The following is a 1,150,138-nucleotide window of genomic DNA, read 5'->3' as shown; positions in this document are numbered from 1 at the left end:
TCTCTCTCTCTCTCTCTCTAATATATAGCGAGAGAGAGAAATAGAGATCTAGATCTATATATATCTAATATATATACATAGATCTAATAGGTATATATATTATAGATAGATCTAGATCGATCTATATTATATATAGATATTAGATATATATCTACATATTGAATATATCTATATACATCATATATATATAGTAGATGTATATCTCTATCTCTATGTAGAGATAGAGATAAATAGCTAATATATATTAGCTATATGCCTATATATTAAATATATCTATATAGATTATATGTGCATTAGATATTTATCTATCTATATCTCTATATAGAGATATATCAGATATACAGATCCCTTTTATATATATATATAGTAGATACTTACATGTCTGTATCTCTATGTCGATATATTAGCGAGAGGGAGAGAGAGAGAATGTGGTAAAATTCCTATCTCCTTTCAGGAGACCTCTCTCATTTTCAGCTACCCATTTGGGCATTTTCACACTGAGTCCCCTTCTATTTCTTCAACCCTTTCTCATCAGTAGCGCCTCTGCGCCCACATATTGGGCATTTAGGTAAATAGAATCGACGTGAAAGACACGGTCCTCGCCCCAGAGGGGCTACTACTCTCAAAATCGCACTGCAGCACGAAGCGCGGGGCCCTTTTCTACCAATCGGTCGACAGCATCCATCGAGTTAAGAGCTGCACCGAGCGCCCGGGAGACCGTAACAGCCCTCGTGGCATTAACGATTCAATGGGGGAGACTGGCCAAGAGGCTTCACGGATAGCGAAATCGGGAGGGAGAACGGAAACACAGCCAGGAGTAACGCACGTACGGCTCAGTCGACGATGGAACGCCCAAATGTAAATATCGATTCGCAGAGACGCGCGTACCCACGTGAGCGCGGAGGACAGGAAAAAAAATCCCCGAGCGCCACGGAAGCGGGCTGGCTTCGGTGAATCAGTCGATGGCGGCGGGTGCCCGAGCGACATGCGGCACGCGCACGGAGCGCTCGGGAGAACGCGACCGTAGCACGGCACGCGTTCCCCGCTCTCGGGGGGCCTGCGATTTAACGGGGAGAGAGACGCGAATCACTTACAGGTAGCAGAAGCGGGAGAAAGACCAAGGAGAAGGCAGGAAGGACGTACACGGCGGGATGAGACGACCGACCAGGGTGTTGCGAATTGATCTGGGGAGGCGGATCCCGGGAGGGATTTGAAAACGGGAAGGGCCGGGCCTCCGTTCCGGCTCTCCCGCCGGCTGCGCCGTTCGCTGCGCTTTCGGACGAAGCCGCCTTCCCCCGGGTCGACGGCTGGTTCGAGCCGTCGCGGTTCGGGCTTCCGGTGGGAGGACGACGGGTGAGGGGGCTCTACGTGGGAATTGGCGAATAGGACGTGTCATTTCCAAACGGTTTATTTACTCTGGAAATTCCTTCTTCGGTCTCGGGCGCACGTAACTCCTAGCTGAGCCCTCCCAGCCAAGAGGAGCCCAGAGAGAGGGAGGGAGGGGAGAGAGGGAGGAAAAGAGGGGGGAAGGCGGAGAGAAGGCCGGAGAAGGGAGCAGGAGACGGAGGGGACGAGAAGGGCCGGAAAAGAAGGGGGAAGGCGGGGGTGGGGAAAAAGTTCCTCATCCCCCCAACCGCGCTACCGTCTCCTCGTGCGCGCCGGGTCGCGGACTTCTCTCGGTTGCCAGATCCCAAAGCGGACGCCCGCCTCGCGCCCGGCCTGCCCGAGGGCCAGAAGGATCCCCGGGAGGCGGGCTGAGGGTCGGGGCCCCGGCGTCTCCTTCCTACGGCACTGTTTAAACCGGAACGGAAGGAGAGTAACGGGGTGATAACCGGAGGGTGCCGCGGGGTCGGAGGAGGCTTCCTTTAAATTGGTTTAATCGGTCACCACAGCGGCTCCGGAGTCCCAGCCCCCTCCCCGGCCCCGGAGGACCCTCAGCGCCTTCCCGGGCGGCGGGGCGAGGCAGGTGTACGGATCATCCCCACAGGGCTCCCGGGTGAAGGGAAGGCTCCGGCCAGAGCCGAACGAGGCGGAAGGAAACCGCGGCGGCGGCGGCCGTGGCGGCGGGAGCTCGCTGTGGGCAGGGGAATGCGCCCGTTGGACTGCTACGCTGCTCTCCCGGGCGCCGAGCGCTCAATAAATCCGACCGGCCGGCGGCGGAGGAGGAGACGGCCCGGCGGGGAGGGTGGCCGAAACCTCTCGGGTGGCTCCGTCCCCTTTAAGCGCTTGATATCCAGCCCCGCTGCACGCACCCACTCCTCTCTATCCCCGCTCTACTTTGCTGCGGGGCCCGTCTCCCCTTCTGGGACGTCAGCTCCTTGGGGACGAGGATCGCGTCTACCCACTCTATCGCGCTGCACCTTCCCAAGCGCTGAGCGGGGCGCTCCGCACGCAGCGAGAGCTCGGCAGAAGATCGGCCGGCGCCGGGGCCGGACCGGGGACCGCGGCCCGCCGGCGGCGGGCGACGCGACCACGCCGCGGAGCCGACGTCGGTCAGGCGGCCGGCGGCCGGCACTCGCCGAGTGAGCCCCCTCCGCAGAGCACGGCGCTAGGCGGCCGGGAGAGGACGACAGGGTTCCGAGACGGGGGCCCGGCACCCGAGGGGCTTACGGTCCGGTGGGGGAGACCGTCGCTAAAATAAACCGCGGGGAGCGATCGCGTCTGAACGCACGGGCCTACGAACGGCGAGGGGTCCGTCGACACCGAAACGCTTAGGTGGCGTGCGAGTGCTGAAGCAGCGGGGAAAACGGGGTGCGGAGCGGAGAGGATATGAAAACTTCTAAAAAAAAAAAAAAAAAAACAAACAAAGCCTCCTCCGACCCCGTGGCACCCTCCGGTTATCACCCCGTTACTCTCCTGCCATCCTTTCCCAGAGCAAGCCGTTTACGCCTGGCGCCTCCACATCTTCTCCCCCCGCCCGCCCCCGTTCTCTCCTTGAGCCCCTCCCGTCTGGCTTCCGCGCGCCCCGCCACTCCGCGGAAACCGCCCTCTCGGTCGTCGCCGCCGATCGCCTTCGCGCCGAATCGACCGGCCTCTACTCGACCCCGATCCCCCCCGACCTCTCGGACAGTTCGGCACCGTGGACCGCCCCCCGCCCCCGGAACCCGCGCTCCGCCGGCACCGTCCTCTCCGGGTCCTCGTCCCGCCCCTCCGGCCGCTCCTCCTCAGTCTCTTCCGCGGCCTCCTCCCCGGCCTCCCGGCCCCTTACCGCGGGGGTCCATCGAGGCTCGTTTCCGGGTCCCCTCCCTCTCTCCCTCTGCGCTCGCTCCCTTGGAGAACTCGTCCGCTACCGCGGCTCAACTCCCGTCTCCACACGGATCACTCCCAAATCTGCGTCTCCGGCCCCGCCCTCTCTCCCCCTCCGCCGGCTGGCGTTCCCCGCTGCCTTCGGGATATCGGCGTCCGTCTCCCTCCCTAGACGGCAGGCTCATCGCGGGCGGGGAACGTGTCCGTTTACCGCTCCGCCGAGTGCTCAGCACGGCGCCCCGCACGATCGGCCGACTCTACTCGGACGCCCCGCCGACACGTCGGACTTAACGCGTCCGAAACCCAACTCCTCGTCTCCTCCCCCGGAGACCCCCGCCGCCCTCCCCGTGTGGCGAGCCTGTCGCTTCGGCATCACCCTCGACTCCGGAGCGGCGCGGCTCAGCGGACAGAGCGCGGGCTCCGGAGTCGGAGGTCGCGGGTCCGAATCCCGGCTCGGCCACTCGTCGGCCGCGCGACTCGGGGCGAGTCGCTTAACCTCTCGGTGCCCCACTGACCTCATCTGCCAAATGGGGATCGGGACGGCGAGCCCCGCGTGGGACGACCCGATCCCCCCGTGTCTCGGCGCTCGGCACGTAGTAAGCGCTTAACCGGCACCGACGTTATCGTCGTCGTCATTATCACCGTCGACCCCCGTGTCCGGTCTGCGGCTCTCTTCGCGACATCTTTAGAATCTGCCCCTTCCCCTCCGTATCCAAGCCACCCCCCCCCCCCCCGCCCCCACCGATCCGGGCACTCATCCGGCCACGATTACCGCCTTCGCCTCCCCGCCCGCCGCCCCCCCGGCCACATCTCCCCTCTCCAGTTCATCCTTCACCTCGCTGCCCAGATGATTTTTTCTAAAACCAACCCCCCCCCCCCCCGCCCCGGCAACGGAAACTGCTCGGTCCACGACGACTCCCCGCTCCTCAAAAACTTCCAACGGACGCCCCTCCGTCTCCGCCTCAAACGGAGACCCCTCGCCATCGGCTTTAAGACGCCCCATCGGCTCTACCCGACCTCTCCGATCTCCGGCGAAAATCCAACCCACGCGCTTCACTTCTCTGACCTCGCCGTACCTCAGTCGCGTCTTTCTCACTGCCGGCCCACCGGCCTGGAACTCCCTCGCCGTCCCGCGGCCGACGGAACCCCGCTCTCCCCATCTTCGGAGCCCTAAGCGTGCCAGAGCACGGGCCTGGCAGTCGGAGGACCTCGGTGCTAATCCCAGCCCCGCCGGCGGGCTGCCGTGCGACCCCGGGCACGTCGCTTAACCTCTCTGTGCTTCCGTGCCTCACCCGCCAGGTGGGGGTCCGACCCCTTTCTGGGCTTTTTTTTTTTTTTTTCAATAACAGAAATGGCATCCGTCAAGCCGGTTACCGCGCGCCAGCCGCGGGGCCGCGCGCTGGGGTAGATCAAACGCAAATCGGGTTGAACACGGTCCACGTCCCCCACGGACTCACGGCCCCCATTTTGCCGACGAGGTCACCGGGGCACGGAGAGGTTCGGAAACCGGTCCAGGGTCACGTAGAAGGCGGGGCGCGGAGCAGGGCCCAGGACCCGGGTCCCCCGGCTCCCGGGACGATCGTCCCGTACGCAGCCGGCGTGCGGCGCAGCGCTCCGCGCACGGTAAGCGTTGAACGGACACCGCGATTCTTCCCGCCGCTCCTATTACGAGGGGGGCGGGAGCGAAGGACTTCAGGTCGGGCGGCTTGAGGGGAGAGAAGGCTGCAAGCCGAAGGGTTGGGGGGAGAGGGCGAGCTCATCGGCTTCAAGCTGGAGAAGCAGCGCGGCGCGCCCGGGCTTGGGAGTCGGGGGTCACGGGCTCGAATCCCGGCCCCGCCGCCGGCCAGCCGTGTGGCTTCGGGCGAGTCACTTAGTAATGATGACGCCGGTATCCGTCGAGCGCTTACTGTGCGCCGAGCACCGTTCTAAGCGCTGGGGGAGACACGGGGGGGGGGGGGGGGGGGGAGCGGGCGGTCCCACGTGGGGCTCACGGTCTTCGTCCCCGTTTGACGGATGGGGTGACCGAGGCACAGAGAAGCGAAGCGACTCGCCCGAGGTCACACGGCCGACAGGTGGCCGGGCCGGGATTCGGACCCATCAACCCGGACCCCGGAGCCCGTGCTCGTTCCACCGAGCCACGCTGCTTCTCTCGCTGCGCCTCAGTCACCTCGTCTGTAGGACGGGGGCTCAAGACCGTGAGCCCCACGCGGGACGGCCCGCTCGCCTCGTTGCCCCTAGTGCTCACAACAGTGCTTCGCGCAGCGTAAGCGCTTAGCGAACGCCACCGGTTATTTATTCTCTTTTAACGGCTGCTTCGCTGCAGGAGCATCGCCTCGAGACCACGAGCTGGTTGCGAGCAACTCTCATACGCTGTACTCTCCCAAGCCGGGTACAGTGCTCCGCGCACCCTAAGTGCTCAACGCGTGCCACGGGTCGATCCACCTTCTCCGAGGGCCCCGCCCCCCGTCTCCTCTCCTCCCGCCCCCTCCAGCGTCCCCCCTCTCACGCGGATCCGCGCCCTTCGCTCACCCCCTCCCTCGGCCCCGCGGCCCTCGAGCTCCCACCCCTTATCTGCGCGCTCACGTCGACGTTCCTTCATTCGCTCGAGCCCATTCAGCGAGCGCTCGCTGCGTGCGCGGCACCGTGCCGGGCGCTCGGCGAGCACAGTCGCCTCCCCCTCTAGACCGTAAGCGCGCCGTGGAGCCTTCCTACCATCTCCGTTACGCCGCGCTCTCCTGGGCGCTTAGTACGGCGCTCTGCACCCACCAGGCGCCCCGCAGATGCGATCCGGAGGGCCTGATGGATCCGTCGGCCGAACGGTCGGGAGCCGCCGCTCGGCCCGGAGGGGACCGGGCAACCGTCGGAGGTTTCCGAACGGCGGGGCGTGCGGGGCGCGACGTTTTAGGAGATCGATCCCGACAGCGGAGCGAAGGGCGGACTGGAGACGGGAGGGAGGGGAGGCAGGGCGGCCGAGCCGCGGTATGAGAAGCGCCTGGCGGGGCGGAGGCGGCGGTCTCCTCCACCTGTCGGATTCTCCCCAGTGGCCGGGACGGCGCCCGGCCCAGAGCAGGCGCTCGATAGATACGGCCGATCGGCCGGACCGTCCCGGCGGCGCTTTGGAAGGAGAGGGAAGGCGGGATTCTGGAGGTGCCGGGGAGCAGCTCCGGCACCTCTCCAGCTCCAAGGGGTAGAGTTTCGCCCCTCGGTGCCGATTCCGCGGGACCGACGGTCCCCCCTCACCCCCACGGAGTCGGCATTCCGCTGCGACCTGCGGAGGCCCTTTCCCGACTGCCGAAGTGAGTTCATTTCCACTCCGATCTGTCAACCCCCTTCCCAGGAAGTCTCCCACGATTAGGTAGATAGATCGAGTACTCACCCACTATGACGACTTTACGGTTGTCGGGGGCTCCCTGGAGGCTTAATTTTGATGACCTATAAGCAAATTTGACATTTCTATTTCAATTTTACATTGCCCTTTCCATGGGGTTAAGAAAGAACAAAGTTCGGAAGGATTTGGATCGTTCCAAAGACAAAGACCAAAAAAACAACCCCCCTCCCTCCCTCCCCCCCCCCCGCCCCCGCCCCCAAAACGAAACAAAAAACAAACACCCTTCCAAACTCCCAATCCTGGGGCCACCTTAGAAGTAAGGGGTCGGGCCGGGCCAGGAATAGGTGACCCGCTCCAGCCCGAGTCTCGACCAGTCCCACGGTTCTGAAGATCCCACGTAAAGGAGCAGTCGATTCCGCACCCGAAGCCCCCGGGGCTCCCCGGTAGGAATCGGAGGAGTGCCCCGGACCGGATCACGACGTGGGTGTCACATCCGGCCCGCCATATGCCTGGCAGGCGTGTTCCTATTCACACGCAGACACGCACACACTCATAGCCACCTGTTCTCCCTCCACGTTTTGGCTTCGACGCCGTCAGGAGGCTAGAGAACGCTCGTCCACCGACGCGGGCCTGTCTGCACACAGCACGGCGCGGTGTCGGAAAAAACAGGCCGCGCGTGTGCGGGCGGCACCCGAACGGGCGACTGCTACCGGTGCGGGCTCTCCTTAGGGTGGAGTCTCGCAAGTGCTCGATCCCCGCCGTCACCCAGGGCCTAGGCGCAAATACGTGCGTGACATCATCGTGCGTGAGGCCCGAGAGAGTACCTCTCCGGCGTACCGGTCGAGTCGCGTTCGCCCAACGCTCACTGCGCGCGGGGGATCGCGCCGGCCACCGGGGAAAGGACGGCACGGCGGGGTTGGCGGGCACGTTCCCCGCCTCCGATCCGGATGCGATCTGAAAGACCCGTTGCGTGACTTCCGCCGCGATGTCGTATCGCTGGCCACCGGGGACCCCTGCTCCGGCCTCGCCCCACCGGGCAGCTTCGCATTTCCACACGCGGAGAAATGCCCACTGACGACGATAATGGCATCCGTGCCCGTCGCCGTTCTAAGCGCCGGGGGAGGTACGAGCTAATCGGGTTGGCCACGGTCCCCGTCCCACACAGGGCTCGGAGTCTTGATCCCCATTTTCCAGGTGGGCGGACCGAGGGACGGTCCCCCGCCAGGCGGGCGGCGGGGCCCGAATCAGAACCCGCGACCTCCTGACCCCCGGGCCCGTCCTCCACCCGCCAGGCCGCGCCGCCCTGCCGGGCTGTGGAGGATAACTAAGAAACCCGAAACTCTCCGTGGATGCACCGCGTGGCGCAATCAGGCGAACCTTCCGCACCGCCGGTCTCGTTTTCGTTCGTTCATTCGTTCGACGGTATCTACTGAGCGCTTACTATGCGCCGAGCACCGTACCGAGCGCTCGGACCGTACAAATCGGCAACAGACGGAGACGGTCCCTGCCCTCCGCCCGGCTCACAGTCTAATCGGGGGAGACGGACGGAGGGGAGCGATGGCGGCAGATAGAATTCGTTTCTCCGGATGTCCCCGGGGGCGGATTTTAACGGTCTGTTGCCACGCTTTCGGCGGAACCGAGGGTAACGGATCTCTCGCGGCGTCCCCATCCGTTCTTCAGCGGCCCGCGGTGAATTTTACGGGAGGTCCCTCCGGGCGGGAGGAGAGAAGACCGACAGGGCAGTAGCGGCCCCTCCGCGCATCCGTGATCCTCCCGGCCACTCGAGGGGGCCGGAGCTCTCCCCCATCCTCGCTCCTCGTCCCCTACCGCCCAGTCCACGCTCGGCTCTTCTGCTCACCGCGCGCAGAGCACCGCGCTAAGCGCTCGGAGAGCACGACCGTCTCCCCCTCCGGACCGTAAGCTCGCAGCGGGGCCCGTCTACCAACTCCGGTACACTGTGCTCTCCTGGGCGCTTAGTACAGCGCTCCGCAGATACGATTTTCACCGACCGATCGACCTACACACCCCCTCACCGGGCCTCGTCCTCGCCTCTCTCGCCGCCGACCCCCTGCCCGCGTCCTCCCTCCGGCCCGGCGCTCCCTCCTCTCCCACGTCCGACAGGGCGACGCTCTCCCCCTCCCCGAAGCCCCGTTCGTTGGTTCGTCCGACGGTATCTGTTGAGCGCTCGCCGCGCGCAGGGCTCCGTACTCAGCGCTTGGAACGTACGGTTCGGCAACGGGTCGAACCCCATCTCCTCCGGGAAGCCTTCCCCGACCGACCTCTCGTTTCCACACCCTATCCGTCCTCCCTTCTGGGTCTCCTCATTATGCGTTTCATTCGTTCGGTCGTACCGACCGAGCGCTTACTGGGGGCACGGAGCCGCTCACCTCCACAGCGCTCCTGCGCGTACCCTTACGCTCCGCCACGTACCCCCATCCGGAAGTCTTTTCATGTCCGTTTCCCGCCCCCCCCCCGTAGACCGTGAGAGCTCCTCGGAGGGCAGGGAGGAGGACGTCTACCGAGAGAAGCGGCGCGGGCTCAGTGGAGCGAGCCCGGGCTTGGGAGTCAGAGGCCACGGGTTCGCGTCCCGGCTCTGCCACCTGTCAGCCGCGTGACCGTAGGCGAGTCACCTCGCTGCTCCGCGCCGCGGTCACCTCGCCTGTAAAACGGGGATTAACCGTGAGCCTCACGTGGGACGACCCGATCCCCCCGTATCTACCCCAGCGCTCAGCACGGTGCTCTGCACGTAGCGAGCGCTTAACGAACACCGACGTTACCGGGGAAGCGGCGTGGCTCAGGCGGAAGGAGCCCGGGCTTGGGAGCCGGCGGTCGTGGGTTCGCGTCCCGGCTCCGCCACTCGGCAGCCGCGTGACCCTGGGCAAGTCGCTTGGCTTCTCCGGGCCTCGGTCGCCCCATCTGTAAAATGGGGACCAACTGTGCGCCTCAGGTGGGACGACCCGATCCCCCCCCCCCCCCCCCCGTCTCTACCTCGGCGCTCGGAACAGTGCTCTGCACCTGGTAAGCGCTCGACGCCCACCAACGTTATCACTACCGCGTCGCGTTCCCCCGAGGGCTCGGTTCCGTGGTCTCCGCACGGCAAGATCAGATCGTCTCCCCCGAAGAGACTGCGCGCTCGTCAAAGGGCAGGGACCGTCCCTACCCGTCACCCATTTGTCCATTCCGAGCGCTCGGTCCAGTGCTCTGCACAGAGTAAGCGCTCGACGAATACAGCTGGACGAACGAACGAACGAACGAACGAACGAGAGCCGGACAAAGACCATTCGCCGCTTGTCCGTTTGATGCCGGAGCAACCTCCCCGAAGCTGAGTCCTCCGCGTGGTACGGGGACCCACCAAGGGGCCCGCTCCGGTAGCTTCTACGGGGAGCCCGTGGACCCGCCCGTGTGAAGCTAGAGGGGCCGTCTCCGCCGGCTAGCACGCAGCCTGACCGGAAAAGGGGGCGAGCTCCACCCCTCCCGCGTTCCCAGGGAGGCGGGAGTCTTCTCCCTACCGGGCGGCCGACGGAGCCGGAGCCCGGCCCAAAGAGAGCGCAGAGGGCGGCGTCCTCGAGAGAGAGAGGGGAAGAGGGCGCGCGCGATCGTCTGGCACGTCCGCGGCCCTCCAGAGAACTCCGGTGACGGCCGGTAACCCCCGTCTCTCCCAAGGTGAGCAAGGGACGTGCCAGGTGATCACCCCCCCCCCCCGCCCGGGTCCCGTTACCGGCCGGGGCCGGGAAGCTGGTAGGACGGGCGCTCCCAAACCAACGGAACGGTCCCGGTTTAGGAACTCCCCTGAACCGTGGGCTTTGGGGTGGGGTGGGGTGGGGCGCCGCGGCGGATGGGCCGGAGCCCGCGGGCTCCCGGGTCACGTCCGCGGGTCGGTGAAAATCGTATCTGCGGGTCGGGGAGAGGGTTTCGAAACCCTCTCCGCCGGGCTGGGCCGCTGGCTTACCTGAAGTGAGTCTTCAGAGCCGGGTTTCGCGCGGCGGGGGGCTCGGGGGGGGCCTGGGGGAGGGGGAGCCTCTTGCCTCCCAGGGAACAGGGAGGACCGGGGCGGGCGCGGAGCTTCACGCCTGCTGGGGAGGTGGCCGCTCCCGCAGTAGGGGGACGGGTCCGGAGATGCCCGGGACCGGCTGCCGGAATGATCACCCGGGCATGCCCCTGACCCGCCTCTGGAGACCCCCGGTACGCATTCCCCTACCCAACCTCCCGCCACCGGGACTCGCCCCGGGGTTCCGGCTCCGGTCAAGGCCGCGGAGAGCCCGAGACCCGCAGCGGGGCGGGTTTATCCGAGCGGGAGCCTTCGCGCACTTGGCACTCGCCCCGCACCTTGCCTGTAATCGACCCTATGAAGGTCCTGGCAACAAGCCATCGCTTCCGGAGCCTGGCCCGGCACAACACAGACCTTCGATAAATAGTACAGGTCAGCGACGTATTAAAAAATAACCAGTCGCCACCCTGCAGAGCCCCGGGGGTTTCGGTGCTGATACGGAAACCCCAGGTGGGAACGGAATGGAACGGGGAGGACTCCAAGATCCGCACGGGGTTAACGTGTCATAAAAGCAATTTTATTTTCTCCCCCAAATCTGCTAGGACTCCTAAGGTGCAAGAAGGATGGCAGAATTTCAGCTAGACCTCCCCACGGCCGTATGCCTTTTCGTTTCAACGTTCGGTTGCAGAGGCTGTGAGAACGTTCAGGGAGACGACCCGGGGAACGGGAACGGTTCCAATCCGAGCACTGTGCTCCGTCATAAGAAGAGTCACCTCTGGACATCGTCTCCGGTGAGAATCACTCACCGCCCGGGCCGCAAAAGCTTCGCCGACGACACCGCGACGATCTCCGAGAAATCTACTTCTTCCCGCGGTTCCACAGTCGGAGGCGGCTGGGGCGGGGGGGGGGGAGGGGAGGCATTAAAAGTTTGCACGGGCAGAGCGCCATTCCAAAGAATGCAAAATGACACGGGACGTACTCGGCAAACATCTCCACTCGGAGGAGACGGACTGCCGAACCGAGGTACGATCCTGTGCCATTTACTCATCCTACGCGCCGCACTCGAGCGGTTGCTTTTACCTTTACGGCAAAGGCTGCGTTTTCTAATCTGTTGGGGCAGCTGTCAACTGATCAGAGAAAATGGTGCCGTTCTAATAAGGAACTCTTTTAATGAAATATAATAGGTCACAAATACCTAATTTCCGCTCTTTACTCTAATTGCCAGTCTCTACCGTAACTGCCACTTTAACAATCTTTGGCAAACGCTGACACAAAAGATGAACGAATCGAGGGTATTAGCATGTGTGTATATTTACAGCTTACTGCTGTCAAAGGCTGCGATTCCATTCCTAACTCAAGCGGTTAGATCGGGATCTATTCCTACTGATGGATCCATTCTCTTTCTGGTTGCAAATGCATCTGAATTACTCTTCCTTACATTCGAGCGCCAGCACGCCCATTCCAACGTCCCTGCCCGTATTAAAAAGACAGGCGTGAACAATCTCTGACAGAGCTCTACTCCTGCAATAATATTACCCAGTCGACACTACGAACGTCAGCCACTCCTCTACGCCACGGACATCTGTGCTTACAAACAGCGCGCTTTATTATTTCGTTCCTTTAAATGCCACACAGTCACTAGCGTTTCTCCCAAGCCATACATTTCCGTAAGCCAGCTACAAGCTTAGCTTCTTCGACGGAGCCAAGATCCGCTTGCGGCGGGCATCCGCTTTCCGCGAACCTCGGTGCTAAAACTAACCAGCCTGGACGAAATCAGGACGGTGCGCTGCGGAGTTCACACGAAGTAAAGGGCGGAATGACCCAAGACCGTAATCACGCTCTGCACATGGTAAGCGCTCGATAAACACCGCCGACGGACCGACCGGCGTAAGGGGCTCCTTTCTCCCGCTCGGCCCTCACCTGATTCAATTACAAAACAATCTACCCGACCAGCCGGGAGCCAACTTTTACGACGCGGAGAGTAACCTCTCCGGGACACTCCTTGAAACTTTTCGGCGTTTCCGGCTGCCTCAGACTACACTTGGAAAGGCGAAAAAGAAAAAAAAAAAAACGGCCCTCCTTCTTGCAGGACGCGGTTACGATTTTGGTCCCGCAAGTCCTAGGCAGAAGCGGCGGCCGTACTTAGTTTTACGAGAAGTCTGCCGTTTTTCAAAGGCTAAGCTCCTCCAAATCACACTAGTTTACCGTGAAAAGAAAACCATGACAACTGTTTGTACCTCTTGCTTTATTATTACATCCGGCCTGGTCACTCTTAGAAATTCAATCTATTACGGTTGCTAGGAGTCTGTTGCCGTGCAACCTAAAAGGGTATGCTTGTGCTTTCAGGCTAAGGAGTGTTAATAAACCTGTAGGCTTCCCTCTATGGTTCTGACCAGTATGTTTAAAGAGCTTAATACTCTTCTGGAGTGATCTACCCACAATTCGAGCCATGGCCTATTAAAAACAAGTCACAGGGAGAGATTTCGAACAAAGGGACAAAGTACCACACATATACAGATACCAAAATTTTGTTACAGAAGCACCAGCTAATTTGGAATAACAACTCCTAAACTGTGCCTCAGTTCACGTTATTTAACATATTAAAACGGTCGGCTTTGTTTTGTTTTTTTTTCTGTTTTTTTCTCCTACGGCCCCAGCGCTTTAACGTGGCTCTACGGGGCCGCCGCCGCAAACTTTCAGACAGTGGGAAGTGGCCTGAAATGCTTCGAACACGCCAGGAAAAGATACCATCCCGGAGCACTTACATAAGCTCACAGATACTATGCTAGCTGTGGACCCTCTAAAAGCATAAATTCAATTTTAAGATAACATTGGAAACGGTGGACAAACCTGCAAATGGCTTAAGATTCCGAGTTGTTACAAAATTGCCTATCTGGTGCATCCAAACCATCGGAATAAACCAAAAATGAGCTACGGCATAAAGAGGTCAAGTGATTTCCACCCTCCTCCCCCCCCCACCCCCCCCCCCAGATAAAGAAACCTAAGTTACTTCTCATGCTCAAAAAAAACCACATTGGGATTTGCATTTTATTGAAGAGGGAAGAGTTTGGAGTAGATGAAGTCCACGCGGCTTATTGAAAATGTCCCTCTAGCTGTGTGCGCCTACTCACGCTGAAATCTGAACTGAGGTATCTGATGGGAGGAAAGTAGCGGCCATGGCTGGATGTAAATGTGGGGGCTCTACCTTTTAAACGGGGGGAGTCGCACATTACAAAATAGGAGAGTTGGGGGACTTACAAGGAAAGGCTCAGAAGTCACGATTCCACAGAAAGGAGCTAAATTGGCCCGGCTCTTCTGGATCTTTCTACGGAAGACCCAGCTACGAAAACTTTTCCTGGGACTTTTCTGAAGTTTGAAAACATTCAGGGAATGCAGGTTTTCTTTATGTACAGGACAATGGTCAGAAAGCCTGTCGGCCACCCTGTGGAAAGCAAGCACTTCTGAGCAGGGAGCCCCTTTGTTTCTGTGGGGGGGGGGGGGGGTTTCCGTTTTAAATCTGCCAAATGCAATGCCTAACCTTTTTTTTTGACGCTCTGTCTTTCGGCGGCTGCTTCTACTCTCTCTCCGCCCTACGCGTCATAAGCTGCAAAGTAAAAATTAAGTATTACTCTATAAGGTACGGCAAGCACCAAATGGAGCTGGATAAAACAGCTCAACAGGCAAGATGACTAGACAAAAGCCCAAACACTCCGGCAAAGATGAAACAAGGTGAGGGGGGCGGAAAGAAATATCTGCTAGAGGGAGGGAGAGGCAGCTGAAAAGTGCCCGCCAGCAAGGAAGGAGAAAAAGAGGAGAACACCGAACACCCAAAAGCCAAGCAAACAGAAGAAAGAGGGCGAAAACGTGGGAGAAGAGACACAGCTCTAAAACGCAGGAGATGAAAAAGTCATTCATTTGTATACTTAAGGGGAAAGAAAATGGAATTGAAAGAAGGAAACTGAAATTAAGCATACTGAAATTTCAAATGGGCAAATTACACACGCTTTCCTATTAATTCCACTTCAATGACCACATTTAACTTCCAAAGTTTTGCTTGCTTGCTTGCTTTGGGAAAACATCTCACGACTCCATGAAAAATTACGACCCTCGGAGATGGAGCCGGATGGCAGAGAGTTCCTGCCGGCGCGATAGGCTGTGTGAGTTGAGGTCCGGCCCCTTATTTTGGTTCTCACAAAGCTGACGCGGACTCGTCTAAGCCACGAAGAAAGAGATACCATTGAGAAGATTAGAAGACCTAGGGTGAACGAGAAGCAGCGTGGCTCAGTGGAGTCAGGGCTCATGAGTTCGAATCCCGGCTCGGCCACTCGTCGGCTGTGTGACTGTGGGCAAGTCGCTTAACCTCTCTGTGCCTCAGTTCCCTCATCTGTAAAATGGGGATTGAGACCGTGAGCCCCACGTGGGACAACCTGATTCCCCTAGGTCTACCCCAGCGCTTAGAACAGTGCTCGGCACATAGTAAGCGCTTAACAAATACCAACATTATCATTAAAACACGAATAGCATTTGCGTTCCTACGTTTCCAGACCGGTGGTTCAAAACGGACGAGCCGATCGAGTAGAAAGGCTAGCAGGACACATAAGGACAGCTTCTACCAATCGGCAGGCCGCATCGGGTCCCGGGTTACCATCTGGCAAATTGTTACTCAGCTTTGGTTATTCATTCATCCATCCATTCGGTCATACTCGTGCATTCATTCATTCACGCACGCAAGCATCGCTTTATTCACTCCTGCATTCATCCATTCATCCACGCGTCCAACTTTACGGAGCATTCGTCGTATCTGTTGCGCGGAGCACTTTCCGGTCGAAAATCAAGCAGCGAAAGGTCCGCCGTCAACCTAGCCCCAACTTGTCGACCAGAACCGATCGTCACCACCTCTGCCGGCCCCGGAGGGAATTCCCTGCTTTCCAGTCCGGAATCTAATTTCTAATCAAGAATCGCCTTGGTTCTATTTCTTCGCTATTGTTTTAATGAGATGTCCATCCCCTTGATTCTATTTACTGCTATCGTTCTTGTCTGTCCGTCTCCCCGCCCCCCGATTGGACCGTAAGCCCGTCAGAGGGCGGGGACCGTCTCTATCTGTCACCCATTTGTACATTCCAAGCGCTTAGGACAGTGCCCTGCACATAGTAAGCGCTCAATAAATACTATTGAATGAATGACTGAATGAATTGCCAATTCCCTCGTTTCTGCTTCTTCCCTCGCAACTCCCTGGGCCACTTCCCTTCCTCCGTCATCTCCCTCCCTCTCGCGCTAACACATACCAAAAAAGAATCGAACACGACAGAAAATGACACGGCATAAGGCCAGAGCTGAGGCTCTAGTTTAAACCTCAGGAGGTCAACGCATTAAAGCTAAGTCACTAAACGCGGCCTAAGAGTCCCGGAAGATTTACACAGGCAGAATTCCCGGGGCCTCAGTTACTGAAGATGGTTGCCTGTCCTGACTATACGAAATTCGAACGGAGTGCCATAAAGCAAGCTCTATCGGATTGTTCCCCCAATATCTGCGCCGGATTCTGAAGAGGGGTGTTTAGGGACACCACAGTGTCCCTACGGAGTGTACAGAGTTGCACCCTGCAAAGAAAACCCAGGCAGCTCTTGGCGGATGCCCGCTCTCCTCCTCATTTCCTTTTCCCCTCCATTCCGGAGCTCCAAAACCTATCACGGACCCTATGACCTCCTCCAATATCTCTTACGGGACCGAATTTACAAAGCAAGGAATGTGCTCACGGGTCTCCTCTCTGGGCCAAGCTGTCGATCTATTCGACTCCAGGTGACTACGCCACATTTCCCGAAAACGGCCAACTCCTTCAAATAAGCTCAACTGCCGCTCTACGACGTGACCGAAGGGACACGGCTACTTCCTTTTACGGCGACGGAAGGCTATAAGATAAATGAATTTGCTCAGCTCCGCTACCGATAATCCGGTCTTCGTAGGCACTTTTACAATCAGTCGGAAGCGTTTTAAAATGATATAACAGCAGGACAATCTTCAGTATGCAGGGAAGTAGCCCAAACGCTGTGAAACATCCAAACCAAAATAATAATTAGTTTACATACACAGAGCAATTAGAGACAACATTTTTAACCGCCACCGAATTGATTTCTTCTCCTCTATCTGTCAATGGCGCACAAAATTCAAACCTTGAAAACCACTCTCAATCAAGCCCCTGTGAGGAGGACGGGGGGGGGGGGGGTGTGGAGTGGGTTTGGGGGTGGAAGAGACCCTAGAGTAGACACACGGCAGAGGCCAGGTGACAGACTCCCCCGGGGAACTACCTCTACCAGAATTCTTCCCTTGATTTTTTTTTTCCTATTCTACCGGCCCACGTATTTATGGAGCGCTTCCTGCGCGCAGAGCACCCCGCTAAGCCCCCGGGGGAGAGAACAGCTCAAGAGAGTGGGGAGACATGATCCCTGCCCCCAAGAGCTTACATCTCTCCTAGGAGAGGTGACAGATCAAGTGACGGAGAATCCAGATCGCGGAGTGTAACGGAAGGGCTAGGAGAGGGGGCGGGGGGGGGTGGGGGGGTTACGATTCACGTTCTCTTTCGTATTTTCTGCCAGAAACCACCGGGTGCCAAAGGTCTGAGTCCTCCCCACCTTCCTCCCCAGGGCTGGGTAACGGAGGGCCCCCGCCGACGAACTACGGCTTCCAGTACCGTTACTTGCCAGGTTTCACAACCACGGCTGCCTGCAGGTGTAAAGGCAGGACCTTTAAGAGTAGGGGCCAGGATGAAAAGAAGAGTCGGCGGTTACTGTAACTGCACATTTGAAAAAAGCAGATAACTTTTTTCAATTTAATAATTTCATACTTCCTCTACTTGATATTTGCTCAAAGGAAAAAAAAAAAAAAAAACCCCGTTCCTTTTTGAAGTGAGCAAATGCAATGTGAGAGCCTCAAACACTGTCAAACTGTACATCCCATAACGGATGGCAAGCACTGAGTGCTGAATATTTGACACTGAAGGGAAATAGAAAAATACGATTTTGACATTAGAACACTGAAAAATTTCATCCTAAAAATATCAGGATGACAATCTATGTCAAAATAACAGGATCCAAGGCAATTTCTCCCCTTTCGTACGATGTATTTATCTAAATCACTTCTCATTTACAGTCATTTGCATATATAAATTCTGCAAATATAGAACAGTCAAACAAAGCACATGTTTAAGATGACTGGGCCCTACGAGATAGGTTCCCTCTTCTGTAAACAGCGCGACTTGATTTTTTACGGCTTCCGGAAGGACGGCCAGCGAACTGCCTGCTTGCAGCGGCAAACCTGGCGTCGGGACACCTCACCCGCCTTGGGCTAAAAAAAATTTCCACTCGCAGAAAACAGGAGTTATCGTCGTCGCTGGCCTCATTATTACCTCGGATGGCCAGGTAATGAGCAATTTAGAGAAGCAGTGCCACTCGGAGAATGAGACGACAGGGTTTGGGATTTGAGGATTAAGAGTTCTTACTTCCGTCCATCCCCTGAGTATCACACGATTTCGGACGAGTCATCTGTCCTCCCCGAGTCTGTTTCCTCCTATGTGGGAAAGGGAGGGGTGATGATAAATAATACGGGCTTCTCAAGATGTTACCAAAGTAACTCAAAAAGAAGGCCCATCCGACCTTTTCCCCTCGAAATTACACTACTCAAAAGGGAAGAAATGCCATCCGGCAGGAGGACGACCGCGTTCCCCGTGACTGACGAGAGGAGAGGGTCACCGTGGCCTCGTCCCCTCCCCCTCTAGACCGTAAGCTCGCCGTGGGCGGGGAACGTGTCCGTTTCTCGCTACACCGGCCTCTCCCCATCGCCGAGTGGGGTGCTCCGCGCCCAGTAAGCTCTCCGGAAATACGACTGACGGACTGACTACCCGGGCCAGCTAGCGGCTGGGGGTGGGGGGGGGGGTGGGGGTGGGGGTGGAGAGGACAAGTGGCTGAGATTGCCTCCAAACCCCGTCCAGAGGAGGGGGGTGAACTGAGAGATCCCGGTTTTGAGCATGACCGTTTCGGGATTTGAGCACGGTGGACAATCAGGAGGAAAACAATGCCATTTGAAAAGAGGGAAAAGCAAAAGAGGTCCTAATGAGGAAGGCGCATTCTTCCACGTGGGGTAGTAACAGAAGAAGCGTCTAACTTTTTCGAACACCGATACGTCCTTAACCGAGAACGCATTTTGAAACCACAGCTCAGAAATCATTAAAATGCCAGCTACTGCTGGCAGAGCCTATTATTTCTCTGAGGGGTTTTTTTTTTTTTTGTTAATCTGTATTTAGAAACAGTTAAAGACAAATTACTAACCGGACCCTTAATTCACAAAATATTAAGACCGCATTCCATTATTTAGATTCTTTCTCTCTCTTACAGCCAGCAAACTTAGCAATCTAGTATTTGGTTACTCTGGTAACTGGATCTTAGAAATCGTTGCCTGCGTTCAAATCTCTCAGCTAAAGTCCTGGAGGTATTTAATATCCTCATTTCATCTGATTTCCGAACATTCTTTTAGAATCTGTATTTCCATTTGTTTCAAGAGCCCAAGCGATGTTAGTAGGTCAAGCGAAAAGTAATTCTAAAAGTAAATGAATAAGTTTCTAACGAGAGCCTCTTCCACAATTAGCAGAAAAAGCGGTGAATTCGTCTCATTCTGAGTTCCGAGCCTGCTTTGTAACTCGGATAGAACGACGCTATTAAGGAGAAAATTACAAACGACGGAGGATTGAGATTGAGCAGAAGGAACCTCAAGGTAAAAACGCAACAGCCGACTAACATTTCATCATGCCATTGTTTATCTTGCTGCCTTTTTTTTTTTTTAATCGAAGGAAAGGACAAATCTAAAGGGAATAGTTTTACGAGAAAGATTCGTCCTTGGAGACTTACCTTGTTAAGAGCAAACGACAAATGCCTACCCCCACAGGAGAGCTACGATTTTAGAGAGACCTATCCTTTCACATTAAGTTCCACAAATGAGATTAAAAGAGCATCGAGTTACTGTTGAAAGTTCAGTCGTCATCTTCATGTTTTCTCTTGAACGGACCCCGCTTCGAGTAATTAAGCCAGTACCCGAATTGATGATCCTTCTCTCCAATTAAGTCATGGAACCTAAATTTAATCCCGGTTGCAGGTTTGATTTCTCATGCTCATTTTAAAAAGAAGAACGCACGCCGAGCGCCGAGACGTCTTAATCACTGTTATTTCTGCCGGTCACGCAGTATTAATCGGGAAAACCTCTCGACCCTAACGACCCACTCCTCCAAAAATTCAGAGGGGGATAAATACCGAGAAATATACTAGGCTGCCAGGTCTCTCCCTGTTGCCACGCAGAAAGCACGATCGTTTCACAGAGGGCACGTTCTCTTCGTCCACTTTTCTTTCTTACCAGTGCCGCAGCCCCTTTAAGGCGCTGGTCTAGGCAAGCCTCGGCTTGTACCGGTTGTCACAGGTGCCGATATTTTACTGGGGTTCCACAAGCGGAACCTCCGGGAACAATCGTTTCAATTTATTTTTATTACAATAACATTTTATAAACAATCTCCAGCATGATTAAGTTCATCCTCGCCCCCTCATGGGGCGGAGGCGGAGAGAAAGGCAGGTGCATGTGTAGGCCTGTGGATTCTTTTCACTAATCATATCGACTAATACATTTATCAGCTGCACCCACCAAGCGGAAATCCAGAAGTTCAAAGATAATGCGTAATCTTCTTCGCTCAGAGAAAAACCGCCAGAGAACGTCAAATTGCCCCGCTTTTACTCTCCACGTGCTACTTTAGAGGTGCCTGTGATACGGAGAGTCTGAAGCACGTAAAGATCAAGGTGAAGTGAGACCTACAAAACTCAACTGGGGGGAGGGAAAAAAAAGCAACGGAATAACGATTCGAATCAAGCCTATGGTACTTGCAAATAGCATTCCCGAGTAGAGTTCAGTGTTAAAATGCTCGCTGAAATGACTTTGTTTAAAATTCGAGAGTATTCATCGTCTTCTTTTAAGGAATACATAATTGCACTCAGGATTGAGAAAATTGGGATCTCCAATAAGGTGAGTGGCTTACAGGTCCTCCTTTTGACCTCTTTTGTGAACAGACGTGTTGCTTTACCCGTTAGACCGTATCATAAAATACTGTACAACGTTCTGCTTACACTAATTCCCTTAGGAAAAGAAAAACAAAAAACAACCCACCTCTCCCTCCTTCCCACGTCACTCGAGTGCCCTGAGATATTGTGTTGCTCCCCGAGGGGTGAGCGGGTCACTACGGAGGAGTAGCAGTTTTGCTGGTGAGGTCAAATGGATATTATTTATTTTTTTTTTTAGATGACACTCGCTGCCAGGCGCAAGCGCTGGCGTAGCAACGCAAGGCAATGAGGTTGGACACACCCTCTGTTCCTACCACCCACCCCGCCCGCTCCGCTCCTCCGCCGCCCACCTCCTCGCCGTCCCTCGGTCTCGCCCGTCCCGCCGTCGACCCCCGGGCCGCGTCCTCCCGCGGTCCCGGGACGCCCTCCCTCCTCGCCTCCGCCGAACTGATTCTCTTCTGAGAAGCAGCGTGGCTCAGTGAGAAGCAGCGTGGCTCAGTGGAAAGAGCGCCGGCTTTGGAGTCAGGGTTCATGAGTTCGAATCCCAGCTCTGCCACTTGTCGGCTGTGTGACTGTGGGCGAGTCACTTAACTTCTCGGTGCCTCGGTTCCCTCATCTGTAAAATGGGGATTAAGACCGTGAGCCGCACGTGGGACAACCTGATTCCCCTATGTCTACCCCAGCGCTTAGAACAGTGCTCGGCACATAGTAAGCGCTTAAAAAATACCAACTTTTTTTTTTTCCCCCCTCTTCGAAACCCTACTTAAAACTCACCTCCTCCGAGAGGCCTTCCCAGACCGAGCTCCTCTTCTCCCTCTACTCCCTCCGCCGCCCCCCCTTCACCTCTCCGCAGCTAAACCCTCTTTTCCCCCCGTCTCCCTCCGCTCTTCCCCCTCTCCCTCCCCATCCCCACGGCACCGTACCCGTCCGCTCGACCGTATATATTTCCGTCACCCTATTTATTTTGTTGACGAATTGTACATCGCCTCGATTCTATTTAGTCGCCGTTGTTTTTACGTGACGTTCTTCCCCTCGACTCTATCTATCGCCACCGCTCCCGTCCGTCCGTCTCCCCCGATCGGACCGTGAGCCCGTCAAACGGCGGGGACCGTCTCTATCTGTCGCCGCCTCGTTCGCCCCAAGCGCTTAGTACGGTGCTCTGCACATAGTAAGCGCTCAATAAATACTATTGAATGAATGAATGAATGACAGAGGGCTCGCATTTTACAGAGGAGGTAACTGAGGCGCAGAGACGTTGAGCGACTTGCCCAGGGCCACACAGCAGACAGGCGGCAGAGCCGGGATGAGAACCCAAGTCCTTCTGCCTCCCGGGCCCGTGCTCCTTCCGCTAGGCCACGCTCCTTCTCAGTTCTCTTCTGGCATGCCGTTTAAGCCGCTCTGCCTTAAAGGGTCTTAACGTAAGACGCGTGAAAAATCAGATACGGGGCAAGGCTTGGCTAGGATACGCGCCCAGCGCGAGGAACAGAGAACGACAGAGGCCTCCGTGAAACGGACCGTCGGGCCAGTCGGCACAGATTCATTTAGGATCCCGTCCGCGGTCCGTATCGGGTCGGTTCTCTCTTTCGGCCTGGCAGGGCCGGTTACCCTGTACAGAGGAGATCTCCGCACAGCGCTCCATCAAGCCACACACGCTCCGTACTGAATCCCTGGGATCCGACAGAGGTTATGTCTGATGGCCAGCTTTGCGTGAAACCAAAAGTGCAGGTACCGTATAATGTATTTATTCTTTTCATGCTTTGCTTATTTAATTAAATTCAGAAAACAGGGAAACATCTGCTTTTGAATAAAGAGATTAGCTCTTAATACCGTCTTGATTATTAAAATGCCATTTATCACCATGTGAGATGCGAACAACATAAGTATGTTTGTTATAAGTGGTCCTGATCAGGAATAACCAAGTTCTTGTTCGGCTGGAGGCCTACGGAGAACGAGCGGCCCCCGCATCCACCGGACCCCGGTCGAAGAGAGAAGCCAAGAGAACCTTCCGTACCGCCGGAGGCGGTGAATTTGAAAGTATCTAACGGGCTCGAACGATGCCGGGCGGTCTTCGACAATCTTCTCTTCCTTTGGAACCACTCTCTCCGGTCTCGACAAACCGGCTCCCCTTGACCTCGAATTAACAGGCGACTCCCAAGCCGCCCTGCGTAAACTTAAACCCTCTTCCCCCGAAAAGCGACGGCCGAATCACTAGTGATTTTCTTCCCTTCTCTTCTCTCGCTTCGCCATTAACTAGGGCGGGGGGGGGGGGGGGGGGGGGAGAGAACCAACCTGAGGTAACATCTTGACAGCGGCTATATTTTCAACTATCAAATATTATGTGATCTTTAGGTTAATCACGGCAGATCTGCTTTATTTCCCCAATTGTTTCTAGTCGATTTTAAAATTGAATTTCGTAATTGTTTCAAAGCTGACTGTCATTCTGTAACCATCTAAAAATATGACAGACTGCAGAAAAGCCCTTTAAAGTACTGCAATCGACTTTACCGAGAAAGACTTTAATTTAAAGATGAATATTCGGGGGAGGACGTAAGAGAGAGGAGCTTCCACATGAAGGCTTTTTACGGGGCCGGTGACTTCTGCAAAGCAACTTCGGATTCACATGCTGCATCCGAAGACAAAAGCGCGCATGTGCGTACCGCAAACGTGAGTCGCCGTCCTATTCTCGCTCCCTCCTCGAGAGATGGGTCGGGTTTCGACTCTAGGAATCCGTAATGCCTAAATGAAAGAACGTGGCAGAAAGGGCTTCCCGACCCGGAAACGCGACGCCGACAGAAGAGAACGTGAATCCCCAGAGCGCCGCACTGGGTGTGACGCCAGTTACATCAGCTATAATAGCGCTTTATAGCTTGGACCTCAAATTGATGACGAGATGCTTTACTTCCATGCTACGTCTATTCCGTTTCTCGATGAACATTTAGTTTACTGACCATTTTTAAGGCCACCGTCATGAAGAACCAGCGACGCCCTGTACAAATAAACAGACGTAGGGCTTGGACTGGGAGCCCCACGTGGGAACGGGGCCTCCGTCCAACTCGATTATCTTGTATCTATCCCAGCGCCTGGTACGGCGCTCGGGGCGTAGTAAGCGCTTAACACGCGCCATCGTCATCAACAACAACGATCGAGTACATTTAAATCTCCAGACCTGGCCAGCGCGGCCCCTCAAGTGCACGGGTTTTGGGTGCCCCATCCCGGAAACGGTCCCTATCCTAATCTGGTCCTCGCTCTGATGGGCTTCGGGAGACCGCTGAACTAGAACACTGCGGCAGGCACGCTCAGAAAGACGCGACTGCCAAAAAATGCTTCTGAAGCACGCCCTGGGGAGTACTCTGAGCGTACCTGACGATCACAAGTGCCCTTGCAGCGTATAACCCCTGATCCCCGCTCTCACACTTGGCCCAGGAGGAGAAAAGGGACGAAGGGACAGGGGAACGCAGGTGGTCACTACTCCGTGGCCTCGCAGGATTCCGAGACACGAGCCCCGGCTTGGGAAAAACGTTCGTGGTCGCCCCGGTGATGGCCCCGTTACTGCCACACGGGAGAACGGAGTCCATTTTCCTTTCCAGGGAAGACCGGGAGGGGGGGGTGCGGATCCATACAGGCAAGGACGGAGTCGGACTCCATCCCACGGACGGGTTCCATTGATTCAGGCTTTCACGGCGGGGTGGACTGGCCGTGGCCTGGGGCACGAATCGAAGGAGTGGTGACTTTTCATCCCGCCACCACACCCGAAGACGACTGAAACCGCTGACATCGCGCTCGCCCCCCCCCCCCCCCGCCCCCACAAGCTTGGAAACTATCTCCCACTGCCCCTGTTTAAACTCGCACTCTGCGACTTCCACCCTGCCCGTGGGGACGAGATAAGACGGGGATGGCAACTTTCAAGGTCGCAACCGCCGTCAAAAATGCAGTTATAACTTCAACTTCCAACTTGGAATGTCCTAATCTTGCGGGGCAGAGGCAAATCAAAATACGGGGAAAGCGGGGAACATCCCTCCGTTCGGTTTTCTCCCAAACGTCTCCGTCGGAGATGCCTGTGCAAATAGCATCTGCAAGGAAAAGCGTGGTAGCCATTCAACAACGGCTACCACGACCAGTCACCGTCTAACGGACGCTACCCTTCCCCTGCGCGGACGCTGTACCGGCTTCCCCCGTCAGTCGGTACAAACTACAGCCGTAATACCGGTGCTCATTTAATGCTATGATGCCATTTCCCTCTTCAGGTTGCTTCACCTATTCCCTTTTGCATAACTTAATCATCTTTCGCTCCAAGCCTGCTCACTGCTCTGCCCTCAGTAGAGCTTTTCCCCCTGTTTCTTTTCCTGGTGATCTTCTTTTTCCATCCACTCCACACAGCTCCGTCTTCTTTCTACACTGGCAATTTCCCCGAGCCGGCTAGGAACGCACCACCAAACCCAAAACGGAGGGTTTTAGGGACGGCCTTTCCTGCGGTTGGGCCCATCAGATGACTGACGATGGCATTTGTTAAGCGCTTACTATGTGCCAAGCACCGCTCTAAGCGCTGGCGGGGGGCGGGGGTGACAAGGTAATCAGGCTGTCCCCCCGTGGGGCTCACTGTCTTAATCGCCATTTTACAGATGAGGCACAGAGAAGTGAAGCGACTTGCCCGGAGTCACACAGCTGACAAGCGGCGGGGTCGGGATTAGAACCCACGACCTCCGCCTCCCAAGCCCGGGCTCTCTGCGCCGAGCCACGCCGCTTGGCCAAATGTGGAGCTGGAAGATGGACAGGGGAAGAGGGGCAAGGACTAGATTTAGGTGCAACGAGAGAGTCACGGGGGTAACGCCCTCTGGGTCGGGCTCTCCTGTGGAGTGAATTCACCCATCCCTCGTCTTGCCTCGGCCCTCCCCTGGTCCCTCCGAACCCAACCCTTCCCTGCGCTGAAGCAGCCTGGCTTAGTGGAAAGAGCCCCGGCTTGGGAGTCAGAGGTTGTGGGTTCCAATCCTGGCTCCGCCACTTGTCAGCTGTGTGACTCTGGGCGAGTCCCTTCGCTTCTGGGCCTCAGTGACCTCATCTGTAAAATGGGGATTAAGACCGTGAGCCCCGCGTGGGACAACCTGATTACCCTGTATCTACCCAAGAGCGGTGCCTGGCACATAGTAAGCCGGCCCAGAAACCACCACTGTCTTTCTGCTGCCTTTGTCTTTTTCTGTTACCTAGAGCGCGTGCTCTGCTAATGCCCTATAGAGAACAGACACACCACCTGCAAAACGCACCCTAACGCTCCCTACAGTAGATGAAAAACGGGCAACGCTTTGGGAATCCGGGAAGCTTTCAACGTGAGCCCCAGACTACGGTCTTTAGGTTCCTCCAGACCGGCCGCTCGCTGTGGGCAGGGAACGTGTCTACCAACCCTGTTAGACCGTACTCCCACAAGGGCTTCCGCACGCAGAAGGCGCTCAGTAAATACCACTGACTGATTGAGACCGAGTCGGGGGGGGGGGGGGGGGGGGCGGCTCGCGGCTGCGGTGCTGGGGCCAGAACCGGCAACGGCAGGGAGGGATAAGGAACGGAACTGTCCGGGAGAATAGAAGGAAAGGTCTCTCTCCGCTCCTGGCAAGTGTTCTGTGAGTGGGCTACGGAGCCGGGACCAAGGCAGGGGATACACAGGACGGGGAAACAGGCGTTCAGTACGGTGCTCTGCAGCCCGTAAGCACTCGATGCCACTCATCGACTGACAAGGGGCAAAGACCTTAAAAAAAAAAAAAATTATTTTTGAAAATAAAATTCCTTCGGGTCAAGATTCCTCTTTTCCAGAGCCGGATCGCCCTATTAAGCACGCAGAACAAACATATTGCACTGTATAAACGGCATAAATGGCTCCTTGAAAGTAAGGCATACGTATCTGGAGGCTGCATCGGCTGTTTCAAACCTCTAGGATAAGCTGGAACGAATTACCGTTTCAGAACACAGACTGGCATTCTAGAGGCCTGAAGGAGCTAGCCTCCCCAAAAAATCAGTCGACCCCTAACCGGGCCAGACATTCCCGGGGAGTAACCCGTGCCCGTGGAAAACACGGCACGACACGTTTAGAATAAAAATTCCAGTAAAACCTCAAAATAACGAAACACGGCCTTCGCCGAATGAGGGCCTCGATCTAGGACGGAAGACCCGGGCGCGGCGTCACTACGTAACGCGGCGGCTCTCGTTGCGGGACTTTCACCTACCGCGGGGATGATTTCGTGCCGTACGTCACGTTGACTTTTGTCGCGGCCTCCTCCCGCGCCGTGGCCTCCATCCTGAACTCCAGTTCTCCTCACTTGCCCCCGCCCCCAATTTCTTCAGATTCATCCCATAAAGACCCCAAATGGAAAACTGGGTTCCCCGTCCCTCCTCACCTTCGGGTTCGGGTATTGTTGTTCCGGGCACGTTGTGCCACCTACTGGTCTCCCTGTTCAAACTGTGCAAACCAAAACGTCACCTCCTGCCTTCTATACATCTCAGAGCACCAAATACCACCCACCTGGGGCTACAGGACGGGGAAAACTCCACGTGGCGATGCAGACCGGCCGAGACGAAATTTAATACGGGGGCTCACGGTGGCCAGGGGCCAGCGGAGGAGCAGGAGTCGCCCGCGGCCTTCGTTAGCACAGGAGAACTGCACCGGTGGATACAGAGGGGAAGAAGAGCAGCGAGAGGTGCCGGAGGGAATATCAATCTCCCTTCGCTGTTGCCAATTCCCTCCCTATTATCTCCAGAATGCAGGAGCATATACCCCTAGATTAGATGTAGTAAGCATCCAATTTCCTTAAGTGATCCATCCTACCTCAATCTTCACCCGAGAAAAACTCACTGCACTCGCAGCTGAGTCGGGCAACCCCAACTTACCTTCCAGCAACTCAACTCCACGTACGCTGTGGCAGAAATCCAATCTAACACAATCCCGTAATCATCCCATGACAATACTGAAACTTCTTCGGTTTCCAATATTTCAACTCATTACATCTAAGAGGAACCAATTAACTGTATTTAAGCCAAGCTTCGAGTTTGTCGCCTTCATTAACAGACGACTCTAAAAAGCGATCCAATAACGTAATAAATCGGAGGCGGTATTTAAAGCGATACGAATGCGATCAGAGGCCCTCAAGTCAGTTTCGGGTCCCGCTGCTCCTTTCCATAAAGGAGAGGACAGCGACTCTTGGCGAGGAGAGTCTAATAGGAACTTCGAATGTTGCCAATATCACTACCCGGAGAGACACACACGGTAGAAGAAACTGAATGAGGAGAGAGGAGAATTACTAAACGTTTCGAAGCACAAGAGTGAAATGCACATGAAAACATCTCTACTGGCGGTATAGGAAATGATGTAAATAAAAGCTTAGCGTTGTTCAGGAAGCTTACGTGGGACCATTTGGAACATCTACCTCCTCGAAAACGTCTGGCCCAACGGATCTTCTCGTCGCTAAAAAGAATCCCTGCCTAAGGAACCTCAGAGTCCTCCCCAACACCATTCTCTAATATGCTCCTGGTCTGCCGCAACACCAGTCAATCAAATGTATTGAGCACTACACCGTACTAAGCACTTGCGAGAGTACAACAGAACAGAGCTGGTGGACACGTTCCCTCCCCACAAAGTATTTTCACCGCGCACCGTGTCTACGGCGCGGTCAGGGAATTACGGTGTGTTCTCACCGCGTGAGCCACGTGGGCTACGGGGTGTCGACATGCAGGAAGACACCGCATACGCACGGGCGTGTGGGGTCGGACACGGCCCGCGCTGCGACGCGAGTTTTCCTCAACGTGGGGTTTTGCGAGATCGGCCTGGACTCCGGACACTGCCCTGAGGCCGCCTAGGGTACTGGCGGAGTACGGATACAAGGACGGGGGACAGAAAAATTCGACGTGTGCAGTCGGTCAATTGGAAAGGGTTGTGCTGACGTCCGGATTTCTGGTAGTGAGACTGGTGCGATGCTGATCCGGAAACACTGGTCCTTGCCCTTGCGGTGCAAGCCTGCTGATGCTAAGTTGATCCTTAACGTGAGCTTTGCCAAGAGTAGATTTGGGTCGAAGACCGAATTCTCTACGGAAAGACTCTCTTCGCAAAAATACGTTGAGTCCGGGCTGGCGTGGTCAACGTCGCATTTGGGGATTAGACGAGCTACGCTTCTGCCCTACACGGAGACAAACCACACAGGGTGGCTCACACGAAGTACGCCTTCTCCAAGAAACGTGCAGCGCGCCAGATCGGACTGGAGGATAGATTTGGCCTCGGCCCGGTTTCTGCATCAGAATCGCTCTCAGAGGTATTTACTGACTGCCTTCAGCAAGCACGGCATAGGACTGAGCGCTCGGGAGAGTAAAATTATATGTAAGTAAAAGGCATAGCCCTTGCCCTCGAGGAACTTACAGTGATTTTTCAGGACCACCGGCCGGAGCCGAGGAGACGGGGTTTTCCCGTCCGGTTGGGTGGCCTCATCTAGCTCGCGGTCCCCGTTAATCGATCATATTTATTGAGCACTTACTATGTACAGAGCACTGTACTAAGCGCTTGGGGGAGCACGATCCAACGGAGGCGGTAGACCCGTTGCCTGCCCAGAACGAGCTCAACGGTCTCGCTTCCTTCTGTTAGAAAAGGATCCTCAGAACCCGCATCCTACCTTCCGGGCTGAGCTGGATGACTTTTTGATCCTCCGCCTACCTGCGACCTTGCCTGGAAGGGAAGGGAGCAAAGCGCTCTATTATGATCACCATTATCATCGCTGTCGTTGATCGCCAACTAATGACGGCGATAATAATAGTATGTGTTAAGCACTTACTACGTGCCGAGCGCCGGACTAAGGACCGGGGTAGATGCAAGATCATCAGGTCCCAGTGAAGGAGGAGGAAAGACGGGCGCTGAATCCCCATTCTGCAGCTGAGGGGCCCGAGGCGCCGAAACGTTAAGTGGCTTACCCAAGCGGCAAGTGCACGGGGGAGCCGGGTTTAGAACCCCGGTCCTCCGACTCCCAGGCTCATGCTCCTTCTCCTAGGCTACGCTGCTCACCCTTCCCCACCGTGGCCAAACTTACAAGAGGGGGACAGAGAACCCACCCAGATCCTACCAACAGCCATACTTCTAAACTCATCTGAGGATCTTCCCTCCATCCATTCGACAGCATTTATTGAGCGCTTACCGTACGCAGAGCACTGTCCTGTGCCTTTGCCGGAGTACAATAAAACAACAGGCGCACGCCCCGCCCACGACGAAGGATCTTCTGCCTACCGTGACAGGAGAGGAGGGGGGGGATGCTTCTTTTTCCTCCTCGGTCTGGCCATTTTTCTCCCTTTCTTTAATCAGATCCCCTCCCCGAGTCCTTCCCTGACTGAGCCCTCGTTTCCCCTACGCATTTACTGGTGTAGCCCTCAGTCAATTTGGTACTCCTACCGGGCCAAGAGCACTTACGCTCACTCATTCATTCGGTCGCATTTACTGAGTGCTTACCGCGTGCGAAGCGCTTGGGAGAGTACGATATAACGACAGGCACATTCCCGTCCACTACGAGCTCACAGTCTCCTCTTCTTCCCCTCCACTCTTTCCCTTATCTGCAATTTATTTTAAGGTCTGTCTCCCCCCGTGAACTTTAAGCGCCCCGTGGGCAGGGCTCACGTCAACCGCCGCACTGCGCTTTCCCAAGCGCTTAGTCCAGTGCTCTGCACGCAGTTGGCACTCGATAACTACCACTGCTCGACTGATTCAGGAGTGGAAGAGGGTGCCCATGCCTATAATTCAAATGTAGAACAAATGCAACCCGATTTAGATGGTCAGATTTGGTAAGATTCACGAGGGGAAGGGAGATGATCACGGCGCTCTCAATCCTCCGAAGGCGTCTGAGAAATGCAGGCGCCGATCGAAGAGAAAAGCACTACTGAAAAATGCACAGAAACAAGCAACAGTGTATGTCTCGAAAATCTCTGTGCTCTCTCGATCAGTCCATCGATCGCATTCACTGAGTGCTCACTGTGTGCTGAGCGCGGTACCTCAGTAGGATATTGTTCTTGGGAAAGTACAGTGTGACAGAGTCGGTAGACACGTTCCCTGTCCGCCAGGAGCTCACCCTCTAGAGGGAGGAGAGATGGTTTAGAGAACGGTCATGTCCTCTATCAATCAATTCATCCTATCTATTGAGCGCTTTACCGCGGGCAGAGCACCGAGCCAAGCCCTCGGGAGAGGGCAATACGGAACGGAGTTGGTAGTCACCTTCCCCGCCCACAACGAGCTGACGGTCTAGAGGGGCCCCGGGAGGAACGGGAAAAGTGTGAGCAGTGATAGAGGGAAGGGCAAATCTGGCTTGTAAGTCCAGTTGCTTTCTATCTACCTCCTTATCATTCATCTGGGAAAAACAAACTGTGGCCAAGACAAACCAGAAGGCGAAGCGGAGATGGGAAAAATAAACATTTAGGCCCATCTGCACCACTGCTTCCTCTCATCAGGTAAAGGTTAAATACACACAGGCTTCTGAGAGACACGCTTAGGTCAAGCACATCCCGGGTCATTGCCACCCAACGGTTCACGCAACCTCGGACGCAGTCCCGCGCTATTTGCCGAATTAAGAGACGGCAACCGTACGCCGGGCCCCGGATATCACGCCCCGTCATTTCGGATAAGTCGATTCCCTCCCGGTCTCCCCCTCTCCTCGCCCCACTCCTCTCCTGCTCCCGACCTGGGTCCCAACAGTTTTCCAGCCCCCACCCCGCCTCCCAAACCTGCCTTCCCTCCACTGTCTCAACCCTCCGATCCCACTCGGGTACTTTCCTTTTTTAAAAAACTACCCCTAAATGTGTGCAGCGGCGTACGTGGAAGCCGCGGTGCATGCACGTCTATGGGAAGACATACCCCGTGAAATGACCCTTTACGATACAGCCGTATAACCCAGCTGCATCGTCCGGTACCCGCCTGCCCCTTGGTGGGCATATCGGGCTGGGTCAATTTCATCAATTAAGACCAGTTGAACCGCGAGACGGATCACCTGCAGAGTGAACGAGATTTTCTCAAAGCAAAAGGGACTCCCTGGAAGTCGGCTCAGGAACTTATAAAACTTGACAGACTCTTTCGGTTCATGAGGAAGCTCTCGGTCAATCCCGTCGACTGACCGATTAGCGAGGACGTCATTCTGGGCCCCGAAGGGGTATACCGGAAGTATCAGTAGCCGTATCCAAATTCAAGTTGGCCAAACTGAAATCTGGATGACCCTTAAGAAACTTAAAATGTGGCCTGAGGCTACCTGGGCTAGCTGAACACGATCTGGTTTATTTACTGCACACTCAAACTAGGCTCGCCACAGTTAGTTGTGAAAATCAACTACCCATCGGGGATTTATCCTCGAGGCCTCAAAGGCCAACGGAGGTTCCAAAAGACGCTGGAGAGTCACTGGACGTCTAATCAACGGAAAGCACGTATCGAGTGCCTGGAGGCAGAGCGCTATACTCAGCTCCTGGGTGAAAACACCAGAGCTAGAAAGCGTGAGCCCTTCCCTCGGTGAGCTTTCAATCTAGCAGGGCATTCTACTGGAGACGTAGCAGAATGTGTCGCTTAACCTCAGGAATCACGGAAATGCTTCCTTCCTTCACATCCTGATAGCAGTGACGGTGTTTGGTGCGTCTTTTGGAGGCAGTGCTCTGTAATAGGTGCTTGGGAGGCAAAAGAGATGCACAAGTTATGTTCTCTGCCCACAAGGAACTTACAATCTAACGGGGGGTTGGGGGGGAGGGGGGGGGCGGGCAGGCACAGAAACGTTCCTGAGCAGCAGAGGCAGAATGGATAAAATTTAACGTTCACCTGAACGCATCTATATACACACACCAGTGCTCAGGCTGGGCATAAAGAAAGAAATACCCAGATAAGCTCCGGAGGCGGTTTAACGAGTTGATAGGATCCCGGGTCCTCTTAAAAAAATCCGACGTCCCTTCTACCGGCACAGGGCAGAACGGAAAAGGCCCCCGGTTTCATCAAAGCTCCGGTCTGCCCTCGGAACCGGCCCAAATCGCCTACGGAGGCCGGCCGGCCGAAAACCAATGACAAATTCTGAAGTGCAGTCACTGGGGAGACCATACAGCCACGGGGCTTCCCAGAACGGGGTCCCTCAATTTCCGGTTTAAGAAGGGGTCCTTGCGGTCCCCTTCACTCTTCGGCTTGCTTGATCTCCACCTCCAGAGACTGGCCGACAGACATCGAGAGGGGAGACCGTTGTACTCTTTCGATCTACGGATCTGAAGCGTACATTTCACATCTCCCAAAACGAGTTCCTCAATCTGGTACGCCGTCTCAACTCACACCCTCGAGTTCTACCGGCGCGGACCCGGAGAGCTAACTCCCAGGTGTCGGCTCGGCCCAACCCACGGGAACGCGGGCCGGGGGACAGGTTGCCGGGCGCGTACGGTCTCTCCCCCGCCCCGACCCGATCCCCGTTTCGGCCGGGCCAGGAAGGGCCGCTGCTTCCGGGAATTGTGGCTGCTGGAGGGCGGCTGTGCCTAAGCGATGAATCACGCAAGGAGTGGAAGTTTTACGAGCCCCCGGGGACCGCGGAACACGGGACATCGTACTAAGCACTTGGGAGAGAGTGCGATACAAGTGAACTGGGAGACGCACTCCCTGCCCACAAGAAGTTTACAGTCTAGAGGGGGAGACGGATACCGAAATCGATCACAGACAAGTACACACATGCTGCAGGACTGGGGGCGGGGGGGGGGGGGGGGGGCGGGGGTGGTGAATATCAAGTGCTTAAAGGGTACAGATCCGGGCGCAAGGGCGACAGAGGAGGGAGAGGGAGTAAGGGAAGCGAAGGCTTAGTCGGGGAAGGCCTGTGGAGGGACATGTGAGGGTTTGCTTCTTCTCTCCTCTCCTAGGGCTCCCAGGAATGAGATCAGGCCTGGGTGGTTGCTGAACTGAGTACGGACCCCCGTATCGTTGGAACCTGACTTGGGTCAGGCCCAGATGGCTGACTGGGGCCGAGCTCCGATACCACCGGCGTTGGAACCGACGGGCTCGGGGAGGGTTCCGAAAATTTTAGCCAGAACATTGGAGATCTCAAGGCTAAATTAAAACGTCACACAGCAGACAATAAACCCTGTCGGGTCCATCTTCCCCGTGGGCTATACAGATCACGTTGCCAATCTGAGAAAGACACATATAGACACCTCGTGTAAAGCTGAAGGACTGCACAGACATGCTCCTCACTCCAAGACTAAAAATTTCTAAAAGATTCACTCCCCCGGCTCCCAGATATTCAGAAACATAGAACTCAAACGTTAGGCGCGTTCCCTTGAAATTGCACCACTCAATAAGACATCATCTAGGAAAAGATCATCTGATCATTAGCCAATACGTCGAGAGGGAGCCCAATAACACGGTTACTTCTAGATGCCTTTACTAGGCCCCTGGTCGGAGCTCGCATCTTGCCTAAGCACTCTGAAATGACTCATTACCGCAATTTCGGAAGTGTTCAACACGTTCGCGTACCGTAAGCTACCCTTTCCCTGCCTTATTTAAAAAGCTGTTTCGGGGAGGTGCCTGACGTAATTATGTTCATTTCAACTGCACCTCAGGGCTGATCCTCATTGGTATTTAGGGGTACTTATTAAGCGCTTGCTCTGCGCCGGGCACTGTACTGAGCGCCGGGGTGGGTAGGAGCAAATCGGGCTGGACGCCGCCGTCCCCGACCCACGTGGGGCTCACAGTCTCAATCCCCCTTTTACAGATGAGGTAACCGAGGCCCAGAGACGTGAAGCGAGCCGCTGGAGGTGACAGAGCGGACGAGTGGCGGAGCCGGGATTAGAACCCACGGCCTTCCGACTCCCGGGCCCGTGCTCTCTCCTCTACGCCCCGTCCGGGGTGTGACCTCGACCGGAAACAGGACCCAAATGAGACACGAAAACGAGACGCCTTAGGAAGGCTCGGTCAAACGGGAGGCCACCACGACAGAACCGGCGAGTTCTCTTGGCGTCATACTTCAAGACTACGGTACCTGCCGGGCACCAGTAACGGGTTGGAAAGAAAACGCGAGACGATTTGGGGGCCCCGAAGTCATCTTTTTTCAGGTACAGGTGTACAGGAATGCCGAAATTATCTGCAAGGGAACAGGAGCAGTCAAGGGCTATTCTGACTGTCTCCTAACAAGATGCAGACAGAGGGAAAAGTAGGAAGCTCCACATTTGGGGGTGAAAACCCCTCCTCGCACTAGGGCCTTCCGACTGATGAATGAGTAATGGCAAACTTGGAAGGGATGCCGGAAGATTCCCAACAAAATAGCCCAGCCTGCTGGGGGGTCGGGTGAAGTGAATCGAAAAACCAAATATATTTATTCTCTTAGTTGACTAAAGAATTTGGCTTATAACGGGCTTACTAAATGTTTTCGAGGCAGAGTCGCTCTGAAGCACGTCTCGGCTATTCTATTCAGATAGGGAACGTCGGAGGTACCGGGCCGTTCCTAGCATTTAGAAATGCAGAGGATGAGGTGATTTTGACACGTTTACTTCAAAACTAGCGAACCCCTCCAAATAGGTCACGCTGCTGAGATGATCACTGACGGGACCGCGTAAAGCTAATGTGGATTCCCCGACGTACGATCTGAGGCACAGGCATCAGAAAATAAGTTGATCGTAGTCGATTCTGTTATCAAAAATACGACGCGCTAACAGAGTGGCCTTGGCGAAATCAGTTACTCCGCTACATTAGAATTTTTCGGTGACATAGTAACTAGAAAGTAAATACGAGCCTGCCCCACGAGGGGACATATAATTCGGGGGGGGGGGGGCGGGAGAAAAAAAAACAAACTGTCTTTCATAAAGACCGAGGTTATAAATCTATTTCCTAATAAGTCCATGCTGTTCAGTAACAGTTGTGTGTTCTAAATAGCACAGCACCCTCTGGTGCATCTGCTTTGAGAAATGTAAAATTTTCGAAATGGGTAGTCACTGTTTTATTAAACTCTGCTACGGATAGCAAAAAAAAAAAAAAGTCGATCCTCGGGTCAATTCAACACTAGTTTTCCTCTTTTCAAAAAATAACGTTTTCACGCTCCTCTTTAGAGCTTCGATTAAGGTGAGGGAAAACACTGTATTTTAACGTTCAACTGCAAAAGGAGGAAAACCATACATCTGTCAAGTCCTGTGCCCTAACTTCACCGATTCATCCACCATTCGAGATATAATAAAGACAAGTCGTGGCTTGGCAGGGGAAAAGTTAAAGGCCACCTGTCCGGGTAACAGGATTTTACTTTTAGAATAAATCTGTGGAAGCTGTTTTGCTCTCTGAAAAATTTACCTTTTGAACAGAAGCTGGCGAGAGTCCTTGCGAATATATTTTTACATGCTCCGGAGCAGTTTTAAAATATCCCTGAAAATAATTACGCCTTTTAGAAAAGAGTACGGATCATAGGAATTTTTTTTTTTTCCACGTCGAGCATCAGTGCATTTGGATCAGAGCAGTTCCAAAAGCCTACGAAAATCTACTTGGTATTAAAAAGTACCCACTCCCTGGGAAAATAATTAGCTCGGAAAGTAGATTTTGCTAATGACAAAGGGAAAGGATGCCACCTGCTTTAGACAGCCCTTTTGTGAGCCACTGGAAGTCCCAACACAATGCACTAGAAATGAAAGTGACACCTGTTTAAAACTGCCATCTGTCCCTAACAAGCTAGATTTAGCCAAATCCACTTAATCTTGGATTTCCAAAATATGGGAACACTGTGCACCTGTGAGAAGAGGAGAGGGAAAAACGCAAGTTCATCGCAACCCTTCTAAGCCTATAAAAATAATGCAAATCAGCAAATAATTCAGCTGAGGGAAAACAAGGAAGTAGAGTGGGGGGGGGGGGCGGAGGGGGAGGGTGCTTTAAAAATAAAGATGTCATGTTTTTACCAGACTCGATTTCTCATTCCCACTCTTGACCCAAAACCAAAAATCACGATCTTAGTTTAAAACCTTTGTTCCTAAGCATTCTCACTACGGCTACATACGGTATCCTCTAACCAGAACTTTATCCAGAACAACACTCCACTTTCAATGCTCCAAGTTTGCCTCTGCTACTGCTCTGCTTTCGCTCTATCGTGCGCTCTTCTTTTCCCAAACCCCCTTTTCCTGAGGCAAAATAAACACGGGAAATGTAAAATAAATGTAAAGTTGTGTAAATTTAAGAAGTCAAGTGAGATGTCCACAGTCCACCTGCTGCTTTCTTCTGTTCGAAGTCCAAAAGAAAGAGCACTCGTTCCCATTTTCGAAAGGCGAGAAAGGTTTTAATAGACACAAAGAGAATGATGAAAAATGGTATCAATCAGAAACACATGCCAAGTATTCAAATACAATGCTGAGTCTGTATCTTTAACACAAGAGGACAGGATTGATTTTGTATTGCTTAAAACGTATAAGGAAAACAAAAGAAAAGGGACCCACACTACGCCGAAACGTAGAAATTAACGTAAAAAGGTAAATGCTGCAGACGAGAGCCATTTCTTCCTTCTATCTTTATAAAAGTAGAAGAATGGGAAAAATGTGAATGTAAAGTATGTTAAAATTGCACTTAATGGATTCCAGTTCATTACCTATCGGCACATAGCCCAAACTCTTTATGCATTCTATTTTAATGGAACCGGTGGAACCGTGGAGGCAAACCGCCCCAAAAAGCCAAATCTCAGAGACTTTAAAATGAAAACTGAGTCACGGGTGGATTTTTTTTTTTTTTTTTAACCAAATCACCGTAGTTTTAAAAGGGTGACTTGATTCACCAGTATTTTCGGGTCTAAAAGCCACGGGTGCGGGGAAATTTAAAAGCATGATGCCAAAGAAATATTGAGTTGGGGCGGGGGAGGGAGAGAAATGAAATACTGCGAGCCCTATTATCTCCTACAGTCCGTGAGGCGAACACACCGTGTACAACGCTCCCACTTTGGTGAAATAAAAGAGGCCGCCACACTTTCGGGACTCAAAGCACCTTCCTTGAAGATACTTTTAAGAAGAATATTTTTTCACCTAGCTAAGGAAGTCCTCTTCTACCTCGGAAAGTTTTGCCTCCTATCAACGTGCCACTGAAAAGGCATTTTGCAGGCTGTCTGAGGGGTACAAAGGTTTCACAACCAATGCACCACGCACGACGGTTCCTTATGAGAAAGCAACAGCTTTTGCCCCCTACAAATTAAAACAATAAATCGTGATCTGATAGCAGAGTGTGCCACACGGTATCCTCACGCGTAAATGGCAGAAAGACTAGGCTCCTTCCTAATGCAAGTTAAACTCCAATTAACTTCAAAAATAGTTTTGTCTAGGTGAAGGCTATAGGAAGCGGGGAACCTCACCCTGTGAAAACCTTGAGGCATTCGCAAGTCCTCGGAACGGGGGTGGGGGGAAAAAATAATACGGGATTCTCGACATAGAAAGATAAATCCAAAAAGAACGTGAGCTCTTGGAGAGGAAAAAATACATAGCATCCTCAACCGTAGATAATATTGTAGAGGAAAACAGGTTAAGAGAGGAAAATTACCAAAAGGAGCTACATTTTGCAAAACAGAAAAAAAAACCCCGCATCACCTAGACATTATCATTCTTTAACCTGTTCTACATTTGACGATCCCCAGAATAATTAATACTGACACATTCTTCAGAGGTCGCTCCGTCAGATAAATCAATATCTTTCGGTGGGCATTCGGTATGAGGAGCCAAAATGTATTCAAATCAGACCTTCGCAAATTTCGAATTGGAAAACTATACAAGCACAATCGTAATAGCAAATTATATGTCTACTGACAAATATGCAAGGCATCATCACATTTCTGTCAATCCAGCTAATTCAAGTCGGAACGTACTACATGCAACTTCAAGGGAGTCTGCTGCATTTTGTGAAATCGAGTTAACTCTACAGATCAGCCCTGCTCTTTGACTTCACACTGATTCTAAAAGAGAGCCGAATAAAAAGATTTCCAGGGTAAGAATCCTCTCTCTCAAGGTCCCGACACCCACCCTCCCCCCCCCCCCAAAAAAAAGTAAATGAAGAGAATCTGCTAAAACAATAAATTCGTGGAGCTCGTCTACCAATTACCAAGAAAATGGACTATACACACGTTTCAAGTTGAGGAGCTTCATACATTCTTTATGAACAACTTGACTTCAATTTCAACTCTCGGAGGAAAAAGAACAGGGTGTGGGGGGGGGGGGGGGAGAAAAAAAAAATCTCTCAAAGTATAGATCTGTCACACATAGGATTCAGTGTTCTCAGTGTTTTCTTCTGTCTTTTCCCTGTTGATAACACACAAAGTCTCAGGACCACGGTGAAAACGACTGACTCCCTCCACTATGGGGAGGTTTATCAAAGTGAAATGGAACCTCACTACCACCCCTCCCATCTCCAAATGAAGGGGAAAAAAAGGCTCTGTCAATAACTACTAACTGAAGTATCACAGATGCTCTGCATCCGGTTTAAATCCCGAGCCTCCCCCCACCCCCCAAAAAAGACACTTTTTTCCAAATATATCTCTCTTTCCTAGCAGCAGCAAGGGCAAAACCAAGAGGTCCCTGGATTCAGTGTGAGGGGAAGGAGTGAGGGAGGATGGGGGGGGGGGGGGGGGAGGGAAGAGTGCCGAATGGATATTAAGACTCTTTGCGGCACAAAGAAAATACAGTTTTAAAAGAAAAAGGAAACAATGAAACCGATGGTGATTAAAGAGGAAAAACCTGTTTACCGCGAAGCCACGAAAGGGGGATCATGAAGGAAACGGGAGGTGAGAAAAGTTCACAGATATCTGAGCTCAGAAATAACAAAATCCACAGCGAGGCCCTACAAGTGAACGGGGAGGGGGGGGGGGGAGGAAAGAGGGGGAAAAAAAAAACCCCTCTCCGGCTCCTCCTGCCACACTGTAGCCTATTTGGGGATTTGAAAGAAGCAGGAAACATAAAGGAAACCCCCCCCCCCCACCCCGGCACAAAACTGATCGCTTCACCTGGACCTCTTCCGCAGCCCTAAGGAAATGCCCACCATACGAATCAAAAACGGAATTTCGCCTCCTTCCCCCCCCCCCACACCCCTACCCCCGGAGATCACACTCCATCCCTAAAGTGCAACCGGAGAGGAGGGAGGGAGCAGCACTCGCACACACATCCTAGTCTATCTAGAGGCAGTAAATAGCGATCGTAAACAAGCCCGGCAGGAGGGAAGACCCCAACGGAAGCAAACGACCCCCCGGGTGTAAAAAAGAAGCGACAGCGGCAGGAGAAGAGAGTGAGAGAGTGTGAGAAAGAGAGGAGGCAGAGAGAGAGACGGAGACGGAGACATACACACACGCTCACACACATGTAGATATAGAATAATATTCACCTTGGCCGTGGATTATTGTGGCGGTGGCGGTGGCGGTGGCGGGTGATGGAGATGGTGGTGGTGAGGAGGAGGAGGAGAGGAGTAGTTGTTGTTGATGGGTAACAGTCGCCAGGACTACGGTGACTATGGCGCTTGATTCACAAGGCAACGGTTGCTATAACTCACAAAAGAGAGAGAGAGGGAGAGAGGGAGACGCGCGCGCGCGCGCGCGCGCACACACACACACAGAGGGAGGCGCGCGCGCGCGCACGCACAGGCGCACGCACACGCTCACGCATACGGCCCCGCCGGGGGGGGGGGGGGGGGGGAGGAGGAGGCCGAGAGCGCGAGGCGCCGGAAGGGGCGGATCCGCCCTCCGCCGACCGACGGCCGGGCCCGTGGCCGTTAGAGAGCGGGGGGCGAGGGCGATCTCCAGGGCCTTCTCGGCCCTTCCCGAGGGCGCCTCGGGGAGGAAGCACGGCCGAGTCGGGCCGGGGGCGGGGGGGGGAGGATACGGCCGGGGCCGGAGCGGAGGAAGGTGTTTTCTGGAGCGCCGGCCGGCGGGCCCGCCACGTCACTTCCGGGGCGGCCCGGCCTCGAGGGGCCCGGATGGAGCCTGCCTCTCCGACTGGTGGCGCGGCGGCGCTCCGGCCGCCTCCTCCCTCCTCGGCGAGGAGAGTCGGCGGCCGGAGCCCGCGCTGGATGAAAGCGGCCAGCCGCTTCCGCTTCCCCCACCTCCTCGCTCGCGCCGCCCCTTCCCCCCCCCCCCCTCCCCTCAGCGGCCGCCATTTTAGAGGGGCATAGGGCCGAGCGAGGGGGGGATGGGAGGGGCTTCCTCCCGCCGGCCCGGGGCCAAACGCCGACGGAGAGAGAGAAACGGTACCCGGCTGAGGAGGAGCCGGTGTCTCCCCCCCCGCCCCAACGTGGCCGAGCCCGGGGAGAAGCGAGGCCTAAACCTTCCCTCCTACGCCCGCCCCGGAGTCGCCTTCTCCGGTGGGGGTGTCGGATCGAAGGGCGCCGTCATCCCCGCCGGCCGTTAAAGTGGAATTCGAGCCGGGTCTTCATCCCTAAAACGCCCCGAGGGTCCACCTCGATCGTAGGGTCACGCCCGGTGGCGGTGGAAGGTGCCGTTTATTCAGGGGCTTCCCGAGAAAAGTCGCCACTTGGCGATGTCTCCGATCCCGCGGTGGCTGCTCGCCGCGGTAGTTCCCCACAACCGAACCCGCCCGAGTGCGTGCGTGCACGGGGGGGGGGGGGGGGGGATCGCTTCGAAAACCACCGCACCGATTCGGCCGGGATTAGCCGACGCGATCTCGGGGCGGACAGGGATTCCCGCATCGCCCCCGCCGGCTTTCCGCCGGAGCCGGGCCCGGGAAACTGGGGACCGTGGCGACGTAGACGTCTTTGGAATCGGCGCTCAGAACGGCACACGGCGGGCGCTCGACGGACGCCGTGTCGGCCGTCGTCGCCGTGCGGGCCGCGGGCCTCGCGTCGCTCCCGTCCCCCTCGTCGCCCTAGGCCTCCTCCCGCGACTTCGCAGCTCCGGGAAACCCAAAGTCCCCTCTTTTTCACCGGCTAGCTAGTTGGGCCTTCCCTTCCCGCCCCCGCTCCCGCCGTGCCGTGCCGTACGGGTGGCGGCCGACGGAGGCGCGAGGACCGCGTTCGGTTCGACGGAGTTTTGAATCCGGGCCGCGGGGGAGCTCCCGGACTCGCCTCCCCCCTCCCCGACCCCGCGGGCGCCGCCCGCCTTCACGGGCGGGAGGATCGGCCCCCGGGCCCCCGGCCCGGTGGAGAGAGTCGGGGGCCGCTCGGCCGCCGCGTGACCTTGGGCGAGCCGCTTCCCTGCGCCCCGCCTACGGGACGGGAGTTCGCCTCCCGTTGTCCCTCCCGTTTAGAACGCGAGCCCCACGCGGGACCCGATTCTCGTATCCGCCCCGGCGGTCGGCGCGTGGTGAGCGCTCGACGGATACCACGGTTATCGGGACCGGACGGCAACGGCCGAGCGTCGCCCTAGTCGCCGGGTTTCTCCTCTGTCCCGCGGCCATCCTCTCGGTCGCACCTCCCCCGCTGCCGGGAATCGTCCGATCGTATCCGTTGAGCCCGAGCTTGTTGCGGGCCGGGAATGGGTCTCCCGACTCCGTCGTGTCGTACCCTCCCGACTGCCCGGTACGGCGCTCGGTGGATACGATCGATCGATCGCTCGCCGCGCGCGGGTCACGGCGCTCACCGCCCGGGAGGGTACGATATCAGAGTGTCGGTAGAGACGTCCCCTGCCCGCGAGGAGTTTCCGGTCCTCCGATTTCGTATCCGACGGACCGCGGTTCGCCCCGTCTTCGAAGTCCTCAGATCGCACCTCCCGCGAAACCTCCCCCAGGTAAATTCCGATCTCCCCGATTCAGATCCCCCGCGGCTCCTGTGTCGGCCGCCCGTGGCGTGGCTCGGTGAGAAGAGCCCGGGCTTGGGGGTCGGGGGTTCCGATCCCGACTCCGCCGCCCGTCTGCCGTGTGACCTCGGACGGGCCGCTCCGCTTCTCTGGGCCTCGGTGACCTCGTCTGTCTACCTCGTATCCACCCCAGCCCTTAGAACGGTGCTTGGCACGGAGTAAGCGCTTAACGCGTACCACGATGGTTGTTCTCTTGGGCGCTCGAGAACTCCTAACCACCCCCCCCGTGGCACGTAGGCACTTGTTTTATAGAGAAGCAGGAGCAAGGGCCCGGGCGTCGGGGGACCTGGGTTCCGATCCCGGCCCCGCCGCTTACCTGCCGTGTGACCTTGGGCGAGTCCCGTATCTCCTCCGTGGCTCGCCTCACCCGAAAATTGAGCCCCAGGAGGGACGGAGACTAGATTGTCTACCCACCCCGGCACTTGATAGAGCACGGAACACTGTAAACGCTTAACGAGTATCGTCACTGCCCCCTCCTCTCCGTAATCTACTTTAGTGTCTGTCTTCCCCCGATAGATGGTGAACTCCTTGAGGGCAGCGATCACGGGTACCGGTTGTATTGTAGTCTCTTGAGTGCCTAGGACAGTGCTGGGCAGGCGTCAGACGCTCGACCGACGCTTGGTCGGCCGAGCGGAGGACGGGTTTAGGGGCGCAGCCCGAGCCCCACACGTCATCAGACCCAGGGCTCGGGCCAAAAATGTTCTCGTCCCTGGCTTCGACTGTCAGAAATTAGAGAAACTACCTTTTGGCCTCCACCCGGTTAGCCTCAGCCGTGACTGAACCTGAGGGGCCTGCGCTCCCGTGGCAAATTCTGGCAGTCGTGATAAAAACGATCAAGCTTACTGATGTATCGAGCACTCGCTCCGAGCGAAGCACTGGGACGAGTGCCGGGAGAGCACGGTGGCGTTAATAAGGTGTGATCACTGCCCTCGAGAAGCTTACGGTCTCCCGGGGAAGAGAGACGCTAAAACGCGTAGCGGGCGGGGTAAGCGGTAGAGCGATGACGGCACTCGGCGAGCGCTTGCGACGTCTCGAGCGCCGTTCTAAGCACTGGGGTAGAGACGAGCTAACCGGGCGGGACGTAGTCCCCGTCCCACGTGGGGCTCGCGGTCCCGATCCCCCTTCTGCGGGTGAGGCGACGGAGGCCCGGGGACACGCGGCAGATGAGCGGCAGAGCCGGGTTTAGATCCCGGGTCCTCCTGACTCCCAGGCCCGGGGCCCTATCTCCGAGGCCCTGCGTACATAAAGACGTCCGGACGTATGTACGGGTAAACGTAGCGCTGCTTCCGCTTTCTCTCCAATTCTCTCTCCTTGCCTCCCTTCGATTTGGCTTCTACCCACTTCACCCCGTCAGAACCGCCCTCTCGGAGGTCACCAATCTTCTCGCCGGGTCAGATGGCCTCCACTCCATCCTAACCCAGCTTCCCCTTTTCCCTCTGCTCCCTCTGCTCCGCCTTCACCTTCCCTCAGCTACGCCCCCTTTCCTTCTGCTCCTCCCCCTCCCCCCCTCCCCTCGGCACTGCGCTCATTTGTTTAGATTTTTATTACCCTATATATTTCGCTAATGAGGTGCCCATCCCCTTGATTCTATTTACCGTGATTAAGTTGTCTCGTTCCTGTCCGTCCGTCTCCCCCCGATTAGACCGTGAGCCCGTCACTGGGCAGGGCCGGTCTCTATCTGTTGCCGAATTGTCCATTCCAAGCGCTTAGTACAGCGCTCTGCACAGAGTGAGCGCTCAATAAACACTGCTGAATGAATGAACCTCTCCGTCGCCTTCGCCGTCGACCACCCCCTTCTCCCGGAAACCTTGACTTCGTCGACGCTGTCCCCTCCTGGTTCTCCGTCTCTTTCGCGGGCTCCCCCTCCGCCTCCCTCCCCTTAACCGCGGGAGTCCCCCGGGGCTCAGTTCTGGGTCCCCTTCCGCTCTCCATCTGCAGCCGCTCCCTCGGAGCACTCGCCCGCCGCCGTGGCCCCGACGACCGTCTCCGTGCCGACGATTGCCGAATCCACCTCTCCAGCCCTGACCTTTCCGTGCGACCTAGCATCTCCTCCTGCCTTCGGGACGTCGCTTCTCGGATGCCCCGCCGTCACTTCAGACTTAGTATGTCTAAAAACAGACCCCCTCATCTCCCCCCGTCCTCCACCCGACTCTCCCGTCGCCGCAGACGGCACCGTCACCCTCCCCGTTGCACGGGCCGGTGGCTCGGGCGTTCTCCACGACTCGCCTCTCTCATTCAACCCACGTGATCGCCGTCACCAGATCCCGTCGGTTCGACCTTCGCGACATCGCCGAAATCCACCCTCTCCTCTCCGTCCAAACGACTGCCGCTTCATCAACCGAGGCGCTCGTCCCGTCTCGCCTTGTCCGCCGCCTCAGCCTCCTCGCTGACCTTCCTGCCTCCGTACTTCCCACTGCTGCCCGGATCGGGTTTCCACAGGGTCGTTCGGTCTGCGTCTCCCTGCCCCTCCGGACTCTCCGGTGGTTGCCCGTCCGCCTCCGTATCCGACTCCTTACCGTCGTCCTTAAAGCAGTCGATCGCCTTGTCCCCTTCTACCTTACCTCTCTGATTTCCTACTACGACCCGGCCTGCACGTCTGGTTCCTCCAACGCCAACCTCGGTACCTCTGTCTCGTCCGTCTCACCCCCGGCCCACGCCCTGCCCCTGGCCCGGAACTCCCTCCCCCTTCGGATCCGACGGTCGCTCTTTCCCCTTTCCAGACCTTATTAAAAATCCCACCTCCCAGAGGACAAAGTCCTCGTTTCCTCTTCTCCCACTCCTCTTCACTCCCTGCCCTTCCTTCGGCATTTAGATCCGCACCCTTTACTCACCCCACCCTCAGCCGCACAGCCTTTCCGTACGTGCGCACGTGATATATATTAATGTCTGTCTTCTCCTCTAGACCGTAAGCTCGTCGTGGGCAGGGGATGCGTCTACCGGCTCTTATATTCGAGCGCGTAGTACGGGCAATCGCTGGCGTCTGTCGAGCACTTACTACCTGCAGAGCTCCGTACTGTTAAGCGCTTGGGAGAGTACGACGGAATCGGCAGATGCGTTCCCTGCCCACGATGGGCCTCCGGTGCTCTGGGCGCGGTGAGCGCTCAGTAGGTGCAAATGACGAGTGATTGACTGCAGCAGGGGAGTGGTCTAAGTACCCAGGTCCGGGGGTGCCGCGGAAGTGCTGTAGACTCGCGGTGGGGGCGGGGGGGGGGGGGGCGGGACCGTTATACCGCTAGATGCTCGATAAATAAATGACGATCGACTGACCGACAGGCCCCGACCCTGCCCGCTGACTCTGCTCCTGATTCTACGGAAGTCTCAGCCGCTTGTCTGCTGGGTGACCTCGGGCGAGTCGCTTCACTTCTCCGTGCCTCTCAACCTCATCCGTCAAATGGGGATTGAGACCGTGAGCCCCACGTGGGACGGGGACTGCGTCCAACCCCATTTGCTAGCCCAGCGCTTAGTACGGTGACTGGCACGTGGGAAGCGCTTAAATGCCACGACGATGACGATTAAACCTGCTCTCGCGTAAGCTGTTGGCGGACTCTCTCCCTCTTCCCCGCTCCGTCCGGCGGCAGGTTCTGTCGTTCTTCTCTTCCCCGGGTAGTTCCAGGCGATCGGGCCCCAGATCTGCCTGCCCACGGCTCTTCCCCTTCCCAGCTTTGACTCCGGCTCTTTGGCCCTCTCCGTGCTCTGACCTCCCCAGCCAGTCACCACCTGGGTATCACCTATGAGCTCGGAGTCCGTGGCCCACACCACGACCGCTTCCACCCTCTCTCTGTGTAAATATTTTTACGACGACAGGACAGAGCCGACCGTACCCGGAAAGACCCCCGATAGGATCGTTATATTCGATCTAAATGATGATATTAAGAAAATCACAGTCTCTCCTCTTGCAGCGCTGCCATCAGATGCCTCTGGAAGACTGGAGGATATTTTGTTTTCCTTTGCTGTCTCCCGAAACCTTACGTATTGGTCATTTTCTCCATTTTCGGGGGGGTAGGATGCCGGGTTTAATGGTATCCTGACGATAAATTCCTGTGATTTTTTTTTTTCTTTGTACGGCGTGAACAGGATTTTCAACGTGACTGATTAATTCGTGAGCACACTATCCAACGTTTAAGGGTAAAGAGCCGTGCCCTGAGCGCAGTCTGTTCGACGACGACGAAAAAAAGAAATCGTAACGTCTCCTGGAAATGAACTCTTCTCATACAGTAATGAATTAGTTAAATAATACTGGGCTGGTGGGTCTTTCCTTTTACAAGGAAATGAATACACCCTAAGAGTAAACGTTAATAAGAACAAGGAGATTTTGAGAGTTTTAAACCAATATTCGGTATTTCAAATGCCGGTATTTTCATTTTTGTTCCCGAATTGTGCCGTGGCTTTTGGTCTGCTCTTCCTAAATGTGGCCTACTGATTTTTCTCGCCTTTCGTGATGACTGTATAGGGTCTAGAGAAAACTTGCATTCAAGCGCCTGCCTGGGGTATCGTTCGGTTCGTATTTTCACTAGTATATTAAAAACCTGTCAAACTCCTCACCTCTCCTAAGAATCATAATACCCCCAGTAACTTTTTAAACTGCATCTGTCAGTACCCCCTTTCACGACTGAATGTTTTTCAGCGTTACGTACAGTTTGTACCGTTTGGCGTCAGCTACCGGGTTGTAAATAAATGCGGTTACAAATTCTGAAGATTTGCCCGCGTCGTATTTTTTTTCCCGAAAAAACGGTCTTTGTGCATAAAATTTGATAATTCATTTACCGTTCGTATAAAAGTACCTAAATATTTTTTTTTTTTTTTTAAGGAGCTCTTTCTCAACTGGGGATTTCAGCTAAATACATTCTTCGGCAATTTTTCTCCAACTCACTGTCAGAAACTTAATTTAGTGACTCCTTCCACAATAAAGAGAAGTAAGTGGTATGAGAGAATGTAAAACAACATCAACTTAGGATAATTATAAGGAGGTGTTTTTTTCCTTCGGCGCATGCAGAAAATGGGCTTCTTTCTCCTCCCATGGAAGTGGATTAATTATACAGATGAGAGAATTTAATTGACATGAAAAATTACCGTGAACTTTGGACTCGCGATTCATAAAGATCTAAAAAAGAAAGTAACGTGATGAAGAAGTGGAAAGATCTTTTTCAAAGATGATCGCTCAAGTGCACTTGAACTCAGTACCCTAATTTGGCACTGAAATTCCATTTCATTATAAAATAATACATTTAAAAATAAGTTAAAGACAATTTGATTTGCAAGCAGGGATGCCCTATTTGTAGCTGCAGACGTGTGACACAATAATTACAGACTTCTCGTTAAATGCGATATCATTCTTCACCCAGAAGAAATAACCCTTAAAGAAAGAACGCTAATTTGCACCGAAGATTGATGAAAGACAAGTAGCGCTAATGTGAATAATAAGATGATATATAAAACATTAGTCTCCGACAAAGGATCTTCCTCCGGGTTAAACGTATCTGTTTTCGGGATGTAAATGATCCTCTGCGTTTAACCCTTCATGACATCAGACCAGGACCCCGCAAAAACCAAAACCGTCCGCAAATCCCACGCGGTCACATCGCCTCGATCCTTCTCGTCGGGGCCGAGCCGGTGACCCGCCAGGGTTTTAAAGAGCACGGGGGCTGCCCGAGACGCTGTAGGGTGAGAGGAGATTGTCACCTCCCGGGGGCCAACCGCGGAGGAGGTACGGTGGAACGGGACCTTAACGGATGAGTTCAACGAACGGAGATTTGATGAGAGCGGAAGGGAAGAGCCAAGAGAGTAAAGCCGAGGCTGTAACCGGCCAAGGTGGGAATTGACGACGGCACCCGAAACCACGACGGCGGTCAAGGGAGGGACACGGGCCGCGTCCGGCCCGATTCTTCTGTATCTGCCCCGGCGCTTGGTACGGCGTATTGGTTAAGCGCTTACCGTGTGCAGAGCGCTGTTCTAAGCGCTGGGGCCGGTACGGGGCCAGCAGCCTGTCCCACGTGAGGCTCACGGTCTTAATCCCCATTTTACAGATGAGGGAACTGAGGCACAGAGAAGTGAGGCGACTCGCCCGCGGTCACGCAGCTGCCAAGTGGCAGAGCCGGGATTCGACCCCACCATCTGGGACTCCCAAGCCCGGGCCCTCTCCCCTGAGCCGCGCTGCCTCCCGTAACCGCCGTCGCTCTTAATCTAGGGCGTCTCCGCAAGAGTACTGTTCCGGCACCTTAAAGCAGGGCGCGCGGCTCTAATGATAACGCTGGCGTTGGTTAAGCGCTTACTGCGTGCAGAGCACCGTTCTAAGCGCCGAGTAGACACCGGGCCATCAGGTTGGCCCGCGTGAGGCTCCCAGTCTTCATCCCCATTTTACGGATGAGGGAACCGAGGCCCAGAGAAGCGACTCGCCCGCGGTCGCACAGCTGACCAGCGGCAGACCGGGCATTCGAACCCATGACCTCCGACTCCCAAGCCCGGGCTCTCTTCACCGAGCCGCGCCGCCTCTCTAAGCCTAGACCGCCGGAGAAGAATCGAATGAATCTATTCGATCGTATTTACCGAGCGCCTGCTGCGCGCGGAGCACTGTCCTAGGCGCCGGAGAGATGATAATGCGGCCATCAAGCGCGACGTTCCCTGGCCGCATCCAGCTTCCGTGCGGCGCTCCTCTTTAGGAATCAAGCGGGGATATCTCTTGAGGGCTCGCTGGACGGCACCACGGAATTCGTAGACATCTTCCCCGCCCTTGGGCTCAGGGACGGTCACGGGCGTATACGGACGACGCCGACGACGGCATTCGTTGAGCGCTTACTACGCGCCAAGCACTGTTCTAAGCGCCGGGTGCAGGCTACTCGACCTCCGGCCAAGGGCTGGGTACCCGGGGAGGAGTTGAAGACCCGCGGTAAAGGAAAACCGTATGCGGAACCCGAGAGATATTGGCAGATCCCAAGCCACAACAGGTACGTTCGAGCCGCCCCGCCCCCCCCCCCGACAGCTAACCAGCAGTAAATGCGGCAAAAAAAAACCCACCCCAATTCAATCACGTATCAGAACGCTAAAAAGATTAGCGCCGGTCACGGGTTCTGATCCCCGCTCCGCCACCTGTCAGCCGCGCGTGACTTCGGGCGAGCCGCCTAACTTCTCCGTGCCTCAGTGACCGCATCCGTAAAACGGGGATCGAGACCGGGAGCCCCACGTGGGACGACCCGATCGCCTCGGACCGCCCCCTCCCCCCCCCCAGCGCTTAGAACGGTGCCTGGCGCATAGGAAGCGCTTCACAAATGCCGTCGTCGTCATTCGCAAAAAAATTCACTCAGTAGTAGTCGTCGAGCGCTTACCGTGTGCGGGGCACTGTACTGAGCGCCCGGAATGGACAACTGGGCAACGGACAGAGACGATCCCTGCCCAACGACGGGCTCGCGGTCTAACGGACGGGAAGACGACGACAGGGTCACGGTGAATAGAGTCAAGGGGACGGACGCCTCGTTAACAAAACGGATAGGGTGATAGGTAATCTGTACAGATGAGCGCGGTGCTGGGGGGAGGGGCAGGGAGAGGGGGAGGAGCAGAGGGAGAAGGGGGAAGCTCAGTCTGGGAAGGCCTCTTGGAGGAGGTGAGCTCTCAGTAGGAATCATTCGACACCCCCCCCCCCAAATCGACCCTTAAATACACTTGAAGATATTGGTGGGGTGGGGGGAAGAGTAAAAGCACTTGGCTCGTTTCAGCTCGATCCATTAGGTCAGGTGACTGGCTCAGAGTCATCCAAAGCAAGCGAGTAAATCCGCCGGCTGCCCCGACCTCTGCCCCCCCCCCCCCCCCCAATCTAGCTCCGTACACGTAGCGGGTCCTTTTCCGGAAGTCTGCCGTCTCACCCGCCGATCACCTTCGAGGGAAAGCGCCAGCCAATCCTCTGCCCTTCTGAGAACACCAGTCGGGTCCCGAGAGGGTGGGTCAGTCGACCGGACCGGCCGAGACGCTGTACTAAGCGCTTGGGAGAATACGGTGCGACGGTTAACGGGCACGTGCCCCGCCCACGACGAGCTTACGGCCGAGTCCCGGCCAAGGGACTGTTCTGTAATCGGTCGTATTTACTGAGCGCTTTCTAGGCGCGGAGCGCTTGGGTGAGTACAATATGATAATAACGACGGCATCTGTTAAGCGCTCTCTATGCGGGAAGCACCGTTCTAAGCGCTGGGGGGCGGATACGAGGCGATCGGGTCGTCCCGCGTGGGGTTCACGGTCACGATCCCCATTTTCCAGCTGAGGGAACCGAGAAGCGAAGTGACTCGCCCAAAGTCACCCAGCTGACAGGCGGCGGAGCCGGGATTAGAACCCATAACAATAATGATGATGATGGTATCTGTTAATAATAATGTCGGTATCTGTTAAAGCGCTCACTACGTGCAGAGCACTTTTCTGAGCGCTGGGGTAGATACAGGGGAATGAGGTGGTCCCACGTGAGGCTCACAGTCTTAATCCCCTTTTTCCAGATGAGGTCACTGAGGCACCGAGAAGCGAAGTGACTTGCCCAAAGTCACCCAGCTGACAGGCGGCGGGGCCGGGATTAGAACCCATGATAATAATAATAATAATAATAATGATGATGATGATGATGATGGTATTTGTCAAGCGCTTAACTACGTGCAGAGCACCGTTCTAAGCGCCGGGAGGGATAAAAGGCGGTCTCGGGTGGTCCCACCTGGGGCTCGCGGTCTTCGTCCCCGTTTTCCAGACGAGGCGACTGAGGCCCAGAGAGGCGAAGTGACCAGAGTCACACAGCTGACGGGCGGCGGAGCCGGGATTGGAACCCACGACCTCTGACCCCCAGGCCCGGGGCTCCTTCCACTGAACCGCGCTGCCCGAGCGTTGGTAGACAACGCTCCCTGGCCCGCGGTGAGCTGATTCTTTGACCCTCTCGAAGAAGAGCGGAGGACGGGCGCTAGGGAAGAGAATCCGTGGAAGTTAAGCAGGTCTGCAGCCAGAGGTCGTCGTGCAGGTACCTCGCGTAGCTGGACCACCTGGCAGGACGTTCTTTTTGGCCACCGGGATGTCGTCGGGACCGCCCGTCTCCGAGCCTCCGTATTTCTCTCTGCCTCCGTGGTGGAGACGGGGGGAATCCGACCGTCCCGCGTGGGGCTCACGGTCTTCTATCCCCATCTTTACGGGCGAGGTGACTGAGGCACAGAGAAGCGAAGCGACTTGCCCGAGGTCACACAGCAGACGGCCGTAACCGGCCAGGCGATGCAGAGGGGGTATTTAAAAGTCCCGCTTTAACGTCAGAGTCGACGTAGAGAAAGAGCACCAGGAAGGAAGCGGGATTTGCGCGCCGAATCCTTCCCTCTGCCCCCGGAATCACCAAACCTGGACACGCTGGGAAGCGTGAGAGATGTTTTACCGGCTGAACGGCCTCACCTTGCCATTAGAGAAGCAGCGTGGCTCAGTGGGAAGAGCCCGGGCTTGGGAGTCAGAGGTCATGGGTTCGAATCCCGGCCCTGCCGCTCGCCCGCTGTGCGACCTGGGGCAAGTCACTCGACTTCTCCGGGCCTCAGTGACCTCATCTGTAAAATGGGGATTAACGGTGAGCCTCACGTGGGACGACCTGATTACCCTCTATCTCCCCCAGCGCTTAGAACAGCGCTCGGCCCACGGTAAGCGCTTAACGGATACCGGCGTTGTTATCGTTCGCGTAGACCTCTCAAAATTCCATCCTCTAGTAGACGTCCGTGCATCCGGCTCTGCCCGAGTGAATTCTTCTTCGAGGCGTACGTTTTCTTTTTTCTCCTCTTCGCTCAATACCCTCTCCGTTTTCGACGGGATTCGGAAGAAGAGTCAACGGAGAGGTGGCAAAAGGAATGAGCAGCGAGGAGAGCGGGGGCGTAGCGTCGCTGCTGCCGAAACCGGAAAAGAGAGGTCGGAGAAAGCGTCACGGGCGGAGGAGACGCCAGGCAGAATGAAGACATCGAAAGACCGACAACGGGGAGGGCGTACTGCGCGCCGAGCACCGTTCTGCGCGCCGGGCACCGTCCCAGGCGCGGCCATCGAATTCGACTAAGAGGCGAGCGGTGACCCGGCCGGAGCGTTGTCGGGGCCGACGGGAGCCCAACCGCGGGAGGGGCCGGAGGAAGGAATTTGCGACGGCAGTCCGTGTGGGAGAGGCGTTGGATGAGTTTCCCACGAACGGAGGAGAAAAGAGGGGGCCGCAGCGGTGTGGGAAGTCGGGGGAGGAGACGGGGGGCAGGGGAAAATGGCCCTTTCAGAAGTCGAGCCACGCGAGAGCGTGTCGGAAGCAGGGAAAGGAGGCAGAAGAAAGGACAGAACTGATAATATCCCGGAGGCAGGGGGGTGGAAGGGGGGTGGCGAGGAAGGGACGGCGGCACTCCTCCCACCATCCCCTTCTATTCCTTCCGCTCGGGTCCTTCCACTAGAACTGATGGCTTCAGGCGACGGAGGCTTTAAGGATCCGGAGCAGCGCAGCACAACAGAAGGGTTCCAGCGGAGGCGAGCGAGGCAGTGTGGCCCAGTGGGTAGAGCGTGGGCCCGAGCGTCAGAAGGACCTGAATTCCGGCTCCGCGGAAAGAGCCCGGGCTTGGGAGTCAGCGGTCGTGGGTTCTGATCCCGCGCGTCAGAGCCGTGTGACCTCGGGCAGCTCGCTTGACTTCCCCGTGCCTCAGCGACCGCATCGCTGACGTGGGGATGAGGGCCGCGAGCCCGACGTGGGACAACCCGATGACCTCGCGTCCGCCCCGGCGCTTAGAACAGTGCTCGGCCCGTAGCGGGCGCTTAACGGATACCGCCGTTATTACCGTCGAGCCTGACGCCACCGCTCGGCGGGCCCTTCGGCGGGTCACCTCACTTTTCTGCGCCTCGGTTACCTCGTCCGTAAAACGGCGATTAAGACGGCGAGCCCCGCGCGGGACCGGACCGGGTCCAACCCGATTAGCTCGTATCTGCCCCGGTGCTCAGTGGAGCGCCCGGCACGTGGTGAGCACTTACCGAAAGCCTAAACAAATAACACGGCCGATCCGACATACTTTCGGGTGGTGACTTCATTATAATTTCTGTCAGCGGAATTTGTTTCAAATGTTGCCTCCTTTTCACTGTTGAAATAACTCAGTTTGTCAGTTAAATTAAAAAATCCTTAAAAAAAAAGCTCCCTCTTTTCCCCCGGGGAGGCTTCATGATAATGACGATGTTGGTATTTGTTAAGCGCTTACTAGGTGCCGAGCACCGTTCCAAGCGCTGGGGGAGATGCAGGGTGAGCGGGTCGTCCCACGTGGGGCTCCCACGCTTTTAATCCCCATTTTACAGAGGAGGGAACTGAGGCACAGAGAAGCGAAGCGACTCGCCCACGGTCACACGGCTGACGAGGGGCAGAGCCGGGAGTCGAACTCATGACCTCTGACTCCGAAGCCCAGGCTCTTTCCACTGAGCCACGCTGCTTCTTCGTACGATACGTGAAAGCCCAGCAGACTGGTTCGCACATGGTTACGGGGGAAAGCCCCCAAGTTTCCAGAACCTTCTAAGCCCTCCTGTCCTCTTCTTCCACTCCCTTCCGCGTCGCCCTGCCTTGCTCTGCCCCTTTGTTCATGCCCCGGCCCAGCCCCACGGCACTTATATACAGATCTCTAATTTCTTTACATTAATGTCCGTCTCCCCCTCTGGACTGCAAGCTCGCTGTGGGCAGGGAAGGTGTCTGTTGATTGTTACGTTGTAGCCTCCCAAGCACTCAGCAGAGCCCTCTGCGTTCAGTGAATACGACGGTGAATGAAGGAACGAAGCTGCGCGGCTCAGTGGAAAGAGCCCGGGCTTAGGAGTCAGGGGTCATGGGTCCCAATCCCGGCACCGTCACCTGTCAGCTGTGTGACTTTGGGCAAGTCACTTCACTTCTCGCTGCCTCAGTGACCGCATCTGTAAAAGGGGGATCAGGACTGTGAGTCTCAGGCGGGACGGCGTGATTGCCCTGTATCTGCCCCAGCGCTTGGAACGGTGCTCGGCGCTTAACGGATGCCAACGTTATTATAATTATTATGAGCGGATGAATGAACGGAGAAACTGCTCACGGGCCTTCCCCGAGGGAAAACTCTCTTGCGTCGGATAATGATGATGATGATAATGACGACGATGTACTTTTTAAGCGCCTACTATGCGCCGAGCACTGTTCTAAGCGCTGGGGCAGATACAAGGGAGTCGGGTTGGAAACAGTCCCCGTCCCACAGGGGGCTCACGGTCTCCATGCCCATTCTCCAGAGGAGGTAACTGAGGCCCAGAGAAGTGAAGTGACCAGCCCAAAGTCACACAGCGGACATGTGGCCGAGCAGGGATTAGAACCCAGGTCCTTCTGACTCCCGGGCTCGTGCTCTGTCCACTGAACCATGCCGCTCCTCTATGACAGCAGGTGAGGGATGACAATCATTTACCTGGTGACTCCAGATGGAGCGCAGCCACGTGCGGGGGGCGGAACTGGGCAGGTGGGGGTGCCGAGAAGATTAGGAGAAACCCTAGAGCCGTGAGGAGAGGGAGTCGGTCCTTCAGAAGTAGTTTTTGACCACATACTCTGGGCAGAGCACTGTTCTAAGCACTTGGGAGAGTGCAATGGAGTCACACTCCCTGCCCTCAAAGGGGCTTGCAATCTGGAGAGTTCTCAATTCATTCAATAGCATTTAGTGAGCGCTTCCTATGTGCAGAGCACCGTCCTAAGCGCTTGGAATGTACAGATCGGTGACAGATGGAGCCAGTCCCTGCCCTTTGACGGGCGCACAGTCTAATCGGGGGAGACGGACGGACAAGAAGAATGGCGGTAAACAGAATCGAGGGGAAGAACATCTCATTAAAACAATAGCGAATAAATAGAATCAGGGTGATGAACATCTCGTTAAACAAAATAAATAGGGTGATGAAGATAGATACGGTCGAGCGGACGGGCACGGTGCCGAGGGGAGGGGACGGGAGAGGGGGAGGAGCGGAGGGAGAGGGGGGAGAAGAGGGTTTAGCTGCGGAGAGGTGAAGGGCGGGGGGTAGAGGGAGCAGAGGGAAAAGGGGAGCTTAGTCTGGGAAGGCCTCCCGGAGGGGGTGAGCTTTAAAACTAGAGTCCCTGCAAGAAGTCTTGAGGGAACAGATGAAAAGATCCGCTGCTCCCCAGGGAAGCCTGACGGTGTTATTAGGGTGAATGACCAATCTATCAATCAATCGATCAATCAATCAGTGGTATTTACTGAGCCTTTGCCGTGTGCAGAGCACTGCACCAGGCATTCGGGAGAGTACAATATGAAAGAGTCGGTAGTCACGTTTCCCGTCCGCAGTCTAGAGGGGGAGACGGGAACAGAAATTACATGTCCGTAAATTCCACGTAGGCGCTGTGGGGCGGGGGTGAAGAAAGGGTGCAAATTCAAATGCGAGGGCAACGGGGGGGGGGGGGGGAGAGAGAGAGAGAGTAGGGGCAATTCATTCGATCGTATCTACTGAGCGCTTACCGTGTGCAGAGCGCTGTACTAAGCCCTCGCCGCTGTACTGAGGGGAGATGAGGGCTTAGTCAGGGAAGGCCCCCGGGAGGGGATGTGAATTTAATAAGGAAAGACCTACGGGGGGCGGGGAATATAGTAGTGGCTTCACGGAGGTGGTGACCCTGGGTTTAAATTAGGACTGCGTTCCAGACTAGGGAGAGGTGGTTAATTACTGGATTGGGTTCACGGTTCCAGTCGCTCAGCGATATTCAGGCCATCGGTACCGATGTTCTGGGCCGTCCTCCTTCGATACTTGGCCGAGCCCAGGAACCTCGAGCGGTACCGCTCCTGCCGAAACTTTTCAAAGCGACTGCTGGTTACCCCTTTCTGACCGGACAGAGAACCGGGGCGATCTGTGTCGGGGGAACCTGTGAGAACGAAGAGACTCGCTATCGTGGGGAAGGGCTGACGCGTCTGATCTGCCTCCACACCTTGGCATCGTCTGTTGAGGGCTCACTGTGTGCAGAGCACCGTACTGAGCGCTTGGGAAGGTACCCGCCCCTTGTCAGCCGCGTGACCTTGGGCAAGTCACTTCCCTTCTCTGTGCCTCGGTCACCTCGTCTGTAAAACGGGGATCGAGACTGTGAGCCCCAGGCGGGACAACCCGATGACCCTGCAGCTCTCCCAGCGCTTAGAACGGTGCTTGGCACCTAGTAAGCGCTTAACGAATACCCTCATCATTATCAATAAAGTTGGCAGGCAGGTTCCCTGCCCGCAGTGAGCTTACAGTCTAGCTGACACTCGCTTACGTGGTACTCTCCCGAGCGCTCGGTAGAGTGTCCCGCACACAGTGAGCGCTCCATAAATGTGATCGACCGAGGGAGCGGCGGCCAGCCCTTAGGGTGAACCTTTGGGAGGCCGGATCCAAAACTTCCAGGAGGGAGGCGGCGTGGCTTAGCGGGACGACCACGGGCCTGGGAGTCAGAGGGCCTGGGTTCTGATCCCAGCTCCGCCGTTGGTCTGCTGGGCGCCCTTGAACAAGTGACGACTTCTCTGTGCTTCAGTTACCTCGTCCGTAAAATGGGGATTGAGACTGTAGCTCCCCGTGTGGGCCAGGGACCGCGAGCAACCTGATTAGCTTGTATCGACCCTAGAGCGCAGTACGCTGCCGGACACGTAGTGAGCGCTTAACCAGTGCCGTAAAAAAATGAAAAGACTGAGAAAGCATGAGGCCAGTCTTGGGGAAGTACTGAAGTGGAGCCCCGAGTGAGTCGCCATTCGGCTGTAGGTCATTCATTCATTCAATAGTATTTATTGAGCGCTTACTCTGTGCAGAGCACTGTACTAAGCGCTTGGGATGAACAAGTCGGCAACAGATAGGGACGGTCCCTGCCGTTTGACGGGCTTACCGGTCTAATCGGGGAGGTCGCCATGGGCGCTGGGACTCTGGAACGAGAAACCAGATGTCTGACCTCTAAAGTGAAGAGAAACGTCACTCAGCTTAACAGAAAGGTCAACTGCCCGCGAACACCGCGTCTGCAGGTGCGTCGGCGGTCTGGGGGGCCTCTCTGCCCAGATTCCTAATAGAGCCCTTCCTATGTCCCCAGCTGTGATAATCATCAATACAGCAGTTCTTTGCGATCCAGGGCCAGGCTTGGGACCCGATCGTCAGTTTTCTCTCGCAAAGGACTCAGCCTCACAGTAAGTTCCAGCGGTTACTGTGACAATATCCATTACAGTCCTCGGCAGCGGCGGGAGAGCTTTAAGAACCTTGGGAAGCTTTTTTTGACTCCCCTCTTCAAAAACCAGACAGAGATTGCAAATGTATCTTTATCTTCATCCCAAATGCCCTGGAGGAGGGAAAGATGGGACCAGGGGAGATCTCCCCATTTTCTTCCCATCTGGCAGGAACGAGAATTCGGAGAGGCTGCGGGACCCCTTTTCAAATCATATCACGTCGTAATTCGCTACCGAAAGAAGGCAGTAAATGCAGTATTTTCAAACTCTTTTCCCATAAAAAAGGACTCGGGTGAAAAACGGAGGCCCTCGAGCTACCCGTTCTCTTCTCACACTCTACTTATTGATCGTAGACGGTGGTGATCTTCAGGAATGGCTCTGCCCCCGACAAACACCGGTATCGTAGCTGAATCGATAAGTCCCCGCACCTACAACGGGAGAAGTTGCAGCTCATGGCCTTAATTTCTAAGATGCCTGCCAGCTCCCAGATTTTCTCTCATTTCCTGTATTTTTCCCTCGAAATGAGGTAGGCAGTCGCCTATCGACGTAGCAACTCCAAGCTGCGCCTGCAGAGAGGGAGCCGCCGTTCCCTGCGAGGGCCGAGGCGGGTCCGTGCTCCCCTGACCGCGGTGCCCTAGAGGGAATGAGGGGGCGGAGATTCCGCGGTATTACCGCCCCCCCGGTCCCTCATCTGACGCCACCCGAAGTGCCCCAGGCTCTCCCCGCATCACCAAGGCCGTCCCATCCTACAGAAAAAAACCCCTTCGGCCCCATGGCCAAGGTATTATGGTATCCGTTAAGTGCCGGGCGCCGTCCTGAGCTTGGACACCGTCCCTGTCTCCCATGGGGCTCACGGTCTTACTCTCCGTTGTACGGATGATGTAACTGAGGCCCAGAGGTGTTAAATGACTCGCCCAAGGTCACCCAAAAGTCCTATGGGACTCTTCCTTTGCCTTCTTTTCTCTGACACTCCCAAGAGGCTCTATCCTAGACCTCCATCTCTTCGCACTCGACGGTTACCTCCTTGGAGAGCTCGTCCACTCCTGTGGTTTCAACTACTACTCCTATCAGCCGGTCAGTCAGTCGCGTTTATCGAGTGCTTCCTGCGTGCAGAGCACCGTGCTCAGCCCTAGGCGCCGACTCCCTTCCCCTCTTCAAAGCCCTGCTGAGAGCTCACCTCCTCCAGGAGGCCTTCCCAGCCTGAGCCGTCCCGTTCCCTCTGCCCCCCCCCCCCGCCCGTCGCCCCTACTCCCTCCCTCTTCCCCTCCCCACGGCACTTGGGCATATTTGACTATATTATTTCTCTCTTTTATTAATGACGTATAGATAGATACGATTCTACTTATCTATTTTGATGGTATCGATGCCTGTCTATTGTTTTGTTTTGCTGCCTGTCTCCCCCTCCTAGACCGCGAGCCCGTCGTTGGGCAGGGATTGTCTCTATCTGTTGCCGAATTGTCCATTCCAAGCGCTTAGTGCAGTGCTCTGCGTACAGTAAGCGCTCAGAAAATACCCCCGATGAACGAATGAACGAACTTGGGAGAGTACAACGGACACATTTCCCCGCCCACAGCGAGCTTACAGTCTAGAGAGGGAAACTTTCAGTCTACCCTCCTAGCCCTGCCCTTTCTCCCTCTCTCCAGTCTCTCTTCCCCTCCTGCCTCCAGGACGCTCGAAATGGATTTCTCCCCGGCATTCAAGCTCAAAATGTCCCCAGCTCAACTCCTCATCTCCTCCGCCTAAATCTTCCCGTCACCGTTGACCACGCCACCATCCTCCCCACCTCGGAATCCCACAGTCTTGGTCTTATACTTGACTCCCCCCTATCTTTCAACGCCCCCCACCCCCATATTCAGTCTATCACCAAATCCTGTTTTTCCTCCGCAACATTTGCCGAATCCTCCCCTTCCTCCCCACTCCAAACGGCCACTGCGGGTCCGTGTACTTGTCACCACTTCCGCCTCGGCCTCTGCCGCAGCGAGTCTCCCTGCCTTACGACTCTCCTCTTTCCAGTCCGTAGACCGTGCCTAACCCGGTTTGCTTGTGTCCACCCCGGTACTTAGTACAGTGCCCGGCACGCAGTAAGCGCTTAACAAACGCCACAATTATTATTGTTATCATACGTCTCAGCTGCCCGGTCGATTTTTCTAAAACGCACGTCTCCCCGCTCCTCAGAAACCTCGGATTGCTACCCATTCTTCCCCGCGTCAGGCAGGAACTCCTAGTCATTGGCTTTAAGGCAATCAGATTTTTCCTCCCTTCCTATCCACTCGCTTTTCGCACCGCACTCCAGGCTCGCACCCTTTGCTCCTCTTAGGTCAACCTACTTGCTGTGCCATTGCGCTACTTATCTACCCTCAATCTGTCACGTTTACCGAGCACTTACTATGTGCCGAGCGCTCTACTAAACGCTTGGGTGAGTACAATAGAACGGAGTTAGCGGACACGTTCCCCGCCCGTAACAAGTCTAGAGTGGGCGACGGACTGCTGCCAAACTCTGGCTCGCGCGTTTTCTCCTGCCCGGAACTCCTTCCCCCTTCTGATCCAGCAATCACTAAATGAATAGTAATAAAAAGTGAGAATCGTGGTATTGGTTGAGCCCTTGCTGTGTGCCGAGCACCGTACTAACCGCCGCAGTGGATAACAAGCAAACCGGGTCGGACACAACCTCTGTCCCGCGTGAAAGGCTCACAACCTCAAACCCCATTTTACCGACGAAGTAACTGCGGCCCGGAGAAGTGACTTGCCCTAGGTCGCGCAGCAGACGAGTGACGGAGTCAGAATCTCCTGACTCCCACGATCTCCTGACTCCCGGGCCCGGGCTCCATCCGCTACTTTGGAGCACTTTCTCTGTGGAGACAGATGATAACAATAATAGTGGTGGGATTTGTTAAGCACTTACTACGTGCAAAGCACTGTTCTAAGCGCTGGAGGGATACAAGGTGAACAGGTTGTCCCACGTGGGGCTCACGGTTTTTAATCCCCATTTTACGGATGAGGTAACTGAGGCCCAGAGAAGTTAAGCGACTTGCCCAAAGTCACACAGCTGGCAAGCGGCGGAGCCGGGATTCGAACCCATGACCTCTGACTCCCCAGCCCGGGCTCCTTCCACTGAGCCGCGCTGCCTCTCCGATCACAGCTCTCCACCCTGTCGAGATGCGCCTCAAATCGCAACTCGAGGAGCCCTTCCCTAATTCATTCCTACTCTTCCCGGGTTACGTACCCCCTCTCCCCTCGACGGTCGCTTCGGTACCTCCGCGGCACCCGAGCATTTGTGTACTCACAACCTCCCACGGGACTTTTGCACACACCTTTCGTATCCCATCGCTCGAGCACCAGCTCATGTATCTAGAGAAGCAGCGTGGCCTAGTGGACAGAGCCCGGGCCTGGGAGTCAGAAGGATCTGGGTTCTGATCCCGGTTCTGCCACTTGTTTGCTCTGTGACCTTGGGCAAGTCACTTCACTTCCCTGTGCCTCAGTTACCTCATCCGTAAAGTGGAGATTAAGACTGTGAGCCCCGCGTGGGACACTGAGAGAGAGAGAGAGAGAGAGAGAGAGAGAGAGACCGTGTCCAACCCCGTTCGCTGGTATCCACCCCGGTGCTCAGCACAGGGCCCGGCACGTCGTAAGTGCTAAACAAATACCACAATTATTATCATTATTATTATTACACATCCCGCTTTCCTTCTTTCTCCGATCTGTAAACTATTTTAGTGTGAGTCTCCCACGCTCAGCTGCAAACTCCTTGACCCTACTGACCTCTCCTAATTGTTTTGTACAGTAGTACCGCAGTACCCAATAGTCACCCAATAGATAGATACGCTACTGACACAGAGGGTATTTGCCTTAAGATATGGGTTTCACTGTATTCCACCTGGATAATCTCTCGGGCTCACTACTCCAAGTTCCCGCTCCTCTAGCTGTCTCCGGGTCTAATTTCATTTTGACTTCTAGTTTACCTTTCTCATTTAGCTCAGCGCAGCCCGGCCAGCCCAGGAATCGTCTGTTCTTTCTTCTACCCGAGGGGATGCGGCCGAGCGGGGGCTCTTCCAGCTACAGAACCGAACCGGAAATGCAGGATCCGAGAGGCAAGCCGAGAAATTACGGTGAAAGAATGGGGTAGATTCACGTCATCTCCAGCGACCGACGTGAGACAAAACCGAGAAGGGGATCCTCCCGAGGGGCCACCGACTACAAACCGTGCGATTCTCTGGAGCCCCCTCAGAGGGTGGAAATCCCCAGCACTCGCTTCCTGGGCTGGATTGAAGCTGCGCTGGAAGTGGGCCAAGATCTCGCTTACCCACGATGCGCGTGCAGTGATTCTGTCCAGGTGCCGCCTCCGCCGCCCCGGGCTATGGGAGTTACCGTCCCCCGCAGTCCCGGAGACGGCCGCTCGCGGGTGAAACCACCACCCGTTTAGGCAGAACACTCCCACCCCGACCTAAAACCTGGACCCTCTTCGGCCCGGGCTCGCCTCCAACGTGGCAGTCCTCCGGCTACGACCGCCCCCCAGCTACCCGTCAACCCGAAACAGGCCAAAAAAGCCGCTCTGGGGGGTGCCGAGGGGGTTGGCTAAACACGGCCAGCTTTGGCTTTGACCCGGCCTGACGCATCCCGAGGGCTGGCTCTCCCACCCATGCAGACGTCTACGTTCATTACGATTGTTCCGTCTGCTTTAGAGCATTTTCAAACCTTCGAGCGGTGATTTCGCCTACATTCAGCTACATTTTTGCCATCTGATTTTGGAGGTGTTTTGCGTTGGTTTTTTGTTTTGGTTTGTTTGAATGGTCTCGGTTAAGCATTTACTAGGTGCCAGGCACTGTACTAAGCGCCAGGGTAGATAACAAGCAAATCGGGTGGGACGCAGTCCACATCCCACATGGGGCCTCACAGTCTTAAGCCCCATTTCACAGATCAGGCACAGAGAAGTTAAGTGACTCGCCCAAGGTCGCAAAGCAAGCGACTGGCGGAGTGAGGATTAGACTCCCAGGTCCGTGGTCTTTCCCCTAGATCGTGCTCCTTTTGGGATGGCCCGTAGCAGTACACCCACGCGGCCGTTACCCGCTGAGCCGAAAACGAGCGAGTGAAAACAAGGAGGTCAGGGGTAACATTTTAAGGATACAATCAAACGAAGCCCTGGACGACGTCGCAGTGGCACTCCGTTGCCGCTGCTAAGTCGGCATGGCGGACAGATCAGAGGGTGCTGTGGGGGAGCGGAAGTTCTATAAGGATCGTGAAACAGGGAGGCAGAAATGCGAAGAGCACCAGGCACCACAAGCGACGAACTTTAACAGCACGACAAGGGATGGTCTTTGTGTCAGTACAGTGTTTGGGCACTGGAAGTCCCAACTTTGAGCTTTTCTATTGCACCTGAGCCCATAGGGGAGTTTCTTCTTTGAGTATAAGGTACAAGTACGTGCACACACACACACACACACACGCATATAGGTTTATCTATTTATACGCGTAGGGTTTGGGAGGCAGAGGTCGTAGGTTCTCGTCCCGGCTCTGCCACTTGTCTGCTGTGTGACTCTGGGCAAGTCACTTCGCTTCTCTGGGCCTCAGTTACCTCATCTGTAAAGTGGGGATTAAGACTCTGAGCCCCACGTGGGAGAACCTGCTTACCTTCGATCTGCCCCAGGGCTTAGAATAGTGCTTGGCACATAGTAAGCGCTTAACAAATACCATCATCATTATTATTACGCGTATGCGCTTTATGTATGTGTGTATCTGATACAGGTATACACGTGTGTCCTTTATATTCACATGCATATGCACACATACTCATACATATATGTATACACATACGGTATTTCCGGTGACGGTGTATGGAGCCGAAAGCTGGACAGTGACAAAACAGGATAGAAAGAACGTCGGTTCTCGTGAGACGCGGTGTTGGAGAAGGCTCCGGCGAATACCACGGACTGCCCGAAAGACACACAAATGGATTTTGGAGCAAATTCAACCAAAGTGGTCTTTGGAAGGCCAAACGACTCGACTTAGATGAGCCTATTTTGGACACATGATCGGGAGGACTCATCCTCTGGAGAAGACACCGACGCTAGGAAAGGTCCGGGGAAAACGTGAAAGAGGCGGACCGGCAGCCTGATGGATAGAGACCACGGCAACGATAACGGAAGAACCATTAGAAAGGTTGCAGATTACGGCAGAGGACGGGACGTTCTGGAGAAGGTATATCCATGGAGTCGTTGCGAATCGGAAACGACTCGACGGCACAATAATGATAATAACAGATACATGCATACGTGTGTGAGATCTCTATGATTACAGAGGTTTCCATTCTTTGGAGGACTATATAGACCCCAAATATTAGTAACATAATTCTATGTATTGATATGTTTTTAATAATATAATTAGAATGAAAAATCCTTCTCGCTTATTTACGTAGTCTTTACATTTGTTCCTTTTGAAAACATAAAATGCCTATCTCTATATTCTTCTTCAGTGGACATATTTCCCCGGAGGAAATGTAATTCATTATGGATCAGCTTCTTTTGGTCGAAGCCAATGAACTGCTTTGTCTAAAATCAGCAGATCCACTTGTGATGTTCTCTTGGGGTTAGTCTCTTTCAACATACGATAAAGTAAATATTACCCGAACCCTGAATACGGTTCTGCAGATTATCCCACAGAGAGACGCTGAACCTAGTTTTACGGTATTAATGTAGTTCAACACACCAAAAGAGTCTGAGAATCGCAATACTAAGTTTAGGCAGCTTCCTTGCCACATTTACTGTGTACGGCTAGCGGCTCATTTCGTCTACTTGAATGATCCATGTTGCGCGCTGATCCAACAATAGAGCTTGAAAAATACATTCCCCTCTGGGAAATGGCAAATGAGAACTGGCTAACAGTGTCAGCATCCCGTTTCCACCGCTTTCAGGAGTGGACCCAGGTGGCAGAAGTCAGGCCGCACAACAGACATGCCTTAACTCAGACATTCCTCATTCATCCTCCCCCTTCTCCTCCTCCTCCTCCTCCTCCTCCTCCCAGCAACAGCGCTTCAAGAACAGACTGACCTACAAACGTAACGTCGATGTCGCTAGCTGAGAAACGAAAACGCTCACACTCTGAAGACACGAAATGAGAAGGCGTGTGGAAGGCTTTGGGCCCAGGATGACAATGACGGTCTTTACCGAGCACTCACAATCTGTGAAGCATTATGCTAAGTGCCGGGGTAGAGACGCGATATTCAGATTGGACACGGACCCTGTTCCGCATGGGGGTCACAGTCTAAGAACGTGACTGTGCTGAGAACAGTGCTGGGCACACGGTAAGCGCTTAACAAGTGCCATAACAACAAGAAGAATCGGAGCGGGAGAACGGCTATCAAATCCCCATTTTTCAGACGAGGAAACAAGCACAGAGAAGTTAGGTGACTTGCCCAGAGTCACCCAGCAGGCAAGCAGCAGAACTGGGATTAGAGCTCAGCTCTATCGCGTTCCCCCAGGCCCTCGTGCTTTCGGCCACACCACGCTGTCTCCCCGAAAAGGGATACCAACGGATAAGTCCTAGGGGAGGGGCGGAAAGGATTAGGGAAAGGAAGAAGAGAGCATAGGGAAAACAAATAGGTAACAGAGCAAGGCCCGTTGGTCTCCAGTGGACCAGGGAAAGAATTACGGTTCGCATCCACACTTCTGTCACATTCTTCGTATACCCAGGAAAAATCGTCCACTGCGGAATCAGCTTTGAACACGAGAGGTAACACCTGTTACGATAATTTCGTTCCCGTTGTTTTGGGAGTCCTTGAAAAAATTTAAGACCGTACAGTGTGTGTATATATTACCTATGTCATTTTCGTTTCTGCTCTTGTTTTCCAGATTTTTCTCCTCTAATGCAATATTTTGGCCTTTTCAGGGTAGCAGTCATTCACTGAGTGGCCAGGGGCAGTGCATATCTAAATGAATGATGAATCATGCTTTGATGATCTATGGAGTCTTTGGCACGTTGCTCTGGAGATGGTAGGCAATAAAACGTTGATAGGAGAACCGAATAATCTTGGAAAAAGATTGAGAATCTCGGTATGATAACGAATGTGTAGTTTCTCGTAATAAAAACCTACCGCATATCGAGACCGAATACTCGCCTCTATTCCATCCCAGTTCCCAAGCCATTCTCTGATAGAAAGGCACGGAGCTTTCAGGCCACTGATACACTGACTGAGATAGTATGCTAAACGGTCTCCTAATTGCCTGAAAGAGTCCTTGTGCCTTCCAGTGTTTAACTTATTACTAGGGAGTGATTTAGGCATAGAGCCCAATAATTTGCTACAATTGGATTGTTGGAGATCACCGCCCCATCTACTGAGGATGAAGTGCTGGCTTCATCATAGTTCTTTATTACAGTAAAAATCCAATTATCCAGAATGCATGGGACAAAGGCTAGGTGGCTCTGTGGGTGTTTTGGATAAGAGGGGTTTTAAAAGGTTTTCATTGAAGTATGATTACATTTATTGTGTCAATATAATTCACACCATCAAATTAAAAGGACTGGAAAGTACCCCGACTAGCATTTAGCTCCTTGAGCACTTTATCTGGACGGGAAGAGCCACGGGTGCCCGACGTCCACTCACGTCATCAACGGAGTTGCCGAGAGCTCACCTGTCACACATCCGGCCTTTTCATATTTTTCGGGAAAGCACAGCTCAGGCCCTAACGGGGAAGAGGGGAGAGGCACGCCTTGCCGACAGCAACGAGAAGTGCTTCCGTGGCTTTCACACAAGCGGTGAGGGTCTGCGTTAAACCACGCACACCCTCGCTCCTGATATCCCCCCGCCCGGTACGAGATGACCGCTGGAGAGAATGGGTGCAGGCCGTGGACAGGGAACGGGTTATCTCCGAGACCTCCTCGAGAGAAGATACTACTGTGCCCTTACCGTTTCGTAAGGCATTGCCGTGTCTGATGTAGCCCGGCGATTTGGCAAGGTTTGGTGGAATGGCAGGGGAGGAGGCGGCCTGGAGGGAGGGGAGGGTCTTTTCCACTCCCTTGTGAAAATCAAGAGCGAAAGCAAAAGAAAAAAGGACAACGCGGACAAAAATGACAAGACGTCGTCGTCTTTCTCACCGCTAGAGAGACCGGAGTTGCAAAATGGCAGGAGCGTCAAAGCAGGGTACGTGCAAGGTAAGGGTTTTGTTTCGGGGGTCATCACAGGATGGCTACCTCTAGACAGATAGGGAGGTGAAAACGCTGACTGTGAAAACACTAGCCACTTCCCGACAGCCACCGGATGAGGAAAGTCCTCTCCAGAAAAAGAATGCATTCCCACATCTGTCACTGTGAGCCAACCTTCATCAGTCTGTACAGCCTTGACCGGAGCGGGGATCCCTGGCCAGCTAATATTCCTCCTCCTACTAACAGTACCCGTTAAGCTCTTACTATGTGCCGAGTACCGTTCGAAGCACTGGGGTAGGTACAGTTTCATCAGGTTGGACGCGGTCCTCGTCCAACATGGGGCTCACGGTCTAAGGGGGTGTAGGGTTTAATCCCCATTTTACAGATGAGGTAACTGAGGCCCAGAGAAGTCAAGGGACACCGCAGACGCGTGGTGGAGCTGGGGTGAGAATCCAGGTCTTCTGACTCCCAGAACCTTGCTCTTTCCACTAGGCCCCATGGCTTCCCTCCCTCTGGGAAAGCCGCGTGGCCTTTGGCCTACAGACCCTTGAAGCCCCTGTGTTACCCGTGACGCCATTTCTAAGTAAGTCTTCTCATTTCCTTCTGCCTCCTCTCCTTCTGTTCACTGTGTTAGTGCCGTAGATACTGCTGCTTCCGCAGCAAAAGATACATGCCCAGTTTTTTTCTCTCCTCTTCCCTTCTCTTTTCCTCCTTTCTGCTTTCCCACCTCCTGTTTGGATTCCTCATTCCTCTTTTCCTTCTCCCCCTTCATACTGCAGCTCCCCTTTCGGACCACTACCGCCCGCCTGGCCCCTGACTTTCTCGAGGGAAGACAGCATGTGGCTCTGCTCTCTAAATCTCCGCGGCTAGGAACGCTTTACTCTCTAGCTCTCCCATGAGTGTGCTCCCGTTTACTCCTTCGTCCACCTTCTCCCTCCTCCTCCTCCTCCTCCTCCTCGCTTTGGAAGCTTCCTTAGACATTTTCCCCCTCACTGCTTCCTTGCTAGAAACCTCCACGTTCTCCACATTCCCCTCTACCACCGTTAGGCTCAGCTCCGAGAACCAGAAAAAAAAAAAACCCCAGGGACGGGAAGGGCAGAGATTTATTTCTCTCAACTCTACTCCTGGCACAACCCAGGCGAACTCAGCCAAGATCCTCGTCGTGTGGCCCAAGATGCAGGAGCTGAAAGCTGTGTATAGGGCTTTAATGAAGTTTAAAAAAAAAAAATTTGCAGTTTACAAAAATCATTCGCTAAAAACAGTTCATAAAAAATAACATGAACTATCTTAACAGAAATAATTTTATCCTAAATACGATTTTTTCATCTACCTTATTCATCATCTCATAGTCGTCCGCAGACCCATCTCTAAATAATTCTGACGTGAATCAGTGAATCCGTGAATCAATAGCATTTATTGAGCACTTTCTATGCGCAGAGCACTGTACTAAGCACTTAAGAGAGTAGAGAGGCAGCATGGCCTAGAGGCAAGAGCACGGGCTTGGGCGTCAGAGGACATGGGTTCTAATCTCGGCTCCGCCACTTGCCTGCTGTGGGACCGTGGGCAAGTCACTCACTTCTCTGTGCCTCAGTTACTTCATCGGCAAAATGGGGATTTCGACGGTGAGCCCCACGTGGGACGACCTGATCACCTTGTATCTACCCCAGCGCTTAGAACTGTGCCTGGCACGTGGCAAGCGCTTAACAGATACCGTAATTATTATTATTATTATTACGATTTTTAAAATAGCATAGAGTTGGTAGACACGATTCCCGCCCTCAGAGAGCATCCCCAAAACAAGTTTGAACTGAAATGCAAATCCACGTCTCTGAGTCACCCGATGCTTTGGCTCACAATTTCTCATAACCTTCTGCTACTGGGCAATCTGATATTGGATAGTCTCATGTTTCTAGATCTTCACAGTCTTTTCTCAGGCACAATTTCAAGTATCTTGTTCGATCTTCATGTTTACTTTTACACTGCCAGCCATACCACGTCCTTCTGCCTCCCGCCCCCAACACAGGTTTAGCTTACTCGAATTAAAGAAGGCTTTTTGGGTTTCCTCTACAGAACATCTTCCCCACTGGACCTCGTCGTTTCTTTAGACTTTCTTCAAGTTAATTCGTCTTTCTTTTAACTCTGGATCGGTCTTCAGCGTCTCCCATTGCTTTAGTCTTTTGGTGACTCCCCTGCCCCAGATGCCTGGGCTCCTTCCCATCCCCATTCTCCTTTTCCTCAGAAAAAGACCTTCCTAACCTTAATCCAGCTGAGGAGGTGTCCTTTAAAACTCCATTCCCAGTCTTCTTGCATTACCCCTCATCAGAAGTTAAAAGGCAGAAAAATCAAATCGGAGAAAAGCATCCTATTTGATCACCCACACCCACCCAACCCTTCACATCCAATATGCTATTTCTCATTTCAGGGTTTTAATGGCATTTACCTACATGCAAGGGCCTGTCGGATACTGGATGCTTAACCCCTTTGGTGGTGTCCAGGTCCCTAGAACCCAAATTCACTGTTTAACTACAAATAGCATCAGTTGAGATTATACGAAGGGATGGAGTTCAAAATTCACATCCATACGGTGGATGAGATCAATTGTGAGAATCTACAAGCGGGGGCTTCGCTTCAGTGTTTTCAGGGATTAAGGGATGCCAGTTTGAAGTATTATTTTTAGATTGTAGCCTCATCAAGTCATCATCATCTCCTGAGATTCATTACGTAAGTCAGACTATCATTTTTTCCTCTTCCTGTGCTATTTTAATATCATCGTTGACTTCAGATTTAGCTGGCGATAATAAGCAGTGTGTTTTCATAGTTGCGTAGATGTCTGTATCTGTAGAGATGGGGGACTAAATTTTTGAGATAGGTGAAATTTCTGGATAGAGTTAGCATATGATGGACCTCTTAATCACTGCTCTCCTCTGGTTATTTTAAACAAGTTGTTAGTATAGTGTTCCCATCTGTGGATACTTGAAAACCATGTCAATTTTATCATGTAGTAAGACAGAGTCAAATTATTTCCATAACTCTGGAAGTCATTCATTCCACATTTTCCTTATTATTTTTTTTTGGCATTCAGGGCCTATTTTGTTGCTCTGACCAAATGTCTATGTCTTGATAGCAAAAACATTTGCTTTCTCCTTCTCCTGATATATTTGGAACAAGAACAAATCGACAACTCCTATGAATGATTCTGCTGAGAGTTAGCAGGAGAGCATCTGTTGCATGATAGATCTTCTTCCTTTGAAGTTCACTATGTCTTGTCACTTTAAAAGCCCAGGAAGAAGTGAATGATCTAATAGCATAGTAAAAATATCTAGAATCAGAGGTCTTACCAGCTTCCACCAAAGAATTAGCAATTCCACTGCCTCAGCTGAATAACGGCTTGATCCGTGTTAATGTTCAGTTGGTGCAGTGTAAATCCCCACTTCCAACCTGAGAGCCCACTCTGAACGAGGCATCCTGTTGCTCTCAAGGAGTTTAAAATATAATGGGAGAGGAGCAGGAGAAAGGGGAAATAATAAAAAACTTCAATAACCTTGACAGAAACATATCAAACAATCAATCAATGGTATTTATTGAGTGCTTACTGTGTGTAGAGCACCGTACTGAGTGGTTGGGAGAGTTTAGTGCAACAGAGTTGATAGACACGTTCCCAGTTTAGTGCAACAGAGTTGATAGACACGTTCCCATTTACGTATAAATATATCAACTGTTTGTTTGTTTTTCCTGCCCAAACACTTCCCAGCAATGTTGACTTCTGAGCCCAACACTGAGAGATGGTGAAAGGGGTGTGGGGAGGCTAATGGGTGAGATTCCTCAGGAATGTCGATCCTGAAGACTGCGGATAGGGGCCTCTGAGTAACTGTTTAACGATGGCAGGTGGAACGTGGCCCTTAAAAAAACAATCTCTTCCCACATTTGTCCCCTTTTAGCCTAAGCTTTTGCTTTCCTGCTGACTGGTTACTGAGCACCTCCTCTGTTTGATTCATTTGTCCATTACCAGCGGTACTGACCTCTCATTTTGGTGCATTCCTTACAAAAAGAGGCACAGGGCATTGTACAGAACCAGTCAACAACTGTCCAGAGATTTCTACAAGTGTGAAGGTAAAAGAAAATAAATCTATGCAAAACCAAATTGGACAATAAGCAATCGATAAAAACAACATTTATTAAGCTGACAATGTGTGAGGCACGGTACTAAGATCTGCAGGGAAATACAGGGACAATGATTCAGACATGGAAATTGGCTCATAGGGACCTCACAATCTAACCTGGGGAGGGTGGGGAGAAAGCTTGGTTCAGTGCTGTGCAACCAGTAAGTGTTCAATAAATACGATTGATTGAATGAATGAATGAAAGACGAGAAGAGAGAAAGAAAGGAGGGAAGGAAAAAAGGAAGGAAGAACGAAAGAAAGAAAAGAAGGAAGAAGAAAGTAAGAAAGAAAGGAAGGAAGGAAGAAAAAAGAAGGAAAGGAAGAGAGAAAGGAGGAGAGAAAGGAAGAGACAAAGAGAGAGGGAGAGAGAGAAAGAGAAAGAGAGAAAAAGAAAGAAAGAAGGAAAGAAGGAAAGGAAAGAAAGGAAGAAAAGAAAGAAAAGAAAAGAAAGAAAAAAAGAAAGAAAGGAAGAAAGAAGGAAAGAAAGAAGGAAAGAATAAGAAAGGAAAAGTAAAATAAATTAACCTAACAATGGTAAATATTACAGGGATTGCTAGTTAGCAAAGTTAGTTTTCAGTCTCCTCGACTACTTCCGCTGCCAAGACAGGGTCTCTATGGCCTAAACTGTCACAAACTTTCCCAGCATGCTACATTTGGGGAAAGGAAGTTTTTGTCTCCCCTCCACTCCCGCGAGAGCAGGGCTTTAGTCTTACAGTGGCAGGAGAGGGACGAGGCTTCCCTACCCATCAAATAGTCCCCTGTAGAATCCAGAGCCTGACTGGAGGGGAGATCTGGATCATGTGGAGCCAAGCCTCTGCCCCACCTTCATTCCCATAGTGGGAAGAGCTCCAGGCTCACACTGGAGAGGTAAAATAGTGACTCCTCAGGGGGTTCCCTGGAACGCAGGGCCACGGAGTGATCCGTGTAACTTCAGCCGTGTGGTTCCAAACTTCCTAATCCATTATTTGGCCTGAGTGCTCATTCCTTTCTCCTTTCAAGTTTCAACAAGCCCATTTTCTTTTTCAAGTACGTTTTATTTATTGACCAACAGATTGGTGTTTAAAAATACCTCCATCAGAGGTCTCTGGGAACAGGATCAAATAATTATTAAAATGCTGTGCTGAGTAAAATGACAAATACAGCAGCAGAAGCCAGGTTGAGAATTCCCTTGCCAAACACAAGTCTTTACTAAATCATTCGGAGAGAAGCAATAGAAAATCGAGTCACTCCGGGTACCCGGATAAAAATGTTATTCTTTTTTCAATATATGTACACTATGTGTTATATGGGACACTACAATCATATAACACATAAGTATTCTTTGAGATTTGAAGATAAAAAAGGGAGTAAGGGAAAAGAGAGCTTAATTGGGGAACGCTTCTTAGTGGAGACGTGATTTTAATAAGGCTTCGAAGGTGAGGAGAGTGGTGGTCTGTCATATACAGAGCAGAAGCGAGTTCCAGGCCAGAGGGAGGACTTGAGTGGTGAGATGGATGAGATCGAGGTGCAGAGTGTAGACTGGCATTAGAGGAGCGAAGTGTGTGGGCTGGGTTGTTGTAGGAAATCAATGAGGTGAGGTCGGGGGGAGAGAGCTGACTCAGTCCACGGTGGGAAGCTTCTGTTTGATGTGGAAGTGAGTGGGCAACCACTGGGGGTTCTTGAGGAGGGGGCAGATGTGAACTGAATGACTTTTTTAGAAAAATGACCGGGGCAGCAGAGTGAAGTAGGGACTGGAGTGGGAAGAGACAGGAAGCATGGAGGCCAGAAAGGAGTTTGATGCGGTAGTCAAGGTGGGATGGGAAAGTGCTTTGATCAACATAGTAGCAGTTTCGGGGAGAGGAAAGGGCAGATCTTTAGCGATGTTGTGAAGGTAGAACTGCCAGGATTTGGTGATACATTGAGTATGTGGGTTGAATGAGCGAGCCCGTTGTTGGGCAGGGATCGTCTCTATCCGTTGCCAAATTGTAGTTTCCAAGCACTGTACTAAGTGCTCTGCACACAGTAAGCGCTCAATAAATGCAACTGAATGAATGAGTCAAGGATAATGCCAAAGTTTGGGGCTCGTGAGATAGGAAGCACGGTGGTGCCGTTTACAGTGATGGGGAGGATAGGGTTTGGGTGATTGTCCACGGAGGGGGAAGCACCAAAGGGACACTGAGTTATTTCAAGTGTGGCTAGGGATAGGGAAGTGGATGAATTTTGCCCCAAATTCTACCATCCGTGTCAGGAGGTGAGGCCACAGTGGAAGTGGTGTGCTTTAAAACCCTTTCAAACAGGACCAGGAGAACTATTCATTCATTCATTCATTCAATAGTATTTATTGAGCGCTTACTATGTGCAGAGCACTGTACTAAGCGCTTGGGATGAACAAGTCGGCAACAGATAGAGACGGTCCCTGCCGTTTGACGGGCTCACGGTCCGATCGGGGGAGACGGACAGACGAGAACGATGGCGATAAATAGAGTCGAGGGGAAGAACATCTCGTAAAAACCGATGGCGACTAAATAGAATCGAGGCGATGTACAATTCATTAACAAAATAAATAGGGTAATGAAAATATATACGGTCGAGCGGACGAGTACGGTGCCGTGGGGACGGGAAGGGAGAGGTGGAGGAGCAGAGGGAAAAGGGGAAAAAGAGGGTTTAGCTGCGGAGAGGTAAAGGGGGGGTGGCAGAGGGAGTAGAGGGAGAAGAGGAGCTCAGTCTGGGAAGGCCTCTTGGAGGAGGTGAGTTTTAAGTAGGGTTTTGAAGAGGGAAAGAGAATCAGTTTGGCGGAGGCGAGGAGGGAGGGCGTTCCGGGACCGCGGGAGGACGTGACCCGGGGGTCGACGGCGGGATGGGCGAGACCGAGGGACGGCGAGGAGGCGGGCGGCGGAGGAGCGGAGCGTGCGGGGTGGGCGGTAGAAAGAGAGAAGGGAGGAGAGGTAGGAAGGGGCGAGGTGACTGAGAGCCTCAAAGCCTAGAGTGAGGAGTTTTTGTTTGGAGCGGAGGTCGATAGGCAACCACTGGAGTTGTTTAAGAAGGGGAGTGACACGCCCAGATCGTTTCTGCGGGAAGATGAGCCGGGCAGCGGAGTGAAGAATAGACCGGAGCGGGGCGAGAGAGGAGGAAGGGAGGTCGGAGAGAAGGCCGACACGGTAGTCTAGCCGGGATATGACGAGAGCCCGTAACAGTAAGGTAGCCATTTGGGTGGAGAGGAAAGGGCGGGTCTTGGCGATATTGTAAAGGTGAAACCGGCAGGTCTCGGTAACGGATAGGATGCGTGGGGTGAACGAGAGAGACGAGTCAAGGATGACACCGAGATTGCGGGCCTGAGAGACGGGAAGGATGGTCGTGCCATCGACGGTGATAGAGAAGTCCAAAGCCTTCACCTACACTTCCCAGAAGCTATTGCGGTATTCTGGGAGGAGTTTGGCTTTCCTGCCAATAGTGGAAGAGCTCCATTCCACTCCGGGCAGAGCGGCATTTTCCTCATAGGAACTTGGAAAAAGGTCTCAATTGTATCTGCTGTGCTGCTCCCTCTGGAAACTGGCCAGAAATAATAATAATAATGATGATGATAATGGTATTAAGCACTTACTATGTGGCAAGCACTGATCTAAGCATTGGGGTAGACATCAGTTAATCAGATTAGACACGGTCCTTGTTCCACATGGGGCTCGCAGTCTTAATCCCCATTTTAAAGATGAGGTAACTGAGGCCCAGAGAAGTTAAGCGACTTACCCAAGGTCCCACAACAGACATGTGATGGAGCAGGGATTAGAATGCACGACATAGTAAGGTATTTATGTCTGCTTAAGTAAGAAGTAAGAAGGATGCTATGGTGAGATAATTTGGGGTTATTTTGGTCTGAACCCTTCTCCATCTACCTCCCCCGAGCAAAGGCTTAGGGTCCCCACGTGACCAAGCGCATCGCGAGTGGCTTCCGGTAATCAGGCATTCTAGCTTTAAATTTACAGCTTTTAGACCTCAGTGGCTTCAAATATCACTTGGGACTTGGGAGTCAGAGGTCATGAGTTCGAATCCCGGCTCTGCCACTTGTCAGCTGTGCGACTGTGGGCAAGTCACTTCACTTCTCTGTGCCTCAGTTACCTCATCTGTAAAATGGGGATTAACTGTGAGCCTCATGTGGGACAATCTGATCACCCTGCATCTACCCCAGCGCTTAGAACAGTGCTCGGCACATAGCAAGCGCTTAACAAATACCAACATCATTATTATTACACAGAAAGAGGATTGAGGGGTGGACGGACGGAGAGCAGATCTTTACATTCAAAGATGATGCTCCTAAAAGTGAAATTTTATTTACGTGTTAATGTGGCTGCAAACAGTGAAACAGAACTGAAAATCCATTTCCCTTTGCCTGCCTAGAAAATCCATCTTTTACTGCTCTGTTTGCATTTGCCATTTGCAGCACCTCACCCTCTTTATGAATTCTGCCTTTTGGCAGTTCGCTCTTGGTTTTGTTTTTTAAATACACCACAAAGTTATAATCTATCGATTTCAGTCCTCTGGTGAGCCTATTTTGAGGGAAGCAGGTCATGTGTAGGGCACCGTTTTCTAGCTCCTTCCCCATTCAGGGGAAGCAGTGAATAGTAATGCATAATAATACTAATGGTGATAATAATGATGTTAACTAAAATAATAATGTACATTTCTATTGTTACCCATACCCAAGAAGATCAAAGTGCATTATAGAGTTTATTCAATAAATCCCCATTACATCCCAGTGAAATCAGAAGGGTGCACATATTGGTAAAGTGGTTTTTTTTGTCAAGTCAAGGTACTGAATTCTCTTTTCAGTAAAGCAGGAAAATTTAAAGGCAAATAATTATAGTACTTTCCTATAACAATCTTTTAAGATAGGCAGGGAAACCTGAATGACCTTTAACCAGCTAACTCAATAATAAGAGTAGCTCACCAAGCCTAGGGCAGTAATGCACTTATAGGAGCTCTGATTCATCCATACCAAGTCAACACAATAGCCTAAAAGAGTTTAAACCTGAAGGAACATTTTGATTTTCGAAAAGTTGAGAATGCACGTAATTCGGTTTGGATATAGCCCCCCAGAGGCTCAGCCATTCTTAAAGAATTTCTTCAATTCTAGCGTTATCTGATTCATCATCAGTTGTACTACATAAATAGAATGGTCCTTCAACTGAGCTTGCCCGGAGGCCTTGCACACATCTCTAGAACCCTGTTGCCAACTGTTATCTTGTTTGAATTGCATAACTCTGAAAAAAATGATTCAAATTCTTTAATTACTAAGACAAATTTTCATTCGGTCTCTGACGGACACAGCAGTTTCACAGAAGTTCTCATCCCTGTAAAGCAGTGTTGGCAAATCCCGAGTCAAGGCTAAGTATTTTAAGGCTCTGCGTCTTGATAAATACGTAACCCTTATGCTGCCGTTCTCTTTGGCAGGGAGGACCAGGTCTACCACCCAGTGCTTCCTCCTGACACTCTGTTTGGGCCCCAACCTCAGAACCTGGAATTCTGGTTGACGCCAGGAGTCCTCGTTCAAAGCACTGTACTAAGCACTGAGGTAGATACGAGATAATGGGCTTGGACGTAGTCCCCGTCCCACACAGGCTTCACAATCTAAGTAGGAGGGAGTATGACTTAATCCCCATTTGACAGAAGAGGAAACTGAAGGACGGAGAAGCTCACCCAGGTCACCCGGCAGATAAGTGGCGGGGCCAGCATTAGAACCCAGATCCTTTGACTCTCAGGTCTAGGTTCTTTCCACTCGCAAACGTGAAGTAAGAATGGCTTATGGGAACTTCATTCATTCAATAGTATTTATTGAGCGCTTACTATGTGCAGAGCACTGTACTAAGCGCTTGGAATGAACAAGTCGGCAACAGATAGAGACGGTCCCTGCCGTTTGACGGGCTTCCAGGAACCCGTTTGATGGGAACCTGGTGCTGAATGACACCCCATTTCCTCACGGCCCACTAGAAACATTACTTCTTACCAAAATAAAAGCCTCGCACCTAAAACATAAATACAGGCACCAAACCTCTCTATTCTAACCCTCCATTCTCAGCAGAGTTTGTCTGGGAAGCTGGCTTGGGCAGGGAACATTTCTACTACCTCTGCTATATTATATTCTCCCAAGTGCGTAGTACAGTGCTCTGCACACAGTAAGTGCTCAATAAATACCACTGAGTGATTGATTGATCAACAAACCTCCAGCACCAGCCCTGTTTGGCCAAAGCTCCAGGACCGATGCGGGAATCTTGTCCCAGGTCCCACTGCAGACTGATCCACCACTGACTTTGCCACAGACAAACGAATATCCAATATACGATGGATCAAAACTCATCAGTCCATCGATCAATGGTATTTATTGAGTGATTACTGTGTGCAAAGCACTGTCCTACACACTTGGGATACTACAATATAATAGAGTTGGTAGACAGGAATCCTGCCCTTAGAGTTTAAAGGCTAGAGGTAATAAATTACAGGTATTGTGAGATTAAATTAAGAGCATTGTTAAATTATGAGAAGCCTCAGAGTATAGTGGAAAGAGCATGGCCCTGGGAGTCAGAGGACCTGGATTCTACTTCTGAATCTGCCACATGTCTGCTGGGTGATTTGGGGCAAGACAATTCTCTGTGCCTCAGTCACCTCCTCTGTATCATGGGGATTAAGACTGTGAGCCCTATCTGGGACCGGGACCGTGTCCAACCCGATTATCTTGTATCTACCCCAGCACTTAGTACAGTACCTGACACATAGTAAGTGCTAACAGATATTGTAAAAAAACAACAACCAACTCCCCCAAAAAATCAGTTAGGGGAAATGGGAAAGTAGAGGGATACAAAAGTGATGTGGGGCTGAGGGCGAGGTGAATATCAAATGCTTACGGGGTACCGATCCCAGTGAATAGGCAATGCAGAATGGCAGGTAAATAGGGAAATGAAGGCTGGCCTCTTGGACGAGATGGCGTTTTAGGAAGGTTTTGAATGTTGGGAGAGAGGTGGTCTGTCGGATATGAAGAGGGAGGGAATTCCAGACCATAGGGAGGATGTGGGCAAGAGGTCGGTGGCGAGATAGACAAGACTGAGGTGCAGAGTGTAGGCTGGCTTTAGAGGGGTGGAGTGGGCCGTGTGGGTTGTAGTAAGAGATCACTGAGGAGAGGTAGGAAAGGGAGAGCTGACTGAATGTTTTGAAAAGCCGATGGTAAGGAGTTTTTATTTGATACAGAGGTGGATGGGCAACCATCGGAGGTTTTTGAAGAGCAGGGAGATACGGATTCAACATTTTCTAGAAAAATGATCCGAATGACAGGATGAAGTTTGGACTGGAGTGGGGAGAGAAAGGAGGCAGGGAGGTCAGTGAACTCTTTTGGCAATAAATTAGAATGCCGGAAAAGTATTTACAATTCTACTGGGTCCTAAGGGAGTGGTAAACAACACATTTAGGTGTAGTGTGAAAGATCACGTTTGGAAGGATAACCACTTTATTAGGAGAGGCTTCGATAAAAAGGTGGGATTTCTGTTGGTCTTTAAACTTGGATTTGGAGAGAGAGGGTTATCTGTAAAGTGACAAAACCCTGGCAGTGGTGAATGAGAAAAGGGAACCATTGTTTAACATGAATTGAAAAGGAATTCACTAAATTTAGACAGAAAAATAAGGGGAATTATTCGTACCAATTTCTGGAACCACTTTTTTTCCCCCTAGGGAAACGGTAATAATAATAATAATAATGGTACCTGTTAAGCGCTTACTATGTGCCAAGCACTGTTCTAAGCGCTGGGGGAGATACAAGGTTATCAGGTTGTCCCACGTGGGGCTCACAGTCTTAATCCCCATTTTACAGATGAGGGAACTGAGGCACAGAGAAGTGAAGCGACTTGCCCAAAGTCACGCAGCAGCCAAGTGGCGGAGCTGGGATTAGAACCCATGACCTCTGACTCCCAAGCTCGGGCTCTTTCCACTGAGCCACGCTGCTTCTAACACAGTAGCTGCCAAGCCACGTTGGCTTGCTTCGAATGTGGAAGTGCGGGTTAGATGAGTCGCACAACTGCCAAACAATGCTTAAACTCCAGTCTCCCAACCTGGAAGTCTGGGCATTTGTGGCTCCATCTGTGAAACAGCTTTAAAAATGCCCAGGCTTCCATAAGCATCCTGCAGACACTGGGGCCCATTAGGACTTTTGATGGACATCCTAAATGTAAAATGCCCCACTGTAATCACCGAGGTTACCTCTATTAGTTCCACTCCTGGTTTGAGATGAAATAATCTACCATCCTATTAATAGTGAAATAGTCCTTCCCTGATTGGGAGGGAAATCGATGGGGCTATTAATTGTCCACACCATTCCAAGTTCACAGAAGATGCTAGAAGGTAGGTGGAGTCTGTCTCTTTCCCCCTTGACTGAACGACTCTTCCCCGAACAAAGGGTACGATTTTGTTTATCCCCCAGATAAATACCTCCAAGGCACTGGGAAACAAAATGGAGCAGCAAATCCTGAAGGACTGTAGCTCTGATTAGGGAAGCAGCATGGCTCAGTGGAAAGAGCCCGGGCTTGGGAGTCAGAGGTCATGGGTTCTAATCCCAGCTCCGCCACTTGTCAGCTGCGTGACTGTGGGCGAGTCACTTCACTTCTCTGGGTCTCAGTTCCCTCATCTGTAAAATGGGGATTAAGACCGTGAGCCTCACGTGGGACAACCTGATTACCCTGTATCTACCCCAGCGCTTAGAACAGTGCTCTGCACATAGTAAGAGCTTAACAAATACCACCATTATTATTATTATTATTATTCCACTTTAAGAAGAAGAAAAGGTGCTCTCCTGTGGTGAGATCCAACTCTAACCTCTTCAGAATAGGATTGTGTCTGACCTGATTAACTTGTATATCTCCCCCAGTGCTTAGTTCAGTGTTTTGTATGCAGTAAATGGTTAACACCTTATCTAAGTAATCCCAAAATTTGCCAAATATGAAATAGCGGCTACGCAACATCAAACCTGCAAAATCAAAGATATTGTATACAGATTATATTTCGGTTCAAAAAAATCAGGGGCTGTGAAATTAAGAAAAATTATATTTGGGAAAATACATTGTGGACTCTCAAACTCCAATCATTTCAGAAAGTTCTTTGAGATATTTTGACAAATCTAAAACCTGGCCGAGGACAGTGTACACAATAACATTGTTATTCCCACTCGTATTTGTTATTGTCATTTTAGCAAAATGGAAAGCCAGATGGGAAAAGGTTTGGAATCTATTCATTCACAACCGTTCAAAAGCCAAGTTTCACATCAAAGACTGGTGCCTGAAAAAAAATAAACTTTTAATGACTATTAGAAAACTGTTACATTTTCTTTGAAACCCTAATGCACTCTAATGGAAAAGGCTGAAAAACATTTTTACTGTGAGACAATTCAGCTTCTACGTATTTTCCATCCTTTGCAAAATTACAGTACTTAAGACAGTTTCATAAAAATGTTCCCAGTTCTTTTGGGCTCCATTTTTATCAGGGTGGCTCAACCTTGAAGTGAAAGACCCAGCGAGGTAATCATACACCAGTGTGTGGCCCGAAATGCCAGCTGCCATTTTGTGACCATGCTCCGTTCGGGAGGAACAGCAGTTGGCTTAAGGAACAGAACCACTTACTTCTGCAGTAGTTGCCCTCCCTGAATCAAGTCCAGAAGGTATTAGTTCTGAGGTTCCCCACTGTCCCAGGATTGGTCTGGGGAGGAGGCAGTGGAAAAGCCGAACTGCTCTTTAACCTCCCTCACAGCCCTCTCGACTGCACCTGGTGCCACAAAACACCCAATGCTGATTGACTGATTGAGTCATTCATTTAATCGCATTTATTGAGTGCTTTCCATGTGCAGACCACTGTACTAAGCGCTTGGAATGTACAATTCAGCAACAGACAGACAATCCCCGCCCAACAACGGACTCACAGTCTAAACCGGGGAGACAGACGACAACACAAAACGAGTAGTCAGGCGTCAATACCATCAAGATAAATGGAATCAAGGATATATGCACATCATTAGTAAAATAAATAGAGTAGTAAATAATATATACAAATATGCACAAGTGCCGTGGGGAGGGGAAGGGGGAAGGGAGGAGGGACAGAAGGAAAGGGAGGGCTCAGTCTGGGAGGGCCTCCTGGAGGAGGTGAGTTCTCAGTAGGGCTTTGAAGAGGGGAAGAGAGTTCAGCAGATGTGAGGAGGGAGGGCAATCCAGATCAGTGGTAGGACGTGGACCAGGGGTCGACGGCGGGACAGGTGAGAACGAGAGACCGAGAGGTTAGCGGCAGAGGAGCGGAGTGTGGGGAGTGAGGCGGGGCGATCCCCTCAGGGCCTCGGTCTTTGGGGGGTCTGTCCCTCATGTGGGGAGGGGTTAGGGTCTGGACTACACAGCCCTTCCAAATTTGCCAGTTCCAGGTGACAGCCCAGTTCATTCACCTCTGAGCTGGCCCTAAGTGCTTCTGCCTTTGTTCGCTCCTTACCTATCTCTTTCCCAATCCCTCTCTTCGGGTATGATCTGAATCTGAAGAGCCTCTTGACCATACTTTGGAAAACTCCTCCCTAGTCTTTTCCTGCCCCTTAGCATCCAGGAGGAGATCCTGTTTATTGTTGTATTCTCCCACGTGTTTAGTACATTGCTCAGCACACAGTAAGTGCTCAATAAATAAGATTGAATGAATGACCCATTCCACAGGAATGTGCAGTGAGAAAGTGAGGTTGGAAGCATAAGACCTGGAACTCCCCTGCTTTTGAGGTACTGGGATTTCCAGGGAGGCGCTGGGGCTCTCTTCTGCTGCCCTACTGGCTGCCAATGCAAACCTGTCTCGCAGGAGCAGAGTGGGCAGAAACGTGCCCTCCCAACGATTGAACGTGGAGAGGAAGGATGGGCAGGAAATGGGTCTGTGTATTGTTACACTGTACTCTCCCAAGACCTTACCACAATGCTTTGCACACAATAAGCGCTCAATAAATACGACTGAATAAATGACTGCTTGGGTCAAGGATGGATATGACAGGAGTGGTAAGGAGTCCAAAGGATATTCTCTCACAGCCATTATATTTTGCCGGTTTTGTTGCTCTCATACAGTAGTTCTGCTGTATTTACCCAGTGATTTCTTTCCCTGTGTACGTGTCAGCAATCAATGGTATTTACTGAGTGCTTGTTGTGCGCAGAGCACGGTACTGAGCTCTTACTCTAGCTAAGGGAGAGTACAACGGAGTTGGTAGACACGTTCCCTACCCACAACGAACTTACAGTCTAGAAGGTCCTGGGTTCGAATCCCAGCTCTGCCACTTGTCAGCTGTGTGACGTTGGGCAAGTCGCTTCACTTCTCTGGGCCTCAGTTCCCTCATCTGTAAAATGGGGATTAAGACCGTGAGCCTCACGTGGGACAACCTGATTACCCTGTATCTACCCCAGTGCTTAGAACAGTGCTCTGCACATAGTAAGCGCTTAACAAATACCAACATTATTATTATTATTAGAAAACTCTCATCTGTTCCCTCTCCCTCTGAGCACCCCCTTTCATACTGTAAGCCTCCTGTGGGCCAGAGACCCTGTCTGAATTATCATCTTGTACCTCGTCCCAGTGTTTGGTATAGTGCTTTGCACAAAACAAATGCTTCACAGATGTAATAAATAATAATACACAAGCAAGCATGAAATGAATTGCTCATCCCAGAATAATTTTTTCCAAAAATAGCCTTCTCAATCTCACTGCACCCTCCAGTTTCTCCCCATCTCCTTGCTCCCATTCCTGTCCAAACTCTTTAATCAGGCTGTATCAACTTGCTGCTTCCACTTTCCTCTGCTCCAACTCTCTTCTTGACCCTCTACAGTTTGGTTTTTGCCTCCTTTATTCTACTGAGACCTTACTCACCAAGGTCTCCAATGACTTCCCCTGAGTTAAGTTGGACAGGCTCTACTCTGGCCCAATCCTCCTTTGGCACTGTTAACTATTCCCTTCTCCTAGAAATACTATCCAAATTAAGTTCCCCCCCCCCAACATGGCACTAACCTGGCTCCCTCCCTACCTCTCCAACTGCTCTCTCTCATTCTCCTTTTTTTTCTGCCTCTCCTCCCTTAACTGTGGCTGTAAACCACCAGGCTCTGTTTGGGGTCTCCTTCTCTCTCCTCACTCATTCTCTCTAAATCCCATCGACATTTTCCTCTTTCTCCCTCCCCTGTGGCCACCACTCTAGTTCAAGCTCATGGTATCTCCCAACTAGACTGCTTCATTAGCCTCCTCACTGGTCTCCCTGCCTTCAACCTCTTCAGCCTATCTTAACACTCTAGTGCCAGTTCATTTTCCTAAAATGTGAGTTCATTGGGGGCAGGGAGTGTGCCTGTTTGTTGTGGTACTGTACTCTCCCAAGTGCTTAGTACAGTGCTTTGCAGACAGTAAGCACTCAAATATGATTGAATGACTGAATAAAATATAATTCAGAAAACATTAATTCCCCCCACATCTCCACTGGTAATCCCAGTTCCACCACTTGCCTGCTGTGGGACCTTGGGCAAGTTGCTTAACTTCTCTGGGCCTCAATTACCTCATCTGGAAAAAAATGGGGATTGAGAGTTGTGAGCCCAATCTGGTGCTTAAATCAGTGCTTGGCCCACAGTAAACACTCAACAAGTATCATTATCATTATTATTATTACTCAATTCCCTCTCCATCGAACCGAAGCTTCTAACTATTGACTTGAAGGCCTTTTGCCATCTAACTCCTTTCTACCTATCCGCTTTCTTCACCCCCTACCCCTGCAGCTCACAGGCTTCATTCCCCCCCTCCGACTAACCTTCTCACTGAACCTCCATCTTGACACTGAGAAAAGGTCATGCCATTCCAAAAGTCCAAAATAATGTGGTTTTTGTATGTATTTCGATAGTCTTGCTGTCGGTCCAACCTATATTTTTCTTCTTACTCCCCCTGTGTTACAATTTATGTCCGTCAATGCCCACCATAGACTGTACAGTCTTTGAGGGCAGGGACCTTGTCTCTTATTTCTATTGCACTAAGCGCCCCGTTTAGTGTGCTGCATATAGTTGGTGCTCAGTAAATGCTACTGAATGAATGGATGGGTGAAATGTAACTTTCTTTCCGTAAACTGTTAGATGGCTGCTGAAGAACTAATTCAGTTTTTCATTTTATGGCAGAGAATACTAAGAAGGAATACCCTTTTGCCACTATTCTTTAACTCAGTGAGTTTGAATAAGTCACTTAAATTCAATTAATAACTAAAGTGAGAAAGGAAAATTAAAGAGCCATTCAGGGAAAATGTACTAGGAGTTCTGAATATCGGGGTTCCTTGGCTGGCTGTTCTTGGAATATGTCGTCTTCTAGTCAGATTTGACTCCACTCGACTACCACCCCCATTTTATAGATGGGCAAATGGAGAACAGAGAGATAAGATTTTTTTTTTTCCCCTCAAGGATAAAAGTTGCATTAACAATAAGGCTAGTCCTGGAATGTGGGAGCCTTGGCCATCACCTTTCTGCACCAGCAGACTACCCCGCCTCATTACCAGCCTTTAAAAATCTGTCTGATTAAAGAGACCGATTTTCACTTTACCCTTTCTTGCTCTCAAACGGATTATCGGCTTGGTGGTGCTTCTTGATAATTTCCTCCTGGATCCTGGACACTGTGGGTCAAAAGAGTGGGAGCTTGGGAAATGGGGCTAGGCATTGCCACAAGTAGGGTAAATAGGACGCTCTGGCTCTTAAGCTTCAGATTTGCAATGAAACCCTGGAATCTGGGGGCAGTCAGGAGCAGGAAGTGGGAGGAGGGTGTGGGTGTGCTACTGAAAAAGCAACGGGAAAACCCTGGAAGCCATTCTAAGGAGAGGATAGATTTTGCTTGGTGACAGGGTATCCCATTTATAAAAATATACAATTATTCTTGGCCTTGCCTGGTGTTGAAAGTGACCAGAACTAATAAGCTCCAGAAGAGCATTCAGAAAAGCTGCTTTTCTGCCTCTGCCTCTGCCCTTTTTGCTTCTGCTGCTGAGCAGATTGTGGTTGATTGATGCCAACTCTACATTGCTTAATAATAATTCTCATTAGCATGCAGCCTTGCATGGGTCTTACAGAGCAAAACTTAGCATGAATCAGGAGAAGAAAATTGAAATTCTCAGCCTCCATAATATGTTGCAGATGCCTCCCTCGTGGAGATATTGGAGCAGGTACTCGGCACTTCCATTTTCCTGTCCCCCTGGTCTATTTCCAGGGGAAAAGAAGATATTAAGTACAATGAGAATTGTGAGCACCTTCTCCTAAATTAGATCACAGTGCCTGCAATTGTTGAATGTTTGATTCCCGGTTCACCCTTCTGATGAATTCCAAATTCTCCGTACAGGTCTAATTCAATCCCTTTCAAGAATCAGTGCCACTGGTCGTCTTTTTCATATTTTGCCGCACAGCAAGCGGCCAGCCAGATATACCTGGAATTCCATGACTTTCGTAGGGCACTTTACATTAACGTTCATTATCAAAGCAAACTGAATGTTGTTGATTCTGCTGCAGATGCTGAGGTGAAGGAATGGGATCCTTAAGGATGTACGCTCAACCCGGCACATTCACCGCCTAAGTTAACCTTGGTCGTATTTCTCAGCAAGGTTTTCGTGTGCCATCTGCTGTCACATGATACCACGTGCCAGGTCCTTATAAGAAATGCATTTGATCACCCACTGCCTAACTGTTTCTTTAGAAATAGCAAATTGAATAAGAGAGTTCATACTAAAGGAATTATGTGCCTATCAAATAGAGTAAATTCAAAGAGCCTTTGGATGGCAATTTCCTGCAGCCAAATTGCAAGCATATGCCCCGTGAAAAATACACCAGAGTTATCAGACCTACTAGCCGGAGAAATGTTTCATTTTGCCGTGAATTGTCCTGCTCCTTTATCAGAATTGAAAGGAGTTGTTGCATATATTTCCCAGTTCCTTACCATCTGATTCTGGGGTTGGCCCACCATCCTTCTTCTCTGGTGAAACACTGAACTGGGTAGTGAAATTATGCTGCCTCCAGAAAGAGAAATTGTAAACAAAAAGGGACAGAGGGCTGGTGGCAAGGATGTATGTGAGCTAGTGTGCGTAATGTGAGCTAGTCGCGGGAACAGGATTGACACTTCCAAAATGGTGCCGCATTGTCAGGTGAAAAAAGAAAAAAGATGACATGGAAATGAAAATAGGCTGAAAATAAATGGATTCACTTCTGTTCTCTCTTTTTCTTCTCCCTTGTGACCTGAAACAATGTACTGTAATGTCTCATATTCTTGTATTTCCATGTTTCATTTTGATGCCGACTGCAAGAAGGCTAAGCGGACTGGCTGAGAATGAGTCTGTAATTGAAAGTTCTTTCAATAGGAGGACTTATATCAGCCCTGCTGAGGGAATAGGAGCTCCACCTGCTGACTTTTTTATGTTTGCCAACTTTTAGAAGAATGACATGCATAAAGAAATTGTACGGCAGTGATTTCTTGCATAATTTCTCTATGGAAATAGAGTTTTCAAAAATAATGATACGATGTACTGGTCTACCAGAGCTTTCAAGTTGAAATTGCAATCTATAACCTGTTTTAAGAGTGGGAATTACCTTTTGCTTCTCTGAGTCAGTCTAAGTAATTGCTTTAATCTGTAACAACATAAAAATGCATAAGTTGTTGCCGCCATACCTCTCTGGGAGTTCCAGACTCAGAAAAGCTATATCTTTAAACCTTAAATTTACAATCTACCGCTGGTCCGAGGGTTTTCTTTTAAGATACTATAGTGCCTTGTTTTCGGGAGACTGAGAGAGTACTTCAAATCAAACACTGAACTTTAATCCAAGTAGTAAATTTCACACTGCAAGACAACCAAAGTACATCAGCTATTGTTCTTTTTCATAGGATTCTTTGACACGGAATCCGAGCAACAACTGCCCGGTGCCTTTCGTTAGCCCTGACCTTCTCATCTGTATGACCTGTTGGAGTAGGGTCTCTCAATCATAAAACTCCTAAAGAGCTCTAAGGGTGGACTAAATTCAACCGCTGGACAGATTTGGCCTGACAGTGGGGTCACTCCTGCTCGTGGTGGTAGCCATTTTGTTCTTGCGCTCCTAGCCTCTTACTCAGCAACTCCTGTGCAATGGAATCCCCAGAGATGCAGACTTGGGAGGGGAGGGGGAAGGGGGTCGTGGTCTGCAGCGGGCTCCGATCAAGTGAGGGATCATCATACTCCTGTTGTGCCTGTCTACTTGTTTTGTTTTGTTGTCCGTCTCCCCCTCCTAGACCGTGAGCCCGTTGTTGGGTAGGGACTGTCTCCATCTGTAGCAGAATCACGCTTTCCAAGCGCGTAGTAGAGTGCTCTGCACACAGTAAGCGCTCCGTAAATAAAATACGATCGAATGAATGAACGAAGTATAGCCTTCTATAGCCTTTTCCCTCAGGCCACCCTCCTGCTCTTCACTGCGACAGCTAGGTGGAACGCGCGTACCAGCTTCGACTGCCTCGCCCTCCAGGCGGAATAACCGTCCACCCACTCAACCCAAATCCACGTTGCCTGTTCGAATCCGGTGCCCCTTTGCACTATATAAATCTCAGGTGAAAAGTAAAACACAGTAAATGTCCCCAGAGAGTCAAGAACATTGCTGATTCTCCATCAACATTTCCTTCTGTTTCATTCTGGTAAGTGGAAGAATGGATCGTCACTGTATTCGTGTAGTATTTCCCCGCTACTGTCTTATGCAGCAAAATCTGGTAGGCTCCTGACTCAACAGAGTGGGTTATTTTCATTGTCTAGGTTTTGCTTTTACTTGGTAGACTGAGTGCTAAGACATTTTCTGCCTTTGATTTAGACCTGAAGTGCAACCTTTGGATTCTTCTAATCTGTGGAACCACTATAACTCCAGACCTAGGCAGGCTGGACTGGTCCAGCTACAATTAAGCTTTCGCTTTTCTTCCCTCCCAAAGGTGGATGCTGCCCTGCCTAAATGACCTCAGTGAAGAGTGGTGAGGGGGTGGAAGGGGGCGGAGGGGAGGAGAGAGAGAGAGAGAGAGAGAGAAGAGTGGTGCCGGCCGATGCCCTTTTCCCTCGCAGCAGACCAGTGCAGTCGCATTACACGTGGAAAACAGAAGCACTTGGGTTTTGTACATGAAATGCACATCAGAAAGTGAAGACAGGAAAGAAAATTAATGAGATGAACTCAAAATACTGAACCAAATGTTAGTCTGAAATACTGCCAGGTGTGGAGGTGTAGAAAGACGAACACACATTTTAGTACCAAGTCACAAACTGTTTAAATCCAATTCAAGAGTTTTCTGAAAAATGTCATTTAAGCCTAAACCTCTAAACGGAACTCTGCCATTTATCACATAGGCAACTTAACCACATCAGTAGGTACAGCCCTGTCTCTGCAAGGGATCAAGATACCATGCCAACCGAAGGATGAATAAAAGGATTGAAAGTACATGAATAATATCAGAAAGACTTCCTACGGGGAAAGAATAAATGAAAAAGACATTTGCAAGAGTAAATTCTCAATTTTCAAGATCTTTTAATAACCCCCAAAAATATACTGATAAAAAATAAAGTGAGCAATGGCACATTTTCCTACATGCTGCAAAACACTTGCGAGCGATTAAACAAAAACTTTAGGAACTCGCTGTCTTTCCACAAATCTCAAATTACTGACCTTCTACTTGATGTTCAAATGGGCCACTTATGCTAAGACTTTCAGACAGACAATGGCCTTTTACAGGATCTCAATCACTGGGGGGTACGACATCACTCAATTTAATTCCTCCTACCTCAGGATTCTCTGTTAAATGAGAAACAGCGTGACCTAGCGGAAAGCGCACGGACCTGGGAGTCGGAGGACCTGGGTTCTAATCCCAACTCCGCCGCTTGTCTGCTGTGTGATTTGGGGCAAGTCACTTAACTTCTCCGTACCTCAGTTTCCTCCTCTGCAAAATGGGCATTAAATCCTACTCCCTCCCACCTAGACCGTGATCCCCATGTGGGACAAGGACTGTGTCCGACCTGGTAACCTTGTGAATATCCCCGTGCCTAAAACAGTGCCTGGCACATAGTGAGTGCTTAACAAATATAATAATATTAATAATAATAATGCCACTCATGCGGCTGGGTTTAAGTTGTGATGTGTAACATCAGTAAATCATCAATCCATGGTACTTGAGCATTTCTGTCTGCAGAGCACTCTACTAAGCCTCTGGGACAGTACAATACAGTAGAGTTGGTAGTCACGATCTCTGCTCTCCAGGATCTTATAAATCTAATCTAGTGGGGGAGACAGATATTAAAATAAATTACCTTTAATGACCAAGTCCGCTCTCTGGAAACGTAACAGTAATTAACCATTCTGGAACATAAAAAGATACCAGAACTTCAGTATACGATAAGAGGTAATTGCCTAAACAATTTTCAGGGCATGAGACCAGGACCGCCTCTGTCGTTTCATGGGGACAAAACCTCAGAAGCTTTTGCGGAGAGAGCAAGAGCTTTGGGGAACACCACAACAGTCTTACTCGTCATCTGGCTTCCGTCCCTTTCGCTCCCCAGAAACCGCCTTCTCAAAGGTCACCAATGATTGCCTTCTTGCCAAATCCACTGGCCTCTACCCCATCCTAATCCTTCCTGACCTCTCAGCTGCCTCCGCCACTGTGGTCCACCCCCTTCTGGAAACGTCATCCAACCTTGGCTTCACTGACTCTGTCCTCTCCTAGTTCTCCTTCTATCGCTCTGGTCGGTCATTCTCAGTCTCCTTCACGGGCTCCTCTTCTGCCTCCCACCCCCAGTGCGGGTCCCTCAAGATTCCCCTTCTGGGTCCCTTTCTATTCTCCATCTACACCCCACTCCCTTGGAGAACTCATTTGCTCCCATGGCTTCAACTACCAACTCTATGCAGATGATACCCGAATCTACAGCTCCAGCCCTGATCTCCTTCCCTCCAGTCTCACATCTCCTCCTGCCTGCAGGACATCTCTACTTGCATGTCCTTCTGTCACCTCAAACGTAACATAGCCCCTTTTCTTCCCACCCAAACCCTGTCCTCCCCATGACTTTCCCATCACTGTAGAGAGCACCACCATCCTTCCCATCTCACAAACCCGTTACCTTGGTCTTACCCTTGACTTCCTCTCTCTCTCATTCAACCCACGTATTCAGTCCGTCACCAAATCCCGTCGGTCCCACCTTCACAGCGTCGCTAAAGTCCTCCCTTTCCTCTCCATCCAAACTGCTAGCACGTTAATTCGATTACTCATCCTATCCTGCCTGGATCACTGCATCAGCCTCTCTGCCGACCTCCCAGCCCTCCTGTCTCTCCCCACTCCAGTCCAAACTTCACTCTTCCGCCTGGATCATTTTTCTACAAAAAGGCTCAGGACATGTCACCCCTCTCCTCAAAAAACTCCAGTGGTTGCCCGTCCACCTCCACATCAAACAAAAACTCCTCATCACTGGCTTTAAAGTACTCCATCACCTTGCCCCCTCCTACCTCACCTCGCTTTTCTCCTTCTACAACCCAGCCTGCACACTTTGCCCCTCTAGTGCTAATCTTCTCACTGTGCCTCAATCTCCCCGTCTGTCCTCCGACCCCTAGCCCACGTCCTACCTCTGGCCTGGAACGCTCTCCCTCCTCAAACCTGACAGACAATTGTTCTCCACCCCTTTGAAGGCTTATTCATTTATTCATTCGATCGCATTTGAGTGCAGAGCACCATACTAAGCGCTTGGAAAGTACAATTCAGCAATAGAGACAATCCCTGCCCACAAAGGGCTTACAGTCTATCGAAGGCACATCTCCTCTAAGAGGTCTTCCCAGAATAAGCCCCACCTTTCCTCATCTCCCACTCCCTTCTGCCTCACCACATGGGACAACCTACCTTGTATCTACCCCGGCGCTGAGAACAATGCTTGGCCCATAGTAAGCGCTTAAATACCATTGGGGGACACCTGTGGCTCAGTGGAAAGAGCATGGGCTTTGGAGTCAGGGCTCATGAGTTCGAATCCCAGCTCTGCCACTGGTCGGCTGTGTGACTGTGGGCAAGTCACTTAACTTCTCTGTGCCTCAGTTCCGTCATCTGTAAAATGGGGATTAAGACTGTGAGCCCCACGTGGGACAACCTGATTCCCCTCTGTCTACCCCAGCGCTTAGAACAGTGCTCGGCACATAGTAAGCGCTTAACAAACAAATACCAACATCATCATCGCCACCCTGACTGGTGTTCTTCTCCCCTCCCAGACCCAAAGCACTTATGTACATATCTGTCATTTTATTTACTTGTATTGATGTCTGTCTCCAACCCCTCCCCCCAAGACGGTAAGCTTGTTGGGGGCAGGGAATGTCACTGTTTATTGTTGTATTGTGCTTTCCCAAGCATTTAGTAGAGTGCTCTGCACACAGTACACACTCAAATACAATTGAAAGAATCTCAAACATTCCAAAGCATTTATACTGTGATATTTTCATTGTAGAATTTGTGGCATTACTGTGCCACAAAAACAGAAGGTTTTACTGTGGGGTAAAAACATCTACGTTACTTCATCCAAAGAATTGGTATCTTATATTGCCATCACTGTTTTTATATTATTTTATATTATTTCCTCTTATTTTGTTTTTTCTTATTATTATTGTCCATTGCAATTATGTAAAATAATAATGGTATTTGATAAGCACTTACTATAAGTGGGGTAGATACAAGATCATCAGGGCAACCACAGGCAATGTCCCTCCTGGGGCTCCCAGTTGAAATCAATGTAGGCAACAATGGTATTTATTGAGCGCTTACTATGTGCAGAACATTGTTCTAAGTGCTTGGGAGGGTACGATACAAGAGAAAGTATGATTTAAGCTCCCATTTTATAGATGAGGAAACGGAGCAAAGAGGAATTAAATGCCTTGCCCAAAGTCACACAGCAGGCAAGTGGCAGAAATGGGATTAGAACCTCCTTGAATGGTTTCAAAGTTTCACAGATAGTGATTACACTCTGTCCTCTGGAATTTTTCTAGTATTGATGTAACCACTCCCAGCTGCAAAACAATTTTAAGCCATGGTCACACGGCCACTTCTCCACTGGGTGATCTTGGGCAAGTCTGTGCCTCAGCCACCTCATCTGTAAAATGGGACTTTCATTCATTCATTCAATAGTATTTATTGAGCGCTTACTATGTGCAGAGCACTGAACTAAGCGCTTGGAATGTACAATTCAGCAACAGATAGAGACAATCCTTGCCCATTGACGGGTTTACAGTCTAATCGGGGGCTTACAGTCTAATCGGGACTGAGAGCCCCAAGTGGGACATGGACCGTATCCAACCTGATTAGCTTGTATCTACCTCAGCAATTAATACAGTGCCCGGCCCATAGTAAGTGCTTAACAAATGCCATTAAAAAAAAAAGCCACTAGGTCAATACAAGCTTAAATCATGAGTTTAAGACAAGAGTTTAGGCCTGGATTTGTGTTGCAGACACACGATCTAGTTTCAGACAGAGGATTGCCTTTTGCAGGATCTCATTCACTGGGGGGGTACGACCTCACTCAATTTCATTCCTCCTACCTCAGGATTCTCTGTTAAATGAGAAACAGCGTGACCTAGTGGAAAGCGCACGGGCCTGGGAGTCGGAGGACCTGGCTTCTAATCCTAACTCTGCCACTTGTCTGCTGTGTGATTTGGGGCAAGTCACTTAACCTCTCCGTACCTCAGTTTCCTCATCTGCAAAATTTAAAGAGTCACCGAGTTGAAAAAGCCACATTTTTTTTTCTGCTATTCTATGAGCACAGGAGACACTGTGAACAATAGACAATAATACAGTATTTCCCAACCATTCTATTTGATAAATAGGGGTAGAAGCTGAAAGTTTGCATAACAAGGATCGTAACTCAGGATTCGAACCCTACCGACACTGGCCTAGTTTAGACATAAGCAAATGGGAGTTCGGAGGATTTAAATTGTGAAAAGAGCAAAAATAGCAGATGGGTTAAATTGGAATCACTTAATGTGCTTCAGAAGGACATTTTGAAACTGGGACCATGTTGGTGACTTAAAATAGTGGAATGCCCAGTTATTATACCTAAAAAGGAATTCTTTATCGACAGTTTATGTTCTTGTGATTGATGGACTCAAGTATTGTGTTAAACTTTAACAGTGAAGTAAATAGGAGTATAGATCAGTTAAAGATATAAAAATTGAAGTATTCTAGAAATACTGTAGTCAAACTACCATACCGAATATGAATAAAACAAAGGCAGATGTCTCGTTTCAAGACATTATCCAGACGGAGAAAATAATGCCCTCTCCTCTGTTCACGTGTAAGCTCCTGGTAGGCAGGGAATCTATCACTTCCTTTTTTGTTTGTTTTCATGGTATTTGTTCAGTGCTTACTATGTGCCAGGCACTGTACTAAACTTTTCTTCCCAAGGGCTTGGTATAGCGCCTCGCACCCAAAAGGTGACCAATGTCCAATCGATGCTATTACTACTGTTACCAATGTTACCACCACCATCGCTTCACATGGTCACCTCGTTCCATCATCTAACAGGAGTTTTAATGCTCAGAAAATTAGCGTGATCATTTGGCTTAAGCAGCTGTACAAGAGGAAGGAATTTTAATTGTTCTGCATAAGAAATTCTCCTAAATTGGGAGCTCAGTGAATTAGTTGTTCTTTTGAATTGAAGCAAAATAAATTTCTAAATGGTTGAAAGTATATAATGTAAATTTGATGATTCTTGTAGTAAATGCAATCTGGAGAGAGAGAGGGAATATCATTTTTACAACAGGCTAGGGTAAACCCAATAGATCTCAGAGTTCAAATGAGCCAAAATAACTGATGGATTTGTATTCTATTTAATGAGTGTTCGTATATATATGTGTGTATATATATATATATATATAAAAGAATGTAGAATTTTTATGTACAATTATTCCCAGGGTTGAGCTGGCAATGAAAATCACCAACATGGTCTGAAAAGCTGGTTGTGCATTTCTAGCCTTGAATTTCAGAGATTAGAAAACACAACACGGAAAGCTTAATTCAAACATGCTCTTAGTTAAATTCTGGCAAAGCTTACATTGAGGCTGAAAGAAATTTAAATTGGAGATTTGTAATTACTCTTTTTTTAAAAAAGATGTTCCTTCACTATTTCTTATGTGCAGGGCAACATAACATTCCAATGAGTACGCAATGGTCATAATGCTGTTTAAATATTGAAATAAAAGAGAAAAAGAATTTAAGCAACAAAATAAATATTTTGCCAGTAGGATCACCCATCAGTGGTATTTATTGAGCGCTTACTGAGAGTTGGTAGACACCTTTCCTGCTCACAGGGAACTTACGGTCTAGAAGAGACTCTTACCATGGGAGCCTAGGAGCTAAGCCAGAAGGATTTAAACAGAATGATCAGCTCTCCAATATCATATTAGCAGTTCTTATAGTTTTGGGCCATAGAAACCTAATCACATTCTTTATATTCAATGAAATATCGTCAAATGCTTTATCTTTGCAATAGTTCCTTTAACAGTCTTGAAATATGATAAGTACAAACCCTCAAATTAATTACAATGACATTTACTGCATGAAATGCGCAACACTATATAAAGAAGGCGTTACAATGATTTTAAATTACCGGTATGTTACTTTGGCGGTTATTACTGGAGGGAAATATTGAACTCTCTCATGAAATTGAGCTTTTATTCTCTATGATGGTTGTAGGGGGCAGTTGTCATGGAATGTAAAATTAGGTGTATTGATTCAGGAAAGGTATATTTGACCTCCCCTGAATAATTTGCACACTTGTACCCTAAAATGCAATAAGGTAATCTAGATTGAGAATTGTCAAAAGATTAACAACAGTCACACTCTACTTCCAGACAGTAGACCTTAATTTGTGGGAAAAAGACACCCTCTAATATTCCTGATGAATCATAGTTCAGTATTTACCAAATTGATGTTGAAGACCTAATTCAGTTTGCAACAGTCTTTTCAGGAAGTAGTTTTAAAAGTAATCAGGTTCAAAAGCCTTGGTTTTATTTTCTTTTCAAACTAGGGACTTTTTAAGTATGTGGTAGTTTCGACTAGGTGGAGAAGTAATCATTTTGATGTGCTCCATTTGTATTTTATTTTAGAATTGTATTTATGAGACAATTTGGCAGTGACAAATATGAGAGGGTATCGATAAAGCGATAGTCATTAATTTGGAATTGGATAAAATTTTTACCATTATTATAGCCTTTATTAAGATCAGGCTATAATAATAATAGTTGTGGAAATTTGCTAAATTGACAATAATTACTTTTTGATCTTAGTGGTCTAGTGGAAGCAGCTGGGAGTCAGGAGTCTCTCTGCCATGTGGCTTCAGCAAGACACTTCTCTATGCCTCAGTTTCCTCATTTGTAAAATAGAGAGGTAATGATATCTACCTCTCCTTACCTCACTGGGATGCTGTGAGGATAAAATGAGATAAATGATGTTAAAGCTCTCTGGAAAATGCGAAAAGCACTAAATAAAAATTAGTTAACTGCCACCAATCAAGGGCATTAATTGAGCACTTACTATGTGTAGAGCATTTTGCTAAAATCTTAATCTCATGTCATTTCAGTGACGTTTTAAGTGTTGAATGTGGTAAATTAGTTCCAATCTATTAGAAAACTGAGAAAAAAAATGTGGTCCTATATTTACTGCACATTTACAGTCACTGTAGATTGTTGATCTTGGCAAAGAATCCACAAGCTCAAGGGTAGCGTAGTAAAGTTCAGTGCTCTATTCCAATCCAGGGCAAAAGAGCAAGAAGCAGAAGCATCACAGACCGTAACAGTCCTGCTGGATCCTGATATCCCTAATCTGGTAGGCAAACATTTTAGACAACATGGTCGCCCATAAAATGTAATGCCATTCCCATCCAGTTGGAATTCAAAATGTGCTGTCCTGTATCTGAAAAGGGTGACATTTGAGCAATATAAATCAGTGGTATTTATGAAGCGCTTACTGTGTGCAAAGCCCTGGCCTAAGCACTTGGGAGAGTACGGTACGACAGTGTTGGAGGACGTGTTCCCACGTGGTACCGCGGAAGCAGTTATATTTTTTATTGTGCTAGCAATTGCACAGTTCACATGGATACAGCTTGGAGGTCAGACACAGATTTAAGTAAAATGATTTTTCGGATGAACTAATGCTTCACTGTGTTCTTCTTTGGAAAGAAAGACTCAAATCTCTACGGAGGTGCCAGTTACAGTCTCTTTCTTAATCTGGGCTGCTTCTCTACTGATTCGCTTGTACTGTTGTTCTCATTGTCTACTTATTTTTTTGGTCTTTGGTAGATTCTGCTAATCTGCTGCTGGGCTTTTCAGACACTCTCCTTTGGTTTTCTGTAAAGGTTCTTCACTTTAGCATCTTTCTTGTGCTAAACCGTGTTATTGTTCATCGCCCGCTGGAGTGCCTAACCCTCATGAGACTCACTGGGATGCTGTTGATTAGCTAGCTCGTCACCCTTCAGTTCCACTGCTTCCAAAAATAACTAGCAAAGTTGTTCTGATTTTGGAGCTGGTGAATCAATCAACGGCATTTGAGGGCTTATGGTATGCCCAATGCCAAATTAAGCATTTGGGAAAGTACGATAGAGTTAGTAGATATGATTCCCTGCCCTCAAGGAGTTTACAACCCGGGCTACATTCTTACAGTTTCTAAAGAGGAATAATGAAGCTGAGAATCGTGAACTTGATAAATAAGCCTGCATTTATGATTTAAAAACAAAAACAAACTATTTTGGTGCCCTCTATCCAAGTTTTGAAATTAGCTATTATTGATTGGTGGAAGGAGAGAAGAAAATGTCCCCAGCCGATCAAAGCATCGGTCTGCATTTATTGTTTAGCCCGAATGAAACAAAATTTGAGCATATAATCACAGTAACCTTATAACCCTAAATGAAATAATTACTCACCCCGGATTATCCCTTAGGAGAGAATGGCTCTTGGCTCTCTCTGAGCTGAGATAGTTTTCTCTGGGCTTCAGGAGTTCCCTCTGGCAGAAGAGATCACTCTGAGATCCATATATATATTTTTTTTAAACCAGGTCCTCTTGACAATCTTTGGTCCAAGCATGCTTATTACTAGGGCATAGATTCTCAGGATTTAACAATATTTAATTCAGGGGAATATTTCTCATATTTTATTATTTTTTAAACTCTGATAGAAATTTGGTTTAAATTTCAAATTTGTGATTTCATTTGGGCTTTTATTTTTGTATTTCATTCACAGCAATATTGTATGACCAGCATTTCTTGTCGTATGCCTGGAAAGTACCAAACTAGAGTGGATTCGGGGATTAAAATGCCAGTAGCCATTGCGTGTGCCTGATTTTCTTCCCCGCAGACTGAGTCACCCTCAAGACTCCCATCCAGGTCATATTGGAGGCCTGAGGAGCAGCGTGGCCTAGAGTTCGGGTACTTGGGTTCTAATCCCATCTCTTTCACTTGCCTGCTGCATGACCTTGGGGCAAGTCACAACTTCTGAAAGCTCACTTCCTCCAGGAGGCCTTTTCAGACTAAGTCCCCCTTTTCCTCTGCTCCCCCTCCCCATCGCCTCGACTCACTCCCTTTGCTCTATCCCCCTCCCCCACCACAGTACTTGTGTATATATGTACATGTTTATAATTCTATTTTTATTAATGATATGCATATATCTCTAATTCTATTCATTTATAATGTTACTACTGATGCCTGCTGACTTGTTTTGATGTCTGTCTCCCCCCTTCTAGACCGTGAGCCCGTTGTGGGCAGGGTTTGTCTCTCTTTGTTGCTGAAATGTACTTTCCAAACACTTAGTACAGTGCTCTGCACACAGTATGTGATCAGTAAATACGACTGAACTTCTCTCTACCCTAGTTTTCTCATTTGTAAAATGGGGATTAAATACAAATTCTCCATCTAGTTGGACTGTGAGCCCTAGTCCAACCTGACTATACTTCACTTCGCAGCTCAGATCATTTTTCTTCCAAATTGCTCAGGATACATCTCCCCACTCTTCAAAAAAACACTAGGGCTTGCCCGTCCACCTCTGCATCAAACAAAAACTCCTCACCGTTGGCTTTAAAGCAGTCAATCACCTTGGCCCCTCCTACCTCCTACTGCAATCCATCCGTCTATCTCGCAGTGGACCCCTCTCCCATATCCTGCCTCTGGCCTGAAATGCCCTCCCTCCTTAAATCTGACAATTACTCTCCCCCACTTCCAAGCCTTATTGAAGGCACATCTCCTCCAAGAGGCCTTTCCTGATTAAGCCCCCCCCCCCCTTCTCTCACTCCCTTCTGTGTCACCCTGACTTGCTCCCTTGGTTCTTCCCCCGTCCCGGCCCCACAGCACTTATGTCCATCTCTGTCATTTATTCATTCAATGTCTGTCTCCCCCCTCTAGACTGTAAGATCGCTGCGGGCAGGGAACGTGTCCGTTTATTGCTGTATTGTCCTCTCTCCAATCAATGAATACGATTGAATGAATGAATGAATGAATCCTGAATCTATCCCAGGGCTCAGTGCCTGGTTTGGTGTATGGTAAGCAAGCACTTACTATTATTATTCATAGCAGTGATGATGATTAAGAGATAAGGGGGACAACCCTGTCTTGTAGGTGCAATATGCTGGGATGGGAGCAGTAGTATGGCTCAGTGGAAAGAGCACGGGCTTGGGAGTCAGAGGTCATGGGTTCTAATCCCGGCTCCGCCGCTTGTCGGCTGTGTGACCTTGGGCAAGTCATTTTTCTCTGTGCCTCAGTTACCTCATCTGTAAAATGGGGATGAAGACCGTGAGCCCTACCTGGGACAACCTGATTACCTCGTATCTACCTCAGTGCTCAGAACAGTGTAAGTGCTTAACAAATACCAACATTATTATTATTAATAGAAGAGAGTAGGACACAAGGTATGAGTCTCAGGCTGGTAACCCATTTGGGAGGGAGTTCAGACTGAATTTGCTTCCCCTTGGGTCATCTCCTGAGCAGAATGGCTCCCGGTGAATCAAATTCACCTCCTTTAGACTCCCCCAGACCGAGATCTGGCCTAGATTCAACAAGCAAACCCCAGAGGGAAGCTCCTGGCCAAGCCATGGACAGTTACAGATCTATATTCCCTCAGTGGCCCAAGGGACCCAGACTTTGAGGGAATGAGGCCCAAGAGGGAGCTCTTCAACTAAGCAAGATCGATGTTGGTGGCCAGGTTGCAAGATGGACAAAAAATCTATTACATTTTCTCCTTGAATTATTGTATTGAGAGTATTGTACTCTCCCAAGTGCTTCGGTACAGTGCACTGATCATAGTAAGCGCTCAAATACCACTCATTGATTTTCCCACGGTTTTCATTGCTTAGAAAGACAGCAAGTGTCAGTTACCTAAAGGGTATTCATTCATTCGATTGGATTTATTGAGCGCTTACTGTGTGCAGAGCACTGTACTAAGCGCTTGGAAAGTACAATTCGGTAACAGATAGTGACAAACCCCAGCCAACAACGGGCCCACAGTCTAGAAGGGGGAGACAGACAACAAAACAAGTAGACAGGCATCAATACCATCAAAATAGATAAATAGATCATCACCAGTTAACATTCGTGACCTGTCCGCAGCGTGCTCGGGGCTGGTATGGAACATTCAAACTATGATTTCTGCCCTCAAGGAGCATGCCTTTGAAAGAAAACCGGTTAGCTGATGTTATCTTTTTGTGGCGGGGGATGAGGGAGAGGGTGGTCGACAGCAGGTAAGGCTGTGGAGGAGTTGTTATCCTGGGCAAGAAAGGGCAGACTTCTTAGAGGAAGTGAAATGTGAGTTGATCTTGGAACAAAGGAGAGAATGAGTTTGACATGAGGCAAAGGGGATGAAAGGCTAGGAAAAGGTTTGGAAATGAGATAATGGGGTGTATAGATTGTGTGAGGGAGAAAGGTAGCTTGGCTGGATCAAAAGAAGTTGGCAGCGGATTAGAGATCGGTGAGAAAAGTAAAATAAACTGGCGTTGACTGCTAGAAGTCTTGAAGCCGCCATATATAAGTACTACATAATAGTTTGAATTTAAATTTCTTCCCTAAGCCCTCTTCAAGAGTTACACAATAGAAACTTGAATTTTAACTAGCGTTCTTAGGTTACAATCTTGTCAGATGCACTTTCATCTACATGGATCCCTAACCCCACACCCTCCAGTCAGCTTCCTCTGTCCTTTCATCCAACATTCCTCCTTATGTTACTTCTCTCTCTCCCTCCCACCCCACCACGCCTTCAAAAACCTGGTGCAAAACTTAATAAAAAAAATAATAAACAGCTCTACCCCCTCCCCCCCCCCCCCCCCCCCCCGGTAAAACACATACGCCTCATGTGACATTGCATCAGATACATTTTATCTAACTTCTGCTTTGCTAAGCCTGATTTTTGACAAATTCCTTTAACCTGCTCGTTAAACTGTATCAATAATAGTTTATTTCTCTACATCAATACCACTCCATCATATGGCTCATTAAAAAAAAAAATCACATGGATAACATGACGTTTCATTTTCTCTTAGTGAAAGACCTTCACTTTCATGACACTTCCTTCTATAACATTTATATTTAAAAACTCTATATTTCAGTTTCTGTATTTTCCATTTTGTTACTTTGTTTTGTTTTCTTTCCTCGTTGCATATAAAATTGTTGGTAGTTGCCATGGTAATTCTAATTGATTTCTTTCGGCTGTTTTTGCAGGCTTTTTACAAGTTTTGCACAATACATAGTTCATATTGTTATTTTTATCTCTAAATTTGAAATGGCCTCTCGAAGAGCTGTGTGGCAAAAGCATCAGATGTTACCTTGTCCCAGTACTGGAGAGTGGGAGAGACATTAAAATTGAGGGAGAAAAAGTCAGGCATGGGGGAACAGAGGAGCCAGAGAGCAGTGGAGAGGAAAGACTCAAAAAATAAAATGTCCTGTCATGAGGAAAATGACTTCTGAGACAGGAAATCAGTGGTAATTGAAGAGCAAGAGTTGCATCGGTAGATAGAAAATGAGCTCAGGTAGTGCTTGCTTGTGAACGATAACAAAAGTAAAGTGAATATGCTGGAGGAAGAATCCAGAAAATAGTGATAAAAGCAGTGATTTGTCCCCTCTGTTGGTGATCTCTACTTTCTTTTTGCAAAAAACCTGAAGATATCATTGACCACCTAAGGTATCTAAAACAGAACTCATTTTCCGGCTCAAACCCTGTCCACCCCCCGACACTCCTGTCACTGTAGACAGCACCACTATCCTCCCGGTCTCCCATGCCCGTAACCTGGGCGTTATCCTCGACTCATCCCTCCCATTCAACCCACATATTCGATCTGTCACCAAATCCTGTCAGTTCAACCTTCACAGCATCACTAAAATCTGTCCTTCCCTCTCCGTACAGCTACTGCATTAGTCCAAGCACGTTTCCTCTTCCTCCTAAACTCAGCCTCCTAGCTGACCTCCCTGCATCCTGTCTCCCTCCACTTCAGTACATACTTTATTCTGTTGCCCGGATCATTTTTCTACAAAGACATTAGTCCACATTTCCCCATTCCCCAAGAAACTCCAATGATTGCCCACCTACCACCTCACTAAACAGAAACTCCTTACCAATCGACTTTAAAGCACTCAGTCACCTTACCCCCTCCTACCTCGCCCCTCTGATTTCCTACTGCAACCCAGCCTGCTCTCTTCGTTCCTCTAATGGCAACCCACTCACTGTACCTCAATGTCATCTATCTCACCACCAACCTCTTGCCTGCATCCTGCCTCTGGCCTGGAATGCCCTCCCTCTTCATATCTGACAGACGATCACTCTTTCCCCCCTTCAAAGCCTTATTTAAGGCACATCTCCTCCAAGAGGCCTTCCTTCAATAGGCCTTCATCCCCTCTTCTCCCACTCCCTTCTGTGTCACCCTTGTACTTGGATTTTTGCCCTTTATTGACCCCTCCCTCAGCTCCACAGCACTTATACGCATATCCATTATTTATTTATATTATTGTGCATCTCCCCCTCTAGACTGTAAGCTCACTGTGGTCAGGAAACGTGTCTACCAACTCTGTTATATTGTACTCTCAAACAATCACACTTCCCCCCTTCAAAGCCCTACTGAAGGCTCACCTCTTCCGGAAGGCCTCCCCAGACCAAGCCCCCCTTTCCTCAGTTCCACCTCCCCACTGCCCTGACTCGCTCCCTCTGCTCTACCCCAAACACCACCCCACAGCCCTTGCGTATATAGGTACATATTTATAATTCTATTTATTCATATTAATGCCTGTTTACTTGTTTTGATGTGTATATATCTATAATTCTCCTTATATCAATACTACCGATGCCTGTTTACTTGTTTTGATGTCCGTTTCCCCCTTTAAGACTGTGAGTCCATTCTCTTCGTGGCTGAATTGTACTTTCCAAGCACTTAGTACAGTGCTCTGCACACGGTAAGAGCTGAATACGATTGAATGAATGCTCTTGCAAGCGTTTACTACAGTGCTTTATATACAGTAAGCACGCAAATACGATTGATCGATTACTTCCTTCTAAACAACCAATAATACGGGCGGTCTAAAGAAGATCAAATCCTCTTTAAGAAAAACAAACCAGAGGTCTCGAAAAAATGGGATATTACTCTAATACGTTGACACTGCCCAAAGCAGACTGAAGTGCCAGGATAATGGAAATTCAAATCCGCTGGTCCCTAGCTCTCTCCCTGACAGCTGAGGGACAGGGCAGGGAGAAAGGGAAGGAGCAAAGTGAAGCCCACCATAGCCTTATGCCTCCACCAGCTGCTTACCTTGGAAGAGTATCTACTTTCAAACTTTTTCCATCGTTTCCTTGTTTAAGTCTGATCTTCTCTTGGAAACACTTCACCTCCGGAGGCAACCCCAAACTAGAGCTACTCTTTCTCCCTTCCCTCTTTTCCCTTACCACAGCCTAGTGTGATTAACCCCACCCCCTCCCAAACAGTACGTTAGACCAGCCAAATTGGTGAAAGCCCAACACTCTACTTTTATTCAGTAGTTAACTGTTGCCATCTGAACCATTACAGAACCAGTTGCTAAGCCATGTTGCCATCAGCTGTCTCAAATTGCTATAAGCAACTCCCTTTCTTTCACTTTGGGGGGGGCGGGTGGGGCAACTTGTCATTTAGAGCACAGGGGCAAAAAGGGAGCAGTGATTTTAGGAGGGTTGAGGACTGTGGTGAGCTTATAGAATGAAACCAAAAAAGCCAGAAGGGACGAAGAGCTAGTAAACCAGAAATCCACCTCTTGTATTCTTTTCACCTCTGATTGGAAGCTCTCAGGTCTTACCTGGCATGAGTAAGCCTGGGAGATCAACTCCAACAGCTCTAGAGTTGACTCCTACCATCAACCCGGTGAATACGTGCAGCCTGATGTTTCACTATCGTATCTGATATCCTCATCCCTTTTGCTACCCTGATGAGGTGGCCCACTTCTGCACTATCCGAGCCCATTGTGGGCAGGGATTTTCTCTCTTTGTTGCTGAATTGTACTTTTCAAGCGCTTAGTACAGAGCTCTGCACACAGTCAGCGCTCAATAAATACGACCGACTGAATGAATATCCCCTCCCTCTCCATTTCACTACATCCTGGCCATCAAAACCTAGAGCACACCTCTTTCTGAAAGTGCCATGTGGAGTTTACTAGCATGGCCTAGTGGACGGAGCACAGTCCTGGGAGTCAGAAGGTCAGGGGTTCTAATCCCGGCTCCACCACTTGTCAGCTGTGTGACCGTGGGCAAGTCTCTTCACTTCTCTGTGCCTCAGTTACCTCATCTGTAGAATGGAGATTGAGCCCGTGAGCTCCATGGGGGACGGGGACCGTGACCAACCCGATTTGCTTATATCCACCCTAGTGCTTAGTTCAGCGCCTGCAACACAGTAAGCCCTTAACAAATACCACAATTCTTCTTCTTCTAGACATGTAGCACCATTTCTAGAGAAGCATCACTTCTCTAGAAATTGCATGAATTCTCTGAATTGCATGAAAACAATTACTGGGCTTTGGGGCTGGATTGGCTTTGTATTTTCAGTTCAACAGTTAAGTATCCAAATGGAAGTAAGGAAGCAGGAGTCCAGCAGTTGAATCTGGTGGGAAAATAGAACCAAAAGCACGGGACAGTGAAGTGGGCAGATTTTTGCATGACAGAATACTATCCGTGGCCCAGTTTTATAACAAATACTCCTTCTACTCTTCTCCTTCCTCATGCTCCTCCCTTTAAAGGACGAGGGCTTTGCTCACTCAAAATAATATTTTGGTGAAATTAAACCAGATTTCACTGGGGGAATTTTACAAGACAAAATATATTAGCCCATATTCAAAGAAGGCTTTCTGCTGGATTATCCTAAGGTCACGGGACCCATAATCTTTCTGAGCCACATATATTGCATAGGAATTGAGAGTGAGCAGAATCAGAAGTGAATTATCCAAATGTATTTTAATGTATGAAATACATCAGTAGGGAGCTCCATGTGCCATCCATTTCTGCTTTTCTTGTCGCGAATAGCCACTCACTGGATTCATTGATTTTTTTTTTTAAGTCAACAATTTGGGTTTAAGAGCTGTAGCCCTTTGGTTTGTTGAGCAATGCTATTTGAGCTGACCGAGTCTTTCCGAAAAAAATAATTTTTCAGAAAAATCACCACTGCACGCATGAGATATGCAAAAGCTTTAGAAAATTTAGCCCGGACTAATCCATCATGAAAATCATTTTTTGAATATGATATCCTGACCTTGTTCTTCTGGCACCAGCACAAATGTGCTGGGATAAAGAAATCCCTGTTTCCGAAGACACGCCAGGTAAATTCAGGCTAGGGTCGGTTGAAAATTTAAGACCCCTTTCTGCCTTTGGCAGTCAGAATAAGGTATCTCGAACCAGAAACACATGCTGAAATTTAGTTCCACATGTGGCAGATAGCTATTGATTGAACAATGACACTTGTTTGTACACAAGGGATATCAAACCCCTCTCTCTACCTCCATCTTCCCATACAAAGCCAACTTCCACAGCTCTTCCGGATGGTTAGAGGGAATCCAGATTTTTATCTGGGGGCTCTGCTCATTCTCAGAAATCCATAGCTAATCAGCAGAAGAAAAGAGGCGTTTGCTTGAAGAACTATATTCAGCGTTAGCCTTAGACCCTGGGGTCCGGAATAGGCTTTCGTTCTGAAGACGGATAGTGTGTAATGCTTTGCGGTTCACAACTGTAAATGATTTTAAGTAAACACTGGAAATCCTTGAAATATATCCAGGTCATTGTCAAACTGTGCTTCTCTCCCTGTAGCTCCATGATGTATGTGCTATCCTCTAAAGGGTGTATTTCAAAGCCAGCGCTCTCTCGAGTGCTTGAAAACAATTTTTTACTCTTAGTCAGGAGACAATTGGTGAATCAAAGAGTGGGGTGGAATTTCTGGAAACCAGCCCTGTCTAATTTCCTTCTTCTGCCAGCTGCTTGTGTAGTTTTCACAGGTGAGTTCATATTCATTTTACTTAATAAAAAGAACCAACACTCCTCCAGCTGTCCATTATGCTAAACTGGGCTTTATGTATTCAACTGGGGAGGGCATGCTCTCTGGAGAACACTAGAGTGGCTTGCGTGGATTTGGGTCCCTGGCTGAGGCTTAAACCAGCTTGAAGATCTACCTAAAGTTAATTCCTCCTGCACTCTATTATCCAGGGAACAATCGTACATCTGGAGCCCCCATAAATCATCTGTCCCCATGGCAGGGCTGGGTGTCCCTTAAACCAAGGACTTATTTCCTTATGAACCGTGTCTCCCGGCATGCCGTTACCCAAGATATCAGGTGAAATTTTGCCTTTGTTACTATTCAAATATTGGAGGACAATTCATTCAGGATTCAGAGAGAGTTAGCTATGGGCTTTTCTAAATAGAGCTCGAACATCTTAAAAATAAATCTGAGGCTTTAATGCTCTGTAATTATCTTGTCTATTATCTCATCTGCTGCTTAATCTTTCATTCCTTCCCTTGATCTTTTAACTATATGGGGGGTGGGAAGAGCTTGGGGCGGGGGGGGGGGGGCGGGAAAGGAGTACCATTCTTTGCATAGCTCCTGAAGCAAATTCTAGATCTTTTCAAAGACTTCTTTTTGGATGAATCTGTCATACTTCATGACACTGATTTTTCTAAAATTAACTCTTGAAGCTCAGTACATACGATATGCACCTGGGTATTTTAATCTTGAAAGTTTTTAATCGCATCGTATCAACGCTAAGCTTCTGTCAAGAAAAATAGCTTTAAGGCACAGCGATGCAGATAGACGAGTCCCTGCAATCTAGTGTCGACCAACTTAAGTAGGTGGAAAAGCCAGCAGCTTCAAAACTTGAATACAGAATATTAACAATACTGATTAGGGTTAGTGATAGGATTAGAGTCTGCAAATCAACCCCTACCAGAGGAAAATATAGGCTAAATTAACTGTACCTTTTCTAATCAAAGACTTTTGATGCTGCTCATAGCCTGCTGAGCTGGAAGAGTTTCCCAGTGGATTGGAAGCATATTCTGACTTTAGCTCGCAGATCTTTCATTGCCTTCTCAAGCATGGTGGTATAGCCTAATGGAATCAGCATTTATTAAATGCCTGCTCTGTGCAAACCCAGCCGGTCGGTCAGCCGTATTTATTGAGTGCTCACTGTGTGCAGAGAGCTGAACTAAGCGCTTGGGAGAGTACAACACAACGACAAACAGACACATTCCCTGCCCACAACGAGCTTACCGTCTAGAAGGGGAGAAAGGCATTGATATAAATAAATCACAGATTCATTCATTCAGTCGTACTTATCGAGCGCTTACCGTGTGCCCAGGACTGTATTAAGCGCTTGAAAACTACAGTTCAGCTACAAAGAGAGACAATCCCTGCCCACAGTGTACTTAAGTGCTGTGGGGCTGGGAAGGGGGATGAATGAAGGGAACAAATCAGGGTGAAGCAAAAAGGGACTGGGAGAAGAGGAAAGGAGAGCTTTACAAAGCCCTGGGAAACAGGTTCCCAGACAAAATATAAACGTGGTCCCAGGAACGCGAAGGGCTCACAACCTAAGAGTAAAGGTAATGGGAAGGGAATTGGCAACAGACACATAAGGGAAGCTGAAACAAAAATATAAAAAGACAAGGACAGAGACAGATACTTTTGAACTGTACTTTCCAAGGGCTTAGCACAGTGCTCTGCACAGAGTAAGCGCTCAGTAAATACGAATGAATGGATGAATGAATGAATGAATATGACAGGAGCATCAGGGTTTCCGGCTCCTCGTGGCTCAGGTCAGCAGTGACAGAAGTCACACACACAGCCGCTGCCTTGGCCTTATCGACATTCATGCTGCTGCTAGTTTGAGTCTTTCCCGGAGACTGGAGTGTTCATTCAATCGCATTTATTGAGCGCTTACGGGGTGCAGAGCACTGCACTGAATGCTTGGAAAGTACAATTCAGCAACAAATAGGGACAACCCCTGCCCAACAACGGGCTCACGGTCTAGAAGGCTGTGAGCAGGGACTGGCAAGAGTCCCGATGTCATGGATTTGTGGGGGAGGTTAGGGGGGAGGGCAGCTTCTCTGCCTTGTGCTAAGCCTCGGCGTAGCCCAATCCCTGCTTCACTCTGGTGGTGATGGGAAATGGGTCAGAGAGGGCACCTTCAACTCCATCTTGACTGACTGTACCATTTTCGAACAGCCTAAGGATCTTGGTGAATTTCTCGGAATAATTAAATTTATTTAGCAGTTGTCAGAGTCCTGGTCCACTGAGATAGTGCTTTATGCTCCCGTAAAGAGTATGGAAGCTATCTGAGGGCAGTGAACGTGTGTCTTAATTCTCCCACCTGATGCACTCTCCGTTCCGTACGCTTGGTAAATACTACCAGATGATAGATAAAGTGGTCTTTGTGTTGCTCTTAGCATTTCTCCTTTAGCCGGTGAGCTGCAAAGATCATGCCGACTGTGTGGCATTTCGGACCGAAGCTATATCGGGATTCAGATGGTGTACTGCTGACTGTGGCGTGGCTTAGTGGAAAGAGCCCGGGCTCGGGAGTCAGCGGTCGTGGGTTCTAATCCCGGCTCAGCTGCTTGTCAGTTGTGTGACTCTGGACAAGTCACTTAGCTTCTCTGTGCCTCAGTTCCCTCATCTGTAAAATGGAGATTAATACTAACGTTAACGGTGGCATCTGTTAAGCGCAAAGCACTGTTCTAAGCATTGGGGGGGCTTCAAAGTGATCAGGTTGTCGATGTGGGGCTCACAGTCTTAATCCCCATTTTGCAGATGAGGGAACTGAGGCACAGAGAAGTTAAGTGACTTGCCCAAAGTCACACAGCTGACAAGCGGCTGAGCGGGGATTAGAACCCACGACCTCTGACTCCCAAGCCGGTGCTCTTCCCACTGAGCCACGCTGCTTCTCCGTGAGTGCCACGTGGGATAACCTGATTACCTTGTATCATCTATCCCAGCGCTTAGAACAGTACTTGGCACATAGTAAGCGCTTAACAAATACCATGGTCATCATCATTATCACCTGTGTTCCCTTTCCCACCATCTAATACGGTAGTCCGCAAACAGTAAGCACTTAATAAATATTACTACGACTTCTACCGTGTTCTTCAGAACGTTGTCTGGAAAACATAGTCAACGATGCACTCTAGACTCTTTCCCGGGTAATTTCCATAGTCAACTCTTTTCCCTTTCTCCTTTAAGATGGTGACGTTGGTGGCATTTCGTGGGTGATCCACATGTTGAGGAAAAGATTGTGCAGACTTCTGAAGATTAGGTCCCTTCCTTGCTTGGGGACTTTGCCTTTTTTAAATGGCATCTGTTAAACACTTTCTATGTGCCAGGCACCATCTATAATGTTGGTATTTGTTAAGCGCTTGCTATGTGCAGAGCACTGTTCTAAGCGCTGGGGTAGATACTGGGTAATCAGGTTGTCCCACGTGAGGCTCACAATCTTAATCCCCATTTTACAGATGAGGTAACTGAGGTACAGAGAAGTTAAGTGACTCGCCCACAGTCACCCAGCTGACAAGTGGCAGAGCCGGGATTCGAACCCATGACCTCTGACTCCCAAGCCCGTGCTCTTTCCACTGAGCCACGCTGTTTCTCTCTCTATAGAAGATAGAGCTCACAGTCTCAATTCTCATTTTCACAGATGAGGTAACTGAGGCACAGGGAAGGGAAGTGACTTGCCCAAGGTCACACAGCTGGCAAGTGGCAGATCTAGGATTCGAACCCAGGTCTTCTGACTCCCGGGCCTGGGCTCTTCCCACTAGGCCATGCTGCTTCTACTTCTGAACGTAAGCCATTAGCTTTGGGGCTTTATTCCACCTCTTCTTGGTTTTGCCTGGAAGTTATTGCCTTAAAAAACCCATCGGAGCTGAGGTCAGGCCTTCATGGTTTGTCTGATTTTGTACGCTTCAAAAGGGCCTCCTCCTCGATGGTGAAAGGCTTTGAAGCGTTGGTGCCATCTGTGCAAGATTCTCTCTTTGACTGTAACCAATCAGTCGATCGGTCGACTGTATTTATTAAGCATTTACTATGTGCAGAGCACTGTACCAAACACTCGGGAGAGTACAAGATAATAGAGTAGATAGACACATTCCCTGGCCACGGTGAATTTACAGTTTAGAGGGGGAGACAGATATTAATCCGAATAAATCATTTATAATATATAATTGTATATATACGGAAATATGTCCTGTGGGGCTGAGGGTGGTGTGAATATCAAATGCCCAAAGGATAGAGATCAGCGACGACACAGAAGGGAGAGGGCGAAGGGGAAAAGAGGGTTTAATCGGGGAAGGCCTCTTAGAGGAGACGGAGAAGCAGCGCGGCTTAGAGGAAAGAGCAGCGGCTTGGGAGTTAGAGGACGTGGGTTCTAATCCTAATCCTAATCCTGATTCTATTTATTTGCCATTGTTTTTATGAGATCTTCCTCCCCTTGACTCTATTTATTGCCACTGTTCTTGTCTGCCCGTCTCCCCCGATTAAATAAATAAATGATGGTGTTTGTTCAGCGCTTACTATGTGCAGAGCACTGTTCTAAGCGCTGGGGTAGACACAGGGGAATCAGGTTGTCCCACGTGGGGCTCACAGACTTCATCCCCATTTTACAGATGAGGTAACTGAGGCACAGAGAAGTGAAGCAACTTGCCCACAGTCACACAGCTGGCAAGTGGCAGAGCCGGGATTTGAACTCATGACCTCTGACTCCAAAGCCCGGGCTCTTTCCACTGAGCCACGCTGCAGCCCGTCATAGGGCAGGGACTGTCTCTATCTGTGGCCGATTTGTCCATTCCAAGCGCTTAGTACAGTGCTCTGCACATAGTAAGCGCTCAATAAGTACTATTGAATGAATGAATGAATGAAATCCTAGCTCTGCTGCTTGTCTGCCGTGTGACCTCAGGCGAGCCACGTCACTTCTCTGGGCCTCAGTTACCTCATCTGTCAAATGGGGATGAAGACTGTGAGCCCCACGTGGGACAACCCGATTACCTTGTATCCCCCCCCAGCGCTTAGAACGGTGCTTGGCACATAGTAAACGCTTAACAAATACCGTCATCGTCATTATTATTACAGATGTGACCTTAATGAGAGTAGCTGTTATCTGTATTCTCCAGTGGTTCCATGGTACTGTTGATATGTGCACAGGGCTTCATACCTGAGGATTAAGAGTTCTTAATTTGGAGGCTGTAAGCAGCTCCCTGGATCTCTTCAGCATGGCACAGGTTTCTTAGCTTGAACTGAATGTCCCAAAGCAGGTTTTTGCAGTTCTCCGTTTTGTTTCAGTCATAAGGCACTGCAACTCTTTAAAAAATCGGAAGTAGAAAACAAAATTGCCAAAGCCAGCATGACCTTTTGATAGGATGACAGCGGGATGACAATAGAACATCAAGCTTCATGTGAAATGGAATGTGGTGTCCAACCCACTGTCTGTTCAATAGTATTTATTGAGCACTTACTATGTGCAGAGCACTGTACTAAGCGCTTGGGATGAACAAGTCGGCAACAGATAGAGACGGTCCCTGCCGTTTGACGGGCTCACGGTCTGATCGGGGGAGACGGACAGACGAGAACGATGGCGATAGATAGAGTCGAGGGGAAGAACATCTCGTAAAAACCGATGGCGACTAAATAGAATCGAGGCAATGTACAATTCATTAACAAAATAAATAGGGTAATGGAAATATATACAGTTGAGCGGACGAGTACGGTGCCGTGGGGATGGGAAGGGAGAGGTGGAGGAGCAGAGGGAAAGGGGGAAAAGAGGGTTTAGCTGCGGAGAGGTAAAGGGGGGTGGCAGAGGGAGTAGAGGGAGAAGAGGAGCTCAGTCTGGGAAGGCCTCTTGGAGGAGGTGAGTTTTAAGTAGGGTTTTGAAGAGGGGAAGGGAATCAGTTCGGCGGAGGCGAGGAGGGAGGGCGTTCCGGGACCGCGGGAGGACGCGGCCCGGGGGTCGGCGGCGGGACGGGCGAGACCGAGGGACGGCGAGGAGGCGGGCGGCGGAGGAGCGGAGCGTGCGGGGTGGGCGGTAGAAAGAGAGAAAGGAGGAGAGGTAGGAAGGGGCAAGGTGACGGAGAGCCTCGAAGCCTAGAGTGAGGAGTTTTTGTTTGGAGCGGAGGTCGATAGGCAACCACTGGAGTTGTTTAAGAAGGGGAGTGACACGCCCAGATCGTCTCTGCGGGAAGATGAGCCGGGCGGCGGAGGGAAGGATAGACCGGAGCGGGGCGAGAGAGGAGGAAGGGAGGTCGGAGAGAAGGCCGACACGGTAGTCTAGCCGGGATATGACGAGAGCCCGTAGCGGTAAGGTAGCCGTCCGGGTGGAGAGGAAAGGGCGGATCTTGGCGATATTGTAAAGGTGAAACCGGCAGGTCTCGGTAACGGATAGGATGCGTGGGGTGAACGAGAGAGACGAGTCAAGGACGACACCGAGATCGCGGGCCCGAGAGACGGGAAGGACGGTCGTGCCATCCACGGTGATAGAGAAGTCTGGGAGAGGACCGGCTTTGGGAAGGAAGATGAGGAGCTCAGTCTCGCTCATGTCGAGTTTTAGGTGGCGGGCCGACATCCAGGTGGAGACGTCCCGGAGGCGGGAGGAGATGCGAGCCTGAAGGGAGGGGGAGAGGACAGGGGCGGAGATGTAGATCTGCGTGTCACCTGCGTAGAGATGGTAGTCAAAGCCGTGAGAGCGGATGAGTTCACCGAGGGAGTGAGTGTAAATGGAGAACAGAAGAGGGCCAAGAACTGACCCTTGAGGAACTCCGACAGTTAAAGGATGGGAGGGGGAGGAGGCGTCCGCGAAGGAGACCGAGAATGACCGGCCAGAGAGATACGAGGAGAACCAGGAGAGGACGGAGTCCGTGAAGCCAAGGTGAGATAAGGTGTGGAGGAGGAGGGGATGGTCGACAGTGTCAAAGGCAGCAGAGAGGTCAAGGAGGATCAGAATGGAGTAGGAGCCATTGGATTTGGCAAGAAGGAGGTCACGGGTGACCTTAGAGAGAGCAGTCTCGGTAGAGTGGAGGGGACGGAAGCCAGATCGGAGGGGGTCTAGGAGAGAATGGGAGTTAAGGAATTCTAAGCATCGATCGTAGACGACTCGTTCTAGGATTTTGGAAAGGAAGGGTAGTAGGGAGATAGGGCGATAACTGGAGGGGGAAGTGGGGTCAAGAGCGGGTTTTTTGAGGATGGGGGAGACGTGGGCATGTTTGAAGGCAGCGGGGAAGGAGCCCTTGGAGATTGAGTGGTTAAAAATAGAAGTTAAGGAAGGGAGGAGGGCAGGGGCGATGGTTTTAATAAGGTGAGAGGGAATGGGGTCCGAGGCGCAGGCGGAGGGGGTGGCACTTGCGAGGAGGGAGGAGATCTCCTCTGAGGATACTGCAGGGAAGGATGGGAAAGTAGAGGAGAGGGTTGGTGGGGGGGAGGGGAGAGGCGGAGGGGTGACTCTGGGGAGCTCAGACCTGTCTGGGAGACCTGGGCAAATCACAGAAGACCCGTCGGTCATGGGGTCTCTCACGCAAGCGCGAGGTCTGGTTTAGTTGAACCAAGTGAATGACCCCTACCTTGGCTCTACGGGTTCTAACGCATTCAGATATCTAAAGTGGTCTGGAGCCCCAAATAAACAACCGGGGAATGACCCAAGCCCTGGGGGGAATAGAGGCAAATCCAAGGCAATCTGCACAGAAAATCCAAATGACAATATACTGGGTTTGGTTCTTCCCAGCTGTACTTAATGTCTGAAGATGATGCTTTTGGGCATGAGGTGGGATCCAAATGTGTGGGTGTGTTGGAAAGAGTGATGCACAGCTGACAGTCTCTTCCATACTGTGCACACATAAAATATTTGCAGCGCCGGGCCCTGTTTTCAATTCTTCTTCTTGGTATTTAATGTTTCAAAGTCTGCTAACTCTGGCCAGCAAGCTGACTTCAGATCATCCGGTCCAAGAACGATATGGGCTAAAAGAATTAGTGTATGGGCTTCGCATAGAATGCACATTCAACCGGGTGACTTGGGATCATCGTGACGGATGTCCGTGATAGGGCGACGTCTATGATGCGAACACTAAGGCCAAGTGGCGGGGCGGTCAGTACATAGCTACTATACCTCCGTGCCACCGTACTCACTTCCTCCATCTCGTCTATACTGCCGCCAACCCCTTGCCCGCCTCCTCCCTCTGGCCTGGAACTCCCTACCCCTTCGTATCTGACAGAACTCCGCTCCCCCCACCTTCAAAGCCCTCCTAAAATCACATCTCCTCCAAGAGTCCTTCCCCGATGATGCTCTCATCTCCTCTACTCCTTTTCCCTTCTGCATCTCCTATGTGCCTGGGTCTGACCCCTTATGCACTTGACATTCTTCCCACCCTCAGCCCCACGGCCCTTATGTGCATATCCTTACACCCCGCCGTTTCCCCGATAATAATAATCATGGTATTTGTTGAGCGCTTACTATGCGCCACGCACTGTTCTCAGCGCTGGGGTAGATACAAGGTAATCAGGCTGTCCCACGGGGGGCTCACGGTCTTAACCCCCACTTTTTGTCTTGTCTTATGCTGCCCAGTCATCTATGACCCATAGTGACACCATGGACACATCTCTCCCAGAACACCCCACCTCCATCTGTAACGGTTCTGGTAGCGTATCCATAGAATTTTCTCAGTAAAAATTTGGAGGAGACGGGATTAGAATCCATGTCCTCTGACTCCCAAGACCACGTTCTTGCTACCGGGCCGGGCGGCTTCTTGCTCTGTATTTATCTCAACGTCCGTCACCTCCTCTAGACCGTGTGCTCCTCCCGGGCGGGGATCGGGTCTACCAACTCCATTATACCGTACTCTCTCCCAAGCACTTAGTACACAGTATGCAGTATATTGAGCACCCAGTATATACTATTGATTGAGCCTGAGATCCACAGAAAATTGGTCTTGGGAGGTGGGGGTGGGGGGAGGAAATTCTAGCTTTCTGGGGTGTGAAGGGGTCAGAGAGGAAGGAGCAGAATAGTAGCTTTTTCCAGAGATGTAGCCACCCTTCTGAGCTTTCCTACCCTCTCGTACACATCACTCATTTCTAGATCCCTTCCCAACCAATGCAAACTTTAGAAAGCAGAGATTTTTTTCCTTGGGCTCCTCTTGCCCTTCCCCCCACTCAGATGACAGTGAATTTCTCAGTTAAAATTGGTTAGAGCATGTTATGCAGGTGTAGAGATGCTCTCAACATTTTCCCTTTTAATATTCATATACCTATCTGAGAGGGAGAGTAAACCTTTACCTTTTAAAAAATGAAAACAGGAAATGTTAAGAAAGCATTAGCATTTCACCTCGACTTAGTCTTAGTATTTGATTTGGTTCAGAAACTAATACTCTGTGCCCTTAGGTACGGAACTCATCCCTTAGAGTTCAAAGTCAGTCACGTTAGTAGGAGAAGATCAAGAAGGACACTAAAGGGATACAGCTCACCTTTGAGATTCACATTTCCTGCCGTCTTTCCTTTCCAGTGGACGTCAATGCCTGCTCAGTAGTATTCAATTGATCAAGTTTGTCCTTTAGAGGCCAGTCAAATAAGCGGTTAATTATTATGATTATTATCATCACTACTACTACTAATGGCATTTATTAAGCACTGACTACGGGCGAATCCCCAGGCAGGTACAAGGTCAGGAGTTTGGACAAAGAGTCCCTGTTCCACCCGGGGCTCCGAATCTCTCAGCCTCATTTTCCAGATGAGGACATGGAAACCCGGAGGGGTTAAGTGAGTTGTCCAATGTTAGACGCTATTAGAGAAGCAGCAGGGCCTAGTGGATAGAGTCCGGGCTTGGGAGACAGAAGGACCTCGGTTCTAATCCTGGTTCCGTCACCCGTCTGCTGCGTGACAAGTCGTTTATTTCAACGTCCGTCACCTCCTCTAGACTGTATGCTCCTCATGGGCGGGGATCGGGTCTACCAACTCCATTGTACTGTACTCTATCCCAAGCACCTAGTACGCAATACGCAGTATATCGAGCACCCAGCACATACCAATATAAAGTAATTTAACTTCTTGGGCAAGTCATTTAACTTCTCTGTGCCCCAATTCCCTCATCTGAAAAAATGGGGATGAAGACTGTGGGCTAGGGACTGTGTCCAACCTGATCAGCTTGTACCTCTCCCGGTGCTCAGTACAGTCCCCGGCACACAGTAAGCTCACACCATAAAAATAAAAAGGACTCCCAGCCTTCCCTCCGCCCTATATTTGTGATGTTTGGATTTCTTCTCCCAAATGTACACATCACCTGGCATTTGCTTGTTGTGGGCAGGGAACCCGTCGGCCAACTCTGTTGTATTGCGTTCTCCCATGAGCTTAGTACAGTGCTCTGCACACAGTAAGTGCTCAATAAATACCACTGATGATGCTGATGTTGATTTGTTCCTATTGAATTTCAGTTCGTGTCAGATCATTTTTCCAATTTGTCTTTATCACTCCGAATTTTATTCCCGTCTTTCAGAGTTAGACAGTATCATGGACTCAAAGGGCACCTAGTGAATATCAACTGATAATTACGATTAAAAGACACGACTGCAGAACTACAGCAACACAGAAATAGAGATACATGAGAATGAACCGCTCTTGTCATGACAGCTGACCAGGAATAAGGATTCCACAACTCACTTTACCCCAGAGTTCATATTTTCTATTGACACATTGACCTCTTGACATCCTTTTTTTTTTCCAGAGAAGGAAAATTGAATTTGAAAGTGGCAGAACAGATTTCTTAAACTATAGCTTTTCCTCATTTGATGTACGTAAGGCATTTTGCTATACAGCAATAGAAGATTTTCAGTGATGGCCCTGGTTTTACAGGCTTCAGATATTCGCGGTATTCATACCCACTGGCAGGCAGATGCTTACTGAGAAGCAATTGACGCACAGGTCTACCAGTGGTTTAGATTATTTAGAGCAAATGATGGGACTAAGATTCACGTTCATCATCATCATCGGCATCATCATCCACAGGGTATACCGACAGCCATGTACCTTTCAGAGATTTTGATGTTCTCCCTCTTCTTTCCCTTGATTTCTCCCAAAGTCACTGGCGCAGCAAACCTCAGGGCCAGCTTGCCTCCCTCCATCCCTCCCCCATTCCCTTTCCTCCCCTCCAGCGCAAGGCCGATCTCCCCATCCCTCACAGAACTCGAAAGATCCCAGGATTCTCACTACCTCCCTTCTGTATCGTCTATGCCCTTGGGTCTCTTCTCCTTAAACGTTTTGATAGTCACCCCTCCTCCAGCCCCAGAGCACTTATGTACATATCCATCCCTAATAATGATAACGACGATGCCGATTGCTAAGCGCTCACTAGGTGCCAGGCGCCGTACTAAACGCTGGGGAGGTTACAAGCAAATCGAGTTGGACACAGTCCCTGTCCCATGTGGGGCGCACAGTCTCAATCCCCATTTTACAGACGAGGTAACTGAGGCACAGAGAAGAGAAGCGACTTGCCCAAGGTCACAGAGCAGACAAGTGGCGGAACCGGGATTAGAACCCATGACCTTCTGACTCCCAGGCCCGTGTTCCATCCACTACGCCATGCTGCTTCTCTAATTCATCTTAATGGCTGTCTCCGCCGTCTAGTGTGTAAGTTCCCTGTGAATAGGGAACAAGTCTACCTGCTCTTATGTATTGTACTACACAGTTAGCCCTCAATAAATACTATTGATGGATTGACTGCTTGATTGACTGCCACCCTTTGGGGTCCTTGGTTTCTCTCCAGACCACTTCTTGGGCTCCCTTCCTTCCAAACCTTCCTGCCATCCTCTGTCCATGCCACCTCAGGGTCCCCTCCTCTATCTACCATTCCTGAGGCGCCCTGCCTCGGGGATTCTCCATCGTTAGGGTTCCCAGCTTCCTTCCCTGCAACTCTGGGATGCTCCTATCCCTCTTTAAACACCCCCTCTAGACCGCGAGCTCTTTGTGGGCAGGAATGGGTCTATCTGTTGTTGTCGTGTACTCTCCCAAGCGCTTAGTACAGTACTTTGCACACGGGAAGTGCTCACGGAAAGAGCCCGGGCCTGGGAGTCAGAAGGTCGTGGGTCCTAATCCCGGCTCCGCCGCTCATCAGCTGGGTGACTTTGGACAAGTCGCTTCACTTCTCTGTGCCTCAGTTACCTCATCTGTAAAATGGGGATTGAGACCGTGAGCGCCATGCGGGGCATCCTGATTACCTCGCATCCTCCCGAGTGCTTAGAACGGTGCTTGGCACATAGTAAGTGCTTAACAAATGCCATCACTGTTATTAATATGAAATATGACTGAATGGCTCCCCCGCCCCTCCCGCCATGGCGCCATGCCACCTGTAGGTGCTGATGCAGCTTCTCCATTGGCTGCTCACGGTTTAAATGCTATGACAGACCGTCACCCGTTAGGATTTAATAAGTGAACATTTGTTTCATGCAAGGCACCATGCCAGCCACTGAGAAAAGTACATAAAAGGATAAAAAAGACAAGGTCCCAGTCCTCTAGACAAGCCATTACAGGGCCCATTCAGCCTAGTATTTTGTTTTCAACAATAGTACTGAAAATTGCTCGGAGGAACAAGTGTGATGATTGCCCTCCTTGACATCCATCCTCATGGTTAGAGATGAACAAATAGTACCCCTAACAACCCACCTTAGGTTGTTTTATTCCGATTAAATCCCTCTTGGATTCACCGATGTGTTCTGCCTGCACGGAAAGATTCCTGGCTTGCCCGCAGAGATCTGGAACACATTTAGATCTCCCCGGCTCACGTTACCAGCAACCGAATGTCACCAAGTCCCGATTTCCTTGACCTAGCAGAAAGAGCACAGGACCGGGAGTTAGAAGACCCAGATTCTAGTCCCAGATCTGCCAGTTGCCTGCTGTGGGATCTTGGGCGGGTCTCTTAACCTCTCCGGGCCTTGGTTTCTTCATCCGTAAAATTGGGCTAAGGTGCCTGCTTTTCCTCTCTCTTAAACTGTGAGTCTTGTGCGGGCTAAAGACTGCATCTGGTCTGATTATCCTGTATCCACCCTAGTACTAAGCTGGCAGCAATTTCTTAACAAATCCTATGATTATTATAGGTTTTATTAAGAAATTAATAATAAAAACAATAATGATAACATTGATAATATAATGATAGTGTTTTTGTTAATAAGACGGGGAGTAAGCTTTGTCACTGGCCTGCTGTGTGATCCTAAACAAATGACTTAATCCTATCGGTGCCTCAGTTTGCCCACCATAAAACTGAGATTCTCATCACCTGCCTCTCCCTACTCGATAGGGATGTTGTGAGGACAAAACGAGGCAGTGGATGTGAAAGTGCTTTGGGGAAAAAAAGAGCGCTAAGCGAAGTCCAGGTATTTTTTATTATTATTGCTATTACTTTTTCCTTCTACTGCTACTCACTGTCTGGCTGCAATTCTTCTAGTTAGTGCGTAATGGCATGAGAATGCGGTGCAATCCAAACCAGTCCAGATTCTTCTATTTAGCCACTGGGGTTAAAGATTTGGTACAGGATGAAGTTAAAGTTACCAAACTGAGTAGAATAAGGATTTCAACTCTTCGTGTTATGCTGCGTCTGGGCTACCTTCATCTCCTAGTAATGGGGAGTTGCCTGTATTTTATAATGTTCAAATTTGGTTGTTTTTATTAGGGGCAGCAGGGGAGCTGGGGAGAGGGCAAAGCGATTTGCTAGAAATCCCCCGAACTACATAGCGAATGAATAATTTTGATCCATTGTTAAACTGACATATACTTAAGACGGATCTTTCGCATTTGCCACTACTAATCTCTTTTGGATGGTCTCGAAATCTCTCTACTTGGCTGAAATACAACTCTAAATTTTCACCTGTTTATATTTTCAAAGGCAGGGTCTGCTCCAAACATGGCATTCAAGGAAACCATTCTAGTCACTAAAATTTACAGCAGTTACAGCATTACAACAACCTAGAACTTTTACAAGTATTCACTTACTCAATGAGTACTATTCATTTCTTTGCAGAGCATGGTACTAGCCCCTGGAAGAGTACCATAGAATTAGTAGACATGATCCTTGCCCTCAAAGAGCTTACAGCCTAGCAGGGGAGACGGACATGAAAATAAATTACAGATGGTGTAAACTCCTTGTCCCCTCTCAGGGTCGCACCCGATGAGTTTCCAGTATTCTACCAGTCTCGACTACGGGAGGGAGAGTCAAGCAGCGGCCTGCCCATTCCATTCCTAGCTTGGCCAGTGGCTAGCGAGTGGCAGGCCATCTGCTACAAGTCAAAACTCCCCCGTGCGGGGCAACAGCGGCACGGGAGAGAGTCGAAGGCGGAGACTCGAGTTTACTGTGCGGTAGGAGGCAATGGTAAACCACTTCCAGATTTTTACCAAGAAAACTCTCTGGATCCTCTACCAGAACGATTGCAGATGGAGGTGAGGCATCCTGGGAGTGATGTATCCATGGCTGCACTATGGGTCGGACACGACTCAATGGCATAAGACAAGACAAGACAAGCTCCTTGTAGGGATCACATCTACCGAATATGTCACATTGTGATAATAATAATAATAATAATAATGATGGTATTTGTTAAGCGCTTACTATGTGTCAAGCACCATTCTAAGCACTGGGATAGATACAAGGTATTCAGGTTGTCCCTCATAGGGCTTGCAGTCTTAATTCCCATTTTATAGATGAGATAACTGAGGCACAGAGAAATTAAGAGACTCGCCCAAAGTCACACAACGGACAAGTGGCAGGGCCGGGATTACAACCCATGTCCTCTGACTCCCAAGCCCGTGCCATTTCCACTAAGCCACGCTGTGCTCTAGGAGTCTGGGGGGGTGGGGGGAGTGCATTCAACTTGGTTCAATCATATTTATTGAGTGCTTACTGTGTGAAGAGCACTGTACTGAGCGCTTGGGAGAGTACAACAAAAGAACCAACAGACAGGTTTTACAGACAGAGACACACACGAATGGAGGAACGGGAGCAGAGAGTGTGAATACCCAAGAGCTTAGTCGGGGCACAGAAGTGCGGAGCAGGCAGTTGGGGGGATGTAGGGTAAAGGAGATGGACATGTCTGTAATTTATTTATCTATATTAATGTCTGTCTCCCCCTCTAGATTTTAAGCTCGTTGTGGGCAGGGAAGGTGTCTACCAACTCTGTTGATTTGTACTCTCCCAAGTGCTTCGTACAGTGCTGTGCACATTCATTCATTCATTCATTCATTCATTCAATAGTATTTATTGAGCGTTACTATGTGCAGAGCACTGTACTAAGCACTTGGAATGAACAAGTCGGCAACAGATCGAGACAGTCCCTGCCATTTGACGGGCTTACAGTCTAATCGGGGGAGACGGACAGACGAGAACGATGGTAATAAATAGAGTCGAGGGGAAGAACATCTCGTAAAAACAGTGGCGACTAAATAGAATCGAGGCGATGTACATTTCGTTAACAAAATAAATAGGGTGATGGAAATATATACAGTTGAGCAGACGAGTACGGTGCTGAGAGGATGGGAAGGGAGAGGGGGAGGAGCAGAGGGAGATGGGGGGAGAAGAGGGTTAAGCTGCGGAGAGGTGAAGGGGGGGTGGTAGAGGGAGTAGGGGGAGAAGGGGAGCTCAGTCTGGGAAGGCCTCTTGGAGGAGGTGAGCTGTAAGTAGGGTTTTGAAGAGGGGAAGAGAATTAGCCTGGCGGAGGTGAGGAGGGAGGGCATTCCGGGACCGCGGGAGGACGCGGCCCAGGGGTCGACGGCGGGATGGGTGAGACCGAGGGACGGTGAGGAGGTGGGCGGCGGAAGAGCGGAGCGTGCGGGGCGGGTGGTAGAAAGAGAGAAGGGAGGAGAGGTAGGAAGGGGTAAGGTGACGGAGAGCCTCGAAGCCTAGAGTGAGGAGTTTTTGTTTGGAGCAGAGGACGATAGGCAACCACTGGAGGTGTTTAAGAAGGGGAGTGATATGCCCAGAGCGTTTCTGCGGGAAGATGAGCCGGGCGGCGGAGGGAAGGATAGACCGGAGCGGGGCGAGAGAGGAGGAAGGGAGATCAGAGAGAAGGCTGACGCAGTAGTCTAGCCGGGATATAACGAGAGCCCGTAGCGGTAAGGTAGCCGTCTGGGTGGAGAGGAAAGGGCGGATCTTGGCGATATTGTAAAGGTGAAACTGGCAGGTCTCGGTGACGGATAGGACGTGTGGGGTGAACGAGACATACGAGTCAAAGATGACACCGAGATTGCGGGCCGAGAGACGGGAAGGAAGGTCATGCCATCCACGGTGATAGGGAAGTCTGGGAGAGGACCGGGTTTGGGAGGGAAGATGAGCTCAGGCTTGCTCATGTTGAGTTTTAGGTGGCGGGCCGACATCCAGGTGGAGACATCCCGGAGGCAGGAGGAGATGTGAGCCTGAAGGGAGGGGGAGAGGACAGGGGCGGAGATGTAGATCTGCGTGTCATCTGCGTAGAGATGGTAGTCGAAGCCGTGGGAGCGGATGAGTTCACCGAGGGAGTGAGTGTAAATGGAGAACAGAAGAGGGCCAAGAACTGACCCTTGAGGAACTCCGACAGTTAAAGGATGGGAGGGGGAGGAGGCGTCCGCGAAGGAGACCGAGAATGACCGGCCAGAGAGATAAGAGGAGAACCAGGAGAGGACGGAGTCCGTGAAGCCAAGGTGAGATAAGGTGTGGAGGAGGAGGGGATGGTCGACAGTGTCAAAGGCAGCAGAGAGGTCAAGGAGGATCAGAATGGAGTAGGAGCCATTAGAGTAGGAGCCATAGTGAGCACTCAATCAATACCACTGATTGAGATGAGAGTTTAATCAGGGAAGGATTCCTGCAGGAGACGTGATTTGAGAAGAGCTTTGAAGATGGGGAGGGGAGTGGTTTGCTGGATGCGAAGGGGAGGGAGTTTCAGGCAGGCAGGAGGACGTGAAAAAGATGCTGGTGGTGAAAGAGATGAGAATGAGGCGTAGTGATTAGGCTGTCTTGAGAGGAGCAAAATGTGCAAAATATGGGAAAGGAGTGGGGATCAGAGAAGAGAGCTAATTGAGTGCCTGAAATCCAGTGTTCAGGAATTTCTGCTCCGTGCGGAGTGGACCAGGCAATTTGTAGAGCAAAATGAACAGTCGAAAAAGGAAGAATGTGCAGCCATCTCACCTCTACTCTACTTCCATTCCCTGAAAAATCCTAGAGGGCAAGGATCACGTTAACTAATTCTATTGTACTCTTCCATGCACTTCGTAGAGTGCTCTGCACACAGTAGGCACTCAATAAATCGTATTGATGGATAGATCCTGGATGTTAAGGAGTGGCTCCGGCAGTCTGGGACAGCATACCCTGGACGACTGGCGACAGATCGGGGAAGGAGCGATGGGGTGAAGAAAAATCCAGGAGCAAAGGGGTCAGGCACAGGGTTTACTTCCCGTCTCCCTTGTCCTTTCCCTCCTGCCACTCATCAGCCCACTAGGATCATAGAGGTTCAGTTTCTAATGAAATAGGTTTCTAAACCTAGGTCTCCGGGCAAACACGCTGCTTATAATGTGTTGAAACTAAGGGCCTGGGGTATCAAAAGAGGCTTAATACAAAGATAGACCTTGAATTCGGTCCCTCCGCCAGCGTACTCATTCATTCGTTGAGCTATACGAAGGAGTGAATTACAGAGAGGACCATCCTAAGTAGACCTGTGAACATCGAAAAATCATCAAAAGTAAACAGGAAAATAAAAATAAAGTGACACTACCTGGGCATAACAAAAAGGGCATTTCATACATCAGTAAACAGCAGCATTAGATTGAATTTAGGACCTCATTAAATAGCAATCAGAAACCCCTTTTCTTTTTTATGAGGGCCAGCAGGACTAATACTTTATCTTTCTCTCTTTTACAATGCCCATAAATAGCTAGCTGGAGTCGCTGCCTCTATTCTACATAGCGCTACTGGAAAATTATAGGTCTTCTCTTTCTCATAATGGAAGACGAGAAAGAAGTAGTTGCCAGGATCATCTGACTTGCTTTCCGCTTTAATCTTGTCACCCTTCCTTCAGTAAATCTGACAGCGGGACCCCCCCCCCCCAAAACCTGTGTTCTTGTCCTCTGCCTCAAGGACCTTCTTACCTTCCTCCCTTCACTCCCTTTGTACCTAAGCCAACCTTTTCACCCCCCTTGCCACTCTTCCCAGCCCACTCCTGGTACGACTGACCCTCTCCCTGAACAACCCTCCTTTGCAGCGCACCAAATTCCCTCCTTGCTTCTGTTCAGAAAGCTGTGGAGGTTCTACTTCATTCAATAGTATTTATTGAGCGCTTACTATGTGCAGAGCACTGTACTAAGCGCTTGGAATGTACAAATCGGTAACAGATAGAGACAGTCCCTGCCCTCTGACGGGCTTACAGTCTAATCGGGGGAGACGGACAGACAAGAACAAGAGCAATAAATAGGATCGAGGGGATGAACATCTCATTAAAGCAATAGCAAATAAATAGAATCAAGGTGATGTACATCTCATTAACAAAATAAATAGGGTAATGAAAATATATACAGTTGAGCGGACGAGTACAGTGCTGAGGGGGTGGGACGGGAGGGGGGAGGAGGAGAGGGAAAGGGGAGAAGAAGAGGGCTTAGCTGAGGAGAGGTGAAGCGGGGGGTAGAAGGAGCAGAGGGAAAAGGGGACCTCAATCTGGGAAGGCCTCTTGGAGGAGGTGAGCTGTAAAGTAGGGTTTTGAAGAGGGTAAGAGAATTAGTTTGGCGGAGGTGAGGAGGGAGGGCATTCCGGGACCGCGGGAGGGCGTGGCCCAGGGGTCGACGGCGGGATAGGTGAGAATGGGGGACGGTGAGGAGGTGGGCGGCGGAGGAGCGGAGCGTGCGGGGTGGGCAGTGGAAAGAGATAAGGGAGGAGAGGTAGGAGGGGGCAAGGTGATGGAGAGCCTTGAAGCCTTCCTCCATGACATCTACCCTGACTAAGGGGAAGTGAATAGCTAGATTGCAAAATCATTGAGTGCAGGGATCACATTGACTGATTCTATTGTATCCATTCATTCGTATTTATTGAGCGTTTACTGTGTACAGAGCACTGTACTAAGCACTTGGGGGAGTACACTATAACAATAACCTACCCACAAGGAGCTTACAGTGTAGAGGGTGAGTCAGACATTAATATAAATTACAGATATGTACGTAAGTGCTGAGGGGCTGAGGGGGCGATGAATAAAGGAAGCAAGTCAGGTTGACGCAGAAGGGAGTGGGGGAAGAGGAAAGGTGGGCTTAGTCAGGGAAGGCCTCTTGGAGGAGTTACTCTCCCAAGTGCTTAGTACAGTGCTGTGCACACTGCAGGTGCTCAGTAAATCCAGTCGGTTGCTAATTCCAGCAGAGAACTCATTCTACCACAGGAGAAAGTTTGTAAATATGTAATTATTCATTTTGCTCAGTTATATCTCCAAGAGTGTGTTTTTCTATGTTGCACACCCTTTTCATCAGCCACGACAGCATGTTTTGAGCAGCACCTAATATATGTGTAGCATTAGTGGGATTAGCAAGGGGGGCTCTTTTTAAGCAAAAGCCTCAGGGGGAAGGGAAGGCAAAAGTGAAAACAGCAGCAGGTCCTGATGACACAAGGGTCAGCCTGGCACACGGACTCGTGGCTGAATTTTACCACCGGTGGTCCGCAGCGACAACTTCTTCAAATAAGACAGAAAAAGGAATACAACTGAGAGAAGCAGCATGGTCTAGTGGATGGAGCCCGGGCCTGGGAGTCAGAAGGACCCGGGTTCTAGTCCCGGCTCCGCCATTTGTCTGCTGTGAGACCTTGGGCAAGTCACTTCACTTCACTGGGCCTCGCTTCCCTCATCCTTAAAAGGGGGAGTAAGACTGTGAGCACCGTGTGGGACTGACTAAACCCCCTTTTTTCTCTGCTCCCCCTCCCCATCGCCCTGACTCGCTCCCTTTGCTCCCCCCCCCACCAGCACTTGTGTATATATGTACATATTTATATTAATCTATAATTCTCTTTATTTATATTCATGCTATTGATGCCTGTTTACTGGTTTTGATGCCTGTCTCCCCCCTTCTAGACTGTGAACCCATTGTGGGCAGGGATTGTCTCTCTTTGTTGCTGAACTGGACTTTCCAAACTCATAGTAAGGTGCCCTGCACCCAGTGAGCGCTCAATAAATACGACCGAATGAATGAATGACTGGACCGTGTCTAACCTGATTATCTTGTATCTCCCCCAGTGCTTAGAACAGTGCCTGGCGCATACTAAGCGCTTAAAGATGCCATTAAAAAAATACTGGTTAGATTAGGAAGCCTGGTGATGCTCAGGTGGAAAGGACACTGCTCTGGGAATCAGAATGCACTGGCTCTAATCGGAGTTCCGGTTAATGTGGGTGGAGACTGAAGAGACACTCCACTTATGTGTGGCAAGCAGTGGAATAAAACAAGACAGATCACTTACAGTCTAATGGGAAGGACAAGAAGGATATCAAGCACCAAATATTCACTGGGTAAAAGACTAAGAGCACTGCAAATGATTTAAAAAAATGAAAGTGTACAAATAATGAATAAGCATGCATACACCTGAGTGCTCAAGTGGCAGCTGGGCTTGTGAGACCAGGATCGTGGGGGATTAGCCGGTAATTGCCACTTGGAGGAAGTAGCTTTGAAGGTAAGGAAGGAAGCTTTTAACGGGGAGGGAGTTCTATACAGAGGACAAGGTCAGAACAATGGGCGGGAGATGGAAGAGCGTCCTCTTATCTCAGGCTAAGGCAGAGTTGTCTGGTTTAGAGTAAAAGTTCCTAGGAGCCAGGAATTGGATTGGCTAAACTTGCTTTGCATACCAATATCCAGCACCATAGTATACCCAGTTTGGCCATTTTTCAGCATCGAAAATACTCAAAACGTTGTCATCGAAAATACAATTTCACATATCATTCGGGCTGCTAAAAATTCCTATTTGGCCTGAAAATTTCCACTGGCCTCCTACATTTACTGTTACTTCCTTCTAAACCACTTTCTATGTCATAGACCACGAAACTTACTAAGCCTTTCGAAAATTATGGGACAATGAGGAGTAAGTGTAAACAGTGCCCATCTGGAGGGGGAGGCAGACGTCGCTATAAATAATTTATAATGTATAATTTGATTTAAAGATATGTGCATGACTATGTACTGTCTCCTCCCTCTAGACTGAAAGCCTGCTGTGGACATATAACTCTGTTATATTGTCCTCTCCCAAGTGCTTAGTACAGTGCTCCGCACACAGGAAATGCTCAGTAAATACAATCGATCGGTCTTGGCATCAGCAGCACTGTCCCGGAACTGAAATGCAACTCTACCTCAACATCCGACACGCTGCTCAACATCCAGTAGCAGGATAGCACGAACAACGGGGAGGTCTTAGATGGCGGCCCGTTCCTTCGTACTAAGGCAGGGGGCTACGTAACACCACCTTTCTGGGCAGGGATGTACAGGGAGAATGGATGACAGCAGGCTACCAAGCATCTGTTGCATGGTGAATTGAAATTGGGCATATGGAAGCAGGGAAAGCAGAACAAATGTTTTAAAGACATAGCGAAGCATAGTCTCAAACAATGTGGTATAACAGCAGACTGTTGGGTGTCAACTGCAGCAGACAGACCAGCTTGGTGTGCAGCAATCAGATTTCAGGATGTTCGGGAGACAAATACAGCCACAGATGCTTCGAGTAGGAAGGGCGTTCACATCTGAAAGAACTACCTCTGCATGCACCCAATGTTTAGTACAGTGCTTTGCACACAGTAGGCACTCAATGAATACTATCGCATGAATGCACAGGGCATGGAATGGAGTGTTGGGAGCACACGGGTCTTTTTAACTACACCAATCTCACCGATCGGATATCACTGTCAGTAGGATCATTTTTGAATACAAGGGGTAATGACGCCAAAACACACATATGCGCTTCCCACCCCTTCCCCCCCCAACACCCCCCTAAACACCCAGAAGTGCCAATTTGGTGAAAAATGAGTGGAGATTTGCAGGGAAGGGGGTAGGTGCTGGAGGAGATAGACTTCAGAGAAGTAACAGACCAGAAAGCTTCCATTTTGGGTAATTTCAGCCCTGACTGGAGACTCTCGGGTCTTGTTAATTTGAGTGAGACTTAGAGGAAGGCTTAAAAATCTGCGGGGGAAATCGTCTCCAACTCCCTCTTGGACTTTGACATCTGTGATATATACCTCCAAGATAAGGAATAGGCAAGGGAGAGGGTTTCTCCTTCAATTTATTCCATGGCCTGCTTCTCATTAGGCCATCTGGTTGACCAACATTTTCTGGCATACGGTGCATAATGCCTGCATAAATCCCCGAAAGGGGGTAGCTCTGACATTTTAAAGACATTAATTACTATTGCACCTTCATATTATTAAAGTCAAACATGAGGATTCCTTCATACCTTAGCAGTTTCATAATGTGGGAAATTCCAGCGGGGCCCAGTGGAAAGAACATGGGTCTGGGAATAGAGGGATCTGGGTTCTAATCTTGGCTCCTCCACTTGCCTGCTGTGTGACCCTGGGCAAGTCACTCCACTTCTCTGTGCCTCACTCTTCTCATCTGTAAGATGTAAAACATATTCAGTCTATCAGTAAATACTGTGGGCTCAACCTTCACGACATCCACTCTTTCCTCTCCATCCGAACGGCTACCGCTTTAATCCGAGCACTTATCCTATCCCGCCCTGACCATCGTATCAGCCTCTTTGCTGATCTCCCGGCTTCCTGCCTCTCCTCACTCCAGTCCATACTTCACTCTGTTGTCCGGATCAAATGTTCAGTCCACGTTTCCCCACTCCTCAAGAACCTCCAGTGGTTGCCCATCCACCTCTGTATCAAACAGAAAAGCCCTACCACTGGCTTTAAAGCACTCAATCACCTTGTCCCCTCCTACCTTTAACTCGCTGCTCTCCTACTACGACCCAGCCCGCACACTTCACTCCTCTGGTGCCAACCTACTCTCTGTACCTCCATCTCGTCTATCTCGCCACCCACCTCTTGCTCAAGTCCTGCCTCTGGCCTGTGATGCCCTTCTTCTTCATATCTGACAATGACTCTCCCCAGCTTCAATGTCTTATTGAAGGTACATCTCCTCCAAGAGGCCCTCCCTGACTAAGCCCTCATTTCCTCTTCTCCAACTCCCTTCTGCGTCACCCTGAGCAACTCCCTGGACTGACCGCCCCCGGCCCCACGGCACTTACGTACAATTTATTTATTTATTTTAATGCCTGTCTCCCCCTCTAGACTAAGCTCACTGTGAGCAGGACACCGATCTAACAGCGCTGTATATTGTAGTCTCCCAAGTGCTCAGTACAGTGCCCTGCACAGAGTAAGCACTCAATAAATACAATATATTGATTAAGGGCCTTGCCCTTAGCAGCCCAAATTAGAGAATGCGTGTTTCCCGACTCCCAGACCCATGCTCTTTTCCCTAGGTCCCACAACCTCACTTCTGATTTCTGATATGCTGTTTCCCATGGGAGATTTCAATGCATGTGTGGGCAGATGCTGAAAACGTAGTGAAAAGTAATTGGACAACATGGGATTGGCAAATTAAAAAGCAACGGCCTCTTCCTGCTCAGAGAGTGTGTCAAACATCAACTCTTAATTACTAACCCAGTTGTTTGTTTGCTGAATGAGCAAAGCAAGATCCAAGCCATAGCACATTATTGATCGTGTTATTGGCCAGTGGCGAGAACTGAAGGATGTTTGTCTTACTACTGCAATGAATGGTTGCTATGAGTGAATGTTGGTATTTGTTAAGCGCTTACTATGTGCCGAGCACTGTTCTAAGCGCTGGGGTAGACATAGGGGAATCAGGTTGTCCCACATGGGGCTCACAGTCTTAATCCCCATTTTACAGATGAGGGAACTGAGGCACAGAGAAGTTAAGTGACTTGCCCACAGTCACACAGCCGACAAGTGGCAGAGCTGGGATTCGAACTCACGAGCTCTGACTCCAAAGCCCGTGCTCTTTCCACTGAGCCACGCTGCGAGTGCTGGACTGATTATGGCCTGAGGGGTTTCAACTTTCACTAACGTGAGATTGCAAGATCCTTGATGGCAGGGCTAAGGTGAGAAGCAGCAAGGCCCAGTGGAAAGAGCACGGGCCTGGGAGTCCGAGGACGTGGGTTCTAATTCCGGCTCTGCCGCTTGTCTGCTGTGTGACCTTGGGCAAGTCACCTTGCTTTATCTCTGACTCAGTTACCTCATCTGTAAAATGGGGATCAAGACTGTCAGCCCCATGTGGGACAGGGACTGTGTCCAACCTGATTACTTTGTATCTACCCCAGCGCTTAGAACACAGTGCTTGGCACACAATCAGCGCTTAACAAGCACCATAATAATAATTATTATTATTACTACTAAGGGCTTCTAATTCTATTGTACTCTCCCAAGCACTTGGTACAGTGCTCTGAAAACGGTAATGATAATGACAATATTAATGGTATTTTTTGGCACTCAGTGAACGCTACTGACTGATAAAGTCAACCTTCTGCAGAATAACACCCCAAACTATTCAGGTTATTGAATGTCGAACTCCCGGAGGATGAAGTAGCATACTAGGAATGGGAAGACGCCTGGATCTGATGGGATATCCAGCTTAGATCTACAAGGAGGGAGGGAACATGCTGCTCTGCTTGCCTTTACAGACTTGTCATCAACGTATGGAAGCTGAGGAAATGCCCCAGGATTTCAAGAAGAAGAAGGAGAGAACCGACTGCGCGTACTGTTGTGGGATCCCCCCGCTCTCTACTGCCGCCAAGATCAATCAACCATTTCAGTCATATTTATTGTTTAACGTGTGCAGAGCACTGTACTGAATGCTTGGGAGAGAGTACAATATAGCATGATATATAAAATCCTAGCCATAATCACCCTGGACTAATTACTGAAGTACACCATTAACCGTGCCCTCCTGGGATGACGACGCGGCTTCAGAACACGGTGGGGCCCAGAAAGCGCCGACTTAGCTGCGCATCGAAGCAGGAAAAGTGCAGGGAACAATATCAGGACTTCTAGATGGTGGAGTTTGGGACAGGCAGGACACACGTCCCCCATCTCTGGATCACTGTCTAGTTAGCCCGGCACCCAGTGCATCTTCTCTCACGATACCTCACAGAAATTTGGGTTGGAGGACTTGAGAATACCGCCATCCACCCGAGAAGCAGCATGGCCTCGTGGAAAGAGCACAGGCCTGGGTGTCGGAGGATCTAGTTCTGCCACTTGTCTACTGTGTGACCTCGGGCAAGTCACTTCACTTCTCTGGGCCTCTGTTTCTTCATCTGTAGAATGGGGATTCAATACCCCCTCTCCCTCTCTCCCTCTTAGACTGCGAGCCCCGTGTGGAACACGGACTGTGTGTTTGACCCGATTAACTTGTATCTGCCCCGGGGCTTAGGGTGGTATTTGCCACATAGCTAAGTGCTTAAAAAATACCACAGTTAATATTATTATTATTATTAAGTCATCAATTCCAGGAACTATTCTTATAGCAAAAGAGCTTTACCTAGCTGTATCTAGATTTTGCATTAAAATACACATTTGAAGTGAATTGGAGGAGGAAAGAGAGTTTTAAAATTCCCCTGAAGCTACAGTCCAATTTCCTTATTCAAACCGTATCAGAAGTTTTTATTCCAAGATCATGTATTTCTCACTATAAACTGTGAATTATTTCTTAGCATCAATATAACACATCATGTCTTACACTAATCTGATGGTAGAAAACCATTCTTCGTGAGCCTATACAAACCACATCCTGTAGCTAAAAGATAAGTTTAATAAGAGGGGTAGTTGAGCTTCCTGTCTTAACAAGCCAGACCTAGGAATTGAGGTAAATGAGGAAGCGTTGTGAATATGCCCTGAATGATTTAAAAATCTAAATATATCTTGCTGAAGCATATTAGGAGCAAAAAAATGTAAAAAAAAAAAACACAAAACTGGTCTGCAACAGTAGACTTCACTTCTGTTAGAAAGTCCAGCAAGAAATAGCAATGTATCTTAGCTGATGTGGTTTGAGAGAATTAAAAGGCTAGAAAGCCATCCAAGGCTAGAAAGCCTTATTTCTCTCTCTAGACCGTACGCTCCCTTCGGGCAGGGAATATGCCCACCAAATCTGTTATATTCTACTCTCCCCAGGGTTTAGTACAGTGCTCAGCCCACAGTAAGTGCTCAATAAATGCGACTGATGGATTGACTGATTACTACCTCAAGGTAGAACTGCACCTAACCCACCCTCTACAGATTTTCACCTCTCTGGTCTTTTCAACCGCACGCATATGTGTGGAGAGGACATCACCTCAGATTCACAATGGAGGAGAGGTGTCTATAAATACCCAATTTCCATAGCACCGTTTTCTCTTCCCCAGGTGGGGTTGCTGCTGCTGGACCAGAAAGAGTATCGACAATGGCAGGAAGGGGAGAAAGGGAGAAGAGGCAGGGGAGCATACCCACTTCAAGCAGATCAGGAGGGCAGCCTGGGGCTCTATGCTGCTGGGTCCACTGGACTTTTAAGCTGGAGGCAGAGTTGAATGGGGGCAGCTCAAGGCAGCTTTTGAAATGCCCTAGCCAACTTAGTTTTTTCCAGTCTAAGTGTTCGCTCTCTTGCCGTTAACATTTACTGAGTACCCAGCATAAGACACCCCTCTCAGGGTCGCAACTGGAGAGTTTCCAGGACTCTACCAGTCTCGACTATGGGAGGGAGAATCAAGCAGAGGCCTACCCATTCCATTCCTAGCTTGGGCAGTGGCCTGGGAGCGGAAGGCCATCTGTTACAAGTCAAAACTCACCTGTGCTGGGCAGCAATGGCATGGGGGAGAGTTGAGGGTGGAGGCTGGAATTCAAAGCGCCGAAGGAAGCAGTGGTAAACCACTTCCATATTTTTAACCAAGAAAACTCTATGGATACACTACCAGAACGATTGCAGATGGAAGTGGGGCATTCTGGGAGAGATATGTCCAGGGCACCTCTATGGGTCGGAGACGACTCGACAACATAAGACAAGCATAAGACAAGCATAAGACAACAAGACTGTGGGTTTTTAAGTTTTTAAGATGCTTGGGTCCTCTGTAGCATTTATATTTCCATATATACATACATATAAATAATATATATATAATAATATATATGTTTATTCACTTGCACATTCAATGATTCATACCGCTATCCCATCCTTATTTGACGCTGCTTCTTTCTATTGTTCTATTTGTAAATATTTCGCATATTTGTCACCCCCATTCAGTTATAAGTTTGTTATTGGCAGGGAAGATGTTTTTTGTTCCTGCCGCACTTTCCCAAGTGCTTAATACAGCACATCACACACTCACGACGTGCTCGATGAATATCACTGCTACTCTTGCTACCGGTATCTCTCATTGCTGTTCTCCCTCTCCGGAATCCCTTCCATGCATACATGTTTGAAGGGGAAGTTCGAACCCAGAAGACAGAGCCAAATTAAAGGGCAAAAAGATTCTTGCCATTTGAGGGTATTTCTGAATTTACACATGCTTCCTTATTTAAAGACCTGTTGACACTACAGGACTATATGTAGTCTTATATATATAATGGGCAGCAAAGCGGAGGGCTGGGATTGTGTCTCCCTACTCTAATGTACTCTCCCAAGCACTTAGTACAGTGCTCTGCACACATTAAGTGCCCAATAAATGCCACCGATTGCTTAACTGAGTGGAGATGCTGGAGGCAGGGATATGAGCGAAGAAGTTGATGCAGTAGTCAAGTTGAGAGATGGCAATTCCCTGGAGCAGTGGGGAGGAGGAGGAGGTGGATCCAGGAATGTTGTGGTAGTCTGTGACCTCTGGGCATTTGATATTCGCCCTACCCTCAGCCCCATAGCACTTATGTACCTATCTATAAATTATTTATTTATATTAATGCCTACCTCCCCCTCTAGACTGTGAGCTTGCTGTGGTCAGGGAACGTGTCTACCAACTCTATTGTATTGTATTTGCCCAAATGCTGTAGTATAGCGCTCTGCACAAAGTAAGCGCTGAATAAACACCACTTATTATAATAGTATTGTAGGATAATCTAGTCTAATAGATAACAGTATTTATCAAGTGCTTACCGTACAGAGCGCTGTTCTAAGAAATGGGAAAGAACAGAGATGTGAAAAGTAGACATGATCCCAGGCCCTCAAGGGGCTCACAATTTAAGAATATAAGTGGAGTGGGGTGGTGGGGAAGGGGCCGTGACAGACTCATAAGGAGCGATGAAGCAACGAAACACTAAGACATAAAAGACACGGACAAATGCCCCAAATTAAAACAACAATCAGCAGGATGCTGTGGCTAGAGGAGCAGAATTTCAGACTCCTCGGCGCTCAGAGTCCAAGGTACACCCGCAGCTTCCTCTACAACAGCCATCCGCCTTCCCGAGGTTTTGCGGAGGCCTCACGCTGGGGGTGCTTTTCTCTTTCCCGGCAGGATGGTGGAAGGCAGGATGGGATGGAGACTCTTCGATAAAGCAGCATGTTGGGAACAGGGGCCTTGGGTGGCAATACTGATCAATCAGTCGATCAATCTTATGTATTGACGCTTACAATGTGCAAAGCACTTGGGAGAGCACACTACAAGAAGAATTAGCAAACAAGTTTCCCACCCATAACGAGCTTACGGTCTAGAGGGGGAGACAGACATTACTATAAATAATTTATAATACATATTTTAAAGGCATGTACTTGAGTGCTCTGGGGTTGGAGGCGGGGTGACTATCAAATGCTCAAAGGTCACAGATCTAAGTGTGTAGACGACGCAGGAGGGAGAGCGAGCCGGGGAGAAGAGGGTTTAATGGGGGAAAACCTTTTGGAGGAGATTTGACCCTTAATGATGCTTCAGAGGTGGAGAGAGTGATGAGCCTGGCATATATATGGAGGGGGAGGGAATTCCAGGCTACGGGGAGGACGTGGGAAAGGGGTCATCGGCGAGATAGACGAGATCAAGGCACAGTCAGTAAGCTGGTGTTAGCAGAGTGGAATGCCCGGACTGGGTTGTAGTAGATCAGTGAAGTGAGGTAGGATAGGGGCAGAGTTGATTGAGTGCTTTAAAATGGATGGTGAGGAGTTTCTCTTTGATGTGGAGGTGAATTAACAAACACTGGAGGTTGTGGAGGAGTGGGGAAAGTTTTTTGTAGAAAAATATCCCTGAAGCAGAGCGTCGTATGGACTGGAGTGGGGAGAGACAGGAAGCCGGGAGGTCGGCAACGAGGCCGATGGAGTTATCAAAGTGGGACGGGATAAGTGCTTGGATCAATACGGTAGCAGTCTGGATGGAGAGGAAAGGGCTACTCTGAGCGTTGTTGCGTACTCTTTGTTTCGCTCATTGCTGGGGACAGCACAACAGAAGAAGCGGAGGCAGCAGGTGCATAAAACCCATTTGAAGAGTTTGAACAGGAACCACAGATAGGGAGATAGGGAGAGGGTGTAGCGGGATCTTGACAGGACAGCATTTTTAGTAGAGGGGAGTTGCGAGCATGTCTAAAGGCAGAGGAGAAAGCGTCACTAACCGCTGAATGGTTGGAGATGGTGGTTCGGTTAGGGAGAGAGAGAAGAAGAGTGGGCAGGAGCCTTTTTAAAAGGTGATTGTAGAAGTGTTTTTACAACATCGTTCATACACACCTTGGGTTCTCTTTTTATGGTTTGAGTACCTGAACCTCATAGAGAATTTTAGTGCTCTGCATTTAAGATTCAGTAACTAATCTATTTCTTACTCATAGCCTGACAAAATCCGGAACATTTCATAGCTCATGTATTCACCACACACTTGTCACACACAGCTGTTTATGGAATTTAGATTTTTACAGGCAAGGTGGGAATCTTCATAGAAGGGAATTGTAGCCGATAACTGGGAATCACAGGCAAGTCATGATATTTTAAATATCTGATTCTAAATTTGGGTTATATAAGTAGATCGGTTCACGCTTCCCAACTCTTCCATAAGACATTACTGTACTGAATATATACACAAAATGGGAAAGGAAATTACAGATTCTGTCTTTCAAAGGACTTCGATTTCTTTTATAATCATTGTCACCGCTGTATGAACTAGGCTTCTTGTTCTCTAAGGGTCATAAGAGAAATAAAGCACACACATACATGCATTTTATGTGTATGTGTGTGTATGCGTTTGTATGTATATATATATCTATATATTTGCATCTCCATTCATCCTTTTAAAAATCACCTTCAGAGATTTTGAAGCGCAGATATTCATTACCTGAAGATTTGTTTTAGAGTGAAATAGACTGTAGATAGACCGCGCGAGAAGGAAATCCGTTATTCTTGGCATGTGAAGTAAAACGATAATTTTAACCGCCCCCCCACCCCCACCCCTTTAAGTTCCTTGATGTGGAGTAGAATTCAGTGGACTCGACTTCACGTTAAATCTTTAGCTGGGGCTGCATTTCAATGCAGTGCTTAGTTTATTCACCAGGGGTCATCAAAGGTCTGAATTTTCTTTGTCTATTTGTTGACTCTTAGATGTACTGTACGTTGAGGATCAACAGCTTTCTTTAAAGTCTGACATTTGGAAATGCTGGTTGTTTTTCGCCATTGCCTAGGATATGGTACACTCTTTAAAGATTTTCCTCACAGATTTTTCTACAAGAAAATGGTTGGAAAGAATCAAGTGGGAAGCGCCTTTTCTAATCGAACCGGTTTTAAATTGGAGAAGTTGAATTTCTTTCTGGAAAAGAAACATACGAGGCGAGGGACCAAATATCTCAGTGGGGTTTCAGAAATGTCTCCTCTTTGATTAGATTTGTCCAACGGAAGGTCAAGGTAGCTGCGGTTTCAAACTGGATAGTTCTCAAATTGTCAATTTCAGTCTTGTGTGCTTTACGCGTCCCCGGATGGTCGAGCATTCGGGTTCGCCCCAGGAGATTGTGAGCTATTGGAGGACAAGGACATGCCCTGGTCTTCCATTCTAACTCCTCAAAGGGCCTACCTAATTCAGTGCTGTGTACTTAGTAGACACTCAACAAGCACTTTTATCTGATTGACTCTTTGCGAGTCCTTTCATCCGGGGACTAGGACGTTAATAACCCGGTCTGGCGGGGGTAGAACTAGGAAGTACCTAAGTGAAAAATCTTAAAAATATAGTAAGAAAGTATGAGATAGGGGCAGACGCCGACCGAGAAGCCCCACTCTTTTAGTGAGATCTTCTGTAGGTCTGGTGTGAAATCTCATAGTTTTTAACATGAGCCTTCTTACAGTTCTTTAACAAGAGCAGAACAATCTTCTCATGAGAGTGAAATACACCGTGTTTCATTATCTTTGTAAAATGTTGTAGTTTATTTAATCTTTTCTCTTTGAAACAGGCTCAGTTCTTATGTACCCAGACCTGTTGAATGAAACAAATCACAATCTTTTTAAGCTTAAATGAAAACATGTTTTGGCAAGGGTGAGGAAGTAGTTAGGTTAATGAGGCTAGGGCCAGTCCTCAAATTAGATGTGTGCTCTCATCGCAAAGAGGAGGGACATTTGTATTTTCTTCAACAAATGGCATTTTGTTTTTCTGTAGTAAAATAAAACAAAAGGGACGCAAGACCTTAGGTATTTGACAGTTCTCTCATCTTGCCAATTTTTCCTGTGGATTTACTTTCCAACAATCATGTTGTCTGACCGAGCAATGCCTTCATTTCTGTGTGGATGACATACAATGACCAGGAGGTTACTTTTTTTTTTTTTTTTTTGGTCTCCTGGTGAGCTAGGATTTAAAAGTTTGGAATACGGTAGTTTCAGAACCAGGATTTAGAAAATAAAATTGATTAGGGGGTATAATGGTTCGAGAATGGACCTTCACCTTTTGAGAAATGTGGGCATTTTACAAAGGTTCATTTATGACCCAGGGTCCCCATCTGAAATCTAAATGGCAAATTTGGAATAAACAGACTTTAGTAGGCCTGTAATTTCTCACTATTGAGTCCAGCTGAGAGTCAATTATGACTAACTAGTCTCATTTTCTCTTGGTCCTCAAAACTTTCCGAATTTGAGAAGCGAGTCACTGATTCAGTAATTATTTCAAAAGAATAGCTACGCACTTATTTGAAAATTGTATCTAGATCTTATGCTGAATATTTGGGAAGTTTATTCAGGGCCAAGCCTGCACTGCTTTTTCACCCTTCCTTTCCAGCTAAAATCCAGACAAATAAATGGTTTCAAACTGACTCAAACTGCAATAAGTAATCCTATGACTACCATGTAAAATCAGTATCAGAGTTCTGTGGCCCAAGAAGGGACAGAGACCACCCCCTTTGTAAAGGCCTAAAGTGTGTGTGTCGGGGGGGGGTTTCCTCGTCCTCCTCCCTACACCGCTCGGAATGTTTTCAGCCCTTGCTCTGGCCCAGGAAGGGGGCGGGAACTCCTGCAGCCTGTTCCCCAAACCCGTCCCCGTACATCCGATGGCCGGGCCCTGCTGTGCGGGAGAGAAGCCGCCTCCCCGCCTGCTCCGTTAGGAATACTGTTCACCCTTTCTCCTGCCCAGGAACTACTCAAGCATCGGCAGCATGGCTTTGAGAATGTTGAGAAGGCCACGGCTGTGATGTTTCTGACTGTTGCGCTGAGCCCCGAGGGGCCGGAAACCCCGTTCCTCTAACCACAATACCCCCTTGCTATTGTCACATTTATCCTTTGCCTTACAGCTTATATTTTTCATTTTAATGACTCCTTGTATGTCTGTGGTCACCTTCCCACTCTCCCTTCTTACTCTTAGAGTGGGAGCCCCTTGGGGGACAATGACCAGGTCTATCTCTCATCTTTGTACTTTATTCCCGGTACTCAGTAGTGCTTTGTGCTCAGTAGGTGCTCAATAAATACCATTATTATTACTACTCGATAAAAGCGATGTTTTTTACAGTCAGGCATGTGGCAAACACTGGAAGTCGTGATGGCAATGCTAGCGGATTTTGTTTTTTGACAGGGGAATCGACTGGTTTATTCCAATCTAATTTTACACATTCACTTATCTATAGTACCTCCAATCCCGGATTATTTCCCTATCCTCAGTTGAACAAGTCTTTTCAGCAGGAAATCGTACGGTCCAGTCAATCGGGCAGTGATATTTTTTGAGCACGCAGCACACGGTATTGGACTAGACTCGTTGACTGTTATATAACCTAGGAAACAGGTACTGTCTAGTTTTAGTTCCTAGTTTTAGGTAGCAGGGACCCCGGGAAGACACTAAGGGACATCTCTAGGGCTCCAATTTCTCTGTTAACAAATGCTTCTTGTTAATTGTTAACAAGTGGTCCTTTCATGTGAAAAAGCAAGGGTTGAAAGGTAAAACACGACTTTCAAGGATATGAAGGATTACTCAACAGAGACTGCTGACCACATTTCTTATATTTCTACTTTTGACAGAACAGGGAGGACTAGACTTAAACTGCAGCATGAGAGAATTTCACTTTGATATAATCCATCAGTGGTCTTTATTGAGCATTTACTGGGTGCAGGGCACCGAAATAAATGTTGGGAGAGTGGAAAGAGCCCGGGCTTGGGAGTCGACGGTCATGGGTTCGAATCCCGGCTCCACCGCTTGTCAGCTGTGTGACTGTGGGCAAGTCACTTCACTTCTCTGTGCCTCAGTTACCTCATCTGTCAAATGGGGATGAAGACTGTGAGCCTCAGGTGGGACAACCTGATGACCCTGTATCTACCCTAGCGCTTAGAACAGTGCTCTGCACATAGTAAGCGCTTAACAAATACCAACATTATTGTTATTATTATTCAAGCCGCACGGCCTAGCAGAAAGACCATGGGCCTGGGAGTCAGGGGACCTAGGTTTTGATCCCAGCTCCACCATGTACCTGCTGTGTGACCTTGGGCAGGTCACTTAACTTCTCTGTGCCTCAGTTCCCTCATCTGCAAAATGGGGATTCCATACCTGTTCTCCTTCCTGCTTAGAATGTCAGCCCCATGTGGGACCTGATTATCTCGTATCTATCCCTGTGCTTAGTACAGTGCTTGGCACATAGGTAGCACTGAAACAAATACTATTATTACTATATTACAACGGAGGTGGTAGATACATTCTCTGCCCACAGGAAGCTGGAAAAACTTCCGCAAAATTAGATTTTTAAGCATTAGAATGTGTTCTTCTCTTTTGGAGGTCTATTATCTGGTGAGGGCAAAAGCATACTGGTAGGTGTTTGGGAATGTCAGCAGTCACAGGAGGAGAGCAAGCATTTAATCCGGGAAAAGATCGTCATTCAATCAATCAATGATAATATAGTCAGTGTCTGTTATGTTATAGTAAATGCTTAACAGATACCGCAATCATTATTATTATTATTACTGTTATATTTCAAGAGGAAGAGAGGGTCTTCTAGAAGGAATGGCAGGAGCGAGAAGACAACACAGAAATGCATGAAAAGCCACGTGGCCTAGTGGATAAAGCATAAACCTGGGAGCCAGAGGACCTGGGTTCTAATCTCGACTTGGCTACTTGCCTGCTCTGTGACCTCGGGCGAGTCACCTCACGTCTCTTTGTCTCAGTCTCCTCCTCTGAACAACGGTGATTCAATACCTGTTCTCCTTCCTACTTACTGTGGGACTGTGAGCCCCACGTGGAGATGTTCTGGAGACAAGAGGAAATACCTTTGCATTGTTGGAGAAAGGTTGGATCTAGAGAGGTAGATTTGGAAATCCTCTGTGTAATAGTAGTAGCTGAAGCCACGCGAGGGGATGAGCTCCCCACGAGAGTCAGTGCAAAACAAGGAGACGAGGAGACCCAGAACGGAGCCTTGCGGGATATCTACAGTTAGGGAATGATAGGTGGAAGAGGAGCCAGCAGGTGAACCCGAGGAGGGGTCAGAGAGGTACAGGAGGAGAAGCAGGAAAGTCCTGGGACAGCAAAACCAAAAATATGTTTCAGAGAGCAAGATAACTGAAGAGTGGGTGTTTCCTAAAGAGCCACCAAGGCCGCAGCACGGATTCAGTGGGTCCAGGGTCCAACGCCTCCTCTAGAATGAGGGTGCGTGCACCCCTTTCTCATTCTCTCCTCTCTTCCACTGCCAGCTCGGTGATCGGAGCAGAGGTGAGAGGGAGGCTTTGTGCTACTGGGATGGCTGGAGTGGCCCATCCTGCTAGCCGAGGGCAGAGGCCCTGGGGCAGCTGGCCCTTTGGTCCAGGTGTTAAAACATCCCTGCAGGGTACCACCAAATGTCTTTCCAAACCTTTCTCGTTTCGATCTCCAGTACCAATATCGCCCGAATATTAGTCCTAATAATTATAATAACAGTTGTGGTATTGGCTCAGCCCTTACACTGTGCTCCGCACTGGAGGAGATGCAAGATGTTGGACACGGGCTCTGTCCCACAGGAGGCTCACAGACTATGTAGGAGGGAGAACAGGTAATGAATCCCCATTTTACCGATGAAGAAACCGAGGCACAGAGAAGTGAAGTGACTTGCCCAAGGTCACACAGCAGGCAAGCGGCGGAGCACGGATTAGAACCCAGGTCCTCTGACTCCCAGGCCACACCGGGAGTCTTTCCGCTTGGCCACACTGCTTCTCTCTTCCCCTCAGGCTTACAACCTGATTTGGTCATGAAAGTATTCAGTACCAGGACGGTTTTTTTTTTTAGTAGAAAGAAAACACCATATGTAGAAATGTGACAAATATTTGATTTGTGCTTGATTCCCAAGTGAATCTACCAGTTGGGAAGATTAGCATTTATCAAATCCCCTCCTGAGATCAGACATGAATGTCAAGTATTTCTGTGATCCTTTAGTTGTAATGTGGAATTCATTTTACCAGATGTAGCACGCTGTATGTTTTCCACTACCTGGTCTGTCCATTCCTACGGCAGGGTCTTCGTCATTTTATACAGTACCGTAACACCAAAAACATTTCTTAAGGTTTTCAACTCAGTACTTTTCTCATTTCTATTCTGCATCCGATCAAATACTGAAATGTCGATTAGTCACATTCCTGCATAAATTTAAACATTATGTAATAAGCGGCTTAACAATGAGCCATCAAGAAGTACTGACAAATTTCCATTTTATTAATAAGGAAACCCCATCATCATAATAATGTTAACACACTGCATGTGTGTCATCCTTTATCTGAAGCGCTCAAACACTTTAAAATCATTATCTCATCTGTTCCAAGACGTAACCCTGGAAAGGAACAAATACCACAAAAAAATCTAAGGATGGAGGGCATGGTCTCTCTAGTCACTTAAGAGAATTGGAGGAAATGGAGGACTCAGACCAAATGGAGAGCTCGTAGTGGGGCTGAAACAGAGCCCACATCTCTCACTCCTGTTGTCTTATGCTGTCGAGTCGTTTCCGGCCCACAGCGACGCCATGGACACATCTCTCCCGGAACGCCCCACCTCCATCTGCAATCGTTCTGGTAGCGGATCCGCAGAGTTTTCTTGGTAAAAATCCGGAAGCGGTTTACCATTGCCTCCTTCCGTGCAGTAAACCTGAGTCTCCGCCCTCGACTCTCCCGTGCCGCTGCCGCCCAGCACAGGAGAGCTTTGACTTGTAGCAGATCGCCTCCCACTCGCCAGCCACTGCCCAAACTAGGAATGGAATGGGTGGGCCTCCGCTTGACAATCCCTTCCGTAGTCGAGACTGGTAGACTACTGGACCAGGTGCGACCCTGAGAGGTTCCCTCAGTCCTAGCCATCCAGGAAGAATAGATGAAAACTCCCAAACCCAACACAGTCCCCACACTCCCGTCACAATCACCTGTGTTCGGTGACGACTCTAAATCAACTCCAGAACCAAAAAAACAAAAAACAAAAAAACCAAACACGGGATAATGACAAGCTTTCCTTAATGTCATATATACCTGGAATGTTCAAAAAATTGTTATTCTTGCCAAATATTTATTAAAACACCAATCCTGTCTTAGATTCTGCACAAAAAGACAACGTTAGAAACTTCTCATATCCCTCTAATTTCTCCCATTTTCTTCCTAAATATGCCCATGTGTTAAACTGGCTAATATAAACTTTGGATTGATCTGAAAATACAGTTATGAAAATGATGGCAGTTAGTCTGAACCCAAGGTAACAGAGAAGACCACTGTGAATTTCAACATCTGCCAGGAAATTCACCATCAGATTCTCTGTTAACAATCAGTAACAGAATTGATTCTAATGCTATTGTATTCCAAGCCTCTTTAAGGACATTTTTCTACTTTTAGCTATTGACAAAGTTCATTGATGCCTTCCCAATGTGCAGTTAAATTAAGCATGAGAGAGGTTTAATGAAAAGCAATGAGTCACAATTATATTAAGCGTGACAAACTAGAATAAAAAAGCCTGTGGTACATAACAAATGGTTCGTTACCGTTACTGAAGATCTACAGTGTGCTAGGCTCTCTACAAAACATTCATGTCAATAATAAGAACTTGGATGCTACAGCTGTCCTAGAGAACTTCGGTTTGTTCTAAGTCTTGATGTCCTGTCAACGTTCTACTTTCTGGCTTCCCAAATGACAGACTGTGAGCTCGTTGTGGACAGGGAATGTCACTGTTTCTTGTTGTGCTGTACTTTCCCAAGCGCATGGTAAGAGCTCAGTAAATATGACTGACTGAATGAATAATGACTGAGCTTCTACCCGGTGGGGAATGTTGTAGTACATGGTGAGGGGAATGACCCTGGAGGCAGAAGAGACAGTCCTAGTCTTTAAACCATAACGGGTAACCCAGGAGAAATAAACATAAATATGTAAAGACAAAGATGCAGAGACCACCAATGAAAGAAACAGAAAGACACAGAGGATAGATAACAGGGGTGGCCAAATCGCATGAACTAAAGAGGTGCAAACCCGCTCCTGTTTCTAGGCTACTTTGAAGGCAGCAGCGTGGCCTAGAGGATAGAGCACGGGCCTAGGAGTCAGAGGACCTGGGATCTAATCTCAGCTCTGCCACTTGTCTGCTCTGTGACCTTGGGAAAGTCACGCCACTTCTCTGGGCCTCTGTTACCTCATCTGTAGAATGGGGATTGACGGGGAACTTGTCGGTTTATCGTTATAGTGTATGCTCCCAAGCTCTTAGTACAGTGCTCTGCACACAGTGAGCGCTCAATAAATATGACTGACTGAATGAATGATTGAATGACTGTGAGCTCCATATGGGACACTGACTGTGTCCAATCTGATTAGCGTGTATCTACCCAGTGCTCAGTACTTTCTTTTTGCTTAGTACAGTGCCTGGCACATAGTAAGCACTTGACAAATACCATTAAAAAAAGGCAAAGAAATCACCTGCCATCCCGTATCTTCTCCATAGAAAGAAATGTAAACAATGTGTCTTTACTTCCCTTGCGTGTTGCTAGGGACTTACTACAGTGCTCCAAATACATTAGGAACCCAATAAAGGCTGTTGCTGCTGCTGATTTCATGGGCTACCATACTCAGAATCACGGGCTCAACTCTCTCCTCCACCCTGAGGAAAAGTGTGTTTCCAGGCATGGAGGGAGGAAGAGTCCCAGGAATTACTCTCCCACAGTTAGTGGTCTTTACTGGTTTCCTAGTTGGATGTTCTGCTGGGCCCACCTGGGCCAACTTTCAACATGTTTGTGCTTCCTTCTCCCCTCCCTCATTCATTTTTCCTCCATGGGTTTTCCAATAATCTAGGAGGAAGGGAGAATCAGTCTCACCAAGTAATATTTGAAAACCATCCAGATATAACAGTCCAAAAACAATTTGGGAGTTTACATTTGAACCTGGGTATTGGGACTGGCCAAAACACATAGTTTCAACCATGTGTGACTAAAGGGCAGAGAGGGTTAAAGCAGGAGTATGCAGAAATCAAACAAATGTGGTGACTGCTAGATGAGAGCAGGAATGAAGGAGGGAGGTCTCGAGACTGAGATGGGGAGATAAGAAGGCTCTCGTATGCCCCACAAAATGTGGAGTTGAAAGAGGAAGAATTTTCCTAAAACTGAATAATAATACTAATTTTTATTTGTTAAGCGCTTACTATGTATATGCCAGGCACTGTACTAAAGCACTGGGGTGGACACAAGCAAATTGGGTTGGACACAGTCCCTGTCCCACGTGGACCTCACAGTCTCAAGCCCCATTTTCCAGATGAGGTAACTAAAGGCCAGAGAAGTGAAATGATTTGGCCGAGGCCACACAGCAGACTAGTGGCAGAGTCAGGAGCAGAGCCCATGACTTTCTGACTCCCAGGCCCGTGCTCTATCCACTACACCACACCGCTTCGCTAAGATTTGCGCCCAACTTGGGGGCTCGAACCCACGACCCTGAGATCAAGAGTCTCATGCGCTCCCAGATGACTTAGCAGAGGGGTCTCAGTGTGGTCAAGTGGAAGGGCATGGGACAGGAAGCCCAGAGATCTGGGTGCTAATCCCAGGCCCGCCAACCTGTGGTGTGTGACTTTGGACAAGTCACTTAACCACTGTGTCTCAGTTTCCTCGTCTGTAAAATCAGGCTAAGATGAGAAGCAGCGTGGCTCAGTGGAAAGAGCCCGGGCTTGGGAGTCGGAGGTCATGAGTTCGAATCCCCGCTCTGCCACTTGTCAGCTGTGTGACTGTGGGCAGGTCACTTAACTTCTCTGTGCCTCAGTTACCTCATCCGTCAAATGGGGATTAACTGTGAGCCTCACCTGGGACGACCTGATTACCCTGTATCTACCCCAGCGCTTAGAACAGGGCTCTGCACATAGTAAGCGCTTAACAAATACCAACATTATTATTATTATGATTATACCTCCCTCAGATTATGAGCCCCGTGTGTCCAATCTGGTTTCCATGTATCTATCCCAGCACCTAGCAGAGACTAAGCACTTAGTAAATCAACAGTAGCGTTTTTAGAATTACTGGTCTAGAAAGCACCTCCAAAGGTTACTTACCAGCTACCTGCCCCTGACTCCAAACAGACTACATATAGGCTAACTCATAGAAATCTGACCATTTAAATTCCTCCAGAACAGTAGGGTAATCACCCACAGCAACCCACTTCAGTTACCCAGAATCTTTATCGTCAGTAATTTCTTTTTGCCTCACCTAAATCCCATCAACCATTTCAACCATTTCATTTTGTTCTTTTCAGCGGTCAGAGAACAACTAGAGCTCTCCATGTGGTGATTCTACCTAGATTGAAGTCACCCTTAGCTTTTGTGGATTTCTGCCTCCACGCATGGCAGTGTACCGGGTCACCACTTCTCTGGTATCCGCTCTCTTACCTTGACCCTATGCTTGGAAAAAATAAACACCCCCAGCTCAATCCCTCATGATTTATGGGTCTCCCAGGCTCCCGTCATGTTCTTCCCTTGCTCCTTTACTTTTTCATCCCTTTCTTCAATCAGGGCCCCTGCTCTATTCTCCACGAAGAGGCCCCCTTTTCCATACCAAGCCTCTGATGACATCAATCCAGAACCGTTCCTAAGAAAAAAATGCTCAAGATGTTTTTCCTTGAGGTGTTTTTTTTTTTTTTTGCTTTTATGACTAGACTTATGTTTTCATAAGGTTCGAATCACAGCAACAACATGTACCTCATTTACTACAAAGAATTTTTGAGCAAAGATGTATTAGAAACTAATGTCTGAATTTCTGCTTGCAGTTTCTTGTTAGTCAACACATGCTCAGGAGACACAATTAGTCACAGAAGAGTTTATTCTATTATGCAGTCTCACTTTTTTTAGGCTGACTCATAGATTCCCATATTGTGTATTTTGGGCACCGAACTGTGATGACTAGGGGTGGGGAGTGGAAGAGAAGTTCTGTGTTGAAGACTTAAATGAAATCCTAGCCTCAAAGCTTTTCTCCAAAGGCCAGTTGAAAAAACAAAGCTTTGCTAGTCATTCTTGTTTCTACCTCTACTGACTCTCCCCCCACCCCCCTCCGACCCCCATTTTTCCCCCTGTGGTGACTCACTCCTACATCTGATTGGTCTTAGTGAAGCCACATTCCTATTTTGTTTTTCACTTTAGAACCCTTTGCCACAGAAACAGGAGCAATAGCCTAAATTCAGACTTATGATCTCACAAGACAGACCAGATGTTAAATATTCCAGTAAGGTAGAGTCGTCCTTCGGCTCCAAGATCACTTTGCAGACGACGAGGCCGCATCCGTGAGCGTATGCCTTTAAGAGAGAATCGCTTGTACATACGCACACTCTGCCCACGAAGGTACGGTTGGGCACTTTTTCTGGAAAGCTACGGCCTACCTCCGGCGGGACACGCACTTGAGTTGTCTTTTGCAATAGGGTTGATGGTTCGCGTGGAGTCATCCACGCCCTTTCGCCCTGTTCTCTCACACCCAGTAGCACACACTGTAAGATGGCTGCTGGGGAGAATGATGGGTGCAGTCTGTGGTCAAAGAACAGAATATCTCTGAGGCCTCCATGGCGGCAGACGTCACTCTGCCTAAGGGTAGGTCAGGGGTCTAGGTCTCATGTTTGCCCAGAGGTTCGGCGGTGACATGGTCCAAAAAAGATTTTTAAGTGGAAAAGGACAAAGCTGAAGGGTTTTCTTGCTATCCATCTACCTTTAGTATCCACATAGGTGGATCTTCCTTTTGGAGATTCGAATTCCCTTTCCCCTGTTAGTGGGAGAATGGAAACACACCCAGCAGGTGTTCAGTAAGTCAGTGTTCATAGTCACAGCAGACAGTGGAAGAGCAAACACCTAGATCAGAAAAGATAAGTGGAGGAAATGGGTTTAAGAGCACTAAGCGGGCTTCCCAGCACCCATCTCGGGGACTGGTATTACTGAAGAACTTTACCCCTTCTTATATATCCTCAGTGCCAGGTTCCGACCTGGAAGCTCAGTCTTAAAGTCAACAGTCTCAGGCAGGTTTTTGTAGAAAGAAAAAACTGACAGGGAGAGATGGGGAAGCTTCCCATTTTCACCGTCTGTCCTGTTTGGCTTTCTCCCTGTTTGGATGCGTTCATGAGTTTCATCAGCCATCTTCAGGATGGGTCTCTTGTTTAGCAGGGATGTCGACCAGAGAGCCATCCTAAAGGTGCCGACTGAAATTGAACTGTCACCCCAAGAAGCTCAACAAGAGGCAACCCTTAAGCGACGCCCCGCCCCACCCCCAGAGCATGAAACCCACCAGCCTGTGTGCTTGCATGTAGGTCGGCCTCCCTGTTTCTCTTCACTTTCCAAAAGTACACATGCACATATGTACATAAGCCTGGCAGCACGTGATCGCGATGGGAAAAAATCCCATCGATAATACCAAAAACTCCAACAACTGATGCTGGTGAGACTCAATAAGTCAAATTCGATTCAGTGAATATTTATACTCTCCCAAGCGCTCAGTACAGGGCTCGGCACACGGTAAGCGTTCAATTCCTTTGCCTGATGGACTGCATTGTTAAAATGTCAACTGATCAGAGGGGGCAGACTCCAATAATGATGTTGGAATCTCTCCCACTTTAAGCGGTGGATGGCTCTGGATCCAGTCAGAGGGACTTGAGGGCCAAGACACTGTGTGAAGGAGTTGATTATAATGCTAGTGGTTTGCACAACCTCATCTTTCAACCTCCCAGCTGGCTTCCGTCCCCCTTACCTCCACTGATTTCTTCCAATCTCTCTCAGTCCCTCCAATTTTGCTGAGTTTCTCACCTGAGACCCATCCAGTAATGGTAGTGATGGTATTTATAAGGTGCTTACTGTGCGCAGACCATTGTACTAAGCACAGGGAAAAAATAAACAGGTGGGAACTAGACACTGAATCAGTTACAATTAGATGTTCCACGTCTGATGACTTGGTACAGAAACTTTCACCTTTCAATAATCAGGGGGCTCGCAATCTGAAAAGAAAAAGGACGAGTGGGGATTGCTAAGTGACATAGAAGGAGAAATGAAACAAAACGCTAACACGATATAGACAGAGAACAGAGATGAGCCCTTTGTGGCTGAGTGTCCACCAATGCAACCACCGCCAACCGTGAGTTCTACTCCTCTCCCATCCTATTTCTCCTGCCTCATTCTTTCCCCTTGTGGTCATAGTTTCTAACCTTCACCCTGCTTGCTTGCTTTCTTTAGCTTTTCTACTTTCCTGGGCTCCTTTCTTTGGCTGCTGCCACTCCCTGTCTGTCCTCTTCTTTCTTTTCTCCTCTTGAGGAGGGTGGGAAGCATTCATCCGATCATATTTACTGAGCGCTTACTCTGTGCAGAGCACTGTACTAAGTGCTTAGGAGAGTACGATACAACAATAAACGGACACATTCCCTGCCCATAATGAGCTTACAAGTCTCGAGGCCGAGCTTGGTGGAAAGAACACGGGCCTGGGAATCAGAGGACCTGGGTTCTAATCCCAGCTCTACCATTTGTTTGATGCATCACCTTGGGCAATCCCTTTGCTTCTCTGAGCCTCAGTTTCCTCAACTGTAAAATGGGGATTCAATACCTGCTCTCCCTACTGTTTAATCTGTGAGCCCCACGGGGGACAGGGACTGTGTCCAACCTGCTTAACTTGTATCTTCCCCAGCGCTTCACACATAGTAAGTGTTTAACAAGTACCATCATCATTATTAATATTATCGTTATTATTGAGTCCTGACAGGCTCCTTGTTTCAAGGTTCAAATGCTTCTGCGTATTTTTCAAAGCTGGGGACACGCCAGTTGAGAATGCCAGATGAGCCCAGGTTCTGAGACTTGGGGGCTGAGAACCTGCACAGAGGAATCAATTATAGTGTTAGCGAATTGTACGGTGCCCTTTGCCCTGTCTTGTCCCTGCTGGTCATGTTCCAGCTAGGTTCTGCTCTGAGAAGCAGCGTGGCTCAGTGGAAAGAGCCCGGGCTTGGGAGTCAGGGGTCATGGGTTCTAATCTCTGCTCCGCCGCTTGTTAGCCGTGTGACCTTGGGCAAGTCACTTAACTTCTTTGTGCCTCAGTGACCTCATCTGTAAAATGGGGATGAAGACTGTGAGCCCTACGTGGGACAACCTGATTACCTTGTATCTGCCCCAGCGCTTAGAACAGTGCTTGGCACATGGTAAGCGCTTAGCAAATACCAACATTATTATTATTATCATTAGGGTCTGGAGCGCAATGAGCGAGGAGGGGCACAGCGCATTTTAAAGTCCCTCTAGACTGTAGGTTCGCTGTGGGCAGGGAAATTGTTTATTGTTATGTTGTACTCTCCCAAGCGCTTAGTACAATGCTCTGCATACGGTAAGTGCTCAGTAAATACGACTGAATGAATGAATTGAATGAAAGCACGCAGCAGGGTTTCTTGCCGGCACGACCCGTTGATGGCCAAAGGGGCTGCAGATCGTGCTGTTCTGCGCACCGTGACTTAGAGGTAATTCCCTGGGCAGCTGCTGCAGCCTCGGTGCCTATTAGCCACCTGTTTTTCACACTTTCCGCCAGACGCATCTGGTTCACAGAATGCCCTGTGTGTTTCTTTGTTCAGGAACCTTACCCCGATGGCATAACCCTAGAACCAACTCTTCTCATTCCCAGTGCAGTGCTCTTTCCACTGGACCGACGGCAGGGTTGGGCTCTTTATATTCATCGGATCGTATTTATTGAGCGTGTACTGTGTGCAGAGCACTGTGCTACGTGCTCGGGAGAGTAAAGCATGACAATGAGTAGACACATTCCTTGCCCACAACGAGCTTACAGGTGGATCTAAGAGAGGACTGCCTCCCTCCGGTCCATTCAGGGCACAGATGGGAGATTCGGTAGAGGCAAGAAGTCAGTGGAAATGGGGAGCTGCCGACGAGCCCGACTCTGGCAGTTCCGGGAGCAGAGAAGCGAACTCGAGCGGGGGGCTATTAGTCAATTAGCGTGAGTGATGATTGACCTTTCCACACCAACATTTTCAGTGATCTCATTTTGAATCAGTTACAATTGGATGTTCCACTTCTGATGACTTGGTACAGAAACTTTAACCTTTCAACAACAGCTTTTGCATATAGATGCGTTCTGTGGCACCCACGCTTCACAGAGTGGCTGGCACAAAGGTAAATGCCATGATAATAATAACGGCGATATAGAAATGCTCTATTGATGATTATTGCCATCCTCCTCTGCAAATATGGCCAATAGACCAAGTCCTTTCTCCGGTGAAAACTTATACTGTCTTTTTTTTTTTACCATTCCAGGCGCTTACTATGTTCCAGGCACCGAACTAAACACTGGGGTGGATACAAGCTAATCAGGTTGGATACAGTCCATGTCCCACAAGAGGCTCACTGCCGTAATCCCCATTTTACAGAGGAGGTGACTGGCTCAGAGCAGTTAAGTGACTTGCCTAAGGTCACAAGGCAGATAAACCGCAGATCGGGGAATAGAACCCGGGTCCTTCTGGACTGCCAGGCCTGTGCTCTAGCCACTAGGCTACGCTGCTTCTCTGTCACTCAGTTCTTGGACATCAGAGTTGGCTGGATGGGCAACATCGACTGGGTCCGTCGTTCCGGCAAGTCCTCCTCACGCCCCGGTCGTGAAGACCCAATCGCCCGCCCTGGCTGTTGAGGGGACGGGGGCAAGATGCAAGGGCTGGCAGAGATACCAAGTTCCTGATGCTGCCATCCCACCTCTTCACTTCCCCACCCCTGGATGTCATTGCCCTTCAGAAGGGAGCAGATAGAGTAGCCAAGAAGGAGGTTTGGGGTCGGGGGGCAAAGGGGACGAGAGGCTTACATTTCTGCTTTCTTAACCAAATCTAGGCAGGGGAAGGAAACACGGAAGGGGAGTTGTGTACTGGGGTGCTGATGAGGCCAGCTCTGCCTGCTCCTCTTTAGTAATTCACAACATTAGGGCAGAGGAGGTGAAGGCGTTTTAACGCCCTTTCCAATGTCAGGCTTTTTAAGATGCACTCAGAACTCAACAGGAAACCCGAAGATGGGCACAGCTGTTCTCCATCAAGGAGAGAAAAAGAAAAAAGAGGAAACAGCTTCCACTGAAGCCTGAGGAATTTGGTGAGATACAAGGAAGAACTTCCTGACAGGATTGTGACAGAGTGGAATATGTTACCAATGGAGGCTGTGGAATTTCCCTTCCCTCTGGAGATTTTGCAGAAAATGCTCATGAGCTATCACAGGGAATGCTTTAAGGGAATGCTTGCAAGAAGCCGGGGGAGAAGGAGATGAATGCACAAAGTTCCTTTCAGGCCACTGATTTTTTGAAAAAGAGAACAAGGAGGAAAAAATAATAGTTTTTGTGCTTCTTACCTGAATGTGGACTATCGGTTCTGCTACTGATTTTAAGATCTTGTCTTTTCCTGGTCAGTTTTTTCATCTGTAAAATGGGGATATCATTATCCGTTTGCAGACACAGTTTTAGGATCGACTGATATCAGTAGTTATTCTCTGGGCTAGTAATGTGTTGTCAAACCAAAAAATTCTAAAATCTCATGCCTCCACCTTTTTTTCCTCTGATCTGATCCGTTTAAATAGGGTAAAATCCCCCAACTGTTCCTACTTTCCCACAGTCACATTAGGAAGGGGGTGCTACTCAACTCCTGCATGTAGGTCTGATGGAAGAGTAGAAGAATCCCAAGTAAGTACCAGGGCACTAGCACCTGCCCTATTCCCATTGGAGTTGCAATCAATCATTCAATAAAAGGTTTTTAATTGAGAGCTTACTCTGTGCAGAACCCTCTATAAAGTGCTTGGGAGAGAACAGTAACATAGAGTTGATAAACACGATTCCTGCCTTCGAGGAGCTTATAGTTTAGTGCTACATTGGGCTCTATCCCTAGGTTGGGCAGTTAGATACTGCGTGATAAGCAAATCTATCAACCAATCTCATTTACTGAGCGCTTACTGTGTGCAGAGGACTGTACAAAGCGCTTGGGAGAGTACAATATAGGAGTTGGTAGATACGTTCCTTGCCCACAAAGAGCTTACGGTCTTGGAAAGTTCTTTCCCTGGAAAATGGCTGGGGCAGAACGGGGGTTGGGATGTATGGGGGAGGGTCTCCGGGCTCTTCTCCTCTGTTGCTGCTGGAGCCTGGGAGTGGAGGGTATGAACCGGACCTGCATGACCATATTTTGTGGACGGGTTTTGCCACTGACTGATATTGCCAGGAAAGGGCTTTGTGTGTAGGAAGTGCCTAGTAGATGCTTTGTAAACATGAAAACCACAACTCTGGAAACAGAAAGCTTTGGGTATTGCTTATGTTTTAACGTGAACCCAAGAGGAAAAACCCCAGTTCTGGAGACAACATGCAAGATTTTTCCTGTCTTGAGCCACACCATACCATTCCAGGAGGGAATAACATCCCTGAAAAGACGTACGGGAAAAGAACGTAAGAGCATAAGCAATGCCATCACTGGGTAAGACCAATAGTCCTTTGAGCTTAGGATTCTGGTCTGACAGGGATATCGGGGTGTTTGGAGAAACACTCTGTGTCGCGTCCTCCTCCTCGACACCCACCCTAATGTATTCCTAATGTCCTTTTCTTTCCTCTCCAGTAATGCAATGCTCCATCCCTCTCATTGTATTTATCATTGTTGTCCTTGTCTTTTATATTTTTTGTGTGTTTTAATCATTTCGACATTTCATACGTGCCTGTGGCCCATCCCATCTCTCCTCCCTTATTCTTATTTTGTGAGCCCTTTATGGGCAGAGACCTTGTCTAATTCTCCTCTGCGGGGTTTTTTTTTCCCCCAGTGCTTAGGGCAGTGCTCTATCCACGATAAGGACCTAAGAAATACTACTACTAATATTTGTATTTGTTAGCACTTACTTATATGCTAAACATTGCTTTAATCACTGGAGCAGATAAGATGCACTTAGATCACAGACATTCACAGCTTACGACTATGGCTACTACATTCACAGCTTACGACTATGGCTACTACGATTGCTACGTGGTAGTCAGAGGTCATGGGTTCAAATCCCTGCTCAGCCACTTGTCCGCTGTGTGACTTTGGGCAAGTCACTTACCTTCTCTGGGCCTCAATTACCCCATCTGTAAAATGGGGATTAAGACTGTGAGTGAGCCCCATGTGGGACAACCTGATCACCTTGTATTCTCCCCAGCGCTTAGAACAGTGCTTTGCACGTAGTAAGTGCTTAACAAATGCCATTATTATTATTATTACTATGACTACTGCAATCACTACTCCTAATAATAATTGTGGTATTAAGCACTTACTAAATGTCAGGCGCCGTTCTAAGCGCCGGGGAACGAATAACATAATGAGATCGGATACAGGTCCTGTCCCACACAGGGCTCACAATCTAAGGAGGAAGGAGAACAGGCATTGAATCCCCAATTTACAAATGAGGTACCTGAGGCACGGAGAAGTTAAGTGGCTTGCCCAAGCTCACACAGCAGGCCTGTGGCAGAGCTGGGATTAGAACCCAGGTCGCCTGACTCCCAAGCCTGCGCTCTTTCCCCTAGGCCACGTTGCTTCTCTACTACTACTGTGTCAGGGAATAGCCCATGAACGTATACACAACCTTCTTTAACTTACCGATATTTTCAGCCTGCACAACTTCCTATAGTGACAAATTCCAAATGCTTACCACCCACTGGGTGAAAAAGTGTTTCCTTTTGTTTGTTTCAAATCCACCGTCTTCAAGCTTCAGTGGGTGTCCTCTCATCGTGGGATTGTGGTATTTGGGGAAGGACAATTCTGCCTTCACCCTGTCCACCCCTTTTCATGATTTTGTAAGACTTCAATCATGTCTCCTCTCAGCCCGCATCTTTCCAAAATGAAGAGTCCAAACTCTTTCAGTCTACCCTCATAAGAAAGCTTCTTCATGAAGGAAGAGAGTATTCAAGGCCAGCTTGCTTCTTTTTTTCCGCTCTTCAACGGGGACAATGGGATCTGCACCAGTGAATTTTGGCATCTCAGCACCACTTCAAACCACAGGGACTCTGTTGCCCCTTGAAACACGAACCAAAGTTTAAAGAAAAGAGGAAAGCTGCTGTAAAATTCATTTTAAAAAGCTTTTATTGCCTTTGTTTATTTTGCCCTTTTCAGCTCTGGTGTCTGGGAACGACTGAATTCTTCAAATCCTTTTTTATAAATTAGTGTCCAGCTTTGCAGATAACCTTTGTGTGCTGAAATCATCTGGCATGAAATAAAGAATGTCTTGGACTCAGTACAGAAAGGACTTTAATTTCTATATCTATCAATTTTGTATGTCTGCATAGAGAGAGCTATTCGCATCCCAATTTGCTGAGGAATTTTAAACCTCGGCTGTTATACTTTAAAACATAGAGGAACTTCATTTCAGCATTCCTCAAAAGAGGTAAGCATGGGTTGGGGGATTTTTTTTTTTTGTCTCTTCTCTTCCTTTCCCCATTACTCCTATTGTTCTCCTGTCAAGAGTAATCTGAGCAATTTGGCAGCCCAGAGTAATTGTCACCAAGGTGAGGTTGTCACCCCCTTTAGAAGAAAAGCAGTGAGAGAAGCGTGAGTAAGGGCTGGGAGTTTATGAGGCTTACATTCTTCAAAAGTTGTCTGGAGAATGTGGGAGCCCGGAACTAAAGGAATTATATCCACTAGTATTTCTCATTGACAAAACAGGGGAGAAGGGGAAGCCTGAAATAAAACACCATTTCTATAAACGAGGAACACTCTGATGGGGTAGCCTTGCGGAGCCTTGTGTGGAGCGCCAAAGATTTTGAAAGGCATACCAAGGCCCTGAGATTCTGTGGCAGATACATCTGTCCTTATTTCCCATTCATTACTGGGTTGTTTTTTTCCCACTTTTAATGTTGTGAGAGTAAAAGGGAAAGCTATACTTATATGGATTTCATTTTTATGGATGTAGCTATAGCTATTTTAATATTAGAAGACATACTAATTTTTTTAAATGACACTTTTCAGGATTAAAAAAATGGAGAGTTGGGTCAAGGGGGAAGAACTTCATCTAGTAGAGGATAAACATGTGGAATTAATTACCACAGGAAGATATGCCGACCAGAAATACTGGTAAGTTCAGGAGGGGTTTGGATCAATTGCTGGGCTAGAGATCCGTAATGGGTTCCTAGAGGGACAGTTAGGCACTGAGAGGAGAGACTCAACCAATGAGTGGTGTTTATTGAGCACTTGCTACGTGCAGAACTTGGGAGAGTACTATACAACAGAATTAGCAGACAAATTCCCCGCCCATAACGAGCTTACAGTCGAGAGAGAAAGAAAGCACAGTGCTCGGTGCTTGATAAATCCCATCATCAGTATTATCATTTAATCGTCCGTCTTACTTCTACTTGGGAGCAAAAGGATGTCAGACAATTTTCAGTTTTGTGATTTTTTTCCCAATCTATAAAACTTTCCATAGCCAAGGACCACCTTAAATCCGCAGAGCCAAGTGATTTTCCAGTTTTCATTTTCTGTATGGTAAGTTCCATATTTTCTGACAACATACCAGGTCTGCCTTCTGCCTCATTAATTAATGTCTCAGTCTTCCACTTGAATTTGTAATTGAAATCGATCCCAATTGAACTGCAGTCATACTTGTCCAGGTTTGGCCTACTAGTTATTCTTTTCTGTTTCTGTATGTGTGTACAACTGCTAATTACTGTTTCGATGCTGTTTCCTTTTCATCTTTTCTTCTCCATAATTGCTGCAATCTTCCAGAATTCTTCTTCCCATGTCCTTGGTGATCACTACAAACCAATCTCTCTTCTATTTTCCTTACTCGTTATTCATCACTCTCCTCAGTTTCACTGGACCTTCTGCTAGACAAAGTCTTTATGTTCTTGATTACTTCTATGCGGCCTCCTTTTCCCACTCCTCAACATACTGCGATACTCTTCAATAGCTTCATTCGTATGTATTTATTTCTACTCCCACATCTCTGCTGTACCTGCGTCTCAGAATTGCTTAAGATTGACGGCCAAATTTGTTCTCATCTTATGTGTTGTTTTAATTTTTCTTTCCTCAGTGACATTCATTACCTTGGGTGATTGGAGAAGTCTTTGGTCAGACTGTACTGTGGAAATGGACTCTCCAGTCACATCAATTCTATGTACAGTGTGCCTTATTTCAATTGAGAAATAGCCCGTTTCACCGTCCACGTCTTCATTTGGTGATTTCCATGTCTATTTATGGCCTTGCTGCTTTTTGAGAGAAATAATCCATTATGTACATATCTCCACTCCTGCAAGCTTTCAAACTGTCACCCCTTTCATTTCTTGTTTCTTTTCCAAAAGGACCGATACACTGCTCATCTTCCCTACCTTTCTCTCTTTTCCCATTTCAATTATCCAGGATAATTGTGTATGCCAAATTATTTGCGCTCATTCTGTGTTCCTCACAGAACGTTTATACCTCTTCATCATCATTTATTGCAGCTGGCTCGTATACTGCAATCAATTTCAGTGTACACTGTTTACCGGCGTGCAGCTTTAACATAACAAGTCTTCTGGAAATGATTTCGCATGATATGATGTCATCCACAGCTGTCTTCCTGACAATAAATTCCACACCTCCTACTTTTGCCCGTTGCTTCCCCGAGAAAGATTTGTGAGCCACCTTTCCACGTTACACTCTCTTCCTGAGTTCTCTTGGCCTCATTCACAACCAACACATGCAACTTTTCATATCCCCAATAAGCAGGTCAACCGGACCGTTAAGTCTTAATGTTCTTCCATTATTACGTGGACCAATATTCCTGGTCCAGTTCCTAGATGGATCATTAGCGGAGCATTTCTTAGCACTCCCCGCCCGTTTTTGATCCACAAGGGCAACAAGGTCAGGCAAGGCTATCCTGGACTTGGGGCCGTACCTCCAGTTGTAATTTCTTAACTGCCTTGGCCTCATGGTAGCCCGTGACTGGCTTTTGCTACCAACACATTGTGCGTCCAGTGCCCATTTCTCACTCCGGGCAGTTTAACCGGGCCCGTAGCCATTTTGCCGCTTCCTCTTTCACTTCCGCTGAACGCAGCCCAATAACAAAGGCACACCGGACGGCGAGGTAGGTCAGGTCCCACCGTTACCTGAGACACTCAAAATGGAGACCCTTCTTGGAGTAAGCCGCTCACCTACAGGGGAATTAATCCAGTCCACTGGAGATCTGAAAGCAGAGGGGGACTTGGGAACAATAGACAACATCCTTTTAAGTCACTAGCATAACGAGTGGACCCATCGTATGAAAAAGACTGAAAGCTCTTTGAGGGCAGGGATCATGTCTACCAACTGGATTGTATTCTCCTAAGCACTTCGTTCACCTCTCAAGGTCGCGACTGGAGAATTTCTAGCATTCTACCAAGTCTCGGCTACAGGAGGGAGAGTCAAGCAGAGGCATACCCATTCCACTCCTAGCTTGGCCAGTGGCTAGCGAGTGGAAGGCAATCTGCTACAAGTCAAAACTCACCCATGCTGGGCAGCGGCGGCACGGGAGAGAGTCGAAGGCGGAGACTCAAGTTGACCGCGTGGAAGGAGGCAATGGTAAACCACTTCCGGATTTTTACCAAGAAAACTGTACGGATAAACTACCAGAACGATTGCAGATGGAGAGTGGGGTGTTCTGGGAGAGATGTGTCCTTGGCGTCGCCATGGGTCGGAAACGACTCGACGGCATAAGACAAGCACTCCGTACAGTGCTCTGTGGAAAGTAAACCCTCACTGCTGATGGGGTTGCTGACCTCTTCCCAGTCTTCACAGGGATGATGCCACCAGAGAAGATTGCACTTGACTCTGGAAGGTTCTGAAGCTCCCATTTGATTGATAAGGATGGAAAAGTAAGGTTTGGAGTAGTGGGGCTTCCCAGAAGGCATTTACTTTTAAACTCTTTCTCAGGGATAAAACTTAAGACCCTGGAGGCTGGACCACCCAGCTGAATCTCAACTGCTTCTAAACCAAATGAGACTTTAGAGATTGAATGTGACTTCCTGAATTACACCAGGAAGCCAGCAGGTAGCCAGTTTTATCCTTAGGTCATTGGTGCCCTGAGAGTTGAGTTCACGCAACTGTTGGATTTTAAGATTAGCCCGAATAAGACTCTCACCTCCCAGTAGTATAATCTACTGTTCCAAAGGCCTCAGAAAAGGTCTCAACACCCAGGCAAGGGAAAAAAATGGTACAATCTAATGATTGGAAAAACCACTACGCAGCAGCCACCCGCAACCTCAGTTACCAAGGACTTGGGGCTTAGGGAGAGGATGGTCGGGGGGTGGAAGGAAGGGCAAAATTGCTTCTTCATTTGTCACTCATTCTTGCCTTTGGGTCAATTACTGATCAAACACCCCCCCCCCCCATTAAAATCTGCCAAACCCCAGCTCTCCATATCTTCAAAACCCTCCTGAAGACCCACCTCCTCAAACCAATCAATGATATTTAATAATAATAATAATAATGATAGTGGTATTTGTTAAGCGCTTACTACGTGCCAGACATTGTACAAAGCGCTGGGGTGGACACAAGCAAATCAAGTCGGACACAGTCCCTGCCCCATGTGGGGCTCACCGTCTCAATCCCCATTTTACAGATGAAGTAACTGAGGCACAAAGAAGTGACATGACCTGTCCAAGGTCACACAGCCGACAAGTGACGGAGGTGGGATTAAAACCATGACCTTCTGACTCCCAGGCTCATGCTCTGTCCACTACGCCAGAGTGCTTACTGTGAGCCAGAACACTATATTAAGCACTTGGGAGAGTGCAGTACAACAGAGTTGGTAGACACGTTCCCTGCCCAAAACAAGCTCCTCCAGGAGTCGTTCCTGATTAACGGCCACCTTCCCAGGTCACGTCCATCCAACAGCCACCCTTCGTGGTTACGTTTGTACATCCGCCCTTGGCTTTTGTACATTTCAATCCATGTTAATGTTTGTTTATGTATTCATCTATTTATGCTGTCAATATCCTGCTATCGGCAGGGATAGCACTGTTCTCTTCCCTGCTCACACTATTGGTAAATTATTTGTGTCTTCCTGCCTCCACCAATAGATTGCAAGTTCCTTGAAAACAGGGATTCTGTCTGCGGTTGTTATACACTCCCAAGACACCTAGTACAGTACTCTGCACAGAGTAGCTGCTCAATAAATGATAATATGAAAAGAATAATGATGGCATTTATTAAGCTTATACTCTGTGCCAAGTTCTGAGCTGGGGTAGATATTCATTCATTCAATAGTATTTATTGAGCGCTTACTATGTGCAGAGCACTGTACTAAGCGCTTGGAATGGACAAATTGGCAACAGATGGAGGCAGCCCTGCCCATTGACGGGCTTACAGTCTAATCGATATAATCAGGTTGGACCCAATCCCTGCCTCACATAAGGCTCACCATCTAAGCGGCGGACGGGAGGACAGATAACTTAATCCCTATTTCATAGATGAGGAAACTAAGGCACAGAGAACTTAAGTGATTTTGGCCAACATCACAGAGCAGCCGAACGTAAGAGCCAGAATTAGGACCCAGGTCTCCGGACTCCCAGGCCGGAGTTTTTCCACTAAGCCATGATACTATTGATTGATTTAGCAGCTTTGATGAGCACATTGTCTCTAACTGAATCATATCTGATTGCAACAGGATTAGAGAAGGAAACCTTTCTAGAGTGCCTGACTGACATCAGCCCTTTTAATGTTCTAATTATATAGCATCCGAGAAAAAACATATGATGGTTAATAGTTACAGCTCATGAGGGGAAAAGTTTACATTTTAATGCATTTTTATAAAGGTATGTTTTAGAGGGAGCGGAAAATACTCCCCATGAGAAATAACCTTTATGAATTATTTTGGAAAGCATGTTTTCTACACTTTTTTTTTTTACATAAAAGGAAAAAAGCCCTTTGCAGAAGCATCCCCCCACAGAAATGCCTGTAATTCACAGGTCTGGTTGAAAATAGGAACTGGACAGTGGCTACTGAACATTTAGATCTCGGGAAGCTGCATGACAGCGTCTCCGAAGACCTCATGGCAGGTGTTTTGGCGTGTGCTTAGTATCTGGTGCTTTTGGTATCTCCAGGGATCATCAGGGCAGGAATTAACATATTTGTCTAATAATAAATAAAGGGTGTTGCAGGGGGTCGTGAGAACAGATTTTTGACTCTTATCCCCTTCTGCACCTCCCACTTCTTTCTGATGTGATAATTCCTTGCACCCAAGGGATAAGTGGGAGTTCAGTAAAAATAGGCTGCAAATAAATATGAAAGTTTAGTCTCCTTCCAGCCCCCTAAGAAATATTGTTAATACAAATATTAGTCCAGTTATAAATATTTATAGCTGCCTTTCCCCTTCCTCATTAAAGACACGGTGGGATGAGCAGTCAAAGCGGTACCTAGGTTTAAGCTGAGTCGTTCTCATCGAAATCTGTGGATGTCACACAGCTAGAATCCCTCACTCTCTCAGAGGATTTTTTCCCTTTTTAACTTCTTTCATACAGAGCCTTTACAAATGGATTTATGAGATATAGAGATTACTTGGCAAAATGGATGTGAAATTCTGTTAAACAGGTCACTGTGACCACCACATTACTCCTCAAAGACTTCTGTATGAGGGTTAAGATTGATTGCCCGGGGGACATGAAACCTATGTAGGGCAGGTTATACAGGTTTGGTGGCTCGAATGCGTCATGACTGCATGCACCTCAACGGTTTGCACTTGGAAGGAAGCGAATAGTTGATTCCCTTCAACTCGGAGCACACCCCCAGAGTTTGTGTGCCTGCGGAATAGTCCAACAATAAATAATAATAATAAGTGGTATTTGTTAAGTCCTTCCTATGTGCCAGACACTATACTAAGCACTGGAGCCGGTACAAGCAAATGGTGTTGGACACAGTCTCAATCCCCATTTTACGGATGAGGTAACTTTTAGGACCAGAGAGGAAGTGACTTGCCCAAAGTCTCACAGCAGACAAGTGGCAGAGCTGGGATTAGAACCCATGACCTTCTGAGGCCCAGGCCTGTGCTCTATCCACTATGCCATGCTACCAAGGAGGTGGCCTGGCTCCCGAGGGGGCACGGGTACACCCATAGCAGAATTCTCTGGGAAACCCCTTGCTCACCCAACTCTGTACGTTGGCAGAAATCCTACCTGGAAATGCATGGCATACAGAGACACCTCAACTCTCTGGGGGCCCTTGTGAGAACCCCAAAAGCCAAGTGGAAGAGACCACTTAGATCCCCTAAGGACTTAACACAGAACTATCCTGGGCTGACCGGGATCTCCTAAGAGTTCCCTAACCATTCCAGAGCATCATCCTGTCTCTGGCCCTCAGTACCCTTTGCTCCCCGTTTTTTATGGTATTTGTTAAGCACTTACTAGGTGCCAGTCACTGAACTAAGTGCGGGGTTAAACACAAGGTAATCAGGTCCCACATGAGGCTCACAGCCTTAATCCCCATTTTACAGATGAGGTAACTGAGGCTCATAGAAGTGAAGTGACGTGCCCGAGTTCACACAGCAGACGAGTGGCGGAGCCGGGATTAGAACCCACGTCCTCTGAATCCCAAGCCCGCGCTCTTTCCGCTTGGTCACGCTTCTTCTCCTCTCTCCTCTTCTGTGTATTTCAAAGTCAAACTTCGAGACCCTGGTAGGACTTAAGGGACATAGCTTGCCATCAGTGACCCGCTGAAGAGCCCTGGGTGTAGTTTTAAGAAAATCAGCCTATGTGCTGAGAGCTCGCAGTTGACTGGCATCAACTGGCCATTAAAACAATCAATTAATCAATCGATCAGTAGCATTTGGGGGGTGTCTACTGTGCACAGGGCACCGTATGAAGTCCTTACGAGAGCACGATAGAGTTAGCAGGCATGATCCTTGCCCTTAAGGACCTTGCAATCTAGCCGGGGAGATGGACACTAACGTTCAGGCCGTGGTGCCTCGGTGGAGATAGTTCCCGTCCCCTAACCAAGCAATCTTATTTAGTGAGCACTTACTGTGTGCGGAGCACTGCGCTGAGTGTTTGGGAGAGTACAATGATGATTATGGTATTTGTTAAGTGCTTACTATGTGCCAGGTACCGTTCTAAGCACTGCCAGGCACTGTTCTAAGCTCTGACAAAGCCCCACAAAGGCACCGTCTCAGGGTTGGAAATGGGTTACGGTAGGGTTGACGGTATGGTAGGATTATGGTAGGGATGCAACAGAAAAGGATCTGGGACTGGCCCTGTTATGGTTTCATTCCATGAGGTGTTTCCAAGGACTGGAAAATCTGAGCAAGAATGGAAAATGCGGGAACTTATCTTGGGCAGAAAAAGCGGTGACGGGAAAGTAATCGCGTGTCTTCAAGTACATACTGCCCAGGCTGAGCCAGTTGGAAGATGGCTTCCTGCACCCACTTCCTCCATTACAGGCCCCGGGTGGCGGACCACACAGTCAGCTGTGCACTCTGGGTAACTAATAATAATGGTGGTATTTATTAAGTGCCTTCTACGGGTCAGACACTGTGCTAAGCTCTGCAGTAGATACAAGGTGACCAGGTCCATCACAGTTCCTGTCCTCACGCGAAGTTCACAGTCTAAGGGGGAGGGAGAACACATATTTTTATCTTCATTTATTTTTACAGATGTGGAAACTGAGGCACAGAGAAGTCAACTAACTGCTCCTTATTACTCACCTACACTCCTACTGGCCCAGGAAAATTTCAGTGGCTGCAGAAATGTAGACCTGCCAGCTGCACTTCTGATCATGCATATTGCCCCATGTCGTCCTGGAAATTGGATGGTCAAACTCAATATTACTACTCAACAATGAACACCAGTAGCCACTAAATTGTAGGATTCTGCTAAACTGCCTCCTGTTTTCTATCTTGTTAAAGTATTTTCTATTCAGCATGGCATTACGAAATGATATTAGATGAGGAAAGCACAGATAATGAAAAGCTATCAAGACCAATCTAGGTATGTCGGCCAAAAACGTTGCATCAGTTTTTTCAAGGATGCTCTTAAACTGGCCCCACATATTGCCCAGAATTTTCTTCACATCAGTGGGCCTTCACATTAGGATTCAAATAGTATTTAACTGTCACCTCTACGTGGATAACTCCCAAACCTAATTTACCAGCCTAAACTCTCCCTTGATGTAAAATTACAGTTTCTCTCATCTCCAAGATACGTCCTTCTTCGCTTCCTTCTTTTTCAATACAACCGTCCTCCTCTTCCAGAGGTCCACAATCATTCTGTCACCTTAAATTTCTTGCTATCTTTCTCCTCTCTCAATCATTCTGTCACTAGATCAATCAACAGTATCTCTTGAGTGCTTATTGTGCGCAGGACACACTAAGCACACTTAGGACAGAGCACTTACTAAACCCTTGGGACGGTACAGTAGGGTAATAGAGTTCAGAGAGGGGTATTCACCTCCCCAGTGCGTAGGTGATATGGAATGCTGAAGTGGCAGAAGGGGGGAAATTGAGGATGGGGATGAGAGATTAATCAGGGAAGGAAACCTGGAGGAGATGTGATTTCAGAAGGGCTTTGAGGATGGGGAGAACAGAAGTCTACTGGCTGTGAAAAGAGAGGGGGCTCCAGGCACGAGCAAGGTATCAACAGTAAGGGTTGAGAGAAATGAAGCTTTTGTCCTGGGAGAGGAGTGAGGATACGTAAGGGGGTGGGGGAGGAGTGGAGGAGAGAGAGAAAGTGTTGATTGTTTGCCTTAAAGCCAATGGTCCAGGAGTTGGGAGATGTGCACAGAACACTGTTTAAGATAAATGATCCAGGCTGAAGAGTGAAGTAGGGACTGGTGAAGGGAGAGACTTGCCCCTCCCTAAGCACCATCTTCAACTGTTTGCTCTCCAGTGGCTTCTTCCCCACTGCTTTCAAACGTGTCCAAGTCTCCCCTATCCTAAAAAATGCTCCCTTGACCCCACAGTTCTCTCCAGTTATTGCCCCATCTCTCTCCTACCATTCCTCTCCAGACTCCTTGAGCCAACTGCCTCCACCCGCTGTCTCTGGTTTCTTTCCTCCAATTCTCTCCTTGACCACCTCACTTCACAGGAACCGGCCTCTCAAAGGTCACAAAAGATCTCCTTCTTGCCAAAACCAACAGCCTCTACTCCATCCTAATCTTCCTCAACCTCTCAGTTGTCTTCAACACTGTTAACCATCCCCTCCTCCTGGAAATGTTATCCAACCACAGCTTCACTGACACCACCCTCTCCTGGTTCTCCTCATCTCTTTGACTGCTCCTTCTCAGTCTCTTCTGTGGGCTCCTCTTCGGCCTCCCACTCCCGAACTGAGGGTGTCTTTCAAGGTTCAGTTCTAAGACCCCTTCTATTCTCCATCTACACCCACTCCCCCTTGGAGAACTCATATGCTCACATGGATTCAACTACAACCTCTATGCAGGTGATTCCCAAATCTCCATCTCCAGCCCTGATCTGTCTTCCTCTCTGCAGTTTCACATCTCCTCCTGCCTTCAAGACATCTCTACTTGCATGTTCTGCCATCATCTCAAACCTAACATGCCAAAACCAGAACTCATCTTCCCACCCAAACCCTGCCCTTCCCCTGATTCTCCCATCACCCCTTCCCCTGATTCTCCCATCACTGTAGACAGCACCACCATCCTTCCTGTCTCACCAGCCCCTAACCTTGGCATCATCCTTCACTCCTCTCTCTCACCCCACATATTCAATAGACTGCTAAATCCTATCGGGTCGACCTTCACTACCTCTCTAAAATCCATCCTTTCCTCTCCATCCAAACTACTACCATGCTAATCCAAGCAATTTTCCTATCCCACCTTGATTACTAGATCAGCCTCCTTACCAACCTCACTGCCTCCTGTCTCTCCATACTTCACTCTGCTGCTCAGATCATTTTTTTTCAAAAGTGTTGAGTCCCCGGTTTTCGTCTCCTCAAGAACCTCCAGTGGTCGCCCATCCACTTCCGCATCAAACAGAAACTCCTAACCATCGGCATTAAAGCACTCAATCACCTTGCCCCCTCCTACCTCACCTCATTACAACCCACCCGGCACACTTTGCTCCTCTAGTGCCAACCTTCTCGATGTACCTCGATCTCGTCTATCTCACCACCGACCTCTCGCCGATGTCCTGCCTCTGGCCTGGAATGCCCTCCCTCTTCATATCTATGTGACAGACAATTACTCTCCTTCCATTCAAAGCCTTATTGAAGGCACATCTCCTCTAAGAGGCTTTCCTTAAGCCCTCTTTCCCTTTTCTCCCACTCTTATTTGTCGTCTTGACTTGCTCCCTTCATTCATCACCCCTTCCCGGCCCCACAGCACTTAAGGACATATCCATCCATAATTTATTTTTATTAATGTCTGTCTCCCCCCTCTAGACTGCAAGCTCTTTGTGGGCAGGGAATGTGTCTGTTATATTGGTATATTGTACTCTCCCAAGTGCTTAGGACAATGCTCTGCACAGTAAGTGCTCAATAAATACGATTGATTGATTGGAGGCAGGGAGGTCTGCAAAGCTGATGATGCAATAGTCAAGGCATGGTATAAACAAGTAGAGATCCTGCATCTATTCCACTGTGTTTTCACTCTTCTATTTCTTAGTTACACAATATGGTAGTTAGGAAATTGGATTTGGAATGCTTGGCTAGGAAAGCACTCATTCCTTTGGCTATCCCAGATCACAGATTACCACATCGTTTAGGTCCAAGAAACGCTCAGTTCCATCCTACTAAGTAACTGTGCTCCCAGTAATAGTGCTTGTGATGTTTATTAAGTGTTTACTATGGGCCAGGACCTGTACTGAACAGTGGGGTAGATACAAGATGATCAGGTCAGACGCATTCTCTCCCTTCTAGACTGTGAGCCTGTTGTTGGGTAGGGATCATCTCTATCAGTTGCCGAATTGTACTTCCCAAGCGCTTAGTACAGTGCTCTGCACACAGTAAGCGCTCAATAAATATGAACGAACTCCCTGTCCCACAGGAGGCTTGCAGACTAAAAGGCTACCACATTACACTAGACTATCTCCCCCAGTAGACCAAGCACATTTTCATGACGCCAGGCTACCTAGAAGGGTGGGACTTTGGAAAAATCGGGACATCCCGGTTGACATTACTGGGGGGCGGAGGGCTTAGGGAAAGGGCAGAGGGGCTATTAGGAACCCCCATCCTCTTAGAAAATCGAAAAGGGCAGCTTACCCCACTTGTCACTGGGCAAAAATCCGAAGGGTGTCTGGGGAGTGCAGGAGTGGAGGGTGGCTAGTAGCACGTGACAATGGAGCTTCTCCACCACTGGGGTCATCAAGAGCTTCCTGCAAGACACCACCAGAATCAAGCCTCCGTATAATCCTTGGAACGTTAAGAAGTCTGTCGACGGCAGCTTGTCCGTAGACAGCCCTGTCTGGCTCAATCAGGGAGGAGTCGTTACAGTGAATATTTTTTTTCTTCTCCTATACTCTTCATTCGTTCAGTTGTATTTATTAAGCGCTTACTGTGTGCAGAGCCCTGTACTAAGCGCTTGGGAAAGAACAATACCACAATTGTTATATTTAACCCGTTAGCTTATCCTTTCTCTCCATTTCTTTTCTATCTGTATCTTCTCCCATTCGGACTGTATACCCCTCGAGAGGCAGGGACTGGGTATGCATTCATCTTGATGTATTCTCTCCCCTGTGGAGCTCTGCACACTGTAAATGCTTAATGCATTTTAGGGTTGCTGCTTGGTCGACAAAGTCAGAGCCCGGGTGCCACAGTTCAGATGTGTAATGGTGGTATGATTTCAGTTCTCGATAACTCAGACAGTTGCGAAGTGAAGTAGCTCTCCATTTTACACAGATCGGTACACAGCTTCTGGATAATTCTTGTCAGACAAGACGGCTGGTTTACGAACAGGTTATGTGAGAGAATTGCATGCCAAAGCCATCTGTTTTACTGCCTTGCTGCAAGTAAAAAGGAACACTCACAACTGGATATATTCTGTAGGCTGAATACAAATAATTTAAGATGCTTTGAAATGAGACAGTAAGCTTTAGTATTTTCTCTGACCATCAACTGTATCAAATTACCTAGTAACAGACACTCAAACATGGTACAAATGGACTGCATTAGGAAATGTCGGGGAAGGGGAGGACTGAGTGAGCTGAGGCAAGTCTACGTCTTTCTCCCGTATGCCATCTCCAAACCCGTATCGGCGTAGGACTCAAGGACCAATCTCATCTTGTTAAAGAAATTAGAAGAGAAAGAGAAAGCTAGAAAATAAGGAAGAATTTGTGCTTTTTAGACCCTCAAGCCTGAGGTGCCCCTCCATCAGAGGATAGGGCTGTCGCCACGACTACGGTGGAGTCAATCTCCAGGGCTTGCAATTCCCATCGCTCCACTTTCATGCCGATGGCTTTGGGAAATGGCACACTAGGTCTCAGAGCGATAGAAAAGCCTAGGATTTTCCAGGGAAAACTTGCACAGTCAAATGATGTTCTACCTCGCTACTATCCCCACATCCCCCGCGTGGCTTAATGGAAAGAGCACGGGCTTGGGAGTCAGAGGACGTGGGTTCTAATCCCTACACCGCCCCTTGTCTGCTGTGTGACCTTGACCAAGCCACTTAACTTCTCTGTGCCTCGGTTACCTCATCTGTAAAATGGGGATTAAAGCTGTGAGCCCCACGGGGGACAACCTGATTACCCTGTATCTACCCCAGTGCTTAGAACAGGGCTTGGCACACAGGAAGTGCTTAATCAATACCGTTATTATTACTACGCTTTGGTCTTGGTTTGCGGTTGGCTGATCCACTATTCTCTTGGAAAATGAAAGGCTTCCGGGAAGCCTTTGTTATTCAGATTCCTCCCATTGAAACGTCGGTTTACGATCGATCGGCCCCTCCCACCTCCTTCTCTTATTGATTTCCCCCAATCAGGAGCTTATTGGTAGGCAAATCTGAGGGTTGAGTGCTTGCCACACATCAACTGGATCTGAGGGGTAGGGAAATCTGCCTACTACCATCTACCTACCAGGGAAGCAGCACGGCCTACTGGATAAAACACAGGCCTTGGAGTCAGAGGTCATGGGTTTTAATTCTGACTCTGCTAATTGCTTGCTGTGTGACCTTGGGCAAATTACTTCACTTCTCAGTACCTGTTGCCTCAACTTCAAAATGTGGATTGAAAACCTCTTCTCCCTCCTACTTAAACTGTGAACCCCATATGGTATAGGGACTGTATCTGGCCCGATTAACTTGTTTCTACCCTGGTGCTTAGAACAGTGCTTGACACATAACAAGTGCTTAACAAATACCATTTAAAAAAAAAATCTACCTGTTGAGCCTCCCACGCCAGTGACACAACCCCTTCTGCTTCTGAACAGGGAGAGGGGTTATGGTGGACACTGAGCACCCTCTGAATCTTGCTTCTCATGGTGGAAGGCACTCCATTTTCCAGGACTTCTGACTACCAGGCCCGGGTTCCTTCTGCAGAGAAAGCAAAAGCTCTGGAGAAAATGATATCAGAAACTGTGGGATGTGGGCAGAGGAAGGGCAATCTGGATGCAATCTCTGGAGTTTGGGGTGGAAAGGGAGAGGGGCGTTTTTCTCTCCTTATAAAATTTGGTGGAGTTTCATTACCTTTTGAAGTTGGATAATAAAAAAATTTCAAACAAGTGAGAGGGAAAGCAGAAAATAGCCTCCAGCTTCTGCCCAAGGATTGGAGTTTTGCGTTAGGTACGGGTGCCCGGCACGGTGTCATGCTCGCTCAGGACTCATGCTTCCTGATCCAGGAAAACTGGGGATAAATGAGTGGTCTCTGAAATCTGGGGGCAGCTGCGGGAGTTGGTCAGGGAGTGGCTGGACCCTGCTCTCACCCAGGGGATGCTCAGGAGAGCCTCACTGGCAGCCTTTCTCCTCCTTGCCCATAAATCCCAGCAAAAAAGCCAAGCACGACGCTGATCCACCCTGCTTCCTCCAGAGTTACTGTTCCTCCAGGAGGGCCAGAGTTTACAATCGGGCTTAATATGCTCAGGTTTTACTAAAGCTTTCATGTCCTTGATCTTCGGAGTGACTGGAAGACTTCCTTAGGTGGCTCCGGTGCCGTTTTTCAAGTTGACAACTTATCCTGAATTCCTACAGCTTAGATTTGAAAAACAAATTTGAAAAGAAGCCACTGTCAGATTTTTGATATATAAATATTCTGCCAGAAGAATACAAATTGGGCAATGTCATTTGGATCATTCATTCAAATAGTTACCTCATTCCAAATTGGTTAAGCAAAGAATTCCCCAAATCTGATAGGGTCAAAAGAGCCAAATTTCTATTTTCATAATGATATTTTAAATTCTTAAAGTAGCAGTAGTAACGCTGATATTTGTTGAGCACGCACGGGGCACAGTGTACTAAACGTGGCCTAGGGGAAAGACTACAGGTCTTGAAGTCAGGAGACCCGGGTTCTATTCCCAGCTCAGACATTGGTTTGCTTTGTGACTTGGGCAAGTCACTTAGCCACTGTGCCTCAGTTTCCACATCTGTAAAATGGGGATAAGATACCTGCTCTCCCTCCCTCTTAGGCGGTGAGCCCCATGTAGTGCTGGGACTGTGTCTGACCTGCTTTGCTTGTGTCCATCCCAATGCTTCACACAGAGTAATGCTTTGAAAATACTACAGGTAAGTTGGAAGAGTACAACAGAAGCCCACAGACACACTCCTGACCTAAACGCACAGAGCTTTTGCTTGAATGGGAGAGACAGATGATCACAAGTCAGAACACGGTTCCCTCTTGAAGTCAACCCCCTCACAGTTATGAGATATTTACTAAAAGTCTTATCTAGTGTTTCATGAGAGGAGACCTTTCTGGTCTCATTTGCAACATGAAGGATCATTAGACTTATGATGATGGTATCTATTAAGGGCTTACATCGTGCCAAGCACCACCCCACAGGGGGTGCTCAGTCCATGGGGGATGTTAAACAGATATTTAGTCCCTATTTTACAGATGAGAACACCGAGGCACAGAGAAGTTAAGTGACTTGCTCGAGGTCTCACAGCAGGCAAATGATGGAGCTGGGATCAGAGCCCAGGTCCACTGATTCTCTTTCCATCATCATGTCTTCCACTGACTGGATAATTTATTATAGGGTCAAAATCCTGGTTAGAATTCAGTGGCTCCCAGGGAGGATGCTTGAGCTTAACCTGCTAATGATATTCTCAGTCATGGAGAGTTAACTGGGAACTAACAATAATGTAGAGCAAGTCGGTCATAATTCTCCCCTACCCCCACCACCTACCACCCCCAGTGATAGGGAAAGAAAGGTCAAGAGACATATGAAATTTGGAGCTGGTCTCGCCCGGCAAAGGGTCCCAGAGGAAGGGCAGAGTTACTCTCAGGAGCTTCAGGGGGCAGAGTTATCTTCCTCCACCACCCCCTCTATTCTTTCATTTATCCATTCATTCAATCGTATTTATTAAGCTCTTACTGTGTGCAGAGCACTGTACTAAGCACTTGAGAAAGTACAATACAGCAATAAAGACTGACAATCCCTGCCCAAAATGAGTTCACAGTCTGCAGGGGAGGAGACAGACATCAATATAAATAAATAAAATTACAGATATATACATAAATGCTGTGGGGCAGGGAGGGCAGGGGAGAAGAGCAAAAGAAGCAAGTCAGGGTGACACAGAAGGGAGTGGGAGATGAGGAAAAGTGGGGCTTAGTCTGGGAAGGCATCTTGGAGGAGAGGTGTCTTCAGTAAGGCTTTGAAGGTGGGGGGAGAGTAATTGTCTGTAGGATTTGAGGAGGGAGGGCATTCCAGGCCAGAGGTAGGACGTGGGCCAGGGGTCGGCGGCGAGACAGGTGAGATCGAGGCACAGTGAGAAGGTCTCTCAAGTGTGTGGGTATTCATCTTGGGAGGAGAAGCCCCGCTCAGCCTGCTGTACTCTAGTGCTCCCTCCGTTCTGCTGCCCCTCTGACTCACTTTAAGCAGCAGCAGGCACCATAATGAAAGCAGAATCCCAGACTTCCAACAGTCATATTTATTGTGCACTTACTATGTGCAGAGCACCGTACTAAGCACTTGGGAGGCTACAATATGACAGGATTAGTAGTCACAGCCCCTGCTCGCAACGAGCTGACAGTCTTACAGTTTCACACCGTTCCTTACCCTACACACAGTCCCATCCCAGTCCCAGCCCCAGTGATCCCACAGAAGGTGCCGTGTGCCACTGGGGACATTCCAAGGCAAAATTGGGAGTAACCCTTTCGTATGTAGAGCACTGTATGGGTGAGGGCAGTGAATTCTCTTCGTGCTTTAGTCCCTGAAAAGTTCCTTCCTCGATTTAAGACAGGGGCCAAATTGGGCTCAACATTATTTAGCAATTGGGGTGATGAAGCATTTTGGAACAGGGAAAATGAAAGAAACTGTCTCCATCCCTTCCCAGGAACAATTTCCAATTAAATCCTAATTTTTCTACTTGATGAGCTGAAAGCCCTCCTAAATATCAAGCTAAATCGGGAAGTATTTCTTTTCTAGGCCGTGGGTATCAAGGCCCTAACTGTCACAGGCGGGGAGTGGTGAACTAGATATAAGCAGAAAAATAAATAAATAACTCGGAGGACCAGCATCCATGCTGTCATGGTTGGGCAAACTCAGAAAGGAAAGTGTGACTCCACAAGTTAACTAAGCTGATTGAAGAGTTACAGGAAACAGAGTTCTCATCTAAGGGATCAGAGGATGGGGTTTCTACCTGGTGACGGTCTGCTTTATTATCCTCCCATTTTCTCATTCACAAGTGGGCATTTTCTGTGACCTAGACAGGTTTGTTAACACAGACATGCTCCTTCCGTTTGCTTTATGAAAACTCATGATGACGGTTCAACCTCTACAAAAATTAGAAGGAATATTGTGTACAGTTCAACCGCTTCTGGAGATGTGCCGGTTGCCAAAATCCATTGTTTGTTTACACAATATGTCTGATGTAACCCAGCAGCAAGTTTCAGCCCAGAATTTGTTTGTGCTTGTGTGTGTTTTTAAAAACGGCCTCCAAAAACAAGAACTAGAACGGTTTGGGGATTTTCCAAACAATGGAGAAAAACCGGGTATTTTTTTTTGGACGTCCAAACAGGGCTCTCGGCACCCTTCCCTTTGCTTACAAGCAGAGAGACCCACTCGAACGAGCAGAGTTACTTCCCGTTCCCTAAACCTCCAGATTCTAGCGGTGCCGATTCCTCTAGACGCAGAATGCAGGAGGAGACTCCTTGCGTTGTCCAAGGACTCGGATCGGATTTATGGGTCCTTCCCTATTCAACACCATGCCCAACTGGAAGATATTATTCATTTCTGAAGAAATGACTTAAAATAAATCCACATGTCTTCAGAAAAGCTCAGTCGTCTAACATACGGTTATTTCCAGTGCCCTTAGCATTACAGCTAGGCAAAATGCTAAATAAAGAACATAACCAACTTAACCAGGGGGGACGTAGTGGCATCAGTTTTTCCATGGTACTGCTTCCTCACTCCTCTTCCCTGACCCTCCCCCGGCGTGGTTTTCTACAGAGGTTGTATAACTGTGAAGGCAGCATACTTGGAATTCCTGAGTCCGATTCTCATAATGAATTATTGGAAGCTCGGAAGCCCAATGAGGTTAAAAAAAAAAAAAACCTTCCCCCTGCCCCCCAACCCCCCAAATACTCAAAAAATTCCAGGAGGGGCAGATACAACACAGGTCATTCAACACAGAGAAGCAGCGTGACCTAATGGAAAGAGCACGGGCCTGGGGGTCCGAAGGACCTGGGTTCGAAGCCCGGCTCCTCCCAGTTGTCTGTTGTGTGACCTTGGGCAAGTCACTTCACCGTGCCTCAGTTACCTTATCTGTAAAATGAGGATTAAGACTGTGAGCCCCATGTAGGACAAGGGACTGTGTCCAGCCTGATTAGCTTCTATCTAATCCAGCCCCTAGAGCAGTGCCTGGCACACAGTAAGTGTTTGATAAATACCATAAACTGTTTTTTTTTTTTTTAAAGGTAGAAGGTATACAATCAACAACCCCATTTCGGGCCTTGTCCGCTACTATTTTACTTACTGGAAAAAGATTTACCCAGAAATTGGCAAAAAAAATTATATCCAGCATGCCTGTCACATTAAAGCCACCTGGGTGAATTATTAACATTTCATCTGTTAAGGTGTCTATGTGTGTGTTGGGCGTGCGTGCGTGTGTGTGTATGCCTTTCTCCCTCCCTCTTTCCTCCTGATAATTAGTCGGTATTCATTAATGCTGCCTTTGTTGAATACTTGATGGATGAGGTAAGGCTTTCGGACCACAGCCAACACTTCCATGATTGGGCTGCCTTTTCAGGCTTGAGTTTATTGCACTCTACTTAAAAAAAAATAAGCACAGAAACTTGCATTCACTTTTGCCTCGGTGCTTAACATCATTTTACCTTGCAGTGAATAGCCTAGCCACTCTTCTATTACCCATTAATTCTTCAGCTGTTTTCATTAACCTAACTTTGGACAAAGGGTCTTAAAATGTGGAAACAAAAAGTATGAAATCTTGACACAAACACAAAAAAGGGGTTTGCTAAATACAAATGATATCATCTGTAAATAAAAGAAGCAAAAGGGCTGCTCTCCTTATAAGTTTCTCAGCCCGGCGTGAGAACTTGTTCTTTAAACTGTAGAGCTTATGCTCATAGTTTGGCCTTCAGGATTCCAGGAAAGCCTGTCATCAACACCTCTCCCTCCTCCACAGTGTGGCACTATTTGAATGAGAGGAACTCATGTTTTAAGTCATGATGTCTCCAAACAGGAAATTTTCACAAGTGCAAATCCCCAGCCCTAGCATTCCCATTTTCCATCCTTGCCTGAACGTTGATTTTGATGCTTGAATGCCAAGGAATGCTCATGCTCCGCTTGGAGTGGATTTTCTCTACGGCTCCAACATAGCCTTGACTTGGCAATGTCTTCTCTTGGCCCCCATTTCCTCACTTTAACACCTTACCCAGGCTAATCTTAAAAATGCTAATTTTTTTTTTTAATACCTCCCACCCAACCAAGAACAACAATCGCTCAACTAGGCAAACCACCCAGGACTCACTGACTGGCATTTATGTGGGGTATGCAAGATGAAAGCCGAGGGAGAAAAGGTGAAGAATCATCAGTCAATGGTTCCTAACACTGTAGACATCACAACCCTCGCTGCCTCACAAGCCCACAACCTTGCCATTATCCTCTATTTATCTCTAAATCAACCTGCATTTCAGTCTGTCACCAAATTCTGCCAGTTCGACCTCTCCAAGATCTCTAGAATCAGCCCCTTCCTCTCTATCCGAACTGCTTCGATGCTAGTCCACCGGTTGGTGACTTCAAGGTGCTGCTACTCAGGTCATCCAGAGGACAAGCACAGCCAAAGCTTCCCAGGTGTGAGCAAAGGCCCAGAATGGCCCAGTGGCAGGCAGGCAGGGGTTAGAGGCAGAGTGAGTCGGTGGTCCAGTGGGTTGGGAGGCTGAGGGCACGCACCGCTGCGGTTTGAGGCAGGTCGGGAGCGAAAGCCCAGGCTGGCAGAGTGGCAAGGTGGCAGGAGTTATGGGCGGCGTTGGTTGGAGGCTAAAGGTAAAGCGTCCCTGATCTGCCTCAGGGTGATAAGGGTTTTTTTTTTTTCCATTCAGTGATTGTGGTCTATAGAGGCTTCCCACCAAGAAGCATTTGTTCAGCACTGAGGGCCTGGATGTGGCCTTCCCGCCTACCGCCCCCGCCCTCCCGGCACCAAAGGGGAGGGAGAGGGAAGGAAGGAAGGGTGTTTGGTGGCTGCCGATTCTCCCGAAACCCTGAGTGGAGGAGGGACACGCTACTTTGAAGACAGCGTGGCGAATAAAGCCGCTCATCTCTGCAAAAGGTGATTCAGATGGGATTTTAGTACTTTGGAGTTTTTGCTCGGTTTGTTTTCTGTCCGGAGACTCTTGTGTTTTTGAAACTGGCTTTGGGGTGTGGGAAATGGTATTCTGAAGTAACGCACATCATTTCCATCCTGGTAAAGCTATTTATTTATTTAGGTGAGGCTAAGATGTGATTCTGGCTAAGAAGCAAAGAGGCTTAGTGGATAGAGCACGGGCCTGGGAGTCAGAAGGATCTGGGCTCTAATCCTTGCTCCACCACATGTCTGCTGTGCGACCTCGGGCAAGCCACGTCACTCCTCTGTGCTTCAGTTACCTCATCTGTGAAATGGGGATAAGAACCTGAGCCCCATGTGGTACAGGGACTGAGTCCAATCTGATTAACTTGTACCTACCCCAGCGCTCAGAACAGTGGTTGGCCCATAGTAGGTGCTTAACAAGTACCATAATTATTAGAGGGGATAGTTTTATCGAGAGTCAGGGAAAGGGGGAACCTGAATGGCCCAAGTCCACAGGAGCTGGGAGAGGGCAGGCAGCTGCTCCTTTCTGCAGTTTCAATAGCAGTAGCGTTTACCGAGCACCTACCATACGCAGCCCACTCTACCGCACGCGTCAGGAATGAGGAAGCAATGTGGTCTAGCGGGAAGGGAACGGGGCTGGGAGTTCTGAGACCTGGGTTCCAATCCCAGCTCCGGCACTTGCCTGCTGGGTGACCTCCGACAAGCCACTTAAGTTCTCCGGGCCTCAATTTCCTCATCTGTAAAATGGGGATTCAGTACCTCTTTCCCCTCCTACTTTAAGACCGTGAGCTCCACGTGTCTGACCTGATTATCTTAACAGTAAGTGTTTCAATGAATACTACAGTAATGATGAAAATGATGTTGACAGAAAAGAAGTAAAAGTCATGATCCTTACCCTTGGAGAGCTCTAAGTCTTTATTTTACTTTGAGAGATTGCTGCTGAGGAGGGTGCACAGAGATATTCTGTTCCACAGCCACGGAGTGCATCCCGGACCAGCCAGCTTTCCCAGCACGCTGTGTATCGCAGGGGGAAAATGGGTGAGAGTGTGAAAGGCTCAGATCAACCCATCACCACTCCTGGGCAAGTAACTCCAGTAGGTATCTTCCTGAGGCATCTACTGGGTAAAAATCATTTGGGAACTGGTAAAGCTTTTGTTTCCCTGCAAGGTTGAACTAAAGATAGGATAAGGTAGATTACTTTCTAGGAATATCTCACATCCCAAAGGGTGGGCCCACAATCCCTGAATGCAGCCAGGTGCCATGACCAAAACTAATGTTTGTAACTTGAATGCTTAAGAACTGACTGTTGAGGTTTTGCAAATATTGAACCTCAAACATGAAAAGTTGCCACTATTTATGACGCGCTAACCCTCTACCAATTCCTGTTCCAAACTTTAGCTCTAACTTTAACCATACCATTCCATGGTCAATCTTGGCTGCATTCCCCATGCAATTGGTCTCAGCACCTCAGCACCCAAGTATCAAAAATTGCTTTTATCCCTTATGTAAAGAAGACAGGAAATGCTTATCCTGTCTGATTTATCCATCTATTTATTGAGTGCTTACTGTGTAAAGGGCACTGTACTAAGCACTTGGGTGAGTACATCACAACAATATAACAGGCCCACAGCGAGTTTACAGTCTAGAGGGGAAGATACCTACTGAACTGTGAGGGAAGGAATGCAAACCCCCCCACCCCCCAAAAAAAACCAATCCTCAAAGTTCAGACTAATTTTTTAATCAGGTAGCTGCAAGGGGATCAAGGAAAAGTACCGTGAAGTCCTAAACCTGTCCCCTTGGGAAGCAGCATGGCCTAGTGGAGAGAACTCAGGCCTGGGATTCAGAGGACCTGGATTCTAATCCTGGCTCCTCCACTTGTCTACTGTGTGACCTTGGGCATGTCACTTAACTTCTCTATGCCTCATCTACCTCACCTGCAAAATGGGGAAAAAATATCAGTTCTCACTTAGATTGGGAGCCCTCTGTGGGACAGGGACTGTGTCTGACCTGATTTTCTCATACACACCCCACCCAGCACTTAGTACAGTGCTTGGCACATAGTAAGCGAGTAACAAATACCACAGTTACTGTTGTTAGAAGCTGTGGATCATCTTGGCTTTCTTTTTACCCATTTCTGACCCTAAAGATAATTCGCTCAGAAACGTAAGAAGGAGCGTCCTTACTTCAGTTTCAATATCAATCTTTCTGCACAATTATTTCCCAACTATAATTTTACAGAACTAGAAAATGGTGCATTCCAGGACACATTCTGCCCAAAGGAACACATATAAAATTTATCTTTCCTTTCTCAAGAGTCAAAATTGGAGAGAAGAGGTTGTACACCAGCTCTTCAAAGCTTACATTTGGGTCTTTGTGGGGAACTTGGGAGAAGTGGAGAGGAGCTGGCAAGAGAGATGGGAGAGTTAAGTGTTACACACACACACACCCTCTCAAATTATATCAAATCCTCAGAATCACAATATTCCCTCCCGTTTCATTCTCCGTAATAACACCTGCCAAGTGACATAACTAACCATAGGACTCACAAAAGTGACAAAATACTATTTTTAGAGCCATATTTAGTCCTTCATTTTATTTGAGGCCTGACAGGCACACACTTAGAAAAACAATTAAAGTAGAACAAAGAAAACAATAAAAGCAGACGAGCTCACTGCATTTAGCTACTGTACTCCAAATTTCAACATTGTCAGTCTCCAGAATTGAATTAGATTTGGGTTACTTTTGCTGAGTTGGCACCCAAAATAAATATAGGTTTCCTTCAAAAGAAGCTTCCGTTTTCTGAAAGGGATGTGTTAGTAAGTAAAGAGTAGAATGCTGATGGTTAGTCTTAGAAGTCCACAAAAGAATTAGGTATTGCAACCGTAGACTGCACCTGTTCTCCCTACCAACCAAAGGATTCATGCCAAAGGGCACAGAGAGACTGGGTGACAGTGTGGATGGCTCAGTGCAAACCATCACCCCTACTGCCAAACTACTCAGATGTTTCTCTCTAACCACTGGTGCCTGAGCCTTGCTTATCCCAAGAGGCAAGAGGTCAGAAAAGGCACCCTACTGCATTTTCAATCAGTGGTATTTACTGAGCGCTTATTTGCATGTACAAAGGGAGCTAGTCTGAAAACAATTCTCTCTCAAAGAGACTCACCGTCATAGATAGAGTCTCACTGTTGGCTGCTTCATCTTCAAACTGAAGGACACCTCTCATGGGTCAAACACGGTGCTAAGGACTGGAGTTTACCCAAGATAATCAGATCAGACCCAGTCTTTTTCCCACAAGGGGCTCACTGTCTAAGAGATCGGGAGACCAAATAGCTTATCCCCATCACACAGATGAAGAAACCGAGAGGTCGCGCAATTTCTTCGAGGTCACACAGCGGGTCAGAGGCAGGGCTGGGATTAGACCCCGGGTCTCCTAACTCTCAGCTCCAGGCCTTTCCACTGGACCATACTGCCATTCCCCAGAAAGCTAAACATGGTTTACTCTATGGTTAATTAACTGATAGATTACCACTATGCGGAATCTAGATGACGATTCATCAAAGCAAACAGGGAAACGGCAGCAGAAAACGGAGCTCTTTTTCCTATAGGTGCTCAAAACAGCAGAACATAGCTGGGAGTTTCTGACTCCTTCCTCTCCTGATCTAGTGCTCTAGTGAATGGCCCATTAGATATCAAGCCACAGAGAAAGGTGACACTATGAGGTGACTCCAGCAAAATAAAATATTTGATTGGGAAAAATTGAACTTTGCCCTGTACCAGGACCTGGTCATGCAATCTCATTTGGAAATTAGTAGAGAGGGATAAAAATTGGATCCTGAGAGAGACCATCTGAAAGAGTCCCTGGCTTCAGGCATGCTTGGGTGTAGTAGATACTGAGGCCCTTTCCAGCACTATGATTCCTTGACAAATTCCTGTCTGTCATACTGCCAAGAGATCCAACCCTGCAAGCTTGATCTGGTCAAGGAGGCTGAACTCTGGATACTTTTTTTCAACATTGTCTTAAAATGCTCCATCATTTGTCTTCCCACTAGTCCATTCTTTTATTATTATTAGTAGTAATAATAATGGTATTTGTTGAGCACTTACTATGTGCCAAGCACCGTACTAAGCTTTGGGGTGGATACAATCAGATCGGGTTGGACCCAGTCCCTGCCCCACATGGGGCTCACAGTCTCAATCCCCAATTTACAGATGAGGTAACTGAGGCCCAGAGGAGTGAAGCGAATTGTCCAAGGTCACACAGCAGACATCTGGCGGAGCCAGGATTAGAACCCATGACCTCCTGACTCCCAGGCCTGAGCTCTATCCACTACCTTATACTGCTTCTCATTCTTTCCTCCCACTTCACCTCAGATGGCACTTTTTGTTCAGCTCAGACTAGCCTATTCACTGTATCTCTCTCATTTCTCCCACCTCCGACCCCTTGCCCAAGTCCATCCCCTTTTCCTTCTTCCTATCTGTAAATCAAATTAGTGTCTGCCTCTCTCGCTCAATAGTGAACTCCTTGAGGACAGGGGCTGTGCCTATTAACTCTCTTGTGTTAGTTCAGTACCCCTGCTTGCAGGATGGGCTCAGCCAACACTGTTGACTGAAAAATTTGAGGCCTACAATACCAAAACTAATGCTGCTCATCAAAGTTTAAAAGTTGCCATTTTCAAGACCAAGAGACACCTCTTTACGTATAGCAAATAGATGGAATTGATTGCCACAGGAAATTGTGCCGGTAGAAAAAGTGACGAGTTTCAAGAAGAGTTTAGATAAATTCATAGATGAAAGTTCTGGTATAGGTCATTAGAGGGAAAACAGATCTGTTTAGGGGAAATTAAGGGTGTTAGGAAGCTCAAGATGGCTTTATACAGCTTCAAGGGCAATTGATTAGGAATGGGTTATTAGAGAAAAGTTCAAACTGTTATAAGGTACATCCCTAGCCAGGAGGAAAGAAGTCAAGGAGGGCAACCATCACAGCATATAGAGTTTTTATGGATGGACTAATATTTCGGCTGGGCTAATCAGTTTTCTAAACAATCTTTGATAACGTTACAAAATATTGTGGCTTCTGGGAAGGTAAACACATTGACCTTTGGATGTCTGAAGGAACAGTCTGGGGCCCTTCTGGTCAAACCGCCAGCTGAGAAAGACCCTATTTTCCACCTGCCTTCCAGAGAGAGAGAGAGAGACACACACACACAAACACACAACTTAATCTGATGATTTGCTCAATGGGACTATTGCCCTGGTAACAGATGCAAGATCAGCCCAAGGGTATCTCAAACAAGCATTCTACAGCCTTAAAATGTTTCTGAATCAATAAAAAGTGATTAATATCATAGAAAAAGGCCCTGGGCCCTTCACATCAAGTATCTGTTACTTTTTTCTTAATGCACCCAGAGCAAAATGTACCCAGGCATTGAGTACTAAAATCAAGGGGCCACTCATAACAAGTAGCAATTCAGTTACATAATTTTGTATCAATCTTATGATTTAGAAAACTAAATTGGTACCTATAGTGTAGCTAAAGTACCTGGATCCAACAACTAATGGATGTTGAATTTGCTTTTAATTAAATGGCTAAGACTGTCCCTCAAGAAGAGCTATTACATTACATGAAAACATTACTCACAGCAAGGACAGAGTTTCATTGTTCTGTTGGAACAATTAAAAAAACCCTGTCAACTGGAGAAACAATAAGTTGGGTTTCAGCTTGGCTGATGTGTGCAATACATCCAGCTGGAAAGCAGGGGATAGAGTGACAAAGGCCAAGCCAGACCAGGACAGGCCTGGCTTTAGAAGAAAATTTTCTTGGAAAAAAAAGATGGTTTTGATCAAATCTTTATGGGGCAAACATAACAGTAAGAAGAAAACTAACCTTAGTGAGATTGTGCTGGGTGGGAATGCTTCTTTGTGAGAACCCTGAGTTCAGTATGTTCAACTGATTGCATTTTGCCCCTTACCACCTCCCAGTGCTGTTCCTCCTTTCAGGAAGAGGAAGTGGGGCGCTCTGCTACTCATCCCGAGAATACAGTTTTGTGAAAAAAAGAACAAAAAAAACCCAACCACCCAATAATTAAACCGAGGTGCCCAAGTGCAACAGAGATTATGTCTCACCTGATCATCGTGTATCTACCCCAGCCCTTAGTACAGTTCTTGGCACATAGTAAGCACTTAATAAAATAGCACTGATATTATTATTTATTAATATTACCCAATCTCCACCAAATTAAGTTTACACTTTTGAGTCCTAATGTGCCTAATTGTGACAAAGAGTGCTCAAATTAAATCGTTTTAATGAAGAGCTGGCTAATAGATGAGAATAGTGGAAAGGCTGTTAAGAGACAAGTGGATTCTGGAAATTTTTCTTACTGATACTAGGTTTGCCTCATGGCTTGGAAGTCAGGAGTTTGGAAGCCCTGCTTTCCTTAGTCTCTCTGAAAGGATGAGCTGTAATAATAAATGTTGGTATTTGTTAAGCACTTACTATGTGCAGAGCACTGTTCTAAGCGCTGGGGGAGATTCAGGGTCATCAGGTTGTCCCACGTGAGGCTCACAGTTAATCCCCATTTTACAGATGAGGTAACTGAGGCACAGAGAAGTGAAGTGACTTGCCCACAGTCACACAGCTGACAAGCGGCAGAGCCTGGAGTCGAACCCATTACCTCTGACTCCGAAGCCCAGGCTCTTTCCACTGAGCCACGCTGCTTCCCCTGTAGAATGTACCAGTTCTGCAGCAGTGAATAATAATGATAATAATAATAATAATGATGGCATTTATTAAAGTGCTTACCATGTGCAAAGCACTGTTCTAAGCGCTGGAGGGGATATAAGGTGATCAGGTTGTCCCACGTGGGGCTCATAGTCTCAATCCCCATTTTACAGATGAGGTAACTGAGGCACAGAGAAGTTAAGTGACTTGCCCAAAGTCACACAGCACACAAGCGGCAGAGCCGGGATTAGAACTCATGACCTCTGACTTCCAAGCCCGTGCTCTTTCCACTGAGCCAAGCTGCAGGGTCCCAAAGCAAAGAAAACCAGAGAGAAATTGCTAGTCCAAGACCAGTTTGAAATAGTCAAAATATCGGAGCTCTTAAACTCTCTGCTGTGGCCATATGATTTAGGGGTGAAATGGAAAAACCGACGGCTGGAATAACAGAGGATAGAATGGATCAATTGATCCCTCTGATTTCTTCTTCCTCTACTCCACTCCTGCAACAAACTAGTTTCCCCTCTTACACTGTTCCAAACCTAGGAGCCATGTGTGTGTTTTAATCAATGCGTGTCCATTAAAAAAAGAGAGGGTTGTTTTTTTCCTATTTCCAACCATTATCCATTTCTGTCCCAAATGAGGGACAGGCCAGAGAATTATGGAAAAATGCCTTGGATCACTAGATGTCTTTCTACACAAGGTTTGTCCTGAGAAGCAGTGTGGCTTAATGGAAAGAATACAGGAATGGGAGCCAGAGGATCTGGGTTCTAATCCCAGCTCTCCCACTTGTCTGCTGTGTGACCTTGGGCAAGTCACTTCACTGTGCCTCAGTTACCTCATCTGTAAAATTGGGATTAAGACTGTGAGCTGCAAGTGGGACATGGATGGCATCCAACCCGATTAGCTTGTATCTAGAGCATAGGCCTGGCAGTCAGGGGACCTGGGTTCTAATCCTGACTCTACCATATACCTGCTGGGTGACCTTAGGCAAGTCACTTAACTTCTCTGTGAGGCTTATGAGAAGCAGCATGGTGTAGTGGGTAGAGCACAGGCCTGGGAGTCAGAAGGTCATGGGTTCTAACCCCAACCCCATCACTTGTCTGCTGTGTGGCCTTGGGCAAGTCGCTTCACTTCGCCGTGCCTCAGTTACCTCATCTGTAAAATGGGGATTAAGACTGTGAGCCCCATGTGGGACAGGGACTGTGTCCACCTGATCAGCTTGTATTTACCCTAGTGCTTAGAACAGTGATTGGCACATAGTAAGCGCTTAAGAAGTACCGATATTATAGAGAAGCAGCATAGCATAGTGGAAAGAGCACAGGCCTGGGAGTCAGAAGGTCATGGGTTCTAATTCAGGCTCTGCCACTTGCCTGCTGTGTGACCTTGGGCAAACCACTTCACTTCCCTGTGTCTCATCTGTAAAATGGGGATCGAGACTGTGAGCCCCATGTGGGACAGAGACTACGTCCCACCTGATCAACTTGTATCTACCCACGCGCTTAGTACACTGCCTGGCATATAGTAAGCACTTAACTAATACCACAATTATCATTCTCTGTGCCTAAGTTATCTCATCTGTAAAAAGTGGATTCAATACCCGTTCTCCCTCCTACTCAGACTGTGAGCCCTGTGTGGGACAGGGACTGTGTCCTGCCTAACTTTTACCTAAAGCAGCACTTGGAACAGTGCTTAACACATAGTAAGCGCTGAACAAATACCACAATTATAATGATCTACCCCAGTGCTTAGGACAGTGCCTGGCACATAGTAAGTGCTCAATAAATAACATTAAAAAAATAAGCAGAACAGAATGGGAGAGGGAGTCCAGATTAATTGCACTTCTTTACTGCAGGCACGGCTGCCTTTAGGCACAGCTTCTCTGATCTCATTCTTCACCCTCCTAATTCTCCTCCCACCCCCTCCCATAACCAGGAGAATTGGGTTATTTATTAATTTCTTCTAAATTACACTCTCCAGAGTAGACTCAAGAAATCTTTTCCCTCCAGGGCGTTTACAAAATGACGCTCTCATCACGCTCTCCTGTGGGCTTTTTAGGATGCTGCTCCTGCCGAAGAGACCGATATGGACCTGCTTCTTCTAATCCTTGCAAATTAGCTAGCTCCGCCATTCCCTTCATTGTTTCTGCTTGTCTAGTTTCAGTTAGACTCCTCAATAGCCGTTGAATTCCAGGGGCAGTCTCATTAAAGTTCTGTAAAGGGGAGACATTCTCTGTTCAGCAACAAAGTACGTCGCAGCACAACAGGGCATTCTCATAGCATCCTGCAGGCTCACTGCAAATTTGCTAGCCCCTTCCACACCAGGACTCCCTGAGCTTGAGGACTTATCTTAATTCTTTGGTCAGAATGATCTTTTATTACATATGCTAATGGTATTTTTGTAAATGGAAAAACATTAGAATTTATGCTCTGCCCCCTCTTGAGGGTAGGAATATTCGGGAACAGGTGGAAGAGTTGAGGCCATAAAGTTGCACCAGTAGAAGGGGAAGGGCCTTATCTGTGAGGAGAAGGAGGTGGGGAGACAGTGATGTGCTTTGGCAGCCGGTTTCCAGAGAGTACTTATCCGTGTCTGATTGCCTCCCCTACAACTAGAAGACCTTTTTTAGTGACAAAAATAACCCCCAAATTTCATCCGAGGTTTGGAGCAGTACAGTAAAAATCAAGCAAGTTTTACTTATGTTTAAGCCTTAAGAGCGCAATAAGAGATATTTTCTCCCAAATAATTATCAGGCATCAACAGAAACTAGAGTGCAAGCAATGTTTTTAAGTGGTGAACAAAAAAGTCCTCTTAGTGGTACCTAGGCCAGTAACTCTCCTGACTCATCTAATAATGCTCTTTTTAAAATAGTCCTCTTTTTCCTCCTTCCCTTACTTGCTGGTCATCTCCTAAAGTGGTTTCCTTTGGTTTACTTTAGCTTCCTCAGCTAAATTAGCTCACTACATTTCACCCCCATTGAAAGAACTCTTCTCCAGAAAGTTTTTACGTTTCCAGAAATATTCATTCAATAGCATTTATTGAGCGCTTACTATGTGCAGAGCACTGTACTAAGCGCTTGGAATGAACAAGTCGGCAACAGATACAGTCCCTGCCGTTTGACCGGCTTACAAATACCATCTATCCTGGAAACTAAGACACAACTATACAGGATACATTCACTGAAAAGTCAATATCAAATGACAATCGAGGAAGATACTTTTAAAAAAAATGGAGAAAAGCAATACCTGTTGAAATTTCTTCACTGGCCCGGGTTTGGAGGCTGCCATTTTGGGCAACAAAGCGAGTTCTCATTCTTTTCACTTACTGCCTTCTTGAAGAGGAGAAGCAAGAGACCTCCCCACCTCTACCCCCACCCGCACCCCCACCCAACTCTGTGCTCTCTATTCAGGTGCATCTGCCAACTAATTAACACCTCCTTTGCAAGCTGTAAATTGGTTGGCAGATGCATTTGAATGTAGAGCACAGTGGGGAGTCTCATGCTTTATATATATTCATGAAAGGCAGGAAGTGAAATCAAGTAGGCTCATAGGAAACTCATTCGGCCAAAATGGCCACCTTCAAGTTCTTGAAGAAGTTTTATAGGTGTTGGGGGTGAAATGATGTACCGTTTCTTTCGAGAAGGTGGCCGGTGTTGTTTTTCAAACAGAATCTCATGATTCCAGAATTAGAGAATGGAAATTTATGAAAAGAATACACCAAAAAATTTCCTTGGAACTTCCCTGGGGAGGCACAAGCCAAGACAATCACATTCAATGGGGCTGATCCTATGCCAAAGAACCACTTCTCCCCCAACTGCCAACCGTCTAAATCCTGGCACAACTCCCTTTCTCAATCTCTAAACATAAAGAGATAGGTCCCCATCATTACTTGCTGGACAATTCCCAGTTCCCCGATCCCATCTCTAATGTCCCTAGCCAGGCTCGATTGCATTGTTTTTGACATTCTGGCATCTTCCGATCCCCAAGGGGGGGTTTGCCTCTGACAGTCCCGCCAAACCCAACCCTGATTTACCACCAATCTGCATCTAACCAGAGTCCCAGAAAATGTGATTCCCACTTTTCCTGGAGAGGCCTGAAATTTAATCCTCTTCGCTGACCCTTCGGGCACATTGCCTAGTTTCATTTCGACACCTATTACAGTGAGCAGCCACTCATTACCATAGCAAGAGAGACAGTTAAGCAGAGAGCTCACCCAGCGACTGAAAACAAATCAAAGGAAATGGGCCTGGCAACTCTAGTGACACATATCTTGGGTATATAGCGACAGATAGAAATATTTTCCAAACTTAGTCAGAAATTGACCACTTTCCCTTACAAAGGATAATAAGCATCAGTGTTTCTCAAATTGAGGAACTTGGGGGAGGTCTCAGGGAACTCAGAAAGCAGGGGCGTTTGGAGGAGGGCACAAAAGAATGGCTATACTGTTGTCCTTTTATACCCAGGGTAACAGAGCAAAACTAATTTTAGGACTTGCTTTCCCTTCTCAGTTGACTCAAAACAAACAATAGAAATTACTCAGTTATTTGGAGGAAGTGTGTGTGTGTGTGTGTGTGTGTGTGTGTGTGTGTTGGGCGGGATGGGGGCGGGGGGAACGCGTGTGTGTGAATGGGTGGAAAAGACTAATATTAGTTCCCAACTGTATTCAAATCTACTGCCAAGCATATTTCCAGTTTGCTTCTTGAATCCTTCTAGTTCGTATAGGTTTCCACTCCTTTATTTCTTAGTTTATCAAAACGTTTTATCACTTTAGGTTGCGCAGTTTGGCTTATGAATTGTCAAAGGGAAGTAAATCAGCAGATTTCAGAAAGATGAAACTATTGAGTTTATGCCTATTTGGCATCCCCATCTCTCTCTGTAGCTGCCCTCTGTTTTTAATTTATGTTGATGCTCCAGATGGTAATATCGTATCCAGGTGTGCCACTGTAGCTGAAAAAAAACCCCATTTATATGGCTTATATGACCAACACTCCTTTTCACACTGTTTGTGAGTAAAGATACTTCCTATCTGCATTAATGGGTTTGTCCCGTTCAGGACTGGTCTCTGTTTTTAGGTCTGCCTGTTGGTATCCTGGACTTGACACAGTTTTTGTTTGAGGAGAGCAACATCTCTCCCAGGGGCTGCACCTCAGGCTGGTCTGCCTACTAGTCATTCATTCATAATTACTGAGCATTTTCTGGGTGCAAAAACTGTACTAAGCGCTTGCACTGTAGCTGTCTCCTACTGCAGGGGTCCATGTTTCACTGTTGGAGCCTGGCCTTCACTTTACCTTCACATCTTGCATTAGGCCCTTTCAGTTTGTGTGTGCCTTGAGTTCAGTTTGAGTTTCCAGCTATCATTCAATTGTCTGCCCTTGTCCTGCCCAGTGGAGTTAGGTTGCTATGGGAGGTGCTTCAGTCCCCGTGAGCTGATTATGTCCCAGGACCTCATTGTTCTAGCTGTGGACTATCATTCAATGGACAAGGTTGCAGCTATTCACAAGGATGGCATTTTACTAGTTACTTCAAAGATAAGTTGGGACTTTTAACAGAAAAACACAGAAAGGAGTCCTTTGTCCCCGTTCACTTAACTAGACCACCTCCTTTGTGAATCATTAATGATATTGATTGTCAGGTAAATTTACTTTAGTTGTAAATCTATAAAGGGCTTGGGAAGATGTGGTACAAAGATTTTCATACTTAACTTTAAAATGACAACTGTTTCATTTGAAGGAGAATATGCCAAAAAAACAAATTAATCTTGGAAGCTAGAGAAAGGGCAGGTGTTCAAAGCAGCCGTTTGGAAGGGCTGACCAATAAAAGGTGGTGAAGTTATTTGGTATGATGGGGAACTCTGAAAACTTGCTAGACAAATTAGACAACAGAGAGAGAGAAAAAAAAACCCACAGGGAGTGAGCGAGAGGGGTGGGGGGTTGTGGAAAATGGGGGAAGTTCCCAGAATGTAAAACTTATCTTTTATTTTTAAGTGGTATTTGTTAGGTGCTTACTATGTGGCAAATACTATTCTAGGTGATAATAATAATAATAATGTTGGTATTTGTTAAGCGCTTACTATGTGCCAAGCACTGTTCTAAGCGCTGGGGTAGACACAGGGGAATCAGGATGTCCCACGTGGGGCTCACAGTCTTAATCCCCATTTTACAGATGAGGTAACTGAGGCACAGAGAAGTTAAGTGACTTGCCCACAGTCACACAGCTGACAAGTGGCAGAGCTGGGATTCGAACTCATGGCCTCTGACTCCAAAGCCCATGCTCTTTCCACTGAGCCACGCTGCTTCTCAGGTGCTGGGGTAGATACAAGTTAAACAGGTTGGACACAGTCCCTGTCCCACATGGGGCACACAATCTAAGTAGGAGGAAGAACAAATACTGACTCTCCATTTAACAGTTGAGGAAACTGTGGCACAGAGCAGTTAAGTGACTTGCCCAAGGGCACAGAGCAGGCAAGAGGTAAAATGGGGATTAGAACCCAGGTCCCCTGACTCCCAGGCCCGTGCTTTTTTCATTAGGCCTTATTGCTTTCCTGTACAAGCCTGTTCCCTAAAATCATATCACAGCAAAATCATTAAAATGATTGTCATTTTCTGAAGTTTACGGGGAATATGTAACTGAGCACAGCTGAGAGACAACAGAGGCAGGCAGATCGGGCCGGGTATCTTGCAATCTGGAACTGGGGTGGGTCTTTTAGAATAGACCCTATGGAAAGGTTGTGATGGAATTTAATCCAAAAGCAAACTCAGGCACTGCAAATACCAAATGCAACAGCACAACAAGGTATTTACGTAGATAAAATCTACCAAAGGCCTCATTTTCAAATCCAAAAGACAGAGAAATATATATATATATATATATCTATGCCTATATATATCCAATACTATAGATACATATATATATATATATATATATCTGTGTGTAGACTGTAATATGTATTCACTTATGGTGAAAATTATATAATTCAGAATAAAGGGAGAAATGGCCACTATGAATGATCGAAATGCTTCAACCGTAGAACTTTTTTACTGCAGTCCTGTTATTGCATTTTCTTAATGCTACTCATACAAAACATATGGGCTGTACAAAGAACCATTCAAACGGGGGTGGGAAAAATGTGGGGGTGAGAAAGATTGATAGAGACCGAGAATGCACATTAGAAAGCAAAGCGTAGAGTAAGGGAAGACCAGGTGACCGTGGCCCCGTGCAGGAGGATAAAGGATGAGGGATTCTTAAACAGTTTTAGTAGCATTCAATCAGTACTTACTTTATGCAGTGCACTGTACTAGACACTCGTTCTTTCTCACTTTCTCTTCCCCATCCCCGATTCCCCCACCAGCCTCAGAGTTCACACTTTGATTTCTCATCTTCTCCCTATCCCCCAAGCCCAGATGCAGCAAGAGAAAGAGGTGTTCAGGAAGATAGTTTGAAAACTTCAATCAGATGCCATAGTCTGATTGAGAAGCAGCGTGGTTCAGTGGAAAGGGCACGGGCTTGGGAGTCAAAGTCATGGGTTCAAATCCCCATTCAGCCGCTTGTCAGCTGTGTGCCTCGGGGCAAGTCACTTAACTTCTCTGTGCCTCCGTTACCTCATCTGTAAAATGGGGATTGAGACCGTGAGCCCCACGTGGGACAACCTGATCACCTTGTATCCTCCCCAGCGCTTAGAACGGTGCTTTGCACATAGTAAGCACTTAACAAATGCCATAATAATTATTATAGTCTACCCTTTTCACCCCACCCTGCCCACCTCCTTTCTGCTTTGTTCGCTTACCTTCTTCTTCCTCACTCTTTGCCTCTCACTCTTTTCATTTCTCCACCCTCTTCCGTCTGCTTTTGAGCTGTTCTATTGGACTGTCACTTTCTACGGCTGTTTCTGCACATCTTCAGTAGCAAAACCATTGTAACTAAACCCTTGGGAGAATAAAATAAAGCTGGTAGACACACTCCCTGCCCTCAGTGAACTTACAGTCCACCTCAACCTCAGTCAGCGGCAGCTCCCTCACGTATACACGGAAGAGGAGGTGTGGTTTAGTGGAAAGAGCGTGGGACTGGAAGTCAGGAGACACAGGTCCTAATCTCTGCTTCACCACTGATGTGCTGTGTGACCTTGGGGAAGACACTGAACCCCTCTGTGCTCAGTTTCCCCCAGTGAGGGAAAAATGGGGGCCTTTATTTCCTGGAGCCTGAAGTTAGCACTAATTAGAGTCATTCGATATTATTTATTGAGCATCTACTGTGTGCAGAGCACTGTTCTACGTCCTTGGGAGCGTTCGACAGAAGCAGGAGCCTAGGAAGTCTGGGTTGGCTTCCAGGCTGGGCACAGGTTAGGCACAGTCAGGGACGCGCTGGGCTCGGTTGGGTTGGGCACCAGATTTGTGACTGGCGCACGATTTTACTGGGCAGGTGGCCCTTTAAAAAAACCTCTTCAACTCTTTCTAGTCTTTTGTTTGCTCTCCTGCTGTGACAGCTAACATTTACTGAGCAACTACTTCTGTGTATTTTTCACTTCCTTCATTAACAGAGGTCAGGGAACTCTTTCCCCACGTTTCTACAGGTAAAAAAAAAAACCACACAAAAAAACCAGGTGTGCGTGCATAGGAACACACACACACACACAGCTTGCCTTTCCACTTTGAAAGTTAACACTACCAATGGGAGCACCTTACTGGTATATGCCGGTGAGACTGAAATACTCATACACGTGGACACATATAAACTAACATACATGTCTTAAAAAAGTCATGCTATTTGGGACTCTGTAGCTCATGGCTTAGTAAGGATCGCTTTGGGTACCTGCTTTATGGTGTCAGAGACCTGTAAAAGCAGGAAATGACAAGCAGTCCCATTCAATTGTGAAAATAGGGCGAGAGTCCTGTGTTCCTGGACGCTGTGCTTACCTTGACATTTGTGGTTTCTGGGTCTCCCTGTCGCTCCCTGCCTCCTGTGGACAGTGTAGTCCATAATAATAATAATCATGGCACTTGTTAAGCACTTGCTATGTGCTAAGCACTGTTCTAAGTGCTGGGGTAGATACAAGTTAATCAGTTCACTGCTAGGTTCCTAAGCCTCTTTATTGACTGCGTTGGGCTGAGTGAGGTTTACATGATGGGCTTTAAGCAATTCATCCAGCTGAGCATATTCCCAGGTAAATACACACCTTTTTGGAATCAATGTCACTGTGACACTGACCAGCTGGCAACTCTGTTAAAGGCACCTGTGCAACAAGGAGTGTGTTGAGGGAAGAGGAGCTCACCCCCTCTCCTCCTCCCCCTGTACAATGCTGCCCACATCAGCAGCCATTTTACCCACCCCTCCAGGAACGGTGGCGTTCCAGTTCATTTATTAATTTTCATCCATTTCCCACCGGTCTCCTGAAAATGTAATAGAGGGGTTTTATTGGATGGATGGTGGTAGAGAGGGTGTTGCCACTGAAATCCCGCTGAAGACGGGAAGTCCAGTTTAAGCCAGGCACCGTCAGCAGGGTCCTCGAAGTGACAACGAGCAACAGTATGTCCGTGCGTGTATACATGGGGCGGGAAGAACACGGGGACAACCAAAGCAGAAAACACATGAATTTGAAATAACAATGAAACATTTTATTTAAAAAAGTATTAGACAACAACAAATGTTCCAGTTGTACACCATTTGCAGTCTGACAAGCTTCAATGTGTTTGTTGAATGCAGCTCTGGCATTCTTTAACTTTCGTTAGTTGGCTTTAGCACATTCAGCCTGGCTTTTTTTTTTTCCCCAGTAATTCAATTTCTTGTCGCTATTTTGCTGTAAACAACCAACCTCAAATGATCCCGAGGAAAGAATATACTTGGTGACCTGGACATCTGCTCCCTTTTAGTACAAATTAAAGTAAACGAAGAATGGTATGTCATAACGATGCATGTGTTTTCCGATTTCGACCCCACCTGATCTATCCCCCAACTGACTTTTGATATCGAGCCTGGGGATTAGGGGGATAAAACCCCACCGGCCATTCTAATCGGGTTTGGGGATCTGCGAGAGACGAGAGAGGTAAGCTTAGGCATGCACAACTTCCCAAATACCAGACCTGCCACTACTCATAACTGAGGAAATTTGTTTCCTCTCGAGGCTCTCAATTCTCAGGGAAGAGAGAAATTTTGAAATTGACAGCGGGTGGGGGTAGGTAGGTATTTCCCTATCGGAGAATACGGCAAGAGGGAGGCTCTACTGGGACGGAAGCTCGCGGCAGGTCAGGATGCCGAGTGGGAGAAATAAAAACGGGTGGAGATCTGGCGAATGACAAGTGCCAGAATACAGCTAAGACGCTTTAGGTGTGCGTGTGCGATACCCGCTGCCAGAGATGCTTCGGCCTTTTCACCCACGGGAAGATTTCACTGGGGCGGAACATAAAGGGTAGACCGACACTGAAACGTAAAGGGTATTCTGCTTATTGAACACTGTCTGCGGACAGTGTGAGAACAGCTAATTAACTGCAGCATTTGTTAGGCATTTACTATGTGCCAAACACTGTAGTAGACAAAATCTTCGCATATCGGACACAGCCCCTGACCCTCGTGGGGCCCAAGGTCTAAGAGGGAAGGAGAAGCAGCGTGGCTCAGTGGAAAGAACACGGGCTTAGGAGTCAGAGGTCATGGGTTCTAATCCCGGCTCCTGTGTGACTTTGGGCAGGTCACTTCACTTCTCGGTGCCTCAGTTACTTCATCTGTAAAATGGGGATTAAGCCTGTGAGCCTCACGTGGGATGACGTGATTACCCTGTATCTACCCCAGCGCTCAGAACAGTGCTCGGCACATGGTAAGCGCTTAACAAATACCAACATTATTATTATTTCGATCTCCGTTTTATAGATGAGGAAACCGAGGCACAGAGAAGCGAAGTGACTTGCCCAAGGCCACAGAGCAGGCGAGTGGCAGAACCAGTACTGGAACCCAGCTCCTTTGATTCCAAGACCCCCGCTCTTTCCATTAGACCATGTTGCTTCTCATGAGAAATGCACGTTTTTTTCAGAAACGAATTTTCAGTGGATAGATCCGGGACCCAAGCTTGCCTCTCTCGCATTTTAAAAGGTGCCCGAGGTAACGTACACTATTGGTGCTGAAAAAAACCTATAATTTGAGGATGGTGGTTGTGAGCAAGGAGTAAGAGACATCCTGAGATGGGAAATGAGGGAACAGCAGCCTTATAATATTCACCAAAATATGCTAATGCAAAGTGTATAAACAAGTAGAGTTCCCACTTCATCTGGAGCGAGATGCTTAATGTCACAATTTCAGCACAACTCCATATCCCTTTCCTTCCCTCCTGCCATCTGCCTATGTCTGGTCCCTTCTTTCCCTCACTCTGATTCCCCAGGTTTGCTCTGGTTGGACTCTGTGGTCCCACCCAACAGCTCCACTCAAGCCTGGACTTATGACGAAGCTGGAAGCCCACTCTTTCAAGACTCGTGTTTTTATCCCAGATTTAATTACATTAACGGTATTTGTGAAGCATTTACTGGGTGCCAGGCACTGTATTAAGCGCTGGGGTGGATACGGCTCCAGTCCCACGAGGGGCTCACAGTCTTAATCCTCATTTTACAGATGAGGAAACCGAGGCACAGAGAAGTGAAGTGACTTGCCCAAGGTCACAGGGCAGACAAGTGACAGAGGCAGGACCCTTCTGACTCCCGGGTCCGCGCTCTATCCACTACGCCAGGCTGCTTCTCGATTTGATAATGGAACATTAAGAAATGCTGGAAACAGGGCACCAAGTGATATACCCATGGCCTGAAACCTGCTCAGCTGTAAACCCTTAAAGGCTAGACACTTTTTGACCACAGTTTCCAAGATACCTAAAAGGTCACTGGTCCCTCCCATAAACCCTTCCATAAAAGTGAATTCTGTCCCTCTGTAGGCCCTGATGACTCTCTGTTTCCCTCCTCCCACCGAGTCCAGGAAAGAGTCAGCCTGTGGTTTATGTTGCTGGGGTAGATACGAGTTAAGCAGATCAGGCACAGTCTCTGTACCACGAAGGGCTCGCCATCTAAGGGGAGGGAGAACAGGGACTTTATCCTCATTTTACAGATGAGGAAACCGAGGCACTGAGAAGTTATGTGACCTGCCCCGGGCCAAAGGGCAGACGAGGGGCAGAGCTGAGATTGGACCCAGGTGGTCTGACTCTCGGGCCCGTGCTCTTTCCACTAGGCAACACTGCTTCCCGTGAGACCGTGACATACATAATTGACGGTGCATCCTGAGTCCCCAGTACGGTACAGGAAAGGGTTGAAACAACACCCCTGATGACTAGGAGCGGGGCATCAACTGGAGGGAATCAGACTCCTAAAATGCAGTCCTTGGGTTTGAGGGCGTTGGATAGGAAGGGCAGGGAAATGTTCCCCCTCAGCCAGTACGATTGAGGAACCTCAGCTTCAGTAAACCCTCAGTAAGCTTTATTCTCATTTCTCCACCCAACGAGTCACATCACAGTATCCTAAGGAGCGAGCACTACCATCCTCCCTTTAGCCAAGGTTCCCATCTGCCACCCTCCTGGAAACTCCAACTGCCTTTATTGATTTTTTTCCCCCAAAACAATATTAACAGTTTTCAAAACTTAATTAGAAAACGGACAGCTTTCTAAGAATGCTCCTTGTGATAAACATTTCTGTTTATGCTAGACTCCTCATTATTTGTATAGTTTCCCTACTCGGTGGGAAAATATTTCTACCACGCTACCTCGGAGGGCGGTTTGGGCAAGAGATAATCAGCCGCATTGGAAAACAACACACTTCAACGGCCCCTCATGGGGTGGGGTGGCGGCCAGGGCACAGTGGAATTGGTATGGCGCTGGTATGGCATCAATACGCCCTGTCTTGCCTCATGTCACCCTGTGTGCCGAGGGGTGAAAGGACTCCAGCCGAACCACAATTCTCGGCGCGTTTTCATGCCACCTCGCCACGGCTGAACGTCGCGGGCACTGTAAAAGTATGATGCAGCATTACATTTCAATATACACGCAATCAAAATCCCAGCACACGCTCAACCAGTTTGAGGAGTGGATTAACAGAATAACCGTTAAAGCATGTAAAAAAAGCTTTAATTAAATCTGATGAAATAAGTCTTCATGTTTTATTTATGCTACTCCTAACATGCAAAAGATTCAGAGAGGCATTCATTTTTACTGCCATTCTCTTCCTCATATCTATAATTAAATCCACTCTCTAACTCTGGCCCACGGCAATAGGGCTTTTTAGAACAGGCCTTGGAAATTTGTTTGCCCTCTATCTGTTTCTAATTACATTAACTATCCCAAATACTAAGGAGCCTTGGTGAAAAACAATAGCTGGAGCAGTTCCATTTTAAGAAGACATTCTGAAGGAGTATTTCAGACATGCTGGTGTGTTACATATTTCCAGTTTTATTTTGTACCAAGTGCACAAACCCTTCATTTTACCTTTGACATAAAAAAGGACTTCATGAAACAGGACAAAATAACTTATGATTATACGAAACATACCTGTGACAAATCACAAAACTATACATATTAATAGAAAAAAGTGTACCTAATTCTTTAAGAGATTTATGACAATAAGCAACAGATGTCCCACTAGGAAAATCAGCCAGATATACAGTTTGATATACGTAGTTCATATCTATATGTAGCATATATAAATATGTACAAGAATCCATATGATTTATGGAAAACAGATTTCCACTTTTTTCCCCCCAAAGTGCTTTGTGTAAGCAACATTACACAAGATGCTTAGCTATCGGTATAAAATACATCTTTTTTTTTCCCCCTAACACACGTCTTTATTTTTAAATGTGTGCCTTTTTGCTTTATCGGTTCCTAGAAAAAGAAAGCAACTCAAACATTCCACACAAACAATAAAAAGTGCCATTTAAAAAAAAAATGCTGCTATAAAATTACATGGCCAAAACAGGAAAATAAAACCCCAAACAATTAAATCTAATTTTTACAAAGTCCTTATTCTCAATGCTTAAAGGAAATTGGCAAGTTGAATATCATAGGACGAACTGTGTTAGTGTTACAAACTCTTTAGGAACTGTGATTAGTAAACTAGCAGGTTAGACTTCTTTTAGTGAGACAGTTTGCTAATGGAAGCTAGATTTACCCCAGTGTCTGCCCCTTCGCCTAGCTAGATTTAAATACATGCCATTTGGGAGGGAAGGCAGAGAGATATAACCAGAGAGCTGTAAGTTACCTAGATGATATCCAATAATTGTATCGTATTTTAAAACAAAATAAACGTTTTAATGAGGTCCCTTTAGAGAATTAGGATAATGCAGCAAACAAAAAAGTGTCATTAGGCACATTTATTATGTAATCAGATAACTGGCATTAAGCTGTGTGCATTTTCCCAAGCACCATTTTAAAAACCTAATCCCTGTTCAACTCTTCGAGAAAATAGTTACTTAACACGTTCCTTTCAATGAGCTAAAGATGGGTGTAAAGTGATTTCCTAAAATCTGCCTATGATGCTACAAGAATAATAATGAAAACACACACACACCGACTCTCTTGGTACGTAAGTAAACAAGGCATACCTTTTATGGTATTCTATAACCACGTGCTTTATAATTAAAGTCCTCCGATTCTTCGGCTTCCACTCATTTTTTAACCTTAAAATAAAAGTATTTAAAGCCATAAGTAGTGACAGTGAGATTAAGTTGTAATGTCCGCACACGATGGCTTGTTCTGTATAAATCTCGCCCCTTCTTTTCTTTGCACAAGTGTAATATATGTATACTTTAATGCTCTAGAATTCAGAATGGGGAGACTGTGTCCATATCAACCTGGAGGAACAAATACAAGCCCAGACTGCCATTGTTTCTTTTTTCTTGTTGTTGTTGTTGTTGTTGATAATGCCGTGTGACGATACGCTATCATAATGGCATTGATTCAGTTGATTCCCTATTTGCCGAGAGGACAAATTGAGTCTGCTCCAGTCCACGGTGTAATCGGAAGAACATAATCTGCTCTCAATTCATTTTATTATGCTGCATGTTGGTACAGAGCTTGAGAACTGGGCGGGATATTTTTTTGCTGTTGAAGCAATTGTACGATATTGCAGTCAGCATTCATTAAATAATGTTTGTTAGAGTCCAGGATTCCAGGTATTACACTCAATTTCCTACTTTGCCTCTATGCCCCACATGTTTTCTGTTTGGCTAACAGGATCATTTCCTTTTTCTTATTATAAATAATGGCTCCTTTGAAATACATCAAGGTTGCTGGGCTGGATTTTCACAGCTCCTTTGTGTTTCAAGCATTTTTACAGGCCTGTTTGCATGCTAAGTGGAGAACGCTATCTTATAACTATCCTGGTGACCCTTTAAGCCTCAGTTTAGTCTTAAACCCCTCAGGTAGGGCTCTTCATTGGTTAGCTGGGCATGGCAGCTGCCATCTTTCCCCCCATTTCAGGGGAAATTGTCCATTCCATGCATCTAGATCTTTACCAGGAAATAACATTTTTTTTTCATGTTAAAAAAAGCTTGCTATAACACATTGGCTTTCAATCCAGGCTCCAAACTGGTTTGTCAGTTGTTGCCCAGGGTGAACTTTTCTTTTTTTTGTTTTTTTTTTTTTTGAAGTCCCAACTACAAACCTCAGGAAAAAAAACCCCAAACTACTATATGCTAGAAAAGCAGACAAACGCTCAAGCGCGGAAGCATTAACAAATATCTCTGGGATAATCAGGAAAGTTCTGGTGCCTTTTATGCGCATGGACTCAACAGACCCTTCCAAATCACTATGTTAGATAACTGAACTAAAAGAATATTGAAAATGCAATCGAGTGCGGTGATCGAAAAGGAGGTTGGACCCCAGCCTGCTGCAAATCCAGCGTCAGGGTTGCTTAGCTCTCTAAGGGAAGAGCTTGAGGGCCTCAGAAGAAGGTCCCGTGGTGAGCGGTGGAAGCAGTTTTCCCTCTTCTGTTTGGCTTTGCTTAAAACGGGAAGCACCAGAGGCTGCTGTGCTGGGCAGCACATGGTCGCTTGCAAGATCTGGACCGTAGCGGTGGTGCTTTTCGAAGATGAAGATGAAGGTTCCCCCCCGCCCACCACCACCCCATTCTTTTCACGATTCCAGTGGTTCGTTTTGAAGAGATTTCAGCCAGTAGCAACTTCCTTACTCGGCCTTTAACTTCCCTTTGAAAAGACCACTGTCAGATCTTGTGGTTCCACAGACCAAAGGAGAAAAGGAACAACGGCTAACGTTCTACACAAGTTGTGTTTCTAGCCACATCACTTATCCTAAGTTCTCTCCCCACCCCACACCCCTCCCCGACACTTCAGAGAGCTTTTTCCGGGACACTGAGATTCCATCACTGTGTTTCATTCTCTTTTTTGAGCACGGACGGTAACGGAGCAGGCTTGGGTCCTGATGAGGGAAAAGGAAAGATGACGTGCAGCAGAGTGTCTCTCGATTAACATGGCAGGCAAGGGGGTCTTTTAGCCTTCAGTATAGACGGAAGAGAGCTGGCTGGGGCAGCGATCCACCGCACTGATCTGCAGGAAAGCGGTGTCTTCGGGCCCGCCGCAGATTGACTCACTAAAGAGGCCTGCGGACCCTGAAGGCAGATCGTACACTGGAAGAGAATAGAGGAAGCCATTGAGTACGGCCGTGGAACTCGCAAGGGAGGAAGCATTTACAACAATTGCCAAAGCATAATCCACGGGCCGGAAAGCCCGCTGTGATGAGCGTTGTGACGAACACTTAATTTAGCCAATCAAGCAAGCCCCAGGTCAGCTGGGGCTGTCCCCTTATCCAGGTTCTCAAGTCACAATTACAAAATTTACCTGTGATGCCAGAGTGAGTGGAAAAGGCTCGGTGGAAAACATCAAACCCTGCCTGGCCCATGGGTGCAGGGACAAGGCAGTCTTCAAAAGGAGGCACCATATTGCAAGAGCTGCCATGTGGCATGTTCCTCTGCGTGTCAGGGTAATGGGGAGGACAGAAAGTTTGCAGTTGCCCATAAAAACCTGAAACAAAGAAAGGACATGGATGTTCCTTAGTAGTACGAAGCTCTGTAAAAAAAAAACCACAGACAGAGAGGCCCAAACGCCGCTCTTCCTGCTACATTCCTGGGTTCGGCTTTTGGCTTCCCCAGAACAGGTGTCGCCACCACCAAGTGCCACGACGTATCGCAGAACAGTTGGCATTCAAAAGCCAGTTTCTTGTTGGCTTGCCAGAGGCAGCTGAACAGGATTGTTGGCTAGGTACATCTTGCACACTTCTGGAGACTTCTAACAAAGAGCCCGCATCTGCCTAACTTCTTACCGCCAGCCGGAAGCATAAGTAAGCTCTGTGAGCTGCCGGATCTGGGAAATTAGTGTCCCTGACAAAGCATCCCAATGAGGTTAGCATCTGCACAGTGGCTCGCTTTCCCTCTTTCTCGCTCTGCTCTATCCTCGTGTTTCCTTTTCTGGGTCTCTCTTTCTCTTCTCCTTTATCTCAGAAGCCTAATCAGATGCTGGAAACATAAATACCTATGGCCTCCAAAGCCATTCTACAAGGACCTGGCATCCCCTTGGGCAAACCACAGTTACTAAGACCAGAATACTTGGCAGTGGCCATGTCTGCATGGGGCAGGAATTCTGATTCTTGCCTACGTCACTATGGGACACACCTAGCATTCATTAGCCAGCAATTGACCTGGGCCGAGATGGCTCCAGGTCGACCTGCTTAATACTTGTGGAATTTCAAGCCACTAAGCCTGCCTCCCAACCCATCACACGAACCCTTACGTCAGCCTGCTGAACACATAGCATTTTGGGCTTTCTACCTCTCCAGCTGTGTCTTCCAAACTTGCAGGTACCTTCGAGGACTTCAGGACACCACCGGAGTCAGGCCGGGCCCGCCGGCAGTGAAGTGAGAGGAGGAAATGCAAAGCAGGTGTGAATCAAGCCAACTCCTGGACCAATCAGGAGAGTCTCACGAGGATGCCCTCTCAGGGTGAAAATTCCCTGTCTGTACCTTTTGAGCCCTCCCAAGGTGAACTGTGATAGAAAAGACTAGTATCAAAACCTCCTGATACTAGTTGGTTACACTGGAGATACTGTTGGGTCTATTAAGAAATGTGGATTCAAAGCGGTGAATTTGGTTGGGCCCCTGAAGACACTGCCAGCGAGATTGTCTTTTGTAGCTGTGTTTGTAAAGATTCCAAAAGATTCCAAAAGATTCTGTGCTACCCTCTGACACTGAAATTATGGGTGTTGGTTGGATCAGCATCTGGAAACCCATGTCAGTTCTCCTGGCACTTTGGCGTGCCTGGGATACAAGAGAGGTAGGCAATGGGAGTGTGTGTGTGTGTATGTTTGTATATATATGTGTGTGTGTGTGTGTGTTGGGGAAATTGAGGGGCCATTAAAAAAAAGGTATTTGGCACTTTACTAAGCGCTGGGGTGGATGCAAGCAATTCCTGTGGCACGTGGGGCTCACAGTCTCAATCCCCAATTTACAGAAGAGGCCCCAGAGAAGTGAAGTGATTTGCCCAAGGTCACCCAGCAGACATGTGGCGGAGCCAGGATTAGAATCCATGACCCTCTGACTTCCCGCACATGCTCTATCCACCACGCCATGCCGCTTCTTCCGTTGGTATTGTGTCCAATCCAGACCGAGCTGGTTCTGTGGCCTTCGTCACAGTCCAGGCCACGGCAGACCAAGGTGGGGTCTGCTGCCAACCAGATTCGGTCTAGTTCTACAACAGTACTGGAATAAAAGACCTTGGGAAGGTTGGCTTAGCTCAAAGACTTCCCTCAGGAATTCTCATCCACTTGACTACACTGGATCTTCTGAATCCAGCCCCAAGCAGATCGGAACCCCTGAGAGGCCCTGGGCCAACCTGGCCTTCCTGAGGCTAGATCATCTAGCCCTGGCCCTCCCAGAGCTCTCTGTAAAAATGCAAATCTCTTGGCCCCATCACGGTTGAAACTTTCACAATCAGCCCCCTAGTTAGGAGCCGCTTTCACTAACATGGCATAAGCTGGGATGTACCAGTGTTCCTTAGCAGAGGGTCACAATGCTGTAGAGACACCACGATCAGCTCCACCAAATGAATTCTCTCCAGTTACATATTCCCTCCCAGATCCTGATTCCCATAGCCATCAGTTCCTTCAGCCAAATCCACATCCCGGGATACCCTAGGAGTGGGAGTGGCTGGGAGCCTATGGGGTGCAGGACGAGTAGGAACTGTGGGTGTGGTGTGCTCTGCACACAGTAAGCACTCAATAAATACCAATGATTGATTGATTGAGAACCCATGACCAACGTTAATGTTGGGTCACCTGATTGGCATGTCCAATGGACATTTTGCTCTGGTGCTCCAGTGACAAGGATAGCCATGTTAAGGAGACAGATTCTCCCACAGTCTACGCTGCACTGTGGATGTCATGCAATTTCCATAGTTGGTAGACTAGGAAGTGGGATGTTAGGCAGTTACATTTAGGAGGATTTGTCTCAATATGAGCATATTCCGGATTATAACCATCCCAAGATACAATCATCCCGGGGAAAGAATCTTCTCCGATGTCTTATCGTTGAATGCTATTTATTGTTTACTGCCTTACCCCATGACTTCACCTGACTGGCACCAACTGTCCTGCTAAGTGCTACAAGCCAGTAAATCTTTCCCCACCCTCTGGGATTAAGTCATCAACAACGACTGGATGTGGAGAAAAATCTGCCCACAGTTTGTGACGGATTACTTTCAAGACAAAGAAGTGTTCCCTGAACAGATAGCCAGAGAAGTTGTTGAACTGGGTAGGCGACTTCATTTTTGAAATGGATGAAGCAGATGTTGATGAGTCAATTGCATCTCATTCAGGGTCACAGAACTTTGACAATCCAATGTATCATTGCAAGATGCCAAAACAGCTGAAGAAGATGTTCTGGTTTCTCCCACCAGCAGCTAAAATCTTGGAATTAAAAAGTCTTGCATCAATTGTGAAGAAAATGGATGAATTTAAAAATACAACCAAAGAAGACCCTAATGGAGAGAGGTGTTCCAAACTGTGCAGAAATGTTTGGGAGTTAGCCTGCTACAAGGTACTTTAAAAAGAAAAGAAGGCTGATGTTCAATCTACATTGGACAAATTCTTTACTAAAGTTGAAAAACATCACCACAAGCTTCTAATTCTGCAGTCTCCTGCAATGATTCATAATCGTATTACAATTCCTCTTTTATTGTTGTTATGCTTTGAATTACTTCAATGAAGATTAAAGAATAGTTTTGTGATGTTTAACATTAAGTATATAGCATATAAAAGAATTTCAAAATATTTTTCCAGAGATTCTGGAATTGATCCTAACCCAGAACATGTAAATCTATGGGAAAACGTATCCAAGATATGCACTCGCAATAAAATCACGTTTTCTAGGAACAGAACACTTGTATCACGGGGCATGTCCATGTAATGTTTCGAAACCATGGCATGTTTGAGTAGGTTTTGCAAATGCAAATTCTCCTTGTGCAGAGTAGTCCTGGGCTCTCTAGTTCGGTCAGTCAGTCGGTGGTATTTATTGAGCACTTACACTGTACTAAGCACTAGCCTGTCCACATTCCCGATAACTTTTTTTTTGGACAGCAGACGTTTCTCAGAAATCATTTTTTCTTTACTTCCAAGTGACTGGCACAAACCATTCCTAGTCTGTCTCTGTCTCCTTTTTGTATTTCCCATCTCCCCATGCTCTCTCCTAGGACACCCAAACCAAAAACTTTCAACTCATTCAATGCACGATTTGGATTTTATATGCAAAGCTCTAAAGCCTTACATCTTTAGTGGGAAACTGGAAGCTGAAAGTCAAACCGACACTCTGAGCCAAAAGGGCATGTCTATTTTCCCCTTCCCGACAAGGGCAGGATGGACACTTCCCTGTTACAGCTTTCTTCTTTTTAGCTCTCTGTCACGATAGTGTTGAATTCTTATGGAAGTATTATTTACAGCACTCTTATTTTGAAGCACTCCCCTTCCCTCACTTTGACGCATTTTGCCTGGCTTGAATAGCGTGATTACAACCTATATCGTCATCATCACCATCATCAATGGTATTTATTGAGCGCTTACGATGTACAGAGCACTGTACTGAGGACTTAGGAGAGTTCAATACAATAGAGTTGGCAGACACGTTCCTTCTCCACAATGAGCTTACAGTCTAGAGGACGAGCTTAGCAGTCTAGTTAGCATTAGATGATAATAGAGCTTCTTAGGAAAGATAATAACAGATCTCTAGTATGTTAGCGGCACAAGGTGTTTCTTAGCAGAATAGATTGTGAGAGATGATACTTTGAAAATTAAGTACTGCATTTAAATATGCACACACAAAAATCAAAGTCATTTTGTTATTGGTACATATTTATATCACTGGCATGTATTTATTGCTATTTAATCATGTAACTATGTTCATCATAGTGTTTTAATACTTTCAAATTGTTTCGATCATTTTGGGAAGCTTGGGAGCACATGAATGCATGCACGTCACATTATTTCCTGTGTCAAACGATATTTCATTTTGTGCTCTTTCCCTTGACAGCATGTTTTCATGGAACCAATTAAGGACTCTCACTGGTGTATTAGCAGTAATTCATTGCTTTGAACCTCTTGGTTTTCATCGTTTTCAGCCAAAACTTAAATGTTGGAGTACAGCTTGTTTTATTACTATCTGTGTAGTTGTCTTTGGTATTCGAATAAGACACCACTGATAGTGAAGTTTGCCAAAGTGTAAATGTGTGCCTAAAATGGTCAGTGTGGTACCAGAAGTCCTAGCCACATTGGGTACGCAATTTATCACTCCAATAAACCGATGTAAGGAAAAACTTTCCTTTGTAACAAATGGCTCTACCACAGATATTTAGGTAGCTTTTCTGCCTGCAAAATGGGAATCCTCCAAAGGATCTGTTACCTTCCTCCTTCCACTACAGACCCAGGGTCTACCTAACTTTCTTGTTGTAGTTTCAGTGAGGAAAGCTATTCCTTATCTCCCAAGTTCAGTGCCACTGAGCGATTATTTGAAAGTATTTTGCTACAGCGATGGCTGCATTCTGGAGGTGAGATGACTACGGGCTGTACCCACTGCTGTTAGCAAAAAAAAAATAAAAAATAAATAAATCTGTAATTGGAACAGCGGTGGCCTACAATCTCACCCACCTCCCCAATTCTTTGTCCCTCTCAGCCCTTCCCTCCCCCAAACCCTGCAGTCCCTGCCACCCATGTACACTTGTTCCACGACTTTTTCTTATCCTAGAACCACAGTCAGGCCAGTTCTGCCTTCCAGCACTGGCTATTCCTAGTTTTAAAATCATATCCACACTATTGGATGAAAGACTCCACATAAATTCAAGTTATTATACTAACAGCTGTACACTGAATTGTGTTTATGAGGAAAATGACTTTACCTAGAGCAAAACTGACTCGAATATGTGGAAAGGCAGGCTACTATTCCAAATAGTTCTAGTTGGAAAGGTGCCGGGGATACTCTTCTTAAAAGCAAAACTCACACTTCCCTCGAGCAGGCGCTGCCTAGACAGGGTGCCTAGACACAGCGGTGCTGACAATGTGTTTCAACTCTGGGATACAGGAAGGGGCTCAGGGAATGCCAGGATAATTTCATGGAAATGGTTTCTGTGGCCTCAGCTTTCTACGGCATTGTCAATGGCCAACGGTGGTACTGCCGTATGTGACCTCAGGAAAAACTGTGGAGTCCACCATGTGGCTAGAAAAGAGCACATGGCCTAATGGAAAGAACAGAGGCCTGATGAGTCAGAGGACCTGGGTTCTAATCACAGCTCTGACACTTGCCTGCTGCGTGACCTTGGGCAAGTCACTTCACTTCAGTGGGCCTCAGTTTCCCCATCTGTAAAATGAGGATTAAAGTACCTGTTCTCCCTCTCCCTTACATTGTGAACCCCAAGTGGAACAGTGACTGTGTCCAATCCGTTTATATTGTATTTACTCCAGCATTTAGTGAGTGCGTGCACGTAGTAAGCGCCTAACAAATGTTATTAGCATCATCATCATCATCACCATCATCAGATGTTCCTGAGGATCTTGGAATATTCCAAACCATTGACCTGGAGTGTAGAGTTTTGCTAGCCACAAAACTCTAGGTTAGTCTCCTAACCACCCTTTCCTCATGCTTCCACAAACATCATTATTATTCATCTCCATTATATTTTTCCTTTCTCGTTTTACTAGTGATAAGAAAATTTCAATAAACATAGGAGATAAAGGAAATTCTCTCAATTGGTGTCTCAGGCATATGTGTTGGAATGAAATTCTCTGTCGCTAGAGTTGTTGAAGCTAGGAAGACAAAAGGAACAGAGAGAAAAAAATCATTATTTAGCTCAAACTAAACATCAGGTATTCACAGTTCTCCCATGTTGTGAAATCATCACAGTGATGCAGGTGTAATCCAGCCCAGTTTGAATAAATGATATTTCAAGACTTACATGGATCAGGCTATTTTTCTTACCAAAGGTGCAAAATGGTTTATGTCTAGATAGTGTGATAAGCAAATATTCTGGCACTGGGAAAGCAGCAGGGATCTGCATAGCAAACCTTAAAACCTCAAAGCCCTGCTGAAATCATATCTCCTCCAAGGGGCCTTCCCCAACTAACCCGTCACTTCCCTACCCTAATTCACCCACCAGGAAATGATAATGATCATAATAACTATGGAATTTGTTAAGCGATAACTCTGTGCCAAGCACTGTTCTGAGCACTGGAGTAGATCGATCAATCAATTGTATTTATGGAGCGCTTACTGGGTGCAGAACACGGTACTAAGCCCTTGGGAGAGTATAATATAACGGAGTTGGGAAACATGTTCCCTGCCCACAAGTTAACCAGGTCTGACACAGCTTCTGTACCCAGTGGGGCACATAGCTTACGTAGGAGGGAGAACAGGTATTGAAATCCCATTTGTATTGCCTATGCACTTTGATACCACAGCCCCACAGCGATTCCGAACAGATTCTTGTATTCTCCCACGCCCCCCATCTGTAATTTATCTGAATGTCTGTCTCCTCCTCTAGACTGTAAGCTCCTCGTAGGCAGGGATCATGTCTAGCAACTTTGCACCCAGTAAGCACTCAATACATACCACGGATGGATGGATTGATTGACTGATAGAGGCTTGGAAAAAAGTCAGGCAGACTCAGTTTTCAGTTTTCTTTCCAGCCCTGCCACACTCCACTTGGTCTAGCATTAGGAAGGGTGTGCACAGAATGCCCCACAAAAGTTGTCATCGGCCAACAAGCCAGGCGTGACTGGAAATTCCATAAGCTAACTAGGGGCACAGGAGAATTCCTGCCAGATTCCCAAACCAAACCTTGACCCCTTCGGCTAAAATACCCCGGGCTATTAAACACTGAGAAGTCTGCCCATCTATAGGCCTGGGAATTTTATCCTTCGAGGACTTCTACAGCCAGGGACCAGTGCAATCTAGTTTAAAGATTTGCCCTCCAAACCTATGGTTGCTTTCTTGCTAAAATGCTGGGCGGATGGATTTTGGGAAATTGCCCCTTGCCTTCTTGGAGAAATGCACTGGTCCAGACCATTGGCAATTTGGTTCAGTTTGGTTGTTGTATGACTGACAATTTATATTGCGGCTCCTCCCTCCTCTTCCCAGGGTACCTCCTGCCTTTCTTCTATTTTGAACAATGTCCCCAAAGGGAGAAACAGAAAAAGAGAAGTCGGAAGTACCCTTAACCAGTTTTTGAAAATAAGCCTTAAGAATACATTATTACTTGACCATAGAAGACTTTCATTCAAAGTTCCAGCAACTACTGAGTACTTAACTCTAAGGAATGCAAGACAATTTCAAGAGTTTATGTCACTGATTATCCCTTTCGTCCTGGAGAATAAGCGTTTCCCTAGTCTGGAGAGAAGAGCCTTCCGGAATCTTTCCTGAATTTGGGCTTATATTCAGGGAGAATGAGTTGTGTTTGCCTGGGAACCATGCTCTGTTGTGCTACTCCAAGCAGGTGTTGGTAATGTGCTTCTATAGAGACACTGGAGGGGCACCATGGCTTTCAGTCTGTCAATCATATTTACTGAGTGCTTACTGTGTGCAGAGCTTTGTACTAAGTGCTCGGGAGAGTAGAATAAAGCAATAAACAGACACATTCCCTGTCCACAATGAGCTCCGCTTCACTCGCTCCCTTTTTCCCCTGGCCCTTCAGGGGCTCCATGTCCTGGGAAGTGTGTGAGATAGAGGGGAGGGATGGAATTAAATGATAATATTAACAGTAATGGTATATGTGAAGTGCTTACCGTGTGCCAAGCACTGTACTGAGCTCTGGGACAGGTATACGATGATCAAGTTGGACACTGGTCCTGTCCTTCGTGGGGCTCACGGTCTAAGTCGGGGGGAGACCAGGTATTGAAGCTCCATTTCACAGACGAGGAAACTGAGGCCCAGAGAAGTTGAGTGACTTGCCCAAGCTCACCCAGGAGGTGAGTGTCAGAGCCGGGATTAGAATAACTAAGTAATCCTTTCCAATTCCCTGGCATAAACAGGTAAACGATATGCATACGCAGAGAACCATCCTGGGCTCTCAGAGACGATTCCTCAGTCTTTGGTACGAGATATCAAACGCAGTCTACCTCAACACCCTCCATGTGCACGGCCATCTCCCTCTCCCCTGATCCCAAGCTTCCATGGATTGTTTCATTGGTCCAACCCAAAACACCTTCAGGATTTTCCCATCTAGGGAATCAACTACCAAAACTAAAATGCCATCTTGAGCGTTTCCCCAAAAACAGATCTTCTAGAGAATGGGAGAGGGCCCAGAGATTCAATATACACAGCAATAACTCTGCTTTCAACAGTGAGAAAAATATTTCATTGAGTAGCATAAAGTCTCTAAGTTACTAATCGTTGAGGAATTCAAAAATCATATTTTCAGGCTTGTGAAATGGCTCAAAATAGCATAGAGAGTCATGTGACGATATTCTTTTGACCAACTTTCTGATTCACATACGCTCTTATTTCCAGCCAGGGCACCGCACATTTTTCTGCTAAATTCCACACAAGGCATTCTGTGCCTGGAACGCCTTCCCCTACACCAACTTAAAGATCATTTCAGTAGCATATACATCTCACATGCAAGCCACCCTTTTTTCCTTCATTGATTTCACCGTTCATTATAAGGGCAGAAAGATGCCACGCCTGAAGGGGAAGGAAGTTTTGGTTGCTTATTGCTTGTCATTTCAGCCGATAATCTCAGACCTCACCCCTGAAGGGGTCATTTCTACTTCCTAGTTTGGAAGATGGAGTGAAATTAACTCTTCCCTAATGCCGTTTTCAAATGTGGGTGTTGAAGGAACAGCTAGCTCACAGGCTGTGTTTGGAAGACAGATTTTTCAGGATGAGAATTGAACCAGCTTGCAAAGCATTTGAGCTATTTACAACTGACATTTAAGCAACTACTGTACTAAAAAAGGAAAACAATAGCCTTTAAAATTCTATTAGGCACATCTCTATTGACAGCACTCTGCACTTGCTTTGCAAAAAAAGTATACTTAAGCAACTGCCGTCTCTACTTGCAACGGACTGCACTGGGAAAGTTTACAGTTGAGAGAGTCAGCTCAGTTACCAGAAGCAGAACCATTTCCATCCTCAGCTTTCAGAGCCAGCTGGCATGGAGCAGACACATACTGAAAACACTGCTCTGCTCTCTCTCTCCATTTGTGCCCCTTCACAGCATCATACTCTCAGTTTAGAGCAATCTGGTAATAGCATCTATGACTAAAAGCCACAGGCTGGCACTGCATCTCGTTCTCTCATTGCCCTGGTAATAAAGGATGGAAGAACTGCTATTTGTGGAGAGGGTGGAGGGATGGAGATCAAGGGGGAGAGAAAGATGGGGAGAGGAAAGTGGGAAGCACTGGGCAAAACCCTCTGATGAACCAACAGATTCACTTATTGTTTTATGCTCTATAAAAGGAAAGGGAATTCAGAGTTCAACTTCTTCAAAAACTTCACACCTAAATGATCAGGATGCAAAGCAGGGCTCTCTTTTCTGTAGAAATGCCCAGGCTCAGAGTCCTGGGAACTCTTTAGCGGAAGAAGTGGAAAAAAATATAATCAACATTCAAAAACCTGTCAACAGCAGGAGAGCAAACACCCAGGGTATGGAAAGCTAAGTGAAGGGAAGGGATTCTTAAAATATCAGCCCTGCCCCTGCCGCCAGCACTAATGGCCCTATGCTGTGATCACTTTGGACCTTAATGGGTACTGCCCATAAAACAATCACCTTTGCACAGATTTCTCAATGTGCCGCATTCCTGTCTGCCTACTTACTTGTCGCACGCAGTGTCCCAGTGGGAACACTGCACAGACCACTGTTTGATAAATCAATAATAAGCTTCACTGAGTGTCTACTCAGCACTTGGGAAAGTACAGAAAGTTAGTAGGCCTCTTCCTGACCTTCCCGTCACTGTGGACGGCACAGCCGCCCTTCCTGTCTCGCAAGCCCGCAACCTCGGTGTCATCCTTGACTCCGCTCTCTCATTCACCCCACACATCCAATCCGTCACCGAAGGCTGCCTGTCTCACCTTCACAACATCGCCAAGATCCGCCCTTTCCTCTCCATCCAAACCGCTGCCAGCCATGTTAGTACAATCACTCATCCTATCCCGACTGGATTACTGCCTCAGCTTCTTTTCTGACCTCTCAACCTCCTGTCTCTCCCCACTTTAGTCCATACTTCACTCTGCTGCCCGGATTATCTTTCTACAGAAATGCTCTGGGCATGTCACCCCCCCTCCTCAAAAATCTCCCGTGGTTGCCTATCAACCTCCGTATCAAACAAAATCCCCTCACTATTGGCTTCAAAGCTCTCCGTCGCCTTGCCCCTTCTTACCTCACCTCCCTTCTCTCCTTCTGCATCCCAGCCTGCACACTCCGCTCCTCCAGTGCCGCTACCCTTCTCACTGTGCTTCGTTCTTGCCTGTCACGCCATTGACCCCTGGCCCGTGTCCTACCTCTGGCCTAGAACGCCCTCCCTCCTCAAATCTGCCAATCACATTTCCCCGCTCCAAAGCCCTACTGAAGGCTCACCTCCTCCGAGAGGCCTTCCCAGACTAAGCTCCCCCTTTTCTTCCGCTCCCCCCCAGCATCGCCCCGACTCGATCCCTTTGCTCTACCCCCCTCTCCCCGCCCCACAGCACTTGTGTATATATGTGTCTATCCATAATTCTATTTGTATTGATGCCTGTTACTTCTTTTGATGTGTATATATCTATAATCCTATTTATTTACATTGATACCTGTTTACTTGTTTTGATGTATATATATCTATAATTCTATTTATTTATATTGATGCCTATTTACTTGTTTTGATGTCTGTCTCCTCCCTTCTAGACAGTAAGCCCGGTGTGGGCAGGGATTGTCTCTATTGCTGAATTGTACTTTTCAAGCACTTAGTACTGTGCTCTGCACACAGTAAGCGCTCAATAAATACAATTGAATGAATGAATGAATAGGCATGATCCCTGCCTTCAAGGAGCTTACTGCCTAGGGGGGAGGCAGACGTTAAAACAAATTACAGGTAGGGGAAAGCAATAATAACGTGTGTACGTGCGACAGTAGGTTCTGAGAACCCAGTGGCTTAGGTGACAGTGAAGCGTCGAACTGACAATAGGGTGGGGAATAGGATGGAGAGACGAGAAAGATGATCAAGGAAGGCTTCCTGGAGGGTGGATATGTTACTTCAGAAAGGCCTTCAAGACGGGGAGAACAGTGCTATGCTGGGTATGGACTGGAAAGTGGAGAGGCTGGTGGTGGGTTCTGGCAGGAAGAACTGACAGGGTTTGATGACTGACTGAATATGCGGCTAGAAGGAGAGAGAATAGTCAAGGATAATGCCACAGTTGCAGGCTTGAGGGACTGGGAGGATAGCGATGATGTCAGCATGGATGAGAATGTTAGGCGGAGGAGAATTTTGGGAGAGAAAATGAGGAGCCTTCACTGTAAGCTTTAAGGCACTCCATCAGCTCTCCCCTTCCTACCTTACCTCACAGATCTCCTATGACCCAATCCGCACACTTCACTATTCTAACACCAACCTACACGCTGTACCTCGGTCTTGTCTATCCGGCCGCCAACCCCTTGCCCATGTCTTCCCTCTGACCTGGAACTCCCTCCCCCTTCAATGCCAACAGACCGCTGCCCTCCCCATCTTCAAAATCCTCCTAAAAATCACATCTCCTCCAAGAAGGATTCCCTGACTAAGCCCTCATTTCTCCTCCCCACCCTCCCCTCTGCATCGCATCATTAAGCACACTGGTACTCACCCTGGCTCCACAGCACTTATGTACATGTCCCTATACTGTACCACTTCTCCTCCATTGGTAATCTATCTTATTGTCTAATTCTCCCTCTGGAAAGAAAAGTCTAAGTGGGCAGGGATCGTGTCTCCCAACTCTATTGAACTGTACTTTTCCAAGTGGTTAGTGCAGTGCTCTGCATCCAGTAAGCACTCCAAAATGCCATCTACTGATTGATCGATCGATTATAACCATTTCCTCTCGCTAAGCTCTCAGGACCAAAGCTCATCTGTCATTCTGGGTGGGAGGGCGACTCCATCATCAAGCTGATCATAGTCTCTCCAGATCTAGTTCTGTTTGTTTTATGAAATTTGTTAAACGCTTACTATGTGCCAGACACTGTACTAGAGAAGCAGCGTGGCTCAGTGGAAAAAGCCCGGGCTTGGGAGTCAGAGGTCATGGGTTCGAATTCCGACTCTGCCACTTGTCAGCTGTGTGACTGTGGGCAAGTCACTTAACTTCTCTGTGCCTCAGTTACCTCATCTGTAAAATGGGGATTAACTGTGAGCCTCACATGGGGTAACCTGATTACCCTGTATCTACCCCAGCACTTAGAACAGTGCTCTGCGCATAGTAAGCGCTTAACAAATGCCAATATTATTATTACTAAGCGCTGGGGTAGATACAAGGTTGTCAGTTGGGACACAGTCCCTGTTCCTGATGAGGATCACAGTCTCAATCCCCGTTTTACAGATGAGGTAATTGAAGCACAGAGAAGTGAAGCAACTTTCCCAAGGTCACAGAGCAGACCAGTGTGGCAGAGCTGGGATTAGAATTTAGGTCCTTCTGACTCTCAGGCCTGGGTTCTAACCACTAGGCCACGCTGCTTCACCAGCACAGTTACTGAGCAATCCAATCCTTTCTCCTCCCCCGCTTCAGAACATCTCTACCCTGTTCTCATATGCAGATTCAGGTCCAGAAGTCAACAAGTCCTATTTTTGAAGAAAAAACACACCGACCGAAATTAAACACATTTTAGCCTCCCGTAGATACAACTTGAGTATTTATGTGAATTCAACTTTTAAAACTGTGTGCATGGAAATAACATGAAATTGAGAAATACATTCTCAAAATATCAAAGGCCTAAAGAACTCTAAATCCAAAAATACTTAGGACACAAGTGTGTTGCTTTAAAGCTTCAAGTACAAGTACTAATAATAAGAAAAATTGATTGAGGACTGATTAGCGATAGTAGCAATAAAGGTACTTAATGAGGACCCACTGGGTGCAAAACACTAAACTAAGCACTTGGAAAGGTACAGCAGAGGCACAAGACACGTTCCCTGGCTACAAAGAGCTTCCACTCTAATGGGACAGACATAAAAATCTCATAAAATATTTAAAGATATGAACACTGCCCTTGCACGTTTACACTTACTTTCTTATCCTTTATTTTTTGAACCAGCTTCACCTCTTAGAAAATCAAAGGTTCAGAGTGTGACAAACAAAATTTAGATGGTCTTATTCTATTTTCCCTCAGCCCATAAGGAAGAGGTGTAATAGAAAAAGGTTCCATGCAGGTTGGGAATTAGTAATACAATGCAGCTCAATCTGTCTACACCTGGTACCAGCTGGAGCTGCATTTCTGAAAAACTGTGCAATCTTGCCTGATAAAATGAGCTTTAAGCCCTGATTTCTAGGGGTATGGTTAGGGGTGGCTTCTCCTAATTCCTGACATAGCCTACTGTTTTATTTAGGTAAATTGTGTCACCAGAGATTAGTGGAACAGAGAAGTTCTGTGCTAGTCTGGAATGACCAGGGTTTGGAATATAATTGTCCAGGGCAGAAACAATTTTCAGAAAGGAAAATTAAGACACTCTTTAGCTTCTTTACCCAATGCCTTTTTCAAACAGTTACTCCCGTTTGATGTTTATTGAACACTCAGAATGCTGACCAACATACAAGGGACATGCTTTCTTGGTTTCTGCCCCCTACTAAAACAGGAGGACTGAAGCCAGCTTCTCTCTGCATGTCCTCTGGCAGGCCACTATACCCTGGTTAGCTTCCTCAAATGCCTGCTTCATGAATTTTGGGGCTGCCATCTTTGATTTGACTGTGCCGGTGCAGACACGTTGCTAAGCGTGCTCATGCATGGGTGGTTTGAGCCCAGAGACAGGCATGCGCCTGTCCTTAGTACTTCCCCCCTGTCAGAAGCACATCAGAAGGGATGCTCACAAGAATTTTCATTACAAGCTTATCTGCAACAGGATGAAGTACATTAGAAAGCACTGCTTTAGTAACCGGGACCGCTCTAATGTAAAACTCCTTCCTCCATTCTGTAAGGAACATAACTCATTGTCCCTCTACGCTAAGATCAATTCCATCTGATTCATTTTCTTAAAACTCCTTTGAGGGGGCTGCCATAAAGGATTCTAATTGAAAGTGGGACAAAGTTCTAGAACCCCAAAGCACAATCATAAAAATCATTAATCAATTACTGTTTTACAGAATAGGAAACCGAGACCCCCAAATCTAATGCTAATGTGCTAATGCAAAGCCTACTAGAAGCAGTGTGGCGCAGTGGAAAGAGCATGGGCTTTGGAGTCAGGGCTCATGAGTTCGAATCCCAGCTCTGCCACTTGTCAGCTGTGTGACTGTGGGCAAGTCACTTAACTTCTCTGTGCCTCAGTTCCCTCATCTGTAAAATGGGGATTAAGACTGTGAACCCCACGTGGGACAACCTGATTCCCCTGTGTCTACCCCAGTGCTTAGAACAGTGCTCGGCACATAGTAAGCGCTTAACAAATACCAACACTACTAGGATGGCTTTGGTTTGGGAAACTCTGAATCTCAGTGCTCTGAAGATGAGCTCTCAACAAAGTGAAAGAACCCAACATGAACTCTTTCTCAAATTACTCTTCAGTTGTTTACAAAATAGCAGAAATCTGCTTGTTCTCACAACACATAGTGCCCAAAGCCTAAAAAGAAGGATTATGTCCAGATTTACATTAACCAAGTAAAGGATTGAGGAATTATACTTCTTTTGTTTGGTTGTTTGTCTCCCCCGTTTAGACTGCGAGCCCGTTGTTGGGCAGGGAATGTCTCTGTTGCCGAATTGTACGTTCCAAGCGCTTAGTACAGTGCTCTGCACACAGTAAGCGCTCAATAAATACGATTGAATGAATGAATGAATGAATGAATTCCTAGAAATCAAGCCAAAGACATTTGCTCGCTTCTATTCTGTGGCAATTTCAGGCGAAAGTGAGTTCCTTTTGGTATTTGGAATCATTTCCTCAATTCTGTGGTGCCCGCGAAAGTGCAGAGCTAATGACACAGAATAATGAATGTCAGTGGACTGTAGAGCCAAGCGAGGCTAGGCCAGGACTTGGGCCAGACACGTATTATCAGAACGGTCTGATGTACGATGCGGTATAATTCCCTCTCCAGAACGGAGCCGTTGCAGCCTTGCTCTGCCGTTGGCTTAGAGTTCCCTTCAGCTTGGATTTGAGACGGCTAAGGGAGCGCTTCTGAAGGCGACAGTTGGAGGGGGAAGAACCCCCCAGTGCATACTAGAGGTGGTCCCATGGTTGGGAAGCACAAAAGAAAATGACTCCTTCCTTGTTCAGAGTGCTCTGTGGGGATGGAGGCAGCATGACGCTGGTAGGCTGAGCTATTCTGAGGCTGAGAGAGGCCCTGGACCACCCAGCCCCTCTGCAGATTGCCTTGGTCCGGTCTGGCATTGTCCCCTATCGCGTCTCCTCCCTCCAGCCCTAATGGAGTCAAATCGATCCCTTGTAAATCCTTGAGGGGACGAGGATAAATGGAAAGATGAATGGAGGGAGACGCTGGGTACTCTAGATACCTGTTGGCTGGCTAGAGGATAGGCAGAACGCTTGTGGATCAGGTAAATGGGAGAGTGAGCAAGTGTAATTCCTATCAACCAAGTGGAAGAAAAAATCAGGTAATCAGAGTGTCGCTGAGGAATATAACACCGAGTCTAAATGATCTCGGTGGGTGCAGCCCAAGGCAATTGTTGCCCAGTTCTGTTTGTCTCATCTGTTTAACACACTGGGCTCATTACCAGTAATCCAGATGTTTCTGATTTTTGTTTTTGTTTTAAATAACCACCACCCATCACTATGCAGATCTTTTGTCCCCCCTAAACCACCAAATTTCTTATCATATTTATGAGGAAAATTCCAGCTGCACATACAGGAATTACAAAACATAGTGGCCATTAATATGATCAGCCCTGAAGATTCAAACTAAGCAGCTGTAAATGCCATTATTTCAAATGCACTTAATTTGATTTTAAGAGCCCTAGTCATTAGAGCTTAAGATTTATGAGTTCCGGACTTAAGTAGGCAGTTACTTTCTGGCACGATGACATTACTTCCCGAACAAAATGAAATGTTTATAAATACAATAAAAGTTATAACTATGGACTGTAAATCCTTTTCCTCTCTAAACTTATTCTCTACCTAACCTAACTGACGGTGGCTGCCCTGGTCATCATTTCCACAGCCCAAGGACAGTGAACCTCACCTCACCTTCCACTTTGCATTTTCCAGGTCCTTGTTTGTGTTCAGGTTTAAAAAAAAAAAAAAGCAAATGTAATGTCATACACAACATATGATTTGACACAGTAGGCTTCGTCAGAGCAAACCACTGAAAAAAACAAATGTCAAACCCAGGTATTGTTTACACGTGACTGGCTAATCTCTGTTTTATTAAAACCACATTGAAAATAATGCACAGAGATCAGGACCATATTCTAGTCATTGCTGTGTTAAAGATTATTAGAAATGGTCTTACCAGACATATCTCTCCATATCCTAGTCAATGCTGTGTTCAAGATTATTAGAAGTGGTCTTACCAGATATAGCTCTCCAACACCTACACACTTGAAAATTCACAAAACCTCAGACAGGATGCCAAAAAAGCAGCAAGTTGCCCCAAGTCATGAGAGCAAGTGCTCAGTAGAGTGATCTGCACACAGGAAGTGCTCAATAAATACTATCGAAGGATTGATTGATGATGATGATGTTGGTATTTGTTAAGCGCTTACTATGTGCAGAGCACTGTTCTAAGCGCTGGGGTAGATACAGGGTAATCAGGTTGTCCCACGTGAGGCTCACAGTTAATCCCCATTTTACAGATGAGGTAACTGAGGCACCGAGAAGTTGTGACTTGCCCACAGTCACACAGCTGACAAGTGGCAGAGCCGGGATTCGAACCCATGACCTCTGACTCCCAAGCCCGGGCTCCTTCCACTGAGCCACGCTGATTGAGGTAAATTGCAGTGGGAAGTTTTGCTATTTGGACATCGATGCTCTTTACTGACTAGAAGAATCTCATTCCCCATGCAGAATCTCACTTCTCAAAGACCGCACTGTGGCCTTCATCTTAAGGGTCCCTGACTATGAGGGCGCAAGTAGTCTGAGATTCGGAGGCTGGATTGGAGATGGAGAGGAATTCCCAACTCAGCTGCTTATCCGACCCTGTCAAGAATCCCAAACTGAAAAGGAAATTGGAAAGGAATTAACTCCTGGGATTGATTATCTGTTCTCACGTCGGAAATGAAGCAGCATTTTCTATACACTGGAGGAGCTCCAAAAAAGGTTGATCTGAAGTCGTGTTAGTGACCCCGGACACTGGGTTCTACCATACTGCATGTTTGCAATACTTGTTTTGGCTAGAACAAGATTGGGGAATTAGGGAAGGTTCATCGGATGACATGAACCTGTTTAGGCTAAGCGGGCCACGTTGTCAGAATAATAATAATGATAATAATAATTATGGTAGTATAATTAAGTGCTTACTATGTGTCAAGCACCGTTCTAAGTGCTGGGGTAGATACAAATTAATTAGGTTGGACACAGACCCTGTCCCACATGGGGCTCACACTCTGGAACTGGAACCCCGGTTTCCTGACTCCCAGTCCTATGATCTGTCTCCTGGGCAACCTTGTTTCAAAAAATCCCAAAGCCCAGCAGGCAGGAGTAGTAAAATTTTTGTGAACTACTTCCTCTGAAAAAAAATGGATTAGTTGAGGATGGGAGGCTAGGACCCCATTACTAACCCAGATCATGGGATAAGCATAGGCTTTCTAATACACTTGCTAATCACAAATCATGTCTAATTCCATTTTCTACAACAAGCCCCTTGTTGGCCTATATTAAAAATGCTAGTAAAGGAAATGATTTTTGGCAAAGCTCTGAGCCTTGATGTATTGATCTTATATCATCATTTTGAATTACCAAGCCCTGGTTAGAATTTCATGCAACCTGCTTTTTAGTAGAAGCATTTATAACAGCTCGATTGATAATGATAATCATTTATGCTAGTAATGATTATTAGCAGCAAAACTAAGATTAATATCACAGGGCACATTGATTTTTTTTTTTCCCACCTCATGATTTCTCATTCAGCTTGTGGTTACTGTTTGTTGGGCAGGATTCCACGACATGCATCATTCGGTTTTTGGTGTACAAATCGATCACGCCATGCTGTTTGTCTTTCTGAGATTACAAAAGAAGGCGTAGTACGACTCAAACCAGTTCCTGGACGTTTCCACGTTCATATGACCAGGGTTGCTTCCAAACTTCCTATTTCACCATACGGCAACTGCAGATGTGACTACGTTTGTTTTAGAAGGAGACCTTGTTTACTGCCTACAAAACTAGCTTTTTAAAAAAAAGGTTGCAATATTACAAAATCAGACACTGCATATCCCCAGAAGCCAGGCGTGTCACCTCAATAGCTTGCAGCATTCTTTCTGGAAAACAGGGCCGCACAATGGAAGTGGCTGATAGAGTATAAGATTAGTCAACATGGGCCTGCCACATCATTTCTATTTAAGTATTAACACTCCGAGATTTCCATGAGCTTGTAAGATGCTCTGGCTTTCAGCAGAGGAAACCATTTACAACTTGCTTTGTTCAAAAGGCATGTTGGCTCCCAAACCCTTTCTTTCTTGGTACAGCCAATTTAAACTGAGCTGACAAGTTTAAGACTACATATTGAGATAGAAAAATGTCACCATTGTTTGGTCGCAGATTGAGCTGAAAGTTCAGTGGCTATAGCTACGGCCTTTTAAATCACGAGAAGGCAGGTTATGAACTGCAGGAGACAGAGACTAACAGAGACGGCTCCCGCTTCCCACAGCCACCTGATATATTCCAAACAGACAAAACTGATGAAGTAGCTCCATGGTATTCTAATGCAATCTAATGGCTTGACCTTAGATGATTGAAATCTTTGTGCTGGTTACTGGGAACTTTAGAAAAAAAAAATTAAGAGTGAGCACTGGAGGAACAGTATCCTAAGGAAAGACATCAGATATTCAGAAGGGAAACTGAGAACCTAGTTTTGGTGAAACTCTTGCTATGAACTCTGGGGACTATGCAAATCACTTTGACTCACCAGCTGAACTTTCCAAGACTTATAGGTTATTTTATTTAACCTTTGTAAGAAAAGAGAGAAGATAAATTAAAGGCTTTGTAGGGCTGTCAATTTTGTTATTGTCAGTGTCTGTGCCACTTCACATGGGCAAGGAAATTTAACCCCCACCTGCCTCTTACGAAAAAATATTTCAAAAAACAATCTCCAAACCCATGTGGTAGAGTTGAATTAGAATACACCAGCTGAGCTCCAAAATAACCAAATGTGTGTGTATAGCTATTGATTGAATACACAAGAAGGGAGAACTCGGAAACAACTTTTTACATGACTCAACGAGCTTTCATTTTATATCTGCCAATCCCCAGGGCCGTTCCTTGATTCTTACCGTGGTGCAAAAACTCATCTTGCACTGGCCACATTTCTGCATTTAAACCAGGGAAAAACTATGCTTTTGGATTTGAGCTTTGTTGTGGTCATTGCTTTTGAGGAATTTCTTAAATTATTAACCTAAGTAAAAAGAATGATTCAGGCTCATTTTTTTTTTCAAGCACAGGAATCTCTATGGATATCAGTAGAGATGAGAGAAATATTCTTCAAGGAGAGAAAATGAGCAAATATCTTTAACTCTCGTTAGACACTTGGTTTTAGTACAATGATGGAGAAATGCTGAGAATTAACCCCAGCAAAGTAAAGAGCGTCGCTTGCGGTTCATCAGTGAATTCTAATTAGTGGGGCTGCCAGAGAGAATGTAAAAGATGTGGACGGTGCTTTTGCTTTACTGTGTCACTTGTAGCACATGAATTATACTGGCATATACCACAAGATATTACTTTGTACTGGTAATGGGCCATGAATAGTTGGTTAGGGTCCATGATGGAAATCTGAAAATAGCTTTCCCATTGGTACCATAGCAAAATTTAAAAATATCTACTCTGGAGCAACTAAGCCAGGCAAAATCTGGGAGCTTTTCTGGGCAGGAAAACGATCACAAAGATGAAAAGGCAAGAGGCAGAACAGGTTCACGTTAGAGAAGCAGCGTGGCTTAGTGGGAAGAGCACGGGCTTCCAAGTCAGAGGGTGTGGGTTCTAATCCCGGTTCTGCCACTTGTCCGCTGTGTGACCTTGGGCAAGACACTTAACTTCTCTGTTCCTCAGTTACCTCATCTGTCAAATGGGGATTAAGACTGTGAGCCCCGCGTGGGACAACCTGATTACCTTGTATCTACCTCAGTGCTTGGAACAGTGCTTGACACGGAGTAAGCACTTAACGAATACCATTATTATTATTATTATTATCATGTGATTTAAAAGAGTTATACTTTGGTTTAAATTTAAAACCAATCGACTCCAATGTCCAGCCAGAAATTGCCTTAGCAGTTCCACTCAAAGGGAGCTTGTCAATGTTATAGATGTTCAATTGAAAAAAATGAGAATTTATCCAAATGCTTAACAATCACTAAGCTACAGTAGACCAAAGGAAAACTCACTAGATGCAGAAACAGCAGAACTGAGTTCCCATCCTGGTTCCTCCTTACTGAATGAGAAATGATCAGGAAGTGTACATTTGCCTTTTAAAGGCACACATTTCGGGAAACACTGTGACTAATCTGCTTAGATCTACCCCAACACTTAGCATAATGCTTTGACAAATAGGAAACAATAAATACCACCATAATAAAGACAATAGTTATTTTCAAAAAGAGATGTCCATAGAGTATTTTAAATTTTTTGGGTTTTTTTCCAAAAGCGCCAGGTGGTGTTTATTACGAAGCCCCATAGAGAAGCATCGTGGCCTAGTGGAGAGATCACTAGTCTGGGAGTCAGAGGACCTGGGTTCTAATCCTAGCTCTGCCACCTGTTTGCTGTGTGACCTTGGGCAAATCACTTCACTTCTCTGTGCTTCAACGGTAAATTGGGCATTAAGACTGTGAACCCTCTGTACCACAGGGATGGTGTCCAACTTGGTTATCTTGTATCTACCCCAGAGCTTAGAACAGGGCTTGGCACCTAGTAAGCACTTAACAGATACTATTAAAAAAAGTCATATAATTCATTTTGGCCTTAATTACAGGCTATTGAAGGTTCACTGTAACGTAGTTGTAAATACACAGAATTACATGAATCCTTTGTACATCCTAAAAGTACATGCACACTCTTTGTCAATAATGATGCATCAAGTCTTGAGTCTGAGGATAAATGAAGGAGGAGAGCATTCTGAGACCTTGAGCACCTGGGCTGCTGCTGCTGAGGGTATTTAAGCCCTTACTATGTGTCAAACACTGTCAGCGTTTGTGTGTGTATATGATGGCGACTGGGGGGACTCTGTGACTTCCCCAACATCATTCTTCTGCTCATCATCATGGTTCCAAGCTCTATCTCCTACAGTGCAGGCAGACACCAGCCTCTCCACCAATTAGACCACTGGGAAGCTTGCACTGTTTATGCCAAAGATTGTTTTGCCTCGAGTAGTAAACAGCCACAAGACAATTTGTGGTGGTCACTCCAACTAGCCCCCCACTCCCAGGAGAGGGAGAAGGAACCCATGAGATGGATTTCTAATTGCCCCGCCCTGAAGGGAGTTCAACTGAGCAGCTACGATGACATTAACTTTAGTGGCAGCTTTATATGGTATTAACTGGAGGACATAATGGGATCAGGTAGTTGGGGGAAGGAAATCCTCAGATATCTTGGGGAGGGGAGAGAAAGTTGGAGCCATGATCTTAGGAGAGCAGGATACAGGAAAGGCTGGAGCTTGTGACCCTGGAAGGATACAGGGATCGGGGGGGCATCTGAGAAGTGATCCCAGAGGGTTAGGATGCCCTAAATGTTTGGGGTCCAGAGAAAAGGATTTCAGAGAAACGAGATTCCTGCCCTGAAGGGGAGAAATGACACAGATCTACCCTGGCATCTGAAAGACCCAGAAAGGATGAGACTGAAACCTGGGACAACCCAAGAGATGAAAGGAAATAATGATAATAACAATAATTATGGTATTTGGTAAGCGCTTACTATGTGTCAAGCACTGTTCTAAGCACTGGAATAGACTCAAAGTAAACAGATTGTCTTAAGTGGGGCTCACAGTCTTAATCCCCATTTTACAGATGAGGTAACTGAGGCTCAGAGAAGTTAAGTGTCTTGCCCAAGGTCACGCAGACGACAAGTGGCGGAGCCGGGATTAGAACCCACGTCCTCTGACTCCCAAGCCCGTGCTCTTTCCACTAAACCATGAGGAAAGAACTAGAGGAACACAAACCCGGGGATGCCAACAGGAAAGTAAAACATGTCCTAGGGGGAAAAGTATTAGAGATAGGGAAAGACAGCGTGGAGCAAAATTCTGTTTATTTGTTACCAAATGAATATGCTATGAATACCTGCAAGAAGTCTATTAAAAGGTAATGAGATCTCTGATCTTTCTGTCTGCCTGGGCAGGGCTGGAGAAGAAGCTCTGGGTGCCAGGGAAATGTGCAGACCTGGGTAGCTGAGGGAAGAGGAAGAAGTCCTTTATCCATAAGCTTCCTGTAGCCAGCCATGGAGGGAGATGGGAGACTAGTTCCTAAATGATCCCCTTGCCTTCAGGAAGATGTTTAGGTTCTAAACAGGGGATGGTGGTAATAATAAGGGAGCAAAGATTTGGGGTACATTAGGCAGGGATCCCCAAATCCTGCCTGTCTCTGGAGGGAAGAAGTGATGGTCTTTAGGACCCAGTGGAGGCTAATGAGGATCTGGGTGTTTCTAAATCCCAACTCTGCCCTTTGTCAGCTGTGTGACTGTGGGCAAGTCACTTCACTTCTCTGTACCTCAGTTCCCTCATCTGTAAAATGGGGATGAAGACTGTGAGCCTCACGTGGGACAACCTCATTCCCCTGTATCATCTACCCCAGCGCTTAGAACAGTGCTCTGCACGGAGTAAGCGCTTAACAAATACCAACATTAAAGTGACTCCGGTGGCTATTTTTGCCTGTTTTTAGGACTGAAGACCCCTGGAATCATCACATGATAAATAATGATACTACTAATAACAATTATAATAATATAATATAATTATATAATAATTATGCTTGTGTTATTTGTTAAGCACTTACTTTGGGCAAAGAATTATACTAAGTGCTGGGGTACATACAAGATGACCCTGTTGCACTGTTTATGCCAAAGATTGTTTTGCCTGGAGTAGTAAGCAGCCACAAGTCTCTGCCCCTGTCCCAGATGGGGCTCATAGTCTAAGGAGGAGGGAGAACAAGTATTGAATCCCCATTTCACAGATGAGAAAACTGAGGCCCAGAGAAGTTAAGTGACTTGTTCAAGGTCATAGAGCAGGAAAGTGGCAGAGCCTGGATCAGAACTTAGGGCCTCTGACTCCCAGGCCTGTACTCATTCCACTAGACCATGCTGCTTTCTGCATATTCTATTACTCTATTATTTAATCTATTCTCAGTTATTGCTGAATTGTTTTATGCTGAATTTACACTGCTATTTTTTCTCCAAGTGTCTGTCCTCTTTGCCTCTTGATTGTGAGCCTGCTGTGGGCCAGGAAATTCGATGTCTTTGAATTTCGCGCCAACACTTAGTATAGCATTCAACACTTTGTAAATGAGAAGCAGCTTTGTCTAGTGGCTAGAGCAAAGGCCTGGGAGGCAGAAGGACCTGGGTTCTAATCCCGGCTCCCCAACCGGTCTTCTGTGAGACCTGGGGTAAGTCATTTCACTCATCTGTGCCTCACTTGCTTCATCTGTAAAGTGGCGATTAAGAGTGTGAGCCCCATGTGGGACATGGACTGTGTCCAACCTGATCAGCTTGTATCTACTCCAGTGCTCCGTACAATGCCTGGCACATAGGGAGCTTTTAACAAATGCCTTTTTAAAAACTGCTTAACAAATGTCATTAATTTTATCATTCCTCAGTTTATCTGCTGATAAAATGGGGATGGCCAGAGTTTAGAACATGTATGGTGTAGTATATAAACAAAAATATGACTCATCGGTTGCTCTCCAAAGCACTTTCGCATGAGTTATCTCATTTTATCATTCTCAATCTCAGTCTCTTTTGCAGACTGCTCCTCTGACTCCCAACCTCTAACCGTGGGAGTCTCTCAAGGCTCAATTATGGGTGATTGCCTGTGTTCCTTCTTTAGTTTATCTCTTTGTTTGCTCACCTAACTCAAAACCTCTCTGCCTCCCACTGATGAGTTTCCATTTAAATTTAAGATTGCCTGTTTGTCAACACTGATTTTTTTTTTACTTGTTAAGCTTTAGGGATAACAATATTATTTGACTTATTCCTGGTCTAAAGGCAAAAATGTGGGACATGACCTGAGTTATCATTATTATTATTGTTATATTTGTTAAGCACTTACTATGTGCCAGACACTGTATTAAGTGCTGGGGAAGATACAGGCTAATCAGGCTGGACCCACTCTCCGTCCCAAATGGGGCTCACAGTCAAAGTTCCAGTCCCAACTTTTTTTCCCGGCCTATCCTTTGACGGGGGCAGATAACTTCGGCTCTTTGGGTCTTAGCTTCCACATCTTATAAAACGGATAATATCTGCCTCTCCCCAGTACCTTGAATTTGCAGTGTTGCTTATTTTCCAAAGCACTTTCACAGGAGTTACCTCATTTCATCATTCTCAGTCTCAGTCTCTTGCAGAATCCTCCTGTGCCTCCCACCCTCTAACTGTGAGGGTCTCTCAAGGCTCAGTTCTGGGTCCCCTTCTGTTCACCGTCCCCCACTCTCCCATGGAGAACTCATTCACTCCCATGGTTTCAACTACCATCTCTTTGAGGATGATTGCTCTCTCATTCACCCCACACATCCAATCTGTCACCAACACCTGCCGGTCTCACCTTCACAATATCGCCAAGATCCGCCCTTGCCTCTCCATCCAAACTGCTACCGTGTTGGTACAAACTCTCATAATATCCCGACTGGATTACTGTGTCAGCCTCCTCTCTGATCTCCCTTCCTCTTGTCTCTCCCCACTCCAGTCTATTCTTCATTCCGCTGCCCGAATCATCTTTCTAAAGAAACGCCTGGGAATGTCACTCCCCTTCTCAAAAACCTCCAGTCGTTGCCTATCAACCTTCGGCACTAAACAAAAACTCCTCACTCTTGGCTTCAAAGCTCTCCATCACCTTGCCCGCTCCTACCTCACCTCCCTTCTCTCTTTCTACTGCCCACCCCGTACACTCCGCTCCTCTGCCGCTCACCTCCTCACGGTTCCCCATTCGTGCCTGTCCCGCCGTCGACCACTGGCCCACGTCCCACCGCTGTCCTGGAATGCCTTCCCTCCTCACGTCTGCAAAACTAACTCTCTTCTGCTCTTCAAAGCCCTACTGAGAGCTCACCTCCTCCAGGAGGCCTTCCCAGACTGAGCACTCCCTTTCCCTCTGCTCTTCCTCCCCTCCCCATTCCCCCTTCTCACGCCCTCTGCTCTTCCCCCTTCCCCCACCCCAGCACTGCGCATATTTGTATATATTATTTATTACTCTATTTATTTTGTTAATGATGTGTATATATCTATGATTCTATTTATTTTGATGATATCTACACCAGACTACTTGTTTTGTTTTGTTCTGCTTTGCTTTGCTGTTTGTCTCCCCCATTTAGACTGTGAGCCTGTTATTGGGCAGGGATTGTCTCTATCCGTTGCCGAATTGTACATTCCAAGTGCTTAGTACAGTGCTCTGCACACAGTAAGCGCTCAATAAATTCTATTGCATGAATGAATGAATGAATGATTCCCAAATCTACCCCCCGGGCTCTGATATTTCTCCTTTTCTGCAGTCTGGCATTACCTCTGCCTTCAGGACAGTTTTGGGTTGAGGGGGCTGCGGCTATTATTAGCCACATTTTACAGGTGAGGATAATGAAGCCCAAAGAGGTTAAGTGACTTTCTCAAAATTCCACAGCGAGCCAGGGGCAGAGCCAGAACTAGATCTCAGATCTCTCTACTCCCAGACCCAAACACTTTCCGCTACACCATGGTGCCTTCCTATCTCCCAGGAGTTTTGTGAGAGCAAAGTGGTGTTGGCAAAGCTACTGGGACCCGTGCAAGAATCATCACAGAGCAATACACCTTCACTATCTGACTAGTACCACTGGTTCGAAAACTGACTGAAGAAAAAAAATTAGGTTCAATAAGAAAAAACATTCGATATTACTGATGAATCTTCTTCTTCTCCCCTGTCTGCCCCTCCTTGACTGAAGAGACACGGGGACAGACTCTCCTGGTCTGCCGGCCAGGACCCACACCTCCTGGTGAAGAGCTCCTGCATCTCTAGTTTTGAACAAACACACACCAGAGAGAAGCTCCCATGATCTGAGTTCTTGAGCCCTGGTCATCGTGTGGACTAAAGACATGGCAGTTGTTAATCCTGAATCTGAACCACCCCATTGCGGAGGGGCCCTGAATTCTGCGATCCTGAACCAGAACTGCCCGAGAGAGACCAGCTGCCACTGCAGAGATTGGTGACAGGACTGGGACCTGCGCCATCGACAAAAGGGTTATAATTGCTTCCAGCTCTGGGATCTGGCACTTTCAGCAGTCTCGGAAAGACCCTGTACCCCGGAGAGAGAGCCGGTGGCTTACTGAAGCTGTGTTATCTGATCGGGATGCCGCCTGTGGCACCAGCGTGCCTCGGTGATCCTTCAAAGATTCAACGGGCCATCCTTATTTCATGTTTGTGAGGGGGGATATCCATTGAGGATCCTCAGGACCGATCCGTGTACCAGATTTCTGGGTGGAGGCTTGAGCCAGGGGTCAGGAAGAAACCCTAGCGTAGCGGATCTGTCCCATCTTGCCAAAGAGGGTGGTCCTACACGGGTTAGACATTAAAATGGACCAAGAGAAGCTCGATCAACAACAGTAGCAGAGACCAACCTTCTAGAGGAATTTTTGTCCTTACCGTGGACGTGGATGCTGTTCGGTTGGAAAGAAGGATTTGCTATTGGCTGGTATGACTTCAACTGTGATCCTGCAGGCTGCTGAACATGGGGAGGCTGGGACCTTGGCATTATTGAAGATGCGGCTGGAATTCTCCGGGGGCTGATGTGGTGGGGAGATGGAGTAGGAGCGGCAAATCTAAGGTGGGGGGAAAAGAACATAAATGGCTAGAACGAAAGTCAACTTTTATAAAGCAAGCGCCAGGTTTTCCAAAACCCTGGTTTGAAACATACCAACAGTGAGGTGTTTTTGAAAAGCAGAATTACTTTTTTTTCCTGCATCTTAATTGTTATTATTAAACAAACAAGGGAAGGGGAAACCTGGCCACAGTTTGGGTTTGTCAAGCTCCTTAAACTGCTTTTCAAATGTTTTGGGTTTGGCCAAACTCAAAGCACATGATGCCAGGCACTTTTTCTACTAATTTTCAAAATCCGTTTGTATTTGAGGGGAAATTTAATCCGTATGTTTCTGATTCATTTACACTTAGCTCATCAAAATTGGGTTTTGTAAGAGACATTTGATGTCCAAGAAGTGTTACAAGTCTTTATTATAAGCCTTTCTAATCCTTTTCTTTTTAAACAATGAATTTTGTTTTGCCAAGAATAAATTAACTTAACCCTCAGAAGGGTCAGGTTTGGTTTGAAATCCCGAACCCATGAGATTTGAGTGGGTTCTGCACTTGGCAACACATGCTTTCCCAGCTCTAATTGAAACCTGATGCTCAAACGATTTAGGCAGTCATTTACATTGCACATCAGGGTATTTGAAAATCAATTCTTTTTACTAAGATTTAAAAGTCTTTTTTACCCTCTCCCCTAAGAAAATGTGGTCCTGTTAAGATTCAATTTTCTGTTCATGGTTATAAGCGCCTAATAATGCCCGTGATACATTAGGTAGTTTCAGAAAATGAATTGGAGGTAACCATATTATGAATGCGATTTGAAGCTCTCTATAACACACGGTATCAGGTTTTTTCAGCCCTTATTCAACAGATTCATTGAATTAACTTTCATTTTCTCATAACTGGAGGAAACATTCTAGAAGAGCACTTAGAACGTAGATTCCAAGTGAGTTGGGTTACATTTTTGGTTTTGTAAATGATCCCTCTGGTAACATAGGCTTGTCTCGGTCCATTGTCCAGTCCCATTTTCCAGAGTCGTCTGAGAGGGGCTGTGTATGAACGCCACAAATCCTGCTTCTCCACAGGAATAGAAGCTAGGGAATCTATCGCAGTCGGTGTCTTGGCCTACGTTCTGGAAACAGTCCAAATGGAATTACGTCTCCATTTCCCCCCGCTCTACTTTGGGACGGGGTGTCAGGGGTGGTTAGAGTGGGATCAAGAATACATACCCTTGCCATGGTCTAGAAATATAGGTTAGGAGTATGAGTGTGGGGTAGGGGTAAAGAGTGGAGGGATTTACTCCTCTCCATGGACATACAAGTGTAGTGGTCCTGCAAGGAAACTCCTTCCCTTGACGCTTGTGGCCATACATCTCCATATGGAAAGTGACTTGGGACAAGACAGGCCCAGGATTGATAGTGTCCTGGCTCTGAATTCTTCAGGGTGGACCCTCTAGCTGCCCCTATCACTACAAGCATATGGAGTCAGAGTCCCAGCTCCTGGGAGCAGCTTTTTCCTGGACATTTTGGAAAGGGAGAAAGGGAAGTAGGAGGCCAAAACAGTCCCTCCTCTCATCTGCTCCCAGCCAATGTGGGATTTCCAGGCAGAGGGGAGCATCCAGATGAGTTTTCTTTGGACAAGTCACTTAGCCGTCCTGTCCCTCGGGAAGCCTGTATTCAAAGGAGGTGATGAGGATGACGACCATAATGATGATGATGATGATGGTGGCATTCATAATGGTGATGCTTATGTTGTCAAAGGCTTGGGAATTTGACAAGGGAGGTTAATAAGGGCATATTATCATTCTCTTTTAAATTGCTGAAGCCCAGACGAAAAGATAAGGAGGAATAATGACTGCCCCATTCTTTCTGAACCTTTTCTCCTTCTTCTCTCCTTCTCCTTCTTGGCTTACTATGTGTCAAGTACTGTTCTAACCAATGGGGTAGTTACCAAATAACCAGGTCGTACACAGTCTCTGTCCCACGAGGGACTCACAGCTTAAGTAAGAGGGAGAAAAGTTTTGAATCCCCATTTTACAGTTGAGGAAACTGAGGCGCAGACAAATGAAGTGACTTGTCCAAGGTCACACAGCAGCAAGTGGTGAAGCCAGGATTAGAAGCCAGTGTCTAGGCTCCCAGGCCTGTGCTCTATCCACTAGGCCAAGCTGCTCGCCATAAGCATATGACACTTCTTTCATATCAGTATAAATTGGGCAAGGTAGAGCTTATCCAGATGCCTATCAAGTGCACTGTCCTCTAGGTGGCTATTTGCCATTGTTTTAGAGACAGGAGAGTGGCCTCTGGGCAGGTTTGGGAGGGTCATAGATGAAGAACTGTTCGTTGGTAAATTCAACGCCTGAATGGTAGTACTCTGGGGAGGAATAGCGTCTCCAGCACCTGTAGTAGTATTCCTACGCATACTTCCTGTCCACCCCAGAGCTGGAACGGACAGCTAATGTCCGCCGGGGCTGACGGCTTGGGACCTCCTCCCCCAACTTCCTCCACAGTCTTCCAGACCCTTTGGACTGGGCTGAAGATTCCTAGTCCACCGTGGGATGGAGAGGGGTGAGGGGAGCACAGACTTTTGGATAGAAAAATCTGAGATGTTTTCTATCGATCTGACTGATGTGCTGAATTGTGGGGGAAGAAGGAGGCGGGAGTAATGGTGGCCACTTCCTGAGCCCACACATGGTGTGTGCTAAGGGGCTCAGTGACAGCTTTCCTTCTATGGAATGCAGGTGAACGCGAATGTTCTTCTGAAAGAGTAAGGGGGGAAAATACCCTTCCTTAGGGTAGACATGAGAGCAGAAGCCTTCAAATCCAACAGACCCAGTGAAATGAATGGAGGGGGGAATACATTTAGATTAGAACAGGACGGATTTAGATTCAGTGATCCTTACAGTAAGTATTAAATACCAGTAAAGGCTTCTCCAGAGGTAAGTGGAATACACTCTGCTAAAAGTTTTTAAAAATCAGGTAAACTCCCTGGTCCTTGCCTGCATTTATCTGGAATAAGTTTTGGTTAAAATCTTCTCTTGAAGTAGAAGGACAGTCTAGATGGCCTTTGGGTCCCTTCCCTTCTGTGAGCCTGTGCTATTTTCATGGAATAACTTCCCTTAATTCAGCTGTTACCCTTCTTTAATTCAGCTTCATTGTGTCCTATTTGCTGATCTGCAAAACTCAATCATCTGTAACTGAGCTCCTTGTTATTAATGACATTTCATGAGGTTTCAACCACAGAGTTTACTATTTTCTTATTTGGTCTCTTTATATTTTTTAAATAATAGAATCATTGTTATGTAAATGTACAAACAACCCAGAATAGAAAAACCATTACTTACGAGAAACAGACCACTCTAAAATAAAACAAACAGAATATTCAGTCAACCATCCATCACGTATTTAATGGAAGTTTGTGTAAACTTAATAGTAGCTACAAATGATCTGCCAAAAACTGTGGAAAACAGGTTTCAAACACAGTCAATATCACATGAACGAAATTAAGCAAAAATATTTTTCTTGAGGGCCTACTTCCAGGAAGGGGTTCCCCTCAGGATAGGCAGAAGTGGGTGGAGGTAGTGGGTATTTCGATCATTAGATGATAGTAATAGCGGTATTGGTTAAGTGTTTACTATGTGTCAAGCACTACTTGTTAGGATCGATGCAAGATAATCAGGTCAGACACAGTTCTTGTCCTACATGGGGCTCACAGTGTAAGTGGAAGGGAGAACGGGTATTTTCATCACCATTTTACAGGTGAGGAAACTGAGGCCCAGAGAAGGTAAGTGACTTGTCCAAGCAACCCAGCAGGCAAGGGGCAGAGCCAGGATTAGAAGCCTGGTCCTCTTGACTCCCAGGCCCCTGCTCTTGCCACTAGGCCCCAGAGATCTCAGCAGAGGGGGAGCTGAATTTGTGATGTTTGAGAAGTCCACATGGTGACTTGTTTGTCAGGTGCAAAGATACTGGATGTCATGGGCTGTTAGAAGGGGCAGGGAAGAAACCAGTGGGAGTATACGTTGGTACACAGACACATATCTAATATATTCTTATGCTTCAAATAAAATATTATATATGCCTATATGTGATATATATTTGTCCTTAGCTCTCGAAGTCAGTGCAAAGGATGGCCAAGTTTGCCTATGTGCACACGAATAGCTGAAAAGGCCAGTGTAGGATGGATATTCCTCAGCACACTAAGCCCACAGAAAGACTCTTGCTTGCAAGCGCTGTAGTTTACAGTGTTTGGTGCTACTCTAACTTTCATTTCTTTCTGTTGAGATCCTCTTGGAGCATCTGCCTTTAAAAAAAAGCTGCTCCTTTCTTGACTGCAGCAGTTATCTCCCGGTTTTCAGCTGTGGTGCCATATTTCTGAGGCTCTTCTTTACTGTGTCCTAAAACGTTTCCTCAGGAGGCTAAATCTAGGTTTTGAAGTCCCCGAGTTCCAGGGCTGCATTTTCTGAAGGGCTGCCGAATCCATGTGCAGAGCTCCAGAGGCAGGCAGGGATCCAAATCTCAATATGTGGGTGAGATGATGGGGTCTGTGTGTTTAGGGGGAGGGGAGGGAGGCGGACGGGGTGGTTTGGAGAGGTCGCCTTAGGCACGCTAGACCCTGGGGCCCCGGGGGGAAAGGTGGAACTAATATAGGAGGGACAGGCTCCACCTGAACCAAAAGAGCACCAAGCTGCTGGAACTAGAAATGCAAAAGAGCGCAGAGCAGTTTGTAAGCTACACCCTAGCGGAAAGCCTCTGAGTACAAAAAAGCCTGAGGTCTGGACCGAAACAATGCCTGGGGTTGGGCGATGTTGGTAGGGTCCTGAGGTAATCAGAAGGGGCATCTGAGGAAAACAACGAGGCCAATTTGATTGCCCAACAAACAGGGAAGATGGCAAATTTGAAAAAGATCAAAAAGGCAAAACCTAAGTATATAAATCCTGTCTCCACCGCATGCTTGCTGTGTGACCTTGGGCAAGTCACTTAACTTCTATGTGCCTCGGCTTCTACAACTATAAAATGGGGATTAAATATCTGTTCTTCTCCCTCCTCAACCACGCTCAACCTTAAAGCCCATATGAGAGCGGGACTATGTCCAATCTGATTATTTTCTATATACTCCAGTGCTTAGCACAAAGTAAGCATGTTAACAAATACCACAATTGTTACAGTTGTTATTATTATAAATGTTTCTGCACAAATACTGGAAAAGTAGCAGTTAATAAGGACCTTGACATAATTGGCATCTCGGAGACTTGATGCAGGGAAGAAAATTCAGTGTGACCCAGGGCAACCAGGATATAAATTCTATAAGAAGAAATGAATGGGTCCATGGCATGGATGTGGCAATGAATGGGAGAGACAACATAAACAGTTTTATAATAAAAATCAGAGTCAAAAGAGGTGGGCAGGGGACGTTCCTACCAACTCTGTTGTACTCTCCCATCTTAGTACAATGCTCTGCACACAGTAAGCACTCAATAAATATCACTGATGACGTATCCCTTCGGATTGAAATTCCAGATTTAAACAAAAAATGTTCTATAAATCATCTGTCCAGGCTTAGGCTGGTGATCGGAAAATGTTAGATAAGAAGGGGAAAGCTATAAAACTAGGGCAGAGACTAATAATGAGAAACTTCAGTTATCTAACATTGACTGGCTGCATGCATACATGGAAGAGAAGGGGAGGTACGGTTTGTGGATAAGATGAATGATTGTTCTCTGAAACAGGTAGTCGTAGAAGCAACAAATAAAGATGATACATTGGATTTAATTCTGAGTAGTGGACAGGATCTGATACAAGAGATCTATATATTAAAGATCATAACTCAATCAAGTGTTATGCGCTTGCTGAGCAGAAGGGAAGAGGGAAGGCCAAAAATATCAATGCTGGGTCATTTCATTTTTTGAAAAATTAAAGAAAAACTGTGGCCCTTAACTAGGAAGAAGTTAAAAGTGGGCACTAGTAGCCCATAAGGCTGTTAAAAGAACTCTAACTTAGATGTCTAGATGTAAAATGAATGCGGTAAACAAAATTCATTCATTCAATCGTATTTATTGAGCGCTTACTGTGTTCAAAGCACTGTCCTAAGAGCTTGGGAGAGTAAAATATGACAAAAAAGCAGACACATTCCCTGCCCACAGTGAACAAAAGAATCAGACGGCCATACAGAAACCTTGCCCAGCTAACTGGAAAGGTAAAGGGTGTTGTCGGAGGGAAAAAAATCACCCTTTCCTCCAAGTGAGGAAGGGAGCGTGTTGTGGGGAGGGACTGTGTCTGTTTATTGTTATATTGTACTCTCCCAAGGGCTTAGTACAGTGCTCTGCACAAAGCTAGTGCTCAATAAATATGATTTAACGAATAAAGAGTGGCAGGCAAATAAGTAGTTGGGCCAGCCAGATCAGATTCTCCAAATATAGTACAAATAGGAATCTGGATAGGTGACCTTTGGGTTGGAATAGAAACGGCACATTTAGGGATGAAAAGGAGCCGAGAAGGCTAATAATAATGTTGGCATTTGTTAAGTGCTTACTATGTGCAGAGCACTGTTCTAAGCGCTGGGGTAGATACAGGGTAATCAGGTTGTCCCACGTGGGGCTCACAGTCTTAATCCCCATTTTACAGATGAGGTAACTGAGGTACAGAGAAGTGAAGTGACTTGCCCACAGTCACACAGCTGACAAGTGGCAGAGCCGGGATTCGAACCCATGACCTCTGACTCCCAAGCCCATGCTCTTTCCACTGAGCCACACTGCTAATGAATGCTCCCCCTCTAGACGGTATGCTTGTTGCGGACAGGGAACTTGTCAACCAACTCTGTTACATTGTACTCTCCCAAGCGCTAAGTACAGGGTTCTGCACACAGTAAGTGCTCAATAAATACGACTGATGGGTGATAAATTCTTTAGTTTAAGATGGCAGAAAATCCCACATCCAAGTTGCTTTATGTCACAAACAAGTCAGAGCAACTGGATTACATTGTGGTGACCACACTGGTTGTTTTAAAGCAAACTGACAGACTAAACGTAAACCAATCATAAGGACTGAATGGTGTCTGCTTTATAAATTCTAAAGCGACTGGGGGGCGGCAAGTGGAGTACAGAACTCAAGGTGAAAAGGTGTAACGCAGTCACAGATGGTTACTGTGGAGGAGGATGGTGCAGCATTTCCCAGCTCACTGTGGGCCAGGAATGTGTTTGCCGACTCTGTTATACTGTACCCTCTCAAGAACGCTGGATGGTGTTCTGCACATAGTAAATGCTCAATATATACCAGCAGTTGACTGACTGCAACCAGGGGTCCAGAGATGATGGAGGGAATTATGATGTCTTAATTCCATAACTGGAAAATCAGTAGAACCTATAATTAAGGTTAGGATCAGTGAAGCACTTCGAAAAACACAGCCTGTTGGAGGAAAGACAGCATGGTTTCTGTAATGGGAAATTGTGCTTCATTAATCTGCTGGAGTTCTTTGAAGGGGTCAACAAGCATACGGATAAAGGGGAATTGGAAGACATAATATGTTGAGATTTCCAAAAGCCTTTTGACAAGGTCCCATGTTAAGGGCTTTTGAAAAAAACTGAGTAATCATGAGATTGGAGGGAACGTTCTGGCACTGACAGAAAACTAGTTCCAAGACGGAAAGGAGAGTGAATGAATAAAGGGCTACTTTTCGGGATGGAGAAGAGCAGGGCCGGTGAGCGAAGCAATCACCTCAGGGCATGCTGTCAGGCGATCTGTGGCGAGGCAGCAGTTAAAAATCGGGCCGAGTCCAGCCCACTGGAAACAGTGACTATGTTAACAAGTGAATTGAGTGGGATTCGCGATGACTTTGGAGCAAGTGGGTGGGAGGGTGGGTCAGGAGGTTCCCCAGAGAAAGATTTTAAGTTTGGGGGTTTGCACGGAAAGCAGCATGTGCAAATATCATAATATAATGACATCATATCGGACAATGTGGGCACGTGCAGATTCGTGTGATGACATCATGCAGAATAGGAGGGGGCTGTGAATTTCCCTCTGCCTCAGAGTGGCTAAATTGTCTGAAGCCAGCACTGGAGAAAAGTAAAGAGTAGGGTCTCCGAGGGATCAATGCTGGGACCAGTTTTGTTAACATCTTCCTAGATGGTCTGGAAGTTTGCAGGTGACATTATGATCTTTCGGGTGGTGCAATGCCCACAAGACCATATAAAGCTGAGCGAGCGGGCTGAAAAATGAGTTCTAGTGTGAGGTCATGCACCTAGCAAAGTGGCCAGATTCTTTTGCTTTCTAGCCGCGCCCTAATGCCACCTAACGTTCGGTTGGTGGGGGCGGGGGGGGGATGGTCTACGGAATCCTATCTTTTACCTCCAATAACTAGATAAGCTTCCCTGATGGCAAGAAGCTGATATATTACTATTTTACATTTCAGTATATTATTATTCGGTAATATCATCACACCAAGACCCGAGTGTCTCCCACTGGAATATCTGCTAACTCACCTCTTCCTCAGAAGGCAGAAATTATTTTTCTCAAAAATTGGGAGGTGACTCTCCAGAAGCAAGCAGAGTGGAGGCCTCTCACATTTTTCTGGGTAATTCAGGAAAACGGCCAGGTCGTTGGGTTGGGGTGTTAAGTGACCTGGGCCGTTATGACTAGCAGGGCCCAGTTTGAATCTTTTCCCCGGCCCTGAAACTAGGAGGCAATTTTGCCTCTTCAATGAAAATTTACCAACAGACTGTGCTACAAGTGAAGAACATGTCAGGAATGTTTGCTAATGCTAATAGCTTATGCCCAAAACTTAAACACTTCCAACAGGGAGTGTGGGGGTTGTGTTTTAGGATCTTGTTGAGGCTAACAGTTTCAAAAGAAAGAACATATGTGTTTACATGATCAAATAGATTCAATATTGGTTGATATGTGGTGTTGGTTTTTATTTTAGCTGCAGGGCTACGGGTCTCACATAGAAGAGGTTTAGAATAGCTTGGTTCACAGTATTCACGTGAAAAGATCATTGATTTGCTGCCAGAGAGGGAGGACAATGGACACAAGCTGGTCTGGATTTTTTTTAAAGAATCGTGGGATATCATCCTCTGTGGTTTTTAAATTCATCTGTGAAAACTAATCAATGAAAAATGGCTTTAGCAGTCAGCCAACTGCAGGAAAAGAAAAAAGGAATCCTTTTCAAAACCTAAAATGAAAAGCACAGTTTTAAGGATTTCACATTTGATTTAACATCTAAAAAAAACCCCCCGATGATAATACCCCACTTTGTATAGCCAGACAGGGCTCCTTTTTAGTAGACTTTAGTGGTCTTTATAACGATTTATGAATCACTTCATGAATTCCTGGCTTACTCATATGGGTGACTATAGTATCTACTTATACTTCCCTTCTGTCTCACAAAAGAGAAACTTGGACCCATTTCAATCCAGATTTGTCCCCGAATGAATCACAGTGTGTTACTGGGGGAACTGCAAATTTAATTCTGCTTCTGAAACAATCAGGACCAGCTTTCCACAATGAAGAAACTGACATCAGGACTGTGGGCTGCACTTCACTGTCCATGAAACGAGGCTAAAAGACACCCCTGTTCTGTCGGCAGGAGTTACCCCAGATCTCTCACCACCCCTCTGCCACTATAGTCAGAGGTCTGAGGTTTCAGAATCCAAGCTGTTGTGGAGGGGAGTTTCTGCAGTCATTAGTATGACTCGGGACTGGAGGTTGGGACAGGACTTCTAGTATAATGTAAGAGTGTGGCTATGAGCAAGAATCAGAGGACCTAGGCTCTAATTATACATCACTTATTTAGTCATATTAATGTCTGTCTCCCCCCTCTAGACTGTAAGCTCGTTATGGGGCAGGGAACGTGCCTGCTAATTATGTTGCACTCTCCCAAGGGCTTAGTAACAGTGCTCTGCACACAGTAAGCGCTCAGTGAATACGATCGACGGATTCTAATTCTGGCTCTGCCAATTGCAGAACCTGGGCAAGTCACTTCGCTTCTCTGTGCCTCAGTGTCCTCAACTGCAAAATGGGGATTAAATCTCCTCTAGATCGTGAGCCCCATGTGGGACCGGGGCTGTGTCCAGCCCGATTAGCTTTTATCTGCCTCAGCGCCGAGAACGGTGTTTGACACACAGCAGGCGCTTTGCAAAGATCATTAAAATAAATAAATAAATAATCAGAAACTGGCCTCCCAACCACAAACCTGCAGTCCTGGGATAAAGCTACGGAGTTAGAGATTCATTCATTCATTCAATGTTATTTACTGAGTGTTTACTGTGTGCAGAGCACTGTACTAAGCGCTTGGAATGTACAATTCAGCAACAGATAGAGACAATCCCTGCCCAACAAAGGGCTCACAATCTAGAAGGGGAAGACAGACAACAAAACAAAACAATGATGTAGAGATGTAGAGCAGGTGGAGTCTTGAAACAATCTCTAAGGATTTTTCAACGAGAGGAGTTTCTGTTGTTCTGGGTGTGGTGCCATCTTAAAAGAAAAGAGTTCTGAGGGAATGACCCCCACATGGGCAATGTGCACAAGCTATTAGTCAAAGAAGCAGCAAGAAAATGCCCCCGGCATACAGGCTTGCTTTTCTGGCAAGTGTCACACACAACCCAGGGCCAGTGAAATGTTTTTTGTGGAAAAATGACTTGGGACTGTCTGAGAAATGAATTATGCAAGGCAAACTGTAATCAGGAGTCTAAGTGGCCTGGAGATGTCTTGACTATGGAATTGGCTATTGCTCTAGTGTTTATGCTTTTCAGGATCTGACGTGATGGAGAAAAGGGGGGAAAAACTGACCCTGCCAGTTTCTTCCAACAACAGAAGAGACATTGTTATCCTGGGCACTTTCACTGTCTGTCGTCAGAATTATGCCTCTGATATCATCATTCAGGCAGCGTGAGAGGATCAAACAAGAGGATTAACTTAGATTACTAGGATGGGAGGGGAAAAGTCAGATTCTCTTGAAGAGTTTCACACAATGTGCCTACTTTCCTTTGCAAAATGAATAATTAGATTTTCAAGAGTGTCAGTACACAGTGTGGTGTCTCACAATAAGAAAAGTAGAGCACAGGCCGCAGAGATCTAGAGGAAGAAAATACAGAAAGTTGGATGGCCCACAGTCATTCCCTGTGAGAAACAGGAAAAAAACAACTGGTTGTTCTGACTGAGAAATGAGGAGAATTGCTAGAAATAGAAACGTGAAAGTTTAATGGCTTGATAATGAACAACCCTCACAACAAACCAGAGCTTCTGTTTCTGCTCTGTTCAACCTCTGTTTCTTGGATTCCACCACTAAAGCAATGCTTTACGAGCTGTCCTTCTCTGATTGGATCACCCAGGAAAGATCCAATTGGTGGGCAAAGCTGCCTATTGAGTGTCCACCATAATCTGTTTGCTGAGAAACTGCCTGTTGAATCCTCCGGGCCAGCGCAGAGGTGGGAGCAGCTTGGAAGTGATGGTTTGGGAGGGGAGTCTAGGAGCTCTTCCCATAGTAAAAACAGAAACTGTGGGAGGTGGGGATGGGGAGAGGAATAGGTCCAGAGCCTAGCTGGGATGGGGAAGGACCTACAGATCAGAGGAGAAGTGAATCCCCTGGGAAATGATGGGCGGCCACTTTGAAACTTCAATGGCCGTCTCTCACACCCTGCCTCCCCTTTGCTAGTGGTGTCAGTATTGGGGCTCAGTACACTTGAGAAAGGGTATATCTTGATTAGCTGGCTCCAAGATGGCCAATCTTCTAGAAATTCTCCAGATAGAAGCCCGTTGTTGGGCAGGGATTGTCTCTATCTGCTGCTGAATTGTACATTCCAAGCACCTAGTACAGTGCTCTGCACACGGTAAGTGCTCAATAAATACGATTGAATGAATGAATAGGAGGATCACTGACCATAAAGTGTGACTGGCTTCATGGTACCTTAGAAATTTAAGTATTTAATATAGTGCCTAAGGTGGCAAAGTAAAAATGGATTACTCCAGTTTCTTATATATCTCAAAATACAAATATTTCAGTCAAGACAGTAACGTTAAAAGCACGTCAAAGGGCATACTTTATAAATGAACAAATAAGTGGGCAGGGGTGCAGTATATTATGAAGTGTAAGTGTGAATTTTATATACAAACCCCCTTTTGTAATAATAATAATAATTGTGTTGTTTACTAACCACATACTATGTGCCAAGCACTGTACTAAGCACTGGGCTGGACACAAGATAAGCAGGTTGGACACAGTCCCTGTCCCATATAGGACTCACTGTCTTAGTAGGAGGGAGAACAGGTACTATATCCCCATTTTATAGGTGAGGAAATTGAGGCACAGGAAATTTAAGTGACCGGCTGAAGGTTGCCCAGAAGATAAGTCGCGGAGCCGGGATTAGAACCCGGATCCTCTTGACTCCCAGGCCCATTCCCCTTCCGCTAGGCCACGCAAAGTGACCACAGCATAGTGCTGATGCTATCTGTAGGACCTTATACTCACAGGCAGTAACCAAGATAGCCACCTCCATGCTCGAGTGGGATCACGAGTGGCAAGAGAGTGTGAGTACGTGCAAGAATCACTGGCCTGCACTAAAATCAATTCCCTCACACAAGTGCTTGGACCTGAATTCTTTGTGACTGGAGAGAAGCTTGTCCACCATTTACATTGTGAGAATCCATCATCATCATCATCATACTTTTTAACTAAGAGTGTAGTCAAATGCCTGAAGAATTTCTTACCGGAGGAGATTCGAGAGGTAAGTGCCTTAGGAAAAGCTTTAAGAATCCGATTCTTACTATTGGAGCAGAAACAACGTAGGTAGGTGAGATAAGATTTAGGTATTCATGGATGGACAGTCTAAAAGAAATCCCAATACAGGATCCACCGTTCGTTTAAAAAGAGAACTGTTGTTTCTCATCTTGCAAGCCAGGGGGTGAAGTGATACCAAATAGTAATAATAATCACTAATAATAATAATGATACTAATAATAATAATAATAATTATGTGTGATATTTGTTAAGTGCTTACTATGTGACAAGCACTTATTAGGCACTGAGGTAGATACAAGACAATCAGGTCCTACATGGGGCTCACATTCTAAGTGAGAGGGAGAACAGGTATTGACTCCCCATTTTACAGATGAGGGAACTGAAGCAGTGAAGTTAAGTGACTTGCTCAAGGTCACACAGCAGGTAAGTGGTAGAGACAGAATTAGAATCCAGGTCCTGTGCTCTTTCCACCAAGTCACACTGCTTCTTCATCAAATCTACTGAGTTCCCACTTGGTGTACTGTACTGTACTAAGCTCTTGAGAAAGTACAATCCCAAAGAAGCGGGCATTCCGGCCGACAAGGAGCTTACACTCTAACAGTTACACATCTGGCTGATTAAGCGAGATACTGAGGCAAATATAAATACCTTCTCTGACAACTTCAGGGACATAACTGGATTCTTTTGTTCTAGTTGTTATAAGAAGATGTGAGTTTTCATTCATCTCTTTCTGGAGTTCTGACTCTGAGCTCAATCAAACAGTTGTTTATTGAGTGCTTACTGTTTGCAGAGCACTGTTCTGAGGACTTGGGAGAGTACAGTAAAACTGAGGTGGTAGACATGTTCCCTATCCTCAAGGAGCCTGAAGTCTAGACGGGGAAACAGACATTAAAATAAATTCCGGATAGGTACATAAGGGCTGTGGGACTGAGGGTGAGGTGCATAAAGGCTAAACATCCATGTGCAAGGGCAACACAGAAGAGAGGAGTAGGGAAAATGAGGGCTTAGTCAGGGAAGGCCTCCTGGAGGAGATGTGATTTTAATAAAGCTTTGAAGGTGAGGAGAGTAGTGATCTGTCCGCTATGAAGGGGTGGGAGCTCGTCGTGGGCAGGGAATGTGTTTATTGTTGAATTGTACTCTCCCAACCGCTTATTACAGTGCTCTGCACCCGGTAAGTGCTCAATAAATACGACTGAATGAATGAACGCATGCTGGGCTAGAGGCAGGATGTGGGCAAGGGGTCAGCAGCGAGACGGACAAGACTGAGGTATAGTTCAGAGCTTGGCAATAGAGTGAAATGAACATGCTGGCTTGTAATAGGAAATCAGTGAGGTAAGAAAGAACAGGCCAAGGTGATGAATGCTTTAAAACCCACGGAAAGGAGTTTCCGTTTGATGCAGAAGTGGATGGGCAAACACTGGAGGTTGTTGAGGAGTAGGGAAACGTGGTGTGAGTGGTTTTGTAGAGAAAATGATCTGGGCAGCAGAGTGAAGTATGGGTTGGAATGGGAAGAGGCAGGAGGCAAGGAGGTCAGCGAGAAGGCTGTTTTAGTCGTTGTGATGGGATATGTTATGTGCTTGGATCAGCGTAATAAGCAGTTAGGATGGAGAGGATAGCAATGTCCTGATGGTTGAACCATCAGGATTTGGTGCCAGATTGAATACGTGGGTTGAATGACAGAGAAGAGTTGAGGATAATGCCAAGATTTCAGGTTCGTGGGAAGGGGAGGATGGCGGTGCTTTCTACAGTGATAGGAAAGAGTGGGGAAGAGGACAGGGCTTGGTTGGGAAGATGAGGAGTTCTGCTTTGGACATATGGAGTTTGAGGTGTCTGTGGGACATCCAAGTAGAGATGGCCTAAGGGCAGGAAGAAATGCAAGATTCAGAGAAGAAGAAAGCCTCTCTGATGAGCCTTCTTGTTAGATCCAGTAGGGTTCCCCAGTGACTGCCAATTTCTTGTGGACTTCCATAGTCTGGCAGGAATGATGAGAGAAGTTTTTAGAAAAGGCAACAAGAGGTCAGTAAGGAATCAGGAAGGACCCTGCCAAAGTGTTACGGTGGAAATTGAAAGGAATATATCTTATCTTTTAATGAGACTAATCGAGTGGTTTGTTCAGAACTTGCTACGTGACAGATGGTAACAACCCAACTAAGTGCTACAGATACAAGATAATCAGGTTGGACACAGTCCCCGTCCCACACAGGACTCACAGTCTAAGTAAAAATTATCTCTGGGCTGTAAGCAGTAGTGAAAATGCCAAATGATTCGATGGAAATTATCTTCCATCACTGTGGCTGCATTTAACTACTGGTAAAGTGTAAAACCCTCCACCGAGCAGAACTGAAGGGAAAACAGTAGGGTCCTGATTCCTCTTGTATATCAGATGCTCTGTTGCACCATCTAGGGTCCTGGAAAGGGCATTAATTCCTGGATTAAGCAAGTCCTACAGAAGCAACTCAAAGGAGAAACAATCAATCAGTAGTATTTATTGAGCCCTTAATCTATGCAAAGTACTCTATATGGACCACTACAACAAATGCTTCGACTGTGAGCCCACTGTTGGGCAGGGACTGTCTCTATCTGTTGCCTAATTGTACATTCCAAGCACTCAGTACGGTGCTCTGCACACAGTAAGTGCTCAATAAATATGATTGAACAAATAATCAATCACATTTATTGAGCACTTATGGTACGCAGAGTACTGTACTAAACGTTTGGGACTGTAAAATGTAACGGACTTGGTAGACACGTTCCCTGTCCACAAGGTGTTTACAATCTAGAAGGGGAGGCTCACTAGGATGTACTACAGGTAGGGGAAACCATCAGAGTTCAAAGGTCTGTACATAGGTGGTATGGAACTGCGGGGCGGGGTGAGTACCCAAGTGAAATGCAGAAGGGTTGGAGTATAGACTGCAAGCTCATTGTGGGCAGGGAATGTGTCTACCAGCACTGTCATGTGGTACTCTCCCAAGCTCTTAGCACAGTGTTCTGCACAGAGTAAGTGCTCACTAAATACTATTGATCGATGGATTAATTGAATGGTAGTGGTGTTGGGAAGAGGGTGGAAAGATGAAAGATTAATCAGGGAAGGTCTCCTAAAGCAGATGGGATTTCAGAAGGGCTCTAATGCTGTGTTCTGCTGGATGTGAAAGGGGAGGGAATGGGCATGAGCAAAAGGCTGGCATGGAGAGAGATGGAAACAAGTACAACGGATCGATGTAAGCGAAGCGTGCAATCTGAGTTGTAGTGAGAAAGGAGCGAGGATAGGTTGGGGGAGAGAGAGCTGGTTGGATTTCTTAAATTCAATGGTCAGGAGTTTCTGCCTCATGCAGACTGGAATAAACAATCACTGGTGGTTTGTGAAGAATGGGGCAACATGCAAAAAAAACTTGTTTCTAGTAAAAAAAAAATCCAGGCAGCAAAATGAAATATAGTCCAAAGAAGGGAAATACTAGAGGTAGGGAGGTCTGTGAAAGGGTGATACAGTAGTTGAGTCGGGATATGACCCTGAGAATGAGGATCAGCAGTTTTCTCTCATTTGACTAGAGAAGGAAGATGAAGAGGATGAACTAGAAAGCCTATCACTGCCTATTTCCAGAGCCAAATGAAGATTATTTATGTGAAAAGGAAACTAGACTGGTCTCTGTTAACTTGGTCACTTGGCTTTTACTCACCTCCACGCCTCAGAGTCTCCCCCGTCTTAGCCATCAGACATTCCCTCACTTATTGAAAAGAGATACAGGCTCTTAGCAGCCAAGTCTCCCAACTATCCCCACTGAGAGAGGAAATTACTGTGTTGATTTCAAAACCACATTGTTTAAGGGCTTTAAGTATAGGCTTTTGGACAACCAGCCTGTTTCATGCCAGATACAAGGAGCTTTGTAATATGGGGATATTCAAAGTCCCGACTCCTTGGCTAGAACCTCTTATGGGTTTATACTCCAGGAAACCTAGCATGATGCAGCTTGAGGTAGCTTGCTATTTCACGCAAACATATGAAAAGAACATTCTTGTATGCTCAAAAAAAAACGAATAATACCATGGTTGTACTTGTTATTGCTTCATGCTAGCAATACTTTCAAGTTGAGGTTGAGTAAAAAAGAATTCCATTTTACCACAAACCCTCCTTTCTTAAACCATGACTAATTTTCCTTACTGAAAATCCAAATAGATATTTTTAAAAATAGCTTCTCGGTTTCAGCCCAAAGGTGACTTTGTTCATAATATGGGTTGGTGGCTGATAAGGAGTTAAAGGGGAAAAGGCTTTATCCAGGATACCCTCCCTTTCTTTCCCCGACTCCTGCTTCATGGTAGGGAAATATGTCGGTTTATTCATGTTGCAGATGCTAAAAGCCACATGGCATGGTTATCTAGATAAAAGATCAGAGGCCGAATGCTAGAACCAATGGTAAATCTTGTCCCCAAAGTGTGGTAATGTGGATCCATGTCTCATCTTTTCCTCCTTCCCTGCTTACTGCTTCACTCCCTGCAGATCCCTCTCCCACTCTTCATACTCTATCCCAGGGCAATGGAAGAGAAGAGATGAACCTGGAGGCCACTCCTCTAAGTCCCATCCGTACTCTACCTAACGAAATACTGTAAATAAGCTGGTGTTCGCCTAGCCCAGTTTTTATTATGTAATGCAGCCTTGCAAATAACCTTTCATGTCCTCACAGGATTCTCTCTCTAGATAAATGGTTGTCCTTTGTATTCAAAGTCAACAGTTACGGGAAAGTTCACCTATGGGTATGTGTGTAGCTGAAAAGGTGAATGTGGAATCCAGTTTCAGCCAAATTGGGCATACAAAAAGGTTGTGTTTTGGTGCTTAATGGGGGTAGCACCTGATGCTATTTTCTCCTCCCCAGACTAGTTCAAAATAATATATGTTTTATTCATTTTTACTCCCATAACATCATCTTGAAGAGTGGCACAGGATAGTACCTTTCTTTGGCCTATTTTCAAGAATGTGTTCATTACTGTGCTTAACTTTAGCTTCTCTACAGATCACTCATTTATTTTTTTTTTGCCTTCTTATGAACGAGCAAAGACTTCTCTAAATCCATCCATCCACATGAATATCCTCAAATGATCACCGACCTGACTAGTGTTGTGAGGTTACCACTGCATATCAAGAAGGAGGTTTAGGAAAACACCCAGAAGGGAAGAGACAAAGTTGGTATCAGGGATGAGTGGGACTGCAGGTGAATATAGAAGTTAATTCCATGTAAAATACAATCTTCCCCCATGTCCTGGTGAGCCACAGTGAAATGAAATGGCAATGGAAAATGTCCACGCTCCCCTACGCTAGACTAGAAATCCCACCCCTGGTCCTCTGAGAGAGGTGGGCCAAATGGGATGCTCCCTGAGGATTCTGGCAGGAAAGCAGCTTGGCTTTGTTCACACAGAAAGCTCTCCAGTGCAAACATAGATGATAATGATAGGGATTATTATCCAACATTAGTTGAACATTGAAAGGGACAGGCATTGAACTGTGTGAAGCATGTCTCCAACCAATTGGCCTGAAGTGGACTCTGGATTTATGGTTTTTCCAACTGCCATTTCCTTTTTTCCAAAGGGATTGTTTCTCTTTTTACAGTTTCTTTTCATCTGAACCTATTTAGCTTAGTCCTTGCAAGTAATTCGTGGATTAAGGCTTCTCTTGATGCATGTGGAAACACTGTAATACATTTTAAGTTGAGCCTCCCATCATAAGTTAACTAGGAAAATCACACATATGACACATGGTAATTTGATCTTCACTTGACTAGCGTTAGGTCATCCCTCGTATAACACAATCAATCAGTCAATGGTATTTACTGAGCACTTACTATGTGCAGAGCACCGCACTAAGTACTTGGGAGAGTACAGCAGAATTAGCAGATGCATTCTCTGCCATATATAGGGTAGCCAAGTTTCTGCTGATGTTAGAAACTTTCCTTTTCAATTTTCAGACCATTGTCTACCTGAATTCTTAACATTACATGAACAAAGTGAGAATTATTAAAGCCTTTAAAACTCATAACTGCTGCAATGTCATTGAACCCCTCAGCTTTTCTAATTTGCACAGTATTTTCGGATAGCTAATTTTAATACAGGGACAAAATCACTTCAAGACCACCTCTGATTTACACCGACAGGGATGGAGATTGGAAGAAGTGAATTTTTCCCAAATTGGTTCCATTTCTATGACTGTCATTCACCAAATCCCACAGCGCCAGGAGGAGGGGACACCCATTGAAGCTTGAATGCGGTAAGTACAAAGCAAACTCTTCTTCAGTCAGTGGATGGTAAGCATTATAGCATTTGTTATCACAGGGAACTGTGTAGGCAGGAAATATTCTCAGGTTTAAGAGGGGTTTGAATACCTTCATAGACAAGTTATCCATGATGGGTAACTACAGGGAAAATTAGGCATGTACATGCTAGATGACATCCCCAAATACTAAGATCTATGCCAAGGTAGGCAACCATCACATGGCTCCTCCAAGTATCTTGCTGCTAGAGTTTGAAGCAGAACACTGAGCTGGATAGACCATTCTAAGGTAATACGTACTGAATGGTTTCCCTGGGGTTCAAAAGATTTTCAGGGTTGTAAAGCAGTTTTACTCACTAGTAAGTCCCACCTATTTTTTCCACCACTGAAACACAAGAAAATATGTCACGTTGTAACATTATTTTCAGAAAAGGAATAACTTTCAATGTACTGGTGAAACTCAGCAAAGCATATAGGTATGTAAGACCAGTAGACTGGAAAACTATCTACATAAATGTCTAGAGATGTGGTGATTTCTTTTTGGAAACGTTGAGACAATATGAAAATTTTATTTTGAGAAAGCCAGTTATATTTGGTTCTAATGTTTTGATTGACTGGTTAATGTATGTTCAGTTCTTGGCATTCCATAAAGTGTAAAAGGCAGACTCTGACTGCTAGAAACTTACATTTTCAAGCAACATAAGTCAGAGTATTAGTATTTATTAAGCACTTGCCGTGTGCAAAGTACTGTACTAAGCACTGGGAAAGAGTATACAGGTGGGAATTAGACAGGAACCTTGTCCCTCAAGGGGCTCGCAATCTACGAGTGTCTGTGTCCTGGCGAATTACTCTTTGACACTTTAACTTCTGGATGGCCAAATTTCTCCATTTTAAAGTTGGTAATAACAATTGCATCGAGGACATTACAAGACATAGGAACGACATGGGTTCACAGGACCTGACCAGATATGGAGTTTACAATGCAACCCTGAGTAAAGTCAGGCTTCCTGATGAAGGACAGCTCAGGATTGTTTCAACATTGGGGACGATTCCTCTTTAGCATTTCCTGGATCTACCCCTCCCTCTCCACCCAAATAACTACCATGCTGGTTCAAGCTCTGGTCATATCACATCAGCCTCCTCGTTGATCGCCCTACTTCCATCTTTTCCCCTCCTTCAGACTGTACTTCACACCGCTGCATGACATCTTCTTGCAGCCTCGGTCGGTCGGCACACATCTCTCCACTTTCCAAAGACCTTTATTGCTGCATCGGCTTCCTTGCTGACCTCCCCGCCTCCTGTCTCTCGCCACTTCAGTACCTACTTCACTCTGCTGCCTGTATCATTTTCCTGCAGAACCATTCAATCCGTGTTTCCCCACTCCTCAAGCACCTCCAGTGGTTGCCCATCCACCTCCACATCAAAAAGAAACTTCTCACCATAGGCTTTAACACACTCAATCACCTTGGCCCCTCCTACCTTATCTCCCTGATTTCCTACTACAGTTCAGCCCACACACTTCACTCCTCTGATGCTAATCTACTCGCTGTACCTCAATCTTCTTCACGGTACTTAAGGGCTTACTTTGTCCTAGGCACTGTACAAAGCGCTGGGGTACATAAAAGATAATCAGTCCATGGATACAGTCCATGTCCCACATGGGGCTCGCAGTCTTAATCCCCATATTAGAGATGAGATAACTGAGGCACAGATAAGTTAAATGACTTGCCCAAGGTCACGCAGCAGACAAGTGGCAGAGTCGGGGTTAGAATCCAGGTCCTCTGACACCCAGGCCTGTGCTTTTGACACCAGATCGTGCTGTTTCTCACTAGGCCTCACTTTTTTCCTTAACTTCCTTTCCTTTATTCCTTTGTTTCCCACATCTCCACTGAATATAAGTTCCTCGAGGGCAGGGATCATGTCATTTTGGCGTTCAAAATTGCGCTATCGAGACGTCATCCCAAAATATGTGGTCCTTTCCCTTTCCCTCTTGGTAACCAGGAGACCTTAGGTCTTAGAATACTCTAAGTTATAACTGGAACATGAATTGAGCCCAGTCACGCAAGTCCAACCCATTCTCCCTTGGAGACCTTATTCGCTCCCACGGCTTCAACCACATCATCTATAAGGATGTTGCTCAAACCTCTCCAACCCTTTCCTCGCTCCTTCTCTACAGTCTCACATTACCTCCTGCCTTCAGGACAGCTCTACTTGGATGTTGTGTTGACACCTCAACCTTAACAGAACTCCTCATCATCCTCCCCCGCCAAGACCCGTCCTTTCCTAGAATTTCCCATTACTATAATTCTCCCTGTTTCACAAGCTTCATTCATTCATTCAGTCGTATTTACTGAGCGCTTACTATGTGCAGAGCACTGTACTAAGCACTTGAGAGAGTCCAATATAACAATAAACAGACACATTCCCTGCCCACAGTGAGCTTACAGTCTAGTGGGGGAGAGCTCCCAACATTGGTATAATCCTCGACTCATCTTTCATTGAACTGGAATATTCAGTTCTACCGAAGCAGCGTGGCTCAGTGGAAAGAGCCCGGGCTTGGGAGTCAGAGGTCATGGGTTTGAATCCCGGATCTGCTACTTGTCAGCTGTGTGACTGTGGGCAAGTCACTTAACTTCTCTGTGCCTCAGTTACCTCATCTGTAAAATGGGGATTAACTGTGAGCCTCAACGTGGGACAACCTGATTGCCCTGTATCTACCCCAGTGCTTAGAACAGTGCTCTGCACATAGTAAGCGCTTAACAAATACTAACATTACTATCATCTCTATAATTCACTCCTTTCTCTCCATCCAACTGCTACCATAATAGTCCAAGTCCCTGTCATATCCTGCCTCAATTGTTGCATCAGCATCCTTTGTGACCTCCCTGCCTTCTATCTTACCCCTTTCCAGTCCACATTTCACTCTCCTGTCCAAATCACTTTTCTGAAGGAAGTTCTATGCCCATCTCCTCGCTCCTCAAAAATTTCCAATGGTTGCCCATCTAGCTCTGCATCAGACAAAAACTCCTCACCATATCGGCTTTAAGGCACTCAGTCAGCTCTTTCCTTCCTACTTGTCCTCACTCCTTCATTCCTTCAATCATATTTACTGAGCACTTACTGTGTGCAGAGCACTGTACTAAGCTCTTGGGAGAGTACAATATAACAATAAACAGAAATATTCCCTGCCCACAGTGAGCTCCTCGCCCACCACAACCCAAGCTGCACACTTGGCTCCTCTAAAACCAACATACATACTGTGCCATGATCTTATCCCTCTCGCTGTCGACCCCAGCTTGCATCCTCCCTCCTGTCTGGAACTACCTACCCCTCCCCTCCTACTAGATTGTACGCTCCTAGATGTCACGTACTGTGATTACCCACTTGATTGTTTTGCAGTTTTCTAAGCACTTAGTACAGTGCTCTGCACACAGAAAATGTTCAATGAATACCATTCATTGATTAAATGACTATAGTAAGAGCATTCTCTGTTTTATCTCTGGGATAGTCTCAATTCTAGGAAACTGCTATACTATTTTAAAATTGATCAGGACTACTGTTTTCATAAATACAAGACTCCCAGGCTAAACCAGTTTGTATGGTCAGCTTTCTCTCTCTTTCTCTTTCTCTGTCTCTCTCACACACACCCGACTTCTTGCTACCACTGACCTATCCAAGGTACTGTGAGGTACAATGGGTTAATTGTTTCCAAAGCACTTGCAGTTCCTTTGATGGAAGGACCTGTAATAAACTATATGGAGTTGCCCTCTTTTAACCATTGACATATAATAAAAACACCATTATCCATAATAAATTAGAATTAATACTAGAGGATAAGTGATAGTATTGTTTAAATCACTGAAATGATATGCCATTTAAAGGATGTTTTAGATAAAAATTGAACCTCATCAAATTAGAAGAATTTTCTTTTATTTTACTTAAATATCATAAAGATCAAAGAGCTTGACTGGAACTTGAAACAAATCCTTCTTGACTTCTTACTATGACTCAGAACTTTTTATTAACAAGTTAAATGTTCTCATGAATCAATGGACTCAAAGAAGGAAGTATGCCAGTTTCCTGCTAAAAATCTCAAAGTGTGATAAACCTGTTCCCACTAAGAAAACTACTTTAGTTTTTACTGGGGGATTTCCCAGCTAAACAGAGTAAAAGAGGCAGGAACTAAATGTTCAGGGAGGACGAATTTCCTTTCACTGTTTGTATGCTGAGTACTAATGCAAACACATTCAATAGTTCGGCCCTTCTGTATTATATTTCTCAGAAGTCTAACCATTTACCCATAACAAACCCGCTCACCTGCCCACTCCAACTTGCTTGGAAAAGAAGGATGGGAATATAAATCAAGAGAAACTGGAATTGCTATGGAAACTAAACTAAAATTAAGTCTGCTGAAAACAGAGTACATTATCTCCCCGGCTCCATTCTCGTCTTCCTCATGACTGTCAGTGGTGCCACAATCATCCAAATTCCCCACGTTCAAACTCTTGGCCACATCTCTGACTTCTCTCTCTGTCTCTGTTTCTTTCTCTCTCTCTTTCTCTCTATCTCCCTCACAACAGTGTAAAAATAATATCTACCAGTTCTTCCCAGGTGATGCTCTCTTCTTTTCTTTTCCCTCTCTCCTAGTCCCATTACAGCCTGTAATCGTAAATTCCTGGATTAATGAAATAACCTCCAAGCTACCTCCTGACCTCCAGTTCCTCCCCTCTTTCTGAGCATTCTACACCAGCAGCAAAATTATTTTCCACAAGCATCATGTTGATGATATCACTCTTCCAATCAGCTGCCATGTACAAGGAAGGATGCAGACTACAAAATATAAATAACAATGTCTCTAATCCATTGTGGGTATTGAAGAAATCAGTCAATCAACTGCTCAGCCAAATTGCCAAGAGTTGAGCATAATAGCTTTCCACTAATATATGAAGGGTGGAAATACAAAAAAGGAAAAGGCATTGCTTATCTCTTATAGTCATCTAAGGAGTTGTTGGATAATGAAATGAAATGAAGCAAGGAAAATCAAGATTGAATATTACTGAGCTTTACTAGACTGTGGAATGATGCTTTCAGTGAAGCAGAATGCAGGGAGATAGTGAAATGCCCATGGCTTGTCTTGTTTATACCTGGACAGCAAACCAGCTAACACGTTAATAGGAATAAGCTTGCCTTGGCCTACAGTGATGACTAAATAGCCTCAGAGATGTCTCTTCTACTGGCCTATTATTTTAATGGATTATTTTCACTGGTACTGCTCCGCAGAGCAGGGGGAGGACATGATTCAAGGTTCGAGGCTCCCAGACTCGAAAATATTTGCTGGTAAATGATTGAGATACTGGCCGAAATGCTCAGCTATCTAATGTGCAGCCTTTCCATCTACTGTTGACACTATGAGCAAATCTGACAAGGTTTCATGTTCAGATGGTTCGGGCTTAGCTAAGCCCCGAGGAGTAGTTCTTTCGATTTGAATGGCGGATTTTGATTAGAGAATATTCTCACTGTCCTGCCTCTGTGCCAATGGTAAGAATCGGTCGGGTCAGAGAGGTAAAGGCTCTTCTCTCCCTCTATCGACCCCTCTCACCCTTTTGGAGGGGCTCTCGTTACTCTTTCTTCTTAGGCAGGGTCTTGCAACGTTGACTTCTTTTGCGATTATTACTTTTTCCCTAGGAGCTGCTGTTTGACCCCATACGTATTATGAAGCCAGAGCAGGCATATAAAAAAAAAATCCAAAGCATGTGCTTTTAGTGACTCTCAGTCAATCGCATTTATCAAGCACTTACTGTGTGCAGAGCACTGGACTAGGCACTTGAGAAAGTATACTACAACAATATGACAGACACCTGCTGAAAACAAGCTTACACTCTGGGGGGACAGACATTAATATAAATAAATAAAATTATAGATATGGACATAAGTGCTGTGGAGCTGGGAGGGGAGATGAATAAAGGGAGCAAGTCAGGGCGATGCAGATATTTATTGAATCAATCAATCAACGCTGCATACTGAGTACTTACTGGGTACTAAGCACTACACTAAGGACTAAGCACTTGGGAGATATAGGAGAGACAGTTCCTTCCCACAGGGAGCTTACTATATAATGGTGAGGGTGGGTAGGTGACAGACACATGATCATTTGCAGATAGCAGGTAGAATGACTCAAATAGTAGAGTATGCAATGGGAGGTTGTGAGTGAAAAGTGCCGAGAGGATAGTTGGTGTGTAATCTGGGGAGAAGAAAAGTTAATTGGGTAAAGCTTCCAGGAGGAGGGTGAACTCTCGGAAGGGTTTTGAGGATGGGAAGAGATAAAAATGTTCAGATTTATAAAGGGAAAGGAGGATGGGTATGTGCCAGGGTTTGGAGATGGGATAGTCAAGAGTGAGGTACAGTGACAAAGAGAGCTTGAGAGGAATGGAGTGTGTGAGCTGAGGTGTGGTGGGAGAAGAGAGTGGATAATTAAGAGAGATTTGAGGGAGTACCTCGAAACCCATGACTATGAATTTTTGTTTGCTGCAGGCAAGAAATGGATTACCACCTAATGTTTGTGAGGAGAGAAAACATGAATGCCAGAAGATGTTTTATAAAGATGAATCAAGCAACAAAGCGAGGTATAGACTGGTGAGGGGAGAAGCTGGAGGCAGGGAGACCAGTGAGGAGACTGATAAAGTAATCTAGGTGGGATACGATGAGCATCTGGACCAGGATGAATTTTGACACTGGCATTGGTGCCCCAACTGTGAACCAGCCAGTATGATTTCATGTGCCACTCCCTCGCACAAGTGCCGGCGATTATCAATTCCAGTTGTAAGAAGTTGCTAATGAATTTAGTTAAACTTTGGCAAGCAGTTAGAAAGCACCCCATTAATGAATGTTCACTGAAGCTGACGATGGTTACCATGGAAGATATATTATACAATACTCAGAGCTAGTGACTAGAAAACCGTAAGACTGGTTGCTAGCCAGATAGGTTTATAGCTCTCAGTGGAAGGCCAACTCTAGATGGTAAGCAAGGTCAGGGGGCACTGGGGGCGGGTGAGAGCATCATCCTTCACAAAGATGACAGCCACCTGGACCCTTAAATAGATGTCCACTGTCCCCGCTCTTCAATCAGTCCATCAATCATTCCATCAGTGGTATTTATTGGGTGTTTACATTGTGCAGAGCACTGTACTAATGGAAGAGTACAATAAAACAGACTTGGTAGACATGCTCCCTGCCCACAAGGAGCTTATGGCACTTTCCAAAGGTGGTGACAGGAAGGAAATGATCTACTAGCAAGGTGTAAGTCAGGGTCTCAGAACTAAGTTATTCCAGGAGCTTGAGTGAGGAGAGGCTGTGGGAGTGTGGGGGAATCAGAAAAACATTCTTCTGCACAATATCACGTATGGCATCCCTATATTGTGTTGCGTTTGAACAAAACATAAACGGATAATTTTGTACGGAATGTGGGGGAGGGAAGGTCAACCAATTTCATCCTCGTTTTGAGGTGGCCAAATCCTGGCCTTCTCTGGTGGGAGAGGTGAGAGGAATAGGGCTCACAAGGGACATGCCTGAGTAATGCACAGAAACCTACTCTTATCTTCCACTCAGTGACTCTTGGTAGGTCTGACATAGGCCCGGCCATTGCCCTGCAGCCCTATGAATCCCACTGCAGTCACAGACCTGGTTCCACAATTAACAGCCCACTCCATCCACTGCCTACCTCTGGTGGGAAGTTAGAAGCATCAGTGAAAGCACCTGGTTATGGTTCCTCAACAGTCCAGCCACATCAACAGGAAATCTGCAGCCCCTGCTTCTTGGCAGCACTCAATCTGAAGCCCTGGTTTGATCAATAGGTGTTTGCTATATCTTCCTGTCTAAACTGTTGACCATCAGATTTACACCAGGTGCAATGAGGGAATTTTTTTTTCTATTGTCATCTTTCTGCACCTACCAACTTCTGTTTTTATTTAATATTTATGAATTGGCACAGGGTGCTAATTATTCAGTGACCCTGCACAGAGCACAAACAGATAGAGTCCTGCCTTCCAGTAGCTTATGTTCTGCCTATTTATTCTTACTGTCTGCTCCCATAGATTTTTCTGTCTCCCCCTCCCCTTTTACATTCTTAAGAGGCTGCTCCCTTAGAAAAGAAGTACTTAAGCTAAGTTGATAGGAAGGATATCACAAAATACCACTTCTCCCTCCACTCCATGGTCACCAATGCAATCAACAGCATTTCAACTGCATTTGACTCTGTGAGCCAACCCCTTCTCCTGGAAACATTATCCAACCTTGGCTTCACTGACACTGTCCTCTCCTGGCTCTTTTATGGTATATAATGATGATAATAATAATAACAATAATAATAGTACTTGCTAAGCACTTACTATGTGCCAAGCACATTGGGCTCATGCTCTTAATCCCCTTTTTTTTTACAGATGAGGTAACTGAGGCACAGAGAAGTTAAAAGACTTGCCCAAGGTCACACAGCAGACAAGTTAAATACTTTCTGCCTATTTAACTGCAGAATTTTATACGGAATGTGGGGGAGGAAAGGTCAACCAATTTCCTCCTCGATTTAGGGTGGCCAAATCCTGGCCCGCTCCGGTGGGAGGAGTGTAGCCACAGAGCCTTAACTCTAGATGCTTATATGAACAGAATCATCTTTTATCGTGACCTCTATACCCGCTCACTAGGAGGTGTCGAAAGGACAGGGAATTTCTGATCTTTTTTCTGAAATCGGGCACTTCAGGTGACTGTTGCCAGTGACTTTTTCTTTGTCAGGCGGAAAGAAAAAAAACAATGAAGAATGAGCAGACTGGATTCTTGTGAAATGTCTCTGTACTTTTTAAATGTCACCTATGGGTAACTCTACCCACCAATGTATTATTAATAAAATGTAGCAACTGTCAAATCATTTCTCCGCGTAGGGAGGTTTGGCTGTGCCACCTATTAGAGGAGAGAGAGACAGATGGTCTTACCTTTCAGTTCCTGCGTCCACAGCTGTGAGAGGAGGTAACTGGGATGGTGGGTTGTGGGGGCTCCCCTGTACATTATGTCCTGGAGAAGGGTGACTAACAGGATGAGGGGGAGGCCCGGCCCCGGCAGCTGTTCCACTTCGACTTGAATGAGTGCTGGAGAAAATCGTAGCTGAAATCCAAAAGAGAGCAGGCATCAAGGCACTTTCCTCGGCCACAAATGACAAGACCCAATGCCACATCGTAGAACCTGACGGAAGGTTTATTCTTAGCTTTGTTTGCTTTTCTCTTAGTGACATGAGAGTCAACTTTCCCCTTGACAAATGCTCCCATCCTTTGTTTTAGCTGCTGGGAGTAAATCATCTCTAATAACGGCAAGATTTAACCCCACTTGTCCATGCTCTCACGTCTCTAGAACTCTAGATCTCTAGAAGCCAGCTGACAATGCCATGATCGGTGGAGATTAGGAAATCCAGATTCGGGGTGAAAGAAAAGAAGCAGTGTTTTGAAGATGATATTGACTTGAATGTAAGAGTTTGTAGACTTACTTGGAAAACAAAAAGAACAACAACATCCAACAAAACAGTCCTACAGCCAAACACCTTCAATCCAAAATTCCTCTCTCTTCTCTTAATGGTACACAAGCTCTGTAATCTATAGGAACATTTTAAATTGTAGAATTACCATCTTCCCTCTCAAAAACAACTGACAGTGGTATGATTTAATACTATGGGTTTGTTATCATCAAATCAGCACTCTGTTGATCTATCTCTGCCCTCAAATGCCTCTTTCCCCTCCTACTCTCCAACTCCTAGAGATTTTGAAATTGGTGTGAAAAAGCCTAATGGCTAGAGAAGTTATTGTAGAGCTTGGTGCATCAGCTTTAATAAAAGTTGCATATCTGCCAACCCACTGAAGTTATCTTATAATTCTCTACCCTTGCTCATTACCACACTCAGGGAACCAAAATTCAATTTAGAGTCTCAATAATAAGTTTACCTAGTTTTCCTAGTAGGGAATAGGCTCACTGGAATGACTTTGGCAGGAATCTGAGTACTGGTATTAGAAGGACCCCAGCCTGGTTTCATCTGTAGGAAGAAATTATGAATCCCAGAGACACGGTTCTAAAGCAACCGATTTTTTCTTTCTATACAATATGAGCAGGAACTCTATTTTTGTTGGACTCACAGCCCGTGGGGACCTGCTCACAGGATTGCTATAGGGAAGACTGTGCAATAATGAGTTATTTTTCAAAGGACCAAGCTAGTAGTCAAAATAATAGAAATTTGGGGGTTCAAGATAGATGTGCATTGAGCTGAGTTCCACATTATAGTATAGTAAATTATGGTTTAATTGGGCCTCTGTGTCTTTACAGAATGCATCCATCACTTCTTATTCTTGAGGCTTATTTATAATCATCCAAGGAAAAGAATAGCTCAGGCCTTTCATTTAAAACCCAGTTGGCAGCAGTAAGATCAAGGCGGGGAGGGGGGAGAACTGACATAAGTGATGGTAAGGAGGCAGGGGGTGTGTGTTGCGGAGATGACAATTCCAGGTGGCACCCTGGGAGGGGCACTGATTCCTTAGTTAAAGCTGTCTGGCCTCTCATCTGGACACTCTGCCAATTGCTTGCTGTGTGACCTTGGGCAAGTCACTTAACTTCTCTGTGTCTCAGTTCTCCTGTTCTCTCTCCTACTTAGACTGTAAGCACCATGCAGCATAGGGACTTTGCCCAACCTAATTAATTTGTATCTACCCCAGCGTTTAGAATGGTGATTGATACACAGTGTTTAACAAATACCATAAACATTTTTTTTTTAAATCCACAGGTGAGAGTTAGATGGCAACCTAGGAAATGGATGCTGAGGGCACTGAAAATTCGAAATATTGATCAGGAATCAGGTTCAGAAAAGCATTCTCCCTCCCTCAACTCCATGCCTTCCCCTCTTCCCCTTCCTCCTCTTCCCCGCAACCCCAGCCTCCCCAGTGAAAACATTGCTTAGCAATCAGTTTTTGTACAATAACAACTTAGGGTTCAACGAAAGATAAGGTTAGAGAAGAGCCAGTTGAGAGGAGCTAGAGAATATGGATACTGTTTCAGCTGGGCTAAAGAGAATTAGATAAGTTCCATATTTGGAGGCCCATTGGTTGGGAAGGGCACTCTTGACCTGGAAACAAGAATGGGAAACATAACCCCTCTTCCAGTTCCGGTCTAGACTGACCCGACTTATGTAGAACAAATGTATTCATTCATATTAATGTCTGTCTCCCCCTCAAGTATGTAAGCTCATAATTGTGGGCAGGGAATATGTCTGTTTATTGTTATATTGTATTCTCCCAAGCACTAGTATAGTGCTTTGCACACAGTAAGCGCTCAATAAATACAACTGAATAAATGAATGAGTGAATTGTTGGATGTGCAAAGAATGAAACTGATAGCCAACCACGGAATTGGTACACAGAGCAGATGCACAAACCCTGCCCCTCTGTCCACTATATCCATTAGTGAAGTCGGTTTAGGTACTTTCTTCATGTTGGCTCCCAGATCCCACATAGGCAGCCTTTCGAGCTTTTTAATGGGTGGTGCCATCTTGGCACTGACCACCTAGGCAACCCATTCCATTTCTCACTGCCTCTTCATCCCTTGCTGTCCAACTAATTTTCAATCAGTGATATTTATTGAGTGATTATTGTGTATGGAGCACTGTACTATATGCTAAGGGGAGGGTACGATACAACAGAATTGGTAGACACGTCCATTGCCCTCAATGAGCACGCAGTCTAAAGGAACCTTAAAGCATGCTTGTTTGGGGAGGGGCAAATGGAAGGAGGCCAGAGGCAGAATGAGCAATGACTGAGATGCCATATCATGAGGATCGTAGCCAGATGGTGAGCACAGCTAAACCTGACTTCTTGGACCTAGAGTTTTGCACCAACTGTATTTGCAGAATCTGACCTGACCTGACCCAAATCCAGTCCAAATCCGACAGGCATCACCTTGCTACATGACCTGGTGGCATCACACAGAACGTGGGAAGTGCATCTTCTGACTTCACCTCATGGCTGCAGAATGACCGAAGCTGGCCCTGGATAAGAACAGCACTCCGGGGGAAGGCAAGTATGGATTTAAATATTTCCCTTTTTGGTATCCACTCCTGCTGAGGCCTACTAAACATAGCTTCTCGGTTCTCGGGGCTTGAAAGGTTAGGAATTAATTGGGGAAGGCTTCTTGGAGGGCTTTGAAGAAAGGGAGAGCTGTGACCTGGTATACTTCAATCAATCAGTCAACTGAATTCATAATAAAAATAATAATAGTATTTGTTAAGCGCTTATTATGTGTCAAGCACTGGACTACGTGATGGGATAGACTCAAGATAATCAGGTCCACATGGGGCTCACAATCTAAATAGGAAGGAGAATGCTGATTGAATCCCCATTTTGCAGATGAGGTAACTGAGGTACAGAGAAGTGAAGTGACTTGCCTAAGGTCACACAGCAGACACGTGGCGGAGCCGGGATTAGAACCCAGTTCCTCTGACTCTCAAACCCATACTTTTTCCACGAGCCCCATGCTGCTTCTCAAGCACTTTTATTGAACACTTATTTTGTGCATAGCACTGTACTAAGCATTTGGGAGAGTACAGTATAACAGAGTTGGTTGGCATGTTCCTTGCCCACAAGGAGATTATAGTCTAGAGGGGGAAACAGGCATTAAAATAAATTACAGATGTGTACATAAGTGTCGTGGTGCTGAAGGTGTGGTATTGACCACACACCATAGGATACAAATCCAAGTACGTAAGATAATAATGTTGGTATTTGTTAAGCGCTTACTATGTGCTGAGCACTGTTCTAAGTGCTGGGGTAGACACAGGGGAATCAGGTTGTCCCACGTGGGGCTCACAGTCTTAATCCCCAGTTTACAGATGAGGGAACTGAGGCACCGAGAAGTTAAGTGACTTGCCCAAAGTCACCCAGCTGACAAGTGGCAGAGCCGGGGTTCGAACCCATGACCTCTGACTCCAAAGCCCGTGCTCTTTCCAGTGAGCCACGCTGAGAGAGGGAGTAGGGGATATGAGAGCTTGGTCAGGGAAGCCCTCTTAGTGGAGATGAGATTTTAATGAGGCTTTGAAGGTGGGGAGAGTGTTGGCCTGTCAGAGATGAAGGGAAGGAAGTTCCAGGCCAGAGGCCGGATGTCGGTGAGGGATTGGTGGATAGACAAGATTGAGGTAGAGTGAGTAGGTTGGCATTAGAGGAGTGAAATGAGTGGGTCAGGTTGTAGTAGGAAGTCAGCAAGATAAGACACAAAGGAGCAAGATAATCACGTGCTTCAAGCCAATGGGTAAGGCGATTCTGGTTTGATGTGGAGGTGGATGGGCAACCACTGGAGATTCTCGAGGAGTGGGAAGACATGGACTGAACAGTTTTGTAGAAAAAGGATCCATTCAACAGAGGGGGAGAAAGGCATTAAAATGTGTACGTAAGATGTGTACATAAGATGGATTGGAGTGAGGAGAGACAGGAGGCAGGGAGGTCAGCAAGGAGGCTGATGCAGAGGTCAAGGCGGGATAGGATAAAAGCTTGGATCAGCGTAGTAGCAGTTTGGATGGAGGGGAAAGGGTGGATTTTCATGATGTTATGAACGTAGACCTGACCGGTTTGCTGACAGACTGAATATGTGGGCTGGATAATGCCAAGGTTCTGGGCTTGTGAGACAGGGAGGATGGTGGAGCTGTCTACAGTGATGGGAAAGTCAGCGGGGAAACATTTTAGTGGGAAAATGAGGAGTTCTCTTTTGGACAAGTTAAATTTGAGGTGTTGATGGAACATCCAGATATAGATGTCCTGAGGGCAGGAAGAAATGTAAGACTGCAGAGAAGGAGAATGATCAGAGATGGAGATATAGATTTGGGAACTATCCACATAGAGTTGGTAGTTGAAGCCATGGAGCGAATGAGTTCTCCAAGGGAGAGGGTGTAGATGAAGAGTAGAAGGGGACCCAGAATTGAGCCTTGAGGGATTCCTACAGTTGGGGTGGGGGGGAAGGCAATAGAGGAGCCTGCCAAAGAGAATAAGAAGGAGCTGTCAGAAGGATAGGAGGAGAACCAGGAGAGGACACTGTCAGAGAAGCAGCATGGCCTAGTGGATCCCAGCTCTGCCACTTGCCAGCTGAGTGACTTTAGGGCAAGTCACTTAACTTCTCTTCTGGGGAAGCAGCGTGGCTCAGAGGAAAGAGCCTGGGCTTCGGAGCCAGAGGTCATGAGTTCGACTCCCGGCTCTGCCGCTTGTCAGCTGTGTGACTGTGGGCAAGTCACTTAACCTCTCTGTGCCTCAGTTACCTCATCTGTAAAATGGGGATTAACTGTGAGCCTCACGTGGGACAACCTGATTACCCTGTATCTACCCCAGCGCTTAGAACAGTGCTCTGCACATAATAAGCGCTTAACAAATACCAACATTATTATTATTCTCTATGCCTCAGTTACCTCATCTGTAAAACAGGGATTAAGACTGTGAGCCTCATGTGGGACAACCTGATTACCCTGTATCTGCCCCAGTGCTTAGAACAGTGCTCTGCACATAGTAAGTGCTTAACAGATAGCAACATTATCATTATAAAGCACGGGCCTGGGAGTTAGAGGACCGAGGTTCTAATCCTCTCTCTGCCACATATCTGCTCTGTGACCTTGGGCAAATCACTTATCTGTGCCTCAGTTACCCTATCTGTAAAATGGGGATTAAATCCTACTCCCTCCTACTTAGCCTGTGAATCCCAAGTGGGACAAGGACTCATGTTCTTCCCCTTGACTCTATTTATTGCCATTGTTCTTGTCTGTCTCCCCCGATTAGACTGTAAGCCCGTCAAAGGGCAGGGACTGTCTCTATCTGTTGCCGATTTGTGCATTCCAAGCACTTAGTACAGTGCTCTGCACATAGTAAGCGCTCAATAAATACTATTGAATGAATGACTGTGTCCAAACTGATTAGATTGTATCTACTTCACCACTTTGCACAGTGCCAGGCACATAGTTAAGTACTTAACAAATACCTTTTAAAAAAACCAAGGTTAGGTAATGTTGCCAGGAGAAGGGGCTGGTCCATAGTGTTGAAGAGAGTTGAGAGGTCAAAGAGGATATAGGATGGAGTAGAGACCACTGGATTTAGCAAGAAGGAAATTATTACAAATATACTTGAAGGGAAAGGGATTTTCAGACAGGGGAAAAAGGCTGGAATAATAATAAAAATAATTGTGGCATTTGCCCAGCTCTTACTATGTGCAAATCATTGTGTGGGGGTAGATACAACAAGATCATCAGGTTGGACACAGTCCCTGTTCCACATAGGGCTCAGAGTCTAAGTGGGAGGGAGAACAGATAATGAATCCCCATTTTGCAGATGAGGAAACGGAGGCACAGAGAAGTTAAGTGACTTGTCCAAGTTTGCCCAGCAGACAAGTGGCAAAGCCAGGATTAGAATCCAGGTTTGCTGACTCCAGGGCTGTGCTCTTTCCAGGAAGAAGCATGTGGCAGAAGTGGGATTAGGACAGAAGATGAGAAGTTCAGATTTATACATGCTGAGTTAGAGATGTCAAAAAGGGTGATGCCACGGAGGCAAACGTGGAATTATAAATTAGATAACTTGTTGAGAGTAGAGAAGTAGATTTGGTCAACATTCCCATGTGGCAGCTGAAGGCAGCCAAATGGAGGAACACCCAAAGAGAGTGAAGAGTTGCAGACCTCCAGAGTTAGGAGAGAAGAAGGAGGAAAAGGAGCTAACGAATGAGATCGAAAAGGAGCACTCAGAGAGTAGGACAAGAACCAAGTGAGTACAGTGCTGGCAAAATCAATGTCTCTAATAGCAACTCGAGGAGAAGGAATGGGTCACTACTGTTGGAAGCAGTTGAAAAGTCAAGGGGGATTAAGACTGAGTAGAAGTCACTGGACGATGTTACGAAGGAGGCCATTGATGACGTACGGGAGTGAAGTTTCATCGGAGTGAAAATCCACTTGAAATGGATGAAGAAGAGAGTTGATGGAGCGGAAGTGAAGGCGATGACTGTATACTATCCATTCAAGAAGTTTGGAAAGGAATAAGAGCAGCAAAAGAAATAGGGCAATAGTTAGAGGTAGAAAGTTAGGGTTAGGTACAGGAAGAAGGAGTAGATTTAAAGAACAGGAGGGAGATCTCTTAGACAGCCGGGAAGGCTGCCTGACACCTTCTCTTTTAGCAACGAAATAGTTGGTGAGGTCATCAGTGGTGAGGAAGGGAGGTGAAGGTGGCACCGGGGCTTTCCGGAGGGAGCTAAAGGCTCAGAATAGTAGGAATCACTGAGGGAGGACTAAAATACAGGCCGAGCAGACGAGGAACCTGAATTATAACGGGTCAGTGTGAATTTGAAATGGCAGAAGTTGGCTTGAGGCCTGGATTTCCATCAACAAGGCTCAAGTGTGTGAAAACAGGAAGCGGACTAAGGGGGAGGTGAGGAGGGCTCTAGGGAGAAAAATCCTCCCTCTATCTCAGTTGTGCTCCAGCACAGTGAGTTGGAGGAGAGAACTGCAGCTTGTAGGATGTTTAGAAGGTGGTGCACTGAGCAGGAGTGAGATTATGGACAAGCATTGGTGAATGGAGGGATGAGGAGTTTGGGATAAAGGGAGAATACCGTCAAAGGCTGGGAGGCTTGTAGATCCTGAAGGGGATGGAAACAAAGAATCTATATCTTTCTTCAGGTCTGTCTCTCCAGGTGTCTGTCTTTGTGTGCCTTTGGATCTGTAAGAGTGCCTCTACTGTATCTACCTAAAAAAGTCTTCACCCATCTCCCTCCACCGCTGACCTCTCCCTCTCTGATTCCCCCTCCTCCTAGATGCTCCATTCCCTGCTCTGATACAGGGGAGAGGAGGACATCAAATTCATGAGAAAAGGTAGCTTGCTTTGAAGAGTAGGGGGGACGGGGGTCAGAAGGTCTTGGATTCTAATCCCAGCCCTGCCACTAGTCTGCTGTGTGACCTTGGGCAAATCATTTCACTGGGCCTCGGTTTCCTCATCTGGAAAATGGGGATTGAGACTGTGAGCCCCACATGGGAAAAGGAACTGTGTTCAAACCGATTTGCTTGCATCCACCCCACCAAGACCTTAACAAATACCGTAATCATTATTACGTACGGGACAGTGTCTCCGGCCTGGGCTTCCAGTCTCTGCCACAGTTGCTCTTCACAAGCAGGTGTGGGTGATCGGGAGAGGGGTGTGTGTGGCAGCGAGGGAGGGTGGGGGGAGAACTCATTAATTTGTACTTGGCTCTGAGAATACCAAAACCTGAAACTGGTTCCTCTTTCACTCTTTCTGAATAGCAATCAGTGCCATTCTCATTGCCTGCAGTGAAAGACTCTATGTAAAAGGCAAATAGCATTATCACCCACATAAGCATATTGATTGTTGAAATGTCCTGTCAAATAAACCCTAAATGTTTTTACTAAATCCAACCACTTACATGGCAAAGCGACAGAGAATGACACATGAGCAACAAAGAAACGCAGTACCAGTACTCTCAAAAGCAAGGCAGCATTAACAAGCCCACAGCGAGCCAATGGTACAGTAAAAGCCGGATGCTCAAAGGGGCTAGCATCCATGGCTTAGGCCACTGAGTGTTACCAAAGGGTCACTGCAGCTTTCTTGGCTGTCAGTGGCCTTTTAAGGCTACTTTCAAATATTTCTAGTGATTGGCAGCTGGAACAATTGATTAAGCACGGCAGATGAGCATATTGGAAATTCTTATTGCTTTTGTGATTAAGAGATGGTGAGATCCCCAAGGAAATAAAAGCTTGTGCTTGGGATTAATATCTGAGTCCTCTCTTTAACCAAGGGCCAGAAGGTCACTCCGCTGACACTAAAGACATTTTTTCTACCTGATTCCGTTTATTGTAGTTCCTAAAGGGCTTCCATCCTCTTGAGGTTGGAGGGAGAAGTATCTTAGCTGGACTTTTGTAATTTTACCTAACAAGTTTCTATTCATATAAGCATTTCGCAGATGTGTTCGATGTGATGTCAAGACCATGATGCTCACTGCTGTTGCTTTTATGTGAGGCAGGTTAATTTGGGTTAACAGGCAGCAGTCCTTCGGAATAAAAACAATTACCTTGTAATTTCAATAGGAACAGAACACTCCATCCTAGTGGCAGTCTCTAACACTGGGACTACTTTACAGGGAAACAGTCAGAATTCAAAATGCCTATCGACTGGCTGAAAAGCAGGAACTGTGCTATCCAGAAACTCTGTGGGGGCACAAAACATTCTACCCTACATAAACACAAGAAATGACTGTTGAGAAAGTTTTGAGCCACTATCACTTGAGCATACTGGTGCTCCCACGAGCAGCTGTTATCTGGATCTGGGCAACCCCTCCACAAAAACATCTCTCTTGCTCCTCCCCATGGAATAGACCTGAAAGCCAACAAGCAAGTCGTTGCCAAACATCTGGGATGGCAAGGGTTAACGCTATCCCAGTGGCCTCCCCATTTTATAGTCTAGTTGAAGGCTGTTTGTGTGGTTCAAGTTTACATACAAAGTTCAGTTCTGGGGTATTACATTTTTATATATTTGCCTGCACGTCCTAATTGTGAAAGGGTGACTATAACCATTGAAATATTTTGAAGAATGCAAAAAAAAAAAAATGTGGTTACAGGCTTTTGTCTTTTCATCACTTACAAAACCCAGCCACATTTAAAATGAAAGTTTCCTAGCTATAAAATACAGGCAAGAATTTGACTGAATTATTTCATTTAGAAAGCAAGCAGCTGGTATCCATGTGCCTTATTCCGTATTAAGAATTTCAAGGGCTTTTAGGAAACATATTGATTCGATGAAAAGGGAGGCAGGAAGGAAAGAAGAGAATATTCTTTTTTCAGTCAAAGTTCAAAGGAGCTATAGATGAGCAATTAAAGCAGACTATATCCCTTAGCACAAAGTATCAATGACTACAGTAATGTCTGGTGTGTCAATAGTGCACAAAGAAAGAGACGTAGTGGGGAGCTCTTCATGGTTTTGCCCATCATTTGCCATATTGCTACTAACTTGAGAAGCAGTGGGGCTTAGGGAAAAGAGCACAGACCTCGGAGTCAGAGGACCTGAGTTCTAATCCGGGCTCTGCCACGGGCCTGATATGTGACCTTGGGTAAGTCACTGAACTTTTCTGGGCCTCAGATTCTTCATCTGTAAAATGGGGACCTATTCTCCCTACCCTTTCGGTTGTGAGCCCCACGTACGACAGGGACTGTGTCTGACAATTATCTTGCATCTTCCCCTGAGTCTAGCGCAGTGTAAGCACTTAAGAAATGATCATCTCTAACCTTGCAACTAACTCTTTCCTACTGTGTGTAATTTATTTGAATGTCTCCCTCACCAGACTGTAAGTTCCTTGGCCTCAGGGGCCATGTCTACTGTCTCTACTGAACTCTCACAAGCACTTGGTACTGAGAGACTGATTGATGAAACACATCCTCAAAATCATTGTCTTCGGGACAGGTGGACTGGGGTGGGAATTATCACCAGGTGAGGGACTCCTAGAGTAATAGGACCTGGGCAACCTGGGCAATGTGCGTGTTGGGAGGCAGAGGGGAGAGCGAAATCAATCAATGGAAAGTACGATGCAGTTAGGCACAGTCTCTGCCCTCAAAGAGTTTACAGTCTAATGAGAACTACTGTACTAGAAGTGGTTCTACTCAAATATTCTTTCTTGCCTTCCCAACCCTCTCTGGTCCCCGTCTGGAGCTCTGAGAGCCGAAAAAAAATCTCCCCAGGGCTACTAAATGTCTAGAATGTCTCCCAGAAAATCGCCCCTACTGCTAGGAGCAGATGGATAAGATTAAATTTCTGCTCTGTGCTGTTTGTTGCTAGATGGGAATGCATCTTCTCTCTGCAAGCTGAACTATGGAATGTGAAAATGGATGATGAGCCAACTAAATCACTTGGCAGAAAAACATGATGTCATACTTGACAGTGGTAAGTTTGTTCATGTCTCTCCTCAATCTTTTAAAATAATAATAATAAAAAAAATCCACGCATCAAGAGTTTAAAGCCCACCCATTTTTGGTACTAGTGCACGCCTTCCTCAAGACAAATCAGAATACATTTCAGCATAAAAGATTTTCCCCCATAACTGCACATCATTAAAAAGTGGAAATGGACTGCTCTTCAAATGACAACACAATTTCTTCCTTCGAGCTTTGATTATTTTGAAGGACACATGGTATTCCTATAGCGGGGGGATACATTCTTGACGAACCCTGCCCTAAAGAAAACTCGTATTAGAGAGCGCGTGCCTTGACCGACATTTAGATAATTAGCAATTTTCATAATGGTTTGGAAGAAAATACGAGTCTTCAGTGACTAAAAAAGAACACACAGAAGAAAACTTTTCGTGAGAAAAAATGTTTCATATGGCTCCTTATAGGGGCACATATGACCTGCTAGTTAATTGGAGAACTCTACATTAAATCGAATACCCTTGTCGTTAAGGGCTACATCAAGTACAGATTCTATTACCTCTTTCCTCATTCCGAATGCATCCCCGCTATCCTTCCATATTTAGGGAAGATATCATTGCTTCATTCTTTTTGTATTATGGAAAAGTAGTTTCTTTAAGGCGCCACAGTCATCTTTGTAATCTTTTTCTCCTCCTTGCGGCATGAATAATTTTAATATTGCTATTTCCTAAAAAATCTATTCTTTCTGCCTGTCTTTTTTATTCCACTTTGCCATGAAGCATATCATTATCTAGCAGTCCTGATGAGTGGATAATGAAACACTTCTTTTTTCAATTGGATTGGGTAGCTGTCAGAGTGAAATGACACTAGTTTGTACATCCCTGACACAATACCCCAAGCTAATTGATGGCAAACAATAGTACCTGTCTTCTGTGCACCAAGACAAAGAAAACAAACATGTGTCAACCGATGGCAAGCTATGGCAATGGATACACAAATGTGTTAGGGAAATGGATCTATTAACTAAAGAGAAGGTTCAGCCCTGGAGAACATGCCTATTAACTCTGAGCTTAAGAGTCCTGCTGTTCACTAGGGAGCCGAAGTAAATAAGATAAAATGAGACTTTACTGATGTAGGGACAGTGACATGAATATTCAGCTTCTCTGACAAATAGATTTTCCCTGAGGGGATCCAATCTCCTGTGTTAGCTTGCCAATTGCATTTCCACACCATGCAGCCAGGTCTACAATGAGTGAAGAAATTATGAGTCCTAAAGCAACCTGGGAGGATAGATGCCTAGCTGTCTTTCTGCCCCCTATAAAACTTCAAGGTTCTGCCAAGCTCCAGGATCTCAAATGGAAGAGAAAATTCTATTCAGTCCAGGAAGACTTGTCCCAAGGCGAGAGGAAATGCAAGACTGCGGGGGTGGGAGAGGAGAGGTCTCAATCTGCTCTCTCCCTCCTACTGATCCTCACTCCTCTCCCACTACAACCCAGCTCTCCCATTTCACTCCTCTAACACCAATCTACTTACTGTGTCTTGAGCATATCTGTGTCTAAAGTTGGATCTCCCCAGGAAGGCTTCCCTGATTTCTCTCTCATCTCCTCACCCTATTCCCCTCCCTACCGCATCAGCTCTGCATGTGAGTTTCCACCCCCTTAAGCACTTCACTTAGATACTCACCCTATCCCCCAGCATTTAAGTACATATATGAAAGCAGCATGACGTAGCGGATAGAGCACAGGCCTGGGAGTCAGAAGGTCACGGGTTCTAATCCCGGCTCCACCACTTGTCTGCTGTGTGGCCTTGGCAAGTCGCTTCACTTCTCTGTGCCTCAGTTACCTCTTCTGTAAAATGGGGATTAAGACTCTGAGCCCCATGTGGGACAGGGACTGTGTCCAACCCGATTTGCTTGTAGAGTGCTCTGCACACAGTAAACTTTCAATAAATACCATTAACCGATTGAGAGATTTAATGCCAACTTGCCCACATGACATAATAAAATCATTGCTTTATAATTTTTCACAAATAGATCCAGATGCTTCCAATTTTAAATCGAATATTGTGCTTTGCATCTGTAGGATCATGACCTTGGAAATGTCAACCATAAGCAGTATGAGACAGTGATTGATGATCCAGGCTTTGGGCAGACCAAAGCCTCCCTCCTTTGTCTGTCCAGATTGCCACGGTGCCTTTGCCAGCTTCCTACAGACATCATGTTGAGCATTGCCATTCTATGGGTGACAGCCCATTACATACAACAACAACAACAACAACGATAATAATAATGATAATTGTGGCATTTTAAAGTGCTTACTATGTGTCAAACACTCTAGATACCAGCTAATTAAGTTGGATACAGTCCCTGACCCACATGAGGCTCAAAGCCTAGGTAGGGGGGAGAACAGGTATGGGCCTTCCCTGACTAAACCCTCATGTCACCTATCCACCTTCCCATCTTCATTGACTGAGCACTTGACTGTGGACCCCTTAAGTACAGCGTGGCTTAGTGGAAAGAGGCCGGGCTTGGGAGCCAGAGGTCATGGGTTCGAATCCCACCTCTGCCACTTGTCAGCTGTGTGACTGTGGGCAAGTCACTTAACTTCTCTGCGCCTCAGTTTCCTCATCTGTAAAATGGGGATTAACTGTGAGCCTCATGTGGGACCACCTGATTATCCTGTATCTATCACAGCGCTTAGAACAGTGCTCTGCACATAGTAAGCGCTTAACAAATACCAACATTATTATTATTATTATTACTTTGATACTCTCCTCAGCCCCACAGCACTTATGCACATAGCCTTCTACTCTACTATTTCTCCTAACTGTAATTTCTTTTAATATCTTTCTCCTTCTGTTGACCGTAAGCTCCTTGTGGGCAGAGATAGTGTCTACCAGCTTTATTGTATTGTATTTTCCTGAGCACTCAGTACAGTGCTCTGAACACGGTAAGTGCTCAGTAAATACCACTGAGTGATCGACTCATTGATCCCCATTTTACGGATGAGCAAACTGAGGCTCGGAGAGGTTAAGTGACTCGCCCAGGGTCACCCGGCAGACAAATGGCATAATCGGGATTAGAACCCAGGTCCTCTGACTCCCAGGCCCCTGCTCCTTCCACTAGGACAGACTGCTTCTCAATCTGTAGCTCAGGATTGCCACTAACCTATCAGCACTGATTTCTAAATCACCTCCACTCCTGTTACCCAGTACCAACTCAAGGAGACCCTCCATAACCAATCAGGAAAAATAACAGTACTTTGTGGCAGATTGGAAGAATCACTAATCACGACTGGACTACTGGTTGCAAACGTCTAAGAAAGGTGCTCCTTGGCAAGTCTACCTTATGGTGATTCTTGGGTGATGGTCTTGTGGAAAGCCAGAAATGTGAAATGCCAGCAATGTTATCATTAATACTTAAAGTTCATGTAGCCTTAGTCAAAGAAATGAACAGTGCTCTTTCTTACATTTTCGAATCTGGTGGCTTGTGAGTTCTGTCTCCCCCATTAGAGTGTGTTTAGGGAACATAACTTGTACTTCTTTTGTACATCCCAGATGCTTAATATATTGCATTGAGTAGGTAGGTGTTCAATAAGTATCATTAATATTATTACCACCTGTCTAGTTCTTGAGGATGCCACTGAATTTATTCCTCTTCTATGTATGTCCCAAATTGAGTGGCAATTCTGAAGATGTGCCATAAGTTATCATGGTAATAATAATGGCATTTGTTAAGAACTTTCTATTCCAAGCACTTAGTACAGTGCTCTGCACATAGTAAGCGCTCAGTAAATACGATTGAATGAATGAATGTGTCGAGCACTGTTCTAAGCATTGGTGTAGATACAGATCAATCAGGTTCGACCCAGTCCCTGTCCCAGAGGGGGCTCACAGTCTGAAGTAGGTATGAGAACGGGCACGGAATCCTCATTTCACAGTTGTGGAAACTGAGGCACAGAGCAGTTAAGTGACTTGCCCAAGGTCACACAGCAGCCAAGTGGCAGAGCCAGGTTTAGGACCCAGGTCCTCTGACTCCCAGGCCCGTGCTCTTTCCCCTAGACCACTCTGCTTCCTAGAGAGAAGTATATTTAAACAAACTATTTAGATGCAGTTGAGGGAAAAGGAAATTCTCAGACACAAAAATCAAGGATACAGTTCTAAACCACCACATAATATATTTGCTCTTAATGACCCTTGGATAATTAGAGATGACTGAAAAGGACTGAGATCTTTTGTAATTTTTATCAGAAGAGAGCTAAAATGTAATTTAAGACAACACAGTGTGGTCCCTGTAACTGGAAGAAATTAGATTTATCCTATTACCTTAAATTCTCCCGCTACAAAATGGTGACAGTGGTATTGCTCATTTCATGGGCAGGAGGGTTAGCAGTGGAATTTAGCTGTGCTTATGTATGTAAGGTGTAAGTACAATTCATAGTCAAAAATACCCTTTAACTTCAATTATATAGACATCTTGGGCAGAGCTATCTCTATAAATGAAAGGATCCAACAATTCTGGCCAAAGTATGAGGTTAGGTCTCAAAATCCGGGTAATGTGCATACTTAAGACGATGCTAATAGAAGTCATCGCCATAAGATGCCAAGTACACATCTACCCTGAATCCCTGAGGAAATCCACTGTCTTGACAGAGATTTTAGTTTGGCTGAAAGGACTGTGATAGCTCTCCATGGATTTAGACAAAGTTATTTAGTAGAACTGCCTGCAATAATTCAGGAATACTTGGTCATCTGGTTTGTTGACTAATACCAGAAGACACTGCAGAAATGACTGTAATCTATTCAGCATCAGCTGTACTTCAGGGGCTAATTCTAGAAATAGTCTTTCTTATTTCCATTTTTAGGCCCTGTACATCGACCCGATAAATTGAAAACATGATTTCATAACCTTTGTTATGATAACCTCCCAACTTCTAAGAACCTCACTGGACAATACTTATTGATTATGGAAGTGACATGGGATAGAATTTTATCTACATGAAAGTATTTGCAAGAACCCTACCAGTGTCCGACTCCCTTTTAAAATTCCTTTTTATTTTATTTTTTGGAACCAAAGGCCTGAAGCTAGAGGAAAAAGCATTAATATCACAAAGTGATTGAGATTTTATTTTTATGAATAAAAGCTAAGAATTTTAAAGTCTGGTTCCCACAGCAACCATAACCCAGCCTCACTGAACCTTCCCTCTCTGCGGCTATGAAATTGTTTTTGCTCACCCGCAGAAATATTTTTACAGCAAAAATTTGTGCATATTGTAGAACCGTATAATTTGGCTTAATCTTGTGTGAAAAACTAACATGAATACAGTGGAGTAAGTGGATGTGGGGAAATTGAACAAACACAAAATTAAGCAGCTCTACATCCCATGAAGGCATTAAAATTACATACAAAATGAAGCATGTGCCGGCAGGGAACAGAATTTTGATTTCCGTCACTTGGGCGGGTGTAAAACCTCAGCCATAATTACAACTTGTATTTTCAGGCATTTTCTTCCTGAGGAGCTTTTACGGTTTTATCTCCTAATATCTTATCACATCCTGATGAGACAGCCAAGACCGCTTAAAATCGACAAATCCATAGAGAAACAGCTTGGCCTAGTGGACGGGGAGCATGGGCTTGGGAGTCACAGGACCCGGCTTCTAATCCTGGCTCTGCCACTTGCCTGCTGTGTGACCCGCCCAAGGCTTCTCGGTGTCTCAGTGTTGTCATGTAAAATGGCAGTTAAATATCTGTTAACCCTCCCCTTAGACTGTGAGCTTCAGTGTGGGACAGAGACTGTGTCTGACCTTGTATTGTACTCTCCCACGCGCTTACACTTACACATCGAAAGCGTTCTATAAATACCACTGATAGAGAGGCCTGATGATCTCGTACCTACACTTAGTATAGTGCTTGGCACATAGTAGACACATAAACACCATGATTAGTATTTGTGCAAAGGAAGAAATTGAGACCCAGAGAGGTCACCTGAATTGCTTTGCCTTACAACGCCAGCACAGTGACCGGTTCTCAGCCCCAGTTAAAAATTAACCCCAAACAATACACCCACCTCATGCATCTATGTAACATATGTCCTTTTTGTGTTGTTTTGTATAAGTGTATATGTGTAATGTATATATCTTCTTGCATCCATGTACTTTTTAGCCCCAGAGAGACTTGTGAGACTCATTCCATCCTTTCGGTTGAAAATAACTCTTTATAAACTCTGGAAACCTATAAACACCCTATAAACCTTTATAATTCCCAGGAGAGGACCTAGCCCATAGTGGGCATTCAATAAATATTCATTAATTTTGAGGTCCCAGAGCTTCCACTAATAGTTGCTGAATGGTAATTTTCTGCACAAATATATATGGCCAACTGTCAAGTTTGAAAATATAAAAAGCCCGTCTTTCACTCGACTGACACAATTATAGCAGCTTCGAAAGGAAATTATGTCCTTCCTGGATAGACCACCCTTTCTACCCATTAGCCAATCATTCAATCGGTGGCATTATTGAAAACTTTCTACGAGCAGAGCACTTGGGAGTGTTCAATACAACAGAGTTGGTAGATAGGGACCAAGCCCACAACGAGCTTATAGTAAAATAGAGAAGCAGCATGGCGCAGTGGATAGAGCATTGGCCTGGAAGTCAGAAGGTCATGGGTTCTAATCCTGGCTCCGCTGCCTGTCTGCTGTGAGACCTTGGGCGAGTCACTTCACTTCTCAGGGCCTCAGGTACCTCATCTGTAAAATGAGGAGCCCCACGTGGGACAGGGACTATGTCCAACCCAATTTGCTTGTATCCACCCCAATGCTTAGTACAGTGCCTGGCACACAGTAAGCACTTAACAAATACCATTATTATTATTATTTTTAGAGAGGGAGACGGACATTAAAATTAATACATGAATTGTGGATATGTTACATGAGTGCTGTGGGGCTGAGGGAGGGGTGACTACCAAATGCCCAAAGGGTACAATCAATGGCATTTCTTGAGCACCTACTGAGTGCTAAGGGCAAAGTACTCAGAAAGAACAACAGAAAGAATCCAGAAAACGATCGTTTACAAAGATGTCCGTAACCCCTATTAAAGTGTAAGCTCCCTGTGCACAGGAAATGGGTAACTCACTTATTTTGTATTTTCCCAAGTGCTTAGTACAGTGCATTTGCTCTCAGTAGGAGTTCAATAAATGCTATTACTATGACAACTAAAGAGAAACAGGATACAGCAATAAGAGGTAAAAATACATCAGAATGAAATAGCTGAATAAGTAATTGAATATTCAATAAAATAAACATACAAATACAGAAAATATGCAAATATACAAAAGAACTGTGGATAGGAATCAAACACATACGGGCTATGGGTGGGTGATGCAACTGTGGTGTTGTGAATTAATTGATGAAAGACTTTTTCTGTCTCAGTTCTTAAATGAAATACTTTGATGCTCAGTTGGTTATTTCTCAAAGTAAATCCAGTGAAGAGGATTGAAAAAGGGAAAGGGATAATGACAGTGACCAGATGAGGGAGGCATTCAGAGGGTGGGGCCAAAAGAGGATCAGGAGGACTAAAGGAAAAATGAAAGAAGGAAACAGAGAGATGAGAGGCAAGGTGGAAAAAACAAAGAAGAAAAGAGAGAGTAAAGGAAAAGTAAGAAGGCAGAAAGAGAAAGGGGGAAAGGAACCTCAAAACCTGTGACCATCCTGCCTAGAACAGGGTGTCTACTCACTAGAGGTATAGTATTGCAGGTAGCTCTGATTCTGTCCTGTGATCTACTTCTATGCCTCCTTCATTTCCCCCCGACACCCACAGTCCCCCACTAGTCCAGATCCCCTGAAGTCCTCACTGCACCCACCTCTTCCATCTCTTCACTCCTTGCCAATTACTCTGGTGGTAAGATAAAGGCCATCAGTGGTCAAGTCCCCCAATGGCCACCTTCTCCTCCTTCAAGCTTCCCTGCTCCTATTTCCACATTTTCTTCTTTCTAAGCTGCCTCTTCAGAAACCGTCTTCTATCTGCTCTTAAAGTCTAATCCTCCTACCTGTGCCATGGACTCCATACCCTCTCACCTCTCAAAAACACTTGTTCCAACCCTCTTCCCCTTTCTTGCTGATCTCTTCAAGCCCTTGCTCTCTGGCTCCTCTGCCTTCACGTACGCCCAGTTCTCCCCCACACTAATAAACTAACCTTCTCTGGACCCCATTGCACCCTCCAGGGATCACCCCATCTCCTTCCTCCTATTCCCACCCAAATTCCTTGACCTCCAACACCCTTGATGTGGCAAAAACATCCCCTCCTGAATCACCTCCTCTGCCTCCCATTCCTAACAGAGTTGATACTGGTATTCTTCTTGTCCCAGAAACTCACAATCTGGGTGGCATTTTTGACTTCAATTGCCCAGGCCAGTCAGTGTTTCATAAATACCATGAATCATAATAATAATAACGAGGGCAATTGTTAAGTGCTTACTATGTGCAAAGCACTGTTCTAAGCACTGGGGAGGATACAAAGTGATCAGGTTGTCCTACGTGGGGTTTACAGTCTTAATCCCCATTTTCCAGATGAGGTAACTGAGGCACAGAGAAGTGAAGCGACTTGCCCAAAGTCACACAGCTGAAAAGCAGCGGACCGGGATTAAAACCCATGACCTCTGACTCCCAAGCCCGTGCTCTTTTCAATGAGCCATGCTGCTTCTCAATACTACTAGTAATATTACTAGTAATAATACTACTAGTAGTTCTTCTTTTAAAATGCAAAGGTTTGGGTTTTACTTTGCTCAGTTAGAAATCTCACATCCAGCCCACATATAGCTGAAACCAGCATGTAAGTTATCCCAAACAGCCCTCACAGGAAAATGAGCTCAAAAATCAATCCATCCATCCAAGGTATTTACTGAGCATTTAGCCTGTGCCGTGCACTGAACTATGTGCTTAGGAGAGGACAGTAGACTTGGTAGACAAGATTCCTGCCCTCACTAAGTTTACAATCTAGTGGAAGAGCTTAAAATCAGAATTCACCCTTCATCCCCACCCCTCATTCCTGCAGGTGTCCTGTTTTCTCTAGCACCTCTGGAGCTTTATTTATTCATTCAATAGTATTTACTGAGCGCTTACTTACAGTGCACAGCAGTGTACTAAGTGCTTATGTCCCCCTGTTTGATGATAAGCTCCTTGAGGTCAGGGGACATGTCTGTTGTACCTTTCTAAGAATTACAATACATTATACTCAGGTATCACACAATTAGTGCCATTCCTCCTCCTCCTTCTACCATTTGTCTGTGAAGGCCTCAAGCCAGGGGCTGTGTATTTTACTATTATGCATTTCCAAGTGCTGAGTGCCATATTCTGTAGACAAACAGATAGTAAGTACTCAGTAGAATCCATTAGATGAATGTACAAAGTTGCCCATAGGGGTTGCCCATAGGGGCACACTTTTCCCACACCCCTCTGTAGTACTGGGGCCTTCTTCCTCTGGACTTGCTTGGGGGCCTCCATTTTAAAACGAAACCACAGCTAAGAGAGAAATATTTCCTTTGAGTTCCCAACCAAGTTTAATGAATTTAAGGTGCCCAGAAGAGATGGGTGAATTGTACTCTTGGCAGGACTCCAATTCCACAAGAACAAATGTTTTCCTAACCTTGGTTTCCTTAAAGAAAAAGCAGTCAACTGCCTAAATCAATTTAGAGACAGAAAAGATCCTTTCCAATCTATAGCAAATTTTCTCCTTGGGAGGCGTTCCAGAAATAATGGAGAAAGATATGGCATTTCTCCTCCCGGGTGCAATGTGGCAAAGTGAGGAAAAAGGAGACACGGGCATTTAATGTCACTTTGCCTTTTGATCTCATTTGTTACCTGAATAGATGTCATGAACAGGCCCTGGAGATCGTCCCAGTGAGTTGTCTGTGGCATCATGAGGGGAAGTGGCAGGCTGAAGAGGTTGAATAGTTAGGCAATCATTGAGGATGTCCTGGTCGAGCTCCATACTGGACCGCAACTAGGCAAAGGGAAAAAAAAATAGAGAAGAAAAGCTATCAAAAAAGAAAGGTACTGGTGACACCCACTGGAAGGGCAAGAAAGCAGGACCTGGGCATCTTGAAAAAGGGCCTGTTATTCCAGAACACTCTCAGTCCTGTCTTGTCTCTTCTACTCTTGGAGGGGGTTTTTATGGTATTTGTTAAGCCCTTAATATGTGTCAAGCACTGTTCTAAACAGTAGATACAAGCTAATCAGGCCGGATACGGTCCCTGTCCCACATGGGGAATGCCACTGTTTATTGTTGTGTTGTACTTTCCCAAGCACTTAGTACAGTGCTCTGCAAACAGTAAGGGCTCAATAAATACTACTGAACGACTGAACGAATGGGGCTCGTAGTCAAGTAGGAGTGAGAACAGGTATCGCAGTTGAGGAAACTGAGACACAGAGAAGTGAAGTGACTTGGCCGAGGTCACACGGCAGGGAAATGGTGGAGTTGGGATTAGAACCCAGGTCCTCTGGCTTCCAGGCCTGTGCTCTATACACTAGGCCACACTGCTTCCTGTGGTGGCACTGGCCAGGGTTGCAGTGATGTATATTCAGAATAATGCTGCAGGTGCAACTGACTTCTGTCCAGAAGTGAGGACATAGATCAGGTGCGGGATGGCCAGCGAGGCATCCGTGCCTTTAAAGGCACAGCCTTTGGCCATCTGTACTCCCATCTTTGATACATAACAAAGTAGGCTATTTATCTGCAGAAATGCAAAAGAGCAGAATTCCCTTATTTCTGTAAAGGGTGGGAGGGAGGAGTTGAAAAAAACACAGAGGTACCCAACAGGTGTTAAGTCACAACAGGAATGAAGCACTCCTTTTGTGCCAAGAACTGAACTGAGCACTGGGAGAGATCAATCAATCAAATCAATCGGTCGTACTTACTGATCGCTTACCGTGTGTAGGGCACTGTACTACGTGGTTGGGAGAGCACAACACAGCAATATAATAGACATGTCCCCTGCCCACAGTGAGTTTACAGTCTAGAGATTACAAGATAATCAGGTTGGACATAGTCCCCGTCCCACTTGGGCACTCCCAGTCTAAGGGGGAGTGAGAACGGGTATTAAATCCCCATTTTATGGATGAAGAAACTGAGGCACGAAGAAGGTAAGCGACTTGCCCAGGGTCACATGGCAGGGACAATGGCAAAGCCGAGATTAGAACCCAGGTCCTCTGCCTCCCTGGTCTATGCTCTTTCCACTAGGCCAACACATAGGTTCGGAAAAGGTAAGGGCTTTCTCTCTCTTCCCCATTCCCTCCCCCTTCCCTCCATGTCCTAGAGCCAGTCTTGGCATAAACTTCAATGAACAGCCACCTTTTTTTTTGTAGAAAAGAAGCATCAATAACACTGAACTTGACACGTCTGTCAGACTCCTGACACGCGGCAAAAGATTCCCAGGAGCCAGGGAGGGAAAAGCAGCTTCTCTCCACTCTCCTTTCCTCTTTATGTCTTCCCCATGTAAGGCTGCACAGTCATTCCATACAGGAGGCACATTGAGTTTGATAATAATGCTAATCACTGTGGCATTATATTTAATTATATTACATCAATCCATACTGATAAAATAGGATAATTTACAGAACATTCATTCTGAAATACTAGGAAGAAAGAGTCTTCTGCAGCGCCTGAATAATGGAAGAGGCTAAAGAAAATCTCCAATGGTCAGTATTATATTCTTCTTTATCAGCCAGCTGCTGTATAGAAAACAGTTTACTCCAGACCTCATAAACATATGCCTTGTATTCAGTCCAGGAAAGCAAAAATGATACGGTGACCCTGACTGAGAGGAGAAGATCATATAGCACATGTAGAATACAAGAGCTAATTATTTTACCCAACCATTTGCTCAGCTTTGGCACACACCATTCCACATTTTTATCTCTTACAAAGAATCTATGCAAATTATTTCTAATATGCTGAGGGAGGTTACAAGGTCTGTTTGTTATTTCAACCCTAATCTAACACATGCAGCCTAAGAAAAACTGAAAGCAAAAAAAATCAAAGTTAGCATGAGATCTGTTAATCATGTCTAATTTATCTTTTATACTGTGTGTTCTCTGGGGTCCAGATGTTTTACTGAGAGCAAACATGAACACCCATCTGCTTTCTATTACATACCCATTCTTTGGCTTTTATTCTTATCAGTAGTAACGGGGTCTTTGCCTGAAATTAAGGTATTCCCAGAGCCAAAGACATGCACATTTTGCATAGTTTCAAAATCATTAACAGTAGTACTATAGCTTTCATCAAACCCCTTTCACTAAAGCTTCAGTCTCCATTTTATATCGTGGGGCAGTTTATATAGACCTGTATATAAACTCTGGTTTATACACAGAACTTTCTTGTTTTAATGAATCTGCATTCATTCATCTGAATGCTACACTAAAAATGGCTCAATTGTTTCTTGGCAGACAAAATGATAGGTATAGCTGTTTGCTCTCCACTATGATGCTACTGATGGGTGAGCTTCTCCGCATGCATGTGAATGTGGCTGCAAAGGCCAGTGAAGGACCCAACAAGCCAGTGCACATTGTGAGCACGGATAAAAACATTCTTTGCTGCGGGGCTGGTTTGCCACTTGCAGAAGCAGTGTGGCTTAGTGGAAAGAGCACGGGCTTGGGAGTCAGAGGTCGTGGGTTCTAATCCCAGTTCCGCCACCGATCAGCTGTGTGACTTTGGGCAAGTCACTTGACTTCTCTGTGCCTCAGTTACCTCATTTGTAAAATGGGGATTAAGACTGTGAGCCCCACGTGGGGTCAACCTGATTACCTTGTATCCACCCCAGCGCTTAGAACAGTGCTTGGTACCTAGTAAGCATTTAACAAATGCCATCATTATTATTGTTATTACTGTCACTGTTTCTGAACCTGACTCTGGGTAGCCCAATCTTTCCCAAGCCTCTCTGCTCAAGAAGAGCAACCTGCCTTCTAATTGCTGCATGCAAATCTGCTCTGTCTACCGAGCAGCTGTTAAGATTGTGGGCATGAAAGGAAACATCCCCAGGATTGATTTAATGAAAATTACTCAGAGTCAGTGGATGGGGAATGTGTTGGTTGATTGATTGAGCACCATTCTACAGATCCTCACAAGCGTAATGAAAGAGAGGCAGATGTCTAGAGCAAGTAAAACTCATTCTCAATTGCTATAGCCATCCAAAGCTTCCCTTTGCCTGTGACGGGGGTGAATCCATCTGTATTGCTCACTAATGCAAGGCCATATTGTTTCTTTAGTGATGATTTCATTCATTCATTCAGTAGTATTTACTGAGCACTTACTATGTGCAGAGCACTGTACTAAGCGCTTGGAATGTACAAATCAGTAACAGATAGAGACAGTCCCTCCCCTTGGACGGGCTTACGGTCTAGTCGGGGGAGACAGACAGACAAGAACTATGGCAATAAATAGAATCAAGATCTTAGATGAGTGGCAGTCAGTTTATCCCTTTCATCTCTTCAATCTTGGACTTCCACCATTAGTTGCTTAGCTTGATCTACATGCTCCATCACAGGATTTTGTCAGCCTCCATTTTGTTTTAGTCATGAAGCACTACATGGATCTATAGATGCAGTTCCTGCTTGGCAGAAAACCATTTATTCATATTTAAGTCATTTCCATTAGACCGGTGTTGATTATGTCTACCCGCCAAATCCACACTCTGGATTGCTGCCTGGCAGTGCTTTGGAGAAGTGTCCGTTCATTGTTCATGGCGATACTTACAGCTGGATTCCTTTTTGTTCCAATAGGAATTTTTTTGCTTTGTTTTGTTTTTGTTTTGTTTTGTTCTTTTATTCTCAGGATCTTGATTATCGGCCCTCCCGATGGCTTGATGCTGTTTTTTGATGCATTGGCTGTAGTGATAACTTGAGTTGGGGTCATATCGATCAATCAATAAATGGATGCCATTTACTGAGTCCTTACTGTGTGCAGAGCACTGTACTAAGCACTCATCACCTGGCACAGCTGTAATGGTACGTGCAGAGCCCCACACTCCTGCTGCCTCACTACTAGGTTCTCTCCCTGGAAGTGCTGCCACTCATTTCAACCTAGTGGGAAAAGAAAGTTTTCTGCGCTCACCCAGGACTCAGGGCACAGGAAGTCCCTGCAGTCCCTAGGATCTGAGAACCACACCCTCCAGCCTTCATGTTCCCCCACGTCTCAGAAACAGAGGAAAAGACCTTGCATTTTCTTCATCACTCATTTCCCACAGCATGATTTCTCACACTGCATAATGCATTTTCGTGTGTGACAGTCCAACTGGAAAATCTCAAAGTAAGGACCACCAAATTAAGAAAATGTGGATTTTTTTTCATTTGTAAATGCAAATGGGTTGTAAAATAAAATTGTTGAGACAGGGATTCTAGAGAAACTTTGCTGCTATGCCATTCAATGCTTTCTGAGTGAATGGTTAAGTTTGCAGCCCATTTCGTTTCTCACAGAACTGCTTCTCTTTCATGGACTTCTGGTAAGTCCAATAATAGGGAGAATTGGAGATGAAATGAATTTGGCTTAGGGTATTCATTTCCACAATAGCTATGCCTCGAATTCAAAATGAAAACTCAGAGTACAAAAACTTCTACTTCATTTAAAAATGCTTCATACCTTGCAAATAAGCACTAGCCCATGCACTCATCCAATGTTCTACAAAAAGAAGACTCGACCAAATCTCGGGGGAAGTAATGCAAGAAGTGCTGGGGAGGTTGAGTTGTCAATGAACCTATTGTTTGTTCATCATTTCCTCTTCCATCAACAATTTTTTACTCGTCTAAATAATGTCATACATTCTACAATGCCAAGAAATTTTATGTATATAATGTGTACACACAATAAATGACAAAGAAGCAATCTTTTAGCCAGAGAAGCCACAAATTTATGTAACTACTAGGGTTGATATGAAAGCACACCTCACAATCACAATCTCCAAAATTCTTACCTCACAATCAAAGTATCGTCCAAGGAAGGCTACCCAAGACTAAGTAGAAAGCTGTGTATTTTCTCCCATATTAAGTTGAGAGGTGCTTTGATTGGTCTAGAGACTAACATCATGCCACACGTTCAAAATGATAGCCTCACAATCAGGCTCTGACAACAGTGAGCACTGTTAAATGTAATGAGCGGATAAACTGATGTCAAAAAGAAGTTTCAAAGTGGTTGGCCTGAAACGGTAGTAATATGAGTCAGATTGATATACTCTTTAAAATAGGATCATCAAGCCACAACACATAAATCACGTTAGGCTTTGGCTAGGAAGTGGAACTTTGGCTAGTTAGCTAGGAACTTAGCTAGCCAAGTTATTTTGAAGAACTTAGGGTCTCTTAGGAATCCAAAAATGTTGAGGGAAGAGCCCAAAGAAAATTGGACATTCAAGTGGAAGTCTTTGAATACTGCAAAGCTTAAGTTCAGGAATTTTTAACCTGTGTAATTATAGGCACTGAGACATGGCTTCACCATTTTGACTCCTGAACCAAATGACAATCAGCGGCGTAGCATGATAATCACATATTACCAGCAAAGGAGCAGCTCACCAAGCAACTCTCTGAAGATAAAACCATGACAACTGTGTTTGGGAAAAGAGTGGGGATCCTGTCTGGCTACCATGATTAATTCAGAGTGGTCCACAGAGACATTAAGGAAACTGAAAGCCGCATGTTGGGACCTGTCCTGATGACCATTAACAGAGAGTTACTTCCGAACAACACTGCCTGACCTCATATCAACCTGCGTACACAGAAAAGGAGAGTGGCTTTGGATTTGACCTATCCTCTCCATCCTGCTTGAAATTCATATCTCCCACCTCCTGATCACCTCCTCTTGGGTCTACTAAGGATCACCGTTTTGAGGGTCATAATGCCATGAAGCAGAAAATTATAGACTAGTTATTTACGATGGTGTGACAAAAGAGTTTTTCATGCCAACAGGAAGGAGCTAGATCAACCTTGCCAAATGTGCATTAGAAGTGGCAGAGACCACGTGGAAAAGTAACTTCATCTTTGTCACATAGATATTTTTGTTCTATATGATTGTCCTTTTCATTGGGAAAATAGGGAGAAAGGAAAAGCATAACTTTCATACCATCTTTCGTATTGACCTCATGACCTAACCAAAAAGAAATAATCCAACAGTGTGAGAAGGAACCAGTTTCTTCCACTCTCCATGCATTCCAGATCTTCCAGTTCTGATGGGCTTAATTTCTTGGCCAATCCAGGTGCAGGTAAACACTTTGGCTGCTTAGCTCCTGCACAACCTTCCATTACGGAATATTTGCTCCAAATGATAGTTTTTCAACCTTAATAATGAAATCACCCATCAGGCTTGACAAGGGCTCTGCATTCTGAAACTTTAGCTGCTTCCCTAACAATGGGGGTGCTGCTTTAATATATAAAAATAAGCCACCATCAATAGTGATTTGTATTTGTTTTTGTTCAAGACCATTCTGTTAATGTTTATAAGCACTCGAAACAAGAGACGGAAATTCTACTCCTGTCATTTTCTCATTTCAGATATGATTGAATAATCACCCAAGATTAAGTGAGTCAAGTGGAAGTAATTAGAAGGGGAAAAGGCCCCAGATCCTTCAATTTTCAGTTTCATTAAATTTTACTCCAGGAGCAAAGGCATGCTGTTAGTCTGAGGCATAACATACTTCCAAAGAAAACGACGAGCAATCAAAGGGCCTTTTGTTTTGTCTTTCTCCAGTGAGTGTATTCTATCTGGGTTGTACATGTTTATGCATCACCTTGCATGGCTTCCTTTGTTCAGCAGAAATCAAATGCCACAGAAATATGCTTCTGAAGAAAATTGGCCAGAAAGGAAACAAGGGTAGGATTCTTCAAGGGGTTTAGGCTGATTCTGAACGCATTTTGATAGGATACACTATACAGTGCCTAGTGAACTGATGATGCTCAGCAAATTAAGATAGTGCCACTTGGATTATTAGTAATGGCCAATGAAATGAATTTATGTTCACTGCAATTCATTTTCCATTGATTTTTGAAGAATCCCCACTCTTAGGAAATTCTTACCATTGAAATCTTTCAAATGACATTGGCATCACAGATTATTAGTTTCAAATATTTTTTCATCAAGCCTATTTCTTTTGGCATAGTCTAATCAAAAAGGTAAACGTAGAGATACAGAGATATGTTTAGGGAATCAGAGAAAAACATGGCTATTTGGTGCCACACCCTTGTTGTTAGGGACAAATCCAAACTAATACCCAAGATATTTTATGGGTACATGGGAGCAAAAATAAGAATTAGTGCTACCTTATCTAGTGATATCTTTACAGAGATGAGTGTGTCTGTAGGTGTGTTTCGAAATGACTGAACAGCAATAACAGTTCAGTTGGTCTGAAATGTTAAAATGGTGACTTTGGGCAATTGATGAGTCAAAATAGCATTTACTAGGCTCATAATTTGAGGAATTAGTGTTGGAGATGCTGTTACTGGTAGAAAAAGACCATTGCTGCTTTTTTTTTTAAAAGGAAAGTGTTTAGATGCTTTATACACACACACACACCTCCCCCCCCATAGTTGTCCTACTTATTCGAACACGACTGACAGTGTAGTTCACCCATGAGTGTGGGTGTGGCTGAAAAGAACAATGTGGGAATCATAGTTCCAGCCCTATTATACACGCAAAAAGGTGGTCTCTTGTGCTGTTATACTAAATAGTTGCAGCGCCTGGCCCAGTTTTCTCGTTTACTTCCCAGTCTCTCGTTCCTTATGAAATGTTAATATTTGGATGTTAAGATTTGTTTAACATACTGCTGTTTGGTGGCCTGAGCTAAACCTTTTCCTAGAGTGCACAGCAATATCAGTGGAGAAATGGAAATTAAGAATGCCTGGGGTCCTTTAACCTCTGAGATTCATCTTTATTGCTTCAACGGGAACTTCTTCATAGGAGCACACTCTGTGTGTTATGTCTCCCGTGGAAAGGCACAGGCAAAATGTGGCCCCGGCGTTGAATTCAGCCTTCTGACTGATGCAATTTGTCCCCAGAGCTACATCCAGCAAAGAGAAAGATGGTAATCAAAGACGAGGACGACACACTTCTCTCATCTACAATCTGTGCCATTTAAATCTTCCTGGGTTTGGGCCTTGTTGCAGTTTGTTGAAGCGGCTATGAATACCTCACTACATATATTGTCGTGGAGCATCATGAGGAGGGGTGGAATCCAGTCATGTGCCAATTCTGATTTTAACCACAGAGAGTGAGAAATGAATATTTTTAAGAAAGGAAAGGTAGCCAGTAAATGCAGAAGGGTTCTTTATACACTAAATGTCTTAACTATCTTATAGATAATTATTGTGAAGATCAACTATTTTATGTGAAGGGACCTCGCCATCTTGTTAAATGGCCCTCTCGCCCCCAAAATGGCCCAAACCTGCTGTAAGATGACAACAATCCATTTATCTACTGGAGACCAGCCTATGGATATGGTATCTGTGCATGATCTTAACAGTTATATGAGATTACTCAGACTGTGAGCCCCATGTGGGACAGGGACTGTGTCAGACGAGGTTGTCTTGTACTCTGGCACTTAGTACAGTGGTTGACGTATAGCAAGCTCTTAATAAACGCCATTATTATTGTTATCATTATATTATTGTTTTTATTAGTTCTACAGTTCATTTAAGAGTTTCTTATTGGCGGTGTTTTCCTATCTCACAAGAATGCATCCAGTTCTCATGCTCCTGGACTAACCTGAAATATAATTAAAAAAGGAAAAGAGCCTTCCGCTGTGAAGGATAAATTAATATTTCATCATAATATTCTATTTGAGATAATAAATTTGTGCTGTCGAACAGTAATCCAGGAAAGTGCCTTCTTTAGATTTCAAAGAATGTTGGAATGAGAAAGGCATGTGGAATGGAATTTTTCTATTGCCACATTCTGTAAAAACACTATGTTCTAAAAGTCAATATTATCCCAATACTGGCCCCAAGAATTCTGCCTTCTTTCTTACTGAAAAATGCTTGGCAAACAAAGAGAATCAAAGGTTGCAGAAGACATTGACTTTTTTCATTCAAATCATCGCTAAGGAGAAGAACATTGAACTGAATGATGTTGGCATTTTTTTTTTTTAGTCCAAGTTATGAGCATCCCGAAGAGAATGTCATATTTTCATTAAAAACAAGCTACTTCACCCTTGGTAGCCCAGTTATGGGGCTGTGAACACACAAAGCAAGATTGCAGGGGTCACCTTTATGATAGCTCAGTAAATTCCTTCTGACACTACCTCATATTAAATAATATGACCACAAACATTCCATTCCACCCAGTCAAGCATATCATTTTTCTTTCTATTCAAATATTCCTGATGTTTAATTAAGGCTGCCAGCTATCTAGTAATTAACTTTCTGGTAGTTTACTACCTTTCTATTTTCTTTAGTTGAAATGATTTGTGACTACAGATAATGTCTACTCCATGGCTTTGCGAGTACAGGGACAGAGTTTGTTATTTGCAGAAAACAGAAATTTCCTTCTTTGATTTCCTTCCTTGATTTCCTTCTTTAAAAAAAAACATGAAAGTAAAATATTTCAGACTGCAAATGGGAAGTTAATATACAAGAAGCCTACCTCTAGAAAATGCCAAGGGACCACCTGCTTCAGTGATCCATAACGGCTGGTTTTGCCTACTTGCCCTTCTTTGCTACCCACTGTAATGTGTTTCCAAAGGTCGGAGGAATGTTTCCAAGGAATGTGACAAGAAATGCTGGGCAAAGCAGTTATCCGAAACAGGCACTTATCAATGAAGGAAGATGGGGAAGATCTAGTTATGGATTTTTAGAACCAAAATGATATTAGTAAATTATTTGGAAGCCAGGTGGAGTTATTTAATGTGATCAGGGAAATGAATACTTTAAAAACAGTACCAATGTCAAGGTGTTAGAATGGGATAAATAATCAGATTAATTTATCTGCATTTGATACTAATTGGGGTCTGGGTTCCCTAGTCCTGGCAAACTAGAAAGAAATATCTCCAGGACATTTATGGAAGATGTAACTAAGCACTTCACAATGGAAAACACTGTGGAAGTTATTATCTGACCTCTCTTTTCCTGACAGCACTATTAGGTATATTTTATATGTCTCTCATCAATGCTTGCAAGTATCCCAACCCAATTTACTGCTGTCTCTCACCCTACTCTCGAATACTCCTTACCCCAGGTTTCCTACCCCTCAGAGTAATTAGCACCACTGTGGGAAGAGAATATAATTAGAAGTAATTTCACCTCAAAATGTTCCATGAAGTTGGTGCATTCTGTTTTAGGACTTAAAGTAGTACTCTATGCACTGAATGTCCTGCCCAACTAAAAATAAAATTACTGAAGAAACAATATCACCTTATGTCCTGTGGAGGAAAATGCAGCAAAAATATTTGTTTCAGATGATTCCCAAAACTAGACTTGGCTGATATCCATATACCGCAGCCAGAACGCCAGAATAATCAGTATTTCAATGTAGAAGTGTGGATGTTTTTCTTCTTTTAAAAAATAAAGGCAGGGGTCATTTTTTCCTGTTAAAGAAATTACCCCACACCACCACACAATGCCTTGGGAAAAGAAAAATCTCAGCCACAGATATCAGGGATATAAAACCTTGTCCAGAAAATACTTTCTAACATCTGTTCTATCAGACACCCATTACATCTTCAGAGTCTACCACAGTCGGGTATCATGCTAGAGTGAGCTGACAACAGAAGATCTATCCCTTTTTGCTGCAACCACCAAAACAATAAAGCGACAATGAGAAGTAGGATGAAAAGTAGTCACAAGCGCCTTTATTTTTTCTGATTCTCCGAAGTCCAAGAATGACATATTGCCATTAAGCTGCCCCCTGCTCCACTTCCACCCAGCTCTGGCTCTCTCTCCTTTGGGCACATCGACCAAATGCCATGGTTTCTCATGTCATTACAACCGGCTGCAGTGATGTAACAACTACAACAAGCAAGGGTGTCAGCCAGAGCTGGGCTTCTAATCACTTTCAAAGTATGTTTTGTTGTTTTTCATTGACCATACTCAAAAGAACTGGTCACTCGTAGTCTCAAAAGTTTTACAACAAATTGTGTGATTAAATTCCTTAAACACTTCTGTCCATTACTAATCCTCTTTTGCCAACATCCCTTTCAGGAAAAATTGCTGCACTCCATGGTGCCTGATTTATATTTCATTTTGAGAACAGGAAGTAAAGGGATTAAAGTTAAGGATTAAAACACTTACTCTTTACTGCATTTTTTCTGCAGAATGGTTGCCTAGTTGCCATAGCTACTGCTCACTGACCCTTAGCCTTTGAATGCACTTCTCTTTGCATTAATGAAATATTTTAAATGGGACTTCATGGAAAACAATAGAGGAAATATCCTTAAGTTCAATTGATCTCAAAGGAGGAAAATAGATTTTTATCCTTTCCTTCATCCTTTTTTTTGCATTCTCAAGGGTGAAATTTGAACTAAGAGATTGAACAGGGCCAACCAGAAAGCATAAAATGCAGAATTGGGATTATTCAGTCGTGCTACAATAGAATTTTGAGATGACCGGTTTATCTGTAGCCTACAAATGTTCAGAGGAAATTTGGGGGCAGAGGTAGGTTCTCAAATGCTGTAACTCTGCAGACTACACTACATGATTGCCAAAATGGAGTGCTTCAATTTCAACTTGAAAATCCCCGACAGAAAATGAAAAACAGACTTTCATAACGGCGCTAACTTGCCGACTCTACACATCTTTGGTACTATATGCGTGGTCCTTTTTATTTGATCCTGCTGCTGCTGCTGACAGCATTACGTCCTGTGCATATGAGTGTGGCCCAAAAGACCAGTCTAAGAGCAGCAGTCCCTGACACACTGGACCTACTGAGCAAAGTATGAAATGACTAATTAGTGATCCAGAAGGTTATTAAGCATCAGTACAATATGGACAAATTGAACCTCAATTTAACTTCTTCACTTTGGCGCATAATCAGACACAAACCTAAGGCTGAGTTAACTGTATAGACTCAATTTTTTTACTGAGCCATAGAAAAATTATGAAGAAAGACTTTAGGAAATTGTTCTTCAAAGTCCTCTGCTTCCTAACCTCTGTGACTGCATACTCCTTGCCAAGTTCAACAATAGGGTCACATGCACAGCTGAGGTTCATTTGTAGAGAGATATTCAGATCGAACAGAAGGTTGAAATTTAGTGAGTTATGCAACAATCTCCCTGTCCACCCTTAAATGCTGGTCGAGTTCTAGAGCAGCCTAGTGGTTATTGGTCAGGATAAAAGTAGGCCTGGTGGGTCTAGACTGGTTCCAGCTGATCCCAGTTGGAATACCCCTAAAGGGACTGAATCAGCTCCAAGTCCCCCACTCCAACTCCTGAGAATATCATTTTTCCTGAATTGAAACCGATTCATAGGCCTGTTCCATAGATTTGGTTAGGACTGGTCCCAAGTAATCTCTAGTCCTAAGGAACTGGGGAGGCCTAGATTCTCTGGTAATTTGGGAGCATACTAGATTGAGCCCAGCATGACCTGGAGGGTCCTGAATTGAAACCGATTCATAGGCCTGTTCCAAAACATATCTGACTCCCCAGGGTGGCACAGGGCATGGGGCTGGGCAGGTGTAATTCTATACTGGACTGATAAGCCCAGGAACAAGTCTTCTTCCTTTTCCTCCAGTGAAATTAACAACAATAATAATAATCACCACTGTGGTATTTGTTTAGCATTTACTAGGTGCCAAGCACTGTACTAAATGCTGGGGTATATGAAAGATCATCAGATCAGGTTTGATGACCAAACTCGATGCTCTCAACACCATCCTCTCGACTGACCTCAACACACTCGCACCCCTATCCCTTCATAGATCTCATACCACTAAACCAGAGCCCTGGATCAATTCCACAGTCCATTTCCTTCGCTCCTGTGCATGAACTGCAGAGCACCGCTGGCGGAAATCTAGATATCAGACTGATCTAGTCCACGTCAAGTTCATCCTTGTGGGCTGTTAACTCTGTTTTTTTCTCTGCCCAGCAAAATTATTTTTCCATCCTTATTGACACCCATGCCCATTACCCTCACCAGTTGTTTCAAACATCTAACTCCTTCCTCAAACCCCCTTTCCCTCTGCTTCCCTCATCTCTTGCTCCTAATGACCTGGCTACCTACTTTATTGAAAAAATTGAAACTACCAGGTGTGATCTCCCTAATATCTCCCCTGCTCCTCTACGGTCGCTCCCTCCTCTTGCCCCTTCTTTCCCAGCAGTGTCTCAAGAGGAGATCACCTGTCTTCTCTCAAAATCCACCCCTCCACCTATGCACCTGACCCCATTTCTTCACACTTCAAACCTGCTGTCTCATGTTCCTCTCCTTCGATTCTCTCCTTGACCCCCTCCAATCTGGTTTATGTCCCCTTCAGTCCAGAGGAACTCCCTCTCAAAGGTCACAAATGATCTTCTTGCCAAATCCAATGACTTCTACTCCATGCTAATCCTCCTCGACCTCTCAGCTGCCTTCCACACTGTCGACCATACCCTTTTCTTGGAAACATTATCCAACCTCGGCTTCACTAATACTCTCCTCTCCTGGTTTTCTTCATATGTCTTCTGGATGCTCATTCTCAGTCTTTTTCAGGGGCTCCTCCTCTGCCTCCCTCCCACAAACTGTGGGTGTCCCTCAAGGTTCAGTTCTGGGTCCTCTTCTATTCTCCATCTACACCCACTCCCAAATCTACATCTCCAGCCCTGATTTCTCTCCCTCTCTGCAGGCTCGTATTCCTTCCTGTCTTCAACACTTCTCTCCTTGTATGTCCTGCAATCACCTCAAACTTAACACATCCAAAACAGAACTCCTTGTCTTCTCACCCAAATCCTGTTCTCCCCTGACTTTCCCATCACTGTAGACAGCACCACCATCCCTCCTGTCTCACAAGCCCCTAACCTTGGCATTATCCTTGACTCCTCTCTCTCATTTTACCCATTCATTCCTTCATTCAGTTGGATTTATTGATCGCTTACTGTGTGCAGAGCACTGTACTAGGTGCTTGGAATGTACAATTCGGCAACAGATAAGAGACAATCCCTACCTAACAACGGGCTCACAGTCTAGAAGGATTTTTGATTCTCTTCTCACAGAAGTCCCATTGCTCCCAGCCTCAGTCTCAGTCCTCAGTTTGCAGAGAAGCCACCCAGACTCACCTCTCTCATTTAACAGATTCAACCCGTCACCAAAGCCAAAGATGGTTCAACCTTCACAATATTGTTAAAATCCACACCTTTCCTTCCCATACAAGCTGTTCTGATCTCGGCTCTGCCACTTATCTGCTGTGTGACCTTGGGCAAGTCACTTAACTTCTCTGTGCCTCAGTTCCTTCATCTGTAAAATGGGGATTAAGACCATGAGCCCCATGTGGGACATGGCCTGTGTCCAGCTTGATTAGCTTGTATCTACCCCAGTGCTTAATATAGTGCTTGGCCCATAGGGCTTAACAAATACCATGAAAAAAGGGGGCAGATCTGTACAAGAACTAGACAGCTTAAATTGAGGATTAGTAGACACATTAGGAGATATTAGTAATAATACACTGTAGTATTTGTTAAGCATTTAACATGTGCCAAGCATTGTACTAAGTGCTGGGGAAGATACGAGATCATCAGATCAGATGCACAATCCCTTTCCCAAGTGGAGCTCACAGTCTAAGGGGATGGAAAAAAAGACATCGCATCTCCAGTTTACAGACGAGGAAATGGAGGCCTAGAGAAGTTAAGTGACTTGCCCTAGGTCACACAGCAGGCAAACGCTCTTTCCACTTGGCCACGTTGCTACTCTACTTTATTTCTCCAATCAGTCAATGGTATTTGAGTGCTTACTGTGTACTCAGTACTTGAGAGAGCACAAGAAGACAGAGTCAGTAGACATATTCCCTGCTGCCAAGGAGCTTACACTCTAGTGGGGGTTGCATTCTCACAAAAGGGCACCTTAAGCAAAACTTGTTCTACAGTATTCAGGGTCCCCAAAGCTGTAAACACGTGCACAGACCATTTCTTCCAATAATGCAGTATCCTGTATTCAAAAAGACGAGTGTTGTCAGATGAACAATCCTTAGTTCCCTAGCAACGTTATGGCCAAAACACTCATTTTGGCAGAACTTGTTCTACTGAAGTTAAATTGTAGTTTTCAAAAATACTTCTATAATTCAAATTTTTGGTACAGATTTAGAGAGAGGACATGCCCCACATCTTCATTCCAAATTAGGGAGATTTTTTACTGATCTCATATAACTAATGCTTGAGAGTTTCAGTGCCACAATACATTTTTACTTTCAGAAAGAACAAAACATACACATTTTGACTGTCACCTTGGTGGATAGAAATGATGATAATAATTCTCGCCAAAAAGATGTCTTTAAGTGTGGAAATCCTCAAACGAAAGGTTAAATGTAAATTCCAGATGTCACTATTTAGTAACAGTTTGAAGGCAGATGAACAAAATGTGCTTTTCATTTGTTTACAAATGAGGAGACATTTGGGGATCTTTTCCTTGCAAACCCGCAAAAGTGGACACACTCAGTTCCCAAATCAGGACAAGCACCTCCCTTCTTTGGAGGTCTTAACCTATTGTAAGCAAACTGCTGCTATAAATCTACAGTCACCCAAAGTTTATTGTATCCATCCAATATCATCTCCCCTCAGAGTCCCTGTAAGCACATCCAGGCACTTTCTTCAAATAGTTAAATAGAAAATTTGCCCCAACTCAAAAGGAGTGTAAACAATGGACAATCCAAATGACACATGACACGTCATTGTCGGCAGCCAGTATTTATAAAATGGGCTCAACATTGTTTTGGTGGGAGAGTTGATGTGTTGCCAAAATGTCAGGCAGTGGGCGACAATTGCGAACAATTCATTGAATGATTACAGACAACTTTTCCTCAGGCAGTATTGAATAACGTTTGCTTGTGTTTTAGAGCCAAAGGAAAGGTGGTTCAGTAAAAGAGCATCTCGTGCTTTGATCCTTATTTTGCTTTCTTCTTACCTTCTTCTTCATTCAGAAACAAAGTTAGAGTGAAATATCATATTCATTAAAGCCAAAGATTAGAGCGGTCCAGCGCACCACGATGAAGAGCCTTTGCTGCTGATCACAGGCGGAATCACAGTATTGTAGAATCACAGAACTTAAAGGTCATCTGGTCCAGCCTTTCACCCTGCCTTCAAGCAGAACCACCTTGAAACCATTCTGTTAAAATCTATTCTACTAATCTTCAGATAGATCGACCCCCAGATGAAAGAAACATTCCTCAGTGAAAGAAAATTATTTCTCATGCCTCACATATCCATCACACATCCATCAAACTGGACTTGAGGTCCCTTCTCTCTTGTCCTGCCCTCAGGGCAAATGGCTGCTGTCTTGGGAAGCCATTCTTGGCACTCTCACCACCTTAGGAGAGGTGAGAGTAAGCAAGAGGACTGCTGAGAGGGGAAGTTGCAGGATGAACCATAGGAGAGGCAGCAGCAGGAATCCCAGAAATGGCTGAAGAAGCAATCTTGGTCACAACACGACACTGGTGCCTAAACCATGATCAGCAGATGGCATATTATTAATAATTGTGTGGTATTCATTGAGCACTCTACTAAGCTTTGGGGTATTAGGTTGGATATACAGTCCCTGTCTCACATGGAGTTCACAGTCTAAGGGGGAGGAGATTGACTATTTAACCCTTATGCTACAAATGAGGAAACTGGGGCCCAGGGAAGTGGAGTGATTTGCCCAAGGTCACAATACGGGTAAGTGGCAGAGCTGGGATTAGAACCCAGGTCCTCTGATTCTCAGACTAGTGCTGTTTCCACTAGGCCAAGCTGCTTTTCATGAAATCCAGTATGGCGTGGTATGCCACCTTTTGATATGGGTGCAAAGAACGCCAGTGTCAGTTGTTCAGTATGCGTCAGAGTATACAGATTGAGATTTCCAATTGTTCAGATATCTGGTTTAATGCCTACCATTCACTGCAAAGCCTGCTAAATGGGCTGGTTCTAAAGATGTGGAAACTGGGGAACAAAGGTCTGAATCACAGAGCAGAAGAACAAATCATTTTTACAAGAAGGCCCAAGACTCCTGATCTTCAGGATATATAATACTTCCATTCATGACAGTCCTAGCTACCCTGAGTTTTAATTCAACATGCTTCACTCTGAATTGTTTGTGTTCTGAAAATAATCTTCACCACTCGGGATAAGGAGTTTTCAGTTGAAAGAGGAAAATATTATCCTGGGAAGTACAAAGGAAAATTTTACTGAAGTTGAAATTTATGACTCTCAGAACATATCTGGTCACAAATATCTGCCAGTCCAGTTGTATAGTAGAGGTAAGGGGATACAAGCACTTCAATTTACATCCTTTATTCATCCCGCCCTCACTCAATATACATATAGGTAATTTATTTATATTGATGTCTGTCTCCCCCATAAGACTGTAAGCTCCTTGTGGGCAGGGAACATGTCTGTCAACTTGGTTATATTGTACTCTCCCAAGCGTTTAGTTCAGGGCTCTGCACACAGCAGATGCTCAATACCTTCGACTGAGAACTTTTAAAACACCAGTAGCTAAGTGATTCATTTCTCATTCATTTTTTCATTCATTCAGGAGTACTTATTGAGTACTTACCATGTGCAGACCACTACACTCAGCACTTGGGAAAGTACAATTCAAAAATAAATGGACACATTCCCTGCCCACAACAAGCTTACAGTCTAGAAGGGGGAGACAGACATTAATTGCTCTTCAGAAATACAAAGCGGAGATCGCAAGAAGAGCAGTTGTAAACCATAATGTGCTTTAATTTTACTTAGAGCAGAAGAGAATTTGAATGGAAGATTTTACCCTTCCCAAATGTATACCTATGATTCAACAAAATCCCATGAATAAAGAATCGAACATCATCTTGTAAGCTTCTGGCTTACCCAGCCCATGAAAAACAGAGGACTTGAACATGCCCCTTCCCTTGGAATGCTTATGGACTGTCCCAATTAAAGGGAATTTTGAAAAGTCCAAAAGTTTAAAGTGTGAACTTTTGAAATTTAATTTTAAATTGGGAAATTTGGCTACGGGTAAAAATATAATGGCTTTTTTTTTTTGCAGCCTTGTGGATAATATCTAGCTCCACAAAATCCCAATAAGTGCCATTTAAATATTAACCATTCTTCAGAACAAATCTTTACCATTATCAGACGATTTACCTGTTTCTGATAAGCTTCAAGCTGGAACTGCACATTTTCACTTTTTCATTTATAATAAATGATAATTATGGTATGTGTTAAGGCCTGACCATGTGTCAAGTACTGTTCTAAGTGCTGGAGTAGATACAAGTTAATCAGGTCAGACAGAGACCCTGTCCCACTGGGGCTCACAGTCTAAGTAGGAGGGAGAACAGTTATTGAATCTCCATTTTACAGTTGAAGAAACGAAGGCACCGAGAAGTGAAGTGACTTGCCCAAGATCACACAGCAGACAAGAGGCAGAGCCAGGATTAGGACCCAAGTTCTGACATCCAGACCCGCGCTCTTTCCACTAGGCCATGATGCTTCCCTATGAAACGGATTGTTGGTCACGTATTATAACAACAATAATAATAATGTTGGTATTTGTTAAGTGCTTACTATGTGCAGAGCACTGTTCTAAGTGCTGGGGTAGATACAGGGCAATCAGGTTGTCCCACGTGAGGCTCACAGTTAATCCCCATTTTACAGATGAGGTAACTGAGGCACAGAGAAGTTAACTGACTTGCCCACAGTCACACAGCTGACAAGTGGCAGAGCTGGGAGTCGAACCCTTGACCTCTGACTCCGAAGCCCAGGCTCTTTCCACTGAGCCACTCTGTATTATCATAGTTCACTATCTGTAGGAAAGTTACACACACACACACACACACACACAAACACAGACATACAAATTTACCCTAATGGAAGATAGTACACCTGGAGAAGAACCTCTTCAATAGAATCTCACTGAAAACAGGAGTAAAAGAGAGGCTAGGAGTAAAAGGCTAAGCCTTTCCCTTTCCACTAACAGCTGTGGAAATGATAAAAACTCTTCCTTTGTCAGCCTCTACTCACATGCAGCCCTTCCACCTGAAAAGGTTGTTGGCAAAATAAATCACCATGTTATCCACATCATCATCAAGATATATTAAATGTTCAATGCCCACAGCAGGTGCTTTGCATACCCTGAATCTTAGAAAACAAAGAAAGTCCCATAGAGAAGCAACATAGAGTAGTGGAAAGATCCTGGGCTTGGGAGTCAGAGGTCGTGGGTTCCAATCCCTACTCTGCTGCTTATCAGCTGTGTGACTTTGGGCAAGTGGCTGAACTTCTCTGTGCCTCAGTTACCTCATCTATAAAATGGGGATTAAGACTGTGAGCCCCAAGTGGGACAACCTGATTACCTTGTACCAACCCCAGCGCTTAGAACAGTGCTCTGCACATAGTAAGTGCTTAACACATACCATCATTATTATCCTCCCAGGCCAGGAGATGGACTTCTTTGGGAAATTTTGTTTGACTTCACTGGGATTCTAGAAGGCGTTTGTACTGGACTTACACAATTTTGTTGACTGATACTAGAGATCTTTTCCAAATCTTAATGTTGGAGTGGCAGCATCTGAACAGGTGCAAAACTGTCAGAGCAGACAGAAGCGTTGCGAAGAGGTAAGTGAAAATATCGAAAATCTGGGAGGTTACAAATGTTTTTGGCATTGAATTCATTGATCCATTCAATCAGTCGTACTTATTGAGCACTTACTGTGTGCAGAGCACCATACTAGGTGCTTGGAAAGTACAATTCGGTAACAGGTAGGGACAATCCCAACTCAACAATGGGCTCACAGTCTAGAAGGGGGAAACATGTGTAACTAGGCAGTGTAAATGACTGTTGCATCTACATCTGTGTTAAATACTGGGCTATAGAGGCCATAGTTCACCTGGCAATCATTTAAAATTAATGTTGGATCATAGGTTTATATTTAATAGGAGAAGCAATCCCTAATTAAGGACACTGATCAACCATATGTATGGCATGACATTCTCTGTTTTCACTTTTCACATTTCTTTTCAGTAATACAGACCCGAGTGGGGGCGGGCCGGGGGGGGTGGGGGGTATTTTGGCACCCATCTGCCCACTCCTCAAAAACCTCCAGTGGTAACCCATCTCTCTATCCCAAGCAGAAACATCTTACCAGTCTGAAACTCCCTTCACCCCTAAATCCACAAGACTACAGTTCACCCACTCCTTAAAGCCCATCTAAAACTCCACTTACTCTGGCAAGCCTTCCCTAATCAACACACGACAACCCAGCTGCATCAGACCAACAACCACTTACCCTGCTAATGTATTGTAATTTTATCTGCACTTGTATCTATGGGCATGTTTTTCTTTGTTCATATATTTGTAAGGTCAATTATTTTTTTCAACTCTATTTCATCCTGATATGATTGTACTGTTTCTTGCTTAGAGTTATTCCTCTGGCTCTCAGCATTGGTAAATATTTTTTGTCTGTTGCCCGCACTGGATTACACTTGAGGGCAGCGAGCATTGAGTCTTGCTACTGTTGTACTCCCTATTTACTATAAGAATAGAATGTAGTGTTTCTTTTAGTGTATCACAAACTTCCTTTCACATAAGAAGGGAGCAATGGTTGAGGAGTAGGAAATTTGAACTACTGCACGGGCAATTTTAAAAGCTGTTCAGGGTTTCCAGTCTCCAAGAACCATAGAGGTTAACCTTTATGGAGCACAGGAGTATTTTTGTTGTATAGAATATAGCCCTAATTATCAAGATATTTCAGGCAAAAGTAGTACGCTACTGGTGGGTGTTGGATAAAGGTCATCGATTGACTGATTTTTATGAGTGAGTTTATGAAGTGAAAAGATCACAAATTCTGAGAAAGATAAAGTCCTGAGCAAAATTGCAGTTGGACACACTGCCTCAGTTTGCTTTTATTAAAACCACTTGTGTTCATGTTTCTATTTGTATTATATGATATTTATCTCCAGATCAATGTTATAGTCATGTTCACAACTGTTTCTGAATTGGACAAAATCTCCCTGTACCATCATGGGCTAAATTCCACACATAGATTTATATGAGAGGCTATCCATAATGACACCAACATTCTGGTCCCCCTCTAATATTTATATAGATTCCATCCAAAATGGATTCCAGATCTGCAAGGCTGATCAAGCAGAAGTCTGCCTACCAGCTGATTCAATGTGTATGTATATGTTTGTGAATGCATCTCATGCAATGAGATGCTTTCCTCGGCATGCAGTGAGTCAAATCATCCCAAATGCTCTGCAGATGAAATTTGGGCAGGGGAGAAATTTTTAATACCAATTCGCTTTTATTCTCAGTCTTTTATATTTTCACCTCACCTTCTTATGTGAACTACGCATATCTGGAGGAGGAACAGGGTGAGGGGAGGGAAACAGGCTGCCAGTCTGAGTTAGCCACAGGTGCATTTGAGAGTCAGTGGCTCTGTGGATGGGACACATCTCTACCATCTCTGAACACAGATTTCTTCTCTGTGACTTAATATTTACGGGTCTCCAGAATGCATTTCAGGGTTCAGTCTTATAAAGCTAGCAACTTAAGACACCAAAATCGTGTCATTTAGTGTCTAGAGGGAGGTTAAAAAGAGGATTAGAGGCAGTCAGGCAGGATATATTAAACGAATCCATGACTAACAGGGTGTGACAGAAAAGGGTTTCATTCTTTTCAACAGAACAGTTCCCCAGGGCTGGAACTATTACTCCACTGTGCCTTTATCACCTTGGAATTTTTATGGTTATTTTTGATGAATTCACATTTTTGTAAAGGCTTTTTTGACGTGGTGCCAATTTTCAATTTTAATTAAAGTCATAAATAATCTTAATTCTGCCTTAAAAGGTTTATTGTTTCTAACATTTTTTTTTATTATTACTGTCAGGAAATATTTCACATACCAAAGCAAGATGTGAACTTGCAATTAGGAGTCCTGTAAGGTCCAGAAACTGCACTGTACCTTGTAAACATTACAAACTGGAACCTAAGATTTAAAAATTCAGATTGATCAATGGCAGCTTTATTAACATTTCTTCTCTTTTTTTTCCTTATCTGGGGCTATTTTGTGCATCTTCACATATTTAAATTTCTCTAAGATTGACAGAAGATTTTTAAACAACCTCTGGCAAATGGCTTGGTGAAAACAAGGGAGGTTAATTTATCTATCAAGGCTGGGCAAGTACATTTATTACACAATAAAGAGGCAAGAAAAAAAGAAAACTATATAATAACCTGAACCTAAGTTTCTCTGACAATGTGAAGAGCACCTGGTATTTTACACTAAAGTCAAGTTTACACTAGTAAATTATCTGGGGATAATGATCAGAAATCATTTTGACCTCCATTATCCAGATATTTCAGGTGAAAGTGTTTTGGTTTTTTACGTGAAAAATTCAGATAATTGAGACCAGGGCATAGTTTAGGCTGGATCGTTTGGACAATTTGCTAATGTAGGGTTGACCTAAATTGTCCTAGAAAGTTCACTTCCCCTAATTGACTCACTACCCAAATTGCCTCTTGTAGGTTTTCCTAATATAATTACATTTTGTGGTTCTGAAGGCTACTCTGTCCATTAGTGTCTCAAACATTTTCTATAGAGCAAAAACACTCCCATGCTCCATAAAGGTCAATCTATACCTGAAGAGCTTTAGAAATTGCCCCTGCACTAATTCAGATTTCCTGCTCTTCGACCCCTGCTACCTTTTCAGGTGAAAGCAGGTTTGTGACATACTAAAAGAAAAAGTACATTCTATTCATATAGCAGATGTAATATTCCCAGCTTGAAGTCTCCACCAAAAACTAGTAGGGACAAAAATGTTTTTTTGCCTTCCCCTAACAGAGATCAACAAATGACAATATTTCAAAAGGTTGTACCGTTGAAGGATGCACACTACTTTATAGCAACTACATGTAATTGATCAAGATTTATGAACTTTGAAAACATTTTAATGTCAGTGGAGTCAGCAAGAAAAAAAGGTGGCCCAAAATGGGAATAGCAAATATATCCTGTCGGTCCCACCTTCACAACATGGCCAAAATCTGCCCTTTCCTCTCCATCCCAACTGCTACCACATTAATCACTCATCCTATCCCACCTGGATTAGTGCATCAACCTCCTTGCTCATCCCCCAGCCTCCTGTCTCTCCCGACTCCAGTCCATACTTAATTCTGCTGCCTGAATCATTTTTCTACAGAACCATTTGGAACAGGTCACCCTGCTCCTCAAAAACCTCCAATGGTTGCCCATCCACCTCCGCATCAGACAAAAACTCCGCACCGTCAGCTTTAAAGCATTCCACCCCCTTGCCCTCTCCTACCTCACCTCGCTTCTCTCCTCTACAACCCACCTGCACACTTCACTCCTCTAGTGCTAACCTTTTCACTGTGCCTCCATCTCACCTATCTCGCCGCTGACCCCCTAGCCCACGTCCTGCCTCTGGCCCGGAATGCCCTCCCTCCTCAGATCCAACAGACAGTTACTCTCCCCCCTTTCAAGGCCTTATTGAGGGCACGTCTCCTCCGGGAAGCCTTCCCAGACTAAACCCCACCTTTCCTCATCTTCCACTCCCTCTGCGTTGCCCTGACTTGTTTCCTTTGCTCTTCCCCGCTCCCACAACACTTACCTACATATCTGTAATTTTACTTACTGGTATTCGTGTCTGTCTCCCCACCTCTAGACTGTAAGCTCATTGTGGGCAGGGGATGCGTCTGTTTATTGCTGTTTCGTACTCTCCCGTGCACTGAGTACAGTGCTCTGTACACAGTAAGTGCTCAATATATACAATTGAATGAATGAATGAATGAATGAATGAACATAATGAATAATGGAGAGGACAAGAGCTTGTGAGATCTGGGTTCTGGTCTTCACTCTGCTGCCTCCCTGCTGTGTTACCTTGTACCTGTCATTTGGCCCTTCTGTGCCTCACTTTTCTCATCTGTAAAATGGGGAAAAATATCTGTCCTCCCTTCCTGCGAGCCCCACAGGGGCCAGGGACTGTATCCGATCTGATTATCTTGGACCAACCCTAGTGCTTAGTGTAGTGTTTGGCATTTAGTAAGCACCAAGTAAATGCCATCATTAGTATTGCTTATAAATTGAGATGCAGATGTTATGCTTTTAAAAACTCTGTACCACTAAAGGGGCTAAGAATGGCTGAGAGAGAGAAAAACCATTCAGCAGACTCAGATTGGTATTCTGCCAAGCACTTGGTACAGTGTGCTGCCCAGAGTAAGTGCACAATAAATACTATAGAGTAATTGACTGACTGTGGGGATGCAGCATGACCTAGTGGAAAGAGTACCAAATTGGCAGTCGGGAGGTCTGGCTTTTAGGGGCAGCATTGCCGCGTCCCTGCTGTGTTATTTTGGGTGGATTACTTGGCCTCTCTATACCTCAATTTCCTCATATGTAAAATGGGGATAAAATTCCTATTCTCCCTCCCTCTCAGACTGTGAGCCTCATGTAGGGCAGGGACAGGGTCTGATCTGATTGTCTGGTATCAACCCCAGAATTGGGCACATAGTATACGACTAATGGATACCATCATCGCTGTATATGACAGTCTCAAATCCATCTCTTCCTCCAGACTTTAGTGTAGCACCATCAAGCAGGCCTTTGGAAACCGACTCTTTTAGAAAAGAGTCGATCATTCATTTTCCCTCTATTAGTCCCTTGATCATTCATTTTCCCCCAAACAAATTGATTTTTCTAACTATCTGAAATATTCATTTCTGCCTCCCTTTTGAAGGTAGCTTTTCAGATTGGGTGATTATGATTAACTTCTATGCTCTGCATTATAGAAATGGCTCTCTCCGATCCAAGCAATAGGCTTGCCATTTCTTCATGGAAGGCTTCCCCTCAACAAATAATGTTGCACCTCAAACAATGTAAGTATTTCAAATGTCCCACTGATACCTCTGGCACTGAAACATTAACCGAGATATATGTTTCCCTGGCAGAGCAACTCTCTTGAAAAATTACCTTTTTCCTGGCCTGCTGGTCTTTGGAAGAATGTGCCTTCACATGCTTTCTCAGGGAACTTGGATCTGTATAGCGCTTGGTACATCCTGGAATTTGACATGCATAAGGTTTCTAAATAAGAAAGAAACAAAGAAACAGCTGTAGTTAAATCATGAAGCATACCGGAGGAAATCCATGTTAAGTCTTATGATTTCTGTGACATGCACTGTTAATTACTGTCTTTGATGTGAAATACTGGAGAATAAACATGGATTCTAAATTTAAAAAGCCTAGTAACTGTACCTCATGGAAAAGAGGAAAGTGTCACTTGTGAGAAAACAAAAAAGGATGATATTTTTGCTGACTTTTTTAAAAGATTACTTTTAAAATTCACCATTCTATACACAATGCAACCTCTTTCAACATTTCTCGCTTAATTATTAGTAAGCATCTCCAGTTGTACTTACAATTGGCTTAGAAAATAGCAAACACACATTCTCTAGTGAGTCAGGTAAAGAGCTCTAGGAAAGTCCAGAAAAGACTGCTAGTGTTACAGAAGAAACCTAATTCAGAGAGAGAAAGAATTGAGAGGAAAATATTAGCACAGTGCGTGAAAGCAACAGATTGCAAAAACAGGTTCTCAAAGTCCAGAAGGCAGAAAATTAGGAAAAATAATACACATCAAACACTGTTACTTTACCTAGAGTTCAAATGTGAAGCCCTGGGAAAGTCATGTTTTTTCAGCTTGGCAGGGTACATATTTATGGCACTATTGTTTGGTCTTGCTGAGTAATCCCCCTTGACATGCACTTAGAATTGAGACTACAACATGTCTATTTCGATATCAACCTCTGCCAGGTGAGTCATATCAAAAGCATTTATATCAGGTGTGCAATACAATGGGCCTCGGCTCATGTTAGAAACCTAAAGTGGACTAAAATGTTTTGCTTATTCCCAGAGCTCAATGCTCCAGAATGAGTGCACTGAAATGTCAAGCTGACACTTTTCACCATAACTACTGGTAGGTGGGGCATGGAAGGGCGAGCATATCATCGACATTTCTATAAACCTCATTACTTTTTAAAATTCCCTTTGTGGTTGGCTCTGGTGTATTCTCATCTTCAAGACCGAGACAATGTCATTTACCCTAAAAGTACTCTCCCAAGTGCTTAGTGTGGTGCTCTGTACCTAGTAAGTGCTCAAGAAATATCACTGATTGATGGAAATAGGTATGTTTTAAACCACATACACCCAGTTCTCCAAAAAACTGGACAATGTTAAGGAAAACTCTTGCTGTAATACTCATCCATTTCCATGCCACGTATGTGCACACAAGTCTTTTCTTCTTACACTCAAACAGGCCTTATCTAAACAGGCTCATATTGTTGGATGAACTTTCCATAATTCCAAACAATCAATCATATTTATTGCGTGCTTACTGTGTACAGAGTACTGTGCCAAGCACTTGGGGAATACAGTGCAACCAAGTTGACAGACACTTTCCCTGCCCACAATGAGCTTACTCTAACAATGTTCTAGCCAAAACATGGAATTAAAACATGCATGACAGCAGAATTGACTCTACTGATGATGTGAAGTATGAAATCTGGATTGTTTTTCCTTGTGCTGAATAATCAAGGAGCAATGTGGTAATTGGCCAGGGATGCCCTCTATTAAAAATAATAATTTTCTGTAGATGAGTTACTCCTCTTGTAGAGTTCAGAAACTACTCTGCTCACAGGTCCTCTACCACATTTGTGTAAAGCCCCCTTTTTCACTCCTGCCAGAACCTGAATATGATATTCTTAATCAGGTTTCTAAATAAGAAACAAATGATAGGTAGAATATGATTTCTAACCCTCAGCTTCAGGCTTGACGTCTATGCTTCCTACCTTAAAGATGCATTTGAAAATCTGCAATTCTCCATTTTTCAGCTTTTCCCAAAAGTCTTTGATAGCCTCTGACCCAAAATGAAGTTAAATTAGCAACAGCAGATTATAGAGTGTAATAGAGTATCACATAATAAATTTTAAACTGTTTAAAAAGAACTAAACTTTCCTATTGGCAAGCAATTTTACTCCTTGGAAGGGAAAAACAGTTAATTACTGTCATTGAGCTCAATGTTTAAATTTACTACCTGGAATTAAGTTGAGCACTCTGAGAGAAGTATTAACTCTTTCAGACCATTAGGGGACTGTTGTACATTCCTGCAGCATGCCAACTTGAAAATAGGGACCAAGCCCTGAATAGGACAAATCCATTACCACCATAAGACTCTATCCTTATGTGAAAACATTTTGGGAAAGAGCGTTTGATATTCAAGAAAATCTTCTCGAGAAATTTCTCAAGAAAATCTTAAATCAATTTTTTCACGGATAGGAATACACTGTCATCTTTGAAAAAGATGACTAGCTATATAGAAGTGGGAGAGAGAGGAAGGGAAGGAGAAAGGGAGAGACAGAGAGACAGAGAGAGAGATGGCCAATGAAGGTAGCAAGTAGTCCCCTAGTGGTTTCAAAGACTTTATGTTTCTCCCAAAGTGCCTAATTTAGGGAGTAAACTTTTGGGAGAATTGGATTCATTAAAGGAATTACACATTGTCCAGAATATGACAGTATACAGAATATTTTACAAAAAGGAATGTGGGATTAAAATGGAAACCACAATGCACTTGCTAATCCTTAATGACATAGCAATTCCTCAGTAATTAAACTGTCTTTGTAAAATGCATAAAGCACTATCTAATGATAAAAAATGTGCGCTATCAAAGTATAAATGTAAAAAGGGAGGGCAGTGTCAGGGGAAAACATCAGGTAGCTGGGCTAATAAATCTTGGCACTGCAAAGTAATGGATAAATCCATTTTTTTTCCAAATAAAATGAAAATAGATTTTACTTTTGGAAACTGAATTGTTGCAGCATTAAGACAAAATGAAACTATTTTTTCTTGGTGAACTCTTACAAAGACAAATTATGAGAAATAAATTTGATTTTAAATCTTTCTTTCACTTCAAAATATCTAAAATTAGTAACGGGTAAGGGCATTTTAATATCCAATATTTAGCCTTACAGTGATGCTTTCAAAGGGATGATAACTAGCTATGATAGAAGCAATTTCTCAAGAAAATCTTGTCTGGTGAGGGTAAAATCTAACTTGATGAAATTTGACACTGAATGGGGAAATTTCAGAGATTTTACAAGAACACTTCAGACATAATGATACTGAATACTAGGATGTGAAAGATTCATTTTCCTGTGATCAACTCTGCTTTTTCTTCTATTCTATCTCTTTTCCAAATTTACCTCATTTAAAAGGTTGCTGGTCTCATTAATATGTGAGTCAGTTCTATCTGAATTCTAGGCACATTCTCTAAATGTTAAGCTATAGACTGTCAGCACTGCCTTACACATCATATATATGTGTATATATGTGAAAGAATGACAGTTTTGTTTGGGAGGGCTAAGTCACATAACTAAAATATTTTTGATACCACAGATGACAAACATAATCTATAAAATTTGGCAAATGCCAATTAAGGCTATCAAAAGAATCGTAAATATGTATGGGGAAAGTGTGTAGAAATAACAGTATCTTTTCAGAACTCAAATTCTGGTAGAGTTTAATAATAGAAGTATAATGTTAACACTGAAAACGTACTGTCATGAATATATTATTTCTTTTGCAAGAATGTGCGCCAAGATATACATTATGCATATAATGCATTTATCCTGATAGTTCAAGTAGAATTGAATTACAGATAATGACAGCTAGCCATTCATAATAAAGAACGAGTCATCCACACTGAAAACACAAACAGAGGAGAATGAGCACATGGATGGAGGTCCTTGAAAGGAGGTCAAAACGTTGGCGCAAGTTTACACTAGTGGAAACAGTGTACCCTAAGGCTGATAAGCATATGTTTGCTGGCAAAAAGGAACATGAACAATAATAAAAAACATTATCTCTTCTAGACATAGTATTTCATGACGGTTGCACACTCTTACATAAATCAAAACATTTATCGGCACAGAACTAAAAACTCTAAGGCTTCGCTGTGCATCCCTGCATTTTTTCGATCACTGGAATCTGTCACATAGACATCGTTTGGCTGTATCTTAACTTTGATTGATTATTCATTTGGACTGGCTCTAATTACCCAGAATTATATTCACAGGGCACTGACAAAATGGAAGTAGCATGCCTTGTAAAAACCAGAGAACTCTGTTAATACTACCGTGAGAGTTTTTCCCCATTTGGGAACAAATCTTGGTTTAGAATCTAAATCCATGAGTTCGATGAGCAATTATCTGGGGAATCTGTTCCATGTAGAGAATGAACCAGATTATTAAGGGCCCCCTCTCCGGCCCTTTGGGCCCTTAAATAGTTCCGTGCCCGGAAAATTGCTCAATCCTTTTCTCAAATGGGGCTGTACAATCCCAACCAGTGTGATATTCTACCAGCTTCGGTCATCTATGATATCCAGTCTCTAGGGGGCTGATTCTACTGTATATTCACCCCCATAACTCTCTTCTCTAGCCACGTTGAAGAATTGACAGACTTACACCTCTGTCACAGCCAGTCACAGGGTTGTTCTGTGAAGTGGAATTAAAGAAATCGGAACCAGCTGGCCAACGTTCCTTCCAGCTGCTTGCAAAAGCCTCTTTTCCTGAAGACTCTAAAGCTAACACTTGACCCTTCCCTTACATCTCTCTAGTTGTCAGTGTTTCCTGACACCAGGAGTTCAAGTCAACTTGGAAATCTCTAGGCTCCTTACAGTGTCCAGATGTGTCCGCTGGTGCTTCGCACGGTCGCTGGAGTTACTGAATGCTTTCTGACAGCCTGGATGTTGGCATAGATAAGGCTTCTCTCCTGTATGGCTCCTTAAGTGAATCTTGAGGTTTTCTAACCTTGAAAAGGCCTTCTTGCAGCCCTCAAACTGTAAAGAGAAAACATTTCTGTTATTTACGAGTGTCTTTCATATTGGAGTCTTCTAAAAAGCAACTATCTAGCTTTGCTCTGTAATTAAAAAAAGATTCAGGCAGTGGTTTTTTCAAACATTCAGGCATTTATACTAGCTGCGTTTCTAGGCTCAGTATACATGTCACTTCATGAACCAGATCTGTGGCTTGAAACTGATTTTTGTGCTTACTTTTGTAGAGAGAAAATTAGCTGTGAGCCATCTGGCCCAGTTAATAAAAACACAGTAATGCATGCCTTAAAGAGTTATTAAAAAATTAACACGTTTCCATTTCCAAATTGGTTAGAAATTCAGAGATCCAGGAGAGAAGAACCCTTCTCATGCCTATTAAAGAAGCAAAAAAAGACACAGTAATAGGAATGAGTTGCCTAAAAGTTCAAGGATACAGTACTTAAGATATTGATGTTTCTTGCCCCCATATAACTGGGAATCAGTGGCTGAGGATAGCTATTAAGAAAGGAGTGGCTCTTTTTGAGCAAACGATTAGAAGATACTAGGAGGCAAAATAAAACAGTGCCAAGCACTGCAAACATTAAATGCAACAACATAACAAGTAAGGGACGTCCTCTTTGTATGCACAACGTGGCCAGGACTGGGAGTTCCACATTGGCCTTTTCAGCTACACACACACTCGTAAATGAATTGCATCATCAGTGGTGTCTTCTTCGAATACGAAAGACAACTATATGTGACAATATACTTCATCTATATGCAAAATCTTATGATTATCAGGGAATCTATTCAGAACTGAGACCATAAGCCCGTTGTGGACAAGGAATGTTTCCGTTCCTTGTTATACTGTACTCTCCCAAGTGCTTAGTACAGTGCTTTGCATGCAGTAGGTGCTCAAGAAATTTTGATCGAGTGAATGAATGAATATGTCTTTATGTTAAAGGAATGAGACAGCTGGCACCTGGTGAGATAAGACTATTGACCAATCAATGGTATTGATTGAGCACTTACTGTGTGCAGATCACTGTACCAAGCGCTTAGGAGAGTACAATAAAATAGAGTTGGTAGGCACCATCCCTGCCCTCCAGGAGTTCACAGTCTACAAGGGCTCACCCTATGGAATAAACATTTTCATTTTTTTTTTTTAAAAAAAGGACAAACCTACCCGAAGACAACTTTTCAGTTTATGAGATAGCAATGAAATAAATGTATTGACAAATGAACCCTAGAAAAACAGAAAAAACATTTGGCTGTTTGCCATGAAATTCCCATTTTGGATTTGCTTCAGAGAATATTTAGGTTTCCAGGGTCATTGTAAATGCACTAGAGCCCAAGTCTCAGTCTCAGTGACACCTTCGAGGACAAATTTAGCTGAAAGCAAAGTTCTTAAAGTTTTAAACTATCTAGAGGCTTCACTTATCTGAAGAAAATCCAAGATGCCTTCCACTGAAATGCCACATTTGTACCTAGCTTGCAATGATGGATTTTGGAAGATTCATTTAATGGCTCAGTAGAGGCTATGTTTATGAATGAAATAACTTACAACTGGCTATTCTTTATTAGAAACTTTTCTCTCCAAATGAAGGGTAACCAACCAGAATGAACAGTCATATCAGCCATACAGCCAGCTATTTAAGTGACACAGATTCCACATGCTAAAATAATCTTTGAAGAGATTTATGAAAGTTATTTTTATTTTCGATTGAGTTATACTTGATCCACAGACATATGCTGGTTTATTTTAATTTTTGATTTTTCTTAAAATAATTTTTGGTGTTTTCTTGATTTCTACTTTACATAAAAATAAATTGGGCTTGAACAGAAGATGCAAAGGAAGCCGAGCGAAACGGTGAGTGAAGGAAAAGCCTATAGAGCTTTTGACTGGGTAACTAGGAAGTAAAGTTCAGATGACAGTTATTGAACAGGTTTCACACATAACGTAATGATTCTGGCTCTGCCACTTTCCTGGTGTCTAACCTTGGGTAGGTCTCTTAAATTCCCTGTGCTTCAGTTTCCTCATCTTCAAATTTGGGATTCAATACCTGTTCTCCCTTCCCCTTAGACTGTGAACCCCATGTGGGACAGTGTGTCCAATCCAATTGTTTTTTATCTATTCCAGCACTTTAGTATGGTGCTTGGCACATAGCATTTAACAAACACCATCGCCATCATCATTAAGGAGCTCAGGAAATCACAAGTCTCATGCTAAAGGATATTATTACTCTCAACCCTCAGGATGAGTCTTTTTATATACCCTGTGAACAACAGCTCAGTGTAAACACAGTGTATTTACCTTAGAAGCCTTCCCCGGCTCACATTTGGAATTGAGATCAATCTGTGGTTTCAGGTCATTACAAACTACGAAGGGTTCTGGAGGAGAAGGAGGAGGAGGAGGAGTAATGGTACTTTTTAAGCCCCTACTGAATGCACTGCACTGTACTAAGCACTTGGGAAATTACAACCAAAAGAAGAGACACATTCCCTGCACAAAGGGAGCTTACGCTCCAGTGGGGAAGAGAGAAATAAAAAATATTCACAAATAGAGTAATGAGAATGAAGATGATAATAATAATATTGGTAATAATAATGATGGTATTTGTTAAGTGCTTACTATGTGCCAAGTGCTGTTCTAAGATCTGGGGCAGATAGGAGGTAATCAGGTTGTCCCATGTGGGGCTCACAGTCCTAATCCCCATTTTACAGATGAGGTAACTGAGGCCCAGAGAGGTAAAGTGACTCGCCCAAAATCACACAGCTTATAAGTGGCAGAGCTGGAATCTGAAGCCTGTACCCAGGTCACCCTCCTCCTCTGCCTCTTTCTGAACCCCGCAGCGGTTTCTAGGAACTGGAATCAACAGGAGTTAACAAGGCACCTCCTGGAATAAGGATAACTGTGAGAAAAAGACACTTATCCCAACCCTTCCCACTGCCCACAGGGACTGATTTGTGGGGGGCTCTGCCAGGGAGCTGTATTTCAGAGTGGCCCTAGGTGGTCTAGCCACTTCAGGTAATACCACATTACAAGCCTTCCTGTCCTGCTCCCATGTCCCCTCATCTCCCAGATAGGCTCTGGGACTGAATTCCCACTTCCTGTGACATGCCAATTGATAATTAGGGCAACTGGTTTGAGAGAGCATGGCTTAGTGGAAAGAGCCTGGAACTAGGAGTCAGAGCCAGAGGACCTGAGTTCAAATCCCGACTCTACCACTTGTCTGCTGTGTGACCTGGGGTAAGTCATTTAACTTCTCTGTGCCTCAGTTACCTCATCTGAAAAATGGAGATTAAGGCTGTGAGCCCTTTGTGGGATGGGAAGTGTGTCTATCTACCCCAGGACTCAATACAGCTTCTACCACATAGTAAGTGCTTAGTAAATACCATAAACAAAAAGAGACAGGTAATCCATGACTTTAGTTAGATCTGTGGTTTTGGGGTGGCCTTGAGGAAAATATATGCATACAAGTACATATATATATATATATATATCTATATAGGGTGAAGCTTCATTCTAGAAAATTTCTTGCCTTGTCTTATGCTGTCGAGTCGCCTCCAACCCATAGCTACTCTATGGACACATCTCTCCCAGAACGCCCCACCTCCATCTGCAATCATTCTGGTAGTGGACCCATAGAGTTTGTTTGGTCAAAATACAAAAGTGGTTTACCACTGCCTCCTTCCACGCAGTAAACCTGAGTCCCCTCACTCGACTCTCTCCATGCCACCGCTGCCTAGCCCAGGTGAGTTTGGAATTGTAGCAGATCACCTTCCACTCGCAAGCCACTGCCCAAGCTAGGAATGGAATGGATATGCCTCTGCTTGACCCTCCCTCCTATAGCCGAGACTGGTAGAGTACTGGAAACTCTCCTGATGCTGTCCTGAGAGGGGCAAAAATTTCTACTGATACTCTATGTTACCAGTTTGGGACAGTAAGCTTTTATTAGGCATACAACTTAAAAAAAAACCAAAACCAAAAACAGAAAGCACAAGCTTGTACCACTTCACTATTTTTTTATGTTTAAAGAATCAAAAATTGAACTATAATTATGTTCTTTATATATTGCCTTGATTACAGATTGTTGACATTAAGTGGCATTAAGATGACCTTTGAAATATTACTTTCCCTTTCTATTAGCTGCTTTTGTTTAAGGTACTGAAAATGAAAGGCTCATTAGACACCATTAAAATAGGATTTATTCCTTATGTATAACCAATAATCATGAGGCATATTACTCCCTTCCCTAATCAGCTGCTTACTTAGTCTACTGAGAAGTAAAAGTACATAACCCAAGTGCTATAACAGCAACCCTTTCTTGATCAGGTTTCCATAGCATCTCTAATGTCAGCCAAACTAAAAACAGAGAAAATTCTAGGACAACGGACATTTTTATATACATTTGATTTCAATTAAGACTTCAGTGCTTATGACCCTTGGAGGTATGAGCTTTTACAATTTCATCAGTCAAGACCAATTAATCCTATTAGTGTTAGCTGGTGTTATGCTTCATTGTATGGAACTAGGGGTTGACTGATGAATTACATGGTAGTTTACTGCTGGGGTTCAGCTACTAAAATAACAGAGCTGAGGCATTAGGATAAGGTTCAGAAAACATTTCCAATGTTGTGGATCTAATCAGAGCTCCTTCCACAAGATGGACAAAAATTTTGGTCCTCAAAACTGACCAAATGGGGACTATTTTGTTCAAATATTGCAAAAGGCTATTTAAAAAAAATGAAAGAGAAAGGCTCCCCTTCTCCCTGTGAGACAGAGATCAATATAGATAAAAAGAGGCAGAAAGAGAGCAATTCCCTCTCGGGTTCCCACGTCCTTTGCAAATGTGGATCTCTTATGCAGTCCTCCAGCTCTTGTTGACTTTAATGAGTGACTTCCATGGGCACTAAGAGACCACATCCAAGAGCAGCTCTTAGAAAGGATTTTGAAATTAGAACTAAAGTGAGGTTAAAAAACAAACCCACAACAAAGCCCTCAAATTGTAATAACAGGACCAAAAAGCTCATCCCTTTAAAGGTCAAAACTTTCAAATCTAATTTGAGGAGAAAACAAGAAGCGTAGATTGTACAGAGGGAAATGGATAGATAGCACAACAAAGTCAAGGAGGGAAACTGGAAATGGACCAAAGGTTCATTTGAGAAATTGTCTCTCATTTGTTATCCAGAATTTGGTAATAATAATAATAATAGTAATACTAAAAATAATTATGGTACTTGTTAAGCACTTACTATGTACCAGACACTGTACTAAGTGCTGGGGTGAATACAAGCAAATCGGTTGGACACGGTCCCTGTCCCAAGTGGGGCTCACAGTCTCAATCCTCATTTTATAGATGAGGTAATTGAGGCCCAGAGAAGTGAAATGACTTGCCCAAGGTCACACAGCAGAAAGGTGGTGGAGCTGGGATTAGAACCTATGATCTTCTGACTCTCAGGCTCACGCTCTATCCCCTATGCCATGCTAGTGGGATGGGTGCAGGGAAGGAAGACTGAGGCTCTCCCCTGCCCTTCTCTTCTTCTGCCGTCAATGCCTGCTCTCCCCACATCCCACCCAGACCAGCCCTGGGCCCCTGAATCTGCTAAGCTGGACCACCAGGTACTAAAGGGGCTGGGGCAGCAAGAGGGCCTGTGTAGCAGCAGTGATATGCATAACATTTGAAACTAAATGAAAAATGATGTAATGAAAATAGATATAAAACAGAGAGTGAGTGCCCAGAGAGATAGAAAGAGAATCAGGAGAGGACAGTGTCAGTGAAGCCGAGGTTGGGTAATGTTTCCAGGAGAAGGGGGTGGTCTACCGTATCGAAGGCAGCTGAGAGGTCGAGGTTTATGATATAGTAGATGCCATTGGATTTGTCAAGAAGAACATTTGTGACCTTTGAGAGGGCAATTTCTGTGGAGGTTTCTCCAAGAGGCATTTCCTGACTATTCCCCACCTTCCTGATCACGCTACCATCTTATCACTCATGCATATAGCAGTTTCAATTACCATCTCTACATAGATAATTCCCACATCTACCTCTCCAACCCTGATCTCTCTCTACCTCTATCTATCTCTTGAATTTCTTCCTACCTTCAGGACATCTCCACTTGGATCCCCCATCGACATCTTAAACTTAACAGGTCTAAAACAGAGCTCTTCATCTTCCCACCCAAACCTCCTTCTCCTTTTGATTTCCCCTTAGTGTAATCAATACCACCATCCTCTCTGTCCCTCAAGCTCATAATCTTGGCATTATCCTCGACTCAGGTCCTTCACTCAACTCACATATTCAGTCTGTCACCAAATCCTGTCCGTTCTACCTATGCATCTCTGAAGCAGTGTGGCTTAGTGGAAAGAGCCCGGACTTGGGAGTCAGAGATCATGAGTTCGAATCTCACCTCTGCCACTTGTCAGCTGTGTGACTGTGGGCAAGTCACTTAACTTCTCTGTGCCTCAGTTCCCTCATCTGCAAAATGGGGATTGAGACTGTGAGCCCCACGTGGGATAGCCTGATAACCTTGTATCTATCCCAGCGCTTAGGACAGTGCTTGGCACATAGTAAGCATTTAATAAATACTGTCTCTAAAGTCCACCCTTTCCTCTCCAAACTGCTACCCCATTGATTTAAGAACTTATCCTATTTCGACTTGACTACTGCATCAGCCTCCTCGCTCTTTAGTGCTAACAGATCGTTAGACGAGCAGCTTGGCTCAGTGGAAAGAGCCCGGGCTTGGGAGTCAGAAGGCATGGGTTCGAATCCCGGCTCTGCCACTTGGCAGCTGTGTGACTGTGGGCAAGTCACTTCACTTCTCTGTGCCTCAGTTACCTCATCTGTAAAATGGGAATGAAGACTGTGAGCCTCATGTGGGACAACCTGATTACCCTGTATACCCCAGCACTTAGAACAGTGCTCTGCATATAGTAAGCACTTAACAAATACCAACATTATTATCTCCCTGCCTCTCATCCCTCCTCACTCCAATCTATACTTCACTCTTCACTCTGCTGCCTGCATCATTATTCTAAAAAAAGTTTAGTCCATGCCTCCTCCTGCCTCAAAAATCTCCAGTGGTTGCCCATCCACCTCCACATCAAACAGAAACTTCAAACCATCATATTTAAGGCACTCAATCATCTCTCCCCAACCAACCTGGCTTGGTTGATCTCATACTACAGACCAGCCAACGTGCTTCTCTCTTCTAATGTTAGCCCACTTACTCTACCTTGATCTTGTCTATTCCACCTTTGACCCCTGGCCTACGTCCACCCTCTGGCCTGGAACTTCCTCTTCCTTCATATCTGACAGACCACCACTCTCCCTCCTTTGAAACCATCAAAGAATCACATCTCTTCCCAGGGGCCATCCCTTACTAAGCCCTCATTTCTTCTACTCACCCTCCCTTCTGTATCACCTCTGCACTTGAATCCGTACCCCTTAAGCATTTGATATTCACCCCACCCTCTGCCTCGGTACATAACCTTATACCCCGCCATTTCCCCCATCCATAATTCATTATAATGTCTGTCACCCCTTCTAGTCTTTAAGCTCCCTGTGGTCAGGGATCATGTCTTCCATCTCTATTGCATAATACTCTCCCATGCACTTAGTAGAGTGTCCTGCAAACCAGAAGTGCTCAGTAAATACCATTGACTGATTGCTTCAAATGTGTTTTATTTACTCTACATCTATTGATTTAATTGCTTTTGTTTTTATCATTTGTACCTGAGCTCGGATTCTTTTATCTATTGGATATTTGGCAATTTGTGTCTTCTCGCCTCCTCTATTAGACTCTAGGCAAGTCAAGATTACTTCTATTGTTTATTTCCAAGTGCCTAGTAAAGTATCCTGCACACGAGTAAGCAGTCAATAATGTCAATGATGACAATGACAGAGGTGCAGCAGAAGTTAGTTAAGAGCCAGAAGGACGGGTGCTTTAATGGGAAGGCTGGGGTTGGCCCGAAAAGCGGGTAGTGGACAGTCTCGACAGATTCAGGGGACCCTTCTGAGGCAGTGGCCTCTTTCTCCCCGTGTTTAAAGTGATGCTGGAACCAAAATATGCTTGAGCTTTCTCTAGGTCCCCTCTTGGTGGTCCGGTATGCCATAGATTACAAAATGTTTCAAGAGCTTCCTTTGAACCAAGCTGGCACCAATAGTCATTCTGAAGTGAGAAGCAGCCCCATTTCATACACATATAAATCAAAATATCCTTTTGAACTACAATGTCTGTAATCAGCGTCTTGTGGCTACAGCTCCAGTCAGCCAGTTCACCAAACTTGTGATTAACAAAAGGAACTAATAAACTGAGTGGAAATGTATTTGCATTTTACAACAGAAACCTTCAGAATTTCCAAGGTGTATTAAGTGTGTGGTGGTGCTCCCAGGGGAGAAGAGAATAGAACACCTTGGCCTCAATTAGTCCAGGACCTTCGTACATGAGATGCACTTGGCATGCTACAGTGGGGTACGGTCCCGATTCACCGAGATTTTCTGGAAGTATTACAGTTGTGTGGAATTAATATAAAATCCCCTCTGCAATATTTTCCTAAGCTTCAATAAAGGAATCATAGTTACTGAGTTTTTCTTTTCTTGTAATGTGCAAATTGAAACCATTAACTATGTCATAAATGTGATTTTCTGGTTTATTGTACTTCTTTATTTTATTTGAAATTCTCTGGATCACAAAGGATATCTAACTCGGCAATTCTCTACTCTGTGTACGTCTTTGGTCGCAGAGATGATTCATACATTACTGGATAACAGAAGGAACAGAAATGCTGCTGCAGTCCGTTCAGTTGAAGCCCTACTAGTCTGTAAACTCCTCGAGGACAGGGATTGGGTATACTTCATTCAATCATATTTATTGAGCACTTACTGTGTGCAGAGCACTGTACTAAGTGCTTGGAAAGTACAATTCAGCAACAAATCTCTGTACTCTTTGCATACAGTACACACTAAATAAATGCCGTCAGTTGATTAAGCAGAGGGGGTATCCTTAGACTGGACAGAGATGGTAAAATGGGTGCTTTCTGCATTTTAAAACATCTTGTATTTTAGTATTTCACAAAATCAAAGTATGTGTAAGCTACAGAAATGGTATCATCTCTCTGCCAATATGCTAAACCAAGTAAAATTTCACATCAATTATGAAAGCATCTGGGGTATAGCAACTGAGCTGAACAAGGGAGGAATAGAACACTATCATGTTCTCTTTTTTTTAATAACTGGAAAGCAATTGCTCACACGATGACTTTAGCATTTATATGTGGCTACTTGGAACACTCCTTCATACACACATATGTTCATTGGGTTTACACACTTCATACATAAACTTTTATTCCTCTAAACATCCCAGCACCTGTGTTGCAAACCCTTTAATTTTACATATAAGGGTGATTCTGCACAAAGAAATAGGCATCTTTGCCTAGGGAGGCATTTTGGCCTGGTTCAAAGAGCCTGGAGATCCAGTCCTCCTACTGACTTCCTGGATGACCTTAGCAGGTTATTTAAGTACTCTGTGCCTCGGTTCCCTAGCTGTCAAACAGGGATAAGATCCTTTCTTACCTTGTAGATTGTGAGCCCTATGTGGGACAGGGACTGAATCAGTCCATGCCAGGCAGAGTGAAATCCAACGCCCCTTGAAAATCAGATTAACAAGGTCAACCATATACACATTATCCCCTCTCTAAGTTATTCGTAGAAAATATTTTGAAGTGTCTCCACAGCCATACAAAATACTAATGACCCTGAAAAACCCTGAATCTCTGCCTACACCTTGCATCATCTTAGACTGACATCATGAGCTCCACTGTGCCACTATGAAATGGAGGAGAGTGATTTAGAATGTGCTCCAATGTACCACCCTCACCAGGACATTCATACACTCTATCCCTGCTTGCACTACTCACCAGGCAGCCAGTTCCCATCCATGTCCCACTTTGACCTTGAGAAAATTCAGTCACTTTAGCGAGTGGCAAAAATTAAGAACAAAAAATGAGGATAGGAGCTGGGGAGGTGGAGGGAGGAGAGGTTTGGGGAATAAATGGAGAACTCTTTAACTGGTTTTTAGACATTGGTATTGCACTTTTTAATCTGCAAAACATTATATAAAATGCTTTTCCCTGGTCTACCCCACTATTCATTTTGACATGCTCTCTAAAATGAAGACATTTATATATAATATCGATTACATTCACGTTTTAATAGATTGAAAACAGAGTAAGAGAGAGTGGAAGAGTGGAGGGTGGTGGAAGGCGGAAACAAGAGGGGAAAAAAGGGAGAGAAGGAGAAATGCAAAGAGCGGGAGAAGTACAGGAATTTTAAGGAAGAGCAGGCAAAGAAGGAAAGATAAGAAGGAAAGAAGAGGAGCTAGGTGGAGGCCAGCAGAAGGAAAGAGGATTGGAAGAGAGAAAAGAGGCAGAAAAGGGATGAGGCAAAAAATGGAGGCAAAGGAGAAAAGATGAGAAATAAGATGGTCAAAAAATCCCATGGTGGAATTTTTTTAAAAAGACTTTCATTTTCCCAGATTTTCCTGCCAAGCAATTTTACTAGTGGTAAATAATTAGAAAGTTTTGACATCACTCTTACTGACATCAAATGTTCATCAACACGAAGGCTGCCTAAGACACTTACTGATTTAAAATGTTGGATTTATATCGTGTACAACCGGTGTGTGCTATATGTTTAACTGTTTTTGTAGTTAATTGTGGAAAAACAATGCTAATAGCAACATATGGTTGTATTTTTGTTGACGCAACGTATTTAACTTATTTATTGATGTTCGGAGGAATTTGTAGAAATAGTGATGAGTTGAATGAGCTGTTTGCCCACCACACCCATTCCAAACTGTAAAGAGAACATTTTATTCCTAATGCTCTGAGGCAAATTTTGTTCATCCTATATAAAATGAAAAAAAAAAGATCCTTTCACACAGTTAGTTCTTGCACAAAATGAACCTACAGAGCCCTGTTCCTCCTCGACCTCCACCCGCTACACACACACACCCACACACCCAGGAGAAGTAGGTTGCCTGAGGCTTCTAAGGGCCCACAAAAGCATCTTTAATGGGAGGAGGATCATAACCCATGCTCCTTTTCATCCCATTTCCGTGTTCCCCCATTCTCTGGGACCCGCGAGAGGGCATGGACTGTAGCGTGCTGAAGTGGAGCTGAAAGAACCCTATTGCAACATCTTGGCTTGGTTTAATATCCTGGGGTTGGAACCTTGAAAAAACGAATAGTTACCGGCAATTATTTAGCATTTACAGCTGAGTTTGTAGGCTATTTTAAGTGGCATAGAGGGCTAGTTCAGCCGGGAGATGACAATGCTAGTGCCGGGGCCACGGGGCTAACATTTTCCCCTCTACAACCAGGAGCGCACAATCACTTAGGTCCCCAAAGGGTTAATATAATCCCCTGCAGACTTTAACCATATATGAAGAGGTTCTCTATGGTAAAGCAATAGATTTCTTCCCTGAAATGATTGTTGAAGTCGGTTGTCCTTAATGGTGAAGTTGTCTGTAAATTTCAACAGAATGTATACTAACAGACATACAGAAAAATAAACCATTAAGATAAACTGTTCGAGCAAACTTACTTATCTTGGATTCATACACTTGGGAATACACTCATGTACACACATTTCAATGTTCACATTTATTCATAAACCCACCCAGTTACAAGATAAATATAGGTATTGAAATGTGTGTGTGTGAGCATGTCTCCAAGTATTTATCCAGATAGAAAAGGAAATTCACACAAGGAGCGGAAAAATGGATCATTAATTAGCTACATTGAGCTTCCTCCAAGGAACTGGCTGCACTCTGCCAAATCCATAGTGGCTCTGGTTACTCTGTACCAGAGATAAGACCCTGACAAGCTGGCCCTGACACATTTCAGAAGAGATGCTAGTGGGCAGGAAAGGTGGGATTTAAAACAAATAGATGTTGATTCATTTTTATTTACAAAAGCAAAATTTCTGCTGCTGGAATGTGAGTGGAGTGGATTGGAGCACATTTCATTATGTGCTCTCATAGATGAATTCTAGGTTTTTATTTTGTATTTCTTAGGAATAAAATCCACCTCCCCCCAAGGTCTTGTCTCTGGTTACTTTTGAAAAATGAAGTTGAGAAATACATGGCTGTAATCCTACAGTTGGCCCTCACTCAAATCTTCCTTGGATTTTTCTCTTATAAATTTATGCACTCTGAGACTCTGTACTTATTACCTCCAGAGGGTAATGTTACTCCTCTAGTCAACTTTTTTAAACTACCCACAACTGATTCTTTGAAACCATTTACTCTCTTCTCCTGGTTCTTCAAAATAACTGGATATACTTTCTTTTCTGTCACCATCTTCCCTAAGAAAGCTTTTCTCCTTTCCTCCTCACGTCTGCTCTCTCAACCCATTCCCTTCCTACCTTCCTATTCTCCATCATAAGCTTCTTGGAAGCTTAAACAGAAACACTGTGCTACAGTCTTCACTGCATATTGCTCTCATCATAACCTGCCCAATGTGAGAACAGAAAGATTCTCTAAGGATCTGCTCAGTTGCTTTCAAAGGCTCTTCCTCAACATTCAGGACTCTGAGGAAGGGTCACAGACTTTCAAGGACAATTGTAGTATTGTGCTAAGCAGTTACTATATTCCAAGCACTGTGCTAAGCCCTGGGGTAGAGTCAATACAATTAAATCAGACAGTCCCAGGATGTCGCTATTATCATCATCTTCAAGAAAGAAGGGAGGGAATTGACTGTGGAGACTATTATTCATTCATTCATTCATTCATTCATTCAATCGTATTTATGAGCGCTTACTGTGCGCAGAGCACTGTACTATACACTTGGAAAGTACAATTCAGCATCAAATAGAGACAATCCCTGCCCACAACAGGCTCACAGTCTAGGAGCGGGGAGACAGACATCCAAACAAGTAAACAGACATCAATAGCATCAATATAAATAAATAGAATTGTAGATATATACACATCATTAATAAAAATAAATTGAATTATAAACATGTACACATATACACATGGGATCTCATTGCTCTCTCCACTGAAGAAAGAAGTAACAATGAAGGAAAACCCTTACTAATGTGACTACAGTGGTTAGTTGGGAGACAGCTGACAAATTTGGGTCAGATTGGCTTTCAGCAATGAGAAATGGGGTAACTGTTTGAGAAAAGACACCTCAGGAAAACTGTGACACTGAGAGGAAGAAAACAGCACCAGGCACTATGGGTAGTAAATGCAACAGTAATAATAATAATGATGGTATTTATTGCAGGGAGTGTTTATATATAAATATATATATAATGTGGCAGTTTTAAAATTCCCACTTGGTCTTTCTAGTCATATTTACATACATTGATAGAATCACTCTATCAGTAGCATAAACTCAAATTACAGCTATATATCCACAATGTTTGTAAGTGTGTATAGGCATATATATGTAATAGATACATATTTACACAAACATCAAACCATCCCCAAACATCCATTTTCAGCAAACCATAATTTGATCCCCCTGCCCTAATTTCTATCCTGTCTTTCTCCTTCCGGTCACATTTAATTTCATGGAATGTTCACCAACTCCCACCACCTCCAACTTCTCTTTGTCGGCTGTTGATCCCTGCCACTCTACACAAATGTTTTTTATTAAGAACTTCAAACATCTTTTTGTCCCCAAGACCAAAGGTCTATTTTCATCCTTCTCCTTGACTCCTCCACACTATTGAACAAAGTTGATTGTTTCTCTCCTAATTTACACAAAAATAAATGATCAGTAAATACTACCGATTGGTGTTTAAAGACACCATTCACCATTCATGCCTCCATTCACTAACTTTCTACCCTCCTGTTCCCCCTTCACCCCGATCCTCATCCCTTCAGTTCGCCAACCATATTAGCAGTGCAACTTGCTAGCAGTGCCATTTTGGGGGTTTCTTCTCTCTCCAGACTTTGGTACCTCATCCCTTCTCATATTGCTATTAGATCTACCTTTCTAGTCTATATCTCTAGCAGTTCAGCTCTCTTACTTTCTACAAGATGCTTCACTTAGATATTCCTCTGCTCCCTCAGATTAAACAAGCCTCAGAAAGAACTGTTTTATCTTTCCCCTCCAACCCTTCCTCTTGCCCAGTTGTCTGGTCAATCAAGATGCATAACCTTATCCTGAGCTTCATCCATTAAATTTTTTAAAATCTGTTCTTTTTACTGTTTTTACACACAATCCTTAGTTCATCTCTCCCTTATATTGCCACAACGTTCTCCTCACAAGTATCTCTTGCCCCCCATATGACCCAGCTTTCACACTACATTCACTAGATTTCTGTATACTCAGAGCTACCAAAGACGCCACGCCACACCATCCTCCGCATTAGGACCTTTAAGTCTATGACCAGCAATCTGGACAGAACTCGATCTGCCTTCACTTCTTTCATCTCCCCAAACTGCCCTCTCAACTGATTTGGCAGGACATATGTGCACATTCACCTGGGAGCAGACATACTGCCCACTGGATGCTACTTCAGAGTCCATCAAACATCAAATTTCCTGACCACCATCACAATCCCATGAGCAGCAGCAGCGACATTTTTCACTGGTATAACTTTTCTGGGACGTTAATACCCCTATAAGACGATTTGGCCAAGGAGAGATGAAAGATTATGATAAAGTTACAGGGAAAAAAATGTGATTGAGTGTATCAGCTGGTAGTAATTCTGAAGTCATATGGACTAAAAACCCATTAGTGGAGGAAAGAATAATTTGGGGGTCTTTTTATTACTTTCCTTTGTTGGAGGGGCTACACAATCATTTATTCCTTCTTTTCCCTGACCTATACTTTTCAACATGCTGTTCTTGTTATTGGTCACAGGTGACTATTGTGCCAGAATATTTATTTCCAGGAAGTCAGGATTTCAATTTAAACAATTCTATGGAAAAATCCCCAGAGAGTTTTGCAAGAAGAAAGTCTTTCCCCATGTTTCTTTTCCTGAATTTTCCTATCCTCTCCATATTTGAGCATAACTCATGCAGGGGTGGGAAAAGGGAGAACATAATAGAGCTGGAGAAGGCATAGAGGAGGGCTGTCAAAATGATAAGTGGAATGGAACAGTTTTGTTGGAAGATGGGCTGAAAAGAATATAACCCTTCAATCTCAGAAGATGGAGGCAGGAAGGGGAAATGATTAAAGTTTAATCACATTTCCTCCAGGAGGCCTTCCCTGAATAATCACTCATTTCTCTGCTCAATCAATCAATGGTATTTGCTTACTGTGTGCAGAGCACTGTACTAAGCACTTGGGAAAAGTACAGTGCAAAAGAGTTGGTAGACATGATCCCTTCCCCCATTGAGCTTACAATATCTCCCTGCCCCTCTGCCTGCCCCTTCTGCATCAACTAAGCACGGAGGTACTCACAACCGCTCATGTGACTTATGTGCATACCTTTATACTCGGTTTCTTCCTCCCACCTGTACTTTATTTTAATATCTCTATCCTCCACTAGATTGAAAGTCTCTTGAGGAGAGAAATGATGTCTACTAATTCTCTTGTTTTCTCTCAAGCATACAGTGCTCTGCACACAGTAGGTGTTCAGTAAACCTGATTGATTGGTTACCAAACTGTGAAGAGTCTGGACAGGGTAAACACAGAGTTGTTAACCAAACTGCATATAAACCAGGACTAGGGTGTTCATTCAACCAGTGCTATTCTGGACAGTCCAGTTTTCATCTGTTCTGTCTGCTGTTGGGTCGGGGATGACATTGAATGTTTTTATGTCTGGGACCTTTATTTTTGGTTCTTAGCCTCCCTCTTTGTGTATACCAGGTCTATGCCCTTCATGATTTTATAAACAATCAATCGATATCATAGGTGATCAATAATTACTACTAATTTAGTCAGTTAACAATAATTTAAAGCTACCAATGAATTCTGCTCCCAAGGCAGGACCCACACAATCCACCAATGCATAGATGGATTAAAGAAGTCAAAAACAAAAAGAGTAGCTTGCCTTTTGGGAGAATGGCATAGTTCGGTGACAATGGTGCCCAACTGAAGTTGTGACAAGATGCAAACAGCTTCTTGAACAGTTTCCCTAGTGTCACCTATGAGATACACTTAACTTCAAATGGCAGGACAAGATTACCAACAATAAAGTCCTGGAAAGCAGCCAGCTCACTAGTATTTTGAGGCCATGCTCATCACAAAACAGCTTTATTGTGGGACATGTTAGATGAATGGCTGATAGAAGGCTCCCCCAGTAGCTGCTCAGTGGGGAACTCAAAGGAGACACACGCAAGCCAGAATGGCAGAACGAAAGTGTTAAAAATATAGGGAGGCACACTCTCAAACAACGTGATATGGCGGTGAATTGCTGGGAAACCACTCCAGCAAACAGATGAGCTTAGGGAGCAGGAATTGGGAGATGAGTTGCCCTTCTTGAAGAAAAACATCAGGATACCAAAAGCCATCTCAAAAATGGCAACAGGCAAATGATCAGCCAAACAAAGAACTATCTCTATCTGCACACATCATAAAATGGGTTGTGGGTTGTGCAGCTGTCTTTATAGCTACACCTGCACACATGGATAGTATCTCATTGTCAGTATTGGCGTCTTTGAAAATGAAGGACGGCAATTTCTATTATGCCCCAGAGCCCATTACCGTGCTCTGAATTCTGTGGGTGCTCAATAAATGCTTCTTCACTGACTGCTGATAGCACGAGAAAGGTAAATGAGGTTGAAGATGATACAGAATGGCCAGGAGAAGGAGGAAAATCAGTGAGCCACTAACATTTTCCAACACTCTGAAATGGAAATGTTTTCTAGATACCAACTGAACATACATAAATATCTCAAGCCGTTGTGACAAAGTTATCCCTAGGGAGAGATGCATGAATATCTAAGCTAAATACATATGGTACAGTCACACTGAGCAATAAGTGGCAATGGGTTGTACTTTATAGTAATTTGAAAATGAAAAAAACAATTATTTCAGCCACTCTGTAAACAATATAGCATAGTCTTGGCAGTGAGGCAAGTTAACATATTGTATTAGCAAATGCTAATGATCGCTTTATGATTTACAAAGCTATTTCATTTGTCTGAAGAAAGGTTTTCCTAAAGTAAGACAAGAAAAACCACCACGGGTCACAGCCAGGAACAAAATGAAAGCCGCGAGTACCCTTTCCAATCTTTCAAAAGTAGTATTTGGTTAAAGGAAGTACCTTCAAAAATACAGCCATCTAGAATTATGGGTGTTTGGAGCAGAAACATACTGAATTTCAGGTCAGTTGCTCTATCAAAAAAGAGATGTATCATTATTGCTCCATATTTCATGGCAATTTGATCCCGATTTTAATGAAAGGGGTTAGTTTCAGACATCTTATTAGAGCGCAGAAGTATTGCAGATAATTGGTGTAATTAGTGGTTTCGATATGCAAATTAATTTCAATCTTGAAATGAACTGAGATAAAAAAGCAAGCTTTGGAGAAAAAGGGGCATGAAAAAGACAGTCTAGGGCCAAGCCATGGGCTAACTGGGTAATCCCATGTCACCCTGGGGAATCACCCAAAAATGCCTGGCTCTATATACTGAGGAGGTATTGAGGAACAGACTACAGTGGTTCTGAGCAAATGTGAGTCAGAGGAAGATAATAGCTCCTAGACTTGCTGCCACTAGAAACAGTGAGGCTGTTTCTTAAGAATGGCAAGTCAGATCTAGAAAGGCTTCCTCTTCCCAGGCTTTCATGGTCCTAATAATAATGATAATGATTGTGGCATTTGTTAAGTGCTTACTTTGTACCAAGCACTGTACTAAGTGTTGAGCAAGAATCATTCTCCTAAATCCATGCTTATTATTCTGCTAATTTGAATAAATCACAGTTCTCTTTTTCAAGACAGTAAGTTTTTTACATTCATTTTTCAGATACACTGCCTTTTTCTCTAAGTGAGAGATGAAGAGCAGCCTCGGTGTCTCTGGCATGGGGAAACCACGCACCATTCCTTGGGGAAATCAGCAGACTTTCAGGCTTCCCTCCCAGCATTGCCAGTCAGTCAGTCAATCATATTTATTGAGCACTTACTGTGTATACAGCACTGTATTAAGATCTTAGGAGAGAACAATATAACAGACCCATTCCTTTCCCACAATGAGTTTACAGTCTGGAGGGGGAGACAGACACTAATATAAAAAATAAATCAAATAATCACAGTGCTTGTTAAGAACTTACTATGTGCCAAGCACTGTTCTAAGCACTGGGGTAGATACAAGTTAATCGGGTTAGATACAGTGCCTGTCCCACATTGGGCTCACACTCTTAATTCCCCTTTTTTTTTACAAATGAGGTAACTGAGGCCCAGAGAAGTTAAGTGACTTGCCCAAGGTCCCCCAGCAGACAAGTGGCGGAGGTGGGATTAGAACCCATGGCCTTCTGACTCCCAGGCTGTGCTCTATCCACTACACCGTGCTGCTTCTCAAAGATATTACAGATATGTACATAAGTGCTGTGGCACTAGGAGGGGTGATGAATAAAGGAAGCAGGTCAGGATGACACAAAAGGGAGTGGAAGAAGAAGATAAGAGGGCTTAGTCGGGAAAGGCCTCTTGGAGGAGATAATAATAATAATGATGGCATGTGCTAAGCACTGTTCTAGGTGCTGGGGGATACAAGGTAATCAGGTAGTCCCACGTGGGGCTCACAGTCTTAATTCCCATTTTACAGATGAGGTAACCAAGGCACAGAAATGTTAAGTGACTTGCCCAAAGTCACACAGCTGACAAGTGGCAGAGCCGGCATTAGAACCCATGACCTCTGACTCCCAAGCCTGTGCTCTTTCCACTGAGCCACGCTGCTTCTCCAGATGTGCCTTCAGGGAGGCTTTGAAGGTTGGGGGGGACCACCTCAGCACAGAGTCTATGGTCCTAGCTGAGCACAGTTCATCCCAGGGCAGGTTCTCCTACCAAGTGAGGATGGTGTCCTTCCACACTTTGGGATTTTGTGTCTCCCCCTCCAATTTTGTATGAGCTTTCACACCTTTGGGTGCAAGAGCTCTGCCTTGCTACTCAACTATAAATAGCTCATCCTCGTCAGACCATCTTACTATCACATTGAATGCTTCATTAATAACAAGATCCGATTGCCTAGGTAGGCTTCTCTAGGAAGGGGGAGCGGGCAGGAATTAGTTCATTTGCATGAGTAAAAAGCAGTTTCAGCTACAATGCTGTCATTATTATATATTCAAAAAATAAAGTTATAAGGAATTAGAAAAGCAGCTCAATTTAAGATGCCAGTCTGATTTTCCCAGTGTCTAAGCCATTCCCCATTGGCATCTTTGGAGGAAGGATGAACTCTTCCAATCTACTGGGGTGTAGCTAATTAGTATGTTACCCCTTCAATGTACTTTGAGAAGCAGCGTGGCTCAGTGGAAAGAGCCCAGGCTTGGGAGTCAGAGGTCGTGGGCTCTAATCCTGTCTCTGCCGCTTGTCAGCCATGTGACTTTGGGCAAGTCACTTAACTTCTCTGTGCCTCAGTTACCTCAACTGTCAAATGGGGATTAAGACTGTGAGCTCCATGTGGGACAACCTGATTACCTTGTATCCCCCGCCCCCAGCCCTTAGAACAGTGCTTTGCACATAGTAAGAGCTTAACAAATACCATTATTATCATTATTACTTAATAATCTTCTAGCATCCTGAAAGATTTCACTTATTTTCCAAAGGTGCTAAACTAACTTTGAGGAGATACTAAGAAAATCTAGGTCAATATTCTTGAAATCTAGGTCAATATTCTTGATAAGTGGACCCAGTTGGGCAGCAGATATGGCAACTGCGGCTCTTCCTCCACTAGCCAAATACCAAAGGTAAGGCAGGTACGGCATGTTCAATTCCTCTATGAGGAGGAGACGTGTGAGAGGCGATTCATTCACCAGGATTTATTGAGCACCTGCTGTGGGCAGAGCCCTGTACCAAGCACTGTGAGAGCACAAAAAAACACAGTACGCAGTCCCTGACCCTGAGGAGCTTGCAAACTAATGGTCCTTGAAGGCTCAGACTCTTGCCTAAATCAGTGCTCTCAAAAGCACTTTCCTATCTCATTCTTCTGATTGCTTTCGGAATGGAAATATGGTGGGAAATGGGGCTAAAGGAAGCAAGAAGGGAAGTTATGTCTCAAGCCCCATTTCAACCAGATTCGACTTGTGGATTGTGGCTTTGAAAGGATTGTGCACAGAAGATGGATAATCACTGCCATCTGGATTCCCCACGATTGAACTACAGAAATTCACTTGAGTAATCAACAAACTCTAGAGGATCCCTTTGGGGCCCAACTCTGAGAATTCACTTGCACCTGGAGAACTGAGCTGGGACCATTTGTCCTGTGATGGTGCTACTTATAATCCAGAATTTCCCTTCAGAAGCAGTCTTAAAAACTCCTCCATTCTCCCTGCCACCATCACCTCCAACATCCTTCTCTACTCCTCCCACCCCTCCTCCTGATAATTCCTTTCCTGGAGGACTCTCCATATGAAACAAAAACAAAAACTCACAGTTGGTTTCAAGGCTATCCATCAACTTACCCCACCTTGCCATCTGTTCTCTTCTGTAATTCCCCAACACACACACACACACTCTCTCTCTCTCTCTCTCTCTCTCTCTCTTCATTTGTCCTAAGCCAACCTTCCAGCAGTTCTTCATTCTTCAAGCGCTAACCTCTGACTCCTCACTCCCATTTTTTCCCCTGACGTGGGACTACCTCCCTTCCCAAATCCACCAAAGCACAGGTCTCCTCATATTCAAAACCCTTCTGACACTCGCCTCCACCAACAAAAATGCCCCGATTAATCTCCCAGCACCTTATTCCATATGAATCCATCACCCAGTTCTAGCACTCTTAAATTCATTTTACTCATCCTCATCACATATATTTACATATATTCAATTGCACAACAGTGATTCTCACTACTCCTATAAATATTTTTATTTTTGTCTCCCCCCTTAGAATGCAAGCTTTTTATGGACAGGAAATGGGTCACTTCTTTGGTTCATACTTCCCAAACATCCATACAGTGCCCTGCACTATAAAGGCACTCAAGAAATAGAAATACTACTACTATGTAGGAAGGGTGACCTCTGAAGGAAAATCCTGTAGATCATATTTGTTCTGAAATATTTATTTTTTTACAAAGTGATTAAAGACTGGTCTCTCCTGGCTAACCCAGATCCTTGCTCTATACTCTTGGACTGATCACCTAATGTTAAAGGTTTGAGGAAGGTTTCCTAGGGCCAGGTCGCCACAGAGTTGGTACTCAATATATCCTATTGATGATGATGGGATCCTTGGCATAGGTAGAAGAGTTAGATTTTAAGAGCAGGTGGGAGACCTTGGCATTATCCTCAACTCATCTCTCTCATTCAACCCACACATTCAATCTGTCACCAAATCCTGTCAGTTCTACCTTCTCAACATTGCTAAAATCCACCCTTTCCTCTCCGTCCAAACTGCTACTACACTGATCCGATCACTTATCCTATCCTGCCATGATTACTGTATCGACCTCCCTGACCTCCCCTCCTCCTGTCTCACCCCATTCTAGTCCATATTTCACTCTGCTACCTGGATCATTTATCCAAGAAGAGTTGAGTACATGTCCCCCACTCCTCAAAGACCTCCAGTGGTTGCCCATCCACCACCACATTTCTTTTAGCGTCTGACTCCCTCTCTAAGCTGTTAGCTCCCCGTGGGCAGGATAAGTGTCTATCATCTTTTATACTCCTCCAAGCACTTAGTACAATGCTCTTTCATTCAAGCGTATTTACTGAGCGTTTACTATGTGCAGAGCACTGTACTAAGCGCTTAAAAGAGAGTAGGCACCCAAATACCATTGATTGATTGATCTTGATTGACACCTGGAAAGAGAAGATGGAAGTGGGAGCAGGAGAGCATTAAGGAGAGGGTGGTCCTTGGAGAAGTATTTTGCCAACAAGATAATTTGCAAGATCCTCGAGGATTAGAGAGGGAATATGTGGAGGCGCAGTATTATTATTATGAGTACGGTATTTGTTAAGCACTTACTATGTGCTAGGCGCTGGGGTGGAAACAAGCAAATCTGGTTGGACACAGTTACTGTCCCAGGTGGGGCTCCCAGTCTCAATCCCCATTTTACAGATGAGGTCAATGGGGCCCATAGAAGTGAAGTGACTTGCCCAAGGTCACACAACAGACAAGTGGTGGAGCCGCAATTAGAACCTTCTGACTCCCAGGCCCGTGCTCTATCTGCTACATTATGCTGCTTCTCCCAGTACACCCACTGCCTCAGAAAAAACATGATTGACAGGGATGGCAGAGTGCAAGTGGTGCTGCCCTAGACACTAGCACTGTAGTCGATTCCTAATTAATAATAATAATAATAATAATGGCATTTGTTAAGCGCTTATTATGTGCCGAGCACTGTTCTAAGTGTGGGGTGGATACAAGGCAATCAGGTTGTCCCACGAGGGGCTCACAGTCTTAATCCCCATTTTTCAGATGAGGTTACAGGCACACAGAAGTGAAGTGGCTTGCCCAAGTTCACAGAGCAGACCTTCTGTCAATCCTAATTGATTCCTTTGCGCAGGTTCTCAGGCCCAAAGTCTTTGAGTGGACTGTTAGAAGCAATGTGGCCCAGTGGAAGGAGCACAGGCCTGGGAGTCAGAGGACTTGGGAACTAAGCCAGGCTCTGCCACCTGCCTGCTGTTTGATCTTGGGTAAGTCACTTAACTTCTCCTTCTTCCCCTCTAGACTGTATAGTTGTGGATAGGAGGATGTGTCTACCAACCCTGTTATACTGTACTCTCCCACGTGCCTAGTAGAGGGTTCTGCACCCAGAGAATTCTTGGGAATTATTCCTTAAAAACTTGTTGCCTGCTAGTATTGAAATCAACATGTCTACTGCTCTTTCTCCTAATGTTTCAGTTCGTGAAATAGAGAAGTGAAATCACTTGCCCAGGGTCACAGAGCAGACAAGTGGCAGAAGCAGTATTAGAATCCAGGTCCTTCTGACTCCAAGGCCCATGCTCCACTTTCAGTGACAGAAAGGAATAGCTCAAGTTGGAAATAGTTTGTTCGTAGCCAACATTTTCGGTCCCTCGGGATTTTCTTCCGCTCCTCACTCTAACCAGTCCACTTTAATCCACATAACCGCTCCTAATAAACCCATCCTATGGAAGTGAACACTCAGGCAGCAGCTGCTGCAAGGGTTGCCCAAGTTGTCTTCCATTCTGCTCTTCCCCTTCGTTCCACTGTAGAGAATGACAATCCCACCTCCATTTGTTAGTTAACCCAATGGCACCTTGCCCGTGTCTGGGCTTTTCAAGGGAACGGAGCCCTAACACTCAACTCCTGGTGGCCAGACCCAGCTATGTGGCACCAGAGAGATCAGCTGACCGTAACAGGAACGGAGTTGGGCAGAGGCCCGATTTTTAAAGCTTCACAGCTCCATGGACACATGTTTTTGGCTTCTAGTACTTACGGGAAAGCATCTACCAACTCTGTTATACTGTACTCTCCCAAGTGCTCTGCACACAGTATAAGCCCACAATAAATGCCATTGATTGACTGATTCTCTGGACCACAGCTCCAAAATGCGGATTCAATCCCTGTTAATAGTAGTAATAACAATAATGATAATAGTGGCATTTGTTAAGCGTTTACTCTGTGCCAAGCACTCTTCTAAGAACTGGGATAGATCCAAGGTTATCAGGTTTTCCCACCTGGGGCTCACGGTCTTAATCCCCATTTCACAGATGGAGTAACTGAGGCACAGAGAAGTTACGTGACTTGCCCAAAGTCACACAGCTGATAAATGTCAGAGCTGGGATTAGAACCCACAACTTCTGACTCTCCAAGCCCAGACTCTTTCCACTAAGCCATGTTACTTCTGCAGTGTTCTCCCTCCTACTTAGACTGTGAGCCCCATGTGGGACAGGAACTGTGTCTGATCTGATCACGTGTATCTACCCCGGAGATTAGGACAGTGCTTGGCATATAATAAATGCTTAACAGACACCACAATTGTTAGTCTATTGAGGCTCTTCTGTTGTTCTCAACAAGAGTCTCCATCACCATATTTTTTAGGCTCAATCGTCACAAAAACATACAACATTCCACACATAGTTTTAACACTGATCTGCTCTCTCAATCATAATTATACCTTGAATGTCTTTAGGTTCCCCTCGAGACTGTAAGCCCCCGCACTAATGTTGGTATTTGTTAAGCGCTTACTATGTGCAGAGCACTGTTCTAAGCACTGGGGTAGACACAGGGGAATTAGGTTGTCCCATGTGGGGCTCACAGTCTTCATCCCCATTTTACAGATGAGGGAACTGAGGCACAGAGAAGTTAAGTGACTTGCCCACAGTCACACAGCTGACAAGTGGCAGAGCTGGGATTCGAACTCATGACCTCTGACTCCAAAGCCCAGGCTCTTTCCACTGAGCCACGCTGCTTCTCTACACTAGACTGTAAGCTTCTTGTGGGCAGGGAACGCGTCTACCAATTCGATTGTAATGTACTCTCCCAAGCAGAGAGATGTAATCTCTCTCAATAAATACCATTGACTGAATGATTACACCTCAGGGCTCAAACTCCGTAAAACTGAAAGTGGAGCCCTGGTGTCGGTCCAGTGGAAAGAGTGCCGGGGACAGGGACCAAGGTCTCCTGATTCGTAGAGTGGCACTCTTTCCACTGGACCAATAACGGGGCTCCAGGTGCAGGGTTTAAGGAGTGTCACTCTAAGAATCAGGAGACCTTGGGCCCTGTCCCCGGTTCTCTCTGTTGGAACTAGTCCATCAGTAATTAATTAGGGTTGCACCTGGAGAGTTTCCAGGACTCTACCAGTCTCGTCTATGGGAGGGAGAGTCAAGCAGAGGCATACCCATTCCATTCCTAGCTTGGGCACGGTGGCTAGAGAGTGGAAGGCCATCTGCTACAAGTCAAAACTCACCCGTGCCGGGCAGCGGCGGCACGGGAGAGAGTCGAGGGCGGAGAATCGGGTTTACTGCGTGGAAGGAGACAATGGTCAACCGCTTCCGTATTTTTACCAAGAAAACTCTACAGATCCACTACCAGAATGACTGCAGATGGAGGCGGGGCATTATGGGAGAGATGCGTCCGCGGCGTCTCTATGGGACAGACACGACTAGACAGCATAAGACAACAACAACAAATTAATTAATTACGATATCTGTTTAGCGCTTGCTATGTGCCAGCCACTGTTCTAAGCGCTGAGGTAGATACAAGCAAATCGGATTGGACCAAGTCCCTGTCTCATGTGGGGCTCACAGTCTCAATCCCCATTTTACAGATAAGGTAACTGAGGCCCAGAGAAGTGAATAATCATAATAATAATGATGATAATGTTGGTATTTGTTAAGCGCTTACTATGTGCCAAGCACTGTTCTAAGCGCTGAAGTAGATACAAGGATAGCAGGTTATCCCACGTGGGGCTCACAGTCTTCATCCCCATTTTACAGATGAGGGAACTGAGGCCCAGAGAAGTTGTCACTTGGCCGAGGTCACACAGCAGACAAGTGGCGGAGCCAGAATTAGAACCCAAGACCTGCTGACTACCAGGCCCGTGCTCTATCCACTATGCCATGCTGCTTCCATCTAACCATTTAGGGAATTCTGTGAGGTAGACAAGTCCACCTCACTGGTCAACGTAGGCAGCAAAAACCACAGTGGCTACCAAGACAATTGCCTTCTGGGTCATGGCATGGGCAGTGTGCTGTGTTCACCGTGGCCATAGTCCTGCAAGCCAGAAGCCCTGTGCGTCCACTTGGCAAGCTGCTGCATCCCTCCCATCTACTCACTCATTGCCTTTGGTGTCCCAGAAGGAATATGACTGGCAGGGAAGAGAGCCTGTGAGTGCTGCTATGCAAACATGATTATAGTTAATCAATTCTTTCCCACAGGTACTCGGGCCTTGAGGTCTCAGGACTGAGTCGCAGCTGTGTTTCCCCATGGGAGGCTCCATTATCATTATCATCCTCATCATCGATGAGTGCTCCTTGATTCCCCCAGTCCCTTTGTGCGAAGGGCATTGGCTCCCATTTTAAATAGTCCGTAAGCTACCTGGGGGTGGGGAACGAGTCTACCGACTCTGTTGTACTGTACTTTCCCAAGCACTTAGCACAGCGCTGTGCCCACAGTGAGTGCTCAATAAATAAGATTGAGCAATAGATACGAAGAAACTTAAGCATCAGGCAGGAAATGCTGCCACGCAGGACGTTTAGTCACAGAGAGTGAAAACGGAATTTAAGAATCCTCTCTTCTACTCATCCTCTGTTCAACGGGCCTGGGCAGTTGCTTTAAGGAGAATGCTACAGCAACCTGATGCTTAACATTGGAAAAGCTACTCCTATTCAGAGCATAACTATTTTCTTAGTTCTGTCTTTTTCCCAGTACAAAGTACAAGATCAGAATGGCTGTCCCGTGGTTAAAGAGAAATGATTGCAGAAAAGAACAGTTGGAGAAAACAAGGCAAAAGTACTTGGATTCTAATCAGTGGGAGTCCATCACAGTAACAAATGGGCTGAGAATGTTTCTATTTTTTCACAAGTAATCCATATGCAAATTTTCTGCAGCATTCAATATGCACTTCCAAGCACAGTAAATGTTTTCTATTCTTTTCTGCTTAGCTCTCTCAGCTTTTTCCAATTAGGCCCTGTTTATTTAGAAAAAAAAATGTCTAAAGAAAGGATTAAGCTCTGTATCTTATGGAGAAAGAACATATATTAGAAATTCTTTTAGAATCTAGAGCATGCATTCTTAACTCGTCCTCCCTGCTGGGAAGTGTAATAAGAATAAAGGGAGGGAAAGCTTTTTACTTCATTTGATTTGCTCTGTTGAAAACATGCTTTTGACTATCTGGAACTAAATCCAAAATTCATGACAATTCAGACAATGGTGCACATGTTATAAGCTTGTGGGGGGAAAGCAGAACTGTGAAAGCTTAAAGGAACCCACCTGGAGAGCACAAGGCTCTGTAAACTCCCAGGCAAAAGCAAGAGAGGTCAAGCTGGGGAGAGGACAAGGGGAGCCACTACTGTGAGAAAGTGGGGAGAGGCTTTGGCTAGCCCCTGATGCCAAGGCAGATGAGTCTGGAGGGAGAGAAATCTTGAAAACAAAATCAATGCTTGCTTGATTTTAGGGAGGGGGTATATCATCTAATCATGCCGAGTGAACAGACGTAGGAAGGCTAAAAGTTCACCTACAGTGTCTCCCAGGCTCATTTGCTCTTTCCTTATTCAGGAGTGACAGGTACAGGTCATGGTATGCTCGGAGAGAAATGAAAGACGAGACGATCCAATGAGAGCACAGCTCCTAAAGCCAGGGCCTTTCTCATTTGGCACCGACCAAACATGGGTGGTGGAATGAGATCCGAGCTACAAGGCAGTACCGTAAGTAGAAGAGGAGGCATCTCTGGGGAATCTAGTAGTGATAGCAATGGTGTATATATATATATGTATGTAAATATACATATAACACCTACTCTGTGCGGAGTACCATACTAAGTGCTGGTAAAAATACCCCAGTGGGTTATTCAACAGGGTCCCTGGCCCTCAAGGGGCTCACAATCTAAGAAGGAGGGAGGGGAGAGGGGGCTGGCATGGCTCAGTGGAAAGAGCATGGGCTTGGGAGCCAAAGGTCATGGGTTTGAATCCCGGCTCTGCCACTTGGCAGCTGTGCGACTGTGGGCAAGTCACTTAACTTCTCTGTGCCTCAGTTACCTCATCTGTAAAATGGGGATTAAGACTGTGAGCCTCTTGTGGGACAACCTGATGACCCTGTATCTATCCCAGCGCTTAGAACAGTGCTCTGCACATAGTAAGCGCTTAACAAATACCAACATTATTATTATTAGATACACAAGGAGGGACAAAACATTAAAAATACAAAAACAATGTAAAATACTAGTTCCAATCCACCAATTCATAATAATATTGGTATTTGTTAAGCACTTACTAGGTGCAGAGCACTGTTCTAAGCGCTGGGTGAGATACAGGGTCATCAGGTTGTCCCACGTGAGACTCACAGTCTTAATCCCCATTTTTACAGATGAGTAACTGAGGCACAGAGAAGTTAAGTGACTTGCCCACAGTCACACAGCTGCCAAGTGGCAGAGCCGGGATTCAAACCCATGACCTCTGACTCCCAAGCCCGGGTTCTTTCCGCTGAGCCATGCTGCTTCTCTATAATTCATCACAATTATTGAGCACTTCCTGTGTGCCGAGCCCTGTAGTCAGCTCATGGAAGAGTATAATATAACAGAGTTGGTAGACACATTCCCTGCCCACAGTGAGCTTACAGTCTAGAAGGGGAGACCAACATTAACATGAATTAATTACAGACATGTACAGAAGTGCTGTGGAGCTGAGTGTGGGTTGAAGGGAGCAAAGAATAATGAATAATTACGGTATCTGGTAAGCGCTTACTATGTGTTAAGTAAGCACTGCTCTAAGCACTGGGGTAGATACAAGGTAATCAGGTTGTCCCACGTGGGGCTCACAGTCTTAATCCCCATTTTACAGAGGAGGTAACTGAGGGACAGAAAAGTCAAGTAGCTTGCCCAAGGTCACATATCAGACAAGTGGCGGAGCTGGGATTAGAACCCACGTCCTCTGACTCCCAAGCCCGTGCTCTTTCCACTGAACCACGCTTCTTCTTTCCAAGTGCAAGGGTGAAACAGAAGAGAGAGGGAGGAGAGGAAAGGAGGGCTTCTTGGAGGAGATGTGTTTCTAATAAGGTTTCGAAGGCAGGGAGAGTGATCGCCTGTTGGCTATGAAGGGGGAGGGAGTCCCAGACCAGAGGCTGGATATGGGCAAGGGGTCGGCGGTGAGATTTGCAAGATCGAGATACAGTGAGTAGGTTGGCATTCTGAGAGAGATGTGTCCATGGTGTCGCTGTGGGTCAGAAATGACTCGACAGCTGTGTGACTTTGGGCAAGTCACTTAACTTCTCTAGGCCTCAGTTACCTCATCTGTAAAATGGGGATGAAGACTGTGAGCTCCACGTGGGACAACCTGATTACCTTGTATCAACTCCAGTGCTTAGAACAGTACTTTGCACATAGTAAGCACTTAACAAATGCCATCATTATTATTATAAGACAAGACGAGTTTGATGGAGAGGAAAGGGTGGATTTTAGCGATACTGTGAAGGTAGAATCAATAGGATTTGGTGCCATTGAATACTTGTTTTGAATGAGAGAAATGAATAGAGGATAATGCCAAGGTTACAGGCTTGTGAGACGGGGACGATGGTGGTGCAACAATAAATACAACAAGAGGGATTGTGCATTATGGCTAGAGGAGCAGAATCCGGGGCTTCTTGCGGCTCAGAGGTCAACGGTCCGAACCGCGGCCGTAATCACAGTCACTGCAGCCTCTGTCAAAACTTTACCAGTGTTCTAAAAGTCAAGGATGCACACCGTCACTGCTGCACGGGCCTAGGAGTTGGAAGGATCTGGGTTCTAATCCCGGCTCTGCCACTTGTCTGCCTTGTGACCTTGGGTAAGTCACTTAACTGCTCTGGGCCTCCATTCCCTCATCTTCAAACGGGATTAAGACAGTGAGTCCCACCCCGACCCCATTTGCTTGTATCCACTCCGGCACTCAGTACGCTGCCCGGCACATAGTAAGCACTTAACAAATACCACTGTCATTATTATTCCTCACTCTGCCAGCTGTAGGAGAAGGGATGGATGGGAGTCCCAGTGGTGTTAGAGGGGGCACAGCCTCTCTCCCATGATGGAGTGTAAAAGAATTGGCTGAGGACTCACACTGCTTCTGTTTCCTTACTCTCTTAGCTAGAGAAGAGTGCTCAGCACTTAGGACAACAGTGCTTGGCACATAGTAAGCGCTTAACAAATACCATCATCGCTATTATTATTAGAGAAGGTGAGGGCAATGGGAGCCCCGGTGGCATATTTGCGGGGCAGTGGGTAGTAGATCGCTAAGGTCCATGGTAGGAAGACCAGTTGAGAGCCTGCGGAGCTTCTGCTTCCTCACCCTCTTCCTTATTAACCCTTCATTCTTCCTTGTTTTGCAGACTTCCAACCTGAAATAGCAGGGTCCATTACACCCTGGGTCCAGCGTCTCAGGATGAGTTTGAGCCTTTATAGTGCATGCGAAAGCATTTTCAGGCTGACAGCAAATGGGTTTAAGGGGCCGACATGACCATAGGGCTTCCTGGGCATGGGATTAGGGATTTACAAAACTGCACTGTGATAAGCTAAATGTGACTGGTTTAGAAATGTACAGAGTAGGTTTGTTCCCATGTGGATTCTAAAATCAAGGGGAAGAAATGGCTGGCAAACTAGGGCGGGAGTTGGCTGCCTCCCTTGAAGATGGAATAATAGACTGGGCCTTTTGACAAGCCCTAAAGTAGAGTTTGATTTGTTCATCCTGCGATGCTAATGGCTCGAGGAGAGTCAGAGGAAGAGGCCACGGTGCTATGGAAGAAAGCTGATACAGAAAGTAACAAGCTGCTGCTTCTTTTTTTAAAAGAGAGATCCAGAGGGAAATAGCATATGCTCAGGCTGGTGGTTAAGACCTTTCCCATCGTTGGCATTTTCCAATGGCCCCTTGAATAATGCTATTCAAATTCCCTGGATTAGGAATCAAGTTTTCTACAGCTCCAGTGGAAACAAGCTGCTTGCATTTTCTACAAAAGATCTGTTGTGATTACGTAACCCAACAGTCACTTATAAAAGTTAAAATCCCATTCTCAACGAAGTAGTTGAAAGAAACAATCTCCTCCAATCGCTTTTGAAAAGTTTCAAGTCACAGTAATGCTCTCAAATTTCAATTACTTAAGTCTCAATCTTGAAGAAGAAGCAAAAGAAATAAGCCAAACAAAAGCCTGCCAAAATCCAGGCTTGGCTATTAAAATGTTACAGCCAAAGAGCCTAGGTTTGAGACTTTAGTTGCTATCCAAATCAACAGAAATATCCTGTGCACAGAAGCCTGAAAATCACCATGGAACAGGCTTTGATTCCCTTTGTCTAATGCAGCTGAAATCTAGCTATGCAATGGAATATTTTGGCCAGTATCACAAAGCCAACAGAGCTAAGACATTCATTCCAAATCCATCTTTGAGGACTGGTTAGTCTGTTCTCTAGAGCTACATTTTTTTTTTCCTCTCGTCGGCATCAAAGGAGGCTTTCTGGCTATCTGAAATGCTTTCCATTTTGGGGTGACATTTCCCGATCGAGTTGATACTGACTTGATATTGAATGGTTTTCAAACAGCATCAATTACTTATCCAGCCATTTTGAGTAGATAAAAGCTAATCCACCAAGCAGAATTTAATGGCTTTGAATTCTCCCCCACCTCCATCCCCTTGTTTTTCTCTGGAATGGGCATCTTCATGTTACTGAGACCAAACGATAAAATGGTTCAATGTAATCTGATGATGGTGATAAAAATAACATCTCCTGGCTGACCTGACTGGCTGCCTCAGAAGCGGCGGGGCTTCCTCGTGTCCTTTCCCCATCAGTATCTGAGTTAAGCAGGGCTGTGCATTAGGTGAAGTCTTGCTCAAACCATGGTCGAGGACGGAACAAGAGATCTGGAAGTGGGGGTGAATGTGTGATTCCGATCCTGTGAATGTGTGATTCCGATCCTCCAGGATTTCATTTGAAGAGGCTGATACCCACACCAAAGTCCTTGAATTACTCATACAAGAGCTCCAGTACTTGGATGACCCCGTTCCGGAAACCCACACGTGCACACACATAATGCAGGTAGATCTGACCCACTTCTCAAAATCAGTCAAGTGCCCCAGAGCACAATTTGTCTGAAGAAGACCGAGAGTGTGTACCAATCAGCACTCAGTACAGCCTACAAACAACCAAAGTTCAACAGAATGTAATGTGGCCACTGGATCCTGGCAGTGTGGCTTAGTGGGAAGAGCCAGGGCATGGGAGTCAGAGGTCATGGGTTCGAATCCCGGCTCTGCCACTTGTCTGCTGTGTGACTTTGGGCAAATCACTTAACTTCTCGGTGCCTCGGTTACCTCATCTGTAAAATGGGGATGAAGACTGTGAGCCCCATGTGGGACAACCTGATTACCTTATATCTCCCCCAGAGCTCAGAACACTGCTTGGCACATAGTAAGTGCTTAACAAATGCCATCATTATGAGAAGCAGCGTGACTCAGTGGAAAGAGCAAGGGCTTGGGAGTCAGAGGTTCTAATTCCGGCTCTGCCACCGATCAGCTGTGTGACTTTGGGCAAGTCACTTAACTTCTCTGTGCCTCGGTTACCTCATCTGTAAAATGGGGATTAATAATAATAATGATGTTGGTATTTGTTAAGTGCTTACTATGTGCAGAGCACTATTCTAAGCGCTGGGGTAGATACAGGGTAATCAGGTTGTCCCACATGACTGTGAGCCCCACGTGGGTCAACTTGATTACCTTGTATCTACCCCAGCGCTTAGAACAGTGCTTGGCATATAGTAAGCGCTTAACAAATACCAAAATTATTTTATTATTATTAACATTGCTGATGCAAGGACCTGCCACAGATACCCCATTTGACTTCTTGAGCAGATCTACCAATACTTAACATCACATGGAAGACGGGATTAATAATAATAATCGTGGTGTTTGTTAAGTACTTACCATGTGCCAAGCACTGTACTGAGCGCTGGGGTGGACACAAGCATATCGGATTGGACACAGTCCTTGGCCCTCTTGGGGTTCACAGTCTTAATCCCCATATTATAGATTAGGTAACTGAAGAACAGAGAAGTGAAATGCCTAGCCCAAGGCCACACAGCAGACGAGCGGTGGAGCCGGGATTAGAACTCGTGACCTTCTGACTCCCAGGCCCGTGCTCTATCCACTGTGCCATGCTTCTAACAACGAGGTCTTGGAATGCATTCAGAATTCCAGCCCCAAAACAATGTTTGTCATATCACACCTTTATTGGGTGGAACATGTGAGGAGGATACCCAAACGGCTACTTTATGGGAACCTAAAATGGCGCCACAGTAAATAGTGCAGACAAGTCTGTTATATTGAACTCTCCCACTCTCCCATGTGTTTAGTACAGTGCTCTGCACACAGTAAACGCTCAACATGTCTGATTGATTGACAGAGGAAATATTTTGAAGACACTGTGTGGCAAAACCTTAAATGAGATAGCAAGGAATGGTAGTATAAGGCAGATCACCCAGGCAAGCAGCGATAAGAAATGGGGTGATCGTCTTGGAGCAGTGGCCTCGGGAAGAGCCTGACACCAAGAGAGAACTACAAGCACTGGGAGTTGAATGCCTTTGACGCGGAAGGGATGGTTGGTCATGCAGTGGTTGCACCAGTCAGATCAGCACACCCTGAGAAAATCTCATTGTCAGTTTTCTCACCCTTGAACCCAAAGGACAGAACCTATTTGCTCTCCATGTCGACATTTACAACATAATAGCCAGCCCAATACCCCATCCAGTGTGTACAAGGTGAGCAGGTTGTAGCAGGTCTGTGAAGGGGTACCTTGAGTACCTTAACGCCACTTGTTTGCTGTGTGATCTGGGGCAAGTCACTTGACTTCTCTGTGCCTCAGTTCCCTCATCTGAAAAATGGGGATTAAACAGTGAGCCCCATGTGGGCCAGGGACTGTGACCAACCTGATTAGCTTGTATCTCCCCCAGCACTTCATAGAGTTCTTGACACACAGTAAGCACTTAACAAATACCATCATTAATTTTTTTTTATTCTTAGGAAAAAGCCTCTTCCCACTGCTAATGGATGTTATGTGCCAGGTGCCTGCCCCCAGTGGCAGGTGTGTACTGGTGGGGAAGATGCACTTGTGTATATTTGTATATATTATTTATTGCTCTATCTATTTTATTAATGATGTGCATATATCCCATGATTCTATTTATTTTGATGTTCTTGATACCTGACTACTTGTTTTGTTTCGCTGTCTGTCTCCCCCTTTTAGACCGTGAGCCCGTTGTGAGCAGGGATTGTCTCTATCCGTTGCCGAATTGTACATTCCAAGTGCTTAGTACAGTACTCTACACACAGAAATCTCTCAGTAAATATGATTGAATGAATGAATGAATTGTAATTCAGGCAGCTTCTTAATGTCTCTCAAACCAATTACTCAGTGGTATTTATTGAGCACTTACTGTGTGCAGAGCAGTATACTAAACGCTTGGGAGAATGTAATACAACAGAGTTGGTATGCACGTTCCCTGCTCACAACTTGCTTACAGTCTAGAGGACAGAGAGTAAGAGACCAGCACAAGGAGCCACCCCTTAGCCAGGAGCCCTTTGCTTGAAGCAAGTTTATGCCTGTTCCAATTGAAGACTCAGGGAAAGAGTGGAAAGAATTTGCTTTCCTCTTCACCATTCCCAAATCTGCACTTCTGCCCCCTTGGAAACCACAGAGGGGACGGTCAGGTTCATTTAACAGTGATGATAATAATAATATGTACTTGGAAGCACAGATTGATTACATGCCCACATATCTTTCCAAGTAATTCTGTTTTGAAAAACCTACAACTTCTGTTATTTGCTCAAGGCCACATGGTGAAATGTCTACACAAGGAAAATTGCCCGACAGAAAAACATGTATTGGAATTAATATTTTCAACTCCAAATATCTTGCTCAAAAACACCCTTGCCTAGTAGGTCAGTTCGGGAAGAGAGATCTATTTACAGCTGTCCTTTGAACTCAAAGATGATGTTGCTGACACTGCAGTTTCCCCACAGGGATGTGTGTGACTGAAAAGGCTCAAGCAGGATCCACAACCCCAACTACCCGACGCACACACAAAGGTAATCAAAGGCAGTAAGAGAGAATAAACAGAAGTGCTAGAGGTGAGGGCAGGGTGAGTATACGAGGGCTTAGATGATGCAGAGGGCAGAAGTGGCAGTTTGGGGAGATAAAAAAAAGGGGGGGGGAGTGTGAAATTAATCAGGGCCGGTCTTCCAGAGATGTGATTTCAGAAGGACTCTGAAGATGGGTAGAGCAGTGGTCTACCGGATGTGATGGAGGATGGAGCTCCAATCCAGGCAGGAGGATGGCGAGACCAAGAGACTGATGCCCAGGGAGACGAGAATGAGATGCAGCAGTACGTTGGCTTGAGAGGAGTGAAGTGTTTGAGCTGGAATGTAGTGGGAGGAGAGAGTGGCCAAGTAGAGAGGAGAGAGAGAGCTGACTGAAGGCCTAAAGCCTATTGTCAGGACTTTCCACTTGATAGAGAGAAGTTCCCAAAGAACTCTAAATGATGTTTTAGAAAAATGATCCGGAAAGCAGACTTCCATAAGGACTGGAGAATGGAGAAGCTGGAGGTAGGGAGGTCAGCAAGGAAGCTGTTGCAGTAGTTGAGTTGGGATATGACAAATGTTGTGGTGACAAGGTTTCAGTGTTAAGAGATTGACTTCATTCCAGGGCTTTGTCATTTGTGATTTTGTTGGGCCATTTCATGTGAAGAGTAGCCTGCAAATGATGCCGATGAAACCGCTCAAGGAACCAGATGGGACGTCAGGGTGGGGGTCAAGGTGTCCCTGCTGAAGAGAAGCTTAGAAAGCATAACAGTTCCAGAGACCTTTAGTTTGATCTAGAGCATAATTCTACCTTGCCTCCACACTCTACTAGACAGTCTACCACAAAATTTTCTGGCCTCCTTGATTCAGTTTTCTACTTCCTTGTCTACTTTTGTATCATTTGTCAATATGCTGCCTAGGTAACAGAATTCTGGGAAAGCGTTTAGCTCTGTGTAACCAATAAAGACCATTTACTGGGTGTATTTTCTTTCTCAGTGAAGGTTAATGCGTTATGTCGATTTTCTTTAGATTATTGTCAATCTCCACCAACTGGCCAATTCGGCAAATTGGTCTACAATCATATGCAGATACTGGGTGTGTGCCTCTAAGGTACATTTACTGCTATAGAAGAGTTTTTCAGAGGACCGCAAGCATATTTCAACGTCTGCAGCCAGGTCTCTTTATTGCATCCTCCAGCAGGGCTGCATGGAATGAACTGAACAAGCACGGAGCCCTCTGCAGCCCCCTGGCAAAGGGGAAGGGATCAAACAGGGGCCTCCGGTACGGACACGATCGTGGATCAGACTCAGAATCTTGATGAACTTATCGGGGCAGGAAAGTTTATTAAACAATTTGTCAGAACCAGAATCTAGAGTTAGGGCCAAATGTCTTTGCAAAAGTTGAAGAAAATGATACGGAGGTCTCAGTACTGCTCCCTACATGTCTTGTGTATCTGACACACTGGGTGGGTTATGTCTACTGTGACACTGTCTTCTGCAGCCCCATTTTGATTCTGGGAGCATGGGGACAACAGTGTTTTCCAGTAGATGGTTTAGAGGGATTCTGGCTAGGAATTGGTCAGTATTGGAGAGCAGTGTAAATAACTGCTAAAGAAGTAGTGCGGCCTAGTGGAAAGAGCATGGGCCTGGGAGTCAGAGGACCTGGGTTCTAATCCCAACTCTGCTACTTGTCTGCTGTGTGATCCTCTAGACTGTAAGCTCGTTGTGGGCTGGGAATGTGTCTGTTACATTGTTCTATTGTACTCTCCCAAGCGCTTAGTACAGTGTTCTACCCACAGTCAGTGCTCAATAAATATGATTGACTGACTGACTTGGGCAAGTCACTTCACTTCTCTGTGCCTCAGTTCCTTCATCTGTAAAATGGGGATTCAATACCTGTCCTCCCTCCTACTTAGATTGTGAGCCCCATGTGGGTCCCGATTATCTTGTATCTGTCTCAGCACTCAGTACAGTGCTTGGCACATAGTAAGCGCTTAACAAATAACACAGTCATTATTAAAATTATTATCGGGGTTTGATCTGTCACCTATTTTCATTGAAAATGATGATGATGGGCTATTGTGGCACCTCCTCAATGTACTATTTGTTGAAGAAACATCAGGGACTGAGCGAGAACTGAAATCTGAAAAAGCCTATCTCCATAAGTCAAATGATCCCTGCAATTCAGTGAAATGAAAACAAAACCTCAAAATATCTTTTCATTCATTCATTCATTCATTCATTCATTCAATCGTATTTATTGAGTGCTTACTGTGTGCAGAGCACTGCACTAAGCGCTTGGAAAGTACAGTTCAGCAAGAGAGACAATCCCTGTCCACAATGGGCTCACAGGCTAGAAGAGGGGAGAGAGAAATCAAAACAAGTAAACAGGCATCAATAGCACCAATATAAATAAATAGAATTATAGATATATACCTAGGTATCTATTGGTTCATTGAAAAGGAGGCCTAGGAGAGTGCCGTTGGATGTCCCAATATAAGAAATTACCCCTTGTTTCCTTGACTTGTCCCATTTTCTCCAAAAAGCTGGCCAGGAAGGGATGCATAATTGATAAATGTTTGACTGACATTGAAGTGGATCTGTAACTGGCATCCATATTCTTAAAACCTGAAATTTGGGAACCTTACCCTATGGTCCCATGTTGAGTTGCAGCAGAAAATAAACAGAAATGGATTTCAGCGTTGCTTTCAAGACAGTTTTACACTGCCTACACATTAAACCTGTTCTTGTTTATTCATTAATCAATGTATTTGGATTTAATAACACTTTCCCAGTTCGGATGACTAACCAACTAATGCCTTGCTCTCATCTTTATAATTAGCACATTTAAGAGGAAATTTAAAAGATTTTTGTGAGTTGGTGGAAAATAAAGAGAACCAAATGCTGATGTAGGATACAACGTCTGTGCTAACTAATGGGGTTTTGCAAGATTATATGGGCGAGGCTGAATGGGGAAACTGACCAAAATGCAACCTAATTTGTCAATCAATCAGAATTTGGGGAAACTGACCAAAATGCAACCTAATTTGTCAATCAATCAGAATTTGGGGAAACTGACCAAAATGCAACCTAATTTGTCAATCAATCAGAATTTTTCAATCAATCAACTTATAAGTGGCATGGCAGAGTGAAAAGAGCATGGGCCTGAGCATTAGAGGACCTGGGTTCTAATCCCGACTGCACCACTTGTCTGCTGCGCCATCCTGAGCAGGTCACTTCACTTCTCAGTGCCTCAGTTACCTCATCTGTTAAATGGGGATTAAGACTGTGAGCCCCATGTGGGACATGGACCACGTCCAACCTGATTATATTGTATTTAATGCTTCGCACAGTGCCTGGCACACCTGTGTGCTTAACAAATACCATAAAGAAAATCAATCCATCAATCAACGGTATTTGTTGAGTGCTTACTGTGTGCGGAGCACTGTACTAAGCCCTTGAGAGAGTACAACACAACAGAGTTAGTAGACGCTCTCCCTGACCACAAGAAGCTTATCGTCTAGATGGGGGATAAATATTAAAATAAATTACACATATGTATAAATAAGTGCTGCGGGGCCGAAGGTGGAGTGGCTATCAAGTGCTTCAAGTGTACAGATCCAAGTACTTAAGTGACAGAAGGGAGAGGGAGTAGGGCAAATGAGGATTTAGTTACAGGAGGCCTCTTAGAGGAGATGTGATTTTATTACTTTGCTTTGATGATGGGAAGAGTGGAGGTCTGTCATATATAAAGGGGGAGGGAGTTCCAGACCAGAGGGAGGACATGGGCAAGGGGTCAGCAGTAAGATAGATGGGATCAAGGTACAGTGAGTAGGTTGGCATTAGAGGAGTGAAATGTGCAAATGAGCGAATTCCGCTCCTCTAATGTGCGGACTGGGTTGTAGTAGGAAATCAGTGAGGTATGGTACGAGTGGGAGAGCTGATTGAGTGCTTAAAAGCCGATGGTAAGGAGTTTCTGTTTGATGGGCAACCACTAGAGGTTCTTGAGGATTGGGGAGACAAGGACTGAATGGGTTTTTTTTTTAGAAAAATGATCTGGACGGCAGAGTGAAGTAAGGACTAGAGTGGGGAGAGACAGGATCAGGGAGGTCAGCAAGGAGGCTGATGCAGTAGTCAAGCCAGGATATAAGTGCTTGGATCAGCGTGGTAGCAGTTTGAATGGAGAGGAAAGGGCAGATTTTAAAGATGTGAAGAGTTTTGTAGAGATTGTAATTTTAGCGATTTTTCATTAGGGTACAGCCACTTCTGGATTTCATTGCTCCAGAACAGTGGTGAATTTGGGGTCAAAGAAACAGGAAATGTTCAGCTTCGTTTTTAAAATCGAAATGGTTTCCTTGTTGGTTATTTTAACGGTAGTGATTTTGAGGAGAATAGCATTGAGAAAGAATTTTTACTTTGCAAAAATATCCCAAGAGTTACACCCTCTCCACCACCCTCCCCTGCCCTCCTGGTTCTCCAAGTGTTCACTGAGCAGCACACCATCTCCTCCCTTCTTTTTCCCCGTCTCCCCCAGGTTTTCTGCTTCCTGGCTAAATACAGGATGCTAGGTCCAAGGCAATCAATTGCCAGAGGACTGACAAATTCACACACCACGATGACATTCTACATGGGTGGGTGCTACACCTAGGAAATTCTAGGGGATGGTTTCGGATCACTCCATTTCCAGGGGATTACCAAATCCCCTTAAAATACTTTGCTAGGGAAAGTATGATGACAATATTCCGGTCTCACGGGGAGTTATAATTTTTCTATTTAGCTTTGAGTATCTAGTTACCAGCAGCTTCCTGCTTCCTTTAATTAACTTGTCCATTCATCACACAATCTACCCACCTGGACCAAATGAAGGAAGAACTACCCGTGCTTTACCTGCCACACCGAGCCACTGCATCAGCATAATCCAGTGGTCCTTCACAAAAGGGTTCTCTTTGCTTTCTGACCAAGTTTATAATGCGAACACTGCTTGAAAGGTCCAATTGTTTCCTTCGATGTCCTGATGTCCCGCCAAACAAAATTGAATTGATTGAAATACAGCCTGCTGATGCTTTTGTGAAGCTTTAGAAGCCAGTGGCAACCTTCCACCTCTTTGCTGAATGGTGTAATTGGCCTGCCAGAGAGGATTGGGGATTTTTAACACATTCCCCGTTTGGCTGAACTCACCAATTATTCTGCAGTTGCTATCAGAGCCGCAGACTTTTCTTCCTTGGGGTCATTAAGCTTGTCAAAATTAATTTGTCACCACAACTGCTGACCCTCATTGCTCTGACAGCAGCACAAGTATCACACTAAAAGGGCCCTTGCATTACAAGAAAGTAAATTACTGATCAGAGCCCACAGTGTGTTCTGAATGTATGGCATGCAAAGGCCTTCTGACCTTGCAAGAGGTGGAAACAGTATCAGTTAATTGACACAGGTCGCAAAAGCCACATACTAATCATTTTGCTGCAAGAAATAAACAAATAAAAGTAATAAAGTTGCAGAAGCCGAATCTGACACACAACAATGGCCTGAAAGTCCTGCCTTGAGTGAAAAAACAAAGCTAATGAATTCAATGTCCTCTCTTTGCCTACCCAATAGAAGCTAGGTATGAGGAAACATGTCACATAAATCATGTGTACCTAATTAACCAGTCAGAATTACATTCTTGGAAAGCCACGTGCATATGAATGCAATAATATTTCAGTGAAATGGGCTGCCAAGTTTAAAGAAGAGAAGTGAGATGCTTGCCTTATTGAAACATTCCTTAATGAAACAAGACATTCTTGAATAGCCCAAATTCAGGACAGTTCCCACCCCTAAAAGGCAGCTGGTAGGCCTAATGTAATGTGTATATATTTGAATCCACAAACACTCACCCAAGGATCCAAAGATGCATAAACACAGAAAAGAACATATCCAGTCATTATAAACGTGCTGGCCGCCGAGAGCTGGTCTCTTTAACTTTCCAACAAGCGGTTAGGCACCTTTGGAAGTTCTTTCATTCTCTCAGGCCATAAGGGTGCCATTCAAGTAACTTCTGCTCAGGAGTTAGCCTAGAGGCCCCCAAGAGTTCCAACAGCTTCCAAACTTGCATTGGAGAAGTAGCCTAAACTCAGGGATAATCTACTCCAACATGCAATGGGAGAATTTGAGGGCGACTGTGCCAATATGGAGGGATGTATTCATTCATTCATTCATTCAATAGAATTTATTGAGTGCTTACTAGGTGCAGAGCACTGTACTAAGCACTTGGAATGTACAATTCGGCACAGATAGAGACAATCCCTGCCCAATGACGGGCTCACATCTGTCCCTCTCTCAATCAATCAATCTTATTTACTGAGTGCTTACTGTGTGCCAAGCCCTGTACTAAGCGCTTGGGAGAGAATGATGCAACAGAGTTGGTAGACACGTTCCCTGCCCACAGTGAGATCCATAACCTAATGCAAGGAAGTCTAGAGCAGAAACGGATAAACTTCCCAGAGCTTAAAATGTAGGGGATCTTCTTCTCCTTTAGATAGCATGAGAGTTGCCTGCCAATCAAGTCCCTTGCCTCCCGCTGTTGGCCCAGAGAGGGAGAGCATCTTGGCCAAGGAGGAAGGGGTGTGGTTTTGATAAACTTCCCCAGGTCTCCCCAGTCCGTTCCCCAGGAAAATGAATTTTTCCTCCTCTGGAAAGGGTTACTAATTTCTTAATGAAAAGCAACAGTATTGTGGTAACATGGAAAAAGGATTAGTAGAGTTGAAGAAAAAAGGCCTGTTCAAAAACATCTGACAGAATCATGGTTCATCACTGACGTAATGACTTTGGACAGCGATTATTTTTTAATTTGAGCAATGCCTGTAGAAATGGAGAAGTGGGGGGTGGAGGGGAGAAGGGAAAGAATAGAGTAAAAAGGAAAGATGTGAAGGCCAACACTTCATAGGCTCTGCAGATTGCACTGAGTTCTAATGATGTCATTCAGTCTTTAATCTCTGGCAATAGGAATTTTTCCCCTCCTTTCAGCAAGAAGTTCAGCTAAAAACTTGGCAAATCCCACGTTAACAAAGTCCTAAATTGGCAGCCGAGCTCTGGTTGTGAATTTTAAGTTGTTTTCTCCCCAGTGTTCAATGGGATCAGCCACAATTTAAAAGGGGGAAAAAGGGTAATTTATTGATACATAAAAAGCCACATTTATTTTTTGTTCATCGACAATTGGCATCTGACAGAGGTCCATGTTATATTCAATAGTGAAATGTACACATATAGAAAAGCAAGTATAATTATGTGTTATAAATAAGGGGGAGATTGCCAAGAACTGGGTTTTGCCAAGTACCGCAGACAAAATCTTTTAAAAATATGCCTGTTCTTTGAAAGACTTATTTTTGTTAGAATGAAAGATGGATAAATCTGGTTTGGAAAAATAAGGCTCTCCCCAAACCTTTGCTCATTTCTGGAACTGAATCTTTTTTCAGGTTCTGAAATGTTTAACTTTGTTTTTCATTAATTTGACATTTTCACACATCCCCTGCACTTCTGGAGTTCTCAGTAAGTCTGGAAGCAGCAGTGCTGAAATACCAAATGAAAGGCTGTTCTTGAGGTATTTTTGGCCCTGCCAGAGAGCTGGCTCTTGTTCATTTGAGATGTTAAGCCAGACTTTGCACTCTTGTGAAGGCTGAATAATCTCAGGAAACTGCAAACTTTCTGGTGCGTTTCCAGATGGAATCCCACCTCCAAACCCTCAGCGACTCACCCGTCCTAAAAGCGTGTACGCTTCATACCTGCTAGGATTATCATCTCATAGGGAAAGAGAAAAGAGGAGAAACAATATCTCCTGAATTAAAGGAACATTCCTTCCACAAACAAAGAGCACAGGCCTTCTGGAGGCAGGCAAGTGTGACCCGCTCTCCCCAACATGGGGGTTCAGGATACAAGATGCCCCAGTCAGCACTATTAAGGATTGTTTCAGTGGATCAAAGGTTGAGTCGCAGCCTTGAAGACATGAATCGATAGAGAAACAGTGTCTGTATCTTCCTTTAAAGATAACGTGCTGTGCCCCTCCATTGCCAGAACCTGATTTTTCAAGTCTGAGCCAGCCCCTCCTGGTCCACAAACTGTGTCCTGGGAGTAAATTAGACTCTCGTGGAAGTTGCATGAACCCTTTCAGACCCAAGGGGTTCCATTTACTGCTTCAGTGCTCAAATGGTACAAGTCCCTGCTGGAGAGAGCCAAGATCAGACAGAAGCAGGGAGGGAATGGTACCAACAAGTTGCTACACTCTTTGAGAGTCTGAGTACCTGGCTTTAAGCTCAAGTGTGTGGTGGATATTGATTCCAAAGATTAATAGGACTGCTTCTGCCGCTGATGCTGTGTATCTCCTCAAATTCTCACGTAGCCCTTTGTAGACAGAAAGATGAATCTGAGGCTTAGCCATGAGCTCATTTAATTTTCACCTGACAACCAGCAATAAAGAAAAGCACCTTAGAAAGGTTATGTTTCATTGGAAAATCTATTACTGAGCATAAGAAACATACTTGCATTAATTACATTTTCTTTGCACTGCATTTGGCAAAAGGTCAAGGAATAAGTAAAGAAGAATCTATGAGCCAAATTATCTTCATTTCTCTGAGGTTTTCTTTTCCTTTTCTTCAATATTTTAGTCACATTATGTGTATTTTAATTAAGTATCACATTTAATCAAATCTGATATTCTGAAAAAGACTAGCCAGAGCATTTGAAAATACAGTATATTACAGGGACCAATTCTTCCCTAACAGATGATATCTCGGTATTTGTAAAATGCCTGTAACTAGAGTACCTTGGTAGTCTTGCTGGAATATTTGAAAAGAACGGGAGGCAATGAAATAATCCCCCCTTACTTCTCCTCTATTCGAGACTTTACGTTTAGTAGAGAGATAAGTGTCCAGAACCAGTGCTTTTTTTCTGGATTTGTTTCTTTTAAGGTGGATTGGGCATCTCTGATTAAGACAGGCCAGTGAGTGGGACTTTCAAGATGTGAGCTTCCAAAAGCACAGCTCCAGAATAAACATAGATGGAGGATTAACAGATGCTTCTACCATTTTTAAAAATCCATCTATCCACTCTCCCCACTCATCAATCCACACAGACTCCACCTATCCTCTGCTCTCTCTGATATATCTAGTTACATTCTCCCACTTATGTGTTCTTTGACATATTAGGGCACACATTTTCTGCCATCACCTGTTCCATTCCCTTTCCGCCCAGCACTTTGAGCTGCTTTGAATCAGAGTCAAAGGGAAGGAGTGATAAGTGTTTACCTCAGAATCTCTAGTAGCAGGTGCCCCCTCATAGTCATCTTGTGCTACGTGTGGGGACGAAGGTATTCTTCATTCTGTCTTCCCCCCAAACCCACTTAAGTCCACGGAAGTGTTTCTTCAGGGACATGACAGCCCATTCTCTCCAAAGATAGGGGATGTGGAAGGGGGTGAATGGCAGAATCATTATGAATAAATTATGATAACTGCAACAAAAACCACAAGAAAGTCTCCACAGACGACCAACTCATCACCCTTGAGGATTTGACATGCTTACATGGGGGAGGTAAGAGCCATAGTCAGTTCCCAGGACTCTGGTAACCCAGGAGTGGATTGGTGAACTGATCACAGAACTGGAAATGGCTATAACAAGGAAAAAAAAATATATCGCAGCTGATGGAAGTCAAACAATCACAACAGGATCACCAAATGGTATACTAAAGGAGGAGCAGAATTTGAAACCATACAATTAGAAACCTAGATGCCAGCATATAGACTGAAAACATATCAATATTTTATGGAAGCAGCATGGCCTAGTGGATAGAGCACGGGCCTGGGAGTTAGAAGGACCTGGGTTCTAATCCCAGCTCTATCACTTGGCTGCTGTGTGACCTTGGGCAAGTCAATCTGTAATTTTTTTTTGTACTGATATCTGTTCTCCCCCACCTCTAGTCGGTGAGCTCGCTGTGGTCAAGGAATGTCACTTTTTGCTGTATTGCACTTCCCACACTCTTGATACAGTGCTCTGCACACAGTAAGTGCTTAATAAATATGATTGAATGAATGAATGCATGCGTGAACTTAACTTCTCTGTGCCTCGATTACCTCATCTGTAAAATGAGGGTTAGGATGGTGAAGCCCAGCTGGGAGAGGGACTGTGTCCAACCTGACTAGCTTAAAACAGTGCTTGAAATACAGTAAGTGCTTAACAGATATTAATAATATCATTACTACTACTAATAATAAATATTCTAAATTAACCATAGGGGTAACTGAAAAAAACAGTACAGGTTTAAGGCAGGCAATAATGACAACAAACTATCTTATTGAAGCTTAGATTAATAGTTAGGCATGAGTTATCAAAAAAGTTGGGAATCACATAAAAATCAGATGAAATGACCCCACTGCTACTGAACAGAGTCATGAATGTTGAAGAAACACAAACAACAGGGGAATTGACAGAAAATACAACTGAAAGCTAGGAGGTTGAATAGTGGTTTCGGAAAGTAGAACATGAAGTCAATGCTGTCGTGAAGGCAATAACAGTACTGAACCAAAAAGAGCTAACTCTGATAAGACTGATATCAAAAACAACTATCTGAATAATGGGGCTTTGTCTTAATAGCTTTAGGAAAGATCAGCTCTAGATGATGTATGTTACCTAAAAACGGAAACACTTCACACGGAGGTTGTAAGACAACTGGAACCACAGCTGTGCAGGCTGAAAATATCATCATGTTCAAGAGAGTTTGGGATTCATTCATTCATTCTAGGTTACTGGAGGAAACGTTGGGATAGATGTCCCCGTTACAATGGATGTCAAAGAGGAGAACAATTATGTGATTCTCCCAAGCATCTTGTTGACACTCTTGGGGACACAATATTTTGCTGGATGGACCAATAAAAAGTCTGACCCAGTAATAGCATTTCTTATGTTCTTAAGTTCTAATTGACTGAGCAGCAATAATATCAATTCCACAGCAAAACAAGAATGGAAAAGACTAGAACAAAAAGTCAGCGAACTCAGAAAACAATTACCCATTATACCCATTATAAAAGTAACAACTGATCGAGAAAATTAATTACCAGAGTTTCCTGAACAATTACTTGCCTTGTACTCAATGACTTAAAGATAAATTGATGGAAATAACAGCTATGTGCACTCAAAATTTTCTGCTTACACCAAAATATTACAAAGAAATAATGCTCACCACTTTAGAACTCTGAAGGACTATTTGTGGATGATGGATCATTAGTTTCTTGAGTTTTGATGTTTGTTATCAGACATAATTAGTCACAGGCAGACTTTTTTCTTCTTCGGTAAGAATCGATTACACTCACTTGTTCCATAATATGTGTTTTCTCTGAGCATTTTTTGGGGAGGGAATGTTCTTCTGACAACAGGTTTCTAACTGAATAAAACACGAGGGCAATATTGAAAAAATGGTTGTGGGCATGTGTGTGGTTTTGGTTATGGAACATGTATGGTAGCGTGATTTTTCCTAAGTGGTAACCATCCACTTTATGGGACAACTCGGGTTATGATTAACCTTCAAAGTAATTCAAGCTCAACATTCCTTGGGAATGGTCTCTGAAACACTGATGAGTTTTCTAAACATTCAAAAAGAGGTGAATTCCTTCCCACTTAGGGACTGGAGCTGCCCAGAGAAGTGGAATGAAATCTGAGTGAGAAATACTTCACATTTCCTAAAGACAAGCCATCACTTTAAAAATGAGCCTGGCCTCATCAGCATTGCTTTCTATGGATTTTTTCCACTGTGTCACCAGTAGACTGTCAAATTCAATGACTCGTCCGTGTTTGAGTTGTAGATTCAAGCCAAACGCCTGACTCACCTTTGAGATGATTTTTCCCTTTAAGCCTTCTTTGTCACCAAGGTGTAGCATAATGAAATGCATACACCCTGGCAAACTGAACAATGAAGCTTTCTGTTCAGAGAGTGCAGGCAGACAATTAATTTGTCAGCACTCGGTATAGCTCTAGCGGGAAAAAATTTCAATATATTTTTCAGACTATTATGCTAGTGTTGCATAAAAGGTCACTCCAAACTTTCACATTTAGATCAGAAATGCAAGAAGGAGTGTATAATGAATGAGGAAATCTTCCAAACATTCTCCCATCTTGACTACTTCAGAGAAGAATGGGCTGAAAGCTAGTAAGTAGGGGTAGATCTCCTCATTGCCATGGTTCAGTTACCTCTGCTAGGGACCATCTCACCTAAACACTGGTTTCTAAAATGACTTAGTCCAGGGATTGCTGACTGTTTCATGTCATTAAGTAAAATGCAGTGATGGGTGCCCAGTCAAGAAATGTAGCTTGGTGGAAAGATAGTGGGCCTAGTTACCAGGGGACCTGGGTTCTAATCCTAGGCCTGCCACTTGCATACTATGTAACCTTGGGCAAGTCACTGAACTTCTAAGTGCCTCAGTTACCTCATTCTGGAAAACAGGGATAAGATAGCTATTCTCCCTTCCTATTTAATGGTGGGACAGGGACAATCAAACCCAGTGCTTACTACAGTACTTGACACATAGTAAGGACTTAAACATCACAAAAACTACAATTATTACGCAGATTCTGAATCTCCAGGCTCTCTGGCTCAGCTCCATCATTTTTACCTCTTGATTGCCCTTGTCTCCTTTTAACACCCTCTCTGGCCTGGCATATCTTCCATAAAGTCTTCTTCATTTGCCTTCCCCTCTAGGTAATGGTTGCTAGAAAGTTTAGCAAAGTTTAGCTTGGGAATCTTATCAGAAGAAAATTTCATAGTCTCTAATTGTTAACTCACTATGTTAACACTTGACCATACATGATCCTAAATTCACAGTTTAAATTGGAAATTGGTTCAGCATCTTGCAAACCATTCTACAGTCCAGTAATTTCATTAATGTTATTATTACTATTTATGGTATGTGCTAAGCACTTACTATGTGTCAAGCACTGTTTTAGGCACTGGGGTAGATACAAGTTAATCAGGTCGGACACAGTCCCTGTCCCACAAGGAGCTCACGGTCTAAGTAGGAGGGAGAATAAGAATCGAATCACGATTTTACAGTTGAGGAAATTGAGGCATAGAGCAGTTAAAAGTGACTTGCCCCAAATCACACAGGAGGCAAGTGACAGAGCTAGAATTAGAACCCAGGTCCTCTGATTCCCACGCCCATACTCCTTCCACTAGGCCACTTAACTTCCAGCAACAGAATCATCTATCCAAGCATCTTCGGGGAAATCACAGAAGGATTATAATAGCCACTGGGTCCACTTCTGTCTCCAATTTCAGGACATATCTGAGTTTGAACCAATGCTATGATCATGTATTCTAATTATGATTGCTTGCTAGTTCAGTTTCCCAGATGAATGATGTACATTGTATTTACAAACCAGGGCATTTTTCCCCCTTCATTAGTACCAGGAAAGCAATAATTTAATTTGAGCTTTCTTCCCCCTTAAGTGCAAAGGGCTGGCTGTTGAGAAAATTCGAAAACAATTATTAAGTATGGCTTTCAGCATTGGTGCAGCATGGCTTTGGCACTTATCCTTCTTTTTAAGCTTAGAGATATCCTAAAGCTGAGAGTAAACAGGGCCCTAGCTGTTTTTCTGATGCCGGTAAGGAATTGGGATTAAAATGCAGAGAGAGCATATCAACAAGAGAAATCTTAAAGGTAATTTCAACCCATATTTCCTGAAGCCTTTATGTTTATCCCAACTAAAAAAGTTAGATATCTGTTGCAGCCTCTGCCTATGCCTGGGTCAAAAGACTGGGAGAAAGTAGGGGTAGAAAAGAAGATTCCTCAGTGTTGCTCTTGAAGACTGGATCTGAGAGCCTCTGAACATCTATTTGGTCAGTAGGATTGTGTTGGGGATAAAGAAAATTCACAAGGGAGTGCCTTTAAGCAGTTGATATTCACCCCACCCCAAGCCCCATAGCACTCATGTATATATCTGTAATTTATTTCAATGTCTTTCTCCCCCTTTAGACTGTTAAGATCATGGTGGGTGGGGAATGTGTCTATCAACTCTGTTGCACTGTACTCTCCCAAGTACTTAGCACAATGCTCTGCACATGGTAAGTGCTTAATAAATAGCGTTGACTGACTGATTGATAGTCGTACGCTTGGATACACGTCTCAACCAGGCAATTAAGTTTGGATAGATATATGCCCCAGTATATCATGGGTTGGCAAAGGTACATGGCCTCCTCAGAGTCCAATCAATCAAAGGTATTTTTTGAATGCCTATTGAGTGAGAAACACTGTACTCAGTGCTTGAGTTAGTACCACAAAAATAAGATACACAGTCTATGCCCTCAAGGGTTTACAATGTAACGGGACACATGGACTAAAATTATTCACAAATGGGAGCAGGAGAAAGAACAATGCTACAACTGCTGACAGCAAAGGTAACGCAGAAAAAAAGAATACAAGTAAATCAATGTAATGTGAAATATGTATAAGTACTAAGGGTAGGTGAATTATCATAACGATCATTAATAAAAATGTGGTATCCAGTGCATTCTATATGCCAAGCATTGTACTAAGCACTGGGGTAGATGCAAGTCAACCACCTCAGACACAGTCTCTGTCCAACATGGGGCTCGGGGATTAAGGAGGAGGAAGAACAGGTTTTGAATCTCCATTTTACAGATGAGAAAACTGAGGCCCAGAGAAGTGAAGTCACCCAAGGTCACAACCCTGGTCATCTGACTCCGGGGCCCATGCTCTTTCCACTATGCTACACTGCTTCTTGTGAAAACAATTAGGATGAGTCCAGATGAAGTTCCTGTAAAGTTCCAACTCTGTGAGTGCTTTCTGGTTGGCTTTGGAAACCACCTGACCGACAACGTACAAGAGGAGTATTCATAGGTGTGTGGCAGCTCCGCAGTCTGCCCTCAAATCACCTCCCATGCTCCCGGCTCCACAGATGAGCCTGTCTGGTTCCTGGGACATGGTTCCCAAGGGGTGGTGGGACAAGAGCAAATGCCTAGAGGGAGAGCTTGTCAATCAGGCAGGGATGCTGAGTTCAGGCTTGAGGCTGGAAGTAGGACTAATGGGCTAAGACTTCCATTTGCCTTGCCCTATAGGGCAATCCCTGCCCTTATCAGATTAGTACTTAATGCTCGGCTTGTCCTGTGTGCTTTTGGGGCCCAAACTGGTTCTTCACCAGGAAATTCCTTTCCAAAATCACATCTGCTCAATGCAGAGATGACCACTATCACCTCATTAATGGTGGCACTAAAACACCAACCGAGTACATTCCGACAGCAAAACCCTGTTACTTTTTATCTATTCAGAAAGGGGGCCATTTGTGAAAGCTCTGTAAGTATATGATTTTAGCAGTTGAGGAAAGATAAAAATGAATTCATATTCTTTGCTTTAGTTAGTACTATTTTTAAAGCTGCTTTATTTGGGAAAGGAGGAAATGCTTTTAAAATGGTGATGGTGAGCAATATGGTTGCACACTGCTACTTGATCAGTGGGGTACAGTTGACTGCTGATTATCTGTAATACTGGGGGAGAGGTGGAGCAAGGATTACTGACATTTACGCCTTCTACTCTGACCCTTTGAAAAGAGAGAGAAGAAGTAGTAAAGGGCCTGGGGAATCTGTAAATCAGGAAATCAGCCCTAGAATAATCGAGAGTTGATTATAATTGGCCTTCAAACATGTTTTCTGAAACAAGAAACAACTCCCAACAGCCCTAGTTTCTTGATGAATGCAGGGCATGGTAGGGAGTGATAGGCTCTCCATACACTGGAAAGTCCTGTGTCTCAATTTTACAAGTTGCCTTCCGATCAATCAACGGTATTCACTGAATGCTAACTGTGGGTGGAGCACTCTACTAAGCACTTGGGAGAGAACAATAAAGTTGGTAGACACAATCCCTGCCCATAGGAGTTTAGAGACTCCAGGGAGAGACAAGACATTAAAGTGAATTGCACACAGGGGAAATAGAGCCAATGGCTGATCGCATACAATTTCAGTCCACGTAACTCTGTGGAACTTTAGCTTGACATCTTCTTTTCAAATTCATTCCGTATGTCCTAAAATGCCTTTCTTTTATGTTTGGTGACATGCTGCAGGCCTTTTCAATCGATGCTAAAACTAACCCAGGACACTCATTTTTCCTGGAATGCAAGGCTCACATTCCTGACAAACCCTGCATTAAGAAAAAACTGGTGTTACAGGATGCATGCCTTGATGGCATGTGTGCAAGTCTACAACTGTTTATTTCCAACATCCCATCATCTCCTATCCAGAGACTGCCAGAAGAACCTTACCTAATTCCCTAACAGCATTAGATGCAAAACCTACAGTGAAAACATTCGCTTATGTTAGAACTAGATGTATAATAAAATATTGATAAAACTTGATTTCCACACATTTATGACCACATACACTTTGGGGGTAGGGATCATGTTTACCTACTCTGTTGTATGTAATAATTCAATGAAATGATTTATTTAGCACCTACTGTGTGCAGATCACTGTATTAAGCCCTTGGGAGAGTACAAGAGAATTAGTAGACATGACTGCTGCACTCAAGGAGCTTACAGTCTAGCAGGGGAGATGGATATAGGGCAGGGAGACAGAAATATATGTATAGGTAGGGAAAAACAATACAGTATTAAGATATGTAGACAAGTGCTACAGGCAGGTGTGAGTACCCACAGGCTTATCTAGCCTGGAATGTTGATGATGATGATGATGATGGTATTTCTTAAGCGCTTACTGTGTGCCAGGTACTGTACTAAGCACAGCCTTCATTCCCATTTTACAGATGAGGTAACTGAAGCCCAGAGAAGCAAAGCAATTTGCCCAAGATCACACAACAGACAAGTGGCAGAATGGGATTAGAACCCAGGTCCTTCAGGCTCCCAGTCCTGTGCTCTATCCACTAGGACATGCTGCTTCTCTATGGAAATGCAGTTGTGGAGATATCACGTGGGGAAATGAAAGAGATTAACTGGAAAAGGCCTCCCGGAGGAAATGTGATTTAGGAGGGTCTTTGAAGATGGGGGAGCAGTGACCTCCTGGATGTGAAAGGGAAGGGAGTTCCAGGAAGAAGAAAGGGTATGAGCAGGAGGTCAGGGCCAGGAGAGATGGGAATGAGTCACAGCAAGTAGATTGGCTTGAGAGGAATGGAACATGTGAATCGGGTGTGGTGGGAGAAGACAGTGGATAGGTAGGAGGGAGAGAGCTGGTTCAGTGCCACATAAAGCGGATAGAGCTGGTGGTCAGTAGTTTCTGCTTGATACAGAGAAGAGTGGGCAACCATTGCAGGTTTTTGAACAGTGGGGAGATCTGAGCAGAACAGCATTTTAGAACAATGATCTGTGCAGGAAAGTGAAGTATGCACTGGAAAGGGGAAGCCCCGGTGGCAGGAAGGTCAATACGAAGGTTGATGCAGTAGTCAAGCCGGGATGTGACAAGTACCTAGACCGATATGAAGGCAGTTTCATTGGAGAAGGTGGGCCTGATTCAGGGAACGTTGTGAAGGAAGAACTGACAGGACTTGTCAAAGATTGAATATTGAGGTTGAAAGAGAGGGTGTAATTCCATGGTTACAGGTTTGAGAAACAGGAAGGATGGTGTTGTAGCCAACTGAGCTGGGAAAAATGGAGAGGATTTGGGAGGGAAGATGAGGAGTTCAGTTTGAGACATATTAAGCTTGAGGTGCCAGCAGAATATCAATGTATGATGTCCTGGAGACAGGAAAAAATGCAAGATTGTGGAGAAGATAAGTCAGGGCTAGGGAAAGAATGAATGTAGAAGTAGGGGGTAGATTTGGAGAGCCTGTGGGGGATATCCTCTTGAGAGACAGATGAGAAGGATGAAAGAGTGGATGCAGGGGTCAGAGAGATCTGGGGAGATGAGGGGAAAATTGTGGGGAGGTCACACCTGATAGTGTTGGTTTTGTCAACAAATTAAGTTGGCAAAATCATCAGGAGTGAGAAATGGGGCAGGTGAGGACATTGGGTGGCGGAGGGGGGGTGTTCACAAAGGAGTTACAGGTCTGGAGTATTTGGTGTGGACAGAGGGCATGGAACTCAATAAGAGAGGAGTTGCTTCAACCACCATTGAACTCAGAAGTAAAGAAAGCACTCTGCAGAGACGATCCAGATCGGCAGATTGATGGCACAAGACTGACAACAGGATAGAGGTGCAAGGGAGTTGAGTTTGACAGGGGGAGGAGTTGAGGGGGTGGATTTGTGCATTGAGAGGGAAGGTTAAGCAAGGAGTCTAAATGGGGCAAAATGGAATGGATAAGTAAAAAGGGTCTAGAGAGCAGTAGTTTCTGTGGGGAGAGAAGACAGTTTTGTAGGGAGAGTGGATGTGGGAGAGAAAGCCGGTCAGGAGGTCGTGGTCTGAGAGTGGGATTTTAGAATTGGTGAGATTACGGATAGTACAATGACTAGTGATGATGAGATCTAGCATATGAGTCGATGGCAGACTTCTAGTTGGTGAATGGATGGCACATTTCTGAAATGAAGCTAAATCAGGCACCATTTCTTTTTTCTAAAAGCATGGGCAGAGAAAAAAAAATAGCAAACAGAAAGAGATCCATTTCATAATGAAAATGTATACACTACTGAACTGATGAATCCCTGTCGGGAATATGGCTTCAAAGATGCAAACTCACAACCTAAACATAATAAACTCTAATCTGTGGTACACATGGTAGCATGATAGACATACGGTTATCTGATCGGCACATATGAAAATTTTTATTTGGTTCATGTACTTTGAAGCCTGTAATGCAACTTCTTTTTAAAGGGCAGTCACGTGTTTAACTAATTATTACTTCAACGATTAAACCTATTTCGTTCTAGATTTCTGAAATGGTTTGCTTTCTTCCCAGCTCTGAAAAAAAAAAGCTCTTCAATCACCTTTCATTATTTTCTTTCAGTAGAGCAAACGTACATGATCACTGTCAAGCAAGCAGGTAGAAGAGCATGTCATGTATTGTTTATATTTCTAAAACCCATTCCATTTAAAAGCATTTTGAAAGGCTTCTTTGTGCCACCAAAATATACCCGGTGAAGTAGCCATGCTTCTATTGTCTCTGCTCCTAATGAAGTTTGCTCTTAGGAAATGCAGGGTCATAGATATACTCTTCACTGTAGTCCTCTCCTGGATCTTGGAAGCTGTCATTTCTTTTTGTTTACATCATGTTTCATGAATTCTTCATAATCCCAATTAAACACTCACCTTTTATGTGGTAGTGCTGCACTATGGAATACTTGGATACTTTGAGAACTACTGTGTTTCCCTGTCGGATGTTAAAACCAATCCTAGCCATGAAAAAGGAGTAAACTCTGCCCACAGGTGGACAGTTTAGCACATCACCACTCCCACCACTCCTTACCAGTCTATAAACAATTTAGTACACTTTCTCTTTAGTGAAAAAAAGGATTAGTTTTTCACTAGAAGGAATTCTATTACCATGCGGTTGGTTAGTTGAAGACATTATGATCACATCTACAAAACCAGTTATCTGAATAACAGAATTCGCCTTGGTCTTTAGAATCCAGACATATCCAACAAAAATGGTGAGGTGGAGATGAAGTTGGGAGAAAAGAAGGGAGAGGTCTGGCTAGAAATAACCCAACAGCTGAGGCCAAAGTGTATTTTTTGGTAACAGCTATTCAGATCATTTCTTCATGTAGAATGCTGGTCCACAAGAAAAAAGATTCCTTTGTTTTGCAGGAGTTTACCTATTCTAGCTGTTGATGCAATTTTTTTTCCCTCTGACTGACATTTGCACTGTAGAAATGATTTTGACATTAGAGGGTTAGACGCTTTCTAGGCAGAAGAAATCCATGATAAAGAAGGACTTTTCAAAAGGAAATGGGGATTATGGCTAAAAATGGTACATACACCCAATTTTAAAAATTGTAACAGTAAAGGAAAAATCACAATGGAGGAAATAGAAAAGCAAGTTGTTTTTATTATTATTTATTATTTGTTAACCTCATACTCAAATGCCAAGGAGTTCAACTCATAGGTCATTAACAGCATTAAGCGTAATATACTTGGTTGGACTTTTGAAAGTAAATGATTTTTTAAAACCAAGATTTTATGAGCAAAAATCACTTGTGATTCCTATGAGTGCAAAAAATAAGTGGACATATGGTTCAAATTCACACTCGGTTCGACTTTGTTTTACAAGTAAAATGTGTAAAGCTCTTCAAGACCTTTCCTTCCATATATGAAAACAGAGGAAAGAGTTCTGGATTTACACTTTTTTTTCCTCCTCTCCAACGGGAAATTTTATGAATTACACCACAAGGTCAGGTCAAAAATAGGCTTGAATAAATTAATGAATGGTTTCTACTGCTTTCACCAGATCCTTGAATACCATAGATTCCTGCCTAATACTACACTATTCCTTCCTTGCTAATTGAATTCTGGAACGTAAACCTCCCTGTGATGCATGGATAACGGAAGAGTTCTGTTTCTATTCAACAGCAACTGCTGGCTTACCTTATTCTCCCATACTAATGAGAATGAATTTAATAAAGAACTGCTACTCCTTTTGAAATTCCCATTTGCTAGCTGTTTTAACACAGTTGATGCATGAGTGAAAAACATATTATTGTGTGGGCAGATGTATGTGGTTTATGTTCTTTAAAAAAAGTCAGCCCCCACCCTTCACACCCTCATGAAAAACATTTCTCAGTAATGCAAAGGCAAAAGAATACGTGGAGAATTTACAATGAAACGATTACAATTGTAAAAGCATGGTATCCCCCTCCCCCGCAAAAATGTGTTAAACACTGTGAATTGCAGCTGAGGGAGAATTAAGGGTCCCTATTGGCACATTTCACTGGGCCAGTGAGGCTGAAGAAGAAATGAACTTGATTACAAAAGTATGTAGTATTCTGAGGCAATTTCATCTTCTTACTCTGAGAAAAATGTCCTGTATTATCACCAGCTAGAGAGAAGAACGTTTAGAGACCAAATCAAACAACAACTGGAAATGTGAATGAGGAAAAGGGAGAATTCTAAGCTTTTGCAAATACGTGATTCACCTCAAGCCGTTGATAGAAAAATAATGAAAGCTCAGTCTTGAAAGAAGATCATTCTGAGATATCCTCGGGACACATGTGAAGCTTTCAAGACCAACTTTTCCTGTTAGATCCACAGTTACATTTGTCTCTAGATAATTACTGAAGGGAACTCTGTTTTCTGCAGCACAGATGAGCAACCGAACCAGTTCCATAACAGCTCATGGGCAGGATATCTCATTGTTTCTATTTGTATTGACACCATGTTTTTTGGGGTTTGTTTTTTTTTTTCAGAGAGCTCCAAGCATTACACAGGAATTATCTCATTAACCTTCACGGAAAGAGAAATCAGTTTTTTTTTTCTTTTCTGGTTTCAGGTAGGAAGCAGCAAGGTTTAGTGAACAATTGACCAAGCGTGGGGCTGGGAATCAAGAGAGCTGCACTCTGATACTGGCCTGCTGTGTGATCTTGGGCAAATCACTTAACCTCTCTGGAATTCCATTTTCTCATCTTTAAAATGGAAATAAGAATACCTACCTCTCCCTCACAGAGTTAGAGAAGCAGCATGGCTCGGTGGAAAGAGCCTGGGCTTTGGAGTCAGAGGTCATTAGTTCGAATCCCAGCTCTGCCACTTGTCAGCTGTGTGACTGTGGGCAAGTCACTTCACTTCTCTGTGCCTCAGTTACCTCATCTGTAAAATGGGGATTAAGACTGTGAGCCCCACATGGGACAACCTGATTCCCCTGTGTCTACCCCAGCGCTTAGAACAGTGCTCTGCACATAGTAAGTGCTTAACAAATACCAACATTATTATTATTAGAGTTGTTGGGAGGACATAGTGAGCTAATTGAAATGAGAGCTTTGGAAAAACAAAAGTGCTTTAGTCAGTTAATCAAAGGTATTGATCCACAGCCTATTGTGTTCAGAGCAGTGTACTAAGGTTTGAGAGAGCAAGATAGAAGGAGATATATGGTGCCTGCCCTCAAGGACCTTACAATCTAATGAAGGACAGAATCACAGATTAGAACCTCCTTTGAAAACTGTACACAAGTTTACACAAGTGTCAAGTGTCAAGGAGCCTGGCCTAGTGGAAAGAATATGCTGCAGAGCTAGGAAAATCCACGCCCTGCCCTGCCACTTTCCTGTTGTGCGATGTTGGGCAAGCCACTTAACTTCTTTGTGCCTCAGTTTCCCCATCTGTAAAATGGGGATAAAGTACCTGTTTTGCCTTCCAGTTAGACTGTGAGGACCACGTGGACCAGGTACTGTATCTGATCCTTATTTTTCATCTACCAGTGCTTGGCCCGGTGCTTAAAAAAAACACAATAATTTGTCATGGGAGTAAATACACAATGCTGAAAACGGGTGCAAATACAAATTGCTAAGGGTTGTCGTGGAGTCGGAGGGCTTTTTAGGAGGGCTTTGACGATGGAGGGAACTGTGGTTTGGCAGCTTTGAAAGGGGAAGGAACGTTAGACAGGGAGAACATCAAAAGCAAGGGACCAGGGACACTTTGAGTGCGGTACAGTTGGAAAAAGGGCTTGGAAAGAGCAAAAGGTGCAAGCTGAGTCATACAACATAAAGTATTATTGCTAGTAGGTGAAATCAAGAAAACCTGTTTTAGCTAAAAAAAAGTTTCTGTTGACCGATTCAAGAACAGTTTTTAGAATAGGGCAAAGTCAGATGTCAATATAGAAGAGACAAATATTCATTCGGTTTCACAGCCATTCTCTCTTCCATGGATTGTTGCAATGGCTGCCAGCTATCCTTGGCTAATCTCCCCTGAACCGAAGGAAAAGCCCTGATCCCAGAAGAAAAGCTAAAAAGGATCCCAGAAGCAAAGTGTAAGGCATCTGGAGGTCACAAATGACTCAAGTAAAGCCAGGTTCCAGGGCGCAAATGCTATGAAGATGAAATATTATTATCATAGGTTGGTCTCCTGACTTGTTCTTCAGGACCTAGGATGGCCATATGTGTACTTAAAAATGTATCTGCTAACATAAAGGTCATACTGTTCACGGCTCAGGAATTCCATCCGGATTGGGAACGGTCCCTAGAAGATTTTAGTTTCGTAAAAAAGAAACATTTTGACAGTTTATGACAAATGAAATCTTATTCCCATATGCTATCTGCTATTCAAAGGGAAACGGCCCCTAGTTGCCTTCAAAGATACACATGAAATAGAAGGAGAACAGTGATGAAATGGATAGAGGAAAAAAAATAGAGTCCTCTCTCCCCGTGAATTCCAAAAAAATGACGGTCTTTTGAAACATCCGGTTTCTTGGTTGAGCAGAAAGGCTACAATCAGTCATATTTACTGAATGCTTACTGTGTGCTAAGTAGGGGCTTACACTGTACCAAGCACTCAGGAGAGCACAATACAACAGCGTTGGTAGACATGAACATGTTGTGAAGGTAGAACCACAGTTTCCTGCTACACAGAAGCAGGTCCTCCTCCAATGATGAAGAGAGTGGCCTGCTGGCATTCCTGTCACAACAGTGCAGCGAGATGAGAGGCATGCCACCACCACTGGGTGGTCAACCCCAGCTGGGAGGACCTGATGACAAATGTCATTCAACACTGCCCTCTGCACACTCAGCTTCATCACCCTTTTTTTATAGAACCCCAAACTGCTAATGACTGTAAACACGATTCAGCAGACTTTAGCCCAGGATGTGTGGCGGGCCGGGGGGAGTGGGGCGGGGGGGTGGAGTGGATGTCTCAGCTAAACATTTGGCCAAAAAGCCAAGAATCTTTCCGGATCAGCTTAACAGATTCAGGCCTCTCAGTGGGAACAGGGAATGAATTTATGGGATCGAAATCCCTTCTCTCCCAAATGTTATTCTGGAGGCAAAGACGACCTTCTTTCTTTCCTTCATTCCTGCCCCACCCCTCTTCTGGTGATGGAAATGAATACCCAAGTCTCTATTCTGGAAGAACAGGCGCATTCCCCAAGAACCCAAAAAAACATCTGAGAAACTGTTTTGATGAAAGGAAAGGTAGGAAAATATTTTGATAGCATTTCTTTAGTTGACCAAATACGCTTTCCATTCGATTTAGCCCTTGAATCAGAATAACCATGACAGATGGTTCCTGTTGTTCAAAAACTTAGCTAAATTTTCAGATAACTCAGCCTTCTGTCATGTTCCCTGATCTGAGTATACCAGGTTTATCCAGTTTACTCAGCAGACTCTGAACTGCAGGCTGATATAGGGTTACCGGCTTTAAGGTGCCTTCTGCAAATTTTACAGCCCTTGAAACAGAAGACTGTCAGTCAAAGGAGGGAAAGAGGTTGCCTTTTGAGATGACAAAATTCTGGACCCTACCCCTCTTTAGAAACGGGAACCATATTTTACATATCACATAATATGAGGGTTGCTGGGTGATCTCTTAGCTCTATCAAACCTAGCGATCTCTGAACCAAAATAAACTCATCTATCTGATGCTTTAATTACAACTCTAATGGGCATACTTAATTTATTTCGGGGGATTCAGGGTAGCATCCACTACTGTTATTATTAAATGACTAATGAAAGGCACTTGGGAAGAAAATAAAGGATTTATTGACTTTGTTTTGGCACCCGGCATAGCTTAGTAATCTTGGAGTAACCATCAAAACAGCAGATATATACCCTGCTCAAATGTATTTGTGAGGGACGTGAGCTGTGTTTCAGCTTTTCAATAACAAATCTGTCACTCAGATTTTAATTAGATAGCTCAAAGCAATAACATCAATAATGGTGGGATGACAGCATAGTTCAAAGATCACGGGGATGTTACTCCACTTTATTCGCCTTTTTATACAAGTTTGTGAAGCATTCATCTCAACTACTCTTCGGTGAAGCGGGGAGAAGTATTTCTAATTGAATTGAACCCCGATCACCAGGAGCCATCACCATCTCTGCACCGGGCTGTTGCATCCAGCTGGTTGGGAGGTCGAATTCCCCACCAGGCAGCCATGAAATGCTGCTAACTGTTATTGGAGAGTGTAAAACAGTAATATTTCATGACAGCAGAAAGACAACTCACAGCTGGGTGCATCCACCATTGGTCTAGACCTAAGAGGAAGATTGAATCTCTGGGTAAGGGTTGCCAAACGAGGTTTCTCATGCTAGGCTCACAGGAGGGTGAAGACAAGAGGAAACCCTGGATAAGAGCTGAATCTCTCCCCAGAAATTTAAATGCAGCTTCTTAGCTCCCTCGACCCAGCGTGGGAAAAGAGATTGAAATTAAAATTGAATGTTTGTTTTCAAGGCCTTGAGCACAGGGAGCAGGATACTTTGCTATCTGCCCGTTCAGAGATCGGACCACAAAAAATGCCATTTGTTCTAAACCTGAATGAGGCTTGAATCACAGCATTGTGGGCAGCCTGCAAGCACTTAGTACAGTGCTTTTCACCCAGTAAGTGCTTAATCAATACGATTATAATGATAAAAAAAATCACCTGGTGGACTGAATGGAGTCCAGAGCTCATGATTTCACTGTCAACTTGTAGAATGCTGAAGTTGGAAGGCTTAGGTGCACCCGAACTCTCAGCCAAAAAAAAAATGGCTTTAGCTAAGCCTCTTGGGGCTCTCGGAGCCTCAAGCAACGTATCCCCAGCGATACCCCAAGCTGAATATCCTTCTGCCCCCTCACCAAGGCTGGGGCTGCAACAGATTCCACCTGCTTCTGTCACAGCCCAACAGGCTCAGGAAAGGTGTGGTGCTCTCTCTCTATATATATGTACCTCAGTCTGTTCTTCATTTTCCAAGACATGAAACTTCTGAGAGATTCTACCCCTGATTGAAAGTAAGGCTGAAAAGATCAGTGCATAACTGACGTGCCTGCCCACATTACTTGAATATAAGGATATACTCTGCTACAACTCAATCTGCACACTCTGCTCCTCTAACACCAACTACTCTCCTTACCTCGAACTTGTCTATCCTGATGCTGACCGCTTGTCCACATTCTCCCTCAGTCCTGGAATTCCCTCCCAGTCCACCAATGTCCCCACCTTCAAAACCCTCCTAAAATCACATGCCCACAGCTCGTGTGTGTGTGTGTGTGTGTGTGCGTGTGTGTGAGTTTATATATATACATATATACATATATATACATATATACATATATATACATATCCTGATACTGATACACTACTGTTTCCCCTATCTGTAATTTCTTTCAATGCCTATATTTCCCTGGAGACTGTAGGCAGGGCTCACGTCTCCCAACTCTATTATATATACTTTCTCAAGTGTTTAGTACAGTGTGCTGCACACAGGAAGCGCTCACTAAATACCATCGATTGATTGATTGTAATACAGCTTGTGTTCCTCTCAAGTGCAGAACATTCCCTGGCTTGGAAGCTCTGCAGTCCAGGGTGGTGTAAGGTATCCCTGACTATTTGAGCTCTTGGGGCATCCTTGGAGGTCACAGAGGCTCAGAGCCATTGATTCCTGGCTTCACCATGCCAGGATGGCTTGCCAGGCTCACCACTGTCCCCAGAGGTGATTCGCTTTAAATTCCATCCTTGGGAGCCAGGAGAGAGCCAGCAAATCATCCCAACCTCCACATCAGAGGTCCTCCAAACCAGGACTTGGTCTTTCTGGAGCCTGATCCTCTTGGAGACACCCCAAGGCCCTGAGAGCCACAGAGCTAAAGGTTGTCAGCTCTGTTTATCTTGTTTGTCCTGACTGTTGCCAGGATGGTAACTGTATTGCAGATTGAGTCTAGGTCACTTTTGGAAACAGCTACTAAAAAAGGGTTTGGTGGGGGGCGGGTCCTAGGATACACTGAGGTCTTCCAGAGGCCATTCTCACATAACTTGATGTAGATCCCTAGAAATCTAAGGAGCCCAAGGAGGGAGATACTATGGTAGGAAGCCACAAGAAAAAGGCATTTAAGTCAGTTGAGGAAATAAGCCTACACTGAGCCTCAAGGAAATCAGGCTGTGGGATTCACTACAAAAGGGCAGCAGGCCTTATACTTGTTCAATCTATTCCCCTTTGCTTTTCACGAGAACATGTCTTTGGGGTGACTCTGAGGGCTTATTCTGAAAACAGAAAGAGTTAATCTCTTAGTAAATGAGTTGGGGAGAAGGGGAAGGAGATGGTGGTGACAGGAAAGAAAGATAGAATTAAGAAATGTAATGGGGTTACCAACAATTTTGCAGTCAAAAATCATCATTTTGGTTGGTGGGAACAAAACTTTTTTTTTAAAGTGAATTTTTTGAAAAAATATCTGTGAGGCTGATCGAGAAGATTGCCTGAAGGAAGTTTCCCTGTCTTGATTACCAAGAGAAAGAGAGAGGGGTGAACACCTCAACAGAAACCAAAAGAAAGTAAGCAGGGACACTTAGGCTAGCGACAACCTGGCCTGGAGTGGAAGACTTTAAAAAAATTAGAAAGTTGTGCTAGCTATCAATATTTTACCTCTGGTACTTTGAATGTTGACTATGTGCAGAGCACTGTACCTGGGAGTGTACAAAAATATCAGACACAGTTCTAGCCCTCGAAGGGCCTTCAATCGAATATCAAAGATAAGCACACATATAAAGAGTAAGCACAAGTGGATAAATAAATAGAACTCTAATAAAGAAATGCTCAGGAATCCAACATTTTTCATTTTTATTATTCCCAGATCAGGGAAAAGTCACTGAATTCTAGGGAATCCACATGTTGCTTTCAGAGGTGAAAATGAAAAGGGGAGAACAGATTTGCAACTGCCCCAAGAAGGTACTACTCATGGCCTTCCCTACTGTGTGAACGAAGTTACTCAGCCCAACTCTGTCATAGTTTTCTATCCTTTTCCCATTTGCTTTCTTAATTCAGCTTCCACCAAATCAGTCTCAGGAATTTAATTCTCAAAGGGTGACCCTTGCAATGTACATGAGCATGCTCTACCTTTTATATGATCTCTCTGCAGCCCGTCTATTCACCATACAAGCAAGTGGTTCACTGCTCATTTCATGAACTGAAGCACTCTGTGGTTACAAAGTGGAAAGACTCAAAGAAAGATGAACTTGAGAGTGACAAACTCAAGAGATGGGAAGGCTCTCCCTCCTTCCCCTGCTCCTCTCTTCTCTTTTTCTCACTCTCTTCAAGATCTGTTACAAATGGTCCGAATTCTGATCTTTTCAAAGTGATTTATAGAATCATACATACACTAACTTCAACAAACCTACTGCTCCCAGGACTTAGCACAGTGTCCTGTGTATTGCAAATGTTTAATAAATACTACTATTACTATTTCACCAAAGCATCCTGATAATATTGGCCAGTTTAAGGGTCCGGAAGTGCTCGTGCAGTGTAAACTACGGGGGAAGGTGGGCAAGAAGAGGAGCAAGAGAGGGAGGCAAAGAGGCCTGAAAAATGATTCCTTTGGCTCAATTGTTACAGCAACACTTAGGTAACTCACTGGAAAAATTACAAGAAGAACTCTCCCCCCGTGGCCTGGTTGATAGAAGATAAGATGCTCTTATTAAACTTTCAGATAATAACAAGTTGGGTTTGGAGGGGGTGGGTAGTGGGACGGTGGAAGGGTGAAAGAAATGGATAACGTTTTATAGGGTTTTTTTTTTACCTCTCATCCCTTTTTCAGGGCATTCCCTCACATTCCAGAGGTTAAGCTCCTTGAGGACAGGGACTGCTCCTAACTAGCTCTCTTAACACTCTTTCACCAAATAGAATGACAGTCCTTACATAAGGTCAGTAAATATTTGATAATGATGATGATGACAATATTGAACGGAAGGAGGAGGAAAACAAGATCGAGTTCTTTCATTCTTTTGAATGATCCAAGTTTGGGGAAACAAGTTCTGTGGTAGATACTGTATTAGCCAGTATATACTCCACTGAGCTTTAGGAGGTCAATTTAGTATCAAAATTGCCTTTTCACTGCATACATTTAATACCGGGAGCTATTTGAAAAGCATTCAATCATTGTTTAATTGATTGAACCCCAAACGTGCTTGGCACTGCACAGAACACACACAAAACTAGCAACAGGACATGGAAATCACGAACCCTGGAAACCCTATCTTATTATTAACTCATTTGCTTCCTGGTGAGATTAGAAAGTCTGTTCCTCCTCCACACCCTATTTCCATCTGTTCAATAGTCACAGTCCCTGCCCTCTCAGATCTCTTAATCTAATGCAACTGGATAGACAAAACCAATTTTCCTTTCACCTGTACCCCTGCTTATGGAGGGAAGCAGGCCCTGTACCTTGATACACAAAATTCAAAACTAACCCCTCTATTAATGTTCTTCAACACCTTGAGTGAGCTCAGGAATGGACAAACTGTGTTTCTTTCCTCTTTGCCCAACCTCTCTACCTCTCTGTAATTTCAAATTTCCACCTGCCTTCAGGACAGCTCTACTTGGATATCCCACGAAACTTAACACGTCCAAAACTGAACTCCTGGTCTTTCAACTCAAATCCTCTCTTGCCCCTGACTTTCTCATCACTGCAGATGACCTCACCACCCTCCCTGCCTCACAAGCCCATAACCTTGGTATTATCCTAGAGTCATCTTTCTCATTCAACCCACATATTCAGTCTGTCACCAAATTCCACCCCTTCTACCTTCACAGCATCCCCAGAATCTCCCCCTTTCTCTCCTTCCAAACTGTTACCATGCTGATCCAAGAATTTATCATATCCTGCCTTGACTACTGCATCAGCCTCTTCACTAACCTTCCTCTCTTGCCCAAGCCCTATACCCCTTAAGCACCTTGACACTCAATCCAACCCCAGTCCCACATCACTTATGTATACATCCCTATACTCTGCTGCTTCCCCGATCTGTAATTGATTTTAATGTCTGTCTCCTCCACTCGAGTGTAAGCTCCTCGAGGGCAGAGATCACGTCTAGGAACTCTATTTTATTTTACTCTCCCAAGCACTTAGCACAGTGCTCAGCACACAATGAACCAAATAAATAGCATGGATTGATTTCTGAGACACAGGGGTCCAGTTCCAGAGCATTCCCAGCTTTGTGTAATGGTGAGGTTTCAAGAACTACTTTTACCCACTGTATTTCCAGCAATAAACACTTTTGAAAACCCCTGCCTGCAAATTTACTCCTTAGACATTACAGTAGGCCCCAAAGGGCTCACAAAAAGCAGCGTCTAATTAAAAAATAAATTGAAGTTTTACTGTGGCCCAATTCAGCACAGCTGAAAATATTTCTCCCAGAAATGGCTTTCCATTAGAATAAAGCCAGGTCAAAAACTAGCCGTTTTGGAAAATAGGTGGTTGGTTCTCTTTCCAGTTTCAAGCAGAGGCAGAGCTGCCTCTGACTGAGGATTTCTGGGTGCAGATAGGACAGGAAGTCTGGTTGTTGGTTCCCTTGCTTTATCAGGGCTTTCAAAGGACTAATGAACCCTTTGTAAGAATAAAGTCCCCTGATAGGACGATAATGACAATCTGAGTCTCAGAGAGGCCTAGTCTAGTGTCCCTTGCCCCTTTCTTCCATTGCAGTAACTGGGTTGAACACTGGGACCTCTCTGGTTCTCCTACCCCAGATGTTTGGACACGTTCTTCAGGTCTTTTGCCCTGGGGTTTATTTTCGGTCAGGAATTACAGCTCTACACGCACCTGGCCTTAAAATTACCTCGGATCCTCGCTACCAAAGGATCCAAATCCTTACCCAGAAATTCCTGAAGGGAAGGAAATGGAAACAGGAGATTTGCTTCAACATCAGGATGTATTTGAGGTGAAATGATCCACAGAATAGAGACTGGTAATTCATCCGCTGTATTTAGTACCAACAATATTTATAAAATATACACATAGGCTTACTTGTGTGTGCGTATATGTATGTGTACTGCATGCATTCACTGGTGTGTACATTCTGAGGTAACAGGAAGGGGTGGCATATCTAGGGCAAGTGGGCTATTAGAAGAGCTTAAGGGGCGGGGGGATTTTAATGGCAAAAAAAATAAGGGAAAAAGGCACTGCCAAGTAAGGAGAAATGGTGTGTGCAATGACACGGATGTAGGAAAGTTGTGTGCAGAGGACAGCAAGGGTGTTTGCTTAGGCAGAGCAGAAGCTACAAGTGGAATAAGGCAGCAGTTTGGTTTGAGGGAAACAGTTGGTGGGTTGGTTTGAAGTCCACAGTCAAGACCTTTAATTTTAATCAAGCAATAAAAGGGAGCCACTATCGTCTTTGAGGAGGTGTGATGGGATCAGCCTGGTACTTGAAGATGACTTTTTCTACTGTCTTTAGAATATACTGAAGGTGAGAAAGACTGAATGGAAAGAGATCTGTAAGGAGATTGTTGGAGTAATCCAGTCAAGTGGTGTTAAGGGCTTCTATGTGGGTTCAGGTAATTGGAGTGGAAGGGTCACGTCTACATGGTCAAATTGTGTGCAGATAATTCAGGTTCCCAAAATATATTTTAGACTCAATTATCTGGCTATTTGAAACAAAAATGCTTTTTGACTGGAACCAAAAATAAATTGAAGCCATTTTGCGATTCATGGCCTGGGTTATCCAAAGAATATGCTTGCAAATAAACACCTGGCCTGTGCATCCCTGGGCCTATTAGTAAAACTCTCCCTCCCCTGACACTTCTCTTCCTTTTCACATCTCCAACGAGTCCAGCACTAACTTTGTAGAGCAAGAGAAGTGGCCACAGTTTCTATCACCATCATCCTCACCAACAACAGCATTATTGAGCACCTATGCTTGCAGAGGAACACCTGGGAACAACAATCAGTCCATCATATTTATTGAGTGCTTACTGTGTGCAGAGCACTGTACTAAGCACTTGCAACATACAATAGAAGTAAAATCTACGAATCCTACCTACCCTTCAGTGGCTTACAGTCTATTGGGTGATTCTGGCAGGTGCAAATTCCCAAACATAAAATAGGTAAAAAGAGAAAGAGAATAAATATTAATGCTGAAAAACATAAGGAGCAATTAAAAAGATATTCAAATACACCTGTGGGTGCTAAAGTGGATGTTGGAGCCATGACATAATAATAATAATAATAATGTTGGTATTTGTTAAGCGCTTACTATGTGCCGAGCACTGTTCTAAGCGCTGGGGTAGACACAGGGGAATCAGGATGTCCCACGTGGGGCTCACAGTCTTCATCCCCATTTTACAGATGAGGTAACTGAGGCCCAGAGAAGTGAAGTGACTTGCCCACAGTCACACAGCTGACAAGTGGCAGAGCGGGGATTCGAACTCATGACCTCCGACTCCAAAGCCTGTGCTCTTTCCACTGAGCCACGTATGTCCTACATTTATCTACACCCACATACCTCTCTGTACTCTGCTCATGCATTTATGTATTGATTCCCCTATATCTCTGCCTTCACTCTGGCTCTCCCATTCCTATCTTTATCCTTCCTCCTCACCATGAACTACAAATAATTTAGGTCTGCAAGTATTCCCCCATTAGATTGCTTGAGGACCCCCTGTCCTGTATCTTTACTGTATTTGCCCAAAAGCTTAGTACAGTACTCGGCACACAGTAGGAACTTGATGAATACTATTGATTGATGCAGGACTAGGAAGGTGGCAAATTAGTCAGGAAATACCTCTTGGAGTTGGTGGTGATTTAGGAGGGCTTTGAAGGGAAGGAATGATATGGTCTGGGGGATTTGAGGGAGAAGGGAACTCCTTGCAGGAGAAGCATTCCTCCGAGTCCCACCGGTTGAGGGGCCACTGACAATGAGTTTATGACTTTACAACCATCCACAGAGCGCCCATTTTCTGTTTTTTTCCAAGAGATCTCCTCTTTTTCCCTCTCTTTGGAGATGAAGTGAGCAGGTTTATGGGTCATTCTAAACATCCAAACAAGGGAGGGCTGATGTTGAAGTAATTTGGGGAACTTTCAATTTCAGGCATTGATTTATTTTTTTAAGAAGTCTATCCTCTGGAACAGAAGTCATAAGTCCATGCCAAACAAAACTGGCATTGCCAACTCACTTTTCCACTTCACGGAGTTCTTGCCAATCTGGAGCCACTTTTGCCAAGTGACTGTACGTCCTTTGTGCCATTTTATATGGAACAATGCAGCATTTACCTACATTGTACTTTTTTATGAGGTGTTGAATGCTGCACAAAACCAAACTGTCATGATTGTTAATGAGAGTTAATTCTTCCTAACTAGTGTCTGAATACTTATTTGGTTGACATATTGGAGCAGATACACATCTAGCAAGTACTTTCCAGTATTAGTTATTGAAGATTCTTTAACTCTATTTTTCATTTTAAAGTCGTTTTAAAAGGCCCATTTATGAAGAGTATGATCCTTCATATAAATGAATGGAACTCCAAAGACATTTTGTTTTACCACTCTGTCTGCATGTTTATAACATGAACTTTCCCTGGATCTCAATGCAAATATTACATCTTAATAGATCTTTATGAGTTAGAACAGCACTGCATTCCAAAACCAATCCCAATACTGTTTTCTAAGCATGGTGAATTTAGATGCTGAAATCCATATTAAAATCTCCTCCAAAACCCCAAACAGAAACCAACTAATCAATTTATACTGGGTGCCGACTGTATGCAGCACATCATATTAAATGTCTGGGAGAGGACAACAGAATTAGAAAACATGATCCCTGCACTCAGGGAGTTTACTGTCTAGTGGTATAAGCTCATTCATTCATTCAGTCGTATTTCAGAGCTTACTGTGGTAATAATAATGATAATGATAATAATTGTATTTAAGTGCTTTACTATGTGCCAGGCAGTGTACTAAGCACTGGAGTGGATACAAGCAAATCAGGGAGGATGCAGTCCTTGTCCCACATGGGACTCACATTCTCAATCCCCATTTTACAGATGAGGTAACTGAAGCACGAAGTGAAGTGACTTGGCCAAGGTCACACAGCAGACAAGGGGCAGAGCCAGGACTGCGTGCAAAGCACTGTACTAAGCACTTGGTAAAGTACAACATTATCAACAATAAACAGTCTCAACAGGATCCCAGAATCAAATTCCTTATTTATCCTTATCCTTATCCTCATACTCTATTTCTCCTATCCATAATTTATTTTAATTAGGAGATGGTAAATTCCTTGAGGCCAAGGTTTGTGCCTACCAACTCTACTGTGTTGTACTCTCTCAGATGCCTAGTATAATGCTCTACAACCAATAGTGCTCAATAAATGCCACTGATTGATTGATACGTTCCCTGTACCTAGAAACACAAATGACAACCCTTCGCCAAGAAAGTGCTTCTGAGCGCTAAAGACGCCTAATCATCACCAGAGCCTTTCGGCTTAGTTAACCCCCTGAGCATTCTGCTAATGGTCAGCTTAACTCCCAGTTGTCACCCAAATAGGAGTCCTAGCCACATAACGAAGACCACAAAAAGGTCGGCTCCAATTTATGTCATTCCCTATAACTAGCACTGGTTCTTCCAGAAAGTAAGCCGTGTTAAAAATATTACTTGACAAACTGACATAAAGAGGTTATAAATATGCCATCGGTTGCTGACATCACCCAAATTCTTCCCAAGAGGGGATATGTGCTTTTCATTGATGCTGAAAAGGTTACCACTTCAAGTTAGATTCAATCCAGCTGAATTCAGTTGCATCTTTCAGTGTTGATCTTTTACAGACTGTCCTACAAGATCACTTCAGTCCCCTGCCTTTCCCACTTCACTGGCAGAAATTAATTAGTGCTGGATTACACTATCACTACCGCTTTGAAGGTTTCAAAAATGGAGCATAGTCACCGGTGTACAGATGTGACTTCCCAGCTTGTTTTGCACCAAAAGAACGTATGTATGCCGAAAGAAAATCATCCAGTCCATCAAGATGTATTTCCTGAGCGCTCGACGGATAATGTTGAAGTCCATCAAGTATGGCGGACGAGGCTTACTCCTGAGAACCTGCGTGAAGGTCTGGATCATAGATATAGAGGTTTGCATAGTTCCACGTGCACTCTTTCATTTTGGCACTCGTGTTCCCACTGGGATATGGAGTGCAATGAGCAAGCAGTGTAGGCAGGGGCACAGCACACTGTGAAGGGCACACACAGATCTATTACATGTGGGGCTCATTTACAGCCCAAGTAACCACAACCCTGTACCTATTCTATGTCCCCGATGGGCTCCCCTGCTCATTACTCCCATCGACTATTCCTGACCTTTATTTTCCCCCGAAACTCCTAGTTGCCCCCACCTTCCCCTTCTAGGTTGCCTTTGGCACTATGACCCACTCCCTTCTCCTAGAAATCCTATCTTATCTTGGTTTTTCTGATACAGTCCCCTTCTTGTTCTCCTCTTACCTCTCTGGCTGATCCTTCGCATACTCTTTTGCTGGCTCATTCTCTGCCCTCCCACTGTCCCCCCATCCTTAACCCGTTGGTGTCCTTCAAGACTCAGTTCCCCTTCTCTTTTCCATCTTCCTTCACTCACCTTGGGAGCTAATCTACTCCCATGGCTTCGATTACCACTTCTATGTGGATGATTCACAAATCTAATTCACTGCTTCTGCCTTTGTCCTCCTCTGAAATTTTCCATCTCTTCCTACCGCCAGGACATCTTTATACAGATGTCCTCCTGGCATCTCAAGTTGAACATGCCCATGGCTTTCCGCGTTGAACAAAAACTCCCGCACTTAATCGGCACTCTCCTCCTTACTTGCTCTTCTCCTACTACACCCCAGCTCACGTGCTTCATGCTTCCCACTCGCTTTTTTCATCTCCCCTCGCCACCCTCCTCTTGCTTAAGCCCTACCTTCATTTCCGGCAGAGCACTGCTTTCCCCATCTCCCCACTTCTGAAATCTCATGTCCTCCAGGAGGCCTTACCTGATTAATCTCTCATCTCTATACCCTGTAATCCCCCAATGGCCACTTCAGCACTTCACAGCCATAGCACCATAACCTAGTAGGCATTTGGATTGGTAGCCATTGCTGTCTTCACTACACGCATTAAGCCAACCATTTTTGCACTTGCACCTGTACCCTTTGGGCACTTGATATTCAACCCTACCCTCAGCCCCAAAGTACATATGCCCATATCCGTAATTTATTGATTTACATTAATGTCTGTCTCCCACTCTGGACCATTAGCTCGCTGTGGGCAGGGAATGTGTTTACCACTCTGTTGTATTGTACTCTCCCAAACACTTAGTATGTTGCCCTGCATTGATTGATTTTTTTCAGGATACATAATATGAGCATATATATTATATGATTAGATATACATACATACATTCATGTGTATATTCACACGTATATGAATGTATGTCTGTGTGTATATCATATATATATATATATATGTATGTGTGTGTATATATATTCATCTCTGATGCGTTTCCCCTCTGGGTACACGTGTGACTGTAAGAATTAATGTAGATAATAATGTTGGTATTCGTTAAGTGCTTACTATGTGCAGAGCACTGTTCTAAGCACTGGGGTAGAAACAGGGTCATCAGGTTGTCCCACGTGAGGCTCACAGTCTTTATCTTCCAGATGAGGGAACTGAGGCACAGAGAAGTGAAGTGACTTGCCCACAGTCACACAGCTGACAAGTGGCAGAACTGGGATTCGAACCCGTGACCTCTGACTCCCAAGCCCGAGCTCATTCCACTGAGCCACGCATAGTCCTGGTTGCAACGTACACACAAAAAGACTCCCTTACTGTGCTGACTTGTTGGATATATGAAACAACACCAGGCACTGCATTCACATCTGCCTCCTTGTCCCTCGATCTATTCAAAATGTTTGCTGAAAAAAGCCACTTCTTTCCTGATTGCATTGTGCCATGTTGGCCTACAGGTCAAATAGCAACATACTAGGCACTTGTGGATACACAGTAAAGATTGCACATGATCCCTGACTTCAGAGATTTTACTAACTGGGAGGAAGACAAGACAGAAAAACATGTGTGTGTATATGCATATATATACATATAGCATCATCATCAAATGCCATCGAATTGCTTCCGATTCATAGAGACTTTATAGAACTATCCATAGTTTTTTTGATAAAAAAATATGGAAGTGGTTTACCACTGTCTGATGCTTTGGCTTAGACCTTTCCATTATGAGTAACCCTGACAAGAAAATAGCTCTCAGTGGCACATGTCTAACCTTCATTGGCATATGCCAACTCTCTTGCCACGATAAGGTGTTAATTCATTGGATATATATTTGATAGTATTTAATTTATAATTTTATATATATATATATATATATTGGAAAGCAGAGTGGCCTAGTGGATAAAGCATGGGCCTGGAAGTTAGAGTCTTGGGTTCTAATCCCAGCTCCACCACTGGCCTGCTTTATGATCTTTGGCAAGTCACTTCACTTCTCTGTGCCCCAGTTTCCTCAAATGCAAAATGGGGATTCAATACCTGTTCTCCTTCTTACTTAGACTGTAAGCCCCATGTGGGACAGGGACTGTGTCTGACCTGATTAAACTTGTATCTAACCCAACATTTAGAACAGTGCTTGCCGCTTACTAAGTACATAACAAATACTATAAATATACATATATATGTATATATACTTGTGTGTGTGTATATATATATATATATGCATATATACTGTCATTTGGGAAAAAGATGATTTTGAAGTAAATAGGTTTTATAACTAAGGGCTTAGCTATAGACTATTGAACTCAATTTGGAAACTTTAAAAGGACTAAATACTGGATTCTAATAAGGAAGCTAGAACTCCATGAGTAAACCTAAATCTCCCAAGAATAAAACCATAATCAGAAATGCTATAGAACCCATACTTCTGTTCCAGGCTGAAATTCCACCAAAAATAAACTTTCTTACTAGCTTGTAATATGGCCAGGAAACCACAAGTTGGAAAGTGGAGAGAGAGAGAGAGGTAAGTAGAATTTAAACAACACTTGAGCAAGATTCAGTTCTATTTTCTTCTAAAGGGAGAAAGAAAAAAGAGTCCACTTTCTTACTGTTTTCAGTCAGAAGGTCCATCTCTATTTGTAATTCAAAACCATGGATAGTGAGGGAAACCTGTATTTAATCGTGATCTGTGATAAAAAGCTGCTTTTGATGATCTTCATCTTGGCAACAGTACCCTGTCTAAAAATGACCACTATTAGATTTTTCTTCAAATTAGTCCTTCAACTTAACCAACCAGCCACTATGACTCTTGGTGGCTCTTTCTTCTCCCTCAGAGCTCTCTTAAAAGCCTTACTACTTCCCAAAGCCTTTGGGAGAAAATGAAAATGGTAATCTGGATGCACACCTAACAAATCATTCCCCACAACATCAGAGGAAAAAGAGAAAAAGAGATCTCTGAATATACGTGTAGACTTCGGGCTTTGAGGATAGGGTATTTTCTTAAGGTTCTGAAGAGTACCCAAGTGCGAAACATAGAAGTGCTCAATAAATCGGCAGTGATCTAATCTATGAATGCACTGCTTGAAGTTCCCCAAATTTACTTCTTTGGGGCAATTTAATACTAAGAGTCTAAGTGGTGGACTTCATGTTCAAAGATGATTCCAGTGATTGTGAACTCTATGATCCACTTGTGTGTGTGTGTGTGTGTGTGAGGCTGTAAGGATTGATGTGTGACCGAGGGTCCCTCCCCACCGAGCCTACCCGAAGACTGCCCTTTGCTGTGCTACTGTGCCTGCTAGCTGGCTACCACTCAAAGCCTCTATCTGATTGAAGAGAGCTACCCTCCTCCCCACTGCAGCACTCCAGGCCGGTCGGTTGGTCTACCGCCCTCGCCTCCCAATTGTCCGCTAAATTTAGCCCTGCAATATTGTGTCAAGTCAGAACAAGGACTCAAACCAAACATTAGGATGATGGAAACGCTCCCATAACTGGAGAACGGCTGTCCTGAATCCTCACCCCTTCCTCCTGGCCTCAGCAAAGGTGCAATTCAGATTACTATCCCACAGGGGATCAGTTCAATCATGGCACCGGGTCACACCGGGCAGGCTCAGCAGCAGAGGGGTTAATGCAAGCATTCCCTAGGTGAGTGCCCTCACCAGTGAACTGTTTTCTTTCCTTTCACAGATGGAGGATTCAAAGCATGATGTGAGAGATCACATAGGTTTTTGTAGTGCTTTGGCAGGGCGCAGAGCTCCACAGGGCTGTCATTGGGGGAGTCAGTCACACAACAGCTTTAATCTTATTCCACCTGCAAAGCAATTGCTTATGCTTTTTTTAAAAAAGGGATTCTGGATTGGCCTCTCTCAGCTCATTATGCCTTTACAGAATGGCACATTTTAATTCCTTTGTTGTTTTCTCAGTGCTATTGTATTTACTTGCTAATGCAGAGAACAGAAAAGAACATGACATTCCAAAATGCACTCTTTCCCATGATTTGTTCTGCCTCTAACAGCATGTGGTAACTTTGCTTTAGGTTTTAACCCAGCTGCATAATAAAACATTTTAGTGCTTTTTTTTTTTAACACATAAAGTACAGCTTCCATCTTGGGGCATCTTGGCTTGGAGGCTCTCCCTTCCCCCCTCTCCCAGAAAAGTCACGCTCACTTGTGCCATTCCTCTGCAAAACTTGTTATGGTTCTAGTCATAGCAACTTGTAAAGATCAAATGTTTTGCCACATACTGCCGTGTTTATGTGTCTGACTGCATTCCTCCATACCAAGTGGTGCATGACAGGAAACAAAGGGCAAGCTTCTCATTTTCTTTTGCTGAAGAAATCGAGGACTCTTTGTAATGGTGGAGGAAAAAAAGCCCTATGTAAATCTAATATCTAAATTTTGTAGTTCATATTATAAACAACTGAGAAACCTAAACTTGGCCACTCATTTATCATTGATGGGGGGTGGGGGGAGAGGGAGAGAGTAGTGGGAGGTCTGGAAGACAGGGATCACATGGATAATGAAAAGCCAACCCCCCCAAAACTTTATTTGATCCAGTAGTTTCAAACCTTTAACCCGAGGTGTTAGTAGAGCACCACACTTAAATGGTTTAAGTTTTAACTCCTTTAATTCCCTAACTGCCACCACCCCCTCAAAAAACAAACTCTCCCTCTCTCTCCCTCCCTCCTTCCCTCAGGTAGAGGTGCTAATGAGCTGGCAACAGCCAAGGGTGGCACAAGCAGGGGCAGGGGGGTGGGAAAGAAGCCCCTTAGATCCTCCACCCTGGGAGCATTAGCTCCTGGATGATGAAGAGCTGACTTTACTCCCAAAATAATCAAATGAAGAGCAGCTAAAATATGAAAATCAGAAGCAGACAGTTGGAGCCACGACTGAATATTTCCCGTATAGAAATCCCCAGTTAGGCCACATCATCCCCTTAACTCAGTCATGGAACAATTTGCCAGTGGCTGGATCTGGGTGCAGTTCTCTAGTGAGAGCTTTAGCGAGCATAAGAATGAGGTGGATGTCCATCTTTCAGGTCTTCGTGAAACTAATATTCCACTCATTACATGGAGTAGAAGCAGCATGGCTTAGTGGAAAGAGCACGGGCTTGGGAGTCAGAGGTCACGGGTTCTAATTCCGGCCCCGCCACTTGTCAGCTGTGTGACTTTGGGAAAGTCACTTAATTTATCTGTGCCTCGGCTACCTCATCTGGAAAATGGGGGTGAAGACTGTGAGCCCCACGTGGGACAAACCTTGAATCCACCCCCAGTGCTTAGAACAGTGCTTGGCACATAGTAAGCGCTTAACAAATACCATTATTGTGATAAAACTGGGCCTGTATCAGACTGCGAGTTGGGGCATTATTGAATTCCTTCTGGAACTTGTTTTCACCACACAATATGAAGAGGAGTAATAAATTTGAGCTCTCAAGACCTACCAGTGGGCCCCCAAACAACAGAGGTCCCGGTGCAGCCGCATCCCCTGAAGCACATTACCTCACCCCCACAGCACTCATGTCGATCGATCGATCGTATTTATTGGGCACTTACTGTGCACAGAGCACTGTACTAAGTGCTTGAGAGGGTACGATATAACAGGGTTGGTAGACATGCTTTCTTCCCGTAAGAGCTTACAGTCTAGAGGAGAAGCAGGTACATAGCCATCTGCATTGAGATTACTTAATTTACTCTAGCGAGCGTCTCCCTCACTAGATTGCAAGCTCCTTGAGGGCAGGGATCATGTCTACCAACATTACTGTACTTTCCCAAATGCTTAGTACAGTGGTCTCAACATAGTGCTCAATAAACTGAATAACTCTCACAGTTCTGTATTTGCCGCACAGTTGCCTAACTCATTCTAACTTAAGTTCATTCAATCATTCGATCATATTTATTGAATACACAGCACTGTACTAGGCTTTTGGAAGAATACAACAATAAACCGACACATTCTTTTCCCACAACAAGTTTACAGTCTTGGGGCTGGGGGTGGGCAGAGGGGCGGGAGGGAGATAGGAGGGAGTAGGCTGTGCAAGCAGTGGGACTGGGGTGGCCTGCTCGTTGTGGGCAGGGAACGTGTCTACTACCTCTATTATAATTTACTCTCCCTAGTGCTTAGTTTAGTACTCTGCACACAGTAAGAGATCAGTACTTACAATTGATTGATTTCTTCTATCACCTTCTTCCTCACTGTCAGCACAACCAGATAGATTAGATACATTCCCTCAAGCAGAAGGAATAATCCCGAAGTTGTGCTATTCAAGGGAATAGCACAGATTTCCTGATTATGCGAATTTAGGACCAGAAGCAATGAGGGATATGTGCCTTCAATCTAGGGTATTATATTAATGCATAAATATTAATGTAACAAAATCGTGTGGAGGAGCAACAGCTAGCAGCTGAAATGTTATTTCTTGCAGCCAAATTCTACTTTGGATCTCAATCTTCCAAATTACAGGGCAGGTGAAATCTATGCAGAAAAGCAAAGAAAGGAAAACCTATTGATTTGATCTCCCTGCAAGAGATTTGAGATTATTCTGGGAATGTGAGATTTATGAATATGCAACATTCCCCAGAAGAAGCAGGGTAATTTTACTTTAGGAGCATTATGTACAAACCAAAACAAATCAGTGATGTAACAATACATTGCTGTAAAAACTAATTCAAAACTATTTTTCTCTCAACTCTTCCATTCAAATCTCAATTAGAACTTCATGGATATTACTCAATTGTAAACTGCATACAGATCTTTTAACCACACCACTTATAAGTTAATTTGAAGAAGAAGGAAGAGAAATAAATTATCCCAAATAATTACATGAATTAAAGAGGGGGGAGAACTGCCATGATGGTATGAATAGAGGTCTGATAGTTTGAGAAAGTAAAACTAATTTGAGGAAATAAAAATAATGGACCTGTCTGATTTTATGTAAATTTCTTAGGGCAATCTGGTCCATTAAATGGAGATCTGCATCACTGGCAAAGACCAATAAGTACCTTTCTACAAAATAAACACATGCCCTAGAACCAGTACAATTAACTTGACACATTTGCTTCACAGCCCAAAAGACAACCCAGCCCCTGGTGTATGATCTGCAGAAGGGCATAGCTATGTTTGCAAATGAATACTTTAATCCTGCAAACCAATGAATTCTAACCATTTTCACTGGCAGCTCCTGAAGAAGTGGAGTTCAGGCAAGCATTTCCCCAGAGAATGGAGATTCAGATGCCCACCATTATCCCAGATGTGGAGTTGGCTTTAGCCGCAATCTCTCGGAGAGCCACGTGACTGCTCGAAGGCGGTCGCTTGATCGCTTCCCTGCTTGAAGGCGACTGGCTTGATCACTTCCCTTTCTATCCCTACATGACAAGTGGTTTGGGAATGGATGTGACTCTGAAGTGAGTGTGAGACGTAGGTTAAGCAACGACAGACCGCATACCTTTCTCAGGGATTTCTGCCCACTCTGTTCACATTTGCACGGCTTTCACAACCAGTCACTTCCTTCCACTTTTTGGAAGAGTCCAACCTCCAAAAGGAAAATGGAGAAAGAAGAGGGTCCCGCCATTCAAGGATGAATAAATAGGGATGTTTCATCATTACCACTAACCCTGTGTATCAGCTTTGAGATTTGTACAGTCCAAAGATGAACTCTGACTGCGAATGTCCCTAGAATGTACGAGAAGACAGCTCGCTTGCTCACATTATGCCATCTGGGCTAACAATGTGCCAGACTACCTTCCAACAGCTGCACTTTCGATGGAAGCGGAATAGGAAAAAGGGGATTGCTGCTGGGACCGATCAAACACAGTCAGATCAAATGACATGCACACAAACAAAAGCACTGGAGGCCGGGTGAGCAAATTATTACTTACAAACAGATCAGGGGAAAAGCACGCTAGGCCTGATTTTCCTTCCCTTATTCAGACAAAAATCCCTATTGACTACAATGGGATTTTTTTGCCTGAATCAGGAGGTTGGAAAGGGGCCCACTCAATCGAATCACATTCCCCCAGAAAGGTATCCAGCATTTTTGACCTTGGTGCTTAAAAGTAAGAGAGGGCACTAATTCAGCTAAAGCAGGTTTCTGTTTACACCTTTAAAACTAAATAATGTTAGGGTGAGAGGGAGCAAAAATAGGGTGAACACTATACTACAATTCAATGGTTTTCATCCAGTTTAGGGCAGCGAGAGCCAGGTGGGTTAAATTAAACAGCCCAAACTTGAGCATGGCTTTATGTGCCATATAATCACCCTGGGTGTCACCCTCCTAAGTAGGTTGTCATGGCATAGTGAATACAGTACGGGCCTGGGAGTCAGAAGGACCCAGGTTCTAACTCCAGCTCTGTCACCTGTCGGCCATGTGACCTTGAGCAAGTCACTTCACTTCTCCGTGCCTCAGTTACCTCATCTGTAAAATGGGGGTTGAGACTGTGAGCCCCACATGGGACAGAGACTGTGCCAACCCAATTTGCATGCATCCAGCCCCGCGCTTAGTACAAAGCCTGGCACATAGTAAGTAAGCACTTAACAAATACTACAACTATTATTAGTAGTAGAATGACAGGCAGAGAGTCACTGGGGACACATCATTTGGCTCTGGAGTGAGGGACCATCTTAAAGGCTCTAAGGGATGGAAATCATCCCAACACCTCTGCCAGCTTTTTAGAATGTAAGCTCCTAGAGAGAAGGAACAGTGTCTTTGGAATTTAATCTTTTGGGGTGACTGGTTTACCACTCTTCTGTCTTGCGGAAAGAGATGTTGGAGGTTTAATGTTTCCACCTGAAGGACCTCTGAGTGTTTCTGAAGCAGCGGTCACAAAAAGAGTCATCGTAGTACCTGCTACTGAGGAGGCAGGGCATATAATAGGACTCTTCCTTCCTCAAGGATTGGCTTCAAACCCTGCATCCCACAGACAGGAAGAAGGAAGATGCTGGAGGCTGAGTTGGTAAGTTGGAAGCATCATGGCCTAGTGGAAAGGGCACGGGCCTGGGAGTGAGACGCCCTGGGTTCTAATCCACTTGCCGGTTGTGTGACTTTGGGCAAGTCACTTCACTTCTCTGTGCCTCAGTTGCCTCATCTGTACAATGGGGATTCAATACCTGTTCTCCCTCTACTTAGACTGTGAGCCTTATGTGGAACAGGGACTGTGTCCAACCTAATTACCTTGTATCTACCTCTGCATTTAGTATAGTGCTTGGTACATAGTAAGGGCTTAACACATACCATAAAAAGGGCTGCAGAAGCAGATGATTACAGCAGACCCAAGGGAGGCTTGAACAGGCAAAGATCCATTTGGGACACTCTTAATTCAGAGCCATATACATTGAGAATGTCTAACAGAGAAATACTGCAGGAGAACTCAGTAGAGGAGTTGCCAGCAGTCACAGGCTCACACGACAGGTGCTGCCACTGGTCTTCCTGGAGGTCTACTGGTACCTCCAGGCCCCTAGTGTTTTTCTGGGCCCCACTCTCCCCTGTTTAGTCCGTGCATCTGCTCAGGTGGGTGAGGCACTGGGGAGATTCCACAGCATGGAACAAGTAACTCCAGGAAGTGGGAGGGTGTTATGAGCAGCTACAAAAGCCTTAGAATCCTGGATCTGAAGAAGATGGGGAAGAAGAGAAGCAGCGTGGCTCAGTGGAAAGAGCATGGGCTTTGGAGTCAGGGCTCATGAGTTCGAATCCCAGCTCTGCCACTTGTCGGCTGTGTGACTGTGGGCAAGTCACTTAACTTCTCTGTGCCTCAGTTCCCTCATCTGTAAAATGGGGATTAAGACTGTGAGCCCCACGTGGGACAACCTGATTCCCCTATGTCTACCCCAGCGCTTAGAACAGTGCTCGGCACATAGTAAGCGCTTAACAAATACCAACATTATTATTATTATTATTATGGGGTGCTATACTAATAACAATAATTGTGGGATTTGTTAAGTACTTACTGAGTGTCAGGCACTGTACTAAAGTGCTAGGGTGGATATAAGCAAATCAGGTTGGACGCAGTTCCTGTCCCATATGGGGCTCACAATCTGAATGCCCATTATACGGATGTGGGAACTGAGGCCCAGAGAAGTGAAATGACTTGCCCTAGGTCACACAGTAGACAAGTGGCAGACCTAGGATTAGAACCAATGACCTTCTGATTCCCAGGCCCGTGCTCTATCCAGAATACCATGATGCTTCTGACCCATGCTATCTGAGCCATAAGTCAAAACCTGACCATCTGGAGTTTGCCTGTGCCTTCTCCTCTTCCTCGAATGAATGCCTAGAAGCAACAAGACAAAGAAAGCACCTTGTCGGTGCCTGCAATGAAGGATAGGTATGACAGGTGGATAATCCTAGGACCGTATATCAATGCCGTTTTCAGCTCTTAATTTTAAAACTGGAAATGAACTGGCTACATGAAACTACTCAATGAACTGTTAAGCTGATTGTATCCCCCAGTTAATGCAAATTCATGGTCAGAATTGGGAGCTACCACCAAATTGTCCCATGTCTGTACCCAACTGTGATTTTGGCAGCAGATCATCATTATAACAGTGGCTTATTCTCAGGACTAAAGCCCAGCCGTTTATTTAACTCGGCTTTATGGTGAGATGGGCAGAATGAGGCTATCCGATACATTTAAAATGTTATCTTAATTTTAATTCATAAAACATTCATCTCTGTTTCTCTCCAACATGTGGACGTCACGGCAAGTACCTATTTTGATAAAGCCTGTTCTGGTTTATTTCCATGAGTTTGCAGATCTTTCATTTTTTGATGATACGATAACAATAATAATGATCACAATACTTGTTCAGGACTCACTATGTGTCAAGCACTAGGGTAGGCATTTCTACCTTGTAATATCTTGCAAATCTTGGAATTGTGTACTTCTTGTGGGCTGAACCATCCCAGGGTAGGGTGGTTTGTGCAATTTACCGGGGCATCACACCTCCTCGTGTGAGAGGCAGGGGACAATGTGGGTCACTATTTGAGGAATGAAACCACTGCGCCACCCAGTTAAAAGTTCCTCTACGCAAACCCTTCCCAACCTCCCAGGACTGAGACCAGAAGCTATAGCCCCACACTGTCTTGGGAGCATCTGGTTCACAGATAACACATGACTCTTCCACCCGTGCCACCAGTGAACACCAGTCACTGGAAAAGTTTTGATCCCAGGGTAGACACCATCTTTTCTCACTATCTCCTTAGGATTTCTATAAGGCATCGTTGGCAAAAAAGCATTACCCGTTTTCTACCTAAGGTTACTCTGAAGTTCCTTAACTATGGTATAAACAGGTTACTATTATAAACATTTCCGTAAGTATTAGTTTAGAAAGAGGTTTGTTGATTTAGACCCTAGGTGATGCTAATTTAAAGAACTGCTTAATTGGCTTTCTGTCTAATCGCTACAAAGCCAAAGATGACTGTACTATTCAGGTCCCCCAGCAGAATTCTCACTGATTCACCATTATTCCCATTCAATCAATCAGGAGTATACAGAGAACTGTACTAAGCAAAAGCAACTGGGAGAGTATAAATGAACTAGTAGACGTGATCCCTACCCTCAAGGATTTTACAATATAGTGGTAAGTCGGACACTAAAATAAATTACATCTAAGGGAGTGCGATTGTGATCTTAGGTTATGCAGAAGTGTCTACCTCAGTGCTTGGCACACAGTCGGTCCTGAACAAATGTACTTTAAACTGTAAGCTCGTTATGGGCAGGGAACGTGTCTGTTAATTCGTTTGTACTGTATTCCCACTAGGATTTAGGACAGTACTCTGCACATAGTAAGTGCCCAATAAATATCACTGATTGATTACAATTATTATTTTTGTTATTACCATTAAGTACTGAAGTAGCAGTAGGCAGGGATCTAGGCTGAGGAAATGAGAGACTAATCAAGGAAGGCCTCCTGGAGATGTGATTTCAGAAGGACTTTGAAGATGGGGAGATCAGTGGTCTGCTGAATGTGAAAGGGGTGGGGAGTTCCAGGCACAACAGAGAGGAAGAAGAAGAGGATGGGCATGAAGAGAGATGAGAACAAAGCACAGTGGATAGGTTGGCTTGCGAGGAATTAAACTTGCAAACTGGGTTGGGGAAGAAGAGGAATGAGGATAAGTAGGGGCAGAGAGTTGATTGAGCGACTTAAAGCTGACACCATCAGGCGTGAGCTCTTCTTTAAAATGGCCCCTGCGCCTTCTCAGTCCCTCCCCCTTCCAGCCCTCTCTTCAACTCTCCCATCCTTCCTGGCAGTATCTCTAGAGCAGATTTCCTGCCTTCTCTCAAAAGCCACCCCTCGCCACCTGCACATCTGACACCATTTCCTTCACTCTGCATCAAAACTCCCGCTCCTTCTCTTCTTCCCTCCCTAATAGCCATCCTCAACCAATAGCTCTCCAGTGACTTTTCCCCACTGCTTTCAACTATACCCATGTTTCCCCTATTCTAAAACAATCCTCCCTTGACCCCACGGCTCCCTCCAGTTATTGCCTCATCTCCCTCCTACCATTCCTCTCCAAACTCCTTGAGCGAGTTGTCTACACCCACTGCCACAAATCCCTCTCTTCCAATTCTCTCCTCGACCCCCTCCAATCTGGCTTGCGTCCCCTTCACAGAAACAGCCCTCTCAAAGGTCACCAATGATCTCCTTGCCAAATCTAATGGCCTCTACTCCAGCCTAATCCTCTTCCACTGCTCAGTTGCCTTCAACACTGAGAACCACCCCCTTCTCCTGGAAATGCTATCCAACCTTGGCTTCACTGACTCTGTCCTCTCCTGATATTCCTCTCTCTCTCTTGCCGTTCATTCTCAGTCTCCTTCGTGGGCTCCTCCTCTGCCTCCCACCCCCTAACTGCGAGGGTTCCTCAAGATTCAGTTCTGGGTTCCCTTCTGTTCTCCATCTAGGACCCACTCCTTTGGAAAACTCATTCATTCCCATGGTTTCAACTACCACTTCTATGCAGGTGATACCCAAATCTATATCTCCAGTCCTGATCTCTCTCCCACTCTACGGTCTCATATCTCGTCCTGCCTTCAAGACAACTCTACTTGGATGCCCTCCCATCACCTCAAACTTAACATGTCCAAAACAGAGCTCCTTATCTTCCCACCCAAACCCTGTCTTCTCCCTGACTTTCCCACCATCATCCTTCCTGTCTCACAAGCCTGCAACCTTGGAGTTATCCTTAACTCCTCTGTCATTCAACCCACATATTCAATACATCACTAAATCCTGTTGGTCCCACCTTCACAGCATCACTACTAAAATCTGCCCTTTCTTCTCCAGCCAAACTGCTACAATGTTAATACTCATCCTATGCCTCCTGGATTACTGCATCAGCTTCCTTGCTGACCTACCAGCCTCTTGTCATTCATTCATTCATTCAATAGTATTTATTGAGCGCTTACTATGTGCAGAGCACTGTACTAAGCACTTGGAATGAACAAGTCTCTCTCCATACCAATCCATACTTCCCTTTTCCTACAAAAATGCCCAGGACATGTCACCCCGCTCCTCACAAAACTCCAGTGGTTAGCCATCCACCTTCGCATCAAACAAAAACTCCTCACCATTGGCTTTGAAGCATTCCACCACCTTGCCCTCCTACCCTCACCTCGCTTCTCTCCTGCAACCCAGCCCGCACACTTTGCTCCTCTAGTGCTAACCTTTTTACTCTGCCCTTTTTCACTGTGCCTCAATCTCACCTATCGCGCCACTGACTCCTAGCCCACATTCTGCCTCTGGCCTGGAACTCCCTCCCTTCTCAAATCTGACTATTACTTTCCCCACCTTCAAAGCCTTATTGAAGGCACATCTCCTCCAAGAGGCCTTCCCAGACTAAGCCCCACCTTTCCTCATCTCCCACTCCCTTCTGCATCACTCTGATTTGTTCCCTTTGCTATTCCTCCCTCCCAGCCCCAAAGCACTTATGTACAAATTTCTAATTCTATTTATTTGTATTGATGTCTGCCTCCCCCGCTCTAGATTGTAAGCGCACTGTGGGCAAGGAATGTGACCGCTTATTGTTGGATTGTACTCTCCCAAGTGCTTAGCACATTGCTCTGTGTACAGTAAGCACTCAATAAATATAACTGAATGAATGAATGAATTTCTATTCTCTTGTGAGCTATCTGCAGGGGAGGTGCTTCCATAACCATTATTGAGAGTCGGGTTCCAAATTCTTATTAGAGTTGAAAGTCCCTCAGCAGCTAGAGAATCAGTAACACTGGGAAGAGTGAGTTTGGTTTTGATGGTTAGATCCAAGTTTATGAATCTCTTCTCTAGTTTAGGATTTTGTAAGTGTACCTGTAGCTCCTTTAATGTCAAACCGTGAAAATGTTCACTCTGGACTACTTACTACTGCAATGCATGAACTCTACTTAAGCCACAAAGGGTACAAAGCTATTTCAGTAACGAATAAATTTAAAGTGTTATCATTATGAGTATATTCATCTGGCATTCATATTGCTAGCAATGATCATAATGCATTCACACGGGATTGCGTATAGGGTATTTTATATGAGTTCATGAGCAGAATGCAGATGAAGCAATACATTTAAATGAAACCAAGAGCACCCCTCACCTATTTAACCATTGGAAGTACATACAATGTGCAGCATTTCTTTGTTTGATTTGTAGGATTTTAAGGCTCTTTTTCACATTTGTCAAAAAGAACTGAAGCATACCAAAGGGATAACATAAATGATATAGTTATTGAGGATATTTTAATTACCCTCATGGAATATTTTTTATAAAACTCTAAATCTAATCTGCCTAATTTAAATTTGCATTTAATACACGATCTTATATTAAGCAATGCATAACAAGTTACAGATTTATACCAGATGCCCCCATGACAAGAAATGTGCAAATTTGGTATATCTCTTGAAAGGGACTGTTCATTTTTGGTCCCTCCCAATTGATGCTATATTTGAAAATGTATTTGTTTAATTGGAAGAACTTAAAAGAGTGATTTGCAATGTATGTGCATTTTTCTCTTTACTTAAATTCTATGGCTTTGAGCACCCAGAAATCTCAGGAATTTGCCACTAATTTTGATATCTCGCAAAAGCAAATTTATGGTAGTTTCCCCATCACGTAGGGGACTTCAAAAAATAGCAAATACTAGAGTCATTGAAAATCAGAACTCATTCAACCTATAGCTGTTATAACTGGAGACTCCACGAGAAACGTGCTGAAGCACAAGCGATTGAGCACTGTGGGAAAGTAGGGTGCCCTAGTGGAAAGAGCATGGGACCGGAAGTCAGGAGACCTGCAGTCTAGGCCTAGCTCTACCACTTGCCTGCCGTGCGATCTTGGACAAGTCACTTAACTTCTCTGGGCCTCAGTTTCCTCATCTATAAAATGGGGAGAAATACTTGTTCTCCCTCCCTTTAGACCGTGGGCTATGAGTAGCACAGGGACAGCGTTTGATCTGATTGTACTCTATGTACCCCATCTTTCGGAACATGGTAAGCGCTTAATAAACACCATTATTATTATCCTTATTATAAGGTTTTGTCACTGATCCCGAGGATGTGGAATCAAATTCTCATAAAATAATCAGGCAGAAGAGATACAGTTCAGGGATTTGTCCAAATAAGAAGGACACTATGATAATGCCCCTTTTCAGTGTGATGCCATTTTCAGTTTCACCGGGCATGTGTGAATGGGCCACTGAAATAGAATGTAGAGGCACCCCCAATTGCTATGAACCGAAGACCCAGACCGACAGAGTGCTGGATCCATCCTAAGGAGTTCCAAAATAAGAACTGCAGCACCACCAGTGCTTCCTTGTGAAGTCTTGACTAAGTTAGAGAATCTCTCAGAATCAGGTTCTCCCTCACCATCCCCCATACTTTTAAAATCTGGACTCCAACCTACCTAGCTCGAAGAATTGCAATATATGATCTACATTTAACACCTTTAAAGAGCTATAGTGACCAAGTATTACATGTTTAAATGCCCACGATGTGAAGGACCTCAGGCTAGAGGAAGTTACTGTCAAGGGAGGAAGAAGGTGACTTGCTAAAATTTGAAAGTACGTGCTTAAACATGAAAGTTGGGGAAAGAAAGATGCCAAAACCAGATATAATACATTATAATGTTTCCTAGGGGATAGAACAGAAATACTGGAGGAAATTAGGATTTCACAAAAGCAGGTGGTCAAGAGATAAGAGTGTATGAAGAATGACAAAACTGCAGGGCCAGATTAATCCAATTAAAAAATCCAGATGGTATGAAGGCGAGGGATGGATGGGATATGTATTGAAAAAAAAATCCCTCTTTGGAAATAGGGTAGGGGAACCTGTGAACCCAGAGAGAAAATAATGGAAGAGTACTTACACTTAACAAGTTACATTAGAAAGCACAGGGGGGTACTGCCCTGGGGGAATAACGTTCTAAATGGGGGAGATGGTGGAAGTGCAGACCAGGAGAGCATTCTAGAAAAGTGTTGATTTCACTCTAACAAAAACAGGGGCATCTGGTAATGTCAGTAGCCCAACCTACACCTTAACCCTCTCCGTAGAGCGCTTGCATAAAATTTATGTACAAATTAGTTAAGCAATGTGGCCTGGTGGAAAGAGCATGGAGCTGAGTTCTGATCCTAACTCTGCCAATTGCTTGCTGTGTGACCTTGGGCAAATTACTTAACTTCTCTGTTCCTCAGTTGCCTCAACTGTAAAATGGGGATTCAATCAATACCTGTCCTCCCTCCCCTTAGACTGTGAACCCCATGTGAGACTGGGAATTGTGTCCAACCTGATTAATTTGTACCTACCTCAGCACTCATAACAGCACTTGGCACATAGTAAGCATTTAACAAATATAATAATAATCATCATCATGATAATAATATTGAAAGTAATAAAATTAGGATCTTGAGATGGGACAGAGACTAAGGTGAGTCACTCAGACAGGCAGGCATAAAACACTGATCTCACTGGGTTGGACAACCTAAAATCACTTCCAGATTATTTCTTATTCCTATACACCTTCCGAATATCTAGTTGTCAACCCATCCTATTAACTAATAGCTACCCCTCACTCCAGAACTCTTAATATTCTTCTAGTCAATAATAATAATGATGATAATAACAATATTTGCTAAGCATATATTAGGGTTCCCTTAATTTCTCCAGAACTTTCCACCCTGACTCTCTCCACTTATCTTATTCTTGCCTTCCCAGGCCCTACTCCCCTTCCTAGCAATCTAACAGTCCTCAGGCTTTTCTTTTGTCTTCCCCTCACACTCCTCTCAGGGCAGAGCAAGAGCGAAGGACAAACAAGAATACTAAACTGCCATTCCATCCACAGCCAGAGGCCCTTACCAGTCAAAGTAAAAATAACATATTCACTTAATAAATGAGAAAAAAACACAGAGCAGTTGAGGAACTTCCCCTGAAGAAGCACAGCAAGGCGGTTAAAAAAAAAAGCTGAGAAATCACGGTCCCTGAGCTTCCAAATTATTGCTTATGTCTGCTGAATCACTTTCTCATGGAGATAATCAATTTGCCTCCTTTGAAGCAATGTACTAAATAATCAAACTTTGTCTAATTAGCTTGACTTGTACAAATAAATGCATCAAACACAGTTGTTATGAACGGGATTTGTTGTTTATTTTGTGATTCCCCCTCCCCTTCTTCTCTCTGCTTCCCACTCCACCATTCCCTCGCATTCAATCAAAAGTAATGGGTATCCCAGCCATTAGTAAGAATTAGTGAGGCGCTACAATAGTCTGAAGTGCTCCAGGATAAGGGGAAGTCTAAAACAATAATATGATTAAAATCATGAGCATTAGTGCACAGACGTGACATCTTTTCAGATCTATACAGGATCTTCCTACCTGCTGTTCATAATTCACAGTCCACAGCTATTATTGGAAAAAAAAACATGTTAGTCCCCTTCATCTGTTCACTGCTTTCAACTGCTTTTCCATAAAAGCTGCCAAAAGAATTTGGGGGAATGCAAGTTTCTTACTTCTCCTCTTTACTTCCCCAACTCCCTTTCCCCGAAGCTGCGATCATGCTGTGGTCATCGGACTGGGTATTTTTTATGGAAGTTATCCTTCAACGTCTTTCATTTTCTCTAAAGCATGGACGCATTAATAAACATGTGCTATCTTACCACTCAGTGGAATCTAATTCAGAGCTTGAGTAATTAGAACAGACCACTGCTTGTGTGCGGGGAACAAATCTACCAACTCTGTTGCATTTGTTCTCTCCCAAGAGCTTAGTACAGCACTCTGCACACAGTAAGTGCTCAATAAATACCACTAATTGACTTTGCTGGCTACGCAGAAATAGAGTAGGGCATCTGTGGGGTAAACTTTCTTATGCAAAGTTAGACTCTGGCAACCCCGGAACTTATGTCAAGTGGTTTGTGAAGTAATCCAGGTCCCTTAGCAAATGACCCAACTGCAGGACCTCTGTCAGCTCACCTTCACAGTCTTCTTCCTCACCATTTGGAACCCAAAATGCTGCTCAGTTACTTCCTCCTTCCCGCATACCAGATATTCTAAAAGGTAGATTTCTCTCTACCGCCCCCTATCTTTTAGATGGTGAGCCCATCATTGGGCAGAGATTGTCTCTATCTGTTACCAAATTGTCCATTCCAAGCGCTTGGTCCAGTGCTCTGCACATAGTAAGCGCTCAATAAATACTATTGAATGATCTGTTCTAAATAGCACAGAGAAAGATCTGGAAAATTTAAAGAACAAGAGTTTGGATTACTTGAAGTGGGATATACTCTCATTTTACTAGACTCGGTCCTTAGACACAGCTAACAAATACAGAGGACAAAATCTGCCCCAGACTCATTCACGTTTACCAGACTCCCCTAATTATGGCCCTTACTACTAGTGGCCCTCAAATCACCAGTTCACAGGATCTCAACTTCTTTTCCTATTTCTCGTCTAACGACTCATAATAATTATGGTATTTGTTAAGCACTTACTATGTGTCAAGCACTGGGGTAGAAACAAGGTAATCAGGTTGTCCCACGTGGGGCTCACAGTCTTAATCCCCATTTTACAGATGAGGTAACTGAGGCTCAGAGAAGTTAAGTGGCTTGTCCAAGGTCATACAGCAGATAAGTGGTGGAGCCGGGATTACAACCCATGTCCTCTGACTCCCAAACCCGTGCTCTTCCCACTAAAAAACACATACACAGTCCTCCCCACCCCACACACCACCCACACCACCCACACCACCCACACATATATCCACCCTTCAAACTCCTCCAGTTTTTTGTTGTTGTTTTAGGAATTGTTCCCCCAAAACCACCATTCAGATTTTTAATAATTAACGATAATTATATTTACTGAATACTTACTATGTTCCTAAACACTGAGCTGAGCTCAAGACCATCAGATTGGGTACAGTCCCTGTCAACACCTGGGTTTCACAGTTTAAAAGGAGTTACAGAAAACAAGTAACTCATCCCCATTTTATAGTTGAGGAGACTGAGGCCCAGAGACATTAGGGGACTTCCCCAGTGTCACACAGCAGGACAGCAGTGGAGCTAGGATTAGGACCGTGGTCGGCCATGTGACTTTCCCTCAGACCTCCATAGCCCCCACCTACTCCTCAGCAAAGTTGTAAATCTTCTAGTTTGGGAAGGGGAACTTGCACAGGTAGGGCTAAGGAAGTAGGAAATCCCCTCTCATCCCACTGAAAATAATTCACAGTTGTCTTTACAAACAGTTGTTGGAACTCTGAAGCACTAATTTCCATGACTTGCTCTGAATAATCATTCAGTGGTATTTACTGAGCACTTAACATGCATGGAGCACTTTATGGAGCTCCTGGGAGAGTACAATAGAACAGTCCCTGACTTCAATAATTATGGTATTTGTTATGTACTATGTGCCAAGAATTGTAGTAAGTGCTGGGGTAGATAATAATAATGATTAATAATTGTTATGGTATTTGTTAAACGCTAACTACGTGTCAGGCACTGCTCTAAGCACTGGGGCAGATACAAGATAAATAGGTTGGACACAGTCCCTGCTTCACGTGGCGCTCACACTTTAAGTAGGAGGGACAAGGATTTAATCTCCATTTGATAGATGAGGAAACTGAGGCACAAAAAATAATTATAATAATAATAATTATGATACTCATTAAGCATTTACTAGGTGCCAGGCACTGTTCTAAGCACTGCGGTAGATACAAGTCAAGCAGGTTAATAATAATGTTGGTATTTGTTAAGTGCTTACTATGTGCAGAGCACTGTTCTAAGCATTGGGGTAGACACAGGGGAATCAGGTTGTCCCACATGGGGCTCACAGTCTTAATCCCCATTTTACAGATGAGGTAACTGAGCACAGAGAAGCAAAGTGACTTGCCCACAGTCACACAGCTGACAAGTGGCAGAGCCGGGATTCTAACCCATGAACTCTGACTCCAAAGCCCGGGCTCTTTCCACTGAGCCATGCTGCTCCCTGTCCCACATGGGTCTCACAGCCTTAATCCCCATTTTACAGATGAGATAACTAAGGCCCAGAGGAGTGAAGTGACTTGCCCGAGGCCACACAGCAGATAAGTGGTGGAGCCAGGATTAGAACTCTGGTCATCTGACTCCCAGGCCTGTGCTTGACCCACGAGGCCACACTGCTTCTTAGGTTCCTTACAATCTAACACAGTACAATTCCTGACCACCAATTTGAGAATCACCGCAAATTGTGTCTGCCTGCAGAAAGTCTATTCAGGTCTCCCCTATACCCCACCTCTAAATTCCCAATCAAACCATTTTTTTGAGGGGTCACCTATGAAAGAAGAGCTTTTGTTAATCACAGTGCCTGAATTACTTTCTGACCTGATTTCTCCTAGGTCCTGGACAGGAAAATAAATGCTATTTCACAAGAATGGAGTGGTGATTTCCTCCTGTTGCTAGAACACGAAGCTCCCCGAGAAATGACGAGAGGCCCTGCAGGCACCTCCACACCAGTTGCAGATCAGGCACGTGAGGCTGTAAAGGTACAGTGCTCTCTCTCTTCGCAAACCACCCCTTCCCCTCAACAAGTTAATACAAGCCTCGCTCAGTGAAGTTACTGACAGAAGTCTAAAAAAAGAGTTTCTCTCTCTGCCGAGCCGTTCCCGAGCACCATGTGTGAGAGAAAACAACAGAATGGAAATTGCTCATATGGAGCACGAGGGAGGACGGGCCGTCTTGTGCAGCCCATGTGGAAAGACGGCTCCTTCAGCTGTGCCATATACACAAGGTGGTTCATGCTCATTGTTTATTGTGACAGCTGAAGAGCCAGCTGGCACAAAGTGCTTCTCATTTCAAATCGAGATGCGTGCCACAGATGCCAACTGCCCCCAGAGGTAAAATGGCACGGTCCCTTGGCCGCTCAGGTGCTGCCTCTAACCTGGCTGCGGGGGCTGAGGTTTGGGGGCTCCTCAGAGGCGCCAGGAGAAGGAGTCTGAGAAGAGGGAACAGTTTTGGCTTCTGCATTCTTGGGGCTGGGTCGAATATTGACTGAGCTGCTTTGGCCCCCAGCTCCGGCCTGAGGTGGTCACAACGTTCACCACAGGTCTCTGTTTCGTTTGGCAGGGGAGAGTCCGTTGCGGACGGGGCAACCGGGAGGAGGAGAAGACGTGTCGCAGATGAAAAAACATTCCCCGACAGAAATGTACAGAGAGGTGTGGGCTGAACGCTAACTGGATCTGGCAGGAGGTTGGAAGTGAGAAACCCACCCTCAGCCACTCGGGTCCATGCCGATGCACCTGCCAAGACCAACAGAGGAGCAGTCAATCACGAGCTGGGCTGCCCTTTGAGTGGCCAAGGCTCCAAGAAGCTTTTTTCCCTGGCTTCTATGCTTGCAATTTAACCCCTGGTTCTTTCTTTGAAGGCGTAGATGAACACTACATTGAAAACCCTCTTGGTAGAAACCATTTTACACACACACACAATCACACACCCCTTCCCCCGTCCCCACCCCCACCCCCACCCCCTTCCCCTGTAAATGGACATTCAGGACTAATGGGGGAGATGGTACGTAGTGCCCTGAACCCATCACCAGTTGTAACAAACCCACCGACACTCCCCTGTTTAACTAGGTGGCCTCTTGGGAAGAATTTACCCAATTAAATCCAAGCTAATTAAATCCAAACTCCTCTCAAACACACTAGCAGACAGAAGGACAGAGGTGCGAAAACGTGCGATAGCATTTAGAAAGAAATCATTTTGAATGGAAGCTCATCCTGAACACCCTGAGGTTGAGCAAGGGAGAACAGAGAGAGGTGGGTGAATTGGAATCTAAACCACCCTTTCTTCATGACCTTTTGCTTTCCCGTGTATCTTAAAGACGCAGAGAAGGGCAAGAATGATTAACAACCATCCTGCAAGATTGCTGATTTGGCCTTTCCCATTAGGGATTATTTAATTTACCCATGAGAATACCCACCTGACCAGGGCCTGGACTAAATAAAGTCAAATAGAATCAGAATGAGGCAATAGGCTAAAATAAATGGAATAGGCCCTGTTTATTCTCTCCTTTTCCTATTGTTTGGTTTTCAGGGAAAGCTGTATTTAGAGGAAAGCTCTGAGTGTTAGAACCAGATGCTTGTGATCTCTTTGCTTAGTGATCTGAAGACAGAAAGCGGGAACATTTGGAAATGTGGTTGGGGCAAAGCATACTTACAAACTTAACTGAATTTTTGCCAGCCCATTGACTGTTGAAAACTACTTGCAAGGCTGACTTAATCCTTCAGCGTTTTCCTTTCTTCGTGCCGGATGCCTCGAAAAAGCACTTGTGATCATCAAATAAATGTTAAGAAAGGTCATATCATTTATTGAGCACCTCCTCTGGGTACAGCACTGTACTAAGAATTTAGGAGAATGTAATAGATGTAGATGACACAATCCCTAGAAAGGCATCAACAACACTGATTTTAGAATTCATTTGACAAATGATTTGCCAGCTCCATAACTCTTCTTGTTTCTTAGTCTATCCAGATTTGCCTTCATTGTCTACTGAGCTTGTGGTACAGCACTTCTGCTCCAATCACTTCCATGCTTTTCTTAGAGGTCCCTCCTGACCTTGTGTTTCTCTTTCAAAAGCCAACATGATCCTTCCTTTGTTTTCTTTCTTCTCTAATCAATAAAATACTTTGGGCCCCAACAAAAGGCCACCCAGGTAGAGGCTATGTGAACTCAGTCACCCCAGGATGGTGGCTAACTTGTTTGGAACCCCAGCTTGCCCATTAATCAATAGATGGTATTTGTTGACCTCTTACCGAGTGCAGAGCATTCTACTAAGCACTTGGGAGAATTTAACAGAGAAGACAGACACGATCCCAGCGACCAACTGTACTGCGCTTAGAAGAATGCTTGGCCATCATCATCATTATTATTGGACTCTCTGGACAATGGTTTGTCAGCGATCCAAATATTAAGTAAAAATGCTAATATAAATTGGCAGGAGGATAATACTGGTGATGGTGCTGACAACAATGTTTGGCTTGTGATAACCTTGGTGAAGTGCATGGGTAAATTAGGTGCTAGGAGCTAAAGGAATTCAGAAAAGTCTCTTAATGAAAGACCATATGCTCAACAACTAACTCTGCTCTAGTCCGCTACCCTAGGTAGTAAGACACTAAAACTGATCCTTGTCTCTTCCCACACCTGCCAAAGGGCGCAGAATGTTTTATCTCTCTAATGCCTGAACCCCATGAGGGTCAGGCACTGTGTTCAACGAAATTATCTTGTACCTGCCCCAGCATTTAGTACAGTGCTTGGCACATAGTAAGTGCTGAACAAGTATTATTATTATTATTACCACCATAGAAATGTTCATGCCTGGAGCAAAAGGCGTTCAGAAGCTGATCTAGACTGTAAGTTCATTGTGGGTAAGGAATGTACTGTTTATTGTTCTATTGCACTCACCCAAGTGCTTAGTACAGTGCTCTGCACACAGTAAGCACTCAATAAATATGACTGAATGAATGAATGATCCCATGTGGACAGTCACCTATACCGTTGTGACTCCCAGAGTTCAGAAGGCCTGCCAATGGCCAGAAAGCTTTCCTTGTCCTGCCCAACACTACAGGAGTCCAGCACCGCTCCCCATGGGAGTGGAGAGTAACTGGAAGCTGGAGCATCTGAGCTCCAGGACTGTGGCCTTGGGCAAGTGACTTCACTTCTCCGTGCCTCAGTTGCCTCATCTGTAAAATGGGGATTAAGAATGTGAGCCTCATGTGGAACAGGTACTGTGTCCAACCTGATTATCTTGTATCTCCCTCAGAGCTTAGAATAGTGCTTGGCACATAGTAAGTGCTGAACAAATGCGATAATAATTATTAACTGAGGGGCCCGATAATTGCCCCCTCCCAGCATGGTTTTAGCCACTTGTTTTCATGATCTGGGTGTTTGATGGTTGAATTTTTAAATGCTCCCATTGTTTGTGACATATTCTTGTTCTGTCTGTGTCTGACCTCCCCAGTTTACATTGTCTATTTCCTGTGGGAGAGGAGCTCATATTGCTTACCTTGCACCTGCCCCAGCACTCAATACAGTGCCTGGAATAGAGTACAAGCTTAATAAACAATCCGGAGGAGCATACTGGTGGTATGAATAATGGGGAGAGAGTGGATGTCCTCTCTTCAGAGAACTGTGTGTCTCAGACACCATAAATTAAAAGAGGGTTCAGATGTAATTTATCATTATTTCTTGGGATTTGCGACAGTTTACCTCTAGTAGGAGTCTAAATGTAGCTCATATTGGCCAGTCCAAATTAAAGCTAAAGTAACATTAGTGCGAAATGCTGACCGGGCAGCAAATTTTGCCACCACCATCCCGTAGTACCACCATCACTCCAGAGGACTCCATTTCCTACAGTCTGTCTTGAAAATCTACTTTTCCCTCCCATGAAGTGACCTGAGTGGAAATGGAACTGCTAGGACAACTAGGAGAAGCAGTGAGGCAGGGAATGTGTTACTTAACTGGTTTTATACCTCCCAAGCATCCCATGCCTACTGGATAGAGCATAAGACAGGGAGTCAGGAGATCTGGGTTCTAATCCTGGCTCCTCCATTTACTTGCTGTGTGATCTTGGGCAAGTCACTTAAATACCCTGTGCCTTAGTTTCTCATCTGGGGATAAAATACCTATTGTGAGTCCCATGTACAGGAACTGTGTCCTATCTGGTTATTGTATATCTACCCCAGTGCTTAGCATAGTACTTGGTACCTAGTAAGTGAATAACAAATATCACAATTATTATTATTATTATTTCAGTACACTGCACCAAGTGGGTTTCCAATGAATTCTATTATTACTCGAGGGTCATTTGAGTCATTTTCGGTCAATCATTTGGTAATTTTGCCCCAGACCATCACAAAAAATATCTAGTTATATAGTATCACCCATTCTTGTTTTCAATGAAAAAAAATCCAGTAAAAAGCAGAAAAGAATCAGTATATTTCAACTATGAACTGAGAATATCCTATACTACTGAAATTTATTTGCAGATCATTTCTAAAAATGACTCGATCAAATTGCCCTATCCATTTTCTTCAGTGAAATATGAAGTCTGATGACTCATTTATTTCTTCAGCTCTTCCTGACAATCTCCTCCTTATCATTTCCAAAAAAACAGAGCAAAAGGATCAGCTCATGTCAGGCTCTTTGCACAGGAGGAGAAAGGGGAAATTTTAGACATCCCCATGTGCGGAGACTGTGAGAATTCCTAAATGAAAAACAATGCAGCTTCTCTGCCTTGAGACTTCTGTGCCTTGCTTGTAACAATCATCTTTTCCCGCCCACCCCGTTTTGTTTTAGAAGGGCTCTGTTTTACCACAATTGCTCTGCTCTAATGCATACTTTAAAAAGCTCCTCCACATGGTTGTACTCAATCATTCGGTATTAAATGAGACATCTAAGAACACTGCCACTCACTATTTCTGTCATGTTTTCTCAGCCCTTTGATGACTCCATTGTTGTGCAAAGCCACTACAATCCCATTAGCAGCTGGCAGATGATCAGATGATAACTATACTGAACACAAACACTTAAACAGTACAAGGAATGACTGAGGTCTCACTCTTGGGCAATGCAGCCCAAGAGATTTTCTGATACATGATCTGTAGCTCACAATCACAATACACAGAGCTTTCAATGTCGAGGAACTGCTATACAATTGGCCATCATGAGCCTGTCATCTGGCCTTGAATGCTTATGAAAAAGGCAGATCAGCCTTTATTCTTTCATGAATAACTTCTCTCTCTCTTGCAGGAACTACTAAATTATTCCAGCCATGTACTTTTTTTCCAGTATTTAAAAATGGCTGATCTAATTACAAGGTTGCCTTGTGTTCATCTGCCCCTGAGTGTGGAAGGCTGTCGTGAACAGAAATACTAAGGACAGATGTCATTGCTGTTGAAAAGATGGAAATGTAGTTATGTTGGGTGGAGTTAACTGTGACTTCTCCAATACTTGCCTTGCAAAACACTTAGTAATGCAAATGAAGATAGGATTCTCCCAGTCATTAAATATGAGGAGATAGCTACTCATATCTTTTTCACTTTTTTAAAATTAGTCTTGTAATTTGCCCATTGGAGAGTAAGCAGAGGAAGAGAGGAGCTATATCTTCATTCAGTTTGGCCAGATTATGTAAAGTCTTGGCAGAAACACAGTGTACAAGTGAAGATGAAATTTGAGGATGATTAAAATTTTTCCTTCAATCAACCAATAATATTTAATGAGTGCCCACTGCATACACAGTACTGTACCAATAACAACCATCATCATCATCAGTATTGTGATATTTGTTAAGCACTTATTATATGTCAAAATCTATGCTGAGCACTGGGGTAAATACAAGATAATCAGGTTGGATACAGTGCCTGGCCCTCATGGGTCTCACAGCTCAAGTAGGAGGGAGAACAGATGAGGAAATTGAGGCTCTGAGAGGTTAAGTGCCATGCCCAAAGTCAGAAGGTGGGCACTTAGAAGAGTATAATTAAGTTAAAAGACCTGTTCCCTGCCTTCAAGGAGTTTACAGTTCACTGGGGAGATGCCCGACCCCGCCCCCCCAAATACGAGGAAAACGGGAAATACGACTGGTTACAGCAAAGAATAAAAAGATGGTTAAATGAATAAATAAGGACTTAAATAATAGACTGCATAAATCGATACATTTGTAAATGTTGGGCTGGTAATAGGGAGGATGTGATCTAGGGAGAAGAGAATGAAACACATTCTCTTTCCTTCGTTAGTTTGGTTCTGTCACTAACTGGCTGCGTGACATCGGATAAATCATTCAATTTTGCTGTCTCAGTTGGTTTATCAATAAAATGTGGATAATGATACCTGTTCTACAGACATTTGCGTGAACACAAATGTGACAATCGACATGAAATTCAGAGCATTACTACTGTTGAGTCTGATTCTGGCCCTCGTATAGGGCAATAACAGGCTATCATAAATTCACATCGGGATCCATTTTGGGGTTTTTTGTGGTATTTGTTAAGCGTTTACCATGTGTCAAGCACTGTTCTAACATTGGGGAGGGCACTAGTTAATCAGGTGGGGCACAGTCCCTGTCCCATCCCGGCCTCACAGTCTAAGTCAGAGGGAAGCAGGTATTGAATCCCCATGTTGCAGTTGAGGAAACTGAGGCACAAAGAAGTGAAGTGACTTGGCCAAGGTCACGCAGCAGGCAAACTGATGAAGCTGGGACTAGAACCCAAGTCCTCTGACTCCCAGGCCTGTGTTCTTGCCTCATGATCTCTGTCTTCAAGGTGTTCATAATCTAGTGGGGAGATGAGCACTATATAACAGCTAAGAGGAAGAAGGAAAAGGAAATATGCACATGAGGTAGTGCTTAAGGAATAGGGTTTGTAAGATTTGGATGAGGCCTTTGTGAATGTCTAAGTGGCACAAAAGTGCAGAACAGACAGTAGGCAGGATATAAGCTGGGATGATTAGAAATTAATCAGGGAAGACCTCCTGGAGGGGATGTGATTTCAGGAGGACTTTGAAAATGGGGAAAACTGTGGTTTGTCAGCTATGAAGAGGGAGGGTCTTCCGGGCAGTGGGCGAGGGGGTGAGAAAAAGGACCAGCAGCAGGAGAGATGAGAATGAGTCACAGTGAGTAGGTTAGCCTGAGAGAAATGAAGAGTATGATCTGGGGTGTACTGGGAGAAGAAAATGAAAATGTAAAGAGGAAGAGAGCCGACTGAGTGCCTCAAAACCAATCAATGGCCAGGAGTTTGTCCTTCATGTGGAGAGAGTGGGCAACCACTTGAGGTTTTTGGGGAGTGGAAAAGTGTAAAAATTATCTGAGCTGGGGAGAAATTGGAGATGGGGAGACTACAAGGAAGCTGATGCAGTAGTCAAGCAGGGCTATGACACAGGTCCGGACCAGCATAGAGGCTGTTTGGATGGAAGGGAAGAGGTGGATTCTGGAAATGTTGTGGAGGAAAAATCCACAGGATTTGTGGACAGACTGGATACGGGGGTTAAAAGAGAAGGAAGAATGAAAGATAATGCCAAGGATGTGGTCTTCAGATATGGAGAAGATGGTGGTGGTGTCAACTGTAAGAGGAAAATTAGGTGGAAGAGAGGATTTGAGAGGAAAGATGAGGAGTTCAATTTTGAACACACTGGGCCGGAGGTGATGGTGGGACACCCACGTAGAGATGTCTTGGAGGCAGAAGGAAATGTGAGATTGCAGAGAAGGAGAGTGGTCAGGGCTTGTGATAACTGTCCATCGAGGCCCTGTGGTGTTCAGACCATAGTGGACCTTGAGATCCAATCCCAGTTCCGTCCTGAGCAGATTCCCCAGGTTGCCGGAGCTGATTGAGCAGGAGTGAGGGAGGTGGTCGGCTCCTCGTCATAAAATTTTTGGGGCGGGGAGCAAGAAAGAAACATTTGCCCCCGGCCCAAGCCTAGTGAGGAGGAGTAAAGCATTGGTTGCAGTGGTAGAAAAGACACCACAACACAGGTGAATGATTTTTCCTTCCTTAGACTTCTCTTCATTTTCTCTCCTTCACCTTCTTTTTCCCTCTCACTCAGCCTCTCTTTCCTTCTCCTGATTTCTTTCCACCTCTTTTCCTCTATTTCGTCCCCTCTTTCCTTTCCCTGTCCCCTCAAAACTCTGTCCCAGTGCCATACCCAATTATCACTCAAACCCTGATGCCCCCCCAGCTCCCAAGGTCCACCCTCTTCCCCCAGCTGCTCAACCAAAAAGGTTGGCATCCCCGGACACAGGACACAATGCAAAGAGCAACTATTGTGTGGGCAAGTGGAATGAATATGATACTGGGAGTCAGGAGGCCTAAGTTTGAATCCCGACTCTCCCACTAGCCTGCTGCGTGTCTTCATTGCTCAACTGTCCAAGCAGTGTGCTTGAAAATGCTTTCAAAATAGGGCTGGCAGGCCAGGTCCCCCTTGTGTCATTTTGAAAAGTATAGGATTTGTGACTGTTTTTCATTCTGGAACCAAGTTCATCTTTGGTAACACAAACACTGAGAACTATGGATTCATATTTTGCCACCTTAAATATTTTTTTTAAATTCTACCAGGCTGATATAATAAAAATGATAATAACAATAATAATGATGGTATTTTTATGGTATTTGTTAAGTGCTTACTGTGTGCCAGACACTCTTCTGAGCACTGGGGTAGATCTGAGATAATCAAGTTGGACACAGTCCCTGTCCCACATACGGCTCATAGTCTTAATCACCATTTGACAGATGAGGGAACTGAAGCACATAGAAGTTAAGTGACTTGCCCAAGGTCACACAGCGGGCAAGTGGCGGAGCCAGGATTAGAACTCATGTCCTTCTGAAGCCCTAAGTGCTAGACACAGTACTAAGCACTGAGATAGATACAGTCAAATCAGGTTGGACATAGTCCCTGTCTCACACAGGGCTTACAGTCTTAAACCCCATTTTACAGATGAGGTAACTGAGGCACAGTGACATTAAGTGACTTGCCCAAAGTCACACAGCAGACAAGTAGTAGAGCTGGGCTTAGAACCTAGATCCTTCTGACTCCCAGGCCCATGCTCTGTCCACTAGGCCACTAGGAATTAAATCACATGAGGTTTAGGCACCTCACAGTCCCCTCTTGAAGAAAATTTTCTGTGGTCCAGTACACTTTTAGTTAAAAAGACAGAACTATTCAGCAAGTTCTTGCTAGCTAATAAATTTCACCCGAATTTTTATATCCCTAAAAGTGACAAAAACCTCTGGACATTGGAGGGGGGAGAAGACTTAGGAACCTAAAGGGAAACATTTAGAGTAGTTAAGAGGTGAGAAATTTACAGTGCCTGGACCCCAGGGCCTTTTAAAAATCATTCTCCTTTTCTGCTAAGTTGAGTCTGAGAAAATTCAAGAGAGGAAAGTGCTATTGCCATGTCGATGTCTCTAAACTCTCTAGGTAGCTCTCTTTGGCGGGACAGCATAACAAGAAGAAAGAATCTTCAGGATCTATACTTAAGGAATTGAAATTAATTAAGAAGGTTGAAATAGGCATATTTTGTGTGTCTCCACGACCTGTCCCTTAAGCACTCTAAGAATTTTACCAACATTTAAACTATATACATTACTAAGCAACCCTGAGTCAAGTAGAGACAAGTGGAATAGCTACCTGTGGGCAGGGAACGGGTCTACCAACTCTGTTGCTGTGTACTCTCCCAAGTGCTTCGTACAGTGTTCTTCGCGCAGTAAGTGCTAATACATACCATTGATGGATTGGAATGATCCTCATTTTGAAGTCTGAAAAACTGCTGATGAAGTGCTGAAAAGCTGGCATTTCCTCTTGATGCAGAGAATAATGGCTAATCATTGGAGTTTTTTTCAGGGTTGGAAAGACATGTGCATAGCAACATTTGAGAAAAATGATCTGGGCTGCTGGGGGGAGTTTAGACTTTGTAGGAGGAGCTGCAGACAGGGAGATCAGTGAGGAGCATGATATAGTAATCTAGCCAGGATATGATGAGTGCCTGGCCCTTTATTTATTATTTAATGAGTACCAGCAATGAATCAGTCACTGTTTGCAATAGTTTTATGTATTTAAGTAGTTTTATATTATGAGCCCTTTAAGCTTTTTTATGGCACATAATGAATGACAGTAAACTTTAACTAAGCCATGGGGATCATGGGACAGGGTCTCTCCTGTGCTGTATAACCTTCCATCCATGTTAATCAATCAATCAATACTATTTATTGATCAAATATTATGTGCAGAGCACCATACTAAGTGCTGGAGGGAGTGCAATAGAGTTTCAGTGTCAAATGACCAGACAAAATCACTAACATTGAAGTTCTGAAGCATAGTCAGGCTCCTAGCATGGAAGCTCAGCTCACCTTAAGACAGCTAATCTGGGTGGGACATGAAGAGAATTAGTGACAGCAACTGCTGTATGGAAAGCTGAAGCCAGGAAATCAAAAGCAAGGAGGGCAGAGGAAACATTTTAAGGACCCAATAAAACAAAGAGTCACTTTCTTTGAGCCAAACCTTCAAAAGGAAAGAGACAACATGACAAAAGAGAAAACAGGGTCAGGGACTGCAGGTGCTACAAAATTAAGCTATCAACACAACACACAATACAGAGTCTCTTTTGTGTGCAGTGTGGCAGGGACTCTGGGTCCTATAATGACCTTTTCAGCTATGCAGGAACTCATGGGCAAATTTCACTATCAGTGCCTTCCTGACTATGAAGGACAACTATACACAAGAGCCATGATCACTGCCCCTCGAGGGGCTTCCCACCCAGCAGGGGAGATGGACACTAAAGTAAATTACCGAAAGGAGGAAGTCATAAGAGTATGAGGAATGTATACAAATACTCCAGGTGGTTGTGAGATGGGGTGGAAATGCTCAAGTGGCAGTTGGGGGAATAAAACCCGGGGAGAAGAGAGATTAATCAGGGAAGACCTGCTGGAAGAGAAGTGACTTCAGAAGGGCTGTGAAGATGTGGGCACAACTGTACCAGCTGTACATCATCAGGGTCCCTGGATCTCTCTGAGGACAGCAGATCCCCAAGTAGCGCTGTGGAACTTCTGGGGATATTACTGTTATTATTATACTTGTCAAGTGCTTTCTATGTGCCAAGCACTATGCTAAGCACTGGGGGTAGCTACAAGATAATCAGATTGGACACAGTCCCTGTCCCACACAGAGCTCACAGTCTTAATCACCATTTTACAGATGTGGTAACTTAGGCACAGAGAAGTGAAGTGTCTTGCCCAAGGTCCGCACAGTAGACAAGTGGAAGAGCTGGGATTATAACCCATGACTTTCGGACTCCCAGGTCCATGGTCTATCCAATACACGATGCATTTTACAAATGAAGGAACTGAGGCATGGAAAAATGAAGTGACTTGCCCATCGTCATGTAGCAGACGAGTGGCAGAGTCAAGAACCCAGGTCTTCTGACTCCCAGACCCATGCTCTTTCCACTAGGACACGCTGCCTCCCAAGCACAAATGACCCTTATACACCCCAAAGTTCTTTCAGGGGATAGGATAGACCCCACACTATACCCAAAGCTGAACTACAGTGCAAGTAGTATAAACAAAGTTAACTAAATTTTCATTAATCTACATCTATCTCAGTCTACCATATGTTCTGCCCTGCACCATATTTCTTCTGCCTCGCTAATAGTTCAATTTCTGTTACTTTTTACTTATGCTTCCATACAAATAGAATTACATTTTGAAAGGTGTACGTGAGTGTAAAAACATGTGCAATGTATTGTAAGCAAGATAATATTATAATGGAAATCACTTTACAAGAGATACAACATTTCAGTTATTAAGCTCCCACACCATGGAATATTTATTCCAGAAAATTTTTAACCACATCTATTATCTTTAAAGAATACATAATAGTATTTTTGAAGTTATACTGGCAGAAATGCTCTACTACCAATCATTGTATCCACGCAAATCAACTCTTGCCTCAAAGACCCAGATCCTAAAAGAAATCATGGCACGAACAAGTAAACAATTTAATTAAAACAGAAATACAATTCTCAACCTTAGTACTGTATTTTTAGTTCATTTTGGGCTGCTGCATCATCTCTGTAAATTTAGATAGGGCTGAAGAAAATGGAGTGAGCTGGTGAATGTTTTCGAAGTTATCTTAAAGGCTGACATATTGTGCATTATTCAAAAGGCAATATTCACTGGAATTAACCATTTGGGAAGTTAAGGTCAAAGCAGGAAGCCCAATTTCTCTCTCCTACCTAAGCTCAAGGGCTGGGAACGTATCTTCTATTCTTACTGCATTCTCTCAAGAACCTAGTATAGTACTCTGTATACAGTAAGTTTACTACATTCAGTGAATACTGATGACGTTAACTATAACAGTGATGATGTCGATGACAGTGAAGAGTCGGGAAGCCTGAAGGGCATACAGTGATATCCCAGGCATCCTTATGTCAAACACAATAGGGAGACTTGCAGTCCCCTCAATGCTTTTCATGGGTGGGAAATCCCAATTCCCCATCGATCAATCAACTGTACTTATTACACCACTCACTGTGTGCACAGCACTGTACTTGGGAGAGTACAAGACAACAGAGTTGGGAGACATGTTCCCCGCCCACAATAAGCTAACTTCTCAACTGTATATATTTATTATCCTATTTATTTTGTTAATGAAATGTACATCGCCTTGATTCTATTTAGTTGCCATTGTTTTAACGAGATGTTCTTCCCCTTGACTCTATTTATTGCCATTGTTCTTGTCTGTCCGTCTCCCCCGATTAGACTGTAAGCCCATCAAACGGCAGGGACTGTCTCTATCTGTTGCCGACTTGTTCATTCCAAGCGCTTAGTACAGTGCTCTGCACATAGTAAGCGCTCAATAAATACTACTGAATAAATACTATTGAACTTCAGCACTTATGGATATACGTTTATTCAACTGCACATTCAAGTATACTTTGCCTACTTTGTAAATACTTTTACGCTCGCCTTTCCCATTAGAGCCGAAGCTCCTTGTGGGGAGGGAATGTGTCACTTGCTTGTTCTGTATTTCCCAGACACTTAATAATGTCTTTGTTGCTCAGGGGGTATTCAATACATGTCATTACTGCTATTACTACCACTAATGTGATATGGGGGCTTCTCTTGTGGCTCTAATGAAGCTCTAGAAAAGTTCCCAGTGGTTTATAGGGACAGGACTGGAATCCTGGATCTCTTGTTTCCCTTCACACATCTTGCTCTTGGGGCTTAAGGTCCGGGGGGTCTCAAGTGATTCTGGGGGTTCAATAGTATTGAACTACTTGGGGATTAGACCAACATGGTTTTACCTCTGGTCATTCAATTTCCCTCCCACTTTAGGCAGGCTGAAATAGCAGGACACAATTGTTAGGATTTAGCTTTAAAAACAAAAATTCATGTTTCAGTGGCTGAGAAAACCATTTCCCTTTAAAATGGTTCCAGTGTGAGAGGTTCATGCCTTTGGGCTTTTAAGGCTTGAGAATATTTTTAGCACTGCAATTTTACAGCCACAGTTTGGCGAAAATCACGTAATGAATCCACGAGAAGGGTTTTTTTCCAGGTTCACAATTGTTACATTTTAAAATTTGGTCATTTAAAGGAAAATACATTCATTTTGTGATTGAAATCTATTCAAAATATCTGTGGGAAATTAGGTTCAGTCTTTTCTGTGTGTTGTTTTTTTTCTTTCTGTTTTATTCTTTAATCTGGGTGCACGAGCATATTTTAGTTCAAATTTGAGAATAGGACGTATTCTATTTTGTTTTAAGCCGCAAGAGTGTGAATGCCATAAATAACATGTACTCTGCTTGTTCTGTGTTCCTCAGCAATCTGATAAGATCATACTGAAATCATTTAGATAATCACCCTTGACATCTTACTAGGATTCTTGTTGAATCCAGCATTCCAGTCACTCCATTATTTCTGCCAGTTTGAGAGGGAACGAGACATACCGAAACCAGGCTTTAAACAAGGCTATCATTACACAGGATGCACATTTGGAGTTAGCACACTATCAATCTGTCAAGAGTGCTTAAATTCCCCAGGTTTTTCCAATGATAGCAAGTCCACACTGACATGAGGGATAAAATCCAGTCAATGATGTTCAATGTCATGGTCATTTCAATGGACCTGCCCGAAACCCCTAGGCTTCAGAGAGACTCACGGCAAAGACATAAACAGAACTAGCTTGATCAGCTGGAGCAACAGGATGATATTTATCATTTCAAATCACAAAGACCTCTCATATGCTTTGACATCCATTTTAAGAAAAAAAAATTAGCGTTCATTTTTGCAGATAGAGTGGGATTGTAAGTGTAGTCTGATCTCTGGTCTAGTGAGTGATCCCATTGGAGAAACTCCTACTATTCCATACATTTGTATGTGCTCAACTTTTAATATGGGAGTAAAAGCATCTGAAAAGACCTGACCCTTGAATCAAGAGCGGGTGTGAAAGAATAGCAAATTGGAGGCGACTACAGTGAGCACTTGATTATTGATAAAATCATCTACACTCTAAAACAGCTTTGAAGTGGTACAGTCCTCCGGTGGTGAAAATCTCCCCTTTGGTTCCTTTCACCTACCATGGGTCACTCAAGGCTGGCATAATGGGAGTCTACGAGAATAGCACCGTGGAAGGTGATCGTTGTACTCCCAGAATCAATAGTTGTAGATGCAAACAGGACCCTTGCTGGGTCTAACAAAGCAAACAGATCCAAGGGGGCTATCTTATAGAACCCCCAATATTTTTTCCTGCTTTGCCTACACAATGTACAAAGTGGAGCAAGAAAGACAACAGTTTTGCAAGGAAGGGCTTGTCTTACTTCAATTTTCCCACAAGTTCCCATCTGCTATGAACACCAATCTAAGGAGACTGCAGCTATTTAGGGCTTCGTTATCAGGAGTCCCAACCTCAGGGGTGCAGAAGGGTGCCCCCTCCCACCATTGGTGTGGAGCAGAGAAGGGTGGGTGTACTTGAGGCAGAGCAGGAAGTGCATTGAAGTCGGCAAATGCAGAGGTCCCTTGCCCCCATGAACTTTTCTTTCCTTCCCTCCTCCTTCCTAGGGACGCTTCCATGCAGGTCGGCAGCAGTATCCTAAACTACTCATGTGGGAGGAGAGGGACACATGCGAGCCTATGAATGCATGCGTGCAAGCTACACGATGTTATTTGCACCAGCTGCTCTTCCCTTCTCTGATAGACCCTGGGAAAAGAGGATGAAGTATTGGGATACCGTAATAGGTGGCCCAAGTCTAGGTGTAGCCCTGCTCGCCTGCTAGTCCTGCCTCAGATCCTTACCTAGATATAGAACATAACATAGAGCACATACATGGAATTGATTTATTCATGTATTCAGACTGAAAGCTCCTTGAGGGCAGGCATCATGTCTTTTAACTACAGTGCTTGTCCAAGGGCTTAGTACCATGCTCTGCACAGACAAAAGCTTAATGCTCTGCACAAACGCTCAACAAATATACGATTGATTTTTTTTTGTATATTCTTCCTATTGCCTATGTACATAAATTTTTTCTCCCGTTTCCCCGGTTTGTACTGTTTCCATCCTGCCTGTTACTCCTATTAGATTGTCAACACCTCGGAGTGTACCTTCATTGGACTCTCCCAAGCACGTAGTGCCCTGCTCTACACATAGTAGACACTCAATAAATACTATTAAAGAATGGAGTGGGCAAAAACCCTCGGATCAAAAATTATTCCCCCTCAAGCCCAGGCTGTGAAAGCCAGGCACCAGTGAGAAGGCATTTGGAGAAAGGGATTTCACCTGTAGCCATTCCAGTGCAAGAGTTCTTAGGGAAAGAGTTTTCACTGAGAAGGTTTTCCAGGTGAGGGATTTCAGGGATAAGACTTTTCTGGGGAAAGGCTTAGACTGTATGGATTGTTTTTAAATCGATGCATGGATTACTTCTTTTGGGGTGTCAAATGTGGTTTTTTCCTTTCTTCTTCATTTCAGCACAAACAGCAAAGTGGGGCTGGCCACATCTCACAGAGTCGAAGAGTACACATCAATTCTCCAGCCTCATGACTAAGTACCACTGCTGCTTTGGGAGGAGAAGGGAGGGGTAAGGGAAGAAGGGAGAGTAAGAATGTATTCAGAAATGGTGGCAAGAGCTGAACCCCTGCAGGCAAAGAGACAGCAGAACTGGGTAAGGGGAGGGACCATCAAGGGTGGAACAGTGATATTTTCATTCTGGCAGTTGTGAAGGGATGGGACTCAGGATAGCATTGATAAGTGAATATCTGGTGGAGACAGGGGGAGATTACGTGTTTATGGGACCACAGATTGCTTTTGACCCATTATCAAGGCTGGATCAAGGCCTTTGAAGGGTTAAGGGCACTGTAGAACAAAGTAAGCATAGGCACCATCCCAGCCCTGGGGACTCAGAGTTGGAGCCTTCCCAAGGTCGGAATTCCAACTGTGACACACTTCATCCTGGCCTGGGGCAAATCAGCTAGTTTAGTCATTGTTACCTCCCCGAACCACTGTTTGGATTAATTCATGCTCATGAAATGCTTAGGGGATGAAAGTGTCATGCAATTACATGTATATTATTACAATAAATATGAAAACACGGAAATCATGATGTACAGCAGAACAAATGACTTCCGAGCATGGAACAGTTATAAGATTCTCCCCTCCAAAGTCAGGGAAAACTTTTTGGAAGTGAGGGTTTGGTAGCAAAATTAAAATGCAACACTGGTAGACTCCAAGTGAAAGAGAGCAAATCGTGTCACTTGGTGGATAATTTATTTTGCAATTAATCAAAGGTTTTATTTTAAGATGATTAACAGCCAGTTAGTTTCCAGTTTTAATATTCCCAAAATATTATCCCCCGATTGACTGCTGCTTTTGAAGTTGCTGCAGAAAGTTGCTCAACTCATTACCAAGAGCCACAAATTCTCTCTGATGACACACGGGGAAACCTCGAATTACATGTGTCATAATAAACTGAATAAACTGTTAACTAAATTGGAAAAAAAAAACTGTCATAGAGATGATAACGGCCACTCTGGGGCCCCGACACCAAACCCTCTGAACCTTTAACCTGTCCCTTTGGTGAAGAGCTGGCTGTAAGGAAATTGATATCTAAGAGATTAAAGGTGAAATGCAATTTGTGTCTCTGACAAACCACCTCACTGTGATTAAAAGGAATCACTTAGACATGTCCCTTGAATGTGACAGCAGCCCTTGTCCTGGAATTGGAGAGAACAAGCCTGCAAACATCACTCCAAAAAAGAGAAGACTGGTTGGTCGGTGATTTGGGGCATCGAACAGATTTAGATTCCGCTTCCTGTGGCAGCCTTTCCTTTCACTTTTCACTCTTGCTTCTCTTTGTCCTGAGTGCCAGCTATAATTCCTGATCTTGAGACATGCAAACTTGGTTTCTCTTTACCTGAGTCACTGCCCAAAAACACATCTTCACACACAAGACTGTGGGTGCACCTATAAGACCCATACTAGGAAATACTAGGTCATACAAGGAAAGTTAATTCACCAGTTCAATCACCTATTTTTTTTCCTTAGTGGTTATTTATCTGATACAATTTAAAAAGCACATTTGAAAATGAGGTTGTGATCAGAGAAGGGAGGGAAGTGATGACTAGAGTAACTAGTGTGTGCCCAGGGATGGATTGTCCTAGGGGCATCCATTGAGATTCTGGTTCTGCAGCAGTTGCTAGTGCTGTCTTGAGAATCTTTATGAAGTCCTTGGGATCAAGCTACTGAGCTGGCAGCAGAGACTTTTCTAAGGGTGTGTTGACGGAAGAGGTCCCCAGACAAATGGCCAATAGATTTTGAGCACTCTGGACAAAGACCAGAAGCTATGATGTGGGGAAGAGAGCTCCCCTCGCTTCCCTGGTCCAGTATCAGCCAAGTTCTCCTGGAACACAAATTTCACCCATGAAATTCCTGAACCTTCCCTGGGAGCACAACCCCTGGGCCCCTCCCCGAGACCTTCCTAAACACTATAAGATGGGCAAAACCACTGGGAATGGAACTTAAGGGGATAAATGTTTGAGGAAAGAAAACCACAGGAGGCTCCAGTCCAAAACACTTCCGAGCCCAGGTCTTTATGGATTTTCAAATCCTTCCCCACATTCTAACTGGTGGGGAAGAGGAAGGAGGCAGTAGCTGGGTGCTGGCCACCTTTGTCTGCACTTACGGGAAACAGTGGTCCAGGCAGTGTCTAAGGGTAAGATTTGGCATTAGGAACTAGATCTTGTAATGGCTGCTCAGAAGGTTTGGAGGTGTGGGTCAAGTGTGGTCAAGAGCAGATAGTGGGTGGAAGTGGTACCCTGCCCTTAGGGACAGGAGAAGAGTGGGGGATATGGAGTCAGCTCCGGACTCTGGTTAAGTCTCAATTTCCTTCTTGGATTCTGGAAAGCGTTCCTGACTCAATCACTCCAGGGAGAAGTTAATACAGTCCAGGAGCTGCTGCTGAAGGTCAGAGAGGGAGAGAATGATCCACATGAGAATGAGGGATTTTTTTTTTCCACGTTTCCTGGGAAAGGGCTGAGAGAAAGAACACTGGCAAGAAGTTATCTGTTCTCTCCCAACCCGGTACCTTTTTAATGGAGGCCTAGGGAAGTCTGAATTGCGAGGCAAGGTGAGGCCTACTGCTCCTCCTTTTCAAGAGTAGAAGAGAATCCTCTCTTGTCAACTACATTCACCGATGGAAATTGGGCAGAAACCCTAACCTTAACCCTGTGTGGATGGGTGGGTGTGTGTGCGTGTTTGTGGAAAAACTCACTGTATTTGCCGCAGGCTAGAAAATCTAGGAATGAGAAGAAGAGTAGGATGTGAGCATGGCCAAAAATAGGAGACAGACATGAGTAAATATGGGCAGGACCATGGGAAATTGAATTCGGTAGGCCTAATGATTTTTACAAATTATTTTCCAAGCTGCACTATATTATGGCTTAACATAAAACAAAGAAAAAAGAATGTGCTTGGCACCATTGGGAGGAAATCAAGTACCTTTTTTCTCTTACCAAAACTTCACTGCCAGCATACTGACAATCAGAAAGCATCCATCATTCCACCTAAGTAGATTCTGGCTGGGATGTACAAGCCTTGGTTCCCCAGAATATGTAATTTCCAAAACTTGCCTGTTTGTTTTACTGACCCAAACCCGATGCAACCGCTGTGCTAAATGCATCAGTGTAGATTAAGATCTTTAAAAAAGAAGACTTTGCAAAAATCACCTACCAGTTTCAAATGGGACTGGATTTGGGCACAGGTGAGACACCTATTTTAAAGACTGCAGCCTACACTGCCTGAACTGCAAAGTTGGTCTTTGAAACTACCACTTTCTTAGGGGCATTTTTTGATTGATTTACTAGTTTAAAGGAACAGAAAGTAGCTTTTCCTAAACCATTATCATTTATGGTAACTAACCACATTAAGGGAACCTTGTTAAAAATGGCTTTTAAAGCAGTAAGAGAAGATTTAAATTGCCCCTTTGACTCAGTTATGATCCACTGGGTATAATCTTTCTTCAATATATTATGGGCTTATTAAGCAGGGGTCAGATTTTAAAATTCTTTAGGAAAGTAGTAGTAAGTACTCTTTACATGTGCAGTAACCACTTTTTAAACCTCAGACATTTGGCAGTTTTCACAAACCTCCCATGGGTCAACCACTAGCCACATTTCATTTGTACATCGGATCTTTTTTTATTTCCAAAAATTAAAATTAAATTGCAATTTACATGACTGAAAGACTCCATCTGACACTCTTCATCTGCCTCATCTTTGGGGTACTCATGTGTTTCCTTGCCACCTCTGATGGAGCAGGGGAATAGGTTGTTTGGATCTGAGTGTGAATTATTTCATCATTAGACTTTTTCATTTTCTTTGCAAGACCCAAAAGCAATTCTCCTTCACTTTCATATCTAGCCCACTGAGGCACGGGAGTGGTCAGCTCGCAGTTGGATCATTCAGGGGCAATATTAACCTTGTAGTAGTAGTAGTAATGGAATTTATTAAGCGCTTCCTGTGTGCCAAGAACATTGTGCTAAGCACTGGAAGAGAATACACGGGTGGGAATTAAATACGGTTTCTGCCCCTTGTGGGGCTCACAATCTAAAGCTGATGGTGAACTGAAAGCAAAGGTATGGTTCTTTTTGGCGGGGGGGGGAAAGAGAGTCAACTGCAGTTGAGCTATGTGTGGCCACTATATTGCACACCGGACCTTCTCGCACGTGACCAATCTAACCTGACTGGGGAAAGTACCACAGAACTGAGCCTCCGAAAAGGATGACACTTTTCATTAATGATATCTGTTAAGCACTTACTACGTGCCAGGCACTGTACTAAGCACTGGGGCAGATACAACCTCATCAGGTTGGACAGAATCCATGTCCCACATGATTCTCACAACCTTAATCCCCATTTTACAGATGAGTTAACTGAGGCTCAGAGAAGCGAAGCGAGTGCCCAAGGTCACCCAGCAGAGAAGTGGCGAAGCCAGAATTAGAACCCAGGCCCTTCTGACTCCCAGGCCCATGCTCTTTCCACTAGACCACACTGCTTCCCTCTCCATTACTTTCCAGGCCATCCAGTCTGTTTTTATATGTACCCGATACAGGGGGCATGGTGTTATCCAACTTCACAATAAGATGGACCTAATGGCTGCTTTGATACTTCCGGACGATCTGAAACAGGAACGGTGCCATTCCTGCAGATCTCTCGGAGGTCCAGACAACAAAGTTAAATATTTCATGCCAAGTGACAGAGGCCAAGCTCGGTGCCAAAGCATCGAAGAAAATAAACCCAATAAAGGAAAACCAACTGGAAAATAATCTTCCAATCTGACACCCCCCTCTGCTGTGTTTCAGACCAGTGCAAATTTTACAGCCACTGTAACGACACAGCATCCCCAGAAATTCCACAATCTGGGCACACAATCATAATGGAGAATGCAAGAGAAGAAATGTTTTGGAACAGGCTTTTCTTGGTTGATGAAGTACGGCTCGACATGGTTGCTAATGAATTCTCCCTGAGTCTCGTTTGCAAGAGAGCAGCATAATCCGTCCTGCAGGCCAGCGACTGTGCATTAAGCATGGGGGGTGGTTACTGGCCAGCCTAAAACTCTTCATTCTCTCCCAGCTGATGTTGGAAAAATCTTCAGCCATCATCCTCCCTCATCAGAAAAAGGAAAAAATGGCAAAGCATTAATGTGAAGCCTTTAGAATTACAGAGTTAAATCTAGCAGAAAGGAAATGTTCTAAATGTTTGCTGGGCATGGTGACTCGGTGTGCCTGCCGACAACGTGGGTGTGTGCTTGGTACCCTGCTAATAGTCAGAGGCCTTAGGAGATGACAGCCTCATGTATATCTACACATGCTGAGACTCAGTCCTGCGGACACCCTGACTTGCATTAGCTTATTTTCTTTTTGTCTGAAGAGAGCAACGTTTAGTTGCCACAAAAAAGCACAAGAAATCAGAGACTTCTCAGAGGCTACAAAGTCTGTCACAAAAGTCCCTAGATATGCCTTTCACCTTCAGCTACTAGCAAACTGTGGGCTGCCACAGAGGGTCCATCGTTTTACATGAAATAACTGAGGCAAGAGACTCAGGTTACACAGACTTAAAAATCAGTGCAATTCCTACCGAGAGCAGTCGGTACGTGGGGAGGGGAGGGCAGAGTGGGAAACACTGGAATTTTGTCTAAGGGGTCCCAATTTGACAAAATTTGAATACAGGTTCAAATTGGTACTGAATTCAAATATTTTTTTTTTCCCAAAAGATTGAAAGTTCATATATTTGTAAGTCAAGTGTGTGGGGGGATACCACTTGCTTGGAAAGAACAAAGGTGGGATGAAAAAACAGTGCCAGTGCTGAGAACAGTAATTTTGAAGCTAACTAAAGAAATGGCTAGTCTTCCAGTGAGAAACAAAAATGGAACTTCTTTCCAAGTTCTTCAGACCACAATGACCTCAGCTGCAGTTCTTTTGCATGTTCCAGTGTCAGCCTCGCCGGAAAAACGTCAGCAATATTTCATTGGGGACACAAAGTGTAATCCTGGCAACGGGCCTGGAATATTGAAACATTGTGTCATCCAACAACAGGGGGAGGTGCCAGAGGGAGGTGGAGGGAAGAGAGGAGGTGGGAGCCCATAGGGATTGATAGTGTTTTTTTTAGGAAAACGTATTTTGTTCAGAAGACAAAAGGTGAATCTCTTTAGGTAGATGTACCCCATCCCTGATGGGATACATATGCAACATGGGCTCACAGTACCACTCCGGCTCCCAATATGACCCAACAGTTCAAATTCCTTAAACATCCATTTGAGCTTATCTTCTAAGTTCCAATTCCTCCTGTTTCTTACAGAATTTAGAGTCCAGAAATGTTCTATTATTTGGGTCTGAGAGAGAAACCACAACAGATTTGGAGCTTGACATTCAGCAAAGCAAAAATAATTTTTATCTAGGAGGTGGCATGCTTCTGGTGTATAACTAATTCAACATCTCCAGGATTCATTATATTCTGTCCTTAGTGCAGAAGGTGGTTCTGCTGACTGTGTCATATAACTAGGAGATTTCTTATTTCAAGTAGGTAATCACTTTGTTAATGCACCAACTGTCATCAAGTATATAGACTAGATTTATAGGAGACATATAAATAAGAGTTTGAAGTCCTTCTCTTTCAAACACCTTTGGCCCATGGATTTCTGGCATGGAAGATCAAATTACATATTTGGTTCTTCAAATGAGGAGGACAAAAGCCTCTTGACCGTGAAACTGTAGCCTTACGATGCAGTTCTGAAAAGGATAGTTCAGGCTAGGTTGTCCTTCAACAAACTATCACTCATAACTCACCATATATATTGCTACGTGTTGCTTTGGTATTGATGTGTTTAGTCACACAATTGTTATTTTATCTAGTTTCCTGGTCTTTCAACTCTTTTATTTAAGTCAGCCTTTGAGAGCTTATCTTCCTCCTCAGATCGTAAGCATCTGGAGGACAGAGAATTATGTTATGCTCTTCTGTATATTTCCCTAGTGCAGCGGGGAACAGTACAGTGCTCTGTACTCCGTAAGTGCTCAATAAATATTTTTACTGCTGCTCCCGCCACAGCTAAAGAATTAAGGGGATGGCCGGGGCTGCCTCCCTTCTTCCATCCAACAGTGTGGGACTCTGTCACGTTGTATTTGCCCAAGCACTTAGAACGGTGTTCTGCGCACATTAAATACGATTGATTGAGTGAGTGAGTGAGTGAAGCTCTTCCCCTCCACAGAAGTAGAAGGCCGGAGGAAACCAAGACCCATGTGGCCAGTGTCTCCCTAAGGCTGAGAGTCCTGGGTTCTTCTTGGGGCCGTCTGATGTCCGTGGCTGGATCTAACCTCCCACACGACACCGTGGCAGCCTAACCAAACTAAGCCTGCCTAACCGACAATGAAAATATTGGACCGGTTCTGTAATTGCGTAATGCGTACGTTTGCCTGGAGTGGTGAGGAGTCAGAGGACTGACCTCTCAAAGTATTGTTTTAGCCAGATATTTTCATGTTGGTCATTTTGATTGTTGAGTGTTCATAATTTATTGTTGTTTGTAGTTTATTCTTACTGTTCACTGTGTCTCTTCTTCCCTACTTAGGTTTTTGGATGTGGACCATGTCTTAATTGATCATTGTGTATTTATCCCGGTGCTTAGTACAGTGTTTGGCACATACTAAGCACTTAATAAATACCATGAACAACAATAGTAATGAACACTAATGATACTTCCAGAAACTGGCAATTGTCTGGTAAATTCATGCTGGATAATCCAGGCACCCTAAAGTGAGTTTTCCCTGATAATTTAAGTTTTGTCCCAGAGTTACCAGGATAATTGTGCCTGGGCAAATCTGGAATTAGTGTGGAATGGTTGCTTGGGCAGATAAAGGAAAAGCCCTGGGTTTTTATATGCCCATTTATTTTGACTGACAAATGAGACTTGTCAGAATCAACATGAGGACTTCAAATGCAAAGTCAGTGCCGCTACAATGCACGTTTTCATTAAGTACTTAGGAGAAACTTTTATTGGAGAATTATGGAAGGTTCTTCCTCCAACTCCCATCTGTTCGATCTAACACATCTGCAAGTAGACCTGATGTCAGAAGTAAAGGTTGCAAGGACTTGTGTACTATCAGTCAAGGTATGAGCATTATAACATCCTTTTTCCATAATTTGAGTTCTTCAAGAATGCAACTTCTCTGTCATAGCAGTGCCAACTTTAATACAGTGACAACTACAAGTTGAGAAAGCAAGCAATAGAGATGAAAAGAAATGGGAAGGGCCAAGGCCTCTCCATTTTCCCCCTCAAGAGGTCTCACCATTATGGAATTTGTTAAGTGCTTACTGTGTGTCAAGCACTGTGCTAAGCATGGGGGTAGTTACAATAAAAATCAGATCAGACACAGTCCCTGTCACACACGGGGTCTCACAGTCTAACGGAGAGGGAAAACAGATGTTTACAGAGAAGCACCATTGCCTAGTGGATAAAGCATGGGCCTGGGAGTCAGAAGGAACTGGGTTCTAATCCCAGCTCTGCCACCTGTCTGCTGTGTGACCTTGGGCAAGTCACTTAACTTCTCCAAGCCTCAAGTACCTCATCTGTAAAATGGGGATTAAGAATGTGAGCCCCATGTGGGACAGGGACTGTGTCCAACCTGATTAACTTGTATATACCCCAGTGCTTAGAACGGTGCCCGGCACATGATAAGTGCTTAACAAGTACAGTTATTGTTATTACTATTATCATTTACAGATGAGCAAGCAGGCACAGAGAAGTTAAGTGATTTTCCCAGGGTCACACAGCAGGCAAGTGGCAGAGCTAGGACTAGAACCCAGGTCTCCTGACCCACAAGCCCATGCTCTTTCCACTAGGCCATGTGGTTGAAGTTAGGACCTGCCCAAAGGCAAGATACCAAGATTAACAATGGTATTTATTGAGCACTTACTCAGAGTGCTGTACTAAGTGTTTGAGTCCTCTCAAGGACCCATCCACCTTTAAGAGTCTATAAGCTCACTGTGGGCAGGGAGTGTGTCTGTTCTTTCGTTGTGCTGTACTCTTCCAGGAGTTTAGTACAGTGCTCTGCACACAGTGAGCACTCAATAAATATGATTGAGTGATTTCCCCCTTTCGTTGGGGAAAAGTACTCAAAGTCCCTGGAAGCCTTTAGGGGGACTATTGATGCACGGCAAAGATAATGCAGGAAGTGCTTATTTTTCTTACAAAGGAGAAGACCACTTTTAATAACACTCTGAAATATAACCACTATAAAGGGCAATCTTTGCCAACATCACTAATCAGGTTCCTTTTGCAGAAGCACATTAGAGATTAAGGACAGATGGGAAGATAGGAAATGATTTACCTTTGGAAATGAAAGTAAATCATGTCAGATTGAAGAAATTTACATTTCCTCAATGGACCTGTTCTAAAGGCCCCAGAGAACTTCAATATCTTTCAAAGGCATTAAAGTAAATACTACCGACTAACTCTGGATGATTTCCTCCTGAGGCCTTTGGGATTTTTGAAATAAAACACCTTTCTGTATCACAATTATGCTTATTGTGGTGGACCTACTGGCTCTTTTCTGTTAATGGAATGGGATTGTGTGGGAGTTTGAAAACTCTCGTTTTGGACAAATAGCCTGGATCGGCCCCAAATTAATTTTCTAAAGAAAGCAAAGGGACCATTCACCACGATGAGAAAAATAACTGCTCTCGATAACAAGTGTGCCAAGAGTAACATACTGGCAATCTGTGAGCTTGACATGCTTGGAAAGAAATCTTAACAATCTGGTTAGTACAACATGAGGCTGAAATTCTTAGGGCCTTTTTGTTATATAAATGAATTACCATAAATGGAATAGAACAATCTTGAAAATAAGTACTGGCCCATGTGGCCAGAGTCTAAAGAAATCAAGCAGTAGGCCAAATGACAAGCTTAATACATTCTATCTCTCTTACTTTTTTCCCCCTTTTTCTTGGCTTTTATTAGAATTAATGTCTTTGGCAAATTAATGCCTTTGGCTTTTATTAGAATTAATGTCTTTGAGAATTTCCACTGCAAGCAGAATTACATAGTCTCAGTCTACTCAAACAGAAAAATAGTGTAAGGAGATGGGAACTGTCAAGAGGAAAGAAGACATGGGTAAAACTGGATGGATGCAACACTAATGGTCTTGTAGGTCTAATAATTTTTGAAAGCCACTTTCAAGAGTGCAGACTAATAATGGGAAGTAAGAAACATTCCCAAAATTGTCCCATTTCACCCTCATTGCCTGGAACATGGGTTCATATGCACTCGTTATTTAGGTGCTCCATTTAATCTCGTATGCATAGCCTCTAAGTGTATTTGTTTGCTTCGTATTTGATGATCTCACCTAATGGATTGGAAGCTCCTTGAAAGTAGAGGCAATACCCTCGGAAAAGCTCAAAGGACCGAGTACAAATGTCCAGCGACACCTACACACTCTTGAAAAACATGAGTCCAGATGGTGTTTGTGATTCACATCTTCTAAAGATGATGGGAGTGGGAAATGGTCTTTTTGGGTCAGACAACTGAATACTTACTATTCAAGCCACTTCTCATTCAGCTCAATCTTTAGGCTGCTGGGTCGTAATGCCATTGGCTTTACTGGAAGTTTGGGGTCCAAAAAAACTGCACTGACAACAAGGAATGGGAAAGAACGAAATAGACGGCCAAATGAATCACTGGACTTCCCCCAAATAGATTTATAATTTTTTTTAAAAAATGAATTGTCTAAAGTAAATTGCCAAAGGTTAGTTGTGATAAAACAGAAGGTGTGTTTCTGACTGGAAATAGATTCTTTCTGGCTCTAAAACACTATGATAAAAACAAGCACTGGGTTATAGATTGAGATACTCTGGGGTCTGAAACAAACCACCTGGAAGAACGCTGACATAGTATCTATAAGCCAACGACAAAAATAGAAAGATTGTAAATTCTGGCACTATTTTCCTAAATACATTCTTTCATCTTCATACGCATTTTAGGACTGAATTTATCCAGTTGGATGGAATGATCTTAGGAAGCAAAGAGCCTCTTTTTCAGAGCGAAAAAAATAAACCTACCTCCTAAGAGTCAATAGGTGGCAGTGTCTCTTTCAACAATGTCATATCTCGGCATGATTTCCCAGCTTTATGCTCCTGCCATAAACTTCTAATCTATGGAAGATTCACTTTCATTGTCAAGGAAAATTCAAAATACATTACTGCTACTTCCATATAAGAGCTAACAAGTTATAATAATGGGGTTTCTTGCACAAACATTTTATCTTTGATTTTCTGTCTCTTCTAGTCTCTCACCCCTTTCCGGGAATATGTCGTGTGGTTCTCCTAAAAGCAGTTTCAACATCACTATTTAAAACTGACTCTCCAGCAGTGATTACTTCACTGCATTCTTTTGAAACAGTCACTAAGATGGGACACGATGAGGTCAGTAGAGACCACAATTTCAAAGTTTCAGGCACAAAGAATGTCAGCAGGGCATATCAACAGTGAACATCTCGTGCGCTTATCAGCATTGAGCAAGTATGTCATTCAGTCCACTTGGGACTTAACCGTACAGTAATTCATTGTGACACTAACAAAAATTTAACTACTCGTTCTCGCTGTCCCCTAACCAGTTGACCGTGTATTCGTAGACGATGTCATTGATGGTGACTTCTGCCTTTGGGCGCAAGTGTAGTTTTCTTGGCCACACAATGCGCACGCAAAGATTGTCCCCAGTTGTGCTGACGTGGTGGCTGGCTGCAGTACCGGGCACTGTTATGTTTTTGCCTCAATCTCCAGGACCAGGTTTACATCGGTAAATTGAAGGCCGAGTCCAATAGAGAAAATGCCCTATGTGCTATATAGAGTACAAGGTACTTGAAGTTGCTATGGAACTCCAGGGCATCAATGGAAGCCCATACAATACAGCATTGAAGGAGAATGTCAAACGTTGAGACTCAAATACACAGTCCTTCAGAAATATAATCTATGCTATCAATATGGTCACTAAATATGTACTAAACATTCTCAGGGATACTATACTCTTGTAGTATCTTTTCTTTCTTATCCAAAATGCTACCATGCTGACCTAAGCACCTTGATAACTGCATCAGCCTCCTTGCTGACCTCCCTGCCTCCTGTCTCTTCCCACTCCAGTCCTTACATCACTCTCCTGCTCAGATCGTTTAAAAAAAAAAATTCAGTCCTCGTTTCCTCGTTTCCCCATGCCTCAGAAACCTCCAGTGGTTGGCCATCCACCTCCGCATCAAACAGAAATTTCTGACCATTGGCTTTAAAGCTTTCGATCAGCTCTTCCCCTCCTACCTTGCCTTGCTGATTTCCTACTACAACCCATGCCGGGCACTTCACTCATGCGTAAAAGCCAATTTACGCACTGTACGTCAATCTCATCTATCTCACCACTGACCCTTTGCCCACATCCTCCTTCTCACCTAGAGCTCCCTCCCCCTTCATAATGCTTAACAAAATACAATTATTATTATTCATATACGACAGACCACCACTCTCCCCACCTTCAAAGCCCTACTAAAAAGCACAGCTCCTCCAAGACACCTTTCCTGACTAATCCCTCATTATCCTTAATCCCTCTCCCTTCTGCAATGCTTACACACTTTAATCACTTGATATCCCCCAACCCTCTGCCCCACAGCATTCATGTAAATATCTTTAAATTATATATTATAAATTGCTTATTTATTCATTTTAATGTCTGTCCTTCCTCTAGCTCATTATGGGCAGGGAATGTCTCTGCTAATTCTGTTGCACAGTACCCTTCCAAGTACATAGTACAGTGCTCTGCACATTGTAAATGTTCAATACCACTGATTGATTGATTGAGCTCTTTATGGAAAACTTCTTAGCCAATTAAATCCCAGCCTGGAAAAAACATTAAAATTTTAAAATATAAATTTTTTTTATGCCAAATTGCTAAAAGATACAGAAACTAAGGCTATTGGGATCTTGCTGAAACCTCGATAAATTGTTAAGTACCTATTCTGTTCTAAGCATTGTATTAAGCACTAGGATAGACAAAAGATAATTAGACCAAATACAGTCCCTGTCTGACATGGGGTCTACAATCTAATAGGTAGAGAGAGCATGTAAGGTCCCTGTTTCACAGTTGAGGAAACTGGGTCACAGAACGGTGGAAAAGGTGCTGTTTGCCCAAGTGGAAAGAGCACAGGTCTAAGAATCAGGGGTTCCGGTTTCTAATTCCAGTTCTGCTAGTGTCACTGACTGACTGTTACCTTGGGCAAGCCATTTAACCTCTCTGAGCCTCAGATTCCTCATCTATAAAATGGAGATGAGATAACTATTCTCTCTCTCCTGAACTGGGAGCCTCATGTGGGACAAGGATTATGTCCTCGGGAAGCAGCATGGCATAGTGGATAGAGCACGGGCCTGGGAGTCAGAAGGTTATGGGTTCTAATTCCGGCTCCACCACATATCTGCTGTTTGGCCTTGGACAAGTCACTTCACTTCTCTATGGCTCAGTTTCCTCCTCTGCAAAATGGGGATTGAGACTGTGAGCCCCAAGTGGGACAGGTACTGTGTCCAACTCAATTTGCTTGGATCCACCCCAGTGCTTAGTACGGGGCCAGGCACACAGTAAGTGCTTAACAAATAAAAGAATTACTCTTATAAAAGAATTACTCTTATGTCCACTCATTATTATTATTATTATTGCCCAAGGTCACATTTCAGACTAATGGGAGAGCTAGAACTAGATCCCAGGCTCCACACTGAAGAAAAGAACTCTTATGGAATGACCATCATTCGAATTTGGTTTGAACTTTTCTCACCATAATCTCCCTCCATCATTGAAGCACTCTGTGGCCAAGATTTCCTATCACCCAGTGAGGAGGGCAGTGGATTATTTTCCAGTGATATTGTGTTGTGTGGGGTCAGTCTGCTCTGATGTTAGTCCAGTGGAAAGAGCTCAGCTTTGGGAGTCAAAAGACCTGGGTTCTAGCCCTGGAACTTTATTCATTCATTCATTCATTCATTCATTCATCGTATTTATTGAATGCTTACTATGTGCAGAGAACTGTACTAAGCGCTTGGAATGTACAATTCGGCAACAGATAGGGACAATCCCTGCCCAACAAGAGGCTCACAGTCTAAAGGGGGGAGACAGACAAAAGTAGAGGTATAATTGCTCAGGCTATGCCATTACTTAGTGGCACTGATGGTCCGCAAAGCGAACAAGCCCAGCAGGAATTCTGAAAAAGAACTGCTTAATGTGGGTAGTGAAGACAACAGAGGCTATGGAGGAAACCACCTGCTGGGTTAAGGTGCCGTGTCTCAGTACTGGTGCTAGCTGTAAATTCATTCATTCATTCATTCAATCGCATTTATTGAGTGCTTGCTGTGTGCAGAGCGTTTGGAACGAAGCATTTGGAAGAGATCAATATAACGATAAACAGACCCATTCCCTGCTCACAATGAGCTTATGGTCTAGAGTGGGACACAGACTTTAATATAAATGAATAAATTACAGATGTGTTCATAAGTGCAATGGGGCTGGGAGTGGGGATGAATACAGGGAGCAGGTCGGGGTGACACAGAATGGAGTTGGAGAAGAGAAAAGGAGGGCTTAGTCAGGGAAGGCCTCTTGGAGGTGATGTATCTTCAGTAAAGCTTTGAAGGGGGGGAGAGTAAATTCTTCCAGAACCCAGGTCCTCTGACTCCCAGGCCCATGGTTTTTCCACTAGGCTATGCTGCTTCTCTGTGCCTCCATTTCCTCATTTGCAAAATGGCATTTAAATACCTGTTCTCCCTTTCCCTTAGACTGTAAGCCCCATGTGAGACAGGGAATGTATGGGACTTGATTACTTTGTATCTGCCTCATTGCTTAGTACAGTGCTCTGTACAAAGTAAGCACCTAACAAATATTATTTTTAATATGATTATCATTATAATTATCGATGCTATTTTGGGGGCTTTTGCAAATTATTTAACTTCTCTGATTCAACAACTTTTAGAGAAAAGTATCTTACAATAGTTTAATATTGCTGTTGTTGAGACACACAGAAAGTACAGAGGCAGTTGAAATGAATGAGACAAATAATTTAATAGATTAATTTTTTTTCATTCGTTAGATAAAAGTACAGATTCAGTGGGCATTTAAGGGTGGTTTCATATTTACTATTTGGAAAATTCAGTTTGAAGTCAAATTTTGGGAACCAGTTAATCCTTTTCAAATGAAAAAAGTAAAGGTTACACAGATCTCTGGGGGAACAACAGCATGAGAAATGATTTTTTTTTTTTACACATTTGTTGAACATCCCTCACCAGGAAATCTTTAACACTGTCAGAGATGGTGCAATACTATATAATAATAATTAATAATAACAATAATTATGGTGTTAAGTGCTTACTATGTGCCAGGCACTGTACTAAGAGCTGGGGTGGATACAAGCAAATAGGGTTGGACATAGTCCCTGTCCCACATGGGGCACCCAGTCTCAATCCCCATTTTACAGATGAGATCACTGAGGCACAGATAAGTGAAGTGACTTGACCAAGGTCATACAGGAGACAAGAGGAGGAGCCTGGATATGATCCAATAGCGTTCGCTGAACAATATTAATAAATGATAGACTTTTGCAGAGAGCATGTACCCTCTCCTAAAAACCATAGCATGATGACATCCTGAAGTGTAATGATAACAGAATATGCTGAAGGCATCTTTATATAGTTTTCTTTTTTCCTGGATTAAGCCTTAATACATCCCCCCCCACCCCCATACTATATCGTTCCTTCAGATCCAAGTGATCCTGGGTGTGGTTTTGTCTCCCTTCTACCAAGTTAAGGTAACCCCTTTACTAGTTCTTTGTCCAACTGAGATGAACAGTGCATTTTTCAATAGGTCTACTCAGACAGCAGGGTTGCAATAAGATACTGCTGTCTCACCAGTAACTGAGATCATTATAGCAGATTAGCAATTCTTCTGAGACCTGGGTTTCTTTCTAAGAAACAGGAAATGACACAGAAAATGTCTTATAAACTATTTCTTTGGAGGGCCAAATGATCGGTAAGATAGGTGATAGGAAGAAAGCAAAGCCATGTACTTCTGGCTCGCAAGCTCATCTTGGTAATCACTGAGTTGTTTCCAAACACGTTAATCAGAATTGATGGTACTGACTATATGACCTGGGCAGGTTAGAATTGGTTTTTAAAATTCCATTATACAAATTTTCTGATGCAACTCTGACTACGCAGTGCCATATATATGACACCATGAGAATATTAATTAAATAGATGTCACTGGTTGAAAGAACATGATGAACTATAGTTCAACTGACTAAACAGTTGCTCAAGAAATCACAAAACTATGAGTCCTAACCCTTTGGAGTCACTGTACCTGTTATGTGATCCTATGCAAACCACTTAACCCTTTTCTCTGTCATTTCCATATATAGAAAATAATTGCTTCTTGGGAAAAACGTGAAGGTGGGGATAAAATAATGGATATTCGAACTCCAGAAATTAGGGAGTTTATATATGAAAGGGTTTAGATGGTTCCTTTCATAAAGTGAAAACTGAAGATTTTTGTATTACTATATACAGGAATCAAAGTATTAGGAACTCAAAATAAGATCTACACTACAAGAGAATCAGCGCTTAGAATGGTGCTTGGCACATAGTAAACACTTAAGACATACCAGCATTACTAAAGAGAGGTGATATGGGAAAATGCTATGAAGAGAGTGAAACATCATCTCTTCAAGAGTAGAATGAAGAAATAAATGGTTGGCCTAAAATTTAAGATGAAAAGAGTGAAATAGTCTCTTCAAGAGAAAAGAGTTGGTTGTCTAAAATGTAAGATGATGGCTTATTTGGAGATGCAAACCAAGAGTTTTTCTTTAGTGATACATATTGCAGCTTGTATTTAAAGGAACAAATGGAATTCAATGGAATGGAATGAAAGTACTCTCAAAAATTGGTGGCTCAAGAATGGAATTCTAAACAAGATGGATTTTATACATTCTTTTTTGCAATTTTCAAATTGTAGTTCATCCCTGTAAAATTCCCAAATCAAAAATCCATATGGGAAAAAGACGTTTTTGGACTCCCAGGAAGAAAGGCACAAAAAGTGGTAACCTGTTACTCTTTCATTGAGTTTGAAAATCTAGCAACGCTTTTGTTTTGTTCCTAAAGGAAAGTTTAGCTGTTTAGGATTTATCAAATCAAGTGAATAGCTGTGCTGTTGTTCACTTTATTCTTTGATGCTTCAATCATTCTTCATTCAAAAAAATCGCAAGTACTTTGCCGTAAACTCAAGATAGCCTGGGGCAGGTTTTTTTTTTTTCCATTTATGGGACACTGGGGCTTTAGAGAAACTTATTCACCATTAGGCACCAGAAAGAAGCTCAAGGGCTTACACACTCTCGTGATGTGTCAGGCAGCATGATTTTGAAGTCAATGCAGCAACTGAAAGTCTTGAGAAGTGATGGTTGTACTGTCCACTGGCTGTGTGCTTTTTCATAAATCGTTTCACCTCTCTGTACCAGTTTCCCCACCCACAAAACAGAGTTAGGACAAGCTTTCCCACTATGGGGAAATAGAAAAATATTTTAAGTTCCTTAAACCAAAAAAAAATATATGCCAGCAAGTTTACTTACTGCCTCAGTTTACAGAAGGAAAAAAATGTTTAAAACTTTTGTGCAAATTGTTTAGACATCCTGACCTCACTACACTTGTAAAGGATTTTAACCATGAAGAAAATAGTGCTGGGAGCTCTTTCTCCCTCCCCTGAGCTTCAATCAATCGATCATATTTATTGAGCACTTAGTGTAGAGCACTGTACTGAGCCTCAATGAATGGACTCACTCAGAAAAACTAAAGTCATGAGATGTGTGATCTTATTTTGTATCTCTAACACACAACCCTCATTCCCCTCCAGGGTACTCTTCCTCCACTCCTGTGCTTGAGCTGCAGAGTGGGGCTGGCTGAAATGCACACACCAATCTGACTACGTACATCTCAAATATATCCTCACCGGCTTCAATCCTGCCCTTTCCTCCAACTGCAGCAATATTTTTCTGGTCTTACTGCATCCTATATCCATTGCCCATGTCAGCTGTTTTGTTCACTGAACTATCACCTCAACCCACCTGTCCCCCGCCCCTCCCACCTCTTTGCCCTAATGACCCAGCTATGGACTTTATTAATAAAATTGAAATCATCGGGCGTGATCTCCTTGAAATCTCCCCGGCGCCTCTCCAGGCCCTCCCTCCTCCTGCCCCCTTTTCGACTCTCCCATCTTTCCCAGCAGCATCTCAAGAGATCCTCCACCTCTCAAAATTGACCGCCTCCACTTATGACTCGGACCCTATCCCTTCTCACCTTATCGAAGCTCCTCTTCCTCCCCGATCACTAACTTCGACTGTTCACTTTCCAATGGTTTCTTCCCCACTGGCTTCAAATCAATCAAACCTGTGAGTCCCACGTGGGACAGGGACTGTGTCCAACCCGACTTGCTTGCATCCACCCCAGTGCTTAGTACAGTGCCTGACATATAGTAAGCACTTAGCAAATGCCATGATTGTTATCGTTATTATTATTATTATCTGGCTTCCAGCCCCTTCACTCCATGGAAACTGCCCTCTCAAAGGTTACCAGTGATCTCCTTCTTGCCAAATCCCATGACCTCTATTCCATGCTAACCTTCCTCGACCTTTCAGCTGCCTTCAACATTGTGGACCATCCCTTTCTCCTGGAAACTTTATCTAACATTGGCTTCACTGGCACTGTCCTCTTCTGGTTCTCCTCCTGTATCGCTAATGGCTCCTTCATAGTCTCTTTTGCTGATTCCTCCTCTGCTTCCCATCCTGAACAGTGAGACTCCCTCAAGGTTCAGTGCCGGGTCCCCTTCTATTCTCAGATCTACCTCTCCAACCCTGACCTCTCCTTCTCTGCAGCCTCACAGTCCCTCCTGCCTTCAGAACATCTCTATTTGGATGTCATTCAGTTGGATTTACTGAGTGTTTACTGTGTGCAGAACACTGCACTAAGTGCTTGGAAAGTACAATTCAGCAATAAAGAGAGACAATCCCTGCCCACACCGGGTTTACAGTCTAGAAGGGGGGAGAGAGACATCAAAACAATAAACAGGCATTGATATATATAAATAGAATTATAGATATATATACATATATATACATATATACAGAAGTGCTGTGGGGCCTGGGGGAGAGCAAAGGGAGTGAGTCAAGGTGACATGGAAGGGAGGGGGAGCTGAGAAAAAGGGGCCTGAGTCTAGGAAGGCCTCTTGGAGGAGGTGCGCCTTCAGTAGGGCTTTGAAGGGGGAAGAGTGATTGTATGGCAGATTTGAGGAGAGAAGGAGTTCCAGGCCAGAGGTAGGACGTGGGCCAGGGGTCGGTGGTGAGACAGGTGAGATCGAGGCACAGTGAGAAGGTTAGCAGGACCAGGAGAGCGGAGTGTGCGGGCTGGGATGTAGAAGGAGAGAAGGGAGGTGAGGTAAGAAAGGGTAAGGTAGCTGACACCTCAAACTTAACATGTCCAAAACAGAACTCCTCATATTCCCACCCAAACCCTGTCCTCCCAATGTCATTCCCATCTCTGAGAATGGACCACTATCTTCCCTACTTCATAAGCCCATAACCTTGACATTATCCTTGACTCACGTCTCTCACACAACCCACATATTCAGTTTCACCAAGTCCTTTGGGTTCTACCTTCACAAAATTGCTGAACTCAGCCCTTTCCTCTCCATCCAAACTGCTACTACTGCTGATCCAAGCACTTATCTTATTCCACCTTGACCACTGCATCCTCCTCCTCGCTGACCTTCCTCCCTCCTGTCTCTCCTAACTCTGGTCCATACTTCACTCTGCTGCATGGATCATTTTTCTAAAAAAAAATTCAGTCCATGTTATCCCCGCTCCTCAAAAACCTCCAATGGTTGCCATCCACCTCTGCGTCAAACAGAAACTCCTTACCATTGAATTTAAAGCACTCAATCAGCTCGCCCAATGCTACCCTATCTCACTGATCTACTACAACCCAGCTTGCACACTTCACTAGTCTAACACCAGCTTCTTCACTGTGCCTCTATCTCGTCTATCTTGCTGCTGACCCCTTTCCCTCATCCTCTACCCTGAAACACCCTCCCCTACACCCTAAAACACCCTCTCCCTCCATATATACCAGACCATCGCTCTCTCTGCCTTCAAAGTCTTATTAAGGACACATCTTGGAGGACTTCCTTGAGTAGGTCCTCTTTTCCCCATCTCCTCCTCCCTTCTGTGTTGTTGTGTATGCATTTGGATCTGGACCTTTGGGCATTTGATATTCACCCCACCCACAACTCCACGGCATTATGTACATATGTATAAATTATATATTACAAATTGTTCATATGTCAGTCTCCCTAAATACACTTCAAACTCCTTGAAGGCAGGGGACATGTCTACTCAATCTGTTGCATTGTACCCTCTCAAGTGTTTAGCACAGTGCTCTGCATGCAATAATCGCTCAATAAATACCATCGATCATTGAATGAAGCCTGAGCAATATACAGTAATGCACACTATGGATGAGATTCTCTCTGGCTCCATTTTGTAGTTGTGAAAACTAGACTTGGACAGTGAATACATCAGAAATGCGGCAAAGAACAGTGCACAAATAAGATATCACATTTCCCCACAGTGCTGTTAGGGATCTAATGAGAGAGCCGATCTGCTTCATGACAGTCTCAGAAGCTTTCATTTTATGATTTCCTCCTCATTTTTCACCTGATTTTGGTTTTCACTCCACACACAGTATACCCCTAGCATTTATGATATAATACTCTTTACTCTCATGGTAAGTTAAGACAATTCAAATAGCATGGAAAGAAATTCCTGTAAAAAGAAAATAAGCCAGAACCACAACTGAAAAACAGGTCTAGTGCCAACTCTTTTTTAGTGTCAGTTACGCATAATAAAACACTGTATGCATTTTGATTTGATCCAGAACCTCATAGTTTATTATACACTACTCTTTGGGTTAATGAGACACTGTCATAAGTGCATTCTTTAACTTTTTCTGGCCACAAGGCTAGCAAACCACTTAGTAAATTACACTTGGTGATGACCTAGAGACTCGAGAGGATTCATAATAATAATAATGATGGAATTTGTTAAGCGCTTACTATGTGCCAAGCACTGTTCTAAGCGCTGGGGTCGATACAAGCCAATCAGGTTGTCTCTCATGGGGCTCACAGGCTTCATCCCCATTTTACAGATGAGGTAACTAAGACCCAAAGAAGTGAAGTGACTTGCCCAAAGTCACACAGCTGACAAGTGGCAGAGGCGGAATTAGAACTCACATCCTCTGACTCCCTAGCCCATGCTCTTTCCACTAAGCCATGTTCCTTAAGTTCACATTCCTTCCTTCACCCAGCAAGGAACTCATCCATTTAGCAGGTCGTGGTGTAACTATCAAATCCAAGATGGTTAATTTTGTGAACCAGATTGGCATGCTTATTTTAATACAGTACACCTACACCTCCAGTTCTGAATGAACATAATAAGTAAAATCTGAGGATACACAATGCGCTAATTGTTAACAGAGTCCAGGAGCTGACATCATGTCCAGTCATCGCGGAGAATTCGATTCATTCTGGGTTCCCCCTCCTCCCCTCGACTCCCTCTGCCCAGCCGCTTCTTAAATACAGATATAAAGCCCAATTTCTCTATTTTAGTCAGGGTCTCAGAGGGAAAGCAGCACAGTCGGGACTGGATGGAAAAGGTCGTGATCTTGGACAGACTTAGGCAATCCCATCTCTGCTTCCCCGATTCTGTGCTGCTTTTGGCTAAAATTCAAGCAACCCTTACGCAGCCACTCTCCCGCCCCAACTCTGGCCTTTCCCATCTCTCCCAGAAGACAAACTGGAAGCTCACCTTTTTCTTTACATCTGAAAACAGCACAGACTCAGGCAAAAGAGGCTATCTAAATCTGCCTAGGATCTCCGCCCCTTCTACCCCACCCCAATTCTGTGCTGCTTTCAGCTGAAGTGGAAAAATTTACACTCCCCAGTGGTGGTGAAGAAGGTTGTCATGGCTGCTGCTAAGCCTAGACTCTTAGCTCCACTACGAGCTAAGATTTGGGGATTAAAAAGGCTTCCATCAAATTTCAAGAAAGCAGATGGCCTTGTAAAAATGACTGAAGAAAATCCCAGGAGGGAAAGGAGTTCAAAGGTGTGCAGAGATGTTTAGATGGATTTAGCCTGCTTCGAGGTGCTTTATGAAGAAAAGAAGGCTATTGTTCAACCTAAATTGGACAATGATTCTACTAAGTTGAAAAACCACTACCACAGACAGCAGAGCAAGCCATCTCTCTTCTGCAGCCTCCTGGAAAGACCAATAATCATATTACAAGTCTTTAGCTAATGTTACAGTGTTATGCCTTGAATTACTTTAATAAAGAATAAATAACAGTTTAATGTAACAGCAAATTGCCTGTAAAATCATTTCATACTATTTTTCCAGAGGTTCTGGAATAGCTCCAAATTTATAACATGTGAGTTTACAGTAAAATATCCTTGATACAACCATAGAATAATTCATGTCTTCAAGAAACATATTACATCTTTATCATGGGATATACCTATGTGACCTAAGAAATGTTTCTAAAATATTTGGCAAATAGTATCACCTTTTATTTGGAACTGAGACTAAAATAAACAGGGAACCCGGACTACATTACTGTTGATTTAATTTATGATCTACACTATGTTGGGACTGAGAGAAAACTCCACTCTCTCATTTTTACTTCTACTACTCCTTATAAGTAGATCATCCAAGATTCCACCAGTGAATGGTGATAGCTTGATCCAATCCAGTTTCCCAAGAAGAGGAGACTAAGTTCTTAGCACAGAGCTCTGCACACAGTAAGTGCTCAGTACCTTGGAGGAGACAAAGATCTTTAAATTGGACTTTACCTGCATTACAGAAATGAGCATTACAGAAATGAAATTATAAAATCCCTAAGAAACAAAAAATCTTATGAATGGATTTCCTTTATTTGTTTAGCACTAGATAAATGACATTTCCAAAATGAAATAGTGCCCATCATTTTCCCAGAATAATAGTAGTTGATGTGAATTTTGGAAATCATTGCAGGTGTATTTTGTAAGTGTGCCGAGTAGGAGGTCCTATTAATTTGGGTCCCAACGTCTGAAGCAAGGGCAGACTATCCTAGATCTTTAAAAGCTGCATTTAACTGAACTCCATTGATGGCTTGCTAAGAGGCAAATGTATTCTATTACTAAGAATTCAAAATAAATAATAAAGCTGTTGAAAGTTAAAGTCAGGCAGGAGAATAGGTCTCTGGGCTGTATATAAAGAACATCATTAAATGCAAGTTTTGTGAAATGGGAAACACCATTCTCCTCAGAAGGGTCCACGAATGATCAATATGGTAACTGGAATGCCTTATTTCATTAAGCTTGTATTGATGTTTCTTCCCAGGAGAGTCCCTAATCCATGTAATTTGAGAAGCCAAGCAGTCTTGTGGAAGATTATTCCTGGCTCCCAAAGGCTACAGTCACCAGCCTTTTTGACTCATCCTATCAGACCCCATTCATTAAAGGGATGCTGAAAAGGACCTTCTGGATTTTCCTAAAGCTGTAGGTTCACCCCAACTCCCTGTCTTATTCAGTCAACCCTGTAGCTACAATTTGCCAGGCTAAGCAGTCTTAGGTAGATACTCATTCTGGAAATGGAAATTTAGTGAAAAGGAAGAGAGGCCACTCCTATTCAGGGTCATGCTAGAACCAATCTGTAAATGGGGTCAGGAATTTGGAGAGGAAGATGTACCTTACGTGGATCACTGCTTTCCCAGATTTGGGGATTTGCCAGCCCCTGGCAGTGCCAGGTTAGAGTGTAAACTCCTTATGGGCTGGGAACGGTCCCTTGAGCACCTGTTGAACTTTCAGTACAACACATGCTACAAAGCACTTAAAAAATGTGATGTTCTTTCTGATCCCCCCCATTTCTATGGCCCACAGCACCAAGTTGCCCAGGAAGCTCACTTGCCTGCTGGGGGCCAATCTCACTCACTATGTCCTTTTTCCCTTCCTAGTCCTTCTCCTCCTCCTCCACAGAGGCTTGGGATGATGCCTGGACATCTTACATGGATAGTGGGCTTTCCCAGAACAGGAAGCTCAAACGCAGCTTGGGTTAAAATCACTGCTGCTGCTGAGAAGTGGAACCCCTTCCATCCTGAGTGATAGGAATTGCCTCTGTACTTAGCCTCGGGGACTTCAATATCCATCTGAATGTTCCCAGTGACCTTTCCGCTGCCCTCTTCCTCTCATTCCTCAAATCTACTGACCACCCCACCTCACCCACTCTCCAACCTGGACAAACGCTCTCTCGCATCATCTCTAGTCACTCTATACTCTGTCCTCACCAACTCTGAAATCCCTCTATCCTCCCATAACCTCCTTGCCTGCCTTCTCTCCCACAGAACCTCCTCCTCACAAATATGTCCTGTTTCCCCACAGAGACCACCAATCTTTCAACCCCCTCCAATTTTCTAAAGTCATCATGCCCCATTTGGTCCCCATACTCAATCTACTCATACCTCCCCCTCTTGATGCACAAATCCTCCCCCTTGACAACACTCTCTCCACTGAACTCAACTCCCTCATTCCCCTCTCCATCCACTCATCTCGTACCACCAATCCACTGCTCTTTATCACCTCCGCAGTATGCTTCTTCTACTCCTGTGCTCTTGCAGCTAAGTGCCTTGTCCAACCCAAACTTATCCTCTCCTTTTTTAACTCTGCCCTCTCCTGCACCTGGCAACAATATTTCTCCATCCTTATTTGCTTCCATGCTCCTTTCCTATGCCAGCTGTTTCAGAATAATAACTCCAGTCTCCATGGCAAGACATCCTATACACTGAGTCTGAGATCCAGGTTTGAAACTATGAGGTAGACAGTGCTCTGCACACAGTAAGCGCTCAATAAACATGATTGAATGAATGAATACTCTGAGAAAAAGGAAGGCAGGCAATGAATACATAAACTTTTCATCAAGTAGTAAAGCATGTAGACAGGATGGGTGCTTCATCTCCCTTGAAGCACAAACCAGCATTAGAGGACAGGATTGGATAGTTTTTACATTTAAAAGCTATTAAAATGTCTAATGGCATAAATGTTCATTGCCTTGATAGAGGCTCAGTTTCTGAGCTAACTGAAACAGGCCAAGCTCAAGATAAATCCCCCTCTATCCATTTTTGCTAACTGAAAAAAAATCAAGATTTCTTTATAACATAGATGTCAAACACAGAGCATCTTTTGTATGTTATTTTAAACATTTTCCAACTGTATTCCTACTTCTAGGTTGAAGCAAAAGTGCCTTGGAATGAGAACTGGTGTGTGTTTTTGTCAACTGTGCATACTTAGAGAAAAATTAAAACACTAAATTTAGATAAGGGCCCATTCCAGCTGTTATACTATTTTTGCCAAGGTTCTTTCATGCAAGAATTGGAAATGCATCTAGATCACTACATTAAATTTAAAAGGAAACACTGAACACTTAAAAACTTGTTTGGAAGAAAAGAATCCTGCCAGCCACATAGTGTACCTGACAAGTTCAGGGAACTACTCAAAAAATCCAATTTCTAATGTCTGAGTATCTTAAGGTACACATTTGGGTGTCTGTATGTATAACCCAAAGCCAGACATGTATGTTTATATATGGAGGGAGGTATACGTGTAGAGATGGGATGTAACTTTAGATAACATGACTTCATGTCTCAATCTAGTTCCAATCAACAGTCCCAAATCTATGAAAGCCATTTGCACTTTGGATTCTGAGAAAGTCTTGGTCATTTTAACTTTGGGGATGTGTCTTTGAAATTAAAGATTCAAATAAGAGTTGTTCATCATCCTCGCCTTTTTGTTCAGCTGCCCTACTTGAAGAGTGACCATGAGCTTTCTCTCGTATTCTCGCACTGTCTCAAACTCTGTTATAATAAAAATCTGAATCAAGTGTTGTGGGCAGGGAAAGTGTCTACCAACTCTGTTCTATTGTACTCTCCCCAGGAGCTCAATATAGTACTTTGCAAATAGTAAGTACTCAAAAAATACCTTTGATTGACTGATTTTGATTAACCATGTATTCTAGAATTAAGTTCAATTCCACTGAATCCACCAACAATAGGGATTGATTTAACACCCTTTGTTGGGGTATTCTGGGAAATTATCTGAAATGCCAATTCACTCTGGCATTATAAGCAAGCACAATCCTCAGGCAGGCTGTACATGTGCTAATGAATACCTCCCTCATGCTCTAAAGAGAGCAAAGGCCAACCAGTAGTTTGAAATGCAGGACCTACCTAGTAGCTATGTTTCAAGCAGAAAGAACACAGCTCAAGGAATCAAGGGACCTGGGTTTTGGATCAATCAATCAATTGCTACTGTGTACCAAGCACCAGATTAAGCGCTTGGGAGAGAACAATATAACAGAGCTGGGGGACACATTCCCTGCCCACAATAAGCTTACAGTCTAGAGAAGGAGACAGATATTAGTAAACATAAATTACAGATATGTACATAAATGCTGTGGGGCTGAGGGAGGGGTGAATAAGGGTGCAAATCCAAATTGAAGGGCAACACAGAAGGGAGTGGGAGAAGAGGAAATGAGGGCCTAGTTGGGGAAGGCCTCTTGGAGAAGATGTACCTCCAGTAAGACTTAGTACAGTGCTCTATACACAATAAGCTCTCCATAAATACCATTGATTGATTGGGTGAGCAGCGTTTGTGAGTGTGTGTGTGTTTTTACCCAGTGCTTGGCACATAGTAAGAGCTTAACAAATACCATAGTTATTATTATTATCATTATTATATGTGTTGGAGGAGAAGGGAGTCCCTGGGGTGGCCTGTGCTGTGGGTATGAGAAGGGAAGGGGAGGGTGAGTTCACTGTTCATGCTATCTTAAAGCCTGTAATCAGCACCATCAAATAAGCACCATGAATTCTCCTTTTGTTAACCTCTTAAAGACTAGCTGGGGAAACAGCTAATGGAAAAACACATTTTTCAGTGTTTTAGTGATTTTCTTTTCACCAAATGATGGCAGAATCAAACCTTCAAACCAATCCTTTGAGCTCACAAATACAGACATCTATAATTACACAGAGTGAAGTTGTTCTCTGCCCTTCCTAAATAGATATATCTCTGTATGTACATTGATGTATATCTATATATCTGTATCCGAATATGTATACATATACATGTATAATAAAGATGCATACGCATATATATCTATGCGTATACATCTATAATAAACATCTACAATACAGATATCTATGTATGCGTATACATCTATAATAAACATCTACAATACATCTATCTTTATGTATACCTATTCAGAATCAGTCAGTTTTCCTGTACTGAGGGGGTTCTTCACCAACACTACAAGCAGGAAAACTCACTTTATAGGGCTTGTGCCTTCACTTGTTGCCACATGTATGGACACAACGGCTTCTTCTGACATCACAATATGACCCTATCCCCACGGATGTGGGAAGACTGTTTTTGAATTCCTCAACAGCATTCTATCCAGAACACAATGTGAAAACACACATTATGTATACACTGAATATACCGTATGTGCCGAATATAATATCCTAGAGAGAAAAGGGAAATATTTATGAACACAAATAACCCTAACACAATTTTGGGTGACCTCTATTATGTAAAGCAGCATTTCCAATTATACTAATTTTCCATTGTCCTCTCTGAAACCAACAATTGTCAGAGAAAAACTACCGATTGGGAGACAGTGCATCATTGTGAGATGCAAGCTTCAAAGGCTTACAGATACATTTCAAAGGTAAAGCTCAATAGGAAACATTCATACCAGATGTCTGCCTATAAAAGTATACACACAGGATCAAATAAGCCATTGGTGAATGCTCTTGATCCAAGCTCTTTTATGTTTTCCATCCATCTTCTCTTATGCTAGAGAAGAAGCGTAGTCTAGTGGATAGAGCATGGGACTGGAAGTCAGAAGGACCTGGGTTCTAATTCTGGCTCCACCACTTCAATCAATCGATCAATCTATGCTATTTATTGAATGCTTTCTAGATGCAGAGCACTTGTTGCTGTATCTCCTTGGGCCAGTCACTTAACTTCCCCATATCTCAGGTACATCATCTGTAAAATGGGGGTTAAGATTGGAAGCCCCAAGAGGGACATGGCATGTGTCCAACCTATATCTACCCTAGTGCTTAATACAGTGCCTGGTGTATATTTAGCACTTAAATACCACAAAAAACCCAAAAATGGGAAAGTACACTAGAGGAAAAAAAGTCATATTAGGGATTCCACAGAAGACACAGAAATGGAAACTCTTCTAGATAAATAAGAAAATGTTATCACAGGAAGCTTATTTGGAACAAATGACTAGGCCCTAGCTTGTCCACTAAACTCTGGGCAAATTTTTTCTATTCTTTTGTGTCTCATTTCTCAGTGGGGAGTGTGCAGTATTCTTATCCCAAGGAGATCGAACTGATATGTTCTTTGTAAGAAATAGCTTAATGATGAGTGCAAAGCATAGTGTTATACAAAACTTTAGTTAAAAAGAAGAGGGGAAAAAAAAACCCTTTCTGCTAGAACTACTCTTTTTTAGGAACCGGAACTAAAAATGGTTTTGTTTCACAGAATCTTTGAAATGAGAGGAAGAAAATAATGAGTAAGTCTTACATAAGCTCAACATGTGTTAGGACCCCAAAGCAAAGCCCTGCTCTTTTCAGGCCTTGTTTGTCAGTCCCAAGTCTGATTGGGCTGCAGACTGGGTCAGACTGGGCCCCCCGCAAAGCTATGCAGAGCTCACAGGCTGGCCTGCGAAAATATGGCCTATACAAGATACTATGCCAGTGGGTTTTCCATACACATATTTTCTCAGCATCTGTTTGAAAATTTTGCTTCCAGTTTTTAAAAGACTGCCCTTTATGAAGCCATTTGCAGATATAAGGGTAAAAATGAAATACATATGAGACATTGCCTTTTCATTAAAACCAACTCCCCAGCGCCCACAGAAATAAATCAATGGTGGCACCAGTAGTCCATCAATCAATCCATAGTACTGAGAGTTTACTGTGTGCAGAACAGTCTACTTAGCACTTGGACGAGTACAACATCGCCGTGGGCAGGGAATGTGTCTATTGTTACACTGTTCTCTCCCAAGCGCTTAACACGGTGCTCTGTACACAGTAAGCACTCAATAACCACGATTGAATGAATTCCCTGCTCATCAGAAGCTTATAGTCCAGAGGGCCCGCATTTCTTTCCACCTCCATTATTACTGATGCACCATACCAAGAGGAGGGTATCCAGCATTGAGGCTGCCCATTCCGAGCAGGGGTATAAGCCAAGGCACAAGATATGAAAAAACAGGAGCAACCGACTCATCCGGCATAAAAACTCCAAAAATGTTGAGCATGAGATAGGCTCCTAATACAAGAGTTGAACTGGCACTCATTTAAAGTGCCAACTTGTCCATGGAACCCACTTGAAAAAGAATCTCTGGTAACAATATGCTCCACCTGTCATCGCATTAGTATCGAGAGTATTTATGAAGCCCTGATTGTGTGCAGAGCGTTGTAGTAAACACTGGGCACCGTACTAGCACTGGGTAGACAATCACAGGTCAGCAGCACCCACTTAGAGAAGCAGTGTGGCTCAGTGGGAGGAGCCCAGGCTTGGGAGTCAGAGGTCATGGGTTCTAATCCTGGCTCCGCCACTTGTCAGCTGTGTGACCATGGGCAAGTCTCTTAACTTCTCTGTGCCTCAGTTACCTCATCGTAAAATGGGGATGAAGACTGTGAGCCCTACTGGGGACAACCTGATTACCTTGCATCTACCCCAGCACAAGAACAGTGCTTGGCACATAGTAAGTGCTTAACAAATACCAACATTATCATTATTATTATTACTTCCTTCCTGCAGTACACATATCAAGGCCCCATTACTTTACTGTTAAACTTCGGTCACCTCTATATTACAAGAAAAAATGGTGTGGCGGCTGTAGTTACACGAATCTGCCAGGATAATTAGATGGTTGGCATCGAATGGTCAACATTTGGGTCATTTACATGAAAGCTCTCCACTGTAAATAAAGATATTTTTTCTTCCTAACATTCATAGAAAGTCTAACCAAGTGTGAACTTATTTATGATCTCCTGTCCTTGAGAGATATTTCTGCATGTGAGAGGGAACTGATTTTCCAGTGAAGGAGCTGTTTCTCTTGTTCCTTTCTGTAGCATTTCCTCTTTTCCTATTAAGTGGAGTTGAGACTAGAAGGGTCCATACATGTATGGGACCTAATATCAAAGTTAAGCAAAACTCATCCATTTACATCCCATCAATGGCACCAATTAAAAATGAAAATACAAGCTAATGTTGAAACAAATCTAAACAAAAACATATTGTATGGCTGTGGAGCGTAAGCACATTCACAATTCTTTTCCAAGCAGGTATTGTTTTGATTTTTAAAATGCTGGCACCTACTGTAACTATATCCACTTAGTAAAGCGTCTATTGACCCTAGGTTGGAATCCGGTTTTACAGAAACCTTGAAACAATTACCAGAGCATTTTACAGCTTCTTTCTGTAAGACTTCATACCTTTATATAAAATAGCACATCGCAGGTAGCTATTAAACTATGCTTGCAGTCCTTTTTAGACATCATTAGAAACCTCCAGTTTCCATCACTCTTTCTACAGTTCCTCTATGCCTGTTGATCCCTTATATCCCTAACCTCCAAAGGCCACAAGCCCAAAAATAGAACACAGCTTTACACTCACAACAGGAAATCATATTTCTCGGTGCAATCTGATGGGGGACAAAGTAGGGGCTGGGGAAAGTACCCCCTAACATTATGAATCAAGGCCAAATTCCAGAGAAGCACCACATACCCATGCCAATCTTGAAAATCAGCCGTACTGTGGCTGGAACTGCGTGCCCTCCATAGCAGTTTGAACCCTTATTTGGGGACTGAAATATAGAAGATAAACAATTGGTGTTCCCTACACTTGTGACCTATCTTACTCCTGAAGGCCATTCCTGACCTGAATTGTCAGTAGCATTTAAATGCCAAGGCCGCAGGCTTCAGAGATGAAGAGGAGAGTGGTGGCGTTGTCATCTCTGTTGGGAAAGTTAGGTGCAGAAGAGAAATTGGGAGGGAAAATGACCAGCTCAGCTTGGGACATTTTGAGTTTGAGGTACCAGCTATAGAGGTGACCTGAAGGCAGGAGCAAATGTGAGATTGCTAGGAGGAAGACAGGTCAGAAGTAGCAAGGTAAATTTGGGAGTCATTCACAAAGAGGCAGTCGGATGAGCAGATGAGTTCCCCAAGGGAGTGAGGATAAAGTGAAAACAGAAGGGGAATTCAGAACTGAACCTTCAGAGACACCCCCAGCTAGTAGCAGGAGGGAGGCAGAGGAAGAATTGGCAATTGCAAAGCTAAGCCCAAAGTAAGCTAAATGAAATTAGCGCATGAAACTAGTGAAAAAGAGTATAACCATCATCTTTTTCTTTCTGGAAAGTGAATCACAACGTGGAGGAAGCAGAGTGGGATTTAAAAGTGACTCATTTATGTGAGGCCATTAATGATAGCGATAGATACATTTCATGAACTAATTATTGGAATTTGGCCCAGAAGTGAATTTTGCTCAAAGCATGAACGGCTGATTGTGAAGAGAAAGAAACCTGGCTGTGCAGTAAACATGTTCATTGTCATCATCACCAACAGCTTTTATTGAGCACCTACTGTGTGCAAAGCACTATACGGTGCATTGAATATTGAAAACCTTGGGGATTAAAAAATCAACAGGCTCTGAGAATCTCTAAAGAATGGGCCAACATTAAAATTACCCATGATGGAGGTACAGGAAAACAGAAATTAGCAGCTCTCCAAAATAAAAACAATTAAGTTCATCCCGTAGGGTGGTTTGAAACGAACTCCAGAAGCAAAGAAGACACTGAAATATAACTGTCCTGTGGTTTAAAAGCAGTGGCTTACGGCAGAGAAATAACTACTGAGTTTTTTTCAAGTTGTCTACTGAATTTGCAAGAAAAGCAATCATTCTAGGCTACTGAATGAGATACACTCAAAGGAATTAAGTGACACTGATATAGCACATATTCATTCCTCTACCGAGCATTCAGAACAGAGAATCATATGGGTGATTTCCTGAACTTGTTTCCCCAGAGAAAAAAAAAATCTGTACAGGGTTTACAAAATTAATTGTACCTTATTATGTCTGTCTAAACTAAAGAGCATCGATGAGAACCCCTAATGGTTCCAGGATTAGGAGTGTAATATGCATTGTTTGTCTTGTTGCAACTTATAGCTCAAAGGTTCCTTGAGGGTACTGGAGACTGTCTTTTCCATCAGTTCCACACACTTAGCTAGAGCTCAGTATGTATATGCTTTGCTTTATGAAGATGATAAAGATGATAAAGGAAGTTAATTTCTTTTTCTGCAGCACTCATGTACACGTCCAGAGTTTATTCATATATATTAATGTCTATCTCCCCTCCTAGAATGTAAGCTCCTTGTAAGCTCCAGGGAACGTGTCTACCAGCTCTGTTATATTGTACTCTTCCAAGCACTTAGTGAGTGCTCCGCACACAGTAATCGCTCAGTATTCAAATGACTGATTATAGTGCTCTACACACGGTAAGCATTTAATAAATATTATTATTAATTGTTGGCCTTCCCAGCATGGATCAGGAAAAGTCATACGGCACCAGTCTGAAAACGACATTTAAGAAGGTGGTGTTCACCTCACTGAGCTGTCACAGCACCAGCTCAACACCTTGATTACTCAGTGAACTCAGGGGGTTAATCCAGCTCTTAGAGAAGTAGCATGGCTCAGTGGAAAGAGCACGGGCTTGGGAGTCAGGGGTCGTGGGTTCAAATCCCAGCTCTGTTACTTGTCAGTTGTGTGACCTTGGGCAAGTCACTTAACTTCTCTGAGCCTCAGTGACCTCATCTGTCAAATGGGGATGAAGACTGTGAGCCCCACGTGGGATGACTTGATTACCTTGTATTTACCCCAGCACTTAGAACAGTGCTTGGCACATAGTAAGTGCTTAACAAAGACCAACATTATTATCATTATTATTTGAGGCATACCAGGGTTCAGTAGTGGAGAAACAATATTACTGTGGTACTGTTCTTGCTGTAAAAGTTATGGATAGGTCAGTATTTTTCATTATAATCCCCTTTCCTTTAGAGGTTTACGACATGGCTATAAAAATCTGCTCTAGCCTGAAGTTTGGCACAAAAGTCCCTGGCTCAAATGCTCGAATATGCATTGTTGCTCACTGATATTGCTGGAAAAATGTGTAGATCATTCAAAACTCAAATAGGGCATTGCAAGTCCTGCATGAGAAGAGAAACTGGTGGTTTTAAATGCTTTTTAGCTCTTCAAACTATCAAACTTCTTTTTATGCTTTACTTCTTTTACTTTTTACAGGTCGCTTGCTGGTAATTCAGCCTTGATTCTTTGCAGAATTACTGAATTGGGGCCAAACCTCTATGCTGCTCAAAGAAAAAGTAAAGCAATTCTGTAAAGACGCTGCATTCATCAGGGTGATTTCTTGACATCAGCATTCAACCTCTATTTTTCAGTCAATGGCCTTCATTTAGCGGGATTCCAAAATTAGTAAATACTTTGTCAATATGGAGAATTCCAAGCACCTTAACCTCCTGTGTGGGTGCACGCATCTGTCTGTGGGGGTGTGTGCAATGTACTTCGGAGTGTATGTATTTACATGTTTATGTCTGGTCTAGCACCAGGATTTGTTTAGGGCCTATAGCAATTCTAGGTCAGGGGCTTGCCCATTTCTGTACATTCCTACCTCTGGTTGCTTTTGGATTCACCTCCTCTTCCTACTGTGCTGAGAAAGAGGCAATACAGACTCACCGGGAAGCACAGGGGCCTCAGAGATGGAGGTACACAAAGACACTGGCTAAACTGAAGTGAGACCGACCTATCTGTTTCTCTTGGAAATTTTTTGTTTTGCCCCTGATTTGAATGGGGCAAAACTAATCCTGGCAACCAACACCATAACTAATTAAATAAACATCTGTAAGGATTTCCCCCACGTAGAAAAAAAGAAGATTGTGGAACTGTGTACCACCCGTCCCGTGCCAGAGTTTTCTCCCGTTGATCTGATTAAACACATTTGCCTTATAAATAACATTTGGGGCTTTTCTAAGTAGCCCCACTCCTGTCTCTTTTTGTTTTCTAAATGGTTTTTGTTAAGCATCTACTAAGTGTCAAGCACAGTTCTAAGCGCCAAGGTAGATACAAATTAATCAGATCAGACACAGTCCCTGTCCCTAATGGGGCTCACAGTCTAAGTGGGAGGGAGGACAAGTATTGAATCCCTATTTTGCAGCTGAGGAAACTGAGGCACAGAGAAGTGAAGGCACTTGCCCAAGGTCACACAAGGGATGGAGCAGCGATGAGAGCCCAGGTCCTCTGACTCCCAGGCCTATGTTCTATCTACTAGCCACACTGCTTTCCTGCGTCCTCACACTTGAATGCTCTGGGAGGGAATCTCTTGAGAGGACTCAATGTCCAGGAGGATTGGCTGCAGGATAAGGAGAGAGGGACAGAGAACCAACTTTCTCAGGCGGCAGCTATCAGTTACGCAGTCTCTCTGGCCAGTCAGGTCACTGACAAACAAGGAGGCATATGCCCATTCACCATGCCAGTGAATTGCTTGCTTAATGCAGACAAACCACACTGGACACTGACAACTCCAAATCCCCAGTGTCTACTGTTGAGAACAAGGCTGTGAAATCTTCCAACATTAAGAGATGGAGGGTTGGCGGATTTTTTTTTTCAAAGTTTGATTGTTTGCCCCACAGAGACTCAACCATGAGGATCTTTTATAAGAGTTAGCATACTGAAAGGTGAGGGCAGACGCTGAAGGGTAAAAGGTCAAACACATCCCCACTCCCTTTAATTCTGGGTGACTTTGGGCAAGTCCCTTCACTTCTCTGTGCCTCAGTTTCCTCAAATGCAAGATGGTGATTCAATACTTGTCCTCCCTCCCACTTAGACTGTGAGCCTCATGTGGGACAAGGACTGTGTCTGACCTGATTAACTTGTATCTACCCCAGTGCTTAGAACAGTGCTAGACACATAATAAGTCCTTAAATACCAAGTTGAACTGGAAGAGCTGTCTAATTTGCACGCTTTTTATCTCAGGATCTGAGATGGCTTAAGGCCCCAAAGGACTGGGGAAGCACCTTGTGCAGCCCTTCTGTCCTTCTTTGTCATACATCTCTAATTTTTTCCACCACATCCCTAACTCTCCCTCTGATCACCCATAAGAACGTAAGAAATACCATTACAGTGTTCGGCTGATTTTTGCTCTCATGTTGGGTCACCAGAAATTGTGGAGTTTTAAAAAAGGGCTTGATAACAGTATTCACATTCCATTTTTCAGTATGTGCTGCATTTTTTTTGTGGCATTATTTTAATGCAAACGCAAGAGTGATCTCTGTGCTGACCTTGCTGAAGTCATCCCAGATCCCATCAGCACCAAACCACTACTCACCAAAAAGAACCGATGACATTTTGGCTGCTGATGCTACCCAGACCTGAAATAAAATATTCATGGAAACCTCTACTAATTACAATCAATGAGATGAAATGATTCATGCTTCTTTATACCACTCCAAGTGCTTAATCAGCTAATAGCCTAAACATAAATAAACATCCCTCCAAAGGAAAGAGGAAGAATTAGAGCCACAGCTACACTTGCCTTGATTCTCATGCACTATACCACCTTAGAATATGACTGTGCTCAGTGTATATTGCAGTTGACATCTTGTCAAAACCAACAGCAATAATTGCATCCCAGAGTAAAAGTATCTATCACAATAGCTGCAATTTAAAAGTGGCATTGGTTATCAGCGCAAATGTGCTAAATTCCCACCATAGGAACCACATATGGTTATATTTAAATACACACATCTTTTCAGATGCCCAGGTAAAAAAAAATAAAGCCAGTAACACTTTCAATTGAGGAAGGAAGCCCCCTCCCCTTTGAAATCAACTACAGGTCTGGGTCCGAAACATTTCTGTATAGTTTTCTGCCTGGTGGGCAATCATGCCAATCTGCACAGGTCTTGAGGGGAAAGAAAAACAACCCATCTTGAAGCGTATTAAACCAACACCTCTGAGCCTGAGGCATGCTTCTGATTTATTACATAAATCCTAAAACTCCTGACAGTCCCTAATTATGTGCTGAGAAGTATAATGAGCAACTGCAATAGAAGGATTCCCAGAACTTGGATCAGTATCCCAAGAGGCAATAGGTCAAGATCAACTTTGAAATCTGATTAATATAATCCATCACCAACCTGCATGCCATAAATACTGGTTTGTAGTTTTCCGTTCTTCATTTGGGTATTTTGAAAACCTCAGTGCTAGGAGACGCCCTGGTACAATGTGTTAAGAAATTAGCACTCACTTCTGACACTTGAACAAGAGAGGTTTATTATGTACTTTCCATTCATTTCATTGTGGCTTACTTTACTTCCACGCCTGGTGTCAGAAGACAGAGGCAAGTGCCAGATCTCAGGGATGAACTATGACAAACCACAGTGGATTGGCCCCAAAGGACCAGGAAGTATTTGCCCTGAAGGCCTTCCGTAAATCAGGAGACATTTTCAGAAATCGGTCACTAAATCAACCCATCAATCACATTTATTGAGCATTTACCTCGTGCCGATCACTGTACTAAGCGCTTGGGAGAGTACGATACAGCAGAGTTGGTAGGCACATTCCCCTTTTTTTAAAATGGTATTTGTTAAGCACTTACTACATGTCAAGCACAGTTCTAAGCACTAGGTTGGATACAAGTTAATCAGGCTGAATACGGTCCCCATCCTACATGGGGCTTACAGTCTAAGTAGGAGGGAAAACAGGCATTGATTGAAACCCAATTTTGCAGTTGAGGTAACTGAGGCCCAGAGAATAATAATGTTGGTATTTGTTAAGCGCTTACTATGTGCAGAGCACTGTTCTAAGCGCTGGGGTAGATACAGGGTAATTAGGTTGTCCCAGGAGAGGCTCACAGTCTTCATCCCCACTTTACAGATGAGGGAACTGAGGCCCAGAGAAGTTAAGTGACTTGCCCACAGTCACACAGCTGACAAGTGGCAGAGCCAGGATTCGAACCCATGACTTCTGACTCCCAAGCCCATGCTCTTTCCACTGAGCCACGCTTCTTCCCAAGGACTTGCCCAAGGTCACACATTGGACAAGTTGGTGGAGCCAGGATTAGAAGCCAGAATCAGAACCCAAGTCCTCTGGCTCCCTGTCCTGTGCTTTATCCACTAGGCCACTCTGCCCACAAGGAGCTAACAGTGAGTGGTCTTACTGCTTCCAGGACGCCACCGAACTCCCTTTTTTCCCTTACACCACTGGGACGGGTAATGCACAAGCAAGGTACACGGAATGAACGCTAATCCAGTTCTCCTATAATGCAAGGATTGTGTTCTTGCAAAACCTTGCACTAAGAAAAACTCAGGCTGCAGTGCTCCCCCATTCTGACGCCACCCACATGCACACAAACAGTTTCTTCCTATAGTGCAGCACACTGAGCCCAAACAGGCTCATGTTCTCTGAAAACCATTCCCAAATTCCCTAACAGCTTTCTAGCCAAAACACATACTGAAAATCCACGCAATGATGGAAATGAATGTATTGAAAATGTCTTCGAACCCACTGATGGAATAAGGCTTTATAAGAAATCTTTTCCTGAAGTTCACTTCTAATTCAAGAGAAGCTGACAATTTGAATGGATTTCATAGTTTCCCTACAATATTGGACCCCAAATACGCAGTCTGACATATCCTTATGACACCTGGCCTATACTTCTGTCAACATGTTCTGATTTGCCTTGTTCCTGATTTCTAAAAAAAGTACCCAAGCCTCTAGCCAAGCATTAATTCTCACTTTGAGATCTGTATGCTTGTTGTGGGCAGGGAACATGTCTACCAACTCTGTTGTACTCTCCCAAGTGTTTAGCACAGAGTAAGCACTCAATAAATACAATCAGTGATGATGACTTGTCCACATTTTATTGTTACATATCTGTAATTTATTCATTTATATTAATGCCTGGCTCTCCCTCTAGACTCTAAGTTCCTTGTGGGTAGGGAGCATGTCCACCACCTCTGTTGTATTGGACTTCTGGCTTAGTGGTAAGAGCCCGGGCTTGGGAGCCAGAGGTCGTGGGTTCTAATCCCGGATCCGCCAACTTGTCTGCTGTGTGACCTTGGGCAAGTCACTTAACTTTTCTGTGCCTCAGTTACCTCATCTGTAAAAATGGGGATTAAAAGATGTGAGCCCCATGTGGGACAATCCAATTACCCTGTGTCTACCCTAGAGCTTAGAACAGTGCTCTGCACATAGTAAGTGCTTAACAAATACCATAATTATCATTATTATTATTATTAAGTGCTTAGTACAGTGCTCTGCATACAGTAAACACTTAATAAAGACCACTGATTTTTTTATTTACATTACGAATTCCAGTCAGATTTCTATCCAGATGATCAAGCCAAACCTCTTGCAGTCAGGTTGCTAGTCAGAAACTAATAGGAAAAGGATTTTTCACTGCAATGTCCATCAGAGTCAATCTTAGCAAAATTCACTAAAGATTACATAGGTTAATGGCAATATAAATTACATTAAAGAGTGCTCTCTGCAGCTTGGAAACAACTAGACAGCTCCTATCTAATCTCCACTCATCCCCCTTCAAGAAGACAAGGTTATACTACGAACTTTGCATTCACCAACAAATGAACACTCAATTATTGAATTTATTATACTCTGTTTAGGGCCTTGGTAATCACCCTTCTTTGGGGTTCTTTAAAATGTGAAGGACCCCTTGATGACACCTGGGAAAACCAAAAACACCAAATTTCAGAGATCATACAAACTCAAAAGCCAAAAGAAGGATCTCTACAGGGCAGGAGCAGCACTATGAAGAAGGGAAGAGCCAAGGACAGAGAAGAGAGAGAATGAGCAGCTGGAGAGGAGGTGGAAGTGGGTGACTAAGACAAGGAGGCAGAAATGGAGCGACGAGGAATATGGGAAAAAAGAGACTGAGCAGCCGAAGAGAAGGTGGTTAAAATAACTCATGGTAACAGAGTGTTCTTTGTTACCATACACTGTTCTTTGTTATCACACATTGCAGAAAGTTATAAACAACAGAAGCATGTTGTACAATAAAGTTGCGCCTCGAGCTTGAAGGTTCTGGTGACCTAAGAAACTACTCTCCTTTCGTCTTGTGAAAAGCATTGATGTTTCCAGAACACCATGTTAGAACTTGGATGTTAATCTGTACATCTAAATCTACCCAAAATCTCTACAATTTTCAGAGCCAAATTATCACAAATTATCAGCAGTCATGATGACGTGGATATAAAGTTGAAGGGTAGTCTCTTTTAGCCTAACAACTATTTTACAAGCATAGAGAAATGAACATTATGAACATTATTATAAAGATACAGAAAATATGATCCTGTCTGCATTTGTGCACAAAATATGGTCTGCAACAGTGACAACAAAAAACTAGATACATCAATGCAATGACTTGGAAATATCAGAAATTTGAGTAGAACCCACAAAGTCTTCTGAGTTTCAAAAAATTAATTTTCCTTAGGGACTCACTTGACTGGGCTCTTTTTACCTGATACGTGCTAAGCCCCAAATCATAGTCATTTCAGGGTGTTAGTCTTTGTTCACTGGTTATAGGGAATTGACAGGGTCATCACCAAGTGATATCATTGTCTCTCAGAATGAAAGCTATTTCTCCTCATGAAGATACTTCGAGTGACAAGTTTCCTTGTTAGCCCAGATTCACATTTGTAGCAGTAATGGAAACGCGAACACCAACATCACAGAATTCCAGGCCTAAAGATACTGGTACCCCAAATATGCATGTGGAAAGCCATCTTACTTCAGGTTAACTAAACAATGTAGTTGACAGATATCTTTGAGTAGAATCAAATGGTCCCTGTGCTTTAAGCTGTGACTGAAAGAATGTGCCCTGGGGTAGATACAAGATCAACAGGTCAGGCACTGTATCCCTATTATCTGCAGTGGCTTTAAAAAAAATTGAAAAAAGTTGGATTAGCTTTAAAAGTGTTTAATGCACAATATTTTTAGTGTTTCCTCTAAAGTCCCTTGGCTAAAAAAGATACCATAACCCTCCTAATATATATCAAAATGCACTGCCAGTCAAACCACCATCATTCCATAAACCAAGTCTTCGTTCTTCAGTCAAAAAATGGATTATGCAACTGTTCAGTTGGAGTTACTGATGACATAATTTTGACAGGCAGAGATCCATGTTAAAGTAGACCTGAGGCTGTCCAATTTCTTTTTCAAGTAAATGTTGGCTTTATTTTTCCTTAATGGACCAGTCCCAAATAGCTTTTAGGTTTGAGTTAGTTTTCCATGTCTATTCATTGCTGAGTCTCCTAGTAGCCTGGACATTCACGGCCATCACAATTACATTTTGGTGGCTAAAAGTTCCACTTTTCAGGATTTACATCTCTGAAGCATGAGTGCCCAAAAGGCAATTTTAATCTCCAAGAGAATTCCTTTCGAGTCCAATTCAGCCACAAGTGAAAATAAACAGGAAGGTCCTACACTGAGGTGTGGATACATTTTCTTTTTTAAAAAATATATAAAAGCCCTTTTATTGTGAACACTGGTCTTCTCAGAAATTAGAAATCGAAAATAATACTTTTTATACTCATGGAGCACCTGTCTCTGACAGCTGAAAGCACTTTTCATATATGAGCTCATTTATCCTAAAAACCTCATAGGAATGTTATCTAGAGGAGGTGATCAAGTTTGCTAAACAGGAGAAGGGAACATAATACTGCTTTTCAGGGTTTTTGAGGACATGGAGGGATCGTCATAAAGCCCCCGATGGTATTGCAAAAACAAGTGATGTAAATTTGTACCTATTTCCTGCTACAAACATAATTGGCCATAGAAACCAAAACACCCGGCCTCTCAATGAAGGAGCAGAGTTGTGGAAGCTCAAACAAAACCACTGACCATTCACTGGGGGAAAAGTGAAGCAGCATGGCTCCAGTGGAAAGAGCATGGGCTTAGGAGTCAGAGGTCATGGGTTCTAATCCCGGCTCTGCCACCTGGCAGCTGTGTGACTTCGGGCAAGCTGCTTGACTTCTCGGTGCCTCAGTTACCTCATCTGTAAAATGGGGATTAATAATAATGTTGGTATTTGTTAAGTGCTTACTGTGTGCCGAGCACTGTTCTAAGCACTGGGGTAGACACAGGGGAATCAGGTTGTCCCACGTGGGGCTCACAGTTTTCATCCCCATTTTACAGATGAGGGAACTAAGGCACCGAGAAGTTAAGGGACTTGCCCAAAGTCACACAGCTGACAAGTGGCTGAGCTGGGATTCGAACCCATGACCTCTGACTCCAAAGCCCGTGCTCTTTCCACTGAGCCACGCTGCTTCTCAACTGTGATTAAAACTGTGAGCCTCACGTGGGACAACCTGATTACTCTGTATCTACCCCAGCGCTTATAACAGTGCTCAGCACATAGTAAGTGCTTAACAAATACCAAAACTATCATTATTATTAAAAGCAATGCACTGTTCCTGAAAGGTTTTCCCTTTTGTCAAAACTCAATTTTGCATCGGTTCCATCAGCCTCATGAATAAACAGCATTAGCTCTTGTCTTATTAAGCCCCTAGTGGCTTGCTTGTCTACAGTTAGGTTGGCCAAATTTGAAGTTGCTGAAAGCAAACTTGGCAGTGGAACATGGAGAGTGTCCCAGGTTGAGAGCAGTGGCCGAGCTGAAAGGGAAAATGTTAACTCCTTTTTTCTCCTTGGGGATCTGCAGAAGATATATGACCAGCAGGGCTTGGGACCTTCAAGACCAAAGAGCCATTGACTGCATTGGGTAAAATCCTAACAGGAAAGCATTACCAGTCCTTGGATGCTCCCTGAAGACTAAAGCCTATCCCAAAACCTATAGGAATGTTAGTGTTCACTTTCCCCCGCCCACCCATGGCTGGCCTGAGTTGGAGTCCCCTTTATGTTCTGTGTACCATTTCCAAGTAATTCTTAGTTCTTTAGATCAGTCTGAGGAATACAATCTATTTTACTTGTAAGCTTCTAGGAGACAGAGGTCATGTCTTTTAAGCTGATTAATTTAGGGTCCAGGATACCACTAAGGTCAAGTGGGCGCTAAAGAAATACCATTTGATTATGAAATCAAAGAAGATTAGCCTACAGGTGGCTATGAACATATCTTGGGGGAGGGAATTGATGTATGGGCAGTATTGGAGTATGTTTATGTTTCCCTTCTTTCTACTTAGGGTTATCTCACACAACTCATTCTCCTGCCTGCCTACTGGCTCCTTGCACTCCATATTCCAGTGGGATCATGAATGGCTAGGAACCAGAGCACGTGAGTGGTGCAGAGCAGAACATTATCGCTAGGTTCAATTCCTCTGTGTTGGTGCCTGGTCCCTGAGGCTCATTCATCATTCTAAATGGGAGACTCCATCACTCAACTCATACATGAAAACTCATGTAAATTAAGAAAACGTTTAAAATGATACAAGCAATCAGGGATTCTCTCACCAATGTATATTGACATCCTCAAAAATGAACTGTTCTAGAACAACATCAGCCAGGCACATGGGGCTTTGTTTAACACCAGACAGGTGTGAGTCTCCTCCTGCTTCTTCAGTAGATAGCATGGTCAATCTTGGAATCACCCTTTTACTCAATGTAATTGTTTCTCCAAGTTGTTTTCAAGCAGGATTATCATGATTACCTTTGCTCGCAGGAAGCATCTAATTGTGCTCAGGACACAAGCCAAGAGTAGCATTATTCTGTGAAACTGGAACTTTAAAACACCAATCTAAATCGATCGGGCTGGAAAATAACCCAGACATTGTCCCGAGTATGCAATGCTTTCCCCTTTTTCTCCAGTGGAACACTTAACTGGTCTCTATGGAACTGGCAAAGCATCTTTGGAGAGGAGGAAAGGGCCCTCAAAATTTTCCTGCTCAAAACCAACTTTCCTGTTGAAGCTTTCAAGAGTTCCTACCCTTCTCTTATTTAAATGCAAATTCTCATTTGCAGGTCTGGATAACGTTCAGTATGAAAAGGACTGTAATTACACAGACATGTCATTCAGTGACCTTGGTCTATCCCTAATGAGATTTGCTTCAGTGACACAACAATTACTACGGAGGGGTGGAAGAAAGACCAACCACACGAAAGAGAAAGCACTAAAAATTTTCCATGAGCCAGATCAATATGCCTTGCGACAGAAACATAATAAATCGTTTCATCAAGTAACCCTCACCCCCTAAAAAAGCAACCCATATGTCTGGCAGCGGAACCCAGTAAACAAATTACCCTGGGAGATTAATTGGCTGTGAACTAAGGTCTTTGCAGCATTTCTTTCAACAGACTGTATACAACACAAGTATGCCTTTTACAAAGTCAGCAATCCATGTGGCTTTAAAGCCAGGCTCGCCTTCCCTAATATGCTGACCTACTAGGGTCCCCCCTATTTTTCCTAAGGATGATCCATCCCCAAAGTGAAGAAATAATTTTCCATTTTTAAACCACACTTCAGAACATTCATAACATTCAAGCCAAACATTTTCTCTCTTGCTATAGCTGACCAAAATAAAAATGGCAGTCCCATTAGTCCTGAAATTACAACTGTGTAAATGTTACCCATTTCTCTGAAGATAAAATACACAATTTCCTTCATAGGAACAGTTTCTAGCACCAGTGAAAGTCTGGGCAGGAAGCTCTGTTGATATGCAATAACAGTGATGTGAATTAATAGTCCAAAAAGACAAGAGTACCTTATTTCGCTTGCAAAATGGCCCAGATTTTCTTCTGAAAAGGGTGCAGTAATAATAATAATTGTGGCATTTGCTGAGGGCTTCCTATTTGCCAAACACCGTACTAAGTGCTGGGGTAGATACAAGATCATCAGGTTGGACACAGTCTCTGTCCAACATGGAGCTCACAGGTTTAATAAGAGGGAGAGCAGGGCTTTAAGTCATATTATACAGCTGAGGAAACTGAGGCAGTAATAATGACCACTGTTTCCCAAACTCACAGAAAATACATTTGTAGCAGTCAGTGGGTTTGACCTGACTTTGTGGAGGCCACAGTTTGGGGAAGCATTTTTGCTCATCCTACTCGATGACACTTCCTGCCTTTCAGAATAGGGGGGAAAAAATCACTTTCCTTGACATTCTTGGCATCGACTAAATACATAACTGAAATGAAAAATGGAAATTGGTTGTCAGAGACGCAAGGTCAAATAGCAGAAGGAGCCCATTCTTAAAAAGGAAGAAGCTAAATCAAGTAGAACCAAAGTAAATACACTTGATTAAAAGTTTCAGGAAAGACTTGGGGGCGGTGGGGTGGAGGGTGGGGGGCAATAGGAGAGATATCCTATTAAATAAAATATATTTTTCAAAATGTCTAAAGGACCAAATTAGGTGGCTCAAAATGCAGACGGAATGATTCTGCAACATCAAAGACCATTGTCCTCTTTAAACTGAAATCAGGAAGATCAACCTTGCCAATTTTTATTCCATTAGGCTCAAGTGGCTTCCTCAGAAAATGTGTGATCTAGTGCTTTAAGTGTCATAACATTGAATAAGCAGACAATGAATTAATTTAGCATGAAGTGAAACTAAGTTGCTAGGCAATGGAAGCCATTTTAGTCACTCAGGGTGTGTACCACCTTACCGTTTCACAAATTCCAATGTCACATTCAAACAAGTGATCACTAACTGTTCTCATACGGTAAATTATTAAATATTCTTACTTTATCTTCTGCATTCTTGAAGAGTCAAATTGTGTACTATTTCATATATGAAATGGCTTCACATTGTATCATCTCACACATTTCTGCCACCCACCCAATCCCTTCCAACACCATCTGACAATCACCTTTGCTTTCAAATGTTCTTTTTCCAAATGTGCTTAAGATAGATGAGTGTTCTCTAGCTTGACAACTCCTATCACGGGATGATATAAACCACTACAGACCATTGCTGTTATTCTGTCGCTTTACTAACCAGGACTACTGCAGGCTGCATCCAATTAACGGATTCCAAAAAAATATGAGCATGAGCAATTCCGAGTGAACAAAACTATACCTCAAGTGTTTCTTCTCCAATCTAATGCCATACTGAACAATTCTATTTATTCTCATAGGCCCTGCCATGATATTATGAATTTAAAGCCCCCAGAGCCACCAGGCCATGATAAGCACTGAAAAGACCCTCCTCATTACCAACAAATTGTATGGCTCCAGCGTTTGAATCCTGGTACTCATCAACAAAGTTCCTAACAAGTCAGGTTTCACAGTCACAAACTACTCTAGAGAGTAAATTAGGTACTCTTGGAAGCTCCATTGACTCTAATTTACCTCCAGGAATTAGGTTACATGCTGGGAAAATCTGGTTCAACATTTCTAAAATGATGCCAGCACATTTTTATAAATTGGCTTTGACAAATCAGACTATGTGTACATTTGGGCGAGATGCAAAGGAAAACGGATTATTGTTGCCAGAACGTACTGTGAAAGATACAAAAAAATAAAAGGTTAGTTGTGAAAGTAACTGACTAGAACTGAGAATTGTTATAGCAATACATTTATTCCCGGAAAGTAATTTGAGACCCAAAACCACATGATTGCTTTCAGTTACTTTTCTTTCATATTGCCTATTGCTGTTCTTGGCATTTCTATAGGACTTTTCTTTCTAAAAGCTTCCAGTGATATGGGGTTCTTTTCTCTTTAGTCTCAAAGTCATGTGGCTGCCTATGAAAGGAGGCAGGAACCAGCTAGATTCACTATCGCCTTCTGCCGAAAGCCTGGCTGGTAATCCTATTCCAGATTTTTACACCATAAACAAGATGGGAACCGGGACAAAGAGAAAAATCTTAGGTGTCTACTGTGAAGCTTCAAACCACATCACTGTTGGATGCCATGGCTGGGGAGGTAAGTCATGGCCCCAAGAGGCCAGGCCATGGACAACTACATGATGCCTTCAAAAGATAGTGGACATCTGGGATGCTGTAGGTTATCAACCACCCGACTCTTCTCAAAGATGGCGGCCGCCTGACCCTGCAAAGATGGTGGCCGCCTGACCCTGCAAAGATGGCGGCTGCATGGCTTCTCTCAGAGACAGTGATGCTGCTACCTTTCCTTCACAAAGAGAGTGACAGGTTGGAAGTCACCTGCTAACAGCATGTAATTAGGGGTCTCAGAGCCAACTTGCCTGGGGTACTCGGTTGAGGGATAGCTATGTCAGTGGTAATAACAACAATAATTGTGGCATTTGTTAAGCACGTACTATGAGCCAAACACTGTTCCTCTCCCCGGTGGGGCTCACAGTCTTAATCCCCATTTTACAGATGAGGTAACTGAGGCCCAGAGAAGTGAAAGGACACACAGTAGACATGTGGAGGAGCCGGGATTAGAACCAACGACCTCTGACTCCCAGGCCCAGGCTCCTTTCACAAGGCCATGCTGGTGTGGCTCGGGGGCAGCATGTTGTGCCCACACAACGTAACGTAACGACATCGTATAGAACTGGAAGAAATGACTGGGCAGCCAAATGTCTGAGCCTGGCCATGGCTACCCAAAAACCGATGAAGTAGTAAGCAAGGTCAAAGACTGTGAGGTAATACAAAAATAAACCTGGAAACCAAACCAAGTTACTCGCTAAAATGCACCCTGATGCTTATGTACTGGATGCACTCATTAAAGATTTCAGAGGCTGATGAAACTTCAGTTTTCCCTTTTACGGCTTGCCCCTAAAATCCTTCAGCAAGGAAAATGTCTTATTTTACATTCTCTGTGGAGCATACGTAAGAAAAAGGAAGGAAAAAAATGAATGAATTGAAGGTGATGGTGGAAGGCAAAGAAAGAGTCTGAAAGAGAGATTGAATATGAATATCCCCCAATGCTTTTTCTGGATACAAACATTGAAATAGCACTTCAATTAAACAAAAGAGGCATCCTGCCTAAGCCAACAGAGTTTTATTACCATAAGCCATGGAGATCATAAAACTTTCCAAAAGTCAAGATGTAGATTCTTTCCTAGATATCATAATCATCAGTAAATAGAGCCAACTCATGGTACACAGAGAGTATTTTATTAAATTTTGCCTAGATTGAAAGGGAAATGAGTCTCTGTGCAAGTGTTCACCTTAAATGAAAACTGCTTCCTTGAGGCAACGGCTTCCAAAGCCCAAATTGGAGGATGATTTGTAGCATTCTGGATATACACATGTGGACAAGCACAAGCAGTCCAGTTACAGCTCACTACTATCCTTCAGACTGAGTCTCCCAATGTGTGCTAATCCCTGGGTGTCCCATTGATTCTTTCGAGTCACTAGGGCGTTAGGAAACTGAAGCAGTAATTTACTGAATGCTACTCTAGGAGCCTAAAAGTGTAGTTTTCAGAAGTCCTAAGTTCCTTCTAAGGAGCAGCTCAACATTTGGAGAATCTGGCTCTACAGGAATCAAAATAGTCTTTCGAGCACATTTCTATGTGCGCTCCATCCAATTTCAACAGCAAAACATCAGTACCACAGAGGCTCGTTCAATCTCTTGGTGCACTTCTCCCCAGGGCTCTTCTTCCTTTCCTCATCCACATGTGGATTTGCATCTAGCAAGGAAAGGGACCAGAGAAGAGCAGCACAGGGGCAAGAAAAGCTGGAATAGCATCTTCCATTCCCACAACTCCTCTTCAGTGGTCTAACACCCTAGTACCTGGTCCCTCTAGACTGTGATCTCAATGGAGGCCGGGAATGTGTCTGTTTGTTGCTATATTATACTCTCCCAAGTGCTTAATACGGTGCTTTGCACACGCTAAGCGCTTAATAAATAGGATTGAATTGAAATGAATGTAGACTGTACGCTACTGGTGGGCAGGGATCCTGTCTATCAACTTTGTTGCATTGTACTCTCCCAAGTGCTTAGTTCAGCGCTCTGCTCACAGGGAGTGCTCAATAAATATTACTGATTGTTTGATCAACCTGGCCTCCTCCCATGGAGTTCTCTTTATTGTGGTAACCCCATCTCTCCTCTACTTCCATCCCATCACCAGGCTCTGCCCCATGGGGCTTCTCGAGGATGGTGGCTCAGTGTCCTGGCCTGGCCAATGCCAATACTACCTTGCCTCTAGATGACATTTCTACTGGGCTTTAAACAGACTCCATATATTTTAGTGCAGCCTGGCTGACTTGAATGAGCCTAATCTTGCCAGGTCTAGGAAACTAAGCAGGCCCCGGCCTGGCTGGAATCTAAATGGGAAATTTCTGAGCTTCAGGGGTTGGGATCATGCCTAGATTAGAGGAAGTCTCGGGGCCTCTATCAACTCTGATTCCATGACTATAGTCACCAGTGAGTCTATTGCTTTTCTTAAAAAAAAATGTTAGGTAGTGTAGATACCAATACTGGAAAGACACTTTCTTTTGGCCAGGGTAGCCAGAGCCTTAATTCATTCAATAGCACTTATTGAGTGTTTACTAGGTGCAGAGCACTGTACTAAGCGCTTGGAATGTACAAATCGACAACAGATAGAGACAGTCCCTGCCCATTGACGGGCTTACAGTCTAATCGGGGGAGACAGACGGACAAAAACAATACTAATAGTATTAACACGTGTGGAGCTAATGATAATAAGTGTTAGCAGCTAATGATGATAATAATAATGATAATAATAAGGATAATAGAATGGTTCTTCGGGGAGCCATTGAGCAGAAGAAGGTTGGCTCCCCGGAGCCGAGAAGACAGATGAGCGCAGCCCATCCGTTCGACGCCTCCTCTCCGCCGAGCCCCATCCCGAGGGCTGGGCCGGAGCGGGGCCAGATGGTCGGGTCCCCATCGTACGGAGGGGGGCACTGAGGCATGGGCCTGGAGGCCACCGTGCCCGGGGGCGCCCATCAGGGCGGGACGGGGTCTGGACCGAGGGCCGGCCATGGGCCAGGATCAGACCCGTCTCTCGTGGCGCTGTCCCCTCCCAGGCGGTCGGTACAGCGCTCCGCACACAGGAAGTGCTGGGGAAATCCGCCTGAAGGGCTGATGGAGGCCCCCCCTGCCCAGCAGCCCCCACCGCTCCTGCCTCGGGGGCTCCACGGAGGAGAGAGGAGGGGCGGGGGTGGTCGAGCAGGAGCTACCTGCCCGGGCCAGTGTAGGCCCCTCGAACCTCAGGTATCTCTGGAGCCACTCGATGCACTCGTCCTCCAAATAGGCTTTGTATCGCTCGGCGATGGTCCCGTCGGCTTAATATCAATCAATGGTGTTTATTGAGCACTTTGTGCAGAATACCATATTGAGCGCTTGGAGGACAATACAGTCCGTTGTTGGGTAGGGATTGTCTCTATTCGTTGCCGAATTGTACTTCCCAAGTGCTTAGTACAGTGCTCTGTACACAGTAAGCGCTCAATAAATACGACTGAATGAATGAATGAATGATCCTTACTCTTAAGAAGCTTACAGTATAAAGAGGAGACTGGCATTAAAGTAAATTAAAGGAAATGTAAGGAACCGAATGTATGATATGTACATAAGTGCTGTGTGGGGATGGGGGGCGGGGGGAGTACCTTAGTGCTTAGGGAGTGGAACTAAGTGCATGGGTGAGTAAGTAAGGAGAGAAAATAGGGTGGGGGAATGAGAGGTTAGTCAGGGAAGGCTTTCAGACTTGACAATCATTTACTGATCAGTCCTCCCAACCACCAAGTCACTCTCATTCTCCAAATAAAGACAGGCCTTATTTCCCCAGTGGTGATTCTTTCTTCAAATTCCTTGTGCCTATCACCTGTGTGGATTTCACAGAGTTCCATCGAGGGATTCATAGATGGTAGAGAAGAAGGAACCTTGGGCCCCTTCATCCCCTTCCCCTTCTAAATCAATCCAAAGAGGTTTTTTGCCTTTAACACGTGAATGGAGATACTGTTTTCAAGCTGGCTGCACCCCTTCATGTGGAAATGCTCAGACTGAGATTTAATAGTGCTAAAGATGTGTTTTCCATAGAAATGATTTATTCCATTCCTTTTCCTGTCCTGAATCTCAGTTGTCTCTTTTTGGTTGAGATGAAGTAACTCCGGGGGTTTTGAGGGTGAGGCAAAGCATCCTCAGTGACTGCTGCCACGGAGAGTCCCTGCTCCCAGTATGCTCCACGTGTGCCGGGATGGGGATAAAAGCTGCTCCCACACACTCTCAGCATCCCCCCAACAGTGGACAGCCAACCAGACTGCCTCCCCCACCACCTGCTTTCCTCTGCACCACTGAGGAGCCTTCACCTCCTCCTGCTTACCACCACCCCGGTGGGAAAGAGAAAAGTATCTGCAGCATGAGGCCTCCCCCAAACCCGAGGAGGACTACTGGCTGCTCTAGCAGTCACTGTGGCTCTGGATGTGCCTTGGACTCTGAGTCTTGAGGACCCTGAAATTCTGTCCCTCTAGCCACAGCTCCCTGCTGATTTGGTTTTTATTTTGTGTATTTGTCTTAGTGTTGTGATTTACTGGTTCGACATTCTTGATGTGTCTGTCTCCAGGCCCTTCTCCCCACTTATACTCTTAGATTGTAAACCGCCCAAGGGACAGGGTCCATGTCTAATTACCATCTGTGTGTATTCTCTCCCAGCACTTAGTATAGTGTTCTGTACCCAGTGAACATTTAATAAATCCTACTATCATTATTGCTATTTCTATTATAGAGGAGGTCACTGTCTGTGATTTTGGATAGGCGTGTACATGTAGCGTTTTATGAAATAAATGCTGACCCCTTTTCAAATTACATTCACTCAAATGCTGTTCTAATCTGAGTTAAGTGGGAATCTGCCTTGAAAAAGTCACTCTGGCATGGATCTGTGTGATAAATCCACATTAGTGGCTTGTCTAGATGCATGGCAACACAAGCCCATCAGCAGAACGCAATGGGTTTTCACCAATCCTTATTACTTGTTGATGGCAATTAGCAAGCCTGTCTTCAGAGGAAACAGCAATCAGGCAAATAAATATGCCTTTTATGAAGGTCCCCCTCTTTGAAATCAATCATTGATACTGCAAACGGTCAATGGGTACTTTTAATTTTGAACTAAATTGCCCATTGATTTACCAAGATCTATGTTCTTGACCCTCAGGTCCACAGAAATTCATTTCTCCCAGTTCTACACTCAGGGAAAGTGATGGTGCCACAGTTGTTTATTCTGATTTACTACCTCCGTGAAACTTGCAATTAGAGGATTTCTTCATTATGCGTTCAACCCATACGTCTCCTTCCTTGACTGGCTCTGCCATAATGGACCCATTCCACGAGTATGACACAAAAACCACTATCACATTCTGTAGCTTACATTCCCCGTTTACACAATGGAGCAGGAGCATGCTGACCCAGACAGCCATAGAACCCAGAGTCCCTGCCAGGCAGCACTGAACAAGCCAGATTGGTGATGTGGGCATACCTGTTAAGAGGAACACTCCAGATAATTACAATAAAAGCACAATCCCACATCAAGCGCACAAATGTTCCCCAGCTCAAATTATGATGCAGTCCAGGGTTTTCATAAGCAAACAGACCCACTTCATTGTCACACCATGTAACGACTCGTGGGCCAGATCACCCTCCCACCAACACCTTGAAACAAGTTTCGACAAGTGCAGCTGAATCGCATGAGGACGGCTAAAAGGTCACAGTCCTGAAACCTTGTCATGCCGATTATCAAAACCCTCTGGAAAGAAATCAGTGTGTTTCAGGGAGTAAGCAAATGAGACTTTCTCCCCGCCACCGCCCCACAAAAGCAGCTTTGTCTTCCTATTATGTGAAGGCTCCTAATTAGAATCAATGATTTTTTTTATTGTTGCTCCTGATAAGCCTGTTTGCATAGCTTCATTTTCTTAAAACAGTTTAAATGGTTCTAGGAAGGGAGAACAGTCAGCAGTGCCCTGAGACAGGCCTTGAACTGTGACTGTGGTGCTGCATGATGTTGACCATTTGTCATCCTTGGGGGTAATTTTGCAAGCTTAAAGAAATAAAGAACATATTCTAAAGAGCCAAGCAATTTCATTCTGTTTAAATATACTTATGGAAATGGACCAAAAGTATCCATAAAGGCACACTGTCATTTTTCCCTTGTGCTCGTGCCAGTTCATGACCAAAAGCCAAGGTTCAGAGAATAGACGAGCATTTATAATTACACTGTGTGTAGCAAGTAAGCTACTTTCTGAACAGATGGGGAATACTATGCTTCTGAGTGTCAAGCAGCAAAAGAGTCCTTCACACCAAATTTCTTTGCACGATGATGGATGTATCTCTCCGTGATTCATCCTCAGCCTTGACCTCTGTACTGAAATGATAATGCTCAAGAGCTCCATGCTTACGGGACACACAGTCACAGCACAACCTCATAACTCACAGCTAGCCAGAATAGGGGTGATGAGCAGCAGAAATTACGCACCAAGAACACGTAACCTAGACCAGAAAACTGAGTCATCAGTTTGAGCTAATGAAAGTTCCAAGAATCAGAGACTGGTGGAATTTATTGGGGAAAAACATAGATTCCATGCACATCAAGGGATAGAGGGGAAGACATGGTTCAGTGACTAGTGGATGAAGAAAATGGTCCATGACAAAGGGATCACTTCACTAGAAAGGACTGACACTTTCTGACAGGCTAGGAAACTGAGAGTCTCCTTTGTTTTCCTTTGGAGGTTGAGCCATAGAATAGCAGAGTTTGTGGAGGGACAGTGATGGAGATGGAGGGGTTTAGTTTGAATTCTATCCCTGACTCATTGACCATATCAGCATGAGGGAAGGCATAGGTTTGGCAGGAAGTTTTTTGATGAAAAATGTCTCTTTTGATGGCACTGATATGGGACAAGCTTAAACTAAGTCATCCTAAGGTTACTGGGTATTGCCTAGTGTGAGCATGGTCAAAAGCTACTCGTCCACTCAGGAACACTTGAATCAGCACATCTGCCTGATGAGCTGACAGGATTTCAAGCTTCAGAGCTTAGAACAGTGCTTGGCACATAGTAAGCACTTAACAAATACCGTAATAATAATAATAATAGTCCTGGTGCTACCCTGAGGGGTCTCATAGCATTCCATTTAAGTCTAACCACCTCAGCAGTGGGGTAAAAGGAATAGCAAAGCTGTAGTTCAGCTCATTCCTGGAACCAATGGGAAGTAAAACTGAGGGGGGAATCATGTACCAAAAAAAATGTCTTTCAGGTGCTTCTCAGTCCTTACAACTTCTAACAAGGAAGGGACCTAATCAGGTGTTTGCACAAGCTCTTCTTCAATACATGGAATGCTGAAAAAATTGCCTCAGGATTTTTAAAAATCCACCGTAATCATCATCTTCCAGAAGTGAGGGGTATGAGATGACCGTGGAAATTACTAAGGCATCTCATTTATTTCCACGCCAGTGAGAGTCTAGCTAAAATCCTCCTGGACTGGCTACTGAAAAATATAGTAGAACTGCACTGTCTGATGCATAATGAGGCTTCAGACCAAAAATGCAGCCCAACAGATATGATCTCTATGGGAAAAATGCAGGGAGTAACACAATGACCTCCATACTGCTTTTGAAGACCTTACAAAAGCTCGTGGGGAATTAAAGATCATCCATGCACTGGTCTCTTCAGCTCCACCCACATGCAAGGCTAAGATCTCACAGTCAGTCAAGTCATCTTCAAATATACAGAACAATGCATACTATCCTTATACATACCTATAGACATATCTGCAGATACAGCTATATATGAAAGAAGCAGTGTTGCCTAGTGGAAAGAGCATGGGCCTGGGAACCAAAGGACCTGAGTTCTAATTCCAGGTTGTCCATTTGTCTGCTGTATGAACTAGGGAAGTCACTTAACTTCTCTGTGCCTCGGTTTCCTCACCTGCAAAATAGGGATTCAATACCTATTCTCCCTCCTACTTAGACCGTGAGCTCCAAGTGGGAACTGATTCTCTTGTATCTACCCCAGCACTTAGTACAGTGCTTGACAGATACCACAGTCATCATTATTACTGCTATTATTATATCCACCAATTTGCCACAGAAAGTATTGGTAGCAAATCATCCTATCTTTAGCTGGCTAATGAAGCAGGTTTTGTTTTAGAAACATGTGGATTCCACAACTCTTTTTCCAAATCACATAAGGCTCGCTCTCTGCAGTCTCAGCTACTGTGACCTTGGAGAGTCACCTCATTGTTCTGTGGCCTTGGTTTACCCTTTCTGAGATTAAAGGTGACACCTAACACTTCCTTGACTTCCAACCAGCCACGAATGCTCAGACAATCAATGAGTGGGGAGTACATGTAAAAGGATTTGAGTTCAAGAGGAAAAAAGGTTTTCTATAAATAAAAAATATCACTTTAAAAAGAGCTAGAATTTGGAGATGCAAAAATTTTCCCCAATTTCTATTTTCTTTTTTCCCCTGTGAGCTAATGAATTCACTGCGCCAGCACCTGCTGGGCTTAGTTTCTCTGGGAGTCTGTCCAAACATCCCTACAGGGTTCACTCTGCCTAACAGGGATTTGTGATTCTCTTTCCAACCCACTCCTTTCCACTTCATATCCCTACCCAGACCTTACTAGCCCTGGGGCTAGGTCCTGACTCTCATCCTGAAATGAAATCTCATGCCATTGGCTGAAGTCTTCTACTAACTAAGGAAACAGAAACATTCAGTTGAGAATTTGAATGATGGTATTTTAAGTCCCCCGTCTTCATTTCAACTCACTTCTAGGATGGCCATTTTTAAAAGGCAAAGACAACTGGTTCTGATCAAGAGATGAGTGTCACTGCTTCTCCAGTTTCTGAAACTCTAAGATCTCTAATTTTTTTTTATATGTTTTTGCTAAAAATCATTCCAGTGAGCGAGAAGGAAATAAACCGAAGGCGCCTTTGATGAGGAGCTGTTGGCTTCATATCTGCTTTGCACATTCAACAGCATTACCAGAGGATAAGTACTCCCTAATTGTGGGAGGACGTAAATGGCCACCACTTCCTCAGATCCAAAATTCACCTGTTCAACCACCGTTGTTCTATATCATTGATAAAGCAGCTGGCTAATTTGCATCTGACTGAACTTGTGAGTTTCATTATCTGATCACTTGGAAAAAGAAAAATTGCAATTTCTGAATGATCCCTGCCAAGGGAAGAGTGTTAACTCTGAATTAAGCCATAATAGTTAGGAAATCATTTGGAAATAGCTTGAGAGGAATCTAGCCATTCATTGTATCTCCAAAAGAGCTGCATTTTCTCAATGACTATTACTCTTACCTATGCTACAACACCATATTATCAATCAATAATATTTATTGAGTGCTCACTATGTACTTGGGAGATGCAACAGAGTTGGTAGATGGGATCCCTGCCCACGAGGGGTTCATCTCAAGTCACTCACCCCCCTTTCCCTCCGCCACTCTTGCTCCACTAACTCACATCCCTGGGTCTCTGCTTCTGTCCACCTCCTGCGCTCTTATGCTCGAGCTGCTGAGCGCTGCTGAGCGCTGCTGGTGAAGGTCCAAGCACCAAGTCAACCTTATCCATTTCAAATTTATCCTTTCCTCCCTTAACTCTGCCCTCTCATCCACCAGGCAAAACTACTTTTCTTCCTTCATTGACGCCCGTGCCCGTCACCGCCGCCAATTGCTCGGGAATTTTAATTCTCTCCTCAGGCCCCCTGTTCCTCCCCCTCCCCCATCCTTCACCCTCAACGATCTGGCCACCTACTTCAATACGAAAATTAACACAATCAGGTCTGAGCTCCCCAAAGTCACCCCTTCCCCTTCTGTCTCCTCCCTCCAACCCTCTCCCCTACTTTCCCATCTTTCCCTGCAGTATCCTCAGAGGAGATCTCCCTCCTCCCAAGTGCCACCCCCTCCACCTGTGCTTCGGACCCCATTCCTGCTCACCTTATAAAAACCATCGCCCCTTCCCCTTAACTTCTATCTTTAACCGCTCACTCTCCGATGGCTTCCTCCCCTCTGCTTTCAAACATGCCCATGTCTCCCCCGTCCTAAAAAAAACCCTCTCTCGACCCCACTTCCCCTTCCCCTATCTCCCTCCTACCGTTCCTTTCCAAACTCCTAGAATGAGTCGTCTACACTCGCTGCCTAGAATTCCTTAACTCCAACTCTCTCCTGGACTCCCTCCAATCTGGCTTCCGAGACTGTTCTCTCAAAGGTCACCCATGACCGCCTTCTTGCCAAATCCAATGGCTCCTACTCTATCCTAATCCTCCTCGACCTCTCAGCTGCCTTTGACACTGTAGACCATCCTCTTCTCCACACCTTATCTCACCTTGGCTTCACGGACTCCATCCTCTCCTGGTTCTCCTCTTATCTTTCTGGCCGTTCATTCTCAGTCTCCTTCGCAGGCTCCTCCTCCCCCTCCCATCCTCTAACTGTAGGGGTTCCTCAAGGGTCAGTTCTCGGCCCTCTTCTGTTCTCCATCTACACTCACTCCCTTGGTGAACTCATTCGCTCCCACGGCTTCGACTATCGTCTCTGTGCAGATGACACACAAATCTACAACTCCTCCCCCGTTCTCTCCCCCTCCCTTCAGGCTCGTATCTCCTCCTGCCTCCAGGACATTTCCACCTGGATGTCTGCCCGCCACCTAAAACTCGACATGTCCAAAACTGAGCTCCTCATCTTCCCTCCCAAGCCCTGTCCTCTCCCTGACTTCCCTATCACTGTGGACGGTACGACCATCCTTCCCATCTCTCAAGCCCGCAACCTCGGTGTCATCCTTGACTCGGCTCTCTCATTCAACCCACACATCCAATCCGTCACCAATGCCCGCCGGTCTCACCTTTACAATATCGCCAAAATCTGCCCTTTCCTCTCCATCCAAACGGTCTTACTGGTACGGGCTCTCATAATATCCCGGCTGGATTATTGTGTCAGCCTTCTCTCTGATCTCCCTTCCTCCTGTCTCTCCCCGCTCTAGTCTATTCTTCATTCCACTGCCCGGATCATCTTCCTGCAGAAATGCTCTGGGCATGTCACTTCCTTAAAATCCCCCAGTGGTTGCCTATCAACCTCCGCACGAAACAAAAACTTCTCACTCTGGGCTTCAAGGCTCTCCATCCCCTTGACCCCTCCTACCTCTCCTCCCTTCTCTCTTTCTACTGCCAGCCCACACGCTCCGCTCCTCTGCCGCTCACCTCCTCACCGACCCTCATTCATGCCTATCCCATCGACGCCTGGCCTACATCCTCCCGCTGTCCTGGAATGCCCTCCCTCCTCTCCTCCGACAAACTCTCCTTCCCTCTTCAAAGCCCAACTAAGAGCTCACCTCCTCCAAGAGGCCTTCCCAGACTGAGCTTCCCCTTTTCCCTCTGCTCCCTCTGCTCCCTCTCTGCCCCCCCTTCACCTCCCCTCAGCTAAGCCCCCTTTCTCCCCTTTCCCTCTGCTCCTCCCCCTCTCCCTTCCCCTCCCCTCAGCACTGTGCTCTTTTGTATATATTTTTATTACCTTATTTATTTTGTTAATGAGGTGTACATCCCCTTGATTCTATTTATTGTGATTAAGTTGTCTTGTTTTTGTCTGTCTCCCCCGATTAGACTGTAAGCCCATCAATGGGCGGGGATTGTCTCTATCTGTTACCGAATTGTACATTCCAAGTGCTTAGTACAGTACTCTGCACATAGTAAGCGCTCAATAAATACTATTGAATGAATGGACTAGAGGGAATTAAGTAGGACTCTAAATTGCGAGTGTGTGTGTGTGTGTGTGTGTGTGTGTGTGCTGCCTGAAGTCACTGAGTTAAAGGAATGATACAGCTCTTACTTCCTTGTGAAACCAACTGCAATGGATCACACTCTGGGATTTCCCCTTTAAAATTATAATTTAATAATATTTTCTGCACATGCTAATATGTCATGCTCTATATAGTTACTCAAAGACATGGCCCTGACCTTCCTCATTTAATTTTCAAAAATCTAATTTCCAATTGAGAATGGGTACATTTATGTTCATTTATTCCAGCTGCATCCCAAAGTCATCATTCTGACTAAGACCAAAGCATCATTTCCCAGTAGCACTGGGATCCTGAAAGAGCAAAAGGACAAAGACAGTATTACACAATCAAGTTTCCCTTTGATAAATTTAGCCATATATGGATGTTACTAGGCGCTCAAGTGCAGCTGGCTACTGACCAAACCTATTGTCTGTGCACTTCACAGCTGGAAAAACTGAAGGAAAAAGGTGATGAGATTAAACTTTCTGAACACCAACAGAAGAATCATATCATATCCCTCCTCAAAAATAAACAGTGGTTCCCAATCGTCTCCGGCATGAATCTAAGCTATGGACCACCAATTTCCTTCAGTTGGTTCCTTACGCCTCCTCTTCCGCTGCACTCCAACTTGTATTCTCTACTCTGCCCAAGCTAGACTATAGTCCTCAGACTCGACCCTCTCACTTAACTTTACCTTTTTTGAGCTGTTATTCACACCATTCCCCCTGCCTAACGGTCCACACCTCCTATATTAAGCCTTAATTGATTGATCACTGCTACTCTGGCCTTCCAGCTACCAAATCTTCCACAGAGCTTCTGTACATTTCAGTAATTGAAATGCATTTTTTATTTATCTCCTCCAAATGGACTGTGACCTCTTTAGGAGTGGGAACACTTACCCTTCTCTTGTCATAAGCACCTAGTAAAAGTTTATGTCCCACAAAGTAGGGGCTAAGTAAATATTACTAATACCTGCCCGATGACACATTTTATAGTGGTGTTCAAATATGGACTGGGGCTTCAGAGACTACCTTCTGTTTCTTGGCTTGGAACCCTTAACTCTAGTTCTAGGTGCCTCTCATCACTATGTACCATCATATTTGTTAGTAAGCCTAATTTTCTTTTAAGGCATGTTTAGGTCACATTGATGGTAACAACACTCTCCTGCAAACAACAAATTGGGCCAACAGGGCCTTGTCCAAGTTCTAATGTGATTTAAAGTTCTGTGAAACACAAATATAGAAATCGAAAATAAAAGAAATACCTCTATAGCTACAAGATGATGATAAAATGACAGCAGGAACTCAGTCAATCAATCAATGGCATTTATTGAGCTATTGAAGAAAATAGAAATCCATCCTTCAGGAACCTTTACTCAGAATTTAAATAGAGCCTTTCTAAGGGATGAAAATATATCAGAATATTTGGAAAACTACATTTTTTTTTCATAGTCAAGTCATGGGTGGATTCTGAGGGGATGTGCTGATAAGATACAGGAAAGACTGTCCTAGTGTTTCTAAACTATCTAAAAGCAAGAAATATCCAAGACCTCACAAGAAAACTATTTTCTCCTGAAGTTTCTTCCACTCCTGAAGTTTGAATAAACAGAGGGACAGGCATTCTTATTTTGAGGTACTCATCTGAACCAAACGTCTTTGGATTTTGGTGTTGTCTTATCAGAGGCAAAGATGCTGCTCAAATACCAAAATAAAGACAAAGTCTTATACCATACATAAACTTTATAAATAGCACATTTAATGACTTTCAAAGAAAAAGTGCTTTTTGGGTTTTTTTTTTTATTTTAGACTAAGCATTTTTGCTCCTGGAAACCATCACTGCTATTATCAAATACTTATAATTAATGGTTCAACTCTGCTATTAATTTTACTTTAGGCCAAAGCTCCACAGGCAAACTGATCAAATGTCTCCTTAAGGGAAATAAAATTAAACCACACTAAATGGTAAATTTTTAAATTATGTTTTCTTATGTGAAAGTGGATTTGGCAGGTACATTCTAGACCACAGCCAGGTTCACATCTGGAATAGATTTCTACATTTTAGTTTTAATGCACACTGATGCATGGGCTGTGGTAGCATTATATCTTCAGAATATCATATGCACATGAAAACACAAATGCAGGTACATGGATATTCCTTTTCTATTGAACAAACCACTCAAAGATTTCATAGAACCTTGATTTTTTTTAACCCAAGTGTAAAAGCTGTGTGCATGATAGAGTGACGCCTCATTGAATATGAACAATGCTTCTGATATTGACCAGATGTTGTTCTGGCAAGGTTTTAGTCCAGAGAGATGAAGAGGATATCAGTGTTAATTTTATCTATTTAATGACATCAGGCAGATTTGATACAAGGGAAAATGAAGCATTTTGTTCTTTTATCTAGGTTGCAAAAATGACGCTTTGACTTATGATGACCGGCACTTACAGCATTCCAAAATTTACACCCTCTTTCAGGTTTCAGTTCATCAGTTGGGATTTCACAACACTAGCCCCCTCTAAGACATTAGCTCTGGGGCACTGACAGTAGGGGTGGGGAGATGGGAGCAAAAGTTTAAGACTGCAGGGGGCAGGGGGAGCTACCTGAGCATTAGGCAGAATCCTCCAAGAGGGTTGACATGTCCTTTATATTTCTGCTGAAGGAGAACCTCTCTGACTCAATAGAATTCATTAGTATAGCTGTATTACGCCTCTATAACTGACTGAAGACATGATTCTGGCTAATTTTGATAAAAATAGGGTTGTGATTCAGAAACCAATCCTCCATTTATGCCATTGTTCCTATGGGAAAATGTTTTGACTTAAGAAGCAGTTTTCAGGAACTAATTGTGTCATAAGTCCAGGGATTTCCTGTATTTGATTTGAGAGGGAGAGCAGTTCCTTCTTATTTTATCTTGTGAAACCCTGAAGATAAAGACAGAACAATTACATTTCTATTCTGCCTACTTTCAATCAATAGCATTTACTGAGCAACTACTGGGTGCAAAGCTTTGTGTCCAAGGACTTGGCAGAGTACACAGCGGTACAAGAAACAACCCCTGCCTTCAAGAAACTTAGAATCTAAATGGGAGATGGATACAAAATTGCTTACAAATGGGAGAAAACAAAGAATGAAAGGATGGATAGGTAAATATATAAGTGCTTAAATAGTACAGTATATAAGTGCATATGTACAAAGGTGATGCAGGCAACTGTTAGTACATAAGCACTGGGGTGGTAGTTGGGAGGATTTGACCCTGTGAGAAGATTCTGTAATCTGGGAAATGCCTCCTGGTGCAGGTGGAGTTATCGGAGGGCTTTGAAGATGGGAAGAACGGTCATTTGACAGATTTGAAAGGTATGGAATTCCAGGTAGGGTGGAGGGCATAAGCAAGGAGCCAGAGGCAGAAAATTTGAAAGCAAGATTCGCTTGACGGGGCGAAAAGCATGGGCTGAGGAATAGGGGGTGAAGAGGGTAGATAAATACAAAGAGATTTGGTGGAGAACCAATGATCAGGAGTTTTTGCTTGATGCAGAGGGGAATAGCTAGCCAATGGAAGTTTTTGAGGAAGGGAGAGATGTGAACAGAAGACATTTTGGAGGAGATGATCTGCACTGCAGAGGATAGCACAGGCTGAGAAGGAGAGAGGTTGAAGGCACAGAGACCAGGAAAAAGGCTAAGACAATAATCGAGAGATCATGAGAGCCTGAATCAGGGTTGTGGTCATTTGAATGGAAATAAAGGAACAGAGCTGAAAAAACACTGTGAAGAAAGAACTGGCAGAATTCAGAGACCAACCATGCGAGAGTTAAAATATAGTGAGTGAGGAGTCAAAGATGATGCTAAGGTTGCAGGATTCTAGGGAAGGAAGGATGGCTGTTGACAGAAATATAGACGTTAGGAGGAGTGGATTTAGGAAGGAAGATGAGTAGTCAGTTTTAGATTCGTTCAGTTTAATACTTTGGTGGGAGATCCATACAGCTATGTCATGGAGCCAAGAGGTAATGAGAGATTGTATAGCAGGAGGGAGGTTGGAGATGGTGAGGTAGATTTTGGAGTCAATCTCAGAGAGGTGTAAACTGAACCCACGCAAATGGATGAGCTCACCAAGAAAGTGAATGTTACAGGGAATGAACAGGGAAAACAGAACAGCCTTTGGGATACCACAGTTTGGAATTGAGAAAGGGACAAAAGGCCAGTAAATGAGACTGAGAAGGAGCAGTCAGAGATGTAGGAGGTGAACCATTTCAGAAAAATAACAACAACAGTAAGAGTATTTGTTAGTCACTTAGTATGTCCCAAACAATATACTAAGCCCTGGGGTACCCACATCATAATCGAGTTGGACAGAGTCCCTGTCCCACATGGGGTTCACAGTCTAGGTAGGAGGCAGTGGAATTTAACCCACATTTTACAGATGAGAAAACTAAGGCACAGAGAAGTTAAGGGACTTGTCCCAGGTCACGCAGCAGAGAAGAGAAATGGCAGAGCCAGGATTAAAACCCAGGTCCTGTGACTCCCAGGTCCATACTCTTTCCACTAGGCCATGCTGCTTCTCCAAGGAATCCCGAACTGAGAGACTGTTTCCAGGAGAAGGGAGCGATCAACAGTGTTAAAGGCAGCTGAGAGGTAAATGAAGATTAATACAGGGTATAGTCCATTGGACAAATGGACAGATAATTGATGACCTTGGAGAGTGTATTCTCAGAGAAGTGAAGGGAGTGACTCAATTCTAGTTACACTTACTCCAAGCCTTCGAAGCCCTACAAAAATCACATCTCCTCCAGGACGCCTTCCTTGGTTAATCTCCCATCTCCCTATACTATCTCCCTCTCTACATCTCACCCATACCCTGCTCCCCAAAGCATTTATGTACATGTCTCTCTACCGTGTTGCTTTCTCTACCTGTTATTTATTTGTGTGTCTTTCTCCCCACTAGAGTTTAACCTCCTTTAGGGCAGGGATCATCCCACCTAATTCTGTTGTACTCTCCCAAGTGCTTAGTACAGCGCTCTGCACAGAGTAAGCACTTAATAAATGCTACTGATTTATAGTTCACTTCACAGTTGGTGAAGAGGAAATTAATGAAGGCAGCCATTTGAACAATTCAGACAAGAATGAGAGCAAGAAGATGCAGCAAGTGGGTGCTGGGATCCCGAAAAGTCTTTTTCAGTATGGGGGAGATACAAGCGTTCTTGAAGGCAGAAAGGATAGAACCAACAGCGAGTGAGAGATTGAAGGTGGAAGCGAAGAAGGAGAGGAGAACGGGAACAGTAGTTTTTAAGAAGTGAGAAATTAGATTGGGTGACAGGATTGCTTTTCCAGCACTGAGCCAGACCAAAAGAAACAAATCAGAAGTACCAAAATGATTTTGTGCCCAATCTTGGGAAAAGTTCCATAAGAACGTCAGTGACTGTGGAGCAGATATGTCTGGGAACAGATTCCCATCCTGTCACTCTCCCCAGTTCATTATCTCTGTCACCCACATCTCAAGCTGGGCCTCTGCTGCCCCTCAACCAATAATATTGGCAAAGGCAGTGCAACTGTTCATGCATTTATCCACCTAGTTCACTAGTTCATTCAGACATATTTCTATTATCACCTGTTACAGCCTTGTTTTTCCTCCTGCTTTCACTGTTGGTAAATAATGTTGGGCTGCCTGCCTCCATTAGATTGTAAATTCTGTCTGAGCAGGGAATGAGTGTCTTCCTTCTGCTCTCTCCCTAGCTGTTAGGTCAGCATTTTGTACTCAGTAGGCACTCAATAAATACTAAGGATTGACTATGGGGTCTAGAATACAAATGGACAGACAGGGTAGATCTTGAGAGCAAGTGGGAGAAGAAAGGAAAAGAGGATATGGGAGCATAAGAGTGTTGAAAGGCAAGCGAGGTACTTAGGGAAGTTCCCATCTTCTGAAAGGAAAGTTATCATATAGGACCATTTTACTGGCATGGATTAATTCATTCATTCCATGGTATTTATTGAGCGCTTACTGTGTGCAGAGCACTGTACTAACAGTATTGACATATTTGGGGAATTTTAACTATGAAAGCACACTCTGCTGAATAGTAAAACAAACGAGGGGCAATGTTTCCTAATGTAAAGAGCACAGGCCTGGGAGTCAGAGAACCTGGATTCTAATTTCGGCTCTGCCACGTGCCTGCTGTGTGACCTTGGGCAAGTCACTTGACTTCTCTTTACCTCAGTTTCCTCATCTGTAAAATGAGGATTCAATATCTGTTCTCCTTCCTACTTAGCCACTGTCCTTCATGGGACTCATGGTCTGTGTCAGATCTAATTAATGTTTATCTACCCCATGGCTTAGAACAGTGCTTTGCACATAGTAAGGGCTTAAAATAATGATAATAATAATAATGAAACAGATATGATCAGGCCATTACCAAAGTTCCTCTTGTCCACTCAACCTGGCATCTGTTCAAAAGAAGCACTGTATCACCCTTCCTTTCAGGACTATATTATGCCGATAACCTTAAGCCATTCTCTCTACTAAGGGAGTCCACACTAGATTTTAACCAAGGTTCAGAGCAAGTGTGTAAGAGCCTTCAGGAGTGATATGTAGGCTACAGCTCAATATGAAAACAAAATATTAATTTTAGCATATTACCACAATCAAAGATGAAGAGAATTTCCTACCTTGTCATGATTTATATAGAGATTTTTTTCCCCTTCAAGGAAAAGTTTATACTATAGCACTAGCAAGAAAATGGAGAGAGATAAGTCAAAATCTGTATTATTTTTCATTTTATTCATATTCAAATATTATAAAGATATACCTAAAAGTCAAGTGTCCAAAATTCAGGTCAAAGGAGGGCTTTGACAACCAAAATATCTGTGAGGAAATGAGTGGATTGACAACAAAACATAAAGCTGTCTCTAATCAGCCATGATCTGTGAATGAATGTGGGTTAAAGTTTTGCAAGATTACTTCTGCTTCGGGGAAAATAAGAGCTTTTTAAGTAGCCACCCATTCTCCCTTAGGTCCCTTATTTTCCCAGGGTAACTGTTTGTTATTTTGCAGGAGGAAATTACTGATCCTTTCTGTAGTTTTCCAACCAGTGATATCACAATACTGTCCTGCCAGTCTGTCTCTTCTGTCCGCCTTGTTCTTATCAACAGACTAATGAAAAGGTGAAATCGTAACCAATTGCTTGATCTCATTCAAAGCAAACTTTGAGAATCCTATAGGAACTAGCTCTGTTTGCTGAATACTCAATCTGATGGTGAGCACTATTAAAGTTTATGCCTTTCTCTAGGGTTATTGGAATTGCATGGGAAAATGCTCTTTCTTCACCAGTGCAAACTTAGGCTTTTGAGTCCTTCTGGCTTGAATGCTAACAAAAAGTACTAATATAAAACCCTCCTAATGTAATCTGACTATCATGGGAGATATCATTAGGCCTACAAAGGAACATGCAGACTGTTAAAGGTTTCCAATCCACCATTAGGTTTCCCTTATGCTGAGAAAACCCTTACCATGTTATATAGAATTGGTAAATACCCAGAAATAACACTTGAAGCTCTGCACACAGTAGACACTCAATAAAAACATGACTGTTTGATATACTGAGTGTATTGATTGATTGATTATTTAGTTACCTGTGAGAAGGGAGACAAAGGTAGGATTTTTCAATGTTATGGAGTTCATGTTTATTCGTTAGGTGGAAGTCAATAGACTGATCTGTGACATGCTACTCTGTTTTCATTACCAAATAAAGGTGAATGCAAAGTCCTTGTTCTCATGTATTTGCATCCTTTCTTGACCAGCAACCTTACAGGTTGCTAGAGTCTAACCCCAGTTCTGCTGAAGCTTGCCATAAGCCTTATCACCATGTGCTTCACAGTTGCACGGAAACACCTGCAATCATGGAGACAGGGTGGCTTTAATAAAGTTTGGATTTGATTTCTCAAAAATCAACAGTAATGTGATATTCAGATGGGAGAGGATTATTTCTGGGGGATGGAAGGGAAGACCCTACTCTTGCTTAGGAAAGTTAAACAACAACAAAAGAAGATCAGAACTTCTGCAGCAGCGGCTCTCAACAAGAGCACATAGGAATTTGGGATTAAAGCAACTGAATCCTGGCCCCTTCTCTCCCCCTTTTTGTTTTCTAATTTGCCCAATCTCTCCTTTCCTTCTCTCTCCCTTTCCTCTTGTCACCCAAACCTTCATCTTCTCGCTCCCTTCCCTCTGGTCCCATTCCTCGCCCACTAATGGTGATCAAGTTTCCAGTCACCTTAAAGCAGTGAACATCTTGTCTTTTCCCAGGTCAATCCATTCACTGAGCCAGATTTTCCCAGTACATAAATGCTGATTTCAAGCCGTGAACTATTTAGGAAACTGAGTTAACCCTTTCAGGCCACCTGCGAATTCCATGGGAAATCTTTACTTCTGAGTGTTGTAAGACAGTCTTGCAACCATTTCTTCTATTTGTAATTTATTTTAATGTCTGTCTCTCCCTCTAGACAGTAAGCTCTTTGAAGGCAGGGATCATTTCTACCAAATCTATTGTATTGTACTCTCCCACACACTTAGCATAGTTCTCTGCACACAGTACACACTCCATGAATACCACTGATTGCATGCAGTTGCCCAGTAGGTATAATCCCACCAGGAAGTAGCTTAGACCCAGGGAAAATCAGCCTCAGTAAATGAAGAGAATGTGAAAGCTAAATATTGCCCACAACAATTTCATCACTGTCAAACAAACTCAAACATGTAAATTGTGTTTTTTAATTTAAAACATTCCTTGCAGTTACATCAATCCACATGCTGTAGCCTCAAAATTAAATGGTCATGTCACATTTCTAAAACCAAATTGTGGTCATTTTGCCTGGCAGTAATCTGTAGCTATGCAGTCTACTGCCAGCAAATTTGATAAAGCAGCAGGAGGTAAAATACTGCAACTTTCACAGTTCTAAGAGTCTGGCTTCAAAAATGAAAGGCTGTAAACACATAATCAGGAAAAGGTTGCTTTTAGGAGGAAGATAAACACACTTTGTTATAATGCAGCTCCATGTTGATAATGATGGATATCGTTCTTAAGAATGATAAAGCTTAGGCGTACAATTAAACCTTCACTGCAAAATAATTTACTGGATAGTTGTTCCAGGGACCCAGTAAAAGTGGTAAAATGCAGTTAATTGTATCCCTATCTAACACTGGACAGCAAAAAGAATACCAAGTTTCAGAAGCTATACTGGTCAATGACTTATTTGTATGCAGAACATGCTAGGTATTTTGCAGCCTGTGACAAGACTGGAATTTTTACCGCGTTCTCCTCCCTCCCCATTGCTTCCATTGACCTTTATCATCCCTTCCCATCCTCGCTCGTGAGACTATCAGCATCAACCTGCTGAGAAACATATGAGAAGTTTTAGCCAGCTGCTAGGAAACATCTTTTTCCTCCAAATTTGATGTGATATAAAAACAGGTACGCCACTGCTTGGGGTTCCCTCAGACTCAGATATTCTACCCCAAGGATTCTTCTCATCTATCTTTGAGGAGAAAAAAAAAATCTATCTGTGATGACACACCTTGATTGAAACTTGGTGAAGAACTAGGCCCCAGCCCAAATTAATTTGGACGGTGATACTGCTGACTCCATCCACTCATGGCCGTGAGAGGTCCGGTAACGGTCCATGGCCCTAATTGCCGCATTTTGCTTTATTTTCAGAATGAAGATTTCTCTACTTCATTCCCCTTCACAGTTTAGTGAAGAGTCAACCGGGCATGCGAAGGAATCTCAAATTCACAAGACATCTGAAAAGTGCTAAAGTCCTAGTTGATTAAAATTCATTTTGCAATGCAAAAATATGTTTGCAAAATTCAGGGCTGTTTCTCCCAGTCTTACTTAATTGCTTCTTTTAGTAAAGCAAAATCCAGTCAACTATTTCACTCGGGGCTAATAATGACTAAAGGGCTGGACCGTGTTTCTTTGGAGACTGAATGATTTTCTGGCCTGGAATAAAGCTGAATCCAATAGCAACTTCCAAACAGAGTAAATGGAAATGCTTGTTTTGTTTTGTTTTGCCCTTTTTCCTCTTTGGCACCTTAAATGTAGAATTCTCCTGGCATGGAGTGATTTTACTGGCGGGGTAGTAATTACTCCTTTCATTGATGTGAGCAAGCATTCCCATAGTAGAAAAGTTGGTGGCTTCACCTGAGGAAAAATTACATTATGTGCATAATATGGCACCAAAAAATGAAATGCTATCTTTGTATGGCCAAAGAAAACAGTTTTTTAAGTTTCTAAAATACCAGATGAGGAATGAAAAGGTGCTCCGAATAACCTAACATCAGCTGATATCAATTTGATTTGCTCTTGAGCTAATTGGGGGCAACTCCACAAATTTACCATTGAGCTAACTCAGACTAGAGAGAATCGAGAGGCCCTTTAAGGAAAAAAAGGCACAGACTGCAGTTCATTTAAGTAATTTCTCCATATCTAGAGTCCTGAAGCCTATCTAAAACACCGCAAGCTCCTTAAAGTCCAGTTTCCTTGCTCTAAAGAACACTTCCTCTCCTGAGATCAAATACAAAACACATGTTCTTTTCAAAGTGTTAAATGAATTGTCGGAGATGCAGCAAATTCTTCCTGTTGCTGCAAATGTGTTGCCTTGCTTCTGCCAGCTCCATTCAGAATCTCTGCTAGGGGTGAAGTAAATGTGACACCAGTTTAGTCATGCTATTTTAAAATGTCATTAGCTGAAAAGTGAAGATGTCTTCAGGACTTAAATGGTAAAAAAAAAAAAAAAAAATGGGGAAAAAAGTAAGCCGTGTGTCTACACATATACATTACCCTGAAAACTGATCATTCCAGCTTCAGTGGGTGTTGAGTTATCTAGATAAGGCAGACTAAAAAACTTATCCATGTGAAATATCCTAATTTAGGCTAAAGCCTATTTTGTGAACCTGAATTTATCCAGATGGCAGATATAGATGCAGCCTAGATACTCCTCTCTCTGGTGTGCCATTCGAGAGGGCCATTTGTCCCGTTTCCCCTTGGCCATCAAAACTACAACAAACCCTAAATGAAGCACCGGAATTTGAGATCTCATGAGATCCTACCCTATCCAAACACAGGGTGTCTTAATGGACTTATTAACCTTGGGTCTCACAACCTGAAAAGAAAGCACCTGGGTGCAAAGAATAGGAATTTTACTAGCATAACTCCTAACAGTGAGTTCCTTTCTATTGTTAGACTGCCCCACTACAATTATCCAGTTTCTGGAAGAAAAGGCAGATCATGTCCTTGGAAAACATAATAAATGTGCTTTTTTAGGGTATTAGTTAAGCAGTAAATATGTGCCAGGCATTGTATTAAGTGCTAGGGTTGATACAGCTAATCAGGATGGACATGGTCCCTGTACCACATGGGGTTCACAGTCTTAATCCCCATTTACCATCATTATTAATGCCATCATTATTATTACTTGCAGGTGAGCTAACTGAGGCACAGAGAAGTGAAGTGACCTGCCTAAGGTCAGACGGCAGACAAGTGGCAGAAGTGGGATGCTTCTGACTCCCAGGCCCGTGCTCTGTACACTACTCCATGCTGCTTCTACTTTGTCCCTCAGCTCAGAAATATCCAATTCACAGTTGGTAAAACCCAGTGATTCTAACTCATGGCTTCGTAGTGCCAGTATTCTAGAAGAAAAAAGCTACAGACCAGCCTGTTAACCTCCTTGAGGGTCTCTTCCACAAGAGATTTAGTACTTGACAAATTAGTATCTGGACATGACTCACTGAATACAAAAGCCTGCAGCTTTCTTAGATGGAATGCTGAAACATTTGATTTCAGGGAAAAAATGACTGGGGATAAGGACTCTCCATCTCTAAAAATATCTGTGTCCACCCGCTCCCTACTGCTCATACCCACTCCAAATGGAAAGACTAGGAATGTGTCTGCATAAAGGGAGCATTTTGAGGAATATTCTCTCCTAGAATTAGCCAGGAAAAACTTTAACCCTAACCACCTAACATTTAGTGGTATCTGTCTGATCTCTTACCCAGACAAACATTAGAGTACTATGTATTTCACTCACTAGTCCCTTCGCTGAATTCATCCTAGAAATCTATGGGAAGCAGCGTGGCCTAGCAGATAGAGCATGGGCCTGAACGTCAGAAGGACCAGGGTTCTAATCCAGGCTCCACCACTTGTCTGCTCTGTGACCTGGGGCAAGTCACCTCACTTCTCTGGGTCTCAGTTACCTCATCTGTAAAATAGGAATTGAGACTGTGAGCACTGTGTGGGACAGGGACTGTGTTCAACCTGATCAAATTGTATCTAGCGTGGCTTAGTGGAAAAAGCTCGGGCTTGGGAGTCAGAGGTCACGGGTTCTAATCCCACCTCTGCCACTTATCAGCTGTGTGACTTTGGGCAAGTCACTTCACTTCTCTGGACCTCAGTTAAAAAAATGAGAATCTGAATGCTCATCTGAAAAATGAGAATGAAGACTGTGAGCCCCACGTGGGACAACCTGTTTACCTTGTATCTACCCCAGCACTTAGAACAGTGCTTGGCATATTGTTAAGCGCTTACTATGTGTTAAGCGCTTACTAATACCAACATTATTATTATTATTATTCTTACTCTGGTGCTTAGTACGGTTCCTGGCACATAGTAGGTGCTTAACAAACACCACTAAAAAAAAAAAAAATCCTGATGCAATCACAACTGGCTGATTGCCAAAGAGCGTTACAGGTTTTTCCATCCCCTATATCTGTCCCCATGCGCTGTTTCCGGCCCCAGGGCACTCAGGACAGTCCCCAGATTGGAAGTATGGTGAAGTGGCGAACATAGGGCCAGCAACCCTAGGCAGCAGCTGACAATCATGCAATTCTCAGTCCAATCAGGAGGCAGTCTAAAGCAGCACTCCCACGGCTCCAGCTGCCATGTAAGTACGACCTAGTGTTTTCCCATCCTACCCACCTGAATTGCAAATAAAGGTCACCGAAAAGCCCAGTTGTACTGCTAAATAATCTACTGTGACTCTGGTTAAACCACAATTCTGGCTTGCCCCAGATAGTGCCCCCTTCTGCTTTACTTACAACCCTAGAGTGCCCCAGGGAGACCCAGAGACCATAAGTAGGGGAGGCCAGGGGTAAGTCTGCTGATTCTCTCTGCTATGTGGGAATGGGTTGGGGAGAATGGTAAGGGATATCTAGTACGTTGGTGCAGGTCTCCTGAGATGCAGCAGATGCAGACGTCCTATGGCTCAAGGGTCTATACCGAGAGAGTTGTGTAGGGTCCCCATTTCCCAAAGTGTAGACCTGAGTTACCAAGTGGAGTTACCAAATTACTAAACAGAGTTACCAATCCCCATTTCACTAGATCAAAAATGAAACTAATAACTCCGGAACAGTTAAAACCAACAGGTGACATCTTTTCCCTTTTTTTTTTCCTCCAGTCTACCATCAACTTCAACTCATGCAAACTGTCTAAACCTTCCAACTGTGCCCAGAACCATTGTTGATGCAAACCGTATTGCATCAGAGCTAGGTTTTGTGAAAAACTTGGGCCGCAGTTCTCGGGACCCTGAGGATTCAGAGTCCCAGACGCATAGGACTTACCGTGCACTTGTTCGGCTTCTCTCCCGAGTGAACCCTCATGTGAATCAACAGTTTGTAACGGGCATTGAACGGCTTGTATCTTCGAGGGCAGCCGGCCCAGAAACACGTGAAATCATCCCCCTTCCTCTGGTCTATGTGAACTTTTTCTATGTGCCGTACAAGTTCCTCCTGCTGATCGTACATGGCGCTGCAGTCTATCCAGCGGCAGCAGTGCTTTCCATTGAAATCATCGATTTCTCCATCTACGTCGTGAAATAGTCCCTGGGTAGAAGGTGGCAAGGAAAGAGGAAGGGAATGATGGATGAGCTCATGCTGGTGAAGATGCTGGTGGGCATGGTAAGGGGGCGGAGGGCCTTGAGGTGGGGGAGGCGGAGGCAGGTCAATGGCGCTGCCAGGAAAATCATCCAAGCGCTCGCTTTTGAGCAAGCCCACGGGCTGACTGTCCATAAGGGGGATCCCCTGTTGCACGACCATGTTGTTCATGAGAGCTGACTGCAGGCTGCTTTGCTCCAGCTGCTGCATGCGCTGGTATTCCACCGTCCCGTTCTCCCCGTACGCCGGGAGGGCGAGACTGCCACTGGTCACAAGAAGACTTCGTTGGGTGCTGGGAATGGAACATGACTGGGGAATGCAGCTGCCCCGCACCCCTAGGAAATGCCCATAGACTTCAGGCTGTGGAGAGATGTTGGCTGGAGATGCCCTTGAGCCATTGATATAGGCCACCAAGGAAGTGGGGGAGGTGCGGATGATCGTATTGAAGTCGATCCCAATGCCGTCAGACAAAGGGGACAGAGAGAGGGCTCTCTTCTTGGAGCGGGCCGAGTGAGATCTGGTGGATGAATGGCGCGGACTAGGATAAGGAGAATGGTTGTTCTCCACCCCAAACAGGTAGGATGGTAGTGAATTTGAAACACTGTTGCTGGACCCGGATGTCCCGGAGGGTAGGCTAAGCGGGTCCCCTAGCTCACTGCCATTTTGAGAGCCTTGGTTGGAAGGAAGAGAAGGAAGAGTCCGATAGCCGTGAGACCACTCTTGTTTCACGCTCAAGGCTGACTGACTTTCTGACAGACTCAACGTTGTGGATGCCAAAGATTCACGTGACATGAGGGACCTAGGCAATGGCAGGGAGATAAAAGACAAAAAGAGTTTTGTAAAGGACATTGACTGTTGTTCAAGAATACCAAGAATAATAAATGACACCTAGATTTTCTAATTTATAACCAATTAAACAGACTCCCTAGAAAGAATCCTAAATGTTTTCTTTTCTCCCAAGTTAACATTGACTTTGAAGGACAATGGAGATGAACAATCACTGGAGCAATAAAACAAAGGTACTGGGAAAATTGATCTTTTTCACTTTATAAAGTCTCCCAGAAAGGTTACCATTCTGTACTGGGCACAGAGTTAGAGAACTGAGAACAACCCATTAACCTCTGAGACACCAAATGTGTGAGTGGACTCCTTCATCATGAATTTAGAGAAAACCAATCCTAAAGTTGGGAAGGCAATCAGGTAGACATGTGCACTGATAACCCTGCTTCTGATTCAGGTATCACTTTCCCTGGCACCTCAGGGACTTGAAGGCAAAACATGGAGCAACTCATTAACTGATGGGTTAACTAAGGTTTAGCATTTTAATCTTGGATGCGATCAACCCAGGGAGAATTTAGTTCTGCCTTCTGAGGTGTAAAATACAAATAAACCCATGGAGGTTAGTGGGGTGGGGAGAAGTTGTCACAAAACTCTCCCAGATTTTGCCCAAATCGACTTTGTATCAGAGATTTGCTTTTTTTTATGGTATTTGTTAAGAGCTTACTATGTACCAGGCACCGTACTAAGCACTGGGGTAGATACAAGATAGTTGGGCTGGATGCAATCCACGTAGGACTCACAGTCTTAATCTCCATTTTACAGATGAGGGAACTGAGGCAGAGAGAAGTGAAGTGACTTGCCCAAGTTCACAGAGTAGACAAGTGGTGAAGACAGGATTAGAAACCAGGTCCTCTGACTCACTGCTTCTCCTTGCAACTTGTCCAGGTTTTTCTCTCTTGCTGGACTGGGATGCTAATAGCTATTGTACCCTCGAGGTAACTCTCCATCTAAAAATGGTGATACACCTCTAAAAATGGTTTACTTCTGGAGCAGTTTTCCTTGGGCTCTTCCTCCCCAGAAATAGTCCTGGCTAGCATCATCATTTGCAGTACAGGTTCAGCCATTTCAAAATCGCATCTTTCTGACTATAGACTTCTTGCCTTTCAGGCCTATCAAAATAATTAAGTGAAAGTGTCTTCCTATTAGATGAAAAAGTTGTCATAACAAAAGAATGCACCTGATTCATTTTACTTCTCTATTCATACCATGAATGTCTGAAAAACCGGGGCTGTATTTATCTGTGTTTATATTAGCTTTTTATTGAAACCTTCAGCCAGAAGTTTAATCATAATAAAAGGTTGCTTCAATTTTACTATGTTTTTTCCAATATAAAGTTTGAACGCTTCCAAATATACAATAGTAACCAAATGTAAAAAAAAAAATACACAACACACACAAAAAGCCACACAATGTGAAAAAGAAAAGTTCACCTCATGCACTCCTTTCCTTTAGCCTCCTCCAAGCCCCTTATACAAAATAGGCTGCAAGGACACAACTTTTGGCAGCGATAAGAGATTAAAGCATGTTTGAAGGGGAACATTCTAGCTCCCAGGTTCTGGGTACTTGGCAGTCAAGCAGTGATCAATGTGATCTTCCCAATGAATGAGGTAATGTTTACCATGGACATAGATGATTAAAGTGCAAGTTGGTATCCTTGACACAGTGGAGTTTGCTTTAACACACCCCCATATTTGTGGAAGTCAACTTGGTACAAGTGAGAGAGGTTTTGAAGACCTAGGGCAACAGTAAGTGAAATAGTATTCAATGTCCAGTTCTATGACTTTCCAGCTACAAATTGAACAATCTCGTGTTTTTATTCTTGCCGCATTGCATTCTGTACATGGCCCGGAATGCCAGGCTTAGCTCACTGATGGGGCAGTTCAGTGTAATTGGCCTCTCAGTCTCCTCCGTGGTCAGAAAATGGAACCAGTCTCTCTGGTTCAGTAAATGCTTTTATCATAATCTTGAATAGAAATTATATGGTGGAGGAGGCAGAGATAATAAAATTGATTTCCCTGCTCACTGAGTTTAGAATGCCTTTAGAAAGTAAAGTATCGTGTTTTCACTGATGCGACCACCCTTTTCTAAGAAGGCCAAAATTGCCTAGCCATTAAGTAATTTTTTTTTTTAATTCAAGTTTTAACTCAAAGAGATGAGCAACATGTCTCATCACAGGCTAAAAAGAATTTCTTTCCATTTAACAGGAGAATGATATTTGGATTGAAGAGTTAAATTTGAACTCTTATAGAAAGAAAGATCTCAGAATATAGAAGATATGGTAATCCTGGTGTGTTTCAAATTTTAGAGACATGTGTAATAATAGAAAAATATTTTATTCATCATTACAGGCTATTGCTCATGACAACCTATAATTATTACATTATTTGGGTTACGAGTGTTTTATAGTAGGTTCTGTTGTCCATTAACTACATTGTCAAAGTGCTTATTTTATCTTCCTTAAATTCTACCTGACCAATGGCTTGGTCTACCCCTGAATATGTCCTACAGACTTGGGTTCCATAACCTCTCCTTTGGCTTTGCCTTATTTTTCTATTAGCTATACATTTATCCTGAATACAAAGCCTACATTCTTTCTGCTGCAGCAAGAAACCCTATTATTCTCTGCTCTCTCTTTCCTAATAAGAATAATTATTCTCTATTTAGAGCCCCGCATGATTCTATTCTAACTCCCCTCCTATTTTACATGTGAGGCCTCTTGGAGAGATAGCGGGGCTATCAGAAGACCGTGTTGATGATGCTCTATAGCTCATTGTCATTTAATCCTAATTGTGTTATTTCTAGAAGTGGAGCAATTTAAAGGCACCTATGAAAGAAAAAAAGAACAAAATCGAGGTGATACAAATTGGAAGATTGGTAGATAGGAATATTCAGACAGAGAAGGGGGGTGGCAGACTTGGGGGTTGCGGGGGGCTGACAGGGAAACAATTGAGTGATAACCAGCTCAGGTGAATGGGGCAAACCCTGGAATGCAAAAAATTCAATGGCCATTGAAATGCCACTCAGGAAAATGTCAAACTTCAGGATGCTAAACTCCATCCATACTTTCCACCCAAACCTCAGGGACTCATGGTCCTGAGCCTGGTGGAAAGAGCATGGGCCTGAGAATCAGAAGACCTGGGTTCTAATCCCAGCTCTGCCACTTGCCAGCTGTGTGACCTTGGACAAGGTCACCACTTATCTGAGTGTCAGTTTCCCCACCTGTAAAATGGGACTCCATAAACTCCTTAAAGGAGGGGATCATCTATACATATTCTTTTGTACTGTACCCGCCCAAACTCTTAGTCCCTCTAGATTGTAAGTTCCTGTAAGCGAGGAACCTGTCCAACTCTGTTACATTGTACTTTCCCAAGTGCTTAATATGGTGCTCTGCACACAGTATGCACTCGATAAATACGATTGATTGATTGATAGATACAGTGCACTACTTGCAGTAAGCCCTCAATTAATACCACTGATGTCTTGATTGATTCTCCTGCCCCCTTGGACTGTAAGTCCCCTGTTGGACAGTAACTATGTCTGACCTGATTTTCTTATATCTGCTCCACAACTTAATGCAGCCTTTAGCATATGGCAAGTGTTTAATAATACCACAATTATTATTAGGCACATGTTCCCCTCTGCTTCAGAAAGTCCAGTTCAATCCGAGACCATACTGCACATTAGGGCCAAAGGAGGTTTTCTTCCTACCTTCCCTGTCCCTAGCTATCTAAAGAGTGTGAGGCCCACGGTGCCCCTAGACCAGACTACAGCCTTCATGAAACTACAACTCTCTGGTGTCCTCCAGATGAAATTTCTGACCTGTTCCAAATCAGACCAGAGCTTCCAGTGCTATGGAAAAGTCTGGGGTACCACCACAGAATTCAAATTGATGATAAGTTCTTCTTGGCCCCTCTTTTAAATTTGGTAAATCATATATTTATGTACCCCCATCTAGACTGAAAGCTCATTGCGAGCAGGGAATGTCTACCAACTCTGTTGCATTGTACTCTCCTAAGCACTTAATACAGGGCTCCGCACACAATAAGTGTTCAATAAATACCATTGATTGAGTGATTCATTTTTTCTCACTGGGGTAGAGAGGGATGCTGGTTCACCCCTTAAGGATGATGTGTTATGATATCACCCTATGCCTTTTGGTATGGGGCAAAAACGGTTGCCTTGGCCAAAGAGGTTAACAAGTTGAGAAGGAGTGTGGCCTACTGGAAAGAACAGAGGCCTGGGAGTCAGAGGGCCTGGGTTCTAATCCCAGTTCTGCCAGTTGTCTGTTGTATGACCTTGAGCAAGTCACAATTTCTCTGTGCCTCAGTTTCTTCATCTGCAAAATGAGGATTCAATGTCTGTTCTCCCTCTTACTAGGACAGTGAGCCCCATGTGGGACAGGAACTGTATCCTACCTGATTAACTTATATTTACCCCATTACTTAGAACAGTTCTTGGTGCACAGTAAGTGCTTAGCAAATATTATAATAGTAAGTTTGAAATTACCTACAATCTAAGGTCTCCCAGTTTTGGCTAGGAGCACACTGCACTTTCATTGAAATAGATTTACTTACCATAACTTTGATTCTCTGGCCACATCGGATCTTCACTATGGCCATCCCTCTCAGATCTTGGAGAGATCAGAGAGAGATGGCATAATGATAATAATGATAATAATAATGGTATTTAAGCGCTTACTATGTGTCAAGCACCGTTCTAAGTGCTGGGGTAGATACAAGGTAATCAGGTTGTCCCACGTGGGGCTTAATCCTCATTTGACAGATCAGGTAACTGAGGCACAGAGAAATGACTTGCCCAAAGTCACACAGCTGACGAGTGGCAGAGGTGGGATTAGAACCCATGACCTCCGACTTCTAGACCCATGCTCTTTCCACTAAGCCACACTGCTTCTACCACCTTGATTTTGCATAGGTATTTGACCCCATTTTTCCTAAGCTGTTTTAAATTGCTTATTGAATCTTGTCCTCATATCATTCCTGCGAGGTAGGGAGAGACAGATATTATGATCCCCATTTTTCAGGTGAGAAAACCAAGGCCCAGGAAGAATAAGTGACTTGCCCAAGGTCACACAGATGGTCAGTGACAGAGATGGCACTGGTACCCAGGCCTAACTCACAGACTCTTGCCACTAGACCACGTTGCCTCTGTTCACCCAATTTGGAGAGCCCAAAGATTGTTCTCTCTCTTCTCAGATGTAAACTTCCACCACTAGGTAGGTTTCTGCTCAGATTCTCCTACCTTTCCACCTCTAGACTGAATACACTGGGTTAAAATGGAGACAATTGAAAACACTCAACTCGGAGAGCATAGCAGTTCCCCTGGGCTCACTTTAAAGTACTAATGACCAGCTCTCACATCTGATCTTCCTGAAGTGGGTAAAGTCATTACCTACTGCTGCAGAAATTTGCTTTGGATAGTTTTATTTTTGTATGGGAAAGGCCGTTTTACACCTATGATTCTGAAATTCATTTTGTGCCCAGAGTTCACTAAGGTACGAAGGTCATCTCTTAACTCCAATGTTTTCTCCAAACTCTTCCTTAGAGGCATTATTATCACTCAAACACTCCTATTTCTTGGGAGGTTTGATTGGTATTTTTAAATTTGGTGTGCAACCTTAGAAATCTAAATTAGGGCCAGTCGATGCTTGAGCAGAGTAGGTACTTTGTCTTGTTTGTTCATTCAGAAAGTGAAATACTGCCTTTATCTAAGTATGTGCCGTGCACGGCTAAGTAATGTGGTGCTTGCTCCATGAACATCCAAGGGTAGAAATGACCCCACAAGATTGGTGGTATCACTACGCTGGTGATAGTTTGGTAGCTAAGGACAGACTCCCATTTATTTTTTGACTGGTTACTAGCAGAAATAGTTGGTCTTTGGCTGGGTCATGTATTTCTTCATCCTCCCTTCACTTCTGGCCTGCCCCCATTTCCCTCCTCTGTCTCACAACCCTCCCCCTCCCTCTGCCCCTGCCTGCCGCCCCCCCCCCCCCGAAACAAGCATACTATAGCACACATGTTCAATCAGCCAGCCAGACACAAGTACCCACACGCTCACTCGGCCAGGCATACAGACACAGATGCTCACAGAGTCAGGTACACATACATACACACACACGCAAACCCATACACTCAGCCAGAAACAGACGCACACAGACACATACCACACACACACACATACACGGAGCAACAAACTTAGAATGAAGAGAAGTAGAGCAGTTTGGACACAGAAGAACTTAGAGCCACAGAGTCTGCTAGGCCCGCCATCGCCAAGGAGAAACCTTGTCCGGTGGGAACGAGTCAGCCAAAGGTTGAAGCAGTAGCCATGAGGCCCCATGCTCCTCGTTCATTGGCCCTATAGCAGCCATTGAGGTGGACTCAGCCTGCCCAGGCTGCCATTGCCAGGGAGAAGCCCTGTCCTGTGGGAACACGAGAGGAAGAATTTGAAAGAGCACCAATGTGGCCCCAGTTTCCTCATCCAATGGAATCAAAGGATCCAGTAGGCAACACCACCCTCCACAGCTGACCATCACCAGGGAGAAACCTGGCCCTGTGAGAGCTGTGGACTAGAGGCCTAACAGCCACATAGCCACAGACTCCTCAATTGGAGACATGGGGTGCAAAGAGCATCACTGCCCTCCCTCGCCCATCATCTCTAGTGGGGAGCTCTGTGTGACAAAAGCCAGTCCGGCAGAAGCCAAAGCAGTAGCAGGTACCCAGTTGTGGGCTTCTTAACAAACAGAGCCATGGATTCTGACTAAAAGGGCAGTCCTGATTGCTGGGGGAACTCCTGTCCCCCAGGACAGGCAGAGCTGAAGCAAGAGTCAGTGAGCTGAGCTCCACGGTTGTTCTCTGTCAGTGACATGGGGTCCAAGGAGCAGGGCCATCTCCCCCTCTTGCCATTACTGCAGAGAAGTCTGGACATATGGTAACAGGACAGGCAGATGCTCATGTGACCCCATCGCAGTCCCAGGCATCTATTCCACCATGATCGCCAGGTCAGACAACCTTTCCCACTTAACCAGAGCCAGGTAGAAATGCTGCCTGTGGAAGCGGCATGGCTTAGTGGAGAGAGTCTGGGCTTGGGAGTCAGAGGTCATGGGTTCTGATCCCACCTCTGCCACTTGTCAGTGGTGTGACTTTGGGCAAGTCACTTTACTCCTCTGCCTCAGTTATGTCATCTGTAAAATGGGGATGAAGACTGTGAGCCCCACCTGGGACAACCTGATAACCTTGTATCTCCCCCAGTGCTTAGAACAGTGCTTGGCACATAGTAAGCACTTAACAAATGCCATCATTATTATTATTATTATTATTATTAAATGGGATGGGCATAGATAGAAATGGCAAACACATGGGCTGGGCTCATCCTCTGTCAGAGTTCCAGGGAGCAAGACTGCCTTATTCCTACTGCCATCATTAGAGAGGAACCTTGTTCAGGAAGAACTGAAGAGGAAGAAACTGAAGTGGGAAGAAAGATGCCCTTTACTCCTCCTACATGGAGCATCTGGGTCCACTAGGCACCACTGCTGCCCCCCTGCCCATCATTGCCAGGAAAGGTTCTGTCCAGGGGTTGCTGAATGGACAGCAACTGAAACAGCAACTTAGTGGATCTAGGTTTGTTCTCTATCACAGACGTGGAGTTGGACAGGCAAGGCCGATCTAGACTTTCTACCATTTCCCTGGTCAATGGCAGTGGGACAGGCAACAATTGAATCGGCAGCCAACAGGAGTGGGCTTCTCTTCTATCAGAGCCATTCTCCCCTGCCTCCAACCCTGGGATGAAGGCTGAACATTTGGAAACTGAAGCGGCAGCCCTGTGGAGCGAGGCCTCTTCCCCATCAGAGCCGTGGGGTCATACAGGTATGGACACTTTTAAGGAAGCATCGTGGCCTAGTGGAAAGGGTATGGACCTGGGAGCCAGAAGACCTGAGTTCTAATCCAGGCTCTGCCACTTACCTGGGGTGTGACCTTGGACAAGTCACTTAATTTCTCTATGCCTCAGTTCCCTCATCTGCAAAATGGAGATTCAATACTTGTTCTCCTTCCTACTTAGACTGTGAATCCCAGGTGGGACCTGATTATCTTGTTTCTAGCCCAGTGCTTAGCACATAGTAAGCACTTAACAGATACCACAATTATTATTTTTTATTCATTCGATCATATTCATTGAGCGCTTACTATGTGCAGAGTTTTTATTCCCTCTCTTGCCATTGCTGGGGAGAAGCCTTGAACTGTAGGAATGGGAAAAGCAGCAACTGAATTAGCTTCATTTGGCTTCAAGCGTTGTGGCTTCAAGCTCCTCTTCCAATGGAGCAGGCCCAACCAGCCCAGCACATTGCCAGGAAGAAGCTCTGCCCAATGGAAGCTGGACCAGATGATGCTTAATTAATCAATCAATCATATTTTTTGCCCACTTACTGTGTGCAGAGCACTGTTCTAAGCACTTGTGAGAGCAACTCTATGGTCCTGGGCCACTCCTCCAATAGGGATGGCAGGTTCAACAGCCAGTGCCATCCTCCCTCCCCGACATTCTCTGAGGCTCTGTCCTGCAGGAGCTGGACCAGAAGATGCTTAAGCAGAAGTTAACACCAGTGAAAAGCCCTGTCAGGTGGGAGAGGACTAGGAAGAAGCTGAAGACACCGGGATCCTTAACCATGGAAGCTACTGGGATGAACCAGCAGGGTTGCATGTTCCCACCTGCCATCACCAGAAAAGCCATGTGTCACACAGGAGCGGGTTAAAGAGATGCTGAAGCAGTCATGTGGCTCGTGGTTCTCCACCATCAGAGACATAGGCTCCCGTGATCTTTGCCCAAGTCCCCAGGTCATCATTTTCGGGGCACAGCCTTGCCCTGAGAGCCAGACAGGCATACACTAGAGGGGCAGCTCCAAAGCCCCAGGTTTCTCTCCCACTGGAGCCATGGGAATGATGAGTAGAGACAAATAGAGGCAACAAGAAACACACCCTCCCCAACCTGCCACTGATGGGAAAAGTGGCAGTTAGGCAGCTCCAGGCTCCAGTGCTATTCCTCCTCCAGAGTCATGAGGCCTGACAAAGCAGGTCCTCCTATCCCACCTGCTCTGACCAGGGAGAAGCCCTTTCTGAAAAAGATTGGGCAGTTCCCAGATTCCACCTCTCTAGACCATGGGGTCCAATAAGCTGTGCCACCCTCCCCTGCCTGCCATTGTCAGGAAAAATCTCTGTGGGGTGGGAGTGGAACACATGGACCCAAGCCCTCCTCCACCAGAGCCTTGGAGACAAACAGGTCCACCCTTCCTCTCCTGCCATCGCTGGGCAGAAGCCTTGTACTATGGGAGTTGGGAAGACAACAACTGAATTAACAATCTCATGGGCTCAAGTTCCATTGGAACTGCAGCAGCAGTGAGCAAGCCAAATTAACCCTGCCAACCATCTCCGGGAAGAAACCCTGGGATGTACTGCCCACTCCCTCTGCCACGGCCAAAGAAAAACCACGTCTCTGGGGAGCAGGGACAGGAAATTCTGAAGTGGCAGTTACGCATTCCTGTGTCTCCACCACAAGGGCTATGGGATTTCAACGAGCAGCATTGCCTTCCCCAGGTCCCCACTGCATAGGAGAAGCCCGTCCCCACAAGAGCCGGACAGGCAGAAATTAAAGAGGCAGTCTTGCAGGTCCGGAACCCTCAACTTTTAGAGCCATGAAGTCCAGTGAGTGGCATTACTCTCCCTTGCTCACCATCACCTGGAAAGGTTTTATCAAAGGAGCTGAACAGGAAGAAGCCTAAGTGGTGACTCTGTGGCTCCGGGCTCCTCCACCAGTGAAGACAGGTCCAAAAGGCTGTGCCACCATCGTCAAGGAGAATTGCTGTCCAGAGGGAGTGGGACTAGTTAAAGATCAAGGGAGAGCTTCATGGCCCTGGCTCCTTGCCCAGTGGAGCCCCAGCAGTGGAAAACAGACCCACCCCAACCTGGGGAGAAGCTGTGTCCTATACCTGTGCTGAGGTGGGGCTCATGTGGCCCTGGGTTCTCTAACATCAGAGCCTCAGGATTTGACAAGTTTTTACCACCACTTTCCTCATTCTGCCATCAGATAAGGGATGTGTGTGGCAGGAGCAGGGCAGGCAGAAACTGAAGCCTCAGGTACATGGCCCCAGGCTCCAACAAGCATCCCTGCCCTCCACTGCCACCGTGACTGGGAAAGAGCTCTGTCCAGTGAATCAGAGAGAAGCTGAAGCGGTATCCACTCGGGCTCCAGTTCAATCACTGCTTTGGGGTCCAATGTACACTTCTACCCTTCCCTGCCCTCCATGGCCAGATAAAAGGTCTGTTGGAGGGACAGGCAGAAGCTCGGGTGACAGTCACTAGGAAATGGGCATCAGAAAGTTCTGTCTAGCATGAGTGGGGCATTTGGAAATTGAAGGAGCCACCACAGGGCCCTGGGGTCCCCATACAAGAGAATTACAGGGGCAACAGAGAGTGCTGTCCTCCATTGCTGGCTAGACACTCCGTCCAGTGGGAACAGGATGTTTGGAAGCTGAAGCAGCCACCACATGGCCCGGGCTCCTCCTCCACCAGAAAGGTGGGGTCAGACAAGCAGGGCTATACTAACCCCTCCTACCCTTGCTGGAGGAGAGCCCTGTCTATAGGAGAGGGAAAAGAGGAAACTGCAATGGCAGTCCCCAGTCGCCTCCGTCAATGACCTTTTGGAGTCCTAAAAGCAGCAATGTCTTCCTTTGCCCACCATTGCCAGGAAAATGTCTCTCCAGGTACAGTGGGAAAGGCAGAAACTTAAGTGGTATCTAGGCCGGTCCACGTTCCCCTGTTCAGAGTCACTACGTCCAAGCAGCAGCCACGCAGACCCAAGTTTCAGCAACATCAGGGCCATGGTGTCCATGGAGAGATTCATCCTCTCCTGCCTACTATGGTGGGACTGAAGCTCTGTGTAGTGGGAGCCGGACACTTACAAACCAAAACGTCAACCAACTGACCTTGGGCTCCTCCTCCAAAGGAACTATGGGGACAAATTGGGCCGTTCTACTTCTCCTGCTACTGCCAGGAGACAAGTTGCCAGAAGAAGCCAAAATGGCAGCTACACAGTCCCACACTTATCCTTCAATGGGCCACTGTGGCAATGAGCAGTGCTGCCCGCTCCCTCTGCCACGGCCAAAGAAAAACCATGTCTCTGAGGAGCAGGCACAGGAAATTCTGAAGTGGTAGTTATGCATCCCTGTGTCTCCACCATAAGGGCTGTGGGATTCCAACGAGCAGCACTGCCTTCCCCGGGTCCCCAGTGCATAAGAGAAACTCGGCCCCTCAAGAGCCGGACAGGCAGAAATTGAAGAGGCAGTATTGTAGGCCTGGAATCCTCAACTTTTAGAGCCATGAGGTCCAGTGAGTGGCGTGACCCTCCCTTGCCCGCCATCAACTGGAAAAATTCTAACAAAGGACAGGCACTGGGACAGGCAGAAAATGAAAAGGCAGACATGTAACCCTGGGCTCCTCTCCCATCAGAACCAGTTTGCCCAATGAACAGTGCTCCTCCTCCCTTATCTGCCACGTAGGAGCTTGGTCTGGAGAAAGTGGGACTGGCAGAAGCTGAAATGACAGCCATGTGGCACCGGGCTCCTCAACCAATCGAGCCCAGCGTCTCACGGGCAATACCACCCTTCCCTACCTGCCATTACTGAGGAGAAGCCAAAGCTTCTTTGGCCCTGGGGGCTGGAAAGAGAGAAGGTGAAATGACCCTGAAGCTCCTCCAATATAGCCACAGATCCAATAAGCAGGCCACAATCCTACACCTACCATTTTCAGGAAAAGCTTATTCTGATGGGAGAGCAACAGGCTAAAGTAGCAGATATTTTTTTCATGGTATTTGTTAAGTGCTTACTACATTCCAGGTGTTGTACTACCACTGGGGTAGATTCGAGCTAATCAGGTCGGACACAGTCCGTGTCCCACATGGGGCTCACAGTCTTAATCCCCATTTTACAGATGAGGTAACTGAGGCCCAGAGAAGTGAAGTGATTTGCCAAAGCAAACAAGTCACACAGCAAACAAGTCAGGATTAGAACCTGGGTCCTTCTGACTCCCAGGCTCATGCACTCAAACCACTAGACCACGCTGCTTCTCAAGAAAAAAAAAAGCTAAAGTGGCAGGTGGCAGATATGAGGCTCCTTCTCCAAAAGAGTTGTGGCACTGGGCAAGCAGGATTACCCTCTTCTTCTGGAGATTACTGAGAAAACTTCTTGTTCAGTGCTCCCATCAGACAAAGAAGCACCTGAACAGGCCACTCTGTGGTCTTGTGCTCTCCCTCTTTGGAGTCTTGGAGGATTACAGGCACCCACGCCTGCCAACACTAGAGAGAAACCCTGTCCCTTAGAAAGAGGACAGGCAGAAGCTCAGGAGACACTGATGCAATCCCAGGCGCCTCACCTATCAGAACTTCAGTGACAGAAGAGCAAGGCTGTCCTTCCCCTCCTGCCATCGCTGGAGGAGAAGCCTTATCCAGTGGAAACGGGGAATGCTTACCCAGGAGCAGCTCGTTCTTCAGAGCAGTGGGGTCCAACAGGCAGCACTGCCCTCTTACACTCGCCAGGAGAGAAACAGCAGCAGCAGTAGCAAGGCTCTACGACTACAGTCTCTTTACCCAACAGAAATGCAGGGTCCCCATTTCCCATCTTAGGTATGTCTCCTTGGAATAATAATAATAATAATGTTGGTATTTGTTAAGCGCTTACTATGTGCCGAGCACTGTTCTAAGCGCTGGGGTAGACACAAGGGAATCAGTTTGTCCCACGTGGGGCTCTATGTCTTAATCCCCATTTTACAGATGAGGTAACTGAGGCACAGAGAAGTTAAGTGACTTGCCCACAGTCACAGAGCTGACAAGTGGCGGAGCCGGGATTCGAACTCATGACCTCTGACTCCAAAGCCCGTGCTCTTTCCACTGAGCCACGCTGCTTGTTGGAACCCAACAGGCAAAAGCTGAAATGGAATCCTCATAGTTCCAAGCCCCTCCATCAGTGCCCTGAAATGAGCAACATAACTTCTGGCCACCCATCATCTCAAAGGAGATGACATGTCCTGTGAGACAGGCAGAAGATGGAGGCAACCTTGTGGCTCCCAACTTCTCATCCGTTAGAGACCCTGGGTCCACCAAGCCGCACTGCTGTCCCCAGCTCACTGTCCTGTGGGAGCTTAACCGGAATGTGTTGAAAGACCAGTTACCTGCCCACGAGCTCCTTGTTCAACAGAGCTACGGCATGCAATGAGTATCACCGTCCACCTCCTGCTACCATTAGGGAAGACCCCTGCCTTTCGAGAGCCAGACATCCAGAAGAAGAAAGGGCAGCCATTCAGCCCTGTTCACCTTGTTCATAAGAACTGTGAGGTATGATGATCAATCAATCAATCGGTGGTATTTATTGAGCACTGGCTGTGTGCAGAGCCCTGCTTTAAGTCCTTGGGGGACAATAAAACAGAGTTGGAGACATGTTCCCTGCCCACAGCGAGCTTACGATCTAGATGATGAAAACTGGACTTCTGTTTGGTTGGAGCACGATCGGCAGAAACTGAACGGGCAACCACAGCACTAGACTCCCCCATCACAGCCACCAGACTGGTCAAGAATGGTCACTCTCCACCTCTTGCCATTTCCAAGAAACTGCCTTTTATGGCAGGAGTGGGAGAGGCAGCAGATGAATCAGATGTAAGGAGCCAATGGTCGTGCTACCACCATCCCTAGTTAGAATCCGGCATCTCAGAAATGAGATAGATGGAAGCTCGAGAGCGAGTCACGAAGCTCCAAGCTACTCATTATCGGACCCATGGGCTCCATCAGCGCCATATTACCCTTCCTCTCATCACCAAGGAGAAGCTCTCTTGACAGAATCAGGAGAGTCAAACATTCCAGCGGAACCACAAAATCCAGTGAGTAGCATCACTCTTCTCAGATGAGTATTGCTGAGGAGAAGCCCTGGTCTATAGTAGCAGGAAAGGTAGATGCTGAAGGGGCAGCTGTTCATCCATGAACAGTTTGTTCAAAGGAGCCATGGGATCCGACAAGGAGTACTGCTCTCCCAGAGCCACCCAGAAGTCCTGCCTTGCTAGAGCACGACAGGCAGAACAGAAGCCTCAGCCATGAGGCTTGAGGCTCTTTACCATTCAGAAGTGCGGGGTTTGAAATTTCAAGTCATCTTTCCCCAACCACCATCGCATGACCTCTGTCTTGTGGGAGCCATCACCGAAGCAGTGTCCAAGCAGCCCTAGGCTCCTTTTCTGGAAGAGCTGCTGGATCTGATGATCGACGCCGCCAACCCCGACCTATGACGGCTGGGGAGATGCCCTACTCATTGGAACCGGTGGAAACTCAAGAGGCAACTGTGTGATCCCAAGCCCTTTAATTCATCAGTGCCGCAGGATCCAGTGAGCAGTGCTAGCTTCCTCAGCTCGTCATTGTCGGGGAGAAGCCCTGTCCTGTGAGGGCAGGCCAGACAGATCCTGAAGAGGCTTCTTCATGATCACGGGCTCCTCATTCAACAGAATCGTAGTCTCTGGAGAGCAACATCGCCTTTCCCGTCCTCCATCGTAGCGCAGGCAGGCCCTCAGTCTGACGAGGCAGTAGCCATGTGTGGCTCGAGGCTCCTCCTCCTCCTCCTCGAGAATAGTTGTGAGGTAGGCAAGTAGTGCCATTCTCCTACTCCTTCAAACGCACAGGTCAAACCCTTTCCCAGAGGAGCAGAACACACAGGAGTTTGAGCTGGCAGAACAGCTGACAGACTGCTGGAGTGCTGAGGTACCTTAAACTTCCTATAAGAGCAATGTCCCACAGTTTTGAATGTGGTTGTTGTCCGTGTTTGTTCAAGTAGTGGTTCTGCTGTATTTATGTCATTTCTTTCCTGATGTGCCTGTCTCCACCCCCACGCCCATCACTTCTTTTTAGGTCGGTTAGCCTCCTGTGGGCCAGAGACCTCTAAAATTATCTTTGTGCATCTTCCCAGGAGTTAATATAGAGCTCTGCACAAAACAAACACCTACTAAGTATAATTAGTAATAAGGGTACCAGGTGAGCATGAGAATCACATCTTTCAGTTCCCTTGTATGCAAGCTGAATGCATTTCTACCTGAAGCCCCCACCTCCATACTCTACTGGTCCTGCCCCTCTTTCTATGGTTATTTTAAACCTCCACCCCACAGCTCCCCTGAACCCCCTTCCCCGGCTGAGCCAGTCCAGCACCTGGGGCAACCTAGAAGTTGCCCTCGTGTCTTTTTTTAAAAAAAATCTTGACCTGCTAGAGTTGCCCCTGTCCTTTCCTATAGCTTCCCTCCTCTGCTGCTCAGCACTTCCCCCTCACCACCACCATCAAATCAAAGGGCAACAGGGATAGGGCGGGAGGTGGACGGTGATGGCAGCCTCCTCCCAGGCCTCCTCGATTGTCTGATCTACAGGGCAAGTCAGAGAAAACAGATTTAAAAGTTTCTCTGGGTGAGCCAAACAGTAGAATTAGGGAATACTCTTCTGACAAGATGTATCTGTCTGGTTCCAAGGTGAAGTGGTATTGAAAGAGCTTTGAACGTGTGTGGGACATCGGTCAAGGTATAGGTACAGTGCTCGGCACATAGTAAGCGCTTAACAAATACCAACATTATTATTATTATTATTAGGTACTAGAGAGTGAATTTTTGTGAAGAACCAACAGTTAGAAGTGGGTGTACGAGAGGAAGTGAAAGATGCTAATTTAGTAAAGAATCCTGGCACCACTATCAGAGCTGGCTAGATGGAAACAAAGGAGTGAATCCTGTAGGAGCTGCTGTGGAAAATTAGCCAGCCAGTGGCAGACTGCAGCCACTGCAATTTCAATTACTTTTTCCTGCCACTGCTGCCTGGCTGATTTCCCACACCAGGATCTCTTGTCAAGATCTCAGCCCTGCCAGTAGCTATGACAAGGATGCCGGCATCTGTAGGCCATTTGACACTTACCTTTCCTGGAGCTAGAGCTTCTCAGCCCCCTCCACACCAAGGAAATACAATAATGATAATAATAATGATAATTTGTTAAGCGCTTACTATGTGTCAAGCACTGTTGTGCACACTGGGGTAGACACAAGGTGATCAGGTTGAACACAGTCCCTGCCCCACATGGGGCTCACAGTCAGAGGGAAAGGATTCAATCCCCATTTTACAGATGAGGTAACTCGGGCAGAGAGAAGTTAAGTGACTTGCTCTAGGTCACACAGCAGACAAGTGATGGAGCAGCGATTGGAACCCAGGGCCTCTGAGTCCCAGGCCCGAGCCCTTTCCACTAGGCCATGCTGCTTCTCTGTGAATATGCTTGTCCCTAACAGTATGTGCTTTTGTATAAATACACCTACCTGTGCAGGTATATAGTGTGTGCAAGTGAGTGTGATCTGTGCATATTTCACTGTGCTTCTGTGTGGAGAAGCCTTCAGGAGTAATGTGGTGAGTTGGCGGGAAAGAGCAGTCCATTGACCAGTCCTCCATTGACCAGTCCTCCACTCCACTTGGGGATTGAGTCAATCCAACTCCTGTAGATAACGGGGCCTAGGCAGGGACTTCAGCTGTGGCTGTGCAGTCCAGTTTCCTAGGGCCAGGTAACTCTCCTGTGAGTCCAGGGATGTTAGATTCTGTGGGGCAGCTGTATCCAAGCCAATTTTCTAATTTAAAAGAAAATAATCACAATTCTGGCATCAAGGCTATTAACACTGTACTAGACTTGCCTTAACTTAAAGCCACCATGGCTCTATTTTAGTCTTAGAACATGTCGAGTATAATTTTAAACCAAAATAGCATGCTTCTTACTTTAGAAAGGTTGTTAATAGTCCCCAAACTATAGATCATACATTTTATATATATTTTCTCATGTATTTAACTAAGTTTGTATTTATTTGGGGGGAAGGGGAGGTGGGGGGGAAGATACACATCTTAAACTGAGACCTTGGGCAACAGTCCTTAAAGACTCTGTTCATTTCACCCAGCCATGGCAACTCAAAGCATAAGCCTTTGGCTCAGACTTGGTTGGAGTGCAGAGGTTTCATGAAAATCTCAAGTCAATCAATCACTCCACTTAGGAACCATCTTCCAGTCAATCACAGGTCTCTGAAGCTGCAGCCCAGACAAAGGACAGATTTTCATATATGAATATTGATTTATATGTATATATGATTCTCCATCCAATGTCTAAGGTAACTTTCCTTCTTTATCTTAGTTCTTTCTTTTTGCATTCCTAATTTTGAGCATCTGGAGGACATAGTGGTTTTGAGGTTTGTCTTCTCCACTACCTCTGAAACCACAAAACTGAGTAGGAAAGGGTGCACGTGGAAAGTCTACATGGCAGCCATTCCAGGGCAAAAGCCTGTATGTTCCCATGTTGACATGAGAGAGGTTTACTGATCTTCCCAGTTAGGCGGATGGATAGAAGCCATCAATTTGCTAGACAGATGATTTCTGCTGCTTAGAGCGAGTGGGTATACCAAAGTGGATTAGATGAATTGCCACAATCAAACCCAGGCCTTGAATTAATTCATTCTTGCTCTTATGTCTTCTTCTTCGAGAGTCGCTGGAGTCTCTGCTGCCCAGTATGCTGACACCAGCAATGGGCAGCTGTCATTTGGCTTCATTTTTTATGTTTTAACCTGTCTCTTGAAAGAAAAAAGAAAAACAAACACACCAAGTTCTGGTCTTTGCCACCAACCTGAAGAAAGATATTTCTATCAGTGAGATGGCAACAGGACCAAATTAGCTAGGAAGTTGATTACATCTTCAAAACGATTCAACTGTTCCATTTTTTCTCCCAACTATCCTTCCATACCACCAAGTTTTATTTTCAATCACTTTACTGAACATAACCAGTTCATAATCTTCATTAGTTGTGACAGCCATATGGAATTACATTTACTTTAAACAAGAGTACATAGGCAGTATATACTTGTGTAGAGTGAAAGGTTATTTATTATCAGGATAAAATACTTATTGCCATCATATTTGAACACAGCCCAATGCTTCTCCTGTAGGCAGCAATAGTTACAGATTTCCTCAGGGCAGCCACATCTCAAGCAGATGAATACATTTTTTGTGTGCTAATCAGCCCTTAGTAGATAGATCATGAATGTAACTTTCCACTACCTTTCCTAGTTATACCCAGAAACCGAATTACCTTCAAATTGCCCTAACTAGCATGTACATTTTAAGCACTGAAAATAAAATAAAAACAGGCATTTAAAACACAAAAATTAAGTGTTTCCATATTTTCCCAGCTTATTTGTTTTATTTCATTTGCAAAAGAATCCTGCATTAGTTTAGGATATTAGTGCTGCAAAAGAAGACATGGAATCCAGAAATCTGGCATGACAAATGAAAAGACCATTCAACGATTCTTGCAAATTTTGCCTTTCAAAACTAAAAATTCAGTTCAAGAAATGAAATGTGCCAGAAAGAAACAGGATAAGACCCATTCATGGGGTCTACAGCTCATTCCTGTTTGTTATCACTGTAGTTATATACAGCTTTGCCAGACTATGCCTTTAGTCATGCAGCTCCATTAATTACAATGGCTTTGCCTCAAAGGGACAGACCAGGACCAGGACGTGCCATGGACAGGGATCTGACTGAAAGGCTCCAGTGACACAAGCCCCGGCACCCCCCGCCCCGCCGCCCCCTCCCCCCCCCCCCATCAGCACAGTTCATTTTGTATGCAACACTCAGCAGCATGAGGAATCCCTGAAGGTATAATCATCAATGGAACAATGACAGGCAGCCTCCCATTGCAAAATGTCTCAGGGGGAAAACCCTGTCCCAGTTTGTCCCCTGTGCCACCCAATGGCAGTTTTTCTTTTTCATTTCCACAACCTGGAGCAGAGCTCCCAGATCCCCACTCAAACAATGAAATACCGAATGGCGTAGCACCAAAGCCATTTCTTTGGGCTGTTGTTTATCCAGCCTTTGAAAGCCCAAAACACCAAGTTTGGATCACTGAAATAAATACTGAATATTTGAATGATGTTTGGCATCTACAAAACTACAGTCTGCACCATGAGACTACATGACTGAGGGGCACGTTCCTCATTCCTTCATCATCCTTTCGTGCAGAGGAGAGCTACACGGAGACACAAAGCAGAGTCAGAAGAAGGAGGCTGGATATGCAGATGCTACTGATATACCTGAGGAAAGTGGTATGGTTGGCGGATCTCTAATTGCTAGGATTTGACAACACTTCTGCTCACTCTGTGCCACAGTGTGGTTCAAGAGCCCATGACGTTTTAGGTTGGGGATGTCCCTGTGTCACAGATAGGGTTTTAGTCACTGATGCCCCGAACTCCTCATTCTCAAATATATATATATATATTTGATATACATATATATATATATATATTTGATATATATATATCCTTCCATCCCTTTAAGGATAACATAGGTAGAAAAACAATGAATTTATCATGGTCACCTCCAAGTGGCTTCAGTGATGGAGGAGGGGGGAAATACTCATAAATACACAATTTTTATAATACCGAAGAGAGAAAGAAAAGTAACTCAAGACCTGGTATCTGAAGGAAGCATATTCAGGCTGGTTGCATTCACGGTCCTCTGTAAGCTAGGACTGATCTGGTTGCATGCTGTTGAGACCTGACTGGCAGGAGGTGAAATGGGTCCCAGTCGTTGAACCATCATGGGACTGCTGGTGACTACGAGGTTGTTGCAGCTGCTTTTTCCAATGGACTTGCACTGAGGTCCATAGCCAAGACCCCCTAAAAAGAAATACAGTCGATTAGCTTTCAAGATTTGGAGGCACTTAAATATAAAATTAACATCCCCGCAAGACTATGTCAAGCCCCAGCTGACCGTTAGCTTTACGGTGAAGTCTTTCGAAAGATAGATCACAGTGGGAAATCGGTTCAAACTCATTCTGGGTCTCATTTTTAGCTTGTGGCACAAACATACTCCTCCTCAGAGGTCATGCTTCAGCAGAGATTCTGTTCACGATCACCAAGCACACCGAGTATTCTTACATTTCTGCGTGAGAGTATCCATGGCCAAGAGAAAATCCATTTTATAAGTTACTTTGTAAATGGCTATGGAGGTAAATGGTGGATGGTACCAAGCCAGATTCTTCTTAAAGGATCTAATAATTTTCATATCACCAAGCAGACACAACTTTTGCTATTGTTAAATCTGGTCAAGTCATTTGCTGCATTGAGATTCTCTTTTGGAAAGATTAGAAGGTTAATATAACCAACCAGTTTCATGAAGTAGTCATAGTTTAACTTTCCATCTCTGTTCTCTCTCTCTCAGGATAGAATCATAGTTCTATCACAAGATATTCAACCCTATAACAATGATATTTGTTTAGTGCTTACTGTGTGCAGAGCACGGTAATGATAATAATAATGGCAATGATGATGGTATTTGTTAAGTGCTCACTATGTGCCAAGCACTGTTCTAAGCCCTGGGGGAGATACAAGGTAATCAGGTTGTCCCACGTAGGGCTCACAGTCTTAATCCCCATTTTCCAGATGAAGCAACTGAGGCACAGGGAAGTTAAGTGACTTGCCCCAGGTCACACAGCAGACAAGTGACAGAGGTGGGATTAGAACGCACGACGTCTGACTCCCAAGCCCATGCTCTTTCCACTAAGCCACGTAAAAGAGTTGGTAGACATGTTCCCTGCCCACACCGAGCTTACAGTCCAGAGGGGGAGACAGACATTAAAATAAACAAATATATTATGGCTATGTACCTAAATGCTATGAGGTTGGAGGAGGGATGAATAAAGGGTGCAAGGCCGAGTGCAAGGATGACACAGAGGGAGTGGGAGAAGAGGGAATGAGGCCTTATTTGGGGAAGGCTTTGGGGAGGAGATGTGCTATATCCACAAAGCAGAAAGGATTCTTCCACAAATTCTCAGGGGACTAGCCAAATAAGATGTACAGATTCATTTCATTCCAGTGAAGGCTTACTGTGGTGATACACTGTACTAAAGTCCTGGGGCTAATACAAGATAATCGGGTGGGACACAATCCTTGTCCCACACAGGGTTCACAGTCTAAGTGGGAGGAAGGAACTGAGGCCCAGAACAGTTATGCGACTTGTCCAAGGCCACACAGCAGGCAAGTGGCGGAGCCTGGATTAGAACTCAGGTCTTCTGACTTCCAGCCTGTGCCCTTTCTGCTAGGCCCCGATGCTTCAGCTGATACACCAAAGCTGGGTGTAATCATTTGTAATAGGTGCAGAACGTACTTAGATTTTACCGTGATAGTCACAACCATGCTTGGTAAAGTATAGCCGTGCAGAAAGAAGGATTAGAATGATCATCGCCCGTTAACGGAAGTTGCAACAGACGCACAATAGCTTTTGCATGTCTTCTTCCTGGGACCAGTGCTAGCAAATGGCATTTCACAGGCCCAGTTTTAGGGTGCTACAGAGGGGAACCATCTGCAGTAGTTCTGCTCCTTGAACTGAATCCTCCTTGGACTGTAGCAAACATTTAGATAATAATAATCCTTCACTGTAGCAAACATCTAGATAGTACTCAAAAGGAGAAACAAAAGACAAGACCCTTTGCTTCCAGGGAAGATTGACTGGTAGAAACAGTCACAGGTTTTAGGGGTGGGTGAAGCAGGCAGTGACCAGGGCCTCCAATCTGAAGGGGTTACTACTTCCTCTCCTCCTGTCACCTTGTGAGTGGCAGAGTCCCCAACAGCAGAGTCCTAGAAATAATAAACCCACCTCTCTCTTTCCTACTCTTTCCTCCTTTCCTATGTAAATAAGTATATTTATATTAACGTCTGTTCCCCCTCTAGACAGTAAACTCATTGTGGGCAGGGAATGTGCCTTGTTTATTGTCCTACTGTACTCTCCCAAGGCCCTTAGTACAGAGCTCTGCACACAGTAAGCGTTCAATAAATACGATTGATTGAATGAATGAATGAATACTCCAATGATACGGGTATTCTCTGACAGGCACAAGGAAGGGCTAGAGAAATTTCAAGAGCTGAATTACCTTCTACTGAAGCAGTTCCACTTATTAAACTGTGCCCTCCCCAGAGATTCAGCCTAGAGTAATGTTGAATGCTGATCCACGGTCTGCGGGGCTCAGTCCAAGGAGGAGACAGTTCAAGGAGCAGAACTACTGCAGCAGCAGCAGATGGTTCCCCTCTGTAGCACCCTAAAACTGGGCCTGTGAAATGCCATTTGCTAGCACTGGTCCCAGGAAGAAGACATGCAAAAGCTATTGTGCGTCTGTTGCAACTTCCGTTAACGGACGATGATCATTCTAATCCTTCCTTCTGCACGGCTATACTTTACCGAGCATGGTTGTGACCATCACGGTAAAATCTAAGTACGTTCTGCACCTATTGCAAATGATTACCCCCAACTTTGGCATATCAGCTGAAGCAGCGTGGCCTAGCGGAAAGGGCACAGGCTGGAAGTCAGAGAACCTGAGTTCTAATCCAGGCTCCGCCACTTGCCTGCTGTGTGGCCTTGGACAAGTTGCATAACTGTTCTGGGCCTCGGTTCCTTCCTCCCACTTAGACTGTGAGCCCAGTGTGGGACAAGGATTGCGTCCCACCCGATTATCTTGTATTAGCCCCAGAACTTAGTACAGTGTATCACCACAGTAAGCACTTAACAAACACCATCAATAGTCATCATCAGTATAAAAAAAATCTCATCAGATTCTATTTTTTAATGATTGAGCTCCCTTGGATAAAAGCAGGCTTGGCATCCCACGTAATTTTTTCAATCCTGTCTCAGAGCAAATGCAACTGAATTTTAAACTTCAATAAACTTCACAAATGGACTCAGCTGCCTTCTTTTATATAAAAGTTTCATCCAAGCATACACAATCCTCTGAGAAGTGGAACCTCAAATGTAATTTTTTTTTCACTCACATCACAAAGTTATAAAAGCCTGACTTTATTTTCCACAAGATCCTAGGATATCAAGTGTCAGTAGATAACCAATTTTGGGTAGTGTCAATATGCCCAGCCCCATCACCTGTCTCAGAGAGAAGTTAAACTAGTTACATCCCAGTCCACTTCAGATTTTGCTTAGCCCGACTATTTATCTCCCAATTTTATCTATTTAGTCCTGATGTCGGTCCAGTTTTAGTACTGTCACTGCAAATAGTGGAACGCATGCCGAGGTCATGCCATTGGTGGTAAAGGTTTCCGAGGTAAATTCGCTATGGACAGGGATCGTGTCGGCTAATTCTGTTGTACTGTACTCTCCCAAGTGCTTAGTAGAGTGCTCTGCACATAGTAGGTGCTCAAAAAATACCAGTGATTGATTGATCAAAGAAACACCTAGGCAGTTCTGTGAGGTGGACAGGCCCAGCAGGAATACTGAAAAGTATCTGGTTAACGGGCAGGTATCAAGGCAAGAACCTCCCGAGTTAAGATCCTAGAATCAATCAATGGTATTTCTTGAGCACTTATTGTTTACAGAGAACTGTATTAAGCATTTGGGAGAGTACATTGCAAAAGAGTTCATTCATTCATTCCATCGTATTTATTGAGTGCTTACTATGTGCAGAGCACTGTACTAAGCACTTGGAATGTACACATGATCCCTGTCCACAAGGAACTTACCACATATCTGCTCTCTTCACCTGCTCAAACTCTTCATTCCTCCCTAGGCCAACATTTAGGTAAACCTCGCTCTTGAATTTCAGTCAGTCAGTCAGTCGATCATATTAATTGAGCACTTACTGTGTGCAGAACACTGTACTAAGCACTTGGGAGAGTACAATGTAACAAACACATTCCCTGCCCACAACAAGCTTACAGTCTAGAGCGGGCGACAAATATTAATATAAATAAATTTCCACATAGGGCTCACAGTCTTAATCCCCATTTTACAGATGAGGTAACTGAAGCAGAGAGAAGTTAAGTGATTTGCTCAGGGTCACACAGCAGAGAAATGGAGGAGCTGGGATTAGAACTCAGGACCAGCCTCTTTCCTTTAGGCCTCACTGCTTCTCCCCATTTTTCATGTGTGTCTTTCCATTCCCTTGATTTGGCTCCACAAGTTGAAGTAGTTAGTATTTAGAAAGTGATTACTAGGAGCAAAGCACTGCATTAGGAATACATGTGTGAGAATTAGCTATGGCCCCTGGCCTTCAAAGGAAAGAAAATCTAAGCATTAAGGGAGGGAAGAAATCTACCCCAGTGCTTAGAACAGTGTTTGACACATCATAAGTGCTTAACAAATATGGTTTTAAAAAAAAGAAGGAAATTCAAATCATCCAGACACGCATTGTTATGGCTTTCTTTTCACCCCTTTTTAATGTCATTTCTACTTTAGTAATGGGAGGGAAAGAGAGCTACTTTTCAAGCAGTAGAGTGCCTTAGATAGTTAATATTGTTATTTCCCTGTTAATTTCCAATGTCCTTTCTGCTTTAAGTGTGATGAAGCCACTTGTTCTATTCCAGGTGTCAACGCAAATAGAATAGAATATTTTCAATTGGCCAACTCAGAATGTTTTTGGCTTGTATTCTCCGAAAACAAATTGTACAGCTTGCTGACTACCAGATGTGCCATCTAGTCATGTGCTGGTTCTCTTTTTTGAATACTGCTTATTTTTAGATACTGCACTTTAAAAAAAATGTGTTTTCTGCTCACACAAGATTTCAAATAGATAGCATTTGAAATATCACATGCATTTTAGCCAAAGACACTGCAGCCTGGTGGATAAAATGTATACCTCCTAGTTCAAGTACGCTGGTAGTTAACTTTAATGCGACGACATTTTGTTAATATCTAAACTAGTCTCTTGAGTTCAGAGATCATTATGCTGCAATTATCACATAGCTGAATTTCTGTCCTCTAGAAAAGCCTAGCATTCATTAATTTTCCTAAAAATACATAGAACATAGTGAAGTAGAGAATGGATGGATGGATGGATGGACAGTCAATCTGAATAATTTGGATACACAGTCAATCAGGATAATTCAAGCAAAAAAAGATTTCACCATTTTTCAGGGCAGTTAAGAAAAATGTAGGCATTTTTTTGTTTGACTGATCCAGCAACATGTGAAGACCTGCAAATTCTGAAACATATCTGGGGTTTCATCTAAAAAATGCCCATGCAAAAATTGCTGGAGACATGAGTGTAAATAAAGTTTTGCAACTTTAACGGGGGTGGGGGGTGGAGGGAAGAGCCGGGGGGGGGGCGGGGGGGGAAGGGCGGGAAGGGGGATTCAAGCAGGAGAGAACTAAGAGAACTAAACAAAGTGCAAGGTTTCCAAAGAACTGAAAGGATCAAGAAGGAAGATCACTCCCTCCAATCTATCCAAGAAAATATATTTCTTTCATGCTCAGGGAAAATAGAGTGATGCTAGGGATTCCAAAATATGTGGCAAATATTCCTTAAAATTGAATAATATTTTACAAAGTGTTAATGTGTTATGGCTTCTACTACCACCTCTATGCTGATGACACCCAAAACTACATCTCCAGCCCTGATCTCTCTCCTTTTCTGCAATCTCACATTTCCTCCTGACTTTAAGACATCTCTACGTGGATGCCCTCCTATCACCTCAAACTTAAAGGGGCTAAAACTGAACTCATCTTCCCACCCATACCTTGTCCTCCACCACCCTTCCCATACCTTGGCACAGTACACATTCCGTATGGGGCTCACAGTCTTAATTCCCATTTTACAGATGCACAAAGGCACAGAGAAGTGAAGTGACTTTTCCAAAGTCACATACCCGACCAGTGATGGAGGTAGGATTTGAACCCACGTCCTCTGACTCCCAAGCCTGTTCTCCTGGCACTAGGCCATGCTGCTTCCCATACCAACATATTTGAGTCAGAGGAGCTACATAAGCATGTCTTCATGTCCTCCTAATTCTCTTCATATGTCTTTATGACAACAAAGTAATATTTTACAAGAATTAAACTAACAGGTATGGTTTAAAGGGGATACACACACACTCATATTCATACAGAAGAACGTATATGCATGAATATGATGCTGGGTCTTAAGAGAGGGTAATGGAGGGGTTCCACTGGAGAAGTAGTAATAGCATATATTTCACATTTACTGTACGCAGAGCACTGTATTAAGTGAAAGGAAAGAACACGTACATGAAAATTAGCCACGGTCACTGATCCTCAGGGGGCTCACAATCAAAGAATATAAAAGGAAAGAGAGAAAACAAAACACTAAGATAATATGACGATATGGACAAATGCACAAAATGAAAACAAAATTCAATAGGGTAATCTGGCAAAAGAGGCAGCGTGGCTCAGTGGAAAGAACCCGGGCTGGGGAGTCAGAGGTCATGGGTTCAAATTCCGGCTCCGCCACTTGTCAGCTGTGTGACTTTGGGCAAGTCACTTAACTTCTCTGGGCCTCAGTTACCTAGACTGTAAAATGGGCATTAAGACTGTGAGCCCCACGTGGGACAATCCGATCACCTTGTATCCTCCCCAGTGCTTAGAACAGTGCTTTGCACATAGTAAGCGCTTAACAAATGCCATCATTATGTTAGAGGAGCTGAATTTTAGGCTCCTTGTGGCTCAGAGGCCAACACTCACAACCGCTGCCACAGTGTCTATATGAATTGCTCTTCAAGTCACTGGACTCCAAAGCCTCTGCTATACAAAAATGAAAGGCAGCAATCACTCCTATTGGTCTACATGTCATTACTCTTCATGGATCCAAATCCATTAAAATTAAATGTCTCTACCTCTTAAATTTGGTCACTTTAATTGAAATGACAGTTCTTTGGAGGACTAAAAGAGTGTTTGGAATTTCCTAAAGAACAACTGTTTAGAACACATTAATAATAACTAAATGTTGTTTGGCAAACAACAACATCCTGAGAACCTAATGAGAAAATAGCCCAGTCATTTCTTGACCGCTCAGTAAGAATAAGAATAATAATGGTGGCCTCAATCAATCAGTAAGTGGCATTGTGTACAGAGAATTGCACTAAGTGCGTGGGAGAGTACAAGACAAGAGAGTTGGTGGATGTGTTCCCTACCAACAAGAAGCTTCCAGTCTAGTGGGAAAGACAGACACTGAAATAAATTAAGCTCAGGGGAAGTGGCTGAGTATAGGAATATGTGTATAGAGCTGGGAAGGGGTGAGTATCAAGTATCAAAGGATGATGTGGGGCTGGGGTGGTGAGAGACTCAAAGTACTTAAGGGGTACTGACTCAAGTGCATAGGTGAGCCATAGATGGAGGAAATTAAGGGATAATCAGGGAAGTTTTCTTGGAGGAGATACGCTTTAAGATGGGCTTTGAAGTTGGGGAGAGTGGTGATCTACAGGTTATGAAGGGGGAGGGAGTTCCAGCCTAGAGGGAGGATGTGGGCGAGGGGTCATCTGAGAGGTCTAGGAGGATTAGGATGAGTAGAGGCCATTGGACTTTGCAAGAATGAAATTTTTGGTGACCTTTGAGAAGGCAGTTTCCACTGAGTGAAGAGGTTGGAAGTTAGATTGCATGAGGTCAAAGAGAGAATCGGAGGAGAGGAAGGGGAGGCAGTGGGTGTAAACAACTCAATCATGAGTTTGGAGAGGAATGGGAGGAGTGAAAGGAGGCAACAACAGGAGGGAGCAGTGGGGTCAAAGTAGGGTCTTTTTATGATAGGGGAGACATAACATGATTGGAAGCAGTGGGGAAGAAAAGAGCATTTGAAGACAGTGATCAGGGAGGGGGCAAGTATTTTAATAAGGTGCAAAGAGATGGCATGGGAGGCTCAGGTGGAGAGGGTAGATTCTGAGAGGAGGTGGAAGATCTCCTTTATAAATACTGTTGGGAAGAAGAAGAAAGCCAAAGAGGGGATGGGAGGAGAATGAGATGAGAGAGTATCAGGGGGTATTCTAGGGAACACCATGCTTAGACCCCACTAGACAATAAGCTCATTTTTTAAAAATGGTTTTTGTTAAGCTCTGTGGTAGATAAGAGATAGCTGGGTTGGACACACCCACATGGGGCTCACAGTCTTAATCCCCATTTTATTGATGAGGTAATTGAGGCACAAAGAGGTTAAATGACTGTCCCAAGGTCACACAACCGGCAACTGGCAGAGCCAGGACTAGAACTTAGGTCAATCAATCAACCAATCATATTTATTGAGCACTTACTGTGTGCAGAGCACTGTACTAAGTGCTTGGGAGAGTACAACATAGCAAAGTTGGTAGACACATTCACTATCCACAATGAGCTCACAATCTAGAAGGGGAGACAGACATTAATATAAATAAATTACGGATGTGTACTTAAGAGCTGCGGGGATGAGGGAGGGGTGAATAATGGGAGCAAGTCAGGTTGACGCAGAAGGAAGAGGGGAATGAGGAAATGAGGGTTTAGTCAGGGAAGGCCTCTTGGAGTAGCCGGAAACCTGAGAGGTCGTTAGAGATTGATAACATGGGCTTCAAAGGAAGGGAAAGAGAGAGAGGGTGGTGGGTGGGATGGTGCAAAAGCAGCATTGGAGGGGAAGAAGCAAGACAACTCCTCTCCCTTTCTCTGAGAGACCTGGAAAGTAGAAGAGGATGAAGTGTCTTCAGAAGAGAGTGGCAGGGAAGACAGAGAGTGTTGTCTGGGAAGAGCCAGATTTCAGTGATGGTGAGGAGAAGCAATAATTGGGTCAGGAACAAGTCCAGGATAAAAGGGGTTGTGCCTATTTGTATCTTTTAAGCACTTGACGTGTTACAAGCACTGTACTAAGCATTGGGGTAATCACTGGGAACCAAGTTCCTCTCCCCCAAGGGGTTCACAATCTAAGTCTGGGGGGAGCATGGGGATTTAATCTCCACTTTACTGATGAGGAAAGTGGGACACACAGAAGTTACATGATTTGCCCAAGGTCACACAACAGGCGAGTGGTGGAGTGGGTTTAGAACCCACTTCCCCTGACTCCCGGGCCCGTGCACTTCCCACTTGGCCATGCTACTTCATAATATGGAATATCATTTTGACTGACAAAATGAACACTTGAGGTGTAAAAAAGGTTCCACATAAATGGGAGATGACATTACACCTGATAAGGCTACTTTAGTCTCACCACTCTGTAAAACGTGGATCCATTCCTTTTAATAGAGATAAATATTAACTGGTTATGAGGTTAGATCATCAGTCATTGAAGTAACCCCTGGTATTAAAGAGTAAAAGTCACTTCCTTACCCAGCAGACCAAACAATAGAGAACATTTTTCCATCTGAATAGATTCAGGACACTAGGAAAGCCTAAATTATGATATTCACTAAATTATAATAATCTTCCTAAAATAACGATCCTCGGGTATTACAACATGAGGTATCTTTTCATCAAGGATGGATTATGGACATTAAAGTAAAATATGAAAATAATTAAATTAATTAAATGGTTAGAAAATTCCTTCAAGTTAGACCAAAAAAGTGATCAAAGAAGTAGAATCATGTTTCATCATATCCAAGTATTGAAATGGATGAAGACGAAACACATAAAAAATACTCTCAAAGGAACGATAAAATATAGGTTCTTGACTGGGTTCTAATAGGACCTCGTCCTCTGTCTGATGCCAGTGAATAATTTACAACTATTATTTAAAGGGATGATAATAATCGGTATCTTTAATTTAATAAGACATATTTATATTCAATTTTAATCTATAAGTTCTGTTCTTAATTATACGAGAAGTTCACAACACAGAGTTAGGAAAATGAAAACAGGGACAGGCACTGCGGGTAACAAATGCTTCAGTGCAAGAAGGAGCAATCTTAACATGCATGGGATGTGGAAGGGATTGTTTATCGTGCATTGGGTGCCCCATCCAGTGGTTGCCCATCCATCTCCACAGCAGACAGAAACTCTTTAACCATCGGCTTTCAAGTACTCGGTCACCTTGCCCCCCTCCTACCTTACTTCTCTGATTTCCTACTACAACCCACCCCACACACTTCGCTCCTCTACTGCCACGGAACTCATGGTACCTCAATCTCCTCTATCCCGCCACGGACCCCTAGCCCAAATCCTACCTCTGGCTTGGAACTCCCTCCCCCTTCACACCCAACAATCATTCTCCCTACCTTCAAAGCCTTATTGAAAGCACATCTCCTCCAAGAGGCCTTCCTTGACAAAACCCTCATCTCCTCTCCACCAGTCCCTTCTGCGTCATCCTTGAACTAGCATTTGCACCCTTTATTCATCCCATCCTCAGCCCCACGGTATTCATTCATTCATTCAATCTTATTTGCTGAGCACTTACTGTGTGCAGAGCACTGTACTAAGTGCTTGGGAAAGTACAGGAGAAGCAGCATAGCCTAATGGATAGAGCACGGGCCTGGGAGTCAAAAGGTCATGGGTTCTAATCCTGGCTCTGCCATTTGTCTGCTGTGTGACCTTAGGCAAGTCACTTCACTTCTCTGTGCCTCGGTTCCCTCATCTGTAAAATGGGGATTAAGACTGTGAGTCCTATGTGGGGTAGGGACAGCATCCAACCTGATTACTTTGTATCTACCCCAGCGATTAGAACAGTGCCTGGCATATAGTAAGGGCTTAATAAATGCCATTATTATTATCATTACAACACCACATTCCCTTCCCACAACAAGCTTACAGTGTAGAGGGGAGGGGGATGGCGGTGGGGAGGGACAGACCTCAATACCAATAAAATTACAGATATGGGGCTGGGAGGGGGAAGAGCAAAGGGAACAAGTCAAGGTGATGCAGAAGAGATGAGGAAAAGTGGGGCTATTCTGGGAAGGCCTCTTGGAGGAGATGTGCCTTCAATAAGGCTTTGAAGAGGGGGAGAGTAATTGTCTGTCGGATTTAAGAACGGAGGGCATTTCAGGCCAGAGGCAGAACGTGGGCTAGAAGTCGGCAGCGAGACAGGTGAGATCGAGGCACAGTGGGAAGGTTAACACTAGAGGAGCGAATTGTGCAGGCTGGGTTGTAGGAGAGAAGTGAGATGAGGTAGGAGGGGGCACTTATGAACATATCTGTAATTCATTTATTCATATTAATGCCTGTCTCTCCCTCTAGACTGTGAGCTCTTTGTGGGCAGAGGATGTGACTACCAACTCTGTTTTACTGTATGCTCCCAAGTACAGTGCTCTACACATAGTAAGCACTAAATAAAGATGATTGATTGAATGGCTTTATAAGCCACACTCACAGACATACACAGAAATCTTCACCATCAACTGTGTCATTTGTGACCCTAATGGATAGCAGCACTCTCTTCATCTGCATGTGTGCCTCTCTCCCTCTGGGTATATATGTATACACATATATACATGTAAATTATATAGTAATTTATATAATATATAATAATTATATATATATTTATAACTGACACATAGGCAGAGGTGAAAAACAAGCCACCCCACCACCCCCACCCCACCCCTTATTCTTGTCAGTATCTTGAGAGTCAGGGACCGAGGCTAATTCTCATCTATGTACTTTTACCCAGCATTTAGTACAGTGACTTACACACAGTAACACCTTAATAAGTGCTATTATTACAGCACTGCTCTCGCTTTCCATCCTGTATTTCATTAAAAAAGGCAATACCATGGGGAGGAGGCAGCCTAGTTAATGCTATACAGTTAAACAATGAAGCAAAAATCAAGTCTCTAACTCTTGGAAATAGGAATATCCAAATTAAATAAACCACTTGCTATTCAAGCTTTTTCTATGAGCAAAGATTTACTGATGCCTCTAGTTAAGGACCTCTAAGAGTCATGAACCCTTTGTGATTCAACTAGTGACAAAAATGCTACCTACTTTGTTTCTAAAAATGGTTCCTCTGGATTCATGAATTTTAGCTTTAAAATATGGGCCTATTTCAGTTAAGGCAGCTTGAACGATGAAATTTGGATCTTTCCATGAAAGGATAAAGAGGATAATGTGGAAAGTGGTCACTTAAGCCAAGTTTCATACTCACTGTCCTCCCTCCTAGGGCTACGGAATAGTTTTTCTCAAGCCAGAAGGCAGGCTGAATCAGTCTGGACAGTTTCAGATGCTTTTCAAGGAAGCACAAGCAAATCCAGAGAATATGCAAGGAGGAAGGAATAATAAAGTCTTCCTGTTTCTTTGTAAGCACCCTGAGGTTTGCACTATACATTCTAAATCTAGGGTGTTCTATATACTAAGGGGCATCATCAATCTGTTGAACAAGAAAAGGGATTGGGCCTCATGTTTGAACACAGAAGCACTTAGTCCAGAAAGATTTTCTCATTATTCTTTTTCAAATATGTGCCAATCTGAGTGTCTTCAAGATGGTGGGGCATTGGAATGGTTCTCTTGTCCCTTAAGGAGAAAATTAAAGACCAATGAGACAGTGGGTTGAAATAGAGACATCATGATATAGTGGAAAGAGTCTGGGTCTAGAAGTTGGAAGGCTTGACTTCTAGTTCCATTTCTGCCATTGCGTGCAGTGTGACCTTGGGCAAGTTACTGAAATCTCAGTATGGTTCAGTTTCCTCCTTTGCAAAAGTGGAATGATAAATATTTGTCTTTACCTACCTCACAAGGATATTGGGAAGACAAAAAATGACCTAACATGAAAGTGCTTTGGGAATAAAATCATTATATCAAAACAAGGTACTATTATTACTGCTATTCTTATTAATAAAGAGAAGAAAGAGAAGAGGAAGGAGAAAGGGGATGAAGAGGAATAGGAAGGAGAAGAGCAGGAGAGGGAGGTGAAGGAGAAGGAAGAGAAGGAGGAGGAGGAGAGGGAGGAGGAGGAGGAGGAGGAAGGAGGAGGAGGAGGAGAAAGAGAAGGAGAAGAAATCCTGCCACAGGAGTATTTGACACCCAGCCCCTCTGGAAATTCTTTCTGGATCAGGGGAGGCACTAGTGCCACCCTTGATCCAGAAGGAAGAATAGTATGTGAAAAGTTTGAAAAAAAGACGTATAATTTTGCTTGACCAACTTGTTTTCTGACACGTAGCCTTGAAAAGAACAATTTTACCTCAGATACTTGGCAAATGCAAAAGGATTTTTTTCTGATAAGTTATAACTTGCTTTTTACTAAGCCCGGGGAGGAAACGAGGAAAAGAAAAGAGGAGCCAGGTATCAGAAGACAGGGAGGGAGCTGGTCAGGTTCCTCTTTCCTGTGTCATTTTTGTTGAGCCGGTCAAATGAAAATTTGAAACCATATAATTAGATGGCTGTTTATACATGATTAACCATGAGCTCATTGGCTTATATGCCAGAAAGTCAGAATGTGGTTAAGTGCAAGAAGGAACTATTAATAAAAGGAAATAAAGCCATAATACATTTTTTCACTTATGAATAAAAATACATCAAAGGTCCTAAATGGAAAAGGAGAAAAAAAAATCTACCATTAGCAGGGACAATAAACCAGATGATTTTTTAGAGGTAGGTTGTCATGAGAAATAAAGACTAGGCCATTGCTAAAAGGAAGCTTTTCCTCCTCTATCATTTGGAATCCATTTTTTCTAATAAATCTGACTCAGAAGGAGAACACAATAAATCTAACCTGCATTACATTTCATCAGAATTTGTTTGGGAGAATATTTAGAAGAACGTGTCGTTCTCTTAAGAGTGATTTGTTTTTCTTCACAGACTCTGTCTTCAACAGAAAAGTCTTCCTTGCTGGTGCTATCGTACCTACTCAATTACTTTTCCGGACCGAGAAAAGTTTCTCTGAATCCTAGAGAAAAGGTGAAAAAAAGCCTCTAATAAAATGGGGGCTTTTTAATTTCCAGAACCACTGAACACCTTTTCAAAGCCTGTGTGTTGGCTTACTCCAAATGTTAGCCCCGCCAAACAGAAGAGTGATGATTAAACAGATAAAATAGTTCAAGAAGAATCCACATGCTACCTGAAAAGTAGAGAAGCAGCATGGCCAAGTGGATAGAGCATGGGCCTGGGAGTCGGAAGGACCTGGGTTCCAATCCCCACTCTGCTAGTTGTCTGCTGTTTAGCGCTTTGAATAGTGCTTGGCACATAGTATGTGCTTAATAATGCCATTATTATTATTGTTATAAGTCACTTAACGTCTCTGTGCCTCATTTCCCTCATCTGTAAAATGGGGATTAAGACTGTGAGCCCCAAGTAGGACATGGACAATATCCATCCTGATTATCATGTATTTACCTCAGTGCTTTAGGGCAGTGCCTGCCATATGGTAAGTGTTTAACAAATACCACAAGCATAGATGGAGCTCAGGCCCTAAACCCCTACAGTCTTGAGACTAGACTAATCTAGAATGAAACTTATACCGGATGCCTGAACAAATGTCAGGGAGATTCAGTACATCCATGGGCTCTGTGTGGTCTGGGTAACCAGAGCAGTAGCAAGATATGTGGTAAGACTTCCCTTCCTTACCTTGGCCTCCATCCCATTATTATTGTCTATAGTGCTGAAAGACCAGTTTAGGCGCTAGGGGCCACTAATTTTCTCTCTGTTAAGACCATCCATGGTAAAATCAACTGGTGCTAAATAATCCAGTGGTTTTTTGGGAAGCAGGTACCTGTTCACTAAGAATGAAATTGAATGGTCTCAGCTTTTTAATTATACTGCCAAAGAAGACTCCTGAAACACACTACATAGAAGCATTCAAGAGATTATCAAACCCAAGAAAAGCTAGACATAAAAAAAGCAAACCAATACTAATCATTAATTCAGCACGTGCTGTCGAGTTCTGGGATCAAGATTCAGACCAACTTAAGGTTAATGGAGCAATTATAGAATCCAACCTTTTTTTTAATATATCTAAGAGATCTGGACCCAACTCACATGGCCATCTCCAATTTCTACACTACTTCCTACCAATCCCACCTATGTTCCATTCTTAACATCAAATGGAAAGTCACAACAGCAAGGGATTGTAGTCAAACAGCTTGTGTCAAAGCAGCACTTTTCACAACACAACTTCACTAAACAGAAAATGAAAAGATAATGGACAACAGCAAGATAGGCAAACAGTTTGTGGTGGGCTAAAATAGAGTAACTATTAACAGAGACCCCCAAAATGCTTTAAAAACCCAAGGATTTAAGGAAACAAATGATGAGGAATAGCAGTGGGCAATTGAGAGACAGTTGCAGAAGACTGATCTCCTCAGCATGGCACAATCAAAAATGGAGGAAACCGTCTCAGATCGGAGGTTTCGGGAAGCTGGGGACACCAAGAGGAAGAAAGAGAAATGATGACTCAATCGTTGGTATTCATTGACCACTTACTGTTTTCAGAGCAATGTACTAAATGTTTGAGAGAAAACAATACTAGGGGGTAGACATGATCCCTGCCCTCAAAGAACTTACAGTCTAGCAGGGGAAACAAAGACAAATGAATTACAGATAGGAGAAATCATCATCGTCATCAATGGTATTCATTGAGCCCTTACTACGTACAAAGCAACTGTACTAAGCACTTGAGAGAGTACTATACAACAGTTGGTAGACACATTCCCTGCCCACAATGAGCTTAGAGTCTAGAGGGTAGAGTATAAGAATAAGTGGGGCTGGGGATAGGGCCGGTTATCCAAGTGCAGAGGCGATACAGAAGGGAGGGCGAATAGGAAGGGGAAATTAGAGGTTAGTCACAGAAGGATTCTTAGGGTAGGTATGACTTTACTAGGACTGTGAGGATGGGGAGAATAGTGATCCATCGACTATGAGGGGGTAGAGAGTTCCAGGCCAGAGGGAGTATGTGAGCAAGGGGTCACTGACCGTTTTTCCCTCTAGACTGTAAACCGTCTACCAAGTCTGTTACGCTGTACTCTTCAAGCACTTAGTACGGTGCTCTGCACATAGTAAGTAATCAATAAATACAATTGACTGATTGACTAGAGACATGGGACTGATGGTGCCAGGCACCGTGAGTTACAAATGCTACAGGGCAGCCAAGGGCAATCTTTACACACACGGGGCATGGAAGAGATTGTATGTCACAGGTTGGTTTTCGCTGTCAGACCCACATACCAATGAAAATCTTCTCATCAATAAATATCATATTCAGACCCAAAGGACAGTTCTATATTTACCATTAGGGACTAAAAATAACCCCTCCTCTGATGGGGATAAAAGTATGGGCCTGAAGGTGTGGGAGGACCCACATGCTGAAGAAGGACAGAAAGAGTAAACTTTCACCTGGGGGGAGTCACCAGATTTCCTCTACTCTGGGCCCACCCGAGCCCCCCTAAAACCATTCATGAAAACAATTACTCATATCTGGAACAAGACTCTGTTCATCTTCCTACCTTGGAAGTTCTCCCTTAGATCTTAAAGAAAGGAAAAATCCATCTGTTAAAAGTAGGCCCAAAGGGGAAAAAGTAGTCTTTTGAAACTATATGGAGTCTGAAGAAAATTCTATTTCAAGGAATTAGTCTTTAGGTTTTATAAGAGAGACAACCTGGCATTTTCTAAAACAATAAAATTGATCATTTAAAATAGTTGAGTATCTGCTGAAAGAAATGCTTTCAGATAAGAAATGGGGCAATTTATTTCCAAACAATGTACTGTGTGTAGCAGAACCCTTTTTCATCAATAATTAGCATTAATTATTAACAAGTGTAAACAGCAAAAATATCTTTTGGAAATGTTTTAATCCATCCCTTTCCTCATTCCTCAGCCTGCCTATTTCCCCTCTTTACCCTCTATTTTGGGTTAATAACTAAACCTCCCTCATCTCTGACATGCAACACTACCCAACTGCAAGCTTCCCAAGAATGCACTCAGAAATACATAAAATGAAAAGAATAAAAAGCACATCAAAACCACCTAAATCCGGCAACCCTATTTCTAAATAAGCATCCACAGTTAGATTGCTCCCATTCAGCTTTGTGAGGGTCTTTTGTTGGGGGCTTCTGTGGGGGTTGGAAGAAAAGGACAGGAGACCAAAGAACTGAAAGAAAAAAAGTGCCTTAAAACACATATTCTTCTCCCCAAAGATCGTAACCAAAAGCACACAGGTGTAGTCTCATTATCTTTCATCCAGACTTCCCACTGTACCTTCAACTGCACTCCATCTAGGTTCCTCTCATAAAACAACCTTCCTAGTAACTTCCTGTCCATTTAAAAACAGTGGAGTGAGCATTAGTGGGCACTTTTTTCTTTTTTTTTCTTTTTTACAAGCTACCCTGCATAGTCTCCTCCATTGAAAAGAAACAGGCATTTGATTTAATAGATGCAAACTATCAGGTCACTTGCAACTAAGGGTATGCCCTGGCCAGATTATTATTCAATGTCTGAAAAATGTTCAGAGAAAAAAAAAACAGGATAATCAAGGAGATGAAGTAGTTTCCTCATGAGGACAGACCAAAAAGGTTTGGTTGTCTAGGAAGACAAAGCTTAAGAGGAGACATGATTCGAGTATCCAGAATCTTGAAGGGTATGGACAGGACAGGCACATAATTTTTCTCCAAATCCCAGTATAAGTTGCACCTACTGTTGTCTGAAGCTTTAATACAAATAAAAGAAAACACTGATTCAACCAGCGATTGATAAACATGTAGAGTTGGTTTCCATAGACAGAGAAGAACAGACAGGTTCCAGAAGGGTTGAGATAAATTCACAGACGAGTGGTCCACAATATTAAGGATATAAGGATGTAAAAGGAAACATTAAGGATGTTAGATAGTCCTTCTCTAGTCATTCACCTCCGCCAAACTGATTCTCTTTCCCTCTTCAAAACCTTACTTAAAACTCACCTCCTCCAAGAGGCGTTCCCAGACTGAGCTCCTCTTCTCCCTCTACTCCCTCTGCCATCCCCCCTTTACCTCTCCGCAGCTAAAGCCTCATTTTCCCCTTTTCCCTCTGCTCCTCCACCTCTCCCTTCCCATCCCCACAGCACTGTACCCGTCCGCTCAACTGTATATATTTTCGTTACCCTATTTATCTTGTTAATGAATCGTACATCGCCTTGATTCTATTTAGTTGCCATTGTTTTTACGAGATGTTCTTCCCCTTGACGCTGTTTAGTGCCATTGTTCTTGTCTGTCCGTCTCCCCCGATTAGACTGTAAGCCCGTCAAACGGCAGGGACTGTCTCTATCTGTTGCCGACTTGTTCATCCCAAGCGCTTAGTACAGTGCTCTGCACATAGTAAGCGCTCAATAAATACTATTGAATGAATGAATGAATGAATTAGGATGGATGTCAAGGAGGGTAAGTATCTCACAGGTTCCTCCAAGCATCCTGCTGCCACAATTGCAGACAGAATTAACTGGGCTGGATCGACTACTGTTTGAACCAATAATGGAATTTCTGATGTCCTAAGTCACTCAATAAATACCAGGTGTTGCTTGATAAATGAAGCCCTCAGTAGTCACCATAATCAGTTTCGATATCCTCCAAATTCACATCAGCATCTTCCTCTCTGCCTCACTTCCTTCCCTGCACATTATTTAAATGTGATGTTTCTGTGAATCCCTTGTTCACAGATGAAAACCCATACTTGATACAATGCCCTTCTAAAGTCAGCAAAGGCTTCATATCGATTTAATTTCTTAATATAAGAATGCATTTCTACATTTCCCAGCCCTCTTTTTCCAACTGCTGCAATTGCATATCTTACCTTTCCTCTCAAAATTTAGCCAAAGTGAGTAATTTAATCAGTGAAATATAGGGCCAGAAAGACCATGTGACTTAAATTACTCACTTTGGCCAACTTCTCAGCATATAAAAAGACCAAGCTGTCAATAAAGTCCTCAACGCACATAGGCAAAGTCAATCTTCTGTTCCTTGCTGTCCACAGTAAACAAGGCAGAGCAAATTGCATGAATTCCTAAGGCTACTTGCTCTTTGGTTTACATGAGGTAATCAGGCACCTATGTTCAGCAAACGCTAACATACAGAAGGAAAGAATCTGACATATTCAGCATAAAAAACAATGTCTCTTCAAAAGAAACGGCAGTCAGAAATTATCCAGCACTGACCGGTACTAACAATACCGGCAGGTAATTACCTTGACTAGTTCAAAGCAGATAGCAGTGAGATCACCTACCTTTCTGGAAGCACTTTTTAGCGCTGAGTTTATCCAAATAAAGCCAGTGGTTTTCTAATGGCTAAACGAGGAATGCATTCTAAAATAGCTAACTGTGAGAACCCTAATGGAAGCACTTAGACCATGCAGGCAATTTAGCTAGATGCTTCTTCATCTGTTCCCAAATTATGCACATAGTTTTATAATATCTATTTATGTATTGTTTAATCTACGGATTGACATATGGAATCTCTGCACTGAAGAAACAAAGCTACAAATGAATTCCTGGGAAACAGTTGTATTGTGTTTTCTCCCTTTTACACAGGAAAGTTACAGGTTAACTGTTCATAGCAGTTAACATTTAACTTGACCACTGGGAATGTTTTAACCCTCAACCTTTAAAAAAAAAACTACCAGGGAAGTTTCAAGGAGAATGCTTATTAATTATCACTGGCTTTGGACCAGGTCTCTCCTCTATCAGCTTCCTCTCTAAAATCAACATCAGCAGTAAAATTTTTCTGATGTTTGGTTGTATGTTTTTTTAAAATCAAGATTTAAAAAAAATGCCTCTGACACAACCACTCTCTTGCCCTTTACCCCAACTCCACCGGTTAGTTTTTCTCAATAGTGGGAATCAGTTGTTCCCTGAGTATTCTTGTGATTAGAGGGAAAAAAAGATGGGTTAAGGACTTCGAAGAGATGGATGAGGGAGGAGAGAAAGGGGATGGAGATAGGGAAAGGAGAAGAAGCAGGGAAGAGTGGGAGGGAGGGAGGGAGGACGGAAGGAAGGAAGGGGAAGTAATAGTAGAAACAAACGTATTTATTTAGTGCTTGGATGAGGAATAGACATGGTCCCTGACTCCCAAGAAGGGGCACACAATCTCAGAATGGGGGGAGGAGGGAGAGAGTTGGCAATAGATGCAAAACAAAGAAAAATGAATGGAGCAGCAGAATCTTTTTATGGCATTTGTTAAGCGCTTACTAGTCACTCTATCGTAATTATTGAGCACTGTGTGCAGAGCACTGTGCTAAGCGCTTGGGAAAATACAATTTAATAGACACGTTCCCTGTCCACAACAAGCTTACAATCTAGAAGGAGAGACAGATATTAATACAGGTAAATATATTTACAGTCATGTATATACTATGTGCCAGGTACTGTACTAAGCCCTAAGGAAGATACAAAATGATCAGGTAGGATAATGACCATGTCCCACATGGGGGTCACCGTCTTAATTGCCATTTTACAGATGAGGTAACCGAGGCACAGAGATGTTAAGTGATTTGCCCACAGTCACATGGCAGACAAATGGCAGAGCTAGGATTAGAACCCAGGTCCTCTGAATCCCAGGCTATTAGGCCATGTTTTTTCTCCTCTCAGCCCAACAGAGGACAGATGGCAAAACAGGGAGAGTGACAGAAAGCAAAGAGAAAGGGGCAGGAGGAGGGAAAGAGAAGGAAAGAGGGATGGAGAGGGAATAAAAGAGCGAGAGAGGGGGAGGAATCAGGAAGGAGGAGGGTGAAGGAAAGAGGGATGGAGAGAAAGGAAGGAGAGAAAAGACATGGAAGTAGGAAGGAAAGGGGAGGAAGAGAGGAAGAGAGAGAAGGGGAAGCAAAGAGAAAGAGGGAGCAGTGGGGAGATAGTGAAAGGGAAGGGGAAAAGAGAAAGGGAGAGAGGGAGAAAGATATTGCTCCATTTTACTTAATCTCCTGCTTTCCCTCTCCCTGCTTTGCCCATGGTTATTTGGTCACAGGTTCCTTTGGTAAATTTATTCTATTTCCATGCCTGGTCACGTATTACTTCCCAAACCTTTAAACTTCCCATTTATTTTTATTTGCCTTCTGTTCAAAGATATCTCGGAATCCCCAAACCATTCTCTGACTAGGTGGAAGTAAGGTTTAGACACTCCTTTCCTCTCTTATTTCTTTTAGCTCATCATGTGCACCATCCCCAATGTAAAATGCCATTCATGGGAAAACTGATACAGATTGTAAATATTTAGCTAATTATCTACATATGCATGACCATCTTGCCTCTATTTTATAGTATATATGTTTATTTGTATGTCTGTATCAATGTCATCTATTTACATGAGTAAAATAAGGATTTATGCCTATTTTACTTACACAAAAATCACTCCAAGTATAAATATGCAAACACTTAATAAACAGTGAGCTCAATTGTCTCCTATTTTGAAGGCCTGCGAAATTCAGGTCTGGGAATGGTATTAACCAAATTATGATACTCAATCCCATGAACCTGAATTTTACATGCCCTTCACAATATGTGGGACTGCGCTCAGTATATATGGAGGAAGATGAGATCATTAGGAGTTGCAACTACAAATGATTTACTAAAATAAATAGGTTTCATCTCCTATAGACCTTGGACGGAAAAAAAAAACAGGAACTCTGGTGGCATCTCTGGAGAAATAGCAGATCGCTCAATATACAGCTTCATTCATTTCCTGGTTTAAAAATAAAAAAAAAATCATCCTTTCCTTCAGTAGTGGCAATTTGGCACTTCACACCTACTTATCAGAACAAAGCTGGACCAAAGACAAAGAGGACGGAAAAGGAAAGGGATTTATACAGCAGTCACAAATTCTAACAGTCTTTTATCCTTTTTTGGAATGGAAATTGCCAAAAATAAATCAGCCCTTATTGCCTATTATTCCCCATTTCACTTCCCTCTGTCCACCTCCATCCTCACCGACCTCACCTCGGCCCGCCACCTAAATCTCAACATGAGCAAGACTGAGCTCCTCATCTTCCCTCCCAAGCCCGGTCCTCTCCCAGACTTCCCTATCACCGTGGATGGCACCACCATCCTTCCCGTCTCTCGGGCCCGCAATCTCGGTGTCATCTTTGACTCGTCTCTCTCGTTCACCCCACACATCCTATCCGTTACCGAGACCTACCGGTCTCACCTTTACGTTATCGCCAAGATCCGCCCTTTCCTCTCCACCCAAACGGCTACCTTACTGCTACGGGCTCTCGTTATATCCCGGCTAGACTACTGTGTCAGCCTTCTCTCTGATCTCCCTTCCTCCTCTCTCGCCCCGCTCCAGTCTATTCTTCACTTCGCTGCCCAGCTCATCTTCCCGCAGATACGATCTGGGCATGTCACTCCCCTTCTTAAACACCTCCAGTGGTTGCCCATCGACCTCCGCTCCAAACAAAAACTCCTCACTTTAGGCTTCGAGGCTCTACATCACCTCGCCCCTTCCTACCTCTCCTCCCTTCTCTCTTTCTACCGCCACCCCGCACGCTCCACTCCTCCGCCGCCCACCTCCTCACCGTCCCTCGGTCTCGCCTATCCCGCCGTCGACCCCCAGGCCATGTCCTCCCGCGGTCCCGGAATGCCCTCCCTCCTCACCTCCGCCAAACTAATTCTCTTCCCCTCTTCAAAACCCTACTTAAAACTCACCTCCCCCAGGAGGCCTTCCCAGACTGAGCTCCCCTTCTCCCTCTACTCCCTCTACCGCCCCCCCCTTCACCTCTCCGCAGCTTAACCCTCTTTTCCCCCCATTTCCCTCTGTTCCTCCCCCTCTCCCTTCCCATCCCCTCAGCACTGTACTCATCCGCTCAACTGTATATATTTTCATTACCCTATTTATTTTGTTAATGAAATGTACATCGCCTTGATTCTATTTAGTTGCCATTGTTTTTACGAGATGTTCTTCCCCTCGACTCTATTTATTGCCATTGTTCTTGTCTGTCCGTCTCCCCCGATTAGACTGTAAGCCCGTCAAAAGGCATGGACCGTCTCTATCTGTTGCCGACTTGTTCATTCCAAGCGCTTAGTACAGTGCTCTGCACATAGTAAGCGCTCAATAAATACTATTGAATGAATGAATGAATGTCATCTGTTCACATGCCCAATCAGTCAATGGTATTTACTGAGCACTTACTGTGTGCATAGCACTGTACTGAGCATTTAGGGAAGCACAATACAACAGAGTTGGTAGACATACTCCCCACGCACAAGGAGCTTACAGTCTAGAGGGGGAGGCATATTATGGATACATACATAAGTGCTGTTGGGCTGAGGGTGGGGTGAATATTAAGTGCTAAAAGGGAATAGATTCAAATGCATAGGCTACTCAGAAGTGAAAGGGAGTAAAGCAAATGAGGGCTTAGTAAGGGAAGGCCTCTTGGAGGACATGTGATTTTAGGAGGGTTTTGAAGGTGGGAGGAGTGATTGTCTGCTGGATATGAAGGAAGAAGGAATTACAGGCCAGAGAAAGGACATGCACAAGATCCCAGGACCCAGAGATTTCCCTTGAGGCTACAGAAACAGGGAAGCTTCCTATCTGTAAATTAACAATTATATGTGGTATTTGTTAAGGCCTTAATTTGTGCCCAGCGTCGTATTAAGCACTGGGGTGGGTACAACATAATCAGGTCGGACACCCCACATTTAATTTGCTGAGGTATGTGAAATCACTGTGTGCTTATTGGAGATTCTTGTTCTAAAGTTTCTCCATCTCAAGAAGCAATTGATGTTGCCTGGGGGATAAATGGAATTCTGGTCAATTATGCATTTCTATATTGCTGAACTCGCCTATATTCCAGGAACTCCGAGTCTAGGACAGGGCACCTTTACAGATGGTTAAAATCCCCTGGGTAGCACTACTCAGCTTGTGAACTGCGAACATTTCATTAAAAAGAAAAAAAATCTAATTCTGGTATATACAATCTGATGGTAGAAATTTAAAAAGACGATTTTCAAAAAAAAACAAAAAAAACCCCTTCCAACAGTGAGCTATACTTTAGCTTTTATCTAAAAACATCCTCCCACCCTATTTTTCTCTCCACACTGTCATCTTTGGACTTGAGTCCTCAGCCCCTTGAGTATTTTGCCAGCCATCCCTCACCTTCTCAATAATAATAATAATAATGTTGGTATTTGTTAAGCACTTACTATGTGCCAAGCACTGTTCTAAGCACTGGGGTAGATGCAAGGTAATCGGGTTGTCCCACGTGGGCAGCACTTATGTGCATATCCTTAAATTAGGTTGCTTTCCCTACCTGTAATTAATTTCATTAATTTTAATTTATTTTAATATAATTTTCCCCCTCTAGACTATTAACTCCTCGTGGATAGGGATAGTGTCTACCTACTCTACTGTATAGTACTCTCCTAAGTGCTCTGCACACAGGAAGGACTCAGTATATACTACTGATTGACTCAATGCCACTTGTCGGCTGTGTGACTGTGGACAAGTCACTTAACTTCTCTGTGCCTCAGTTCCCTCATCTGTAAAATGGGGATTAAGACTGTGAGCCCCACGTGGGACAACCTGATTCCCCTATGTCTACCCCAGCGCTTAGAACAGTGCTCGGCACATAGTAAGTGCTTAACAAATACCAACATTATTATTATTATCAATGAGCAGAGTTGGAATGAACAAACTAAAAGGATCGGGTACAGAACTAGGAGGGAGAATGGGATGAAAAGGAGGAAAAGTGCAGGGTGGCTCCAGAATTTAGCCAAGGCATTTTCATCCTGGTGGTGGCTGCTGCTGTTTCATTTATTCAACATAGTGCCACCCACCAACCTTTCCCGTGCCCAACCTAAATCAATCAGTGGCATTTATTAGGTGCTTATGGCGTGTAGAGCATCGTAATAACCACTTGGAAAAGTACAGTACATTAGGTAGACAGGATCCCTGCCCACAAGGAACTTACAGACCAGAGGGGGAGAAAGACATTAAAATAAATTACAGATGGATATGTACATAAGTGCTGTGGGAGGGGTGAATATCAAAGTGCATGAGGGGGACAAACGAAGCGAAGAGATGACTCAAATTCACAACTGGATTATATCTTCTCCGGCTAGATGTCCTTCCTAAAACACAGTGGCCAGACTGTAAGCAGTATTCTAGTTATGGGTGTACCATGGTTGATATAGTAGGAAAACTTTATCTTTTGTTTTATTTTCTAGCCCTGTCTTTATGTTACCCAGCACACAGTTAACCTTTTCAGCTCCTGCCGCACATTAGACCACTGATTTAAAAGAATGATCAATAATGACTCCAAGACACCTTTATTGTATGGTGATTCAGAGCCCACCATCACGTCAGGGCAGCTTGGATGACTTTGAACCAGGCGTAATAACAATAATGACAGTATTTGTTAAGCACTTACTATGTATTCGGCACTTTCCTAAGCTCTGGGGTAGACACAAGATCATCAGGTTAGACACAGTCCCTGTCCCACATGGGGCTCACAGTCTTGAATCCCCATTTTACAGATAAGGTAACTGAGGCACAGAAAAGTTAAGTGACTTGCCCAAGGTCACATAGCAGACAAGTGGTAGAGCGGCATTGGAACCCATGTCCTTCTGACTCCTAGGCCTGTGCTCTTCCACCCTGCACATTGAAGCTCAACTGTCATTTTTCAAACCTCTCAATCGGCTTTATGAAGTTTTCCTGCCATCAATCCCCCCAGTCAGCTTTGCATTTCACCACCAGGAGATGCTTAGCATCATCTGCAAACTTTGAGATTGCACAATACAATCTCTCTCCCAGATCATTGATGAAGACGGTAGATAAAAATTGGTCTCTAAACTTACCCACTCAAAAAAGCGGTCACATCCCCAGCCTTTGTTTTCTATCCTTTGCCCAGTTTTCTATCCATAATAGAACATTCCCCAAAATTATGATTCCTCATTGTTTTTAAAGCTTTAGGCGTGGGAATTTGTAGAGGTCTTTTGATGAGATAAATATACTATGCTCATTAGTTCCCCTCTAACCAAATTTTTCCTGAAAAAATTCCAACAGATGTGAGGTACAATTCACAATTTCCCCTTTCATAAACCATCTTGTCTTTCCCTATAAAATACTGCAGAAAGAAATAGTCCTTGGACCGAACCAGCACAACTTTCCCAACGTTCAGAGTTCCGCACATGTTTCTTCCTGCCCTTCACTCCTGTATTGCGCCAGGTAATAGCAGACAGGGAGGAAGGGAGTAGTCCATTAATCAGGTCAGCTCCCCACCCACAGATCCTTGAGACTGAGTAGCACTGGAGTCCTGGGTCACTTGGCTACAGCTTCTATTCCCTCATCTGCTCCTGTGGTGGGTAGAGGGTCTTCACCCAGAGATGATGAATGGCAAGGAAAGGGGCTTCCCAGCTCTAAAAATGTCTCTCCTCCAATCAGTTAATCAATCGATGCCATTAATCGAGGGCTTACAGTGTACAAGGCACTGTACTAAGCGCTCAGGAGAGTACAATACAACTGAGTTGGTAGACAGTTCCTGCCCCCAAGGAGCTTAAAGTCTAGGGGGGAGATGGTCTTCTGTAGACACCCTAGCTCTGTCGCCCTGGGGGCTCCGGGCTTTCCCTTCCTGACACAGTAATAGTCACTATAACAATTATCCAATTAGCAATTGCATTTTGGAGGAATGCCTTTGAATTTTCTGCTTACCCGACTGACTTTATTTTAAATGAAAATTTTGCCTTTACAATTAGGGAATAATTATGGGTGGGTCATTGTTTCAGTGAGTTGGATGCAGTGCCAGAAGTCCATGCCCAGGAACCAAACGCAGGAATCATTACTCCTTGTTAAATCTGCTAGCTCTCATCACAATGAAGGGAAAATTCAACTCCTTCCCTAGATTCCTGACCAGTGTAGAACCTAATTTTCCCTAAACCCATGTTACTTATCCTGATAGTAAGTTAGGCACCTTGGGGAACCACAGGAACTCTTTCAGGACACTAAGATAACACTGTCTCAGAGCAACTCAAGCACTAGGGAATTTAATTCATTCGCACATCGTTTCTATGAAGTACCAGGTAGGGAAGCGCACATCGTTTCTATGAAGTACCAGGTAGGGAAGCAGGTACTGAGAAATGGTTGAAAAAATACCCCAAATCAATCCAAATTAAGATAATCAGCATTTCTTAGAAGAGATTAATCAGTGTGCCTTAATGGAAAGAGCATGGGCCTGGGAGTCAGAGGACCTGGGTTTCAGTCCCAGCTCCACCACTTGTCTGCTATATGACCTTGGGCAAGTCACTTCACTGTGTCTCAGTTACCTCATCTATAAAATGGGAATTAAGACGATGAGCCCATGTGGGACATGGACTGTGTCTCAACCTGATCATCTTGTATCTTCCCTAACGCATAGTACAGTGCCTGGTGCATAGTAAGCACTTAACAAATATCATAAAAAAGAATACCGTGAACAACTCAGAAGAAATGACTGATAAACTTTAGAGCTTTTGATTCCTAAAAAGAACCGAGCCCTACGAGATTACTCCGCTTCCCTTGAAACCATTTGAGTATTGATGAGAGTCAATAGTAAAATAAAAGACCTCTCATAGAATGCATTTCCTTGGTTTAGGTGTTGTTGAGACAGGTTCTTCTGAACGTCTGTTTTATCATGTAGGTTATTTTAATAGATATATAATATACTAAAATCCACAAACAATATCAGGACTGCAAGAGGCGTTGAGAAAGCATTAGATCAATTCCCTAACCTTCAGGGAAACTTACTGAGACCATTCCATCCTTTTTTTTGAAGATCTCCAGGAAAGGGAGATTGACAATCTCTATCAATTATCTTTTCCACTAAATATTACTCCTTGTAAATTATTGCTACTTAATATAATTTCCTCAGGCTTCAGTGTATTGCTATTTCTTCTCATTCCCCTTTAGTAGAGTATGACTATAGGGTAGCAGGATGAGAGGAAACCCACTGAAGCTTGAGGTTGGTAAATGCAAAACAAATGAAAGGAAAAATGTTTTCACTCAGTGGGTGGCAAGCATATGGAATTCGTTACCATGGGAAGTTGTGCGGGCACAAAATATCAATAAATTCAAGAGGAGTTTGGATAAATTCATGGGTGAAAGGTCAATAATGGATTTTTAGAAGGTAACTTAGGGAAAAGGGAAGAGGGAAAAGTTAAGGATATGAATGGTACATCGATAAACATTAGGGCAGATGTCAAGGAAGATAATCATTTCACAAGTTCCTCCATGCAGCTAGTTGCCTGTTTCAGACAGACCACTGAACTGGATGAATCCCTAGTCTTACCCAGCAATGGCATTTCTTAAATACTTACGTGAAGTTGAATTAATCACAAATAATCCTGAGGAAATTCAATGATCAGAGCAAAATGACCAGATTTCCAAATAAAAATTTTAGGACTCCAAAGAGCAAGGATTAGAGGGAGGTGGGAGTTAATACCTAATGAGCATCCTACCCTTTGCTTTCAGACCACTGCTTCCTGTATCATATCTACCTAATGAGCATCCTACCCTTTGCTTTCAGACCACTGCTTCCTGTATCATATCCCAGCAGATCTGAAGCCCCTGGCTTTAACTCCCTCATGATATTAAGCGATTTGGTATTGCTTGCTTCATTCTCCTTGCAACTACAGGAACAAAGTCTTCACCTCCCAGCAGGTATGGGGCGGGGGGGCGGGGAGGGGGGTGCCTGGAGAGAGGCCCAGTCAGTGATCTGGGACCCTCAAATGGCAAGGGAGGTTATGATGCATGTCCTAGGCTCTATCTGAAAACTGGCATTTTGGGGTGTCAACAACAACCTTTCTTGGAGAATGAAGAAAAATGACTAAAAAAGGGATTGTCCCAGAAAAACCGAGGGCATCAATCGCACTAAGGCCGGGTGAAAGAGTTACTGACAAGTAAGAGGATCGACTTGCACTGCTTTAGGAGCCTCCAAAGTCGTATCTTCAACCCCTTCCTAGTAAACGAACATGAATCTAGCTACCCCTGCTCCAACCCCAAGCGGGCCTGGCCTTCACCTCCTCTCTCTAGCATTGTGTGATTTCCCATGTTAGTGCCTTACGGGCAGAAAACAAGTCACTTCTTTATTCTGCACTTCCCAGCCATTCAGTACAGTGCACCATACCAAGTGAGCATTCCATTGATACTAACTACTACAACTCTCGCCAACATAGCCTCCTCCTATCCTTCCAATCTCCATGTGCCTTGCTCCACTACAAATCCACTCCATTTCTCCTTCTGCGATTTCAGCACAATGGACCTAATCTCTGCTGCAGACCTCACTGCTCTAGGCCCTGTTACCTCCCCCACAACAGCCACAAACTCTGGAAGGAGAGTTTGGGGTGATATGAGAGAAGAGCAGTCAGTGGCAGTGAAGGAGAAAGGAGGGTGGTAGGGAAGAACTTTGAATCTTTTCAGACAAGCTCCCTTTTCTCCCAAACACCTTTCTTTGCCCGAGCCCTCTCTTCCTTCTCCATCATGGCCTCTCTCACCCTGGCATGACTGCTGGGCATGAAAGTGGCTGAGCAGCAGCAACAGAAAAGAGACTGATTCTGTTGGAGCTGCTAAATCAATTCGTTCATCCATTCAATCGTATCTACCGAGCACTTACTGTGTGCAGAGCACGGTGCCAAGCGCTTGGAATATACAATTGGGCAACAGATAGAGACAATCTCTGCCCAACAACGGGCTCACAGTCTAAAAGCGGGATATAGACAGCAAAACAAAATCAGTAAGTTACAAAAGTCGAACCAGAACCAGCAGGGTAGGGAAGGTGCAGGGAATATACAGCAATGGAGAGGGCTGGGCTAGAAAAGAAAAGGTGGCAAATTCAAGCAGAAATGATTTCCAACCCGCACATATGGAACCGGTCCCCAAACTAAAAAAGGACAGAGGCTATAAATATACCCAGAGGGCCTTCCACCCTAAAATGTGACCCAGAGCCCCATGAGACATGGCCTTCTCCTCTATCTATATTACGAAGAGTCCTCTCCAGCCGTGGTTTCTTCGAAATGTGCACTCTGCCAATCCCGCTCGAGAGGAAATGCATCTGGTGAGAAACTGGCAATTCAGCCACTGATATCAGAAGTGGGACCCCCCCCTACCACCTGCCCTTCTCTACCCAGTACTTTGTTGCAAAAATATTACTTCTGATAAAAGGCTATTGCCTCCAGATGTTTACTAAAGAGGTCTGGTAAAGGTGAAGAGCCGGTTGAATAAAAATGCTGAAACTATCTGGGGTCATTGCATCTGAGGTACCTGATGAACTCCAGTGGATTTCATGCTTTGTTTTGTCAGGAACAAAGGCTACTTCCTGATCTCCTATCTGGTGACTTTCTTCAACTTCATTTCGTATGGCGCTGTAGTTCTGTTTTCATTTTCTCTTCTTCGTGGAATTCATTTGTGGAATGTCTTCATGGAACTCATTTTTCATATTCAGCTGAAAATATGTCTTCACTAATAAGCCCTCTACACAAGGGAACATTTTGTGAGCATTCTCAATTTCCAGCTAAAGGAAGTGTGGCCTCACAAACCCTTAGGCCGAAATTATTCTCCAAATTTCACAGAAGAAGATTGCAGCCCATACAGACTCTGCTACTTCTTAGGCTTTAGGCAGTTAGGTATCAGAGAATCAGGTTACTTAGTGAGAAGCAACGTGGCCTAGTGGAAAGATCATGAGGCTGGGAATCAGAGAACCAGGACTCTAATCTCAGCTCCACTATTTGTCTGCATTGTGACCTTTGACAAGTCACTTCACTTCTCGGTGTCTCAGTTATCTCATCTATAAAATGGGGATTAAGACGATGAGCCCATGTGGGACACGGATTGTGTCCAACCTGATTATCTTGTATCTTCCCTAACACGTAGTACAGTGCCTGGTACATAGTAAGCACTTAACAAATACCATAAAAAAGAATACTGTGACCAACTCGGAGGAAATGGCTGCTAAACTCTAGAAGTCACTTAACTTCTCTTTGCCTCAGTTTCCTCAATTGTAAAATGAGAATTAAACCCTACTCCCTCCAACTTAGACTATGAACCTCATGCAGACAGAGACTGTGTCCAATTTGATGATCTTGCATTTATGTCAGCACTTAAATACAGTGCTTGGCACATGGCAAACACAACAAATACTACGATTATTATTAGTGATCTCTTCGAAGAACAGCTCACGGATTACAAGACCTCTTGAGCCTCTCATGTCATTGCTTTTCAGGGTATCACCCGTAGCTAAGGGTTCGTTTACCCTTTGTATTTTCTTCTCATCCAGGCAATGTGCTATGATATGAAGGTGCACCTGGTTGCAAGCAATGGGGTCATGAGGAGAATGAGGGGGCAAGCCGCTGCCCTGGACATTAGGGCCAGCAGAATGGCTCTACCTAGTGGGCCTGATTTCACCCACTGTGAAACTCTCAATGACTTCCACAGCAGTGGCGGGTGACCACCAGCAGTGCAATTAAGCCCACAGGTTACCAGTCATACAGTGGAATACTTCTGTTCATGCCATTTATCATTCATTTGTGTGTATGTGAGAGCGTGTGTCTGTGTGTATATAAAAAAGACTTTCATCATTTTAGAATAAAGAATGATTTATTATTCAAGGAAATAACAAGATAGAGGATTAAATCAAGTATGCAGAAATAATATGTTGTTATGTATTACCAAACGTAACCCAGCTAAATTATAACCTATAAACCTGTGGTGCTTGACTTAAATATCCCATCTAAGCTTGCAGGAAATCTAAATGGTGATTTCCTCCTTTATTGCATGCATTACAAGCAGGATTTAATGCTCTTTCCAAAAAGCATATATGAGAATGTTATCTAGGATGTCAATGTAACCAGGCAGAAATAATAAGCATACAGCCCACATAACATATGTATTCTGGGAGCCTTTATACTCAGTTAATTAGTTTAGCTATTGCCTTCATGGTTCATTTAAAAGCTTCACACTTCATTAAATATCAATAAATTTTATCCTCAAAAAACCTTTTTAGTAAAAATATGATTGTCTCTTCAAGTGATAATCTTGTTAATGGATGTATGTATTTCAAGCATGTCTATCACAGACCACAAAAGTTTGAATCTCTACAGAGCCGTATCCAGAAGTAATATGCAAATTTCATTCTATAGCTTCAAAAATGACAGACCCACATTATAGGAAAGGATGATTTTTTTCAAGATGAAGCTTCACCCTCACACTCAGTCTTTTATTCTGTTATCTGTTTGGTAAAATTATGTACATATATTTATCAAAATCAATTTACTATCATAACAGTATTTATTAAGCACTTATGTGCAAAGCACAATAATAAGCCTTGGGGGGGAAAATATACAGATGAGAATTACACCTGATCCCTGGCCCCCAAGGACAGTGGGGGAGGGACTGGTGATAGACACATAGGGAAAGATGAAAGAATAAAAACACAAAAACAGGATAAGAGACAGGGACACTGTGGAATACCAAATAAGTATACGAAGAACAAATGGGTGCAGGGGCTATAGGAACAGAGTTTCAGGTTCCTCACTGCTCAGAGTCCAAAAGTTAAAGCCACAGTCACAAACAGCGCTCTACCTGGAGCCTTCCCAACTTGGAAAATTTTATAGCGGCATGTGACCACGGTTTGTGTCCTTCCTGCCTCCTCTGGCACAGGGCAGGACAGGATCAAATCGATGATCTATGATAGCAGCTCAGAAGCTTCTTCTGCCGCCAATCGAAAGGGAAAACCTCTAACAAACCTTCTAATGAGGGAGAAGCTCACAAGCCTGCCACTGCTGTCTGTTTCAATATTTAAGCTCCAAGATGCAGGAGACTTGCGTGTTACTTCTGCTGCATAAGTAGCTACCACGGCACCATGCTCAAAAGGGAAGGACTGGGGCCGAGTGGAAAGGGCAAAGGCCTGGGAATAAGAGGACCTGGGTTGTAAGCAGTCAACTGTATGTATTGAGTGCTTACTGTGTGCGGAGCACTGTACAGGGTGCTTGGGAGAGTACGATACAATAAACAGAAACATTCCCTGCCCACCATGAACTAATAGTGTTTGCTGTGTGACCTTGGCCAAGTCAATTAACTTCTCTTTGCCTCAGTTTTTCATCTGCAAAATGGCCATTTAATCCTACTCCCTCCTACTTAGTGATCCTCATGTGGGACAGGGATCGTGTTAAACCTGATTATCTTATGTTCACCTCAACACTCAGTACGGTGCTTGGCACACAGCAAGCACTTAACAAGTACCAAAAAAAAAAATCTATATTTGTAGTAAATGATGGTTCAGATGTTCACAAATGTTTGTGAGTCCCTAACTTCTTTGATGTATTAAGAAATTGTTTCATTTCCTCCACATATAGTGAATTCCTTGCATCTCCTGTACAACATGGCTTAGTGAATAGAGCACGGGTCTGGAAGTCAGAAGGTCATGGGTTCTAATCTAGGCTCTTCCACTTGTCTGCTCTATGACCTTGGGCAAGTCACTTTACTTCTCTGTGCCTCAGTTACCTCATCTGTAAAATGGGGATTGAGACTGTGAGCGCCACATGGGACAGGGACTGTGTCCAACCCTGATTAACTAGTATCCACCCCAGCTCTTAGTAAAGTGACTGGCACACAGTAAGCACTTTATAAATACCATATATCATTATTATTATTACTTCTTTTCAGGACTATTCAGGCTTTAGATTTTCCTTCCGAGTTCATACAGATACCAACAGAAGTGTTTCAGGGGCGGGACATTCTTTAAGGTCCTCATCAATTCCGCGGAATGAAATTGTAACCAGCGGGGGCGAGGAGGGGGGAATGGCAGGAGCATAGACACAGGAATAGGTTGGACCCTACAACATCAACACACACACACACACACACACACACACACACACACACAGAGATAATTCTCTAAAAGACCCAAAGCCAGGAAAATGCCTTGATCAGTCAAAACATAATTCTGCTGCACAGCAAGTCTGGCATGACCTTTGCCACATGTTATTAGCAAAGCAAGGCGATGCTTGAGATGGGAGGCAGAGCATGCTGACAGAATCCATAAGCTATTTCAACTTTCCTTCTACATCACTTGGAAATGCCGGAATTAATTTAATCCCTCAACCTCCAACCTTTATCACCCAGAATCATTTTGAATTACCACCAATATTATTTTCTTAGAAGTCCTTATCTTTCAGTCAAGCAGAGATCAGCAGCCAGTCTTTCTCCAGTCTCAGCTCCAAATCTTCAATGAGAATGTAATCTTCAGGGCCTCCATACTATCAACCTAATTTGTTCCCAGTGGTAGAAAGGAAATGCGATACAAACACCGAGACTCAGCCTTTCGGAGAGCATCCAATCTCTGAATGGCTTTTTCAATCCCAACTTGATGAAATAATTCTTAAAGTGCCTTCACCAGCAATAACATTGATCAAATCCAATCATCACTCTCCCTCCCAGAGTTCCTCACCAGGACCTCCATACACACTATCATAGTGGGCTATTCAGAAATGTTACTTTTCACTGATCAATTTTCAGAGCTATAGAAGTGTCAATATCCCTACTACCCACTGAGAAATAATATAAATCATCTCACAAGCCATGAAAGTCTAATGGAAAATACACAGGACTGGGAACCACGAGACTTGAGTTCAAGTTCCAGCTCTGCCATTAACCTGTTGGGGGTGACCTTGGACAAGTCACTTAACCTCTCTGTGCCTCAGTTTCCTCATCTGTAAAATGGGGATGCAAAATATGCTCTTTTTTTCCTCTTTGATTGTGAGCCTATATGGGATAGGGACTGTGTCTGATCTGATTCTCTTGTATCCACTTCAGCACTTGGACGTAGGAATATTTGTAGTCCAAAACCCTACTAATTATTGAAATTCTAATTTTAATTATGGTATTACCAAGTAACTATGGGGATGGGTGATTTGGGACTCTTTGGGGATCATGCAGGAGTCCCTTAACTCTCTACCTACATGTCTTCCTGACCTCTTTCCAGTTAGTCAATCATATTTATTGACTGTATTTAATGAGTGCTTACTTTGTGCAGGGCACTGTACTAAGCACTTGAAAGAGTAGAATACAACAATAAACAGACACATTCCCTGCCTGGAGTCTGAAGGGAGAGACAGATGTTAATATAAATTACAGATATGTACATAAGTTCTGTGTCTCTGAGAGGGGGGGATGAATAAATGGAGCAAGTCAGGGTGATGCAGAAGAGAGTGAGAGAAGAGAAAAGGAGGGCTTAGTGGAGAAAGTCCTACTGGGGGAGATGTGCCTTTAAAAAGACTTTGAAAGAGGGGGAGAATCATTGTCTTTTGGATTTGAGGAGGGAGGGCATTCCAGGGCAGAAGCAGGATGTGGACAAGAGGTCGGCGGTGAGATAGATGAGAAAGAGGTAGAGTGAGAAGGTTAGCATTAGGGGAGCCAAGTGTGTGGGCTGGGTTGTAGTAGGAGAGTAGTGAGATGAGATAGGAGGGGGCAAGATGATTGAGTGCTTTCCAGGTAGGGGTGACTTTAAAGATACAGGAAGGGAACAGCACTCTTCAACTTTCCAGAGTTATTTTGAAAAGTGAAATTTGGGGGAAATTTTCTCCCGGGCTATAGTTCCACTAGGAAAATCCCACAACTGACATTTCCTTTCCAAAAAAAACAGAAACTTCCACTTATCTTCTCTCCCCGTGAGATGGCACAAAATTCACCACTGTTTTCTGGGCCCCTAATTGCCAGGGCTCCAGAAGGATGAAAGAATCCACCAAGGGCACATGCCTGACTCTACCTATACTTCCCAATGTGCTCTGTTGTGCACTATTAGGAGAAGCAGCGTGGCTCAGTGGAAAGAGCCCGGGCTTGGGAGTCAGAGGTCATAGGTTCGAATCCCTGCTCTGTCACTTGTCAGCTGTGTGACTGTGGGCAAGTCACTTAACTTCTCTGTGCCTCAGTTCCCTCATCTGTAAAATGGGGATGAAGACTGTGAGCCTCACGTGGGACAACCTGATTACCCTGTATCTACCCCAGCGCTTAGAACAGTGCTCTGCACATAGTAAGCACTTAACAAATACCAACATGATTATTATTATTACTATTCACCAACAGGCAAAATGGCATTCTTCATTTGAATTCTGCTAACTCACAGACCCACCCCTATCAAGACTTCATCAAATTATGGCCTACTTATCCTCTCTGTAAAAAGCCAAAATGTTATTACATCATGACCCAAACAAAACTCTGTACTTGTCCTTCCACTCTTATCTCTTCAAGCCATAGAGAAGCAAACCCTGGGAAAATTATACAAACAGTTCCAAATATTTGAAACCAGTATTGTCCTTACATGCTTACACTATTCGGAAAGCTTAAGGCATTTCTCTTTCAATTTTATTCTTTCATTAGCCCAAGGCATGCTAATTAATAGGAATTTTCCAGGGCTTTTGTAGTTCTGACATAACAAAAAAGCTCATTCCTTCGTGCTAAAGAGGGTCTATCTACCTTCCAAAGAACTGCACAAAGCCAGTGGGAATAAGAGGTAGGATTAAGCCTACTTTAAATGACTGAGACCTGGTAAAGACTCTTCTAGTTCCTGCCCTTAGTCTTCATCTAGGCTAGAACTGAAATAAGGAGAATGATAGCGTGGCCAAGGCTTTTTTCTTTCTACCGAAGCTGTTTAATCCGATACTGTTAATCTGATACAGGTGTTTAAGCTGTAGGTTCTGAAATTAGTAGCAATGGGATCTTCAAAAGAAGGATAAAATAATGTTGGAAAACTAGGAATACTGTACTGTATTCTAGAACCTGTTCGAGACCAAAAAACAGGCGAGTAGAATAAAGAATGGATGAGTACACCAACCTCGGGTGGAAAAAAAACTATACTGACTTCTTGATGGGAGCTGCAGTGTTTTGAATCGGAAATGGAAGGCAGAGAAATGGGAAGATCATAAATTTGAATGTTCTTCAGTTTTGTATTTACTGAAAACCATAAATGTTTGCAATATTCACAGGACATCCAATATTTTTGTTGGCCCACAGGTCATATTCTCTGTCTCAGAGACCAATCAAGCACACCCCTCTCTAAGAGTCTCAGGGGGCCTGTGAAAGCAAGAGTTGAATATGGACTTGGTGCATGGAATGGGGAATGAAGTTCAAGTTCTATAGTTATCAATCAATTATATTTACTGAGGGCTTACTTTGTGCAGAACACTGCACTAGGCTCTTGGGAGAGTACAATACAACAGACTTGGTAGACACCTGCTTAGAAAGTCTTATAATGACTAATTCGTTGTAAGGCTCCTTTTTTAAGGTATTTGTCAAGTGCTTACTATGTGCCAGGCACTAAGTGCTGGGGTAGATACAGGCTAATCAGGTTGGAAGCAGGTCATGTATTTCATGGGGCTCCAAGTCTTAATCCTCATTTTACAGATGAGGTAACTGAGGCACAGAGAAGAGAAGTGACTTGCCGAAGGTCACACAGCAGGCAAGCGGTGAAGCTGGGATTAGAACCCAGGTTCTTTTGATTCCCGGGCCCATGCTCTATCCACTAGGCCATGTTTGGATTCAGTTCTAAAATCAAAGGTATTTATTAAGTGATTACCATGTGCAGAGCACTGTGCTAAGCACTTCAGAGAGTACAGTACATGAGAGTTAGCAGACACGTACCCTGCCCGTAATGAGCTTATGGTCTAGAGCACTGTTCTAAATTTTGAAAACAGAGATTCTTTTCGATAAGGAATTTGAGGAATAGCATTTTAAGAGATAGGACATGGTATTGGAGAAATACACATCTCATAACCAAACCCCATCAAGATGTTCACAGGCTGTTGTTGGGCAGGGATTGTCTCTATCTGTTGCCGAATTGTACATTCAAAGTGCTTAGTACAGTGCTCTGCACACAGCAAGCGCTCAATAAATACGAATGAATGAATGAATTAATGTGCATATACAGAAAGGACTGATCCTACCAAAGGCAGTTGGAGGTCTTAGGTGCAACATAATGTTCCATAAAAAACTGATGAATTCATATACAATAAACTCAGTTATTCAGGTGATTGACTGCCTGTTCTGTAGTTTATCCATGTCCTCAGTTTCTCTTCCTTCTTTCTTCCAGTAGCCTTTTTGGTCATACCACCTCCCTCAGAAGGTTAAAAGGAGGTTCAAACTCAAATATGTCCATACCTGAACTTCTCATCTTTCCTCCTAAACCCTCCCAACTTCCCTAACTCCCCTGCAGGAGCAACATCTTCGCTGTGGCTCAAGCCCAAAACCTTGGTATAGTCTACTCCTCTCTGTCTTCTGCTCTTTTTATTTTTTATGGCATTTGCTAAATGTTTACTATGGGCCAAGCACTGTACTAAGTGCTGGGGTAGATACAAGCTAACCAGGTTGGACACAGTCCATGTTGCACATAAGACTCACTCACAGTCTTAATGCCCATTTTATGGATGAGGGAACTGAGGCAAAGAGAAGTGAAGTGATTTTCCCAAGGTCCCACAGCAGACAAGTGGCAGAGCTGGGGTTAGAACTCAGGTCCTCTGACTCTCAAGCCCATGCTCTATCCAGTAGGCCATGCTGCTTCTCTGCTCTGATATCTAATCTACTGCCCAAACTTGCTGAATTTTCCTCAGAAAGATTTCATGGATCCATTCTTTTTTTCTCCACCAATCCAGACTTAACCCTGGTCCAACCACTCATCATTTCATGATTGGACTATTGAATCGACCTCCTTGCTGGTCTCCCTGCCTTCAGTCTCTCCCCACTTCAGTCCACATGTCACTGCTGCCCAGATTATTATCCTGAAACAATCGGAATACTTCTCCTCTCTCCACAAAACATTTCAAAGCTCACCCATCTCCCTCTGCATGAAGCAAAGGCTCCTAACCATTGACTTCAAAGCTCTCTACCTTAGTTATGAGATCTCATCCACTCTTCCCCTGCTCACATGTAATGTTTCTCCCAAGCCCACCTTCTCACCATACACTGCTCACCTGGCCCTCCTATGACCCCTTGTTCATGCTGCCCCGTTCTCCCTAAATCCAAAAAGCCTCCTCCAACTTCAAAAATCCCACTTCCTTGAACAAGTCTCCCTTGACAAATTATCTGAATCCTGAATCTTATCAACACCGCCCCCCCCCGGTCCCACCAGTCTACTCTTTCACTTACATATTTATTTATGCCCATCCTCAGCACCTATGTTTATATCCGACCGAACAATCGGTTCTATTTATTCAGATTCCACTGATTGCAAATATTTCTACACCTGTCTCCCCCAAAAGACTTTAAGCACCTTATGGGTTAAAGTTAAAGTATGTTGTGCTTCTGTGGTACTTTCCAAGTGCTTAGTATAGCGTGCGGCACTCAGTCGGTGCTCAAAAAATACATTCCTACAACAAAAACAGGGAATACTGAAATTAGCCAGAGTCAGTTACTTGATAACATCTCAGGGAAAGATTTGGAAAAAGTTGAAACTACTGCTAAATTAGTTTGGTGGCCTACCTATGGATATTTATTCACTATTCCTAAAGACGATTGAGAACTGGCTGAAATTCATTTTCAAATAATTTGTTGCCTTCCTTGAGACAGACTCTCAACTCCCTTTCCTGCAGCCTCTGAGAACCAGGAATAGTTGGAAAGTATAAATCTGGGAGAGACTCATCTGCTGACCTCCTACAGTCAAAATGTCACTAATGTTTTGGGGGAAAAAATGAGTGCGCATATGGAAGGATCATTTTAAAGAAGTTAGACGAGGGGAGAGAATGCTAAATCAGAGGAACAACTTACGTGCTGCTGTCTGAGCTTGTTTCTACCAAGTGGAAGTTTGAAAGATTAAAAAACTCCAGTGAATAACTAGCCTAGTTTACCTATAAGCTTCTTTATCTTAATGGGATCAAAGTTTTAATCTCAAATCCCTGTAAGTAAGCAAGTTGTTGGGCCAATTTTTTTTAAGGACAATGCTTGCTAAAACTTTATACTCTCTCTGGTAAAGAAATTCCTGAATAATGTATGATATGAAAGAAAATACTTTCAAATTATATGTTTTAAGCTCAATCGTGTTTTTTGAGGGGTGGTTTTTTTTTGGTCTACAGCTTTTCTCTGGAGAAGTAATAGTAGTTATTAAGCAACTACGGCATGCGGAGCACTGTTCTAAAAAATACTCGGGTGAGAATTAGACACCGTCCCTGGGCCTCCAAGGGCTCACCATATAAGAATAAAGTGAGGAAAGGTTTTATGACAGCCACAATAGGGAAAATGAAATATCATAACTACAAAAACAACATGAAAGACACGGTTCAAAGTGCAAGGAAATCCAAAGAGATCATGATGGATAGGAAGCTAAGAAATAATGTGCCCACAACAAACATACAAAGTGCCACTGTTTTCAAACACCTGAGCAGTGGGATGAATTTAATTGTTGTAAAAAGGTTTAAGGCAACTCTAAGCAAAGTCTACCCAATTATGCACTGCAAATTTATGCCAGGCAAAGCCTTAGATGTATGTGTATGGAAAAACAGAGGGAAAGAGATCCAGAGAGAGAAAGAGAGGGAGTGACAGAGAGAGAACACACAGTCCTTTGGGTTTAAAGATGATGCTAAAGACTGATTTTTTTTTTATCACTATGTGCAAATGTGCCTAATAAAACCAATACATGACTGCCAATCCCTTCCAAATCATGTCCCAATTAATTAATCGCATTTATTGAGCCCTTACTATGTGCAAAGCGCTGTACAAAGTGTCTGGGAGAGTTCAGCACAATATAACAGACACATTCCCTGCCCAAGATGAGCTTACATTCTAGAGGGGGAGACAGACATTAAAATAAATAAATTAATTTTAGATATGAACATCAGTTCTGTGGGCTGGGTTGGGCGGGCAGTAGAGACCGTTGGATTTGGCAGGAAGGATATCAACTGTGATTTTTGAGATGACGGATTCTGTGAAGGCAACGGAAGCCAGATTGGAGGGGGGTCAAGGAGAGAATTGGAGGAGAGTAACTTGAGACAGTGGGTGTAGACACAGTGGTAGGAGGGAGATAGGGCGATAACTGGAGGGAGCCGAGGGGTCAAGGGAGGACATTTTTAGGCTCCGGACTGCACTTGGCTACTGCAGTTTCCTGGACTGTTTGAATTTTTACCTATTCAAGTTGCAACCTTCCCAAAGACACACCGCTCAAGGACAAATCACCCTAATATTGATGTCAGTATACAAGACTCATTTGACTTAGCCGGATGTCTTCTACTTGCCCACCTGTAAATCCCTTTGTTTGAGCTTTTGCTTCGTTGTGTCTATAATGTTTACAGAGCTTAGATATGTAGTTGTATTATCCAACAGAAACACATTTTAATGTTTAAAATCATTATTCGTCAAATGTATTGTATGTAGTACAATTGCATGATGCCAAATTATTTTCCAACTGAATATTTTGCTGTAATATGCTCCTCCTCCCTCAAAGATTAAGAAAAGATCTTGATTTTTACCCCAAAAGAAGTTGTGTGGTAAACTATATAGGAAGTCCTTCCAGAATAAACAAGAATGACACTGGAAGGATCAACTGCATAATTAATCTGAATTTTCTAGTCAGTCAAGTGGTTAGTTTATAACAGTATTTATTGAATACATACTGTGCACAGAGTACTGTATTGTAGGAATTTTGGAAAAATTACTTAAGAATATGTCCCAGTCTTGCCCCTTAAGAACTTATAATACAAGGAGATGGAGCAAAGAATGTCATATAAAGGACACATAAAAATTCAAATTACAGGACATAAACATAAAGAATATGTCTGATAATCTGATCTCGTATCTGCCCCAATTCCCAGAACAGGCTTTGGCTGATAGTGATCAATCAGTCGTATTTATTGAGTGCTTACCATGTGCAGAACACTATTCTAAGAACTTGGGAGAGTACAGTACAACAGAGTTGGTAGACACAGTGCCTGCCCACCCAAGCTTACTCTGTTGTTAGTGCTTGGCCTGGTGGATAAAGCATGGGCCTGGGAGTCAGAAGGTTATGGGTTCTAATCCAGGCTCCATCACTAGTCTGCTGTGTGACCTTGGGCAAGTCACTTAATTTCTCTGTGCTTCAGTTACCTCATCTGTAAAATGGGGATTGAGACTGTGAGCCCCACGTGGGACAGGGACTGCGTCTAACCCGATTTGTTGGTATCCACCCCCAAGCACTCAGTAGAGTGCCTGGCATATAGTAAGTGCTTAACAAATACCACAATCATTATTATTATAAAATAAATTTTATAGAGATGAACCTAAGTTCTTAGGGGTTGCAGGAGTGACTAACATCACTGAAATCCTGGGTTGCCCACTGTAGGAAGGTGAGCCTGGGGGAAGGGAGAGTCTGGGCCACGCCTCTTCGTCAACAGTCTGATGGAAACCGCAGAGAAGGGAGGGAGGAGGGAAAGAAAGCCAGCCGGTGCCTCTCCACCTTGGATAAAACAGCCAGGTAGACTGATCTGGCTTTTTATTCACTGGATTTCCCTGCAAGGGTGTGGGGAGAGGCACACTGGGGCCCCAAGGCCTTCCCCTGCTGGTGCCGCCCCAGAAACCATCCTCCTCATTCATCCCTGGTCAGGATGACCCAGGCCTATGAGGCTCTCTCAGAGGGTGGTCACCGATGACCATTACCTAGCACTCCAAGCAACAAATAAATCTAGATATATCCATCCTAATCCTCTTAAACCACTCAGCTGCCTTCAGCACTGTGGACCACCTCCATCTTTTGGAAACAATAACCAACCTTGGCTTCACTGGTACTGTCCTCTCCTGGTTCTCCTCCTATCACTCTAGGTGTTCACTCTCAGTCTCCTCTGCCTCCCACCTTCTGTGTGAATCCCTCAAGGCTCAGTACTGGGTCCCCTTCTATTCTCCATCTACACCCACTCCCTTGGAGAACTCATTCGCTCCCATCGTTTCAACTTCATCTACCAAATCTACCTCTCCTACCCTGCTTTCTATCCTTCTCTGCAGTTTCACATTTCCTCCTGCCTTCAGAACATTACTTCTTGACTGTAAGCTTGTTGTGGGCAGGGAACGTGCCTATAAGCTTTGTTATATAGTAGGCTCCCAAGAGCTTAGTCCAGGGCTCTGCACACAGTAAGCACTCAATAAATACTATGGATTGATTGGTTTGGGGATGTCCTATCAACACCAAAATGTTTGAACATCTATCTACAAAAGCGTGCCTTCAGCATAATAATAATTGTGGTATTGGTTAAGCACTTACCAGGTACCAAGCACTGTACAACAGTGCTTGGCACATAGTAAGCGTTTAACAAATACCATAATTATTATTATTACAAAGCTCTGAGATAGATACAAGAAAATTAGGTTAGATACAGTCCCTGTCTCACCTGGGGCTCACAGTCCAAGGAGGTGCAAGAATAGGTATTGAATCCCCTTTTTATGGATTAGGGAACTGATGCCCCAGAAAGTTAAGGGACTTGCCCAAGGTCACACAGAAGGAAAGTGAAGGAACCAGGATGGTTTCAAAAACTCCACCATCATCGAGCAGAAAGGCGAGGAATGTGGCCCAGGCACTAACATGGCATATCATTGCTATCCAACCCTTGGCTATTTTTAGCCTGAGTACTTTTGAACCAGCCACTGAAGAGTATTGTCACTCACATGCTCCCAGCATCTCAATCTGGCTTTATCTCACAATATGCCCTTGGGGAACTTACCATTAAAGCAGCTTCCCACCTTCCCTATGGTTCCAAAACCTGAAGTGGTGGTGATGGAGCTACAGATGTCTGCATTCACTCTTGCTGCCATCGACCTGGGACTTTCCCTTTTTAAAGAAACTTCCCCCATATCATAAAGCAAGCCTAAATGTCTGAAGGTCGTGGTCAGTGTATTCCACTGGAATATGAGGTCCCAGCATTGGTGGAGTAATACCAACTAGTTAAAAGAAGAATGTGTCTGTTAGCATGGCACCAAGATGTAAATCAATTAGAATGTGGAGGAAAATGTCTACACATTGTTAGCATTGTTTTCCAAATTCCTCTTGCTTGGAATGCTCCAGGAACACCCCTCATTCTCAACAGGCTTAATGTCAGCTGCACAAAACAAAGCAGTAAATTATTCGAGAGAATGTACATGGTATATATTCTCCTAACCTCACCTAAAGTATGTGTGGCATGAGAAGAGTGGAGCCTGACATAATTCCTTCTGCCTGATTTAGAGCACCCTCTATTAAACTGGGCTTCTCCAGGATTTCTTTCCTCACAGTGGGTCACAAATGTTAGTTCAGGGAATGCCCTTTCCTTTTCTACTCTTAGACCGCATTCATCTGCTACCTCAAACGCTTTTTAATTTAAGAAAGCAGAAGGAAACTGAACATTTCAGGAATGGTTCTCCAAGAGAATACCAATTAAAGCATCTTTTCTTCTACGTCTCGGATGTAAACAGCCTCTCTCAAAGCAATCGAATAAACCGGCTTCAAAAGCCAAAGTATTCAATTTTTGTTGGAGAAGCATAATTCTGCTGCTAAGCAGCTAAAATGGAATGGGCTAGTCTCCCTGAAGGGTGCCAACTGAACATCCCACTTACAAAACGCAAGAAAGACTGAATGTCCTACATCCCCACTAAGAAATTCTCTCACCCAATCAGCTCTGGGTCTACCCAGCTGCCATTTGGATGGAGGTTAGACTACCCAGCCAAGCAGCCGTCACCTGAGATCTCAGCCACACAGGTGAGAAGGGGAGATGGAATACCCACTTTATTTTTAATAGCATTTGTTAAGCGCTTACCAAGTACCAGGCAATGTCCTAAGTGCTGGGGTAGATACAAGCTAATCCGGTTGGATGCAGTCCATGTCCCACATGGGGCTCCCAGTCTTAATCCCCATTTTACTGATGAGGTAACTGAGGCCCAGAGAAGTTAAATGACTTGCCCAAGGTCCCACAGCAGACACGTGGCAGAGCTGGGATTAGAACCCAGGCCCTTCTGACTCCCAGGCCCGTGTTCTATCCACTAGGCCGTGCTGCTTCTCACTCTGAGAAATCCACTGGAAAAACCTAATATCAAAGTCTCTCACCTGAGCAGAGGTACAACACTCTGCAGCTACCTGATGTAACAATAGCCACAGTTGCTGTGATTCCACAATCCATCTCTACTAAAGCCCCTTTGAGGACTGTGTTCTAATGTCCACTTGTCTGAGTGGTGGGGACAAAGGGCTCTTCTCCTCTCAACCTCAAATTAGAGCAATAGATGGGATCTTGCTCACCCTTACTATGGCCTGCTCTCTTACAAAGATAGTGGCAGAATATTGGCTTGAGAGGATAATTACTTGGCCTGGAGGGCCACTTGTTGACTTTTCCAAACCTTGTGAAAACAGCACACAAGCTTCTCTGGCAGTCATGGTGAAGAGTGTGTTTATAGTGGGGAAATGAGCAGGGTAGTGGTGGGGTTGGGGGATGAAGAGTCGAGGCTGTCCACGATGACTTTCAACTGGCTCCAAGCTTGCTGTGGGTGCCCTCGACAATTGAACACCACATTCCCCACTATGGCCAGCAGTTCTGGGCTCACCGTAGGTACCAGAGTGTAAACTGCATCTGCGGCAGGCTCAACGTCAGGAGACTCCATGAATGAAGCAACGGGTTTCGCCACCAATTAAATGGTGGTTATGACTCTGTCCTTAGGTCATAGTGAATCATATAATAATAATAATTATGGTATTTGTTAAGCGCTTACTATATGCCGAATGCCGTTCTAAGCGCTGGGATAATCAAGTTGACCCATGAGGGGCTCACAGTCTTAACTTCCATTTTACAGATGAGGTAACTGGGGCACCGAAGTTAAGTGGCTTGCCAAGGTCACACAGCAGACAAGTGGCAGAGCCGGGATTAGAACCCACGTCCTCTGACTCCCAAGCCTGTGCTCTTGCCACTGAGCCATTCTGTCAGCTCTACCTTCGCATTCAACAGACCTCCACTCTCCCCACCTTCAGAGCCTTATTCAAATCATATCTCCTTCAAGAGGCCTTCACTGAGTCCTCATTTCCTCTACTCCCTCTCCCTTCTTTGTCACCCTTGCCACTTGGATCAGTACCCTTTAAGCACTTGATATTCACCCCAGCTCTGCCCTACAGCACTTATGCACATATCCATACTGTATTTTGCTATAATAATAATAATTGTGGTATTTGCTTGCTATGTGCCAGGCACTGTACTAAGCGCTGGGATGGATACAAGCAAATCAGGTTGGACACAATCCCTGTTCCACATGGAGCTCACAGTCTCAATCCCCATTTAACAGTGAGGTAACTAAGGCACAGATGATGATGATGGCATTTAAGTGCTTACTATGTGCCAAGCACTGTTCTAAACGCTAGGGTAGATACAAGGTAATCAGGTTGTCCCACATGGGGCTCACAGTCTTAATCCCCATTTTACAGATGTGGTAACTGAGACACAGAGTAGTTAAGTGACCTGCCCAAGGCCACACAGCAGATGAGTGGTGGAGCCGAGATTAGATATCTGTCTCCCCCACCCCACCCCCAACCCCGGACTATAAACTCCTGTTGGGCAGGGAACATTTCTACCAACTCTGTTGTAGTGTATTCTCCCACAGGATTTAGTACAGTGTTCTGCACAGAGTAAGCACTCAATAAATACCATTGATTATTGATACTCTCCAAAGCACTTAGTACAGTACACACAGTAAGAGCTAAATAAATGCCACTGATTGATCGAATGATTTAGCCAGGGTATTCAGCTTCCAGGGACTCTGTTATTAATGCCTTCAATTCCCTTTCTCCCTCCCAATCCGGTGAACCCACTTGATAAGGGTATCAACATCAAGTCTGGATACCCTTGACTCATCCACAAGTAATCCACATTAAGACAGGCACACACATCTACCCCAAAGAAATGTGTTGAACTTTTGTGTGGGGTCAACAGAAATTAGGGTTCTTCATTCGTGCATTCAAGTTTCACCCCCAAATCCTACTCTCTCTTTTGCCTCTGAACTTCAAATGGCATGTTTAAAAAACAGACAAGTTTTTAGCACCAGAATGTAACGTTATAACGCCTCTAAAGTGCTACCTCACCTCCCTACTCGCCTACTACAACCCAACCCGCACACTTCACTCCTCTAATATTAACCTTCTCACTGTACCTCAATTTCATCTATCTCATCGCCGACCCCTCGCCCACATCCTGCTTCTGGCCTGTAATGTCCTCCCTCCTCAAATCTGACAATTACTCTCCACCCACTTCAAAGACTTATTGAAGGCCCATCTCCTCCAAGAGGCTTTCCATGACTAAGCCCTCCTTTCTTCTTCTCCCACTCCCTTCTGCATCACCCTGACTTGCTCCCTTTATTCAACTCCCCCGGTCCAGCTTCACAGCACTTATGTACATATCTATTTATTTTTATTAATGTCCATCTCCCCCTCTAGACTATAAGCTCATTGTGTGCAAGGAATGTGGCGACCTATTGTTATATTATACTCTCCCAAGAGCTTAGTACAGTAAGAGCTCAGTAAATACAATTGAATGAATGAAAAACCTCTGGGACTATGGAGAAAACACACACACACACAAATAAAAGAAGTGAAAGAGGTTGCAGTCAAAAAACAAAGAAGGAAATCCACCCACTGAATTGCAGAGAAAAAAAACAACCTGCTACTAAATGCTGTATAGAATAAAAGAGGCTAAAGCAAAAAAAAAAATTACCCAAAACAAAGATGAAGGTGAGGAAATGTACAGAGAATTAACTTCCTAATAAAGATGATTTGCATAGCTAAGCCTTCGCCTCTGGGGATGACAACAATAAAGAATTTGCAATAAAAAGATTAGAGAAAGTATCTCCTGCTTCATCAGTAAAGGAAATGCAAAACAACTTATATTTAGGCAATTTATAGCACCTGTATGTACAAGGTTTGGGCCTCAGTTTCCTCATCTATAAAATGGGGACAAGATATATTGTAAGCGTTAAGTGGGACAAGGCCTGTGTCTAAACTCATAACCTACCTACCACAGCACTTAGCATACAGCAAGACCTCAATAAATGCTATCATAGTAATTTTTAAAATAGCCTCTTTGAAAACTTCCAAACCATGAGATACTTCTTTTGAATAAGGCCTTCTAAAGGGATTCACCTTTCATATTCTCTCCAGTCATAGATTTCCAGAGAGCAATCTTATTCAAGAAAATTTTATACTCTAAATTTGATAAACCCACTACTAGCTAGCCCATTTGGAGATGAAAGTTGGCTTTTATCCACTGATAGTCCAAATAACATCCTAAAATATGGTTTTAAAAATTAGCAGAATCTGATGCAGGATCCAGGAATCTGGAAGAGCCACTGCAATAGTGACCACCACTTAAATCAGATATAACATTCTTGCTGGGGGAGTCTTGCTTGGGTCTGTAAACTTTAAGCACTTATTTTTCACCTGACACCAGCCCCACAGCACTTATGCACATATCTGCAACGCATTTATTTACATTAAGGTTTATCTCCCCCTCTAGACTGCAAGGTCCTTGTGGGTAGAGATCATCTACTAATTTTATTTTATTATACTCTCCCAAACACTTAGTAAAGTGTTCTTCACAGAGTAAGCGCTCAACAAAAATCATTCATAGATTGATTGATTGCATCTTAGAGCGGTCATAATAGAGCTCAGCCCTTCAGGGATGGGCAACCAGAAGATGACCAGGGAATGAAGTGGGGGATAGAGTGAAAGAGTTAGGACTCTCTAGTCTGGAATGGTGGGATTACAAAAGTAGGAGAGGAGAGACACTGTTACTCACCAAACACCACAACAGGAAGAGGGAACACAAACGAAAGCTTGATGGGGAGGTTAGCACTGACTTTAAGGCACTCAATCAGCTCCCCCCTCCAACCTTATCTCGTTGATTTCCTACTACAACCCAGCCCACACACTTCTCTCCTCTACTGCCAACCTACTTACTGTACCTCGATCTCCACCTGTATCACTGCTGTCCCCTCTCCCACATGCTCCATCTGGCCTAGAACTCCCTCCCCTTTCTTATCCAACAGTCCAACTCTCTCCACCTTCAAAACTCTCCTAAAATCACATTTCCTCCAAGAGGCCTTCCTCAACTAAGCCATCTTTTCCTGTCCTCCCTTTTCCTTGGATCTGTAACCTTTGAGCACTTGGTAGTCACCCCACTGGTCATTTGATCAATCAATCAATTCATTCATTCATATTTATTGAGTGCTTACTGTGTGCAGAGCACTGTACTAAGCACTTGGAAAGTAGAATTCAGCAATATTTTCTTATACTCTCCCCAGTGCCTAGTACAGTACTCTGCACAAGTAAAAACTTGATAAATAGCACTGATTGAAGAGGTACGAGAGTCAAAGCTTCATGAAGAAAAATTAAAATGTAACATCCTATATTTTTCTGTAATCCAAAATTTAAAAAAAAACAAAAAAACCTGCTGCCCTCTTTAATTAGGGCAGCATTTTCATTAGAGGAAAACTTAATGAAGTTAATTTGTCTAAATAAAATAATTGAATATGGACTTTGCAATTTAGGGTAAGAATTGATTTTTCTAGTATATTTCACAGGTTGTCTTTGCTCTGCATTACTCACTTTGACCTCTAATGAATTAATAAATTCCTGAATCACGTGGTATCCTATGGCAAAGCAGGAATGTGGATGGAATTTGCTTATGACTATTTGTTCACATATTAAAAAACTTTGAAGCTGACAAGGTGGTTGTTTTTTTCTAGTGTAAAAATGGTTCTACATTTTGTATTTTCATGGTTTGGAGTTTCATGGTTTTGGAACTTAAAAATGGAGAATTGGTGTTCCACTAACTCCACTGAGAATTATATCAAAATATTAATTTTAAGGAAAATGCTCAACTTCAAGTCAAAAAAAATGCTTTTCACTTTCTTTGCAGCATGGAATATTCTTTCAGTAGCAAGGAATAGAGTTTAAGAAGTCCATTTGCAGATCATAACCCCTCAGTAAAAGATTCCTTTAGTATTTAGTACACATTCTAACAAGCATACAAGTGAAAAACACCTCCACTGATCCTCCCAAATACCGATGGCCAGAAGAAAAAGTCTCCATTAAACGAATCACTTCGTTTAAAATTTGGAGAAAGCCCACAATTTTAAACACGCATTCTCTTGTTTACTTTGATGAGTTTGCCTATTCATTGGTCTATCATTGCACCAATATTATGGGCCAGATACTGCCAAGTAAATTAGATGTATCCTCAGAGCAAGTTAGGAAGTCAGCCATTAATTAACCACTTCAGTTAGTGATTTACACCCCAAGAAGAGGATAAGAACCTGGAATAAGGGAGCAGCAAGAGTCAGGGTCTCTTAGACCATTACGCAAAAAAGAGACAGCTCCCCAGGCCCATGGCTACGAGAGTGGGCTGCCCCGGCATTCCGGCTGCACGATGCCATGCTGTTCCAGCTGCCATCACAGGCTAGAAATAACCTCGGCAGTGTTGGAGTTGGAAGTGCGTACTTGAAAAGCATCTAGGGAGGGGAGGGATGGTGTTATTTTGGCCCGAGGGCCATTTACCAAGCTTCAAAGCATGAGGAGGCCCCCTCAGGCTCCTCCCAGCTGGTAGGGTGAAGAGTGTCAAGGCAGTGGAGTTTAAAAAGCAGACCTATGACCACCTCCAGTAATTCCTACTTGGCTCCGAACCTACCACAGATGCAGTCGGCAACCCCAGCGTGCTCCCAAGCCTACAGCATACCAGGGATGCTGATGGTAACCATGGTGGGAGCGAGTCATTTCCACAAATTTAGAGACAGCCTCAATCCAGGCCTATAGGTAAGCCAGGCCTATAGGCAAGCTGTATTGTGCCCACCTCTGCTCCAAAAAGACAATTCAGTCAACCCAGGGTGAACAATTCTTTATCATTTTGCAAAGATGATAAACTCTTTAAGGATGAGGGCCATGTCCAGCCTTTAAGGATGGTTTCAGACTGTCTACTCTGTCACCAGAGAACACCTGCCAATCAAAATGAGAGGGAAATAATCCATCTGTCCAAATATGGGAGACAGGTCTCCATAATTACCAATGGGCTTTTGTCAATTTCCCTACATTTAAGTAATTCCACCAGAATCCCTCTCCACATAAGACCCTAAAAGATTTCAGAAGCAGGACTGGTAAAAAGATGCCCATAGACATGAGGCAAATAACCCCCAAGTTCACATCAGTGAACTCATCCATGCAAGGTAAAAGGCAGTAATGCATGTGAATTTCTTCATACTACAATAGAAGTCATTCAAGCCCTTGCTATCAGTTAGTTTACAAGGACCTCCTCTATTACACCTTCTTAAAAAAAACAAATAATCTTTAACCCCTCTAAACTTCTGCTGAAAAAATTTCACACCAGAATGCCAAATAAAACAGACAAGCAGATTTTCTCCATTTTGCTGATAAAGTAGTTCCAGAAATTCCAAATAATAGTGTATGAAAAATGGGCTTTGCTTCAAAAACAAGAAGGTTTAGGTCTTAAAAGACATGTGATACGCTTAGCATGGTCCTCTAGATGTTTACTAGATGGTGGAGGGGAAGAATAGCTTTTATAGGGAGGTTAAGTTTCTCTAATTTACATTACTTTGACTTTTTATAAAGGCATCACTAAATTTGTTTTATGTGACATATGTATGGCAGATGGATGTAAAGTCTGTAAACTGTGAATTACCGTCTTTTAATTAATTGTCCTTTAGTACTAGCAATACTAATAAAGGTATTTATTGGGCAGCTACCTTCTGAGTGCGATACACTACACTAAGCGCTTGGAAGGAAGAACAGAAACACAAGTCCACAAGGAGCTGGCACTCTAAAGGACACCGAAATATGCACAATCCGTGGAAATACTGTTTTTAAAAAAGTACCTTTTATGAAATAGCGCATTTTAATTCTCATAGTTGGCACAGTCGATTTCGGGGAAGCGATTGCTGCTCCCAAATATATTGGAAGATTTAAAATTAATAGTGTTTAATTTGTAATCATGCCAATGCTTTTTATTGACAAATTGATCAGTTTAATTTTAGTTCTCTATAACACATGCCATGAGGCAAATACAATTTCCAAAGTTGTAACAGTTACCATAGCAAGTGGGAGACACTGGTGAGTGAGAATTAAATATAGGTCAGGAAAAGAACAAAACAGGGAATGCACTTTCAACGTTATTCATTTCACAAGCGTCCAATTAACCTCACAGATACTCCACGCTGCTATGGTTGAAAATAATAATAATAATAATAATAATAATAATGGTATTTGTTAAGCGCTTACTATGTGCCAAGCACTGTTCTAAGCTCTCATGGCACCAGTAGCCCCCCTCATTCTCTTTTTGTCACTCAACTGCACCCTGACATCCTGGTTCCACTCTCTCCCATATGTTGGGTGTCTTATCTCTCACCCTCTTATTTACTGGCAGTAAGATTACTTTGGAGCCTCAGCTGGAAAGGAATAGTAAATCACTTAACCCAGAGAAAATAACCATTACTTGATGGATCATCAGGAGACTACAAGACAATGAAAAGAGCGGTGGTCCAGAAAGAAGAGGAGCACATGTTGCTCGGGAACTGGCCAAAGTTAACAAAGCAGAATCAAGTGAATTTAGCCTTACACAGGAAACAGTGCCCTTGGAGAAAGGTTCAATCTATATAAAAGCAGTCTCGAACAACAGAGTATAGCAGTCCGCGGTGGGAAGGCCACCTCAACAGTCAGGCAGGCTTGGTGGAGAGAAATCAGGAGAGAGGTTGGTCTCCTAGAGCAGCAACCTCATTGGCAGTGTTTAGTACAGTGCTCCTCACACAGTAAGCGCTCAATAAATACGACTGAATGAATGAATGAATTGACAAAGACAAACCCAATGTGGGCCAAATCCATTAGCACAACAAAGATCTGTCTTTTCAGCATCTAGCCACAATCCCATACGTGATTAGAACCTCACCATCAGCAGAATCACCTTCAAGGCTATAGAAGCAAGTGCCGAAGAGGTTTCGCTCTTCAAACTGAGGCTGGGAGACAACGGCTTTAGCCAAGTGTCTCAGAGCTCCCCAGTTTGCCAAGAGTCATTAGTGACCAGCAGAAATTCTACACTACACATTTCTAAAACAGATGTCTTTTACTTACCATCGACATCACCAGCACATGTGCTCCCATCATTATGAAGAGAAGGAAAGAGTCTACAAGAATCTGGACAAACTCGCCACAACAAGCTGACCCTCTCCCAGTATATCAGTGCCTGGGTTGAAAGGGAAGCAACACCATGTGGACGAAACCACATAGGTTAGAAAGCTCAAAATCAATCATCTCCTCCTACTCAATGAATGCGCCAAAAAATCAATTTACAGATGAGAAAAACACTGTGGAGGCATTTAAGATGATCTCGCGGCAACTCCTTGATTATGTTGTTCAAAAAGGTGACTTGAGGAATACTGATTATTGGAGCTATTAAAGGGGCCCAAGAATTAGGCTTGACCACTGCTTGATATGTTCAATTTTTTGCTAATGACAAAACCAGTGAATCAAAAAGTGGAACCCAAACCATCCAGATGGCTCAACATCAATTTCCTGAAAAATGAACACCTGGCAGATAGCTCAGTGACAACTTCACTTAAGCCCTGCAAAGCAACAGCCTCTGCTTGCAAATTCCAAAGTGAACAGCTAATGGGTGATTCTTTGAGACACTGTCTACCAGGAAGCCATCAAAATTAAGAGCAAGACTAGCCAATGGCACCTAGAATGCTTTCATGAAAATAAATCACAGAGATTTTTGCAGTAAATCAAGAATCAAAGCAGAACTTTATGATACCAACTAAATGAAGCTGTGTCAAGACACACAGAGCATGTCCAGGAAGGCAATTGGCAAGCCCGAAGGGACATGGGATTATATAAACCATCAACTAAGGACTTCCCTACATTCCTGAAATCCCCCATACCTCCATCAACTCAAAGACAGAATTGGGTGTATAGATGGCAACGACAGTTTTAATTAATCAATCCACAGGTATTTATTGTGTCCTTATTGTGTGCGGATCAACAATTCAGCTCTCTTCTAAATATAACTTCCATCGCTGGGGATGAGGTGGAAGAAATAGAGAGAACCAGTCCACAAGTGAAAATATGGCCTTCCCTCTAATTTCTGAAGCAGTCAATACTCCAGTCCCAACTATTTCTTTACTCAGCTACTTCATCTGGAGGTATTTGTATCACTTCTTGCTATACTACTTGCTTTTCCTCCAGCTCCAACTATTTGTGTTGAATTTATGTCTTCCTAGACTATGAGCTCCTTGAGGGCAGAGATTAGGTGTCTTGCTTCTGTTGTGCTCTCCAAAGCACTTAGCACAACGCTCAGCACTTAGGAGATGTGTAACAAATACCATTGGTTGATTGATTGATCATAGTGGGGTTTGAGTTCCAGGAGGACATTGAGGGGGCTTCTGCTTTGCTATATGATGCTAGGGCAGTGCAACCATAAAGGAGATTGGGAGTTATAATTACCCCGTTTATCCTCAACTTAGTCTGAATCTAGCTATCATGTTGGTATGCCATTTATTCATTCATTCATTCAGTCGTATTTATTGAGCACTTACTGTGTGCAGAGCCCTGAACTATGTGTTTGGGAGAGTATAATACAACATTAAATCGACACATTCCCTGCCCACGACGCGCTTACCCTCTTTAGACCTTCAGTCTCACAAAAGACTTTCTAGTCTTCTCGATTTAATTTTACAAATCCTTGTCTATCTTTACTCCCTTAGGCAAGGTGTCTGTGTCCCCTAAAAAAACAATCAGTGGTATTCTTTGAGCAGTCACTGTGTGCAGAGCACAACATTAAGTGCTTGGGAGAGTACAATCCAACAGAGTTGGTCAACATGTCTGCCTACCAGGAGCTTACAGTCTGCCTACTCCTACTAGAGTTAAACTCCATGAGGGCAGAAATCATTTCTACTATTACACTCTCACAAATGCTTGTATAATGCTCTCTATGCAGTAGGCGTTCAACAAATACCATTGATTGATTGCTCTCCAGCTAGGAGAATTCAGTGATGGCATTCAAGTCTATCTCTAAAGTTGGGTTTTGGTAGGAGTAGGATGTGCTGGTAGTAGTAATTTACTGGGTGCAGTGCACCTCAATTTTCATAGTGCTCAGCGCTTAGAAGAGTGCTTGCCACATAGTAAGCGCTTAACAAATACCATCATTATTCAGAAAAATCATCAATTTGAAGCGCTTTGCTGATTCTGAGAAGTGTTTCAAAATCACCCTCAGGTCCTTTTGTATGTGACTGCAGAGCCCTGTAATCAGTGGGTAGGAGTCCCTATGTGAGTGATCCAAGGTTTTGAAAAGGTAGACAACCTATAAATGGTAGCCTGTGAAAGATGTTTTGTCAAGCCTGGAACAAAATGCATGAGGGGAGAGCTGCACCTGAAAATTGATAGGTGTGGACCCTGGGGACAAACAGTAACTAACAAACAGATAGCTGTTCAGTGGCCATGATGCAGTTAAACTGATACATCACTTTAAGTAACTGATGCATTTCTCCACAGATAGAACTGCTTTCTCTATCCTCTTTGGGACAGGCCCCTTCAAAACCAAGGTGAAGCATCAACAGAGCAGTATGAAGAAGGTGACTCCATCTGTGCTCTATGCCTATTTGGTGCCGCAATACAGAACTTCAAATTTTAGGTCAGCACAACCTGAAATTTTTGGATGTCAGCTTGATACCAGAAAATAGCCCCACGAAATCCAAATAACCAGTGTATTTTAGGGAGACTATATCAGGGAGATCAAATGGTCTTACACAAATGTGAAAGATGATAACCACCTATGGCCTTCCACAAATGTAAGAGATGATAAATACCTATTTGGCCTGCCCAATCAATCATTTGTATTTGTTGGGCATTTATTCTGTGCATAACAGTGTAGTAAACACTTGGGAAAGTACATTACAACAGAGTTGACAGATATGTTCCCTGCCCACCAGGATCTTATGGTCTAGAGGGGGACACAAGACATTAAAATCATACATGGATATCAGTCAGTCAGTGGTACTTATTGAGTGCTTACTGGGTGCAGAGATTGTACCAAGCGCTTGGTAAAGTACAATACAACAGAGTTGTAAGTGCTGTGGGCTGAGGATAAGGTGAATATCAAATGCTTCAAGGATACAGAACCAAGTGCATAAATGACGCAGAAGGGAATGAAAGTAGGGGAAGTGAGGGCTTAGTCAGGGAAGACCCTTTGGAGGGGATGTGATTTTAATAAGGTTTTTAATATGGGGAGAGTGGTGATCTGTTATATCTGAAGGGGGACAGAGGTCCAGATGAAAGAGGATGCAGGGAAGGATTCAGCAGCAACAAAGATGAGATTGAGGTACAGTTAGTCAGTTGGTGTTGGAGGAATGATGTGAGTGGTCTGGGTTTAAGTAGGAAATCAGCAAAGGCGAGGGAAAGCAGAGTGAGAGATTTAAAGCCAATGGCAAGGAGCTTTTGTTTGATGCAGAGGTGGAAGTTTTTAAGGGCTGGGGAGACGTGAACTGGACTTTTTTTAAGAAAAATTGTCCAGTCAGCAGAGTGAAGTATGGATTGGAGTGCAGAGACTCAGGAGGCAGAGAGGTCAGAGAGGAAGCTGATGTAGTAATCAAGGTGGGATAGGATAAATGCGTGGATTAAAGTGGTAGTAGTCTGGATGGAGAGGAAAGGGTGGGTTTTAGCGGTTGTGAAGGTAGAACCAACAGGATTTGGTGACAGATTCAAAGACGTGGGTTGAATCGAGAGCTGAGTCAAGCATAATGCTATGATTACAGGCTTACGAGATGGAGAGGACAGTGGTATTGTCTACAGTTATGGAAAAGACATTGAGAGGACAGGATTTGGGTGGGAAGGTGAGGAGTTCTGGTTTAGACATAGTAGGTTTGAGGGGTTGGTGGGACATCCAAGTTGAGATGACCTGAAGGCAGGAGACAATGAGGGACTGCAGAGAAGGAGAGAGGTTAGGGTTGGAGAGGTAGATTTGGGAATCATTCACACAGAGATGGTAGTTGAAGCCGTGTGAGTGAATGAGTCCTCCAAGGGAGAGTGGGTGAAGATGGAGAACACAAAGGGACCAAGAACTGAGCACAGAGGGACTCCCATGGTTAGGGGGTGGGAGGCAGAGGAGAAGCCCAAGAAAAAGACCACGAATGAGCAGTCAGAGAGATAGTAGGAGAACAAGGAGAGGATAGTGCCAGTTAAGCCAAGTTTGGAGATTTTTTCCAGGTGGTCGACAGCGTCGAAGGAAGCTGAGCGGTCGAGGAGGATTGGAATAGAGTAGAGGCCATTGGATTTGGCAAGAAAGAGATCACTGGTGATCTTAGAGAAGGTAGTTTCGGGGGGCTAGACTACATAACCTTAGTACGGTACTCTGCACAGAAGTGCTTAATAAATACCATTTAAGACCATGATAGCTCAATCTTTCTAACTCTGTCCTAACAGAATGAAATGCTACCTGACATAGAAATATTATATCCGTTTAGCAAAGTAACTGGCACTGACAGCACACTTGAAACAGAACGGTGTGTGTGTATGCGTATGGGTTTGCACTGATAATGGTTTCGCAAACCAACGGCAAAGCTACTTCTATTCCATTAATGTCACGTTAACCTCCTTGCCTGACAACAGCAGTCCTAACCAGGACTGGATTTTTCATTTTGGTCTTAATAAATCAAATCCCAAGAGTGAAAGGTTTTTATTTGTCAAAACAGATCTTTGCCACACATTAGTAACAGGAGAAACTAGCTGATTTTTAAAATGCTAGTCTTTACTGAAAAAGCATTTGCTTTTTCCTTGTCTGCTTAAGGAACAACAGATGACAAAGGGGGTGGGGAAAAAGAAAAAGCCTGTAACTGTAAATGACGAGGGCCCAGTTCTGGCCTCCTGTACTCACATGCTGGTTCAACTGACGTCAATGGAAGTGGAGCTGAGGGAAGAACAGAGCTAGGAATGATTTTCGGAGAGTTAAGAAAAGTGGTCTTAAAAACATACAGTCATTTTAAATTGCTCAACATGGTGTGGCAGGAGAGTTTAAAAACAACAGCACCATTCTGCTCCGTACCACAGGGACTGTATCATGAGCTGTTGATTTACATTCCCTGCTCTTTCGTGAATATTGGTTCTGCAAGTTAACTCTGCAGTTAGGCTTGTTTGCTTGCACTTAAGAGGTAAGAATCAAATTCTGTCTTGGATATAATGCCTTCTACACTGGCCCTGAGTATTATTTACAAAAAAACAATTATTATTTTGCAAGAATCACTTACCTATCGATGGGTAGCATCAGCCTAATGTCTAAGCTTGGCCGAGTACAAATCTGTATTATTTAGTTACCCTCTAGACTGTAAGCCCGTTGTGGGCAGGGATTGTCTCTCTTTAGGGCTATTTTGTACTTTCCAAGCGCTTAGTACAGCGTTCTGCACACAGTAAGTGCTCATTAAATATGACTGATTGAATGAATAAATGAATATCAGTCATTCAATCATATTTATTGAACACACTGCACGCAGAGCGCTGTACTCAGCACTTAGCACTGTACTAAGCACTGTATTAAGTGCACGGCAGAGAACAGCAGTAGCAAGATAGATATTCCTTGTCCTCAAGGCGTTCACAATCTCCAGGAAGACAGACAAAAAGTATTTACCAAAGGTGTTAACAGGAAGAAGAACAAGGAAGTTACAGGAAGTCACTGAACTACGTCAGGATGGACTAACTGAATAAATAATTGAAGTGTTTCAGTTATTCCTATCCTAAGTGCTGAGGATAGGAATAAAATTCATAAGTGCCAAGGGTGGTTATTGGGTTGATGTGATTAGGATGTTGTTAATTATTCAAGGAGGCTTTACTGAAGGAGGTGGGGCTTAAGGAGGGCTTTGAAGTTAGGAAGAGCTGGAGTCTAGTGGATTTAAGATCAGATAAGTTTCAGGTTAGGGGAATAGCAAGACCTAGGGGATAGAGTTGGGATAGGCGGGAGTGAAATAGGTGGAAAGTGAGCTTGCCTCCCTTCTGCATCGTCTATCCTCTTAAGTCTATACCCGCTAAGCACTTTGATAGTCACTCCACCCTCGGCCCCACTGCACTTAAGTATCTATCCTTACACTCGGCTGTTTCCCCTATTTCTATGTTAATGTCTCTCTCCTTTATTAGATGCTAAGCTCCTAGAGGGCAGGGATCCTTTCTACCAACCCTATGGCATTATATTCTCCCAAGCGCTTAGTAGAGTGCTCTGCACACTATACGTGTCTAAAAAGTACTCTTGTATAATTGATTGTGAGTGGGGAGAAGCAGATAAAGATGCGGGCTGAACAACACTTCAAGAAATGATCCCTGCACCAGCATTGACTATGGACTGAAGTGATGAGAAGCAGGAGGCTGATAACCACGATATGAAGAGACCGTTGATAACTTCTTGGTGGAGAGAAAGGGCAGATGTGGGAAATGTCATGGAGGAAGATCTGGTAGAATTTAGCAGTAGATTGGTTGCTGAAAGACAGTGACATGTGATACCAAGATTATGGACTTCAGGCACAGGGAGGATGGTAGCATTATCAGCCCTTGAGGATCTTATCTACTCCCATGGCTTCAAATTCACCCTCTATACAAATGATTCCAGAATCCACTTCACTAGACCCAACCCCTCTCCTTCTCTGCAATCTTTCATTTCTTGTTGCCTCCAAGACATCTCTATACTAATTTCCCCATCAGCATCTCAAGCTCAACATGCCCAAGACAGCACTCTCATCTTCCCTCCCTTTCCTAACTTTCCTATCACAGTTGACAGCATCATCATTCCCTCTGTCTCTCAAGCCCATAAACTTGGCATTATCCTTGTTTCCTCCCTCTCTTTCAACTCCCATATTGCCAAATCCTGTAAGATTTTATCCTCCACACATTTCCAGAAAACTTCCCTTCCTCAATCCAGATGGCCCATCAGGCTAGTCCCAACACTGTCCAGATCCCAGCTTCACAACTGAATCCGCTTCCTCACTGGTCTCAGTGACTCCAAACTCTCCCCTCTCCAGTCCGTACATCACTCTGCTGCCCAGATCACCTTCCTAAGGTTTAATTGTGCCCACTACCTGTTCTTCTAAACTGTAAGCTCATTTCTAGACTTAAGCTTAGAGTGCTCAGGGAACTTGTCTCCCGACTCTGTTATACTGTACTCTGCCAAGCCCTAAGTACAGTTCTCTAAACAAAGTAAGCTCTCAACAAATACCACTGATTAATCGATAGTGGCTATAAGGCACTCCGAAAGCTCTCTCTCTCTCTCATCCACTTTCTTCTCCCACTGCACCCCAGCTCACACTCTTAATTCCTCGTGGCTATCTGACTTATTGCACCTTGCTTTCATCTCTCCCATCAGCAACCTCTGGACCAGGAACTCCCTCATCATTCAAATCCAACAGTTCACAGCTCTCCCCACTTTCAAAGCCACTCTGAAATTGCATCTCCTCAAGGAGGCCTTCCCCAATTAATTCCTAATCTCCCCAGTTTACTTCCGCATTTCTACACCCCCTAAATCCTCAAAGTTTCCCATGGTACTGATGTACATATCTTACAGGTCCTACTAACTCACGTATATACCCCATTTTGCTTCCTCCTCTGGCCTGTAATTTATCCCACTGTCTTCCCCCAGATAGTTTGTAAGACCCTGGAGGGAAACTATTGTACTCCCCAAAGTGCTTAGTACAGTGCTCTGCACAGAGTAGTGTTAAATAAATGTTATTGGCTGGTTGATTGATTACTATAACTTCATGAGGGATATGCTTTGTTGCTCAGATATTGTACAAAGTATCCACACCTTCTCTGACACATCCAATTTTTTCGGGTTCACTCTTCTCAACATTGTGACATTTTCCAAAATATGCACCTTCTTTGTTCATTTTTAATTATTTTAACCATCACTATCGAGTGTGTCTAATCACAAGGTTAAGATGTCAGAAATCTTTTCGGCAATCAAAAGACAAAATTCTATCCCCTGCCTTAAATCACCTCATCATTATTTTTTTTTCCTGTTGCTACACAAGTCATGCTCTATAGCTTGATATTAATAATTTAAATGTTAATGATGATGGCGTGTGCCACTGGCCTTTTAATCCCCCCTTATTTACAAATTTCTCTTCAACACAGCATATACTTTAGTTAACATAAGTTTCAACAAGCTAGACAAATTTAGTTCCAAAAAGCCCTGGGCATCTATCTCCCTGAGAAACCCATCACTAAGGACATCTAATGATAAGTTTGTAATCTATTAAGGACTTGCGGTAATCATCACTTCATCTGTACTCAACTCTCCCAGAAACCCAAATCCAGATTATCCCACCAACTGATATCAGTTGGTTTAGGCCTCTGATTGCCTTTCCCATTTGTTTATGCTCTTAGTTTATCTTGATATCCCAATATATTAGCTGTGAAACTCATTTAAATCATCAATCTAAAATTACTCCCAGCAGCATGTTCTAAACAAAAGTAAAGTCTTGGATTTGGTCCACTTAAATCCACATCCAGTGAGCTCCTATGATCCTAACTAAATAGAGCTTAGAAAAGAAGGTGTGCTTTAGTGTACTGCCTTGAAGAGTCCTTTTCCACACAGGGCCTCCAAGTGCCACACGAACTCAACCTTTTACTTTCAAAATAAATGATTTCTACTTCTTGAATTTCTGAGCTACGGGCTACTAACTCTAAACACTTAGTTCGGTGCTCAGCACAAAGTAATTGCTCTGTAAATATCATTGATTGGTTGACTAGATTGATTGAAATGAAGATGGCTACTGCCCTGTTGAGTAAGGAGGCCGTCAACCTCTAATCAAAAGCAAGGGCAAAAATAGGGCCTCCCATTTTGTACATGTTCACTTGCGGCCTTTCAACTATGCAAATTCCAAAGTTGCCCTGGGATCCCCTTGCGGGACAGAGAGCTGAATATCATGTAACTATCCCAGCGCTTAGGCTTGGCACCTAAGCAGTTACTGCCAGATACCACCATTATGAACTCTGGAGACTACCAAACACCATCATTACCATCGTTATTTCAGGATTCAGGAACAATCCTGAAAAATGGGTTTCTGTTGCTCTATTCGGGGCATTATCAACTCTGCATTTCCCTTACCTCAGTGGGGCAACCGAGCAAGCGATGCAGCAACTACATTCCCCACAGAAGGCCTCTTCTCCTAAGACTGATAACACTGGGGCTCTGTAACCCAGTCACAGAGGGGGGAGGATTATTTCCACATTTGGAGAAGGAACACAAAGTCCCAGGGAGGGTACAGCTGGTGCAGGATGCAGAGCCTGTTCATTCGGTTTGAGCCAACCAACAAAACCACAGTATACTAGGCTTTTGTTCTTTCTCTAGGCTGCCAGTTTAGTAAAGAATCACTTTAAATCCCTGATTGGACTGGGGTGTCTAATATAACTGACTAGCAAACTCCTGCCACATTTTCCTTCCTTAAAGGACTCCAAAGTTTCCACTCTATAGTCTGGCCAGAATAATGGTTTGTTTTGCTTATCGGTTTCGGGACCAACTTGGGAACAGATGGTTTGAAGAATAGCAGTTTAATCAGTCAATTATATTGACTGAGTACTTACGGTGTGCTGAGCACTGTACTAAGTCCAGGGGAGGGTACAATACAACAATAGATACATTCCCTCCTCACAGCAAGCTTACACTCTAGAGGAATCACATGAGGATCGACAGAAGTGAAAATCTCTGTCTGCCAATATGAGAAATTGGTTAGTAAGTGCTATGTCTTAAGGTTTTATATTATGCAATGACTAGGAATGTCCGAATCCAAACAACTTCACTCTAAGAAAGTCTCCAGCCAACTGTAGATGCAATGTGCCTGGAACATAGTAAACGCTTCAAAAATACCCCAGTTATTGTAGTGAAGCAGCATGGCGGAGCGGATAGAGCACGGGCCTGGGAGTCAGAAGGTCATGGGTTCTAATCCCAGCTCCACTTGTCTGCTGTGTGACCTTGGGCAAGTCAATTCACTTCTCTGGGCCTCAGTTACCTCATCTGTGAAATGGAGATCGAGACTGTGAGCCCCACGTGGGAGAGGGATTGGGTCCAATCCTATTTGCTTCTATCCACCCAGTGCTTAGTACAGTGCCTGACACATAGTAAGTGCCTAACAAATGCCATTATTATTATTATTATTATTATTAAAGGAGGGCATATGGGCAATATACAAAGAGATCCAGGCCTGAACTGATAAGTTTCCTCTCATGTGCCATCCAAAATAGGAATATCCTAGCTTCCCCCAACCCCCAACTCATCCAATGAAAGTATGGGTTTCGAGATCCTGTGAGATGACCTCTCCCCTTCATCTTAAACCCTGGGTAGAACCCTGTGTTGCTCAATTAACAATGCTTTGCCAGGATCCTAGCTGTCCAAATTCCAATTCTACCTCAGCACATATCACACAAAACTCGGGATGAAAGTAAATGGAATGAACGTTAGCACAAAATAGGATAATTGCTCCGGAAAGAAATTCTGCTCTCTGATCATCTTGTCATAAAAGCTTTTAAATGTGCATTTTTGTGGAAAGGAGGCAGTGGTAAAATTGACCCATATTCTGTTTCAAGGCTATTAGTGTGTCAAATGGTTAGTCCAAAAAGGCAGACTTAAAGGAAAATATCTTTTGTATTATTTCAGCCTCACGATTTGTGCACCAATGACTGATTTCTTCATCTGCAGAGTATGTTTGGGGATTGTTTGTTTAGTTTGCTTGTTTTTGCTTACCAAATATTTCCGTCCCCCTTGGGGGCTACTCAGAAGATGGGTAGCTTCTTTCCCAAGACCAATATTATTTTTATGATTTACATTCTGAATAAACGAGATGTTCCTCTCTATCATCAAAACAATCCTAAATAGCATTTCAAGCACACATGCACAAGACAGAGTTTTGAGGGAAAAAAGTTAGTCAGAACTTGAAGATACAACATACCATAATATTCCAAAACTAAAGAGGACCGTGGATTTAAGAAGCCTCCTAAAACTCTGAAGTGGGCTGCAGAGATCATCATCCTCTATGCTTCCATCACTTGTCTTTTGTTCTTTAAAGTCATTCTGTGTTCACTCTTTAATCTCCCCCTCACTTATTTCCTTAAATGACATTTTTCCATTCACAGTTTTTGCAATCAAAGAAGAAGGCCATAAAGAAGATGTTTCCTTCCATTTATTCTCATCTAAAATATAGACTATATTATTAGAGGGCTGGTTTTAAGGAAAAATTTGGATAATAGTGGGGGGAGAATTCACATTGATATGTAGAAAATAATATGGAAAAGGTAGTGAATCTTTTAATGTGGGTAATTGGTTAAGAAATTATATAGGAACACATCTGCAACAACATAATAATCACTAACAAAGGCTAGAAAGCTATATTCATCTTAGAACTACAGGGATTAAAGAATGCAAAACTGAAAAAAAAAGCCACAGAAGTTTAATTCCCCTTAGATCTTCAAGAGATACCTCATCCTGAAATCTTAATTTTAGCAAAATTTCCACTGATATCACAGAATGTCAAGAGGAATTGTAACTAGCTTTGGGGATGAAAAACCTAACTGTGCTTAGAGCTAATATGTAATAGCTTTTCCTATGAAGACAAAGGAAAGCCACTGCATGGACAAAGTCAAGGTAATACAAACAGTGGAGACAAGTGTCTTAGGTGAATGACCATTTGAGAGAGATTAGATGCCTTCATGCTTATTGTTAACTGACTCCGTGAAGTGATTCACAATCAAACTTAAACGTCTACAAAGCTGTAATGTTGCCCAATCTTTTCTGCAGCTGTGAGACCTGGACCCCTCACACACATATACACACACAAAAAACCTCCACATCTGACTCTTTGAACATCACTTATAGGCTATACTCAAAATCGAATGGCAAGACAGGATCACAAACAGTGACGTTCTAAAATTAAGTCCATTTCCTAGTATTGAAGCTATCCTCTCCTTTGCTTTGAGGTCCTTCTAGACTGTAAGGTCCTTGTGAGCAGGGAACGTGTCCATCAACTCTGTTGCACTGTTCTCTCCCAAGTGCTTAACAGAGTGCTCCGCACACAGTAAATGTTCAATAAATAGCACCGACTGAAGGAAACAGTAAAACAAAGCCTCTGATGATTCCACATTCCAGCCAAAATCAGGGACGTGGCTGCTGAGGACAGACCAGCATAGCCTACTGCTATCAGGAAAGAAATGGTTCTTTTTGACCAAAAGCTTTGTAAGGAACAAGAGAGTATTATAGAATAAAATACTACTAATAACAATAATAGTAATGATGATAATTTTGGTATTTTTTAAGGACTCACTGTGTGCAATCTGTTTATTTTGTATCTACCCCAGCGCAGGCACAAGATGAATAGATTGAACACAGACCAAGTCCTGCTCATGGTCTTAATCCCCACTTTACAGATGAGGGAACTGAGTAACAGAGGAAGCGAAATGACTTGTCCAAGGTCACACAGCAGGCAAGTGGTAGAGTCACGATTAGAACCCAGGTCCTCTGACTCTCAGCCCTGTGCTCTTTCCTTTAGGCCACACTGCTTCTCTAGATAGAAGCAGCGTGGCTCAGAGAAGCAGCGTGGCTCAGTGGAAAGAGCACGGGCTTGGGAGTCAGAGGTCATGGGTTCGAATCCCAGATCTGCCACTTATCAGCTGTGTGACTTTGGGCAAGTCACTTAACTTCTCTGTGCCTCCGTTACCTTATCTGTAAAATGGGAATGAAGACTGTGAGCTTCATGTGGGACAACCTGATTACCCTGTATTTACCCCAGCGCTTAGAACAGTGCTCTGCACATAGTAAGCGCTTAACAAATACCGACATTATTATTATAGATAGGATTTGTACCCCCAAGGAGCTTACAGTCTAGCAGGAGAGATAACAGATTGCAAATAGTATATAAAAGCCATTGGCTTCACTTCCAACCCGCTATTTCTGGACTGCAAATACCACTGAATCTCATACCCATGTCTCCTGGCTATTCCCTCTTCCTCCTAGTTATAGCTACCTCTTTCTACTGCTCTTCATAGAAGTCGACTAAAAGAACAGGAACATCTGCCTGCAGCAAATACAAACATATACTCCCATGGAAACAAAACAGAAAAGGAAGGGCAGAGAATATTATATTCATTTTGCTGAGGGCTTGATTTCTATTAGGTCAATCCTAATTTAAACCTTTGGTACAGTGATGCTATTTCCTGGGCAGAAAGTATTGTGCCTGTGGTATGTGCAGGGCCGAGAAGAGTGTCGGAACTTTCTAAAGGTCTACAAGTAAAAAAAAATTAAATTAAAATCCCCAGATCAGAACTCTGCCCACATCCAAAAATCCAACTTCTACAAAGGCATAACTCCAAGCTTCCCACCTGCTTCTTGAATGTCCAGAATGGCTCAGGCAGCTGTTCCAACTGGTCTACTGCAATAACCAAGTTTCAGGGGACAATGTAGCAGGAAATCACCTAGGGTCAACAATCTTTAAGAGGCTGCCCTTTCTGACCTCGGTCCCTTCCCAAACACAACACGGTCTCCTACCTCTTTCCTCCCCACCCAAACAAGGTAGGTGTTCAGTGACTTGGATCAAGCCAACATCTCCCAGCAGCAGGGACTAAAAGGGAAACAGTTAACTGGTGGAGAGGTTTCATTCATTCAGTCGTATTTATTGAGCGCTTAGTGTGCAGAGCACTGTATTAAGCCCTTGGAAAGTACAGTTTGGCAATAGAGACAATCCCTGCCCACAACAGGCTTACAGTCTATAAAGGGGAGACAGATATCAAAACGAGTAAACAAGCATCAGTAGCATCAATATAAATAAATAGAATGTAGAGATATACACACATCAAAACAAGTAAACAGGCATTAATATAAATAAATTTGTCAGGAATTTCTTTCTATGAGAAGAAATGGGTCATCATTGAAGGCTTCTGAAGAGGAGTGTGATGTGTTCCAAACAATACACGCATCTCTACTTCGGGCTGACTGAAGAGAGGAGAAACCAGTAAGGAGGCTATTATAATAATCCAACAAAGAAGCGACAGGAGTTTGAACTACGGTGAAATAACCAGGATGGTGGGAATACTGTTATAGAAAGGGATCAACCTGTGAGATAGTAAAGAGGATGTGGGATGGAAAAAAACAAAACGCAGAGAAATCAGTCATGCCATCAAAGCTGCAAGGGACCGGGGCAGGTAGGATGGTGTTGTCTACTGTGACAGGAAATTAAGGAGAAGGCTTATGAGGAAAGATGAAGTGTTCAGTTTTTGGCACGTTCAGGTGTCCACGATTCAACTATGTGGAATCACAGTCTTAATCCCCATTTTATAGGTGAGGGAACTGAGGCACAGAGAAGTTAAGTGACTTGTCCCAGGTCTGAGAACAGACAAGTTGTAAATTCAGGATTAGAGCTCAGATCCTCTGACTCTCAGACTTGGGCTTTTTCTCTTGGGCCACACTGTGCCTCCTCATTTTGGGAAGGTGCTGCTCAAGAAGCAGAGGTAATCAATCGTATTTATTGAGCGCCTACTCTGTATAGAGCACTGTACTATGCGCTTACTTGAGAGAGTACAATATAACAGGGTTGGTAGACATGTTCCCTGCCCACAGTGAATGTAGCAGCAGGTAGTTATGCTCCTTTAATCTCCCTTTCTACGCTCATTCATTCAATCATATTAGAGCACTTACTGTGTGCAGAGCACTGTACAAAGCGCTTGGAAAGTACAATTCAACCACAAAGAGAGACAATCCCTGCCCACACCGGGCTTACAGTCTCTGGCCAGGGGCTGTCCTTCAATTTCCAAGATAACACTTCTCACAGTGAGATCCTAGCCACATGTGGGGGTGTGGCTGGACAGGCCAGTGGGATCAATACTCTTTTTCATATTATATGAACATCAAGACCGTTCTTTTCGTCCGACTGCCATACAGGACCCGGATCTGTTTCAAGCCTGCTTCTTGGCATTTCAATCTTCATTTTTTTTAGTGGTATTTGTTACGTGTTTACTATGTGCCAGGCACTGTATAAGCACCAGGGTAGATACCTGATAATGAGGTTGGACACAGTCTATGTCCCACATGGGGCTCATAGTCTTAATCCCCACTTAACAGATGAGGTACCCAAGGCCCAGAGAAGTGAAGTGACTTGCCCAGAGTCACACAAAAGACAAGTGGTGGAAGTGGGATTAGAGCCCAGGTCATTCTGACTCCTAGGCCCGTGCTCTAGTCACTAGGCCACACTGCTTCCTTCATGAGGTTTTCATGAAGCCTCCATTCAAGGGGAGCAGCACCTCTCTCAACTGTTGTGTCTGCTGCCCTTGTCTTCCAAAAATTAATTATTGCATCAGTTTCTAATGTTGGATATTCTTCTTCACCATATCTTTTCACTGTTTATTCTGCCATCCCGGTTTGCACGTTCCTCCTTTCAGTTTGCCACCCAGCAGTTGCTTGGGTGTATTGCTGTCATCCAGATCAAAATACATGGTCCCTATCCAAAATTTGCAGATTACTTCTAAACATTGTGGATTTCTGATACTCTTTTCTAAAACTAATAGTGAGAGTGATAGGCTGGACATCTACTTTGATACAGGTCCAAGCTAAGCCGCCCCTAAATCTTTAACTAAACTTAAAATTCAAAATAGTTAGCTTTCTTTTAAAAAGTTCCTTTTTTTTTTTTTTCATTTTCATCTTCCTCTCCCCATCCTGGGATTGGCTTGGATGGGACGCATGAAGGACAGCAGCTGTTAGGAAGGCTATTCTGGTGGTGTAATTGTAAGTACTGAAAATCTCATGAGAAAGTCTGTTCTCAATAGATTTCATAACCAGTTTTGCAAGCACAAAGGATATTTCTAAGCAGGCAAAGTGAAACCCATTGTTTGCAAAAGGGTCAATTTCTTTTCTACATCTGTATTTATATATTTGGAAAATCGCTATCGCAAATCCTCGGCACCCCTGGAGGATTTACTAGTGGTAACTAGAAAGCCACCACCATCTGAGCAATGCGGAAATGACCAAACTATCCACCCCACTGCAGATTCAGTTGCCCAGAAACACGGAAGAGTAGAAAGGCCCCAGCTAAATTATTCACCATTTTGTAATAATGATGGCATTTATTAAGCCCTTACTACGTGCCAAACACTCCGTTAAGTGTTGGGGCCAATACAAGGCAATCAGACTGGAGTCTCTCTCTCTCAAACCGTGCTTATAAACGAGGAAGGAGGGAGGGAGAACAAGTGTTTTATATCCCCATTTTACAGACGAGGCAGCTGAGGCACAGAGAAGTTAAGTGACTTGCCCAAGGTCACACAGCAGGCAAAAGGTGGATCTGGGCCGAAAACCCAGGTCACATGATTCCCGATCCTGTGCTCTTTCCTCTACGGCCTCCTGTACAAAGTAAATATTTTTTTTATGGTTTGCAGATTTAGATAGTGAAAAAGTGTAGAATGCCAATATAGAAAGTCAAAATGACCTTTAGTCAATGGCATTTTTCAATAACACATTTCATTTTGCTAACACAGTGGACATCAAAATCAAACACAATAAACCCATCTGATTTAACGGCGCAACTGCTTGGAGGTTCAATTCTCACTGCTACAACTGTCCAACTTCTCCGATGACTTGGAAATAAGCATGCCACCGTAGACTGAAGGTTGCATTATGGAGCCCATTTCTCAAAGTCCTCTCTGCCTTTCTGACTAAGAATGGGAGGGCAATATTTTTTATTTGGTCGGTCCTTTCCAGCAATACCTGCCCTCAAATTATGCCGGATACTAATTGGTAATGGAACTACTAAACGATGAGAATTAGACAGCCCTGGCTCTGGAAAAATATGTTTTAACCATTAGAGAATGCATGAGTAATTTTTTTTCTTCCTTGGAATTCAGTGATGGCATTAAGAAAACTCAGTCCTGCAACCTAACCAGAAACATAAATGCTTTCATGTGGTCTGCTAAGAGAGAGTTGCACAAAGTACAAACTGAGTCACTGGGCCTCCAGAAATGTATAGCAGCCCAGGAGGTTTAGACATACTGAACCCAAGGGCCTGTTGACTCTGAAAGCAATTTCAGGCCACAACTGAGGGACAGAGTCACGACGCTCAAAAAAAATCTTCGTTTCAAGTGACACAAATTGCTAGACATAATATGGAACATAGGGAATTTCTCATTACAACTTGTACCCTGGAATCGTGAATACTCGATTCCATTCTGAACCATAAATAAGGGCATTATCAAAGGCACAAAGTAAAACGGTGGCAAATGTTTCGGAAGGTTCATTAGATTCACACCTGTAAAAGGATCATCTTGAGCAAAGCCTCACCCTTTGGGCAGATCTTGAAAATGAATGGGTTTAATTAATATGTGCACAATCTAAATTCTTTTAAACGGCTATGTTTAAAAGGATGATCAAGGATGATCACATTTTCCAAGGTGAGCCCAGCAGATCCACTTGCAAAAATTTACATGTACGCATGTGTAGAATCATCGACTGTATTTGCAAATAGTTAAACATCCTTAAAGTACAATGGTTAAACATCCTTTCAAGAGTATGTTGCTCTGTTCACAGCTGCAGATGCGGGGGAAGGTTAATGTGTGTGGTGGTTCATTTTGACAGAGATGCCCTCAGTCCCCAATATATTTATGACTGGAATTTGGGGTAGACACACAGTGCTTTCAATAATTTGCAGAGAGCCGTATGCAATGTAAAGTGATGAAATGATGATGCTGTGTGTCCACGTACTCCCCAAAAGTAGAAATTGCTGGTGCCACCTATTGTTGAAAACACAGAACTGAAAAAGAATTTCCAGTGAAAGAAGCCTTGTTCAGCTACTTTCCAGTGGTAGAATGTTTAAAAATAAATTCACTCCCCAGAAAAGAAGTTTCACTGTTCTCTAAAGTAAGGGTGTGTGGAAGAAAACAGATAATGTTCCCTTAAGTACCCATTAAAGATGACATTTGTAACTTTTGTGAAATTATATTTGGATGTTTTATGTAGAGTAATTTGGATAACTGTTAAGCCCTATCATGTAAGTCGGTAAGGAAAGATGAAGATTTGAGTGTAGCAAGAATTAAATTAGGATGAGTGGCTGGATGTCGGTTCTACCTTCACAACATCTCTAAAACCCACCCTTTCTTCTCCATCCAAACCTCTCCTTTTGGGCAGGGAACGTGTTTACCAACTCTGTCATACTGTACTCTCCCCAACAGTGCTCTGCACACAGTAAGCACTCAATAAATACCATTGATTACTTTGATTCAAGCACTTACCCTATCCCGCCTTGACTACTGTATCAGCCTTCTCGCTGACCTCCCTGACTCTGGTCTCTCCCCATTCCAGTCCTTACTTCGCTCTGCTACCCAAATCATTTTTCTAAAAAGATGTTCAGTGCATGTTTCCCCACTCCTCAAAAACCTCCAGTGATTGCCCATTCACTTCCTCATCAAACGTAAACTCCTGACCACTGGCTTTAAAGCACTCAGTTTCCACACACACTCCCAACCACCACATCTTGCTGATTTCCTACTACAACCCTGCTCACTCGCTTCGCTTCTTTAAGCCAACCCACTCACTCTACCTCAATCTTGTCTATCTCATCACCGATCCCTTGCCCACATCCTCCCCCTGGCCTGAAAATCCTTCCCCCTTCATATGTCATAGACCACTGCTCTCCCCACTTTCAAAAGTTTATTAAAAACCACATGTCTTCCATGAGGTCTTCTCTCAGTCCTCATTTCCGCTATTCCCTATCCCTTCTATGTCACCCTTGCACTAAGATCTGTATCATTTAAGCACCTGATATTCACCTCAGCCCCATAGCACTTATGTAGGGATCCATAATTTATTTTAATGTCTGTCTCCCCGTCCAGGCTGCAAGTTCCTCACAGGCGAGGATCACATCTACCATCTCTATTGTATTGTACTCTCCCAAGCGCTTAGTGAAGTGCTCTGCACATAGTAAGTGCTCAATAATTGTAATTGATTATCTAATTGATATTATCGAGTCTTATTAATAATGATATTAATATTACTACCGATAATTACTGATTATTATTAATAATTATGATTATTAATAATTGGCTTACTATAATAATAATAATAATGTTGGTATTTGTTAAGCGCTTACTATGTGTCGAGCACTGTTCTAAGCGCTGGGGTAGACATAGGGGAATCAGATTGTCCCACATGGGGCTCACAGTCTTAATCCCCATTTTACAGATGAGGGAACTGAGGCGCAGAGAAGTGAAGTGACTTGCCCACAGTCACACAGCCGACAAGTGGCAGAGCTGGGATTCGAACTCATGAGCCCTGACTCCAAAGCCCGTGCTCTTTCCACTGAGCCACGCTGCTTCTCTAACCCCTGGGGTATATATAAATTAATCAGGTCAGACATGGAGCTCACAGTCTAAGGAGAACAGCTATTAAATCCCTATTGTACAGTTAAGGAAACTGAGGCACAGAAAAGTTAAGCGACTTACCCAAGGTCACACAGCAAGCAAGTGGCAGAGCCAGGATTAGAATGCATACCCTCTGCCAGGCCTGTTCTCTTTCCACTAGGCTATACTGCTTCTCAGTAGAGGAGCTTCAGAATGGTTTTTTGCTTTTTTTCCTCCAGATCAGATTCTACGGTACCATGAACCTCATCCAACTTTATGGACAGGGAGTCGTAGGTTGGCAAGCCACAGCTGCAAACTTATGGTATACTTCTTACGAACTGTCCTAAAGTTTGTGAGGGACTACTAGAAGTTGCTTGGGCCCTCATGGGTTTCTGGTTCTTTGGGTTTATTAGTAGTGTACTGGTTGGGTTTAAAGAACTATAAAATAAAAATAAAGGTCCTGATACCAAAGCAGTTCCTGCCCAATATTACTTGTTTACTTTCCTCAAAGCAACTCATAGGGGTGCTTCTATTATTACCCAATAATACACCTGAAAAGTCAAATGAAAGTACAGGATACACTCTAGCACATAGCATATTAAATGTCACATCCTTTGAGAGCCTGGTCCTTGAAAATCATTTCTTTCCTTTCATTTTAACTTAAGTTGAGGTTGAAATTTATACTCAAGGTGACATTCTAAAGTGACTTTAAACTTCTCTAATCAGGAAAAGAGAATGAAGTAAACAAATCCCCAGCTTTCTGAAAACACCTCTTCTCCCGGTAGGACTGACAGCGAAAGAATACCTGCCTCATTGTACACAGAAATCTGGGTAACAGAGATCATGTATCCCAAGTAGCATCTTAAGCTCCAAAACAATTTTACTTTTCCTTCGTCCCTTTTTCTTTCAATTTCTTTAACCTAATCACGTAAATCTTACAGGACAAAGCTTAGGTAAAAGCAACAGCCAGAAAAAAAAAATCAACCAAACTATTTCTATTGGCTCCAGATGTATATTCTGACCCATTGTTGAGAGCCCTCATTTCTCTTCTTATGAACCAGGTCTATCATGTGTATGTTTTGTTGTTTTTTGATTTTTTTTAACTACGGTCTAGGTACTAAAGTATGTATGACGCTAATACTATCTGTCTCTTGGAATAAAACCAAGGTCACTGTCACTTAATCACCTCTCTGCACTCAGACATCAATAATAATCAGAATATAAAATGGTGAAAAATGATTAAAGAAAACAAAACAAAAAAAAACTCAGTCAAGCTTTCTGTATAAGACGCCCCATTGCATACTGATGAACTTCTTTTTCAATTGGTGCCAACAGACACAAACAACAATGGTACTAAAGAGCAAAATAACTATGTAAAAGAGTTTTTGAGCGTGGCTCAAGCTGCTTACTGATTAACGCTTTTGCACATAACACTTTTCACAAACCTGCACAGTCATTGTTCTTAGTAAAACAAGCCTTTGTTGACAACTAGAGACAAATGATCCCTGCCGACCAAGTTCACAGTTCTCACACAGCTTAATAGTTGGAGAGCTGCTGCTTTTTCCACAGCCAGGAAAACTTGACATGGTTGTCAAAAAAAGGGGGGGGGGGGAGTTTGATGCTTTTGTTTTTAAGGTGAGGAAGGGTCTGGATGACTTCATTCATAAAGTATGTTTGTGGTTTTACATATATAGAGAGAGAGTTTTCCTTTATGTTCAATTTTTTTCTTAACATATCACACTCCATAGTATTTAGATTTTTAAATGTACTCATTTTCACCCTAATGTGGATATGAAGGATTTAACAGTCACAAAAATTAAGATATTTTGATTCCTGAGTAACTCGCTGAGGCAACTCAGAATGAGCTCCTTGGAACAATCAAAATCCATTTGTTATTTTTGCAAGTACTTAAAAAGCAGCATGGCCTAATGGCTAGAGCCCAGGCCTGGGAGTCAGAAGGACCTGGGTTCTAATCCCAGCTCTGTCTCTTGTCTTCTGTGTGACCAAGGGCAAGTCACGTCAATTCTCTGTGCCTCAGTTACCTCATCTGTAAAATGGGGATTAAGAACATGAATCCCATGTGGGACAGGCATTATATCCAACCTGATCAGCTTGTATCTACCCCAGTGCTTAGTATAGTGCCTGGTACACAGTAAGTGCTTAGCAAGTACTATTAAAAAAACCCTGAATACCTTTAGGAAAAGCTAGAATTTGTTGATAGAACCAGGAAGATGCAAGGACAAAGGAAAACTACAACTCTTTTCCTTACCTTTCCTCCTCACCACTGTGCCCTCTCAGCCCAATTTGTCTTCCACCTGCATAGCCTTCAGGGGAGAGGAACCTAGCTGGGTCAACCTTACTTTCACTCTTAGTAAGAGCCTGGAGGGAGAAGCAGCACGGCATAAGGGATAGAGCAAGAGCCTGAGAGTCAATAGGTCATAGGTTCTAATTTCAGCTCTGCCCCTTGTCTGCTGTTTGACTTTGGGCAAGTCACTTCACTGGGCCTCAGTTACCTCATCTGTAAAATGGGGATTGAGATTGTGAGCCCCACGTGGGACATGGACTGCATCCACCCCAAGTGCCCTGACTTCATCCCAGTGCTTAGTACAGTGTCTGGCATATAGTAAGTGCTTAACAAATACCATTATTATTATTATAGGTTCTTCCTGGGTCTGCCATCTGCAACTGCAGGTACCAGAGCTTTGAACCTATGTGGGAGGATAAAGTGGCAGGGAGGAGGAAGAGCAAGACAAGGAGGAGGAAGATGGTGAGGGGAGGGGGGAGAAGGGGCAGAACTTAAATGCACCAGAAGTGTAATGGGAAATTCACTTAAAAGACAATTTTGTATAGCAGTGGTGTGAGGGAAAGAGAGGGTTAAATTGTTTGCCATTTTGAAAGTTGTCATTTTGAACTGAATTACCATTATGGAGAGGGGATTTCTGAGGGGACTTGGAAATCTGTTCTTTAAACTGATTGCTTTGCAACCACAGTGTTCATTATAAGGAGGCATAAGATTTTATTTCTATGCTGCCTGTGTTATCAGGTAATTAACAATAGGAATCTCCTGACCAAATAAATTATCCCCTCGGGTTCCTACTGTAGAATCATCACCTCAAAGGAAAACCTTTTCTTTCCTTTGGCTAGAACTGCCTTAGGTGCTGTTTTTCATGGCCAAACTATTCAAAGGGGAAGGAGTAAGGTGGAAGGAAAGGGGGTAGGAGGGTTGGTTAGGCATGGATGTTGTCATTTTCTCATCACTCTGGGGGTGTATGTGCTGCTTTTAGCAGCTGAGGTGCCACTTTCCTGCATCCTATGCCACTGGGTGCCCATGGTTGCTACCAGAGCAGAGGCAAGGGAGAAAAGGGAAGAGTGGTATTGGACCCAAGATAGTGGCACAGACTGCAGGAGAAATGGCCCAGAGTGCCAAAGCAGTGGAACATGTGCTTAGGGTTGCTGATGCCCAAGCGAAAACCAGGCCTTACAGGCTTTGTCCTTGTCTCCCTAAAGTCCATTCTAAATCATTACCTGGGACAAAGATTCCACCATTTTCCTTGAAAAATCAATCTACAGCATCACAGTTAGACATTCTTTCCTGTTAATATTACAACTAGAGAATCTGCCTCTTAATCCGATCACATGAAACAGAGCTAGCCTCCAAAGCCTGCCTAGGTGCTTGCCTTTCAGATTCTTGAGAAGTATTTACTGACCTTTCCCCTTTGCTATGATTGGGTTATACTGTCTGGTCCGAGTCAGTTCTTCTAACACACAGGCCAGGTAGGGCTACACATTATGCAATAAGATTTGCTCTTGCACAAGATGAAGCCTGCATCTACTAAAATACACACGCACATACTGAAACACAGACTTGATTATTCTGTGATTCCTTGGCTTTATCACTAGCAGCAGCTGTAATGCTCCTGGTCTTTAACAAAGTGGTGTCCAAATCATCCAGACAGTTAAATGTCAAACTTGTGGAGAACGAAGATACACTCAGGAAATCCCATCTGCCTCCACCAGTGTGACCAACAATTGGGTGTCCCTATGGGATACTCTCTTCCAGGCAGCCTTTAGGACTGTGGGTGATGCCAGAAAAAAAAAATCACGATCGGTTTGGTGAGTTACTCTGAGATTCAACTTGCTGCAAAACAAGCAATAGAAAAGCACCCTGCAGATCTTCAAAAACCTGACGAGAGAGACACTACTGAAGTCTGTGTCATGGACTACGGTTCAAACTAAGAAGCACGCGTTCTACATGGTGGGATGCCAAGACTGAAGAGTACAAGGCTAAACAGGCAGAAATCAAATAAGGACTCCTTCACAAGTTCTGCTCAGTCGCCTACACAGGTTCTTCCTCAACATATGGGAAACTAAGGAAAGCGCTCATATTATTCCCACCTTCAAAGAGAGAAGGGAGGGAGCTGACTGTGGAAACTATTGTGTGATCTCACTGCTCGCTATTGCTGGCAAGAGCCTAGCCAGAGTGGGTCCCGTGGACTGATTTGCGAAGACCATTATTAACTATATCCTCTCAGAATCACAATGCAGCTTCAGTTCACAGAGGAGCCCAGTAGACAAGATTCTTACTGCACTTAGGTACAGGAGACACGAAGAGGTCGGCATCGAGACTGCTATGCAGCATCTCTAGACCTTACAAAAGCATTGATTAAAAAGTAGACAAGCTCTGGGCATTACTATAAAAGTCTGGATGCCTTGAGAAGTGTCTCAAAATCTTAGGATTATGCCACGATGATCTGGGTGCCCGTGATAGGATTCAGAGGAGCCTCATCTGAGTCCTTCCCCGTGACCACTGTGGAGTAAAGCCTGGTTGTGCGTAAGGTCCAGCTTGTGTCAGAATACCATTCGGTTCCTCTAGGAAACTCTTCCTTTCAACAGACTTAGAAAATCATTGGCAATTCCTTCAGCGACACTTGGGAAAGTTAACAAAAACCGATAACTGCGCTCTAGTAACAAAGATCTACAAAGCCCTTCTCCGGTTCTGTAAAGCACTGTGGGCGGACAATTAACCTGGAGATGCCCGGGTTTTAGATCAACCCCGGCAAACCCAAAGGAATTCTTTTGGTCAAACCGAGCTGAATACTGCCACTATATCTGTTACCTAAGCAGCACATGGTGCGTGGTATGTGAAAAGAAAAAGAAAATAGAGAGCTAGTATGTTGTCTTTTGGGAAACTAGAAAGTAGAGCATTTACATGACATCACAACTTAGAACAAATGAAGTTCTCTAGCACAACTGCAGTGTCCAACTTCTTTATGGCTGTGAGCTCTGGATTTACCACAGATTCCATATTCACCTTCTTGGCGAGTTTCTCCAATACCACCAATATACGATACCAATGTCTTTGTTTGGCTCTCTGCTCACAGTAAGCAGTGTGCACACAGGTCACAATAGGCAAAAAATATCGTTGTTGATGGATTGATTTCATAGCAAGAGGCAAAGCAAGATCACAAACAATGACAAGGATCATAAAGTCAGTACACCAGCATCAGAACAACGCGTGTCGCATCACGTGAGAAGATAGATGACAGCGATATACCCTAATGGCTGCTCTCGGATGAGCTGAAATGGAGTAACAGTAAACAGAACGACTAGAAGAAATGCTTTAGTGACTCACTGAGCAAGACCTCAACTTAGATGGCATAGCTTCAAAGTCCTATTAAAATCAAATCTCCTCCAGGAAACCTTTCCTTACCTTAAGCGACAGGAGGCAGGGTTATTGGGAGCCTCTGATGGAGAAGGAGCTAGACCTCCAATAAAAATCTCCCCATCAACAGTATCACCTTCAATCCAAAGGACAACTATCATTTACAAGGCTTTCATTTCCCACTTAATGAGTCAGAGTCTCCCCACTATCCAAGTGAGTCAGGCACCTAGGAAAGCAAATTAAATCTTTAACAGGTATCATTCTGTCCTGAATGAATCACTTCTACACTAAGATTGAAGCACCCTACTGGCCAGAAAGACTTCCTGATGATCAGAGAAGCAGTGTGGCCTAATAATAGAGAGAGCATGGGCCAGGGAGTCAGAAGACCTTGGTTCAAACCCTGGCTCCCCCACTTGTTTGCTGTGTGACTTTGGGCAAGTCAAACTACTTTTCTGGGCCTCAGTTATTTCATCCTATTCCCTCCTATTTAGACTGTGAGCCCCATGTGAGTCAGGGACTGCCTCCCACTAAATTATCTTGTATGTACCCAGTGCTTAGTACAGGGCTTGGTACACTGTAAACCCTTAGGTAACACAATTGTTTTCAAAAAAGGCAATTGGGCTCTGGTGAATATAAATCTCACCATGTCTAAAATTCACCACTAAAAACTCTTTAGTAGTTTTTCCCAATACTGCACTATACATCGGGGCAAGAAAGTCGGAGGCCCAAGGATACAGACGTGTTGATAGGCTAAAAATAATTTGTCGGAAGCCATGTGGGTCTTACTAGTGGCTTATTCATTAGCCAGCTACTATTAGGGGGATTTGATGTTGGCATTTTCTATTGGAACTCAGCAGAGGGAGGCTAAAAATCAACAGGTTGAGTTGGGACAGATTGAAAAATCTGGTTGGGAGAGAATGTTCTTTTGCCTGGCTCCTCATTGGTCTAGGATTTGCTTTTAATGTCCAGGGATGTTGGCAGTCCTGTTGCTCTTCCCTCACCCATCCCTGCTGCCAGCCTGCTTGGACCCTAGGAACTTTCCTGGGGCCACCTAGGGCAGCAGCCAGCCAGAAATGCAATCTGTCAACCAGGATGATATGCAGGCATACCAGGGCAGGGTTTCCAGAGCAGGCTAAAATGTTCCTCTCATTTGCATCCCAGTTAATGTTAGGCTTAGGTTTGCCCAAGCAGATTTAGGCCAAAAATAGATTTCCTACTGAAAAATGGTTTTCAACAACATGCCCAATTCCTGCAAATTCAAAGAGTATCCAACCCTAGGCAAGTTCCTTACTTTTCACGTGTGACAGCTTTCTCTTCTGCAAAATGGGGATTGAAATGCTGCACACACCTCTCTACTGGGGTTACTGGAAAGGGTCACTGATGAGAAATGACTGTAAGCACTTTTCAGCAGATGATGTGCAAATGTATGCTAAATACTAACAGAAGTTTGCAGGCAGGGATGAAGCTGCACTTAATAAACTGAAACAGTTATTCTTTTCTATAAAATCTTGGCCTGCTTTTGGTCTCTGGAACTGATATGCATACTCCAGAGGGGAATAATAATAATAAAACTGTGGTATTTGTTAAGTGCTTACTATGTGCCAAGTACTGTTCTAAGAACTGGGATAGATACAAGATAAATGGGCTAGACATAGCCCCGTCCGACATGGGGCTCACGGTCTTAATCTCCATTTTAAAGATGAGAGAACGGAGACCCAGAGAAGTTAAGTGATTTGCCCAAGGTCACAGAGCAGACGTGTCAGATTTGGAATTAGAACCCACATCCTCTGACTCCCAGCTCCGTGCTCTTTCCACCAGAACATGCTGCTTCAGCAAGAGCAAATCCTATTTTTTCTCCACCCTCTGGGCTTCAGTTTAATTAACTTCTTCAAACTAGAGCAGAGGGAGCACAGGAGGATGTGATACAGCTCCAACCAGAGACTGGTTGTCCCAGTTATTTAAGCCAAAGTCAAAGGGGAGCATATTGCCATCACTGAAGAATCCATCGATCGGTAGCATTTATTAAGTACTTTCTGCATGCAGAGAACTGTACTAAGCTCTTGGGAGAGTACAGTACAGTAGAGTAGGTAGACACAACCCCTGCCCTCTCGGAGCTTAAAATCTAAGACAGAATTTTCAGGATCTGTTCAAAGATATTTCAAAACAAAAAGATCTCATGTCTGATCATCCTGGCCCCAAAGTTACTCAAAGGGAGTTAGCGGGTGGGGATGGGGATTAAATTCAGCTATAGTAAATCTAGGTGTTTTCCCCCATTTCTATGAAAATAGAAAGATGAATGAACTGAGACTCTGAGAAAACCGGGGCCAGGTTTTCCTTCCACTTTGACACATAGAGAAGCAGTGTGGCCTAGTGGAAAGAGCACAGGCTTGAGAGCCAGAGGACCTGGGTTTTAGACCCAGAAATACCACCTACTTGCTCTGTGACCTTGAGCAGGTCACTTCAGTTTCTTCAACTGTAAAATGGGAATAAAATACCTGTTCTCCCTCCCTCTTAAACTGTGAGTGCCATGTGGGTCTGATTATCTTTTTACCTCAGTGCTTAGTACAGTGCTTAGTACACAGTAAGTGCTAAGTAAATACCACAATTATCATCATGCATCCCTGATTCCTCAGAACATTTCCCAAAGGCCCCTGCTTCCAGCCTTTCACTTCACTTCCTCTAGTGAGGGGCAGAGAACAGTTTCACAGACAAGAGGACAAGGTTAGATGTTTCCTATTTCTGCCCATTCACTTAGCCAACGGGAGTAAGTCATATGTCCCTAAAAGACTTCTAGAGAGTTAACTGCAAGTCCTGCCTAATGGTCAAACAAGGCTGCTTGCAAGTCCAGCCCAGAATGAGGTGTTTTCTTTTTCAAGGCAGTTGTCTCTAATCACATCCTGTATGTCATTTTCCCCTCTGAGTGCCCTGGTGCAAAAATTAATCATCCCTCAGCAGTGTTCCACCATCAATGCTGGGATGTTTCAGGACCGGCTTGTTTACAAGAAAGATGAGTATGGGTAAATGAGGGGGCCACCAATATGCCACCCTCCCAGGTCCAAAGCCACTGTGACTACTTAAACTCAGATGGTTCCTGTGAATCATACAGAAAAACCTTCACTTCTGAGAGACCGTTTAAGTAAAGCTCCTCCTCCTTTCACCTTTAGAAGCTTAGTCATTTCAATCTGCTTAGTTCCTGGACTAAAAAAAGTCAATGAAATTACAGGAAAAGGTTACATCATGTCACCAGTGCCTTCTTGTCTACACGTCTTTCTCCAGATTCAGAGGTTTTCATGCCTTTCCAGCTCTGTACAGTCTTCTGAGTCTGCTTTCTCCAACTCTCAGAACAAAATGAGAACACTATTCTTCCTAAGGTTCACTTAATTCATCTGTAGGCACTAACATCAAACTTTGTTGTCATTTTTACTATTTCAAGGTTACTAGTCTGCTAGCAAAAAGTCATTTCAAGAAAAATCCTTCTTGAGTTGCATTTTCTGCTCCTTGGCTATTCACTGGCATGCCTAGAAAATTACTCTGGCAGTAACGTTTACCCAAATTGTTTGGTTCATCTCTGCAATTGAAGCCATCCAGGGATCACAATATTCACCCTGTGGATTCCGAATCCTAACAGTCCTAGGAATTTTTCTTCATCGTGAAGCACAGGTTTTTCTCCCCATTGACTATCTCTCTCCACCTCTAGACCGTAAGCTCACCATGGGCGGGGAATGTTTTCATTTATTGTTATTTTGTGCTCACCCAAGTGCTTAGTGCAAGGCTCTGCACACAAAATAAGCACTCAATAAATACGATTGAATGAACGAATCCTTACAAAAGTGTTTATTATTATTAAATGCATTAAACTCTTACTATATGTCAAGCGCTAAGTGCCGGGGTAAATACAAGTTAACCTGGTTGGACAGAGTCCCTGTCCCACTTGGGACTCACAGCCCCCACTTTCATCTTGATTATCAAATTGATAGTCCTGTATTTGGAAAAAGCTTTTCATACATTTGTTCTGCTCCCTCCTTCCCCTCTCCTATCCTGCCAAAGTCACCAACAGTACTAGTGATGGCATTCATTGATTACCCACCAGGTGCAATACACTGCAGCAAGCACTTGAAAAGGTACAGAGGAAACAATAATAATGTTGGCATTTGTTAAGCGCTTACTATGTGCAGAGCACTGTTCTAAGCACTGGGGTAGACACAAGGGAATCAGGTTGTCCCACGTGGGGCTCACAGTCTTAATCCCCATTTTACAGATGAGGTAACTGAGGCACAGAGAAGTTAAGTGACTTGCCCACAGTCACACAGCTGACAAGTGGCGGAGCCGGGACTCGAACCCATGACCTCTGACTCCAAAGCCCATGCTCTTTCCACTGAGCCAAGAGATATGCTCCTTACCCACAGGGGACTTTCACTAAAGGGGAAGACAGACATTATAAAAACTTACAAATAGAGTTATCAGAATAATTGTATAATAATAATGATGATGATTGGGGTATTTGACAAGTGCATAGGATGTGCCAAGCTCTGGGGCAGACACAATCAGTTCAGATATATATGTACAGAGAGAGAGAGATCTGGGGGACCATTTTTCTTATATAGAGAGAGATTGGTATAAATATACATATACTCACACACACGTGTGTATAATTTGATTTGTTGGGGGACCAATTCACTTTTAAATTTGATGGAAGAGATGGTGTTTTTTTTCTCTCTTTTGGAATAGTAACTTCAATCTGCTTCTTCCTCACCACTGTGACTTTTCCATTTTCCCTGACTCCTCCCTCTCCTTCTTGCAGAGGGCCTCAGAGCCAAGGCAAAGGGGAGGCCACTGATGCGGCGGTAGGTTACAAGTGGCAGAGAGTAGGAAAGAGTTGGCAGCAGTAGTGCCTGTGGCCAAAGGATAGGAAGAAGCATTCCACTACTTCTCTTTTTCCCCCATTATCACTCCCCTCCTCTATCCTCTTACCACTGTCCAGACTGGAGTCCTTTTGGTTCTCTCAGAAAAGCAGAACACCAGTCATCTCCCCCTACATCATACAAATATTCTTCAGTTTCTCATTCCCAGGGCTCACAATGGCATCTACAGGAAGAGAGCAAACTTGCACCAGTTGATTTATAATAACGCTGCTCGGGTTTGGCTATTGTCCAAGAAATCGTACCCTGGTTTCTCAACAGTATAAGTAAAATGATTCTGGCTCCCCACAACTGAAACTGATAACAAGGATTTTTATTCAGAGCCCTGTAAAAATCAATCCATCCCCTTTGTGATTGAATCAGTGTGTTATGTTGTGTTAAGTGTGTGGGCTGGAAATGATAGGAGGTTATTGATTCTGACTGCTCGTGGCACATGACCATGGAACCACTTCATTATCCGGTGGCTTAGCATCGCGTTCACATGTGGCCACTTAATTGATAATAATAATAATAATAATGTTGGTATTTGTTAAGCGCTTACTATGTTCCGAGCACTGTTCTAAGCGCTGGGGTAGACACAGGAGAATCAGGATGTCCCACGTGGGGCTCACAGTCTTAATCCCCATTTTACAGATGAGGTAACTGAGGCACAGAGAAGTTAAGTGACTTGCCCACAGTCACACAGCTGACAAGTGGCAGAGCCTGGATTCGAACTCATGACCTCTGACTCCAAACCCCGTGCTCTTTCCACTGAGCTACACTGCTTCTCTTATCAATTACCAATGCACTAGTCTCCAACTAGCACCTTTGCCTACTAAGAGCTTTCATTCTAAGAGCATGGCTAGGGCTGCCAGATCTTCAAAACATTGAAATTACCCATAGCTTCATTGCCTTGACCCATTTTCCCAAAATAACCTGTAGAGAGGGAATGCATAATTGTACCAAACTTGAGTGTCACAAGCCCTGTTTCACTACAGGAGCAGAGGGACAGGCAATTCAATCAATCGTATGTACTAAGCACTTACTGTGTTCACAGCACTGTACTTTAAGTGCTTGGGAAAGTACAACAGAATTAGCAGGCTCTTTCCCTGCCCATAACGAGCTTACAGTCCAGAGGGGGAGACAGACATTAATATCAATAAGTAATTTATAATATATAATTTAAAGATTTAAAGATTTAAGTGCTGTGGGGTTTAGGTTGGACTGAATATCAAGTGTTCAAAGGTCACAGATCGAAATGCGTAGATGACGCAAACGGAAAAAAAGGGCTTAAGTGGGGAAGGTCTCATTCACTCATTCGTATTTATTGAACATTTACTGTGTGCAGAGCACCTAACTAAGCGCTTTCTCTTGGAGGAAATGTGACCTTAGTAATGCTTTGAAGGTGGAGAGAGTGGTGGTCTGGCACAGATTGAGGGGGAGGGGGTTCCAGGCTAGGGGGAGGACGTGGGAAAGGGGTCGGCAGCCAGTTTTGCAGCCCATGTCCTATATTCACATAACTGAAATCTGGCAGACACACACAGCTCACAGCTGAACCTCATAATCATATATTCAAATGCCACATAAACCAAACTGGCTTTATAGTTATCTTAACTGGAGCAAATCTTTCCACTTTCATCAGTCCAATTTTCTATTCGCTAGATTCAATGGAAATATTATTGTTGCTTGACAATGGCCCTAAGGGAGTTTGTGGAAATTCCTTGTCTAAAGTAGGAGGAGGAACTAGATGACCTCTGTCCTGCTTCCTCCCAGGATTCTGTTTCTGTATTTGAGGTAGATGGTAATCCTCCTCCACCACACCTGGTCTGGGACCATTTTGGGAAAAGTGCAAATTTCAGGAGGTTTTTGAGTGTACAGAGCTGGCTGTTCCTTTTCTCACTGGAAAATGGACACCGTTCTCAGACTATTTCCTTTTCTTCCCTCCCTACTTTCCAGGCCCCATCGAATGTTAGAGACAGTTTTCACTTCCATAAAAAAATATTTGAGGAATGCCAGTGCTCCTCTTCACAGGACGTTTAAAGACACTTTAAAAGAGATGCTGAAGATTTCAAATTTTCATTTTGTGTTTTTACTTTTAAAAGCGTATACCACTTCAAATTCATAAGTTTGGATAATGCATCCATAAGAAGGTGGTGGTCCAGTGGTGAAAGCAGCTTAGATGTCAAGGAGAATTAGAATGAAATAGAGGCCAGTGGATTTGGCAAAGAGGGGTGATTGGTGACCTTAGAAAGGGCAATTTCTGCAGAGTGGAGGGGTGGAAGCCAGATTTCAGGGGGTCAAGGAGAGAATTCAAGGAGAGGAAATGGAGGCAGGGGGTGTAATAATAATAATAAAGATGGCATTTGTTAAGCATTTACTATGTGCCAAGCACTGTTCTAAGCGCTGGGATAGATACAAGGTAATCAAGTTGTCCCACGTGGGGCTCACAGTCTTAATCCACATTTTACAGATGAGGTAACTGAGGCACAGAGAAGTTAAGTGACTTACCCAAAATCACTCAGTTTATAAGTGGCAGATCCAGGATTAGAACCCAGGACCTCTGACTCCCAAACCCATGTTCTTTCCACTAAGCCACGCTGCTTCTCTAACATCTCACTCAATGAGTTTGGAAATGAATAATAGGAGGGAGATGGAGCCATAACTGGAAGGTGCCATGGGGTCAAGGGAGGTTTTATTTTCCTGTCACCCCTGCTAGATTATGAATTCCTTGAAAGCAGGGATCTTGTCCATCCTGTCTCTGACAATGGTATCAAAGGACACTTCAAGCAACCACGAGATGGTGGCCTTCTTTTCATCATTCATGGTTGTTTTACCCTACCTGTAGTTTTTCAATCTATCAATCAATGGTATTCATTGAGTGCTTACTATGTGCTGAGCACTGTGAGAAGCAGCTTGGCCTAGTGGATAGAGTATGGTCCTGGGAGTCAGAGGACCTGGGTTCTAATCCTGCCTCTGTCACTAGTTTGCTGTGTGACCTTGATCAAGACACTTAACTTCTCTGTGCTTCAGTTTCTTCAACTGTAAAATGGGGATTAAATCCTCCTCCCTCCTACTTAGACTGTGAGCTCCATGTAGGACAGGGACTGTGTCCAACCTGATCATTGTACCCCAGTGCTTAGAGCAATACTTGACTGAAAATAACTGCTTAACAAATACCATAAAACAAACATGAACTCTAGTACACTCTCCCACTTTCTACAATGCTCTGCATAGAGTAAATGCTCAATCAATACTTTTGATTGGGGTGAACTTTCTGACATTCATGGACCTCTCATCTAGGCAGCTATCCTGCTTGAGGATCCAATCCCCTCTTTAATATATTGATAATTTTGTTCCGAGAAAATGTGTCCCATATGTTTAACATCCACTGTGTGAAGAAAGTTCTCCTTTCATCGTTTGGAACCTACCAACTTTAAGCATCAATAGATAACCCCTCATCCTGGTATTGGTAAGCACTGGAGAACAACAATTCTACATTTTCCTCATCTACTCACTCGGCGATTTTTGAAACCTCAATCACGTCCCATCTTGGCCGCCTTCTTCCCAGTCGATCCTCATGTGAGTTTCTTCTTCCACCTTATCACCTTTGTGGCCCTTCTCTGTACCTTTTCCAGATATGTTAAGTTCTTTCTAGGACAAAGTCCTTGTGCTCAGTTTAGCAAGTAGCCAAGACGTTAGGAAAACGAGAATATACTACATAGGCAATACAATATCAACGTTATAAAAACATTCTGACTACACTTATCCAGAAAGATATATGCAATAGGGTGCATTAGGACTGCAAAGAATAGTAAGTGGATCTAGATTATTTAGGGAAGATTTCCTGGTGGAGATGAATCTTGAGATGCTTTTGCAGGACCTGGAGGGATGCGAAAAGCCATTCAAATTCATCTGGAAGTGATTCCCAGTCTAGGATAATGCCTTCCTATTACGTAGAAAGGCACTTACACCTCTGTAAGCAAAGAGTGACAAGGTGACACACCTTTTTTCTGGATTAACCGATAAAAGATAGAGAGAAAACTACTAGAGCCTGGGACATGGGGTGCACTGAAGTAGCCCTCATGATTCTTGATGAGAAGCAGCATGGCTCAATGGAAAGAACACGAGCTTAGGAGTCAGAGATCATGGGTTCAAATCCCAGCTCTGCCACTTGTCAGCTGTGTGACTTTGGGCAAGTCATTTAACTTCTCTGGGCCTCAGTTACCTCATCTGTAAAATGGGGATTAAGACGGTGAGCCCCAGGTGGGACAACCTGATCACCTTGTATCCTCCCCAGTGCTTAGAACAGTGCTTTGCACCCAGTACGTGCTTCACAAATGCCAGCATCATTATTATTATTATTATAGGGTGGAGCAAAGGTCATTTTATAGAAGCCCACAGTTCCCTAAATTGACTGAGTAAAGCACAGAGAAAGCCTAGAAATGCCCCTCCCTAGAACGATATCTGGCTTCTTCATAATAAGAATAATAATAATGGTATTTGTTAAGCACTTACTATGTGCCAAGCGCTGTTCTAAGTGCTGGGATAGATACAAGGTTATCAGGTTGTCCCACGTGGGGCTCACAATCTTAATCTCCATTTTACAGAAGAGGGAACTGAGGCACAGAGACATTAAGTGACTTGTCCAAAGTCACACAGCTGACAAGTGGTGGGGCCAGGATTAGAACCCGGGAGCTCTGACTTCCAATCCCTTGCTCTTTCCACTAAGACACACTGCTTGTCATAGAAACAGAGCAAGCAGTTATGATAAATATGTCTTATCAGGAGCTTTGGGGAATATCCAGAGCTGGCTTCAAAAGGAAGGGAGGTAGCCACATCAGGGTACACTACCCTGGCTCCGCCACTTGCCTATTGTGTGACCTTGGCCAAATACCTTAACTTTTCTGTGCTTCAGTTACCTCATCTGTAAAATGGGTGTGAAATACCTATCCTCTCTCCCAGTTAGACTGTTTCCCAATCAATGGCATTTACTGTGTGTAGAGCACTAAATAACTGAGAGCCCGTTGTTGGGCAGGGTTTGTCTCTATCTGTTGCCGAATTGTATATTCCAAGCGCTTAGTACAGTGCTCTGCACACAGTAAGTGCTCAATAAATACTATTGATTGAATGAATGAACCACTTGGGAGAGTACAGTACAACAGAGTTGGTAGACACACCCCAGCCCACCAGGAACTTACAGTCTAGAGGGGGCAGAAAGACATTAAAATACATTATGAATATGTACATAAGAAATGGAGGACTGAGCATGGATGGCTAGAGAAGCAGCGTGGCTCAGTGGAAAGAGCCCAGGCTTGGGAGACAGAAGTCATGGGTTCGAATCCCGGCTCTGCCACCTGTCAGCTGTGTGACCATGGGCAAGTCACTTCACTTTTCTGTGCCTCAGTTACCTCATCTGTAAAATGGGGATTAATTGTGAGCCTCAGCTGGGACAACCTGATTACCCTGCATCTACCCCAGTGCTTAGAACAGTGCTTGGCACATAGTAAGCGCTTAACAAATACCAACATTATTATTATTATTATCAAGTGCCTAAAGGGTACAGATCCGGGTGCATAGGTGACCCAGAAGGGAGAGGGAGAAGGGGAAATGAGCCCTATGTGGGACCGGACCTTGTCTAATCCGACTGTAATCAGCACATTCGTTAAACACTTAACGAATACCACAAGTATCATTATCAGAGAGGGTAGCCGCAGTTGAAAATTTGAGAGCTCCCAAACTCCCTCTCAGTGGGTAGGGGTGCCTGTTTGAATGAGGATCTTAGAGGGGAATGCAACGGCTCTGGAGCAAGGTCGGGGTCAGGATTTCACACCTCCCCCGCCCCGGCCCCTGCCCAAGAGAAACAGTCTAGGTTCGGAGATTCAGGGGTGATTTCCTTATGATGTCATTACATTACACTGAATTCCATGCATCAGGGGAGCCACCTTAGGAGGAGATCCAGCACTTCTTTCCTGCTTCAGGAGGGCCAAGGGCCTCCACTACCAAGCAGGTTTAGATCCATTAATCCATGTACTGCCCATTCATTTGGTGAGAGTGGTTTTTTACCATTTATCAATTAATAATAATAATAATAATGTTGGTATTTGTTAAGCACTTACTATGTGCCAAGCACTGTTCTAAGCGCTGGGGTAGATACAAGGTCATCAAGTTGTCCCAAGTAGGGCTCACAGTCTTGATCCCCATTTTACAGATGAGGGAACTGATGCACAGAGAAGTTAAGTGACTTTGCCCATGGTCACACAGCTGACAAGTGGTGGAGCTGGGATTAGAACCCTTGACCTCTGACTCCCAAGCCCAGGCTCTTTCCACTAATCCACACTGCTTCTCAATTAATTAATCAATGGTATTTATTGAGCGCTTACTATGTGCAGATCATTGTCCTAAGTGCTTGGGAGGACAGACCCAAGTGCAACAATGGTATTTATTCAGCACCTACTGTGTGCAGATTATTGTTCTAGGCACTTGAGGAAATCCCAAAAAATTAATAGATATGATCCCAACCCTCAAGGAGTTTCTAGTGGACTGTACATAATGATTCATCAACAAAAAGAAAAAGGATAGTTCAACTGCTATCTTCCCCAAATGCCCACAGAAGGTGATTCTGATTCTAAACGGCAGCAGTCATTTCAGCTGTAAAACTCAGCCGCAATTTATCTTTTAATAGTCAAAATAGCATTATCATTCTGCTTTATTGCCGTCTTTCATTTACACACACACCCACCCCACTCTGCCTAGAGGAGCAAACAGTTTCCTCACAAAACATGCTGATAAAGAGAACTTCTCATGCACAATACTTGGGACAAAATATTTCCCCAGTTCCATGAACGTCAGTGTAAAGCTGCAATTTATATGCATTCCTACTAAAAGCTCTTTTTTCAGTTCCATCCCCTTTTCCTGTATCTTCCAGTACATGTCCTGTGACTTTAACTAGGAAGCAATCATTCAGACCTCCAGAGAGCCTCAACCAGAAAGCATTAATAATCCATTACTAAAATTCAAGCTCTGTGTTCAATTCAGCACTGAATCTGCCACTGATATTTTCCCAGTAGTGAGGTATTTCTATAATGCCTACATTTAACTGCCATGCTTAGATTGTACATTTACAGGCGGTTGGAAGCATCAGTCAGCATGGTCCCATTTTTTTTTTCTTCAAATGTGTCAAATGTGCAACATAATTTTCTAATTAAAAATGGGCCAGGTGGTAATGCTCTTTGGAGTATTGAGCAGGCTTCATTTAACCCCATAAACCGGGTATTATTTTTTATTTATTCTAACACAATATTATCCAGTGGAGCCTTCTCTCATCATCTTGTGCCTCTCATCTCAGGTGCTCAAAACGGGCCTCCTCTCAGTACTGAATGACCTGTTTTGGGTACTCCCATTAGCTTGAGTACAAGTATGTCAGGGATCTGTTATGTTTAATACATCATGCATATGTATTTGTCCACGTGGACATTCGTATAAGGTCCATAAGGCATTGCACATTTGTATATTGCATCCATCCCAGTGAATACTCAAGTTAGAAACTCAAGAGTAACTTCATTCTGATAACTTTTCTTTTCTCAGTTACAGAAACTTTCTCCTGGGCACCCTTGTTGGCTTTCAACTAACTATTCCTTCTGTCTGAACATACCACCTACTTGGCAGCTTTAATAATCATCATCACTGTTAGCATGATCAACACTGTTGAGGGATTTAAGTGCTTACCAGGTACCAACCACTGTGCCGGATGCTGGAATACAGACAAGGTAATCCTCATCTTGTGATCACCGCCCATTACAGGACTCTCCTATAGATCTTTCATGTGGTACATTTGAGCTGGGCCCATCCTTACCAAAGGCTCCATTCCTTCACCACCATTGTCGTGGATCTCCTCCCAGGAGAAAGTCTCACCTCCACATATCCCTGGAGACAACTCCATTCCAATGGCTTCCGGTTGCCTCCTCCACTGAATTTCAATATTGTACTTTACTTAAAAGCTTTTCACCACTTTATCCTTCCCAACAGCTTTTTGTAATGTACGATACTTTAGTCAGGAACAGCACTTGGCCTTTGATTTTCTCCTCCCACTCCTGGCTCCACTTATCCATCCACATTTCTCCCTTTCAACAGGATACCCCCAACTCCCTCTGCACAAGGAAAGCCCCTTTTTTCCCTCCTTTGAATCTTTCTTCAAAGTCTACAACTTCCTGACCACCAGAAAAGAGCTAGCAATCCCTCAAAGAACCTTGTGATTCTCTATCTTCTCCCTTTCCCAGGATTGCCTAATGAACTGGGAACCCACATATGGAGACTATTTCCCTGTTCCCCAAAGCCAAGAGTATATCATAGGAGCATCACTGCTGCTCAGCAACATGAATAATAAGAACTGTACACTTCTCAGGAGAATTAAACTACAAGAAAACATTTATATACAAAGGGCTTATGGACACTGAGGGGAAAAATCGTGGCGATAAGAAGGGAAAGGTGGGGAAAAATTCAATTTAAGGAGGATCTAAGGTGCCGCACTTCACACTGTGCTCACACGGGTGGAACTGGGACAAAACTTGACACATGTTATACTTGTGATAATGTATGCAATGGTACCCCACAAGAAAGCAAGATAGTGCTTACCTAAGGCAAGAGAGGCAGGGCCCGTTCAAACTTGCCTTTTTTCTAGGCAGAGGAAGAGAGGAAAGGAGAAAAAAGAAAACTTATAACTGGTGATTTCCCATTAGACACAGGCCAGCAAATGGTAGGCTTTGGAGGGCAGTGGTTCTCGATCTTTGCTAGGCTGATTCCATTTGGCTTATTACAAACAAATGTGACCCCCGCCACCCAACTGCCACATTCCAGGTGAGCAGGGAATGGTGCAGGAAGAGGGGAAAGAAGAATCTTAAGAAGAGGTATGGCTAGTCTTAGTTCTTTTTGTTTGAGCAGAACTGTTGTTGGAACATATGATGTCTCTGCTGTCACACAGGAGGATTACATGGTTGGCACATACCATCAATGGTATTTATTGAGCGCTCACTATGTGCATAGCATTGTACTAAGTATTTGGAAGAGCGCAACAGAGTTGGTAGACACATTCCCTGCCCACATCGATCTTACAGTTTAGAGGAGGATCTAGACATTAATATAAATTAGTAATTTATAATATATAATTTAAACATATGTACACAAGTGCTGTGGGGTTGAGAGTGAATATAAAATGCCCAGAGGTCACAGATCCAAGTGCATAGATGACACAGAAGGGAGTGGGATCCAGGGAAAAGAGGGCTTTAATTGGTGAAGGTCTCTTGGTGGGGATATGGCCTTAATAAGGTTTCACAGGTGGAGAGAGTGGTGGTCTGGCATATATGGAAAGGGAAGAAGTTCCAGGCTAGGGGGAGGATATGGGAAAAGGATTGGCATTGAGATAGTTGAGACTGGGGCAAAGTGAACAAGCTGGTTTTAAAAAAGTCAAGTGTGCGGGCTGGGCCGTAGTAGGAGATCGGCGAGGTAAGGTAGGAGTGGACGAGCTGATAGAGTGCTTTAAAGCCAATGGTAAAGAGTTTCTGTATGATGCAGGAGTGGATGGACAAGCACTGAAGGTTCTTGAGGAGTGGGGAGACATGGACTGATTTTTTTTTTTGATTTTTTTTTTTTTAAGAAAATGATCTGGGCGGCAGAGGGAATTGTGAACTGGAGCAGAAAGAGAGACAGGAGGCAGAGAGGTAAGCAATGAAGCTGATGATCTAGTCGAGGCAGGATAGGATAAATGCTTGGATCAGAGTAGTAGCAGTTTGGATGGAGGGGAAAGGGTGGATTTTAGTAATGTTATGAATGTAGAATCAATGGGATTTGGTGAAAGATTGAATATGTGGGATAAATGAGAGAGATAAGTCGAGGTTCATGCCAAGGTTATGGGCTTGAGAGGGAGGATAGTGGTACTGTCTACAGTGATGGGAAAGACAGAGGCGGGGACAGAGTTTGGGAGGGAATAAGGAGTTCTGTTTTGGACATTTTAGATTTGAAATGTTTGCAGGACATCCAGGTAGAGATGTCCTGAAGGGAAGATGAAATGAGACACTGCAGAAGAGGAGAGAGGTCACGACTGGAGATATAGATTTGGGAATCATCCGCATGGAGATGGTAGCTGAAGTCATGGAGGCACATGAGTTATCCAAGGAAGTGGGTGTAGATGAAGAATTGATGGGGACCCAGAACTGAATGTTGAGAGACACCCCAACCGTCAGAGGGTGGGAGGCAGAGGAGGAGCCTGAAAAAGAGACTGAGGAGTGATAAGAGAAATAGGAGGATAACCAAGGAAGGATAATGTCAGTGAAGCCAAAGATGGATAAAGTTTCAAGGAGAATCAGGTGGTCTACAATGTCAAAGGCAGCTGAGAGGTCTAGGAGGATTAGGATAGAGTAGAGGATCAGATCTGGCAAGAAGGTCATTGGTTACCTTAGAGAAGGCTGCTGTTTCTGTGGAATGAAGAGGATGGACACCAGACCGGAAGGGATCAAGGAGAGAATTGGAGGATAGGAAGTGGAGACAGTGGGTGTAAACAACTCTCTCAAGACGTTTGGAGAGGAATGGTCAGAGCGAGATGGGGAGATAACTGGAGGGAACCATGGGGAAAAAGGAGGGTTGTTGGGTTTGGGGTTTTTTTTAGGATAGGGGATATGTAAGCATGTTTGAAAGGAGTGGGGAGAAGCCATTAGAAAGTGAACATTTGAAGATAGTAGTCAAGGAGGAAAAAAGGGAGGGGACAAGTGTTTTAATAAGTTATGAAGGGATGAGGTCAGACACACAGGTGGAGGAAGTAGATTTTGAGAGGAGTCAAGACATCTCTTCTTGAGATACCGCAGGGAATATAAGGAAAATTGAAGAGGGAGTGGGTACTGGAGAGAAGCAGAGGAGATTTTAGGGAGATCACGCCTGATGGTTTTAAGTCATGCCTGATGAAGTATGTGGCCAAGTTAGTAGGGGAAAGAAATGGGAGGGAGGATGTGGGGACAGGCAGTTTGAGGAGGGAGTTAAATGTGTGGAACAGTTGTCAGGGGCAGTGGGTAGGAGAGTGAATTAGAGGACTTCCACTTCCTTAACTACACCCATCTCCTTATGACCGGAGGCCCCGGCAGGACTACACCAAGGTTATTCATTCATTCAATAGTATTTATTGAGCACTTACTATGTGCAGAGCACTGTACTAAGCCCTTGGAATGTACAAATCGGTAACAGATAGAGACAGTCCCTGCCCTTTGACGGGCTTACAGTCTAATCGGGGGAGACAGACAAGAACAATGGCAATAAAAGAACAATGGCAATAAAAGGTTAATGGGGGTTAAGACTCTCTGGAAACCCCCAAACCAATAAGTGTCCAAAATACTCCCCCAACTTCAGTAAAAGGGTCAGAGAATCAGACACTCACCAGAGTATTGGCATTTCTCTCTTGAGGTCCTACTATCTGGAGGTAAGTTGTCTCCAATGGTGGTGATATAAAAGCCAGAAGGCCAAGCTACATTGGCTGTGGGGTGAGTCTGCCTAGGAACCTAAGGGTAATTGAGGACTGGTGAACTCAACCTGAAGTAGATGAACTCAATTCTTCAAATCCTACTGTTGGCTGGCCAAGGGCTAAAGTCAATCAATTCACCTATTGTATATAGTGAGTGCTTACAGTGATAATAGCACTGTATTAAACACTCGAAAGAGAACAACAGAATTGGTAGACACGTTCCCTGCCGACAGTGAGCTCAAGTCCAGCAACTACTGAATTGGTAGCAATTCTTCCCTCTGAGGAGGGGGTTCTAGATGACTTATGGGGCAAAGAAGGATTCAGAAGCCATGGTTGCAATAGTGATTGAAAGTAGCATGGTTGTGTGGAAAAAGAAGAGGCAGAAGAGAACATGAGAGAGAGAAAATGGAGATATAACGGTAGGCAAAGATGGAGGGAAAATGAGGAAAAACAAGGGAGAGAAAAATCAAGAAGCAGAATTAGCCTGTTCTAGATGTCAAGATGGGGAGCGGAAGAGAAACAGCTGCCCAGGTCACTAGCTAGTCAGTCACTGGGGCACAAAGAGTTCCCCAATTGTTGGTTTTCTCAGGACCTCTAAACCCTCAGAATAACCCTGAAAAGTAGTGTGGCCTAGTGGAAAGGGCCCAGGCCTGGGAGTCAGAGGACGAGGGTTCTAATCCTGACTCTCCCACTTGCCTGCTGTGTGACCTTGGGAAGTCACTTAAATTATCTGGGCCTCAGTTTCCTCATCTGTAAAACGGAGATCCAATACCTGTTCTGTCTCCCCTTTAGACTGTGAGCTCCATGTGGGACAAGGACTGTTTCTGATCGGATTATCTCCTATTTACTCCAGCATTTAGAACACTCCTTGCCATATAGTAGGCAATTAAATACCACAATTATTATTATAACTCTGAGCATAATGATAGAAGTTGAGGGTCATCCTACCTCAGCTAACATTTTGTTTTTTGTTTTTTTCCTATTTCACCGCTTCCAGACCCTTACCAAGACCAAGACCCTTACCAGACCCTTAGCATGCCCTTAAAATATGGGGCAATGGCTCCCCCAGTATCTGCCTTCTTGTCGTTAATTTTCTCAAAAGAGCATACTGAACAATTCAAATATGTATAATAATTCTTTATAGGAAGTATTTCCTTGCCTTGCTGCAATTCTTTTATATTGGTTAGGGTCAAATTCAGTCCATTCCTATAGTTGAGCTGCAACCTTAAGAAAAAAAATCTTCTCTCAAAATGAGCAGCGTGGCTCAGTGGAAAGAGCACAGGCTTTGGAGTCAGGGCTCATGAGTTCGAATCCCAGCTCTGCCACTAGTCAGCTGTGTGACTGTGGGCAAGTCACTTAACTTCTCTGTGCCTCAGTTCCCTCATCTGTAAAATGGGGATTAAGACTGTGAGCCCCACGTGGGACAACCTCATTCCCGTGTCTACCCCAGCGCTTAGAACAGTGCTTGGCACATAGTAAGCGCTTAACAAATACAAATACCAATACCACTCCCTTAAAAAGAAACTGTTCACCCAGGAAATAACTGAATAGCTCATTAATACTCCCTAAACAAGATCTATACATCGCTGTTTACTTTAACACACCCACATACAAACACTAGAAAACTCTTAAAGGAGCCCTTTTGATAACGTTATGGGAACCACGAATGCCATCATCCTCCTTTTCCTTTAATAACAATTAGCTGTTGTCCTGGCTTCCAATTTGGAACTGAACAAAACAATTGAACAAAAACAGTAAAGAAGGACACAGGGCATTTTGTCCACCTTCCTTGTTGCCTGCAGTGGATAGTTATCCTCTGGATTATAAAAGAAGTGGTACCTGTCTAGGTCATCATCATCAAGGGTATTTACTGAGTGGGCACTGAGTATAAAGACCTTTACAAAGCACTTGGTAGAATACAACAGAAGCAATACCTATGGTCACTGTCCTCTAGTAGTTTACTCTAATAGAGTGAGCAGATGGACAGAATGATTGACGAACAGTGGGAGAAGATAAAACGAAGAGTAGTACAAATGTATCAGAATGCAATAGCTGAACAAATCATGGAATATACAAATAATATAAAACAATGAGGTTAGGAATGAAATACCTAAGTGCTAAGGGTGGCTGTTTGACACTAGTAGGGTGCTGTGAATTAATTGGGGAGGGTTTCCTGGAAGAGGAGGGATCTTAGAAGGGATTTGAAGATGGAAGGAGTTGTGGCCTGGGAGAGCACTCAAGTTCAGAGATGGCTTTCAAGTGACAACTAACTGGGAGATAGCAGCATGGCCTAGTAGATACAGCACAGGCCTGGGAGTCCAAGGATGTGGTTCTGCTCCCAGCATCGTCACTCGCCTGCTGTGGGACCTTGGGTAAGTTGCCTCACTTCTCTGGGCCTCAGTGACCTCATCTGTAAAATGGGGATTAAGACTGTGAGCCCCAAGTAGGATAGAGAATACGTCCAACCTGATTAGCTTGTATCTACCCCAGCGCTTACAACAGTGTTTGACACATAGTAAGCATTTAAAAAATACCATCATCATCATCACAGAGTCAGGAGAGGACATGCACTCTTCTTCCTGCTTACCTGCAACGGTCTTGCTTCCCAGAAAAGCCGGGTTGCAGAAACAATGGCCCTGAGGAAAACTAATTATACCCATTCAATCATATTTATTAAGCCCTTACTGTGTGCAGATCACTATATTAAGGCGCTTGGGAAACTACAATACAACAATAAACAGTGACATTCCCTAGCTCGCAGTCTAGAGAGGGGGAGACAGACATCAATACAAATAAAGAAAATTACAGATACATAGGTAAGTGCTGTGGGGCTGGGATGAGGGGGGGAAGAGAAAAGGGAGCAAGTCAGGGAGATGCAGAAGGGAGTGGGAGATGAGGAAAAGTGGGACTTTGTCTGGGAAGGCCTCTTGGAGGAGGTGTGCCTTATTCATCCTCCCTGCTGCCAATCAGCACAGGATCGAGAGTTGTTCTGTCCTGGTGTGTTTGTACTGCTCTCTGCTTTATCCTTGCTCTTCTTCCTACTTTCACCATCTGTGAATCATTTCTGTCTGCCCCCACAGTGAACTGTATGTTCCTTGAGGGCCAGGAACACCTATCTTGCTACTCTCCCAAGTGCTTAGAATACAGTGCTTAGTACATGGCTAAAAGCTTAGTACTGTACTGTCTACACAGTAAGCACTCAATAAACACCACTGATTAACATTCAGGAGGCACTCACTAAATGCCACTGATTGTTAGGGTGGAGTGAGACCCAATGGCAAATCTTCTCTTTGGGGATCAGAGAAGAGAAAAAGGAGTCAGAAGAGGGGAAAAACAGCAGCCAAGATCAGTGAGATGTGTAAAGATCCCTCTTGCAGCTACAGTGGAGCCAGGGGAGGCCCGAGGGTACTGGGTCGAACACTACTGGTAAGTGCTTGACTCCCTCCATCTTCCCTGGTCCGTCTCTGATTGTCTTTCTTCCTCAATTCTTTCTGTTCATATTTAGTCAAAGCATGACTCTTTTCCTAGAGCCATATCAATATTAAAAAACACTCCATCACATGAGACAGAAAAATGAATGTGCTACACACCAGCCTGCAATCGCCAATGCAATATTGAGCTTACCCATAAAAGAGAGGCCTCTTGGATGCAACTAAGACCTAAACTTTATTAACTATATCATTGTCCAACAGAGAGACCATGGTCCTATGACTTTCACTAAGCTTAACCCTCAATGTTAGACTCACCATCGCTTGATACACTCTAAACTTTCACTAATGACAAAAACCAACATTTCACAAAGTAGCACCAAGACCACCCGGACTGCTAATTGTCAGGCTCTCGGGGAATTAACAACCATGCAAGAAGCTTTGCAACAACATAACAGTAGTCTTATAGAATCAACCAATCCCATCTTGCTTTCTTGGTGCTGCGAGCAAACAGACGCCTATAGAAAATGCTGTTGTATAACTGGCTTAATGAAAATGACTCTGAGAGCAAACAACTACTTACATCAGAGCCAGCAATAAACCATCAGCAAGGTGCTGACAAGAGAAGGTCTTGAGAAGTTCAGGGAACAACATTAAGACCTACATCCTCTAGCAACTACTAGAAAGATTCAGCCGACCTGGAAATGTACCAAGATCCTAAAACTGATTCATAATGATGTGACTGGCCACAGTGGCATTGAAAAATCCTTTCCCTATCCCTAACAGACTGAAGCAGAGCTGTGTATTAAGTGCATTCTTATCTAATGCAGTAGGGAATCTGGAAGCTGGGAAACTTCCAACTTATTAGACAAAAAGCCTCATCTAAAGTTCTTGAATCCGTAATAGAGGATTCTTTTACTCCGATGGACTGTGCTCTAAAAGAACACAAACAAGAAAACATACAGATTAATTTGAACCACTTTTCAGATTCAAAACGGACAGTGGTCCCGAAGCTGACCAAGGTCCGTGTAGCAGCCTACACCGGGTAAGCCCTATAAAAACCCAAAGATCTCCATTGGACACACAGAATTTAATGAAGCGCCTGGTTCAGGGATGCAAGGATAAGCAAAATAGTAGAAAACTGATTCAGGATAAATCAATCAATGGTATTTATTGAGCACTTACTGTGTGCAGAGTACTTTGCTAAGCTTTTGGGAGAGTACAATACAACAGAGATGGTAGATGTGTTACCCGCCCACAAGGAGCTTACGGTCCAGAGGATGTTCGGTCTTCCTTGAGAGACTGACAGAATGTGGTGCCAGAGTGTCAAAAAGTTTCAGACCAATGTCTATAGAGCAATTTTATTGTCCCAAAATCCCATAAGGCTAAAGAGCTGAACTTTCCACCAGAGCACTTCCGTAAATCCACCTGTGTCATGTGTGTGATCTATATTTTTTAATGGTATCTGTTAGGCACTTACTATGTGCCCAGTACTGTTCTAAGAGCTGGGGTAGATAGAAGCTAATCAGGTGGGACACAGTCCCTGTTCCACATGGGGCTCACAGTGTTAATCCCCGCTTTACAGATGAGGTAACCAAGGTACAGAGAAGTTAAGTGATTTGCCCAAGGTCACCCAGCAGACAAGTGGCGGAAGCAGGATTAAAACCCAGGTCCTTCTGATTCCCAGGCCCCTGCTTTATCCGCCATGCCATGTCAAATGAGAGGGCAAGATTCAAAATACTGGTAACAAGATCCTGGAATGCTGTCAGTCCACTAGAAATGAAGCAGTGCTCTTCACATCAGAGCGCTTCATACAGTGCTTTGCACACAGTAAGCACTCAATAAATACGATTGAATTGAATGGAATCTTTGCTTGATGGAACATGTGAGGAGAATGGACAACAGGAGGATACTCAAACAGCACTCATAAGGTGAATTAGACTGTAAGCCCGTCAAACGGCAGGGACTGTCTCTATCTGTTGCCGACTTGTTCATTCCAAGCGCTTAGTACGGTGCTCTGCACATAGTAAGCGCTCAATAAATACTATTGAATGAATGAACTGAAGCGAAAGAGAACTGTACCTAAAGAGGACAGAAGAAATTAATCAATCAGTGGTATTTATAGAGTGATTACAGTGCACAGACCACTAAGCGTTTGGAAGCGTAAAATTGGTAGCCACGATCCCTGCCCATAAGGAAAGGGAAACATTTAAAGACAGGACGTAGCGAAGCCTCAGATGACGTTACATGGTGTGGTCATCTAGGAGACAATAGCAGAAGGCAGACCACCCCAGAGTATAGCCATTAGATAGAGGGACGTTCTTAGAGCAGGGACTTTGGGCAGATTACAATACAAAGAGACAGAACAAAAAAATGGCACAAGGCACAGTGTATAGCAGCACTGGAGCAGCAAGGGACAATCTTTATTTGCACACGGTGGGGAAAGGCTTGTCAATCATGCACAAGATAAAGCCAGCTTCAAGAGTGTCATCACTGAATACCAAATGTTAGCTATATCTTGATATTCAAATTCTAGGTGCTGGGAGAATTGAGCTCACTAATAATAACTTTATGTTTAAAGACCTAAGGCATACAAATACACTGTACACTCCTATGGATGGAGGGATGCATTTTCAGGTTAAATAATGAGAATACTTTATTTTGCCTTTCCTCCCTTCCTCCCTCTTCTGCCCAGCACAACCAAGTTATGTTACATCTTTGTGCCGAAGGGCATGCCCAGGGCCAGTCATAGTGGATGCTGGTGGCTTTTCTATTGTCAGCGTGGCTGCTGCTCTCCAGCAGCTTTTTGCAGCAGCTCAAAAAGCCACATTGGGAGGGAGTGGAGCAGACACTGTCAGAGAGCACTGCTGCCTGGGCAGCTCCTTCTCTGTTTGAAGCAGGCATAAAAGAATGGAGGAGATGGAAGCAACTTGTTCTCCTCTCTGAGATTCATTAGACCAGTCTACCTCACCAATACATAAACTATTAAAGTCCTTTCTATGAACCCTAGTAAGCCTGTTTACTTTCTGCAATCCAGGTCACTCTACAAAATATTCAAGGGGCTTTGTTTAATGTTTCGCTCACTTGTTCGTGCTTTTGGTCTTGGATTTTTTCTTTTTACAGAAGGAATATCGTCAGCTATAATAATTTTGTATTGTTATTTCACTTTAGAAATATAAAGATGGCAACGCCTCCAAGATTATAAAGAATTGTTATTTGGAACACAAATGAAGGATTCCTACTCCAGCTTGCTGCTGAACCTCAGCCAATGTTTTTCTTTTGTTCCAAATTCACACAGACTCACACAAATTGTGACATTTAACAATCCCCTGTATCTAATTTGAAATCATTTCTGGCTCTAAATAAACAAATACATCTCCCAGATCATGTTGAAGAGCAGCTGACAAGTGCTACATGCAGTGTTCTCCGTTCATAGAAAGGTCTCAAAGACACTGGATGTTTTCCCACAAACTAAGGTTTTGGAAAATGTTGGTAGGTGGGGAGCAAGAGTGGGAAGTAAAGTCAAGGAGAGGGGTGGAGGACATGCCAGGCCTTCATTCTAGAGAGAAATACCCCCCGCCGTCCATCTCTCTCTCTCTCTCTCATTTTGAAGTAAAGAAGAGCTATGTTAACCTCAAAGAACAGTTTTTCCAAGCCAATAGAGCCAGCATCCCCATTCCATGGAGTGCTGACCAGACTTCTCAGATTCACAGACATTTTCTATTGACAGGACTCCAGATTCTCTGTGTCTTGGATGCCTAGGGAAAGAGACAGGCCTGCCAGTTTTGCAGAGCAACCAGCTTTTCAAACGGGTAAGGTCTCTTCAGTGCCAATTTATACAGTAGAGATGGCCTTCCGCCAGGCTCAGGGGACTGACTCTGGGTCCACAGAAGAGAAATTTCTAGCTGGCCTCAGGCTGCACCACCAGCTCTGGAATGGCTGGACTCTGGAGTAGGAAATCTGGAAGGCAGCCCAGAAATACTGCCATTCTGATCTACAGAGCCCAGACTTTATAATTAAATGAGGGCTGGCTCTGCACCGTGAGTCGGTGCTTCGTCACCCAGTCCTGCCAGAGACGTGGGACACCAGGAGGCAGGCTTGGAAACAGAGGCGGGCCCGCCATGGCAAAATCACATTAGCACAACAAGGGACTATCTCTGTGAGTGCACGACACAGAAGAGAATATGTCAGGTAACATTATTTTTCAGCCACGTGGATAGTGTCAGGAGCATCGTCATCAAAAAAATGATAGATTTCTGCTCTTGCCCCTTCTCTACTATCACTCAATCAGTCAGTAGTATTTTTGAGCAGTTACTTTGGGCAGAGAGAGGTAGGAGAGTACAATGGAGAGAGTAGTCATGATTCTTGCCCTCAAAGAGCTTATAATATAACAGGGGAGACAGCAGGTAAGGTAAATTACAGGTTGTGGAAGCAAAAAAATTTCAATGTGTGTACATAAGTGCTATAGAGGAGAGGAGGTGGGGGTGAGTACCCAAGTGCCTTGGGGGATAAGGACTCCAGCGATCCAGAAGGGAGAGAAATAGGATGGAAAGATCAAAAAGCTAGAAAATAATAGTGATAGTTGTATTTGTTAAGCGCTACATACCAAGCATTGTAGATACAAGATAACCAGATCTGGGGAAGCAGCATGGCCTAGTGGATAAAGCACAGGCCTGGGAGCCAGAGGACTTGGGTTCTAATCCCCGCTCTGCCACTTGTCTGCTGTATGACCTCGGACAAGTCACTGCACTTCTCTGCACCTCGGTTTCCTCCTCTGCAGAATCAGGATTCAGTACCTGTCTTCCCTCCTACTTAAGACTGTGAGCACCATGTGAGACAGGGTCTGAGTTTAACCTGATTAACTTATATCTACCCCAGTGCTTAGAACTACTAAAAGATCAGACCCGATCCCTGTCCCACATGGAGCTGGGTCATCCGGTCTCTGCCTATAGAACTATACCTACATTATCCCAAAGAGATAGAAGTTTGCCATTTTCTTAAAAACCTCCAGAGATGGAAGTTTCATAATCACCCTTGGGAGGTTTCAAAGACATAGTCCTTCGATCAGTCAGTCAATGGAATTTATTGAGTGGTTCCTACTAAGCACTAAGCTAAGTCCTAAGCACTGGGGAAATACAATTCAATAGAGCTAGTAGCTTAAACTATAGAGGGAGAGACAGTCATTAAAATGAATTACAGGTAAGGGAAGCAGCAGTGTGGTTGGAGTGCTTAAAGGGGACACATCCAAGTCCATAAGTGACACAGGAGGGAGGGAGAAAGGTTGGGGAAATGAGAGGTTAGTCAGCGAAGGCTTCCTAGTAGATAGGATTTTAGTAGGACTTTGAATATGGGGAGAGTAGTGGTTCCTCAATCCTAACAGTCAGAAACTTTTATCCAAATGGCTAACCTCCTGCATGAAGCCAACGGGATTAATTACTTATCACTAGTTAAAAACAGGGGATCGCTAAACACCACCACCCACATAAAGCCTTTCATATACTTAAACTGTAATCTCTTCAGGCTTGCCTTGTTCCAGGCTTAAATAACCCAAGCTCCTGTAACCTTTCATCATGATACCTATGTCCCTTTACTCGTTTTTCTTACCCTCCACCCAAGCGGTAAAGATTTAGGCCTTTCCCTTGAGGACCTCAGAACCTAAAGGGTATGTGTTGAGGTGCATGGGTATGAAAGCAAACTCTGATTTTTCAAGAAAAACTATGAGGGCTGAGTAAATGTTATACAGATATGAAAGTATCCAAGCCTAGCATACAATCAAAAAAGGAAAACAGAATTTAAACTGGAAAAAAAAACATCTGGATTAAGCAAGGCACAGATGGGTGGGGTGAAGGAGAAGGGAAAGACAGTTTAGGAGGTGGGTTGTGATGACTGAGTCACAAAACACAAGCAAAAATATAGCCACCCAGCAGGCCTCCTCAGGATAGTTATTTTCTTCTCAGTCTGTCGGGTACTTTGAAAGAAAATAAGACTCAAGACAATAATGAAATAACTGGAAAAAAAGGACTATGTTTGCTTAACATCTGGGGCAAAATTATCCACCCCAAAGGCCCACTGATGTTTTTTTATAAACAGACAAATAATGGAGAAGCTGGGGCATGGACCACATGATACACATTATACCGCATGGTGATTTTTCCACCAAATGCCTCACTACCCTGGTGTTCAGGGTTTGAATTCTGCTTATTTATCTCATTAACCAAACCCCTTTTGAAATCAGGTGGAAGAGCCACAGAGACTGGTGTCAGTAATGTATGGTTGCCACAGGCTGTTGTCCTTCAAGGCTCTACCATTTAACCAAAGGCAACAACAACAAACAGCTGTGCTGAACCATCTTTGATCTGACAGCAAAATGATTTCAAAATGCTATGCAGCTGAAGGTGATTTGGGGGGTAGGAACTTTTTAAGGTCCCTGACAGCCTCTCCCTCCCTTGGTATCCAAATATGTCGTGAGTAATCCAAAAGACTCATAACAAGGCAACTCACTGAACATCTTTGACACACATTGAACGCCAGGTATTTTTTCTGTCACCAAGAAATTGGTTCCTTTACATCCTCACCCTCAAAAAATTGAAAGTTGTCGTGAATGCCTCATTTTATTTTCACCAGTCATTCAGTGGTCTTTATTGAATCCCTAATATGTGCAGGGCATTATACTAAGCACCTAAGAGGGTACAAAGAGAAGGTCCCTGCTATCAGGGGGGTTTACACCTTTCAACCAGTCAGAAATCAGATGCATATCCTAGCCCTGCCAGAGAAGAAACACAGATGTCTTCCCAGATCTAGCCCTAGACATCTTCCCTTTCCTGGTTAATGTTTTCTAATCCTTTACTCATTGGGGCAGATGCTGGCAGGCAATTAAGTTACTTGTTGGGTGAAGAGGTGGTATTTTAGTAGGACACTGTTACTGAATGATTCCCCAGAGCTTAAAAGCATTTATGCATCTCCCAAAAGGCAATGATTTCCCCTAGTGGCAGCTTACTGACCCTCAAGTATGTGCTGTTCATTCTGTCGAGGCAGGACTTTAAACACGATATCAAGTTTCGTGTATATTTCACAGCCCACTTATTCCCCATTTTGAAAAAGTGTGCTGCTTTACCTGTATGTCCCCTGAAAGATATTACTTCTATTACTTTTTCAAAATACAAACAACAAAAGCAGTAAAGTTTAGGGATTGATGCCTGCAGACTTGACAGCTTTGTTGAAATGAGAAATATGAGTTATGGATCAAATTTAAGACTTTGTTTTTCAAAGACAAGTTATGTGTATAAGCTCACTAGTGAAATGATGGATTCTGGTCATCTGAACCAGTTATCTGTGACTTAGTTACCTCTTCTTTTTTTTTAATGGTATTTGTGAAGTACTTACTATGTACCAGGCATTGTACAACGCAACTGGGTAGATAAAAGATAATTAGATTGGACACAGTCCCTGTCCCACATGGGGTTCACGGTCTTAATCCCCATTTTACAGATGAGGTAACTGAGGCACAGAGAAGTTAGGTAACTTGTTCATGGTTACACAGCAGACAAGTGGTGGAGCCAGGATTAGAATCAATGTCCTCTGACTCCTAGGCCCCTGCTCTTTCCACTAGGCCATGCTGCTTCTCTTTTACTTTTTAGTCATTTGCATTTTGGTGATCATTATTAAGATTTTTTTTTTCTTGGATTTGTGAACTGTGCTGTGGTCTGCTGCAGTATTTGGTGGGCTGACCAATTTAACAACAGTGAAAATATTTATTAAATATGGTCACTAGTTATAGGCCTAAAATCTAATTTGTCAGAAGCGGAAAGCAAAACATTACCTTAAGGCAATATTTTTCTAATACCTAATCCTATTCATAATTCATGACATTCCACTGTCTCATTTTAGAAACACAGTTTAGACTGTTATTTTGGAAAAATGAAACGTTAATTCATACTTATTTGGCAGGAATGGACGTAGCTCAAGATTGCGCACTTACTTTTTTTCTCAGGTAGACAATATGCTTTGTCCTCTGAAACATCACCTTGTTGAAGCTACTCGAATAATCTGGGCATATTTACAAACTAAGAACAGCTCAAGCACATCAGTTGTAAATGTGGCATTCACCTTGTGCTTCACTGTCATCTACTTCTCTGTCACCAAAGGCAGTGGGTGCCGATATTTCTGAAGAAATGGCAGCACTCAGAACAGTAATGGAGGCTGAGCTACCAGAGCTACCAAACTGGACAGACTGTGAGATCCCACCCAATTTAAACACAGAAGCACATACATGGAAGATGCTATGTCTGACAAGCAAGAGATAAACTTCAACTTCATGTCCTGTTGCACGCAATAAAAAAAGAATATAGTCATTTAATGAGGAATTCTAATAAAGTGGCAAACAGCCTTTTTTAATTGGAATAAATCATGCATGCCATTCGGTGTACTGTACTTGGAAAGCCATGCTCAATTTAATCAATAAATTACACAAACTAGTCCCTAGGTAGCCAAGAAATAAACAAAAGCAAACATTGGGTTTTACCTGCCTTTTTCACTGGACAACTGCCTTTTTGGCTGCATCAACTGTAATAATGACTGTGATACTTGCCTGGGTTGGTTATTTTGGGAGACTTTTCGAATATTTATTTTATTAGCTCTAAATCTGCAGGCAGCCACAGTGGGAGTGCAAGGATAATGTAAATGATTAAAAAGCAAAGGATCAAAACTAGCTGGAGATTTTCCCCATATTTCATTAGTAGCTTCATTCCTTCCTAGGTAGAATAAGGCCCGTTTCTCAACCTGCCAACTTTGCTAGCCCCCTCATAGTACTTTCTTGGACTCCCATCTTCAGTCCAGTTTTTTCGGGTCAGGCCTGAGATAAGAAATGGTCTTTGAACTTATGTGGGTTTGCTCAAATGTGCATGAAAATTTGAAGTCATGTACATTATTTAATAAAACCATAGGCCTGTTCCTGGCAATTAAAGAGAATCAATGGCTTTCCTATTTGGAAGTGCATCAACTCTTTCAAAGCTCAGAAGCCATTTAATAAAATTGCCTCTTCCAGTGTTAATCCATATAGAATTTTTTAAAGCCCTAGCAATTGAGATGGGATCGATACCTTTTGTCTATATTACCGAGTTGCTTCTCACTAGCTCTAATCAACAGCTGGCTAATGCCAGTGAATAACTCTCTCCGTCTCTATAGACAGCAAAGCCAAACAAATAACTCGAGAGGCCCAGAAGTAAATTATTAGCCTAGAACAGACCCACGGTCAGTGCATTAAAATCCTGGTGACTTGAATCCATTTCAAAAAGTGAACAATTTATTCCCTACTCCCCAGTTGGATCGCACCAGTGGCAGGGAATTGTATGAATTATACTTCTTTCCATTCACTTGGCCAAGTTCAGTGCCTTGTGCAATCAATCCTATTGATGATTATATTAAAAAGGGCATTATAGGAATTAAATGTTTAGTTAATAATAAACTATTTAGATTTCTTTGAATAAGAAAAGAAATTCGGGGAATCATGTAATTATGCATTCATTAAAAACTGACTCCACTGAGACCACTCTTGTCGAGGTCACCAATAACCACCTCCTTGACAAATCTTCCTCAATTCTCCAATGCTTTTGACCCTGGGGATCATCTCCTTCTCCTGAAAACACTATCTAATTTTGTTTTTACTGACATACTTCACCCTTATTTTTTGACTTCCCTCTCTGGTTGATCTTTCTCAGTCTCTTTCATCAGCTCTTCCTCTGCCTCCCAGCCTCTTAACTGTGGGTGTCCCTGAGGGCTCTGTTCTGGGTCCCCATCTCTTCTCAATTTACATTCATCCCCTTCCATGACTTCAAATACTACTTCTCGGCAAATGCCTTCCACATTTACCTCTCTAGCAGCTCTGGCCACTCTCGTTCTCTCCAATCTTGCATCTCTTCCTGCCTTCAGGGTATCTCTACTTGGTGACACCTCAAACTCATCATGTCCAAGTCTGAACTCCTCATTCCCACCCCCCAATCCTTCCCCCAACCTAACCTTCCCATTACAGTTGAGAACACCACCATCCTCCCGTGATTGAAGCCCATGGGAAGAGAGACAGGAGGCAGAGAGGTCAGCAAGGATGCAGTAAACAAGGCAGGTAGAATAAGTGCTTGGTATCATTGGAGAGAAAAGGGTTGATTCTAAAGATGTTGTGAAGGTAGAACTGACAGGATTTGGTGACAGAATGAATACGTGGGTTGTACGAGAAAGATGAGTCCAAGACAGCGGACCTGTGAAACGGAGGGTGGTGGTGTTGTCTACAGTAATGGGAAAGTCAGGGCGAGGACAGGGCTTGGATAAGAAGAGTTCTGTTTGGAAAATGTTAAGCTTGAGGTGTGGCGGGACATCCAAATCGAGATATCCTGAAGGCAGGAGGAACTACAGAGAATGAGAGAGATAGGGGCTGGATACGTAGATTTGACAATCATCCACACATAGATGATAGTTGCAGCCATGGAAGTGAATGAGTTCTCCAAGGGAGTGGGCATAGATGGAGAATAGAAGGGGACCTAGAACTGAGCCTGGAAAGACTTCCACAGTTAGGAGATGAGAGGCAGAGGAGGAACCCACAGAAGAGACTGAGAATGAGTGGCCAGAGAGATAAGAGGAGGATGGGGAGAGGGCAGTGTCAGTAAAGCCAAGGTTGGATAATGTTTTCAGGAGAGACACTGTTGAAGCCGCTGATAAGTCAAGGAGAATTAGGATGGAGTAGAGGTCACTGAATTGGGGAAGAAGGAGATCACTGGTGACCTCTGAGTGGGCAGTTTGGGTGGGTGTAGGGGGTGGAAGGCAGATTGAAGGGGGTCAAGGAGAGAACTGGAGGCACCAGGTGCAGTTAACTCCCTCAAGGAGGTTGGGGAGGAATGAAAGGAGGGAGATGGGGCAATAACTGCAGGAAGTTATGAGATCAAGGCGGGAGGCAGGGGTGGTTAGGATAGGGCATGAGCATGTATGAAAGCAGTTGGGAAGAAGCCACTGGAGAGTGAACACTTGAAGATGGTGGTCAGAGAAGGAAGAAGAGAGGGGGCATGTGTTTTGATAAGGCATGAAAGGTGCAGGTGGAGGGGGTGGATTTTGAGGGGAGGCAGGAGACCTCCCCTTGAAATACTGTTGAGAAGCACGGGAGAATCAAAGAATGGGCAGGAGGAGGGAAGAACTGGAGAGAGAGGAGCAGGGAAGCTTTAGGGAGATCACGCCTAATGGTTTTGATTTTATGAATAAAGTATGTGGCCAGGTCATTAGGGACAAGAGATGCCAACACTCAAGCAAGATGACTGAGAACATTTTCTTTTGCTGTGGTGTTTGAGTCCAGCTGTAGTCAATCACAATACTGGTGCAAAGCTGTGCCTAAGAGCTTTAAAATTTGAATTATGAGCCCATAATCATTTTTTCCCAGTCTGTCCACACCACAGCGGTATATATTAAACAGTATAATTCATCAGCATTTTTTTACTAGTTCCTGGCTAAAAGCTAAGAGCAATATACATAAGCTGACTATATTATTTCTCTTAACTAGGATCCTGAGACACCGATACACTAGCCTCTTCCCTCTAAGCAACAATGTGAGGAGGGAAGGTAGAGGGAGGAGAAATGGGACCTAAAGTCTATTTGCAATCTGGGACAGACACAGTAAAATACCACGATTCTGCAGGATCTCGCCTAAGTATGCTCCATGCCTGGTGTGGAAGCCCAAGCATAATGATCAAAAACTCTTGGGGTTGGGAGAAAGAGGGTCAGAGCAAGGTAGGATGACCAACTAAGCAGTAGTCCCAATTCTGACATAACTGGATTTTTCTAAAACTGCCCAAGATGGGTCTGCTGTTGCTAAACCACAGCAAAGAGTCAGCCTACATTTGAGGTTCTTCTCTAAAGTTTCCAATGGCACTGGAAGCAGCGTGGCCCATTGGAAAGAGCCCTGGCTTGGGGGTCAGGACCAAATCCAGGCTCTGCCTCTTGTCTGCTATGTGACTTTGGACAAGTCACTTAAGTGTTCTATGCCTCAGTTTCCTCATCTGCAAAATGGGGATTCAATACCTGTTCTCCCCCTGACAGATTGTGAGCCTCATGTGGTACTTGGTTATCTTGTATCTACCCCGGCGCTTCGTATGGTGTTTGGCAAATAATGAGCACTTACAAATACCACAATTAGAATGTGACTTCACCACAGGAAGCTGCTATCCAGGTGAAAATTTCATCTGGGCTAAAACTAGGCCATTACAAGATGGGGTCATGTCTTGGCATTTTTGAGCCTACAGCTCAGACTCCACTCCTGCATCCTCAAAGCCTTTTATGTTTTACAGAGTCCCTCCACCCAACTGGATTGCAGAGCCTCAAATGCACATACGAACATCTCGAAGAGCTATTAGAGGCCGGATAACTTCTTGGGTACGCCCTACATCTGATCGGCTCGAGGGGAGTCTGTCTGGGCTCAGAATGTTTCCCGGGAGATCAGAGAGGTCTTAGGAAGCTCAGTGAGAAACAAGTGTCCCCATGAAACTTCCAAGAGGCTACCAGAACCATCCCCATTCCCTGGAATTCCCCAACCTGAAAGTCATCTAGCCCAGAGCAGATTTTCCCCTCATGGCAGCTGGAAAACTTTGGGCTCAACACCAGCCTCCAAGATAGTTCTGAGGCGGCCCACTTCCACCTCTCGGGCTGGGGTACCCCTTTCCTGGCAGCAAATACAAAGTGGCAGCAGTTTCTGCAAAGAAACTACAATCTGCTGCTTTGTCAGAACTGCAAATTATACTTTTGGCAGGTAGGAGGGGCATAGTGTTCCTACATGATTACTCAACACAGGTGATGCGCTAATTGCAAGCCTGCCAGAATACGAATTGTGTTTGAAACAATTTATATGACATTTCAAACACTGATACCTCATGTGATTCAGTTTTTTAACAGCATCCATACAGCATACATTTGAGAGGTTCTATATAAATATTAACAAATGTCATATAGCAGAAATTGTATCATTGGGCTGTTACTTGTTTAGAATTCCCCTCTGCCGAAGCTCTCACCACCACAACTGAACTGAGCAACAGGGCAGTGAATAGGAGTTTCTGACATTGGCTGGATGATACATTTCAGTGCTCAGTGCTTAGTACAGTGCTCTGCACACCTTAAGCCCTAATAAATACTATTACTGCTATGTCTGAAATTCCTATCAACAAGCCAGAGGGTCGATTTTTGTGTGGCCTGCCAGCTATACCTGCCTCTAGTTTCCAATCATTCATCATCCCCCGCCCAGCCACTCTCTTCCACTGCTCAGAAAGTTCAGTTTAGGCAGAACTCCTGGGGCCAGGCATTGGCAGTGGCAGCAGAAAGGTGTGGCAAGCAACAGGGAATGAGGAGGGGCAGGGAGGAGTAGTAGCCATCCCCAGAAAAATGCTGGGGCTGGGCATAGAAGACAGGGAGAAGTAAGAGTCTCCCTCCCTCCATACTTCATTCCTTTCTCCCCACTTCCTTTGTCCTTCTTCCCTCTCCCCTTCTCCCTTCCCCCACCCCCATCTGTTTCCTCTTCCACCTCTCCCTTTTCTTCTTCTCCTCTTCCATTTCACATTTCTCTCCTTTGGCCCTTTCTTCTCTCCCTCGGCAACCTGTAGCATCTGCCCCCCCACAAAATAATAATAATATTAGTTATGGTATTTGTTCAGCACTTACTGTGTGCCAAGCACTCTTCTAAGTACTGGGGTAAATGCAAGGTAATCAAGTTGTCCCACGTGGGGCTCACAATCTTAATCCCCATTTTACAGATAGGTAACTGAAGCACAGAGAAGTTAAGTGACTTGCCCAAGGTCACACAGCAGACTAGGGGTGGAGCCAGGATTAGAATCCACAACCGGACTCCCAAGCCCGTGCTCTTTCCACTAAGCCACGCTGCTTCTCACAAGACCTCATCCCCATTCCACCTGAGCCCCCCAGAGTCTGGTCACCTTGATGATAATGTTCCCCCATTCGGCCCCCAATTCTCAGGCTTAAAAAAGTCTATCAAACAACGAAAAGTCAACATTGTGCCCTAAATTGCATGTGCATATACACACCCTCTCACACACACAGGAGAGCTACCTATCGGTACCAAAAAACCAATCTTTACTCCCATATCTAATCAACTTTCTTTTTCTTCCCCCCACTAAGGGCCCAGTGCCAAAAAGAGAGTGATTAGAATTGGAAACAAAGCAATTTAAAAATGATTTTAATGTTTACTGCTGTTATTTTTAAATCATGGAAAGATAATCCTACCTTTCACCGAGTTTGTGGGAAAGGGGTTTCCAAATTCCTGCTGCTTTGACTTTAAAGAATGTGGCGGCGGCATGCCTGGAAGCTGTGGGGCTTGGAATTGAGGCTTTCCATTGGTAACCACTTGTCTCCTTGGGCTTAAAGCCGGGAGGTGGATAGGACTATCGGCTAGGTTGCTTTGAGGAGCAACTCCTCCTCCCAGGGGCATTTTGAGATGGAGGCTGTTCGCCAGGTTTCCAATAGCTGGGCTAGGGGTACTGACGTTGGATGATGGGCAAGGCGTCCCCGAATGAATTCGGAGAGGAGGGATTTGCTGTCCATTGATCATCCCTGGACCCTGAGGAGTACCTGATGTTCGGTGATGACTCAAGCCGCAAGATCTCCCGTTCATTGTGAAAAGCCAATGGCAAAGGGTCAACAGATCCAGCAGCACAGGAGACTCCGCCTTTCAGTCCAAGTCCAAAATGTGACCCATGACATAACCTTTAAACCTGTTTAAAAACAAGAGTTGGTTGTTGTTGTTTCTTTCAAAAATTCAATCTAACACAAAAATTCTTCACAGTAAGTATTCACCATGCAGCACACTCATTATAAGTGTCAGGAGAGGGACATCACAGAAATACTTTGCCTCTGAAAGTTCTTTTCATCCTTCCATTCCACCCATTCACCCCTTCACATCTGACAGCCCATCACTCTCCCTACCTTCAAAGTCTTATTAAAATGATGTCTCCCACAAGGGACCCTTACTAAGCCCTATTCCCTCTCCCTTCTGCACCACCCTCATACTTGGATCTGACCCATTAAGCACTTGATATTCACATCACCCTCAGCCCCACAGCACTTATATAGATATCCATAATTTGTTTTAATGTCTGCTTCCCCTTCTAGGCTTTAAGCTCTTCATGGGCAAGGAATGTGTTTATCAACTTTGTCGTACCATACTCTCCCACGTTCTTGGTAGAATGCTCTGCACACAAGCGCTCAATAAATGGCACCGACTGATTGAACTGACATTAGGATATCCAAATAGCTCCCTCATGGTGAGTTGGAAAAGTGGCGAGAAAAAAAAAATGGAGACCAAAGGAAACAGTTTAAGGATGTGGTAAAGTGTAGCCTCAGACCATATGGCAACATGGCTAAAAACTAGGAGACATCTGCAGTGGACTCACATGACATATTGCTCTTTTGGAGCAGAATCTCTGAGAGGATCAGAAGATTAAGAGGCAAGATCGGAAAACAACAAACATAACATCCCAACACAGAACTGTTTTTGGGTGTGCAGGGTGGTCAGGACTGAGGTGACACATTATCCTCTCAGGCACACACAGGGAAGCAGTGTGGCTAAGTGGGAAGAGCATAGGTCTAGGAGTCAGAGGACCCTAGGTTTTAATCCCAACTCTGCCATTTGTCTGATGTGTGACCTTGGGCAAGTCTCAACTTCTTGGTGCCTCAGTTCCTTCATCTGCAAAATGGAGATTCAAGACTTGGCCTCCCTCCTACTTAGACCGTGAACCCCACGTGGGACCTGATAATCTTGCATATACCCCAGCACCTAGTATAGTGCTCGGCACACAGTAAGCACTTAACAAATACCACTATCAATCATATTTATTGAGCACTACTGTGTGCAGAGTACTGTACTAGTCACTTGGAAGAGTACAATATAACTGAGATGGTAGACACATTCCCTGCCCACAACTAAATATTATTATTATTATTACATACTTATGGGTAAACTTGACCATCAATGATGTCACCTTTGGAAACAAAGTGTGATCTCGTTCTCTCATATATACATCTGTCAAATATATATATATATGAAAGACATATCTCTATACATTGTGTGCATGTGTGTATGTGTGCATGTGTGAAGACCCAGGTTCTGGCAAATCCTACCAGCTGGGGCTCTGTCATCACTGGTGAAGTCTTCTGGCCAAAAGAACCCCCCTAGGGTGTTCTGTGAAATGGACAGATCAAGGAGGAAACACTGTTAAATAGGTGGCAAATATGAGCAGCAGAGATCACAGTGGCCTCCAAGCCATGGCTCTATGACACAGTCAGCACCATGCTATGGTCACTTTGACCATTACTAAATCCTGAGCAGAAAAATAAAACCTTGGCATGCACCTTACAGAGGGCTGCACCTTCTCCCTTCTCCTTCTCCTTCAGGACTGAGGCTCATATATTGTTCTCAATGGGGGGCTCGATCACATTTTTATATACTTTCACTGTAGGTTGGTGCTAGAGGAAGAAGTATGTAGGAAGGGTTATAATAGGACATTAGCAAGGTTAGGAAGGAGGGGGAGAGCTCCATCCTCCCAGGTTGGGACAAATTTAAGGAATCCAGATGCCTCCAACTCTGAAAGCTAGGAAGCCAAGAATTTTTAAGATATCAGACCAGAAACCTAACAGCATGAATTAATAATGCTGTGGGGCCTCCAAAGCCTCTGCATGCCTTTCTTTATCTGTGGGAAAGCTTTCACATCTTCCAAAGAGTACTAGAGGGTGAAAATCTGGGTCCCGGTAGGCCTTGTCTTTCAGGGCCTTCCCTGCAGGCCCTGCATAGTGCTGACAGCAAGTACTTTAAAGTATTAGGGCAACAGCACCATATTGTCTATGAGTTGGGCTGCAGAGTTGGAAACCACCGATTTAAGTATAGATAGAAGAGGGTGGCTGGGGGGGGGGGAGGGGGGGAATCTGTGGGAGGAAAAAAAGACCTTGCTCAAGAGAACAGCGGCTGTCCCTCTAATTGAAATACATATGTAGACCCACGCCAGCAAACAAATGCACATTCACACAAACACACACCTAGCAGCCATTAAACTGAAGGGAGTAAAAACTGAGCAAACAAAGGAAATGGAGATAGAGTGAAAAGCTGCTGCTAGTTGGAGTCCTCACTGGAATGGTCTCTGCGGTCCTGCTGTCAGCCCATAAGGGTACTACCAAGAAGGTGCTGACAGAAGCTCCCAAGAACAAAATAGACTGTAGGTCATCTGAAGAAGGGCCAAATAACAGACAACCTGGGGAGGCTGGCAAGGAAAGTAATCTCTAACCTCGGTTGTCCATGGCTGTCATTAGAAAATCAAATGAGTTGAAAGACTAGTGAAGGGATAGGCTGAAATTTTCTCATAACTGGCAAGTGGCATTTATGTATCACCCTAAATTGAGCAAAAGCTTTTTGAAAGTGATTTTTATATAGTCTAAATAATCAAAATGATGCAAATCCCAATGATTTTTGAGGGATTTTTTAAATTTTCTATTTTTTTTTGAACTATTCTTATTCTGGAATATTTAACCTCACCAAGTAGCTGTGTCACTAGAAGCAGCACTTTCTTTGCTAGCAATCTTTTAGGACTACTAGAATGGCCTAGAAATATAAGTATGCACTTTACTGTGGTATTTGCATGGTATCCTTTCCGAGCACTTACTATGCGCCAAGCACTGTACTAAGCACCGGGGTAGATGCAAGATAATCAGGTCCTACATGGGGCTCACAGTGTAAGTAGGAGGGAGCACAGGTATTGAAACCCCATTTAGCAGATGAGGGAATTGAGGAAATGAGAAGTGAAGAGGCATGCCCAAGGTCACACAGCAGGCAAATGGCAGAGTGGGGATTAAAACCCAGGCCCTCTGGCTCCCAGGTCTGTGCTCGTTCCATTAGGCCACACTGCTTCCCCATTTTGTTAAAGGTATACCCAAAAAATAAATCCAAGTGACATAAATATGATGGAATGAGGTTGTGGAACAAAATGAGAAAACAGATCTTGGGTTCTGGCAGTTTATTCCACCTTTGCGTTGGAAAATTCTCAACACGGTCTCTTGTAATATTCAAGGGATCTGGGTTCCATTCTCAGTTTATCCACTGACTCACTGGGTGATCATGGGTAAGTCATTTAACTTCTTGGAGCTTCCCTAGGTAATGTTTGCCAGGCATCTACTGCACATAGACTTGGGGAGGATTAGTGAAATACTGGCTGTAGAATGCTCTGATCTCCTCAGAAGGGGCTCCCTCAGTAAGATCCAACCCCATCCCCACCCAACGACCTCCACGCACACACCTAAAAAGGCATTTAAAGAAATGTGTTATTCTGGCAATTAAAAACGGAGAATTGTCCAACATGACTGGAAACATGAGTCACTGAATCCACCACAGTCTGAGTGACAAGGGTCTGTAAACGTGTGAGCTGGACCAACTTTCAAATTTTCAAAGGAGTCATTCGATACAGCAACATTACTCGATTGCCTTCATGTGCATGTAGCTCCAATCAAAAACTAAATAAAATACATATCTGAAGAGGCAAATGGGAATACCCTCATGCCACCAAATTGAAGATGAGTTTATACTCAACTAAAATAGCTAGAAACAAATAATTCTCGTGACATTCCAATTCCCCACATTTATTACCACAGAATACTTTCAATGCTTCAACTGAAGAAAATAAGCTTTTTTTTTCTTTTTTTCTTACATTCCACCTGTAACTCAGCTCTGAAAGTCATTCTTCTTCTCCTCAAGGACGTAAATACTAAACATTGGACCTGAGGGAACGTGTCTTCCAACTCTGTTATACTGAACTCTCTCAAGTGCTTAGTACAGTGCTCTGCACAAGGTAAGCATTCAAAAAATACCATTGATTGACTGCTTCTACTGGCAAAATGGGAAGGGAGTGCTTGCTTTTTGATTCAAGTTGTTTAATCCCCATGTTCAAAACCAGTTTATTTCGGTATAATGACTGGTACAATAAAGGCCCGAGAGAATGACCGCACCTCCACGAATAACATACTCTTTTCTCAAACTGTCCATGTGAACGAGAGATTAGTTGATATTGCTATCCCCATTTTATGTGTGGGATCACATGTACTGCAAGTAACTCAAGTTTATATATGAAATCTATACCAGGACTAACATTGAGGTCCAGTGGCTTGGACTCACAGTTCTGGTTTCCATCTACCCACCAAGGCTTAAAGAAAGGTTAACGAGTCAGGTCAAGCAGCGTGGCTTAGTGGAAAGAGCCTGGGCTTGGGAGTCAGAGGTCACGGGTTCTAAACCCGACTCTGCCACTTCTCTGCTGTGTGACCTTGGGCAAATCACTTAACTACTCTGGGCCTCAGTTCCCTCATCTATAAAATGGGGATGAAGACTGAGCTCCATGTGGGACAACCTGATGACCTTGTATCTACCCCAGCACTTAGAACAGTGCTTGGCACATAGTAAGCGCTTAACAAATACCACCATTAAGTAGGTCCAAAAGTAATAATAATAATAATGTTGGTATTTGTTAAGTGCTTACTATGTGCAGAGCACTGTTCTAAGCCCTGGGGTAGATTTACAGGGTAATCAAGTTGTCCCACGTGAGGCTCACAGTCTTCATCCCCATTTTACAGATGAGGTAACTGAGGCCCAGAGAAGTCAAGTGACTCGCCCACAGTCACATAGCTGACAAGTGGCAGAGCTGGGATTTGAACCCATGACCTCTGACTCGTAAGCCCGGGCTCTTTCCACTGAGCCATGCTGCTTTAAGAACCGTGGCAAACGCCTTCATTTGACGAGACATATGTTTACTAAAAGTATGTGCATAATTTAATATCCTCAGGCTACATCTAGTTTTCAGTAGTTTTTACACCGCTTCTGAAATAAAGCATTTCTTAGCCTGAAGAGTCAAAACACATTAAATGCACAGGTAGATATGAAACGGTGATCACTTGTTGAGAATAAATTGTCACCGGGTCCACTTGTGGAATCTTTACCAAAGAGAAAACTACACATAAGAAATATTCTTTCTAGGGATTTATTCCTTTTAATTAATTTTTGTAAAACTAAATAAAAGTTCTTTCTTCAACACTGCCACTTGCCTGTTCTGATCATAAGTGTCACTGATGCCATTTCTGATTGTTTTCACTATAAAATGTTGTATGACTAGAAGAATATAGATTAGAATGCATATCAGTATCCAATATAATTTATTCTTATGCACAGCTGCAGGGTGAAGCACATTTTGCAATTCAATCGAGGACAGAGCTGAATGTTCTCAGATCCCAGGGGTTCATATTAATAAACAGAATGTACCTTGTCCTAGTACAGGTGACTGGTTCCTCAGAAAAAATTGGATAAACAAAGAGCAATTATGTAAGTTATTTTATTGGTAACAATATAAACACCAGCAATATTATCGCCAATAAATCAAAATTATTTTTGTCTGTAATTTTAACAAGAAGAAAGGGCAAATATGTGAATCAGGAAGTTATTACAGGCAAGGAATACTGAATTGGTTGGTTATGGTTCCTTTTTAAAATTAATATTGGACACCATTTCATTTCTATCAAGTCTCACTCTACAAGGTCCAGGTTAATATTTCAGGTCCCTCATCTTTTCCTTCATTAAGATTAGCAGTGATGTTCTTTTCATTTGGATTCCAAGACTTTGATGCCATGGAAATTCTAGAATTATTGAAATACAGTATTCTCATCCTTTGCAAAATATTTTACAATAGTTATTTTCCTAGGTCCAAGTTGAAAAGTGTTTACCTAAACATTCATGTGTAAGATTAAAAATATATAAATACAGCTGAAGATAACCTTAACCAAACAGCCGAGATCCCCAATCTTAGTCACCTATCTAATCCAATAATTTTGTGTGTGGTTCCCATGAGCCAATAAATGGTTTTTACTGTACAGGACTACTGCTTCAAGGAAACCATCACCACATCTCTCAGTTGCTCCCAGGGTCCAGGTTAAGTCCTTATCCTTCCAGGGATACACTCTGCTGGGATCAGCACACAGAAGAGCAGAAAGCCCAAAGTCAAATCCATCTCCTCCTGAATTAATGTCTGTCTCCCTCTCTAGGCTGTAAGCTCGTTGTCGGCAGGAAACGTGTCTACCAGCTCTTGTTATATTGTACTCTCCCAACCACTTAGGACAGTGCTCGGCACACAGTAAGAGCTCAATACGATTGATCATTCGCTGAACATCTCTCCCAATCCCATCACACTTTGCTTCCCATTGCCTCAGACCCAAGGATCCAAGTCCACCAAGCCAGGTCCCTTTGGTTGGTCTAGTTGCTGGAAGGAGTGCCCTCCTTCCAAAATGGGAGATGATAAAGAGATTAAGCACTTTGATTCGCTTCCCAACCCAGCACCACATCACCCTTAAGCACTTTGATACTCATCCCTCCCCTGCCCCACAACACTGGTGTACTTATCCTTATACTCTGCCATTTCCCTTCTCTGTACTATATTTTAATGTGTGTCTCACCAACTAGATTGCAAGCTCCTTGAGAGCAGGAATCATGCCTCCCACCTCTAATGTAATGTACTCTCCCAAGTGCTTGGTACAGTGCTCTGCCCACAGTGAGCACTGAATCAATACCATTGATAGACTGACTGTTTGATTGGATGCCTCAGAGCTCCTTCCCTAGTTCTTATGCATGTTTGGGCCCAGCTTACCCAGAGGGAGCTGAGTTGCTTGATTACCCAGGTAAAATGTTCCATACATGTTGGGCTCTTCCCACTTCTCTCCCAAAAGCTGTTCCCACTGAGGCCTGTAGTCAATCAATCAATGGTATTTATTGAGTGTGACCTGTGTGCAGAGCACTGTACTAAGCACTTGGAAAAGTACAATACAATAGAGTAGATACAATCCCTGCCCACAAGGAGCTTACAGTCTATAGCGGGAGACAAATATTAAAATAAATTACAGATATGGGAAGTAGTGGAGTATGAAGATATGGACCTAAGTACTGTGGGGATGGGAAGAGTTGCTAAGTGCTTAAGGGGTATACAGCCAAGTGCATAGGCGATGCGGAGGGAAGGGTGGATGGGGAAATGAGGGATTAATCAGGGAAGGCCTCCTGAAGGAGATATGATTTTAATGGGGAGAGTGGTGGACTGTCAGATACGAAAAAGGAAGGCCTTCCAGGTCCAAAGGAGGACGTAGCCAAGGGGTGGTCGGTGAGGATAGATGAGATTGAGTAGGTTGGCGTTACAGGAGCAAAGTGTGCAGAATGGGTTGTGCTAGGAGATTGGCGAGGTAAAGTAGGATGAGGAGAGCTGACTGAGTGCCTTAAAGCCGACGATAAGGAGTTTCTGCTGGATGCAGAGGTGGATGGGGAATCAATGGCAATTTTTGAGGAGGGAGGTGCGCTGAATGTTTTTTCAGAAAAATGATCCAGGCAGCAGAGTGAAGTGTGGACTACAGGAAGTGCTCAGTAAATACCACTGATTGATTCATTGATTAGAGTGTAGAGCGACAGCAGACAGGGAGGTGAGAGGAGGCCAGTGCAGTAGTCAAGGTGGGATAGGAATAGGATAATTGCTTGGGTAAGCATGATAGTTTGGATGGAGAGGAAAGGGTGGATTCTAGAGATGTTGTGAAGGTAGAACTGATGGAATTTGTTGACAGATTGAATATTCGGTTGAATGAGAGAGATGAGTCAAGAATAATGTGAAGGTTATGGGCTGATGAGACAGAGAGGATAGTGGCTTTGTCTTTAGTGATGAGAAAGTCAGATGAGGACAGGGTTTGGGTGGGAAGATGAGTTTGAGGCGTCAGTGTGACATCCAAATAAAGATGACCAGAAGGCAGGAGGAAATGTAAGACCCCAAAGGAGAGAGGTCAGGGCTAGAGATGTAAATTTGGAAATCCTCTGTGTAGAAAAGTGAGTTGAAGCCATGGGAGCGAATGAATTCTACAAGAGAGTGGATGTAGATGGAGAATAGAAAGGGACCCAGAACTGAGGACCCAGAATTGAGCCTTGAAGGACCCCCACAGTTAGGGGACCAAGAAGGAGTGGCCAGAGAGATGGGAGGAGAACCAGGAAAGGACAGTGTCAGTGTAGCCAAGGTTGAACAGTGTTTCCAAGAGAAAGAGGTGGTCCATAATGTTGAAAGCAACTGAAAAGTCGAGGAGGATTAGGAGGGAGTAAAAGACACTGGATTTGGCAAGAAGTAGATCGTTGGTCAATCGAGAGTGCAATTTCCATGGAGTGGAGGGGGTGGAAGCCAAATCGTGGGTGGTGGAGGGAAGAGTTGAAGGAGAAGTGGAAGGGGCAAGTGTAGACAACTCACTGAAGGAACTTAGAAAGGAAAGGCAGTAGGGAGATAAGATGATAATAGGGGGGAGGCCTTTCAGTCAAGGGACGATTTTTATAGAATAGGCCAACTTCAAGGCCTGAAAGGGTTGGGAGGTAGCAGAGGGAAAACGAGCAGGTTTCTCCCAGCACCTTGCCCAGATACCATGTCTTGCTCCCCAGCTTCAAGGCACTGTCACAGTAGACCAATGGCACGAGAAGAGTCCTGGCATGGCCAGCCCCATGGGATCATGGGATGAAGGGGGTCGGCATTCTTGGATGCATGATGACTGGAGTTTAATTTACTCTAGAAGCCTTAAAGGGAAGCAAATCTTTCATTTCATGGATCTCTAATTGCTTTCAAATAGCATTCACTATCACTTCAAACTGGGCAGCTCCCAATTAGGCTTTGCCATTACGATAAACCTAAATCAGGGACAGACACAGAAAAGTCAGTCTTACTGATGCTACCTCTTCCCCACCCATTATGCCATTATAAAATAATCAAAATATAATAAAATATAAATTATAAAATGAATCATAGTAAGAATCGCAGCATCTGTTAAGCACATATTCATTTCATTCATTCAATCGTATTTATTGAGCACTTACTATGTGCACAACACTGTACTAAGCGCTTGGAATGTACAATTAGGCAACAGATAGAGACAATCCCTGCCCAACAACGGTTTTCCAGTCTAAACGGGGGAGACAGACAACAAAACAAAACAGAACAAAACAAGAAGTCTGGTGTAAATATCAAGATAAATAGAATCACAGATATATACACATTAACAAAAGAGTAATAAATAATATTTATAAATATGCACAGTGCTGTGGGAGGGGAAGGGGGAAGAGCAGAGGGTGGGAGAAGGGGGAATGGGGAGGGGAGGAGGAGCAGAGGGAAAGGGAGGGCTCAGTCTGGGAAGGCCTCCCAGAGGAGGTGAGCTCTCAGTCGGGCTCTGAAGAGGGCAAGAGCTGTGCTAAGCACTGTACTAAATGCAGGGGGTAGATACGAGAAAATAGTCCCTGTCCCACATGGAGCTCACAGTGTAAGGGGGAGGGAAAACAGGTACTTAGTTACCTCATCTGTAAAATGAGGACTGAGGCACAGAGAAGTGACTTGCCCAAAGTCACACAGCAGGTAAGTAGCAGAGGTGGATTTAGAATTTAAGTCCTTGAGTCCCAGGCCCTTGCTCTTTATTCATTCATTCACTCAATCGGATTTATTGAGTTTACTGTGTGCAGACCACTGTAATAAGTGCTTGGAAAGTACAATTCGGCAACAAATAGAGACAATCCCTACCCAACAACAGGCTCATAGCCACTAGGTCACGAGGCATACTGATAACTGTTGATCAAGAAAATTATAATTAAAAAAAAGATTACTCCAAAATGTGTGATAATTCATTTTTATTGCTTGAATACACGATTTTTTACATTTTGAAAATTAACCTATGAACACTGTAAATTTTAAAAAACTAACCATTCCCCCAAAAATTCATTTGTAATGCAACTGGAGAACGGTGTTTAACTAGTTTATGGCTTACTGAAATTTAGCACCATATATGTACTATAATTTTAAAACTGTCAAACTTCTCATCTTTTAAGTAGGATTCAACATCAACTCTGATGTGTGCATCAGTGAACCCTGTATATATTACTCATTTGTACACTATCGACTCACAATTCTGAACACAGGAAAACGGGACTTTCACCTGAGAGATTTTTAAAAGCCACACAATATGCACTCAGTAAATATTTGGACTTTTAATCTTTGGAAACCATCTCTCTGAAATAGGAACAGAGCCCTTAATTAGATAATTGCCTACAACATTTCTCCTTTAAAAGAAAAACGGTGGCCAATGCAGCTAGGGAGTTAAGACTTCTAGATAGAAAAATTATACCTTAATGCTAAACCAGATTTCTTCAAAATGGGGAATCATATCAGTGGCCTCCAGTTATGGAAAGCAGGGCTGAAAACCCAACGCCAGCAACAGCAAAATGTAGGAAGCACATTGAAGGCGATGTTCAGGGCCTTAAGGGAAGCACTGCTTTAGGGCAATATTAATTCAGCATTCTCTCTTAAGAATCCACTCTCTCCACCTCGGTGCCTTCACGTAACTCCCACTTCCTTCTGGGTATGTTGCAAGTACAACTCCCATTAAAATTAATACAGTAGCAGTCATGTACTGTACAAGAACTGGCTTCATTTCCCAGTGCTTTAATCATGGTATCAATGACTGTTGGGCTGCAAAATGACTAGAAACTAAGGGCCAATGAGGAAAAAATACAGTTAAGCTACTCATGACGAAATACAGCAAATGTACAAAGACGAGAGGGCATGTTTGAATCAGAGACGGTAGTTCAAAGATCAGAGGAAAAGGCAGAGGTGGACATGGACGTTCTGTTGCATCAGTGATAGAGTGATGCGGGATCTGTTCAATTCTACCCTTCAGGTTCAGGAGGATGCTACCTTACACGCACTCACCGGGAGCCCCTATGCTCCCTTCCCTTCTCTTCCCTCACCCTCCTCCCACCTCGAATTCTTCCTTCAAACTATAAACTACACTGAACTTGATTGGAGATGTGAATACTCCAGTGAGGAGAAGCCTGGGGACAGGAGATGAAGAGGAAGGGTAGGAGGGGCATTAAACGAAGCCATTCTCCCTCTTCTATCGCAAAATTCAGAGCATCATCGTGCACCTCAAACAATTGAGCCACTTTATTCTATTCATATAAATAGAAATGTCAGTGCGGCAATGAAAATCCACCAGTTAACTATGGCAGACTGCTCTATGATAGTACAATCAAAAGTAAGGCTAGATTGTAAAATGCTTGAGGGGAGAGATTGTGTCTTTTAACTCTATTGTAGTCTGTCAAGTCTGAAGTACAGTGCTCCGCACCCAGTAGGCTCTCATTTAATATGACTGACGGATTGATTAATAGCCCAAATATACCCACTGTCCTTTAGCAACTGAAATAATGAACTGGAAATACTCTATTGAGGAAAGAAATGTAAAATAAAATATTTGCCTTTTATCCTTTTTCTCTTCCAGCCGCCCTGCAGAATTGCTTCAGTATTGCATGGCATGAGATAGACCACAGAAGATGTCAGATACATAAGAGCAAATAGGATAGCATCTGGAGATTTGGGTCTTTAAAAACGTGGTAATGTGATTTAATGATCGGTGCCCAAAGAGGAATGTGGAATGGAAAAGCAAACACGTCCCCTGTGAGGTCACCAATGCACAATTACCTGACCACTAAAAGTGAAGCTCGCTTGCAATGGTTGGGTGTAAGACAAAAGATTCTAAAATTAGCCTTACAGATAAGAACAAAAAATTGACCAGTCCACATTCTTTTCAACCCACCTTCACCCTCGTATTAAAATATTAGGAAATTTTACAGACGAAGTAACCGAGGCCCAGAGAAGTGAAGTGACTTGCCCCAGGTCACACAGCAGACATGTGGCGGAGCCGGGATTAGAACCCAGGTCCTTCTGACTTCCAGGCCCAGGCACTATCCACGACGCCATGCCTTGACCTATGTAAGCGTTCTAAAACTACGACACTGATAAACATATTGTCACCAGGAGACGAACTTTTCTGATATATCTAGGTGCAATTTAAACAAATTATAGCCAAATGTACAAGCATTTCTGAACAGTGGGCACTTTGTCCATTTCTTCCATTGTTTTTCTACACAGAAAGCCTTTGAACACAGAAAAATGTGCTTTATTTAGTTGACATCATTGCAAAGGTATGAAACTCCTAAACAATGACTAGGTCCTTAGCCAATGTGACAACATATTTATTCAAAAAATCTACACTAATGACTCATCCACTCTCAGACCAGTCACAGTCAGACTTGGAATCTATTGGTCATGCTGAAAAGATTGGGAAAACTTTAATCCGATCTTTTACACATGGGAATAGCAAAAATTCACACATATCTGTGGTCTCCAGTTGTGGTGCATAGTTTTTAAAGCATTTAAAATAACACAGAAATGACATTTTAAGGAATGATATGGTACAGTGGCCCCTTTTTCACAAGAATTAAGGAACAAGCACTGATCTTGCTCTGCTCTGCTGTGACTCACCCTATTTGTGGTAGTGGAATGTAGGATCATACACTCTCCTGAAGACAGACTGAGAGACAGACAAGCCCCATCGCAGTTTTCACTGTCTGTGGATTGCTGTCGGACAGTTAAAGCCCCTCTGGTAGCTTTTACTCCGGCTCCAAAGAGGAGCTGTATACGCTTTTGTTTTTACTGTGGATGATAATATCATCATATTCTTTTCGGATTTATTTACTTTTTTTTTTTTTAAAGGACCGTTCATTTCAAAAAGGAACATATAAAACAAAGTTACTGTTATCCTCCAATCTACTACATTATTCTTTTATCCTCAAGCACTTTCAAACAATAAGTTGCTTTAAAATTCATTATTTTCTGATGACTACAGAGGGAAGAGGTGGGGAAATATCACAGAGTTGGCATATTTCTGTGAGGTATGGGGACCTGGTGGCAGAGGCTTCAATACCTTGGACTTTTTTCCACAGAAGTTCCAATTAAAGGATACTTAAACTAAATTTAACATAAGATTAAGGGATTATTCCTTTACTTGACTAAGGCATATAGTTCTGTGTACTCTGGAGGGTGGCCTAGTGGAAAGAGCACGGGGACTGGAAGTCAGAAGGACCTGGGTTCTAATCCCAGCTCCACCACTTGTCTGCCAGGTGACCTTGGACAAGTCATTTCACTTCTCTCCATTACCTCATCTGTAAAATGGGGATTAAGACTGTGAGCCTCATGGGGGACAGGAACTGCGTCCAACCTGATTTGCTTGTGTCTACCCTGGCACTCAGTACAGTGCCTGGCACATAGTAAGCGCTGATCAAATACAACCTACTGAAAATGTGCTTAGAAGTCCAGGAATTGATTTCCCCAAGGGACGTAAGGACACACTGATGATCAGGATCGGGGCTTCCCACGAAAGAGATAACCATTCTTCCTTGTAAGTACGGGAAAGTCTATCCAAAAGGAATCTACATGGAAATTTGCCAAGAGAAGAAGAATCAGAACAAAGTGTAAAAAGTTCAATTCATAAAAAGGCAAGTCCAGAGAGAAGACTGGTGATCCTTGAGCTTTAATATGTGAGCGTGAAAGAAGTATCTAAGACTCCTGATCATGGAAAGTCCCAGAAGTTCAGTGGCTTTTTATGCCTACCTATCTACTAAATTATTTTAGTATCTGCTCGATATATACCGTTGATGATGATAGAAAATGTATTTAAGGAGTTGTCCCCAGGAACTCCACCTTGTTGCCTGATCACCTTTTCTGCCATTTGCACTCCTATTCTTGACCTCTTAACATGGCAGAGGGGGAAGGGAAGGATAGAGAAGAGGGAAGACAGGGAGACTCTTTCCAGACTGCCTGATGGTCTGTCAACCAACCAACAGTATTTACTGGACCACCTTCTGTGTCCCAAAACACTGTACTAAACATTTGGGAGAGTGAACTAGAATTAGTAGAAATGAACACCATCCTTAAGAAGCTTACATTCTAATGGGAGTCAAACACTGACATGCTACAGATAAGAGGACGGGGGAGAGAAGAATTTCAAAATAGTAGCAAATTTATCATCTCTGGGTTAAAAAAATAAAATAAAAATCGACCAAAACCTGGAAAATGAATTGGCAGAAAGACTGGTCTACTCTCTACCAAAATCCTCAGGAACAGACAACTCCCCAACCCGAGATCTGAAAAACAACAGTTCTGGAAACCCGTAATTATTAAGTTCTCAGGTGCTTGCTGCTGTATCACCACATCATGTGATACTGGTCACGCCCACTGAATCCATTGTTTCCCCACAGAAATAGATGTTCTTATTTACAGATTTGTTCAGTGGTAACTTTCAAATAATCTTTGAAATTGACATTTGTAATATTATTCATTACGTTGACTAAAGCCCATTTCAAATAAGAAAAGCAATGTCTGAAATTACATCGGTGGATAAGGCTACATACAGCAGCATATTTTCCTCAGTACCGTCATGAGGGATTTCTCCTTTCAAAGGTGACTTTCACCCTATATTGCCAGTCGCCAGAAGTTATTTTTAAACCTAGTTTTCTTGATCCCGGAAAATGTCACCAAATACCAAAATCTCTATTACTTTCACTTCTGCATCCTTTATGTTGCACGACTTTCGAAAAATTCTTTGCACAAGCCCCACTTCCAGAGACGCTCATCCTGTTCTTTCTAGAGATGCCAACCTGCTTCCTCAAGCCTCGGAGGGGGAAAAAAAGGAGTAACTGGGAGAGGAGAGGAAGGAGACGGACTAATTTCCACAAAGAAACTGCCTTCAGTCCCCTCAGAGGGCTTTGTGAGAGAGGAAGATGGGGGAGCAGGCAGGAAAAAAATAGGGGGGGGGGGGGAACCCAGCCACAGCCCTCTTCTGGGAGAGAAAGCATTACTCATCCAAAGTTCGTGGACAGAACAGACCCCTAAAACTCGGTGATTGATGTTTTCAAACGAGACTTCGGAGGCCTGGGGAATAGGAAAGAAGACAGGGGCGGGGACAGTCCGGTTTGGGGGAGCACGGGGCGGGGGTTGGGGGGAGACAGTGCTCAGCGCTTAGAACAGTGTTTGGCACATAGTAAGCGCCTAACAAAATGCCATCATGATGATTATTCTAACTTTATCCCAGATCCAGTTGTCTTTATTCATCCTACTCCACCCCAGCCTTAACTTCACCACTGGAGGCCTCCCAATAACTTCCCTCTGCATCCTACCTCCGGCTTGCGTACACATACACACACACACACACACACACTCGTGTCCCAGCCCATCTCTACCCTCTGTGCAAGTTAACAAAGCTCAGAGACCTACACTGGTGCACCAGGAGAGAGGTGGGGGTGTTGGGGAGGGAAGCGCTAATCCCGGTTCAGCCGCCTGTCAGCTGTGTGACTTTGGGCAAGTCACTTCACTTCTCTGTGCCTCAGTGACCTCGTCTGTAAAATGGGGATGAAGACTGTGAGTCCCACGTGGGACAACCTGATCACCGTGTATCCTCCCCAGCGCTTAGAACAGTGCTTCGCACATAGTAAGCGCTTAACAAATGCCATCATTATTATTACTAGTATTAAAGGAGAGGTGAACGGGCAGAGAATTAGCCTCGTGTCTTTCAGCAAGAGAAGAGGGCTTCTCCCACCCTCATCCCTGACTTCCACGGCCTCCCAGAGCCAGAGCCTGGCAGCCCACCTCCGTTTCGCGTGAAGGAAAGAGGAGTTAGAGGACAAGGGGGCGTGGGGGGGTGAGAGAAGGAGCTAAACGCAAAGAGTCTCTTCAAGGGGGGGGGGGGGGAGCAAGCAACGGTCCAGCCTCTACCACGAGAACTCCCAGAGGGAGCGGGGGACCTCCAGAAAGCTCGCCCAAATCATGTCTCCTTCCCGGTTTCGGCTTCCCTGGCTTGAGGGTTGCCCGCACTTCGAGGCAGGGAGCGCGGTGTAAATGATGTTCCTCCTCGGCAGACTCAGTCATTTCCTCCAAGTGCCCCAGCTCCGCAAGCCAGAGTGATGGGGGGTGTGTGTGTGTGTGTGTGAGAGAGAGAGAGAGAGAGTTGGGGGGGGGGGGTGTAGCTGGGAGGGAGGGCGGTAGATTGGGAGTGACGCGTGCCCTCTGAATCTGAACTCTGTCCCCATCTCGGCTGCCCCCACGTCGAATGTGTGTGTGTGTGCGCTTCGCCAGAGTGGTGTGCAACACCGACCGAGTTTGGTGCTCGTTCGAGTTGTGTGTGCGTGCATGCTTGTGCGCATGACTCTGTGTGTGTGTGTGTGTGTGTGTGTGTGTGTGCTTTCCCTCCCCTCTACTCAGCCACAACAACAAACAAATCTGTTTTACCAGAAAGAAAAACAAAACAAAATCGTCCGGGTTTCCTGTTGTGCAACGAAATCCTAAATAAGCGTTTCGATGGCTGGAGCTGAAAGTGAAATGTCCTCCCGGGCATCCCGTTTCCAAATGGCACACTGACGAGTCGCTGCACTAGACCGGGAACAGGCTACATCCAAGCACGGGGTATTTTTAGAGCATCCCCGAAAGTGCCATCCCGAGAATATACACACACACACACACACACACACACGCGCGCACACGAGCCCCTATGGGCGGCCCCGGAGCCCACGCATGCAGGGAAAACTATTCAAACTTCAGCGACAACCACCACGTACACTTTGCTCCTCGCCTCCGAATAAAACCCCAAGCGCACTCCAGGGGGATAATCAGTAAAGAAACTTCCCCCAAGTTTCCCTCCGTTCCCAGTTCAGTTCAATCATCAACCCGATGACAAATCCCCCGCGAAGGAGACTCGTCCCCAACTTTCCAGACAGTATTGTTATTTCTTCATCTCCAGGCAGACTTGTCAACTCAAGTGAGTAACTTGGAAGTAAACTCCACCGCAACGTTTCGCTCGGAAAGCGCCGGGTGTTGTGCGGGTATGTGTGTGCGTGCGGGGGGGGGGGGGGGGTGTACGGGAGTGAGAATGAGCTGCGGACTCACGCTTTCCAGAAAACAGGCTGGGCAAACTTCAAAATCACCAAGCAATTTATAGGACTGGAGCACAGAACGGGACGGAGTCTCCTACAGTGAGGAGACATTTGAAAAACATTCCTGACGTTTGTTCCGCACAGTAAAAATGTAAACGCTAAATGACGAACGAATGGGGTGTGTGTGTGTCTGGGGTATGAGTCTCCTCGGGGCGCGTGTGGATGTATGCAAAATGTAAACACGGTAAACCGTGGCTATATATATAGATATAGCTCACGTATAGAGGGCATTTCACATGTCCGCGAATATATATTCCAGTGTGCCCCAAATAGGCATGTGCGTCTGTCTGTGAAAATTCACTTCGACTGGCAGCACGCTGCATAGCCGAACACGTGCTCCTTACAGAGCTACCTGATGGACCCAAACTATCTCGCTTTTAACTTCAAATAACTCGGCTGGGCCAAGCATGACGAATTGGCGTCGGCCAGTTGGTCACCCACCCGCTCGGTGGTCACTCCTCACCAAGTCCCCTTCGATGCTCTGGCTCCGGATGGCTCTGCGCTCAGCCTTCGCGTCCCTCCGCGCCTCTGATCTCTTAGCAACACCTCGATTCGCCCCCCTCGGGAAAGTTCCTCTCCGGGCGGGCCGGCGAAGCCCCCCTACACCCACACACGTACACACTCCCTCGGAGTTCTCCCACTTAGGGCTGACAAGTGTGCTCACTTCCCCCCCACCCCCCGACCCCGAGGTTATGTTTTCCAGCACATCCTAGAGAAGTGGGGAGGGGAAGGGTACACGCAGAACGGCGCCGATTCCACTCGGCGGGGAAGCTCTTTCTAAATTCCGTCTCCTCGCCTCCCCCACCCGCGAGGGGAGTTCTTATGGCATCCACTTACCAGGTGACCGGGATTTCCACAACAAGGCTCGGTGGGCATTTTTCCTTCCCTCGGCCCAGCCGGGTCTGCGCCTCTCGGTGAGAGTGACAGCAACTTCCGAGGGGCCGAGTGGAGAAGAGCAACTTTGGTTTCCAGCACTTCGGCGCGCTTGAGAGACTCTGCCTTTGGAAACGAGGACGCCCGTCAGAACCGGGGAACGGAGGGCGGAGTGCGGCGGCGGTTGTGTGGGGTTGTGTGGCGTCGTGTGGGGAGGGGGCCGGGACGCCCCTGCCTCGAAAACCGTGCTAAAGCCAAACAAAAAGTTGTTTCCCCTTCTCGGTGCTCATCCCCGGCCTTAGAGGGGGGGAGCGGCCCTTAATTGTGTCGGAGGGAGAGGGTGCGGCTTGCAGGGGGGCGAGGGAGGGGTCCCGGCCGCTGGCCCGGAGCTGTCCGTGCGCTCTCCGCTCGGGGCTAGCCGGATCCGGGCTGTGTGGACGCGGGGAGTGCAAGCCACACACTGAAAGAGAAAGAGGGCGAGGGGGGGAGGGACCAGGAGGGTGAGTGAGAGTGAGTGAGAGAGAGAGAGGGCCGGCAGCCAGCAGCCTTCTGAGTGCCAGAGCCCCGGGAAGGGAACCTGGGGGCGGGGGAGGAGGGAGAGGGGAGAGGGGGTAAAGGACTGGCAACTCCCGGACACCGGGTCGGCTCGTTCAGACGGTGCAAAGTCTCCCTCCCTCAGCACACCCACACCTACGCGCGCCAAGAGATGAAGCGAGCAGGAAACTAGCACCGACTGACAGCCGAGTGACACTTCACTCTCCTTCACTTACACCTAATCGTCGGAGGGGCTGTCGCGGGGGGTGGAAGACGCGTCGGTGCTCGGATGAGCCTGGTGTTCCCGTGGACGCGGGGGGAAGGAGGAGAGAGGGGAGCACACCCAGATCTCCAGAAATCGAGGGGGAGAAAGTGGAAACAAGATCGGAGCGACCACTGTGCGAGGGCACCTGCCTGCGGACCGTGAACGCAGTCCGCTTGTCTGAAAGGATGGCCAGTAGGGAAGCAGCGTGGCCTACTGGTTAGAGCACGGGCCCGGGAGTCAAAAGGACCTCCCTTCTAATCCCGGCTCTGCCACTCGTCTGCCGTGTGCCTTTGGGCAAGTCACGACTTCTCCGTGCCCTAGTTACCTCTTCTGCGAAACGGGGATCGAGAGCGTGAGCCCCATGCAGGACAGGGACTGTGTCCAGGCCGATTTGATTGCATCTATCCCAGCGCTTAGTACGGTGCCTGGCACAGAGTAAGCCCTTCAGTACCACAATTATTATTAGGCACATTTGATGCTGAAGATACATTTTTAAAGAATACGCAAAGGGACAGAAACCTGGAGAGGTAAATCGTAACAAGGACAAAGCCTCCACTTTCACTTGCCCACTGTACTTATGTGTGACGACTGATTGTGTCTCTAGGTTTATACTATGCAGTCACTCAGCGACAGGGGAAGGAGACCTCCTCCGTTTCAGGCCAAACCAACGGTGTGACCGGAAATAAAACGTTTGCCCTTGTAAGCCCGATCGCTACGTCTGTTCAAAACATCCCAAAGTGCATCAGATGCCAAGGGGTGAACCTAGTTTCACTTCCCCAACCCATTGCTCAGTCTGGCTCCACGCTGGCCCTGGGTCAACCCCGTGCCACAGGGCCCCTGGAAGGTCTTGATTCCGAGGCAGTGGCGGAGCTCACGCCTCACTAGGTCGAGCTTAGATCCGTATATTCCAGGTGCACAGGCCGAGCCGGAGGCGACCCGGACCCCTTAAACTGAGCCCGTCTTCTTAAAACAGTTAAAGGCTGAAGCGAATCTAAGGGCAGGCTCCAGACTTGACCCACAGCCCAAGAGCTGGGGTCAGAAGTAGAGGGCACCGCGGCCTTAAACCTATGTCATATAACAGCAAATTACTGTACTGCTCCCACTCTCTGCATATACGTACACAAACACAAACAAAATCAGTTCACCTCAGAAATGGGTCCAGAAACAACTGATAAAACATTGATTATTTCATGCCAAAGACAGGCAGAGCCAGTGACGAAAAGAAGAACAGTTATTTCTTTTTCTTCTCGACGTAGTTTGAATAGTTTCAGGCGTTGTCTAGTCCCCTTTAAGCTCCTACACTGGATTATAAGTTCCTAGAGGAGAGGAATCAAGTCTACTAACTATATTGCACCCTCCCAAGCATTTAACTTGCTTTTACAGACACGATTCTCTCCTGGTTCTCTTAACTCTTTAACCACTCCTTTCCAGTCTCTTTCGCTGGCTCTTCTTCCGCTTCTACCCCCTAACCGTGAGCGTCCCTTAAGGATTTTTCCCGTGTCCGTTCTCTCTTCTTACTTCACGCTCCCCGTCTTGGGAGTGCTCAGCTCAGAGTCAACACTCCAATATTACTGATTTTAACGGAAATGCAAAGAGAGGGCCCAGACTTCTTGGCTTCTGGAAAGAGCTATTCAAGCATACATAGCCAGTCGTGGGGGAAAAGAGAGGCCCGTGCCAGCATCCAGGCGTTTCAGATCAAGGTCGTAAGAACTCAGAAGAGCTCCTCCATCCCACTCCAATATTGAGACCAGATCTTTAGCCCGTCAGAGACTAGCATAATGGGAGAAGAGACACATGGCTAAGAGAGGGGCCAGGCTTGATGATCCCAGCCCCAGCGCAGATAGTTCTCTATTGCTAGAGGTCAGCAAAGACTAGTCCAGATAGGGAGCATTTTAGGTTTGCTTATATATCGCGAAGGTTATTATGGGAGGGTCGCTATTACTGTCTTGAGGGAATTAGGGTCTCAGAGTTTTCTAATAAACCTCACCTTTATGACTGACCGGGCTTTTTCCATGTTAAGTCATTTTTTTTCTTATGTTTTTGATACAAATGTTTACAAAAACAATATAATAAATTTTAATAATATTCTAGTTTCTCTCTCTGCTCTTTATCTCCCAGTTGGTGCAATTTTCGGCATCCAGAATGGAAAGAGGTTCTCAGCCTCTCAAAAAAAAAGTTAAGGTAAAACAAGGCATAACTAAACTCACAAAAATAAAGGTCCAGTAGTTGAAATTGCCATACCTGATTGTGACCAGCTATTTCAACACATGACATTAACATTTATTCGGTAGTATTTATTGAGCGCTTACTATGTGCAGAGCACTGTACTAAGCGCTTAGAGTTCTATTGCCAACTTAGCATGCTGAACTCCACTTTAACATAAGAACTTATTTAAAAGATACCACAAGATAGCTAAGGAGCCCGATCCTCCCAATACATAGAACTACCTTCCAAGAGCAAGTCGGGAACCGCGAGAACTCTCTCAGGATACAAAATTGCCGTTCAGTAAGTTGCTGCTTCAGGGCACGAAGAGATTCACCAGTGCCCCAAAAGAGTTCATGCGACTTCCAAAAGTGTCCAACTTACTTGCGGAGAGTGGCAAACTTGGCATTCGGCCTGTCATAGCTGTTGAGTGCTAACTCTGTGCAGATCCCAGCACTGGCTATTTGAAAGCATACAACTCTGTTCACGGTCCCTGACCTTGGGAAGCCTACAATCTAATGGGGGAGATAGGCTGGCAGGGATCTTATACAGAGAAGAGAGGAGCCCTGGGAGAATCTGACTCAGCACAGAAATACCACGCATGTCGGCTCAAAGAAATTACATCAAGCTCACTGAAAAACAGGGTAAGCTTGGGTTGGGGTAGTGCCCTTTCCTCTACCCACCCCTCCCAATTTCAGGCTTCCTTGGGCCACCACATGGGCAACATGAATCAAAAATGACTGTCATTTTGGATAAACTACAAATCTCAGCAGCCCTCAGGAACAATTGTGCATGAATATGGCACTGCATACGCCCGCCGCATTGTGCAACTTTGGCCAGATCGGCCTTCAAATTTTCAGCCCAAGCCAGGATTCTAAAAGGACATTCTTGGAGAGGAGAAAATACTGTGGTTAATGATTCATCATACAGGAGACCATGAAAATAGTTTGAGGATAGATTTATTTCATCCCTGTGTTTGGATTTCTTCCAGTTTATAAGATCGATCAGACCCTGAATATTAAATACATTCTGGTTTATATAGCTTTTTCTTTGTCACTGGTGGGAATGTGGGCAGGGAATGTGTCTACCAACTCTATTATATTGTACTCTCCCAAGCGCTTAGTATGGTGCTCCGCACACCGTGAGCACTCAAATATGATTTACTGATTTAGGGTCCCAGAAATCCACCCACTTGGGACAAAACTATTTTAACCATTGGGGAAAAAAAGGGCAGCTGCCCAAAGCCAACCTTGCTCAGAGGATGGCGGAATCATTATCCTTAAGGGGCTCCTTCCAGCCATCTGGAGGGAGGGAAAGGGGAGCACGACACCGCGGGCTCCATCCCCTACTTTGCTTCTACTACAGCTGCCAGGGGACTGAAACGAGTCCTGGTGCTGGGGGAAGAAAATGAGCATGCCCAGAGGCATAGGTGCTTGCACGCGCCAGGGAAGGCTGGAAGGAGAAAACTTCAGCCCGGAGAGCTTCGAGTAAGCCCTGATCTTGGGCTACAGTGAAAAGTTGATTAAAACCATTAATGATGACTCAGGATGAACTCTACAACTCGAATGAGTTGTGAGTGTGAGTTGGAGAGAGGTACGGGGAATTACCAAGTCCTCTGGGCATCCAAAGCTTTGGAGTGAAGAAACTAACTTCTCCCTTTCAACTCTGCTCTGTCACCGGCTCTTGGGAAGTATGTACTGGCAGCCTCTCAACTAGATTGAGCCGTTTCAGAGCGGGTCTCTGCCCCCTTCTGGGCTTGAATGGTGCAGCCCAGAAGTGCTTATCTGCAGGAGCATGGACAAAATGGGGCCATATCAACTTCCCCAGGATGGCACAAGCATTTGAAATCTCATTCCTGAAAGTTTACAATGCCACTACGTCCCGCGGGAGGAAAAAAGCATTCTAAGGACAAGATTTAGGGGTGAAATCTTATTTGCGAACGTTAGAATGAGTTGACCAGACACAGAATTTCTAAAGAGATCGGTGTCAAATCGCTCCAATCCTCTCCTGCTCTTCGCTTCTGAAATTCTAGAGAGAATGGGTTTTGCCAAGCTACAGTATAACCGTACAAATATATCTGTGATGCTTCTGAAGAGTGCACAGCTAACCAAAACTCAGCATGTGCCGGCTTGAGTACAATTACGTAGAAACCCAATGGAAACAAAGCAGTACCTGCCAAATTCAAGAACAAAACTACCTGAAGGATGGACATTTTCCACTTTACTTTTCGGAAAGAATTGGATGTGAGCACCACACTCAACATTCAATCGTATTTACTGAGTGCTTACTGTGTGCAAAGCACTGTACTACGCGCTTGGGAGAGTACAATCTAAGACACATTCCTGCCCCCACTGAGCTCACAGTGGTGTTAAAAGTGGATGAGGGCCCAGCTGTGTCCGCTGCTGAAGAAGATGCACGGGAATATTTTGTCCATCTGCCATAGACTGCACCCCCAACCATGATCGGCAGTCTCGCCGAGCCGCTCACTGGTCACAGGGGGACCAGGAGAGACAGTGTGGATGGATCAGCGCCAACCATCACCAGTACTGGAAAAGCAACTCAAGTACGCGTCATGTTGCCCTGCCCCTCGATCTCAACCGTCTGTTGACCTCTTGCTCATGTCTTGCTTCTGGCCTGAAACTCCCTCCCACTTTATATCTGACAGACCACCATTCTCCCCATCTTCAAAGCCCCACTAAAATCACATCTCCTCCAGGAAGGCTTCTCTAATTGTTCATCTTCCCATCTTATTCACTCTCCCTTCTGTATCAGCTACACACCTGAGTCTATACGCCCCGAGCACTTTGATACTCACTCCAGCTCTTCCCCACGAAGCACTTATGTGCATTCCTTATCCTCTGTTGCTTCCTCTATCTGTAACTTATTTTATTATCTCCTCCATGAGAGTGTAAGCTCCTTGTGGGTAGGGATCTTGTCTACCAACTGTGATACACTCTCCCAAGCACTTAGTACAGTGCTCTGCACACAGTAAATGCTCAATAAATACCACTGATTGATTGAGGGATGCCTGCCCCCCTTCCCTATCCTAAATGAAAGGCCTTAGCAAGTGGGCAGTGCAAGCTATTAGTCATTTAATCGCTGATGAAGCCACGGCAGTCAGTGACGCCCTGGGGGCCGTTTGTGTGGGGAGGGTTTCTGAGCATCCCTATTTTGGGAAATTCAGCTCAGCTGGAGAGGGCTGAAAAAATAATCCTAAACACTGCCTACCATGCCAAAGCGGCATGGCCTAGTGGAAAGAGCATGGGCCTGGGAGTCAGGGGGTCATGGGTTCTAATCACAGCTCCACCACTTGTATGTTGTGTGACCTGGGCTACTCACTTCACTTCTCTGTGCCTCAGTTAGATCATCTGTAAAATGGGGATTGAGACTGTGAGTCCCATATGGGACAGGGACTGTGTCCAACCCAGTTTGCTTGTATCCACCCCAGCGCTTAGTACAGAGTCTGGCACATAGTAAGCGCTTAACAAGTACCACAACAAGAGCCAATTCAGAACTGGCTCGCCATGGGACCCTGCCTGGTGAACTTTAATCTTGTTGCATTCTAGCAAAAGGAAACCCAATGAAGAGAAAGAAAATAAACATCAACTGTTGGGAGACCCCCTGCAGCGAAAAGAATCTCCGCCCAAGAGGAGCTTATGACATCTCCTTAAGGAGGCCTTCCCTGGTTAATCCTTAAACTCCTCACTTCATATCCTTCTAACTGCCACTTTAGCCCTTCTGTTCCACTTTTACTGGTCCTCCTGGAAGGCAGATACTAAGAGAGAGGATTCTCTCTCTGGACAAGTCTTCACGAAGATCAGGCTACAGAGAGACCGGCTTGGGAATGACACGGGCCCTGAAAGGGGCAAACCTATTTAGGGCAGCAAGGAGCTATGCTTATTTTGTAAACAATGCAGAAGACCATGTTGGTCACGCATCAGTCCTTTTAGCCACACTCCCACACATGGATAGGATCTCAGCAGCAGCAGCAGCATCTTCGAAAAAGGAGGACAGCTACATACATAAACAAACTTAACATGGTTTTATTCTTGGCACTCATGTGCCTTATTCAACCCCTCTGCTAATAAATTCAGCCAAATGTGCAGTCATCCCAAATTCTCTCCATAGCCATAGGCAGTGCAAAAGTGTTTCTTATTCAAGTACATTAGCTTTGGATTTCTATTCTCCTCCGAAGTCCAAGACCCTCGACAGAGCCATTTAGCTATGTAATTCGGAAGATGGTGGTCAGACTTTCAACAGTTATTAAATTTTAGCTCATGTTGTGTGATATTTTGTACTATAATGATTTCTCACCATCACACAAAATTAGTAAATTTCCATCAGACACAGTTAAGCGAACAGTAAGAGTAAGTTGAGGGGGCTCATGCTTCATTCTAAACTGATCCTGGAAATAGTTTTAAAACTACCAGCCTAAATTCATTCATTCAATCGTATTTATTGAGCGCTGACAAGGTGCAGAGCACTGTACTAAGCGCTGGGAATGTACAATTCAGCAACAGATAGAGACCATCCCTGCCCAGTAACGGGCTCGCAGTCTATCAACTCTCCCAACATTCAAAGCCTTCTGAAAATCCTACTCCTCCATTGAGCCTTGCCTGATTACTCCCCAAGCACCCTGTCATAAAAACCCATCAGCCATCTCATTATGAACTTATTTCCCCGATTTCCTATTACAACCCAGTCCAGCACACTTCATTCCTCTAAAGCCACACTGTATTATGATCTCATTGCCAACCCCTTGTCCTCATCCTCCCTCTGTCCCAGAACTCCCTTCCTCTTCATATATGCCACAGAGCACCACCGCCATATACCACCAGACCACCTTCAAAGTCTTATTAAAATCACATTTCCTCCGAGCGACTTTCTCTGATTAAGCAATCTTTTCCTCTGCATGCCTAGGCACTTGGATCAGTGCCCTTGAAAACTTGATAGTCACCCTACCCTCAGCCCCCCAACACTTACGTACAGATTCACAATTTATTTATTCTAATGTCTGCCTCTTCCTCTAGACTGTGAGCTCCTTGGGGGCAAGGAACGTGTCTATCAACTCTATTGAATTGTACTCTCCCAAGAACTTAGTACAGTACTTTGCATTCAGTAGGTGTTCAAAAAAAATACCATCGATTGATTGATTCTCCTTTCCCTCTTTCAATTGTACATTTAGGTTGGTTTTTTTTATTTTGACTACTCTATTTGTAAATATATTTCTGTCTTCCTGTTAGGGTATAAGCTCTTCATGGGTGCTTCATACATACTAGTACTTCCATTATTATTACTAGCAGCCAATCCCACCAAACCAATTCGAGAACTGGAACAGGCGAAAATTTGGTCTGGACTGCCCTGGCCACCTACGACATACTATAAATATCTGTCTTTGTTTTTTGAAGATAACACTATTAGTAATGACAACCTATCTCGCCAATGATCCCTCGCGCGCATCCTGCCTCTGGCCCGTAACACCCTCCCTCCTCAAATCCCACAGACAATTATCCATTCCCCCTTCAAAGCCTTATTGAAAGCACATCTCCTCCGGGAGGCCTTTGCTGACGAAGCCCCTCTTTTCCTCTTCTCCCACTCCCTTCTCCGTCACCCCGACTCACTCCCTTTTTCTTCCCTCCTCCCAGGCCGAAAACACTTACGTACATATCTGTAATTTATTTATATTAATGTCTGTCTCCTCCCCCCTCTAAATTGTAAGCTCATTGTGGGCAGGGAATCTGTCTATTGTATTGTACTCTTCCAAGCGTTTAGTACAGTGCCCTGCACAAAGTAAGCGCTCAATAAATACGATCGAATGAAAGAGTGAATCCATGTGATGAGTATGGCTGAAGAGTCCTAAGTGTAACTTATAATCCATTCCCCACTGACTACGGTGACGCTGCCTTTTGCAGTTCCAGGCACAATTTTCAAATCCGTCACTTGGCATCCTGATCTTCCCCAACCCCCTGCTCTTTGAAAACAATCCTTTCCTGATTGGCACGCTCCAAGTTGATCTGACAACTGCAGTTGTTTTAACAGTCATAGTCTCTACCACATTGTTGGAATACTTGACAATTCACTTTACATTCTCTGTGTACACTGACCACACTTCACTTGCTGAAGCTTTTGTTTTGCTCTTCCTGATCGTACGTGCTCCGTAACAGTTCACCATTCAGCAGGTATTTGGGTACCATCCATTTTCCTTACATATCTCCACTCGGTAAAGCTTTGTTGCAAGGAGAACTACCTCAATACTGGTGAACTGACTCCAGTCCTGGAACTCACTGTTGGTGATCTTAATCTTGCCATCTGATGCTAAGTAATGATAAAACTGCTTGAGAGACCAGAAGGGCTGTCTGTGGTAGATCATATTAACAACCACATAAAAAGTTGAACTTTGCCACATTCTTGTGGATCTTCAGCTTAGAATGAAGTTTGGTGTCCTGTTGCCTCCATACTTTGTCACTTTCCCAAAGAACATGGCGGTCTTCTGGATTCGGCATTCTACTTCTTTGTCTCGCTATGCATTATCGAATAGTGTAATATCTAGGTAGGAGAATTTGGTGACATTATGTTCTTGATTGACAGAATATTTGGTTATGAAGTGAGACTCTCAAATGCGGACTGATACATAGCCTTGGTCTTATTCAGCATTTTGTCAGTCCATACGTATTCAATTGCCTGCAAGTTTTCTTGACTGTGTGCTTACAAGGCACAGGTATCAGCATGCAACAGATTCTGTATAACCGACTCCAGGGCTTTTGATGACACTCTCAGCCTATTGAATTGAAAGAGTTTCCCAGTGGATCAAAAGCTTATTCAGACACCATTTTCCAGGTTCTTTGTGGCACCTTCTAGTAGGACCGCCCCGACCCACTGGAATAACAAGAAAATCCTGATGAGCCATTGCCCGTATGGGCCAATTTGGGCTGCATCCATGGCCATGAGGAAAGAAAAAAAGGAATGGAACTATTGACTTTTCACAGGCTCTTGATAGCTTCGAAGACTCAAAGGAGCTGTGGGTAACTGGCAGTCAGAAGTAGAGGAGCTTCAACTCTTCAAGCCTTCATGCCAAGAACTTAAAGATTTCCCAATATGTTTTTCAGAGCCAGGTTTCCCCAGTCCTTAATATAAACTAAGTTGAACAGGTCTGGACCTACTCCTCAGCCATGCTTTAGCACAATGGTAATCAATCAGTGAAATTTATTGATCACCCACTGAGTGCTAAGCACTGTAATAAGCCCTTGGGAGAATACACCAGTAGCAAGAAGCATGTTCTCTGCCCTTAAGGATTTACAACTTAATGGAGGAGACAGGCAAAAATTAAATAGAAATAGAGAAACCCAGAAGAACAACAACTGTTAACCAGGAAAGAGAAAAATATATTCTTGAGAAAACAGCTGAAATATATAAATAAAAATACGGATGATATGCACATGCGTTCTGAGAATAGGACAAAAGTACAAAAGTGCTAAGGGTGGGTGTTGATCTGACACAACTAGGGTGTTGAGAATTAACTGGGAAGGCTTCCTGAAGGAATAGTAATGAAGAAAGCAGAAGAGAAGTCTCCTGAACTTCTGACTCAATCAACCATACTGTTGAGGAATAGTCTTAGGATCTCAGTGAACTTTTCAGGATGGGAAAATAAATATGTTTCTAAGTTGCCAGGATCCTTGTCCACTAATGTCAAATGCTTTTGTTTGGGCTAAGAAATTTTTTTTTCATTTATCATGCTGTGAAGATGATAGCTTGTGACATTTTGGTCTGAAGCCACACTGCATTTCAGGGAAGACATGGCTAATGTTCTTCAATAACCTGGTTAGTATCTTGCCGGCAGTGGACAGTAGTAAAATATTCCAGTGGCTTCTATAATCATCTCTTTCCCCTTCCTTTTTCCAGGGTGGTGAATATGGTAGAGTCTTTGAAGTCCTATGGTCCTTCTTAAGTGATCCACACCCAAGCGCTTAGTACAGTGCTCTGCACACAATAAGCGCTCAGTAAATACAATTGATTGATATACTGATGTCAGTGTGGGCTTTGGCAAACTCAAACTTCAACTTTGTAGGTGAAAGGCGGCAAGCTTTCTGAAGTCCCTAATTTATCTGTATAGCACCAAATCACATTCAAAGTCGTGGGTGCCTCCACACCTGTGAATTCGAGCATATTCCCTAAACTCTCTTTGCCTCATTTTCTCCAGTCTAAATCTTTCTGTGTGTCACATTTCCATTCATGGCATATTCCAACACAAAGTGGAGATTACAATATAGTACTTGCTCCCTACTTCTTGGACTGGTGGTAAGGTTAAGAGAAACACCTGCAGCAAACCGAAAAATGTAAAAAGGATGGGAGTGTTTTCTTTGCTCTCCAGCAATGCTAAGTGAAGCACTGATTGGCTTCCACTACTCTGCTGATGGTGGTCACCTTAAGCACTTCAATATTCACTCCATCCCCAGCCCCACAGCACTTACGTGCATTTCCTTGTATTCTGCCCCTTCCGGTAACTGTAATCTATTTTAGTGTCTATTTTCCCCTCTAGACCGTAAGCTCCTTGACATCAGAGATCATGTCTACCAACTCTATTGTACTGTACTCTCTCTCCCAAGTGTTTAATATACTGCTCTCCACAGAGTAAACACCTGAGGCCTAGTGAAGCCTCACTCTAGGCTTCAAGGCTCTCCATCACCTTGCCCCTTCCTACCTCTCCTCCCTTCTCTCCTTCTACTGTCCACCCCGCACGCTCCGCTTCTCTGCCGCCCACCTCACCGTCCCTCGGTCTCGCCTATCCCGCCGTCGACCCCTGGGCCACATCCTCCCGCGGTCCCGGAATGCCCTCCCTCCTCACCTCTGACAATCTAATTCTCTTCCCCTCTTCAAATCCCTACTTCCTTTTTCCCTCTGCTTCCTCTACCCCCCTTCACCTCTCTGCAGCTAAACCCTCTTCTCCCCCCTTTCCCTCTCCTCCTCCCCCTTTCCCATCCCACCCCCTCAGCACTGTACTCGTCTGCTCATCTGTATATATCTTCATCACCCTATTTATTTTGTTTAATGAGATGTACATCACCCTGATTCTATTTATTTGCCATTGTTTTTATGAGATGTTCTTCCCTTTGACTCTATTTATTGCCATTGTTCTTGTCTGCCTGTCTCCCCCAATTAGACTGTAAACCCGTCAAAGGGCAGGGACTGTATCTGTTGCCGATTTGTACATTCTAAGCGCTTAGTACAGTGCTCTGCATATAGTAAGCGCTCAATAAATACTAAATACTATTGAATGAATAGTGGAAAGAGCACGGACCTGGATTCTAATTCCGACTCTGCCAGTTGCTTGCTCTATGACCCTGGAAAAGTCACTTAACTGCTCTGTGCCTCAGTTTCCTCAACTGTAAAATGGGGAGTAAGAATGTGAGCCCCATGTGGGATAGAGACTGTGTCCAACCTGATAAACATGCATCTACCCCAGCACTCCAAACAGTGCTTGAAACATAGTAAGTGTATAGCAAATACAGTAAAATGAGAAATAAAATTTAAAAATTCCACTGACTGATTGACTGAAAAGTCACTGTGGGCCAGCCCAGTCAATCAGTAAGCTTGGTCAAATCCTCACTGTGTAACCAGGACCTGGGGTTCAGTGACCCACAACTTTCAACAAATACTGAACTTGCTGAGTAGTGAAGGAGGGAACCTAACAATCAGGCAAGATAAAATTTGAAAATGATCCATTTCCATACTGTACTCCTGACGACTGGCTGTAAGACATTCAATCAGTCCTCTCCCCACTACTTATTCTTTCTCCTCTCCCAATACATCACAGCTCATGTGCATTGTTCCTCTATCAAACCATCAGTTACTGGCTTGAGGGCTTACTCTGTGCAGAACCCCATACCAAGCACTTGGAAAAGGGCAATACAGTAGAGTTGGCAGGGGGGAATCCCTGACCTCAAGAAGCTTTCAGTCCCCTAAAGCCAACCTACTCACTGTGCCCATCCTCATCTCCCTGACTGCTGACCTCTTACTCAGTCTCCCTTCTGCCTAGAAGATAACAACAACAACAACTGTAGTATTTAAGCGCTTATGGTGCACCAGGCACTGTTCTAAGTGATGGGGTGGGTACAAGCAAATCGGGTTGGGCACAGTCCCTGTCCCACATGAGGTTCAGAATCTTAACCCCCATTTTACAGATGAGGTAACTGAGGCTTAGAGAAGTGATTCTCCCAAGGTCACACAGCAGACACGTGGCGGAGGCAGAATTAGAACCTAGATCCTTCTGAATCCCAGGCTCATGCTCTATCCACTCGACCACACTCCCTCCCACTGTGTAACGGGTAGATTTCTGTTCTCCCCATATTCAGAGCTCTTCTGAAATCCAATCTCCTCCAGGAGGCTTTCCTGATTAATCTCTCATCTCCCCCACCGTTTGCCCCAGTACTATCACTTCAGCACTTCCACATCATCTAAGCACTTGGGTTTTCACTGCTTTAACCTCTAACCTCTAACCTCTAACTGCTTCTGCACACCTGTAGTTTATTTTAGTGTCTCTCTCACTAGCTGGTAAAGTCCTTGAGAGCAGCAATCATATCTACTCTCCCAAGCACTTAGCACAGTGCTTCGCACAGAGTAAGCACTCAACAAATACTATTGCTTGATTGTGCACAAATACCTTAAAAAAAAAAAAAAGAATTGCACCTCAACAGAGCTTTTTCACAGACCCATTTCAAATAACCTCAGGAACTATCCGGACTACAGTCATTAGAAGAAAAAAAGCAATGTATATATAAAAAGTTACCTTGGTGCCTGTGAGGCTCTATTATTGGCTTGCCTGATTGGATTTCATTTTCTTCTCCCTTGGAAAGCTAGAAACTTGCCTTCGATTTAATCTTGGGCTACTGGAGCCAACTGCCTGCATGTTGTTCCGCCTTCTGCAACTTCAGCAGCCTGACATTTGAAATTCTGCTTATAAGCTCAATTTTGGGGTGTCAGTCTATGAAGGAGAGACAGAAAGTTCATTGAGTTTCAGATTTCAGTTGCATTTACTGTACAGTATTTAGGTAATAGTAAAATTGACTATTAAAATGAAATTATTCTTTTGAACTGCTTGCTCAGCAGACTGCATAGATCTATGCTCTTCTTTCCATTACCATTTTTGGTTCTTCCATCAGGGAGTCCCACAGAGTGGACCTAAGTGAGGAAATATAAAAGGTGGAATTCAGAACATCACCACTACAAGCACTTCAGGTGCAAATCCAAATGACCGTAGGAAGTCTGATAGGAGAGAGAACAAGAACAGCAACATGATCTTCTAACAATAAGCCCAAGGTTAAATTCATATTCATTCTCTTTCTCTCTCTCTCTCTCTCCATATATATATATATATATATATACACACACACACACACACACACACACACACACACACAGTCCCCGTCCAACATGGGGCTCACAGTCTTAATCCCCCCTTTTACAGATGAGGTAACAGACACAGAGAAGTTAAGTGACTTGCCCAAGGTCACACAGCAGCTACATGGTGGAGCCTGGATTAGAACCCAGGTCCTTCTGCCTCTCAGGCCCATGCTTTATCCATTAGGCCATGCTACTTGCTCTCTCCTCCACTCCCACTCCAAGCTGCCTACATCTCACCCCAGCTGTCTCCCAGAGATACAGTGCTGTGATAATAAGTAGGGATTGTGGTAAGGGAGAGGGAATAATAATAATAAAAATGATAATTGTGGCATTTGTTGAGCTCTTGCTATGTGTCAAGCACTGTACTAAGTGCTGAGGAGGGGACAAGATAATTGGGTTGACCACCGTCCCTGTCCCACATCGGTTCATAATCTAAGTAGGAAAGAAAACAGGTCTTGAATCTTCATTCTACAGATGAGGTAACTGAGGCCAGAGATGTGAAGTGACTTGTCCAAAGTCACAAATCAGGCAAAAGGTGGAGGAGGGAATACAACCCAGGTCCGTGCTCTTTCCATCAGCCCACACTGCTCTTTCCAGGAAAGGCCTGATGGTCTGCTCCTCCACCTCTCTACTGCTATCTTTGGTAGCAGCATAAAGCCTTGGGTCAGCAGACACACCTGTCATCCCTTCACTTCCCTCCCTTTCCCTGCAGTGGGCAACAAAGCTTCCACGGAGAGAAAGGGCCACTGAGAAAGGGGTCAAAGGCTCCTTCCCCATCTGGCATGTTTCCTCTGAACCTGTTTCACCAGGGGAAATAAAGCCTCAGCCGCAGGAAAAAAATCCCTGCCTCTCTGTACGTGTTCCCGTGCCTCTGCAGATCTTCACCTTTGCATCACCATGTCTACATCTGAGTATGTGTGAGACCCATCTATCAATCCATTGATAGTACTTATTGAGTGCTTACTGTGTGCAGAGCACTATACTAACCACTTGGGAGAGTTTGATATTAAAGAGTTGGTAGACACATTGCCTGCCCCAGGCCAATGTTGGGGCAGAGGCGGTTCTGCCCCAGGTCTGAGGATGTGGGTCCACACTGACAATCTTGGACTAAACCAAATCAAGCCAACCTACTACCTGGACCTCCCCCCCGACCCACACACACACACACACACACACACACACTCACACACACACAACTCTTCTGACTCAATCCCCTCTCTCCTGCTGGTCCTCCAGCATGGAACGCCTTCCCTCCTCATAATAATAATAATAATAATAATGTTGGTATTTGTTAAGGGCTTACTATGTGCAGAGCACTGTTCTAAGCGCTGGGGTAGACACAGGGTAATCAGATTGTCCCACGTGGGGCTCACATTTTTTAATCCCCATTTTAAAGATGAGGGAACTGAGGCCCAGAGAAGTGAAGTGACTTGCCCACAGTCACACAGCTGACAAGTGGCAGAGCCGGGATTCGAACCCATGACCTCTGACTCCCAAGCCCGGGCTCTTTCCACCGAGCCATGCTGCTTCTCATATCAAACAGACCACAGCTCTCCCCATATTCAAATCCCCCATACAAATCTCACGTCCTCCAACAAGCTTTCCCTGATTCATTTCCCAGTACTCTGAGCCAAATGTCCTCTCAGCCAACTCTAGCACTTATTTACACCCTTCTTAATATTCATGAATATTCATTCAATCGTATTTATTGAGCACTGTGTGCAGAGCACTGTTCAAAGCACTTAGAAAGTATAATTCAGCAACAGATATATGCCTACTCTATTCATTTACTCTGACCACTATAGTTATTAATACGTTTATGGCCTAGTGGCAAGAGCGCAAATTTGGGAGTCAGAGGTCATGGGTTCTAATCCCGGTTCTGCCACTTGTCTGCTGTATGACCTTGGGTAAGTCACTCAACTTCTCTGTGCCTCAGATACCTCATCTGTAAAATGGGGATTGAGACTGTGAGCCCCACATAGGACAACCTGATTACCTTGAATTTACCCCAGCGCTTAGAACAGTGCTTGGCACATAGTAAGCGCTTAACAAATACCACTATTATTATTATTAGAGTCTAAGCTCCTTGTGGTCAGAGAATGTGTCACTTTATTTGTTACCTTGCCTCCCCACTCCCCAGAACCCTCCCCACAATCCCACATATAGCTGACTTTGGGATTCTAAAACAACACTCCTGATGGTGTGTTCGTAAAACTGTGTGTGAGTGTGGCTGATAAAACAAATATGTGCTTAACTCCTGAGTTAGTTACACATAAAAAACCAGCATGAAGATGATGAATTCTTGTAGGCCAACATCCCCACTTTGTGTCCACATGGGTAGCGAGGGAGAGTGAGAAGTCTCAGATGGTAGAAAGCACCCATTGCACCCCAAGGAGCAAGGATTTTTTTTTAATGGCATTTATTAAGCACTTACTTTGTGCCAGTCACTGTTCTAAGTGCTGGGGTAGAAACAAGTAATCAGGTTGAACACAGTCCATGTCCCACATAGGGCTCACAGTGTTAATTCCCCATTTTACAGCTGAGGTAACTGAAGCACAGAGAAATAAAGTGACTTGCCCAAGGTCACACAGCAGTCAAGTGGCAGAGTAGATTTAGAACCCAGGTCCTTCTGATTCCCAGGCCCGTGCTCTATCCACTAGGCCATGCTGCTTCTCAGGATGAATGACAAGCGTCCAAAGCGTGGGGAAAATGAAAGTGCTTACTGTCTGGAGTCTTCTTATTTCCATAGATGAAATTCATGAAAATTTCCAAGTGTGACTGTAAGCTTGCTGTGGACAGGGAATGTACTTATATTGTATTTGCCCAAGTGGTTAGTACAGTGCTCTGCACACAGTAAGTGCTCACTAAATATAGTTGATATATACTATTTTTCTTGGAATGGTATAAAAACACTCTCCAGTGTGTGTGTGTGTGTGTACACACACATGCATGTATGTACACGTGTGTAGGTGAAATATCCAGGTGGCAGTCTTCAAAATACTTCCGTTACTCTAAGTTTTTTTCTCCTCCAAATCTATCTCCATTTTTGATATCAACAACACAGAAAAGGTGCAGGAAAAATTTCAAATCATGGATGTGCGGGGAACGCCTTGGAAGAACACAGGTTAGGAAATGCAGTCCCAGTCCTTTTATTGGAACCACACAATTTACAGTGGGCCAGCTGGGGGTCTAAAAGTTCTTTTCTACACCATGAAAAATGTCTGTGTTTATAAAGAAATGGAATAAGACCTAGACCCTGAATCACTGGCTGAATATAAACAGCATTTGGCTTTGATCTGAGTTGTTGAAAACTATGACCAATTTATACAGTAGAGGGCAAACCATGAAGTTCTGATTTCCACATCACAATCAACAGTACACTCTTCCCCTGTATTACGTGTTACCCAGATCCAACTCAAAATAGTAAGTTAAAATGGTCAATAGAGTTAATATGGTAACTTTATCACAAATTAAGGTTTAAAAAAAAGGGAAAAATCTCTTTTCTCTTCCACTCTTGAGGCCTGGAAAAAGCATGTGAAAATAAAATCAAACACCCATTTGATTATCCAATAATAAAACTCTCTTATATTAACACTGGGTTCTTATGCAAGCACTGCCAGTTTCAGATTGAATGGTTGATAAGGAAAATGCTGAAACTCACTTTTCTTGTTTGTGCATCCAGCATGGTTTTAATCAATTGTGTGGCGTGTGTTCTATCCTAGACCTGTGTTTTCCATCTCTTCTGCCCAGCGTGTTGCTTTTGGCCTTAATTTTTCAACTCTGGTTTACAGCCTTAAAGCAGGAATACCACCCTACAACAGAAGAGATTGTCCATTTTCTCTGCCCCTCAGGTGCCTTCTAGGTACTAAAGCAGCCAAGACTCCATGTATGAAAAATTGGTATGGAGCACCGAGGGACAGGAGGCTTGGCCATTCTTAGAAAATGCCTGTGCCTTTTTAAAAGCTGTCTGTCAAGTGTAGGTTGTGGGGAAAAAAAATATCCGGGCATATCAGACTTTGTTCTCTACCTGCATTTTTCTTGGAATGCTACGGAAAGTTGAGTAGCCTTTTCAATCTCCAGAGCAGTTTTACTAACCCTTGTCCTTCCAGCATTCTGGAACGGAAGTCGGGTAATGTGCATAGACACACACAAAAAATCATACGAATGCCAAATGCTCAACTGAAGGAGAGAGACCTGGGGAAGTTGCATTTATTCTGAAGCTCCAAACTGAACGTTCATATCAACCACCAAGAGAGGGGAACTGGGCCTTTTTTTTCCCCCAATCTGAGGCCAGCCAAAGTGCCGGTGCAAGTGCCAGCACGAACAAGAAAGAGCAGTTTATGGAGCAGAAGTGCAGATCATCCGATGTCTCTCTTTGCTGCTGAATTGTACTTCCCAAGCGCTTAGTACAGTGCTCTGCACACAGTAAGTGCTCAATAAATACAACTGATTGAATGAATCCATTGGTCTCTGCTGCATTTCAACCATCCCTCTAGTTCTGCCCTCTCCCTTGCTCACCCCAGAATCCCTACCTTTCAAGGTCACCGTATCTTAAAAATAAAGACACCGAGTCTTTCAAAAAGATAGTGCCTGATTTGAGATATCCTTTTGTTAAGCCCTAACAGTTTTCTCAAATGAACATGGAGATCCTTTTCTGATGGAGAGATACCGGCTGCCTCTCCCTTCCCTCCTGACCCACCTCCAACCAGTATCGAACCACCTCAGACGAAGCAGTATGGCGTAGTGGATAGAGCACAGCCCTGGGAGTCAGAAGGTCATGGGTTCTAATCCCTCCTCCGCCAGTTGTCTGCTGTGTGCAAGTCACTTCACTTCTCCGTGCCTCGGTTATCTCATCAGGAAAATGGGGGTTGAGACTGTGAGCCCCACACGGGACAGGGACTGTGTCCAACTTGATTTGCTTGTATTCATCCCAGCGCTTAGTACGGTGTCTGGCACATAGTAAGTGCTTAACAAATACCATTATTATTATTATTCAGATATCTGTCTAGGAAACTGGAGGGTAAGCTGCATTTTGAGTTTTCTAGGAGAGAAAAAGGGGGAGTGTGAGGAAGTAAGGAGAAGCAGTAACAGGAAGCAAACTTTTTAAAAAAAGAAACAGTATTTGGTAGGCACTTACTATATGCCTACTCAGTACAGTATCTGTTGCCGAACTGTACATTCCAAGTGCTTAGTACAGTGCTCTGCACACAGTTAGTGCTCAATAAATACTACTGAATGAATGAATACTGTAAGGTCTACTTACCCAAGGTCACAGAGCAGACAAGTGGTGGAGCAGGAATTAGAACCCAGGTCCTTCTGGCTCCCAGGCCTGTACTCTATCCACACTAGGGAACACTCCTCCTCTATCAGTCCCTACAAGTCTCCCCCCAAGATGCTCCACCCAGTGCTTGGTCATCTCAACATTTGCCTGGCCTGCTCAGTGGAGATAGTTGGCCCCAATTGCAACACATCTCATCATTTCCAAATCAGCAGGGCACTGAGAAGATTTGTTTCTGTGACCTACATTTCATAGATGTGGAAACTGGAATTCAGTGTTTTGCCAGGGGTCACAGAGGAAGTCAATATTAGAATTCAGCTATTTTTAGCACCCAACACCATGCTAGGAACAGTATGTATAATTTTTCTAATTCATCATATAACTAGAAAAATCATTATTGAGCATTCATTGTGTGCCCAGCCCTGCACTATGTACTTGGAGTACACAACAGAAGGCATGTACAACAGAAGATAGTCCTTGATGACTGTCCTTCCCAGTCCTGAAAGAGCTTAGCATATAATGGGGGGAAAACAGCAGGCATAAATGAACATTTAATAGGTTTAAAAAAAAGATCAGAGAAGATACAAATGATATGACCCAAAGTAGGCATTTACATAAATAAATGATGAACAAACGTATCCTAAATGATGAACCTGGTGGAGCAGTATGACCAGGAAGGTGGAGGTTAGTTATGGCTACCTGGAAGAAATGGCTTTTTAGGAAGACTTGGAAAATGAGGTGGGGTTTGGTAGATTTGAAGAGGAGGAAATTCTATGCAGGGGGAGAGACATAAGCAACAGGTCAGAGATCAGAGAATTGTAGCAAGGTACAGTTGGGAAGTTTCCTTGGGAAGAGTCAAGAGTGTGAACCAGGGCACAGTGGAACAAGAGGGAAAGAAGGCAAAAAGGAGACAGGTAGTTGAGAGGGGGGTAGTGGTTAAGAATTTTTGTTTCAACCTAAGAAAAATGAATAGCTATTAGAGGATTTTAAGAGGGGAAGGATGTGTTCCAAATAAAATTCTAAGAAAATGATATGAGAAGCTGAAGCAGCGTGGCTCAGTGGAAAGAGCACGGGTTTGGAAGTCAGAGGTCATGGGTTCGAATCCCTGCTCTGCCACTTGTCAGCTGTGTGACTGTGGGCAAGACACTCAACTTCTCTGTGCCTCAGTTCCATCATCTGTCAAATGGGGATTAACACTGTGAGCCTCACATGGGACAACCTGATTATCCTGTATCTCCCCCAGCGCTTAGAACAGTGCTCCGCACATAGTAAGCGCTTAACAAATACCACCATTATTATTATTATAGGATAGACTGAAGGGGCTTAAAGGCAGGAAGACTGGTAAGGAGGCTAATAACATATCCATAGCCAAGTTCGGATGTGAGCAATAAGACTGTTCTTAGGCCACTGATTTTTATCTAAGAATTGAGCTCATCTCAACATTCTCTCCCACCACACTGGAAGCAACCTGGGGGCTGGAATCATGTCTACAAACTCTAGTAGTACTCTCTCAAACACTTAGCACAGTGCTCTGCACAAAGTGCTCAATATTCACTCATTCAATATTTATTGAGCGCTTACTATGTGCAGAGCACTGAACTAAGCACTTGCAATGTACAATTTGGCAACAGATCAGTAAATACTATCAAGTGGTCTAAAATAAAGAGCATGAGGCTGGGAGTCAGAATCTGGGTTCTAATCCCTGCTCTGCCAACTTGCCTGCTGCATGACCCTGGGCAAGTCATTTAACTTCTCTGTGCCTCAGCTTTCTCATCTGTAAAATGGGGATTAAATCCTACTCCCTCCTATTTAGACTGTGAGCCTCATATAGGACAGAGACCATCTCCAACCTGATTATTTTGTATCTACCTTAGTGATTAGAGCAATGCTTGGCACATGATAAGCACTTAGTACAGTACTCTGCACACAGTAAGTGCTCAGTAAATATGATTGAATGAATGAATAAGTGCTCAACAGGTATCACAATAATTATTATTATTGACTTGATTTTTCCATCTAAAACTTTAGTATCTAATGCCTTTTTGACAGTACACTGGAATATCAAGGTATACTGAGGGTGGATCTTTGCTGAGCTGATGGCTTGTCCCATATCAAGCCTGTCTCTATTAATGAACCTGAATCATCATCAAATTCAGTTGCCCAGTTACTGAAAATACTTTTTTTTTTTTTAAAACAGTGAGTCTGGGGTACTCAGCATTAGTGAATGCCGGCAAAATCAATCAATCAATTGTATTTATTGGGTGCTTAGTGTTTGCGGGGCACTGTACTAAGCGGTTGGAGAGAGGACAACGCAATATAAAAGACACATTCCCTGCCCACAATGAGGTTAGAGCCAACAAATTTTGGCCGTATGTCAAATATAACACTAGCTTACTTTGAAACTAGGACCACCCCCCTTCTCTTGGAAACACTATTTAACTTTATTTTTTGTTTTGTTTCTTTGTTTTTTAAATGGTATTTTTAAAGCACTTACTATGTGCCAGGCATTGTACTAAGCACTGGGGTAGATACCAGCTAAGCATGTTGGACACAGTAGATGTCCCCCATGAGCCTCACAGTCTCAATCCCCAGTTTGCAGACAAGGTAGCAGAGAAGTTAATTGACTAGCAGACAAGTGGCGGGGCTGGGATTAGAACCCAGGTGCTTCTGACTCCCAGGTCCATGCTTTATCCACTAGACCATGCTGCCTCCCTATGAAACCTTAATTTTTCTGACAGTCCCCTCCTGATTCTTCTCTTCTGATGCTCCTTCTCAGTCTCTATCAGGCTTCTCCACTGCCTCCCAGCCTCTAATTATGGGAGTGTCTCAAGGCTCAGATCCAGATTCCTCCCTATTCTCCCTTTAAACTCACTTCCTTAGGGAACACATCTGCTCCTCCAGTTACAATCTCATATCTCCTTCTGTTTCCAGAAGGGGCAATCTTTTCTTTGTCCTTTGAATGGAAACCCTGGTAGCCAGGATCGGCGAGGAAACGTCGCTCATTACCTTGTGAAACTTCTTACCATCGGCTATAAAAAAAAAGTTAACCATCTTGCCCTCTGTCTCAAGTAAGCCTTTCTGATTTTTTTACTATTACCCAGCCTGCACGCTTCACTCCTCCAGTGTCAACCTTCTCACTATATCTCAAGTTCATCTATCTCGCTGTTGATTCCTCACCCACGTCCTGCCTCTGGTCTGGAACTCCCTCCCTCCTCATATCCGACGATCACTCACCCCACCTTCAAAGACTTATTAAAATCACATCTTCTCCAAGAGGCCTTCACTAACTAAGCCTCATTTCCCTTATTCTCTCTCCCTTCTACGTCACCCTTGCACTTGGATAATAATAATGTTGGTATTTGTTAAGCGCTTACTATGTGCAGAGCACCGTTCTAAGCGCTGGGGGAGATACAGGGTCATCGGGTTGTCCCACGTGAAGCTCACAGTTAATCCCCATTTTACAGATGAGGTAACTGAGGCACAGAGAAGTGAAGTGACTTGCCCACAGTCACACAGCTGACAAGTGGCAGAGCCGGGAGTCGAACCCATGACCTCTGACTCTGAAGCCCAAGCTCTTTCCACTGAGCCACGCTGCTTCCTTCAAACACTGGATATTCACCCCACCCTTAGCCCCTCATCACTTTATACATATCTGTAATTTATTTTAATGTCTGTCTCCCCCTCTAGAATCTAAGCTCCTTGTGGGCAGAGAACAGGTCTAGCAACTGTTGTACTCTTCCAGATGATTAATACAGTATACTGCACACAGTAAGCACTCAATAAAGTACCATTGATTGATTATTAAACACTCTAGACTTTGGAAAAATCTGATGATAACTACAGGAACAAGTCCAGGAGGACTGGAAGGTTGAAGGGGAGAAGAATTGCTTTCCACTTATTGATTAGCATTTCCATTGTTTATGCATTTACAAAAAGTGCCCTGTGAACATGGAAGTGAATCAAATCATGGTTTACCTAACTAGTTTCCACCAAATAGAATATCTGGCTCCCTTTGGGCTGCAACTACCTTGAAAAAAAAAAGAAAAAACACCAAATTATTTCTTTTGAAATTGGAACACCAACATTTCCCTAAACAAAACTTAATGTAAGGAGCTTAACTAAAGCCCTAAACTTTTCCCTGAGCTTCCCCCCCTCTGCAGGCAAAGGCTAAACCCTAACTTCCATTTCTCACCCCCTCCTTCCAAGCTAGAAATAGGCAATCACATACTCACCACTTGACATCAATCCGTGAGCTTGAGCTAATACTTCCTCTTGGCTGACTTTACAACCCAGATCAAGAAGTTAACACCAGCCTGTTAGGATGCTCAGTCAGTCTCATATGGCTTATTGCCTACCACAAAGTGACTCTGGCTGAATTTTACCTTCCCCGGGAAAGTCCCTGATTCCATTTCCCTGCAGAATAGTGAGATCTTGCTATTGCTCTGTTCAAACAAATGTGGTTCTATCAAATAGCTGTTGGAGCCACCTCGATCAATGGCTGAACAGAATGAAAAACTGCACATGGGTCTAATCTCTAGTCCCTGAGGAAACCTTGCAAAAATCAATGCAAAACTCTCCAACCCTCCCTAAGTTTACTAACCTGCCCTTCCACCCCTCAAAACTCAATAAATAAAAGTATTTAAAGCTTTCTACTCTCTCGGATTAAATTGGTAGTCTGGGCCAATGAGCCAGTGGCTATTTGGAAGTCTGCAGAGAGGAAATGATTTAGAAAGGGTTGTAAAATAATCAGCCAAAAGATAATGTACTCTTCTTTCTTCTACCCATTTGTTCAGCAGTACTGCTGGTGGAACTTGATGGAAGCGTTTTAGCCAAAATCTATTTTAGCGTACTGTGTTCTGCCTATCAATTAGGTTACTTTGACTGGAAAGGATTCATCCCCACAATTTGGTAAAAGTGTGCTTTGTGCAATATTACAAAACGCTAACAAATGCATTCTTAAGCAAACTTGGACTATCTCTTTATAGCACGTCTTGAAACAGAGCCACACGTGCAGCAGAAATGTCAATTATTTGCTACTGCTCCTTTTGACTGTTGGGGTGTTTGGGGGCCAAAGACCCCAGGTTCAAAAGCCACATCCACTTGTTGAGAAAAGGTTAGCGGGATAGCATCCTAGGTTCCTGACCTATTTGCAGCTAATTCTGCTCCCTCCCACCTAAACAAAACATCGCTGGAAATTATCCCATTTCAGACCTGGGTTTGACTGCTCTGGTCACAGGGGGATCAGGCAAGGGAATGTGAATTTTTCCTTCAGTCATATTTATTGAGCGCTTTCCGTTCATTCATTCATTCAATAGTATTTATTGAGCGCTTACTATGTGCAGAGCACTGTACTAAGCGCTTGGAATGAACAAGTCGGCAACAGATTAAGACAGTCCCTGCCGTTTGACGGGCTTACGGTCTAATCGGGGGAGACAGACAGACAAGAACAATGGCAATAAATAGAGTCAAGGGGAAGAACATCTCGTAAAAACAATGGTGACTAAATAGAATCGAGGCGATGTACATTTCGTTAACAAAATAAATAGGGTAATGAAAATATATACAGTTGAGCGGACGAGTACAGTGCTGAGGGGATGGGAAGGGAGAGGGGGAGGAGCAGAGGGAAATGGGGGGAAAAGAGGGTTAAGCTGCGGAGAGGTGAAGGGGGGTGGTAGAGGGAGTAGAGGGAGAAGAGGAGCTCAGTCTGGGAAGGTCTCTTGGAGGAGGTGAGTTTTAAGTAGGGTTTTGAAGAGGGGAAGAGAATCAGTTTGGCGGAGGTGAGGAGGGAGGGCGTTCCAGGACCGCGGGAGGACGTGGCCCGGGGGTCGACGGCGGGATAGGCGAGACCGAGGGACGGGGAGGAGGTGTGCGGCGGAGGAGCGGAGCGTGCGGGGTGGGCGGTAGAAAGAGAGAAGGGAGGAGAGGTAGGAAGGGGCAAGGTGATGCAGAGCCTCGAAGCCTAGAGTGAGGAGTTTTTGTTTGGAGCGGAGGTTGATAGGCAACCACTGGAGTTGTTTAAGAAGGGGAGTGACAGGCCCAGATCGTTTCTGCAGGAAGATGAGCCACAGAGCACTGTACTAAGCACTTGGGAGAGTACAATATAACAATATAGAGTCAATTATTCAGCACAAACCATCACCGCTCTTGGAAAAACAACTACGACAGTGGGATACCCATCTTCCCCGCCCTAAATCAAAGTCCTTTGCACAGAGGCAGCCAGGCATGTTGGTCTTTCACTTGCTAGTGAGGCAGCAGTGGCATTCAGCAAGACCCTGGGTGTCACTACTTGTTCTGAAAGGGGAGGGGCTTTAAAAGTTTCCCTAAACATCACCGGCTTCCCCAGCAGGCTGGAGACAACTGCAGGAGGAGACAACTGCCTCCCCAGCAGGCTGCTTCTCATGCGTTTTAATCTTGCGATGTAATAAAGAAAAAAATGATCAATGAATTGATAGAAAATAATCCCAGTCATAAAACAACTGATGACTCAGGTTCGTAAACAGAGACAGGCCCAGGACGGGACAAACTCATCAGCTCAGCAAAGATCCAACCTCAATGCACATAGGGCGGAAGGGTGCGATGATGACATGTCGGTCTTCTCAACCCCACTTGTGGGTGTGGAAGGGACCTCCAGATCAGTGACTTCACCATCAGAAGCAGACAGCTACATCTATGTATAAATCTCTAAGCGTATATCTATACGTACTCTGAGTGCTTACTCATATTTCCCACATGAACAGAGCATTTTGTCTCCTTTCATAAGCTAGATTTACAATGCTAGCAACTGCTCCATGACGATCATGATCCTACAAGAATATGTGGCATTTCTTTGGTATTAGACAAGAGCCAAAGCAACATTTGACTGTATTTCTCTTTTCACGAGGGCACGTCTTCAAAAGGTATTACTTTCCTTGAGTAATTCACCTGAAAAGTGCTGCATAATCTCCTCCAAAATTACATATGAATTGATCTTTCTGTCTGTGCCCTAAGACCTGAGAGTTTTACATTCAGTCATCAAAGGGCTAGATATTGTTTGTAAAGCACTTTGAATTGGAAATGCTAAGCATATGAAAGCAAACATCAAAATCATTATTATGGCTGTTGTTTTCACGTTCAAAGGTCTGGAGGTTTTTGTTGTTGTTGCCTGGAGCACATTCAATTGGGCTTGCTAGTCTCTCTTAAATAATTACTTTTTTTCCTCCCAAAAGAAGGGTTCTAAGTGCGGGAACAATAGAGGCAACTCAGCAAAAAGCTTTTCAATGGGGCCAAAACATACAAAGTAGCCCAAGAATGTAGAATTATAGAAAGACAATGAGCACTGATTCAGAAATTGAAGTTTTTGCCAGGCAAATGATTTTTTTTTTCCTCACTAAATGCAACAGTGCTGCATACACCAACTACATGTGGTACTGCTAAATGGGACTGTCATGGAAATACAATATGCACTTTTTTGGTTCAAAATGCTGATGTTTTATTTTCTGTTTTCCTTTTTTGCCAGTTTAATTCGAAAAATAATTATTTGGCATTTCACCCTTCCTGGCCCAAATGATGATCACAGCTGTTTTTTCTTTGGTCCAGCCAAAGAGATTTGGGCCCCTAAATTTCTGCTGATAAAACAGCAGAGCTCATTTAGGTTCCATTTTCTTGGATTTCATGTAAATCACCCGACAGTTTCACAGAAAGCTTGTCACTCGATTGAACTGGAAGGACCATTTTTTCCACGTCGTAAGATGTATCTTGGTTTGAGGGCAATGTGCTTCCACTGATTTGCACGAGGCACATCAGCTCTTATTTCTGTTATTTCATCTCAAATGGTAAAATGTACTATCTTCACCCTGCTTGGTCACTGTCTTTCCAATGGTCCAGGAATGAGGGACATGAGGGGAAGGAAGAGAGAGAAAGAGATAAAGGGAGAAAAGAAGTTTGGGGAGGGGGGGAGCGAGAGAGACAGAGACAAAGGTGACAGACAGTCCCACACACTCACTCCAACGCTCTCACAAACTGTCAGACCTTCTCAGCAGGTAGCAAAGAAGCAGAACCGGGCAATAAGAGAAACTGCAGATAAATGTGCTACCACAGCCACTGGATCGCTAGGTGGTTGAGTCAGGTACTCAGAGCCAGTGGTAGTCAAAGTATCAACAGTCATCCCGGAGGTGGAGACCAGACCTGCGTTAGTCACTATTTCTCTTCTCACCTTCTGCCACTGCCGATTTCCTTCACGCCGAGATCTCTGCCCTCAATGTCACCACCATGGCTGTCACAACCAAAAGTAGGACTTTGGGAGTCCTGCCAACTTTCAATGGTCCCACCTTTTGTAGGACAAGTGGTCGTGTTCATCTTACACTCCAACAGGAAAAAGAAATGTAAAGGTATTACAACTAGAGGGGTAAAATAAGCAAATAAAGCAGAGGTTTATGCACAGATGCTAAGGAGGGTGCCAATAAGTTGACGTGCTAGAGTTGGCTGAAGGGATGCTGTGGCTCAGGGTGCTGGGAAATTAATCGGGGAAGGCTTGTTACAGGAGGTGAGATTTTTAGGAGGGCTCTGCATGTGGGGAGAGCTGTGATCAGGCTGGTGAAGGGAAGGAGGGAGTTCCAAGCTGGGGGAACAGTATGAGTGAGAGGATGGAAATGGGACAATCAAAAGTAAAGCATAACTAGAAAGTTGACTTGAGAGGGACGAAGCAATTATATTTATTGAGCACTTTGTGCAGAGAACTGTACTAAGCATTTGAGAAAGTACAATATAACAGAGTTGGTCAATAGGTAAGGTGGTGATAGACGGTGGGGAGACTTGAAGCCAAATGTGAGGAGTTTTTGTTTGACGTGGAGAGAGACAGATGGCCATAGAGGGTGGAGGAGAGGAAAGATGTGGGCTGAGCAACACTTTAGGAAGAGTAACCATGCAGCAGCATGTAATGGAGATTGGAGCTGGTGGGGACTGGAGACAAAGAGACCAGCAAGAAGGCTAAATGCAACAATCTAGTCTCCATAACTCACACTCAGCAATCCTCCTCACCCCGATAAGGCCAAGGGGCACAGATCTGAGAGCAGGGAAAAGCAGTTAGCAACACTGTTCAACACCAACTGCAGCAGGATAGTCACATCAAAGGTTTTGGCAGTACCAACGTAAGGGAAGGAGCTTGGCCTAGTGGAAAGAGCATGGGCCTAGGAGTCAGTGGACCTGAGTCCTAATCCCGGCTCCTTCATCTGTCTGCCATGTGACCATGGGCAAGTCACCTAACTTCTTTGTGCCTCAATTTTCTCATCTGTAAAATGGGAATTAATTCTTACTCCCTCCTACTTAGACTGTAAGCCCCATGTGAAACAGGGACCGTGTTTAACCTGATTATCTTCAGTGGAAAGAGCACTGGCTGGGGAGCCAGAGGTCGTGGGTTCTAATCCTGGCTCCGCCACTTGTCAGCTCTGTGACCTTGGGCAAGTCACTTAACTTCTCTGGACCTCACTTCCCTCATCTGTAAAATGGGGGTGAACACTGTGAGCCCCACATGTGATAACCTGATGACCTTGTATCTACCGCAGCACTTAGAACAGTGCATGGCACATAGTAAGCGCTTAACAAATACCAACATTATCTTCTATCAACCCCAGCACTTAGTACAGTGCTTGGCATATAGTAAGTGCTTAACAAATACTGCAATTATTATAAGCAGCTGCAGGCTTTTTTTTTTTTTAAACCTACCATTCCTTCCCCAAACCTAATTTTTCCACTATTTGTAAATCATTAGGTTTCACAAAGAATGAACCTGATCTCCTCTGGACAGAAAAGTATGGCCCTGGTTCCACAGTAGCTGTCAGACATGCTTCCACACATTAAGTGCCCCTAGCCACTTCAAGGGGCAGAATTGCCAGCAGTTTGGTAGTGACTTGGAGTCCCCCACAAAGAATAGGGAGAAATCTGCTGGTCCCCCTAGATCAATCAATCAATGGTACTTACTGAGCACCTACTGTGGGCAGAGCACATACACGTCCCCTAGCCCTGTTTCCTAGGCCCCTCCCCCTCTACACTGTAAGTTCATTAGGAGCAGGAAGCACGTCTGCTAATTCTGTTGTAGTCTACTCTCCCAAACACTTAGTACGGTGTTCTGCACATAGTAAGTGCTCAGTAAATATGATTGATTGATTGAGGAGGGCTTGGGACTTCTGGGACAACTGTGAGGGGGACCCCCACCTACCTTGCCTCTGACACCCCTTTAGACATGTCCCATTTTGAAGCTGGGTAGATCCCTCAACACTGGGCATCATGAATCCCATGTAAAATGGAGTGTGATTTTCTTGTTTCTTAAAAGGAATAAAATGTGCGCTGAAATTACAATCCTTCTCTTTAGCTTCACAGGAAAACCAGAAGCACTAGGAAGGAAATAAATGCCTAAGGGCCAACCGCACGTTCCTTCAACCCTATCCGAAGCTTATTTCACTGTGAAACAAATAAGGAATCAAATTGACCTAGCCTTCAGAATAATTGAGGGCATTTGAGAAAAACATGGCTAAGAATGGCAAGTAGCCAATGGTGCCCAAATGTGGAAAAGTGGTACCAGACTATATGGGATTGGTAAACTAATCAGCAATGGTCTATTTTTACTCAGTGACTGTGCTAAACACCCTATTGTGATCATCAATATCATCTTCTGCCGACCAAATAAAGATGGCCTAAATTTGCCCCAAAACTATACAATGGTATTTCATTAATGACATCATCTGGAGGTGTCCATTTTCAAAGATGACCCTACTGAAAGTGAAATCCTGTGACCATAGTTATTCTCAGCTTAATATGAGAGGAGAATAGATGACAGGGCACTGAAGCAGCTCTTGTGTGGGGAAGAGAAAGGTGGCACATACAACCCCGGAGGGCAGAATAAACAATTTAAATTCTATGATCATGTGGCAGAGGGACTTGAGGAATATGCAAATTGTGGCAACCATGCATGGAGCAGAGTCCTGGTCAGATTATCATCTGACACACTCCAAGTTTACATTGACAATACAGCCAGTGTGTGAAAACGTGTCCTCCAAGCCACCAAGACGGTTCGATGTTTGGTTCGGGGAGAATGAAAATACCAGCAAGAAGGACTATAGCAACATTACAGCAGCTCCGTCGAAACAGAAAATCAAGTCTAAAACCTTCAATATAAGTAGAGAAGAGAAGTATCTACACAGTACAATTTACCAGGTGGATATCAGTGTTCTGGACGTGGCTAGTCGATGCCACCAACTCTGGCTTGAGAATTGAACTCAGAGATTTAAGGTCTACTTCCGGAAAAACCAGTACTGCATTACAAACACCTTACAGGATCTCTTAACCCTGATAAAAGAGAGGCTTATAGAAACCTACATCGTGACAGGCAAATAAAGTCTGGTTAAGATAGGATACAAAAGCTGAAGAGAGCCAGGGTAACACAGATTGAAAAGGACTCCAATGAGAGGCTCAACAGTACACACTGTTACACAACACACTGTTGCCTATGAAGCAGTATGGGCCTGTAAACAGTTACATGACTCATTTAGGTTGTTTACATAGTCATATTATTTTACCATCTTCCTGTGTCTATTCCCGACTTCCTCTCCACCTCATTCTTGGATTGTGAGACCCCGGAGGGATGGGGGTCGTATCTAATTGTTATCCTTGTATTTTACCCCATTGTTTTGCACAGTGCTCTGTGCACAATAGGTGCTTAATAAAATCAATGGTATTTGAGTGCTTAGTGTATACAAGCCCCACACTAGACATTTGTGAAAGTACAACAGAGTAAATAAACACTATCATTGCCCTCAACAATAATAAAAATGTTGGTATGTGTTAAGCGCTTACTACGTGCAGAGCACTGTTCTAAGCGCTGGGGTCGATACAGGGGAATGAGGTTGTCCCACGTGAGGCTCACAGTCTTCATCCTCATTTTATGGAACTGAGGCACAGAGAAGTGAAGCGACTTGCCCACAGTCACACAGCTGACAAGGGGCAGAGTCAGGAATTGAACTCAAGACCTCTGACTGCCAAGCCCGGGCTCTTTCCACTGAGCCACGCTGCTTCTCTAACGATCTTACCCATCTGGTGGGGGAGACAGAAAAAAAATGAATTCCCAGTAAGGGAAGCTTCAGAATATAAGAATATATATAGTCCATAAGTGCTGAGGTATGGAGGGGGTTTGAGCACTGAAGAGTTTAGGGGGTACGGACTCAGGTGCAAAGCTGATGCAGTAGGAAGGGAGAATAGGGTGGGGAGAATATCGGTTATTCAGGGAAGGCTTCCTGGAGAAGATATGATTTTAATAGGCTTCGGAGATGGGGAAAGCGGTGACCTGAGGCTATAAAGGGGGAGGGAGAAAACGAGCAAGGGTTTGATGGCAAGAGAGATGTGATCAAGGTACAATAATTGGTGTTAGAGGACCAAAGTGTGTAGACAGGGTTGTAGTAGGAAAGGGGTGAGATGGCTCCTACTCTATCCTAATCCTCCTCGACCTCTCAGCTGCCTTTGACACTGTTGACCATCCGCTTCTCCTCCACACCTTATCTCACCTTGGCTTCACGGACTCCGTCCTCTCCTGGTTCTCCTCTTCTCTCTCTGGCCGGTCATTCTCGGTTTCCTTCGCAGGCTCCTCCTCCCCCTCCCATCCTCTGTTGGGGTTCCTCAAGGGTCATTTCTCGGCCCTCTTCTGTTCTCCATCTACACTCACTCCCTCGGTGAACTCATTCACTCTCACGGCTTCAACTATCATTTCTATGCAGATGACACACAGATCTACATCTCCGCCCCTGTCTTCTCCCCCTCCCTTCAGGCTCGTATCTCCTCCAGCCTCCGGGACGTCTCTATCTGGATGTCTGTCGGCCACCTAAAACTCAACATGTCCAAAACTGAGCTCCTCATCTTCCCTCCCAAGCCCTGTCCTCTTACTGACTTCCCTATCACCGTGGACGGTACGACCATCCTTCCCGTCTCTCAAGCCCACCACCTCGGTGTCATCTTTGACTCGGCTCTCTCATTCACCCCACACATCCAATCCATCACCGAGAACTTCCGGTCTCACCTTTATAATATCGCCAAGATCCACCCATTCCTCTCCACCCAAATGGCTATCTTACTGGTACAGGCTCTCATAATATCCCGGCTGGATTATTGTGTCAGCCTTCTCTCTGATCTCCCTTCCTCCTGCCTCTCCCCGCTCCAGTCTATTTCTTCGTTCCACTGCCCGGCTCATCTTCTGGCAGAAACGCTCTGGGCATGTCACTCCCCTTCTTAAAAACCTCCAGTGGTTGCCTATCAACCTCCGCACGAAACAAAAACTTCGCACTCTAGGCTTTGAGGCTCTCCATCACCTTGCCCCCTCCTACCTCTCCTCCCTTCTCTCCTTCTACTGCCCACCCCTCACGCTCCACTCCTCTGCCGCCCACCTCCTCACCATCCCCCGTTCTCGCCTATCCCGCCGTCGACCCCTGGGCCACGTCTTCCCGCTGTCCTGGAATGCCCTCCCTCCTCACCTCCGCCAAACTAATTCTCTTCTCCTCTTCAAAGCTCTACTTAGAGCTCACCTCCTCCAAGAGGCCTTCCCAGATTGAGCTTCCCCTTTTCCCTCTGCTTCCCCTCTACCCCACCCTTCACCTCCCCTCAGCTAAGCCCCCTTTTCCCCCCCTTTCCCTCTGCTCCTCCCCCTCTCCCTTCCCCTCCCCTCAGCACTGTGCTCATCTGCTCATTTGTACATATTTTTTATTACCCTATTTATTTTGTTAATGAGATGTACATCCCCTTGATTCTATTTATTGCTATTGTTTTTGTCTGTCCGTCTCCCCCGATTAGACTGTAAGCCCGTGAATGGGCAGGGACTGTCTCTATCTGTTGCCGATTTGTAGATTCCAAGTGCTTAGTACAGTGCTCTGCACATAGTAAGCGCTCAGTAAATACTACTGAATTGAGAGCCTTAAAGCCATTGATGAGGAGTTTATGCTTAGTGAGGAGATATATGGGTAACCATTAGGGGTTTAGACTGTAAGCACAGTGTGAGCAAGGAACTTGGCTACCAACTCTGTTATACTGTACTCTTCCAAGAACTTATTACAGTGCTCTGCACACAATAAGTGCTCAATAAATGCCATCAATTGATTGAGACGATCTCCATAGCACGCCAATTATAGGAGGGGTTCAGGGAGCAACATCAAGACCTCTATATTGTTTTGATAGACTTTACAAAAACATTTGACTTCAACAGTAGATTCAGGCTAAGGAAATGGCTTAGTAAATTTAACAACCATAAGGAGTTCAAGCAAAACTCTTCATTAGCAAAATGAAACTGAATGCTGTCATCTTGGCAGCACGCTGTTCAGTGATGCAATGATAAGCAATGATAAGCTTACTGCACACAGTAAGCGCTCAATAAATATGGTTGAATGAATGAAAGCAAGGAAGTACAAATCAAAGTAAGAAGGCCAGTATATCCATTGGGGAGGTTGTCAGAATGTGGTGGCATAGTGACATCAGGCTTCAAAGCAATCTAAACATTTTCTATGGTTGTGAGACCTAGATCCATCACAAATGCCACAATGGGCTCCTTGAGCTGTCCTATCGATGTCACTTGCTGGTCATTTAGGCCATTAAGTGGCAAGATCCCAAATAAAGTCCTGGGTCAAAGTAAGCCTTCTACCATTAATAATAATTGATAACTGTGGTATTTGTGAAATGCTTACTTTGTGTCAAGCCCTGTTTTAACAGCTGGAGTAGATAAGATAATCATGTCACACACAGTCCCTATACCATATGGGGCTCGCAATCTAAGTAGGAGGCAGACCAAGCATTGAATCCCCATTTTTAAGATGAGGAAACTAAGGCACTGAGAAGTAAAGTGCCAGGCCCAAGATCACACAGCAGACAGGTGGCTGAGCCAGGATTAGAACTCAGGTTCTTTGACTCTCAGGCCCATGGTCTTTCCGCTAGGCCACGCTGCTTTCCTATACACAATTTAACACAATTTTACCAGACGAGGCAGGGGAGAAGAATAGATGGCACACATAAACAAATGTGTGCCAAAAGCTGATCTCTCAGCGGCCTTCAACTCTGTGGACCACCCCCTTCTCCTGGAAATAGCATCTAACCTTGACATCATTGACGCCGTCCTCTCCTTGTTCTCCTCTTATCTCTCTGGCCACTCATTCTCAGAAGCAGTGTGCTCAGTGGAAAGAGCCCGGGCTTGGGAATCAGAGGTCATGAGTTCTAATCCCGGCTCCACCGCTTGCCAGCTGTGTGACTTTGGACAAGTCACTTAACTTATCTGTGCCTCAGTTACCTCATCTGTAAAATGGGGATTAAAACTGTGAGCCCCACATGGGACAACCTGATCACCTTGTATCACCCAGCGTTTAAAACGGTGCTTTGCACATAGTAAGCGCTTAACAAATACCACCACTTTATCTTTAGCAGGTTCCGCTTCTGCCTGCCACCCTTTAACTGGGGGAGTCCCTCAAGACTCAGGCCTGGGTCCCCTTCTACGCTTCATCTACACACACTCCCTGGGGGGAACTCATTCACTCCCACCCTTTCAAACTACCATCTCAATGAAGATGATTCACAAATCTACATCTCCAGCCCTGATCTCTCTCCTTCTCTTCAGACCCAGGTATTTCCTCCTGCTTTCAGGACATCTCTTCTTGGATGACCCACCTGCACCTCAAACTCTTCATCTTCTCACCCAAACCCTGTCCCACATCTGACTTTCCCATCACTGTAGACAGTACCACCGCCTTCCCCGTCTCACAAGCCTGTAACCTTGGCATTATCTCAATGCATCTCTCTCTTCAACCAGCCCACACATTCAACCTGTCACCAAATGCTGCCAATTCTACCTTCACATTATGAAAATCTGCCCTCACTCTCCATCCAAACTGCTACCATATTGATCCAAGCATTTAACCTATCCTGCCTCGATTATTGCATCAGCCTCTTCGCTGACCTCCCTGCCTCCCGCTTCTCCCCACTCCAGCCCATACTTCACCCTGCTGCCCAGAACATTTTTCTAAAAAAACCTTTCAGTCCATGTTCCCCCACTCCTCGAGAACCTCAAATGATTGGCCATTATTAAGTTCCACCGAGTGGTTTCCGATTCATAGCGATTCCGTGGATATAATTTCTCCAGAGTGTCCTGTCCTCTGTCATAATCTGCAACCTTTGTAATGGTTCTTCCATTATCGTTGTTATGGTCTCTATCCATCTAGCTGCCGGTCTGCCTCTTCCACATTTTCCCTGCACTTTTCCTAGCATTAGTGTCTTCTCCAGAGAATTAGAAATATGCTAATCTAAGTCAAGTCATTTGGCCTTCCAAAGACCACTTTGGTTTAATTTGCTCCAAAATCCATTTGTTTTTCGGTCAGTCACAAAAGCCTTCTCCAACACCACATTTCAAAAGAATCAGTGGTAACTGGCCATACACCACCTCAAACAGAAACTCCTTACCACCTCTTTAAAGCACTCACTCAATCGTATTTACTGAGCGCTTACTGTGTGCAGAGCAATGTACTAAGCACTTGGAATGTACAATTCAGCAAGAGAGACAATCCCTGCCCAACAACAAACTCACAGTCTAGAAGAGGGGAGACAGACAGCAAAACAAAACAAGTAGTCAGGCATCAATAGCATCAAAATAGATAAATAGAATTATAGATATACACACATCATGAATAAAATAGAATAATAAATATGCACAAATATACACAATTGCTGTGGGGTGGGGGGCGGGGGTAGAGCAGAGGGAGGGAGTGGGGTGATGGGGGGCGGGGAGGGGAAGAGGGAAAGAGAGGGCTCAGTCTGGGAAGGTCTCTTGGAGGAGGTGAGCTCTCAGTAGGACTTTGAAGCAGGGGAAGGGAGCTAGTTTGGCGGATGTGAGGAGGGAGGGCCTTCCAGACCAGAGGTAGGACGTGGGCCAGGGGTTGACGGTGGGACAGTTTTCTCACATTGAGAAGGTTAGTGGCAGAGGAGCAGAGTGTACAGGGTGGACTATAGAAGGAGAGAAGGGAAGTAAGGTGGGAAGGGGCAAGGTGATGGAGAGCTTTGAAGCTAAGAGTAAGGAGTTTTTGCTTCATGCGAAGGTTGATAGGCAACCACTGGAGGTTTTTGAGGAGGAGAGTGACATGCCGAGAGCATTTCTGTAGAAAGATAATCCGGGCAGCGGAGTGAAGCATAGACTGAAGCGGGGAGAGACAGGAGGATGGGAGATCAGAGAGAAGGCTGATGCAATAATCCAGTCGGGATGTTATAAGAGATTGTATCAGCAAGATAGCAGTTTGGGTGGAGAGGAAAGGGAGGATCTTGGCGGTGTTGTGAAGGTCAGACCAGCAGGTTTTGGTGAAGGATTGGATGTGTAGGTTGAAAGAGAGAGCAGAGTAAAGGATGACACCAAGGTTGTGGGCTTGTGAGACAGGAAGGATGGCAGTGCCATCCACAGTGACGGGAAAGTCAGGGAGAGGACAGGGTTTGGGAGGGAAGATGAGGAGCTCAGTCTTGGACTTGTTGAGTTTTAGGTGGCGGGCGGCATCCAGGTGGAGATGTCCTGAAGGCAGGAGGAGATACGAGCCTGAAGGGAGAAGGAGAGAACAGAGGAGGAGATGTAGATTTTGGTGTCATCTGCGTAAAGATGATAGTTGAAGCTGTGGGAGTGAATGAGTTCACCAAGGAAGTGAGTATAGATGGAGAACAGAAGGGGACCAAGAACTGACCCTTGAGGAACCCCTACAGTTAGGGGATGGGAGGGGGAGGAGGAACACACGAAGGAGACCGAGAATCAACGGCCAGAGAGATAAGAGGAGAACCAGGAGAGGATCTAGTCCGTGAAGCCAAGGTTGGATAATGTGTTGAGGAGAAGGGATGGTTGACAGTCAAAGGAAGTTGCCCCAAAACTCCAGCTGGAGCCAAGTTTTGCAGGGCTCAGTTCCACAGGTTTCTATGAGACTCCCTCCAGGGGTCCCCTGTCCCCTGCTTTATTTAAAGGAATGTGACCTATTCTGAGCTCTGTAGCGACAAAGGAGGGTGGTGGAGGAACGCCCCCCCTACCCAAATCCTTATTTGCCGGGAGCTCCCACTGCTGCCACAGCCCCAGCCTCATCATCCCTATGACTGGAGAGATTTCCTTCCAAGGGCCACAGAAGACAGAGGAATCCCCATGCCTCTGGCCAACCAGCTCTTAGCCCCCTTCTTTAAACGGAGTGCCTACAGAGCTCCGGTAATAATAATAAATCCAATTCTCCCAGGAACTGCATTTACTCCCTGAGAATAGGTTGTACACTAGGGGGACTAGTTAAGGTCCCGCTGCCTTCGTTGGGCATATATTGAAGCAATGCTCCAAATGGCCCCCAGTGAGTGGGCTGAAAGAATCGGTGCTCCCTGCAAAGTGCCTTATTTACTCCCAGAGAGAAAGCTTAGGCCCAGACATGTTCTCCTTAATGTGCATTAGAAGCCAGGGAAGAGGGATGATAGATAAATTGATCCAGGATAGGGAAAGTGACTTGTTTGGGGCCCAGAAGTAAATAAGTGCCAGTCTACAAATAAAATGCAGGCCTCTTCTCAGTCTGTACTCTCTGTTTCTGATTCTGCACAGACCTATGAATTCTAACATATGTCTGGAAAAAAGAAGAAAAGACGCAGCTCTACAAATACCACCAATAACAGGGAAAAAAATCAAAAAGGAGGAAACTTTGCTCAGGGAGAAACTGCTTCTTTAATCAGTGGGCAAAAAGGGGCATCCAGTCTCAGTAGATCCATCACAGCTTTCCCATCTCCTTCCCCTTCCCCACCCTCTTTCTCCACTGTTCTTTGCTAAAGAAAGCCTAGTTTCTCTAGCCCAGAGAAAGCAGCACATGTGGAGTCAAGGGGTGTGTCGTCAGTATGTGTACTCCACAGACGCTGAGGGGGTCAGCCAATCAGTGGTATTTATTGAGCACTTACTATGTACATACCACTGTACTGGGCACTTGGAAGAGTACACCGTAATAATAATAATAATGTTGGTATTTGTTAAGCGCTTACTATGTGCAGAGCACTGTTCTAAGCGCTGGGGTAGACACAGGGGAATCAGGTTGTCCCACGTGGGGCTCACAGTCTTAATCCCCATTTTACAGATGAGGGAACTGAGGCACAGAGAAGTTAAGTGACTTGCCCACAGTCACACAGCTGACAAGTGGCAGAGCTGGGATTCGAACTCATGAGCCCTGACTCCAAAGCCCGTGCTCTTTCCACTGCGCCACGCTGCTTCTCTAAAGTTGGTAGACATGTTCCCTGCTCACATGGAGGGAATCAGCCTCCTGGCAGCCTCGATTTCCTGGAGAAGTAGCATGGCCTTGTGGCAAGAGCCAGACTTGGGAGTCAGAGGACATGGGTTCTAATCCCAGCTTCCCCACTTCTCTGTTGTGTGACCTTGGGCAAGTCACTTCATTTCTCTGGGCCTCAGTTACCTCATCAGGAAAATGGAGATTAAGAATGTGAGCCCCATGTGGGACAGTGACTTGGTCCAACCCGATTACCCCAGAGCTTAGAAAAGTGCTTGGCACATAGTAAGCACTTATATACCATAATTATTATTATTATTATTATTATTATTAAGGATCTTACTGTCTACAGGGGGTGTCTCAGCAGACAAGATGAAACAACCCAAATGGTTTTGTAAGGCCTAAAGCCAAGCCTGTTATGGCTCCAGTTTTGTCCAGGATACAGGATAGAATCCCACAGGCCCACATTCCCAAGGAGGAGCAGAAAAGTGAAGATACCTAGCCTCCTCTTCTGCAGCAAGAGCTGCAGCTGCTGTCACCAATATCATTACTCTGGATGAATTGGCACATCCTGAGGGCATGTGCCCTGAGTGCATGGGCATTTCCAATATGGCCAGAGCCATGTCTGTATCCACGCTAGAAGCTCCCATACTTGAGCACAAGAGGGGCCAGTTTGACAGAGAGTGAAAACGGCCACGGAAGCTGCATCTGTTGCAGAAGCCAGGACTCCGGAGGAGCAAGTCTCCTGCCCTTGAGAGGGAGAACGTGAGCTCTGAGAAGTACAAAGGGCCCTGGTGGGAACACTATTAGAACCAGAGAAAGGTCGTTTAACCTGGATTTGCTTTACCTTATTAAGAATATATTAAATATGGTAAAGATCCCAGATCTTGATGTCTGCCTGTGGTTAGGGGTTGGGGAGAAGCTCCGGGAGCCTGGGGAGACCCGTGTCCTGGGGATCTGGGGGCAGGAGCATTTTGTCCACGGCCTTCTTACAGCCGGCCCCTGGAAAGGAGTGGTAGGCTAGTCCATAATGACCTCTATGACTCTGGGAGACGTCTTCAGCCATAGAGGGGTTGCAAAAAGAAAAGTTCAGGGACTTGGGGTGCAGTGAGTAGGATACTGGAGGACTTTAGAACGTAGGAGAGGCTGACTTTCATTCATTCATTTGATTGTATTTATTGAGCGCTTACTGTGTGCAGAGCACTGTACTAAGCATTTGGAAAATACAGTTCAGCAATAGAGAGAGACAATCCCTGCCCACACCGGGTTTACAGTCTAGAAGGGAGAAAGTATGTCAACCTTATCTTGGCTGTTCATGCAGGATTATGGTTTCAAATTCTTATCCGCTGACAACAACTGTGGCATTTAAGTGAAGATTATAATAATAATGGTATTTGGTAAGCACTTACTATGTGCCAAGTACTGTTGTAAGCACTGGTGTAGATACAAGTTAATCAGGTTGGACACAGTCCCTGTCCCACATGGGGCTCATGCTCTTAATCCCTATTTTACAGATGAGGTAACTGAGGCCCAGAGAAGTGAAGTGACTTGCCCAAGGTCACACAGCACCCACATCTTCCTGGCTTCCAGACCCATGCTCTATCCACTAAGCCGCGTGCTTACTATATGCCAAGCACCGTACTAAGCACTGGGGTGGATATGAGATAATCGGGGCCCAGATAGGGCTCACATTCTAAGTAGGAGTAGTAGTTTATTTTGACCATACTGAGAAATGACACGAGTTGTAAATTAGAAAGCATTTTCATTTCCTTAGCCTTGCAGGGAAATTCAGGAATTTTTCAGGCTTGCCAAGATTGTGACTGGCCTGCAAAAGGTTCACACTCAGCAAAGTCAGAGAGGTGATGAACCTGACAACACCTAGAGGCCAATCAAGACAGCCAATATGAGTAGCCTAAATCCACATTGGTCAAACTGTGGCACATGAGCCACTTACGTCTCTTCCTCATTTGCTGCGCAGCTCCCACGCATATGCTGCCTTATCTATTATTTCACCACTCTTGTCCCAACACTTCTGGTGGCAGAGGCGGGGACAGATCAGTGGGGGGTGCGGCTCCTGGTTCCACTTCGGCCTCCAGCTGTCTCGCTCACCACCACTCACAGCCTCCCTCCCAAAATGCCTGCTCACGATTTAATCCTGTGACTTTCTGCCATTTTCAGAGTCTGTTTATTGCTCTACACACAGTAAACCCCAATAAATATCATTGATTGATGGATATTATTTGGGGGGTTTATACCTTTTCATTTCATAAGGCTTAGTCTTTCTGACCTAAACACCACACTACCAATTAATGATACTTATTTAACACTTACTGTGTGTAGAATCCTGTACTAAGAACTTGGGAAAGGACAATACAATGAAGTTGGCAGATGCAATCCCTGCCCACAAGGAATTTACAGTCTCTGGGGGTAGACAGACATTAAAATAGATTACCGATAGGGGAAATAGGAGGGTGTAAGGGAACGTACATGTGTGCTGTGGAGCTGGGCAATCAAAATGCTTAAGGGGTACACAGCCAAGTGCATAGGCGACACAGGGTTGGTGGGAAGAGGAAATGAAGGTTTAGTCAGGGAAGGTCTCTTGAAGGAGATGTGATTGGGTTTTGAAGATGCGGACCGTCAGATATGAAGGAAGAGGAAATTCTAGACCCAAGGGAAAATGTGGGCAAAGGGTCTGTGGAGGAATAGATGAGCTCAAGGTAGAGTGAGTAGGTTGACATTAGAGCAGAGTGTAATGGGTTGAGGTGTAGTAGGAAATCAGCGAGGTGAGGTATGAGGGAGAGAGCTGATTCGGGTGCCTTAAAACTGATGGTATGGAGTTTGTCCAATGCAGAGGTGGACCAGCAACTCCTGGAGGTTCTTGAGGACTGGAGAAGACATGAATGGAATGGTTTTTGTAGAAAAAATGATCCAGGCAGCAAAGTAAAGTATGGGCTGGAGTGGGAAGAGACAAGAGTCAGGGAGGTCAGTGAGGGGACTGATGACTGGTCAAGGAGGAACAAAAGTGCTTGGATCAGCATGGTAGCAGTTTGGTCTAGTGGGGATGATCGTGCTTTCAGTGCCTGTTAAAATACTTACTTGTCCTTAACATGTCTTCTCTTAGCTCCAATATAATTTATTTCCAACCACATGCTTGGAAGGGTCACAACTAGTGGAAAGAGCATGGGACAGAGTTTACAGACCTAGGTTCTAATCCTAGCTTTACCACTGGTCTGTTTGACCTTGGGCAAGTCACTTAACCATCTGGGCTTTGATTTCCTCATCTGTAAAATGGGGATAAACTACCCGTTCCTCTCTCTCTAAGGCTGTCAACCCCATGTGGAAGGGGGTGCATATCTAAGCAAATAATCTTATATCTATCCCCACAGTTAACATAGTGATTTAGCAGATAGTAAACACATTTTTTTTTTATTATTATTCTACTTAAAATCCCTGTTTCCTTGGTGGCCTTTGTCTCTTTTGAAAGACAAACACACACAAAAAAAGCAAATTAAAAATGTCATTCTGAAGTACTTTGCAAATAAGGTTTGCAAATATTCTTTTGGGAAGAAAAAGAACATCTTCATTTATGACAATTTGACATCGTGAAGATAATCATTTCAATTGGGGAAGAGACATTAGAAGGTGGTGAGACATCAAAAGACAGTGCAGGAAATGTGCTCATTAAATGGAAAGGTTTTCTCTGTTCCCTTTCAGTTACTCATGTAAGCCTTAACTAAGAATTTCAGTTTCAATTTTTTTAAATGATATTTGCCCAATTCCAACTGCAGATTTGTTATATAATAGCTTTATTTACTAAAAGATTAGTGCCACCTAGAGATTCAACTCAATAGTATTTGTTGAATGTCTGAGTGCAGTATATTGTACTAGGCACTTGGGAGCAAACAATAAAAGTAAATGGCATGGCCCCTGCCCTTGAGGAGTGAGTTTGCCATCCGATCTAAAGGTGATCTATGAGTAGTATTTTGATGTCAGAGAGACAATTTGGTCTAAGAAGCTGGAGAGAGTTGGCTGAGAACATGTCAATTGAATGTATTAAGTGATTTAGCTGGCCAAATGGATATTTCCCCATTACTGTCAGCTAGCAATAATGCTGGTATTAAGCAACTACTATGAGCTAAGCACTGGGATAAGTACAAGGTTTTATCACGTGGGGTTCACAATTTATCTTATCCCCATTATACAGATGAGGAAACAGGTAGAAAGAAGTTAAGTGACTTCCCCCAGGTCACACAGCAGACACGTGGTGGAGCTGGAATTAGAATTTAGAATCCATGACCTTCTGACTCCCAAGCCCATGCTCTATCCACTAGACCATACTGCCTTCACGTCTCTGTGCCTCAATTTCCTCAACTGTAAAATGGAGATTAAGTACCTGTTCTCCCTTCTACTTCGTCTGTGAGTCCCATGCAGGACAGGAACTGTGTCCAGCCTAATTAACTTGTACCAATCCGCGCTTAAAACAGTGACACTAGACCGTGAGCCCACTGTGGGCAGGGATTGTCTCTATTGCTGGATTGTACTCTCCAAGTGCTTAGTACAGTGATCTGCACACAGTAAGCACTCAATAAATACAATTGAATGAATGACATTTAGTAAGTGCTTAAATACCATCAAAAAATGGGAGCCGTGAGGGCCGGAGGGGAGAAGGTGGTCGGCCTAGCTAGCTAATCCTTCATTTGTACTTCTGGAAAGCTGGACGACCGGAATGTACCCAAATGTAACCCTCTGCACTCTGACTCGATTTCCTCACTCCACTGAGCCTGCACTCTCCAAGGTCACCACTGACTTCCTTGCTGTCCAGAGGACTGTACTCCATCCTGATCCTCCACGACTTCATTGCTGTTTGACAGCATGGCTCCCTCCCACTCAACACTATCAGGCCTCAGTTTTGTGAACACAGTATTACCCTGTTTCTCCTCCTACCTCTCAGGTTGCTCCTCTGTTTCAGTCACTGGCTCCCCTCTCTCTCTCTCTCTCTCTCTCTCATTATCTTATCATAGGCATCCCCCAAGGCTCTGTTCTGGATCATCTACTTTCCCTGCTTTACACTCACTCTCTTGAAGAGCTCATCTGCTCCCATGGCTTCTGCTACCACTTTCGCCTCTAGGCGGACGACTCCCAGATGTCTCCCTCTTGCCCTGACCTCCCATCTGGCCTGCAATCCCACATCTCCTCTTTCCTCCGTGACATCTCCACCTGGATGTCCTATGGGCACATCAAACGCAACATACCAAGAACCAAAATCCTCATCTTTCTCCCTAATCCCACTCAATGATTGCCCCCCGCCCCGAATCAGTCAACGCCACCACCGTCCTTCCCATCCCAGAAGCCCACAGCCTTGGGGCCATTCTCAACACTTCACTACTGTTCAACTCTCATATTTACCGAATTACCAAATCCTGTTGGTTTTTCCCAGTGCAACATTTTCCAACTCTACCCCTTCTTCTCCACCTAAACTGCTGCCACCCTGGTACATGCTCTGGTCTTGCCACAGCTGGGTCACTGCATTAGCCTCCTTGCTGTTCTCCCAGCCTCTCCCTGCTCCGATCTACACTACGTACTGTGGCACAGATCACCTTCCTGAAGCATTGCTTTGGTCCACGTCTCTCTCGCCTCAAAACCTTCCACCGGTTTCCTGACAAAGAAAAACTCCTCAGAATCAGCTTCCAGGCTCACCACCATCTCATCCTACCTTTTTTGTCTGCTTTCTTCGACCGTTATTCTCCAACTCCCTGTCTTCATTCCTCCCAAGCCAACCTTCTAGCTGTACCTCACTCTCTACTCTCCCAACCCTATCCCCTCATTCATGCTATTCCCTCTGTGTGAAACTCCCACATCAGACAGATAACAGCTCTTTCCATGTATACATCCTTCAATAAGTCTTCCCCTACTAATTTTCCAGCATCCTGAGCTACATCATCCCTCCAGCCAACTCTAGCTCTTACAGACTTCTTTACACCCTCCTTAGTACATTTACGACTGCTTTACTTATTTTCAACCTCTCCAGTTTGAAATATTTCAGTATTTGCTCTCCCCCAAACACACACCATTTGAGAGCATAAATTCCTTATGGGCAGGGAACATATTACTTTGTTTTTCTCTAATGATAAATTTAGTGCACCACAAAACTTAGGCACTCAATAAATGCTACTATTACTAGACTATGGACCACAGGCTCAGCTACCTATAGTAGTGTGCAGGACCCCCGTGTCCCATTAAAACAAAAGTTTGCAGAACCGGCCAGAATCAGTAGCACTTGATCCATGAGTCACCCCCTCACAGGACGGGACAAAACCGTTCCGCTTTCTGTAGGAGCCTAAATCAGCGTGGCTCAGTGGAAAGAGCACGGGCTTTGGAGTCAGAGGTCATGGGTTCTAATCCCGGCTCCACCACCTGTCAGCTGTGTGACTTTGGGCAAGTCACTTCACTTCTCGGTGCCTCGGTGACCTCATCTGTAAAATGGGGATTAAGATTGTGAGCCTCAAGTGGGACAACCTGATTACGCTGTAACTACCCCAGCGCTTAGAACAGTGCTCGGCACATAGTAAGCGCTTAAATACCAACATTGTTATTATTATTATTATTAAATCAAGATGTAGTAAGGGCACAACTACTTTCAACCAGAAATTAGAGACAGATGGACTCAAAGAACATTTTATATCCCACAAGAAGATTTTTTTTTTCCTTCATTGGCTTCTCCCCACAAATGCCTCGAAAAAGTTTCGCTCCTTTCACGAACTTTCTACCAGTTAGTACAGAGGAAAAAAAAAATGGCAAAGCTTTCCCATTCCCTTTTTATATTAAAGAACCAGATCACAGGTCTTTGATAAGGTAAGAGATAAGTAATCCAAATATGGGGTGTGAGAAGTAAAAGGAGAATAATAGCCTAAACCAACTGAAACTCAGATCATCCAGATAGAATTGATAAGCCCTTGATATTCACCCCACCCTCAGTCCCACAGTACTTATGTACACATCAGTAAATTTATTTCAAAAGTCCATCTCCCCCTCCATCCAATCGTATTTATTGAGCACTTTCTGTGTGCAGAGTACTATACTAAGCAGTTGGGAGAGTACAATACAACAACAGTCACATTCCCTGCCCACCACGAGCTTGCAGTCCAGAGGCAGGGAGACAGACATCATCACAAATAAATAAAATCCCAGGTAAGTACATAAGTTCTGTGGCCTGGGGGGAAAGGGGACGGGGGGAAGAACGAAGGGAGCAAGTCAGAGCGACACATAAGGGAGTGGGAAATGAGGAAAAGTGGGGCTGAGTCTGGGTAGGGCTCTTGGAGGAGAAGATGGTAAAATTGCAAGCTCTAGATTGTAAGCTCCTGGTAGCCAGGAAAAGTGTCTACCAACTCTTGTATCGTACTCTCTCAAGTGCTTAATACAGCACTCTGAGCACAATAAATGCTCATATACCACAGATTGATTGCTGACATTTGGTTATGATGAAAGCATATTAAAGGTCTTTAGTTGCCACTGATACATTAAGGCAGAATGTCTCCTCGAGAGAAGCTTTGCAAGCAGAGAAAAAAAGCCAAGATTAATTCAGATTGTATCGTCACCAAACTGCTTTGGCTTGGTGTTCTGCAAGGCAACAGGTAAGTGATCCTCACATACCGCTGAATGGAATTCCAAAAAGTTAGAGATTCTCCTATGCCCTACTGATTTTAGAAGATCCTGTGCCCTTTTGACAATGGCCCTACTGAGGTTTCACTGGAACACTAGCATGATAAGATGAGAAAATGTCCCTGTTGGCCTTTTCTTTCCTCTGGAGACACCAAAACCACACGCTTGGCCTGCTGCTATTGGTTATATTGATTTAGTCCTTGGGCACGTTGCCCTTTAAAAGGTCCACCCACCACGACCACCATTTTTGCTCTTCAAGATACCCCTGGATGGTAAGGCTCTGAAGCCTGTGTGAGTAAAGGTCAATTTCACAAACAGCTGCAGCATCGTCAGAGCCCAAGAAAACTGCAGATGCAGCCTCTCCCTGTCTGAGGAAAAAAATGTGCTAATGATCTGTCCTGCCAAAGGGCCAAAATGAAAATCCTATGATCTGTACAGTGCTGAGATATCACACTTACTTTGGAGACCATTTGTTTAAAAACAAATAAATGTGCTCTTAATTGGCAGTTGGTTTCTGGGAAGCAGGTATTGTTATTTTGCCATTATAGAAGGAGAGAGGAAGAGACGAGGGAGGGAGACAGAGATAAATTTCTATTACTGATGAATATCTACTCTGGAGAAAGCAGCTAGCCTCTTATTCACAAGTGAGTTTATAGTGACCTCTATAGGACTCACCTGTCACAGAGTGAATTCTTCTGCTCTAACTGGGGTCACTACAGTGCTGTGGGAAGGTTTGGGACTGGGTTTTCCTAGGGCATGTAGGCCAAGAGACAGGCCCTACCTTTTGCCCTTCCCCTATCATTCCTGCTCCTCCAAGACTTTTTTTTTTATTAAATTAAAAACACCACCACAGGAAAAAAAAAGAGTCTAATATTAACATTTCTCTGTAGATGGAAAAAACTCATAGGTCGTTGAACTTATTTTCTAATAGTCACTCTGCAAATTGCTTGGGATTTGGGATTTAATTTATGGTTCCGACTCATACTGATGAAATGAGAGCTCCCTTTTGTAATGGGGACATGTGACTAGATCATTAGGGCAGAGTAATGACTGGCAAGTTTACAGTAACAACCATGAGGTAATTTTCCCTCAGTCCTTGAAAGCAAAAACTGGGCCTTTGATTAAATAAGCAGGAGGACAACTAGTTCAGAGAAAGGTACATGTCTTGTTTTTTGCTCAGGATCTAGCCTCCAGGCAGTAGGGAAGGTGCTCCTTGGATGTCAAATGGGAGTTTGCCACCATGCAATCTGATTTGTTAATTAACCCTTTTATGTGTGCTTTGTGACTCTTTCCTTTTCTCTGAACACAGAGAGCATGTAAAACAAATATTGGCTGAACTCCCTCCTTACCACCCCTTTGGATGCAAAAAGATGTTCTCTATTAAATTGAACACAAGGATACCCTAGATAGCCAATGTTTGGGTGAATGCCTCTCTCCTCAATTTCCTGGTAAGTCCAATTCAACCCAGGATACCGCAGTAGGCTGTAACGAATGCACAGAAGGCTTGCAATCATATGACCTCCAGGGCTGGCAAGGTCAGAACTAGACTATCTGAAGTTGCCCAAACTGGGAGACTGGACAATACATAACGTGTGGTCCCTTTGTGGCATCACGCTCTGCCCAAACTGGAGGTCTACCAAGAAGGGTAATGTCCAATCTTTGAAATAGCCACAGCACCTGAATTTACTCAAAGTGGCCCTTCCAACTTCTTGAGCAATTTCATCAGTCACCTTGTGACCCTCCAACTTCCCCAGCCCAGGAAACCTTAGCATTGAGAGGAGGGGGTCTTGGGAGCTGTGTATTCATTTTGGAGTCGTCTATAGTGCTTGGGGCCTCTATTTGGCAGGGACTCTGAGTTCCCACCATCTCATGTTAGATTCCTAAGTCTCCAAGCCAGTTCAGACCCTGTACAGGGCTGTTTACAGTTATCCTCACACTTAATCTCATACATAAACACAAACATAAAAGCTCAATCTCCAAGAGTTTGGCTTTATTAAAAATGATACGTGAAGAGGAGAGTTAGAAGTTCTAACAAGTCAGGAGAAGCAACCCGGCCTAGTGAATAGAGCACAGGGCTGGGAGTCAGAAGGACCTGGGCTCTAATCCCTGTTCTGCCACACACCTGTGTGACCTTAGGCAAGTCGTTTCACCTCTCTGTGCCTCAGTTACTCCATTTGGAAAATGGGGATTAAGACTGTGGAGAAGCAGCGTGGCTCAGTGGAAAGACCATGGGCTTTGGAGTCAGGGCTCATGAGTTCGAATCCCAGCTCTGCCACTTGTCGGCTGTGTGACTGTGGGCAAGTCACTTCACTTCTCTGTGCCTCAGTTCCCTCATCTGTAAAATGGGGATTAAGACTGTGAGCCCCACGTGGGACAACCTGATTCCCCTATGTCTACCCCAGCGCTTAGAACAGTGCTCGGCACATAGTAAGCGCTTAACAGATACCAACATTATTATTATTATTATTATGGGACAAGGACTCTGCCCAACCTGATCACCTTGAATCTATCCCAGAGCTTAGTTCAGCGCCTGGCATCTAATAAGTGCTTAACAAATGCCGTAAAAACATAAAGTTCAAGGTTGAGAAGGAGCATAGACAGTGGGATACAGACCACCCACTCCTGCGTACCCCAAAGTGCCAACTCTATTTGTAAGTCCGTTAACAGGGCTTCACTTACTTCCATTCTGTGTGCAGTCAGGCAGCTACAAGAGCAGCACACGCAGGATCAGCAAATCGCAGCAAGAGCAATTCTCCCTTCTGCTGGGTTGTTTGCCTTTCCACTTCTCTCCAACACTGCTCCCCAGGCACTTTCTCACTGAGGTTTTAAACTAGGTCCTTAGTAAGCAACCAGCAGGACACAAGGACATGGATTTCTCCTCTAGGAAACTACACCCCCAACCCAATCCTCTCCTCCGGAGTCCAAACAAAACTTTCAAAAGTTCCCTACTACCCTGCTGGAGACCTGCTAAGCTGTTACAACCTTTGCTTCCGTCTCCCTCCAGGTGGCCTGAAGTGGTGGGGAAAAGCATGGTGGGAAAAGGAAGAAGGGGTCTTAAAGGGATAGCAGCCCAAACCTAATATAATAATAATAATGTTGGTATTTGTTAAGCACTTACTATGTGCAGATCACAGTTCTAAGAGCTGGGGTAGATACAGGGTAATCAGGTTGTCCCACATGAGGCTCACAGTTAATCCCCATTTTACAGATGAGGTAACTGAGACACAGAGAAGTTAAGTGACTTGCCCACAGTCACACAGCTGACAAGTGGCAGAGGCGGGATTCGAACCCCTAACCTCTGACTCCCAAGCCCGGGCTCTTTCCAATGAGCCACGCTGCTTCTCTAGCCACACTGTTTCTCTAATCAAACAACAGGAGAGGACCACTAACAATGAGATAGAATTTTATTAGCATCAGTGCCAAAGCAATGTTTTATGACAACAATTCTACTATTCCAAGCAAGGACTCTGTGTGTGCTAATCTAATAATAATAATAATAATAATAGTGATGTTTGTTAAGCACTTACTGTGTGCCAAACACTGTTCTAAGCAGTGGGGTAGATACAAGGTGATCCAGTTGGACACAGTCCCTGTCCCACATAGGGCTCACAGTCTTAATCCCCATTTTACAGATGAGGTAACTGAGTCACAGAGAAGTGCAGTGTCTTGCCCAAAGTCACACAGCAGACAAGTAGCAGAGCTGGGATTAGAACCCAGGTCCTCTGATTCCCAGCCTTGTGCTCTTTCCACTAGGCTACGCTGCTTCTCTAGACACCTAACTTTGAAGAGAATACTGTTGCGGAGGCCTACTCTGCAGATCATTGCCCAGAGGAAATACTGTACTGCTATGGGTAGACAGACAGTGGAAAAGACTTCCCCGACCCTTTCCCGAGCCACGAATGATCCCTACTGGCTTTGGAAATAGGTAAGGACACAGTGTTGTCAATGGCTGTTGAGGTTGCCGAGATGGTCGATTCTGGGACCCCAGACTGCACCCTCTCTCCCAACAGCCACCTTGTCCTGTGTGCTGCTGGGCACAGGCAGGCCATTAGAGAGAGTGTAGTTGGCTCAGCCCAAACCATCGCCACTCCTGCAAAAAAAAAATTCCAGTTAGAATAGATCATCTCTTCTTTAACCTTTGGTGTTTGGGCAACACTCGTCCAAATGGCAAGAGGCTAGAAGAGGTTCCCTGCTGTATTTTCAAAGACAAAGTATGCAAGAGAATCTCTTAAAGACACCCACACTTAGGGGTGCAATCTCACCATCAGCAGCAGCATCTTCAAAGACAAGGGCAGCGCTATGTGATCTAACTGTTGAAGAGACAGTTGGTCACGTATTCAGCCACCCCCACACACTTGGTCAGTATTTGCCCATCGGTGCCACCATCTTCAAATACAAAAGGCCACTATGTCTACAAATGGGGAAACTCATGGCCCTGGGCATATAGGGCAAGCAGAGCATGAAAAGGAAGCAGAGCAAATTTGGAGTGAGTTCTCCAGGCCAGGCCTGCATAAGTCTTTTTGCTCTCTCTGAGCTATTACTGTGTCCCAGGAGATATGTGGTCTGGGTGCAAATTGCCTCCAGGGGCTGGGATAGTCTCTTCCCCAAGGGTAATTATAATGGTATTTGTTAAATGCTTACCGAGTGTAAAACACTGGACTAAGTACTGGGATTGAAACAGTATAAGCAGATTGCTCCCACTTCCTGTCCCCCATGAGGCTCACAGCCTAAGAGGGAGGGAGAACAGGTATTTTTATCCTGATTTTACAGCGGAGGTAACTGAGGCACAGAGCAAGGTCACACAGTAGGCAAGTGGCAGCCGGAATTAGAGCCCAGGTCCTTCTGACTCCCAGGTCTGTGTTTTTACCACTAACCCACGCTGCTTCTCTAGCCAAGAAGAAAAGGTTTCACTGGCAGAGAGAATACCAGGAGGGAAGGGGTATAGGGTAATAGAACTATGTGTCTCTCCTCTTCACCCAGAAGAAGCATTTTTCTATGTACAAAGCGTTATTTGTAAACAGGCTGTGTAGACTCCCACCTAGTAGGTGTCCTCTCTGGTTGGGTTGCTGATTTGTAAAATCAGAAGAGTAATTGATTGGTCATTTAGTTTTTGTTTTTGCTTTAATGGCATATGTTAAGCACTTACCATGTGCCTGGCACTGTACTAAGCACGGGGGTAAATATGAGCTAATTATATTGGATACAGTCCCTGTCCCACATGGAGCACACAGTCCTAATCCCCATATTACAGATGAGGGAACTGAGGCACAGATCAATTAACCGACTTGCTTAAGGTCACACAGCAGACATGGGTCAGAGTGAGGATTAGGACCCGGGTCCACTTGATTACCAGGCCCGTGGGCTATTTAAGCCACACTGCTTCAGCAACCAATTAGTTGGTCACTTGTGTTAACTGGGTTGATTGTTCTGTCAGCTGGTCCTAAACCGACAAGACTTCCTGTTTTAGACTGGTGAATAATAATGTTGGTATTTGTTAAGCGCTTCCTATGTGCAGAGGACTGTTCTAAGCACTGAGGGAGATACAGGGTCATCAGGTTGTCCCACGTGAGGTTCACAGTCTTCATCCCCACTTGACAGATGAGGGAACTGAGGCACAGAGAAGTGAAGTGACTTGCCTACAGTCACACAGCTGACAAGTGGCAGGGCAGGGATTCAAACCCATGACCTCTGACTCCCAAGCCCGTGCTCTTTCCACTGAGCCATGCTGCTTCTCTAAGTGGTGAATAAGCAAATCATTTTAACTAACTGTCTCCAGGTGTTTCACCTTTGTCGCAAGGAAACTGCGGCAATCAGGTGTCCCTTTAAGAGAAAAACCCAGGAGGAGAAAGGAGTCAGAGGTATCCTACTTCATAAGCCATGCAAAGCATGGGTGTGACACCGTTTAGACACTTGTAACCAAGCAACCTCTCAAAGACTTCATTGTGTTATTATATGTGCAATTGCATGTTATATGATAGCCTTTTGTTACCATCTCCAGTCCCTTGGACCATGTGTATTTTTCTTTAAAAGGTTAGCAAGAGGTGTTAAATGTTCACTGGCATCAAAAGTAATCCCACCTCAGTCTCACCATTTTCTAAGTTCCTTTGCAGAAGGTTGTTTTTGTGGCCGCCCAGACTTGGAAGCAGCCTTGCCGTTTCAATGAGAGCCGCTGGGCATTGGCTCTGAATGCGCATGTGTGTTTGTGTGATGCCAACAAGGTCAGGGCCAAATTCTGCACTCTAAATATGTGCACACAAAGAACTGCTCGGAGCATCTAAGGACAGGAAGGGCAGTGTGGCCCTCACGCAGAGAGGGACCGCCTCCTCGACACTCCCAAAGCTGAAAAGGCCAAACTAAGCACTGTGCGCTCTATATTCATTTATTCAATAGTATTTGTTGAGCGCTTACAATGTGCAGAGCACTGTACTAAGTGCTTGGAATGTACAATTCGGCAACAGATAGAGGCAATCCCTGCCCAATGGCGGGCTCACACCTTCCCTCATATCAGTCAAGGGACCATTTCTCCGGCCTTTCTACTGGTGACAACCCAAGAAAGCTCCCCTGAGAGGACCCAGTTTGAGCCCTAGTGAGATCCACATTCTGATTTAATCCCCAAATGATCAATCAGTTCTATTTATTGAGCAATTACTTTGCGCAGAGCACCGTCCTAAGCCCTTTGGAGAGTGCAATATAACAGAGTAGATAGACACGTTCCCTGCCCATAACGAGCTCAGAGTCTAGAGATGAGCTCACATTCTTGAGGAAAAACTCCCCTGGAAAAACTTCATGGAAATCCATGGCTGGCTTTTTTTAAAAAAAATGGTATTGGTGAAGCACTTACTATGTGCCAGACACTGTACTAAGTGTTGGGGTAGATACAAGTTAAACAGGTTGGACACAGTCCATGTCCCACATAGGACGCACAGTCTTAATCCCCATTTTGCAGATGAGGTCACTGAGGCACAGAGAAGCTAAGGGACCTGCCTGAGGTCACACAGCAGATGAGGGACAGAGCCAGGATTAGAGACCAGGTCCGTGCTCTATCCACTAGGCCACACTGCTTTTACCTGATCCATAAGTATCAAGTACAGTGCTAAATACTTTGATAAGTAGAATATTTGCTGACTGACTGTGGACAGCTTCACACCAAGGCACGCCCTGATACTGAACTTTCCAGGGGCCTATCTTGGTGACACAGAGAACAGTCCTGATTGAACCTTAATTAAAGAGCCTATAGATGGTTCAATCATTTGAGTATGACTCGTTTATTTTTCCTTTAGCTAACAAAAATCAACACTTGACATCCCCCGTGACCTAGAATATCTTGGGCCTTGTTCCTAAGGTGACCGTTCTTTCTCAAGTGCAAAAGGGACAGAAGGGCGGGGCTTCAATGGAAGAAGAGCCCGTAGGAGGAGCAGTGGTGGAAAATGGCAGGAAGAAGGAGATCCAGGGTAGAGCAGGGCCAAATTAAATTCTGTGGGGTCTCCGGTACTTAAGAAGGGAAGGGAAGGAGAAGAAAATACCAATCTCTAATACCAATTTACTCATTGTGCCTGGCTCTCTTCCTGCGTTTGATTTTTGGCAAGTCATTTAACTTCTCTGTGCCTCTCCGTTCCCTCATGTGTAAATTGGTAATTAAATACTTGTCCTCCCTCCTATTTACCCTGGGAGGCCCATGTGGAACCTGATTATCACGAATATACCTGGGACCTGATTGTCCTGAATATACCCCAGCGCTTAGTATAGTGCTTGGCACACAGCGAATGCTTAACAAATACCATAGTTATTAAGGAGCTTACAGTAATGAAGAGGGGATGGGGGAGGAGGGGAACCTGGGGAGAAAGGAGAGAAGCAAATGGGAAAGGGGGAAAGAGAATGCCAAAGGGAGCGGAAGGGGAGAGGACATTTTCTCTCTCCTACAATGCTGTCACAATTGCCTCACTGTTACCAGCCGCACCACAGCAGTTCTGGTACCAGAAATGGCGCCAGACGGAGCCAGCTTCGAACGCTACTCGGGTGATGGCAGAAGAGGATGGTAGTCCCAGCCTTATGGGAGATTGAGCGGTTTGTCCTCAAAGGAGTTGAAGAATTGCCACAGTGAGTGGCTCACGAGCCCAGATATCTGTCTCGCGCTTGGACCACTTGACAAAGGGTGGGTGGGTGAGCTATAACCGCTTGTCCTGCCAAAGAAACCATGGGGTCTTAGGGAGTTTGGGGTCCCTGGTCAGGAGCAGGAAAGTAGCAGGAGGTGAGGAGTAGGCTTGCTGCTATGCTCTCTGCTTTCCTCTGGCAGCGAGAAGCAGCGTGGCCTACTGGAAAGAGCACTGGGCTGGAAGTCAGAGGACCTGTGTTCTAACCCCTGCTCCGCCACTCGCCTGCTGTGTGACCTTGGGCAGGACATTGAATGTCTCTGTCCCTCAGTTACCTCATCTGTAAAATGGGGATTGTTGTTGTTGTTGGTTGGTATTTAAGCGCTTACTATGTGCAGGGCACTGTTCAAAGCGCTGGAGTAGATTCAGGGTAATCAGGTTGTCCCACGTGAGGCTCACAGTTAATCCTCATTGTACAGATGAGGTAACTGAGGCACAGAGAAGTGAAGTGACTTGCCCACAGTCACACAGCTGACAAGTGGCAGAGCTGGGATTCAAACCCATGACATCTGACTCCCAAGCCCAGGCTCTTTCCACTGAGCCACGCTGCTTCTCAAGATTAAGACTCTGAGCCCCGTGTGGGACATGGATTGTGTCCAGCCTGATTAACTTGTATCTACTCCAGTGCTTGGTACCGTGTCTGGCACAGAAGTAAGAGTTTAACGAATGCCATTAGAAAACGAAACAAAAAACCAAACGAACAAAAAAAACCTCTTCAGGTCACAATGGTAGTAGAAGCAATAGGGAGCCGGTTTTCCCCACTGTTCCCTTCTCCCTGCCACACAGCCTGACTTCACTTCTGAAGCCATTTCTCCCTGGAAAAGGCTGCTCTCCTTCGATAATGCTGTTGCTCCTACTGGCTGCAACAAAGACAGAGCTTCCTGCCGTAGCCGCAACCAATGCTACTCTGAGCTAAAGGGGATTTTAATGGGTCCTGCCACTCCGTATTTGGATGACAAGATTGCCATCACAATTTCAGTAACATCCCACTTAATGTGGCAGGTCTGGTCTGATACTTCGGTGCCCATTGTTTGCTTGCCTATATGAATTCAATTTACTGATAGAGAAGCCCCAGTAAAGAGAACCTAAAGCATTTGTCCAAGGGAATCTGGAGAACTCTGTGAAAAGAGTGAGAAATACAACCAGGTTTTTCTAACATCCATTCTAGGGAAGAATCTGTCAGACCAGGCTGCAGGGGATGACTTGAGTGAGAGGTTTTCCCTATACCTACAGAAGGAAGTCAGCAGTGTGGCCTAGTGGATAGAGCACAGGACTGGGAGTCAGAGGACCTGGGTTCTAATTCCGATTCTGCTACCTGTCTGCTGTGTGATCTTGGGCAAGTCACTTAACTTCTCCATGCTTCAGTTACCTGATCTGTAAAAGGGGGATTAAGACTGTGAGCCTCATGTGGGACATGGACTATGTGCAACCTACTTAGCTTGTAGCTATCCCAGTGCTTAGTACAGTGCCTGACATATAGTAAACGCCTAACAAATACCATATGAAAAAAAAATTGAGGTTTTAGTTGGGCCCAGTGGAGGTAATATTCCCATCCCACTCAGGTCTACCAACCACACAGGAACTGGCTCACAAGTTGGACAGTAGTCAGGCTATTTTATCCTCAAGGGGCTCTGGAATGCCTTCTCTCAAAATCTACCCCCTCCACCTGCACCTCCCACCTCATCCCTTTGCACCTTATCAAAACACTTGCCACCTCCCTTCCTCCTTCGCTGACCATGATCTTCAACTGTTCATTTTCCCGTGGCTTCTTCCCCAATGCTTTCAAACATGCTCACGTCTTCCTTATCCTAAAAAACGTGCCCTCCAATTATCATCCCATCTTCCTTTTACCATTCCTCTCCAAACTCCTTGAGCAAGTAGTCTACACTCACTGTCTTCACTTACTCTCCTCCAACTCTCTCCTTGACCCCCTCCAATCTGGCTTCTATCCCCTTCAGTCCAACAAAACTGTCCTCTCAAAAGATACCCATGATCTTCAAATCCAACAGCCTCTCTCCATCCTATTTTACCTCAAACTTTCAGCTGCCTTTGACACCGTAGATCATGCCCTTCTCCCTAAAACTTTATCTTCACTCACACTGTCTGCTTTTTGTTCTCCTATCTCTCTGGTCACTCACTCTCAGTCTCTTTCACAGGCTCCTCCTCTGTCTCCCATCCTCTAACTGTGGGAGTCCCTCAAGACTCAGTTTTGGGTCCCCTTCTATTCCCCATCTACACTCCCTCCCTTGGAGAACTCATTCATTCCCATTTGTTCGTTTGTTCTACACAGATGATTCCCAAATCTACCTCTCCAGTCCTGATCTTTCTCCTTCTCTTCAGTTTCACATTTCCTCCCTCCTTCAGGACATCTCTTCTTGGATGTCCTGCCAATACCTCAAACTTAACCAGTCCAAAATATAACTCATCTTCTCTCCCAAACCCTGTCCTCCCCCAACTTTCCCATCACTTTAAATAACACCACCATCCTCCCTGTCTCACAAGTCCATAACCTTGGCAGAATCCTCAACTTATCACTCTCATTCAACCCACATATACAATCTCACCATATCATGTCGGTTCTACCTTCACAACCTCACTAAAATCTGCTCTTTCCTTTCCGCCCAAAGTGCTACCATGCTGATCCAAGCACTTATCATATCCCACCTTGATTACTACATTAGCTTAGAGAAGCAGTGTGGCTCAGTGGAAAGAGCCCGGGCTTGGGAGTCAGAGGTCATGAGTTCGAATCCCGGCTCTGCCACTTGTCAGCTGTGTGACCATGGGAGAGTCACTTCACTTCTCTGTGCCTCAGTTACCTCATCTGTAAAATGGGGATTAACTGTGAGCCTCATGTGGGACAATATGATTACCCTGTATCTACCCCAGCGCTTAGAACAGTGCTCGGCACATAGTAAGCACTTAACAAATACCAACATTATTATCAGCTTCTTCGTTGACCTTCCTGCTTCTACCTCTCCCCACTTCAGTCCATACTTCACTCTGCTGCTGGTCTCATTTTTCTACAAAAACATTCAGTCTATATCTCCCCACTCCTCAAGAACCTCCAGTGGTTGTACATCCACCTCTGCATCAAACAGAACCTCCTTGACAGTGGCTTTAAGGCACTCACTCAGCTCTCCCTCACCTACCTTACCTCACCTACCTTACCTCACTGACAGCCTGCGCACTTCACTCCTCTCTTGCACCAGCATTGAGCAAGCTGGTGCTTAGACCCCATCTATCTCTAGGCCGACCCCTTGGCCACATCCTCCTTCTGGCCTAGAATTCCCTCCCCCTTCATATATGCCGGACAGTCACTCTCCCCACCTTCAAAGCCTTATCGAAACCACATCTCCTCCAAGAGGACTTCACTGATTAGGCCCTCTTTTCCCCTACTCCCTATTCCTTCACTGTCATCTATGCTTAGTACAGTGCTCTGCACACAGTAAGCACTCAATAAATACGATTGAATGAATGAATGAATCTATGCATTTGGATCTGTACCCTTTAAGCACTTGATAGTCACCCCATCCTCAGCCCCACAGCACTTATGTTCACATCCAGAATTTAGTTTCATGTCTTTTTCTCCCTCTAGTCTGTCAGCTCGTGGTGGGCAGGGGATGTTTCTACCAGCTCCATTGTATCATACCCTCCCAAGTGCTTAGTACAGCGCTCTGCACGTAGTAAGCGTTCAATAAACACCATTGATAATGATGAAGATGAGATCCTCCCAAGCACTTAGTACAGAGCTCTGCATGTAGTAAGCGTTCATTAATATCGATTGATTGACATGAGGGAGAGGGATTCAGGCCCTTCCCTTGTAACGATTCTACTTGCTGATCGTAATTAACGGGTACTCACACTTGGGACAGGGATAAGGAGTTTTCCAAAGGCTTCAGAAATACAGAAAAAGATAAAGCTGTGCCAAGGGAAATCCCAAATCTCCTCTAGATGAGAAACCTATGGGAGAGCTGGAGCTGCCATTGGCGATAACTCAAGGTCCGTGGGGAGAAGCCTTGATAACAGAACTCTTCGACAACTTGGAAAGGAAACCAAAAACAATCAAGTTTTGCACTAAAGTAGTAGTCCTGTGGAAGGGTCTTGATCCTTCTTTAATGTAACTTGGCTTTTAATCATTGAAGGGGACACAGCAGCACATTGCGTTAATCATTTTAATCATTTAAGGAGACACGGCAGCACGTGGCATAATTATAAAGAAGCTGAAAGAATATCAAGGCAATAAAAATAGCTGAGCAAGAATCTGGAATGTGCTGATGAACCACAAACAGAGGGCAATTATCAATCTCTAAGTCCTCCAAGGATCTGATCCTGAAACTCATATGCAGACATAAATCCCTCAGACGTCAGAAAGCGTTATGTATGGAAAGGGAACTGAAAAGCTCTAAGAGAGCAGTGTTAATGAGTGGGGCTACAGGGGACTGGATTATTTTTTTAATCTTTCCTATTAATACTCCAAAGGATTGTACAAATGCACTGTTGTTGAATGGTGTAGCACCCCAAGGACTAAATATGACATGTAAACCTTGCAAAAAACTACATGTTGGCTTATTTACCAAGGCGAACAGGAGACCAGAAAATAGAGAACACGTTGTTCTCCGGTTCTACTAGACAGAATGAAGGAAGATAACCGTTTTAAATCCCTGGGGAATTACTCCTGCCTTGAATCTCCCGATATGCTGATATGGGCAAACATCAGCAATTCATTAAATTGCTAGGCTGTGATTTAAATTGCTTCTAGACTTCTAAAAGTAAATTGCTTCTAGACTGTGAGCCTGTTGTTGGGTAGGGATTGCCTCTATCTGTTGCCGAATTGTACTTGCCAAGCGCTTAGTACAGTGCTCTGCACACAGTAAGCCCTCAATAAATATGACTGAATGAATTAAAATCAGCACTACTGGAACCCTTGGAGCAAGACTAAGAAATTTCATGCGACTTTGCCCAAAGAACATGTGTTTTGAGAATTATCTCATTCTGGACAGCCTCTCTTTAATAAGCGCTCCTAGGTTCCTGTATTCTATATATTCATGTGTGGGAGTGTTTGTGTGTGTGTGTGTCTGCTGTGTGGCCTTGGGCAAGTCGCTTCACTTCTCGGTGCTTCAGTTATCTCATCTGTAAAATGGGGATTAAGACTGTGAGCCTCACATGGAACAGGGACTGTGTCCAACTCGATTTCCCTGTATCCAGTCCAGAGCTTAGTAATTATAATAATAATTGTCATATTTATTAGGCACTTACTATGTGCCAAGCACTGTTCTAAGGGCTGAGGTAGATACGGATAATCCACTGGGTGCAATGCACTATATTAAGTACTTGACAGTGTACAAGAGAAGTAAGAGACACGCTCCCTGCTAACAAGGAGCTGACACTCTCCTGGGGGAGCCAGACATAAAAATGTGTACACGTAGAATACTCAGGATAGATCACTGAATATACAATTAAATATACAGTGATACACAAGTACTCAGGATGGGTATGAATCAGCAGCGTGGCTCAGTGGAAAGAGCACAGGCTTGGGAGTCAGAGGTCATGGGTTCTAATCCCGGCTTTGCAGCATGTCAGCTGTGTGACTTTGGTCAAGTCACTTAACTTCTCTGTGCCTCAGTTACCTCATCTGTAAAATGGGGATTAAAACTGTGAGCCCCATGTGGGACAACCTGATCACCTGTATCCCCCCAGTGCTTAGAATAGTGCTTTGCACATAGTAAGCGCTTAACAAATGCCCTCATTATTATTATTATTATGAATGAATACATCAGTGCTAGAGGTGGCTGTTGAGTTGATATGATCGGAGGTGTTTAATTAATCAGGGAAGGCCTATTGGAGGAAGTGGGATTGTAGGAGGACTTTGAACTTGGGGAGAGCTGTGGCCTCTCAGATTTGGGGCAGAAAAGAGTTCTGGGGGAATAGCATGAGCGAAGGGGTGGGGAGAGGAAAGTCAAAAGCGAGGCACAGTTAGAAGAGATTACTTTGGAAGGAAATCGAGACCTGTATTCAGGTGTCTGGGCGGGGGTGTCTTTCAGAGGATTGGAAGGCAACAGTGGTGGACGTTACTGCCCTCACCGGTTGCAAAGCTGACCATACCTCTAAGAATCCAGTTTGGGGAGAGTTTCAGGCTTCCGGGCAAAGTGAATTGTGCATGTCGCAGGCCATGACTAAAGAGACTTGTCTCTTATTTGCTTGTCCCTCGTCTTCATAATGTTCAGGATAAGGCACTTCGAACTGAGCCAAAGAGTGAGTGAGTTTTGGTGAAGCACACAGGTAAAGACATAAATACATATGTTATATGAGTATAAACATACACATACTATTACATCGTGTGAAAGTAGTGTGTGGGGGTCGGGGGAGGGATACTAACTCAGGCCCTGTCCACATCTCTTTCTTAATCGTTCCTTATTTCCCCACTTGCTAATCTCCTATAAGTCTGGTCACACACATCCTATCTCTGCGCCATCTCTCGCTTCCACATCTGAGGGGTCTTTCATGATGTTCCATCTCTTAGAACTACCTTCTGTATCACGATTCAGCCAAAGACCTACTAGGAGTTGCTACCCAAGCAAGACTTATCACCTGTCACCTAGATGGGATTTATGACAAAAAAAAGAAATTTCCATCCCCCATGGGCCTCCACAATTCCCCCTGCCTGCAGCCCGAATCCAGCTAAGATTGTTAAAATGTTACAGTTCTCCAGGAACGTTGCCAGTATTACAATGGACTCAGTGTTATAGAATCCGAGAAATAATGTCAAGAAACATTAAACGTGGGGAATGTGAGTGAGTTAAATGAGGGGAATTGGTAGTGAAGCGAAGCATGTTATTAATATAAGGTAGCAACGACAGAGTCTCAGGGCTTCAGCATCTCCCACTGGTCGCTCAGTGAGTGATAGCTGGATTAATGTGTTTCCCTACCTCATAGTGCCCATTCAGAATTAGCCACTATCTTCCCCGGCCATGCATCCTAAAGATTCGGTTCTCTTTTGAAACCTCCCAGCAGCATCGTAGTACACCACCAAAAAACTATTTAAAGATGGCCATCGTCGACTCTTCCATTCTTCACTTCTCTCTGCATAGATTCCCATTTTTGGTCTTCTTTGGTTTGGGTCTGCTGTCTATTTAATAATAATTCAATCATTATGTTATTTATCAAACACTAACTATAGGTTAAGCCCTATGCTAGCTCAACCAATCAAGAGTATTTATTGAGCTCTTACTCTGTGCACTGTACAGAGCCCTTGGGAGAGTACAATACTGTTGATAGACATAATCCCTGCCCTCAAGGGGTTTCCAGTCTAGGTAGTCAGATCAGAGAACCTGTCCCACATAGGGCTCACAATTATTATTATTAATAATAATAATGGTATTTGTTAGGTGCTTACTATGTGGTAGGCACCATTTTAAGTGCTGGGATAGATACAAGTTAATAAGATGGACACAATCCCTGTCCCACATGGGGCTCACACTCTTAACCCCCATTTTACAGATGACTTGACTGAGGCCCAGAGAACTTAAGTGACTGGCCCAAGGTTACACAGCAGACATGTGGCAGAGCCGGGATTAGAACCCAGGTCCTTCTGACTCCCGGGCCCATGCTCTATCCACTCAGCCATGATGCTTTTCTAAGAAGTACGAAGAGAAGGTACCTCGTCCCTATTTTACTGATGAGAAAACTGAAGCCCAGAGAGGATAAGCATCTGCCTAAGGTCACACAGCAGGTCAGTGGCAGAGCTGAGACTAAGCTCCTCAGGGCCAAGGATTATGTCTGTCAACATTAGAGTACTCTCCCAAGCATTTGGTACAATGTTCTGGACACAGTAAGTGCTCAAGAAATACCACGGATCGATTGATGACTAGAATTCAGGTCTCCTTACTCCTGGTGTCCACGCTCTTTCTATCGGGCCTGGCTGCCTCCCCTCTGCTAATCCCATTGGCCAGGGACTATATCCAATTATCTCAGTTATATGTAGATACTGGCACAGAAAATTCGGCATAAATCTTACCTTTAGCTATTACACTGCCTCATCCCTTGTAGCCAACTACATCAATCCTCATTGGCTAAGAAGGCTTGAAGAGACAATCACACTCACCAATAAAATGCGGGTGTTTCTCCAGCTCTTTCCTGACGGGAAGGTGTAAAGAGCCTACACATGGCATAGCATCAGGCAGAGGTTTCATTTGCTCATTCAGAAGAGTATAAAGAACTCCCACACTCAAGTTTTCATTTTGTTTCAAAGTTAAAAACATTTTAAGACTAAATTTGAGTTCCTATATTTTGCCTCTTGGAAGTACAATAACCAGACATTGATTTCTGTTGAAGTTAACATCAAGAATTATTGAACCAAGTGGTGCATATTGACCTGGTCTCTACCTCAGTCAATATTTACCTTGAAAGTTAATTAATCTTGCTCTTGAGTAAAAGCTCAAGCCAATATATGTATTCTTAGTTACATGCTAATGCAAAAGTGTAATTATAAAACAGCTGATGCCATGTAAAGTAACAAAAATTTTGTCACGATTGTTTCAACCTAGGACGAGAAAGTTTAGCCTCATTTATGAAATACTGTACACCCATTTCTCCTCTCACGTGAAGGTTACAAAATCCCACAATTAGGAAGTCTCATGCTTTAGTATTCACCCGTCCTGTTGCCAGACGTATGAGCAAGAATCGTTTCTTGGGACACGCATCATCCCATACCCAAAGAGGCTCACGTTGTCAAAGGAATGTTCCCTAATTACTCAGTGAAAACTGAGTGTATTGGAACACAATGTTCCATGTAAGATGCAAAGGGGCACGACTCACGGTGAGTTAGCAGGTATTGGGCAGCAGAAATCCTGGTTTATCAATCGATCAATAGTATTTCTGAGCACTTGCGGTGTGCAGAGCACTGTACTATGTGGTTGAGAGAGTTGTAGACACGTTCCCTGCCCACAGTGAGCTCGCAGTCTAGAACGCCCTACAGTTTAGCAAGAAACAGCCCGCCTGAACTTGTCAGTCTTGGGCCTTCCCGGTGCTTCAGGAACCAAGTGTTGCTAGCGATGCAGCAGAGCCAGGAGGGTCAGACTACATCCCTTGGCCCTGCTGCAATACTAGCATTCAAAGCCTGAAGTGCCAGAGTTTCCACTCTTGAAAGTTTCCCTTCCTCACAACACCAGAGGAACATCTGATCACTTGAACTGGGCCCGGCCACTCAGCGGAAGCCAAATTAGAGAGACCTGGACATGCAAACCATTTCCATATCTTCATGAGCTACATCGTTTCCCTTCTTGCTTCCATACACCTTCTCAAAATATTGCAGTACAGTCAACTTACCTAACCAGGGAAATGCTATTTCTCTGAGGCTGGTAACTCCAGTGAGCTTGTAAACAGAGCAGTTTGTTCTGTTGGGTAACCAAAGCATTCTGGGCGTTACCTTAGAGCCACTGGTTCCATTGCTTTCAAAGAAGTTCGACATGAAAGAGTTCTGTGTTTTAACACGTAGTCCATGTGTGAAAGGGGAAAAAGACAAAACAAAAGCACATGACAAGAGTGTCTGGTTGTCATGAGAAACCCATGAGCTTCTAACAGTTCAGAGGTCTTCAGCCAAACCCCAGAGGCTTCCAAGCCCCAGAAAGCGCAATCCCAGTAGTTCCAACAGTGAGTCCCCAAAGGTTCTTAAAAAGTGTCGTTCAAGAGATTGTGCAGTCGCCTAATAGGCTGTGGCAGAAAACCATGAAGGGCATTAGAGGTCAGTCAACAATGAGAAGCAGTGTGGCCTAGTGGAAAGAACACAGGCCTGTAAGTCAGAGGACCTGGATTCTAATCCCATCTCTGCCACTTGCCTGCTGTGTGACCTTGGGCAAGCCACTTAATGTCTCTGTGCCTCAATTATCTCATCTGTAAAATGGGGATTAAGACTGTGAGCCCCGTCTGAGACGTGGACTGTATCCAACCCGATTAACTTGTATCTACTCCCAGCGCTTAGTACGGTGCCTGGCACATAGTAAGCACTTAATAAATACCATTTAAAAAGAAAAAAACATGCAATGAATCAGTGTGCACGGAACACAGTTAAAGGCCCTCAAGGAACTTCTAATCAGTTGGGGAGACAAGACAAATTATGGTAGCTAGGCAGTTTCCATTTCTTTAATGAACAATTTCTACGTCGAGGCTGGGAAAGGGTGGTTTCGATCCCTCACAGATGTGGCTATATTTGCAAGTCATGAACAGGTCTATGACAGTTTTTCTAAAGCTTGCAGGCCCAGGGGACAAGCTATTCAAGAGTAACTTGCAGGGATGAAGAGAGTTAAACATGTACCCAGAGCAAAAGGGAGGAATCGGGCAGAGGAATTTCAGACTGGGAAAGGAATATATAAAATAGTTGACCACAAGGTCAACCGCAAGCCCCGATTGACAAGTTAGCTGCTTTGGAATGTATGAGGTAAGGAATCAGTTCAGGGTCAGTAGACCAGTCCTGCAAAGTCAGACCAGCCTGCCAAATTGTAAAGGTAATTTAAAATATATGCTAACCATGGAATGTAATCTTAAAGAGGGAGATGAGCACATGCAGAGTGCTTCGTGGGGGACCAATCGCGTGGCACAGGGCCATCCAAAGATGGTATCCACGCTGACCTTTCCAAAATGACAGCGGTGAGGGACCTTCCAAAGATGGCAGCCTTTCGGGTACCACGTCAGAAGGGGCCGGTATGGCAGGCGTTACGTCAGAGAGGAGTGGAAGAGGCAGGAATGATGCCAGAGCTGACTTGACCCAAACTAGCCCTGCCCAATCCAGTCTTATAATAATGTTGGTATTTGTTAAGCGCTTACTATGTGCCGAGCACTGTTCTAAGCACTGGGGTAGACATAGGGGAATCAGGTTGTCCCACGTGGGGCTCACAGTCTTAATCCCCATTTTACAGATGAGGGAACTGAGGCATAGAGAAGTTAAGTGACTTGCCCACAGTCACACAGCCAAGTGGCAGAGCTAGGATTCGAACTCATGAGCCCTGACTCCAAAGCCCATGCTCTTTCCACTGAGCCACGCTGCTGCTCTTAAGATAGGAGTGGTGCTGAGACGCCTCCCCCTTTTCCCTGCAGTCTGCTGTTACTGGCCTGGGACCCCCCCACCCCAGTCCCTTGGGGTGGAATTACAGATGAGAATTCAGGTGGGTGCCAGGGCACCCAGTGGAACACAACTGCACACAGTAAGCGCTCAATAAATATGATTGAACGAATGAATTAATTCCTCCGGCCTGGTTTGGCTTGCGTCTCACCTGCTGCCAGGAGCGTCGGCATCACCTCCTGGCCGACACTGCACTCGAGCTCAGTCCATTTCCGCATTACGGACAGCCGGCTGCAAAGAAGGAAGGGACAGAGGTGGGTCCAGGAGCAGTTTGGGATTGGGATTGGAAGCGGGCTTGGTTCATGATAGAACCCTCCACAATGTAGGGAAGGTACAGGCTATTACAATCCCTTGCATCCTGTTACCTTGGTGAGTCCCACCGCCACACTCTGCAGCCTGCCCTCTATGTGCCTCAGAGGCCAGTGAGGATGACTATCAGCCATTCCCAGGGGGAGGGGGATTGCATGCATGAGCCCCAAGTGGGACAAGGACTAGGCTCGACCCGATTAACTTGTATCTACCCCAGTGCTTAGAACAGTGCTTGACACACAGTAGGTGCTTAACAATCATCATCATCATCATAATGAGGAAAAGGGAAGGACAAGGAATGGAGAGCGAGAGTGAGGAGGAGGAGGAGCACAGCACAACCTAATGACATCAACACTGTGCTCTTTATCTGACAGAAAGACATCATAGGAAACAGAAGGTGGAGCGGAAGCGGTAACTTTTTTTCCCCTCATGTTAGAGCAGCCACATGTCTGGAGCTTGTCCTAAGCATATGTTAATCTGATAGATACTGGTTCAACAGTGAAAAGAAGTTAAGGTTTTAAGTGTTCGACTTTAAGCTTTTGAGAAGCAAGGGCTGGACTCATCCTCTGAAAAAACAGGCGGGACAAAAATCAGCTAGGAGGGAAGTAGGTCAAACATTTATGGATGCTGGAGCCAGTATTGCAATTCACTGTTTTTTCTATCAGAGCAGTCTTCCCCCAACCATCTCATATAAAGTGGTTGCTTGGGGATCCTGCAACGGACAAATTTCTCAATGGCCTGGCTCCACCATTTTGCTGTGTGACTTTGGGCAAGTCGCCTAACTTCTCTGTGCCTCGGGTACCTCATCTGTAAAATAGAAATTAAGACTGTAAGCCTCATGTGGGACATGGACTGTGTCCAACCTGATTAGCTTGTATCTACCTCAGCGCTTAGTACAGGGCCTTGCACATAGTAAACACTTAACAAATACCATTAAAAAAACCACCTACTGGATTCTAAAAGCTTGGGAAAATACAAGAGTTGCAAGACACGTGATGGTTGCCCTCCGAGAGCTTACAACCTAATGAGGGAAACAGACATAAATGGATTTACAGAGAGGGAAAGTCAAAGGAGGGTCAGGAATAAAACAGGAAGCCAAAACACATAAGGTTAAAACAGCTGAAAAATTGTTGAATAAATATGCAAATCAAGATATACACAATAATATAATAATAATTATAGTACTTGTTCATTCATTCATTCATTCAATCGTATTTATTGAGCACTGATTGTGTACAAAGCACTGAACTAAGCACTTGGGAGAGTACAATATAACAACAAACAGATATATTCCTGCCCACAACGAGCTCACAGCCTAGAGTTAAGTGCTTACTACGTGTCAAGCATTGTTCGAAGCTCTGGGGTAGATACAAGTTAATCAGGTTGAACACCATCCCTGTCCCACATGGGGCTCACACTCTTATCTCCTTTTAACAGATGAGGTAACTGAGGCACAGAAAAGTGATTTGCCCAAGGTCATACAGCAGACAGGTGGTGGAGCCAGGATTAGAACCCAAAACCTTCTGACTCTCAAGTCTATGCTCTGTCCACTAAGCCACGAGTACGCATGGGCAAAGGGTGGGAATGGGTCTGACCCATCTGGGGTGTTCTGAATTATTTGGGGAAGTCTTCCTGGAGAAGGCGTGTGGCCTAGTGGAAAGAGCACGGGTCTGGAAGTCAAAGGATTCGGGTCTATTTCCGGCTCTGCCACTTGCCTGCTATGTGAGCTTGGGCAAGTCACTTCACTTCTCTGAACCTCAGTTTCCTCTTCTCTACAATGGAGATTCAATACCTGTTCTCCCTCCTAGTAAGACTGTGAGCCCTGTGTGGGACAGAAACTGCATCTGCATATATGGTATCTGCATCCGATCTGCATATATGATATCTCCCCCAGAGCTTAGTATAGTCCTTGGCATATAGTAAGTGCAGAACAAATACCACACTTCTTCTCTCTGTCTTTAGGTGAAATTTTGAGATTTGTCAGATTTGGGACAGGAGTGAGTTCTAAACCAGGGGAACAGTGGGACAGAGGGGACAGAGCGGTTGGGAGCAAGGTAAAGTTAGAAGGTCTGGCTGAGAGGAACGAAGAGAGCAAGCTGGGGAGGTGTGTGTAAAGAGAGCTGTTATGTGAAATGGAGATTGCTGGTGGAGAGCCCCTGGTTAGAGATGAGATGGTCCTCCATGGATCTCCCCAACTGAGAATCAATCACTCAATTAATCAAAGCTACGGTGTTTCCAGTGACAATGTATGGGGCCGACGCTGGACAGTGAAAAAACAGGATAGAAAGAACATCGATTCTTTTGAAATGTAGTGTTGGAGATGGCTTTTGTGAATACCATGGACTGCCCAAAAATCAAACAAATGGATTTTGGAGCAAATTAAACCAAAGTGGTCTTCAGAAGGACAAATGACTCGACTTATATTAGCGTATTTTGAACACACCAGGGAAAACGTGGAAGAGGCAGGCCGGCAGCTAGATAATAATATTAATATTAATGCCGGTATTTGTTAAGCACTTACTATGTGCAAAGCACTGTAGATTGATAGAGACCATAACAACGATAACGGAAGAAACATTAGAAAGCTTGCGGATTATGGCAGAGGGCAGAACCTTCCGGAGAAAGTATATCCATGGAGTCGCTATGAATCGGAAACGACTCGACGGCACTTGATGACAAAAATTGATTGAGCATTCGCTATGTGCAGAGCACTGTACTAAGCACTTGGGAGAGTACGATACAACAGAGTTAGGGACAAGTTCCCTGCACATAATGAGCTTAGAGTCTGGGGCGGGGAAGCAGACATTAATGTGAATAACTAATTTATAATATATAATTTAAAGATATGTACATAAGTGCTGTGGGGTTGAAAAGCCAGGGCCAGGTCGGAAGAAGGTAGGAGAATCACTGCCCTTTATCCAACCCACGGGGCTCACTGTAGGTGAGATGGTGGGTCCCTAAGGCTAGGGAAGCTTGCACTACAGATTGCTCTTCTGCAAACAGTGGGTTGCTAAGGCTAAGGGAGATTGCACCACAGACAAGGGTCCCCGAGGTTAGGGAATCTTGCCCCACAGATCGCACTTCTGGTGTGCTGCCGCCTTTCAGTGTTAACAAGTGTTTTCCCTGCATGACTCTCCCCAGGTCTCAGCCCATCATAGAAGAAATGAAAATAGAATTGGCCTTTGAGGACCATGGCTTCCCTAGTTGCCCTGGAGCACTATAACCTGTATGCCCTCCAGGTATGGAGGCACTTCCAGTTCCGGTAATCTTACTTGTGGGGTGGAAGTGAAGTCTAGCTTTGCTCAAGTAATCCCCTCATCCTGTGCTGTGAAATGCTGCAGTGTGAGGATACACTAGCAGCCTAGAAGCTGATGCAGAGATTGAAGGAAGGGTGGGGGGGGATGGTGAACTGAGCCACATCCCCTCCAATTATACCCCCCGGCCTCCCTCTTGAATCCCTGACCCAGTCCCTGCATCGACCCAGCCCCATCGCCCCAGCCTTGTTCTCTCGGTCCCCAAAAGACTCAGCTTTGCAGAACTAATAAAGTATTACATCTGAAAAAAAAATACATTTCATGTAGAAAATGAGTTTTGATTGCAAGTCTATTCCGTCTGCCAATTCTCTGGAATCTGAAGGTCACGTACGTGAGGCATTCTGGGTGATGAAAGAACTAATCCTCCCAGTCTGATGATACTCTAGCAATCACCAGGAGCCCTCCTCCTGAGCCACCCTGCCAATCAATTATAAATACCCTATGGGAACCACATAATGGTATGTTGAAATGATTTGAAGACATTTTGCCATTCACTTGATTGAATATTTAACCTTCGCATTCTAAGAAGACCTTCCAGTGCAGTCAATTTCAACCCAGCGGCAAAGGGCAAACCTGTAGGCAGACTGAAAAAGGACCAAGGAATTCACCTGCGTCGTAACGGGACCATCGGCAGGGTGGTCTACCAGAAAGACCATGGGGCTGGGAATCGGGAGACCTGGATTCTAGTTGCAGCTCTGGCCCGCTGGGTGACCTTGAGTCACTTAACCTCTCTGGGCCTCAGTTCAAGCCACCTGCTCTCCTCACCTCTTAGATTGTCGAGCAGGAGATACCGTCTTTTGAATCTACTCCAGCGGTAAGCAGAGGGCTTGTTACATGAGAAACACTTAATATCACAATTAACAATGACTCCTAACTTGTCCTGATTAATTTGTATCTACCTCAGTGCTTAGTGTTGTGCTTGGTGCTTGGCACATAGTAAGCACTTAACTAATGCCACAATTACTGTTATTACCATTGTCGTTAACCTGTTAATGATGGGGAGATCGTCCACTTGTAGCAGGTTTTGTTGCAATTCAGCATCGAATGCCTGGGGGTGGGGCAAACTGAGCGGCTTTACCCTTGGACTGGGTCCCGGTAGGAATCTCTTGATGGCCCAGGAATCCATCCTTTTGACAACTGGTGCCTTCCTCAACCCAACCAGGACAAAGGGAACTACCCTAAGACCACCCAGGGAGGCAGTGGGGTGGAGGCTGGAAAAGTCTGAATTCCTTTCTTTCAGTCAAGCAGATGTCGGGCAGATGTGCTGGCATCGTGATTCCCGAAGCAGACTCAAAGAAGGGTCATGTGGCTGCAAAACCGTAGGTCTGGTCTCCTTGGTCTGGTCCCCCCTAACACTGAGTCGGTGCTAAGCTTGCCTTGAGCAGATTTGGACCCCAAATGGATTATTTTTCTCCCACAAAATTATATTTTTTAAAAAAAAACGCTTGCCCACGCAAGCCCTGTCCAATGGACCATCTACTTGCAACTGCCTCGAGGGAGAAGCTAACGCGATGAGCCAGTTAATTCCTTGAGACTTCCTCCAGATGCTGGCCTCTCAGTTGGATACTCTAAAGCCAAAAGAAAAAGAAAAAACCCAAGAAATAGCCAACCTTTCCCAGATTCTACCAAAAAAGGTCACAGTGCTCACACTGAATTCTTTATCCCAGTGGCTTCCTGTGGGAGTGCAGTACCCAGGATTGTACCAGTATTGTGCCTCTGCAGTATGAATCCAGGACCCTTTTTTTGGTTTTCAAGCACCCAGACTGAAGGGCATGTGGTGTGATCCGGGAATACACACCAATTCCATGGATTGGTTTTGGGGGTGAGGGCAAGGTAGTGCCCTTCATGTCTTTGGCATTTTGTGGCATTTGTTAAGCAGTTACTGTGTGCTAAGCACTGAACTAGTCACAGGGGTAAATGCAAGATGAATCAGTTTGCACACAGTCCTTGGCTCACATGGGACTCACAGTTTAAGGAGGAGGGAGAACAGGTATTGAATCTTCATTTTATGGATGAGGACACTAAGGCCCGGGGACATGAAGTGACTTGCCCAAGGACACACAGCAGGCAAGTGGAGGAGCTAGGATTAGAAACCAGGTCTGTGTTCTTTTCATTAGGACACATTGCCTTGGAAGATAGGTCAATATCCAAGTGGATGTTGATGTCCCCGAGGATCAGTGTAAGGATGGAGAGAGACGGAATGGGAGAAAGGAATCAAAATGGCTCAGAAAGTTGGAGGTGAGAGCTGGGCGGGGGAGTGAGGGGAAAGTGGTAGTAAATGACAGTGATGAATAATTGGCATGGATGGTAGAGGCAGGTGATATGTGCTTCAGAGGAAGGGAAAGAGAGATGGTGGGGAGGAATGGTGTGAAAGCGGCACTGGGGGGTAAGAGCAGGCCAAATCCTCCCACCTTCCCTGTGAATCTGGGAGAGTGAAAGAGGATGAGACCCCCCCCCTTCGCCGCCCCCCACCCCAAGAGAGGGTGGCAGGACAGAAAATGTCATCTGAGGAGTGCCCGGTTTCTGTGATGGCAAGGAGGTGCAGTGACTGGGTCAGGAATAGATCAAGGATAAAGGGAATTATGTGCGTGATGGAGCGGGGGATCACACAGTACACAAATGGTAGAGCCAGGATTAAAACTCAGGTCTTCTGACTCTCAGACCCATGCTCTTTACACTAGGTCATGCTGTTTCTTAGATACCAGATACTAAGTTTCCTTCTGTTATTTACAAAGGATGTTTCTCTGCAGAAAAGCTTGACTACCTCATGTCTACTGCATTTAATGGGCACAGCCAGTGCAGAAGCCTCTAGAGAATTAAATTTAATTTGGAGGGAGAGGCCCCTGAAAGACAAGTGCCTACACAAATCCAAACCCCCAACCTAGGCATGGGGGGTTTATATCATAAAAGACTGTAGAGGGTATTTTCAAGTAAATTTACAAAAATTCATCTCTTTGAACTAGAGGGTGACTCACTCATAATTTAAATATAAAGATAAAATTGGAATAAAATTAATGTTCCTTCTACAACTGCATGCCAGAATTAGAGAAATAATCTAACACTTTGTATTTATATAGTGCTCACTTAGAGAAACTAAAAGCATTTTAGCAGTATTATCCAATCTAACTCATCCCGAGTCCCGGCTAATAGGTCGATAAAAGGTGATCAGGCCCCAAGGGAAGTATGTTGTAGAGGAACCATGAGGTCTCTAGGGCCACAAATCCCTCAACTAAAGAGGTGGAATGTGGAATTTTAATAGGCGCAGACCCTCCCCACATTCTCTCTTATTTGTTGGATTTTTATTTTCTTTTTGGTGGTGGTGGTGGGAATGGTATTTATTGAGTACCCATTGTAAGTACAATAATACACTGTAAATGCAATAATAGTAATAATAGTGGTATTTCAATCAATCCATCAATGGTATTTATTGAGCACTTACTGTGTGCAGAATACTGAACTAAGGGCTTAGATGAGTACAGTACAAGAGAGTTGGTAGATATGATCCTTACCCACAAGGAGCTTACAGTTTAGAGGGGGAGACAGACATTAAAATAAATTTACAGATATGTACAGTTGACCTTATAGACATTGATGAGCATTTCCTGGTTTGCTTTAAGCCTCACCTACCTTACCTTGCTGAATTCTTACTGCATCCCAGCCTGCACACTTTGATCCTCTAGCTCTAGCTTGCTCAATCTTGACTCCTGCATCAGCCTCCTGACTCCTCTGAGAGTCCAGTCCTTACTTCACCCTGCTGCCCATATCATGTTTCTAAAAAAAGGTTCAGTCCATGTCTCTCCACTACTCGAGAACCTCCAGTGATTGCCCATCCACCTCCATATCAAATAGAAACCCCTTACTTTAAGGCACTCATTCAGCTCTCTCCCTCCTACCCTACCGCACTGATTTCCTAGTACAACCCAGCCTGCAGATTTAGCTCCTCCAGTGCCAGCTTGCTCACTGTGCCTCATTCTCATCTATCCCACTGTCAACCCCTTTCCCACTTCCTCCCTTTCATTCATTCATTCATTCATTCAATAGTATTTATTGAGCGCTTACTATGTGCAGAGCACTGTACTAAGCGCTTGGGATGAACAAGTCGGCAACAGATAGAGACAGTCCCTGCCGTTTGACGGGCTTACAGTCTAATCGGGGGAGACGGACAGACAAGAACGATGGCACTAAACAGCGTCAAGGGGAAGAACATCTCGTAAAAACAATGGCAACTAAATAGAATCAAGGCGATGTACAATTCATTAACAAAATAAATAGGGTAACGAAAATATATACAGTTGAGCGGACGGGTACAGTGCTGTGGGGATGGGAAGGGAGAGGTGGAGGAGCAGAGGGAAAAGGGGAAAATGAGGCTTTAGCTGTGGAGAGGTAAAGGGGGGATGGCAGAGGGAGTAGAGGGGGAAGAGGAGCTCAGTCTGGGAAGGCCTCTTGGAGGAGGTGATTTTTAAGTAAGGTTTTGAAGAGGGAAAGAGAATCAGTTTGGCGGAGGTGAGGAGGGAGGGCGTTCCAGGACCGCGGGAGGACGTGACCCAGGGGTCGACGGCGGGATAGGCGAGACCGAGGGACGGCGAGGAGGTGGGCGGCAGAGGAGCGGAGCGTGCGGGGTGGGCGGTAGAAAGAGAGAAGGGAGGAGAGGTAGGAAGGGGCAAGGTGATGGAGAGCCTTGAAGCCTAGAGTGAGGAGTTTTTGTTTGGAGCGGAGGTCGATAGGCAACCACTGGAGTTGTTTAAGAAGGGGAGTGACATGCCCAGATCGTTTCTGCAGGAAGATGAGCCGGGCAGCGGAGTGAAGAATAGACCGGAGCGGGGCGATAGAGGAGGAAGGGAGGTCAGAGAGAAGGCTGACACAGTAGTCTAGCCGGGATATAACGAGAGCCCGTAATAGTGAGGTAGCCGTTTGGGTGGAGAGGAAAGGGCGGATCTTGGCGATATTGTAGAGGTGAAACCGGCAGGTCTTGGTAACGGACCTGTAATTCCCATGTCAGACCACTGCTCTCCCCACTTTCAAAGCCTTATTAAAAATCACATCTCCTCCAAGAGGATTTCACTGATTAAGCCCTCTTTTCCCCTCTTTTCCTCTTCCTTCTGCATCACCTGTGCACTAGGAACTATACCAGCATGGCTCACTGGAAAGAGCACGGGCTTTGGAGTCAGAGGTCATGGGTTCGAACCCCGGCTCTGCCCCTTGGCAGCTGTGTGACTGTGGGCAAGTCACTTCACTTCTCTGTGCCTCAGTTCCCTCATCTGTAAAATGAGGATTAAGACTGTGAGCCCCACGTGGGACAACCTGATTCCCCTGTGTCTACCCCAGCGCTTAGAACAGTGCTCGGCACATAGTAAGCGCTTAACAAATACCAACATTATTATTATTATTATTACCCTTTAAGCCCTCGATATTCAGCCCACCCTCAGCTTCACAGCACTTAAGTACATATCTGTAAATCATTTTATTGTCTGTCTCCTCCTTGAGACTGTAAGTTCCTTGGGGTCAGGAAAAGTGTCTACCAACTCTGTTGTATTGTTCTCTCCCAAGCACTCAGTACAGTACTCTTCACACCGTAAGCACTCAATAAATACCACTGATTGATTGATTATTAAATAACCAAATGGGGCAGGATGATTAGAAAATTGGATGGGATCAAAAGAACAGTGGTGTCTGTCAGAGAACAGGACAGATTTGCCGGGATTGGGTGTGTGGGAGCGGAGGCAGACGAGGAGGCTGTGGTTGGATAGAGGAATTAGAGAGTTGGGGAGGGTAGAGATTGCACACTGACTAGAGATGATGAGATCGAGCGTGTGTCCGAGTTGGTGAGTGGATGAGGTCAGGTGGAGCAGGAGGCCAGTGGAGTTGAGGAGTGAGAGGAAGCAGGCAGCAGAAGGGTCTCTGGGAATATCTATATGGATATTGAAGTCTCCAAGGATCGGTGTAGAGATGGAGAAAAAGAGATGGAATATGATAAAGTGATCAAAATCGTTCAGAAAGTTGGAGGGGGGGGGGGCCTGGGGAGTGGTAGATGACCATGATTAGAAACTGGAGTGGGTGGTAGAGGTGATGATATGGGCTTCAAAGAAAGGGAAAGAAAGGGATGAGGGAGCTGGGAATGGGGGGAAGCAACATTAAGAAGCAAGAAAGAAATCAACTCCTCCCCCTTTCCCAGTGAATCTTGGGGAATGGGAGAAGATGCTCAGCCGTGTAAGTGACCATCTAATGCTAGGCTTGCCTCTGAAACAAAAACACTGTTTTGTTCCCATCATCAGAGCCTATGCCCCACAAGGACAAATTCAATGAAACAATCAAACAATGGTATTTACTGAGCACTTATTGACTGCAGAGCACTGTGATAAGCTCTTGGAAGAGTACAATACCATAGAGTTGGTAAACATGTTCCCCCACATTTACCTTAAAGTCTAAATGCTGTGGGGCTGAGAGTGGAGTGAATATCAAGTGCTTAAAAGTGCACAGATGATGCAGAAGGGAGAGAGCGATGGGGAAAAGAAGGCTTAATTGGGGAAGGCCTCTAGGAGGAGATGTGGGGAGAGACTGTGAGCTCATTGTGGGCTATTGCTGTATTGTACTTTCCCAAGCGCTTAGTACAATGCTCTGAACACAGTAAGTGCTCAAAAAATACGATTAAATGAATGGATGAACAGAGGGAGAGGGAGTTTCAGATCAGAGGGAGGATGTGGAAAAGGGGTCGACTGCAAGATAGATGAGATGGAGGCACATGAAAGATTTATTTATTGAGCACTTACTCTGTGCAAGACACTCTGCTAAGCACTTGGGAGAGTACCATATAACAGAATTAGTAGACATGTTCCCTGCCCACAAGGCGCTTATGATTTAGAAGGGGAAACAGACATGAAAATAAATAAATATGGATACGTACACAAGTGCTGTGGGACTGAGGGTGGGGTGAATAAGAGTGCAAATAATAATAATGATGGTATTTGTTAAACGCTTACTATGTGCCAAACATTGTTCTAAGTCCAAGGACAAAGCCATGCACAAAGATTTGGATAGACTTATCCCAGGAGTATGAGCATCCAATAAGGAGATTACAACACTGAAGCTGGCAGCGATATCCAATCATAGAAAAGAGTTATTGGACCACTTGGGACTGATGACAAACTAGTCAGCAATGATCAGCTCTTATTCAGTGAGCCTACCGCTTCCACCTACCAAATAAAAGAAAGACATCCTGGAGTTTCCCACGAGCTAAATAATGACGTCTCATCGATCAGAGTGCAGCAGAGGGACCTGAAGAATGTGTGAATCATGGGAGTCATGTGCAGAGCAGAGTGCTGGACTGATCATCATCTGATTCACCATAAACTCACACAGACAATATGGCCGATGTGTGAGACTGTGTCCTGCAAACCACCAAGATAGTTCAAAGTTAGGCTCTGGGAGAATGGAAATATCAGCCTGGAGCTCCACGGCAACATCATAGTAGCCCCATTGGAATAGGAAACTCTGTCTAAAAGCTCCAAAATGAACAGCTATTGACATTTCTCTGTGATACTGTTCTGTCCATCAGCCATCACCCGACACTGGGCGTGGCTGATGGATTCCATGTAAAATGACTCAAAGAGTAAACAACTACTTCCAGCAGAAGAAGCAATGCATCGGTCTCATGTAGTAACTTGTGGTCTTAACAAAAGGATGGCTTTTAGAAATGGACAGTCATGACATGCAAATCAAGTTAAGGGATATGAGAGATAAGTGACACAGTTGGCTGGAGACTTTCTTAGAGTGAAGTTGCTTGGGTTTGGACATTCCTATTCTTTGCAAAATATAAAGCCTGAAGGCACAGCATGTACTAACCAATTTCTCATATTGGCACACAGAGATTTTCACTTCTGTCAATCCTCATGAGATTCCTCTAGACTGTAAGCTTGCTGTGGGCAGGGAATGTGTCGGTCTGTTATTGCATTGTACCCTCCCCAGCGCCTAGTACAGTGCTCAGCACACAGTAAGTGCTCAATAAATATAATTGACTGACTGAGATGTCAAATTTGAAGAGATTCAAGGCTTTGCAGACCACCGTTAAACCAATGACTTCTATACATCACTCAAGAAGTAACATGGCCTTGTTTCCACTGTCACAGCACTGTTGAAGAGTGAAGGTGGCTCCACTTTCATCACAGACGAGGAGGGAATCCTGCAGCAATAGCAAGGGCACTTCAACATTCTCTTGTACACATCTTCCATCATCAAAACCGAAAACCTACCAAGGTGTAAGGACTTGGCACTCGTTTCAGGCACTGAAGAAGCAATCTTGCAGTCAGTGTCATGAAAAACGGCCAAGCCCGTGGGCGTGCGCCCACATAAGCTGAGTTCTACCGTTGGTCCAGTGGAAATAGTACCGCTCTGGAGATCAGGAGACCTGGGTTTTACCCCTGGTTCTGATGGGAGACTACCTCACCTACATATCCTTTCCCTCAATAAAGGGACACGAGATCTCAAAGATGCATTCATAAATGAATCATCTTTTCAAGAAAAGTCAAAGAGTAAGCTGTGACAATTATCACTACTGCCAAACGTCTAGCTGGAATCCTTCTGTACAGACTACTGAAGTATATTATTTACCACACACTCCCAGAATGCAATGCTGCTGAGAACACAGAATGGCCCAGTAGACACGATTCTCATAATTCCATCACTACACAGTCTACATAGACTCAGCAAAAACATTTGCCACCAGCCCTAGTTCAGGGTTCTGGAAATTACCTGTCTCTGTTGCCAAAATGAATTTTCCAAGTGCTTAGAACAGTGCTCTGCACACAGTAAGCACTCAGTAAATGCGATTGAATGAATGAATGAATGAATGAAGTTCATCAAGATTCTGAAAATGTTTTGTTTTGGAGGTTTTTTTAATGGAAATTGTTAAGCGCTTACTCTGTGCCAGGCACTCTACTAAGCACTGGGGTAGCTACAAGCTAATTAGGTTGGACACAGTCCCTTGTTCCACATGGGACTCACAGTCTTCATCCCCATGTTACAGATAAGGGAACTGAGGCACAGAGATGTGAAGTGCCCAAGATCACATAGCAGACAAGTGGCGGAGTCAGAATTAGAACCAAGGTCTTTCTCATTCCCAGGCCCTTGCTCTATCCACCACCGGGACATGGCTAGTTGTGTCAAACCAGACGTAAGTGCCCTGTCTAAGCCATTCCTCATTGCCAATGTAGCAGGACAGGAGCATATGGTAGGTCCAATCCTATTCGATCTATCCTATGGAGACAGATTGGAAAATGCAACTAGAGACCTGGACTCAGGAATTAGAATATTCTTCTAATCCTTTGAAAAACTTTCAACTCAGGCTACAGATATCATTGAAAGTCTTAGAGATAGTCATTCTAGAGTTGCTATTCACAGATAACGGTACCCCCAAGGAACACACCCAAGAAGGCATATAGATGATTTTGATCTAACCTGCAGTCAACTCAGCACTATGGACCGATGAAAAGTCTTAAGAAAACCTATATGAAGTACTGACCTGAGAACCAGGAAAACCCAAGACACGGCCAAAGATCAGCAAGATAGAGCTGCATAGTTTCAACACAAATTAAGTCCAGGACCCACCACAAATACCACATCTAGTTTGAGCAGGTCTCAATATTAAGTACTAGCACAGACAACAAAGTCCTAGAATTAAATCAATCTCCTAGCACTGAAACCCAGATTCCCCTCAATATGATGAGCTAGATGGAGCATGTGAGGAGAATTGATAATAGCAGGATATCCAAATAGCTGGTGATCTTGAGGTGAAATTGGGCAACTGAAAACTAGGAGAAAGGAAACATTTTAAAGATGCAGCAAAGGGCAGGCATAGACAAAATGGCATCACATATGAAAGCTGGGGGATAAACACAGCAGACAGACCAGGCTTTCAGACAGGCTTTCATGTTATAGCACACATTTCTTGACCAGCATCTGACCATTACAGCCCTTTTAGGTAGGTAGAGATCAAGATAGAGCTCAAGAGTATAGAATGGAAGACACAGCTCACATTTTTCACTCCGGTGCTTGAGCTTCTCTCAACAACAGAAACATAACCTTGAAAAGACCTGAAATCTATAAGGAGTGGATTGACCTCCAAAACCAGTGTCTGCAATAAACCTCAGTTCTTGATTTTGTATTGTACCATAAAGTGGCTAGGAAACTGAAAATTATTTTCCTTTGCATGTGACTATTTTCACATTTTTTATTCTAAATTTAATATGACATCAATGAGAATTTTGCAAGCAGAATTTAAAGCTATTTCACCAAGATACAGGAAACTCCTACATCACCTTAGCAGCACTGGGTTTTGTCTTTGCCACTTTGGAATTTGAGGTCTAATCTCCCCTTTCCATCAAAAGAAATAAAATCTCTAAGTCATTTTATAAGGGGAAAAAAATCTGGATTAACAATCACATTGCTCAAATGAGAATACATTTTCAGTACATGGAGAAGACCCAGAAAGGAACAGTCCAAAAAGAAATGCTCAGTGGACGACTGCAGAAACATTTAAACCACATGAAAGGTTAAAGTGTGACAGATGACTCTTTCTTCTGATAACAAATATTTCTAGGAAAACAAATGTATGAGAAGAAATTCAAGATGGGAAGTTTTACATCGCTCATGGTTTAATCACTTTTCCCTGCAACCACTTGAGTAATTTGTTGCCTTAGTTTCTTTTTTAAGCATGTTCTGCCTACTAGAGTGGAAAGGAAATTCTCATTTTTCTGCTGACTGGGCTTGGACACAATAGGAAATTAGAAAAGAAGCTGTTGTATCACTGATGAAGTAAGCAAACCGGAAGGCAATTTTAATCAAAACCAGAGCCATCTCTTCTCCATTCCTCTTGTCCCAGTGACCACACACTTTCCAATTAGGCTTTCGGCCAGTTCTATGAAAATCCTACAATATATTTATTGCCAAAAAATAAATTGGGAAAAATTATTTTGCAGCTAATTTTTCACCCAAGTGACTTACGGCCATTAACAGGTCACCATAAAGAGTGGATTATAACTGGTGGTGCTAATGTCCCCGAATGCACAACAAATACTTAAAATGTTCCCCTTTTATTGAACCGCTATGAAGGTTCTACAAAAGAGTGCTGTCAGATACCCATTTAAAAGTTTCTCTGGCCTTGCTTGCATGTTTATTAGCAGAATGACTCAGCGTGACCCACTCTAGCCTGCCTCGGTGTCTGTCCATGTCCAGCCCTCCAGAACAGTGTCTTTGACCATCACCTCTGGGTCTAGTCAGGAGCCTGATGCTGCCCAGGCCTCCATCAAAGGGGCACTCCACCACACATGAGCAGTACTTTAGTTGTGCTTACAGGTTGTAACCCCATCTGTCTCCCCAGAGGCTAAGAGACATATACGAATTCACTCCAGCTCCCTGTGTGGTAGCTTCCCCTTCAGAACAGTCTAAAAGCAGAGTGGAGGGAGAGAGAGCAGGGGCTACGGAGAAGTATCAAAACCTACCTGCACCTACCCAACACCATGGCCCAAAGCTTGAGGCAGAAAAGTAAAAGCTTTATCCAGAATTTGCCAGCTGGGGAGGTGTGAGAAGTCCATCTAAACTGCAGGTGGTCAGGTTTCGGATTCACCCTCAGCCTGGGTAAGGCTTAATGTGTAGGCTAAATGAAGTTAACTTTTTGATTTTAAAAAATATCCATTTGGGGCCCAAGCCTGTACAGAACAGGCCTAACAAGCAGTCTAATGTGTTGAGATTGTGTCACAGAGACCACCTCAATAATGTGGAACCCATGTACCAATAAGCCTGCTTCAAAACCTGCCTCAGGATCCTCGATTAGGCACATCTGACTGATGCAATCTACCCTCTCACTCCTCTCTTCCCAACTCTCGCACCCCTGGGTAACTTTCCACACAGGCCAATAGTGGGGCTGGGGTGAGAGCTCAGGGACACCAGTACCAGCCGGGTGGATCCCAAGCTTAGCAGAAGTCACTAATGAGGACACAACTGCCCAGCAACATGTCTTCTCTGCTCTAACACTACCTGACATTCCTCTGCCCTATCATGTGACTTGGAAAAAAAAACAGAATCATCAGTGGTATTTATTGAGCACTTTCCATGGGCAGAGCATCGTACTATTTTTTTTAATGGTATTCGTTAAGCGCTTACTATTTGCCAGGCTCTGTTCTAGGTAACCAGGTTGGCCACAGTCCCCATCCCACATGGGGCTCACAGTCTTCATCCCCATTTTACAGATGAGGTAACTGAGGCACAGAGAAGTTAAGTGACTTGCCCAAGGTCACACAGCAGACAAGTGGCAGAGCCGAGATTAGAGCCGAGATTAGAGATTAGAACCCAGGTCCTTCTGACTCCTAGACCTGTGCTGAACTCCATACTAAATACTAAGTGCTTGGGAGAAATCAACAGAGTTGGTAGACACATTCCCTAAGAAAAGTCAATCGATCGATCAGTGGTATTTATTGAGTTCTTATTGTGTACAGGGCACTTTACTCAATGCTTGGGAGAGTCTAATACAACAGAGTTGGTAGACATATTCCCTATCCACCAGAAGCATACAGTGCTGATAACAGTGCTTGGCACATAATAAGCGCTTAACAAATACCATAATGATTATTATTATAAAGAAGGGGAGAGAATATTGGAATAAATTATGAACATGTACATAAGTACTGTGAGGGTGAGAGCTGAATGACTATCAAGTGCTTAAAGGGTACAGATTCAAGTGAATATGCTGTGCAGAAAGGAGGGGGAATAAGGGAAGTGAAAATTTAGGAATGGCATCTTGGAGGAGATGTGATTTTAGTAAAGCTGTAAAGGTGGAGAGAGTGGTGGTTTGTCATAAATGATGGGGGGAAAGAGTTCCAGGACAGAGGGAGGACATAGGAAAGGGGTTGGTGGTGAGACAGACAAGATTGAGGTACTGTGAGTAGGTTGGTGGTGGAGAAGCAAAATGTGCCGACCGGGTTGTAGTAGGAAATCAGTAAGGTGAGATAAGAGGGTGAGCTGATTGAGTGCTTTAAAGCCAGAAGGAAAGGCATTTCTGTTTGATGTAGAGATGGATAGACAACAATCTTGAGGAGTGGGGAGATGAGGATTTAACATTTTTTTTAGAAAAATGATCCAGGCAGCAGAATGAAGTATGGACTGTAAAGGGGAGAGACAGGAAGCAGGGAAGTCAGGAAAGAGGCTGTGCAATAATAAAACTAAGATCAGTGATTGGATCGGCATACTAGCAGTTTGGATGGAAAGGAAAGTGTAGATTTTAGATATTCTTGTTTTGGGGTGGGTTTTTTTTGGTATTTGTTAAGCACTTATTGTGTGCCAGACACTGTACAATGCACGGGGGAAGATAGAGACTAATGAGGTAGGACACGGTCCGTGTCTCACATGGGGCCCACAGTCTTAATCCCCATTTTACAGATGAGGTAACTGAGGTCAAGAGAAGTTAAGTGACTCCCCAAGGTCACACAGAAGACAAGTGGCAGAACTGTGATTATAACTCCGGTCTTCCTGACTCCCTGGCGCATTCTCTATCCACTAGGCCATGCTGTTTGCTGTTGAGAAGGTAGAACTGACAGTATTTGGTGACAGATTGAATATGTGGGTTGCATGAGAGAGATGAGTTGAGGAAAATGACAAGGTTACAGGCTTTGGGGACACTCTCACAATTGTTATCTGGCTAATGAATAAAGTGACCAGATTTGCACCATATCAAAGTCAGACACTGTCTCTAGGATCCACTGGTCTGAACATGTGCAGTTAGAAGGGAAGATAAAAGCAGTAAAAGAGAAAAGGGACAGGAAGAAACCCACCCACACACATGGAGAGAGAGAGAGAGAGAGAGAATGAGAATCATGCAAAGAACAGAAGCAGACACAGACAAAAGACATAAACAAGAAGAGACAGAAACAGAGGTTCAGGGTCACAGAAAGAGAGAGACACAGATCCAGAATCACATCCCATACTGGCAGAGAGAATAAGAGAAATCAAGCAGCATTACCCTCTCTGTGCCCGCCTCTGCCCCGTTGTCCTAATTCTGACCACAAAGATCCTCCCCTGTACTGCCAGCCTGCTTCTGGCTGCCACCACTCTGCCTCAATTGCTGGGAGAAATTAAATACAATGAAGGAGGGAATGTCCCCGGGCCTAAAGCTCTCAACTTGCCTTCCACAGAGCTACAAAAAGTTTTCTAAAATGGCATAGTCAATATGTGCAGATGGAAGGGGATAGTCGTGGGTGCGTGTAAACAACTAGCATCATCTTTGAAAGTTTCCAAGAAACAAGTTGGCACCAGATAGTACCAAATTCAGCAGGGACTGGCTTCAATTCAGGGATCACGAGAGAATGTGGGAAATCAATTAATCAATCGATGGTATTTACTGAGTGCTTTCTATGTGCAGAACACTGCATTAAGTGCTTGGGAGAAGACAATACAATAGAGCTGGTAGACACGAGCCCTGCCAACAAGGAGCTTACAATCAGAGAGGGAGACAGATATTAAAATAAATTACAGATAGAGGAAATGGTGGAGTGTAAGGATATGTACCTAAGTGCTGTGGGGCTGGGGGGGAGTATCCAAGTGCTTAAGGAGACCAGATCCAAATGCACAGACAACGCAGAAAGGAGGGCAAGTAGGAGAAATGAAGGCTTAATCAGGGGAGGCTTCTTGGAGATGGGATTTTAATACAGGTCTAAAGGTGGGGAGAATGGTGGTCTGTTGCATATGAAGGGAGTCCCAGGCCAGAGGCAGGACACGGGGAAGGGGTCAGCAGTGAGAAAGACAAGAGGGAGGTACAGTGAGTAGGTTAGCATTAGAAGAGTGAAGTGTGCAGGCTGGATTGTAGTAGGAAATCAGGGAGATGAGGTAGCAGGGGGCAAGCTGAGAGTGCCTTAAGGCCGACATAAGGAGTTTCTGTTTGATGCAGGTTTCTGAGGAGTGACGGGGGATATGGACTGAACTTCTTTTAGAAAAATGATCCAGGCAGCAGAGTGAAGTGTGGACTGGAGTGAGGAGAGACAGGAGGCAGGGAGATCAGCAAGGAAGCTAATAATAACAGTAACAATAATAATGGTATTTGTCAAGTGCTTACTATGTGCCAAGCATTGTTCATTCAGTCATATTTATTGAGTGCTTACTGTGTGCAGAGCACTGTACTAAGCGTTTGGAATGTACAATTCGGCAACAGATAGAGACAATCCCTGCCCAACAATGGGCTCGCTGTTCTAAACGCTGGGGTAGATTCAAACTAATCAGGTTGTCCCACGTGGGGCTCACAATCTTAATCCCCATTTTAAAGATGAGGTAACTGGGGCACAGAGAAGTTAAGTGACTTGCCCAAAGTCACACAGCTGACAAGTGGCAGATCTGGGATTAGAACTCACGACTTCTGACTCCCAAGCCCGTACTCTTTCCACTGTGCCACGCTGCTTCGCTGATGCAGCTGATGCAGTAGTCAAGGCCGGATAGGATTAAGTGCTTGGATCAGTGTAATAGCAGTTTGAATGAAGAGGAAAGGGTCGATTCTAGAGATGTAGTGAAGGTAGAACTGACAAGATTCGGTGAGAGATTGAATTGTATAATTGAACTAATGAGCGCTTGGAGCAGCATGGTATCAAAAGCCCACCCGTTTCCTCAGATCCTCCCCTCCTCGTCGCCCCGACTCTCTCCCTTTGCTCTACCCCCTCTCCCCGTCCCACAGCACTTGTGCACATATGTACATATCTATATTTCTATTTATTTATATTGATGTCCATTTACTTGTTTTGATGTGCATATATAGCTATAATTCTATATAACTGATGCCTGCTTATGTGTTTTGATGTCTGTCTTCCCTCTTCTAAACTGTAAGCTTGGTGTGGGCAGGGATTGTCTCTATTGCTGAATTCTACTTTCCAAGCACTTAGTAAAGTGCTCTGCACAGAGTAAGCGCTAAATAAATACTATTGAATGAATAACTACGATTGAATGAGTGAATGAATATCACTTTGGGTGGAGAGGAAAGGGCTGATTTTAGAGAGGTTGTGAAGGGAGAACCAACAAGATTTGGTGATGGATTGTACATATGGGCTGAAGGGGGACAGCGATGAGTTGAAGAGGATACCGAGGTTATGGTCTTGGGAGAGAGGGAGGATGATGGGAAAGTCAGGAGGAGGACAGGGTGGGGTTGGGAAAATGACACATTAGTTTGCTTCAAGTCGTCCCCTTGTTTTACCTTAGCCTGACCAGAATAGTTTAGAGACAAGCTGAATGCAAGAGTCTATGCCTGTCCGTCAATGCCTGCCCATCAGATGGCTGTACTCCGTGCTCTAGCTGAAAAATTCCAAGAAGTCTAAGGAGTGGGGGGTCCAATGTTCTCTCCCCTTTCTCTCATTTGACGAGTCAGTCAATCATATTTATTGAGCACTTACCGTGTGCAGAGCACTGTACTGGGAGCTTGGGAGATGACTGTGGGCAAGTCACTTAACTTCTCTGTGCCTCAGTTACCTCATCTGTAAAATGGGGGTTAACTGTGAGCCTCACGTGGGACAACCTGATTACCCTGTATCTACCCCAGCGCTTAGAACAGTGCTCAGCACATAGTAAGTGCTTAACAAATACCAACATTAATTACACTATAACAAAATAACGGACACATTCCCTGCTTCGCTTGTCCTGCTCCTTGTGGGACCTCCTGTTGAGAACAGTGAACAAAGCCTGGTCCTGAGACTTCAGGGCCAACAGCCTGTGTCAATCAATCAATTAATCAATCATTGATCATCGTGTAAGAGGACTGCACAGCACTATCGGGAAGCAGGGAGGCCTAGTGGAAAGAGCATGGGCCTGGGAGTCAGAAGGTATTCCCACTTGTCTGCTGTGTGACCTTGGGCAAGTCACTTTACTTCTCTGTGCCTCAGTTGCCTCATCTGTAAAATGGGGATGAAGACTGCGAGCCCCATGTGGGACAGGGACCGTGTCCAACCCGATTAGCTTGTATCTGCCGCAGCACTTAGAACAGTGCTTGACACATAGTAAGTGCTTAACAAATACCATTATTATTACTATTATTACTGTCATTATTATTATTATTGTTATTTTCACTCATATCTGCTGGCCATGCTCTCTCTGGGACAAAGAATGCCACATGCAAGTAGGCAAGCAGTTGCAGCACCTTGCAGAATGCGCGTAGAAGTTTTTTTTTATTGTTTTGTGGGTTTTTTAATGTGCAGAATCCATTTATGGCCAAAGTGATCCCAGCATAGTACCGGTGCTGGGTCATAATGGCATAACTCAGCAGGTGGTTACCTTGGTAGCCACTGTGGTCTTCATCGCTCACATTAGACAGCTATTTTCAGGATTCCTGTTCCTCAGCGGAATGCCTAAGTGGTTCTTGGGTCAGAAACCTTCAATACTGATGGGCATAGCCCCAGCAAGCATTCCTCAGCAGGCTATAACTCCCTGGGGTACCATAGCGGTCTGAGAGCTGACTTTTGTTTAAGGAGCCTGTAAAAAAGACTAATTCACATGTGTTAACCCACTTCGAGTCATTTCATCTAAGTGATTATCGCCTTAACAATGGCTTGCCAAGTTTAATGTAATCAACTAGGCTAAGAGACAGGGATGCCAGAAACCCTGAGAAAGGGAAATTGGTTTAAAGTTTTAATTTGACTGGAAAACTTCAAGCTTATTATTCAAACTGGAGCATTTATAAACTGAATGTAAAATATCAATTTAAGAAAATTAATTGCTGTGATGAGAGGAGAATGAATAATAAAATGAAGAAAAATAAAAGTGATGAAAAATAAAATAAAATCTAATTTCTATGCACTTAACACTTGAGCCATCCTTAGGGACATTTATAAACCCCGAGCAAAATATCAACATAGGAAAGTTAATTGCTGTTGGTGAGGAAAATGAATAATAAAAATAATGAAAAATTTTTAAAAAGTCCTGAATTTTTTTTAAGAGAGTACTGTCAGCAGGTTAATAATTTCAAGTGAAAAATACAGGCTCCTGTGTCATTAAATTTTCAGGTATTCTTGAAAAAGTCTTCCATTACCCTTTAAGTTTGGGAAATGATTATAGACATAGCTTATTTTCCATACCTATTCAAATTAAAGGTGAATTCAAAATGCTTCTGAAATCTACTATTGAAAGTGGATCTGGCTGTCATTTAATAAGCTCTACATGAAAAGCAGCTCATTAGTGGAATGGGAAGGTGTGGGGGAAGTAGGGCTGGAATACTACCTATTTGCAACCTGAGGGAAAAAAACTTAAGAAAAAGAAGCAATCTAACCAGATTCAAAGTGTATTTAGGATTTTGACAATAAATCTTACCTTCAAAAGGGAGTCATTTCATTTGAAAGGCAAGTAGTAACAGGTATCTCTCCCTGGAGGTACACAGAGAAGAAGTCCTTAGGAACTGGGGATAGGAATTATTAAGGAATTTATTAAACATAGAATGTGTGCTAAACTCTCGGATGGATAAAGGTTACAAGATCAAACACAGTTCCCATCCCAAATGGGCCTCACAACCTATCTTAGCCCCATTTTTCAGGTGAGGGAACTGAGACCCCCAAGAAGTTAAATGACTCATCCAAGGTCACACAGTAGCCAGGGGCAGAGCTGGGACTACAGTTCAGGTCTACTGACTTCCAGTCTCATACTCTTTCCATTAGGCCATTATGTCTCCCCAAGGAAGGAAAGAAAAGAAAGTTTCCCTCAGTCATTTGTGGTCATAAGCCAGGTCAGTTTGAGGCTATCTCACTGGGCAATTTTGGCCTGAAGAACTTCTCTGGAGTGGAGTCACCTCTTCTCTCATGCTCCTTATTTCTCATTTTCAACATTTTACCTCCATCTTTCTGCCCCAAATGACCTACTGACTGACAAGGAATTCCCTGCTTTTATTTTAAACATCAGAAGGAGGGAAGAAAGAAATCATTTTCTAAAATTTATTCTTATGAAACAGGGTGACTCCTTTTTTCCTCCTATCAGGAAATTATTGTAGTGCCTGTCTCCTCCCACATAATCAGTTAGTTGGTAATCTCCTTAAAGGCAGGGATTGAGTATTTTACCTCTATCATACTCTCCCAAGTTAAGTACAGTGCTTTTCACACAGTAGGGGCTCAAAAAAGTGTCATTGATGATAGTGATGAAGTCCAAATGTTTACCCAACAGGCTAAGTTTTCTCAATTCTGTTGGCCATTTAAGAAGTCATTTTTTTTAATGAAAAATCTATGGTTTTAAAAAAACTGTGTTTCCAGAGAGGAATGCTTTGTTTCAGATTTCATCATTTCTTCATCTGGTTGTCATCATTAATTATCATCATCAGTTAGTAGTTAATTTGGCACCAGCAGGTTGCTTGGTACCATGTGAAATACATGGCATGAACTACCAAACATAGAAAAGACACAGTACCTGCCCTCAAGGAAATCTCAGACTAAAACAGACAATAGATATAGCTTTTCCAAGTAGCTCAACTCCAGTTTGCTCTAGTGTAAAATGAAGCCATCTTCCCTAATCTTTCCTTGATCAGGGAAGAAAGTACTCCATTTCACTAGTAATTCACAAACAGTAGCTATTTAAAATACATGCAGACAAAATCCATGAAATTTTTTTCTATCAAAAAGAATTTTGTTTTAACTGACACTGCTAATGCAACTCCAAAAAGTGACTGTAGGAGATGATAGCAGAATAGGTTTCAGACTAAGCCTTTGTTCACAGCTTGTTCATGGTGCCCCTCCTAGGACTGCCAAAACATTCTAGGCAGATGGTGGGGAAAGGAGAGCAAGAATTGCATTTTGTTACACCACAAATTGCCAGAGATGCCATGATGCTGGAAAGCAGCCAACTGTTGAGCGAGTTGTCTACACCTGCTGTCTCCAATTCCTCTCCTCCAATTCTCTCCTTGACCCCCTCCAATCTGGCGTCTGTCCCCTTCACTCCACAGAAACTGCCCTCTCAAAGGTCACCGATGAGCTCCTTTCTGCCAAATCCAATGGCCTTTACTCCACCTTAATCCTCTTCAACCTGTGTTGCCTTCAATACCGTTGATCAACCCCTTCTCCTGGAAACATTATCCAACCTTGGCTTCACTGACATTATCCTTTCCTGGTTCTCCTCCTAATTCTCTGGCCTTTCATTCTCAGTCTCTGTTTCGGGCTCTTCCTCTGCCTCCCACCCCTTTACTGTGGGAGTCCCTCAAGTCTCAGTTCTGAGTCCTCTTCTCCATCTACACCCACTCCCTTGGAGAACTCATTTGCTCCCATGGCTTCCATTACCATCTCTATGTGGATGATTCCCAAATCTATATCTCCAGCCCTGATCTCTCTCCTTCTTTGCAGTCTCGCATTTCCTCTTGCCTTCAGGACATGTGAATTTGGATGTCCTGCCGACACCTCGATTTTAACATGTCTAAAATAGAACTCCTCATATCCCCATCCAAACCCTGTCCTCTCCCTGATTTCCTATCACTATAGAGAGCACCACCATCTTCTCTCTCTCACAAGCCCATAACCTTGGCATTATCCTTGCCTCATCTCTCTTATTCAACCCATATATTCAATCTGTCACTAAATCAGGTCGGTTCAACCTTCACAGCATCACTAAAATCCACCCTTTCCTCTCCACCCAAACTGCTACCATGTTAATCCAAGCATTCATCCTATCCTGCCTTGACTACTGCATCAGTCTCCTTGCTGACCGCCCTGCCTCCTGTCTCTCCCCAATCCAGTCCATATTTCACTCTGCTGTCTGGATCATTTTTCTACATAAACGTTCAGTCCATATTTTGCCACTCCTCAAGATCCTCCAGTCATTGCCCATCCACCTCCACATCAAACAAACACTCCTTACCATCACCTTTAAAGCACTCAATCACCCTCGCTCCCCTCCTACATCTCCTCGCTTCTCTCCTGCTACAACCCAGCCCGCATAACTATGCTCTTCTAATGCCAACGTACTCCCTGAACCTCGATCTCATCACCAACCTCTTGCTCACGTCCTGCCTCTGGCCTGGAATGCCCTCCCTCTTCATATTTGACAGAATAGAATAGAAGAAGCAGCGTGGCTCAGTGGAAAGAGCCTGGGCTTCGGAGTCAGAGGTCATGGGTTCGACTTCCAGCTCTGCCACTTGTCAGCTGTGTGACTGTGGGCAAGTCACTTAACTTCTCTGTGCCTCAGTTACCTCATCTGTAAAATGGGGATTAACGGTGAGCCTCACGTTGGACAACCTGATGACTCTGTATCTCCCCCAGTGCTTAGAACAGTTCTCTGCCCATAGTAAGCACTTAACAAATACCAACATTATCATTATTATTAGAATATAACTCCTTACCTTCAAAGCCTTACTGAAGGTACATCTCCTCCAAGAGGTCTTCTCTGACTAGGCCCTCATTTCCTCTTCTCCCATTCCCTTTAGCATCACCCTTGTACTTGGATTTGTCCCCTTTACTCACCCCTCCCTCAGCCCACAGCTGTACATATCTATAATTTATATTGTCTGCCTCCCCTTCTGTAATGCCTGTAAGCTCACTGTGGGCAGGGAGCGTGTCTACCAACTCTGTTATATTGTACTCTCCCAAGCACTTAGTACAGTGCTCGTAGTAAGCACTCAATAAATAGGATGGATTGATTGATCGATAAATCAGCTGCCAGGGCCACCAGGTCATTGGAAAACAGTCTGTTGGACCATCAGAAAGGCCGCACTACGATGAAAGATCACCAGCTCCCCCTTGTGGCATATGAACTTTAGATTTAGTAGTCATGTCCACCAAATTAGTGCATCAGAGAATCATCTGTATTCTACCAAACTGTCCAATTCTCTCTGCTTCCACTGGTGCACACCATCCATGCATCAACATTAACACGCCTCTGAGGCAGGCATGGAAAGGAGTGCTCACAGAGGAGTGAGAAAAATCGAGTGAAAAAGAAAGAGAGAAAGAAAACAAAAATGGGAAGAGTGACAGAGAGGACACTAAGACGAAAGGAGTGGCAAGCATCTTGGGGAAAAGGCAAACAGAATGTGAGGTAGAGAGACTGAAAGGCAATTACAAGGGTAGAGCAGACAAGGAGCCTGAAGGATAATGAGAACAGAAAGAAAGCGAGAAAGGAAAATTGAGTACTGGACTCAAAGAAGAAGAATTAATAATAATAATTATGATATTTGTTGAGCACTTGCCTGTGCCAGGCACAGTACTAAGCATTGGAGTGTATACAGGCAAATTAAGTTGAACACAGTCCCTGTCCTCCATGGGGTTCGCAGTCTTAATAGTAAATGAGGTAATCGAGGCACAGAGAAGTTAAGTGACTTGCCCAACATCACGCAGCAGACAAGTGGTGGAGCCGGGATTAGAACCCAGGGATGTCTGACTCCCAGGCCCATGCTCTATCCATTACACCGTGCTGCCTACTGAAAAGGCTATTTCAATACTATTTCAAAAGGCTAATTCAATACTGCCTATTGTTTTAATGAGATGTTCATCCCCTTGACTCTATTTATTGCCATTGTTTTTGTCTGTCTCCCCCGCTTAGACTGTAAGCCCGTCAAAGGGAAGGGACTGTATCTGTTACCAATTTGTACATCCCAAGCGCTTAGTACAGTGCTCTGCACATAGTAAGTGCTCAGTAAATACTATTGAATGAATGAATGAAAAGAGAACATGAGGAAGAGGCAAAGAGAAGGGCTAGGTGGACAGAGAGGGAAAGGAGCAAAATGAACAGATATCTAGAGAGAGATCTAAAAGGAGAGAGGAAGACTGAGACAGATAGTCTAATAGAAGAGCTGAGGATCATAGAGGAAAAGATGAGCAGAGGATCGGAATGAGAAGACTTCCAGAAACAGAGATGGGACAAAAGAGAGAAAAGAGGAAATGAACAGTATCTGTCTAATCCAAGGAAAAACTGAGTCTGTCCACCTGTAGTCTGCCCACCAACAGTATTTATCGAGCAGCTTCTGGGTGGAGAATTCAATAAAATAAGACATGATCCTTCCCCTCAAGGAGCTTACAATCTAATGGATTGTAAAGGGTCAAGAAGGGAGATGGAAGAAAGGCAGTGAAGGCAGTGAGTATACACAACCTATTTGAGAAATTTGAACAGGAATGGGAGACAGGAGATGGGGCAGTAAATGAAGATATGTGAAGGGATGAAGGGATTCGGAGAAGGCTTTTTAAGTACAGGAGAGACCTGAGCATGTTGAAAGGCAGAGGGGAAGGAGCCATCATACGGTGAGATTGTGAAGACGGTAGTCAAGAGAGTGGGACCAATCGTTTTCAGAAGGTGAAAGGCGGGATTGGAGGCACAGCTAGAGAGGTAGATTTCAAAAACAAGCAGGAGATCTCTTGAGAGATGATTGGAAAGGATGAAAGAAGATTTATAGGAGGGAGGAACTTGGGGAAGTGAAAGGGAGACTTTGGAACACTCACATCTGATAGTTAATAATAATCAACGTGATCTTGGAATTTGTTAAGGACATACTATGTGCTCAAAATTCTGGCAAGTGCTGGGGTAGATACAATCAGATCAGTCTTTGTCCCTCACAGTCCAAAAGGGAGCGAGATCGGAAATTTAATCCCCATTTTACAGATGAGGAAACTGAGGCCCAGAGAAGTCAAGTGACTTGTCCATAGTCACACAGCAGGCAAGTGGCAGAGTCAGGATTAGAATCCAGGTCTCCTGTGTTCCTTCCCCTAGGCCACACGGCTTCCGTAAGGGTTCTGGGTTTTGTCAATAAAGTATTTGGCAAGGTCATCAAGGACAAGAGAGAGCAGGGAAGAGAGAAGAGGAGGTGGGGGCATTGGGGCTTCAGGAGTGAGTTGTAAGTCTGCAATAATTAGAGGAGGCAATGGGCAGGAGGCTCAATGGTGGAAGAGACATAGTGTTGCTGAGCAGGAGAGAAGATAGAATTATAGTTAGTAAGGATGAAGCTGAAGCGGCCCAAACTGGCCTGGTGTCTAGATTTTGGCCAACAGTGCTCTGCAGTAAGAGCATAGGAGAGGAGGAAGAGAACCAGAGCTAAGTGATCCACCCCATTTAGAAGCCCAATCTGTCAAGCCAGTCAGTCATCCCGATGGTCCAACAAGTCCTGTATTGTCCAGAAGGATGAGCGTAGAGAGTGCCAAAGGACATACAGAATACTACTGTGGGACATTGGGTGGTTTAAAACTCTAGTAGGACCGAGTATCTCGGACTGACCCCCTCGCCCTACGAACCTTAGGAGGCAGAAAAGCCTTGGCTGAATGAAAGTCTTCATCCAAAACATCTCTGAACATGGCCTAATTTTAGCAGTGGACTCCGGAGAAACAACTGTAGCACACAAGCCATCCAGGCATAGAGCAATCAGGAGAGCAATCTCCTTGAGCAGAAAGTTAAGGGAAGATTGAGAGGCAAAGGACGGACTCAAAAACAGCAGATGCATTAGCACAGTAAAGGACAATCTTTGTGTGAACCGATGTGGAATGGAATATCAGTCATACTTAGGTTTTTTCAGTCACACCTGCATGCATGGGTAGGATCTCATCGTCTTTAGCGTCATCTTCAATTATAGACATCCTTCTCTCTCTCACTGGCTCCCTCTCTCTCAGGGATATGTTCTCTGTAAGGATAGTCATGGCAGAAGTGAACTAGGAAAGGAGGAAATAATGGGAGGGGTGGGAAGGCCTGAAAAAGAATCTTAGAGGAAGTCTTAAGACAAGTGATGGAAGAATCCTAGGAAAAAGATGACAGGAGACGGAAACAGAAAGGAAAGACCAAGAGAACAGGAAGTGGAGGAGAAATAGGGAAGGAATGCTGAGGTAGTAGGGAGAGGGGAAGGGAAGATAACTGGCAGTGTGTCATTGCTGCATAGAAATCAAGACATTTCTAAATACTTCTAACCATTCAATTTCTGTAAATTTCTCAAATACATTTGAGGGGTTTTGTTAAGAAAATCAGTGTACTTTCAGAAAATAATTTACCCCTTAAATTCCTTACTGAGCTGGACACAACTGGAAATAAAGAGAAATAGGTTTTTAAGATAAATTTCACAACTGCAGTCCAGAGATGGGAGAATCTCTCATGTGCTTATTTTTATATTAGGCTTTTTAATATTAGCAATGGCATGTATTCAGTGCTTACTCTGTGCAGAGCACTGTACTAAGTGCTGGAAGAGAATAAACAAGTGGAAATTAAACACAGTCCCTGTCCCTCAAGGGTCTCACAACCTAAATAATAACTTCAATAACTTTTTAATAACGTCTTATATTTATCTTTCTATTTTTATCTAAGTGAAATGAAAGGTTCCAATCCCAAACCCTGCAACACATTATAGCCGAAAAAGCCCCCAAAATGAAGACATTTCCTCTTCTCTATTCTCTTAAAATCATCATGAAAGACTTTCCCATCTTGTTCATGGTGTAATTTCCCCAAGATTCCGTTTTCACATTAACTCAGGGTCAGGGAATGTCGGGGAATGAAAAGAGTTGAGATAGAGCCAAGAACCATTTGGAATGAAAGAGGTAAAGTAGTGTATAAAGCTGCACCAAAGGCTAACCTTGGATAGTGAATGACCCAGTGATCATAAAACAAATTGGACATTGCTAAAAAAAAAAAAACAACCCACCACCATCATCATCATTGTCAGTACTAATCCAGTGCCTTCCTGCAGAGCAGGGGAGGGAAGGAGAAAAAAAAGATGGGGTGGAGAGAGAAAGGGGAGAAGGTACTCACTCTCTGCTGCTGTGCTGCATCCATCATCTCCTGTTGTTGCTACTGCTGCTCTAGTCACCAGTACCACCCAAATAGCAGCAGGTACAGTGCCCAGCCCTGAGATGGTTATGTTACACTCTCCCAAGGGCTTAATACAGTGCTTTGCACACAGCGAGTACTCAATAAATGCTAGATGCATTCCTCTCCCGTACCCTTTAGCCCCAGACCAGCCTGGCCATCTCAAGAGCCCAGTTTATCCCACTGAGTGCTGGAGCTACGGGTGAGGGGAGCCCGCGGTCCAGCCCCTAGAGCCCAGTGAGGAAAAGCAGAACCCCATGCATACGGGGGCCTAGTGAGGCAACTGCAGCCTGCTGATTAGGGCAAAAAGTATGGGTGACCTCTTGGATCCTCTGGCTGCCCCTTCTTCTGATGCCAAGGGGCAGAGCGGACTAGCTAGGGCTGGTCACACTTCGCAAAAATCTGAGAGGTCTCCTTGAGTCCATGGAGCTGACTCCCTTGACTGGGACTCTGAAATCTGGTCTTGCCTTCTACCCCTGCCCCCTGCCCCATCCACTCTGTATATATTTGTCCTTCACGTTCAAAGACCCCACTGATGGTGAAATGTATCTGTGAGTGTGTGTGTGCATGTGTATGTGAGTGTGTGTGCCTGAAAAGGTCAGTGTGGGACCCCTGATCCCAGCCACATTAGGCATACAAAAAGGCTACTCCTCGTCATGACGTTATGCTAAGCGTCTATAGTGACTGGCACTGTTTTCTCTTTTGCCTCTTGTCTCTCTGTCCGTGAAAAGCTTTTGTTCAAAGAGACCCGTTCCCTTCTTTATAGCAGTGTCCACGCAGGTCTTTCCCCAGCAGTTGTCAGTCAGTCAGTCAGTCAGTCAGTCAGTCAGTCATATTTATTGAGCACTTACTGTGCACGGAGCACTGAACTAAGCATTTGGGAGGGTACAATATAACAGATACATTCCCAGTTATCTGCGGCTTTGTTATACCATGTCCTTAAAATATTTCCTCTACTCTCCTTGCTTTCCGTTTCCCAAATTCAGCTCTCCTTACAGCAGTTGCTGCTGCTCATTTTCTTCACACATCCCACCCAGCATAGTTGCGCTAAGGTGAGCATAGCGTCGGTGCTGGGAGGCTGATTACATTCCAGAACTTCATTATTCAAGCCACCCTGCCCCTCGCTTAATCCGGCCCTGGAGGCCAAACACCCCACGTATGGAGGATCACCCCTAATTTCACTGCCGTGCCTCATTTTCCCAGAAAGCTCTCCTCTAGACTGTAAATTCATTATGGGCAGGGAGCATGTCTGCTGATTCTGCTGCATTGTACTCTCTCCAGAGCTTAGCACAGTGTTCTGCACATAGTAAGCATTCAATTAATATTATTGATTGATTAATTGGAAAGGGATGTGAAATTGTCCTATATTTGAATGCCACAAGCCCACTTCTCCACAGGAGTGGAATGGAGGATGGAATAAGCCTAACTGTAGCAGGTGACCCGTATTCTCAAAACAAATCTAGCAACCCTACTAGAGCACACCTTGATTTTTCACATGAGTGGGTGGGTGAATTGATGAACTTATGTAAGCTCACCATTTTCTGTTAACAAAGGAAGAGAAGTGCAAGTTGCATCCATTTTAGGATACAAGAAGACTCACTATATCCCTGGTGCATTTGAGTGAGAGCTAACTGTTTCTAAAAGGAACTCTCTGAATTCTCCAAAATCAATGTGCTAATGGTTTTTCTGTTGTTGTGCAATGATACCATCTTGTGGCTAATACAAAGGACAGCAGTGCGAAGAATCTCATAGATTTACAGTCTCTGGACATGTACTTATGTCAATGTTTTTAAGCTGTTTACAGTTGATTTGGCTTCCAAATCTATAAAGTAAAATTTTGTCCCCAGGACTTACCTAATTTCTATGAAGATATGGCAGGTGGCTTGTGGTTCGGGTTTCTTTAGCGAAATTTATTAAGTACTCATGTGCTAAACTAAGCAGTGGAGTAGATACATGATAATCAGATCAGACACAGACCCTGTCCCTCAAGGGCTCACAGTCTAAGAGAGAAGGAGAGCGGGCAACTTAGCTCCATTTTATAGATGAGGAAGCTGGGCATAGAGAGGTTGAGTGACTTACCCAAAGTCACCAGCATGCCAATGGGAGAGGTGGGGCTAGAACTCAGTCCTGGCCCCTAGCTGAGCTCTTTCCACTAGGAGCATGTTTGGTTCTGTGCTTTCACTGGAACTTGAAATTATCACGGCTATTTTCTTCACTTTGATAAATCAATACTGTATTATGTATTGAGTTCCTACTGTCTTCAGAGAGGCACTTATAATAATGAAGGTAAAAGATATAGTCTCTGACCTCAAGGAGCTTGCAGTCAGACACAGGCAGACATAATTTACTAGTAGGAGCAGGAGGAAAAATGAAGATTCAACTGGCACTAGCAAGGATAAGGAAAGGTGGAGAAGTGAATAAATCCTTCTAGAATGTAAGCTCCTTGTGGGAATGAAACATGTCTACCAACTCCATTATATTGTATTCTCCCAAGCATAGTACTCTCCAAGTACAGTGCTCTACAGACAGTAAGTGCTCAATAAATTTAATTGATCAATTGAATAAGTTAATAGAGTAGTATAAATTGATACTGTGTAAACAAGTGCTAAGGTGACTGTTGTGGTGACATGACCTAGGGCTGTGAAAACTAAGCCCTCAAATTTTCTCCTTCCCTGAAGGACATAAGTTACCTTATTTTAACCAAATTCAACACAGAAATGCAGGACTGCGTTGGCATTCAGGTTTCTTTGTGAGAGAGTTAACTTCTCATGCACATAGTGAAGCATTCTCCAAGTGCTCAATACAGTGCCCTGCACATAGTAAGCACTCAGTAAATGGCATTGATGGTGATGATGATGATCATTCCTGTGATAAAGTACATGGTAACAGTGAATTAAGTGTTAAACATGCACTGCGGCTGCTTGTGATTGGATATAGCCTTGCAGAGTCAAGACTCCCAGTTGAGCAATGCTATACTTTTTCCACAGTGAACAAATATATGGCACAGGTAGGCAGCTTTACTGTTCTCTGAGTTTTTATTAGTTGAATATTTGCATCGCTCAGCAAGGCATTTATCATCCAAAAAAGTTCAGTGATATGCTAATGTGTAGTAATGGGGCTACTAATGTCAGCCAACTAAAGTTACCAATATCCATTTCGCTTATTCCGAACACTTAGGTTACATTCTGAGCTCATTCATTTCCGTGGAAGGAAAGGGAATTTGTTCAAGTTACTGAAATCTCCACTCTGTATTAATACTATATTTGTTTTGGACTGATCTCCTTGGTTCCCATGGGGTATGAGTCTGTGGAATGTTCTTAGACTAGGACAGAAGAATACGGGATGGGCTTTGTGCTGCTTAATAGAGTGGAAAGTACTGTTTCCAACATTTACAATGAACTTATTAACTCCTAATCCATCCTGTTGACATTCAATAGGACTTCATACTGCTTCTTTCCAATAATCAGAATACAGTAGAACCTGAATAAGGAGACACTTAAAGGACCAGGAAATTAAAGGTGCTACAACAGAGCCTTGTACCAAGCAAGAAACTCCCTATCTTCACTCTGGCGCCCTTGCCAGAATTACACCCGACTCTCCCCAACTCTGGGAAAGTTGCTGACATTCAGTTCACCCTTGGACACTGCTAATACCCCTTAGGTGCAAATTATTTCCCTCAGCTCTTTTCTTTTCAGTTCATTACATCTCTTAAGGCTATATGCTGCAATACAGAGCTTTCCCTCCTCCTCTCCACATCAGAGGAGTTCCACAGAGCCTATTAACTTCTGAGAGGAGTCAATATCGTTAATATTAAGTTCTACTGTGTGTTCAGAATCCTTCATGCTGAGCTCTCGTGGACCAAGCCAGGGCGGGGACATTCTCCAGTGTGTTTGGTAAAAAAACAACTTGATATGTATCTACCTTAATGCTTAGAAAAGTGCTTGGCACAGAGCAATTGCTTAACAAATGTCATTATTATTATTATTGCATTTAATTTTAGGGGAATTGAATACATTATTGAGCCGATCCCAAGCCAGATGCAGTGTGACCCCAGAAATCCTCTGTCAAATCACATCCTGCTTTACCCTCCATCCCTAGTACAACACAACTTCTCACAATCTAAACCCATAAGACCTTATTTGGTTCCAAAAGCAATCACCTGACCGCTCAGCTTTCTTTCCTCCTCGGTATCACAACCCCAGACAGCCAAGGGTATGGGACTCTGACTCAAATTTCTAAACTTTAAATCCTCAATCTTAGCCTTGGGCTCCCAGGATGAAAGTTTGCTGCCCCGAAACCTCTTTGATGTTTCAACCTGTTGGGGTGACTGATATGTCTTAGGTTTGGGCTGAGCAAACTGTGGGGGAAAGGTTGGGGTGGGGCAGTTGCGGGCAACAGCACAGAAGAAAATGAAATGCAAAAGGCAGGATGATTGGATCAGGACAGTTCCTGGGAGCAGCAAAGAAATCAGAAGGAATTACCTCGAAGGACAATTTAGATGGAACAAGAACAAGATGATCCCATCATCTATAAAAAGACCATCAAAATCACCGACACAAAAGAACAAAAGGGAATGTCAGGGAGTGATCAAAAACAGCCATCACAGACTAACAAGAAGAGGATGCCCTCCGTGGTCAAATAAGGGAAGTTCTCTAAGTGGAGGTCTTGACAAATGAGCTAACCTTGACCTCTTGCGAGGAATGTACAGAATCTTGACCAGAGAACCCCCCAAAATAATAATAATTATAATAGTTACGGTATTTGTAAAGTGCTTACTATGTGCCAAGCACTGTTCTAAGCGCTGGGGTAGATAAGGTAATCAGATTGGACACAGCCCCTGCCCCATATGAGGCTCACAGTCTAAGCAGGAGGGAGAGCAGGCATTTAATCCCCATTTTACAGATGAGAAAACTGAGGCACAGAGAAGTTAAATTCATTCATTCATTCAATAGTATTTATTGAGCGCTTACTATGTGCAGAGCACTGTACTAAGCGCTTGGAATGAACACGTCGGCAACAGATACAGTCCCTGCCATTTGACGGGCTTACAGTCTAATCGGGGGAGACGGACAGACAAGAACAATGGCAATAAATAGAGTCGAGGGGAAGAACATCTCGTAAAAACAATGGCAACTAAATAGAATCAAGGCAATGTACAATTCATTAACAAAGTAAATAGGGTAATGGAAATATATACAGTTGAGCGGACGAGTACAGTGCTGAGGGGATGGGAAGGGAGAGGGGGAGGAGCAGAGGGAAAGGGGGAAAAGAGGGTTTAGCTGCGGAGAGGTGAAGGGGGGGTGGTAGAGGGAGTAGAGGGAGAAGAGGAGTTCAGTCTGGGAAGGCCTCTTGGAGGAGGTGAGTTTTAAGTAGGGTTTTGAAGAGGGGAAGAGAATGAGCTTGGCGAAGGTGAGGAGGGAGGGCGTTCCGGGACCGCGGGAGTATGTGGCCCGGGGGTCGACGGTGGGATAGGCGAGACCGAGGGACGGTGAGGAGGTGGGCGGCAGAGGAGCGGAGCGTGCGGGGCGGGCAGTAGAAAGCGAGAAGGGAGGAGAGGTAGGAAGGGGCAAGGTGATGGAGAGCCTTGAAGCCTAGAGTGAGGAGTTTTTGTTTGGAGCGGAGGTCGATAGGCAACCACTGGAGTTGTTTAAGAAGGGGAGTGACATGCCCAGATCATTTCTGCAGGAAGATGAGCCGGGCAGTGGAGTGAAGAATAGACCGGAGCGGGGCGAGAGAGGAGGAAGGGAGGTCAGAGAGAAGGCCGACACAGTAGTCTAGCCAGGATATAACGAGAGCCAGGAGCGGTAAGGTAGCCATCTGGGTGGAGAGGAAAGGGCAGATCTTGGCGATATTGTAAAGGTGAAACCGGCAGGTCTCGGTAACGGATAGCATGTGTGGGGTGAACGAGAGAGACGAGTCAAGGATGACACCAAGATTGCGGGCCTGAGAGACGGGAAGGATGGTCGTGCCATCCACGGTGATAGAGAAGTTAAATGACTTGCTCAAAGTCACACAGCAGGCAAGTGGCAGAGCCCAGGGTGGCCAGGGTGGCCAGGATGGCCGCACTCCAATAATCAATCAATCGATAGTATTTATTTAGCACTTACTGTGTGTGGAGCACTGTACTAAGCATGGGGGAGAGTATAATATAACATAATAACAGACACATTCCCTGCCCACAGTAAGCTTATAGTCTAGAGGGGGAGACAGATATTAATATAAATAAGTAAATTTTGGTTACGTACAGAAGTGCTGTGGGATTTGTGGGGGGATGAATAAAGGGAGCAAGTCAGGGTAATGCAAGAGGGAGTGGAAATAAAGGAAAAGAGGGCTTAATCAGGGAAGACCTCTTGGAGGAGATGTGCCTTTTCAAAAAGGTTTTGAAGGTGGGGAGAGTAATTGTCTGTCAGATATGAAGAGGTGGGGCATTCCAGGCCAGAGTCAAGACGTGGGCGAGAGGTGGGTGGCAATGTAGACAAGATCGAGGTACAATGAGTAGGTTGGCGTTAGAGGAGTAAAGTGTGCAGCCTGGGTTGTAGTAGAAGAGTAGTGAGGTGAGATGAGGTAGAAGGGGGTGAGATGCTGTGTCCAGGATACAGCACTGTTTCAGAGCCTTTGACGGCTCAGCTCATTCTTTGGGTAACTATGCCAGGGTGCTGGGCTGGATGGGTCACATATTTTGGGAGGAAAGTGTTCTTCTCCAAGGATTCCAGTACATTGTCAGTGGAAGGCAGTTGTCAGCAACGCAATCACCTTAAATCCTCTGGCTTCCATCTGTGGATTCTTCTGCTTCTGCGTCCTACCTACAACCTTGTTTTCTTGGAGTTCTGGCTCTCATATCTCCACTGGGATGAATTTGATTTTCATGTCAACAACAGTTACCTGCTCTATCCTCAACTTAGATCTTCCAATCTTCCCATAGTGCTCTGGGAGATTTTTAAAGGTGCATGCATTGGGATTTACCTGCCTTTCCCCCCACATTTGGATATCACCCTAGCACCCCTTCTGGAAGGGGAATAATTATTTAAAAAGGCGAAAAGTGAAAACTACTTTTCGGAGAAACACATATAGGAGAGAGGGGGAGAAAAAGAAGAGAAAGAGAAGAAAAGAGAGAACTATATATTTTAGAGAGAGAGAAAGATAGAACTCAAGGGCAGAGCATCCCCAACAGGGGTGAGCATAGGGACGGATTTTTCTCCCCTCTCGACTTTCGAAGGGGTTACACAGTGCCCCTCCCTACTGCCTGATTCTGACTGCTATCAATCATCTAGGAAACACAATTATCCCTGAGTTTAAAATCTGTTAAAGTGGACTAATTGCTCCATAATAATAATAATTATTATGGCATTTGTTAAGCGCTTACTATGTGCTAGACACTGTACAAGCAAATTGGGTTGGACACATTCACTGTCCCTCAGTGGGGCTCACAGTCTCAATTCCCATTTTACAGATGAGGGAACTGAGGTACAGAGAAGTGAGGTGACTTGCGCAAGGTCACACAGCAGGCAAGTGATGGAGCCGGGATTAAAACTCAAGACCCTCTGACTCCCAGGCCCGTGCTCTATTCACTATGCCATGCTGCTTCTCTATAATGTATAGTGGATCTGAAATCAAAACACTTGACATGTGCAATCAAATCAGGCTATCAATAAGCAGTACCTACAGATAGAAAAAAGACTAAATTAGATACCCCAAAGTTTCAGGAACCACGAAGAGAGTTGTATGGTTTAGGGTAAAAAGGGGACTATGAGACATGGAGTCGATTCAATGAACATATGGAATTTGGCTCTTCCAGCACCATTTCATAAGGCTATCCAAGCCAAATTGCAGGTGGGGCCTGAGGATAGAATCAGGGGGAAGAAGAAGAGACAGGAGTTAGTGACAGAAACAAACTTTGGTGCAGTAGGAAAGCTGTTAATTCATTGGAAAAACAGCGAGTCACTTTTCTAAGTTTGTACCCAAAAATTCTCTTCCTACACAAGCACATTATGATGTAGTTCTAGATATAGCTCAGGCAGTCAAGTATTTTAAGGATGAAGAAGACCTAAAGAAATGTTTCTTAAACTGTGATGAGGTACTATTTCTTGATTTTCCAAATAAGAAAAAAATCACTGCTCTTAGGGAAAGCATGAGAAATGTGGCCTAGTGAAAAGAGCGTGAGCCCGGGAGCCAAAGGATTTGGGTTTTAATCCTGGTTGCACCACTTGCCTGATGTGTGACCTTGGGTGAGTCACTTAACTTCTCTGGACCTCAGTTTCCTCATCTGTAAATGGGAGATTCAATACCTGTTCTCCCTCTTCCTTAGACCTGATTGTCTTGTACTTGGCACATAGTAAGCATTTAAATATTATTATTGTTGTTATTATTATTACTGTTAAAGGTGCAGAGGAGGGCAACCAAGATGATCAAGGGGATGGGATAGCTTCTGGTTGAAGATAGACAGAAAGGCTTAGTGGTCTTCAATTTGGAAAAATACAGACCGAGCGGGGACATGACTGAAGTTTATGAAGTGATGAAAATGTGGACATGGCAAACACAGATGTGTTGTTCACCAAATTCCACAACACCAGGATGAGGGGATGCTTGAAGGTGGTAAGTTTAAAACAAACAAAAGGAAACACTTCTTCAAACAGTGGGTGGTAAGCATATGGAATTTGCTAGCACCGAATATTGTGCAGGCTGAAAATATCCATATGTTCAAGTGGTGATTGGATAAATTCTTGGATACAAGGTCCATAGTAAGACCCTAGAGGGAAATATTAGGGGATTGAGGGAAACCACCATAGAAAATGTCCTGGTGCCCCCCCGGAGACAGCGTACTGGGCTGAATGGAACACTGGCCCGATCAAGTATTGGCATCATTTATGTATTAATGAAGAAATTCTTCTTATGAAATGGTTATGAAAAGGTTATGAAATTCTAAATTAAGACCTCCAGAAATATTATGTGGTGAATCGTGAACTGGCTAGAGGCCCAAGTACAAATTATATCCCTATGTATTTGTTCTTTTGTATGTATTTTTTTTAATTCCTCTCAAATTTCCACAGAGAAAGAATACTTTCTGAATCAATCAGTCACATTTAATGAGCAGCTGGGGTATGTATAACACCAAAACTAAATGTTTGGGAGAGTACAGTAGGGGTAGAATACACAATCCCTGCCTTCAAGGAGTTAACAATCTAACAGAGAAACAGACATAAAATAATTTATAGACAAGATGAGGAAGCGATCAAATAGCAGCATATGTAAATCAATAGATACAAAAGTGTGATGAGAGGCTGTGAATGCAAAAGTGCTCAGATGCTTGTTGGGAGGATATGACCTGGGGAGAAGAAAAAAGAAAAATCTTCCTAGAGAAAGTGGGACTTCCAAAGAACTTTCAAGATGGGGAGAGTTGTGGATTGGAGCATTTGAATGAGGTGGGAGTTCCAGTCAGAAGGAAGGGAGGGGGCCAGGGTTGCATCAAAGGCTTGTAAAATTTCTGACTTCTTAAACATGGAGGTAATTACGTAATTTTGCAAAAGCACTTAACTCATGAAAACTGATTTCTAAAGTCTGCAATAGTATTGTATCAGTTACAGAACATAGAACATATCCGTGCTGAATAGAACATAGAGATTACTCTGTCACCAAATAGAAGTCATCAGGAGAGCACTTGCCCTCCTCAACTGCAATCTCTGGTCCTGGCCCCACTCTATCAAGCATGGGGAGCTGAGAGCCCCAAGAATATGATGTTGGAGAGAGCTTCGGAGGAGCTGAAGCTGCTGAGATATTTTACCAGAGACAGGGTAAAATACTGAAATAGCAGTGTGAGGACCCAGGTGCCCTTTGAACAGCGGAGCACTGAAGTCTGCCACCCAGCCTCCACATGATCCAAGGCTCCCATCAAGCTCTGCTCCAGATGGGCAGGGTAAATAATAATAGCAATTATTATTGCGGTATTTATTGAGCGCTTACTATGTGCCAAATACTGTTCTGGGGTAGAAACAAAATGATCAGATCAGACACAGACCCTGTTCCACATGGGCCAAACAATCTAAATGGTGGGGAGAGCGGGTATCTTGTCCCCATTTTACAGATGAATAAAATGAGGCCCAGAGAGGTCAAGAGGTGGGAGGATGGAAGGGAAAGGGGTTCCAAATCTAAACATGAAAAGGGAGAGATGCATAAGGAGCCAGAGAAACAAAATAGCAAGACAACATGAAGAAAAAAACAAAGATCTGTAGGGGGCTGTGGCTAGAGGAGCAGAATTTCTGGCTCCTCAAAGCTCCGAGCCCACAGTCCCAACGGCGGCCGCAGCGAACGCTCCAGCAGCAGCCGCCACAGCCTTCCCGAGGTCTTGTGGAGGTGGAGCCAGGCTGGGCAGTGGCTTGAGAAGCAGCGTAGCTCAGTGGAAAGAGCCCGGGCTTAGGAGTCAGAGGTCATGGGTTCGAATCCCGGCCCTGCCACTTGGCAGCTGTGTGACTGTGGGCAAGTCACTCAACTTCTCTGTGCCTCAGTTACCTCATCTGTAAAATGGGGATTAACTGTGAGCCTCACGTGGGACAACCTGATTACCCTGTATCTACCCCAGTGCTTAGAACAGTGCTCTGCACATAGTAAGCGCTTAACAAATACCAACATTATTATTATTATTTCTCTTTCCCGCTGGAGTGGTAGGAGGCAGATCGGGATGGAGGTTGTTCAATGACAGAAAGGAGAGCTGGTGCAGGATCCCGCGGAAACAGCAAAGTGGTCAGGTAGAGGAGGACGCTGAGGACCCTAAGAGCCACAGTGGAGGGCGGCAGGCACCTGAAGGTGTCACAAGGCCATCTGGCACTACTAAGCACTTGAGAGAGTATGGTGCAACAGAAGTGGTAAACACAATCCCTGCCTTCAAAAGGAATGACATGTAATAAGAGCTTAATAGATGCCTCAACTAACTCAATGGTCTCCTGCCATCACATCCAAATTCTCCTTCACCTCAGCTATTTCCCAAGAGGGAATCTCTAACTACTCTTAAAATCTCACCACTCTACCTTGCCTTGGACCCCATTCCCTCTCACCTCTTAAAATACTTTCTCCCACCCTCCTCTCCTCTCACTGCTATCTTCAACCTCTGGCTTCCTCCACTTGCAAACAAATCTATGTCTCCTCTATGTTAGGTCTTATCAGCGCTGCCCCCCCCCCCCGCACCCTGCAGCTATTATCCCCATCTCCCTGGTCCTATTTCTAACCACTCTCCTTGTACAGGCTGTAGTGGCCTCACTTCCTCTCAATCAACTCTTTTTTCCATCCCCTGCAATTTGAATTTCACACTCTTCACTTTCATAAAATCACACTCTCCAAGATCTCTAATGACCTCCTTCTGGGTAAATCTAATGGGCTCTACTCTAACCTAACCCTTCTTGACATCTCATCTGCTTTAGATAGAATTAGTGACCCTCCCCTTCTAGAGCTCTCTCTGACTAGTTTCACTGAAGGTACTCTCTGCCTAATCTTCCTGGCTCTCTTTCTCTTTCCACTGTGGGGGTCTAGCAAGTCTCAGTTCTGAATTCTCTATTCTTCTCACTCTGCACTCATTCTCTCAGTAAACTCAACCACTCCCGTGATTTCAGCTACCACCTCTATGTTGAACCAAATCTGTATATCAAGTCCTGTCCTCACATATCTTCTACCACCAATCAATACACACCCACCTGGATGACCACTGACATTTTAAGCACAGTATGGCAAAAATGCATCCTCCCTGCTCAACCTTGTCCTCCTACTAACATTCCCATCCCAATTTCCACTGCCACCATCCACCCTGTCCTAGAGGCTCACATCCTAGGTGGTATCTTTGACTCAACTCTATATTTTAACTTTCTATATTCGATCTCTCTCTATGCCCTGCTGTTCCCCCTAATGGATCACATATGCGTTCCTTCCTCTCCACCATTACTATAATCATTCTGGCTCAAGCCCTCATTAACTCCCAGCTGGATTACTGTAGCAACCTCCTTACTAGCTTTAAGCCTCTCCCCTCTTCTGTTTATCCCACTTACGACTGCATTATATCATTTCTCAAACTCCATCCAGAAACACATCATTTCCTTTATCAAAAACCTTCCAAGTTTGTATAGAGACAGCCTAAAAGCCTAGAGTAATGCTGACCACCAGTAGGAAGAAAATAGAATACAGAAGACTATATGAATCCATATAGTGCACTTAAACATGGAATGCTTCATGTAGTCCGGGTCATTACATCTGCAAAAGGGCGATGCTGGAGAATGCTTGGTCGCAGAAAGGTGACCAAGATGACCCTGATAAGGCTAGAATTAAAGAAATATTCCAAAACAGAACTCCTCACCTTCCCGCCCAAGCCTCGTCCTCACCCGGACTTCCCCATCCATGGCTGTAGACAATACCAGAATCCTCCATGTTTCACAAATCCGTAACCATAGACTTCGACTCATTTCTACCATTCAACTCACACATCCGTTCTATTCCTAAATCCTGTCAGTTCTAGCTTCACAATATCTCTGAATCAATGTCACCCAAACTGCTACCAAATTAACCCAAGAACTTACTCCATCTTCCCTTGATTACAGCATCAGCCTCCTCACTGACCTCCCTGCCTCCTGTCCCTCCCTGTCACTCTGCTGCCTGGATCATTTTGCAGGAAAAAATGTTCAATCCATATCTCTACATTCCTCAAAAATCTCCAGTGGTTGCCCAACCAATTCTGCATCCAACAGAAACACCTTACCATAGTCTTTAAGGCACTCAGCTTGCCCCCTCCTACCTTATCTTACTGATCTCCTTACTACAGCCCAGCCTGCACACTTGACTCCTCTAGCCCCAGCTTACTCAACGTGCCCCAATCTCATCTATCACTCTCCTGAACCCTTTCCCATATCCTCCCCATAGCCTGGAACTCCCTCCCCCTCCATAAAAGCCAGGCCACCATTTTCCCCACCTTCAAAGCATTATTAAAGTCACATCTCTTCCAAGAGGCCTTCTCCAATTAAACCGTTTTTTCCCTGGATCCCTTTCCCGTCTGCATAGTCTATGCTTTTGGATCTGTGACCTTTGGGCATCCATTCCACCCTCAAGTCCACAGCACTTAAGTATATATCTTTAAATTACATAGTATAAATTATTTATTTATGTTAATGTCTGTCTCCCCTTGTATAGTGTTTGCTCATTGTGGGCAGGGAACATGCTGCTAATTATGTTGTACTGTACTCTCCCAAGAGCTTAGTACAGTGCTCTGCACATAGTAAGCGCTCAATAAACACCATTGATGATGGGTAGGAATCATGTCTAGCGACTCTATTGCATTTTACTCTCCCAATCGCTTAGTACAGTTCTCTACACACGGTAAGCACTCAATAAAAATACCAGTGCCTGACATTGATTGATTGGTTACTCTTCTGTCTAGAAATGCAGAGGCTGAGAGGGGACATGATTGACATCAACAAAATCAGGAGGAATTCTGAGGATTTGTTCACCAAATCCCACAACACCAAGTTGAGGAGACAGCTAATGAAACTTGAAGTGAGAGATTCAAAATAGACAAAAGGAAACACTTCTTAATATAGCAGGTGGTAAGCATATGGATTTCATTATCACAATAAGTCACGTAGAAGAAAATATCGGTAGGCTCAAGGAGAATTTGGAATTCACAGAGATCACTTCCTAATGGCTTACTAGATGGATGTTAGGTTGGAGAGGGGAAAATTTAGGGATATTAAATGATACGTCCCTGCCACTGAGATTGATGGCAAGAAGAGTAACCACCTCACAGTTAATCCCAACATCCTATTGTTACAATACCAAAGACAGAATACCGAGTTAAACTGGCCACTGGGTGAATTGGTGATAACATTTCTTATATTCTGATTTCCTGTTTCTTCTCACAAATCGACTACCACACGGCTTCAAAGCTCTCCGTCAGTTTTCTGTCTTTTCTCTCTCCATTCTTTTTTTTTCCTGCTACACCCCAGCTCGCGCTCTTTGCTCTTCCCCAACTAAAGAATTCCATTCTAGGACTTTTAGTGATGTTTGTCGCTTGGATTGCAAGAGTTTCCTGGACGATGAGAGGTCTGTTCTTAGATCAGTCTCCCCTGTTGCATCCGCCAACAAAGTTTTTTTTATTATTACTATTATTACGTACAGTATGAATAGGGGATGAAATAAAATTTCAAAACTACATAGGAAGTGCATTTAGAGGGTAAGGCCAAAAGAGTTCAACCCGGGATAATATTTGCAGCTCCTCCAGAAGACCAGACGGTGTCACCATTGCCCGAATTATTTGGGGCCTAAGGAGAGATACTTTTGTGCACTTTTTTGGGACTGGTGAGCAACACCGAAAATTCCAACTTTCCACGTTCGCAGCAAGCGGGTTGCTTCTTGTTGAACGGCTTCGCTCAATATTACAAGAGGTTTCCCTGGCTATCTTCAGCTTGAGGTTCTAAACATTGAATTCTGTCTTGAAAGTAGCCAAGGAAAGGTGGCCGTTGAGCCAAGTGCAACCCCCAAATGCCACACGCTGACAATATGAAGTCCCTTCAAATGCAGGTGCTCTATCTATAAGCTTATTATACACACATACCCACATGCACACACATATGAAAGGGAAGCAGTGTGGCCTAGTGGAAAGAGCAGGGGCCTGGGAATCAGAGGACCTGAGTTCTAACCCTGGCTCTGCCACTCGTCTGATGTGTGACCCTGGGCAAGTCACTTAATTTCTCTGCATCCAGGAGATAGGAGGATTAAGACTGTGAGCCCTATGTAGGACAGGGACTGGCTCCAACCTGATTATCTTGTATCTACCCCAGCGCTTAGAACGGTGCTTGGCACATAGTAAGCGCTTAACAGATAACATAATTATTATTATTACCCCAGTGCCCGCTCTATAGGAAGTGCTTAACAAATGCCATTAAAAAAAAAGGTCTTTAGGGGAAACAATTTTTATCAACTTTCAGACCACATTTTATTCTACTCTTTTAAGCTAGCATACATTGGACCTAACATTCCAGTTCTGGTTAGGATCAAACAGAGAACAGGTGTTCTTCAATATATTGCCTTGAGGTTCTCTTCTTCTAAGTGACTCTCTTAAAGGACAGAGATTTTGGTTTAAGCAGGACATCTATTAGCCTGTGTCTTTCAACCTCCTCTTCTTTCAACAATCCGGCCATATTTAGCAAAGCCAGAGCCATTTTTCTTCACTGTTGGAAGTAAAATCAGTGACCCAACAACATACTGTGTCAGTTTTTGGCTGCAGTGCTTGGGTGGTAAAGCACTGATTTAAAAATCCTGGCTCCCTCCCTAGTCTTCATCCAATATGTTGCACAGAATCCATCCTTACAGTTTAGGACAGAAGCAGGCTTAATAAAGGAACTCTCCCTTTCAGAATAGCACTCTTGCATAAATGAGAGGATGAACGATCCTCTTATAGGAAGATTTTGTACATTTCCAATCTGGAAGGAAGTTGAGTTAAACACCTCTGAGTCTTTTGATACTACTGATTTTTCCTTGCCAAATCCTGGGCAAAGATAATCTGTTCCTTTCTACTTCATTTTCCTCATTTTCTTATAGACTTTTAAAAACTCTGCTACCCAACAAGATGGCATGCAACTTCCCATCCTCAAAACTCAACATCTGTGCTGGCATTCAAAAAAACTGTTTCCATTTGTAAGAATAACCTCTGCAGAATGCAGTTAAGTAGGGGATCACTAGTATATCCTTTTGGAAATTTTAAGATACTGGCTTGTACATACTCAAGAAGTACAAAAACAACCAAACTTTACACAAGTTTGCCTTTTGGACTTCGTTAGAAATCTGCATCTAACTTCCTGGAGGTGAACACAAAACCCCCCTCCTCAGACACCTCCAATGCCTAACCCCCTCCTCAAATCCACCAGACCACAGTCCTCCCCATATTTGAAGCCCTCCTAAAATCTCACTTCCACAAGGAAACTGTTCCCAATCAACTCCCAACATCCCAGGTTGTATCAACCCAACAGCCACCTTTAGCACTTATGTACGAATGCATATATATTCAATGGTACATTCAATTATAATGATTGTGGTATTTGTCAAACACTTACTATGTGCCAAGCACTGTACTAAAGCTAGGGTAGCTATACAGTATATGCAGATTAGACACAATCCCTGGCCCCCATGAACTATAAGGAGCAGGGAGAACAGGTATTGAATCCCCATTTTACTGAGGAGGAAAGTGAGGCCCAGAGAAGTGATTTGCCCAAAGTCACTCAGCAGGCAAGTTGTGAAACTAGGATTAGAGCCCAGATCCTCTGACTCCCAGGCCCAGGTTCTTTCCATTAGGCCACAGGGTTTCTCTGATTTAATCTGATTTACTCTATTTTATCCTGGAACAGTAATTCTACTATGTATTTGATCCTCATTCTCCCTCCTGATCCCGCTATTTGTAAATAATTTTATAGGTCTGGCTCCCCTTTAGATTTTAATCTTCCCATGAACAGGGAACACGTGGTGTACTTTTCCAAGTTCTTAGTGCACTCTGTAGGCTTTCAATAAATAATGATTGGCTGATGGATCGTTCACCTACTGCTTGGTTCTAGCCTCAGGACCGCTTGACTATCTCAACAATGACCCGGCTGAGGGGAATAGGAGTATTTCAGTTCACAAGGACACCAACCTGGACGAAGGAGAGTTCCAACAGCAGACCTTGATAAAACAGAGTAATGCTCTGAACATAAATTTAATAAGAATAAGTGCAAGGGTAAGACATTTATATTCCCCGGAGAGGACTGCCCACATTCAAAATGGAATGCAACTGACTCTGTAAGAGTTGAAAAGAAAATGATTTTTTTAAGAGCCATAGTCTCCACAGGATGAACAGGAGCTAACAAGGATAGGATCTAGGAACTACGAGCTAGTCCTCTCCAATTATACTCAAGCCTGGAAAGACCCTGGCAAGAGTATCTGCTCCGCCGTTGGCTCCACCACCTAGCAGAACGTGTCTACCAATTCTGTTGAATATTTTTTATGGTATTTGTTAAGCACTTAATACGTTCCAGGCACTGTACGAAGCGCTGGGGTAGATACAAGCTAACCAAGGTGAACACAGTCCATGTCCCACATAGGGTTCACAGTCTTAATCTCCATTTTACAGATGAGGTAACTGAGGCCCAGAGAAGTGAAGTGACTTGTCCATGGTCACACAACAGATAAGTGGCTGAGCTAGGATTAGAACCCAGCTCCTTCTGAATCCAAGGCCCGTGCTCTATCCACTAGGAATTGTATTGAGAAGCAGCTTGGCCTACTGGAAAGAGCATGCCCGGGGTCAGGGGACCTGAGTTCTAAGCCCGGCTCCACCATTTGTCTGCTGTGTGACCTTGTGCAACTCACTTCACTTCTCTGTGCCTCAGTTCCCTCATTGGCAAAATGGGGTCAATACCTGTTCTCCTTCCTACTTAGACTGTGAGCCCCATGTGGGACCCGATGATCTTGTATCTACCCCAGAGTTTAGTACAGTGCTTGGCATATGGTAAGGACTTAACAAATGCCGTAATTATTATTACTCTCCCAATCACTTCATACAGAAGTCTGCACACAGTAAATGCTCAGTAAATGTCATCAGTTGATTGATTGATTTAGAGACCATGCAATCGGGTCAGAGAAGAGCCATAAAGATGTTTGAATAATTGAAAAAATAGGACCTAGGAAGAGAGATTAAAGAATAGATATCCATTAGCCTAGAGAGCAGAAGGCTGAAAGATGACCTAATAATGGTTCAATATATCAAAGTTTACTACACCAAGAGTGTGGAAACTAACTGTGTTCCATCTCCATCGAAAAGCCAACCATGAAAAGAATTCTTGAACAGCCGCAAAAGTGACTCAAGTGAAATATAAAGGAGGAAATTCTTGAGAGGAAAGCTGTTGAAAACTAAAATTGAATAAATGACAAAATAACCGGAATGGTTTAGATTCAGATATACTTGAAGGCAGGGGAATGGATTAGATGCTCCTTTTGTAGTCTGTCTATGCTTAGGAGTCTATGATGAGTCAAAGTGGCCAAAGAGGCAGCGAGTAGCTTTTACCATTTTTGTCCTAATTTACCAGCATTGAGGCTTTAATTTTTGATGTCTGAAAATAAAAAGGGGGAGGGAAGTAGAGACAAATAAAAATACCATATCACGAGGGTATTCTGAAGGAAAAGGAGCAAAAAGGGTCTGCCATTTGAGAAGGGGAAAGGAGAGTGAATCAGTATCCAGAATGTAGGGTGAAATTAAATAAACGCTGACCATCAGCATAAGTGGAAGGAAAACAGTCAATCATTTTGCCCCTGCTTATCTTACCTCCCTGATTTCCTACTGCAACCCTTCCTACTCACTTTGCCCCTTCTTATCTTCCCTCCCTGATTTCTTACCGCAACCCAGCCTACTCACTTGACTCTTGGTCATGGGTTCGAACCCCGGCTCTACCACTTGTCAGCTGTGTGACTTTGGGCAAGTCACTTAACTTCTCGGTGCCTCAGTTACCTCATCTGTAAAATGGGGATTAAGACTGTGAGCCCCACGTGGGACAACCTGATTCCCCTGTGTCTACCCCAGCGCTTAGAACAGTGCTCGGCACATAGTAAGCGCTTAACAAATACCAACATTATTATTATTATTATTACTCTTCTAACACCAACCAACCTACTTACTGTAACTCTATCTTGTCCGTCTGGCAGCCGAGCCCTCGCCCACCTCCTGCCTCTGGCCTGGAACTCCCTCCCCCTTCAAAGCCTTACTAAAATCCCAGAGGCATTCCCAGACTAAGCTATCATTTCCCCTACTCCCTCTTCCCTCTGTGTCACCCTTGCACTTGGATTTGTACCCTTTAGTCACCCCACAGCATTTATGTATATATCTGTAATTTATTTCAATGGATGTCTCCCCCTCTGAAATTTTTTTAATGGTATTTGTCAAGTGCTCACTATGTGCCAGGCACTGTACTAAGCACTGGGTAGATATGGTGTAATAGGCTGGACGTAGTCCCTGTCCCACATGGGGCTCACAGTCTTAATCCCCATTTTACAAACGGGGTACTGAGGCACAGAAAAGTGAAGTGACTCGTCCGAGGTCACTCAGCAGACAGGTGGCAGAGTCAGGATTAGAACCCAGGTCCTTTTGACTCCCAGGCCTGTGCTCTATCCACTAGGCCACGCTGCTTCACAACTGAACTATAAGCTCCTTATGGCAGGAGACTTGTCTACAGAATCTTCTTGTCTGTCCATCTCCCCCGATTAGACTGTAAACCCGTCAAACGGCAGGGACTGTCTCTATCTGTTGCCGACTTGTTCATCTCAAGCGCTTAGTACAGTGCTCTGCACATAGTAAGCGCTCAATAAATACTATTGAATGAATGAATGAATGACTCTGTTACATTGTACTCTCCCAAGCCGTTAGTACAGTGCTCTGCACACAGTAAGCACGCCATAAATACGATTGATTGATTTATTACTAGCCCTTCTGATTGGGAGCGAGAGTGGCCCCACAGTGAGAACAATGAGCAATGAGCCTCCTTCCCCCTGAGGATTCAGACCAGTCTCTAAGCAGTTACTGTTACCAGGAGGTCAGTTCCCCTCAGGCCATTGTGTCTGAAATATATTTCCTGAAATACTAAGTGAAGAAAATTTCCTCAGTCTCCAAAGGACATTAGTGAATACAGGTGAAGAAAAAAATGGCTGGACGAGTCAGCCGATCTTTGCCGGCCCAATGGAATGGGTCAGTTATACAACGAAAGGACAAAATCGCAAGGTCATTTTGAGAACAAACTTTCTCTTCCGTAGCCATACTACAAGCTGTCTTTCTTTTTCTTTTTTCTCCTTCACAGTGGGTATGATGTACACGAAAAAAAGAATGCCGCACTGATTTTGGCCCCTGGGAGAGACATGGATTTTTTTGCCCAATTCTGCCCCCACTACACCACCACCTTGCTGTGTCTCTGTGGGAAAGGTACTTAACCTCTCAAGTTTCAACTCCAGTTTTCTTCACTTTTGATTTCCCATGTATTAAATGTGAGAGCCATATAAATCAGCTCCTTTGTAATCAATTCTGAGTCAACAGTTCTCTGCTTTTTCTGGCAAAGGTGTCTGATTAAAACTCAGTGGCTGATTGAGTTCTGCAAATGTGCTTATGATTTTGTGCAAACTAAGTTTTCCTTCCACTTATGCTGATGGTCAGCGTTTATTTAATTTCACCCTACATCTTGGATACTAATTCTCCTTTCCCCTTCTCAAATACAACTAAACTTTCTGTTCACTTATGTTGATAACTAAATTGTGACACAGAGGGGAGAGGGAGTGGGGGAAATGATAGCTTAGTCGGGGAACGCCTCTGGGATGTTAATAAGGCTTTGAAGGTGGGGAGAGTGATAGGAAGGGGGAGGGAGTTTCAGACCAGAGGCAGGAGGTGGGCGAGGGCTCGGCAGCGAGACGGACAAAATAGAGTTACAGTAAGCAGGTTGGTTGGTGTTAGAGGAGTCAAGTGAGTTGCGGTAAGAAATCAGGGAGGGAAGATAAGAAGGGGCAAAGTGAGTAGGAAGGGTTGCAGTAGGAAATCAGGGAGGGAAGATAAGAAGGGGCAAAATGACTGTTGAGAGTCAATGGTTAAGGAGTTTTTGTTTGATGTGGGGTGGGTGGAAAACCACTGGAGGTCTTTGAGGAGTGGGGTTAGAGTTAGGGTAACCCTAACCCCAGCACTGACTGAACCTTTTTCAGAAAAATGATCTGGGCAGCAAAGCATGGACTGGAGTGAGGAGAGACAGGAGACGGTGTCAGTCAGGAGGCTGATGCAGTAACAATAATAATAATAATGTTGGTATTTGTTAAGCGCCTACTATGTGCCGAGCACTGTTCTAAGCGCTGGGGTAGATACAGGGTAATCAGGTTGTCCCACATGAGGCTCCCAGTCTTAATCCCCATTTTACAGATGAGGTAACTGAGGCACAGAGAAGTGAAGTGACTTGCCCACAGTCACACAGCTGACAAATGGCAGGGCCGGAATTCAAACCCATGACCTCTGACTCCCAAGCCCCGGCTCTTTCCACCGAGCCACGCTGCAGTAATCAAGGGGCGATAGGATGAATGCTTGGATTAACATGGAGGAACCGGAAAATATTTGGTCTCCTTGACATCTATCCTCATGGTTAAGAGGTGCTCATCTAAATCCATCTATCCTCATGGTTAAGAGGTGCTCATCTAAATCCCTCTGTTTTACTTCCACATCCCTAGCTTTTCCTCTAGTCACCATGAACCCCATTGTCTAGGAATTTATCCAAGTCCCTCTAACATTCTTAGAGCAGGAGAAATGATCTGACAGTGACACTAACCATCAGAACTATCTGACTCACTGAAAGTTGAGAAATTGCCAATTCAGTTTGTGCTACTAGTTGAAAGGCGTAAGATAAATTTGCTGTTTTTAGTGGTTTTCCTAGGTAATCTACATGCACCCCACAATACAACCGGGTTATGGTCTGTGAAAACGCGGTTGGCTAGTGAAAGGCTGCATCAGGTAGTATGTTTCCCCATAGAATTACATGTTTTAAATTAGGTTCCATTCCATTTCAGAACCGCTGGAAAAATCATATGAAATTCCTTTTCAGGCTCTATGCTATAATGTTAAACATCATTAAACTATTGTTTCATCTTTGTTAAAAGTAATTCAAAGCACAACATCACTACATTAACTAAATGATGAGTTATAATGTGATTATGAGTCTTTGCAGAAGGCTGCAGAATTAGGAGCTTGTTCTGCCGATTAAGATAGTGGTTTTTTATAGTTAATGAATAATAAGTTAGGTTGAATAGCAGCCTCCTTTTCTTCATAAAGAATTCTTGTAGGCTAATTCCTTCTGAACAATAAACTATTGTTCTGAACAATGCTACTGATTGATAGCATACCTCTGCTGCCCAGATTATTTTTTCTACAAACCCATTCAGTCCATGATTCCTCAAGAACGTCCAGTGGCTGCCCATCCTCCTCCACATCGAAAAGAAACTCCTTATCATGGGCTTTAAACCACTCGATCATCTTGCCCCCTTCTACCTTACTTCTCCAACTGCCTACTACAACTCAGCCCACACACTTCGCTTCTCTAATGCCGACCTACTCACTGTACCTCGAGCTCGACTCTCTCACCACTGACCCCTCGCCCTGGCCTCCTCGCAACTCCCCCCACTTCATATCCAACAGACAACCGCTCTCCCCACCTTCAAAGCCTTACAAAAAGCACTTCTCCTCCAACAGGCCTTCCCCGACTAAGCCCTCATTTCCTCTTCTCCCACCCCCTTCTGCATTTGCCTTTGCACTTGAATTTGCACCCTTTATTCACCCCACGCTCAGCCCCACAGAACTTATGTACATGTCCATAATTTATTTATTTATACTAATGTCCATCTCCCCCTCTAAACTGTAAGCTCCCTGTTGGTAGGGAAAATGTCTACCAACTCTTGTTACATCATCATCAAAATAATGAGCTCACCTCCTCCAAGAGGGGTTCCCAGACTGAGCTCCCCCTTTTCCCTCTGCTCCTTCTGCTCCCCCTCTACCCCCCCTTCACCTCCCTTCAGCTAAGCCCTCTTTTCCCCCCTTTCCCTCTGCTCCTCCCCCTCTCCCTCCTCCTCCCCTCAGCACTGTACTCGTCCGCTCAACTGTATATATTTTCATTACCCTATTTATTTTGTTAATGAGATGTACATCACCTTGATTCTATGATTTTGTTAATGAGATGTACATCACCTTGATTCTATTTATTTGCTCTTGTTTTAATGAGATGTTCATCCCCTTGATTCTATTTATTGCTATCGTTCTTGTCTGTCCGTCTCCCCCGATTAGACTGTAAGCCTGTCAAAGGGCAGGGACTGTCTCTATCTGTTACCGATTTGTACATTCCAAGTGCTTAGTACAGTGCTCTCCACATAGTAAGCGCTCAATAAATACTATTGAATAAACGAATAATAATAATGGTACTTGTTAAGTGTTCTTACTGTGTGCCAAGCACTGTTCTAAGTGCTAGGGTAGATACAAGTTAATCAGGTTGGATGGAGTCCCTATCCCACATGGGGCTCACACTCTTATCGCCATTTTACAGACGAGGTAACAGGCATAGAGAAGTGAGGTGACTTGCCCAAGATCACACAACAGACATGTGGCAGAGTCAGAACTAGAACTCAGGTCCTTCTGACTCCCAGGCCCATGTTCTACCCACTAAGCCATGCTGCTCTTCTAAGTGCTTAGTATAGTAGTGCTCTGCACACAGTAAGTGCTCAATATCAGCTGTGTGACTGTGGGCAAGTCACTTCTCTCTACCTCAGTTACCTCATCTGTAAAATGGGGATTAACTGTGAGCCTCACGTGGGACAACCTGATTACCCTGTATCTACTCCAGCGCTTAGAATAGTGCTCTGCACATAGTAAGGGCTTAACAAATACCAACATTATTATTATTGTTAAATACCATTGATTGACTGAATATCTTTGAACTTTTTGTAAAGCACACTGCTCGGGATATGCTTCCAGACTAGATGAGTGATACCCCTACTCTCCTCCTTCTCCCTGCTTCCTCTCCACTCTCCCTTGTTCTCTGCCGCCCTCCACTCATTCAATCTGTAGTATTTACCGAGCACCCCCAGAGGTCCTGGGAGGGTGCAGTAGATGCAGAAGACAAGAGTCCTGCCCACATTGAACTTTACAATCTAATGGGGAAGAGAGATGCGTAATAATTAACAGAAAGGAGGAAAAAGTGCTCAAGTCACAGGGTATAGAAAGCGATACACACAAAAGTGCAACAGGTGGTTATGAATGCAAAACTGCTTAGGTGATAGTTGGAAGGATTATAACCTGGGGAAAACAAAAATTAATCGGGGAAAACTTCCTGGAAGAGTTCATTCACTCATTCGATCATATTTATTGAGCGGCTATTGTGTGCAAAGCACTGTACTGAGTGCTTGGAAAGTACAATAGAGCAACGAATAGAGATAATCCCGCCCCGACAACAGGCTCACAGTCTAGAAGTGGAGAGACAGACAACAAAACAAAACAGGTAAATAGGCATCAATAGCATCAATTATGAGAAGGTGCATGGCCTCGTGGATAGAGCATGAGCTGGGGTCAGAAGGATCTGGCTTCTAATCCAGGCTCCGCCACTTGTCTGCTGTGTGACCTTGGGCATGTCGCTTCACTTCTTAGGACCTCAGTTACTTCATCTGTGAAATGGGGATTAAGACTGTGATCCCCATGTAGGACAGGGACTGTATCCCACATGACTAGAAGCAGCATAGCTCAGTGGAAAGAGCACGGGTTTAGGAGTCAGAGGTCATGGGTTCTAATCCCGGCTCCGCCTTCTCTCAGCTGTGTGGCTTTGGGCAAGTCACTTGACTTCTCGGTGCCTCAGTGTCCTCATCTGTAAAATGGGGATTAAGACTGGGAGCCTCACGTGGGACAAGCTGATTACCCTGTACCTACCCCAGTGCTTAGAACAGTGCTCGGCACATAGTAAGCGCTTAACAAATACCAATGTTATTAGTATTATTATATCTACCCCCGCACTTAATGCCTGGCACACAGTCAGTGCCTAACAATTACCATTTTTAAAAAAGTTGGAATTTCAGAAGGGCTTTGAAAATGGAGTTGACATACTTGGCTTCCTTTGTATGAACTGTACTATTTAGTACAATATTTTGGTTCCTTATTGCACCTTTAATTCTAACCTTCACAGCCACCCCTTCCTCCCCTACCCTGCTAAAATTACTGGGATTAATTTAAAACAAGAAAATGCTTGTTGAAAAATGCAAGGAGGGGAAGGAGGGGAAAAGAGAAGTTAGGGTTGCAGCAGAGAGTAAGAAAAGAGCAGAGCAGAGTGAGAGAGGAAGGGATCCGTCTTATGATCCTCTCAAAGCTTCTACTCCAAAAGAGCCACTCCTTTCTTGATCTCAGTGTGGCACAGTTATTCCTCAGTAAACTCCTTGTGGGCAAGGAAGATGTGTGTTTGCTGTTGCGCTGTACTCTCCCAAGCGCTTAGTACTGTGCTCTGCACACAGTAAGCACTCAATAAATACAACTGAATGAATGAATTCACCTGGGATACTGCATTTCCTGGGGCTGCATTTTACAACACGTTTAAAACATGTCCTCTTTCCCTTTGCTTTGACTCCTCTCAATAAGGCAGCTGTTCTGTTCACCTGTCCCACCCTGGGAAGCTGAGTTGAGGTGAATATAGTTTCAGTGCTGGGAGAAAGGCTTTGTTTCAGAACTTCGTTGTTCTTGATTCTGTTGTGGCACTCGCTGTTGAATCTGGCTTGTAAGGCATGGTTAGGAAACTGCTCTAGACGCTGGCTATTGTGCTTATAATAATGTTGGTATTTGTTAAGCGCTATGTGCAGAGCATTGTTCTAAGCGCTGGGGTAGACATAGGGGAATCAGGTTGTCCCACGTGGGGCTCACAGTCTTAATCCCCATTTTACAGATGAGGTAACCGAGGCCCAGAGAAGTTAAGTGACTTGCCTACAGTCACACAGCTGACAAGTGAAAGAGCTGGGATTCGAACTCATGACCTCTGACTCCAAAGTCCGTGCTCTTTCCACTGAGCCACGCTGCTTCTCATAATAATGTTGGTATTTGTTAAGCGCTTACTCTGTGCCGAGCACCGTTCTAAGCGCTGGGGTCGATACAAGGTAATCAGGTTGTCCCACGTGAGGCTCACAGTCTTCATCCCCATTTTCCAGATGAGGTAACTGAGGCACAGAGAAGTGACTTGCCCAAAGCCACACAGCTGACAGGTAGAGGAGCCGGGATTAGAACCCATGACCTCTAACTCCTAAGCCCGTGCTCTTTCCACTGAGCCACGCTGCTTCTCATAATAATGTTGGTATTTGTTAAGCGCTTACTCTGTGCCGAGCACCGTTCTAAGCGCTGGGGTCGATACAAGGTAATCAGGTTGTCCCACGTGAGGCTCACAGTCTTCATCCCCATTTTCCAGATGAGGTAACTGAGGCACAGAGAAGTGACTTGCCCAAAGCCACACAGCTGACAGGTGGAGGAGCCGGGATTAGAACCCATGACCTCTAACTCCTAAGCCCGTGCTCTTTCCACTGAGCCAGGCTGCTTATGAGGTCCGGGTCTCCCAATCATACAGGAGGCTGAACACCCCGACGGCTTTGCAGACCTTCACTTAGGCCAAAGGATTTGCTCATCTTCTGTCTCTTGTCTGTATCTGCTCTCCTCTCCTGCTGCAATGCTCATGACTCTCCCATCCCTGACTCATTGCTCACGCCTCTCCTTCTGGATGAAACTCCTCCTCTAGTCTCTAAACTCCTTGGGAGCAGGGATTGTGTCTACCAACGCTGTCGTATTCCACTCACCCAAGTGCTTAGTCGTGGCTTAGTGGAAAGCGCATGGGCTCTGGAGTCAGGGGACATGGGTTCTAATACCGGCTCCGCCACTTGCCTACTGTGTGACCTTGGGAAAGTCACTTCTCTTCTCTGTGCCTCAGTTACCTCATCTGTAAAATGGGGATTAAGAGTGTGAGCCCCACATGGGACAACCTGATTAACCTGTATCTACCCCAGCTCTCAGAACAGTGCTTGGCACAGAGTAAGCGCTTAACAATTACCATAAGTATTATGACGTAGTACAGTGCTTTTCTCTCAGTAAGTGCTCAGTAAATATCGTTGATGGATTGATTGATCACTCCCTTCAAATCCACCTAACTATATCCCTTTCCACCTTCAAAACCCTCCTACTCGGAGACATCTCCTCTGTCCCCTTATTACTTATTTCCCCTCTAACCAATGGGAGGCATCATGGACACATCTGTCCCAGACTGCCCCACCTCCATCTGCAATCATTCTGGTAGTGTAGCCATAGAGTTTTCTTGGTAAAAATACGGAAGTGGTTTGCGGTTGCCTCCTTCCACGCAGTAAATTTGAGTCTCCGCCCTCGACTCTCTCCCGTGCCGCTGCTTTCCAGCACAGGTGAGTTTTGACTTATAGGAGATTGCCTTCCACTCGCTAGCCACTGCCCAAGCTAGGAATGGAATGGGAAAGGCCTCTGCTTGACTCTCCCTCCCGTAGTCGAGACTGGTAGAATACTGGAAACTCTCCAGATGCGACCCTGAGAGGGGTAATGGGTGCTTAAATACCATGAAAAAATTACCCTAGTTTCAGAAAATGGGCACTATATTCAGTCTCCCTCAGCCAGGTCAGACCCAATCTCTGTCTCACGTGTGACTCGTGATGTAAGTAGGAGGGAGAACAGCCACTGAATCCCCATTTTACAGATGAGGAAACTGAGGCACAGAAAAGTCAAGTGACTTTCCCAAGGTCACACGGCAGACTAAGTGGTGGAGACGGCATTAGAACCCAGATCAGGCCCATGTTTTTTCCACTAAGCTATGTCACGTCACATATTGCTTCTCAAGCTGCTGTCAGGTTCCATGTTGCATGACAGAGTGCAGTAAGTTCTACAGGCCCAGAATTACTACACAGCTCCTGTTTTGGTCCATTTGTGCTGTGGAATGGATGCGATAAGGGCATCTTCAGTTCTGACACGATCAGCCGTGCCATCGTGGAACATTTTCGGGATCTTGGTGAACTTCTCAGGGCAGGCAAATTAGCTTCCTAGCTGCCAGAACGTAGAATTACTAATGATGTCAAATGCTCTTGCGAAATCTACGAAAGCAGAATCGAGATCTCGGAGTTGTTCCCTGCACATTTCCTATACCTGGTACGTTGCAGAGGGTGCGTCCCCGGTGCCAAATTTCTCATTATCTAAAGTCATCTGTTGGCATATTTCAATGGGCAGAACTCTTGATTAAGGTTGTCCAAAACCCTTCCAAGAAGCCAAATAACGTGCACAATTCATCTTGTTAAAATTCTAGATTCTTCCCTATTTCTCCTAGAAACTTTGATTCCAGGAAATATTTTTATTAGCCCAGACGTGAAAGTAATAGATGAGCAAGCCAGGCTCACCCCGAGACATATTTCTCAGGGATCAGGGAGGACACGCTTCTAATTAAAATGGAGCTTGAGGGATCTTCGCCTGAACTTTAAAGACAACTATATTTTAAAGTAGCATTTCTTCAGTAAGGCAAGGAAAAGATGTAACCTTTTTGAAGCTCTAATTTTGTGTTGCTGAATATCCTTAGGAGAAAAAGCAGATCTAGCTTTGAACCTGAACCTGATAAAATACCTCTGTGAAATTAATCACAAAAATTCACAGATGAGACTATAAAGGTCAGGTTTCTATTTGATGCCAGAATCCTTCAGAGAAAACGGCCAACTGATTTCACTTGATTTTCCACGGAAACCTGATTTTGCATGTCTGCATTTGCTCCCTAAGAAGATATATAGTCCTCAAGCATACATCTAATTGCTATTGCTGCTGATGCACACCCATAGAGAGAATATCCAGGCTTTTATTGTACCACACCAATAGTGAAACACCATCAAATATAGCTATGTCTGTTGTGGATATCTAAGTATTTTTCCATAGCTGTAATAGCAAGTACTCTAATTAGCTGCCTGAACAGTTTAGTGAAGGAGTATATCTCTTTAGTTCCATTCTTGCATTGAATATTCAGTAAATGACTAATTATTGCTTTGAATATTCTAGCCCACATCTCAGCGGGAATTTTATGATAGTGTAATCATTTTTTTATTATGCACTAAGGATAAAATGGTTATCAATTGCCTGAAACCAACAGGCTTAATGCTTCTTGAGGTTGGAGGGGTTTTGAGGGGGGTTTTGTTGTTGTTTTTGTTTTTAATGATATTTGTTAAGCACTTACTATGTGCCAGGAACTCCACTAAGCACTGGGATAGATACAAGCTAATCAGGTTGGACACAGTCCATGTGCCACATGAGGCTCACTGTCTTAATCCCCATTTTACAGATAAGGTAAGAGGCACAGAAAAGTGACGTGATTTGCCCAAGATCACACAGCAGACAAATGGCAGAGCCAGAATTAGAATCTAGGTCCTACTGACTCCCTGGCCCATGCTCTATCCACTGGGTCACACTGCTTTTTGAAATTGTGCATCATGGGGCCAAGTGGTGTACCTGAATCCAACGCCTAATAACTACACACACACACACACATTCAACCCCAAAGGAAAGGGGCATTTTGAAATAGGAACTGAAAAGTTTTACTTATTCAGGACTGAGTATAGATAGCTTCCAAGTAAGAGAGGTTGCTCAGGTGGGTTCATTTTAGAGAAGCAGCGTGGCTCAGTGCAAAGAGCACGGGCTTGGGAGTCAGAGATCATGGGTTTGAATCCCAGCTCTGCCACTTGGCAGCTCTGTGACTGTGGGCAAGTCACTTCACTTCTCTGTGCCTCAGTTACCTCATCTGTAAAATGGGGATTAAGACTGTGAGCCTCACGTGGGACAACCTGATTACCCTGTATCTACCCCAGTGCTTAGAACATGCTCTGCACATAGTAAGCGCTTAACAAATACCAACATTATTGTTATTATTGTTGTTTACTTGTGGCATGATTTCCTTCTCCCTCTCTGTTAGCTATAGAACTCACAGTCTGCCCTACTACTTCAGACAGCCACTTGGGCTAAGCTAAGACTGGTCAATGTTCAGGGTGAATAGAAGACTCCCCAAAGCACCCATGTGCTGTAAATTGCAGCAAAGATGACAGATTGGAGGAGACACTTTGATATTCACTTTGATACACTTTGGGCAGCAGCATGGCCTAGTGGAAAGATCATGGTCCTGGGAGTCAGAGGACCAGCATTCTATTCTGGCTCTGCCACTTACCTGCTGTGTGACCTCAGACGAGTCACTTAACTTGTCTGTGCCTCAATTCACTCATCTGCAAAATGGGAATTCAATAGGTATTCTCCCTCCTACCTAGAATGTGAGCCCAAGATGGGACTGGATTATCTTGTATCTACCCCAGTGCTTAAGGCAGTACTTGGCAGATAGCAAGCACTTAATAAATACCAGAATTATTATTATACTCACCCCAGCCCCACGATAAATATTCTTATGTGCTAACATTTCCCCTCTCCCTAATCTGCTGTCTGTCTCCACCTGTAGATTGTAAACTCCTTGTGAGAAGGGACTGATAGATAAAAAAGATACATGATAGATACAATAGAGTCTACCAACTCTACTGTAGTGTACTTTCCCCCATGCCTAGTATACTGCTCTCTGCACACAGTAAGTGCTCAATAAATACCACTGATTGAGGCACTTTATCTCTAAATTAAGGCTGAACCCAGGTGCTAATAATGCCACGGTATTAGAGCTTACATTGCCGGAGGGGCATTCATCAAGCAATCTTTCCCTCATTAGGCACTTGGCTTTCACCCCTCTAAAATCCCCTGCAGCTTCATTAGAAGCTTCCTTCATCTTTCCTATATAAAAACACTTCAGAGTAATATTTCTTTTAGGGAAGCAACTGAGTACAAGGCTCTGTACATAAGTACTGTGGGGGTGGGGATGAGGGCAGTATCAAAGTGCTTAGGAAGTAGGATTAAGTGTATGGGTGAGGCAATGGGGGGGAAAAATAGGGTGAGGGGGGAGGAAAATTTAGTCAGGGAAGGCTTCCTGAAGGGGATATGATTTCAGTAGGCCTTTGAAGATGGGGAGAATGCTGGTCTGTTGGATATGTAGGGGGAGGGGATTCCAGGCAGTAGGAAGGGAGGGCATGAGCAAGGGGTTGCCAGCAGATGAAGCAAGAGGGGGGGATGGCGAGCAGGTTGGTAATAATAATAATTATGATATTTGTTAAGCACTTACTATGTGCCAGGTACTGTACTAAGCACTGGGGTGGATACAAGCAGATCGGGCTGGACACGGTCCCTGTCTCGCAAAGGCCTCACAGTCTTAATCCCCCTTCTACAGATGAGGTGACTGAGGCACAGACAAGTGAAGTGACTTGCCCAAGGCCACACAGTAGACAAGTGGCGGATCCAGGATTAGAACCCATGACCTTCTGACTCTCAGGCCCAGGCTCTATCTACTACATCAGGTGCGGGCTGGGTTTTAATGGGGGAGAAGAGAGAGGGAAGTAAAGGGGAGAGAGCTGATCGACTACCTTAAATCTGCTTGGTGGAGGGGCAACTATTGGAGGGTTTTGAGGAGTGTGCAAAATGTGCCCAAAATGATTTTTTAGAAAGATGGTCCAGGCAGCAGAGGGAAGTATGAACTGGAGAGGGGAGAGGCCGGAGGCAGAGAGGTCAGTGAGGAGGCTGGGTATGACGAGTGCTAGAACCAGTATGGTGGTAGTGTGGATGGAGAGGAAGGGGTGAAGTCTAGAGATGTTTTGGAGATACAATTGATGAGATTTATTGAGTGACTAGATATGCAGGTTGAAGGGGGCAAGATAATAATGTTGATATTTGTTAAGCGCTTACTATGTGCAGAGCACTGTTCTAAGCGCTGGGGTAGACAAAGGGGAATCAGGTTGTCCCATGTGGGGCTCACAGTCTTAATCCCCATTTTACAGAGGAGGTAACTGAGGCACAGAGAAGTTAAGTGACTTGCCCACAGTCACACAGCTGACAAGTGGATGACCCCAAGGCCAAGGACATGGGCATGTAAGACAAGAAGGATGGTGGTTTTGTCACAGTGATGGGTGCTTCTAGATAACATATTTTAGGACTTTAGTGTCTTCATGATTTCAAGTATATTTTGCTCTTTGAAACAGACAAAAACATTTCATATGAAACACTGAACTATAAGCTAATATTTCATCTTGATATAAACAGATTTTTTGAACGTTGAAAATAAATGCATTTGCTTCCTTCAGGAAAAGACGAGTAAGGGGAATCTTTTAATTAATTAAGAAGAAAGATTGTTACCTTGAACCCTGGATTCTGCATTCTCATCAACACAACTCCAAATTGAAAAGAGCAAATTTTTCAGATTTTCTGAACATTGTTAGGAAATTGATTCCGTGGCGTTTTTCCAAGCTTTGTCCAACGATAGGTTAATGAAGCTTGATTCTCCAAGACAATCTCACTAAGCAGCAGTTTATGGAGTCACTCCCACCAGGTCTCTGCCGGGGACTCTGTCTTTGGACTCAGTTATATCATCTGTAAAATGTGGATTAAGAGTGTAAACCCCATGGGGGACGAGGACTGGAGAAGCAGCATGGCTTAGTGGAAAGAGCACAGGCTTGGGAGTCAGAGGATGTAGGTTCTAATCCCGGCTCCGCCACTTGTCTGCTGTGTGACCTTGGGCAGGTCACTTAACTTCTCTGTGCCTCAGTTACTATAAAAGGAGAGTTAAGACTGTGAGCCCCATGTAGGACAACCTGATTACCTTGTATCTACCCCAGTGCTTAGAACAGTGCTTGGCACAAGGTAAGCACTTAACAAGTACCATAATTGTAATTATCATCTCTCTGAAGCATGCGTCAATCATCAGTTTGTGCTGAATACCGCCCCCGGCACTGGAGAAGGCAGCTGCAAATTGTAACTTCCTACTTAAATAATATGAATTAAAGTAGTCCATTTTTTATCTGGTCATTTTTCTGACCATTCACTATCAGGCCTGACCTTGACTTGCATTTTAAGCCAACTCTGGCTTCTACAAATAGAGTTGTTCCCTTTAAGCACTCGACATTCACCCCACGCTCAGCACTTATGTACACCTCTGTAATTTATTTAAATATCTGTCTCCCCCTCTAAACAAACTACCCGTGGGCAGGGAACGGGGTCTTCCAATTCTGTTGTATTATACTTTCCAAAGTACAGTGCTCTGCACCCAATAAATAGTCAAATACTATTCATTCATTCATATTTATTGAGCGCTTACTGTGTGCAGAGCACTGTACTAAGCGCTTGGAAAGTGCAATTCAGTAACAAAGAGAGAAAATCCCTGCTCACAACGGGCTCACAGTCTAGAAGGGGGGAAACAGACATCAAAACAAGTGAGCAGGCATCAATATAAATGAATAGAATTATAGATATATACATGTCAAAACAAGTAAACAGACATTAAGGCAAATAAATAGAATTTTAGATATAGATATATATACACAAGTGCTGGGGGGGGAGGGGGTAGAGCAAAGGGAGTGAGTCGGGGCTATGGGGAGGGAAAGAAGAGCTGAGGAAAATACCTTTGAATGACTGATGACTCCTTTACCAATTGTTCTGTTATCATAAGGAAACTGAAGCAGGAAGAATTTAATAATGTTGGTATCTGTTAAGCGCTTACTATGTGCAGAGCATTATTCTAAGCTCTGGGATAGATACAGGGGAATCAGGTTGTCCCACGTGAGGCTCACAGTCTTCATCCCCCTTTTACAGATGAGGGAACTGAGGCACAGAGAAGTGAAGTGACTTGCCCACCGTCACCCAGCTGACTAGGGGCAGAGTCGGGATTCGAACCCATGACCTCCGACTCCCAAGCCTGGGCTCTTTCTGCTTCCAACTTCTCTCTGCTACACCTTGGCTAGCACCCCACTCCCACCAACCCCACCATTTGGGCTTTAGTCACTACATAAAATGTACCTTGTCACTGGTAAACCAAATTACCGAATGACTTACAGGTGGCTGTGTGTCTGTCCGTGTGGCCCGGGGTGTTGGAGGTGGTGGGAAGAGACTAGTCAGTGACACCTTAGCATCCAATACCTCCGGCTGTACAGAAGAGAAGGTATCTTAAGTATTGGGTGGGTGGGGGTGGGAGTAGGATGGCTGGCTGGGGTGTACGTAGTGAGAGAGAAGCAAGGAGCAAGTCACTCCTTTGTGCCTCGGTTTCCTCATGATAACAAAACAATTGATAAAGCAGTCCCTGAGTTTCGATTTCTTCCCTTAGCATTCTGGGAGTGAGCAGCCCACAGCCCCGTGGAAGAAATTATTAAACTGCTCTGTGTCTCAGTTTCCTCAGGTTCTAATCCTGGCTCTGCCACTTGTCTGCTGTGTGATCTTGGGCAAATCACTTCTCTTCTCTGTGCCTCAGTTGGCTCATCTGTAAAATGGGAATAAGACTGTGAGCCCCATTCATTCATTCATTCAAACGTATCTATTGAGCGCTTACTGTGTGCAAAGCACTGTACTAAGTGCTTGGGAGAGTACATCCTAAGAATGAACAGACCCATTCCCTGCACAATGGGGATGTGGACTGTGTCCAACCTGATTAGATTGTGTCTGCCCCAGGGCTTAGTAGAGTGCCAGCCACATAGTAGGCGCTTAACCAATACCATAAGGACTCATGATAGCCCGGGCTTTGGAGTCAGAGATCGTGAGTTCGAATCCCAGCTCTGCTACTTGTCAGCTGTGTGACTGTGGGCAAGTCACTTAACTTCTCTGTGCCTCAGTTACCTCCTCTGTAAAATGGGGATTAAGACTGTGAGCCCCACATGGGACAACCTGATTCCCCTTTGTCTACCCCAGCGCTTAGAACAGTGCTCTGCACATAGTAAGCGCTTAACAAATACCAACATTATTAATTTGTAGGTGCCAGGATTTAATTCTGCAGGGGGTAGGGACGAGAAATAGAGAAGCAGCGTGGCTTAGTGGGAAGAGCCCGGGCTTGGGAGTCCGAGGTCATGGGTTCGAATCCCGGCTCTGCCGCTTGGCAGCTGTGTGACTTTGGGCAAGTCACTTCACTTCTCTGTGCCTCAGTTCCCTCATCTGTAAAATGGGGATGAAGACTGTGAGCCCCACGTGGGACAACCTGATTACCTTGCATCTACCCCAGCGCTTAGAACAGTGCTTGGCACATAGTAAGCGCTTAGCAAACCATCATCATCATAAAATGGGGGAAGGAGAGGGGGAGGAGCCTTCCTCTCATTGAGGTTGGTAAACTTGATTAATTAATTAATGATGGTATTTGTTAAGCGCTTACTATGTGCCAAGCACTGTTCTAAGCGCTGGGGTAGATACAAGGTAATTAGATTATCCCACGTGGGGCTCACAATCTTAATCCTGATTTTACAGATGAGGGAACTGAGACACAGAGAAGTCAAGTGACTTACCCAAAGTCACAAAGCTGACAAGTGGAAGAGCTGGGATTAGAACCTACGACCTCTGACTCCCAAGCCTGTGCTTGATAAGGGGCCCAGATAACCTCGGTGATCAACCATACGATTGTCATGCAAATCGAACCCCCTCCCCCCCACCCCATGCACTTGCTCACCCCATGCCAAATAAAGTGAAATCCAAGTGGAAGGAACATAGAACTAGACAAGCAATACTTTGAGAAATTGCTCACCTATAGAGTTTGTAAAAATATAAACTGTGGGCTGAAAAGGTGGGTAGAACAATGGATACCAGAGAGACATTTGGAGATAGTTAACAGTTTCAAAGTATCAAACCTTCCAAGAAAGAAAAGAGGAACTTAATGAAAAAATAATGCCCGACGATGCATGCATGGCCCCAAATGTAAATTTCATGGCTTTTTAGGAAAAATTCAGCCAGTAGTACAGCTAATCCCCTTCTCTCGAAGAGGAATTCTAGGACCTTTGAGTCAAGAAAATGAGTAAGTCATGACTGTCATGATAGCGTAACACTACTTAGGCAGATTTATTATATACACAAATAGCTGCAGAATAGAGACCTGCAATTGGGAAACTAAAAGCCAAGTGATCAGAGGAAACACGTTAAGAATTCCGTAAAACAAAGCCTCAGATAATGCTGCATCCCCGCAAAAAGCAGGGAATCAATTACCACAGATAGACCAGAAAGGGACACTGCAATCAAGAAGGATAGGCTCTTTTTAAGCAGAAACTTCGCAGGGATCATGAGAATGAGGTAAATCTTGTCACTATGGTTTCTTCTTTGAGTATGAAGGACAACTAAATATGAGCAGAAAGAATATTAACCTCAGGAAGAAATTAGACTGGGTTAGGTCCTACAGAAAGAGAATAAAGCTTTTTATTTTGCAGTTTTGAGACTCCTTATGAGAGGAAAAGAGATAAAAACGCACATATCTGTAAATTATTTTAATGACTGCCTCTCCCTCCAGACTTTAAGCTCCTAGTGGGCAGGGAACATGTCTACCAACTCTACTGTATTCTCCCCAGCACTCAGTACAGTGTTCTGCACGCAGTAAGCGGTCAATAAATACGATTGATTTAAAAAAAAAGTAGAGAAATTTTTTACAATTGTCTTTCCTCCTTGTAAATGCAGGCCTATCATAAAAAGAGCTTTACCTTTTCAGATGCTGTACCAGTAAATTAAATCATTTTTAAAATCCCCAGTAAAATCATTCATTCAGTGGTATTTATGGAGCACTTACTGTGTGCGGAGCACTGTACTAAGTGCTTGGAAAGAACAATTCAGCAACAGAGAGAGACATTCCCTGCCCACAATGGGCTCACAGTCTAGAAGAGGGGAGAGAGACATCAAAACGAGTAAATAGGCATCAATATACATAAATAGATTTAGAGACATATATATACATCAGAACAAGTAAAGCAGACATTAATATAAGTAGAATTATAGATATGTACATATATACACAAGTGCTGTGGGGCGGGGGAGGTAGAGCAAAGGGAGCGAGTCGGGGCAGGGTGGGGGGGAGCTGAGGAAAAGAGGCTTAGTCTGGGAAGGCCTCCTGGAGGAGATGAGCCTTCAGTAGGGCTTTGAAAGGGGGAGGTGTGATTGTTTGGCGTATGTGAGGAGGGAGGGCATTCCAGGCCAGAGGTAGGATGTGGGCCAGAGGTCGAGGGCAGGACAGGTAAGAATGAGGCACAGTGAGGAGGTTAGCGGCAGAAGAGCGGAGTGTGCGGGCTGGCCTGTGAGAGGAGAGAAGGGAGGTGAGGTAAGAGGGGGAGAGGTGATGGAGAGCTTTGAAGCCAATAGTGAGGAGCTTTTGCTTGATATGGAGGTTGATAGGCAACCAGCGGAGATTTTTGAGGAGGAGGGGTGACAGGCCCTGAATGTTTCTGTAGAAGGATAACCCGGGCAGCAGAGTGAAGTATAGACTGAAGTTGGGAGAGACAGGAGGTTGGGAGATCAGAAAAGATGCTGCTGAGTTCATCCATTCTAATCAGTGTTGTCTGTTATCTAATCAAACATTAGAAAAGCTAACATCAAAGGTTTGTGTGGATAGTGATTCTGCAAGTGGTAACATGCTGGCATTTTATATATGACTTGCAATTTTCATTTTAAGACAATGTAGAGCATACTGAAATGTTTGCAGCTGAATCAATTAATATTTATATTCTAGAAATTCTTTCCGGTTGGGGAATATTTTTCTGGAATTTACTTACATAGGGAGCATTTTCAGTTTTTTGAGAAAAGGCACTGTTCTTTCTTGTCTTGAGTGGAATGAACATTCAGCTAGGAGTTGAGACGCATAGTCCAGTCCTGGCTCTGTCACTGACTCACTGTGTGATGCTGGACAAGTCACTTAACTTTTCTGCCTCAATTTCTCCATCTGCAAGTAGATAAGACCTGTCCCTCCAAATCTCATTGGAACATCGAAACGCAGTAAAGACAAGTGAAGCAAGATACATGAAAGCACCTGGAGCTGATTAGAAAAAAAGCACTACCTACAGCCAATGAGTTGTTATGGTTATTCGGATCCACGGTGTTGGTTTATTAAAACAAAGGAGAAGTAGAGCAAAATGCAGTCTTTATGCTGACACTGTCTGTGGGATCCTCACTGTCTGTGGGCCTTTTCATACACACACACACAGACACACACACACACGTGAACTTTACCATCTGTGATGCCTTCTTCACTCATGAGGGGCAGGTAGGAAAGACTCACTTCTAAAAGTTAGCACAATGTTTTAATGTCCACATATATACATAGTACTTTTGTCTAATTCATTCAAGTTAAATTACTTACTCTTCAAAATAGTCTAGTCCCTGAGAACACACAAAGTACGCACTGTTCCTCCCATTAGCCTCCCTGAAAGTCGCAGATGTGACAATGAAGGACAGTTCTCCTCGAAGATTAACAAGAATTTGTTTTACCAGCAGAACCGCTGAGTATTGCATAAAATATCAGTACATTCATCCTGTTAATGGTACACTGATACTAGGGATTTTAGTTGTGGTGGAAGGATTATATAACTCAGAATGATTAATAAATTCTGGAAATTTCACCTCTTATGAACATGTTTCCATCAATGGTGCCTTGAGGCCAACCTTCAAATTCATCGGTCAGTCGAGAATGATGTTTTGGCAGCTACTGACCCATGGTGGTTATTTTCAAGTAGAAGAAATATTTTAACTGGTTCAACTTCAACCCCTTTCCTCTCTTGATCTCAGAGTCTACTCCTACCCCTGTGTGAATAAGGGATCAAACAGATTGAAGTCTACCCTTAAATTCCCACACTTTGAAGAACCGGCCAGACCAATATAGTTTCTTTCTATGATGAAGTGTCAGGCTGGGTAAACAAGGGGAGCAATAAACTTCATTCAAGCTTAAATTAGATTTTCATCGACAAACAAGGAAATCTGCTCGCATTCCTGTTCAGTGGACAGCAAAGTTGGGGACAATTGTGGGTTGGTGTCAAAATGGGAAGATGTACATTCTGTTCAGTTCTGCCAGAATGGGTTTTTTTTCTTTTTTACCATGCATTTAGGCTAGAATGTAATAGCAGGATTGGAGACTGTTCTTTGACAGTGCCCAGCTTCCTGGACACAGTACAACGTGATGTCAAAAGAAACGTTTGTGTGCATGCTTACAGCATCAAACATGTGAACACTAAAGCAGTGAGTTTTCTTTAAGCCAGAGTTTTTTAAGAATGTAACTCCCCCGTTACAGGAGAACTGGGTGTATTCAGTGGCACCCCACAGAGAGAGGTTCTTGAATGGGTTTTAGTTAGTTGTGTTTATACTAAGGGCTTATCATGTGTCAAACATAATGGTCCATACTGGGGAAGTCACAGGATAATTCGATTAGATATAGAACTTGGCCCATGTGGGGCTCACAGTCTACGAGATAAGGAGAGCAGGTATCATCTCCATTTCACAGATGATGAAAGTGAGGCATACAGAGGTTAAGTGGCTTCCTCAAGGTCACACAGCAAGCCAGTGACAGAGCTGGGGTTAGAAGCTGGGTCCCCTGACTCCCATTCCTATACTCTTCACTTGGCCGCACTACCTCTCGATTCTTATTAATGACCTAGATGAAGCAATTGCAACTATTTGCAGATAATACTGAATTGAGCAGCATTGCTTAAGAGACTGATAAATGAGAAAAATCAACCTCCGCGCAAAACAAAAAATTCTCACTCTAGGCTTCAAGGCTCTCCATCACCTTGCCCCCTCCTACCTCTCCTCCCTTCTCTTTATCCACTGCCCTCCCCGCACGGTCCGCTCCTCTGCCGCCCACCTCCTCACCGTCCCCCTTTCTCGCCTATCCCGCCGTCGACCCCTGGGCCACGTCCTCCCGCGGTCCCAGAACGCCCTCCCTCCTCACCTCCGCCAAACTCATTCTCTTCCCCTCTTCAAAACCCTACTTACATCTCACCTCCTCCAAGGGGCCTTCCCAGACTGAGCTCCCCTTCTCCCTCTGCTCCCTCTACCGCCCCCCTTCACCTCTCCGCAGCTAAACCCTCTTTTCCCCCCATTTCCCTCTGCTCCTCCCCCTCTCCCTTCCCATCCCCTCGGCACTGTACTCATCTGCTCAACTGTATATATTTTCATCACCCTATTTATTTTGTTAATGAACTGTACATCGCCTTGATTCTATTTATTTGCTATTGTTTTAATGAGATGTTCATCCCCTTGATTCTATTTATTGCCATTGTTCTTGTCTGTCCGTCTCCCCCGATTAGACCTTAAGCCCGTCAAAGGGCAGGGACTGTCTCTATCTGTTACCGATTTGTACATTCCAAGCACTTAGTACAGTGCTCTGCACATAGTAAGCGCTCGATGAATACTATTCAATGAATGAATGAATGAGAAAAATAGAGGAGCTAGGCATTATCCTTCACTTAGAATAACATACAGGATAAACTTAGTGAAGTTTACCTAGAGCATGGGCATGGCCTACTTGCAAGAGTAGAGGCTTGGGAGTCAGAGCACGTGGGTTCTAATTCCAGCTCTGCCACTTGACTGCTACGTGACCTAGAGCAAGCCACTTAACTTCTCTGTGCCTCAGTTACCTCATCTGTAAAATGGGGATTAAGACTCTGAGCCCCATGTGGGACCGGGACTGTGTCCAACCTGCTTACCTTGTATCTACCCCAGCAGTGCCAAGAGCAGTGTTTGGCACATAGTAAGCACTCGACAACTACCATATCATCATCATAATAATAATGAAAAGGCCAATGAGAGACTAACAGTCTTAACCACCCCATGGCACACCTGAAGAATATCCCTTTGTGGTGCTGTTGTGTTTGCGGCCTGCAGCACCTGATTCTGAATTCAATTTTTCCTCTGCGTCGTGACCCTCCTGAAGCTTTGCTCCAAAAGAGCCACTCTTTCGGTCACCCTGTTTCAACTCATCATGCAGCAGCCGTTTAGGAATCTCTCCTCTTCACACCTTCGAACCAATGACAGTGTTCGGAGACTGACTTCATTCTAAGAAAGATGGAAGAAGCAAGGGGTGACGCCTCTTTTGAACATAACTTCTTTACGTAGTGGTATGTGACTGTCTTCACCTCCTTTCTCCCACCTGTCAGTCAGTCAGTGGCATTTATTGAGCATTTACTGTGTGCAGAGAACCTTCACCCATCCACCAACAGCAAAGCCCCAGCTACCTCCCCAAGACCCAGCTGGGGATCTTTAGCAGAGGCGCACCTCCCCAGCTAGAGTGTCCATCAAGTAGGGCCACTATATTCACTGGGTAAACTGCGGCCAGCTTCCCCAGTGGGTCCTCCACAGCCATCAGCTGACTAAACAGACTCTCCCCTTAGCTCCTCTGCACTACGTGTCCCGTGGTACCAAAGGGGAAATCACAGCAATAGAGCTAAGGGGCATACATTCAAGGAAGGACAAGGAGGGGGAGAACTCTGACCTGGAAGTCTTCTGGCTTCCAGACCCCAGGGTTCAATAGGACCTTCAAATTGCCCTGGGGAGAGGAAAAGAGTAGGGAAGAACTAGGTCCGGTGACTCAGTTAAAGGAAGTGAATCCCATGACCTCCCCTCCCTAGGTTTCCTACCCCTTGTTGTGAGACTTCTTCCAGCAGTTGCCTCTTCTCTCTCCCTCTCCAACCCTGCCACACTCCAGGCTGCAGTGTTGTGCTGTAAGTTCGTTGTGGGCGGGGAATGTGTCTGCCAACTCTGCTATATGTACTCTCCCAAGCTCTTAGTGCAATGCTTTGCACACAGGAAATACTCAAGAAATATAATTAATTGATTGATTGATTGTGCTGGTGACCGGGGCAGTGTCTCCAAGCGGCAAGGTGAAAGGGAGCTGAGCACAGGGTGCCACCACCACCCAGACCTTCATAGCAGGGGATTTTGATCCACGAAAGATTTATTATTATTATTATTATATTTGTTAAGTGCTTACTATGTGCCAGGCACTGTTCCAAGAGTTGGGGTAGATACAAGTAAATAGGGAGGACACAGTCCTGTCCTAAATGGGGCTCATAGTGTCAATCCCCATTTTACAGATGATGTAACTGAGGCACAATCAAGTGAAGGGACTTGCCCAAGATGACACAGCAGGCAAGTGTGCATTTCCATCAATACTTCCCTGATCCCCCTAAGGGCACACTACTCAACTGATAATTACTGACTTATTGCATCCATATTAGAGGAGCTAAGTAAAAATACAGAGACAGCAAAGACAACAAAATTTTACTCCCCAGTATAGCCAAGTTTCAGCCTCATGGCCCGCCTGAAGGAACAAAGGTGTTCCAGAGTTTGAGCTAGGTGGAAATAAGGTTGGCTATACCAATCTATCATGAAAGCATCGCCATCCCTTTTAACATTTCTCTTGCCATGAGAGTCTGGGTGCCACTATTCACTACCGTGGCCTGAGCCAACCAACCACTGTGCCACACTGCTTGGGCCCCTCACTGTTAGTCCATCATGTTTACTGAGCACTTAATATGTGCAGAGCACTGTACTAGCTCTAGACTGTGAGCTCGTTGTGGGCAGAGATTGTCACTCCTTACTGTTATACTCTCCCAAGCGCTCAGTACAGTGCTCTACACACATTAAGCACTTAATAAATATGATTGAATGAATGAATATACTAAGCACTTGGGAGAGTACAATGTAAAAATGAACAGACACATTCCCTGCCCACAACGAGCTCACAGTCTAGAAGGGAAGACAGGCATTAATTTAAACAAATAAATTACTGATATGTACATAAGTGCTGTGCCGCTGGGAGGGGGCGATGAATGAAGGGAGCACGTTAGGGTGATACAGAAGGGAGAGGGAGAAGAGGGAAGGAGGGCTTAGTCAGGGAAGGCCTCTTGGAGGAGATGTGCTTTCAATAAGGCCTTGAAGGGGGAGAGAGTAATTGTCTTTCCGATTTGAGGAAGGAGGGCATTCCAGGCCACAGGCAGGATGTGGGCGAGAGGTCAGCGGCGAGATAGACAAGATCGAGGTGCAGTGAGAAGGTTAGCACTAACTAGCTCAGCCTTCCCTCACCACCTTGGAAAACCGGACAATTCATTGCTGGGAATAGTACTCAGATTTCCTAATGACTCAATCAGTCAATCATTTGATCAATCAAGGGTATTTACTGAGAAGTTTCTATGAGCAGAGCAGCGTACCGAGGTGCCTGGGCCCTGGGCCAGCTTCCCCTCTGCATCATTCCAGGGCTCTGCTTCTGACCCGCCTAGCAGAAACAGGGTGGGAAGGATTCAGGTGGCTGCGGCAGCATGCCGCCTCCGATTCTAGAGCTTTGGGGAGGTTTCGACTGTCCATTCATTCAATAGTATTTATTGAGCGCTTACTATGTGCAGAGCACTGTACTAAGCGCTTGGAAAGTACAAATGGGTAACAGATAGAGACAGTCCCTGCCTTTTGACGGGCTTACAGTCTAATCTACTGTGACTGGATGTTGCCACTATTAAACTCTGGACAATTCTGCCTGGGCACTAAGGAGCCGAAAAATGTCTCTTTTGACCCGAGCGTTGCAGGGATCGTATTGTGTTTAACATCGTCTTTATGTAGTCAATCTTTCCTTGAGTGCCTGTTGTCAATCTCCCAGCCCTACTTTTAGATTGTGAGTCCCAGAGGGCCAGGAACCAAGTTATATTTGTCATTTAGCATATTCTTCCCCAGTGCTAAGTGCTTTCCACACAGTAACAGCTCGGTGAATTAATAGAAGAATGACTCGCCACACTTTTACTGTATACCCCACAAAATGCACTGCTAATGGCTGATCCAAACCTTTTAATCCATCACTGTATTTCTGTGAGTAAAGTCTTGGCCAGAAAAGTCCAACCATAGTTGTGGTATTCCAGAGATCTGCCTCACTCTGCTACATCTGTTTATGCCAGGTAAATCAGGACCCAATGGGTAAGCCTGGAAAATTCCCTGACAAATAGAAGGAAATGAAAGGTACGGTACAGGCAGTGCCCACAAGGAGTCTCACTGTCAAGCACGTTTCCTTGTTGAATAATCCGGTTGGGTTGGGTTAATATGTGTCAGCGACTGTACCTGAAAATGTTTAATAATCTCCCATTGGCGAAACCTGAAAAGTGACTCCATTCCTAGTAAGGATTACCAGCAGATGATATGGAGATTTTCAATTCAGTACCTTCCATGTGGACAAAGACCAGTGAGACTCGAAGAGATGGATGCCAAAGGAGGGCGGGTGTGAAGGAGGGTATTCATCAGATTGTTCCTTCAAGGGTCTTTGGAGGCTGTGGTCGCAGAGGGAGCGCTGGCTAGATTTTCCATTTTTATGACAGCCTGAGAGATCACCCACCCCCACAGGGAATCCTGCAGCTAAACCAGCTCATACCAATGAATGTCCTTCCTGCTTTTTGTGAAATTCTAGTGATGGAAGGGGACTTGAAAAGCGATCTCATCCACCTCTCCACTTTCAGGCAGGACCAAATGAGGACCTCAAAAAAAACAGGTTCTGGTCTACTTTTACAGATTTAAAGAAAGATTCCTTTACCTCTTTTGGTAATCCATTTCAATATAATAATTATGGTATTTGTTAAGCATTTACTATGTGCCAAGCACTGTTCTAAGCACTGGGGTAGATACAAGGTAATCAGGTTGCCCCACGTGGGGCTCACAGTCTTAATCCCCATTTGACAGATGAGGTAACTGAGGCACCGAGAAGTTAAGTGGCTTGTCCAAGGTCACACAGCAGACAAGTGGCAGAGCTGGGATTCGAACCCACGCCCTCTGACTCCCAAGCCCGTGCTCTTTCCACTAAACCATGCTGCTTCTCTATGCTTAATGACTCTCAATCACTTAAAGATCCATGCAGAAGGAAATGGCAATCAGTCAATGGTGTTTATACAATTGAATGAATTTGGAGCACTTACTGTGTGCAGAGCAGTGTAAAAAGCATTTGGGAGACTACAATATATCAGAGTTGGTAGACATGTTTCCTGCCCAAAAGGAGGTTACAGTGACCCTCCTCTTTCACTTACTTCAGGGTCCAACAACTCTTTTAACCTTTCTCTGAGTACTTCAGCACAACGTAGCTACCGTACCTCTTTTATAAGGAAAGAAACTTCTACAAAAACAATATAAATAGCTTGCCTTGGGAAACCAAGCAAATCATTGCTGGAAATAGTACTTAGGTTTTCTAATGACTCAATCAATGGTATTTATTGAACATTTTCTGTGTTCGGAGCACTGAACTAAGCACTTGGGGGAGTACAGTACAATAGAGTCGGTAGACGGTGTCTCTGCCCTCAAGGAGCTTACAGTCTGATGGGGGAGACAGACCCGAAAATAAATTACAGGTAAGGAAACCAATCTAGTATAAGGATACGTAGGAGTCCCTATGAGTCTCACTCCCCCTTCTATATCAGGTCCCATTCTATCAAATCTAATAGCCCATCCTTTCCTCTCCCCATAGCTTCTTAGCCATCTCTGTCACACTCATCCAAGCTAAAATGAAACCAAGTAGCTGGCAGGCAGTGTTCTGTGGGTGACCCATATAAGATCCAGCTGCATCCTTCCTCCCTGCCTAACTATCTTTAAATCCAGGGAGCAGGGGAGGAAAGAAGGCAATTCTTAGGACTTGCAGCAGCCTGGCCTGACCTGGCCAGGGGAATAATGCTGGGGAATGTTCCCCACTCTGCTAACATTATCTGGCTCAGTCCAGGCCTGTCCCTACTTCCCCTACTACCCAAAAATTATAGCTCTCGCATGGCCATATCCAACCTGAGCAGTTCACTCCCACCAAAGCACTCCAGGATATGTGCGTAGAACGGAGACCTGTAAATGACCTTCAACATGCGAAGGCAGAATTGAATCTTCTACTTTGTGGGTTTGCCACTGATAGGACCTCTCACTGCCTTACTCAAGAAGAGCAATCCTTTTCCTGATCGTTGCATGCCAGGATGGTCTGTCTGCTGCAATTGTATCCCAACAGTCTCCTGCCAAGTCAAATTGCTGAGACTCTGCTACAGTACTTATGCCTTCCCGGCTGGAGTGGCCTTTCGGGTCACCATAAAATATCTGGCATTTGTTAAGCACTTACTATGTGCCAAACACTGTGTGCCAGGCACTATTCTAAGCACTGGGGTAGATACAAGATAATCAGGTTGGATACCGTCCCTGTCTCACACGAGGCTCACATTTGGGCTGGATGGTTCCAAGATTTGATGGCCTACTCCTCCAACTGCTTTAGGTTTGTTGGAAAGTTTATGGTGCTTTCCAAGCCCTTAGAACAGTGCACCACACCAAATGGGTGCTCCGTAAATGCTACCGCTACAAACAAATCTATATCCCACTTTATAATACCAGTACTAGAGAAGCAGCATGGCCTAGTGGGTAGAGCACAGGTCCGGGAGTCGGGAGGACTGGGTTCTAATCCCAGCTCTGCCACTTCGTCTGCTCTGTGACCTAGGGCAAGTCACTTAACTTCTCTGTGGCTCGGTAATCTCATCTGTAAAATGAGGATTATGACTGATTAGCTTGTATCTATTCCGGTGCTTAGCACACTGCCTGGAACATAGTAAACGCTTAACAAATACCATAAAAAAAAATTAGGGGCAAAAATCTTACTGAAGATAAGATGAAGGTCTCCTTCCTCTGATCTCTCAGGAAGAGTAGGGGCTGAGGAATCCCTGTTGTCATCAGGTAGAATTGAACAACTATTAAAAAGAAAAGCATTTAGAAGACAGATTACTCTTGGTCAATTCAAGATTATGCCATGATTTTAGGTGCAATTTAGATACACTAATTATCTTGAAAAAGTTTAAGGGTTATTGCCTAATGAGTTCCTCTCATGATTTTATCTCATTGCAAGAATCAAAAAGTATCACAGCCTACCGTATTAGGACAAGAGTCAGGATAAGATAAAGATTTCCTGTTCAGAGATAATTCCTGAACTATGGCATAGTTGCCATATTGTACAAGTTTTAGAATTTAGGTTGGCTTCATCATTACTACTATATATGCTATTTTCCCAATTTTCCTCAAACATATGGCATTTATTTAGTGCTTACTATGAACTGAGCACTGTGCTAAGTGCTGGGGTCGATACAATATTAATAGGATCAGACACAAGGCCCACGGTCTAAGGTGGAGAGAAAACAGGTAGTGGATCCCCATTTTACAGATGAGGAAACCAACCACCACTTGTCTGCTGTGTGACCTTAAACAAGTCGCTTGATGTCTCTGTGCCTCAGTTACCTCATCTGTAAAACGGGGATGAAGATTCTCAGCCAGCATGGCTCAGTGGAAAGAGCCCGGGCTTGGGAGTCGGAGGTCACGAGTTCGAATCACGGCTCTGCCACTTGTCAGCTGACTGTGGGCAAGTCACTTAACTTCTCTGTGCCTCAGTTCCCTCATCTGTAAAATGGGGATTAAGACTGTGAGCCCCACGTGGGACAACCTGATTACCCTGTATCTACCCAGCGCTTAGAACAGTGCTCCGCACATAGTAAGCGCTTAGCAAATACCAACATTATTATATGGGACAGGGACTGTGCCCTGCCTGATCTGCTTGTATTTACCCCAGTGCTTAGTACAGTGCCTGGAACATAGTAAGCACTAAACAAATACCACAATTATTATTATCATGCCTTTCCTGAGGTAATAATAATGTTGGTATTTGTTAAGCGCTTACTATGTGCAGAGCACTGTTCTAAGCGCTGGGGTAAACACAGGGGAATCAGGTTGTCCCACGTGGGGCTCACAGTCTTAATCCCCATTTTACAGAGGAGGGAACTGAGGCACAGAGAAGTTAAGTGACTTGCCCACAGTCACACAGCTGACAAGTGGCAGAGCTGGGATTCGAACTCATGAGCCCTGACTCCAAAGCCCGTGCTCTTTCCACTGCGCCACGCTGCTTCACACAGCAGGTCACGGAAGAGCTGGCATTAGAAACCAGATCTCAAATCCCAGTCCCACGTTCTTTCCAGTAGGACACGCTGCCTTTTCACATACACCAGAGGTTCGTATTATGTTATTTTCCATGTATTCTCCTTCTAATTAAATCCCTTACAACTTTTTTCACTCTTGTGATCTCCAAATGGCAATACAGTTATGAACTTAGAGACCATGGCCTTGGTGAGAATCAATTTTGGATTCTAATTAATTTCTTACCTATATTTCTGCCATAAATTAGGTAACAAACAGATGGAAGAGAACTCGACACTGTAATTTAAACACATCCATTTACCAATGAAAAGGGCCTTGTTAACAATCCTTAGAATATGGTGTATTGCCTTGTTGTAGAAACTCTTGCTTTACTGTTTGCCCTTGAGGTAGTGACATATATCTGATAATAAATCATTCAAATCCACCTAAGTGACGTTCAGAAAGTTCAGATATACAGCACAAATAAACAGTGCTTCAATTACCATTGTCTTAATCTCGTTGAGAAATTCCTGTCCTCCTCCCCTGAATAGTGAGAATGATAATGATTGATTCAGGAAACCCTGTGTCTACCTTTGTGAGATGATTTGCATAACTGCAAGGCTGGGAAGTCTCTGGAATTGCATTTCCCTCTATTACCCACCCCCAACCTTCATTTCCATCACGGGAGTTACTCAGTGGTAAATCTTCCACTTGCTCAGCATGAGAAGAGCAATTCAAAACAATATCCATTTACACTCTGGGTTGCCAGAGGATCAGCGGACAATGGGAACCCCAGGCTAAAGTCTGCTAAAGTCTAAAGTCTGGAATATGCAGGAAGGCAAGGGAGGTGGCTTGACACAGTTCAGTCTGGTACCAGTGGAGTTCCTCTCTCAGAACAGTAGGTACTGTGACCAATTTGCTAAAATGGCTCTGGTTATCTCTTCCTTCAACACAGAACTTAAACTTTTTGTTTCTGCTTATCAACCAGAAGGGAAACAATTAAACTAGCCTTCCATAATTGTTCTGCCCAGTCAGTCTTTTCATCCCTACAGTCTAGGTTCACCAACACGTGGGCATGGTACTTGACTGCTGGTTTGGGTTTTTTGTTTTGTTTTGTTTTTTTCTTAATCTCTTCCCCTCATGGGGGTTGGCATTCAAAATACCAAGTCTGGAATTTCATAAAGGAAACAGTCCTTGTCATGTGTCATTCATTCTGAGGATAGCTTCCTCTCATTTAGATTAAGTTTTAAGGCAGGCTTCAAGTCTCTTCCCTCTATGGGTATTGAAATGAGACATTTAAACGCTTACTCACATACAGACGCTCTCATTTTAATAATCCCCAGGTTCCAGAGGGCGGAGGCTACAAAATTTTCATCTGACATAAGCAACCACATAAAATTTTTAAAGTTTCATCAGGCAAACCAATCTTTTAAGCATAATTACATGGTGAAATGCCTGAGAGGAGTGAACTGGTAAACAAATACAGGGTTCAGAATATCTCTCCTCTAATCTACACTCCATCATTCTCAGCCAAATGTCTCATTACTGTTTCTAAACTGATTCTACAACCAGCCAAAACCTACCCCCTCCATGAAGAACACTGTTGCAAATGCAAACTCGTGGAATAAATGTCCCTATAGATGATCTCTGGAAATTCTGTATGATAAACTACATTTGTTTATTGATTTTTATTGTTCAGTTTATAAAGCCCTTCCTATCGGCAGAAGGCAAAATGATTTACACATTAATTTAATTTTACTATAGTAATCGTCACACCCATCCTGTGAGTTAGATTCCTGCATCATCCAAGAGTTGAGGGCCTGGCCCAGCTTAACCCAACCCAGCATGGGCCCAGCCTAGCCCAGCCAAAACTAAACTACGCCGGGCCTGATCCAACCTCATCTCAAAGGGGTTGGATTATTTTGAAAGAGTATGTGTCACATCTGGAATTACCCCTGTAGACCCAAAAAGTGCACAGATGTTTTCATTTATGCAAAATCACAAATGTATACTCACAACTGATAATAATGATGATGGCATTCCTTAAGCACTTACTATGTACCAACCACTATGCTAAGCAGATGGGGTAGATACAATATAATAAGAAGACTGGATACAGTCCCTATCCCACATGGGGCTCACAGTCTAATGGGGTGGGGAAAAGGGCATTTAATCCCCATTTTACAGAGAAGGAAACAGGCCCAGACTGTTAGATGACTTGCCCAGCATCACAAAACAGGCAAGTGGTGGAGTCAGGATTAGCACCCAGTCTTCTGATTCCCAGTCCTGTGCTCTTTCCAGCACCTCAGCCACAGTACTTCCTGGGAGCAGTGGTCCCTGCTGAACCAAAGAAAACCTAAATGGAGAAGCCAAGGAAATGCCACCAACCCCCAAAACACTGTTATTTGGCCTAATCTGGCCCATTTCAAGGAGCAGGGCTCTACTGTCAAGGAGGTATTATGTACTGAAAAAGGCAAGTTTCATATGAATCCACTTCCTACCCTGCCTATCGCTGCAACTGCCCTATATTTGAGAATATCAGTAAGTATCGGTATATCTTTCTATTATTTATAATCTAGGGTATTTTCTGATTATATCTTTGGCTTTGCTTTTCTCCCCTGTGAGATTGTAGATGCTCAAGAGAGGGTCCATAACTGACTCTTCTTTTATAATTTCCTTCATCCCTTAATCTAGCAAATGACACAAAATAGTTACTTATTGAGTAGTCCTGTTGATGATCACCATGAGGATGATGGAGTCGACACTAAATTGAAAAATCAGTGCTAAACTAATAAAAACCGTCCCATTCTCTTTGGTTTGAAAGGGACATAGCTTTGTTAAAAGACAAAGGGCAAAGCAAGAAGAGGAAATGCTGTCCAGTATTTTTCCTATCTTCACTGACCACTGGACTAGAAAAGGGAAGGCGTCTATTAGAAGGTGAAGAATCAATCGATCATTGAATCAATCAGTGGTATTTACTGAGGGCTTGCTGTGTGTAGAGCACTGTACTAAGCACTTGGGAGAGTACAATGCAACGGAGGTGGTAGACAAGTTCCCTCCCGATAGGAGTTTATAGCCTAGAGGAGGAGACAGAGTAAATTATGGTTATGTACATAAGTAATCAAATTATAGTTATTGAACACATTGTTTGCAGATCATGAATGAATACAATATAACAGAATTGTTAGACAAGTTCCCCGCCCACAATGAGCTTAAAGTCTAGAAGGGGAGACAGATATTAGTATTAATGCATAAATTAGGGATATGTACGTAAGTGCTGGGGGGGTTGAAGGAAGGGTGAATAAAGGATGTAAAGCCAAGTGCAAGGGCGACATAACCTCTCTCCCTCCCTGCGATCTTGTCTTTCTGCCTCCAGGAAATCTCTACATGGATGGTTCAGCAGCACCTCCAAATAAACATATCCAAAAGTGAACTCCTCATCTTTCCTCCCAAATCCTCTCTTCTACCTTCTCCATCTCTCAAGCTCATAACCTCAGCATTATCCTTGACTCCTCTTCTTCAACCCTCATATCCAATCTGTCATCAAATCCTGCTGGTTCTTCCTCTTCATTCCCAGAATCCTCCCCTTCCTCTCCATTCTTACAATAACAGTTACGGTAATTGTTAAGCGCTTACTCTGTGCCAAGCACTGTTCTAAGAACTGGGGTAGATACAAGTCAATCAGGGTGAACACAGTCCCTGTCCCACACAGGGCTCCCAGTGTTAACCCCCCTTTTACTGATGAGGTAACAGGCCCAAGAGAAGTGAAGTGACTTGCCCAAGGTCACACAACAGAAAAGTGGCACATTTGGGATAAGAACCCAGGTCTTTCTGACTCCCAAGTCCGCGCGCTATCCACTAAGCCACGCTGCTTCTCGGTCCAAGCACTTATCCAATCCCGTCTCAATGTCTGCATCAGCCTCTATGCTGACCTCTCTGTCTCCAGCTTCTTCCCTCTCCGGTCCCTAATTCATTCTGCTGCCCAGATCATTTTTCTAAGATATCATTCTCTTCATACCTCCCTACTCCTCACAAACCCCCGATGGTCGGTCAGAAACTCCTCATCTTTAGCTTTAAGACACTCAATCATTTCTCTCCTTCTTACTTATCCTTGCTCTTCTCCCATTAATCCTCACCTCATATGCTTTTTTATGGTATTTGTTAAGCAGTTATTATGTGCCAGGCGCTACGCAGAGCACTGGGGTAGACACAAGCTAATCAGCTTGGACACAATCCGCGTCCCACATGGGGCCCATAGGCTTAATCCCCATTTTACAGATGAAGAAACTGAGGTACAGAGAAGTGAAGCGACTTGCCCAAGGTCACACAGCAGAAACGTGGCAGAGCTGGGATAAGAACCCAGGTCCTTCTGACTCCCAGGCCCATGCATGCTCCTTCTTCCTCTCAAGCCAACCTACTCTTTGTGCCCCATATTCGCCTGTCCTACTGCCAACCTCTTGCTCATGCCCTCCCTACCGCCTGGAATTCCCTCTCCCTCCACATCCAGCAGGCCACTGCTCCCCCCATCTCCCCCCCTCCTGAATTCATATCTCCTCCAGGAGGCCTTCCTTGACTAATCTCTTACCTCCCCTCCTTCGATCCCCCCCAACTGTGACTTGAACACTTCCACCTCACCTCAAACCCCACCACCCTAGCATTTATGTACATATCTTTATACGCTATTGCTTCTATCATTTATTTTAGTATCTAACTTCCCCACTAAACTGTAAACTCCTTGAGGGCAGGGATCATGTCTACTGATTCTATTATGCTATCTCATATACTTAGTATATGACTCTGCCCCCAGTAGGCGCTCAATAAATACTGCTGATTAATTGATCGGCAGTGTCGTACTTTGCCAAGTGCTTTGTACAGTGCATTACACCACTTGGTGCTCAATAATTTCCTTTACTTCTACTACTCTAATTGATGATTGGCTAAAAAGAGTACAAAAAGAATTCTCCTATCTCCAAATCCATCTAAATGGCACTTTCCTGAAATCTATCAGTTTTATGTAGTCACAGAGAAAAATATTTTGAAATCTAGTAGCACTCTCTCAGGCAACGTGTTAAGTCTTGTTGCATAATAGCACACGTTTTGAGGTCCAAATATACCGTACTTTTATTGTTTCGAAAGTAAGGGTGGATAATGGTATTATTCCTTTTAACATTTTTTTTCTTTTTGGAAGAACGGTTTGCTCAAGTCTTCATAAATACTGCATTCTAGGCATGTCTCTCTCAATTAAGAAATATATTTTTCATATCACATTTATATTTATCTTCACGCCTCTTCCCAAAGTGCAGAAAGGTCAGTACCCAGCAATCCTACAGGCGCTTCATAAAATATGCAGGCTAAGAAAATTATTTCAAGAAAAGGGAATTTAAAAAATATTTCCCACTGTTAATATTATGTTATTATATAATTAATGTCAATCAGAGCTGTTTGGAGCTCATTTTAAATAATCGAATGTAGCTTTTGCAGAGCGACTAATACTCTGAGACCTTTTACTACCTACAAAAGCTGTTATTTCAGTTTCTTTCTTTCTTTCAAATGATTGATTCTGCCTACCTCAGAGGGCTCTTTCAGAGACAAATGGCATAATTGGTTAGCATCTCCCTGGTGCTCAAGTCGCTCACTGACAGACGGGAAGTGCTTGGAGCTTCCTGGAAAAAGTATTATCATCATTATTATTATTATCATTATTTAGGATGATTTCTATTGAATCTAAGGGGCCAGAAAGTGCGTGACAAGCACAATACCAAACAAGTCAAGCTATGGCTTCCATTTTTAGGGGGGGAAAATGGTAACATTTTTTAAAAGCTGCATATGAATTTGGCTCCTTTAAAGATTAAAATGTCATGTATTAATGTCACTGGAGGCTCCCACCAATTCTCCCCAATCTGTTGCCCCTCTTTTTGCCTGCTCTGCACCTTTGAGAACAGCATATGGCTTCTTTTAGTAAGACTCTGACTGTTCCCTGAGCTTGTCTGAGCTAGAGACAGGCAGATGGCGACAAGCTCAAAATGCTCAGAGAAATGGGAATTTCCAGTGCTTGGGGTGAGTTAGAGGCTCCAGAGAATCAGTGAGATTAGGTGCTGTAGATAATGGACTCTAATTTGAAATTTCCTAGATGTTGCCAGGGGAACAGAGGTCCATGGCTGTCAACAAATTCCAGTCTGATGCAACACAACCTAGATGGTTCAGTCATTCTGTCAGAATATCAGCACCTATTTCCTAAAGGAGGAGAGGTGAAGAAATATGTGAAAATAATTAGGGACATCCATTTTCTTAACCAATTTGATATCACCGAGTCCCTCATCACCGAGTCTATGACAGCCAAGTCAAGTGGACACTTGAGGTTGTTATCTAATTTGGATCATCTGGAGATAGCGAGGAGGATCTGTGGTCTGAATAATCCACACTGATTGTCGGAATTGTTTGGAGTCACTGGATTATTTCTCGACTCTCCATTTCATTCTGCCAGAGTTAGCAGCCTATATTTTTTACCGGGTGTTTGATGGTTTAAGGGAAGGAGGTGGTAGAAAAAGGTGTCTGATTGTCATATTTGCATTTTTCCTTCCTGAACCTTTCCTCCTGGAAAGTACTATTTTAGCTCTGATCCCTTTGGGGCAAGCCTGATGCTCAGCTTCCAGTTAAAGCTAACAGAGAGGGGGTTGTGTAGATGGAACTGACTACTATATAGTTGTCCTTCATATTCAAAGAAAACACCACTGATGGTGAAATTCACCTACGAGTCCTTGTGTGGCCGAAAGAGCCAATGCAGGATCCACGGTCCTGGACGCATTATAAACACGAAAAGGCTGCCTCTTGTTGTGTTGTGTTGTGATGCTTAATGTTTGTGGCACCGGGTGCTGTTTACCCTCTCGCCTCCTGAGCCACTCCCTTCATGATGGCAGTGCGTCACGCAGTCTGTCCTCAGCAATATCGACACCCAGTTTTCAATTAGGACGCAGCATTGTCTGAGACTTTATTCTACTGCGTCCTTAAACCATTTCTTCTGCCCTCCCTGCTTTCAGTTTCCCAATTTCAGATCTCCCTACAGCAGTTGTTTGGGTTGTTCATTCTCCTCACATGTCCTACCCACCGCTGCTGCGTGAAGGTAAGCATTGCTTTGATGCTTGGAGACTGACCTCATTGGGCAGGGATTGTCTCTATCTGTTGCCGAATTGTACATTCCAAGCGCTTAGTACAGTGCTCTGTGCACAGTAAGCGCTCAATAAATGCGATTGAATGAAAATGTGATTGAAAGAATACCACAATCTTGTCTTGCCATCTGATATTATGTCCCATAATTGACAGTGATGGAACCGCTCAAGGAGTCAGATGCGGTGGCTGAGTACGGTCCGGACCTCGTAGCCGTAGAGAAAGTTGAACAACACTACGGTTCTCTAAGCCTTGAGTTTGGTCTTGACTCAGATACTGTACTGCTGCTGCTACACACTGTTTGACAGGCTCTCAAAGGCCGTGCTGGCCTTCTCGATTTTGTTTTCTATTTTCTTGTCTATCGTTGTACTGTTGGTCAGCGTACTAAGTAGCAGAATTCTACCACAGCTTTAGGGTCCGAGTTATTGATATAAATTTTGGTTTGTGTGTATGTCTATCCTGGTGACGGGCTGATACACCACCTCAGTTTTCTTATTTATCATCAGCCCATAGCATCTGGCTGATTTGGTGAGACCCGCGCACTCCGCTCTTCTGGTGTTAACCTTCTCAGTGTACCGCGTCTGCTTCTGTCCCACTGTCGCCCCCGGCCCAACCTCTAGCCTGGAATACCCTCCCTCCTCAAATCCACCAAACTAGCACACTTCTTCCCCTTCAAAGCCCTACTGAAGGCTCACCTCCTCCAGGAGGCCTTCCCAGACTAAGCCCCCCTTTTCCTCAGCTCCCCCTTCCCCACCTCGCTCCGACTCGCTCTCTTTGCTTTACCCCACTTCCCGTCCCACAGCATTTGCATATATACGTATGTTTCTATAATTCTATTTATCTATATTAATGCCTGTTTTACTTGTTCTGATGTGTGTGTATATATATATATATATATATATATATATATATATATATATATAATTCTATTCATTTTTATTGATACTATTGATGTCTGTTTACTTGCTTTTATGTCCATCTCCCCCTTCTAGACTGTGAGTCCGTTGGGGGCAGGGATTGTCCCCCTCTTTGTTGCTGAACTGTACTTTCCAAGCGCTTAGTACAGTGATCTGCACACAGTAAGCGCTCAGTAAGTACACTTGAATGAATGAATGAAAGCAGTTTACAATCATTTGCAACTGCAACTCACCATAAGAAAGCAGTCACCAATAGAGCTCAGCTCTTGGTCCACCTCAAGAACTTTGACATAAACACATCGACATCACGCTTTTTCCCATCCTCTCACTCCAGTTCCACCTATCCATTGCCAGTCTGAGGGTTACAGATTCCGGGCAGGTTGACAGCAGGGTGCGAGAGGGAAGGCAGCCGTTGTCAGCTGTGCACACCCCAGGCATCAGTTGTCAGATATGTACTCTCCTGGTCCAGTCAGAAGGAGTCACACAGAAGGAAACTAGACCACAGGCCGGATGCCTTATCTCTATGAGTCCAACCTAGCATTTTTATGCTACCAGCTGTGAATGAAGGGGATGTGGAATCTCGCCAGAATCTGAAAGAGAACTCTGTTGGGGTCCTTCCAAGAGTTGTAAAACTCTGATTGAAGATGTCTCCTAGCAAATATTATTTTAATCTGACATACAATCAAAACAACGTAAAAAAGAAATTTAAATGGAGATTTAAAACCACAACCTAAGATTTAAACCAGAAAGCTCTCCTAGTAGATCACCAACTCCCACTTCTCTGACCTAATAATAATAAAAGTAACTGTCGTATTTGTGAAGCACTTACGATGTGCCAGGCACTGCTCTGAACACTGGGTTAGATTCAAGATAATCGTGTTGGACACAGTCCCTGTCCCACGGGGGGCTCACAGTCTTGATTCCCATTTTATAGACGAGGGAACTGAGGCACAGAGAAGTTAAATGACTTGCCCAAGGTCACACAGAGCAGACAAGTGGTGGAGCAGGGAGTAGAACCCAGGTCCTTCTGACTTACAGGCCTATCTCCTCTCTGTCTCTCTAGGCCACACACATCTTTCCATAAGTTTAATTTGGTGACAAGGGGGTTTCTTATTATGTGCAGCCTACTTCCAACAGCTGAAGGAAGACACCATCTCACTGTACCAGAGCTAGTAAAAAAAAGAGACATTTTGTTTCTGTTCCTTCTCCTCATCCTCAAGAGAACTCTGGGGGCTAAGCTTTCAATAGTATTTATTGAGCGCTTACTATGTGCAGAGCACTGTACTAAGCGCTTGGAATGAACAAGGCAGCAACAGATAGAGACAGTCCCTGCCGTTTGACAGGCTTACAGTCTAATCGGGGGAGACGGACAGACAAGAACAATGGCAATAAATAGAGCCAAGGGGAAGAACATCTCCTAAAAACAATGGCAACTAAAAGAATCAAGCTCTGCCCACAACAACCTTTTATTGTTGCAAAATGTACTTAGTCCCTTTGATTCTTGGGAAATGTTGATTCTCTTTTCCTTCTGGACAATTCTTGTCAACTTTCAGCAGAAGCTCTGATCAGGTGGTTTGAAAGTACACCACGGTCAGCGAAGACTGACAGTGATAAAGCATTCTAACTGTCCAGTGCTATTACCACACTTGATTGAGGCTTTGTTTCACTGTCTTTGATGCACTTTTCCTTAGGTACCCTGACCGGCAAAGGTGTGATGAGAGAAACATGGCTTCGCTGTTGGAGGTCTGATTGCACTCCAGGAGCTCAATGTTTGTGATCCTGCCTTGCCACTTAATGTTCAGAATTTCACCTAGGGGGTGATGACGGAACCACTCTTGACGTTGAACGTGATGTCTGTGGAAGATCCAGGTCTGATTTCTGGACTGGTCTGTATCTCTAGGTCAAATGAGGTGGCTCCCAGGAATAAGATGAACCGCATAAAAGCATAATAGTATAATCTTACTGCCTGAAGTAATTGATTTGAAAAGGTGTGAAGAGGATCATTACCAGTTTCTGAGCCACGTTTTATAAAGGTCTCTGATAATCAAACTGCACAGATTGCACATCATCATTCCTTTTGAATACCTGAATTGGTGAAGGGCTCCTTGTACGCTCAATATGGGAAGGGAACATGTAGGCTAATTCTGTCGAGTTGTACTCTCCCGAGTTTTTAGTCCAGTGCTCTGCACATAGTACGTGCTCAATAAGCACGAGTGATTGATTGATTACTGTTTCTCTGTCTAGGTACATTAGCAAGGTGGCCCCTGTCTCACAAGAGAAGTGCATCCAATACACATCACACCTGTGCTGGACAGGACACACAAAGAAAAAAATGCATGAAAGACACAATGAAGCGAAGTCTCAAACACTGTGGCTTAGCAATTGACAAGTTAGGAGGCAGGAATGTAAGACAAGGCAGATTCATGATTAAGAAAAATAATTGGGGTAACTGTTTTGCAATAGAGGCTTCAGGAAGACTGTGACTGCAGGAGGGAGAAATGAAAATAGAATCAAGCACTGTGAGTTACAAATTCTACAATGCAGCAAGAAGCAATCTTGCAATGACAGGAGGAATGATACAGAAGGTCGGTCATGCACTGGTTTTATCAGCCACACTCAGACTGATAAAATCTCAGTCATGCAAGAAATCTTCAAACCAAAAGAATATATATATATATATGTGTGTGTGTGTGTTACATGTATGTGTGTTGTGTGTGTGTGTGTGTGTGATTGATAAGCTAATGTTGATTTCTGTCACCTTCGATTATTCCTCCTGGTGAGGAATTGACCATCTAATGGCTTTATCACCTTTTTCGAAGAACCGTAGGAAGGAATAGGCTTGGAGACTCAACCCTCCTCTACTGTGAACTGACTTTACAGCAGAAGCTGCCAATTGAATGACACCTCACCACTCCTCGCTGCCAGAGATCGGTTGGCTTCTGGACCAGGCCCAAGGTACAGGTCTGGACAGGAGGAGCAGGGGCAGGAGAGTCTGGTCATAGAATTCCCAGCACTGAACCTGCCTCGGGTCGCCCTTTGTTCGGAAACTCCTGAGAATCTAGGACCTACAGGGTTGGGACTACTTTTGAGTGGTAATGGTTTAGCCCAAGAGTCTCAGTCCAAACCCACCTCTGACAAAACCAAATCCACCTCGGCCCCAACACTTGTCCCGCTACTGCCCCTGTGCCCATTCCCCCGGTACCGCCCTCTTATAGGATTAGGATTAACCTCATCATAAAGGGAAATCACTCCAGAGAACAGATGTGGGGATCTATGAGAAAGCAATTTCTTTCTAAGCTGTGACTGTTACCTCTAGACTCTTCAGCTCGGTGTGAGTAGGGAATGTCTACCAACTCTGTTGTCTTGTACCCTCCCAAGTGCTTAGCATGGTGCTCAGCACATAGTAAACACTCAATGGATACCGTTGATTGATTGATTGATTCCTTGGAGAGTAGATGACTTCAATCACTGAATGTCCCCTGAAATGCATTATAATTCGATACTTTCGTCAAAAGAGAAAAAACTTTAAAACCAAGCTGTGATCATTGAACTCTGTTGACAGAACCATGGACAGCACTCAAACCAAACCATAAGTGCCCGAACACTTTGCTAAAGCAAACTCAAGGATGACAATGACTCGCACCATTTTGAAAAAAATCTCCAGGGCCAATCGAACATTTAAAAATCACCAGAGCCAATCGAATATTTAACAGTGTTTTTAAATCAGGTAAGGACTTCCAAATTTGACTACTCTGTCCCTCCCACCGCATCACTTTGTGCACGTGTGTGTGCTCGTGTGTGCACATGCACACGTGTTTTGCGTACAGTGCTTATACCATTTCTAATTACCGATGGCATTAGTTTTCTCAGTTGTTTTCCAGGTCTGCTTGTCTTTCTCATAAAATACTCCAGATTTTAAAGCAATCCAAGGGGAATGGATATATTTGTGGTCTTTTTTTCTTTCTCATTTTCCTGGGGCTTTCTTATTACAGGTTCATTTTTTAGCATCCTGGAGAGTAGGTACTGCCAAGCGGCATCTAGTTCCAGGATCATAGCCAATTTCTCATTCTAAAATAGCAAGATAAAATAATAGAATCTATTCATCAGTAGCTCTAAAGATCTCTTTCTAGACAGACTTAGCTGGTACAAATATAGCAAATTTCCACATTTGAGCCAAGTTTAGATTTAATTCACAACCAATTTAATTCTGGGTGAATTATTCAATACGACGGTTAAACTCACAGATTTAAACGAGCCATAAGGAATTAAATACATAAGATATTCTGGCCATTTACTTCAATCTTAATTCCATTTATAACCTATTACCTTTATACTGAATGAATTAAGAAGGATTCATAACACTCTTTACAGACACTAAAATATTATTGTCTTCTTTTTATGGATGGGGAAACTATGAAATGGAGAGGTTAAGTGACTGATGTCCCGTAATTCAGGATTATGAAGGATGGAAGAATAGTCATTTTGATGTTGTTCTTCAGTTATGATTTCTAATTCCAATTTCCTCGGTGTGATCAACAATGAGGAACTCAAAAGATGAGTGGTAGTCCCCCAGCTTTTCCTGCAAGTATTAGTTCACAAGAAAATCCTGAAGGAGCAATAATATGAAAAAAAAGAAAGTCCTGCCAGGGAGTTGGGGGATGAAAAGTGGGAGTAGGGAAGATAAAGAAAGAAAAAGACAGAGTGAAAGTCAGAAACAGTCCTATGTAATTTAAAAGTTTCTTTTTTACATATTTAGCGTAGTGCGTGTCCTCATTCCCATCATTTTGCCTGCTTCTGTCAAAAAACTTCAAAACAAGTTTTTAAAAATAATTTTACTTTTGTAGAGAGTTGTCACAAAATCAACCTCATTCATCCCAAGTAGGAAGAACTGAACAAATCTGTTACATTCCTAGTGTCAGGGCTTTTCCTCAAAAGTACTAAAACATCCAGTCTCTCAAATGAACTACTGATATTAGAATAGTTCTAGATTCCAGTTCTTAAGAATGTTTTAATTCTTGATATGTATTAATATGTATCAGTGAGTCCCTAAAAAAGTCAACCCTCTCTTCAGTAAACCTTCAAACTTGGGAGAGCTCAAGCACTGGGTCTTACCCAGCAAGGGAGGAAGAAATCACTCCATCCCACAATCAATCAATCAATCATATTTTTTGAGCGCTTACTGTGTGCAGAGCACTGTGGGCTAACATAGTCTACGAGGGAGGGAGAACAGGTATTTTATCTCCATTTCACAGATGAGGAAACTGGGGCACAGAGGAGTGAAGTGACCTGTCCAAGGTCACACAGCAAGCACGTGGCAGAGCTGGGAATAGAACCCAGTCTCCCGACTGACTCCTAATCCATCCCTACCAGTATTCAACTCAGCTGGGAAAACCTGGTCAGAGTGATGAGACACATAGACAAAGGGGTTGGCCAACAGGGTATTATATAGGTCATATGTTTGATATGAAATACATTTATCAGTATTTATTGGCAACACCCACCTCCTCCAAGAGGCGTTCCCAGACTGAGCTCCTCTTCTCCCTCTACTCCCAGTGCCATCCCCCCTTCACCTCTCCGCAGCTAAACCCTCTTTTTCCCCTTTTCCCTCTGCTCCTCCACCTCTCCCTTCCCATCCCCACAGCACTGTACTCATCCGCTCAACTGTATATATTTTCGTTACCCTATTTATTTTGTTAATGAATTGTACATCGCCTTGATTCTATTTAGTTGCCATTGTTTTTACGAGATGTTCTTCCCCCTGACTCTATTTATTGCCATTGTTCTTGTCTGTCCGTCTCGCCCGATCAGACTGTAAGCCCGTCAAACGACAGGGACTGTCTCTATCTGTTGCCGACTTGTTCATCCCAAGCGCTTAGTACAGTGCTCTGCACATAGTAAGCGCTCAATAAATACTATTGAATGAATGAATGAATGAACACCCTGAAACGGGTCTTCAGATTTGAAGAGGCTACTGAAAAAAAGTTTGACTCATGGAACAAACAGATTCTGCCAAAAACTCTGTGTACGGAATACGCATTTCGATATGCGACGTGAAATGTTCCTTAATCTAGTGAAACGTAATGAAAAATATGAATAGTGGCTACTTTTTCATAAAAATACAAAGATGGTTGATTTTTGAATAAATGTTAGATTGAAAAGGACTGGGGAAATCAGGATACTTCAGAAAACTTTTCCTTGGTAAGTCATTACAAACGTAAGGTAATTTCAGTACAAACTACTCAATTTAAATACCTGTGTCAAATAATTATATAGTATGGTGCTTCATAGATATACCAAATGCAAGTCAATGTATATTATCAATTAGAGCTAATGAGAATTCAATTCAAGTAGTATTTATGGAAATGTTGAAGATTCCATGTAAATATTTTTAAATGAGAGAAAACATCATTGTTGGTAGGGACTGATAATAAAAGGGGTTTTCATTCTCTCCATTAAAAATTTTTATTAAAACAAAATATTGACATGCTATTTAGCTTCTTGATTCCCATCTTGTGTTTTCTTCTACTCCCCTCTGGCACGTTCTGATGGTTTTTATTTTAAATCATTTATGACATTTTCCAATTTAAGTGAATCAACATGATGTTGCGTCCCCTACTGTTTGCTTCACATTTAAAGCTGTTAGGTTTTTAGTTCATTTTCCTCACCTTATGAGTAAAAGATAATGAGCAATACGAGTCCCACACAAAGTTTCTTTCAGAAGGAAAGAAGTCCATTTCCCAGTTATATCCTTAAGCCTTTTCTCTTTCAGGGCTGTTGCTTTTGCTTATATGAATTTATCCTGAAGGTTTTATTGCATCGAGATTCTTAACCGTTTGGTTTATGATGCCAATGTGACTTCCAGATTAATTTTTAAACCCAAATAGGACTGCAAGGTTAAATGAGAGCACTAGAAAAGTATCTTGATATAACAGCCGTCTTTCCCGATGATCACAGATTGTTTCCCGGCAAGTGTGCCCGAGCCCACCACTGCAGTCATAGTTTGAGGATGAAACTAGGTCAACTGCACATTGTACTACTAAGAAATCCAATCAGCCGATTATATTTATTAATTTTTTTTCTTTTTAAAAATTCCTAGTCCTTCACAGCCCAGTTGTTGAATAAGTTCAAGTAGCCTACGAGTTCCTAGAAAACGATTAATTGAACCTTTGTGTGGCAAAATTGAAGTCTTTCTTTGCACAGAAGTAAATGGCAGGGATTCAGCACCGTGTATGGATGGGGAAACATATCCTCAAAAATGAAAAATGAAAAAATTGAAAACCTGCTCTCCCTCCTTCTTAGATTGTGAGCTCTGTGAGAGACAGAGGCTGCATCCAATCTGATTAATTTGTATTTACCCCGGCACTTAGCACAGTGTAAGGTACCTAATAAGCACATAATACACTCCACAAAGGCTTAAAGAAAGAATGAAAATGATGATGAACAGACATATATACGTGGGGCAAAAAACAGTGCTCATTTCAAAATGAACATCCTGAAGCTTGTCCTGCTCTCTTTTCCCTCCACCTAAAAGGAAATTAGGAAATGCCGCATCTTGCAATATTTGGGGATCGGGATCCAAACATTAGGTTCTTCCTGATCTGTGCTTCAGAACCATCTCTTCCAGTCCTCCCATTCAGAAGATTAAATGAAGCAAAACTTGAAACCTATTTCTTTGTTCTGAGAACATAACTTTTGTTGTACTCTATTATCCAAAGGGCAGCGTTTCTCAGACTAGGTTATGACACAGGCACCGAGTTAATTCGGTACAAGAACATAATAGTGTGATCTCCCCCATTCTTTTTCATTGATTGTTAACTTCAAAGACAAATAATGTCCACTAGAGTGTTAAACCTTCCAGTTACTGTTGTTTGCCTTCATACTTTCCCAACAAAAACTTTTACATCTCTAGGGTTTTTTTCTTCTTTTCCCCCTCTATGACTCTTCCTACACCGATTCCTTTCTCCTTAAGAAGAAAAACCATCTCAATGCCCCATTCCAACTCACCCCACCATTCCCAAAACAAACTATCAAGACTGAGCACAAAAATGAGACCTAACAACAGGGCAAGGCTTTGGTCACAAGTGCAATCTGTCCATCAAACAGACAAGATGACAGCAGGGTTCCCAGAGTGGGTTCTAAAATGGAACTAGTGATATGACTTCTCGAAACACTTCCCCCCATTTACATTCTTCCCCAAAATGCAGAATGAGATTCAAACTAGAAAGATCGTTTTTCACTAGAAAAAACTTCCCCCAAATTACTCCTCATCTCAAGCAGACCTGGCGACCGTCTTTTCACTATTGCCCCCGGAAGATTATTTCAGTCAGGATATGTGGATTATGGAGGAAGGGCATCCTCAGAATTAAAAAAAAAAAAATACTTCTGACCGGTGTTTCACATTCTCATCGTCTTATCTCACCCTGCCCACTTCTTACATACAGTGTCTCGTGGGCAATCAATCAATGGTATTTACTGAGCACTTACTGGGTGCAGAGCACTGTACTAAGCGCCAGGGAGAGCACAATACCACAGAGTTGGTAGACACGCCTCCCGTCCACCAGGAGCTTACAATCTAGAAGGGGGAGATAGACAATAAAATAAATCACGGCTACAGCAACGGAGGGGGCAGTTCGATCAACCTAAATCACTCTCGGGGGATACCAGCCGCAGAGTTAAGAATGGGCCCCAGGACCTCTGGTTTGTTGTCGCTCGCTCTATCCATCTTCGTCGTCGAATGACATTAATTTAGCACACGTGTGTTTGGTGCTGGGTCGGTGCTAAACGAACAGATAATATATAGGCACTTGTCCCTGTACCTTTAATTGCTTGAACAAGATTTTTCAAACAACAGTTAAGGGATCACTGAGGCTTATAGAATGTTCCCAGGACCGGGTTAGGATGGTAAAGGTTGAGTGACTGAAAGGAATAAGGGTTCAAGACGGGCAGAGGGGGGCGGGGGAGTGGGGGGAGAGAAAAACTGCTGAGCTAGAAGCTGTGAAGGAAGAGATAAGGGCGAAGCGGAGGTAGAAATTCAGAGAAGTTAAAGTTACGCAACCTGAAGGAGAGGTAATTTAATATAAAAACAGAAATGGGATCTAGGAAATTTAATCAGAGGCCAAGGGAGGGTTTTTTTGACCAAAAAAGTTTCCAAGTGAACGGCTCTAGACGCTGCGGCCTCCTCTCTGGCTATCTAAACCCACCCAACCTCAAAGCCTGGAGTTGGGGGGTGGGGAGGGGGGGTCTGTCTGCTACATAGCCTACGGAATGGGAAAACTCAAAAGTTAGGGAAAGGGTCGATGGGCTTCTCCGGTTGCGAAGGGACACCAACCCAAAGGGAGCGGTGCTATGGAGCGCCATGGAGGCGGGTTGGACGCCGGAGCCGCATCGGGGGTCCGAGCCACGGTCTGCTCCTGTTACCACCCCAGGCCGGGGCTGGGCCCTCTACGCTTGGAGAGGCAGCCTGGCGTAGCGGCGTATCCGCCGTCAGGAGGTCACGGGTTCTAATCCCGGTTCCAGCACTTGTCTGTTGGGGGACCTTGGGCAAGTGGCTCCATTCCTCTGTGCCTCAGTTCCTTCATCTGTAAAACGAGGGGTCGGGACTGAGAGTCCTGAGTGGGTCGTCCACCCCGCCTCTTTTTCACACCTGCACGCCCCCACCCACCTCTTCTTCCTCCTCCATCCCCGAGGTGGATCCCGACTCTCCCAGCCCCACGCCTAGTCGAGGAGGGGGTCAGGTTGCCGGCGGCCTGGCGGGTGGCTCGGTGAAGGTGAAAGGGACTGAATTCCGCCGGGGCGGAGGGCGGCTTCGTGACCCGGCCGCGGGGGAGCCGAGAAGGGGCCACTTGGGCCAGAGACACTTTCTTTCTCCTCTAGGGAGAGGTGGGGCCGGGGGGCGGGGGGGGGGGGGGGGGGCTCGGGACGAGGACCAAAAAGGGCAAGCAGAGATTGGGAGGTGCTGCAGCGAGGCGAGGGGAGGAGAGCGAGTCTCCTCCCGCTCCGGCTCCCCTCCTCCCCGCCGCTCCTCCCTCCCGGTGGGTCGGCCCGGGCGCCGCAGAGCGGGAGCGAGAGCGGCATCTGCAGAAAGCCACTCGCGGCGGCGGCGGCGGCGGCGGCGGCGGCATCTTCCCGGCCCGCGCTCTCCCCTAAAGCACCCGGTGCCCCGTCCTCCCCGCAGCGCTCTGGCCGGGCTTTTCTCCCGCTCCCCTCGCCTCCCGTCCGCCGGCCCCGCGGCCGCCGCAGAAGCTGCAGCAGCGGCGGCAGCAGCAGCCGCCGCCGCCGCGTCCACCATGAGGAAGAAGCCGAGGAAGGGATGCGACTGCAAGCGCTTCATGCAGAACAACTGGCTCCTCATCGCCACGGTCCTCTCCGTGGTCTTAGGTGAGAAGGTGGCGGGCGGGGGCGGGGAGGGAGCCGGGTCCGGACGGGAGGAAAGCGCACGGGGACTCGAAGGACATCGTTCGAATGTGTCACGATGTGCACACACACGGGCCGGGTCGCCCAGAGCCTCGGTGTTGCCCTCCTTCTGCCTCCCTTTCTGGGGCCCTTTCGGCCACGTTCACCCTCTCGTGCCCACGAGGGAGCCCACCTTCTGGGCTGATGTGGCTTTCGGCCGATTTCTGTTTTACTAGAAAGGGCGCGGGGCGAGCGGGGGGAGGGAAAGGAGAGAAAGAGTGGGAATCCAGCCCTGCTCGTGGGTCTGGCGGCGGAGCCCACAACGAAGGTGTTATCTTTAAAAAGAAAAAGACCAAAAAAGCCAAAAAAAAAAAAACCCAAAAACCCTTGCCGGCGAGGAGGGGGGCTCTTCCAAATCGCCATTCGTTGGAAGCAGCTGCAGGAGAATGAATGAACCAAAGAGCTTCGACGGGAAATGGCCTATCTGCAGAATTCGAGTCACGATCTCGAGGTGAGAAAGGGGTTTGTAAAGAGATGCAGATTCTCGGCCCCCGGTGCTGACACCGAAGCGTGTGAGCGCTGATGTAGGAGCACTGGCTGGGGACAGATTTCTCTTTACCCACCCGTGGTCATGGGTTCGAATCTCAGCTCCGCCGCTTGTCAGCTGCGTGACCGTGGGCGAGTCACTTCACTGCTCTGGGCCTCAGTTCCCTCATCTGGAAAATAGGGATGAAGACTGGGAGCCTCACGTGGGACAACCTGATGACCCTGTATCTCCCCCAGCGCTTAGAACAGTGCTCTGCACGTAGTAAGCGCTTAACAAATACCAACATTATTGTTATTATTATTACTATTAGTTACACACACACACATAAAAAATGCCCTCTTCCCTCCCGGGCCACCCGAAACCCCGCCTGGCTTGTGCCGGAGTTGGTGTGAGTAGGTGAGACGCCCGTGGGGACGCGAGGAGGGGTTAGGGCATCCCTGATATGCATAATCCTTTCATGCCAATTATTTGCTGAGAAGATATTCCTGCTCCTCAGCCAAGCCAAGTTTGTTTTGTTTCGTTTCCTGCAGCATTTCTTTAGCGCCTCGTGCTGGCGGACCACTCCACTGGGCTCTCGGGAACGTACAAGTGCCCTTTCACTTTTATAGTAATTGATTCTCTCCGTTAAACCAAACAGGCCTCTTGCTTGTTTGTCAGCCAGTGTGTGTTAAATAATTCACTTCTCACATCTCGTTCAGTTGGCAAGGCAGAGGATTGTGTGATTTCGCCTGTTAAAATGTTAACAGTTCCCAGTGTCATAAATCAGAAATGGTTGGATTCGAAGTTAGTGTTTTCAGTGCCCCACTTGTTATTCCTCTGTATTAAACTCTTCTCTCGTGGTGGTCATCATTTAATCAGCGCCCCCCCCCCCCCAAAAAAGGCCTGGTACCCCTAGCGGGTCTCCGTTTCAAAGACAAGAACGGAATAGCGGTTCTGTTTGCAGTCACCCATTTTCCCATTCGTAACTGGAAATAGCGGACAGTTGGGTTGGAAGAGGAGCAGGAGTAGCCACGCTTAATGGGCTTGGGTCTTCTCATTTCTCTTGTCCTACCGCTTCCGTGGCTCAACGCTCATTACTGCTCTTACACCTGGGGCCCATTCCGCTATATTGCACATGAGCGAATGTGCGTCTACTGAGCAAGTATTAACTATTTAGCTGTCGCGGGAATATCCCTCAAACTCACAACCCGAGTGACAAATGCCACAGTTATTAAGCGCTTTCTACATGCCAAACACTGTGCTAAGTACTGGGGTAGAAACCTGGCACCATTGCTGTCCCACAGTCATCCTCGCTTTCGATGAGGATACTGAGGCATAAGAGAGGTTAAGTGACTTGCCTCAGGTCATGCCACAAGCAGGTGGCAGAGCCAGGATTAGAACCCAGGTCTCCTGACACTCGGTCCTGTGTTCTACTTCATTCATTCATTCAAACGTATTTATTGAGCGCTTACTGTGTGCAGAGCACTCTACTAAGCGCTTGGAAAGTACGATCGGCAGCAGATAGAGACAGTCCCTACCCAACAACGGGCTCACAGTCTAGGTTTAGATTGAAGTGACTTCTAATCCGGTGGGAAGTGGGGATTATAAATTGGCAGGTTTTAGATCTGAACCACAGAGTATGGTCTAACCTGAACAGGCCAACAATTGATGAGTAGTGAGTGGGTAGCGCCTGGGTCTATGGAGCAGTCCATTGATTCACCTGAATTTTCCCCTCCTCTCTTAACACCCCCACCCCCCCCCCCCCACCAACGAAGCCCAATCACCTATTTCAGGAACCTCTGATCAAACTGCCATCCCCTTAAAATTGGTGCTCTCACACTTTGCCAACCCCTAAAATTGGTTCTGTTGATCTAGAATCCCATATAAGATGAATTTTTAAAATGGGGCATTCTTGAAAATCGATATAGGATCTCTAGACTGTAATCTCCCTGGGGGCAGGTACAGTGTCTATCAGCCCTGTTGCACTGTACTCTCCCAAGCACTTAGTAGAGTGCTCTTCGCACGGTAAGCACTCAACAAATACCACCCAATGATTGACTGACTGACCTGCTGAGATCTGCAGTCTCACATCTGCTTCGTGGAACCACTGGTTGGTGATGAAAAAAGATAAAATATGCAACATCAGTGAAATTTGAGGGACCGGGAGGGGTGGTAGTGGGGGAGACATCCCATGGTGAAAATTCCTAACGACGTAAACAGTTTCTATCAAAGAGTTTTATGTGGATTTTAGCTTTTATAATGAACAGGTTCACTCAAAAATGCCTTGATTTCATCCGAACCAGGAAAAATATCCAGACCGCGTTGGTATCCCTGGAAGTGAAGCGTGCTAAGGATTTAGTGGGAACGATATGGGTTCAGGATGGTAGGAGTAAGGCTAGCTTTTTCTAAGTTCACCTGATGCCTTGCACAGTCATTTTTCCACGGCCGTAAGGTTCTGGGAGGCAGGGATCATGTCTACTTCAGAGAAGGTGAACCCCTAGAGGGACAGAGTCCGTGCCTAATTTTCACCTTTATACCCTTTCCCAGCACTGAATAAATAGCACTGGTTGATCTGAGCCTTTACAGGATGGAAGTACTCTGGGCCCTCCCTGCTGAGCTATTGTGCCGCCACCACTATTTTACCTGGGGTTTTCTTGTTGGCATTTCTACTTTCTGATTAATTAGTAACAGTCCTGGGGAAGACTTTTAATTATTTTGTTGCCTCCTGATTCCCTTTTCTAAACTAATCTTTAGGAATGACTAGTAGTTTTTCCAAGGACCTTGCTCCGTGGGCCTATATGATCATGTCACCTTTGAACTGAAAGGTAACTCTAAAATGTGTCAAATCTGTTTGGTCCTGCCTAGGACAAATTAGTCTTGTAAGGTTGAGGTTGGGACGGGGTGGGGGGAGGGGTTGCTCTCTCTCTAGAAGGCTAACAAATTATTTTAGGAACGTTTAATATTTTTTAAGACGCTAGATTTTTTTGAGGGAGGGAATGCCCAAAAAGATATTATTTTAATAGTAGACCAAGTGGACTTTTGAAGCTCATTTTTTCCACTCCCACCCCCCCAAAAAAGCCTCCAGGCAGGGTGCACTTAAAATAGCTCAAGCAGGAGATTCCCAATATCCATGAGAAACTGTTAGGTGACTTAGTTCTTCTTATTAGCAAATCAATGTTTAATTGAAAATATACACTAACACAATCTTCATCGGGCCATTTGTTTTTCAGCAGAAACTAGACTCGGATAAGCACAAGGGTCCTGACCACCCTCTGTTGTACAAAGAGCGTGTTTATAAAAGCAACTAAAACCATAGAAAATTCAGGTGACTCACTGGACTGCTCCATAGCCACAGACACTACCCACTCACTACTCATCCATTGTTGGCCTGTTCAGGTTAGACCATATTCTGTGGTTCAGATCTAAAATCTGCCAAAATTTCAAATCTTTTCATGGTTTGGTCCCCAGGATTGTGAATTTTTGTTCTATTGTACTCTCATTTTTGGTTCCATTGTGGGTGGTGTATATATCTTTCCTCTGCAACAAATAGTCCGTTTGATGTTTTATATATGCATTGAGTGGGTTGCATGCTTGATGAATAGGAAATCTCCTGAATAAAGATTGCTTTGGCACACTATCTGACTCTGAAACTGATGCAAGTTATCCAAACAGAACACAAGTATGTAGGTTTCAGTGCTTGATTTTTGAAAGCGTAAAGGCATAAACTACATTTTTTTGCTTAGAGGAGGAAATTATTCCAAACAAAATGGCAAAGTGCTGCAAACTTCTCAAGAGCTAACCATTATACTACCAAACTATCCAAACATTCAGGGGTAAAAGTAACTGCTCGGGTAAAAAGAATCTTAGATGATTTTATTGGTATTGCTATTTATGGGAACCCCAACACCTTTAAGACCACTTCGTTCTCTCCGTTGTGCATATCTCCTGTCTATCTTTTCTGGGAGATGCTATTCTTTCATTTCAGGAAAGGAATATCATGTGAAAAATTTGTAGTTAGGTTTTGTACCTTGAGATCGGTAATTTCAGAGATTCTAGAGGGGCTTTTGCCTGTGCAGAATTAGGGCCGTCGGGAAGAATCCAATAATCCGGTAACTTTATCGGTTCAAGAAAACCATCCGATATAGTTATTAGAGTACTTTACGGGATAGATGTGCTCAAAGTTCCATGTCCTCCAAGAATTTCTTTCTTGCTCATGCTTATCATCAAAGAGCTTGGAAATTAAGGAAAACATGATACCTTTCGAACCAAAAATTGCTTGTACGCTTATTCACTAAAACTCTATGAAAATGGACCCTTTTCAAATTAGATTTCTTTCAAAAGCATTTTAAATGTTAGCTTAAAGTGTGCTATAATTCCTTCTTATTAGAAGGCAGCCCAAGTCCAGTGATCTCTAAGCTCTGGACTCAGCCTTGCAATTTAGAAAAAGCAATTCTCACTCTCCCTCAGCTTCTAGCTCTTGTTGACTGCTAGAATGCTGTGGATGCTGCTCCATCTGTAACTGGGCATTTTGGCCTGGAGTGGTGAGGGGATTGAGGAATGCCCCCTTCACATCCTGATTTAACTGCCCTTCCCTTGTGAATTTTGTTTTTTTAATTGTTGGTAACTTATTCCTGTTTTTCCTCGTGTCGGACCCCTCCACTTAGATTGTGAGCCCCGTGGGGAGCAGGGAGAATGTCCGATCTGAGTGTCCTGTATCTGCCCCGTGTTTAGCCCGGAGCCTGATACCAAGTAAGCGATTCGGAAACACCCTTATCGATGGATCCGGTGCCTGACTCTGTTTTGTGCAGGAGGATTAGCTCTCTGGAGCAATTCGGGGGTGACCGTGCGCTCGCTCTTCCTCTATCAGATGGGTGTACCTTGGGGGACTTCATCACTCAGTAACCCTCAGTCCAGGTACATTGCCGATGACTGCTTTAAGAGGATTTGCCTAGTGCCCTGTTGATCAAATGTTGGTGCCTGAGCATTCATGTGAAGATTCTTATGACAGTATTCGGCAGAACAGAAAAGCAGTGGTATCCAGTGTGAAAGAGATTAGTGAGAAGTGGGACTTTTAGGGGAAATGGGTAGATACTAGAAGTGCATTCAGAGCGGGAAGTGGAAGAGCCGGATCCTAGAGCTGTTGTGATAATAAAAACAAAGGTGGTTTGGAAATGAGGGAAAAGGGGACTTGGTTAAAATTCAAACTGTAGCCTGGGAGACAATAGAAGTCTAGTGAATAGGGACGGTAAACTCCAGAGTTTTGTTCCCAGTCTTGCCACTAACTTCCTAGGGACCTTGACGGAGCCATGCCACCTCAGTGTAAAAACAGGCTGGTAATTTGTCAGAATTAAATGATTGGACTCCTTGGAGGCACCCCAGAATCTGCACTCGCAGTCCCAAGACGCCTTTGGAGGTGTAGGTCTTGGTAACATTCTCGGAGACTTGCCCCGGAGCCTCCATTCCCTTATCCCTGGGCCATTCAGCATTCACATGCTAAATCCCACCGATTCTCCTCCAAACCAGTTCCCAGATCTGCCTTTCCAACCTGGTTCAAACATTCATCATGTCATGATTGGACTACTGTAATTTTAGTCTCCTCAGCAGTGTCTCCAGACTCCAACCCCGTCAGTGCGTATCTCACACTGCTGCCTGGATCATCTTCCCGAAATGAAGCTCCGCATCTGTCTCGCCACTCCTTAGAAGCCTCTAACGGCAGCCCATCTCCTTCCACCTCATATAAAGCCTCCTTGCCATAGGCTTCCAGGCTTTCCAACTGTTTTCTCCATTGTGCCTATCACCTCCCTTCACCCACTACTCCCCAGCTCAAACTCTTTCTTCCTTCCCAGCTCACTCCCTCACAAATACCCTGCTGTCTACTCACCCAGCTCTTGACCTCTTAGGCAAGCAGTGCCCCTGGTCTGCAACTTTCCTAATAATAACGATGGTGTCTGTTACAAACCTGTTATGTGTCAAGCACTGTACTAAGCACTGGGTAGATGCAAGATAGGTTAGACACAGCCCCGGGTAGATACAAGATAGGTTAGACACAGCCCCTGCCCCACATAGGGCTCGCACTCTAAAGTGGGAGGGAGGATTTGAATCACCCTTTTACAGGTGAGGAAACTGAGGCACAGAGAAGTTAAGTGACTTGCCCAAGGACACACAGCAGGCAGGTGGTAGTGCCAGCAGGCAAGTGGTAATGCTGAGATTAGAACCCAGGTCCTCTGATTCCCAGGCCAGTGTTCTCTCCACTAGGCCAGACCCTCACCCCAAATCCACCAGAATTCAGCCCCTCTATCTTCAAAGTCCTCCTAAAATCCCACCTCCTTCAACAAGGCTTCCCTGATCAACTCTCAACCTCCCAAGTAACATCTACCTAACAGAAAGCTCTAATAATTACATATTTATTTATACCCACCCTCAACTCTCGTGTATAGATGTATATTCAGTTGTGTCTTCAATTATTCTGATTTATTCTTCCAGCTGATCCTGGTTTGTTTGTTAAACTCGCTACCAGATCTTTAATTCATTTATTACCTCCCCCTCCCGCCCACCTGCCATTTGAAAATATTTTGGTCTGTCTCTCCATCAGTTGGTAAGCTCACTGTGGGCAGGGGCCATGTCTTCAACCTCAGGTGTACTTTTCCGAGTGCTTCGTACGATGCCCTGCCCTCAAGAAGGTGCTCAATAAGTACCAGTCTTACTATTTTCTACTAGGAGGGCGAGGCTGCTCCCAGGCTAGATCTGGACTGGAGCACTTCAGAAGATCAACTTGTTCTGAGAGCTCTGGAACTTTAGATCCAGGAAGTCCCCCAGGCTGGACCTGCCTGCAAAGGACCCTCTCCAAGTGGACTGGAACCACTGCAGTGCCCTGAAACTAACCCACACTCTAGGCGGCCCTCCAAATCATCCGGATCTGCAAGAGACTGGGCCGGTTTTCCCAGATCGGAGTCCCTCGGGGCTGCCCAGATCTGAAATTGCAGCGTAGTCCTTCCAGACCCAGCACTGGCTCCAGGTGTATGTGTCGGGGTTGCCTGAAGACCCAGTATATGCCAAAGTGGCACTTAGACTGGATTGGGTTTTCCCCGGCATAAGCAGAAAGATCCTGAGCCCCGTAGAGGGAGGGGACGGTGGACAGAGTGATAGAATTGATCTGGAAATGTGGTAGGATAATATCCGAAAATTAGGGATGGTGTTATTGCCAGGATAATACGCCGAGTCGTTTTCCACATATGATTTCACTATAGCATGTGGGACCTAATTAATATATGCGTGAATTTACAAGCATCTCAGATTTAAGATAGAAACACCAAGCAATGATCATTTCCCAACGTTTCTTAAAAAGCAAGAGAGATCTAATTCCCAGATCAACAAAAAGAAAAGCAAAAATTCTTCTCTCATAACACACAGCAATCAATCAAGTAGCCGCAAGAGAAACTGGAATGCTGCTTTTGAAAAAAGAAAGGCACCCCCACCTTCCCATTTGGATGTTTCTGATTAAATGTGCCATGTTCAAGTTCATTCATTGTGCCCAATTCTGCCAGCTGTCGCAGTGTGCCTTGGGCTCACCCTCGCCGACACATTCTGTCATCTGGGGGCATCTGCCTGTCTGGACAGCGGCTCGGGTCAAAAAGCCATGTTAGGAGGGCATAGAGTAGAGAGGAAAAGTGCCTGCAGCTATCTGGTCAGAGAGCAATTCTCCACATGGAAACAGGCAGACTGCTGCTTTCACTGGAGAACAAGGGCGGGGAAGGAGGGAAGTTGCTCTCCGGTGCACATCTCCCTTTGAAGCCTCGATTAGCAGGGTCTGTGGCATTTGGTTGGTTTACAAAATTGACCGGGAGTCCTAGCAATTCTACCACTCCCGAGGAGATGGGGTTGAACTACGATCTGACCCGGTGCCCCCTCTCTCTCCAGTCCTATGATGCCATCTGATGCCACCCTAGTGCCCTGCCCTGCTCTGCTTTCTGCCCCGGCAGTCATATGATTGTGTCATATGACTTTCAGCTCAAAGTCCCACCTCCCTCTTCTCCAGCAAAACCTCCTGCTCTGAAGGTCCGGCAACTTCATAACATAAAGTTTGCAGAGAGACCCTTGGGAGGCTTTATAAAATACTGCTTTATGGAATCATCTAGAAGGATTTTGCCCGATTAACATTTTGTAGAGCAAAACCCGCCAAACTCGTTGTGGAACCTCTTCACACAGCCATTCCAACATCGTTCCTGCACGGTAATAAAATATAAAATTAACTTGAAAAGCCAATCCATATCGGTGTGTGTGGTCTCTCAAATGCTCCTGTAAGCCAGGGATCATGTCAATGTGTGCTCTATCCAGTACCTCCAGCACAGTGGCCACTTAGAGATGAAGTACACAACCCCGTTACACTGCATCTTATTGGTATTTATCTTGGAACTCGATGGACCATTGAAATCATAAAGCTTAAAGTGACCAAACTCTCACCCGAAAATGGAGGTCCATGGAGAAACTTATTCCTGGATCGCCAATGATGACGATATGACGGTGACATCTCCCGTTGGGACCGACAGGTGAGTGTTGATCCTCAGACTTCCAAGCCACAGTCCTGCTCTCGGTTCTTGAGATTTGACGGAGCAGTTTAGAAACCCGGGCAGAGTAAGTTAGAGGTAGATTTGGTTCACTATTAGCTGCTGGAACTCCCCTGTGCCAAGAAAACATTCCTTTTACTTGGAAAATGCAAATTTGTTTAACAGAAACAGGGGCTGAAAATGCCTGATTTAAGGAGTTGGCTACCGAAAGTAGTTCTGAGAGCCCAAGGAACTGAAGGTCTACCGGGCCTAGTTTAAGATCAAGAATCTCACAAACTGCCGCATCTATGAAAGGAAAGTAATTAAAGTCATTACTTTCAAGTGGCATGATGGAGTCCAGGTTAAATGACCTCGATTCTCTTGGCCGTGGCTTTAAATTGAGTGGTAGACATGGGGCCTTCCCATACTTTATCTAAAGCATTCTTCTCTCAAACTCGTGAGACAAGGGTCTATACTAGGCCAGTTTTTCACTTCTGTACTTCAGAAGTTACTTATTTGGCTCTGCTCTCTATGGAGCCAAAGGGAGTTACTGATTAGCATTTGAGTGGGAAGCAGCCAAAGAGCATTATCTAAAGATGGTAAGCCATTCTGGTTTGTTTCAGGGAGGGGGACAGAAAGGGAATGTGGATTCTCTTTGAATCTACACTATTTTCCATGAAGAAACCTGCCCTAGCATTTTTCCAGGCCAGGGACTGTGTCCCACCTGATTAACTTGTATTTCTGTCTCCCCCTTCTAGATTGTGAGCCCGTTGTTGGGTAGGGATCGTCTATCTGTTGCCGAATCGTACTTTCCAAGAGCTTAGTACAGTGCTCCGCACACAGTAATCGCTCAATAAATACGTTTGAATGAATCTAGCCCGGCCCTTAGAACAGTCTTTGACATACAGCAAGGGCTTAACAGATGTTATTATGATGTCTACTATTATTGTTATTATCATTTTTAGAAAGGGAGAAATATGTTTTATGGAGAAGTTGGAAGTGGCAGTTCCATAGTTGGTCAGTAACCTATTTGTACACTCAGAACATAGCACAGCTTCACAGGGTAAGTGCTCACTGCCCAGGCAGTGGTTTTTGCTGTAATTAGCTCAGCGCCTTACAGACTTCCTCTCCAGAGTGACCATCACATGTCCCCGGGACAGTACTTTCAAGAAATGACTGAGCCTCAGGCATAGAACAAGTTCTCCGGGCGTGCTGTGGCAATATCCCCTCTCTGGTCTCACGTTTGCTAGGCGAAGCAGCACGACCTAGTATAAAGAGCTTAACTTTATACCAACATTAAAGAGCACGGGCCTGGGAGTCAGAGGACCTGGGTTCTCATCCCGGCTCTGCTACACGTCTGCTGTGTGACCTTGGGCAAGTCACTTCATTTCTCTGGCCCTCAGTTACCTCATCTATCAGTGGGGATGGGGGTAAGAGTGTGAGCCCCATGTGGGACAGGGACTGTGTCCAACCTGATAAACTTATACCTTCCCCAGTGCTTAGAACAGTGCTTGGCACATAGTAAGCACTTAACAAGTACCATAATTATTATTATTATTATTAAGGAGAAGGAAGGGAGGGATCTGGGACTTCAGTTTTGAGTGTCCCCCTCCCCACCGGCCAAAGAGGACTGGGGATTGCCAGGAGTCCTGACCCTCTTTACAGAGTATCGCAAACTGTTGGAATACAGTGCAGACAGGGGATTAACACTGCAGAATTTAATCACAGTTTTGGCACGGAAATCCTTGTGGGGACCGACTTCTTTGTGAATACATAAATTCTTCTGCCTGGCGTCTTGTTTCTTAAGTGGAGCTGTCTGATTACCCACAGGATCTTAAGGAATCCAGTTAATAAAAAGCACCATTCCTAGGGATTTTCAAAACAGGAGATGTCCTTGATCTCTTTTTCTCTTTTCATTACTCATGGCTCCCCAGACAATTGTTTAATCCATCATTTTTTATGTTTCAGGTAAGGGTCTCTCAATTTGCCAAATGGGAAAGAATGAGTCATGCATTTCCTTCCCACTTTCAGCCACGTGACTCTAAAGTTAGCTGAAGTAGAGTTCAAAGAGTGACATCTTAAGCCTTCTGTGCGCAAATACGAAGGGGGTGGGTAAAACAGAACACTCTGGGTGGGAGTAGCATCTGTCATATTCTCTTATAATTTTGGTCCCAACCCTCCTCCCTCCACCCACCTGATGCCCTAGGGATCCTTTCCTGTCAATGAAGTTGTAAAGAGAAACTGGAGAGGAGAGGAGAGGCAATTTCTCCAAAACTAAAGGCCCAGCAACTTCATCTCTTTATAGAAACTTTTCAGAGGTTGAAACCAACGAATTTGTTGTTGTTCCCTGCTGAGAAAACATAAGGTGGGTACTATAGCTACCCTTTTTAAGTTAGAAGCAGACGAGGTCCTTCCTGGAGTTATGACAGTAGGGAAGGTTACTAACCAAAGAACCACCTAGAGGCGGGACGGCTCAGTAGGGGTTGTGTCTGATGTGGGCAGTGAAGACTACAGAGGCTACTGAGGCAGCTACCCTGGCAAGTCACCTGTTTGCCTATGGGGCTACAACACAGTCTCAGTACTACGGTCAAATATGGGTTGTGTACGTAAAATTTGTGAATGCACTTTGCAATGTACAACACCCCTGTGCGTCTACTTGCCTGTTGCAGTCCATGCCCCAGCAGGAACACTACTGGCATCGACGAGAGCGTCTGAGGGACGCTGCACAGACGACTAGCACTATAATATAACCTTGGCACAGATTCTCAGTCCCTTAAGAGACTGAGAACTTTGGAGAACTCCCTTGCAGAACTCATTCACTCCCCTGAGAAGCAGCGTGGCTTAGCGGAAAGAGCCCCGGGCTTGGGAGTCAGAGGTCGTGGGTTCTGATCCTGGCTCTGCCACTTAACAGCTGTGTGACTTTGGGCAAGTCACTTCACTTCTCTGTGCCACGGTTATCTCATCTGTAAAATGGGGATTAAGACTGTGAGCTCCACGTGGGACAACCTGATCACCTTGTATCTACCTCAGCACTTAATAATGTTGGTATTTGTTAAGCGCTTACTATGTGCAGAGCACTGTTCTAAGCGCTAGGGTAGATACAGGGTCATCAGGTTGTCCCACGTGAGGCTCACAGTCTTCATCCCCATTTTACAGATGAGGTCACTGAGGCACAGAGAAGTTAAAGTGACTTGCCCACCATCACACAGCTGACATGTGGCAGAGCCGGAATTGGAACCCATGACCTCTGACTCCCAAGCCTGGGCTCTTTCCACTGAGCCATGCTGTGCTTGGCACATAGTAAGCACTTAACAAATACCACCATTATTATTATTAACTACCACCTCTATGTAGTTGATACCCAAATCTACATCTCCAGCCCTGATCTCTCTCCCTCAGTGCAGGCTCTCATTTCTTCCTGCCTTCAAGACACCTCTACCTGGATGCCCTCCCGTCATCTCAAGTGTAACATGTCAAAAGCAGAACTCCTCATCCTCCCACCCAAACCTTGTCCTCCCCCTGGCCTTCCCATCGCTGTAGATGGCACCACCATCCTTCCTGTCTCACAGGTCCATAATCTTGGTGTTATCCTTGACTCCCCTCAAGGATAACACCAAGATTATGGACTTGTGTCACTAAATCCTGTCGGTCCCGCCTTCACAACATCGCTAAAATCCACCCTTTCCTTTCCATCCAAACTACCACGCTAATACAATCACTCATCTCCTGGTTGGTTCAGGAAATGATGTGGAGGAAAAAAAATTGCCACATTAGTGACAGACTAATCTGTCACATATGTACATATCCCCAAGACACATATACATATCTGATATTTTTATATTAATGTCTGTCTCCTCCTTTAGACTGTAAGCTTGTTGTGGGCAGGGAACAAATCTGTCAACTCTGTTGTACTGTATGCTCCCAAGCGCTTAGTCCAGTGCTCTGCACACAGTAAGCGCTCAATAAATACCACTGACTGATTGATTGATTGAGACTGAATGTGAGAGTTGAAAGAGAGAAAAGAGAGAAAAGGATCGTCTCAGTGTCGTATGCTTCAGAGACAGGAAGGATGGTGGTGTTACCAATGGTTAGGAAAGCTATTAATCAATTAATCAATCATTTCTATTGATCACTTACTGTGTGCAGAGCACCGTACTAAGCACTAGGTGGAAGAGTAGGTTTACAAGGGAAAATGAGGGACTCAATCTTATCCATATTGTATTAAACACCTCCAGTGGTTGCCTATCAACCTCTGCTCAAAACAAAAACTCCTCACTCTAGGCTTCAAGGCCTTCCCAGACTGAGCTCCCCCCTTTTCCCCTCTGCTCCCTCTACCCACCCCCCTTCACCTCTCCGCAGCTAAACCCTCTTCTCCCCCCTTCCCTCTCCTCCTCCCCCTCTCCCGTCCCACCCCCTCAGCACTGTACTCGTCCGCTCGACTGTATATATCTTCATCACCCTATTTATTTTGTTTATTTTGTTTAATGAGATGTACATTACCCTGATTCTATTTATTTGCCATTGTTTTTATGAGATGTTCTTCCCCTTGACTCTATTTATTGCCATTGTTCTTGTCTGCCTGTCACCCCCGATTAGACTGTAAGCCCATCAAAGGGCAGGGACTGTCTCTATCTGTTGCCGACTTGTACATTCCAAGCACTTAGTACAGTGCTCTGCACATAGTAAGCGCTCAATAAATACTATTGAATGAATGAATGAATACATTATACATATATATATATATATACACAGACAATTTATACATATTTACATATACATATAAACTAGAGAGAGGCATCAATGTGGAGATGTCTTGGGGCAAGAGGAAATGTGATCTTGCAAGGGAGGTGAGAAATATTAGCCTTGAATTCAGGTCATTCTGGATTACTTCAGGATTTTTAAAAAGTTCTTAATCTTTTCTATGTTTCAGCTCTCTCCTTCTGATTTATCCATCCTCTTTTCCCACCACACCCCAGCTCGCACTGTTCTTTCCTCACAAGGTCACTCTCCCACAGTCCTTCATTCTTGTCTCTAATGTTCTTTCTCCTGCCAAGAATTTCTTACCCCTTCAAATCCGCCCAAACACAGCTCTCCCCTTTCAAAGCCCTTCTACAGTTGAATAGGAAACCAAAATAATTTATACCATTTAGAATTCTTAATTTCCTAGTTGGCAAAGTAAATTAATCTCTCATTTTTGCAGTTTGCAGGACAATGAGCCTAGTGCATAAAGTGTATACCTGATACTTGTCCCGGTATCTAGTACTGTGCTACCAGACAGTTAGCTAAATTGCTGTTTGCAAGTGTTCTTAAGTATTTAAAGGATTAACTAACATCCCTCCCTGAACTCTCACCAGCCAAAAAAAAAACCCTTTCTCTTCATTCATTCAATTGTTATTTATTGAGCGCTTACTATGTGCCAAGCACTGTACTAAGCATTGGGGGCTTGGTAGAGTACAATATAACAAGTGATTCGGCCCATTTATAGGACCTCCACTGGGGACTTGTAAGCAATAAACAAAAAGGATTAAGGAAACTATACCAAATCCACAACTAAGTCAAAAAATAAACATTAAGCAGAGAGATCTCTCTTTCCACCCTACTTCCTTGGATGCCCAGTCAGGCATATCTCACGCACATCCAAAAGGTTAAGTTATTGCTCTGCTTATAGGAGCTGGGGAAGAGGATAAGCTTTGTCTTAGGAGACTTTTGAGGTAACTGTGACAAGAACTGTCAATCGATCAATAGTATTTATTGAGCACATACTCTGTGCAGAGCAATGTACTAAGCCCTTGGGCAAGTACAACATAACTGATAGACATGATCTATACCCTTAAGGAGCTTATAATCTCTCAGGGAAGACAGTTAAATAAATCATCATCAGTGATGAATCATCATAAGAACACTTATGTGTGCTAGGAAGAAGTCATAGTGCATAAAGATATGTACATAAGTGCTACAGTGTTTATGAGTACTTGAGTGATTTAGGTGGGTTGAAAGTACTGAAATGTCACTTGGGGGATTTAAAATGAGAAGATTAGAAATTAGTTGGGGAAAGCCTCCTGGAGGAGATGTGATTTCTGCAGAACTTGGAAGATGGGGACGTATTTGAGCCTGAGGTGCTGGCAGGACATCCACATAAAGATGTCCTGAAGGAAGGCAGGAGGAAAAGTGAGACTGCAGGAAAGGAGAGCGGGCAGTACTAAGTGAGGCAGATTTGGGAGCCAACCACATAGAGATGGTAGTTGAAACTGAAAATATTCGTTTTTGAGAGAGCGAACCCAAGGAAAATTATCTCCATGATTCTGCAAACAAGGTCCGAATCTAAAGTTTAGCCCTGTGACTTTGATCGAAGAGAAAATAACTCAGGAGTCAGCTTGGAACTCACCATTCTTCCAGACAGAAGAAAGAAAAGGAAAAAAAAAGAAAAACAGGGTTAGACCAAAGTAATGGGGAAACACAGGCAGCAGGTACTCTGGTAGATGACAACCCAAGATCCAAGAGTTATCCGAAATAAAATTTTAGCCATATTTTGCTTTATATTTCCCTCTGTGGGGGAGGCAAGGATTCCATACTTTGACTTGATTGGGTTTCACCATCACCAGTAACTTGTTTGCTGTCACCCACAAATGCCTGGCTTTCATATTGGTCAAGCTAGTGAAACCATCACATTCTCCATAGCTGATAAACAGAGAGACGGGACAAAAGAACATCAGGGAGCATGTGCTAAATCATGAACATGCCTGGCATACATGAGACTATGCTATTTTGGCCAGTTAGTTTCTATTCCCAAGTACACAGATACCTGAAAACGCAGTTGGGATGGGGAAGCTCTGGCCAAGTAACTTTGATGTCTGGGATGTCAAAGGATGAATTCCACCTGAACATGCTAAAGCTTAACTCCGTCATTTAGGGTTGATAATAGGAGAGGAGAGAGCAGAGTGATGACTCCCAGAGTCAGTTCCATGGTGTCAACCAATGGGAGAGGTATGAAACCGAACCAAAAATGACCCAACAAGTTCAGCAGTGAAAAATATAGCTGGCAGCTTCGTCTGACACAAAATCCTTGCAGCTGTGGCTGACCAAAGATCTGCAATGGATGGTTGCATCCTTTTGTTTTCTCTTGCATTAATCCTGCAGCTTGGCATTTTAATTATTATCATTTAGCATCCTATACTTTCCGAGGATTTTAGGATGTATCCATACCCGTGGGGGTCGGGGAAGGGTTGGTATTAGTCACATCTGTTTCATAAAGGTGGAAGCTGAGGCTCAGTCAAACTATGTCTCCTGTTTGGGGGCACCTTTCTACCGGGAGATATAATTAAACCACCAACTGTGGCTTTTCCCCTGTTTTCCCCATGGTAGAATTAGTAAAAAATGTGTAAAGAAATGATCAGAGTGGAAGCTTTCAGTCAAACGCGGAGAAGTAAGGGGAGGAGTGAACTAGAAAGGTAAAATTCTTGTTAGTACCTAAAATGGAGGGTTGATAGTGGTTTGGAAAAAAACTCAGTACTTTCCTTTGAATTGACAAAAACACAAGCATGATAGCTGCTCGTAGCCACATGTCCATTGAAAATAACAAGGTACGATAATCCTGTTTGAACTAATCCTGAGAGCCTGCGTATGAGTTTGATTAAACCAAGCCCCAGTATTCTGTTTAATTGCAACCTTCTAATTTATTATTGCTTTCCTGGGGTTATGCCAGTCTTGGAAGATTAAAAATTTACACTGTAGTAGAGAGAAGAATGAATTTACACAAAAACCTCTCTAAAATTCAAAAGACACAAATGAAAAAGGACTGGTGCAGTGATCTGCATTCAGACCACGCTCAAAAAATACCATCGACTGATTGATTGAAAAAGATAAGGGGCCCGGTTAGATTTGGAGAGCAAGGACCATGAAAGCCAGATTGGTATATGCAGAAACATTACATGTTCTAACTGTTAGACCCGACTCTGTTTCGGTGGGTGGGGTACTCTGCTTCGCGTGCGTTAGTGGGCCCCACTGCTTCTGTGTAGGGCCGAGCCTTAGGAGCTCCATCTTGGTCCTACTCCTAACTTCTAGGCCTATAGCCCAGGCTTATGACTTCCTGAGGTGAACCTCGGTGATGCTGGATGCAGAAAGAGAATCAACTCTCCCGTTGGAAGTCCCTGCCTTCTTTCCTTATTCTCTCCCCCAAAACTTGACCACTACTCACACAACTGGGGGACTTTACGAGTTCATCTCACCACCCAAAGCAGCGAGGCCTAGCGGAAAGAGCACGGTCCTGGGAGTCAGAGGAACTGGGCTCTAACCCTGCCTCCACTTGCCATGTCTGCCATGGGACCTGGGGCAAATCACTTAACTTTTCTGTGCCTCAGTTACCTCAGCTGTAAAATGGGGATTAAGACTTGAAGTCTTGACAGTCCACGTGAAGCATGGACTGTGTCCAACCTGCTTAGCTTGTATCTACCCCAGTGCTTAGTACAGTGTCTGGCACATAGTAAGTGCTTACCATTTTAAAAAAAAAACCCAAATTATGTGGTCTTCTGCAACTCTGCCAGGCATGTATGTGGACAAGGTATTTTCTGTGACGTAAACAAGATGGAGCGCTTACCCTGTTCCCTGCTAGAGTTGAACTGGGACACCTGTTGCCCGGTATGCCTCCTCTGGGAAACTTTCTAGAAGTCAGGGGTCCTCATCTGGGTTCAGGATAGCATCCACCAGAGCCAGGTGGCCTTTTGATTCTCCTGAGCAGCCTTCCCCCTGACAGCTGCTACTGCTGATTTGGGGCTCTTAGCACGGCACACCACCTGTAAGAACAAAACTGTCTTGCTCTCCCCAACTATTTACCCACTCAACAGGTTCTTCCACATTGTAGTTTTGTTTGCTTCTCATCCCAACAGCGAAGGTGGCACTTCATTGAGACTTCTGCTGCAATCACAATTGATTAGGAAGAAGATCTCTCTACTTCTCCCAGTTCCTCCTCCATGCTCACTATTTTATCATTGATTTCCTGAGGAGAAAGTGTCTTTGGAGCAGTGGAATAGTTCCATTGTAATGGCTCCTTCTCTTGCCAGCTGGAGACTCCCACTGAATTCAAACCACCGCTCTTTGAAAAACCTGCTGACTCTGGCTGAATTTCAGCCAGTTGAAGACAAGCCAATTCCATGAACACAGAAAACATTTTGGGGGAGTCCTTAGGGAAAATCTCTACAGGGAGGAGGACCATTAAAGAAGAAGAGTGGGTAGGATTATCCCCTTGGAAAGAAACACTCCTCTATTCCTGAACCACTGTGGAACTCACACCTGTCCATCTAGGGAGCTAGGGACTGAAAGTTTTAACAGTGGACTATTGTAAAGACAAGCTTGCATCTGTAAGATGGGACTGCAGTATTGTAGACTTTGATTTAAAAAATGGTCTGAAACACACACACACACAGAGAAAACTTTCTGAACCCATAACCTGCAGGCACTTCTAATTGTAATTACCCCTTCCTGATTGTCACTGAGTTTCTTCTTCCCTGAATTGTAATGACTCCCTTTTCCTTCTGATTGCGCTGGTCTGTGCTGCATGAAGCAGGTAATCTGTAAGAATAGTTGAATTGTCTTTGGAGTGTATTTGTGAAAGCAAAGTGGTTCCTATTTTTGTTTTAAGGAAAAGGGAAGGAGAGTGTAACAAAAGGGATGAATTATTACTGGGCAGGGTCACGATGAGTTCAGTCAATTCACTCATTTTGTTTCCCCATTTTAAATAGACAAGACATCGTTCATTCATGCAGAACCTCAGTAATAGACAAGGTATCCTGCTACAACGATGAAACAACTTAGGAATTTAATATCAATCTATCATTTTTATTGAGTGCTTACCGTTTGCTAAGCTCTATACTTAGCACTGGGGAGAGTATAATGAAATAGCATTGGTAGACACATTCCCTGCCCACCGTGAGCTAACAGACTATAAGACTGAAGACATTACGAAGAATGTGAAGAATATGAATTATGAAGAAATTCCAACTTCTTCCTGCTGCAATTTCAAGTATACAGACTATGCATGACCTACTTAATTCTGTCATTAATTTCGGACTGCTGGGAGGTAACAGTGGGAAGCAAGGTGGCCTAGTGGAAAGAGCACAGGTCTGGGAGTCCTTTGAATTCTGGCTCCGCCTCATGTCTGCTGTGTGACCTTGGGCAAGTCACTTAACTGCTCTCTGCCTCAGTTTACTCATCTGTAAAATTAATCTATTCTATTGAGTGTTTCCTGTGTGCAGAGCACTGTATTAAGTGCTTGGGAGAGTACAGTATAACAGAGTTCATAGACAAGTTTCCTGCCAATAAGCATACAGTCTAGAGGGAAAGACAGATATTTAAATAAATAAAATTGAGGTTAAATCCTCCTCCCTACTACTTAGACTGTAAGTCTCATATGAGGCAGGGACTGTGTCCAACCTGACACCTGTGTCGAAGTGGTTACCCAGTCTTCTCTGCGTGAAGCAGAAACTCCTGATCATTGGTTTTTAGTCACTCTGTCACCTCTCTCCCTCCTACTTATCTACTCTCTTCTCGCCTAGACCCCTTCATTCCACCCCTGTTTTCCTCCTCACAGGGCCTCGTTATTGACTTTCCTGACTCCCGCCTCTTGGTCATACCCTTCCTGCTGCCTGGAAATCTCTCCTCCTTCAAATGTGCCCAACCATAGCTTTCCCCATCTTCAAAGCCCTTCTGAAACTCCACCTCCTCCAGAAGGCCATCCATAATTAATTTTTCTTTTCCCCATGTCATATCCTCCCACCTACTAATGCAAAACTTTGCACCACTTCAGCAGTTGGGCACTCAAAAGCACCCGTAGCACTTGTGTGCGTATTGACTTAAGCAGTATACTCTCTAAGCACTTATTCATCCACAACCCATATTTCCAATCTCCGCTTCCTTCTATCTGTAAGTCATTCTGGGTAAGTTTCCCTGTGTCCCTATTAGATAATATCCTACTTGACAGCAGGGATCGAGTCTTCTACTTCAGTTGTCTTCTCCCAAGTGTTTAGAACAGTGCCCTGTATGTACATAATAGGTGCTCAGTAGAAACCATTGATTGATTGATTGACTGATCAGCAGTCACAAACCCAAGGTCGGTGTTTACATCTTCAGTAGTGTCATTCCCAAATATGAAAAAGAGGTATGTATGTGCACATGCTAAATACAAACAGAGCAAAATAAGCCATTTGAAAGAAAAACTAAAACCTGGAACACACTGAATAATTTAAACCTATTTTCCTCTGCGTTTCAAAATGTAAAATCCTCCATTCTTTCCTGCTAACTTCAGAGCACATCCACATCTGATTTTCCTAGTTTGGCTACTTGAGCTTCCCTGAGCCTGACTCCCATGGAAGTCAGTGGGAAAGCTTCTAGCTCAAGCAGTGGAGATCTAAACTTGGATCTCGTAAAGTGTTCCTGCGAAAGAAGCTTCAGCACTATCTCCTTGAGTTTATTTCTATATTACCGACCTTAAATTGAGGCAAGCAGCATAAAAGAGCCTGCAAGGAAGAGCTCAGTCCAGAGTGAGCCAGGTTGAATAAAGTGGGGTTTCACTCAGGGGTGGGCAAGTTGATCTGCACTTCCCTTCTCTGGTCTCTGAGACTGGGGGCTGAAGCGCTCAGTACAGCACTCTGAATACAGCGAGTGCTCAGGGAAGCAGCATGGCCTAATAGAAAGATCATGAACGTGGGAGTCAGAGGATCTAGGTTCTAAACCCAGCTCCACCACTTGTCTGCTGTATGACCTTGGGCAAGTCACTTAACTTACCTCAGTTACCTCATCTGTAAAATGGGAATTAAATCCTCCTCCCTCCAACTTAAACTGGGAGCCCCATGTTGGGACTGTGTCCGACTGATTATCTTGTCTCTACCCCAGCGCTTAGAACAGTGCTTGTCACATAGTAACAAGAACCATATTTTTTTTAGAAAACAAATACCATTGATTGATTGATTGAAAAACAAAATATTTGGGGCATCAAGTCCCAACAGCCCACAGGAAGAACTTTGTATGTGAAACCTTACTCCACTTGACATGAGGTCAGGTCCACATGCTGGAGGCTTGAGTTGGGCTTGGGCCCCAGATATTCAGATTTTATAGTATTCTCCATGCGATATGCAGTGAGAGTTCAACCCCTCCTCAGAAATTGTCAAAAGTACAATTAAGTTTGACATGTTAAGTGCAAGGTTGTACACTTAGGTACCACAAACAACCAACCCGGAATGGGAAAGATTTTCTAGACTCAGATATAGCAGATAGGCACCTCGGAGTCAAAACTATTATATTTCTCTTGACCAGCTATTGGTTGAGTCCTATTAGAGTATTGCATTCAATTTTCACCTCCACATTAACAAAAAGATGTGGAGAAACTGTAGGAGATGTGGAGAAACTGTTGCAAAAAAGAGCAACAACAAGTGACCCTTTGAAGTCATGAGAAGCAGCGTGGCCTAGTGGATAGAGTATGGGCCTGGGAGTCTTGAAGGACTTGAGTTCTAATCCCGGCTCTGCTACTTGTCTGCTGCGTGACCTTGGGCAAGTCACTTCACTTCTCTGTGCCTCAGTTACCTCATCTGTAAAATGGAGTTTAAAACTGTGAGCCCCATGTGGGACATGGACTGTGTCCAACCTGCTTAGCTTGTATCTACCTCAGCACTTAGTATAATGTCTGACACATAGTAAGCGCTTAGCAAATACCATTTTTAACAAAAGTCCTTTTCGGTAGTAGTGATGGTATTTATTAAGCACTTACTGTGTGTAGAGCACTGTACTAAGAAGTGAGAGAGAATACACAGGTAGGAATTAAGCACGATCCCTGCTCCTCATGGAGCTCACAGTTTAAAAGTTTAAGTGAGGACAAGGGATTATAATAATAATAATCATTATTATTATGGTATTTGTTAAGCGCTTACTACGTGCCAAGCACTGTTCTAAGCGCTGGTGTAGATACAAGGTAATCGGGTTGTCCCACATGTTTCTCAAAGTCTTAATCCCCATTTGACAGATGAGGTAACAGGAACCGAGAAATGAAGTGACTTGACCAAAGTCACACAGCAGACAAGTGGCGGAGCTGGGATTAGAACCCACATCCTCTGACTCCCAAACCCGTGCTCTTGCCACTAGGCCATGCTGCTTCTAGAGAGACACAACAGGAGTAACGAAACATGAAAACACAACACAAACAAATAGAATAGGCTCCTAGTCTCAGTGGCAATGGAGGAGTCCGAGAACAGGCGCAAGCAAGCCAGGAGCGGGGACATTCAGTGGAGGGAGGGAAGGCGGCGGTTACCGCGGTGCTCTTCTCGGCAGCAGTGGAAGAGTCCGAGAGTACGTGGGAGCCGCTTTTATCCCCAGGCCAGCAAGCACGGAGCATACCGGGAGTGGGGACATTCCTTGGTGAGCGAGAAGGCGGTGGTTAAGCGCTTAGTACAGTGCTCTGCACATAGTAAGCGCTCAATAAATACTATTGAATGAATGAATGGTTACTGTGTTGCTTTTCTCGGTGGGGGAAGAGGAGTCTGGGAGCACAAGGGAGCAGCAATCAGCAGGAACAAGTTTCAGGGGCCCCCCGCCTCTCTAAATAAAGACCACCCCATCAGCCAGAGTTCTGTCCTGGGCTCTTGGACTCCCTGGGAGGGGGGCAGAATTAGTCCTGGCCCACCGGGAGGTTTTGCTGTTACAAGAAAAATAGCGAACACCTAATCACCCAATCACAGACAATGTGAGCTTAAATAAAATATTTCGTTATTTTCTTTTTCCCTTCATGCCAGAATTTGAAAAGCCTCATTTCTTCATTTTTCTTGGGTTAACTACGAGCTTGAAAATAGGCTAATCACAGATAATATTTTCAGGACTAATCCACCCCAGTCAAAATTCCTTCATACATGCGGTGGCAGTGGGGTAGGGGTAAAGCATATATCTGGGTTCAGACCTCACTAAGAAACCTCAGCTGACAGTCGCGTGGTTGCAAAGATGTCATTTGCCTAGACGCTTTCTAAAAATGAAGACGACTTAGCTAAGGGAAACAAAGAGTTGTAGAATGAATATTGCGTATACTAAATCCTCAAATCCACAAATGGCCCTGGTGTCTTATTGTCTTGTTTACCCAGTACTTTGTCATAATAAAACAGTGTCATAGAATGTCTAGCACTAAGGCATATATTGTTAAAGCTGTTTGATTTTTTTATACAGCTCAAGAGTTTCTAGACTCCCTTAACCACCAGACTGCCCCTACTCCAGAGGGATTTTCTAGGTCATTGGTTTGATTTCTAAGGATTTTGCTGGCCTTATTATTCTAATTCAAAGTGATCCTTAGTGGAAAGAGCCCGGGCTTGGGAGTCAGAGGGTTCTAATCCCGGCTCCTCCACTTGTCAGTTGTGTGACCTTGGGCAAGTCACTTAACTTCTCTGGGCCTCAGTTACCTCATCTGTAAAATGGGAATGAAGACTGTGAGCCCCACGTGGGACGACCTAATTCCCTTGTATCTACCCCAGGGCTTAGAACAGTGCTTGGCACATAGTAAGTGCTTAACAAATACCAACATTATTATTATTATTATGATGATTATGTTTTGTCCTTGGGTCCCTGAGGCTCTGTCTTCAATTTCTTCTTCAGGTTTCTGTGATTTAGAAGAAAGAGATTTGAGGCGATCATCTGGTGCTCTATATCCTGGAGATTGTAAATCACAAATCATTGTCCAATTTTTCAAACTGATGATCTCTTAAATAAGCGACTTCAACTTTATTCGAGTTTTCAGATCCTTACTTCCAGATAGGGAGAAATTCAAGGTTGATGACTCCATGTGATACAAGGTGGAAGCCTGAACAAAATGCAGTATTTTGGGGCAATCTCTTAAACACTGTTAAATGTGAAGAAACTTTTAACACAAGCTTTAATTTATGTGTGTGTATATATGTGTGTGTGTGTGTGTGTATACATATACATTCATTCATTCAATAGTATTTATTGAGCACTTACTATGTGCAGAGCACTGTACTAAGCACTTGGAATGTACAATTCGGCAACAGATAGAGACAATCCCTGCCCAATGGCGGACTCACAGTCTAATCGGGGAAGACAGACGGACAAAAATAGGGCAACATAATCATGATAAATAGAATCAAGGGGATGTATACCTCATTAACAAAATTAATATTCTTTAAAAGCATCCAACTGTTGCGATACGTGTAAGCATATCTGCTGCAGCAGTCTACTAAAAACCTCTCCTCATCTTGCCTTTCTTGAGTAAACCCCAAATATTTGTTTAATTAGTAATTGCGTTCCTAACATATTAGAAACTTGATACTTCCACCAGAATTCCTCTAACTTGTCCATTGCCATGAAGAAATTGCATATCTCTTCCAGCTCACTCTAACTTCAGCCCCAAAATAGAGCGCTTCACCTTAATAATAATAATAATAATAATAATGTTGGTATTTGTTAAGCGCTTACTATGTGCCGAGCACTGTTCTAAGCGCTGGGGTAGACACAAGGGAATCAGGTTGTCCCACGTGGGGCTCACAGTCTTAATCCCCATTTTACAGATTAGGTAACCGAGGCACAGAGAAGTGACTTGCCCACAGTCACACAGCTGACAAGTGGCAGAGCCGGGATTCAAACTCATGACCTCTGACTCCAAAGCCCGTGCTCGTTCCACTGAGCCACGCTGCTTCACATATCAGTATAATGAAAACATTAATTACATAGCACTGTTTTGAAATCAGTTTTATTGGTTGGTTAATCTTCATGCACAATAGGCTCAATCTTCTTTAAAGAGTACTCAAGTATCATTCCTGGGTGGTGCGCCTAGTCTAGGCCAGAGATAAGAGCCCTAAGTACTACAGTTAGTTAGTGACACAAGCACAATGCCAATCCTTTAAACTTATCCCTCCCCCCACCTCATGTATTTGTAAGCATTCATTTTGTTAGGAGGATGGGCAGTGCTTGTGGAGATGAATAAGAGGTTATACTACCCTGTTCTTGCCCCTAAAATTTGAGTCAACAGTAGATGCCTGAATCACCGAAGGGAGTTCTTGAGCTTGCATTCAACTTACTTTCCTTGCCTCTTCCTATTCACCATGGCTTACATTGTCTTAGAAAATAATAATAGTGGCATTAGAACTAAGTGAGGGGGTGATAAAATATAAGCAGACCAGACAAATCTCTGTCCCACCCAGGGCTCACAGTCTAAGTCAGAGGGAGAACAGATATTTTATCCCCATTTTTACAGATGAGGAAACAAGTACAGAGAAGAGTAACAATATTAATAATGATAATCAGGGTATTTTTAAGTGCTTAGTACGTGCCAAGCGCATTATTCATTCAATAGTATTTATTGAGCACTTACTATGTGCAGAGCACTGTACTAAGCGCTTGGAATGTACAAATCAGTAACAGATAGAGACAGTCCCTGCCCTTTGCCGGGCTTACAGTCTAATTGGAGGAGACGGACAGACAAGAACAATAGCAATAAATAGGATCAAGAACATAGGGAGCAAGTCAGGGTGACGCAGAAGGGAGTGGGAGAAGAGGAAAGGGGGCTTAGTCAGGAAAGGCTTCTTGGAGGAGATGTGCCTTCAATAAGCCTTTGAAAGGGGGAAGAGTAATTGTCTGTTGGATTTGAGGAGGGAAGGCGTTCCAGGCCAGAAGCAGGATGTCGGCGGTGAGATAGATGAGATGGAAGCACAGTGAGAAGGTTAGCATTAGAGGAGCAAAATGTGCGGGCTAGGTTGTAGTGGGAGAGTAACGAGGTGAAGTGGGGGGGCAAAATCGTATTAAAATCCTATCTTCTCCAAGAGGCCTTCCCCAACTACGCCCTCACTTCCTCTACTCCCCCTCCCTTCTGCATCGTCCTCGCACTTGGATTTGCACCCTTTAATCACCCCTCCCTCAGCCCCACAGCACTTATGTACATATCCATAATTTATCTATATTAATGCCTATCTCCCCTTCCAGACATTAAGCTCCTTGTGGGCAGGGAACATGTCTACCAACTCTGTTATATTGTACTTTCCCTAGTGCTTTGTACAGTGTTCTGCACACAGTAAGTGCTCAATAAATACAATTAATTTAGTGTTGCTAATAACCTGGCAATGGCTGCATCACTGGATGGAGGGAATCATCTTGGTGCACAGATGTCAACTGGCAATTCTGTAAAGTACTTTAGGGTTTGTGAATGATGCTATATAAATAAATACTGAGGAAAATTGCTGCCTGCTCTTGGATATGCTTTTAATTAAGTGGCTGAAGTATCACAGGAATCATTTGAAAAGGCCTTGGCAGAAATACTGGTTATTCACTTTATGGAGAATTTTTTTCACATCAGGCAGATGATACATAAGAGTGTTATATTGCTTGATTTTCATAGGACAAAATTGAAATAGAAAAATCAGGTTAGAAGGAAAGATGTCTGTTGGGGTATGGTGTATTTATCATTAATGCATGCACTGTTATTTAAAATACAGCCCATTTTCCATTTATGAATTATAGAAGTAACTTCCCCTCCAAAAGCAAACAAACTCAAGAAGGCAACTGTGTAAATTGACCCATACATCACTGTAGCTGTTTTATTTTATATTTTAATTCCCATAACTTGTAAGAGAAGGCAAATTTCTTCTCTCATGAAACCCTATGGAAAGAAATGGGAAGACAAATTTGAGAATCAGAAAACCTTGGCAAGTGGGAGCAGAAAAAAAAAAATACTGGACAGGACATGAGCCTGGGCGCTAAAATCCTCAGTTTTAATCCTGGCACAGTTTTGTAGCTTCCTGAGGTGGTTTATAAGCCTAAAATTGAGACTGCTTCAAGAAGGTTAAGTTGAATTGGTTCCACTCTGTAAAGAAAATAAGTAACTAAGAAAGCATTTGGGGTTTATGATGACCTCTTAGACCGAAAGATTAACTGAGATGTACATCTGCTTGAAAAACCATAAAAAAAAATCATTGCCGGTTTATGGCTTACCTTTGCCTTCCCTTATTTTGTAATTATTTAGATTTGTCAGGCAAGGAGGAAAAATCCCCCAGATTTATTGAGTCTGAGTCTCTAGTGCAAGGATTGAGTTCCGCAAGCAGAACAGTACCGTGCTCTGCACTCACTAAGCACTCAATAAATACCATTGATTAATTATTGCCTAAATTGCTCCTTCAGGGAAAATTAGCATCTAAAGGAACTCATTAACTTTTCTAGGCCACTAGGGTACCAGGTAGGGCAGGTTAATCTGGGATAGGAAAAAGCCATATATGGGGTGTGTCTCGAGTTGGGATGACTGGTCAGTCTCAATGGAGAGCCCCAGGAGCAATTGGTTCCAGAGGTTTTCTACAGGTTGGGTGGCTCTTCTTTATCATACCAAATTGGTATCGAGAGTTTCGCCTTGCAGAATAAGCTCTGACCTTCTGTGTTCGGGCCTTGGCGCATACATCTGAGGGTGACTTCCAATGTGTATGTTCTCAGCCTTGCTTGGGGACTGCAGTCGGTCACATGCTCTCCCCTCCCCCCTTCTCCTTGGTCCCTCTCCCCACTCTCATATTCACCATATCAAGAAGGGAAGGGATATCTGTGAAATGGGACCATGGACAAGAGGCTCCGCCACAGTCATCACGAATGATTGAAATTTGGCTATAAATCGTGTTTTGGGAGAACAGAACTGGCAAAAAGTCTGTAGTCTTTGCTAAACTTAAAAACTGAAAAACTCTCCCCTCACCTTCCACCTCCTTATGAACCTAACGTGTTCATGATATAAACTTCTTGACAAGACCTCCATTTTGGACAGTATGCAAAACATTTCCTATAGCTTGAAAAGGAGTGGTGGAGTCAGGTTGAAGCATGAGCTTGAAGAAAAAGCTATTTGAATATAATTCCAGCCTCAAATGTAGACGATCAGTTGGTAACTATTAGAGTGAATCTATGGTTCTTGCCCTTTACTCCAATTGTTCTAATATCTGATTTGTTTTATATTTGTCATTTAAAATGTCCAAGCATAATTGAACCTGCTATCTTCTAAAACTATTTATTTCTGTCACTTTTAGGGATCGGAATTGGGGTCTTGGTGCGAGAATACAGCAACTTTTCCAATCTGGATAAATTCTACTTTGCCTTTCCTGGAGAAATTCTAATGCGGATGCTGAAACTCATCATTTTGCCATTGATTATATCTAGCATGATCACAGGTACCTCTGGAGACCCTGTTTTCTTTTCCTATCATCCTTTTTGCACATTTTCTCCTTAAGTTATCAATATCAATATGCGCATAAGACTGGAATATGTTTCACAAAATGTATGTAAATCCTTATTTCAGTTCTGTTCAGTTGGAAATGTTTCCAATTAGGTTACAGAACGTTTTGAAATGCAGCATTTCTTTACCCCGACTCCAATCCTCATCAATCATTTCTTAAATGCACCATGATGTGGGTACCACTGCACCAGGCCCGGAGAAAGATAAAGCAAAAACAGTAGCGGGTCTGGTTCCCATCTCAAGGAGCTTCCAGTTTATGGGGAGGAAGACAACCCACGTAGAAAAAAAAAAACCCTGAGAAAGTGTACTCATAAAACCACATGAAGAACTTCCAAACTGTCAAAAAGCAAAGATCCCTTCTAGCCCAGGCCCTCGAAATTCAAAAGGGTCACAATGTCAAGTATCAGTTGGTTTGGACTAGACTCACCTCATTTCTGGTCACATTCCAGCTAGGCTGACTCAGTTTTAGCAAGACCAAGGCATCAATGCCTTCAGCCTCCTAAAAGCCCAGTTCAGTTGTACAAATGAGTTACCCCTCCATCCCCCCAAGGAATTAAAGCAAAATAAATGAAACTTATCACTTTCCCTGGCAAAAATTGTTACATACTCTGGGTGAACACATAGGTAGCTGTGTATACGCATGCTTAAAACAACTATAGATATGTTACATCTATACATGTTGTGCAAATGTGCAAGAGATTCTCTCTCAGAGTGACAGAGGCAGGAATACAGTTTCACACCTCATGTGCAAAGATAAGCGACTTTTACCCCTGGGTAAGGGTGTGGCTCCAAAGGCCAAATGATGGGTAGTTTTGTCACATAATTTACAGGGAGATAAAATCTCTGTAAATCAGTAATGATCTTACTGAAACCCAAAGTGATAATCATATTTACTGAGCGCTTATTATTATACAACAGAGTTGGTAGAAACATTAATGTCCCCCCCAGTAAGTGCCCACTGTTTTCCCAAGGAGTACCTCGGGTCTTAGGATGCATGCATGGTGTAGTGACCAGAGCATGGCCCTGGGAGTCAGAAGGTCATGAGTTCTAATCCTGGCTCTGTCTACTTCTCTGCTATGTGATCTTGGGCAAGTCACTTCACTTCTCTGTGCTACAGTCACCTCATCTGTAAAATGGGGATTGAGACTGTGAGTCCCTTGTGGGACAGGGACTGTATCCACCCTGGCACTTAGTAGAGTGCCTGACACATAGTAAGTGCTTAACAAATACCATAATTATTCATTGTTATTACTACTACTAATAACAATAGTACTTGTTGTGCCAAGTACTGTAGTAAGCACTGAGGTAGATACAAGATAATCAGGTCCCACATGGGGCTCAGAGTCTAAGTTGGAGGGAGAACCCCATTTTGCAAATGGAGGGAACTGAGAGAAGTGAAGTGACTTGACCAAGGTCACAGAGCGGGTACCTGGCAGAGCCAGAATTAGAAGCCAGGTCCTCTGACTCCCAGCCCACGCTCTTTCCACTAGACTACGCTGTTTCTCAAAAGCTATCCCCAGCAATTAGACTGGGGACAATTCCATTTAATGTGCTATTTCCCGTGGATCCTTAAAAGTGTGGCCAAGTCACAGTTGGTTAGTGTTGATTGATTAGTCAAGAGAAACAGGGATCTTGATTTGACTAAAGAGTAAATTGTTTTTTTAGCAAGGGAACCTGAACACAATGGAAGCAATATTTGCACCTTTGTTAGATAGTCCAGCTAGGAAATGAAGGTAATTACGGTGAGTTGAGCATTGTGATTTGAATAATCTTCAAGCAGTGCCTTTCAGACTGAGAAACGCCTCCAGGTTTCAGAGAGGAGCGACTGTTCTTCTGCCAGCTCTCTGGACCCCTGATTTAATCCTTCCTCATACTGAAGTTTAGATTAGTCTAAAGATTTGAATCATGATTTAGGGGTGGGGTACTGCCAGGAAAGCATCTGAGAATGTGAGAGAAATGGGCTGACCCAGAGCCCTGCTGGGAGGGACTGGTTTGTAAGGAAGTCATTGAACTGGCCTGGGGCCAACTCTTAAAGCAGGAAGAGATGAGTTAGAGTCTAAATGCCTGTATGGGAACAGGAAACCTAAGAAATCAAGAAGACAGAGGCAAGGTTGAGAGTATTGTGTTTAATTCTGTTGGGGGGGAGGAGGGAGAGACAGAGACAGAGAGAGTTCATCAGTTGGTGCTTATAATAACAGTAACAATTGTGTTATTTGTTAAGTGCTTACTATGATGCCAAGCTCCATACTAAGCACTGGGGTAGATACAGGATAAACAAGTCCCACACGGAACTCACAGAATGAGTAGGAAGGAGAACAAGTATTGAATCCCCATTTTGCAGACGAGGGAACTGAGGCACAGAGAAGTGAAGTGACTTGTCCAAGATCACAGAGCACAGTTGGTGGAGCCAGGATTAGAAACCAGAGCCTCTTACTCCTAGGTCTATGCTCTTTCCACCAGGTCACGCTGGTTCTCAAGGTAAGGCCAATGATAAGGCTAATGTGTGGCTGATCATCTCTTCTGCATCATGTCCCTGTAAACATTTCCCCCTGCTGCACTGTTGTATTTACTACTCACTGTTCCTCACGCTATTTTGGCTTTTTCCTGCTCAGCAACAAAATCTGCCCAAAAGCCTCTGCCTCAAGATAGTCACCCCCGTCTGAGAGTTGCCCACCCTTCTGACCTGCATTCGACTGCCTTCCAACTGTCCATAGCTCTGCTACATCATCTCTAGTTCTGATCTGGTAGTTCTTTAAAGCATTTCTTCTGTCTGCCCTTTTTTCCAGTTTCCTCATTTCAGCTCACCGTAGTCATGTTTGAGTATCATGTTGTTGTCCGTTCTCCTCACGCGTACCATGCAGGGAAGGTGTGATTTGATGGTGGTCATCTGACTCTGTTCCAGGACCTCACTGTGTGTGGTTCGTTCGTTCATTCATTTAATCGTATTTACTGAGCGTTTACTGTGTGCAGAGCACTGTACTAAGCGCTTGGGAGAGTACCATACAACAATAAACAGACTCATTCCCTGCCTACAATGAGCTTACAGTCTAGAGGGGGGAAGACAGACATGAACACAAATAAATAAAATTACAGATATGTATATAAGTGCTGTGGGGCTGGGAGGGGGGAAGAGCAAAGGGAACAAGTCAGGGCAATGCAGAAGAGAGTGGGCAATGAGGAAAGGTGGGGAAGGCCTCTTGGAGTTTATGTGCTTTTAGTAAAACTTTGAAGGGAGGGGAGACTAATTGTCTGTCAGATCTGAGGAGGGAAGGCATTCCAGGCCAGAGGCAGGACGTGGGTTAGGGGTCGGTAGCAAGAAAAGCGAGATCGGGGCACAGAGAGAAGCTTACCACTGGAGGAGTGAAATGTGCGGGCTGGTTTGCAGAAGGAGAGAAGCGAGGTGAGGTAGGAGGGGCCAAGGTGGCCAAGTGCTTTAAAGCCAACGGTGAGGAGTTTTTGTTTGATGCAGAGGTGGATGGGCAACCTCTGGAGTTTTTTGAGGAGCGGGGTAACATGTCCTGAACGTTTTTGTAGAAAAATGATTCAGGCAGCAGAGTGAAGTATAGACTGGACTGGGGAGAGACGGGAGGCTGGGAGGTTATCAAGGAGGCTGATGCAGTAATCCAGGAGGGATAGGATGAGTGATTATATTAACGTTCTGTTTCTCTGCTTGAGAAGCATCATGACAAATACCACAATAATTGTCATTACATTCATTTGTGGTAAGTCCAGGTTTCACAGCCATAAAGGTTAGTCTACTCTGTGATCATGGGCAAGTCACTTAACTCCTCTGTGCCTCAGTTACCTCATCTGTAAAATGGGGATTAGTAATAATAATACTAATATTGGTATTTGGTAAGCACTTACTATATGCCAAGCACTGTTCTAAGCACTGGGGTAGATACAGGGTAATCAGGTTGTCCCACGTGAGGCTCACAGGTAATCCCCATTTTACAGATGAGGTAACTGAGGCACAGAGAAGTTAAGTGACTTGCCCACAGTCACACAGCTGACAAGTGGCAGAGCCGGGAGTCGAATCCATTACCTCTGACTCCGAAGCCCAGGCTCTTTCCACTGAGCCACGCTGCTTTGAGCCCCATGAGGGACATTGACTCTGTCCAACCAGATGAGCTGGTATCTACCTCAGCACTTAGTAGGGTGCTTGGCACATAATAAGTGCTTAACAAATACCATTTTAAAAAAAGGGTTGAACACTACCTTTGTTCTGTTCACCTTCAATTTGGTCAGTTTGTCATAGTTTTGTCGTACATCTTTTGAGTCTCTCAAAAAACACAGTAGCCTTCTTGATTCAGCCTCACTGGTCAATGTGCTACCCAGGGAAGAGAGTTCAGTGATGGCAATCGAATGACGTTGATCCTTGGTGTGTGAAACGTTTGCCAGGTACAAGCTGATATATAATTAGTGTTAGGAAGATTGAGGTGGTCAATCCATAGCAGTTTATCGATTCTGAGAGGAGGTTCATAATCACTTAGAGGTCTTCTGGTGTGTCCACTTCCAGAGCACATACCCATTAGAGGGATGATTCAAGGACTCTTGATGTAGTTTGCCACGTGGTTGCCATACTCCCTCTGAATCTCTCAAAGAACACAATAACTTTCTTGATTTAGCCTCACTGGTCAATGTGCTACCCAGGGAAGAGAGTTCGGTGACGGCAATCGAATGACGTTGCTCCTTGGTGTGTGAAGCGTTTGCCGGGTACCAGCTGGCATATAATTAGTTTTAGGAAGAGCGGGGTGGTCAATCCATAGCACTTTATCGATTCTGAGAAGTGGTTCATAATCACCTAGAGGTCTTCTGGTGTGTCCGCTTCCAGAGCACACCCCATTAGGGGGGTGAGTCAAGGACTTTTTGATGTTGCTCTCAGCATTCTGAGCTCAAAGAGTTATCCAGGCAACTGGACTCATCCAACATCCAGATTCCTTACTGAAGCCTCGAGCATGGTTACAAAGAATAGGCTTAATAGGACAAAAACCTACCCAGTTGTACATATAATTATACATACCACATAGCATTCTATATTAACCCCTATACACAAATTATTAAAATCAATAATTTCTGCCATAGCTGGATAGTCTGGCAGGTTATCATTTCTGCCATAATCTGATTGGAGAACAACATCTTGGTTTTATTTCCCCAAAGCCTGGTTAAATTCTGAAACAGTGACAACTGTAGGCCAGGAATTTCAGTATGGTTAAAGACTTTGGCGACGGCTGCCCGTTAAACACTATTGTTCTTTTGAAATATATCAGGTATTCCTGAAGATTTTGCTTTTCCCACGGTGGAGAAGGAGGTCCTACATTCCTTTGGACTTTTAGGCTCTGCGGACAGTGTTGATTTTTCAGAACTAATTACCAGGGATGTGGTTTTTAAACATATCTGATTCTAATAATAATAATGATAATGGCATTCATTAAGCACTAAGTGTCAAGCACTGTGCTAGACAAGATAATCAGATTGGACATAGTCTCTGTCCCACATAGGGCTCAAAGACTTAAAAGGGAGGGAGAATAGGTATTGAATCCCCCACTTTACAGATGAGGAAACAGGCACAGGGAAATTCAGAAACTTGCCCACAATCAAACAGCAGGGAAGTAAGTGGTGGAGCCAGGAATAGAACCAGGTCTTCTGACCCCCATCCCTGTGCTCTTTACACCGGACTATTCTGCCTCTCCCATTTTTCCCAGTCGATGCCTACCTTTTGCTTTCATTAATAATAATAATGTTGGTATTTGTTAAGCGCTTACTATGTGCAGAGCACTGTTCTAAGCGCTGGGGTAGACACAGGGGAATCAGGTTGTCCCACGTGGGGCTCACAGTCTTAATCCCCATTTACAGATGAGGTAACTGAGGCACAGAGAAGTTAAGTGACTGGCCCACAGTTACACAGCTGACAAGTGGCAGAGCCGGGATTCAAACCCATGACCTCTGACTCCAAAGCCCGTGCTCTTTCCACTGAGCCACACTGCTTCTGCATCGGAAGGTGAGAAGAGGAAGGGAAAGGAATTGGGACTTGCTCCTTGTTTCATCAGCGATGTAGAGCTCAATGCTGTTCTTGAATTCTGATATTAAGACAGATGAAGGTGTAGACACAAGACCGTAAGCTCCTTCAATCGATCAATCAGTGGTTTTATTGAGCACTTACGGCTGTACTAAGCACTTGGGAGAGTACTATACATGTTCGCTGCCCACAAAGAACCACGGTGATTAGTCGATTCAGCTTTATGGTTATTATCTAGAAATAACCAAAGCAGTATTTAAATTTTTCATCACTTTAGCTCAGCAGTGCCATATTGGGGTAATTAAAATGCTCAAATTTTAATTAGATTCTCTCAGCTTGAGTCTGTAGGCTAATAATTTAATAGCTCCCCCACACACATTCCTCTGACTCCAGGTATTTAAATCAAAATAGAGCATATTAAATTATTGTTTTAGGGATTCTTTTAACACAGACATCCACATCTAGAGAAGTATCTCTAGATATAGAGATATAGAAAAAGAGTCACCCTTTTTTCCCCAGCTACTAGACCCAGCCCCACTACTTGTCTGCTGTGTGACCCTGGGTAAGTCCCTTACTTCTCTCTGCTTCAGTTTCCTCATCTGTAAAATGGGGTTTAATATCTGTTCTCCCTCCTACTTAGGCTGTGAGCCCCGTGTGGGACAGGGACTCTGATCTGATTATCTTGTGCTTAGGACAGTGCTTGACACATCGTAAGTGCTTAACAAATGCCTCTAATAATTATGGTATTTGTTAAGCACTTACGACGTGCCAAGCACTGTCCTAAGCACTGGGGTAGATACAAGGTAATCAGGTCGTCCCAGGTGGGGCTCCCAGTCTTAACCCCCATTTTACAGATGAGGTGACTGAGGCACAGAGAAGTGAAGCGGCTTGCCCAAGGTCACACAGCAGACAAGTGGCGGAGCTGGGATTAGAACCCATGTCCTCTGACTCCCAAGCTCGTGCTCTTTCCACTAAGCCACGCACTACTAACTACTATTATCACTATTACTATTATTAAAGGATTGATGAGTCATTAATTTCCATTGCACATTGTAGAGATAGCTTCTTGTCACGTTGATATTTTTTGCTACTACAGAATCAGCCACTGCTTCTGGGACTGCCTCTTTGTATCCTGATATTCCCAAAGTTGCTGTTCAAGGGAAGCAAACTGATTACCCTTTGCCTTTCTGGTCTATCTGCTGCAGAATTCCAGCAGTTTACTGCTACGGCACATTGTTTAAGACGGTGCTCTCCTTTGTTTTTTATACGTGTCTTCTGCCACTCCGGCTTATACGTGTTCCCTTTCAATTCACCATACAGCAGTGGCTTAGTCAGTCAATCATATCTGTTGAATGCTTACTAGGTGCAGAGCACTGTACTAAGCACTTGAGAGAGTACAATGTAACCATAAACAGACACATTCCCTGCCCACAACAAGCTTACAGTCTAGAGCGGGAGAGAGACATTAATATAAATCAATGCATTGCAGATATGTACATAAGTGCTGGGGGCCTGGGAGTGGGGATGGATAAAGGGAACAAGTCAGGGCGACGCAGAAGGGAGTGGGAGAAGGGGAAAGGAGGGCTTAGTGAGGAAAGGCCTCTTGGAGGAGATGTGCCTTCGATACGGCTTTGAAGGAGGAGAGAGTAATTGTCTGCAGGATATGGGGAAGGAGGGTCTTCCAGGCCAGAGGCAGGAGGTGGAGGCTTCGACTATCATCTCTACGCTGATGCCACCCAGATCTATATCTCCTCCCCTGTTCTCTCTCCCTCCCTCCAGACTCGCATCTCCTCCTGCCTTCAGGACACCTCTACTTGGTTGTCCTCCCACCACCTAAAGCTTAAAATGTCCAAGACTGAGCTCCTTATCTTCCCTCCCAAACCCTGTCCTCTCCCAAACTTCCCCATCACCGTGGACGGCACAATCATCCATCCCCTCTCACTAACCCGCAACCTTGGTGTCATCCCTGCCTCCACTCTTTTCATTCACCCCACATATAAAAATAATAATAATAATGTTGGTATTTCTTAAGCGCTTATTACGTGCAGAGCACTGTTCTAAGCGCTGGGGTAGATAGAGGGTAATCAGGTTGTCCCATGTGAGGCTCACAGTTAATCCCCATTTTACAGATGAGGTAACTGAGGCACAGAGAAGTTAAGTGACTTGCCCACGGTCACACAGCTGACAAGTGGCAGAGTCAGGATTTGAACCCATGACCTCTGCCTCCCAAGCCCGGGCTCTTTCCACTGAGCTATACCACATATCCAATCCATCACCAAATCCTTCCGGGCTCATCTTCACAACATCGCCAAGATCCAACCTTTCCCCTCCATTAAAACCGCTACAATCACTCATCCTATCCCAACCGGATTACTGCAAAAGCCTCCTTTCTGACCTTCCAACCTCCTGCCTCTCCCCCTTTCAGTCCATACTTTGCTCTGCTGCCCGGATATCTTTCTACAGAAACGTTCAGGGCATGTCACCCCCCCCCCCTCAAAAATCTCCAGTGGTTTCCTATCAACCTCCATATCAAACAAAAAGTATTCATTAGTAGCTTCAAAGCTCTCCATTACCTTGTCCCATTTTACCTCACCTCCTATCTCTCTTTCTACATCCTAGCCCGCACACTCCACTCCTCTGGTGCTCACCGTCTCACCGTGCCTCGATCTCGCCTGTCCCGCCGTCGACCCCTGGCCCACACCCTACCTCTGGCCTGGAACGCCCTCTCTCCTCAAATCCGCCACACAATCACTCTTCCCCCCTTCAAAGCCCTACTGAAGGCTCACCTCCTCCAAGAGGCCTTCCCAGGCCTTGCCCCCTTTTCCTCAGCTCCCCCCTCCCTTCCACGTCACCTCGGTTCGCTCCCTTCGCTCTTTCCCCACTCTGGCCATCCCACAGCACGTATGTATTTATGTATATATCTATAATTCCATTTATTTATATTGATGCCTCTTTACTTGTTTTGATATCTGTCTCCCCCCTTCTAGACTGTAAGCCCGGTGTGGGCAGGGATTGTCTCTCTTTATTGCTGAATTGTACTTTCCAAGTGCTTAGTACAGTGCCCTGCACACAGTAAGCACTCTATAAATGCAATTGAATACAGAATCGATTTAAACTCCTCACTCTAGGCTTCAAGGCTCTCCATCACCTTGCCCCTTCCTACCTCTCCTCCCTTCTCTCTTTCTACCGCCCACCCCGCACGCTCCACTCCTCCGCCGCCCACCTCCTCACCGTCCCTCGGTCTCACCTATCCCGCCGTCGACCCCCGGGCCACGTCCTCCCGCGGTCCCGGAACGCCCTCCCTCCTCACCTCCGCCAAACTGATTCTCTTCCCCTCTTCAAAACCCTACTTAAAACTCACCTCCTCCAAGAGGCCTTCCCAGACTGAGCTCCCCTTCTCCCTCTACTCCCTCTACCGCCCCCCTTCACCTCTCCGCAGCTAAACCCTCTTTTCCCCCCATTTCCCTCTGCTCCTCCCCCTCTCCCTTCCCATCCCCTCAGCACCGTACTCGTCTGCTCAACTGTATATATTTTCATCACCCTATTTATTTTGTTAATGAAATGTACATCGCCTCGATTCTATTTAGTCGCCATTGTTTTTACGAGATGTTCTTCCCCTCGACTCTATTTATCGCCATCGTTCTCGTCCGTCCGTCTCCCCCGATTAGACCGTAAGCCCGTCAAACGGCAGGGACTGTCTCTATCTGTTGCCGACTTGTTCATTCCAAGCACTTAGTACAGTGCTCTGCACATAGTAAGGCCTCAATAAATACTAATGAATGAATGAATGAATGAATGAATGAATGAAATCATGTGCACAACCCAAGGCTTAGGTCAGCACCACAGATCTAAAAGTCATTAGGGAATCGGCCATCTAGGCAGTACGGCAGAATCAAGAGATCTAGCCTGGCTACTGGGAGATTGACAGATGTTTGGTGACAACAGGGCAGCAAGCTAGGGAAGTGGCATGTCCTAGTGGTAAGAGCACAGGCCTGGGAGTCAGAGGACCCAGGATCTAATCCCAGCTCCACCACTTGTCTTCTGTGTGATCTTAGGAAAGTCACTTAACTCTCCTGTGCCTCAAGTTTCCTCATCCGTAAAAGGGGGATTAAATCCTACTTAGACTGTGAGTAAATTGATTCTGTATTCAATCGTATTTATTGAGCTCTTACTGTGTGCAGAGCACTGTACTAAGCGCTCGGAAAGTACAGTTCAGCAAAAGAGACAATCCCTGCCCACACCAGGTTTACAGTCTAGCTTATATTTCATAATTGATCATGTGAATATGCAACCTTGAATTCCTATTGCTGGTTTTTGGTCTTCCTCCTTTGACTGTGAGCTTCTTACAGGTGGTACTTCACCTAAGTCATTTTTCTCTGTATATCCCCAAGCACCTAGATCAATATCTATCCAACAGAGATACATGATAAATAATCTGATGGTGATGATGTGTGCACAACCTTGGTTTCTTTACTGCTCGTCAATGCATTTCCCTATACTAACTCTGCAAAACAATCCATAATCGTTTTATGTCTTTTCAAATGTGTCTCAAGAGCAGAGTGATAGTATGAACAATTATGCTTAGCTAGGAGATAACCCCTTTTACAATTATTAACTCATCTTGTAAACGAACTTTTACTGATCCGCCATCTCTTCAGCTCAACCTTCCAGATCTGAATCGATCAATCGTATTTCTTGAGTGCTTATTGTGTGCAGAGCACTGTACTCCGCACTCAGGAGAGGACAATATTGAAGAGTTGGTAGACATGTTCCCTGCCCTCATCAAGTTTATAGTCTAGAGAGGGAAAGAAGAGAGGAAAGCAGAATCCGAGAGGAAGGGGATTGAACCGGAGGGGATTGCAGGGAGCAGATGTGCTACAGAGTTGGTAGATGCGCTCCTTGCCCACAACGAGCCTACAGTCTAGAGAGATCTAAGACTCTAAAATATTTACAAACCGATCCCTGATGCTTAGAAAAATGACACAGGACCTAGATTCTAATCCCGGTTCTGCCACTTGCCTGCTGTGTGACCTTGCACAAGTCACTGAACTTCTCTGGGCCCCAGTTACCCCGACTGTAAAATGGGGGTTAAAACTGGGAGCCCCATGTGGGACAGGGACTATGTCCAGCCTGATTTCCTTGTATCTACCCAACGCTTAGTACAGTGCTTGGCACGTAGTAAGCTCTTAACAAATACTATAAGAAGAAAAAAAAGCAAAGAACTATGGTAAAAGTATTTTCTCTCACTGCAGGTATTCAGGAGATTAGAGGGTTTTCTGTTGTTGCTTTTTCAATCTAACAGTAAATATGGATTTAGGGTAACTAAGCCATTTCTACTCTTTCTTTAAGAATGACAATGTATTTGAGTTTGTGCATGAATTCAAAGCATGAAAAGGTCTTAAACATTCAGACAGTATCATATTATAAATTGTTATCATATGTTCCTGAATTCTAATTTTTTTCTAGCCTCATAATCTTGTATAATAGAATCTTTACTTTTTACAATAATTTTTTACTATTTCAGCAGGGCAGAAGTAGAAAAGGTATCCCCCCAGGCCCAGTTAAATATCAGTACAAGATATATAGGGATTTGAATGTCTTTTGTGAACTACAAGATATGTAGAGATAAGCGTATACACAACATATAATAATAATGATAGCATTTGTTAAGCACTTACTATGTGCGAAGCACTGTTCTACATATATATCTTTTAGTGGAATATGGGTTGTCTTTCCTACTTGAAGAAGATTTCACTGAAAGTGATATTCAACTATGGGGAGTGTGTGTGTGTGTGTGTGTGTATTTGACTGAATTGGCTAATATAATCATAATAATAATGATTGTGGTATTTGTTAAGCACTTACTATGTGTCAGGCACTGTACTAAGCGCCGGGGAAGATACAAGATAATCGTGTTGGACACCGTCCCTTTTCTTCGTGGGGCTCACAGTCTTAATCACCATTTTACAGATGAGGAAACTAAGGCACACAGAAGTTAAGGGACTTGCCCAAGGTCACAGAGCAGACATGTGGCAGAGCTGGAATTAGAACCCAGCTCCTCTGACTCCCTGGCCCGTTCTCTTTCCAGGAAGCTATGATGGCTATGATGAGAAGCAGCGTGGCTCAGTGGAAAGAGCACGGGCTTTGGAGTCAGGGCTCATGAGTTCGAATCCCAGCTCTGCCACTTGTCGGCTGTGTGACTGTGGGCAAGTCACTTAACTTCTCTGTGCCTCAGTTCCCTCATCTGTAAAATGGGGATTAAGACTGTGAGCCCCACGTGGGACAACCTGATTCCCCTGTGTCTACCCCAGCGCTTAGAACAGTGCTCAGCACATAGTAAGCACTTAACAAATACCAACATTATTATTATTATTATTATTATGGGACCCACCATCCCAACCAAACTGTGCCCGCAAAGACTGTCTTTGGTTGGGCTGTTGTGCCTGGATCCACTCAGAGCTTCTGCTGATAAAGAGTCACTCCTATCTTGATTGCATGTAAGACTCCTATCTTGATTGCACTGTCTCAGATGCTTTATGGCACCACCCTAAAAAGTGACCAATTTGTCGTTCAGCCTTAGAGAGGCATAGCAGTGCAAGAAGATGCTGTCTTGTACTTTTCATAAATTTGGCATTAAATTGCACCGGAGCTTAATGCTATCCGAGATGCCAATATAAAAATCAGCAGTTCACGTAACCAAGCAACCGAACAGCTAAAACCGTTTCTTCTGGAATGAATCAGTTGTTTCAGAGAAGGAGAGTGAGTAATCTCAGTGGAGTCCTAACGATACAAAACATCTGCTGGCCTTGATTTCATTTAGCAATTGCCTTTCTTGAAGAGGTGCAGCAATTAGTCATTAACTTGTATTTTTCCAGAGTAAGGCCTAAGGTCTGATTCAAGTGCCTTGTGAGTACTGTTGCTTAAAAATAGACTCAGCATTTTCTGCAGTTAGGAATAGGAATGGAAAGGGAAAAGAAAATACTTGTCCCCCTTGATTAGAAAGGAATGACGCTTAAATGCATCTTATCGATCGAAAAAGTGGTTTGGAAGAATTTTCTAGATTGGGCAACCAGAGCAAAGAATGGTGGGGAAAGCAGCATAATCAAATCCAACTCCTAATATTTAGAGAGTCCTGATGATGGTGGTATTTGTTAAGCGCTGTCTGCCGTGTGACCTCGGGTAAGTCACTTCACTTCTCAGGGTCTCAGTTACCTCATCTGTAAAATGAGGATTGAGACCGCGAGCCCCATATGGGACAGGGACTGTGTCCAACCTGATTTGCTTGTATCCACCCCAGCGCTTAGTACAGTGCCTGGTACATAGTAAGTGCTTAACAAATACCCAAATTATTATTATTATTATTCTTATGTGTCCAGCACTCTTCTGAAAGCGCTGGAGTAGATACAAGCAAATCGGGTTGGACACAGTCCCTGTCCCACTAGGGGCTCACAGTCTTTATCTCCATTGTACAGATGAGGTAACTGAAGCACAGAGAAGTTAAGTGACTTGCCCAAGGTCACACAGCCGACAACTGGCAGAGTCCCCTGACTGCCAGGCCCACGTTTTATCCAATAGGCCATGCTGCTTCACTGAAATACAGCATATCTGAAAATGATCCAAACCCATCAGAGTTTTACAGAGGATGGTGAAAACGGTGGTCAAGAACAATTTTGCATCGTAACTCAATCCTCCACATTTTCAATGCACTTTCTGAATTTGCCAAAGCCTCTTCCTCTGTGCCCCTCACCCAATGTGGAGCTCTGTGAGCTCCACGTGTGATAGGGACTGTGCCCAACCTGATCGTGCTGCTTAGTACAGTATTGGCGCATAGGAAGCAGTACACCATTAGTATTACCTACTCCACTCTCACTCCCCGACAAACACACTCAAGTTTAGCTCTCTCCATCACTGTCTTTCCTACCACCATCGCCCAGCACCTGTAGGACATGGCTGGGACCCTTGATCCGGTGATACAAGAGAAGTGATGGAGCAGGAGAAAAGAGTTTTAAATTTGACCACTCTGTTCTGAGCCCCCTCTTAGTTCGTTTGCTCTCCGCCCAGGTCCTTTAGCCTTAGCTACTAGCCAGGCACCTCCCATGCTCTTTCCACGAGGCCACTCTGAGAAGCAGCGTGACCTACAGGGAAGGGCACGGGCTTAGGTGTCAGAGGACCTGGGTTCTAATTAATCCTGTCTGTTTGATGTTGGGCATTTCACTTCACTGGGCCTCAGTTTCCTCATCTGTAAAATGGGGATTCGATACGTGTTCTCCCTCCTACTTAGATCGTGAGACTACTGTGGGACAAGGATCCAGGGAGTGACAGGGACAGTGTCTAACCTGATTGTCTTGTATCTACCCCAGGGCTTAGTACAGTGTTTGGCACACAGTAAAAACTTAACAAATGCCACTACTGTTATCACTATTTTTTTAATTATTGCTGTTAGCAACAACAAAAATCTCCTCTACGCCAAGCATTTGCTGTGCAGTGGTTCACGGTTCTAAAACCAATGATGGGAAGGTGACAAATCCCAGAAAAGAAAAAAAAATGAATCACCAGCTCGCTAAGAGGAGAAAGGTATTGCATGCAGAGACTGTCACAAAAGGAGGCTTTGTTCTGGGGTGGGGGTGGGGGGTGGTGTTTAATGAGAAGTCTCTGGGAGGAACCATTTTCTCGAGGGTATTTGTTTTTCAAACTTGCCATTGTTTTGCAGGTGGCCTCGATTTCCTCCTAGTGTCATTGTAAAGCCTCAGGTTATACCGCTTCTGCCAAAAGCTAGAGCTGATATGCCCATCTCTGCCTCTTTCCTCCTGGGTACCTAAATCCTGCAGCCAGCTATGCAGGGAGATGTTCAGTTTCCTAAAATGAGTTATCAGTTGTCCCCAACTACAGGGGGTGGCTTCCGAGTTTGTTTTTGTTGCTTTTGATCGCGGCTTAGGCCTTCTGGAGGATTTGCCTCCGTCGGCCAGCTCCCAGCCCTACCCACCTCTTGGAGGAATAGTTACCTTCACCCAAGCTGCTGGGATCATGGGGATATTTTGAAATCTGAAGAGAATGAGGAGGAAGTCTAGTCTAGCCTAGTCCCTGATAGACTGTGAGCTCCATGTGGGCAGGGAATGTGTCTACCAACTCTGTTACACTGGACTCTCCCCAGCGCTCAGTACAGTGCTCTGCACACAGCAAGCGCTCCATAAATACCACTGATTGAATGAAGAAAGTATAGTTTCCCGGCCAGCCGAGTCCCACTGATGGGCTCGATCGTTCTCCCTGCCCAGTCTTTTAAAAACTGATGCTGTATTTCAGACGGGTCAATCCTTGAATACTGGGTTTAAATACATTTGTCGTGGTTTGCAGGAGTGAATATATTAACTGAGTTATTTAGATCACTAGATTTAGGACCTGCTCATCTACTGGAGAGGGCCGAAGTCTAGGAGTCAGAGGACCTGAGAAGCAGCACGGCTTAGTGGAAAGAGCACGGGCTTGGGAGTCAGAGGTCGTGGGTTCTAATCCCCGCTCTGCCACTTGTCAGCTGTGTGACTTTGGGTAAGTCACTTAGCTTCTCTGTGCCTCAGTTACCTCATCTGTATAATGGGGATTAAGACTGTGAACCCCACCTGCTTGCCTTGTATCTACCCCAGGGCTTAGAACAGTGCTTGGCACATAGCACTTAACAAATACCATAATTATTATTATTATTAGTCCCAGACTGTCACTGCACTATGCTAATAATAGTAGTAATGTCGTAGCGTGACCTTGGGCAAGACACTTAACCTCTCTGAGCCTCAGTTTCCCAATCTATAAAAGAGGGCTAATGCCTGCCTCTTATTAGTAGTAGTAATAGTATTTATTGAGCACTAAGTGGACATTGGAAACCGGGAAATATTTTGCAGGTTTACCTTTTGTTACTTGTTGATTTGCTGAAAAACGTAGTGACAATTGCTAAAGGCAAGCGAAGGTATTATTTTCTGCAGGATCCATTTTTGTTCGCGCTGACTGCAGCGAACTGTTCGTGCTGTGCCGTGGTGCCTCATGAGCCAGCTGGTGATTGCCTTGGTAGCCACTGTGGCATTTGCCTACTTCGACAGTGAGCCCGATGTGGGACAGAGAGTGTTGCAATTCCAAAGGAAGTGCAATGTTGGGAGTGGGTGGAAGAGGTGACAATTTGGTCCTCTGTTGATTTTTTTTATTTGTATTAAGCATTTACTACTTGTCAAGCACTGCGTTAAGCACTGGGGTAGATACAAGCTAATCAGGTTGGATGCATTCCCACTTTACAGATAAGGAAACTGAGGCAAGGTTGTGACTTGGATTTTAAGGAGAAATTGCCCAAATTCCAGAAGCATGGAAACCAACTCTTGCCTGTTACTTTTATGATGTCTAGTTGAGCTACTCCAATAGCAAATCTTGCTAAGATGAAGCTTTTTTTCTTCCTAACTCAACCCTGGGGCAGAAATGCAGACATCAATTCGCAGCCACATCAAAGCACACGTAAGCATATACTGAAAACGGTTGGGCACATGGATGGCAATTGCTTTTATGATAAGCCTTAAATGCCGCACCGCAAATGGCACCGCTAGAAGATCTTGAATGAGATTTCCATCACAATTCATCTAAGGGTGCATTAGATAGCACTAAAATAACTATTTTCATATCAAACCAGAGCCTCATTGAACAATGAACATCAAAAAATCATAACCGTTTGTCTCACCGTGTGCAGGTCTTTGGATTTTTTTTTAATCAAATGCTTCTATGCCTATTTGCCTGCTATCTAGATAATTATTTAGGAAAAGCATTCTCTTGATTTTACAAAAAAAAGGTATGTTTGTTTCATCACTATATAATATTCTCGGTGAATAGATTTTTATTGTCATTACATTACACGCACGTTGCATGAAACATCTGGACTAGATTCTTCACCATGCAGTAGCCCTATCTGTCACACATTTTTTTTTACTTCTGTGTAGTGATTTTAATTTTCTCTCCATCAAAGTGAAAAATGCGTTTGGAGAAACAAAACACATTTTTCCAACAGAGCAGGTCAGAGTCAAGGGAAAGAATAACTGGGGCAATATCCTAATTACACAGTAAAACCCCAGGGTGGATAATATGATATCCCTGAACTGTTGCTTCACTGCTTAAAGCGTGTTTTTTTCAAAATATTAATGTCTACAGAAACAATTTGCAGTGTGAGGAGGAGTGTTCTGAGACTAAGAAATGGATCGTCGAATCAGGGTTCGGTCATAATCTCTCATATTTTTATTATAGAACTGCACGTGAACGGTTATGGTTGAGAAAAATACAACCAAGGAGCTTTAAAATTTGATGAGCCATTCAAATTTTAGGGGGAAAAAATATATGGAGTTTTCTGATTGAAAGCCATTTTTGCAGAGGTATAATATCCTATCCTATCCTCACGGTTCCTCTTGGCAAATCCCCTCATGTCACATGGCTAGGATCTTGCATCAAAGATCCTCCATTATTTTTCAGGCTTTCAACCTGTCTTGAAATCAGATTCAGCTCTCATTTGAAAGGCTGCTTTCTTAAAGCAGATAAGTGACTTGACCTGCTATAACCAAGTTTTGATAGACAACTAATTCCAAATATAGTGATCAAACTGTATATATCGAGCCCCCTTATTATCATCATTAACAGCATTTATTGAGCATCTATTGTGCACAGAGCTAGGTACTTGGGAACATAAAATAGAAGTAAAATCCACGGTCCTGCCTCCAAGGAGCATACAATCTAACGAACGCAAGTGGACACAAATAGCAAATGTGCAGTAGGTAAAAGAGTAAGAGTGTAGGTAAAATGATAAAAATAAAAAAGTGATTATATAAAAATAGATATGCACCTGAGCTAAGTGATGTGATAAGGAAGATTATAGTAAAACTTACCTGTGGGTTCATCTGTGGTTGCAGAGGCCAATCCTGGACTGTGTTGTTTGCTATTTACAGTGCCTGGTCCTGGTTTTTTCTGTTTTTCTTTGTTGTTTTCTTTAATGGTATTTGTTAAGCACACACTATGTGTCAAACACTTTTCTAAGTGCTGGGGTAGGTACAAGTTAATTAGCTCAGGCACAGTCCCTATCCCACATGAGGCTCACAGCCTAAGTAGGAGGGAGAACAAGTATCCCCATTTTATAGTTGAGGAAACTGAGATACAGAGAAGTTAAAGTGACTTGCCCAAGTTCGCACAGCAAGCAATTGGCAGAGCCAGGATTCGAGTCCTGCCTCCCAGGCCTCTGCTCTCTCCACTCAACCATGCTGTTTTTCTCTTAGGTTTTTCCTCATGATCTTCTTGAAGCTTCAGCTTTAAAAAATTTCAAATCTTTTTGTGATCGCCGACTGCCACGCAGGTCTGCTTGGGGCAGTTGCCTCTCAGCTTTCAGCTGTGATGCCATATGGTCTGTGTCTTAGCTGTGCTGCATCTTTAAATTATTTCCTCTATCCCCCCTTGTTTAACAGTGACTTCATTTCAGCACACTCTCCCAGCTGTTTGAGAATCCTATAGTTGCTCATTCTCCTCACATGTCTCACTCTGCAAAGTGGGGTTGAGATGGTAAAATCCTTGAGGGCAGGAGCTTACCAAATCTACTGTCTCTCCCAAACACTTAGTCCAGTGCTCTACACATGGTCGTGTCCTGTCTTATGCTTTCGAGTCGTCTCCGACCCATAGTGACTCCATGGACACGTCTCTCCCAGAACGCCCCACCTCCATCTGCGGTTGTTTGTGGAAGGCCTCAATAAATTGATTGACTGAGGTAAATATAGCTTTAGTGCTGGTATGCTGACATAGTTCCAGGACTTATTGGAGGTGGTGGAGGGAAAAAGAGGCCTCTCTCTCTCTCGCTCGCTCTCTCTTGACAGATGGTTCTGGCCCTGGTCCAATCAGAGGCTACTGGCAGAGTCTGTTCTGGTGATTTATCAACTTTGAGTGTGTCAAACAATCAAAAGTATTTATTGAGCACTTACTCTGTGCAGAGCACTGTATCAAGCATTTGGGAGAGTATAATACAACAGAGCTGGCAGACACATTCCTTGCCCACAAGGAGCTTACAGTCTAGAGGGGGAGACAGACATCAGTATAAATAAATTCCAGATGTGTTCATAAGTGCTGTAGGGTTTAGGGTGGGGTGAAGAGCAAGTGTTACCAAGTGAACTTTAGTTCTTACTCTGGGTACTATAGTTTTTGAGTTACCATTCGGCCGTTTCTTATTTTGGGGGTTGACTAACAATTAATAATAATTACAGTACTTGTTCACCACTCGCTAGGTGCCAGGCTCTGTACTAATTGCTGGGGTAAATACAAGATAAAAAGTGACAGTTCACTTTTAGTCTAGAGCACCTTAAAGTGAATAGCTGTGAGATTGATTAGGATCTGCTTCTGTTCCTCCTGTCTTCCACCTCTTCCCACCTCTCCAATATCTTCCTCCCCTTTCTCTCTTAACCAGCTGAAGTGGTCCTCTAAATCAAATGAAAATGGTCTAAGATGCTATTTTGAATAACACAGTTCTTTGGGGACTGGTCTAGCCCTCTATCAAATCTTGATTGGTTTAAGAATCAAAGAGAAAATCAGCTAGGATGTGGAATTTGTACTGAATAGTATGGGAAGCAGTGTGGTCTAATAGAAAGAGCACAGGCCTGGGAGTCAGAGGACCTGGGTTCTAATCCCAGATCCACCACTTGTCTGCTGTGTGACCTTGGGCAAAACACGTAACTTCTCTGTGCCTTAACCTCATCTGTAAAATGGGAATTAAGACTATGAGCTCTATGTGGGACAGGGACTGTGTTCATCCTGATTATTGTCTTGTATCTACTCTATTGCTTAGAATAGTGCCTAGTACATAATAAGCACTTTAGAAATGCCATTAGAAATAAAATAGGAGGACTTTAATAGTATAGAATTCACACCTCTACATTCTTGTAGTTGTAACACCCTAAACATAATGAACTTACTTTTGGTATTATAAGTGGAATTAATATTGTCTTGTGTGACTGAAAATGCTAAATTATTAATAGTTTTCCTAGGGCGAGATAGTGAATTAATTCAATGCTGTTTCCTGTGCTCTTGATATATGTGCCTATATATGGAACTATAGTGTTGATGAATGAGTTGAGTGTGTCTGTAGATTTACTGGATGATAACCTTGAAGGGACAAAAGAAAAAAGGATGTGTGTGTGTGTGTGTGTGTGTGTGTCTGTCTGTCTGTCTGTCTGTCTGTCTGTCTGTCTGTCTCTGGGGGTGACTGCAAGAGGAACCTGCCCCAAGAGAGTCCAGGGCTCTCCTCTACCTCAGAGCCTTTCCAACGCCCTCCTGCCTGTCAGGACAGGAACAGCCTCAGGGGTCCCTGGGCTTCATTAATTCTCTCTAACCTTCCCCTCTCCCACTTCTCCTCTTACAACACCACAAGGCATATTCTTGTCTCCTTCACTCACCCCCCCCCCCCTTTGTATATTGGCATGCAGAGCAGAAAATAGGCACCCCTTTAGGGCAGGAAAGGGGCAAGAAGATACTTCCCATGTGGACTGTGTCCTACATGATTAACTTGTCTCTACCCCAGTGCTCAGAACAGTTCTTGGCACAGAGAATGCGCTTTACAAGTACCACAATTATTATAGCACCCTGAACTGAATCGCCTGCCGAAGAGCAGACTGGGTTAAGGACTGGCCTAAATCAACCCATTCTCCCCTCACTCCCCAAGTTTTGGGCCTCCTCGGGCTTGGAAGGTTGGGGGAGGGTGGCTCCCACCAAGTTCAGCACTGTAACACCAACTGTCTAGGTCAGAATCCCCGAGTTTGGTATTTATTACCGCACTTACTATGGTGCCAGGCACTGTACTCAGCGCTGGGGTAAATACAAGCTAATCAGGTTGGACACAGTCCATGTCCTAAATGGGGCTCACAGTCTTGAACCCCATTTTACAGATGAGGTAACTGAGGCACAGAGAAGTTAAATAACTTATGCAAGGTGGCAAAACAGACAAGTAAGTGGTAGAGCTGGGATTAGAAACCATCCTTATCCTGCCTCATCCTGCCACCCAGGATTCTTGCAGCCTGGACTGTGCCCAAGATTAATCTGGCAGATACTACAAGACAGAGGGATTATCTGGAGATAATCCCCCATCTGCACCATTTGCTGCTCTGCAAATCCTTCCAGCCACCTGCCCTCCTCTTCCCAGTGGTAGCCATCATGACATGCAGCAAGAGTCTGCGGCCTCTGGCTTGGGAGGCATATCTGGCTCTTCTTGGAACCAAATCTGCCCCTCGAGCCAACCAGGGGAGGTGAGGTATTTAAAATCACTGCCCACTGCTGCAACCAATCTAAAAAGCCCATGGTAGAAGATGCTGCTCTGCTGGGCTCTCAAGGGGACAGGAGAGGGAGAATAGAAAGAGTTAAGAGGCAACCCCTCGAGCACTGGTCCTCATCTGGTTACGGTGGATGGGTGCTGACCCTCAGAAGGCCATAGAGTAAGTTCGTTATAGGCAGGGAACAAGTCTGCTAATTCTGTTGTATTGTACTCTCCCAAGCGCTTAGTACAGTGCTCTGGACATAGTAAGGGCTCAGTAAATAGGATGAATTGATTGACCCAGTCATCCACCTCAGGGACCCGGCAGGCGCTCCCGGATACCATGCCACTTGGACCATCCACCTTGCCACCTTCCGGATTGGAAAATCCTCACCCTGTTCCACCCGGAGAGGGAGTTCTCACTCCTTCATTGGGAAGAATTTCTGCCCACTCTTGAAGCACCTGCAGTCTTGGAAGATTTTCAGAGCCAGAGGGGAGGAGGGAGGCAGGAGGATGCAGGTTGGATCGGGTCTTAAGGCACCCACCACTCAGCCCTAGGAAGGCCCCCGACCACCACCACCCTGGGGCCGACACGGCACGATGCACAGTCATAATTTGTCGTTAGGCAGGAGATTAGGAGAAAGAGTGTCCGGCTCTGAGCTGGCCAGAGAAGTTCTTGCCCTTCCCCAGAGACCACAATGACCCCCTTTCGGGGAGGGGAAGGGAGAGGGAACCCGGTCTTTCACTGAGCCGCTGCTGCCCGTGGCCGGCCACCTGGGCGCTCCCCTCTCGTATCCCTGGGGTGAGTGGAGAAAAGGGAGAGAAGAGAGACTAGTGATGGCCCATCGCACAACCCCTTCCTTCTCTTCCCTTCCTCTCTCCGACTGGCAGCAGCTGTTGCTTTGAGGCAGCCGCATGGTGCAATGATATCATCGCATTGGGCCATGCGCAGCATGACATCATGATATCACGTGTCACATGGGGCCCCCATGAAACCAAGTAGTCCTGGGTCCCCAGGAGGGGATGAGATTTAATCCAGCCCCGCTGCCATCGTGGTCGGGGGGATGAAGCTTACGAATTGCTTGTCACAGTGAAATAAGCTACATTAATATGCGTTTAAATGTATGATTGGCTCTTTGCACACCATCTGCTCAAAGGTTCACTGTGCACAATATGGTCACCGACCCCTGTTGAGCAGGGCCAAGAGAAGTGCTTAGAGAAGCAGCCATCACTGCTCCTCTCTCCTGGCATGGGAATGTCTGGCACCTCCCTAGGCCAGAGGATAATATTGCAAATTCCTGTTTTGTTAGTACAAACCTGCCTGCAGAGCCAATCCAAGCCAAAGCAATTCTTGGCTCCCAAAAGGACCCTGCATGTGGATCCGCTCCATGAGAGAAGAGGAAAGATTCATGGAATGGAGAGTCTGAATTTTGCCACTCCCCCCAACCCCCCAGTACAGCTGTTACCTGGGGTCAAATGTGCTCATTTGGAAAGCCACTAATTACAGGGTCACTGTAATTCTAGTATCTCAGGCTCAGTCAGATTTTGGTGCCACGGGGTTCCTTTGAAAGGAGCACTTCAATGGCAATGTCCCTACCTCCCACGACACGAGCAGTCTGAAATGCGGTGGGCTCCCAAGAAGATGGATGGAAATGCTACATCTCTTTGCCCTTTATACCTCCAAGATCGATCGGGTTCCCCCGGGCGCTCAGTCCTTGTAAAACAATGAATCCCTTTAAGTACAGAAAATGAGAGCTTCTGAAAATCATCATTCATTTATCCCTTTTCTTCCCTTTTCAGGTGTTGCTGCTCTGGACTCCAATGTGTCTGGGAAAATTGGTTTGCGTGCTGTTGTGTATTATTTCAGTACTACTGTCATCGCTGTAATTCTAGGTAATATCTGTTCCTGGGGCCCTTTCTACACTTTTATTCTTTTGTGCAACTGTGAAACCCCAGCAGTGTGAAAATACTGTTTTTAACTTCATTGATTTTTTTTTTTTAATCATACAGCAGTCACAAAGTGCAAGACCATCTTGCAGTAGTGTTCTGTTGGTACCTACCCAGGACCTTTTGACAGAGATAATTACCCTCAACTCTGTTTTCCCAGGGATGACCATCCAGGTCTAGGAATAACCGAAATCTCCTCTTCCCCTGTTCTTCCTCCTCCTCCCTCCATCGGCTGCCTTTCAGTCATTTCACTGCTCAATGAGGCCTCCTTCAGAGAGAGGACAGGGGAAAACGGAGTTCACACTCAAATCCATTCATTTTGTTTCTTGGCTATCCCATGTGTCTCGTCTCCCCATCCCCATGCCTCCCTCATACTTCCTCCCAGCATCTTAGTGAAGTGGAATGCTGACAAGACCTATTTTAAAATGGGACCGTCGGGACACTGAGAGATCAAGTGACTGGCCTCTTGGCACAGCCAAGCTTGGAACCCAGGATCTCCCAACTTCCAGTACAGTGCCAGAGTAGCACTTACTAGGTCTTTCTTCTTGGTCTACCCGTAATGTCCAACAATTCAAGCTTCCATCTTGAAAGAGCACCCTGGAAAGAAGAATGATTTATCCTACACCTACAAAATCTAATTGCAAGTGCAAAGGAAGGAGAAAGGAAACTGACTGGTCAGAAGTTGCTTCCAGAAACAATTCCTTTGCTGCAGCCCCACGTGTTTTGTAATTCAGAGCATTCCTTTGGATTGCTGATTTTAAGAGAAAAAGGGCATCTTCTACATTTTCAGAACAAGGAGTAAGTCAAAGAAGGGTCTGTCAAAGCTGCCACTGAGTAGATGGACCTGCTAAGAGGCATTTGCCATTCAGATCAGAGGCTGAATCTCAGTGTTGGGTCTGTGATTCAGGATCTCAAGGGGCTGTATAGCCTTGACTCTCAATGTGGATCGTGCTGTTGAGCTCTTCTTTGTGTTCTAGCCTGATGTGTCGTGGAATTCCAGATGGGAGTTCCAAATGAATGCATATGTCCTGGGGAGATTCTGATTGCAATCTGGACTTTGTCTTTGATCACAGGGATTGTGCTGGTAGTAAGCATCAAGCCTGGTGTGTCCCAGGAAGCAGATGAAATTGATAGGGTGGGCAGCACGCCTGAAGTCAGCACAGTGGATGCCATGTTAGACCTGATCAGGTGAGTAACTTTCAGGCCATTTGTTCAAGGCCAAAGAATGAACAGTGATGAGCAACTTGTTTTTTCATTTGGTGGAGAAAATGGCTAAATCTATCTCTTCTTATCTGTGTTCAGGATGTAACACAGACAAAGCATCACTGAGCTTCAGGACTTTGGGTACAACATATCCCAGTAAAACACTTTCCTTTCTACCCTTTCCATTTCACAAAAACCGTACTTGCCAAGATCATCAGTGGCCTCCTCTCTGCCAAAACCCAAAGACATTTGTCCATCGCAAGCCTCCTGAATCTATCCTCGGCTTTGGACTCCTCATTACTCTCTCAGAATTTGGCTCTGAGTCACAGTCCTCACCTGGCTTGCCTTCTCTGGGGGCTCTGGGTCAACCAAGGTCTCACTGACTGTGGAGGTCCTCCGGGGCTCTGGCTTTGACCTCCTCCTGTCCTCTAGACACCCAGACCCAGATAGATCATCAGCTCTTTACCTGAATGTTACCCAGCGATATTTGTCCACGCCTGAATTTTATTCCTTGGCCTAGTCCCACATAGCATGCTGTCTACAAGACATAATGGATCGGGAGTCTCTTCGCCAGCTCACATGCAACCAACGTTTGGCATCTCACGTCCACAGCTCACCCCCCCCCGACTTCCCCCAGGTCAGACTCACCCACTGCAGCGGACCAGATCACCGTATTGTCAGCCTCCCTCGTAATTAACATTGGAGAATCATCTCTGGCTTGTCCCTGTCTATGTGCCACATATCCAGGCTGTTGCTAAAATAACCTGCGTTTTCCTGTCTGACATCTCCCCAAATCCTCCCCTTCCTCCCCACCCCTGCAGCCCTAATTTTTGTCTAAGCCACGGTCTAATCTCATTTTACTATTGTAAGTTTTTCCTGCCTTGATCTCCCCTTCACCAGAATCCCTTAAAGGGCCCTTTCTGTGTTTATCATGTTTCCAGGCACTCCTCTCCCCACTTTTGAAGTCTCTGTTGAAGGTCCTTCCCTAGGAAGAAAAACTGCCGTATCTTTCCTTATCCCCACTCCATCCAGTACTTTCAAGCAAACGTATTCACCCTTCCCACTGCCAATCTCTAAAAGCCTGTCTCTTTCCACCATTCAAACTCCTCCTGAACTCTCACTCCTCCTCCCCACTTTTCTGGATCTGCTGTAAAAGCAGTGTAATTTCTCCCCCAGGAGTCCACTCAGCGTAAACTTCCAGTGCCACCCCCTCGATTGTCATCAAACAGATATGAAGTGCTTACATCATGCAGAGCACTGAACCGAGCACTGGGGAGGACACAGAAATTGATTGACAGGGACCCTGGCCCTCAGGGACTTGCTATCTTGAAGGAGAAAAAAAATGCACATATCTCAACCTTGTTTATCATGAAAAATGTCTAATTTATGAATTCAGTGTTTTGAGTAGTTATCGGGGTGTCTATGTCCTAGCTGTGTTTGTCTGTAGAAAGTTTTCCATAGATCATGAGCTTCCCAAAAGCTGTGATCAAATCTGTTTTACTTTGTCTAATTCCACCTAAAATCATAAGCTCTGGGTAGGACCTCAAGTAATGATTTAATCCAACCAGCTCCCTCCAGGTGGGAGAATGGCTGAACGGTCCAGGGATAGAGATTCTGCAATCTTCCTTGGTAACCCAATCCTGATTTGTATCATTCAAAGAGTTCTTATATCCAACCCAAATCTCTCCTGTTGCTATTTCAATCCCTTTCCTTTATCCAGTCCTCTATCTACATGGAGAATGACTGTCCAGTCAGTCAATCAACAGAATTTATTGAGCACTTAACTTTATGCAGAGTACTGTACTAAGCTCTTGCAGCCTCCTTTCCATCCTTTCCGTACCCTTCTCTTCTTCAGATTACTCAATGCCAATTCCTTTCCTCTTTGGGCGTATTTTCCACTCCTGTGATCATTTTGGTTGCTCCTCTCTGTGCACGCTCCACTTTCTACACACCCTTTTTGAGGTGTGGGGATCCGAGCTAGACAAGATGCTCTAAGAAGAGCACATAACCGATGTTGGACCGGATGATTTCTTAAGGTCCCTTCCAGTTCTATGATTCTATCATTCTCATGTTTCACTGAACATCCAAGTCAAACTGGCTTGATCCCTGTCTTGTCCCTATTGATTCTCATCCTGCTTTTTGTAGAACTGTTTTTCCAGTATATCATGGGTACAGGAATGTAATTCCTATCTTCCAGGTTGTTAGCAGCTCTAAATCTGATGAGTATACGTTCAGTTCTTTCATCCAGTTCACTGGTACAAAAGTGAATGGAACCAGCTTCAGGACTGATTACTGGGGCCCTCCCTCTGTCCCTTCTTCACCCTCCCTCCCGCTGCAGAAAATCACCAAGCTGTTGATAACTACCCTTTAGGAGTAACCTTCAAGCAAGCTGTTCACTTAATGGTTAAAAACAGAATTCTCTGAATTTTCAATAACTAGCTCAGGTGGTATGGAATAAAAATCTATATCATAGTGTGGACAGATTCCATCCATGGCAGCTAGATATCGGTAAAGCTTTTTACCGATAATAACATAACATGCATTTTTTAAGAGTGATACGAGCAACATCCCGGGCTCCTTAAACAAACACATTAGATGTAGCAAAGAGCTTCCTGGTAGTGAAGACCTGGAATGGGATCATCTCCCCAGGAGATTTTAAGAATCCTTAAGAAGAGCAGAGTTAGCTACAGCAACAATAATAATAGCGATATCTGTTAAATGCTTCCTATGTGTCAAGCACCGTTCTAAGCTCTGGGTGTGGAGTCTGAATTGAATGAGATAGGCCATCTACGGTGATCCAGTTTGTCAAATAATGCTCATTTCTCCCTGCTTCATTTTGCTTGTGTAGACTCAAGCCTAAATCAGAGTGGAGATGAGGGAAGGTAGGTAGTAGTTTGCACTGAATCAGGGTTTCCATTTCTACAGCCTCATTGGACGATGTAGAGCAGTTTGTGTGTTTTTGCCTCAAACCTTTGATTCGCATGTAAATAGATATAAAACACTCACTTGTTGGGATGTCTATAAATAAAAATATCAGGACAAGACACAAATGGGAGTTATGGATAAAAACGATTCAAAGAGAGAGATATACAAAAAGGTGCAATCCTACCTCTCTGTGTAGCTATCTATTTGACGTAGAGTCTGCTGGGCCTGTTGGAGCAAACAGTGGACAGTGCCGGGAGGGGTCTGTGGATTCTAGGTCACAGTGTCTGGATCTGCATCTCAAAGGATGAGAGAGGGATCTCGTTAAAACTCCGTTAAAACTAGGGCCCCATGCTCATATTCTAAACCCAAGGGGGAAATTTGAAAAGTGAAAGAAGGTGCCATTCCCCACTCAGTAGGAAAGCTGCTCACACCCCTCCTACCACTCTCCCCATCTTCAAAGTCCTTCTGAAATCGTATCTTCTCCAAGGAGGCCTTCCCTGACTAACCTCTCATCTCCCCACCCTATTCTCCGTCCTTTCTGGGTCGCTTATGTACTCTGATCCATCTCCCCTAAGCACTTCGAAACTCGCCCCCAGAGCACTTATGAACATATCCTTTTATTCTGTTGCTTCACTTCTCTGTAATTTATTTTAATGTCTGTCTCCCCAACCCGATTCTAAGCTCCTAGAGTGCAGAGATCGTGTCTGCCAACTCTACTGTCCGCTCTCAGGTGTTTGGTACAGTGCTCTGCACACAGTAAGTGCTTGATAAATACCAAATAGCAGATCTGCTTGAAAGAACAGGACTATTGTATAAATAGGCAACCTGATGAAAGATCCAGAGAGAAGGTCAAGAAGTCGATAAAATCCAATTATTTCATTTCTATTATGGTGAATGCTGCTTTAATTAAGCTCCAACCGAGGTCTATTTGAGACACAGATGGTTCTTGCTATAATATAACAACAGTGCATTTTATTTTATCAACAGGAATATGTTCCCAGAGAACCTCGTACAGGCCTGTTTTCAACAGGTAAGATCCAGTCCATTTTGGTTCTAGCTCCATCATTATCATTATCATTATTATTATTAATGGTTCCATTTTAAATTTTCTTTTTCTCTTTGGGCATGGCCCAAGAAACACAGTCTTCCTGAAATCCCAGACAGAGTAGAAAATAGTGGAGGTGTGCATTATGAGTACATTTTTCATAGATTGCAAAGTGACTCTCTCACATCTACGGAAGACTAGGGAGATGCTTCAGAGAGAGATAACTTGATCTTCCCCGGGCTATCTGTGGTGTTGGAAATGGAAGTGATGTATTCCTAGAACCTGTGATTTTGAATCATTTGCTTTCTGTCCATCGTGATGAGGCTGAATTGTCCCAGGGTAAGATTCCTGTGTGCCCCTCCCACCTACCACCTTGTTTCCACTCCTGATATTTGTTTGCCCCCTTCATTTTTTTCATTTGGAGAGGGAGGACATCCAGAAAAGTGTCTTGCTGGACAGCACTCAGGTTTCCTTTGAAATAGAGCTAAGTTTTCTCTTGGAAATTATTTTAACAGTCTATTCCCATCGGGAAATGAGTGTAACAGTCCATTCCTGCCATTTATTTCCCATCTTGTCTCTCGGTTAACTTTCTGTTTATACAGCTGGACCCCTCACAAGTTGCTGGATCTATTTACATAAATTAAACAAACAAAAAAGTCTATACAAACAAAATTTGCAATTACATTTTTTCATGCTGAGCCTTATGAAACACAAATGACATCTATTTCAAGGGTCTTTTCACAGAACTACCATCGTTCCTCTAAAAAGGAGCCATAGCTCCTTCGGGTGTAACCCATGCTTTTAGAGTACCATGTTATGCAAAATAGAATAGTATCCTTGCTCCCCTAGCTCCCCTCTTCTCAAAGATGTCTACAGTACTCCAGTAGAACTAATGAAATAGAAAGGGCTCTTGAATCAATTGTCCTCTGAAAATGGGTAATAAAAACCCATTTGAATATGGAAAAGCTATGTACAGGAGCTAATGTAACTTTTAAGAAGCAGCATGGCTTAGTGGGTAAATAGAGCACGGGTCTGGGAGTCAGAAGGACCTGGATTCAAATCCCGGCTCAGCCACTGTGGGCAAGTCTCTTACCTTCTCTCGGACTCAGTTACGTCATCTGTAAAATGGGGATTAAGAGTGTGAGCCCCATATGGGATGGGGACTGTGTCCAACCTGATTAACTTATACCTACCCCAGCGCTTAGAACAGTGCTTGGCACATAATAAGCGCTTAACAAGTACCATAATTACTTACTATTTTAAATCTTCCATGAAAGTCTCAGTAATTAATACTAGAATTATTAATTGAGACAATGGTATGTTAGGGTGGGCCTTCAAATACGGAAAGCACAGGACCAAATGAAGTCTAAACTTAATTTGCAATGCAGCATCAGGGCATTTGGTCTTAATTGGAGTTTTGCTTTGAACAGGGGTCCAATCCTAACTGGGTATTTGACAAAGCTGGGTGGCCATGTCAAGAGTCAGATGGCTTGGACCGACTTGCTGATCGTTTTGAAATCGACAACTTCCCCAATGCCAAACACTCTTGAGTTGGGGATATGAGAAATTAATAAAAATTACCATCTATGCATTCAGCAGTGTACATCAATTTTACATTTTCATACCAATGAAACCTTCTGCTCAGCTTGTTTTGACGCTGCCAAGCTGGATTTAATAAACCTTAGGGTCAAAAAAAAAAGAATACTTGTGGTAGAACCATAAGTTCCTAAAAAGCCTCTCTTCTAATTTGTAGTACAAAACCAAGCGTGAGGAACTGAAGCTTCCAGGTACACTGGAAAGAGGCAGCATGACAGAAGAGCCTGTCACAATGATGATGACAACTGCAATTTCAAAGGTACACTTTTCCCATTGTGGGCTGCTCTAATTTACTAATAGGAAGATGACTAGAAATGGAAGGGAGTAGGAGTCTGAAATATGACTTGTTTTATATAGTAAGCCAGCAGATTTCACCAAGCTCCTCCCTGTTTGGACACTTTGGGAAGCAAAACTGCTCTCCCTACCTCTTAGACTGTGGGCCCCATGTGAGCTAGGGACTGGTTATCTTGCTTTTACCCCAGAACTTATCCCAGTGCTTGGCATGTAATACAAGCTTAATAAATACCATAATGAAGCCACCGGTTCAATCAATCTTTTTTGGAGCATCTACTTTGTGCAGAGCACTATACTAAATTCTTTGGAGAGTACAGTGAAGACATGCTTGCTACCCTCAGAGAGCTTACAGTCCAACGGGGAGACAGGCAAAACATAATTTACAGACGGGAGGAAGAAGAGAATGGAAAAATGGAAATGTGGAAAAGCACTTTCATAAATAATTGAGGGCAAAATGCTGAGGTGATAGATGCGAGGATGTGATTGGGGCATTTATGGAATTTATGCCAGCAGGACATCCGTGTGGAAATGTCAGGCAGGCAAGAAGAGATGTGAGATTGCAGAGCGTGAGATAGGTTAGAAATAATTGCTCCTAAACTAAACTAAATTAAATCCTAATGGCCAGAAAGAGTTAACGCAGCTCACATGCACGTAATAAGGGAGTGATTTATGGTACAACCTGGCATGTTGTTACTCAATAGCAGAGTCAACTGTGGGTGTACGGAGATGAAGTGGAATTGTGAGAATAATCTAGACTGTGATTTTTGACTGTTGGAGAATTTTCTAGCTGCCTCAGGAAAAAAAGTCCAAAACACAAGAAGATATATAGTTAGGATGATGTATCTATATCTTATTATTTTTTTAATATGCATGTCACAGGTAGCCTCACACCCCAGGCCAGTCATAGTTTATAATCAGTAGTGTTGATTTAATTTATAAGTGGTACAGGCTGCATAGGTTAGGGGAGAGGAGACTTTTAAAAATGTACAGACTGATAAGCTTTTTTGTACTGAGCTGCACGGATGTCCTCATTATCATTATACCCATCTTCCATTTTCTTAGAAAGTCTAGTTTCGTGAAATTACAGAATGCTTTTACTGGAAACTTCTAGTACATCACCCAAGAGTTCCAAAACAAGAAGAGTAGTTTATTTCAAAATTAGCACCAAAGTGGGGTCGAAATATTTTCTAATTAAACTAGTTTTTTTGATAGGAGGAAGACATTAATAAACACTATCGTCTACCGGTATTTCTTGCATGTTTGCTTTTTAAAGTTAAATTTTCATAGAGTCGTGCTACACTACACCGAGTAGGTGATTGCCACAGCTACGCTTGGATTTTTCTCTTTGAAAAGATGATGCGCATTGAAAGCATTGTTGCCATGCAGTGATTTTCTTTCTTGGTTTTAATCAACAGAATGAAACAAAGGAGTACAAAATTGTGGGCATGTATACCGATGGCATAAATGTCCTGGGCCTGATTGTATTTTGTCTCGTCTTTGGAATTGTTATTGGGAAAATGGGAGAAAAGGGCCAGGTTCTGGTCGACTTCTTCAATGCTCTGAATGATGCTACTATGAAAATAGTTCAGATCATCATGTGGTGAGAGGACTATATTTAAACCATCAAACTTTCTCTTGCAACTCCTTTTTAGAAAATTAAGTGAACCATGATTCATTTCCATCTCCTCCAACACTCTGGTGGCTTTGAGGGGGGGAAATACTTGAAAGTCACTTCTATGTGCTTCAGTTTCCTCATCTGTAAAAGGGGATTCAATACCTGATCACCCTCCTATTTAGACTGGGGGTCCCGTGTGGGACAGAGACTGTGTCCAACCTGATTAACTTGCCTCTACCCCAGCGCTTAGAACAGTGTTTGACACATAGTATGCACTTAAAAAAGACCACAAAAGTAAAAATAGAAGTCTTCCCTGAAACATTCAGTTCTCTATGAAACCCTGTTGTCAAGGACTGTTCAAATTACTAGCATACTGTAGTCTGTTCTGAAAACAGTGCCCTAATTTACAGGGCAGACAACCTATTTAATAATCTATTTCAAGAATTGTTTTAAGAAATGACTTTAACATATGACTTGAAGAAATATGGAGACCTGTGGTGATCATGAAGGAAAGTCACCTTTACACGATAATCAAAACCTCTTCAGAGTTGGAGGACTTATTTAAAGAGCCACTTATGCTAAAAACTGTGCATTTCATTCATCCTTATTAAAAGTGTGTGAGGAAATTACTGTGTCCCAGTATGGGAATAGCCAAAACCAAACAATGATTGAGGCCCAGATCTGAATAATTCCGACAAACCCCTTTGGCTAAAGAAATAGTATCTAACCCAGGTTTTTCTCCAGAATTACACGGATGCTGGATCTGCCCCAGTTCTTTGTGGAGAACCAAATAAGGATGGCATGAATACCCCTGATCTGCATGAAATGTGCATGACATCATGTAAAGCCCAATTCCAGAGACTTTGTTCCTGGATCGCACTGGCCACTCCGTTGGGTCATATGTTTCCTGTTCCCCTGTAGTCAGAGAACAAGATTCGATGGAAGACAAAAAAAACAAAACAAAAACGCTTTAATCAGTTTTTGATGTAGGACTGCCCCAAACCAAGTACTCATTGCCATATGATGGGTCACTGTTTCAAGCCATTCCTTTTTCCACAGTTCTTGTCTTTATTTAATGACTTAATTGGCCTTGATGTTAGTTTTGTGGAAAGCACACTGCCCTGGAAATTTGGAGGCCTGGGTTCTAGCCCTGGTTCTGTCCGGAGCCGGCTAGCATGGGTGAAGACCACGTGTGTGTTTCCCAATATGCTCACCCCTTATTTGCCTATTCACTCATTGCGTCCAGGCCCTAGCAGGTTCTCAGGCCTTGAGGTCTCAGGACTGAGGCTCATTCATCATTCCTAACAGGAGACTCCATCGCAACATCATCACTATATAGCAGGTACCACGCTATGTGCTGGGGTAAACATAAACTAATCCCAATCAGGCAAGGTTCCTGTCCCACAGCGGGTAGAAAAATCTACCGCTAGAAATGATCTTGGGAAGGTTTGACTAAGCAAACTGTTTTTGGAAAATTCTAGCTGGCACTTGGACAGCTTTTCTGATGCTGAGATCCAACTGGATAAAATATTGACGCCCAAAACTCATACTTACCATATACATGTTTACAATAAACATACATATTTAGCATGGTACATAGATTTTCCCAGGCTGCCATAAGAAACACTTTGTAATTATGGTTTTTTTTCTGGTTTTGCATCCTAGGTATATGCCATTGGGAATTTTGTTTCTGATTGCTGGGAAGATCATAGAAGTTGAAAACTGGGACATTTTTCGCAAACTGGGGCTATATATGGCTACAGTACTAAGCGGGTATGTGGGGCTTAAGGGAATCCCATTTTGTCCTACTGAGTGTTGTTGATACACTTGCTTTAAATTGCCCATCCAGGCAAAGGAGGATAGGTCAAAGATAGGCAGAAATTCTGGATATGCTCTTAATTATGGGTGTTTTATCCTTTTTGAGAGAAAACAAACAGCATCAGACTGGAGCAGTAAGTTAATCAGCTGCTGAAGAATCAGTGTATAGCAAACTCATGCTTCTGGTGACCCATACTAAGGATGTGAGCATTTGAAGACAGTGATGGAATTCAAAATTACTCGCATCAATTGGGAAAATGATCTAACAGGAATGGGATAAAATTTTAATAGGGACTATTTCAAGGTAATCCATCATTGACCAGAAACTGACTCGGCAATTTAGACCTAGGATTATAAAAACCAAGTTGGTCCTGGGATTGCTTCAATAGAAGCTGGGCATGCAAGAGCCGGGAAGGATTCCTTTCACTTTGCTTATGAAAGGCTACGTCCAGTTTTGGTCTAGGTAGAATGTAAAAACACTGGAGAAGGTCCAAAGAAGAGATTCAAGAATCTTTAAGGGAATGGAAAATATGTCTTAAGGGGCTAAGAAAATCAGAATGGTTTTGTCTGGAGAAGAGAAGGCTAAATAATGACTTTTTTAGACGGTATTTGTTAAGCACTTACTATGTGGTAGGCTCTGTACTAAGCCCTGGGGTAGGTACAAGCTAGTCAGGTTGGACCCAGTCCGTATCCCACATGGGGCTCACAGTCTTAATCCCCATTTTACAGATGAAGAAATTGAGGCCCAGAGAAGTTAAGTGACTTACCCAAGGTCACACAGCAGACAAGTGGAGGAACCAGGATTAGTACGCTTGACCTTCTGAATCCCAGGCCCGTGTTCTATCCACTAAGCCATGTTGCTTCTCTTGAATAACTGTCTTCTTTAAGAGTGGTGAGGATCCTCATCAACTGAGAGATTTTGGATGGACATAAGGAAGAACCTACTAGGGACTGAGTCTAATTCCCACCTTTTCATTCATTCTGTCGTATTTGTTGAGCGCTTGCTGTGTGCAGAGCACTGTACTAAGCGCTTGGAAAGTACAGTTTGGCAACAGATAGAGACAATCCCTACCCACCAACGGGCTCGCGGTCTAGAAAGCTCACCGTCTAGAAGCGTATTCTTTCCCTGCACTTAGGCCAGTGCTCTGCAATCAGCAAGTGCTTAATAAATACCATGACTACTACTACTAAGAGAAGTTGTAGAGTCTCCAGCTGTTAGGTATCTTTAAGAAAAGAATAGGCAGCCTTCTGTCCTGCAAAGGGAATAATCAATCAGTGGTATTTTTTGAATACTTACTGGGTGCAGAGCACTGTATTAAGTGCTTGGGAGAGTACAATACAACAGAGTCGGTAGACACATTCCCTGCCCACCACGAGCTTAGAGTTTAGAGGGGGAGAGAGACATTAATAGAAATAAATAAATTACAGGTATATACATGAGTGCTGTGGGGCTGAGGGTGGGGTCAGTACCAAGTGCCCGAAGGGTACAGATCCAAATGCCATCAGCCAGATCCAATCAACCATCTAGTGCCCCAGAAGATCCCCTGAGGATTCTTCCAGTCTCCAACTGTATGATTCTATGGCATGCATGCTGGCTGCTCAAATTTGATCCAGCTCTATTACCTTTTACGGTCTAGCACTTCGCTTAGTCGCGTAAAACTGGATAGGCACTTGGGTCTGAAACTAAAAGAACTGGGGATGAACTGAAATAAATTCTGAGTGAGGATAGATGTAAATGTTAATAAAAAAGACACAATTACAACCCACATTGCTGGTACTGTGCTTCTTTCGGCCACTCGTGGCCACTGCCTCATGGTAGTGATGGTGTTGAAGCAAGTGCTGAAAACAAGAGTCCTCAGGATGTTAGAAATTTTGTATACCTTACTGCAAGTTTGGATACCCAGGAAAAGCACCTAGCTGTTATTGTAACTTTGCTCTTCAGTTAAGCAAATGGCTTTTACAGCACCGAGAGTCAAATATTTAAAAGATGGAGCTAAGCTTCACTTACTTGGCCCTTTAGTCCCTCTCAGTCCGTGATTCTGCCTTCAGACTTCAGATCTGATGAAATGCCCTCCAGCTGATTTTAGCTTTGTTTGCCAGTCATCTGTAAATCCCCCCTTGGATTTGTGTGTCATCTCATCCGAATAGCTTCCAGGATAGCTTCCAGGACAGCTTCTTCTCGCTAACAGACTTTGGTTTGCTTTTGTTTCTCCCATTTATTGTCTCTTCTAATTGTTCCCTTCTTGTTTCTATAAGTACCTTTTGCTAACCAGTATGATAAAGGAGGGAGAATTGGGGGGTTTTTTTGGTTAAGGAAGGATGAGGAATGAAGAGGGGTTGATCTTCGAATGTGTAACTATTGAGGAGTTATTAAAATGCCCTGACTGAAGCCACACCACCACCCCAGGTTGTTGCGATTGTCAAGGAAATAAGTGCTTCTCTTCCTCTGCAGGCTTGCAATTCATTCCATCGTCATTCTCCCGTTGATCTACTTGATTGTTGTGAGAAAAAACCCTTTTCGATTTGCCATGGGGATGGCACAGGCTCTGCTGACAGCCCTCATGATCTCTTCCAGGTAAGAGGATTTCTCCCCTCCCCCCCTTAGGGATGGCACAATAGGGAATCCTTTGTGGTGGTGATTCTTTCTTTGGCTCTGCGGGCTATCTACTTGTAAAGATGCACTCTATGGGAAATGGCCCATGGTTTTCCAACTAGCCTTTAAAAAAAGATAAGAAAACACTATTCTCGGTGCTTCTGTTCTCAAGCAGATTTTCCCTCATGATGAACCTTCTCTCTTTCTGACCACTGCCCATGGTCGATGACGGTTTATCAGTTAGGTAAGTGGAAGGATATCCAACACTCCAAGTCTAGTTTTCTCTGTTTCTTAGAACCACCAAAGGTAGGCATGATTCTGGTTACTCTTTTAAGTTTTGGCTTCTAGAAAAGAAAAACCATACCACGCAGAGATGTAGGGTTGGCATTCCTTACCCATGCATTTGTTTCTTTGTCTGTCATCCAGCTCAGCCACTTTGCCCGTCACCTTTCGCTGTGCAGAAGAAAACAACCACGTAGACAAGCGGATCACCAGATTTGTCTTACCGGTTGGAGCCACAATCAACATGGATGGAACTGCTCTCTATGAAGCAGTGGCAGCCGTGTTTATCGCGCAACTCAATGACTTAGATTTGGACATCGGTCAAATAATCACCATTAGGTGGGTGGATGATATAACAGATTCTTTTCTTGAAATCTGTTAGGCATTGCACCACGAATGGTAGGGGGGAAATGGGACCAATGTGAGAAATCTGGGGATCATTCCTCTGTCCTCCCAATTTCTCCTTTATCTCGGTAGCTATTTCCCACAACTGAATACAGCTACTTACTCCCTATGCTCAGGAGACAGAGCCAAACTATTTTAGAGTAAAGGGCAAGTCCCACCTCTAGCCACGATAGTCCCATAGCTAGGTGAATGTACCCAGTATCACCTTGGTTTTGACCAGTACAGAGCAATCTGAATCCACCTTCAGAGATGTAAATCTAAGTCAAGTGTGCCCTGCTCCAGAGGATACTTGAGACTATCCATTCAAATCCTTTTTGGGGGTGGAGGAGGGAAGGGCGATTCTAGAATAGCCTTGAGGTTCTGAACTAGATCTCTAAGCATGTCAGCTCTGTATTATTGATTCTGGTCTCTTAGAGATTCTTTGACCTTCCTGGGAATAAGCTGGAGCAGAACAGATTGCTTAAACCTGACCAAGTTCAGAGCACTCAGGTGTTGACCAGAATGTGAATGGGAAGTAGTGGTAATGACATCTATCCCAGTGTCAGGGGTGGGGGTGGGTCTGACAGTAGGAGAGGCTGGAGGGTAGGATGGTGAGTGGGGATTATCTGGTCACCAGTCCAAGCCACCAGTGAGGTTTGACATTGTCCATTTTACTGCCAATGAAGTAAAAACCAGCTACCCAAATGTAGAGAGAGACAGAGATGGAGAGAAACATACATCTATACACATATACATTATATATATATTATATATATATCATACATTTGATTATAGAATCCTATAAAATATATGTGCATGAATGTAGCTATATTACTCATCAAAATTGAGAGGGTGATTCTTGATCATTTTGGCAAAAATTGGGTATCCAGCCGTGGATCAGGAGTCATTCCCCCATTTATCATAGCATTTCTACGATAAAATTGGTTCTGACGAGCTTTAACTTAAGATGCAGTTTTTCGGGAAACAACCATGTGCAAGTCCAAGGGCTGCTTATATAGTGTAATGACCTATAGTATCCTGCACTGGGAAGGGCACACACGTTTAGCTAAAAGGGGTTCAAAGTATTATCAAGTAGAACACTGAGTGGTCAAACAACTTTGTTCCATGCAATTCCACTTACAAGTCCTTCGAAATGGGAGCTTCAAGTTCAACGTTTCCCATGCCTCACTGTTTCCTAGTTGGGTTGGAAATACACTCATTCCTCCTCACATTCCTGATGAACTCTGCGTTAAGGAGAACCCGCACTATAATACGTGTATCTTAATTGGCGCTGCATGCAGTCATACGACAATTTTTTCCAACATCACATCATATTCTATCCAGATAGATGCACATTGTCAGAGGAGTGTTGCCTAATTTCTTAACAGTGTTCTATCCAAAGCATGAAGAGAACTGGATGTAGAAATTTTATTTCCCTTCACTTCAACCTGAAATGCTCTCCTAGGCACATTAACGCGGAAAGCACCTTTAATTGTGATTTTGGTTCATCTCTTTCAGACGGGACCACAACTAAATGATCCCAATAGAGCCTTTAATAGCATATGACTCTACAGACTTGAAAGGTTCTCTCACCTCCCCCTATATGCCCATCTGTTCGACCACACCTTCCCAAAGAGATGTTTCTTTCTTCTAAACCAACATTAACTAACTTGATCTTAAGAAATAAGAGTTTCCTTGGGAGAATTTAGTGCCAAGTTTAAACAAAAGCAAGTGTAATGACTGGAGTTTGGAATGGGAGAATGGGTCAAAGCCAAGTTCAGAATCCCCACTGACCTCATGATTTCTGAGATTCAAAGCCCAACTTCAACCTGGGGGAACTTGAGTTGGTTAATTCTTGACACATTATGGCTTCCCAACTAGTAAGCCAAAAGAGCAGTTCAAGGCACTTTGAAAGAGTGTGGGTATGGAACAGCTCTGACAGAGGAATGCTATGATGCTTTCACTTAAATAACAAAGCATTTCGAGGAGAGGCTGTGTTGAAATTAAAATGCATTCTGATAGAATACTCGAAACAAAATGCATCTGAGTTTATGCCAGCCCTCAAACATCTGCAGAATTTTAAAACTCTGGCAAGACCGTAGAAAGCTGTGACGGCTCACGTGTGGGTGGTCAGCATTGCAAAAATGGGAAATCAAGGCCCAGTAAAAGATGGTCAGTGTGATGGGAACCTCGATAACGTATTTGAGAAATTAATAAACTGTGGAATCAGCTTTGAACGCTTGGGCTACCACAAGCAAAAAAGATGGGAGGGAAACTTTGTAACAAGCCTGGCATACTTTATTTTTAATTGCCTATTCCTTCACCTGTCACTACAGTGGTGCCCTCTGGTATGGAGGGGTGGAGTTCTCGGCAAGGGGGCTCGGATTAGTTTCCTGCTGGTTCGGCAAGACCGATGTTTGTTGTTTATTAAATGATGAGAAGAGGTCTTCTCTTCTTGCCCTTATTTCTCCTCCTGTCTTTCCCCTTGCTTTCACATAGGCTTTTCCTCAATATAGGACAATAAGTTAAGCTAATATAATTTTATTCAAATATGGTAGCATGTGATTTGAAGCAATTTCTATTCCCCAGATAATGGCAAGGGGTGGGGGGGTGGGGAGCCTTAGTGTTCTTTGGTTTAAAACATCAGGTAATGCAAATATAATTAACTCCAAACATCTTTTCTGGCCTCATGAGCTTCACGTTAATGAAGTTTTACTGTATAAGGGGAAGAAGAAGCTTCGGGGTCAGGTCATGTTGTATATTGGGTTTTTCTCCCTAAACTGGAAGAATCGACTGGGGAGGTCAGTAATTGTGAGCATGTTAGAGATAGCCTAGTCTAGTGGATAAAGCAAGGGTCTATGAGCTAGAGGCCGCTGGCTTGCTTTGTGACTTTGGGCAAGTTACTCAACCTTTCCAGGCCTCGGTTTCTTCATCTGGTAAAACAGAAATAATAATGCCCACCTCTCTGTACCCCCTGGTGAAGTTGAGGATAAAATAAAATAGATGTGAAAGTTCTTAGCAAAACAATACTGTACAACTTCAAGGTAACATAACAATCATAATGGTAATGGATCATATTTGTTGAGCGCTTAACTGTGTGCAGAGCACTGTACTAAGCACTTGGGAGAGTACAATGTAACAATATAGCAGAATTGATTGACACATTCCCTGCCCACAAGCTTAGAGTCTAGAGGGAAGCTTACAGTCTAGATGGTAATAATAACGATAATGTAATAATAATAATAATGATGTGTAGGCATTAGTATTATTAATGCCATCACTTGTGTCAAAGGGAAAATAGAGCATACATCCTCTTGCTTAGGGGCAGAAGCAGCATGGCTCAGTGGAAAGAGCCCGGGCTTGGGAGTCAGAAGACGTGGGTTTTAATCCTGGCTCCACCACTTATCTTTTGTGTGATGTTGGGCAAGCCAATTCACTTCTCTGAGTCTCAGTTACATCTGTAAAATGGGGATGAAGACTGTGAGCCCCATGTGGGACAACCTGATTACCTTGTGTCTACCCCAGCGCTTAGAAGGGTGCTTGGCACATAGTAAGCGCTTAACAAATACCATCGTTATTATTATTATTATTAGGGGATCCTGGAAATAATTCTGTTCAGTCAGTCCAGAGCTAGTCACACTGCTCTGTTTCACGGATCAGATGGAGAGGTGACCCCAGCCAGTCACAGAAACAACCAACCAATCAACTAACAGAACAACTGTCAAACAATTTAAAGGAACCAGTCCCAGATGAAGAGGGTGTTAGGGACCAGTTGAGATGGAGGCCCTAGCAGTCCCAGACCCCTCAGAAGGACAAACTTATTTCTAACCGTATTCTCACTGTATGTTTTGGATGCAGCGTGACAGCCACTGCCGCAAGCATTGGGGCTGCGGGAGTCCCCCAGGCAGGGCTGGTGACCATGGTGATTGTGCTGAGCGCCGTTGGACTTCCCGCCAAAGACGTTACCTTGATCGTTGCTGTCGATTGGCTTCTGTGAGTTTATCCTTTTTGACTTTTGGGAAAAAGAAATCCCACATAATTGCCTTCCACTGTTTGGGGTTGAAGTGTTTTTGAAACAAATTCTACGTCTGCAGGTGAATGGGCCAGCGGCCGAATTTAACAATCTACCATATTTATTGAGCGTTTGCTGTCTGCAGAGCTCTGTACTAAGCGTTTGGGAGAGTAGAAGCAGTGTGGTCCAGTGGAGAGAGCACGGGCCCGGGAGTCAGAAGGACCTGGGTTCTGATCCCGGCTCTGCCACTCATCTGCTGTGTGACCTTGGGCCAGTCACTTCACTTCCCTGTGCCTCAGTTACCTCATCTGTAAAACGGGGATTAAGACTGAGAGGCCCATGTGGGACACGGATTGTGTCCGATCTGATTATCATGTATCTAGCTCAGTGCTTAGAACAGTGCCTGGCACATAGTAAGCACTTAACAAATACCATTAAAAAAGAAATATAATGCAACAGAGTTGGTAGACACATCCCCTGCCCACAAGGAGTTTACTGTCTAGAAGGGGAGACCGGCATTAATATAGGTAATCAATCAATCAGAATAGGTACAGATTCATTCAATCGTATTTGTTGAGCGCTTAGTGTGTGCAGAGCACTCTAAAGATATGTACATATGTGCTGTGGGGCTGAGAGTGGGGTGAGTAGCAAGCGTTCAAAGGGTACAGATCCGAGACCAGTAATCGTAGTCATGGAATTTGTTAAATGCTCCATGCCAAGCAATGTCTAAGCACTGGGGCAATCAATCAATCAATCGATGTTACTGATTGAGCACTTACTGTGTGCAGAGCACTGTACTAAACGCTTGGGAAAGGACAATGAAATAGAGTAGACAGCCACAATCCCTGCCCCCAAGGAGCTTACAGTTTAGAGAGAACTAGGGAAAGAGTCACAAGACATAGATTCTTTCCTGAGAGTGAATACAAAGGAAAAGAATATAACAGGATGATCAGATCAGACACAATCCCTTTTCTAGCCAGTGCTCACCCCCTGACTGCCTAAGAATATACTTAACAATTAAATCCTCATAAAAATAGATTTACCTCATCCTCGTCCGACATAGCTATACTTCAAGGTTGAGTGCTCAGTATAGGGTAACAAGAAATAGAAAATGGCAAGGTGAAAGGCCAATTATCCCCTGACTCCCCTGGAAAGCTGGCCAGCTCCATCCCCGCCTGGGCAGAAGGGGAGGCTAGCTTCCAGAAGGCCTGGGGTGACCTCACACATCCCAGATCAAACCCAGCCCCAGCTTGACCCCAGAACCAGAATCTGGTCTCATCAAAGATGTCTTGGGGGGGACCAGGGCCAGCCCCTGGTGATGCCCTAGTCTGAATTTACACTCTGGCTTAAACTGAAGTGGCCTGTGTAGAGAAGAGGTATGTGGATATGTGCTGTTTGGGGAATTGAAATGAGACAGTGTTTAGTAAGGAAGATGTACAAGGGACTTGCTAAAGACAAAGCAAGTTCACCCAACTTTCCCATCACTGTAGACAACACTGCCATCCTCCCTGCCTCACGGGCCTGCAAATTGGGCATTATCCTTGACTCGTCTTTCTCATTCAACCCAAATACCCAATGTGCCCAAATCCTGTCAAATTCTACCTTCACAACACATCTAAAATCTGCCCATCCCTCTCCATCCAAATGGCCACCACACTGATCCCAGCTCTTATCCTATCCAGCTTGGCTACTGCATCAGCCTCCTTGCTGACCTCCCTCTCTCTCCCCATTCCAGTCCTTACTTCACTGTGCTGCCTGGATCATTCTTCTAAAAAAACATTCAGTTCAGGTCTTCTCACTCCTCATAAACCTCCAGTCATTGCCCACCCACCCCTACATCAAACAGAAACTCCTTACCATTGGCTTTAAAGCACTCCATCAGCTCTCCCCTTCCTACTTTCCCTCACTGATCTCCTACAACCAATCCACACACTTCGCTCCTCTAACGTCAACCTACTCTCCGTACCTCAGTCTCATCTATCCTGCCACTGACGTTTTGCCCACATCCTCCCTTTGGCCTGGAACTCTCTCCCCCTTCATATCTGACAGACCAGCACTCTTCCCGCCTTCAAAGCCCACCTAAAATCACACCTTCTCCAAGAGGCCTTCCCTGACTAGGCCTTCATTTCTCCTATTTGCCCTCCCTTCTGCATCGCCTATGCACCTGGATCCATACGTCATAAGCATTTGTTATTAACCCCACCCCCAGTACCACAGTACTCCTCTCCCATTTCTCTCATCAGTAATTAATCTAATGTCCTTTTGGACAGGTAATGTGTCTATCAACTCTATTCTTCTCTCCCAAGCACCTACTACAGTGCTCGGCACAGAGCTAGCACTCAATAAATATGGTTAATTTTTTTTACGGTACTTGTTAAAAAAAAGTGCCAGACATCATACTAAGTGCTGGGGTAGATAGAAGCTAATCAGGTTGGACACAGTCCATGTCCCACTTGGGAACTCACAGTCTTAATCTCCATTTGACAGATGAGGTAACTGAAATACAGAAAAATGAAGTGTCTTGCCCAAGGTCACACGGCAAGACAAGTGGTGGAGCTGGGATTAGAACCCAGGTCCTTCTGATTCCCGGGCTCTTGCTCTGTCCACTAGGCCATGATTGGTTGGATTCTTGGGAAGAACTTCAGCTGACCAACCCACGTGGGTCATTCGCACAGCAATCCCAAAAGGGGTTGTTCTCCAGGAGCAGAGGCTTTGTGATTATCAGGATACTGAAACACAGATTCAGAGACCGGTAATGCAAGTGGCAAATGGATCATCATGACTAAGGACAACTTTTACGTGTACCGAGAATGAAAATGATTCTCGGTCACGCATAGGTCATTTTGGTCACATCTGCATGCGTGAATAAAACCTCATTGTAGCCAATTACAAAGAACACCGCTGTACATACCCTCACACACATTAACCCTAGAGCTAGGCTGTTTCTGGATGGTCATTTCTGAATGATGAAGTCAGTATTTGTCATCAGAGGTTAATGTTATCCCCCCGGAGTGATTTCCATCAAAGCGAAGGGTTTTCCTTGCTCTTTCCAACCGAGAGAGCTTGACTTTTTAGAGTTTGGCAGTGATATCCACCCAAGGGGCATTTGGAGAGAAACACTACAAACAGCAACGAAAATAAAATCATTTCTATCCAGACACAAAACACTAAAATGGATTTTGATTTGTTTGAAATCTCAGAACCTATTGGCTCAACTTAGATTATTAGCTCAGCCTCTGAGGTTTCTGAGTACACCCTAGAGAGTCTTCATTTTACATTTCTTCCAGTCATGGGGTAAAATGGAGAGGTGATGCTGGTCATGGCAGTATAAAATCATTCATTTTAAATGGAATATGATAAGGTTTTCTTCTCTACTAGCCCCCCAATTTAATCAATGATATAATTGTGCACTTATGGTGTGCAGAGCACACTTGGGAGAGTACAGTACAACAGAGTTGGCAGACACGTTCTCTGCCCACAAGGCACTTACAGTCTGGAGCTGGGGGGGTTGAGGGGGTGTGCAGACATGGCATAAGTGCTGTGGGGCTGAGGGTGGGGTGAATATCAAGTGCTATAAGGGCACAGATCCCAGGGCAAGGGCTATGCACAAGGGAGAGGGCGTAGAGAAAATGAGGGCTTAGTTGGGAAAGGCCATTTGGAGAAGATGTGATTTTAGGAAGGTTTTGAAGACCCTGCTCTAACTCTGTCCCCAGAACAGAAGTCCAGAAAATTCCTGTCTAACCCACCCTTCCTCTCTCCTTAGGGATCGCTTCCGAACAATGGTAAATGTCCTGGGCGATGCTTTTGGAACTGGCATTGTGGAGAAGCTTTCTAAAAGAGAGCTGGAGCAGATGAGCAGCGCATCTGAGGTCAACATTGTGAATCCCTTTGCCTTAGAACCAACGATGCTCGATAATGAGGAAGCAGAGTCTAAGAAATCTTACATCAATGGAGGCTTTGCCATAGATAAAACCGACACTATCTCATTCACCCAGACATCGCAGTTTTAGAGCTCCTAGGCCCTAGCTGCCTGAGAAAAATTTAAGGACATCAGCAGTGTGAGCTTTGAGCAGGCTAAAAGATAATTAAGAAAAAAGTTAATGAACAACTTGACTCCATTTGAATTTTTTTAAACACAGACTTTCAGGTCCTTAAAAATAATTGGGTTACTCCCAGCTTTTGCTCCACCTGAAGGATGGGGCAGTCGATTAGAAAGAAAGTTGTAAGATCTAAATTGTTTTCAGTCATGTAAAAGTGACAAAATTTTGAAGTGTCTGAAATGGCGCTAGGCAAAATCATGGCAGTGAAGAGGAGCAAAGTGTTTTCTCAGGCTTAGTGCTGTGTTTCCCATTTTTCAAACGCGCTGCTGTAGAAATTTACTCGAGCTTTCTCTTTCCTGTGGTTTCTTTGCCTCTCACATTTTGATAGATTACACCACATTTTTTTTAACAGCCCGCTTGGTAGCGTGCCAAATTGTCAGTTTTGCACTTATCTTAAGCCAGTCTCAAGCAAACTTTTTGGAAAGGAAGAAAAGAACAGCAGAGTCCTGCAATAAACATTTTTTTTGAACATTTTAAGGTCTTTTTTTTTTCTTTTAATGAACTCTATCGGGACACTAGGAGAGATCCCTCCAGTCAGTGTTCAGTATAGAGCTAGGTATGTGTGTATATATATACATATATATTTTTTCATTATTGGCATTAAAAAGCAGAACTGAGCTGTCAGTGTGAAACAGAAGTGCTCGTCTGGTACTTGACCAGTTACCTACAAAGCAGAATTTTCTGCCTAATTAGGCCTCCTTTGGCATTTTAGAACGTCTCCTAGAGGGAACACAGTAAGAAGCCACTATCGTTGTTTTATTATCATCACCTCTGTGTACTATCAGTTCCAAGTTGGGAGATGAGTCAATCAATCAATCGATGCTATTTATTGAGCGCCTTCTGTGTGCGGAGCACTGTACTAAGCGCTTGGGAGAGTACGCTGTAACAGAGTTAGTAGACGCATACCCTGCCCACACAATCAAAGATGCCAAGGCCTTTATTATTAAGATTTCTGAATTCTCCCTGCTATGGAGAAAAAAAAGCTACACCTCTGCTTAAGAAAGTATAGAAAGAGGCCCATCAGCTTGCTTCTTCCATGGCTGAACACACACCTGTTAGCAGACGCCGTCGCCGCCGTGTCCTTGTCCTTTTGCACCCATAAATGTCTGTGCGACTGTGCCAATCAGCTGTGTCCTATTTTATTAAGTGTTCATGGACTAAAAACACCGCTCGTCCTTGCGATGGGAACCAACCGTGGAGAGAGTGACAACCACGTATTTCTTTGGAGAGGCATACCCAGATCTACTGGTTTTTACTCTCTTGACTTGTACCTCGCCTACTCGATGAAACTCATGCCTAGACACTCCCTCTTTGTAAATAACACTGCATACAAAATTGCACTTACTCTCTCATCCAAAATAGTCAAATTCCTACAACATTTGGATTAAATTGACTGTTTTTATATTTAAGAAAACCAGAAATGTGCCAAAGAAGTTTGAAAAAGAACTAAATGTTCGATACTGAGTAACTGCACCTTAAAATTAAGTCTGTGAGACATACTACTGTACGTAATTCATTTTAATAGCATCAGTGATTAACAGTAATAGAGTGTGAAGCTAAAGCTATATGTGTGGCTATTGTTCATAGAAAGCAAGTATATAAATGGAGTGAAATCAATCATTTGCTGTGCAGACTAACTATGCCACCTTGAGACTCCTCTCTGATGAAAAGAACTAGAGAAATGAGTTTCCAGAGCTGTTTGTTAACTGTGAATTATTGTTGTTTTAAAGTCAGTTTGTAACTTACCTTTTTAACTGTGCTATCTCATCTATGAAGATAATGCTCAATCTCAATTCAAATCTAAATAAATATTCTGTCATCCTGTTCTTGTTGCAACGTTTATCTGTATGAATGTGCATCGTCTGCAGTTGGGTAAATCGCAAGTATTTTTTCATTCATCCAATAGAATTTATTGAGCGCTTACTGTGCGCAAAGCAATGTACTAAGCACTTGGAAGAGTACAATATAACAATAAACAGATACGTTCCCTGCCCACATCGAGCTTACAGTCTAGTTTAGATCCAAACGAATGTGTTCTACAACCACTGGTCTTATATCACCAAGGACTGCAAACAAGGAATTCATTCATTCATTCAATGGTATTTATTGAGCGCTTACTATGTGCAGAGCACTGTACTAAGCGCTTGGAATGTACAAATCGGCAACAGATAGAGACAGTCCCTGCCCATTGACGGGCTTACAGTCTAATCGGGGGAGACAGACAAAAACAATAGCAATAAATAGAATCAAGGGGATGAACATCTCATTAAAACAGTAGCAATAAATAGAATGAGGGTCATATCCTTCTCACTAATAAACAATGGGAATCACAAGACTGAAATCTTGAACTATTTTGATGACTTCATGCCCAAGCCTTGCCATTTTAAACTTGACCATATTGCTCAAACCGGGATCACTGCTTCATCAACTTAAATCCTGGATCCAAGTCTACCATATTTACTCATATAATTGCCTCTAGCACCCCAGTTTTTGGGGAGGAAATAAAAGACTATTTTTTGCCCCATATAATCATAAGCAGCGATAGCAGCAGACTGGGAAGAGAGTTTGTTCATTAAGAATGCCACAGTACCATAGAAAGGGAAAGTTAATTTATTGAGTTTCTATTGTATGCACACTTGGGAAAGAGCAACTGAAGTTAGTGATGCAGTCTCCAGTGCTCTCTTAGCTTTCCTTCTTCCTTGGAATAGTATGATATTTGTTAAGTGTTTACCAGGAGCACTGGGGTAGATACAGGCCAGACACAGTCCCTCTCCCACATGGGGCTCTCAGTCTAAGTAAGAGGGAGAACGGGTATTGAATCCCCATTTTATAGACCGAAGCACAACGAAGTTGTGACTTGTCCAAGGTCGCAAAGCAAGTAAGTGGTGGGGCTGGGATTAGAACACAGGTCCTCTGACTTTCAGGTCCTGCTTTCTCCACTAGGCCACGCTGCTTCTCCTTACCTCCTATTTTTTCTCCTCCCTAGTTCTTAATATGACCCACATAATTGCCCCATCCAATGTTTTAAAATCTCAAAAATTGTGGGGAGAGGGGTGGTTCTGCAAGTAAATACAGTATTCAGGAATGAGAACTGTTAGAAATGTTACCATTTGTCATTTGAGCCGAATCCAGTCACGGAACAAAGTTCTATATCCTGCTGGCCGTGGTGACAGCAAACTAGAGCTGTGCACATGAAACAGCACACACCCAATCAGTTTTCTTTGTTTAGTGAACATGCAATTTCCCAATTCCAGCTGTGAGCTGGTGCCCATGAACTTCAAGTCCTGTTCAAGGATTCTAGGCTGATGACTAGTAAAGGACTTTGGTCTCCCGCACTGTTAATGAGGGATCTCTAACGAATATTTAGTACGCTTGCAAAATCTGCAAATAGGAGGTAGTGTTTCAGAGTTTTCCATTTCAGTCAGGTCCAACTGGCTCAGCTACACTGCATTCGTTCCTGCTCTGAGTTCTAAGGCAACTCTGGGCCTGTTACTCTCAAGACCACAGGGCAATCGGGAACTGGCTGGAACGAAGGGAGCCTACTACTCTGTCCTCTACTGCTTTCAGATCTCTGTGGGTTTTATCTTTATTAATAATAATAATAATAATAATAATAATGACTGTATTTAAGTGCTTACTGTTTGTCAAGCACTGTTCTAAGTGCCGGGGTAGATGCAAATTAATCAGATTGGAGAAAGACTTGGGCTTCCAGTCTTAATCCCCATTTTACAGATGAGGTAACTGAGGCCCAGAGAAGTCAAGTGACTTGCTCAAAGTCACGGAGCAGGCGAGTGCCAGAGCCGGCATTAGAACCCAGGTCCTTCTGACTCCCAGACCCGTGCTCTATCCACTAGGCCATGCATTGGTATTTGCATTTGCTGGGCATTTCATGTTTGTAAGCAGTGGGCACTGAACCCTTGAGGTGGTCTTGAATAGTACCCCATATGGCTCTCCTGTTCCAAGATGTCACTCCCAGAGTTCCCCTGGTGTTGCATGACCTCAGAACTCCACTTCTATCAGAGTCAACAAGGGCTCTAGGGGGTGATGATACCTACATCTAAGTGGATCTGATGGACTGGCTTGGAGCAGCCTCTCCCACTGATGCTGACATTAACCTCCATCCCAACTCCTGATCATCTTCTAAAGAGTCATCACTGTTTTTTCTCTTCCGGGAATTAACCTTATCAAAGGCAGGAACACTGGTGGTCCTGAGGTATCCAACTACCTAACTACCAATTGGGTCTATGCCAAGAACTGAATTAGATGGGAGATGGTGTTGACTCTGATTTACCACCTGTCCACTGTGTGGACTCGGGCAAGTCACGTCACTTCTCTGTGCCCCAGTTACCTCATCTGTAAAATGGGAATTAAGACAGTGAGCCCCATGCGTGACAGGGACTGCATCCAACCCAATTTGCTTATATTCATTCATTCATTCATTCAATAGTATTTATTGAGCGCTTACTATGTGCAGAGCACTGTACTAAGCGCTTGGGATGAACAAGTCGGCAACAGATAGAGACAGTCCCTGCCGTTTGACGGGCTTACAGTCTAATCGGGGGAGACGGACAGACGAGAACAATGGCACTAAACAGCGTCAAGGGGAAGAACATCTCGTAAAAACAATGGCAACTAAATAGAATCAAGGCGATGTACAATTCATTAACAAAATAAATAGGGTAACGAAAATATATACAGTTGAGCGGACAAGTACAGTGCTGTGGGGATGGGAAGGGAGAGGTGGAGGAGCAGAGGGAAAAGGGGAAAATGAGGCTTTAGCTGCGGAGAGGTAAAGGGGGGATGGCAGAGGGAGTAGAGGAGGAAGAGGAGCTCAGTCTGGGAACGCCTCTTGGAGGAGGTGATTTTTAAGTAGGGTTTTGAAGAGGGAAAGAGAATCAGTTTGGCAGAGGTGAGGAGGGAGGATGTTCCAGGACCGCGGGAGGACGTGACCCAGGGGTCGACGGCGGGATAGGCGAGACCGAGGGACGGTGAGGAGGTGGGCGGCAGAGGAGCGGAGCGTGCGGGGTGGGCGGTAGAAAGAGAGAAGGGAGGAGAGGTAGGAAGGGGCAAGGTGATGGAGAGCCTTGAAGCCTAGAGTGAGGAGTTTTTGTTTGGAGCGGAGGTCGATGGGCAACCACTGGAGTTGTTTAAGAAGGGGAGTGACATGCCCAGATCGTTTCTGCAGGAAGATGAGCCGGGCAGCGGAGTGAAGAATAGACCGGAGCGGGGCGAGAGAGGAGGAAGGGAGGTCAGAGAGAAGGCTGACACAGTAGTCTAGCCGGGATATAACGAGAGCCCGTAATAGTAAGGTAGCCGTTTGGGTGGAGAGGAAAGGGCGGATCTTGGCGATATTGTAGAGGTGAAACCGGCAGGTCTCGGTAACGGATAGGATGTGTGGGGTGAACGAGAGGGACGAGTCAAGGATGACACCGAGATTGCGGGCCTGCGGGATGGGAAGGATGGTCGTGCCATCCATGGTGATAGAGAAGTCTGGGAGAGGACCGGGTTTGGGAGGGAAGATGAGGAGCTCAGTCTTGCTCATGTTGAGTTTTAGGTGGCGGGCCGACATCCAGGTGGAGACGTCCCGGAGGCAGGAGGAGATGCGAGCCTGAAGGGAGGGGGAGAGGACAGGGGCGGAGATGTAGATCTGCGTGTCATCTGCGTAGAGATGGTAGTCAAAGCCGTGAGAGCGGATGAGTTCACCGAGGGAGTGAGTGTAAATGGAGAACAGAAGAGGGCCAAGAACTGACCCTTGAGGAACTCCAACAGTTAAAGGATGGGAGGGGGAGGAGGCTCCAGCGTAGGAGACCGAGAATGATCGGCCAGAGAGGTAAGAGGAGAACCAGGAGAGGACAGAGTCCGTGAAGCCAAGGTGAGATAAGGTATGGAGGAGGAGGGGATGGTCGACAGTGTCAAAGGCAGCAGAGAGGTCAAGGAGGATCAGAATGGAGTAGGAGCCATTGGATTTGGCAAGAAGGAGGTCACGGGTGACCTTAGAGAGAGCAGTCTCGGTAGAGTGGAGGGGACGGAAGCCAGATTGGAGGGGGTCTAGGAGAGAATGGGAGTTAAGGAATTCTAGGCATCGATTGTAGACGACTCGTTCTAGGATTTTGGAAAGGAAGGGTAGTAGGGAGATAGGACGATAACTGGAGGGGGAAGTGGGGTCAAGAGCGGGTTTTTTTAGGATGGGGGAGATGTGGGCATGTTTGAAGGCAGAGGGGAAGGAGCCCTTGGAGATTGAGTGGTTAAAAATAGAAGTTAAGGAGGGGAAGAGGGCAGGGGCGATGGTTTTAATGAGGTGAGAGGGAATGGGGTCCGAGGCGCAGGTGGAGGGGGTGGCACTTGCGAGGAGGGAGGAGATCTCCTCTGAGGATACTGCAGGGAAGGATGGGAAAGTAGGGGAGGGGGTTGATGGGGGGGAGGGGAGAGGCGGAGGGGTGACTTTGGGGAGCTCAGACCTGATCGTGTTGATTTTCGTGAGGAAATAGGTGGCCAGATCATTGGGGGTGAGAGATGGGGGAGGGGGAGGAACAGGGGCCCTAAGGAGAGAGTTAAAGGTCCGGAACAATCGGCGGGGGTGACGGGCATCAGTGTCGACGAGGGAGGAGAAGAAGCTTTGCCTGGCGGAGGAGAGGGCAGAGTTAAGGCAGGAAAGGATAAACTTGAAGTGTGTGAGGTCGGCTTGGTGCTTGGACTTTCGCCAGCAGCGCTCAGCAGCTCGAGCATAGGAGCGTAGGAGGCGGACGGAGGAGGTGATCCGGGGCTGTGGGTTAGTGGAGCGAGAGCGGCGGAGGGAAAGGGGGGCGAGAGAGTCGAGATGAGTAGAGAGGGTGGAGTTGAGAGCGGAGACCTGATCATCGTGAGTGGGAAGTGAGGACAAGGCGGCAAGGTGAGGAGAGATGCTATTGGAAAGACGGATGGGATAGAGAGAGCGGAGGTCTCTGTGGGGCAGTAGTGAATATTTGCAGGGGGAGGGAGTGTGAGAGATGAGGCAGGTGAGAAGGTTATGGTCAGAGAGAGGGATTTCAGAGTTGGTGAGGGAGGAGATGACGAGATCGAGGGTGTGACCGAGTCGGTGAGTGGGCGCGGTATGGTGGAGGAGGAGGTCGGCAGAGTCGAGGAGGGATAGCAGGCGGGCGGCAGAGGAGTCGTCGGGTACATCCGTATGGATGTTGAAGTCTCCGAGGATCAGAGTGGGCAGAGAGAAGGAGAGGAGGAAGGTGAGAAAGGGGTCAAGGTGGTTGAAGAAGTCGGAGGTGGGACCGGGAGGGCGGTAGATGACGGCGACAAGTAACTGGAGTGGGTGGTAGAGGCGAATGATATGGGCTTCGAAGGAGGGGAAGGAGAGGGAGGGGGGAGGAGGGATAGTGCGGAAGCGGCAACGGGGCGAGAGGAGGAAGCCGACGCCTCCTCCCTTACCGGTGAGTCTGGGGGAGTGGGAGAAGGAGAGGCCTCCGCTGGAGAGAGCGGCGGCGGAGACCGTGTCTTCGGGAGAGAGCCACGTTTCCGAAAGGGCGAGGAGGAGGAGAGAGCGGGAGAGGAAAAGGTCATGGATGAAAGGTAGCTTGCCTGTAATAGAGCGGGGGTTCCAGAGGCCACACTTGAAAGTAGCTGTGGGTGCAAGGGGAGGGGGGGGGAAGGGCGGGGGGAGGGGAGGGTTTGGATGGGAAGGAGGTGGCGGGGCCCTGGACGAGGAGAGGGGGATGAGGGATGGCGGTGGGACAAGAGGACTGGGATGGGGCATGGGTGGGGAAGAGAGAAGGGGGGAGGGGGTGAAGAGGGGGTTAGGTGGGGGGAAGAGTAGGGGGAGGGGGAAGAGGGGTAGCGCTGGTAAAGTGGGGTTCTAGGGCGGGAGGGGGCGGGGAGGAGACAGAGGAGAGAGCGGGAAAGAGCTGAGCGAGAGAGGGGAAGGGGAAGGGGAGGATAGGAAGGGGCGGGAGGGGGGAGGAGGGGAGGAGGGACATGGCGAGGCCAGAGCGGTGGGTGGCAGCACTGACAACAATAAACAGTAATAAACGAAATCGGTAATATAGCAACATGATACAATATGATACAATACAGTAGTGCTAATATAGCAACATGATACAGTATGATACAATATAGTCGTGTTAATAAAAGAGGTGTAATATCGTCACCAGCGCTTAGTACGGCGTCTGGCACGTAGTAAGTGCTTAACAAATATCACAATTATTATTTATACCAAAAGATAAGCATATCACTAGTTACATCTGTAAAGAATGAGAGATAGTTTCCCGGTCAGTCATCCAGGAGGCCATATATCAATCAACAGTATTTACTGAGAGCTCATTTTGTGCAGAGCACTGTACTAAGCGCTTAGGATAGCAAAATAGAATTAGGAGGCAATCTCTGCCCTCGAGAAGCTTACAAGATAGTGGGGGAGAAAGTCGCTAAAATAAATGACAAGTAGGAGGAAACAATAGAGTAGAAAGGTATGTACATAAGTGCTGCAGCGGGAACGTGAGTAGCCAAGTGCTTAGATGAAGCACAGTGGCACTGGGCAGGGGGAATAGGGTGAAGAGAGGAGAGTTTAATCAGGGAAGGCCTCCTGGAGGAGATGTGATTTCAGAAGGGCTTTGAAGATGGGGAGTCCAGGGGCCTAACGGATGCGAAGGGGGAGGGAGTTCCAGGCCGAAGGGAAAGGGTGAGCGAGAAGTCAGTAGCGAGAGAGATGAGAGCGAGGCACGGCTAGTAGGTTGGCACGGGAGGAATGCAGCATGAGGACTGGGATGTAGTGGGAGAGGAGCGAAAGTAAGTAGAAGGGAAAGAGCGTATTGAGCGCCCAAATAATCCATAAACCAGACCCTATCGTTGAGTAATTTTAGTAGGTGCACCAACTGAGCCCACCAAGGACCAGTTAAGAAACTCCGGCCTCGCTGAACATGGAATCCTAAAGCTGGAAGAGGAATACGGTCATGTGATCCAGTCCCTTGCCCAGAGTAGGCTCAATGCAGGAACTGGAATGGACACTTGACATCAGTAGTAGTAGTAGTTTGTTGTTCTATTGTACTTTCCCAAGCACTTAATACAGTGCTCTGCAAGCCGTAGTCGCTCAATAAATACGACTGAATGAATGAATGAAAAGTAGTGGTAATAGCATGTATTAGGTGTTTATTGTATGTAAAGTACTGTACTAAAGGCTGGAAAAAATATGCCGGATAATTAGACGCAGTCCCCGGCTCCCAATCTATTATTTAGGTGGAGAGAGGGAACTAGAACAGATATGTAAGGAAAGTAATAGTTGCAATGATAATAGTAATATTTCAGTAATAATTAATGAACGTAATGTCCTGCACTAAGCAGTTGTGGCATGCGCTCTGCCCAAAAGTAGCTTATACTCTAATGGGGGAGACGGACATAAAAATATTTACGAGTAGAGAAACCAAAAAAGTAATTGAATAGGCAATTGAAGAAATATACACAAAAGTGTTGAGGATGGACATGAATAAGTACAACTTAGTTGCTGGAGTTGGCTGGTGGCTTTGCACAGCCTGGGGTCCTGGGACTAATTAGGGAAGGCTTGCTGGAGGAGGGGGAATCAACCAATCAATCACACTTATTGAGCACTTACTAACTGAACTGAACACTTGGGAGAACACAAGAGAGTTGGTAGACACATTCCCCGCCCACAACGAGCTTACAGTCTGGAGGAATGTTAGGGATGTTAGGAGGACATTGAATGAGGAGAGAGCTGTCATCTGTCAGATTTGCGGAGGTAGAAAGGGAATTCCAGGCCCGGGGGGAACGGCAGAGATGAGGGAATGGAAGGAGAGATGAGAGTGAAGTGCAGTTAGAAGATTAGCTAGAGAGGAACCAAGAGAGCTGAAGAGTAGCAGGGAAAGAGACTAGATATATAGAATGAGGCAAGCCGGTGGAGAGCCTTGAAGGCGAGCTTGATTCGGAGGGACAGAAGGAAGGCAGTGAAGGATTTGGAGGAGTGGAGAGGTCTGTTCTGGGCAATGCCTCAAAAGGGTGATCCATGCAGCAACATAGATTAGAGAGGGAGAGGCTGGAGGCTGGAAGACCCAAAAGGAGGAAGATGCAATAGTCTAGCTGCAATATGGTCAGAGCCTGGCGAGGATAGTAACTGTTAGGGTCAGTCGGTCAGCCAGGCAATCATATTTACTGAGCACTTACTGTGTGCAGAGCACTTTACTAAGCACTTAGGAGAGCACAATACAACAGGAAGGGGAGGATCTAGGAGAAATTCCAGCTGGATCTGAACAATATATTGAATGTGAAAATTGAAAGGCAGAAAAGAGTCCAGGATGACACTGAGGTTGTAGACTTAGGGGATAGAGAGGATAGTGGTGGAGATGGGAAAGTTTGGAGAAGGAATGGGCTTAGAGCAAAGATAAGTAGTTCTGTTTTAGACATACGGAGTTTGAAGTGCGAGTGGGAAAATCAGGTGGAGATGTCTTGGAGGCAAGAGGAGATTCGGGATTGTAGGTATTGATGAGAGGTCAGGTTTAGAGAAACAGATTTAGGAGTCATCCATGAACAAGTGGAAGCTGAAGGCATTTTTTTAATGGTACTTGTTAAGCGCTTATTATGCCAGGCACTGTTATTATGCCAGGTTGGACATACTCCCTGTCCCCCGTGGGGCTCACAGTCTAAGTAGGAGGGAGTAGGATTTAATCCCCATTTTACAGATGAGGTAACTGAGGCATAGAGAAGTTAAGTGGCTTGCCCAGGGTCACACAGCAGACAAGTGGCAGAGCTAGGATTAGAACCCAGGTCCTCTGACTCCCAGGCCCATGCTCTTTCCACTAGGTCACGGGGCTTCCCCAAAATACATTTTTTAATGGAATTTAAGCGCTTGCTGTGTGTCAAGCACAGTTCTAAGCACTGGGGTACATACAAATTAATCAGGTCAGGAGCAGTCCCTGTCCCAAAGGAGCTCACAGTTTTAGTAGGAAGGAGAACAAGTTCTGAATCCCCATTTTACAGTTGAGGAAATTGAGGCACAGTGAAGTGCCCATAGTCACACAGCAACCAAGTGGCAGAGCTGGGATTAGAATCCAGATCCTCTGACTCCCAAGCCTGGGTTTTTTTCCACTAGGCCATGCTGCTTCCCCTGTAAATAGAAATTCCATGTCCAAATTAATGCGATGCATATTGTAAAAATGATACATCTATTATAGTTTTATGAATACAAGATTTCACGATTTTACCCCTTGTTCAACTCCCAGCAAAATGGTTTTTATTACACACCCGCTGAGTGTTATGCCCTGCAATAAACACTTGAGAGAATACAACAAAAGGATGACCTGTTCCCTTGCCCTCAGGCTTACAGTTTCATGAGAGACACAAAAAATATACAAAGACTGGGAGCGGGAGGAAGAATAATAATATAACCGGACATAGAATAGCTATATCTTCACTCCTCTAATTCCAATCTACTCACCATGCCTCGATCTTGTCTATCTCCCCAGGACCTCTAGCCTTCCTGCCTCTTTCCTGGAACACCCTCCCTCTTCATGCCCCACAGACGATCACTCTCCCCAACTTCAAAGCCTTACTGAAAGCACATCTCTTCCAAGAGGTCTTCCCCGGCTAGGCCCTCCTTTCCTCTTCTCCCACTCCCTCCTACTCTGCCCTTGCACTGGGTTCTGCACCTTTTATTCACCACTCAATCAATAAATCAGTCGCACGTATTAAGCGCTTACTGTGTGCAGAGCACTGTACCACTAATAAAAATAATAATGTTGGTATTTGTTAAGCGCTTGCTATGTGCCGAGCACTGTTCTAAGCTCTGGGGTAGATACAGGGTAATCAGGTTGTCTAACGTGGGGCTCACAGTCTTAATCCCCATTTTACAGATGAGGTAACTGAGGCACCGAGAAGTGAAATGACTTGCCCAAAGTCACACAGCTGACAGGTGACGGATCCGGGATTAGAACCCACGACCTCTGACTCCTAAGCCCGTGCTCTTTCCACTGAGCCACGCTGCTTCTCTAAGCACTTGGGGGAGTACAATATAGCAATAAAACAGAGTTGGTAAACACATTCCCTGCCCATAACACTTATACACATATCCATAATTCATTTATTTATATTAATGCCTGTCTCCCCCTCTAGACTATAAGTTTATTGTGGGCAGGGAACATGTCCACCTATTCTGTTATACTGCACTCTCCCAGGCGTCCACCACAGGGCTCTGTGAGCAGATAAACTCCCCGAGAGAGAGTGTAGAGAGAGAAGAGAAGGGGTCCCATACCAGAGCCTTGAAGGTTATTATTAGTATTAGTAATAATAATGATTATTATTATTATTACTAGTAATAATAATAATAGTGTTTGTTAGGCGCTTACTATGTGTCAAGCCCACCTGCCACACCTTATTAGAGAAGCAGCGTGGCTTAGTGGAAAGGGCCCGGGCTTGGGAGTCAGAGGTCATGAGTTCTAATCCCTGCTCCACCACCTGTCAGCTGTGTGACTTTGGGCAAGTCACTTCACTTCTCTGGGCCTCAGTTACCTCATCTGTAAAATGGGGATTAAGACTGTGAGCCCCACGTGGGACAACCTGATGACCTTGTATCTCCCCCAGTGCTTAGAACAGTGCTTGACACATAGTAAGCTCTTAACAAATACCAACATTATTATTATTCCTGATTTCCTTTCTTCACAGAAGGTAGTTAAAGCTAAGGCCATTTTGTATTCTCCTATTTAGCGCCTAGTAAATGCTTGACAAAGAGAAGCAGCATGGCTCAGTGGAAAGAGCCCGGGCTTGGGAGTCAGAGGTCATGGGTTCTAATCCTGGCTCCGCCACCTGTCAGCTGTGTGACTGTGGGCAAGTCACTTCACTTCTCTGTGCCTCAGTTACCTCATCTGTAAAATGGGGATGAAGACTGTGAGCCTCATGAGGGACAACCTGATTACCTTGTAACTACCCCAGCGCTTAGAACAGTGTTCTGCACATAGTAAGCGCTTAACAAATACCAACATTATTATCATTATTATTATTATTATTACTCTACTGCTCTACTGTGAAGACTTGCATGTCTTCAGGCGTGGGCTTGGAGGAGATAACTCAGAAGCAGCTGGTTTCAGCAGGTCACAGGGAAAAGAGAGTCTCTGTCTGAGCCTAAGCGACTCCGAAAGTTGTGATATTCGGATTGGTCAATCACTGGTATGGGGAAGTCCAGTACAATAGAGTCGTAGAAATGATCCCTGTCCACAAGGAGCACACGGATTACAGGGGGAGAGAGATGTTAAAATAAATTACAGAGGGGGGGAAACAGTAGAGTAGAAAGAGCTGGACCTAAGTGCCGTGGGGATGGACACTGCTCTAGCTGGGTCCAAGACCCACCCTGGGGCCAAGTGAGAAGCAGTGTGGCTTAGTAATATTGTTATTTGTTAGTATTTGTTAAGCACTTACTATGTGCAGAGCACTGTTCTAAGCGCTGGGGTAGATAGAGGGTAATCAGGTTGTCCCACATGAGGCTCACAATCTTAATCTCCATTTTACAGAGGAGGGAACTGAGGCCCACAGAAGTTAAGTGACTTGCCCACAGTCACACAGCTGACAAGTGGCAGAACTGGTATTCGAACTCATGACCTCTGGCTCCCAAGCCCGGGCACTTTCCACTAAGCCACGCTGCTTCTCTGCTTCACTTAGTGGAAAGAGCAAGGGCCTGGGAGTCAGAAGGACCTGGGTTCTAATCCCAGATCTGCCACTTGTCTGCTGTGTGACCTCAGGCAAGTCACTTCACTTTTCTGAGCCTCAGTTACCTCCTCTGCAAAATGGGGATGAAGATTGGGAGCCCTCTGTGGGACAGGAACTCTACCCAACCTGATTATCTTGTATCTACCCCAGTACTTAGTACAGTGCCTGGCACATAGTAAGCACTTAACAAATACAAGAAAACTCCAGCAGTCTCTGGAGAGAGCAGGGGCAGAACTGTCCTGGGACTGGGGGTGACCTCAGTCTCCTAGGGGGGCGGAATGCAAGGTACCCACTTGGTGCAGAACCTGGGGCACTTGCCCCCCCAACCTTACCTTCCTCCTGCCTCTAGGCAGATTCTGCTCAATCAGATCCTATTCTTAGACATCTCTGGGAAAGGTGATCCCTCCTAGTTTGCTCCAGTGTTTCATCAGCCTTAGTGCCAAGAAATTCTTCCTTATTAACCAGCCTCAGACTTCTGGGGGGATTAACAATGGGATGCCAATTATGTTCATAATTTCACCTCTCAACTTTCTGACACCTCACAGACACTACGGTGTTCCTAAATTCAAAAGCGGAGTCTCGGCCTGAGCAGATGTGAGTACACCTCGGAAAGTCAGACACAAAATGCATTCTTCCTTTGATTACTTTTAGTGCTCCCAATGGCAGAATACTTTATCTTACAAAATGACTTGAATCTTTTCCCTAGCTCATATACACTTTTTGATACTCTAAAGAATGCTGGAAATGGGTCTTAGTCATCTTAGAAATTTTGAGGTACTGAAAGGGTTGAAATAAATTAAGGGGAAAAAACAGGCATAAACGCAACTTGTGTAATAAATATGCTGCATTACAACCATTTCTGAAGCAATATCCAAGTGCTTGCTATCCCATTGACCTCTTAAACTGTGCAGATCCCCTTCTAAACATATATTTTTATTTCATCTCAGCTTGAGAGTGACAAAGTTTGGAAAATGTAAAATGTAACCACAGCAAAATTGTGCAGTAAGAAGCCCTACTAGAGTAGTGAAATCTAAGCATCACTCTTGGAAGAAATGTTTCTCTTGCTTGGAATATCCTAATATCACAGAGTACATTGAGTGGGGGTTTGAAGAGGCTTTTGTCATAATAAGGCGCTAACTGCATGTTTTTAATTACGAATCTCACTTTGTTTCCTCTACCTAGTATAGAGCATAAAGCAGTTCAAAAAAGCAAGCAGACAAATCTACATCTACTTCCAACTTCCTCCAAAAAGGACAAATAATCCAAAAGGGCCATTTAACAGTTGGAGGACACCCATCTCTCCACTCTTTAAAAATTGCCAATGGCTGCTCATCTCCCTCCATATCAAACAAATACTAGTCATTGGCTTCAAGATCCTCCACCAACTTTCTCCACTTTATGCGGGGGTTCTTTTCATCGATTACTCCCCAGCTTATACTGTTGATTCTTCCCAAGATCACCCCCTAACTAACCATAGCTCACTTTTGTCTTGTCCACCCTGGATCTCTCGCTCATACCGGCCTCCCAGCCCCCCAGATTCATCTGACCCCCCCCAATCTTCAAAGCCCTCCTGAAATCCCCCCTCTTCCGGCAAGCCTTCCTTAATCGATTTACCACACCTTTAGTCATATCAACCCAACAGTCTAGCACTTGTGTTCACACCCATCCTCAGCACTTGGGCATGTATTAAGCAATTATACATTCATTTCTTTATTCTGATTCCACTTCTTATAAATACAGTCCCCTTTGGGATGGGGAGGGTATCTGATTTAATTATTCTACTTCTACCCCTGGACAGGGCACACAGTAAGCGCTCAATACATCTGTCTCTTCCATTAAAGTGTAAGCTTCTTGTGGGGAGAGAACATGTCTTGTGCTTCTGTTACGCTTTCCCAGGTGCTCAGTAAATGTCATAGTATTGCTACATGATAAAATGCATCTATCATAAGGCAACAATAAGCAATAAATAACATTTTCTTAAACAGTAATTACTCCCACAACCCACCTCTCAGTCTGCAGGTTCAGTGCTCCTGCTCCAACTGGAATCAATCAAATCAATAGTATTTACTGAGCACCTACTGCATGCAGAGCACTGTAGTAAGCACTTGGGAGAATACAATAGAGTTGATGGACATATTCCCTGGGCACAAGGAACTCACAGTCTAGAGGAAGAGACAGACAATAAAAAAAACTAAATACATTACATAAGTGCTCGGGGGCTGAGAGTCGGGTGAGTGTCCTGTGCTTAAAGGGTACAGATCCAAGTGCATAGGCAACACAGGGGGGAGAGGGAGTATGAGGAAATATTCATTCATTCAGTCGTATTTATTGAACACTTACTATGTGCAGAGCACTGCAGCACTAAGCGCTTGGAAAAGTATAATTCAACAATAAACAGTGACATTCCCTGCCCACAACGAGCTTACGGTCTAGAGGAGGGGAGACAGACATCAATACAAAGTTCTGTGGGGCTGGGAGGAGGGAAGAGCAAAGGGACCAAGTCAGAACAATACAGAAAGGAGTGGGAGAAGAGGAAAAGGGGGGTTTAGTCTGGGAAGGCCTCTTGGAGGAGATGTGCCTTCAATAAGGCTTTGAGGCCAGGGAGAGTAATTATCTGTCAGATTTGAGGAAAGAGGAGTTTCAGGCCAGAGGCAGGACATGGGCTGGGGGTTGGCAGTGAGAGAGGTGAGATGGAGGCACAGTGAGAAGGTTAGCGCTAGAGGAGCGAAGTGTGCGGGCTGGGTTATAGAAGGAGAGAAGCGAGCTGTCGTATATGAACAAGAAGGGAGTTTCAGGCCAGAGAGAGGGTGTGGGCAAGGGGTCGGTGGCCGGATAGACAAGATTGAGGTACAGTGAGGAAGCTGGTAATAGAGGAATGAAGTGTGCAGACTGGATTGCGGTAGGAAATCAGTGAGGTAAGGTAGGAGGGGGAAAGCTGATTGAGTGCCTCAAAGCTGGTGGCAAGGAGTTTCTGTTTGATGCGGAGATGGATGTGCAACAACTGGAGACTTTGGAGGAGTGGGGAGACATGGACTGAAGTTTTTTTAGAAAAATAACCAGCTAGCAGAGTGAAGTAGGAGCTGGAGAGGGGAGAGACAGAAGAGAGGCAGGTCAGCATGGAGGCTTATGCAATAGTCACAGCAGAATATAAAAAGAGCTTTGATCAGCACGGTGGCCTTTTGGATGGAGAGGGAGGGATAGATTCTAGGGATATTGTAAAAAAAAAAAAAGCCCTTCATATGGTGTTCTGAACACAGTAAGTGCTTAATAAATACCATTTATCGATTGATAGGCCTGACAGGATTTGGTGACAGATGGAATATGTGGGTCGAATGAGAGAGATGAGTTGAGGTTAATGCCAAGGTTATGGGCTTGAGAGACCTGGAGGATGGTGGTACTGTCTACAGTGATGAGAAAGTCATGGGAGGGACAGGGTTTGGGTGGGAAGATGAGGAATTCTGCTTTGGATTTGTTAAATTTGAGGTGTCGGCAGGACACTTTTGGGCATTTGATATTCGCCTCACCCTCAACCCCACAGCACCTATGCACAATAAATATATTGTACTGTAAATATAATACTATACTAAATAATGTACTATGAAATGTATAATATTTCTAAATACTATAAATTGTGTATTACATTCTTTTATAAATATATTATTACATATTATTATAAATATGTGATTATTTATATTGCTATATTTCATAATTTATTTATATTAATGTCTGCCTCCCCCTCTAGACTGTAAGTTCGTTGTGGATAGGGAGTGTGGCTGCCAACTCTTGCATTGTACTCTCCCTAGTGTTTAGTAGTGCTCTGCATGTAGTAAGTGTTCAATAAATATTGATGATGACATCCAAGTAGAGATGTCCTGAAAGCTGGAGGAAATGTGAGACTGCAGAGAAGAGAGAGATCAGAGATGGAGATGGAAATTTGGGAATCGTCGACAGAGATGGTAATTGAAGCCACGGGAGTGAATTAGTTCTCCATGTAGATGGAGAATAGCTGAGACTTGAGGGACTCCCACAGTTAGGAAGCAGAAGGCAGAGGAGGAGCCCACAAATGAGACTGAGATGAAGTAACCAGAGAGATGAGAGGAGAACCAGGAGAGGACAGTGCCACTGAAGCCAATATTGGATAATGTTTCCAAGAGAAAGGGGTGGCCGAGAGTGTCGAGGGCAGCTGAGAGGTCGAGGAGGATTAGGATGGGACAGAGGCCATTGGATTTGGTAAGAAGGGTGTCACTGGTGACCTTAGGGAGGCAGTTTCCATAGAGTGGAGGGTGCAGAAGCTAGATTTCATAGGGGGAGGTCAAAGAGAGATCTGGAGGAGAGGAAGTGAAGGGAGGAGGCGTAGATAAGTCGCTCAGCACTTAGAACAGTACCTGGCACACAGTAAGCATTTAACAAATATCATTAAAAAGAAGGTGTTCAGAAAGGAATGGTAGGAGGGAAATAGGGAGATAACTGTAGCTGCAGTTCTTGAGTCAGGATGAAGAGTGAGGTGCAGAGTCTTAATGTCCAGCAGTCCTGAGACAGCACTAGTGCCCTCCTTCGCCTTTAGGGAGAGGAAACAGGGGGCTGAGCAGTTCAGGAATGTTTCTGGTCATTTCTGGATATAGGATGGAAGTTTCCATAGAATTTCAAGAGATTTTTCCAGATTATCCAGTTTTCTGCAAAGATGCTGCTTAGCATCAAAGTCTCCATGTCGATCACATCTGCTCAGAGTGGCCATTTAAAAAGATAGCCGCCGGGACAGTCAACTCGCAGTTTTCGTATTTCAGACCCAAAATTGTGCAGAACACTGTACTAAGCCCTTGGGAGAGTACAACATAATAGAGTTGAGAGAGGTGTTCCCTGCCCACAACGAGCTCACAGTCTAGAGGGGGAAACAGCCATTAATATAAAGTAAATAAATTATGGATACATACGTAAGTGCTGAGGAGCTGAGGGAGGGGTGAATAAAGGGTGAAAATCCAAGTGTAAGGGTGATGCAGAAGGGAGTGAGAGAAGAGGAAATAAGGGCTTAGTTGAGTCCTAGACCTGACCTTAAGGAACCTTAATCTAGGTCTTTCCCCAAAGGGGAGGGGGCGGGGAATGGGTGTGTAGGTGTATGTGTGTGGAGGGGTGTATGTAACACTGAAGCCAATGCTGAAAAGGAGCTCTGAGTCTTGGTATTGTGCGTGTTTATTTTAGAGCACCTCTGAGAAAGGAGTGACATGCTCAAAGAGAGGAGGGAGGAAGCAGCGGATAAAGGAAACCCGCTTCAGACTTGAAGAGAAAGCTCCCTTCTTGGGACTCGTTTTAAATCCCCCAATTTTGACCTTATACATTGAAATGTGAGTTGCCACTGGTTTGCCCCTGTGCTAGGGCAATCAAGGACACGCTAGAAAGTTTTACATCACAATGGAATTCCTAGTAGCAGGTCTTCCTCACTAAAAGGAAGAAGCATAGGGGAGTTTCAAAAGACTTTAGCAGGAAGCCTGGAACAAGGAAGATAGCCACTCTTGCAGCTGATCAGAAGCCTGGTTCTGTGGAAATTTACTCCTCCCAAGGTTAAACAGGACGGTTGATTGAAATGAATGAAAGGCTCTACTGACTGTGCAGTGTAGAGCATCAGAGTGGAAAAAGAAAAAGCTGAACTACTGCATTAAGCTCTTCATTTATAAATCACCACCTCAGAGTGCTGATGGGTGGGGGGGCAGTTTTTAAAGAAGATTACTTTGATCTTCTTCCAAGTGTTCAACTACATATAAATGATTCTTTACAATATCCCAGTGTTTTCTTTCCAAGGTCATCCAGTTTTATCTTTGCAAAAGCAACAAAAAGCTGGAAAGGTTAATCGGAGTCTTCCACTAAAAATAGCTCTCCCTAAAGTAATTCTTCCAGCAGCAATGAAATCACTCACTCTTTTTTTTTTTAATGGTATCTGTAAAACGCTCACTATGTGCCAGGCGCTGAACTAAGCACCGGGGTAGACACATGTTAATCAGGTCGGACATAGTCCATGTCCCACTTAGGACTCACGGCCTTAATCCCCATCTTACAGATGAGGTAACTGAGGCACAGAGACTTGCCCAAAGTCACCCAGCAGTCAAGTGGCAGAGCCAGGATTAGAACCCAGATCCTTCTGACTTCCAGGCAATGCCTCTAGGCTGCTTCTTTAAATCCCAGCGCTTAGTACAGTGTCTGGCACATAGTAAGCTACTTAGCAAATACCATTATTATGATGATTATTCTTAATAATCATAACAGTAAGTCTTGCGGCAGTCTCTCAGGTGGCTCTTCCCCTGGGGAAAAGCCATCGTTGCTATACCGCGAAGGAAGGGAGCTCTTTGTGGACAGGGAATAAGTCTAACAACTGTATTATATTCTCCCAAGCGCTCAGCACACTGCTCAGTACACAATAAGTGCTCAGTAAATACCACTGATTGAAGGAGGGTCAAGTTGATCCCATCCACTGAATCACGTGCTGCAATCCCTCCAACACGCCAGTCTAGTTTTTATGTATCACATCTGACTGGAACTACCACTCTCTAGTGAAGCAAGAAAGGTGAAGGCAGAAAGGTGTGCCTGCTTCGCAATTACCACAGGGAAGTCAAATGGGTGTCAGAAAGGCCACCTACAGATGACTAAAGAGTTTGACGGTAACAGCTAGATAGAATCACCTCAGCCGGATGGGATTTGCCTCTGTTGCCGTGCCCTGGCCTCCAGCAGGCCTGCTCCCAAATTGTCCCAAGCAGATGGCTGTCATTTGTGTTCTAGGTGCAGATTAACTTTCAAAACTGACACTACTAGAATTCATATATCCTTCCCGTTTAAACAGGTTCATCACTGCTTAGCTGAACAGCTTTAATTATTCATTCATTCATTCATTCAATCTCATTTACTGAGCGGTCAATGCATGCTGAGCATTGTACTAAGCGCTTGGGAAGTACAATTCAGCAACAGAGACAATCCCTAAGTAATAAAGCTTCGTTAATAAGAGAAGCCTCTTGCTGATCAGATCAGATGAATGAGCCCCTTTTCCCATGCTGTTTCAGGTGCGGGAGGGGCTTGGTGGGGCGGGAATTCCATAAAAATCAACTAGGATTCTACCAAGAAAGGAACATGTTGGGAAAATTAGCAATCTATGTAACTGACTGGTCAGAATCAGAGGGTGGCTTGAACTGTAAAATAATAAGGCAATGTAGATTTGTTTGGAAGCAGCATGGCCTAGTGGAAAGAGTGTGGACCTGTGAGTCAGGAGGACCTGGGTTCTTATACCGGCTCCATCACTCATCTGCTGTGTGACCTTGGGCAAGATCAATTCATTCATTCAATAGTATTTATTGAGCACTTACTATGTGCAGAGCACTGTACTAAGTGCTTGGAATTTACAAATCGGTAACAGATAGAGACAGTCCCTGCCCTTTGACGGGCTTACAGTCTAATCGGGGGAGACGGACAGACAAGAACAATAGCAATAAAGAGAATCGAGGGGATGAACATCTCATTAAAACAATAGAAATAAATGGAATCAAATAGCAATAAGTGGAATTCACTTCTCTGAACCTCACTTCTGTCATCTGTAAAATCTACTTAGTCTGTGAGCTCTATGTGGGACAGAGACTGTGTCTGACCTGATTATCTTGTATTTTTTTATGGTATTTGTTAACTGCTTACTATGTGCCAGGCACTGTACTAAGCGCTGGGGTAGACACAAGTTAATCACCATGGATACAGTCCCTGTCCCACAACAGACTCACAGTCTTAATCCCCATTTTACAGATGAGGTACCTGAGGCACAGAGAAGTTAAGTGACTTGTCCAAGGTCACACAGCAGACGAGTGGCAGAGCCGGGATTAGACCCAGTTCCTTCTGACTTCTAGGCTTGTGCGCTATCCACTAGGCAATACTGCTTCTTCTTATATCTGCCCCAGTGCTTAGAATAGTGCTTGCACATAGTAAGCACTTAACACATACCACGACTATTACTGTGAATCAAGTCACCCCGCCAATCATTCTAAAGAATTCCACCCAAATCATTTTTCTTTCCATTTGTTCTAGCTATGTTTGATCCTTCATCTTCCTTCTATTAATGTACTGGGTTCTACTGGAGCGAAACTGTAAATCATCGTCATCACTCCAATTATCTGTTGAAAGTGTTGCAACTTGCAAAGCATACATCCTTAGACACTGTGGACCACACCCTTCTCCTGGAAACATTATCTAACTGGCTTCTTCTCCTGGTTCCCCTCCTACTTCTCTGGCCACCCTTTCTCAGTCTCTTTCTCAGACTCCTCTTGTGGGAGTCCCTCAAGGCTCAGCTCTAGGTTCCCTTCTATCCTCCAGCTACACCCGTTCCCTTGGACAACTCATTTGCTCCCATGGCTTCAACTACCATCTCTGCCAGGATGATTCCCAAATCTACCTCAACGGCCCTGACCTCTGACGCTTTCTGCAGTCTCACATTTCCTCCTGCCTTCAGGACATCTTTACTTGGATATCCCACTGACGCCTCAGCTTTAACATGTATAAAACCTCCTCTTCCTACCCAAACCTTATTCTCCCCTCGACTTTGCTATCACTGAAGACACCACCACAATGGTCCCTGTCTGAAAGCCCATAACCTTGGCATTATCTTCAACTCATCTCTCTCATTCAACCCACATATTCAATCTGTCAACAAATCTTGTCGGTTCTCTTCACTCCTCTGGGCCTCAGTTACCTCATCTGTGAAATGGGAATTAATACCGTGAGCCCCATGTGGATATGGACTGTGTCCAACCTGATTAGCTTGTATCTATACCAGCGTTTAGTATAGTGCCTGGCACAAAGTGCTTAACAAATACCATTTAAAAACAAACAGCTAGAGAGAAAATTTTTAAATAGGTCAGCAGTTAAAATGGCAGAAACCTCCAATGTCAGGAATCAGAGGACCTTCATTCATTCCTTCAGTAGTATTTATTGAGCGCTTACTGCATGCAGAGCACTGTCCTAAGTGCTTGGAATGTACAATTGGGCAAAGATAAAGATCATCCCTGCCTAATGACGGGCTCACGGTCTAATCGGGGGAGACAGATAGCTGAGCAATACAGAACAAAACAAAAACAAGACAACATTATCACGATAAATAGAATCAAGGGGATGTACACCTCATTAACAAAATAAATAGGGTAATAAATGATATATACAAATGAGCACACTGCTGAGTGGAGGGGAAGGGGGAAGGGGGAGGAACGGAAGGTGGGGTAGGGAGGGGAGGGGACCAGAGGGAAAGGGAGGCCTGTGTTCTAATCCCAGCTCTGCCACTTACCTGCTTTGTCACCTTGGGTAAGTCACTTCACTTTTCTATGCCTCCGTTCCCTCATCTGCAAAATGGGGATTCAATACCTGTGCTCCCTGCTACTTAGAATGTGAGCCCCTTGTGGGACCTGATTATCTTATATCTACCCCAGGGCTGAGTACAGTGTTTGGAACATAGTAAGTGCTTAAATATTATTATTATTATTATTATTATCCCAAGCCTTCCCTTTGGCTTTCTGCTACTGTGCTCATAATAAATCATCATAATAATTATGGTATCTGTTAAGCGTTTACAATGTGCCAGGCACTGTACTAAGCCCTGGGGTGGATATAAGCAAATTGGGTTGGACGCAGTCCCTGTCCCACAAGGAGCTCACAGTCTCGAGCTCCATTTTACAGATGAGGTAACCGAGGCCCAGAGAAGTGAAGTGACCTGCCCAAGGTCACACGGTAGACAAGCAGCAGAGCCGGGATTAGAACCCGTGACCGTGACTCCCAGGCCCGTGCTCTATCCACTACGCCATGCTGCACATCTCCACGTCTCCACAATTATCATCATCTCCTTCGTAGAGAACCAATCCTTCCCACTCGTTTGGTGTGATTTTGTCTCAGCGTGACTGAAACAGCTGCACGAGGAAGAAACGGAACAGGGGGCAACACATTCGGCTGCCTCCCAAGCAGTGAGTCTCCTCTTGGAACAGATGCACGCATGCTTCAGATGGCTAATAAGGGAGAAAGGAGCAGAGGGAGCTGGGTTTCCCCCACAAGGTTCGCGAGGGTGCCTTGCTGTGGCCTCAGGAGTCTCAGATGGAAGAGGTGAGCGCTTTCACCCCTAGTTCGTACTAAGTCGACTGGCATCATTCAGCTGGCGAATTAAAGACGAATGATGGATGTGCCTTTTTCCGCTGTCCTTAGCTGCGTTGGATTTATGTGCCACTGAGAGAATGTCAGCAATTACCAATGTATCTCTACTGACCAAGAGCCCAAATCAGAATTATTGTCACAGAATGCAGCAAGGAGTGGTTGAAAATAGAGAACCAGCGTGGCCTAGTGGAAAGAGCGCAGTCCTGGGAAAATCAGAGGATTTGAGTTTTAATCCAGGCTCTGCTACCCACCTGCTGTGTGACCCTGGGCAAGTCACTTAACTTTTCTGTGCCTCTGTTTTCTCATCTGTAAAATGGGGATTCGATCTTTTTCTCCCTCTTAGACTGTGAGCCTCCGTGGGACAGGGACTATGTCCAACTGGATTATCTTGTATCTACCCTAGTGCTTGGCACATAGTAGGCACTTTACCGATACCCTTAATGCTATTATTATTATTACCATTAAGAGTGGCCTAAGTGTTAGGTGTTCTCAGAGTAACCCACTGGGCTTAAAAACATGAGCATTTTTTTATAAATTGTTCTTAGAATAAGAAATAGGGTGCCAAGCAATGAATCATTATAAAAATAATAGACATAAATCAACTTGGTTAGCAGTTGTAATAGGGAAACCACAGAAAGGGAACAAAGGTCGTCACTTGTTCTTTACATTATTACACAATGCCCGGAGTGCCACTGGAATGATGGGGCTTCTCACAACTGCTCAATCCTTGAAAACACTGAAATGCGGACCCAACATCTGTTCCCTAAAAGTTATTCCAATAAAGCGGGTGGAACATCGAGGACCTTAAAATAGTTTTAACGAACAGCCCCGCACACTGTAGCAGAGGATAAGACTTCCTGATCTAGAAAGGAAAGGGTTGTGTCTGTTGAAAAACGTAATGCCGTCGGGTACCTCTGAAGGGAAAACTGACACTTACATTGAATAGGGTTGGAAAGTCACAGATAGAGAAGGGAGAAAGAGACCTAGGGAAGTCTTCCTATCTGAGATCCTTCAGCTGCTGGAACTTCTGAAGAGAATTTAGCTCAACTAATGTAAGGTTTCTGTCCAGCCCATGAACCAGATAATCTTCACAGGCAATCGTAACACTTCTTGAGACATACAGAATGGATGAGTTGAGAAAAGAACAGGGAACCTGAAGCAAGAGACTGATAGAAACTTCATTTAGGTTTTTTAACTGTACATTTTCTCAATGCAATCCAAACCTCATAATTTGATTTTTAAAAAGTTAAATCTGATATCAGCAAATTACTGCTGGCAGCCCAATTTAAAAACATGACTCGACCAAAAATTCTATAATCTTCCTTTAGTACAACTTTTTTAAGAAGGTGAAAGTGAGAAAAATTTTCATGATGTTAAAGGGAGTGAAAAGCTTAGAAGTGAATACAATGTTTGTGGTCAATCTAAATTCATTATTGACTTTAAATGATGTTACTCTTTTCCCCGTATGGAATTTTAATGTTCCTAGTGTCAATTATTATGCTTAGACTCTAGAATAAATACAAGATTAACACACTCTGTTATTACAGATTATGCACGTGACAAGGCATTCATTTTTCTTGTTATCTACAGTTGATAATGGGCCTGTTTTTAAGCAGATCAGACTGTAACTCAGAATCATCTTTAACTCCAGATTAATTCATGGTTTTTTCCATTGTTAAACCATATATAGAGATGATTGCAAAATACAACATAAGTAACAAAAGGAATCCAAGATGGTGAATTCCAAACAATATAAAATGAAGTATTAGCTTGCCAACAGTGTAATTTTGCTCCCTTTAAAAAACTGCAATATTTGACAACTCTCATCATCTAGAGTTCTGTGGCGAATCCGAAAGGATTTGAATTTTTTAAATCTGATTTATGTAGTTACAGCTTGATCCTAACATCATAATACAAGTTTTACTCTTATTGAATTCAGTGAGAATTACCGGAAATTAAGAGATCTGCAGGAGGGAATGCTTGTAAGGTATTTTGAAAGGGAAAGTGAACAAGCAGGAAGATACAGGTGATAATTTCATTGTACCTTACTTTTGCTCTGGGCTTTTGTGTGTATGGCTATCAAATCTGTAAGTTTACTTTTCTAATTTCTTAAATCCTTTTGACTAGAATCTTTTAAGAACTCACCAATCTCTAATATTTTCTTTGGAGAAGGTTTAAAAAAGACTGCGTTGCTTGTTCTTATGTAAATTGGACAAGAACTCCAAAAAACGACAGAAATTGGAAATAGAAATCTTGCTAGGTACTGTTTCTCTTCTCTCTTAAATGTGCCAAGAAGAATTGGGTCTTTGAAGGCGAGGACTTGATTTAGCAAAAGTGAATAAACTCCAGTGCTGAAGTTGAACAACTTCAGTACTTAGCCCTTCAAATTCTATCGAGGTTGTTAGGAGGAAATGTTTAAAAAGAACTAAGGGCCACCCAATCACACTCATAACTTCAACTACTACTATTTTCTATTTAATTGTGCTAAAATCCAAAAATAGACTTTTCCAAATTGATAATAAAAATATGAATCCCCAACACCAAATGCAATGTTTTTAATGAGGTTGGGCCGTATTTACTTTAATGGTATTTGTTAAGCACTTACTATGGGTCAGGCACTGTTACCTAGTACCCTCAGCACTAGGGTAGTAGATATATTACAGTCGGCTACAGCTCCTTACTGCCTTTTGTTTTTATTTTGTGTACTGTGTTTCTGTCTTCATCCTAGTCTCTTAATGCTCTAGAATGTAAGCCCCTGACCCAAACTGTCAGCTCCTTGTAGGCAGGGAATATATCTACCAACTCCATTGTATTGCACTCTCCCAACCTCATCGTATAGGGTTCTGCTCATAGTAAGCGCATAGTCATTCATTCATTCAATCATATTTAGTAAACGCTTACTGTGTGCAGAGCACGGTACTGAGCTCTTGGGAGAGTACAGTTCAGCAATAAACTGTGACAATCCCTGCCCACAGCGAGCTCACAGTCTAGAGTGGGCGGAGACAGACATCAGTACAAATAAACAGACATCAATATAAATAAAATTACAGATATATACATAATTGTTGTGAGGCGGGGGGGGGGGAGAGAAAAGGGAGCGAGTCAGGGCGATGCAGAAGGGAGTGGGAGATGAGGAAAAGTGGGGCTTAGTCTGGAAAGGCCTCTTGGAGGAGATGGGCCTTCAGTAAGGCTTTGAAGTGGGGGAGAGTAATTGTCTGATGAATTTGCGGAGTGAGGGCCTTCCAGGCCAGAGGTAGGATGTGGGCCAGGGGTCAGCGGTTAAATATCATTACTACGGCCACTATTATGTTCATTCATTCATTCAATCGTATTTATTGAGAACTTACTGTGCGCAGAGCACTGTAGACACATTTCTTTTTCCACATGAGGGTCACAGTATAAGGGGGAGGAAGAACAGGTATTGGATCCTCATTTTTCAGCTGAGAAAACTGAGGCACAGCAAAGTCAAATTCAAAAGACCGGGAAATGGGGACGGAATTTGAACCCATGTCTTATTCTGTGTATTATGTATTTGTCTTTTTTTTTTAAGGCATTTGTTAAGCCACTTACTATGTGCCAGGCATTGTATTAAGCGCTGGGGTGGATTCAAGCTAATCAAGCTGGACACAGTCCGTGCCCCACGTGGGGCTCATAGCTTTAATCTCCATTTTATAGATGAGCTAACTGAACCACAGAGAAGTTAAGTGACTTGTCCAAGGTCACGCAGCAGGCCAAGTCGTGGCTCCAGGAATAGAACCCAGGTCCTCTGACTTCCAGGCCTGTGCTCTCCACTAAGCCACGCTGCTTCATTTGTCTTGTTCGCCCTCTTTCTTAGACAGTGAGACCGATGTGGGTCAGGGACTGTGTCCAACCTGATTAATTTGCATCTACCCGACGTTTAGAACAGGCTTGACAGTATGTGCTTAACAAATATAATAATAATAATGTCTCCTGTCTCCCAGGCCTGTGTTCCTTCCACTAGGCCATGCTAAAAGGTCTTAGGCAGGTTCATTTTAGTCATACGATATGAATTGCTACGCAATCCTTAAGGTATTACTGGGACAAGCTTCTTCTAAATTGTCTTCTGCATCTTATTGTTTTCTTCCTAAATAGAATGAACACACAAGCACAAACACACACACACAGACTGCCCCAGAAACTCGAAATACATGGTTCAGAAGTATTTCTGAAGAAAAATAGCATTAAATAACATTATCACTTACGCCGAACTTCATGGACAATTTAAGCAGCCTCTGACCTTAAGTCGCTGACTTTCTCAGCTTCGTGCTGCAAGGTGTGATGACTGAGAAGATTCATGATTAGTGCTTTCCCCTCCACCACCATCTAAGCAGGAGCCTCCCATAGTGCACTGTGTACTTAATCACGTGCCAAGTACCGTAAGGAATGTTACTCTAATTTGAAACGTGTGATTTGGAAAGCCTTTGTTCCTTCCATGGCAATTATGGAACACCCAATTGATAGTTCTGAAAGTCTGAGATTCAAATGTCCCAGATTTTGTCCTCTGATCGGTAGAGTGGAACACACTACCAAGGAAACCCACGGACCATGGAATTACTGTCACAACTACACCTCACTCACGAAACACAGTAAACTCTGGGTAGCTACCGTGGCTTGAAGCATGGATAATTCTTAAACCAGACATTACAACAATTAAAATGAGCAGGGACATTACCCATTTTATATTCGCAGCACACTCGTGACATAGTCCTCTATTAGTTGAAATGCATCATGATTAGTAGGATCATTATTGAGAGCCATGCATACAACACAGGCTTTTTGTGTCCACTTTCCCCTGCTCCTCACTCCTTCTTCCTTCCTCTCCTCCAGCTACCTCCCCCAGTCCATGGTTTTCCCCCTTCTACTCTCAGTCCCTCCTCCTCCAGTCTCTTGCTACTCCTCCTGGGCTCACTCCCTGTCATAGCTCTAGTTTAGGGTTCACTCCCAGCTCCAGGCTTGCCCCTCATTGTGTCTCCAAACCCTTAGACTGCTCCCTCTTTTTCTTCCCTTCTCGGAAGCCCATGTACACCCAGGGCATGCAGGAGACAGTGCCTAGGCTATTAGTGCATATAGGTTATTTTACCGTTAACTGAGTGACAGTAGAAGCAGCACGACGTAGTGGATAGAGCACGGGCCCGAGAGTCAGAAGGTCAAGGGTACTAATCCCAGCTCCTCCACGTGTCTGCTGTGTGACCTTGGGTGACTCACTTCACTTCTCTGGGCCTCAGTTACCTCATATGTAAAATGGGGATTGAAACTGTATCCACCCCAGCGCTTAGTACAGTGCCTGGCACACAGTAAGCACTTAACAAACATCATTATTATTATCATCACTCATCGATCGATGACATTCAATGAGCACCTGTGTGCAGAATGTTTGGGAGAGGACAATACATTCATTCATTAATTCATTCAATCGTATTTATCGAGCGCTTACTGTGTGCCAACCACTATATTAAAGGCTTGGGAGAGTGCAATATGACAATAAACACATATATTTCCTGCCCACAACGAGCTTACGGTAGAGTTGGCAGGCAGGACTTCTGCCCACTAGGAGCTTAGAGGCTAGAGTACCATGTTGCTAAAGTACAACTTCTCTGGGCCTCAATTATCTCATCTGTAAAATGGGGATTAAGACTGTGAGCCCCATGTGGGACAACCTGATTACCTTGTTTCTACCCCAGCGCTTAGAACAGTGCTTGGCACATAGTAAGCGCTTAACAAATGCCATCATCATTATTATAAAGCGCTGCTTAGATGGGGACTAGAAGGGAAGGTGATTTTAATCAGTAAAGGTTTCCATGTTATACTGTTAAAAAGGGGACGGACAGATTGTCTAAAAAGGAGGGATGAAGCTATTCCACCACTGAAGGCCTGGAAGGTGACAAGCAAGTTTGGGTTGCGAACTGGAGTCAAAAGATGTAAGTAATTAATGTCGCCTTTGGCCACCGGTTTGTAAGGCTAAATTTTACATATCGATTCAGCAACTGAATGACTTTTATGAACCTTGGGTGGCTTTTCACATGATTCTTCAAGTGCCAGATTTTCAATGCAGTTTTGAAATGAGTGAAAATAGCTGCACTGTTCAAAAGGTGACTGTGGTCTAATGGGGCAAACTTTCAGTTCTTGAGAAGTGGTAATATAGCGTCTGCTGCCATTTTGCACATGGTTGGAGTATCCGGTGTCACATCCTTCTAAAGATAAAACCTGAATGTGGAAGAGCAACAAATTGCAAAAATTAAATATTTCAAAGTGAGAAGCAGCATCGCCTAGTGGAGACAACCCAGGCCTGGGAGTCAGAGGATGTGGGTTCTTATCCCAGTTCGGCCCCTTAACTGCTGTGTGACCTCGAGCAAGTCACTTCATTTCTCTGTGCCTCACCTTCCTCATCTGCAAAACTGGGATTAAAACTAAGAGCCCCATGTAGGACATGGACTGTGGCCAACCTGAACATCTTCTACGTACCCCAGCGCTGAGTATAGTGCCTGGCACATAGAAAGCTCTTAACAAATACTTTTTAAAAAAAGTGAATTGTCTACAAATCCTAAACACTGTTTCCAAAAATCGAAGTCAGCCTACCTGCAATTCAGTCATCAGAAAATACAGGTTGTCATTTGTCACAGAACAAAAGATCAGAGGCAACCCACTACGGTCTCTTCTCTCAAGCGGCCGGGGCTGGGCAGAGCCTCCTCCTCCTCTTTCCCCTCCTCTTCTTCCTCTTCCTTTTCCTCCTCCTCCTCCTCCTGCTCCTTCTCGTCCTCCTGTTTCAGCCAAGATGTCTAGGTCGCAGGGGATTTTCAATCAACATGGATTCTGGGCTTGAGATCCCACGAGGGTATGAGATCTGAGACTCAGATCGAATGGAGGGATTGTATCTAATGGAACAGGCTGATCCAACTGGAGCTGCTGAATCAATCCGAGATACCACCTCCACTCCAGTAAAAGAGGATCTAATAATACAGTATCTGCTCTGGTGGATGGGGTGCCAAGCAAAGCACTTTGGGATCTCTTTCCCTTGGAATAGAGGTAGCAGTTAACATTGAGTGAAAAGGGCTGGACTGATCTACCACCATTTTCTCGCTTTGACTTGTTAGGTCCACTGAATTGATGATGATAATAATAATAATTGTGGTACACGTTAAGCACTTACCATGTGCCAAGTACTGTAGTAAGCCCTAGGGTAGATAAAGCATATGCAGATTGGACACGGGCCCTGACGTTCATAGTCTAAGTAGGAGGGAGAGTAGATATTTATTCCCCATTTTACAGATGACCAAACTGAGGCACAGGGAAGTTGTGACTTTCCCAAGGTCACAAAGCAGGCAAGTGGCAGAGTTGGGATTGGAACTCTGGTCCTCTGATTCCCAGGCCTGTGCTCTTTCCACTAGGCCATGCTGCTTCTCAAATTAGCATATAACAGCTGGTGGGTTGACAATACCATTCAATGTTTAATTTTAGACAATTTGTTACACTACCCCTGTCCAGTATTTCATTGGATGCAACTGCTGACTCTTAAGGAACAGGAAATTCCACAGTCCAAAACAAAAGTTCCATGAAAGGTAAACTATTTTTTAATGGAAATATTGTGTTCATATAACAAAGAGCATGACATCTGGGGCCAATCATGATCAATTCTCATGATACTTGGAACAGAAGGACAACCGTCCTCCTTTCCCCCCCAATCCCTCATGTCAGTGTGTTGTTATTTATAAATTGCATTCTGATGTCTCCAACTGAACTCTGCCACTTGTCAGCTGTGTGACTGTGGGCAAGTCACTTCACTTCTCTGTGCCTCAGTTCCCTCATCTGTAAAATGGGGATTAAGACTGTGAGCCCCACCTGGGACAACCTGATTCCCCTGTGTCTACCCCAGCGCTTAGAACAGTGCTCTGCACATAGTAAGCACTTTACAAATACCAACATTATTAAATTAGGCCAATGAAGATTCAAGAAGCACCGAAGCTGCTTACCTACACAGTTGTGGTACCTTAAAAATGTAGTGGTCCCTTTGGGTCTTGCCGTGGGGCAGTCTCCAAAGGCTAGTTGTTCTTTCAAAGTTATCATCAAACTCAGAGGCAGTAGCTCCCTAAGGAAAAATCCAGGCTGAGTTAGTTGCATCTTTCATTCTCTTAAGAACCAGTCAAATGAGAACCACTGGTTGGTTTAAAGAGAGTAAAACAGTTTATCACTGGCAGATTTGAGAATAGGAAAAGTGTCTACCAACTCGGTAACACTATACTCTCCCAAGTGCTTAGTACAGTGCTCTGCACACAGTAAGCACTCAATAAATGCAATTGATCGACCGAGTAAATTTAACCTATAATCTTCTTGACTCCGTAGATTACCAGGCCTCGCAGTCAGTCGGTCGATCGATAGTATTTATTGAGAACCGAGTCTATACTAAGCATTTGAGAGAGTACAAAAGAATAAGCAGGTACAATCCCTTCCTTCAAGGAGTTAACCACCTAATAGGAGAGAGAGGCACTAGAATAAATAAAATTACAGTTAAATCAGGAATTTTAAGCATCGTCTCTATGATGAGAGGAGGGCAGAGCCATGAAAATGTGATATGGATAATGCCTAAATTTTGCCTGGAACCTTGGGGTAAAACAAGAAGGAGTTTGAAGCAGTGAGAAGCAGTCAGAGGACCTAAACTCTAATCCCGGCTCAGCCCCTTGCCTGCTGAGTGACATTGGATAAACTATTTAACTTTGTGTCTCAGTTTCCTCATCTGTGAAATGAGGTTTAAATACCTGATTCCCCTCCTGCTTACACTGGGATCCCTAGGTGGACCTGGTTATCTCTTATCTAGCCCAGTGCTTGGCCCATAGTAAGCCTTTAACAAATACCACAATTATTATTATTATTATCCAAACCAGTGTTCTTTTTCTGAATGTTGCAATGATATGATAGTTACCCTCCTTATCTTCCTTCTTCATGGTTAGGGTGGTACCTACTAACACTCTTTAACTTCTTCCTGAACAACCTCTAATGAACCTATGATCCATGCAACTTTTTAAATGCTTCTCGGGCTTTCTAATGTCACTCTTTCCCTCTCTCTTTTTTATGTTATTCGTTAACCTCTTACTATGGGTCAAACACTGTTCTAAGCACTGGGGTAGGTACAAGTTGCACACAGCCCCTGTCCCGCATGGGGCTCACAGTCTAAGGAGGAGAGAGAAGAGGTATTGGATCCCCATTTTACAGTTGGGGAAACTGAGGCACAGAGAAGTTCAGTGATTTGCTCAAGGTCACACAGCAAGCAATCGGCAGAGCTGGGATTAGAACCCTTTTCCCTCTGATACAGTCCTGGAGCTATCATCTATTAATTTAATCCAAGCTCTTCTTGAACCTATTGGCATTTTCTGCTGGAACAACTTCCTCTGATAGGGAATTCTATGCACTTACTATCCAGTGGGTAAAAAAGCGTTTCCTCTGTACCTTGAACCCAAGCTTCAGTGGACGCCCCAGTCCTGATTCTGTGGGATGTGATGACCCAAAATTCCATGTTTTCACTCTGTCCATACCATTCATAAATTTTGGAACATCAATCACGGTCCCCTTTCAACATGCATCTTTCCAAAATGAAAAGCCCTAAGTTTCTCAGTCTATTCTAAAATGGAAGCTGCTTTCCCCCTTGTCTGTTTGGTTGCCCCTTCCCTGCACTTTTTCTGACTATTTATTAAGCACTTGCTCTGTGCTCTGCTCTGGGATAAATAAAGGACAATTAGATCAAACATGGTCTGCGGTACAGAAATACTCGCCTGTATGTTCACTGGCAAAGGATAAGAGATGGGACACTTGCTTAAGGGTCTGCTGTTTCACTCTGAATTTTTAAATCTGTGACAGAATGCTCCCCAACTTGTGAAACAGGGAGCACTGGGTTGTAACCCTAGAAAGGAATCACTAACAAATACTCAAAGAGTGTTCCTCAAACTGGGGCACCCCATCAGTTCAATGCTTCTTACGTAAAGTTTCTTGACCAGTTAGAACAGGTAGAAGGGGAGAGATTCATGAGAGTAAAATCAAGAAACGACACCCTTCAGGGCAATGATAATCAATCAATGGTATTTACTGAGCACTTACTGTGTGAATAAAACCTTCCCTTGAAAAATCACCTAAGATTAGACAATACGGTAAATGTCACAACCATGGGTGTGGCCCTCAAGACTATCCGTGTGGGAACCGATGGACTAAAATGATGGGATAACAACATTAGAATCGTCTTTTTTCAGTCTGCGTTCGATACCAGGAAACTATTCTCATTCCTTACCGCTCCTTCTGCCCTATCGATCAGTTGTATTTGTTAAGCACTTCTTGTGTACAGAGCACTGTATTAAGGGCTTGGCAGAGTACAATATAACAGAGTTGGTAGACACCCTAACAGCAACAACCTCCACACGTGGATGGAGTCACACAGGCATCACTCTGAGGGAAAGAACTTTAGATTCTGATAAACATAAAGATATTCATAAAGAACCTACAAGCACAGGGAAAAGTCCACAGTGCCAGAAATGAGTGGGAAGACGCGTCAACCAGTAGTTTTTGCTGCTGTCTGTCTTATGCTGTCAAATGGTTTCCGACCCACAGAGACTCCACGGACACATCTCTCCCAGAACGCCCCGCCTCCACCCGCAACTGCCCCGGTGGCGTATCCGTAGAGTTTTCTTGGGTAAAAATAAGGAAGCGGTTTGTCGTTGCCTTCTTCTGCACAGTAAAGTCGGGTCTCCGCCTTCGACTCTCTCCCATGCAGCCGCCGTCCAGCACGGGAGAGTTTTGATTTACAGCAGACTACCTTCCACTCGCTAGCCACTGTCCAATCCAGGAATGGAACGGGTGTGTCTCCGCTTGACTCTCCTCCCGAATCCGAGACTGGTAGAGTAACGGAAACTCTCCGGGTGTGATCCTGGGAGGGCCTTTGGCAGCCATGCTCACCAGATAGAGTTGCTGCTCAGTTCCCGGGGAGGTTAAGAGATCTCTCACCATCATGAATCATCTCCCAAGGAGAGGAAGGACCGGAGCACAGTCTGCAAGGTAGATTAAACCGTTAAGTGCACCCTTTCTCCCTCAGCACCCGCCTCTACCCAAACCCCGCTATGTTAACCGCAAACCCAAGCTGAAGTGCACCCGGGCTAAATGAAGGCTAATTCCGGGAAAATCGGTGCTATTAAGTGGCTTCGCGTAGAAAACATCGCTGATGTTTTCAAGCGCCCCCAAAGATACAAAAAGCCTCCGCAATTAGGGACTGGATTGATCTAAATTAGCCCTCTAAAGAAATGGATTGGAAAAGGGGGAGAGAAAAGCTTCTAGCTGCTTCGAGGCAAGGAGGGAATCCTGCTCCGGGTGTTTTGCTGCCATCCCGTGGCTGACTTGAAATAAAGCATCAGGGAGCCACAGAAAGTCAGTCCCACCTGGGCCGACCACCCACCCTTGGCTAGATCATCTTACCGAAGCCCCTCGCTGACCCCACGACACGGATGGCATCGTATGCAATGCGACACAATAACATCATCGCCCAGCACCGCGCTTCTCCGACCAGAACGGCAGCGGAGACCCGAGAGCGGATTTCCGTGCACGCCCGGCCCGGCAGCTTGAGCTGGAGCCTTCAGTCTGAGATGTGTGAAGGGGGGTAGGACTTGGAAGACCCCCACACACGCTGCGCTGGGGGACAAAGGAAGAGACTGGGGGCGCCACCCCGACCCCGCTGTGATTCAGCAAGACTTTCGGGGGCACCTCTCCCCCACCACTCTTCATCCCTGGGCTCGCTCCCTCAACAGGCCTCCAGCCAGCAGGCAAGATGTGACTGCGAGATCCCGTCTACCTCCCTTCCGCCCCCCGGAACAGATTTTTATCGGGACCCGGTCATACCTCGTCTGCTTGGCTCCGGGACCCACAAGCACGGAAGCATCGCGATTCGGTTAAGCGGGGCGACGAGGGGGCGGCTCCGCTAGAGGGGCCACTCCAGGCCGATGCCCGGGTCTGTGCTCAGCTGGGAGGATGAGGGGAGCGATGGCAGCAGAGCCAGGGAGAGAGTAAGGGCCGGGGCCAGCCCGGGGCACTGCCTGGGGCCCAGAGCTCAGTGCCGAGTATACAACCCTATACGGCCTCACATCGCCTCGTGTCCCCATCGGCGGCCATCACCGTCCCAGAGCTGAGAAATTTTAAATGGCCATGACACACGCGCGGTGTCAGAAGAGGCCGAGAGGGAGTGAGTGTAGAGAAGGAGCGTGGCTTAGTGGAAAGAGCACGGGCTTGGGAGTCAGGGGACCTGGGTTCTAATCCCAGCTCCTCCACCTGTCTGCTGTGTGACTCTGGGCAAGTTACTTATCTTCTCTGGGCCTCTGTTACCTCCTTTGTCTGTAAAATGGGGATTACGGTCGTGAGCCCCATATGAGACATGGACCGCGTCCAACCATTAGCTTGTGTCTACCCCAGCACTTAGAAGAGTGCTTGGCACATAGTAAGCATTTAACAAATACCATTCCAAAAAAGCGCTTACCAAATACCATAACCTCCTTCTTCTCCACTCCCCCCCCTAGGATTAGCCCCACCTTTGGGATATTGATAGCCCCTGCAGAGTGACGACAAATCAAGATGAGAGAGCTTCTAGTGCTTGCAGAGGTCAGCAGTGAGCAATTCCTGGGTCCTTCAGCAGTCCCTAAGCAAAATATGTGGATAATGGGTGCATTCATACGGGAACTGCCCCATAGTTTATTGCGGGCAGGGAACATGCCTACTGACTCTGCCATATTGTACTCTCCCAAGTGTTTAGTACAGGGCTCTGCACACAGTAAGCACTCAATATATGCCATTGATGGACTGATAGATATTTCAAGGACTAGAGCGTTCTTATGATCTCCCCGGCTACGTAACTAGAAATTTTACTCTTTTCAATGTAGTCGAGTTGGCAGTGCCCAAGGGTGTATTCGTCTATCCTTTTAGAGACCCAGGAAACACCTAATAAAGTCTCCGTTTCTCATGCTTTCAAGTCAAACGTGAGAAATAGGACCAGTCGGTGTCCGCGTTTTTAGGTAATGACCTGAGAGAGACCCCATGGCAGGGGGTGCCAGCCCTTTCTGCCAGAGAGGATGGTGATCCCAGCTCTGCCACTTGTCAGCTGTGGGACTGTGGGCAAGTCACTTCACTTCTCTGTGCCTCAGTTACCTCATCTGTAAAATGAGGATTAAGACTGTGAGCCTCACGTGGGACAACCTGATTACCCTGTATCTCCCCCGGCGCTTAGAACAGTGCTCTGCACATAGTAAGCGCTTAACAAATACCAACATCATCATCATGACAAAGGGTTTTATTCTTATCCCTTCTTTATCCCTATTTTATGAGTCAAGAAAAGCCAGGCAGAGGAAGTTCCATCGGGCTAGGGTTGACGTGGTCTCCTGAAGTAAGAGCCAAATCTTGGATTCCTTGGCCACATCAATGGGACTATGAAACCAGGGTTCTGGTAGCACCCCCACCACCTTGGATCAGATTGATGAGGGACGTGACAAGAATCGTTTTTTATCCTATTATCTGTAAGTCAAGGATTCAGTAGTAGTTATAGTAATGGGACTTAGAGAAGCAGCATGGTCTAGTAGAAAGAGCACGGGCCTGGGAGTCAGAGGACCTGGGTTCTAATCCCAGCTCTGCCGTTTGCCTGCTATGTGACCTTGGGCAAGTCGCTTCACTTCTCCGGGCCTCAGTTTCCTCATCTATAAAATGGCGATTAAATCCTCCTCTCTCCGACTTAGACTGTGAGTCCCAAGTGGGACAGGGAGTGTGTCGACCCCGATTACCTACCTAAGCACTTCGTACCATCCGTGGCACGTAGTGAGCGCTTAACAAGTACCACTAAAAACACTGTAACAACGTGTATTCCCAAAATAAGCAAGGCTGCATGAAGCCTATTTTCCCAATTGTTTCTATTAACCCCCACAAAGTCTGGGTCAGTCTGAATCCAAAACAAAATGAGTAACACGTTAGTTCCATGATTAAAAGCAAACACAGACCTGGTGAGCCCCATTTGGAAATTTAGGATCTTGGACACAAGACTGAGTTCGTGCATCTATATCCACATACAGGAACTAAAGCAGACAACTGACTACCTCTCTTTCAAATTTCTGTGGCATTAGTGAAAGTTGGGTTTGTCACGGACTGGGACAGGTGTAGCCAGGCTGATGCCAAACACTGTTTAAACACACTTGAAATGGAGCAGTGCCAGCACAATCCTCCTCAACCTCTCAGCTGCCTTCGACGCTGTGGACTACCCTCCTTCTCCTTGAAACTTTATCCAACCTCGGCTTCACTGACACTGTCCTCTACTGGTTATATCCCGGCTAGACTACTGTGTCAGCCTTCTCTCTGACCTCCCTTCCTCCTCTCTCGCCCCGCTCCGGTCTATTCTTCACTCCGCTGCCCGGCTCATCTTCCTGCAGAAACGATCTGGGCATGTCACTCCCCTTCTTAAACAACTCCAGTGGTTGCCTATCGACCTCCGCTCCAAACAAAAACTCCTCACTCTAGGCTTCAAGGCTCTCCGTCACCTTGCCCCTTCCTACCTCTCCTCCCTTCTCTCTTTCTACCGCCCACCCCGCACGCTCCGCTCCTCTGCCGCCCACCTCCTCGCCGTCCCTCGGTCTCGCCTATCCCGCCGTCGACCCCCGGGTCACGTCCTCCCGCGGTCCTGGAACGCCCTCCCTCCTCACCTCCGCCAAACTGATTCTCTTTCCCTCTTCAAAACCTTACTTAAAAATCACCTCCTCCAAGAGGCGTTCCCAGACTGAGCTCCTCTTCCCCCTCTACTCCCTCTGCCATCCCCCCTTTACCTCTCCGCAGCTAAAGCCTCATTTTCCCCTTTTCCCTCTGCTCCTCCACCTCTCCCTTCCCATCCCCACAGCACTGTACTCGTCCGCTCAACTGTATATATTTTCGTTACCCTATTTATTTTGTTAATGAATTGTACATCGCCTTGATTCTGTTTAGTTGCCATTGTTTTTACGAGATGTTCTTCCCCTTGACGCTGTTTAGTGCCATTGTTCTTGTCTGTCCGTCTCCCCCGATTAGACTGTAAGCCCGTCAAACGGCAGGGACTGTCTCTATCTGTTGCCGACTTGTTCATCCCAAGCGCTTAGTACAGTGCTCTGCACATAGTAAGCGCTCAATAAATACTATTGAATGAATGAATGGTTCTCCTCCTATCTCTCTGGCAAATCATTTTCGGTCTCTTACGAGGGCTCCTCCTCTGCCTCCCACCCTCTAACTGTAGGAGTCCCTCAAGATTCAGTTCTGGGGCCCATTCCCTTGGAGAACTCATGCGCTCCCGTGGCTTCAACTACCATCCCTACAGAGATGATTCCCAAATCTCCATCTCCAGCCCTGACCTCTCTCCTTCTCTTGCAGTCTCACATTTCCTCCTGCCTTCAGGACATCTCTGCCTGGCTGTCCCACGGACACCTCAAATTAAGCACGTCCAAAACAGAACTCCTTTTATTCCTACCCAAACCCTGTCCTCCCCACGCCTTTCCCATCACTGTAGACAATACCACTATCCTCCCTATCTCACAAGCCCGAAAACTTGGTGTTGTCCTTGATTCGTCTCTCTTCTACAACCCACACATTCAGTCTGTCAACAGATCCTATCAGTTCTGCCTTCACAACATCCACAACCACTCTCCCCACCTTCAAAGCCTTATTAAGGTGACAACTCCCCCAGGAGGCCTTTCCTGACTAAGCCCTCTTTTCCCTGGTTCCATCTATGCACTTATCAAGCGCTTAGTACAGTGCTCTGCACATAGTAAGCGCTCAATGAATACTATTGAATGAATGAATGCACTTGGATCTGTGCCCTTTGGGCATTTGGTATTAGTTCCCTCCCCGCCTCCCTGCCCTACAGTACATATCTAGAAATTATTTATTTATATTAATGTCCTTCTCCTCTGAATTTTAAGGTTGTTGCGGGCAGGGAACATGTCTACCAACTCTGTTGTATTGTTCTCTCCCAAGTGCTTTGTACAGTGTTACTCACACAACAAATTCTCAATAAATAGCACTGACTGATAATAACAGCATGCATGGTACGCATCCCTTTTTGGGTCACTCTAAGGCAGGATTCATTTGGTAACTTATTTTGCTGTATCTCTGCTGATCATTGGCCCCTTTCTGATCTAAGCCGGTGCAGATTACGGCACGTGACAGTTTGCTGATTGACCAGGGCTGATGAAACGGTCCCTGTAATCACAAAGGACCCAGTAAGATGGTTTCTAAAATGATCCATACAACTGAATTTCTCTCAGATTGAAAACCACGAGATTGCTCAGCTAAGAACAAAATCCAAACCTTAGCTAAATCACTTTGGAGTACAGCTGCCTTTCACCGGGATTATAAAAAATTATATTGTACATTGCTGATCAGACAGGCAGAGACAGCATTCGCAAAATGAGGTGTCTTCTAATTATAAAGAACAAATGATTTATGAAAAATGAAATGGAGGACTCCTTGGCAAAGTTGTTAAGGGGTTGGCAGACACACTTGAATAAAGAGCACAAAAGTGAGTCTCAGTTTTTCCTATTTCTGAAAGGCAGGAAATGATGCATTAAAGGACAGAGGGAAAGTTATTCTCTCCCAAAGTTTTCCTTCCCTTTTTGGCCTAGTGGAAAAAGCCCGGCAATAGGAGGTTGAAGACCCAAGTTCTAGGCCCATCTCTGCCATTGGATGGCTGTGTGACCTTCGACAAGTCACTTAAGTGCTCTGTAAAATGGGGATAAAATATCTGCCCTCCTTACCTCACTGATTCCCTACTACAATCCAGTCCGTACGTTTCACTCTTCTAATGCCAACCTACTCACTGTACCTCAATCTCATCTTGCTGCTGACCGTTTGCCAAGAGGCCTTCTCTGGCTAAGCCCGCACTTTCCTCTTTTCCCACTCCCTTCTGCGTCACCCTGACTTGCTCCCTTCATTCATTTCCCCTCCCAGTCCCACAGCACTTATGCACCTACCTGTAATCTATTTATGTATATTAATGTCCATCACCTTATGCACATATCTGTAATTTATTTTTGTATATTAGTGTCTGTCTCCCCACGTTCTGGGCAGGGAATGTGTCTGCTAATTGTTATATAGTACTTTACCAAGCACTTAGTACAGTGCCTTGAACACAGTAAGCACTCAATAAATACGATTGAATGAATGAATGAATGATTGAATCCCCCCTCTGGTCTGCAACTCCCTCCCCTTCCATATACGAGGACCACCACTCCCCCCACCTTCAAAGTCTGGCTAAAATCTCATCTGCTCCGAGAGACCTTCCCCAACAAAGCCCTCATTTTTTCTACTCCCTCTCCTTTCTGCATCACCCTTGGCCTTGGATTTGTATCCTTTAAGGCACTTGATATTCACCCCACCCTCAGCCTCACAGCATTTATGTATATATAGGTATTTTATTTAATGTCTGTTTTCCCCTGTAGATTGAAAGCTCCTTGTGGGCAGGGAACATGTCTACCAACTCTGTTGCATTGTACTCTCCCAAGTGCTTGGTACAGTGCTCTGCCCACAGTAAACACTCAATAAATACCGCTGATTGATTGGACGGTGAGCTCTGGTTGGGATAGGGACTGTGTCTGATCTATCTTATATCTATCCCAGCAAATAGCACAATACACGGCGTGGGGTACAGTAAGCACCTAATAAATAAGATGATTATTATTACTACAATTGTCTCTTTAGTTTCTTCAGGTTTTTTTTAGATTCCAACATCAAACCTGTAATTTCTGGAAAAAAAAAAGTGTGTTTTCCTTCAACAATGAAGCTACCCACCTGCAGCTACTCTGGTCTCGCTCCTTGGGAGAAAATGAATCGGTCCTAGCGTTCTATTTATAGTCAATGCGGTATGTGTGATGGATTTTTTTTTTTCTAGGATGGGGAATCTTTCCTCCTTCTCCTGTCACCGACAGTGCCCAAGGGAGAAAACTGACATTTCTGTTACACCATTAGTCTTCCTTGCAAGAGCACTTTAGCAATTTTTATTCTATGGCACTAGAATGGGAAATGAACTTCAGGACTGTGTCCACCATCCCCTGTCAATACCAAACCCCAAAACATCTTCAAACTTTCTGGGAGTTCTGGGTAGGAGCATGGCTTAGATGGAAAGAGCACAGGCTAGTGCTGACACCCCAGCACTTATCATAGTGTTTGACACATAGTAAGTACTGAATAAATATCATAACCATATTATCATCCATCTGATAATGTATCCAAATATATATAGTATTATATCTTATATTAATATATTGTTATATATTATATTACACAACCAGAATATACGGGTGTAACTCTCTCTCTCTCAATTTTTCTCTCAAGTTACATGCGTGAACCCTGCTGAGGAAAAAAGATGCTAATTAGGTGACCTATTCTTAGGCTCCTAATCAGCCCGCAATGCACCCTCAAGGAAGGAAAAGTCTTGGCTGCCAACCTGATTGGGAAAGACAGTTGATTTGAAGTGGGCTAAGTGATCTTTCCTGAGAGGAGTAGGCCAATGAAGCTATGTCGTGGAAATCCGGATCTGAGCTATTAAAACTGGGTGAAGGACTCTCAGGCTCATGGGACTCAAGAGCAGATGTGGCAGAGGCAGGACATGGGTGTCACATAACCAGTGCCCTGCAACATAGTATTTTATACATGCTCCTTTAAAATGACCTTTACTCTGTTGGAAAAGTTGCCACGAGGAGCTAGGAGAAAGTGGACGTGGCATTCCAGCAAATCAGTATTGTCAATCACTCTTAAAAACAACTATATTTATAGCAGGGAGAGGCATAAAATACAAGGGAAGGAATGAATTAGAGTTGGAAAATTCATTTCCTTCCATTCTGTGTAATGACGGTGTTAAAAGCCTCTCATCTGGCCGCAACTAAAATCACTGATTTCTGGTCTCTACCATTAACAGCAATTACAATGATAAAAATAAACTGGGATATGTTGAGGGTAAAATATTAGCACAAAGTTTTCAATTCAGTAGCCTCTAAGGCCCAAGACAAGACACCAAGAAAATAAGCCCTGTCAGAAATCAAGCAGCAAGCCTAAAATAAATTTCATATACAGCCCGCATCTCTTTCCAGTTTTGGTTTGGTTTTCCTCCGAACGTATTTGAGAAAGCATATCCGAGAATACATTCGCTGGAGGTGGATGGTTGTGTTCTTCTAGCCTAATGAGGTGGGAAGTCTGGATACACACGTTTCCTGCCCACAAAAAGCTTACAGTCTAGAGGAGACAGACATTAATATAAGTAAATTATGGGTATGTACATAAGTGCTGTGGGTGTGGGAGAGGGGTGAATAAAGGGAGCAAATCCAAATGCAAGGGTGACACAGAAGGGAGTGGAAGAAGAAGAAATGAGAGCTTAGTCAGGGAAGGCCTCCTGGAGGAGATGTGCTTTCAATAAGGCTTTGAAGGTGGGGAGAGAGATGGTCTGTAGGATATGGAGAGGGAGGGAGGCCCAGGCCAGAAATCGGTGTCGAGATAGACTAGATCGAGGTATGACGAGTAGGTTGGCATTAGAGGAGCGAAGTGTGCAGGCTGGGGTGTAGTAGGAAATCAGAGAGGTAAGGTAGGAGGGGGCATCTTTAAAATGAGGACTGAGACCGTGAGCCGCCCGTGGGACAACCTGATTACCTTATCCCCCACCCCCCGCCCCCCAGCGCTTAGAAAAGTGCTTGGCATGTAGTAAGTGCTTAACAAATACCATCATTATTATTATTACAGTATAACAAAGAAATTCTGTTTACGTGTGTAAAACTCTGTCACGCTGCACTTTCTCAAGCGCTTAGAACAGCGCTCTGCACACAGTAAGCATTCAATAAATACAACGTACCGATCGATTGATTGACAATCAGAAAGGGAAGAGGGAGAGGGAGGTGAGGCAAGGAGAGGGGATAAAGGAAGGGGAAGTAGCGCATCACTCACATCCAGGCCTGTGGTCTTCAAAAAAAAATGTAAACGATCAGCTGAGATTCACGCAGCCTGTTGTGTGTGTTGACTAAAGCTCTTTGAAGATACGGAGAGCTCTAAAGTACTTCCCCAGCCTGAAGTGATAGTATTTCCATAACTGAATGAACATTAACTTCGATAAACCCAGACCCCTAAATAGAGATATCTACCGTTTAGATTTCCCAATTAACAGAGAAATAAGGTAGCCCAAAGAGACCCCCGTCTCACTTCGTACATGGGGGAGAGGAGGGGTTGAGATGAGAGAGAGAGAGAGTGGGAAGGAAGGAGGGAGAGAGTTAGGGAAAGGAGGGGAGAGAGGGAAAGGGGAGGAGAGAGTAGGGAGCAAGAAGGGAGAGGGCCAGGTGAGTGGGTAGTGAGGAAGAGAAGGAGAGGGGAAGCACTGGGGGATGGAAGGGAAAAGAAGGCCCTGCACCTCAGCCCCGAGGACAGGGACCATCAGTCCATGGTATCTACTGAGGGCTTACTAGGTGCAGAGCACTGTACTAAGCACTTGGGAGAGTACACTGCAATGGAATGAGCAGGCCCAGTTTGCAGAATCGGCATGTCCTAAACTCATTATGGGCAGGGAATGTGTCCGCTAATCTGGGCTGGAGAGCCCCCGTATTATCTCCCAATCCCAACTTCCCAAGGGGTGAAGGTGCAGAGCTATGGCCACAGTATTCCACGGCCCCACCTGATAGGCCTGTTTAGACTGTGAGCCCGTCATTGGGCAGGGATTGTCTCTATCTGTTGCCGAATTGTACAATCCAAGCGCTCAGTACAGTGCCCTGCACATAGTTAGCACTCAATAAATACGATGGAATGAAAATACTCTTGAATGAATGAGCCCCAGGTCAAGCTGCCATAGCCACTGTCACTTAGGTGGGCCCAGAGGCTGCCGAAAAATGACCAAAGGTGATGCAGCAGCATGAAGGACCCTCTCCCCATCCTCTTCTTCACTCCCTTTTCCCTTCTCCCGCCCTCCTCTCTTTAGTCCCACTTTCCTCTCTCTTCCTTTTATTCCTCCCCTCACCCTCTCTCTCCCCGGCCTTCTAGGTCCCCTTGCCCTATTTCCTTCCCCTTCCCCTCTGGCTCCCTTCTGCTTGTAAATAATAATAATTAGTAATTCTGGTATCTGTTAAGCGCTTACTATGTGCCAGGCACTGCCCTAAGCGCTGGCGTGGATACCAGCAAAGCGGGTTGGACACGGTCCTTTGCCCCGGGGGCGGCTCACAGTCTAAATCCTCGTTTTAAAGATGAGGTAACTGAGGCCCAGGGAAGTGAAGTGACTCACCCAAGGTCACACAGCAGGCAAGCGGCGGAGCCGGGATTAGAACCCATGACCTTCTGACCCCCAGGCCCATGCTCTATCCACTAAGCAGGGGAAGTAGCGTGGCTTAGTGGAAAGAGCCCGGGTTTGGGAGTCAGAGGCTGTGGGTTCTAATCCCGCCTCCACCACTTAGCTGTGTGACTTTGGGCAAGTCACTTAACTTCTCTGTGCCTCAGTTCCCTCATCTGTAAAATGGGGATCAAGATCGTGAGCCCCACGTGGGACAACCTGAGAACCTTGCATCTACCGCAGCGCTTAGAACAGTGCTTGGCACATAGTAAACGCTCAACAAATGCCATCATTATTAGTATTAACTTCCCCCCAACATCCCCACTCCCACCTGAAGGCTGTATCTGTGCTCTGAGCAGGGGTCTAGAACCTTCTTTACTAGTGGATTTTATAGTCTAGTTTTGGAGAGCAGGAATATTCCACCCCATGTCATAACAAACTATACGGGGGGATTCAATCTCTACAGGGTTGGGGGGGGCGGAAGGGAAGGGGGGGAGATAAAAGCCTGTAATTAGACATATCCTGGTAAACAGAGAACAGACCTAAGAGACAGGAGATTGAACCTCAATTCTAATTACTACTGTGCCACAGGTTTGTTATTCAGTAGCCTGTTGAAGCCATTTAACCTCTCCTCTTCATTTTCCAACCTATAAAGCAGAGATAAAAATAATACCGGATTGCCTGTTGTGCGTGTTAACTAAAGCTCTTTGACGACACAAAGTGCTCTAAAGTACTTTCCCAACCTGAAGTGATAGCATTACCATAATTGAATGAACATTAACTTCAATAAGCTCGGACCCCTAAATAGAGATGATATCTACCATTAAGATTCCCCAATTATCAGAGAAAAAAAGGCAGGCCAGCTTTTATGGACAGGACCGGGAATTCTGAGAAATCTAATTTAGAAGAATTAAGCATCGGAGAGGTTTCGATCGTTCTACCCGCAACCTTGGTGGGCCACTGTTGGGCAGTCGTGCTGACTTAAGAACACTCGAGTGTGTTTCTCTAGGAGGTTGTAGATTCTCTTTCCCTGGAAATCTTTAAGACTGGGCTAGGCACCTGTCAAGTATGATGAAGACGCGGGCCTGCCTGAAGGCAGTGGAATGGATGGATCTCTGGGGTCTCCTTTACCGTGTACTCTCCCAAGCACTTGCTCTGCACACCGTAAGCCCTTAATAAATGCAACTGATCGATCGACTGGTTGATTATTTTAGGATTCCATAGTTTTCTATGAATTCAGAAGGTCTGAATTTCACTACATGGAATGCTTCCTATAGAGGCGGCAGTGTGGCCTAGCAGAAAGAGGACAGGCCTGGGAGTCAGAGGACCTGGGTTCTAATCCTGGCTCCGCCACTCGTCTGCTCGGTGACCTTGAGCAAGTCACTTGACTTCTCTGTGCCTCGTCTCCTCAGCTGGAAAACAGGGATCCAATACCTGCTCTCCCTCCTACTTAGACTGTGAGCCCCAAGTGGGACAGGGACCATGTCCAAGCTCATTAATTTGTATCTTTCCCAGCGCCTAGAACGGTGTTAACGAATGCTTAACAAATACAATAATCATCATCATTATCATGATGAGTTTACAGACTAGAGGGGGAGAGAGGCATGAAAATACATTACCCAATACTTCCTGGATCCTGGATCAATTCTGTGATTCAGAAGAATAGAATTACAATGGTTTGATTATACCGGACTCAGTATTTCTTTAGACAGCAAGGACTCCTCTTTCCAGCTGGAATATTGAGAAGCTGGATGAAGGGCACTTGGGAGATTTCCTTTCCCTAGTCTTTAAAATGATCCAAACTCTCCTCTAAACTAGGACAGACCCAGTGCACGTGGAGCACCTATTGCCAGTTCAGTCCTTGTTAGGGCTCCTCTAATTTCTGTCGCTGACATTGCGGAGAGGGATTTTGGGGGTTTACTTGTTTTTCCTTCCACCCAGCTGAGGGAGGTTCAACCCGGTTTCCAGCTGATACCCTCCCCTCTCACTGACTTCCCGAATTCAGAGCAAGTATTCCCAATCTAGGACTTGTGAATGAAATGGCGCTTATGGAGCTGCTTCAGGTGATCCGTACGGTCTTGTGAAAGCGAAAGATGCCTCTCTCCTCCCATCTTTCTCCAGGTACGGTGCCTGGCACGTAGCTAAGCGCTTAACAAATACCGTTATTATTATTATTATTCTTTCCCATTGCCCCCTCTGCTGAGTGGAAAAGCCAGTTGCCCTAGACCACCTCTGGCGCTCCAGGAAAGACAATCTTGTCGGCACTTTTGAACAGCTGGAGTTATTTACATGTCGGTGGCTATGTTTCTATTTTCCTACGTATCTGTCCTGCCTTCAACTCCATAGGGAGGAGCGGTGTGGAAAGAGCACAGGACTGAGAGCCAAGAGACCTGATCCTAATCCCTGCTCCACCACAGGGCTGCTGCATGAACTTGAGGAAGTTACTTTACTTCCCCATGCCTCAAATTTCCTCATCTGTAAAATGGGGATTAGCTGAGAAGCCGCGTGGCCCAGTGGAAAGAGCATGGGCCTGGGAGTCAGAGGACCTGGGCTTCGATCCCAGCTCTGCCACTTGCCTGCCGCGTGATCTTGGGCATGTCTCCGCACCTCAGTTCCGTCATCGGTCAAATGGGGATTCAATACCCGTCCTTCCTCACGTGGGACGGGGCTGCATCTGGCCCGATTAACTTCTAGCCATCCCAGTGCTTAGCACATAGTAAACACTTAACAAATGCCACGATTACAATACCTGTTCTCCCAAACCCTTTGACTGTGAATCCCATCTGGGGGTAGGAACTGTATCTAATTTGCAGTGCTTGGCACACGGCAAGTGCTTAACAAATACCACAGTGATAATTATATCGAGGACAGGGGTGATGACTTTTCTTTACCTGTGATACTCCCCACAGCACTAATAGAGCGTTCTGCATGGAGTCAGCAAGTGATTTGACCACATTCTACATCTCTTTCATGACAAACCCACCTTTAGGTTGAGGACTTACCACACAGTTTGAACTATCAAAACGGTTTATGCCTAGAAAAATCTTAGGGGCCCTGCTTTACCTCTGGTTGCTCTGGAAAACCCCAAAGAGGGGGGACCCAAATCTAACTGAGATCATTTCAGCGTTCTTGGGATCTTGAGAGTCTACCATGAGAAAATGTTATGTCACATCTAAGCCATTTGCTTACCGAGAAGCTGGATCCCAAAATTCTGCGCGGACAGTCTGGAAACACTCAGACAGGGAATAGGCCTCAACAGCACGCACTCGTCTAAACCATTTTATTAAATGAAAATGACACTTTTTCCACAGAACTTCACAGGTGACAAACAATGGAGACAACGAGCTAATGATTTAGTAGTTTTAAAATGTTGCTGTTTAACACCCTACCTCTTCTACTTTTTTTTAAACCATCTCCTCCAACTTCTCTAATTACGTAACACTCTATATATCCAACTGCAATTGCAGGTCTGCCTTTCTTAAACACTATTGGAAACCATCTGGCTCAAGGTTCACTTGAGCCAATCCTTGTCGATCTTCTTGATTATGGCACATGAAGGAATACGGAGATGGAGAGCAGGTTCTTATTCTTGTTTTTCCTGGTTACTTTCCTCTTGGTTACATAAGGCAGACCTCAATACCCTCAAATTTTCCTCCTGCAACAAAAAGGGACACTTATGTAATAGCGTATGCCCTCAATAATGTCTGAATACTGGGATGCTTAATCCACTTGCAACTATTTTTGTTTAGAGTGGGAGGTGGATGAGCAAATGACACATTTTCAGTTTCAAGGTTTTGTCTACTCCCCATCCTTAATCCTTGAATTGTAGGCCAACCTGCACAAAATCCTCGTATCACCAGTACTTACAGGCTACTGTACTAGACAAGGAATTATCACTGATTGTTACGATAGAATATAATACAGATATCTCTTTGTGACTGTCAGTGAAGAGGAAGAGAAAAGGGAAGGCAAATGGGCTCCCCAGGACACAGCCGAGGATGACACCTCCTCTACCACGCCCCTCCCCTCCGACTTGTTTGTGAACTTTTTCTGAGGGAGCCCCATAAGATTTATGACCTTTAGGGTACCAACTTCCTCTGCAGGCCACTTCTGCCCTACCTCTCTCTCTGGGTGGCTTGGTATTGAATTTCAAATTCGTGAAAATTTAAACCAAAATTCTTGTATTGCACCATCACCTAAAAGTGTCCTCTTTAGCAAAAAGGACAAAAGTCAGGTTGGGCAGAGCCCCATAACTTTATACAGCTACAATCACTGGGAACATTTTAGGACATCGCTCCCTGTGGGTACTCTCACAGGCCATTATTTCCTTGGCATCACCAGAGCAGAGCAACACCTGGTTGGAATTGAGAGGTTGCTGGGCCCTGCCAACGGAGTGGGAGGAACAGAACACTCTTTTATCCCCAGGAGGGAATGGAACTGTTCCAGGCTTGCAAATGAATACATTTTTTCTGCATCAGACCTCAAACTTGTTTGACTGCCCTATCGCCTCTCCAGGTTGTAAAGTAAATCTGTATTATTTTCTTTTTGCCTTTAAGTATGTTATTAGCTATGTGCAAGTAACTCTACGCAAAACCAGCTTCAGCTAAGACAGAGAGGGTCAAGGGATAGGTCGGCTTCCCGCTCTTCCCACTGCTGGAAGTTTTCTGGCTCGACTCTGAAGGGGCCGCAAAGAACTGGGGCTTCGGGGAATCCTTTGCTCCTGCTTTCGCCCCAACTTGTTTGGAGATGGGATCCTTGGGCCCGGATCTCTTTTTCTCTCCTCGAGCCAATCCTGAACTCATCTATCTGGTTAAAAAAATTGGATCTATGGGACTCCCACAGAGAGTGGGAAATTGGGTGCTTCTGCTCCAGGGCCCAAAATACCAGAAAAAAAAAGAACTTAACGACCGACATTTCCACTATCATTATATCTTTAAATGGTAATTTATTACAATGGCAAAATTATAAAAGCCAGCAACTTGTAAAAATCACCCCCTAATCTACTAAAATGTCCAAGCAGAATGGCTTCAACACAGAGGTATATTTTATGTCAGCATCCTTTACCAGTTAAATGGATTTTCACATTGAACTGCAAGATGGGATCAAGTAATCAACCAGTGGTATTCACTGAGGACTTACTATGTGCAGAGCACTCTGTGAAGTGCTTGGGAGAGTACAGTACAATAGAGTTGGGAGACAAGATCCCGGCCCCCAAGGAGCTTAGAGACTAGAGGGGGATCAAAAATAATCAAAAGTCAGTTTGCCATCAGTGAAGCAATGCTTGTCCCAAGTTAGCTTTGCTGGATGGGCCAAATAAGGAGAATAAATAACAACAGGCTACCCATGCAGCTGATGTAGGGTGAGCTGCAGCAGGGAGCAGAGGGCCAAGGAGGCTGTAAGTAATGAGAACGGAAGGAGGTTTAAAAAGATAGAGTAAATCACAACCTCAAATAGTGTGGCATGGCTGTGGACTGCTGGGAAACTCTAACAACCTGGAATAAGATGGCTCTTTTACATCAAAACCATCAGAAAGCTCAAGATAGCAGGAGACGGAATCCACAAAAACACCGGCATTGCAAATAGCCAACACACCTGCACAGCCGAGAACAACTTTCATGTGTGCAGTTATGGAAGGGACCATCCCCTAGATATCGGACATCTCCACACACAGATAAAAATCTCAGTATCATTAGCATCATCCTTGCACCCTACGGACAACTACATATTCCTTTCGATACAGAGAGGATTTTATTCTCATGTCAGTTGCCCGAGGCTCCCCTAAAAAATCAACAGAAGTCGAACACGTGCATGTTCGTGATGGATGACGGCTGTTTTGGTATTGGATTTGGAGAAAGAGTTCGTGTGAAAATCCATCCCTGGTAAATGTGCTGGGTATTTGTCAAGTTGAATAAAACTTCGAAAAACACACTTCAGATTTTGCCTTGAACCTCACTAATATTAGTGGCAAAAAGTTTCTATCAATGTTTACTTCCTTAATATACTTACAACAAATCTCATTCTCAATGAAGAAGGAATATCCTTAATACTTGTCTGGGTGGAAAACTCAATTTTGGGTGCGAGGTCCTTAAAAGAAATAAAAGAAGTAAGTGAATAGACTGAGACACTTTCTTCTCTAGCCCCTGCATCTCATGCTGAAGCACTAAAACCACTAAAGATCCTTGTGGATAAGCTGGTTCTTTACCATCTATTTGCCATTAAAATAAAAAAATATGTTCTCAGAACGTGCCCTCTACATCGTCATCTTCATATCCGATAAACGTTTTACATTTACAGCAACAAGAAATGAAGACCGAGGATGTGGCATCTCCTTCCCCGAAGACTCTTGGGAAAAGAATAGCTCCAGAGAGAAGACAGAATATGGGGAGCTGCTGAGCAGCTCGGTTGTCTCTTGAGTGTGTACAAACCATCCAGTCCAACCTCAGATCCAGCCAGCAATCACCCAGCACAGCTCTGGCCACCGTTGCGGGGCGGGCTCCCCCTGTTAACAGGGAGCTTTTCTGCCTCTGCACGGGTTCTTCAGCTGGGCTGCCCTGGAGTCAGGATGGGGGTGAGGGGAGGAGGAGCTCATGGGCCTCCTGCCAGTCCAGGTCAAAAAAGGTCTGGGTCTGGACCTGAAACCCAGTGGATCCAAGAGAAACCCCAATTACCCCAGAGGCCTAGAGAGCAACCAGTTCAGTCCCATGGGTAGCAGGGAGAACCCACCCCCAGCTCCAGCTGAGAGCTTTTCCTTTGCCATAGCCAGTGCCTGGAGAAAGTCTAGCCAGAGAAGTGAGTGGAAGAGATCCCAGCTGTGGGATGACTAGAAACACGGAACCACCTTCATGGCAGCTCCACTTGCAGGCAGCCCCCATCGGACTGCAAGAAGCAGGGTGAGCTACCTATGGCCAAAAGCAGAACTTCAGAGTCGCTGTCGACCCCTTGCTCCCTCCCTCCCTCCTACCTGGAACTCCTTCCCCCTTCATTTCTGACACACCACCACTCTCATCTTCAAAGTCCTACTAAAATTGTATCTCCTCCAGGAAGCCTTCCCTGACTAACCTCTCCCATCTCTCCATCCTATTCTCCCCCATTTCTGCATCAACTACACACTTAAGTCCATACCCTCCAAATACTTTGATGCTCACCCCACCTCCACCCCACTGCACTTATGCACATATCCTTTATACTCTGTTGCTCCCCCAACCTGTGATTTCTTTTAATGTCCATCTCCCCCACTAGACTGTAAGCTCCTTTGAGGGCAGGGATTGTGTCTATTTATGCTGTTGTGCCCTCCCAAGCGCTGAGTACAGGGCTCTGTACCCAGTACACGCTTAATAAATTCCACTGATTGATTGGGAGCACACAATAAGAGTAGATGTGAGTGTCTCACTCAACAATAGTGTATAAACCGGATGAGGGCACAGCAGTTAACTGTGCTGTTGAAGAGGACACACAGACACATTCTATTCCATGGCCACAGACTGCAGCCTCCCCCAACCGTCTCACGATGCACGTTGTTGGGTCACTGGGGGACCGACAAGAGAGGGTGGATCACGACCCAACAGAGCCGATCAACATTATGGGAATAACAACTCAAGTCCTCTTCCTACCGAAGGTGGCACACCCCAAATGAAACCACCACCAGGTTCTGCAGACAGAACCCAAAACACGAAGGACCATCTTTCACATTTTCACACAGGGCTGTCAGTCTCCCACTGACCTCTTCAGCCACACAAGTGCGCCCGTGGGCGAATGTCACCATGTGATACACTGCCTGGTGAATTAAGAAGAAAAAGAAAAAGACTAAACTCTGTTGAGGTAAATGCATTGAAAACAATTTCCACATGGAAAATTAAACAGTCGTTAACGTGAATTGGCGCGAACAATCACATGGGTTCACAATATTTGGGCTTCATTTTAATATTCAACGGAAAGATAAAAAAACTAAGGAAACAGTAAAAGTAGCAAATAGGGGGTCAAGTAATGAGAAACGTTAGCAGAATTCATCCTAATAATGTGACATTAAATGAGCCAAGAGAATCTGGGCTGATTTGAGTGCAACCTGTTCTTAGAAACTGGAATCATGTTCTGGGTTCCATAATTCTGACTAAAAAAAATTTCATTATGACTAGCTACTGCCTAAAATACTTTCAAATTTTTGTCAAATACTGAGTTTATCGGTTTTACATTACATAGCTTGATACTGTCTCTAATACAGATGCTGAATTTATCTTCATTAGCTATTCTACTAAGGAGATTACCTATTTAGAGTCTCTGTGCTGGAAAAAAAATTAAGCTGTTTCCAAGGATTTACATCCAAAAAAAAAGTCAGAAGTCTTGGATAGTGTAGGGTGGTCATATGGATCTGCATCCAAATCTATAACCACACTTCAGAAAATGTATGTCTTGCAGATACCAGTGTAAATCCATATCTAAATCTTTTCATGCAGCCAAGTGACACAGCAGCATGGATGCTGGCACTAAAAATAGAAATATCATCATCATTAATGGCATTTACTGAACGCTCACTTACTGGGGGCACAGCACAGAACTAAGCCCCAGGGATAGTACAATATAAGAGTTAGTAGACACGTTCCCTGCCCACAATGCGCTTACAGTCTAGAGCAGAATCCCAATATATTGGAATTTTTCTGACCACTGTGTAACAAATGCCAGAGTAGCTAGCTGGATTCAACTTATGACTGGGATGGGGTAAAAACCAAGTAAGTGAGAGAGACCGCTGCCCAGTTTAAAGCTGATCTAGCAACCGACATAGATGAATCAGACCCAGGTGATGTGGGAGGGAAGGGAAGAGGAGCCTTGCCTATACGAACCAAACTGCCTGTTCAGACAGTTCCAATTCAACCTAATTTGTTACCCTTCCTACTCTCTAGTGAACAAAATTCTTTTGCCTAAAGTTTCTCACGTGTAGTCTCGATCCCCACGATCTTTTTTTCTATTTGGCAGGCTGAAGGGAATCACAGTGACCTGAGTTTAAAACTCTATATGGCATCAAAAAGGCAGGCATTAGTTCCATCAACAAAAATTACCAGTAAATAATGCAAAGAGGCAACAGAGGGGCCGTCATATAACTATCTAGAGAAACGCCCTTGTTGTCTCTCTCTCCCTCTCCGACCCCAGCTTTGCTCTGTGCAGATATTATGTGGTGCTCATGTGCAGAACACATCCAAGAGCAAGTAGCTGGTGTCTAGAGGCACCGATATCTTGCCACTCGAAGGGCAGTTTCAACTCCCCTTCACTATCTGTCTCTGCAGCTAAATGTCATGTGGCTAGGGAGCTCCCTAGCTCTGTAGGCCCTGCTGGACGTAGAGTGCTGGCCACCCTTGCCAGCTGCTCCCCGTTTTAAGCAGATAAAATCGGTGTTCAGTTCAATCAATCAATCAATGGTGCTTATTGAGCACTTACTCGATGTTGAATACTGTACTAAGTGCTTGGGAGAGTAATGTAGAGGATGGAGTGAACAAAGCTTGCTCTCTCCTGCCTGGCTTCCAAAAGACTTTCCTGAGCCTTACAACCCAGAAGGGAGAGTTGGGTTCAAGTTCAACACAACTAATGAAGCACCCTCTAACACAAAAGCAGACCCCGATTGAAAATTGGTTTAGTTATCATGATTAGGAAAGATACTGCCTCTCAAAATAGGGCAATTTAATAATGATCAGAAGTTTATAAAGGAAGCAATCACAGTAATTATAGTGTACAGATAAGAAAACCTCAGTGAGTCTTGATTCTGGGTTTGGTCCAGATAATATCCAAACAGTTGGGCACTAATCTGAAAAACCGATGCACAATCTTGAAATTCTCCAATCAGCTTTCTCTTTTCAAGGCACCTGTCACTGTGGTGCCTAATTCTTTCCATGCTATCTTATACATTTTAGGATTGCTCAAGCTCAAGGGCAAATATCAATCAATGGTATTTATTGAGGGCTTACTGCGTGAAGAAAACAGTACAATATAATACAGTTGGTAGATGCAATCCCTACCCATATTCAAAAATCCTCTGACTACCCTTCAGTAAAAACTGGGGTTTGGAAAATAACCCAGATCGATTAGCGGTTCCCATCTCCAAACTCAAAAAATGTTAATGGCACTGAATTCATTGTTTAGTATCTGAAATAGCTAATACTCATTCATTCAGTTCACTGAGAAAAGTTACTAAAGAAGAATAAAAACATGATTCCTGAATAGAAAGTAATGATCTCTTCCTTAGTGAACCTCACAGTCTAATGAGGGAGATGGAAGTCAAGACAGATTTCAAAACAAATAAACATACATCACAAGGGATAGGATACAGATGTACAAAGAAAATATAAGAATACGAACAACAGAAATATATAACCATATACGAGAAGCAGCACGGCCTAGTTGACAGAGTGCAGGCCTGAAAGCCAGAGGGCTTGGGTTCTGATCCCAGCCCTGCCACTTACCTGCTGTGTGAACTTGGGCAAGTCACTTACCGTCTCAGTTCCTTCATCTGTAAAATGGGGATGCAATACCTGTTCTCAGACTGTGAGCCCCAAGTGGGACATGATCATCTTGTGTCTACCCCAGCGCTTAGGACAGTACTTGGCACAGAGCAAGCATTTAACAAGTACCACACTTACTATTATCATCATCATTAATAATAAATATAAGTTACTGAGACTAACACAGGGGCTAAAAAGTGATTGGAAATACCCTTCAGGTCAGATCAAACTGAGAAGGGTTCAGAGAGGAGGTGAGTTATAGGTAGAACCTGAAAGGAAAGGAAGAATTTGGCTTGGCAAAGAAGAGTGGAAAGGGCATTCTCCAGGCAGGGGTAATGATATCTGTGAAGGCGCCAGGTGACAATCAGGTTTCCTTTGCTCTCTCCCGTAAAGAGAAAGTGAGGGCATCGAGATCATGTGATCTGTCACGGATCCAGCAGTGAGACAATGGCTAAGCAGGGGTTCAAATGATGGGGTTCTGAGTTTTACTTTCTTGGGAGGAAACATGACGTGACACAGATAACTCACCGGGAACCCACGAATTTTCTTCATAACCACCTCTCGGTCAACCTTGTCATTGCTAGATGGCAGTGTGGACTCAGGAAACAGAAATTGTCTTGTATTTTCTTCATAGAATGCCAAAATTTCTCCTTCTAGAAAGGAAGGAGGAAAAAACAGGAGGTTCTAAAAGAGTCCTGAAAATGTCACAGACATTTTGGTAAATGAAGAGAAGCTCTTTAACATCTCTCATTCGAAGTACAGTTCAAAAACAGACCCCCTACGGAGTAATAATATTCTTCAGGGCGCAGGTGGTCTAAGGATCGGAAGGAATCAGCCCAATTTTCCACGACCTTCGAACTGTTTAAAGGTCCCTCCTTAGCTTCTCTGGGTCTAAGTCTTCTCACCAAATTCATCAGAACAAGGATCTGCAGTGTGCATTTAGCAACCAGTAAAAGAAGTCCTTCCAGTCAGAGAAAAAAAAAAAATCTAAGAAGGCTGTTTGCAGGGGCGCCACCTCCATACACCTCTAATGTCGGGAAAGGCATTACTCCTATGGGATTGGCACTGTGGAGAGAAACCATTATTGCTGAATTGTACTTTCCAAGCGCTTAGTACAGTGCCCCGCACACAGTAAGCGCTCAATAAATACGACGGAATGAATGGATGAATTAGCCTCACTCGCACAGCTTTTGCGGCAAGGAAGGCAGCTCCAGCTAAGATGTCCTGCCTTTTGAAGCCAGTTGGGAACCAGAAGGTGAATGATTCACTTTTCGCTCCTTGGCAGCAGCCTAAGGCCTCCTGGCCCCAGAACTCAGTGGGGTTGGCTCCGGCATCAGATCACGGGAAAAACTCCTGAAGGATGCTCCCAGAATGAGGTGGATGCCCAACCTCAGAAATGGCTGCGGAAGCTCTGCAAACCCTGCCGGGCCAGTTTTCAGAGCAGTTGGCGGGGGCGGAAGACATCAAAGAAGCAGCAAGATTAAAAAAAAAAAAAAAAACTCCCCCTTTTCCACTCTTCTTTCTCTTCTCTCTTTTCCATCTTCTTCTTTCCCTTTATTCATTTCTCCCTGTTCTCCTGTCCCCCAACCCTGTTTTCCTCTGCTTCCCTCTTTACTACTTCATCTGTTCCACTCTTCCCTTCATTCTCTACCTTGTAGAGGAAGGCCAAATGTCAATCCAGTTGCTGAGAACTTCTAGCTCATTCTCCCTTTGCACAGAAATTAGCCCACGCAAAAAGGACAATGCAGGAAGGGGATCAAGGCAACTTTTCTCTCCTCCACGCTTGAGGAATGAGCATCTCCCTGCCCTGCACTGAAGAGAGAATGCGACTGACCCGGAACTACCTACGGCAGGAGAGGAAGGGATGGATCAAAGATGAGAAGCTGCATGGCCTAATGGATAGAGCACAGGCCCGGAAGTCACAGTCTTAATCCCCATTTTATACATGAGGTAACTGAGGCACCGAGAAGTCAAGTGACTTGCCCAAGATCACACAGCTGACAAGCAGGAGAGCTGGGATTAGAACCCAGGTCTTTTTTTTTTTAATGGTATTTGTCAGGTATTATACTAAGCACTGGGGTAGATAGGAGCTAATAAGGTTGGATATAGTCCATCATTCCCTGTCCCACATGGGGCTCACAGTATTTTTCCCCATTTTACATTATGAAGTAACTAAGGCACAGAGAGACTTGCCCAGGGTCCCAAAGCAGACAAGTGGTGGAGCTGGGATTAGAACCCAGGTCCTTCAGATTCCCAGGCCTGTGCTCTTTCTACTAGGCCATGTTGCTTCTCTCGGGACCGCAGTCTCATCTCTCTCGCCACCGACCCTTTGCCCACAAGCTCTCTCTGGCCTGAAACTTTCTCCCTCCTTCACAACCTTCCTAAAATCACATCTCCTCCAAGAGGCCTTTCCTGACTGAGCCCTTTATTTCCCCTATTTGCCCTCCCTTCTGTGTGGACTGTGATCTTGGATGTGTACCTCCCCCTTATGCACTTTGATATTCACCCCCCACCAGCCCAACAGCATTTACAGTATATGCCCATACAAATCATATCGAGTCTGGAAAAAATTAAAAAAGGAGACTGCAAAAGAGGAAATTTTATACAATATCAATGCAGACCAAGTGCATAATAATCTGATGGGGGTACTTTAAATTCAGTCAGAACATGGCAATGATTCTTTTCATTTTCTAATCATTTTCCCCAAGTAAGCTTAAAACTCCCCATGGGTTAATAACATAAGCCATTTCACTGACCTCAAGAGTAGGATTATTCTGCCACCATGTGCCCATTTGTATTTTTCTACCTTTGCTAACATGGAAAGAAAAGCTGAATGCAACCATCCCGCTTAAAGCTCTGCTGAACACAAATCCTCTATCAGTAATCCAAGGGTGTTAAGTGGCAACTGGTTATAACCAGCAATAGAGCCAAAAAATACATAAAAACGGAAGGAAATCCAAAATTCTACCCTTCGGCCAAGCGTTGCTATCATTTGAATTAATGAAGAATTTGACCAAACATTCCAGCCGGCCGATTCACAGACGGGGTGATCATTTTTGCCACCCCAAAGGCTCTAAATTGATCGTCTCCGCTGAGTTCCTTAACAATAGAATGCTTGGTAATTATACAGTTGTTAAGTATTTATTGTGAAAATAAATACTTAAGTAGTGAGATTAAATCCTTTTTACGTTATGAATTAACTTTGAAATTTACAAAGCACAATGCCTTCCTTACTTTCAACAAAATAATCTGGAATACTGTCATGGAGATCTATGACAATAATTCCAATTCCAACTCAATCAATCAATCTATAGTACTTACCGAGTGCTTATTCTGTGCCAAGCACTATACCAGATGCTTGGGAGAGACTCGATCAATTGATGGCATTTATCGAGCACTTACTGGGTACACAATACTATGCTAAGCACTCGGGAGAGTACAATACAAAAGAGTTAGGAGACCTGTGCCCTGCCCAACAGGAGCTTACAGTCTAGAGGGACAAATACAGAGAACAATGCAGGAACATTGGTAGACGTGTTCCCTACACTCAGTCTTGAGGGGGAAGACCAACATTAAAATAAATGACTAATGGGGAATGGGAGAGTATAGGGATATGTCCTTAATCGCTGTGGGGCTGGGAAAGGGGCGATTATCAAGATCTTAAGGGGTACAGATCCAAGTGTGCAGACAAGCAATATAGAAAGGATGGCGAATAGGAGAAATCAGGGCCTAGAGAAGGAAGGTCTCTCGAAGGAAAATGGTGATCTTCCAAATATGAGAGAGGAGTGAGTAAGATGGAATAGAATATATTGCATTTGGCAAGAAGGAGGTGATTGGTCACCTTAGATAAAATTTCTGTGGCATAAAAGGAGAGGAAACCAAAGTGCAATGGGGTCGAGGAGAAAATTGGAGGAAAGCAAGTGGAATCAGGGGGTGTAAACACTCAAGAAGTCTAGAGAGGAATGGGAGGAAGGAAACAGGGTGATAAATGGAGGGAGCTGTGAGGTCAAGGGAGGGGTTTTTTAGGAAGGGGAGACACTGGCATGTTGGAAAGCAGTGGGGAAGGAGCCACTGGACAGTGAGGGCTTGAGATGGCAGTCAGGGAGGGAAGAAGAGAGGGGGCAAGTGTTTTAATAAGGTGCGAGGGGACGGGGTCGATTTTGAGAGGAAGCGGGAGACCTCCTCTTGAGATACTGCCGAGGACGGGAAAGTCGAGGAGCGGTCAGGAGGCAAGGATTGCTAAGGTGCAGGGGAGATTTTGGAGAGCTCACACCTAATGATTTCAATTTTATTAATGAAGTAGTTGGCAAGGTCATTAGGGCCAAGAGATGGGAGGGGTGGGGGGGACAATGGGTATGAGTGGGGACTTAAAAGCCTGAAACAGTTGGAGAGGGCCACGGGCAAGGGAGTCAATAAGAATAGTGACGTACCATTACCCGGTGGAGGAGAGGGCAGAGTTAAAGCAAGTGAGGATGAACTTTAAATGGACGACGTCAGCCTGGTGTCTGGATTTACACCAGCGATGTTCCGCAGCTCAAGCACAAGCGCAGAGGAAGCGGACTGTGGAGGTGATCCAGGGCAGGGGGTTGATGATTCAATTGAAAGAATTGCCAAGGATTTTAATCTACCATCTGTTTTGAGTGTAAATATTTTTTAATCCATTAAAGGCATAAAAAAAAAAAATCTGCAGTATAACTGGTAGCTGGGTGCTGCTTATCATTTTCAGTGCAATCTCAACACTCAGGTACAGAAAGTTGGGCACATTCTTACGCATCCATCTGCACAAACCAAGTGCAGCCACCTTATCTTTCAGGGAGAACTGTTCACAAAAATGCCACGTTCAAAATTTGCCACTTTAGGCCAGGACTCTAGGACCCATCGGTAAATCGGTCCCTGGGCCAATCTCAAATGAGATTTTAATAATTGAATCTGGCAGAACAAATCATCAAAAAAACCCCAAAAAACACTAAAAATATCAAACAAAAACAAATCAGTCAATTGAAAATAATACCTTTAGGACAAGTTTACTATTTCTTCAAGTTACCACCATTCAACTATTACAAAAACCTAACTATGGTATTAGTGAAAATTTGACAGGGAGAGAGAGAGAGAGAGAGAGAAAGGAGGAAGAGGAGACAGAGACTGACAGAGAAATTACCTGTGTTTTAAAGTACCTATTCAAATTTATATCCCTTTAAATCCTAAATTAATTCCCTTTTTAAAAGTATTTAACAACAATTACCTGGATGCACTAGTTGAATTAATTCAAACTTGGTGGTGTAGCCTGAAAAAAGGGGAAAAAAACAGTATTGTAAATATTGTATCCTCTTCCCTCTAGACTGTAAGGCAGGAATTGTGTCTACCAAGTCTATTTCATTTGACTTTCCCAAGAGCTTAGTATGGTGCTTTGCACACAGGAAGCACTCAATAAATAATAATGATGGTATTTGTTAAGCGCTTACTATGTGCCAAGCACTTTTCTAAGCACTGGATACTGATTGACTGATTGATAGCTGTCCTTCGTATTTGAAGACATCATTGTGAGTGTGGAGGTGACTGAAAAGGCCACAGTTAAAATACTTCATCAGAAGTCAACTGTAACAGTTAAATTCACACGTGGCGTGAGAATATAACTGGATCTTTGACACACTGGAATTTCAATAACAATAATAATGATACCGTACATTTAGTCTCCTTTAGCCTGTAAGCTCTTCCTTCAAACTGTAAGCTCCTCCTTCAGGCTGTAAGCTTCTTGTCAGCCAGGAATACATCTCCCAACTCTGTTATATTGTACTTTTCCAAGCAATTAATACAGTGCTCTACAAAGAGTAAGTGCTCCGTAAATATGATTGATTAATTCAATATAATGTGGAGAGGGTCCAGTCTGAATCAATAAAGTATTTTTGGTTAAGGGTAGTTATACTACAGTACCTTGGGAATGTCTCCTTTTTGTTTCTGTACACCTTTGTGAATGGCAAGTTAGTGAGGCCTAAATGAATGGGGTTTTATTCTCTTTGATGACAGGCTACTTTTCCTCCTAAAATCTCAAGGTTCACTTGTTGTTCTTTATCCCACAGTGAACATTACATATATGTGAATTACACTTAGTGGGCACTGCATTTCAGGGTGACTACAGGAGCTCTTAAGTGCGCCCTGAAATTTTCGGGGATATACCAGGTTGGATTTAATTATGCACATCCAGAGACACTTGCGTACTAAAGAACTTGATGCTATCTATAGTGACATCCAAGATAGATCTTCCAGTTCTAGATTGGCCTAGTGGGAAGTACATGGGCTTGGGAGTCAGGGGACCTGTGTTCTAATCCCAGTTCTGTCATTTGCCTGCAGTGTGACCCTGGAAAAGTCACAACTTCTCTGTGCTTCGGTTTCCTCATCTGTAAAATGGGGGTTAAATACCTGTTCTTTTTCATCCTTAGACTGTGAACTCCATGCGGGATACAGACTTTGGGACAGGACCTGCATTATCTTATATCCACCCCCTCCCATGCTTGGCATATAATAAACCTTTAACGCATACCACAGATATTATCATTATAACACTCTTGACTATCACACCATATGCAAACAAGTTAAAGGATGGGATGTTGCTCTGCTACCTAATTATATAAAATGGATATACGATTTAGCATTTTTAATACGTATCCTGAAATTGATATTAGAATGAAACTCCTTGAGGGCAGGGTCCATGACTTTTACCCTTCCTGTTTTATACCAAGACTTAATACAGTGCTCTGCCCACGGTAGGAGCTCACTAACTAATACCAGTACTCATAAGCACCAACTCCAGGGGGACAAAAGAGAACATATCCCAAGGAGCTTGACACCGTATGGACAAAGCCAACTGCTTCACCCCTATGGCATTCTGGATAGGACAGGCAGCCATACTAGCCCAATCCATCCCTTGGCACCTTAGAGAAGCAGTGTGGTCTAGTGGATAGAGTGCGAGCCTGGGAGTCAGAAGGCCCTGGGTTCCAATCCCGAGTGTGCCACTTGTCTGCTGGGTGACCTTGGGCAAGTCACTTCACTGGGCCTCCGTTACCTCAACTGTAAAATGGGGATTAAGACTGTGAGCTCCATGTGGGACATGGGCTGTTTCAACTTGATTAGCTTATGACTACCCTAGAGCTTAGTACAGTACCTGGCACCCAGTAAGTGAGTAACAAATACCACAAAAAAAAAAAAAAGGCTGGAGGAGGAGCCACGATGGCAGTCCCACCTCTTGCCTCCAATCGGGCGTTCGTAATCCCGGCCCTGGGGGTTCCTGTCGTCCTCAGCGGAGCTGGGCCTGATGCCATCCTGACCCTGGCCCCCATGAGGAAGAGCTGCCCAGGGCTTCTGAACCTCTTCTGGGCCTGGGGAAGCAGCAGTATGCAGCAGAGGCTTGTGGACAAGGCAAGAGAGGACTGCAGCAGCTCTGGTTGGCTTGCTCCCATGGTCCCTGGAGCCAGGGGCAGGCAAGAGCAGCCTCACATCCCAATGTGGATGAGCGTACTAGTAGTAGTAGTAATAACAATAAATAATAATTGTGGTATTTGTTAAACACTTACTGGGTGCCAGGCACTGTACTAAGCGCTGGGGTGGATACAAGCAAGTCGGGTTGGACACAGTCCCTGTCCCACCTGGGACTTAGTCTCAATCCCCATTTTACAGATGAGGTAACTGAGGCCCACAGAAGTAAAGTGACTTGCCCAAGGTCACACAGCAGACAAACGGCGGAGCCGGGAGCAGAACCCACGACCTTCCGACTCCCAGGACCGTGCCCTATTCACTAAGTTTCCACGTGATGCAATGCACCGTCAAAACGTTTGGGAAAGAACAACAGAAAAAGCGACATATTTCTAACCCATAAGCTTTTTTTTTCATACTGACACTGACTATCACGGAGAAGGCAAGAGGGGGAGCAGGGAGACTGTTTCCCCTCCAGAAAGCAAAGTTTGCATCTCAGGTAAGAAGGGAACAGACACTACTATTTCTTAATGTACAAGAGAAGAAACTCTCCCATTAAAGGCTTATTACAAGCCATTTCACATGAGCACTTAAGTGCGGCTCTGTAAATGCTAAGCAACGATACAAGACTGTATTGATGATACTTAAGTTGCTCCACTAGACTTTCAACATGTAAACAGATCAGTAACACTTGGCCATTGCATCCTATTTCATTGGGAAAAGCGGGACCTACCTTTTGAACTATCATTAGGAGCTATTAATAAATTCCATGTTTTCATTTTAAATAATGCAAGGGAAAATCTGAGTCTGAAGAAACAGTTAGGCTAGTGCACATTACTTCACACTTGTAAATTTACAGACGGTAGAGAGAAAAGCATTAAGGCAAATCACTGAAAGGTACAGACAGTGTGTTTCTTGAGGTTTCTGGCCATCACCCAAGAGTTTTAATTGCTGACGTGGAAGACAGTACAAAAAGCTTATGACCCTAAATTAAATCTCCTGGAATTGATCAGTCCTCCCAGGCCCACCCAGTTTGGACCTAATCGGCAAAGCAGTACACTTTCCGTGGAAGAGTTAATCCCCTCGAAACAGTTCCTTAGGAGAAATGAGGCTTTCTGGCTAAAGTTGACTTCTTTTTTGTTTTGGCATTTTATTTATCTTCTTTATTTTATTTGACTCTCAACATTTTTAAGATGCTGGTCAAGGGTTTGGTCAGCCAAGCTCTTCAAAAATCACTTTAAAAATATATATTTGAATGAAGCCTACTCTGAACTTGGGAGAATGGAAAATAATGACTTTAAGAAGCACATCTTTATTCCTGCATTTTAAAGGGTTATTGAGGAAAGGGTTTTAAAAATGAAAGTCAGATTTTATGCCCACTTCTTTGTAAATAAATGGAAGACAATGCAGTATCATTATTTAGAAAGCAGTTACGCATGTTTACATGAACTCTATTCATTTTTCCATACTCTTGGTGTTACCTATTTTATCCACATTTTTCCTCCTGCTTCTGCTGGATATATACAGCTTAAGTCTGCCTGTCACCCCAGTGAGATTTTAATTGTAGATTGCAGGGACTAGTGCCATGCTCTTGACAGAGTAGGTGCTCAGCAAATAAATTCATTGAAATGAACGAACCGTGGCACAATTTTACATCACTGAATTTACAGTCGCTATTTTTAAGTACCTACATTCCAAAAGTTCCAAAATATCAGCAGGCTCTGATGCATTTCTAAACACCTAGGGAAAGGAAAAGAAATGACATAAAGGACACTTTAGTGATAATATGCACTGAAATGGATTGCATTTTGTTGTGGATAGTGGATTGTTCAAAAAAGTACATTGCTCTAGATTGTGGTGGATAACTGTGCATTCTCTCCCAGGGCTTAGTACACTGCTCTGCACAGAGTAAGCATTTAATAAATACTATCACTATTACCGCAGATACCTCTAGGACAACCATCTCCTTTCGCCTCCCAGAGATCTGGCACCCCTGCATTTATGATTAAATCGGCCCTTGACTTTTCTCTTCCAGACTGAACCCTGATCCTTCGGCCTTTCTTCACGGGTGGTGCTTCATTCTGTAGCGCTACTCTGAAACTTCTCCTGACTCTCTTATACCCCTTCTCCGTACCCAGTATACTAAATACAACAAATCCATGCCAATTATATGGCAACTACGGCAATCGCCACCACGCCCATTGGCCAGGGGCCGCTGTCTTGGCACTTCCTCCCCTACTTCTGTGAGGAAGAGGAGGCCTCCCACAAGAAGGGATGGCTGGGCAGAATCCCCAGGCTCTGTTAGCACCTCCACTCTCACCGCCCTCTGCCCACCACTGGTTGCGGCCTATACTGGGTTGCGTGGCATGCTCAGAGAAGAAAGGAGGATGATGGGGGCGAGGTTGGATATAGCCACAGCTCCCATGAGCATACACTGCCCATTCTGGGGTGCTTTTTGGGGGTGGGGGGGATTGGATGGTGGTGTTCTGCTGCTGCTGCTAACCAACCAGCTGGAAAAAAAAGAGGGGAAGGGTTTTGTGGGAAAGGGGATCAGCACCTTAAAAATAGCCCGACCATTACAAACCCAAGCATTGCTGAATATAATGGAACGACTGTCATATGTTAGGCTACTACTTTTATATCCTAATATCACGCTTGCTGTTTTAACTACAGTGTTAAATTGCTAAGTTTAGTTTGAAGATGAGAAGATTTCATCCCCAGAATTTCTTCCTCTTGGCGATGTCGCTGATGATTGGCAAGAGTCCACAGATGACAAGGCTCCACCTCGGAAACGAATGTCATGTTGGCAGTTGGGTTGTAGTAAGAAATTGGCAAGGTGAGGTAGGAAAGAGAGAGCCTTTCTCTCCCCACTCCCCACACTCCTCTATCACCAACCTACTCACTGTACCTTGATATCGACTGTCTCACTACAGACCTGCTCACGTTCTCCCTCACGCCTGGAGCTCTCTCCCTCTAATATCCGAAGACCACTACTCTCCCCATTTTCCAAGCCCTATTAAAATTATATCTTCTCGAAGAGGCTGCTGCCCTCATTTCCTTTATACACCCTCTCTTCTGTATTGTCTATGCACTTTGTACTTAAGTACTTTGATATTCACCCCAGCTCCACCCCACCCCACCCCCAAGCCCAAAGTACGGATGTGCCTATCCTTATAGTCTGCCATTTCCTCTATTTACAATTCATTGTAATGTCCGTCTCCCCCTCTAGACTATAAGTTCCTTATGGGCAGGGATCTGGCTACCAGTTCTATTGCACCGTACTCTCCCAAGAGCTCAGACTAGTGTTCTGCCCTCGATAAACACCATCGATCGATAGATACAAGATGAGACGCAACACTGGCCTGGTGGAAAGAGTGTGGGTCTGGGCTTCTGATGACCTGGGTTCTAATCCCAGCTCTGCCTCCCTTTCCTGTAAAGTAGGGACAAAATATGAGTCGTCCCTCCCTCTTAGACCATGAGCCACACACGGACAGAGATTATGCCAGATCGGATTATCTTGACTCTACCCCAGTGTTTAGAACAGTACCTGGCAAATAAGCACTTGAAAACCATTATTATTATTACTATCATTATTATTACTATTCTACCTGGTTATTTGCAGGGTGTAAGTTTTCTTTCACAGGAATTTCAGTAATAGAAGTAAATAAATCTACTCCGGAACAAATTTAAGGCAAGCGTATTCTATTCCAGCATTTCAAAAATACAACCTAAGGGGAAAAATGAAGTTTACCTTTTCAAAATTCATAGTATGTTGAATCTCGATGGGAAAGACAGGTGGAAAGCATTCCGTTGCCCTGTATTGGTTCAGGTTGCAAACGCTAAGGTAAACATTCTTCTCCGGCAAGAATGCTCCCTGGCAAGTGACCTAAAACGGAAAGAAATCATCGGGGAAAGTGAAACTGTCAGTAGTTCAAAACGCTAAGGATTTTTCCCACATCTCACTGAAAAGGGCTATCGGGTTTTCTGAGACGCAACCCTGGGACAAGAACAGTGTTGGGGGACGAGAAGTGTGGTGGTGGGTGGTGGTGGGGAGGTGGAGGAAGCCAGAGGAGGAGAGAGGGCGTGACACAGAGTGGGAAAGGGAGGAAATGAGGTGGGTAAGAGAGACAGAGAGAGTCCCAGAGACCACGCATGAGGAAGATGTGCTGGAAAAGACAACCGAGTGAGCTTCCCTCCCTGCCACACATGTTCCCCGACTTGTTCTGTCCTCCTGAGGGAAAAGAAGCACGAAGTCCTCAGTTCAGACTCCCCTGGACCCAGCACCTGATGATCCTAAAGATCGTATAAGCGGCATGGCTCAGTGGGAAGAGCCCGGGCTAGGGAGTCAGAGGTCGGGGTTCTAATCCCGGGCCCGCCACTCATCAACTGGGTGACTCTGGGCCAGTCACTTCGCTTCTCTGAGCCTCGGTGACCTCATCTGCAGTGTGGCTCAGTGGAAAGAGCACGGACTTGGGAGCCAGAGGTCACGGGTTTGAATCCCAGCTCTGCCACTCGTCAGCTGTGTGACTGTGGGCAAGTCACTTAATTTCTCTGTGCCTCAGTCACCTCATCTGTAAAATGGGGATTAAGACTGTGAGCCCCACGTGGGACAACCTGATTCCCCTGTGTCTACCCCAGCGCTTAGAACAGTGCTCTGCACATAGTAAGCGCTTAACAAATACCAACATTATTATTATCATTATTATTCTCTGGGCTTCGGTTCCCTCATCTGTCAAATGGGGATGAAGACAGGGAGCCTCACGTGGCACAACCCAATGACCCTGGATCTCCCCCAGCGCTTAGAAGAGTGCTCTGCACATAGCAAGCGCTTAACAGATACCAACTTTATTATCTGGAAAATGGGAAGGCTGTGAGCCCCACCTGATCGGCTCGTATCCTCCGTGGCGCTTAGAACAGCGCTCTGCACATAATAAGCGCTTAACAAATGCCTTCACCATTATTATTATTATAATAATAATAATAATAATGTTGGTATTTGTTAAGCGCTTACTATGTGCAGAGCACTGTTCTAAGCGCTGGGGGAGATACAGGGTAATCAGGTTGTCCCACGTAAGGCTCACAGCTAATCCCCATTTTACAGGTGAGGTAACTGAGGCACAGAGAAGTTAAGTGACTTGCCCACAGTCACACAGCTGACAAGTGGCAGAGCCGGGAGTCGAACCCATGACCTCTGAAGGCCAGGCTCTTTCCACTGAGCCACGCTGATTATCATCCGGCCCCGCCACTCGTCTGCCGCGGGACCTCGGGCGAGTCACTGCTCTGTGCCTCAGTCCCCTCATCTGGGTGAAGAGCGTGAGCCCCACGTGGGGGCGAGTTGGCGAGGGTGGCCGAAAGACCAGCCGAGTCGCCCCGCCTCCGCCGAGTCACGCGGCCGTCTCCGCCCCGAAGCCGTGCGGAAGCGGAAGTGACCGAGGTCCCGCTCCCCCCAGCCGGCCCCGATCCCGGACACACCTCTCCCCTCCGCCCCCCCGGCACGCGCTGTCTGCAGTTGAGGGTCGAGGAAGATGCCGAGTCCCCGGAGGGCCCGGGAGAGTCGGGGGGCGGGGCCGGGGAGCCCCGCGCCCCTGCCCGGCCGATTCGAATGGCCGAGCCCGCCGAGCGACGGGGTCCCCGGGCCGGAGGCGGCCCCCGGCCGGCTCCGCCCTCCCGAGAGCAGTCCCGTCCACCGCCGGGGCTCCCCCGCCCCGCCGCCGCCCCCGCCCCCGCCGCCGGACCGCATGAAGCTCAACCCCTCCTTCCCGGTCATCGCCCTCCGGTCCCTGCTGGCCGTCGACCTGTGGCTGAGCAAGCGGCTGGGGGTGTGCGCCGGGGACGACTCGCTGTGGGGCAGCGCCCGGCCCCTGCTGAAGCTGCTGGAGATCTCGGGCCACGGGATCCCTTGGCTGGCGGGCACCGTCTACTGCCTGTCCCGGAGCGCCAGCTGGGCCGGGCGGGAGGTGCTGCTCAACCTGCTCTTCGCCCTGCTGCTGGACCTCCTCCTGGTGGCCCTCCTCAAGGCCCTGGTCCGCCGCCGGCGGCCGGCGCACAATCGAATGGACATGTTCGTCACCCTCTCGGTCGACAGGTACTCCTTCCCTTCGGGCCACGCCACCCGGGCGGCCCTCGTCTGTCGGTTCGTCCTGCACCACCTGGCGCCAGCCCTCCCGCTCCGGGTGCTGGTGGTGCTGTGGGCCTTCGTCCTGGGCCTGTCCAGGGTCATGCTGGGCCGGCACAACGTCACGGATGTGGCCTTCGGCTTCTTCTTTGGCTACGTTCAGTACAACGTGGTGGACTACTGCTGGCTGTCGCCCCTCAACGCCCCGGCCCTCTTCTCCCTGTGGACCAGCTAGTGGCACGTTTCGGGTGGGACGACGGCATCCACCCCGTGGATGTCGGGGGGTACCTCCCCTGGGACAGGAGGAGGGCCGGGGGTAAAAGATAAATCGACACATCGAGCCGCACGTAACTCTGGCACGCTCTCAGCCGGAACCGGGGGGGTGTCGGACGGAAGGAACGGATTTGTTGTTTCGGGTAGGCCGCGCCCGCCGGAGGACCGCGGAGGAATCGAACGGTCCACCCTCTGCTTCTTGCCCATCCGCATCGGTGATCGAGGCCTGATTCCACAAATCGACAAGTCTTCCATAGGTGCCGTTTAAAACAACGCTACCCGGAACCGTCGCCGCCTTACCGTGACCGTGCTTGAGGACGAGCCGCGCGCCGGCGCCGGGAATCCGTGCCGTTGACCGGTAATCGGTTTTTGAACACCACTTTAGGAATCCTAGGTAGTCACCTGGGTCGTTTCCTAAAACGCTGGTGCCGTGGTGATGTATTGGGTTTCTTTGGGTTTTTTAGAACCCTTGCCGTTTCCTGCCGCTCCGAGGGAGAGGTGGCCCGGTACCACCCCCGGAAGACTTCTAGATACGATTATAAATTGCCCTTCCATTCCTCTTTAATCCTTTCCATTAATGAGCACGTTGGCGAAGCTCGTTTCGGGGGAGAGACGAGTAAATCACGAAGCCACCCAAGACCCCCTCGGTCCCCTCTGAAAGGGGAGTAAGAACTTCGGAAGATCGACCTCGTGTTCCGTGAAGATACCTCCGCAGGAGAGTTCCACTGTGTCCATTGTCTCTACTGGGAAGATGAAATGTTTGTGGGGAAGGGGAGAGGGGACCTTCCATGGGATCACGGCGCTCTACTGCGTTAAGCTTTCTCGAATGTAGGAAATTCTCAAATGCTCTAATTAAAAGATATTCCTCTGACCCGTCCGGTGACCGTAGGAGTTAAATTCGAACCGTTTCGGCTAGGCGCCCATACGCGACTGGTCTTGGGATGGAAGCTGCTGGGAATAATTCCCACATTTCTATGCATTAATTGCGATTTAAAGCTGTTCGTTCAGGGTGCCTCCTGAAACATCACCAAAGATTACGTATTCCCAGGTAGACGGCCTGGTCCCTTGAAGCCAGAAAACACCAAAAAAAGTGTTTTAAAATGCTCCATCAGCACTAAAGGGGAACCCTCAAGTAAACCAGGACTCTCTAATGTTCTAGGTGATTGGCGGTGTTTATTGAGCGCTTACTGTGTGCAAAGCACTGTACTAAGTGCTTGGAAGAGTTCCAAACTCTGTACTTCTCAAATTCTCTATATACTTGGAAATAGAATTTGCTCTGAAGTAAGCTACACGGTAATTTTGAGCTGGACGGAAAGTGAATTTCCTGAGGGTGGGAAGTTCGTGTAATGGGGAAATAAACTAAAATCCCATAAAATTTCCATTTCCACTCATATTGACTACCCCTGCATTTTCACAATCATGGCAATGAACAGTTCTCAATCCATGAAGTTGTAAATGGTTTGGTTCCTTTGGAGCTCTCCTTTCTTTCCACGATGATGGTTGAACAGTAAGACCTCCTGCTGACAAGTTTGAATTCTAGGGGTTTAACGGCAGAGTGCTTATAGTTTTGCATTAACGTTGGTATTTGTTAAGTGCTTACTGTGTGCAGAGCACTGTTCTAAGTGCTGGGGTAGACACAGGGGAATCAGGCTGTCCCACGTGGGGCTCACAGTCTTAATCCCCATTTTACAGATGAGGTCACTGAGGCACAGAGAAGTTAAGTGACTTGCCCACAGTCACGGAGCTGACGAGTGGCAGAGCCGGGATTCGAACCCATGACCTCTGACTCCAAAGCCCGTGCTCTTTCCACTGAGCCACGCTGCTTCTCTGAGCCACGCTGTTTTGCATTCACAATAATAATAATAATAATGTTGGTATTTGTTAAGCGCTTACTATGTGCCGAGCACTGTTCTAAGCGCTGGGATAGACATAGGGGAATCAGGTTGTCCCACATGGGGCTCACAGTCTTAATCCCCATTTTACAGATGAGGGAACTGAGGCACAGAGAAGTTAAGTGACTTGCCCACAGTCACACAGCCGACAAGTGGCAGAGCTGGGATTCAAACTCATGAGCCCTGACTCCAAAGCCCGTGCTCTTTCCACTGAGCCACGCTGAGTTTGACAGAGCCCAAGTTCTTAGACATACACATTCCTGGCTGATTCTGAACTTTCACAAATGGATAGACAACACTAGAAAATAGGTGGTCTGTTGTCTCTGTTTCTGTACATGCCTATAAGGTATGGACCCAGTAAGGAATGACTTTTAAAGATGAAAGAATACAATCTGAAGGACACTAAACCTAGGAGAGAAGGTTAGTCACATCTGATGGGCAAGAGGATTGACGTACATTATCTTTCACCTACTATAAGTGTATACTTTTAGTACCATCAGACCATAGGGTTGATACATAGGGTAAATAGCATAATATTTATTCATTCAATAGTATTGAGCGCTTACTATGTGCAGAGCACTGTACTAAGCGCTTGGAATGTACAAATCGGCAACAGATAGAGACAGTCCCTGCCCTTTGATGGGCTTACAGTCTAATCCGGGGAGACGGGCAGACAAGAACAATGGCAATAAATAGAGTCGAGGGGAAGAACATCTCATAAAAACAATGGCAAATAAATAGAATCAGGGTGATGTATATCTCATTAAACAAAATAAATAGGGTGATGAAGATATATACAGTCGAGTGGACAAGTAAGGTGCTGAGGGGGTGGGACGGGAGAGGGGGAGGAGGAGAGGGAAAGGGGGGAGAAGAGGGTTTAGCTGTGGAGAGGTGAAGGGGGGGTAGAGGGAGCAGAGGGAAAAACGGGGGAGCTCAGTCTGGGAAGGCCTCTTGGAGGAGGTGAGCTTTAAGTAGGGATTTGAAGAGGGGAAGAGAATTTACATCTGTTGCCGAACTGTACTCTCCAGGCGCTTAGTACAGTGCTCTGCACGCAGCAAGCGCTCAATAAATACGATCGAATGAATGAATAAGAATGATGGTGTTTGTTAAGCACTTACTTTGTGCTTGAGTGCTGTTCTAAGCGCTGGGGTAGATACAGGGTAATCAGATTGTCCCACGTGGGGCTCACATTTTTTAATCCCCATTTTTTTACAGATGAGGTAACTGAGGCACAGAGAAGTGAAGTGATTTGCCCAAGGTCACACCGGACAAGTGGCGGAGCGGGGATTAGAACCCACGACCTCTGACTCCCAAACCCGTGCTCTTTCCACTAAACCACGACATATTTAGAAATGCAGACTCTCAGGCAAGAAAGGCAAGAGAAGAATTGAAACGAACTAAAGCAGCAAAGAGCCAAGCAGTGGGGAAGGAGATGTACCAATTCCTTAATATCAGGAGGCCAAGAGCCGAAACGGAAAAACAAAACTGGCAATGTAAGCTGAGGGGGGGGGGGGGGGGGGGGGGGCAGAAGTTGTTCAGTAAACACCTAAACTAGTCACTAATATTTGAAAGAAAAGTTTTATTTAATGAAAAGAGATCACACCGTCTATGGACTCCAGCCAAGGTTACGACGTTTAGAGGAGCAGTCTAAGAGCAGGGAATGAAACAACTTCTGAGAGGAGGAGGAAGAGATTCGGAGGCCAGGATGTGGGATTATTGGGGCAGAGGTTGAGGAAAAGGTTTCAGACAGGGAGAGAGAAGAAAGTATGACCGGAACCTGAGAGATACCGCCTGGTCTAACGGAAAAGGTCCAGGCCCGGAAGTCAGAGGACCTGGGTTCCCATCCCGGCCCTGTCCCTTGCCTGCTGCGTGACCCGAGGCAAATCATTTCACTTTATCGGGCCTCAGTTACCTCAGCAGTAAAATGGGGATTCAATACCTGTTCTCCCCCCTACTTAGATTGCGAGCCCCAAGTGGGACGTGATTAGCTTGTGTCCACCCCAGGTCCTGACACGTAGTAAGTGCTTAACGAGTACCATTAAAAAAAAAAAAACCAAAAAAAAACCCCCAAAATGTAGATGGTGAGGGCAGTGAAAGAAGTGATAGGGCAGAGGCACCGCCTGCGGAAGAAAGCGATAAGTCGGTTGTCCTTACCGCTCTAATCTCTAACTCCACCGATAACTTCAGCGGCATCGTTCCTTCAGGCAAGAGTTGGGGTGAGGGTTAACGAGAAGCAGGAAGCGGGGTATCCCCTCAGCTCGACCCGGGATGGCTCCTCAGCTCCTCCCTCTCCGAGCGACTAATCCCTTGCGTGACTGGATCTCCCCTCCCCCCGCCCCCCTCCCAAATCTCCAACGCCCGAGGCGGGAAAGCGTTATGTTGCTATGGAAACCTTGCCAACGCAAGGGCTGGCGTGCGCGTGCCTGCGTCACGCGCCAAATGAGGTCTGTTGGCGCGTGGCGGAGAAAGCTTTCCCCAACGGACGACAGGTAGCGTGCGCGTGCCGACGTCATACGCAGAACTCCGGTTACCAGGCGGGTAACCAGCGCGTGCCGTACGTGGCGGTGGGGGCGCGTGGCGGTCGCGCGGGTTGGGAGGTGGCTCCCTCGTTTTCCCCAGTTTCAGTCCGTTCTTTCCCGCATTACCGCTTCAGCGGGGACTGCCGCCCCAAAAGTAATGGCATTCGTTAAGCCCTTCCACTGTTCCGAGCGCTGGGAGGGATACAAGTACAAGTACAGTGCTCTGCACATTCATTCATTCAGTGGTATTTATTGAGCGCTTACTATATGCAGAGCACTGTACTAAGCGCTTGGAATGTACAAATCGGTAACAGATAGAGACACTCCCTGCCCTTTGACGGGTTTACAGTCTAATCGGGGGAGACGGACAGACAAGAACAATAGTAAGCGCTCAATAAATACTATTGAATGAATGAATATTTGTTGAGCGCTTACTATGTGCAGAGCACTGTTCTAAACGCTGGGGTAGATGCAGGGTAATCCGGTTGCCCCACGTGAGGCTCACAGTTAATCCCCATTTTACAGATGAGGGAACCGAGGCACAGAGAAGCGAAGAGACTCATCCACAGTCACACAGCTGACAAGTGGCAGAGCAGGGATTCGAACCCATGACCTCTGACTCCCAAGCCCGGGATCTTTCCGCTGAGCCACGCTGCTTCTCAAGAAGCTTCCTTGAGAAGTAGCGTGGCCCAGGGGATAGAGTCCGGGACCTGGGTTCTGATCCCCACTCTGCTACTTGTCTGCCGTGTGGCCTTGGGCAAGTCACCTTACCTGTGAGGTGCTTCAGTGGTCTCATCTGTGACGTGGGGATTACGACCGCGAGCCCCTTGTGGGTCAGGGACTGTGTCCCACCTGATTAGCTTGTAGCTACCCCAGCGCTTAGAACAGTGCCGGGAACATAGGAAGCACTTAATGAACACTATAAAACAAAACAACAGGTTGCATGACGGGGATTCAATACCTGTTCTCCCTCCTACTTAATCTGCGAGCCTCAGCTGGGACCTGATTATCTTGTATCTACCCCAGTGCTTAGTACAGTGCTTTATTAGTCATAGTAGTAGTATATTTGTTAAGCACTTCCTATGTGTCAAGCACTGTTCTGAGGGCTGGGGTGAATTCAGGTTCCACAGGTTAGATACAGTCCCTGTCCCACATGGGGCTCACAGTCTAAATTGGAGGGAGTAGGATTTAATCCCCATTTTACAGTTGAGGAAACTGAGGCATGGAGAAGTTAAGTGACTTGCCCAAGGTCACACAGCAAGCAATTGGCAGAGCCAGAATTAGAACCCAGGTCCTCCGACTCCCAGGCCCGTGTGCTCTTTCCATTAGGCCATGCTGCTGCTTCATACGGCACATAGTAAATGCTTAATAAATACCACAGTTATTATTATTATTATTATTAATAAACACAAAAACTAAGGAAGGCTGTGGCGGCCACTGAGCCATGAAATGCTTGAAATTCTGCTCTTCTGGTCACAGTACCCTACCGATCTTTGTTTTTGTCTTTATGTTTTCCTAATGTTTTTGTTTCATCTCTTCCTATGTATCTGTTGGTAACTCATTCATTCATTCAATCGTATTTATTGATCACTTGCTTTGTGCAGAGCACAAAGTGCTTGGAAGGTACAATTCGGCAACAGAGACAATCCCTGCCCAACAACAGGCTCCCAGTCTAAAAGGGGGAGACAGCAAGAATGAAACAAGCAGGCATCAATACCATCAAAATAGATACATAGAATCATAGATATATACACATCTTTAATAAAATAGAGTAATAATATATACAAATATACACAAGTGCTGTGGGGAGGGGAAGGGGATAGAGCAGAGGGAGTAGGAATGGGGAGGGGAGGAGGGGCACAGGGAAAGGGAGGGCTCAGTCAGGGAGCCCTTTTTAAACTCCTTTTTATTTTTTTAATAAACTCCTTTTTATTATTAGATTGTGAGCCCCCAGAGGGACAAGGATTGTGTCTATTTCCCACCCGTAGTTAGTATGGCTCAGTGGAAAGAGCACGGGCTTGGGAGTCAGAGGGCGTGGGTTCGAATCCTGACTCCGCCACTTTCCAGCTGTGTGACCGTGGGCAGGGAGGTCCGCAAAGGAAGCTGGCGCGGTAGTCGAGGCCGGCTAGGATAAATGCTTAGATTAGCGAGGTAGCAGTATATGGAGAGGAAAGGGTGCGTTTTCGCGATCTCGTGAAGGTTAAACCCACGGGATTTGGTGACGTGGGTTGAATGAGAGAGAGAAGAGCTGAGGATAATGCCAAGGTTAGGAGCTAGTGAGGCAGGGAGGATGGTGGTGCTGTCAACAGTGACGGAAGAGTCAGGGAAAGTCTACTGTAAAATAGATGTAAAAGAGGGGCCTTCACAGCTTGATATCGAAAAGTCACAATGCTGAAATGCATGATCACCATGTCACAGTGGATGGTGATATCTTCTGCTATCGTATATGGATGCTCCTGGCAGGGGGTGCTTAGGGTGGAGTTTTTACTGGACAGGTTGAGGACTTGAGGATCTAAGGGGGAAAGGGGAGGAGACCCAATGAGGAGAAGAAGCCCTTTAGCTACCTTCCTTCTCTCCACTAGATTGTAAATTTCTTGAGGTCAGAGAAACATGTCTACCAACTCCATTGTCTTTACTGTGCCTGCTAACTATTGTACTCTTCCAAGCACTCAGTACAGTCCTCCGCCCACAGCAAGTGCTTAATAAATACCACTGATCGACTCCCCTCTAACCAACAAGGAAACGGGCAAGATGGCTCTCCTCGGCTCTCTGACGGGGTGAAAGTTGATGGCCTCCTGCTCAGTAGTCTGCAGAAATATATTCAGTGAGGGGAAATGTACCGAGCTGGTTTTTCTGCAGTTAAATACTTGCCTCATTTGAATAACTTTGGATAAATATGAAGAATCTCCCTTTTTTTCCTTGTGCCTTTATGAAATGTACGCAATATTCTTTTTCCCCAGGCATCGCCTAACGATTGACTTCTTTGATCTTCTGTCCTCCAGCATCCATCCGAGTCCTTTGTTAGTTTAATACCATCCAGAGTGATTCCTTGACCTTTTTCTGATCACCGACTGAATTTCAGAAACTCTCTTTCGTTCTTGCCTAGGTTATTTCAGGCCTGTATTTGATTTTTATAGCAGTTTTCCCTCCCCTAATAACTTTCAAAAATATCTACCCCTAGCCTCCACCTCAAGTGTTTTCTTACCTCCTCTTAGCATTGTCTGTTGCGGAGAACTGCATGAAACATTTATGGTGTAGCGAGAAGCAGCAGGGCGTAGTGGATAGAGCCCGGGCCTGGGAGTCAGAAGGTCATGGGTTCTAATCCCGGCTCTGCCACTTGTCTGCTGTGTGACCTTGGGCGACTCACTTCACTTCTCTGGGCCTCAGTTACCTCATCTGTAAAATGGGGATTGAGACTGAGAGTCCCACTTGGGGCAGGGACTGTGTCCAATCCAATTTGCATTTATCCACCCCGGCGCTTAGTACGGTGCCTGGCGCATAGTAAGCGCTTAACAGATACCATTATTATTATTATTTAGAGACTTGCAAATCATTCTGCCTATGTATTATGCCATGGTGGGCATCTCTGAGGATTGACGAAGGGATTCAGATTCCTGTCTCATCCGGGCTTTAGTCGGTCTACTCTTTCCTTGCTTTTCTATGATAATTTTTGGTGGGCCCCTCTTCACTAGAAACTAAGCTACGTTCTGTACTTCACGGTGGAGTCTTCTGTCAAGAACAACAGACAAGCCTTGGTTAATAAATTGTATTTATTGAGCACTTACTGTGTGCAGGGCATGTACTAAGTGCTTGGGAGAGTACAACACCACAGTATAACAGACACATTCCCTGCCCACAACAAGCTTACAGTCTTGAGGGGCAAACAGACATTAATATAAATAAACGAATTACAGATATGTACATGAGTGCTGTGGAGCTTGGCGGGGGTGGTGCTGGGAGGGGTGAATAGAGGGTGCAAGTCAGAGCGACGACGCAGAAGGTAGTGGGAAAAGAGGAAATGGGGGCTTAGGGAAGGCCTCTTGGAAGAGATGAGCCTTCAACACGACTTTGAAGGTGGGGAGAGTCATTGTCTGTGGGAATACAAAAAGGGAGGGCCTTCCAAGCCAAAGGCAGGACATGAGAGGGTGAGGGCCAGACGTAAAGAAGCGGCATTGACCGGTGGATAGAGCGTGGGTCTGGGAGTCAGAGGGACCTGTGTGACCTGGGGCAAGTCACTTCACTGCTCTGGGCCTCAGTTACTTCATCTGGAAAATGGGGATTAAAACTGTGAGCCCCGTGTGGGACATAACCTTTGTCCAACCCGACTAGCTTGCCTCTACTGCAGCACCTAGAATGATGCCTGGCACAGAGTAGGTGCTTAAAGAGTACCATTTAAAAAAAAAAAAGGTCAGCAGTGAGATAGATGAGATCGAGGTACAGTAAGTAGTTGGCATCAGATTGCTTGTGACTTCAGCATGGCCTGGAAGTCAGAGGACCTGGGTTCGAATCCCACTCCACCACCTGCCTGCTGGGTGACCTTGGGCAAGTCATTTAACTTCTCTGTGCCTCAGTTTCCTCAACTGGAAAATAGGGATTCAATACCAGTTCTCCCTCCTACTTCGACTGTGAACACCATGTGGAACTGTGTCTGCCCTGATTAACTTGTATAATAATGTTGGTATTTGTTAAGCGCTTACTATGTGCCGAGCACTGTTCTAAGCGCTGGGGTAGACATAGGGGAATCAGATTGTCCCACGTGGGGCTCACAGACTTAATCCCCATTATACAGATGAGGGAACTGAGGCCCAGAGAAGTTAAGTGACTTGCCCACAGTCACCCAGCCGACAAGTGGCAGAGCTGGGATTCGAACTCATGAGCCCTGACTCCAAAGCCCATGCTCTTTCCACTGAGCCACGCTGCTTCTCCAGCGTGGCTACTACCCTTGTATCTACCCTAGAGCTTAGAACAGTGCTTGACACACAGTAAGCGCTTAACAAATACCATAAAAAAAAGATGTAACTCTACAAACCAAGACAGACAATGACTGGGAAGTCAGAGAAGGAACTGGGGCCTGCCCCAAACCACAGTCAATTCCTCCATGAAGCCTTCCTTGTGTGATCCAAAATCCCAGATAATAATGAATAATAATAATTATGGTTATTATTGACTGGGAAAGGCACAGGGAAATTTGCCAGGATCTCGGCTGGGAAAAGACTTGGGCGCCTGCCCCATCACAGTAAGGGAAAGTATTGTTAAGCACTTACTATGTGCCAAGCACCGTTCAAAGCACTGAGGTAGATTCAACTTCCTCAGGTTAGATGCAGTCTCTGTCTCACATGGGGCTCTCACACTCTTAATCTCCATTTTACAGATGAGGTAACTGAGGATCAGAGAAGTTAAGTGACTTGACCAACAGACACGTGGCACAGCCAGGATTAGAACCCAGGTCCTTCTGACTCCCAGACCTCTGTTCTATCCACTAAGCCACACTGCTTCTCTATTACACACAGCACATGCATACGTATTTACATCAAGAATTTTGTCCTCACTGGCCACCAAAATGGCCATCTCGGTCTATTCACCCCTTTCGTTAATCATTCTAAAGCTAAACAAAGAGACCCAGATCTAAAGCAGCACGAGAAGAGTGAGAAAAGTAGGGCCTTTTGGTCTTTTGCTTTGCAAGTTTTGCTTTTTTGGGTTTTTTCAACCTCCATGTCCCTCCGATGGCTTGGCCAAGGATGGGGGATTGGGGTAGGGGCCGGAGGGGAGGCTTCGGGTGAGGAACGGTTAAGCTGAGTGGAGTTGAGTGAGCAGTTGTCTTCATTTTCTTAAACCAACTCTGCCTTTACCCATCATTACAGAATCTTTAGTTTACAGGGTGTGCGATGAAAAGACTGGGACGTTTAGCACCAATATCCAGAAAAGAGAGAGCAGAGGAAGACTGAGCACAACTGCTGGTGGTTAGAATTTTAAAATACAAGACATCCTATTTTGGCGTTATACCACACTATGAAGTCAATCCAGTCTTACGTTCTGTCCCTGACGGTGGCACCAAAAAATGCTTGGATGAACTGGAAACTGGTTGCCCTTCCTGACATCCATCCTGATGGTTAGAGGCATGTCATTAAAATATCCCTCTTTTCATAATAATGATGGCATTTGTTAAGCGCTTACTCATCAGCCTTGACACATCTCTCTCATTCAACCCACACATTCAGTGTGTCAACAGATTCTGTGCCTTCAACCTTGACAATGTTGCTAAAATTCTTCCTTTCCTCTCCATTCAAACTGCTACTATGTTGATTCAGGCACTTATCGTATTCCCCTTGACTACTGCATCAGCTTCCTCTCTGATCCCTCTGCCTCCTCACTCTCCCCACTCCAGTCCTTACTTATGCTTTGAGATCATTTTTCAAAAAAAACCATTTAATCCACATCTCATTGCTCAGGAACATCCAGTGGTTGCCCATCCACCTCCGCATCAAACAGAAACTCCTTAACATCAGTCAGTCAGCGATATTTATTAAGAGCTTACTGTACTAAGTACTGTACTAAGTGCTTGGAAGACTAAAATATAATAAAAGACACATTGCCTGACCACAATGAGCTTACAGTCTAGAGGGGGAGACGGAGGTTAATATAAATAAATTACAGATATGTATATATGTACCGTGGGTTGGGTGGGGGTGAATAAAGGGAGCAAGTCAGGGTGACACAGAAGGGAGTTGGAGAAAAGGAAAAGAGGGTTGAGTCAGGGAAGGTCTCTTGGAGGAGATGTGCCTTCAATAAGGCTATGAAACTGGAGAGCGTAATTGTTAGATATGAGGAGGGAGGGCATTCAACGCCAGAGGCAGGATGTGGACGAGAGGTCAGTGGCTAGATAGACGAGATTGAGGTACAGTGAGCAGGCTGTGTTGTAGTAGGAGAATAGCGAGGTGAGATAGGAGGGGGCAAGGTGATTGAGCGCTTTAAAAGCCAATGGTGAGGAGTTTCTGTTTGATGTGGCGGTGGATGGGCAATCATGGGGGGTTCTCGAGGAGTAGAGAGACGTGGCCTGAACCTTTTTGTAGAAAAATGATCCTAGCAGCAGAGTGAAATATGGACTGGAGTGGGAAGAGACAGGAGGCAGGGAGGTCAGCGAGGAGGCCGATTCAGTAATCACGACGGGATAGGATAAATTATTGGATTAATGTGATGGCAGTTTGGATGGAGAGGAAAGGGTGGATTTTAGCGATGTTGTGAAGATCAAACTGACAGGATTTAGTGAAGGATTGAATATGTGGGTTGAATGAGAGAGGGGAGACTTTAAAGCACTTGGACAGTTCGCCCCCTCCTACCTTAAAGCGATGATTTCTCACTACAGTCCAGCCCAGACACTACGTTCCTCTAACGCCAAACTACTCACTGTACCTTGATCTCATCTATCAAGCTGCTGAACACTTGCCCACATATTTCCTCTGGCCTGGAACTCCAACACTCCTTACACACACACACACACACACACACACACCCTTAAATACGATAGATCACAAGACCACAATTCTACCCACGTCCAAGAGGCCTCACCTAAGCCTTCATTTCTCCTACTATCACCTATGTACTTGGATCTGTACCCTTTTAGCACTTGGCATTTACCCCACCCTCAGCACTTATGTATATATATATATATATATGTCATTTATTTTAATGTCTGTGCCCCTCTAGATGGTAAGCTCCTTGTGGGCAAGGAACATGTCAACCAAATCTGTTGTATTGTACTTGGGAAGCAGCACGGCCTAGTGGAAAAAGCATGGGCCTGGGAGTCAGAGGACCTTGTTTCTAATCCCTGATCCTCCATGTCCCGCTGAGCCTCAGTTCCCACATCTGCAAGTTGTGAAGGTCAGTTCAACCTTCACGACACTGCTAAAAATCCACCCTTTCCTCTTCAAACTGCTATCACGTTACACCAAACATTTATCCTGTTCTGCCCTGATTACTGTATCCGCCTCCTTGCCGATCTCCCTGCCTCCTGTCTCTCCCTGCTTCAGGTCATACTTCACTCTGTTGCCCAGATCATTTTTCTACAAAACCATTCAGGTCCTGTTTCCCCATTCCTCAAGAACCCCCGGTGGTTGTCCATCTACCTCCTCATCAAACTGAAATTTCTTATCATTGGCTTTAAAGCACTCAATCAGCTTGTCCCCTCCTACCTTACCTCTCTGATATTCTACTACAACCCAGTCTGCACGCTTTGCTCTCCTAATCCCGGCTCTGCCACTTGTCAGCTGTGTGACTGTGGGCAAGTCACTTAAATTCTCTCTGCCTCAGTGACCTCATCTGTAAAATGGGCATTAAGATTGTGAGCTTCACGTGGGACAACCTGATGACCCTGTACCCCAGCGCTTAGAACAGTGCTCTGCACAGAGTAAGCGCTTAACAAATACCAACATTATTATTATTACCAACCTACTCACTGTACCTCGATCTTGTCTGTTTCACCGCAGACCCCCTCGCACACATCCTGCCTCTGGCCTGGAACTCCCTCCCCCTTCATATCCTACAGATGATCACTCTCCCAACCTTTAAAGCCTTATTAAAAGCACATGACCTCCAAGAGGCCTTCTCCAGCTAAGCCCTCATTTCCTCTTCTCCCACTTCCTTCGCCTTCACACTTGGATTCGGTCTCTTTATTCACCCCACCTTCAGTTCCACAGCACTGAGCACAGCACAGCTCCAAAGCACAGCAAATTAATATCCATAATTTATCTATATTAACGTCTGCCTCCCCCGTAGACCATAAGCTCATTGTGGAGAGGGAACATGTCTGTCAGCTCGCTTATACTGTACTTTCCCAAGTGCTCAGTACAGTGCTTTGCATACAGTAAGCACTCAATAAATAGGATTATTTGATTGATAAATCAGATCGATTGTTGTTGGGGAACTGGTGAACAGTTAATCCCATGCCCTGACCCTTATAATTTTGTAAACTTCAATCAGTTTTGGCCTTTCCAGAATGAAGACTCCTAATCTTTTCAGTCTGTTGTCTTACAATAGCTTTTCCAGCCTCTTACCTCCCCCACCCAATCACCACGGTTGCCTTTCTCTATACCTTCTCCAACACTGCATGCAGTATCATGTTTTTCTATTGGCAACTGTCCTTTTTTTTCTTTCTATGCCATTCCTGAAGTTTATAGTTTACAGCTTCTTATCTCAACAGACACATTTAGCAATTATGAATACAGAAATCGTCCTTGCACTAGGTCATACAGCTGGCAAGCTGTGGGCAGGAATGTGCCTGTTGTTATATTGTACTCTCCCAAGCTCTTAGTACGTGATTTGTACACAGTAAGTACTCTATAAATACGACTGAATGAATGAATAGCAAGTGGCAGAGCTGGGATTAGAACCCAGGGCTCTGACTCCCAGGCCAATGATCTTCCCGCTAGACCATGTTTCTTCTCTATGAGGACAAACTGTAAAAAAACCCAAAAAACAGTTGAGAGATCAGAAGATGGAGCTTTAGTTAAGAAAGGAAGACTATGATTTTTAAAAATCTAGGAATTTTGAACTGCAGCTAAAATGAGCTAATGTATTAATATTTAATGAGAAAGTAGGAATGTGGATTTATTTAGAGGGAAGAGCAGAGGATGGATTTAGGACAATAAGAAGTACAGTGAGAAAAAGGCAGAAAAGTCACCTGAAATATGGGAAAACTGTATGCCTGTATTATGAAAAGGCTTGTAAATGTAACATTGTTTTTATGAGCTATTTTTATTTGATCATTTTAAAATATCCAAAGAGAAACTTAATCTACTTTGCAACTGCTCAGACACTAAGGCGTTTCTTGAAGGATAACTTCTCTCTTAATAAAAGCCTTTTCCCTTGAAAATTATCAGACCTCTACTGATACTATTCTCTACCCCCATTCCAGTCAACTCTCAGTTGCTTTTGATACTGTGGAGCACTCCTTCCTCCTCCAAACACTATCTGGCCTTAGTTTAGTTGACACGGTACTAATTTCGTTCTCCTACCTTTCTGACTGCTCTTTCTTTCGTTCTTTTTCTTCTTTCCATTTTTCTGTTCTTTCTTTCCATTTCATTCACTGGCTCCTCTTCCACGTCTCATTGCCAAAACTCCTCACTATTGGCTTCAAAGCTCTCCATCCCCTTGCCCCCTCCTATCTCACCTCTCTTCTCTCCTTCTACATCCCAGCCCACCCACTCTGCTCCTCTGGTGCTAACCTTCTCACTGTGCCTCGTTCTCGCCTGTCCCGCCGTCGACCCCTGGCCCACGTCCTACCTCTGGCCTGGAACACCCTCCCTCCCCAAATCCGCCAAACTACCACACTTTCCCCCCACTTCAAAACCCTACTGAAGGCTCACCTCCTCCAGGAGGCCTTCCTGGACTAAGCCCCCCCTTTTCCTCTGCTCCCCCTCCCCTCCCCATCACCCCCACTCACTCCCTCTGCTCTACCCCCCTCCCCACCCAACAGCACTTGAGTGTATATATGTACATATTTATAATTCTATGTATTTTATTAATGATGTGTATATATCTATAATTCTATTTATTTATATCGATGCTATTGATGCCTGTTTACTTGTTTTGATTTCTGTCTCCCCCTCCTAGACTGTGAGCCCGTGGTGGGCAGGGATTGTCTATATTTGTTGCTGAAGTGTACTTTCCAAGTGCTTAGTACAGTGCTCTGCACAGAGTAAGCACTCTATAAATACGATTGAATGAATGAATTGCCAATTTCCTCTTATACAGTATCTCCCGGATCCCCCCCATCCCAAATCCTCCCCAAACACCTAGTACTCTGATCTCAGTTTCAGTCATTATCACAGCTAGACTCTATATCAGCCTCCTTGCTGGCTTCCTGCCTCCAGCTTCATCTACCCCTCCAAGTTATAATGCATGGATAATAATAATAATAGTTTTTGTTAAGTGCTATGTGCCAAGCACTGCTGTAAGCGCTGGGGTAGATACAAGGTAATCAGGTTGTCCCTCGTGGGGCCTCACAATCTTCATCCCCATTTTACAGATGAGGTAACTGAGGCACAGAGAAATTAAGTGGCTTGCCCAAGGTCACACACTGATAAGTGGTGGAACCGGGATTAGAACCCACATCCTCTGACTCCCAAGCCCAAGGTCTTTCCGTTAAGCCGTGCTGCTTCTCAAATCATCTTCTTGAAATGTTGCTTGGCACACATATCTGTTCTTCTCAAAACCATCTACTGGCTACCTGTGTACCCCTGCATCACACAAAACCACCTATCAATCAAATGTATTTATTGAGCAATTACTGTATGCAGAACACTATACTAAGTGCTTAGGAGAGTACAGTATAACAGAGTTGATAGACATTTTCTCTGCCCACAGCGAGCTTACCATCTGGAGGGGGAGACAGACATTAATATAAATAGATTACGGATAATGATAATTCATAATAATTACAGTACTCGTTAAGCACTTACTATGTGCCAAGCACTGTTCTAAACACTGGGGTAGATACAAGTTAATCAGATTGGACACAGTCCATGTCCCATATGGGGCTCACACTCTTAATGCCCATTTTACAGACGAAGTAACTGAGGCCCAGAGAAGTGCAGCGACTCGCACAAGGTCACACAACAGACAGGTGGCAGAGTTGGCATTAGAAGCCACATCCTCTGACTTCCAAGCCCGTGCTCTTTCCACTAGACCACACTGCTTTTCAGTAGGTGTGTGGGAGAGAAGGTGGGGAGGAGGTTGTGATCAGATAGAGGAATTTCATTGTTGGCGATTATACAGAGACTAGAGATGATGAGATTGAGCGTGTGCCCGAGTTCTTGAATGGGTGAGAAAGGGATCACAATGGTCAGAAAGTTCCATGAGAGGCTTGAGGGGCGGTAGATGACCGTGACCAGTCAAGGCAGGATATGATAAGTGCTCGGATCAGTGTGGTACAGGTTTGGATGGAGGGGTGGGAGTGGATTTTATCAATGTCGCGAAAATAGAACTGACGGGATTTGGTGACATCAAATATGTGGGTTGAATGAGATGAGTTGAGGACAATGCCAAGGTTAAGGCTTGTGAGATAAGGAGGATAGTGGTGTAGGAGGATAGTGGCATTGCCTATAGTGTTGGGAAAAACAGGGGGAGGAGAGGGTTTGTGTGGGAAGATGAGGAGTTCTGTTTGGGATGTTTTGAGTTTGAGATATTGGCAGGGCATCCAAGTTGGGGAGAAAGAGAGAGATCAGGGCTGGAGAGGTAGATTTGGGAATTATATACATAGAGATAGTAGATGATAGAGTGAATGAGTTCTCCAAAGGGAGTAGGGTAGATGGAGAATAGAAAGGGACTCAGAACTGAGCCTTGTGGGACTCCCATTTGTTGGAGGGTGGGAGGCAGAAGAGAAGCCCGCGAAAGACTGAGAAGCTGTCAGAGATCTCGGAGGAAAACCGGGAGAGGACCGTGTCAGAGAACCGAGGTTGGAAATTTCAAGAAGGGGGTGGTCCATAATGTTGAAGGCTGCTGAGAGGTCAAAGAAGATGAGGATGGAGTAGAGGCCACTGGATTTGGCAAGAAGGCCATCAGTGAATTTAGAGAGGGTAGTTTCGGTTAAGTGGAGGCAGAAGTCAGATTGAGAGGGGCCGGAGGGAGAGGGTCAAGGAGGGAATTGGAGGAGAGGAAATGGAGGGAGACAGGGGGTGTAGAAACCTCACTCAAGGAGTTTGGAGATTAACGGTAGGAGTGGTAGGGGGCAATAAATGGAAGGAGATGTGGGGTCAAGGGAGGTTTTCTCTTTTAGGATAAGGGATACGTGAGTATGTGTCAAAGCAGTGGGGAAGAAGCCACTGGAAAGTGAACAGTCGAAGATGGCAAGTGTTTTGACCAGGTGCAGGGCTGGGGTAGAAGGCGCTGGTGGGGGCGGGGGGGGATTTTGAGAGGAGGAGGGAGATCTCCCCTTGAGGTACTGCTGGGAAAGAGAGGAGAGTCGAAGAAGGGGCAGGAGGAGGGAGGGACTGGAGAAGAGCAGGGGAGACTTTAAGGGCGATCTTGCCTGATGATTTCCATTTTATCCATAAACTACCTGTCCGCGTCATTAGGGGCAAGAGATGAGGGAGGCAGGGGGACAGAGGATTTGAAGGTTTAATTAGGTTTTAATTATGCTGCCATACCTAATTAAGAACGGTATGACCTAGTGACTTAGAAGACTTTAGTCTTTAGACTTTAAGACCTCTAACTCCAGCTCTGCCATTTGCTTGTCATATGTCCTTGGAGAGATCACTTCACTTCCTTGTGCCTCAATTTCCTCATCTGTAAAATGGGGATTAAATATCTGTTTTCCCTCCCCACTAGACTGTGAGCCCTCCTGGGATAGGGACTGTCTGAATTTATCACCTTGTGTCTACCCCAGTGCTTAATATGGTGCTTGGTACACAGTAAAAACTTTAACACATACCACAATTATTATTATTACCTCTGAAGGCTAGAAGACAGCCGTAAGGGAGTTTTTCACATGAGCTAATTGTTTGATGGCTGATTTTTTAAAGCCCCTAATGCCAGCGTGAAGCAAATTAGAACACGTTGCAGTTCTAAATTAGGATGAGATAGAAAATCGAGCGCATCGGCCACAGGCAGCGGAAACGTTGGTCGTCGGCCATCCCCCGGCCTGCCCTTGCCTCACAATCTCGCTCGGGGAAGAGACGGCGGGGCATGGAGTCCGAGAGACGTAGGAACGAGTGGGGGACATTTTGTCGAACCACCCTGAACCCCACCCCAGCGTGGCCTAGTGGAAAGAGCGCAGGCCTGGAAGGCGGAGAACCCGGGTTCTCAACCCGGCTCCGCCCCGGGGCAAGTCACTTAACTTCTCTGTGCCTGTTTCCTCGACTGTTAAACGGGTACTACATACCCGTTTTCCCTCCTCCTATTTAGACTGGGAGCCCATGTGGGAGAGGGACTCCGATCTCACGTGGCTCAGTGGAAAGAGCCCAGGCTTGGGAGTCAGAGGTCATGGGTTCGAATCCCGGCAATGCCGCTTGTCAGCTGGGTGACTGTGGGCAAGTCACTTCACTTCTCTGTGCCTCAGTTACCTCATCTGTAAAATGGGGATTAAGACTGTGAGCCTCACGTGGGACGACCTGATTACCCTGTATCTACCTCAGCGCTTAGAACAGTACTCTGCACATAGTAAGCACTTAACAAATACCAACATTATTATTGAGAAGCAGCGTGGCTCAGTGGAAAGAGCCCGGGCTTGGGAATCAGAGGTCATAGGTTTGAATCCCGGCTCTGCCACTTGTCAGCTGTGTGACTGTGGGCAAGTCACTTAACTTCTCTCTGCTTCAGTTACCTGTAAAATGGGAATTAACTGTGAGCCTCACATGGGACAACCTGATTACCCTGTATCTACCCCAGCGCTTAGAACAGTGCTCTGCACATAGTAAGCGCTTAACAAATACCAACATTACCCACCCCAGAGCTCTCGGCCTGGTGGATAGGGCACGGGCATCGAGACCTGGGTCCCAATTCCAACCCCGCCACTCATCTGCTGGGTGAACTAACTCTATTCCCCTCTTCAAAGCCCTACTGATAGTTCACCTCCTCCAAGAGGCCTTCCCAGACTGAGCTACCCCTTTTCCCTCTGCTCCCCCCTCCCCTCAGCACTGTGCTCATTTGTATATATTTTTATTACCCTATTTATTTTGTTAATGTGGGGTCCATCCCCTTGATTCTATTTATCGTGATTATGTTGTCTTGTTTCTGTCTGTATGTCTCCCCCGATTAGACTGTGTGCTCGTCAATGGGCAGGGACTGTCTCTATCTGTTGCCGAATTGTCCATTCCAAGCGCTTGGTACAGTGCTCTGCACATAGTAAGCGCTCAATAAATACTACCGAATGAATGCCCTTGGGCAAATCACTTCTCTGTGCCTCGATGACCTCATCCATAAAACGTGAGCCCGCTGTGGGACGCGGACCGTATCGGACCTGATTCGCTCGCATCTACCTCGGCGCTTAGTACAGGGCTCGACACGTGGTATGGTAAGTGCTCACCGCCTAGCGAGTGCTTAATAGATGGCATTGGAAAAAAAAAATGGAGGAACCACCCGTTAATGCCCGTTCCCACTTTGGGTGCCTGTCACCCAGCGGCTTGCCAGACTGCGGTGGAGCAAACCCTGGATGCCACAGCAAAGTGAAAAAACCAACTGCCGGGGCAGAAGCGACATACAGAGAAGCAGTGTGGCTCAGTGGAAAGAGCCCGGGCTTGGGAGTCAGAGGTCATGGGTTCGAATCCTGGATCTGCCACTTGGCAGCTGTGTGACCTTAGGCAAGTCACTTCACTGGGCCTCAGTTACCTCATCTGTAGAAGGGGGATTAAGACTGTGAGCCTCACGTGGGACAACCCGATGACCCTATCTCTACCCCAGCGCTTAGAACAGTGCTCTGCACATAGTAAGCGCTTACCAAATACCAACATTACGAGCAGCAGCGTGGCTCAGTGGAAAGAGCTCGGGCTTGGGAGTCGGAGGTCATGGGTTCGAATCCCGGCACCGCCACTTGGCAGCTGTGGGACCGTGGGCAAGTCAATTCGCTTCTCTGGGCCTCAGTTCCCTCATCTGGAAAATGGGGATGAAGACTGGGAGCCTCGCGTGGCACAATCTGATTCCCCTGTGTCTATCCCAGCGCTTAGAACAGCGCTCTGCACATAGTAAGCGCTTAACAAGTGCCAACATTATTATTATCATCTCCCCCAGCACTTAGAACAGCGCTCTGCACATAGTAAGCGCTTAACAAATAGCAACATTATTATTATTACGATTGGGCCCCGAGGCCGCCGCGGCCTTCCCCCCACCCCACCCGCCACCGACATTGGGGCGCCGTGCACGCGGCGACAAAGGGAGGCGGAAGTGACGTAACGAGCCGGCGGCTTCCCTTCCGTCGGCGGTCGGGGCCGGCCCACTTACTGGGCGGAGGAGAGGCTGGGTGAAGCGGGAGCCTAGAGTGGCAGCCGGTGTTGGTCCCGGTTCCTCTTGTCCTGTCCTGAGGTAGTTGGGCCGAGCGGGGAATGGAGCGTTCTTGCTCGCCGCCACGAGCACGGAGTCTCCACTGGGGGGAGGGGGAGAAAGACAACGAGCTGGACGTGGCTGCCGGCTCCTCCGCTTTCTCTCTTCAGCAGGTACGGGGGCTTGGGCACGGAGGGGCGGGGGGGCGGGGAGGGGGGAAGAGACCCAGTGAGGAGAGAGAGGCGGAGCCCTCTTCCCCTGCCCTGCTCTTCTCCCCCGACACCCTTGGGACCTGATTTATCCGGGGCGGGAGCGGTGGGGTGGGGTTGCCCCTGATCCCCACCGCTCCCACCCCGCTTCTCCTTTCCCTCGCCTGCCCTTCTTCTCCCCGCTAGAACGGAAGTTTCTTGAGGGCAGAGAAACGTGCCTCCCGACTCTATTGTGTGGCGCCCGCTAACTGTCGCACTCATCCAAGCGCCGAGCACAGCGCTCCGCGCACCGCAAGCGCTCAGTAAAAGCCATTCGATCGACTCCCCTCTCACCGGCAAGGAAAGGGGCAGGAGGCCTCGCCCCGGGCTCTTTGCAAGGGTGAAAGTTGGCGGCTTTCTGCTCAGGAGTCTGCGGAAATAAAAACAAGTACCGAGTCGGTTTCTCTGCCTTGAATAACTTCGTGTAAATATGGAGAATCTCCCCTTTTCCTCGCGCCCTTGGGAAATGCACGCAGTGTTCTCCGGCCGCGGGCGACTCCTGCCTCGCAATCGATGTCTTGGATTGTCTGTCGTCCGGTATCCACCCGGGCACTTTGTTCATTAAATCGTGCAGTGCCCCGTCCGCAGTGATTCTTTGACCTTTTTTTTTTTTGGGGGGGACGACCGACTGAATTTCAGAAACCTCCTTCGTTCTTGCCGAGGTTATTTCAGGCCTGTTTTTGATTTTTATAGCGGTTTTCCCTCCCCCAACAACCTTCAAAAATATTTACCCCGGGCCTCCATCTCAAGTCTCTCCTCCTTTTCCTGCCTCCTCTTAGCATTGTCTGTTATGGAGAACTGCATGAAACATGATCGGCTCCTTGAGGGAAACATAAACTTTGCAAATCATTCTGCCTATGTAGCTGCTCTCTTACCATGGCGGGCCTCCCCGGGGCTTGACGAGGGGAATTCAGATTCCTGTCTCGACCAGGCTTTAATGGTTCCCCTCTTTCCTCACTTTTCTACGGTAAAGTGATTTTTGTTGGGCTCTTCACCAGAAGCTATGTTCTGTACTTCGTGGTGGACTCCCTTCCTGTGAGAACAACGGACAGGCCACAGTCCTGAGACTGAGCGTGGCCTCGTGGAAAGAGCACGGGCCTGGAAGTCGGGGGACCTGGCTTCTAATCCAGCCCGTGACCCTGGGCAAGTCACTTAACTTCTCGTGCCTCCATTTCCTCAACTGTGAAATGGGGATTCAGTACCCATCCTTCCTCCTCAAGATTGAGGAGGATAGAGAAGCAGCGTGGCTCAGTGGAAAGAGCACGGGCTTTGGAGTCAGAGATCATGGGTTCGAATCCCGGCTCGGCCACTTGCCAGCTGTGTGACTGTGGGCAAGTCACTTCACTTCTCGGTGCCTCAGTTACCTCATCTGTAAAATGGGGATGAAGACGGTGAGCCCCACGTGGGACAACCTGATGACCCCCGTATCTCCCCCAGCGCTTAGAACAGTGCTCGGCACATAGTAAGCGCTTAACAAATACCAACATTATTATTACATTATTAAGATTGTGAGCTTCATGTGGGACAGGAACTATCCGACCTGCTCAACTTGTATCCACCCCAGCCCTTAGAACAGTACATGACCCCTCGTAAGTGCTTAACAAGTGCCATTATTTTGTTTTAAAAGCCCTGCATGAAGGAATTGATTATATTGCTAGTGGTTTAGCACAGCGCCATTCACGTTTCTGGTCGATTTCACACGTGTTCCGTCTGGGGCACGGAGTGCAGTTAGCGAGTAAACAGGGAAGGGTGCAGCACATTGTGAAGTGCACAGACATAATTTCTGGGTTGCAGGATCCATTTATGGCAGAATAATAATGATGATATTGGTTAAGCACTTACAATGTGCCAAGCCTTGTTCTAAAAAGTGTCCACAGTATCATGACCCATCAGGTGGTTAACTTGGTTGCCTCCTAGGTTAGCCAGCTATTTTTCAGGGTTCCAGCTGAACCTGGCCACCTCTAGGAATGCCCCAGGGGGGTTCTTTGGTCGGAAACATTCACCACGGTGAGGGAGCAGAGCCCTTATAGGCATTCCCCTACTTTCATTCATTCAGTCGTATTTATTGAGTGCTTACTGTGTGCAGAGCACTGTACTAAGGGCTTGGAATGTACAATTCGGCAACAGATAGAGACGATCCCTCCCCAACAGTGGGTTCACGGTCTAGAAGGGGGTCCCAGTCTATTAGGGACTTGCAGAGGTGGGACTGGAACCCAGATGCTCTTCCCCTTGAACTGAGAGCAAGGCGCTTTATTTCATGTCTGTGGAGTAGCAGATTTGGCTTATTAGTGATCTTTAATAAATTCTTATCGGAGACATCACAAACTCATTTACCTCTCCTGAACAGTTCACTCAGGAGAGGATTCTGGCCTTATTATTTCAGGCTTTGAGCACTGAACAAATGCCATTCCAATTCTTTAAAAACGTGTCTAGGATCAATAGAATAAACATGGTCATTTCTAGCAGATTCTGTGACGCTTCTTGAGCTCAAAAAGTCAGGTCACTGTTAACCCTGGAAAAAAAACCAAAACTAACAAACCAAGAGTATTTTTGCATTCTCTGAGAACCATAGCCTATTTTATACCTGCAAGGGAAGCATTGAGGATTCGGGATAACTATTTAGATCTTGATAGAGAAATACATATATATTTCAAAGATGTAAATACAAATACATATATATTTTGGCCTGAGGTTTTGGGGATGTTTTTGTTTTGAACCTTACTGACTGGGATTTGAGGTGCTAGCCACGAAAACACTGGATATATTCTAGGAGAGCTATCCAGGCCAGGAATCGGGCAGTGGGTATGAAGACCTTGAAAGCATTTGGCCTTCCAAGGTCTCAGCAAAATTGTAATCCTAAAAATAGCTAACAGGAGTGTGGATTTTATCCATTTACCTTGAATAGACTGTACAGCGACTAAATCCCACCCGAAGATAGAGGGGAAATCGCATTCCTTTATCTCAAAAGCACTGCAATCTGAGATGGTTAAACCATTCCCAGTTCTTTAAAAGGAAATTTGTTTTTAAAAACCCTTTGATTTTGACATTCTATTCAATTTATTAAGTGCCCAGAAATCATGTCTGGTTGAAACAATTTTGGGAATCTATTGTAAGGAGATATTTCTGTTTTGTGTTTTTTTTTAAATCTTTTGTTGATTGATTATAATCTAGTTTATATGTTTAAAGCAAGCCCACTTTGCTTGTTTTTCTTTCTGACTCTTTAAAATTAGATTATATGTTGGAATCACTAGAAGGAAGAAAGTTGTTTATTTCGGTGTATAAACATTTTTAGAGACATTTCACTTCCCTGTTAAAGTTTCCAGTAAGCAGTCTAAGATTCATATATGATGAACCCTCAGACTCAGCCTGTTAAGTGGAGGAAAAACATAAGGTCAAAAGGAAATTTATGTAACCATCTGTGAATGCTTAATGCCAGAATAGATTTTTGATGTTTGATGTGTAATGTCATTTTGATACATCCCACTGGCAATGACTGTAGGAAATTTTCACACTTAGGTGCTTCGAAAAGACAAAAACCAAAGATTGAAAGGAGATACATATTGTGATAATTTTCACAGTCGTCTCTGAAAAAATGTATCGTGCAAATGAATATCGAGGGAATAGCCAGGTATTTAGTGAAGAAGAACTTTAGCATGCGATAAAGTGTTTAAGACCTTCTAAAGCACTGTTTTTGTGTTTGATTTAAAGTGGACTTTTTTGACTTGATTTACTTTTTCCGCTATAGTTTGACAAGTCCAAAATGTTGACTTTTTTCATGTTTTGTTAGCCTAAGGGCATTTTTTCCCCTCTTTTTTCCCTCCTTTGAGAAAAGAATGAGTTTTGGAGTTCTATTTTTCTCCCTCTTCTATTTCCCGTCTTTACGGATTTTCGATTTGGTTGCTCCAGCTCTTTAGTGAGAGTAAAAAAGAGTAACTTTGGCTCCTGGTTTCCAGTTAGAGTGAGTGAATATTACCTCGGAGTTGATTGGAGAGAGTTATTCTGGTCAGTCCCTCAGTATCTCTTTTCTCACCACTGACAGCGTGCCTGTTTGATAGGACTGAACAGAAGGAGCAGCAGAACCGTAAGAGCTCTTGTCCTGGGTATTTGGTTGGAAAAGTAGAGATACACACAATCCACTGCCATGCCGGCATTTAGGGTAAAAGCTCTTAGAGCCAAGGGCAGGGATTACCGTTCTCCTGGTCCAAAGAGAGGAAGGTGATTATCGTGCTGGCACTTGTTGACACGTGTAAACTCGCTATAGGCAGGGAACACGTGCATGAACCTTCTGCTCTCCCAAACTCTGCTTCGTACAGTGCTGTGCACACAGTAAGTGCTCAGTAAATACCATTGATGATGATGATGTGTAAGTGTTCCCTCAGTGTAAGAAGATCCTGAAAATGAAGAGCCCTGTAGAGGAGGAAAACACCAGAGATCCTGATTTCAGCATATGTGGGGGAAAGAGAAAACGTGGTTTGATTTCTGTTACTTTCAGTGGAACGAGAAGATCTACGTCATTATCTTTTTCAGGCATCCACTGAAGCAAGGGAAGTGGAGCTGGTTTGGGACTGAGTAATAGCCATTCAGAAATAAGTTGATTAACACTGAAACATTGTGAATTACAATTAAAAAAATTAAATTTGGAATTATTTGTGCATGACCCTTTGCTTCCCTTGATTCTTGCAAATAGAGTTTTGTTTTCCACCCAGATGTATAGCCATGATATTGAGCTGCCTTGCCAAAAACCGAAGGAGTTTGTGAAGAGCTCTCTATCGTGCAAATGGAATCTAGCAGAAGCTCAGCAGAAACTTGGTAGTTTAGTACTACATAACTCTGAATCCTTGGATCAGGAAAATGCCAAAGCGCAAACATCAGTGTCAGAACTGAGGCAGAGGGAAGAAGAGTGGCGACAAAAAGAGGAGGCCCTGATCCAGCGAGAGAGAATGTGTCTGTGGAACGTGGATGCTGTTAGCAAGGATGTTTTTAATAAGGTATAGTATGAGCTTTTATTAGAGTAAATGAAGGAAGGAAAAAAAAACCTCTTCCACTTGTGAAGATTTAGTATCATGGCAGTGGGGTGTATTTTGTAAGTAGGCTCCATTGTATAGCTATTTTCACGTGTACGTGTTGATTGTGACTAGTAACCCCGGGGTGCCAACTTTTCATTTTGAGGGTGGGGGCAATCTTGGGGGTGGGACTTTGAGGGGATGGAAAGAAAAGGAAAAGAGGAAGGAAAAGGTACTCCCTTCAGTCCTCCACCGCTGGTCCTCGCTGGGGTGGGGCGTAAGCGGCTCCTCCCGACCCTGCCCCGTAACACCCCCCGCCCCCCCTCCCGAGGCAGAGCCATCTGCCCGCCTCACCCTTAAAAAGTGTGTCCGGGCATCCCAGAGGATCCACCGGGGTTGGGGATTGGACCTTGGGAGCCCACCGCAGCGCGCTCACTCTCCGGGGTCACCCACGCACTGGGCCAGTTTTCATCCAGGATCCACGGGCAAGGCCGTGGCTTACCATCGCCCACAGAAGCAACCCGGGTCCCCATTTTGGTGCCCATGGATCCTGGCTGAAAAGCAGCACGGCACATGTGCAGCCTCCTGGGGTGCGTGCCACCGTGGCAACTCCAGATTTCCAACCCCTGTCTCATCCCCAGTAGATCCCTCAAGCTCCCTGGGCAGATGGGGTAAGGGTGGGGTGGGTGGATGCTGCTTTCTCCCAGGGTTTTGGGACCAGGGCGAGAAGACTCACTCACATCCAGCCCCGATCCTCGGTGAGGACCCGAAAAGTGGCCGTGGCATCATTAGTTCTTTTCCCCTCGTAGGGAGCAAGAGGTGGAGCCGTCCATCTTGGCTCCGTCTCTCGTCCCTTGCTTTTTCCGGAGGGCAGGGCGGGCTAGTTACATCTGCCTGCTGTGCTCGAAAGGCTCACTGTCAGTCCGTGGGGGCAATCACGCATCTTCCTCCCCGCACCGTGGAGTTAGCGCCTACGCAGAGTAACTGTTTCGTTCGTTCAGTCATATTTATTGAGCGCTTACTGTGTGCAGAGCACTGTACCAAGCGCTTGGAAAGTACAATTCGGCAACAGATAATAACTGTTTAATACCTGATAATGCAGTGTCTGATGATAGTCCTCTGTAGGGGAAATGTATTATGATGTCTGATTTCTTAGTGCTAATCTGAAACCATATACCAACTCTACCGTAGTCTTCCAGATGGTTAGTACAGTGCTCTGCACACACTAAATGCTCAATAAATACCATTGATTATGTCCATAAAAGAGCCCTTCACTGATGCTCATGCAGTCACGCTCAAGTGTGGACTTAGAGGTTCTCACTTAGTAGTAGAATCACTAGAACTGGAAGGGGACACTGACAGTTCAATTCTGAATGAGTTGTATCTACCCCAGTGCTTAGGATAGCGTATGGCCCATAGCAAGTGCTTACCTAACACCACACTCTTGTTGTTGTTGTTGTTGTTAGTAGTGTTATTAGTGCTGCTGTTGTTGTTGTTATCCTTGTTACTTAACCCAACCCTCTGCCTTTAGGCAGTTCTGCACCAACGCTTGTGAGATCATCGGACCTGGTGGCCTTAGTACAAACCAGGGCGACAAAAATTGGATGTTTTTAGTACTGCTACTGATTCACCTTTTGATTTAGGACACACGATTTAAATTGTAGCAGGAAATAGGTGGGTTAGGCATAAGGAAAATCTTCCCGATTGAAGGGCGAATGAGATTGAATTGAGGGACTTTTTAAAATCTCCTTCCAAGGAGATCTTGAAGAAAAAAGATTCATTTCTGAGACTCATCATGGCCCTTCTTCTCGGTCTCTCCTCTCAGAGATGATTCCGGGAACATTCTCCGGGAGAAGTTGGGGCTGGGCAAGTTTGTACGGATTTGGGATGGGGAAGAAGTGGGTAAGGCGGTGGAGAGAGGAAGAAAGCCCAATAGGGCAGGCCTGGCTCCAGGAGAGCCGTGTCAGGTTCTCCTTGACACAGACAAAATCTTGGGAGAGAATTGTTGTTGAGACTTGAGACTGGATTGTTTCTACACCTTCCTTCTCCCCTCCTGGACTTTTTCCATGACAGCATTTTGCAGGTCTCTAACACTCCACAGTATGGGAAAGGTGCAACCCTGCCCTGTTGCTGGAAGATGTGTAAGATGGACTTTCGTAACACCTTTTGCACTTTGATTTTTGTAACTTGAAAAGAGGAAATATTTCCCTAGCTCGCAGAGATGAGATAATTAGTGTTTATGCCTTAGGATTTTTTTGTTGTCTCCAAAGTCAAAGGGAAGTCATATTTTGGATAAGGATCCCTTACTTCGAGTTCCTAGGGCATTCGTTCGGGGAGGGGGTTATTATTTGTGTCGAAGCTCTTCCACTTTTACTTTGTAAAATGGAATTCTACCCAGATTCCCTTTGTATTGTCTTTCCTCAGTGTGTATCACCTGGGGGTCCGGCACCTTTATCATAATTGGCATATTTGCCATCAGAACTGCCGTTTATTGGCATCCCTGTTGGCAGTCTCAGCAAAGAGGTTTGAGAATTCGTGATTCTGGAGATTAAACCCTTTCTGATTCTTAGTTGAAATTGAGACATATTGACTGAGCTGTAAAATGAGTCATATATCACTCCCCATCTGTTTAATGATTACAGGACTTATAGTCTTCAGAGCTGCTAAATAAGTACTAGATTTATTTATTTAAAGTTTACAAAGGGGGTGTGTGTGTGTGAAGGAAAACTACCTGAATTGCATAGTGCAATTCATGAGGTTACATTTCTGTAAGCAGGTGATGCCTGCAATTAATAAAGTGAGTCATAGAAGTAGTTCCATTACCAGATTTGTTCCATGGTGAAGTACTTAACTTCTGTAACACTGTTGTATGATGTAATGATTGAAGTGGACATGCTCATCGTCCCTGTAACTGAGAGAAGCAATTCTCTTTTAGGTTCATTTCTGGTTTTTTTTAACTGTCTGAACGGTGACTTTGGCAAAAGGACACCAGCTTTTATCTACTATACAAAGATAGCATCGCAGATGTAGTGTATTCTGTGTCAGAGTCCACGTAGGGCCAGGTGTAGTCATGTTTTTTGAAAGGAATTTTCCAAGTGAAAAGATGTATTTTTTAACCCATTCATTCACAGGGCAAACCTGATTGCTAAGCTAGAGTTGGCACTCTAGAATGGAGAGTGGTGTGGAGATTGCCCCATGCAGACAACACTAATATTTTGGGAGCACTTAGCACCAGTCAGCTCACAGTGTGCTTTAGGATCCTTGAGTTTAGCAGAGCATTTAGCCAATTGGGTTTTTTTTCTGCCTCTTCTCCCCCCCCACGCCCCAATGTCTTTAGTAACCTCATGGTAGTCCCTAGGATTCAGGCAGGCAGACATTGGGATAACAGATTCCTGAGCCAAATGGATAGACTTTTGAGCCATTCAGGCGGCCTGCAAGAGGATGCCATCTTGGAGAAAAGAAGTCTTCACTCCATGATGCCAATCTAATACCTTTTTGTCTTTTCAAGATGAATTGCAGTGGAGTCCTAAAGGGAAATATCCCTGTTTGGTTAAGAAGACAGAAGAAAGTTTATTGAGAAACTTGGATTCTGGGGGGAAAAGTTGTGAAGCTGCTGTTAGGTTTGTCCCAGACAGGTTAGTTATCAGTAATAGGTTACTGTTTAACAGGAGCATAATGTTGGTTCCTAAAAACAGGTTCTACATTGGGTTGTAAGTGTGGGATGATCCTCAATCAAACCTCAGAGTGAAACCTAAAGATCACCCCACCCGATGTCACTTAAGTATGACCCTTCAGGAAACCTTTATTACAGGCAAATAGCCTGTGATTAAGTGCTGATTAGTTTTGAAGCCATTATTTTTCACTCTATTAAAAGGCTCAAGAGAATGGAATTCCTGGCAACTAAAATTTATCGGTTAAATGTGTCCAGTCAGTGCTGTCACTTGTGTTACATTATTAAAGCTTTATTGAGTCGATGCTTAACTGATGCTCCTACTTTTAGAACACCTAAGAATTTTTGTTTTGCTTCCAGAGAATGTGGCTTATTTTCTTATCTCACATTTTTGTGAATTTAAGATTGCCCATTAAAGTAGTCCTTAAAATGGGGGAGAATTGCTTTATTTTGCAGTATTTTCTATTAACGTGAAGAAAATATGGTAATACAGGTATTCCTACAACATGGTATTTGCATTATTGCAAATCCTTAGGTTATCAAAAATCGTATTGTCAATTATTGTAAATAAGGACTTAGGGGAAAGTAATTAAAAAATAGTTGAAATAGTAACTTGGCCCACATTAGGAAATGTTCAAGAAAGTTGTGTAAAATAAAAAAAGCCTAAATCTTGTGCAAGCAATGTGCATTGGTAGGCATTTTTTTTGATACGTATCTATTCATTAGCATGGCACCAGGATCCAATTTGCAACAGTTTAAGTTTAGTTTCCAGTAAACGAGTGGCAAAAAAAATTGCATTACATTCCCTGCCAATGCTGTTGAGGAAAAACACTCATGGCAAGAGAGCCTTTGATCTTTCTCAAAGCAAGCATTCCTTTAAGCATCATGGGGTAGGCTCAAGGCTGCATTTTGGCACTATGTTCCCATATTCTTCCATCTGATTCTGTCCAAAAAAAAAAAGTTTAAAATGTCACATTCTGACAGGGTTGCCTGTATGCAGGTCTTTCTTCAAATGGGTCTTAATATTGGTGAGCGATACACTATAATGATAATAATGTTGGTATTTGTTAAGCGCTTACTATGTGCAGAGCACTGTTCTAAGCGCTGGGGTAGAGATGGGGTGATCAGGTTGTCGCACGTGAGGCTCACAGTCTTCATTCCCATTTTACAGATGAGATAACTGAGGCACAGAGAAGTTAAGTGACTTGCTCACAGTCACACAGCTGACAAGTGGCAGAGCTGGGATTCGAACCCGTGACCTCTGACTTCCAAGCCCGGGCTCTTTCCACTGAGCCACGCTGCTTCTCATTATCGCAACATTGGTGTTATAGCCTTGACCCACTTTTGTGGTGGGTTTTTTAAAAATCTAAATTACAGAATTTATGAAAAGTCAAGAGTTAAAAATAAAGAAAAATATTGATACTTCTAAGTATATCTTAAGCCCCTTGAGGGCGGTGATCTCATCTTCTAACTCTGTTGTACTCTCCTAACCGTCAGTACAGTGCTCTGCACATACTGCTCACTAAACCCTTGATTGATTGATTCCAAAGTTGGCAGGGATGTGGAATGCAATTTTCATTTTGGGCAGCCATGATCTCAGTGTATCCATGCGGTCACAGAATGTTCTGAGAAACTTCTGCCAGGTTTTTTCTGGCAAAATAATAACTTCATTTTAAGATCTTTATTTTTTAAGAAGTAGTGAGAAATAGAGAAAGTATCTGTTTAATTGAAAATAAAAAGTTCGATTCTCCCAGGAACTGAAGAAGCTGTGTGGCCTAGTGGATAGAGCACGGGCCTGGCAGTCAGAAGGACCTGGGTTCTAATCCCGGCTCTGCCTCTTGTCTGCTGTGTGACCTTCGGCAAGTCACTTAGCTTCTCTGTGCCTCAGTTACTTCATCCGTAAAATGGGGATTACTACTGTGAGCCCCGTGCGGGACGTGGACTGTGTCAAACCTGATTACCTTGTGTTTACCCCAGCACTTAATGAGTAATAATAATAATGTTGGTATTTGTTAAGCGCTTACTATGTGCCGAGCACTGTTCTAAGCGCTGGGGTAGACACAGGGGAATCAGGTTGTCCCACGTGGGGCTCACAGTCTTAATCCCCATTTTACAGATGAGGTAACTGAGGCACCGAGAAGTTAAGTGACTTGCCCAAAGTCACACAGCTGACAAGTGGTAGAGCCGGGGTTCGAACCCATGACCTCTGACTCCAAAGCCCGTGCTCTTTCCAGTGAGCCACGCTGCTTCTCTAGTGCCCCATCTAGTGCCCCAGAAGATCCCCTGAGGATTCTTCCAGTCTCCAACTGTATGATTCTATGGCATGCATGCTGGCTGCTCAAATTCGATCCAGCTCTATTACCTTTTACGGTCTAGCACTTCGCTTAGTCGCGCAAACTGGATAGGCCCTTGGGTCTGAAACTAAAAGAGCTGGGGATGAACTGAAATAAATTCTGAGTGTGGATAGATGTAAATGTTAATAAAAAAGACACAATTACAACCCACATTGCTGGTACTGCGCTTCTTTCGGCCATTCGTGGCCACTGCCATCAGATACCTCATGGTATTGAGTGTGTGGCACATACATAGTAAGCACTTAACAAATACCATTTAAAAAAAAAAAGTTACTCCCAAGTAAGAAGCTGGGCACATTGGGAAGAGCAAGAACTCTTTCAGACCATTAGAGGGACTGTTTAGTTTTAGCAACACATGCACAGTAGAATCAACTTCGCCTTAATGGGCCTCTAGTGCCTCTTTCTTAGCAGAACATCCGTGACATCACATTCATTCATTCAATAGTATTTATTGAGTGCTTACTCTGTGCAGAGCACTGTACTAAGCGCTTGGAATGTACAAATCGGCAACAGATCGAGACAGTCCCTGCCCTTTGACAGGCTTACAATCTAATCGGGGGAGACAGGCAGACAAGAACAATGGCAATAAATAGAGTCAAGGGGGAAGAACATCTCATAAAAACAATGGCAAATAAATAGAATCAGAGTGATGTACATCTCATTAAACAAAATAAATAGGGTGATGAAGATAGATCACACGCTGATCACGCATCATAAATTGATGATGTCACGAGTTAGGCTGAGCGTGTCACACAGGGGACAGAAACCTCCAGAAAGGAGCCGCTCTCCTTCCCCCCAGTACCCGGATCGCTGCTCCCCACAGCCCAGTGAGCGCACCAGTGGGCAAGTTTGGGTCACGCAAGGGCTGTAGGGCTGGGCTGGCCCCGCCGCTCAGCTCTGAGATGTCGCTGTTCCCCTCTGGAACACCCCAGCGGTGGTGCCCAAGGGCGGGTTAAAGACGGAGCGAGTCGGCAGGAAACCGCCTCCTCCTCCCCGGAAAACGGGCTTGGGGTGGGAAATGGCAGTAACTACCAGGGTGGATGGGGAGGTGGTACAGCCTGGCACTCCTGAAACTGGTAACTTTGGCCACCTCCTCTGGCATTGCTTGCTTCCTGCAGGTTCTCTGGCGGGGTGGGGGGGAAGAATACGCCTTCTCCCCACCTCCCCTCCCCTAACACACCCAGAGCCTGGTTTTCTGGTTTCCTCCTGCTGGTGATGGAGACAACGGGGCTGGGGCCCAATATGGCAGCCCCTCTCTGGCCAAGAGGAGCTGCTCGCAACCATCTGTGAGGACTGCTGCCGAACAGTTTTCCCAAGTAGAACAGGTTTTTTTCATACCAGAGCTGAGTTCTGGCTTACTTCCAGCCCTTTATCAAATGGTCATCATCACATTATCAATGGTATCTAGTGAGCATTTACTACGCAGAGCACTGTACTAAGCACTTGAGTCAGAAAGAGTTAATATTACTCCCAAAGTGGTTAATTTTCTACCGGGGAGTAAACTTGGGCACTGGTAGAACTGGGCTCAAGTTTTAAGTTATAGCCGAATCATGTTTTCTTTTTTCAGGCCTTCTTCTTGAACGTTGATCTTGCATTATCCCGTGGACCTTTCTAGGCAAATTCTCAACTATATCCATAGAACCTCGTAGATGGACTAGGGAAGAATTACAGATCCTAACAAAAAATGTGTGCAACAAGAGCTTTCACTCTGATGGTTTTTCCTTAGAGATTAGAGATCATATTTACCGAATGGTTTCTGTTGAGCATCTCCCCTTACATTCAAGCATTAAGTAGCAGCGTAGTTTAAGTACAGGCTTAATTCAGTTCAATCATCATTATTGGAAATCACAGAATCATTCTTAAAGAGTACATGAACATAACTTAATAGAAGGGACCCCTATCGTGGGGGAAGGGGTTTTTTTTGTTTGTTTTTGAATGGATGTCAGTTCAGGTGAATTCAGTGACACTGAGTGTAAGCCACTGCACAAGAGTTGAATTCGTATGGTGTGCGCATTACTAAAGCCAAAGGGGATTTCTAGATTTGAAGCGTGAGAAATTAGACGAGTAGGAACTATTTTCATGGATAGTTGAGTTGAAATAAGGCAAAGGGATATATGCACCCAGCTAGATTCCAATTTCTTAATGTAAAGATTTTTTTTCCTCACAGAGTTTTATCAATCCCCAAAAAAGAATAGAAGACGAAGATGAATCCAAATCATTCATGCAGAAATATGAACAAAGGATCAGACATTTTGGTAAGTAAATATTCCTTTTTTCCCACTTTTTCTGTACACCTGTGTATAAAACTAATTAGTCTCCAGTCGTTTCATTTTTCTTTCCTTCTCTTTGCACACAGTAAGCGCTCAATAAACACGATTGAGTGAATGAGTAAATTCCCTTCCTTCCCTGAACTGTTATACTCTCATTTGTTCAAATTCTGGACATGACACTACTTCACTTGGTTATCAATCAGTGGCATTTATAGAGCACTTACTGTGTGTGGAGCACTCTGCTTGAGTGAACACAGTATGGAGCACTGTGCTTGGAAGATACATTCCCTACCCTCAAGGAAAGCTCTCTGTGCCTCAATTTTTTTTTGTCCTTTTCTATATTAGGAATAGTTTTAAAAGTATGTAAAGGGCCTTGAACACATACTTCTTCCTCTTTTTTTAAGTTATGCCCTCATATCCAAGAATTTCACCTTATTTTTTCAATATTTTGACCTCAGGTGATGGATATAGTGGAGTAGCTGAGTGTAAATGATGTTCAGGATGATTTGAGAGGTGTCATAAGAACAAGAAAAAGACCAACTGAAATGCCTTTAATAGGTTAGATCAATGGTCCTTCCAGCCAAGTGTACAGTGTCTGATAGTAGCGACAGGATGCTTGGAGCAACAGTGAGCTGCATAGAGCAGGCACTCAATAAAATGCTGCTCCTGCTGCTCATAATCCTGATAATGAGAGCGTTCAGTATACTGTACAGTGCTCTGCATGCAGTGTATGCTCAGTAAACTTGATTGATTGAGCACCCAGTGTAGGGAAGAGGGTGTGGTGGGGAGAGATCGGTTGAAGGGCAGGGAAAAAAAAAGAGAGAGGGACACAGGTACGAAGGAATAAGCTACAAGAAAGAAGTTTACTGCATTGTGAAAGGAAATGAGGGCCATCAAGAAGAGGAATAATAATAATAATAATGTTGGTATTTGTTAAGCGCTTACTATGTGCCAAGCACTGTTCTAAGCGCTGGGATAGACACAAGGGAATCAGGTTGTCCCACGTGGGGCTCACAGTCTTAATCCCCATTTTACAGATGAGGTAACTGAGGCACCGAGAAGTTAAGTGACTTGCCCGAAGTCACACAGCTGACAAATGGCCGAGCCGGGATTTGAACCCATGACCTCTGACTCCAAAGCCCGTGCTGTTTCCACTGAGCCACGCTGCTTCTCTAGAAAATAGAATAGAAAAGAGGAGTCAAAGGAGAGAGAAAAACAAGAATTAGCAGAGGTAAAAAGAGAAAAGAAATAGGCCAAAAGAAGAATTGATGGGGAAAATGACAGATAAAAGAAAACTATAGCCTCTATCAAACCCAGGTGAAGATTAAGTATTTATACTAGTAATTCATAAACATATAATGGAATAGTAGTAATTGTCTAATCATAGCAAGGAGAAAACACCATCCAGGATATTTACAGAAATAATCAGTGGCAAATGGAGAGGCTATTCTTACACACTCTATTGTTTGGAGTAGATTTCTAGGGCAATGTGCATGGCATTAGAAGATAATTATTCTTATCTTCATTAAAGTGTCATTTCATCCTGCATAAGTAAACACCTCCTGGTATAATTCTCTCTTTTTTTTTTTGCCAGGTATGCTAAGCAGATGGGATGACAGCCAGAGATTTTTATCTGATCAGCCATATCTTGTGTGTGAAGAAACTGCTAAGTATCTTATTTTATGGTGTTTTCATCTAGAAGCTGAACAGGTATTGTGAAAAATCTAAAACTGTTTGGAACCTCTTGTTTTTTCTTGCTTTTTTGCTTTTTGGATTTCTTTTAAGAGGATACTAATAATAATGATAATTGTGGCATTTGTTAAGCACTGTACTTAGTGCTGGGTTAGATACAATACAATCAGGTCAGATACAATTCCTGTCTCACATGAGGCTGAATAGGAAGGAGAACTGGCACTGAATCCCCATTTTACAGATGAGGAAACTGAGGCATAGAGCAGTTGTGATTCACCCAAGGTCCCACAGCAGGAAAGTGGCAAATTAGAACTCGAGTCCTTTGACTCCCAGGCCCCTGCTCTTTCCATTAGACCACACTGCTTTTCAAGAAGAGGAAACTAACTGTACAATTCCCTTCTTATTTGGTTTAAAGAAGCTGGTTTAAGTCTAGATTCAAGTTCAAAAATGGGAACATTATAAAATCACGTTGTATTTCCTCAGTAATAATAGTGATGATAATTATGATATTTATTGAGTTCTTACTGGGTCAAGCACCGTTCTGAGTGCTGAGGTAGATACAAGTTAACGAGGTTGCTCACAGTCTAAGTAGGAGGGAGGATGGGTAAACTGAATCCCCACTTTACAGTTGAGGAAACTGAGGCACAGAGGAGTTTAGTGACTTGCCCCAGGTCACACAAGTGGCAGAAGCAGACTTAGAACCCAGGTCCTCTGACTCCCAGGCCTAGGCTCTTTTCCATTCGGCCACCCTGCTTCACTAACTGATCTACTACTTTTATGTATCTATAGTAGTATACAATACTATTACCAGTATATTATTGTTTAAATACCCATACTTTGGATATAAAAAAAAAATACAGAGACTTGGAGAGGAAACGATCTGCATTAACTGAACGGGTGGCTTACCTTGCTGGTCAGCTAGCCCCATGGTGCCTTTAGGCCACTGTAGCCAAAAGTGGAGACCTCTTTGAGTCGTCCATCACTGGTCCCACTCCTGCAGGGGGTGGGGCTAAGGCTGCTTGTCTAGTAGGCAGGTGCAAAAGGAAAGATGAGCCCCACTGACTTTGTCCTTTGCACCAGGAAGAGGGTGGGGGCGTATACACACCCACCTATGCCCTAGCCATCCCAGACGATTGCTGTTTGAGAACCATCTATACACAGTATAATGCATTACCTTGTCTATAGAGTGCGCATGTTAGAAAGTTGAAGATGGCTAAGGAATAATTCTAAACTGAAACTGGTAGTATCGTATCACATTGATTACTCTTGCAGTTTCAAAGCTCGCCATAACTCCCTGAAGATATTTTTCACAAATTCCATATTCATTCTTATTCATTCATTCAGTCGTATTTATTGAGCGCTTCCTGTGTGCAAAGCACTGTACTGAGCACTTAGGAGAGCACAGTACAACAACTAACAGACCCATTCACTGCCCACAGCAAACTCACAGTCTAGTCAGGAGAGAGACATTAATATAAACATACAAATAATTTTTTTAAATTTTCTCTTCTATCCTTTTCCTTTGTACGTACTTTTTTTCTCTTAGAAATAGTGATAAAGCAAAGAGAAATAACTTATAAAACCGGCAGAGATTTTTGCCAAGAAAACATTTTCTCTGTTAAAATTTTTAAAATGGATAAGCTTGATCCTGTCCTCATATACAGAATTTAATGCCATATAGAAAACCTATAGATAGAAAAATTATCTGGGCCCACAAATAACTGCTTCTGGTCTATACCCATTGGAAGAAGTTGACAGTGTATTTAACTTTTTTCTTTGGAATCATCTCCTATCTGTAATTTATTTATATTCACATCCATAATTTATTTATATTAATACCCGTCTCCCCTTCTACACCGTAAGCTCACTGTGGGCAGGGAACATGTCTACCAACTCTGTTGTACTCTCCCGAGAGCTTACTACAGTGCTGTGCACACGGAAAGGACTCAGTTAAGAAAAATAAGTGCTAAGTAGCCACTTTAAATTAGTTCCTGGAAAATAACATTTTTCATATTATTTCTGTCAGATCTCTCCCAGTAGTACACTCATTTCTTCTGTAGCACATGTATTCACTACACTGATTGATCTGGATGGAAAGTAATACGATCTCAGAAGATAAGGCTGTGTACGTGTGCACAGTGGTGTTCCAGCCACAGATACTCTAATGTAAGTGTTCCTTAGGGAAGCAGGGCGGCCTAGTGGAAAGAGCACAGTCCTGGGTTCTAATCCCGGCTCTGCCACTTACCTTCTGTGTGGCCTTGAGCAAATCACTTAAATTCTCTGTGCCTCGGTTCCCTCATCTGCAGAATGGGGATTCAGTACCTGGTCTCCCTCCTACATCAGTTGTGAGCTTAGATCTATCTTCAGTGCTTAGTACAGTGCTTGGCACATAGTAAGCGCTTCACAAATACCACTTATTATTATTATTATTGTTGTTGTTATTAGAGAAATAAGTGCAATTTGTCGTGAATGAGAGTAAATTAAACAATAGGTAGTCCTCTATGAGGGAGAAAAACACATATATGATTGTCTTGTTGCAGAGCTGTTGTTGGTAGGAATTATTCTGACCTTCCAATAGAGTAACTTCTAGGCTAAGTAAAAATATTTTTGCATTTGGCCCTGAAGGTGCAGAAGTTAGACTCAAAGAGAGCTACAGTACTTGGAATAAGGATCTTCCCTGCCCCCTTTATTCAGGAGCGAGAACCAAAGGTTATGGATAGAACAAAGAGGATTTGAAATAATTGGAGACATGATGTGGCCCCTCTGAAGTAACTATTCTATTTTAATTTGATTGAAATTCATTTCGAATTAAGATTATGTCAAAGTATAATTTATAGCTTAAAGCCTGAAGATTTAATTTTTGGCTCCCACTGTTTGCCCATTACAATATTACTGAACAATATAGTACTGTATTTTTAGAACACAAGGAATTCTTGTTCGCTAAAATGCTGAGCATGAGTTGAAACATTGAGAATTTGGCTTGAAGCAGTCTATCAGCTATAAATTATAGGTTCTACAAAATAAAGATCGTATTCAATCCTTTAAAAATGGAAAACAGCGTTTTCTTTGAGTAGATAAACAAAACTACAATATGTTTCCAGAGAGCTGCCCCTAGTAACTTTAATCAATTCCTTTTCAGAAAGGGGCCTTAATGGAACAAGTAGCACACCAAGCCATCGTAATGCAGTTTATTATAGAAATGGCCAAAAACTGTAATGTGGATCCAAGAGGGTGTTTTCGTTTATTTTTCCAAAAAGCCAAAGTAAGTAACTGCTTCAGATTAAGTGGAAAGTTTTGATTGTGTCATCTGATGCGGGTTTCTTCATCTCGGGATATCATTTACGTGGTGAGTAGGAAATTTTAAGTGATGCCTCCTGCCAGGCTGGTTCTGCGGGTGGACACGATAGATTGTGAATTTTAGGTGAGAATGATCCTGAAATGAAGTGGCTTTTTCCTGGTGAAAAAATCACTACCCCACCAGCATCTTGCACTCCTCATATTTTAGACAAACCTGCAGGAGCCTAGTTATGCTACAGGTGGGACTGTGACATTGAGGAAACCCAGGGCTTTATAGATCACCACCAAAATAAAGTTCTCCTAGAGTTTGCTCAGTGGACATGTGCGGGCATATACACACACACACAACCACAGTTCCTTCCAGGAGCAAAGGTTATTCTGGGAGGTGAGGAGATCTATCCAGCTGGCAATCCAATATGTAACCTCAGCAGTCACCGGAAACACTGTCCGTTATCACTGTCCAAACCGTACACAATGAAAAAGACCTGCCGAGATGCCACTGTGTAGATTTGGGTTCCATTTTTTTGTGAAGGAAGTGGCTTTTTAGAAGGGCTTTTAAGAGGCAGAAAGGATAGGGTTTGGCAAACCTGTAGGGGAAGAGCTTCCAGGTGTGAGTAATGGGTTGAAAGCAGGAGTATCGAGAACACAGACAGGTAAGAGATGTTTTTATGATTGTCTTCGCGTTAGAGTGTAAACTCCAGCAGAGAATCCTTATTCTGTACCTCCCAAGTGTGTAGTACAGTGCATTACGTGAAGTGGGTGCTCAATAAATACTATCACGACTACTTGGGAGGAATAAGGAGCAGAAGTTGGACTATAGCTGGAGAAAGAACAGTTAATCAAGAGGGAGCCAGCTGACAGCATTGATGTCAATGGTCAGAAATTTTTGTTTTATACAAGAAGTAATGGGGAGCATTAAAGGATTTGGAGGAGGAGGAATAGTGTGCGTCATTACTTGTGTGACTTGTACGATAGACTGAAGTGGAAAGAGGTCGGAGGCAGAGAAAACGGTAAGAAAACCGTTAACCAGATAACCAGCCAGGAGGAGGTTAGAGCTGGTACCGGCATAATGGTTGTAAGCTTGGAGAGGAAAGTGCAGATCTGTGAAATATTGAGGAAGAAATGACGACATTTGAGACAGATTGAATGTGGGTGGTAAATGAAATCGAAATGCCTTATTCTAATTTTTTTAATGGCATTTGTGAAGTGCTTACTATGCGCCAGGCACTGTACTAAGCGCTGGGGTAGATACAAGCTAATCTGGTTGGACACAGTCCATGTCCCACATGGGGCTCACAGTCTTAATCCCCATTTTACTGATGAGATAACTGAGGCACAGAGAAGCTAAGTGATTTGTCCCGGGTCACACAGAAGATAAGTGGTGGGAGCTGGGATTAGAACCCAGGTCCTTCAGACTCACACCGTTCCTTTATTGGATTTGCCTTCTGTCATCTGGGTCAGGATCATGAGACAGAGAAGCACAGTGAAAACGTGTGGGATGTGATGGAAATGAGCGTTGATCCGAAATCAGTACTGTGTTTGAAAATACAGGCTTATGGATTTCAGAGGTGCTATTATCAGTATCACCTACGAGAGGAAAAGTGAAAGACTGCCTGTGACAGCTATCAAGATAACTGCTGTGCTACATGACTGAAAATATCCTGGTAGAATTCTCTCGGATCCCTTCCTATGTGAAAATGTTGGCCTTTTGCTTTTGGAACCTAAGGGGGAGGTCTTAGGCCCTGAAATTCTACAACACTTACGCTTCTTGCAAGACACTATATGCAATACAGAAATTCAGGAAAGAGCGGTTAGATGCTTAGAAAGTTTACTGTAAGCTTCGATAGTACTTATCTGTGGACCTCAGTTGAATTTGATGGAATCGCCCATCAGAAATGATAGACGAGCTTCAGTCCTGTCACTTCCAGTGCGTTTTGAGGTGCACAGGGAGACTAAGGCATCTTGAGGCACATGGCTGATCTCGGAGCATACGTGCCAAGTTGAATTTACCATCTGAGGTGCGCGGAAGGAAAAATTGAGCTCTAAACAACCACGCTCTTAAATACGAGCAATTCCATTAGCTGATAAGCAGTAACATACTGGTTCAGACCAGTACTGGTCCATCTAGCCCAGGATTTTGCCTCTGATAGTGGTAGCAATGAATTCTTGGAGGAAATATTTTGATGATTTGATCTCTAATCCATGAATGTAGCCAAAGCCTTCCTGAACAGTGTGATACTTTCTGATAGCACAACTTCTTGTGTTACAAATTCCACATATTTATAGTCCCCTGGGTGAAGAAGTGCTTCTTTTTGTTGGTTTGGAACCCACCACCTTAAGCTTCAGTGGATGCTCCTGGGCCTGGTTTGTGGAATTTGGTGAACAATTTTGGCTTCACGCTGTTGCATACCCTACCACATTTTGCAAACTTCAACGATGTCCTCTCTCAGCATTTGTTTTTCCAGAATGTGCAATCCCAGTCTTCAGTATATCCTTGTGTGGAAATCTACTCCACCCACCATCTATGGTGTTTTAGTTGCTATTCCCCGTACCATTTTGTGACGGTTTCGGCTACGCTTCTGGGATTCCTTTCACTGAAACACCACATATGCCTAGGCTTCCTGTGACCTGCAGGAGCCAGGAATTTCCCCAACCCAAATCGCTTAAGTGTCATCTTAAAATCCCGAGCCTACTGCTCTCCTCCAGATAAGTTTCCAGGCTACAGCACCCCAAGATTACTCTGGTAAATTGCCACCAACTTCTTGTGCCTTAGTTGTCCCACCCAAACCCCCCGGGAATCCGTGTGGGAGTCCGTGAACGCTAACGCTCTCTCTGGCCCTTGCTCCACGCCATGCACAGAGAAGTTTGCTGAGTCTTGACTCCTTCAGTTGTGTGGTACCATTGTGGACATAGGTGTCCAGAACGTGACACCCAGGCTTTCTGTCGTTACATAAGAAAAGGGGTTTAAAAACTATTAACTGCAGCTAAAGAAAGGTGCTTGAAGTATTAAGTGTATGATAAGCAATCATTAGTTCAGTGCCGTGCACACAGCACTCAGTAAAGACAACTGATTGGTGATTGATTGGTCTGGACCAAGCTTACAGCAAATAACAAGGTTGCATCAGTTCAAGGTCAGAAGAGCATAAAAGCAAATCCAGTCTCAAAATGTAAATCTCTCCCTGATTCTGAACCACTCCGTGAGGGCTAGAAACCAGGTTCATAAGCCTTTCAAAATTATTTATCCATCCATCAGCTTCAGCTAGGTCTTTCCCTTTTCATCCACGTTTCCTCCTCCACCTGGTTTCAGTTCCAATCTTTCATAGTGAGCATTCTTAGCCCTTCACCCTCCTGCCCTGTGGCCCAAGCTCTTCATTTCCTATTCCCAGGTGTTTTATGACCTCACCTGCCCCTAGCGCTCTGACCCAATAACTGAATTGATAGTGTTACAACTCCAGCTATGTTTCATTTCTTTTTTGGGTTAGAGAGTGGCCTGGGAGCCCTGAGCATGCAAATGGCCTTCCCCCTGCCACTGAGCCAGCTATTATCTTTCTGTAAGGTTGCAGGTCAATCTGAAAGTACAGTTTTGATCTTGCATATCCCATATTCTACAACCTGGTAGCTCACAGAGGTGTGACCAGGCCACCACACGTCCCCAGCTCTGAGGTAGACCAGAATTCCACATCGTGTACTGGGTGTGGAAGTTGCACTGTTTTAGAGGTTGGCAAAATGATGCTTTTAGTTTTGTTTTCTAACTCCTTTCTAGAGATGCTTAGCATTTTGCAGGCCTTTTTGACTGCTGTCGCACATTGGACCAATGATTCGAGGTAATAATTGATAATAATTTGACATCTCTTTGCTGAGGCGTGAGTGATAACTCAAAGCTCATGTTATGTACTTGTCATTTAGATTGTTTTTCTCCAAGTGAATTACCTCACCAATGCTCACACTGAAGCTCTTCTGCCACTGAGGTCTTTGAGATCTTTCTACAGTTTATCTGCATCGGAATGGCATTTCCCCACCTAGAAAAGTTTAGTATCACCATCAAACGTGGAGATATTTTAGCACCCTCGCTGCTCCAGGTCATATACAAAAATATTAACTAGAGTTGGGCATATCACCAATCCCTGAAGAGTCCCACTATTTACACTTTATCCTGAAAAGTGACTGTTCAGCCCTCCCGCTGGTATCTTTTAGCTAGTGTCTGTCCATGACGGATGTTATGTCTGTCCATGACATAACATTTCCTTCAGTGTTGTGATGACTCAGTTTTCTTAGTAGCCTCTGTGTAGAACCTTCAACAGAGCAGTGAAACTTGGTTTTTCCTTAGAGAAACCAGATTGTGGTGTTCCACTTTTGCACTGATGTTCGCTTCTACCAGGTTTCCAGGCACAGAAACTTCCAGGATCACCTCTGGAGCCTTTCTGATAGAAGTTTCATTAACGATCCTCCAGCCCACTGCTATGGTAGTCATTTGCCAAAATAGATAACACATTTGCCAGGAGTCCTGCAACTTTCCCTCTGAATTCCTTCAAAATTCTTCTGGTGAATGCCACGTGTTCCCAGTGATTTTTACATCTAGTTTCTCAGTGTGATCTCAGATATCTTTGTGTGGGTAACAGTTTGATCCAGGTCCTGGCATCTTATCGAATGGGTCATCTTTGCTATTTCCATATAGTAGTTTTATTATTAAACATTTACCGTGGTCTCATAATGTGAGTACAGCGTCTTTTGTTTCTGCTCAGAAAATTATTCATGGAAGAATGAAACCATTCATTAATTACTTGGGCGTTTTTAGTTTGAAAGTTTAGCTCACATCCTAAATTACTGAGCATCCTTGAGTGGGACATCTTTTTTCTAACAAAATAAGCATTTGTACTTCACCTACTTCTTAAACAGCCAAGGAGCAATGGTATTTCTCTACAACCAGCTCAGTGCTGAAGATGAATGTTTTTTTTTAATTCAATTAATTTTTTGTGTGTGCTTAGCCATTGGTCTGAAGAGGACTAAACATAAAGAAGTGTAAAATGCCTAAAGGCAGCTACCTGTGATAACTGTCCTTAAATATGGTTTTTTCTTATAGGCAGAGGAAGAAGGTTATTTTGAGGCATTCAAAGCTGAACTAGAAGCATTCAAGTCAAGAGTAAGACACTATTCTCAGTCACAAAATTATCCAGCTATACCCATGCAGAGTCATGTTCTCCAAACTGGTTTTGGATCTATAGGATTATTGGAGTCCGTGCCACAGGTAGGCCTTGAGAAGTTCATTTACATGGATCCTGTTATCTTGCTATCAATCTATTGTTGGTATTTTCATAAGTAGATATATATGTATATATGTGTGTATATATACACATATATATATACACACATATTGTTTTCCTTCGTGTTCGAAGAAGACGCCACTCACAGTGAAATTCACCTATGAGTGCGTGTGTGGCTGAAAAGCCCAATATGGGACCCGCAGTCCTGAACACACTGTGCACACACAAAGGCTGGCCTTTGTTGTGCCGTTGTGTGTGTTTGCAGCGCCTGATGCTGTTTTGCTTCCTCATCTCACGGTCTTTACAAGGCTTCTGCTCCAAAAGAGCCACTACTTTCTTGTTTGCAGTGCGCCATGCTGACCTACCTGCCTTCTGCAATTGTCTCCAGTTTTCAGCTGAGATGCGGCATAGTCTGAGGCTTTGTTTTATTGCATCCTTAAAACATTTCCTCTATCCTCCTTGCTTTTGGTTTCCCATTTTCAGCTCACCAAAAGCAGGTAGACATTTGGGCATCCTGCTGTCGTCCATTCTCTTTATATTTCCCACCCAGCAAAGCTGTGTTGAGATGACCATTGCTTCAGTACGAGAAGACAGACTTCATCCAGGATTTAATTTGTTGCCACTTGATGTATAGCCTCAAAGTGACACTGATGGAACTGCTGAAGGATCGAATATGACATCCGTGGGGAATCTGGCCTCCCAGCCCTAGAGAAGACTGGATGATCATAGTACAGCTCTGTAGATCTTTGGTTTGGTCTCGAGCCTAATACTATGGAGCCATCCCACTCCGTTTCGCAGTCTCCCAAAGGTCTTTTCGATTTGACCTTCTACCTCCTTGCCTCTCATACTATTGGCCGGTGTCTGCCTAGGTAACAGAATTCTGTTACAGCACTTAGCTCTGGTTGCCAGTATAGACTTTTGGTTGTCCGTATGTCTTCCCCAGTGTAGGCCGATACTTTACTTCAGTTTTCTTTAGGCTGTTGTCAGGCTGTAGCGGCTGGCTAATTTGGCAAAGTCTGCAATCATTTGCATGCCTTCCTATCTGTGGGCCTCCAGGGTGCAATCACTTGCATACCACAGTTCTTGAATGACTGCCTCTCGGACTTGGGACGATCCTCTCAGCCAGTTGAGTTGGAAGAGTTTCCCAGAGGAGCAGAAGCATAAGCACCTGCATTGGGTCTCCCAAAGCATCTTCCGGCATGGCTGCATAGAATAAATCGAACGGGACCGGGCCTACTTCACATCTCCGCTTCGGCGGTGGGAATGGATCAGACAAGGCCTCCCCAGCTTTCACGCGGCTGATCGTGCCACCGGGAAGCAATCTCAGAATCTTAACGAACTTCTCCGGACGGCCAGTTTTACTAAGCGATTTCCAGAGTCTGCTGAGGTTGTCAAATCTTTTGTTCCGGCTGCGAGAACTGTATAGAAGTCTCGGTGCGGGGTTCTGCTCCCTGTACTTCTCCTGTACCAACGTGCTACGGGGATCGTGTCCGTTGTGCCATGCTGTGAGCAGAAGCCACATTGCGATTCCAGGACTATTTGGTCGGCGATACTCGGAATTGGTGTAGAAGAACTGGGGCTGGACCCTTGCCAGCAGTGGAGAGTTGTGAGGTGTCTCGAGAGTTGCCGCAGCCTGATCTTTCACCTTTTTATTTGAAAATGGTGATGATGATGGCATCTCCTGAGGGCTCCCTAAGTGGAGGAAGAGCTAGTGTGTTTAAGCAAGGTGTCCCCTCCAAGCTCGTAGGGCTCGGCAGATATGCCCTTGGGTTTGGGCGCATTGGCATTTTTCATGATTCATTACTCTGGTGACTTCCTCAGTAGCTTTCTTTGGGAAGGTTTTTTATGTTTTGCAGAGCCTCATCATCCTCATTTGGGTTGAGAAAATTGAAATGTTGTCGTCGTCGTCTCTTCCGGACACCCTCCTTGTCGGTGATAGCGTAAGCTCCTTGAGGGCAGGGACCGTCTTTTGTTTCCGTTGTTCTCTCCCACATGCCTAGTACGGTGCTCTTCACGCAGTAGACACACAATACATACTACCGACTGATTGATGAGGCTAGTACCATCTTCACTTTCGGAGGTGCTGAAGCGTGTGTTGGGCCAAATAACTTCTTTAGCGATGTGTAAAAGTTCCTGGCTTAGGGAAAGCTTGCAAAGCTTTGGATCCCTTCTGCTTTGGCGTCCCACTGCCTGTCACAGATGGTGCTCAACGTGGCCCAGAGTAGGTTTCTGTCACTTTTATCTTCGTAACAAGTTGCTGCAAGGTGGTGTGGGTGCAGTAATTGTTTTACTGAGAGTAGACTTTTTAATCTGTGGGTCAGTCGGTCGTATTTATTGAGCGCTTACTGTGTGCAGAACACTGTACTAAGTGCTTGGGAGAGTACAGTATAACAGTAAACTGACCCGTTCCCTGCCCACAACGAGCTTACCATCAAACCAGTCTTGGTTACTCTACCTGGCCGTGGCCCACGGACGGCTGCCTGGGAGACGGTATCACAGAGAGATGCCCATTCACTATTTATATTGGAGACTGAAGCGGGGGCTTCACGTTCCAATAAGGTGGCGGGAATTTTGCTTCAGAGCTCCCTGCAAATGTCTTCATCCTATAGGAGCTTACCATTTAGCTGCTTTGTTAGTTTCTAGCCCACTCGTCAAAACTCTGGTCACGTAATCAGTGTGAACTTGGGCGCATCAGACGGTGCTCCATGCGTGGCTGCTAATCCGTACAGCCTTAAAGTCCTTCGGCCACACCAGATGCCACACCAGATGCCACAGAATGGATCAGAGGTGCATCTGGGAGGCTTTCCTTTTGTTTGGTAGGCGGAAGATAGTGTCGGTGATAGCATTCAATAGAAGTAGGTCATCGCAGTTGTTTGTCAGCTCCATATTTTCCAGTGACTGGCTTCCAGGTGTGAACATCTACCAGCTCAAGCACTAATATCACATTCTTTTTCTTGTAACGTATTTATCACAACAGCTCTGTTAGTATCTTTTTGTAGATGTTAGAGGAAGCATACTTAGATTTAAAATCCTTACTCTGTAAATTTAACCGTCGGTTATTTGTATCTCATTTAGATACAGTGAAAGAAATGGTAAATTATATAATAATAATAATGATGATGCTGCTATTTGTTAAGCACTTACTATGTGCCAAAGCACTGTTCTAAGCGCTGGGGTAGGTACACGGTAATCAGGTTGTCCCGCATGGGGCTCACGGTCTTAATCCCCATCTTTACAGAGGAGGTAACCGAGGACAATCGGTGTTCCGTAATTGTGGGATATCCCCTCCCTTTATCCTTTCCGTTCCACTCTGCCCTCAGCCTCCATTGTTATTGATCATGTACCTTTCTTTTCTTTTTTCTGTTTATGATATCTGTTAAGTGCTTACTATGTGCCAGGCACTGTACTAAGCCCTGGGTTAGATACAAGCTAATCAGGTTGGACACAGTCCATGTCCCACATGGGGCTCACAGTCTTAATCCCCATATTTCCAGATGAGGTTACCGAGGCACAGAGAAGTGAAGGGACTTGCCCAAGGCCCCCAAACAGGCAGGTAGGGGAGCTGGGATTAATTCTTTTCATCCCTCCCTCCCCCCGCCCCCACTATGCTTACGGCAGTACTCTTTTCGGTCAGAGAGGGAACGGGTTCTGGAGCTGGCTAAGGAGGACTGATGTTATCTGTGAATAGTGACTTTCGAAAAGTGTGACATTGAAGTTCCGAGATCGTGAGCCCATTGCATGACAAGGACTGTGTCGGATCTGGTCATCTTGTATCCATCCCAGAGAATGCCACAGAGTAAGCACCCAGTGAATACCATAAGCGTAATTTTTCTTGATGTACCAAATGAAAATTCTGGAGTAGCTGTGCCTATGCTTAGTGACTTTCAGCATCAGCAAATATATCAACTTGAAAATAACATGAGGTGTGATAGAATTTCTAAGCCCTGAAATGCTGTAAGTCTGAAAACTGCATTGGAATCTAGGCTGATGTTGCATTCACTAGAACTGAAAGGGAATTTACAACGTGACCAGGCTAATGAGACCTTACAGGAAGTTATAGTTGGTAACCTGAACACTACCCTGAAGCATTAGTTGCCTGAGGAGGTAGCAAGTCTGATGCACTGATTTCAGGTAGTTGAAATTTAAAGAAAATAAAAACTCAAGACGGCTAAAAGGCTATTAGAAAAGTACAGTTGAAAGTCAAAAGATTGCTTCGCTGATTTTTTTTTTCCACTCATAAAATGTATTCTACCTCTTAAATTTAAGCAAATGTGTGCAATGCTTTGGTTTTGCCACGGAATTCTTATTCTTTGCATAGCCTCCAGCATCTTACTGTGTTAAACTGATTTTTTAATAAATGTCTGATTTTGGAATCTAAACAATTGACGGTAAGTACGTTCAGTTCCGTCTTCACTACACATGTGGGCTAGAAAGCAGGAGAGGTAGGGACTGTTTTTCTGACAACGCGAGCCTGTCCGGACACAGCGTGCCGCAATGTTGGAAGAAACGGTTGTGCGACTGGCTTTGGTAAAGGTGAGTACTTCAGTGCAAGCTTTCCTTAAGGTGGGATTCATCTGTGCAATTGAAGCTTATGCTTTGTCTAGAAAATGTTTTTCTACTTAATTAAAAACAGTTATCATACATTTGCTGGAATGAAAAATATTGCAACTAGAATATGAACTGCATATATTTTTATATACTGATTGTTCCCGGTTTTTATTTTTCTCCTGTCCTGTTTCAGAATCCAGATTATCTTCAGTGCTGTATGAACGTGGCCGTCTGCAATTTAAACTCAATGGTACATAAAGAGGATGATGAATCTAAAATGATGGACACTATGTAGTTCACTTAAGACTGCTGAAGCCAAGAACTATTTTGTTACCAGAAAGGATTAACTTTTTTCTTGACAATTTTATGGGTGCTGCACTTTATTTTTGTTTGGTTTTTGAGGGGAGTTCTGAAATTTTGTAACTTTTCCTGTTTTGTTGGTTTTTTTTTTTGAAAATGTGCTGCTAGGTTTTTTTTTTTGTTTTCTCTGGAGGGAGGAGAGGTTCCATATGTTGCAGGACGCTAAACTGGACTTTTTTGGCTAATAAATTTGCCTTTAATCTTATAATTCTCAATTTTTGGAATTGAAGTATGAAAATCTGCACAAATGCATTGTTTACAAGAACTGGCTAACGAAGACATCCGCTAGTCTCTTTTTGTATAGACACGTTCGTGACTTATTCTACAACAAATGACTAAAGCTAACTATATCATTCTGCTAATTTAGCTGTTAAATCTGGTGATTCACATTAAAAGCAATAAATCCATAGTTGATAGCAACCTCACAGATCCAGGTGATGCAGATTAAAACACTCCTTTTTATCTTACTGAAATGACACTTTTCCTTGTGTTAGGTCTTCTCAAAACACTGATATACCACATTTCCCTGCATAACTGCCCCCCACATTTTTGCATACGGTGGGGGTGGGGGAGGCTAGTATGCAGAGAATTAAGCCTAGCATTAAGGGGAGCAGGAGAAAAAAATAAAAGTTTTAAAGAGGGAGGAAAGGAGTGGGGAGAAGAAAGAGCAAGGTAAGAGGGCAGTGCTACTGCATACAAAGATATTGCATACAAAAGGCACCTCAATTAATAACCTCCCTCCTATCAAGTTGTACACCTGCACTTGAAGAATAAACTCTTTTTCCTCCTCAAAAATGGAGGGGAGAGAATTATGCAGTAGAGGAAATCATGCAAATAAATACAGTAATCGGATTATTCCAAAATTTAAAAAGCTGTGTTCCTCAAGTACAATCGATGCACTAACTGATCTATATCTTTTTTAACGAATTTAAGCCTAGATGTATGTATCAGTGATAAGTATTGGAAAAAAAATTTCAATGGTAGCTGTTCTGAACACTTCCTTGGGAAGAAAAACCAGTTGAAACTAATCTTTACCTGTGACAATCTGAAAACATACACTGAAAGAACGTAAATGGCTTAGGTAATGGTAAAATCCCTTTTGCTTTCAAGGTTACTCATTTTGAAGAACTAGATCAATTGTTTTACTCAGTAAAGTTAAGCGGATTAGATTGTGTAGAAACTAATTTTCGGTCTTTAATTTGGTTAGTTTTATCACAGCCATTACTAGTCTTTTTTGGCCATGACGAAATTATTTTAGGCTGTCTTCTCCAGTTGTTTCTCCATAGAAACGATGAGGTCGCTAAACATAGAAGCATTTACTAACAGTTTTAATTTGAAGTTATATGACTTTGCCATACTAAATATTTAGCAAACCCACCAAGTCGTTGCACTAGAAATACAAACAACTACCACGTGTCTTCCTTCCATTCTACCCTTTTTCTGAGTAAAATGTTCCCTTTGTTCTGTCAATACTATAAAAATGTAAATAAATGCTCTGAGACAATGTAGTGTTGAATATACACTCAGTTCTGCGTAGACCCCCTCAATAACTCAGGCTTTGAGGTAGATTTTAAAAACTCAAAACTGGGCTAGGCTCGGGTTTGGGTAGGTTCACTTGCTTGGCTTGGCTTATGCTGTCGAGTCAGTTCCGACCCGTAGCGACTCCAAGGACGGCTCTCTCCCAGAACGCCCCGCTCTCCATCTACAATTGTGCCGGTGCTGTATCCGTAGAGTTTTCACTTACATTATATTTATTCAATACGTCAAACAGTATTTATTGAGCACCTATGGAGTGTGAGGCACTGGAGTAAACACTTGGGAGAGTACCACAAAAACAAGAGACCTGTTCCCTGCCCTAAAGGAGCTTACAGTCTAATGGGGGAGAAAGCCATTATTTACAAATAGTGGAAACAGAAGGAAGCCTAAGGATTTAACAAGAATGTCCTGCCTCCCCCTCTGGTCTGTAAGCTAACTGTGGACGGGGAATGTGTCAGTTATAGTGTACTCTCCCAAGCGCTTAGTACAATGTTCTGCATACAGGAAGTGCTCAATAAATGTGATTGACTAGGTCACTATTCCAGGAGGAAACAGCAGAATAAAGTCGTTGAGTACACAAGTGAAAGCATCTCCTTCAAGAGGCCTTCCCCAAATAAGCCCTCATTACCCCTATTTTATCTCCCTTCTGCATCACCTATGCACTTGGATCTGTACCCTTTAAACACTTAATATTCACCCCACCCTCAGCCCCACAGCAATGACGTACGTATCCATAACTTATTGTAGCATCTGTCTCCACCTTTAGACTTTAAGCCCCTTGCGGGTGGGGAATGTGTCTCCCAACTCAGTTGTATTGCACTCTCCCAAGTGTTTAGTACAGTCTTCTGCACACAGTAAGTGCTCCATAAATAACACTGATTGATTAAAGAGATGTATATGTATATGCGTAGAAGGGCCTGGCACACAGTTACTGCTACTGGCACACAGTAACCACTTAAATACTACAATTATTATTATCTAGTCCCAAGTCTGCCACTGACCAGTCTAAGTCACTTCACCTCTCTGGGCTTCAGTTTCCTCATCTGCAATATGGGGGTAAAAGACTTGCTTTCCCATCCTCTTGAACTGTGAGCCCCATGTGGGACACGGGAATGTGTCCAGCCTGATTATCTTTTAGCTGCCCTGGTGCCTTGGCATGGGGTAAACAGTACTATCATTTTATTCGATAAGTGACAAACTTCCTCTCATAAATGAGTTTAATAATGTGAAATTCAATCATTTTAGTTTTGTTTGAAAGATGACACCTAATGTACAGATTGTCAGATTTGTTGGCGGACAGCTAAATAATGGCACCGTAATCCATGTTAAAATGTGACTGACAGATTAGCCAAACAGTCTTTGAGGTTGTATGTGAATTAATCAACCAATCAGTAGTGTGTATTGAGTGCTTACTGTTAAGAGCACTGTATTAAGCCGCCCCTGGGAGAGTTAATCAACACGATCCCTGGCCCCAAGGAACTTACAAGAGAAGATTACTTTTCAGGGTGTACTTTTTCAGTTCTCTATGGTTCAGTTCTATGTACAGTTAACTCGGAACACTTGAACAGTGCAGAATCAGCCTATACTCATGGCTAGTGTAAAAGCAGCCGAGGCACTCTTCAGAGCAACAAAAGAGAAGGAAAGGATGGAGGGAGACTTCTTTCCTCTGTGCCCAGGAGGGAAGCATAACTAGCTTAGTTCAGTGGGCAGAATATTCTGAATGAATGGTTGGAAATAGGATAGTCTTTTACTCTAGTTAGCTCCTAGCAACTGATGACATTTTTTAAAAGTAATTAGAACATTGCCTCTAAATTGTCACACTGGTGTCTCAAAACTTATCTTCCCCTTGCCCCCCAGGCATTAAATAGGGAAATTAAAGTTCATTCTGTTGTACTGCTGATGGGGATGTGTTTTCATAGAATTTCCCTTGCCAGTATTCAAGCCATCAAACACTTTTTGAAATGATTTTCTCTTGCTGGATTGAAACCGCCTGGATTATCTCTCTGATGAGCCTGTTTGGGAAATTGGTGTTCTCATTTCTGAAATGAGTATGCTGCCCAGAGCCTGTTTCTTTTTTTTAATACAGTTGCTTTCTTCCTATTTAGGCAACTTTGTGAACAAATACTTTTTTAGTTTAAAAAAGTCTCTAAAAAACAAGTGAGCCTGATGTAACAGGCTATTCTTCTAGCCTTGGTTGACTTCAGTGAAATTAGCACCAGTTTAAAACGTACTCTGGCTGTTTTAAACTTGATTTCATGCTATTTTAGCCAGGATACTTCTTCATTACGGTACATCAGCATGTGGTGAAAGAAGTGAGCTACCGGTAGACAGCAAACAAGGTGTGTGCTTGCTAACTTGCAAAGTGACTGAGCATCCTATGTCTCAGGTTCCTGTCTGTAAAATGCGGATAAACACTTGCAAGTACTTGAATATACCTACCTCACAGGAATGCTGAGGAATAGCAGTGAAATAAGGTAATAATGGTATGATTAAGCATCCACTGTGTTCAAGGAAGACAGTGAGGCAGGGCTCCGTGCCTCCAAGGGGTTCAATCTAAAATTAAGGTAGGAGAGGAAGTCTTTGAGAACGTAGACTCCGAAAAGATTTGATTAAGAAACAAAGTTATGGACAGCTTAATAATAATTCTAATACTTGTTAAGCACTTACTGTGTGCCAGGTACTGTACTAAGCGCTGGGGTGGATACAAGCAAGTCCGGTTAATAATGCTAATGTTGGTATTTAAGCGCTTACTATGTGCCGAGCACTAAGCGCTGGGGTAGTTAACGGTTTAACTGGGTTGTCCCACGGGAGGCTCACAGTCTTAATCCCCATTTTACAGATGAGGTAACTGAGGCACCGAGAAGTGAAGTGACTTGCCCAAAGTCACACAGCTGACAGGTGGCGGAGCTGGGATTAGAACCCATGACCTCTGACTCCTAAACCCGTGCTCTTTCCATTGAGCCATGCTGCAGCAGGCCCTGTCCCATGTGGGGCTCACAGCCTCTATCCCCATTTTACAGATGAGGAACTGAAGGACAGAGAAGTGAAGTGACTTGCCCAAGGTCACACAGCAGACAAGTGGCGGAGCCAGGATTAGAACCTACAACCTTCTGCCTCCCTGGTCCGTGCTCTGTCTACGCCATGCAAGAGTGGAAGGTGTTAAGCATAGAAATGACATCTTTTCATTTGCTTTCTGGTAAATTAACACTTACTGCATTAACACAGTTTATCTCAGATTTAAAGGCAGCCCTATGCTTTTTGCCCTTTAGAGGGAAATCCAAAATCCAGAGTGCAGCATTTGGGAGCATCAGAAGCCAAACCTAACCACTTGGCAGCTGTGTGACTGTGGGCAAGTCACTTAACTTCTCTGTGCCTCAGTGACCTCATCTGTAAAATGGGGATTAAGACTGTGAGCCTCATGTGGGACAACCTGATCACCCTGTATCTCCCCCAGCACTTAGAACAGTGCTCTGCACATAGTAAGCGCTTAACAAATACCAACATTATTATTATTATTCGATGCATTAGTGGCGTTAGACCTTCTTACACTCTACTTGTGCAAAATCTTCTAAAAAGGAGGTGTAAAATCAGGAAGATTTCATTTAAGATACTCAGCTCTGTGTTTAAACATACATTGTTGAACATTTAAGATTTTAAAGAGCATGATCTAGGAAGAGATCTAGGACATGAAGAACAGATAGAGGCTGGGAAGCCAACAGAGTGCAACTACAACTGTATATAAGACATCCACATTTATTCCTTTTTTTTTGATTATAGGATAGTATGCTGCACAGACTAATAATGTCTTACAACAGTGTTCCATAACTATTTAGATTTTAAAGACGATAGTGCCAAATACTCAGATCGTTTCAAAAAATTTGAGAAAATGCAAAATTAGAGAATCTAAAAGCCCATCTGTATTCAAGGGACAAATTAGCAGACTATCTAAAATGGCAAATTTGGAAAGAAACATTTTTGTGTGAGAGGTGCTTGAAATGATTTCCAGCTTAATACGATTTTTGTTTAAGTGTCCATAGGAAAACCTTGGACACGTAGGTGTGGCGATCAGTCTTCTTGCTGACACCTTATTCAGGTTGCCTAAGGTCTTGTTTACAATCTAGGAGGAGTGAGGGGAGAAATGCCATTCAGAACATAATTAAGTTACTCTCTCTCTCTGGGGCCCAAATTTGTATTTACTCATGGCCAAAGTGCAAGCCTAAATTGCCTGTTAATGAATCCCTCGAACCAAACATACTGGTGAAAGTCAAATTACAGTCTCTGATTTTCTGACCCTGGTCATCCATTCATTCATTCATTCATATTTATTGAGCGCTTACTGTGTGCAAAGCACTGTACTAAGAGCTTGGGAGAGTACAGTATGACACATTCCTGCCCACAATGAGCTCGGTCTAGAGTCATTACCATTTCTATGGCACAAGGTGCCGACCAGCACCAGTATCTCAGAGACTAGTGGCATTAAGTTTAATCTTCTCCCCACGAAACCGAACTAAGTTCTGTCCCCAGATTTCCCAAGCCTGTGGAGTGAAAGCCTAGTTATTGCATCTGCAAACTAATCAGTAAATCAAGATATTTTGCAGAAGCTGCCGGTGGTACTTCTGTTTTCTAATCAGAGGCTGTACTAGCGTCTATATAGTGCCATGAGTTAAATGGTTCTCTTTTGCTCTATCTGTCAATAGTTGAAGAAGAAAAATAGGAAATTTATCCCTCCCCCCCACCAGGCACAATTTCCCAGCCTGAATAAAGTTTTTCTACCACAACCCCAGTTGTAATAGTTTTCCATTAGGGAAAATGCCAGTATGCTCTGTGTGTATGAGGGAAATAATATATTGAAGAGTCAGGACAAACAAACCCTAGGACAAACTTACTCCACTTCTCACAAACGTTTTCAAAACAAATAGGAGTTACAAATGGAAGCGGTGTCTAGTTACCTCTAGTATATCTAGTTATCCCTCTGTTACAAAAGCGGTGCCTGAATTATTCGTGGAGTTGTTAAAGCCCTCTTCCAACCTTATACAGTATATTCTGACGCTTCCTCCTGCCCCACAAGTATCCTTTTCAAAAGTAGCAGTGAATTCCCATTCAGTCAATCAACCAATCTTCAGTGGTATTTACTGAGCGCTTACTGCATGCAGAGCACCGTACTAAGTGCTTGGGAAAGTACCATACAATAGAGTTGACGACGCGATCCCTGCCTTCAAGGAGCTTACCATCCACAGGGTGCACATCAATATTCAATTCACAATTCAACATCGATAAGTCTGCATCTGACTTTTCAGAGTAGTGACATTAGGTAGACCCACGATCCCAAACTTGAGGACTGTAGTCCCAGGAAATATTCCATTTTGCTTCAAACTAGAAAAATATTTTTCCAGCATAGAGCACACCAGTTTTAGCCCAAAATGAACCCTATTTTACTCATCTTACCTATTGTACTATTCTTGATTTTTTTTCTCTGAAAAACAGGAAAATCCTAGAAGCGATTTATACTTAGTTCTTCAATAATGGGAGTTTTTAACCAAGGGTTTTTGGATGGAGCACTGTTAGGGAATTAGGGAGCCTTCTGTCAATGTATGTTTGTCCGGAGAGAACATAATGATAAGTCAGAAGAAACAATTTGTACCCATGAGCAAGGCTTCAGTCAAGGCTTGTACTGGACAGCTACTTTCCCTAGGGCGCGTGGCCCCTACGTTACAGGAGAACTGAGTATGAAAAATAATTTTACATTGTTAGACACTGTAATTTGTTTTATAAAAGTTAAGTACAAGTATAAAAAAATTGGATTAAAAAAACCCTTCTGCCCAAGAGATGAGAAGAGGAGCACTAGATAATTGCAATGGTCATCATCTTGAATTCACATGTGCCGGAGTTGCTCTCATTTAGAAGCTTTGCTTTTGTTCATCTTAAAACGATTCACTCATCACGGTGTAGCCGCTTACTTCGGGCTCCCATCTGCCAGCTTTGTTTGGAGGAAAGCATACACATGGGGCCAGAGCATGTTGGTCTCCGTTCCTGAGAAAGATTGCAGCACACCTTTTTTCCTGAAAAGGAAGCCAAAGAAACTTCAAACACAGATCTACTTTGGTCTTCCTCCTCCTCATCTTTTCTACCTCCGCTTTTTGCGGTTGGAATTGAGTGATTCTGGGATGGTATGTTCTGAGAAGAGTACTGATCTAGAAATTATGAGGTCTGGGATTCAGTTTCAACCCCGCTAACTGAGCAGGTCACTTCGCCTCTTTATACCTCTTTCCCCAGCCATAAAAAATTAGTCAATCATACCCACTGTCTGATTGATGAGATATTGTCTGATCATTGTGGAGCCTTTCGGAGAAGAGGACTGAGTATAAGATGTCCTCATAGGCATAGTATTAGTGGTGGAGAACACCCTCAAGCATTCCCACCCGTTCCCAGAGATAAACCTGAAACACTTGCACAATTTCAAATGTGTTGCAATAAGCCAAACAAGATAAAAGCAGTACATGGAATACTGGTCTTGATCCTCTAAAGAGTCATCTCCCGTTCAGGACTATCGCCTAAAGATCTCCTACTTCGGACCTATCACCCTCTTGAAGGGACAAAAGCAGAAGAGTTTCAGTCACGTAAATAGTAGAGACTCCCCCCAATAAAACAGTATATGCCCAATTTGTCCATCCCTTTAGTAGAGGGGGGGAAGGAGAACGACCCGGATTACAGCTTCAAGAGAACAATAACTCACTGATAATACTCCAAGACAGGTTTCGTTTGGGCCTCATAAGCCTTCAGTCTCTTGGCAACGGTCTCTGGTTTGTCATCCTCACGCTGAGTAAGTGGCTCTCCAGTAAGATCATCATGGCCCTAAGCACAGAGATAGGCACAACAAGCATCAGTCAGTCGATCAATCAATACTATATATAGGGCACTCATTGGGTGCGGAGCATCATACTAAGAAGTTGGAAGACTACATTAGGGGAAACAAACACAATCCCTGCCCAGGTATCAGTGTCATGTTCATATTTCTATTTTGAGCACTTCTTTAAGGTCGCACAGTCCCGTTAGTTCGGGGAGAACAGGTTTAGAGATAAGGTGACAAATCAATAAATATTTACTGAGCTCACACAGGGAGCACAGCATTGTACAGACTGACTGAGACAGAGGATTTCCTACAGTTCAATTACTTAAAAACATGTCTCCTTCCAACTTTCTAAACCCCAATACAGTGCTGCTGCAAACTGCAGGCTACTGTCCTTAATAAACAATCGACAGTCCCCAGGCTTAAAATATGAATAACCCTAATGACAAATAATTTGTTTGCAATCAAACTCTGTGCTGCAGCAGAATAGAAATACCAGACCTCTTCCTACATATTTACGGCAAATATAATACTGACAATAGTGACTTTCCATACTGAAAAGTAGTCTTCTCAACAGTCTACCTTAGTTCTGGATTGGATTCTAGTTGGAACTCAACTTCAAGGCCCTAAGGTGATCTGGCAACTTCAAACAGGATCTCACCCTTGACCACCAGTCTATTTCCACAGAATCTTCCGGGAAAGAGCTGACACCACTTGCTTATTCCAGAGTTTATTTGGGGATTAGGTGAATGAATGGACTAGTTATTCAAGGGACAATCGTTTCACCCTCCCTGGATTGAGATGGGTTCTGGCTAGACCCAGGGGCTTGAATGTTCCAGGGACCATTTAGTGCATGAGATAAACTTCACATCAGGGATGACCAACTCCAGTGGGAGGATTGGGGCCAATGCAAGTACAGCTGCCTTCCCCCAATCCCCCCAGGCCCCCACACCCATTCCCCCTCTGTAAGATGGAGGCTAGCTGGAGCTGCAGAAGAGCTCTGAGTCACAGCCCTCCCCCATCTCTGGTTAGGTCGGGGAACACGTTCTCCAGACCTCCCCCAACTGCGTTCCCTGTGTGTCTCTCCTAGGAGTTTGTGTGTTTGTGTATGGATGCACACACATGCATACAACTCCCTGGCCCTGGGTATGTGCTTGCGTCATTTGCTTTTCCCACCCCCTGCTCTCCTGAGAGCACGGACCCAAGTTTTCTCCTTCATTCAGAAAGGAGTTGGTACCCCCGTTTCACATGGTGATCTGCCATACGCAATCATCATCTCTCAAATCAGTGAAAGCTACCCGATTACATTATCAACCACAGGCACCAATGTAAGTCGGATACACCGCTAGCTATACTGGCATTACCACCACTCACAGGAACTTTGGGGGGATTGAATTCGGTGTTATAGACTCGGCCACTGGCCGGATGAATCCAGCGGGCAGTGAGGCGTTGTTTAATGGTCTCAAAGGGCACATTCAGATTAATCACTGTGTCTATGCGATAAACTTTGTTTAGGGCTTCAGCTTGTGAAACTGTCCTGGGAAAACCTACAAAAATTTAAAGTAGAGGGAGAGAGGAAAAAAAAAAAAAGAATTTACAGACACTCCTCCAATGGGACAAATTTCTTATTAACCAAGCAGAGAAAACTCTAAAGTGGACCCGCTTCTCAGAAAATCTCCATTAAAGTCAGTTTCTCAAAATAATCTCCAAATAAAAGCTGTCTTCTGCTGCTACCTTGATGGGCCATCCAGAAAAGTTGCCTTTATTGAAAATTATTGCCCATTTTCCCCCTTTCTATTTTCCAGATCCCTTCCTCCTCTACTCCTGAACTTCCCCCTCATAATCTCTCACAACAAATTACGACCTCTCATTTTTCCCCCTCTCCTCTCTTCCGGGCTTGGGAGTCGGAGGTGATGGGTTCTAATCCCATTCCGCCGCTTGTCAGCTGCGGGATCTTGGGCAAGTCACTTAACTTCTCTGGGCCTCAGTTTCCTCATCTGTAAAATGGGGATTAAGACTGTGAGCCCCCCGTGGGATCACCTGATTACCCTGTTTTTACCCCAGCGCTTAGAACAGTGCTTGGCACACGGTAAGCGCTTAACAAATACCAACATTATTATTATTCAGCTTTTCCCTGTCCACTGTATCCCTTTCAATCACCAGCCTTAAGTGAGACTGATTCCATTTATTCCTTTTTAAAAGAACAAAAAACACCTGTCCTGGTAAATATACTTCAAGAGAGGGCTAAAGAAGGCAGAATCAGAAGGGTGGCCCAAGCCTGTAGAACAGACACATCGTTTTCCCACTGTTGGCCTTAAGTAAATCGGACCATTTCAACACCGCCTCACGGAGATGAAATCGTAGTAACGTTTTAGATTAACGATTAGGAGCTTGGCACTTCTAGATCCCTGAAATTCTAGAATCCTTAGTATTGACGGTCAACATGCAAATCTCGATGCTATGCCCAACCAAGGTGGCTAGCTGCCCAGGGAAAGCAGCAGCACAGGTCCATCACTTCTTTCGCAGGACCTGCCCCGGCACTCCAAACTCTGGAACGAAGCCCCCAAACTCCACGCTGGGATCAGATTCAAATCTTTCCCCTCCTCCCCAACCACTACCCCTCCCATCTCCGGAGCACAGGACATGCCTTTGAGTGGAAGGTAACTGTGTGCTTTACCATCATTAATCTTCTCTCCCCTTTCTTGAAGTACAATTTTGTCACCCAACAAAATCGTGCCCAAGGGAAAAAAAAAAAGCTCACAAAATGATCATTCTTTCAAGCTTGACCTCCTGTCTAAGCACCAGCAATTTCAAGCAGTTTAAGTTTAATCAATACTACCTCTTACCATCCAGTAGCCAGCTGTACTGGTCTATACTTTTCAGCTGATGCAATGCCAGCCGAGTCATAACATCATCTGGAATGAGCCTCCCCTGATCAATGAAAGTCTTGGCCAAAACACCAATTTCTACGGAAGGGAAAAATAATTTTAACACCAATATATCAATGCCACGGCATTCAAAAACCTCAAAAATATAATTGGGAGGTAGCCTGGTTGCACAGAAAGCCTGAAGAGCACTCCACTAGAAATTTCCTTTTAAAAGCTCAGATAGGCTATTCAACTTTAACTCAATTTATTATATATATATATATATATGTATGTATATATATGTATATAGGCTCTAGGGTAGTAATTGGACTAAATCTGGTAAAACTCAAAATCCATACTCTAACTATAAGAACCATACATTTGTATTTTCCAGTGATATATTTAAATTGATCATCGCAAACTTAAAGGAAAAAAATACTGGAGCATGGAAGACCAGGGAGACAGGGGTGTTGGGGATCAGGTTTGGGGTACACGGGAAGGAGGACAGAAGTGGGGATGAGGAAAAAAAACAGCAGGGAGGGGTTTTCTGTGGGGTTTTTCTTACCTGTTGTGCTTCAGGTTGTCATGTCAAGGCTGGTTCTGAAATGGAACCTAACTGGTTGCAAGAAAGTAAGTCTGAGGGAAAACGCATCCCACGATACAGCCACATTTTAAAGGGACATGGCCCGGTTGTATTGTGGGGCACTCAATGGTATTTACTGAGTGCTTAGTGTGTTCAAAGCTCTGTACTAAGCACTAGGGAAAGTACAATACAACAGAGTGGGTAGATGCAATCCCTGCCCACAAAGAGCTTAGAGTCCTGTATGTGCCATTTACAACCGTATAGATATTGATGATTAATGTACAGTGAACTTGGACAAAAATCAAACTTAAAAATGAACTTAAAGTTTAAGAAAATTATCATTTTTTTCTAGTGTAGCCCTTTTTAAAATGGGGGTGGGTGGAGAGGATGGCCTAGAAACCGAGTTAGAAGAAAACCCTAAAAATGCATTCCTACAAATAACAGACTTAATTATAAGGGTATAAAAACAGTCTCGATGTCGCATTTTTGCATCTTCAAATTGAGTTTTATAGCTTGTCTACAAAAGCAAAAAGAATCCACTAAATCAAAATGTAAGCACTTTTATGGCTTACATTTCTAACATTTTTTTCCTCCCATCTTATACTGCAAAGACTTTCGAAGTTTAGGTTCAGCCTTTAAAATTATCTGCATATAAACAGTCCTTGCTGAACCCCTCAAAAATTACCCTTTCCTCTTCTTAACTCACATATAACTGAATGGTTTGAAAAAAAAATACTCCCCACACATAACCTTTGTGCTAAGATCAAATATGGAAAATTTCAGTGCTAAAGTTAATTATTTACAAGGTTAATTTTTCACAAAGTTATGCTAAAGGAGAAGGATCAGAACATACTGCTACCCTAACAAGAGCGATCCCTGCTGAGGGAAAAAAAAATGATGACCGTCCACTGGAGGAAAGGTGTTTTACAAATTCAAGGTGTTACAAGTGCCATATCGAGGCACAGAGAATAAGCGAAAGACGTGGTCCTTTGCTTTCCAGAAGCTTACTATCAATACAGACATTTCAAAACCATCTCTTCCCACGCTGGTCTCATCTAATCGGCAATGAGAAAAGCTAGGGGAAAGGTCCTCTGCTCTGCCCCACCTAAGCAAGGCTCATGCCAAGAGGTGGAATTTGATTTGAGTCTGAATAACGGCTAGGTATGCAAGGACATGGGAGACTGTTCCAGGGATAGGCAGTGGTAGCAAGAGAAATTCCCTACTCTGGGAATCCTGCCTCGGCTCAATAATTTATATATGGTTAAATGACCTGCATATAGGTGGGGCCAGGAAGAGGCTCTAGCATGGCATTCCCATGGGTTTTTCCCCAAGTCCCCATTTCCACATCGGTGGAAGAAGGCACAGGGGCAAGGTAGAATTTCAAAATAACTATACCCTAAACCCTGCCTCAGCTTCAGAAGAGGTTTTAACGCCCCCGGTGCCCCTAACTGCGAATAAGAAAACTTCCTTCCAGAATTCATCTCGAGGCCTGAGGGCAGTTTTTTTTTCCCTCTTTTTCCCAAGACGGCTCTGAAAAAATGAGGGCTTCCTGTCTAAAGCTGAGTTCACACAAACAACAGGAAGGACAGAAAAACAGCACATTAGCTAAGCTGCTCCATAAATACCCCCCTCTCCAAATCACGGCAATCAGGTCAGGCATTAGGATGCTTTTGATTTCACCTCCGAGACTCCCCACTTCAAACCTCTTGGATCCACATGTCCTGGAGCCCTTAGAAGTCCAGGGCCAGCCGGACCACCTGATGCCCAGGCCAGCCACCCGACCACTGTTCATGGAAGACCCTATGCCCTGCAGGAGCGAGGGATGAGTAGAAGCTGCAGGGACGCCCGTGACCAGTAGCCTCTTTACAACCGAGCACTTCGAGGTCCACGAGTTCACCCCATGCCTGCGCCAGCCACCTCGCTCCAGGCCACTGAGTCTGAAGCTTGCCTTTTGGAACATTCAGTTTGCAGGGGAGGAGGCAACAGCTATACGGGCCTGGGAGTTAGAAGGACCTGGGTTCTGATCCCAGCTCTGCCACTTGTCTGCTGTGTGACCCTGGGCAATCACTTCACTTCTGTGGGTGTCAGTTACCTCATCTGTAAAACTGGGGGTAAGATGGAGCCGCATGTGGGAAATGGACAGTGTCCAACCTGATTAGCTTGTATCCACTCCAGCACTTAGAACGGTGTCTGGCACACAGTAAGCACTTGAAATTTATTCATTCATTCATTCACTAGTATTTATTGAGCGCTTACTATGTGCAGAGCACTGTACTAAGCGCTTGGAATGTACAAATCGGTAACAGATAGAGTCAGTCCCTGCCCTTTGATGGGCTTACAGTCTAATTGGGGGAGACGGACAGACAAGAACAATAGCAATAAATAGAATCTAGGGGATGAACATCTCATTAAAACAATGGCAAACAAATAGAATTAAGGTGATGTACATTGCATTAACAAAATAAATAGGGTAATGAAAATACATACAGTTGAGCAGACGAGTACAGTGCCGAGGGGATGGGAAGGGAGAGGGGGAGGAGCAGAGGGAAATGGGGGGAAAAGAGGGTTTAGCTGCGGAGAGGTGAAGGGGGGCGGTAGAGGGAGTAGAGGGAGAACGGGAGCTCAGTCTGGGAAGGCCTCTTGGAGGAGGTGAGCTGTAAAGCGTGGCTCAGTGGAAAGAGCATGGGCTTTGGAGTCAGGGCTCATGAGTTCGAATCCTAGCTCTGCCACTTGTCGGCTGTGTGACTGTGGGCAAGTCACTTCATTTCTCTGTGCCTCAGTTCCCTCATCTGTAAAATGGGGATCAAGACTGTGAGCCCCACGTGGGACAACCTGATTCCCCTATGTCTATCCCAGCGCTTAGAACAGTGCTCGGCACATAGTAAGCGCTTAACAAATACCAATATTATTATTATTATTATTATTAAGTAGGGTTTTGAAGAGGGGAAGAGAATGAGTTTGGCGGAGGTGAGGAGGGAGGGCATTCCGGGACCGCGGGAGGACGTGGCTCAGGGGTCGACGGCGGGATAGGCGAGAACGGGGGACGGCGAGGAGGTGGGCGGCAGAGGAGCGCAGTGTGCGGGGTGGGCGGTGGAAAGAGAGAAGGGAGGAGAGGTAGGAGGGGGCAAGGTGATGGAGAGCCTCGAAGCCTAGAGTCAGAAGATTTTGTTTTGCGTGGAGGTTGATAGGCCACCACTGGAGGTTTTTAAGAAGGAGAGTGACATGCCCAGAGCATTTCTGCAGGAAGATGAGCCGGGCAGCGGAGTGAGGAATAGACTGGGGTGGGGAGAGAGAGGAGGAAGGGAGATCAGAGAGCAGGCTGACACAGTAGTCTAGCCGGGATATAACAAGTGCCCGTAGCAGTAAGGTAGCCGTTTGGGTGGAGAGGAAAGGGCGGATCTTGGCTATATTATAAAGGTGAGACCGGCGGGTTTTGGTGACAGATCGGATGTGTGGGGTGAACGAGAGAGCCGAGTCAAAGATGACACGGAGGTTGCGGGCCTGAGAGACGGGAAGGATGGTCGCACCGTCCATGGTGATGGGGAAGTCAGGGAGAGGACAGGGCTTGGGAGGGAAGATGAGAAGCTCAGTTTTGCTCATGTTGAGTTTTAGGTGGTGGGCAGACATCCAGGTAGAGACGTCTTGGAGGCAGGAGGAGATGCGAGCCTGAAGGGAGAAGAAGAGGACAGAGGCAGAGATGTAGATCTGTGTGTCATCTGCATAGAGGTGATAGTTGAAGCCGTGAGAGCGAATGAGTGCACCGAGGGAGTGAGTGTAGATGGAGAACAGAAGAGGGCCGAGAACTTACTCTTTGGGAACCCCAACAGTTAGAGAATGGGAGGGGGAGGAGGAGTCTGCGAAGGAGACCGAGAATGACCAGCCAGAGAGATAAGAGGAGAACCAGGAGAGGACGGAGTCCGTGAAGCCAAGGTGAGATAAGGTGTGGAGGAGAAGGGGATGGTCGACAGTGTCAAAGGCAGCTGAGAGGTCAAGGAGGATTAGAACAGAATAGGAAAAAATTACTTTTCTAAAAAAAAAAAAAGCCTGTGAATTCTCCCTCTGAGTAATGTTTAACTACTTAGTTTGACACTGTTGCTCTGCTACCCTGGGGCTGAATCGACCACCACATGGACACGGGAGCTCTCCTCCCAGGCGGTGGTTCCTTGGGCTGCCTGCCCCCCGTTTCCAGCCTAGCTCTTTAGCAGCCTTTTGGCCACCGACCGCCGACTTTAGCGGCTTTTTGGCCGCTGACCGCCGACTCATCCACGCCGAGACCACCCCCCTCTCCCTGGGAAGCTGAGCCTTGTCATCGCCCGGACCCTTGGAGCCATTACCACGTGGGCCCGGGATCTCTGCTCCCCTGGGGGGTAAGTCTCAGACCGCCGGGCCCCCTCTTCCCAGCCAAATCGACCACCACATGGACTCTGGAGCTCTCCTCCCAGGCGGTGGTTCCTTGGGCTGCCTGCCCCCCGTTTCCAGCCTAGCTCTTTAGCAGCCTTTTGGCCACCGACCGCCAACTTTAGCGGCTTATTGGCCGCCGACCGCCGACTCATCCACGCCGAGACCACCCCCCTCTCCCGGGAAGCTGAGCCTTGTCATCGCCCGGACCCTTGGAGCCATTACCTTGTGGGCTCGGGATCTCTGCTCCCCTGAGGCGCAGCCTCGGCCCACCCGGCCCCGATTCCCGACAAGCCCCCCTTCGCCTACCGCTCGCCGACTCATCTGCGCTTCCTCCCCCTCCACCGGGGAGCTGAGCCTCGGACCGTCCGGACCTGCGCCCGCCTCAGCCTTTCGCAACCTGGACCTCCGCACCCCCGCTCAGGAACTCCGACACTACGGATCTTCGCCCCCACACACCAGCCACCCCCCAGCCACCAGCTTCCAGTCCACACACCGCCCCCCCCCCCCCCCCCCCCCCCCCGCTCGGGCCCGGGGACATTGCGCTCCCCTTCTCGATCCTGGGGGACATTGTGCTCCCCTTCTCGGCCCCAAGGACATTGTGTCCTCGGGGGACATTGTGTCCCCCTGCTCGGGCCCGGGGACATTGTGCTCCCCAACCGCTCCCCCACTCCGCCCGAGGTTGGGAAGCCCCCACTCTGCCTGAGGCGGCCATTTTGGGAAGGCCTCACTCCCTCTTCCCTCTTGAGGTGATTCATCTCTCCCGCCCCCGCCCCGGGAGACGACGTCCTTGTTCTCACCATGTTACCTTACCTTAGCCGCCGCCTACGGCCGCCACCCACCCCGGACAACCTCAGGGCCCCCCCGCCGCCACAGGGTTATTTGGTCATGAGCTCTGGGACTCTCTCGGCCGCTGGCCGCTTGACTTTGAGTCTGATCGGGTAGGGTCGGCTCGTCCCCCGACCCTGGTCATCGCCTGCTTATTAACACTATTGTAGTGTGCCTTACTGTAGCATGTTGCTATATTAGCGATCTCGCTTGTTATTGTTTATTGTCGTCAGACTTTGAATTTGATCAGGTCGCCCCTTAATCGAGTCTACCCCCAACCCTGATCATCACCCCTTTTATTAACACGACTATATTGTATCATACTGTATCATGTTGCTATATTAGCACTACCGTATTGTATCATATTGTATCATGTTGCTATATTACCGATTTCGTTTATTACTGTTTATTGTTGTCAGTGCTGCCACCCACCTCTCTGGCCTCGCCATGTCCCTCCTCCCCCCCTCCCCCCTCCTGCCCCTTCCTGTCCTCCCCTTCCCCTTCCCCTCTCTCACTCAGCTCTTTCCCGCTCTCTCCTCTGTCTCCTCCCCCCCTCCCCTCTCCCGCCCTAGAACCCCACTTTACCAGAGCTACCCCTCTTCCCCCTCCCCCTACTCTTCCCCCCACCAAACCCCCTCTTCACCCCCTCTTCACCCCCTCCCCCCTTCTCTCTTCCCCACCCATGCCCCATCCCAGTCCTCTTGTCCCACCGCTACCCCTCATCCCCCTCTCCCCGTCCAGGGCCCCGCCACCTCCTTCCCATCCAAACCCTCCCCTCCCCCCGCCCTTCCCCCCCTCCCCCCCTTGCACCCACAGCTACTTTCAAGTGTGGCCTCTGGAACCCCCGCTCTATTACAGGTAAGCTACCTTTCATCCATGACCTTTTCCTCTCTCGCTCTCTCCTCCTCCTCGCCCTTTCGGAAACGTGGCTCTCTCCCGAAGACACGGTCTCCGCCGCCGCTCTCTCCGGCGGAGGCCTCTCCTTCTCCCACTCCCCCAGACTCACCGGTAAGGGAGGAGGCGTCGGCTTCCTCCTCTCGCCCCGTTGCCGCTTCCGCACTATCCCTCCTCCCCCCTCCCTCTCCTTCCCCTCCTTCGTAGCCCATATCATTCGCCTCTACCACCCACTCCAGTTACTTGTCGCCGTCATCTACCGCCCTCCCGGTCCCACCTCCGACTTCTTCAACCACCTTGACCCCTTTCTCACCCTCCTTCTCTCCTTCTCTCTGCCCACTCTGATCCTCGGAGACTTCAACATCCATACGGATGTACCCGACGACTCCTCTGCCGCCCGCCTGCTATCCCTCCTCGACTCTGCCGACCTCCTCCTCCACCATACCGCGCCCACTCACCGACTCGGTCACACCCTCGATCTCGTCATCTCCTCCCTCACCAACTCTGAAATCCCTCTCTCTGACCATAACCTTCTCACCTGCCTCATCTCTCACACTCCCTCCCCCTGCAAATCTTCGCTACTGCCCCACAGAGACCTCTGCTCTCTCGATCCCATCCGTCTTTCCAATAGCATCTCTCCTCACCTTGCCGCCCTGTCCTCTCTTCCCACTCTCGACGATCAGGTCTCCGCTCTCAACTCCACCCTCTCTACTCATCTCGACTCTCTCGCCCCCCTTTCCCTCTGCCGCTCTCGCTCCACTAACCCACAGCCCCGGATCACCTCCTCCGTCCGCCTCCTACGCTCCTATGCTCGAGCTGCTGAGCGCTGCTGGCGAAAGTCCAAGCACCAAGCCGACCTCACACACTTCAAGTTTATCCTTTCCTGCCTTAACTCTGCCCTCTCCTCCGCCAGGCAAAGCTTCTTCTCCTCCCTCGTCGACACCCATGCCCGTCACCCCCGCCGATTGTTCCGGACCTTTAACTCTCTCCTTAGGCCCCCTGTTCCTCCCCCTCCCCCATCTCTCACCCTCAATGATCTGGCCACCTATTTCCTCACGAAAATCAACACGATCAGGTCTGAGCTCCCCAAAGTCACCCCTCCGCCTCTCCCCTCCCCCCCACCAACCCTCTCCCCTACTTTCCCATCCTTCCCTGCAGTATCCTCAGAGGAGATCTCCTCCCTCCTCGCAAGTGCCACCCCCTCCACCTGCGCCTCGGACCCCATTCCCTCTCACCTTCTTAAAACCATCGCCCCTGCCCTCCTACCTTCCTTAACTTCTATTTTTATCCACTCAATCTCCAAGGGCTCCTTCCCCTCTGCCTTCAAACATGCCCTCGTCTCCCCCATCCTAAAAAAACCCGCTCTTGACCCCACTTCCCCCTCCAGTTATCGTCCTATCTCCCTACTACCCTTCCTTTCCAAAATCCTAGAACGAGTCGTCTACAATCGATGCTTAGAATTCCTTAACTCCCATTCTCTCCTAGACCCCCTCCGATCTGGGTTCTGTCCCCTCCACTCTACCGAGACTGCTCTCTCTAAGGTCACCCATGACCTCCTTCTTGCCAAATCCAATGGCTCCTACTCCATTCTAATCCTCCTTGACCTCTCTGCTGCCTTTGACACTGTCGACCATCCCCTCCTCCTCCATACCTTATCTCACCTTGGCTTCACGGACTTTGTCCTCTCCTGGTTCTCCTCTTACCTCTCTGGCCGGTCATTCTCGGTCTCCTTCGCGGAAGCCTCCTCCCCCTCCCATCCTTTAACTGTTGGAGTTCCTCAAGGGTCAGTTCTTGGCCCTCTTCTGTTCTCCATTTACACTCACTCCCTCGGTGAACTCATCCGCTCTCATGGCTTTGACTACCATCTCTACGCAGATGACACGCAGATCTACATCTCCGCCCCTGTCCTCTCCCCCTCCCTTCAGGCTCGCATCTCCTCCTGCCTCCGGGACGTCTCCACCTGGATGTCGGCCCGCCACCTAAAACTCAACATGAGCGAGACTGAGCTCCTCATCTTCCCTCCCAAACCCGGTCCTCTCCCAGACTTCTCTATCACCGTGGATGGCACGACCGTCCTTCCCGTCTCTCGGGCCCGCGATCTCGGTGTCATCCTTGACTCGTCCCTCTCGTTCACCCCACGCATCCTATCCGTTACCGAGACCTGCCGGTTTCACCTCTACAATATCGCCAAGATCCGCCCTTTCCTCTCCACCCAAACGGCTACCTTACTGTTATGGGCTCTCGTTATATCCCGGCTAGACTACTGTGTCAGCCTTCTCTCTGACCTCCCTTCCTCCTCTCTCGCCCCGCTCCGGTCTATTCTTCACTCCGCTGCCTGGCTCATCTTCCTGCAGAAACGATCTGGGCGTGTCACTCCCCTTCTTAAACAACTCCAGTGGTTGCCTATCGACCTCCGCTCCAAACAAAAACTCCTCACTCTAGGCTTCAAGGCTCTCCGTCACCTTGCCCCTTCCTACCTCTCCTCCCTCCTCTCTTTCTACCGCCCACCCCGCACGCTCCGCTCCTCTGCCGCCCACCTCCTCACCGTCCCTCGGTCTCGCCTATCCCGCCGTCGACCCCTGGGTCACGTCCTCCCGCGGTCCCGGAACGCCCTCCCTCCTCACCTCTGCCAAACTGATTCTCTTTCCCTCTTCAAAACCCTACTTAAAAATCACCTCCTCCAAGAGGCGTTCCCAGACTGAGCTCCTCTTCCCCCTCTACTCCCTCTGCCATCCCCCCTTTACCTCTCCGCAGCTAAAGCCTCATTTTCCCCTTTTCCCTCTGCTCCTCCACCTCTCCCTTCCCATCCCCACAGCACTGTACTCGTCCGCTCAACTGTATATATTTTCGTTACCCTATTTATTTTGTTAATGAATTGTACATCGCCTCGATTCTATTTAGTTGCCATCGGTTTTTACGAGATGTTCTTCCCCTTGACTCTGTTTATTGCCATTGTTCTCGTCTGTCCGTCTCCCCCGATTAGACCGTAAGCCCGTCAAACGGCAGGGACTGTCTCTATCTGTTGCCGACTTGTTCATCCCAAGCGCTTAGTACAGTGCTCTGCACATAGTAAGCGCTCAATAAATACTATTGAATGAATGAATGAATGAATGAAAGATTGTAGAATTTGTATCTTAATGTTGTCTACAATATCACTGTTGTTGTTCAATGTCTCTATGTACCCTCATTAGACTGTGAGCCCTTTGAGGGACAGAGAGGTAGGTAGGCATTTGATCTAGTTAGCCTGTCTCTATCTCAGGGCTTAGCAATTGCTTAATAAATTTATCGTTACTACTCAACACTACCACTCCTTTCGATAAATAACTGATTGGAAAAAGGGTCTACTGAAACAGAATTTAATGCAAACAAAATAATGTCGAAATATAGGGTGGGGAAAGACTGGCTAAGTAAAGCGAAAAACAGATCTGGAGGCTTTGGACAACCGTAAGTTCAATATGCGTTAACAATATAACTCCAGTATACTAAAAAACCAGTCTGTTTCTGGGAGGCACCAACTAGAAGGAAGAAGATCTGCAAGAGCCAGGAAGTACTCTTTCAGCTGGGCACTGCATCAAGCCCGTTGTGGGCAGGGAATGCGTCTGCTTATTGTTATACTGTACTCTCTCAAGTGCTCTGCACAGAGTAAGTGCTCAATAACGCAGAGTCAGATGCTATTGAGGGTACGCAGCCGGTTTTGGTCACCAAGTTTTAAAAAGAATGTGGAGAAACTAGAAAGGATCCAGAAAATAATTAATGAGGTGGGAAATGGTTCTTATGAGGAAAGATTAAAGGAATTGGGATTGGGAAAGAAGGATCCAAAGGACATGAAGTGTTTGTTTCTTTAAGGAGTTCTCCATGTCCCACAAGGATTTTTTTTTTTTAAAGGAGGAAATGGGCTTAAATTGCAGCAGGAGAGATTTGGGTTGGATAGAAGGGAGTTATTAATTGTTAGGTGCCAAACCAGTGAGATAACCTTCCAAGGAAGGTTGTGCATTCATTCATTCCATCAGTCATATTTATCTAGCCCGTGTGCAGAGCACTGTACTAAGCACTTGGGAAAGTATAATACAACAATAAGCACCCTATATCACTGGAGAACTTTAAAGACAACCACCTGGTACGATTGGTTTTTGTCATTTCATCACCCTACTGGACCACAAATTCTCCTCTGGCCCTCCCACGCTATAATTTTTGGCTCATTTGTAACTGTATTTTACAGCCCAGGTGTACGATAATGCTAACTTTCCTAGTTTAAAAGCTGCAGTCCAAATGATATTAAAAAACTTACAGTATACTTCCTTTGGGATGATATTTACTTCCTGAATTACCTTTTTAAAGTTACCCTACTCTGGGCTTCCCTATCTCTGCATGCCTATGTTGCCAGTGTAGTCTTTAAGGATTGTCTAATTCACATGAGACTGCTCTAGAAATGACCGAATGTCACTGCTGGAATACACGGCAACTCCAAGGGGGAAAAATATAGTTTGAGGTGAGGGCCGCGGCTGGATTTTGTGTCAGATTCTGATTCCTCCCTCTTTTAACCCTCCCGTTTAGTCGGTCGCTAAATCCTGCAGGTTTCTTTCTCCATAATCTCTCTCAGAACTGCCCCTTCCTTTCTATTCAAAGAGCCACCACTGGGATTCAAGCTTTCATCAGCTCCTGACTAGACTCTGCATTGATCACCTCCCTGGTCTTCCCTACCTCCAACCTCTCACCTTTTCAAAGTCCAATGTGCTCTGCCTGGGTCATCTTCCTAAAATGCCACTCGGCAGACATTTCTCTCTTCTTCAAAAACCTCCAATGGTTACTCATTTCCCTCCACATCAGGCAAAAACTCCTGATCATTGGCTTTCCAAGCCTTTCCAACAGCTCTCTCCACTTGCTCCTCCCCAGCACACCTTCTAACCCTCCCTCCCTCTCACTTCTCTGGTCCACGTCGTCCCCTCTGCTTGGAATTCACTCCAGGCCACAATTCTCCCCAGCTTCAAAGCCCTTCCCAAATCCTTCCTCCTCCCCAGGTCACGGCTCTTTTCAGTCATCCGCAGAACTTTTCCGTAACACGGGGTTCTGCGAGAACACAACCCCACGTTACAGAACTGAGTGTACTACTCTACTTATTCACATTCATCTTTCCTTTCTGTGATCATAATATCGTGTCTCCTTTTTTCCTCCTAACTGTAAATCGTTTTGCGTCTGCCTGTCTCCCATGAAGTTGTAAATACCTTTGGGCAAGAACTGTCTCATCTCCATCGTACTATATTGAGTGGTCAGTAAAGCTGTGAGCACGGTAAGTGCTTAATACATACACTCTGTTTTCCTATAGATGCAAGAGTCACATATATGATAAACCTGCATGAAGAGAAAAAAAACATATTATCCTCCATCCATCATGTTTGGCTCCATGTGCACGCACATGACCACTTCCTCTGATATTGCCTCGCATTCTATCCAGGTAGGTGCGCGTTGTCAGAAAAACGTTCTCTAACTCCCTAACGGGGTTCTATCCAACACAATGTAGCAAAGGCACGCATCATTTCTGTTGCCATTTCTAGGAGGAATGGTTATATACAATCATCGAGTCCCTCTGTCATACCTGTTCATATGATTTTGGATCTGAAGTATGGAATATACCCAGCCAATAATTTCCAGCACCAGTATTAAGAAAAGATTTTTCCACCACTCCTCATCTTCAAAACATCTATAATATCAATAAGATGGTATCTTTCCCTATGGAGAAATATTCATATTCTTTTGCCGTTCAGTGCCATCTAGATGTTATCTGTCATGTTATCTACTTCCATAATCCAATTGGCTAAGAAAATTGATTAAAATGAATTGATTAAAACCCCAAATGTAAAATTATCCACTACTCAAGAGGTGCCTGCATCTTCCTCTCAGCAATCAATCAGTAAGCGCGGAGTCTACGCAGAGAAGGGTACTCAGCGCTTGGAAAAGTAAAATCAAAGAGAGTCGGTAGACGTGTTCCCTGCCCACAAGGAGCTTAGTCTACAGGAGACAGACATTTAAATAAATGTAATTCTATTAATCAGTAGAAATAGAGATACAAACGATACCATCATCAATTGCATGTCACTGACCCATGAAACGACCACACCAAATCTGCAAATAGAGCTTCCCACTTCTATAGGGTATCATCGCTAGCCAAAGCCTTGTTGGATTTACCGATACAGTATTTTCCGTAGAAGCAATCATTTTCAATTCAGGGAATTAATGAAACGTCAGTTGGAAGCAAGCAGTCCTTTTCGATTTTCAAATGTGAACGCCCACGGCTCTGATCCTAAGAAGGTACATTCAAAACGGGTCAATCCAGAACCATGGGGAACTCATCCGCAATATCAATTAATTATCAAAAAGCAATTAGAGTCCTCTCCCCTTTTACCGATCTCTAAAGGTTGGGCGGAGGCAGCTGAACACCTTCATACATTCAGGAGCATTTACTGAATTCTTACGGTGTGCGGCACAACACCGTACTGTAATATAAGCGTCAGGGACTCGGTTTCTCACAGTTATTCTGTTATTTACTCGCGCTTTTGAGCTCTGTCGGAAAATCCGGCCAGAGATGCCGGGAATGAGAACTAGGTTATTCGAGACCTCTAGGGAATCTAATCCAAACCAAATCGTCAAACTGCAAGAGGGAAAGAGTACTGTACGCTGGCTTAAAAGTATGGAAAAAGTTCAAGCAGGGCCAAAGGGGGAAACAAAGAGGGACGATGACAAGATGGATAGGCATGTCGGAATCCGGCCTTAAAACATGGCTTGTTTTACAAATAAACAAAAGAACGCTTGTCGGCCTTACTAGGGCCGCAACCCACTCAGAAGGGGGGTGGTCTCCGCAACGCGCCACAGAACTAGCCTAGAGAAATCACCTGCGGCACCTTCAAATGCAGTTTTCCCTTCCCCAGCTTTATTTTTAAAAAACACTAAGACCGACGGTGGGGCAAGGGGTGGGAGGAATCGAGGCTCCCGAAGCCCAAGGTGGCTTTATCCCTCGGCCACAGATAACGAGGATACAACGACGGTAGGCGTCGAGCCCTTACTCCGCGCCAGGCGCCGTGCTAAGCCCTAGGGGGGATCCAAGTCCATCGGGTGGGACGCAGTCCCTGTCGCCCGTGGGGCTCACGGTCTTCATCCCCATTTTTCCAGATGAGGTAACTGAGGCCCAGGGCAGGGCGGTGACCGGCCCAAGGTCACACAGCAGACAATCCAGGTCCTTCGGACGGTCGGGCCCGTGCTCTCTCCACTGGGCCGCGCCGCTCAGGGGAATTAACGAATATCACAATTATCATCGTTACTCCCGCTCGGACCTAACAGGCAGAGAAGCCCGTTGGTTCACAGGAGAGCAGGCAGGCAGGCAGGAGGCCGCTGGCATAGCGCCCCGAAGCGCAAATCCTCCACCGGGTGCTCCCCAAGCGCCCACTCCCTAGGCGGGGCCGGGGGGGGGGGGGGGGGGGGCGGGAGAGACTCGATCATCCCGTCTTCTTCCCTTCCTCCTGCAAGCTTCCCCGGGCACCCCCCTGCACCCTGTCCGGCCCGGACCGCCGGGACAAAGTGGCGGATTGGAGCGGGAGGAGGGAGAGCGAGGGAGGGATGAGGAGTGGGAGGGGGAAGGGGGGGCAAAGGCTCCTGCCCGGACTCCCACCTGTTCCCCTCTGCATGTTGTCCCGGAGCAGGTCCCCGCTGGAGAGATGCTTCAGGGCGAAATGGTTGACGATGCGGGAGGACACCGTCCCTTTGCCCGAGCCCGGGGGCCCCATGATCACCGCCCGCAGCAGCTGCGTCTGCCGCCCGGCCGCCCCCATCTCTCCCGGCCGCCGCCGCCGCCACCCAACGGCCCGCCAGGAGGATCGCCGGCAAAGACGGCCCGTTCCTGCTCCGCTGCGGAAGGCGGAGCTAAGTGGCCATTAAGGGGCAGTGGCCGCGGGCCCGCCGGAGCGGCAAGAGGCCTAGGAGGCGTCGCTTCCCCGCGCTCAGGTGCTGACGAGGCAGCGGCGGGGGGCGGGGGGAGAAAGAAGAGCTGGGGAAGGGGAGGAGGGAGGCTCAAGCGGCGGCTACTGCGGCTGCGTCGTGCCCGCCCGCCGGCGGCTCCAGGGGCTCCCCGCCCCCTCCCCCCCGACACACACACACACACACACACACACGTTCATTCGGTCAATAGTATTGGTTGAGTGCTGACTCTGTGCAGAGCACTGGACTAAGCGCCTGGAATCGGACAATTCGGCAACAGAGACCGTCCCTGCCCACTGACGGTCTAACGGTCTCATCGGGGGGAGGCGGACGGACCGAAAGCAAGACAACTTAATCACGACAGATAGAATCAAGGGGATGGACACCTCGTTCACAAAAGAAATAGGGCGAGAAAAATATATGCAAAACCTCCCCCCAACTTTCCCTGACCCTCCTCCTCCCAACCCCGCCCCCCCGGTCTTGCACCCCCCTCGTAGCCCGTCCTGGTAGCAGGACCCGATCGCCACCCCAGAGCCGTGAGACATTGTGCTCCCCTGCTCCTCCCACCCCCGGGCCGTGGGACGTTACATCCCCAACCGCCCAGAAGACAGACGGACATCCCCCGCCGGCCGCCTAGGGTCCTCTTCGGCCTCGTTCGGCTCCGAGGGCCGATTCTTCCTCTCCCAGATTGGCCTTCCTTCCTTCCTTTCTTTTTCTTGAATGGCTCCGTTAAACGCTTATTGCGCGCGCCGGGGTAGATAATAATGTTAATAATAACGTTGGTATTTGTTGAGCGCTTACTCTGTGCAGAGCACTGTTCTAGCCCCATTTTACAGATGAGGTAACTGAGGCACAGAGAAGTGAAGTGACTCGCCCACAGTCACGCAGCTGACAAGTGGCAGAGCCGGGAGTCGAACTCAAGACCTCTGACTCCGAAGCCCAGGCCCTTTCCACTGAGCCACGCTGCTTCCCTAGATAGGAGCTCATGGGGCGGGGGGGGGTCGGACGGACACGTTTCTCCCATTTTCCAACTCCTCCTCAATACTAATCGACTTCCCCCTTCTGCTCTTAGTCGCTCTCCTTCCGCTTTCCCACGTCCCCACCGCCCCCCAACCATCAGCGTGTATTCGAGCACGTCGTCCTGGTCTCCGGTGCGAGGCCCAGCGTGCGGGAGAGGGACACTTCCTCAGAATCATCGACCTCGTCATCAGTAATAATAATAATAATAATAATGTTGGTATTTGTTAAGCGCTTACTATGCGCAGTGCACTGTTCCAAGCGCTGGGCTAGATACAGGGTAATCCGGTCATCCCACGTGAGCCTCACAGTTAATCCCCATTTGACAGATGAGATCACCGAGGCCCGGAGAAGTGAAGTGACTTGCCCACAGTCCCACGGCTGACAAGTGGCGGAGCCGGGATTCGAACCCATGACCTCTGCCTCCCAAGCCCGGGCTCTTTCCATGGTCACCCTACGTGGACCGTTTCCCATAGCTCTGGGAGAGGGCTCCTAGTTTTTCCCCCCCCGGGCCCGGAATGCAGTCTGAAATGTGTTCCGGACCAGAGTTGGACCGGTTGTAATGTTGGTATTTGGTAAGCACTTACTATGTGCAGAGCACTGTTCTAAGCGCTGGGGGAGATACAGGGTCATCAGGTGTCCCACGTGAGGATCACAGTCTTAATCCCCATTTTACAGATGAGGTAACTGAGGCACAGAGAAGTTAAGTGACTTGCCCACAGTCACACAGCTGCCAAGTGACAGAGCCGGGATTCGAACCCATGACCTCCGACTCCCAAGCCCGGGGTCTTTCCACTGAGCCACACTGCTTCTCTAATAAGTTGCCAACGCGAGGTCGATGTTGCAAAGGGCTACGGCGTCGTATTGCTACCCCTAGCCTTAGTGACCTCGCTGAACAGTTGTAGGAAACAGATAAATCCTCTTTGCAGAGTAGCGCTCTCCCAATATTTTCTCCTGAGCAGCCGCGAATTTAGGCCAACTCTGAGAATGTCTGTCATGCCATTGCTTTTCTTTTTGTCATTTTTGCCAGCCTATCTTTCTCTGCTATTCCTGACGTTTCAAATTTGCAAAATTCCACTTTTAATTTTTCCTTAAAGATAATGGACACGCATTATGGGAAGGCAGTCTTTCTCGACCTCCGTGGCTTAACTGAAGCAGCGTGGCTCAGTGGAAAGAGCCCGGGCTTCGGAGTCAGAGGTCATGGGTTCGACTCCTGGATCTGCCACTTGTCAGCTGTGTGACTGTGGGCGAGTCACTTCACTTCTCTGGGCCTCAGTTACCTCATCTGTAAAATGGGGATTGACCGTGAGCCTCACGTGGGACGACCCGATGACCCTGTATCTACCCCAGCGCTTAGAACAGTGCTCTGCACCTAGTAAGCGCTTAACAAATACCAACATTATTAACGTGTGGAGCTTCCCTGTGTCTTTAAATTCCCCCCTGCCCATAAATGTCGCCGTTTACCACATTTACGCCGCCGTCTCCTGGAACAGTTATGCCCGCTTTCAAATGACCGAGCATTCGATATGCTTGGAGTTCTAAAACCGGACACACCATTCCCCCTAATGACACTAAATTGTTCGATTTACTTATCTGTACATTATGAGGCATATTGCAAGAATCCGTATTTAGACTGGTGTTTCCAGGAGATGATCCGGAAGTTACCCTGAACATTCGTGTAGTTTAGATTTGATTTTTCAGTCTGTCGTACGCCCATCACGGTATACTATTTGCCCGACTATCCGTGTAAGACTCGAGCTGGACTCAGATGGCCCCTCAGCAATATCTCATTTCAGGCTGGGGGCCACAGTGGCACCATACCAAAAGTGACTTCCTCTTCCCATTGGAGTCCAGCTGAAAACTCACATCTAGTCTGGCGGGATTGCGAGATTGCCCAGGGAAGGCGGAAAGTGCCCCAGGAGTGAGTTTCCGGCCACTTCCAGTTTGGTGCCGAGGACTTCTCCTTTGGAGCTGTTGTAACAATTATTGCCAGACCAGGCTGGGCTAGCCGGCATAGCAGGGACCGGGTCTGGACCGTAAACCGGCAGAAGGCGGACTGGGCTAACCTGTAGAGACCCTATAGTCGGGGCCGGTTCCCACTCCGGAACTCGGCCAAAAACCGCCTTCTGAAGAGAAGCGGCGTGGCGTGGTGGATAGAGCACGGGCCTGGGAGTCAGAAGATCGTGGGTTCTAATCCCGGCTCTGCCACTTGTCTGCTGTGTGACCTTGGGCAAGTCATTTCACTTCGCTGGGCCTCAGTTTCCTCATCTGTAAAATGAGGACCGAGACTGTGAGCCCCACGTGGGACGGGGACTTGTCTAACCCGATTTGCTTGTATCCACCCCAACACTTACTACGGTGTCTGGCACATAGTGAGTGCTTAATACCATTATTAGTATTATTATTCTAAAATAGCATACTTTCTCCTCTATAAACATGGACTATCCATAATCATTTTAAGGGATACTTTTGTTTTTTAATGGTGCTGGTTTGATGGGTCTTCCCCGAATGTTGATCTGAGGGGCTAAAAATACAAATGATTAATGGATGGCAATGGAGGCTGATGACTGGGGCCCAAAAGGCATATGCAGGCCTGTGAAAGAGAATGGACAAGAGAGGACTCCATCTCAATCAATAATATTTGTTGAACGCTTAGTTGTGTATAGAGTCCTGTACTGAATACTTGGGAGAGTACAACAGAAGCAAAACACATATTCCCTGCCCTTAAGGAGTTTACCATCTCATAGGGGAGACAGACAGACAGAAGAATGGTATTTATAAGTAGCGGGAACAGGAGGGAGAACAAAGATATAACAGGAAGTAGTGCAAAGGCATCAAGGTGAAATAGCTGAACCGATAACTGAATGTTCAGATCAATATACATACATAGATATACGTGTACACTTGTAGAGGCATTAAAAGAAAAACAGCAAGTGAATGAAAGCGATAAGTTCTGAATGGCATGTTAAACATGAGAATAACTGAGCCCCCCAAAAATCAATAAAGACATTTTTCTTCTCTGTTATTGTTCCTGTGTGGAAACATTTAAGGTTTTTGCCTGTCAAAAAATGGAATCCCGGAATTAGATCATCTGAAAGAGGAGAAAAAAGAAGATTCTACTGAGGTGTAATGCCAGTGTTAAAAAGACTCAAGAGCCAAGTGAGAAAGAAGAACATGGTTGAAGGACAAAGTGCTTGGGGGAAGGAACTAGAGCGAATTCAGCACCTAAATGTGGGAAATGTGGCAAACTGCTGAATTGTATTGGTTCCAAATGGGACTGCCGCACTGTTAAGAATCTTCCGGCAACCATTTTTGCCTGTGTCACGTTCACGAGTTTCATCCGCATAGGTCCTTGGTACCTCAGTTCACTAGGAATACGTTGAAAAGCCTTTTGGCCTATGATAATAGATAATGACTTAGACTCTTGGAATACAGGCTCATAAGAAAGGTCAGGCTGAATCAGAGGAATGGTCTAGCTAGTGCATATCCTGTCTCCTTGGGGGCGATACGGACCTTTGAAAAAGTCCCAAATTTTCCCTTTCCTACATTTGCACCCAATCTATCTAAACCCTTCTCAAGCCTCTCACATTCCTAACATTTTCCCTAACTTGATCTTTTAAAAACTAATATTGGACCTCTTCTCCATCAGTGTCTGCAAACTCTCCTTGAACCTCTGGAATATTCTGCCTGCCCAATTTCTGGTGGAAATAAATTTCGTATGCATGTGTAAGGTCTTCGTGGGTGAGGGATCGTAACTACCAAGGCTGTTGTACGAGGCTGTTAAGGGAAGCAGCGGGGCTCAGTGGAAAGAGCACGGGCTTGGGGGTCAGAGGTCATGGGTTCCAATCCCGGCGCCGCCACTTGTCAGTTGTGTGACTTTGGGCAAGTCGCTTCACTTCTCTATGCCTCGGTTACCTCATCTGTAAAATGGGGATGAAGACGGTGAGCCCCACGTGGGACAACCTGATCACCTTGTATCCCCCCAGCACCTAGAACGGTGCTTTGCACATAGTAAGCGCTTAACAAATGCCGTCATTATTACTGTTACTCTCCCAAATGCTTAAAACGGTACTCTGCAAACCGTAAGTGCTCAATAAATGCCACCGATTGATTGACTGAATAAGCTGTGTTTGTTTGCGGCCAACGACCCGCAAGCCTCAGTGGGTGTTCCTATCCTGGTGGATTTAGTGAACAACAATTCCGTGTCCATCCTGTCCACATCTTTCTCGATTTCGTAAGTTTCAATCAAGTTCCCTCTCGACCTCTGTCTTTCCAGACTGAAAGTCCTATTTTTTTTTTTAATCCTTTTCTCTGGAAGCCGCTTCATCCATCCCTCCCCCAACCCCCGCTCATTTAATTGCCTTTCTCAGTATCTTTTCAAATCTTTCCTAAATTGTAGTGACCAGATCCATAGGCAGTTTTCCAGTCGCGGACATACCTTCGGTTTTGTTTTGTTTTCTATACTCTCTGATGATGTCCAGCATTCTGTTGACCTTTTGGGCACATTGGATCGACAATATAGGAGAACAGTTAACAGCGATTGCCAGTTCTCTTTCATGAATCATAATTAATCCCTCGGAGCCCTTCATCATGTAATTGAAGTGTGGATTATTTTTTCCTAGAAGCACGAATTCACACTTGCTCTCACTGAAGCTCATCGGCCACTTTTCTTCCCACTCACTCAGCTTTAAGAGATCTTTCCGTGGTCTATCCCCACCAGCAGAGCACTTCACGACCCAGAAATGGTGTGTCATCTGCAAAATAGGAGGTTTTATTGTGCAGTCCCTCTTTCAGTTCATTTGCGAAAATGTTAAATTCCTTGAATAACCCATAGTCTCCATCCAGAGAAATGGCAGTTTATCCCTACCCTTTGTTTCTTACCTATAGCCAGTTTTCCGTCAATTGTCAGTCAATCAGTGGTATTTACTGAGTGCCTACTGGGTGCAGGTCACTGTTGTAAGTGCTTGGGAAAGTGCAGTACACTGGAGTCCGCGGACATGATCCCTGCCCATTAGGAGATAATAATAATAATAATAATGTTGGTATTTGTTAAGCGCTTACTATGTGCAGAGCACTGTTCTAAGCGCTGAGGTAGACACAGGGGAATCAGGTTGTCCCACGTGGGGCTCACAGTCTTCATCCCCATTTTACAGATGAGGGAACTGAGGCACAGAGAAGTTAAGTTCTGGAGGGAGAGACAGACATAAATCACTGATAAGGGAAATGGTACAGATCCAACTGCATAGGTGATGCAGAAGGGAGAGCGAATGGGGGAACTGAGGGCTTAATTGAGGAAGGCCTCTTGGAGGAGAGGTGATTTTACCAGGGTTTTGAGGGTGAAGAGAGTGGTGGTCTATCGGATATGAAGAGGGAGGGAATTCCAAGCCAGAGGGAGGATGTGGTCAAGGGGACCACAGCGAGATAGACAAGATTGAGGTATAGTGAGCGCGTTGGCGTTAGAGGAGTGAAGTGTGCAGGCTGGGTTGTGGTGGGAGATCATCCGGGGAAGGTAGGCGGGAGAGAGCTGATCGAGTGCCTCCAAGACAATGGTAAGAAGTTTCTGTTTAATGCAGAGGTGGATGGCCAATCCCTGGAGAAGCAGCGTGGCTTAGTGGAAAGAGCCTGGGTTTGGGAGTCAAAGGTCGTGGGGTCTAATCCCGGCTCTGCTACTTATCAGCTGTGTGACTTTGGGCAAGTCACTTAACTTCTCTGGGCCTCAGTTACCTCATCTGTAAAATGGGAGTGAATAATAATAATGTTGGTATTTGTTAAGCACTTACTATGTGCAGAGCACCGTTCTAAGCGCCGGGGTAGATACAGGGGAATCAGGTTGTCCCACGTGAGGCTCACAGTCTTCATCCCCATTTTACCGATGAGATAACGGAGGCACCGAGAAGTGAAGTGACTTGCCCACAGTCACACAGCTGACAAGTGCCAGAGCCCGGGATTCGAACCCATGACCTCTGACTCCCAAGCCCGGGCTCTTTCCACTGAGCCACGCTGCTGAGCCCCATGTGGGACAACCTGATTACCTTGTATCTACCCCAGCGCTTAGAACAGTGAATGGCACAGAGTAAGCCCTCAAATACCATCATCATCATCACTGGAGGTTTCTCAGGCGTGGGGGGGTTCATGGACTGAATTAGTTTTAGAAAAATTGATCCTGGCAGCAGAGTGAAGTAAGGGGTAGAGTGGGGAGAGAGGGGAGGCCGGGAGGTAAGAGCTGCTTAACTTTTTGGTCAGCAGGAATCACTAAATTCACTTATTTATTTTAAGGCCCATTTAATTATTTAATTCAAAAGTTGCATCTACCCGGATTGGGAGCGCCACGAGCTTGGCTTCTATTGAGCGGGCAGCATTTTGGGAGGCACCATCTAAAGCTCATTCCATTTTAAACGACCATTTTCCGGGGTCCGTACCCATTCCACCGGGCCTTTAATTATAATGACACTTTGAAGCAATCTTGGAATGCTAAATACCCTAGCTGAGAAGCAGCGTGGCTCAGTGGAAAGAGCCCGGGCTTGCGAGTCAGAGGTCGTGGGTTCTAATCCCGGCTCCGCCACTTGTCAGCTGTGTGACTTTGGGCAACTCGCTTAACTTCTATGGGCCTCAATTCCGTCGTCTGTAAAATGGGGATGAAGATTGTGAGCCCCATGTGGGACAACCTGATTACCTTGTATCTATCTACCCCAGTGCTTAGAACAGTGCCTGGCACATAGTAAGCGCTTAACAGATACCACCATTATTATTACATATTACCCTTCTCCATCCTCACACTTTTTTTTTTTACCTCCCAAACTGTGACTGTGAGCCCCAGATGGGACAGGGACCGTGTCCAACCCAATTTGCCTGTATCCACCTCAGTGCTCAGTGCAGCGCATGGCACATAGTAAGCGCTTTACAAATACCACCACGAAAGAGGTAGGCCGCAGTCTAGAGTAATGGATAAATCCCGTGGCTGCTCTAGTTTCAGACTACAGCAGATGGTGCTGTGACTACTTAGGAGCGAGAGCAGACCAGATGGGGTGGGAGGGAGAGGAATGCGTGTAGGAGGGAGGAAGAACTGTTTAACTGTTCATTCAGCCCCCAGATGCCGCAATTAGAGAAATGCTTCTCATTTGTGATGGCTACAGTGACCTATCCGCAATTACAGCCTGATTGCCGAAAGCAATTGCTGCCCATCTAAAGAAAGACACGGTGTCAGGGAGACAGACGAAATGGGTCACGAAGGATTTGGTTGTTTTCTTTCAACTGCACCTCGGGGCTTTGATCGTGGAGTGTGGTACTTTGTAAGCTATAATTGTTGTGAAATAACCAGTCTGGAAGCCTCACTCCTGCCCCTACCACAGGAAAGAGAAGGTGAAGCTCTACTCTAATCTCCCTCTGTTAATCATCCTAAAGTTCTCCTTGTGGGAAATCACATGCTTATATGACTCACCTTTTCAAAAATAAAAAATAAAAAATCCCCCTGCTAATAGATTCAGAAGTCTTTCTCCTGAACTCTTTGGCGAAGTGCTCAGTGGGAAGATTGCCTCTCTGGGCCCGGTGGAACCTTCCTTTCCTCCACCTCCTACCCACCCACTTCATATTAATAATAATAATGTTGGTATCTGTTAAGCGCTTACTCTGTGCCAAGCACTGTTCTAAGCGCTGGAGTAGATACAAGGTCACCAGGTTGTCCCACCTGGGGCTCACAGTCTTCATCCCCGTTTTACAGATGAGGTTACTGAGGCCCAGAGAAGTGAAATGACTCGCCCAAAGTCACACGGCTGACAGGTGGCAGAGCCGGGATTAGAACCCACGATCTCTGACTCCCAAGCCCGGGCTCTTGCCACTGAGCCACGCCGCTTCTCCTCCCTCAATCCCTGGGTGGAGGGCTGGACGTGGAGGAGATGAGGATGGGGGCGGGCGTGTGGTGGCCTTGTGCTGCCGCTGGGTCCTTCTCCAGCCCAGGAAGCCCAAAGAGGGCATAGAGTTGGGCACACCCAAGCTGTAGCGCCAGGCTTCGGTTTCACTTTACTGTATGGGACAACACTCTTCTGGAATTGCGGGCAAATTTAGATAGCCTCCTCATGCCTCCAGTATTTGCAATGAGAAACCGAGAGTCGAGATAGTTCTAGAATGACGGCCTTTGATAAAAATGATCTGCTTCCAAAATTATCCTACAGGTACCGTACGGTATTAGTACCGTTCGTTCAGTCGTATTTATTGAGCGCTTTCTGTGTGCAAAGCGCTGTCCTGAGCGCTTGGGAGAGTACAGTACAGCAACAGGCACATCCCCTGCCCACAGCGAGCTCACAGTCAACCTAGCAAAGCTGTCTGAGAGGCCCTAGGGGGACTGGTTGAGATTCCAGGTTCCTATCCTTCATTTCCTGTTTTGCGTATAATGGCCGTGCCTTAGCAAAAACACAAAGGGTAGGGAAGCTAATAATTAATAATAATCGTGACATTTCTAAGTATTGACTATGTGCCAAGCTCCGTACTAAGTGCTAAGGGTAGATACAGCTTAAGCAGATTGGACCCAGTCCCTGTCCCATATGGGGCTCACGGTGTAAGGGAGAAAGGAGAGCAGGTATTTAATCCTCATCTTACAGATGAGGAACCCGAGGCGTGGAGAAGTGAAATGACTTTCATTCAATAGTATTTATTGAGCACTTACTATGTGCAGAGCACCGTACTAAGTGCTTGGAATGAACAAGTCGGCAACAGATAGAGACGGTCCCTGCCGTTTGACGGGCTCACGGTCTAATCGGGGGAGACAGGCAGACGAACACAATGGCAATAAATAGATTCAAGGGGAAGAACATCTCGTAAAAACAATGGCGACTAAATAGAATCGAGGCGATGTACATTTCATTAACAAAATAAACAGGGTGATGAAAATATATACAGTTGAGCAGACGAGTACAGTGCTGAGGGGATGGGAAGGGAGGAGGGAGGAGCAGAGGGAAATGGGGGGAAAAGAGGGTTGAGCTGCGGAGAGGTGAAGGGGGGGCGGTAGAGGGAGTAGAGGGAGAAGGGGAGCTCAGTCTGGGAAGGCCTCTTGGAGGAGGTGAGTTTTAAGTAGGGTTTTGAAGAGGGGAAGAGAATCAGTTTGGTGGAAGTGAGGAGGGAGGGCATTCCAGGACCACGGGAGGATGTGGTCCGGGGGTCGCCGGCGGGATAGGCGAGACCGAGGGACGGTGAGGAGGTGGGCGGCAGAGGAGCGGAGCGTGCGGGGTGGGCGGTAGAAAGAGAGAAGGGAGGAGAGGTAGGAAGGGGCGAGGTGATGGAGAGCCTCGAAGCCTAGAGTGAGGAGTTTTTGTTTGGAGTGGAGGTTGATAGGCAGCCACTGGAGGTGTTTAAGAAGGGGAGTGACATGCCCAGATCGTTTCTGCAGGAAGATGAGCCGGGCAGCGGAGTGAAGAATAGACTGGAGCAGGGTGAGATAGGAGGAAGGGAGATCAGAGAGAAGGCCGACACAGTAGTCTAGCCGGGATATAACGAGAGCCCGTAGCAGTAAGGTAGCCGTTTGGGTGGAGAGGAAAGGGCGGATCTTGGCGATATTGTAAAGGTGAGACCGGCAGGTCTTGGTAACGGATAGGATGTGTGGGGTGAACGAGAGGACTTGCCCACGGTCACACAGCAGGCAGGTGGTAGAGCCAGAATTTGAACCTCCGGCCCCCTAGACCTGGGTTTTTTCCACCAGGTCCCGCTGTTTCTCAAGAAGGGAGGGTGTGAGCGGAGCTGTGCAAATTACTAACACCTTAATCAATTTCTCTGCACAGGTTCTCAGTCCTGAGGCTCTTCCGTAGACTTTGAAGATGGGAAGAGCTGTGTTTAGAGAAGCAGCGTGGCTCAGTGGAAAGAGTCCAGGCTTGTGAGCCAGAGGTCATGGGTTCGAATCCCGGATCTGCCACCTGTCAGCTGTGTGATTGTGGGCAAGTCACTTTACTTCTCTGTGCCTCAGTTCCCTCATCTGTAAAATGAGGATGAAGACTGTGAGCCCGAAGTGGGACAACCTAATCACCCTGTATCTACCCCAGCGCTTAGAACAGTGCTCTGCACATAGTAAGCCCAACATTATTATTATTCTAGCAGATTCGAAGGGGGAGAGAGTTCTAGGCAGGGGAAAGGGAAGTGACCAAGGGATCAGAGGCAAGAATGAGGCACGGTTATGAAGACTACGAGCTGGAGTCTAGTGGGACAAGAGAAGTGATGAAAGGATTGAGTGCCTTGAAGACAATGATCAGGAGTTTCTGCTTACTATGGAGAGGAATGGGTAACCGCTGGAGGTTTTTGAGGAGTAGAAAGTCATCAATCGATCATCTTTTTGGAGAAGCAGCATGGCTCAGTGGAAAGAGGTCATGGGTTCGAATCCCAGCTCTACCACTTGTCAGCTGTGTGACTGTGGACAAGTCACTTCAGTTCTCTGGGCCTCAGTGACCTCATCTGTAAAATGAGGATGAAGACTGTGAGCCCCATGAGGGACAACCTGATTACCCTGTATCTACCCCAGCGCTTAGAACAGTGCTCTACACATAGTAAGCGCTTAACAAATACCAACATTATTATTATTATCTTTATTGAGAACTTACTGCGTGCAGAGCACTGTTCTAAGGGCTTAGGCGAGTACGCTATAACAGAGTTGGTAGACACGTTCCTGCCCACAACGAGTTTACGGTCTAGAGGACTCTAAGACGTGTGCCTAATGATGTTTAGAAAAATAATCTGGGCAGCAGAAGAGTGGACTGAAGGCAGAAAGACCAGTGAGGAAGCTGACGGGGTAGTCTGGTTGGGGAAAGAAGGCGGCCAGGACCAGGGTGGTTACCATTTGGAGGAAACGGATGTGGTGGATTCAGGAAATGTCATGGGAGAAAGGACCATCAGGATTTAACAGACTAAATGTGAGAGTTGAAAGATAGTTAGGAGTCGAGCATAATACCAAGATTACGAGTTATCGGGTAGGTGGAAGAGTATCTCAAAAGGACAATGCAGTGTTCAGAAAACCCAGATTCATAAAGTCACTGTCAGAGGCACAGAGCTACAGTCCTGCATGTCTTAGAGAAGCAGCGTGGCTCAGTGGAAAGAGCTCGGGCTTAGGAGTCAGAGGTCATGGCTTCTAATTCTGGCTCCGCCACCTGTCAGCTGTGTGACTTTGGGCAAGTCTCTTCACTTCTCTGAGCCTCGGTGACCTCATCTGACAAATGGGGATTAAGACTGTGAGCCTCCCTTGGGACAACCTGATTACCCTGTATCGACCCCAGCGCTTAGAACAGTGCTCAGCACATAGTAAGCGCTTAACAAATACCATCATTATTAACATTATTATTATAACCAAAGTTGAAAGAGGCACCTATGTGCTCCCCAGTCTACATTCTTGCCCGGGGATGAGTCGGGTGAGATGGTTACTTTCCAAAAGCGAAACCAAGGGAGGAGACATTTGGAAAGGATAGAGCAGAGAGAGTTCAATTGTTGTACATTTACGTTTTCATTTGTTTAGGATTTATTTTGGAAAGAACCGTGTCTTACAGCTGGGCCTTATGGAAACTGGCTGTTCCTTAAAGCATCCCCTTTTATGATGGAGTCGCCTATCGGGCAGAACAGATGAGTCTAATGCTGAGATTTTAGGACCGAGAATCTGCACGAAGGAATCGATTATCATGCTAGTGGCTCACGCGATGCCAATTCACTCTCTCGTCCCACCAGTCACGTTCCCGTGCAATGAGCGAGAAGGCGGGCAGGGGCACATTAAATCGAGATGCGCACAGGAGGGTTTTTTATGGACAAATCTCATTTATGACCAAAGCCATCTCAGCATAGAGCCAGTGCTGGATTGTCAGGTCCCTGAGGGCAGGGATTGTGTCTACTGACTCTATCGGACTCTCCCAAAAGTTCAGCACAGGGCACCGCACACGGTAAGCACTCAGAAGATACCACTGATGGGTTGACTGCTGGGTTGTGGTGCCCCGACCCGGAAGTCAGTTGCCTTGGTAGCCGCTGTCATCTTCTATGTCCAAGTGAGCATGATTCCTGCTTGGCCCACCCACCTTCGGGAACGAACTAGGTAGTTTTGGGGGCAAAACCCTTCACCACTCTGGCCTAGGCTCAGCAGGCAAAAACAGGACTAGAATTCGGGTGTCTCGACTCCTAGATGAGTATTCTTTCCAACAGGAGAGCTTTCCTTTGTTCTACACTGTACCTAACTGAGGGAGAAATCTGTTCCGTGAACCCTCTTAAACAATTGCACAAATTTGTCAGTGACAGTCTTATCGTCCAGCTAGGCAAAATGCCAGGTAACTATGTAAGAGAGTGGTCTAGTGGGGGAGACGTGAACATTGAGAAATCATATGGATAAAAATTGTAGTGACGTGCAAGAAGAAAGTGAAGATTTAACGTTCCGAATTAATTCCTTGGATTCCCTTTCCCTTTACTAAGTTGTGATTCTCAGGGCTTTTAAAGGTTGAGTTGCTGTGCCATTAAAAAAAAATATGTTCATCCTTGATGAATAGTCTGGGACAAGCATTTGCTCTGTACACATTGGTCACATCTGTTAGCTCGAAGTTGCTAAAAGTTCCAAGAAACCACTGGAAATTCCCCTCCGAAAAATGCACAAATGTTTATGGTTTCTGGAATTTCCTTCCACTGGTTTCTTCTGGTTCAGACCACAACCCCAAGTAGTAGATCTAATTGTATTTATTAAATGTTTATCGTGTGCCGAGCATTGCACTAAGTGCTGGGAGAGAATGCACAGTTCCCTGTCCCTTGGGGAGCTCACAATCTAAGAATATAAGTGTGTCACACGGTTAAAATTATACAACGAGTCTCTTAAACCAACAATCCTCCCCCTGGAGGATTTTTCTTATAATAGTACTGGATCTGACAAACTATCACTTTACATATCCAAAACAGAGCTTCTTATCTATCCACCCAAACCCTGTCCCCTCCCGGGACTTTCTCGTCATTGTAGACGGCACCACCATCCTTCCCATCTCACAAGCCCGTAACTTTGGCATTATCCTTGACTCCACTGTCTCGTTCAACCCACGTATCCAATCCGTCACCAAATCCTGTCCGTCTCACCTACACAGCATCGCTAAAACCCGTCCTTTCCTCTCCATCCAAACCACACTACCACGTTAGCACAATCACTCATCCTATCCCACCTAGATTACTGCATCAGCCTCCTCTCCGACCTCCCAACCTCCTGCCTCTCCCCCACTCCGTCAAGCTCATAACTTTTGCACTGTACTCTCCCAAGCGCTCAGTACGGGGCTCTGCATAGAGTAAGCGCTCAATAAACACCATCGACGGATTGATTTCCAAGCACTTAGTAAAGAGCGTTGCAGCGCGTGCTCAGTAAATACTGTTAACGCTCCAAATCAAACGGAAACTCTCAACAGTGCAAGATAGCAATGGAACACAAAGTAGCTCAACGCAGTCCTTGGAAGGAGAAGTCCTCAGACTCGCCAATACTCCGGGTACTTTTTGATTACAAACCGCTGCAGCCTCTCCAGCGCTAGATCAGATCTGACTGTAAGCTCGCCGCGGGGAGGGAACGTGTCTACCAACTCGCTTAGACTGGACTCGTCCAAGCGCTCAGTACAGTGTTCGTCGCGCAGTAGGCACTCAATAAATACGATGGATGGACTGATTGAAGGTTCCTGCAGGGCAGTGGGGCTTCTGTCCCACAGGGATGGGAAGCAGCGTGGCGCAGTGGAAAGAGCCTGGGCTTCGGAGTCAGAGGTCATGGGTTTGACTCCCGGCTCTGCCACTTGTCAGCTGCGTGACTGTGGGCAAGTCACTTCACTTCTCTGTGCCTCAGTTACCTCATCTGTTAAATGGGGATTAACTGTGAGCTTCACGTGGGACAACCTGATTACCCTATATCTACCCAGCGCTTAGAACAGTGCTCTGCACATAGTAAGCGCTTAACAAATACCAACATTATTATTATTATTATATTGTGGGACACTGTTAGGACGCACTGCGGGGCAGTGACAAGGAGAAAGAAAAATCCCACAGATATCTGGACAGACTCCTTAGGATAGTACCAAAATCAACAGAGTGGATTTCAACACCCAGGTTGATCGTGGTGCCCAAACACAGAAAAGAGTCTTTGGATCACAAGGGATGAAGAAACTAAATGGCTAAACTACTCCTGTTTCAAAGAGGCGTACCAAACGGCAATTCAGGTTGGCCAACGTTATCTTCTCCGAAAGGAATCGTGGATGCACTCACTGATTAGATCATAGTCTGGGACTGAAAAATGAAAGTACTTAATGGATTTACTGTCTATCACGTGATATGCACCGACTCATTCTAGCAATACAACCGAGGCATTGAAAAGTGGCTTCCTAACCATCATGACAGCTCAATGTCAAACTCTTGAGAGTGAAGACCTTTTCAAGAGCTCCTGAGTGATGTCACAGCGGCTCTTTGTAACAAAGAGACCCAGCGGACGTGGCCTAGTGGAATGAGCCCGGGACTGAGAGTCAGGAGTCCTGAGTTTGAAACCCAGCTCCACCACTTGCCTGCTGTGTGACCTTGGGCCAGTTCCCTAATTTAGCTGTGCCTCATTTTCCTCATCGGTAAAACGAGGATTAAATATGGTTAAATGAGAAGCAGCGCGGCCTAGCGGAAAGAGCCCGGGCTTGGGAGTCAGAGGTCGTGGGTTCTAATCCCGGCTCCGCCACCTGTCAGCTGTGTGACTTTGGGCAAGTCACTTCACTTCTCGGTGCCTCAGTTACCTCATCTGTAAAATGGGGATGAAGACCGTGAGCCCCACATGGGACAGCCTGATTACCTCGTATCTACCCCAGGGCTTAGAACAGTGCTTGGCACGTAGTAAGCGCTAAACAGATACCATCGTCATTATTGTTATCATTGTCATATGATTCTCCCTCTCCCTTAGTCCTTGAGTCCCGTGTGGGATGGGGACCGTTCCTCATCCACCCCATTTTATTTTATCTACCTCGGTGTTTTGTAAAGTGCTGGGCATTGAATAAGCATGTAACAAATACCGCAGTTATTGTTATTTATTAGAAGCATCACTGTGAAGAGCGAATGGGTGCTTCTCTAAATTATCTCCGAGATTACGGGTGTGGCAACATGACTATTATATGGGCATCACCTACTTAAGCACTTTACCTATCCCGCCTTGACTACTGCATCAGCCTCCTCACTGACTTCCCCGCCTCCTGTCTCTCCCCATTCCAGTCCATACTTCACCCTGCTGCCTGGATCATTTCTCTAAAACAACATTCAGTCCGTGTTTCCCCACTCCTCGAGAACCTCCAGTGGTCGCCCCTCCGCCTCCACAATAAACAGAAGCTCCTTTCCATTGGCTTTCGAGCACTCAGTCACCTTGGCCCCTCCTATCTTACCTCGCTGATTCCCCACTACAGCCCAGAGACCATTCACTTCACTCCTCTAACGTCAACCTACTCGCTGTCCCTCAATCTCGTCCATCTCACCGCCAACCCCTTGCCCACATCCTGCCTCAGGCCTGGAACTCCCTCTCTCTTCATGTCTGACAGACGATCACTCACGCCATCTTCAAAGCCTTATTAAAATCACATCTCCTCCAACAGTCCTTCCCTGACAAAGCCCTCATTTCCCCTCTTCCCTCTCCCTCTGCACTGTCCTTTATTTTTATTTTTATGTCTGTCCCCTCTCTAGACGGTAAGATCCTTACAGGCAGGGAATGTGTCTAGCAACTCTCTTATAATGTACCCTCCTAAGTGCTTAATATTAATAATGATGATAATTATGGTATTTGTTAAGCACTTACTATGTGGCAAGCACTGTTCTAAGCGCTGGGGTAGATACAAGGTAATCGGGCTGTCCCACGTGGGGCTCACGGTCCTCATCCCCATTTTCCAGATGAGGTAACTGAGGGCCAGAGAAGTTAAGGGACTTACCCAAGGTCACACAGCAGACAAGTGGCGGAGTCGGGATTAGAGCCCATGTCCTCTGACTCCCAAGCCCGCGCTCTTTCCACTAAGCCACGCTGCTTTTCATCGCTTAGTACAGCGCTCTGCACACAGTAAGCGCTCCATAAATATGATTGATAGATTACCTAATCAGTTCGATGGAGTGACTCAGTGATTAAGAAACTACTTACAGTGAAGCAAAAAAAAAAAAAAAGCGTCATCAACACTTTGCAGCTCTTTATGACCACAATAAAACCTGTAACGTGATATGCCGATGAAACTCAGAAACAGGTGCGATCGGTGATGGACTGCCAAGATGGAAGAGATCCAAGGCTGTGCTACTGCGATCAAAACAAGGACCTTTTTTCATTAGTAAAGAATCATTTTGGTCCAGTACACACTACTACAGACTGCGAAAATGTGCAAATATCTCCACTTAGCATTCCAAACTGTGTCTACAAAGCAGTATTGGTCCTCTACACTGTAAGCTCATTGTGGGCAAGGAACGTGGCTACCAACTCTGTGGTACTGTATTCCCCCAAGTGCTTAGTCCAGTGCTCTGCACACAGTAAGTGCTCAATAAATACCATGCTATCGATTGACTGTTAGTGTCCGATCTTTTTACAAGACTATGAGCTCTCACAGAAGACACGTTATCTTCTCCTGAGCCACATTCAACATCAAATGGCATTCATTTCATATATTGTTGATAGATATTAGAATAATGATAATAATTGTCGTGGTTCTTAAGCACTTACTATGTGCACTAAGTGCTGGGGTAGATACAAGATAACCGGGGCCCGCAGTCTAAGTAGGAGGGGGAACGGAGATTGAATCCCCATTTTGCAGATAAGGGAACCGAGGCACAGAGAAGTTAAGTGACTTTGCCCAAGGTCACACAGCAGACGTGTGGCAGAGCTGGGATTCATCAATAGCGCTGAGCACCCAGTGCGTGCAGAAGACTCTACTGAGGGCTTGAGAGAGCGTCTAGCAACTCTGTTAAATTGTGCTCTCCCAAGGGCTTAGTACAGTGCTCTGCACACAGTAAGCGCTTAATAAATACAATTGAACGGGAGTACGATAAAGATTAGTAGATACGATCCTTGCCCCTGTGGAGCTTACACACTGGTGGGGGCTCTTGGAACTGCCCCCCTCTCTAAATCTGCCAGACCACAGTTATCCCCAGCTTCAAAATCTTCTTAACATTCCACCTCCTTCTGGAAGCCTTCCCTGATTTATTCATCTCACATCGGTAGCGTCAGCCCAAACACCCGCTCTAAGCACGTGTGTATCTTAGTCCTATCCTCAGCGCTCGTGTATATAATATATACTTCTAGTCATATATTCTTCTGTACATTTAATTATCTGTCGGTTTTACGATCAAGCACTAGTATCCAGCCCTCCAGATCTGCTCAGAAGTATTAGTGCCCGTGTGATGAAGCTATTCCTGCCCCATTACAGTAACCCTTTGCCGCCGTCATCAACGTACGTGCCCTCACAGCAACTGCAATGAAGAAAAAAGAAGCATTTCTACAAATGTTTAGCCAAACTCATCACAGGAGTGCCCACGTCTGCTAGGCTAATTATAACGGCCGATTGCTACAACCGGAAGCAATGCCCAGACATGGAAGAAAGTCATCGGCCGCAGGGGATTGGCAAACTCAACTGCGCTGACCCATTTTTGCAGAGTGAACGTTCCTATCGATCGGACGTATTAAGCCCTTACTGCGTGCGGAGCACAGTGCTAAGCGCTGGGGAGAGTACAGTATAACAAACACTTTCCCTGCCCACAACGAATCTAGAGGACTGTAAAATGCCAGATGCCACCTAATGATCGCAAACACCATCCTCTGCCTGCCAAGCGAGAAAAACATCCTGGGTGCACCCACAATCCCGCCCTCTCCACCCTTCTGCGTCACCTTCGCACTTCCATCTGTGACCTTTGGACGTTTGGTGTGCATATCTTTGAATTCTGTATTAGAAATGATTTATTCATATTAACGTCCGTCCTCCCCTCAAGACGTAAGCTCATAGAGAAGCAGCGTGGCTCAGTGGAAAGAGCACGGGCTTTGGAGTCAGAGGTCATGGGTTCGAATCCCCGCTCGGCCACTTGTCAGCTGTGTGACTGTGGGGAAGTCACTTAACTTCTCTGGGCCTCAGTCACCATCTGTAAAATGGGGATTAAGACTGTGAGCCCCACGTGGGACAACCTGATTCCCCTGGGTCTACCCCAGTGCTTAGAACAGTGGTCGGCACGTAGTAAGCGCTTAACAAATACCAACGTTATTATGGGCAGGGAACCCGTCTGCTCATTCTGTTGTCTTATACTCTCCCAAGGGCTCGGTACAGTGCTCTGCACATAGTGAGCACTCAGTTCATGTGCTTGCTTGATCGATCGATTGCTTCACGGATACATCATCCATGTAGCTACATGAGAGAACTAGCTGGAAAGGACCAAACTTTTCCTTTGGGATTTCACAGAACAGCGAATGGCTGTTGCGTAGATTTTTCTGGTACGGAGGGTGGCTTTCCCAACAAGAGAAACTTTTCGCACCCATTTTTAATCATGACTTTACATCGAGGTTGATTTCTTTTTTAATCGAGGGTTTGAATGACTCTGAAACAAGCCTAACTACCAAGCTTTCCAAAGTCTGGACTGCTGCAGTTCTCAAGCGGCAGGGAAACCACCGATGAAGGGTGCTACACGGGGAAAGGGGACATAATCGTACGTTCAGGTACTTTACATTTTATAATTTGCAGGTGCACGTGGGATGGAGCAAGGAAAGCAAGTGCTGCCAATGCGGGGCGAGATGAAGGAGAAAAAGAAAAAGAGAGAATATGACCACGACATGGATCCATCTTGTTTTCTTCGGGGGAACTAAGCATTTAAAAAGCAAAGGAGGGTAAACAAGAAAACTTAGAAGCATTTGCCAACAATAATAATAATAATTATGGTATTTGTTAAGCACTTACTATGTGCAGAGCACTGTTCTAAGCACTGGGGTAGATACAGGGTAATCAGATTGTCCCATGTGGGGCTCACATTTTTTCATCCCCATTTTTCCAGATGAGGTAAGTGAGGCACAGAGAAGTGAAGTGACTTGCCCAAGGTCACACAGCAGACAAGTGGTGGAGGTGGGATTAGAACCCACGACCTCTGGCTCCCAAGCCCGGGCTCTTTCCACTAAGCCACGCTGCTTCATTTGCTGCCGACAGGGAGTAATGAGATCAATCTTAAAGTGACTAGTAATGATCGCCTATAAATGGATCTTAGCAAACACCAGGATTAGCAGTTGGGGAAGTGGTTTTGTTCATGTCCGCAATATGCATTTTTAATTTAAAAACAACGACAAAAAAAGCAGAAACAAACTCGTGCAGATCACCATGTGATGGGATCTAAAGCTTGCTATTTTACAATGAGCTGTTTTAAACTGAATAGGAACATGTGCGGAGTCCAGGCTGCGTGAGGTTCTGGATGATTTGCTGTTAGGGGCGACAAGGATGTGCTCTCGATCGCGTGCCTATGTACTGAGCGCTTACTGTGTGCAGAGCACTGTACTAAGCGGTTGGGGGAGTCCAATGAAACAGAACTGGTAGATGCATTCCCTGCCTACGATGAGCGTACATTAATATAGACAAATTACGGCCAGGGGTTCACACCTCCGTTACCCCCTCTAGGCTGTAAACTCGTTATGGGCGGGGAACGTGTCTGCTAACTCTGCCCCAACCTCACAGCACTTACGTACATATTTTTAAATTATATATTATTTATATTAATGCCTGTCTCCCCCCCGCGCCCCCACTCCCCCTTAGACTGTAAACTCGTTGCGGGCAAAGAACATGCTTACCGGCTCTGTAGGATTGTGTGGAATAATAATGTTGGTATTTGTTAAGCGTTTACTATGCGCCGAGCACTGTTGTAAGCGCTGGGGGGATACAAGGTGATCAGGTCGTCCCACGTGGGGCTCACAGTTTTAATCCCCATTTTCCAGATGAGGGAACTGAGGCACAGAGAAGTTAAGCGACTTGCCTAAAGTCACACAGCTGGCAAGCGGCGGAGGCGCAATTCGAACCCATGACCTCTGCCTCCCAAGCCACTGAGCCACGCTGCTTCTGTAAGCAGCATGGCGTAGTGGATAGAGCACTGGACCGGGAGTCAGAAGGCCATGGGTTCTAATTCTGCTTCGCCCCTTGTCCGCTGTGTGGGCTTGGGTGAGTCACTTCAGTTCCCTGGGCCTCAGTTTCCTCATCTGTAAAATGGGAATGAAGACTGTGAACCCCACGCGGGACAGGAACTGCATCCAACCCCATTTGCTTGTCTGCACCCCGGCGCTTAGTACAGTGCCCGGCACATAGTAAACGCTTAACAAAATACTACAATCATCATTATTATGTATTAAGCAGAGAGGTTTAGTGGATAGAGCACGGGCCCGGGAGTCAGAAGGTCATGGGTTCTAATTCCGGCTCTGCCACGTGTCTGCTCTGTGACCTCGGGCAAGTCACTTGACTTCTCTGGGCCTCAGTTCCCTCATCTGTAAAATGGGGATCAAGATTGTGAACCCCGTGTGGGACAGGGACTTTGTCCAACCTGACTACCTTGTACCTACCCCAGCGCTTAGAACAGTGCTTGACAAATAGTAAGCGCTGTAACAAGTACCATTATTTTTTTTCTCTCCCAAGCGCGTAATACAGTGCTCTGCACACAGTACGTGCTCAAGAAATACGATGGAAGGCTTGATAGCGGCTGCTCAGTGGAAAGAGCCCGGGCTTGGGAGTCAGAGGTCATGGGTTCGAATCCCAACTCTACCACTTGGCAGCTGTGCGACTGGGGGCAAGTCCCTTAACTTCTCTGTGCCTCAGTTCCCTCATCTGTAAAATGGGGATTAAGACTGTGAGCCCCACGTGGGACAACCTGATTCCCCTATGTCTACCCCAGCGCTTAGAACAGTGCTCGGCACATAGTAAGCGCTTAACAAATACCAACGTTATTATTATTATTACCCCAGCGCTTAGAACAGTGCTCGGCACATAGTAAGCGCTTAACAAATACCAACATTATTAACAGTGCTTTGCACATAGTAAGCGCTTAACATACCACCACTATTATTATTATTATTATTAAGCACATAATAAACGCTTACCGAATACCAGAATTAGTAAGCTCAGTGGAAAGAGCCCGGGCTCGGGAGTCAGAGGTCAGGGGTTCGAATCCCGCTTCCGCCGCTTACCAGCTGCGTGACCGTGGGCGAGTCACTTCACTTCTCTGGGCCTCAGTTCCATCATCTGTCAAATGGGGATGAAGACTGGGAGCCTCACATGGGGCAACCTGATGACCCTGGATCTCCCCCAGCGCTTAGAACAGTGCTCTGCACATAGTAAGCGCCTAACCACTATCGACATTATTATTATTATTTTTCAATACTGGGATCGAAGTCAAAAAAGCGGGGTTCCGAGGGAGGGGGCGGGGCCGAGCAGAGGGGGCCAAGAGATGGGGCGGGGCCCAGCAAGATAATAATAATAATAATAGTGTTGGTATGTGTTAAGCGCTTACTATGTGCAGAGCACTGTTCTAAGCGCTGGGGAAGATACAGGGTAATCAGGTTGTCCCATGTGAGGCTTAGTCCCCCTTTTACAGATGAGGTAACTAGGCACAGAGAAGTGAAGCGACTTTCCCACAGTCACACAGCTGACAAGTGATTTTTTTTTATTACCCTATTTATTTTGTTAAGGAGATATACATCACCTTCATTCTATTTATTGCTATTGTTTTAATGAGATGTTCATCCCCTTGATTCTATTTCTTGCTATCGTTCTTGTCCGTCCGTCTCCCCCGATTAGACTGTAAGCTCGTCAAAGGGCAGGGACTGCCTCTATCTGTTCCTAGTGCTTAGTACAGTGCTCTGCACACAGTAAGCGCTCAATACATACTAGTGAATGAATGACCCAAATTGGCAGAGCCAAGAGTCGAACCCATGACCTCTGCCTCCCAAGGCCGGGCTCTTTCCACTGAGCCACGCTGCTTCCCCGTGGAAGATAAGAGAAGCAGCGTGGCTCAGTGGAAAGAGCACGGACTTGGGAGCCAGAGGTCACGGGTTTGAATCCCAGCTCTGCCAGCTGTGTGACTGTGGGCAAGTCACTTAATTTCTCTGTGCCTCAGTCACCTCATCTGTAAAATGGGGATTAAGACTGTGAGCCCCACGTGGGACAACCTGATTCCCCTGGGTCTACCCCAGCGCTTAGAACAGTGCTCTGCACATAGTAAGCGCTTAACAAATACCAACATTATTCACATTATTATGGGTCATTCATTCATTCAATAGTATTTATTGAGCGCTTACTATGTGCAGAGCACTGTACTAAGCGCTTGGGATGAACAAGTCGGCAACAGATAGAGACAGTCCCTGCCGTTTGACGGGCTTACGGTCTAATCGGGGGAGACGGACAGACAAGAACGATGGCACTAAACAGCGTCAAGGGGAAGAACATCTCGTAAAAACCGATGGCGACTAAATAGAATCAAGGCGATGTACAATTCATTAACAAAATAAATAGGGTAACGAAAATATATACAGTTGCGCGGACGAGTACGGTGCTGTGGGGATGGGAAGGGAGAGGTGGAGGAGCAGAGGGAAAAGGGGAAAATGAGGCTTTAGCTGCGGAGAGGTAAAGGGGGGATGGCAGAGGGAGTAGAGGGGGAAGAGGAGCTCAGTCTGGGAAGGCCTCTTGGAGGAGGTGATTTTTAAGTAAGGTTTTGAAGAGGGAAAGAGAATCAGTTTGGCGGAGGTGAGGAGGGAGGGCGTTCCGGGACCGCGGGAGGACGTGACCCAGGGGTCGACGGCGGGATAGGCGAGACCGAGGGACGGCGAGGAGGTGGGCGGCGGAGGAGCGGAGCGTGCGGGGAGGGCGGTAGAAAGAGAGAAGGGAAGAGAGGTAGGAAGGGGCAAGGTGATGGAGAGCCTCGAAGCCTAGAGTGAGGAGTTTCTGTTTGGAGCGGAGGTCGATAGGCAACCACCGGAGTTGTTTAAGAAGGGGAGTGACATGCCCAGATCGTTTCTGCAGGAAGATGAGCCGGGCAGCGGAGTGAAGAATAGACCGGAGCGGGGCGAGAGAGGAGGAAGGGAGGTCAGAGAGAAGGCTGACACAGTAGTCTAGCCGGGATATAACGAGAGCCCGTAATAGTGAGGTAGCCGTTTGGGTGGAGAGGAAAGGGCGGATCTTGGCGATATCGTAGAGGTGAAACCGGCAGGTCTCGGTAACGGATAGGATGCGTGGGGTGAACGAGAGGGACGAGTCAAGGATGACACCGAGATTGCGGGCCTGCGGGACGGGAAGGATGGTCGTGCCATCCACGGTGACGGAGAAGTCTGGGAGCGGACCGGGCTTGGGAGGGAAGATGAGGAGCTCAGTCTCGCTCATGTTGAGTTTTAGGTGGCGGGCCGACATCCAGGTGGAGACGTCCCGGAGGCAGGAGGAGATGCGAGCCTGAAGGGAGGGGGAGAGGACAGGGGCGGAGATGTAGATCTGCGTGTCATCTGCGTAGAGATGGTAGTCAAAGCCATGAGAGCGAATGAGTTCACCGAGGGAGTGAGTGTAAATGGAGAACAGAAGAGGGCCAAGAACTGAGGGGGGCGTGACCTAGATGGAGGGGGCGGGGCCGATCGGAGGGGACCAAGAGAGGGGGCGTGGCCTAGCAGGATGACCCAGAGAGGGGCGTGGCCTAAGTGGAGGGGGAGTGGCTTAGAGGAAGGGGCCAATACAGGGGCGCGGCCTAGAGGGAGGGAGCGTGGTCTAGCGGGAGGGGCTGAGAGGGGGCGGGGCCTTGCGGGAGGGGGGCGGGAAGGGCAACGACGAAGCCCCGCCCACTTTCCCCTCTGACACCCCCCCCCCCCCCCCAGCTCCATCTTCCTGTTGCCAAACCACGTGGGCGCCGCGAGGAGCGCGGCCCGTTGGGAGCCGCCCCTCGCACCGCCCTTCCCAGCCATCTTTCCGGTTCCATCGGGCGAGCCGGCCGGCGCGCGCACATGGCGGCGCACACTCCCTCCCTCAGCTACGGCGGCTGCAACTTCTTCCGCCAGCGCCTGGTCCTGTCCACCCTGAGCGGCCGGCCCGTCAAAATCCGCAAGATCCGCGCCAGAGACGAGAACCCCGGGCTCAGAGGTAAACTTGGGGAAGAGGACGGGGTTAAAAAGGGCGGGGGGGGGGGGGCCGAAAAGGGATCTAAGCCGGGCCGAGGGGGACTGGGGAAATGGGGCCCAGGCAAAGGCTCCCATCCCATCGAAATGAATGGGGAGGGGGGGGAGAGGCGACGCCTCCGTTTCCTGTCAGATGGGCCGTCTCCCGTGTTTTGTTTTTCGTCTCGAGTGACATAGAAATGCGTTTCGACAAAGAGCCGGTTACTGGTCCATGTCATTGATGCCGAGTAGGCCAGCCCGCCCCCACCCCCGCGCTGCTGCAGCAGTCGCTGCTGCTTCCGTGAGTGATAATAATGTTGGTATCTGTTAAGCGCTTACTATGTGCAGAGCTGGGGGAGACCCAGGGGAATCAGGTTGTCCCACGTGGGGCTCCCAATCTTCATCCCCATTTGACAGATGAGGGAACTGAGGCCCAGAGAAGCGCAGTGACTTGCCCACGGTCACACAGCTGCCAAGTGGCAGAGCTGGGATTCGAGCCCCCGGGCTCTTTCCTCTGAGCCGCGCTGCTTCTCATGTAGCTTCTCATGGAGTAGCTCTCCACGATGACGGTAGTAAACAACTGCACGTTTTCCAAGGTTCCCCATTGCAACAAACGCCCGGGTACTGCCCCTCCGGCCTTCTCACACACACGCCCCCTCCCAGTATCTAAAGCAGAAAAAAAGATCGCCGGACTTAAATAGGGTCGGCGAGCCGGAATAACGACGGAGTAAGGTTTGAAAAGAAACGTGCCCTTTTAATAATGATAATAATGTTGGTATTTAAGCGCTTACTATGTGCAGAGAGCTGTTCTAAGCGCTGGGGGAGATACAGGGTCATCAGGTTGTCCCACGGGAGGCTCCCAGTCTTCATCCCCATTTGACAGATGAGGGAACTGAGGCACCGAGAAAAAGTGAAGTGACTCGCCCACGGTCACACAGCTGCCAAGTGGCAGAGCCGGGATTCGAACCCATGACCTCGGACTCCCAAGCCCGGGCTCTTTCCACTGAGCCACACTGCTTCTCATCTTCCTACGCCCTTGTGTTCGGCTCTCTTAGAGTCACGGAGCATCTTAGAATACACTTCTGGGAGTAATAATAATGTTGGCATTTGTTAAGCGCTTACTATGTGCAGAGCACTGTTCTGAGCGCCGGGCTAGATACAGGATAATCAGGTTGCCCCACGGGAGGCTCACAGTCTTCACCCCCATTTTACAGATGAGGGAACTGAGGCCCGGAGAAGTGAAGTGACTTGCCCACAGTCACACAGCTGACAAGTGCCAGAGCCCGGGATTCGAACCCATGACCACTGACTCCCAAGGCCGGGCTCTTTCCACTGAGCCATGCTGCTTCTCTAAGTAGACCGAGGGAGGTTTGCCATTGGCCCTGGCGGCTGGCTAGCTGCTTTGAGTTACTGATGTATCACTCTTACCTGGTTTACGGTATTCGGCCGAGAGGTTTTTGTCTCCCACTCATTTTCCCCCAGAGCCCTATTTCTGTTCTCCAGTGGGATGAAGGAGAACTTTATCATGGGTTCCAGGTGGTCAGTCACCTGTCAGAGGATTGACTTCTAGTCCTTTATAATAAGAAGGATGGTATTTGTTAAGCGCTCACCATGTGCAAAGCACTGTTCTAAGCGCTGGATGATGCTCTCAAGTTATGTCTTCACCCCCTTTTCGGTTGAGCTACAACATTACCCCCGCCCTCTCCCCTGTACCTTCCACTCCCCCGCACCCGGCCTCATGTTGGGATGGGAGGAGGGTGAATAGCTGTGGAGGAGGAAGGAGGATTAGGGAAGAAGCTCGAATCTCCTTCCCCAGCCTCGCGACTTTGAAGCCCAAGGGGTGAGTGCTGCCGGGTATAGAAAGGGCCGAGCTCCGTTATATGAAGTGTTTACTCTGTGTCAGGCCGGGTTTTACGCACTGGGGTAGATACAAGTTAATCAGGTCAGACGTAGTCCTTTCCCATGCAGGGCTCGCAGTCTGAGGAGGAGGGAGAACAGGCTTTGAATCCCCACTTCACAGGGGAGGAAACGTAGGTACAGAGCAGCGAGGTGACTCATCCAAGGTCACACAGCAGGCAAGTGGCGGAGTCAGGATTAGAACTCAGGTCCTCTGTCTCCTAGGCCTGTGCCCTTTCCGCTGGACCATGCTCCATCTCAACATTTGCAGCCTTTTAAGGGCTAATCCTGAGGTAGGGTACCTTTTTGGACCCTTGCCGCATCTACCGGGTAACTCTGTTTCTTGTCCTCTTCCAGCCTCCCATCTTCTTCTTTTCCACTGTATCCATGGAGGCATGGAGAACTTGCCTCCCGCCTGGTTGTCTTTCTTCCTATAATTTCCTGATCAGTCAGTGGTATTTATTGAGTGCTTATTATGTGCAGAGCACTGTACTAAGCGCTTGGGAGAGTAGAGTACAACAGACGTAGCAGGCTCGTTCCCTGCCTATAATGAGTTACAGTCTAGAGGGGGAATCAAGGGGCGGTCTCTATTCAACAATCTCCGAGTGATTTGGAGCTGTTTTCGGAGGTCAGGATAAATTGATTTTTTTTAAATTTTACGGTACTTGTCGAGCACTTATGTGGCAGGCACTGTACTAAGCACTGGGGTAGATACAAGCTAATCAGGTTGGCCATGGTCCCTGTCCTACATAGTGTTCGCAGTCCATGTTGGAGGGGCTTTGATTTGAGTGAGGGGCCTTTTTTCCTACTGTCTTCTGTTCAGCTCTCGCTCATAAGGGGACCAGCTGCTCAGTAGGACAAAACTACATTTACTCCTGGGGGCAGCGTTCATTAGACTAAGCGTACATTTAATGAAGTAGGTGGGAGCGCTGAGGGCTCTAGGAGAGCACTGAGGGCTCTAGGAGGGAATTATAGCTCTGGAGTAGTTGCTGACTCTGGGTGTGAAAGTTAGCGACAGAGGTATACTCTTAAATGGGCTAATTTAATGTCCTGAATGTGATCAGTACTGTGTGATCTGCCCCCCCACCTCCCCGATCTTTTGCCCCTATTGACCTGGCCACCTAATGTTTTGATAAAATTGAGTTTACAGACTAGAGGGGGAGGGAGATACTAAAGTAAGTGACGGAAATGGACGGATATGTCCAACCCGATTAGCTTTTATCTATTCCACCGCTCAGTACAGTGCCGGGCACGTAGTAAGTGCTTAACAAATACCACTGAAAAACAGAAAGGAACCCACCCAGAAGAATGATCACGTTAGGGGTTTGCCCGGTGCCATTTACACACTCTCATCCCTGTTGCTTCCCAGCCCGGAGCCACCAACACTCAAAGTCCGCTGCCCCTGCCCTCCTTCGGCTGGAAGAAATCCAGGCACTGGGCTGACTTCTGCTATTAAATTCACCCTGTCCTCTTAGAACTCAGCTTTCTCTTTCCACTTGTCAGCTCTTCCTCACTGAACAAATCTGCTCTCCGCTTTCCCCCCCACCCACTGTGCCTTCTGCCGCCATCAGTAAGTAGTGGCATCGAGGCGGGGGTGAGAAGAGCCGACTGTGACGGTGGAGTGACTTATCAGGCAGGAAAAGAGAGCAGCCCCCAGGCCAGGCATCCCACACACGGTGGGATCACGGTGGCGGGTTGCAGGCCAGGAGGAGAAAGCGATGCTAGCCCCCACGGGGGCTGCAAATCAAGGCAACGGTAGTTTCTGGTTTGGTTGCCCGGTGATCACAAACTAAGAGGTGGGCCAGGATGAGAGGGAGGAGGAGGAGGGTGAAAGACAGTGCAGTAGGCAGGATAAGTGTAGTAGGTGCCCCCCTCCTCAGTGTACAGAGCACATGGGAAAGGGAGAATGATGATGGAGCCTCAGAGCCAGTGGATGAACCTTCAAGTTGATCACATAAAAGAGAAGGTGCCCTTTTACCTTCTGATCCCTTTCCCCCCTCTTTTCTTCTCTTCCTTCTTTTCTTCTCCCTGGCCCCTTAATATCCTGCACCAAGTTTGCCCTCGTGGATAAAATGAAAAGTTGGCACTCCTGACCAACACTCTTCCAGCATCTCATCAAGGCACTAGCCAAGCCAGGAATAAAGTCTGGTTCCCTGACTTCCAGCAGAGTGCCTAATTCTACCTAATCACAATTAATAATTGTGGTATTTATTAGAACTTACTAGAGAAGCTGCGTGGCTCAGTGGAAAGATCCCGGGCTTGGAAGTCAGAGGTCATGGGTTTGAATCCTGACTCCGCCACTTGTCAGCCGTGTGACTGTGGGCAAGTCATTTAACTTCTCTGTGTCTCAGTTACCTCATCTGTAAAATGGGGATTAACTGTGAGCCTCACGTGGGACAACCTGATTACCCTGTATCAACCCCAGTGCTCAGAACAGTGCTGGGCACATAGTAAACGCTTAACAAATACCAATGTTATTATTATTATGTGCCAAGCACTGGGGTAGGTACTAGATCAAAATGTCCCACATGGGGCTCATGTTCTAATTAGGGGTCGGAACAAGTATCGAACCCCCATTTTGCAGATGGGAAAACTGAGGCACAGAGAAGTTAAGTGACTTGCCCAAGGTCACACAGCAGGTAAGGGGTGGAGGCAGGCTTAGAACCCAGGTCCTCTGCCTCCCAGGCCCATGCTCTGTCCACCAGGCCCCGCTGCTTCTTGGCCTATATGGTCCAACTGATCTATCTTTAAATCTTGAAACCTCCAAAGTTGCTGTCAGAATACCCCAGCTCAACCCTCCGAAGCCATTTCTGACAGCTTGGATTCTGGTTCTCTTCTCCCAAAAGTTGTTGTTCGGTAAGATCAAGATTGAAGAGGAGACTGAAAATAAAGGCAGTTAGTTTAAAAAAAAAAATAGGAGAAAATGGAGGGGTGAGTAGAAAAGCAAATCTCACTCTCTAAATAGTTTGTGATAAAGCAATATTATTATTATGGTATTTGTTAAGCACATACTATGTGTCAAGCACTGTTCTAAGCACTGGGGTAGATACAGGGTAATCAAGTTGGACACCATCCCTGACCCACGTTGGGTTTACACTATAAGGGGAAGGGAGAACGGGTTTTGAACCCCCATTTACAGATGAGGAAACTGGGGTGCAGAGAAGTTAAGTGACTTGCTCAAGGTCACACAGCAGACAAGTGGCATAGGCAGGATTAGAACCCTGGTCCTCTGACACCCAGGTCCATGCTCTTTACCCCAGTATTGTCAGAGGATTGGAGGGAAGCCACTCAGTTCCTCTCCCCTGCCCAATAATAGACATTGATTAGACACTGTCTAGCGGTGATGACATTTTAGTCATTATGACCGGAAAGCTGCTAATTTATTCTTATTGGCTATAAGAGCAGTCGGGCAGCCACCGACTGAAGCTTTTTGGCTGCCCAAGACTGTGATTTTCGCCCTTAAGCTCAATGCCCAGAATCCTAATTGCCCTGTTTTCATTCTGCTGTTGTCTGAAAGCAAGCTGCTTTAAGCAAAACCACTCCCCCTTAATGAATGTGGGTCAAATAAAATATTCGCAACCAGGTAAAGTGCCCGGTGCACATGGTAAGGGCTGTGCTGGTTCCAGTGCCCTGTATACTTAAAGGAAAGGACTCTGAGCAGTCTTTCAAAATTGAAAGGGAGGTATTGAGAAGGGGCAAAAATCAACCTCAAGTGCTGGTGTCAGGGTGAATATCAAAGAGCCTAGGGGATATAGACTCAAATATGTGCGATTCAAGTTACTGAACTGTCCATTGTGAATCAATTGTCTGATTTTCCATTTTCATCTTTTTCTTATAAAGTATTCACTATCCTCATCACTACATATACACTGAGTGCCTTTTGTACAGAGTACAGTATAAACCGTACCCCTAGGAATGACAATCTAGTTATATTTACAGTCCAGCATAGACATTTCAAGCATAGGTCAGGAGCTGTGGAGAGGTCACATGAAACACTGGCTTGGGGAATTTTATTCCTTTTTGGATATTTTGGTCCAACATAGGTTTTGGGGGAGGCCCGGAGAGAACAGAGGTTGGAGCTGGGAGGTCGCTGGGGGGACAAGAGACATAATGGAAATGTGTAGAAGGGAAACAAGGTGCTAATGGATGGTCAGACTGGGACTGGGGTGGGGTGGATGGGGACAAGATGTTAAAGGGGTGCGTGGGTGTAGAGATGGTTGAGAAGAAGGTGATTTTAGGTGAAATAAGATCCTATTTCTTTCCCCCACCCAGGAGCCAACAAAAGCCGGGCCCCCCCAAACAAGAAGCCTCCATGACACCATGAACTAAGGCATTTGGAAACGTTAAGATGGTGGGGAGTCTGCACCGGTCTGGAACCCTCGACTCCTGGCGTAGTGGATGAGAGCACGGGCCGGGGAGTCGGAGGGTCATGGGTTTTAATGCCGGTTCCACCACTTATCTGCAGTGTGACCTTGGGCAAGTCACTTCACTTCTCTGGGTCTCAGTTACCTCACCTGTAAAATGAGGATTGACCCTGTGAGCCGCACACCGGACAGGGACTGCGTTCAATTCCGTTTGCTTGTGTCCACCCCGGTGCCTGTTTGGTAAACCTCAGTTAATTTATTTATATTAATAGCCGTCTCCCCCTCTAGACTGTAAGCTCCTTGTGGGCAGGGAACGTGTTCTCCAACTCTTGTATTCAGTCGTATTCATTCAGTCGCATTTACTGAGCACTTATTATGTGCGGAGCACTGTTCTAAGCACTTGGAACGTAGAATATGGCAGTAAAGAGAGACACTTCCCGCACACAGTGGGCTTACAGTATTTTACTCTCCCAAGAGTTTAGTACTGTGCTCTGCCCACAGTAAGTACTTGATAAATTCTGTTGATTGGATCCACAAGTCCCCTTCCAAGGACCGTTTATCGTCCACTTACCTACATCCCAAGTTACTGATTCTTATATTTTAAATTATTTCTTCATTCCCTATCATTGTTTTCTCTGTTCTGTGTGTCTTCCCCCAGCTAGATTATGGACAAGATGTCTGAACTGTGTATTTTTGTGTCCAGGCCAGCACTTTTAACGTAGCACTCGGCACATAGTAAACACTACATAGATACCATTACTAGCTAATTAGGGAAGGTGCTTCTTCAGAGCCAGCCTGGGACTAAGGTTTGCCCTTTGTAGTTGGTTTCTTGGTTTGTCATCCTTTTACCAAGCTATAGCATCTCCTTCTATTCTCTGCCTCGGACCTCTTAAGGGGGACAGAGAGGGAGCTTAGTGGTTCTGGGAGTATGATGTATTGACAGTTTCCTTCCTGCTGGTAGGTATGTACTTTATACATATTAAAGCAGTGAAAACATTTGTATCCCCCCGACCCCTCGCTCACAGGAACTTCATCTGTCTGGAGGAGCGACTCAGTACAGTGTTGCATTGTTTTTAGAGGAACCCCAGACATTCTGGTTGTTTTACAGGCAAGTAGAAGGGGTAAAGTGGGAGAGGGGATTGAAGCTGCTCCCTCGCCGCCTGCCCTCCCGCCCCTGAGAGTCCCCATTCGGCCCTGGATAAAAGCCGCTCCCGCAGGCTCTCACGCCTCCATCGCTGCGGAGAAAAGCACAGGGGTAATCGCCGTCTGCCCTCCCGCCACCGAGGGTCCCCGCTCCGGGCGTGCTCCCTGCTTACTGGGCCGGGGCTGAAAGTTGTTCCCATGCACTCTCGAACTCTTCCGTCGCCGCCGAGAAAAGCACCATGGTAACCGTCTCGTTCCCACCGAGGGTCCCCGTTCCTGACTCGCTCCGGGGATAAAAGCTTGCTCCCGCGCTCTCTCGCCCGCGGCCGTCGCTGCCGAGAAGAGCACCGCGGTAACCACTGCCTTCCCTCCCGCCTCAGAGGGTCCCCGCTCCTGGCTTCCTCCCGCCCGCTCTCAGACTCCTCCATCGCCGCTGCGACTTCGAGCCGGTTTTGTCCGCCCGGATTGTGTTTTACCGTTTCCTCAGTCCTGTCGTGCCTGTCCCCAATCCCTTCTCCCCACCTAAACTTTTAATAATAATAATAATAATAATGTTGGTATTTGTTAAGCGCTTACTACGTGCAGAGCACTGTTCTAAGCGCTGGGGTAGATCCAGGGTCATCAGGTCGTCCCACGTGAGGCTCACAGTTAATCCCCATTTTACAGACGAGGTAACTGAGGCACAGAGAAGTGAAGTGACTCGCCCACAGTCACACAGCTGACAAGTGGCAGAGCCGGGACTCGAACTCGTGACCTCTGACTCCGAAGCCCAGCCTCTTTCCACTGAGCCACGCTCCGCCCTCGAATTGCCTTCCCGAAGGCACACCTCCTCCAAGAGGCCTTCCCTGACGAAACCCTCCTTTCCCCTCCTCCCGCTCTTTTCTGCGTCCCCCTGACCCGCTCCCTTAATTCATCCCCCCTCCCAGCCCCACGGCACTTAGGTCCATACCTGTCACTTACCTACGACCGTCTGCCTCCCCCTCTAGACCGTAAGCTCGCCGTGGGCAGGGCACGTCTGTTATATCGTTACGGCACCGACGGGGGACAGGGACCGTGTCTGACTCCCTCCTTGTGTTGTCACCCAGTATTTTCAGCACACAGTAAGTGCTGAATAGATACTCTCATTACTATTATTATTATTTCTTTCCCTCCCCCATTTTTCCCCTCTCAGCAGTAGGCAGCAGGTTTCTGAAGCTGCAACGGATGCTCACTGCTAGCCACTCGTAGTGGCTTTGCTTACTCTCGTAAGGATGGTGAAAGCGCCCAGGGTCCTTCTGGTGGGGAGTGGGGACAGGAAGGAGAAAGAATAGGTGATGGGTAAAGCAGACTTGTGCTGTCTCCCTACTTCCTCGCTTGGGGATCGAGTATTTTCATTTTACAAAGTACTGAGAATCTTTTCAGACCACAGCCGCGACTCGTAAGCACAGATCTGGCCTGTGGTTTGCAGGTATGAAGTAAATTCAGAATAGTTGGTATCTACTGGTTGGTCTTAGGCTATGTGGCTGCCACCTTGTTACTTCGATTGTGTATAATTCTCACCCGTACGTTCTTTCCCAGTGCTTTGCACACAGCAAGTGTTTAATAAATACCATTCCTACTACGTTCTGCTGCTCTCTGACACAGGTTGCACTCGTTTCTGTGACTGGGCCACTAATGTGATTATGTGATCAAACGGGGGCCACGCTCTTTAAAAAGTTGCAAATTACTAATAAACTCTTTGTTAAATGACTCGCAACTTAAAATGCTATCGCTAAATAGAACAAAGTGAAATTGGTAAAGAGCACAATCTTGAATTTTTTTACAGGTACAAGTGGGTTTAGGGAGGCAGCCCGGTCTACTGGAAGAGCCTGGGACTGGGACAAGCAGCGTGGCTCAGTGGAAAGAGCATGGGCTTTGGAGTCAGGACTTATGAGTTCGAATCCCAGCTCTGCCACTTGTCGGCTGTGTGACTGTGGGCAAGTCACTTAACTTCTCTGTGCCTCAGTTCCCTCATCTGTAAAATGGGGATTAAGACTGTGAGCCCCACGTGGGACAACCTGATTCCCCTATGTCTACCCCAGCGCTTAGAACAGTGCTCGGCACATAGTAAGCGCTTAACAAATACCAACGTTATTATTATTATTATTATTAGATAGACCCAGGTTTGAGTCCCAGCTCTGCCTCTGACCTGCTTTGTTACTTCAGATAACTCACTTAACCACTCTCTGCCTGTGTTGGTTTTTTTTCATCTGTAAAGTGGGATAAGCCACCTGCTCTCCCTACCTTTTTAGGTTCTGAGCTCTGTGGGGGACAGGCACCGCGTCTGATCTGAGGACTGCTAAATCCTGGGGTGTCTCTTCTCCACCTCCACTTCTCCATTGCTGCAGACTCTGAAGAGGAAGGGAGAGCATATCTCTGCAGTTTTTGTGCTGCTGAAACTAACGTCCCATCTGATTTCTCTGTCTTTAAGGCGAAGGCTGAACTGTCTCTAATAACGATTCCCCCCACTCCAGACCGTCTGCTCGTTGTGGGCAACTCTGTTGTATCGGACTCTCCCGTGCGCTCTGCGCACAGTACACGCTCAATGAGTACCGTGGATCGATTAGTGGAATTTAGAATAAATATACAGTGTTAGTACTTTGGATTCTTAATCATCCCACACAACACTCCCGTGACGGGAACGGGCATTCTCCGACTCTGAGTGGGGGGAAACTGAGATACTTTGGGATAAGCTGTTTTTCCAGTGCCGCAGAGCTACAGGTCTTGTGTGATGAAATAATGTTTGGGAGCACGCATCTGACATTTTAGTCGATCTCTTTGCTTCTCTCGACAGATTTTGAAGCAAGCTTCATCAGGCTGCTGGATAAAATAACTAATGGCTCTAGAATTGAAATAAATCAGACAGGTAAGCTTATTTTATTGCTGCATATGTCTGCAGTACCTGCCACTAGATGCTTTGGTTGGCTCGATTGTTCTCTATCACTTTTTATGCCTCTCTGTCTCTTCCTCTCTCCCTCCCACTACTCCCTCGCTCACAAACTTTGTTCCTCGACACTGACCTCTTGTTCCTTTCAAGGCCCCCAGGAGCTTACAGTTTGGAGGCGCCGAGACAGACATTAAATAAATTATGGTTTACGTACATAGGTGGTGTGGGGCTGGAGGTGAATATCAGGTGCTTAAGGGGCACAGATCCAAGCCCATAGACTACGCAGAAGGAAGGGTGAATAGAGGAGTCAGGGAAGGCCTCTTGGGAGGGAGATGGGCATTTAGTAAGGCTTTGAAGGTGGGGGAGAGTGCTGGTCTTTTTTTTTTTTTTTTTAATGGTATTCGTTTAGTGCTTACTATGTGCGCAGACTGTGCTCTGGGGTAGATACTAGCTAATCAGATTGGACACAGTCCATGTCTCACGTGGGGCTCAGGGTCTTAATCCCCATTTTGCAGATGAGGTAACTGGGGTATAGAGAAATTAAGTGACGTGCCCATGGTCACCCAGCAGACAAGTGGAGGAGCTGGAATTAGAACCCAGATCTTTCTGACTCCCAGGCCTGTGCTCTATCCACTAGGCCACACTGCTTCTCAGCGTCTTTTGGCTATGAAGAGGGAGGGAGTTGCTGGGCGTGGGCGAGGAGGCAGTGTTGAGATAGATGAGATCAAGGTACAGTGAGTAGGTTGACTTGAGAGGAGCGGAATGTGCGGGTCGGGTACCGTTTGGGCGCTTGGAATTCACCCCGCCCTCAGCCTCACGGCACTTACGTTCACATTAGCCCTCTCTGTGGGCAGGAAACTCGTCTACCAACTCCGTTGCATCGTACTCTCCCAAGCGTTTAGTACAGTGCTCTGCACACAGTAAGCGCTCAAATGCCACTGGTTGATTGATTGACTGCTGTGTTTCCTGGGTTAATCAGTGGGTCTCACGCTTGCAGAACAAAATTCCGTGGTGGCATGGTTACTGGTTAGGGTGACACTGGTAGGAAATCAGAAGTACCGCCCACTCTTCTACCCTATCCCAGGTGTTTGGGATATAGGCACCCTGCTGGTAAGACTAAGATGAAGGCTCTTGGGAAATCTTCCAGTCAGTTCGCCTCCAAGAACAGATGTGACGTAGACTTGGAGTCACTGAGCGGTTTTTGCTTTCGGAACCTTTGTATTGTGGCACTGAACGTTTTTCTCTCTCCCTCTTTTTGTGAAAGGTACGACCTTATATTATCAGCCAGGTCTCCTGTACGGTGGTCCCGTGGAACACGACTGCAGTATCCATCGTGGGATTGGGTATTACCTAGAAAGCCTCCTTTGCTTAGCTCCATTCATGAAGCGCCCATTAAAGATAGTTCTCAGAGGAGTAACCAACGATCAGGTAGACCCTTCGGTGAGTATCGAGATCCTGATCCGGTCCAGGTATTCTGCTGTGGAATAGATTCGCTAGAAAACCAAAGTAACCTGCAACTCTTCCCACCAGAGCCTATTTGACACATCTCTATTGATATCTTCCTTCTAGAAGGCAGCCCGGTCCAGTGGAAAGAGCCGTGGGCCCGGGAGTCAGGAGACCCGGGCTCTAGTCCCGGCTCTGCCACTTGCCCGTCGGGTGACCACGAGCAGGTCACTTCACTCCCGTGCCTCAGTTTCCTCCTCCGTAAAATGGGGATTCGATACCCGTTCTGCTGTTGAGACGGGGACTGTGTCCGAGCTGACCGTCTTTTATCTACCACGGCACTTAGCGTGGTGATTGGCACGTAGCAGTGATGTTTACTGAGGACCTATTGTTATATTAAAAATCACCAAATCCAGTCATGCTTCTTGACCTACTGCATGGGGCCTTGCACATAAGTATCTTCGGCTCAAATGTTCCCAGCCCTACTTGGTTGACAGGGAGGTGGGAAAAGCTGAAGTCACTGCAGGTTGAGAAACTTCCCAGAAGTCACTGAATAAATGAGCTGGGGTAGAATAGAGTTTAAGCCTTCTGATTTGCCCTTGGACATTACCACACCACATAGCTCCCCCTCCCCTCCCCGCCAACCTCATGACTTCCCTAACCTCCTCTCTGGTCAGTTTCCCAAGAGGCCTGGGAGAGGAGGTGGGGAGGTGTTTGGGGCTGGGAGGGAATGCCTGTGCAAGGAGTGAATGGAAAAGGGGACACTTAATTTGTTCCCAAAGATCTTTATGGTGGTGGTTGGATCATCTCAATGGAATGTCCACCTGGGGTATTAAAATCACCATGCACATCATTCTTCGTAGCATTTATCGAGCACTAAGTAGGTTCTTGGGAACGTTCAACAGAAGTTAATGGTCCTTGCCCTCTAGGAGATTACCATCGAACGGACAGACCCCCTCTTGCCTACTTGCAGAGCCCCGGGATGGTATACGCTCTCCGGGGTACCCTCGGTCGAAGTCACCTACAAGGCATAAGCTGTATACCCTAAAACGGCGTCATCTGGTTTCCGGTGCTTCCGTAATAATAATAATAATAATAATAATAATGTTGGTATTTGTTAAGCGCTTACTATGTGCCGAGCACTGTTCTAAGTGCTGGGGTAGACACAGGGGAATCAGGTTGTCCCACGTGGGGCTCACAGTCTTAATCCCCATTTTACAGATGAGGTAACTGAGGCACCGAGAAGTTAAGTGACTTGCCCAAAGTCACACAGCTGACAAGTGGCCGAGTGGGGATTCGAACCCATGACCTCTGACTCCAAACCCCGCGCTCTTTCCACTGAGCCACGCTGCTTCTCTATCCCATTTCACGGGATATCCAGTTTATTGCAGAAACTGAAAGCCTGGTAGTGTCTTGTACAGGTTATTCAGAATGCTTATCAACCGTTGACCCTTGGCATTTATGTCCTGGAAAACTATGGAGCTTTCAAGAAAGAAGCAGCGTCCCGGACTCTTTCTGGAATTAGCATTCGGGGAACTCACGGAACCATTAAGATGACTAACTTGTCTGCCTCTGTCCGTGGCCGTGATGGTTTTTTCGGTAGGACCACAATAGAAGCCCCAACTGGGGGATGCTGAAAGAGTTCTTCATATTTCTCAGCACGATGTCTCTTCTGGAAAGTTCCAGTCCAGTCTTTATTCCTGGAATAGGCTTTCTTCCCCTGGCTCTGAGAGAAGAAGCGAGTGAAACTCAAAAAGAAGTTAACGAGCCATTTGAGGCTCAGGTCACAGAGTGCTTTCTTAAGCCTAGAGATGGGGGTTGTTGAGCAAAGCTCGCGCTGGCCCATCTGCACAGGGAAGCCTGTTTGCAGGAAGAGAGAAAGGGGGAAAAGCCGCCACTTGTCGTGGGGCAGTTACTCAACTGTAGTTTCAGGTATCAAAGTGAAGCTAATTTCAGTTGTTCTGAGTGGTGTGTCAATCAGTGGTATTTATTGAGTGCTTGCTGTGTGCAGAGTGCTGCATTAAGCACTTGGGGGAATACACTCTTCAAATCCCTACTTAAAGCTCACCTCCTCCAAGAGGCCTTCCCAGACTGAGCTCCCCCCTTTTCTCCCTCTGCTCCCTCTACCCCGCCCCCCACCTCTCCGCAGCTAAACCTTCTTCTCCCCGCTTTCCCTCTCCTCCTCCCCCTCTCCCATCCCACCCCCTCAGCACTGTACTCGTCCGCTCGACTGTATATATCTTCATCACCCTATTTATTTTTTTTGTTTAATGAGATGTACATCACCCTGATTCTATTTATTTGCCATTGTTTTTATGAGATGTTCTTCCCCTTGACTCTATTTATTGCCATCGTTCTCGTCTGCCCGTCTCCCCCGATTAGACTGTAAGCCCGTCAAAGGGCAGGGACTGTCTCTATCTGTTGCCGATTTGTCCATTCCAAGCACTTAGTACAGTGCTCTGCACACAGTAAACGCTCAATAAATACGATTGAATGAATGAACTGTAACAGAATTACCTTGTGACCTCCATTCACTGTGTTGTTGTGACCTTGGGCAAGTCACTTAACTTCTCTGTGCCTCAGTTATCTCATCTGTAAAATGGGGATTAAGACTGCGAGCCTCATGTGGGACAACCAGATTGCCTTGTGCCTACCCCAGCATTTAGAACAGTGCTTGGCACATAGTAAGCGCTTAACAGATACCATAATTATCACGTGCTTAGTACAGTGCTCTGCACACAGTAAGCGCTCCATAAATACGATTGAATGAGCGAGTTACAAGTGCGTTCCAGGCTTGACACAAACGGTTACTGGATTCACTTTCCTGTTAACCCCTGCGAGTGCTGGCGGGATTCTCTCTTGTTCCCACCATCCATCGTCAAGTTGTGGTTCTTCCCTAGTCTTGAAAATGTGATCCGCTCTGTCTCCTCATGTCAGTTTGAATGGTGACAAACCAGCGTTGGAATTTTGGGAGCCATTGTCTTGGCTTTGGCTGTCCTCTGGTATTCAACTATTCCCTGGTTTCCAGATAACCAGGGATACCCTGCTGTCCACTAGCTAAAGGATCTGGGCTCTCTGCCTTTGGGAGGGAACGGCTTCATCGTCGCTGTCAGTGTAGGGTACCTGACTGGGGTCTGGTGTCCTCAGCCCGGGGTGGGGAGTGCTGAGCCAAACAGCTGCGGCCCACTCCCTCTTGCTCCGAGTCTCCGCCGCAGCTCTTTTTGGGGGTTCTTCCTCACCAGGTAGCAAGGCACTCAAGGCACTTGCAGAGGGGGACGTTTTGCTTATTGTTATTTGTTTACTTTTAAATGAAAGTCAGTCTCTCCCCACTTCTCAAGAACCTCTAGTGGTTGTCCAGTCACTTCCACGTCAAACAGAAACTCGTTACCATCAACTCGCTTCTGCTATCTCCCCTTGCTGATTTCCTTCTACAGCCCAGGGCACGCACTTCGTTCCTCCAGCGCCATCCTACTCACTGTATCTCGATCTTCCCCGTCTCCCTGCGGATCCCTTGCCCGTACCCTTCCTCCGGCCTGAAACTCCCTTCCTCTTTTTATACTCTCCCTACCTTCAAAGGCCTACTCAAATCACATCTCTTCTAAGAGGCCTTCCCTCACTAAGCTTTCATTTCCCCTGCTCCCTCTCCCTTCTGTGTCGCCTGAACACTCGATAGTCACAGCCCCACTGCGATTAAGTACATATCTGGAATTTACTTTAATGTCTGTCTCCCCCCTCTAGGTTGTAAGCTTCTTGTGAACGGGGAACCCGTCTACCGACTCTGTTGTAGCATAGTCTCCCCAGCGCTTATTACAGTGCTCTGCACACGGTGCTCAATAAATACCGTTGATTGATTGATTGCCAAACTAGATGGGCCCCTAAGGCTCAGTGGCTATTGCTGCTGCCTTCATGTTTGACTCTAGACTGTAAGCTCGTTGTGAGCAGGGAACGTGCCTACGAACTCTGTTGTATGGTACTCTCCCAGGCGCTCGGTCCAGTGCTCTGCACACGGCGACTGCTCAATAAATGCAAGTGATTGATCCCTTCACTCCTTGCCCTGTTTTCCTTCCTTGTCTTGGCTGGGGCCCCTGCTCAGGTGTATTATTCTGAAGGAAGGTCCGCTTTTATCGCTTTAGCAGCTTTCTGTTTGAAGTCATCTGTCTCCCCACTGGACCCCTTGCTCGAGTCGTCCATCTGATCTGGAGCTCCCTTCTCCTTCATATGTGGCAGGGCACCACTCTCCCCCATCTTCAGAGCCTTACTAAAATCACACCTCTGTAAGAGGCCTTCTCTAACTAAGCCTTCACCTCCCCTATTTGTCCTCCCTTAAGTGTATATCCTTATACTCTCCCATTTCCCCTATCTGCCATTTATTCTCATGTCTTTCTCCTCCTCTAGATTGCAGGTTCTTTGTGGGCGGGGATTGTATCTAGCAACTTTTTTTGTATTGAACTCCACCTCCAAAGTGCTTAGATCAGTGCTCTGTGCTCAATAAATAGCGTAGATCGACCGAATACCACCCACTGGTTGTGAGCAGGGAATGTGCCTGTTTTATTGCTATATCACACTCTCCCAAGTGCTTAGTCTAGTCCTCTGCACATAGTAAGTGCTCAAATACAATTGATTGACTAGCTCAAAGCTCTCCTCCCTTGCACCTGCCCCATTAGTGCTGAAGCTGATTTTGCAATGCAATTATATTCCCCAAATATAAGATTTTCATTTTTTTCCTATTGACCTAATTAGATGTAGGTGTCTGTAAATATGCAAAATTTGTTAAAATGTAATGCACAAATTGGAGATTCAACTGCGTCAGCCAGCTCTGTGCTGTCTTACAAAGTGGAAAGAGCTGTGTCTGGGAGAAAAATGTAATTCCCATTATATAATGAAGAAGAAATTCAATGGGAAAGTAGGATTCAATTTTTCAAGAACACATCTGTTCCATAAACTGGAGAGTGGATGGACTCTTTCCTATTTGAGAAGTTTTAAGTCTTCCAGAATTCTCTCAATCTTTCTTCCAAGAGCTACCAAAACTTTAAAAAAAAACCCAACAAGTATTCTTGACCTCCCTTCCCCCCCCCCTTTTTTTTTTTGGTTTTACCTTGGCAATATAGTCAATGTCAACAGCATATCATAACTTGTTCTGTAGAAAGAGACCAGCTTCCCATAGCAGGGCGAAGTGTCTCACCACCGATGGTACTCCCGCATCTCCTCCCCTATGGGTTTTAATTGTTAATGATGGCTGTATTAAGCACTTTGTGCGAAATACTGTGGTAAGCACTGAAGTAGATATGACAATCAGATCGGATCCAGTCCCTGTCTCACATGGGGCTCACGGCCTTAAGGAGGAAGAACAGTTATTTTATCTCCATTTTACAGCTGAGTAAATTGAGACCCAGAGAAGTTAAGTGACTTGCCCGAGGTTACAAAGGTAGGCCAGTGGCATAGCTGATTTCTAGTCCTCTATCGTTCCACTAAACTGTGCTGTTGTAATTTATGTTCTTAGCTCTAGAGAGCGTTCTTCACCTCATCATCTGATTTTTAATGTTGGGCCAGGTTTGGGGCCTCTCTGAAACCATAAATCACACTGGAGAAGACGAGTAAAAGTGGCTGCTGACACCCTCCACGTTGTTTACTGTTTTCACCCTCCCCGTCCCAGATCAGAAATATGAGCTCAGCCTGGACTTAACCCCAGTAGTGTGGGACTGTTATCCAGGTCAAAAGTTGGTTTAGGCCAGCGACCCCTGCCCCCAACTTCACCCCTCAAACATCATTTGGAATGTTCTGGAGGAGACTGGCTGGCTTTCAGTTACTAGTGTGAAAAGTCCCCTTCTACCCTCCACCCCGCCCCCCACACCTTTTCTCTCTCTCTCTCCCCCTCCCCCGCCTGCCCCCCAGGCTGAGCAGGGGAAGCTTGGTCTTCATGGACTTTTAAAAAACAACAACTGGGCTGTAGATCTGACTCCTAGCTCTGAAACCCAGCAGAGAAGATGTAGGTGTAGTAGGGTATTTCACCTTCTATCCTCCCCAGCGCTTAGAACAGTGCTTTGCACATAGTAAGCGCTTAACAAATGCCATTATATATATATATATATATATTGCCAAGCTATGTCTGAGATAGAAAGGAAGGTTATTGTGACTTAGTCTAGTCATGGGGACAGTTTGGGGTATTCGTTCAAGCGCTTACTATGTGTCGAGCGCTGGAGTAGATGGAAGAGAAGCGGGTCGGACCCAATCACTGTCCCTTGTGGGGCCAAGTAGGAAGGAGGACAGGTATTTCATTCCCAGTTTACAGATGAGGTAAGTGAAGCCCAGAGAAGTGAAGGGACTCGGCCGAGGTCACACAGTGGCCAGGTGGCAGAGCCAGGATCAGTACCCAAGTCTCCCGATTCCCAGTTCTGTGCCGCTTCTGCCCTAGAGATCTGGTTTGGAAAGCAGCGTGGCGCAGTGGAAAGAGCACGGGCTTTGGAGTCAGGGCTCATGAGTTCGAATCCCAGCTCTGCCACTTGTCAGCTGGGTGACTGTGGGCAAGTCACTTAACTTCTCTGTGCCTCAGTTTCCTCATCTGTAAAATGGGGATTAAGACTGTGAGCCCCACGTGGGACAACCTGATTCCCCTGTGTTTACCCCAGCGCTTAGAACAGTGCTCTGCACATAGTAAGCGCTTAACAAATACCAACATTATATTATTATTATTAACATTATGGTTTCTTAGGGTTCTCCAGGCAGCCAAGCCTGGCCTAAAGCAAGGTCTGGTTCCCTGGCAGATTTCCAAGTTGGCCTGATAGTCTTAAAACCTCTTGGAGCTCTAAATAGTTGCTTTGAAATCTTCTCCTTCATTATTTTGGACTGTGATCTCTTTTACTGATTTAAATCCTGATTGAACCATACTTCCAAACGGGCAAGATACACGGTCATGGCAGCTGGAGCCTGACCAGTCCTATTAATGGGATCCTGGGTGGAGTTCCTAATTCCCTCTCTACCCTGATGCTTTTAAATATAGGCTGTCTTATCTCGGTCCTGGTTTATGGGTATGTAGCGATGCAACCCCATATTCAATCCAGAAAATTGGAAACTGCCTGAGATTCTAACAGGGCCCCATAGCCCCAGCCCACTTTTACCTAAGTTCCTGGGAGGGCAGTGGAGGAGTGGAGTGAGCTGGACATATATGATGTCTTGCACATCTGCAATTGTCCCTTTGCCATACCCGGGCTCATAATCTCAAAAGGTGCTTAGGGACTCTTTGTACCTACCCGAGCTGCTAGGCTTACTGGCACCACGGTTCCTCTCGGCCTGCCAACCTGAGACCTGAAACTTGGGGGAATGGAGGAGGGATGAGTGAAAGCCAGAACCTTGATCCTGAAATCGTGAAGCTGGGCTGGCATAAGAAAGTTATATCGGAGATTAATTTGGACATAAACCCCTCTGTTTTGGATGGTCCAGGGGGAGAGGAGGCAGAAGGGGCTGGCAGGATGCTCTGAAGCATCTCTCAGAGGTTAGTCCAAACCCCTTTCTGATCTGGGCTAGCATCCTGAAGCAGAACAAACAAGAGTAGGCTGTTTACCAGATAGCTAACTTTTTTTTTTTAAATGGTATTTGTTAAGCGCTTACTATGTGCCAGGCACTATACTAAGCGCTGAGGTAGATTAAAAAAATAACCGGGGTTGGACCAGCCCCTGTCCCCACATAGGGCTCACGGTCATAGTTCCCATTTTACAGATGAGGTAACTGAGGCACAGAGAAGTTGTGACTTGCCCAAGGTGACACAGCAGACGAGTGGCAGAGCTGGGATTAGACCCAGGTCCGCTGACTCCCGGGCCCGTGGTCCTTCCGCTAGGCCATTCTGCTTCTCATTTCATAGCGCTCTATCCCTTCACATAGCGATTCTAGCTGAATTGGGGGTCTCTCTTCTTTATCTTCCTCCAGTAATCGTACCTTTTTATTTATTTTTTTTTTCAAAATCACTTCCCAGGTGGACGTTCTTAAAGCGACAGCTCTCCCTTTATTGAAACAGTTTGGAATAGATGGTGAAGCATTCGAGCTGAAGGTGAGAACTCACAGCATGCCTGCTTGTTTGGTTTTCATAGAATCCCTTGTGTTTCTGACAAGATGAGGCATTGGCCACTGTTTGCTGTGACATTACCCGACACAGAGGGTTACTGTCAATCCCGAAACGTAATCACGGTTGCTTTTTCGTATGCGGTCATAATTAAGTTCAGTGTTAAGTGACAACTCTATAAGATCGTATTGATTGAAACAATTGTTTGGTTAGATTTTTGGCCGAGTGGGGGAAAAACAAATTGTACACTTTTTGTGGAAGCCCCCTGAGGTAAGGTGATAGTTTCCTTCGATTACAGATAGGAAAGAGATCCACACAGACCAAGCGGCTGTCTTTTTAAAATCTGGCGTAGCCAGCATCACACTTTCCCTTCAGTCCCAACGAGGATGCGAAACAGGCGGTGGACACCCTCCAGACTATAAGGTCTTTGTGGGCAGGGAACGTGTCTTCCAACCCTGTTGTACTTGTACTCTTCCCGAGTACTTAGTATAGTGCTCTGCATACAGTAAGTGCTCAATAAGTATCATCGATTGCTTGATTGACAGCCAGTCAATCCACGTAACCACGTACGTTATCTGGGCACAGGATCATCTCTCTGGTTGGTTCCCGAAATAGTCTGATGATATCTCCCACCGTGCAGATACATCCAGCGTGGCTCAGTGGAAAGAGCACGGGCTTTGGAGTCAGAGGTCATGGGTCCGAATCCCAGCTCCGCCGCTTGTCAGCTGTGTGACTGTGGGCAAGTCACTTAACTTCTCCGTGCCTCAATTACCTCATCTGTAAAATGGGGAGTAAGACTGTGAGCCCCACGTGGGACAACCTGATTCCCCTGTGTCTACCCCAGCGCTTAGAACAGTGCTCTGCACATAGTAAGCGCTTAACAAATACCAACGTTGTTATTATTATTATTATTATTATCCCTCCTCCTCTTTTGAGAGTGCTTCTCTTCGGTTGTGGACTTTGATATTCAGAAACTCCACTGTTTGTGGTGGCTCTCATATTGGACACCTTCTCCCCCCCCCCCCCCGCCCCAGCCCGAGGTCATTGACGTTTTAGGTGAGGCCAGTCCCAAGATAAATATCCCCAAAGGGTGTAGCCCCCAGCCGGTTAATCCTCTGAGTGCCCTCTTTATGTGGATGTGCAAAATGTACCTCTCGCTTCCTGACTTGCTCACTTATTTTTCCTGGAAATGTTTGCAGATTGTCCGAAGAGGAATGCCCCCCGGAGGGGGAGGCGAAGTCGTTTTCTCCTGTCCCGTGAGGAAGATGTTGAGACCTATTCAGCTCACGGATCCGGGGAAGATCAAACGCATCCGAGGAATGGCGTATCCTTCCCGGCTGGTCTGCCGTGCCCCATTGGAGCTGTCCGTGGTTTAGATCTCTGCATGTGGTATCGGAGAGTGGTAGGGCTTCTCAAAAACGGGGACGATGGAGAATATAGAGGATCTGGCTTTGCCTGTAAGGGTGATCGGTAGATTCTTCTCTTGAACGCGTCTGAGATTTCAAAAACTTGGGAGTGGTGCAAAGGAGAATGAGAGAGTGATAGTGTGGGAAATTGGCAGGGACCACGGAAGTCGCATGGCCTACTGGTTAAAGCATGGGCCTGGGGGTTACAGGACCTCGATTCTAATCCTGGCTCTGCCACGTATCTGCTGTGCGACCTTGGACAAGTCACTTCACTTCTCTGGGGCACAGTTACTTCATCTGTAAAATAGGGATTTAATGCCTGGTCTCCCTTTCCTCTAAATTGTGAACGCCATGTGAGACTGGGACCGCGTCCAACCTGATTAATTTGTATCCACCCCAGCGCTTAGAACATTGCTCGGCACATACTAAGTGCTTAACGAGCACCATGATGATAATCATAATCACAGTGATTACAGCTGGACGTGAATTATTGGGCTGCGTTCTTGAGGTTGTGTATGGTGTACAGTGAAGAAGCCTCTTCTGTAGCCTAGGGCCTGCGCTGGCTTAGTATACGAGGGCTTGTTTCGGAGGAGTGGGAGGAAGAGGGCAATTTTCTGGCTGTGATGCAGTCCACGCTGGGTGGTGGAATCTGAGAGACCTCGTGATGCCCGCAGAACTGTTTCTTAGTCAGGATTACTTTTACTTAATGCTACTTCCTCCTGCTCTGCCTTTTTGTCTCAGCTGCCAGAGGGAGAGCAGGAAAGAATGGGGCACTTTGTTTTAGCCCAGTCGAATGGCACCAGTTGCTCCAGAACAAAGTCCCTCATGATTCCAGGCACAGAGCACAAAAGATAAACAAGGAAGATGGGTTGGGGGCAGGGAGAGGGAGAGGGTGGCTTTGATCGTGGTGTGATCTCCTTCCATGTGTTTGCCCCAGGCTTTCTAGGGGTGTGACTTCTCTGGAGAGAGTTGCATTCTCCCTCCCCTTCTCCTCAAAACGTTGGTTGAGAAGAAGGGAAGAGAGAGACTAGACACACACCGCCGCCGCCGCGCATCCCTCCGTGGGTGTGGCCTGCTGTTTTCAAGGCACCTGTCCAGAATTCCAGGAAGCGGCAGGCAACGGGCTTGCTTGGACCCCATTTTTTCCCTTCATCTGACTGCTCTCGTTCCAGAGAACCTTCACTGGGAATCTGTGTCTGTCCTTCCCCTCTCTACATGAAGCGGGAAGCCCAATATCTCCAGTGAGAATCGTGACCCTCTGGGGTTTGGGAGTTGGGGATAGTCCAGTCTGGCTGCAACCTGCAGGAGAGTGATTCGTGAATCCATATGCCGGTCAGACTGGGAATCTTCGGGCACCCCTGTTCCTTTCCATCAGACCTCATAGGCTCAAGGCCTGTGACTATTTGCCTAATGCTCTTTTTGGGTGATGTGATCAGCCTGGGTCCCTTTTATTGCAGAATCCCTCTCAACTCTTTCCCTTCTCCAGGCTTGGTGGTTTGGAGGAGGAGGCCGAAGTCATTTTTTTTGGATTCGGGAAAATGAATCGTGGAGCTTGATCTCTTAAACGATATCTGCTGACAGCTTTAAGAGCGTATTCGTGAGTCGTAGCCTTCATTATAGATTTGAGGACAAGGCTTTGTTTTTCAGTACGAGGAACAGCACACCCCCTCAAACTCCAAACAGAATACAGCAACCCTCATCTTGATTTCAACACAGTATGTGCTCAATACTCATCTCGATGAAATTTCCCACAGTGATGAGCTGTAAAAATAAATTCTAGGAAATCCTAGAGAAGAAGGCTTGGGGCTAGGGGTCTCCAGAATTGTCATTTGCTAAGGACTGGTTGCCATGCTAACCGAGGATCAAGCTGCTTGAGTCTTGAGGGAATTAATTGGCTTCTGGGTCCCTCTTCCCTTTCCCTTCTCCTTCCCCCATTATTTTCTTTATCCTTCTCTCTGTAGTCTTCGGATTTGCACAGTGGGTGGAGGCTATACTCTTCCCCCTTTATGGATTCCTGTCTACTTGTGGCAGGAACCGTTTGCCTAGACGGAACAAGGAGACATTCCCGGTTCAGTTACAAAGTACACTTACCACGTCGTATTGCGTATTAGGTCTATTGTAAGTTTTCTTAGAGAATATAGAAGAAATTAGAATGTTAGAATGGATGCAGCCATGCACCAATTTGTTTCGGCAACATTCTCTCCCCCTTCTTTCTCATCCCAACACCCCCAAGTGACAGTGGGATTTCAGTGAATGAGATCCGTATCCCCTACATGAACTCTCTAGGCCCAAATTGTTACTTGCCCCAGGCGAATGGACCAGTAGCTATTTTCATGGTTCCAGTGCTTTTTCTCTGAGATTGAACGCTCTTTAAGAGGAGGAGCTATTTGTCTGTTCTTGAACGTGTGCCTCGTGTGTCCGGTGTGGAACGGTGTACTCTGTGAGGGCTCAGTTGACCAGATGACACCGTCTCTGCACTCTTTCTGCATTTAGCCTTCACTTGTACAGCACAGTAAATGCCTTAACTGCAGATGACAGGTACTCTGTACGAGTGTCACCACAGATAGCCAACCGGATCGTGGAGTCTGCGAGGAGCATCCTGAACAAATTCATCCCAGACATCTATATTTACACAGACCACATGAAAGGGGCCTATTCTGGGAAGTAAGTACCCAAAATGCCAATTGCCGGAGTCTGACTCTGAAAGTTCGCTGACCATTTTTAGTACGTCCTTATTTAGAAAAGATCCGCTGGCCGGCTGTGACCAAAACTAAAATAGAACCTGCCACTCCCCATTTTGAGTATTAAGGAGCAGATCTGCAAGAAGGAAAAGTGTCGGTCAGTTTTGGGTTTGCTGTGAACTAGAGAAGCACTGTGGCCTAGTGGAAAGAGCACGGGCGTGGGAGTCGGAAAACCTTTGTTCTAACCCCGGCTCTGCCACGTGTCTGCTGTGCGACCATGGGCAAGTCACTTAATTTCTCTGTGCCTCAGTTACCTAATCTGTAAAATGGCAATTAAGACCGTGAATCCCATGTGGGACAGGGACTGTGTCCAACCTGACTAGCTCGTATCTACTCCAGGGCTTAGTACAGTGCCTGGCACGTAGTAAGCGCTAATACCATTAAAAACGAGCAAACAAAAAAAAAACTATGAAGCCGAGAAACTGGAGAAGATCCGTGGAAGAGCAAGGGGTTGCTTAAGGGATTGGAAAATAGAGCCTATGAGAGAAGTTAAGCAATTGGGGCTGAGAAGAGAAGGATAGAGGGAGGCTGTACGGGAAGGGTGTTGACCAGTGATTCTCTATGTCCTCTGAGTCCCAAACAGATGGAGAAGGACTTAAATTAAAACAGGAGAGATTTGGGTTGGAGGCGAGGAGGAATTTTTGATTTCCTGGGTTGTCGAACCCTGGAGTAGACTTCAAGGAAAGAGTAGATAACATTCTGTTGCGGGTGCCTTGGCTATTCATGTGCCTGGAGGAATGGACTAGACAAGATGAACTCTTGAGGTCCCTTCTGGCACTAGGCCGCATAGCCTGCATAGTCTAACTGAAATACTTGTGATGCGACTCTAATGCCCCTTGAAATAGCACTGGGTGTTTTATGTTAAAGGCATTCGAATTAGCTCACCTAAATTGTCTGATACTAGCCCGTCCAAGTGGGCTAGAAGTCAGCTAAGAAAGGATATTTTTTCACACGCATCCAGTTGCCTTAAGTATAAGTAGATGGGATCTGTAATTGTGCAGCCTACCTACTCTGATTAAAAAGAAAACAGTGAGTACTAAGTTTTTGCAGGACCTCTGGGTTTCAGTAAGCATAAGCAGAAGTGCAGATTGAACTGGGAAGAGAGGATGGTGTCCGCTAGCTGGCGAAAATGAGCTAGTTGCTGACAGCGTGGTGTGGAGAAAAGGACGTGGGTCTACGAGTCAGAGGATCCGCGTTCTAGTCCCTTCTCTGCCTTCTTGCGGGACTTCGGGGAAGCCATTCAGCCGTCTCTGCCTCAGTTTCCTCATCTGTGAAATGGAGATAGTAGTATCTGCCTTTCCCCAGCTCACAGAGTTGGAAGGACAAAAATGAGACAAGGGATGACAGCACGCTGGGAATCAAAGCACCATATAAAATCAACTTCTTATTGTTGAGAGGCAGCGTGGCCTGGTGGAAAAAGCACAGGCTTAGGAGTCAGAGAACCTGGGTTCCAATCTTGACTGTCACTTGCCTGCCATGTGACCTTGGACACTTCACTTTTGTGCTTCAGTTTCCACACCTGTAAAATGAGGACCAAATCTCACTTCACCTTAGACCGTGAGCTAAATTTCCTCTTTTCATTTGTTTTCTTTTTCTCTTCTTCTTTTCCTTTGTCCTCTCTCTTTTCTTCTCTTGTCTCTCTTCTCTTCTTTCCTTTTCCCTGGTCAGGCCTTAAATCAGGTAGAATTTCCCAACCATTTTATAATAATAATAATAATGATGACTGGTATTTATGAAACACTATGTGCCAGGCAGTGTACAGAATGCTGGGGGCAGAGTCAGGAAAATCAAGTTGGGACACAGTCCCTGTCCCACATCGGGCTGGCTCACAGCCAAAGTGGGAGGGAGAAGAGGTAATGGAATTCCCATTTTACAGTTGAGGAAACTGAGGCACAGAGAAGTGATGTGACTTGCCCAGGGTCACACAGCCAACAACTGGCAGAGCCAGGACTGGAACCCGGATCCTCTGACTCCCAAGCCCATGCTCTTTCCACTAGACCACGCTGCTGCAGATCTGTTCTTTTCAATCCAGCACTCTTGTGGGGGAAGAACAAGAGTCACTTGTGGTTTTTTGAGTTGGGCAGGGCGAACCGGTACCCTCTATTTTGACGAGTCCTCTAAGAATCTGATTACAATTGCCGAATACCACGGAGCCCAATTCTGAGGGGTAGTGTAGCAGATTCGAAACTGGCAAGAGAGGAGAGTTGCCTGGTGGTTGAAGGGTCTGCTGGCTCGCCTCCACCGTTCCTTCCTGAAAGAAGGCGTGTAGTCGAATCCGCCAGCCTCCCTCACCGTGAACGTCCTGGGTGTATGCTTGCAGGTCTCCGGGCTTCGGGCTCTCTCTTGTCGCCGAGACCACCAATGGTACTTTCCTCAGTGCTGAATTGGCCTCCAACCCCCGAGGTCAGGGAACTGCTGTGCTACCAGAAGACCTGGGCAAAAACTGTGCAAAGCTGTTGCTTGAAGAAGTTTTCCGAGTAAGTTTTGCAGCCCGCTGATGCCTTCGCCGTCTCGACTGGCTGAGCTTTCTCCCCTTTGACTAGCCAGATGGAGGGATGTCGAGGAAGGAGCATGGGAAGCTTTCTTCGGAGTGGTGTGCGTCAGTTTGGTTTCCTCTCTCCTGTTCTTCTAGCTTTTCCAGCCATTCAAGTCCAGAGAGTGAGGTTGGCAGCTGGATTTGGGAAATTTATTCTAGGATGCCTCTCCTGAAGGGGGGTCGGGGGCAAGAGAGAGCGCGTGAGCCCACACGTTCCAGCAGAAAGACATAATCCTTTTAGTAACGGTGGCATTTGTTAGGTGCTCTATGTGCCGAGCACCGTACTAAGTGCCGACTTAGATACAAGAGTAGCGGGTCGGACACAATCTCTGTCCCTCACGGGGCTCGCAGTTTAGGTATTGAATGGCCTTATTACAGAGAGGAAACTGAGCATCAGAATAGCGAAGCGACTTGCCCATGGTCACACAGCAGGTAAGTGCCAGGGGCAGAATTAGAACCCGAGTCCTCTGACCCCAAGACCCCTTCTCTATCCATTAGCCCACGCTCTTTCCCATTCTGGGTCTGTGAAACCCAGAACCACAGCTCAAACTTTGGGACTGGCTAACAGGGGAGAGCTCTGAGTGCTAGACTCTACGTATTCAATCTGTCACCAAATCTGGTTGGTTCTACCTTCATAGCATTGCTAAAACCCATCCTTTCTTTCCAGCCAAGCTGCTACTACACTGATCCGAACACTTATGCTAGCCCACCTTGATTATTACATCAGCTTCCTTGCTCACCTCCCTGCCTCCTGTTTCTTCCCCCTCCAGTCCATACTGTACTCTGCTGCCAAGATCGTTTTTCTTAAAAACAATAAAAAAAACCAAAAAAAGCCCATCCAGTCTATGTTTTCCCATTTCTCAAGACCCCTCAGGCGTTGCCCAACCCCCTCCGCATCAAACAGAAAATCCTCACCATTGGCTACCATCTTGCCCCCTCCTAGCTGCTTTCCCACTACGACCCAGCCTGCGCATTTCGCTCCTCTAATGCCAATTACTCACTGTACGCTGATCTCATCTATCTCGTCGCCGACCTCTTGCCCGCATCCTGCCTCTGACCTGGAATTTCCTCCCTTTTCATATGTGACATGATCATTCTCCTAACCTCCAAAGTCACATCTCCAAGAGACCTTCTCTAAGCCCTCATTTCCCCTGCTCCTTCTCCTTTCTACATGAATTCGAATCCCGCCTCTGCCACTTGCCAGCTGTGTGACTGTGGGCAAGTCACTTCACTTCTCTGTGCCTCAGTTCCCTCATCTGTAAAATGGGGATTAAAGCTGTGAGCCCCACGTGGGCCAACCTGATCACCTTGTATCCCCCAGCGCTTAGAACAGTGCTCTGCACATAGTAAGCGCTTAACAAATACTACCATTTTACATTGCCCCTTCACTTGGATTTGTACCCATTATTCCCCCACCCCAGCCCCAGAGTGTTTCTGTATGTATTCCTGATTTATTTGTTGCTGTTTATGCCTCTCTCCCCCTCTAGACCGTAAGCTCTTTGTCGGCAGGGAACGCGTTTAGGTGTCTCATGTGTTGAGGACTGAGACGAACGTCATTAGATAGAGACTGCCCGCTTCTGTGGCCTCTCATTTCCCCTCCACCCTAATGATGGAGGAGCAGCATGGCTTAGTAAAAAGAGCAGGCGCCTGGGGGTCGGAGAACCTGGGTTCTAATCCTGACTGCCACTTGCCTGCCATGCGAACTTGCGCAAGTCATTTACCTTTTCTGTGCCAGTTACCGCTTCTGAAAAATGGGATAAAGTACCTGTTTCTCCTTCTATTTTAGACTGTGAGCCCCATGTAGGACGGGGACTGTGTCCGATCGACTTAAATTATAACCACTCTGATGTTAGTACAGTGCTTGGCACATCGTAAGCACTTACAAAATTCCACAGTTATTAGGATTACTCATGTAAGGGGAGCGATTCTAGATGTTGTATTGGGTCGTGGATTTTTTGTTTGTTTTTTTGGACAATAGATTTTTGCTTCCCCGGTCTGTTAGTTGTATAGCACCAAAAGTGTGAACGGCATTGATTGTCTACTTACGTATATTTGCTCCGCCACTCCTGCCTGCTTGGTTGGAAAAGAAGATAACCCTATCCCTGAGACTATTGGAAACCAAATGTAACTGGTCAGAGTTAACATTCTGCCTCTTGGGTGGCTAACGTCTTTGAGGGAAAAAGTCCTTTTCTGAAAACGAGACAGATACATACACGAAAGTATTTGTATCAGGAAATAACCAGGGCAAGAGCCGCATTTCATGTGTTTTCACATTGATTTTCTAAGTGAGAGAGACTCGGGGCAGGGGGTATTGGAAATTAAATGATGTTCAATTATAAATGTAATAATAGTGGTCCTTGTTAAGCACTATGTGTCATGCACTGGGGTAGATTCAAAATAATCAGGGCTCATAGTCTAAGTAAGAGGGTCAGTCAACTGTATCTGAATGCTTACTATGTGCAAAGCACTGTACTAAGCACATGGAAGAGTACAGTATAACAGACCACATTCCCTCCTCACAACAATCTTACAGTCTAGAGGGGGAGACAGACGTTAATATAAATAAAATTACGATATGTACATAGGTGCTCTGGGACTGGGAGGGGGGATGAACAAAGGGAGCAAGTCAAGGCGGCACAGAAGGGAATAGGAGAAGAGGAAAGGAGGGCTTAATAAGGGAAGGCCTCTTGGAGGAGATGTGCCTTCAATAAGGCTTTGAAGGTGGGGAGAGTAATCATCTGTTGGATATGAAAAGGGAGGGCATTCCGGGCCGGAGGCAGGACGTGGGCAAGGAGGTGGTGACCGCTTAAAGGAGACTGAGGTACAGTGAGTAGGTTGGCAGCAGAGGAGCAAAGTGTGTGGGCTGGGTTGTAGTAGGAGAGTAGCATGGTGAGGTAGGAAAGGTGATTGAGTGATTTAAAGTCGATGGTAAGGAGTTTCTCTTTGTGGAGTGTTTAACCAGAGCAGATCTGCAAGTACAGAATAGAACGTGCCCATAGGGTGACCTCTCTGTCCCCGTCTTTCCTTAGGCCTGTAATCGTGTGCCGTCGTGTATCTGTCTCTAGCTTCTTCCCCCCATTTCCCTCTCTGCCCCGACCCCATCCCCGAAACGGCTCCTGGTTCTGAAGGCTATAGATAGGCGGAACCGCAACACAGGCAACTACCCGGGAATACAGTGGTAGTTAAATATCCACCATTGCTGCATTTCTGCAGGCTGTGGAGGTCTGACAATGGACCGGTACCACTATGAGGATGTTCGTATGAACAGCATGGCAAACCTTGTTTGGGCTAATTTTGTTCTGTTGGGATTAATGAATTGTAGTCACATCGGTCATCTCACCTTTGATAATCATCTCGTTTCCTAGTGCTTTATTATGTTTCAGCTTTGGATTGTTCTTAGTAAACGGACGCCCTGCCACGTCGATTACCGAAAGAGCTTCGTTTTTCCCTCGGTAGATTCGAGTAGCTGTCGAATTCCCATCCAGTCATCTGTTCCCAGCTATTGAGATTGCCTTAATTAAATTTACCCCCTAAAGTTAACTTATTCCAGTTTACTCTTACAAAATCTGTATCTTATTATCACTTGGCATGTGCAATCCGGGATCGTATGGCCCTTGTGGCTTGAAGGTGTTTTTTTTTTCCCTCACCAATTTTTTTTTTTCCATTATAGGGTTTGAACAAAGATTAATCATTAAAGTGTTTGTGTTTACAGGGAGGCTGTGTGGATTCTACCAACCAGAGCCTAGTCCTGCTCCTCATGACCCTTGGACAGCAGGACGTTTCCAAAGTTCTCCTAGGACCTCTATCACCCTACACGTAAGTTGTTTTCTTAAACCCAACACTTCAATCTCTAGTTGAATTTGCTAATTATGGAAAATGACAAAGCTATTGTACTGCTTGTACTGTATTGTACTGTATTGTACTCACAGCTCTGAACGGAACTACCTGTACTAATCTTTAACTGAACCAGATTTGGCAGCTGTTAACCTAGGGCTTTTTTTTAATTGTTAATGGTATTTGTTAAGCACTTACTGTGGGCCGAGCACTGTACTAAGCTCTGGGATAGATAGAAGTTAAATTGGACACAGTCCATGTCCCACGTAGGGCTCACAGTTGTAATCCCCATTTTGTTTTTACGCACAGGGAGTCGACTTCCTTGGTTTCCTGTAGTCTTCACGATTGTAGAGTAATGAAAGTTGCCCGATTGACTTGGTTTAACTTCTTTGGTGGGGTTTTGATTGTATATCGCTTACCTTAACTTAAACACCTGTCGCCTGACGTAGTGACCTTGGTCTGTGGTTGCCGTGAGTAAGAAAGGGGGCCATTTTAAGTACCTTCTTTTTGCCAAAGGTTGTAGGCATTGAAAGTGTCTGGGGAGGAGAGGCTAGAAATAGCAAACCTCACGGTGATGCTTTTTTTGCCAGGAAAGAGACTCGAAGGAGGAAGAAGAAAAAGGCAGCAATAGCACGCATAGGTAGACAGCTGCTTTTGAAAAAGGCGATGAGTGACTAAGTGACCAGAAATCCAAAGGAGAGAGAGATGTAGAAAGTTGGACTGCTAGTTTTGAAGTAGGGACCGAAAATGCAGTGTGAAGTGTTTTCTTTCTGATAGTTGTTGCGTTGTGTGTCCTGAAAAGAGTCTGAGGTTGTAGGTGATTGTTTTAGTTTTTGATCAAACGTGTGTGTGTGTGTGTGTGTGAGTGTGTGTGTGTACACACCCACCCATGGAGGCACAGATGTGCATTCCTCAGTGAGGGGGATGGAAATGAATGATCTGGATGGCAAGTTGTTGTAGAAATTGGATTGAACTGTCCTTTTTCGGTTATCACGGTACCGATGCTGTATATGTGAAAGGTACAGTACTGTGATAACTGAAGAATGGTGGTGCCATCACTTAAGAGAAAACTGTAAACTGGACACAGACCAGTGGACCCTGCGTTCCCACGTGTGGAATCCAACAGTCCCATCTGTGTTATGTGGAAAGAGGCCTATGTAAGTTTTGATCACTGAGTAGAACTGGGTCGGCACCAATCCAAGGGAGTTCAGTTCTGTTTGGAAATATAATCATAGTTGGGGTATTTGTTAAGCGCTTACTATGTGTTGGGATAAATATAAGACAGTCAGATGGGACACGGTCCCTGGCCCACGGGGGGTGGCGCTCAGTCTAAGCGAGAGGGAGAACAAGGATTGAATCTCCTGCACCTAGGGAGGCGGGCAGCCTCGGGGGCCGCTGAGGAATTCGTCCCATTGGATGGGATGTAACAGCACAGCACCCCCATCCCTCTTTTCCCTCTCTTCCCCCCGTGGTCAGGTTGGGCCGAGAAGGGCCCGGCCACAGCAAGGATGGATATTTGGTATGGTTTGCGCTCAGGCTTGGCATCAAATGGCCATTTGGGGAATGCTCGATACAGTGCTCTGGACAGAGGAAACACTCAAGTACTAATGATTAACTGGGGAGAGGTGGGTATCTTTGCACAGACCCAGAAGTGAAGCTTTAGTGCCCGGGGGGAGCCTTCGAAGCTAGCGTGTCAGTCAGGAGGAAAATGGTTTAGTGGGGCTCTGATGCCCTTGTCTTCAAGTTGTTATACCTCTTCCAGAGGCCTCCTAGCAGGCGGGAGAGACTTAGGCACGTCCTCCTGAACTCTTGTTTCAGGAACAGTGGTAGGGGCAATCTCCAAGAGTCCCCCTGTTGTGGCTCCTGGTGGCTTCTTGCCCCCTTCCCTCTCCCTACCCCTGGCATCCCTTCCTGTTCTGGGGAGAGGGAGGGAGAGGAGTGATTCTGCAGAGTGGTGGCAGACTTTCCTTTTGGCCTCCAAACCCAGCAGGGAAACGGTAGGGGCAAGACTCAGATTCTCAGCCTGGGACTCTCCCCGCTCTCTCCCCTCTAGGGTTCCTCCCGGCCTCCTCCCCTAGAACCAGGTTTCAGGAACAGCGTATCAAAGCTCCCAGGCTGGCTGCTCGGGAACCCTGTCAGGAGCACAATTCTCAAGTGTTCAGGTCGGGCAGTTGGGAAGGAACCTGGGGCTTTACAGGCCCTGCGTGGTCCACCCAGCCGGCGCCTGCCCTGAGCCAAGCTCCAAGAGCACAGACCTGGACTGTACCCGAAGCACCTGCCGGACCCACCAGGGCCTCCTCATTTCTGGCTCTGCGTATGCAGGCCATACCCGCAAGATCGTACGCTCCTCGAGGATGGGGATCGTGACTGTAGATTCCGTTGGCCTCTTCCAATTTCACACGGTAGCCAGCCAACAGATACTTCCATGCAGGCAGGCCCTTCTGGGTGTGAATTGTGCCACCACTGAACCCACTTTGCCCTCCAAGGTGTCCCCTTCTAAAGATCACTCTGGGGAAGTTACCCTGGCTTCATGCTCCACGGGCCCTCTGTCTCTCCTGCCAAGCAGAACTCTGAGGGGCTGCTGCTGTGTGTGGGGTGGGGTGGGGGAAGGGGGCGAGCGATTGCCTAGGGGACCCACCAAAAAACCTGTTCGCCGGGGGTGCAGGGAAGTGGTGGAGTACGAATGATGGGGTTGGGGACAGGGAAGATTGAACACCCTTCACTGGAGTCCTCCATCTCCCTAGAGATACGTCTGCTGCTTCCATCCCACAACCTGGGAGAAGTCCAAAATGGGAAGGGAACCCAGCCAACTTCCTCCATTTAGCCTCTTGCTTTTTTTGGCGGGGCGGGGGTCTTGGTGGCGCTCTTGGCGGGCTGATCAGGTTGTTTTTGGTTAGTTGTTTTTGTTTTTAATGGTATTAAGTATTTACTATGTACCAGGCACTGTACTAAGAGCTGGGGTAGTTGCTAGCTGATCAGGTTGGACACAGTCCACGTCCCACAGGGGGCTCAGAATTTGAATCCCCATTTCACAGATGAGGGAGCTGAGGCACAGAGAAGCCAAGTGACTTGCCCAAAGGTCACACAGCAGACAGGTGGCAGATCGGGATTGGAACCCAGGTCCTTTTGACTCTCAGGTCCATGCTCTATCCATTAGGCCACTTTTGCCTCTCTTCAGTTTAAGATGGACCTGAGCCCGTAGGGGTCTAGGACCAAGTGGTAAGTCCTGGAGCTCAGAGTATCACACTTCTCTACTTGAAAATAAACAGGAAAGCACCTTCTTGCCCCAGTGTTCTCTGAAGTCTGTCTGTCAGGCCAACCATGCCCATTCATTCATTCATTCATTCATTCATTCATTCAATAGTATTTATTGAGCGCTTACTATGTACAGAGCACTGTACTAAGCGCTTGGAATATACAAATCGGTAACAGATAGAGACAGTCCCTGCCCCTTGACGGGCTTACAGTCTAATCGGGGGAGACAGACAAGACTGGTCTAAACACTGGGGCAGATGCGAGTTACTAGGTTGGACACAGTCCCGTCCCACATGGGGCTCAATGTCTAAATAGGAGGGAGAACAGGAAAACCGAGGTGCAGAGAAGTTAAATGATTTGTCCAAGGTCACACAACAAGTAATTGGCAGAGCCAGGATTAGAACCCAGATCCTCCATAGGCGGGTCTTTACATTTTAGGTTTCCTGAGGAAACAATCTTGAGTGTTCAAGTTCCATACGTTTTGCCTGGAGAAGAGACGTTTCAGTCCAATGAGAAATCGTTGGTGTCCAGCAGGGGGCGCCACGGACACACCGGCAGTGTTCCCGGACGCCGAACCATAACAAAGGTGGAGGAGGAAAGGAGAGCTAGAATTTGGGGTGGGGGCAGAGGGGAGTTGGCATTCCTAAATCTTGTTTGGTGACAGGAGATGAGGCTCTTCGGGGTGGTGTGGGCCTTACTGGGTTTGCAGCCGTGATAGGCTACACTCTTGGGACAGGATGTTTCTGACCACTTACCGGCCCCAAAGGGAAAGGTGGTGGACGTGGCTATAGCTGCGCTTAGCAGCGGCCACCCTCAAGACTTGCTGATTGATCCTTCCCCACCGTATCGGCTCTCTGCAGGCGGCGAGGTTTTTTTCAAAAATGTGGTTCGCTAAGTTCTCCCCTGGGGGATGGAGAGGGGTGGGGTGTGTGTTATGGTATTTGTGAAGCACTTACTATGTGCTGGGCACTGTACTAAGTGCTGGAGTAGATGCCAGCTAATCAGATTGGACACAGTCCATGTTCCTCGGGGGCTCACAGTCTTCATCCCCATTTTACAGAGGAGGGAACTGAGGCAAAGAGAAGTGAAGTGACTTACCCAGGGTCACACAGCAGACAAGTGGCAGAGCTGGGATTAGAGCCCAGGTCCTCTGACTCTCAGCCATGTGCCCTTTCCGCTAGGTCAAGCTCCTCCTCCTCCTGCCTTCAGAACACCTCTGATGACCCTGAGACACCTCAAATTTAACATGTTCAAAACACAACTCCTCATCTTCCCACCCAGACCCTGTCCTCCCCCGTCTTTCCCGCTACTGTAAACAACACCACTCTCCTCTCTGTCTCACAAGGCCGTAACCTTGTCTTTATCCTGGACTCATCTCTGTCACTCAACCCTCATATCCTGTCACCAAGTCCTGTAGGTTTGACCTTCACACCATCGCTAAAATCCGCGCATTCCTCTCCCCCCAAACTGCTACCATGTTAATTCAAGCACTGATCCCATCCCACCTTGACCACTGCATCAGCCCCCTCACTCACCTCCCTGCCTCTCCTCACTCCAGTCCAGACTGCACTCTGCTGCCCGGATCATTTTTCTGAAAAACTGTTCAGTCCATATCGCCCTATTCCTCAAGAAATCTCCAAGATGGGATTAGAACCCAGGTCCTCCTGACTCCCAGGCCCGTGCTCTCTCCGCTAGGCCACACTGGGGGTGTGTGTGTGTGTGTGTGCGCGCGCTTGCGTCCCCGCACAGAACGTAGGGCAATAGTCTAGGGAGGGGTCCGTCCTTGGAACACAGCACGTATCTTCATTCTAGTTGCCGATCTGTTCTCGGTACCATATCTCCTTGAGCCACAGGCCTGAGATGGGGGTGTGGCGTCCAGGGGCTGGGTGTGCCCTGATGTAGACACTTCTCCATTTAGTTTGTAAAGCATGTTGCTGTGGCGGGTTCATTAACAGTGAGGACAATTAGTTTTGTTTTTCCTATGGGAAAAGGATAGGATGATAGTGATTTTTTTTAGGGGGGAGGGGAGTAGTGGTTGGGTGGAGGTGGAGTTGTTGGAATTTTTCTGGGGTACTTTCCCGCCCCACCCTGTGTCCCCAGTGAATATTTTCCTAGTACTTTTAACACCCAGGCTGAAGTGAGGCTCTGAGGGGAGGAAAGGCACCACCCTGAATGTGCAGTTGTGGTGCCCTTGATATAGAACACCTAAGGCTAACTGTGGAGCTTGGCAGAACATTATGTGAAAGTAGGCCAGCCTTTCCAGAAGATAGAGATGTGTGTGTGTTTGTTTCTCCCATCCCTCTTCAAAAGTTGAAAAGCTTGAGCAGTTGGGCCTCTTTCCAGTTTTTGCAAATGTGGGATACTTGCAAACGAGGCTTCTCAGGACATGAAAAATTTGACTTTTTGAAAAACTGGGAAGTAACAAGGTGATGCAGACTTGAATAAATTGGATGAGATGGGGAAAGTGGAGCAGGTTATGGAGGAAGCTAACACTTGGGCTATTCTGTTGGTTGCAGTAACAATGAAATAGAGAAGAAATAGGTTTACTCATGCAGCTGAGTGGATGAGGTGGGCTTTCCTTTTTCCACATGACTTCAGTCAGCTAGCTGGGGGAGAAGACCTTTTATTGATAATAATAATTATATTTTTTGTTAAGTGCTTACTATATGCCAGGCACTGTACCAAGGGCTGAGGCTGGGGCATTAGGGTAAAAAAAAATCAATGGGAGCAAAACCGTCCTCTTCTCCCATCGAGGCCTCCAATCTCTCAACCCCCTCCAGTTGTCCAAAGTTACCATGCCTTATTTGGTCTTCATTTCCAACCTAACTCTCTTAGTGCACAAATCCACGCCCACAACAATGCCCTGTCCACTGCACTCAACTCCCTTGCTCCCCTATCACTAGCCCACAGCTCTGGATCACCTCTGTAGTACACTTACTTCGCTCTTCTGCTGGCAGAAATCCAGATATAGACCTACCTCGTCCATCTCAAACCTGTCCTCTTCTGCTTTAACTGTGCCCTCTCCACCCAGCAACAATATTTCTCTAGCCTTATCGACTCCCATGCCCGTTGCCTTATCGACTCCCATGCCCATTCTGATATTTAACTCCCTTCTCAAACCTCCTGTCTCTCCCCTTCTCCCCATCCCCCCGCATTTCTTGCCCTTAATGACCTTGCCACCTATTTCATCGTTTTAAAATTGGAAACCATGAGGTGTGATCCCCCCCAAACCTCCCTTACTCCTCCCTTCCAGTCCCACCTCTTCCTGCCCCCACTTTGACTCTCCCATCTTTCCCCGCAGTATCTCTAGAGGAGATCGCCCACTTCCTCTAATCTATACCGGCACCCCCCGACCCCATTCCTTTGCACCTTATTAAAACACTTGCCTCCTACTTTCTTCCTTTTCTGACTGCCATCTTCAACCACTGATTCTCCAATGGTTCCTTCCCCACTTCTTTCAAACATGCCCATGTATCCTCTATCCTAAAAAAAAAAAGCCCCTCCCTTGAGTAATCAATGGTATTTATTGAGCCCTTATAGTGCAGAGACAGAGGGCCCCTGGAGCACAGAGGTCCAGGTCCCCTTCTATTCTCCATCCACTCCTGAGAATTCAGTCAATCCCACGGCTTCAGCTACCATCTCTGTGGACGATCCCCAAACCTACCTCTCCAGTCCTAACCTCTCTCCTCTGCAATCTCACATTTTTTAAAAAATGGTATTTGTTAAGCGCTCACGATGTGCCAGATGTACTAAGCACTTGAGAAACTGCAGTACAATCGGTAGATGTGTTTCCTGCCCATGAGGAGCTTGGGGGAGGCAGATATTAAAATAAATTACAGATATGTACCTAAGTGCTGTGAGGCTGAGGATGGGGTGAATATCAAGTGCTTGAAGGGGTTAGATCGAGTGGAAGGGTGGCGTAGAAGGGAGAGGTAGTAGGGGGAATGAGGACTTAGTCGGGGATGGCCTCTCGAAGGAGATGTGATTTTAGTAAGGCTTTGAAGGTGGGGAGAGTGATGGTCTGTTGTATACGGAAGGTGAGGGAGTTCCAGACCAGAGGCAGGACTTGGTTGAGATTAAGGTTGATGTTAGAGGAGCGAAGTGAGTGGGCTGAGTTGTAGTAGGAAATCAGCGAGTAAGATAGGAAAGGACAAGGTGACTGACTGCTTCTAAAAACAATGGTCAGGAGTTTCTGTTTGATGTGGAGGCGAATGGGAAACAAATGGAAGTTTGTGCTGTGTTGGGAAATATGGACTGAATGTTTGTTCAGAAAAATGATCTGGGCAGCAGAGTGAAGCGTGGACTGAAGTAAGGAGAGGCAGGGAGGTGAGTGAGGGGGCTGATGCAGTGGTCAGAGTGAGATAGGATAAGTGCTTGGATCAGCATGGTAGCAGTTTGGGTGGAGAGGAAAGAATGGATTTTAGTGATGTTTTGAAGGTAAAACCAACAGCGTGTGGGGACAGCCTGCGTATGTGGGCTGAATGAGACAGACGAGTTAAACAATCAGTTGAACTTATTGAGCACTTATTGTGTTCAGAGCACTGTGCTAAGCACTTAGGGGAGTGCTGTAACAGACTTGGTAGATGTGTTCCCTCGATGAGAAAGACAAGGTCAGGTGGCGTTGTCTACAGTGATGGGAAAGACAGGAAGAGGACAGGTCCTGGGTGGAAAGATGAGGAGTTTTGCTTTGGAGGGGTTCAATACGAGGTATCTTTGGGATATCCAGGTAGAGATGTCCTGAAGGCAGAAGGAGCATGCATTCATTCAATCGCATTTATTGAGCGCTTACTGTGTGCAGAGCACTGCACTAAACGCTTGGAAAGTACAGTTCGGCAACAGATAGAGACGATCCCTATCCGACAACGGGCGGCAGCAGCATGGCCTAGTGGAAAGGGCACGGGCCTGGGACGCTGGGGACCTTGGCTCTAATTCTAGCTCCACCGCTTGTCTGCTGTGTGACCTTGGGCATGTCATTTCACTTCTCTTTGCCTCAGTTACCTCGTCCGTAAAATGGAGATGAAGACTGTGAGCCCTAGGTGGGACAGGGACTTTGTCCACCCTGATTAGCTTGTATCTACCCCAGTGCTTAGTACAGTGCCTGGCACATCGTGAGCGCGTAACAAATACCATTTTTTTTAAAATGTGAGATTTCAGAGGAGAGAGGTTAGGACTGGAGAGGTAGGTTTGGGGATCATCCACAGAGATGGTAGCTGAAGCCGTGGGATATGCTGAATTCTCAGGAGTGGATGGAGAATAGAAGGGGACCTAGAACCGAACTTCGAAGGACACCCGCAGAGGATTTGAGGCACAGGAGCCAAGAAAAAAAAAAAAGGAGACTGAGAAGGAGCAGCCAGAGAGAAAAGAGAACCAGGAGAACAGTGTTGATGAGGCCAAGTTTTTAGATAATGTTTCAAGGAGAAAGGGAGGATCCACGAAAGCAGCTGAGAGGTCGAGGAGGATAGGATGGGGTAGAGGCTGTTGGATCGATCAAGGAGATCACTGGTGACCTTACAGAAGGCAGTTCCCATCGCGTGAAAGGAGCTGAAGCCAGATTGGAGGGGTTCAAGAAGAGAATTGGAGAGGAAGTGAAGGCAGTTATCGCCCAGTCTCCCTCCTACCATTTCTTTCCAAACTCCTTGAGGGAGTCGTTCCTTCTCCTGCCTCCACTTCCGCTCCTCCAATTCTCTCCTTGACCCCACTTCCAATGTGGCTCCCACCACCTTCACTCAGCAGAAATTGGCCTCTCTAAAGTCACCAGTGACGACTTCCTTGCCAAATTCGTTGGCCTCTACTCCATCCAAATTCTCCTCAACCTCGCAGCTGCCTCTGACACCGGACCACCCCCTTCTCCCAGAAACACTATGCAACCCTGCTTCACTGACACTGCCCTCTCCTGGTTCTCCTCCTATCTTTCGAGGGGCTCGTTCTCAGTCTCTTTCCTAGGCTCCTCCCGATCCCTAACTGTGGGAATCCCTCGAGACTCAGTCTCGGGTTCCCTTCCATCTTCCATCTTCACCGGCTCCATGGCTCCAACTGACATCTCTACACAGCTGATTCCCAAATCTACCTCTCCATCCCCCATTTCTCTCTGCAGTTGGGGCTGCGGGACACTTCCCCTTGCCCTCAGGATATCTTTGCTTGGATGCCCCACCGACACCTGAAACGTAACGTGTCCGAAACAGAACTCCTCATCTTCCCACCCAAATCCCTTCCTCTCCGAGATGTTGCCATCACAGTGGCAATACTGCTTATGGCCAGTAGGGGGAGAACTGAGCTTTTTTTACTTTTTTCAACGGGTTTGATCTTTAAAAAAAACAACAATCTAGTGATGGAGCCTGAAGATACTAGTTTTTTAGCGAATCTCTCCTTCTCTAAATTCTGCCACTCACAGAGTGATGAAGTCCACACAGGGCAAACCTATAAAACCACGACTCCACCGCCTGCCGGTCCGAGCACCCTCCCCTGCACCGGGGGTGGGGGCGAAGGGAGGCCAGGCCGGGGACCGGAGAAATCCGAGACGCTTCGTCCGATCTGATGGATGAGCGGACGTTAGCGTTCCAGAGCACAAGTAGCGGTCTCTGGCGCCAACAACATTCAGCTTATTATTCACGTTTACTTGCCGTGGAAAGTTAGGTTTGCCCTGTGCTGATTTGGACTGAACAGGTGATTTTTCCAGGGAGAAAAATCCTCAAAAAATGCCCCTAGCCCTGTGCCGCAGGGAGCCAGTCAGCTGTCAGTAAGTTTTGTCGATTGTACAATTAGTATCCCGTCAGTGAGCTGCCTGTTAAGATTTCACCTGTTGGCAGTAGATCTAGATGGTCCCAGGGCTAATTGCCTGGTCTGGGAGGTTAGACCCTCCCTCTGAGGAAGGACAAGAAGCAGTTCAAATATTCATAAGCCAACCTTACTGTGGATGGGCACGGAGACGATGGCTTCGTCAAACTTATTTTAAATGCTTTAGGTCTTGGAAAATTTCCAACATTCTCTACACAAGCTAAACCTGTACAATTTTCTTCTTCTTTTTTAGGGTCGAGTTTTTGCGGCATCTGAAAAGCTTCTTCCAGATTATGTTTAAAATTGAAACCAAGCCTTGTAATGAAGAAGTTATAGGAGGGGAAAAGATCCTGATGACTTGTGTGGGTGTTGGCTTTTCCAATCTCAGCAAGACCATCAAGTAAAACCACTTCTGAGTAAAAGCAGTTGGCAGCGAAAGTGGACACGGCCAAGGACTTCCAAAGTGACCGGGCCGGCGTGGGCTCATCTCTGAGCAGGATGACTTCGGTCGATGCGAATGTTATGTTCAGAATGGATGAATAAACCAAATTTCTTAAAAAAAAAAAAAATACCCCACCTAGTCCCCCTCCCCCCTCCTCTGAACGTGAATAGTGTGGCCTTGGTGGGCTCTCATTCTGCTCATATTGGAGCACAGCCAGAAGTGCGGTTCAGTGGCAGCCAAGCTCAATCTTCAAATGCTCAGTGAGAGCGGGCGATCCCCAGGCCGGCTGCTAGAAGGCCGCCTTGTTGTATTGCGTCGGTGTGCCGATTACCCATCTCTTACAGTCCTACCCTAGAAAGACATCTCAGTGCGTATTCAGGATGCGCTCTGCTGTGTAGGCGCTGCTCTTCCGGTGGACCTTCCCGTCACTGGCTCCCAGCTCAGTTATCGGTATATCAATCGATGGGATTTAGTCAGCTCTTACTCTGTGCAGAGCACAGTATTGGGTACTGAAAGCACCCAGACCAGCGGTTTGGAGTTTCTGCCACGCTGTCGTCGGAGTCGTCGGAGAGCGCTGGGGCATACGTGACTCCACGCCATTCATCGTCTCGTGTTCAGGGTCCACAGGGCACCATTTTAGGCTTATGCAGCAGAGTTCAAGTTTTTCACATCCAGCCTTGGAGGAGGCCTCTTTTTGATCACAGAATCCCAGAAGGGGGAGGGAACGCCCTCCAAGCTGGTCACGGCCACCCCGCCCAGCCCACGGGGTACTTCTTTGGAGGTGGAGAAGGCAGGGAAGGAGCCGACCTGTTCTGTTGTTCTAATTCACACAGTTACAGGGAATCAGTTCTTCCTTAGGCAAGCGGGAGTGTATAAAGTAAGGGACCATGGGATGCTTGTGTAAGCCATGGATGATATAGGACCTTGGACTGACACTGAAAATCCATCCAAGAAAACATGGGTCTGAGTGTTGAAACAGGCACAGACTCTGGCCCTTTGCAAATAGTGAGGCAGCTGGCTGCCCCGTACCCCAAAGCAGTGAAATGGGATCGTCTCCGGAACGTTTCAAGGGGAAGGAATAGCGGGTGAGGAAGTTTAGCTCCTTGTGGATGAGGATTGTGGCTCCAGCACCTACTCTACTCTCCCAAGCACTGAGTACAGTGCTTGGCACCAGGGGGCACTCAGTAAAGACTATGGATGGAACAGCATGAAGCAGTAGGTAGAGCGCGGGCCCGGAGTCAGAAGGTCAGGAGTTCTAATTCGGGCTCTGCCACTTGTCTGCTGTGTGGCCTGGGGCAAGTTGCTTCACTTCTCTGTGCCTCAGTTACCGCATCCGTAAAATGGGGATTAAGACTGTGAGCCTCAAGTGGGACGGGGACTGTGTCCAACCTGATTTGCCTGTATCCACCCCGGTGCTTAGTACAGTGCCCGGCACATAGTAAGCGCTTAACAAATACCACAATGATTATTATTATGGCTGTCAAGAGGAGGTGCCTGAGTGTACAAACAATAATTTCCAATCTCTTTACTACTCTCCTTGCCATCTCCACCAGCTGCAAAATCCTGTCAGACCCTCCCGCCCAGCTCTTCCTGAGCTAACACCGTGTCCACCTTTACCACACACATCCTCCCTTCAGACCGCAGCAGAGTAGGCGAGTAGCGGCCACGCCATCCTGCCCCCAACTGGAGGTGGGGGTAGAGTTTGGTCCTCTTCCTGATGGGAGAGCTCCGTCACCTGAGAGCTGGTTGGCCCCAAAATAGTAAAGTACCCACTCTGGGCAGAGCTACGTTATTTGACTAGGAGAGCACAATAGAAACAGACCCGATCCCTGATTGCCTGCCTGGAACTTACAATCTAGCAGGGGAGAACAACTCTAAAATAAATCACACAGAGGAAGTAATGGAGTAGAATGAGATCTACATAAATGCTCTGGGGGGGTGTGAGAGGGGGTGAACCCCAGTGAGGGGGTAATGTGGAACTGATGCAGGGGGAGGGGTGGGGCGATAGATCAGAGAAGCTGCCTTGGGAGGAGATGCGATTTTGGGAGGACTGGGCAGAGTAGTGGCCTGCCAGATGTAAAGGGGGAGGGAGTTCTGGGACAAGCACAGAGGCAAGAGATTGACGGCAAAAGAGATGAAAGTGAGGTACTGTGAGATGGCGTTAGTGGAGCGAAATGCGTGGGCTGGGTTGTAGTGGAAGAGTGAGAATTGGTAGGAAGGATGGAGCTGATGAATGGAGTGTCTCAATGCTGATGACTGTAGACTGAGCTCTAGACTGTAGCTCGTTATGGGCAGGGAACATGCCTGTTAATTCTGTTGCATTGTACTCCCCCGAGCACTTAGTGCTCTTAGCATAGTAAGGGCTCAGTAAATACCTTTTGATCGATGATCAGGAGTTTGTTTTTGATGCGGAAGTAGATGGGCAACCATTAGAGGTTATGGAGGAACGAACGGAAAGATTCACAAAATACCGCAATTCTTATAGACGTGTGCCGAAAGACACTTTAGAACAATGCGATCCAGGCAATGTAGCGAAGACATGCGGACTGGAGGCCGGGAGGTCAGGGAAGAGTCTGATGCCGTAGCTGAGCAAAGATATGGAAAGACTGGAAGCCCGGTGTGGGCAGGGATGGTCTCTTGCTGAACTGTACCTTCCAAGCCCTTAGTGTAGTGCTGTGCACACAGTAAGTGCCCATGAATGAATGACTGAAAGGGGCTGGACTAGCATGCTGGCAGTTTGGATGGAAAGAAAGGTGTGGATGCTGAACGTACTGAAGGAAAAACCAACACGATTTGGCAACTGGTTACAGGTTTGAGAGATGGCGAGGAGGGTGGTGGTGTCAACTGTGATGGGAAAGTTCAGTGGAGAGGATTTGGAAGGGAAGATGAGTTCAGTTTCTGACATTGAACTTGATGTGGTGGAGGGGCAGGCCAGGTAGAGAGATTCTGGAGACAGGAGGAAGTTTGAATGAAGAGGAGGAGAGGGGACAGGGTAGGTGAGATAGCTTTGAGGGTCACCCACATAGAGGTGGTAGGTAAAGCCATGGGAGTAGGTGAGCTCCCTAAGAGAGTGAGTGTAGAGCAAGATAAGAAGGGGACCCAGGAAAGAGCCTCGAGGGACACCCATTGCTTGGGTATGGACAGGAGATCCGGGGAGAGAGACCGAGGAGGATCAGCTAGAGAGGTAAGGGAGAACCGGGAGAGAACTCCGTCAGTATAACCAAGGTTAGATAGTGTTCCCAGAAGGGAGCGGTACAGTGTCATTGGTGGGCTAGAGGTTGCGGGGGAGGGTTAGGATGGAGTAGGAGCCGTTAGATTGAGTGGGAAGAAAATCATGACCTTGGAGAGAGTGGTCTCTGTGGAGTGCTCGGCCCACGGTAAGTGCTCAATAAATACGATTGAATGAATGAATGGAGCGAAGGGGGCAGAAAGCAGATGGTAGAGGGTCAAGATGGGAACTGGAGGAGAGGAAGCAAAGGCTCTTCCATCTGAGGGGTTTGGCCAGGAATGGGAGGAGGGACATCTAGTGATAGCTGGATGGTAGAGAAGGGTAGAAGGTTCTCTTAGGCTAGGGGAGACTTAGGTTGCCGAATTGTACATTCCAAGCGCTTAGTACGGTGCTCTGCACATAGTAAGCGCTCAATAAATACTATTGAATGAATGAAAGGGTATGTTTGAAGGCAGAGGGGTAAGAGCTAGTAGAGCGTGAATGTTGAAGATGGTGGTCAGGGAGGGAAGAAAAGGGTGCAAGTGTTTTTAGAAGATGAGAAGGAATGGGGTCGGGGATCCCGTTGCAGGGAGGTAGCTCTTGAAGGGCAGAGAGGGAGAGAGTAGATCACTTAGTGGGAGGGAATGGGAAGTTAGGGGTGAGGTTTTGGGGGAGTTTATGCCTGACGGTTTCAATTTTATCGATGCTCTTCTCACTAGACCACGCTGCTTCTTGGGGAGCAGAGACCGATGTGCTTAGATATTCCAGGCCATCTTGACCAGAGAAGATGGAGAAGCATGATTGGCTGCCCACCTCCTAAGGTGACAACTTGAGCTCCAGGCAGGCCAATGCTAGTCTGTGCTCTGGGTTCTCACTCGCCTCATCTGTAAAACGGGGATTCGATACCTGTCTTTGTCTTTGTTTTGTTTTAATGGCATTAAGTACTTAGTGGATGTCAAGCGTTCATTCATTCATTCATTCATTCAATGGTATTTATTGAGCGCTTACTATGTGCAGAGCACTGTACTAAGCACTTGGAATGAACAAGTCGGCAACAGATACAGTCCTTGCCGTTTGACGGGCTTACAGTCTAATCGGGGGAGACGGACAGACAAGAACAATGGCAATAAATAGAGTCGAGGGGAAGAACATCTCGTAAAAACAATGGCGACTAAATAGAATCAAGGCGATGTACATTTCATTAACAAAATAAATAGGGTGATGAAAATATATACAGTTGAGCGGACGAGTACAGTGCTGAGGGGATGGGAAGGGAGAGGGGGAGGAGCAGAGGGAAATGGGGGGAAAAGAGGGTTAAGCTGCAGAGAGGTGAAGGAGGGGTGGTAGAGGGAGTAGAGGGAGAAGAGGAGCTCAGTCTGGGAAGGCCTCTTGGAGGAGGTGAGTTTTAAGTAGGGTTTTGAAGAGGGGAAGGGAATCGGTTTGGCGGAGGTGAGGAGGGAGGGCGTTCCAGGTCCGCGGGAGGACGTGGCCCGGGGGTCGACGGCGGGATAGGCGAGACCGAGGGATGGTGAGGAGGTGGGTGTCAAAGGAGCGGAGTGTGCGGGGTGGGTGGTAGAAAGAGAGAAGGGAGGAGAGGTAGGAAGGGGCAAGGTGATGTAGAGGCTTGAAGCCTAGAGTGAGGAGTTTTTGTTTGGAGCGGAGGTCGATAGGCAACCACTGGAGTTGTTTAAGAAGGGGAGTGACATGCCCAGATCGTTTCTGCGGGAAGATGAGCCGGGCAGCGGAGTGAAGAATAGACCGGAGCGGGGCGAGAGAGGAGGAAGGGAGGTCAGAGAGAAGGCTGACACAGTAGTCTAGCCGGGATATAATGAGAGCCCGTAGCAGTAAGGTAGCCGTTTGGGTGGAGAGGAAAGGGTGGATCTTGGCGATATTGTAAAGGTGAAACCGGCAGGTCTCGGTAACGGATAGGATGTGTGGGGTGAACGAGAGAGACGAGTCAAAGATGACACCGAGATTGCAGGCCTGAGAGACGGGAAGGATGGTCGTGCCATCCACGGTGATAGGGAAGTCTGGGAGAGGACCGGGTTTGGGAGGGAAGATGAGGAGCTCAGTCTTGCTCACGTTGAGTTTTAGGTGGCGGGCCGACATCCAGGTGGAGACATCCTGGAGGCAGGAGGAGATGCGAGCCTGAAGGGAGGGGGAGAGGACGGGGCGGAGATGTAGATCTGCGTGTCATCTGCGTAGAGATGGTAGTCAAAGCCGTGAGAGCGAATGAGTTCACCGAGGGAGTGAGTGTAAATGGAGAACAGAAGAGGGCCAAGAACTGACCCTTGAGGAACTCCAACAGTTAAAGGATGGGAGGGGGAGGAGGCGCCCGTGAAGGAGACCGAGAATGACCAGCCAGAGAGGTAAGAGGAGAACCGGGAGAGGACGGAGTCCGTGAAGCCAAGGTGAGATAAGGTATGGAGGAGGAGGGGATGGTCGACAGTGTCAAAGGCAGCAGAGAGGTCAAGGAGGATTAGAATGGAGTAGGAGCCATTGGGTTTGGCAAGAAGGAGGTCACGGGTGACCTTAGAGAGAGCAGTCTCGGTAGAGTGGAGGGGACGGAAGCCAGATCGGAGGGGGTCTAGGAGAGAATGGGAGTTAAGGAATTCTAAGCATCGATCGTAGACGACTCGTTCTAGGATTTTGGAAAGGAAGGGTAGTAGGGAGATAGGGCGATAACTGGAGGGGGAAGTGGGGTCAAGAGCGAGGCTTTTTAGGATGGGGGAGACGAGGGCATGTTTGAAGGCAGAGGGGAAGGAGCCATTGGAGACTGAGTGGTTAAAAATAGAAGTTAAGGAGGGGAAGAGGGCAGGGGCGATGGTTTTAATGAGGTGAGAGGGAATGGGGTCCGAGGCGCAGGTGGAGGGGGTGGCACTTGCGAGGAGGGAGGAGATCTCCTCTGAGGATACTGCAGGGAAGGATGGGAAAGTAGGGGAGAGGGTTGGTGGAGGGGAGGGGAGAGGTGGAGGGGTGACTTTGGGGAGCTCAGACCTGATTGTGTTGATTTTCGTGAGGAAATAGGTGGCCAGATCATTGAGGGTGAGAGATGGGGGAGGGGGAGGAACAGGGGGCCTAAGGAGAGAGTTAAAGGTCCGGAACAATCGGCGGGGGTGACGGGCATGGGTGTCGATGAGGGAGGAGAAGAAGTTTTGCCTGGCGGAGGAGAGGGCAGAGTTAAGGCAGGAAAGGATAAACTTGAAGTGTGTGAGGTCGGCTTGGTGCTTGGACTTTCGCCAGCAGCGCTTGGCAGCTTGAGCATAGGAGCATAGGAGGCTGACAGAGGAGGTGATCCGGGGCTGTGGGTTAGTGGAGCGAGAGCGGCGGAGGGAAAGGGGGGCGAGAGAGTCGAGATGAGTAGAGAGGGTGGAGTTGAGAGCGGAGACCTGATCGTCGAGAGTGGGAAGTGAGGACAGGGTGGCAAGGTGAGGAGAGATGCTTTTGGAAAGACGGATGGGATCGAGAGAGTGGAGGTCTCTGTGGGGCAGTAGCGAAGATTTGCAGGGGGAGGGAGTGTGAGAGATGAGGCAGGTGAGAAGGTTATGGTCAGAGAGAGGGATTTCAGAGTTGGTGAGGGAGGAGATAGTGCAGCGGTAGGAGATGACGAGATTGAGGGTGTGACCGAGTCGGTGAGTGGGCGCGGTATGGTGGAGGAGGAGGTCGGCAGAGTCGAGGAGGGATAGCAGGCAGGCAGCAGAGGAGTCATTGGGTACATCCATATGGATGTTGAAGTCTCCGAGGATCAGAGTGGGCAGAGAGAAGGAGAGAAGGAAGGTGAGAAAGGGGTCAAGGTGGTCGAAGAAGTCGGAGGTGGGACCGGGAGGGCGGTAGATGACAGCGACAAGTATCTGGAGGGGGTGGTAGAGGCGAATGATATGGGCTACGAAGGAGGGGAAGGAGAGGGAGGGGGGAGGAGGGATAGTGCGGAAGCGGCAACGGGGTGAGAGGAGGAAGCCGCCGCCTCCTCCCTTACCGGTGAGTCTGGGGGAGTGGGAGGAGAGGCCTCCGCTGGAGAGAGCAGCGGCAGTAGATACAAGTTAATCAGGCCAGATACATTCCCTGTCCCACACGGGGCTCACAGTCTGAGTAGGAGGGAGAGTGGGTATTGACTCCCCATTTTGCAGTTGAGGAAACTGAGGCGCAGAGAAGTCGAGTGACTTGCCCAAGATCTCACAGCAGACAAGTGGCAGAGCTGGGATTAGAACCCAGGTCCTCTGGCTCCCAGGCCCGTACACCTTCCACTAGTTCATGCCTTTCTCCCTCCTAATTAGACTGGGGCCGTGTCTAGTCTCTACCCCGAGGCTTAGTACGGTGCCCGGTGCAGAGTGTTACGGGAACCCCCGTTCTTCCAGGCTAGAGAACCTCTCTTCCGCAGCATCCTCTCTGCAGCCCTTGCCTTCCTCGGTAACCCAGTGACTCGGACAACACATAAGCAAGCGAAGGCTTTAATTGCTGCGGCGCTTCCCCCCGCCCCCACACCCCCCGAACGCACACACGCACTTTGGGTGTACTCCAAAGGGAGCCTCCTCTCCAATGGATAGCAGGCGGGCAGACTCAATACGGGTTGAGCGATTCCGTTGTTCACAGCCTAAAGGATGGTTGGCTAGCCCCCTGACTTCCTCCTCTCGCGGGACCCCAGCCTCCTGGTCTCAACCTCTCTTCTCACCCTACATCCTTCTCTGCAAACCTGGCCTTCCGCCTTTCATTCTATAGCCCTGTATTCTGTAGCTCTGTTGGGGATGTGTTTATAAGGGCCGGTGGCCATGGTAACATTAAGTGCTTAAATATTATTATTATTATTATCGTTTGCAAGATCTCTATCCTTCCACGCACCCTTGTGTTCCTTTTGGCTTTGCTAAAACCACCCAGTTAAGTTTTTGCAGTTGGGTCCCATCGAATTGTAAACTAACAGATTAAAAGCGTCATTCGTTGAGTTTTGAGAGGGGTCAGGGAAAGAAGTAGAGGCTTTTGGAGCTCACTGTGGGCAGGGAATGTGTCTATCGTTATATTGTACTCTGCCAAGCGCTTAGTACAGTGCTTTGCACACAATAAGCGCTCAATAAATAGGACCAAATGAATGGATGGGTTGAGGTGGAGGGGAAGAAGGGAGAAGCAGTGTCCAAGTGGACCAGATCTTTGAGAGTCCTCAGGGATAGAGAAGTGAAGGCCAATGGGAGCAGTTGTGAGGAAGGGCATATCCCCAGGAGATTTTCACACTACTGTCAAAGGTGGGAGGGAGGCTGGGGTTTGGGGCTTCATTGAACATGTTCGTCCAGTGCCTGGCTCTTTATAAGCAATGGAAGGTTCCTTTGCATTGCAGGCCTTGATTGCCCACCCTGATCCTAGAAGCTGGCGGGATCTTCAAGGCCAGGTCTCCTCTCACTGCCTACTAAGCTGGAGGCCAGGCTGGACGCTCAACCTGCCCTTGACTCTAGCAGAAGCTCCAGGAGCGAGCCAGGATCGTGGGGACAAGCTGGAAGCGCCCGTCGTCTCCTCCAGGCTGCTGGGGCCGGAGCGGAGGCTCCCCTCACCCTACTAGGCTCCAGGTCCTGGTGGAAGCTCGCTGCCCAGCGCCAAGCATTTAGTACAGTGCCAACTGCTCAGCACAGTGCTCTGCACTACAGGAAGTACTCAATAAATACCAGTGATTGATTGATTCTGGGCCCTCGAGCTGGCCGGAGCCACGGGCTGTGGTTGGAAGCCTGGGATTTTTGGGTCCCCATTAAGGGGCAGGAGGACACTTCTGCCCCTGGAAGCCCTCCCCCATTAACATTCTGCTCCTTTCCAACTAATGCCCCTGCTCTCAAAATGAACAGTTACCCCCCCACAGGCTCATCAGATGCCGTGTACTCCGACTTGCCCCCTGCAGAAATGTGGCCGCAAGCAATGTAATGACTGAAAATGAGAATTCCTGAAAAACAAGATAAATGGCTGAGGAAGATTAGTCACCATGGTAAAGGAGAACAAAAGTGGGCTCCAGCTTAGAAAAGAGGAAGAGAAAGACAAGATTACACAGAATTATGCATGAATCATCAACAGCGTTAAAGGAGCCCTTGCTCTGTGTAGATCACTCTACGAGGCCCTTGAGTGTGTATAGGGTACAATCTCTGCTCTCAAAGGCCCTGCAGTACAATGGGGAAGACAAACAGAGCATTGGTAAAGATAGAGTAAAAACAGAAATAAGGGCACAGATACAATAAGGGCTATGGTATTTGTAAAGTGCTTACTGTGGGTCAAGTACTGTTTGAAAAGCTGGGGAAGATACAAGAAAATGAGGTCAGACACAGACACAATCCCCGTCCCACACAGGGCTCACTAAGTAGGAAGAAGAACACTCCTGAATCCCCATTTGACAGATGAGGTAACTGGGGTGCAGAGGAGTTAAGTGACCTGCCCACTGTCACACGGCAGGCACACGGCAGAGTCGGGATTAGAAGCCAGGTCCTCCGATTCCCAGGCCTGTGCTCTTTCCACCAGGCCGGGCTGCTCCGTATTTACAAATGAAAATTAACAATGAAATGCAGGCTATTTTCGACTTCAGGCTCTTTGAGTTAATGAAGAGTACTTTCCACATTTCCACATTTCCATCCTGTTTCGCTTTTACAGCGGACTCGTTTGGAATTTCCATCACTAACCTTTATGGTCTGGCGGGGGTAGGGGGTGTTTGTGGGCTGAGGGTCTGGGGGGAGGGAACAGAAACTGAGAAGAAATGGAGAAACCTGTTGATAAAAGGTGACGGGGGAAAGTTTAAAGAGGGTGGTGGGAAGTGGAGCCTCGGGACAGGGAGAAGAGAGGGTTGACACATCATTTTAATGCCCCCTGAATAAAAGTCAGCTATCTCTCATGGAACATCTGTGACTCAGTATTAATAGATTAATGTAACCACATTACTCATCTATAATTGAGTTCACAATTCGGGGAAATTTCAGCAAAAATAGGGTAGCTGATCATAGTTAAGAAGCCAATCCCTGATTTATAACACTGTTCCTATGGGAAAATTAGTTCTGATTTACAGTGATTTATTTTAATTGGTTCCGGAAAACTGTGTATTATGTAGTCAGTCTGAGGGCTGCCTGTTGAAAAACAAATGTCTCCAGGAGTGCTCTGGTGGCTTGATGGGGTGTCATAATTGGGAAAATAGACATTTTATTTCGCCTCCAGCAAGCCCGGGTACATCAGCAGATTATCTGCTTAATTCAGAGCTAAAAAATATACTGACCTGACTTTTCTAGATAGTTCAAGGAATTAAAATACTTGCTCAAAGATCTTTAGTTGGAACCAGTAGTTCCAACCAGTCGGGGACCTGAATGATCTAGGTCATTGCCTTGTAGAGACGGCGAATCATCTGCAGGGGAAAGTGTATACTTTGTAATCAGTTGTATTTATTGAGCGTTTGCTGTGTGCAGAGTACTGACTTAAACGCTTGGGAGACCACAGTAAAACAGAGTCGGTAGACACGTTCCCTGCCCACAATGAGCGTAAGGCCTAGAGGGAGAGACAGACGGTAATGTGAATAGATTACCGATATGTAGATGTGCCGTGGGGCCGAGGGAGGGGTGAATGAGGGGTGTAAATCCAAGTGCGAGGGTGAAGCAGAAAGGAGTGGGAGAAGAGGAATTGAGGGCTGAGTCGGGGAAGGCCTCTTGGAGGAGATGTGCATTTAATGAGGCTTTGAAAGTAGGGAGAGGGATCATCTGTTGGCTACAAAGAGGGAGTTCCAGACCAAAGGCAGGATGTGGGCGAGGGATCGGTGGTGAGATAGACGAGATTGAGTTACAGTGAGTGATTGGTGTTAGGAGCAAAGCATGCTGGCTGGGTTGTAGGAAATCAGGGACGTAAAGTAGGAAGGGGCAAGGCGATTGAATACTTTAAAGCCCAGGGTAAGGCATTTCTGTTTGATGCAGGAGTGGATGGGCAACCCCTGGAGATTCTTGAGCAGAGAGGGAATGTGGACTGAACAGTTTTGGAGAAAAATGATCCAGACGGCAGAGCGAAGCATGGACTGGAGCGGGGAAAGACAGGAGGCTGGTTCTATCTACGGGGGCTGGCTCGCTGGGGGAGCAGGGAGTGTATGTTGGGGGGGGTGCAAGGAGAAGGACAGGCTGGTGTGGGCCAAACATCCCAGGGGTGGGGAATTTCAATGGGGGAAGGACCAGTCCCTAGAAGGGGGAATTATAGCATCCACTAATCCAGTAGTAGTGGCCAGTAGCCTAGCTCTTCCAGGAACCCCTTCTGCTCCTTCTGCTGGAGAAGTCCAGCTACCCTCAGCCCGCTGATGCAGAAGGGTCATGGTTGCTGTCGCTATTACCACTATCGTGTCCCATTCCCAAATCGGCGGAGTGCCTAATGATAATGATAGCGATAATTACGGTACTTGTAAAGTGCTTTCCACGTGCCAACCCCTGTTCTAAGTGCTGGGGTAGATACGAGTTAATCAGGTCGGACACAGTCCCTGTCCCACATGGGGTTCCCAGTCTTAATTCCCCATTTTACAGGTAAGGTAACAGAGGCTCAGGGAAGTTAAATATAGAGCCTGGCTCGGAGCAGGGCCTGGGCAATCGCCCCATTTGTCCTCCCTCCTCCTCCCTCCCTCCCTTCCACGTCTAGGAAAGGAAATGGGGCAAAGCGTCTTTTGTTCTTTCTGCACTCAGAATGCACTTGTTTTATTGTACTCTATTTTCAAGGATCAATGTTTCTTCTGCTGGAATTTAATGGGGCAAAGCTAGCATGTTTCTTTTGTTCTTTCTGTAGGCAGGATGAAACTGTGTTTTCACAGAACAGTGTTTCTTCCACTGAAATTTACACCACAAGCACCAAACTGATTTAGCTCAGAAAACAAAGTAAGAAGGTGTGAACTCTTTTCATCCTTCTCAATAGATTGTTGACAGTAAAGAAAAATTTTAAGCAACAAAATAACCCTACTAGCCTTTCACAAGATGCAGTCAAGGAATAAGCAGTAAGAGGCGAGGAAGTCACCTATAGGAAAAAGCTCTAGGCCTAGCTCGGTGAACACAATGCATTTCAAGAGAAAAATTTGATTTTCTTTCTCTCTTTTGGCTTTGCGCCTTTCCATAGATCAGACCTCCCACCTTCGTGAAAAGGTTTGTTTTGATATTCGTGCTAAATGAGTTGTGATGCTCACAGTTGTGGACTCCAGTTTGAGGTACACTGGCCCAAAGTATGAATTACCAAGGTCCCAGAGGATTTTGCTACAAGATGGCAAAAGCGAAAATGGTCTCAGGCTTGGAAAACAACACAGTGGGCCGACAAAGGACGTCTATGGGTACGTGTGGCCAAACGCCAAGGGTTCTTTATCAGCCTATTTTGCTGAAACTTCATTGTCACTGGCGTTTTCTTCAAGTATAATGGGGATTTTTTTAAATTAGAAAAATGAGGTAATCTGTTAAGAATCTGTTGAAAACTTCTTTTGCCTCTGCTTTTTCCCTCTGAGGATTTACTATAATCTGTAGTGTCCCTACTTACCTGCACTGAGTTTTCCAGTTCCTTCTCCTCCCATCTGTGTTATGAAAGAGAAGTGGGCGGAGAGGAAAGGAAAGGAGGGAAGAAAGGAAAGGAAGGAAGAAAGGAAAGGGCTAAGGGTCGGCGGGGGGCTGGGGTGGGGGGGTGGGGGAAGGCAGGGAGGAAAGGTTCCCTTCCCCCAGTCAGCAGTTTTGTGTACAGATACAAGATCCAGAATGGGGTCAAGGATAGGAATGGAAACTTGTCAGTCAGATCACGTGCAAGACCTGGGCAAGGCCAGATAAAGAAGGGTGAACCTGGGAAAGGGCCTAAGGGAAGAGGAGAATGAGTGGGGAGAGGCAAATGAGAGAAAGGGAAATGAGGGAAAGGAAAAAAGGCATCGACAAAGGAGCAACTGAGTGCTCTAAAGCTGTTGGTATGGAGTTTCTTTTTGATGTAGGGGTGTTCCCGCCCACAAGGAGTTTACAGTCTAAAGGGACTCTATCCATATCCCTCCGCATCTAGGGAAAAACTCCTAGGGATTGGCTTCAAGGTTTCTCCATCAACTCTCCCCATCTTTTCTGTCAGCCCTTTTCTCCAGCTTCTGCCTTCGTTCCTCCCTAACTAACCTAGCTGTACCTCGCTCTTGATTCTCCTGCCTCTGTCCCCTCCATCGTGCTGTGCCACCACCCTAGAATTCCCTCCTTATCCTAAACCAACCAATCACTGCTCTTCCCATCTTCAAAGCCTTAATCCTAAAAGCCTTTCACACACTCAAGTCACGTCAACTCTCTAGCGTTCATGTACATAAGGGCTCCATCAACACTTAGGTACATGCGCCGATATCCTCCGATCCCCTTATTTTAAATATATTCAGATCCGCCTCTCCCATTCAGATGGAAGGCCCTGTGGACAAGGAACCTGTTTGATATTTCTGTTGTACTTTCCTAAGTGTTTGGTACAGTACACTGCACCAGTGGATGCTCAATATCTTTAATACCAGCGGTACATTAGCGTGGCTCAGTGGAAAGAGCTCGGGCTCAGGAGCCAGAGGTCATGGGTTCAAATCCAGGCTCTGCCTCTTGTCAGCTGTGTGACTGTGGGCAAGTCACTTAACTTCTCTGTGCCTCAGTTCCCTCATCTGTAAAATGGGGATTAACTATGAGCCTCACGTGGGACAACCTGATTACCCTGTATCTACCCCAGCGCTTAGAACAGTGCTCTGCACATAGTAAGCGCTTAACAAATACCAACATTATTATTACTCCTACTACTATTCCAATGATCTCTTTAAACACATCTACCACTAGCGAGGAAGAACAGCATGCCTAGCAGCATGTGGAGTCGTGGCTTTCCTCCCAAAACAGTGAAGTCACTACTTCAGTTAAAGCCATGAAGAATGGTCAAACTCATAAATCTTTTCTAGATTTTACAAAGGCATTTGACCCCATTAGTAGACCTTGGAGAGCTGGTGAAAATGTTTCAAAGCCCCGAGTTTATCAAGGTCCTAAGATTATTCCAAGGTGAGAGGGCTGAATGTGTCAAAATTGAACAGAACTTTTCTCACTCTTTCCCTCTCGCCAAGTAAAACAGGGCAGCATATTATAGCCAGTCTTGCTCAACCTATTCTACCCAGCCGTATTTGAGCATGATAATAACGATAATAGTAATAACTGTGGGATTTGTTAAGCACCTGTTTGGTACCAAACACTGTCTAAGCACCGAGGTACATGCAAAATAATCCGGTCAGACACAAAGTCCCTGTCCTGCATGGGGTTCACGGGACTTGTCCTATCTCACCTTGACTACTTTATCAGCTTTCTCACTGACCTCCCTGCCTCCTGTCTCTCCCCAATTTTTCTATAAAAAAATTAAGGTCATAATTCCCCACTTCTCAAGAACCGCCAGTGGTTGCTCAACCACCTCTGCATCAAACAAAAACTCGTGCCATTGGCTTTAAAGTGGCCTTGGGTAAGTCACTTCACTTCTCTGGGCCTCCGTTCCCTCACCTGAAAAATGGAGATTGAGACTGTGAGCCCCACGTGGGCCAGGGACTGTGTCCAACCCGATGTGCTTGTATCCACCCCGGCGCTCAGTATAGGGCCTGGCACATAGATAAGCGCTTAACGAATACCATTATTCTTATTATATTGGTCCAGTGGAAAGAGCACTGTTCAGGGAATCAGGAAACCTGAGTTCTGAGCCGGTTCTGTCCGCAGGGGTTATGCCACCGGTGGTGAAGCTTTCTGCCCGGAGAGCCACCTGGGGCTGTCTGTGAAGGGGCCAGGCCTGGGAGGAATTTTAACAATTTATGGCCAGCCTGGGTGGCGAAGTCCACAGTGGCTACCAGGGCAACGGCCTGCTGGGTCATGGCACCAGGCCATGGACATTGGGGCCTGAACATAAAAAACCTTCACATGCACTTCACACCCACCTACTCGCTTGTTGCCCCGTGTGCCCCCATGGGGGCCGCCAGCACCACGGTCAATTTGTTGGAATGGATGCTTCGTTCCGAAGTCCCAGACCCAAGGCTCTTCACGGTGGCCGAGGGAAACGCCCGGGAACCACAGCCTCGTTTCCTGGCACTCTCGCCCCCCCCCCCCCCCCCACGGCTGTCACCCAGGGCTCCTGCCCCGAGCTTGCTTTCTGCGCCAGCCACGCTGCCGCCCCGGGAACCGGCACCGGCTTCCATCTGCGTTATCAAGGAGATTTCATCCCATCCTGGTTTCCATTACCGCGGTGGGAAGAATATCAGCACCTGCGGCATGAGGCTTCATAGAACCTCAGGGGGGAAAGCTAACGGTTGCAGTAGCCATTGATCTGGCAACGGACGTGCCGTGGACTCTGAATCCCGAGGAGCCTGAAATTCTGCTCCTTTAGCCACAGCTTCCTAGAGACTTTTGAAGCAGCGAGGCATAGTAGAGAAGCAGCATGGCCTAATAGTTAGAGCAGGGGCCTGGGAGGCAGAAGGTCACGGGTTCTAATCCCCGCTCCGCCGCTTAATAATAATCGGGGTATTCGCTAAGCGCTTACTGTGTGCTCCAGGCACTGTACTGATTGCTGAGGTGGATGCAAGCGAATCAGGTTGGACACAGTCTCTGTCCCATGTGGGGCTCACAGTCTCAATCCCCATTTTACAGATATGGGAACTGAGGCACAGAGAAGCGAAGTGACTTGCCCAAAGTCACCCAGCAGGCAAGTGGCACAGCCACTTAGTCAGGGAAAGCCTCTTGGAGGAGGTGTGTCTTCAAGAAGGCTTTGAAGGTGGGGAGAGTAAATGTTGGTCGGATATGAAGAGGGAGGGCGTTCCAGGCCAGAGGCAGGACTTGGGCGAGAGGTTGGTGGCGAGATCGATGAGATCGAGGTAAAGTGAAAAGAGGAGCAAAGTGGCTTAGAGGAGCGAAGTGTGTGGGCTGGGTTGTAGTAAGAGAGTAGTGAGGAGAGGTAGGAGGGGGCCAGGTGATCAACTGCTTTAAAGCCGTTGGTGAGGAGTCTCTGTTTGATGCGGCGATGGATGGGTAAAATCACTGGAGCGTCTTGAGGAGTGGGGAAAAATGGACTGCACATTTTTATAGAAAGATGATCCGGTCAGCAGAGTGAAGTATGGGTTGGAGCGGGGAGAGATAGAAGGCAGGCAGATCAGCAGCGAGGTTGATAATAATAATAATAATAATGATGATGATGGTATTTGTTAAGCGCTTACTCTGTGCCAAGCACTGTTCTAAGCGCTGGGGGATACAAGGTGATCAGGTTGTCCCACATGGGGCTCTCAGTCTTCATCCCCATTTTACAGATGAGGTAACTGAGGCCCAGAGAAGTGAAGGGACCTGCCCAAAGTCACACAGCTGACAAGCGGCGGAGTAATCAAGGCAGGATAGGATAAGTGGTTGGATTTATGTGGTCGCAGTTTGGATGGAGAGGAAAGAGCAGATTTCAGCGATGCTGTGAAGGTTGAAACTGACAAGATTTAATGATAGATTGAATACGTGGGTTAAATGAGAGAGAGGAGTTAAGGATAATGCCAAGGTTATGGGCTTGCGAGCCAGAAAAGATGGTGGCGCTGTCTGCGGTGATGGGAAAGTCAGGGGGAGGATGGGGTTTGGGTGGGAAGATAAGGAGTTCTGGTTTTGACATGTTAAGTTTGAGTCTGGCATGCAACAATCAGAGACGATGTGACTGTCTTGGAGCAGAGGTTCTTCAGGATTATGACACCAAGAGGGAGAAACCAAGGCAACGTCAAGCACTGTGGGCAAACAAGGGCAATCTCCACTAGAGCGAGAAGCAGAAGGGGTGCTCAATCACACATTGTCCTTATCAACCATACTCGCATAGGTCAATAAAATATCTCACTCAAAGGATGTGTGTGTGTGTTTGTGTGTGTGTGTTCTCTGTCAAAGATTTAAGTGGGGTGTTTTGGTATGACTGATTTGATCCACTAAAATTTCCAAACGAAAAATTTTGAAAGCAATTTCATTTGAAGTGTCAAAGTTCACGGGATCCACAAGAATAGTAATGGGGTGCTCATTTGGTACCACAGTAGATATCCTCATCTCTGTGTGTTTGTAGAAATGTGCCCAATGAGCATGACTTTTACTCTGTGGGGTTTTGTTCTCCTAAGTGGTTTCCGTGAGGGACTGAAATCGGAGCGGCAAATAAAAAAAGAATAAGGTGATTTCCACCCCCACTTCTGAAAGACGGCTTCATGTGCACAGATAAAAACAGCCAAAAGGTCATTGCTCTGGCCTGGTTAGAGACTCAAAATAGAGTTCCGCCTAGAGAACAGAAGAAATCGTTTGCCTTCAGGGTCAAAAGAGAATTGATAAAATACAGCATGTCCTTTCCAATCTGTACAGCCCAGACACAGGTGATTCTGCACGGTTAGGGGTTTGATCGACTCCACACACTAACCTGTTTCCTCAGGGAATTAAATCACTTGAGGATGTTCAGCTACACCAAGGGCAATATGGGTGGCAGCTTAAGCTGAAGAGTAGGCTGCTGATTTTACTTGGCGTGAGAAAATTGTGGCAAGTAGATAGAACTATTCATTCATGTTTCACTGTGACTCAAAATGCTTTGAAAAGCAATGCAGGAAAAAAGCAGTCGCTTAAAAGGAGCAATTTATTTGAGTTTTCGAATCGGTCCTCTGGTAAGTGGAGTGCTCCTGGGAGTGTGATTGATCCTCACTTCCCGCTTTACACTGCAGCAGCTGGCTCTTCGTTGCTGCGTCTCAAGCAAATCCTCCCGGGCCGATGGGTTTTAACAATCAATCGATCGATCAGTTAATCAATGGTATTTATTGACTGCTTACAGTGTGTAGAGCAATATAGTAGGCGCTTGGGAAAATTCAGTACAACAGAGTTGGTAGACGCAATACCTCCCCACAGAGATCTTACAGTCTACAGGGAGAGACGGACGTTAGACTGTCTTGTCTCACGCTGTCTTTTCCGACCCATAGCGACACCACGGACACATCTCTCCCAGAGGGCCCCGCTCTCCATCCTCAGTCGTTCTGGTAGTGGATCCATAGAGTTTTCTTGGTCAAAATCTGGAAGCGGTTTACCATTGCCTCCTTCCGCGCAGTAAACTTGAGTCTCCGCCCTCGACTCCCTCCCACGCCGCTGCTGCCCAGCATGGGTGAGTTTTCACTTGAGTTTCCACTCAGAAGCCACTGCCCCAGCTATGAATGGAATGGACAGGCCTCTGCTTGACTCTTCCTCCTGTAGCTGAGACTGGTAGAGTACTGGAAACTCTCCAGGTGCGACCCTGAGAGGGGAAAGTAGATTAGGGATAGGGGAAATACTAGAGTGTATGGATATCCCTAGACTGTAAGCTCCACTCTGGACTGTAAGGTCTTAATGGGCAGGGAACGTTGTCTACCAACTCTGTTGTATTGTACTCTCCCAAGTGTTTGGTACGCTGCCCTGCACACAGTAAGTGCTCAGTAAATAAGATTGGCTACAATAATAAAATTAATATTGGTATTTGTTAGGTGCTTACTATGTGCCACGTAGCATACTAAGCAATGGGGTAGATACAAGTTAATCAGGCTGGATATAGTCCCTGTCCCACATGGGGCTTACAGTCTAATTAGGAGGGAGAACAGGTATTGACTTCTCGTTTTATAGATGAGGAAATTGAGGCACGGAGAGCGTGTGACTTTCCCAAGGCCACACAGCAGGCAAGGGGCAGAGCCGGGATTAGAACCCAGGTCCCCTGACTTTCAGGCCCTTCCCTCTTCCACTAGATCATGCTGCTTCTCTGCACAAAAGTGTGTGGGGCTGGGGTGAGTATCAAAATGTTTAAGGGTACACAGCCCAGTGCATAGCAAGGTCCATCTCTATCCTACCTTACCCATGCTGGAAGATTTCTGAGGTCATGCAGTCTTTCCTGCCACCTCACCTTTGTGGGGCTAGCCCTGCTGCTGAGAGAAAGTGGGCCTTGATGAACTGTTAATAATCATTAATAATCATAATAATGATAATTATGGTATTCGTTATGTGCTTACTGTGTGTCGAGGAATGTTCTAAGCACTAGAGTAGCTACAAGTTAATCAGGTTGGACACAGTCCATTTCCCCCATGGGGCTCACAATATTAATCCCCATTTTACAGATGAGGGAAATGAGGCACAGTTCCCCCATTTGTAAAATGAGGATTCAATACCTGTTCTCCCTCCTACTTAGACTCTTAGCCCTGTGTGGGACCTTATTAACTTGTATCTGCCCAAGGTCACTCAACAGACAAGTGGTGGAGCTGGGATTAGAACCTAGATCCTCTTACTCTCAGGTCTGTGTTCTTTCACTGGGCCACACTGCTTCACTAAATGCCTTGGTTTTCTGTGGCGCGTTTATTCCCAAAGCGTCCTCGTGTTAACTAACTCATTTTTGCTCTCGCGACAACCCTGTGAGGTAGGTAGGAAAGGCAGATATTATTTTCCCCATTTTGCAGATGAAGAAACTGAGGCACCGAGAAGGTAAGTGACTTGCCCCTGGTCACCTGGCAGGTTAGCGGCACAGCTTGGACTCGAACCCCTGTTCTCTGACTCTCAGACAGGCTCTCTGCCACTTCGCCGTGCCACTCAACTCCCCTAAGTCTGTTCCCTAAAGTCTGACTGGCCTTTCGCCTGCGGGGGTTGCCGGGGCTGTTCCACTCTGTCGGCTAAGAGGAATTCCATCCAGTGTGATGAATTAGTGCTGGTACAGACTTTAGCTTGAGGAGAATTGCTCGATAGAGACCTGCCTAGCCATTGTATAACTCCCAGGTGTCTATATGAACTGTTCAGTTGAGAATAAAAATGAAAAATGATGGGTTTTGAATGAATTGGGGATGCAGAGAGAAGTAACTGGCCGATCTGGGGATGGGAATGGTGAACTTACTAGGGCTGGAGATGCGAATAAAAAATGTTTGCCTGCGTGGGTGTGTAACAATCTTCCCTATTATTTAATTTTCTAGGACTGATGGGAGAATTTCCAGAGGCCTCCTCGCCCCTGATCGGCTGACAATTATGGTGGGACACTCTGGCAGCATTTCGGATCCAAGATGCAATCTGAAGAGAGTGAAGAGGACAGCGACTGAGAGCTAGGAGCTTGGGATTCTGAATTCTGCCACGGGTTTCCTTGTAGACCTAGGTCATGTCATGCTAACCTTTCTGGGTCTCCGTGTCCCAGCCTAGAGTGAGGGCAGAATACCACCGCTACTTGTTCCATTAGGAGTGGCTGGGTTTTCATAGTTTCGTTGAAAGTACAAAGTTAAGCAATTTATTGGTTATCTGGGATTCTGAATTACATGCCAAGTGGGCTTCCTTCTAGACCTAGGTCATGTCAAGCTAACCTTTCTGGGTCTCCGTGTCCCAGCCTAGAGTGAGGGCGGAATACCACCGCTACTTGTTCCATTAGTAGTGGCTGGGTTTTCATAGTTTCGTTGAAAGTACAAAGTTAAGCAATTGGTTAGCTTGCTCCATGGAAACCAGCCACTGGGATCATTCAGGCCCCTATGAAATCCAACCTAGGTACTAAATTACCTGGGCGAGTTATTGGCATGGAACAAAACAGCTAGAGAATTACTCAATAGCCCACATTAGGGGCAGTCTTCAGGTCCAGGGTGGATCGACTGACAACCTGAATGGGGCAGGTGGAATGGTATTTATTGAGTGCTTACTGTGTGCAGAGCACTGTACTTAAGGGGTCTGAAGTGAAGCAGCGTGGCCTTTAGCTTGTATCTACCCCAGTGCCTAGCACACAGTAAGCGCTTGACACATACCATTAAAAAAAAAAACAACCCGCTTGGGAGATTACAATACGACAGCGTGGTAGACACGTCCCCCGCCCACAGTGAGTTTACACTCTAGAGGGGGAGGCAGACATTAATATCAATAAATAATTTATAATTGATAGATATGTACCGAAGTGCTATGGGGCTGAAGGTGGGAAAATGTCAAATGCCCAAGTGTCACAGATCCAAGTGTATAGACAATGCAGAAGGGAGAGGGAGCCAGAGGGCTTAATCAGGGAGGGCCTCTTGGAGGAGATGTGACCTTAATAAGGCTTTGAAGCTGGGAAGAGTGGCGGTCTATCACGTGTCTGTGTGTGCGCGGGGGAGGGAGTTCCAGGCCAGAGAGAGGATATGGGCAAGGGGTCGGCATCAAGATAGACGCGATCGGGGCACAGTGAGCAAGCTGTCACTAGAGGAGCCAAGTGTGTGGGCTGAGATTAGTGAGGTGAGGTAGGTAAGATACCCAGTACCCAGACCAATTCCAAAATGGTGCTGGAGGAAGATTTATGTGCTCCAGAGACTTCTAATCTCAGAAATATACTTCATACACTGGAAGTAGAAGTTGGTGGTTTGGGCGCTACAACTCCTGGAACCATCTACTTATATTCAGGTCAAGTGAGGAATGTTTTGGGAGTTTTGCTGAGATAACTGAGAAGGCAGGATAGCCCTCCCATGACTTGAACGGTTCTGGAAAAATTAGGATCCGGTTAGGTCAAGGGTGGGGATTTGGGCCGGAGTTGGGGTTAGGACCATGATCAGGGGCTAATGTTAGGGTTAGCACAAGAGTTCGAGAAACAGCGTGGCCTGCTGGAAAGAGCACGGGCCTGGGAGTCAGAGGATCTGAGTTCTAATCCCAGCTCCGCCACTTGTGTGCTGTGTGACCCTGGGTGAGTCACTCAACATCCCTGTGCCTCAGTTCCCCCATTTGTAAAATGAGGATTCAATACCTGTTCTCCCTCCTACTTAGACTCTTAGCCCTGTGTGGGACCTGATTAACTTGTATCTGCCCAGTACTTGGTACAGTGCTTGGCACATAGTAAACGCTTAACAAAAATTATTATTATGGTTATTATTATTATTTGGGGTTAGGATTAGGCTCTAGCCAAGGGTCAGAATCAAAGTTATGTTTTAGGATTAAGTTCTGGATTAGGACTGACCGGTTAGGTAAGGCTACTTGTAGCTTAATAATTGGCTTGGTCAACATTTGGCAGCTGAAAACACTTGAATATCAGAAGATGGGATGTGGGGATGCATCAACCCTTAGTTGTACAATTGTGAATTATTCATTCTTGTAGCTAACAAAACCAAACCTCGTTTGCACATGTGAATATGTGGTGGTGGTGGTGTGGTGTGGTGTGGTGGGTGGGCGGCTGGATGGGAGGTGCGGTTAGTCCTGTTCTGACTTGACATGCCGGGGCATTTCCACCTTCTGCACATTGTAAGCGCTCAGTAAATACAATCGATCGACCGATTCCATCATTCTGGGAGCCTGTGGGTCATTCTCTACTGTCAGAGCAGCGTGGCCTAGTGGAAAGAGCACGGACCCGGGAGTCAGAGGACCTGGGTTTTAATCCCGGCTGCCTGCCGTGTGACCTTGGGCAAGTCACTTAACTAGTCTCCGTCAGTGTCCTCATCTGTAAGAGGGGGATTCTATGCCTGTTCTCCCTCCTACTTAGGCTGTGAGCCCCACATGGAGCAGGAATAGTGTCCAACCTGTATATCTTGTATCTACCCCAGCAGTTAGTACAGTGCTTGGCACATAGAAAGCACTTAACAAATGCCACAATTCTTAAGTAATAATAATAATAGCGATAATGATAATACTGTCATTCCCAGATCACCCACTCCCACCCTGAACATTAGCTGGCTGGAACGGGACCTTTGGCACATAAATAAAACATGCATATGAATAGATGACAAAGACATTCAATTTCACAGTTACATAAGACTCCAAATAAAAACACAGATTAATTTGAATGAACATTAACTGTTCTTCAGGGTACAAAGGTGGTGAATTCTGTACTTCTGTGGGAGTGTGACCAATACGCCTGAGATGTGACAGACAATTGTTTTGGCATCAGGTGCGTGTGAAAGTTGCGTGGGGGCTCAGTGGAAAGAGCCTGGGCTTGGGAGGCAGAGGTCATGGGTTCTAATCCCGGCTCTGCCTCTTGTCAGCTGTGTGACTTGGGGCAAGTCACTTCACTTCTCTGTGCCTCAGTTACCTCATCTGTAAAATGGGGATTAAGACTGCGAGCCCCACGTGGGACAACCTGATCAGCTTGTATCCCCCCAGCGCTTAGAACAGTGCTTGGCACATAGTAAGCGCTTAACAAATCATCATCATTATTATTATTACCCTGCTACACTGTCACATTTGCTACCTGTAGAACTTTGTTTTTTCCCCATGGTATTTGTGCTTACTATGTGCCCGAGTTCCCTCATGTGCAAAATGGGGATTAAATACTATTCCCTCCTACCTAGACTGTGAGGCCGACGTGGGACAGGGACTGTGTCGTAACTGATAACCTTGCATCTACCCCAGTGCATAGAACAGTCTTGGCACATGGTGAGCACTTAAAAACACCATAAAAAAAAATCCCATCTCATTCAGAGGAATCGATGTCCAACAAGGACCTCAGTGAACTGGGAAAATCTAATGCATCATTGCGAGATGGTGAAACAGATGAAGGAGTTCTGGTTTCTCCAACACCAGGTAAAATCGGGCCTCAGGCATCGAGAGAGCAGATGAATTCATAAATATGATCAAAGAGGACACTACTGGAGAGTGGATTTCAAAGATGCACAGAGGTATATTCTGTGAGCTCCTTGTGGGTGGGGAACATGTCTACCAACTGAGTTGTATTGTTCTCTCCCAGGTGTTTAGAACAGTGCTCTGTGCACAGTGAACACTCAATAAATAGCATTGAGTATGGACTGATGCTTCTCCTAAGTTGTGGCAACCAGAACTGCAAGGAGTCCAGGTTCAGGTGTTCCGAGGTTTTATAAACAGGCAGTCTGCAACTTAACAACTATCGAGCTATTATGAACGATACTTCCAGTGCCTCTTAATCTACACCCTGTTTCAGATTTACGACACTGGGTCTGACTTCACGACATCTGGCTCAGCACTTCAGTACATATCTTTAATTTACCTTACTGTCCATCTCCCCCTCTAGATTGCAAGCTCCTTGGTGGGAGGGAACAGACTACCAACTCTGTCTTATCGTACTCTCTCAAGTGCTCAGTACAGTGCTCTGCACACAGTAAGCCCTCAATAAATACAATTGATTGATTGATTGATGCTTTAAGGTAAACATTATGCAACTGCACCCCTTCCTTCCTCGTGGATTTCCTGTTCTCTCTCCCTGCTGCGGTCCCCTATCTTTCCTTCACTTTTTTTTTTTAAATGGTATTTATTAAGCACTTACTATGTTTCAGACATTGTTCTAAGTGCTGGGGAAGATAAATGATAATCAGGTGAGACAGAGTCCCTGTCCCACATGGGGCTTACTGTCTAAGTAGGAGGAAGAACAGGTATGGAATCCCCATTTTACTGATGCGGTAACTGAGGCCCAGAAAAGTGAAGTGATTAGCCCAAGGTCACACAGCAGACAGGTGGTGGAGCCGGGATTAAAGCCCAGGTCCTCTGACTCCAGGCCTGGGCTCTTTGCACTTGGCCATGCTGCTCCTCTGCTAGGCTGGGAGACTGGGATTGGACTGGGACAGGATGAAGGGGTCAGGGATGGCCTGCGCAGCGGCTGTGTAGCTCCTTCCACCCCTCAAGGGCACCAGCCCCTCCCTCTTTACTACTGTTTTACTCGTAACTGGGGACAAAGTTCTGGGTAACTTGGGTAAAAATAGGGTATCGGGCCGTGATTCAGGAATTAATCCCCCACTACAACATTGCTCTTGTGGGAAAATTGGTTCTGACAAAGTGTTTTTACTTAGGCGCAGTTTTCAGGAACTAATTATGTTGTAAGCGTGAAGACTTCCTCCAGTGGCAAAAGCATTCCTTTAGAAATCCCCTTCCTGATGATGTCTAGCATCCCTCTGGCCTCTTTGGCTGCCGCTCCGTATCGGACACGTGATTTAAAAGAACAGGACCAACGATCGGTAACAACCAGTAGCTCCCAGCCCACTGCTATCGCACAGTTGTCACTGGCTTCTTTTTCTCCGGAAGCGTTACAGCTTCCACTTGCTCTCCCTGAAGTTCATCTGCCATTTTTCAGGCTACTCACTCGGCTCTCTGAGGTTCCCATCTGCATGGCGGTTAACCACCTGGAAAAGCTTCATAGTCAATGGAGATTTCAATGCATCCACCCTCTTCCAGGGCCAAGAACAGATCCTCAGGGAACCCCATTATGTACACTTCACCCTGAAAACTGTCCATGTATCCCAACCCTTTGTTTCCTATCTTTCAGCCAGAACATTCCCTCCCACCCCATGATTACTCATTCTTTTTTTTAAAGCCTTTGGTGTGGAATCACGTCAAAGGCCTTTTGAAAATGCAGATATATTATGTTCACTGGCTCCCCTCTATCCACATGCCTGTTGACCCCTTCCAAGAATTCCAGCAGATTAGTGAAGCACGATTTCCCATTACACTTGCCAGGAGTTCTGCAACTTCCCGCTGAGTTCCTTCAGAATTCTCGGGTGGACGCCATCTGGTCTCAATGATTTGTTTACATCTAGTTTGTCAGTTTTCTCTAAAACATCCTGTCTGGTCACCACAATTTGATCCAGTTCTTCTGACCTGTCGGCTACAAAAAAACAACTTGGGTGTGGGAATTGCTAACATCTTTCTCAGGAAAAACAAACTAAAAAAATATTCATTTTACCTCTCGATCAGCTCCTTTTCCTCCCTTAAATTTACGTTCTGCCCTCCAACCAACACTGGTTCCCCAGCCAGATTCCAGTTTTTGCTATAGTAGAAAAATATTTTTTTATTTGCTTTGGCCCCCCTTGAACTCTTTTCTGGCCAGCCTGATTTCCTGTTTGCACCTATCTGCCTGTCACTTGTTATGAACTTCCAGTCCTCACTCAGGTGAGAGGATGGACTTTTTAATTCGTTCATGTATTCAGTTGTATTTATTGAGAGCTTACTGTGTGCAGAGCACTGTGCTGAGCACTTGGGAGAGTACAATATAACAATGAAAAGACACATTCCCTGCCCACAATGAGTTTACAGTCTGGTGGGGTCGGGGAGAGAGACATTAATATAAATAAGTAAATTACAGGTCTGTATGTAAGTCCTGAGGGGCTGATCCGGGCAACAGAGTGAATTATGGGCTGGAGTGGGGAGAAACAGGAGGTTGGCAATGAGGCTGATGCAATAATCCAGGTGGGATACGATGAGTGACTGTATTAACGTGATAAGTTTGGATGGAGAGGAAAGGGCAGATTTTAGCGATGGTGTGAAGGTGGGATCGACAGGATTTATCGATGGATTGAATATGAGGGTTGAATGAGAGAGAGATGCGTCAAGGATAACGCCAAGGTTACGGGCTTGTGAGACGAAGGATGGCGGTGGTGCCGTCTACAGTGATAGGAAAGGCAGGGGAAGGACGGGTTTGGATGGGAAGATAAGGAGCTCTGTTTTGGACATGTTAAGCTTGAGGTGACAGGAGGACATCCAAGTAGAGATGTTTTGGACTGTCAGTTTTAGCAACTTTTGGGATAAGAGAACTCTTAGAATCTGAGCTGTCAGAAATAGCTTCGAAGGGTTGAGTTGGGGTATTCTGACAGCAATTTGACAGCTTTCAAAATTTAAAGATAGATCAGTTGGACCAGAGATATGCCAAGAAGCAACATGGCCTTGCCTTTCCCCTTAGCCAGGCAGGACTTTTTTCTGGTTATCTGGTTGTTGTTCTGGGGCCCATATTTTCCCTGGGCCTCTAAGATGGTGTTAACACAGCTCTGGGAATCAGGACACCTAGGTTCTAATCCTGGTTTTGCCTGTAGCCGACGTGAGCGCAGATCACACATTCACTGTGCGATATGCTGCAGCCCTGCCCGCCTACTAGTTGATGCCCTCTTTGCCCCAAAGGGAACGGGACCGGCAGAGAAAGGAGATCGGGAGTGGCACTGGGAAAATCACTAAAGTAAAATTAATTCCTTTACACCAGGTCTTGAGGCCCGAAGTTTTAGGATCGAGACTCATCCGTCGTTCCCTTGAGACTGTCAGCCTGTTGTGGGCAGGGAACATGTCTACCAACTCTGTTGTATCGTACTCTCCCAAGCACTCGGAACACTGCTCTGCACACAGTAAGTGACTGACTGAAATATCACTGATCGATTGATTGTTCTTGACCGGAGACTCCATCAGTTACCCCTTTTGGCTACTTCTTAGCGGAGTGCTGTATTTTTTGTAGTTTCTTTTTCTCAAATGAAAGCCCCCCTGTGTTGGATCTTTCTGACCTCCCACACCCAGCAAAAATCAGTCAGTTGATCAATAGTAAACAGTGAGCACTTATTCTGTGCAGGACACTGTACTGAGCATTTAGGAGGTTACAATGGGGATAGTAGGTAGGCTCCCTGTCCTCAAGGAGCTTTCAGTTATATGTGCTTGAGTTTTGGTCCCTACTGCAGAGTGGTTTTTCCCCATATACCATCTCTCTCCGATCCTGTCCACCACTCGGAATTGAATCCAGCACATACGTTATCCTTTCTAGTTGGTTCTAGGACAAGCTGTTTCAGGAAAGTCATGTAACCTATCCAAAAACTAAACCTTCTCTTCCTGAGGGATTACCCAGCCAATCTGAGCACAAGCCTGGGAGTCAGAAGGACCTGGATTTTTAATCACGACTCTGCCACTTGTCTGTTGTGTGACCTTGAGCAAGTCATTTAACTTCTCTGTGCCTCAGTTACCTCATCTGTAAAATGGGAATTGATCGTGAGCCCCATTTGAGACATGGACTGTGTCCAACCTAATTAGCTTGTATCTACCCCACTGCTCAAGTGCAGTGCCTGGCACAGAGTAAACGCTTAACAAATATAATTTTTAAAAGAAGATAATTGAAGCTTCTCCCCGCACCCCGCCACCCATCGTTTCCCCTCTCAGGATCGTACCTGGAGAGTTTCTAGGACTCTACCAGTCTCGGCTATGGGAGGGAGAGTTGAGCAGAGGCCTGTCCATTCCATTCCTAGCTTGGGCAGTGACTATCGAGTGGAAGGCCATCTGCTACAAGTCAAAACTCACCTAGGCTGGGCAGCAGCGGCGTGGGAGAGAGTCGAGGGCAGATATGCACATTTATTGTGTGGAAGATGAAGGGTTCTTCTGTATTTTTACCAAGAAAACTCTATGGATACGCTACCAGAACGTATCCATATAGAGATGGAGGTGGAGGTGGGGTATTCTGGGAGAGATGTGTCCATGGAGTCGCTATGGGTCAAAAACGACTCGACAGCATAAGACAAGAGCTACTGCTACCTGCCCTAGCTTTAAAGCTTCCCCAGTCTTATGTGTCATTTCCTGTTCACTTTTCCTGCTCCTGATCTGACTAAAAAAAAACCACCCAGATTGGCAGTTCTATAGATAGACCACCTATCCAGGAAGAGGAAAATGAACAGGAAAGGAACAAACAGGGAACCACTGAATTCTGTAGTTCAGCTCTTCAGTTCTATTTAGTTTTCCAATCCCACGTGACACACTGTCTATGTCTCAGTCGCTCTATTTGAATGTCCATGAAAATATCCCCTCTCAGTGGAGGTCAGCAGGATTATAAGCCCTGCTGCAGAGGCTTTTTGGATTCTTATAGAATTCTTCTCCTCATTTGAGTCAGTCAGAGTGAGGTACATGCACGGATAATGCTAGCAGAGCACTTTTATTTTTAATGGCTCTCGTTAAGGGTTTACTATGTGACAGGCAACTGTTCTAGGGGCTGGGGTAGATACAAGCTAATCACGTGGACACAGTCCTTCTCCCATATGGACCTCACAGTCTTAGTCCCCATTTTACAGCTGAGGTAACTGAGGCACAGAGAAGTGAAGTGACCTGCCCGAGGTCACATGGCAGACCAGTGGCCGAGCCGGGATTAGAACCCAGGGCCTTCTGACTCCCAGGCCCGTGCTCATTCCACGAGGCCATGCTGCTTCTCGGGTCTTGAAAGTCTTGAAAGAGGGCTAGGATGGCAGAATCAGTCAGAGTAAAACCTAGTTTGAAACAATGTGAAATAGCAGGGGACTATTAGGAAACCACCACAGTCTGGTGGGCGGCAACAGGGAGAGGGGCGTTCTCCTTGAGCAAAGGCTTTACGAAAAACAGGATGCCAAGAGGCAAGCTCCAAAATAGAATCAGGTCCTGTATTTGGATAAACAGATGAATGCGGCAAGGGTCTATTCTTAAGTACAAACAGTGTGACAGGGTGTGCTGGTCTCCCATCAATCTTTTCAGCCACATCCACACTCCTGGAAAGGATTTCATCATCAGTAGCGTAATCTTTGGAAACGGACACACAAACACACGCGTACATATGGATATGCAAATATTTAAAAAAAGGAAAAACAGCAGTTTCTTGAGACAATATTTTAATGATTCGTGGCCAAGAGAACTGGAAACATGGGCAAAATTTCCCTTAAATATAGTCTTAATGACTAATGGAAAAGAAAAGATATCTGACACCCCAAATGCACTCGGTTGATCATTCCCCTATTTTTTTCCTCTAGGTATTTTGGTTGGTGTGGAGAAAGTTGAATAAGTAATGGGCATCTGATGTGTGTGTGTGTGTGTGTGTGTGTGTGTTTGTGTGCAAAAGCAAAGAGGAGAGGCGAGAGACTTTGGTTGCCCAATTTGGCTCACCAGTTTGGAGCCGAGTAAATTATGTTGAGATGTATTGGACAGAAAATCTGGAGAGATACTCTATGGATATTTTAATGAATTAATGATAATGATCTGAGCTCCTTAGTGAAAGGTGCTTCACATCCATTGAGCTAGGTTCTTTTGGTGCATAATACTACTCCTTGAGAATAAGTTAAGCACTTTGGAAACTCTATCCATTCTCTCAGGCATTGGGAGTGTGCCATTTAGTGCCCTCAAGTAGTGGTAATGCCTGAAAGAGTTAATTCAGAGACTTCCTAAATTGCCTAACGTTCAAGAGTGCTTTAATAATAATAATGTTGGTATTTGTTAAGTGCTTACTATGTACAGAGCACTGTTCTAAGCACTGGGGTAGATACAGGGTAATCAGGTTGTATCACGTGAGGCTCACAGTTAATCCCCATTTTACAGATGAGGTAACTGAGGCACAGAGAAGTGAAGTGACTTGCCCACAGTCAAACAGCTGACAGGTGGCAGAGCCGGGATTCAAACGCATGACCTCTGATTCCCAAGCCCGGGCTCTTTCCACTGAGCCACACTGCTTTAGACACTGGGATTCATTAGGCATTCATCTCTTAACATTTTCAAGAGGTCTGTAAGAAGAATCTAAGGCACAGAGAGATATGTAGCTTCTTCAAAGGTTGCACAGCAAGTCTGTTGGCAGAATTAAAAACAGTCAACTGACTACGTCTGGTGGTTAGTCCAAGACCCTTGCTTTGGATCAGTGGAATAGAGAATGTTTTACTGGGCATCTGGGGGATTTGCACTTGTGTTCCTTTCTATTTTGTGTTCCAAATGGTGATATATTCAGTAACTACAGCAGAGGAGTGTTGTTACTGAAATGGCCAGCCAAACAAAGCCTTCTATTTGTTATAACATTTGCCTCATGAACCTTAAAATTACTGCTCATTCCTCACAGTCCAGGACCAAATTGATTTTTTTTTTTTGAGGCAGGAAAGGGGGTATGTGGGGGAAGTCCATCTAAAACCTGCCCACAGACCTAAGGAAAATAAGAGTCAGAGCGAGAGTAGAGCAATCAGTCAATCAACCTATCAGTGCATTTACTGAGCACTTAACGGTGTGCAGAGCACTGTACGAAGCGCTTGGGAGAGTACAGGGCTACAGGACCAGGATCTCATTTCTGGATCCCTTAGCTGTTGGTAGATCTTAAACGAGACTTGCCAGGAGGTGTTAAATCAATCCGAATGGTAACAGAGGTTTTTCCTTTAACTCGGACGACTGAATACCAGCCTTATTCCTTATCGTAGACCTGCCTCTGATCATTCTCGTGGCTCTCCTCATGAACCTCTCTTGCTTAGGATGTGGGTTCCCCCAACTGAATGCAGTTCGGTACTCTCTCCCCTAAAGGCTTAAAAATGGTAGGTATAGTGGGACACTATTACTTCTCAGCTAATAATAATAATAATAATGTTGGTATTTGTTAAGCGCTTACTATGTGCAGAGCACTGTTCTAAGCGCTGGGGTAAACACAGGGGAATCAGGTTGTTCCACGTGGGGCTCACAGTCTTAATCCCCATTTTACAGATGAGGGAACTGAGGCACAGAGAAGTTAAGTGACTTGCCCACAGTCACACAGCTGACAAGTGGCAGAGCTGGGATTCGAACTCATGAGCCCTGACTCCAAAGCCCGTGCTCTTTCCACTGCGCCACGCTGCTTCTCAGCTCCTCCCACTTGCCACACTCTTGTTTAATAAAAATAATGTTAATAATAATGTTGGTATTTGTTAAGCGCTTACTATGTGCAGAGCACTGTTCTAAGCGCTGGGGTAGATACAGGGTAATCAGGTTGTCCCCCGTGAGGCTCACAGTTAATCCCCATTTTACAGTTGAGGTAACTGAGGCACAGAGAAGTGAAGTGACTTGCCCACAGTCACACAGCTGACAGGTGGCAGAGCAGGGAGTCGAACCCATGACCTCTGACTCCAAAGCCCAGGCTCTTTCCACTGAGCCACGCTGCTTTAGAGACCCAGGCCTGACTTCCCGTTTTAAAAACAGTCCTACACCATTGATTCATTTCAACTTTGAGTCGGCTATAAACATGCCACTTGTCAGCTGTGCGACTGTGGGCAACTCACTTAACTTCTCTGTGCCTCAGTTCCCTCATCTGCAAAATGGGGATGAAGACTGTGAGCCTCACGCGGGGCAATCTGATTATCCTGTATCTACCCCAGCGCTTAGAACGGTGCTCTGCACATAGTAAGCGCCTAACGAATACCAACATTATTATTATCCTTCTGCTGCCGCCCTATATCCCGAGCTAGTCCCACGTTTTCACCAAGTCAGCCTGAGATTTTTCTGCTGCAGGCAAGAAAGCCCAACAGCTGGTTGGCACCTTTGTCTTAGGTACTTCGGGGAGTGTGTGTGTGTGGGGACGTAATCTTTTGAGGGTGTCAACCAAAGCTGCTACGTGTGTTCTACTACTGCACTGGGCCTTTTTTGGCCTTTCAGAGATGGAATGGTCTTCTATGCTGACACTCCAGAGAAATTTCCCCAGAGAGTCGCTAAAAGAGGGGTATGGTTTCACTACAGTGAGAGTGGCAGAAGGAGACAATCCATTTCTCTAATTGGTGGGAAGGCCACCAGTTAAAGTCAAGGCTCTAACTGCTTCCATATGCTTTGGATCAAGGGTCTTGCTACTGTTGTGTGCAGCTGCCTCACAGACACTCTGGTGACAGCCTCGTTACAGTCTGTTACAGGCTCAGAGGATCAGAGGCCAGGACGTTCATGCCTTTGTCTTTTTAGGTGTTTTTTTTTGGCATTTGTTGAGCGCTTACTGAACAGTGCCAGGCACTGCTCTAAGCACTGGGGTAGATACGGAGTAATCAGGTTGGGCACAGTCCATGTCTCACAGGGGGCTCACAGTCTTAATCCCCCTGTGGTAACTGAGTCACAGAGAAATGAAGCGACTCGCCCAAGGTCACGCAGCAGACAAGCGGCGGGGCCGGAATTAGAACCCAGGTCCTTCTGACTCCCAGGGCCGTGCTCTGTCCACTAGACCACGTGACTTTTGCTGGGATTTAGGGACACTTGCTCAGCACAGATTCTATCAGTGATCCTGACATTAGAGGGAAACTCTCACTCAGTGGTGGTGTTCACTGAACTGCAGAGGAGCCCTGTCATCCATCCCCTCTCCTGCCCCCGTTGTTTGATCTTGTGCTCAGTTGAATGAAAACTGTAGTGAGGAGTGTGACGACTAGCTGGGAGATAATTTGTCATTCCTCTGTTGAAATAAACCTGTGCTATTGGTCAAGTATTTCCTCTTAAAAGCCTCTTTCATTTTTGTATAGACTCCAAAACACTCTTTCAGCACTTGAGATTTATTTTTGACTTCTGTTTCATTTTCCAGGAGTCCTAGAGAAGCTTCCAACTGGAGTCGTAGCCTCTGCTTGGCTTCCTCTTGAAATCTCCCGGGCCCCCACAAACGCTGGAAGATTGTCTCCCGAATTTGCCCGCAGAAAAGTCCTTCCCATCACTGTGGCAGGATCTGCCACAAGCTGCCATCCCACTACCAGGGAGAGTTGTTTGTTTCAGTGCATTTCCCCTACCTGAGTCTTCCTTTGCCCCCTGGATTTTCACGGATCGGTTCGGCGCTATCTTGGTTCTCCCATGGAGAGCTATAGCTCTATTGCCACTGCACCGGTTGATGCAGTCACATCTAAAATGTGCATGAAGCAGCATGGCCTAGTGGCAAGACCCCGGGCTTGAGAGTCAGAGGACCTGGGTTGTAATCCCGGCTCCGCCACTTGTCTGCTGTGTGACCTTGGGTAAGTCACTTCACCCCTCTGTGCCTCAGTTACCTCATCTGTCAAATGGGGATGAAGACTGGGAGCCCCACGTGGGACAACCTGATTACCTTGTACCTACCCCAGTGCTTAGAACAGTGCTTGGCACATAGTAAGCACTTAATAAATACTATAATAATAATTATTATTATTAAAAGCACATCTCCTCCAGGAGACCTTCCCGGATCGATTTCTAATCTTCCCACCTTACATCCCCCCCACTCTTACGGCAGCACTTTCGCGCCACCTAAACACTAATATACTCATAATGTAGGCATATTAGTATCATTAATAGTCGTAATAATAACCACCCTCTCAGGGTCGCACCTGGAGAGTTTCCAGTACCCTACCAGTCTCAACTACGGGAGGGAGAGTCAAGCAGAGGCATATCCATTCCATTCCTAGCTTAGGCAGTGGCTAGCGAGTGGAAGGCAATCTGCCACAAGGCAAAACTCACCCGTGCTGGGCAGCAGCGGCACGGGACAGAGTCGAGGGTGGAGACTCGGGTTTACTGCGTGGAAGGAGGCAATGGTCAGCGGCTTCCGTATTTTTACCGAGAAAACTCTACGGGTACACTACCAGAACGATCGCAGATGGTGGTGGGGCGTTCTGGGAGAGACGCGTCCGTGGCGTCGCTATGGGTCGGACACGACTCGACAGCATAAGACAACAACAACAATAATAATAATAACAGTGGTACTTGTTTAGTGCTTACTATGTGCCAAGTATTGTATAAAGCGCTGGGGTAGATGCAGGATATTCCAGCTGGACACTGTCCCTGTCCCCTGTGGGGCTCAAAGTCTAAATAGAGGGAGTAGGACTTAATCCCCGTTTCACAGATGAGGAAATGGAGGCTAAGAGTAGTGAAGTGACTTGCCCAAGGTCACACGGCAGAGAGGTGGCAGAGCCGTGACTAGAGCCCAGATCCTCTGACTCTCAGGCCACACTGGTTCCACTGGGCTATGCTGCTATCCTCGACTTCTTCCTCTTCTCTGTACTATACTCGGGCGTCCGTCCCTCCATTACACCGTAAGAGCTTTAAGGGTAAGGATCAGGTCTACTAACTCTATTTTTCTCTCCCAAGTGCCTACCTCAGTGCTCTGCACATGATAGGGACTCCAAAAATATTACCGATGGATTGAATCAGTAGGTCATTATTACTGTTATTACACTTCAGAAGGATTTTTCCTCCAAGGTGTCGGAGGGTCCTGCACACACAGATAGCACACCGGACACCTTTCCTGGTGTCACGGATGAAGCTGTCCACGTCTATGCACAGTTTGAGATAGGGTACACTTTATAAAAATCTATCTGGACTGACGTCCCTCTGATTCATTTTGGACAACTCAGTTAAAGTGAGATAAATCATTTTCTTTCGGGGCGAGATGCCGGTCTAGGTGCAAACGTGAAAGAGGAAACTTCAAAGAGAGGGAAAAAAAAAGCCTTTCTAAGCAATCGGTCCATCGATCGATCCTATTTACCGAGTGCTTACTGTGTGCAGGACACAGCACTAAGCGCTTGGGAGAGTACGACGCAACGATCTAACAGGCACGTTCCCCGCCCGCAACAAATATATAAATCAGTAAATCACAGATATGTACATAAGTGGCATGGGGAGGAAAGGGGGAATTTCCAGTGGAAGACTATGTCTTGAATTGGGAAAGGAAGATTTGGTTAGGTGACCACAGAAAGAAAAAGAACAAAATTCCCCATTACTTAACTGCCAGTCTCGATAGATTACCAGCTGTCCGAGCCCCACCCTGTGCAAACAGCAGTGACAGCTTCCAAAAACAATGTTTTAGCAGATGTCAAAACTTCTTTCCACAGGCCGCCACACATTGGACAAGGAGCAGATTCCTCGGCGGGGTCATAGAGGGTCCTGTGCTCTTCCCCTCTCTCTCTGGGGGCTGGAATGCTCACCCTGAGCCCCACCCCAGAGACAGGCAAAGCACCCGACTAGGGCTTGCTCAGTCAGGTGGCCGTGAGGAAGAAAGCCACTGGATTGTTGCTCCGAAACTCAGGGAAGAAGTCCAAGGCCGGGGAGGGGAGGGGGAATACAGAAGGTCCCACAGCCTTAGCTACGAGTCCAAGACTGGATCCAGGTAAGAGCTGGAGGACACATAACTCACAGTTAACTACCCACGACCCTCTGCGCTAATGCTCTTGCAGCTTGTTCCCTGTCCCACCTCAGGCTGTGGCAACTGGTGGCAACTCGGTAAAGTCAGACCAACAGGGCTGCTGTTGCTCTGGGGATGACACAGTGGATTGGGACGCCCCCCCCCCCCCCCCCCGCCCTCCAGCCGACAATCAACCAATCAGTGGTATTTAGTGAGCGCTTACAGCATGCACAGCATCGTACTCAGGGCCCGGGAGTCCCTCTAGACCGTAAGCTTGATGTGGGCGGAGAACGTGTCCGTTTATTGTTACTCTGCACACAGCAAGCGCCCGCTGAATACAACTGACCCACCGGCCACAGTACAGCAGAGTCGGTAGACGTGATCCCTGCCCGCCGAGAGCAGCACGTTTCCCGAACTTGGGAGGTGAGGAGAGCCAGAGGAATCCTCCGACCGAGTGGGCGAACCTGTCGAACAGGTCCCTCGGAGCGCGGCAGGGTGGGGAGGAGGGCGAGGTGGCGGCCGAAGAAGAGGCCCTTCTGCCCATCCCACTGGGCTCTTCATAGCCACGAAGGGTGACTCCAAGGCCGGAGGGGGTGGAGGGTCGGCTGGTCGGGGGCAGCTGTTGGCCGGAGTTCTTCTTCAATCGTATTTACTGAGCGTTTACCGTGTGCAGAGCACTGGGCTGAGCACAATACAGTAATAAAGAGAGACATTCCCCGGGCCAGGTTGAAGGTTGATCCTAGGCCTGGCTCCTCTGGAGAGGCATAACAACGCTAGCAACAACAGTAATAGTAAACATAATAATAATAATAATTCTGGTATTTGTTAAGCGGTTACTCTCGCATCTCCTCCAAGAGGCCTTCCCTGACTAGGCCTTCATTTGCCCTATCTGCCCTGCCTTCTTTCTCTATAATAATAATAATACTAATGTTGGTATTTGTTAAGTGCTTACTATGTGCAGAGCACTGTTCTAAGCGCTGGAGTAGATACAGGGTAATCAGGTTGTCCCACATTAGGCTCACAGTCTTAATCCCCGTTTTACAGATGAGGGAACTGAGGCCCAGAGAAGTGAAGTGACTTGCCCACAGTCACACAGCTGACAAGTGGCAGGGCCGGGATTCGAACCCATGACCTCTGGCTCCCAAGCCCATGCTCTTTCCACTGAGCCACGCAGCTTCTCTGTCACCTAAGCACTATATACAAGGCTGGGTACCCTTAAGCCCTTGGATACTCCTCCCCACCCCCAGGTCCCCAGCACCTATGGACCTATCCTTATACGCTTCCATTTCCCTCATCCATAATTTTTTTTAATATCCGGCTCCCCCCGTAGACTGTTAGCTCCTTGTAGGCAGGGATCCCTTCTACCAACTCTCCTGTATCGTGCTCTCCCAAGTGTTCAGTTCAGTATTCTGCACCTAATAAGTGCCCAGTAAATACCCCTGATCGATTGGCTGCCCAGCACCGAACTAAGCCCTGGAGGAGATGAAAGTTAACCGGATAGAATCCTTGTCCCACAAGGGACTCAGTCTAAGTAGGTGGGAGGGAAGGTATGGAATCCCCATTTTACAGATGAGGAAATCGAAGCACAGAGAAGCGAAGTGACTTCCCCAAGCTCATCCAGCAGACAAGTGGCAGAGCTGGGATTGGAACCCAGTTGCTCAGACTCCCGGCTCCAGGCTCTTTCCACTAGGCCACGCTGTTTGGTCTGAGTTTTGGTCTTTACCCGGCAGCTGCTCTTTTATAACAACAAGGGTCCAGGCTGGCTTGCTTTCCTGCCAACTGCTGCCTCTGGAGCAGATGTCTGCCTGCCCCTCTCCCCAGCAACCTACCAGAGGTGACCAGCCTGAGAGCGGGTTTACAAGAACAAACGAACCCAAAAGGTAGGCACTGGGGAGCCTCCCTGAGGGAAGGAGGAGGGGCAAGAGGAGAAGATCGCGGTATGAAGAGCCAGAAAGAAACGAGGTTAACCACTGTGTGGATTGGGGTACTTGAGAAGCAGGGTGGTCTAGTGGAAAGAGTCTGGGCCTGGGAGTCAGAGGACCTGGGCTCTAATCCTGGCTCCGCCACCTCTCCAGGGTGTGGCCTTGGGCGAGTCACTTCACTTCTCTGTGCCTTGGCTTCCTCATCTGTAAAATGGGGATTCGAAGCCAGGTCTCCCTCCCCCTTTACCGCAAGCCCCGGGTGGGACAGGGAACTGCGTCTGAGATGAGTAAATTGTATCTACCTCAGTGCTTGGAACGTAGCAGGTGATTAACAAATCTCACGGCTATTATTAGACTGAGGCGGGATGGGGGGGCGGGATGGGTCTTGTGCTTCTGTTTCCCTGTTTTGCCTCCATCAGTCACTGACAGTGCGACCTTGCCTCTGTTTCCGTGTCTGTAAAATGGGGATAACCGGAGTCGTTCTTCCCTTAAGACTAGGGGATATTTGGAGGATCCCTAGCAGGGGGCTGAAGGATCACTGGTGCTGCTGGGATCCCTGCCCCAGAATAAAACAGGATTTTATGTGTCTGTTGTCATGTTTAGTTGGGAAGCTTGTTTGGTTTTGCCCCACGTACAAGGTTAAGTGTGAGGGGACAGTTGTTAGGATTCGTCTAGGTGTACTCGGTGGGCAGGCACATTCATTTGATTTGCAAAGTTTTAATCACTGGAATCTTGCCCGTGCCGCTATTGGAGGACTTTGTTGTTACTGCGGGACTGTTTTTGCTCCGGTTGCAGTGTGTTGATGTTGGGTTCCCCGCTTGGGCTGCAGGCCTGCTTATTTCGTGCTCCAGTGAACTACAGTATCCCTTGCAGTTTGAGTTCCATTAGCCCTGCCTTGGAAACCAGGGCCCCAGACGACTGCCCTTAAGTACACGGCAGATTCCACTTCAGCGTAATGAACTGTGCAGTTCAGTGTGATCTTTCTTTTTGTCTGAGTTTCACGGTTCATAATAACGTGATCTAAAATGGGTTCTAGGTGGATGGCAATTTTAATTAAGTTCTTAATCACTGTGTAGGCTTTGGCAGACGACAAGAGACTATCCTATCCTCACTTATCTTTGGCTTTGGGAGACCATCTCCGGCACCCGCTGAAGGCATAGACATAATCCGTAGCAGAATTATGTTGGGGGCTGGGGGGGAACTGTGAGGTATGTCTGCAAAGCCGGTAGGGGTGATTTAATAATAATAATAATAATAATAATGGTATTTGTTATGTGCTTACTATGTGCCAAGCACTGTTCTAAGCACTGGGGATGAAACAAGTTAATCAGTTTGGACACAGTCCCTGTCCCACACGAGGCTCACACTCTTATCCCCATTTTACAGATGAGGTATCTGAGGCACAGAGAAGTGAAGTGACTTAATAATAATAATAATGTTGGTATTTGTTAAGCCCTTACTATGTGCAGAGCACTGTTCTAAGCGCTGGGGTAGACACAGGGGAATCAGGTTGTCCCACTTGGGGCTCAAATCTTAATCCCCATTTTACAGATGAGGAAACTGAGGCACAGAGAAGTTAAGTGACTTGCCCACAGTCACACAGCTGACAAGTGGCAGAGCCGGGATTCAAACCCATGACCTCTGACTCCAAAGCCCGTGCTCTTTCCACTGAGCCACGCTGCTTCTCCTATGCCCAAGGTCTCACAGCAGACAAGTGGTGGAGCCGGGATTAGAACCCAGGTCCTTCTGACTCCCAGGCAGATGCTCGATCCACTAGGCCACCCTGCTTCTCCCTGAATTCCTGCCGAATTCCAGCTGAAAATCAGGGAAGTGGGGTTTTCTGAATAATGTACCAACCAAGAGTATTTATTAAGTGTTAGACGCTTGGGAGAGTACAGGAGATTTAGTAGACAAGATCCCCTACCCTCAAGAAGCTTGCGAACACAGCCACTGATGTATACTACAGATAAAAGGAACAGAGAATCAAAAAAGAATAGCTAAGTGCTATTGGGGGTGGGGGGCGGGGGGACGGGTGGGCTGTGAGCACTTAGCTGCTTAGGTGGCACCAATGGGCTGAGGTGGGAGGTGGGAGGGAACGCAAAGTAGGGAGATTAGAAATTTATCAGGGAAGGCCTCATGGAGGAGAGGGGTTTTCAGAAGGCTGTTGAAGAAGGGAGGGGCTGTGGTCCATTGGATACGACGTGGGGAGGGATTTCCTGGCAGAAGGAAGAGGTCGGAGGTGAGAGAGACAAGAGGAAGGCACAGTGAGTAGGTTGGCTGAGAGGACTGAAGGGTGTGAGCTGGAGTGGAGTGGGAGAAGAGAGTGGATAAGGAGGAGGGAGAGCTGATGGAGAGCTCTAGAGCCAATTATCAGGAGTTTCTTCTTGATGGAAGCCGAAACAGTCTCTAGACTGTAAGCTCCTTGGGGGTAGGAAATGTGTCGACCAGCTCTGTTCTACTGTACTCTCCCAGGCTCTTAATACAGTGCTCCGCGCACAGTAAGGGATCAAGGAATATAACTGATGGAATAGTCGATTAATCGATTGACTAGTTGAATAATCGACTGAATAATAATAATGTTGGTATTTGTTAAGCGCTTACTATGTGCAGAGCACTGTTCTAAGCGCTGGGGTAGATACAGGGTCATCAGGTTGTCCCACGTGGGGCTCACAGTCTTCGTCCCCATGTTACAGATGAGGTCACTGAGGCACAGAGAAGTGAAGTGACTTGCCCACAGTCACACAGCTGACAAGTGGCCGAGCCGGGATTCGAACCCATGACCTCTGACTCCTAAGCCCGGGCTCTTTCCACTGAGCCATGTGTACGGAATGATGTTCTAGAAAGCGGAGTGAAGTATGGACTGGAGAGGGCAGACTAAATTGGACTCCTCCGGCCTTGCAAATTTTGAAGGCTGCTACGGAGTAAACAGCAGTCTGTTTGTCAACTAAACGAATGTGAGTTGGGGAACATTTTGAGCCCAAAGATTAGGTTTAACAACATAGAAAGTAAGACAGGCAGAACTGACAGTCCATGTGCTTCCGTTGCACAAGGCCCCCAGGTTTCTTATCAGTCACTAAATCTCGTTGAGCAATAGACTTTTGGAGACTGGACTGTGAGTCATTTTCTTCCTATGCCTTCTGAATAAGTTCGAGGCAGGGGTAAAGAAATGGAAAAACTGAACAAACAGCAAAAACTTCTGTGTCAAGTAGAGTGTCGTCATTTTATTCATCGCCTAATTTCCCAGCGGCTGGAGAAAGAGCTATGTGTAGGGGCTGACTTCTTTAGTAACTATTTTTTTCCCTTGAAAAAGCCCTTTCAAGCTTTCAACTGAGTATTCTTTCTTTCTACTTTTCATTCAGCCTTGCTTTTTTTCTTCTGCTGGCATGTCTAAAAGAGATAGCAAAAATATGCTAGTAACTCAGAAGACAGCAGTGGGGCTTTTCATTATTCAAATGAACACAGGGTATGACTAAAGTATCCTAGCCGTTCAATAAGCTAAAAACCCGGCACCTCCGACAATATAGCCATCTGACTCACTGAGTCCATTTCTCTGAGTAAGTACCCTTCTCCCCTGGAACGATCCAGATTGCTTAAAGCCATTATTCAATGCAATTCATGCAACTTCCCAAAAAGGCCTAACCGACAATATGGAGGATTGTTTGGCCACTTGGAGCATTCGATGATTCACTATTTGTAAGAGACAAGAGCCTGTAGACTTGCCCATTTCCTCTGCGAGGAGGATTTTCGACATCATGACTGAACATTGATTGCCTCTACTGGAAGCCCAGTTTTGCTTTTTATTTTAATGGCATCTGTTAAGCGCTTACTCTGTGTCAACCACTGTTCTAAGTGCTGGGATAGATACAAGCGAATCAGGCTGGATATGGACCCTGTCTCACATGGGACTCACAGTCTAAGTAGGAGGGAGAGTAGATACTGAATCCCCATTTTGCAGGTGAGGAAACTGAGGCATAGAGAAGGTAAGTCACTTGCCCAAGGTCACACAGCAGGCAAGCGGCAGAGCCAGGATTAGAACCCGGGTCCGCTGGCTCCCAGGCCAGTGCTTTATCCACTGGGCCATGCTGCTTCCCAGTTTTGGCAGTCTTAACCACCAGGACGATGAATCGATCAATGATTTGTCTTGAGCGCTTATGGTGCGCAGAGCGCTGTACTCAACACTTGGGAGAGTACGATATAACAGCGCGGTCGACTAGGAAAATGTTCAGACTGGGATTTTCATAATCATCCACCCATCCAAAGGTCGTAAGGGTTGTTTACGCCTGACTTTTCCCTTGAATATTCTAACCCAGGACAACCAAGTTGACTCTCTGTTTAAGAAGGTTCCATGCATTTAAGACAAAGAAATTCTGTTCTTCAAGCCACCTCACATTTGGAAAATGAATTAATCTTTCCCCAAAGTTGTGCTTCGAGAAAAACTTAAAAAAATGATAATAACCTAGATAGAATTCATTATGATCAATTGTATTTTTGACGGCTTACTGTGTGCAGAGCATTGTACTCAGCGCATGAGAGAGTATAATAAGACAGAGGCACTTATGAGAGTATAATAAAACAGAGTTGGTCGACACATCGCCTGCCCACAAGGAGCTTACAGTCTACAGGGGGAGACAGACATTAAAATAAATTATGGCTATGTACGAGCTGTGAGACTTGAGGGTGGGGTGAACATCCAGTTCAGTATCAAGCAGGAGCAGCAGCGTGGCCTCGTGGAAAGAGCACAGGGCTGGGAACTAGAGGATCTGGGTTCTAATTCCGGCTCTTCCACTTGCCTGTTGGGTGATTTGGGGCAAGTCACTTCACTTCTCTGGACTGTAAAATGGGGTTTCAAAACCTGTTCTCCCTCCTACTTGACTGTGAGCCCCATGTGGGACAGGGACTGCCTCCCACCTGATAAACTAGAACAGTGCTCTGCATATAGTAAGCGCTTAACAAATACCAACATTATTATCTACCCCAGGGCTTAGAACAGTGTTTGACACTTGATAAGCACTTAGGAAATACCATACCAAAAAAAAAAAACCAGACACAAAAAAAGTGCTTAAAAGGTACAGCATCCAAGTGAACGTTCCTGACGACCTTCCCGCCGCCCACTTCTTCTCACTCCTCAACTCTGGACCTCCTGCTCCACCCCATTTTGCCCATTCACCAATCTCATCAGCTCTATCCTTTGTACAATCTCTAACCTCATCAACTCTGAAATCCCACTCTCCGACCACAGCCTCCTGTCCTGTTTCCGGTACACCCTCTCCCCGCCCATCTGTCCTCTTCGCCCACAGACCCCCTCCAATTTTCTAAAGTCGCTATGCCCCATCTAGTCTCAGTACTCTACCTTCCTTCTCTTGACACACGGATCCACACCCTCGACACTGCCTACTCCACTGAACTCAACTGTCCCTCGACTGATCTTGTGCCACCAAACTGCATCCCTGGATTGGCTCCACAGTATGCTTCCTCCACTCTTCTGCACCAGCTGTGAAGTGCTGCTGGCAGAAATCCAGATATCAGGCCAACCTCGTCCACCTCAAATTCATGCTCGCCTGCTTTAACTCGGCCCTCTCATCTGCCTGGCAACAATACTTCCCCACAATTCTGCTATATTGTACTCTTCCAAGCGCTTAGTACAGTGCTCTGCACACAGTTAAGTGCTCAATAAATACCACTGATTGATAGATTGATTGACTCCCATGCTAATTGTCTGCAACAGCTGTTTCAGACTTTTAACTCCCTCTTCAAACCCCCTGCCCCCCAGACCCCCTCCTCTCCCACCCTATCTCTTGCCCCTCATAACCTGGCCTCATACTTCTTTGATAAAATTGAAACTACTAGTCACGGTCTCCCTAATATCTCCCCTGTTCCTTTCCGGACTTTTCCTCCTCTATCCTCCTCTTTACTCCTAGTGAAAAGCATATATACTGGAAGAATCTTACTTAAAAAAAGTGTATTTTACATCATCCAATCAAAGAGTTGATTGATTTATAATAATGATAATAATAATAATCGAGGTGTGTTAAATGCTTACTATATGTCAGGGACTATACTAAGTTCTGGAGTAGATATATGATAATCAGGTCTCACATGGGGCTCACAATCTTAAGTAAGAGGAAGAACAGATATTGAATCCCCATTTTGCAAATAAGAGAAGTGAAGCATAGAGAAATTAAATGACTTGCCCAAGGTCACACAGCAGGCACGTGCCAGAGTCGGTATTAGAACCCAGGGCCTCTGACTCCCAGGCCTGTGCTCTTTCCACTAGGCCACACTGCTTCCTATTATAATAATAATGATGGCCTTTGTTAAGCGCTTACTATGTGCAAAGCACTGTTCTAAGCGCTGGGGAGGATACAAAGTGATCGGGTTGTCCCACGTGGGGCTCACAGTCTTAATCCCCATTTTACAGATGAGGTAACTGAGGCCCAGAGAAGTTAAGTGACTTGCCCAAAGTCACACAGCTGACAAGCGGCAGATCCGGGATTTGAACCCATAACCTCTGACTCCCAAGCCCGGGCTCTTTCCACTGAGCCACGCCGCTTCTCTATTGCTTCCTATTGTGTTCCAAATACCACTGATTGATTCCTACTGTGTGCAGACCACTGTACTAAGCACTTCTTTTTGTATGATATTTGTTAAGCACTTACTATGTGCCAGACACTTTCATTCATTCGTTCAATAGTATTTATTGAGCGCTTACTATGTGCAGAGTACTGTACTAAGCACTTGGAATGTACAATTCGGCAACAGATAGAGACAATCCCTGCCCATTGACAGGTTTACAGTCTAATCGGGGGAGACAGACAAAAACAATAGCAATAAATAGAATCAAGGGGATGTACATTTCATTAACAAAATAAATAGGGTAATAAAATATATACAAATGAGCAGACGAGCACAGTGCTGAAGGGAGAGGAAGGGAGAGGGGGAGGAGCAGAGGGAAAGGGGGGGAAATGGGGGCTTAGCTGAGGGGAGGTGAAGGAGGGGCAGAGAGGGAGCAGAGGGCAAAGGGGAAGCTCAGTCTGGGAAGGTCTCTTGGAGGAGGTGAGCTCTCAGTAGACACTGTACTAAGCAGTAGGGTAGAAAAAAGCAAATCAGGTTGGACACAGTTCACGTCCCACCTGGGGCTCACAGTCTCAATCCCCATTTTACAAATGAGGTCACAGGCCCAGAGAAGCCAATTGACTTGCCTAAGGTCACACAGGAGACAAGTGGCAGAGCCGGAATTAGAACCCAGGTCCTTCTGATTCCCAGGCCCATGCTCTATCCCCTAGGCAACACTGCTTCCCTGGGAGAGCACAGTACAGTTAGGAGATACAATCCCTGCCCTCAAGGTCCTTGCAGTCTACTTTGTGTGGGGCACAGTACTCAACGTGTGGTAGAATATAGTAATAATAATAATAATGTTGGTATTTGTTAAGCGCTTACTATGTGCCGAGCACTGTTCTAAGCGCTGGGGTAGACATAGGGAAATCAGGTTGTCCCACGTGGGGCTCACAGTCTTAATCCCCATTTTACAGATGAGGGAACTGAGGCACTGAGAAGTTAAGTGACTTGCCCAAAGTCACACAGCTGGCAAGTGGCAGAGCCGGGGTTCGAACCCATGACCTCTGACTCCAAAGCCCGTGCTCTTTCCAGCAAGCCACGCTGCTTCTCAGTAGCGTGATAGTAGTAGCGTAGTAGAGTTGATAGTCATACTTACTGAGCGCTTACTGTGTGCAGTGCACTGTACTAAGTGCTTGGGAGAGTACAATATAACAATATAACAGACTCCCTGCCCGCGACAAGCTTACAGTCTAGAGGGGGAGACAGACACGAATATAAATAAATAAAATTGCGGATATGTACGTAAGTGCCATGGGACTGGGAAGGGGGATAAATAAAGGGAGCAAGTCAAGGTGGCGCAAAAGGGAGTGGGAGAGGAGGAAAGGAGGGCTTCATCAGGGAAGGCCTCTTGGAGGAGATGTGTCTTCAATAAGGCTCTGAAGGTGGGGAGAGTAACTGTCTGTCGGATATGGCGTTCCAGGCCAGAGGCGGAACGCGGGCGAGAGGTCGGCGGCGAGGTAGATGAGATCGAGGCACAGTGAGAAGGTTGGCGTTAGAGGAGTGAAGCGTGTGGGCTGGGTTGTAGTAAGACAGTAACGAGGTGAGGTAGGAGGGGGCAAGGGGATTGAGTGTTTTGGATGAGCATGCCCCTCTCCCGCCTGTTTCCAAAAGTGGGGGACTTGTGGAGCTTGCCACTTCAAGTCCCTTCCCCCTGCAACACAAGTGTGGGTTCCTCTTTACCGCCCCCTCCAAAGCAGGGACATGGATTCCCTTTTACACTCCAGATATTTTCCTCATTTCCCAGTGCTACCAATGTGACTTTAGGGGAGTCTTTGTTGGGGGTGGGGCCGGTGGGTTTGGGGGGCATCAGTAGATTTCATTTCAGCATTTTCAATGGCTTAATTGGATCAAGAAGTGCCTGAAACCTCAGAGCTGAACATCTGTGCCTTCAGAGAATCGATCTGTCAATCAATTAATTGTGTTTATTGAGTGCTTACTGTGTGCAGAGCACTCTACTAAGCAGAGGGTACATTATTACAGAGTTAGTAGACACCTTCCCCGCCGACAAGGAATTTAAAGTCTAGAAGGGGAGGCAGATGTTAAAATAAAGTACGGATATGTAACGGTAAGTGCTGGGGGCCAAGGGTGAGGCGAATCAAGGGTGCAAATCCAAGTGACGCAGAAGGGAGAGGGAGTAAGGGAAATGAACTTAGCTTCCTCCAGAAATGATTATTATTTAGATGGCAATATGAACGGCCTAAAGTTCATTGTGCCAAAGAAATTTAAAACAGGAAGGAAATGACCAAAAAGTGGGCATATAGGTGGGAAAGGAAGGAGACTGGATAATCCACGAGGTGAATGATCATTCCTTGAATTTGGAGAGCTGGCTGAGCAGTGAAGAATCTTTTCGGAGTGAAGAAGGCTGGAAGTCCGCAACTTCGAAGATCACAATTGGTAAGGCTGTAACCTTGGTTAGGGTGAAGTTGCAACCAGGTTATCCTTGCTTCATAGGGAGGAGAAACAAATAGCTTGACCAGAGTGAGTTCTCCACCACTGCCTCTGGACCCAACTCCACTGACACCGATCCACTCACATTAGTCCCTGTGGATGTCAAGGACAACCAATCCAGCCAGCAAGTTCTCTCCTTTCACCCTCCCACCCCACCCCCGCCTCAGGCTGGGTCCTGACAACCCAGGAGCCTTGTCAACAGTTGGCTCTGACAACTGGCCAGATGAGTCGCTACATAGAGAAACAAGGAATCCCATTCAGGAGATGTCCCTGGGCTCATCAAATAGTGCCCCAAACCCTCGTAGTTGCCAATCAATCAGTCAGTCGATCAACAGTATCTATTGAGTGCTTACCGTGTGCAGAGCACTGTACTCACCGCTTGGGAGAGTACAATACAAAAAGTAGAAGGGTATGGTCCCTGCCTACAAGGAGCTTATGGTTTAGAGGAGAAGACAGACACTAAAATGATTACACAGATAAGTACATCGGTGCTCTGTGGCTGGAGGTGGGGTGAATATAAAAGTGCTTAACGGGTACAGACCCACGCGCACAGGCGAGGCGGAGGGGAAGGCAGATAGGGGAGGTGAGGGCTCAGTCAGGCAACGCCTTTTGGAAGCGATATGATTTCAGTAAAACTTTGAAGATGGGGAGAGAGGGAACATGTCTTTGTTGTAAAAAATGATCCGGGCGGTAGAGTGAAGTGTGGACTGGAGAGAAAACTGACAGGAAGCAGAGAGGTCATCGAGGCGGCCGATGCGGTAATCAAGATGGGATAGGATAAGTGCTTGGATCAGCACGGTAGCAGTTTGGATGGAAAGGAAGTGGTGGGTTTCAGACATGTTGTGAAAGCAGAACCAACAAGATTGAGTGACAGACTGAATATACGGGTTGAATGGGAGAGATGAGTGGAGGATAATACCGAGATTACGGGCTTGTGAGACAGGGAGGATGGGATTGTTGCCTCTAGTGATGGGAAAATCAGGGGGGAGGGCAGGGTTTGGCTGGGAAGATGAGGTGGATATGTTCAATTTGAGGTGTCTGAGAGACATCCAAGTTGAGATGTTCCAAAGGCAAGAGGAAATGTGGGACTGCAGAGGAGAGAGATCAAGGCTGGAGAGGTAGATTTGGGAATAATCCCCCCAAACTGTGGGAGCAAATGAGTTCTCCAAGGGAGTGGGTACAGATGGGGGACAGAAGGAGGCCCCGACCTGAGCCTTGTACACTTACTAGAGATGATGAAATAGAGCGTGTCCAAGCTAGTGAGTGGGTGAGGTAGGATGGAGCAGGAGGTCGGTGTAATTGAGGAGAGGGAAGCAGGTAGTGGGAATGTCATCGAGAACATGCATTGAATGAATGAATCAATCGGTGGGATTTTTTGAATACTTACTCTGTACAGATCACTGTACTAAGCGCTTGGGAGAGTACAACAGAATTAGCAGACACGTTCCCTGCCCTTAACGAGCTAACAGTCTAGCGGGGGTGGGCAGACATTATTATAAATAATTTAGTAATATATAAATCTATCATCTATCTCTCTATCTCTGGCTATATATGTAGAACAGTGTTTGACCCATAGTAAGCGCTTAACAAATACCATAAAATATTTCCATGTAATTTAAAGTTATGTATATAAGTCTTGTGGGGTTGGGGGTGGAGCGAATATCAAATGCCTAAAGGCCACAGATCTAAGTGGATAGATGACGTGGAAGGGAGCGAGAGCCAGGGAAAAGAGGGCTTAATAGGGAATGGCCTCTTGGAGATGTGACTTTAATAATGCTTTAAAGGTGGAGAGAACAGTGGTCTGGCATATATGCTACCTCTCTATGCAGTAGCAGTAAACCAGGGAAGTGGCACGGCGTAGTGGATAGAGCCCGGGCCTGGGAGTCAGAAGGTCATGGGTTCTCATCCTGGTTCCTCCACCTGTCTGCTGTGTGACCCTGGGCAAGTCACTTAACTTCTCTGGGCCTCATTTTACCTCATCTGTAAAATGGGGATGAAGACTGTGAGCCCCATGTGGGACAGGGACTGTGTCCAACCTGGTTTGCTTGTCTCCACCACAGTGTTTAATACGGTGCCTGGCACATAGTAAGCGCTTAACAAATACCATCATTATTATTATCATTATGGGTCTGACCCTCATCAGTGAGTTACGTAGGGGAAGGTGGGCCCCACCTTAATCTAGGGTGGAGTGGCTCATCTTTGGCCATTTTGTTACCCCAAGTGTGTAGCCCCCTAGCATGGGTGGAGCCAGCAAACTGCGGCAAGACATAGTCCCTAGCTCTGTTGCTCTGCCTAGCCAATTTGGGTAACTGTATCGGCAACACCAAGGCAGGGATGAGCCCGGGGGAGCACTCTTTAAAGATACACAAATGTGATGGGCCAGCTACCGCTCGGCTAGAAATGTTGCTCCAAGAAGCAGCCGGGTCATTCACTCTCTGGTCTATCTCAGAGATACGGCTCGATCCAGATTAGTGAATGAACGATCTGGCCACACTCTACGTTCTAAGTCCCATTCTACAGCTGGGATTTGAACCCCAGACTGTTTTCAACCCCTCTCCTATTATCTGAGAAATGGTGTCCTAGAATGAATGACCTGGCTACATTCTAGGACTCCATTTCTCAGATATTAGGAGAGGGGTTGAAAAGAGTCAGGGGTTCAAGTCCATGTGAACTATCTGTGACCTTGGGCAAGTCACTTAACCTCTCTGGCCTTCGATTTCCTATAAAATGGGGAGAGCAATGAGAAGGAGCGTGGCCCAGTGGATAGAGCATGAGCCTGTGAGTCAGAAGGTCCTGGGTTCTAATCCTGGCTCCACTAGTTTTCTGCTGTGTGTCCTGGGCAAGTCACTTCACTCCTCTGTGCCTCTGTAAAATGGGGATTAAGACTGTGAGCACATGTGGGAAACAGACCGTGTCCAACCTGATTAGCTCGTAACTAGCCCAGCGCTTAACAAATACCATAAAAAAATGTCAAAATCACAGTCAACAAGCCCTGAAGCTACGCTCATTTGAATGCCAGATGATCACGCTCCCCACCTTCAGAGTTTTATTAAAAGCACATCTCCTCCAAGATGCCTTCCCCGGCTAAGCCTTCAATTCCTCTTCTTTCACTCCCTTTTGTGTTGCCCTTGAGCCCGGATTTTTACCCTGATTGACCCCTCCCTCAGCCCCACAGCACTTACCTACATAGCCGTAATTTATTTATTTATGTTAACGTCTATATCCCCCTCTAGATTGTAAGCTCATTGTGGGCAGGGAATGTGTCTACCAACTGTTATACTGTACTCTCCCAAGCACTTAGTACAGAGCTCTGCACACAGTAAGCACTCAATAAATACAATTGATTGATTGAATACAACTCCCAAACAACTTCTCTACAGTGAACTGAAATGGGGCAACCAAAAGCAAGAGGGACAGAAGAAGCATCTTAAGGATGTAGTAAAGTCTAGCTTTCGGCTGTGATATCTGAGCTAATTAATAGCTCAAGACAACTGACATCAGTTTAGCCCACTGTAATCGAGAAAGGAGCAACTGTTTCTGAGCAGAAGCTTCGAAAGGCTCAGAATCCCGAAAGGCAAAAACAAAACAGTACCAAGTACTGCCAACACTAAACACACCGACCTAAGAAGGGACAATCTCTGGGTACATGCAGTGTGGTGAGGACTGTCAGTCCTAAATGAGCCTTTTCAGCCATTTTCACACCCATAGGTAAACCTCACTGACGGTTGCATCATTTTAAAATAAGAAGGACTATTATGCAGTATTTCTGAAATGAAAAACAATAAAAATGTGTGGGGTGGAAGCTATGTGCTGTAAGGGAAATGGTAGTGAGAGATGATTCAGTTAGGATGCAATACAATTTGGAAAGTGAAAATAGTTCACAGACAGTCCACAGTTTTTCTTTCTGGGAAATGAAACGGAATCAGATCAGAGCTGAGTAACTGAAAAAAATAAAAAATAGACTATTCCCGTCAAGGCAGAAATCTTTCCTCCTTATTCTGTTTTTTTAAGCAATAATAAAAAGTTTGCTTGACTTTGAATTAAGGGCTTGCGCTTTCCATGGAAATGCCTAGTTAATACTTGTATGCTTTGTTTTAGTCTTTTAATCCTTTTATGTCTTCCACTGACTTTTGTATTCTCCCTTGTTCAACAAGGATCACCATCTACAGGAAGAGCAAACTACAAATATGACCAGGGTATCTTACTTTTCACTGGTCAGGCTATTGAAGAATATCATTAACTATGCCATCCCTGAATCTCAGTGTGACTTGAGATCAATGTACAGTGCTTGGGAGAGGAATAAAATAGAGCAGATTGGTACGATCTCTGCCCACAAAGAGCTTACAGACAAGAAGGGGGGATAGACATTAAAATAAATTATGGATGTGTAAATAAATTATGGTTATGTACATAAGTGCTGTGTGGCTGAAGGTGGGGTGAATATCAAAGTCTGTAAAGGGTTCAGATCCAGGTGCCCAGGTGACACGGAAGGAAGGGTGAAGTGGAGAAGTGAGGGCTTAGTCAGGGAAGGCTTCTTGGAGGAGGTGTGATTTTATGCCGGGCTTTGAAGACTGGGGGGTGGGGGTCTATCGGATATGAAGGGTGTTCCAGGACAGAGGGAGAACTTGGGCAAGGGGTCAGCTGCAGGACAGATGAGATTGAGGTACAGCAAGTAGGTTGGCATTAGAGAAGCAAAGTGTGTGGACTGGATTGTAGTAGAAAATTAATAAGGTAAGGTAGGAGGGGGAGAACTGATTGAGTCCCTTAAAGCTGATGGCAAGGAGTTTCTCTTTGATACAGAGATGAATGGGCAATGACTGGTGGTTTTTGAGGAGTGGGGAGATATGGTCTGAATTTTTTTTTTTAAGAAAAATGATCCTGGCAGCAGAGTGAAGTACAGACTGGAGAGGGGAAAGACAGGAGGCAGGGAGGTCAGCAAGGAGGCTGATGCATTAGTTAAGGTGGGATAGAATAAGTGGTTGGATCAGTGAGGTAGCAATTTGGATAAAGAGGAGGGGGCAGATTTTAAAGATGTCATGAAGGTAGAACCAACTAGATTTGGTGAGAGACTGAATCTACAGGTTGACCGAGAGATGAGTCAAGGATAATGCCAAGGTTATGAGCTTGTGAGACAGGGAAGATGGTGGTGTCATCCAAAGTGATATGAAAGGAGAAAAACAGAGTTTAGGTGGGAAGATGAGGAGTTCTGTTTTGAATATTTTAAGATTGAGGTGACTGCGGGACATCCAAGCCGAGATGTCCTGAAGACAGAAGGAAATGTGAGACTGCAGAGAAGAGAGGTCGGGGCTGGAGCGGTAGATTTGAGAATCGTCTGCATAGAGATAGGAGTTGAAGCCATGAGGTCGAATGAGTTCTCCAAGGGAGTGGGTATAGATGGAGACTAGAAGAGGATTAGAAACTGAACCTCGAGTTACTCTCACAGTTAGGTGGTGGGAGACGGAGGAAGAGCCCGCGAAGGAGACTGAGAATGAGCGGCTAGAGAGATAAGAGAACCAGGAGAGGACAGTGTCATCGAAGCCGAGGTTGGATAAAGTTTCCAGGAGAAGGAGGTGGTCGACATTATCAAAGGCAGCTGAGACATCCAGGAGGATTAGGATGGAAGAGAGGCCATTGAATTTGGCAAAAAGAAGGTCACTGGTGACCTTAGTGAGAGCAGTTTCCATGAAGTATAGGGGGGCAGAAGGCAGATTGCCAGAGGTCAAGGAGAGAATTGGAGGAGAGGAAGTGGAGGCAGGCAGCTGTTGTAAACAACTCACTTAAATAGTTTGGAGAGGAATAGTATGAGGGAGATGGGTGATAACTAGAGGAAGTCATGGGGTCAAGGAAGAGGTTTTTTTTAGAGTAGGGGATACATGAGGGTGTTTGAAAGCAGTGGGGAAGGAGCCACTGGAAGATGGACAGTTAAAAGGAAGAAGGGAGGGGACAAAGTTTTAATAAGATGCCAAGGGATGGGGTTGGAGGGGCAGGTCAAGGGGGCTGAAGTTGAGAGAAGGTGAGGGATCTCTGGAGATACTGCTGGGAAGGATGGGAGAGTTGAAGGAGGAAAGGACTGTAGAGGAGCAGGGGAGATTTTAGGGAGACCATGGCAAATGGATTCAGTTTTATCAATGAAGTACACGGCCAGGTTGTTAGAGGCAAAAAAATCATCACCAATGGTGTTTATCGAATGATTACTGTGTGCATAGCCCTATACTAAGCATTTGGGAGACTACAATACAAAAGAATTGGTAGACACATTCCCGGCTCACTCCAGAGGGAGATGGGAGAGCAGGGGGTTTTAGCTGGCATGGGTGACGGGCAGAGGAATCAATAAGGATGGAGAAGTACTGGTGCCAGGTGGAGGAGAGGGCAGGGTTAAAGTAGGTGAAGATGAGTTCATTCATTCATACATTCATTCAATCATATTTTTTGAGCGCTTACTGTGTGCAGGGCACACATTCCCTGTCCACAATGAGCTTAAAATCTGGGGGTGGGGGGTGGGAACAACAGACATTAATATAAATAAATAAGTTACAGATATGTATATAAGTTTTGTGAGGTTGGGAGGGGGATGAATAAAGGGATCAAGTCAGGGAGATGCAAAAGGGAGGTGAAGAAAAGGAAAAGAGGGCTTAGTCAGGGAAGGCCCCTTGGAGGAGATGTGCTTTCAATAAGGCTTTGAAGGAAGGGAGAGTAATTGTCTGTCAGATCTGAGGAGGGAGGACACTCCAGGCCAGAGACAGGACATGGGTGGGGGGGGCGGAGGCGAGATAGATGAGATCAAGGTACGGTGAGAAGTTTAGCATTAGAGGAGCAAAGTGTGAGGACGGGGTTGTAGTAGGAGAGCAGTGAGGTGAGGTAGGAGGGGGCAAGGTGATGGACTGCTTTAAAGTCAATGGAGAAGAGTTTTTGTTTGATGTGGAGGTAGATGGGCAACCACCGGAGTTGTTTGAGGAGCGGGGAAACAGGTCCTTGAACGTTTTTATAGAAAAATGATTGGGGCGGCACAGTGAAGTATGGATGGGGTGGAGAGAGATAGGAGGTTGGGAGGTCAGCAAGGAGGCTGATGCAGCCATCCAGTTTGAAATGGATGAGGTCAGCCTGGTGTCTGGATTTCCGCCAGCAGCGCTTGTCTGTGAGAGCCCAAGAACTGGGGGAAGCGTACTGTGGAAGTGATCCAAGGCTGAGGGTTAGTGGTAGGAGAGCGATGGAAGAACGGGGGAGTGAGGGAATTAAGTTCAATGGAGAGACCGTAGTTGAAGGTGGGGATCTGTTTATCAAGGCGAGGTAGGTTGGGTATGAGGACCAAATGGGACATCATAACTTTGGAAAACTGGAGGGGGTTGAGCTATCGGAGATAGCTCTTTGGGGGAACTGGAGAGTTTTGTGGCGAGGGCGTGTAGGGGAGGGAATGCGGGCCAGTGGGTTGTGGGATCGGAGAGTGGAATTTCAGAGTTAGGGAGGGTAGAGATTGTACAGCAAGTAGAGATGATGAGATCGGGTGTGTCCAAGTTGGTGAGTACATGAGGTTGGGTGGGGCAGAAAGTCGGTGGAGTTGAGAGTGAGAGGAAGCGGGAAGGTCGTTGGGAACACGCAGGTGATTATTGAAGTCTTTAGGAATCAAGGTAGAGTGGGAGAAAGGGAAAAGTAATGCTCCCTCCCATCTTACCTCACTTATTTCCTACTACAGCCCAGCACACTCACTTTTCTCCTGTACTTGTATTGTATTTTCCCAAGCACTTAGTACAGTGCTCTGCACACAGCAAGCGCTTAATACGATTGAATGAATGAATGAATACTAACTACCTCAATCTTGTGTACCTCACCACCGACCTCTATCCCACATACTTTTTCTGGCCTGAAACTCCCTCCCCCATTATATCCTTCAGAATATTACTCTCCTCACCGTCAAAGCCTTATTAATGGGAGAAAGGGATCAAAGTCATTTAGAAAGTTGGAGCTGGGGTTCGGGGGGTGGTAAAAACTATGAAGACTAATGTGCAAAAGTGGCACCGGGGAGCGAGAAGGTAGTCCGTCAATCATATTTATTGAGCGCCGTGTGCAGAGCACTGTACTAAGCACTTGGGAGAGTAGAATACAACAATGTAACAGACACATTACCCGCCCACAGCGAGCTTACAGTCTAGAGGGAAGCCAAAGGAAGCTGACCCCTCTCCCTTTCCCAATGAGTCTTGAGGAGGGGGAGAAGGGCCCCTGTGGAGAGAGCAGCAGGGGAGAAAGGAGTCACATCTGGAGAGAGCCAAGTTTCAGTGAGGAGGAGCAGTGGCTGGATCAGGTCAAGGCGGAAGGGAAGCTTTTCCATGATGGAATGGGGGATGCTGACGCTGGGGGAGGGGTATGTGGGAAAGCGATGGGAAAGAAGGACAGGGATAGGGTAATTAGACAGAGGGGACTAAGGGGATGTGATGAGGTCAGAGTGGTTTAAGAGGGACTGTTCGGGGCAGTGGAGCAGGAGTGGCCTAATCTGGAGTTTCCGGTGATTAATTCCAGGTTCTTCAGTGGGGTGGAAAAAGAACACACTCAGCAACTTTCAGCGAGGGGATTTTTCAGGGCGAATGGGTGAATGTTTATTCCAGCCAAAATGTTCTTTACTGCAGGACAGGTAAACAAGAAATTTAGGGAGCAATAATGAGACCTCTATATTGCATTAGTAATAATAATGATGGTGTTTGTTAAGTGTTTACTATGTGCCAAGCACTGTTCTAGACGCTGGAGTAGATAGAAGGTAACCAGGTTGTCCCACACAGGGCTCACAGTCTTAATCCCCATTTTACAGATGAGGTAGCTGAGGCCCAGAGAATTTAAGTGACTTGCCCAAGGCCACACAGCAGACAAGTGGCGGAGCCGGGATTAGAACTCACTACCTCTGACGCCCAAGCCCGTGCTCTTTCCACTGAACCATGCTGCTTCTCAAGTAGATCTTCCAAGAGCCTTTGAAAGCATCCACCGTGGGCTCTGATAATGAGATCCTAGGATTTCTCCGGGGTGACTGCATTTAGTCAGAATTGCAGTTGGCTTCCCTATCTGACCCTTTCCTGTCCTGTTAAGAATCAGCTGCAGCCAGTCAGGAAAAAGTTGCTCTTAAACAAAGGTTTTGGGATAATTGGCATGCTAAGAAGCAGATTTGACAACAGTGACGGCCATAGCAACCGGAAAATGCCACAGACTTGGCCTCATCTCCCACAGAAGTGAAACTGGGAGAGTGGTTATGGCCTTAGAGGTACTCATTCTTATTATTCTTATTTTTTATGGTAAAATATAAGTGCTTACTATTTGTCAAGCAAAGTTCTAAGCGCTGAGGGAGATAAAAGTTAATCAAGTCAGACACAGTCCGTATCCCCCATGGGGCCCATAGTCTAAGTAGGAGAGAGAACAGGCTCTGAATTCCCATTTTATAGTTGAGGTACCTGAGGCACAGAGAAATAAAGGGACTTGCTTAAGGTCACACAGCAGGCAACTGGCAAGCTGGGATTGGAAGCCAGGTCTTCTGACTCCCCGGCCCATGCTCTATCCACTAATAATAATAAGGATTGTATTTGTTAAGCACTTACTATGTGCTGGGCACTGTACTAGGCACCAGGGTGGATATAAGCAAATCGAGTTGGACACAGTCCCTGTCCCACGTGAGGCTCATAGTCTCCATCCCCATTTTCCAGATGAGGTAACTGAGGCACGGAGAAGTGAAGTGACTTGCCCAAGGTCACACAGCAGGCAAGTGGCAGAGTCAGGATTAGAACTCATGACTTCCTGACCCCCAGGCCTGTGTTCTAACCATTGCTCCATGCTGCTTCTCTAGGCCAACCTGCTTCTCACTTTTGGCCCAGCAGCCATGTTTTGAAGGCTGTGGGGGTGGCTGGGCAGAGCAGTAGAGGTAGGACTTCATGTTTTTCTGCCTGTCCTCTCTCTCCATTCCGGCCTCATTTTCTCCCCATTTCTCTCTATCCCCTTCCCCCTCCGTGACTCTGCTTCCCTCTCCCTCCCCTCCATGTTGCTGTCTTTCCCTCTTATCTTTGTGCTCCCCATCTCGTCTAGGTCTCTATTTCCTATTTTGTGTGTGTATGCCTTCCCCCAACCCTATATATGCATCTCTGTCCAATTTTCTCTCTGGTTTTCCCTGCAATTTTGTCTCCGTCTTTCTGTATCTGTGCTTCACCTAGAGGAAGCACCTCGTTGGTTTTTGAGCTTTAAAAATAAAATGAACCACCTACCTTAGACGTTAGTGTAAGGTAGTATAGAGGCGCCTGGGGGTTAACCAGAAGGAGCGTGGCCTGGTAGACCACAGGTCTGGAAGTCAGAAGGACTGGATTCCAATCTCAGGTCCGCAACCTGTCTGCTGTGTGAGGTTAGACAAGTCACTTACCTTCTCTGTGCCTCCAGTTCCTTATCTGTAAAATGGGGATTAAGATAGTGAGCCCTATATGGGACAGGGTCTGTGTCCAATCTGATTAACTTGTATCTACCCCAGCATTTAGTACAGTGCTTGGCACATAGTAAGCGTGTAACAAATAGAGCAAAAAAAAAAAAACAACCAAAAACAAAAAACCCCTTGAATCCTGACCTCTTTCTTTTTAAATTAGCAAGGCCTGGGAACTTTGCCCATGCAAAACAATCACATGGACTTTTAGGGAAAGGCTTCATTTGCAACAAAAGAACAAAAATTGGGCCCAGTTTGCCAAGGCATGTCTGTCACCTGTTAATCTCAAAGGCCAGAGATAGATAACACAATCTTATAATCGGAGGGGTACTGCTAAACAGCAGTAGAATCGACTCTTACATAAGTAAATCTCACTAATTCGCACTACTGACAAGAAATTGCCAAATTCTTAGGTGATATGTATTCAGATAAGTGATCTGTATCTGCACATTGCAAAATACATCTTTTCATTACTTTGATTAGTACACGTTTGTTTTAATTATTTATATTGATTAAAGGAATCACTCATGTCATGTAGACTATTTATGCAAGTAATAAAACTCACTATTAGCTTTAACAGTAGCTGCTTTTCTGGTCTTGGAAGTGATCTTAGTTGGCTAAAGAAGGAATGTATTTACAATTTATATACGGTATCATACATTAAAAGCTATGAATTTGTTAACAGTTTTAATGAAAACCATACATTTTCAGGAGTTTGAATGGATAGGCCTGAGATGAAATCAATTGCAAGATTCTTTTAAGGTTACTTTAAAAAAGTGACTCAAGAAAGGAAACTCTGTGGTTTGCAACTTTAGTTTTTACCTATCCCTAGAAAAGAAGCTTTCCCAGTAAAAAGAAAACAAAACCAAAAAATCCCTCACAATTAAGAAAAGATCAAGCCCAGAGATGTTAACTGAATGCTTTTTTAAACTCTTTCCCACCTTCCTCAGAACAAGAAGGACTAAAATATGGGGTTATTTTTCTAACCGTCAGTTTGCACTTTATTTCACCTACTTTATTTTTCCTGTTGTGTGTGTGCGCGCTCAATGATCAATGGTATCTATTGAGCGTTTACTGTGTGCAAAACACTTGGGAGAGTCCAATACAATAGAGTTGGTAGACATGTTCTCCGCCTAAAATGAGCATGTGGGTAATTGTAAGTGGTGTGCAAGGAAATGTGGTCCATCCATGACAAATGCACCCTCACACCCAGTGACAGTCTCTCTCGGTACGCGTTGCTAAACATAGTCATTTTAAAACAGATCTACTCTCCGACACCCACACTTAAATCACGGATACACGCTCGTACACACAGTCTCTTTCAAAGTCACTTTCAGCGGTGCCCATATTCTCAAAGGCACAGTTACAGATGTCCTCCAAAAACCATACACACACTTTCACAAGCACACTTTTGTTTTCCCAGCTCTGGGTCGGCCTCAGAGGGGGTTGGGTTGGGCTGGGGCGAGTGGGGAAGATATGGAGAGAACACGGTGGGTCAGGAATGTGGGCCAGGAATAGGCTGGAGGAATGGGGTGGGAACGGCCGGGAGAAGGGTGGGGGACAAGAATGGGAAGGGAAAAAGATAGAGGGCTGGACCAAGAGGAGCTGGTGAAGGGTGATTACTGAGAAAGTAAGAGGGTGGAGATTGAAGACTTGCAAACACCAGAGCGATTCGTTTAGTAAGTGGTGCTCTCCCCGGCCGATCAGAGAAGAGGGTGGCAAAATTGAGCTGTAGGTGAGTGTAGAAGGGGAATTGGAGTGCAGAGGGGACTAGATGGCCCAAAGGACAGACACCCGAAAGTGGGGTAATAGTATTGTGGCTTACATTCACCAGCCACTTAAATTCTTATTCCACTTCAAACTATCTTTTAATAGAAAATTTCTAACGGAAAAAGTTGGGAAATTCTCTAAATTCAAAAAGAGGGATAGAGAGTAATAGTCTTTCGCTGACAAATAAGAGATTTTTGATAGCACTATTTTCTTTTATAATGATTTGGCTATAAAAGTCCAAGCCGTGACTGTCACTCCTTGCCACCCTGGGGAGGGTCCCTCTTTAGATTAACGAGTCCTTGCGAGTTTAAAATCGAAAGCCTACGTAGCTATTGCGAGATGACAGAGATGAGAAATCAGGAAGGTGGACGCCAGGGCCATTTTTGTTAATCTACCTTGGGCATCTATGAATGGTCAGCGTGCCTTGTTACTGTTTTTCACTGTGAAGTTCAAATAGAGGCAGTGACAACCTTGACGATAGTCACGGTGCACATTTCAGGAAGCGGTCGTCGTGTTAAATTTGCCCACTTGCTAGACCACACTGCTTCCCCTGGTCCTGAATGGAGCAGTAGGCATCCATTGCAAGTAACACAAAGAACAGGTCTTCTCACCTCCAATCACCACCATTGCATTACAGCGATAATTAGTCTGATACTTAATTTGCATGCGGGTATATTGCAGATTTTGCTTGCCTTTCAGAAGGCACTCTGGTGTTATAGAAAGAGAAATGATCAGCCACTATTAGATCAATCTGGGTTATGGGTCCACTTGGATTTGTACCCTTTATTCACCCCACCCTCATACCCACTGCACTAATGTTCATATCTTTAATTGATTTTAATGTCTGTCTCTTCCACTAGCCTGTAAGCTCCTTGTGGGCAGAGATCGTGTCTACCAACTCTGGCACACTGTACTCTCCCAAGGGCTTGGTAGAGTGCTCTGCACACAGTATTAATTTATTGAGCACTCAATAAATATGATTGATTGGATCCCACTCATCTCACTCCCACACTGAAAAATCGTTAACGTACCACCCAACTCTGTGGTACTATACTCACCCAAGAGCTCGGCACAGTGCTCCCCAAACAGTATGCAGTCAATAAATTTCATTGATTGATTAATCGATCGATTGGTTGGCATGGCCTAGAGCTCCACTTTGTTTTGAGATTTCTGGGGCCAGAATTGAACTGACTAACCTAAGTTCCAGGGCAGGGTGTCATTCATTTACCTACTGCTTGGCTTCCTGTTTTCCCTTCACTAGTAGATTTCACCTGTCCTCTGTCTTTCCCACTCGCTGGCCCAGTGGTCTCCAGATGAAAGTTGATGGCAGGCGTACACAAGGGAGGGTTCAAGACCGAAGCTGTGCTGCTGTGCTTGGTTCCTTCTCCAGCAGCTGGGAAGCCCTGTTTGCGGCCCCTGGGCTCTGCAAAGGGATCTGATCCCTAGAAGAAATGGTCAGAGGCTTCAATTCTGACAGTCTTTTGGGGTCTTTTTAATGGTATTCGTTAAGTGCTTACTATGTGCCAGGCACTGTGCTCAGTGCTGAGGTAGGTACAGGATAATCAGGTTGGATTCAGGCCCTGCCCCTCTTGGGGCTCATAGTCTTCATCCCCACTTTTACAGATGAGTTAACTGAGGCACAGAAAAGCCAAGTGACTTGCCCAAGGTCACACGGCGGACAAGTGGTGGAGCCAGGATTAGAACCTAGGTCCTTCTGACTCCCAGACCCGTGCTCCAGCCACTAACCACGCTGCTTCTCAGTCAAATTGACTCTAGGACCAGAGGCAGGCTGATACTCCATGGGCCAGTGTAAGGCTCTGACAGGTACCGCTGGTGTTTGTCAATTCCAGTATGCAATGTTCCTAGCCGTGTTTCTTTATGACCTAACCTATTAATGCAGATTAAAAAAAACAAACCCTCTCATTAGTCCTTCCCACATTTTCCAGTGCCACAGTGATGATGCAGCTGACGTGAATATTAGTAGGCTGAAGAGGCCGTATGTCTATTTTCAATTTTTGTAAGAACATAAGAAATGTCATTACTGGGTACATCCAGCTCGGCAATTTGCCAATTCCATTAGGATGCAGAATAACTGTATAGGTTGAGGTAAGGGTTTTATGTCGCATGATTGGTAATTATAGCACTCTGGGAAATTATTCACAAAATTTAGCAATTTAGCAGTGGATTTTGGGGCTTTCCCATTGTTACTGAATACTATTTAGAGCAGCTGGGTCAGGAACAAATGGGAGGAGAAGGGAAAGGAAACAAACTTTAATTAAATTGAAATTTCAGGGGAATGTGATGTCCCTGGGAGAAAAAAGAGAAAAATAAACTGTAGAGAAATACTCTTCCAAGAGATCTCATTGTGTTTGAAGGGCAGGAATGCTTCTCTTGGAACATTCCCATCACAGCTGTGTGCAGTGTGTACCTGGATTTGGAAATTGTTGCCTTTATTATTCTGCGCAGTGATCCTCAAAATTAAGAGTACTTTTTGATAAGTAAGGTTGCTGGTCTGGCCTCAACTTCAGCATTTGAAAATCCTTGCTAAAATTTTTTAGAAAAATCAGCCAGGGAAATAATTGAGCTGGGGAAAAATGCCAATTGTTTATATCATGGTTCTACTGAATTCACTACAGTCAAAATCGAGAAAACTGAAAAATATAGGTTTTGTTGCTCCCAGGTAGATTTTTTTCCCTTTGCCAACTGGTGAATATAACTTTTTAATGTTATTTTTCTATCAACCAACCAATCAATCAATCAATGGTATGTATTGAACGCTTATTATGTGCAGAGCAATGTACTGTTTGGGAGAGAATGATACAGCAGAATTAGCGGACACGCTCCCTGCCCCTAACAAGCTTGCAGTCTCACTCGCTCCCCTATCCCTGTGTTGATCTCATACCACTAACTCATAGCTCTGGATCGCTTCCACGTCTGCTTCCTTAACTCTTGAGCACAAGGCACAGAGCGCTGCTAGAGAAAATCTAGATTATCGGGCCTGCCCCATCCACTTGAAGTTTATCCTTATGTGTTTTAACTCTGCCCTCTCCTGTGCCCGGCAAAATTATTTCTCCATTCTCATTGACACCCATGCCCATTGTCCTCACCAGTGGTTTCAGTTGTTTAACTCCCTCTTCAGCCTCCCTGTCCCCCGGCTTCCCCAATCTCTTGCCCCTAATGACCTAGCCACCTACTTTATTGAGAAAATTGAAACTATCAGGTGTGACCTCCCTAAAATCTCCCTTGCCTCTCCCTAGTCCTTTCCTCCTCCTGCCCCTCCTTCAACTCTTCCATCTTTCCCAGCAGTAGCTCAAAAGGAGATCTCCTACCTTCTCTCAAAATCCTCCTGCTCCGCCTACGCGTCCGACCCCATCCCATCACACCTTCACAAAACACTTGCCCCATCCCTTCTTCCCTCCCTAACCGCCAGCTTCAACTGTTTGCTCTCCAATGGCTTCTTCCCCACTGCTTTCAAATATGCCCATGCCTCCCCTACCCTAAAAAAACCCTCCCTTGACCCCATGGCTCCTTCCAGTTATTGCCCCATCTCCCGCCTACCAGTCCTCTCCAAACTCCTTGAGCGAGTTGCCTATACATACCTGCTGTCTCAAGTTCATCTCCTCCAATTCTCTCCTTGACCCCCTCCAATCTGGCTTCCGTCCCCTTCACTCCACAGAAACCGCCCTCTCCTGGAAACATCACCCAGTCTCAGTTTCACTGACACTGTCCTCTCCTGGTTCTCCTCCTATCTCTCTGGCCTCTCATTCTCAATCTCTTTCATGGGCTCCTCCTCTGCCTCCCACCCGCTAACTGCAGGTGTCCTTCAAGGCTCATTCTGGGTCCCCTTCTATTCTCCATCTACACCCACTCCCTTGGAGAACTCATTCGGTCCCATGGTTTCAACTATCACCGCTATGATGGTGATTCCCAAATCTACATCTCCGGCCCTGATCTCTTCCTCTCTGCAGTCTTGCATATAATTATAATGATGATGATGATGATGATGGCATTTGTTAAGCGCTTACTATGTGCAAAACACTGTTCTAAGCGCTGCGTATTCTCCTGCCTTCTCGATGTCTCTATTTGGATGTCCTGCTGTCATTAAACTTAACATGTCAAAAACAGAACTCCTTTATCTTCCCACCCAAACCCTGTCCTTTCCCTGACTTTCCCATCATTGTAGACAACGCCACCATCCTTCCTGTCTCACAAGCCCGTAACTTTGGCGTTATCCCTGATTCCTCTCTTTCATTCAACCCACGTATTCAATCTATCACTGAATTCTGTAGGTTCAACCTCCGCAACGTCACTAAACTCCATCCTTTCCTCTACATCCAAACTACCACATTAATCCAAGCATTTTTCCTATCTCGCCTCGATTACTGTATCGGCCTCCTCGCTGACCTCCCTGCCTCCTGTCTCTCCCCACTCCAGCCCATAGTCTGCAGCCCGGATCATTTTTCTATAAAAATGTTCAGTCTGTGTTTCCCCACTCCTCAAGAACTTCCAGTGGTTGCCCATCCACCTCTGCATCAAACAGAAACCCCTGACCCTACCTCACCTCGCTACTCTTCTATTATAACCTAGCCTGCATACGTACCTCCTCTAATGCCAACCTACTCACTGTACCTCTATCTCGTCTATCTCACCACTGACCTCTCACTCACGTCCTGCCTCTGGCCTGGGACACCCTCCCTCTTCATAACCGACAATTACCCTCCCCCCCTTCAAAGCCTTATCGAAGGCACATCTCTTCCAAGAGGGCTTCCTCAACAAGGTCCTCTTTTTCCTTTTCTTCCACTCCCTTCTGCATCACCCTGACTTGCTCCCTTTATTCATCCCCCTCCCAGCCCCTCAGCACTTATGTACAGATCTGTGATTTATTTAACATGTCTCCCCTTCTAGACTGTAAGCTCGGTGTGGGCAGGGAATGCGCCTATGTTGTTATATTGCATTCTCCCAAGTGCCACGTACAGTGCTCTGCACACAGTAAGGGCTCAGGAAATACAATTTACTATCTAGATCTAGAGGAAAAAGTGTTTTCACCAATATACAGTTATCAAAACTGTTTTTTTTAATGGTATTGGTTAATTGCTCACCGTGTACCAGCCCCTGTACTAAGCATTAGAGTAGATATAAGCAAATCCAGTTGGAAGCAGTCCATGTCCCACAAGGGGCTCACAGTCCTAATCCCCATTTTACAGATGAGGTAACTGAGACCCAGAGAGGCAAAATGATTTGCCCAAGGTCACACAGCAGACAAGCGGTGGAGCCGGGATTCAAACCCAGGTCCTGCTAGCTCCCGGGTTAATGCTCTATCCACTAGGCCGTGCTGCTTTTCGGTCTGTAAAACAGGGGATTAACACCGTTCTTTACATGAGAAACAACACTTGTTTGGTTTTGCTGTCTGTCTCTCCCTTTTAGACCGTGAGCCCGTTGTTGGGCAGGGATCTGTTGCCAAATTGTACATTTCAAGCGCTTAGTACAGTGCTCTGCACACAGTAAGCGCTCAATAAATACGATTGAATAAATGAATGTTTAGTTAAGGTTTAAATGAAATACCATTAATTAGCACTGTTTTACATGAGACATTTTATGGAGCTATTGCAGATTAGTGGAAGGAGCACCAGCTGGAAGTCAGGAGCCCAGGGTCTTAATCCTATAAATCTCCCCTCAGTGTCTCTAATCTTTCTGTTCTGAAATTATCTAATCTGTAAAATGGGGATAAACACCTGTCATCCACCTACCTCCCTGGACCGCTGTTGAAATTACTGGCTCTAAAAGTTTGTTAAATGCCTAAAATTGAGATTTTAATATAAATACAAAATAGTTCTATTAATAATAAAGCAGATTGAAACCATGTCCTGGGATTCTGGGATCCTGGCCCAGCACCTGCAGTGAAGGCCTTTGGAGTGGTTTTCTTCTCTTTCCCTCAAATCCATATCCCACTCCTTGACCAGGGATTTGACTGCCAATCCCGTCACACAGAAAATGTTTGCTGCTTCAGTGTTTTTCCATTCTGTGGTTTTAAAATTTATTTTAATGTTGATAATTCATGTATTATTGCCAGGACCGTGTGGGCTTGGGGCATATTAGCCAATGTGGAGCCATCAATCTGGGGGTGGAGAGTGGTGAGGTTTAGAGGATGGAACTCCGTTCCTTTATGGTAGAACGTGTGTTTTCACTCTGCATTCTGGATAGAACGTGCTGGCGGAATCAGGGAACATTCTTCCCACAACGCATGCTTGTCTGGATTCAGCACAGTACAATGTTGGAAGAAACAACCGTGTGCTCGCGTTCAGTATCGGACACGGGGAATTAAAAGGGAGGCAACGTGGGCCACTGGAAAGACCAAGGGGCTGGGAATCATGAGATTTGGGTCCTAATTCCAGCTCTGCCACCGGTCTTCCGTGTGACCTTAGGCCAACCATTTCTCTGTGCCTCAGTTTCTGCATCTGTAAAACGGGGATAAGATAGCTGTTCCCACCACCTCGTCGACTGGCAGGGACTGTGTCCGACTGGATGATTTTTGTATCCGCTACAGTTCTTGGCACACAGTAAGCGCTTAATATAATGATGATAACTTTTCCTTAAGGCGGGGTTCTACAAGAACACATCGCCTGTTTTAGGGGAAAACTGGGTGTACTTGCCAATTGTTCCTAAGCTCTGCAGTGTGGTGGAAGTAAGGGGCTCCCAGAAGATGCCGCTACAAGAAGCCATCTCCCACTGCCACCTCTCCCAGGCCCTTCCGCATAGAGAGGGAGCACGGCAATGGGGAAGCAGCGTGGTTTAGCGGAAAGAGCCCAGGCTCGGGAGTCAGAGGACGTGGGTTCTAATCCCGGCCCCGCCACCTGTCTGCTGTGTGACCTTGGGCACGCCACTTTACTTCTCTGGGCCTCAGTTACCTCATCCGGAAAAAGGGGATTGAGACCGTGAGCCCCACGTGGGACAACCTCATTACCTTGTATCTACCCCAGCTCTTAGAACAGTGCTTGGCACAGAGTAAGTGCTTAACAAATGCCATTATTATTATTATTATTACATGCAGGAGCAGTACCACTCAAGTCGATGGTTCTCCCTTCACTCCTGCCGGTCTCATTCATTCATCGTTCATTCAATAGTATTTATTGAGCACTTACTATGTGCGTAGCACTGTAGTAAGCGCTTGGAATGTTCAGTTCAGCAACAGATAGAGACAATCCCTGCCCAGTGATGGGCTCACAGTCTAAACGGGGGAGACAACTCAGCTCAGCTAACTACCCACTTTCCCCATGAGGTGGCTGCTGCTCAGAGCCCTACTTGCCGGGAGGGCCCTCGGCACGGGCCCGGGAGTCAGAAGGACCTGCGTTCTAATCCCGGCTCTGCCACTTAACAATAATAATAATAATAATAACAATAATGTTGATACTTGTTAAGTGCTTACTATGTGCCGAGCACTGTTCTAAGTGCTGGGGTAGACACAGGGGAATCAGGTTGTCCCACGTGGGGCTCACAGTCTTCATCCCCATTTTACAGATGAGGTAACTGAGGCACCGAGAAGTTAAATGACTTGCTCAAAGGCACACAGCTGACAAGTGGCCGAGCCAGAATTCGAACCCATGACCTCTGAGTCCAAAGCCCATGCTCTTTCCACTGAGCCACGCTGCTTCTCATGTTGTCTGCCATGTGACCTTGGGCAAATCACTTCACTGGGCCTCAGTTACCTCATCTGTAAAATGGGGATTAGAGCGGTGAGCCCCTTGTGGGACAGGGCCTGTGTCCAACACAATTTGCTTATATCTACCCTAGCGCTTAGCACAGTGCCCGGCACGTAGTACATGCTTAACAAATACCACAGTTATCATTATTATTATTTAGTAAGACCTGGGGCAATTACCACTGTTGGCCCTTCCCAACAGACACCACTGGCAAGAGCTCAAGCACGAGATGATGAATGAGGTAAAAATTTTCTGGCTAAATGAACAGAAACCACAGAACTTTAGGAATCACGTGCTTTCCCAGCTCAAACTTAAATCCAGCTTATTCACCCTGGGCAACGGTATTGATGTTAATAATATCTTTAGTGAGAGTGATGGAGTAGTCAGAAAATAAATGCTCATCACTAAAATCTGTGATGGGCTAAAGTTTCTAAGGTCCTGCAGTTGTACATTACAAAGTGTCACTGGAGACACCCCTTATTAAGAGATGAAGAAAATCTGTTGCGGGAAAATGCGAAGTCTTAATTTCTATTTCAAATCTAGGTCAAATTCTGAACTCTCTCAAGAATGAATAGATAATAATAATGATGGCATCTGTTAAGCCTTACTTCGTACCAAGCACTGTTCTAAGGGCTAGGGGACATACAAGGTAATCAGGTTGTCCCACTTGGGGCTCACAGTCTTCATCCCCATTTTATAGATGAGGGAACTGAGGCCCAGAGAAGTTAAGTGACTTGCTGAAAGTCACACAGCTGACCAGTGGCAGAGCTGGGATTCGAACCCACGACCTCTGACTCCCAAGCCCGCGCTCTTTCCACTAAGCCATACTGCTTCTCCAATATGCTAGATTGTAAAACTCATCTATTCTGTTGTTCATGCAAAGATTACTCAAACACTTACATTCACATGTATGGTAATACGGACCTCCAGCACCGTTCACTTTATAGGAGAAACTTACTAAATCCACCTATTGGGGTTTACTTTTTAAAATGTTCCCTGCTATGTGCTGCTTTTTATGTACTTCAATGTTAATTTAAAATGGTTCTAGCTTTATATTGGTCAAATGACATAGTGTTTGATCAACTGCTATAGATCGAATCAAAATGGACAACCCTCAATTTCAGCTTCTTATTTAGTTGAACAGATAGCGAATATTTAAAACTTTGATCTAGGTCTAGATGAAATTTTTGAGCTACCAAAAAAAACCCCAAAAAGCCTGAGAGAAATTTCATTTTGAAGTAAAAATCTCTTTAAAGAAAAGTTAAATAATTTATTTTCTGGACCCACAAAATACATTCAGAAAAACACCACAGCTCTTTTCACATTCTGTCAGACGTACCTTCTCAATTCAATTAAGACTTAATCTTTTTCTGTATTTTGAAATAAATGGTTCATTTTATTTATATGCCTAGGGCTCCACAGCACAAGCTAACAGGGTAGAGCTTATAGGCCGGATTTTCACCTTATTTGAATTTGACTATAACCTTATGAAAGTACACAGTGTAGTCATGTGGCTTTTTGAATGGTTTTGAAATATTTCATTATTTTGCTAGCCTTAGACTCTGTACCTCTGTTAGATGGTTAAATGAGTAGTTAAAGGCCTGAAGTCTAAAAGTTTTTAAAGCTACCATAATAAGGTAGTACAAGAAAGAAGAAACCATAAGACTGGCGTTTTCAGCCCTAGCAGACAATTCTTATATGCTGCTATAAAACAAAGACTTAACACTAGGAAATCTAAGCTTTAAATATTGCTTTTTCAGTAACCCTGTGCCACTTGATGTTGATTTTTCATTAATTCTGAAGCCAATTTCAAAAGCCCAGTGTTGCTTCAAAAATCTATTTTATAAAGAGCTGAGAAAAAACCGGTCCAAGTGGAGTTCTGTAATGTTGGGTTTTTTTGTTCGTTCTAAACCTACGACAATCAATCAATAGTATTTATTGAGCACTGACTCTGTGCAGAGCACTGTACTAAGCACTTGGGAGAGCACAATAGTTAGCAGACACGATCCCCGCCTTCAAGGAACTCAAGATCAAGCGGAGGAGACAGACACTAAATTACAGGTAAGGGAGATGTAACAGAGTTTAAAGATATGAACCAAAGTGCTACAGGGGGAAAGGGAAAGTGGAGACAGAGGAAGGGGGGAGGGAAAAATGTTTACTGTTTTCCACTTTCTCTGCAACAGACAAGGACTGCGTGTGTTTTGCAAGTGAGAAAAGCAGTGTGGTCTATCAATCAATGGTATTTATAAAGCGTTTTCGATGCGGAGAGCACGGTACCAAGTGCTTGGGAGAATACAACACAACAGAATTAGCAGAGAGGTTCCCCTGTCCAATACGAACTTACAGTCTAGAGGGGGAGACAGACATTAATACGAATAAATAATTTATAATATATAAAGATAGGCACACAGTGCTGTGGGGCGAATATCAAATATCCCCAGGTCAAAGATCCAAGTGCGTAGATGACTCAGGAGGGAGAGCCAGCTGGGGAAAGGAGGGCTTAATGGGGGAAGGCCTCTTGGTAATGCTTCGAAGGTGGAGAGAATGGTGGTCTGACGGAGGGGGGGGGAGTTCCAGGCCAAAAGGAGGATGAGGGAAAGGGATCAGCAGTGAGGTAGATGAGATCGGGGCACAGTGAGTAAGCTGGTGCTTAGAGGAGCAGAGTGTATGGGCTGGGCTATAGTAGGAGATTAGTTAGGTGAGGTGAGGTAGGATGGGGTGAGCCGACTGACTGCTTTTAAAGCCAATGTTAAGGAGTTTCTGTTGGATGAGGAGGTGGATGGGCAGCCACTGGAGGTTCTCGAGGAGAGGGGAGACATGGACGGAACGTTTTTTGTCGATAAAGATCTGTGCAGCAGAGTGAAGTGTGGATTGGAGTGGGGAAGAGACAAGAGGCCGGGAGGTCAGCGAGGAGGCAGATACGGTAGTCAAGGCGGGATAAGATAAGCGCTTGGATCAGCGTGGCAGTAGTTTGGATGGAGAGGAGAGGGCAGATTTTAGCAATGCTGTGAAGGTAGAACTGATAGGATTTGGGGACAATTTGAATATATGAGAGAGATGAGTCGAAGACAACGCCAAGATTACAGGTTTATGAGATACGGTGGATAGTGGTGTCGTGTACAGTGATGGGAAAGACGGTGGGAGGTCAGGGTTTAGGTGGGAAGATATGGCCTTCAGTTTTGGACATGTTTAATTTGAGGTGCTGGCAGGAGGAAATGTGAAACTGCAGGGAAGGAGAGAGGTCAGGCCTGGAGAGAGAGACTTGGGAATCATCTGCATAGAGATGGTGACTGAAGCCATGGGAGCATACTCTGAAGCGGAAAGAGCACAGGGAGTCAGGAGACCTGGATTCTAATTCTAGCTCCACCACTTGCCTGTTGCAGGACCTTGGGTCAGTCACCCAATTTCTCTGTGCCTCCATTTCCTCATCTATCAACCACTCAGTCAAA

At 45.4% G+C, this 1,150,138-nt stretch overlaps 8 protein-coding genes, 1 long non-coding RNA gene and 7 other non-coding genes across 25 annotated transcripts; 10 read left to right on the top strand and 6 right to left on the bottom strand.

Moving 5' to 3' along the window:
- Positions 1–6,617: 6,617 nt before the first annotated feature.
- Positions 6,618–40,152, bottom strand: LOC114807933. The gene is made up of 3 exons (XR_003755932.1): positions 39,966–40,152; positions 14,101–14,166; positions 6,618–6,678 (listed from the first exon to the last, which is right to left on the bottom strand). It is a non-coding gene; the product is annotated as an uncharacterized LOC114807933 (long non-coding RNA).
- A 961-nt stretch (positions 40,153–41,113) lies between these two features.
- Positions 41,114–47,081, top strand: LOC114807882 (serine/arginine repetitive matrix protein 1-like). The gene is made up of 4 exons (XM_029054662.1): positions 41,114–41,146; positions 41,463–42,318; positions 44,326–44,489; positions 46,462–47,081. The coding sequence occupies exons 1-4, from the start codon at positions 41,114–41,116 to the stop codon at positions 46,477–46,479; spliced, it is 1,071 nt and encodes a 356-aa protein (XP_028910495.1). The 3' UTR covers positions 46,480–47,081.
- An 84,875-nt stretch (positions 47,082–131,956) lies between these two features.
- Positions 131,957–132,094, top strand: LOC114808527. The gene has a single exon (XR_003756374.1). It is a non-coding gene; the product is annotated as a small nucleolar RNA SNORA7 (small nucleolar RNA).
- A 25,307-nt stretch (positions 132,095–157,401) lies between these two features.
- LOC114808290 lies at positions 157,402–157,540 on the top strand. The gene has a single exon (XR_003756136.1). It is a non-coding gene; the product is annotated as a small nucleolar RNA SNORA7 (small nucleolar RNA).
- A 37,484-nt stretch (positions 157,541–195,024) lies between these two features.
- Positions 195,025–684,876, bottom strand: GLIS3 (GLIS family zinc finger 3). Of its 5 annotated transcripts, none has more exons than XM_029055436.2 (13): positions 684,549–684,876; positions 649,418–649,457; positions 649,066–649,260; positions 616,747–617,234; positions 504,560–504,767; positions 483,856–484,966; positions 305,142–305,303; positions 300,389–300,499; positions 275,164–275,305; positions 254,340–254,508; positions 226,224–226,399; positions 198,449–198,631; positions 195,025–198,237 (listed from the first exon to the last, which is right to left on the bottom strand). In XM_029055436.2, the coding sequence occupies exons 4-13, from the start codon at positions 617,132–617,134 to the stop codon at positions 198,101–198,103; spliced, it is 2,787 nt and encodes a 928-aa protein (XP_028911269.1). In that variant the 5' UTR covers positions 617,135–617,234; positions 649,066–649,260; positions 649,418–649,457; positions 684,549–684,876; the 3' UTR covers positions 195,025–198,100. The 5 variants fall into 5 exon arrangements, with proteins under 5 accessions (XP_028911269.1, XP_039766752.1, XP_039766750.1 ...); XM_039910818.1 differs by having other exon boundaries at positions 198,076–198,237; positions 617,092–617,234; XM_039910817.1 differs by lacking the exons at positions 195,025–198,237; positions 198,449–198,631 and adding an exon at positions 204,656–204,946.
- LOC114808403 lies at positions 309,042–309,179 on the bottom strand. Its single transcript, XR_003756250.1, has one exon. It is a non-coding gene; the product is annotated as a small nucleolar RNA SNORA7 (small nucleolar RNA).
- A 72,605-nt stretch (positions 684,877–757,481) lies between the features above and the next one.
- LOC114808302 lies at positions 757,482–757,620 on the bottom strand. The gene has a single exon (XR_003756148.1). It is a non-coding gene; the product is annotated as a small nucleolar RNA SNORA7 (small nucleolar RNA).
- A 38,580-nt stretch (positions 757,621–796,200) lies between these two features.
- On the top strand, positions 796,201–871,550 carry SLC1A1 (solute carrier family 1 member 1). Its single transcript, XM_029055865.2, has 12 exons — positions 796,201–796,291; positions 824,401–824,541; positions 847,712–847,804; positions 848,932–849,046; positions 852,974–853,016; positions 854,785–854,886; positions 856,337–856,521; positions 858,202–858,309; positions 860,807–860,929; positions 861,374–861,568; positions 865,472–865,606; positions 869,389–871,550. The coding sequence occupies exons 1-12, from the start codon at positions 796,201–796,203 to the stop codon at positions 869,633–869,635; spliced, it is 1,578 nt and encodes a 525-aa protein (XP_028911698.1). The 3' UTR covers positions 869,636–871,550.
- A 32,930-nt stretch (positions 871,551–904,480) lies between these two features.
- SPATA6L (spermatogenesis associated 6 like) lies at positions 904,481–943,600 on the bottom strand. 3 transcript variants are annotated; one of them, XM_029055852.2, is made up of 7 exons: positions 943,280–943,583; positions 936,597–936,731; positions 934,537–934,585; positions 930,621–930,662; positions 925,907–926,031; positions 920,901–920,978; positions 918,158–918,549 (listed from the first exon to the last, which is right to left on the bottom strand). In XM_029055852.2, the coding sequence occupies exons 1-7, from the start codon at positions 943,316–943,318 to the stop codon at positions 918,478–918,480; spliced, it is 540 nt and encodes a 179-aa protein (XP_028911685.1). In that variant the 5' UTR covers positions 943,319–943,583; the 3' UTR covers positions 918,158–918,477. The 3 variants fall into 3 exon arrangements, with proteins under 3 accessions (XP_028911686.1, XP_028911685.1, XP_028911684.1); XM_029055853.2 differs by lacking the exons at positions 918,158–918,549; positions 920,901–920,978 and adding an exon at positions 904,481–904,608 and having other exon boundaries at positions 943,280–943,593; XM_029055851.2 differs by lacking the exons at positions 918,158–918,549; positions 920,901–920,978 and adding an exon at positions 922,223–922,668 and having other exon boundaries at positions 943,280–943,600.
- On the top strand, positions 938,282–940,110 carry PLPP6 (phospholipid phosphatase 6). The gene has a single exon (XM_029055850.2). It carries the CDS (start codon positions 938,371–938,373, stop codon positions 939,193–939,195), a length of 825 nt encoding a protein of 274 aa, XP_028911683.1. The 5' UTR covers positions 938,282–938,370; the 3' UTR covers positions 939,196–940,110.
- Positions 943,601–959,575: 15,975 nt separating the features above from the next.
- Positions 959,576–989,824, top strand: CDC37L1 (cell division cycle 37 like 1). Of its 3 annotated transcripts, XM_029055054.2 has the most exons (8): positions 959,722–959,786; positions 963,378–963,489; positions 964,568–964,849; positions 973,056–973,143; positions 974,753–974,868; positions 977,990–978,112; positions 983,228–983,392; positions 988,150–989,824. In XM_029055054.2, exons 2-8 carry the CDS (start codon positions 963,454–963,456, stop codon positions 988,249–988,251), a joined length of 912 nt encoding a protein of 303 aa, XP_028910887.1. In that variant the 5' UTR covers positions 959,722–959,786; positions 963,378–963,453; the 3' UTR covers positions 988,252–989,824. The 3 variants fall into 3 exon arrangements, with proteins under 3 accessions (XP_007653778.1, XP_007653779.1, XP_028910887.1); XM_007655588.3 differs by lacking the exon at positions 963,378–963,489 and having other exon boundaries at positions 959,576–959,786; XM_007655589.3 differs by lacking the exons at positions 963,378–963,489; positions 983,228–983,392 and having other exon boundaries at positions 959,576–959,786.
- Positions 989,825–993,573: 3,749 nt separating this feature from the next.
- Positions 993,574–1,014,269, bottom strand: AK3 (adenylate kinase 3). Of its 2 annotated transcripts, none has more exons than XM_029055591.2 (5): positions 1,013,930–1,014,269; positions 999,546–999,665; positions 998,074–998,246; positions 996,586–996,704; positions 993,574–995,911 (listed from the first exon to the last, which is right to left on the bottom strand). In XM_029055591.2, exons 1-5 carry the CDS (start codon positions 1,014,087–1,014,089, stop codon positions 995,806–995,808), a joined length of 678 nt encoding a protein of 225 aa, XP_028911424.1. In that variant the 5' UTR covers positions 1,014,090–1,014,269; the 3' UTR covers positions 993,574–995,805. The 2 variants fall into 2 exon arrangements, with proteins under 2 accessions (XP_028911424.1, XP_028911425.1); XM_029055592.2 differs by lacking the exon at positions 1,013,930–1,014,269 and adding an exon at positions 1,000,132–1,000,293.
- Positions 1,014,270–1,039,137: 24,868 nt separating this feature from the next.
- Positions 1,039,138–1,080,255, top strand: RCL1 (RNA terminal phosphate cyclase like 1). Its single transcript, XM_029054702.2, has 9 exons — positions 1,039,138–1,039,322; positions 1,049,552–1,049,623; positions 1,050,909–1,051,084; positions 1,059,054–1,059,128; positions 1,060,340–1,060,464; positions 1,063,085–1,063,210; positions 1,065,608–1,065,764; positions 1,069,536–1,069,639; positions 1,079,940–1,080,255. Exons 1-9 carry the CDS (start codon positions 1,039,187–1,039,189, stop codon positions 1,080,088–1,080,090), a joined length of 1,122 nt encoding a protein of 373 aa, XP_028910535.1. The 5' UTR covers positions 1,039,138–1,039,186; the 3' UTR covers positions 1,080,091–1,080,255.
- MIR101-2 (microRNA mir-101-2) lies at positions 1,070,630–1,070,708 on the top strand. Its single transcript, NR_034911.1, has one exon. It is a non-coding gene; the product is annotated as a microRNA mir-101-2 (primary transcript).
- Positions 1,080,256–1,108,117: 27,862 nt separating the features above from the next.
- LOC114808365 lies at positions 1,108,118–1,108,255 on the top strand. Its single transcript, XR_003756211.1, has one exon. It is a non-coding gene; the product is annotated as a small nucleolar RNA SNORA7 (small nucleolar RNA).
- Positions 1,108,256–1,113,994: 5,739 nt separating this feature from the next.
- LOC114808288 lies at positions 1,113,995–1,114,132 on the top strand. The gene has a single exon (XR_003756134.1). It is a non-coding gene; the product is annotated as a small nucleolar RNA SNORA7 (small nucleolar RNA).
- The last annotated feature ends 36,006 nt before the right edge of the window (positions 1,114,133–1,150,138 follow it).

Source organism: Ornithorhynchus anatinus, chromosome X5 (assembly GCF_004115215.2).
Source record: "Ornithorhynchus anatinus isolate Pmale09 chromosome X5, mOrnAna1.pri.v4, whole genome shotgun sequence".
Lineage (NCBI taxonomy): Eukaryota > Metazoa > Chordata > Mammalia > Monotremata > Ornithorhynchidae > Ornithorhynchus > Ornithorhynchus anatinus.
Note: the sequence above shows the minus strand (reverse complement) of the source record. Positions and strands in the feature narration are given on the sequence as shown.

Excerpts from the sequence above, each read along its gene's own strand:
- LOC114807882 (XM_029054662.1), top strand. The coding sequence starts at position 41,114 with ATGTCTCCGATCCCGCGGTGGCTGCTCGCCGCG. Across the intron at positions 41,147-41,462 it reads CGCGGTGGCTGCTCGCCGCG|GCCTCCTCCCGCGACTTCGC; the intron begins GTAGTTCCCCAC and ends TCGTCGCCCTAG. Across the intron at positions 42,319-44,325 it reads TCCCGCGAAACCTCCCCCAG|CCGCTCCCTCGGAGCACTCG; the intron begins GTAAATTCCGAT and ends CTCCATCTGCAG.
- GLIS3 (XM_029055436.2), bottom strand. The coding sequence starts at position 617,134 with ATGAACGGGAGATCTTGCGGCTTGAGTCATCACCGAACATCAGGTACT. Across the intron at positions 300,500-305,141 it reads AGCGGACACATCTGGACACT|AAACCTTATGCATGTCAAAT; the intron begins GTAAGGAGCCTA and ends TTTCTTATTTAG. Across the intron at positions 198,238-198,448 it reads CACTCACTCTGGCATCACAG|TGTACGATCTGCCTTCAGGG; the intron begins GTAAATTTTGTA and ends ATTCTCTTCCAG.
- SLC1A1 (XM_029055865.2), top strand. The coding sequence starts at position 796,201 with ATGAGGAAGAAGCCGAGGAAGGGATGCGACTGCAAGCGCTTCATGCAG. Across the intron at positions 847,805-848,931 it reads TGTCATCGCTGTAATTCTAG|GGATTGTGCTGGTAGTAAGC; the intron begins GTAATATCTGTT and ends CTTTGATCACAG. Across the intron at positions 865,607-869,388 it reads GTTGCTGTCGATTGGCTTCT|GGATCGCTTCCGAACAATGG; the intron begins GTGAGTTTATCC and ends CTCTCTCCTTAG.
- PLPP6 (XM_029055850.2), top strand. The coding sequence starts at position 938,371 with ATGCCGAGTCCCCGGAGGGCCCGGGAGAGTCGGGGGGCGGGGCCGGGG.
- SPATA6L (XM_029055851.2), bottom strand. The coding sequence starts at position 943,318 with ATGCCGCTGAAGTTATCGGTGGAGTTAGAGATTAGAGCG. Across the intron at positions 934,586-936,596 it reads ATACTATGAATTTTGAAAAG|GTGTTTAGAAATGCATCAGA; the intron begins GTAAACTTCATT and ends TCCTTTCCCTAG. Across the intron at positions 926,032-930,620 it reads AATTCAACTAGTGCATCCAG|AAGGAGAAATTTTGGCATTC; the intron begins GTAATTGTTGTT and ends CTTCCTTTCTAG.
- CDC37L1 (XM_007655588.3), top strand. The coding sequence starts at position 959,676 with ATGGAGCGTTCTTGCTCGCCGCCACGAGCACGGAGTCTCCACTGGGGG. Across the intron at positions 959,787-964,567 it reads CCGCTTTCTCTCTTCAGCAG|ATGTATAGCCATGATATTGA; the intron begins GTACGGGGGCTT and ends TTTTCCACCCAG. Across the intron at positions 964,850-973,055 it reads GCAAGGATGTTTTTAATAAG|AGTTTTATCAATCCCCAAAA; the intron begins GTATAGTATGAG and ends TTTTCCTCACAG.
- AK3 (XM_029055591.2), bottom strand. The coding sequence starts at position 1,014,089 with ATGGGGGCGGCCGGGCGGCAGACGCAGCTGCTGCGGGCGGTGATCATG. Across the intron at positions 999,666-1,013,929 it reads CAACATGCAGAGGGGAACAG|AAATTGGTGTTTTGGCCAAG; the intron begins GTGGGAGTCCGG and ends TCCCTTCCGTAG. Across the intron at positions 995,912-996,585 it reads CCTGTCTTGGAGTATTATCA|GAAAAAAGGTGTGCTGCAAT; the intron begins GTGAGTTATTGT and ends CTTCCTTTTCAG.
- RCL1 (XM_029054702.2), top strand. The coding sequence starts at position 1,039,187 with ATGGCGGCGCACACTCCCTCCCTCAGCTACGGCGGCTGCAACTTCTTC. Across the intron at positions 1,039,323-1,049,551 it reads CGAGAACCCCGGGCTCAGAG|ATTTTGAAGCAAGCTTCATC; the intron begins GTAAACTTGGGG and ends TTCTCTCGACAG. Across the intron at positions 1,069,640-1,079,939 it reads GGACCTCTATCACCCTACAC|GGTCGAGTTTTTGCGGCATC; the intron begins GTAAGTTGTTTT and ends CTTCTTTTTTAG.